General features: G+C 45.6%; 142 protein-coding genes, 7 long non-coding RNA genes, 5 other non-coding genes and 2 pseudogenes across 227 annotated transcripts in view; 82 read left to right on the forward strand and 74 right to left on the reverse strand.

Moving 5' to 3' along the window:
* Positions 1-6,511: 6,511 nt before the first annotated feature.
* Positions 6,512-8,500, forward strand: LOC117895173 (gamma-tubulin complex component 2 homolog; the record flags this gene model as incomplete). The annotated part of the gene is made up of 1 exon (XM_034802636.1): positions 6,512-8,500. A coding segment is annotated over exon 1 (1,974 nt), but the record flags the coding sequence as incomplete, so codon positions are not given.
* Positions 8,501-25,307: 16,807 nt separating this feature from the next.
* On the reverse strand, positions 25,308-30,817 carry LOC117895174. Its single transcript, XM_034802637.1, has 3 exons — positions 28,898-30,817; positions 27,344-27,415; positions 25,308-26,693 (listed from the first exon to the last, which is right to left on the reverse strand). Exons 1-3 carry the CDS (start codon positions 29,696-29,698, stop codon positions 25,866-25,868), a joined length of 1,701 nt encoding a protein of 566 aa, XP_034658528.1. The 5' UTR covers positions 29,699-30,817; the 3' UTR covers positions 25,308-25,865.
* A 2,379-nt stretch (positions 30,818-33,196) lies between these two features.
* Positions 33,197-80,661, forward strand: LOC117895182. The gene is made up of 3 exons (XR_004648901.1): positions 33,197-33,602; positions 41,439-41,518; positions 79,001-80,661. It is a non-coding gene; the product is annotated as an uncharacterized LOC117895182 (long non-coding RNA).
* LOC117895176 (CAAX prenyl protease 1 homolog) lies at positions 48,655-50,129 on the forward strand. The gene is given in 2 exon segments (XM_034802638.1): positions 48,655-49,786; positions 49,789-50,129. Coding segments are annotated over 2 exon segments (1,443 nt in total). The 5' UTR covers position 48,655; the 3' UTR covers positions 50,101-50,129.
* On the forward strand, positions 69,089-70,024 carry LOC117895179. The gene is made up of 2 exons (XM_034802642.1): positions 69,089-69,526; positions 69,582-70,024. The coding sequence occupies exons 1-2, from the start codon at positions 69,140-69,142 to the stop codon at positions 69,990-69,992; spliced, it is 798 nt and encodes a 265-aa protein (XP_034658533.1). The 5' UTR covers positions 69,089-69,139; the 3' UTR covers positions 69,993-70,024.
* Positions 80,662-96,211: 15,550 nt separating the features above from the next.
* Positions 96,212-98,819, reverse strand: LOC117895177. The gene is made up of 4 exons (XM_034802639.1): positions 98,675-98,819; positions 98,220-98,518; positions 96,995-97,654; positions 96,212-96,928 (listed from the first exon to the last, which is right to left on the reverse strand). Exons 2-4 carry the CDS (start codon positions 98,380-98,382, stop codon positions 96,411-96,413), a joined length of 1,341 nt encoding a protein of 446 aa, XP_034658530.1. The 5' UTR covers positions 98,383-98,518; positions 98,675-98,819; the 3' UTR covers positions 96,212-96,410.
* A 27,362-nt stretch (positions 98,820-126,181) lies between these two features.
* LOC117893425 (eukaryotic translation initiation factor 4H) lies at positions 126,182-127,095 on the forward strand. Its single transcript, XM_034800042.1, has one exon. It carries the CDS (start codon positions 126,182-126,184, stop codon positions 126,992-126,994), a length of 813 nt encoding a protein of 270 aa, XP_034655933.1. The 3' UTR covers positions 126,995-127,095.
* A 22,602-nt stretch (positions 127,096-149,697) lies between these two features.
* Positions 149,698-157,278, forward strand: LOC117895178 (5,10-methylenetetrahydrofolate reductase). The gene is made up of 3 exons (XM_034802640.1): positions 149,698-149,816; positions 155,976-156,670; positions 156,722-157,278. Exons 1-3 carry the CDS (start codon positions 149,713-149,715, stop codon positions 157,204-157,206), a joined length of 1,284 nt encoding a protein of 427 aa, XP_034658531.1. The 5' UTR covers positions 149,698-149,712; the 3' UTR covers positions 157,207-157,278.
* Positions 157,279-158,905: 1,627 nt separating this feature from the next.
* LOC117895181 lies at positions 158,906-162,211 on the forward strand. 3 transcript variants are annotated; one of them, XM_034802644.1, is made up of 6 exons: positions 158,906-159,445; positions 160,367-160,581; positions 160,746-160,943; positions 161,604-161,672; positions 161,733-161,818; positions 161,883-162,211. In XM_034802644.1, exons 3-6 carry the CDS (start codon positions 160,866-160,868, stop codon positions 161,998-162,000), a joined length of 351 nt encoding a protein of 116 aa, XP_034658535.1. In that variant the 5' UTR covers positions 158,906-159,445; positions 160,367-160,581; positions 160,746-160,865; the 3' UTR covers positions 162,001-162,211. The 3 variants fall into 3 exon arrangements, with proteins under 3 accessions (XP_034658535.1, XP_034658537.1, XP_034658538.1); XM_034802646.1 differs by having other exon boundaries at positions 158,906-159,441; XM_034802647.1 differs by lacking the exon at positions 160,746-160,943.
* Positions 162,212-177,865: 15,654 nt separating this feature from the next.
* On the reverse strand, positions 177,866-178,660 carry LOC117893260 (androgen-induced gene 1 protein). Its single transcript, XM_034799827.1, has one exon. The coding sequence runs from the start codon at positions 178,643-178,645 to the stop codon at positions 177,932-177,934; it is 714 nt and encodes a 237-aa protein (XP_034655718.1). The 5' UTR covers positions 178,646-178,660; the 3' UTR covers positions 177,866-177,931.
* A 9,196-nt stretch (positions 178,661-187,856) lies between these two features.
* On the reverse strand, positions 187,857-188,924 carry LOC117893426. The gene has a single exon (XM_034800043.1). It carries the CDS (start codon positions 188,922-188,924, stop codon positions 187,857-187,859), a length of 1,068 nt encoding a protein of 355 aa, XP_034655934.1.
* A 14,161-nt stretch (positions 188,925-203,085) lies between these two features.
* On the reverse strand, positions 203,086-203,631 carry LOC117893427 (peptidyl-prolyl cis-trans isomerase F, mitochondrial-like). The gene has a single exon (XM_034800044.1). It carries the CDS (start codon positions 203,572-203,574, stop codon positions 203,086-203,088), a length of 489 nt encoding a protein of 162 aa, XP_034655935.1. The 5' UTR covers positions 203,575-203,631.
* An 869-nt stretch (positions 203,632-204,500) lies between these two features.
* LOC117893246 (ketohexokinase) lies at positions 204,501-205,735 on the reverse strand. Its single transcript, XM_034799809.1, has one exon. It carries the CDS (start codon positions 205,718-205,720, stop codon positions 204,527-204,529), a length of 1,194 nt encoding a protein of 397 aa, XP_034655700.1. The 5' UTR covers positions 205,721-205,735; the 3' UTR covers positions 204,501-204,526.
* A 134-nt stretch (positions 205,736-205,869) lies between these two features.
* LOC117893253 (ketohexokinase) lies at positions 205,870-207,000 on the forward strand. Its single transcript, XM_034799819.1, has one exon. It carries the CDS (start codon positions 205,915-205,917, stop codon positions 206,884-206,886), a length of 972 nt encoding a protein of 323 aa, XP_034655710.1. The 5' UTR covers positions 205,870-205,914; the 3' UTR covers positions 206,887-207,000.
* Positions 207,001-211,222: 4,222 nt separating this feature from the next.
* On the forward strand, positions 211,223-212,075 carry LOC117893261. The gene is made up of 2 exons (XM_034799828.1): positions 211,223-211,382; positions 211,445-212,075. The coding sequence occupies exons 1-2, from the start codon at positions 211,264-211,266 to the stop codon at positions 212,013-212,015; spliced, it is 690 nt and encodes a 229-aa protein (XP_034655719.1). The 5' UTR covers positions 211,223-211,263; the 3' UTR covers positions 212,016-212,075.
* Positions 212,076-212,195: 120 nt separating this feature from the next.
* Positions 212,196-212,815, forward strand: LOC117893429. The gene is made up of 3 exons (XM_034800047.1): positions 212,196-212,324; positions 212,404-212,665; positions 212,764-212,815. Exons 1-3 carry the CDS (start codon positions 212,219-212,221, stop codon positions 212,813-212,815), a joined length of 420 nt encoding a protein of 139 aa, XP_034655938.1. The 5' UTR covers positions 212,196-212,218.
* An 84-nt stretch (positions 212,816-212,899) lies between these two features.
* Positions 212,900-213,565, reverse strand: LOC117893430 (thioredoxin-related transmembrane protein 1-like). The gene has a single exon (XM_034800048.1). It carries the CDS (start codon positions 213,563-213,565, stop codon positions 212,900-212,902), a length of 666 nt encoding a protein of 221 aa, XP_034655939.1.
* A 10,971-nt stretch (positions 213,566-224,536) lies between these two features.
* LOC117893265 (V-type proton ATPase 16 kDa proteolipid subunit-like) lies at positions 224,537-225,040 on the forward strand. Its single transcript, XM_034799832.1, has one exon. The coding sequence runs from the start codon at positions 224,543-224,545 to the stop codon at positions 225,023-225,025; it is 483 nt and encodes a 160-aa protein (XP_034655723.1). The 5' UTR covers positions 224,537-224,542; the 3' UTR covers positions 225,026-225,040.
* A 581-nt stretch (positions 225,041-225,621) lies between these two features.
* LOC117893266 (V-type proton ATPase 16 kDa proteolipid subunit-like) lies at positions 225,622-226,189 on the forward strand. The gene has a single exon (XM_034799833.1). The coding sequence runs from the start codon at positions 225,667-225,669 to the stop codon at positions 226,144-226,146; it is 480 nt and encodes a 159-aa protein (XP_034655724.1). The 5' UTR covers positions 225,622-225,666; the 3' UTR covers positions 226,147-226,189.
* Positions 226,190-237,615: 11,426 nt separating this feature from the next.
* On the reverse strand, positions 237,616-239,714 carry LOC117893432 (transcription initiation factor TFIID subunit 5). Its single transcript, XM_034800050.1, has 2 exons — positions 237,810-239,714; positions 237,616-237,723 (listed from the first exon to the last, which is right to left on the reverse strand). The coding sequence occupies exons 1-2, from the start codon at positions 239,712-239,714 to the stop codon at positions 237,616-237,618; spliced, it is 2,013 nt and encodes a 670-aa protein (XP_034655941.1).
* A 3,212-nt stretch (positions 239,715-242,926) lies between these two features.
* On the forward strand, positions 242,927-249,872 carry LOC117893256 (protein charybde). 3 transcript variants are annotated; one of them, XM_034799822.1, is made up of 4 exons: positions 242,927-243,076; positions 247,342-247,951; positions 248,017-248,127; positions 248,192-248,737. In XM_034799822.1, the coding sequence occupies exons 1-4, from the start codon at positions 243,010-243,012 to the stop codon at positions 248,268-248,270; spliced, it is 867 nt and encodes a 288-aa protein (XP_034655713.1). In that variant the 5' UTR covers positions 242,927-243,009; the 3' UTR covers positions 248,271-248,737. The 3 variants fall into 3 exon arrangements, with proteins under 3 accessions (XP_034655713.1, XP_034655712.1, XP_034655714.1); XM_034799821.1 differs by having other exon boundaries at positions 242,935-243,076; positions 247,339-247,951; positions 248,192-249,872; XM_034799823.1 differs by lacking the exon at positions 242,927-243,076 and adding an exon at positions 244,354-244,411 and having other exon boundaries at positions 248,192-249,872.
* Positions 244,421-245,879, reverse strand: LOC117893277. Its single transcript, XR_004648801.1, has 3 exons — positions 245,556-245,879; positions 245,401-245,435; positions 244,421-244,743 (listed from the first exon to the last, which is right to left on the reverse strand). It is a non-coding gene; the product is annotated as an uncharacterized LOC117893277 (long non-coding RNA).
* Positions 249,873-252,550: 2,678 nt separating the features above from the next.
* LOC117893433 (salivary glue protein Sgs-3-like) lies at positions 252,551-253,363 on the reverse strand. Its single transcript, XM_034800051.1, has 2 exons — positions 253,225-253,363; positions 252,551-253,134 (listed from the first exon to the last, which is right to left on the reverse strand). The coding sequence occupies exons 1-2, from the start codon at positions 253,361-253,363 to the stop codon at positions 252,551-252,553; spliced, it is 723 nt and encodes a 240-aa protein (XP_034655942.1).
* A 985-nt stretch (positions 253,364-254,348) lies between these two features.
* Positions 254,349-256,331, forward strand: LOC117893244 (putative alpha-L-fucosidase). The gene is made up of 6 exons (XM_034799808.1): positions 254,349-254,644; positions 254,718-254,859; positions 254,919-255,025; positions 255,085-255,561; positions 255,616-256,034; positions 256,095-256,331. Exons 1-6 carry the CDS (start codon positions 254,422-254,424, stop codon positions 256,197-256,199), a joined length of 1,473 nt encoding a protein of 490 aa, XP_034655699.1. The 5' UTR covers positions 254,349-254,421; the 3' UTR covers positions 256,200-256,331.
* A 93-nt stretch (positions 256,332-256,424) lies between these two features.
* On the reverse strand, positions 256,425-257,628 carry LOC117893268 (salivary glue protein Sgs-3-like). The gene is made up of 5 exons (XM_034799836.1): positions 257,531-257,628; positions 257,380-257,441; positions 256,986-257,079; positions 256,783-256,916; positions 256,425-256,615 (listed from the first exon to the last, which is right to left on the reverse strand). The coding sequence occupies exons 1-5, from the start codon at positions 257,553-257,555 to the stop codon at positions 256,610-256,612; spliced, it is 321 nt and encodes a 106-aa protein (XP_034655727.1). The 5' UTR covers positions 257,556-257,628; the 3' UTR covers positions 256,425-256,609.
* Positions 257,629-258,412: 784 nt separating this feature from the next.
* Positions 258,413-262,771, forward strand: LOC117893243. The gene is made up of 6 exons (XM_034799807.1): positions 258,413-258,587; positions 259,277-259,450; positions 261,107-261,373; positions 261,441-261,510; positions 261,577-262,299; positions 262,358-262,771. The coding sequence occupies exons 2-6, from the start codon at positions 259,283-259,285 to the stop codon at positions 262,702-262,704; spliced, it is 1,575 nt and encodes a 524-aa protein (XP_034655698.1). The 5' UTR covers positions 258,413-258,587; positions 259,277-259,282; the 3' UTR covers positions 262,705-262,771.
* Positions 262,772-263,183: 412 nt separating this feature from the next.
* Positions 263,184-264,109, forward strand: LOC117893264 (salivary glue protein Sgs-3-like). Its single transcript, XM_034799831.1, has 3 exons — positions 263,184-263,318; positions 263,408-263,593; positions 263,807-264,109. The coding sequence occupies exons 1-3, from the start codon at positions 263,294-263,296 to the stop codon at positions 264,106-264,108; spliced, it is 513 nt and encodes a 170-aa protein (XP_034655722.1). The 5' UTR covers positions 263,184-263,293; the 3' UTR covers position 264,109.
* A 1,924-nt stretch (positions 264,110-266,033) lies between these two features.
* LOC117893241 (MOB kinase activator-like 2) lies at positions 266,034-303,174 on the reverse strand. 5 transcript variants are annotated; one of them, XM_034799802.1, is made up of 5 exons: positions 298,749-299,197; positions 269,760-269,920; positions 267,350-267,446; positions 266,217-267,290; positions 266,034-266,161 (listed from the first exon to the last, which is right to left on the reverse strand). In XM_034799802.1, exons 1-4 carry the CDS (start codon positions 299,126-299,128, stop codon positions 266,222-266,224), a joined length of 1,707 nt encoding a protein of 568 aa, XP_034655693.1. In that variant the 5' UTR covers positions 299,129-299,197; the 3' UTR covers positions 266,034-266,161; positions 266,217-266,221. The 5 variants fall into 5 exon arrangements, with proteins under 5 accessions (XP_034655693.1, XP_034655694.1, XP_034655696.1 ...); XM_034799803.1 differs by lacking the exon at positions 298,749-299,197 and adding exons at positions 270,015-270,342; positions 277,138-277,277 and having other exon boundaries at positions 266,034-267,290; XM_034799805.1 differs by lacking the exon at positions 298,749-299,197 and adding an exon at positions 302,847-303,174 and having other exon boundaries at positions 266,034-267,290.
* On the forward strand, positions 271,022-272,177 carry LOC117893258 (annotated as a pseudogene).
* Positions 303,175-303,539: 365 nt separating the features above from the next.
* Positions 303,540-304,270, forward strand: LOC117893267 (mitochondrial import inner membrane translocase subunit TIM14). The gene is made up of 3 exons (XM_034799835.1): positions 303,540-303,687; positions 303,780-304,019; positions 304,084-304,270. Exons 1-3 carry the CDS (start codon positions 303,685-303,687, stop codon positions 304,195-304,197), a joined length of 357 nt encoding a protein of 118 aa, XP_034655726.1. The 5' UTR covers positions 303,540-303,684; the 3' UTR covers positions 304,198-304,270.
* Positions 304,256-304,767, reverse strand: LOC117893270. The gene is made up of 2 exons (XM_034799838.1): positions 304,539-304,767; positions 304,256-304,481 (listed from the first exon to the last, which is right to left on the reverse strand). Exons 1-2 carry the CDS (start codon positions 304,636-304,638, stop codon positions 304,351-304,353), a joined length of 231 nt encoding a protein of 76 aa, XP_034655729.1. The 5' UTR covers positions 304,639-304,767; the 3' UTR covers positions 304,256-304,350.
* A 175-nt stretch (positions 304,768-304,942) lies between these two features.
* LOC117893250 lies at positions 304,943-306,195 on the forward strand. 2 transcript variants are annotated; one of them, XM_034799815.1, is made up of 2 exons: positions 304,943-305,075; positions 305,135-306,195. In XM_034799815.1, exons 1-2 carry the CDS (start codon positions 305,056-305,058, stop codon positions 306,129-306,131), a joined length of 1,017 nt encoding a protein of 338 aa, XP_034655706.1. In that variant the 5' UTR covers positions 304,943-305,055; the 3' UTR covers positions 306,132-306,195. The 2 variants fall into 2 exon arrangements, with proteins under 2 accessions (XP_034655706.1, XP_034655707.1); XM_034799816.1 differs by having other exon boundaries at positions 305,159-306,195.
* Positions 306,196-306,869: 674 nt separating this feature from the next.
* On the reverse strand, positions 306,870-308,538 carry LOC117893274. Its single transcript, XM_034799840.1, has 3 exons — positions 307,964-308,538; positions 307,718-307,906; positions 306,870-307,663 (listed from the first exon to the last, which is right to left on the reverse strand). The coding sequence occupies exons 1-3, from the start codon at positions 308,470-308,472 to the stop codon at positions 306,874-306,876; spliced, it is 1,488 nt and encodes a 495-aa protein (XP_034655731.1). The 5' UTR covers positions 308,473-308,538; the 3' UTR covers positions 306,870-306,873.
* Positions 308,539-308,559: 21 nt separating this feature from the next.
* LOC117893234 (protein O-mannosyltransferase 1) lies at positions 308,560-312,234 on the reverse strand. Its single transcript, XM_034799791.1, has 4 exons — positions 310,974-312,234; positions 310,338-310,900; positions 309,497-310,273; positions 308,560-309,432 (listed from the first exon to the last, which is right to left on the reverse strand). Exons 1-4 carry the CDS (start codon positions 311,612-311,614, stop codon positions 308,711-308,713), a joined length of 2,703 nt encoding a protein of 900 aa, XP_034655682.1. The 5' UTR covers positions 311,615-312,234; the 3' UTR covers positions 308,560-308,710.
* Positions 312,235-321,458: 9,224 nt separating this feature from the next.
* LOC117893437 lies at positions 321,459-321,930 on the reverse strand. The gene is made up of 2 exons (XM_034800054.1): positions 321,776-321,930; positions 321,459-321,712 (listed from the first exon to the last, which is right to left on the reverse strand). The coding sequence occupies exons 1-2, from the start codon at positions 321,834-321,836 to the stop codon at positions 321,459-321,461; spliced, it is 315 nt and encodes a 104-aa protein (XP_034655945.1). The 5' UTR covers positions 321,837-321,930.
* Positions 321,931-325,577: 3,647 nt separating this feature from the next.
* On the forward strand, positions 325,578-328,297 carry LOC117893242 (histone-lysine N-methyltransferase 2D). Its single transcript, XM_034799806.1, is given in 4 exon segments — positions 325,578-326,219; positions 326,278-326,429; positions 326,490-326,675; positions 326,678-328,297. Coding segments are annotated over 4 exon segments (1,611 nt in total). The 5' UTR covers positions 325,578-325,663; the 3' UTR covers positions 327,395-328,297.
* A 611-nt stretch (positions 328,298-328,908) lies between these two features.
* LOC117893238 (OTU domain-containing protein 5-B) lies at positions 328,909-332,615 on the reverse strand. 4 transcript variants are annotated; one of them, XM_034799795.1, is made up of 9 exons: positions 332,504-332,615; positions 331,789-332,291; positions 331,655-331,722; positions 330,894-331,425; positions 330,674-330,830; positions 330,409-330,611; positions 329,805-330,349; positions 329,551-329,747; positions 328,909-329,501 (listed from the first exon to the last, which is right to left on the reverse strand). In XM_034799795.1, the coding sequence occupies exons 2-9, from the start codon at positions 331,945-331,947 to the stop codon at positions 329,398-329,400; spliced, it is 1,965 nt and encodes a 654-aa protein (XP_034655686.1). In that variant the 5' UTR covers positions 331,948-332,291; positions 332,504-332,615; the 3' UTR covers positions 328,909-329,397. The 4 variants fall into 4 exon arrangements, with proteins under 4 accessions (XP_034655686.1, XP_034655689.1, XP_034655687.1 ...); XM_034799798.1 differs by having other exon boundaries at positions 328,909-329,492; positions 330,894-331,422; positions 332,504-332,614; XM_034799796.1 differs by having other exon boundaries at positions 330,894-331,422; positions 332,504-332,614.
* Positions 332,616-334,262: 1,647 nt separating this feature from the next.
* LOC117893229 (mucin-22) lies at positions 334,263-341,437 on the reverse strand. Its single transcript, XM_034799765.1, is given in 3 exon segments — positions 334,263-336,224; positions 336,226-337,295; positions 337,298-341,437. Coding segments are annotated over 3 exon segments (7,044 nt in total). The 5' UTR covers positions 341,403-341,437; the 3' UTR covers positions 334,263-334,355.
* A 422-nt stretch (positions 341,438-341,859) lies between these two features.
* On the reverse strand, positions 341,860-345,629 carry LOC117893247 (aldo-keto reductase family 1 member B1). 4 transcript variants are annotated; one of them, XR_004648794.1, is made up of 7 exons: positions 345,565-345,629; positions 345,424-345,508; positions 343,410-343,552; positions 342,868-343,351; positions 342,603-342,811; positions 342,243-342,400; positions 341,918-342,007 (listed from the first exon to the last, which is right to left on the reverse strand). XR_004648794.1 is itself a non-coding variant. In XM_034799810.1 (6 exons), the coding sequence occupies exons 1-6, from the start codon at positions 345,612-345,614 to the stop codon at positions 341,962-341,964; spliced, it is 1,017 nt and encodes a 338-aa protein (XP_034655701.1). In that variant the 5' UTR covers positions 345,615-345,629; the 3' UTR covers positions 341,860-341,961. The 4 variants fall into 4 exon arrangements, 2 of the variants coding, with proteins under 2 accessions (XP_034655701.1, XP_034655702.1); XR_004648793.1 differs by having other exon boundaries at positions 342,237-342,400; XM_034799810.1 differs by lacking the exon at positions 342,243-342,400 and having other exon boundaries at positions 341,860-342,007.
* Positions 345,630-346,248: 619 nt separating this feature from the next.
* Positions 346,249-347,491, reverse strand: LOC117893251 (28S ribosomal protein S35, mitochondrial). Its single transcript, XM_034799817.1, has 2 exons — positions 347,251-347,491; positions 346,249-347,194 (listed from the first exon to the last, which is right to left on the reverse strand). The coding sequence occupies exons 1-2, from the start codon at positions 347,381-347,383 to the stop codon at positions 346,326-346,328; spliced, it is 1,002 nt and encodes a 333-aa protein (XP_034655708.1). The 5' UTR covers positions 347,384-347,491; the 3' UTR covers positions 346,249-346,325.
* Positions 347,492-347,598: 107 nt separating this feature from the next.
* LOC117893235 (sodium-dependent phosphate transporter 1) lies at positions 347,599-356,485 on the forward strand. Its single transcript, XM_034799792.1, is given in 7 exon segments — positions 347,599-347,713; positions 352,480-352,532; positions 352,593-353,647; positions 353,704-354,300; positions 354,370-355,100; positions 355,102-355,274; positions 355,334-356,485. Coding segments are annotated over 5 exon segments (2,043 nt in total). The 5' UTR covers positions 347,599-347,713; positions 352,480-352,532; positions 352,593-353,454; the 3' UTR covers positions 355,683-356,485.
* A 569-nt stretch (positions 356,486-357,054) lies between these two features.
* Positions 357,055-386,873, forward strand: LOC117893232 (brain-specific angiogenesis inhibitor 1-associated protein 2). 5 transcript variants are annotated; one of them, XM_034799785.1, is made up of 13 exons: positions 357,056-357,334; positions 372,789-373,512; positions 381,633-381,708; positions 381,820-381,903; positions 381,974-382,035; positions 382,098-382,295; positions 382,357-382,422; positions 382,489-382,713; positions 382,798-383,002; positions 383,068-383,789; positions 383,857-384,008; positions 384,312-384,993; positions 385,117-386,873. In XM_034799785.1, the coding sequence occupies exons 2-13, from the start codon at positions 373,468-373,470 to the stop codon at positions 385,807-385,809; spliced, it is 3,210 nt and encodes a 1,069-aa protein (XP_034655676.1). In that variant the 5' UTR covers positions 357,056-357,334; positions 372,789-373,467; the 3' UTR covers positions 385,810-386,873. The 5 variants fall into 5 exon arrangements, with proteins under 5 accessions (XP_034655675.1, XP_034655676.1, XP_034655677.1 ...); XM_034799786.1 differs by having other exon boundaries at positions 384,312-384,845; positions 385,105-385,327; XM_034799784.1 differs by having other exon boundaries at positions 357,055-357,334; positions 384,312-386,873.
* On the reverse strand, positions 371,864-372,632 carry LOC117893440. Its single transcript, XM_034800059.1, has 2 exons — positions 372,090-372,632; positions 371,864-372,039 (listed from the first exon to the last, which is right to left on the reverse strand). Exons 1-2 carry the CDS (start codon positions 372,622-372,624, stop codon positions 371,864-371,866), a joined length of 711 nt encoding a protein of 236 aa, XP_034655950.1. The 5' UTR covers positions 372,625-372,632.
* LOC117893257 lies at positions 386,799-388,231 on the reverse strand. 2 transcript variants are annotated; one of them, XR_004648795.1, is made up of 3 exons: positions 387,766-388,231; positions 387,018-387,702; positions 386,799-386,949 (listed from the first exon to the last, which is right to left on the reverse strand). XR_004648795.1 is itself a non-coding variant. In XM_034799825.1 (3 exons), the coding sequence occupies exons 2-3, from the start codon at positions 387,354-387,356 to the stop codon at positions 386,899-386,901; spliced, it is 390 nt and encodes a 129-aa protein (XP_034655716.1). In that variant the 5' UTR covers positions 387,357-387,708; positions 387,766-388,228; the 3' UTR covers positions 386,799-386,898. The 2 variants fall into 2 exon arrangements, 1 of the variants encoding a protein (XP_034655716.1); XM_034799825.1 differs by having other exon boundaries at positions 387,018-387,708; positions 387,766-388,228.
* A 43-nt stretch (positions 388,232-388,274) lies between these two features.
* LOC117893269 (putative U5 small nuclear ribonucleoprotein 200 kDa helicase) lies at positions 388,275-389,964 on the forward strand. Of its 3 annotated transcripts, none has more exons than XR_004648797.1 (4): positions 388,275-388,511; positions 388,615-389,023; positions 389,096-389,520; positions 389,587-389,964. XR_004648797.1 is itself a non-coding variant. In XM_034799837.1 (3 exons), exons 2-3 carry the CDS (start codon positions 389,398-389,400, stop codon positions 389,755-389,757), a joined length of 294 nt encoding a protein of 97 aa, XP_034655728.1. In that variant the 5' UTR covers positions 388,615-389,023; positions 389,081-389,397; the 3' UTR covers positions 389,758-389,964. The 3 variants fall into 3 exon arrangements, 1 of the variants encoding a protein (XP_034655728.1); XR_004648796.1 differs by having other exon boundaries at positions 388,276-388,511; positions 389,081-389,520; XM_034799837.1 differs by lacking the exon at positions 388,275-388,511 and having other exon boundaries at positions 389,081-389,520.
* A 2,416-nt stretch (positions 389,965-392,380) lies between these two features.
* Positions 392,381-393,912, reverse strand: LOC117893276. Of its 3 annotated transcripts, none has more exons than XR_004648800.1 (4): positions 393,731-393,912; positions 393,219-393,627; positions 392,722-393,146; positions 392,381-392,655 (listed from the first exon to the last, which is right to left on the reverse strand). It is a non-coding gene; the product is annotated as an uncharacterized LOC117893276 (long non-coding RNA). The 3 variants fall into 3 exon arrangements; XR_004648798.1 differs by having other exon boundaries at positions 392,722-393,161; positions 393,731-393,911; XR_004648799.1 differs by having other exon boundaries at positions 392,722-393,161; positions 393,685-393,911.
* A 648-nt stretch (positions 393,913-394,560) lies between these two features.
* Positions 394,561-397,660, forward strand: LOC117893237 (N-acetylgalactosaminyltransferase 6). The gene is made up of 4 exons (XM_034799794.1): positions 394,561-394,699; positions 395,005-395,792; positions 395,859-396,627; positions 396,688-397,660. Exons 2-4 carry the CDS (start codon positions 395,221-395,223, stop codon positions 397,351-397,353), a joined length of 2,007 nt encoding a protein of 668 aa, XP_034655685.1. The 5' UTR covers positions 394,561-394,699; positions 395,005-395,220; the 3' UTR covers positions 397,354-397,660.
* Positions 397,661-398,617: 957 nt separating this feature from the next.
* Positions 398,618-496,507, reverse strand: LOC117893271 (DNA N6-methyl adenine demethylase). Its single transcript, XM_034799839.1, is given in 14 exon segments — positions 398,618-399,909; positions 400,244-402,536; positions 402,590-403,058; positions 403,152-403,665; positions 403,727-403,890; positions 403,959-404,163; positions 404,219-406,292; positions 406,295-406,364; positions 406,366-406,922; positions 408,045-408,497; positions 473,570-473,713; positions 488,499-488,516; positions 493,627-493,767; positions 494,021-496,507. Coding segments are annotated over 14 exon segments (9,126 nt in total). The 5' UTR covers positions 495,959-496,507; the 3' UTR covers positions 398,618-399,823.
* On the reverse strand, positions 420,303-443,396 carry LOC117893278. Its single transcript, XR_004648802.1, has 3 exons — positions 443,384-443,396; positions 426,149-426,153; positions 420,303-421,285 (listed from the first exon to the last, which is right to left on the reverse strand). It is a non-coding gene; the product is annotated as an uncharacterized LOC117893278 (long non-coding RNA).
* Positions 496,508-497,381: 874 nt separating the features above from the next.
* On the reverse strand, positions 497,382-636,475 carry LOC117893233 (prominin-like protein). Its single transcript, XM_034799790.1, has 19 exons — positions 636,320-636,475; positions 635,886-636,265; positions 635,672-635,819; positions 635,473-635,598; positions 635,230-635,417; positions 635,008-635,172; positions 634,819-634,949; positions 634,433-634,762; positions 634,264-634,373; positions 633,275-634,202; positions 633,082-633,215; positions 632,786-633,029; positions 631,353-631,408; positions 623,131-623,446; positions 581,237-581,282; positions 566,456-566,572; positions 543,491-543,571; positions 507,220-507,529; positions 497,382-497,415 (listed from the first exon to the last, which is right to left on the reverse strand). The coding sequence occupies exons 2-12, from the start codon at positions 636,250-636,252 to the stop codon at positions 632,852-632,854; spliced, it is 2,805 nt and encodes a 934-aa protein (XP_034655681.1). The 5' UTR covers positions 636,253-636,265; positions 636,320-636,475; the 3' UTR covers positions 497,382-497,415; positions 507,220-507,529; positions 543,491-543,571; positions 566,456-566,572; positions 581,237-581,282; positions 623,131-623,446; positions 631,353-631,408; positions 632,786-632,851.
* Positions 509,889-519,188, reverse strand: LOC117893259 (protein spaetzle 5). Its single transcript, XM_034799826.1, has 7 exons — positions 518,657-519,188; positions 515,565-515,734; positions 515,351-515,505; positions 513,250-513,513; positions 513,005-513,188; positions 512,616-512,950; positions 509,889-510,463 (listed from the first exon to the last, which is right to left on the reverse strand). Exons 2-7 carry the CDS (start codon positions 515,625-515,627, stop codon positions 510,295-510,297), a joined length of 1,170 nt encoding a protein of 389 aa, XP_034655717.1. The 5' UTR covers positions 515,628-515,734; positions 518,657-519,188; the 3' UTR covers positions 509,889-510,294.
* Positions 526,295-581,913, forward strand: LOC117893230 (potassium voltage-gated channel protein Shab). 16 transcript variants are annotated; one of them, XM_034799782.1, is made up of 12 exons: positions 526,295-526,421; positions 552,021-552,497; positions 552,560-554,108; positions 561,995-562,838; positions 563,624-563,716; positions 569,204-569,340; positions 569,733-570,134; positions 573,422-573,535; positions 576,725-577,967; positions 578,030-578,223; positions 578,285-578,594; positions 579,293-581,913. In XM_034799782.1, the coding sequence occupies exons 3-12, from the start codon at positions 552,567-552,569 to the stop codon at positions 579,547-579,549; spliced, it is 5,136 nt and encodes a 1,711-aa protein (XP_034655673.1). In that variant the 5' UTR covers positions 526,295-526,421; positions 552,021-552,497; positions 552,560-552,566; the 3' UTR covers positions 579,550-581,913. The 16 variants fall into 16 exon arrangements, 15 of the variants coding, with proteins under 15 accessions (XP_034655673.1, XP_034655662.1, XP_034655664.1 ...); XM_034799768.1 differs by lacking the exons at positions 526,295-526,421; positions 563,624-563,716 and adding exons at positions 532,588-532,600; positions 549,163-549,164 and having other exon boundaries at positions 552,199-552,497; positions 569,129-569,340; XM_034799771.1 differs by lacking the exon at positions 563,624-563,716 and having other exon boundaries at positions 526,296-526,421; positions 552,563-554,108; positions 569,129-569,340.
* On the reverse strand, positions 549,548-550,384 carry LOC117893441. Its single transcript, XM_034800060.1, has 2 exons — positions 550,075-550,384; positions 549,548-550,017 (listed from the first exon to the last, which is right to left on the reverse strand). The coding sequence occupies exons 1-2, from the start codon at positions 550,304-550,306 to the stop codon at positions 549,548-549,550; spliced, it is 702 nt and encodes a 233-aa protein (XP_034655951.1). The 5' UTR covers positions 550,307-550,384.
* LOC117893249 (bromodomain-containing protein DDB_G0280777) lies at positions 571,814-573,067 on the reverse strand. The gene is made up of 2 exons (XM_034799814.1): positions 572,956-573,067; positions 571,814-572,897 (listed from the first exon to the last, which is right to left on the reverse strand). Exons 1-2 carry the CDS (start codon positions 572,981-572,983, stop codon positions 571,843-571,845), a joined length of 1,083 nt encoding a protein of 360 aa, XP_034655705.1. The 5' UTR covers positions 572,984-573,067; the 3' UTR covers positions 571,814-571,842.
* On the forward strand, positions 582,608-584,433 carry LOC117893248 (odorant receptor 63a). Its single transcript, XM_034799813.1, has 10 exons — positions 582,608-582,738; positions 582,801-582,897; positions 582,950-583,094; positions 583,148-583,342; positions 583,406-583,510; positions 583,570-583,735; positions 583,794-583,899; positions 583,974-584,078; positions 584,158-584,313; positions 584,377-584,433. The coding sequence occupies exons 1-10, from the start codon at positions 582,608-582,610 to the stop codon at positions 584,431-584,433; spliced, it is 1,263 nt and encodes a 420-aa protein (XP_034655704.1).
* Positions 595,109-597,481, forward strand: LOC117893236 (carnitine O-palmitoyltransferase 2, mitochondrial). Its single transcript, XM_034799793.1, has 3 exons — positions 595,109-596,250; positions 596,313-597,107; positions 597,170-597,481. Exons 1-3 carry the CDS (start codon positions 595,187-595,189, stop codon positions 597,330-597,332), a joined length of 2,022 nt encoding a protein of 673 aa, XP_034655684.1. The 5' UTR covers positions 595,109-595,186; the 3' UTR covers positions 597,333-597,481.
* LOC117893442 (protein regulator of cytokinesis 1-like) lies at positions 604,579-606,315 on the reverse strand. The gene is made up of 2 exons (XM_034800061.1): positions 604,732-606,315; positions 604,579-604,659 (listed from the first exon to the last, which is right to left on the reverse strand). Exons 1-2 carry the CDS (start codon positions 606,313-606,315, stop codon positions 604,579-604,581), a joined length of 1,665 nt encoding a protein of 554 aa, XP_034655952.1.
* Positions 614,282-614,974, forward strand: LOC117893262 (actin-binding Rho-activating protein). Of its 2 annotated transcripts, none has more exons than XM_034799829.1 (2): positions 614,282-614,380; positions 614,440-614,974. In XM_034799829.1, the coding sequence occupies exons 1-2, from the start codon at positions 614,351-614,353 to the stop codon at positions 614,935-614,937; spliced, it is 528 nt and encodes a 175-aa protein (XP_034655720.1). In that variant the 5' UTR covers positions 614,282-614,350; the 3' UTR covers positions 614,938-614,974. The 2 variants fall into 2 exon arrangements, with proteins under 2 accessions (XP_034655720.1, XP_034655721.1); XM_034799830.1 differs by having other exon boundaries at positions 614,336-614,365; positions 614,440-614,973.
* On the forward strand, positions 621,280-631,153 carry LOC117893240 (FMRFamide receptor). Its single transcript, XM_034799799.1, has 2 exons — positions 621,280-621,981; positions 628,500-631,153. Exon 2 carries the CDS (start codon positions 628,758-628,760, stop codon positions 630,483-630,485), a length of 1,728 nt encoding a protein of 575 aa, XP_034655690.1. The 5' UTR covers positions 621,280-621,981; positions 628,500-628,757; the 3' UTR covers positions 630,486-631,153.
* LOC117893279 lies at positions 632,953-633,269 on the forward strand. The gene is made up of 2 exons (XR_004648803.1): positions 632,953-633,039; positions 633,104-633,269. It is a non-coding gene; the product is annotated as an uncharacterized LOC117893279 (long non-coding RNA).
* LOC117893252 (glycerol-3-phosphate phosphatase) lies at positions 636,451-637,539 on the reverse strand. The gene is made up of 2 exons (XM_034799818.1): positions 636,771-637,539; positions 636,451-636,699 (listed from the first exon to the last, which is right to left on the reverse strand). The coding sequence occupies exons 1-2, from the start codon at positions 637,514-637,516 to the stop codon at positions 636,519-636,521; spliced, it is 927 nt and encodes a 308-aa protein (XP_034655709.1). The 5' UTR covers positions 637,517-637,539; the 3' UTR covers positions 636,451-636,518.
* A 684-nt stretch (positions 637,540-638,223) lies between these two features.
* Positions 638,224-639,353, reverse strand: LOC117893255 (phosphoglycolate phosphatase 2). The gene is made up of 2 exons (XM_034799820.1): positions 638,550-639,353; positions 638,224-638,501 (listed from the first exon to the last, which is right to left on the reverse strand). The coding sequence occupies exons 1-2, from the start codon at positions 639,320-639,322 to the stop codon at positions 638,309-638,311; spliced, it is 966 nt and encodes a 321-aa protein (XP_034655711.1). The 5' UTR covers positions 639,323-639,353; the 3' UTR covers positions 638,224-638,308.
* Positions 639,354-644,058: 4,705 nt separating this feature from the next.
* On the reverse strand, positions 644,059-645,738 carry LOC117893275. Its single transcript, XM_034799841.1, is given in 2 exon segments — positions 644,059-644,730; positions 644,732-645,738. Coding segments are annotated over 2 exon segments (1,659 nt in total). The 5' UTR covers positions 645,731-645,738; the 3' UTR covers positions 644,059-644,070.
* Positions 645,739-657,446: 11,708 nt separating this feature from the next.
* Positions 657,447-659,358, forward strand: LOC117894249 (dnaJ protein homolog 1). Of its 3 annotated transcripts, none has more exons than XM_034801202.1 (2): positions 657,447-657,667; positions 658,002-659,358. In XM_034801202.1, exon 2 carries the CDS (start codon positions 658,030-658,032, stop codon positions 659,089-659,091), a length of 1,062 nt encoding a protein of 353 aa, XP_034657093.1. In that variant the 5' UTR covers positions 657,447-657,667; positions 658,002-658,029; the 3' UTR covers positions 659,092-659,358. The 3 variants fall into 3 exon arrangements, with proteins under 3 accessions (XP_034657093.1, XP_034657092.1, XP_034657091.1); XM_034801201.1 differs by having other exon boundaries at positions 657,447-657,662; positions 658,016-659,358; XM_034801200.1 differs by having other exon boundaries at positions 657,448-657,657; positions 657,997-659,358.
* A 1,218-nt stretch (positions 659,359-660,576) lies between these two features.
* On the reverse strand, positions 660,577-718,442 carry LOC117893605 (probable secreted beta-glucosidase adg3). The gene is given in 9 exon segments (XM_034800281.1): positions 660,577-661,841; positions 661,844-663,352; positions 663,416-663,567; positions 663,635-663,862; positions 663,922-664,166; positions 664,226-664,484; positions 673,786-673,981; positions 684,451-685,524; positions 718,112-718,442. Coding segments are annotated over 8 exon segments (3,357 nt in total). The 5' UTR covers positions 684,589-685,524; positions 718,112-718,442; the 3' UTR covers positions 660,577-661,211.
* LOC117893607 lies at positions 672,277-673,716 on the reverse strand. 2 transcript variants are annotated; one of them, XM_034800283.1, is made up of 2 exons: positions 673,064-673,716; positions 672,277-673,030 (listed from the first exon to the last, which is right to left on the reverse strand). In XM_034800283.1, exons 1-2 carry the CDS (start codon positions 673,699-673,701, stop codon positions 672,346-672,348), a joined length of 1,323 nt encoding a protein of 440 aa, XP_034656174.1. In that variant the 5' UTR covers positions 673,702-673,716; the 3' UTR covers positions 672,277-672,345. The 2 variants fall into 2 exon arrangements, with proteins under 2 accessions (XP_034656174.1, XP_034656173.1); XM_034800282.1 differs by having other exon boundaries at positions 672,277-673,716.
* LOC117893444 (enhancer of rudimentary homolog) lies at positions 696,442-696,848 on the reverse strand. Its single transcript, XM_034800063.1, has one exon. The coding sequence runs from the start codon at positions 696,802-696,804 to the stop codon at positions 696,442-696,444; it is 363 nt and encodes a 120-aa protein (XP_034655954.1). The 5' UTR covers positions 696,805-696,848.
* On the forward strand, positions 700,306-700,951 carry LOC117893608. Its single transcript, XM_034800284.1, has 3 exons — positions 700,306-700,455; positions 700,529-700,850; positions 700,915-700,951. Exon 2 carries the CDS (start codon positions 700,539-700,541, stop codon positions 700,692-700,694), a length of 156 nt encoding a protein of 51 aa, XP_034656175.1. The 5' UTR covers positions 700,306-700,455; positions 700,529-700,538; the 3' UTR covers positions 700,695-700,850; positions 700,915-700,951.
* A 643-nt stretch (positions 718,443-719,085) lies between the features above and the next one.
* On the forward strand, positions 719,086-720,735 carry LOC117895227 (islet cell autoantigen 1). The gene is made up of 3 exons (XM_034802723.1): positions 719,086-719,814; positions 719,869-720,108; positions 720,165-720,735. The coding sequence occupies exons 1-3, from the start codon at positions 719,233-719,235 to the stop codon at positions 720,585-720,587; spliced, it is 1,245 nt and encodes a 414-aa protein (XP_034658614.1). The 5' UTR covers positions 719,086-719,232; the 3' UTR covers positions 720,588-720,735.
* On the reverse strand, positions 720,689-723,095 carry LOC117895224 (dnaJ homolog subfamily C member 2). 2 transcript variants are annotated; one of them, XM_034802720.1, is made up of 4 exons: positions 723,061-723,075; positions 722,719-722,988; positions 722,418-722,563; positions 720,689-722,351 (listed from the first exon to the last, which is right to left on the reverse strand). In XM_034802720.1, exons 2-4 carry the CDS (start codon positions 722,958-722,960, stop codon positions 720,796-720,798), a joined length of 1,944 nt encoding a protein of 647 aa, XP_034658611.1. In that variant the 5' UTR covers positions 722,961-722,988; positions 723,061-723,075; the 3' UTR covers positions 720,689-720,795. The 2 variants fall into 2 exon arrangements, with proteins under 2 accessions (XP_034658611.1, XP_034658610.1); XM_034802719.1 differs by having other exon boundaries at positions 722,719-723,095.
* A 369-nt stretch (positions 723,096-723,464) lies between these two features.
* On the forward strand, positions 723,465-725,730 carry LOC117895223 (sphingosine kinase 2). The gene is made up of 2 exons (XM_034802718.1): positions 723,465-724,471; positions 724,529-725,730. The coding sequence occupies exons 1-2, from the start codon at positions 723,519-723,521 to the stop codon at positions 725,520-725,522; spliced, it is 1,947 nt and encodes a 648-aa protein (XP_034658609.1). The 5' UTR covers positions 723,465-723,518; the 3' UTR covers positions 725,523-725,730.
* Positions 725,731-726,116: 386 nt separating this feature from the next.
* LOC117895229 (CRAL-TRIO domain-containing protein C589.09, mitochondrial) lies at positions 726,117-727,381 on the forward strand. Its single transcript, XM_034802726.1, has 2 exons — positions 726,117-726,450; positions 726,525-727,381. The coding sequence occupies exons 1-2, from the start codon at positions 726,292-726,294 to the stop codon at positions 727,035-727,037; spliced, it is 672 nt and encodes a 223-aa protein (XP_034658617.1). The 5' UTR covers positions 726,117-726,291; the 3' UTR covers positions 727,038-727,381.
* A 544-nt stretch (positions 727,382-727,925) lies between these two features.
* LOC117895225 (putative glycerol kinase 5) lies at positions 727,926-730,039 on the forward strand. The gene is made up of 6 exons (XM_034802721.1): positions 727,926-728,206; positions 728,292-728,385; positions 728,452-728,951; positions 729,008-729,460; positions 729,523-729,686; positions 729,744-730,039. Exons 1-6 carry the CDS (start codon positions 728,066-728,068, stop codon positions 730,018-730,020), a joined length of 1,629 nt encoding a protein of 542 aa, XP_034658612.1. The 5' UTR covers positions 727,926-728,065; the 3' UTR covers positions 730,021-730,039.
* LOC117895226 (cyclin-dependent kinase 8) lies at positions 730,038-731,643 on the reverse strand. The gene is made up of 2 exons (XM_034802722.1): positions 731,440-731,643; positions 730,038-731,376 (listed from the first exon to the last, which is right to left on the reverse strand). The coding sequence occupies exons 1-2, from the start codon at positions 731,568-731,570 to the stop codon at positions 730,137-730,139; spliced, it is 1,371 nt and encodes a 456-aa protein (XP_034658613.1). The 5' UTR covers positions 731,571-731,643; the 3' UTR covers positions 730,038-730,136.
* Positions 731,644-731,661: 18 nt separating this feature from the next.
* Positions 731,662-732,310, forward strand: LOC117895230 (protein FAM207A). Its single transcript, XM_034802727.1, has one exon. It carries the CDS (start codon positions 731,732-731,734, stop codon positions 732,275-732,277), a length of 546 nt encoding a protein of 181 aa, XP_034658618.1. The 5' UTR covers positions 731,662-731,731; the 3' UTR covers positions 732,278-732,310.
* A 382-nt stretch (positions 732,311-732,692) lies between these two features.
* Positions 732,693-738,778, reverse strand: LOC117895228 (cysteine and histidine-rich protein 1 homolog). Its single transcript, XM_034802725.1, has 8 exons — positions 738,122-738,778; positions 734,383-734,441; positions 734,162-734,276; positions 733,980-734,103; positions 733,759-733,911; positions 733,419-733,696; positions 733,260-733,363; positions 732,693-733,204 (listed from the first exon to the last, which is right to left on the reverse strand). Exons 1-8 carry the CDS (start codon positions 738,497-738,499, stop codon positions 733,177-733,179), a joined length of 1,239 nt encoding a protein of 412 aa, XP_034658616.1. The 5' UTR covers positions 738,500-738,778; the 3' UTR covers positions 732,693-733,176.
* Positions 738,779-739,252: 474 nt separating this feature from the next.
* LOC117893866 lies at positions 739,253-740,465 on the reverse strand. Its single transcript, XM_034800638.1, has 2 exons — positions 740,217-740,465; positions 739,253-740,158 (listed from the first exon to the last, which is right to left on the reverse strand). The coding sequence occupies exons 1-2, from the start codon at positions 740,341-740,343 to the stop codon at positions 739,305-739,307; spliced, it is 981 nt and encodes a 326-aa protein (XP_034656529.1). The 5' UTR covers positions 740,344-740,465; the 3' UTR covers positions 739,253-739,304.
* LOC117893867 (protein PBDC1) lies at positions 740,459-741,317 on the forward strand. 2 transcript variants are annotated; one of them, XM_034800640.1, is made up of 3 exons: positions 740,459-740,576; positions 740,632-740,739; positions 740,830-741,317. In XM_034800640.1, exons 1-3 carry the CDS (start codon positions 740,565-740,567, stop codon positions 741,166-741,168), a joined length of 459 nt encoding a protein of 152 aa, XP_034656531.1. In that variant the 5' UTR covers positions 740,459-740,564; the 3' UTR covers positions 741,169-741,317. The 2 variants fall into 2 exon arrangements, with proteins under 2 accessions (XP_034656531.1, XP_034656530.1); XM_034800639.1 differs by having other exon boundaries at positions 740,461-740,576; positions 740,803-741,317.
* A 36-nt stretch (positions 741,318-741,353) lies between these two features.
* On the reverse strand, positions 741,354-744,057 carry LOC117893865 (nuclear hormone receptor HR78). 2 transcript variants are annotated; one of them, XM_034800637.1, is made up of 4 exons: positions 743,699-744,057; positions 743,335-743,628; positions 742,767-743,033; positions 741,354-742,682 (listed from the first exon to the last, which is right to left on the reverse strand). In XM_034800637.1, the coding sequence occupies exons 1-4, from the start codon at positions 743,736-743,738 to the stop codon at positions 741,490-741,492; spliced, it is 1,794 nt and encodes a 597-aa protein (XP_034656528.1). In that variant the 5' UTR covers positions 743,739-744,057; the 3' UTR covers positions 741,354-741,489. The 2 variants fall into 2 exon arrangements, with proteins under 2 accessions (XP_034656528.1, XP_034656526.1); XM_034800635.1 differs by having other exon boundaries at positions 743,329-743,628; positions 743,699-744,056.
* A 600-nt stretch (positions 744,058-744,657) lies between these two features.
* LOC117893129 (Golgi apparatus protein 1) lies at positions 744,658-751,810 on the reverse strand. Of its 2 annotated transcripts, none has more exons than XM_034799577.1 (6): positions 750,713-751,810; positions 749,447-750,656; positions 748,985-749,382; positions 748,487-748,855; positions 745,270-745,639; positions 744,658-745,214 (listed from the first exon to the last, which is right to left on the reverse strand). In XM_034799577.1, the coding sequence occupies exons 1-6, from the start codon at positions 751,436-751,438 to the stop codon at positions 744,937-744,939; spliced, it is 3,351 nt and encodes a 1,116-aa protein (XP_034655468.1). In that variant the 5' UTR covers positions 751,439-751,810; the 3' UTR covers positions 744,658-744,936. The 2 variants fall into 2 exon arrangements, with proteins under 2 accessions (XP_034655468.1, XP_034655470.1); XM_034799579.1 differs by having other exon boundaries at positions 744,660-745,214; positions 748,997-749,382.
* Positions 746,292-748,419, forward strand: LOC117893130 (glutactin). Its single transcript, XM_034799580.1, has 5 exons — positions 746,292-746,588; positions 746,731-746,877; positions 746,964-747,615; positions 747,677-747,867; positions 747,927-748,419. Exons 1-5 carry the CDS (start codon positions 746,328-746,330, stop codon positions 748,356-748,358), a joined length of 1,683 nt encoding a protein of 560 aa, XP_034655471.1. The 5' UTR covers positions 746,292-746,327; the 3' UTR covers positions 748,359-748,419.
* A 181-nt stretch (positions 751,811-751,991) lies between the features above and the next one.
* Positions 751,992-754,504, forward strand: LOC117894081 (presenilin homolog). 3 transcript variants are annotated; one of them, XM_034800943.1, is made up of 8 exons: positions 751,992-752,307; positions 752,369-752,604; positions 752,672-752,881; positions 752,937-753,157; positions 753,222-753,320; positions 753,380-753,652; positions 753,892-754,056; positions 754,118-754,504. In XM_034800943.1, the coding sequence occupies exons 1-8, from the start codon at positions 752,152-752,154 to the stop codon at positions 754,384-754,386; spliced, it is 1,629 nt and encodes a 542-aa protein (XP_034656834.1). In that variant the 5' UTR covers positions 751,992-752,151; the 3' UTR covers positions 754,387-754,504. The 3 variants fall into 3 exon arrangements, with proteins under 3 accessions (XP_034656834.1, XP_034656835.1, XP_034656836.1); XM_034800944.1 differs by having other exon boundaries at positions 753,380-753,610; XM_034800945.1 differs by having other exon boundaries at positions 753,380-753,544.
* Positions 754,460-755,527, reverse strand: LOC117894090 (39S ribosomal protein L15, mitochondrial). The gene is made up of 2 exons (XM_034800958.1): positions 755,332-755,527; positions 754,460-755,262 (listed from the first exon to the last, which is right to left on the reverse strand). The coding sequence occupies exons 1-2, from the start codon at positions 755,434-755,436 to the stop codon at positions 754,507-754,509; spliced, it is 861 nt and encodes a 286-aa protein (XP_034656849.1). The 5' UTR covers positions 755,437-755,527; the 3' UTR covers positions 754,460-754,506.
* A 47-nt stretch (positions 755,528-755,574) lies between these two features.
* Positions 755,575-757,412, forward strand: LOC117894083. 2 transcript variants are annotated; one of them, XM_034800948.1, is made up of 4 exons: positions 755,580-755,772; positions 755,857-756,475; positions 756,534-757,146; positions 757,204-757,412. In XM_034800948.1, the coding sequence occupies exons 1-4, from the start codon at positions 755,685-755,687 to the stop codon at positions 757,390-757,392; spliced, it is 1,509 nt and encodes a 502-aa protein (XP_034656839.1). In that variant the 5' UTR covers positions 755,580-755,684; the 3' UTR covers positions 757,393-757,412. The 2 variants fall into 2 exon arrangements, with proteins under 2 accessions (XP_034656841.1, XP_034656839.1); XM_034800950.1 differs by lacking the exon at positions 757,204-757,412 and having other exon boundaries at positions 755,575-755,772; positions 756,527-756,740.
* On the reverse strand, positions 757,400-759,116 carry LOC117894085 (4-hydroxyphenylpyruvate dioxygenase). Its single transcript, XM_034800952.1, has 5 exons — positions 759,011-759,116; positions 758,741-758,767; positions 758,291-758,674; positions 757,577-758,230; positions 757,400-757,513 (listed from the first exon to the last, which is right to left on the reverse strand). Exons 1-5 carry the CDS (start codon positions 759,011-759,013, stop codon positions 757,439-757,441), a joined length of 1,143 nt encoding a protein of 380 aa, XP_034656843.1. The 5' UTR covers positions 759,014-759,116; the 3' UTR covers positions 757,400-757,438.
* A 4,598-nt stretch (positions 759,117-763,714) lies between these two features.
* On the forward strand, positions 763,715-768,903 carry LOC117894092. Of its 2 annotated transcripts, none has more exons than XM_034800966.1 (6): positions 763,715-764,166; positions 764,658-765,096; positions 765,161-765,234; positions 765,294-765,336; positions 767,829-767,954; positions 768,617-768,903. In XM_034800966.1, exons 2-6 carry the CDS (start codon positions 764,778-764,780, stop codon positions 768,727-768,729), a joined length of 675 nt encoding a protein of 224 aa, XP_034656857.1. In that variant the 5' UTR covers positions 763,715-764,166; positions 764,658-764,777; the 3' UTR covers positions 768,730-768,903. The 2 variants fall into 2 exon arrangements, with proteins under 2 accessions (XP_034656857.1, XP_034656856.1); XM_034800965.1 differs by having other exon boundaries at positions 763,715-763,892.
* On the reverse strand, positions 768,839-770,656 carry LOC117894086. 2 transcript variants are annotated; one of them, XM_034800955.1, is made up of 3 exons: positions 770,463-770,656; positions 769,672-770,371; positions 768,839-769,613 (listed from the first exon to the last, which is right to left on the reverse strand). In XM_034800955.1, exons 2-3 carry the CDS (start codon positions 770,364-770,366, stop codon positions 769,166-769,168), a joined length of 1,143 nt encoding a protein of 380 aa, XP_034656846.1. In that variant the 5' UTR covers positions 770,367-770,371; positions 770,463-770,656; the 3' UTR covers positions 768,839-769,165. The 2 variants fall into 2 exon arrangements, with proteins under 2 accessions (XP_034656846.1, XP_034656845.1); XM_034800954.1 differs by having other exon boundaries at positions 769,672-770,374; positions 770,463-770,655.
* Positions 770,657-771,168: 512 nt separating this feature from the next.
* On the forward strand, positions 771,169-772,703 carry LOC117894095. 2 transcript variants are annotated; one of them, XR_004648847.1, is made up of 6 exons: positions 771,169-771,419; positions 771,609-771,749; positions 771,933-771,968; positions 772,152-772,207; positions 772,386-772,442; positions 772,621-772,703. It is a non-coding gene; the product is annotated as an uncharacterized LOC117894095 (long non-coding RNA). The 2 variants fall into 2 exon arrangements; XR_004648846.1 differs by lacking the exon at positions 771,933-771,968 and having other exon boundaries at positions 772,621-772,701.
* On the forward strand, positions 771,458-771,545 carry LOC117895898. The gene has a single exon (XR_004648973.1). It is a non-coding gene; the product is annotated as a small nucleolar RNA Me18S-Um1356 (small nucleolar RNA).
* Positions 771,785-771,870, forward strand: LOC117895895. The gene has a single exon (XR_004648970.1). It is a non-coding gene; the product is annotated as a small nucleolar RNA Me18S-Um1356 (small nucleolar RNA).
* Positions 771,998-772,085, forward strand: LOC117895896. Its single transcript, XR_004648971.1, has one exon. It is a non-coding gene; the product is annotated as a small nucleolar RNA Me18S-Um1356 (small nucleolar RNA).
* On the forward strand, positions 772,237-772,326 carry LOC117895897. Its single transcript, XR_004648972.1, has one exon. It is a non-coding gene; the product is annotated as a small nucleolar RNA Me18S-Um1356 (small nucleolar RNA).
* Positions 772,479-772,560, forward strand: LOC117895899. The gene has a single exon (XR_004648974.1). It is a non-coding gene; the product is annotated as a small nucleolar RNA Me18S-Um1356 (small nucleolar RNA).
* On the reverse strand, positions 772,679-788,087 carry LOC117894080 (protein artichoke). Its single transcript, XM_034800942.1, is given in 6 exon segments — positions 772,679-774,367; positions 774,370-774,663; positions 774,721-774,844; positions 774,916-777,415; positions 777,480-777,671; positions 787,996-788,087. Coding segments are annotated over 5 exon segments (4,641 nt in total). The 5' UTR covers positions 777,611-777,671; positions 787,996-788,087; the 3' UTR covers positions 772,679-772,775.
* Positions 778,010-779,335, forward strand: LOC117894084 (lipase 3). The gene is made up of 2 exons (XM_034800951.1): positions 778,010-778,849; positions 778,910-779,335. Exons 1-2 carry the CDS (start codon positions 778,031-778,033, stop codon positions 779,294-779,296), a joined length of 1,206 nt encoding a protein of 401 aa, XP_034656842.1. The 5' UTR covers positions 778,010-778,030; the 3' UTR covers positions 779,297-779,335.
* LOC117894087 (L-threonine 3-dehydrogenase, mitochondrial) lies at positions 783,304-785,345 on the forward strand. Its single transcript, XM_034800956.1, has 6 exons — positions 783,304-783,531; positions 783,627-783,876; positions 783,929-784,055; positions 784,117-784,264; positions 784,740-784,845; positions 784,911-785,345. The coding sequence occupies exons 1-6, from the start codon at positions 783,390-783,392 to the stop codon at positions 785,239-785,241; spliced, it is 1,104 nt and encodes a 367-aa protein (XP_034656847.1). The 5' UTR covers positions 783,304-783,389; the 3' UTR covers positions 785,242-785,345.
* Positions 785,347-803,469, reverse strand: LOC117894091 (AT-rich binding protein). Of its 5 annotated transcripts, none has more exons than XM_034800960.1 (4): positions 803,459-803,469; positions 787,996-788,387; positions 786,754-786,936; positions 785,347-785,738 (listed from the first exon to the last, which is right to left on the reverse strand). In XM_034800960.1, the coding sequence occupies exons 2-4, from the start codon at positions 788,336-788,338 to the stop codon at positions 785,536-785,538; spliced, it is 729 nt and encodes a 242-aa protein (XP_034656851.1). In that variant the 5' UTR covers positions 788,339-788,387; positions 803,459-803,469; the 3' UTR covers positions 785,347-785,535. The 5 variants fall into 5 exon arrangements, with proteins under 5 accessions (XP_034656851.1, XP_034656850.1, XP_034656855.1 ...); XM_034800961.1 differs by lacking the exon at positions 803,459-803,469 and adding an exon at positions 786,493-786,495 and having other exon boundaries at positions 785,575-785,738; positions 786,731-786,936; positions 787,996-788,673; XM_034800959.1 differs by lacking the exon at positions 803,459-803,469 and having other exon boundaries at positions 787,996-788,673.
* LOC117894094 (vacuolar ATPase assembly integral membrane protein VMA21 homolog) lies at positions 788,819-797,839 on the forward strand. Its single transcript, XM_034800968.1, has 3 exons — positions 788,819-788,964; positions 789,034-789,306; positions 797,604-797,839. Exons 1-2 carry the CDS (start codon positions 788,884-788,886, stop codon positions 789,277-789,279), a joined length of 327 nt encoding a protein of 108 aa, XP_034656859.1. The 5' UTR covers positions 788,819-788,883; the 3' UTR covers positions 789,280-789,306; positions 797,604-797,839.
* On the forward strand, positions 789,309-789,885 carry LOC117893445 (annotated as a pseudogene).
* Positions 797,081-797,839, forward strand: LOC117894093 (vacuolar ATPase assembly integral membrane protein VMA21 homolog). The gene is made up of 2 exons (XM_034800967.1): positions 797,081-797,261; positions 797,331-797,839. Exons 1-2 carry the CDS (start codon positions 797,181-797,183, stop codon positions 797,574-797,576), a joined length of 327 nt encoding a protein of 108 aa, XP_034656858.1. The 5' UTR covers positions 797,081-797,180; the 3' UTR covers positions 797,577-797,839.
* LOC117894088 (glutaminyl-peptide cyclotransferase) lies at positions 798,084-799,990 on the forward strand. The gene is made up of 2 exons (XM_034800957.1): positions 798,084-798,484; positions 798,556-799,990. Exons 1-2 carry the CDS (start codon positions 798,359-798,361, stop codon positions 799,501-799,503), a joined length of 1,074 nt encoding a protein of 357 aa, XP_034656848.1. The 5' UTR covers positions 798,084-798,358; the 3' UTR covers positions 799,504-799,990.
* On the reverse strand, positions 800,006-807,591 carry LOC117894082 (zinc transporter 1). 2 transcript variants are annotated; one of them, XM_034800947.1, is made up of 4 exons: positions 807,580-807,591; positions 802,573-802,770; positions 800,763-801,465; positions 800,006-800,700 (listed from the first exon to the last, which is right to left on the reverse strand). In XM_034800947.1, the coding sequence occupies exons 2-4, from the start codon at positions 802,759-802,761 to the stop codon at positions 800,039-800,041; spliced, it is 1,554 nt and encodes a 517-aa protein (XP_034656838.1). In that variant the 5' UTR covers positions 802,762-802,770; positions 807,580-807,591; the 3' UTR covers positions 800,006-800,038. The 2 variants fall into 2 exon arrangements, with proteins under 2 accessions (XP_034656838.1, XP_034656837.1); XM_034800946.1 differs by lacking the exon at positions 807,580-807,591 and adding an exon at positions 806,716-806,962.
* A 1,551-nt stretch (positions 807,592-809,142) lies between these two features.
* LOC117894107 (nuclear transcription factor Y subunit alpha) lies at positions 809,143-810,777 on the forward strand. 3 transcript variants are annotated; one of them, XM_034800983.1, is made up of 2 exons: positions 809,143-809,277; positions 809,419-810,777. In XM_034800983.1, the coding sequence occupies exon 2, from the start codon at positions 809,479-809,481 to the stop codon at positions 810,589-810,591; it is 1,113 nt and encodes a 370-aa protein (XP_034656874.1). In that variant the 5' UTR covers positions 809,143-809,277; positions 809,419-809,478; the 3' UTR covers positions 810,592-810,777. The 3 variants fall into 3 exon arrangements, with proteins under 3 accessions (XP_034656874.1, XP_034656873.1, XP_034656875.1); XM_034800982.1 differs by having other exon boundaries at positions 809,202-809,339; XM_034800984.1 differs by lacking the exon at positions 809,143-809,277 and adding an exon at positions 809,340-809,357.
* Positions 809,144-811,816, forward strand: LOC117894111 (trafficking protein particle complex subunit 3). Its single transcript, XM_034800991.1, has 3 exons — positions 809,144-809,277; positions 810,915-811,325; positions 811,463-811,816. The coding sequence occupies exons 1-3, from the start codon at positions 809,239-809,241 to the stop codon at positions 811,547-811,549; spliced, it is 537 nt and encodes a 178-aa protein (XP_034656882.1). The 5' UTR covers positions 809,144-809,238; the 3' UTR covers positions 811,550-811,816.
* A 313-nt stretch (positions 811,817-812,129) lies between these two features.
* On the reverse strand, positions 812,130-819,769 carry LOC117894103. 2 transcript variants are annotated; one of them, XM_034800978.1, is made up of 5 exons: positions 818,634-819,769; positions 816,326-816,455; positions 815,794-815,896; positions 814,237-814,387; positions 812,130-814,138 (listed from the first exon to the last, which is right to left on the reverse strand). In XM_034800978.1, the coding sequence occupies exons 1-5, from the start codon at positions 819,581-819,583 to the stop codon at positions 812,362-812,364; spliced, it is 3,111 nt and encodes a 1,036-aa protein (XP_034656869.1). In that variant the 5' UTR covers positions 819,584-819,769; the 3' UTR covers positions 812,130-812,361. The 2 variants fall into 2 exon arrangements, with proteins under 2 accessions (XP_034656869.1, XP_034656870.1); XM_034800979.1 differs by lacking the exon at positions 816,326-816,455 and having other exon boundaries at positions 819,224-819,763.
* LOC117894110 lies at positions 814,550-815,948 on the forward strand. Of its 3 annotated transcripts, none has more exons than XM_034800990.1 (4): positions 814,550-814,611; positions 814,781-814,958; positions 815,021-815,177; positions 815,240-815,948. In XM_034800990.1, exons 2-4 carry the CDS (start codon positions 814,817-814,819, stop codon positions 815,706-815,708), a joined length of 768 nt encoding a protein of 255 aa, XP_034656881.1. In that variant the 5' UTR covers positions 814,550-814,611; positions 814,781-814,816; the 3' UTR covers positions 815,709-815,948. The 3 variants fall into 3 exon arrangements, with proteins under 3 accessions (XP_034656881.1, XP_034656879.1, XP_034656880.1); XM_034800989.1 differs by having other exon boundaries at positions 814,590-814,611; positions 814,669-814,958; XM_034800988.1 differs by having other exon boundaries at positions 814,564-814,958.
* LOC117894109 (endochitinase A) lies at positions 817,890-832,361 on the forward strand. The gene is given in 3 exon segments (XM_034800987.1): positions 817,890-817,904; positions 830,219-830,343; positions 830,640-832,361. Coding segments are annotated over 2 exon segments (792 nt in total). The 5' UTR covers positions 817,890-817,904; positions 830,219-830,270; the 3' UTR covers positions 831,359-832,361.
* On the forward strand, positions 820,042-826,103 carry LOC117894102 (bromodomain-containing protein 4). Its single transcript, XM_034800977.1, has 2 exons — positions 820,042-824,425; positions 824,489-826,103. The coding sequence occupies exons 1-2, from the start codon at positions 820,473-820,475 to the stop codon at positions 824,550-824,552; spliced, it is 4,017 nt and encodes a 1,338-aa protein (XP_034656868.1). The 5' UTR covers positions 820,042-820,472; the 3' UTR covers positions 824,553-826,103.
* On the reverse strand, positions 826,432-829,091 carry LOC117894105 (sorting nexin lst-4). The gene is made up of 3 exons (XM_034800981.1): positions 828,222-829,091; positions 827,030-827,682; positions 826,432-826,966 (listed from the first exon to the last, which is right to left on the reverse strand). Exons 1-3 carry the CDS (start codon positions 828,960-828,962, stop codon positions 826,675-826,677), a joined length of 1,686 nt encoding a protein of 561 aa, XP_034656872.1. The 5' UTR covers positions 828,963-829,091; the 3' UTR covers positions 826,432-826,674.
* Positions 832,362-832,751: 390 nt separating the features above from the next.
* Positions 832,752-833,779, reverse strand: LOC117894108. Its single transcript, XM_034800985.1, has one exon. It carries the CDS (start codon positions 833,712-833,714, stop codon positions 832,806-832,808), a length of 909 nt encoding a protein of 302 aa, XP_034656876.1. The 5' UTR covers positions 833,715-833,779; the 3' UTR covers positions 832,752-832,805.
* A 67-nt stretch (positions 833,780-833,846) lies between these two features.
* On the forward strand, positions 833,847-834,779 carry LOC117894112 (transmembrane protein 50A). Its single transcript, XM_034800992.1, has 4 exons — positions 833,847-834,014; positions 834,073-834,207; positions 834,287-834,416; positions 834,479-834,779. The coding sequence occupies exons 1-4, from the start codon at positions 833,931-833,933 to the stop codon at positions 834,586-834,588; spliced, it is 459 nt and encodes a 152-aa protein (XP_034656883.1). The 5' UTR covers positions 833,847-833,930; the 3' UTR covers positions 834,589-834,779.
* Position 834,780: 1 nt separating this feature from the next.
* LOC117894104 (chitooligosaccharidolytic beta-N-acetylglucosaminidase) lies at positions 834,781-837,548 on the reverse strand. The gene is made up of 4 exons (XM_034800980.1): positions 837,482-837,548; positions 836,854-836,981; positions 836,101-836,735; positions 834,781-836,042 (listed from the first exon to the last, which is right to left on the reverse strand). Exons 2-4 carry the CDS (start codon positions 836,931-836,933, stop codon positions 834,934-834,936), a joined length of 1,824 nt encoding a protein of 607 aa, XP_034656871.1. The 5' UTR covers positions 836,934-836,981; positions 837,482-837,548; the 3' UTR covers positions 834,781-834,933.
* Positions 837,549-837,977: 429 nt separating this feature from the next.
* LOC117893288 (general transcription factor IIE subunit 2) lies at positions 837,978-839,369 on the reverse strand. The gene is made up of 6 exons (XM_034799855.1): positions 839,209-839,369; positions 839,030-839,134; positions 838,797-838,959; positions 838,444-838,734; positions 838,303-838,390; positions 837,978-838,240 (listed from the first exon to the last, which is right to left on the reverse strand). The coding sequence occupies exons 1-6, from the start codon at positions 839,268-839,270 to the stop codon at positions 838,071-838,073; spliced, it is 879 nt and encodes a 292-aa protein (XP_034655746.1). The 5' UTR covers positions 839,271-839,369; the 3' UTR covers positions 837,978-838,070.
* A 468-nt stretch (positions 839,370-839,837) lies between these two features.
* Positions 839,838-842,460, reverse strand: LOC117894304 (RNA-binding protein 45). Of its 2 annotated transcripts, none has more exons than XM_034801270.1 (9): positions 842,078-842,460; positions 841,826-842,020; positions 841,383-841,759; positions 841,258-841,321; positions 841,072-841,190; positions 840,842-840,948; positions 840,618-840,788; positions 840,486-840,559; positions 839,838-840,188 (listed from the first exon to the last, which is right to left on the reverse strand). In XM_034801270.1, the coding sequence occupies exons 1-8, from the start codon at positions 842,392-842,394 to the stop codon at positions 840,488-840,490; spliced, it is 1,422 nt and encodes a 473-aa protein (XP_034657161.1). In that variant the 5' UTR covers positions 842,395-842,460; the 3' UTR covers positions 839,838-840,188; positions 840,486-840,487. The 2 variants fall into 2 exon arrangements, with proteins under 2 accessions (XP_034657161.1, XP_034657162.1); XM_034801271.1 differs by having other exon boundaries at positions 841,093-841,190; positions 842,078-842,459.
* Positions 842,461-842,865: 405 nt separating this feature from the next.
* On the forward strand, positions 842,866-843,439 carry LOC117893828 (protein twisted gastrulation). The gene has a single exon (XM_034800585.1). It carries the CDS (start codon positions 842,940-842,942, stop codon positions 843,378-843,380), a length of 441 nt encoding a protein of 146 aa, XP_034656476.1. The 5' UTR covers positions 842,866-842,939; the 3' UTR covers positions 843,381-843,439.
* A 373-nt stretch (positions 843,440-843,812) lies between these two features.
* LOC117893843 (ribosome biogenesis protein BRX1 homolog) lies at positions 843,813-845,081 on the forward strand. The gene is made up of 2 exons (XM_034800609.1): positions 843,813-843,999; positions 844,063-845,081. The coding sequence occupies exons 1-2, from the start codon at positions 843,886-843,888 to the stop codon at positions 845,011-845,013; spliced, it is 1,065 nt and encodes a 354-aa protein (XP_034656500.1). The 5' UTR covers positions 843,813-843,885; the 3' UTR covers positions 845,014-845,081.
* On the reverse strand, positions 845,019-848,721 carry LOC117893842 (CTL-like protein 1). The gene is made up of 9 exons (XM_034800608.1): positions 848,482-848,721; positions 847,605-847,988; positions 847,389-847,543; positions 847,103-847,335; positions 846,744-847,044; positions 846,110-846,389; positions 845,886-846,048; positions 845,607-845,828; positions 845,019-845,545 (listed from the first exon to the last, which is right to left on the reverse strand). Exons 1-9 carry the CDS (start codon positions 848,589-848,591, stop codon positions 845,315-845,317), a joined length of 2,079 nt encoding a protein of 692 aa, XP_034656499.1. The 5' UTR covers positions 848,592-848,721; the 3' UTR covers positions 845,019-845,314.
* Positions 848,722-850,103: 1,382 nt separating this feature from the next.
* Positions 850,104-861,548, reverse strand: LOC117894293 (mucin-5AC). The gene is given in 7 exon segments (XM_034801253.1): positions 850,104-851,787; positions 851,790-853,155; positions 853,216-853,378; positions 853,440-853,677; positions 853,732-854,047; positions 855,039-855,158; positions 861,285-861,548. Coding segments are annotated over 6 exon segments (3,462 nt in total). The 5' UTR covers positions 855,126-855,158; positions 861,285-861,548; the 3' UTR covers positions 850,104-850,495.
* Positions 861,549-861,698: 150 nt separating this feature from the next.
* Positions 861,699-862,227, reverse strand: LOC117895048 (V-type proton ATPase subunit e 2). The gene has a single exon (XM_034802426.1). It carries the CDS (start codon positions 862,088-862,090, stop codon positions 861,833-861,835), a length of 258 nt encoding a protein of 85 aa, XP_034658317.1. The 5' UTR covers positions 862,091-862,227; the 3' UTR covers positions 861,699-861,832.
* A 74-nt stretch (positions 862,228-862,301) lies between these two features.
* LOC117895047 (zinc finger matrin-type protein 2) lies at positions 862,302-863,077 on the forward strand. Its single transcript, XM_034802425.1, has 2 exons — positions 862,302-862,468; positions 862,531-863,077. Exons 1-2 carry the CDS (start codon positions 862,366-862,368, stop codon positions 863,013-863,015), a joined length of 588 nt encoding a protein of 195 aa, XP_034658316.1. The 5' UTR covers positions 862,302-862,365; the 3' UTR covers positions 863,016-863,077.
* A 5-nt stretch (positions 863,078-863,082) lies between these two features.
* Positions 863,083-865,327, reverse strand: LOC117895045 (phosphatidylserine lipase ABHD16A). Its single transcript, XM_034802423.1, is given in 7 exon segments — positions 863,083-863,455; positions 863,523-863,750; positions 863,752-863,791; positions 863,849-864,452; positions 864,506-864,657; positions 864,711-865,012; positions 865,072-865,327. Coding segments are annotated over 7 exon segments (1,563 nt in total). The 5' UTR covers positions 865,198-865,327; the 3' UTR covers positions 863,083-863,344.
* A 240-nt stretch (positions 865,328-865,567) lies between these two features.
* On the forward strand, positions 865,568-869,472 carry LOC117895043 (translocation protein SEC63 homolog). The gene is given in 5 exon segments (XM_034802420.1): positions 865,568-866,091; positions 866,801-867,391; positions 867,394-867,509; positions 867,577-868,831; positions 868,892-869,472. Coding segments are annotated over 5 exon segments (2,265 nt in total). The 5' UTR covers positions 865,568-865,967; the 3' UTR covers positions 869,071-869,472.
* Positions 869,473-870,048: 576 nt separating this feature from the next.
* On the reverse strand, positions 870,049-874,281 carry LOC117895049 (cilia- and flagella-associated protein 251). The gene is given in 7 exon segments (XM_034802427.1): positions 870,049-870,322; positions 870,461-870,684; positions 870,687-870,971; positions 871,174-871,269; positions 872,277-872,654; positions 872,729-872,785; positions 873,950-874,281. Coding segments are annotated over 7 exon segments (1,341 nt in total). The 5' UTR covers positions 873,995-874,281; the 3' UTR covers positions 870,049-870,066.
* A 635-nt stretch (positions 874,282-874,916) lies between these two features.
* Positions 874,917-877,235, forward strand: LOC117895046 (akirin). Its single transcript, XM_034802424.1, has 4 exons — positions 874,917-875,245; positions 876,363-876,720; positions 876,786-877,142; positions 877,200-877,235. Exons 2-4 carry the CDS (start codon positions 876,483-876,485, stop codon positions 877,208-877,210), a joined length of 606 nt encoding a protein of 201 aa, XP_034658315.1. The 5' UTR covers positions 874,917-875,245; positions 876,363-876,482; the 3' UTR covers positions 877,211-877,235.
* A 2,357-nt stretch (positions 877,236-879,592) lies between these two features.
* Positions 879,593-882,611, reverse strand: LOC117895044 (sphingomyelin synthase-related 1). Its single transcript, XM_034802422.1, has 4 exons — positions 881,770-882,611; positions 880,449-880,952; positions 880,220-880,386; positions 879,593-880,161 (listed from the first exon to the last, which is right to left on the reverse strand). The coding sequence occupies exons 1-4, from the start codon at positions 882,368-882,370 to the stop codon at positions 879,712-879,714; spliced, it is 1,722 nt and encodes a 573-aa protein (XP_034658313.1). The 5' UTR covers positions 882,371-882,611; the 3' UTR covers positions 879,593-879,711.
* Positions 882,612-882,935: 324 nt separating this feature from the next.
* LOC117894115 (nuclear valosin-containing protein-like) lies at positions 882,936-886,514 on the forward strand. Its single transcript, XM_034800994.1, is given in 11 exon segments — positions 882,936-882,952; positions 883,011-883,070; positions 883,234-883,357; positions 883,419-883,751; positions 883,816-883,872; positions 883,931-884,250; positions 884,252-884,257; positions 884,312-885,541; positions 885,601-885,933; positions 885,994-886,218; positions 886,283-886,514. Coding segments are annotated over 10 exon segments (2,751 nt in total). The 5' UTR covers positions 882,936-882,952; positions 883,011-883,013; the 3' UTR covers positions 886,349-886,514.
* Positions 886,515-887,168: 654 nt separating this feature from the next.
* Positions 887,169-887,906, reverse strand: LOC117893446 (mast cell carboxypeptidase A-like). The gene is made up of 2 exons (XM_034800065.1): positions 887,514-887,906; positions 887,169-887,450 (listed from the first exon to the last, which is right to left on the reverse strand). The coding sequence occupies exons 1-2, from the start codon at positions 887,889-887,891 to the stop codon at positions 887,169-887,171; spliced, it is 660 nt and encodes a 219-aa protein (XP_034655956.1). The 5' UTR covers positions 887,892-887,906.
* A 1,183-nt stretch (positions 887,907-889,089) lies between these two features.
* LOC117895611 lies at positions 889,090-889,459 on the forward strand. Its single transcript, XR_004648939.1, has 2 exons — positions 889,090-889,144; positions 889,209-889,459. It is a non-coding gene; the product is annotated as an uncharacterized LOC117895611 (long non-coding RNA).
* Positions 889,460-889,484: 25 nt separating this feature from the next.
* Positions 889,485-891,082, reverse strand: LOC117895601 (carboxypeptidase B-like). The gene is made up of 2 exons (XM_034803349.1): positions 890,472-891,082; positions 889,485-890,408 (listed from the first exon to the last, which is right to left on the reverse strand). Exons 1-2 carry the CDS (start codon positions 891,018-891,020, stop codon positions 889,500-889,502), a joined length of 1,458 nt encoding a protein of 485 aa, XP_034659240.1. The 5' UTR covers positions 891,021-891,082; the 3' UTR covers positions 889,485-889,499.
* A 3,211-nt stretch (positions 891,083-894,293) lies between these two features.
* Positions 894,294-898,059, forward strand: LOC117895603 (carboxypeptidase B). The gene is made up of 5 exons (XM_034803351.1): positions 894,294-894,522; positions 896,463-897,138; positions 897,196-897,306; positions 897,374-897,528; positions 897,652-898,059. Exons 1-5 carry the CDS (start codon positions 894,434-894,436, stop codon positions 897,941-897,943), a joined length of 1,323 nt encoding a protein of 440 aa, XP_034659242.1. The 5' UTR covers positions 894,294-894,433; the 3' UTR covers positions 897,944-898,059.
* On the reverse strand, positions 896,452-910,223 carry LOC117895610 (histone H1-gamma, late-like). 2 transcript variants are annotated; one of them, XM_034803359.1, is made up of 3 exons: positions 909,613-910,223; positions 908,726-908,731; positions 896,452-896,462 (listed from the first exon to the last, which is right to left on the reverse strand). In XM_034803359.1, exons 1-3 carry the CDS (start codon positions 910,143-910,145, stop codon positions 896,459-896,461), a joined length of 543 nt encoding a protein of 180 aa, XP_034659250.1. In that variant the 5' UTR covers positions 910,146-910,223; the 3' UTR covers positions 896,452-896,458. The 2 variants fall into 2 exon arrangements, with proteins under 2 accessions (XP_034659250.1, XP_034659251.1); XM_034803360.1 differs by lacking the exons at positions 896,452-896,462; positions 908,726-908,731 and having other exon boundaries at positions 909,555-909,850; positions 910,127-910,210.
* LOC117895604 (carboxypeptidase B) lies at positions 898,300-901,089 on the forward strand. Its single transcript, XM_034803352.1, has 2 exons — positions 898,300-899,295; positions 900,728-901,089. The coding sequence occupies exons 1-2, from the start codon at positions 898,319-898,321 to the stop codon at positions 901,038-901,040; spliced, it is 1,290 nt and encodes a 429-aa protein (XP_034659243.1). The 5' UTR covers positions 898,300-898,318; the 3' UTR covers positions 901,041-901,089.
* LOC117895606 (carboxypeptidase B) lies at positions 901,223-902,680 on the forward strand. The gene is made up of 3 exons (XM_034803354.1): positions 901,223-901,311; positions 901,372-902,274; positions 902,335-902,680. The coding sequence occupies exons 1-3, from the start codon at positions 901,238-901,240 to the stop codon at positions 902,630-902,632; spliced, it is 1,275 nt and encodes a 424-aa protein (XP_034659245.1). The 5' UTR covers positions 901,223-901,237; the 3' UTR covers positions 902,633-902,680.
* LOC117895605 (carboxypeptidase B) lies at positions 903,235-904,742 on the forward strand. The gene is given in 4 exon segments (XM_034803353.1): positions 903,235-903,370; positions 903,428-904,327; positions 904,387-904,624; positions 904,626-904,742. Coding segments are annotated over 4 exon segments (1,278 nt in total). The 5' UTR covers positions 903,235-903,296; the 3' UTR covers positions 904,692-904,742.
* Positions 905,049-906,528, reverse strand: LOC117895607 (carboxypeptidase B). Its single transcript, XM_034803355.1, has 3 exons — positions 906,395-906,528; positions 905,445-906,335; positions 905,049-905,382 (listed from the first exon to the last, which is right to left on the reverse strand). Exons 1-3 carry the CDS (start codon positions 906,466-906,468, stop codon positions 905,085-905,087), a joined length of 1,263 nt encoding a protein of 420 aa, XP_034659246.1. The 5' UTR covers positions 906,469-906,528; the 3' UTR covers positions 905,049-905,084.
* Positions 910,224-927,448: 17,225 nt separating the features above from the next.
* On the forward strand, positions 927,449-959,489 carry LOC117895600 (probable nuclear hormone receptor HR38). The gene is given in 10 exon segments (XM_034803348.1): positions 927,449-927,890; positions 950,180-950,735; positions 950,797-950,904; positions 953,316-953,394; positions 954,810-955,774; positions 957,179-957,316; positions 957,723-958,072; positions 958,074-958,219; positions 958,221-958,452; positions 958,553-959,489. Coding segments are annotated over 9 exon segments (2,253 nt in total). The 5' UTR covers positions 927,449-927,890; positions 950,180-950,590; the 3' UTR covers positions 958,643-959,489.
* Positions 939,345-940,634, reverse strand: LOC117895609 (ras-related protein Rac2). Its single transcript, XM_034803357.1, has one exon. It carries the CDS (start codon positions 940,174-940,176, stop codon positions 939,598-939,600), a length of 579 nt encoding a protein of 192 aa, XP_034659248.1. The 5' UTR covers positions 940,177-940,634; the 3' UTR covers positions 939,345-939,597.
* LOC117895608 (bromodomain-containing protein DDB_G0280777) lies at positions 955,997-957,061 on the forward strand. Its single transcript, XM_034803356.1, has one exon. The coding sequence runs from the start codon at positions 956,012-956,014 to the stop codon at positions 957,044-957,046; it is 1,035 nt and encodes a 344-aa protein (XP_034659247.1). The 5' UTR covers positions 955,997-956,011; the 3' UTR covers positions 957,047-957,061.
* Positions 959,490-960,915: 1,426 nt separating the features above from the next.
* LOC117894835 (pickpocket protein 28) lies at positions 960,916-963,682 on the forward strand. The gene is made up of 6 exons (XM_034802083.1): positions 960,916-962,021; positions 962,080-962,340; positions 962,398-962,602; positions 962,655-962,925; positions 962,980-963,238; positions 963,291-963,682. The coding sequence occupies exons 1-6, from the start codon at positions 961,474-961,476 to the stop codon at positions 963,535-963,537; spliced, it is 1,791 nt and encodes a 596-aa protein (XP_034657974.1). The 5' UTR covers positions 960,916-961,473; the 3' UTR covers positions 963,538-963,682.
* Positions 963,683-973,024: 9,342 nt separating this feature from the next.
* On the forward strand, positions 973,025-974,459 carry LOC117893815. Its single transcript, XM_034800566.1, has 5 exons — positions 973,025-973,219; positions 973,276-973,455; positions 973,508-973,642; positions 973,694-973,873; positions 973,923-974,459. Exons 1-5 carry the CDS (start codon positions 973,067-973,069, stop codon positions 974,031-974,033), a joined length of 759 nt encoding a protein of 252 aa, XP_034656457.1. The 5' UTR covers positions 973,025-973,066; the 3' UTR covers positions 974,034-974,459.
* A 984-nt stretch (positions 974,460-975,443) lies between these two features.
* On the reverse strand, positions 975,444-977,418 carry LOC117893600 (cuticle protein 76). The gene has a single exon (XM_034800275.1). It carries the CDS (start codon positions 976,230-976,232, stop codon positions 975,444-975,446), a length of 789 nt encoding a protein of 262 aa, XP_034656166.1. The 5' UTR covers positions 976,233-977,418.
* A 60-nt stretch (positions 977,419-977,478) lies between these two features.
* On the forward strand, positions 977,479-978,443 carry LOC117893601 (pupal cuticle protein G1A). Its single transcript, XM_034800276.1, has one exon. It carries the CDS (start codon positions 977,612-977,614, stop codon positions 978,392-978,394), a length of 783 nt encoding a protein of 260 aa, XP_034656167.1. The 5' UTR covers positions 977,479-977,611; the 3' UTR covers positions 978,395-978,443.
* Positions 978,444-998,506: 20,063 nt separating this feature from the next.
* LOC117894307 (probable cytochrome P450 316a1) lies at positions 998,507-1,000,329 on the forward strand. Its single transcript, XM_034801274.1, has 4 exons — positions 998,507-998,791; positions 998,848-999,280; positions 999,340-999,890; positions 999,939-1,000,329. Exons 1-4 carry the CDS (start codon positions 998,635-998,637, stop codon positions 1,000,271-1,000,273), a joined length of 1,476 nt encoding a protein of 491 aa, XP_034657165.1. The 5' UTR covers positions 998,507-998,634; the 3' UTR covers positions 1,000,274-1,000,329.
* Positions 1,000,311-1,002,960, reverse strand: LOC117894306 (cytochrome P450 4d8). Its single transcript, XM_034801273.1, has 4 exons — positions 1,002,770-1,002,960; positions 1,001,380-1,001,833; positions 1,000,761-1,001,323; positions 1,000,311-1,000,696 (listed from the first exon to the last, which is right to left on the reverse strand). The coding sequence occupies exons 1-4, from the start codon at positions 1,002,924-1,002,926 to the stop codon at positions 1,000,344-1,000,346; spliced, it is 1,527 nt and encodes a 508-aa protein (XP_034657164.1). The 5' UTR covers positions 1,002,927-1,002,960; the 3' UTR covers positions 1,000,311-1,000,343.
* Positions 1,002,961-1,004,055: 1,095 nt separating this feature from the next.
* On the reverse strand, positions 1,004,056-1,005,325 carry LOC117893341 (carboxypeptidase B). The gene has a single exon (XM_034799931.1). It carries the CDS (start codon positions 1,005,303-1,005,305, stop codon positions 1,004,184-1,004,186), a length of 1,122 nt encoding a protein of 373 aa, XP_034655822.1. The 5' UTR covers positions 1,005,306-1,005,325; the 3' UTR covers positions 1,004,056-1,004,183.
* Positions 1,005,326-1,005,684: 359 nt separating this feature from the next.
* On the reverse strand, positions 1,005,685-1,006,981 carry LOC117893447 (zinc carboxypeptidase-like). Its single transcript, XM_034800066.1, has 2 exons — positions 1,006,206-1,006,981; positions 1,005,685-1,006,147 (listed from the first exon to the last, which is right to left on the reverse strand). Exons 1-2 carry the CDS (start codon positions 1,006,979-1,006,981, stop codon positions 1,005,685-1,005,687), a joined length of 1,239 nt encoding a protein of 412 aa, XP_034655957.1.
* A 1,565-nt stretch (positions 1,006,982-1,008,546) lies between these two features.
* LOC117894277 (pupal cuticle protein G1A) lies at positions 1,008,547-1,009,169 on the reverse strand. The gene has a single exon (XM_034801233.1). The coding sequence runs from the start codon at positions 1,009,167-1,009,169 to the stop codon at positions 1,008,549-1,008,551; it is 621 nt and encodes a 206-aa protein (XP_034657124.1). The 3' UTR covers positions 1,008,547-1,008,548.
* A 5,429-nt stretch (positions 1,009,170-1,014,598) lies between these two features.
* Positions 1,014,599-1,020,962, forward strand: LOC117895865 (large proline-rich protein BAG6). The gene is made up of 11 exons (XM_034803831.1): positions 1,014,599-1,015,017; positions 1,015,105-1,015,222; positions 1,015,295-1,015,506; positions 1,015,573-1,016,355; positions 1,016,415-1,017,120; positions 1,017,233-1,017,313; positions 1,017,501-1,018,040; positions 1,018,559-1,019,146; positions 1,019,204-1,019,331; positions 1,019,392-1,019,640; positions 1,019,701-1,020,962. Exons 1-11 carry the CDS (start codon positions 1,014,952-1,014,954, stop codon positions 1,020,046-1,020,048), a joined length of 3,819 nt encoding a protein of 1,272 aa, XP_034659722.1. The 5' UTR covers positions 1,014,599-1,014,951; the 3' UTR covers positions 1,020,049-1,020,962.
* A 1,730-nt stretch (positions 1,020,963-1,022,692) lies between these two features.
* On the forward strand, positions 1,022,693-1,031,840 carry LOC117895866 (leucine-rich repeat-containing G-protein coupled receptor 6). The gene is made up of 4 exons (XM_034803832.1): positions 1,022,693-1,023,957; positions 1,028,660-1,029,668; positions 1,029,732-1,029,930; positions 1,029,984-1,031,840. The coding sequence occupies exons 1-4, from the start codon at positions 1,023,665-1,023,667 to the stop codon at positions 1,030,931-1,030,933; spliced, it is 2,451 nt and encodes an 816-aa protein (XP_034659723.1). The 5' UTR covers positions 1,022,693-1,023,664; the 3' UTR covers positions 1,030,934-1,031,840.
* A 1,218-nt stretch (positions 1,031,841-1,033,058) lies between these two features.
* Positions 1,033,059-1,043,003, forward strand: LOC117893479 (epsin-1). Of its 6 annotated transcripts, none has more exons than XM_034800103.1 (10): positions 1,033,059-1,033,518; positions 1,037,472-1,037,617; positions 1,038,061-1,038,149; positions 1,038,208-1,038,866; positions 1,038,920-1,039,580; positions 1,039,636-1,039,732; positions 1,039,794-1,040,068; positions 1,040,126-1,040,227; positions 1,040,465-1,041,010; positions 1,041,655-1,043,003. In XM_034800103.1, coding segments are annotated over exons 2-10 (2,493 nt in total). In that variant the 5' UTR covers positions 1,033,059-1,033,518; positions 1,037,472-1,037,616; the 3' UTR covers positions 1,041,718-1,043,003. The 6 variants fall into 6 exon arrangements, with proteins under 6 accessions (XP_034655994.1, XP_034655998.1, XP_034655995.1 ...); XM_034800107.1 differs by having other exon boundaries at positions 1,040,624-1,041,010; XM_034800109.1 differs by lacking the exon at positions 1,040,465-1,041,010 and adding an exon at positions 1,041,387-1,041,454 and having other exon boundaries at positions 1,033,060-1,033,518.
* Positions 1,043,004-1,043,487: 484 nt separating this feature from the next.
* Positions 1,043,488-1,044,682, reverse strand: LOC117893959 (trypsin beta). Its single transcript, XM_034800752.1, has one exon. The coding sequence runs from the start codon at positions 1,044,618-1,044,620 to the stop codon at positions 1,043,859-1,043,861; it is 762 nt and encodes a 253-aa protein (XP_034656643.1). The 5' UTR covers positions 1,044,621-1,044,682; the 3' UTR covers positions 1,043,488-1,043,858.
* A 362-nt stretch (positions 1,044,683-1,045,044) lies between these two features.
* On the reverse strand, positions 1,045,045-1,046,010 carry LOC117893448 (trypsin beta-like). Its single transcript, XM_034800067.1, has one exon. The coding sequence runs from the start codon at positions 1,046,008-1,046,010 to the stop codon at positions 1,045,045-1,045,047; it is 966 nt and encodes a 321-aa protein (XP_034655958.1).
* A 5,701-nt stretch (positions 1,046,011-1,051,711) lies between these two features.
* LOC117895708 (pleckstrin homology domain-containing family G member 4B) overlaps positions 1,051,712-1,107,062 on the forward strand; it is an 88,024-nt gene continuing 32,673 nt past the window's right edge. The window contains exons 1-4 of one of the 4 annotated variants that reach the window (XM_034803558.1): positions 1,051,712-1,051,984; positions 1,092,216-1,092,674; positions 1,104,673-1,105,458; positions 1,105,525-1,105,779. In XM_034803558.1, coding sequence (XP_034659449.1) covers positions 1,092,672-1,092,674; positions 1,104,673-1,105,458; positions 1,105,525-1,105,779 — 1,044 coding nt within the window. In that variant the 5' untranslated portion in view covers positions 1,051,712-1,051,984; positions 1,092,216-1,092,671. Of the gene's footprint in view, positions 1,051,985-1,092,215; positions 1,092,675-1,093,051; positions 1,093,470-1,096,885; positions 1,097,027-1,104,672; positions 1,105,459-1,105,524; positions 1,105,780-1,106,957; positions 1,107,040-1,107,062 lie in introns of those variants that run through there. The other 3 variants (XM_034803556.1, XM_034803557.1, XM_034803559.1) reach the window with 3 other exon arrangements.
* LOC117893449 lies at positions 1,061,356-1,065,810 on the reverse strand. The gene is made up of 5 exons (XM_034800068.1): positions 1,065,666-1,065,810; positions 1,064,318-1,064,829; positions 1,062,354-1,063,165; positions 1,061,860-1,062,142; positions 1,061,356-1,061,783 (listed from the first exon to the last, which is right to left on the reverse strand). The coding sequence occupies exons 1-5, from the start codon at positions 1,065,763-1,065,765 to the stop codon at positions 1,061,358-1,061,360; spliced, it is 2,133 nt and encodes a 710-aa protein (XP_034655959.1). The 5' UTR covers positions 1,065,766-1,065,810; the 3' UTR covers positions 1,061,356-1,061,357.
* On the forward strand, positions 1,082,552-1,086,289 carry LOC117895710 (WD repeat-containing protein 63). Its single transcript, XM_034803561.1, is given in 7 exon segments — positions 1,082,552-1,082,861; positions 1,082,919-1,083,583; positions 1,083,642-1,083,816; positions 1,083,872-1,084,956; positions 1,084,959-1,085,156; positions 1,085,210-1,085,588; positions 1,085,644-1,086,289. Coding segments are annotated over 7 exon segments (3,399 nt in total). The 5' UTR covers positions 1,082,552-1,082,610.
* Positions 1,087,996-1,090,297, reverse strand: LOC117895711 (gamma-tubulin complex component 2 homolog). Its single transcript, XM_034803562.1, has one exon. It carries the CDS (start codon positions 1,090,237-1,090,239, stop codon positions 1,088,167-1,088,169), a length of 2,073 nt encoding a protein of 690 aa, XP_034659453.1. The 5' UTR covers positions 1,090,240-1,090,297; the 3' UTR covers positions 1,087,996-1,088,166.

Consider the following 1,107,062-nt stretch of genomic DNA (forward strand, 5'->3'; position numbering starts at 1 on the left):
GCCCGCAAAATACGAAAAATACATGTATTAATTTTTTTATCATTACAAACAAAAAAAAACAAAAGCAAAAACAAAACGTATATTGTATCTAATGTTAAGTTTTTTTATTGCGTAAAGCAACAAATAATTGTGAGAAATTTGTAACCAAAACAAAAAACCAACAAAAAACACACAAAAACCAACAAAAAGCAAAAACATTTTGTGCAAAAAAATCAACATTCAACACGTACAGAGAGAAAAACAAAGGCAAAAAAAATTACAAAAAAATAAAGCATATAATTTTTCCTGCGCTAGCGGAAAATAATTGTGAAAAAAATTAAAACAAAACGGCTTTCTTTTCTGCAACAAGGGCGACCGTGCGGTTGGGGTGCACGAGAAGGAGGAGGAGTGGCAGAGCAGAGCGAGCTCTGGCTCAGCTGAGCTTGCGGCTGCAGTTTGTAGCGGGTGCACGAAAAGGAGGACGAGTGGTAGAGCAGCTCTCAGCTCAGCTGAGCTTGCGGGTGCGGGTGCAACTTTCTTTCAACGGCGGCAGCGCGGCGCAACGCAACCAGTGAAAATCGGCAACGTCGCTACGCGCACACGACAACCCGTTACGTCCGCCCGTACGTCCCACCACGGCCATGGCAACTTTGTTGCGCTGGGTGCTGGCTGTTAGCTGCTGCAACTATCGCTGGGCCATGATCTGCAGGGGGAAGACAATTGGGCAACCAGTTTGGGCTAGGCCCAAAACAACAACCCGTTGCTTCCCGTGGCACAACAATATGTACATATACGAGCGAGTACTCTGAACTTGGCTGAAGTGCGGCAACGCTGTAGCAGCAGCCCAAGACAGGCTGCGGTGGATGCTGAATGTGGAAGGTGAAGCGGAGTGGCGGATCAACGAAAAAGAGGGCGAACGGAAGATTTGTATGCTGAAAGCTGGATTTTGCTGTGACTACGAGGACCTAAAGGAGATATGAGGGGTAAGTGGTATATTTATTAAAAATATTTACTATGTGTAAAGATTTTGAAGAGGATAACTATAATATTATATTTATTCTATTTAAATTTAATTATTGTGATAATCTTATCGAGGCGTTCGTATAGTTTGACCTACATATTAGCGCGAGTTCAAGGATGAATATTCCATATCTTGAGCTACCAAATCGTACAGAATACTTTTCATTAAGTTGCCTTAGAGTTCCCTACACTTTCTATCGAATGTACTATTTAGATTGTGTTCTATAATGTTTAAATGACAATCTATCATCGCCAAATTGTAATCGCTTCAAGGTTACCGCACAGCAGAGAAACCATCGCGTAACCCATGCTGTCTGGGGGGGCAACCACACACAGACCTCAAACACTTTCGGGACTCGTCGTCATATTCCGTCATGTCCAAGAATAGATGGACAGGCAAGCAGCGGGCAGAAAGGGAAGTGCAAGTGAACTCAAAAATCGTTGACAGAACGAAGCATTTTGAGCAAAACGCGAGTGCCGCAGTGACCGAAGCGAACTACTGTACGCTGGGGACAATCAGATCCAATTAGATGCGAAAATAGAATTCAATTGTCGCGTCATAAAAGATTTAATTAAATCCATTTCACGTCACAATCGTTTTGCATATTTTTGGGGACATTTCGTTTTTATGTTTTTTCATTTTTATGCCACTCTTTTTTTGCTCTTATTTTTATACGTATTTTGAACTTTTTGTTGTTTCTGTTTTTCACAATTTTTGTGTCGCATTCAAGGCGATTTGATGATGCCTCTCTGACGCGTCTGTCGCTGAGCATTTCCTTGACTTTGTAATTTATAGATGTTTTCATTAATATTTTAAGAGCCAAGAGTGTGTGGAGAGGGGAAGAGAGGGATAGTTTCGCATCAACGTAAACACGTTTCGATTATTACCCACACGCGTCGCCCAGCCGATCCGATGCGTATTTTCCCATCGTTTTCCCATCCGAAACAGAACTCCGGCTGGAAACATCTGCACGGTATTCCCTGAAACGGCTGCCAGACTCCGGTATTTCGAGCCGAGCCGCAACAGAGTCTCACGAAATAAATATTTGCCATATTATTCAACCTGTTGTTTGCACGGGCTCTGTCTGGCTCCCTCCCATTCCCATTCCGGGCATTGTTTTTGTTTTGCTTTCTATTTTTGCTTTTGTACTGGCCTTTTCCCTGTTTTCCATTAGAAGGCAAATACTAAAGCGAATAAATAGATTGGGTGTGTCATTTCTGTCAACAATTTGCTGCATATTTTCAAATGCGGAATTTCTGTTATTGAGCTACACAAAATGTATTCAAACATTAAGAGAAACATTTATCGTTTTTTTTTCTTTTCGGCTAATTCTCTGGTCTTAATTTTTCAAACACAATACCCACCCGCAGACGTTCTTCCCTGACAGTTGTCGAGCCAATTAATTTTAGTTTTTGTGTGTGTTTTTTTTTGGGTATTTCTGCCCATGGAAAGTCTCCAGTTTTGCGGCACGTGTGGGGGTCCAAAGCCACAGCCCTTTCCCCAGCATAAACAGATTTTGTTGTCTCTCGATTTAAACGTATTTTGCGCAGCGAATGAATCCTCCTCTTGGCCACTTGTCACTTGTTTTTGTCGTGGGGGGGACGTGTTTTTGGGATGTTCTAATTTGCGTTCGTGGCACGTGGCAGCGACATACAATTTTCACAATTAATTTCTACACAGAGTAAAAGCGAAGAATTGAAAAATGCTTTTCCCCAGAAAGTGACATCTCATGTTCTTTGGTTTATATTTAATCTGTTCGCGTGTTTGCCTGATCTGCCCTTGATTTGCTGCTGAACCTTTGGACTCCATAATTCATTCTATTCTTAGTGGGTTTCCATATTTAATCGCATATAAATCAAGCCAAAAACTAAAGTTTAGTTAAGCTTCATCCCTCTTCTCTTGCCTTACAGCCTGCTGCCATATTATAATGCCATCAGTTGCCCATTGTGACAGTTGATTGTTCCCTGCTGCCCCGCCACTCAAAGTGTCATTATTCCCACAGTACAAAATTGACCCACTCCAGCCCCAGCCCCAGCCCGCACCCCTCAATTGTCATGTTTCTTGACAATTTGTCTATGGGTAATCATGGCAACAACCAATACCATTCATAGGGCCATACATTTATGCATCCAACCGTGCATCTATCTATCTATCTATCTATCTGTGTATCTGTGTTCTCTGACAGTTTCTATGACCTTCAAATCTTTACAATTCGGTTCGCCCTCTTCTCGCCGAGAGATTCTTTTGAGGGTACGGACTCTGACTCTGCCTTTGGCTTTGCCTCTGGGCCTGGGCCCTCCCTCCCTCCTCCGTCTTTTGTTGTAAGCAAACCACAAATAGATCGTACAATATATTATACCGATTGGACATGGCCCGTACCCCCTCCTGCTACCTTTCTCCTGCTTTCTAGCTCTCTCTAGCTCTTGTCTATTCCAAGTTCTTAGAGAAATGTTGCTCGGGTAGGAAAAATCTTTGGGACTGAGTTCAATGAGCAACGTTGCTCGTCTATGGATGTAATGGATGAACAGTGAGTGCTCGATATAATAAATAATAAGCTATAATAAATCATCATTTCATCAATTACAGTCTGCAGTTACTAGGCGGAAGTTTTCTATACTTTTTCAGTAGCTAAACCTTATCTTGGCTCGACGAGGAATGAGACCATTCTGGGTGCAGAAAATCCCCAAAGGAAACCGTTCCAAATAACCTTGAAACCCATTTGCATATCTATTTATCGAGCCTCCACTGTACATCTCTTGTGTGTGTGCCATTGCATTACAAATTTTTGTTTTTTTTTTTTTCAACTTTTCGTCTCTTTTGCTGTGGCTGTTTTTGCCCCATGTATCTGTATCTGTATCTGTATCTGTATCTGTATCTCTGACTCAATTGTTGGTATCGCGCGCTGTAGATTTGGTTTGTTTTTTCAACACCCAAAAAGAAAAAACAGAAACAAAAAACTGATAAGCAACACTCTGCCGCTGTTAGTTGTTGCCGTTGCTGTTGTCGGTGTTACCAACGGAGCAGCCGCCAAGCCATCGACTGTGACAAACAAATGACGAGACGTTGAACGGTGGACGGAGACGGAGACGGCGACGGCAACGAAAGCGGAAATGCGAAACTGAACAACAGAGGCAAAAGGCAAAAGCGAAAAAAGGAAAGAAAAAAAAATAAATGTCAACAGTAATTGTAGCAGACCCAAGGTTTTCACAATATGAATGATAGCTACACCAAATACATACACACATATGTACATCAGACATATGTTTGTGTGTTTGTGTGTATGTTTACAATGTGTATATTTGTTTGTACACTTTCCCATTTTTACCTGGCGTGGCAACAAAGCGACGAGTATAACAAAAGAAGCAGCGGAGGAGCAGCGCAGCGACAGCGGCAATGTAAATGTTGCCATGGGCTGGCTGCTATGAAACTCAAGCCTCGCTGTCATGTGACACACAGGTGGATGCTATGCAAATTGAGCTGCACGAACTGCAGCCGAAAGAGATGCGCTGGCAGAGAAGCAGCAGCAGAGACAAACTGCGTGCTGTGAAACTTAGCCAAAGATAAATGCTAAGAAACATAAAGCCAACCCAAAACAAAGAAAACAAGAAACTAAATAAAAAGGTTTCATAAATCGAAGCAACAACAAAAGTTACACCCACAGCAACAACAAAAACAATATGTAGTTACAGCAACAACACGATCAACAATACAAATTACAGCAACAAGAACAAACAGCGTACGTCCATGTGCTTAAATCAAACAACAAAAGATGAAAAAAAGGAAAGGAAAGGAAAGAAAACCAGAAACAGCAAAGTGCAAAAAACAACAACAAGAACAAGAAACGGGTGAGTCATCGACAAGTCGGTGCATGCATGAACATGTTCCATCCCATGTACCGAGCGCATAGAGTGTCGGCTCGAATAACAGAGTGTATGCGTGCATGTGTGTGTGTGTGTTGCTAGGGGCTCTCCCGCTTAGTCGATTCAGAGCAGCAGCAGAGGAGGAGCAGCAACGACAATGGGCCTCGTTGAACATAAAGCAACAACATCGAACAATGGGCCACATGTGCAGAAATTGTTTAGCATAGAAACAAAAGATAAACCATGAAGCAAGTGTAGCACAAAAGGAGAAGGTAATAACAGTACACAGAGCCAAGAAGAGTGCGAGTGCGAGTGTGCGAGAGAGGGAGATGTAGGGTCAGATAAGCTGGATGATGTTGTGTAGAGTGGTGTGGGTGTGGGGAGGGGAAGCAAAGTCATTGGGAATACTCTGGTGATTATCAGATTAGAGCCAGAGAAATATCCGTAATCCCCTTAGAGGTCATTCCAGCGCTTGGCTTGGCTAAATAAACTAATTTCGGGCAGAGCGAAAACACTACGAAAATGTAACCGAGGAGCTACAGATACAGAACAGATACAGATACAGATTGTGAATGGGCTTGAAGTGGCCCACAGAGCCGCAGGCCACACTGTCAGTTATTATGCGAATATTTCAGGCAATAAAAAATGTAAATTTGTATCTGGCAAGTATTATAGGTAGCCCATCCAAAGAGCTACAAGATACTAGCTACGAGATATGCACTCAAGAGGGCCCAAAGGGGGGGCCAAGAGCTCAACGCTAATTAAATAATAGTACGGCCATTTGTTGTTGTTCTGTGTTGGTTTTGTTGTTGTGTGCTTTTATCTGGCAGCACAAAAGAAATGCTCAAATTAAATGCGAATTTACAGCAGATATTCCCCAGCTTCTGCTTCAGCTCGTGCTGTGCCTAGATTTCTGCTTCCATATAAGGCAGCAAGAAAAAGCAAATATTAAAATAAATAATAGACGCAGATAATTCCCAGTTTTGTGGCTTGGAATAGCTATTTTTGTGTGTGTGGCAGCGATAAGTCGCAGCTAAATATGTTCTTATATTGTACATTGAGTGCCTAAGCACTGTAATTAATTATTTACACACAAGAATAAACATTGGAAAGCGAGAGATACAGTTTCCTTTGTGTATTTTTGAGGTTATGCTGCAAGCAGAGTTGCCACCCCAACCCAGCACACAGCTAAGGTCAGTCTAAAAAGAGTTGCCTAATAAAAATCGAACTCTGGTCAGTCCGTTTTTCGTGCTACCTTGCTTTGCTTTAGCAATTTTTCGTGCTTTTTTGCTTTGATTGAAAACTTTAGTTTGCTGTCCAAAAACTTCCCTTTCGCATTCTTCCAACGCCTAAAATCATGTCCGGTAATAGCAGTGACTACTTCGACTCCCTAACGCCCACAAATGCGCGTCCGGCGCTTTCCGCAAAGGAACTTTTGGGCCGCTGCAAGCAGCTGCTGGCGGTGAAGGAGCAGAAAGGCAACAACGAGCTGCATGACATCAAAGAACGTTTGCTGGTGGCCATTTCGAATCCATCGCTGACGCACTTTGATTCGTTGATGAGCTTTGAAGGTAGTAACATTGGCGCCCGCTCAAGCTCAAGCTCCAGCTCGAGGTCGAGTGATTTGTCCTTGGCAGCAAGAAACTCCCCGGACTGTCGCACGCACATGCTGTGGGACTATGACACGGTGGCGAATGGAAATTTCAGCAAAGTGCAGCCCCAGCTGGGCGCTCTGCCAGTGGACATGCAGCAGCGCCACATACTGAAAGATTTGATGCAATGTTTGGTGGGGATAAGAGGCAGGTACATAGTGCCGGAGGGCAGTGGGGACTCGGAGACTCACTTCACCATCGACGCCCAGCTGGATGGAAGCATGAGGGAGGTGGTGCAGCAGATTCTCCCTCTAGCCACGTACTTCTCGGGCATTCAGCGATTGATGGCAGCCAGCGATGGCCATGGACCGGTGCTCAATGCCTTGAACTCCGCGCTGCAGGATCTGACCAGCGATTTCTATGCGCTAATCTCTCAGGCGGAGGAGGAGCTGCAACGCCAGCGTATGACCGTGCAGAATTTTGTCTACTATCTGCAGCCCACCATGTGGGTGATGGAGGAGATCTGGAAGCTGCTGCGGGACATACAAGCCGACAAATGCCGCGGCGGCGCAGTGTTGAATCTGCTCCACGGACGCATACGCCTGCTGGAGGGCAACACGGCGGCCCAACAGTTGCTGACCAAACTGACGAATGCGGCTGGGGCTCCCTTCATGCGCAAGCTGCAGCTGTGGATACACAAGGGACAGCTGGGGGGCACCGGCAAGGAGTTCCTCGTGCAGGATAACGACACGGCCGGACTGTCGGGTCGCTACTCGGATGACTATTGGGAGAAACGTTACAGCGTGCGGCACGAGCAAGTGCCGGGATTCCTCTCACGCCACGCGGACATCATACTGTCCACAGGGAAGTACCTGAATGTGATCCGCCAGTGCGGCAAGGCGATGTTGCCCATGCAAGAGCAGCGACTGGAGCTGCAGCTGGCAGCGACCAACGCTGCGCGCATCGAGAAGGTGATCCTTGAGGCCTACTACTTCGCCGCTGGCATGCTGCTGAATGTGCTGCTGCAGGAGCACGATCTGTTGGGGCATCTCAAGTCCGTGAAGAACTATCTGCTGCTGGGGCAGGGCGACTTCATCACACTATTCATGGACGCCTGCGAGCCAGAGTTGTCCAAGCGCGTGGATGATGTGCAGCCGCTGATCCTCGAGAATCTGCTGGGTCTCACGTTGCGCTTGTCCATGGCCAGGCAGGATCCCTACAATGATGATCTACACTGCGAACTGCTGACCTACGATTTGGTCACCCAACTGTCCAAGATTATGGGCCATCAGGAGGAGGTGGAGTACGGACAGTCGCAGACACCACGCAAGGAACTCCGCGGCATCGAGTGCTTCTCCTTCAGCTACGAGGCCAAGTGGCCCTGCTCGATTGTGCTCAATCACATGGCCATTTCCAAGTACCAGATGCTCTTCCGGCAGCTCTTCTACTGCAAGCACGCGGAGCGGCAGATCTGCCAGATTTGGAAGCTGAATCACGAGCCCAGGGATCGATCGTGCGCGGAGTTGCATCGCTCGCTGTGCACCCTGCGGCAGCGCATGATGAATGCCATCCAAAACATCGAGTACTACATGATCTACGAGGTGATTGTGCCCAATTGGCATCTCTTCAGCGAGCGCCTCGAGCAAGTGGAGAATGTGGATGAGGTTCTGCTGCACCATCAGGACTTTCTCGATTCGTGCCTCAAGAGCTGCGTCATGACGGAGTCCTCGCAGCTGAGTCGCGCCATTTTCAAGCTCTGCAAGATCTGCATTGATTTCTGCAGCTTTATAGACCTGGTGAACTTGCTGGAGCCGTCGGAGCGGTTTGCGGAGCGTGTGAGCTACTTTGATTCGGAATTCAAGCAGCTGCTGGTGTCGTTTCTGCAGCAAATCATAGCAACGGCTAGAACGAATCGCAATAGCTTTATCAATCTGGTTTATCGCATCAATTTTAATGGATTTTACACTGAAGAAATGGAGAAGCCAAGCAGGGAGGAAGTGGAAGTGGTGGCGCGAAAGGAAGGGCAAGAACAGGAGCGCAAGAGCAAGACCACGGACACGACCAAGATCTGGACTAAGACGAGGACCAAGACCAAGCTCAAGACTCTTTTTGTTGGCTTACTCAATTAAAGAATTTAATCTAGACTTTTGTTCCCTTTTTAATCGCTCGCCGAAGAGGGAGTGATTGAAACTTGAGCAAAAGAACTTTCAGGAACCTTTTATTGATTCCAGGTTTTATTTCCCAGTACTTCCCTTGACAGTTTCTTCCACAACAAAATCTATTCTCAGCTTTATGGAACTCTTACATTTTTTTTACATTTTGTTTACATATTTTTTACATTTTTGTTTTGGTTTGCGCTCAAACTTTAAGCTTTTCCATCCAACTTCCTGCTGCATCTCCGCCACTCAGCAACAAGTTCTGCTGCTCTTGACTGCAAACCTCATTAATTTGCCATTATTGTTATATAATAATAATTATCATAATGTTTATGCATTATGTATTCCAAGTTTGTTGCAAGTTTCCTTTTTGTTGGCCACACACACAGACAGCTGATTCCATCTGCGGAACATTCGAAGATCAGGCCGCAGGGCACGCGGTGAGCCACCAATGCCAAAACCACTGAACCACGCAACCACACGGCACACTCATGTGTACTGCCTTTATTTTAGTTCGAATTTCGCTGCGAGTTCTTCTTTTTTTGCTGCTACTTTGTGTGTTGTTCCATGGGTGAGTTTTCTGCAGTTTCTTTTATTTTAGATTGGCATTAGTCATCGCCAGCGGCCGCGTCATCAGCGCCAGCAGAGTTGCATTTGGTTTTTGTTTTGGTTTCTTTTTTATGCACAATTACACTGGGTTTGGAGTTGGGCATTTGGTTTTTTAAGGCAGAAATTGTGGCCTTTATTTGTGGGCATTTGTAGCTCTTTTCTTGGGTCTACTTGGGAGTGGAATTTGGGCAGGTTTGAATCATTACGAGATGGATTTCTTTTTTATGGCAAATTCAAGCTAACTTTTCTTACTAAATCGATAAAGAATTGCTCTTAAAATAAGTTTTTGTTGTACCCAAAATAAGCATTTCAATTATTTATTTAATTTAATTGTTATTTAATTATTTTAAGCCTTTTCTTAGTCACATTTTGTGCGTTAGGGCATCCAAAATTGGGTCCTATAATTCTACTTTAATTTTCCATTTCAGCTGTTTGAGTTGTTTGCTTTTTTTCTTATATTTTTTTCTCTTATTTTCTGGGTTCTTTGGGGCTTCCAACCTGTTGTCGTTTATTGTACTTGACAGCAGCCATCGAAAGGGCAAGCAAACAAACACACACACACACACACACACACACACACAACACACACTTACATTTCGCAAAAGCTCATTAAGTCGGTTATATTTTTTTTTGGTTTTTTCTTTTCTTGTTTCCCTCTTCTGCCCGACGGAAACTTAGACCGAGGCATGAACTGTGCTAAATTTCGTAATCGAAAGTTGTTTTGAAGGCTCGGCTTTTCGGCGAGTCGCTGCTTAGTCAATGATATTAAGTAATACTTAGATGGAGGTATGTCCGTGTGTGCTGCCGCTGTATGGGTGCATTGGATACTTAATGTACTCCCGAGGCCTCATTTGCATGGGGCCGCCACTTGGAATTGAAATTATTTTGAACTCCCCCCCGTACCCAGCGGAGAATAAACATTTGCTCCACAGTTGTTTATGCAAGCTGGCCATTAGATTAGTCACCAAACTGCAAATACTTAGAGACAACTACTTACTTAAGGAGATCTACTTACTAGAGAGGGAGGCAGAGAGAAAGAGTTCCACTTGGCTTAGTTTGGGAGCAGCTTGGTTGGATTTTACAGGAAATCCGACAGCTAGTCAAGTGCGGAAATGTCTACTGTGCAATATTAGCAATAGGGAAAACTGTGATAAGATTTAGGAAAAATAAATACGGATGCATTTTAGCTGGAGGAGCATTTAAAAATAAATAGATAAAAAATGCAAGCAGTTAATTTTAAATAAATAGACAAACTAAATATTTATTTAAATATAAAAGATTAAAAAAAAAATATGCCACATATTAAAACTAAATACAAAACATTTTAAAATAAATAAAATACATTAAATTAGCAGGGAAATATATTTATTTTGATTAAAAAAAATATATTTTCTTCAAAGATTTGCATTTTTATGTGAAAACAATTTTATTTTAATATTTCTGAGTGCACATTTTTGATGAAATATATTTATATAATATTTAATATATTTTATATATATATTTAATATTTAAAGCCAAGTTTAATCATTCGATGTTCATGGTGTTTTCTCTGCCTGTAGATGCTCTAGAATATTCGAAAATACTATTCAAACGCCTGCAAGAATGCAAATAGATGTAGGGCCTTGAATGAAGCGCAAACATATAGAAACTTGTGCAGAAAAATCTGGAAAATATTTATTAGGAAATTAAAGAATTAAAATACAAAGAAATTAAACCATTTTAAAACGGAAATCAGTCACTGTTGGGAACTATTTGTTGTAGGAAATGTGATCCAAATAATATTATGAAGAAATATCTCGTAATGAGCGCAAACTTGCATTTAAATTGAGAAATAAATTACACATTATTAAGACAAATTTGGGCAGCGTAGAAATGGATATTAATATGGAAAATACAACTTGTCTGCGCAGCTGCTTAATCACCAATAAAATAATAATAAATTATTTAACTGCCAGTCTTCAGCTAATGATGACTTCCCACTGTCTTCTAATTGAGTTTATCAATTAATTTTGCCTAAATTTATATTTAATGAGCAACTAAATGATGCTGTGGAAACAACAGCTTCAAGCAGTAACTAAAAACGTTGCTCAATAATTGTTGCTGAACAATTTGCTGATGGAAATTAGAAGCTGCAGACAGCATTTGGTTTGCCATAATTTAAATAAATTTAGAAAGAAAGTTGAATCAGTTTGCAGTACAATTATATGTAGAATTTTGTTGTTAATTATTTTTAAATATGCGCCAATGATGTCAGCTCAATTTCAGAATGAATTTTTGCCTGGCAACTTCAAAAGCCATGACATGACACTTTCACAAAGGTATAAATGAGTGCCCCGCCGTTAAATAATCCAAAAATTGAGAGGTCTCCGTATATTCCGTTTAGTCACGGCGGTCGCAAGTTGGATGATGCAGCTACTGAAACAATTAGCGGGGCAGGGACAAGGCGGCGCAGTTCTTATCAGTTTCGGTGCCGATCGTTGCCATTGCCAGACACAAAGAGAGACCGCAGAGTGTGCCCCAAACTGCACGTACTACCAGTCACATGGGGCACCGCATTTACACACAGCAAAAAGCGTACCTAAATTATCTGTGCAAATAGTGGGGCTACTTCGTAGTGTTTACTGGGTCTCTGGGCGGTGTCTGGGCAGGTGTAGTGCACTCAGCACGTGTTACCAGTGAATCAGCGGGTGTCTGTCTGGCTCTATGGATACACCACTTGGCATGCAAAGCGTCGCATGGAGAGCCAAACCTTTAGACCCTTGACAGGCAGGCAGCAAAACCTTTAAATAGAAACCACTTCACTCATTCAGTGGGGAAAGAAAAACAACAGCAAAGCAATTGTCAGCGTGGTCTGATGGTCCGTTGCTCTGTTTGGCATTTCTTATCAGCGCTTCGACATATCACTGGGCTTCGATTGTAAAAACCTTATCGCTGATGGCCTCTCTCTCTCGCTGGGCACTTCTTTCCAGACGTTCAGTCTTCGACAAATTGTTGTTTATGCCGAAAAAATGCAAAAAGAATTCGGTCAACAACGATAGCCAAAAGAATTTATGCGGAAAAGTAGAAATTCAAACGAAAAGCAAGGAGATTCACAACAAAAACAAGACACTTGAGGGGCAGGCAGAATGCCAAACAAATACTCGAGCATTATCAAAACGGAAGCTGCATTTGTGATCACTGATCAATGATCAATCGGTGGGCAAGCGAAGCCAGACAAGTGCCGAGTCGGTATCATATTTAAGAGTGTTTCTTGGGCTGAGTATAAATGATAAATGTCAGCAAAATAAACAGAAAATATGAAGCTCAAATATGCATAAAAAGAGGCTCCAACTTATGTAGAAAGTTAGGGAAAAATATGACACATAAAATATCCAAAAACTGTACGAAAAATATGTAGAAGAAGCCACAGAAAAGTGTTGGAAACAATAAACTTGCAGTTGAAGCAACTGAAATGACAAAGAAAGGTTAGCTTAAGGATCCAATAAGCAACTCAAAGCTTGAAGCAGTATCAGAAATCGATCAAAGATAAGCCCAAAGTAGTCACAGACATTACAACTTTAACTACAAAACATTCTCCCCCCAGACGTTCAAGGTCTGCTGTCAGCCTTGAATCCATAGATAAAAAACTGCCCAACTCCATAACGATTTAGTGCACAGATAACAACAAAACTGTCCAATTGCTTTCACTTGAGACGACTACTTCCAGCTTTACGGCCCTATTTGGTCAAATAGTGACAGTCCAAAGTCGCCGTAGATAAGATAAGAAAATGTGAAGATGTTTTTTTTGCTGTCTGGGCTGGGCGCTGTCTTGTGTCATAGAAGAAACTGCACAAATATGTGTCCTGTGCTGTGGCACATCATTTGTGCAGTTTCCAACACTGAAAACACGCCTCAAATGTCAACTTCCTAACCTTCCATGACAACAAATACTCGTGCTGCCCGTACCTTGAGTATCTTGCTGCTTTTTGTGTGTGTGTTTTGGGCTGTTTGCTTGTTGTTCTTGTGTCTGGTTCTTGTTGTCATAACTCTCTTACATAACTAATTTGCAAACGCTTGACATGGACACCCACCCCCCCATAGACATATAAAAATGTCTGCTAAAAGTTAGTCTAGGTCCACAGAACCTGAGCGGAGTGCTGGCCATTATTTGTTGCTGTTTGCTGATTTGTTTTAACGCCCATTAATACTTCTTCAAGGGGCAGTTTGTTTAGGGGAAACTTAAGCAATTTTAATACTTTTTGCTGCATTCTTTTTGGACCTCTTCTGTAGCGAATTTCTGCCTTTCCACCTTGGCAAAGGCATCTTCTAGTCGTTACGTTTACTGTCTTAGTTTTGACTTGTTTTATGTGTGTTTCTGTCATGGCGCTGACTGCCTGACTACGACAACGTTGATGTTGTTGATGACGCGGGCGCTGGCGCTGCTGGCGCTGCTGCTGTTGCAGTTTGCAGTTTGCATTACATGAAAATGACCTACAAATAAATTAAGCTCTCAACGTTGTTAATGTTCGTTTATGCATGCCCCACAAATTGTGGGCATATTAACTAGAGGGAACAGCCAACAGCAGAGCGGAGGCAGTGAGGCAAAAAATAATTTGGGATGCTGCAAAAATATGCAAAAAACGATTTAAAATATTTTTGCAATGGCTAAAATAATATAAAAAATATCAAGAAAAATTGAACTCGAATTTCTGAATCCTTTAGGTAATTTTTGTGTCTTACAAATGCTTCACAGAATATTTTTCCATGCCACAGTCTTTAAATTTTTATTTCATTTCTATTTAATCTAATTTTTTTATTACCAATTTTATTTATTTTTTATTTTATTGAATTTTCTGTTAGAGCATTCCTCATTCTCCATGCTTCATCTTCATTTTATTATTGCCCATTTTTTGTTTACTCGCCGCTTACTCAGATATTTAATTATGTTTACTTGTTGCTTAACAAAGGGCCGCCACGTCGAATGCGTAACGCCGTCCATCCTGTCCCCTGCCCCTGACCACTGCCCCGCACTCCGCTTGCACTCCGCCCCACTGCCTGCTCGCTCTCCTCGAGCCTCGGCAGCGCAGCAAACAATTTGCATTATTAATTTAATTGAAAAACTTGTTAAATTAAATATTTAAATTTCGATGCAGCCAAAGTTTGCCTGCAGTCGCTGTCGCTGTCGCAGTCAGCGTCTCTGCTGCACAATATGGCATCATATTATTAATATGAATAAATGCAAATTGAGTTACATGTGAGCCACAGTCGAGTGGGTAGCGGGCAGCGGGGGGGCGGTGCTGCGACATTTATAGAACATTGTGGCAATTAATGCGATCTCTCTCTCTCGAGTCTCTTTACTGTGGGCCGCGTTGAACGTTTATGCGGCACACGGGGGGCCAGCAGCGACTTCAAGGGAAACGAGTTTTGGTTTGTAGTTAGTGCATCGTTTTAAATGTATATTGATGAGCGTTTAGGGGGGAGCCAGGCAGGGCTGAGACTCAAATAAATAAGGACAAATTTAAGAGATTTTTTAAACATATTTTTGATATTTATTTCTTGCCAGAAATAGTTCAAATTTGTTGAATATTAAATGCCATTTATTAGGTGTTTAATTTTATATTTTAAATTTGAACTTTAGGTGCTTTAATTTTTAATTTAAATTTAACCCTAATTGGGTACCCTTTTGCCTGTAAATATTTCTTTTTTATTCCCCACAAACTTTGTTTTTTTGAGCTTTATTTAGTATCATTCATTAGGCCGCTGCCTCCCCTTATAATTCACTGCCTAATCGTGTCTCAAATGATCTATCAATGGCCACCACACCCAGCCAACCGCTAGACATGGGAGAACTCAAGTAAATTAGCAAAATTTATAGACAGGCAGCCTCAGTCCCCAGTCCCAGTCCCCAGTCCCACTTCCAGCTGCAGCCTCGAACGCTCCAATGGACCCTCCAATGCGAATCGATCCCGACGCACGGTCTGCTGCTCGCTCAATGCCTGCCTCCCAGTTTTCCATATCACATTTAAGATCTCCTCAATCTGTTGTTTGTCGAATCGAACTTTACGATCGCGACGGCTAGACGTTCGCTGGATCGCGATCTAACTCAAACGTAACGAATCGCATACAGGAACAGCGGCCCCAACCAACCAGCCAGACGAGACGTGTGAATTTCAATAGTTTTGCGGGCAGAGGTGGAGGTTTGTGCGGGTTACGCAGTGCCCAGTGCCAGTTGGGACGGGTTCCCTAGGAACTGAATGGGCTGCTGACACCCGCAGGTATGCCATCAGTATTCATCAGTTGTTGGGTAAATATTTGCAGATGAGTTTTACGATTTTTTACGATTTGTTTACAGGCGTAATCAATAAAAAATATTTTTAAATGCCACAGGCACAGACAGACAGAACACGAGCAGCAGTACCCAATTCTAGATTATAGAATGCAACTACGGGAACCCAGAACCAGAACTAGACCCCAGACAGACCAGCAGCAGCAGCCTCATTTTTGAATATTTATGAGCTGTCGTCGTCGCCGTGCAATGAATGCTTCAAGTCATTCCTTTTTGTTGTTGTTTTTAATTTGTATTTGTTTTTGCATTGTTTAGTTTTTTTTTTTTTTGGGCCTGTTCTTGTTCTGTTTTGTTTTTTGTTTATTATTATTCCAATTTTCGAGCCCAGACACAATTTATAGTTTTATTTTATGCAAAAACATTCTGACTGTCGTTTCAATTTTCAATTTTTCGATTGTGGGTGAAGCCTCCGCCTCGCATGCGATAGATACCCTGGGATGGGGTTGGGGTATACAGAATTGATTGATTGAATTGGGTGTGAAGTGACAGTGGTAACAGGAGGGTGAGGTAAAAACGGCTCGATATTAAAAAAAATATAAAGGGTTTTATTATGTTTATCCGAAGAGTTTTGTGCCTTCATGTACTTGTTTTTTAATATTTCTGCCATTAAATTTGCTCCAGGAGTGACTTATTTTCCATATAAATATTTTTCTTATTTTAAATAAATATTTTACCTATTTAAAATAAATATTTTATATCAATAAATATCGTCCAATTCCATATTTTATATAAAGTTAAAAGTGTTTTCTACCTAGATTAAATATGGAACATATTTAAAAATCTAAACAACAAATTTAAATCGAAATTCAAGTGAATTCTATTTAATTTCACTTAGCATTATTTGATGCCATAATTTATGTATTTAAAAACATAAAATTTAATGTAAAAATGTGTATCTTGAGTTAAAGTAGCCCAGAGCCATTTTTAGGGACTTTCTCTGTAAATAATTATAAATATTTCCAACATCTTTTGGTGGGATTAAGCTGAAGAGGGCTGAACACATTTCTGCAACTTTATTTCCAAATTATAACTCAACAAAAATAAGCATTAGAAATAAACAAATGAACTCAAATCAATTCTAAAAGTCGCACAAACATTTAGGCTCACCAAAAAGCAACTTGCAACATTCATAAATAAGTTCAAGTACTGCGAATAAATTTAATTTGGCAAATGGAACCCCACGGGCTGAGCCATGTATTTGTTCAAAGCGAAAGAAAAGTTTTCAATTCGGATTTGTGATCCCCAAGCCTAATCCCTTCCCATGCATCCACCTTTCTCTCTGCTTATAATTGAATTCTTGAATATTCTCAAATCCAATTGGGAATGGCTGAGGAAAGTGTTTTCCTTTTGGGGTTTTTCTTGCTGCTATTTTGTACCTCTCGAGGCAGAGGGTATGCGACATTTATCAGCGCGGCAACTGAAACCGAAACTCAACTTTGATGACTTTTTGTTGTTTATAGTTTTTTGTTTGTAACTTTTTTTTTTTCAGTTTTGTGCTCTTTTTTTCCGTTTTGTTTTGTTGTTTTTTTCTCGTTCTGTTTTGGGTCTGCCTTAGAATATTTTTTTTATTGCGCGTCGGCCTGCGCTCCCCCCCCCCTCCACCTTACCCTCTTGAGAGCCAGCGACGACGACGACATTGTTGGGGCACACCTTTTTCCATTACCCCATGGCACACACAAGCATCTATCTCCGTGGATGTGTTTGTGTCTGTGGGAGTGTGTGAGAGTGCTGCCAGGTGTGAGTGTTTACCCACTCTGTCCCCCAAAGGGGTTTCGAGCAGAGGCAGCGGCAGAGGCAGCGGCAGAAGGCAGAGCCCAGGCCATATTCTTATTCTTTATTTGCATGGCAATATTTTTGTGTAGCTTCTTTTGCTTCCACTCCTTCCACTGCTGCTCCCACTCCTCCTCCTCCCACATCTTCTTCGCTGTTTCTTTTGTGCGTGTTTATTTTCAGTTTTATGTCTCGCAACTCGCGAAAAACGAGAGCGCAAAAATAGAAATACAAATAAATAACAAAACATAACGAAATATTTTTAAGTGTGTGCATGCATGGGCTTGCCCTGCTTACAGGGTAGCAGTAGGGCATGGAGGGTATATTTTTTTAGACTGCTTTTGATTCTGGGTTGAACGAAAGATATTTTTTCTTTTGAAGAGTGTAAAAATTTAAGGATGGAAATTACTTTTAAACCGTGCTGAAACCCTTTTATTTAAGTTATTTTTTGATCACTTTTTGACCAAGAAAATTGCTTGAATCCAAAAGGAATTTATGATTTGAGGGAATTGTGCTCAGAGCTGTGTTTTAATTGGAACATTTTGGATCATATTTTGAGTGTTTTTCCTAGTAGATTCTTCAACCATTAAAATAATTTATTGCTTCTCTTTCTAACCAGATGTTGTGCTCCTTTTTCTGTGTTTATTTGGAAACACCCCTCAGCTTTTGTTCCCCTAACCTCACGCGGTATCTGCTAGTCGTATTAGCTTCAAAACAAATCAATCTCATCACATCTAATATTTGTTGAGGTGTGTTTTGTGTGTGTGTTTTTTCACTTATAATAAGTATGCTCAAAAAACTTGACCTAGACGACGATTCCGATCGCACGTGCCGTGTGCCACGGCAGAATCTTCTCCCCAGCCGCCCACACCCTTTTTGCTGGCACCTTTTCTCGCCCCATCGTAATATTTTTAGAAATAATCAAATATTCAACACGAAATCAATAATAAACGTAGACATTTTTCAGGCTTTTCCTTTATTGCTTCCTCGAAGTCCCTCCCCTCTCTCTCCCTCTATTTCCACGATTGCCGGCACCGTCCCTTGTCAGCTATTATTTATTGCGTTGAAAAGTTTCATTATCAATTTTTTCTCTTTATTTTTTGTACAATTTACATAAGGTCTGCTGTGGGACCGCTCCGCGCTGCTTTGCAACTTTGTTGCGGCTTCCAGTTGGTGTCGCTGCTGCTGCCGGCAAAAGTTGCTGCCACCAAATGGCAGCCAGCAACACAAACGCAAAACCAGCAACAATGACAGCAAATGGCAGTGCACAACTTTTTTTCTTTTTAGTGATAGCCATAGATATTACCACTACCAATGGGGCACAGTGGGCTGGCATAAACGCCACAAGATATGACCAAGAAAAGTTGGAAAATGGTGGTCTGAGTTTGGGTATATTTATTGGAGTGTAAGGCTATATTTTAATATATTTAATTTATATTTTTTTAGGCTTTTAAATGCGCCAAATAAGGTCGCTGTCGGTAAGCATTTTTTTGTGTACTTTATTTTGTTGCCGTTTTTTGAGAGAATAATTGTTAGATGATGCTTAAAATGTGTTTAAATTTCGCAGAACCTTAGTAATATTTTCCATTTGAATATGAGCCTGTGGTCCATTTTGGGGCCTCCACTTTGGGGTCTACAATATCATCTTTGGCTGAGATTTGAAGCTTGAATTTTGTTCCATTTTTGTGCTGCGAAAGTTTCTTTATTTCTGTGTAAATAAATTCCCTATAAAAATCACTCAAATCTGAGCTCTCAGTTTGTTCAATTTTCTCTTTATTTAAACATATGTTCAATGCCCAATTCAGTCTATACTTTCGCACTAATAACGCCATGGAGCCCACTGTAATTTGAAACAAAGTTGGCAGACCACAAAACTGAACAGCAGCAGGGACTAGGGTTGTGGCAGAGGGGAAAGTGGTGCTGCGGCAGGGGTTCTGGTTACTGGTGCTGCGGGGGGAGTGCCTCTGCCCGAGCCTGTGCCCGTGCAAACAAAACAAATGCCATGAAACATTTTAAAATTCAAATCAACGCGATTTCTGCTGTTTCCTTATTTTACTTTTTTTTTTGCACAGTTTTTCTGGCGTAGTTTTTGGACCCGCAACTCCCCCCCTCTCTGTTCTTTATGATTATTATTTTTATTTTGTTTTTTTGTTTTGTTGTTGTTGTTTTTCTTGAATTTCTGGTCACGTATTTGTTTCGTTTCGTTTCATTTTTGGAAACAATATTGTGTGCCATGACAATAATAAGAGCCGCGGACGGATGCGGGACGGAACGGCTCTGTTGCATGGAACCTGCCACTGCCACTGCCACTGGCACTGTGGATGGGATGGGATGGGTTTGGCTCTGGCTTTTGTGGTCGGCATGGGGCGCTCTGAGTTGCTGTAATTTGAGCCAATTACTGGGTGTGGCGGGGGGAGCGAGGGTAGAGCCTCTGAAGCACTCTCGCTGCTTGGAGATGTTGCAAGGTGTTGGAGTGCTTAGATGGCGATGGAATGGAGATGAACGAGGAGGACACAACAACAACAAAATGAAAACCCAAAAATTGAAATTTATTTTGGCCAACACACACACACACAGCTACACACACACACACACACACGACTGAGCACAGCATCGGAGACATGCACAGAGCAGGCAGAGTTTCTGTGTTTTTTTGCCACACATTTAGCATTTGGCGTTCCATTCCGCGCCATTCCGCTCCGCAACGTTCCGTTCTGTTCGGTTTGGTTCTGTTTTTTTGGCTTCAAATAAATTGACGATTTTGGGATGGGGAAGCTTAAACTTTTTAAAATAAAATTAAGGAGTTCTAGCTCTTATATTTGTGGTGTTTTTTTTGGCTCTTTAATTCTGGTTTGAGTTGAAAAATAAATTCAATTTGGGATGCTTTAAACTTTTTAATTAAAATAATTATTTCCTCTCTAATTACAGATATTTATATTCGCGGCTGAAAGAATGAAATAATAAAATAATTTAATGGTAAGTGCTTCCAAATTATAATAGTCTTAACCCTTCATTGACTTTCGATTGTTTCAAATTAAAAAAACTATTTTACTGCTTCCCCAAAAACACCCCAAAGAGAACAACAAAATTTGCCAAAAATGAACCAAAAAGTGTTCCCAAAAATGCACAAAAAATGCACAAAAAATTGACAAATGTTGCACCAAAAAATCTACCAAAAATTGCACTCAAAAATGCTCTAAGAAATCGAACAAAAATTTACCAATTACTGCAGAGATTTTCCCAACTAAATCTCAACAAAAGCTGTCAAAATGCTCCTGCTATTTATCTTATTTTCTTCTCTCTTTTCTTATTTAACAAATTAAAATTAAAAAAAAAACAAACCTCCACCTTTCTAGGAATATTTCACGCAAAACTTTCCAGGGTATTCCTTTATTCGCTATCCTGTGTCTCTCTCTGCATTTGCTGCCCATTTATGTTTTTATTTCCTTGCACAGTGTCTGGTCGCATAAATCGTCGTCCTTCTATTGTGGCCCGCAAGCCGTACCGTACACCGCCTCCCCCCCCACTGATATGTCCCTGTCTGTCCTTGCTCGTATTTTGCAAAATGCGAATACGTGATCTTCGCATAATAATTACTGCTCCCTGCTCGGGTCTCTCTGGTCTCTCTTTTTATTTGGGCATAATAATTCTTAATGGCCATGGCACATTTCTCTCTGCCATTTCGTGCATTTAATGATTTTTTATGATTTCTCTGCCCCTGCCTCCGCCTCTGTTCTTTATATTTTTGGGTAATTTGATTTGACTGTTGTTCTCCATTCGTTATTGTTCTCTCTGTTGGCCAATTTTTTGCTTTTGCTAGTGTTGTTAGTCTCCCACGGACTTTAATAGGTTTTTAATTATTTTTCATATTTTTTCGAGAGAGATTTGTTGTTGTTAATAACGAAACCAGACGACAGCTGCGGGAAGCAGCAGCAAGAAGAGTTGAGTGGAGCCTTTGTTCCAAGCGAAAATTAATCTGACTGAGAAAAATTAATGTCGAAATAAATACAAAAAGCGTTTGGAGACTGGAAATATGCTGGAGTGTGTCGTGGCAGGCTAAATGTTTATTTTATAAACATCAAGTCGTGGCTTCGGCGGCGTCTAAAGTTTTTGGTTATCAAAATATTTTTATGTAGAAGTTCTACTCAATTTTATGCGCCAGACTTTTCGGTAGTTTATAATTATTGTCTCTGTTTTTATGTGGTAGTTTCATTAATTAAGTAATGTCTTCGTTTATAATTCAGCACAGAAATATTTTATTTAATTAATTTCCAGCTGCCCTGAATTTTGCTTTTTTCGCGGAGTGCACAACTCCATTTGAATTATTCATTTGGCGCTAATTTATTTGCCACAAATTTGGAATTAATACTTTCAATTACATTTGGAAGCGAATTTAATTCGCAGGCGACTGCCACTTTTGGTCAAACTATTTTTTGGTCAGTGTTCAGCAAATGATTTGGTAATTGCACGACATTAAATGTGCCAAACAAATTGCTTAAATTCAATTAACAAGAAAAACAGAGTTGGGAGGTCTCCAAAATATATTTCCAGTTCAATAAAAATTCGATTTAGAATGTAAATGGAATAATAATGCCGGAAACATAATTCTAAGAAAAATCTCCAAAAATCTAGTCAGCATTTTAGGTAATTAATGACAAAGTTCCAGCATTTGCCCGCAGAATCTCTGCAGCTTTATTTATGTTTGTAGATCGAGATGGATGTGTGGCTGAAACTATTTTCTCTGCCACCTGATCGTGTGTCCCACTGGGGCTACCAATTATCCCGCTCTCTACCCCGAATGTGCCTCGTAATTTACGAGCTTTGGCCGCTTCGAATGGGACATTTGTGCATTTTGTTTTGCCACAAATCATAATGGATGGGGCACAATACTCTCCGCTGCTCTGACTTACTTTCTGCCCTGCCTTCGAAGGCTTTTCCTTAATTGATTTACAGCAACCTCGAACCTTGCCCAATGCAGAAACGACAAATGCAGGGTCTGACTCTGTCCTCTTATCTGTATCTTTTGCAAAGATTCTTGAAGCAAAGGGAACAACGGGCTGGCCCGAGTGCTGCTGTAATGGCTGGTCTGGGGGGGACTCTTGCATTGGGACTTGCTCAATGCTCGATTGCGCGACAATCGCAATGGGACCATATATGCGCAGATATATATATATGTTACGCAGCTTATCATTCACTGTTCTGTGTGTGTGTCGTGTGTGTCTGACTCCCTGGGGTCGCATTGGAGCAGCGTAATTTATGGCAAACTGTTGCTCGTTGACGGGGGCAGAGGCGAGCAACCAGCCATAGAAAGCAGCAACACAAACAGCCAGAAATAACAGCACAGAAATGGTTAAAACAGATAACAGCAAAGAGATAAACAGGCAACAGCCAGGAAATATTTACTGCAAAAGTTGGAACTATTTTAGCAGCTAAAGAAATATATTTTCTAGTGCTAAAATATTGAAAAATCTTCTGCTAAATGTGCGCAAATATTTATCAAAATAAATATACAAAAAAAGCGCATACGACACGTTGTTTGCTGCTTTTCTAAATGATAAATAAATAAACTAAAATGTGCCACCAAATCAAACACAATTCTCAGAGCCAAATCCCTAGTGCCAAAAGCAAAGCTTAGCCAGCAGAATTGATCATTAGTTTTGATTCCTATATGTGTATATCTATGCCCTATAGATTAACAATTGTAATCGCTCGGCGGTTGTTGATTTTTCCAAGCGAAGCGAAGCGAACTGAACAAAACACAAACAAAAAGCCAAAACAACAGCCGACCAGCAGCCGACCGACAACTTGGCTTTGCTGTTGCTGTTGCTGTTGGTGTTGCTTTTGATGTGTTTTCAAAAACATTGCGTCATTCCACACAGATGGCAAAGCCGAAGCGACCCCCCAGACCAGTGCTGGCTCCAAGTGGCAGACGATCGAAGCGTCGAACGACTGTGGGGCACGTTGCGGCATCGAAATCAGAATCTCAACGGCTGGGGCTTCGGCTTCGCAGAAAAACTCAACAAATTCTACGAACTGAACACACACACACATAGATACAGATACAGATACTCGGCACTTGTGTGACTACAGCGACATGATTGATATTTACTTGGCAAAAAAAGTTGTGATAAAACTGCAACAGAAGAGCGCAAATCAGGGAGCACTCACGGGTTTCCATAGAGCAACTCTCTGGCATATGAGTACTGGTAGTATCTGCAGCAGGATGAGTGCCCTGGAGAAAGCTATTAATGGCCGAGGCTGTAATCTGCAAACACAGACAGTTGGGCGACCCAGCGGGGAGAAATTGGAATTTGTACTTTTAGAAAGATTACCAGAGCTAGGAAAAGGCATGGGGATTGGGTTTGGGTTTGAGCATTAGTAGCTGGAGTTGATGAGGGAGTGAAAGATGTCAGTAATGAGGAGAACTTCAAGTGGGAATTGCTGGGAAAAGTTTCATTTAAAGCAGAGTTCTCTTGCCGTTTATTCTTGGGCTTTAAGTTGACCCAAGTTCCACCCATTTTTTGTTTATTTTGTTGCTTGAAGATGTGATATTTCCCCTTCATTAAATCCTTGAAACTTACATCCAAATGTTTCTCAAACATTAATTATAATTCTTTTTAGCACTCCCAAAAAATCTGCCCTGGCCTTGCGCTTTTCCTCGGCCCTTACTCACGCAGACCTACATCAATGTGCGATCAATAGAAATTTTCTACATTTTCTCAGTCTGTTTATTATCGTTGGCACCGCTGCTCATTAGGTCCAAGTAAACATTGGCCACTACTCGGCTATATAGGAAGTCATTTATCACTTATCACAGAGCTCAGTGGGGGCAAAAAGCGACAGCAAACTGAGCACTGAAATAGCAAATTGAGAGCTTTACATGTCACAGATAGCAGCAGCAGCAGACGCAGGTAAATAAATAAATAAATATGAAAATTAATAAGCTTTAAAGTTGCATACATTTTAGTAGCAGATCCAAGAGTTAATTTGAGCTAAAAACATGCCTCAAACATGCCTTAGTTCCTTTTTACAAAGTCTAATGTGGCATAAACAAATTGCCCTAAGCATAAAATCCATAAAAAAACCATTTTTTTGCTGTATATTTCTGAATTGTTTATTTAGCAATTAATGTTTGCGCCCCTTATAGAAATTTTGCCCAGTTCTTTGATACAGTTGAGAGCGTTTGTGATTTATGTACGAGGAGACCCTCAGCGCGTGTGTGTTGTGGGGGGGGGTTTGATATGAATATGAATACGAATATGAATAACCGCATCGAAGGCGAACAACGAGGCTCATTGTTCTGCTCGCTTGTTGCTCAATGGCTGGGCAACAGTTGGAATAATTAGTCACACAATTGATCTCTTTTTTTTGCATAAAGCTTACTTAATGCTAGGAAACCTGCGACGAGAGGCGTGATAGTGCGCCATAATATGATCAAAGCTGCGCCATTATTGGAAAGTGTTGATTGTGGTGAGAATTTATGAGAAAGTGAGGATTCGGCAGTGAGTTTCAGTGCGGGTCTTGTGGGTGGAAGTTGGAAATTAAGGAACGAACTTCTTATGGCTATCTTTGGGTTAATTTCTATTTTTCGTCAGGGTTTATGGCTGTATCCTAGCTGAGAGCTGAACCCATCCTAACCCTCGATTTGTTGCACATCTTTTAAGTACTCTCAAATGCAAATTTGTCACAAGCACAACCCCAAAACCAATCCCCAAACCCCCACCCAAGTTCGTACAATAAATAAATGCAATTTCGAATCATTTTCAAAATGAAATTCAACATTTTCGTAATTTATTAGGCTGCTCGCTGCACACACACAGCGCACAACAAAAATTAAGATTTACACATTTCATGTTCCATTTGTCTCTCGATGGTTGTTTTTTTTGTTTAAGCTATTTACAGATTTAGTTTTTAAACATTATGGCTCTGCTGCAGCTAATTAAATGTACATGTTTGCTAAGGTTTGTTTTCCATTTATTGGCAATTATTATGCACTATTTTTTGTTTGATTTTTATGCATAAAGATAACAAGACTTAAGTGACTACAAAAAATATATAAAGGCACCTGAGTTCAAATTGTTATTGCCAAATGATGTATATCAAAAATAAAGTAAAAATCAAAATAATAAAAATCAAAATAATAAAACGAAAATAATTATATATAGATAATCGAATAACGATGATAATAGGGCATAAAGATATACATTCATTTGTATGTTTAACGTAAAGCATTTATAATTAATTCATTTTATTTAATGGTATGTTTGTTGCTTCTTCAACTCCCTCGCTTGCTCTACGGTTTGACTGACTGACTCCCCACAGATATCATTTATGTAGATAGTTGGTTAAAGTTTTGTTTTTTGTTATTTGTTTTTCCCTGAATGAAATGCTCGCCCCCTGGTTTCCAGTTTCTCCCCGCCCCCCGATTGTTGCTTTGCTGACTAGTGCGTTGTCTCTCCACCCCTTCTATATATGTTTTGCTTTTGCTTTTGCTACTTCAACCTCCATTTGGACTACTTCTACTACCGGCTATGCGCCACTTTCTGCTAGTCGCTACTGCATTTTGTACAGCTGCGGTGGCTCCTTGGTGGAGGGTATGCCCTGATCGTAAGCACCGAGCTCTGCCTCGTAGAGCAGATTGTTTATGAGATGCTTGACGGCAATCTTTGACTTTGAGGTCTTAAGTTTGCGTATGGTTATGGCCACGTACTCCCCGAATACGCCGTACTCATCCGCATGATTGGCACTCAATCCTGTTTGCTTGGGCGGTGTGACGCCGCTGCTGGAGCTGCAGTTGCTCGATGTTAGGGCCGTGCCTGTGGCCAGCTCTAAGGATGTGTTGCTCGTGTTGCAACTGGAACCGTTGTGGTTGCTGCTGCAGTTGTTGTTGCTGTTGTTGGTAGTGTTGCCGCCGCCGCCTCCTGCCAACGCCGAGAGATCACGATCACGATCACGTTTTTGTGCCATGTTTGTGGAATGTTTTTGCTGGTTTTGTTGCTGCTGCAACGCTTGATTTTGTTGCTGTTGTTGCTGTAGTTGGGGATGCTGCTGCGGTTGCCCGTTGCAATTGTGGCTGTGGTTAAAGTGCTGCTGCAGCGCATGAAACGCGAGCTGGCCGTGGTTCATCTGCTGCCCCTGCGATTGCGATTGCGACTGTGCCTGTGCCTGTGCCGTCGTCGCCGGCGATGACGACGTCTTGATGGGCGTCAGTGTCAGCGCCCCCACAACATGCTCCATGCCCAGGACCACGCCCGCACCATTCTCGTCCAGCGCCTTGCGCTTGCGATGATTGTAGGTGAGGTCCGTTGGCTTGTAGTAGTTGATGGGCGAGGGCGTGCTGCTCTGTCTGTCCAGCATGCCCATCTCTGATTCGTGCTCTATCTGTGAAAGAAAACGCGAAAAATATTGAAGGGTTTTTCTAGAAATTTACTGAGGAGCTCTACTTCCTATCTTAGTCAAGTCTGTGGCCCTGTTTCATCATGCAAAGATGGGTCTGGTCTGTCGAATCAAAAAGAAAACACCGGAACCTGTTCCCACCAATGACATTGGCGTCTGACGAAATCTGTGTCAGGTTATTTCATCAACTTAATCGCCAGATGAGCATCGCTCTTATATTATTCTAATAATATCGTCAGTCATTCCCATGGGTCGATGCCAAGTCTAAGGAGCGTTAGGTCGTACCTTGATAAGGAAAATGTCAAAAGTCGAGGGACCTGTCTGTGAATGATTATGTCTTGGGAAAGTACTTATAAGGCTTTGGAAAATCCAAACAAAATTTCTGTAATTTCCATTATGTTGTTACAACTAATTCAACGAATTGTTTGGTACAATCCCGTGCCATTCGAAACTCTACAAAAATATTCTCTAATTACTCCCACGAAGCCCACTTGATTTGACGGCCACTCGAAAGTTAACATAAAAACAAGTTTAAATTACGTTAAAAACAAAAACAAAAAAAGAAACATAACTTCAACCTGTCGGATCAATTAAAGTGCGATTAACAGTCGGATCGGTTTGGATGGGGTACTTACAATTTCTGTTTTCACATCTTCGGCGCTGATTCTACAGTAATTCTCTCCGTCCAAGTCGGAGGAGGAACGTGTCTGCGAAAGATCAGGAAAAAAAATAAAAGAGAATTAGCGGAGAATTCGCCAGACGAACAGACACAAAGAAAAAGTAATAATAATAATAGCAGAGGTGTAGTGGTTCCAGTGGGTTGGGGTGGGAAGCCAGAGAAATAGAAAACAAATTAGAATAATCATAAAGAAGAGCACACAGATGAAAAAAAGATCACACAGATGGGGCCCCAAGTCTGAGACGAGTCGAGTCGAGTGGTGGCGCAGAGCCGGGGCCGCTGGCGATTGAATTAGTCACGGTGGTGCAGGGCGGGACGGATCGGAACGGAACGGGAGGGGCCAAGTCAACATTGAAGTGGACCAACGGGTAGACGGACAGAAAAGAAAAACAGACAGACGTGAGACGAGTAACCAAAACACACGAAAAATCAAACGAAAATAACACAAGAAAAAAAGTTTTTAATAGGCATCGAATTTTGTATGCCCTACTACGAAAATGTACCTCTTTTATGGTTCAATTCTAAACCATTTTATGTTTATATGTTTTAAACCAATTAATATTGCTAAAAGCAATTGAAAATATATAATTTACATGACAAAATACTAAGCTCATGCTCAATCTCTCCTCGCTTCACCATGCACCCTGCATACTTTTCGCTGCAGTGTATTAAATAAAAACCGAATGAGCGAATGGAGCACAAAGCAAACATCAGCAAAAAGCAACAGCAACAAAACGCAGTCCAGCAGCAAGTTGCTGTATTGGTACTGCTGCTGCGCTGCTGCGGTTTTGGTGGGCGACCAAGCATTGATGAGCGGGAAGGGATGGGAATGGGAGGATGAGATGGTGATAATGGGAAAGGGGCAGGGTCGGTGCAAAACGTGGGGCTGCCGATTTCTACGGCTGATGCAACACCCATACACATTTATGTTCGTGCATGTATGATTGTACGTGTGTCTATTTGTATGACGGTCGCAACAGAAGCAGCAGCAACAGCAGCAGACAGCGCAATCAAAGCCAGTTGACACTCACACCAGTGCACACTGGCGCCAATACAAGCTTCTCCAAGCGCATGCGACGCAATAGCCACAACCAAGCACAGTGGGACGAAGAAGAGAGACGACAAGCATTAGAAAAATTTAAGAAAACAGTTTAAAAGACTGCAGCAATAAGAAAGATGGATTATATGGTTCATTCATAATCTTTTTGGATCAAGATCAAGAAATAACTTTACTTTAATGAAATTACTATCTCGCCCCACTGTTTGCGCCGATACCTCTGCCTTGCTGCTGCTTCTGAGGAACCGCTAGACAGCGACAGCGCGTGTGCTGCTGGCTGCCGCAAAACAAGTCAAACCACACTCACACACACACACAAAACTCGCGCGCGCATGCAAAGCTCCAACGAAAATTTTACACATACACATGTATGCATACAAATGTATGGACACATGTGTATGCAAAATATGTAAAATCAATAGCGTTTTTGAGAGGGGGTGGGGGTGTGCTTACCACAGTTTCTGAGGAGCGGGGACGACGGCAGCCACCACCTGTATCGCCGCTCTCGTCGAGATCTTCCTCGGCATTAACATCCCTGTCCAGGCTGAGATCCCGCTCTCGATCGCGGTCGCGGTCCCTGGCATTGGCCGCTGCTGCAGCCACAGCAGCTACAGTGGCAGCGATGCGGGCGGCAAGCTCCTCGTGCTGCTGCTGATCAACAGCCTGTTGATGTTTGCCCACTGCCGTCGCCGCTGCAGTCAGCTGTTCCAGATCCAGGCTGTGCATTAGCGTCAACTTCTCTTCCGTCTCAGGGTCCACGTCTGGTTCGCAGTGTACTCCGTCGACGGTCATTACGGTTATGTCTCCATCCAGAGCACTGCCGCCGTCTCGCTCTCCGTCCAGAATGAAGCGAATGGCCTCGTAGGCGAACCACATGGGCTGGTACAGCACGCCCCGGCTTCGCCCGCTAAGCACCTTGCCGTGCTCTCGGTGGAAGGAGCTGCGCAATGACTTGATCTTGGAGCGAATTGAGCGGATTTCCGTGCCGTACTTCTCGCTTAGCAGCTTCAGGGCCTCGTACTTTGTCTGCTTGATGTGATATCCCTTTGTGTTGGGGTCCCACAGCACCCGCTGACACCGGTAGTCCTCTATGAAGCCCAGGATGGTGGCGCGCGACCATTCGACGCGGTCCACAGGTGTTGGCGTCGGTATTGGGGAGGGCGGCAGCGCCAGTGGCAGTGGCAGAGGCAGCACTATGGCATTGGAGTTGGCATCGAGCTTGTACTGCTGCGCTGCTGCGGCGCTGCTGGACATCGTGGTGAAAGTTTTCCTGTGCCCGCTCCCCCGTGCAGCTGCTGGTTGTGCTCAATGGTGGGGCTGGTTGGGTGGTGTTGTGGTGCGGTGGTACGGTGTTGGAGGTGGGTGCAATGAGGCTGAGGTGGGTAGGAGGTGCAGGCTGATGCTGCTGCTGCTGCGTCTGGAGGTGGTGGTGGTGGGAGAGTAGAAAGAGAGAAAGAGAGAGGAGGCAGCAGCAAAAAAGGCGAACGCAACGCGACGACGAAAAAGCGTCCACAACACGTTGCTTTTGACTTTCGACTGAGGCGGTGGCGGTGGTTGGCGGTTGGCGGTTGGCGGCTGCTGGTGTGTGGTGTGGTGTGGCAGAGGAAAGAGCAGCGGCAAGTGCGGCAGCGGCGCGTCCAAACGGCAGCTCAGCTGCACTTTGTGCGAGAGAGAGAGCGAGAATGTGAGCGTGGAGAGCGAGCCAGCGAGCGCAGGCAGGCAGGCGACGTCAAAACGCTGTCGCTTCGTCCAAAATCAACGCAAAGGTGTGCGACTCTCTCCGTCTGTCTGTCTCTCTCCGTGTGTCCGTCGTCTATCCGTGTGTGTGAGTGCTGCTTGCAGCGGTGGCAGCAGGCGGGCTTTTTTTTGCGCGACGACGGAGACGAAGACTGAGAGACCTGTTGTTGCTCGACTGATAATGCGCGACGCGGTGCTTTGTTGTTGTAGTTTGTCGTTTCTATTTGTTGCTGCTGCTGCTGCGCTATCAGCTGTTTTATTGCATGTGGTTGTTGTTGCCGCACTACGTGCGACGCCGCTGCCACTGCTGTTGCTGTTGCCACTCGGCTGGCGGCTACTTTGCGTGCTATTGTTGTTGTTGTTGTTGCCGCTACGATCCCCAACACCAACACACGTTCCTGTTGCTGCTGCTGCCGTGCCGTTGCTGTTGCTGCTCGCTCGTTTTGTCGCCGCTTCGTCGTCGTCGGCATTCGGCGCTCGTCGTTCGCTGTTGAAATCACGATTTGTACTAATTTCACATATTTAAACTGTGTGTGGCATGCGCGCTGCTCCAACTGGGGCCGGTTGGTTGCTGGTTGCCGCTGCCGCTCGCTGTTGCTGCTGCTGCTGTTGGCCGTAAGTTCGTCACTTGCTTTTTCGCTGCTCCTCCACCGCCCCTCCTCCCACAACCACAAAGCACTCTCCCTCTCCACTCTTCTCTCCACACACACTCTCTCGCACACACCTTTCCAACCTTGTGCTTGTTGTTGCCTCGCTCGTGTCGCGAGTTGCGATCGCTGCTGCTGCTGTCGCTACCGTCAACAGCAACACGTTGCACAGTGGGCCCCGTTTGTTGGCTGAGCCTTCTGCGCATGTGGCACAGGGCTGCCAAGAAAAATATCTGGCACTTTAGCCACAAAAGTGATGGCGACCATGATGCCAGAGCCTGGAGAGGCAAGCGTCCATATACCACGCGTATGTATACATTTGTACCTATTAATAAACAGACATATGGCTACAGTGTGGCAAATGTGACTGCATTGTGGCAAGTTTGATTGCTTGCCACAAAAATATGAGTAGCTTCTTAAAAATGAATTTAATTTTAATATTATATAATAATAACTCGCATGGCATAGTAACCCCAATATCAAACATTATCCAATGCATTTTACCAATCCCCATGCCTTATGTTCTTTGTCCCACTGTGTTTCGGCAGTCAAAGCTGTAAATATTGTTGCTGTCGCTGCCTGGTCCTGCCCTACTCGCCCGCCTCCCCCCTCGCTTAACACTCAGCAGCACTGCGAGAAGTTGTTATCGTTGCTGCCGTCGTGTTGTTGCTGTTGTATTTCGGACAAAGTAAAAACGAATAAAAAGGTAAAAACCGAAACGCCCGAAAACACGGTAACAAATTTAGCGAGTCAGCAAAATAACAGAAAAAGAATCAAAAAAGGAATTGCATTTCACGGCGAATATGGATGTTTTTGGGTCTCTGTTACTTATACCCTACACTGAGAGTGTTACTATTTGGTTCAGAGGTGTGCAACGCAGCGTAGGAAACATGTTCAACCCATTGGATATCAAGTCTTTGTTGGAAAGCTTGTTAGATGTTGAGTTAATTTCATCTGATATTTAGCCGAGTCAAATCACATAAAAATATCATTATGGAAGATCGACTTTTAAGGGTATTAACACAGCGGTCTCCTACTCTAATTCTCTTTTTCGGTTTTGCTTTTGTTAATCATGAGGATGGTTGGTTTTTTGTGTAGAGTGAGGAGAGGCGAGGCAGGAAAGTTCTGTGGCTCCGAGACCCGAAGTTGCCGTCGCTCACGTAGGCGCAGCGCAGCGGCCACTTGTCTTCGTTTTGTTTTTGCATTTACTGTTGACATTAGACTTTATGGTTGCTTGTGACCGACCTGCTCTCCATGCTCTCGCACTCTTTAGCTCGCCTACACTCACTCTCTTGCTTTGCTTGTCCGTGTCCTCAGCACGTGCGAATGTTTTCTCATTTCGCCGAAATTCGTTGTAACTGCAAGTGTGCAGTGTTTGTGTGTGTATGCGGGTAGGACGGGGACAGAGTGACTATGCTTATCAAGTTGTTCAATCTCTCTCTGCCTCCCTCCAGCTGGCTGTGCTGTTGAGCACCGCTCCCTCCACATACAGCAGTTTCATATTGCGGAAGCTTTCGCGTCTGTCTTGCCTGCTTCTTCTTATTTTACTCTCCATCGCGCCTTAACGGCTCATTATCAGGCACTCTGCTGCTACCGACGTCGGCAGCGACGTGTTTGCCGCACCTACGATAACGGCATTAAGCTGACATTTTCATGCAGCCCGGGAAACCAAACCGGCTCCTTGCAACCGATCCCCCCCCTCTGTTGAGCAAGCATAGTGAGTCGCAGTCCGAAATTGGCTCTGCCTGCGTCAGCGTTGCGGTGCAGAGATTTTTTTTGCCATCAATTTTCGCCTCAAGTTGACAAATTGACGTTCAAAGTTGTTTGCGCTGCATTTTTAGCCACAGTTTTGGCTGCGCTGCCTGTTTTTCCTCCTTCCATGCCCCTTCAGACAACACAGCCAACGGTACCCATTGCTCGTTCCCGTTCTGTTTCTGGTTCCTTATTATGTTAAGATTTTCCACGCTCTTCTTGTCATTTCGCGCTACCTTTAAATGTGATTGCCAGAGAGCGAGAGTGCGGGAGAGCGGTTAGTTACGTGTGTGTGTGTGTGTGTGTCTTTGGAACTGTCGAATTTACAGTGGGTAGAAAAAGATTATGCAGAAACAAAACTATTCCGGCCTTCCAGTGAATGGAAACTGAAAATACAAAACACAAGTACATATGCAGTCAATATGTACACATTTAATACATATTTACCTCAAATAGGAATTAGGAATCATTGTTGCCTTTAAAACAGTTATCAGCAGATGAAAACTTGTTTGCTCCACTGTCCGTTTGCGGAATACATAAATTGCAATTTCTGTTCCTGCTGTCGCTGCCGCTGCCGCTGCCTCTGCTCTGCTGTGTTTTTACTGTTGTTGCTATTTCAGTTTGTCATTGCCATCTAAAATGCATTGAGCTGTCACATTAGAGAAGCAACTCGATACGTCAGTCCCCTCGCTGCCGTCCCTCTCTCTCCATCATTTGCACTGCTCTGCCAGTCTCCATTCAGCTTCACTGCGGCGCTCTGTTCTCCTGCTCTCACTCTCTCTCTCTTCTTCTGATCGCCTACCATCCTTCCATTAGCGGACCCTAAGCATTTTACTCAAAGTCGTGAAAGCATTGAAAGCGCTCTCCTTTCTTGGTGTGCTCGTTTTTTTTGTCAATCAATTTCGAAGGTGTTGCTGCTGTGGCTGATGTTGCCCGTGGATGTTGTTGCTGGTGCTGCTACCGTTTGTCGTTGCGTGCACTTTAGTGGAAATTGCTGTTGACGTTGGTTGTATGGAATACTTGTAAGTAAAAATACATATTTTTATTCAATTTCCAACATCACGTCGTCGGGACGTCGCCATTGTCAACGCTGCAGTCGCAGTCAGCGTCAGCTTTGACGTTGGCGTCCGCGTCGCTGTCATTGTCTTTTGTTATTTTTGCAATTGCCCAGCTCCCCGACTTCTACTCCACCCGCTTTGTTTTTTTTTCTGATGTTTTTTCTACTCTTTATTTCTGTTTTTCTTTCTTTTTTTTCTCAATTATGCATCGCACAATGCTTTTCTCTTTACTTTTTTGCACCTCTCCGCGCCGGGAGGGTACAACCGTGCAACGGTTCAACTGTTTAGCCTGTCGCGGATTAGCCGTGCAGCTGTCGCTGCTGCTGTAGCGCTGCTGCAAAAGCATTTCCTTGTGCCCGAAGCTCTGTCCCGACGCTGCTCTGCTGCCGCTGCCTCCGCCTAGTCGCCTTCTAAATGAAGTGGGCTGGCAATTTTGTAGCTGTGCAGGGTAGTCATGGAATAATAGGGTATATGCGGTTTCGAAAGTTGTATGTAAGAGGCGGAAATGGAAAAGGTTTGAAAATATGTAAGCTGATTAGAATTATGGCTGAGGAACAGTTCCACGTTGGGATTAATTTTTCGTCAAGTGTTTCTTTTAAATAATCTCCACTGACAACATAGAATTAATTTCGAATTAATTTAAATTGAAGTCCATTTTCAGGCAGGGTATTCCATAGTCGCAGTGCCGCAGATATCTTCTACTTGTTGTGTACCCGGCTAAGCAGCAGCTCCTGAGTGAGTGAGTGAGCGTTTACTTATTTACTTAGTTGCCTGAGTTTTGCAACTGATGCGTATCTGATGGCCGGACTGGTCTCTCGGGGGCCCGGTTCGGGCTTAGGCCTGGCCTGGCCTGCTCTACTAGGTGCTAACGGGAAGTCGCCGTTGAGTGAGCGGCCAAAGGAAGTGCATTTGAATGAATGCACATCTGATAAAGCCTAATACCCATAGACAGCCAACGCATTTGCAGCACTCACCACCAGCCCCCCCTGCCGCCGGGATTCTACTCACTCGACTGGCCAAGGCACTTGGGGAACTGTTTAATTAACTTTTTTGTTGTTGTTGCACCGATTTTGAGCCAACGCCAAACACAAACCATGCGAGGCGTTCAAATGATTTGTGGACGTGCCACATGGAACAAGGTTTAACGAGGAAGAGGCTCCAATAAGTGTAAGACAGAAGTTTGCATTAGTTCTTGTCGGTTTAATTTCTTTTGTTTATGCAATTTTTATAGATTTATAAATCAAGGGAAACTAGTATAAAGTGGTGCAATAGTTCCTATAGCTAGGCTCCTGTAAATACCCAAGAACATTTTGGTATATTCCCGTAACTAAATATTTCCCAACCCATTCTCATATCTTGAACTGAAAAGCAGCGTCTTCCTGTGCTTCTTTTTCTGGCTTCCCATTCGTTTCTGCAAAGTTTTGGCCATTCATTTAATTAGAATCCAAATCATCTGATAGGTACAAAGACCCTAGTCATAGTTTCCCCTCTCCGGCACACCCCTTGCTTGCTTTTCCTGCTGTCCCGAGGGAGGTTTCTATTGACATTGTTCGCAAAAGTTTTGCCTGGCTTCCATTACTCTCTGGGTAATAGTTGGGGCAGGGGTTTGCCTTTCAGTTGTTTTGTTGCAAAGTTTCACAATATTTTTTGTGCTGAAAAGAGATGTTAAAGGGTTGCAAGAGCAGCGGCGGACAGAGAGAGAGAGAGAGAGAGAGAGATACCCCGGTCCGGTGAATGATAACGTTCTGTGTGTGTACAGTCGACGACACCCTCTTTCAATTTCTCGCATCAAACTTGGCTATTACGAACGCCCCAAACCCCCCCTGCCATGCATTGTTCTCTGTTTACTTTGCTACTTTAGCTCTTAAAGGAAGTTTCCAGGGGTGTTAGGGGCAGCAACAACCCCCTGGGAACAACAACATCTCGCGTGTCCTTCGCATCCCATCCATCCATTCATTCATTGACACAACTCCATCATTAAAACTTCAATGACCTTCCTGCCAACGAGATTCGTGGTGGATGATGATGATAATGATGATTGCTTTTCGTTGCCGATTCAAACTCTGACTCCTGATATCTCTCTGGCACTCGCTCATTCAATTTGGCACCGAGCTTCCCTCTTATCCTGAAGTTTGGCTGCTGCTGTCTTCCGTCAGCTGCTTCTGACATTCTATTACCGGCTCGGGGTCTACATATCTATGAGAACTATCTTCATCTGTATCTAGACACGCATTAAATGCTTTCTATTTAATGAGTTCTCCCCCGCTTCGCTTCCGTTTGCTCGGATGCTGCTGATTTACATGTTTCTCTCTCTGGTCTCTGGTCTCTGGTCTGTTTAATTGCCCGAACCCGGACTTCATGGAGGAGTATCCGGCATATGCTTGACCTAATGGTGTCTTGCTTTCAGTTCTTTTGGCCGAATCTATCACACGAGCGAGGTCTATGACTCATTTATCATGTGTCAGAATGTTTAACTAAATGGCACTTTGCCGAAAAAGTTTACTCTGGAGTCTAGATGGTGGGGTTGCCTCGAGTAGAGGGTTCCATGGTGTGGTGTTTGCTAAGTAGTTAGTTTTAATAGTTAGCCGCCTCTCCGCTGTCCAACATAAATAACTCGCCACGCAACTTGACCACCGCCCCCTGCCTTGTTGTCAGGAAAAGTGCTAACAATCTTCCAGATACTTTTCTCGGACGTTGTTAGCGTGATGAATGAGCCACATACGGGTGGGGGCAGCATAATTATATGCAGGAACAGTTCACAAAAGGAGCTTCGCTGACCACAAAATATCTTAATCAGAATATTCCATTCAGCTGCCACAGGGGGAGGGAAAGAAAAGGGTGCCAAATGGTTGCAAAATTTATGGGCTTCACCCTTTTTGTGTAGCATTTGGAATAGCTTAAAGGCGAGACATTTCAATGAAATTAATTTACATAAGAAGGCGTATAAAAAGGCTCTCAAAACAGGCTTCAACTGCTAGAAATATGGCAAAATAAATTAGTAAATATCGGCATAAAGCAGAGCAAATATTTCTGAGCATTCCATGGAAGTTTTCCAATTAAATAAAGAGCCAATGAAGCAGCAATAAGCCGCTAACCTTTAAGGCCCACATCTGTGTACAAAATATATCCAGGCGGGGAATACTTATTGCATTTTGGCATATCAAAGTTTAGGCATCACATTAAGCAACCATTTGGGATAGTTTCCTGAATGTGCGAAACATTCAATTGGAAATTGCAGGCGCCTCAAGAGCCCTTTGGCTTGAGGGGAGTGAGGACAGAGTCCTGGGTGGATTATGGGACAATTGTCGCTGTCGGGGGGTTACAATTTGCATCTCATAGAACGGACAACGTTATCAGATGGCTGGGCGAATAAAATACTTATATAATACATTCCACAGTGCCATTGCCATTGCCTTGGCCATTTGCCATTTCCGTTTCGCTGAAGCCCATCCTGGACTTGGGCTTGGGACCTGGAACGTCGCACATCATTCGCCTGTGCGTAATATCCTGCTCCTGCTGCGTTTTATGTACCATTCCTCGGGGGTTGGGCCCAACACTTTTCGTAATAAGTGTATTTACTTTGGCCTCGGTATCGCGTCTCTCCTGCTCTTTGTGTGTGTGTGTGTGTGACTCTGGGAATGGGTTTCGTAATAATGGATTTCATTAAGGCAGGCAGGACAATGAGGCACAGGCCTTCAGCTTCCTTTTGCTCTCGCTCTCTCGCTCTCTGTGTGTGTGTGTGTCCTGACATGGACGCCAATTCAAAGTACGCCATGCGTAACAAATAAATTCATTAAGCGCAGCCAATGCTCAGCGTCGACGCTCAAACATTATCATCAATGGGCAGAGGGCAACAAAGGAGCAGCAGCAGCAGCAGCAGGACCAAAGGATACCACGGGAGGTGGTCGAAAGCTAAAGTAGAGACGGGGACGGGGGGCACGGTGGTTAGTGGAACCGGTAACCGGCTGACTGAATGATAATAACAAAAGCCGCTCGGCTTGGCACGCGTAATTAAGTCGCATGTACTCGTACGATACCCGCACCGATAGCCGAGGAGCCAGCGCAGTCAGATGCCCCCTGACCGGGCACTGAGAGAAATTAGGAGTTACATTTAGAGTTGTTAAGTCAGAGATCAGTGTACAAGAAGAAGGGGAAGAGTGGCAAAAGTGGGAACTTGATAATGATGGAGAAAATATTTAATACAAATTTATTTCTTTACTTTTAACTTAATTTCCGATTTTAGTTTGTGTTTAAATAAAACAAATTTTAATTTAAGACGCAAAGAAAAATAAATAAAACCATATTTAAATTTAAAAATTAATTTTACATACAAATTAAAAATTAAAAAATGTTTGAGTGGTACATAATGGAATTTACTTTGATTTAAATATAAATTAAAATAATAAATAGACTTTAAACACTCAAAATAGATTAAATAAATAAATATTTGTCATTTTGCCGCAAATATATTTAATATAAATATGTAAATTTTTAATAGAAAAAAATTTAATTGAAAATTGTTTGAATGTCTATGAAAATATTTAATTTTAATAAATATATAAATAAATAATCTTAGATGAAAAATAGATTCATTTAATTTGAAAATTATTAGATTTAATATTTTCATTGAATTTAACTTTTTTTTAAATTAAATATTTTCATTCATTATTTCACAAAATAATTTTATTTAATTTCCTTAAATTTACATTTCATATTTTCATATTAATGATTAATTGTATATATTCCTAAATTGTCTTTGTTTTTTTTCCCATTTTCACTAAATTTCTCTCCGTGCATCATTCCAATCAGCCCCTTCCCCCGCCACACCTCTTCCGAAATGTCGGCTCGATGTTTATGATTATGGGCAGCACCGAAAAATGGGCAGGAATCGTGGCCAGCAGAGGGACCCAGGCAGCTCCTGTGACCAGGATTAACGTGAAATTGTCAAGTGTTTTTGTTGTTGTTGCGGCTGCTGCCTGCTGCTTTTGGTGTTCTTCTTCCGGTGTTGCGACGTTTAATTAAAATGTATATGAGCCGTGAGAGAGTGAAAGATGAGAACACATTCCAGGAAGCAGCAGGACGAGGGCACAGGGCGGGGTGCTGGGTGTGCTGCCAACCGCAGAGCAAAAGTTATGGATGCCCTGCGATCCGCAGTCGCATCATAAATTTCAAATTAATCAATGGGCTTATGAGAACAACAAAGTCCTTTGGTCCCCACCCGAAAAACCAAGGCTTAAACGAAAATTGAAACTTATGCGTGCGGGCCAGGCAGTGTCTCGGGAAGGACCCTACGAAATGCATAAATTCCTTGAGCCTAGCAGATTTGCTCCTCTCTCATTTCCAGGGGTCTTATATGACAGCCCGACACTTGGATGCCTGATGGATGCCCGCCCGGCGTGCGGTCACGGGGGAAGGGTTTGAAGCTCGCAAATTGTCGACGCAGTTAACGAGATTCGACTTTAATTTGGGCTGCGGGGGCAGCTCGTGAAAGTTGTGTTACACTTTGGTAGCATTTTATTGCCAGTTGATATCGAAGTGGTATTTGTGCAAGGAATTGAATTGGTTAATTTTTGAAATGGAAAAAGTTGTTGCTGTTTTTAGAGAATTTTTGAAGTTTTTACCAATAGAAAGGGAACTTTAAAGATAAATTCATTTATTTTTATGGGAAATTCTTAGGAAGTTTGAGAAATTCTGTAATAAATTTACAACTAAATAAAAATCATAATCTAAAGCGAATTTGAATACGAAAAATAATATTAAAAGCATTTATTTTAGGTGGGAAATTTATGAAAGAAAATAGCTAAAGGAGAATTTGGGGGCTGGCAATAATATGCCTTTTAAAAGCAAAGACTTTCCGCTGGGTTTTCCCTTAAGTGGATATTAGGAACCTAATTATGTGATTTAAGCACAATTTCCGACTGTTTGAAGGGTTTTAGTAGGATTATTCCAGGATGTTCCTTAAATGTACATTCTAATAGGGGAGATGTATTCAAATATCTATTTGAAATACAATCCAAACAATTGCTAACAAGAAATATATAATTTACCATTTAATGCATCAAAAATCACCCATTAAATGTAAATCAAAGGCCTTTCTCTTCATATCTTTGCCTTCATCCCAGAGCTTACATGACCCTCCATCAAGAGGTTTCGCTAACAACCCACAGACAACCTTGCAGAACCAGACCATTGTCCAATTAGTCCGTCAATTCACTTCCTACTTACAGTCTCGACTGAAGATAAAGTGCCCCCAGAGGGGGTTTAATTTTGCAAATAGATTTTTATATTTGTTGCACTCGCATTACCTGAAAGTGCCTCAATTTCAATAGCAATTAATCTGGGAAAAATTATGTAATATTTAATTTTATTTTTACGATTTTACGCGCAATTCGAATGCCGTCATATTTGGGTTCTGCTGCTACCTCGTGGATGGGAGTTCTGAATTGGGCGCTGTCGGCAGGCATTTGGATGGCTTTTGGCTTTTGGCTTTTGGCGCCGCGCTAATTGCGGCCCTTTTCGGACTGGGCGGATGGTCGTTCGGCTCTTTTAGATTCATTAGGCCACAAAATTGGAATTTATTGCGCAGATTTGAAAGCCATACACAAAGAGCCACGCCGGCGTCCAGCCGCACACGTGTGCGACGAAGCCCAACAACAGGCGAGGAAGAGGGCAGAAAAAAAATGGTAAAAGGTAAGAAGTTGGATGGAGGAAACCCTTTTTGCCAGAGCAACAATAATGGAGTAATGGGCTAATTAGCCAGATCCAAGGCAGAGCTCGAAAAGCTGGCCCAACAATGGCTCGGCAAAGTGTTACAAATATCACACTTAAGGGGCCACAAAAAGAGCTCGACCATGTATGGAGCGACCACCCGCTCGGTGATTAATCAAAGGCAATAACCATGCAGCCAGCCCGACTAGAACTGTTCATACTTCAAATGCGTATCCGCAGCAACAGTCGACTGCCCTCTCCCAACCCTCGATCATATGCAAATGCCCCAAGTGGCCGCAAAATGTTGAAGGATGTGGCCAGAAAACTAAAAAATTAAATGTATTTACATAACTCTCCCACCCCAACAAAGAGTCCGACGTTTTGGGAACTGCCTTGAATAGCGCGTTTGCATTTCTCATAATCATAATTTACGCCAAAACAAAAAAAGGGCCTACTCCCTCCATTCGCGGCGTCACTCAATGGGAACAGCTGACAGTAACGGCCGATACAGTGGTTGCTGCTGGACATTTGAGTGCTCATAAATTTGATTGTATTATGAGATAGGGAGACGCATAAAGACGAGAGAGAATGAATGATTATTTACAATGTTTAAGAATTTCAGGTGCCTTTATAGAGCCTCTAAATATATATTCTGCATAATTTTGTATGCAAAACAGGTTTTTTTTGTATAATTTGTACAGGGATAAGCAATCTATATATTAATCCTTGAAATTTGCTCATTAATATGACTTTTTAGTTGACTTTTAAATGGTTTTTCTTTTAATTGGGTAAACTATTATTTAAAACCAATAAATCAAACTATTCTTGAAGTGAATTTCGCGTGTAAAAATGTGCAAAAATTACGTCAATATGTAGTGGATTTTGTAGATTTTTAATGCATTTCAACTTAGCTTTAGCAAAAATAATATTCTTATAAGAAAAATAAATATTAGATTGCAAATTTTTGTAGACAAAATTAGTAGACAAAATGTACCCTGATCGGATCGCCTTAGAATATCTTAATCATATTCCATTATTAATATTAATATTATCAATTTAATTAATTAATTTTTATTTAATTTCTTCTTTCAGCTCAGTACCTGCATTACATCGAGTGCTCCAATATTTTCAACGCTAAGCCCATTCCCACAGGGACACTTGTTTATGCCAAAGTGAGTACAATTTTCTCTATCACACCCACTGTGCCGCGGAATACCACGCATATGCGTGATTATTTTGCGCCTCGAAGGCGGCCTGAAAATGTTAATTAAATGATTTTCCCAGCGAGGCAAACAAAAAAAAAGAGAAGAAAAACAAAAGTCTCGATTGTGGCCAATGGCCACCGGTCGCTGGCCACCCTTGGCTGTGGCCGCACCACCACCCTGGGCCGGAAAAGTGCCTCGAATTATGCATTACCAAGAGCAAAGGCAAAGGCAAAGGCATTTGTGGCAGCGGCAACCCACGCATATATTAGCGCTCAGATAGCGATCAGCGTCGATTCTGGGCCTGGGCATGGGCCTGGGAGCGGGTCAAATGATTTTGCATATCGCTGCTAGAAATGTTACAAACACAAAAAATGTCATGCGTAGCCGCAGGTTCGCAGGTCTGTGGGGTTTGCTCTGGGGTTTGCTTGAGTGACGACTGACAGCGCCTCGAATAGGGCCAGGGCACGCACAAGGCTGACTAAGTGGCAGCAAACGGACGGGGCAGCGTCAGGTGAGGCAGCAACTGGAGGAGGAGGAGGAGGAGTGTGGACCCAGAACTGACCCAGAGCTCGCAGCCCGCTTTCCTCTTCACACGTCAACGCAACAAAGCCGAAAATTAGTTAACATTTTTTGGTATTTTGATGCCCTTACACCTGCCAATTAGCCACGGGGTCCATGGGTTTGCACAAGAGTCCGAGCGAAAGAGAGCGTGAGAAGTGGCACCACTACCTGAGAAAAGATCATTAGGATGGCAGGGCAGAGGGCCAGAGGGCCAGAGGTCACAGGAAGTCCAAACAGAGCGCCTGATTGAACTGATTGATCGATGATGCTCCGCAGACTTCTGGCTGTCTGTCTTTGCATTCAATTTAGTTGTCTTATAAATGATCTTGAAATGGTTGCCCATTGATGTGGGGACATTAATCTTAATTGATATGCTGACGAGACATAAAGGTTGCGCGCTGAGTAAAAATCAGGCACATAATTGAGATGAGAACAGAAGCAAATTTGGGTTGGGTTTGATGCTGTCAGGGGCTTATTTTGGCAGCTTTTTAGGGCTGGAATATCGTAGAGAAAGCAAAGGATCAGCTAAAAAAGAACTCCCTTGATCGTGATTGATCGAAATTTATGTAATTTTCATCACAAGTAAAACGTGAAATTCTATTAAGAGACTTCGAGTCACGTTACACATTTATTTATGGCTGCAATCAGCAATATTTATTGATACTTTAACTACAAATCGTGTGCGGATTGTATTGTCAATGAGATCACGTCAGCGGCTTGTACTCTGAGAATATGTAAAATTAATTGAATATTAGGTAAATAAATTGTGGTAAATCGTTGGGCAGTTCGTGAGTCACGTGACGTGCATTAAATAAGTTAAAATTGTGGGAATGTTGAAGTTCTTTAGTTAAAGATTTATTTAAAGCAAAGTTAGAGCATCTGCAAGTCTACTTTTAATGCTTAACATTTATTCCAATAAAGTTTTGCCGCTTTTGGCAGTGGGCTGGTGGGAGTGGCAGGAGCTCCACTTTGCCCCAACTTCTGCTTTGGGTTGACGGCTGGACGAGTGACGGGCGGGGGCGGTGGCTCTCCGCTGGCTTTGGCTTTTCAATTGTTGCTAATGAGTGCCACAAATTAATTAGGTTACTTCGTTACGCCGCCAACGTCGCGTCGCTGCCTCTGCCTCCGTTTTTGGACTCTTACATGACCATCGGGTTTTGTTGTTGCTGTTGCCGCCTTGCCTGGCCAGTGATAGTTGCTGCAAATTAGCATAAATTTCTCTTTCTCTTTCTCTTTCTTTTTCGTTTCATTTTCTTTTCACTCTGCTCGCACGGAAAATTGAGCAATTTTCCAACGTTTTTCCACGTTCGTGCGGCAAGTGAATTATTAATTTAAAATCCTCTTATCACGAAAACGGAAACCGGTCCTGCATTCATGTTCCGATCTTATCTGGAATAATGGATGACAAGGCCCCAAAAATACGAGTGTTAAGCCGAAAAGTTGTCGGCAGAACACTTGAACAATGGCAGGGGGAGAGGCCTATCGATTACCTGATTCCAATTTGATTCCGTTGCGGCTTCAAATTTGGATAATTATGAGGTTTTTTGTGGCATTTCATTGAGGTAGCGTTCAGGCGGCGTAGACTGAGATGAATGGCCACGAAATACAGTGGCGGAAAAAATAATAGAAACGACAGGCGATTTACACTTGAATCCAAATATTTTGTTTTTGGTGAAAGTTGTTTACATCAAAGCAAGTGTGTTTTGTTGCAGGATATTAGGGCTTTATATAGGACCCTCTTTAGGGCTCCTTTCATACGTTTTGTAAGCAGTGTATCCTGATTTGTATGAAGACCACGCTTTTGTCTTGGAAAAAATAATAGAAACGAAGTCTAATTCTTTCATAACTTTTCTTAAAACGGTTTAAATTGAAGTATATTGGTAACAATGCATAAACTAACGGCAAAAGAAGATATAAAATAACTTTTCCCGTTGATCCGGTTGTGTTTGTTGTTGTTAGAGTCTCAGAATGGGGTGCGGAGGACATTGTACGGATTTTGAAAGAACAAATATCCTTACACCAGGATATGAAGGTCACACAACGTCAGATAGTGTTACTATTCCAAAATGGGTTTTAATAAAAGCTTTTTCGACGATTAAGGACAAAAAATAAAGAAACACATGCGGAAGAATGCACGCAACATCGGCTTGGTTCGACACGCCACCTTGTTCAAAAATCAAAAAAAAATTCTTTCTCTCTTCGGAAAATTTGAAAAACGATCTCAATGCATCGGTTAGTAGTCGTACTTTATGACATAGGTTGATTTAGGTCGATTAAAAATTACACAAAGCTAAAGTAGATGTATATACTTACGAAAACGATATTCAGATAGGTACCCAATGCACCAAGGTGCATTTATTTCGTCCTGGGTACATTTGGTCGTGGGAAGTTGTATTAAGGTGCCTAATATGAGATTTCCTAACAAATCTGAGCAAATTGACTTTAGTTTCATTTGCCTACAGCACTTTTTTTTGACTATACGAAATAAATGCACCTTGAGGCATTGAGTACCTTTCTGAATCTCATATTCGTGCTTAGGTATGTCCATTTCATCTACGTGTAATTTTGTATCGACTTGTATCAACTTATTTTATATAGTACGACTACTAACCGATGCATTGAGATCGTTTTTCAAATTTTCCGAAGAGAGAAAGAATTTTTTTTTGATTTTTGAACAAGGTGGCGTGTCGAACCAAGCCGATGTTGCGTGCATTCTTCCGCATGTGTTTCTTTATTTTTTGTCCTTAATCGTCGAAAAAGCTTTTATTAAAACCCATTTTGGAATAGTAACACTATCTGACGTTGTGTGACCTTCATATCCTGGTGTAAGGATATTTGTTCTTTCAAAATCCGTACAATGTCCTCCGCACCCCATTCTGAGACTCTAACAACAACAAACACAACCGGATCAACGGGAAAAGTTATTTTATATCTTCTTTTGCCGTTAGTTTATGCATTGTTACCAATATACTTCAATTTAAACCGTTTTAAGAAAAGTTATGAAAGAATTAGACTTCGTTTCTATTATTTTTTCCGGGCCTAAAAACTATGAAAATTAATTTCTGGTATATCGAGTTTTTTTTAAATTATTTTTTTGTTACATTTTGAAACATTGTTATGCAGGCTATTAATACAAATTATGAAACTTAAAAAAAAAAAATGTTCCCTGAACAAAATTTTGAAAAGATCGAAAAAAAATGTCGTTTCTATTATTTTTTCCGCCACTGTATATCAACTTTGCAGGTAAATTCTGTTCTATAATTATATATTTTTGGAGGGATTTTCTTGGCTATAACTCAGGGAAAAGTCGGGAAAGGTTGGAGAAGGTTTTAAGGAAGGGAAATCTGTGGCAGAACCTCTTTCCATGAGTTCAATGGAGTTCCTTGGAGATACCGTTTTGTGGCGTGGAATACATTTTTTACTTTCAAAAACTATCCTTAAATGTACAAATTTCTGGCTGTTACTTGGTGCCAATGGTACACCAGTTTATGAATCAACTTCTGCTGCCAAAAGTACCCAACTTCTCCCTGTAAAATAATTTCTTTATAGCAGTTCCACTTCCCTAGATAATTTATTGTTATAACTCTACGCTTCCCTGTTCCTTTGTCCTCTTTTTTATCCTGTTGTGGGTTCTTCATTTAAGGCTTCCTTTCACATATCGCAAAACTTAATAAGAGTTAATGTTGTCAAGGTTTTTAAGATTGTCAACCAGATAAATTTCTCCTGCAACTTGCAACCCACACATGAGCTACATAAATACATTTCCTGCCCTAAGAATAAATATTTCTCGAAGTTATTTCTACCGATAAGGCGCATCTCTTGCCTTTTCCTTTATCATTTCCAGTTTAAGTGGTAGCCAAGGGCAACTCCCCCCGTTGCTTCCCACCCGCAGGCAAATGTGAAACATTAAATTGTGACTTTTAGCAGGGTTTGGGTCCTGGCTACGCAGTTTCTACGGGTTTTACCTTTTTTGCTGCTGCTGCTCCTGCTGCTCCTCCTGCCACCATCTTTCGGGCAAATAGTGAGGATTATTAGGGCTTAGTCGTGGGGCTGTGTGTGTGTTGGATGTGTGTGTGCGCGGCACAATTACACATGCACAAAGGATACGCCTAAGCGGCTTATACCAACGCATCGCAGAATGTTTCCAAATGGAATGGAACGTTAGAGAAGAGAACAGAGCAGAGCAGCCGAGAACGAAGCGTCGCTGTGGGGTGGGAAACTTCGCTCTGTGGTGGGGTTGGGTAGTGGTGTGGTGGGGTTTGGTGTGCTGCGGGTGCGGGCTGCTTGTTGTTTCCTCAGCGTGGGCGTTTGGCGTTGGGGTTGGGGGATTTTTGGTTCTCTTTTGGGTTCGCTCTGCGGTTTCCGGCTTGGGTAAGCGCCCTATTATGAACAGAAAAGTAACGCTAATGAGTAAATCAAGTGCACATGTGTGCCGTTGAACTGGAATACAGTCACCCAACCCCCCCTCCTCCAAACCACTGCTGCCTACTGCACACCCCCCCTAAGTCCCTGCCCGCTCCAGTGGATCCTTTGAAGCTGCGGCAAACGGCGTGTTGAGGCATAAATAAGCCGCTCGTTCTACCTAAGTCTTGCTCCACAGCCACTTGGCGCTGTTTTAATAGCTAAATTATGTAATCATGATGTGTGATACCAACACACACACACTGAGACACAAACACATGCATGTCCTGGTATTTATGCAAATCCTGATGGCGCTGCCACGACGTTACTTCTTCTGAGAAAACTTTTACTTTGTTCAGGGAAACCAAGGAACCACGACACAGCCTGCCCACAGCCCCACACTTTGGCTGACGCTTTTTCCTGTGCCTTGGCATGCCCCCTTGGCTGCCCCTTTTTGATATTCCTTTGGCTGCGCCTTTGCCGTTCCTTTTTTGCATACTCTTTCGTTGGAGGGGCATAGCGATTTTGGTGACACAAACTAGCAGAGGAGTAGCCAGCCTCAGGATTTCGATTTATGGATGGACCTTTAAAAGGTTTTCTTGCTCTTTATTTTTTATACAACTTTTAGGCATGAAAATTGCTAAATTGTGATTTATTTATTTCATTTTTAATTTCTCTAATTAGTGTTTTAATTGCCGCTTCAACAAAGAGAGGTTGGAATTATTTTTAAAATAATTTGTGCAATTTTTTTATTTAATCTTTAACTTTTTTAAATTCTTTTTTCAATTTATGCTTCGAAAATTACCTCCAAATCTGACCAATTGCAGGCTGTAATTATTTTTTAAATCATTTCTGAAACTTTAATGCGAAGCAATTGCCAAAAATTTCACACTTTTCCTCAGAAATAACTTAATTTTTGTAACTAAAACCCAAGCAAACTTCACAATTTAATATTTTCCCTCTATTGCACACAACTTTGTTGAATTTTTCATTAAATTCAGAATTTCTATAAATTATCTTAAAGTGTATCCAAAGCTGCGGCCTTCAGCCTCCTCATCCTTCTGCCTCTTTTCTTGTTTTAATTTGAAATTTTTCATAATGAGCAACGCAATGGGTGGAATGAAGGGGGTAAAGCTACAAACACATGAAGCTTGAAGCTGGAATGGAGCTGCTGCGGGGTCAGAGGTCGGAGGTTCGCTGGTTCGTTGCCATAGTGTGAAGATTAAATTCTACTAATTAGAGATGCCAAGTGGGTGTTCGCGCCTCATATGTGTGGCAGCTACTGGTTATGGTTTGGGGTTGGGTGGGGGGCCAAACCATCAAAGCAGTCAGCCAGCCTGGCAACACAATTCCCAACCAATCTGCTGCAAAGCCCTTGGTCTCATCATTGCAAACAAACTACAAAGAAACATTACACAAAAATATACGAGTATATCCCACCCAATGTGTAATTCCCTTGGCGCCAAGGATTTTGGGTTCTAATCTACGGCTTCGAGAACAGAATCCAAAGCCAAATAAAGTCTCTCTCTCTCTCGCTCGCTCGCTGGGGATCTGTCGTTTCATTTGAAACACTTTGGAAAGGGGCGACAGCGGGATTTGTGAGCTGTTTTAATGCTACATCTACATCTTGGCGGATGATTTGATGAGAAATTAGAGATAAAAGAAATATGTTGTAGATTGATAATATTGAACATAAGATTCGTAGTTGTAGAATTTTCATTGATTCTTACAATTTCACAACAAATTTCAAAAGCGTTCCAATTCAACGGCTCTTAAAAAGTGTCTCCAGGCGCTCTTAAAGCGTTGCTCAGCAAACACACGCAAGAGAGCGCTTAAGCGCCGCTCTTCGCTCGGCCGCTCACCACAGTGCAATCTCTTTCGGTGATACCTACTCTATCTCTATCCCTTTCTAGCGCGCGGCTTTCTGCATGCTGAGAGAGCGTGGGGAATAAGTTATTGCTCCTCCACAAGGTGAATTTAGGCATGAGCAAATACGAGAGGAGAATTTTAGCAGCTAAAACCCTTTTAGATCCTCAAACAAACCCCAGTTTGCTTTGCATTTCAAGAAAATTTAACTATTCCAACACAGAGATAATTATTCCATAAATTTTCCAACGATAAATTGGTTCTAACTGCCTTCCCATGGGTTCCCTCTACCAAGATCCCATGGCCGCTGTGCCCATGATTGTCATGGATGAAACCATTGGCCTGCGCGTGGTGCCGGACAAGATAAGCCTCAGCGATCCAGTGATGCTGCGCCATGTGCTCTGCTGCAGCATTCTGCTGCACAATCTCTTCCATGTGGTGCTGTGCTGCCGGCAGTTGCGGAAGTGTAACCGCGCCGAGGAGCCGCCGCGGCAGATGCGGAATGTAATGTCAGCGGCGGCCTTTCAGGCGGCCAAGGACACGGAAATGCACGCCGTGGAGCGGCAGCTGATGGGCTACGTCTTCGATGCGATCTTCAGCTGCATGGAGCTGTACTTTGGTGTCTTCCACGTGCTCTGGGACCGCACCATGGCGCTGTACGGGAACGTGGGTGAGATTGTGTGGCGCAACTTGGCCTACATGGCGCTGTTTTCCACGTACATGGTGCTGCGCACCCTGCCGCTGGTCTTCTATGAGAAACTGGCGCTGGACAATCGCTACAATGTGGATCCGGAGCAGGCGCCACCGCTGGTGGGTGTCATCTGTGCCTTGGCCTTTGTCATTGTCTTTGTCCAGGTGCTGCTCATCCCGCTGACCGCCGTCTTTCTGTACATTGAGATCTATGGGGGCTACTACTTCGTGTTTTGGATTTGGGGCTTCCTCTTTGCCGTCTCGCTGCTGGGGCTACTCTTTTTTACGCTCTTCGGACTGCCCTGCCTGGGCAAGAGCATCCAGCTGCCCGAAGGCTCGCTGAGAACTCAGCTGCTGGACGTCCTGGAGGAGTTTAATTTCCCCGCCAATCGTGTGACGCTCATGCACACCTTTCACATTGCCAATGCCACGGCCTATGTGTGGGGCTATGGCTGCTGCAAGCGTCTTGTGATCCTCGACAATCTCATACTGAATCGCGCCATGCCGCTGGATGAACTGCTGCCCGAGGAGCTCAACATGGGGCTGAGCGACAACCAGGTGGCCGCCTTTGTGGCCCATCAACTCTCCCATTGGCGGCACCATCATCTGCTCAAGGGTTTCATTCTGATTCACATCAGCTTGATCATGTACATGGCGCTCTTTGGCACCTGCTACCATGTGTACGCGATCTACGAGGCGGCGGGCTTCCCCACAATTCCTATCCCATTATCGTGGGCTATTGGCTGGTGTACAAGTACGTGATGCCGCCGTATCTGACCGTCTCCAATTGGATCATTTTCTACTTTATACGCCACTCGGAGTACACGGCGGACAATGATACCTGGCAGCGGGGCTACGGCCGCTCGATGCGGGAGGCTCTGCTCAAGCTATTCGCCGATCACTATGTCTTCCCCTTCGATGATCACTGGTACCTCATGTGGTACCGCACGCGGCCCTCCTGCCTGCAGCGTCTACGCAATCTCCAGCGCCTCGATCTGGGCACCAGACTCAGCAGAATCGAGTTGATTTGATCCTTCCTGTGTTGCGATTTCAAATGCATTTTGTGCTCTGCCCCACAGCTCGTGGATTAAAACTTTAAGTGGCGCGTTGCTGAAAACTTTCTTGATCCTGGCCACGAATGGGTTTTGGGGCAAACTTTTCCGCTGTGTTTTAATTAAAATTCGTTTCAAATAAGCCGCTGTCATAATGCTCCCTCTGCCGCCGCCTCTCCGCTTGTTCCAATTTCTGACTCTTTTGGGCGTTAAAGAGCTAATTTTATGGGCGTGGCTGAAAGTTGCTGGAAATTGGCGAAATATTTTGAACACACAAAAACTTTATATGCAGGCGGGAAGTGGCGGAAAAATTGGTTCAAAGTTGTCAACAAATTTCAAACGAAAGTTTTACATTCCATGAGCATTAATTTTTTATTTTTTAAATAGCACATAAATAAAGTAATCATTTTTAATGCATATTTTGTGGCTCTACTGAAGCTTAAAAGTTACTTAAATTATTTGTTAAGCTGGCAATTTATTGCAAAATTCGTTTTTGGTTTTGTCTCTGATTTTTTCACATAAAATATAAATAAAATAATTAATTTTAGTGCATAATTTGTGCTTTTCGGAGTTTTTAAAGATTCTAAAATACTTTTTCTATAATGGCAAACCTCTCCAAAGGTCTTTTAAAATTATAATTCATATTTTATATTAAATAATTTAAGCATTTTAATGCATTTTTAATTTTATTTTTAGGTTCTCTGTAGTTGAAAATTTAAAAAAAATTAATTTCTATAATGGCAATTATTTCCTTAGTAATTATTTTCTAGTTTAAAGCTTCGTTGATTTATTCTCTCACTCCTGTGACCTCTGACCCAGCTGCAACATTGACAAAATGTGATTGAAACGCTTGCTGACAGGCTCTGTGGCACAGGTTACCCATTACCCAACTCCACCCATGCCCACCCCCCGAGTTTCATTTTCTTTTCAATAAAAAAAGGAGCACCAAAAATAGGAATCGTGTGCTACCCGTCAGATATTAAAGTATCTTTGCTGCTTATATGTTTATTTCATTTTTTTTATAGTTAAACGCGGCTGGTGTCTGCTTTTTAATGGCGGCCGCGCCGAATTATATTTTATTTTTGCCTAGCCAAAAATTTATTTTAAATGCGACATAAAAATTAATGTGCCAGAGGCAAGGAGCAGGAGCTGAAAATATACAAAAAAAAACCAGCAGCGATCGTAAACTTATTCCCCAAGCACTCGCAATTGAAAACGCTTGAGTGGGGCGGAGGATTCCTTTTTTGGTTTCATTTATGACCAGAACGATAACGAGGAAAAAACGTTCGAGTCCTTCGCTGTCACATTTTTGGGGCGCAACTTAATTAGCCAACGACCTCAAACGGATTGTCAGAGAGGGGAGAGCGCGGGAAGGAGACTTCCTCTTTTTTGTTGCTAAATCAATTACGCAATCAAACGGTTGACAATTTTCCACAGGCTGCGGCGCATGCAGATGGGAAAAGAGAACAAAAAGCTGAAGCATGTTGCGGATGCGTTTCTACGTCAGTCTCGAACATTTCTCTGAACAACTGCCAGACTCCAGACTCCACTTCGGCACTCCGCAGTGTGTGGAGCATGCAAAATGGGAGCTCTACGAACGCAACTTTGAGGGTTGTCTCTCCTCTGCGGCTCTTCGTTTCCTCTTCACTCCGCTGCTCAGTCGCTTTTTTTTGCTACCTCTGCAGCAGCGCGCTTGAGCGGTGACAAGGCGAAGCCACAGCTGTGCAACACTGAGAGAAAATAATGGGGAGATTTTTTAGGTATTTTGTTAACAGAAGGAGCGAGAATTTTGGGCACTTTGCCGTTGGTTTTTGTGTCTAAAAAATAACTCTGAGAGGGTTTTTTTCAGGGAATTGTTTTTCTTAACCATTATATGATATAATTTGCCGTATGAGAGATGCACAGGGTTGCATTTAACCGAAAGATCAAGCTGTTCAGCAATATTAAGTACCAGAGGCCACGAAATACTCCTGGCAGTTCCACAATTTAATGTTTTCCCTCCCATTTTATGCAATTTTTCTCCACCAATTCATGGGTAAATGTACTCCCGCTTTTTGCACCTAATTTTTCGCCCAGTGCACTGTGCACTGTGTGTCTTGTGCTGCCGCTGCTTTCCTCCTACTCCACCCCCGTCCTGGCCACGGCATTCGCTTTGATGTTTTACTTTTAGTGCCTCTCCACGCTTGGGCTTCTGGGCTGCTGGGCTCTCTGGTCTCGACTCTATGATGATTTCTTTCCTGAAATTATATTTTAACTGCCAGTCAGCCTCTGACAGCAGCACCACCCATGCCACCACCACCACCAAACCAACTCTGGCCACATGGGGGCAAGTGCATCATGTTGCTGGGGCATAAAAAGTAATGACAGGCAGCATTTCGCCCGCGCCCGATAATGATGAACGAGTGGCAAACGGGTGGAAAGGGAAGGGGAAGGGCAACGGAACGATGATGATACTGATGATGAAGGAGCAGAAAGTAGCAAAGGATGTGGCAGGCGGGACAGGACAGACAGCGAGGGCCATGGACAGCTTTGTGCAAAAGTTTTTCCAAGCGACAACGACGAAAAAATGCAAGGAAGAAAGCAACTTTTTGAGGCAAGCTTTAAGCGAAGTTTACAGCGTGCAACATGCAACGTGCAACTTGCAATTTTATATGGTTTATGCTGCGAGTTCTTATGGAATTTTCTCAGATTTTTATGTTGCTGAATGGAACATTATGTTGAGTGGGTTTTAGCCTTAACTAAATTCCAGCCATTTTGTGTGTATGTTCCCGAATCGATTGCAATTATAAAATAAATATTAGATTACTTTGTGCTGCACCGCCCCCGATAGCGTCCAGAGTCGCAGCACCGCGCATGTTGCCCGCCAGATAAAGATAATAGAAAACTTCAATTTTTAGCAGCAACAAAAACACTTTTCAATCATGAAGAAGGTCGTGAAGGAAGATGAAAATGTATGTAAGGGCATGTTGCTGGGGGGGGGGGGAGAGCTACCAAATCATTTCCGCCACACTTGCTCATTCACGTTGCCTGCCTCTGCCACCCGACTCCTCCGCTGCCGTTTCACTTCTGAGCAGCGCCAAAGTTAATGGGTGCAACGCGCCCGAGTCTCTGTGGGTGCAGCAAAACGAATTTCGAATGCACTAACTGCAGAATTTTTGATTTTAATATTTGAAAGATAATTACTTTTATTTAATTCACGCAGAAACGTTAGAGACTCGATGTACAATTGAAATTTAATAATATTTTAATTATTTAGTCGTTTTTTAAAAAGGAAAAAATATAAATATAATAAAAAAAAAAAAAAAAATAAAGTTTCATTTTAATTTCAAAATTTTAATTTAAATTTAATGATATTTTCAAAATATTTTTAAAATATTTAACTACAAAAAAAAAAATACAATTATTTTTTCGGTTTTTAAAACATTTTAAATAAAATTGGTTTTTGTTTTTAAATATGAAATATATTTAAATTAAATATAGTTTCACATTAAAAACAAATTTTAGTAGTACATAATTGCATGAAGCGTTCAATTTCTATTTTAAAATATTATTGTCTATTTTTTAATAAACATTTTTATTGTTTTTCATTTTTAAATATACATGAAATTATGATAATTTATTTAATTTTAGTTACCACATTTTTACTTCTACATTTTTAAATATTTTGAATTGACTTTCCACACTTTTCTTATGCCAAAGTCCATCAGCTCTTTGTTAGGGTATACCAAAAGTCTACGTGCTTATATTCTGTTGGGGTGGGTGTGTGTGTGCTATGAGCTATGTGAAAAACATCTGCCAACGGATGTGTTTGGCCATATCCGCCCCATGCCTTTGCCTTTGCCTTTGCTTTTGCCTCTGACTGGAGTGCGCAGATAAACCCTTGGAATGCCTTGGCTCCGGCACCCAACGACCATCTCGTTTAGCCCCAGGACGATCCGGCCTCTGACTATTCATGCGTTTCAAATTTTCAATACACTCAAATGATAATCGTGGCGCTGGCAGGGTGGGGAAAAACCGTGGGGACAAGGCAAAGGCAAAGGCAAAAGGATGATGAAAAGATTCGCCGCATGTTACATTTTAAAGCTTTTGGCAAAACAAGCTTCGGCTTCGCTCTGGTAGCGAGTATCTCTTAGCGGCAGATTGTAGGGGAATTGAATCCCGGCCACAGTGCCCCCAGGCAACACCTGTTCTAATGGCCAGCCTAGACAGCCCATTCACACACGGATTGGCAGGGGCGGGGCAGGGGATTATGGCAATTATGGGTTGGAGCTTATTAAATGTGAAGTGATCAGAGCTGGCAGCGGTGTAGGCCTGTAAATAATCGTATTGCCCATAATCAAAGCAATAGGCAGGGGAAGTTCAAGCATTATTAAGGCCATTGAAAGAATTCAATTCGATTTGGTATTGAAAAACATATTAACTTCAAGGGGGAAATAAACGTAAGAAAATGTTTGCCAGAGGAGATTAATTTTTGAGCAAATTTGAGACTTTATTTTCTTTGCTCAAAATATTCATAAATATTTCTTTAGTTACTTTCTCAATCGTTCCATCGATTTCGTTGAAATTGTATCTCTTCTCTTTGTTCTCTTCTCTTTTACTTCTTCCAAGTGTTTCTGTGCTCCGCATGTATGCAAGTTCCATTTCATTGTTCCGGTACATCATTCACCTTTCAAGAGCGCCACCATCTCTGCCTCCGCCTCCGCCTCTCCCCCATGTGTGTGTTGTGTGAGTGCGTAAACCCACACAAACACAAACACGTTAAGCGGAAAACAAATTAAACAACTCTCATGTGGCAAAGGGTATGGGGAACTCACTTCGTAAGCTGCTTGCTCCTTTTGTTCGTCACGTTGGCGTCGCGAAAGTGCCAAAGTTTTTCATTGTAATAAATATTTTAATTTTGAACTTGAGCAATTAACCCGAGCAACGCATGTGGAAAGGAAAAAGGGTCGCCCCTCGAGGGCCTCCATTGTGTCCCGGCAATTGTAATCGGTACGCGACACCCTCACACTGCTCCTGCCCGAAGTGGAGGAGTTGGAGTACGGCGAGTATCCAGCGTGACGCGCTCGCTCTATGAACATTATGAACTTAAGCTCTCTCTCTCTCTCTCTCTCTCTCAGTCTCCTTCTCTGGCGAAACGACAGAACAACAAGAAGAACAATAACAATACGAATCTGGGACACATGCCAAAGTGGTTAAGTCGGCGTAGAAATGTTTTTCGCTAAAAGTTTTCTCGGTGGCGACGCATTTAAATGATTTTGCATAATTCAATGTCGGGGGGAAAGAAAACTTTCCAAAAAAAAAACCGACCCCGAACTTGGACCCGAAGACTTGGCAATATATTTTCTTTAATTGCGCACAATTAATCCTTTTTATGAAGCTCCTTCCCAGGTGGCATTGTCGAGGGCCCAGAACCCCGTGCGGGGTTGATCTACCGGTGGGTTGGGGTGGGGTGGTTGTGCGGTTCCGTCAACTGGAAATGTACACAAAAGGCTTAATTATAAAAGTCAACACACGGCGCGGAGAGTAACTCGGTACGCAAAAGATTCGCTCAAGTATTCGGCTAAGGGTTAGGGACACACTCCACCATGCAGACATATCCATCCGCTGATGCACTCACACACACACACACACACACCCCCGTACACAAAAATAAAGCCAAAAAAAGCAAAGAAATTCGTATGTAATTAAAATGAAATCCCCTTTTTTACGACCGATGTGCAGGGCAAAGATTTTTACGGTTATTTGTTGAAAAAAAAAAAAAAAGCGGGTAACGAAGAAAAAACGCAGACCAGACCTGCGGAAATTCAAATAGCAAACAAACCGGAAAATGTGATACATTTTGTGACATTGTACACTGCGTTTCGTTATGGGAAGGCCATTAGGATAACATTTGTATGATCAGAATAAAGAATAAATTTGTATTTGTTCTCTTTGTGTATTTGCATTCACAAACTACGCCATCACACACACCAAAACAGCGACCGTGGGCAGAGGAAGAACAAGAAGCGCAGAAAGAACTGACAATTTCCAATAAGCCTCTCTTTCACATACCATTTTCAGTAGGAGGGGGAACCAAAAAAGATTTCAATAAGCAAGCAAAGAGATGCGCTCTTGTGACGTCGAAGCTGCGTGCGCACTCTAGCTCTCTCACTCCCACCAACACTGACCATTCGATCACATTTTTGCATTACCAATAAGAGCGCAATTAGGTTGAGCGGCAGCCGAAGAGAATGGAATGTGCGTGCAAATAGGAAGAGAACAAGAGTGCGGAAGCATCTAGACGTCTGTCACTCACTCCCACCCCCATTCTCATTTTTTCATCGGGTCAAAGCACGCGTCTTCTAGTCAGCTCCGCGTTTCGGGTCGTCAAAAGCCGGTTAATTGTTATAAATCATACGGAAAAATTATCGCGCTGCTGTTTCTAAGTGAATACGCAATGCATATGTCCCAAAATTCCAATAAGTGCAAAATATATTCAGTGAAAAAGTGCGGGTGTGCAAATGGTGCGCTTGGTCGCGTGATCTTGCGTTGTGGTTGTGTGTGTTCGTGAAAATATAGCAAAAGAGAGAAGATTTTTTTTTCTGTAGTGCTCTCAGTGCAAGTCTGGCAAAAAGTATAAGGTGAAGCAGTCCAAATCATGGAATATGTGCCTCTCTCTCGTTTAATATGTGCCAATGCAGTCAATCAAAAATGCAAAGTGCGTGTGAGCGTCGCCTCACCAAAAATGAATACACTCCTAATGTGTATGTGTGTGCGCTCTTATTGGAAATGTGGATGTGTGCCGTTTTCGGTGTTCAGAATTCGTCAAAACGGGAAATTCGCTCGCCCAAAAAATGTAACAGAAAATTGCAGAATGAAGTGGAGAAATATTTATAAAAAGGTTAGTTATATTTATTATTTGCAATGTTCACAACATTTAAAATGAAATATCTATAAAGCTATGAAACGCACTGTACACACATTCATTTTTACATATTTATATGCTAACGAGTATGTATGGAGGATACAATTTTTTTGTTGATTAAACCAAAAAAGGGTTAAGGCGACTGGCAGCAGACTGTTAATGAATGTTGGGTTAAGCTTCCTTCGCACTGAGCAACAAACTTTTTTTGATTTCCAGTAAATACACAAAAATAAATGAAAACTCTTCGAACAAAGTCCAAGGATGTCCTATAATTGTCCACCGATTCACATGGCATGAGACGGAACCCATTTTCCTTCCCACTTGGCCAATTGTAATGCTTTTTTTTTGTTGATGCGCGTTGGGTTGGGACGGGGACTGGGAGGCAGTGTGCCATTTCTATTTGCTAACGCTGCCCCATTGCCAGTTTTAATTATTGTCCGTTTTTATTGCCGTCCGCAGATAACGTCCGACGACAGGGATATGTATACAGTGGGGCGGGTCGGGTACTCTGGCCCTGTCCCTGTCCCTGTCCCTGTCAGTGTCAACGCAGTCATCGTCACCCTGCCCCCAGTCCCCAGTGCATGGCCACAGTCCCTGCCGTAGCCGCAGTCGCAGCCGCAGCCGCAGCGCTGCTTCTGCCTCCACTGGCAATCGCAGGCCAGCATCAGCTGGCGATTAACTTTTCAAATGGAACCCTTTTTCGCGCCGCTGTCGGCGATATGCTAATGATGACCAAGCCACCGAGTTGCCCTTGCCCCCCTGCTCCCCTAGGTATATCCATTGCTACACTGAAAGAAAAAGAGACAACTTCTAGGATTGAGTTTTGGGAGATGAAAAGTGAATTTTGTCTGTAAAAACTTTAGCTTTTGGGGTAGGATTTTATGGGAAAATTAATTTAGAAAAACAAAATTGAATGCCAGCGACTTTCGTGCATAAATAATTCTGCTATTTATTATATTAATTAAGCTATAAAAAACATCTTTCTTAATTTCTGTAGCTGAATGTATTTCTGATTGATTTGAATATTATTTTTGCGGCCAGTGCATGTGCCGGTGCCCGTGTCAGCCATTTGTTGCCCGCTGGCTCTGATGTACACTTTTTGTGTTTCATTATATTTCACATTCATTCCTCCTGCTGCCTCTGTGCTGAGCCTGTCCTGTCCTGTCCTGTTCTGGCTCTGGGTCTGGTCTTTGCTTTGCTTTTATTATTTTCAAGTTTAATTAACTTTTGTGTTGTTTTCAACGAGCCAGAGAGAGAGAGAGAGGAGAGGATCTCCTCTTGTACATAAATTTCGAGTGTTGCCTGTGGCCCTAGTGGCCTTTTTTTGCAAAAGGATGACTGGAAATTTGATACGATTCGGTTGCCTGGACAAGTCATAAGTCTCTGCTCCAGAACTCGGGGCAGGCCATCGACAGAGCAGAGCGAGGCAGGGAAGCAGCAGCTGGGCGCTGAGATTGCTGGCGAAGGATTATGCAGCCGACAGCAGATATTCGGGGCAAAACCGTCGAATCACCAGAGCCACTTGCTCCGTATCGGTGACCTTGTGACGCATTTGTGGCGAGTCCTTGGCTATCAGATGGAGCACGGGCACCTGTCGGCTGAGGAAGGGACATGATCGTCCCGCGGATCATCTCTGGCCGGGAAATTTTGTGTATTTTTCAGCAATATGTAAAGCACTTTACATTGATCTTAAACGTGTTCTACCCGTCACCATCCTTCACTTTTGCTGGCTAATGGGGGCCCTGAGCCACACCCAAACATAATTTGAAACACTTCAATCTCCCACATTGCTTTTCCACACACACAAATCAATTTCTCATGCTCCAGTAAACAGACTGCAGGAAGAGACTTTCAGGGCACATGATGTATGTATACATAAAATATATGTGCCTGTACCTGTTCATTTTTGGAGATCAACTGTTTGGATAGGGCCCCTGTAATTACTCGACTTCAAGCGTGTCAGAAGCCTCACATTAATAACTGCCGAGGGGAAGTTGCTCTCGAGCAAGTGCTTACGTAATTTCGCCAAATGCTTATATAATAAATACCAGAAAGCAGCAAACAAAGTTCTGCTGCTACGCCACTTCTGTGCCTGTGCCTTTGCCTTTGCCATTGGGCTGCCAGTCTGTCTGACAATTAGACCTTAATGTATTGTACTCAAAGTTATACGCAATTACGAATAGAACTTCATCTGTGGAACGTACGAACTGGTTTGTGTCTCATTCGCCTGTGCGACTGTCCCAGCGATAAACAAATGAACACATAAGCCCCGAGCCACAGTCAAACCTCACTCAAAGTGTCTGCCAAAAGACAGACGGACACTCCCCCACGGGCTAGCCGAAATTTATGTGCCCTTACGATCGAAATTTTTGGGCATAAAAATGGATTCTACTTTGCAGATTCTTCCAGCAATTTTATAATGATTTTTATTAAATCAAAATAACATTTTGAGTTGAGCAAATAATTATTAAAATTAATTTAAAATAATTTAATGGCAGGGAATTTATAGTGGAACTGTGACTGAGTTTCAGTTCTAGCCCTGCGGCCACCCCACACACACACACACACACACACACACTCAGACATTGTTTGGCTCAGACTGTCTGTGGTTGCTCTTGAGATTAATGTCTGCAAAACAAACTGCCAGTCAAAGGCAACAAACAAGCTTTGTCTAACGATCGTTGGCAGGTTAGAATACTCTAATGAAACGGTGGGGGATCGAGAAAAACTGATTGTCTTTTTGCATTTTATGCCAACTATAAATATTATAGAAACTGTGTACAAATTGTGTGTTAGGGTATACCAAAATTCAGTTTAAAATTGGCAGATCTTTGTTTATTTTTCCCTTTTTTGGTGGCATTAGTTTCATTTTTTGCAAGTGTCAGACCCTCGCTTTGGACTCTTTTATTTATGCATTTCTCGTATTTTGGCATAAATTAGCAAAACATAAAAAGAACACAAAATTTTTGGTAGAACCAAGTCAGCTGCTTGGGGATGCTTTGATTTTAGAGAGTTTTAAAGACCGTAGCCGTAGTCCGTTTAGCAGACATTATAAATATTCAGAATTTTGTCTGGCGCCGCATTTGCTTATATGTTTGTTCCATTTATACGTTTATTTGTCACTAAATTATTGCATTTGTTTGGGGAATTTTAATTTCAATACGATCTTCAGCAGAGGTCTTTAGATTGTATATTTTTTTTTGGTTGTTTTGCTGCCAAGCAGAACGAAATGCCGTCCGCCCCCAATTGTGGATGGGTCTTTGGTCGAACCGAGGGTACGGGCACGGTTCATCATCACCGCCCTCAGCACTCACTTGGAATTATCTTCGCCATGGCAAAGAGGGGCCCAGAGAGCGGGCAGAGACAGATCTGCGGTCCGAACGAAAGCCGCATGCTGCGGATCGAATGCAAGACAGAGTCTAGGCCAGGGCAGGAACGGGTTGGGATGGAACGGTGCGGGACAGACCAGGCCAGGAACGAAATGAAACGGGTCGGAGCTCTGCCACAAGATTGAGTCAAAGATATGGTGGACCAACACGCGTCCGCGTTTCGTTTTGATTTCGAAATACTCTAACGCAGAGTGGCTCTGCTTATGCGTTTTGTACGAGCAGCTTCCTCTAGCCCAAGTGTCGTGCCATCTTCGGTGTTGCCCATGCCCAATACACTTACCTTCTTTCTTTCTTTTACTTTTCTTAATTTCGACTCGCCTCGATTCAACGACGACAGCTCCAGGCTCCTCGGCTCCAAACAGTGGAAGGAGGAGGAAGAGAATACAAGAAATGAGCGAGATTATACCTGTGTGTATGTATGTACATATGCATGTCTGTCTGTATATTTGTGTGTGCTTGAAGGTGCGGCTGTCGTTGTTTTTATGGTCCGATATACGAGTATAATGTTGACTTGGTTTCTGGTGTTGATACGTGCAATAGTCGCATACACTTTTGGTGGGTATTATTGTACATTAAAAATATAAAAAAGAAAACATTTTCAAATGAATATAAAAATGTAATTAATACATATTAAATTTTGATTCCTCATTTAATTTATTTTTCTTTTAGTTTCTGCAAGGGTATCCAAAGCTTCGACCCTTTACTTTTATCTTTTTGTTGTTTTCTTTTACTTCGTTGTTTTTTTCTGTGGTTTGGTTTGCTTCGGAGGGTTCGTCGAGGCCCATGTTGTTGTTGCTGGTGTAGTTTTCGTTGTTGTTGTTGCTGTAATGGCTCTGGCTTGCGTTTTGATTGCAGTCGCAACGTCGTTGCTGTTGCTGTTGTTGTTTTTGCTTTTGCCTTTACTCTGTTGCCTTTTTCATGCCATTTAAGTCTTATTTATGGTTCTCGTTGATGATCGTGTTGATGGTCGTACTTTTTTTTGTTTTTTGTTATGTTTCCCCCTCTCCGTTTTGCTCTGTTATTGCTCTGGGTTTGCTTTTCCGAAAAACCTTTTCGGACTGCGCTACAGCCAGGCTGCGCGGGAGTTTTGACTTGATATGGGTCATCCCTGGACCCGATCCATTATCTGCGCAAGAACATCACCTGACCCGACCTCTGATCGTGAGAAGAAGTGCGTCCTCAACCCCTAAGTAGAAACGACTTGGATACCCCAGTGGCAGGTACCTTGCTCGAGAGACAATTGTCTGAGAGAGGGAGGGAGACGGACTGGGTACGTAATCATACTTCGAGTTATTAAGACAAGTTCCTGCCCTTAAAATGATTTAAGGATTTTGTGGAAATAATTGTTTAAAAAGATTAAATGGGGAAACAATTATAGAGAATAAGTTCGAGCTTCTGGCAAGCAGGAAGTGCATTCGGTTTCCCTCCTATGTCTGGTCTGGCACTGCATTTATGTACCTCACGTTGATGCTTGATTTTTAACCTTCTCCTCCGTTTGCCACTCACCTCGCTGCAGTTCCTCCTTGTCTGTCCATGGGGTTTGTTTTACGAAGTTTATTTTCACCATTTGTTGTTGCTGTTTGGGTTTTCTCTTTTCGGTGCTCTCGGCTGGCTCTTGGCTCTGCGCGAATGCATCGCGCGGAGGGGCAAACGGTTGTAGTACATTTGTGCATTTGCTGTGTACCCTCACAGAGAGTATAACTATTTTGGCACAAGGTTTGATGTCGGAAACAGAGAGAATCTGATAAATATGTTAAAATATAAAATAAAATCGCTTCAGCTTGGATTTTAATTATATTATTAATTAGTACATTAAAATAGCATCTCGCAGAATTCTTTTTTATTGCAAATAAATATTTTTAACCTTTCTAAAATTTATTTCTGTCAAAAATTTAAATATTCTTATATTTTTGTGCATAGTTTTCCTTTAAATTCTCATAATCGGAGGGTTGTATTTATATAAATCACTTTTTATGCATAAAAAATGCAATAAAAATAAAAACAACTTTAAAACATTTATTTAGTGGTAATAGCCATACATACAACGCTTTAAAAATTCAAAAATTACTGAATAAACTTAAATTATTCAACAATTATATAAGAAATTCAATGAAAATTATGTTTCTGCAAGTGTATTTGCGACTTCTCTGTCTCATTTCTTGTCCCACCAACAATATTTTGTGCTATTTTTTTTTGTTTCTGTTGTGTTGTTTTTGGCTGGTATAATTTATTTGTATGTATTTTTGTTTTTTTGTTTTTTTGTTGCGTTGTTAACTACAAAATGGGTTTGCACGGTAGTCCGATTCGGAGTGAACTTGCTTGGAGCTCAGGTTGCTTTTGTTGTTGCTGCTTTTGTTGTTGTTGTTTTAGTGTTTGGCCGAAGGCTTTTCTTTCTCGTTTTGATTCGTTTGCTCTGCAATCGCAGGAAATCAATTATAACAAAAAACCTTTGCCGTTCGGCCTCACTGGCCACGTTAATTCGTGAAAAATGCTTTTTCGCTGCTTTGTCCCTCCATCCCCTCCCATACCCCTCACTCCGCTGTCTGTCTTTCAGTGTCCAGTTGGTGTTGTTTTTATTTTTTACTCGTTTGAAAGAGTTTTCATTGTTTCTCGAATTGGAGTTGAAAGTGTTTGGGTCAGAGTCTCGAGGGGCCATAACAAAGGATTGCGCTCGCTCGGCAGCGTACAAAAAAAAAGTGCAATAAATTTTGGACTATGCCTTGGATGGTGCCAGCCAGCTACCAATATCGATTTCGTTCAATGATTTCTCTCTCTCCCTATATGTATATGGTCAGGGTACCCTCTCGGTGCCGACTGTCGATCGTCGACCTTTATGTATGTGCCTTTGATAATGCGTTTTTAAATTCAGGAAGTTACAGTTTATGGTTTGCTGTGGCTCCCCCTTTGGGCTTTAGGGGCATTCCTCAAGTTTACGTTTGCCGCTTGATTGGTAAAGGGGTTGCTTTAAAGTTACATTTCTGTAAGAAATAATACATATAAAACGCATTTTGAGGCACAGTTTTAGCTGAAGGAAAAGTGTTTTAAATATAGAAATTGTAGGGATTATATTAGGTAGAGCTGATAGCCAATAAATTGGCAGAAAATTCATTTTAATGCATTCCAAAATCAATGCTTTTTTCTTACTGAAAATATTTTGATAAAAAGTCTATTAAAGGCTTAACAAAACCATTAAAAATATAGAAAATATTATCCATATATTGCTGGATAACTATTGGTTCATTTCCATGGTTTATTTCCTTGACAGAATTTAGAATTTTATTTGTTTTGTAGCTCTTAATTCTCCATCGTTTTGCTCCACAAAATGTTCGTTTTAGTTTCATAATTAAAATTTTCCATTGAACTTTTAGTTACTCTTCAACATCCAACATTGAATTCCGCGATAGAAGAAAGATTTTCAGATAGAAACATTTATTTTGTGAGGGGAGCTTCACACTCCTACCAGAGATCGTGATCATTTGATACACAATATGTGCGCTCGTGGACTTTTATGCCATAGATAGTTGTTGGACATATCACACAGAATGTATGTAGACGTCTCAGTGCCCATAACAGGAAACGGTAATGAGAACCATTCGAAAGCTCTTCAAAAGAGGCTGTCTAGCTGGCTGGATGGCTCCCCAAAACTGGTCGGCCCCCGGGCACAGATGGTGTGTGTCCCAAGTGCACTCAGCTGTGCTCCACTTCAGCAGCATCATCGAAACGAGATCTCAGACAGCTACAGCTGGAACTGGAGCTGAAGCTGGAGCTGTGCCTTAGATGAATTGTAAACAATATCAGAGCGAGAACGCGACATGAATTTATGAGATCATTTTCAAAGTTAATTATGCCAGGGCATAAATTTCACGAACATACTCCACTCCACTCCACACACTCCTCGGTCTGAGGCCGTGCGGTTTTTACCTATTGAGTCGTGTGATCGACTGCAAATGGTAGTCCCCCAACTTCCCCACTGATCCCTGCAGAGCTGTCAAGATTGCTTTTTGTTTTGCTTCTCCTGCACGTTTCGCCAATCATAATAGTTTTTATCTACAAAACCCATAAACATGTGCATAAAAAATAAAATAAAAAATATACAACAAAAAATCAGAACGGACAGCTGAAAACTAGTGCCTAGACCTAGGTTAGTTCTCGACTCTCGGACTTGGATCGGAGATCTCTCTCCCTCGTTGCCCACCCGCTCTGCCGCTGTCGCTCTGCGAAGACCTGTTTCGTGTCATAGATTTGTTTTATGTTTATGGTGTTTGGTAGCCAAGACCAAGAGCGGCGTTGGTGTGGCGCGGCGGAGTACCAAAAAGACCAAGAGACCGAGAGACCAACAGGCCAAAGTGGTTCGGCCAGCCAAACAACAAAGAGTCTGTCCCAAAGTCCACTATGCTTCTGGCTCTTGGTTTTGTTGTTGCTTTTGTTGTTGTTGCTGCTATGAACAAGAAGTTTTGCGGCTATGGATGTGGTTTGTGGTTTAACTGCTTTTATGGTAACACAAAAAAACAAACAACAAAATCAAAATAACAAAAAAGAAACAACCACAAAAAAAAGGAGGAAAATAAAAGAAAAGAAAATTATAATAAAACAAGAAAGTTGTTTTTAAGTGCAGAACAACGACAGGCAAATGCTCTAAGAAAATAGCTGGGGAGAGAAGCAAATTTTGCTGTGAAACCTTTGACGCAGCTGCTAACGATCCCTAAGCCCTAAGCTTGCACTGGGGTTAGAAAAATTATCAAAATTTGCTCTAAATTATTACTCATTTTCAGCTTAATAAATAAGCCATAATTGCTTAGTGCTTTAAAGTTAATTTTCTGGAAGAATCTTCCACCATTTTAGTAAACAGCAGAAAGTTTCAGACAAAATTTTTAATTCTGGCACATCTACAGGGAGAAAATTGTAAACTCATAATTGAAGTTCTTGCCTTGAGCTTCTCCTATAACAATTTTAAATGCAATTGGCTGTGCTTCAGTATTTATTATGTCCATATTTGAGTGCTCCAGAATTGCTCGAAGATTTCTTGACAAATTAATTAGGATTCCCGCACACCTTTTTCCTTTTTACTTGCATTTTCTGGTACATTTTCACTGCAACCAGAAACGTTTCTCGTAGCCGCATTGTTGTAATTTTTATGTGTTAAAAATAGTTTATCCAATTGCACATTTGGGAATGAGAAAATGAATGTTCTGCTGTCACAAATCTTTCATAAACCCCATAGTTCCACTGTCGATTTTTCCTGCCCCCTGCCACTGCCACTTTTGAGCTGTTCTTAATCCTTGTGCAAACCTACAGTCCGTCTCTGAGTACTCGCTGTGCAAAAGGGCAAGCTAGCAAACAAAGTAAAAATCGGCAGCAGTCGCAGCAGCAGCAGCAGCAGCAACGATTGCAGCGGCAGCGGCAGCATCGAGAGACTTTTGTTAAAAAGTCATCAAAGACCAAAGAGGCAACAGCAACAACAGACAACAACAACAATCACGGAGAGTCACGAATGTTGGTCGGTCGCTTGGTCGTTTTGTCGTTTTCGTTTGTTCGAAACGAGTTTTGGCTTAAAGTCTAAACTTTATTTACAATATTGTTTTCTTTTACGACGTCGTCGCTGTCGCTGTTCACTGTCGACCGCGTTGTTGTGGTTGTTGCTTTGACCCAAGCCCCTTTTTTTGTTGCAATAAAGAAACTGGTATACCCTGGAAGAGCACAAAGATACAGGCACTTGTGGGAAGGGGGGAGAGTGCCCGGGCATCAAGATGGTTTTGCCTCGAACAACAACAGGCCTCCGCCTCACGACAATTTAGCCAATTTGATGTGCATCTTGAAGAGTGGTTTTTGGGTGTAGGAAGGATGATCTTTCAGTTTGCATAGGATGCGATTTCGAGAACTCTCTCTCTGTGTTGGTGTTGATTGGTCCCGTGCGGTTTATCAATCATTAACAGTGGACCTTCGTGGATGTGTGCTGGATCGTAAAACTTTGGCCTAAATGCCCATAGCCGGGCAGCCTCTTGGGTCTCAAAGACTTACAAATGGCCGTCACATAAAGAACAAAAAGAAACCCAGAAGTAACTTCTGGCCATAACATTTTATGTACGAAGATGAGTTAGGGGCACCCGAAACGAGCAATTTGCCCGTTCATTTGATTGCAGGGAGTCGAGAGTCCAGAGTCCAGAGTCCAGTCTGTCCGCTGCTGCAGTGGCCCACGGACAGGTCTCAGGTCTCGCTCCCCACATCAAGTGGCAGCTAAATCATGTCCCGCTTTGGGGTTGTAAAACTTGTCGTCTCAGGGTGGAAATTTATTTCCCTAATTGGATGGCAGCATGGAAAATGACTCGTAAAAGGAAACTATCTTTTAATTTTGTAATATGAAAAGTGTGACAGGAAAAGGGCAAGAAAAGGGTCAAGAGCGAGCGAGATCTTTGACTGAAATTGTCTACAAAATTGTCCGAAATTTCTATCTTTATTTCTTGAATAATTAAAAGTAAAACAAATTAAGTAAAGAATTTCCAAGTGAAAGCAAAACAAACAGCAACCTTTTGCCGCCTCCCCAGCTGCAACTTGAATATTCTCGAATATTCTGCAAGCTGCATGCAACACAGGAAAGGGAACAGCCTCAGCAGCACTCCATGCCGGGGTGACCTCAACCGCAGGGCCACCATCAAAACAACAGGGAAAACTACATAGGAAAAGCGAGTGGAAAACAAGGAAAATGTCAATAGCTTTGCGCAACGACATAATTTGCTTTTGCTTAATTTCTGCTACGATTTGGTATTTTTATTGCAATTTCTGTTTCAGTTTGGGGCTCGGGACTCCTGCGACAACGACTACAGTCTGTGGTTAGTGGCGACTCTGGAGCAATGGGCAGGGCAAAATGGCAATGTAACATGCCAAATGTGTCCCGGAATTTAATTAAACATTTTCTGCGCTTATTCTCCAGCCCCGTCCCGCCCCGCCCCGGCCCGGGCCGGACCAATACCCCTTCGGAACTACCACTCCGAAAAGGACGTTCGTCGTCAATGTCCTGTCCGAAATTCTTTGCCCTGGACGAGGCTGAAGCCGGGGGCTGGCTGCTGGCTGCTGGCTGCTCGGGCTCACTATTGATTCTGACCCCTCAAGGTCTCGATGGGGATGGATGGCAGGAGGACAGTAAATGGCAAGGTTATTGACATATTTTAACAACTATTTGCAAAAGGCTTTAGTTTCACTTCAATTCCATTCCTGCCTTTTGCCTTTTACCCTCCTTTTTCTGCCCTCCTCCTTGCCCTTCTACGCATAATTGAAGCAAGTGCAGAAATGTCTTCATCCTGCTGTGGGGGATGGACTTCGTTGGGTGCTCTTCGCTCTCTGTCTGTTTGCTTTCATGTTTAAATGTGCTCGCGGCATCAATATTTGTATCCTCGCAAATATTTGGCATTTGTCATGTAAATAACGTTATTTCAATTACTTGATGTGAACGAAACGAAACGAAACGGACAACAGCAAGGAGGAAAGTAGGAGTAGGAGGAAAGGGATGGGGTGGAAACGAAGGACTTTGCGGGTACAAAAATAAGTTGCAGTGGTTTCGCTTTCGTTCTGTTTTCTGGACTGCTTTCTGTTCTGTTTGCATTGACCAAATAACTTTGCAGCTAAAATTTACTTATGACAAGAAGTCACATCAAAGCGGCAACAGAAGGGAACCATTTTTATTAATATTTGGGGTAGAAGCATACCCCCAAAGAAAAGTATTTGTGGGGGGAACTATTCTACTAAGCATTGGATATGCTTCGATTTATGGTAATTAAGTTTATAAAAATATGTCAACAATGCAGACTACTTTTCTTCCAAGATTTCTTCTTACTTTGATTACTTGTGTGTCCAGAAATAGTTTAATTAATTTACGTAAATCAGTTTTGTGTGTTCCTAACAATAGTTTCAATGAAAAACAATTAACTTTCCTTGTTTTTTTGCTACTGATTATTCTGTCTAATGGGAAATATACAAATTTAATTTGTTTTGCAAATAAATTTAAAAGATTTGTTAAGATTTTTCTTACATTAAACCCACAAATGTGCATAGTGTTCCTACATACGTCACTTGGTGAATATTTAATAATATTTTTCATTTGCATTTGCAACCATAATATTTAAATATACTTTTGTCAGTCAGGCGAGTGCCAAACACCGATGCCGGTGGGTAGTTCATCGTGAAAAACAACAGCTGGTTGCGCAAATTGCATGCAGAAAGAAAACAAATTACCAGCAAGAAATTGTAGTCGATAGATTGATGACCATTAATACCGGCATATAGTTATAAATTTTAAATTAAAAATATTTATGGCTGCCATTAAAGTAACTAAATGTTTGGCACTAAACAATGGGAAAGTCTTTGTCTTGTGCCTGACTGAGCATACCCTTCCACTTTGCTAGCACAGGGTACGCTAGTAAATGAGAGAGTGATAGGAAAAGAAAGAGAGTGGCGGCGACCCATTGCCACCCTGCGCAGCGCCCCCCTCCAACCACTTGTAAGGAACGAATGCTAGCACAAAGCGGGAGCGCAATCAATGCGCTGACGTTTGCACAAACGCGCGCGCTCTCACCCTACGCTCTCTCTCTCTCTCTCTGTCTCTCTTCTCTTCGCCTGACATTTGCGCATGCAAGATTGTGCATGTCCGATTTCGTAGCGTTTCAGTATTGTGCGTGTATTCGTGGCGGACAGCAGAGGCAGAGAGGCAATGGCAGAGAAGGAGTAGGCGAAGATGAACTCACGTGACCGACAATTTTGGACAGAATTTCTGCTGCTCTACCGATCGCTGCCCGCCGTGTGGAAGGTGCGTAGTCCGCAGTACAGCAGTCGGGCGATGAAGACTGCCGGATATGAGCAGCTGGTGGGAAAGCTGCGCGAGGTGGAGCCGCACGCGAATCGCTCGCTGGTGGTCAAGAAGATCAATTCGTTTCGCACCAATTTTCGGCGGGATCAGCGCAAGCGAGAGCAGTGCGTGGAGGAGGGGCAACCCTTTGAGTCCACTCTGTGGTACTTTGATCTGTTGGGGTTCCTCGAGGGGCAGGAGGATGAGGCTGCAGGCACAGGTCCAGGAGCAGCCAGCGACAGTGGGACTGCAGCCTTGGAGCTGAATGGCGAGGAGGTAATGGGAAAGAAATGTTCTTCCAGCGGCTATTCCTAGTCTCTTTTTTTTGCAGCTCTTCTATCCCGCCTATGAAATAACATCGCCCAAAAGACGCCGCAGGCTCATTAAAGAGGAATCGCTGGCATCTCCTGCTTCCTGTCCCTCGCCGGTGGCTACCAACTATTCCTGCTCCACGTATCAACAGATCCCAGAGCGCAGAGCCTGCCCCAGCGAAACGGAGGCCTTGGCCCACACCTGGAGCAGTCAGTTCCAGGAGCTCTCGCAGCGTCAGCGAATACTCGCACGAAAGCTGATCTCGGATGTGCTCTACTACGGCTGCATGGAGCAACTGCAGCCCAGCAATGTCGAGCAGCTGCAGCAGATTATGGTGGAAGGAAGGCACACAAATGCCTTGCCGCAAGTTGAAAATGTTTCGGGTTCAACGGATGCAGCGAGAAGAAATTCAGAGGGTGGGAAAAATTGAAAAGTTTGGCCATAAATGGGAGCTAAATTATTTATAATTATTATTATTAATTAAAAATAATTTCTCTGCACTGCAATTAATGGGAATTTATTTTTCTCGTGGCTAACAAATATTTTAATAATATTTAAACCGAAATTTGAATTATTTTTAATCAAATTAACCTTTTTTTTGCTTTCGCTGTTTTTTCATCTCTCCTTGCCACATTTTTCCCACTCCACCAGTCGCTGAATCGAATTTCAAAACCATTTTCCAATGGTTGGCCTTGTCCGGGTTGAAAATTAGCAAATAAATGTGTCCCGAAATTAAAACAAATTAACAACATTTATTTGCGATTGTAAAACTTGGTCATTTTTGTTGTGTGGGTTTGGGAATTGAAAAAGTTTTATGCCAACCCCCGAACCGACCCAAACCAAACGAAAATGAACAGAAAGTAAAGCAAATCGAAGGCACGAGTGCCCAAAGCAAATGACACTTTTTTTTTGTGTACCAAACGCCGCACTTAGAGCAATTGCTATGGCAGGGATGGGGGCAGAGCAACAGCAAAAAATGCAAATTTATTGGCATTTAATTTGAAAAAGAGAAACAGAAACAAAAAAGCAAAACCAAGCGACAAGAATTGCCCGCACAAAAACCCGGAACCCCAAAAGTAAGTCCCCCCACCCCACGTAGCGGAAAAGCAAAGCAGAAGAAGCGAAACCAAAACACAGACCCCGACCCGACCCTCATAATGTGCACAAAAGTTTGCAGCAAAAACAGCGGCGCAGGCAGCGCTCACAAATGCGGCATATAAACGAGCGCATAATGAGCTCCAGTAGAACTTCCCGAACTGGATGGATGGTTTCGCATTTAATGCCTAAAAATAGTAGCCATCATATATTAAACACGCCCTGCTCCCCCGTCCACCGGTGCCTGCCTTTTTTATGCTCAATGCAATTACTTTCCACTCAAATGTCAATTTAAATTGAAGTTTTATGCAAAAAGCATACCCGAAATTTTTGCACCAAAGAACAATGCCTCAAGGAGGGGTTTGTGCTGCCGCAAGTCTCTGGAGTGTGTGGGGTGTGGTGTGTGCTTGTGTGTGTGTGTGTTTGCTTTTTATGTGTTAGTTGCACATTTCGGAAATTAAGTTGAAATTTATTAGCACATCTTTGTCGTCGTCGTCGTCGTCGTCGCCTTTGGATTGCTTTACTTTGCGCAGGGAAATAACAGAGATTTCCGCCTGTGACGAATCTGTAAAGCCCCTTTTCAGCCACACGCAGAAAAACGGATATTAATGGGGCAAATGTCGCTACATAAATTGTCAATGGAAATCTCACAAATAAGGTAGAAATGGGTGAAAGTTCTCCAAGTAATCTCCTGAATGGCTCTGAGCTCAGCTCTTTTTTTGGGTAAAGTGATTACTTGGTGGGCAAATGGCAGGTGGGAAACCCAAGGGAATGCTCAGACTTTAGCTCATAGATTTTGTATTGAAAATAAGTGATTTCTGCAGGGCTCATTGGGTTGGAAGGAACCAGCTGGAGGCTTGTTTTTCTGGCATTTCTTTTGCCTCAAGTTGCTGCAAATTCCCCGCATCTCTCAGTGTTTTGCAATTACTTACAAACAGCTCCCTTAATCATCGTATTAATTAGGAACTCAACCCACCCAAGTGCTTCCGTGCTCTTACCCCACGGACATCAAGGAAAGGCACTCGAAAGAGCGAATCAAATTATATATCGGCAGCAATTAAGTTGCCTGCTTCATTCACGGCTCATCAGCAAATCAAATACTACGTACAGTCTGGTACATGCACACATGTCCATTGCAGTTGGTGTTTTCTTTTTCGCTGTTGCTTTTTGGCTTTGCCCAATCAACCGATGTGCCCTGCTCAGCGAAACGTAGCGCGCCACAGGCAGCAGTAAAGAATCTGAAGGACCCTCCAGGACGGGAAGGATGTGTGTGCTACCCACTCGTTGTGGCAGTGGTGTGTGTATTAGTGCCTCAATATTACACATTTCCAATCGCATCAAGTCGTTAAAAGTTTCGATTACAAAACGCGTTTCACAATTGCCACCGCCGATGGGTATGGCCATGGGCAGGGGGCGTGGTGGAGCGGCAGGATATAAGGCAAATAAAACAGGACCAAAAACAAACACAGACACTACAACAGGCGGCAGGCAGCAGGGAGACTTGTGGCAGTCGTCACTGGGGTGTGCGAAAAACAAATATTGAAAGTGGCATTAAAAAAAAAACAAAAAAAAAAAACAAAAAAAAACTTTATCCAGCGCTGATTTTATTGCAATGAATTTGCGCTCAAATGGCAAATCAATGTGTTTCCTTTTCTGCCAGTCAATTTTATGCTTACACACACACAGAGACAGAGAGACATGTGTGGAAAACTAACCATTGAAAACCAGATCCAAACGAGACCCAACCCAGACCACACCACACTTGTCATTTGTGTGTCTATGGGGTAGCCAGCCAGTTGATGTTCTACTTGCCACTGGCACTGCCAAACGGGAGAAAGTTGCACTGGGGCAGACGAGGAGTACAATGAAATTTATAGCGCTTGATACTCGGCTCGATGATGGCAGCAACGACTACGACTAGCAGGGAATTTATAGCGCATAATTGTCCATTACTTTCGAAAGTCCCTCCTGGGGGCACTTTTTTTGGGCATTGAGCAGATTTTTCGGGCAGGAAATATTTGTGCAAAACATCTACAAAAAGCGTAGAGTATGGGAAAACATTTATTAAAAATATATTACAAATTTGTCCATATTCATTTCAAGCTTAAATGTTAATCATTGGGAAAATGATATGCCGGTTTTTGGCAAGTTTCAGTACACTTTCGAGTGAAAGGTAAAAGGATTTATAGATTTGCAGCACAAGTAGAGTTTTTTGTAGCCTTTTATACATGAAATAATGTCTACTTAAAGTAAAATATTAATAATAATTTATAGAAACAAACTTGAGGAACTTGAGGCAAAAGAAATGCCAGAAAAGTGTTCAAATAGAAGGCTCTTAAAATGTTTATAAAATGTATACCCTAGTATAAATATTCCTACCTATCTGTAGCACCACTTTGGAACAGCAGTTTGTGATATTTCATGGCAAATGGAAGTGCCTTAGGTATAAACTTTAACACTAGGGACCCCTTAAACATACATATAATTATTTAAAGTGCCTCCAATGTGTCACAATTTCATTCCATTCGCATCAAAAATTTCAGCAATATTCCTGGAAAAGTAATAAATGCAAAGGCAAATCCAACTGCAACACAAATCATGCCACGCATAGCCCCGAAATATCCACAATAATCTCTCATCAATGTGCCATAAAATACAATCCTCAGCATTACAGATAAATTACCAATTTGTGTGACTATCTCCCAGCGGAATTTGCTGCGAATTTTAACAGTCGCATTAAAAGTATAAAATCCAAAATCCTTATCAATTAGGTGCGGCGGAGGAGGGAGAACTGTAATCGCATTACTTATATGGCAGTTAGTTTTCATCCATGTTCCATGTTTCGTTTTTATGTGCCACCTAATCGCCATTAATATACGATTTTTGATGTGCCATCGTCGGGTTTAATGTCGATGCTTTTAGCGCCCAAGCGCAAAGGGGGGGACACTCGTGATAACAAATAAAAGCGGCAACAAACTATGGACATAAAAAAGTATACGACAACAAAACAATTTTTACTACTAGTTCTACTCCTCCCTGCCCTCCTTTCAGCCCTTTTCCTTTTGCCCAAGTTCTCTGAAATTGATGCATTGATTTTTCGATATACAAAACATTTTCATCCATTTTATTGCCATCCTCTCCTGCCAGCACCAAATCACTCTCTGGCTCTGCCTAGCGTAGGTGCCACGCCCCCCACCTGACACACAAAAGGGTGGCAGTGGGAGAGAGTGGGAGAGCTTTTTGTTTTTATAGCGACATGTAATGTGATTTATTGCCTGTTCGGTCCTTAAAATAAATTCCTTTTAATGGTTTTTTATTGCCATCAGTAGTTGGCGTCAGCGTTAATGTTAATTAAACTATTGTAGTGCCCTGCAGCTGCTGCCACAGCCAGCGTGGGGCGACTCCACTCCACTTCAGGCACATAAATCCCCGGCAACATAGTCAGCCAAGCACTGGCAGGAGGAGGAGGAACAAGGTTTAGTTGCAGTTTGCAAGTGGATTTTTACCAACAGTTTTTGGCGCTTTTTCGTTGTGTTTTTATTTGAGTTTTGTTTTTGGCAGTGGGAGTTCGTTCATTAGACTGGCAACATGCTCGTAAGTGATGTACGAATCGATGCTGTCCGGCTTGGGGGCGTTGAATTATTTAGCTTTGAAAAGAGCAGCAAAGAATATTCAATGCTAAAGTGAATTTAGAGTGCAGGTTGAAGGGATTAAAACCATTTAGGGAGTGTTTTTAAGGAAGGAAGGGAGTGGAAAACTAATGAATATTTATTTTAGATATGAAATATATTTTATTTGGATTGGAAATATATTTATAGCAAATCTTTTCAGCTGAAATAATATTAATTTAATGTGAAATATACATATTTACTTGTCTTATTTATTACATTTTAAAAATATTTTCAAGTGCGAGAGGAAGTGCCAAACTATTAAATATTTAATTTAAATATAATACAAATTTTTTTTATAGACGAAATATATTTTAGTTAGATAAAAGTTTAATGGAAAAAAAACGTCCATTAATATTAAACAATATTTAAATTAAAGTTATCATATTAATTTAATTTGAAATATATTTATTTGACATATTTACTTAATTTTAAAGGAAAATGTTTACCTTTGAATATTTACCTCAGTGCAAAATTATTTTAAATATTTTTTAAATGTTCAAATCTTTCTGTAACTATTTTCTGCCTGATGTTTTCTCTTTCTGTACTTTTACTTCATCAACTTTTAGATACAAAAATTCTTTACAACAATTGAACATCAGTTTCATTGTCTTTTTGGCGTCCTAATCTGCAAAACTCTCAATGCAAATGCCAAGGATTATCCCAAGTACTTTTGGTCTTTTTCCTGTTTTTGTTTCACTTGCAAAATGTTTCCCTATTTTGCTTATCTTTTTATCCCAAAGTAATTTTCTTTGAATTTGCAACCGGAAAAGGCCCAGATTTTATTTAATAACATTTAATAAGTTTGCTAAATCTTTTGTTTAAGGATAAGTTCCAACTCTGGCAGGGAGGAAGTACGGTTTGCCGCACATTTATTTTTATTTTTTGTTTTTTTTGGTTGAGTAGAAAAATGCTTTAAGCGGAAATCTTGACACCCCTTTTTTGTGCTCCGGGGGACTCCAGGCGGTGGCTTTTGGACAGCTCATTAAAGCCATATTAGGCTGGAGCTTAAGCCTTATGAACAGTCGGTGGCCCCTGCCCTTCCCCAGGGGATTATGATGTGTTGATATACAGCCCCGACGTGTCTCTCTCCCTGTGGGGGTATCCAGCTGGTGTCCACTTGATGTCCGCTTCCTCGCCGGTCCCTTCTCCTGTCTAATTTCTTGTGCAACTGCCACAGCAGCGCCTCTGCCTGCTGCTGTCTGTGTGTGTGTGTGTGTGTGTGTGAGTGTTTTTCTCAGCTCGTTTATAAATATTTAACGATCTAAGTTTTTGCGTCAAAGTGTTTGCCAGCAGGCCCCCCATCCTGACTGCCTGCCTGCCTGTATATTGCGTTCATGATAATTGCGGTTCTGGGCCCCGGCACCGAGCTGGATATGGCTGTGCCTGTGGATTGGGTGCTTGTGTCCGTGTCCGTGTCCGTGTCCGGGGGCCCCAGCTGCGTTTAATGGCTTTTCAGAATTTAAACAAGTCGCGTAATTTTGGTTTTTCTTTTTATAAATCGCTTCTCCAGTCTGCTCTTTCCGGCCGGCCTGCTCTGGCCCCACAACTAGCTTGTTCCTTGGGTCGGCCTACAATTGCAATAAATTTCTGATATTACAAACATTTTGTTTATTTCAAATTTACTTTTTATTAAAATTTTGTACCCCAAGAAACAAACAGCCCAGCGACCAGGCCCCGACATTTCCACGAAAAAACATTGTTTGTGGTGGATTATGCGATTTTGAGAGTGGACTGGGGGGGAGCTGCTGCTGCCGCCCGATATTGGGTCGCGGGACATTTACAGCTTAAATGCCACATAAATTGTTAAGCAGTGTAAACAAATTGTTCAAATCTAAGGGCCAGGCAGGCGGCAGGGGGCAGGGGGCGAACAAGAAATCGTTTGCATCCCCTTAATGGAGTTGGGGGGAAATTGATTTTGAATATTTTATAAGGCCTGCGCTAGTAAATTCCATTAGCAATCGGGCGGGGTCGGGGGCAGGACTTGCTTCTGATTAATAACTATTTAATATTCATTAAGGGAACTTAAACGGTATTTGAGCCACGAAATAATTGCCAACGAAAAGGGGTATACAAAATTCATGCAATCATTTTCCAGAAAGTATCAATTGCTGCGAGAACGGAGACACTCGGAGAAAATGAGCAACTGTGTGAAAAAAAAATATGGGAAAAATCGAAAGAAATATATTAAAAATAAAAAATTCGTTTATTTAAAATATAATACAAATTGTGAAGTTAAATACAATTAATTTACTTTTATAATTACCTTTAAAAATTATATTTAACACTTTAAAAATGCATAAAACCTTTTTAAAATCTTGAAAACACTTTAAAAATAGAAAAATTTTTAATTTTATAACAATACATTTAATCTAAATATGAAAATATATAAGTGAAATATCAAATACATTTATTTTTAATCTGAAATATTTTTAATGTAAATGTAAAATGTATTAAGCTCAAAGAATTGCATTTTATGATCAAATTTTTAGAGAAAACAAATTATTTTTTACAGTTCTCCCCTTAAGTAAGTTAATTATTTTTTTGTTCGTAAAATAAATAAATACAGCTCTGTAAATAGTTGTTAAGCCTTCAAATTTATGTTCTTTCTGTTTACACAACTTTTTATCTTTTTTAGTTAAATATTACAGCCCAAAGTTCTTGGAAAAAACTTCTTAAACTTATTTGTAATAACTAAATCCATTAATCAACATACGATTAGTATCTAAATCTTTGTTTGTCTCTCTGTTGCCGTACCCTTTATTGCAGGCATATTTGAATCCATCGTTTATCTGATTGATATGCAGAACCCTTGGATTTGTGACAACCTTTAGATACGGAAAACCACGGGCTAGCCACAGGCCCTTAGCAGCCAATTCTCACTAATTTAATTTGCCTAATAGACAGATAAATCTCGTTGCCCGGCGCTGGGGGGGTATTATAAATAGTCGAATTCTTCGTACCGGGAAATACATTTGTTGGTTGGGGGATTATCTCTTAAATCTTTCACTCTACGGTGGAACATTTCCATGTGTCCGAAACCGAATCGGATTTCCCCGACAATTCGATTTCAGCACTCCGGCAGCGAAGGGCAATTGTTTATAAACGATTGGACAAGGTCAAAAGCTGTTAATTAAACACATAGATGGATAGATAGATAGATAGATAGATAGATACCTAGCTATATATAGCGCGGCAGGAGGCAATGAGAATTCACATTTGGGGTCTGGGGTCTGCCTTTAATTACGATACCCCCCGCTACCCTCAGCGGATGGAGTCCGGCAATTATTCAATCCCGCATCGGCAGCCAAAAGCTAAAGCTAAATAATGTTGTAATTTACAGATATACAGATAGGAGAGGGGCACAGCGCAAACCCCAATGAAAATCAACAAAAACAGAGGAAAAAAAATATTTCTTTGTTTTTCCTTCGATAAACAACGAGGCAGAAAAAAAAGTAAAATAAATAGTGAAAAATAACAAGTCATAAAAATGATTTATATGCAAAGTGCGCACCATGAGATGTTGCTTCATTTCTTTCCATGGAAGAACACCTTCCACACACACACACACACACACACACACACGATAGGGGATAGGGATAGGACTGGGGTACGTTTCAGGTATGGCTAGCTAGGCCCAAAGGTGCCAAGGGCCCAGCTGTGGCAAACCAGTCCCAGTCCGAGTTCCATTCTGTGTCCCATCGATACCCGATATTAGCAACAATTTATGCATGTGGCTGTTTGTACAAATAGCCAGCAGAGTGAGAGCCCAGAGAGAGAGACAATGGGCCCACAATTTAACTACCAAAATACGCCAGGCACCAGACCGAACACTCGCACTCCACCCCCACTCCTATTCCTACTCGCACTCCACCCCCACTCCTAATCCTACTCGCACTCCTCCCCCACTCCTATTCCTATTCCCACTCCAACTCCACACCCCCCTTCCTCGCTCATTCGTTTCTTGGTAGGCACGCACACAGTTTGTCCGTCTGTCCAGCAGTCGATCAGGCGTCGTCTTCGTTTTCGTCTTTCTCTTTGTCGTCGTCTTCGTCTTCTGTTTGTCGTCGCTCAGGCGATCTCAACCCTCGCAGTGGGGACACCTTTGGCTGTCAGTGATGAGTGCGTGTGCGTGACTTGAACCCGATAGTCACGCAATGCGAAGCGAGAAATAAGATTGTTGGATAGCAAATCGGATTATGCACTTCTGGCTTTCAGCATTTCTCTAAGACGGAACGGAACGTCTTATGTGGCTGGTTGATTATTATGTCTACAGTTTCTGTAAAAGGAAACTGATGTTGAGGCTTATTTTTGGACATTTCTCTGCAACTGTTCAAAGTGTGGGATTCTGCAGAGATGAATGCAAAATTCTTATGAGTTTTGCATTGTTCTTTTGCGGGAAACTTATGGATAAATCATAGATAAATTAATATATTAAATCAAACAACTAATTTATGCACCAAAAACCCACAAAAACTATTCCCAAATATATCTTTAAGTGCCTCGAAAACTCCAAAATGATATTGGAAAATATTTATAAAATATTTCTTAGTGATCTTAAGATCTCTTAAGCCAGAGCTGCTCCAACTGCTTTGTTAATTTTTATTTTTAAATCATTTTTTTAGCACCATTTAAACCAAATATTAAACTTAAACTTTTCTTTTTTTCTTTTCAGGTATGAAATTTCCATCATCTTTCGGTATATCTGCTCATTCAAAACCTGCCTGATCATTAGCAACAAGTTCTAAGTTCTTCACGGCTCTAATGGACACGATCGATCATGCAGCACGCCCATCCCTGAGTCTCTCTCTCTCTTTCACTCAGGTCTTGGGACTTGATCTCTCTCGAGCAGCGTCTTTGTTTGTCACACAAATGAAGAGTTGATGAGGATGACGATGATGATGAGAAGTAGCATAAAGATGAGGAGGGAGGGAGGGAGGACGATGACGATGACGAAGCGGATGAAGAAGATCAACTCGAGAAAAACCTCAGCGCTCAATCAGCCGTTGAGGGTTCGATGCGGTGCGGACAGGGGACCGGGGTTCGGGGTACATTCGGGGGTTCGTGGTTCAGCTTCAGGTTCTTTCATTTCAGAATATTGTTTGTCATGGCCTGCCAGGGAGTGGGGGGGCGAGCGATTGTCTCTGGCTGGACTCGGGTTGTTAGAGGCTCACTCAGATTGTTGTTTGCTGCCTGTCGTGGGTCTGGGGCACGTCACAAGGATGCCTCAAACACAATGGACTGGGACACTTGTGCCGGAGAACACAGAGTTTGCCCTTTGTTCGACGCTGCTCAATGTGTGCAATGAGCAATGATTAAATTAATTATGCCTGGCAGGTAGCTCTCCAGATACTAGACACAGGCGAACCACTCATAGAAATGCACGGAGCGTGAAGAAAGCGTTGGCAGAGCCAGAACCTGTCTACAAAAGGACATTTGATATTTTTGACACTTTTCTCGGGGCTCGCACAGGGACTTGTAAATCGAACACAAAAAGATAAAAAGAGACAGGCAAAAAAGGAAAGAAAAAAAATGCACTGATTGCACATGGCAAATGGCAATCCCTCGACCTAGCCCTAGCTCTATCCCAGGCTCTGGAGCCAACAATTGAAGTGTAATTTATGACAACAATGAGCGACGCTGCTGCACCGAGCCTGCTGCTGTCTGTCTTTGTGCTCGAGATCGCTGCAGGTCAAGGCTCCCCCGAACCAACGATCCGAACCGACTGATCCCCATGACAAATGCCGGTGGCTGTGCCTGTCTCTCCCATCGATCGCAGCGAGATAAGCCCTTGATCAGGTTGAGCAGACACTTGCAATGGCGAAAGCCGATACGATTTGTATTCGTTGTTTGTTTGTGTGTGGGTTCAGGGGTTAGAGCTGGGTTTGCCGATAGAGAGTTTGGAATGGCAAAGGGCTGGGCAAGAGATCGGCTATCTCCGCGCGGATAAGAACGCTCCCAGACACAACAACAACAACAGGAAATGTGCAATGAAAATGGAAGGGAAAATTACTGATTGATTTGGCAGAATTTTGGCTGAGTAGATCATCCTTCAACGACTTTACAGCTTGACGTTTCCTGGTTAAAATAACAATAATCCAATCTTTGATCCACGAAATTAGATCCACAAAACGTTGAAAATGCTCCTCAATTTTAGAGCTATCAATAACGTCATAAAATCTCCAGTTTCACCCGGAATTGACAGCCCGGAATCCAAACAATCTTCAGAGCAAGTAAACAAGACATTAAAGTGGACATAAAAGTTATGAGTTTACACAAAAAGAATCAACTGAAAATTGTTAGTTAAATGGCAGAAAGTTCAAAGTTTGCCCATGCTCAAAACCCAAAACAAAATTCAGATTTTAAGAGCCATAACGAATATTTTTTTTGTTTACTTCCTACAAGCTGCAGGCCCAATTAGCCGGCTGTAAACAAACTAAACATTTATTTGCCTGCATTTATTTGTCTGTTGTTTAATATTCCTGTGCAAAATGTCAAATGTGAGGAAAGCCATTAAATTTGAGCGCTGAAAATAGATTCGCGTCCGCCCACTGCATTGTGGAAAGTTTCGTAGGTTGCGAGACCCCAACAAAAATACAGCCCCATTAACGATCGGCGAAAGCCCCAAAGAAAACAATACGAAAATAATTGCCAAAATGAAGGTCGAGGTCTTAAATACCCTTCTTTATATGGGCAGACTTTGTAGCAGATTCTGTAGAAAATTTGCAAGTAAAGTGCAGAAATTTGATGACAAAGAAGCATCTGCCAGTGGGTTTACAAGTGCCTTCCCGCTCCCCCAATACCCTCTAAAAAAAGGCGAAAAAAACCTAAAACTACGTGGAACAAATAATCAGAATAAATGCAAAAACTAAACCAACACAACAACAATCTCTCTCGCACATTTTGCAATCAAAACAAAGTCTGCAGAGGGCAAAGACGCGCGTCGGAAGAGTTGATTGAGCGCGGGGGTGCCAGCGGAAGGATGAAAAACAATTTTTCACATTTTGATTAGGAAGACGCAAAAATTGTTGGACGTCGGCCGCGTAAACAAGAAACGGAATCGAGGCGTAAAGACTGCCCTGCCCTGCCCTGCCCTGCGCTGTGCCATTGTGGCACCTGAACGGATAGACTCTACCCCGATTCCGCCACGTCCTCTTCCCAGAAAGCTACAGGCTGCACTCGATAAAGGGCAACAAGTGGAATGGCAGAAATTGGAATTCTCGGCAGCGGAATTTTGTACATTTATGCAACAATTTCTATGCCAAAGACATTATTATAGTTTTGTCCCATAATTTACTGTCTTTTGTCTATTATTATTTTGTTGTTGGTTCACTCTCTCGATGCTGCACTGTGCAACCACAACAAAATGTGCGAATGAACCCATTGAATCGACAAAATTCGAACGCGCGTGAATAACACAGACGAAAAATGTTAGTGCGGTTTTCAAATTTATTCTAGTGCACCCCCGCCCGCTCCTCTTCCCGCCGCCCCCGCACACTTTTCTTTTCAATTGCGTTGCGTTTCTTGTTATTTTTGTACTTAAATAAAGCGCAATTTGCGTTTTTTTTCCCGTTTTTTTTCGCTTATTTTTCAACGTTTGAAATTTAATAGATTTGGCACACATTCGGAGAGACAACAACATCATATATTGGCAGAAGTCAGGCAGAAAATGTTGGTACTGATCTGGACTGATTTTTCTGAAGCAAAAATTTGATTATTTTTATTAGAGTTTCGGAAGCTCTTTGGGCAGTTAATGCCGGTCTGAGGTGTTTTTTTGGTACACAAAACTCTCAATTTGAAATTGTATTTAGTGCCAGTAAAGAACGTAATTTTATTCCACATTTTTACACATTTTTTGTACGATGATTGCGTGCGCTTTGGGCATTTATTTTGTATTAATATTTTGCCACTGGTTTACTTGTTTATTAGTGGGAAAAAAGGTTGGAAAAGCTTCTGTCTTTATCTCTATAAAAATGAAAATAAGAGTTTATTTATCTTCAGCAGCTGCTGCCACTTTCTGGGCTTAACCTTTGTCTACCCAACAGATTTATCTCTCCTAAAAAGGGGAACCCTTTGAGCTTTTCCCTAGCTGTAACATAATTTTCGCTGCATGTCCACCAAATGAGTGCATCAATCAGTTTTTTTTTCCTTCCACGCGATTTAACAGCAAAAATAAAGTGCGAAAAAATAGGTACAAACTTTTTTCCGCTGGTGGCGCACAATTTAATTTGCATGCAAAACAAACAAATGTTTTGCATAAATAAATAAAATAAGACGAGAGAAAAACGAACATGTTTCAATAAACAAAAGAGAGAGGGAGGAGAGAGAGGGAGAACCCGATATGAATGAGCAAATGTTATGAATGAATGAATGGAAAATGCGAATGTTCTGCAAATACCCAAAGCGAATAAACAACATTTGCAGATCTTCACGCTCTGCTCTGCTCTGGTTTTATAGCTGATTTATTGATTAAGGATGAATAAATATTGCGCATAAAATTCCATTGAAATGAATGCCGTCTGTGTGCAGTATTTGCACAACTGATTGTGGCTTATGGCCACCTGTGTGTGCGTGTGTGAAATTTCCTGCCAATATGCCAAAAATGCAGCCAAAACCTAATTTTGTTGACAACGAAAATGTTGATAGAAATCCGTGTGGGGTAATCGCTATAAATAAGAATTCTTCTCTAATTATATTTAATTTTTGCCACATTTTGGGGGCCCAGTGGCACGTGCTACGTAGCCTTGTCTCGCAGCAAACAGCTCTTTGTCAGTCAACCCATTTTTGGAGGCGTCGCCGTGGCGCCAATCGAGCACCAAATACAAATTTTAAATATTACTAATTAAAAGCAAACACACAAAACACACTCAAAATGCAAATGAATCAAAGTCACAGCGAAGCGGAGAGGAGACCAAAAACATATTGGCACAAATACATTTGTCCAATAAATTAAAGTGTTATTTATGATGCGGTTATTTGTTGTGGAAATGGCAACCAAATGGGGCATAAAACATAAAGCAGGCAAGAAAAATTATGGAATAAATAGAAAGCGGGAAAGCGAGTAGGAAAAAAAGTATTTCTGCTGTCCAATTTGCTTGGAAATTTAACTTATAAAATTCTAATTAAATCTGTTAACATTTTTACACACTTTTCCGGTAACTTTTTCAAAGATTTTATTATTATTTTAACCACTAGAAGCATAATATTTAAGCCACAGTTGCAGGTAAAATATAGAAATGAGAAATTAAATGTTTTCTGCTGTCCAATTTGCTTGGAAATTTATCGTATTTAATTCTAATTAATTAAACATAATTTTCCACCCACAGTTGCTTGGCATAATTTCGTCGTCGTTTTTTCAGCGCTTTCTTAATCGAATCACAAATCGATCGTTGCCGCAGAGCGCATTGGAAATTCAAGAGGCGTGTTGCCTGCCTCTTCGCGCTTTGTTTGCTAACGGGGTAGTCGGGGTGGAGAGCCCAGCCAGCGATTGTGGCATATGACAGTGGCTGTGCCCCACCATGCATATTAGATCAAATTATAGGCAAAAACATAAAAAGGCAACGCCGTATGCGCGCGCACCCGCTACAAATTTGTCACGCCCCAGAGGCGAGTTGGGTGAGGGAGGGAGAGGGAGAGGGAGATCGCGGGGCCGCATTTGTTGTCTTGCCAAAGCTGGGGGTCGACCTATTCAATATGCCGACACACGCGCCAAACACCTCCTACGCAGGGGCGGGGGCGGGGGCGGGGGCAACGTTTCGGGCTGCGGCGTAGAAGAGCCGCCGAAGCGGAATCTATCGCTCGACCCACTCGATGAGTGCTCGTCCATTGTTTGCGATCCGTTTGCTGCCGCTGAACGATCTGTGTGTGTGGAAGCTTTGCAAAATGAATGACAGACATGACAGACAACCCAAAACCAGACCCCAGACCCCAGCCCCAGACCCCAGACCCCAGACCCAGATACTCGCGTCCAGGCCCGGGTGGGTCTCATGTGGCAGCCATTCGGTCGTCGCATGATATTCTGTGGCTCTCAAATGGGCATGGGCATGGGGCAGTGTAGGATATCAAGGGGTAGTTCGGTGCCTTGGTTTTCCCCTCTGCTTAAGCCACGATTGCTGCTGCTCGAGCCCCTCTCATGCAGCGCATTTGTTATGCGACTTTGGCTCTGCACATTACTTTTAATCACTCATCATGTGGCTGTTGCTTTTGTTGTTGCTATTTATGTATCTGTTGCTGTTGCTGGTCGCCAAAACTAATTTGCATATTAATACCCGCACACCCGAAGCGTCGCACTTATCTAACGCCCCACAGACGACAGGCAGGCAGGCAGGCCCTGGGGGTGAGCCATTGCCAGAGCCAGAGTACTGTTTTGCCCCATTCCAGGGTTGCATGCGCCACTCGGCCCTGTCTGGCCACACTGTTAGATGTGAAATGTGTGAGGAATAATGCAGGGTACACGTAGGGGCACAAGGGGTATATGGGTTGGCGGGTCATTTACTTCTGTTTTTCGATCAACATAAATGGCTGAATATTTGCTGGGAACATCAGAACATAAATGGACATTTTTATTACTTGTTTTGGGTAGGTTTAAAAATTCTAACAATTGGATTGGATGAATCCAAAAGAAGAGCCTCATTTACGGCTATTTTTGCTGCCAGAAAAGTTGACCAAATAAATATTTAAAAGTGTTTCTCTAGCTCTTATTTTAAGTGTTTAAAATCCCCTTGAAATCAATCAATAAATCGAAAATTTCTGCCAAAAAAAGAGCCTCATCTATACTTATTTCTTCTGCCAAAAAAGCCTGCCAAAAGAAACTCTAAACCTGTTCCTTTAACTCTTATTTTAAGTGCTAAAAAGCGACCTAAAATCTGCACCTCTGTGGACTTCCAATTAGTGTTACAAATCAACCTAAAACGGAGTATTTTTTAGTCTCAAGATCCCTCCCCTATAACTTTATTTGTTTTGTTTATCTTATATGGAGAGACCCCCTCTATGGTGATGTCACAAGAATAACAAATGTTTTATCATTTTTGTTGTTGTTTTATTTTTTGGGGGGTGGGGGGACACACACGTTTCACGATCACACACAGAGGAGGCTCAGAGGCTCTCTCATCGGGGCGTATGTTAATTTTTGTTTTGTTTTGTTTTGCTTTCGTTTCTGTTTGCAATCTATTAAAAGGCAACAACAAAAATGATTCCCAGTCTGGCGAGAGCATTTAAATACTAAACAGACAGACAGCAACCAAAAAAAAAAATTAATTCGTATGCCATGTTTGGCGCCTGTTGCTGTGTTTTTGCTGTGAAACCAGCTTTTGGATTAGCAAAACAAACAGCAAACAGCTCTCGGGCGCACTGGTTTGGTCTTGGAACAGGCCCAGCTATGGGCTATGGGCTATGGGCTAATTAATGGATGGCGTACAGCAACCCTAGATGACCCCCGTCGATCGGTGCTCCCATTTGGAGCGGCAAACCGAAACCACCGATTGGCAGTGCGAATTTCTCATCAATTGATGGACAATAATTAATGGCATGTTTGGCAGAATATGGAAGATTTCAAGTAAAGACCTTTGGCTGTGGTTTTAAGTTCTCTGTAAATTACAGACGAGTAGCAAAGGATTTGTATACCAATTTATAGCATTCCATGAATAGCAAGCGGCTGGAAAACGAAGTCATAAATATGGGAAAATGTAGATCAATAATTAAAGAATACATTTTGGTACTTGAATTAATTAAAAGTCCTTGCTGGCTGCTGATCTTTCTCCTTTTTCCGCCTGCCGCTGTTGTCTCTATGTACTGCTGCTGTTACTCTGCTTATCTGTTGTTCATCTGCTGTTAATCTACATAATGCTGTAGCTTATCCGTTGTCCATCTGCTGTTAAGCTACATAACATAGCTCTGCGGCTCGTGTTGTTCGCTATGTTAATCCACCAAACTCTGCTGTTGCTGCTGTTAGTTATGTTAATTTACGCAGTTCAGCTGCTGTTGCTGGTCTTGGTTCTGTTAATCTGCCGTTGCTCTACCGCTGCTGTTGTTCATTTCCCCATCAAAAGGCACGGATCAAGCAGTGCGTGGCTGAAACATAAATCGTAGGTTCAAGCAGTTGCTTGCTGTAACCTAAAGCTTTGGTTCGTTTACACTTAAAATGATCGTGCAAGCAGTTTATCGACTAACAAAGAATCGACTTAAAAGCAAAAATCCTTTAGGCATTTTATAAACCCGCAACAGCCTGCGAAATTTCTTGCCAGACAAACAAAAAGAAAGATTGCTCGCGGGCATGCGTGGGTGGGGGAAATGAAAATGAAAATGGCATGAATTTCCTTGCAAATAAATTGAGAAAAATACTTCAGGAAGCCGTCATATAGTATTCTGGGGGTCAACTGGGTACAAATTCATGCACACTGGCCAACAAAAGTTTGCACACAGAAATGGACTAGAAGCCGATAAGCAAAATTTCAAAATAAATATAATTCTAATATTTATGATACAGGAAAAGCTTTCAAATTTGTTATTTAAATCGCATGTTGTGGCGTGTCTGCACTTCCAGTGACGCACAACATTTTTGTTGGCTATTTTTAACGATTTTCCGCTCGAAAATAATTCCCTTTTAGCCAGCGAAAAATCTGTTTTAATTAGTGAATGTAAAGTAGGTTGAAAAAATTACAAATTTCTGTCTCTGATTTCTATTTATAGTTCCAAAAAAGTGATCATTGTGTTTTCATTATCTTTGCTTTGCTTCGATTTGGCAGTTGTAAAGTTTTGGTATCTTTATTTGTGCTTTCCGTTTACCTTTTTTTAAGAAAAGTTCCAAAAATATCCACACATAGCTCAGGTTTTCCGAATCTTTATAGATTTATGGCTAATAAAATGTAAGCACACAAATTGCCATGCAAATGGTTTATGGTTTACCTTGAGCTGAAGTGTATGATGGGACTCTGTCAGGGAGTGTTACCTTGGCCATTGTTGTGGCTTTTGGCAACTCTCAAGTTTGGCCTCAAGGCTGCCAAGGTTTGGGGAAATAACTGTGGAATTTGTTTGTAAATTATTTTTCACTTATTCATTTGAATATTTGGGCCGAAGCAAAGATTATTTAGATAGCGAAAGAAGCGAACAAAAACAAATAGAAACATTTGACGCAATTCGTTTGGGACTTGTTGGACATGTGGAGAGAGGGCCACTACTCGCATAATGAATGACTTTGTTTACGGCCAAATGTATCTCTTGGATTCGCACGCGTCCAACGGGTGGCGCTGGACAGCCGTTTGCTGTTTCCTTTTTGGCTGTTGGGGGTTGGGGCTTTTAATGGTATCAATAAAAGCAAGAACTGGGCCATGATAAAAACGCTTGCGTTTTCCTTTCCTTTCCTTTTTTTTGCTTTTGCCTAATGTTTGTTTATAATTGTTTATACAAAATCGCAGGCCGCACGAGCAACTTTTGAAGATAGCGCGCTGCAATCGATGGCCAGGGAGGGGCAGGGGCAGGGGCAGGGGCCTGGAGTGTAGCCAGATAGCAGTAGGCCGTACAGCGGGGGCCTTGGAACAAGCACAAACATCCCACAAATATACGCACACATTCGAATTCATTCACTCTGCACTGCTTGGTGTGAGTGTATTTTGCAATTAGATTAGAAAACCCCCAAAAAATACGAAAACAAAACAAGAACGAACCGAGCCGAGTCGAAACAAGAAAAACAAAAACATTAAATGGCGATTAAAAGTAATTTAGATAAAAACACTTCAGAAAACGCACAGCAGAGCGCAGAGAGAGAGAGAGAAAACAACAAAAATGAGCGTCAAGACACACTGCTTGCTGGCTGCGCTGCTTGCTCTGGGTGAGGGGTGGGAACTGCACTGCCGACGCGTGGGCTGTGGCGCCAGGACAATTATCTAAATCGATCGATAAACGTTGCTCAACTAGGCATATTTAATGCAGCAAACTAAGAATTAATTCATGCGAATGAATTATAAATAAGATTACAGTCGGGTGCGCGGCCAATCGATGGGGCAGCAAGCAGCAAGATAGTCATCCGTAAGGCAAAAGAATGAACAAAATAAGTGTCAAGCTAGACAGAGGTTAAAGCTGATAAAAGACACATTATTTAAGCAAGAAAAACGTAGCTGAAAAGGCACAAGAAAGGCTTTGAATATTGCATAAAAATGCAACTTGAAATCCATGAATTGTTTTCGTTTGTTCTTGGCCAAAGTATCCCCAAGTTCCGCTGGCCAAAACCAGGAACTTCGCTTGTCTGGCTGCCCTTTCCTCTAGCTCCGATAATGCGGCGCCAGACGCGACGCGACGCGCTTAACTGATTTAGTTAATTGTATTGTTTTTCAATTACAGTTTGTATTAATTGAGCAAACAGGGCCTGCAGATGCCTGACCCCAGAGCACCATCAGAGCCCCATGCTCATGGCCGATAAGATAAAAACGAAAAGCCAAAGCCAAACATGGGCCATGGAGCTTCAGCTTCAGCCTGTGTTTGCACATTGATAGGAGGCAATACCTAGGCCCGCTGTGGAAACATAAGCAAATATTTATGCCCCTTTTTCTTTTAATGCCCCAGCAGCTGTGCCTCTTGTGGAGCAGACACTTAATTTGCTTATTTACTGCACAAACATTAAACCGCGCAGCTTCAAGAGCTTCAACATGTTGTTCTCGAAACTTATCAGCGTATTTTTGCACTGCTCAAGTGTGGGAAATTATTGTTTTAGGGATTAAGATTAAAAGCCACTCAATCCCTTCAAGCGGTGCAGGAATAAGCGGAGAAGTTGCTGCCGCAGGGAGGCAGAAGGCAGGCCAAAGGGCAGCCACAACTTTCATAGTTCCTCCAACTAAATAAATAACCAAAATTATTTATCACATCCAACAGCCAAAGAGACGAGCAACAAAAAGCGTTGCCAACAAAAGTTCAAAACAAAATCGTTCAATCGTCATTTAATTTGTATTTTTAAGCGCTTTTAATTCAATTTAAAATTAAGCAAATTGCATTCCCATCGATTCCCATTTGTTTTGCGCTTTATAAATAACTTGGAAGAGCGTCTAAAATTATAATTTAAGTGCACAAAAAGGAGCTTAAAAAAGAATTAAAAATTGTACACAAAAGTTGGAACATATTTTGTTGTTTTGAAAGACTTTTGGGCCCAGAAACTGGTTAACTTTATTGATTGCTACGCTCGATTATTCGTTTGTTTTGTGTGACAACAATCTGGAGGGTTGGGGGCGGACACTTGTCGCAGAAGGTGGACATAGGAGAGGGGGTAGCGGTATGCTATGTCATGGATTGAATCCCAAATCGAGTGCGGGAATTCTCTCTCTCTCTCTCTCTTAGAATAACAATAAAAGTGGCTACGAATTCGAAATCAATTAACGCAGAGTGCTACTGGGCATGACAAGAGCGTCAATATTTGTACCAAAAATAATGACTGGCAAATAAACAAAATGAAAATGACACTCACATGGCGGGCAGGGCAGGGCCAGTCCGGAGACTCCTCCTCTCCTCCCAAGTACTTCCACGGTTGACCCTCAACAGTTACGGAAACCAAAACAAAAAGCAAGACAAAAAAACATGTCCACAAATTGCATGGCTCTGTGCTTCCTCTCTCTCCCCCTGTTTAGTGTTTGTTTAAGCAACTCATTGGATGTCACAGAAATGTGTCAATAACCAAAAAGGAAAGTTACGAGTGCATCTGGTACAGACCATTTTGTGTGTCTTATTTATCCAGCAAGTTCTTTTTTCTCTTGTAAGCAAAGTTTTCCAAGAAGTTTCCGTAACTGTTTTTATTTATTTTCTTTCTTGCTGCTGACATGCTAATGTGGCCAGCAATGGACACTGATGGGGCGGCGGGGTGACATATTTTTAACACTCGAAGTGGGGGCAAGACATTGTCCAGGGTGTTGCTCGGAATTGTAGGCCCGAATTTGGGCTCAAAGTTAACATTTTTGGTTGCTTTTGAAAGAGGTTTTTGGGCGCAATTTGTGTGGTTTAATTCAGTGAAGATGAAGCAATTAAAAATTCATTCAAATAAGGCTTTTATTTTAACTTTAAATGTAGAATTTTCTTCATTTATTTGACTCTACTTTGGCCTTAGTTTCCATTCCATTTTCCTTCCGTTTATTTTACCAATAAAACTCACATTCCTCATAGCTTCTAGCATTCATTTTGCACACATATTTCTGTGTGTTTATTTTCCATTGATATACAAAATATGGCAACCAAGCGAGAAGCAAACTCCAATATTAATGGAATTTCTAAATCAACGGATTTTTGGGCACACACACACGGGAGGAGGGACGGACCATGAACGATGGACGATGGGCCCAAGAGCGCAATTCATTCATTCATTCGGGATTAGCCAGCACTTGCCGTGCACGTTCAACCTCAGCCTCATCATAAATCTTTGGGCATTTTTACTATGCAAAGACCGAAACTGTATTTTGGCCAAAAAGAAATTAAGAAAAAGAAAAATAACACCACGGCCAGAGGCTCTGAGTTATTGCTGTACCTGCTGCCTGCTGCCATCGTCCTGTGGCTGTGCCTGTGCCGCTTCCTGTGTTCGGTGTCCTCCCAGTCGAAATTCATTCATAAATTTTAACACCGCTTTAAGTTTCCATGAAGAGGAAACAGAGCTGCGGGACGGAGGCACTCGTTTTGGGCCATAAAAATGTCGCATTATTTTATGCCGACACACGTGCGAGTTTTCCTGCGAAGGACACTTCCGGGCACGAAGAAAACCGAGGGCCTACGGCTAAGTGACTCAGCGGGATCTGCGCTACGCTTTTGTGGCCGGCAGCTCCTTTGTCCTCGCATTTGCATGAAGTGCCTTTGGGCCTTCGAGCCTTGAAGAGTATCTTCCCGCTCTCTCTCTCTCTCTCTTCCTCTCTTTTGTGGTAATAAATCTGTCGTGTGTGCGGAATGGATTGTGCAATCGAAACTGGAGCAATTAAGAGTCACGCCTAATTGAGTAGCGATGGAGGCGCAAGGCCATTCGCAGGAATTGTTTGGGTTTCAGGCGTTCATTTTATGATTTCCAAGGAAGGGAAATGGAATCATAAACTGTGAAGTTTTTAGTTATATTTATTAGCAGGGATTTTCAGAGTACACTCGAAGAAAAGGTGCAGAGTAAAAGGAAATGGAAACGTTTTTCAATTAAATTTTGCAGTTTTAGGTGGAAATATGGGGAAATTAAATAGAATTTGGTGGAATTTAATTACAGATATTTTTTGAATAGGTCCCATATTTATTTTATATATTTAACTACCTAAAATAAATATAAAATAATTTATTTATGGTAAAAATAAATTTTTAAGGTACGAAAATATTTGATTTCAATTGAAATAAATATAAAATATATTTTTTGTGATAAATATCCTCAACCTAGTATGCAAATATTAAAGTTATGCTTAAAAATATTTAATTTAAGCAAACAAATTATTTATTTTATATACATATATAATATTTTAAAGTCGAATATTTTCTTGTTAAAAGCAAACCGTAAATGAATACACAATTTTTCCACGCTTAAATATATGTTAAAAAATATATTAAAATTGTTTTGAAAATCTCAAATATCATAAAGTAAATGAAAACATATTTTATTTCAACAATTCCACTCTCGAATATATTTTTAAAAATATTAAAAAGCAATTTAACATCTAAATTTTTTTTAAATGAATTTTCCTCTGAATTTTTCCCTGTTTTACCCACAAAAATGCATTTTGCATCGCCACCACCCAGCTGAATATTCAATTTAAATCAATCACAGCCAAGTGTCATAAATGTACAAAATTAGTTCAAGTTTTTTCATCGAATTTTTAAATCAAAAAGTCGAATTTTTAATGTGTTCAATTGGGAAAACTTTGACAGCAAAGAGAGGCAGAGACACTGACGGGGGCAGTGGCAGCGGCAAATGTGTGATAGATGTTGGGGCATAACCATAGATACAGCTGCAAGATATCAACTCAACCAAAAAACAAAAAGAAATACCAATTCGCCTGTCAATCATCCAAAGCGACGCTTTGATTGCCGTGCAATATACAAAATAAAACAAAAAGGAGCAGCACGAGGACGACTCTTGCGTATGCAACAAATTTGCGCACAATTCGCATTTCGCATTTCGCTTGTGGATTGGATTGATAAAAGCAGCAGCAAAAAATGTTACACAAATACAGATGCAAAATGCTATGCATGCAAATGCGTCAGTGTGTGTGTGTGTGTGTGTGCCCTGGCCCTGCGTCAGAAATCTGTAAAATTGAATCATTTCACAGTGACAGCAAAATATGAAATCAGAAATGGAATTACAACAAAAAAACTGGCAAATTCTTTGCCCCGCAACCCGCTGTCTTATCTATCCGCACTCCCCACCTCCCCCCTTCGTGCAGACGTTACGGAAATGCCGGAAAATTGAATTGTGTCACTCCCCCCCCATAGACTCCAGCCCCGCCCGCCGGGCATCGTCTGTCAGTGAGTTCTTGAGGTGAAAATGCAATTATTTATTAGCAAAAAATGTAACCTGCTGCCCGGTTCCCTTTGCCTTTGCTGCTGCTGCACTGCTGCCATGCCGTAACCGTTCCGAATCCATCCGTGTACATGACGCCAATCAAAACATGACGCACACACAGCCAGAGCCAGAAAACAGAGCATAGAGACAGAGACAGCGCCCTGTTTTTGGGGGCCTTAGTAGCCGGGTAACGCACGTAACGATTTGGCTGCGCTGCGGGAACCCAAAAAAGGAGCATGGCTGATAGCTGACACGGGCACGTATGTAGAATTAGTTTACGAATTGCTGCAGGATACGTGGAGCAGCATTCTACAGCAAACATACACAGATGCCCCTCCCGCTCTCGCTTCAAAGAGGACAGCTTAAAGCGGAGGAGTGGCACAGTGGGGTGCACGGGCACTTGTCAAATAAAGAACTTATCGAAGGTGAAATTATTTTCAAAATGTGACCCTCGAGGTGTATATTTTGATATGATTTTAAAGAGTATTTTTGCGGGTAAAATAAATAGAAAGAAAAAGGTAGCCTCATTATATTTAGATCAGCTGTTAAGTGGGTTTTGCATGGAAAATTACCAAAGGTTTTTGCAATAAATTGGATCTAGACTTACCGAAAGTATTTCTTACTAAAAACACTTAAAGTACTTAATTTTAATCTCTATAATTTATTTTTATTCATGAAATTTAAACAATTTGTAAGCATTAGTTGAACCCGCTTTTTGTCCCACTGTGCCAAGACCAAGAAACAGACAAGAAGAGTGCAAAAAAAAAACAAGGCACGAAAAAAGGGAAGACAGAAAATATCATAGTTGCCAGGCAGTTGGGGGAATTGGCTAGGATAGGATTTTTCGGGGCTATGCTTGGTGTGGGTTGTGTGGAATCCTAAGGGGTGGAAGTTCTTAAGGGCAGAAGTGAGCAATTTTGAGCGCATGTAACGCGGCGTCTGCCGACACAGGCAGCGCGGGCAAACCTGAGGAGGCGCACGGACATTTCTGGCAGCTCTATTAAGCGATGCCGCTCCACCCCCCGCCTAAAGTTTTTTCTGCTTCTCGTTGAGGGTGGGTGGGGAGTGTGGAGCGGTGGAGTGTGTAGCGGAGTTACTTTTACAAGAAACTTGCCCATGTGTGTCTGTGGATTTTTGAAATGAATATGCATGGGCCATGGGTACGGCTTGGCGCTGCTTGGGGGCTTGTGTGGGCGTGCCCAAACTCTTAGCAAAAGTAAATTTAAAAGTTTTTATGCGCTACTGTCGGTGTCCGCCCTGAGAGATATGAGTGTGGAGCGACCGCCGCGCACTTTTCAGACAAGTTTTCTAGTTCTTTTCCCCCACTCCTCCGATGCTCCGTAAAATGTGCGATAATTCACATAAGCATTCTTATCATTGTGTGTGTGTGTGTGTGTGTGTGTGTGTGTGTGTGTGTGTGTGGGCGTACCTGTAGCTGTATGGGATAAGTGCGTGTGTCTGCGTACATCCGCCGGAAAGGAATCAGCAACCGAGCATTTACGCGCCAGCAAAATCTCCTGCTGATCCCACACGGCAGCACCCAAGGAAAAATGTTAGTACACGGTCCAGGCTACAGCTTGACATTTATGTTTATCCAGCGAAAAACAATTAAATGACTCCCCAAAGAGTCGCGATTGAGCTCCCCGAGCACCCATAAATGCGATATGTTAGGGGTTTTATGTTCCAAGAATGCCTATAATTGGGTTTTTATTTAAAAAAAATGTAAAATGTAAAAAAGGCTGCGGGAATTTTGTGCAATTATTTTTGAATAAATTTTGATTTTTATTTCATGTTTGTTTCTAATTAAAAATATGAAATGAAAATTAATAACTGATTTTGGCCACCAAAATTATTATAACTTTTTTATATGACATAATGGGCCATATGTGTAATTTATTAGATCTATAATAGAACGAAAAATCAAACACAAATTGTTGTACAAAGTAGGAAGAACTTTTCACAGAACATCTAAGATTTATATCGCCAGATTGTCCTAACATTTATGTGCCTAAAATATTTTCTTTGCTTGCAGCAAATCCTGCTCCTCTAGGACTAACATTTTGGCACGTACGCATCCGAAAACCATTTAAATAACGCTCCATCATCCTCCACCTACACATGCATGGCCCCTCCTCCAGGGGTAAAGGAGAAACTTTTACACGGCAGTCGGGCAAGTCCTTACTTCAGGCTGCTGTGCCTGTGCCATGTTTCATGGAGTCTCTCTCTCATTCCCTCTCGCCCTCTCCGTTCCGCCGCTCTTGCCATTTTGTCCGTCCGTTTTGTGGCGTTGATAAATGCACGAAGCATAAAAGTTTGAGCAAACTACTTGAGTTTTTAGGCAAATTTTCGCCTACAGGCAGAGCGCCAGCGACTGGAACTACTTTCCACTTACCTGGCGGCGTGCCACGCCCCCCTGCATGCCTTCGCCTGCCCCCTTTGTCGACACAAATCGGCTGGGCCATTAGAGGCTTGGCAAAAACGCCGCTAAATGCGCCGTGAATTATTTAAGGGGCACGTGTGTTGTGCAGAATGCGGCAAATTCGACAGTGAAATGCATTTATTATTGAAGATATTGTCGGAGACGCGGAGAATCCTTTTTTGGCCCATCACAGGCAACAAGGCAACCAATTACATAGAACAAGGATTGCGGGTGTGGGGCCGGGGGATATTTTGATAAACGTTTTACAGTTTCGAGAAGTTTTCTTGTGCTCTCGAGTCGGCTGGCACGTGATTGGAATAAGGCGCGGGAGCCCTGGCCCACAGCCAGCAACGAGCCAGCCGCGACAGGCGGAGGTTTATTGGATGAGTTCCGTCAGTGGAAGGGGCCTGAAAAAATGTTTGCAATTCTGGCAATCGACAAATATGTTGCACAAATGTTGTGTTGAAAATTAGCATAATTTATGAATGGAAGTACCACCTGATGGGGTTCTACTTGCAGGAGGATTAAGGGAAATGGGTGAAGCAGGGAGTTGTGGGAGGGAACCAAAGGTGCTGGAGAAGATTTTGGGACCAGTTTGGAGTATTTTAAAGCGTGCTGGATGCTGGCTTTCTGCAGCTGGAAATCTTAACATCATTGGGGATATTCTTATGTAATTTTTTTACGAATTGAGATGAGAATTTTGCCGGAGATCAGTCCCTAAAGTAGATGCTAGAATCGATTTAAACTCCGCTAAAAGGTGACAGCTGGAAGTCTTACCATCTATGGGTATTTTTTTCCAACTTTTACCAGCAGTTTGAACCGCCTCAAAAGGTAATAGCTTCAGGATTTCCTTAGTCTCTTTGCATTACTGAAAATCTGCACAACTTCTCTTGTTTTCCTAGGAACTTTTGACCCTTAAATATAATCCATTCCACCCTGAAAAAAGCCTCCCACAGTCTTCATTTCGCGTACGACTAAGCGATGTATTTTTCGTAGTAGAAAATGAAATTACAATTAGGATAAATGTTTGGGTAAATGGTAACTGGATTGTGTGAGTATTGCATGTGGGGTTTGGGTTTTCTCAGATGATTTTTACATCCTGGCGTTTCATTTTAGGACATTTGTCTGTCCGTCTGTCTGTTTCTCTCCTTGGGCTGGGCTCAGTCTTGGCTTGGTTCAGTTGGCTGCGGGTTCGCCCGTGCCGTGCACCTGGAGAATCATCTCGAATGGATCCCACTCCAGATCGGACTCATGCTTGACGCGTCGACGTGCGCCGGCAGCGAGTATGGCTTGAGGATGGTGTGGATGCATCACGGCCAGCGTTGGGTGCACGTGCACAGCCTCATGATGCGGCAGCTGATGCTGCACCAGGCCAATGGGCATGTCCTGGGCGTGTTCAGCCAGTCCCAGGAGCCCCGGCGGTGGGCGGTAGTGGTGCAGATGCTGTCCGCCCAACTGCTGGTGGTGTTGGTGATGCTGCTGCTGCTGCTGCTCGCTGACTATCTCCTGGATATGTTCGCGTGTCTGCTCCCGCTCGTCCACCTTCTTTAGCAGGATATCGCGCATGAAGGACATGCGCTCAAAGTGCTCCCAGTTGGAGCGGAATCCCTGATGCGAATACTGAGCGTAGCGCTCCTTCTGCAGCTCGTCCACATAGCGCTGCTTGATGATCGACCAGCGGGTCTGCATGAGAGCTGAAAAGATACGAAAATCCTCCATTGAGATCTCTGCAAATCTGAGCCAGCTCTTGCCCCACTCACTTGGCGTTAATCCCATTTCGATGGCCGCCTCCTTCCACACCGCGGAGGTGCGGCTCTGGCCCTGGCCCTTTTCGCTCCGCTGCCGCCCGGCCCACAGCGGGGGCCGTGCCTTGATGGCATCGATGATGCGGCTCCGCATGCTGTTGTGCAGCGAACTGGGGCGGCCCAGCTTGCGCGGTGGCGCCACTGGCGGCAGCTCCGCTGGCACAGCAGCCGGGGGCAGCAGACCCGTGAAGGCGGTGTACGGCAGCGGCTGGCCCATCAGATGGTGCGGCGGCTGTGGTGCAGGGGAGTGCGGCGGCGGCGGCGGCGGCACGGGAGTGTGCAGCCAGCTGAGGCTGCCGCTGGGACGTCCGCGTCCGTGGGATGCACTGGGCAGTGGTGGTGGGGGAGTGGGTATGGCAATGGGCGTGGAAGGATTGGAGAGCGTTGGAGAAGCGCCGGCCAGCTGCAGCGGCTGATCGGTGTTGGCTGGCGGTGGCTCGGCGGCACCGCCGCCGGATTGGGCGCCCACAATCTTGGCCACGGTGATGTTGTACATGAAAGACATGGGATCAAAGTGCTCCCACTTGGTGTTGAAGCGCTCCTTGTGCAGGATCTGGCGATGCACCAAGTTGTGGTAGTGGTACTTCATCTGGCTCCAGATCGATTGGAGTTTGACTGGGAAATAATTCAAATATAAGCACAGGAATGAGTTGTAGTCGAGAAATTATTATAATTGATGCATTTGTTTTTAAATTTCAAATTTATTTTGAGTTATATTTTCCCATAATTAAATGTCAGTTCTGCCACCATTCGCTTAGTCACCCTGTATAAAATATTTCAGACAATCTCCGCAAAGCATTTCTTCTCTTCCCACTTTGCATTACATCCCCAACCCGCGTATTAGTCAAAAAAAGTTTGTCAATAATTTGCCAAGCAAGCGGCAGGCCAGGCCGCCTTCTTCTGCTATTCCCCGTTCTACGTTGAGTGCCCAGAATCTATTTTTGGCACACGCACACTCGCAGTCAAGAGTGTCAGCGGCGCGGCGCGAAGGTAAAGCTGAAAGAAAGAACAAAAGAGAGCGCAAGAGCGCAACAAGCGACTAAATCCGCGCCGGTCCCAGGCGCAGCGCGAGAATCGAGAAAAAGAGAGAGTGTGGCCCTGGTCCAGTGCTTACAGGTCTGTCCATCCCTGGTCTGTCCATCCCTGTTGAACACACACACACACACACACACACACACACCTGTCGGCACATGACCTCCGAACTGCTCAGCGATCTCCGTCCACATGGGCGATGTGACGCTACGGCACATGTGCAGCTTGTTGTTGGAGTCCCATATCTCGGGATACTTCTTGATGGCCTTTAGCAGCTGGGCGCGATTTACGAATGGATCCTCTTTGGGCATGGTCGTCCTACGGGTTGTCCTACGGGTGATATTACGGTGCCGTGGCCGGAGGGGCGCTGGTGTCTGGGCGGAACGAACGGCAACAAAACGGCGGAGCACAGCACTGCGTCCTTTGACATCAATTATCGGCGAATAACTGAAAGTAGAGTTGCAAAAATATGCGAATTGAAAATGAAAAGGCACAGCGATTGAGGAAAATAGAGAAAACGAATGACGGAGACGACGACGGCGACGGCGACGACGACGACGGTGGCGTCGACGCGCGGCGTATTGGTGTTGTTGCTGTTTCTACCTCTTCTTTTTGTTGATGTTGTTGTTGCTGGTGTTGTTGGTGGGGCGCAGCGATGGATGCCGAACGAAGAGATTGGAAAGGCAGCGAAAGCGTACACGAGATGAGATACACAAAATGCAGGCGAGAAGAGAGAACAGACAGAATGTGCAAAAAAAGGCAGCGACAGAGTCGGCAGAGAGGCAGCAGCAGCAGCAGCAGCAAAAAGCTACAAACCAACAGGCAGAGACGACACGACGACGACGATGACGACGACGATGGCTCTGTGTGTGTGTAGGTGCGGGTGCTTGGGCTCAGTGAGCGGGGGGAGCGAAGGGCCCTATAAGACGACAAAGAGCACACAACAAAACAGACAAAAGGGAAACCAGAAGAGGAGCAACAGTGGAGGAGCAGCAGAAGCAGCAACAGCAGCAGAGGAGCAACAGAGCGCAGTGGCGCAGAGGTTGGCTGTGCCGAACCGAAGACAGAGAAGAGCTGCAAAAACCGAAAAACAAGCAAACGGCAAAAGAAAAGAAGGAAAAAAAGAAAGGCGACGATAAACAACAGGCAGCACACAGCAGTCCGCCCTCCGCCCCGTCGCAGCAACCTGCTGGATGGTGGTTTCGGAGCCCGGCTGGAGAGGCATTAGAAGCGCTCTCCGCGACGCAGCAGCGAACATGAAACAAAAGAGCAGCTACGAGTGCAGAGTAAAATGCAGGTCCGCAAACAGAGCGAAATCCACGATGACCGAGACGAAGCAGTGTGATAGTTGGCCAGGGGGGGATACAACACAGATGCATATAGAGAAGGGGAGAGGAGAAGAGACGAAACCGACCGATGCCGATGCCGGGTCTAAACATCAGAGGCCCCAACAACGGCGTGCGGCGACACGCAACCGACAGCCAGCCAGCCAGCCAGAGAGACGCGACTGTCGGCCCGACGTGACGGTGGGTGGGTCGGTCGTTGTTTGGTCGTTTCGTCGCTGTCCGTTTTGGGAGCGACACTGTATTTGTGTGTGTGTGTGTGCGTGTACGTGCAATGAACCCGCAACTACACAGAATTGCAACACCCTCTCGGCTCTTGCGCTCGCACCCACCTACAATTACGGTGTGCGAGCGAAACAGAGACGGAAAGTGCATTGGCAGAGAGGTAGGCGCAGTGCCGGTGGAGAGCCCAACGCAGTGTTCATTTAACTCAATGCCCCAGACCCCGACCCCGATGCAGAGCAGCGACCCACAGAGGCTAAGCCCCCACCCCACCAACGAAACGAAGGCAGCGAATGAAACTGCAAAACAAACTAGATTTGGCAGAGGGTAGGGGCACTCAAGCTTTTAGTAGGGTGTGTGCGTACATGAATTTTGTAGAAGAACCAACCAACTGGTTTTTGTTGGTTTTGGTTATTAGTTTGGGAATGGACTAAGATGAAAGTTGTATGCCAATAGAGATAATACTCCACACACTAAAGTCTAGTACCAGTGGGGAAAATGATAGTAAAACGTTAAAACAGATCATTCGGTGTGAAAGAGAAATAATTTGCGTTGCATTTACAGCGGCTGTTAATACAAGTTTGTTGACAAGTTACTTACTTTGACGATACTTATAATAGTTATTGATAATTATAGATAATTAGAATGGAGTTCAGAAGGATCATTTCTATTGGTTCCATATGGAGTGGATTGAACAATGTATGGGAAGGTAATTCATCTCTGTAACTAATATGACAAAACTTTCGATGGAAGTTGCATTAAAAAGGAACAATTTCTGAAGAGTTGTTAGGGAGAAATTAACGATGAGGACTCGTAATTCAAGAAAAAGTAGACTCGACTCGTAAGGGCAAACCCAATCTTCGATCTCCGATCTGCCAGAACTTCATGTAACTTCATGCAAGTCAAAGATGGGCTGTCATGCGTCCACCCATTATGGGTTTTAATGCTTAAATAGATATCGAAGTTGAGCAGCATCAATCAGCAATCAATTTGATTAGCCAGTGCATGAAATGCTCTCCACTTATATGCTGGAATAATTTAGCAATGAATTGCTCCCAGGATTAGTGTGGGGGCTGCGTCGTGCCACTGCTTAATTATTCAACGACAATTGGCAATGGGCAATGGGCAATGGGCGACTGACTCTATCAATCCCGTGCACACACCCAACCATTCATCCAGTCCCTGTCCATTGGTAATGCGACTGTTAATGTTTTTAATGTTTCTCATTTTATTGGCCCCTGTGTTGGGGTGGGGGGTATGAGAACTCCTCAGAGTATCTGTGTATCTGCGAGATGTTTAACTAGATGGGGAGCCACGTCGCCGGGCCGCATAATGAACGCACACGCACTTTGTTATCGACCAAGAGAGGTAGAGGGAGAGCGGCAGCGGCGTCTTTAATTTTTATGACTGCATAAATGGTCCACCGTAATTTGCTAGATTAGAATTAATTTGAGGCGCAGCCCAGGCAGGCCCAAAGATACTTGCGTGGCGCTGTATCTACGCATCTGAAGGGACAAACTTCGACAGTAAAAAGTAATGTATCCGTAGATGGATTGAGGATTGAGGACGGAACGGCCGGGCACATCAACTGCAGGCACATGGAGGCAGACCCAGAGACGAACCCCTGCCACAGGCTCCACATCAATTGTCGTTTCTGCGGATCGTGGTCCGGGGACTCTCTGTGGCAAGGGTCTGAGGACGGACGGGCCACTGAGGCTATCTCCGTGCTCTCTGTGTGCTGTGTGCCTGCTGCCCTGCCTTTGTTGGGTTTTATTTTCATTTATGCTTTTTAAGTGCTTCATTAAAATCGCGTATGGCAACGGGTCTCTCTGTGGCTGTGGGGAGAGACCTTTGTCAGCGTCATCATCATGGCACACAAGCGGCAAAGGCAACAGCAACAACAAAAAGTATCTCGCAGATACATGTCCAAAAAGGCAAAGAAAGAAAGCCACATGGAGAAAAAAAGCCAGCCAGCCAGCCAGCCAGCGACGATGGTGAAAATAAATAAAAAGAATTAAATCCAAACATGTTTTTACTCAACTCTCGTCGTGCCTCCAACTCCGACTCCAACTCCGGCTCTGGCTCTGGCTGTGCCTCAAACAACAGCAAAAAAAAGCAAAACTCCAGCCCCAGCCTCAGCCCCAGAGTCAGAGTCAGACCCAGGCCAAGCTTCAAGCTTCAACTCCAACTCCGGTTTGCAGCCTATGCCCCATGTATCTGTATCTCTGCCCCTGCATCTGTATCTGGACCTGAGTGTGTGCGTGGCAATAAGTGTGCCCCGTTCACGAGGCAACGCGAAAAACAAAATACAAAAAAAGACAAAAAGCATTAAGCATCTTGTTGTTGTTTTTTAAGGTGCGCATATAAAGAGGCCTTAACAGCCATCCAAACGAACGAACGAACCAAACAACCAACCAACCATCCAAACCAGCCAGTCAGCCAGCCAGCCAGCCAGCCAGCCCATTCCCAAACCCATTCCCCCAGCTCCCAGCGCATCTAACTGAATCACAGTGGATTAGCTCGGTGAAAAACACTGTCAGAAATACGGTATGTGCTTGAGGTAGAGGTAGAGGCTTAGGCATGTGTGTTTTAGGATGGAGATTGAAAATAATCTTTATACGGAGTTCTAAAGTGGGTTTAAATTTTAGGATCTTTGTTTGTTTTTTCTAATTTTTCAATTTCTTTTACTTTTCCTAACTAAATATGAGCATTAAATCTGTGCTTCAATCAGCTAAAAATGGCATAATGAAAGAAAAACATCAATTTTGTAACTAAATTTTCCAATTTAAAATACAGAATAAGTGAAATTAAATAGAATTCAGTGAAAATATAAGTAAGAGTATTTTTAATGGCGCCATTATTTAATTTTAATCTTAAATACCTTAAAATACATTTAAAATCTTTTATTTATTGAAAAATTCTTAATTAAAGTTCGGAAAAATATTTAATTGAAATACAATAATATTACATTTTATTTAAAAATCTGAATTTTTACTTTACCCTCCATTCTCGATGCAAGTCTATTTGTCTTAATTATTCGAATCTCAGTTTTTTTTTCTTCTCCAAGTTTAGTTAATTAAAATCTTTACAAAAATTGTTTAAATATTGCACTCAATTTTGGTATATTTATTCCACCCAATATTCAATCCATTATTTTTTGAACACAAATCCCCACATGCACACCCACTGTGCAGACTGCAGCAACCACAGGCACAGCGAACAGCAACAGCAACAACAGCAACGTCAACGTCCAAAGAGAGGATCGCTTTTAAGGCGCAGCAGCAGCGGCTGCGGCAGCGGCAGCGAACAGCATCCAAAAAGCAACTCTGGCCGCAGCATGGCATCGGCTGGCCCACGGGCATAAGGCATAAGCCAGAAGGTGTACGGTGGGGTGGCGGGCGACTTCGCAACTCCTTTTCATCCTCCTGCCATGTGCAAATCACATACAGTAGCAAAAAATTTCGACAGTTATTTACGATTAGCACAAAAGATACGAGACATGACATGCGCTGAATGGAGTTGGAGTTGTGTCGAAGGGGGGGGGGAGGTGGGAAGAAGGCAAGAGAGGATGTGGGATGGGATGATGGGGCGACTGATCGGGACAGGCTTGAAGCTGGAACACTGGCAGAGGCTCTGTTCCAGCTACTGTTCCATCTGGGGTACGTGTTGGCCCAGCGGGTGTTTGGGACAGAAGATGCACACAATGCATACATAAATACATACATACATACATTTTACATACATAAATACATACATTTATACATAAAAACAAGGGGGCACAGTGGACAAAAGGCAAGCAGCAGCCACCATTTGTTACGAGCATTCCGCCTGTGTCTGTGCCTTTCTCCACTGCGTTGCCAGCGCCGAGACAAGATCAAGAGGCTGACCTATTAAAAAAAGAGTAAACTACTTTGGCTACGAAGTGTATCTGTATCTGGGTGTCTGTGTATCTGTGTATCTGGCATGGAAATCGGCCTTTTCTTTTGTATCTATTTCGCTGTTCTAAATGGCCCATAAAACGGTGAACATCGATGGCCCCGCAGATACGTTGCCTCTGCGCTGCTCCTCTCTGGCTGTAATATCCATAAATGGCGATCCGAATTGGATCATTAATGCGGCTGAGACTGCTGATGTTTCCCAAAAGATAGTCCATAAATTAATTGATTTTTCAAGAGCTGAAATATTAATTTAATATATTTTTATTTGCACTAATTTGTGCACAAACTTTCTGGCACCTAAAAAAATATATTTATAAATCAAATTCGCCATCAGTCATGTCAGCTGATGTCTCCAGCTGCGTGGCACTTGTTCCCCTCCACCCGAGCTGCAGTCATTAGGAAAATGCCATTTCCCCAGTTGCGTTTCAAGGAGTTTACGTGAAAATTTATGTCTCTCTCGACCGCCTGCAAAATGGAAATGAAAACTGTTTCCCGGTCGGAACCTGAGCAGTGAAAAGAGCACCTCTGCTGCTCCTCTTTGGCTCCTCTGCCGCTCTCCTTCTGGGGCTTCTGCATAATTTAGCTACAATAATAAGCGGGCTGCCCCCCTGTGTGGTGTCCACTCCGCTCGGAACTGGACACGGAACTCAAATGGAGCCTAGGGACGGCACAGCAAAGGAAAAAATATAAGAAAACAATTTATCGACTCGTGCGTCCTGTTGCGTGCCCTGCAATTTAATTGCGGTTTTTTGGGGCGTGGCCGGAGCCGCCGCCTTCCTCCTCCTTTTTGCGTGCATTTTAATGCAGTTTATCATTTCGCCAGGCGCCCGCCTGCTCGGGCAGCAGTCCCTGCCCCTAGTGCCTGCCCCAGCACTTTATTTTATTATTTATATTTACTATAATTTCACCGACTGGCGGCAGCAGCCCCTGGGCAGCAGTAGCCGTGGCAAATAGAAGCCGGCAATAATTATAATTAAATACATTTTTACGTGCCATTTTCCCGTTTCGAAGTTCTTTTCTTTCTCTCTCTGCTTCTCTATGCAAATAAATAATTGCACACCTTTTGCACAGAATTAAAAATGAAATAAAAAATAAAAGAGAGTCAAATGGGAGACCATAAATAAAGTGGAGAAGGTTGCAAACAAATTGGGAGTGTGGCTGATTCTATGAATAAATCATTGGGCCAATGCAAACGTTAATTAAACTCATCCAAAAGCGATTCAAACTGGAGTCAGAGCCACAAAGATGGATCAAAATTATTGTTATTAAACATATGTAATTATGCTGCAGGTTGGAAAAAGATTACAGAGAAGTCTCTTTGGCAGGAAAATCTCAAAAAGTTGTAATTTAATAAACTGCAATCTGTGCTTCATTTATGCTTATATTTTATGCTCCCAAAAGCTATCATTTCAGTAGAATATTTCCACATAGTTCTTGAAAATTCTAACACGAAAATTGTATTTTTTCTGCTTCTAAACTTGCTCCAAATATCATTATGCTGGTGGTGGCAAAAGTTTGTTTAATTTCGTCACCTAACCGATAAGCGACAATTCAAATTAAAATGATTGACACTGAAATTGCCTTAATGAGTCATTAAATACAAATTACAACTAATCGGTGACAGTTTCCCTGTGTCCCCCCTTTGCCCTTTTCCACATTGTTCCCATGCAGCGAAACGCTTCGTCATTCCGTTACATCTTTCTCTCCCTCCCTCCCCCAACCCAAATAATGCACGAAACAAACCAACAAACAAACCAGCCATCCATCCATCCATCCATCCATCCATCCATCCATCCATCGTCTTCTCCTCTCTCTCTTTTTTCCGCGTTGCGTGCCGCTCGCTGTCGGAACGCAAAACACGCATAATGGATAAATACAAGCAACAGCAACAGCGACAGCAAAAGCAACACAGAAACGGCAGCAGAAAAAGTGAACAAGAAATAAATTCTAATTGCGTGCTTTTGGCATAAAATCAAAATTCGTTATAAAAATGCGAAATGGATGCGAAGGAGTGAAAGAGGAGCCAGGGCCCAGGCCCCCTACCAGAATCTGAACATACGAAAAAAACAATCACACAAAACGCCAGCAGGCAGAAGAGGCAGAAGAACGAAGAGAAGAGCGGCAACGGGGTAGGGGGACAAAAAGTGAACAACAACAAATTAAACCAAACAAATATGCCCAAATTTCGAAGCTTGTCCAAACACCGAAGAGAATTTTCACTTATGAATAAGTTTGGAAGATTTATTTTTGTAAAATATTTATATTTTAAAGGATTTATGTTTGATTTTATTTTATTTTAAATTTATTTCTTGTGCTAAAAGTAAAACTAGACACTGTAAAAATATTTTCTGGAAATAAATCAACTAAATATTTGGCATTCATAAACAATTTCATATAAAAATAGAACAAAGAAATGTCCAAAATTAAAACTCAAATTCAAATACCATTTTTACAGATTTATTTTTAATTTTTAATTTGGATTTTTCTCTATTCTATTGATTTTTAAATGAATTTCTTTCGATTTCCATCTTTTACTTATTTTTTTTGTTTAATTTAAAATTATGATTTTTCTTTCTTATATTTATTTTTAAACTATTTTCTTTCTTTGTTTATCTAAATCGAAAACATTACAGAATAATTCCACAATAATCTTATTGTATTATTAAACTTGTATTCATCAATAATTTCAGTGTTAACTTGTGATAGATTTCAGATAAATCCCAATCGAAATACAAATTAAAAACCCTGCGCACAATGTAGCTGTTTTTATCGGTCATTGTATTGTAATTTAATTGCATATTTTACTCGTTATTCGTTATTTGAAATATCTATAAAGTTCCCTCCCCAATTCTTCAAAGTTGGCAATATAATTATCCATCTACAAAGTTTGTAACACAATATTATTACAGGCACAAGATAATTGCTGCTTTATTACCATACAACTGGAGTTGCAATGTATCTAACTATTATTACTGGCGGTTTAAATGCGAATTAAATATGCGCCCTACTGTAGAATTAATGGGTAATAAATAGCTGTAAGGGATGACCAACTGGATGTGCCATAAAAATCGGAAATGGTGGGAATATTTTGCAATAATTTGAGAGGATATATTAGGTCTTTCTTTTATTATTTTATAGTCCAAATTTTAACATAAATGTAAGACTTTTTCTATCCCCATCTGAGGTGGAAGTTTCACACTTTGTAGAGCTTTTCCTCAAGCCTTCACTCATGCCGCAATCCTTCGATCGCAGAGCCAAACATTCGTGGCATCCGAATCGGCATTGCCCCATTTCAGGCAGTGTATATTTTTTTTCGAAACAAAAAATCAGTTTTAATAAACGTGTCAGGCAACAAAGAGAGGCAGCAACGGTAGCAGCTACGTGTCCGTGCAACATTGTGTGTCTGCATGTGACTCTGCCTCCGTGTGTGTGTGTGCATGCAACGCATTAATTATGAATTTAATTCAGCCGATTCGTATGGTAGGGACAGGGACAGGGACAGGGACAGGGGCAAGCGGTACAAGGCGACGGTTGCCCAGCAAACGGCACTTTGACAACGGACAGAGGACCGGACAGCGGGACGGACACGACGCAGGCAAGTGGCAAAGTCAACAAATGTGTGCAACGGACACACAATTTTTACCCAATGCACAAACATGGGGCACGGCCCGCGGCCAAATGGCTCCTCTTTCTCGCTCTCCCCCTCTCTCTCTCTCTCTCTGCTGGTCTTTGCCCCTGCAACAATTTTTCACTTACTGGTCGCTCCCTCGTCGGGCAACGTCTTTGCCAGTTTTTCGTAATTTTTCATTGGAAATATCGCGCCACGCACTTGATTGCAGCATTTAATTAAAGCAGCAGCAAAGGCAAGAAGTTCCACACAGCAACAGCAACAGAGGCAGCAACATCCTGGGGCAACAGCAGAGCACAATAAAAGTTGAAGAAAGGCTGCAAAAAGCAGATCGAAACTTTTAATACACTTGCGCACATTTATTTTATATTTATTTTCGCAGCAAAGGCAGTTTGAAACAGTTTTCTATGAGCCCGAAAAGTTACTCTTTTGCTTAAAAATATTGTATATATTTTTTTTTAACATTATTTAGTTAAGTTTTAAAGTGGAAATACCCTTTGTTGGTGCACATCAGCATGTTGCCGAGATATTTATGCGCAACACTTGACAGATTTATTTATGTGAGGTTATGCTCGTGTGTGTTTCCCTCCCCGCACCCCTTGTGCCAACACTGCCACTGATTGGCAAAGCAGCCAAAGGATGGTGCGGAAGGAGTGATGGTCAGGGTGATGGTGGGGGCCATGCTCAAGCCGAGAGAAGCAAAAGAGGAGAGAGAGCAGTGGGGAATGGATCCATCACAGAGGATGGCCAACACTTTTGGGGTTTTGTTTTTGGTGTTTTTAGTACAAATATTAATGCTACAAACTAAAAAGAGTTATTTATTAGATCCGAATTTATTTTGTACATATTTATTTTTATAATGATTTATTTTTGTAATTCTTTTGCCACAATTTCATATTTTTAATTTAATGTTATATTTTTTTATACCTTAATTTAATTTTATTTTACTATTTTGTTATTTTTTAAATTTTTTTGCTATTTTGTATTTTTTTTTTGTATTTAATTTGCTTTTATTTCATTTAATTGATATCTCTTAGCATTTTTTAGTCTTTTTTATCTAATGAACTTATTTTTGTAGATCTTTTACTTAGATTTCAATTTGTTGATTCATTTTTTACATTTATTTAACTTGATTTCTTTTAATTTATTTATTTAAGCATTTGTTTTCTTTTATTTCCATGTATGGATTTCTTGTGGCATTTCTTTTAGTCTTATTTCATTTTATTAATTTATTTTTGCATATATTACACGTTAATTTCTGTTAATTGATTTATTTTCGTACTTCTTTTGCTCCAATTTCATTTTTAAAATTTAGTTTTATGTTTTTTATACTTTAATTTAATTTTATTAATTTCTTTTGCTTTTTTCCTTTACTTTTATTTGCAGGTAAGCCCAAACTTTGATTGTGCCACTATTCTGTATAGACTTGAGTTTCTTATGGACTTGGAATCATAGTAAATGCCGCTAGGCGCAACTGTAAGTGATCCAATTGAGTGCAGCGAGAGATTACCCCAATTTCCCCATTCTCTGACACCCCATCCAATGGCCTGGTGGCTGGTGCATCGCTGATGCCGAATGCTGGTGCTCAAAGCTGATTTGTTCATAAATCAATTTACATTTTCCATCGCCTGTGCAAGTTAAATTTTTAATTAAAATAGAATGGAATCGCCGCCGTTCGATAGAGGCGTTCGCATAGCGACAATTTCTCTCGAAAAGAAAATAGAAAAAGTTGGAAAAGATTTTGGTCCGTTTCGAAAATAGCTGAAACTTCTGTGTGCTGGTGTCTCGGATACAACATAATTATATTGGTAGCTGCCACATAAATCAAAGGCATTGTGTCGGCACTGCCACTGCCACTGGTGCAACTGCAACTGCTGCAAGAGGGAGAGAGGGAGCCAGAGGGACTGGGAGTGGGTGTGGAAATGGAAATGGGACTGGGACTGGGAATCGAATCGAATGGGAAAATCGTAGGCGTGCAACCGAAAATGCAGCAGCCGCAGAAAGATGGAGGGGAAAGGCACAGCAAAGAACCACTCGCAACATTTGGCAGCATGTGGCAAGTACGCGGACGTGGACGCAAACGCTTCGCTGCAACTTGTAGCTGCAGATGAAGCTGAAGATGATTTATGTTGAAGTCCGACTGTCTGTCGACAGCATGTGCCGCATGCAACTGGGCCAGTGGCAGTGCCCGAACATCACGCGTTGACTGTGTGGCAGCCAGGCGGCGGGCAAAACGCATTTTAACCCCAGCTGCAGCTGCACCATTGCTGCGGTCGACACCACAATAAATTGAAACAATATTTATTTTCGATTTTCGCCGCCAACATATTTATTACAGACAAAAGCCAAAGCCAAAGCCAAACAGCTAAACAGCGGCAGCAGCATTAATTAATTACAAATTAAAATTACTACAGGTTCTCCCCAAGGGAAATGCTCTCTGTGTGGCTTTTAACATTTTTATATTTTATTTTAAATTTTTTTATGGAGAGAATCAGTTATTGACAGATAGGAAATTTCTTGTATACATTTTTTACAAGGGTTTTGATTTAATTTACGTTGCCTTAAGTGTAAAACATATTTAAATATTTAGTTTTAATTTTTAATTTTAATTTAAATATAAATAATATTGTTTTTCTGCATCAAATATATATTTTAATATATAAAACATTTTATTTGTTACATTAAATACTTTAAAATCAAATAGTTGCATATTAGTTTTAAAATTTAAATGAAAAAAATTTCGTTGAATGTATTTTTTAAAAAACTATTAAATTTATAAATAAAATATATTTATTTGATATAAAAAACACATTTTTTTTACAAATTAAATACTCTTAAATCAAATTTTTAAATAAAAATGTTAAAGTTGAAGCGAAAAACATTTCTTAAAATACATTTTAAATTAAAATATTTAATTTAAATATTAAATATATTTTAATTTGCATCTAAAACAAATTATTTGTTAAATGAAAACACTTTTTAGTTAAATATTTGCATTTTTATGTTGAAATCTAAGCGAAAAATATTTATTTTGAACATTTTCAATCTCGTCTCAAAAACTATTCGAAATGTTCGATTTGTATCATTATTTGTCCGAGTTTATAGGCTGAATAAATGCTGACATTTCTTTTCTGCCCTAAATTAGTCCATGAACATAAACATTTCTAGTGCTTTTTTATGTCGCAGTTTTAGCTCCAATTACGCAGAAAAATAATGGAGACTTTTTGAAGACATTTTCCTAGAAAATTGCGCCATTAACTTCAGGCAGTTCTCCATCCCAAATGGGAGCAATATTTGTTTTAATTTTGAAATTCAACAAATCAAACGCGGAATGGCACCCATCGAAGCCAACAGCTGAAACAAAGCCCCGACATTGTCTCCTGTTTAGGAACTACAAATGGGAGTCTGCAGATGGATTTTGGTTGTGGCTGGGGCCTGGGGCTGGGCAGGTCAGCAAAGGTCAGCAGTGTCGTAAACCGAAATGTTTGTTATTTATAAGCGTGAAGCAGCCAGCGTTGACACAGAAATCGGCTCAGTGCCATAAATTATATTTGAAATATTAACATGGAAACGAGTCCGCCAGCCAGCCAGCCAGCCAGCCAGCCAGCCAGCCAGCCAGCCATTTCTCGCGCACTTTATGTTCTGGTATTGGATTACATAATGCCAAGAACAAGTTGCTCTCCATCTGAGTTATGATTGCAGCGATAGAACATGCCGAAATTCCTGCTTAGAGTCGTAATATTTCATATTTTATTGAGATGAAGGATGGGTGGGAGAACGGAGTCTGTCAGCAAGCAGCGACCGCAGCAGCAGATGAGTTTGAGTTGAGTCTCGGCTGAGATACATCCTCGATGATAGTCTGCCGCATATGCTTATTATTGACCAACTAGCATGTAAAATATGCAAAGATAAGTTCAGATTTTATTCCACATTTATTTGCATATTTCTAATGGCAAAAATGTGTCCTGCTTGTGCGATAAAAGCAGCAAAAAATGCGCTGAAAATGCGTAGAACTTCTCTGAATATTTCTTGTAAAATTAATGTGGATAGAACCGAGTACGAGTACTGCCTTCAAGCCTAGTTGATAGTCTAAAGAATACATTCCCAAGGCAGTCAAAGGAGTCAATCAATCTGGGTACACATTTTGTAGCAATCAAAAGCCTTCAAGTCTTCCCAAATAAATCACTTTTAGGCGCATTTTTCCATCCATCTTTATGCCCATAAACGTCATTGACAAACACAGAATGCAATTAATGCAAGGCATAGATTAAATTGAAGCATTTTCATGACCGGTTCTGCTGCCGATTCACCCGAAAAGTACTCAGAATAAAAGACTTTCAGAAGCTTTTGTTTGCGGGATTACAGCCGGGTTGCCCCTGGCTATAAACATTTTATTCTTTTCCTTTTTTATTATGTATTATCAGAAGCGGCATTGATCCATCTCCGTACGATTTCTCACGTTGTAAAAAGAAGTTTTTGTTCTTTGTTTGGAACTCTTACAAGAGCTGGCCAGCTGGGGGATGGATGCCACTGCCACTGCCCCTAAGCCGGAAATAAATCTTAGTTACGCCTCTCGACAAAAGGAATCCAAAAACTATAAATTGCGTCATAATTTTTTAGCAACAAAGGGGAAAATCTTCAAAGAGAAAAGCAGCGAGGAAAACTTGCTGCATTTTCCGCGGCAGGGCTGGGGGGTAGGTGCAGCGAGCAGGAGGGAAAACTTGTTATTATTGCCAGAGCCACACCCCAAAAAATCCTGCAGGCAGGATCTGTCTCTCTCTCTTCGAGTGCTGCATTCACTTTTATCATGCAAATGATAATTCCCTGTCGCTAAGGAGCGGGTCCTGGGTGCTGGGATCCTGGGAAAGTGCTTTATTAAATATCTATAAATCAGCGAGCCAAAAGTGCTTGATTGTCACGCAAATTCCTCAGCGCTGACAAAAGGTAATTGTAAACTTGTTGCCTTTTGTGTGCCGAAGCCGAGCCATCCAGCAATCTATCAATAAAGTTGTTCCCGAACAATGGGTGCCGGGCAGAGACAAGAACGCAAAGAAAATAACAACAAATGGTGGAAGAGGGTTCAGATTTCCATGTTGCTGATTTTCCACGACATTTGCCCGTACCTCCAGCAACTTTTCCACACTTCTCTCTAACGTGTTCCACGAAAGGTTCGACCGTACATTTTCCATTGTCTCTCCGCTGCGGTTTCCAGTTCTTTTCTTTGTGTTTTCTCCATGCTCACATTACAGAAAGATCGAAGGGGAAGGGAGCTCTATGAGGGCCCTCAGTCCTACCTGAGTGAACTCTTTTTTTCTTTCCCTTCTATTTTTGGATAATTGGTGCGGACTCTGGGCATTGTTTTATGCCCCCATGGATCTCTGCCCCCTGCAGTTATTAATTACGCATCAAAAGGTACCACCGATCTGCAGGAAGATGCGAACCGATCTGTGGGACTTATTTTGATTTGTTGGCTCGACTAGCTTTGACCTTTGATCTGCCATTTGAATATTTCATATTAAAATTATGTTAAACGCAGAGCCCAACCAGTAGTCGTTGGGCGGTCAAAATTAAATGGGAATTAATTATGGCAATTAGATGTTATCCGGCGCGCTTCTAGGTAGCTTAAAATATGTTTTAAAATTACGAATTAAATCAATTAGTTAACGATCGGCAGAGGTTCATAAATCGATTGGTTCCAAGGCGGGAAATCTTTTTTTTTTACCATAATTATGAACCAAAGACTAAGATAAAGGAAAGAACTTCTCGAACTCTCTTTCAATTCCTCACTGAGACAAATCTCCCGCCACTTTGCTTTCCAATTGGCAATCTTTAATGAGATTTTCCTGCTTTTAATTGAAGATTTAATAGCACTGCACTTTCGCGGATGTAAAAGTTATGACTAGAATTTGAGCTGAAAGAAAAACTATTACCAGAGAACTGGGCAAACGAATTAAAGGAAAGAAATCGCATTGCTCTGGCCGGGCCCTACAATTATGAAGCCCAGGGAAGGTTCTGGAGCTGCAGTTTGGTCCGGGAATGCTGTTGGGGCAGGGAAAAAACTCCAAGAATGAATCTCATTTCCCGTGTGTGTGGCAGAGAGTCCCGGGTACTGCGCTTGGGAAGTGCCCAACTCTTGACTTGGTCTAAATGGGGTTGGTGGGGAGCACTTCGCACCGTGCCACTTTACAGAAAATATGTGGTAATTATGCTGCCTGCCAGTTTCAGACAAAACAAAACAAACAAAACCGACAGACAGACAGGAGAGACAGAAGAGAACAGAAAACAATGTTGTAAATTGTGCAGTTGTCGAGAGTAAATTCTATTAATTGTTCGGTTAAACGTGAATTTTCACCGGAACTGTCGGCAAGTTTTTTCATACAGAACCAGCGGCTGCGGCTGCGGCTGCGGCTGCGGCTGCGGCTCTTTGGCTTGAAGTTAGAGTTATAGAAAAACTTAAACAGATGATTGGTGGGGCATGCTGCTCGAGAAGAAAATTCGCTTTAGGCACAAAAAATGCTTAAAATTTCTACTTATATAATAATAATTTTTGTAGCTAAGAAAAAAAAACTTTAGCTGCGAATTTTGATGGCCAAAATGAGGCACTAAAACCCTTATAAAGTAACCAAAAAAGTACCACAAATTAGAGGATATCTTTTAGCCGTAACTCCAGAGTTTTCTACTTGTTTTTTTCTACTTTTTGTTTTGTATCTTTGTTTGTGGCATTTTGCTCTAAACTGAGTGTAGAGAGGCAGCAGAGCGAGGCGCAGAACTCAGCTGCTCGAATCGCATACCAAAAGCTGCAAACTCGTACTTCCCCCCATAGCTTTTAGCTTTTAGCTCCCAGCACTCCATCGACTCCTCCTCCCTCCCTCTCCATCTGCCTGTTCCTATTCAGGTTCCATCCTACCGGCTCAGCTGTTGTCATTGTCGTCTGCTGCTGCTGGCTGCGGTGTCAGTCGGTCGCCTGTTCGGTTCGCTGGTTAGCCAGTTGATCAGTCCGTCAGTTCGTCAGTCACTCAGTCGCTAGTTGTTATTGTTGTTGTTGTTGTGGGTTTCCGGTATTATGCCCATTTACAAAGGCAGCGAGAAAGGCAGAGCCAGCAGCAGCAGCAGCGACTTGAGAAGTTCTAAGGTTACAAAAAATAAAAGTAAGAAAAAAAAACAGAAACCGACAGGCAGCAAGAAAGCAAACAATAATGACAGCGACAGCAAAACGCTGATGGGGATGGGACACAATGATGCACCATGGGCACAAAGTGCAATAAGAGTGGGGCACAAAAAAAGGCAATGGGAAGTAGAAGTTTTGGATGATATTTTGGTAGTGGGTGAAGCTAACTTAAAGCTCATTTTGGGATTAATTTTGGTAAATTGTTCTTTTATATATTTTCCATATATAAAACCCGCCCCAAGTCTTTCCTTCTACTAGCTTTATTTTTGTTTACAAATTCTCCCACTTCCCGTGTTAACTTTCTTGCTGCCCAGCTTTGGTGCCCATTGTGCAACAATGACAATCGAGAGACGGGCAAAACAAGCCAACCACACCGAGAGACACCGCGACACACAGAGAAGAAACCAAGAGACGAAGAAACGGAGACAGAGAGGCGCGGAGACAGCGAGACACTGACGACACCCGACAACGTCAGCTGAGTGAAACAAGCGACCAGCAGCTTTAATTGTGCCAAAACATTCTAAGTACCCGTAGGTAGGATAGAGTGGAGAGAGGGATGGAGGAAGAGAGAGATACAGAACTCTTTGAGGAAGACCGTCGCACAGCACAGTAGCAGCAACAGCTGATTCGGGGCGACTGTCAATGTCATCAGCAGAGGGAGTGGGGGCACCAGCAGAGGCAAACTATGCTGGCTCTTGGGTTACCTTACAGCAGGAGCTGCCACTGCCTGTACCCGTACCCCGCTCCCGTTCCATGTTCCTACTTAAGTTTATGATATGAAGTGCGACAGCGTTGTTGTCCCCCTGCCACGTACAACCTTCGCATTGTTGTGCAACAAAAGCGTTGAGAACTTGTTAAAAAATGAGTGGAATTTCGCGCTGCATTGCACTTTGGGGCAGGGACCAGAAGCGGGACCATCGGATGCGGGCAAAGGATGGATATGGCCAGCAAGCAGCTGAGCCCTGAAGCTGATGTGTGGCTCCCCTTACATTTTATGTCCCTTAAGAACTCGAAAAGGGTTGCACCCCAAAAAAAACTGTGACCGCAGCAGAAACCACCGACCACAGCGACCCATATAAAATAAGCTTGATAAAATCAACGCGGAGCCTCTTACAACAACAAAAAAGGAACACAAATAAAATGAGCGTAGAGTGAAAATTGTTTTCATTGCATGCGGGAATTAGCCAGAGACAAGAGAACAGGGGAGATGCTCGCAAAAGCCAGAGAGAGAGAGCGCAGAGATCCCCACGGGAGAGCGCAGGCAGCAAAACAGTTTGGAATTTAATCTGTTCCACAGGAACATCGGAATCGACTCTCCCTCTCTGGTAATTCCCACTCCATTCCCCATTCCCCCCCTTTATTGCTTTTATTTATTTCTTGTTGTTTCATTTTTATTTTCGGCTCTGGCTCTGCTGGATTTATCCCTGCTCCGGCCACGGCTTATGTGCAGCCAACTTGAAGCTGAAGTTGAGGCGGAGGCTGGGGCTAAGGCTGAGACTGAGGCTGCTGCTGAAGTGCAGGGGAAGTTGCATCTATGGCTGGGGATTAGTGTCAGAGCAAGTTGAGAGAGCGCTAATAAGACGGTGGGGAGCACTCGTTCTCTCCCCCTCTCGAGTTGAGTTGAGTTGAGCAGATTTGTCGTTGAACTTTTGTCCGTGTGGTAGGCAAAACTTTGAAGGATTTGTGCAATTTCCTATAATTGAAGCAAGGCAGAGACGAAGAGGAGCTGAAGCAGAAGCTAAAGCTGCTGAGGAGCTCCCACTTGATGTTGTGGGTTTGTTCTTGTGGATGAGTTTGGAATCTTCTTCAATCTGCCATCTATCGGAGTTAGAACTTTAATTGGGGGAGAAATTGGAGCATAGTTGGATGCTACTCGCTTGAAGTGTTGTTGGGGAAACGAACGATGATTGAGCTGAAGGTCTTGCAATGCAATTAGGAGGCTTAAATAACAGCGAAGACGATCCGCTACACTGTTCGGGTGTTCCGTTAAAAATTCTAACATTTGAGCAGAAACCTTCCAGGATTAACTCTTAAAATATTCCCCTTTTCGCACCATACTCAAAGCCCTACTTGGTCATCGGATCCATCAGTTGTCTGGAGCGTCTCTCCATGGGTGCCATGCATCCGCCTGGCATCCAACCAGCCATAGCCATGGCCATACGGCAGCCTGGAAAAACACTTCTTTTGTCTTGGGTGTTTTTCGTGGTATGTTAATTTTGAAGAATGCGCCTGGCCAGCGGTAGGGCCAAGTCCAAAAGGAAGAGAGACAAAAAGAGCAGCAAAAGAAAAAGGCAGCCAAAGAAAAGAGCCAACGCACGCATAATATATTGTATTTTAGCCCAATGCCCGTGACCATATCCAGGGTCGCCGCGTATCTTGTATCTGTATCTCGCTCTCCCCACCCCTCCGTTTGTCACTCTCCGCTGCAAGTCTGAGCCGCGCTCCCCCCACAGCTTCAGTCGTACGTATATCCGTTCGTCGTTCCCTCTGCCGTCGTTCCTTCGCTCTTGGTGTGTCCGTCGTTCGTCGTTAGCTTCTGGTATTTTTATGCTGTCCATCGGCGCAGGCAGCGCCTCCCCCTTTCCCTTTCCCTTTTCCCCATTCCCTTTTCCCTTTACCTTCTCTCTTGGATCGTTTCGGGCCGTCGCTTGGACGGCTTCTGTTGTTAAGTTGGCATTAATGTGTAGTCGTTTGTAGTTAATTCGTTGCTGTCTCTTTGGCACCCCCCTCAAGCACCAGCTCCAGCACAATCCAGCAGCAGTCCAGCAGTGTCCAGCACCCTCTGGCATGCCCGTACACACTCCGTGTATCTGCACTGAATGACTTTAAATGTATCTGTCCGCTGCAAAGCACCGAAAAAATATATTACACTGTACTTGGCCAAAAGAGACACCAAGAAAAAAAGAGACACCAAACGGAAAAGAAGAAAAAAACACACAGAGAGAGACACAGCTGAGTGTCAAATCCAAATAGAAGGCGATGGGGCAGGCAAGGCAGGAGGATTTAATGCAGCAGAAGATTGAATACTCTATCCAGCTATTGGTCATAGTGTGTCAATCAAACATTCCCATTTCTAAAACAATTATTTTGTATTAATGATCAAATATAAATAATAAGATTTAAATGTAAATTCTGAAACTAAAATTCTCAGCTTTGGCTGTGCCAAACAAATGCCAAATATGTTCACCCTGCTGCGCGCACAAAGAACTGTCCAGTGCAGTGGACTCTTGCGTATTCCAAGTGTACAAATATCTGCCAGAAAAAAACGATTTGCGACCCAAAGTGAAATTAAATGAAAACAGAAAAAAAGAGAGAGACACAGCAACAACATTTCCTTGACTAGGGTGATTTGGTATTCTCCCGTTCCCATTCCCATTCTGCTCCACCAGCTGGGGACGCATCTCTCTCCCACACCAACTACGCTCTGCACTCCACTCCTCCACTCACCAGCTGAATCCATCACACCCCTCCCCCAGCGACCGTGGAGATATTCCAACTATTGCTTCCAGTTACCATTCCGTTTCCCAATTCAGCGGACTAAGTGTACACAAATTAGAGCAGGTTTATCTGATAAAACCTCTGAACCTCTGTTCCGTGTTCCGTTTCGTCTCTTGCGTTTCTCCTTCTCTTTTCTTTTTATACCCGGTACTCGAAGAGTAAATAGGGTATATTGTATTTGTGCGGATAACGGTTGTATGTAACGCACAGAAGGAAACGTTTCCGACCCCATAAAGTATATATATTCTTGATCAGCATCAATAGCCGAGTCGATTGAGCCATGTCTGTCTGTCCGTCTGTCCGTCTGTCCGTCTGTCCGTCCGTCCGTCTGTCCGTCTTGTTTGTCGGCTAGTTCTCAGAGACTATAAGAGCTAGAGCCACCAAATTTTGGCACCAGACTGCTGTATGCTCACACTGAAACCAGTGTATTTCAAAAATGAGCCCCGCCCCCTTCCGCCCCCGCAAAAGGGCGAAAACCTCCCAAATCCCCAATTTTAAAGATAACAGAAAACGCCATTCCGTAGGGAATGACCATATCTATCAGATCACCAAATTGGGATCCGATTGGATCATTATTATAGCCACAATGGAGAAATTAATTTTCAGTGGCCAAACCCACCCCGTCCCGCAGCATTTACACTCTGCTTCGCGCTGTTTATGGCCTGGCCCCTGACACGTCACTGCCTCTGCCGCTGCCTCTGCCGCTGCCTCTGCCTCTGCCACTGCCCCTGCCGCGACTCTGCAGTGTGTGTCTTTAGGGGAGGGTGGCGAGCTAAAGGAGCGTGTTGGCTTGAGTAGTGTTGTTGATGTAGATGACAGATGAAGAAAAAATGTAAAATTTGACAAATAACCGCTAAAGTGCAGATGTAGTACTGAGTGCCGGGTATAAAAGTTGTGACGCGTAAGAAGCGTCTCACACGTCCCTTCTCGTCTTTTCTTTTCTTTTGTGGTCAGTGGCCAGCCACCCCCGTACAGTGCCTGCAATCTATTGACGGACATTTAGCATTTCGGTTTTTTTCTTGTGCTTTCGTTGGGGAACGTTTTTTTCGCGTCTTTCTTCCGCTTTCTCTCTGTTCTGTGCTCTCGCTCCCTTTCCCGTGCGTTTTTTTCTCCGCTTCTGTTTGGTTTGGTTGCTTTTTCGACTCGATTTAGTCGGCAGGGGGGAGCTTGGATTGCGTTAATTTGGTAAATGTTTTGACGTTCCTGCAATTAAAAAGGCACAGGGTGACTGGCCAGGCCAGGCCAGAGCGTTCGTCCGTCCGTTCGTCCGTCGGGTGGCCCTTCCCGTTTAGTTTTACTTTGTGTTGAACCCGTGACACCCGGGCGTCTGTTTTACTAATTAAAAGCAATGTTCCAGAAATGTGTTTACCTGCTGCTAATGAGTATCCACAATGAATTGCTGTCGTAGATTGTCTTCTTCCTTCTGCTGCCTGCTGCCGACGAGCAAGTTTATCCGTCAGCGGCCGCGATGTTGCCGCATTGCGGATTCCCACCTATGGGTGGTCAAGGAGCGGAACAGTGGCAGCAGGACGCCCGGCAGGACTCCGCAGCAGTACAACACGTTTACTGCCTTGTCTTTGCTTAAGCACAAAGATAAGATCCAAACTGCAGTGGAAAAAGGGGGCAACCAACAGTACCAGGGAAAAAGCCCAACAGTTACATTGTAAAGAAAGGGGAAAAGGCAGGGGCAAGGGAGCAAGGGGCAGTGACAGTAACCACCGCATTGATCATGCCCAGGTGTTATGGATATGAGAGTGAATAAACATGGGAATTTTATGTAAATTTAATTTACTTTACAGATAATTGGAAGTTCTTCAAAAGACAGCCTGAGGCGAGGGATAGAGGTTGCCCGTTAAGAGGTGTCTTGGTACAAGGCTTAAGCTGTGTGTTTCATGACAACAATATGTTGCACCTTTAGTTTAAAATATTTTAAGAAGAATTAAGCAGAATTCTCATTGCCTTTTTTCTTTCCAATAAGTAGTCTGCTGTTTAATAATTTTACATAATTTTAGAAGCTTCCAAACTAAATTTATTTTGCTGTCAAGAGCTTTGACTGAGCACATACAAATCTGTGCCACTGTAGATTGTAACATGAGGCACCCACAACTGAAAAAAAAGACCTGGGCACAATTGGCTATCCTCTTGCTGTTTGCCATAACTTTGATATCTTATTGGATAGACACTCGTATATCACCTTTGTATGCCGAATCTTGTCGATTGCCCAAGCTCTGGCAGCAGCTGTTTGCCGAGTGCCAAGTCCCCGGCTATGGGCAAAAAACTGCATAAATATAAAAACATAAGAAGAGAAAACTGGCATCTTCATATGGGTTTTTGCCTTTCTTGGCTGGATTCTGTTGTTCGTACGCTGAATGGTTTTTGTCTCTGTGCCGCTCTGTGTGTCCCCTGCCACCGTGCCTCTGCCTTTGATGCGTTTCAGTTGCTTGCACTGCAGTTTCGGTTGCCAGTTGCCAGTTGCCAGTGCGGTATCTAAGAGATACAAAATATGCTCAGCAATTTACCTTTTTCCAAAAGTTTATTGCCAGTGGCCTGTGGCCAGCAGGCAAGTCCCACTCTGCTCTCCCCTTCCCCGCTGCAACGCCTCTGAAATCAATGTGTGTAACGAAAAAGCAACCGAAAATAAATGTTCTGTGAAGGAATTTCGACTGTTTCCCTTAGCAATGCCAAACCATTTACCCGGTTCCCCCCTCCAGTGCCAGTCCCCCGCAGCACTGTTCTGGCCCTATTTGTTTGGCCGTTTGTGTTTATGCCTTTCGACTTATTTAATGCCTTCCACCTGAAATGGGGAAACAGAACCAAAAACCGCCGGACGGGGCGGGGCGGGGAGCAGCAAGATGGACAGACAGAATGAAACTTCCTTGCCATTCCTTTTGTTTTGTTTATTGATTCAAGTTTATTGCATGCACTGCACGAAATTCCACTTCAAATTCGTGCTAACAGGTGCAGATATTTTTTAACATTTTTCCAGATTTTTATCAGCTTCCCGAAGTTCATCTTTTGTGAAATTCTGTGAACGAAGGAAATGTTCAACAACTTGCCAGATCTCTGCAGCAGCATGTCGGCTGCTGTGTTTTCTCACAGTGTATGGCACGAATGTACATCGACAGGAAATAGGTGTAAGTTTTGCTCTGCTTTTCTTACTCTTCTCTTTATGCAGGGTATTTAGCGAGTGGCAGGGGTATAATGGTACTTACGATTCATGCAGAATGTGGGAAAGTGTTTTTTTAATTTAAAATTAAATTAAATTTTTTGTTTATACAGAAACAAATAATTAATATGAGAGTTTAAGTAACTAAAAAACGTCTCTGAACAACAGTAAAAATAACTAACGAAGTATAACTAAATATCTTTCAGCAGTTTGTCGCTACAATTCCTCCAATTCTTCTCCAAATATTTCTCCAGTTTTTTAGAGGTATTTAAATTTGATAAAAATTAATTTAGCATCGTGGCCTTTGGTTCCTTGGTCTGTCTTGTCTCCTCCCTTGGCTGTTACCTCGATTAATGGGTATCACTTAGTCCATTATTATTCATAATTTACCATGTACAATGCACATATCTGACGCTGTTTGCTGTTTGGTTATAATGCGTTTTGTTTTGTCTGTTCTGCACAGAACTGAGGGTGGCCGGGACATGGGAGCTGGACAGGGGCCATTCCGTCAGTCAGGCAGGGAGAACCGCAGCAGCACTGGGCGGGGTCGGGGCGTTGTTCATGCAAGAATGCCAACGAAAAGTCAGACGAGAGGTGCAGAAATGCAGAATCATATGTTAGGGGTGGGGCGGGGGGAAAGCAGCAGCAACAATGCACAAAAGTATTAACAATTGACAGATTCATAAATATGCAATTTACTTTAGTTTTTATTTTCGCTTTTTGCTGCACTTCCTGTTTTCGGTTTTGTGTTCGCTCTGCGCTCCAGCCTCTCTTCCCACATCGAACTCTTCCCACTTCGAACTCTTCCCTCTCCGCTGTTGCTGTTTGTTTGTTGTATGTTTCGGTGTGTTTTCTGCTCTGTGTGTGTGTGTTTGGTTGGGCACTAAAATTACTCAACGGCAACCAAATGGCAACACACATGCCCATAAATTAGCATTTAGAAAAAAACAACAACAAAAAAGAGGGAATAAAAGAGGAAAACCCGAAATAAAAATGGAAAACAGCAGCAGCAGCAGCAACAGCAACAAAGCGAAATGCAAAGAGAAATGTAATTCATGCCCCAGAAAATGGACCAAAGTGTGGGGTGGCAGCGGCGGCAGAGGAACAATCAGGAAGCGCTCAGCGCACAGTGGGACCAAAACAGTTAAGGAGTGAGGAAAAGTTTTCAATTTAAACTTTATTTTAGAGATATTTAAGTGCATATTTAAGTGTTAAAATTAAAGTAAGAGGAGGAATGTTTTTTGCAGACACGAAAACAGCGACGGCTGCCGCTTTGTTCATGGAAATAGTCACTGCCCGAACACTCAGCACTCTCTTATGTGTTACCACTGTACACCACACACACACTCAGAGAGAGAGAAAAAGCTTATGTAGATTTTAGCTTAATTCGATTTGGTTTTGCTTGAAGTAAAAACAAAAAATAAATTGGACTTATGCAGCCAGCAACTACAACATCATCAGCAATAGGAGCAGCCATGGAGCAGCAGCAGCAGCAGCAGCAAGTTCGCCAATTTGTGGCAAGTTTACGTTTTGCCGGTGCTCCACTCCACTCCATTCCCTACTCCTAGAGAGCGAGAGATAAGTCGGGTCGAGTCCAACAACAAATGCTGCTGCGGTTTAACATGGCCAATTTGACTACGATTTTGGGGTTTTACGGGTATTGGGATTCAGATTTCTAGCCAGAGGACCAACAACAAACAAACACAAAAGGACACTGCGGCGGGTGCTTGCTGCTTGCCCAGATAATACCCCGGGTATAATTTAGCTTACTAAATGGCCTTCTAAGTGCGATAAATGGACTTTTTATTAAAATTTTCAAATGCTACGTAAGAGGGGGTGGAGCAGAAAAAGGAGGGGCGTGGGTGGTGGTGGTGTTGTTGCAGGGCTTATGATTGCCAATTGACTTTTATTAAGAGTGCCAGTCGCAGTCCCAAACCCAATCTCAGTCGCAGTCCCGTTGCCCGTGCCGCTCCCCGTCCCAATCCCAGTTTCCCATGCCATTCCCAGTCCGTTCCGTTTGCGCTCTCTTTGGGTCTCTCTGTGAACGCATTTGCCGCTGCTATTTATTATGTCCAAGTTTGCTAACGCAAAGGTTTTTACGAGTAGTTGACTGACCAGCAATTAATATAAGATATAAAAAGGGAACCTTTTCGCTCAGTGCAGTCCATCAGGGCGTGCCGCTCGCAAATCCAAAGCAAAAAATAACCAAATTTAATAATAGTAGCGTGAAAAAGCGAGCAGCAGCAAAAAGAAGTAAACTAAATTCTGTATGATGATGGCCACGCTGTGCTGAACGCAGAGACACAGCGCCAGAGAGAGAGAGAGAGAGAGGAGAGCCGCTCCCCAGTTCCTCTCTACGCTTTCTGATTACGCATAATCGTGGGAGTGAGAATGCAAAAAAAAGGCAATGGAAATGAATGCAAATCGTAATTTGCGGCTTAATTTTTGGAATGGCTTTTTAATAAATGGGAACAGAAGGGGGAAAGTGCAGACATCACTCAAATTTGTCCACAGCTAAAACCAATTCCGGTTTGACTTTTGCACTGCGAACCCTTGACGGCTTTTCTGGCCACAAGCGGAAGCTGGCTAATAAGCACAACCCCTGCCCCTCTCCCCCTGCCTGTGTCTATGAATCATCGCGCAGCTCTTGACATTTATGGCCACAATTTATTTGATAAATTTCACACGCACGTTATCAATTGGCAGGCGCCCAGCAGCAGCAGCAGCCAGCAGCCAGCAACCTCCGCCCTAACCCTGCGAATCCTGCAATAAATTTTGACGGATTAGTTCGCTTATGAGTGGCATCGATCCAGCAGGACACGAGGGAGCAGGACAACTATTTGGCCATGGGATAAACTGTAATAATGGATATTATTATTTATTTTGATTCTTCTACTCTCACACCGCGGGGGTGTCTCTGCCGCTCTCTGCCGCTCTGTCTGTGTGTGGCGTATCAATTTTCATAAAATATCGCTGCCTGATTATTGATAACCGTTGCGAAAGTCATTTTTATTGCCTGCCCGCCTGCCCGGTGGATCGAAATGGATATCGGAACCCCCAAAAAAGCGACTCGGGATTGGGATTGATAAATGTCAGCATATCAGGCAGGCTCAGGCCAAGCATTTGTCAATCTTCTGGGGGCAGCAAGCTGTGGGTGGAAAGCACTGCGAGAAAGAGTCTGCCAAGTGGTAGAATTGTGCAAAGTTTTGAGTGGAATCTTTGGTGCATTTCTGGGCACACAAAAATCTCTTATCCTGCCACCATTTGCTGCCTCTACCTGCTGCCACTCGGGCTTCATTTAACTTCATTCCAAACTCAACCTAATTGTTCGATTCCCCAACTAAATTGATTAATTAATAAGGCACTTGAGGCAGTGCCTGGCAGAGCTTTGTCTGCTGATTGACAAATATTTGTATGCTGGGGCGTGGCGGCTCCGCTTCGGCTTCTGCGCTTTCTGGGCCCACATAATTTAAAGCTAATTAGTTTTCCTTGGCGCAGCTCATTCGAAATACATCAATCAAGGTCTGCCTGTCGGGGTGGGGGAGCTAATTGCATTTACCTGATGACGGTTTTCAGTTTGCCACGCCCCGTGCCCCGTGCCCCGCATCCAGAGCGCGTCAATTGCTGACAAATTATTGGGCAACTCATGTGGAACGCACACACTCGGTGTGTGTCGCCGCGCTTAGGTGTGGGCCTGGTCTTGCCCCCCGAATGCAGAGGTGAAAGAATGCGCCTGATTTGGTATTATAATTAGAGCACTTTTTGGTGGGTTTCCATAATTCTGAACGGTCGTTAGGGCAACAAAACTGTGCAGCCATTTACTGAAAAACAATTAGCCAGATTGAGGGTGTAAATCAGAGCCGATGGGCAGCACTGAATACAGTAATGAGGGGCAGCCCTGGTTCTGCCTGCACTTCAACTTAATTTACGTTGCTGTTTCTTGATTTTCGAAGCCAAAATTAGATGATAATTAATGGAATATTATAATGCTTACCATGCAAAAGCTGCAGAGAAATTTTGGACTTAAATTTGAGCTGCTGGGCAGCACTTAACGTTGCATTTAGGGGCAGCACTTGTCAAGTGTTTGCCTCGTAAGCAGCTTTCTTTGCTTTATTTGCCTTGGAAACTATGTAAAATGATACAAAAGGCAACTCTCTCTCACTCTTGATAGCTTTCAGCAGGTCCTAGTGGCTGCTGTCTCTGCCTCTTCCTACTTGCTCTTTTGTCTGCCACTCCAATTGAAGTTGTTCGCACCTAATGGCAGTCCCAATCCAGTGCCTATCCAATTATGAATCTCAATTGGCTGTCTTCATTGACCTACAAAGAAAATGGAAACCAAGCGTTCCCCTTCGGGCATCAAGATAACGTCGCAGCGTACGTGTTCCACTGTTCCACTGTCCCTATCCCTTCGATACAGGAATTGTGGAACACGTCGCTATCCGCCGCAAGAATCTAATGCCTAATCCTCGAAATTAATTATGTGTCCCCCCAACACACGACTCTCCTCTGCCCCTTCATGCCGAGATTTTTCCAACGAAAATGAAGCAAAAAAGAAAAGGAAAAGAGAGCCACACAGAGATAGATGAGTATCTGTGGCTAGGGCTCCCCCATATCGCTTATGCTGCTGCACGTTCCAGGGCGAGACACGCTGGAGCATCAAGATCTTCAGGCCACTCGACGCTGCCTGCCTGCCCTCCAAGGTGTGTTACTCCTTGAGGGGGAAACATGTAAATTTTTTAAATATAAATGGCCTAATATTTCAGGTCTCTGCCCAGACACGTTCCACAGCGCCTCGTTGGCTTGTGATTTCTATCGGAACGCACCCAATTTTGTTCCACGGAATATGGGTGTAGCCCGGCGCTGCACGCTGGCCAACGCTTGCAGTCGATTGCCTCATGTGGAACTCCCCCCTGGAGCCGCAATCCATGCATTGGCCATTGCCATTCGTTTTACTGCCTGAACCTTTGATATTTTCCAAGCAGCAGCCAGCAGCCAGCAGCCAAGACTCTCTGTCATTCGACAATTGCATCCATGAACCTTGGCATTTTGGCTCGGCTTGGCTCTGGTCGATATTCAGCTGAGAGGCAGGTGCTGCTGCTTGTAGTCTGCCCTGGGAAATACTTCAAATAAAAATAAACACAGAAATCATGTCCAAGTCTCAGAGCTACAAAAAATCAAAGTCCAGCTCCAGCGCGGGCAGTCTGGAGGATTTCTTAAGCGTCACAAAGCTGAGAATCAGCGACGAGGACAAGGAGGACTCTTCCTGCCAGTCGCTCGATGCCATCTCCGAGCAGTCTGCTCCTTCGGAGAAGCTGCCGCAGGTGGACGTGCCGCTCCATCCACCTTTTGTGGCGCTCATCAGCAATCTGCCCATGGAGAGCAGCGAGCGGGAGCTGCGGCAGCTCTTTGCCCAGCACACAATTCGCTCCGTCAGCATGTTGCGGCGTGGCAAGCGGCAGCGGCAGCGGCAGCGGCAGCATGGAGCCGCACAGCTGGAGCTGCAGACACGACAGGATCTGCTCGAGCTGCTCAAGAAGAATCAATTGCTGTGCCGCGGACGTCGCCTGAGCATCACCGTGTGCCAGGATCTGGGCGCAGGCGGCGATGATTGCTGGAGCATGCACTCGGATGGACGCTGGAGTCGTCGCTCGGCCAGTGGGGGACGCCACTCGGGCAGCGATGCCGATGAGAGCTGCTCGGAGCATTCGCTGCCAAGTCGCGGTGAGGAGTCCACCAGTTCCCCGCTGCACATCAGCCGCAAGCCCAGCAGCAACGAGGAGCTGGAGCGGCGCATGCAGATTCGTCTCCAGAAGTTGGCGGAGTTTGAGAATGCCCAAACGGAGCGGCTGCAGGCGCAGCAGCAGAGCTCCCAGGGGGAAGAGGGTGAGGCTCCATCTGTCCCGAGCATGTCCTGGCCTGACTTTTGGGCAGAGGTGCAGAAGAGCGAGGATTTGGAATAGCAAAATGTCTCACAGATTCTTCACAAGTTACAGGAAACTGCAGAGCTGGGGGCAGGGTTGCAAAACGATAAAACGAATACGGAACTAGTTCTCAGAGTTCGCAGTGCAGTTTGAGGAAAGAACAACGTATCCCCGTTTTTATTCCTTAAAAGTCTCCTCACTTCCTGCCATTATAATTCTGTAATTTATATCTGGAAATACGCTGAGCATGCATGGAAACTTCTGCAGTTTCTGTGGGCCCTTACCTGCCTACGTCAAAGCCCCACAAAAATCACACTCGCAAGCTGCCAGCAGCGGTTCACTTAATGGCCAACCAAAGCTCTTTCCCTTGGCAACAGCTGCTGCGTTTTCGACTGTCCAAAAACAAAAAAAAACTATCATAATAATTTATCAACAATATTGACTTAAGGCTGTCAGCTGAATTAATTTAAACTGATTTATTAATGTGGCGACAGTTGGGCGGTCGATCGAGCCCGCAATGACGTTGGCAGGAGAGCTTGGAGACGGGAGCTTGGAGCTGGGACTGGGACTGTAGCTGGGGGCTGGGGCTGCCTGTGACAAAGAGGGCCAAAAACAATACGCTAAGCATACGCTAATTGACCAACTAATTAGCGCATTTAATGGCTGTACGAAACACAATGACAGACATGCTAATGGAATTAACGTAGCGTGGTTAATAGTTTTGCCAAATTTGGGAAATTATTTTCAACCAAACACAAGTTGGAGATTTCCAGTTTTCAAACGTCATGGCCTAACTTTTATTTGTTGTCTATTTGTTTGTTAATTCCTTTTCTTTTTTGTGGTTCTTAATGAGACACGATCTTGGCCAGCGGAAAATTACATACAAACGCCCCAGACAGTCGGGTTTCGATCAATTTGTGATGGAAAATTCGTTGGGCGGAGCTGGATTAATATTTGATAATTAATTTGGGAAATTTTTGGGCTTTCATTTAATAGGAAAAGTGCTGGCTAATGTTTAAAGAGCAGCGTTTATTGAGGGAGTTTTAAGCAGCTCTTTTTGGTTTTATTTGTTGAAAATTTGAAGTTTTTCTTGGTTAAATTTTTGCAAATTTTTGAGGTGTTTTTCTGCCACTTTTTGGTTTATTTTATTCGTTAATATTTCCCCAACTTATATTCAATTTTGTGTGCATTTCCGTGGCATGTCTCAGTGACTGAAAATGTATTTAATTCCTCCCTGACTCCCTGAATTTATCGACTAATTGCTTGGGGGCCGCTTCAATTAGACTCCTCAAACTCCACATACAATTTCTGACTCTCTCTCGCCTGTCTCTTCTCATTAACTCAACGGTGCGGACAGCGCTCTAGAATTTGGTTTGGGCTCTGCGGAACTACCACTGCATAGCAGTGGCATCCATCCAGGACTCTTCGTATCCCAAGGACCAGAATGCACGTTTGGAATGCGAAATGTTCTCGTTGCTCGTTGCCAATTTCCGGCAAATGGGAAAAATGGGCAAGCGGACAGCGGACAGCGGTAAAGGCCGTTGGGCGTAAATTAAAATTAAATTCAAATGGAAAAGTGTCGTTGCTGGTGCGACCCGAAACGACCCCCAGACCAGAGCCCAGAACCCAGACTCGGACTTCCCGGACACGTCGGGGGACAGGCCAACGTTGGCCATTGGCACGTCTGTCGGTTTATGCAACATTTTAGCAATTATATTCGCGTTGAGCGACATTACAACGGCAATTACACGCAGTAGCCACAGTTGGGGCAAGGGCAAGGGAATGAATATTCCGGCCATGGGGATGGCCATTCGATGTGCCTGACTGTCATCATCACGTGGAGCAGCAACGTGATCCACTGACGCATAGCTCTGACGGACGGACGGACAGACGGACAGACGGAACGGACAGAACGGACACCAACGGACGCCCGCCTGTCACTGGCAGACGATGGCCTCGGGGCCGACGGCACTGACTGACACTGGGCTGGTCGACTGACTCCGCTGACAGGACATAAAGTGCAGGAGCAATAAAAAAAACAACAAGAACAACCACAACGGGATAACGGATGAAGGGCGCGGATTTTGTGTGTGCGACGGGGAAATGCTCTTGCCAAGAGGAGCTAAGGGAAATATTTATAAATAAATTGATTTGAATATCAATGTCTAAAAAGGGTTAAGAAAAAAACAGATATTTCGATTTAATACTCACATTTTTATTTAAAAATATAATTAAATAAAAGGGAGGACATTTTGATTTAAATATAAATGTCCTAAAAATAATCCAAATTGAATCAAATTTAACAAAAAAAAACACTTTAAAATATTTTTAATACATTTCATTTGTAGAAAATATTTGCAACCACATATAAAAATAATAAATAAAATATTAAAATATTTATTTTATATATGAAAATATTTTTAAATCCATTATTTTCATTTGTAAGTCAAAATATAAACAGGAACAATTTTATTTTGTTCAATTTCCACTCTTGCTACAAATTTATTGCTAATAATATTTAAATCTTAGCTTAAACATTTTAATATATATTTTTTTTAAATATTTTAAATGCCATCCTTCAGCCCTTTGCAGGGCATCCACAACGCGCACCAAAATGAAAGGAAAACAAAAATATGAAATTTGTGTGTGTGGGCGGGGAGGAGGCTTTGGCTTTGGCTGGGTGTTTGGGTTTGGGCTTGGGCTTGGGGTAAATGAAATGAAATAAATGTATGAAATGAAAGCAATAACCGACCGACATTACATAAAAATCTACTTGGGCCCCGGTCTCATAATTTGTGTGTGTGCGACGTGGGCCTATTTGGGTTGTATTAGTAGTGGTACATCCATGTGTGTGTGTGTGTGTGTGTGTGTGTGTTGTATATGGCCGACACTTCCGTTCGACATGTTGCACATGTTGCTCCCGTTTCCGGCGCTCGTTCAGGCCGCCACTCACCTCGTCTAAGCCAACATTTTGCGCTGCCCACATCCTGGATGGTTCCTGCGGCTGCCCAGCCAGAGTCCCACCAAAGTCCCATAAAATACAACGTACACACGATGCCCTAACAAAGGGTATTGGCATGAAGTGTAGAGCGAAATGTTTGAGAGATTTTAGATAATTATTCGGGAAGCAAAACGGAGTGCAATTTGGGCAACTAAAATTGGAAACAATTCTTTGAAAAATGAACTAAAAATTAAAGTAATTTTAATGTTAATTGGAAGATAAATTCCCTAGATCGGTGGACACTTTCGATGGCTCTATGGGTGGGACAGGGCATCTGTAGCTTCGTCACCAAAGGGTCTGGAGTCGACTGGCTCTAGCCTTTCTCTTTTTTTCTCTGGCTGCTGTTGGGCCTGTTTGGGGATGTGTTGGGCTCCTGGACACGCATGGTCATGCTGTCGCTTGCTGTTTTTATTGCCCGAGCTTCCTGCCATTCGCTTGTTTCATAATTAATATCCTTTCACACATTATTATAACGGAAATGTGTGGGGTGGCGGGGTGGAGTATATTTTTTTATTTTATTCTTTCATTCTTGTGTGTCCTTTGTGCCTGGAAAAAGCTTGTTAAGCATTTTATGCGTTTGGTTTTTCACCATATTTCAGGCCCCAACACACACCCAGAGGGATGGACTTTGGGTGTGTGTAATTAAAAGCTCATGAAAAGTGATTAAAAAGTGAGTTGCGACCGCGCTCTGGGCCATATATTAAATGTTTTTTGTCGCCATAAAGTTGTCAAAACAATGGCCAGCCGGCAACAGCAAACAGAACAAATTAAAAACGAAACGCAAAACGCCCCAAAAAAGAAGAGCAAATATTTACGTGTACAAACAGCTGAGGCTCCTGCAGGACTTAAAGCTGGAAAGAAATTTACAGGAAAAATCTTAGACTTCCAAGCGCTGTTTAAGGTGAAGCCCTGCAGCAGTGGCTAAGCTTGGAAAAATCATGGAAAAACACACCGAATTTCCATCGTGTAAAACTAGTTTCTGTCTCTCTTCGCGCTTCCCTCTTTTCCTTACCCAATTAGCTGGACAAGCAAAGCATTTGAACACGAATTTTGTTTTAACAAATCGCTTTCAAATCGAAACCCACTGATTGGCATCGAGAGCGAGCGACTAATGAATTGGACGCTTGTCAGAGGTGTGCAAAGGGCAACGGGGATGGGATATTTGAGGGCAAGAAAACTCTTTGACTAATTCTGCATGCATAATCAAGTGGGTTGAGGGAATTAAAAGGGTTTCAAGCGGTGGAGAATTATCCGACAAGTGAGTGTCTGCCGGTAAACTGTCTCAACATTTGCTGGTTGATCCTTGAGCCACTAAAGTTAGTGAAATATTTGAATTGATCCGACTATCCCCTCCTTTGCTTCGTTACAATCTCCTGAGAGCTAGAGCCAATCCCCCAGCCGACTGATTCATATCCATGACGCACTTTTGGCCACTCAACAGCATAGAAGGCGTCGCCAGGGTCCGCATTCAAGGATTAGCAGTTAAGCATGTATTTATGGTATGCATAAAGATATTTAAAGTGTGCCCTGCTCCTGACAGGAGGAAGAGGACTTACAGGCAAGAGGCAGTCAGGCAAAGTCTGGCGATAACCGACTTACACGCATGTCCCGCGCCAAGGATGACGCATGACTTAATGCCCTCCGCGCACTTTGGAGTCCTCGCAAAGAACGGACTCCGGACATGGGAGCCCTGTGACAGAAATATCGCACATGCAGGCCCTGGCCAGGACGCGGCGCACACACTCCACGCACGAGTGGCGGCTACCGCGACGTCATTTCCATTCGCGATTCGCGTGTTGCGTGCAATTTGCGTGTAATGCTTGGGCAGAGGAACGGCTGGGACTGGGACGGGCACGGGGCGGACTGCAGTTACTATTTACTGTGTGTGGAACGGAACGGAGCGTCCTCCTTGCTTGCGTGTGTGTGTGTGTGTGCGCTAGTGTGTGTGTGTCATCGCTACACGCGGCACATAAATCATAAGCAACAAAGCAAACTGCGTCGTGCAAACAGAAGGAAGCCGAGGAACAACAACAAAAAAAGTAAGTGAATTTGAAAATGGAGTGAACGGAGTGGGGATTCGAACATGGGATACCCTATAAGCTGCTGGGCTGCCAAATGGGTGATTTGAGGGTGGAATGAGCCTACAGGGAATTTATCAACATATTTTCCAGCCATGAAATACATGAAAACCCTACCGGAAAATCCCTTAAATAGCAATAAATAAATATATATGTAAATATAAATAAATATTGGTATCAAACATATTTTTTCCAAGAGTTAAAATTATAAAATCAAAGATTTTGACTGACTTTTTACCCTAAACATAAAAATAATTGATATTTTCATATTTAAATTGAATTTATTCTATTTTTTGACAGTTTTTAGTATAAAATAATAATAAAAATACTTTTTAAAATATTTTTATTTCAATTAATATTTAATATAATTTCTTTTGGGTTTTTAAAACATGAAATTTTAACCTAAATTTTACATTTTGATCCGTTTACTCTGCGTATTCCATCCGACATTTAGTTAGAAAATTAATAGGTTCAGTTTAAAGTGCTTAAATCTCCACACAAAGTATACACCCTCCATCCCACTGACTACTGGGTATTGGTAAAACCAGGGACGCCCGAAGTGAAATGCGTAATTTATGCTGCGCAGGACGCGCACGGAAGCAAGGAAGCAGTGCAGAAGGAAGTTGGGCAGGCGGGCAGGCAGGCACGCAGGAAGCAAACACGGACGCACCGTAGCCACCCAACGACTGTACCGCTGCCAGAGCTTGCAGTTTTCCCACCCTGCGGCAAGCACTTTTCCTTTTCCTTCACTCCAACTCCAACTCGAACTCCATTTATCCAAAAGGAAAGTTCTGGCTGCGACGCAATAAAGTAAAACTGCGTTTTTGTCTTATTTGCGGCATCTTCAACCCCGTGAGCAACAACCCTCTTGAGGCCCAACTGTACAGCCGTGTAATCTGGGTTTTAGATTCAATCAAATTGAATGAGGGAAAGCCAGGGGGAAGCTACAAACCGAGTCCTGAACGATGCATATGTTGTGGCAGATCTCTTATCGGGATGTATGGGTACAGAAAGGGAAGGATTTAATAATTATTTTTAACACAAACTTTGGCAATTCCTTATTTAATATTTGTGTGTGGAAATGACAAATAGTTATTGGAAATCCAAGGACAAGGCATGCAAAGATTCGTGTGTGAAAAATTATTGAATTTTTAGTTGCAGAACGAATCAACAATTAGCTAACAATTGTCTAGCAATTCTCGGTGGGTATATAAGAAACTTGTCAAATATTTGCACTCACAACCAATCGAGAACGCTCACATCCTCAAAACATAATGAAATACTTGAGTCTAGTGCTGATGGGAGTGCTCCTTGCCTGCGGCTTGTCGGCTGTTGCTGCCGAAAAGCCGCAGCCCCCCTCGGATTGGGAGTAGAAGTTCCAGCTCGGAGGTGGATCAGATGAGAAGTTCCAGCGCGGAATAGCAGCATCGATCCATCCACCATGTGCTGATCAATAAATTGTGCATTGAACTGGCGACAGTTCAGCGCTAGTCGCAGTCGAGTCTCCCCCCGGTGGGTTTTCGCATTGCGTTTTATTTTCACATTTCTGCCAGGGGGTCGCGGGTCGAGGCTGACTGACACACACGATAGTGACAGGTCGGTCAGTGGAAAATATGAATACCACTTGAGCATGTTAACCCCGAAAGGCGTTTATAAAACTGTCCAAAGCTATTAATATCAAAATTCTGCACACAGACACAGAGAGAGAGAGTCCGGTCGGGGAGTGGATGAGGGGGCAGAGGGCAACAACTGCGCAGTGCTTTGGCTACAGCGACAGAGACTCGGATACGGAGACGGACACGGACATAGACGTGGACATGGACATGGACACCCTGGGACGGAACGGAACGGGAAGGGACAACTAGCAACGTTCGGGTCAGCCTATCAAGCAGAGCGACAGCAAGAGAGAGCGAATGGAAAAGAGAGACAGCGATAGAGTGAGAGAGATTGGCATGTTTGGCGTCCATGAGGCGGAAATGAAAAGCGCCTGGGCCTGGCATCGCTGCTGCTGCTGCTGCTGCTGCTGTGGTTAGGGTTGGGGCTGGTGGTCCTTGGTCAGTGGTCGGAGGATTATCAACAGGCGCACAACCACACACACACACACACACCACGTGGCGTATAGCCTGAACAGAGCAGAGCCAGCACGGGGCACGGCACGGCACGGCTTTTGTTGGCTGAAAGCTGAAAGCCGAGCCCCCGCCATGTGTCCTTTGTTATTTATGATTAAAAGCGCAAGGACTTGCCCCGGGTGTGGGGGGGCAAACGTACGAGCCACCGATCCCCCCCAGTCCGTGCGTATTTACATACGACTTTTTGTACCCCCCTCCGACCCACTGCCCTTTGCCAACTACCGACCAGATTGTGTATGCTAAACATAACGCTGCATGTGTCCATACATGTCCATCACTTCATCACGCCACCACACAGACACACAAACACACACGAACGGGTGGAGAAGAGCAGGGCAGAAAAAACCAAGGCAGAGAAGGAGAGAGTGGAGGGGGTCAGCGCAGATATGAGCAGTGAGGAGCAGAGCAGGCCGCCAAAGCTGGAAAGAGAGGAGCAGGTCAGCGCAAAGATGAGCAGGGGAGAGCAGCCCTTTTCTCTTTATTTCATGCGCCAGTGACAGGGTATGCTTTGGGTGTCTTGTGATCCTGGGGAACAGCAGAAGCTTTTGCATAAACCAAGAGGGTAGAAAATGGGTATTATGGAAGAGTCTTGGTTTACTTTTCGTATTGGAAATATTATCCAATTTGTCAGTTGGTTTATCACTTGTTTTTATTCTATTTTTTTTATATTGGTGGTCACTTTGCTGTTTCCAGGGCATCTGGGAATTCGCTATTTAGACGCATTTGCTTTCGTCCTCTTTTTAAGTATCCTTTTAGCGGCGAAATCCTTTCGCACCCGCTCACTGAATAATATGCAAATAAGTTAATTTTTATTTATTCTGCTTTTGGCATTCCTTTTGCATTAAAAAAGGGAACCATGGACCCATGGACAGGCAGGATGATTCACTTGAGGGTCCGACAACGGATCACAGAATTTATGATGCAATCGCCTGTCGCATTCCGGTTTGCTTGAAGGGATCAGAGAGGGATAGGGACTGGGCATGTGGCAGGTATCTTCTTTTGACATTGGGCATCCTTCGTCTCAAGACCTCACATTATTATGATCTCTTCTTACCCAGTTCCGCTGGCCCTTCTGCTAGAGTGAGGGAGAGGGAGCGAGTGTGTGCTTTGCAGCAGCCGTTCCTTGCTGTTGCCAGGCGGCTTTTTTGAGTCTTGGGCTTGTCCTGCATGTCCTTCCGCCATTAAGGGTGGTTGTTCCGCCACAGGCGGTTAGTTAGGCTTTGTTCCTGCCCCGCCTGGACAAAAGCATTTTTACTCGAGCTTTTTTTTCGTATTTTATTTTGCTGAATTCCCTTCTTTCCCCTTTTTTTGTTGCCCTGCTTGCCGACTGCTTTGCTGCCCCTTTTTTTGTTGTTTTGTTGGTCGGTCGGTCATGTGTTCCCTGTGCGTTCCCAGTGTCCTTTGTCCTTTGTTTGCGAAATGTGTGTCAGTGCGTCAGTCGGTTGCCTGGCACTTGGTTCGACTATTTCCGGTTTCAATATGCGCACTGCCTCGCCTTTGTCCTTGCTCGTCCCGTCCGTCCGTCCGTCGCTTTGTGTCCTCCGCCCATGGTGGTACAGTTGCTGCCTCCGCTTCGACTTCCACTTCCACTTCCAGTTCCAATTCCAGTTCCATTTCCAGTTTTATTATCCCTTTCATTGGCACAAATTAGAAGTGGCCCTGGCCCTTCCTTTTGCCTGCCCCCTGGCACTGTTTGTTATTAACTTTTGCGATTGCCTTGCCGTGCCCTGCCCTGCCTTGTCGACTTGTCGACGCATTTGCCGGTGGACAAAAAGGTGTCAGTGGGGCCACAAGGGCCACTCTTCGTTGCTGATTTACGACCACAATATGCCTACATTGACCAGCCAGGCAGGATCAGAATGAAACTGAGGCTGAGGCTAAGGCTGGCCCATCCATCCCATTGACAGCTGCTGGATGAGGCGATGTCCCTGCGCTGACTTCAGCTTGGATTTAATGAGCTGGAAAAGTGCTTTGAAGGAAGTACACACATGTTTTCGGCGAAAAACACTGGAAGATAAAGGGTTTACCCATCCAAGGGGATATAAAGAGATAAAAGATCAAACCAGTTTTGGGTGGATTTCGTTTAGGAATTTATAGTGAAATATTTGGCCTAAGTTTTCCTGCAATCTGTAACGAAAATTTAATCAGAACAAGCGAAACTTTGCCACGAATCGATTCGTTGTGATCCGTTCTGAGCCGTTCTAATCCGATTCCAGCGATGATAATTTCATGTTTTGCTCGTGTCAATTCAAGCACTGAAAAGAGAGAGAGAGACAGAATAGACAAAAGATCACTTAATCTATTTGAACCCCAAACAGTCGTTCGCTATTGGAAATTGGAGATTGGAAAATGTGTTAGATCGTAGCTGGGAAAGTGGAGCACAGCCAGAGCTACGATCTCCGCTGGCAGGAGACCGATTTCATGCACGACAGATTGTGATCGGAGTGCAATGAAAAGAAACCATTGAGCTGGGGCTGCCCCCCTGCTCCATCCAAAGTCGGGGCAATTGCAGGCCATCAATTAAAGTAATTTAAAGGAATCAGCCACGACAACACGGGGCTCCAGCAACAGCTTCGACTTCGACTTTGAGCAACAATGCAGATAATGCGAACGCGAAGCGACTAAGAACCAATGTACGTAACCAGATCCATAAGCTGAAAATCAATCAGGCAGAAAGTCAGACGACCCGTAGAAAAAAACAACAACAGCAGAACAGAGCAGAGAACACGGCATGGCCAGCAGAAGCCTATTAGAAGAGCAGCAAACGAGCGGCGCAGGGTAGCCGCAGGCAGCAGCAGCAACGAAACTTAAAATTGGATGAACTAGAAAGGAAAGGCAAAAACGGTAGCCACGAAATCGATTGAAGAGCTAGAGAGAGAGAGAGAGAGAGGGAGAAAGGGAGCCGCGGAGCACCGTCTACCTGGCCCAAGCTTTGACTTTTTCTTGAGTTCGAATTCGATGACGGCTGACGAAGAAGATGATGGGAGATGACGAAGGGTAATGTGTTGCACAGTGGAGCGTAGTGAGTGGTAGAGGAAAGCAGGAAGGGTACATGTGGATATTCATTTTTAGTTTTGCAGTCTTCTCAGTTGCATGTTTAGAAATTGTAACAAGAATCGTTTCGTTTGCTAGTAAATTAAATATTTATTTAATTATTATTAATAATTTAACATTATATTATGATTGTTATTAATGTTTAATTTACTTTCTTTTATTTACAGGTAATTATGTGGCATAATTCAAAGGCAATCTATGGTCAAAATATGTACATACATATATCTTAATGCATGCCTAATGCACTCCACTGTGCAGCTCCGACGATGACGAAGACATTGCTGCAAGGCATAGCAGCAACAACAAAAACAACTGTAACCCAAAGTCATCATTAACAAACAGTAGCCAAAGCAGAAGTGGCTATGAGTAGGGAAGGGAGGGAGGAGAAGGAGTAGCAGATGGAGAAGGAGATGGAGGAGAGGAAGGTAGGTGCTTGTGCAGTTTGGAGCATAAGAAAGACAAGACCCAAAGACCGAAGACAAGACCGGGGTATTGTAGCCGCGAATCAATAGACAAAACAACGACTGAGCGGAGCGACAGGCAAACACGATTAGAGTGGATAAGCGTGTCTGTCGGCTATAAAAGTGTAATATCTGTAACTCATTAATGACAGCAATTTAGGAGGCAGCATATCGATAGGAAAAGAGTAAATGGAGGCTCGAGCTTCAGCTCGAACAGAAATTATTATGCTAAAAACTAAATCCGTGGGCAGATGGATAAGCATAAAGCAGAAAGATTCAAATGGGACAGAGCTCGGCTCGGTTCGATGTGGTTGCTGGTTGCTGGTTTCTGGTAGTTGGATGATGACTCCGACTGGTTCCAATCAACTGCCACTTAACTAAATGACTCTGCGTCTTGTCAGTCCGAAGGTGAAGACGAATACGAATAAACCCAGACAAAACCCCAGACTCGGATTCAGAATCAGACTCTGGCTAAGATTCAGAGACAGAGACGCACACTTGTAGCTGTGTATGTGTGTGTGTGTGTTTGTGCGCTCACCGATTTTATCACGAATGACTGATGAATATGCCATTAAAGATATACGAGTACCGGTGCCCGTAGCCCAGCAAGCAGCGCACGAGACCGAAGGAGAGAACCGCAAAGTAAGGGAGAGGGAGACTGCAGAGACGGCGACGCAGACTGCAGGGACGGCGAAGACAGCAGACGGAGACAGACAGACAGCGCACCACGGACAAAGCAAAGACCAAGAATCACAGCCCCCTCCCCTGCACCGAGGCAGAGGCAGAGGCAGATAAATGACCAACTGACTAAAATGAAACTGATGTGTTATTGGTTTATTTTGTGGTGCTCTCGGAGCCGTCGTCTCAGGCTATAATTGCGGGGCCCCGTGAGTTTTATTGATGGGTTGGTTTAGGGTACGAGCAGTGGAAGGTAGAAAATAGCGAGGGAAAGGGAAGGGCAACAGCTTGGATTATTTACTGCAGGTTGCCAAAGGCATTGCCTAACAAATTATCAACTCTTAAGCGGTTCGTTCTTGTGTCTCTCGATGGACTCTCGAAGGTTCGAAGGCATACAACAGGATATCAATCTACAAACAAATAACTATAATAATATCTGCATTTTTTACACATTTTGATCTCCAAACTGCTGTCAGCATAATCAATTTTGATTGGTTTTTTAATTGAATGGAAAATAGTTTTAATTTATAAATAATTTATAAGCAGAGTGTGGAAATTTTCAAGACTAATTTGCAGAAAATATTTTAAATGTTAAATCTTTGGCAACTAAATCCCCCCAATGAGCTGTGTGTAGGGTACTCCATCTCCAACTCATCCCAGGAACCCCTCTCTCTCTCTCTCTCTTTCTCTCCTTCGCCTCTCTCTCTTTGCTCTGTCGAGTGGTCTGCTCGTAAATCACTCGAAAAGTGAACTTAATATCGGGGCAACCGCAGGCCTGCGCCTCACCCTTCCTTGGTCAATTTATGATTGCTGCACTAATCACAGCTGGCTTCGATGGCTGCCCCAATCCACAGGCCACAATCTGGACCAACTCTTTGCATGTGGATGCACTCCGGCGCGGGCAGGGGGGGGACTGTGACTTGCTACCGTGTTTTGCGGTGAGCCGCGAGATTGTCTATCGGCGCGCACTCCGTCCGGCCAACGCCTCCGTTTACGAGACTTGCCCGCAAGTCACTCTGCTCCGACTCCCAACTCCAACTTGGATTTGATTTTTATTGTTTTGCTTCGCGGGGTCCTCAAAAGTTAGAGTGTGCCATTAATTGTTCCGGGGGGAGTGGGGGCAAGGCAACTTTCCAAAAATGTTTGGGTTTAGTTTTTATGCCGCTGATAAATGTTGGGCTCTCAAATATTAATTACACTCGTGCGCACGGGTGCTGAATATGCTTCGGGAACATTTATCGAAAAACAAGCTCGAGATGCCGCACCCCAGCGCTCGCTCTATCTTTCGCTCCATCTCTCTGAGATTTATGCCATTGTTTTCCCCAAAAAGCTGCTGGGCTAAGCATTCATTAACACTGAACGTAATTTACAGCACTGACAGCTGATACATGACCATCGACCATACGAGAGAGTCAACAATGCTTCAAACTTTACCCAGGAAATTATGATCGAAAAGAGCCATGAAGCTGGCCCGAAAGCAGCTCTAAATGTTGTATTAAATATCTATAATATTTTTGGATTTTTAAACTACTTTTCCTTACTGCAAGTCTCTCCACTAATTGCTTTCTTTGTCCATCCAAAAACGCTCGTTGACAAATATTTCAGGGCTTGCTCATTTATCATTTATCACTTGGACAGTTTTGGCTTGCTCTTAAAAAGCAATTTTACTGCACTGTCAGCTCTGTGCCTTTGTCTTTCTGTCCTTCAAGTTCCTTTGGGCATTTCTAATCAAGTTGGTTAATAAAATTTCATTCATTTCGAGCAAGCTCTTGGCGAAGAGTTCGATGCCAAATGATTGCCATAATCTCGGCTTGCGAGTAGTTCCACCCAAGAGGGAAGGGCAAAGGGATGGCATATAAAATGTTTATTAATGCTAATGAATGTCGCTTCCCATTCCCATTCCGCAGTCGTATCTGTGTCCTTGTATCTGAAACTAGTTAACTCTTGGAGCCACTCGCATTTCCTTCATTCGTTTGGCCTGTGCTGTGGGCCCTGTGGCCTGCCAATCAAAAGTTTCACAAGCTTCAGTGATGAAAGCACTCCGCTGGGTGCTGTTGTTGCCATGGCCCATCTCCGTGCATATTGGTCAATTACAGGACCCCGGACCGGCTCGCACCCGGAGTGTAAATGAGCAAAAATATTGCGCACACAACAGTCAGTGCGGAAAATATGCCTCCAGCTAAGGGCAGGCCCGATTATGCGTAGCTTCCACTTCAATCGAATGCAAAGTAACTTTTTCAATTTGATCGCTTCGCCCACGTCAACTCTTGACTGCTGACTGCGAGCCGAACGCTTCCCTGTGCCCCTCTGCGGTGCTTTTTGCTCTCACATTTGCCACATTTTCCACGTTTTCCATGCTTAATTATAAGTTCAATGCAGAATGTTGCCGCCTGCGTTTCCAGCCGCTCTCTGTCTGTCAGTCAGTCAGCAGCCTGCCTCCAGGGAAATTTACGCAAAACTGCTCTAAGCTGGCACAGTGGCACGAGGGCAGCAAAAGTGAGAAATTTGCGGCCTTAAAACTCATTTTTTTAATCAATTATTTATGCCAGAAAAGTGACTTCTTTTTTCTCAAATTTTAAACCAAGTTCGTGCATAATTCTGCTATTATTTTGTATTCAGTTAAATCGACTCTTGCCACACTGTGCCCATCCCTCGCCGTCCATCTATCCCCCCAAGTGTGAGCACATCCTTTGAAGCTCATTTCGACAGCAGCAAGCAGCAGCAGGAGGAAATATGAGGAGCACCAACAGCTTCCACCGTTGACTGGCAAGTGTTTCGTCTAAATTGAATATTGATTATGAAAATAATAAGCAAAAATTGCGTAACTTTTGCGCCTGGGCCTGACAACAGGGGCTGGAGCTGGGTGGCTGCTGGAGCAGCAACAACAATGGCGCAGGCATAAGCCAGCATCCGGGTTGCTGCTTGGGCGTGGGCTGGGTGCTGGGCGCTGGGTGCTGGAGGGGCGTTGCTCAAGTGTCCATTGATTGACTGCCAACATGGCGTATACGTAATAAGAGCGTTTTTGTTTTTTCGGCACACGATGGCTGGTGGTGTGGGGTGGCTAATCAAAGAGTGTTAATTTACCCAAAGGACTTGCCTCACACTTCCGCCCCCCTCTGCCCGTTGTTGCCTCATTATTGTACATATTTTTGGCTTTGTATTCGTGTTGTTTGGTGGGCGGCATCTCGTTTTGGGGCGTGCCAAATTGACGTTCCGTCTCTGGCATAATTTTCGTGATGAAAAACTAATTTGAGTTCGACCGAACCCCTCCGCCCACTTACCCGTTTGGCAGCAGCTGCTCGGGACTCCGCTCTCCCCCTCCCCACCGCCCACTTGTTTATTAATAAATTAAGCAATTAAATGCGCTGGACGCTTTTGTTTGTTTAATGAAAATCTAATAAATCGCTTCCGTGTGTCCGCGTGCCCAGGATACGCCCCACTCGAGTCCACGTGGGTCCCAGTCACGTGCATAGTGCATAACTCTCTGGCCACGATTTGTCCTCGACTTAACTTTGATGTTATGGGCCTCGGACATCTGTGGCCTGCCTCCTCCACCCCACCCCTCGGCTGATATGCAAATTGGCTAATTAGCAGTGGGGGGATTTTAATGAGATGTATCCAGAGGTGGCCAGCAGCTGCTGCCTGCCCCATCGATTATGGATTAGAGTCGGAGCGAAAACTTTAAAGGCAACTTGCGCAGAATTTGATTAAAAAGTTAAAAAAAAATATTTAAAATTTCCCCTAACCGAAAGGAGTTCTGGGGTTCTGCTTGACAAATGAATATCGAATTTGGTATCAGCAATCAACGACAAACAATCTCCAAATTGTGTACAAGAGTGAGTTGTTTTTGCTGACTTTTATGGGGTCGTATTGGGGGCTAATGGGCTTATGTGGGCGCTAAAACTCAACTCATCTCGGTTAATGGGCCATTCGCATAAGGATAATTAGATGGATGCCCCGTTGGCTGGTCCTTTTTCTTGATCCTCAAACAGCTTAATCGTCTTCAGAGTTTAATTCGGCAAATAACCCGAGGCCAAATGCCATAAAGCTGCCGTCGAGTGGAGGGATTCTGGTGTCGTCTTTCGTCATGTTATTTATACATTTCTTCCTTTTTTTTACAACATTTAAATTGCTGCAAGCTAATTTCCGAGTAGCTGACATGGCAACCCGAAACTGGAGCAGTGGGGCTTGTGGGATGCTGCAAAGATAAGCAATTTGCTCGTAAAAGTCTCGCTCCTCATGAGGAGATGCGAAAGTCAATAAAACTTTAAAATAATTTCTGCTCAATTTAAATGAGGAAATCCAAGCAGCGCGGCTCGGGTCACAGGGCACTCTCGACGAGGTCTCAATTACGACTACGAGGGGCAGGGAATGTGTGGCTGTGGGTGGGGTGGGGGAGGGGAACCATTTTTAATGAGCGCGCCGCAGGGGAACAATTAAAAAACGTAACGTGATCAAAATTTGAAATGTCTTTTTGCTCCTTGACGTAGGCTCTCTCCTCCCGCCGAAAATTAGGCAAAGTGCTGTGGCAGAAGGAAGGAAAATACGTAACGGCGGCAAACCCATAAAAAGAGAAAAACTGCTCCGAACATTTCAAGTTCGTAAAATTTTAATGAGTTTCATTTGGTTTTTTTCCCCGGCTGTTAATGCTTCTGCTCGCTGCCTCTCCCTCACTCCACTGCGCTGTGAAATGATGCGAAAAAATGCGAATGTAAATTTATATACGAATATAATGCGTTGAACAAGGAATAAATGCGCTTATAAATAAATAAATTAAGACAGAGTCCCCTAGCTTCGCGGAACAATTTCATCCTGACACAATTTCTCAATACTTTGCATGCTTGAATTTTTATTTTCAATGAATTTACCAGCAGTCGAAATGGTAATAGGACGGAGAGAGAGAGAGAGAGAGAGAGAATCAAAGAGAGAATCAAGCCGTTGTCTGCAGGAAAAAAACACACAACGGGATTAAACTGTCACATTTCCTCTGTCAATTTCGTAATTTGGTGTGTCTGTTCCCTCTTCACTGTTTATTTATTTGTCCTTCTTCAGCGGGCTGTAACTTGAGTAAGGATACTTGGCAGTCATTTTGCTGATAGGATTTGCAGAAAGCCCGAGAACTTGGAAGCCACTCACGTTGAGGCATGGAGTTTACTGATATAAGAGTTTGGGATACATATGGTATAAAATAGCGCACGCTAATTAGAGTATTCAAGACATTAAAGTGTGTTTTGTAGAGCACATTGAGCGCTGGATGGCTGCAGCTAAAGAGATTGTTAAAACTGATAAGCATCGAAAGCATCTATCCTCTGTCTCTGTCCAACACACTGCACACACGCAGCTCAACGTCGAATATCTATGCACATGCAAAAGCAAGAGAGTAAGCTTAGGCGAGCTGCGGAGAGAGAGCGGATCACAGAACCAAAACGTTCGATGCTCTCATCAGTCTGTCCCTGTCCCACATGCACGCTTATGCACGCTGCACTCTTGCAGTTCGACATCGAAATTCGGCAGAAAGCCGAAAATATTCGCAAAGCAAGAGAGAGTGTCGGATTAGGCGAGCCGCAAAGAGAGTAAGCTTAGGCCAAACACAAAGAGCCCTAAGCTTAGGCGCGCAAGAGTGAGGGGTGGATCGCAGGTAGAAAACAAATTCGAATGTCAACAGCAAACACAAATCAAACAAAAAAACGACGCAGCTGAGCAACGGAATGAAAAGACAAGCTTCACGGCTTCAATTCCAATTAACTCTTTTTTCCAAGTCGCGCACCAGGACACCACCTTTCTGTCTGCCACAAGTACGAGTCCTATTTGCCTCTCCAATGAGTAATTAGGGGCAGGACCCAAAGCGCTGACCACTCTACATCTCACTCTTCCCCCAACCGATGGGGTTATGTAATAATTTGTTGGACGTGGATAATGAAAGTCGTGTCGGAGCATAGGGGGCGGGGCAGCGGCCCTCGTCAAATGTCAAGTGCATAATTACCATATAAAACAGAGTCCATCTGGAGAGTTGAGAGAAGAGTTGAATGTCGGAACAAATGGAACATCCAGAAGCAGCAGCAGCAGCACGAGAAGAGGAGGAGGCGGGGATTGGTCAAAACTTAAGGTTCAACCGGGAACGGGTAAGTGGAGGGGAGATGGTGTTGTGTTGATGTCACTAAACACAATGAGAATTCGGGACAATGGGTTGGTGGGGGGAGCATGGGATTTGTTGGACCTTTTGACCAGAGCCATGGGACAAAAATAGACCAAAAGGCAGTCCAAATGAACAGCGAAACAGAGACACTGGGTGCGACGGGGACAGGCGCTAGAGGGAGAGAGTGAAACAGAGAAAGACACAAGAGAGGGAGAGACAACGGACAACCAGCGAGAGAGACAAAAGGTTAATTACAACAATAGAAACAGCAACAAAAGGCAATCATGAAATGATCAAATTAATAAAGAGAAGCAAACAATCGGGAGGGGAAACGGACAAGCAATGCCCGGGAGGGGGGTGATTAGAGAGCGCTCTATGGATTGGATGGAGTGGGGAACGGTGAAATGTGTATGGGAAAATTGCATTGGAAAAATTACAGTCGAAATGGAAACAAATGTGCCAAAGTTGTGGCTGCTAGAGATGGACCAATGAAGCGGATTGAAGCACGAAAAAAGGAAACTAAAAAATGTTTTTATTTAATTTAATTTATTTAAACAATTTTTGAAAGTTTTGCCGGGTTTATTCTGCCTCACTCACTGACATTTTTCCTCTAACTAATCCCAACTATCGCATCATCGTCTGGATGTGCGCCCCATCCCTAGTTGCTGGTGACTTGCAATGGAAATGGAAACAAACATAAATGTAATTTATTTGCGTGTAATAAACCACAAAACAAAACTCGAGTCTCTGAGTGGCAGAGACAGAGGCAGCGACAGCGACAGCGACAGCGACCTCCCCCTAACCCTGCTCTTCCGTTTCTCATCTTTGCCGCTTGCCACTCGACACCCGTGCCACCCCGTTTCAATTTCGGACAGCTGCTCCGCTCCGTAGCCTCCAGCCCAGCTCGGCGCGGCTCGGAAAATGTGGTAGTCGAGTGGAAAAAATAATAACAGAAACATTTGATTGTGAAAATTAAAAAGATGATTTCTCACACGCGCTCTCCCTCGCTCTCGCTCTCGCTCTGCCTAGCTCTCCCTCTCTCCCTCTCCGTGTTGTTGCCAGGCTGGCATCATCATCATCATCATCATCTTCTATGAACATCGTGGCACGTTGATGGCTTCGGGGATGACTACGACAATGCGGCTGAAGCTGACGACGATGGCACAGTGGGCCTGGCATGAAAAATATTTGGGCGTATTATGAGAAACAAATAAATGGGAAATTATTATGGAAATGGTTAGCGGTTTGGTGTAGGGCTAGAAGTTCACTTTTAGCGATAATATTTGATGGATTTTTACAGAAGTTTTTACTCATGTCCAGGTTTAGGGAGGTTTATTTATTACCAAAGTGAAAGATGTGCAGTAAAAATACAAGTAATAAAAGATCAAGTGGCTACTCTTGAGAAAAAATATTTCTGAACATTCCAAAAGATATTTCAAACACTCGAACCTTTCCTCATATTATTGTTGATGATTTTACCAATCGAATCGTAGCTCCCACTGATTCAAATTCAATCAAAAACCCAACCCCCTGCACACTTTTACCTTCCACCTCGTCCCACTGTGCCACGGCTGATCCGTTACGCGAATGTTTGTGCAGCAGCAGCAGCAGCCAGCCAGCCGTCGACGTCGTCGACATCGTTGCATGTTGACAGATAAACAAAAACAACGTACGGGATGAATAGGTAACGGTAACGGCAATCCCGGGGAGCACCCCATTAATGCTTATTACACAACAACAAACTCCGCGCAGAGCGGAGAGCAGAGCAGAGCCACCCCCAGCCGCAGACACAGCCGCAGCCCAACAGCCCAAGAGCTCAAGAGCCGCGCGAATGCGCGTGATTGCGTGCCACTGCCACTGCTGTTGCTGCCACGGAATTGCAGATCCCGTCCGTACCGTGCCTCAAGTGTCGAGCGTGTGGAGCGAATTCTTGTTTACCGTTGTTGCAATTGTTTTCGCCGTCATTATTATCGCTGCAGCGCTACCTCCATGCATGGCCATGGCTCCTGCCCCCTGCCCCCTGCCTTCTGCTTCAAGCTCAACCTCATGGCTCATGCTCATGCTTGTCCCTGTCCCTGTCCCTGTCCTCTCCACGACGGATTGTTGAGCGCTCAAGTGCTGTGGCAAATTCGTTTTGAACGCCACTCCAGGCGCAGTCCGTCCGCCCGTCCGTCCAGTCAGGGATACGTGAGGCATGCCCCGGGTACTGGGTACTGGTGGGGCATTGTGTTCGGCGCTTGCATGTTGATTACACTTACTCCTGCTCGTATGCGCCGGGGCGAACTATGCGCTTTCGAGCACTTAAGAGCGCAGAGCAGGGAGTGCTGGGAAGAGCGGGGAGTGCCGGGGAGTCACCCAGGCACGGATGAGTGAAACGTGGAAATGGCAATGTAATTTGTCCCGTGTAGGTGGGTCCTGCCTGGCAGTCCTTGCACTTTGCCTTCCATCTTAGGGGATTACATTAAAACGTCTTCGTGGCGCTGCAGAACTGAAACAGAATCTGAAACGGAATCCAAATTGGGTGGGGTTTGGGCTGCAGTGCGGTGCATGTTACTCGTCAATCTTCATTTAGCTCCGCAATTGTTTACCGACAACATTTCGGGGCAGGTCCAGGCGCAGTGGCACCCGCGGGACTTGTAGGGAGTGACTGGCAGTCAGGCTATTCCCATGGCTGCTCGGATTCCACGGCAGATTGCTCCACAGATTCCTCTGCAGCTTCCTCTACAGTTTGCCCCTCCCAAGTTGTGTGTAAATATAATTTTTCTAACGTTTTTATTTGGTTTTCTTGCAGCAAGACGACTGGCAGCTCAGCTAAAAAACTATATCCACATAAAGGTAAGTTTCCGCAGCTTTTTAATTTATTTATTAAGCAAATTTGGGGGCACTCCAAAGTGGATCAGTTAATGATTAGCTCTGAGGACTCCCAGCTAAGCTCATTATTAACAGACAAGAGAGAGGAGAGACCCACCTACTGCAGGTAACTACCACCAAGGCAGCTCCTAATTGGATCGTTAGCCAGAGGCAAACCCCAAGCCCAGAGCAGACATAATTGGTTCAAGTGGGGGACAGAGAGAGAGAGAGAGAGAGAGAGCGAGGGGTAAAGGTTACCTGCAACTAATGTCAACCGAAATGGAAACGGAAATGAAAGTAAAAACGCTTTCGATTAGCCCCTGGCCGAGGTCTGTGGCTTGTCAGAGTTTCGGGCAATTAAATGCAAAGAAGCGGAGCCCCTGGCCACAGTGCCTGTCCCCAAAATAGGTGTCAGCCGAGTGCTCTCTGTGCTGCTTCGTGGGTCATTCCATTTCGTTCCCACAATGGACAGTGCCTGATGGAGTCGAACCTCAAGGCGGGAGCGGCAGCGGGAGCAGCGGCGGGGACTGCCAAATTGGATCGGGCTAATGCCCGGCAACTGTCATGTGCAGTTAGGCAAACACGGCATAAAGTACACACACACACAGGGACACACACTCGACGCTAAAAGTGAACGCACGCGATGCCATTAGGCGCAGCTTGGACCTGCACTGGCAAACACCTCGGCAACACTCTGCTCCCCGCTGCCCGCTCCACGCTCCCCGCTCCCTTTCTTTCCATTTCCATTTCCATCAGCGCAGGCGACAACAACAGAGAAACGTCGGAGAGCCAAACAACTTTGAACATTTTCGACAAACATGTCACACATTCATATGCGGAACAACAACGCCCCTTGCCCCCTGCACCCCCCGACAGCCGGGAAGAGTGGGAGAGAGAGACAGAGAGCAGCGAGAGACACTTTTGGGGCGCACAGTGGGCAGAATTGGAAGGTAAATGTTAGAGGGAAAAATGTGAGGCAAGTCTTAGATTTGGAAGGTGGAATTGGGTTTGGGTTGCGGGTAAAATGTTGGTTAAAACTTAAAGAAGGAAGCGAATTCTCTTAACTGGAATATGTGGAATAGCAACAGATCCTCAAAGCATATTCTAGCTACGAGATTAAACTCCCAGCTTTAGCCTGCAGTGCGTTTTACATTTCTATCATTTCACATCCCATTTGGTTGCAGTTTTTATCAAATTCTGCGCCTTATCCCCTGCCCTTTTCGGTATAAAAATCCAATCTTTTGCCTTCATTTTTGCCACACGTATTGCCTATTGTTGCCCCACTGCCGCACACAAGCACTTGACACAGGCACCACATGAGGCCCTGAGCACTATGCGACCTGACAACAGCTATCGGTGCTATCGTTTCTGGCCAGCAACAGCAACAGCAACAGAGTCTCTCTCGCTCCCTCTCTCCCTCTCTCTAGCTAGTGTCGCCACAAACAGCCATCGATCGAAATCGAATCGCACGATGGACGGCAGGGACGAGCTGTGTGTGCTTCAGTCGGGGCAGGGGGGCCCTTCAATCAGCTGTCAAATGAAAATGTCAAAATATCAAAAGTGAAAAAGGCAAAGTAAACTTAGGCTCGGGTGCCGGGTCCGTCTCGGGGTCTTGAGCCCATTATTGTATATTCTCTGCTGCTGCCACACAGTTGAGGCCTTCTAAGAGGTGCCCCCCGACTACGCTACATAAATGTATGTATGTACATTTATGTATACATATATATGTATGTATATGTATGTACATATGTATGTTGATGTATTCATATGGCTGAGTGTTTTGGTATCGGTTTGGTTCGTTGATTCGTTAGTTTCGTTAGTTTGTCATGCAATCAGTCTGTCAGTCAGTCAGTCAGTCAGTCAGTCAGTCAAGCAGTACGCCAGTTCGACAGTTCGCCGACGATGTTCGCCTCTAAGTGGCCCTAAAACGGCAGAACGGGGAGAGGAGTGCGGGAGAAAATAAAACACAAAATGTAAGCAGGCAAAAATCAACACGAGACACGAGAAACAACGCACACAATTCATGCAGCGAAAGATATGTACATAAATTTGTACATAAATGTATACATACATATGTACATACATAGTTGAATGTTATGTACAGCCCCCGATACGCTGAGGATGAGCGACATTCAGTGGGTAACAAGTTGACAGGCTCAGCCCCTGGGGGCTCAACGGCAAGGTGTTTGCAATTGAACGCTGCTTCCAGGCATCATCAAGCCAAAGGTACATAATATTAATTAGACTTTATGACTCATAAAGCCACTACCCCACCCCCCTTAGCACACAGCTCATAACTGTCAATCAAAGTTCACTGTTTTATTGCTGTAGAAAACTCAAACAAAATTGAAATTGATTTAATCTAATTAAATGTGTGCCAAAATTCTGACCAAAACTAAAAGAAATCTTTCGATTATAATCAAATGCAATCTGCTCGAGGTGCGCAATGCTTGGGGCTACAGTGAGTCAAGAAAGTAAGTGCGCAGTAGAATAGCAAAAAAAACACGCAGAAACAACAATATTTTCTATAAATATTTAACAAATTTGAAGAGCCACAAAATAAGGGAAACTGCCAGTAAAAGTGCTCCCCAGTTTCTATTTTTCAGATCATTTTCATTCCTAATCTTTTATTATTAATACACAAAATTGCCACAAAACGCATTTATTCAAACAAAAATACAAAGGCCAAGCGCTGCCCCAATCCTCATAATTTTGGGAGCTCTTAATCGGCTTAGAAACTACAAAACTTTCAATTGAATTTTGCCACAATGTCTGTCTGCCGGCTGGCAGCAACTGAAAATCAATATTTAGCCTTGCCTTTGAGCGTTTTTAATAAAGCCAAAAACAGCTTCAAAGAGCACTGACAATAACCTCTGGGTGGGGGTATGTTATGGCAGAACTTTGTTAATCTAAAAATCTGCAAAGAGCCTCAAAAGAATGGCCGATAGACAGAACCAAGAGTGGAGCAACTGCCATGAATAAATTCTACAAATTAAATATGAGAAATCTCTTGCGAGCTGCCCATCAGCGGACACCTCAAAATGTTTTGCTGCTGCCAGCGAGGAATGCGCTGAGGTGCGTACAGTGGGAGATTTTTGCTGATGGACACGTCTGACATTTGTCTCTGGACCGTGACAATAATCGCCGCATTGGGTGCGAACTATCTCTGGCGGCAGCTGTGTCCCCGAAGCAGATTTCCTGCGGCTTCCTTAATTTCGTGCACCTTTTGCCGGCCAACGTCCATTATGCACTCTAAAAAACGCCCCACCATGGGGATGGGATGTCACAAATCAATGGCTGCGCTCACGAATCGAATGGTGCCCACAAGACCATAAAAGAGACCCTCAGACTACACCATTTATGGGTCGCCCGTTGCCCCATTGTACTATCAATATTATTTTCTCTGTTTTGTCGTTGCTGCTGCTCTTCGTTTTATGATTTTTATTTTATTATTATTATATTTTCGTTTTCTGGCTCTTTGGGCATGGCATTTACATACTCGAGAAATGTGTGTGGGTGTCTGCTCGTGCTCTTAACGGGTTTCTCTGGCTTTAACGGTTACTGCCGCTGCCAGCGCTTTACGACTCTTTTTTATTGCTATTATTAATGCCCGAATCTTCCATTTTCGGTTGTGTGATCTATTGTCTGTGCGCTGGGTGTCACCTTCCCCGTGGAAACTCGATGTTGAGGTGTACATATGGAGGTACATAATTACATAAATGTATACATATTTACATATGTACGTGTATTATGTGTTAAGCGGGCAGCAGGTTTCAAGCAATATCAACACAAAGAGTGCCTTTATTTACGAGTTTATTTTTAATCATTAAAATTTATATATTTTCATGGAGAAACTTTGTTTTTTTCGCACCGTTTGGTGGCAGACATTTCTGCATTTCTCCATTATTGTTTAGAAATATCAGAAAATAGTCCACAAACCTTTGCTATTCTATGCCTATAATCTTCCACATGATTTCACTTATTAGAAACTATTTATTTTTTTTATAACTAAACCTTCAAGCTGCATTTTGACTGCCGAAACCCTTCAAATAAATCCTCAACTTTCCAGCCAACATTCTGTGAAATGCCACAAAAATATGCCCCCAGCAAGCCTTAAAGCGGTTTTCTTCTTTCTTTTTTTTTTTGTTGTTCATTTTTGAATTGAATATTTCAATCAAATCCGCGTCGCCGCTCCAAATTACGACATAATTTTCTGATCTTTTTCGCTTTTCACAATTTCCGCATTTCAAATTAATTTCTACGCGGCAGGAGGGGCACAGCACAGCCCTGCACTCCCCCTGGAAGGCTGGAATATTAAAAAATTGAAATCTGTTTAACGTGTTTACTCGACCAACTGCCAATACACGAGGAGTACACGCGGCGAAGGGGGAGTAGGCGGAGGCAGGAAGAAATTTCATTAAAAGGGAAAGCCAGAACGCGGATGGTGGAGAGTGCAGGATGTGAATGTGGATGTGGATAGGACTCTGAGCTGCGGCGGAGGCGTGCACAAATTGTGGCGACTCATGGCGCAATCGTCAATTATGGCCCGGACAAGGAGCGGGCAACAAAAGGGACGCGAGAGCCGACAAAAAATATATTGTGCTCGATAATCAAACCGAAAATGTGCACAGCTTGAGTCAAAATAACGCAGCGGGTCCACGGACCATGAATGTGTGTGTGGGGGGGAGTGAAAACGGTACAAAACAGAACAGCAAAAGGGATACACGAGGAGAGTGAGGGGGAGGGAAGTTTTAAGCAGCGGGATATGCGTATGTTTGACATCGCGCTCTCTCTCTCTCTCTCTCTCTCTCTATGCCCTGCCATATTTCCCGTTCTGTTTTCTGCTTTATTTTTGTTTGTGGCCTTTCTACTCCTTTTCTACACTTTTTCTTGCCCTGCTTCGCCACCCTCCCACGCGACGACGCTGACGCTGACGTTGCCAGGCCCATAATTAAATTACATATATTTATGCAGGGTATGTGCGCGGGGTATGATGAACACTCAAAAACACACAGCAGAAATTTCCGCTAAAAAAACTTAAGTTTCCATCGTGCAAATTTTAGCAAAGAAAAGGAACAAAAATTGCATCAAAAGTATAATCTTCCATAGCTAATGCCAAGTAGAGGGTATTCCTCAGTCCTGCCTTGTGCTCTTTGTGTGTTTCCTACTTGTTTAGTTTTGTGTTTCAGCGCTCTTGCGAGTGTCTTTGTGTGTGTTTGCTGACTTGCTTTACTTTTCCATTGTGGTTCTCGCTTCTTTTTCAAGGCTGCACTCTCCCAGTCTCCCACTCTCCCATGTTCTCTACACAACGAGAACGAGAGGCGGCAAAAACTTGAAAAATGTGAAAATAAATGTGCCCCATCCTTGGCCCCCGTGCCCGTGTGTAAATGTGAAATATGTAATCACCCGAAAAATGTTGTTTTCGTTATTTAAGTAATTACGTTTTTATTTGCGGTGTACGGGAAATTATGGGATTGCTTTTGCGGTGCCCTGCCCCCACCCACTGCAAACTGATGTCCTGTGGGGATAATGGCCCCGTTTGGGGCTGCTCTATTAATGCGTAAAAATAAATGTGATTTTAATGTTAAATGTTATGCGATGAGCGGCAAATGGCACACATTACAATGATCTATGCTAATGTTTAATATGAATATTATTTACATTGATGCGCGGGCTGCTGGCAGGGGAATAAGTCAGAGAGAGACCAGAATTAAAGCCTTTAACTTAGAGCCCTTAGAGGTGGATAATTCTAAGCTGTCCCTAGGGAAACTCCAGCTGAAGTGCAACTCCAAACTGATTCACGTTGATCCAGCAACGGCAATTTCTTAGACAAGTCCAAGCCGCAGTCCATGTCCATTCTCTGCCCCTCCCGAACCTCCCCTTGTGACAATTCAATATCGCCGAATGGTTAGTCATTTGAGCAGCAGCAAATGAAGTCCGGCCAGGACCAGCTGTAAGCTCTCAGCCGCTGAAATGGGAGGAAATCGAAGCGCAGAGCCAGCAGCTGAGCAAATGTGACCTTGAATTGGTACGCAGGCAGCAGGCAGGCAGTCCGTGGACTGCGTGGACTCGGATTACGAATGCGCAGCGCGTGACTTCCAGCTAAGTCCTAATTATGTCAGTAACTCATCCGAGATTGGCCCGGACCAAAGGATTTTTCGAGCGTGCCTGCCACGTTCGCCGTGCGGCAAGGGACACGGCGATGACGCAATTTCAACAGCAACAAGAGAAAAGATTTGCAACCAAAATACACAAACAGAAAGAGAGAGAGAGGAGAGAGAGAGGGAAATCGAAAGGTGGGCCACCCGTCGCCCCTGTCCTTCGATGCAGATCCGCATGAGCTGTGCCCTGCGCCCACTGAGGAGGGTTGAATCGCAGCCGGCACTCGTCCTGCCTGCCACTCATCGCCCTAGCCAGATTTTAGCCATTATAATGATGCGATTCCATGCTGCATCAACCCCCTGGAAACTGCGTTCTGGATCCTGGGCAGCCATCAGTCAGTCAGTGAGTCAGTGGGAAAGCCGAAGCTGCCGCTGAAGCTGTGGGCCAGCCCACTCACCCAGTTATGAGTGTCAGTCACAGGAGTGTGCGTCAGTCCCGTCCTCCACTCGATTCAGGGCCTAGCAACAAGCGATAAATTTCGACATCCACGGCGAGCACTTCTCCTGCGAGAGGTGAGAGCGGCAGGAAGGGCAGGAAGAATCGAATAAATATTTTCGCCCCGGCATCTGGCAGTTTTGGGTGGATGCATCCCCCGAAGCGACAGTGTTTCAACCCTCAAAATGGAACAGGGGGAGGGATGGACAGAGAGTTACAGCAAATTTGATGGAAAATTCCATGCAGCCAGCCACAGATGTCAGTAAATGTACAAATGTATGTAGAAATGTATGTATTTATGTAATTATGTATGAAACGATGTAGGAAGCGGCAGGAGGCGCAGTTCCTTCCTTTGATGTACATAGGTAAAACCGCTTAAAGCACAAGTAAAATGAAGTGATGTCTCCACTGATGTACGTTGGATGTACGTTCCATTGATTGCTTAGAAATTCTCCCAAAAGCCAAGCCAAAGTCGGGCATCTTTTGGCCATCTCCTGCCGTAATCCTTTCTGGCAGCAACTTAAAACCCAACTGCGGTGCGCAGACTTGCCCTGCCTTTCCCGGAAATGTTTGAAGCAGCTTCTGGGAGGCTTTCCCCGGTAACTGTGGACTTGTAAGCGACTTACCTGTGGGTGTCCCACCGCTCCTCCAACTTATTATAAACCTCTCTGGCAGCTCGCAGCCTCCGCTGGCTGCTCTCTGTTGCCATAATCATCTTAATAATTTCACAACTCATGTCTTTATTACATTTCTGTGCCACACAGCCACCGCATTATAATTTCCCGTCGCTCCGCTCGTTGGCATTTTTTAATTTCAGCCAAAGCAAAAGTATCTTTTGCGGCGCAGGCAGGGCCCAGAACCCAGGAGGAGCTCAGGCAAAGTACAAGCTCCTCCTCATGCGTGTGCCTGCTTCCTGACGCTTTTCATCAAAGATTTTTCTCACATTTGTGGCTCCGGATGCCGTGGGACGCTCCGCGCAGCAACTTGCCACGTCGCAATTGAATCCCTCAGCCTCAGCGCTTTCCCCTTCCTTCCTCTGTTCTCTGTCGCTCAGCAGGTGACCCAGAGCCAAGGCATTGGCCAGGCTAATTTGGCAAAAGTCTTTGAGTCGCAATTCGCAGGGAAGCTGCTTAGAAATCAAAGCCCTGAGGGGTTTTTCTTCAGTGGATTGGAACCTTTCGTGATCAAAAGTCTTTAGTGATCGAAGCTAGACTGCGGGGTATTCTGTTCCTTATAGCTGAGAGTTTCCAGTAGCAAGGGAAGGGAGAGTTGAGAGCACAAATGCAGCGCAAATTTCGTTACATATTTCAATGCATAAACTCCACATATGATGCTCCATTTTTACATAAACTAATAATGATTATTGCACTTAAATGCTTATTATTGTCCTCAGTTTTGGTTCAGCTTCCCGCATTCTGTATCCGTGGCTGCCTCTCTTGAAATTCTTTCGCTGCTGTCATGTTTGTTTGTGTCCCATTATAGATCCCAAACATCCATCCATCCGTCCGTTCTATGTGTGGATCTGCCCCTAACTTCGTTGCCTGCCTGCTGCGTTTCTGCTGCGGGACTATAAATTTAGAATGGCCTTCTAACAACGCAGCCAAAACAGGTTCCTCCATGCCGCCCTTCCTGCCACATACAACTCAAGCCGAACTAATTTTAATGCCTGCCCCCACCACAGTTCCTCTTACTCCTCCTATTTCAAGGTCTCCGTCTCTGTCTCTGTCTCTGTTTTTGTTGGTGGGGGCGACGCTGCAGCTGCATCGCGCAAAGGGTTGGCATCCCCTCCCCTCAGAACAGGTTCCCACGTCCGAAGTCTCCCAGAATTCTAGGGGAGATACCCCAACACCCCGACAGAGATTACCATTTTATGAGCATTTATTTAGTGGATTTTAAAGGTCGCCAGCTGTGAGACAGAGCGAATAATTAGCGCTGGAATACACTGCCAAACAAATCATAAATTATTCCCTGCTCAAAGCTCGTTTTTGTCTAACATTTTCTAACGTTTTCGCACTGTTCTCCCTCTCATTTTGCAGCGCATTCGTTTGTCGCCTCGATTGTGCACCTTCGCGGAGATTGCATAATCACAGACTGCCGATAACCTCACGGGCAAGCGGCAAACCAAGCAAAACAAATGCCTGCCCAGCCCAGACACGGTCCCAGTTCCAGTTCCAGTTCCGCGAGATCTGTCGCTGGGCGAGCAACAGCTGTGGAAGGTTCCTCCGCGAAATGCATGCCATAGAGCCAGCCAGCAGCGGCCTGGCCACCACATCCTATGTGCCCTGCGTGCACTACACCACGGGGCAGACCAGCGGCACGGACTTCGTGGAGCGTCGCGTGGCGACGCTGGTGGCGGAGCGCACGGCACGGCGGCAGTTCTTCTACGGGATCGAGGTGGTGGCGCTGCAGTCGGGCCAGCCCACCTGCCTGGACTTCAATCGCTTTCTGCCCATACTGCCGACATTCGTGAGCATTGTCTGGCTGGGCACCGAGTACTGCCACGTGAATCCCATCGATCGGGTGAAGAGTCTGCAGCTGGCACGCAGCCTGGAGGCGCGCATTCCCGTGCTGCCGCACATCACCGCCTACTGCCTGTCGCAGGAGCGACTCGATCAGTTTCTGGCCCTCAACTTTACGAATGTTCTGCCCATACGCGGCGACCTGGTCCACGAGATACAAAACTTTACCTACAGCTGGGAGATTGTGGACTACATACGGAAGCAGCAGGGCGGCAAGTCTGTAAACTTCAACTGATTCAATCTCTAATTATGTACCCTTACAGATAACATTTCCATTTGTGTGGCTGGCTATCCGGAGGGCTACACCAGCCTGCCCCAGCGCCAGGATCCCGCCCAGGCCATGCGCTTCCTCAAGCAGAAAATTGCCGCTGGCGCCGACTGCATCATCACTCAGATGTGCTACCGCTCCGAGACGATCATCCAGTTCATCAAGGACTGTCGCAGCGCGGGCATCACAGTGCCCATTGTCGTGGGTCTGACGGTGGCCGACTGCTTTCGCACCTACTGCATGTCGGAGCACATCGCGGGGGTGCACCTGCCGCCCGAGAAGCGGGAGGAGCTGCTCCTCATCCACAAGGAGCCGCAGCGCGTCGCTCAGTTCTTTGTGCAGCTGAGTCTGCGCATCATTCGCGATGTGCTCGATGCCGATGTGGGTGTGTATGGCATTCAGTTCTACACGTTCAACAAGTTTGAGCCCATCTACGAGCTGCTCAAGGAGCTGCGCACTCTGGAGATACTCAAGGACTAAATTGTGCTTCGATTGAGGAAATAAAATGGAAGCCAAGTCCACGCTTGGCATGGAATTTCGAGTCGTAATCCAGATGCCTGGCTAAACCCTTTACAGCATTCGATTTGGGGTGGTGTTGAGGTAACTCGAGGCCTAGTTCCAACCCCTTTCTCCCGACCAAATGAAGCGACTGACACGGCTAATGGCTAGGGTCCAGCCCTGTCCACTGGCTGGGCATCTGCCGGGCTTGTGGCTGCAGCTGGCCGCAAAGCGCAGGATGATGAATGGAAGGACGAACCCCTTTTTGCATGTGCCAAACCCATCGCCCCATCCCCATCCCGGCTGTGTGCGTCATAAACGTCAGTCAATGTCAGCAGGAAGGGCCTCAAAATTCGCAAATGCGTAGATACTCGTCTTCCTACTCGCATTTTGGATGGTTTTCAACCGGAATAGAATACAATTGTTGCGTCATGGCGCACCTTCCACTGGGAACTTGGAGGGTTGATGGTGATGTTGATGGTGATGTTGATGCCACAGCGTCAGCGCCAGAACAGGCTGTACAAAGACGCACTGAAAGGTCTTTTGACACAGAAGAGCGTTTGACATTTGTAACTTGCGGTTGATCGGCCACGGGAGAAGGGATAAGTGCCAGGCCCAAACTCCCAAATAGCGACTCCAAAAGGGGTTGACTCCCAGAACAAGGCGAAAGGGTTTCTGCTCCTCCTGCTGCCCTCCCCACTGTTTTCGCAGCTGTCGCTGAAGTCTGAGAAATGATGTGCCAAATGCGAATTTCCCTTTGCTGTTCGTTTCTCTTGTCTTTGCCCTCTCCCCTTTCCCCTTGCTGTACTTTCGGCTGTGCAATTATTTATCGGCAATTAAGCCAAACAAATGGAGCCATTAGGGGCTGAGAGGCGCTCCCTTTGAGGCCTCTTTGGAGCTTCAAGTTTGCCTTCGAATTTGTCTCAGGGAAAAACTCTTCTGCGTGTTTGCCAGATTTAGAATTTTGTTTTTCTGGCACACTCTTCTTCGAGTGACGCAAATTACTTTGATTACGTTGATTCGCTGTTCGTAAATGTGTCCCACACAATGCGGGGAGGGGGACAAACGTCATTCGATGTGAATGACACGAACAGAAGCGAGCAGCTCATCCATGTTGTATCCACGAGTGGGCTACTTACTGGCATTCCAATGGGAGTGGGAATTAATTTTCGTATAAAAAACGTTCTTTAGAAGTTTGTTACAAAGTAGTTCTTATGTCTTTATACCTTATCTATTACATAGAGTATGCTGTATGTAAATACACACACATATGTACATACATATGTGTGTATTCATAGCTGATATTCATCAAAAGAAATCGTCTCTACTGCAGCAGATTCGTCGACGCTGGCGCACAGCTCGCTGCCCTGTCCGCGCTGCCTCTCTTCGATTTGTTATGCGTCGTTTAATTTTATTTCAAAACAAATAAGCGTAAAATGAGGAAATCCACGATAAACAAAACCAAAAAGCAATCCAACAGCAACAGCAAACGGCAACGGGCAAACGGGCCTATGAATCTGTGTGTGGAGAGCGTGCGAGTGTGTATGTGTGCAATCTATAGAAAAGCAAAGCAGTGATCCTCTGCCGCTGCCGCTGCCTGCTGCCACGGCCTCTGCCAACAACAAAGAAGCAAAAAAAATTGCACTGCTATAAGTTTGTTTGCGGGGCGGTGGGTGGTGGAGGCTGGCAGGCGATCAACGAACAAAGAAGGAGGCAGCTCACCGAAGAAAAGCAAAGAGCAAAAGAAGACCTAGAAGCGGGGAAGGAGGAAAAGAAACAGCAGCAAAAGCAAAGCCAAGTCACGTTCACGTTTCGCTGCCGCAGCCGCAGTCGCAGTCGTCACCACAAATGATCTCTGTGCGGGCAGCGAGAGGGAGGAATCAAATCAGCTGGCAGAGTTCCAAGCAGAACCAGCTCTCTCATTCTGCTTGCCCACTGACATCAAGAGAGTGTCTCTCTGCGGGAAGAAATGATCCGAGCGTTGTTTTGAGTGCTAAAAGAGAGCGAGTTGGCAGAGCAACTTGAGCGTTCTCTTAGCAAAGAAATCGGCTCAAGAGAAATCATTGCTTCGCTCTCACTTATTGACAGAGCTAAGAGATCTTCAGTGCCTGCTCTTGAGCGATCCCGCAGTCGGCAAATTACGCTCAAGAGTGTCAGTTCAGCGCGGAGTCAAAACACAAGCCAGAAAAAAAAAGTTGTTGATCGTGTACTGTGACAGTGAGTGAGTGATATATAGAGAGTTTTCTTATTTACATACCCACACACACACGTATATATATTTTTGTAGCGGCAAGAGTGTTTCTGTATGAGTTTGAGTGTGCAATGTAAAGAGTGTACAAAAAGTCGAAAATTGTTTACGACAAACAATAAATAGATATATTTCGCAGCGTTGTTGCTGCTGCTGTACTGTAGAAGGGGTTCGTTGGCAAGGGGTTGGCTGGTTGGTTGGCAGCATGTGGCACGCTGCTGCCTCTGCCTCTGCTGCTGCTGTCGTATCTGCATCTGCACATTGATTTTTACAGTTTTTCCTTTTCTATGCGAAATCGTGTGTGTGTTTGTGTGTGTCGGCGCAACGACCGATACTCTCTATATGTTTCACCTCTCCACAACACGTCGCACAATCAGCGATAGAGACAGAAAGAGACGGCTGCTCTTGTGGACCTGCCCCACAGCAATTTGCATGCCCCGTGTGCGCCTTCGTGTGCGTATTAAATTAACCCTCACACAGCCACACGTACACACACACACAAATACTGTTACACAGTGATGTGGATTGAGATACGGACACGAGCTGCGCGCATGCAAAAGGCGAAATTGGCCAAAGCTCATGTGAAATTTACGGCAAATTGTAACAATTTTTTAATTAAATTGCAACAAGACCGAAAATAACGAAAGTGCCACACATGCACACAAACACAGGCATAACGCCAGTGGAGCCCAAGTGGGGTCTCCGGAGAGTGCAGGACTTACCGTTGTACATAAAAATGTACAGATTTACATACTGCATGAACGTATGTATGTACATATTTACATTTGAAGCTCTGCAAGCGCTTGGGGAAGAATGTTCTTATATGTACATATGTTGATCGGGAGGATCCAATGCTAAATTTAATGAACATAAATCCACATTGTGTCGTTCTAGCCTTCAGGAGGAGCATAATTACTAACAGCCCAGAAATAAGGACCCGGAAACCCACCTCAGTGCTCTAATTTTGCATCAATCCTCATATTCATTTGGCTGGTAGCGACCTTCCCAGACTGGAGAGGTTCCTACTGCCATAGCTCGCTGGTGCAGCATCTTGGTTGATCATCGCGATCTTCGTGGGTGGCTGGTGCTTGTTTTTGGCAGCCGTAAAGGTAAGCAAATATAACTTATATGATTCAAGAAAATAGACAAAAGAAAATATAAACATTAAGCAATTTATTGAAACCGTAATTTAGAATACTAGAAATAATCAAATGTTCCACGGATAAATTTGTTTATCAATGTCTCAAAATGTCTCAAAATGTCTCAATTCCAGCGCTCACGGTAATATTTGCACAGTCTGACCAGGGCAATGACATGCACAACTAGAAAGGAAAACAAATTGCATCAGAAACAATGAATCAATATTAAGGACTCTTCCCCACTTGGAATAAAAATGGTTCCGAAGGCCACAATTGGGAATGGATTGCTTATAATTAGGCCCAACTTGAACAAACCTGGACCATCCTGCGGGGTAAAAATAAACATTTAAAGAGAAAGTACAATGGGGATTATTACATTTGACTGAAACAAATCACTTGCCCGCTTATCGCCAAAATATATCAATATTCCTGACAGCACGTAGAAGGGCGCAATTGCCACTCCACAATATGTCCATATTTCGGTAAACAGGTCTTCCTTTTGCTTACCTAAAAAAATATAAAAAATATAGTTAACGATTATGTACTTTACCAGTTGAAACAGTAACTGACCCAAATGAATTTCGAGGATGCCGCCAATACATGCCAGGGTAAAAATAGCCCCCCAGACTATGTTCCAAATGGAAAAAAAAGTTACACATTTCTTATCGGAGTAATTTTGACAAGATTCACACATTTTGTTGTTGACGACTCTGAGACTGTTTGAGTTCTGTTTAAATATGAATTTTATCGCCTATATATCTGGTACATATTTCTCAGAGCTATCTATGGTCCAATATTTGTTGTTGTATTGTAACAATTTCTCTAGGAAGGGTGTATTTATAATGTATTTATTTATTATTTACAAGAATTCCCTACATTTAAGGACTAGCCAGTTGAAGATTAAAGTCTTTAGTCTTCGTGAAACATCCTTATCCAATTACAATTGAAATTGTGTCTATATAGTAACTGAAAGTTTTGTTCCTCTACTTTAGGGTCCTGGCCCAGATGGAGGACCGTTGATCCTGGCAGTCCCCAGCAGTCGCTCCATGGTCCAAAAAGTGGTAAGTGTGTTCATGTCCTGCCTCTTCTACCAATCTTAAGTTTGTTTTTCCTGTTCGCAGTCAAGAACCTTCGCGAATAAGAGTTTTCTTCAACGAAGATGGCAATCCTGGCAACATCCTACAACACTTCCACTGTCCAGAATGTCGTAAGTGTGCTCGTATACGCCTCTCATTTAATCTCCCATTTTATTTTCTGTAATTCCATTTCAGTGTCAATAATGTCATCTACATGAGGATCTTACCCAAGAAAGCGGCCATCAAGGACGAATATGACCTGGGAAGTCCTGCAGATCTGAAGGACAAACTGAAAAATGCAGACGTACCTTAGATATTTAATTTAAGTTAAAAAACTAGCCTTAAAAAGATACATTTGTGAACCCTAAAAATTAAGGATATTTTTATGGTTTATTCAAAAAGTATGCCCTAGTAGCCGTGGCCTGCAGTCCTTGTCGTCCTTGATGTATTCAAACGATGCAGGACACTTTTCCGCTCACGTGGAGGCGTGGCACGACCTTATCCGACAGGAAACAGCCGAGTTATAGCGTTGTAGTGATTGAAATAAAAATAACAATAAAATTGAAAAATTTTGAAGTATCTTTTGGGGGCAGAAATGATTCTGAAAAGTGTTGCATACTTTCAGGCGATAGGGCTTCCCTTACAAAATTGCTTAGAACAGCCGTATCCTTGGGTCCTTGAGGTCCTTGATGGACGCAAACGATTCAGGAGACTTTCCCGCCCACGAGGACTCGTGGCATGTCCTGATACGAAAGGATACAGACGAGTTATAGGGTTGTAGGGATTCTAGTTGAAAAATAACGGTAAAATGGCATTATCCTTAATGTCCTTGCATCCAAAAGGACTTCCAGCGATCCGGGGCATTGTCCCGATTACAAGGAGGTGTGGCATGTCCTGATCGGCCTTCAAATAAAGGATAAAATAACAAAAAAAGGATCTCCTGTTGTTGTTGTCGATTTATGTTGTTGTTGTTGTACAACAAAAGTTGTTGTTGTTGTTGCTGTACACTGGCGCCCCCGCGATCACGACGGCCACTTTTGGAACTAAAATATCGTAGTTCCAAAAGTTACCGTTCAGGCCTGGGGCGCCACTGTGGCAAAAAAAAATCTTGAAAATGCTTCGACCAAATGTAAATTTTCAGACCGAGTACCAGGCCAACAGAAATCAGCAGCAAGTAGCTGGTTTTTACTTTTTCCACTGTGTCAAAGGCTGGATGATATGAGAAAAAAAAAAAAAAATAGTTGCGGTTTCATAGCATCTAGTTTTTGACACAGTGGAAAAAGTAAAAACCAGCTACTTGCTGCTGATTTCTGTTGGCCTGGTACTCGGTCTGAAAATTTACATTTGGTCGAAGCATTTTCAAGATTTTTTTTTTTTCACAGTGGCGCCCCAAGCCTGTACGGTAACTTTTGGAACTACGATATTTTAGTTCCAAAAGTGGCCGTCGTGATCGCGGGGGCGCCAGTGTACAGCAACAACAACAACAACTTTTGTTGTACAACAACAACAACATAAATCGACAACAACAACAGGAGATCCTTTTTTTGTTATTTTATCCTTTATTTGAAGGCCGATCAGGACATGCCACACCTCCTTGTAATCGGGACAATGCCCCGGATCGCTGGAAGTCCTTTTGGATGCAAGGACATTAAGGATAATGCCATTTTACCGTTATTTTTCAACTAGAATCCCTACAACCCTATAACTCGTCTGTATCCTTTCGTATCAGGACATGCCACGAGTCCTCGTGGGCGGGAAAGTCTCCTGAATCGTTTGCGTCCATCAAGGACCTCAAGGACCCAAGGATACGGCTGTTCTAAGCTATTTTGTAAAGGAAGCCCTCTCGCCTGAAAGTATGCAATACTTTTCAGAATCATTTCTGCCCCCAAAAGATACTTCAAAATTTTTCAATTTTATTGTTATTTTTATTTCAATCACTACAACGCTATAACTCGGCTGTTTCCTGTCGGATAAGGACGTGCCACGCCTCCACGTGAGCGGAAAAGTGTCCTGCATCGTTTGAATACATCAAGGACGACAAGGACTGCAGGCCACGGCTACTATGGCATACTTTAAAAAAAAAACCATAAAAATATCCTTAATTTTTATGGTTCACAAATGTATCTTTTTAAGGCTAGTTTTTTAACTTAAATTAAATATCTAAGGTACGTCTGCATTTTTCAGTTTGTCCTCCAGATCTGCGGGACTGCAGGACTTCCCAGGTCATATTCGTCCTTGATGGCCGCTTTCTTGGGTAAGATCCTCATGTAGATGACATTATTGACACTGAAATGGATATACAGAAAATAAAATGGGAGATTAAATGAGAGGCGTATACGAACACACTTGCGACGTTCTGGACCGTGGAAATGTTGTAGGATATTTGCCAGGATTGCCATCTTCGTTGAAGAAAACTCTTATACGCGAAGGTTCTTGACTGCGAACAGGAAAAACAAACTTAAGATTGGTAGAAGAGGCAGGACATGAACACACTTACCACTTTGCGGACCATGGAGTGACTGCTCGGGACTGCCAGGCTCATCTGGGACTTCATCTGGGGCAGGAGAAATACAACTTTCCTTGGATATCGAGCATCCATACTGTGTATCGGCTTCCAGAACTCTGCTACGAAAGGAGGAGGTTAAAATAAAAGCGTTATTAGTAATATAAATATTTACAAACATTTTTTATATAAACTAAATATAAAAGAAAATGATTTGAAAAAATGCAAAAAAAAAAAAAATGTTCCACCCAAAAGAATCTTCACATCTGAAGGTTCAAAAGCTCGTGGCTAAGATACATATGTAAATTCTGTCAGTTCCTCCACATGACAACAGCCGAAACTTGTCCGGGATCCTATTTTTGGGAAGAGGAGTCCGCTTTAGTATTTACATTTTGGGGAACGGAACGTACTCGTTGAGGGATGCACATGCCTCATGCCGTATGAGCATAATTTATGGCCAGAGTCGAAAGTGATCAAATATAAAATGATTATTTTCAGAGGGAAGCAACAGAAATAATAAAATCGAAGCGCTACGCAAATTATAAACAAACAACCAAATCGGCAGCACGCCAATACAAATCCCATCCGTAGTCCCCCACGATCCCAAAAACATTCGAGAGACCCGCCACAAAAACATCGTCGATCTACGTAGGCAAAAGTGCTAGGGGTTGGGAATGGTTCGACTATGGAATACCCTAGGATCACATGATTCAGACTGGAAGGTTCACAAAATATACCGAATTGTACTCGATTCCATGAGAGGTTTCTCCATAGCCAATTATTTAATGCACAAAATATGGCTCCTGCCTGAAAGGCCCCTGGTCGCGGCAGAGAGTAAAAATAAAATGTTTTACTGTGTCGGTTTTCGGGGCCCCGGGCCTGATTGCAGCGATATCTTTTGATCTTGCTCTGGCTGTGGCCTCTTCGCTCGTGTCTGAACTTATGATGTTGGCACACACGGCGACTCGACCCAGTAGAACAGTCTCTGGCTCTGTCAACGTTGCACGGTGAAGATCGACGGGCAGCGCCAAACGGAAGCTGAATTATGGCTGCACCGAAAAGTCGAAATGCAGAATCGTAAATTCAATGCACTTGGCACTCGACCCGACCCGTCCATTGGCTTTTGCCACATGTTTTTGTGATTTTTAATGATCGACTTTCACTTTGGATTGCATCAGGAGGTGGCCCACCACGATCCAAGGGATAATTTGCCACGTCAACTTGCATGATATTTCAACCTTTTTCAGTGATGCAATTGCCAACTGTATTTTTATGCTGCACATTCGATGTGGATGTGTTTATGGGCAGATGTCTAATTGCTTGGACTTGCCTGAATGACTATATCCGAAAGCACGGACAGCGAGAGAGACCTCACACGGCGTTAAAGCCACGTTGATGGATCATTTCCCTGGAAGTTCAGGGCATTTCGGACCTGTCCCACTCCCAGCGCCAGTCTCAGTCCCAGTCCCCGACCAGGCCATTAAAATTTCATGTGTACCGAGAATAGAGCGCAAATAGGCTGTAATTATAGAACAAACATACAAACAAAAAACACACCTCACTCTTTCCCCACTCTCTCTCTCTCTCTCTCTCTCTCAGATGGTGCCGAAATGGTAATTGTGGATACACATGTACATGCATACATCTGTGTGACTGTGAATCCATACATATGTACACATGTACATACATATGCCTATGTATGAGCTGACTCTTTTAAGAGTTGTTGTTGTTGTTGTTGTTGTTGGTGGTAGCGTGTAATGCCGCAATGAAAATCGCCCATTACAACAATTTCATTTCATTTTGCCGCCTTTGCGCTTACGTAAGCTCCGCACACAGAAACAACAACAACAGTTGTGTGGAGAAGGGCATGGGGTGGAAGACAGCAGAAGCACTGCAGTTGGACTGCCAAGAGCAGTTCCCCAAGGTGCACGCTAGAGATGGGTTCAGCCTCAGGGCACTCACGATGCACGCGACAGGGTAGTGGAAATACTAACTTAATATTAATTCTAGCTATAAATCGATATTAGAACACTTTCGTCGAACTATTTGCAGCTTTTGGTTCAATTATTATTTTCTAAGGCCAGCAATCTCCCACATTCGTGTCTCTCGGCCACCTCTAGTGCCTTCCGCAGTGGTCGTGGAAGGGTGCAAGGGGTGTGGGGGCCATTTGTGCCACCTTTTTGCCGTGCAATTACACGGCCAGCAGCCAACAGCCAACAACACGAGCAACAGCAGCGACAAAAGCCAAGCAAAAATCGCGCCAGACAAGCTGACGGCAGCGTGTGATTTTCATGCCCGATGCGGTTGGACGGATGGGATGCATTGATAGACGAACGAACGTGTGGTGGGGAGGGACTTGGAAAGCTGTGCACGGCATAAGCCCATATACGAGTAAATCTCAATTGGGCTTACAAATGTGGCAGAACTTTAAAGGAATACTAATGCTACTAGTGGTTTCCTCTCATTAATTATGCATTCTGATGGCAATCGCTTGAATGCTAATCTGCTCGTGTCAGGTCCCCCAATTAGCTGTAGAGCATCCCCGGTTCGGTACTTCGGCCGCGAGAGAGACACATTAAATGTGATTAGATCGAGGCGATCCGCTCCGCTCCGTTCCGTACCGTTCCGTTCCGTGCAATTGCAAGTCAGATCGGAGCACTTTTCATGATATCGCCTGATGGACGATTAGTCATCGACCGGTTTTCACGATTGTCGGTCGGAGTACACGTTCAAAGCTGCCAAGCAACAGCAGCAGCAGCAAGAGAAACAGCAACAACAGCAGCAGCAGCAAGAGAAACAGCAGAAAGAGTAACAGCAACAACAGCAGCAAGAGAAACAGCAGCAGAAGAAACAGCAGAAACAGAAACAAAAGCAACAGCAACAACAGCAGCAGCACGCGAGCAGCGAGCAGCGAACGCTGAAGGTTCCAGCAGATAATTGCCCAAAGAGAGACAAAGTGAGAGAGGGGGAGAGAGAGAGAGAGAGAGAATCCCAGCTGCAACAACTACACCAGCAACGACAATGGCCAGCAAGTACTGTTAGTCACCGTCAGCGATTAAAAGTGGGAGACGGAGACGAACTGGCTAGCAGCACCGCTGCCATTAGGTGCACAACATTCGCGCGCGGTGCCCTAGGCGAAATCGATGTCTACACAGTGGGCACAGTGGGCAGAAGCAGATGAAAAAGTGCACAACAAAAACACCCATGCTTATGATAATTCAAATATAATAATACATTAAATTACCATTAATGTACATATTATATAGATAAATACTTAATCACTGGCAGTGCCACTGTGCGCGCAACAGACGAGCTGGCAACAGTCACGTAGCGTCACGTTCCGTCCGTCCTGCCTGGCAACAACAGCCCCACATTCACATTCACATTCACCCATACGGATGACCTTAAGCCCCTCTCATGGCAGCAGTACCTCAGTCAGTGGGCAAACCAGAGGTTCGTCACGCGAACAACTTTGTACCAGGCCCCAACCATGTACACACACATAAGCACACATACATGTGTAAGTGTATACGTGTGCTCCTCCTCACTTGAATTTGCCACCCCGGACTGCACTCCAATATTGGCACAGCTGCTGCGCCCGTTAGACAATGCCTTGGGTTTTCCCGCTTCTGTGGTTTCATTTCATCAGATCTGTTGGCTAAACGCTGGCACTGATCTAATTTAGTCGTACCGCCGCCTGCCCTGGAAGTTCTTTCTTTGCCCCTTCCGCTGACTCACAGCCGTCTGCGGCCAGCGGCTGTTGCCAAGGCCCCAAGGTGCTGAAAGTTTTCGAGAGCATTTGTCATACGAATGTACGAATATTCGGCGGCGGAATCGGAATCGGAAGTGTGATAAGATGCCATCGTTATGCGTATATTTCGCTTGGAGACAGATTCAGTTTTTATGGGATCTATCGTTAGTCATGGAAAGGTACAACAGACAACGGACCATTGCATCATTTATTTGCCTTGGCAGCTGGCATGGGGAAGAACCTAAACAGAGTCTCGAATGTACTGGCACTTTCTACCAGCTCAAGACTTCAAAGATCTGGGAGAGCTTATTCCAGCGGAATCTTTTCAAACCGATCTTTAATGGGTGATGGAAAGCTACCAATTGTTAGGTCTCTGAGCGTATCTCTCGATTTCATCAGTTGGCTCTGTCTGTTGGCTTTCATTGCTCCCCTGTTCGTGTTTGATCTGATCAGGAGGGACCTAATAAACATTTTCGAAGCATCCAAAGCGGATCGTTAAAAGAGTTTGACACACAAATCCGTCCGTCACTCACTTGGGCTATGCAAATGGCCACACAACACCGCGAAAATATAAGAGGAATACTCGAGGGTATTGCCAACACACAGAGGACACCTTTCAAACAGCCCAGAAAGTGGATTCTAATATAATATAAGACGATCTGAAATGTGTTTAGAAGGTGGAACATTCTGGCTGCTTCTCTTTGGAGGAGTTTCCAGCGCAAAGAACCCGTCTCGACCAGTTCCATCCGTTAGCCATCGTTTGTGGGGCTTGACTTACTTCCTCACTTTAAGCATTTTTACATAAACCTACAAGCCCTCCTTCTCCCCTCTTTCTGTCTATGCGGAGCACAGTTATCCGTCATTATCTGGTGACAGACATCAGCTGTTGTTGTTGCCCAACGACAAGGCGACAACAACGACGAAGGCAGCAGAGGCACAAGCCACTGACATTTCGGGCTAGACGATCCATGTGGGCCCTGTTGAAGTTTCTTCTTGAAAAAGCCAAAAGCTAGAACCATTTCTCCAAGAAGTCCCTCGAACTCTCCTCTCTGCCAGCTCTTTGGCACTGATCGATCTTCCCCCGCTCTGCACTGTTGGCTGGCAGCAGCCACTAACGAGCGGACCCACAGGCCAGCACTGAAGAGTAGAAAAGTTTGCCTGGCAACAAAGCGACAATCAAAGAGTCGCAGAGCCCAAACAAAAAGAGTAACAAAATGTGAAGGAAAAAAGAGAAAAACAAAACGATCAAAGTGATCAACAGGCGGATGGATGGCAGTTCAAAATGCGAGTGGGGGTTACACTTGGGACATCTGCTAGAAGCTAAATTTAGAGGCTCTCCCAATCCAAAATGATTCAGTCAACGCTGGAAAATTATATAAATAAATACATTAAATGCCAGTAAAGGTGTAATCAGTCATTAAACGTTTAAAATCTCTTCGGCTGTCCAATATTATCCTGAGATGTGATAATTATTGGCTGTTCATTCACCCCCACGACTTCTAGCAGATCGCACCTGGGCGGCACGGAGTGGGGCACGTGTTGACAGTCTATCAAATTGCAATTATGACACGCGGACAGCTGTGAAAATATTTGATCATACATGGAGCCAGTGGAATTCGGCCAGGAGAGCACCGCTCGTGTGTGTCTGTCAACACCTCACGACTTCTGTGGAGTGCACTGCCCCCGCTGGGCAAGGTCAACACGAGTTGAATGCCCCAATTGGCAGCAGGCAGCAGGCACAAGAATACTCAACCCAAAAGGTGTTCCTTATCGAAATGAATTTCTATTGTTTGGCAGCTCCATAGATAGTAGAGCAAGCCCCCCATCGACTTGGACTATTTTGGTACTTGATAAAGTTTCAACTTGATTGAACTCCCTGGCCACTTATCGGTCGACTGGGCTGACGCTTGTCTGCATTTAGAAACGGAATTTACTTCCACTCAAAAGCGATCTTAATGGCAGCAGAAACTGATCTTTAAAGTTGTTTTAAATTATGGCAATGCCTGGCAGATGTGCCTCGAGATTCATGGCTCCTCTTGGGATGACCCGAAGGTTCTTTACCGCTTTGAGATCACTGGAAGTTTCCTGCATCTGGCGCTCTGTTTTTGTGCCTTTTCTAGCACTTTTACAGCCACTACCAGAAGGGGCTCCAATCCCAGTTTTACACTTAACGACTACAACCAGTGGACAAGGTGCGGCTGGGTCTACTTGGCATCTGAATCTGGAGCTGGAGCTGCCTGCAACTGGACTCTGGCACTGTAGTGCCGGGGCTCCAGCTTTAATGGCGGACTGCAGGCAGTCCGTTGCATACGTTGCTACTGTGCAATGGGCCATTAAAACTAATTGGCATGATTGATTGCCCCAACGTCCGCCGTGGCCCCTCTTGGGCTCTGGGCGTACGCACGCCTGCTGCTGCCTCAGCCATTCGCCAGACCCTCCTCTGGGCTGGCTCGTTCCTCCATCATTTAATTTAATTAATGAGCGTGTGTATCAATTGGTTTGCAATTGTTTAATTGCTTGTATCGTGCAGTGTTGTAGCTGCCGCTGCTGCTGCGTTCCCATACGCCCCCGCTGGGTGTCTGGTGTCTTGCTCGTGCCCCACTGTGCCCCGACTGCGGCTGCCCGACTGTGGCATGCCGTTTTGTGGGGCTTCACCCCGGGGCCTTTAGAGTGTACACCTCCCCCCTCCACTCAACCTTCACACTTGACTTTTGTGTCATGTTACGTCTGTCAACGTCTCTCTCTCTCCCTCTCCCTCCCCCTCTCTCTGTGGCTGGCTTTGTGTCTAATAGAGGATAGCCCATAAGCCTGGCAGCAAGAGCACAAGCATTTTTGGACTTGTTCTCCTTCCAGCCGCTGCCCTGTGCTCTCGTGTTACCACACACAGAGGGCGGCAGTAATGCCATGCCTGAACATGTGAGAGGGAAGTCCAATTGGATTGCAGCTCTACTAAACTGAGTGCTAAAATCTACTGGAGAAAGATCTGGCACTTGTACTCCGTAGAACACAATCCAAAGTGTGTTCGGAAGATGACTCCGAATGCCCCAGTTAATCGACGCAGATCTGATGATGAAACTTTCGCCACAGCGGCGGAGAAACTCTGTGCTGGCACCTGAAGCGCTGATTGCCAAGCCATTGTGTGGCATTTCCTCTCCACACACACACCACACACATTCTCTCCGTTTGTTCGTTCTGCTGGCAAATGGAAGACACAGACAAAGTGCATATGAAACAATGGAGCAAATTATGTCTGTTTGCCACTACGCGTTCGACTTTTTAGCAACGGGGAATACTGTTGGCTGGCCCACCCATTGTTGGCATTTTCCGAAATTCAAACGGAGCTTCTGGGTGCGATACGCTTCCCTGCCACCTCTCTCTCTCTCTCTCTCTCTGTCGCTCTCTTAGTCTCTGGCTGTGCCATTGTCACTCTGTGGTGAAACAACTTTTTGTACGAGCCAGGAACGGCGGAGACAGAGACAGCGGACAATGCTCAGCTCAATATCCATGTAGTAACAGCAGACGCCGACCTGTGGCTGAACTTTTGCCATTTGCTGGCACAGTGCCATCCAAAAAGTTTGAATCAGAGACACCAAAATGTATTGAATCATAAGAGGCACAAATGTTAGTCAAAGGATTTAAGTTTGAGTGCAAATGTAAGTGCAAATCTGGGGCCATTGCTTATTGCAAATTAATTTGCATTAAAAAGCATTTTACGAATCTCTTTGACTGTCTCTCTCTCTCTCTCTGGCCGCAGACAACGGCACGTTTGTCCAGACATCACGTACGAGTACGAGTACGAGCAGGTAGCCAGATGGCAGGTAGCGGAGAGAGGAAGCACCGTTGCCCGGCGCCCACCACCAGGCGGCTCTCTTTCGGGATCTCTTTTGGATGTCGTCCGCGTCACATGTGACGTCGGGACGGATTCGGGTACGCGCTCACGTGCGGAATTGTGTCGGTTTGCTCAAAGGTCGGTGGGGGGAAGGCAACGACGTCACTGGCGCCCAAACGTAGTTTGGCGACAAAGTCACGTGCACATGGAAAATCATTAAAGACTACCTTGACGATGTTCTCCTAATTACGCTGACGTGTCGATCCCACAGAGTACCCAAATGTAATCTGCTTTCTATGAGTGAAGTCAAAAAGGCCGGAACTACGGCCCCCACCCCCCACACACTCACCCTTGACAACGGCAGAGTTGAATGTAACCGCACGACACACAAATTTGCATTGGAGCTGAATAATGCTCAACCGATGCTCAAATTAATTAGCATACGGCCAGAGGCAATCAATCAAAAGCCACAATCTCAGCTGCAAACACACACACACACATCTCTACAAAACGGCTGTGTGTGTGTGTGTGTGGTCAGATCGAAAGGTGAACGAAACTTTCCATGCGGGGGGCGCCAATGCAAATTCGCCGCGGCAATAAAATGCACAAAACGACGACTGAAGCGCAGCAGCGACAACTGAAGCACAACTCAGGCACAGTGAGAACTGCCTAAAGGGAACACGCACAGTGGAGGAGCTGCCTCTTTGTGTGCCTAAATATTCTCCATTCTCCATGGCGACTGCAGAAATTATCATCGAAGTTTGATGACCGTTTCGCATATATTCGAGTACGTTGATGTATTCTCCCCCACAATTGTGTGCCAGAGAGAGAGAGAGGGAGAGCGCGTCCAATAATTGACATTCATTTCCTTCTTGGCAAACGGCGCAAGCACGGAACTGATCGCACGTCAATCGCGAGACAAAGAAGAGCGCAGCGAAAAGAGCGTCATAACGATCATGCCCATGCCCAATGGCCGGGCCATCAGTGTAGAAGTTGTTGCCATGCGGCCACCCCTCCTCACGCTGCTCGCTGCCGGCTTGGCAACCAACAGAAGGTCTGGCGCATGCATACGTGACTTTTGGCATTGGAGGAGTACGAAAACGAGTGCGAGTTCGAGTGCGATTATTCACCCAGGCGCTGCGTAGGGTAAAAGGAGACTGGAGCAAACATTTTTGGTCATTTATCCGCTGGCAACTATGCGCAGGGAATGCCAAATATAAACTGCGCTGATCTACAACCGATTGATAGAAATTGCTTTTGTTTCGCTTAGGATTTGGACACACTTCATTGGAATTTGATGGCTACAATTTGCCCCTAGAATAATGAACTTAACAGTAGAAGATCTGCAGTTAAGAGCGAAAGATTAAGGAAATTTCTCACTCAGCTTCCTGGCTGCAGTTACTCCCATACGATGGCCTTCCCGCAGCGAGGCTTCCACTTTCCGTTGAAGAAACTCTTCGTTGTGTTCCTTCTGGTGGCGTTTTTAGTTTCGTTAAGTCCGGCCTGTGGTCTGCGCCAGCGGGCTTCTGGGTAACTCTGCTGTTTAAAGTGTTCCACTTTTCGATGTGGCGCTGCATTGGTCGCTCCTCCAAGCAGTTGGCCTGGCCAGCCAAGCAGGCAGCCATCGAATTTGTGCGATGCATCATAAAGGTGGCGCTCGGCAGTCGGGTTGGCAAGATCATTGACGCCATGGCCACAGCCATTACGGGCTGCAAGACGGGCATAAGTTTGTATTGTTTTATCAAGGTGCTGAAGGCCATTTGGGTGCTCATTGCGCAGGGCATAATGCTGATGAGGGATGCCATCGTCGCACCTTTTACGTTGGGAAAAATGCTTATGATTTGCCTGTGGGTGGCGCTCACTCTTCTGCTCTGCCCGCTGGGACTTTTCTTCATCGAAGCGATTCGCTGTGTTATGACTGCTTAGACTTAAGAGTGAGAATTTTGAATAAATTGGTTGAAAATGATAGAGGAAATATCCTATGAGTAAAGGTGAAGCTTTGGTCTGGTCTCTTGACACACAATTGAACAATATTTATCCGTAATAGTATCTCGATGTTGAGTAGATACTTTGCTGGCAATCGAACTTTGATGTAGCTGAAGGCAAATCGCATGCAAAGGCACTTTGCCACAGAGGAAACTCCACGCATAAAGATGGCATTCAAAGTGTAATAAATGTCATAAATTGTTCACAGTTGATTGCCTTTGATTGTGGCCATGGCTACACTCGTACTTGTGTCTAATGGCAGCCAATCCCCCCCAGGCACACCTACGACTCATTCGCACAGTAAAAGTGCTGCCCGTGCGGTTTTAATGGCCATCTGCAGCTCCAATCTGCTCCCCCAATGGACACACAACACAGTCTAAGTCGTAAAAGCCACTGGAAACTGAAATCAATGAATGGCAGAGTCGTGCGAAAATATTCTCCAACAAAACTTGTTGTGGCATTTATGAGTGCAGATGGAAACGGGAGATGTAGGGCAATATTCTTGGGTGCTATGATTCGGAATATGAACTAGAATGAAGAGCGAACTCCTTTACGTGCCAGCCTTTGGGCTCATGGCCAGTGCCCCTTCGAGTGCCCTTTGCGCATATCCATTGCCCATTGCATGTGGCGAATGTGTGGCAAAAGGGTAACAAAAACCCCAACGAACGGACACCCGAACGGACAGACGAGCGGACACACGAACGAACGGGTGGACGGACTTGTGTGCCTCTGTGGGTCTCTGGGTGACTGTGTCTCTCCCTCCACGGCTCTCCCAGTTCCGGTTGCAAAAGGTCTTAATATGCAAAGTTGGTAACTTAATTTAAATTCCCTCGTCGTGCACTTATTACTTTGTGGCAAGCGAGAGTCGTTCCCGTTCCCGTTCTCCTTGTTGCTTATTGGTAGCTTGGGTGTTGTTTTAGGGCTGGGAAGGGGCAGCGACTAAAGCGCAATCCAAGCAGAAACTTGGAGCTCTTTTTTGTGTACATTTTGGCAGTACATGAAACAATTTTTTGATAATTAAAGTTGAGCATTCCTCGGGGGCATAGGACACAGCAGATATCTCTAGTCTTTGCCTGCAAGTTCTACTCTTCCTTTTGTGGAAAGTTGCGCCACAAAACTATGCCACAACTTTGGCTGCCAGCAAATTGGAAAGAAAAACACTATCAAAGTGCTCATTGGAGGATGAATGGGAATGGAATACTTGCAATTTGTTCAGCAGCAATCCATTCCATCAGCAAGGAACTGGAACTGGAACTGCCAGCGTTCTTTCCTCCATTTTATGTGGCTGTAAAAGAGAGAAATTATTCAGCTAAAATGTGCATAAATGGCAGAGAGGAGTGTCCCGGCAAGGAGTGCAATGACAGGTCAAAATAATTTAAATATTTAAATTAAAACAAATCGAAAGAGCAGCGCAAACAGCTGCTGGCACAGACAGGTGGCTTAGGGGGCTGGGTGTGTGCCACGTGCTTGGGGAATTTGCCAAATGCCACATAATTAAAGGATGCCAGCTGTGCCACACGGAAGGACTTTCTTTCGCACATAATTTATACGCGACAATCACAGAAATAGAATTTGCCATAAGCAAAAATGCCAGGCATTCCGGGGCAACGGGGCAACGGGGGGGACTGTCACCTTAACCACCAAAATGCCAACAATGCGCGTCTGCCGCAAGAAATTACTTTCCAAAGGTGTGCGCCAAGGGAAGCAGCAGCCTGCCCCATCCTTATCCCCCTGCTTTGAGGAACAAAATCCTTGATGTGATTCCAGCCCTCCCAGGGGACATCCTCCCAGGGACACTGCTTGCGCGATTTGTACCCCCTCCCCAGTGTGCGCGTTTTACAAAGTGGCAAATGGAAATGTCTCTGCCACACACACATGTAGCAGCATCTTTCCTCATCAAGTGACAGCAGAGACTCCGCAGCAACATGACATTTTTATTTGTATCCCACGCCACGGCTCTCTGTCTCCCCCTCTCAGGTTTATTTGTTTGAATTTGTAAATTCATATGCGAGCAGCAGGAGCAGCAGGAGGGCCACAGCACTCATAGATATCCAATCATAATTCAGGCTAGATTTTGGCTTGAGTTTTGCTTAAAAAATGCACAATTATGGCGGCTTTCGGCCAGCGATGGCATCGCTGACAGGCTGTGTCACGAGTCCAGCCCTGAGCTAGGAAGTGCTCTCTGACTCTTCCTCTGACGAATGTGCTTGCCGCTCCATTTGTTGACGCCCCACTCCCGTGCAACACATGTTGCCGCCGTGCGGAAGTTTCCGCTTTATGCAAACAAAAAAGTGGGAAAGAAATCTGCGAGACGTGCTCTCAGGCAGTTGCCGGAGTCCCCGCTGCGGTGGCTGCGCGAATCACTTTCAAATCAGCAATTTATGTTTATTAGGAAGGTGGCAGGGAGGGGGTGTCAGAGGGAGTGTCTGCGAGGGGGAGCACACATCATTCAGTCACTCCTTGCGCACCCCTTTCGACGGTAATCAGCACCGAGAAGGCAGCTTCACAGAGCCTTCAAGTCTGTCCCAGAGTGTGCCAAATCCGCACAAGAAATTCTTCCACCAAAGGGAAGGAAACGTCTCCCCATTGCGGCAGGGGTAGCCTGCCTTCCCCTCCATTCATTCGCTTTTTTGCTGCCTTCGCCCGCTGCCATTGTCTCCTGTCAGCATTGATTAAACTTTTCGCGGCTCTGCCTCTCCGCCTCCTCCGCGCAACGCGTGAAATTTCGCCATGTTGCACAAATTGATGCATGCCACTGGCTGTGCCACAGTCGTTTCGTGTCTGCGAACGACATTCGCTTCGTCGGTGGCCTGTGCGGGGAGGAGTCTCGCGATTCCCTTTGACGTGCGCAATTAGAGGGGGGAGAAGCTACCAGGGGAGGCGGGAGTGGAGGCACACTATTAACCCACTTAATTGCAAAAGTTGAGCACGTCTGAAAGGAATACCTTCACAAGGGACTCAGCCAGGAGCTGAGCCATCGATTGATTAAAGGAAACTTCCCGCTTGGGAGCTTAACGCCAAGATGCGAATCAATTGGAGGTTTGAGTGCAAGTTTTAGGGAAGGAAAACCTTCGAGTTATCCACAGACAGCTGAGACATATGCTGGCACATCCTGGCACACACAGAGAGCGGCTCCCGCTGAGAGGCACTCGGCAGTCGGAAGGCAGCAGAGGATCGCAGGGCGCAGAGCACACAGCACAGTGGTGCTGCGGAGGAGATCAGTAGATCAGAAGAAACCCAATATTCCGCTACAGAAACGCAGCTTCCATTACCCACAAAAGTCGCGACTTTGAGGCCAATTGGCAGGCAGACAGTTGCAGCCTTGGGTCGAGCATTTCTCCATCAAAAATAGTTCTAAAATTCCCTCAAACTGCTTGCTCTTCCCCACTGTGCGTGCAGGACACAGGACATCCCCTGCGTGCACATGGAACACGTTTCCGGCATTATCGTCCTCGTCCTAGTTCCGGCAAACAATAAACAACCCGACAAATCCCAGGCTGTGTTCTGAATGGATTTCAGCTGTTTTCGGCATTCAATATTGAAATATTTTTAGCACAAGTGGCTGGCTGGAGGACCGTCTGCTGTGTCTCTGTTTCCCCTGAAATTGGAACCTCGACTCGTGCTGAAAGGATTGTGTGGATTCAGGGCAGTCTTCAGCTGTTTTGGCAGCTGAATTATTGCCATTTTGCCTGCCATTTGCCTGCCTTGTAGCCATTGCCAATGATTAATGACGAAACCGAAACAAAATCAACGCCAAACAGTGCCAATGCCAGAGAATTTTGCTAGGCAGCCACTTGTCACAGAATTCTTCATACTTTTACTTGCATTTTGCTCGCAGAAAGTTTCTGCTTGGGTTCTGCCTCAGACCTTCGCCTTTTGTTCGCTTCGATCGTTAATCTGCGGCGTGGCAACGCCTCTCGAGAGCGTGTCCATTGTGTGCAACGTGCAACCAATTGATTTTTGTGTGTTAATGCCACGCCCTGTCAACCGCAAAAGCAAAGTGGAGGCTGAGACTTGGGCTTGTCCTTAACAAATTAATTAACAGACTCGGGACGGAGCGGAAATGTCTCTATTTTATACTAGAAAACAATTATTTCAGCTCTCCTTTTGGGGTGTCTCCAACTCGCTGCTTCCACTCGCTGCTGCCACTCGCTGCTGCCACTCGCTGCTGCCTCCTACTCGCTGCTACTCCAACGCCTCAAGCCGCAGCTTCTTGGCCACAGAACTGCGTTCACTCGCTCCCCAAGCAAATAGTAGACAAAGCTCAGGCCCACAATCAGCGCCAGGAAGAGCAGCCGCACGGTTGCGGAAAGAGCACCCAGGAAAGGATACACCCAGATGCCAGTCCGCAGCCAAATGAAGTGCATCCAGGCCAGATAGGCAGCCATAAACAGTGCCAATCCAGCGAGTCCCCTGCTGCGTGGAGGGTAGCGATGCTGCGTGAGGCACAGCTCCAGGAGGGCGTAGAGCACGACGAACGAGTGCAGCGTCTGGTTGAGCCACGCGGGATAGATGAGATCCAGCAGGCCGGGATAAATGGACTCCCGCCCGATGGCCAGCAGAGTCCAGAAGGTGAGGCTGACCGTCAGGGCCAAGGGCACCACGTAGCTGGCCAGCAGAAAGTCCCGCAGCAGCCGCAGTCGCCGCGCCCGCAGGACATCGTAGACCAGCGCCAGGAGGTAGTAGGCGCACTGCAGCAGGCCGCACAGGAAGGTCAAATACTTGAGCTTGCCGCCAATGGGCGCCTCCAGCCGCAGCTCCACCGCCAGCCGTGGCAGCCGCGCGTAGAGGAAGTCGTAGCAGACGGCACAGCCGAGATGCGTGGCTGCCACAAGATGCAGCAGCAGGCGCGTCTTGTACGCGTGCACAAAGCAGTGGCCGAGCTCCATTGGGGTACTGGCAGTGGGACTGCCACGGAAGTTGGCTAATGCGAACTTTAATTGGTCGGAAAAGCCCTTTAGACACGCAGCGGAACGCGGACAAGCGCTGCAGCTCGGGGAGACAATCAAAATGGAGGCAAGGAGCCGCCCTCCATCAATTGGCAATCCCTTCGGATGGATCAATATTTGCGGCACGACCTTGAGGCTGGCCAGCTGACGGCGAGGCCAAGGGATGACAGGGGTAGGGACAAGGGTCAGCGGCAATTACAGCGAGATGCGCACTGTAAATATTTGTCTATTTCCTCCTTTTGTCTCGCACTCTCTTTTTGCCGATAATTACAAATTAGCCAGCAGCCTCAACAGCACTCCTCCCCTCTCTTTCCCCCTCTCTTTCCACAGCATATGGCCAAGCAATTTGTACTGCCTGCTGACGGGCGTAACGAAGGTGGGACAGAGGCCGCAGGCGCATCGATTTCGAGCAGTTTTCAAGTGGGTTTCAGCCTCAGTTGCAGCGACGCACTTGAGGCTCTGGTGGCCTCCACTTGGACCCTGTGCTGGACATGCGGACAAGAAACTGCTGCGATGAGCTGTGGCCAAGTGGACAGCAACAGGAGCAGCAAGCGGGAGTGTTGAGTTCTAGGAGCAGTTCTCCTTCTTATTTCTTTCATAGGAATTCCGCAATGTTGTCGATTGAAATTTGATGTACAATCTGGGCTTTGAGTGGCGCGCCTATGCCTTAGGCTTTTGCCATGTTTTATCTGCAAAAAGGGAATTGAAGTGCAAGGTTTTCCCTTCGATTTTTGGCATTGGAAAGGGAATTAAAGTTCGAGGTTTTGGCTGCAATTTTTGGCACTAAAAAGGAATTAAAGTGTAAGTTTGAGCTGCGATTTGTACTGTCGTTAAAGTTGAATTTAAGTGCGAATTTTGTCTATGATTTTTGTTTCAGTTGCAGGCTCCAAAGACTGCGCAAAAAGTGCTGCTACGAGTCATATTATTTCCTTACTCCATCAACAATTTATGCCCCCAAGTAGCTGATTAGTTCAGGTATTCAAATTACAGCATTAATCCCACTTTAACGTTTGTTCTTTAGACATTTCTTGTAAAGACTTTTGCCTACTTTTAAGCCAGTTATTGACCAGCTTCAGCCGCAATTCACTCGATTCTCAAACCCTTTCCGCGATCACGCAGTCATCGATCAATTGTGGAAATTGTTTGCCAGCAGCGTGGCAGACGCAATTCAATTAAATAACAGAGCCCAGACCCTGCAGCGTGCCCCTGCAACGTGCAACGTGGAATCAATCATGTTGCAGTCACCCACTGGCCGAACGGGGTTAACGACTTTGGCCAGCGAAGCTCCACAATTGACTGCCGTGTGCCCCCACGTGTGTTACATATCGAAGCTCTTATCACAGCTGATATTTTGGGCAAATAAACAGACAGGGGGGGGGATTGTCGCTTATCTGCTGCCCCCTGCTGCTGCTGCACGTGCAGCAGAACCCATTGGCCATCGAAAAGCTATGGAAGGCATCATTAACACAGATGGGAAACTGCTGATAAGACAGCCACGACCTGGCTACGGCGACAGCCGTACAGCTGCCAGCTGTGGGCAAGGGACAACCTCCAGCGAAGGTAGCAAGGGGCAGGGGCAGGGGCAGCGGCATGAAATGGAGTGGTGGAATATGGGATATTGATGGCATATGTATTTGCTCAGCGGAAGCGCCACACGTGTGTTCATTTTTGGGGCGTTTTTTTTTGGTGTTTCAGATTTAAGCGCTGTCAGAGTGGGGAACAGAGGAAGTGCCAGCCTAAAGCAAATTCTCTCCCCAGAGGCAGATTTCACAACCAATACTCACCGCAGGCTCTTTTTGCGGTTCTTTTGTAGACTTTTTTGGAGACTCTTCGGCAGACTCTCCTGGTGGCTCTTGCTCGCCATATGGGAACGGGCATTGCACACACACACACACGCACATGCACTCTTTGCTTCTATGTCTGTGTATCTGCTGGTGCTTGTCTTTTATTTATTTGATTTGTCGCGCGTCGTTTTGCCTTCACAGTTAATTTACGAGTTTTAATTTATTAAATCAACAAACAGCAACAGCAACAGAAACAGCAGAAATCAGCCAGCAGACAGCAGACAGCACAGCCGCTTGGACTGGCCAGCTTGGGCCGCCCGTCCGTTCGTTCCAGCTTTGATAATCTTATTGTGGAGCTCCCCCCTGCTCTGCAGCGTCTGCGAGCGGCGGCTGAAACTCAATTGATGATACAATTGATGGAGCGGCGACGAGACAACATCCAGAAATAGAACACGTTAATTACGGGGCCAACCGATAAGAGTTACTGCTGGGCAGAGAAAAGGGGTGAGCAAAAGGGAACGGAAAAGGCAAAGGAAAAGGCAAAGCAAAAGGCAAAGGCAAAGGCAAAATGCAAAGCCACAACAGAGAGCCAAAGCCACAGCAGAGAGAGTCGTCAAAGTTGAGCAAGGCAATGGGCAGCAGAATTATTCGTAGCTGGCAGAGAATTTTAGCTCCCAGAGAACAGCTCCAGGCTCCGGGGGAGATCTACAGTAGAATTAACTCTCAAACGAAATCTAAAGTGAAATATTTCTGCAGAAAGCGTGGCACTCCCCGACATCTGAAAAGTAATTTTACACACTCCACACACACTATCTACACACACCATCTACGGTGTAGACTTTACACCATCCAGCCAGCCATGCATTGGCCTGTATAATCCGTGTAAATATTTAGCCAGCAATTAGTACAAATGTCAAAGGCAAACATTGGTGTGTGCGCGCGCAGCTTATCAGCCAACAGCCGCGGAATACAACAAAATACACCACAATGGGCCATGCTCCCCTGTCTTGGGTGTAGTCCACTGAGATTGGCTTGCTAAGTGGCGGGAATTGAGTTGTTCCCTAATACACCAAAAGACATTGCGTCTGGCGGTGTTGCCCCTTTGATGACGGACTGGGACTGGGCCAGAGGTTGAGCTTCAGATTGGGTTTGCCCTTTCATAAAATCCGACAATGACAATGGACAACATTCAGCCAGCCAAATTCGCTTATCAATTGCAGCTGCAAGATGTTTGTTTTTAGGAACATTTTGGGGCTACGAATGTAAATATGTAAATGGAGTAAGAAGGGAGTAAATGGAGTAAAAAATGTATTTCCCCAAGTATTCTTAGTGTATTATCATCATTTATCTATTTCATAATCTCCAACCACATTTATGGCACACTCAAAGTTGACAATTTTCTAGCATAGCCCATCTGTTCGTAGCCGTATTTGCCATACAAATTTGTAGGCTAGTGTTAAGTAGTGGGCTCTGCCTTCGCTCTTTTGTTTAACAATCCACTTTAGTTGTCTGCAGAAATCGAAAGCAAATATAAATATAAATATCCATGCTGTCTAGCCTCAATCTAGACTTGCTTTGGGACATTCTACTGCGTGCATTTACAATTATGAAACGCAGATACTAGATCGAGGCTGCTAATGTTTGGCTTTGTTTTGCTTCGATTTTGGCGACAGCAAATAGGACCACGGGGGGAGAGCTGAGTGCTCAAAATCTCGCACTCAAAAGAGCAGCGCAAAACGAACTCTCTTGAGCGTAGGCAGGGTAAGAGAGAGGGAGAGAGATGGAGTGTTAGTGAGTGTGGAAGAGGGTGTGAGAGGGAGAGTGCGGGAGTGTGAGAGCGAGTTCTGAGTGCTTCTTGTGTGCCGCTCAAGAGAGAGTGCCGCTCTCAAGACTTTTTTCTACTTCTATTCTTTGTCCGTCTTCGTGTTGCGGGTTTGAGTTTAAATAATAAATAAATAAAAGATTGTTCGACTCCTTTGAGCCTTTTCCTTTGCTTATTGGCAGCTCAGCACTGATTGAGTTCCTTTCAATTTGTTTCACACAACAGCTAGAGGGATAGATAATAATATTCAACATCTTTTTTGAAGTGAAATTCATTTGAATTAATTTTGTGAATGGCGAGGACGCACCACAAAAGAGCCACAGCCAGCAGACAGACAGTCAGTCATCATTCGTGTTTCACCACCTCTGAGGTTGTGGCACCCGGCACCCGGCAACCGGCAACACGAGAAGCCAAAGCCGAGCCGAGTTCTGACAGCAAAAACTTTGCCCATCTCTTCCTGCTGCTGCTGTTGGCTGTTGGCTGTTGTTGCCTTCTGCTCCTTGAGTTGGTGGCCCCCCAACGTCTGGGCTCTGGCTACACCCCTTTTTATGCCGCACTTTAGCTAAGAATTTTCTCTAATGACTTAAACGCGGTAACCACTAAAACATTTACAGCGCACCCCCGCCCCACCCAGCCTCTGGCAGGGTTTAGGGTTTAGGTAAAAGCCGTGTCGTTTTTGGCTGTGGAAGTGGAGGGACTGAGGAGGAAGTGTGCACTGTGCTGGAGTGGCGCTTTTCTGCGCAAATTTTCCACGAAAACCGCAAGTAGAAAACTCATTAAGCGAAAAGCATTTGGCGGCAAAGTAGACTCCAAAAACGGGCGTGAGGCGTGACTGCCACATACATAGAAACCCCCCCATGCCACACAGCATAGCAGCCAGCGCAGCATCTCCCCCAGCAACTTAGTTTCAGGGCTCAAGCTCTAAGATCTGGTTTCTTCGTACTAGTGCGGGGCGGTGCCTATTACATGTGTAATTATGTACAAAGTACATACATACATACATATGTATGTACATATATTTTATGGCTTTGTTTTACATCAGAATTTACATTCCAGATGCTGGACCGAAAATATTTTCCCTATTTTGTATGACTGAAATTCAATCAAAAATATTATCAGCGCTGCCCCGTTACTGTCTGCCACTATTACTAGTTAGTTGAAGCTACTAATTCCGAGCATAAATTGCCAAATATTATGGCAAAATCTTCTAGCAAATATTATACGAAACAGACTGTCCAAATCTTCCAGCAAAATCTTGCATCTTTCTTACAATCTTTTCTCTCCCCAGCAGACAGACAGTCACTGTTTTTGCATGAACCCAGGAGTTGGGTTAACTATTTGAAAGTCTTATCGACATCAAGGCATCAAATCCAAATCAAATCCCATTGGCCTCATCATCAGCATGGGCCAAAGTTTTTTCTGGCAGCTTCAATGTGTCCCATTGTCCCTTGTTCCATGTTTGGCCTAAGCCTGTCAAACCAGCGCTCAATCCGTTTCCCATCCCGTTCCCATTTGTGCCGCTGCCTCTGCCGCTGCCTCTGCCGCTGTCCATGCCCCGCTCCTTGTTCATGTTCCAGTCCCTCTCGCTCTCCCACTTCATGCTCCTTCTAGTCCGTTGTCAATGAAGATGTTTCTCTCTGTCTCTCTCTCTCTCTCTCTCTCTCTCTCTCTCTGTGTGCTTTGCAAATTTGTGTATTTTTTGTTGGGACTGAGAGTTCTCGCGTTAATATTTGGATTGCGTGCATTTGTGTTTGTTTTTCGGTTGTGGCCAGGAACACGACGCGTGCGTTGCCAAATAAATCCGCTATAAGCCCTTTGCGCAAAAAAAGAAACGCAGAAAATTCGCTGGGTTTTGTTCCCAATATTTCACAAAAGTTGTGCTTATCCCTTTACTTTTTTTTGCTGTATTTTTTGTTGGTTTTGGTGTGTTTTTTGCATTCGAATTCGCATGTTTAAATTTCGGTCTCTGATATTTGAAATTCGATTTCTTTGCTCGCAAATACAAACAAACACACACATATGTACATGCATGTGTGTACATGTACATGTAGCTGTGTGTGTGTGCATATTCTCTGTGTTTTACCTTTTTATCATTCCATCTCCGTGCCGCTCCACGTGGCGTTTGCTTATTTTTGCGCGGAATATTTCGCTGTCTGTTGGGGGTTGGGGCAGGGGCTTAGGACTGGGGCTGGGGCTGGGGAGGGGCTTTGTGGCTGTGGCGGTTTGCGTGTGAAAACTGGCAAGTGCGTAGCCGTTGCCTGAGAAGTCATCGAATGACCTCCGCGGGCCCCTGTCGCTGTCCGATTTTAAAAATTCAAATTGCTGTAATTGCAGCCTGCAGCGGCAAACGGCAACTGACAGCTTAATAAGCATTCGGCGGGCACTTTAATTGCCGGGAATGTGGACACACTGGCACTGGCCTGTCTGTGTCCTGCAGCTTTTAGCAGCAGCGAGCACCCAAGGACCCGCCCGGATGCTGACTGCAGCAGGATGCAGCTCCCAAAGGTCAGCCCAAGGACAAGCCACCCCAACCCCAACCCCCGGGCGTCAAATGCACAAAAATCTCACCAAAATCGATACTCAGGGAAGACTGCTGCGGCATGCGGCATGGCTACGCGTATTTGCATTAAATTATGCGACGAGCTGCGGAAATGTTTGCCATCAAATGGGGGACACAAGATGGAGGATGCAGGGACTGAAGGACTGAAGGCAACGCTAAGTGCGGCGGAAACAATTTCCCTCTTCAGAGCAGAGCAGAGAGAGAGAGAGAGAAAAACCATAAAAGGAAATAAAAGGGAAGGAAGGGAAGACGGCAGCAGGTCCTTGTTAAAGCCAAGCGCTGACGACACACAAAAAACAGTTTTTCCCTCTCTGAAATTGTAACAGAAATCCCTCAAAAACATCTGCAACGAGGAGGAGGAGGACTGCCTGCCCTGCCCCCCCAGCTCGACTTTGCTTGATGTGTGGAGCGGGTCTTGCCTTTGCCTTCTGCCTTGTGCCTGTTACTGCTGTGGGTACAGTGCACACACGCTGGCGTGGACAGAGGTTTCTGCAGATAGCTAGGCAAAAGGCAGCTGTTCGTTCATGGAATTTTCACTGTTTTTTCGCTCTCTAAAGCGCTCACACACACGCCCAGACACAGGTAGGCATTTGTAATTGTTTCCTCTGCGGCTTTATGAGTTCCTCATGCATCGTGCCCAGCCACAGAGGCAGCCCTCCAGCAGCCAGGCAACCCCTTCACGAGGAGCACCTGCGGCAGCACCACACCACACGGCTCTGCATTTTAATCGTCATCATTAGGGTGGAGACGGTGGGCGCTGCTTTTTCTCATTCATTCATTTCATCTTTGAATTCCACACTAAACCCTCGCAGAGAGAGAGAGGGCTGCCACACGTGGATCTGCATTAAAACTTGCCTGTGGCTGGCACTATTTTTGCATAGCTGTTCTTGGCTTTGCCTTTTGCTTTGCTACTAAAATCGTCGCACAAAAGGAAGACACTCCTTGCAGTGTGCTTATTGGACATGAAAGTCAAAATTTGCATTGATTTTATGTGGCGTTATGGCCATGGACAAAGGCGACTCCGCTGTTGGAGTTCGTGGAATTGCGCTGAGACATCATTAGATTCCTTTCAACAAGCACAAAGGCAGCGGCAATGGACAATACGGAACAGGCACAGGGCCAGGGCTCAGGGCACACAGAAAGGAAAGAAAGAAAAAACCTTGTCCCTGCCCAGTTGGGTGGCTCTCTCGCTGGTTGTGGCTGTGTCCCACCGCTTCTCAAATATTTATGAAATGTGTTGTAAGTAGCAAATTGTGTTGTCGGCTTTTGCCTTGCCCTCCTTTCAGCAGTTCTTCCCTTTTGCCGCTTTTGCAGAGTCATTCAAGCGACGCCTGGACTGTGTCCGCCTTTTATTTATTTATTTATTTATGTCCCGTCCCTGCTTTGGCGCACTTTGTGCAGAACTTATTTTAATTTTAATAGAAATTAATGAGGTAATCTGCCTTCAGATTCGGCCTTTGCCCTTGCCTCTGCCTTTGCTTTCCCTGGATTATAATTTGGAACTTTTTTGCTGGGTAAATCTGCCACAGATTTATTTCTGATTGTAATTGTGCGAACGCTCGACTTGGCCTCAAAGAGTTTTCCTTTCCTGCAATTTATTGACGAATTGTTAAAGCTGCCAAAGAGTGAGAGGAGTTCTGGGCAGGTGCTCAGCCCGGTCTGAAGTCTGAACTCCTTTTGTGAATTCCTCTTGGCTCATGTAAGCTCTGGGGCTGCGGCTGTGGCTCACGGTTGGGCGCCTGCTCGAAAGCCGCACTCCCTCCACGGCGCGGGCCACTCAATTATGAAAGTATAGACAAAATATCTCGTAATTAGCAGCAGCAGCAGCCAGCCACCCCCTCGAGGCTTACAGGTAGGCCGCAGCGCCGATTAGGTGTGTGGGTGTGCTGCTGGCAGACACTGTGCTGGCTGGAGTGCGCTGCCATGAGCACCAATTAGTAATACATGAGGGTAAGTGATGTACGTATGTACATGTATACATACATACATTTTACATAATTACATACATTTTTACATAATTACATAAGTATTTATGTACAAGAAATTAGGATTAATTTCGCACACTTTAGGCGGTTGCATAAGCAAAATACATAATAATATATTTTTACATATTTACATAAAAACATACATATATTTACATATACATTTTTTTAGCCATAAATAAAGGCTTTCAAATTGCTTTCTTTTATTGCCAAAAATATATTTCTGTTGCAAATAATTCCTACATGAATATTTCAAAAATTATTTCCAAATATTTTACGCATTGAAAATAATTATCAGCGAAATCTGACTCATAATTCTGCAGTCAAACTCAAGGTTTTCCACACATTTTCAGTGGAAAATCAAGCCAAAAGATAAGCCACACTGCCGCTGAAATTTCTGTGAATATTTCCCCTTAGCTACCCTCTCCTTACACACCCTTCGCTCCTCTTGCATTAATTTATGCAAACCTCTTGCAATTTCCCCACAACGAAAAAACCTTCCCGAGGGGCCAGCGCGTGTCGATTTGTAGGGCACGCTGCCCGTCCGTCGAGATTCATTTTGTGCAGAGTCCAAGTTCAAGTCCTGCTCGTTGCTTGTCTTAAAACAAAATGGGTTTTTTTGCGTACACGAATAAACTTGCAGCAAAATGTCGTCGTCCTGGACCTCGCTGACCTAATAAACTGGGATATTGCGAGAGGACTTCAAGTGCCCAGAGGGAGGGAGATCTCCGGGTCTCTGGTGCTCATTACACGCGAATTCGCGTTTGCCTTTCCGCTTATTAACATAATGAAGAATGAAAAGGAAGTGGCAGCAGGCAGGAGGGACGAAATGAGCAACCAACGCGGCGCAGTCGAGCGAGCAAAGCGGGGCAAAAAGCTGTCAAATAAAGCAAAAGCAAAGCCCCACCACCCAGGCAATATTTCCAGTCGTTATGCTAATAAATTCACACAACTTGAACTCAGAGATGTGCCAGTGATTCCTTCTCTTCCCAATACATTTGACTTAATTAATGGCAGCAGCGTCTTCCGCGGCATGCGCCGCTCTGCCCTGCTTCAGGACAATCTCCCGCAGATCCTTGCAACCGGCACAGCAGGACCTGGCCAGTGCCTCGCCCAGGATCCTCGCTTGTTCGTCCTGTCCGAGCACTCGGCTCTCCTGCTGCAGCTCGTGCTCCAGGCAGTCCCGCAGTTCCTCGCGCCCGAACAGCCGAAAGCTTACGATGGTCGTGTCCGCTGGCAGCTCGCGCTGCATCAACTCAAACTGCCGCCCATAGAGCTCCACCTCGAGGTCGATGACGTAGAGGACCAGCAGCGATTGGCGCTGCAGGCCGTCGCGCAGGAACTTGTTGTAGCTGGCCACAATGTGGTGGTCGCAGGGCTCCAGGTGGTCGACGACCAGCAGATTCGTGCCGCAGTCGGACAGCTCGGCGAGCACTTGACGCAGCGCGGCGCAGTCCCGCTCCTCGCCCGGCAAGCAGGGAGCGCCCGAGAAGGCGTGGATGTTGCCCGGCCAGGGAAAGTAGTGGCTCAGCGCGGAGACAGTCAGCGTCTTGCCCACACCGGGCGGACCCAGCAGCACGAGGGACTGGAACTGCCGCTGGCGCCTGACGGTGCGCTCCATGCGTGCCAGGGCCTGCTGCTGGTTGAGCACCTGCTGGCCAATCAGCCGGAAGAGAGTCTTCGTGTCCAGCGGCTGATTGCAGTAGTGCTGCGTCGCAGCGTCATCCAAGCTGCGTCCACCGCGTCCACGCTGCTCCACCGCACGGCTGAGCAGCTCGGGCAGCCCGAGGAAATTCACAGCCGACTCCCACATGCCCTTCATGCGGTCGATGGCGCCCGGATTGGAGTCACCCGCCGCCACATCCATGCCCATGAGCATGAGCACGCCCAGCAGTGCCACGCCCCCCGTGGCAATGGCCAGCCCCTGAAACACATTCATTTTCCGGGCAGAGCGCAGACGCTGCCTGAAATTGCGGCAGCTCGTGTTGGGCAGAATGCCGCGCGTCCTCGGATCCTCCGCGTCAGCCCCAGAGCCGCGTGACCGAGAGCTGCGAACGTTGCTGGACGACATGCGGAAATTGTTCGGAGTGCAAAGAAATTTTGTATAAATTTTAGACGATTTTTGGAAACGAGTAAACTGGCGAACAGTCGAGAGTGTTCTGTGAAAAGTTCTGTGACAAATTCTACCCCGAGAACTTTTGTAGAGAGTGAAAAGTCGAAGCCAAGTTGAAGGCCGACTGCTTCCTGTTCTGGGCCCATCAGTCACTGCCCACAGCCACATCACTCATCTGTGCAGAGCTTCAAATCATATTGGATATTGGGCTTTGGACGGAGGCAATCTGCTGACACACAAAAATGGGCATTTAGCTGGACAAACGAGATTTCTGCCTGGCAGCGTTCGGGCAGCGCCTTTCCACGTAATCAACATCGAGCGCATTGATTACAACAAAAATACTGGCAAGATGGCAAGTCAAGCTCTGGTCATGGTCATGGCCCGTTGGGGGGAGTGTCATAAATAAAAATGAATTTATTTCGCCAATCTGTGACTTATAATCAGCGGAGAGGTCCTGTCTCCCCGCAGCACGTAGCCGGACTCCACTGAAACGGAACTCATCCTGGAGGCGGCGCAAACTCAGTGAAGAATAAAGATGGCATGGGCATGGATAACAAATATCGGAGCCCACAGGCTGGGTCTTTCCTTTGGCATTTCGTGCTGCGTGGCCCTCCCTCGTGTTGCTCCAAATATTGATAGCTTTTTAGGCCGGGAAAATCTTCCTTCTGTCAGTGTTGATGGCTGCTTTTTGCACAGATTCGCTGGTAGGTTGATCGCTTTAGAGCGGAGGCAAAACTGCCAGCCCAAGGTGCTGCTGCTCCATCTGGCTGCTGCATGAGTCACACAGCTGCAGCGGTCTGTGCTCCACATGTTTTCACTCAGTACTCAGCAAATCACTTTCTATGTCGCCCCAAGCATCTGCCCCTGTGTCTGCTTGCAGCTTCCATCTCCCAAGTACTTTTGTGCTGCACATGTGGCGAGGTCATTGGAGGATGCACTTTTAATGATGCATTTTGACTTAAATTTAGTGGCAAAACATTGTTGAACGCATTAAGCAATTATGCTGCACAGATAAAATGCTCCACTCTGCTCTGTTCCCCTCATAGGGGAAGGTCTACTCTATGTTGTGCCTGCACTTATCTGCACCACTAAATTGGGTCATTGCTCGAGCAGCAGCCAGTCAGTTCCCCCCCCAACTGCTGTTCCCATGCCAAAGCACCGCTAATGGAACGTATCGGAATGGAACGACTGTCAAGTGGTTTGCACTTTACGATTGTTTGTTCCACTGTAAAACATCAATGAGATCATCAGCAAAAGACTTGAAGACGGTTTTGGATGATAGAAATGTTGGGGAATAACTTTACAATAAATCAATGGAATTATCCAACAAACTGGGGTTCATTTCCACCTGTAAGTTATGCACTTAGCATGAATGTACATTCATACATATGTATTTATGTATTTCCTTACATTAGTGTATGTAAATGATTCTAATCAAAAACAAGAGCCCTGTGCATCATGTCTGCCACTGTCTTTGGGGAGTTGTCCGCCGCGGCTGTTGCTGCTGCTGCTGCTGCTATAAATTAAAATAATGTTTACCCATTTAAAGGCAGGGGTGGGCTTGGGGAAGGGCAGAACCCTCGCTGCAGTGCAAGTGTTTGGCTTGTACGCTGTTAATTTGTTTTACGACACTTGCTGGCGTTTATTATTTGTGTTTTGCAGTGCTCCCGCGACGGCGGTTAGGCACGGAGCGTGGGAGGAATACACAATGCAGACAGAGGCAACCCCCCTAGGGGATCTTGGGAGCCGCAGAAGAAGCGGAGCCGACGGGGAACACGATTTGGGAACAGCTCAGGCAACGACTTCGGGATGATTCACCGAAGCAAAAGGAATGTCTGCACATGCACACACTATGTACCATGTACATATATATGTATATGTATTTATGTATGTATGTATGTACATACATCAGCAGCCCATCAAAGATATCCCCCTAAATGGGTTTCAAAAACAAAATAAAAACTCGAAAATATAAGCCATGGTGAGATAAAGCGGCCTTTTTCTGCATAGAGTAAGCAATAGAGTTAAAGTGGAAGAGAGGGGGGAGTGGGCAGCGAACACAAAGCCGAAAATCTTGAGCCAAAGAACAAACGAGAGCAGCCAGTTTTGTGTTGCTGTTGTTGTTGCCCAAGCGGCGACCTTTTCGGCACCAAAACAAACAGCGTGGAATGCCGGAATCCACGCTAAACGTAAACAACGCAGCGAAGCAAGGGTCCCCTCCTCCGGCAGAGGCGCAGGCAGCAGCGTGGACCGCGGACAGTGCGTGTAACTCCGGTAGCCGACGAACCAGTTTTGCCTCTCTCTCTCTCTCTCTCTCTCTGGCTGTTGTGGGCTCTCTTCGCGTTAAAGTTTGCAGCACCAAAACGGTAAACATTTGCAAGCACAATCTGACGATCATCGAGGTTTGGGTGCTGCTGCTAAGTTCTAGGATGCAAAACCGCAAAAGCAAACTTAATTGAAAAGAAAATAGTGCCTGTTGCTGTTGTGACTAATATACCAATACTCTCACATTTGTCGAAAACAATTAAAATGTCAAAATAATCAAATTAATATTTATTTTGGAGCTCTTTTTACCAGCTCTTACATGTTTGTGTACACCCGAGAGTATTTATACAGCCCTTTTGGGAGTATGATAAGAGTAATGCTTTTTTGTTTTCCGAAAATTCCCTAAAGTAAACCGATTTTTGGTGCCTAGAGCAACAAAATATTTCTATAGAACGTGCAGCAACATGGCAAAATTTGGATTTAGAAAGATGGAAAACTGAATATCAAGGGGAAAAATAGACTGGACTATCGTCTTAATTTCGAATGATTCTAATGTCAAGCTGAGAGAGTTAATTCTTGTTGGACAAACTGAAAAGGACGAGGAGCCCATTGAGGAGTTTGTGGAGAGGCTGGAGAACGGTGTCGAAGGATTCAGACTCTATTTCTACCTACGCCCCATGAGAAAGTACTACAACAAGCTGCAGATGCTATCGCATATTTTGCATATGTATCGATTAGTCGACCAATATATCGACTGTATTTGTTGGATTTATATATTTTAATATTATGTCTATGTAAATTGAATTCATGCTAATATTAATATTACATTATTGGCACTACTTATGGTATAAATATATCGAATGGCAGCAAGACTTACCGTTAATTGTGAAAAATATCGAACCAATTCCCTGAAAAAAAAACAAATCGGAATAAGTTTAATTGTCGATAATAGTCGATAAAATAAAGTAAATAAAGCAAAATGTCTATCAGGACTGGCTTAATCTTAATTAAATATCTACTACATCAGACTTCTAGAATACTTTATAGACTAAAAGGAATACAATAAACATTCCAAGAACCCTTGTGATAGAGAGACTGGTGGGAGCCAACTGAAGTTGCAGCTGCAGTGTACGAGTGTGAGGCTATGCCGTGTCTCTCAGTGTATCTGTGGCAAAAGCGAGTTTCATTGAGTCCAAGCGCATTTCAAGTTTTACTCTACAGTTTTTGCAGGCATAAACCTGTCGCAACATCGATGGTTCTAGAAGCTAGAATGATGCCTCGCAGATTGTTTGGCTGCAAACAAATACAAGTTGTGGCAGGGGCAGTACTTCCATCTTCCACCTTTCGCATGCTCCACTAAAGAGTTGGAAACTTTCCATAAATGTTGCCAAAAAGAAAAGAAACAGAGCAGCCAAGCCAACAATTATAACAGCTGACTCAGCAGCTGACTGACTCGACTGACTGACTCGAACGATCGCAGAGGAAAAGCCAAAAGCCAAGAGACCAACTTCGGGGCCCTGCGGCTGTGTCAAAATCATATGGCAAAGACCCAGCCAGATCAAACCTCAGCGCTGCGAGGGCCAACAAACGCTTGTAGCTCTGGGCTTGTGTCATGTCATGTCGAGAGTACCCGCATAATGACACACATATAGCCAGAGAGAGGGCATAATTACCGCTGAACTGAACCCAAGCGGACCGCAGAGAGCGATCTTCGCTTGACAGCTGACGCTGCTTGACTCCCCTGCGCTCCCCGAGAGCGTTGACTGATTTATGAAGACACTTTTGCAAGTCGCCCAACTTGATTTTCGTGAAACCGTTACGACGCGCTCCCCTCCCCCTAACTGGATGTAGCCGGGCCTCAAAGAAATCACAACCACGACCATGGGATGCTCTAGCGTGGAGTTACGCGTAGCTGGGAGAGCTCCCCTCTGGGCAGTGCATTTGCCCTTCGTTCAGCTCTCACTTTTTGTTGGTTTTGCTTCTGTGCTTTGAGGTTTCCTCAATTTTGGTCTATTACACGAATCTCGCCCGACGACTGTGTTTGTTGCCAAGCGCCCAAATGACTGGCTGTCTGGGTTGGCCGTCTGTCTGGCAGCTTTGTCTCTTGTCTTGGCTTGGCCCGGTCTAGCCGCTCTGCTGGCTTGGCTTGGCTTGGCTCGGTTTGGTTTGGTTTGGTTTGGTAATCATGATCGCATGATCTTCCAGCTGCTTTTACAGAGACCTGACTCTGTCTCTAGCTCTGGCTCTGCCTCTGCTTGTAGTTTGTGCTGCGGGGTTAATCGCCAGCGTAATGGTAATGGTCGTGTTTGTTGCGCCAAATCAGCTGATTGCTGATGCCTGATAATGATGAGTAAGCGCTTTCGATGCATGAACCCATCTAGCCCTGCCCCATGGCAACTTTCTTGCCACTACAACTGCTGCTCCTCTTTGATTTTCTACTCCAAGTTCTTTGGGCATCTTCGATCATTGAATTTGTTCACAAAACTAGACCCAAGCACTGCGTATAATCATAAATAAATAAACGAAGAAACACTGCACCCATTTATCAGAACAGAAACGGAGCTGCTGTGTCTCTTTTTGGTTGCATTTTCTGTTGCTGCTTGCCAATTGGCGTGAAAAACTTCTAGGCCCGTGGCGTGTGATGTTGCTGGGGGCGAAGTCGATGGGCTACAGCCTCGAGGAATATTTATGGGGTCTAAGCCGTACGCTTTGCCTCAGAAAGTGCAACTTTTAGTCGGCTACGCAAAAGGCACACACGTTTTCGGCGCAGTGCGTTTCGTCTTTGGTTGCAACACACAAAGTGGCGGCTATAGCCAACAACCGCATCGAGGACAGCCACAGAGAGCGACTGGTGCTGGCTACTGGCTGCTGGGACACTCGATTGCAGGCCTCAGCGTTTGCTTTTTGTAGTTCATGAACGGCCAGCGAACCCACTGCAACTTCGACTTCAACGTTGATCAAACACTCACAAGATACAAAGATACTCGGGCAGCAGCAGCCAGCGACTTTTCGGGTTGCTTTTTTCTGTTGCTAGGATTTAATCGGCCGCTTGGTCACGTAAGCAGGCTATTTGGTCCGCGATTCGCGACCAGACTGGGGCTGCTTTTTCGCTGCAGAGTTGCATAAGCCAGAGGCAAATGCGGAAGATACAAAAAGCATTTGGCATCAATCGTACGAGTTGCCCCAATTAGAAAAAAGGATTCAGCCACAAATAAAATCAAATTCAAGTCTAAAACTGCTTTGCAGAGAACTTTATTTTATGCTTTATGAAGTCGGAAATGGCTGCTGCTGTGCCCGCTACGATTTCCGGCTGCCAAAGAGGAAATTATGCAGACAACTGGGGGGCTGGGAGGGGTAGGGGGTGGCAGATGGATCCCTCGCATTGGGGCATTACATGGCTAGATGCTGCATCTATTTAGCTGGACTTCGAACTCGCTGTCGGGTCTGGAGCGGAAAGTGGAGCAAACGGTTTCCTTTATGGATGGAGCATATAAAATTTTACGAACCATTTATGGCAACAAACAACAAAAAAAGCCAAGCGAAATGAAATCAAGGAAAAGCATAATAGTGGCAAGAGAGAAAAGCAGAGAGTTGAAGCGGAATAATAATAATAATGGAATGACACAGGCACACACACACACACACACACACACAGGCACACAACCATATCCATTCAGCAGCTGCCGGAAAGCCGCTCGCAGAATTATTATTATGATTGCCACAGCAGCAGCAGCAGCAGCTAACAGCTACAGCAGCTCCTTTGCAGCTTCAGAGAGAAAAGAAACTGCAGCTCAGCGGAAAGTGGCCCATGCATCGCATAGAGCATTGGGCATTGGGTCAGTCAGCATAAAGAATCACACGCTGAGTGCGTCGATTTCCACCATCCCCCTTGCACCATTGAACGCCATAAATAACAAAAGCCAAACAAGCGGCGGAGGAGCAGAGAAAGAGCAGCAGCAGGAGCACAGAAGAAACAGAGAGAGAGAGAGAGGTAGGGAGAGTGGGCGAACTTCTCTACAATGATTTGAAACGAATGAAATAAATTGGTGGGCAGCCATCGAAGTCAAACACAAATGGAAAAGCGAACGATGTCATTGTGCTGACACAGCAGCAGCTTCGTTCGGGGAGGTGGAGAGTTGGAGTTGGAGATTGGGAGAGAGCGTAGTGTAGAGAGCGCAGAATTGAGTGAGGAGTGCGGAGAACGGAATGGTGAGCGGTGTGAGAAGTGCAGTGCAGAGAGTGGATTTGGGAGAGCGAAGTGGGGAGAGGGAAGCGTAGAGAGCGGATAATGTGGAGATTAGAGTTCAGCGTGGAGTAACTTATGTATGTACATATGTACGCATCGCATTTCCGCACAACCAAACGGCAGAATATAAAGTGCAGAAACTGTATAAAATAATCAGAAATAGACAGCTTAAACATAATCTTAGACAAAGATAAATGAATAATAAATGTATGCTCATAGATATATAATAATACATTTTAAGGAACAGTTTTCAAAGTGCTTTAAAGGCTGACCCAAAGAGTATCAACTTACGCCAATTAGCTCAAAGCATTCTTCGATGTTCCACCCCGAAAAAAAACAAACTTTTAATTGGCAAGTAACTTTTGCCGCTCGAAGCTGCTGCAAAATCGGTCACTGCAAAATGGGGTTAGAGTGCCTTTTGGCCGCCGTCTGATCGATTGCTCCATTACAGTGGTGGCACCCGATATGGCAACTGCAGGCGCCCAGCACCGCGTCTCAGATAAATTAAAGAAAATGCAACAAGCCCGCGACGCTGCTGGGCTCTGCCGTTTGGCTTTGTCGCAAGTTGCATGAGGAGACAAAATAAATTAAAGAGTCGAACAGGACGTCGACGGCAAATGGCAAACGGCAAACGGCGACAACATGAAACGCCATGAAAGCACCGAAAGCACGGCCAGAGAGGGAGAGAGAGAGATAGATGCTTGCATTGAGAAATTAATGGCACGGCCAAGCAATTGATTTAAGGCACAGCACAAGAGACAAGAGACTGACCAGGCCAGGCCAGACCAACTCCAAGTAGACCAGCAGCAAGAGGAGGAGCAGCAGCAGCAGCGAGAACGAGAGAGAGAGAGCGTCGCAGATAGCAGAAAAATCAGACAATCTGTGCAGCTTTTTTTTTGCACAGAAACTGAAGTGTTCTTATGCTGGGAAACTGCTGTCAGAGAAGGGAAAGCTAACTGCCTGACTGCCTGTCTTTGCCTGCCGTGCATCCGTATCCATGAGACATAGACATGTACCGGCCCCCCCTTGCTATTTAGTCGCACAAAATGTTTCTAATCTGTGCCGCTAACCGATAAATACTGAGCCACTGTGCCAGTGCCTATGCCAGTGCCTATTCCCATTCCCGTGCCCGCATTCCCCATTTGCCATTCCCATTCTCAGCACATCGCAGTCGGCAGTCTGCCTGTCGAAGTCTCCAGTCTCCAGCCCCAGTCGCTGTCGCTGTCGCTGTCTCCCTCTCTGTCGCTCCGCCTCTGTCTCTCAGGCGCTGTCTTCGTGTTGGCTAGATTAAATTTCAATTAACACCGTAGATACTCCGGCAGCCCGACATACACGCAGCCAAGAGGAGCAGCAGCAGCAGCAGCAGCAGCAGCGCTGTCCCGCGTATCAGTTCTTCAATTAGATTTCGCATTAATTAAACGAGCACACGGCACGGCAGACAGGCAACACACGTAACACGAAAGACGTTGAGGAATCTCTCTTGAATCGAAATTAGTTACAATCTCAACCTACGCATTGCAGAGACAGAAACGCGAGAGAGATGAAGAGGGAGAAGGAGAGGGAGAAGGAGCTGAAGCTGACTGACAACTGCTTATGGTTTGGGGGCAAAAACTGACAGCCGGCACATACTTTGTTGTATTTAGCAGCTGGAAAAAGACAGCAAAGAACTGCCATAGAGTACTCTATTTATTTTCTTCATTTCAATGATAGTTTCACGCTATCTGAATGCCATTTTGAGCAACAAAGGAGACAGCTTTTGGGTCTCCATTGAGTACTTTCACACAATCGGCACAAAATCGCCTCAAACGCTGCACAAAATGTGCCACAATCAAGCGAAAAAATCTTCAGGCATAGGCGCTACTGTGACAAAGGGGATTTTGGGGCTACGCCCCCTTGCATAACAAATAAATCAACGCCCAACGCCCAACGCAGGTAATGCAGGGCAGGGGTCTGGTCTGCTCTGGTCATTAGTTGGTTTTTTCTCTGTATTTTTTACAACGCTGCCCACGATAAGTATCTCTTGCCACGTCAATGTGTGACAACTTTGCGGCCGCGAGTGTACAGTATAAACAGGAAGTACACGCACACTCACACACACACACACACACACACGGGCAGACATAATTTATATAGCATACTTATTGGCCTTTGGCCGTGCATTCTGTGACGAGCCAAGCCCGGACCAGCCATTGTCATTAGAGCATAAAAACCGAAACGCTGATGGAACAACCAACGACTGGCTGAGTGCCTGGAGTGGGCTTTGGGCACCAGAAAAAAATCATTAAATTAACATGACAAATGACAAAGCAGCCGATAAAGGCTGGCAGCCATGGCATGCCATGCCGTGGCCATGCCGTGGCATGCATCAGGCCATTGGGTGTTGCAGCAACTCGGAATGGCAGTCAACACTATAATAAATCCGTAAATATAATGGCCAAGGATACTTTGGTAATTGGGCGAGCTTATGCTTAACGGTGCTTTAATTTATGCCCAGGACACAACCAGCCAGGCACGTGGGGAACGTGGAACATGGAACGGGCGCAGGCACAGGTCTAGCTCCACCCATTAAATGTCGCGGTTGCCATCACTAGTTTACGATTATGACTGTGTCCGTGTGTGTGTTTATCCTCTGTTTGTGTGTGTGTGTGTGTGTGTGTGCTTCGAGTGGTCATGGCTTGGCGTGTGCGCTAAAATTTTAACGGCTTTGTGCATAAAAATAGCTGCAGGGTCACCACCAAAAAACAAGGCACCAACCCAGAGGCACAGTGGAACGGAACAGAACATAATCGAAGAAACTTTTGGCAGAAAACTGGGTTAGAAATGCGAGAGAATATTTCAGAGCTGGGATACATTTTTCCATTAATTAATAAACATTTTAAATTTCGTTTTAAAACTCCTTTTACTCGCGCTGAAAGTATTTTGCCATGAAACGGGTTCTGAGGGGAGGATCAAAAGACAATCGAAGAATTTTTGGGGCAGAAATCTGTAGTAGAAATCCTAAAAAATATTTCCCAACGCGGATACATTTTTCCATGTATTAATATTAATTTTAGGCCGAATATTTTCGTTTTAAAAATCATTTTTAATCCTTTTACTAGCGCTGAAAATCTTTTGCCAGAAAATCGTTTATCAGAAAATAAACGAAGAATTTTATGGGCAGAAATCTGTAGACTTAATGCTAGACTGTAGCCTAGAAATAAAATATTTTTGAATTAATTCAAATATTATAATTAAATCAAAAATGTATGCATTAAAATTTACTTTGACTCCTTTTACTCCCTTTGGCTAAAAATTGTTGTCTAAATCCTAGACTTTATCTCAAAAATATAATATTTTTCTACATATAAAAATTAATTTTAAATCAAATATTTACGCATTAAAATTCCCCATTAAAATGTTCCCTCCCCTTGCTCATCTTTTGGTCTTCAAATTAAAATCTCCCCAGCTCTGTGCAGCTACAGTGGAGTCTTGTTGTGGCCCACTGTAGTCCCACTTGGGGGCCAACGCTGCGGGTGCGTCGCCTGCCGTTTGTCCCTGGCAAAGCGGAAGCGGAAGTTGCAACACATTTTGTAGTTGCTTTTTGGTGTTTGCTGCGCACTCTCTCTCTCCTGTTTTATTGCAATTTTTTTAGCTGCGCGTTTTATGCATTTTGTAAAATAAAATGCGCTCCTTCTTTTTGGGGCCTGCCAAATCTGCTTTAAAGTCGCTGAAATGTTGCCCCATCAAAATCAATTAAAAGACAGAAAAAGTAATTAACTCTGGACCAGGAACTGGGCAGCACCCACTGACAGACAGGCAGACAGTCTCCCGTTAGCCACACACCGTTTGAGTGGCGACAATTAAATGGGAGATGCGATTGCTTTATTACCCGGCAGCGGGGAGACACTTGGCCAACTGTGTGCTTAGTAGTTTCGTGTTCATACATAAATTATGCTAATACAGCATCCAACGAGAGAGAGCGAGCGAGTAACTAGCCATAAAAACGAGTAGGAAAAGAAGGTAAGCGGAGAGCCAACAGGTTGAGGCGTGGCTCGTCGCTTTACGAGCTCATTAAAAGTGCCACATAAAAACCCCATGAGCAAAATTAAGTTCTACGAACGACACTTCAGGTATTCCTCCACTGCCATTTGTACGCGTTTTGTGTCATCTTGTGTGAACGCTGGGGCGCCATGATTGATATCCTTGTTAGCGGCAGAACCAGCCTCAAATTAAAGCCTGAAAAATTTCACTTTAATGCATTTAAATGGATTTTCTTTCGCACTGCTGCCGCTTCAGTCGATGCCTTCATCAATCATTTGCGGCAAAAGCAAACACTGTCACACAGCAGGGTCCTGGGTCCCGGGTCCCACTGGGGACTCGCTCGCTCCACTGCAGTGGATTAGGCAACAGCCAAAGGGCTGGCACGGTTTTCCGGGTTTAACAAATGAATTTCGCGTGCGTTTTGCGCTCGAAAAAGATTTCAAAGGGTAAAGGGATAACCAATGACTTTTAGTCCACGTATTCCGCGTTTCCCTTCAACTGTGAAAAACGCAGCGAAGCACAAAAATAATAACAAATCCTGACACGAAGTGAGGCAGGGATGTGGAATGTTTTGCCATTTAATGAGCGTAATAATCAGCGAAGATTTCAAACCCAATCCGCACAGCTACGACTCCCTTCAGGTGTACACTTGTGGCTTTCGTTTACTGCAAAATCAAAGCAAAATCGAAGCTGTTCCGATTATTGTTTTGGCTGAGAGAACAAACTCCGAGAGCGATTCCTTTGGGCTGTACTTTAAGTGAGTTTCAGTGAGTGAAAAGTAAAGTAAACTTTACCGCCTAAAGGTTAATCCTGAAGCACTCGTGTGCTCTGGCTGCTGGTGGATCCTTCTGCCTCCTCCAGATAAATAAGAATAATGTGCCACACACAGTGCAGGAAGCCCGCCATAATGACCATGAAAGAACAGTTTATGGTTAAATAGAGGCGCAGCGGCACAAACTCCATTTTCTAGACACAGCGGCAAACCCATACTGGGTCCTGCCCCATGCCACACACAGCTGGAGTGCGGAGACCCTCTCTAGCTCCCTCTTTGGTTATGCAAAGTAATGCAAAATTGCGACGGCAACGGCGACCAACAGCAGCGATTCCAGCAGCGATTCCATTGCAAGTGGTCCACTTACACACACAACACACAGAGCGCACAATGGGGCGAAAGTCAGGAAAAAGCAAAGGAAAATCACGCTAGTTCTTGGCAAAATGCAGAGGTTGAGCAGCGAGTCGTTGCGGCAAGACTTTTGCTCAGAAAAGTCGTGGAACTACTTGCAGTTCAACAAGAATGGGAAACTATTTGATTAAATTTTTATTCAGTTAGGAAAAACCTATGTAAAATGGAGCCAAGACCATTGCAAAAAGTCAAGAGACTTTCCAGTAAGAAACTATTTCTATTCCGCTTCTTTTTATACATTCAATGGCAGAATTAATATCAAAATATCTGCCAGCAATTAGGTTTATTTCTATACATTTTCAAGCAACATTTCCAACATAATTATTGAAAAATTATAGCAAAACAATTTGTCCAACGGTAGCTACCAAAAAATTAAATGTTCACTGTCCACAAAGTAAGCGACTTTTGGTTTTGTTTTTGGATCTAAGTTCGATGGTTTTTGCATGTTTCAATTTCGCGGGACACTCTGGTAAATGCCCCGCTTTAACAGAGATTGTATCCCCATTTCCAGCATCCATTGATGGCATTCCGCAGCTCTCCCCAACCCTGACAATCTCCCATCAAGCTCCAATCCCACTTTGAACCGACTGCAACCACGGTGCAACGTCGCTGCTTCTTCCAGCTGTGCGCTCGCTTCGTGTCCGTGTCCGTCCGCGAGTGTGTGTCCGTCCGTTCACACACTGTGTGTGTGTGTGTGGTTTTTTTTATTGGCTCAGCTTGATAACGCATATTTTTGGCTTATTTTGCAGCTTACTGCTGCGGCAGCAGTTTTGCCAGGCCATCCCAGGGAATGGGCAGCAGCGTGAGGAAGGAGCCTTCTCCATGCTCTTTCCGTGGCGCAGACTTCTCCTCTGCCCGAGTTTTACAGGCAGAGCATGCTCCAGTCGATGCCCGACACTGCCACTCATTTTTTGTCGCTGCGGTTTTGGCCCCCGTCGCTGCCCCCGTCTGCCGATAATCACGCCATTGCCCCATCAACCGGAAATGGGCGCGACGCCATCTTGTGTCTGCGTCATGTACCATGTACCATGTGTGTGTGTGCTGTGTGTGTGCTGTGTGTGTGTCAGCCAAGCCAAGCGAAATATGCGTGCAAGTGGCATAAAGTGGCAGCCAGGCAGAGGCTGACAGGGAGCACTGGCGGGGCGGACTGTGGCTGTCGAAATTGCAGTCGCTGCTGCGGTCCGTGTGCCTGCCTGCCAATCTGCATTTGCCTCTCTGCCTGCCACTGCCAAAGTGCAGCAGCGTTATATTGGATTTGCCAATCATAAACTGAAGCCCAACTGCATAATCGAAGGCAGCCCAAAGGCGGGCAGCTTCAACTTTAACCTCTGTATCCAACTGGCAGGTTGCAACCCGTACTGCTCCTTCGTTGTGCTGTCCCGCAGCTTCTTCATTGCTGCCTGCTGTAAGCTGCATTGAGCATTCCATTCCGCTGTGCCATTTCCGTTTGCTGCTTGGCTCGACTCGTTGCTCGTTACTCGCTGCTCGTTGCACTTACTCGCTGCAATAACCATAACTATCTCCCAGAGATCTGCCTAACAGCCAATGTAGTTAAAAAAGCAAATGTTTTTAGCCACACATTGGCAGCGCCATTGCCAGGGCCAGGGCCAGGGCCACTGCCATGAATGTGGCCCTCGCTGTGTCTGCCTTGTTTTTGTGCGACTGTCTCCTTGTGCCTTTGCCTTTGCCTTTGCCAAAAACAATTTCCCTTTTTGCATTTTTACAGCCGAAATAATTTGTAATTTACATAAATGCCGGTCGCTCGAGTGTGTGGAAGCCCAGCTCTGGCCTGTCTCTGCCTTGCCTCTGACTGCTTTATGTGGGTGAGGATGCGCCACAGTCATGAGCTTTATTCACTTGGCAGCTGCACATCTGCAACGCAGAATTCCTGCCGCTCTGGCCACTCGTTTTTGGCACCACTTATCGATCTTCGCTTAAAGCTCGACCCAAAAATGTTTCATCGTCGCTCATACGCCGCGTGGCTGAATGGAAATGTATGGAAAATTGTCACTTATATTCGTGGGTAATCGTTCTTGGGCCTGCCCTGCCGCTGCCGCTGCCTTTGCTTGTTGTCCGAAATGATAAATGACCCAAGGAAGCGCCTTTGGCCAGCGTCCTGGAAGTGCTCAGGCCCCGTGCCACATTCCTGCTGTATATCTATTAGCATTTATCTTGCTCTGACTTCAGAATTAATCATGTGGCAATTATGCTGTGGCCAGGCCTTTCCCCTCCGAAAACTGAATACATAAATACAGAAATTCCCGCACTGAATGCCGCACATTTTGGGACTGCTTCGACGCTTCTCTGAGACTATCAAATAAATCAAAGTGCGGTGCCGTGAAAATGTTATCTTTTTGGCTTTAAATATTCACAGAAAGAATCCTTAAAGTCTGCCCATTCCTGGCTCATTTTATGGGCTTATACACGGACATATTCCATGGCTTTGTCACTCCTTCAATCAGCTCGATATCGCCGCAGTTTTCGATGACAATTCTGCGCGAAGTTTTGCCGCTCCTCGAGCCAAAGTCCTCCATGCGCTCCACCACATCCATGCCCAGTTCCACGTGCCCGAAGACCACATTCTTGCCATCCATCCAGGGCGTTGGTCCCGTGGTTATCAGAAATTTGGAGTTGTTTGTGTGCGCGCCAGCACTGGCCATGGACAGCACACCCGCCGTGTCGTGTTGCAGCTCGAAGTTCTCATCGGCGAAGCACTCCCCGTAGATGGAGCGCCCGCCAGTGCCATTCTGATCGCAGAAGTCGCCGCCCTGCACCAGGATCGTGGGTATTATGCGATGAAACACCGAACCCTTGTAGCCATAGCCCTTCTCCCCGGTGCATAAAGCACGAAAGTTCTCCACGGTCTTGGGCACCACATCCGCACGGAGCAGCATGATGATGCGTCCCAGCTGCTGCTTGTCAGCACAAACATCGAAGAAAACGCGCGGCAAGTGGAACTTTTGGTGGTAGGTGCCTGGGAAGTAATACATTCAGCACTTGGGGACTTGGGTTTAAGCAGAAGCAAAGCCAATACGAACCCATTCTTTGTAGAAGCTCAGAAATATCTCAGGGAAGTGCAGCAAAAAGTTTGCAGAATATTCGTTTTCGCTTTTATTTGTTTACTTTTCAAGCCCAGCATTTATCGCCCAGTCTGGCAGCACTCTCTAGCCGCCGATATATCGTCAGAGTTTTGCACCAAAATTGGATGTGGAGACACTTCTTTTGGGGCAGAAATTTCGCTTATTTAGCCAGAAATTAAAGTCAGTTCAGGGACAACATTTTTGGCTGCGAGAAATTATGATCAAGCAAAAGTTTTGAACCCTTTGGCAAGTTGCCAGATTTGAGCCGCAACAATGAGCAAATTTCCATGCAGTTTTGCAACACTAAACGCCGATCAGCTGTTGGCCAGCGCGGCAAAACACAGCAAAAAAAGATCATTTCTGAGAATTGAAGAAGAATTTTGCAGCCAGGAAGAGTGGGAGAACGTACCAAAATATGTGCCAATGCATGGAAACAATGGAAGCTGCCACGCGGCGGGAAAAGGCCAAGAAAGAGGATCAAAGCAAGTGATTGAAGGGCAGATAAATGCAGCCACTAAGTTTAGATGATAAGGAAGCAACAGCAGCAGCAATTGGCATGCAGATTCAAGGATTTGCGACCGATTAGTGCAAGAACAAAGGAGACAATGAGGAGATCGATCATAAGCAGCCCAAGGACCCTCAAATGCTGCGCTAAGGGGAAAGCAGCTGCAGAAGTCGCTCAAACTGGAACAGCTGAGAGCCACTTCCCGCCGCTAATTGCAAACAAATTTAATCCGTGAAAGAACAAAACAAACTCCCAAAAGTCTCAATAAGCCGTTCGACTCAAACGTTCCCAGGCCGCCTCCACTGCCTGCTCCGACATGGGCTCCGATTCTGGCTCTGGCTCTGGCTCTGCCTCTGTGCCAGACTGCGCGTCTGCCCCAGCCAACTGCTGCAGCTGTATGGGTCGATTCAGATACTTTCTGCACAGTCGCTGCTCGTGCGAGAGCTGCTCCTCCTCGGAGGACACTTCGCTGTCTGCCACAGGCACAGGCAGCAGCTTCTTCGGACTGATACGCAGCCTGGCAATGGCATCAAAGCCCACGCTGGCAATCTTATGACTGGCCACGAGGTTGGCAAAGTCCACGGCATCGGGCAGTTGTCGGCGACGCACAAAAGTCGCATAGATGAAGCCCGCGGTGAAGCATTCGCCATCGCCCATGCGATCCACAATTTTCTGCGGCTTGTACGCGGGCAGCTCGTAGAAGTTGCCCCGAGCATCCATGCACACAGCACCCTGGCTGCCCCAGGGACAAATGATGCACGGGCGACGCGTGTGGATGGAGCGGGGAGTCCTCAGAGCGCTGTTCAGCTGCTCGCAGGCGTTGTGCGCGGAGCTCCAGCCCACCTGCAGGGCCAACAGTCGTCCAAAGACCACAAAGTCGCAGAGGCTGAGCAGATCCAAGTTATCCTCGAGGCAATCGTAGACCAGCAGCGACACCACAATGCGCTCCTGCTCCGCGCGGCCATTGTTGTGGTCCTGCACGCGTCGCATCATCAGCACCGTTTCGCGGACATGCCGCGCCTCGAAGTGCACCCAGCCATAGAGGGAGAGATCCAATTGAGCAAACTCCTTCGCCGTCACATGGGGAAAAGGCTTCCCGCAACGCAGCACCGTGCTCGTGCCTGTCGCTCGCTCTCGTATGATGCTGGAGCAGCTCGGACTCTCCTCCGTCCAGGAGCAGTGACCGAAGTCAATGTCCCTGCGCCGCAGATCATCCACAACGAAGCGGAACGCTCCCAGTCGGCTGAGCACACCGAAGAGCTCCACGCGTGCGCCCAGCAGCCGCAGGGCGGTGCAGACATTGGAGGTTCTGCCTGTGCGCTGCATGAAGGCGTTCTGGCAGCGCAGACGGGCACCACGCGCCGGGAACTGCTCGACGTTGGAGATGTAAGCGATCTCCGTGCAGCCCACACAGAGCACGCACTTCTGCAGGCTGGGGGCACAAAGGTGGCTCATTGTTTGGGCAGAGTTTTGGGAATTTTCTAAGAATTTTTTACGAATTTTCTAGGCAATTTTTGTGTAAATTTTGACAGCTGCAAAGGGAAAGCAAGCAGCAGCACAGGAGCACAAGGATCAACCGAAGTAAGTCACAAAATGTGACACACTTTTTCCCACTTTCTGCTCAAATTTCAATCAAAATTTGGAGGGAAATGTCTGCCCCAATCAGCGGCAACAAACACAGCTGGGCAGCGGGCAAGAAGCTGGTGCTGTGCAGCGGCATCTCCGCCATGGATTACATTTCCCTGGTGCGGCAGTTTCCAGAGCGGAAGGCGCACTGCGCCCTTGGCTACTGGCAACGCTCCGGCGCTGCCTCCAACAACTGCACCGTGCTGCGGCAATTGGGCGTCCCCTGTGAGTTCTTTGGCATGTTGAGCAGCCTCCCCATGTATCGCCTGCTCGCGGATGACATGCGCTCGCGTGGCATCCACATTGAGCATTGTCCCAGCTGCGCGCAGGCGCCGCCCTTCTCCTCTGTGATCCTGGCCAAGTCCACGCGGACCCGGACTATCGTCAGCTGCAGCAGCGAGTGCCCCCACGTCTCCATTGAGCATTTTCGGCAGTTGGATCTCAAGCTCTACGGCTGGCTGCACATGGACGGCATTTGCTTTGAGACCACGCGGGCCATGATGCAGCAAGTGGCGGCATTTAATGAGGGACACGACACAGACAAGATCATTCTCTCGCTGGAGCTAGGCCAGCAACTGGAGCTGATGTGGCCGCTGGTTGACTTTTGCGATTATGTCTTCTGCTCCAGGAAACTCGCACTCGAGCAGCACTGGCCCACGCCGGAGTTTGCCTGCGCCCAAATGGACGAGCAGCTGCGCAGGCGCCGTGGCCTCAACCTCAAGCGTCCCATTGTCATCTTTCGATGGGGCGCACAGGGCGCTGGCATCCTGGAGCAGACGGGCAAGTACAGTCTCGCAGCTGCGTACAAGCCACGCAAAATGGTGGATGCCCTGGGCGCTGGCGACACCTTTACGGCGGCCTTTATTTATGCCATTTATGTGAGGGAACGACCTCTGGCTGTGGCTGTGGACTTTGCCAGTCGCTTGGCCAGCCACAAGTGCACGAAGCGGGGACTCGATCATGTTGCGGATATACTGAGGGCGCCGCGGCTATGAGAAGCTGAGCGCTGATCGACCCTGCTGGAAGTCCGTTTTGTGCTCCTCCTGCCACTGGTTTTTCCTGCTCTGAAATTTGCTTTTCTTTAGCCATAAAACTCTGCGCTAAATTTACTTTTTCTTTGCGGAGTTTTAACTGATTTTCCCCGAGGTTTAATGCTTTGAAATCTGTTCCCAAAATACTGCCAGGCTGCCGCATTATCCGGCCCCATCTTGACCCTTTTTCTGCCCACTTTTCCCTTTTTTTGTTCGTTTTGTTTGTTGAAAAGTGAAATTGAAAAGGGATTTTTTAATTCAGGCTGAGTGGTTGCTAAAATAAATGATAAGAAGCGGAGAACCGATAAGAAAGGAGCGACAAAAGGGCGCTGGAGAAATGTCAATTGATGTCACGATAAATTCTACGACTTTTCGTTTGCTTTTTCCCGGGTTCAGCGGGCTAAAGTTCTGCCCATAAATTCTGGCAATGCAAAGTGAAAATAATGAAAATTGTCTTACGCACAGGTTGCTGCCCCGCCCTTCCCCAAAACCCGTTAAAGCTGCCCATTTATTACGTATGCGCAGCGTGTGCCAAAAAGATAATAATTACCTTGGATTGGCCAAAGCGGTAAATGGTCATAAATTAAGGGATATTTTTATGTGGATATGCCAGTGGATATATATCTCTATATATGTATATGCCACTCCCCTCTCCCTGTGCGTTGCGGCAAAAAAGGGCTAAAAAGGTTTTCCATTTATTTATGATTTTCCCCCCTTTTTTGCTGCTTTTTTGCTGCTTTTTTGCTGCTGCGACAATTTGAAATATTACCAGATTATTTAAACAAACGACAAAGCAGGTGAACAAATGCTGCTCTTCCCTTTTGGCAGCACTTTTCCGGCACTTTTCCGGCACTTTTTCCGCACTTTCTCCCGCATTTTAGTCGGCATTTGTTTATCGCTTCTGCTCCAGCGGCTTTGGCTTATGCAAATAGCCGAAAATTCAACGTAAAAATAATTAATTGAAAATGGCACAAAAGCGGCACAAAAATGTAGCGCCCGAAATTAATTTGTTCAATTTTTTATCACAAAAAAATAAAAATCACAAAAAATCAAACAAATTTACCCCAAAAATAATTCATAAATATTCAAATGAAAATCGCACAGCCCCGCAACGTGGGGCAAAGTCAAATCGAATTATTTAGCTAGAGAAAATCCTGCACAAAAATGAAGGAAGGCGCAGGAGGAGGAGCTGGGAGCTGGGAGCTGTGGGCTCTGAGTGACCCACTGGACCGCCGTCAACTCCACTTCGGCCGCTTGATTGAAACTCATTTATCATCATAAATTAAGGGAAGGGGCGGCAGGCAGAGAGAGAGAGATTCATCAGGCGCTGGGGCGTGGTCAGCGTGCCTGTAATCTCGCTCAGATTGAAAATTAATGAGGTCATCACGGGGCACGGGGCACGGGCACGGGCCAACGGGGGCAGCTAGGAAATTTACTTCTTAAAATGTTCTTTCTTTTTTATTGCCTGTACATTTTGTTGTTGCTATTTTATATTCACTTTTGCTGACAATCAGCAGGAGCCAGCAGCCGCAGCAGCCGCAGCCGCCACGCATCCTGCACGGACTTCAACTTCAACCCCCCACAACGCTAATGATGTCCATTCGGCTGGAGGACTGGGACGGGGGCTGGCACTTCCATATCTTTGCGAGATTGTCACATGCCCCACGCAGCACACTCCACCCCACATAAAGCAGGGAAAAGACACAACAAAAAAGCAAAACAGCGTCCAGGTTGGCAGGCAGATAAAAATTGTGAAAAGCAAAAGCACAGCCCGGAATATTGTGTAGATTTTTGGTGTATTTTGTTGCCCAAAATGAAGCCCGGAAATGAATTCCGAATTGGTTTTTGCATGTCCGCTTGGTGGGGCTACAAATAAACAAACTTTGCAGGGGGTTAGCCCAGGAAGAAGCCTCAGCTGAAGCTCATTCATGAATCTCCATTGCTCCTAGTGCCAGCTCCCTGCTCCCTGCTCCCTGCTGCTCATGCCCTGTCCCCTTGGCTGCCTTCTTCTATTTTTCCCTGCAGCTTCCACTTCGTTGGGCAATTACGCAAGCAAAAGCTTTGATTATGTGCTTGCAGCTCGCAATTGTTTTGACATTTAATCAAAGCGGGCACAAAGCGTGCACCGAGCAGGCAGGCAGGCAGACAGCTTCGGGAGCTGCTCCACTGGACACGCTGGTAATTGAGTCCACGGCGGTTCAATGTCCGCGGCAAACAGGGAACACCACACCAAAACCCAATCCAGTGGCTCTCCTCAGGGCAGATCAAAGTGCGCTGCTGGAACCCGCCTGCTGCTGGCCAAAAATGCTTTCATTTCCTCTGCGAATGTCTGGCAAAAATCCTCCGATTATGTCAAACAAAAAAAGACAGCAATTTGGGATTTAAAGAGGCGACCTTGCCCCCTACTCGCTGTGTGGTTTTTGTGTGGCACTTCAATTTACTTGCCACATTTCCGCACAAAAAGACAACTTTTGCAGCCGCAAAAAGTTTTCCCATTTGGACTGGCGATGCTCCTGTCCCTCCCTGCCCCTGCCCTGCCCTCTGCTGTTGTTGTCATTCCCTTTCAGTTCCAATTGCTAAATCAAAAGAACGACATCCGCTTCCGCTCCGCGCGATATTGTAGCCAGCAAGTGCTCCAGCAGCTGATTTTGCGGCAAGTTTTGTGGCAGCAGCTTCCAGATTCCAAATGTGTCTTCAATGTGCACTTGAGAGCAAATCTAATGCCGGAAATACACGACAAATGCAGAGCAGAAGGAAATGAAGATGTAGAACAGGTGGACCCCTGGCATTGGTCGTTGAGGAGAGCAACATAACTTGGAAACTCAAGCACAAAGGATCACAATCAATCTGGCAATTCCTCGATGCATAATAATTAATCTAAAAGCAAGAAGTTAGCACACAAAAAAGCGCCTGAAAAATGCGTGTAGAAAGCGCGCAAAAGGACTGACAATTCATGGACAAAATCCTGCAAAAAGCCCTCCAAACACAATGCCCAAAACCTAACAAACTATTTGTGGCAAGTTCTTTTCATCTGCCCCACACAGTCTGCTTCGTGTGTCCCTTGTTAATTCGCTTAAATAAATGCCTAAGCCCATCTGCAACTATCCTTGGCTTTGTCTGCGATTAATGTTGGTTTTAAGGGGGGCTGGGAAACCCTTTTGGGCCCTCTGTCGAAAGTTTATCGAGTGTTCTGCCTGGCTCCTGGCGGTCAGCAAGTCAACAAGCAGCAGATATCGGAGAACTCATTTCCAACCGAGTGGAACTCCCCCCACTGACTGACTGCCTCCCTGCCTGCCCTGGTCTCCCTCATTTGACCGTGGTGCCACGTGTTGTATGCGTAATTAATGCCCCTTGGCTCTCGATAAACATGCGTGTGGCTGCGGCAGCGCCCAACCTCAAGCCTCCTTGCCGCAAATACTTGCTCCCGGCTTTCGGCACAGGAATTTTGCTTATAGTTTTAGTTTCAAACTTCATTTAAATTGCAATAGTTTTAGGACTCAGCCGAGCCCCTTACATGTTTGTTTAGGGCGGAGCTCGAGTTGTTATTCGAACTGGAAATGTATACAAAAAGTTTCCACAAAACAATTTGTTCGTAAAACAATTGGAATCGATGGAGCAGCGCTTAGAATTGAAAAAGTTCGAAATTCCCGCAATATTTCTTTGGTTTTTAAACGTTTTTTAGGCTTAGGAATATTGATATTTTTTTAGCCATTTTTGTAGAGCTTTTAGTGCGCATTTGTGGCATTTTTTTGGCACTTTTTTCGTTCCATAATTTACTTGCAATCTATTTAAAAAGTTAAAACTATTGGAGCGCCTGAGTAATTAATTTGTATTTAAATATTTTTTGGCTTAAGAATATTTGCGATTTTTTTAACCATTTTTGCACAATTTTTAGAGCTAATTTCTGCACTTTTTTGGCTCTTTTTGAGCTCATTTTTGTTTATGTTTTCTTAAACATTTTTGCACCTTTTCTACTGGGAATTTATGCCATTTATTTGGCACTTTTTTCGTTGCATATATTTCCCGATATCTAATAAAAGGTTAAACTTTGAGAGCTCCCACGAAATCAGCAAACAGAAAGGGTAATCATTTTCCAACTATTATTTTCTCCGTCTTACAGCGCTTCTCCCAGCACCCTCTTTGGCTGCTTCATCAGTAGCAGAATATGACCCAAATATTGCTTATTTTTAATGGCATTTCGAGCGCAAATCTTACCCCGTAAAATGCACAACAAATACCATAAATAATTAGCAAAACAAATGCAATAATTGCCGTTAAAGAATGAGTTTTGCCAGCTATTAATCAGTCCCAAATCCACAGCAGTGGATCGACATTCAAGCTATGAATCTACTGCCAATCCTTGTGCTGCTGGCACTGCTGCCCAGCTGCCTCTTGCAGGCGAGAAATGCCAAAAGATACGTCAAAAGAAGAAGGCTAAAGACCACAACGCAGAGCACAACGTAAGCTTCAAATAAACCCCAAAAAAACACCAAAAGTAAACCCAAATTGATCCCCAATTTAGCGAAGAAGACAGCAGCTCGTATCCTCCCTTCACCAGCCAGCCCACAGAGCCGGAGCCCGTGGATGTTTCGGATATGAGCGATGGGGAAGTGGCGGGAGTTGTGAAGGATCTTTGCGATGATCGTTCCTATGGCTGCTTTATGAACATTGTGGCCGAACTGCGACGCGATTGCTACAAGTTCCTCGAGTCGCTCATCAGCTGCGAGGAGCCAGAGGAGCCGAAGGACCCAACAGCCACGAGCACCAGCACAAAGCGCTCAACAAAATTCAAGAGAGGCGGCTACAAAATGGTCAAGCAAGTCATGTGGAACGTCATCAAGAGAACCAAGGCCGTGGACGCCTGCGACACGCCCTTTGGCTTCTTTCCCTATCCCGACTGCCTCGCGGAGTTGGTGCCACAAATGAGCGACCTGATCAACGCCGTCAAGGAGGTGGTGCCGAACGCCGTGCTGATCGTCTTTGGCGATGAGCCCGCGTGCGTGAGGAGAGCGTTCTATAACGTCATTTGCATGGCGCTGCTAACGCCGGGCAATATTTTCTACTGCAGCATCAAGGGGATGTTTGGGAATTGAAGATGAAGTCAAAAAGGAACAAAGAGCCGCAGGTGTGAAGTGCATTTAATGCCAAATAAAACACCAAACTCCGGCCAGTAATTCCACTTTAAATTCACTCAAATAAATGTGCCCCTTCACGTGTCAAATTATTTGAGTTTCAGCAATTCTTTAAGCAATTCCAATGGGTCTCAACTATTGTTTAAACATTTCTTATAATAATAATGTGCTTTTTGGCGCCCTGCTGCAAATGTCTCTGCAAGTGTTCGACGCTCAGAGCCTGCATCTTGTGGGCCTGCTGGAATATCATTTTTGGACTGCTTTTAATTGGTACAAGAAAATTCTATAAAAATGGAACTTAGAACTCTTTTTGTGCGCTAATTAAACTTGAATCTCGCTCCTATTTCAGATCAAGTTTTGAGCCTTGTGAAGGCACAAAAACTGGCAGCCGCAATCCAAATAATCGGCTGTCTGTCCGGCGCGGGTTTCACGCTCTCCGGCCTCATGCTGCTCGCTGGCATTTTGCTGGTAAATCGCATTAAATTCTCTGCAAAAGATTGCCCAATTCCTCACTTGTTTCCCCCCACAGGCTTCGCGCTGCTTGGTCTGCTCTTCGATAATTGTCTGTGGCCTGAGCACACTCGTCATACACTGGCTGATTCTGCCATTGGGTAAATGTTTATAAATATTATTTGGAGATATTATTTCAAGCTCATATTGTGTGCCACCTTTCAGCGCTGTTTATAATATTCTCCATGGCCGTTTACAGCTATCAAATAACAGAAATGGCGGCGAACGTGGACTTGGAGCCAACTGTCTGACAAATAAAATATTTGCAAATATTTTTAAACATTTATTTTGTGCCAGAACCAATGACCGACTCGGAATTTGGTGTCTGCAGCGCATCAGCCTGTTGCTTGTGGGTTTTTGGCACCTTTTGTGGCCATCAACTTGTCCCTTATCAAGGCGTACAGACTGCTGGCCGCTGTCAGACTTATGGAGAACAGCAGAAAGCTGCAAATGCCCACGAGGACTGTGGCACGTGTGTAGTCGCCGCCAAAGTACTTTGCGCCGTAGACCTTATTGACCGCTCGCAGGTAGAGCACTTTTGCGGCTACAACCCGGCCATTGGGATGACGCCAAATGGGCACTGGCGCCGCCTTGCGCCACTCCCCCTGGGCCAGTTGCAGCAACTTGTCGACGCTGTATGCCACGGGCAGTTCGCGGAAGGTTCCATTGCGCACATGCAGAATGCTGGGCAGTCGCCGCAGCGAGAAGCGGGCCACCACTGTGCCGGAGTATTCCATCTGCATGCTGGCCACCTGCAGTCGTGGCTCCTGCCGTTGCATTGCCGTGGCAAAGCTGCTCCAAACTCGCTCGAATCCGCTGCAGTTCTCCACCAACGGCATGCAGAAGCCCAGCATCCATTCGCCCTGCAACAGCTGCTCCCAGCAGCCCTCATCCAAGCGGATCACATGCCGATTGCCGCCGCTGGTGCCCGGACACTGCGACGGTCCGTAGCCCAGAAAGAAGCTCAAGGCTGCCGCCAAGGACAACGTGTAAATGTTCATTGCTGAAGGATTTGGAACTATTTCTTAGAGAATTTTGTTTGCTGAATGTTTGCGATGTACTTTTACGAGCGGATGCGAGATTGTGTGCCCAAAGTCAGACTTGAAACTGAATGAAAAGTCGGGGGAGATCTGAGTTTATTTGTTATTTTTAGTTTTAGAGAAAATTTATCGACATTTATTTGTTGAAATCTAGAGGGAAAACTGCACTAAAAAACGTCACAGAAGCAGAGCCAAAAGTGAGTTCATTTGGAGAGCTTTGCTCACTGCTAAAATTCAAATAATTTCTGCCCGAAAAGAGTTTGATGTGAGTGAAACTTGCACTGTTGCAGCTTCAATTTTGTGGCAGTCTCTTGCCACTCAACCCGCATAAAAATGTCTGAGTTCTGCCTCAAATAATTGCTTCGTCTCGCTTCAAATTCATTCGCTGCTGAAATCTGTTTGGTATCCGTTTTGGACGTGGTCGGATATGCGTTTTATCAGCGACAGCAGGCAGCGGCGCTTATTCGATTATGGGCAATCGACCCTTAATGCCGCAATATCCTACCCCTGGGTGCCACCCCTAGATAATGGCAGACGGAGAGACGTTGATGCTTACCTGGCACACAATTGCAGGCTATTGACATTTCAATTGTCTCTCATTATGGCAAAGGACCAAAGCGTAAGGCGAACACGACCCTCATTTAAATTACAAATAGAAAGAAAATAGAAAGAGGGAGAGAGGGAGAGAGGGAGAGAAAACAATGGGCAGTGGAAGGAGCGGGCAAGGAACACGCATGCAGAAATTTGCATAATAATAGCAATTGCACACGCTTCAGGTATTAAAGAGTCCAACCCAAAGGACCTCAGCGACGGCAACGGCAACGACAACGACAACTCGATTTGCAGAAAATGGAAAAAGCCAAAGCAAAATGTAAGGAATCCAATTTTCACTTAATTCCGTACCCAACCCCAAGGAAGAGCTCTCCGGCACATCAGTGTCCCATCTCGTTCCATCCCGTTCCGTTCCGTTTCGTTCCGTTTCCCTTTCTGGCCTGTCCTGGAAACCTTTCCCCCGCTGCTAGCTGGAAATGCTGCGAGCAATTTTCATTTGGTTTGTTATTTTTGTTTCAAAGTATCAATTTGTGTATCATTAAAATAATTTGATTTCCACTCGACCAACTTGAACCCGGACGGACCCCTAACCCAGGGGTTTCTGTGCCTCAAATTCCATTCACATTCCAGAGCCCGAGGGGACAGGTCCGTAATTAGGCGCCAGCAGAGGGCAAAGCCATTCGATAGACCCCATTTTTGCCTGCCATTTCCCATTGCGATTTTCCTGAAATATTTGACAGTTGAAAAGGAACAAGAATTCGCTTTAAATAAACACGGAAATTTCTCCTTGATTCAATTGAGGCAAAACTGAGGCCTGAGGGCGCAAAAGCTGCAACTGCAAAACTGCAACTGCAACTGTGTGTGGCAGCTGTTTTGGGTGTGCCACAAAACAACTTGTCAGCATTGAGGCATTCATTAAGGCAATCAACCACTCAATGTTCGGGAATGACAGCCGGAAAGAATTTCCCAGCCGTCAGCCGTCCAAGCAAACGACAAAGTCAGCGTCAGCCGAGGGACAGCGTGTCGCCCTCCTTCCTCCTTCCTCCGCCCCTCTTCCGCTTCCGAGTGCAGTTTTGGTGGCTGCTGCTGCTGTGGCGCTGCATGTGGCACATGCCAGAAACTGTCATGCCATTGATGATATCCGCATGATTTAGGAACCATTTGCGTGCCCCAGGCGGGGGCCTTCGACTGCATCCTGCAACCGCATCCTGCAGCCTGCAATCGCATCTGCATATGCATAAGTAGACTCCACTTGGACAGTGATTTGGTTTGGTGGGGAAATGGAAAATGTCTGCAGCAGAGGGAGGAGCACGCAGCAGGATTGCGAGTCACTCAAGGCAGGAACTGCTGCAACGCATGCATAGAACTATCCACAGTTTCCTGTACTGTGCTTTGGTTTTGTGCCCTTTCTCTTAGTCTAACTATTTATCTGCTCTGTAAATATATTTGCTCTATGTTATCTCTATGTTAATCCCATAATCCCCGCCCATCTTCCCCAATGAATGATTCACAGCCTGAGTAATAGAATAATCCAAGGATGATTTTGCATAGATTCTCGCATTCAGTGGCCTGGAAGTTATGGACTAAGTAGATCGCATAACGCGCTGCCTGTGCTCCAATGGGGCATCGCATTCTGCTTGGCTCATGCGAGATGTTTTATGTGTCACACTTCGAGCTCATTACGTTCCCTTTCAAGTCGAAACTATTACCGCAAGCACACACACAGAAGACAAAGAGGAGGAGCGCAAGAAGAGAGACAGAAGGAGCGCTAGAAGCGGAGAGAGCTTGAAGCGGTGAGCGTGGAGACGGAAGCTTAAAACGGAGAGTGCTAGAAGAGGAGCGCGTGAGGTGGAGAGTTTGTAGCGGAGAGCGTGCATAGGCAAGCTTCAAGCGGTGAGCGTGGAGTGTAGAGTGTTTGGAGCGGAGACCTAGAAGTGGAGAGTTTGAAGGGAAGAGAGCGTGAAGCGTAGAGCGTGGAGAAGAGAGCTCGCAGCGCATTGATTCTTGCGGTAAACAAGTGGGGGTGGTGTTGTGTGTGTGTGTGTGTGTCTCTCTCCATCAAAGTCAAACACAAAACGCAAAGAATAAAGAATAAAATTATGCACACTTGACAACGACGATGACAAAAATCAACATCCACAAACGATGTACGAATATTACATTGGCAAATGGAAGGGGGAAGTGGCAAAAGGGGGGATGGATGGATGGTTGAGGACATATTGACAGTAAGCTGACAGTTCGTCAGTGGAGAGCAGAGACCACAAGCACCACAAGACCATAGATGATGGAAGTGCCACACCGCGACTGACTGACCGCGACTGACTGACTAACGACTGTCTAACGTGACGTGTCGGTATCCATTCTGTTCTCTGTTGTGTTGTGTTATGGCGACGTACGGCTTAATGTGGCCACCAAATATCAAACATGAACTCATAAACCAAACCATGAACAAGGGGCACACACACACAACTATTCGCTCTCTCTCTCTCTCTCTCTCTCTCTCTCTTTGTAGTATATTAAAATTGATTACTGCAGGACCAGGCACAAGTCAGAGCCAGAGTTCACACTGTGGACTCATGTTGAGTCCCTTTCCCCATCAAGTGAAGACCGTCCTTAAGCACCCAATATGACGTGACAGCAGCCCATTTACTGGCGACAAGTTGGCCATTCTCGTTGGCTCTCTCTCTCTCTCGTTATTAGGTTGTGCCACGAAAAAGGATACTCCACACACACACTACACTGAGCAGAAGATGGATGAGCTGCTGGAGGCCTCTCTGCTACGGATTCATTTCAATTAGAGGCGAAACATCTGCTGCCATAAAGAGTTCCCTAATTAAAGAAATACTTGAATTAAATCCTTCTAGCCGCTCCAACTTGCTTATTTAAATAAAATAAAAATAATAATAACAATTAAATAAAATGCCAGGCTCCGCCCAACCATTTCTACCAGCCATTGTCCACCTCTTCCGGCCATTTCCCGTGCCATGGAAACATTCAGAAAACTTTGACAGTTGCTGGCAGGCACCTACAAAAACAGAAACCCCCCAAAAAACTAACCGAAAAAGTTGCGTCAACTTCGAGTGCCACGGAATGGGCTAGAGGGGGGAAATACGAAGTAAATATTCTCCGAGCGACACACAATTCAATTTAACTTTTTTCATTTCTTTGCTGGAGAGTGGCAGAGAGGGGGAGAGCTCTGTTATTTTTTATTTATTTATTTATTTCAGGTCCTAGGGCCTGTGTGGCAAGTGCGATATGTGTGTGGCGCTGTTGCGGCTCAATTTTCAGTAGCTCACAAAATTTAAATGTTTCCTATGCACGAGAGACGAATCAGGCAACGAAACGAAATGGAAGCCAAACCAACAGCAGCACCAGAACAGCCGAAGCCCGTGATAAGGGCCAGGTACAGTGGGCACACGCAGCGCCAAGGAGACATATTTCTGCACCTACAATTGAAGGAGCAGACAACCAGGAGAGTGGCATGCAAGTTCCTAAGAGTTTGAGCTTGTTTTCATTCAGCAATTTTTCAGTGAGAGCAGAACTGGCGCTTAATCACTGATGATTGAATATCTTGGAATATGTTTTAGCTTGTCTTTGGCTTTCTGTCTAGCTGACCAAACACCAAACACCGAACCAATTTGTTGGACCCCAAACTTCCCTCGTAGCTGCAGCCACAGAGAGAAGCAGCCACGAAAGAGTCTTCATTCCACATGTCCAACACGAGTCGGACCTGCTCGAACATGGCCCGCATCTTGGTGGCCTAAGGAAGGAGGAAAGAGAACTCTTTGTGGGCCAAGGCAGTGGGAGAGTTCTCTGTCTCTGGCAGCCATAAATCACCGTAAACTAGCGCTCAGCGAGCAGGGGGTAGCGGGGGGGACACCCAACTCGAATCACATTCGCAAAACCACAAAAAAAAAGAAGAACAGAAATAATTAATATTTATTACCCGAGAATGAAGTATTATCAAATTGCATAATTGCTGTGTTTCTCATTCGACACGACAGGCGGACAACAACAGGCTACAGTTTGGGGGGAGAAACAGTTGCCAGTCGCCCGTTCCACTTTTGCCCGTTCCCCTTTTTGCCAGTTACACTTTGCGCCGCTCCCCATTTCCCAGTTCCACGTTTGGCCGTTCCCCTGCCCATTGCGCTCTCTCTCTCTCTGTTACTGTTTCCGCTGCCGCTGCCGTTCCTGACTGACCACCCGCACAGCACGCGGCCCAAAAAAAAGAGAGGCTCCTCGTAGGCACCCACGAAGGTGTGGCAGAGGAGGAGAGCAGAAGGAGGAGGCTCTTGGCTCTTGGCTCGTCGTCGTTGGACCTGGGCTACTTGCGCGCAAATTGCTACTCTCGTCCATCGCTCGCTCGCTCGCCGGGCAAAAACTTTTTGATATATGAATTAAGTTTCCTTACGACTGGAGGAGCCCTCGTGGCCCTGTGCCCTGTGCAACGGCTGTGCGGCGCTGAGACATTTTGGATTTACGTTGTAATTACAGGATTTTGGATTTCTTCTCTTCTCTGGCCCAGGCTGCGGGCCCCCGGGTCGCTTGAAGGTTATTTATTATGACATGTTATTTAGGTTTCATTTCAAAAACTTGATTGGACACTTTAGACCCGGCGCTGCAGTCCGCGCACACAGTCCGTGGGCAAGTCAGCGGAAACATTGCGTGCCCACGTGATATTCCCAACCACGTTCCCCCGCCACCCCCGACGCAGAACTGAGAAACTCTTCAGCCGAAAGGGCGCACGATGGGTGTGAAATTTCGTTGCACGCGATCCTTGCGCTTGGCTCAAGCGGTTGAGGGGGGGTGCAGGGAGCATCCGGAAGGGGCTGCGTAACAACATTTTGTGTAATCCAAATGCTTATCGCACGACTTTTCGTATTACAAAAATGTTTTAAAAATATTTTTTGCATCTGCATTTCTGGATCAATAAATGCAGCGGTAGGAGAAACTAGAACTTGGAGAGGGTCGAGGCCCTTGCAGCACTTTTTCTAGGATAATTTTTCCTCAAAATATCACCACGGGCAGCCCAAACAAAATCAAAGAAATAAATTAGAACATAATTTGACACACACAAAAACGACAGAGCCATTGGCGGACCATTAAGCGAGGGTTGCCACAGAACTAGAGACAACATTTGTGGTCTGAAGAGCTCGCCACACGATGATCTGCATGATCTACGGGAGGAAGGGAGAGGCAGCGCCCAAATGTGAATTCATTTAAATAATTAAACCATGATGCCCGTACACCTTCGACCTCAGCCAAGTTAATAGCTCTCAAATTATAGCTGGCCAGACAAAGGAAGAGAAATAATTAAAATGAAACGAAATTAATTTGTTCCACTTCAGCCGCCACCCGCCTAACAATGATAAGACATTTTCTTCTTCTCTTTTCTTTTGTTGGCTATCTGTAAGTTTGATTGTCTCTGAGACACACACACACACACAGGCAGCAGTCATGGCTAAGACGAAGAGAACAACAACAAAATGACGGCTAATTTATCTAATGTGTAGACGTGGCCAGTCAGCCGTGAGACGGTGGGCAGCATGACTGGCCAAAAGTCGAAAGGAAATGTACCAAAGCCAAACCCCTGGTGGAAAATTGTGCTGCATCTTGGCAGCCAACAGAGAGACTCTCCCCCACCCGAGTGGACTGCAGTCTCACTTTCATCACTTTCGCCCCGACCCCGACCCTCGGCTGGCGGCTCCTTGGCTTACCCTAATCAATGTCAACGGCTTCACGCTTCCATTTTGGGCCTGAGACTTGTCGTCGGTGCGTCTCATGCTGGTTGCCTGCCTGCCCGCCACCTGTGCCCGGTCCTTATCCTCCAGCTCATAAAGCCTCTAAGTTATTAGCCCATTTTCGATGCTGTCTGTCTTATCATGGGAACAGGACAAAGGATCGCCAGCAGATGTCGAAGATCGAGGGAACATTTTGCTCTAGTTTTCCCTTGAAGTTTTTTCTTTCTGTCCAATTTCATTAGGCTAATGCACGGGCCCTACTTTATTTTGCGTTTATTATTTGCCGCACAGTTCCATAAATGTTTCCCGTATGTTTTTCCTATCGAAAGCAACAAAAATAAAAGTAAAACTGTTAAATGACCAAATCTCATAACATAAAAAATGCCAGCGGCAGAAAAGGAAGGAGAACAAAAATAAATTCAAGCAAAAGCCCAAAAATTAAATGCGAACAAAGAGCGGAGGGGCCCCCACTGGCAGCTGATAAATAAATACCATAAAATGGCAACATTATTTGGCCATAGCAAAAAGAAGTCGTGAATAGATCCAGCAGTTCGCCAGTTGCCCAATTTTCTAGCTCCAGCTCCAGCTCCCAACTCCTCGCTGCCAGCTCCAGTTTGTGTGTCAGTGATGCGTCGTTAAACTGTAAAAGACCGTAAAAAAAATAGCGAACCATAAAAAAATGAGTGAATAGTCGATGGAGCAGTGGGAGTAGCGACCAACAGGGTGCGGTGCGCCTGCCACAAAATGAACGGGGGGGCAGCCCGGCGAGTAAATCATTTTACAATGGGCCTCGGCCTCCGGCTCCACCAAGTGCCAACGGCTTTATGGCCCCTCATGAAGGACAATCAAGTAATAGCCAGCGATTTTTACGATGACACAGAACTACATAATAAAAGATATATCAGCCACTGTCCAACGGCCTGAACTCCTCCATCTAATATCCAAATCGTTACATTTGCCACGCCAATGCCACGCGGCAATGCACGTCGCCTCATCCAGGCACTCTCTAGGCTGTTCTGTGACAATTTCAATTCATTTTTTTGTTCGCTCCTCTGTGGGTGCTGTTTATTTTTCAACCATAACCGAACAGAATTGATACAAAGCACGCGAGCGAGTGAATCCTGCTCAAAAATGTAACTGATTGTCATCAAACAGGTTGGTCTGCCCCCCATCCACCTCTGCGCCTGTCAAGGATCGGATACTTTTAGAGGCTTCAACAAGTCAGAACTTAGATGAGGGCAGAGACTTTAGCTCGGAAATATTCCCATAAATCTCAGATTTCAAGCTCCAAAATTGTATAATTTATTCCAAAATCAAAGCGCAGATACCCACAGCGAAATAAGGAAAATAAAACCGCTCCAACTGACACAAATTGAGACACGAGAGACATGCAGACAGACAGTCATTTCCTTTGACTAAATTGAGCCCAAAAAATTGCTACAATTTTGAATGAAGTTTTCAATTTGTCACTTCGCTGGGTCAGAACGGAACGGAACGGCTTTAATGCTTTCGGTTTGGGGCAACCTTTGGCCCGGTCCCTTGATTGACAGTAATGACATTTTCACGATTCGCTGGGCGGAAAACACTGAAAAGCTGCGAGCTGGCACGACACTCGACAGAGGACAGACGACGACAGAGTCGACGGTCGGCAGAGTCGACAGTCAATAATAAAAATTGCATGTTGAAAACACATTTGGGGACTACAGAAGTCGGCAGCAGCAGTTTGGCGGCAGTCGTCTCCATCGCAGCGGAAGCAACGCAGTGGGGCCCTTGGAGCGTAGAGCGGAGCGGAGCGGACCGAAGCGGAGCAGTTGACACCCAGAGAGGGAGCAGGAGGAGGAGGAGGAGGTGGCGGGAGCTGGGAAAACCCTTTTGTAGGGCGACTTGTGTGGCTTGGGCTCTTTCCAGTTAATTTATTTTTGGTTAATTTCTTTCGTTAGTTACTGTTACTGCCGGTGGCCTCTCTCTCATTTATTGCACATTGGCAGGAACTTTTGTGATTTACTTTAATAAAGAGACCTGCAGGGGAAGGGGCGCTAATTGCTGTGCCACGGTGTACGACAGGGTTGGCCAGGTCATGGAAATACCCCCAAGAATAAGTTCTTATAAAGTGTTTTCCCCTACCCGATCGATATTTTCGCTAGAAGATGCCAAGACAGCGACGGGATTTAGTCATTTCAGATTCCCCGTTCCTCATTCCACATTCCCCACAATCGAGCGACGCAGTTCCCAGGCTGGCTCTGTGCTCGGGGGGTTGCTGTGAAATTCTCTTGAAACTTTAACGCTGTAAAATGCGATAAAAGCAACAAACAAAACAAACATCATAAACTGCCGGCACTCGGAGAGTGAAGCGAAAATATATATTAGCAATAATTCGAGACATCAATTTTTTATTGCCGCTCGCAATCATTTAATCATCTCGAGTCATCAGCTCGAGCTCCCTTTTGGATGGTGGAGTGGGGATGCCAGCTCCCTGGCGAGGCGCGTTTCCCCATCGACCATTTGACACATGTGTCACTTGCAACCGTTCAGCGCTCGTTCCGTTCGTTCCGCTGTGGCAGGGACGACTCGACGCGACGCTGACACTGACGCTGTCGCCTGAGCCTTCGGTTGACAGCTGTCAGTGTCAGTTTACATAATTTATAGATTTCAGCGCATAAAAAAGTCATAAAATTTACAATGTTGCCGCCTCTCGGTTCGCGCTCCTCGCCCCTCCCCATTGATGCCTTATTTTTATGAGCAAAGACATCAATTTTTCGCACAGAGCACAGAGCACAGTCTAGCCTGGCTAGCAACAACCACGAGAGCAACACTACTATTCCCCTCTCGCTCTCAGTGGAAGTCTCAGTCCCAGAGCAGTCTCGAGGATTGCCATTGGCATTGCCATTCGAAATGCTTTTGATTTATTTGTATTTGTGTGATTCTTTTCTCATATTCAGCTCGGGCGATAAATCCTCGCACTCAACAAAATACATCAACGATTTATAGTGGCCCGAAACGGTACAGAACGACCCGAACAATAACTAACAAACCGAAGTAGCAGCAGCACAAATCCAAATCCAAGCAAAAGCAACAGCAACAATGGACATAAGCCGAAAGGAGCCAAAGTCCCTCAACGCGGCATAAATCTTTAATAGAAAACATCTCGCAATCGCGTAACAACTGTGAAAGGACAAACGCACAGAGACACACAGACTTTATGTCTTATTGGGGAAGTGGCGAAAGGCATCCAAACGGAATCTTTTGACTACCAAAACTTGAATTTCGCTGAATTTCTAAGCTTCGAAATGCGTTTTCCAATCAAACAGATTTAAATATAAAACAAATTTAAATAAAATAATACGAAGAATGCAAGGGGATAGGAAAAAATGGTAATAAATATAAACATAATGACTCACCGGCTACCATAATTATTAAGCGTTGAATATGATTTGTGGCGTTCTTTGATTGCTGGTTTGGTTATTGTTGGTTTGGTTTGGTTTTTGTTCGTTTGGTTTGGTTATTAGTTTGTTTTTCTTTTGGTTACACTCCCACTCTCACAGAAAAAAAAAGCACAAAACAACGCAAAAAATTAAACTCTAACGGAATGGTGATGCAAACCACAAACTGCACTTCAATTAGCCTTTTCGAGGCTTCTCTTTACAACAGAAACATGCGCGCGGCGCCTAAAACTTTTCGTATATAAATGTACATATGTATGTAATAAACTGTGCATATAGACGCGCGCGCAGCTCTAAACACACAATTTAATTGACCGTTTTACATGCATGGCGGGGGGGAACTGAAAGCGCTGTGATTTCAGTGCATGCGTATGCAGCCCAAAGCCCAAATCAGACATCGGATCGGCCTTCGTTCATGTTCGTCTTTGCTCTCCCAATCTCATTGCAAGCTGTGACAACAACAACAACAACAGTGTGGGCGGCATGCAGCTTCTTCGCCTACCTGCAAAAGAACGAACGCAAAACTGAGTGAGCGAGCTTATATGTGTATGTGTGTGTAATTTGTCACGAAAGTGTTTGGTGAGAGCGGTGCAGCAGAGATTAGCTCGAGCTTAGCGTCTCCCGCTCCCTCGTCAAAAGCAGAGAACGAAAGCGAAAGTTCTACCGAACAAGAGCATATGTATATATGTCGGCATGTATGCAGATCTCACTCTCGTTTGCATTCGCTGTTAGCTCGCTGCTAATTTAACATGCCGCTGGAGCAAACGAAAGCGAAAGTGTGCGGCCGAGCATAGCTGTGCAGATCACAATGTTAATGTAGGTCAGTGCCGCATTTCACTTTCGTTTTCGTTCGCTGTTAGCTGACTGCTAAATTAACATGCAACCATTACTCACTTTCGTTTTCATTCGCTGTTAACTGGCTGCTAATTTAACATGTCGCTGGAGCAAATTCTAGAAAACGAAAGCGTGTGGCTGAGCATTGCTCTGTACTGTTGAGCGAACAGCCTGTTAAGTAACATAGGCGCATCTATAGAGTTGGATCCCAGCAGGCTAGGACTTTCATTTGTGATAAGAATTGTGCCAAAAGTCATTCCTTGCTTTTAGTAGTTCTACTTAAAATCGACAGAGACTGAAACTTTGTGAATAATTGTAAGAGCAATTCTTACATTTTTGCATAGTTTTGACACCCATTTACTCCACAGAAGATGTCCGGAGAGCTCGTCATAAACGAGGCCGACAGGCCTCCGTATGCATTTTTCTTTGGCGGCATGGGCGCCGCTTCAGCCATCATCTTCTCGGCTCTGGGCGCCGCCTACGGCACAGCCAAATCGGGCACGGGCATCGCTGCCATGGCCGTTATGCGTCCGGAACTGATCATGAAGTCCATCATTCCGGTGGTTATGGCCGGCATCATTGCCATCTACGGGCTGGTTGTGTCCGTGCTGATTGCTGGCTCCCTCTCGCCCATGTACACCATTCGCAAGGGTTACATTCATCTGGCCGCTGGGCTCTCCGTTGGCTTCTCGGGCCTGGCGGCGGGCTTTGCCATTGGCATTGTCGGCGACGCTGGCGTTCGGGGCACTGCCCAGCAGCCACGCCTCTTTGTGGGCATGATTCTGATTCTGATCTTTGCCGAGGTGCTGGGGCTGTACGGCCTGATCGTGGCTATTTATTTGTACACCAAGTAGAACTTTGGTTCATGCTTACACGTTGGATTTGTACACAGAAAAATAAACAACAATCGGAAAAATTTGAAACTCTTTAATGGAGCATTATCAGAGGCAGAGTTCGAGGAACTGTGAGGCACCGAGCAGCGATTGAAAGCCTCCACAAACAATTTATCCAGCCGCCTGGCTGCCCACAAATTTCCATTCGCAGCAAAACACTGAAAAGTGGGTGGAGGGGCGACTCCTGTTTCCTTTTTTTACCGCTCGACAACGATTCCGGTTTCATATTTTGCAATTTGTTTAATTGAAACGAGTGGCTGGCGTGAGGGCCTTTGGGGCAAAACCCACTCAAAGCGCACACAAGAAGCCGCAGCATCGATTTTCAATAGCAAAATGGTTTTGTGGCCCAAACCGCACGGAGCAAGCTCAGGGCAGCAGGACAAAGACACAGACAACATCCTTCATGAATTTGTAAACATATTTTGGGAACCACAAATGGGCAAGTTTCAACTTTGATCGGAGGCGGGCAGTAAACAGCAAGCGAAGGAGGCTCCGACATGAGCAGAAAGTTTCAGGCAGTTCTACTTGGAATACAGCCTGGATCTATCCATCAATCTATCTGTAGAACCTTCTATAATTTGATCCAAAAAAGATTTCCCATCATGTACGACGCTGGACTGCAGGAGACCAATCCGCCGTATGCCATTTTTCTCGGCAGCTTTGGCGCCGCCTGTGCCATTATTTTCCCCGCCCTCGGCGCCTCCTATGGCACTGCCATGTCCGGCATGGGCATTGCCCAGATGGCCGTGGCCAAGCCAGAGCTGCTCATGAAGTCACTCATACCCGTGGTCATGGCTGGCATCATTGCCATCTACGGACTGGTTGTCTCCGTGCTGATCGCTGGCTCCATCAACGAGGACTACAGCATTCACGACAGTTACGTGCACCTCGGCGCTGGTTTGTCCGTGGGTTTGCCTGGACTCGCGGCAGGATTTGCCATTGGCATTGCTGGCGATGCTGGTGTTCGGGGCACCGGCCAGCAGCCGCGACTCTTCGTGGGCATGATACTCATTCTCATCTTTGCCGAGGTCTTGGGGCTCTACGGGCTGATTGTCGCCATTTATTTGTACACGAAAATGTAGGCTTGGCTTTTGTATTATTGCACAATAAAAGTGGCTAATAATAGTATTTTCTGTCTATTTTTTTGCCATTTTTTTGCCTATAGTTGCTGGCATTTTTGCAGCATAAATTTCAAATTAAAGCTTAGCAGATGAAATCGGAATTGAATTCTTTAAATGACATTCTTAATTTTTGGTAAAGTATTTTTTACACATTAAATAAGTAAGTAAAAATGTATTAATAAATGTATTAAAATCAAGTAAATATTTAGCTGGCTTACCCTCCTCCTCATGCGCACTGCCACCAACTGAAATGAGAAATAATCAAATTGAAAATAAAATATTAAATATACTCTTAAAAGCGTGAGGTTGGCACTTATAATTTAGCATAAAATCTAAACACTCTTTGGAGCACTTGTTTACACATACACAGAGAGAAAAAGCTGACTAGTTTTAAATATTTTGATATGCAAATAAATATGTAAATATTTTATGCGCGTGAAAATGTGGAAATTGTAAGTAAATAAATGGTTTTAGCTTACATTTTGACATTAATATGAAAATAATTCATTTAAATATATTTCAAATTTAAATTAAAAATATTTTAGACATTAATTAAGCCGCTCCAGACGCAGAGGCCAAATAAATCGTGCAACTAATTTACACGATTAAAAGTAGTTGGGATACCAAAAGACAATAATAATAATAAATTAGATATGTGGTAAATATATAATTATAAATACTTTTTTTGTATAAATTAAATATTTTCATAGACGCAATAAATATATTTTCGGTAATTGTCATTGTTTACGCCAAATTTGCGCAAAGGGCTTATGGCCGGGAGCAATTAGTATTTGGATATAAGTAAAATGAATTTGTAGCATTAAGATATTGAATTGTTGCATTTTGACATGCTCACAGAAGTTTGGTGCTATAGAACATACATGTAATATGTGAATATCGATAGACAAAGAGGAAGAACATGCATGTAATAGGTGAATAGCGAAATTGAAAGAAGGAGAGTATTAAATTGATTGCATTCCGACTCGGTCGAACCAGCAGCACTTGGCTTTTTACTTCGAGATTTTTATTCCGAACTGGTTGCGAGGAGTTGCGGAAACAGTCATAAATAAGATTTATTTTGGGGTGTTTTATATTTTAATGAAATAAAAGACTTCTTAGTATATTTATTTTTTAATAACAATGAATTCTATTTAATTTCCCTTTTTTGTATTCATGGCATAATTTTTCCACTGTAAAATATCTCCCATATTAATTTAGTTTTCGATAATTGAAGCGATGTGGCGGCTGTGACGTCTGTCCTGATTATTTTACCCAAATGAGTGTGCCACCTACAAGAGTGTACAAATGTGTGTGTGCTGTGTGTGTGTGTGTGTGTTTCTATGGCAGGTACCGGAGCAGGCCACTCGAATGTTCAATTCGAATACCAATCACACTTGAGGGCCAGGCCGGAATCAAAATACATTTCACGATGGCAATCCTCGGCGCTGAGCCTCCCCCGCTTGCGGTTTCTATGGCTTTCTCTTTGCGTATTTCCATTTGCATTTTTCTACTGTGTGTGGAGTGTGGCAGGCGCTGGGGGGGAGGAGGATTTAGCTGGGCGCGTGTGTCACTTTTTTTGTTGGCAACTCAACACCAATTGGCATTACGTTTGTGTTCGCAGGAGTCGCAGGAGTGTGTTTGCATAATAAATATGATAACACAGAATATCGATTCGATTGAACCGCAAATCTCCCAGAGGCTGAGGCTGAGGCAGACACACGGAAAGCAATAAACGAAAATTTGCAATTTACTTTCGAGGAATTCGAGGATTTATGTTTCACCTTTCCGGGAGATAATTGTTTTCACTTCCTCTTGCCACTCAATGGGAACTTTTAATGCCTGAAATAACAGTTAAATGTGGCAAGGGGCTGGGTTGGGGCTGGGGCTGGGGGTGGCAGGAAGCAGAGAGCTTAGCAAAATGGGTTTATTAAGTGCAAACACTTTATACAAATGGCAAAGCAGCGGAGGCGGAGGCGGAGAGGCATAAATAAATATGTATTTAGGCGGAGGTGGGCGGAGGGAAAGGGATGTGTGTGGCAGGCAGACTCCTTGCGGCAAAACTTTGCTTTTAAAAATCTTTGATTGACGGCTGAGAACAGCGGATGTCCAAACCGACAAGATAATTGCCAAGAAAAAGGCAGCAAAAATGTTAACAAAATGTTCACAAAATGTGGCAGAATTTTGCAAGGATTTGGAGCCTGAATTTTCGTTTGTAACTGCACTGCCTCGAGGTCCTGCCTAATGCCCTTTTAAACAAATGTTTGCCTGACCTGCTGCAAAATCAAACATAAATCAAAGCTTGGCTTACATCAAACGTGCAATGTCCAGCCATTTGCTGGGTCCTGCCGCTGCTCTACCATCAAAACCGCACGCATCAATTGTGGGACAGGCATTTGGGTTCCAATTTTAATGTCTCTGGCAGATTTCATGCGCTTGAAATCTTTATTCATGCCGGCAGTCGGTCACTCGGGGCAAACATTCATTGACTGTGACGCCGATGCCCTCGTCAGAGAACAGCCGCATATGATTTTGTCTGCCAGTTGAGTTTGAAGATATTTTGAGCCACAGAAGTGGCAAAGTTTTGCCTGGAAGCTCGTCTTGGAGCAGCCTTAAGGGTAGCCCCAAGTGCGACTATCGCCTGTCCGTTTTCCTGTTCCTGTCCCCTCGTTGGACTTAATTTCATTTTCGTATTTTGCTCTGGCTGTGGCCTGGGCCGCATCCAATGATTTGGAAACAATTTATATATTGTGTACGAGGGGGGGCAGGGGCGGAGTGTGGCTGCCGACAAGGACATTTATTTCTTGCTGATTTCATTCCCGGTCTCTGCTGATTCCCGGTCGGACCCGTTCCGGACTCTCGATAAATGCGAAATAAACACTAAATGTGTGTAGTTCGTGTTTTTTTTTCGCTGATTGAAGCTTTTCCTGTGCGGCAACACCTCAGTGGGTCCCCCGGCCATGCTGCCTGTGACCTTTGTCCTCTGTCCCCGTGGCGTGTTTGTCCTTTGCGTTTCCGTTTCTACGCGCTTCCTGTGACCTCCATCAGCAGCAGCTTCCTTAGCACCAGTTCCATGCCCATTCCCCATTCCCCATTCCCCGTTCCTTCTCCTATTCCCATTCTCAGTTCTTCCTTCACTCCTCCTCCCACTCCATTTATCAGCGCGTGCTTGTGCGGCGCTGTTTCCTTTTTGCATTGAATTATTCTGCTGCTTTCTGCCTTTCCCCAATCTCTATCTCTGTAGCTGTTCCTGCTACTGCCTCCCGCCTCCTGCTTCTGCCCTTTGGCTCTGGTTCGCTGCCTTCCCCCTTGGGCGTGTTGGGGCGAGTGTTGAGCATCTGTCAAATGAACGTTTCGGGCAGTCTAACGCCGCTCCTTGTTAATGAATGGCTTCTGAGCGAACTTCTGCCAACAAACTGTACCAATAATCAGTAGAAATCAGTCAGAAATGTGCGGCGTTAAACTTTTATACAAATATTTTGTGGACTTTGCAGCGAATTTTGGGCAAATAATTTAGATTTTTCTTGAATTGTTCATATAAAACGCTGGACAGAGGGAAGAAGGAAGGAAAACTGAAGAAGGCCGCTTTTCTTAGTCTCTCCTCAGCGTATTAGTGCCTAAATTTCGTATAAAAAGTGAACTATAAATATAGAAAATGTGTCATAGAAATTACCAAAAATCTCTTGTCTATTTTGGAGTAATTTCAAAAACGCATTCTGAGACAGAACTCAAAGGGCAAATCAAACTCTTCAGCTGGCAAATACGCTACAATTTCGTTACATTTCCTTAGCCTACAGCCAAAAAGTTACAGGAATATCTGTAGGTACATACATATATGTAAATTATAACGGCAATGCGGTTTCAATTTCCTTTTTATGTGCCTGTGTGTCGCTTTGCTGCTCGCCGCTGAATCTACGCTTCAATGCTGAGAAGGTCAACGAACAGCTTGATGGTGAGCCGAGGCGGGGGAGTGCTCCATCGAGCCGAGCTCAGCGCAAACAGCGGAGAGCGCAAAGCGGAGAGCGTAAAGCGGAGAGCGTAAAGCGGAGAGAGGACAGCGGTGAGCGTCACGAGGAGAGCGACAAGCGGAGAGCGTAAAGCGAAGAACGGACAAACGGAGAGCGTAAAGCGAAGAACGGACAAACGGAGAGCGACAAGCGAATTCCCTACTGCAGCGTGCGTGTAGTGTGTGTGGGGGTGGGTGCGGGCAAAGTGAATTTACTTACAAGGTGACGTCGTCCGCTGTGGGGAGCACCAATAACTTATTCACGCTAACAGATACAAGCGATAGAAAGGGATAGATATAGAAAGAGATTGTCCTTTGTTGAAGACGTCACCTTGTAAGTGAATTCACCTTGGATGGTGTGTCCCCCAATGTCAGTTGGCAGCAAACGCAAGTTAACATCCATCCACAGAGAGAGTCAATCTGCCGGCAATTCGCTCAAAATCAAATTTATTTGCCAAACGCACAGAAATTATGTGACGGCTGAGGGTAGAGGGGGCAGGCAGACTGGCACATGTGCGTTTTATTGCACTGAAATGCTGGGTTGGGGAAGTGGTGGCTATGCGTTCCAGTGGCGAATGTTCTGCCATGAACACATTGCCATCTCCTCTCGAACTATTACGGTTGTCAACGCATAGATACCCAAGGGGGTGGGGACGTGGATGGAGTAGACAATGGGACTGGTGGGGGTGATGTGCCTGGCGCTGCCTTTTGTACGTTCGAGTATTTTTATTCATTCTATTCCCCGTCTTTCTCTTCTTTTTATTCTATTTTATTTTATTTATTTCGCTGCCTTTCCCCTCCTTTCCGCCCCCTGCTATTCGCATTTGTACGAAAAATAAGATTTTTATTTTATGCTCTCGCAGTATGTTGTAAATCTTGTCGCTGCCACTGTCCCCCGCTGCCCGCCTGCTGCTGCTGCTCCTTTCCCAATGATGAAACGAAACGAAATTAAGAAATTTTTTATATTTTCTCTTTGCAATTTCTGTAATGAAAGAAATGCCAGGCAGTGAGGCAGGAGGGGTGGAGCCAGCACTCTGGCCGCTGGGTCCTTTGGCATGTCAGTCAGTCAGGTCCCACCCGTCTCCAGGCAGTGCAGAATGCCTGCCTGGCATTCATTATGGAATCATTTGATATTTATTATTTCGTTTATGTGGTTCCCCATTTGAGATATTGCCTTCATTTGGCTGCGTTGTTAGGGACAGTGGCAAGGACAGGCATCAGAAATCGCTTTTTTCTCTATGAGATTTTGGGCAGTTTGAGGCTGGTGGAACAGCTGTGAACTAATTGGAAAGACAGCAAATAAGTCCCTGCCCCCTGCCTGGCACTGGATGCTCCCTGACTGCCACCGAAATTGTCCCATCCAGGGGAACTTTTGCTCCTCATCATTGGCTTTGTTCATGTCAATCCTTTTGGCTGTGGCCCCTGCTCCCTGCTCCCTGCCCCTGCCAGCATCCATTAACCTACATTCAAAGACTCCTCCCATCCCTGGTCCATCTCTGGCTTGCTGCAGTCTAAATGTTTTTGTGTAAACACGAGGGAGGGAAAGGGAGAGGTAGAGGGAGAGAGAGGAGCAGCACACAGTGCTTGGTAATTGTGTGCGCCTTTGTTGCCGTTGCAGCTTTTGCACTTTACTTCCTTCACTTCCTTCCTGGCGCTTTTGTTTTGCGCACAGTGAGCAGAATAAATGCAGCAAAAGAGGTGGAGGGCGAGTGAGAGAGGTGGGAGAGAGGGAAGTCCATTGCTTCGTTGGGTGTTTGAATGGCGGACAGCTTCAGCTTCAGCTACAGCTACTTGTCCCCGCTTTTGCTTTTTCTTTTTTTGCTTTTGCTTTCCCTTTCCGTTTCGCTGGCGTTTCGTCCGTTGCCTTTGTGTTGCTCCCCTGCCCCCCCACCATACAATGTGACTTAAGCTGAAATGTCAATTGGATGTGCATGGAGCACGGAGCACGAGCAGAAGCAGGAACCAAGGAGCCACCGAGCAGCAGCCACAGTCAGAGCTGGCAGCAGCAGGAGCCCAAGCCCACAGCTCAGAACTGAAAATGATGAGAATACACCACAGTCCCCGCTGCCCACCCCAGGCTAAATGACAAACGTAACGCTGGCATGGGGGGTTTGGACCAAACGGAGCAGAACCCGACACGGACACGGACACGGACTGCCGGCAACACTGAAAAAGTGCTTATGACAGCAGCCTGTCCCGGAGAGGGAGAGAGCGAGAAGAGCGAGAGAAATCCTTTCTGCAGCTAATAGAATTCAAACGCACGAAGGCTTTGAATGGGTTTCGCTTTTCGAAGGACGACGCATTGACGCCAGAGCCGCCACCGGGCTGCCCTTTGATGGAGCCGTCGCTGGCTGTGGGGGGCTGAGGCGTGAGTAGAAAAGTGAAAGTACGTGACATTACACGGGGCAGTTGCAATTTGTGTGTGTGTGTTGAGTGATGCGAGGGTTGCTACAAGGGATTGCAAGACAAAGTAGAGGCTGAAAAGCGCTCTTTTAGAGCCCCGTGGCGCTCGCTTCTAACACAAAATCAACGCAGGAAAAACCACTTCTAAGTGCTGATAAGTTTAAAATAATTTTGGGAACCAATTAATCATTTTTGCACATCAATTTCACACTCATAAATCTCACTCTTCCACCTAAACTCACGTTGGTTCAGTTTCCCGCAGGTATAATCCACAAAAACTTCAATCAAGTTCACTTTCCCAGCTCCAATCTGCCTCTCCGCAGCTCAAACCTCTTGGAAACTCCTCTAGCAACTCTCTTTCGATCGGTTTCCTGCCACTCCTGTCACACCAAACTCTCACTCTACTCGTACCCTCGTACTTGTGTCCTGACTCTGGCTCTGGACGGACATAGTTTGTTTCATAAGTTTCGCAAAAACCATTAACGACGCTCCATGGACCCCTGCCCAATGGCTCCTACTTTCGATACAGTAGCCAGCGAGCCATCCAGCCATCCAGCCATCAGCTTCTTCGCCTAAATTGAAAAGAAAAAAAGTGAAAAGCTGAAAACTTTTAAAAGTTTGAATCCCTCCGACACAATCCTCCGCTCGCTGTAAAGTTGTACCTTAAGGGCGGACTTTGGCGGTGCTCATTTGGTCAATAACAGCAATGGAAAAGGCAGCACCTGGCAGCTCTCAGCTCTCCTGTCCACTCCCTGCCCCTGCGAATAAAAAGGCGAACTCCTCAGGCTTTTCTCATCACTATGCTCTCGGCATTTTGTATCCCCAACCCAACCCCACTCCCAGCTAATGGCTGTGTAAATGACAAAGTGAATTTCCAACGGTAAGCCTACGCGTCGGGTCATGGGTTCACGGGTCTGCCTAATAGCATTAAAAGGCTACACCATCTAATGTCCGAAAACTGTAAAGTTTTCGACTGCTTTGTGAATATATTTCTGCGTCACTTTGCTGTATAATTTATAACGCATTTTCATCAGTTTGAATCGGGGGTTTTCCACTTCGATTCGGGCGCGTTCCAATCACTTTTTGAGGGGATATAAAATAGCTATAGGAAGAACCTTTTAGGCTGAACATTACAGAGGCACATTTAACTTATAGCTTGAGGGAATTTTAGCGTAGATTTGGCTACAGAATTGGCAAAGTTTTTGATGGAAATAAATGCAGAAAAGGCTTAAGGAACAGTCAGATTTTGCTGCATGTTTAGGGAAACTTTTTGGGCTGCCTGGTAAATGTTTTACTGGGAAAGAGTCAAAAGAAATATCGTAGAAAAAGGCATTCCCCGTTAAGCAGAAAATAATACATTTCAGAGTAGATTTGTAGTCCAATTTCAATTGCATATTATTAGCTTGTCACGTTGCATATTCGTTATGCCTGTTGCCCCTTGATTTGTGTTGCATTTATGACATATAAAATCTGTAATTTGCCACAAACGGTCGGTGGGAACCAGCCAGAATGCTGCATTTTATATGATTCCCCGAGCCAAGAGGGCACAGCTGGAGCCCCTCTTTTTGCCAGAGGCTTTAGCTGGGTCAATCTCTGTCGTTTTGTTTTCTACATTATTCAGCTAAAACAGCTCCATTAAATGGGCGTCTTGTTCGTCCGTCCACTGCCTTGTCATTAGCTGTTTGTGCTTTTCGCATATCGATTCCATATTGCCAGCAAGTTTCCAAAGCAAAAGATCGATATGGATATAAGTCCAGCAAGGAGGAGACTCCTTCCTGTTACTGCCACATCAGCATAGAAATGATGGTTGGTCGGTGTCCCCAAAAGAAAATGTAATTTAAATACATTTGTAATTCAAAGAGCGCGCAATAAATTGCGACACCAAAGAGGCATCCTGCTGGATACAGCAGCAATATAAATAGGTTGTGGTCTGGTCTAGAAGGGCCACAGAAATGGGAGTGGAGCTGGGACTGCTAGGGGAACTGGCAGCCCCTGCTGATGTGTGCTTGTCGTCGGTCTTGAAGCGAAAGTACTTGAAGAATTACACACAATGCATGCATTATTCATGCTTACTTCAGAATTTGCGTTACAAAGTAACAAAAAAAAAAACGAAGAAATAAAAAAGAAAAAGTGCTGCGAGGACACTTGTGCCTGGCCCCGAAACACGGCACACAAAAAAGGAAAAAGGAAGTGTGAATGGGAGCAGGAGCAGGAGCAGGCGTCGCGCTCTTGTCGCGCCAAAAGAGCGAAAAGTGCAAGAATTTCGAGGTAACCGCTGATAGATTAGAGCTCGTCGGGGTCACCAACACCAACAGCCACCAGTCTGGCAGGGCTTTGGCTTGGGCTTGGGTTTGGGCTGAGGCTTTCAGTGTTTCTTTGCAAATTACGTCAGCTTTTCGCGTTGGCAGTGCCATCGGGGGACAAATGTACATAATCATGTCAAATGTCAGACATACCGAAACGAAATGAGTAACGAGCGCGCAAACTGGTGGCCCGCCAGTGGGCTGCAGAAATGCCAGGCACTTTGATTGCCCACCAAAATTGATGGGCCAACATCAAGCATTGCCAATGTGGCACAACTTATTCCGGGAACTCTGCTCAGCGAACACTAGCAGTACCATTCCAGCAAAGACAGCACGGAACGGGGCACTTGAAGTGGAGCTGGGACACTGCCCAAGGCCTAATTTCCATGACCAGCGATCTGTCATGTATACAGGAAGCAAATCTTTAAGTCTTTAATGCGTTTTGCCTCTGTTTTTGGCCAACTTTTGGTTGCCATTTGTTGTCCATTTCTTTTCAAACTATAAAGTCCACAAACTATCCCAAATCTTCCCTTTAAATCCACATTTCTGCAGCTTAGATATTCCCTTTTTGTAGCTTTATTATCTCCCCATTTTAAACGATAAATTTTCCAGCAGCGTTTTTGCTGTTTAAAAAAATAAAAAGACATTTTCTTTGCCCAACCTGATGCCCTGACTTCCAACTAGGCTGTCAAAAAATAAGTATTCCCCAGGGCAAAAGCCCGATGGAAGCCAAAACCAAATTGAGCCGAATTGTTGGCAGAGAAGGAGGTGCAGGAGCAGGAGTTTGCGTCTTATCAAGCCGCACACGCGCCCATCTTCGACAGGCAGCTTCAGCTCCCAACCATGATGAAGGAGAGGAAACAGAGACCTCTCTACTACATCATAAACTAGAATCATGTTGTGGCTGGGAGCTGGAGGAGCAGGAGGAGATGGCTGCTGCGGATGGGCGGGCTTTTTTTTTTTTGGGAAATTATGTTGATAACCTCGCATGATCCTGACATTAGAGCCGCTTGCTTGCCTCGCTGGGGTACGGGATGGGCTTGGTCTTGGGTTTACTGGCTGAGGGACGGGCCACGAGATTGCGAATTGCGAATGCGGATGGAAGATGTGCACGTACTGGCTTAAGTATATTTAAGCATATGGAGAGAATCAAGTGAAAATCAATAAAAACCCAAACACGTCTACACAAATCACATGAAAATCGATGTTCATCGCAGTTGGGCTTCTTCCTCGGAGTGGTGGCCAGAGAGAGAACTAGCGGATGAATTTTACATGGCGACTAGAGGATATCTGGGAGTAGTTTTCGATGGTAAACGCTCATTCGAAAGTGATTTTGAAATACAATTAAAGTGAACTTCAACAAATGGAAACTACATTTGAATAAAGAAAAATTGCTGTTAAAAATAAATTTAAACGATTTAAATGAAATATTAATTTTTTAAGTACAAAAATAATGTAATTAAATATAATTGAATATTAAAATTATTATTTTCATTATTTTTAAAGTGAATTATATATAAATCAAATATTTTCATTTTTCTTTACACTCTCGACTATTAAATCCAAGTTTAAATATGGAAATTTAAATTTAATATAAAATTAAAAGGAATTCACTTTAAACATAAATGTAACAAAATGGCCAACAAACAATGTCACATATTTAATCTAAATTTGAAACACTTTAAAATAAATATTAAATGCATTCAATTTCAATTTAAGAATATCGAATTTTTAATACAAAATACGACTTTAATGCATTTTGTATGTAAATTATATTTAAATCAAATATTTGCATATTTTTTTTCCACTTTCGACTTTGAAATCCAAGTGTAAAATTACAAATTTATATTAAATATGCAAATTAAATCAATTTCACTTTGTTTTAAAACATAAATGCATTAAAAAATAGCCAAAAAATCTATCCTACATTTAAACACCTTAAAATAGGGACGGCAAATAAACAATATTTATTTTTTTGTAAATAAAAAAAGTTTAAAGGTGAAAATAAACGTAACATAGAGGAAACTCGTAAAATTCTTATAAACAAATTATTATTTTTATCATGTTTAAAGTGATTCATTTCCACTCTCGACTCTCAAATCTTGTTAGAAATATAAAAATCGCATTACTTCTTCCTCCGAGTCTAGTAATTTCCCACCGCCTCGTATTCATCATGCCCTGCGGCACACTCTCCAAGCTTAAAGGGTATCAAAACCAGCTCTCGCCTTTACACCGCCTTCCCCTTCGCTCCGATGTATCGAAGAACTTAAAGGATTGTTGCCAATGTAGCTGCTGCTGTTGCTGTTGCTATTTTATTGGAAAAACGTGCTGCGCATTAAGAGTGGCAAAGGCAAACCCAAAGGCTGCTCTAGCTGCTGCTCCTGCACCTTCGGTTCCTGCTCTGCCGCAAAGGCGTCCTAAGTGGTCCACTCGCCGGTGTGGATGCGGGCATAGGCATTCAGTTCGAATCCTGAAACCGTTGCAGGCCCCCCACCCATCTGCCAGGTGGTAGCCTGCCTAGAATTTTGATTTTCCCCCAAAGAAAGGATTGCCCAAGCCTAAGTGCCTGAGTCCGGGTGCTTTTAGCGACCCCCCCGAAGTGCATTTGTGTGTGGGACGTGTCCCGCCCCCCGCGTGTCCACAGAGAGTCATCGTGCAGGCAAATGGATTTGCCATATTAAATCTGTGCATCATTTATTTGGCAATATTCTACGACTAATATTAGCACTTCTTGTGCGACTCCAGGCGTACGGCCATCAGGAGATTGGCATTGGTAAAGGACACCTTACAGATGGCTCCCTCGTGGCTTTCATACGACTGCAGCAGCAACTGTGGCAGAGCACTCCCCGGCCTGCAGACTCCTGCACGAGACGATCAAAGTCCCAGACGGACAGCCGACCATCGCGGCTGCCCACCACCAGCAGATTGTTGTTCATATCAAAGTCACAGGAGTCAATGACTGCCGTGTGGTGGCTCAAGCAGCGTATCATGCGCTCGCGTGGCATGTCCCACAGAATGACCAAATTGTCGGCGCCGCCAGAGGCGAGGAAGCGGCCGCACTTGGAGAAGGCCAGCGACTGGACGCGCGCCTTGTGGCCGCTCAGCAGACGCACCTGATGGCCGCTCACAATCTCCCAGATGCGCACAGTGCAGTCCGCGGAACCTGTGGCCAAATAGTATCTGTTTGGATGGAACTGGCACACCTCCACGCTGGCCAAGTGGCCGGAGAAGAGGCGTGCGGACTTCTTGACACTCTGCGCCCAAACACGAGCCGTGCCATCCGCCGAGGCGGTGGCAAAGTAGAAGCCCAGCGGCTCAAACACCACACAATTGACGGCTGTCTGGTGGCACGTATAGACGACCAGGCAGCGCCACGAGCGCAGGCACCACAGACGCACATCCGAGTCCCGCGAGCAGCTCAGCAAATAGCGATCATCCGGGCCGAAGGAGCAGCCGTAGACAGCTTTCTGATGGCCACACAAAGTGCGTTTGCGGTTTTTAATGTCCGCACGGCCCGTGATGAGTGTCAATTCCTCCAGCAGCTTCGAGCTATCCACCGAGAAGACTTGCAACAGCGAGTTGCTTGTGCCCAGGGCCAGCATCTCGTAGTTCGCCGAGAAATCCGCGCAGAGAATGCGCTCCTCGCCGGCCCCGGCCGTGTACAGATAGACCGAGGGCAGGCGCTCGCGATGCAGCATCTCGCGCTGCTGCTCGTGTGTCCTGCGTTTGATCTCATCCTTCAGACTGGGTGCTGGAGTGCACAACTGCCGCTTGAAGGGCACACTGAAGTGTCCAGCGACATCTCGCTTGCGGTGACGACCGGCGGCAGCAATGGGCGATGATTGCTCGTGCTTGCCAGTCCACACCATGATCTTCAGCGGGGGATTTCCCAAGGCGCAAACGCTGCAGCGGCAGCTTTGCCTCGTCGTAGCTGCGAATGTGAAAGTGTCCGAGGATCTTATCCTGCTGCCAATAAGGCAGCCTCGCCAGCTGCAGCACACACTCCGCCTGTAGGCGCCGCGTGACATGAAAATCTTCACCTTCTCGTGTCCATTCAGCAGCAAACGCGCCTTGGCTGGCACAGCCTCGGGTTGCTGTATTTTTGCGAGCGTTGCCAGCCGCGACTTGTACGAGGCATCGGCCAAGCACTTGCCGCAGTTTCTCAAGAAGCTCATGGCACCATTCGCATTGTCGCTGGCGACCATTTGCAGATAAGTCAGCGTCAACAAGGGATACAGCAGCTGATGCAGGTCGAACCTGAAGTGGCTGCAGCTCTGCTCAACCATGGAGAAAACCGCGCGAAAGGTTTGCTCGTACTGCTCGAATATTTCCTGCTGTTTGATCACCTGAAAAATGTGCGTCTCTTTGGGATGCTGCCCACCGCTGACACCATCCTCGTAGAACTCGCTGCCTGGGGTTGCCGCTGCCGCTGCCTCTGCCTCAACGGAGTAATCACAGAAACTGCCCGGCGATTCTTTGCCATAACGAAAGGGCACCTCACCCGTGCCCAATGTGAACTTCAACCAAGCAGCCTTTCGCTTGCTAAAAGGATGAATCATTTGCGCACTTTCCTCCTCATCGCTGATCTCGGGGTCGTCGCCCGACGAAAAGCCATGCAAATCCTCTTCATAATCCGTGACGGGTTGAGGTTCCTCGTATTTATCGCTGCACTTCGGTTCCTTAAAATCAGTTTCTGCAATGGGTTCAGACTTCACTCTGATGTGCTGATCAGTGGGAGGCTTGAACTCATTTGTTTCCTCATCGTACAGCGGCATCGAGGGCAATGGTCCGCTGTTGTACTCATAAATGGGCGATGACATCTCCGATGAGTCTTCAATGCTAAAGAAAAAGTGGAAGTAAATTCTCGGAAAACTACCAAAAATGTCTGTAAAGTTCCTTACACTATTGGCTCATCATCCTCATCAGAACTTGAGGCACTGGAGCCTAAAATTAAAAAGTTATCATAAGCAAACGGCTCACGTGCAACTTCCATTTCTGACTTACCGGATCCGGAGTCTGAGCGGGGACCACTCGCATCGCTTGCGGAAGATGAGGAACCGCTGCCGAACCCTCTGATCGGAATTATTGCTCTCCTCCGATGTATCGGTTTCCGCCGCAAGAACTTTTGGGTGAAGTTTTGCTTTAGACAGCGCCATTTTTGGTTTCTTTGATGATTATTTTCTACTCACTTGAGGCGTCTTTTGTTGCATGTTTGTAATTTTGCACTTGGTACTATTTTTTTCTTGTTTTTAAAGCTCTTATTATTCACAATTTGTTCACTGCTGGACCTTTTTCTTCACTTTGACAGCCGCACAGCTGTTTTTTCTGCACTTTGACAGCCGAACAGATGTTTTTGACAACTGCAAAAGCCGACCAGTGTGACCGTAGGCGTATGGCAATAATTATACTCCCAATAAGGGCACGCCCGGTTGTGCTTACACCCGAAACTAGTTGGAAATTGCGGAAATTTCTTTTATTTTTTCTATAAAACATTTCAAAGCTTTCTAGAATATTCTAAAAAAAAGTAGCACACTATTTTGCAGTTTTCTCCCCCAGCATAATGTTGATTCAGGCTTGAACTTAAATTATTCCCGTACCCCCACTGTCCGGCTGCCTGCCTGCCCGGAACTTTTGCGCAGTTTCTAGCCAGTTCCCCACCCAAAACATCTCATTTGACAGGATCCGGCCCCAGCGGGACGTATTTAGGTTAGACTTGAATGGCTGGAAGGAATATAAATCATGCATTTGATTAATTGTACGCCACTGACTTTTATCCTGTTCGACAACGGCGACGGGCTGCACAAAAAAACTCCACTGAAGATGATGGAAAACTGGCCTTTAAAAGTTTTTGGCATCGCTGCTGCCCACCCCCTGCTGGGCACACGCCTAGTCCAGCCCTAGTCCAGCCCTAGTCCAGCCCTAGCCCCATGACCAGCCTCCATCCCCCCCAGTAGGGCAATTGTGTTGTGTAAACATTTTTTCAGCATTAACTGACATGTGTAAGCCCCCACCACACAACGTTGACCGGCAAAAGAAAAAGCAAACAGGAACTTTAGAGAAAAGTCTACGCATAGCGACTATTGGATACCCCTTAAACGGGCTTATCGTTGGGCGGGAATTTGAATTAACTTTTTGCTGTAAAATGACAAATTCCACAGCTCTCAATATACCCTACGACTCCGAACTTCTAACGCATTTAAGCCCCAAAAGCAACAACGTGACAGCAAGGAAATACGAAGAGAAAGCTTCTGTGCCGATGCTGATGCTGATCCACTGGCGACGGCGACGACTGCAGCAGCAGCAGCAGCGTCACAAAACGAACCAGTGACAAATAGGCAAAAGCTAGCAAAAGGGAAGGCAGGGGAGCAGTGTCGCGGCAGGGGAATGATGCTTGGTGTGGGGTGGCCGGTGCCGGACTCTGTCCAACGCTAGCGGCGCCATTTTTTATTTCTATTAAGATGAATTGTTAAAACAGTGACAGGTCTCTGTGTCGGCAAAACATTTTCATTCATTTTCTTCCGTTTTCTAGCCCCACACCACACCCACACGGGGGAACAAAACCTGGCGCGGGTCTGATTTTGATCGCAAGGCATTACAATGGTTGTGTCAATCGTGTGTTGGCAGATCTTTTTACAGATATAAACCTAATGCTGATTATTTTTTTAACCAAAAACCGAAAAGAATTTCCAAGAAACAATATGAATAAAAGCAAATGCAAAATTCTAACTGAAATAAATCATTTTTACAAGAAGTTTATGCAGATTGAAATATATTTCCCAATGCCCAGATCCCTAGATATGGTTGAACAAAATTCTCTCCCCCGAGTGAAATGCATTGCACTCCGAAAAGCCACTCAAACACGGTTGCTGTCAAAAAAAACACTCAAGAGTCACAAATGAAATTTCTCTTGAGCGCCTTCATTTATGACTCTCTTAAATGCGCTCTTGAGCACTTCTCGGGCACTCAAGAGTAATTTGAGTTTCACTCGCCTGCGCTCTCTCTCACTCTCTCTTGCTCTCCCTCTGCCGTGCTGAGCCACAACAGCTGACACCAACATATGTTTGCTCGCAGCTGGAGAGAAAAAATATACTCAAGAGCTGCCGGACTGGTTCACTGTCAAGGGAAAAAGCCACTCAGTCGCACGACGCGACAGCGACGCCGACCGCGCTGCCAGACGAGGAAAATTCCTATAAAAGCCACAGCGCACACCGCCGGCCGGAGTAGCTTTGGAAAATTGGAAAACTGCTCCGCTCCGCCACGCCACGCCACGCCACAGAAGTTGCCCGTCGTCGTCGTCGTTGTCCCAAGCTCTCCTCAGCGGCAGCAGAAGCACAGCACACACAGCTGAGCCGTGAGAGAACCGCCGCGCGTTTTGAGTGGAGCAGCAGCAGCACAGAGCACAAGCAAGCCGGAAAGTCTCTCCCTGTAGCGAGCAGCAGAGAAACAGAACAGAACAGGCACAGAAAAAAGCAGCCAAAGGCAGAGAAACGGCAAAAGCTAAAAACAGAGCTCCAACGGCCGCCACACGCACCACATCCACCGGGCAAGCACACGGATGCAGCACCCCCACACACACAAGCCATATGTAGCACCTAACCGAGCAACAACTACAACTCCGACAAGAATCAGAAAAAGAACAGAACGAACCATGTGCTGTGCGTGAATGAAAAAGAACGACGAAGGCAGAGACAGAGCGAGAGTGAGAGAGAGAGAGAGAGGCAGCGGGACGGGGCGGCAATTTCCGTTGACTTTTAGAATGTATTAAATTTAAACGTTTAACTAGAATAACAAATTTAGTTGTTGATACTTTTTCCAATTGTTTGTTGAGCGGCGCGACAAACGAGACGCCGGGCAGCCAAGTGAAAATCCGATTCCGAATTCGTATAATCCGCATATAGCCCGTGACACCGTGAAATTCCTCTGTTGCGGAGGACTTCAAATCAAATCAAAGTTTTTTGTGATTAAAGTGCATTTCTAGAAGAACACACCACACACAACCCACAGCAGTGTGTGCCTTACACACACATCCACACAACAAAGCACACACCTGGCACTCGCGGCACGCAACGAAAAGCAACGGTTAAGCGCGGTTGCAGCAGACCAAACGGCGATTCTATGAAGATGGAAGTGCTCTCAGTACAAAATCACATTCAGGGAAAATTCGGTGTTAACAAAATCAAAGGTGAGTAACCCAGACAAATACTTATGCAAGTGAAAAGTGTGGCTAAAGAAAAGCGCACATTTTCGGTTGTTTTTTCCACAAGTTTTCAAAATTTAAGTTCTGTTCGCTTTGTGTTTCGAATGTGTTTTAATTTCAGTAATCGCTTGGTTGTGTTTGTTTTGTTCAAGAAGATCCCACAAACTTAGAATGAATCGAATATGCCAACGACTATAATTCAAATAATTCTAAGGGAAAATAAATGGCAGGTTTCATTCCAGTAACTTTTTAAATGAGCGACTAAATCGCGTAGAAACTGTCGACAAACTGATAATTTATTCCCATTGTTGGGGCTTGAACAAACAAACGTTGGGAACAGCAACAGCAGCAGCAGCAGCAGAGCGTTTGTTAAAACACAGTTTTGGGCTGAAAGGCAGACCCGTCCCGGCATTTGTATGCGGTTAAAAATAGTTGCCAGAGAAAATAATTTCTATTATTCCGCTATTAAGTTAATCGGTGGCCAGAGTCTAATCAGGCAACAACAAAAATGCAATTACAGTCTCTGAATCAAAAATGTGATGTTTGCTTAATCAAAAAAACAGCAAAGAAAAAAAAAACTTGCTTAATTTAAATATTCGAAAAGCATTAACTGGGGAACTTGAGGTCAGTGTATACAACTTTGTGAGCCGCCGCTATATCCATCCATTCGGGGCCAGTTTCTTTAGAGAATAAAAAGAAGTAGGCCCCATTTCGGATATTTTTTTAATGGGCCACGAACGTTTTTATTTTTCATGTTTATGGGCCATTTTTTGATTCAATTAATTTTACGGCTGTACGGGAAGGAAACATTTCATTTGATGTTTTTGCAGCAAATTTTCCAGGGATTATAAAATACATTTATTCAAGTGAAGTGTTTTTCTTAACAAATGGAAAATGTTGATGGATTTTCCTTGTGCTTTGCAATGGAATGCTTCTTCGAGTGATTCTGATTTGATTAGGTCCATTCGTCGCGGTAGTTCTCTGACCCTGTGATTGGGGTAGTAAAATGTATCGACGGGCACCAAAAAAAAATTAAACTGAAGAGGCTCTTGATTCCAGTGTTCCGCATTTGGAAGAAGAATATTTAGATTTTTTTCAAATTATTTGCTATCGTTTAATCGAATGATTTTTCAATCAATTTGGCAGTTTTCTTTTCATTTTTAAAACTTTGTCTGCTCTTAGCAAAGATTGTCAGCGTTTCAAAAAGTATTTAATTTCACATTGTGACTTTTTCTTTGGAATATTATTTTGCCGCTGCTGAAAAAACGCCAAACAGAATGAATAATTTCCTGCGGTTTAAGCACTTTTTGGACAACCCGTGTATGTACATTGTACATAACATCATTCATACATATTCCTATGTTCGTATGTAAATCCTGTGAAAGCTTTTTTCGGAGGGTTGCAAATGTGTAATTTGCATTATGCATTTTTTTGTGTGTGTCGTGAAAGAACGCCGTGCTCCGTCCTGTCCTGTCCTGTCCTGTTCCTGTCTGGGCCATGCAGGCATATCCTGTTCATGTGTCTGACGGTCGGATTATGCAACATCCTGTTAATCCTGTCACTTTAAACTTTGCCAAGGCAGCGGCAAAAGAAAAGAGTTGTGCAAATTAGACGGTGCGGTCCACCCCGTCCCTACCGTCCGTCTGTCGACTCTGTGTGGAAAATGTAAAATCAGCCAAAGGCGAGCACAAGAACTCTCTGTGGCTACGTCAACGACGACATGCAACAACATGTCACACACACACACACACGGCAGAGCAGTCACAGTTATGTGTGTGCATTCTGGCTGGCTGGCTGACTCTCTCGCTCCCTCCGGCTGGAATCCCCTTCCTGCCTCCCTCCCGCTGTATTTGCAGTCAATTTAATTTCATGACTGACTGAGCGCATGCAATTTTATTTCGAAGGACATCCGAGAGTCGGAGCCAGCTTCTCTCACACTTGCATTTGCACACTCTCGCACGTTACTGTACTGTGCCACCGCCATGGCCATGCATATTCATGTCCTAGTCAAATGTTGGAGCACCATGGATGGCTCTGGGGAGAAGACTCCATCATTTGCCCGTGTGTGTGTGTGTGGCAATAATGTTGTTTAATTAATTACTTAATTTCTTTGAATAAACATTAGTTATGCCCACCACCGATATGGCCTCTCTCTGTGTAAGGGATTTTGGGGCACTCGAAAAAGGGTTGTCAGGAAAGTAATTTCTCTGTGTGTACAGTGGGTGGCATAATTATTCGTGCACCCTCGCTAGCAACGAATGTTTCCTGGTATTTAAATATAAAATCAATTTAAATATGTATTTGCATACCCATAATATCAATATTTGCACTCCAATTGTTGAATCTGCAAAGAGAAACAGAGTTTAATTACCGAATTTGATTTAAAATGTTCTCCACCATCCACTATTTTACATGCACGCAGACACATGTACGTACGAATATCTGTTTTTGCTAGTGTACGTACGTTTTGCTATTTGGGTGTGTTGTTTGTGTGGAACATTGATTCGTAGCCCTTGCCAAGATTCCAATCAGGGGCGAATGACTTCCAAAATTGGTTTTAATGAATAATTTATAAACTTGTTTATTGATTCACAAACTAACATGTACACAAACGCGTAAAGATGTGGGGCCAACGGATATGTTCATATGCCACCAATTAAATCACCGATTAGCGTGTTTTCTGTACCCGTAAACGATATTAACGATCAGCGAAAGAAAAAAGCAACACTTTTCTTCGACGGGAGACGCGAACTGAGCGTAAGATGACGCTAAGCAGCTGTACCTGTCGCTTTCGTACTCACTCTCTTTTCCATTTACCGGCTCTGGCAATCAAATGTGATTCTCTCCCAGAACGCACTCTCCCACCCCACAGTCACACACACCGAATGTACGCCAAGTGATGGAGAGAGTGAGAGAGAGAGGGCCCAACTAAATATGCGGCTTGGTCTCGGATGAGTACTTTGCAATTAAATGTGTATTGGTGGTCGCTTGTCTCTGTTTCATTCCCGTTCCTTTTGGCTTTCGCTTTCCTGACTTTGCACGAAACGAACCCTTTTCCCCTCTCTCTTTTGTGCGGTGACAGGGACGGAGGAGACAGCGCTCACTTGACAAAATCCAATAACACACGCTGTGCTGTGAATGAGGGACAGCAAGACAGAGAGAGAGAGAATGGAAACGTCGCACACATGTGAACACATGGAGAGCCGCAAACATGTGCCGTTAATTTCTTAATTACGCGGGTGTATGTTGTATTTATGTATGCTCTGCTCTGCCATGCCATGCAGTGTGATAGAGACAGACAGTGGGGAGAGAACCGAGCGTGGATGGGGTGAGAGAGATACGAAGCTAACGAGAGAGCAAATTGTCCATTCAACAGCAGCGACGCTGCAATGATTGTGTACAATGGTTTATGTCGGCAGGGGGTGGCACGGCGTGGCTCTTTAAAGAGTTTCCGCGCTAATTACAAGACGCTCGACGAGACGTCGAGGCAAAGCAGTTAATTTGTACTTGCACACACCTACGAACACAAACAATGTGGAGGGGCAATGTAACTGCTTTTTATACACGCATACACAAGTACACACATTAAACGAAAGACAATGGGATGAAACGGGAATTCGGCATAAGTGACGGTGCTCTACCATTATCCGCAGAAGCAGCTATACATCACCGAATCTCAAAGTGCGTGTCTCTCGCTTGTTTGTCCCACTGTACTCCGTCTCTCTGGTGGTGTAATAAAACAAAGCAGAAGAAATAACAAAAAATACTGTGCAGTAAAGTAAAGGCAAAATGAGGAAGACGTCATATAATGTTCAGGGGAGATGAGAAAAGCAGAAAGGGGAATGGCAAAAACTGCTGACTGCGAGAGAGGGGAAAAGGGGGAGAGTCGTCAGCTGGAAACGCAGAGAAGCAGGCGGCAGAATCAGCGAAGGCAGCAGAAGCGACAGAGAGTGCACAGCAAACGGCTGATTTCCAGCTGTTGTTGCCAGGTGATTTCGTGCTGCCCCGCGCTCCGGCGCTCCGTGGAAGTAATTCGAGTGGAGTCTGCGCAGTGCCTTGAGTGGAAATACGAGTGAAAATCCGTGTGGGTCTCGAACCCCAAGACATCAGCTGATTTTTTTTTTGTATTCTCCTCTTCTTCCTCTTTGTAAATTCTCCTTTTTGCATTTTCTCTTGCCCTTTCGCCGGTCGATGAACAACGAGCCAGTAATCTAAACCCCGCTTTCTCTCTTCTCCCCTTTCCCTTGCAGACTGGCCGAGTTCAGGCGTTGCATCCACCGCGTCGCATCAGCTGGAGGGAGAGGAGCACGCGGCAGACGTCGACGCCGCACTGGACGCAGACGTTGTGGACGGGCATCCCGCTTCCGTGCTGCACATGCGACAGCACCAGGCACTCAACACGCGGCCGACGGTGCCGATGGCACCCCCAGTGGCCGGCTCTGGGAAGCAGTCCGCGGTGGCCGCCAGCTTCGACGTGGTCAATGGCAGCTCTGCTGCCTACCACCACGCCTACATGACCAACGTGCTGGCCAGCACCGCCCACCATCCGGGACATGGCCACGGACCTGGGCCCAGCCCCATGCCGGCTTCGCCACTGCAATCGACGGCCGGGGCTCGCTTTGGGGCCGCCGACAACATGGACGACGTGAGCGCCAGCGCCGTGCGGGACCTGTCGCAGAAGCTGCAGTGCCAGCTGCGTGACGCCAAGCAGCGCCACCTGGCCTGCACCGAGGTGAACCTGCCCGCTGATCTCACGGAGCGCATTGCCGCCGAGATTATTCGCATGTCGGACCGGGAGCCATGTGGCGAGCGCGCCTGCACGCTCTTCATTGAGTTTGAGAGCGAGCCGAACAAAGTCAGGTGAGTGCGGACAGATGGCTTAACCCCTTTGAAGCTTTGCTAATGATTCTCTTCTACCCACACAGGCGCATTGCCTCGTTCAAAGTGGACCCAGACACTGTGTCAATCTTCGAGCTGTACTTGACACTGAAGCAGGACAATAGCGGCTGGACCTCGAAGCTGCCACAGTTTCTCAAGTAAGTAGAGTCAAGTAACTGAGGGAGAACCCCTATTAATCTGTGATGTTTTCTTGTGCCGCAGAAATCTCACACGTAGCAACACCATCAACATCAGTCCCGATTTCACACTGACCAAGAACAAGCTATACTCATCGGAGTGAGGCAGCCGCAGGGACATGGACGGGGACGTGGGTGTGGATGTGTGGACACAGAGGCGCTACTCAATACTCAATCCCTCCGAACAACAGTAACAGCAGCCGAAAAGCCGTAGTAGCAGCAGCACTGACCCCCGTCCACACTCGCGTCCACGTCCCTGTTTGCATGGGGTGCACAGGAACGCGCATGGAAGGCGTTCCATCAAAGATCTTCATCCTGATTATTCAGGAAACGTTTAACCGTAGAGGCAACAACTTTGGACCACAACTATCAACCAATCAACCAATCCTGCAAGCAACAAATCAACAAAACAAAAACAAAACTCAACTCTAACCAACAATTATTTTGAAAAAACCTCCTCTAGAGGAAGAAAAACCCAACAAACAAACAAAAACAAACAAATCAACTGCAGTTGCAGGCAACTCAAAACTCTTATTGGACTGACTTTTGGCTTAAAAAAAGGTACTTTTTGGAAAATATAAATCGAAAAATTATAAAAAGAGGAGGAACGGCCGCAAGGACGGACGGGCGGCACACAAAAAACCATAAGAAAAATATTCAAAATATTGTAAAAAAAAGATGCAAACTGTCAGAGAGTAAAATAACTTCACTCAGTGAGCGGTTGTCGGGGACCCGTTTCGAGCAGAAGGGCAAAATTCAACCCCACACGTAGACGGGATCATAGAGTATTTACTAGTGTACGGATGTGCATACCATCATCATCGCAGACACTGATAAACAACAGATCTTTATAAACCAGAACGAGAGAAAAACAATAAGCAGAAGAGCTCCACGGCGAGGGGTCGCAGGGGAGGTAATGCATAATAACAAATGAAAAAAAAACAAAGTTGATGTGATATTATATAATAATTATGAATATTGAAAAAAAACGCATACAAAACACACGAACATTAAGCAAAAACATGAACCCAAACACGTACACACACAGAAAGAAAAACCAACTAGAGATTCGGAAAATCATAGTTTGGAGAGTATTAAAAAAGAAAGTAAAAATGTCCATCCGATTGGTTACGCCCAAAAGCGAAAACCAGCTGCCGGATGGACAGAGAGACAGAGAGGGAGAGTTAAATCCAAACCAACAATAGAACCAACTGGAATTCTCAAACAATATTTCCACCAATTACGATTAATCTTTGTATTATTATTTTAATCAATACTATAAATAATTATGTTTGCGCGCAAAGTTTCAAACTTTGCTATAGAGATCGCAGCAACCCCATAGAGGGCAGCTGCATATAACAAATATATATATATAGATACATATATATGTATATATGGAAGATAAAATATTTCTAATATTCGATGTGTTTCTAGTTTTTAAGATTTTAATATTAAAAAAACAAGCAATGTCGAAAATCCAGCAGAAAAATTCATTCAATGTGCGTAGCTGTGTGTTTATCCGTAGTTTAGTTAATAAAAACCAATTGCAACACAACACAACAATGAGGCGATCAATGTCGGTTCCAAAACAACCCAGATATTAACCTATGTACATGTATGGATAACTTTCGGCTAGATAGTTGGCAAAACGAATTGTTTTTTGGATTACAAATGATCGGAGAGCAGTGAAATTATTTATAAAAAAATTAAGAAAAAACTAAACAAATTATTGAAAAAAAAAGATGGGTAACTAAAGTGGAAAAGGAAGAGGCAAACTTTCGGAAAAATATAAAGTCATCTGTGTTAATAAATTTTAAAATAATTTTTAGCGTAGAATAACGAAAAAACAAAGTGAAAAATGGACAAAAATCGGAGCAAAATCCAACTGTAATTGGTAATCGATAATATCTAAACAAAACAACATCGGGAAGTTCCCCAAGTATTCGACAAATTTAGTTGTAGTTTTTACTCATACCCCCACAAAAACACACGCACGCGAGGTAAAAAAAAAACAGAAAGAATTTACGAGTAGCTTAAAAGTAAAGCATCAAATCCATCAATAATTATCAATCAATCAAATCAATCAATCCCACAAAGATCTCGATAGCAAGCGGTGTAGAACTCATATGTAACATTTAGGTATTAAAAATCGTTGCTTTACATCCCACATAACATAATGCTAACATGTGTTTTAGCCATCTCAGACTCAAGTATCCAAACCCAATCAATAACTCCCGTTCGGGCATCAGAGACAGACACACACACGAAACACACACACTCGTACACAAAAGTAGATATATGTCTAGTGTTATGTAAATAGGGCCACCGTAGCAGCAATAACAAATAAATAATAAACAAAACAAAAAGCGAGGGAAAACCAATCGATATATGTACTGTATTACGAATTAAATGTGAACATAAATAGAGCAAGTGAAGAAATAGAACCATGAATGTGATCTATTAAATAATAACAAGTAAACTTAAATAAATTTAACTTACAAAAGATACAAAAAACAAAAGCTACACGAAATATGCAAAATATTATTCAATTATTCTTTTCTTTTCGATCACAAGTATTAGCGCCCCACACAGAGATATTGTAGGACACACCTTTAAGTTGTAGTAGAGCTCCCGAAATACATATATGACATACCTGAAACCTTCCTTGAGTTGCTTTTCCCATGTTGACTTGGCTTTGTAGTACGCTTTTGATGTTGTTACGGAATTGGGGAACTAGCTAGGGTTTCCCTCTTGGATTTTTAACGTAGATGGAGAGATGGTTTTCGTTTCGTTCTCATGGATAAAGTGTAAGGCAGATGGAAGGAAGAATCTTAGACACGTCCAGTGCTCCTCAAAGTATTTTGTAAACAATAATGATAACTGAAAGAAGAAAAATAACAAGAGATGAATTGAAACAAAAAGTAAACAAAAAGGCGAAATCGTGACAAGTATCAAGCGCATAAGCAAGAGAAAGTAAATATTCTATATACAATAGATTTATGGCTATATATTGTAGAATTTTTACATATTCTATTACGGACTACAGAGTTAGCGACTAAGCAAAACAAAAATATTACGATTACCATTACTATTGTATGTATATTATCAATGTGCGTATCTGCATCTGCATCTGCATCTGTGTGTGTGTTGTTTAAGGGAACCAATTAAAGAATTCAAGAATCAAATTACAAATCAATTAAGCGACGCGCACCCACACACTCCCGACCATCAGACAGATTTGCATACATATAAAAACTAAAAATAAAATACATACCACATAAATTTATATTTTAAAATTGCATTCCAATTGCATCCGCGTCTCTCGATAGGAAGTTCTATTCAAACGATTATCCCACCATGTGTAATCTGAGCGGAGATTTCAGTTTCATTAATTCGTATCGCCTCGTTTTTGGATTGGAATATTGGTATGCTGCCCTGCAAAAAGAAAAAAGAAAGAAGAGTGTTGTTTAGCGTCCCAGTTAATGCCAGTCTATGTTGTACACCCTTTTAGCTATGTGACTAAGTAATCGTTCAACCGTTTCCATTATGATACGAGTGTGTGTAGGCAGGCAGGCATCAGCGATGATGGACAAAACAATATTGATATATATTATATATACCATATACTACCTATATGACTATGAATGTATGTAATGATGATAAAAACAAAACAAAACAAAACAAACAAACAAATTTAAATTTTAGTAGCGCTTAACAAATTCTAGCAACTTAACAAATTTTAATTAATCAAATTAAACAAAACAAAACAACAAACAAATGCAACAATTGCAAATCTAATTTTTTCTCTGTGTAAAAGTTGAATAAAAAACATAAAAAAATCAATACAAAAAAAAAATAAATTTTTTAAATGTGACAAAAAATTATCTAATTTCTTTCTTTGGTTGGGCACGCGATTTCGTGTCCTCTGGGTATTACAGGAATTATCAAACATATACAAATATTTGCATCACTTCTCAACACTCCTAAATATCATATTAGGCACCACTTATTTTCTTTATATCACAACAGGTGCATTACTTTTTTGTTTTGTAGATCATAACAGCGAACATTTTTGCAACGGAATGGAATGATTGGAAGACGACCGAAGTCAGCATTCCGCACGGGTTTATTATCTATAAAAAGCTAATTTAAATAACATGAATCGATGAAAACATAACAATTGGTTCTAAATCGTTGGCCAGGGTGAGCAGGCAGGGGTCCAATAATGTCAAGGATTGAGAAGCTAACAGATGATCTATCTTGCAACAGGCAATCCTTTTCTTCACACGCACAGATCGCGCGCTCATTGCTGCGCACAGTGTTGATTAACCGCACACTCAGTGTTGATTAACCGCACACGCAGGGACTCTTGGTTGTGGGCTTGTTAGTGGTATTGCACGGGGGCTTTTTGGTGGAAGTGGTAGTGGGCTTCTTGGTGGTATTGCAAGGGCGCTTCGTGGTGGTTGTGGGCTTCTTGGTATTGCAAGGGCGTTTCGTGGTGGTTGTGGGCTTCTTGGTGGTATTGCAAGGAGGCTTCTTGGTGGTATTGCAAGGGCGCTTCGTGGTGGTTGTGGGCTTCTTGGTATTGCAAGGGGCGCTTCGTGGTGGTTGTGGGCTTCTTGGTGGGTTTGGGCTTCTTGGTGGGTTTGGGCTTGGTGGGTTTGGGCTTCTTGGTGGGTTTGGGCGTTTTGCGAGTGGTTGTTGTTGTTGTTATTGGCTGGCAAGTGGTTGTTGACGTGCAAGGTTTTGGTGTTGTTGTCGAGCGTGGGGTTGTTGTTGTTGTTGTTGTTGTTGTTGTGGTTGTTGTTGTTGTGGTTGTTGTTGTGGTCGGGCATGGTGTTGTTGTCGAGCAGGTGGTTGTGGTCGGGCATGGTGTTGTTGTCGAGCAGGTGGTTGTTGTTGCTGGTTCTGTGCAGCCACAAGCCGAGCCAGTGGCCAAATCAGCCAAGCTGATGAGCAGGATGCTCGCTGCGATGGTGGATATGTGGAAAGGATAAAGAATGACGGGATGCAAGGAGATTGAGAACTGATCCTTTGGCGGTTATCCTCGCTACTTACCGATTATGGCAATGGTCAGCTTCATGTTTTCCTGCAAATTGACTCGTTCAGGTGTGGAGACGCCACAGACTGATGCCTTTCTTGGTGCAGGCTTTCCCTTTTTATAGGTAACTCCTAGTACCTTCTGAACCGTATCCATGGGTCAAAAATAACCGAAACATTTGTCGATAATGCAAACATTAACTTGAACTCCACTTTGTTCGATATTTTAGGTTGTTGTAATTATAGAAAAATATGTTACCATTCCACAAGTTCTGGAACAGCTGGTGGCATTAAGTAAATGTTGCTAAAGTTGGTAAACAACAAACTGTATATAACAGTTATAAATGTATAACAGGTATGTATAACAGATCAAATATTCTTGGGTTGCCATCTTCAATGCTGTTTCAGAGTGTGGCATCGAAACGGTGCTACCTGGGTGGATATGGGGATGAACTGTGGCACATTGGATGAGCAATACGATGGGGAACACTTTCCTAATACAAAAGAGACAGAAGTAAGGATTTCCGAGCCAAAAACTTAGGATCACAGACTAAATCTAGGACTGTCTCTGCGTTTATCAATGAAGAATATCTGACGCTCATAGCTAGGAAATATTTGCATACTCGTTAGAGACTTTGGCTGTTTTCTCATGTGCTTTACAAACATCCCATCAATTCGACTAAACCCTAATCTGGCAGTGTATAATTAGCAAACAGTCGTCAAGCGTCGGAAGACTGCCAAACCTGTTTACACATTAGAAATGCTGATAAATTAAACGAGTACCCAGTCCAGCCAGAAATCTCTTATCAACATTTCGGCTGTGCTCCGGATATCCACGGCTGTGTTTACACAGGCCACGCACACAAACACACACACGCACAGGCAGAGTCAAAGCTATGCACGCACAGACATGCACGAGCAGCGCCGGCAATTGCATTCCAGCCTCTCACACTGGAAGCCGGGCTTCAGCTTCGGCCTCTGCTGGCAGCTTCGGCTTCGAGCTCCGCTATAAGCGGCGCATACGAGCGGCACTCGGGCACAGTTGAGCTGCGAGCGTGCAGCGAGGCAGAGCAGAGCAAAGCAAAGCAGAGAAGATCAGAGCAGAGCAAAGCAGTGGAGATCAGAGCACAGCAGAGGAGAGCAGAGGCAGAGGCAGAGCAAAACAGAGAAGAGCAGAGGAAGAACCGTACCGTAGCCAGTGAATTAATTGGCGAAATGGGATGTGGATTTGTATTTCCCTTATGGCTGCTGCTCGCGGGCCTAGGGCTGATGGCACAGGGCATGGCACCGCGCACCCGCTACGAGCCGAATTGGGCCAGTCTGGACAAGAGGCCGCTGCCGCGTTGGTACGATGAGGCGAAGGTGGGCATATTTCTACACTACGGCGTATACTCGGTGCCGAGCTTTGGCTCCGAATGGTTCTGGCATAATTGGAAGAGTGAGTACAAACACACACACACACACACACACACAGCTGGCCAGTGCTTGATTCTCCGGAGTGTTTATTTCAGATCTGCGCACACCGGAGTACGTACAATTCATGCAGCGGAACTACAAGCCGGACTTTACTTATCAGGAATTTGCGGATGAATTCACAGCGGAGCTGTTCAATGCCACACAGTGGGCGTTGCTGTTTCGAGATAGCGGAGCCAGGTAGGTGGCTCAGCAGATTGTTCAGTTTGTAAATTATAAATCTAACTCCGCCCCCTCAGATATGTTGTACTCACCAGCAAGCATCACGATGGCTTCGCCTTGTGGCCCTCCAAGCACAGCTTCAGCTGGAACTCCATGGATGTGGGACCCAAGCGGGACATAGTCAGTGAGTAGTCGTACCACATCCTTGGGGCACAGATTGAGTTCCCTTTCTACCTCCCGCAGAGGAACTTGCCGCAGCTGTTCGCAGCGTCTCCGATCTTAAGTTTGGCCTTTACTACTCCCTCTTTGAGTGGTTCAATCGCCTGTGGATCGACGACAAGTTGCATCTGCTCATGCAGCACAGCTACGTGGATCAGAAGGTGCGTCCGGAGCAGCTGGAGCTGGTGCAGGAGTATCTGCCGGAGATCATTTGGTCGGACGGTGACTGGGAGGCCCCCGCCAAGTACTGGAAGTCCGAGGAGTTTATTGCCTGGCTCTACAACGACAGTCCGGTGCGGGACACGGTGGTGACCAACGATCGCTGGGGCATGGGCACGGCCTGCTCGCACGGCGACTTCTACAACTGCGCGGATCGCTTCAATCCGGGCGTGTTGCAGGCGCACAAGTGGGAGAATGCCTTCACGCTGGAGCGCAGCAGCTGGGGGCAACGTTTTGACGTTAGTTTGTCCAATTTTATGAGCACCAAGGAGCTTGTAAAGGGTACGTAAAAACTGATCATACCTGATCGTAACTCTGATGTTTCCTTTGCTTCAGAAATCGTCACCACTGTGAGCTGCAACGGCAATGTTCTGATCAACGTGGGACCCACCAAGTATGGCACCATTCAGCCCATCTTTGAGGAGCGCCTGCGCGACATGGGCCGCTGGCTGAAGCTCAATGGCGAGGGCGTCTATGGCAGCGTGCCCTGGCTCTATCAGAATGACACCGAGACGCCAAATGTGTGGTACACACGTGGACAGCATGAGGAGTCCAATAGCAGCATCACCATCTACGCCTTTGTGCTGGACTATCCGTATGACAGCAACGAGCTGGACATCCACCCGCTGGGCAAGGAGGTCACCATCAGCCGCAATGTGCACTTGACTGGCCTGGACTTTGGCACCGATGGCGAGGTGCTGACCAAACAGACGACAAAAGTTTCAATGCTGGGCATGGACAACACTGAAGTTCAGGTAGGACTGGTGCTGCTCTCTCCAGAGTTTTCTTTTGATAATCAAACTTCCCATTCGCAGTGGAGCTCGAACCACAACAAGCTGCACGTGAAGTTTCCGCCCAAGAATCACTTGGATAAGCGGGGCTTGGACTACGCCTGGACATTGAAGATAACCATTACTTAGGATCTGCAAGTTGAAACAGATTCCGAGGGTTTAATAATTGTATTTTTAGCTCCATCAGCATATACTTACTTATTCTGTAAACGGAATGGGAATTTGCCCATGTTTTTACCTATAAAGAACGAATGACAATTACTTTAGACGCGAGTTAACACTAGAACGCAGAAGGAAGGAGTGGAGGAGACAACATCTACGAATATATTCTATGTTCTGACCAGGATTTCGTTCATTTTGCAACAGTATAAAATGATTGGAAGGCGACCAAAGTCAGCATTCCGCACGGGTTTATTATCTATAAAAAGTCAATTAAAACAACAGGAATGGATGAGGGTATAACAATTGTGGGACAGAAGCATAGTCCAAGATGAGCAGGCAGGGATCGCATCACAACAGGGAGTCAGCTGAAGGATGATTTACTTTAACCTCACACACAGGGACTCTTGGTGTGCTTCTTAGTGGGTCAAAATCGTTGTCCAGGACGAGCAGGCAGGGTTCAAATCACAACGGGAAGTAGGAGTAGGAGTAGGTTGAAGGAATTTCCAACTTACAACATCCAATCCTTTTGTCCGCACACGCACTGGCGAATCCTGCGCTCAAGGTTGCGCACAGTGTTGATCAGCTCCTGGCAGAGATTCTCCCTTTCGGGGCATCCCTGGCAGGCTGAACCACCCGGACCGCACACGCTGCATGAAGGCTTCTTGGTGGTGGTGGGCTTGGTGGGTTTCGTGGGCTTGCTGGGCTTGGTGGGCTTCGTGGGCTTAGTGGGCTTGCTGGGCTTAGTGGGCTTAGTGGCCTTAGTGGTGGTCTTCTTGGTGGTGCTGCAGGTTGTCCTCTTGGTGGTTGTTGATTTGGTTGTTATTGGCTGGCAAGTGGTTGTTGTTGTTGTTATTGGCTTGCGAGTGGTTGTTGTTGTTGTTATTGGCTTGCGAGTGGTTGTTGTAGTTGTTGTCTTGCATGGTGTTGTTGTCGTGCAAGTAGTTGTTGTCCTGCGAGTGGTTGTTGTTGGTTTTGGCGTCGAGCATGGGGTTGTTGTTGGTTTTGTCGTGCAAGGTGTTGTTGTTATTGGCTTGCAAGTGGTTGTTGGTTTTGGCGTCGAGCATGGGGTTGTGGTCGGGCATGGGGTTGTGGTCGGGCATGGGGTTGTTGTTGGTTTTGGCGTCGAGCATGGGGTTGTTGTCGGTGGATCTGTGCATCCACAAGCCGATCCAGTGGCCAAATCGGCCAAGCTGATGAGCAGGATACTCGCTGCAAATGGAGAAATATAAAGAGGATAAAGAATAAAGGATGAAAGTAGATGAAGAACCGATCCTTTGGCGGGTCTCTGCGCTACTTACCGATAATGGCAATGGTCAGCTTCATGTTGTCGTGCAAATTGACTCGTTCTGGGGAGGAGATGCCACAGACTGATGCCTTCCTTGGTGGAGGCTTCCCCTTTTATAGGTCCATCTGCGGATTGCGTGGACTTTGAACATGGATCCATGGTCTAAAAATGGACGAAACATTTGTCGAAGTGCAAATATAAACTTGAACTCCTCCACTTTAAACGATATTTTGGGTTGGTTTAATTATAGAAAAATATGTTACAACTCCACAAAGTTCTGGAACAGCAGAAGGCTGAAAGTAAATGTTGCTAAAGTTGGAATTTTAAGTAATTCCATAATTTATTGAAATATTTGTAGCACAGTGCAGGCCTTCCCCTTTATCATTACCAACCATAATTCAGCTTCAAACTCGAAGCTCCCAAGTACGAAAATGCGCAAAAGTTTTTACAGCTGTAGAAATTGTAGAAAAAGAAGATATCTGCCATTGGTATTATCACCTAAAGATGTTCACTCTTTTAGCTTTACTTTTTTAAATATTTTTGTGCTAATGTTTAAATATTTTTTGCAGAAATAAATAGAGTTGAATTGCTGCCAAAGGTGGAATATGCAGCACCACCTTGGAGATCCTCCAAAAAGCGTATTAAATATCCAATCAATATTAATATTTGCCAAGCGTTTGCCTGCCTCTTTGGCTTCCACTTCCAGGTAGGATCCGCTCAGATCCAATCCTCTGCACAACTGCGCATCGTTCTTCATTTCGTGTTCGGCTCTCATTCGGTCATGAGTCATTGGGGCGGCGGGCGCCTTCGTTGCCGCCTTGAGCTCGGCTCGAGCCGACTGCCGACTGCCGGCTTGGCTGCGGCTTGGCTTTGCCGCCACTCGTTCAGCGTTTCTTGGCGACGATAGACGCGTCTTCGGCTGCGGTTCGGCTTCGTTTTGATTTCGGTTTTGGTTCGCTTTGAGTTGCCTTTCGCTGCTGCGTTTGTCTGTCGGCCAAGGTGTCGCCCATAGAACTGATTTGTCAGGACACCCCACCAAAGGGCGGGCCGAGTGCGGAGCAAAATAATTGGTGGGTGTTGGAGATCAAAGAGCTGCCTGAACTGTGTGTGTGTCCCCCCATCTGTGTGTTGTGTTTATGTTTGATCGAGATAAAGTTGCTGTTTGCCTTCAAACTGTCATTTATTGGTACATAATCTTGCCGCGGATAATCGGCAAGAATCTGCAAGGGCATTTTGTGCAGCGACTAATGAGTGCCATTGAATGGGAATTCATATGGATATGGAAGGCAGGAATCGCTTACCCTGTGTGGCCCCATTGTAGATGTCTATCTGTGGGACTCAGGGAGCGGCTTGTAAGCCAATCGACAACAGACAATCGCTGCCTAATTGGTGGGGACCACCCATCATTGGCATTGGCATTGTGGCAGACGTGCAGCAGGATTTTTCGCCATTAATCGGCTGCCACAGATCTCTCTCTCTCTCTCTCTCGTGGAATTTCGCTTGCCGCATAATAAATATCGATCCATATGCTCCATATGCAAAGTGTTCCGGGAAACGTCAGTCGCTGGTCACTCGATCTCTGCCGCGAGGGGCCTGGCGCCGAAACCTGACCTGCGATCGGGTTCAAAGGCCCCTTCTGGGCATTTCTTTGATTTCTGCTGAGTGGCTCGCGAGTGCATCGTTGACTGAATGATTCACTTATTCCCCCCCCTAAGCGTTTCACAAATGCAAACTCAACTTTTTGTGTCATTTCTGCCAGCTGCCCATGGAGTCCGGAGCAGCAGCAGCAGCAGCTGGAGGGGATGTGGATGCCGCCAGCGCCCAGCCACAGCCACAGGCCAATCAGGCCACACAAATCACCTCCATCGATGGCTTCTTCAATCGCAAACGCGGACGTCCGCCCAAGAATCGTTTTGTGGAGGTCTACAAGAGCGTAAGTAGAGCGGGAATTTGGAAGGGATTCTGACCCACTTGAGGGCCGCGCTGAGACTCCTTTTTGGTGTGTCTGGTTCAAGCTGCAGTTTGGAATTTAGTGGCGAGTTCCCCTCGCCCGTTTCTTTATAGACTCTGAGCCCTAATGCGGCATTTTGTGTGCCGTGCGGTTTTGGTTTTTGCCATATTCGTCATATTAATATTGACAACGAGTGTTTCCGCATTTATTTCATTTACGTCGAACGTTTTGTGCTTTTAACTGTCATTTTCATAATTTCTACACTTTGTTGTTGCTGCTGTTGTCGATCGCTGGGCTGAGGCACACACGCACCATGCCGCACCATCGGCTTTGCCTTGCGATTACCCACAGCCCACGCGCCACACTCCCTCCCGGGTACACACACACATTCATTGGTTGTCTCTCTGTGCTCTGTGCTCTGTGTGGATAAGCAATCACATTTGAATAAATACTTTTTGTCCATTGCCATTTGCGGCATTCTTTTGGGAAATAAAGCCCCGACGGCTGCGGATCCACGTATCATAATGCCTGACCCAAATCGGTGCACTGGGAATGCGGGGAATCTGTGCATGTGCAAGGGCCTAGACGGAACAGTTGAATCTCTCACTCACTCTCTCTGCCTCCGTCTCTCAATAATAATTATAATAATAATAATTCCCTACACACACTTGTGTGCGTTGCGTATTTAAACAAATAAGGTGTGCGTATATGTATGTCCATCGGCTTGAGGCAAACTCGTTTCATTGTCTCTCAATGTTTTTTCGGTGTAATTATTATTACGAGCCAATGGAGAGCCAACAGACACTGCCTATACACTCTACACTCTGCTTAAATGCTTAAATATTGGAGTAAAACTGGTTGGAAATTGTTCTTATGAATGTTCCCGCATAAAATCCCACAGAAAATGCGAAAATCTCTCACACTTCCATAACATATTCCAATATTCCTCTGCAATCATCACTTTCTGATCATTTCTGCAGCACTCATGAACGTTTTTGCCTACAAAAATGTCCAGCTCTTGCTGTATCTATCAATGCCTCAATCTTCCTTCCCAATCATCACTTTCTAATCATTTCTGTGGCCATTTAAAGGCTTCTTTTTGCTGTCAACAGGCTCAGCAGTCACCCATTGAAGTTTCTGCCTGCAGAAAAAGTTCATCTGTTGCTTCATCTATTAAACTTCTAGCAAATATTCCAACACTCCCCTGCAATCATCACTTTCCAATAATTTCTCATAATTCTTAACTCTTTTGCAAACTTTCATAGTCCCATTCATGGGTTAGGGTATCCCTTCGTTGTACATTCCTTGGCGCATTTTCTATCATTTTTCTGTGTATTTTTTTTGTGTAGTTTCTCCCCCTGGTTGTTGTTGTTGCCTTTGCCTCTTGCTTTGCTCATTCTTTCCATCTCTTTTTCGCTTTATTATTGATTTGATGCGTGAACAAAATTCAAATAGTGACATTTTGGGCCAGCGACAAACATTAACAGTAATTTCGGAAATAATAAACTGGTTGCGGCGCGGTTTGTCATAAACAGAAAACTGAAAAGCTTAAACCAAACACCGAACAATATGAAGGGAATAATGCCACATTTATGGGGAGAGGAATTCATGGATTGGGTTTCCTTTCGCCATCAACAGGCGCAGCATTCCCCACAGGCCATCTTTACCAGCTTCAAATTGGAGAGAAATGAGCACGCGGCAGCTCCAACAGCCGCTTCGAGTGGCGCCTCAATGGCAGAGAGCGCAGAGGAGCGTGGCCAGAGGGTGGAACATGCAGCCACAGATCTCAGCCCTAGTCGTAGCCGCAAGCGGAGTCGCGTCTGGGCCAACACACAACACGAGGAGACGAGCAAACGAAGTCAAGTTCAGGTTCAAGCACTCAGCCCCAAGGAAGCTACAGCACAGGTAGGATATTGATAGATTTATCGATATTTTATCGATCACTAAGCGATATTTTATGTTATCTTTGCAGCCAATTGCACACTCTACAGATACAGCAACGTCAAAGAATATCTCGGGCAGAATAACGGACCGGGTTTCGGGTGAGTCAAACCATTCCTCGGCAAGCCACAAACTCTGCTAATTTTTGTACCCCTCGCTCATTCCAGTTGTTCGCGCGGCAGGCACTTTCTATCCGGAGAATGCCTGCGCCGCACACCAGCCGGAAATAGCGGAGAGAAGCGGTCAAAGGGAACCCGACTTGGAGCTGGACCAACCCGAAGATCTGAGCATGCGCAACGTGCAGCCGGAGGCCGCGCCACAGGGGGAACAGCAGCTGCCAGCAGCGGCTGCGGGTTTGAACTTGAATCTGCTGCAGTTTAAGCAGCTGATCGATCTGTACCAGCGGCAGGTGCTGCTGCCCAGCTTTCTGGCCGCTGCCAGTCAGCCGTTGCCACCGCTGGACATGCGCCTGCTGCTGGAGAATGCCGCACAACAAAAGCTGATGCTGATCAATGCGGCGGCTGCGAGTGCAGCAGCGGCAGTCAGTGCCACAGCGGAGGCTCCAGCACTGGTAACCGTAACGCCGCCTCGTCCACCCACAAAACGCACGCGGGATCACGACATACCCAGCGGCTACCTGAAGTTTCGCTTCAACGAGGATTGCGGCTTCGATCGGTGTGGCTATAGGAACCACCAGTCGCACTTCCACTGCAATCGGCGGGACTGCCACTACAGTTTCTGCGACAAGACACGCTTCGTGCAGCACACGGCGCGGCACGATCGCATGGACACGCTGATGGGCGATGATTTTCAGCAATTTCGTGCCAATATGCGTTGCGGCGTGGCCAGTTGCAGCTATGCCGCAGGCTACTCCGAAGAACAGCGCAGAGGTTAGAGCCCAAGCCGTGCCATAACTGATTCCCCACTAAACCCTTAACCCACTTGCAGCATGCCCGGGGGCCGCAGCTTTGAAGAAAACTTCCCACTTTCACTGCCGCAAGTGCGAGTACGTCTGCACGGACTCCAACAAGGTGGTGGCCCATCGACGACTGCATCAGCGGCTGGACTATGTGCGCTCTGCGGGCTTTCGCAAGGTCACCAGCAATGAGGCATGCAACGCGCCGGCTTGCACCTATGCGCTGCGGCACACCCACTACCATTGTGTCAGCTGCAACTGCAGCGTCCTCTCGCGGGCACAGCTGGCGGCACACAAGCACAGGCCGGCGGGAACGGACAGCGGACAGCGGACAGCCCAAGACGGACACAGAGACGCAACCCTAGCAACTAGCAGCTAGCCCTTAGACCCTTAGCACTTGTAAATCAAATTAGAGGCCAACGAATGAAGTGAATTGAGTCAAGATACAAATATATGAAAAATTTACATACCTATAAATATAATTCCTATGAATCAGATCCATCTTTATACTGAATATCCAAGCTTAGCTGGGGGAGAGGCGATTCGATGACACCTTCGGGGAAAGCTGTGAAGATGGCAGGACATGAATATTTTTGATCTGTTATGCCATGAACCATAAACCATTTACCATAAACCTTGGACATTCACATACATATTTATTAATAAATTATGGAATTACTTAAAATTCCAACTTTAGCAACATTTACTTTCAGCCTTCTGCTGTTCCAGAACTTTGTGGAGTTGTAACATATTTTTCTATAATTAAACCAACCCAAAATATCGTTTAAAGTGGAGGAGTTCAAGTTTATATTTGCACTTCGACAAATGTTTCGTCCATTTTTAGACCATGGATCCATGTTCAAAGTCCACCCTGGCCCTGAATGGACCTATAAAAGGGGAAGCCTGCACCGAGGAAGGCATCAGTCAGTGGCATCTCCTCCCCTGAACGAGCCAATTTACACGACAACATGAAGCTGACCATTGCCATTATCGGTAAGTAGCGCAGAGACCCGCCAAAGGATCGGTTCTTCATCTACTTTCATCCTTTATTCTTTATCCTCTTCACATTTCTCCATTTGCAGCGAGTATCCTGCTCATCAGCTTGGCCGATTTGGCCACTGGATCGGCCTGTGGATGCACTGATCCACCGACCACAACCCCATGCTCGACGCCAAAACCAACAACAACCCCATGCCCGACCACAACCCCATGCCCGACCACAACCCCATGCTCGACGCCAAAACCAACAACCACTTGCAAGCCAATAACAACAACACCTTGCACGACAAAACCAACAACAACCCCATGCCCGACCACAACCCCATGCTCGACGCCAAAACCAACAACCACTTGCAGGCCAATAACTACAACAACCACTCGCAAGCCAACAACAACCACTCGCAAGCCAATAACAACAACAACAACCACTTGCCAGCCAATAACAACCAAATCAACCACTTGCAAGCCAATAACAACCAAATCAACAACCACCAAGAGGACAACCTGCAGCACCACCAAGAAGACCACCACTAAGGCCACTAAGCCCACCAAGCCCACTAAGCCCAGCAAGCCCACTAAGCCCACTAAGCCCAGCAAGCCCACTAAGCCCACCAAGCCCACCACCACCAAGAAGCCTTCATGCAGCGTGTGCGGTCCGGGTGGTTCAGCCTGCCAGGGATGCCCCGAAAGGGAGAATCTCTGCCAGGAGCTGATCAACACTGTGCGCAACCTTGAGCGCAGGATTCGCCAGTGCGTGTGCGGTGAAAAGGATTGGTTGTTGTAAAGTGGATCAACTTTCTGCCTCCGAAACCCTGCTGTGATTATGTGACCACTGCCTGCTCGAACTGGACAACGATTTTGACTCACCAAGAAGCCCATTAAGATTCCCGTGTGTGTGGTTGAGCAACATTTGTGCATTTAATGTTCTTTCAGCGAACTCCTACTGCCTGTTGCTTCCTTTTGCTCACCGTGGACTGCTTCTGACCCACAATTGTTATACCTTCATCCATTCATGTTGTTTTAATTGACTTTTTATAGATAATAAACCCGTGCCGAATGCTGACTTTGGTGGCCTTCCAATCTTTTTATACTGTTGCAAAATATTTGATCATTTGTTTTTCGTTGGGGAAAATTATATTTTAAACGAAAGGTTGCCGATGTGTCAGGCAGCAGTACGAGAAGATGTCGCTATCTACCATGTTGTAATCCTTAAGCTTCAGTCGAATGAAGTACAAGGGATCTCCCTTGGGACTCTGCATGGACTTTGCTTCACTTCAGTTACACTTAGAACGATGAATGAGTGTTCTAAAGAATCGGAAAGTATTTGTTTTAGCAATAAAACAATTCGCCTAAATTGAACATAACAGTTTACATATTTTATTATCTTCCTTCAATGCTCCTCATAGCTTTTGCATTCGTTTTTTTTTTGTCTTTGTTGCAGCTGCTTTTTGCACCTTTTGGTGTACTATTGATAACTCGACACTCCAACAGATATTTTCTCATCTGTGAGTGCTTTTGTTTGGTGTGTTTTTGTTTGTGTGTTTCGAGTTCGACAGTTCTCAAGTTTTTTGTGTTCATTTTAGTGGACAGTTCTTTGAGATTTTTGTTTGTGGAATTTGTTATCTACATGGGGAGAGGTGAACCACGCTTAACATTTGTTTGTTTTCTTTTTAGTTTCTAAAAATTCTACACCAAACATTTCATTGCTGTTTAAAGTAATCGTTTTTCATTGCGTTTGTCATTCGTTCTTTATGGGTTTGGGAATCAACACAGAAAACACAACATACAAGTTGTGTCTGCTTTTTGCTTTTCTTTTCCTTGCTTCTGTCTGTGTGTTCTTTGGTTAAAATATTTCGTGCATACTTTTAGGCGGCCGCGCCGTAGTCTGTGAATGTGTAAACTTTGGTGCATACTCTGCGGCTCGCGTCTTTAAGTGGAGGAATGCATGTTTAGAGTTACGAGAAATACGTGCTTATTTTTCTATATTTTATGCCCGATCCCAAACAGCCCAAACAGTTAGAGAAATCGTTCCAAAATTCGCACAAACAAATAGGACAAAAAGTTATTACAAATTTCTATTTGCCACGAGCAATGCAGCGTGGCAACTACTCTATCACACAATGCACAAATTGCACACAAAAAACAAATTCCAACACATGCTAAAGCATTGGGTTAAATAGTTGTGGGACGTGGATTGTGGTTTGTGTTGCCAGAGCCCATTATTATTTAAAAATTTCAATACATACGCTTGTCCTTATCCTGGTAAAATCCTTGCTCTTTTGCTAACAGCTTCCAGCTGGCTTCTGGACAAATTTGCTTTTGCTTTTTGGGTTTTTGTTTTATACATTTTTCATTGAACTTTTTGTGGCTGTTTTTCTCTTGGTTTTTTTGTGACACGAAGTCGTTGGCTGACGGTTCTAAAAGTTCTATCCAGAAGCAGAAGCGACAAACTGTCTAAACACTAATTTGCTTTTGCTTTTTGCTTTGCTTGCAGCACTCTATACATTTATGGTTTGGTACATAATCTAGTTCAACGTGCTACCCGAGAAACTTATGGAACTACTAAATAATGTCTCACAATATTTATCTCTCTCTCTCTCTCTCTCTTTATCTCTTTCTCTCTTGCATATTTTTGTGGCTCTTTCTTTGCTTATTTTGTGGCTCTTTCTTTGCTTTTGCTTTTTGTTTTCGTTTTTTTTTCTGTTTTTTTTTTTTTTTTGTTTGTTTATTATTTTTACAATATTTTCAACTTTAGGATCATAGAAGTAACATTAAATAACATTTTTGCGTAATTCTAATATTTCTAATGTTTTTTGTTGTTGTTGTTTTGTGGCTGCCGCCGCTGGTGCTGTGTTGCCGCTTTGCTGCCGCTGTGCCGCTCTGCTCTGCTGCTCCTTTCATGCCGTTGAGGATGCTGCAGATGTTGCAGCTCCTTGGCCGCCACTTGCCGCCGCCACCGCCACATTGCCACCACCGGCGCCCACCGCATTGCACTGTATGAGGCCGGACGCGGGCGCCTGATGATGCCCATGACCGTGATGGCCGTGATGCTGGTGATGATGCTGATGCTGGTGGTGGTGATGGTGGTGTAGGTGATGGTTCAGATTGTGGTTATTGTTATTATTGTTGCTAAAGTTTAAATGTAATGCGCCCGCGCCGTTGTTCAGGGCCGCTGAGGAGACGGCACCGTCCTCTGACGTCGCAGCCGCAGCCTGAGGAACCGCCGAGGTGCAGTACCGCGTTGTATCACCAAATTCGCCGCTGGTCAGGTCGCCCAGTATGCCGCCGAGCAGACCACTGCTGCCGGCTGGCTTGCAGCCCGCACCGGCCTCTGGCTGGGTGCAAATGGGCGGCGCCGCCGCATCCCCATCGATGAGAGAGGCTGACGCCGAGGCGTTTGTGGTGTGGCTGTTGCTGTTGCTGTTGCTTTGTGAATTGACATGCAGCGCCTCCGCGGACGAGGTGCTGTTGCTGGTGCTGCTGCTATTGTTGTGCTGCGGCTGATCGCAGCCTGCGCTGGCCACGGCAGCAACGACTGGCGGCGAGGACGAGGCGGAGGAGTGCTCGTGCACCGACGACGAGGACGTATCCTGGCCGCCGCTGTCATCGGTGAGGCGCAGGGCCACCTCCAGATCGCGCAGCACATCCGTCTCCTTCTCGTCGATCAAGTTGAAGCGCCGATGCAGGGCGGTGAGGTGCGCAAAGGTCAAATTTAGATGGGTGTGCAAGCCGAGCAGCGCAATTTCTCGGAAATGCGCCGCATACAGATGCGCTATCACATGGAATTGCAAGCGTAGGATCTTCCGCGCTATCGACTCGAATGACCCAGGGAACTCGTTCGCATATTTGGTTGGGAATATCGACTCATCGCTGACCGTCTTTTGTGTGAATGTCATCACATAGTCGATGTACTGAGGCGCCGCCACGCGCGTCTTCTTGCCCTTCTCATCGAACCATAAGTACGTTCTGCCAGGAAGAAGAAATTCAAATTAGTTTGGATAACAGTAGAGTATGTCAAGGCTTACCTGTTGCCTGGTCCAGTCATGTCTGCGCAACCGGATTGTGTACAAAATTCACTAATAGTTCCATAAACCAAATTTACATGCTCAAAGAGAGCCAGAGCTGCAAGGAGAGAGAAGGTAAGGGTGATGGATTAGAGATTTGTGGGAACAGAAATGGTTTTGCCTTAGCTTGAGGTTTGTTTTTGTGTTGGGAATCGAGGGGAAAGGAAGGTCTGGCACAACATTTCAGCATTTGTTTCACATTAGAAGGCGGCTTTGGATCTGCATTTGCTTTGGCATTGATATGGTTGGAATCTGTCCATGATCTGAGAACGTTTCACTGAAGAAATCTTAGAGAATTCTTCAAATAATTTCCATGATCTTTAGGCCTTTTTCCTCTTCCACCAATTCCTTACTTTGGACACCATTTACAGCCTTTAAAAGACACACAAATAATGCTCGAAATACTGTCGATAATATCTCTTCCTTTTAAGGATGGAGTTTCCCTGATAGAAGTAACTTTATGTGTAAGCAGTGGAAGGGAAAGGCTCAATCTATCATCAGGGAACAAAAACCGAATGAATTCTTCACGAAAATTACTTCTAGAGTTGCCTCAATGATCTTTAGGTTAAATTTGAACATTTTCAGACAATAAAAACACACAAATAATGCTCCAAATAACTCCAATCTTTAATGCTACAAAATGTTCCCCACTCTAAGCACTTCTTGGCTCGCTTTTCCTGCAATGTTTGGGTGTCACTGGGCACCGTGTTCAGGTCAATGCCAAATCCAATATTTGCACAACTGTCAGAGGCAGGCAGACATTAATTACGTCACTTGCAAAGGCAAATTGTTGCATTATGAAATGGCCAGAGGCTGAGAGCAAACACAAAGGAGGAGGCAGGAGGGGCAGTGGCAATGGTTCTGCCTCGAATAGATGACGCTGACCCTGATCTTAGAAGCAGTTTTGACTTTGTTGAGTGTGCCAATAGCCCATAGATTTTAGGGCCTAGAAATTTGTCTATCAGGGAAATATGTCCAAAGATCCAATGGAGTTTTTATGCAAATATCTGGGCAGCGATCGAACTACAAAGTTAGCCGAGGTTTTGTTTATTATTACTGCAGAAATTGCTGCAAGAGCAGCAAAAGAGCCCAGCTAGAATTCATGTAGAGGAGGAGGAATGTGGCATGAATGGAGGATGAGCTGCAGAATGAATCGAGCATCGCCTCCCGCCATGAATGAAGGCAATCGATGGCTGAGTGTGCGGGTGCGGCTGTGGGTGTTGCTGCCGCCTTTGGGTTTGCTTTATGGAAGCTACAATTATGCTGACACATTGCCAATTAGCCGCCTCACTTTGCTGGCAACAAAGAGCCGTGTAATTTGTATAGCAGCAGCAGCAGAAGATTATTTACAGGATGATGTAATTTCTCAAATATCGATTCTCGCCCCGTTCAATGGCAAAAGGCAAATGCAAACACAAATAAAGCAGCGGGTGGCGGGTCTGGGCGAGTTAATTAATATGTGACTCACAGCAGGACGGCACGGGGGATAACAGATTAGATGATGATACTTCATTATGTATGCATAAAGAGGGAGAAGGAGGGAGAGTGAAAGATAAAGAGGGTTTCAGTAGGGTCTAGCGCAGCTTTTGGTGCGTTCTGCTGTGGAGAAATGTCTTTCAAAAGGCGAACACAGCTGAGGGAACACCAACTGAATGTTTAACCATGGAAAACAGAGACCTAAATCTCTTCTAGATCTATTTTAGAACTCTTCTATATCCCATCTAGATCTCCGCTATCGTTCACAGTCTGTTTTGCGGGTTCATTGCCTTGTCTAATCCACGGCGCATCGATCGTTAGGCGTTCTGCCTCGGCCAAGGTCGCTGCGAAATTGCTGCTGAAATTGCGATTAGGCGGCTGGCTATCAAAAGCAGCTGTGGGACTCTCTGCCGCTGCCTGTGGGACTCGTTAAAACTCATTTATAAATCACACGATAAAGCTGGGGCGCAACAATAGCTGCCTAATAACGCAGCCAAATGCCAAAGTGGTAGACGTGAATAAATCAAAGCCAATTCGTAAACAAAATACAAACAAAAACCACAAAAGATTGCAAGCTTGAAACGATTTCTAAATGCTCTTTTTGGGGCAAAAATAAATGCAATTTAAATTGAGGAAAATTAGCTAGAAAATTCTTTGTTTAAACCTTTCTTTAATGCACTTAAAATTGGAATTTTTGAGCGATAATTTAACCCTTAAAATAAAGCCCAAACCATGTCTCAGCTGCTCAGCGTTTAACCCCTCTGTTAGTGTAAAAATCACGTGAGTAAAAAGCGCAAGCTACAGGCCAGAGAACAGCACGAATGATGAATAATGAATACTTGAAACAGGGCGCCAAAGTGCAGGGTCTATTGGGGCTCTTTGGACTGCTACTTACTGTGTGACGCCAACCATTCATTGTAGTCCAAGCCGGCGGGCAGATCCACCAAGGCTTTGAGATCAGCTTCAGGTAATTTACGTTCTAGGACACTCTCCTCCAAATACAATTTGGTGTCTGTTGAATTTTGATCGCCATCGCGTTCCTTGCGACGAGCCTTGCTGTAAAGACACAACAAAAGAAGAGAATTTCAATTAGTTTTGGGCAACACTTTTGCTGGGAGAATTACTATCATTTGGGGGGCAGATTTCTCACCCAGCTACGCATAGAAATGTATCAACAGAGTCCTGTGCATAGCGATACAGTGTGCCTATTGTATCACCAATTTTAGCGGGTATTGTCGTCACTTGCCACATAAAACGCGCCGTTTTCAATAAACATTTAATCACATAGGACGAGGGCGGTGGCGGTGGGACCGTTGCTGCTGCACTGGCACTGGCAGCACCACTCTTTAGCTTTGATTTTGTTTCCGTTATGGACTCGAATGTTACACCCGCTATTCGTTGTGTTGTTGGCACCTTTGAGCTTAAAGTTTCTTTCATTTTTTGGTTTGGTTACATTGCTTTGGTCATCATCTTGCCTCCTGCACAAGGGGGAAAACACTAAGCAAAAGTTCCACGACTCCCAACCGAACCAAACCGCACCGATCGTGTGCCCCAAGTGACGCCTTTCAAATTACCAAAAGGGCTGGCTACATCTCTCGAGAGAGTTTTGTTTGTCGCTGGCAAGCGGCAGAGCAATCGCAGGGGCAAGTTCAGGCGTTCTTAGAGGCGATAAACATGTCTCGAAATGGACCTTAGAGCAGCTTCAAATGTGCCATGAAAATCAGTTACTAAGTAGAGACCCAAGGCAATAAATTATGCTGCAGAATTGTATACAAATTTGAGTTCTATGATTTTTGGCGCAGCATTTAAAGTAGTTCGATGATCGAGAACAATTGTAAGTTAAGATTGCCAATGTGGCAGCCCTCCCTGCTCTTTCCCCACACTGGCAGCACTCTTGAGAGTTGCCAGCCTACATTTTATGCGCTGCCACTATTGCATGGCACCGAAAGAACCTTGAACTTGGGCGCACACGCGTCTCACACAGTGCACGCAAAATGTTGGCACGTTTTGCTATTCTTAGCCGATCAGGCCGCAGTTCGGGTTTATTTGCTCTACAGACAAATGGTTTTTGATCCATTTTTATCAAGTTGCTGTGTAAACGACGTTGAAGTAATACGTGTAGCCAGGCTGGACGGTGGATAGGTGGCCTATAAAAGCGCAAGGCTGCCTCAAGAAAGGCATCAGTTTGTGGCTTAACAGTTTGAGCAGAAGTTAATCCCATTTACGAGACAGAAACCAACATGAAGACCACCATTGCATGCGCCATTGGTGGGTAGTGTTGGAGCGGGACTTTGAATTTAAATACATTTTCGTTGCACTTTTCAGCGAGCATCCTGCTCATCAGCTTGGCTGATCTGGCCACAGGATCGGCGTGTGGATGCACTGATCCACCGACAACAACCTCCTGCTCGACAACAACCCCATGCCCGACCACAACCACCTGCTCGACAACAAAACCAACAACCACTTGCAGGCCAATAACGACAACACCAACACCATGCACGACAACAACAACAACAACCACTTGCAGGCCAATAACAACAACACCAACACCATGCACGACAACAACAACAACAACCACTTGCAGGCCAATAACAACAACACCATGCACGACAAAACCAACAACAACCCCATGCCCGACCACAACCCCAACACCATGACGCCAAAAACAACAACAACCACTTGCAGGAATAACAACAACTTGCACGACAACAACAACCAACCAAGACAACAACAACAACAACCACTCGCAAGCCAACAACAACAACAACAACCACTTGCCAGCCAATAACAACAACAAAAGCAACCACTTGCAAGCCAATAACAACCAAATCAACAACCACCAAGAGGACAACCTGCAGCACCACCAGAAAGACAACAGCAACCACCAAGAAGACGACCTGCGCAACAAGCCCACTAAGCCCAGCAAGCCCACTAAGCCCACGAAGCCCACCACCACCACCAAGAAGCCTTCTTGCAGCTCCTGCGGTCCCGGTGGTTCTGCCTGCCCCGGCTGCCCATCCAGGGAGCATCTCTGCCAGGAGCTGATCAACACTGTGCGCAACCTCGAGCAAAGGATCCGCCAGTGCGTGTGCGGACAGCCCAGCTGGCAGCTGTAAGAGCCAGAGACGACATTGAAACTGATCCTAAAGCGATCTGGGAACACTTCTCACATGATCTAACCCCTGACTGTGCATGGACTTCGATTTTGAATTTGTTTTAGTTAAGTTATTTTTGGAGTTTGTTAAAGTTGTTAAAGTTTTTAAAATAATTAATAAATAAAGTAGAGCGAAGCAACTTCGTTAATTCTTTGTGCAAATGTTTGAAGATAAATAATATTATTTATTATTTAAGGGGAATAAAAAATATAAATCAAAGGGAAGACTGCAGCCAGCCAAATAAAACTATTCCAAATTCTAACTGAATCGCCCGAACCTTTTTTTCAGATTTTTCCTTCAGTTGATCTGAATTTTAAGTTCCAAAAAAACTTCCAACAAACTCCCCAGACGCAGCTAAAAAACAAATTTATGTACTCGTAAATCTAATCAAAAAAGAAGAATCAACAATTCTGTTGTGCATTTCTTCTACGTTTTTATTTGTTTATACAAAAAGGAAAGAACAAAAAAAGTGCGTAGCGTGGAGTGGATCGCGTGGTGCCATGAATGGCGGAGAGCCAGAAACAAATTTATTTATCAGCAGAGTGGAGTTGGTTTTGGGCACTTAAAAAATAAACCCACTTGTGATTATAATTATGCCCATGACACAAACCCCCCAGCCGCCCGCCCGCCCTCACAGTCCAAACACGAAAAGCGCGGCGAGGCAACGGAGCGTGCTGATAAAGCTACAAAATGCTGAGCAAGCACATATGCATACGATATATACCAACCATATCCATGCACAGCAGAGGTCAAAAGAATAGTGCAAAATAATTTGAGATATTTATTAGATTTTAGGGATTTAAATTTGAACATTTTGAAGCCCTAAGTTGGATTTTCTTTCTCTTTTTGCGCTGTATATCGCTCCTCTGTTTTTATTTCTCTTTTATTATTACTCTATCAGTCACTATTTTCGTGCCCCCTGCTGTGTGTAATGGCTATGACATTTCTGCGCATTTGTTTTTCCAATTTTCCAGCTGTGAGGCAGCCAGGCATGGCCACCCCACACCCAGACCAACAGCCACCAACGGGCGGGTAACTTCCCAGTTCCCGTCGCAGCTTATCCAACCTCCACCCTGCCCCCTACACCCCTTCTGCCACTCCCTATCTGTCTGTAGATAATGAAAATGGTTGGTGCCCGCATTGTCATTTCGGTTTGGAATTTGAATACTCCACGGACACCTGATGGTTGGCTGGGATGGTGGCGCCACTTGGGGGCAATAGTTTACCCAATAAGTGCCACACACACAATTACACTTTGCACGTACTTTTTGCGTGAGAGTTCAGGTCATAGTTCATAGTTGCCAGTGCATTGCATTTGCATTTGCAGTCCTTGATGCCCCACAAAGATTGAATGGGCGAGGTCTTGGCTGCGAGGTTGCCAGATTTGCATCGGGAAAGCTTTGCACTTTGGTTGTGGCTTGAAGGTTGGCTTTCGAGACGTCTTTAAGCTTCATTTTATCCACTAAATGAATGCCAAAAGCTGTTAAAGATCCAAGAGAAAGACTGGAAGATTTAGAGGGAAAGACCTCTAAAAAGTACGTCCAAAAGCTAAGACCTTCCGTATAAATTTCAGAGTGTTATTTTCTCTCACAGTGTTTTATCGATTCGATAAGGAAATTAGCAGTAGTCGTGCGTATATGTGTACGTATTTCTGAGTCTCCATTTTCCCGTAACCCGTGACACATATTCGGTGCAGAAAAAGCTCCAGGCAACACGTGCGACAGGCTCTGCCTCGGGGCACTCATCGAGTGACATTTTTATGAGCGCCTCCTCATGGATCGTGGCTGCCATTTACCATTACCCCGACACATAGGCTGCGCGGTTATGTGGGGCAGGCAGTAGCACGATAAGAGACGGGCCTTTGCCGCGGAATTTCACAAGAACTACCACAAGAAATACACACACAGGCACACGGACAGTCACATAAAGTAATTTGATTATTGTCCAACCCGCACCCGCACCACGCACCTCGTTTTGTGGTCACAGAGCAGTCCGCAAATATATTTGCACGTCAGGTTCTTGGTTCGCATTTCAGGTCGCCAAACGTCAACGTCGCGACGCCTCAAGCGAAGGCCCAAAACTAAAACTAAAACTAAATTCCGCTAAAAGCGCAAACCCAAATCGAACGCAGAAATAGTTGCACCCCCTGCCCACTGCCCCCATATAAAAAAAATTTGTGATAAATAAATTGGAAATTTGAACACATCATTGGCCAGGACAGGAGCGTGCCAGGAGAGAGAATTGCTCTGGGAATCAATTAGGCTTATGGAAAAAAGAGCAAAAAAAGAGTCCAAGAAAATATTTCCAATATTCCAATAAATGGTCAGCAGGGGGGAGGGAACCTGTCTCAATGATATATTTATTATGGCAGCAAAGTAAATGGAAATGAAACGGAACATATGGCAGACACACACACACACGCAGGGGGGGTAGTGGGTCTGAAATTGGGGCATATGCAACGGCTCGAGACACCTACGGTTGGGCTGGGACATGGCCATGAGCACACATGTCGCTTCCCCATGTCCATGGCAGCCACACACTCTGCTCCTCGCCCTTTATCACTTCAGATAAGTGCAAGCAGACAGTCGGGAAAGCCCGATATTTCCGCACCAAAAAAAACCAATCACCGCGATATTGATCTATCAATTAAAAGGCTTTTGCTGTTTGCCACACTAGAGATATAGAATATATAGAGTAGATATCTATATGGAGCAAAGAGGTGTGTGATAAATGGCAGAGGAAGAGCAGAACTAGGCAGAAGCTGCCATGGAAATTATGTGCCTGATCTCAGACAACATTTGGGCAGCAATCGTTGAATCGTTGAAGCTTCTCGGAACGAGTCTACCATAAAATTTCGTATCATAAAACTCTGCACAATGACATCTGGCATAAATGCTGATATATTTTCCATCAGCGATTTTGGCTGTTTATGGCTGGAATGAGTAGTACTAAAGTTTGGTGCCTGTTTTGGATGATGAAATGCAGCAGAAAAACCAACTGAAAATGTATTGCCCAATATGCCAAAAGACAATGACTAAACTACGCCCAGAAGAAGAAACAAAAGGCACACACAGAGAGGGAGAGACAGAGAGAGAGCTTCGCAATAAGAAGACAATGGAAAATGCTGTTGTCTTTGGGAGTCTACCCCCCTGGTTTTTCCATAAACGCTATCATCTATATGTACAGTCTCTGGAGTCTATTTATGTGTTTGTTGGATGTGTGCATGTGGGCGGGTAATTGTTGTTGAAAGTAAACTGCGACGCACGTTGTAAGTGTCCAAAGGTGTGGAAATTGCCATAGAAACAACAACTCCTTAGAGAGAGAGCGAGGGAGAGCATTACAATGATAAGTTAATGGCCATAAAAGAGCACAGAAAATGCAGTCAACAATTACAACAGCAAATGTACGATAAGATATAGGAGTGGAACCAAAGTGAGAACCTGATCAGGCCACAACACAGAATTATTGGCCACAAATTGTTGATGTGCTGCTGTTTTGGATGATGATGATGGGTACGATGATGTAATGGCCATAAACTGGCGAGCTCTTTGTGTGTCAGATGAAGGGCCAATCCAGCCATTGACTCATTGAGTTTGGCCCCAGCCAAAATGAGCCTGAAAACGTGACAGCATAATGGCAGCATATAAAAAGACACATTGATACATGATAGCCACAGCAGAGAGCTCTGTATGCTGGCAGCAAATGGGCTAAAATCAGGCCAAAAGTGTGGACTCTTTTTTTTCAAACGAAAGTGAGCCAAGAAGCTGGAGCCCGAAGCTGTGGCCGATGCCTTTAAATCTAGAACAGGCATAAGCCATATCCATATAAAGACAACTTTGAGCAACTAGTTTATTGAATGTCTTAGATCCGCTTAGATTTATCTTTCTGCATAAAATATCTCCACCACAACCATCCTCTGATAGCTTAGATTTAATTTATTTCCGCTTAGGATACACACTTTTGTGTGGGAGGAAATATCAGTTTCAATATCTGGGGGGAAGGGTCTTGAAATATAAACCCCCCGAACGGTGAACCGGTTTCGATCATAAATAATAGCGCAAAGGCGGCTGGAGGCCACTCAACTGGAGGGGTGAGGGTGAATTACGTCATGTCGATGCATTTATCCAGCTGGTTTGACATTCGCACCGCAATCCGCACTCTTGGATGATTATTTAAACAGGCAGACAGCCCAGACAGACGTGTAAAAGTTGAGTAATTTCCCTTATTCTACGCGTACTCCCCACTGCGTATAAATTATCATGGTAAATCAAACGAACGGCAGAGAGCTCGTTTAATTAATGGCAATTACGGGTACGAAAAACTAACGCATCGAAACAGCCAGTCGCTGCCCTCTTTTGATCGATGTCAATTCGTGAGTCAACCCAAAACTCAAGAAGCAAAAGGCACAAGTGCAACAAACATGGCAAAGAAATCAAAGGTTGAGAAATCGTTGTAAATTCCACAGAAAACAGAACGTGAAAGAGAAAGAGAGAGAGAGAGGAAGGCTCTCCCTTATCAGCGTGCTGGAAAGCAAAAGCATGAAAAGAGGCAAATAAATTGGCTTTTGCCATTATCAATAATCGAAATGGGAGCTTGGAAAACGCCACGCGAGATTAGATTATTTGATACTGGGAAGAGCTTTTAGGCCCAAGCAAAGACAGCAGTAACCCATTGTAAGCGATCCCCACAAAAAGCTCACGAAAGGAACTGTTACACGAAAATCAATGCACTGATGCCTTGAGGGCGCGAGGGGGGGGCCTGCCTGAGATGCATGACAAACTTTTGAAGGTTAAGAGGGGGCGGGCATCGGCCGGTTAATCGAGTGTCGAACGCGTTTTTCAAGTCCATTGAAACGCTCAACGCTGACGCTCGCTAGCTCGCTGCCGAGATGCTGACGCTGGCGCTGATTGCCATTGTCGATGCTGATGACAGTGGGGCACCCGTTGTTGTTGTTGTTGTGTCATTTTTGGTGGTCACTTGGCGGGGGGGTGAGTAAGGCAGTTCGGTTCGGTTCAGTTTGGAATTAATTTCTTGTTGTTTTGTTGTTTCTTTTCAATTGATTTTCATTTATTTCGTTCATTTTTCGCACACCAGAAACGAGTCGAGCGCGCGTACCGTTATTTATTTTATGCGTTTCTTTTATTGTGAATATTTTTTTGTTTTCATTAATCTCCGTTTTGTTTTTCTTGTTTTCTTTTTTTTTTGCGTGCGTACTCGGCCCGCCGTCGGCAGCAGAATCGGAAGACTGTCTGTCTGTCGCGACCGCACGCGCACCTTTGCCGCAGCGCAGCGGGCTTTGGGGCCTGGCTGACTGTGTGTGCGAGTGAGGGAGCTAGCGAGCGTGTGCTTGTGTGTATGTGTGTGCTAGAAGGCAGAGAGCGGACAGCGGCGCGAGAGAACAACAAGCCAGCCAGCCACCCGAGCAAAATCAGCTGTGTGTGCTCGCGCCCCCCACGCTCGCTCTCTTCTACCTGGCTCCCTCTAGCTCTCTACGTTTATCCCGCACTGCATTGCACTCTGAATGAAATAAAATGAAATCGGTAACGGCAGTTTGCATTTGAGCTTTCATGTGCATTGCGCAAATATGAAGCTTCTGCCGGCGCTCCGCTGCTTCCCTCCTTACCATAAATTCTGTTATGCAAACACGCGTCGCGTCGAGTCGGTCGGTCGCTTGGCGTCGCTTCTCTGCCGGGGCTTTCTGTCGGGTTCTCTGCTGCTCTTCCTGCCGCCACGAAAGCCGAATGACGCAGACAAATGTCCAACTGCTGTCGATGGATGGGCTGCAGAGACAGGCGACAGCGAAAGACCTTATGCAGAAGGAAGGAGAACGAAGGCGACTAGAGGATACCCTTTAGACAGTGTTTAGCAATTATGGAGGAAAGTTTTTTTTCGTCTTTCAATAAAACTGCATTTGCAGGGACATGTCTAAGTTCGGGTATGTCTTGTGGGTGTGCTTTTTCGCCCCTCACTAAATTGTATACCCTTTCAAATCACACAGAAAGCAGTGTGTACCACGATTTGCGACAATAAAACAGCTGCGCCGTCTGAGCAAAATTAAATATTCAAGATGGACCAGAGAGGCAGATGCAGGGGAGGAGCAGCGCAGCGCACGGGGACAAAAGCGTTCGTCAAATTGTCTGTTTGTCAGGGGGATTGTGCATACGGTTTGCCTTTTGCCTTTGCCAAGTTCAAAATTATTTAAAACAATTAATATTCATTTTGTTCCGTGTTGTTTTCTGCCGTTTCTGTTCTGTGCTGTTCAGTTGTTGCTGCTCTGCCTTCAATTAGCCTCGCTCGCTCGCCCGCTCGTTTGCTGATCATCATCATCGTCATGATGTTGAGGTCCATCTCTCTCTTTCTCTCCCTCTCGCGTGCGCACATGCTTTAACGTACCTCAAGCGGCATCTTGATGAAGGTGTCAGAAATTTTGCAGCCATAAATTAATAAAAACAATCACAAAACGGCAAATGACTCGAAATTTATTCAATTAATCGGACAAACAGAAAACCAAATTTAGACGCTTTGAATCTGTCGACAAAAGCAAAAAATCCAAACAAGGGTAGCGGCGACTGTACCATGTATGCTCTTGGGATTTATAATGTAAGGACCTGAATAATTGCCAGTGCCAGACTCCTGTTAAATGTTTCTATAGATAGATCCCACCTTCCATTTCTCGGTTAATTTATTTACCAAATAAATTTAAATAATATTCTTTGGGTGTTCAAGCTCTCAAATTCTTCAATATAAATCCTGATTAATATGATATCATTAGCAGAAATATTTTATACAAGAATCTTTTCAACATTTCTTTGTCTTTCTTCTTTGGGTATCCATTAAAAAATAAAAACAGGAAATATAATAAATACATTTCGCAGCAGGAAGTCGATTTCAATTGTTTTTTTGTACAATAAAAAACCGTTTTCGAGCTGTGCTGAGCCTGTTGCCAAAGTACATAATTATCTCTAGAAAAAATTGTTTAACTGCGGCACTTTATTGATTTTTGCATTGAAGGAGGGGCTGATAGGAAATGGGGGGACAATGGGAGCAGAACAACTCATGGCAAACGCATTAATCTATCAAAGCCACGCTCCATTTACGCAAAGAGAGAGAGAGAGACCGAGAGGGGACCAGCTAGCAGCAGGCTGTGGGAGCGGCTCCCTAGCGGGCATCTATCGTGAGTATGTAAATGTGTGTCACAATTAACAATACAAAATTACGCATTAATCAAGTCACAAAGACAAAAACCTACTGACATATCAAGCGACTAGAGATGGGAACACTGCAAAACTTCATTTCGTGCGTGCTCGGACAGGTTACAATGGCACGAACAGCACGAACGACAAAAACATGAGATAAAGAACTTTATTAAAGATTTAAAGCAGAATATCCCTAATCCTTAAACACTTAGAAAGTGATTTTTTGGCAAAGATTTATCAAAAATTTTCCCCTCGAAACTTGTATACTTTTTAATTGAAATATTATCCGCTTTTAGAAATTTTCCATTTATTAGAATTACTCTGGTGAGAGAGGTTGAGGGAAAACTCAGTTTCCTTAATCCAAAATGAGATTCTTAAACTTTGCGGTTGCCGTTGTTTTCGTGTCTTAAGAGCTCGGGCCGCACTCAGCTCTGTTGGACACAGCTTAGCATGGCTTAGAAAATATACATTTTAATTAACTTCTTTGTTGTTGTTGTTGTTGTTGTTGTTGTCAATGGCGGATGTGAATGAATGGTTAGATGGATGGCTGGCTGGCTGGATGGATGGACAGCTGCTTGGCTGAGGAGGATGTAGCTTATTGGGGACTTGAGAAAATGGCCAAAAAGCCCCGCGATATGAATCAGCTTCTTGCCCAAAATGTGAACAGTTCCCAATATTGTCGCTGTCCCGCTCGCTCTCCACGAGTCTGTCGCTGAGCCAAGACAAAGCTTTGGCCATAAATTGCAAAGTACCGTTTTGCCCATTTGGTGGTGGGGCGGGCACACGGCCAGCATACAAAAACGAGAATCACATCGCCCGCTGAGAGAGCGAGAGAGCGAGCGAGCTTGGTTTGGGAAACGGGAGAAGAACTTGCTCTCTCTCCCAGTCCGTTTCACAGCTGACGACAACAGCTGGTTCGGGTCTGCTTGTGTGAGCGAGTGTGCCAGTGTGCGAGAGTGAGTGGGGGGTGAGTCATTGTCGGGTGACGACAACTGACATTAATGTTTCGCTGATGAGAAGGTAACACAAAAAAAAAACAACAACAAAAAGAGCCAGAAATAATAATAATAATGGAAAGTATTTAAAGGAGGGAGAAAGAGATACTGAAAGACAGGTAGATAGATGGCGGATGATGATGGGCCATAACATGCAGCTAAATGGATTAAAAAGCGGGCAGACGATGACAGAAAGGGGAGAGAGAGGAGAGGGAGAGCGACCGAGCACCGACGAAAGCTCCGCAAATGAGTCGCAGCCGGAACTTCAGACCACACTTCAAGGTAAAAAATTTTTCTTCTTTTGTTTTTTTTTGCATGGCAAGTGAGATCAGAGACTCATCTGCTTTTTGGTGCCACTGTTAGAGCCATTGCCTCATGCCAACTGAGATGTTTGCGGAGGAAATTATGCTCGGGAAATCGTTTCAAGTCATCGTCGCCCATTGTCAACTTTTTTTGTGTCTATTTTTGGCATCACTTTGGCCGCCTTGAGGTTCTTGGAAATAGAAATTTCCGCTGACCTTTGCTGGTTTTTGGCATGGCCAAGCGCTAAGAGGAGTCGTGTTCCAAATCTTCAGAGCGTCTGAACTAATGGACAAATAATTACGAGCCACAACACAAGCAACATCTAACGTTCTATGAGGTTGCCACTAACCGTTGCACAATTGTCTGGTGACCTGACCGGGGGGAGTTCGTGGGTCGTCGGTCGTCGCCTCAAGAAGCCAGTGGGCACGGCAATTGTTTTTCTCTTTTTTTCCATATTTAATTGCTGCCATCTGAAGATCTTCAAAGCTCGCTCTCCCTCTCTCTGTGGCTTTGCTCTCAATTCGCAAGCCCCGTTAGAAGGTGGGAAATACAAAGAGCCAGGAAGGAGTGTGTGTGTGGCTCCCACTGCAGTATGTGTGAATACAGTGCGTTTCAGAACTATAGAACACTAAAAATCGAAGATCTATAAAATATTTTCAAGCTCAATGGAAGTCTGAGAAGGGAATAAAAGCTATCAAAAATCTGGGAATAAAATAATTCCAGAAATTCTTTTTAAATTTAATATAAAGAATTTCCTATTCCAGGAATCAAACAATGATGGATCCTACATTTCCCTGATCTTTAACATGCCTTAACTTATCTTCCCTTTTTTTCCCTTAGCTATGCCATAATTTTTCCCTGCATTTCTGTTTGTTCCTCCAGCAAGATTATCAAGGGAGTAGTTAGCAAACAAAAGAAAGAAAATTTTGCTAATTCTAATTCTTGAGGTCTCATTCTTGGCTAATTACTCGGTTCTCCATCGCTGACTCTGCTGGCCATCAGTCAGCGGGCAAAGGAAGCGTAATGAACTCTCTCGCGGGGGAATGGAATGGAATGGAATGGAATGGAATACCCTTGATACGCCTTCTGGCTTCACTAATTCGAGCGTAATCTGGAAACGCTTTGTGTGGTGTATTGTACCTCGAACAGCTGTTCTTCAGCCAGCCAGCCACCAGTCATTAAGTGGTCCAGTGCGTGCAGACACTGGAGTGGAGTTGGAGTTGGAGTGTCAATGAACGCTGGGGCCATGGGCCATGGGCCATGGGCCAGGGGTCGCCTGAGCGCACCTGTTCTCATTTTGAATATGAGAGCGCCCAAGGCTCCTCCAGCACCACCGAAACAGCTGTGACAGCTGGCGCTGCAGGTTATTGGCCAGATGATTAGACCTCAAAATGCTTAATGGATGGGAATGGAATATATTTTTATAGCGTTGCCATATCTAACATTTTGTATCAGAGCAAAATCTCTGGCTACAAATTGATTGCCTCGTAAAACAGCAGCAGCCACAGCAGCAGGAAAAAGTGGGAGAGAGCAAAATGGAGATCCATAAAAGTCCGGCAAAAAAAAATTGGAACAGGAAATTAAAACGTTAGCTACCAGCTGAAGCAGAAACAGAAACAGAAAACGGTAACGATGTACAGACTGGAGACCCCATATGATAAGGCCCAAAGTCGAACATGTGGAGCGAGAAACCCAACGAGGCAGAGTGGATGGATGGACACACAAAAAAAAAGGGCAACGCAACAGCTGAAGTTGAAGGAAGGCGGCAGCAAAGATTAACAATGGAGGCCGAAAAAAAGTGCAAGTAACATGTGTTACACTGTACTGAGCACAACTGTACCCAGCCATAAGCCAGCTGAAACAGCGGTCGAGTGAGGTCCACAGGGTGGAGGTTGAAGGAGTTGCTCAGCGAAATAAAATAAAATTTCCCATAAAAGTTTTCTTGTATGCGAAATATCCATTAAATTATCGTTTCAGTGTGCCCAAACTCTGTTATGACGACTGACTGACCAATGATTAGCATATCTCTTACACCTTTAGCTAAACTTTCGATGTGTTGCCAATTTGCTAACGTGTTAACGATGCCAATTGAGAAGAGCTCTTTGTGCCCGTCTGTCATGGCTGAGGGCGTTCAATTAGCTCTCCCCAAAAGGTACAGTTGGCACAACAGAAAAAAGTTTCCAATTCCCCACACAATATTACTTCATTTATAAAGAAGATCTCCAGATCTCTCTCTGATGGGGATTTATTTTTGTTAATTTTTGTGATTTGTTTACAAACCAAAACAAATGCAGACAATACCAAACAACTTTTGAACATTATTATGCAAATTTCCAACAACGTGTGGCTGAGTTTTTTGTTGGAGTTTTGGGTAGCTTTTGGTAGCTTCTTAGTGTGCCATTGACACTCGTTTGTGTGTGTGCCTGACAGGTTTATCTTCATCAACATTTTATAATGCTCGCTGCTGGGGCGAGACTCTTCCTTCTGCATAACAAATGACTCTTGTTTGGCGGTTGGGTTTCCTCTACTTCGCTTCGTACTGTTAGTCATTGTTTCGAGTGGCACTGGCACCCCACACAAAGGCGACCCCCAAACAGCACAGAACAGAACAAGTTGTGTGTTAGCTCACAGGCAGCACTTGGAGACGTGCCTCTGGGCTCTACCCGCCAGCCGATTTTCATGGCAGGTACTCGTCAACGACACTGAGAGTGCAATGGGTATGAGCTGCATCAAGGCTCATGTCTGGCAATCTATGATATTATCCGATTTATGATTTATTTAGCTCCCAAAATATGTTCCAAAAATCGTTAAAATCGCGTTAAATATCGCTTCCCTTTGCAGCCAGTATTGCCAGCTGCCTTTAGCCACTGCAATTGTCAAACTTTAAGCCACAAAGGGGTATCCCTGTTGTCGTAATGGCAGTCTACAGCCTTTGGCCACGTTCTTTACTTACTATTCTCTCTCTCTATCTCTCTGTCTGTACTCCACTGGCTTTGCCTTCATCTTCGTCTAGTATTTATGCAAGTCAATATTTGGTTTCCCAACTAATTATCAGTTCAGCGCACTCTGTGAGTCAGGCAGAGGGAACAGCAGCAGCGATAGAGGCAGCGGGGCAGCTGCTGAGTGTCAACGCTTTTGCGGTCGCCGTCGCCACTAATTCGAGAGTTCATTTAACTCTGCAGCCAAATCATAATATAAATATAGCAGCGCTACGGGTATGAGATGATGATGATGAATTTAGGTTAAATTTGGACCACAAGCAAATAAGGAAGTTCTCCTCCTGCTCCTCTGACACTGCCTGCTAACCGTATGCCAACAGTCTGTCGGCTGTTATCGCCGAGGTGTGACCTCCAAAACGCATTTAGGCCTAACTTATGCATAAATTTACACACTTTGGGCCTTTGCCTTTGTTTCAGTTTCAGTTTTTCGGTTTCTGTTGCCTTTTCTTTTTCTACTATTTTTTGGTTTCTTTTGTGATAATTTAATTGCCGCACAAACCTTGAATTCGCTGCCACAGAAGTGCTTTTTGTTGGTCAGAAAACTAAAAACAAAAGCCTCCTCCACGACACCCTCCCGCTTAAGAAATGTTTGTAATTAAAGCCATAAAAAAAGTGAGTGAATTAATGCCAAACATTTATCTGGCTTGTGCTGCCTCTGCTCTGGATTTTTTTCAGTGGGTTCTTTTATTTTTTGAAGTCTTTCGCTGCCTTTGCGTTGACCTTTGACTGTGAGAGACTGTGCGGCATTTGGTTACCAGACACATTATTATTGTTATTAGACTTTTGTGCAATTCTGTGGATAATCTGCGCTATGACCTTAGAAAGTTGATCTCAGTTTGGTAAGGTTTGGGCTGGTTACTTTTGGGCACTAGAAATGCTGCTAAATAGTTCTTTAAAAGATCATAAGAACAACTTCTGTTCTATATTCACTCAGTGCTTTGTAATTGTTTAATTTTCTTCAGCTATTTAACAGCTACCAAGGTCTGAACTGGAGAGCTACAAACAAGTTCTTTGTTGGCAGAGACCGAAACCCACAAGTAAATGTTCAGCTAAGCTGTTTGCTAATAGAGTTATTTTTTTCAAGAGTAAATAACATTAGTTGTGATGATAAAGGGGTAACCCACTCATAGATTATGAAAGTAAACTGAGAATTCCATATAAGAATTATTCTGTGTAGAAGAGTGCTCTAAAAACTGGTAAAAAGTTTACTTTTAGCTTAAAATTTGACTTCTTTGAGGCACTTCTAAAACGTTTGTTGATTGCCGAAGGTAAGGGAATTTCTTTGTGACATAAATAAAAATATTTTGGAAAAGTTTTTCAGCTTTTAAAGATAGCAATTTCCTCAAAAAATCAAAGGAAAAGTTAATGATTATCCCAATATTTATCCACATTTAAACTCACAATTCCATCTTGAAATTTTTCTTGTTAGAAGACTTCTTTAAAAGTTGGGAATAAGTTTACTTTTCAGTTTAAATTTGACTTTCTTTTGTGCACTTTTAAAACATTTTTGATTGCCGAAGGTAAGGAAATTTCTTTGTAATATAATTTAGAATATTTTTGCATAATTTAGCAGCAATTTGGCAACCGTCTTGCAGCCGTTAAGCAATGCAATTTGCTAAAAAATGGAGGCATTAAATAAGACTAAAAACTTAATGTTTATCTCCCAATTTATGCACAATTCCCACTGCTGTGGGACGTCCCCATTCTTATACTATTTATTGCATATTTTTCTTTTCAAAACTTACGCAACGAGACCGCCGAGAAAGGCCACTGGGCCGCCGCCTATGAGGCGTATCTTGCGATGACAGGAATCGAAGAGGGAGGTTCGGGTGGGCGCCTGCGATGTGGGTGACATGATCGTTGTGGGGCCACTGCTGCTGCTGCTGCTGTTAATGAGCAGCTGTTGCTGTTGTTGTTGCTGCTGCTGCTGCTGTTCGTTGATTTTGCAATTATAATTACTTAGGTAGTTGTTGTTATTGCCGGTTGTGTCTCTATAAGGCGTGCTGCTTTGATGGTTAATGCAACTATTTGAGAGGCTGCTGCCACTGCTAATGCTGCGACAACTGTCGTCGTCGTCTGTGGAGTTGGCGGCTGAAGCTGCCGCTGCTGCTGCGACTGTTGTTGTTGTTGTGGCTGTTGCCACTATTGTCGTTGTTGTCGCTGTCTTTGGCTTCTTGTGGCGCCTCAGTGCCGCTGCTAGATTGTAGCTGCAGGACTCCTTCTTCTTCTTGGTCTTGAGGGGCAATGTCGTCTCCGCCTCACCGCCAGCAATGCTCGCTGCCAGCAACAAAAGACACTTGTCGCTCGAATGTGGCGATGCCGCCGGTTGTTGCCGCTGCTGGAAATAATATTCTGCCTCGACCTCTGCTTCCGCCTCTCCGTGTGGCGTTGTCAGCTGCCGCTGAAGCTTTTGCTGCTGCTGTCGTAGCTTTTGCAGCAATGAAGTCTTGCTGCGATGCTGCTGCTGCTGCTGCTGCTTTCCGCTGGCTGCCGCTGCTGCTGTTCCTCTCTCCGTTGTGCCTGTTGTTGTTGGTGTTTTCGTTCCCAAGCCGAGTTCCACGATGTGCTGTGTGGGCGCTCTCAACATCATTCGTTCACTGTCACTTTTCCCACTTTGCTGATTTTTCGGTTTATCAAACTTTTGTCTCTTCTTTTGCTGCTGCTGCTTTTGTCACTGTTTTTTGTTGCTTTTGTTGCTGCGTTTCAACTTAGTTTGGCGCACATTTAAATTTTATTCAAGCTCGAAAAACTTTCTTCTAAACAAAAATAAAACATTGTGAATTTTGAGCATTTAGCGAACTTTCAACTTTGTTTCAGCGGATTCCCTTTTGCGGGGTCTTTCGTTTTTCGCTTTTCTTGTTGTTTCGCCATTCAAAAAAACTTCTCGAGCGTCGCAAGAGTGTGTGTGTGCATGTGTGTGTGTGTGTGTCATTCATTGGCTTCAAAATTGCGCCCCATGTGAGCGCCAAGCGACAAAAACGAGCAAAAAACACCCAAAGAATGGCACAGTGGGGCGGGATATGAGAAAAGCGAGAGAATTTCAGAGAGGAATTTTGGCTGCAGAATTTAGAAAGAATTTGCAATGCAACCATGAAAATTTAATGAAGAATTCATGGATTTTCACAAATTAATTCATAGATTTACATTCATAGTAATTTTCGCACATTGAGCAACAAATTTATAAGAAAAACTAAATAATAATTTAAAATTTAATGCGAATTTCTCATACGAATTTTATCTACAACTTTTTGGCCTGTTTTTACTTTGTTTTAAATAACTTCCAACAGATTTATTCAAGATTTAATCGAGTTCCCAGTGTTAGTTCAATGAGTTTTAATTGTTCTAAGAGTTTCCCATAAGAGAGAGAGGGAGAGGCATTATAAAAATGCAAAAACATTCACAAACACAATTCCAACTAATCAAAATGAATGCAAGTAGTTTTATTTTCAATAGAAATTTGCTCAAATAATATCGAAAACTGCTTTAAAAATCTGTAAAAATGGAACATGTAATTTCCACCACACAAAACTGTGTCATAAACCAACGAAATCTCTGGCTATAAATAACAGATTGGCTCTACTAAAAGATGCGCCCACAAGTTTGACGAAAGCGCTAATCCGTAGAGTAATCCCCCGCGCCGCACAATCCTCCCGCATGGCGCTGAACAAGTTTTGTAATAAATTCTGTTCGTAATCATTCTGGTGAATCCCATTACTAATCTCACGCGTAAATGTGTACCACAGTGCAGGCTAGTGGCTGGTGCCATGTGCTTTTTGCTGCCTCGTATTTATTATTTAGTTTTTATATATATTTTACATACGAAATGTGCTCGAAATGTGTGTATACATTTTTTGCTGCTGCTGCTGCTGCTGCTGCTTTATATTTGTCGTTGGAAAACGGCAAACGATCGCGTGAGCAGCAAGAACAAAATGCAAACAGAGAGAGGGAGAGCGAGGGAGAGCGAGGGAGAGCGGGAGAGATGAGTGAGTAGGCGCGTGCTATGGGAGGGGGGGCACAACCTGTACCCAAATCCGCTTATATGTTAATTAGATTTACTACACAAAATACACACACAGAAATGAATTAAAAGTTTCCTCATCTTTATTTGTGTTTGAACTTTTTGCAGAGATTTGTATTTGCTTTTTGTTTGCCACGTTAAGGCCAAGTTTAGAGCTTTAATTGTAGGGACAGGGCAGGGCAGCACATAAGAAATGCTATGATAATGTGTTGGTCTGTGCTCTGCTGTTCCTTTTCTTGCTTCAAAAAACAAGAAAAAGAAAGTAAAAGGCGGCGTCGTTCAAATGCTTACGCAATCTCCAAGCACAGGCAGAAAAAAAAAACCAGCGAAACGACACGACAAAGCGAAATTAAAACACATCATTAAAGAAGAGACAAGCAGAAGGCGGGCAGGGAGACAGAGTCCAAGAAATGGGCGAACGAGAGGGCAGAAGATGACGATGAGGGATGGGGAACCCACAGCGCAATATTGAGTGCAGCCAGGAGTCTCCCAGCAGCTGGGATTGGATGGGGGATACATCCGGACAACCTTCACCCAAATACCCACAAAACACAAACCAGAGTGCCACCAGAGTGTGTGGCACGAGTGTACACCGAATGCGATTTCGAGGCCTGTAATGGATTGGTTTTCAAAGTGAAGGGAAACGAGGGAGCCCTACGACTGGCCTAGAAAGAGCACCAAATAAATGGAAATAAATTTCCCATATCTAAAGGAAATGCAATCAGAAATGATGGAAAAGCAAGTGCAGCTCCTGAAAGTTGAGGAAACTGAAAGGAATTGCACTCAGAAAATGATGCAAAAGTAAGTAAGGAATAAACGAAAGTAAAGCAAACGCCAAGCCAAATCACAGCTGAATATTCCAGCGCAAAATTCCAGCAAAAATGCCTGGGAACTCGCCTGATAAAAGGCCACGGCCGGAAGCTTCGCTTCTGTTTGGAATGTCCAAACGTCCCAGTAAGCCGCTGCGTAAGCCACACAGAAGAGAGATTACAATATCACTCGGGCCACAATATGACACATGGGTTTCGGTTTTTTCTCTTCTTTTCTCTTTTTTTTGCATATGCAACAGAATTTTCCCGGCACATGCCATAAGCCATAAGCCAAGCATGAAGCTTATCTGTTCCCCCAACACAACGTGCCCGAGCCTGATGTGATTCAATGATTCAGTGGCCAGTGGGGCACAAGCCAGGCTGAAAGTAATCTCCGACACTACGGAAAAAGTAAAAGAAAAAGGTGTGAAAAATAGAATGGGCCTCCAGATTTTCCGACATTTTGTTACTTTCACAACAGAGATTGAATGGTAGCTGTGGTGGGGCTGAGGTGGGAGTTGCTGGCTGGCAAAATTGAAAGTGTGCTGCGATCATAAAACACTTCTAACTGGGGGCACAAACTTTCTAACCAAGACACAGCTTAATTTGCGAATTACATGGCCCAAAGCACAGCCAAATGTGAGGCTGCCAGTCACGTCGCAACATTAGAATTAAGTCACTCCGGCAACCATGAAGAACTCTTCGCAGAACTGAAGCCAAGAAAGAGCAAACGCTGGCTGCCAATGATGATGTTGATTTTTGGCTAAGGAAAAAGTCCACGCCCGCCCGCCACACGCTTTGAGAATATTTTTTGTGTAAAATGAAAGTTCGTGCCGCTGCCACGGTTGACAAAGCATGCGGAAATCTTGAGAGAAATATAAATCGCTTAAATATCAGAAAAATAAAAGCAAAGCCGCCGCAGCCGTCTAGCCAAAAGCAAAAGAAAAGGAAACAAAAAAAAAAATAAAGAAAAAATAATTATATTTATTTTAATGTTATTTTCTTTTCTTTTTCTTTGCTGGCTGCTGCCTTTTCCTCTGTGCTTTTCCGTGTTCATCCACAGAGCAGCTGTCGTTACTGTGAATTTTCAATTAAGCCAAGCCAAGCGGCGGCTGCCTGGTTCTCTCTGCGAGTGATGAAAGCTTTCTCCAGCTCTACCCTATCCCCAGACCCCTTTCGACGCTTGAGCGCTTCTTCTCAGCGACTAGAAAGGGAAGAAGAGCAACAGCCTGGGCCAGAAGTGTCATGGAGTGGGCAAGGTTATGCGTTGTGCATAAGCAATTAGCTCTTTGCGGTTTCCACAATACTCAGGGAGGGGATTGATGTACAACGATACGTAGAGCCGCTTTGGGGTCACACACACACACACAGAGAGAGAGAGAGAGACTCGTTAGAGTATGACGAGTGGCGAGTAGAAATGGAAATTGATTTGGCGGAACTTCTCTTCTCTACACAGTTCTGCGATTATCCATTACTGAAACTTATTGCCACATGAAATTGATTCCCAAATGATCTACTTTTTGGATGCTTTAATGCTGAAGCTAATGCCAAATGCGCGCTTTAAATTAACACATTTGAAGGTGACTCGATAGTTCCCCTTTTGGATATCAAATCAGAGCCCATGATTGACTACAAATCTACAGCTGTCTGCTCTTGCTCTGGCAATTAGCCAAGCCCCAGTGTGCGTGTGTTGCCAAGGGCTTGAACCCGACCAGATGATAGATCGGCTGGAGCCTATACAAAACGTTTCGATTGCAGCAATTTTCACACTTCGAAGGCCGCGCACAATTGACTGAAATGGAATCGAGTACAATATGCAAATGGGGAGTTGCATCCAAAAGAGAGACAAAAGAAGACAACAACAACAAAACGGAAAGCCAATCCATGGATCGATCTGCGGGGAGCAGATCTACGTGCTCTGTGAGCTCTCGAACATTTCAATCCACAATCCACTGTGGCTATGGGTTTGTGCCTGTATCTGTGTGTGGCTGTCATTTAAACCGAAGCGAAACCTGAGCGATTGCAGAGCCCGCGATGTTCTCACGGCGAGTTACACAAAACGCCGCACATCACGTTTCCAGCATTAATGGGAATGTCTGTCTGTCCGTACGTCTGTCCGTTTGTCTGTCCGCTCGTTCGTTCGTCTGGCTATTGCTCCACTCCAATCCAATCTGCCTCCACCTCTCTATACTCCACGCTGTACTTGTCTCTCTCTTGTACCTCCAATCCATTCCCTCGACTCAACTCCATTCACGACGGCGCTCAGCTCTCAGGCCCCCTTCCGCCATAAACTTATGTAGAGCCCAAAACGTGAGAGAAATAAGAAAGGCAAAAAAACACAACAAATGTAATGAAATAAAATAAAAGTAAAGAAGACACTCGCGGCCAGAAATTACCAAAAAAAAAAAAAGAAAAACAATAAAATAAAATACTCGTAGACCCAATTAAATCGTGTAAAAAAAAACACAGTCTCTGTTACTGGCGCGCTAATTAAGCAAATTAGTATAAAAAAAACAGCAACAAAAAAATGATAAACAATATGCGCTGCGGTCAGCGGCGTCTCGTCTGCCTTTTTAGCCCACTTCTCCACTTCTCCGCTCTCCCCTCTGGCGCATTGTCAACATTTTGACCCATAAAATTTCCCACCAAAATTATAGTAATTTTCGCGAAGTCAATTTGATGAACGAAAATGAAAAACAACACGAGGGAAAACCCGGAGATAGATGGATGCTGGCAGCACTAAAATTATAGGAAAAGTGGACGCTGGTTGCTGTGGGAGTTGCGCGATTGCAAAACTAGCCCCGAAAATTGGGGGAAAAATGTAGGAAAAAAAACCAAGGCAATTTTCACTAACCAGTTGGTGCTGGTTGAAGATGCCGCCGCAAAGAGCAGCGCATCGGGGCCACAACCGCATAATTACGAGCGGTAGAGGCAGAGGCAGAGACAGAGGCTGCTCCGCGGATCACAGCTGCTGGGGTGCTGGGGGAGGCACACGCAATCTGGCCAGATCAGCAGGGAGGCATACATTATGTTTTACGACTGATAAACCCATTAAATATGTACATTTCTCCCGCCCTCTCTCCCTCTGCCACTAATCAAAAATGCACAAAATGTAGTTGCCATAAGGAAATCAATGAGGGGAGGGAGCTGGCCGCCACAATGTTGTGGGTGTAGCAAAAATTAAAAAAAACAAAGCAACATTTCGAGTGATGCCTACGCGTGCAACAATCAGCTCTCGAGTGTGATGGAAAAAACCATGAGATTGCCACATGAATAAATCTTTATACAGTGGCTCTCTGCCTCGTGCATGTATTTTTGTGACCAGCAGCCAGCCAAGTGACAGCCAAAAACAATTATTTAAGAAGCCTGCGAACATGTGCGACGATTAGATCTTTGCAACATTTTATTTCTCGACTGCTTGCTGCGTGCAATTAGAGGTGCAAAGAGGCAGCTCTGACGGAAAACATTTTGCAAATTTAGACTACAAAATATGGGATTTATTTTGGGATACATTTTTGCTGCAGAAGAAAGCAGAAAGTGAAGGCATGGATGGCCGACAGCTGTACAATAAATTTAGCACAGGTCTTCGATTTTGTGTGTTTGCCGTTTGCTTTCCCAAAACACACACAAAACAGCTGACATTGACACTTTTCGTGCGGCAGCAAAATCGTTCAAAGTTTATTTATAAAACACGGGAATGAATATCATCGAACCACACATGCCACACAAAAAGGGAAAATGCTTTTGGTTTGGGGAACGAGTGCGATTTATGGCAAACTATTATATAAATAATATATAATGGCAAGCCACAAACTACAACTCTATTTCGAAATAATAAAAACCACTCGATTTCCGTGTCGCCACTTAACCTTCAACTCGCATTGAAGCCGAAGCCATTCGATGGGCTTCTCTCTTTGTCTCCATTTCTGCCTTTTCCATCTTCGTTGCCGTCACAGTTCTTGTTCTCACACACACACGCGCGCGGCTGAGCGGGGTGGAGCGGCCAATTAAAGCACAAAATTTATGAAGTGACGCTAGCAACGCGTCGCCGAGTGTTGAATTTGGCGGAGTATTGGAATTGGCATTGCTCGCGTTTTGAATGGAGCAGCCTTAGGGCTTAATTGTTGCCAAATATTACAAGGGCTTGCGGTAGGGGGAGCAACAAAACCTGCGGTCGAGCCAAAGCACCGTTAAAGGTCAAACGAGCATTTGGCAAAAGCTACAAAAAGAGTGCAAAAGCAGATTGTAGAAAGAGAGCGGCGAAAAAGAAACCGAAACCGAAAACGGGCAAAGTCACTCACTACCTGACACCCACCCCACCCCCTCTTTGCACGCTCACACAGAGCCATAGAAAAGCTGTAGAATTATGAGCATCAAAGAAATAAAGAGGGAGAGACAGAGAGCAGGAGAAGAAACAACAACGTCTGTAAAACGAGTTTCACAACATCAACTGCTGCTGTTGAGAGCAGGAAACCTTGCTTTGGTGGCTGTGGCTGGCTGCTGTTGCTGCTGTCGCTGCCTCTGCCGCCGCGCCGGTTTACGCTGAACGCTGACGCTGACGCTGATGGTGACGTGAGCCGTGGAGAGCAGCAGCAGCAGCACCACCAGAGAGCAAGATGCAAGATGCACATGCAATGCGCGAGGTGACATGCTATACATAGATAAGTGCCACTACATGTAGACATGTATGAGGCTGTGTATAAGCTATATAACGGTTCACGGCAAACGGGGCGCGCATCAATCGAAGGCGGAGAGAGAGAGAGAGAGAGATGTTGCTTTCGGTTTGGAGAGAACCCAACAGCTTACACAGTTTAAATCAAAGATAACCCACTTTTCAGATAACTGTGAATATCCTTTTGGGGCAAACAAAACGTGGAAGAGAGAAGTGGAAGCTCATTGATTAAACTGTTTATTGCCAGCCAAACACACATCAATCTATTGGTTATCTATTTTGACTGGGAAAGTGTGTTTATTTAATTAATATACAACATTTAGACTGCTTTTGGAAGGCTTTTAAAGTCGGTTATGATGGTCGGCCAGGCCAGCAACTCCCAATACTTTTTACACAGCGACTTGAGCTTCATTTCTAGTACATCAAATCTTATAAGAACCTTTAAATGAAGCGAAAATTACTCGCTCTTTGACCATTCCCTAGCAGAAACCTCGAATGCAGTTACTCTCTGCTTCTGAAGAGCTTCACTTTCATGGAGCGAAAAACACATTCCATTACAGCTGTAAACAATTTCATAATCTGTTGTAAATCCGATCAATAAGCTGCCAAGCCAAATTGAGTTTCCATTGGAATAATTCGCATACACTTTTCCATAGAACTGGATATTTCCCATAGATTTGTGCCCTTTGGAAATTCCCAAGTAATTTGCAAAATGCAAAACAAAAAACTTTTAGCATGACCAAAACACAAAAATCGATAAATGCCCTAACGCGAACGGAATAAGCTGTGGGGGAATGCGGTAGGTAGGATGTGAGAAAAAGTAGCATGCGGGCGGACGGGCGAACCACTCGTCAATTGTGTGAGTGTTCCCCCTGTTCCTTGTTGGAACACGTAGGCGTTAACGGGGTTGACAACTGCAGTAACAGCAAAGGGGCTGGGGCTGGGGCAGGGGGCAGGGAACACCTGACAATGCAGTGGAATGGCCGACGGCGGGTTGGGGGATGGCCCAGACAGGAAGCCTCTCAGGAAGGAAGTTCCTGCCGCTGCGGCAAAGGAAGTGGTTAAAACAATATGGAAAAAAAAACGTAGTGGTGGTGGTGGTGGTTCGGTTCGGTTTGGATCGTTGGCAGCACTCGTGAATGTACCGTAACAGTTGTTGTTGCAGTCGCTGCTGCTAGCTGCTTCTCTTTCTGTTGTTGGTGTGCCAATTCTAGGCGCTGCATTGGCAACAGTCGCGCTTCGCCGGTTTTGCAACTGAACTCGGGGGCTGCCGTCTGCCACCACTGCTGCTGTTGTTGCTGCTGCTGCTGCTGCATTGCGCGTAATCAGTGAAGCAACAAACCGTGGCAGCAGCAGCAACAACATACAACAACAACCACAGCAATAGTTGCAGAAGAGCTCTGGCTAAAACGCTTTGTGTTTGGCGAGGAAAAACTTGTCTGCCGTTTGGCAGTGGAATGACACAGTTTTATACGAGTGGCATGAGAGGCACACACACACACACACACACACTCTGTCTCAACACACTGAGACACACACTCAAACACACAACTCTTACACGAGCGCCTTTTGCTTACTTTGTGCCTTCTTTTCAGGATTCGTTCGCGCAATTGAATTGCATTTGATTTTGCGTTTGCGTTTGATTGTATTTGCACTTTTGCATTGCATTTCACAAAGAACAAGAGAGTGGATTGACTCGATGCTGCTGCTGCGCCACGAATATCGAGCGACGGCGGCGCCTCCAAAACAATGTCAAAAGACGCGAGGAGACGACGAACGACGACCTACGACCCGTTGTTGCTGCTGCTGCTCTTACTGACCGGAATCGAACCGAACCGACCACGCCAAATGAAATTTTTACAATGAGAGCCAGGCCCCAATGAGGCCCGTTGAGTCCGCCGTTTGTCTTTCACTGCTCTGCTGCTGCTGGCTCACACATACACACACTACCACTCGACAGAAGCTGGCTGGCAACGAAAGCAGAGCACACAGCAGAGATGACGATGATGGTTGGTGCGAGAGGGAGCGAGAGAGAGAGAGCACAACTGAGTGCCGTGCCGCTTGTGTGTGTTTTGCATACAAATAAATGTGTACGTTTCTGTGTGCGTATGCTTTGACGACCACTTGTTTGACAGGTCTCTCTCTCGCTCTCTCTCTGTCGGTGTCTGTGGCTACCGCTCTTTCGCAGTGTTTTGTTCTCTCTCTCTCTCGCTGCATCAGCTGTGTGTGTGATGCTCAGCAGCTGACAGCGTGCAGCGTTGCCAGACGACAAAGAGCGGGGAGCACACTGCGCAAATAGCAGTGAAATCTACTACGTTTTTAGCCAAAGGACAGTGGGGAGTGAAAAGAGGAGTGGGGGATTTAATTTTAATAAATAAATGAATGGGGTTACCTTTAGTTCGTTTGACTTTAACTTAATTTCCGAAGAATAAATGGTTTTACTCACCTGCAAGAAAAGAGTTAGAAAAATGGTTAGAGCCAGAACATAAGCAGCAATTAATTAACCCCCAAAAGGTGAGACCTTTAATTCTTATCAATGGGATGCTAACCCCAAATACCCGCATGATATTCCATCCCATCCCATTCCCTGTCGTCTCCCTGAGGTACAATTATCACGCTCTTTTGGGCTCTCCACCATTCATGCGGAGCAAACAGAGTAAGAAATCAAAAAGGAAAAAGAAGAAAATAACAGAAAGAACAACACAGGAACTGCATTTTCATGGAATCGAGGAATCATTTGATGGCGTAAACGCATCGTCATTCACAGCAAATAAGGTTCAAGAAAACAGGAACACGGCCACAACGCAGCTGTCGGCCAGAAAGAGACAGTGGCAGAGGGAGAGAGAAGAAGGAGCGTAAGGTGAGAAGCAGATAAAGTCGAGGCAGCCAGCCAGCCAGCCAGCACAGCACAGCACCTGTGACCGCCCGCGACGCAGTGCGGCAAGTTCAGTTGCACCACCACCGACCGAGCCGAGTCACACACACACAGAGCGGCTAATGGAACGCGCTGCATGATGGAGCCTGCGTCTGGTTGTGCGGCAACTGCAACTGCAGCAAACGCAACGCTCGGCTGCTTTCTAGCGGTTCTCTGTCCAACGCCAGTTGCCATTATTCGAATTGCTTTGAGCCCATTACATGTGGCAGCAACCAACGACTGTTAAAGCTGCGTTGCACACGTTCTCTTGCCTTTGCCCTCCCCACCATGCTCCAAAAGAGAGGAGGAGCTTGTGCACAGATGGAGTTCAAATGGACACACGAAAGGAAAAGGCAACGGACATGACCCCCCAGTGAGGCTACAAATAAAATCTAGAATATTCTTTGAAACGACTATCGTGGGTAATATTCTGCGGCATTTTTATAGTTTCTGGAAAGTTCTTTTGCAAAAATTGAGAGTAACGAGGAGTTTATCCTTGTTCTAGTCCTTTCTTACACTCCGAAACCATTCGATGCGCCAACTGTCAGGGCTGACAGCTAATCAAAAAGGGAATATCAGAACCCACGGACATGTATTGATTATTCTGGCAAGGAAAATGTTTTTTGATGTGATTCGTGACCTTTAGTTATCCTTCCTAGTGGATTAGATAGTATGAAAATAATCCAGGCAGTTCTAAGGTGTACAAAGCAACGATAGGCAGATAGACATAAAATAATACTACACTTTAGTTTACTATTTTTACTCGATTTCTTTATTACTGTTTTGATTTATGCAGGTGTTTTGATAAAGTAAGCACAGGTGGCCCACACAGAAAGCAGCTTTTGATTGTTATTGTTGTTTATCGATCTCTGTTATCTTTGATTTACGATTACTTATCGTGCTGCCTCCCTCTACCACTCACACTCCATATTTTCTCACCTTCTCTCCCCCACCCACCACCGCTCACCGCACACAATTTAATTACAAAGTGAAAGAGCTGCTAACGAGAGACAGACACAAAGAGAGAGCGAGAGAACGCGATCTGTTCCTGTTGTGGCAGACAAAAACAACAATCAAACGGAATAAACGGCAGAAGTATGCAAAGAAAATGCTGTACACCGTATTGCTCTCTTTGCTTCACTCTCTATCTCTATGTTCGCGCCTTCCTTTCTCTTTCTAAATTGTTTTTATTGCCGTAGCTGATGTTTATGTTGATGCTATACCCTAAGCAAATAGAGTGGCATGATTTTCGTATGAGCTTTGCAAAGCAGAGAATGGGGTAAGCTTAACCCTTTAAATTATGCATACAGTATTGAGATAACGCCTCTTTTCGTCTCTCTATCGGGTCTTTCTTCTTTCAATCTGTCGACAAGGGTATCTAAATATTCTGTCCCCCACGCATTTAACCTTTCCTTCTTGTTTTTATTGCCGTAACTGATGCTGTCGCTGCCGCTGCGGCTGCTGTTTATTTTTTTTTCTGCTCTTTTTATTCGTTTTCTAGTTTTATTTGCGGGTGGCAGGAGGAAAGGCGACGGGAGTTCCGTTTAGTCGGTCACGCCACCCCATCTCCACACACACACAACACCCAACAAGCGTATGAAGATGTTGCTGTTGTTGTTCCTGCTGCTGCCATTACTACTTACAGTTACTGTGCTTACTGCGCGCTGCTCTTCTGCTCTGCTGCTGCTACCTCTGCTGTGGGTCATGCGCATTGCAGATGACGTCAGAGGTAGCTGTCGAATTTAGGAAGTGCGCAAAAAACACAAACAACAAAAAGTAGCGCCACATAAATGCACACAAGCAGCCATTTAGGTGTGCGTGTGTGTGTGCGTGTACAGATTTATGCATATGCGTCTCAGAGCAGTCGCTGTGTGATTTATGTGTCGCCATGCCGCCTGCAGGGGGCGTGTCAAAATGAGGAAGGGGGAACAACAACAAAACACAGTCGTGAATCAGCAGCAGTGACCCCCAATCCAACCACCGTTTATTTATGTATGCATGTCTATTCGCCACATGGAAACCCTACGAAACGCAAAGAAAATGAAAGAAAAACTGCGCAGCAGAAGCGAATTTTAATAATTTACAAGAAGTGTCTGCCGAGGGAGGGGGGAAACTTCCAATAGCGAAAACAAAAACAATGATAGGCAGAGAAAATCAGCTGTTTTTCTGAACGCACGCACGCTCATGCACACATGTGACCAGAGAGGGAGCGTAGGAAATCGAGAGAGACAGTGCGAAAGAGAGAGGGTGAGAGTAAAAGCACCACCACTCACATGTTTGACTTTGCAAATTACTTTGTCCCTGTCCCTGTTCCTCTTTGAAGCTCGCTTTGGACTTGCGAAGCGCAGGCAAAAACCAATAAAGTGAGCAGAAGGCAGAAGGTCGACTAAGCGAATACCTCTTAGTTTTGGTGTGGGATTATTATGCACCTAACCATTCCCCGATTGGAATAATATTTGTTTAGTAATAACAGATATAATTATATGTATATATAATTTTATTACACATCTGTTAAATTTATCCGTTATGATGACTGTTTTCCATCTTTTTTGTTCTTTGTGAATTACTCAATCTTTTATCTGAATGGCAAACTGTTCGATTGTTCGAGTTGATCTTTTTCTCTAGTAAGAAGGATTTCTGTGGTTCTGTGGAAGTTGTCTGAATTCCGAGGCATTCAGTTGCTTCCCCTTGAATTTAAAGTTCGGAATTAAAACCCTCTCATAATACCTCATTCAACTTCCATTTTTCCTGTTCCCCACCCCTTTCCCCTTTCCAGGAAATATTCAATAAGATCCGACTGCCTCTTCCGTCTGATCTTACCGACAGAAACAGGTGACCGTCTCCTCGACATCCATTGGCAGCGACAGCTGTGTGGCAGGGCCAGCGCCACCAGCTCCTCCAGCTGCGCCAGCAGCGCCTGGCGGAGCATTGGAATTTGCCTTGCCGCCGTTGCCGTTGGCATTCTGTCGCGGCACAGCGCGTCCGGGCACATGGCGAGACGAGGAGTGCAGGAATGTGGCGGCAAACGTGGAGGACAGCGAGGTGTGCGACGCGGATGCACGCGGCGTGGAGGCCGTGGGAGTTTGGGGCCCAGTGGAGGAACCATCGCCAGCATCCGCCAGCGGCACCGAGGAGTAGCGCACGAGAATGGCACGGCTGACGCGGTTGCCGCCCGTTAGGTTCGAGATGGCCCAGTTCATGACCGCGGGAACTGGGAACTGGTACTGGGGAACTGGCCGCGCTCAGGGCTCGACTGCAACTGAGTGCACGGACCCGGGGCATGTGGCACACACATCACATGCCACCAGTCCGTAGCTAAATATACACACAATCCCCTTTGGACCTTTTGCTCTGCAAAAATTGATTTGGTCTAGTGATTTGCGCCTCCTCCCGGCGGGTTCTTAGCCAGCGACTCGGACTCGGCCTCGGCCCCAGGCCGGGGTCTGTCAATCAATGAAGCACAACAAAAAATGGCCAACTGTCACTTTGTTTCTTTTGCTGCCCCATGCCACTCGCATTATTGTATTTATGCCCCATTCTGCCGCCACTGCGCTACACTTGCACCCGTTGCCGCCCTAATTCAATTAGAGTTCTGCTAAGTGCGCCTCAAGGCTGCCACAACGCTGCACATGCCGGCAGGCAGGGCACGGCAGAGGGTAGCTAATGATGTACCTGCAGGTGTGAATGCAAAGATTTGCAGGTATTTCTAGACAGAAATGTAAGACAAACTTTTGATACCCCTGCAGAAAATATGGTTTAAAGATGGCTTTGGCAAAGCTATGAAAGGAATGAACCCATGAAAAGATCTGCCACACGGAACTGCATTGAAAATCTGAAAATGCATGGACAGATCTTTAGAAGCTCATCAGGAATATCTTTTATACAAATATTCCCTCAAGAAGTGTCCAAAACCTCTAAGAAATCGTTCATTCAGGTATAAATTCCTTTAAAAAAGATTAATCTATAATTTTTAGCCTTGCAAATTAATTTCTGTGGGCTTAAAAAGTCATCAAACTATTCCTTCGGGGAACATAATTAACATTTAATACTTCCGACTAAGAATTTAATTATAAATAATCAAATTTCTTCAATGAAATTCCCACCAAAATCAATATTAAACCATCTCTTTCTGCACATATTTTTCTTTATTTCTCCCAGGCAAAATCTCGAGCTCTCCTCGGCACAAAAATCGATGGCTTTTCTTTCTCTCTCTCCCACTCCCATTGCCACATTTTTAATTGTTTTTCCTGTGCTCTAATGAAAAAACCCTGCTGCTGGCTGCTGGCTGCCGGCTGCTGCTCCATTGGAGGGCGATGACGTCCACTCAAACCCCTTCCTGCCGGATATACTCGAACATTCCTAACCACCTCTCATCCATCGTGTAACGTGTAGATATTTGTACCCTCTGCTGGATGTGTGGGCTTTTACCCCCCTCCATTCCAATTTCTTTATTTTTTTTTGTTTTTTGGTATGTGGGGTGTGACATGTGACACAATTTGTTTGTTCTTTGTTACTCTCTTTCTCACTCACATCGTTGGCTATAGCTGCTCCCCTGCCCCAGCCGTTTCCTTTGCCAATTTGGATGCTGTCAGAGCATCCACAAAGGGTTTCCCCTACCCCCATGTAGATGTATGTACATACAAATGTATTTGCTATGTAAAGATGTAACTAACGGAAGGAACACAACCCACGTTATCAAGTTGTCAGTGGATTGGTGTGAACTTAATTTGTCCGGCGGAACAGGAGGCGACGGGTTCGTTACGGGTCGCCGCTGTCCTCCGGAATGCTTTTCCAATCAACTCAAAGCTCACTTTCTGTCTGTCTGTCTGTGTCTAATCACTAAATTGTGCTTAATTGGATGTTTTAGCACTCATTGCTGGCTCACCAAATGAACCAACATTGTGCTGTTCCTTTGGTAATCCGGTTTAAAGGGTGTTTTAGCCAGGTTAAAGGGTGTTTTAGGCGTGCAGATCCATCAAATTGAACCAATTGCGGAACAAGTAGAGACATTTCAGATAAAGGAACACGATAGACACGTTTTCGGAGGGATAAAACTTTATTTAATTCCCTCAACTAATTCCAAAATGATGTCTTTTAGAAATTTCCCTTAAAACTTCCCCAAATATCATTAATTTCATATTTATTTTATAAATTAAATAAATTTGTTAGCCCAGACATTTCCTTTGTTTTGCTCGCTGAATTCATTAAGCAGGGAAACCATCTTCCTACCCAAAACTAGCCCTTGAGTTTCCTTGGAATAAGTTTCCTTTTGTACCTAGAGATCTTACCCTTAAAGGGTGGTTGCTACCACCCAAAGTGGGCTGGCAGTTTGCCGAGCTAATTCCTTCTTTGTATGCCTCAGGTATAGGGATCTAATTTATTCCCATGGCAACCCTTTCGTAGAGTGTCTGTTCTTTTTAATTGTGTTCTATCAGACATTCCGGTTACTAATGTTGCCAGGGAGCTGTAGAGTGAGCTTTGAATGTGAATTAAATGACCGCAGGGCAGGGAAATGTTACCAAAATGACTTTAGGTTTATCGCTTTTTATGCAAGAATTCGTGACATAATTCTATGGGCAAACATGGGAAGCTACGTATGATATTTGGTAATTGATAGGGAATCTCCTTAAAGAGATTCTCTGTTCTGAGAGCTTTTCCATGGACTCACTGAATGGAATACTATGATTCCCAAATGCAAAACACACACAAAATAACTGTGCAGAGCTTTAACAGCTTTTATACGCCAATCGATTACAAATATACTTTCTGTTTCTATATCAAACGGCTTGGCTTTCTTATATACTTCTTCTGTCAACCGATTATTCATCTATATATATTTTTCATGCTTATGTGAACCGTTTCCGAGTATGGCAATGAAATTAGCTAGTTCATTAAACCTGGCCCTTATCTATAGCCTCCGTCTGCAACGTTCTGCTCTCCACTCTGATTTCGTTTTTCTCTGCGTAGAAGCATAAACAACAAGTAACAAGACGAAAAATTAAAGGGGGTCCACTAAGAGATACCCTGTGGGTGCGAGGAACTCACAAATATCCAGTCGAAATAAACGTAAATCAGAGGCGAGAGAAGCAACTATTAATTATTATTATGATTTTATTATTTTGTATTATTTTTACCTACAAATACATAATTATTTTTAGAGCCCTTAATTTCGTTTCTGTTACATAAATCACGCATGTGCGAATACACCTCCGTTCTTTATGGCATAGCGGGTATTTGCTGAGCGAAGCAGAAGATGAAGACGAAACACAAATAAACGCAATCAAAGCGCAGCGATGGCCTTGCGCCTGGGACTCGGACACGGACACGGATGTGCTTGTGCTTGCGGTTGTTCATGTGTATGTGTGTGGATGCAGACAGAGGAGCAGACTGATCACACACACACACAAGTACACATGGTACGCATAGGCACACGGTGTACAACGATTACATTACTCGGTCACAGTTGAGAAATCGATAATGCTTGTACATTGATTTTTTCTTTTGTTGGAACAAAAACACAACTGCAGCTCCTGCAGGAGTTGGAGACAAAGACAGAGGCAGCACCCTGGCTGGGCCGAAACGAAAGGCAGTCAGCCCAGCGGCCACAAAAGGCAGCGACGAAAAAAAGAAATTTCTTGTGACGGCAGAGACGCGAAACGAGGCCAATTGGCGAGGGGCCAACTGGTGAGGCGACGCGACGCGAGCAGAGGACATAAGAGACGGCGAATGGTAGCGACATCGTCGTAACCGTAGCGCACCACACCTCTCCACCAACCTCTCCGACTGTGGATGCAGCTCACCCACTGGCACTGCAACGATCCGGATGGTGGTGGATCGGCAGGTGGTGCACGCAGGTGGGAGGGAGGTAGGGGAGGCGATTCACCCACCCTGTTATCAAATGTGACTACTACTACTCACCCCATCAACCAGTCGACCGTGTCGCGCAGATATTCCGGAATTCGCTCCAGCTTGACGGTTGCTGCTGCTGCTGCTGACTTTGCCTCAAATTATGTCGTTTTCCCAGCTGGACGCACACGCACACTCCTCACACACACACGCACGCGAACACACCGGACACGCACACCACCGCCAACAGATTATATATCTATCGCCCGATCGGACCAATTGACACTTTTCCTTTTGTAAATCAATATACGATTCCGTTTTTTGAAACTTTGCACATCAGAAATTTTCTCGCTTCTTCTTCGTTTCGTCTTGTTTGTGCACTTTGTTGAGCCCGATAGCAGATAGCAGGCACGGAGGGAGGGGGGTGCACGATAGCAATCGATAGCCGCGTTCGCCTATTCGCGCAGGTATTCGATACGCGCTGCGCAGTTTACCTGGCCACCAACCAGGTGACGCTGTTGGAAAACAATTAATAAACACTTTCTAAATACAATCGAAGTTGGAGTTGCAGGGAGTTGCGCGTTCGGATGGCTCAACTGTTCCGCAACGGTTGACCTGCAGCCCTGGTGTTAAATACTAAAAAATACCAAAAGTAAAACCAGCAACCATTAGATACCAGCAATTTCTTAGTGCGAAAAGAGCGCGCGGTTTGTCAATTTTTGCCGTATTTGTCTATAAATTATCAACTTGCTGTAACAAAAGTTGACCATGTATTTAAATAGTTTCTGCAGATACTTCCTTGTGCACTTAATGTGCAAACGCAGCCAAAACATGCATTTTTCCTATCGATTGCCCACTCTGCGGCACATGCGGTCACACTAATACTCACAGCTGTTCAAATTACATAAAAATGGTAAAAATTAAATCATTTTAATCGAATAAAACAAATAACTAGATCTATAAATTGTCTTCCGCACCATGACTACCCACAAATCTGATGTCAAGGCGAGCTCCATCATTCTGGCGGGACTCGGTGTGGCTGCCGTGGGCTTTGCGGGCAAACACATGCTGCGGCGCATGCCCCAAATGACCACCGCGTTCAATGAGGCACTGAAGAACTTACCCAAGTTTGATGCGGAGAGCATGGCTGCTTCGAAGTACTACAAGGGCGGCTTTGATCCCAAGATGAACAAGCGCGAGGCGGCGCTCATACTGGGCGTTAATCCAAGTGCTTCCAAGCTGAAGGTAAGGCTGGCTCGCACGTGCTGTGGCATGGAAACTCTCTCATTCATTCACTTGCCACTTGCAGATTAAGGATGCGCATAAAAAGATAATGCTGCTGAATCATCCGGATCGTGGCGGCTCTCCCTATCTGGCGGCCAAGATCAACGAGGCCAAGGACTTTATGGACAATTCGAAATAGTTGCCGGAACTGGCCGCATCTGCCGCCTGCGCGTGTGTAAATAAATTAGTTTGTGTTTAGCATGTAAACAGTCGAACGTTTGTTTATTAATTCATCGATCTTCAAGCCACCCACAGCTGCAGCCTGCAGGAGGAGCAGACTTCTGGCTGAGGGCTATGCAAACTCCTCGAACAGACAGCCCAGTCCTGGCCCGAGATACACGTGACTCTCAATGCACTTGCACTTGTACTCCCAGCAAATGATGAACTGCACATCGCAGACGAGCTCCTCCCCCAATCGGCAAGCTTTAAGAGAAGATGTTCAGGCTATAGAAATCTAGGAGCTGCCGCCCCAGAGCTTACTTTTGCGCATCAGCGGATTGTGCAGGCTGTGGGCGAACCTTGACTGCAGATAGATGATGCACAGCAGCGCTAGAAAGTGTAGACCCCACGACGACTGCATGGTGGCAGGGCGAAGGATGTAGGATTGAAAGTTTGATTAGTTTTGCAGAGATTGCTGAGGCGACTGTTGCTCATTTCCCTGACAAGGTGGCGACACCTGTGATCGAGCGGCGACACCTTCTCTGCTCTCTATTTGAGCTGCGACTCTCTTCTGTGCTCTCCCGACGAGCTGCGCCTTCGCTGGCTTACTCGGGCCTCCTGGCAATTGTGCACGCGGATGTGCCGTGCCTAGGCATTCTCCGCAACAGGATTAGCTTTCCACACTGTCAAGCCTGTAGCTTCGACATTTCTCAATCATAAATGCTTTCATTTTCCCATCAGCCTTCCAGTATTCCACACACAATCCAAACAGCAGCAGTCGCCACATGGCCAAGCAATAGTCAAAAACAAATTTCAAGTAAACAAAATTATTAGCCTAATGGAGAAGATGAATTCGTGGTGAGTGAGGATTAAGACACACACCTTCACGAGCTAATACTGAGCTGAATTAATGTCAGGTTCGGCATTGCCCCTCCCTGCAGGTTGCGGCGTTCCCTCGAGGCTTTGGGCCTGTCCAATCGCCACACGGACTGCAGCTTCATTATCCAATCACCCACCGAGTGCCGTGTGTTCCTGTGCCACAAATTGATCTTTTGCTGCGCCTCGGAGGTCTTCGACCGTATGCTCTATGGGGACTTCAAGGAGTCCACCACGGGTGAGGTCACACTGAAGGATGTGGAGCCGGATATATTTGAAAAGTTTCGTGATTATGTGTACGGCTACGAGTCGGAGAAACTGGAGCGCTACGGCACCGATACGCTCATCAAATTGTGCGACTTTGGCAACAAGTTTATGGTGGAGTCCATCAAGGAGGATTGCGTGAAGGAAATGACAAATCGCAGGATCCATTTGGGCATGGGAGATCTAATGCTGCTCTTCCAGTGTGCCCATACCCTGAACAATAAATCGATAACGGAGCGGGTCGTCTCGAAAGTGGGTCCATTCCTGCGCGAACCCTTCAACCAGTCCGTGGTGCTCGATTTCAACACGGAAGTTTTCAAGAATTACATCGAAACCATCGCCATCAAGCTGCTCGAGTCGGATCGTTTTATTCTTATTGAAACTTATCTCAAGCACAACGGTTTGGTGATCGCTGCCCCCAACGCTGTCTGCTCCGATGCGAGCAGCGAATCGGAGTGCCCATTGGTGGATCAGGAGATAACGGGCGCATATGTCTCCCAGCTTTTGGCTTTGATTGACTTCAGGCGCTTTACGCCGAGTCAGTTCTACGAGGGACCCGGCAAGAGTAATCTTTTGACCATCCAACAGAAGTATGAATATCTTTATCAAATAGCCGAAGAATGTGCCAAGACCAAGGATGAGTTGCGGGGCAATGGCATGGAGGCTTTTCCATCAGTTGGACTGATTACCAAGCGGAATAGCGGACCCTACTATAGAGCCGCACATTGTCATTGCTGCTTTCCGCTCAATGCCGATTTGGATTTGTCGGAATGAAGTTTGAAAGTTTTTGAATGCAAAAGGAATTTGGATAAAAATAAAAGTTGAAATGGAAATTTAAGTGTCCCTTGAGACTCGATCTTAATATTGCTTACAGTTTATTCTTGGTTATTCACTACGACATTGCTTGCGGTGTTTCCTTGCGTTGTCTTCTTTGCACTTTACCGTTTGTTTTTGTCCACCGTTTGTCTCATAGCTGTGTTGGTGTTTGAGATAGCCATGAAGAATTATAGAAGGAGGGCCAGTCGGAAAAATAAGGGAAACGGAACAATGCTGTCAACGCTGTAAGTGTGAGTGAAACGACAATGGAGTGTGCGCCCAACCTTCCGCATCAAGCAAAGAAAGGGAAATGACACGAGGAACGCTGCCGACGACGGGCCCTCCTTCTATAATCTTCATGGGCAGAGCGATGATTTTCGAGGACAGATCAAAAGGGAAACGACGGGCCCTCCTTCTATAATCTTCATGGGCAGAGCGATGATTTTCGAGGACAGATCAAAAGGGAAACAGATCAAAAGACCTGCAATCTGCTTGGTTAGAGAGAGAGAGAGCGAAATAGAGATGAGTTGAGTTGAGAAAGAACGCTAAAAGCGGCAGACAATGAGAGTCTGACAATGCTCTCAGAACAGCTGTTTTATGAAAGCTTAATTCTGATGCACCGAAAATAAATAGAGAAACGAAGGAAACCCCGTTAATAATTTAATTCCGACAAGTATAATTTCCGTCCTCATCTAATAAACTAATCTAATTCCTCATCTATCACAATGCGCGCCTTAAACTGCACAACCGAAAACATCTCCTGCTGCTCCGCATAATCGACCAACAGCTGCGCCCAAATGCATTCAAACTCCTCCTTGGACACAATATCCTTGAATATCGTCTCCAGCTGCTCCTTGCTTCGCAGGCGCTTAAAATCGCTGGGCCCCAGGCCCGACTTCATGGAAAAATCGGGATATATTAGCTCCTGGACATGAGTATTCACGGCGTCCTGCTGCTCGGGCGTCAGGTTGTGTTTGCGTGCGATGCGATCCGTGTTGGGCGTCTTCTTGAGATCCGCACAGAGCAGGCGATAGGTCGTCTCCTGATTGTAGCTATTCTCGGGCAACTTTGAAACATTGCCCGTGGCTGGCAATGGCACCTGGATGGAGATGAGGCGACAAAATTCCTCATAGCCAACCCGCTCCGTGGCACAGCCCTCGTCGCGCAGCAGTTGAAAGTGCCCCAAGGCGGTGCGTAGCTGCTGCGAGTCCACGCGTATGTGCAGCTTGTGCATAATGTCAATGATCCGCTCCAGCGGCAGATAGCCCGTGCGCTCCTTGTCCGTCTTCTCCAGCAATGAGAGCAAATCGAACATGTGAAAGTTGGGCCGCCGCTGCAGCGCCTGCCGCAAGGTGTTGAGGTGGCTGAAGGCATTCACCAACTTATCGTTGTTCGTGTGGGGCGCGGTGTTCTCCAGCAACATTTTGACATCACATTTGGGCGTTTGTCGCCGCAGGCCATGCATCATATCGGGCACGTCGTAGGGGTATCTATAGGGAGGGGATTTATGTTTAGTTTGGAGTCTCGAGAGAGAGCTCTGATGCTTACTTTTGTACTTCAAACCCAATGGGCCGTAGGTGCGATCTATAAAGTCCATTTGTGGCTTGCGCACAATCACCACATGATGATCGTCGCCTTGGTTTGGCTTCAGGCAGCGTTGCACCATCAAACCAATGCCATCGAAGGTGGTCCTTTGGCCAAAGGTGTGCTGCGGATCGAAGTGTTTTTCGTATCTAGAAAACACCAGAAATATTTAGGAATATTCTCGGTGAGTGTCGCTCGTTACCCACTTCCGATTGATCTTCTCCGAGGGCCAGTAATGATTGTGGCTGATGATGCGCTGCTCGTGGAATTCCCCAAACTCTCGATTCACCTGCTCCGCTGGCTTTGCTGGCATTATAATCTCGTACAGCGGCTCTGGCTTGCTGGATGGCCGCCCAAAGCTGCGACTCTCATTCGTCACAGTGTCCGGCTTGGAGTGCGCGGGCGCAATCTTCCCGAGTTTTGCTTTCTTGAAGTACATGTCCTCGGAGAACTTTTCCTTGAAGGCCATGAAGCGTGACTTCTGGAGCTCCGTGCTGAGCAGATCTCCCACGCTAGTGCTGGGTATAATTGGGGTACGTGGGCCACTGGGTTTGACCAGCAGTCGCTGGCATTCAGCGCGTATAAGCGCTTCGGCCTGCTCCTCTGGGTGGCGGAAGGTAAAGCAATCTTGGATGTGTTCTGGAGCCCTAAACGAGGCGAGTCCTGCTGCACGCACATCCGCATTCCTGTCTACAAAGTGTCCAATGTTTGCCATGATCTGTGCTGTGTTTGTGTTTCCCTGCGAAACTTGAAATTTCTGAAACTAATTCTAACAATTTGACATTGAGCACACTTGGATCTTGGTTTTAAATAAATAAATAATGATTTTAATTGGAAGTTAACTTAGCACTAATTAAACTTTTAGCTACGTCCTTAAGTCTCTTATGGTACATGGAACCGGGGGTTGGGGGCTCTCCCTCTCCCTATTGCAACTGCAGTCTCTGTTTCACGTTTCAGTTCAGCGCATAATTCTTTTGCAGTATAAAGTCCCAGGTGTCCTTCCAGCGCAGACGCCGAACCTCCTCTATGGTCATCTTTCTCGCGCCGTAGCTGAGCGGCAAGAATGTGGCAAAGACACTGCAAACGGCAAGCAGCCAGAGCAGCAGCGCCAGACGATAGATGCGCACGAGATGCACCGCGCGACCCGTGCAGTGTCGCCGCAACAGATAGTCCACATGCTCCACGACAAAGCACAGCAGCAGCAGCTTGAACACAAACGCCGGCAGATAGTTGTGCAGAAAGAGCGTGCGATCCACAAAGAAGTACGGCAAATAGTGCATGAGATAACCCACAAAGAAGGTGTCGCCCGCCATGAGAAAACGCTGCCACTCGTGCTGCGAGACATCAAAGCAGAGACGCCTGCGACGCACCGCATAGAAGGCCAGCAGGGCGGCGTAGACCAGTATCCCAGCGGTGGCCGTGTACCAAATGAGCACGTTGCCCAGCAGATAAATCTGTGCGCTGGATTGCGCGTCCAGCCAGTAGGCAATGCCCTTGTCCATCAGCGGCCACTCGTGCGGCAGCGAGCTGTACATGTGCGCCTGCACATGCTTGCCGTGCCAGAACATCTTCGTTTGCAGCTCCCACAGTTTGGCCCAGAAGGAGAGCTTGGTGCGCCTCGTGGGTATCATTTCGGCGGAGAGCAGCTGACGCTCTCGTTCACGCTGATCCTGAGCTAAAGGGGAACAAACAAAAAGGGTTCAGCGAGCGGGCAAACAATCACCAAATGCTTCACTTACTCTTCGTGTAGCGATGCTCCTCCACATTCCAAATGGAATCCTCGTGCACCTGGTCCCGATCGGCCACCACCTCGTGCTGATTGAAGCCCCAGTCTGGCAGCTGTCGGCCGCTGAACTTCAGCGCAGCGCCCGTCGACTCGTGTACGAGACGAATCTCCGATTTGATGGCATGCCAGCTGTCACCCTCGGAGTTCCGATTGAGTATCTCCACGCGCCACAGCAGCTCGCCGGCCATCTTGATCTCGTAGTCGATGTAGCAGCTGACCTCCTGGCACTGTGGCGTCATGGGAGCAGCCACGTCGTGCGAGTTCAATGCGCGGCTGGTGATTCCATGCACCAGCTGGATGACGTCGCCGTGTTGTATGACGTCTGGCTGCTCGCCCACCACCAGGTCGTCCCGCTCCGGTCGCTTCACGATCCACCAGTTGTTCACGTCCTTGAAGGAGTAGCAAGTGACCTGCTGTTGGTGCGAGGAGCCTCGCTTGTCCTTGTACCTCACCGGATAGACTGCCGCATGGGAGTGCAGCCAACAGGTGCGTCCGTGTGTGTGCCGCAGCGTTATCTGCGAGCCGTGGACCACAGCCAGCGGCTGGCCACTGGTGATCGAGGCCAATCCACCCTCCAGCGATGCCTGAAAGGCGCTGGTCATAATGCTATCATGAGGCCCTGCCCGGTGCAGCGTGCGGAAGTGGACATAGAAGACTCCTACGTAAACGGCCAAAGGAATGCCCGCGAAGAGCAGCAGTCGACTCAGAGCGTGCATCCAGAGCTGGCGATCTGTGGGGGAGGAATTCCATTCATTATAAACAAAATAAAACAGTGTCTGGCGAGGATTACTCACTCGTTAGGCTCGCGTCGTACAGCAGTTGCCACAGATGGCGGCAGAGCAGATACCCGGCCAGAGCCAGGGCCAGGAAGCCAATATACTTGACGGAGCCCGCACAGGCCAGCAGCACACCGGCCGCCGATCCACTGCACAGCCACTGAAGGCTGCCCAAGCGACAGCGCTGGAAGCGCAGCAGGCAGGCAATTCCGAGCGTGCTGGCCAGCAGCAGCATCGATTCCATGAGCACAAAACGCGATTGGGTCAGCAGGGAGTTGTCCAGCACGACGAGAAGGCCGCCCAGAGCGGCTGCCCAGCGATGGAGTCTGGCCTCCAGCAGCAGTCGGTAAACGGCGGGTGCCAGCAGGCTGCCACACAGCGCGGGTATAAAGCGAAGCCAAAAGATGGGCACGTCCGGCGCGTAGGCGGCTCCTATCCGTGTGAATGTGTAGTTGCCATCGTATCCGGCGAAGCTAACAAGGCCAGCGATCAGCTGTTTACCAAGAGGTGGGTGCTGGTCGAAGAAGAAAATGTTGCGCATGTAGTGGGCGATGTACTTTCCATAATGCAACTCATCGAATCTGTGGAGAGAGAGCGCTTAGAAAAGTGCCACAAATCATAGGAAAAAAGTTCCTCTCTTTTTTTCATACTCACACAATGTGGGGTGGCGTTGCCAGCTTGTAGAAACGCGTGCAGAACGCCAGCAGAAAGAGAGTCCAACTGAAGAGATCGATGCTCAGGTTAACGGTAAACTGCGGTATGGATGTAGCTGCAGCTGCTGCTGCAGCGTTGTGTTTATGGCAATCTACAAGGCGGCCGTCGCAAGAGCACGAACGGGAGCGGGACCGAGAACAAGATCGAGAGCGCTCCGAGGTAGTAGGCGAAGGTGAAGCTTGTTTTGGTGTTGGCGTCGGCGTCGCTGCTAGCGACGATTGCCGGCTCTCGGAGCGCCGACTGTGAGACGAATCCACGCTGCCGCGCAAAGGTGCATTCAGGTGGCAGTTGACGTCGCGGCAGCAGTTGAGTATGGACAAACCACCGTTACAGCACAGTGGGGAAGGTGTGTTGATGGCTGAGGTTGTTGAACGGCTGCGCGGCAGCAGCGGCGTCGACAGCGCCGCGTCTTTGCTGCTTCCGCGAAAGTGAAGTCTTTCGTTTTGTGCGCCGTTTGTTTGATTTTTTTCGATTACGTTTTCGCTGGTGCATTGCTGCTGCTGCTGCTTTGATCTGGAGCGTGTCGTGGGCTTGCGGCGCTGCTGCACGTTGCCACTGGCACCGTTGTTGTTGCTGTACATGGCTGGTATTTATATTATTCCGTGGCGTGAGAGAACGAATCGCCTACCGCTCTCTGGTTTGCGTACGAACTGTCTGTCACTTTCACTTTTACACGTACAATTATCGCTGTCGATTACCACACGTGAGATAATCCACGTTAATTGTGTTTTGTTTGTTCATATCTTCCTCTTTTGCTGCTCAGCTGCTGGGCCACTGCCACGTTTGCCGAAGCAAAAACCGGTTTGCCGCTGCTTTCGCACTTTCTTTCGGCCACTTGTTGTTGTTTTTGTCTGGTCCCTTTTCTCTCATTTACATATTTTTTGTTTTCGGCTGGGGGCTGTAGCGGAAGAAAGTTCACTATAAAATATTCCCACACGCAAACACATACACACACACACGCGAACGGCCAGGGATGCTTTGACTCGTGTCTTTTGGCTCTCTTGCTAAAATTTTTTCCAACTTGCCCGCTGAAGATCTCGACGCGGACTGACAATGAAAAGGCCCCACGACCGCAGCTGGGGCTCCACTCTTTTGCTCTTCGACTGCGCAGTTGGCTCCAGCTCTGGAATGCGGTCCGATCCCCGTACGGCTGCTGTGTCTGTTGTGATTCTTAGCCCATTTCTTGTTTTGCCAGCCAAGCCAGCAAATGCATGCCAATAGATCCCGCTCTCGCAATCGCAATATCTCTCTCTCTTCTGCTCTTCTCCCTTGACGCGCGCGCTCTTTGTTTGTGTGCGGCGAATGTCGCCGAACAGGAACTGCAAAAGAAGTAAAAGAATGCTGAAGCAGACATACCAACTGAAAGCTACCCTCGAAACGGAATTTATACAAACGGCGCGCTAATAATGAGAAGAAAAGTGTTTTAAATACTCGTAAAGATAATTGTACTTAATCTGGCAGGTGAGTTTGACTGATTGTACAAATTTTTGGTGGATGTGTAGGCATAATTATTAAATATTTAGCATAAATATTCCCGACTCAATATACCCTCAAACAATAAGTACGTCTACCTGGCACAAAAGCACTTTATAAGTACTGTTAAGAGACGCAGGTATCGAACAGGTCTGGGAACCGTACAAAGCACGCGACCCAAGTGCGGAGACGTGTTTTGTTGATGGTGCGTTTAGGATTACACATACATTTGAGTTCACACAGACGTGCTAAGAGTTAAGTTAAGGAGTTCTTTGCATTGTGACCCAATGACCTCATTCATGGAGATCCATGTCGCATGTATGTACCTTATGGAGATGCTGTGGCCTTTTGGGGCCGACGTTGTTTGTTTTCTTTGACGAATGACATCAGATGCCATCGTTCGGAATTAGGTAAACGGTTTAAAGCCGGTTCTGCGCTTCATGGCAAATCATTATAACATGCTCGTTGAAGTCCCGCAAGTTATTAATATTTATTTTTACTGTGCAGCCATTGCGGTTTACTTTGACATTCTATTAGCTATGTAATATATACACACATACCCAGAGAAAGACTTGCTGTTATAATTACAAGCTTCACATTCTCTCTTTAGCGAAAAACAGCCAGGTGGGAGTTTCTCTTCATTGGAACTTACTTCCTACATCGTCTAGACTTTTATAAATACACATAGCAGGCATAACAGCCAAACAAACTCGATACCAAAGTGGTGTTATTTGCTGTCCCCCCTTGTCTCTCTGTCCACATGAGCGTGTGCCATGATCGAAGCAGCAACTACATGAATATTTGTATTTACTCTGCAAACATGTATGCATGCGAGAAACGGTGAAAATCCCATTTCTATAGTTATAACTTTGGTGTTTCATTATGCCTTGGCGTTGAGCTATAAATAGCGCCAGCGCGTGTGCTTAGACAATGTTTAGACAGATCAAACATCAGCCGGATCTAGGCCTGTCGCTACGTGGGAACTTAATGGGTGGTAGAATCTTAGCCAAATCACCCAAAAGTGGGACAGGCATGGAAATATTTGCAATGCTTAGCAATTTTTTAAACATTTAAGACTGTTTAAGATTTCTCTTGGATTCCCTTTCAAATCACCAAAGCAGTTAGCAGTTGTCCGTGTATTTTGAGCGATCTGGCAGCTCTGTTAAAAAGAGAACAGGAGGGAGCTTTCACACAGAGAGAGAGAGAGAGAGTTAAAACACGAAGGAGAGTATAGAATATATAAATACAACAGAGAGCTGAGGGCAAAGCTTGGGGTTGAAGCTGGAGTTGGAATAATGGTGAGCGGGGGGACGTTCGCTACTTGCAGCTTCGAGTGCAACCCACGCGGCAGAGAGATGGTGAGCTGGTGTAGCGGGTCGAGGGGTTGAGGTGAGAGGTCTTGCACCCGACAATTGCAGCAGGGAACAGCGATGGGGCAGGGCCGTTTGCTGGCGACGGATTGGTTGCCAGGCTTAGCGGTGTGACTGTGGGTGCCACAATGTCCCTCCATCCCATGCACCCAGACCAGACGCCAGCCACAGAGATTCAGCCCCTGTGTCGGCCTCGCGGCCTGCACAAGTGCAAGGATATTGTCGCCACCGCCTGCTCCTGCTCCAGCTCCAGCTCCTGTTGCTGTTGCTGGTTCCTGCTGGTGTTTCTGGCTCTGGCTCTGCTTCTCCTGCTCCTACTCATGTTCCCGGGGCCGTGCATCGTTGCAGCATCGTGGCTGTTTCTGTTGTGTCTCGTTTTTGCCACAGGGTGGTGGTGGCACGGACGCCTGGTGAGAGGATGTTGTGCCTGCCGTGTGCCACTTTGGCCATGTTCGTGGCCGTGGCCGTGGCCTCGACTCGTGCGCTCGTTTCCCTCCAGCCAAGGCAAAGCCAGCCCAAAGGACGACGACGTCGCCAGCGATAATGTGGCACAATGACATTGACATTGAACTAGGTCGAGGACGTATTCCATTTAGCCACCGTTTGGTTAATGCCTGCCTCCGTCTTCGTCTACACAACACACCACCCCACCCCCACCCCAAACCACCCACCCTGCCATGTACCCCAATTGGGCCTCTGGCTTTGTGGCTACAGGGCGAGCCTGTGCTTGTGGCATGTGTCAGGGCCCACCATTTGGTATCAGCGACTGATTAAAATAGACAATTGTGTGGCTTATCTTTTGGTGTTAGAGTTACTGGCGTTAGGTAGCGAATGCGGGGGGAGGGGGTGTACATATATTTGGGGGGTTATATTTGTGGCAAAGTGGATAAGGAATGAGGTAATCATCTAAAGGGAATTATAAATTAATTATAGGAAGTTGTAATTCAACAAAAGGAAAGACAAATGAAAGTTTAAGCAATGTAAAATGGGGGAAAAGAAGGATTAGTTTTGCCTTTTGGGGTGGGTAAAAATATAGAGCTAGGGGTAGAGAAATTCTTTGAAATATTTAGTGGAAGAAAACCGAAAACCTAAGAACATAAAAGAAATATAAGAATATAAAAGGGAACTCGTCTCTGACTTAAGTTTAAAGCAGCTAAAATATGGAAATCTAGACTATTTATTATAAATTAAAATAGAAACATTGACAGCTTCCAAATTATCTTTAGTATTTCATTTATTTATGTACTTTATCTACAGTAATCTCACAATTTAATGGTTAAGCAATTAATTACATAAATAAAGCTCAACCCGCAGCTACCTAGCGCTCCATTTGTTTGTAAAATTTGATCAATTCCGACAAGAAGTTTCAATTGAATCACATTGCGGGCGTCGCACATTTAGCCATATGTAGCCGCAGATTAATGCAATTTGTGCTGGCAAAATGAAAGGCAACGAAGATGACTGACTGACTGGCAATCAATTCAAATGCATAGACTGCAGTCGGGCCTAATGAAAACCTTTTTCTTGCCCCCATTCTCTGTCATTGTCAGTGGCACAGCCACAAAACCATCCACACAGACCACTCGTTCAGACAGTTTCAAACTGCTGTCTGCTGTCTGCTGTCTGCCGGATCGAGAGGATTTTGCTGGACTGTACTGTGGCGTCTATTATGGATGTGTCTGCGCTTTGTCTAAGTTCTTGTTTTTGTGGCACGACTGGGGGTGACCAGTTTTATTTATTTTAATTTTAATTTAAATGAAATTTATTTTATGCACACCCAAACACACGCACACACATGTGGATGGGATGTTTTTTTGAGCTGTTAGTCAGAGCTGCTAAGGGTTGTATTTTGTATATGCATGGATTATGCCACACGCACACACATGCCACACACACACAGATATATAGAAAATGCAACTAAAATGTTTCACATGCATTTTGTTTTTGCTGTGTCTGGACAGGCCCCCGCCCCAGCAGACATCATCCCTCTATCATCATTCCATCAGTGCAGGCCCAGTCCCAGTCCCAGCCCCAAACCAATGCATTGCACCGCACTGTGGCAGACTGTGGGGCGACTGCTGCTGCAGTTGTTGCAACAACATTTTGTTGTAGTTGTTGTCGCCTGCAGTCTGGGAAAATTTTTGCCATTTGATTGCATTTTGTTGGGCGGCCTTTTTGTGTAGAGTTTGTTGCACTTCAGCCTGGAGTTAGGTGTTGTTGCACAAGCACACAGATGCAGTGTTGCACACACAGGGTAGAGAGAGCGAGAGAGAGAGAGAGACTCGAGTGTGCAGGCGGTGAAAAACCCCATGGATGTTCGATAGGCCTTAGGATACTACAAAACTTCTACATACGCATTTTGCCTAGACACGTACATAGATACATACATAAATACATATTTACATATGTACTTACATTTCTGCAGGTTTGTGTGTGTGTGGCTTTATGTAAGGAGCTTTTTTTAATATGTATAAATTTTGTACATGATATGTACATATTTTATTCAGCTTATGTGTGCACATACAAATGGCAGGCCTTTTTTAGTTTGATTTGCCCTGCCCGCCCGCCTGTCGGTGTGCTAAAAATAATAACAAAATGGCAGCCGTTTGCGTGTACAGTTGCGTGCAAAACGTTTGCATTTTGTGTAGTTTCGTGTAGCATACTTTGCTGCTGCACAAGTAACACACTTTCACAGGACTCGCACTCCTGCAGCACTCCAACCCAAAACTCAGAAGTAAAGTTCATTCCAACCAGCCAGCCACCGGCACAGGCACAGGCACAGCCACATCCATCTATGCATCTATCCATCCATCTATGCAGCCAGGCAACACCGAAATTTGTGGGTGCTTTTTTCGCGTGACACAGACACACACAGAGAGAACCCCCCCCCAACCCCCATACATGTCCTCCTCAGAAGCCTGCCCTCTCCGGACACTCGTCCGGTCTGTGGCGACTGTGCCGAGTGGTTTGTTTAGAATTTTAGATTTTAGCGCGTTTTAGAAATTTTATGAATGAATTTCGGCGCTCGGCAGAGCACTCCTCTGCCTGCCAGCAGCCAGGAGGATTCCATCTGGTAGATGGAAGCACAGGAGTGCCGCCCACTCCACTGCGTTTCACTTTTAGTTTTTGGTTAGTTTGCAGTTTTTCGGTACCCCATACAAATGTTTATTGGCAAGGGGAAGGTGTGGGCCCGTTGCCGTGCCTCGGTGTGACCTTGCCACTGCCACAGAGCTACAGCTAGTGCTGGTGCTGGTGCTGGTGCTGTGGGTTCGTCGTTGTTGTTTAGATTTAGTTACTATCGGGTTGCACTTCAGTTGGTCCATTTTTGTAGTTGGCACAAATCCGCATTGTATGTGTGTACACCCATCGTGTACATGTGCAAGGATGCCCTCAGAGCAAAGGACCAGAGACGGTTTCTAGTTTTCGTTTCGTTGCGTTTCGTGTTCTGTTTTTTCTTTACACACGAATATCGATTTCTGCTGGCAATTGAAGTGCATTTTGTCGCTCTAAAACATTTAAAGGTGGCAAAGGAGAAGTGCAATTTGGCATTGAGAGTGCGGAAAAGAATGTTTTGGAGGGAATTAAAAGAATGTAAGAGAACATTAAGTTGGGCTGAGATTTAGAGCAAAACTATTGGAATTTAATGAATTAACAAACGCGAAAAAAATAACCCAAGACTTTGCTGGTTTTTAGGGTTTTTTAACAGAGAATTATTCAATGATTTTAAGCGGTTTATTCTTCAATATTTTAGCTCATTATTTGCACTATAAAGGGAAGTTCGAGCAAGTAATATTCAGAAGCTATTGAAATCAAATTTTTTCCTCTTATAACCTCCCATGGAACGCTCCAAACAAAAATAAATACTCGCTCAATAAATATTCAAAATACACTAGAATAAATTGCAGAACTATTTCTGCATATTTAAAGGTACTAAAATGAGCTGAAAATAATTTATTTTACATATTTAATGTTTCTAGAAAAGCCAGAATAAACATTTGGTGTGTGTTTTCCCTTTGAGGGCACCGCTTGATCTTAATTATTATGCAAATTTCTAAGGCCATCAAATCTGCATTTTATAGTCAGTTTTCCTTGTCAAATTTTCGCCAAAACTTTGAGCAAGCATAATTGAATTTTCAAATTTAATAGGCAGGCAAAATAATTGCACATAAAAAGCGAGTTTCTGCACAACATCCACAAATAGATAGATAGCCAAATGCTGCAATGCTCAAATAAGTTTTACATAGAGAATAGGCTGTACATAAAAAATATATGTACATAAAAAATACATATGTATGTATGCATGTATAAAAGCGCTTTTATATACTTTAATGATTTACGTTAGTTTTGATGCAGGGAAAAATGGCTTGTAAAAGTCCTATTGAAAAAAACTGTTGCATACCTGCCGGCGCGCGCTCAAATTAACTAACGGCACAAAGCAGATCTAGAGAGAGCGAATGAGAGAGAGAGAGAGAGAGAGAGCAATAGAGAGCAAGCGCCGGCTACAAAGAGCACAAGAGAGTCCAGCCGAGTGTGTGGAGCCGAACCGTAAGCCGAAGGGAGCCCTAAGCCAGCGAGAGGACAAACACAAAAGCGAAAGCGAGGAGTTCGACGCCATAGTGCGTGCATCCCTCTATTCTGTGTGGGTGCCTGTGTGTGTGTGTGGGGGGTGTAGACTACATTGTCTGTGTGTGTGTGTGTGTGTGTGTGTAGGGGGATGCCGCTTTGTCGGCAATTTAAAGAGTAAATAATTGTCTGCCGCCGGCAAACGTTTGTCCAAACTGTTAGCAGACATCGGGCTCTGTATCGGCATCGGTATCGGTATCGTATTGGGCTTCGGCCCCATCCCTACCATCCACAGTCATCAGAAAACTCTGCACAGTTTTAGGCGCCAGGGCCATCAACAGAGGCTGTGGCTGGAGACCGGCTCCCGCTCTGGACGACACAGACGAACGCACTTTCAATCAGTTTAGGTTTCAGCGTCAGCGGCGACACTACGTCATCGAGTCGAACAATTTCGCATCCGTCCGTCGCCCCCCAAAACCAAATCGTGTGCGGCTTCCACACTGCACTTGTGTGTCTGTGTTCACTTTATGTGTGGTCCTGTCTGCCCGCCTTCAGATTGCGTCGCGTTTTTACTTTCACGCGGAAAAATACGCTCTCGCCGGTGGCAGGAGCAGAAATAACACAAAAACAAGCGTGTCCAAACGTGCTGAAACGAGCTGAAACGTGTCTTCGGAGTTTTTAGCCCCGCCATGGAGGCCTGACATGTGCACGGAGTGGTGTGGTGCAGAGCAATAGAGTCCTGTGAGTATGTTTTGTGAGCTCTTTAAGGCGCTGGCAAATGAATTGAGGCATAGAACGAGGCAGCAGTCAAATCAAAGTGCAAAGTTTGAGGCCCCAAAAGCAATCGGCACTCAATAAAATAGAGCTAGAGATTACCTTTGAATTGTTTACGGGAAATAGATTCATTGAATTTCAAACACTTTTGTCACTCGGTTTGTCTGGTGAGGGAAAATTGTTTGACTTTGGTGAGAGCTCAAATTTGTGGGCCGCTCAACGAGTATTCCAAAGTAAGGAAGTCGCTGAATAGTCTCTGGTATCTGACCTTATCCCTCTGGCAAAAATATTAGTAAATGTAAAACTTTACATATTAATCGTTGCATAAAAACAAATCTTTCTTGTCCCTGAGCCTTCCTTAAGTGCATGCAGAAATTTCTCCCTTTATCTGTGAGCCAAATACTGATATACCCAAAAGCATTTAGTTTAAGTCTTTCATGGGATTTTTCATTTTGGTTCTTAAAATGGTTTAATAAACTGAACAGAATTAAAATATCTGAAGTTAAATTTTAAGTTTTCTATCATTTTTTAAGGGTCTTGAACTGTGGTTTAATTTTTGAATTGGTATTTATGGTTGTTTTAGACTTTAGTTCCTTAGTGACATTCATTTCCCACAACAAAAGAAACTTATCTTTAAAATTATCCCCAATTAAATAGAACAAATACAATTATTTGTCACTTAAACCTTAATCAAACCTCTTTGGACCATGACCATGACCCAACGTTACTGCAAAAACTCGTAAACTTGTCTCACATTTTAAATGAGAATGGCAGGCCCTTGTCCAAATGAAGCGCGTAAACAGTCGGGCAATAAATCAGCCTTTAATGTACTTGCATCGAAATGTGGATTTAGCACCGCCGACAACGTCATCGACATCCTGTGACCGCGTTTCCGAATTTATCCCGAAACTTGTGTACGTGCGTGCGTCGGCCCCGAAAATCGCTGCACAGACGGGTCATGGCCACGGCCACGGCCACCCACGGCCACGAATATGGCATTTTGGCGATGGATGCCTCGCCTCCGATTGCCTCCGACTCTGCTCTGCCGTGCGTCGCAGTTTCACTTTCACGGCGCACACACAGTCTGCGGCTCTCCCGGGTAGGAGCCAAGCGGCGGGCGCGACTTGCACTCAGCCTCATAGTTCGTCTTTGCCAAAGCGCCCCCCCAAAAAGGGGTAGTCCAGGCTCGGCGCTACACGGCCCACTCGACCTGCCAATGACAATGACGTCGTTGCTGCACAGTGGAACGCGTTTCGAAAAGTGGAAAAGTGCATTAAAATTAAACTTAAATCTTTAAAAATTAAGGTTAAATGGAGACCAGTTCCTGGCTAGAAAAAGTCACTGTAGCCACAGAGATTTTGCACCTAAAAATGCAATTTTCGACCATGGTGCACGCCGCTGACACTGCCACTTGTAACACATTCGAATGCGGCCGGGGCCAGTGAGATTGTTGGCGGGTTGACCAGCAGAATGCGGCGCGGGTGACTTGCTGCTGCATGTTCGTTTCGACCACGACCACGACGACGACGACGACGATGATGCAATGGCTGAATGCCGGCAAGGTGGCACCCACCCACCCCCACATGCGCAAGGGATGAGGAGAGTCGGGAGAGCTGCAGTGCACTGCCGCCGTCGCCTCTCCCGACCAAGTGTCGGTGTAGGTGTGTGTGTGTGCTCGCTGTTTGCTCGGCCAGAGTGCAGTTACCTCTGCTTGGCCAGCCTCTGGATGGGTGTGTGGGTGGCGGGTGGCCTGCCTCCTGCAGTGGGTAGGCCTTTGGCCGGTAGTATCGTCATCGCTGCGTCATCCTCCCCATTGCAGTCAACCCATGCAACGCCGTGCCCGTATCCGTGCCCGTGCCGGAATTCGTGTGCGTGGCCTGGTTTCGTTGATTGGCCTTGGGTGCGGCTTTCAGTGTCAGTGTCAGGGGTGCAGCATCTTTGTTTTGGTTGCAGCTGTGCTTACTCCTCCCCTGCTCCAGCACCGACCCCAGGCCGCAGATGTTCTGCTCGAGTACTCCGGCAAATGCAAATCTGAGGGGCAGACACACACACAGAGACTCCCCCACTTACACGAGTACGAGTCCTGTGAATGGAGGGCACACACATTGCATGGACTAATGGGGAAATGGTGGAGTCATGCTTTCGGCGCCACATGTGTGGAGTGATGGAAGTATTTGTGTGTTAAGTCTTTAAATTTTTCAAGATTTTATCTTAACTTTTTCAATATCAAAAGCCTAAGCTCGAGTTAAAAGTGAAAATTCTCACGAAAATGGGTTTGCAGCAAGGCCGAGTGGAGGGTATCGCTAGCCGGGTGATGATGGGTCTTATGCTTGGGTAAACAAACACCGCGCACCCGCCGATAGCCCCGACGGCAAACGCATTTCGGATCGTAGCAGTACTGTGCCGCCGGACAGAAGCTGCCTGCTGTGCACTGGACAAGCGTGCAGCTGACGACTTCGTCGCGTCCACAGGAGACACCCACGACATCGTATTGGTCATCTGGGAAAAGTAAGAGAATGGATAAAGCATTCACTGTATCCGAACTTGGCACACAGTAGTTACCCCTCTGAGCAGCAACCACGCTGCAGAGGCTTGAAGCCAGAAATAGACAAAGAAAGCGCATGGTGGCACTGAGGGGAACGCGTTGGTTGGCACAATTTAACGGTACCGTAACTGATATTTTCGATGACTGCTATTGTGTCCATAAACAGCCATGAATCAATGCATGGGAAAAGTAACTGTGAGCATATTCAGAAGATTATCGAAGAATATGTAAAACCACTTTCCAAACGCCACTTGTTATTTTGCTGTACATTATAAACCTCTTCTTTTTACTCTGATCGTGCATGTCCATGCATATCCATTTTTGCATGCACGTCGACGCAGGTAGAACAAATCGCAAATAAAACGGTTATTAGCAAGATGTGCCAATGTAAGGTGAGGCACTCGCAGAAAGCTTTCTCACAATACGTTTGTGTTTGTGTGCGCTGTCGTCGCGAACACGTGCCTGGCGTACAACCAAAAGAGAGTGAGAGACAGTTACCTTACCTTGCATGTGCAAAGCTTGGATTCCTACTATGAAAGAGCGCGCTAGTTTTTTTCTTTTTTCTCTCTGGCGCTATTCTCGCTGTCTCTTCTCATTTCTGTCACTCACCCACCCACCATCCCCCACTCCTCACTCTTTCTCTTTCACACACAGACTCGTCAACAGAGTTAGACAAACTAACACAATCATATGGCAAGTGCCGAAGGTTCTGTCTCGTGCTGTGCACGAGGAGCGGATTTGTGGGCTTGCCCTGGGGGCGGCCGGGCAGTATAACTTGAAGCGTACAAGCGGCATGGCATGGCATGGCTGGGCATGTCGTCGGGTCGGGTCGGGTCATCAGTAGTGAACTTGCGCCACACGCCGATAGGTGGCCAGTCGTGGATGCGGCAGCCAGAGACGGAGTGGGTGTCCATGTCCGTGCATGGTGCATGTGCTGTGCATGTGTGCGCCACATAAACGAGGTACGTGTATAGTAGTGGCAGCCAGCCGGCTCCTCCAATACATATTTTTTTTGCCGCGCCTCCCCACCACACTGCCGTAGCCACACTGAATCATGGATTCCCTTGAGGGGCGTGTGTTTTTGTGGGCGAACGGGGTGACGCTGCGAAAACAAAAAACACCGCACTGCCATAACGGAACACTGCAATTGGCTGCAGTTTCGCTGTGTGCCGTAGCAGCCAGACAGCCGATCGGCTGCGGTCGACGTTTGCATCGACTGCGGCTGCAGCTGCGGCTCTTCCTTTGTCCGCGTGTCGGTGGACGGACGGACCTCTTCTTTATTGTGTCACGGGTTCGTTCGCGTGCGTTCTCCATCTCGGAGATGGAAAACGGGAAAAATGCCGCGTTACCAAGTGAAAGTCCTCTGTGGGGCACAAATAACTTACCGGAAAATTATTTAAATATGACTCCGGCGGCGTGCTCCGGCACGGAGCGGTGTCGGTATGTGTGTGTGCGTGCGTGTGTGTGTACCGTTATTCAATTAAACACGGCACTAATTTGCGTACTTGGAGAAAATCGATACGGGGGAGCCCTTTCATTGACGGCTGCCTGACTCACACATTCGACTTCAAAGATTCCTCTACAGACGGATGCTAAGGGGGGTTCGCGGTATCCTCTAATCTGTGTCGATTCGCGAATTCGTTAAACATTAACAAACACGGATCAGCCCTAACCTAATCTTCATGTAGCGACACACTAACTCGTCGTGGCTGTGGCTGTGCCTCCGCCTAAACCCTCTGCCCTCTGACCCGCTGCCTCCGCCAACTATCAATATTCCTCTTTCCATCCACTCCTTCCCCTTGTCCATTGTTGTGGCCCTCTCATTTTTCTCTTTCCGATGTAGCGCGCAGGATTGGCGCTCTTTTTTTATCGTCGCGACGCTTCTCACGGTCTTGGTCCTGCCGCCTGGTTAGACGTCTCTGTGTGTGTGTGTGGCAGTGGGGGTATGCGAACAACGCTGCACTATGGGGCATTTGACCACTTTTCCTGGCCGAAACTCATTTGTCAAAAGTCAAAAAAGTAATATTTTTTTAACGGATATTCATAGGGATAACATCAGTCCGTAATGTTACATACCCAGAAAATTAACATTGCGCACCACTGTTAAGATAACAGCTGTTAAAGTCAGCTGTTTGCTACGAACAATATAAAGTTATCGGAAAACTGATTTTTTATGAAGTTTAAAGTGCAAAAATTGCTAAATTTACCAATTTAAGTAAATTTTTTACAACATTCTTGATTCAGACAGGTATTAAAAAGTTGTTTGTGAGTTTGAAATTAAAAAATTAACCTCATAATATGTTTAATGACTAGTTTTTTAACAAGTCCATATTTATGACGAAAATTTGTCTTTGAATAGACTTACAAAGTGTTCGGTTCCCGCCGGAAGCAATAAACTGCATAGATATTGTAGAGTTTTCAATTCTTAATCCAATTTATGTTACTTTTTCTTGCGCTTTTATGCGTCTTCGGAGATATTTAAGTTTTCGTTATATAACCTAAAGTTTGGAAATTCGGAGTTGTTTGCAATGTTAAACTCAGTGAAGAAGAAAGTTGTGGAAGAAGATGTCGATTTGCATTGCATTTAAGTGGTAATACCTGTCACTAGCTTTGAGACCGATAAGGGATATTTGTAGACCCTTTGAAGAACTTTTTTTCACGGTTTGTCGATTAAATTGAACAATTCCACGGAAAAATTGAAACAAATCGTAAAAACTGTGCAGATTGGATCAATTCGTGCTCAATCGTGCAATTATAATAACGTTGAGACATTTCCAGTATATCTGCACTGACGTGCAGTGCTATTGTGTCCAACATTCAACAAATTAAAGAAAAGAAGCTGCTTGCCGTATAAAAGGAAGTCAATGTAAAAAATCCGATTATCTTCTACTTTAAAATTTTTTAAAAATCCGGCACAACTTTTTTTTTAGTTTAATATGGCATTGCTTTACATATTCCCATCATTATTTGTTTAATTCAATTTAAAAATAAAATAAAAATTCGATTTTACCCTGAAGAAAAGGCGGTGCCACGCCCATTTTTTCAACATACCTTCCTTTCACTATTATAAACTCATATCAAAAAACTAAATCAAAAAATAATGTTTCGTTTGGAAGTTATTAATTAATGCCACAAAAAGTGGACAAATGCCCCATAGTGCGCTGTTTTCACTTTTCATGCGAATTTTCAGCTAAGCTTAAATTGTACTCCTGCCGTTTGCCATTTCGTAGAGGTTAATGTAGAATTTGTATGGAGAATTGTTTAAGGGTGAATTCGTTCAGAGTACAAATCTTGGAATTAGATAAATAATAGTATTGATAGTGAATGCTTTAGAAAATAAATTAAAATTCATATATTATATTCTACAAATATCTCGGATGATCAATCGTTTAAACCATATCTATGCTTCTGGGTAATTTTATTCCTCAATTTAGTAAATCTTTGCATATTTTTCTAGAGAGATTCTATTTGAAACCAAGCCATGGGGCATAGGGATCCATTTATTGGCCGTGGAATATTGGTGATGATTTATAAAGTCGAAAATGATTTCTTCTCAAAATGTTGAGAGCTGCTAGAATGTTCGCTGCGGTGGTAAAAACGTATATTTCACTCCGGGGTTTTTCGGTTTAGATCAGAAACAGACATAGAGCCAGTCACATGAGCGGTTTTCGTTGCTTATAAAGTAAATCCTCTCAAGTGATTCAATGTGGTACAGAGACCTATACGATCCCTTACTATATGCAATAAATATAAACCCAAATCATACCTTAATCTCCTACCGATTTCCCACAATCTTTAATCAAAAATTTCTCTTTGCAGTTTCCCGGTTTTCCAAGACATAAACATCCAATCTCCCACGTATTCCCCCCTGAGCGATCAGCAGAGAGCTGAGCAACGAGTGCAAAATGAATTTCACACCCTTTGGAAACAACTTTCCCGGCAATATCCCCGGTCTGCCCCAGTTTACAACCAGCACGGCGCCCCTCGTCTCCTCACTAACCGCCGCCGTGGCTGATGTGACGGTGACGGCCACCAATAATCCGCAGCAACAGCAGCAGCAGGATGCCGGCGGTGGGAGCACACGCTACCAGCAGCAACAGTCCGCCACCACAGTGGGCATGACGCACTTCAGCCAGCCGACCATGTCGGCGGGGCAGAGCGGTGGCGGCGGTGCGGGCAGCAGCAAGTTCCGCAGCGGACAGGAGGAGGGTATGCAGGGTGACAAGTACAATGGGCATCTGGTGTCCACGGCGCAGCAGCAACAGCAGCAGCCGCAGTATGCCACAGTGGCGTATGCCAGTGCGACGGCAACGAGTGGGTCCGCCGATGCGCTGCAGGCAGGCACCTCCAGCCAGGCACAGCAGCAGCAGCAGCAGCAACAACAGCAGATGCAGCAGCAACAGGTTGCGGCGCCGCAGGAACTCACCCAGGATCTGTGCAATGCCATTCTGCAGCAGCAAGGTGAGTCTCGAAACCCAATCTTTGTGTCCATTCTAATCCTTTTCATCTCCCATTTTAGTGCTCCAAAACACCTCCTGGCAAACGCTTACGCCCGGCACCACCGTCGCCGATTACCTCTCACATCTTCCGGCCAACACGCTGCCCCTGTCGCTGCATCACTTCCTCAAGTACTCCGCGGAGACGATCAAGAAGGAGAACCAGCAGAATGTGGTGAGTGGACATGAGCTTAGGCATAATCCATCCATCCCTAATCCGTTGGCCCTTCTGTAGGTGCTGCAGGTGCAAACGGGACCAGCCATAGGCATCAACACCATTGGCACCACAACCATTAGCATACCTCAGCAGGATCAGTTGACGCTGCAGCAGCAGCAGGCGACGTTGCAGGTGCAGGCACAGGCACAGGCGCAAACGCAGGCGGCAGTGGCTTCCACTTCGACGGCGACAGGCGTCGTCGCCCCAGCAGCAGCGGCACCAAGAAAAAGAAACGCAAAAAGCGAAACAAGGACCGCAAGCCGAAGCTGCGTCCGGGCGAGATACGACTTGGCACAGCGCTGGACGGCAGCCCGCTGTACATGTGCCCCGAGTGTCATGTGGCCTATCCGGAGCCGGAGCTGCTCGAGGTGCATCTGGTGGGGCACAACCTGGAGAAGCGTTACGTGTGCGATGTGTGCCAGGCGTCGCTGAAGCGCAAGGATCACCTGACGCGCCACAAGCAATCGCACAATCCGGAGCGGCCCTACATCTGCACCGTCTGCCTGAAAGCCTTCAAGCGCAAGGAGCAGCTGAGTCTGCACTTTGTCATCCACTCGGGCGAGAAGCGGCACCAGTGCCAGGAGTGCGGCAAGGGCTTCTATCGCAAGGATCACCTGCGCAAGCACACACGCAGCCACATAGCGCGCCGTGTCAAGGCCGAGCTGAACAGCCATGTGCGGCGCGAGAATGGCACCAGCATGCTCCAGCCAGTGGTGACGGAGGCAACCACTGCCGCGCTGCAGCACGCCAATCAGCTGGCCAGCCAGCAGCAGCAGTTGCAACAGCAGCAGCAACAGCAGCAACAACAGCAACAGCAGCAGCAGCAACACCACATCGTGATCACCCAGCAGCAGCAGCAGCAACAACAGCAGCAGCAGCAGGCCCCTCAGGTGCAGCAGCAACAGCAGCAAATGCTAAATTAGCCAAATGATTTTTGTAAAGTCAGTTAAGCAAAATTCAATTCCGCCACACAGGCAGCCGCCAGAAGACACAAACGTTTGCTGGTGGCTGACCCAAAAACGCAACTCTCTCGGTCCACACAATTTAATTGACTCCGCAAATCGGATAGAACTCACTGGAGAATATCGTTGACGATATCAGCAGGTTCGCTAGCAAATATCTCGGGAGCTACCTCATGGATAGCTCCCAATGTTGTACAATTTTAAAGGTAAGCCACACACAACCCACACACCCGACGACAGTTGGGACCGTCTACGAATCTACGCCACTAAAATTTGTTTCAGAATTGTTTGCTTGCCCAAAACCAAAGAGAATCAAAAGGAATTCGTACGAAATTCAGTTAGGAACTCGCTTCAATGATCTCTCATAAAGGTTTACCCATTCCAAATCCCTGTCTCTATGCCCACAATTAGTTCTTTAGCTTAAAGAAGTTTCACTCCAAAATTGTACACCTTTTGCCATTCCAAATCGAAATTTATAGGCAGAGTTATAGGAGGAATCTCTAGCTATCATCTAGCGGTGTTGTCGGTCCCAGACGTTTGTCTGCTCCCCAAAGAAAAAACAGCAAACATTCCATAGAACATACTTTAAGCGAAACTGTGCAAAGGAATAATAGTTTTGTAAGCGAAGTATTTTAGTGAAATGTATTTTTGTACAAATAGAAACTTGCATCGTAACCACACAACACACACGAAATGTCAAATGCGCATACGTTTAGGTATATTTATATATCCGCGTATATGTACATATATTTATAAATAAGATAAGCGATTGCAATTTAGATTTACACTTTGCATCTAGGGTACGGAATCAGATATTGTGAATTGTATGTTTAACTTTTGCTACACCGAACAAAGGAAACCACACAAAATGTGTAAAAATGCAGTAAACAATATAATTTGATCATAAACTTAATGCAATTTGTTCATTCTATTCCATATCTGGTTTTTGTTATAATTTGGTGAGATTTTTAATTGAGTTAACTGAACTTGAAAGGCTGATTTTAAATCATTAGATTTCATTCCTTAATTGGGAGAGGTATATTATGGGTAAATGCTAATAAGAAAGACTGTTTTGAGTACATTGTGGAAAGGGTTTAGATAATATTTATACACCAGAGCGGGTGTTGAGGATAACAGAGTTGATCAACGATTCAGCGATGGTTCTTCTCGACTTTAATGGTTGGACATGGAGGGTCTGTCTATGTTCCAAATATTCATTCGATTTATACTAGAGATATCGCCTCTCCCTAGGAGTAAAGTGATTCCAAAGTAATTTCCCTAAAAGGTTTCTCCCCTCGATACCTCAAAAAGTTTTTAAACTTCCTTTTTGTATGGTTATTAACTTTATTTTAGAGTACTCATCATTTATGATTATTATGCACCATTTATTATTATTATTATTTATATTATTATAATCAATTAAGTAAATTTAAACACTAGCATTAATGTGTATTCTGTATGTCTGTTTTTTGTTGGTTTTTTTCGTATGTTTTCCATGCTTTAAGGTTTATGTTCGATACACGAAACTAAACTTAGCTTTAAAATGTATGATAGATTTATGTATGAACTACAAGTTAGGCATTAATTATATGTGGGAAAGGAGGGGGGGCAGGATTGAGACGCACACTCGTTCGTGTTAGAAAATGGGATAGGGACAGGCTTGGGGCTATTACTCGAAGCTTAATTTGTGCATCTGTACAGATTCAACTGCAGATTCGGTGATGAATGATTACCAAACATATGTCTAATATATACATACATATATTAGTATAGTGTATGTGTTGCCCCCGCTATCCTCAACGTTAAATTTATGTGTCGATCGATCGTCGAATCAGAATTGTAGATATTTTTTACTGCGTGTTTTGGTTTTTTGGTAGGTTTTTTCTTGTGTTTCGTTTTCGTTGCGAAAAGAACTCTTAAATCACTGTACAAAGAAGGAACGTCGCTCCATCTATCCGCTCCATCTATGGCCCGCAGAGATACTTTCGCTTCTGGTCCTCCATGTAGTCACTTGTCGACATTTGTATGGCCCGCTGTAGCATTTCGCTCTCGTTGCGCCCTGCCGCAGCAAGAAGGATTTGATTATGACTCAACAGAACTCTCTCTTCGGAACTCACCATCATTGGCAAGCGAAGCCTCGAGTAGTTCCTGATAGATGTTCGACGTTGGAGCATCACCGCGCTTCTGCGGCGAGTGTGACGACTGCTTCGATGTGCACGGCTGCTGTTCAGCATCTGGGGTGATGGCACGTGCTGCAGATGGAACAGCATCCCGCTTGGGGCTTTTGCGTAGCGGAGCCTCAATAGTTTCGGCACTGCAGATGGATAAATATTACACACAAAAACGACTAGAAATATCATCTTTTACACACCTTTTGCCAGACAACGTTCCCTCGCGAGTTTCGTGGCGGCGCTTCTTGCGCAACGTTGTGCGGCGCTGTGACTTGGAGGCTTTGCTCGAGCGCTGTGCGGCTGCAGTGCTGGGCGAGGCATTGCCGCCGCATTGCCCCACCGAGCTGGTGCTGCTCATGTCTGTGGCATCGCTCTCGTAGCCGCCCAAATCGCCGACATCTGGCGGCAGCTTGTGTCCGAACTGTGTAAGCGTTTTGGGTGACATCGAAAACATTGTGGATGTGCCAGCAGCACCGCTGACGCTGGCCAATGTTGCAGCCGCAATGCCACCGCTGCCGCTGCTGCCGCCGCACGAGTACTTGGAGGGCGAGGCGTCCGAGTCGGTGAGTGCCTCAGCCGAGGTAACTGTCGAGGATGTGGCCGAGCCGCCGGCTGTGTTGCTGCTGCGCGAGCGTTGCATATTGTCGCGACACCACTGTAGGTAGGACTCGCGTGCAATTTGCTCCTCAATGGCCTCATTGGTGGCCTCCCAGTCTGTGGTCTTTAGCTTGTCCTCAAACATTGTCTGCAGGTGAAAAGTTGGCACCTAACATCGGTTGATTGGCTGTCATTAGGACGACTCACCTGCTCGATCTCCAGCTGCTCACTGAGACGCAAAGCCTCTTTGGTTTGCACCTGGGGCTTGTAGCCAGCCAAGCCCAGGCCCACGCCAACGCTGGCGTTGTAGGGATCCAAAATGGCATTGTAGTGAGAGCCACGCTGATACGATAAGCGAAGCGGAGGATAACCAGCCTGCGATTGCTCCGAATTGAAGATATTTATTGGTGCTGAAATGTGAGAAATATTTTAGAAAAAGGCAGCACCCCGCTGTGGCTGTTGACCAACTTACTAGCCTGATAGCAGTAGACCTCGACTGTGCGACTATAGATCTCGGATATGGCCTGGATCTCAATGTGATTGCCGTGAGCATCGCGTGCGCGCTTGCGCTGGATGTAGCTGCTGATGTCCTCGGTGACAAATTGCCCAAAGTACTCACGATTCTCGTGCTGCAATGGGAAAAAGATAACAATTAGACAACAGCTAAAAGAGCAGCGTGCTGCCATCATTACAATGTAGTCCATGGTGTGCTGCCGTATGACATCGTGCATGCCCTCATCGCCGTAGATCTGCAGCGAGATGGAACGAAAGAGGCAGGCACCGTCCTCCTCGACGGGCCTCAGTTCGTAGCCGTTCTCTTCCATGCACTTGGCAAACTCCACATCGCGCCGCTGCCACTCCTCCACTGGTATCTTGCGCTCCTTTGGCTGCAGATGCTCGTCGCCGCTGTTGTAGCCCGAAAATGTATCCTCCGCAATCTTGGTTAGATTAGCAGCCACAGTGGTTGGCGGTATTTGTCCCAGCGTTGTTGGCACATTGGCACAGCCCAGGCCAAGATGTTCGGGCGATGTGCGACCCACTGACGATGGACTGCTGCTGCCAGACGCTGTAGGCAGGGGTGGACTGCTGCACTTGCTGCCAGTCACGCCAGGCACGCTGCCGGGCACCACGGCCGGATGGATGAGTTTCTCGCGCTCCAGGCGGTCGCGCTTGTGATGATGCGCATGACTGTCGTGATGGTCGCGACGCTTCGAGCGTGTGCTGCTTTAAAAACAAAAGAAAATGGATAGAAATTAATGAAGCTATCACCCGGCAAGTCCATTTAGAGCCCAGCTTTTGCCTTAGCCCAAAAGGAGTACAAATTTCCCTTGGTGCATGCTGCTGGCACTCCTGTATAACGCCCTATAAATCACATGGAAGGCAGGGGTTGCACCCTACATGCAAGTGCCACCCAGCCAAAGGAATGTGGGCCGAAAATCCATCGTCTACTCACCTCTTGTGTGGGCTGCAGCGGTGAGTGCGTGCCAACTCGTCGTAGACCTCGCCGCGTCGCTGAGGACTCTGCAAAATACACAGAAAATTTACTTAAATTGGAGCAGAGTTGGGGTGGTTGGGCCGTGCTCTTACCTGCCCGTGGCCATCGATGACGACATTTCGGTGCGTTTGATTAACCACCGATTGCTCGACCACCACCTGTCCGGTTGCGTGCGCCTCCTTGTTGTCCGCATCCACGACGTTGCCAGCCACGCGTTTCGCGCTGGGTGCGCTTACTGGCTTGATCGTCATGGCTCTGTTGCAGTTTCCCCTACCCCTTGCTCTATTTTTGTCTTTTTTGGTGGTGTGGCAGAGGAAATTATGCAGCAAATGCGAGAATTGCAAGACAAGTGCACGATGCGAGGCGTCTCTAGGGCATAAATGACGCTGCGGCGTGTAGCTTGAGCCCTCGAGCAGTGCCTCTTTCGTTTATTAAGTGCGTATTGCACGGCTGCTCTTGTGTTCTTTGTCCGAAGATGTCGTCGTAGTAAAGGAAGGCCGCCAGGGCTCTCTCTCTCTCTCTCTCTCTTTGAAGCTTGTTTTTGTTTGCATATAAAAATCGCTTTCACCGGTTGCCTGTGTTTCCTTTCATGTTTCTGAGATATATTTCAAAGGCCACAAAACATAAACTGTTTAAACTATAAAATAATCAAATTTTCCAGATTTTCATATTCGCCCGTCTGTGTGTGTTCGTGCGCTCGCTTGTGTGTGTGCGTTTGTGTCTATGTACTGTGTTTGCTGTGGCTCGCCTCACCCGTTGCTTTGTCGTGTCTGGACAGCTCCTTAAACAATTGACGAAATATCTTACCGTTTACAAGAGTTTTTTTGTCTAAATTTTACAATATCTTCGAGTGTGTTCGTTTCGTTTCATGGAATTTAAGATGTTATTTATCATGTAGGCAGTGTGACCGCGGATTATCAATAAATACCATCTCACCATTAGTATACTTTCTCATTTTTAGAATATACCGTATATATACCGTGGAGAAAACGAGGATGAAAAGCACACCGACCCGCGCTCGACCTAAACAATTTAAAAAATTGAGTTTAACCGCGGAAAATAATGCTGATTGTATATGCGTCTTGTAACTCCATCATCCCGCTGTGCTAACAATACACAGATGAGTGTGTACCCTTCAGGTGAGCTCCGTTACAAATATTAAAATTGCATACTTCTATTTCGCAAATAAATACACACTGTAAATCGCATTCCGCAATTTTGATTTTCTGCTTAACATTACTAGCCAGCTAGGACCCTGGGCACTTAAAATACACTTTTACCCGATTGACTAATCAATTCTCTACCAGATAGGAGCATTGCTAGTACTCTCCTTAATTGTATTGTTTATTAAATAAGACATATCATCCTTGAGACGTTCGGTAAATGCAATAGCCCTAAAAAAGGGTAAAACGCACACAAAAATGCCAAAACATCTCGGTATTTTTGTGCGAGAAATGGGATTTTGTTCGTTTGTCAATAACTCCGATAGAGTGCGCCACCAATTTAATATTGGGAATTTTTTGGAAAAAACGTTTTTGTTTTCTGTTTCCGCTTTGAGGCTCGTTCCCATTTGATTCAAATTTTCAATCAACAATTCGAACTTTGCTGTAGATTTCAAATAACTACAAGTGCCTTCTTTGCGTGAGTGACCCCCCTTTTCGAATCAGGTTGCTGACTTTTCGCAGTTTTAGTGATTGACGCCCAAAAACAGTTGTTTAAATATTTGTGGCCATAGAATGTACATAACTTTCTGGAAAAATATATGTATTTAACACCTAAAACATGCTGATTTGCTTTTAGTCTGCATTCCAAAGTAAAATGAACCAGGTTGCTAATCTCTTTATTTTCGCTTTGCTGGCGATGGCGATCGCATCTGCCACGGCCACCGCATCTGCAACCACAACGGAGGAGCCGATGCCGCTGCAACCAGCGAAGCTATCAAAAATCCAATGGATTGATTTGATTCAATTGATTCGAAATAGTAGCAGCGATGGAAAGAAGTTTTACTTTTTCTTCTAGACGTTATTCCAAGTGGAGGTATACTTTTTCTTCTAAACTTTATTTCACGTGGAGTTCACGCAGAATTAAATAGCTAACATTAAATGACTTTATTTTCTAAAATTCGAATCAAATGGCTTTGCTTTCATTTCTGGTCAGTCTTTACCAACAATTCTTGGTATTATTCTTTTATTTCCCATGGAGGGATGACTATATATAAAGCAACAAAAGTGCCTTTAATTTGTCCTCTGAATTTTTCTTTTTTTGCGAACTGTTAGCGCGACTTAGTGCTGACCTTTAGTTGCTCTCAAATTGAATAAATATTTAAATATATGATAAAAAACATCCAAATAATAAGGAAAACATGATCGTTTAATCACCGACCAAGATAGATACAGAAGAAAGCTGAGAAACAAATAAAAAAAAACGTTCTGCGTGCTCCATGCCTGCAGAAGTGTTGCGTTTCTTGAGGCAACATCTTTGGATGTTGCTCCCGAAGCGCAGCTTCCCATTGGTTAATTTAGTTCCAACATATGTATCTCCCCAAACAAAAACAAACCTCGATAAGTTAATATTCAAATGCATATATATTTGACAATCGTTAAAATCAATCATTTAATTGAAAGTCTGTAGCCGTGCGGTGCCTAAGGGAAAGCTCCCTTTATGCGGTCCACGACTTTTGATAACGATTATTCCATCCACCCCAACCGCTTCCATATGGACGCCAGCCGTACCTCCAGTTAGGACGTGCTCCAACCCAACGCCTGTTGCCCCACCAATATTGTCCGGGATACTGTCCGGTGGCCTGCTGTGCGCCAGCTTGATCTGTGGTTTTATCGCCGGAACCCGACTCCTGCACATTTGTCGCGTCTTCGGAGTTGTCTTCAGATGCCACAGCATCATCCGCGTTTTCGGTGCCATTCTCATTGGCGTCTGATGAGGTTTCAGTCCATGTTAGAGAGCCTTGAGCTCCATTGAGACCGCTGCGGCCTCTGCCATACCTGGAACGGTAGTTGGCGGCGCCTGCTAAATCAGAGCTATCACCTGAGAAACCTGAACGCTGAGACCAAGCATTTGAGCCGCGAGATCCAATGCCCCTGCCATAGGTTTCATCTTCCTGCAGTGAGCCTGGCGTCACCTTTTTGACGAGTTTAGACCATGGGTTGGATCCGCCATCTATAGAAGACGAAGCATCATCGATCGTTGGTTGGTTCTGAGTGATCTGAGTCGTGGAGCGCTTGGACCAAGAGTCTCTAGCACCTGAACCGGACCTGCCGGTCATTGAGCCAGAAATTGGAAGCTCATAAGCCTGACCACCATTCAATATTTTCTTGGATGAAGTTGACCAGGAGTAGGATCTTTGGGGCTTGGGTACCTTCAAGGAGTTCGTTGTATAGGTAGTAGTGGTTTTGCTTGTCTTTCCAGTGGACTTTGGAGCAGCCGACGATGATGCGGATGGACTTCCGCTAGATGCAGACTCTTCGAGTATCTCGGGAACACTTGCGGAACCTGAGGAATAAGTCTTTGTAGTTTTGCTGGTGGTTGAGCTTGACTTTCGGTTCTTTTTAGGGATCTTCGAGTAGTTTGAAGTGTATGTTTTTGTTGTTTTGCTAGACGATGAGCTGGATTTTCCACCATTAACAGCAGTGCTGCCCTCAATGGCATCTACAACAGGCTTGCCATTGATTGTTATTGTTGTGACGGTTGTTTTAGTTGTCGAAGACTTTTTCGAGCCTCCGTTACCCTTAGTGGTGCTTGATTTGATGACTTTGACAACAGGCTTCGATGAGGAGCTTGTCTGAGTATTTCCATCGGAAGATGTCGTGACTGTTGTCGTGGTGGAAGAGCTACTTGAGCTACCACCGCTGTTGCTTGTGTTACCATTGACAACAGGGTCAGACGAGGAGCTTGACTTATCCTGTCCATCGTTCGAAGTGGTGGTTGTTGTCGTTGTTGAAGAGGAAGACGACTGATTGGAGTCTCCACCCTCAACGGTGCTGCTGGACTCAGCGGCTTCGACAGCAGGCTCAGACACTACGGTTCCATCGTTGGAGGTTGTGGTTGTTGTCGTTGTTGAAGAGGAAGAGGACTGATTCGAGTCTCCACCCTCAACAGTGCTGACGGACTCAGCGGCTTCGACAATGGGATCGGCAGCTACGGTTCCTTCATCGGAAGTTGTGGTGGTTGTTGATGTTGTTGAAGAGGAAGAGGACTGATTCGAGTCTCCACCCTCAACGGTGCTGCTGGACTCGCTGGCTTCGACAGCAGGCTCAGACACTACGGTTCCATCGTGGGAGGTTGTGGTGGTTGTCGTTGTTGAAGAGGAAGACGACTGATTGGAGTCTCCACCCTCAACGGTGCTGCTGGACTCGCTGGCTTCGACAGCAGGCTCAGACACTACGGTTCCATCGTTGGAGGTTGTGGTTGTTGTCGTTGTTGAAGAGGAAGAGGACTGATTCGAGTCTCCACCCTCAACAGTGCTGACGGACTCAGCGGCTTCGACAATGGGATCGGCAGCTACGGTTCCAGGCTCTGACACTTCCATCGGAAGTTGTGGTGGTTGTTGATGTTGTTGAAGAGGAAGAGGACTGATTCGAGTCTCCACCCTCAACGGTGCTGCTGGACTCGCTGGCTTCGACAGCAGGCTGAGACACTACGGTTCCATCGTTGGAGGTTGTGGTGGTTGTTGTTGTTGAAGAGGGAAGACGACTGATTGGAGTCTCCACCCTCAACGTCGTCGTTGTTGAAGAGGAAGACGACTGATTGGAGTCTCCACCCTCAACGGTGCTGCTGGACTCGCTGGCTTCGACAGCAGGCTCAGACACTACGGTTCCATCGTTGGAGGTTGTGGTTGTTGTCGTTGTTGAAGAGGAAGAGGACTGATTCGAGTCTCCACCCTCAACAGTGCTGACGGACTCAGCGGCTTCGACAATGGGATCGGCAGCTACGGTTCCTTCATCGGAAGTTGTGGTGGTTGTTGATGTTGTTGAAGAGGAAGAGGACTGATTCGAGTCTCCACCCTCAACGGTGCTGCTGGACTCGCTGGCTTCGACAGCAGGCTCAGACACTACGGTTCCATCGTTGGAGGTTGTGGTGGTTGTCGTTGTTGAAGAGGAAGAGGACTGATTCGAGTCTCCACCCTCAACAGTGCTGACGGACTCAGCGGCTTCGACAATGGGATCGGCAGCTACGGTTCCTTCATCGGAAGTTGTGGTGGTTGTTGATGTTGTTGAAGAGGAAGAGGACTGATTCGAGTCTCCACCCTCAACAGTGCTGCTGGACTCGCTGGCTTCGACAGCAGGCACGGACACTACGGTTCCATCGTTGGAGGTTGTGGGGGTTGTTGTTGTTGTTGAAGAGGAAGAGGAAGACGACTGATTGGAGTCTCCACCCTCAACGGTGCTGCTGGACTCGCTGGCTTCGACAGCAGGCACGGACACTACGGTTCCATCGTCGGAGGTTGTGGTGGTTGTCGTTGTTGAAGAGGAAGAGGAAGACGACTGATTGGAGTCTCCACCCTCAACGGTGCTGCTGGACTCGCTGGCTTCGACAGCAGGCACGGACACTACGGTTCCATCGTCGGAGGTTGTGGTGGTTGTTTTGTTGAAGAGGAAGAGGTCTGATTCGAGTCTCCACCCTCAACGGTGCTGCTGGACTCGCTGGCTTCGACAGCAGGCACGGACACTACGGTTCCATCATCGGAAGTTGTGGTGGTTGTTGTTGTTGTTGTTGAAGAGGAAGAGGACTGATTCGAGTCTCCACCCTCAACAGTGCTGCTGGACTCAGCGGCTTCGACAATGGGATCGGCAGCTACGGTTCCTTCATCGGAAGTTGTGGTGGTTGTTGTTGTTGTTGAAGAGGAAGAGGACTGATTCGAGTCTCCACCCTCAACGGTGCTGCTGGACTCGCTGGCTTCGACAGCAGGCTCAGACACTACGGTTCCATCGTTGGAGGTTGTGGTGGTTGTCGTTGTTGAAGAGGAAGACGACTGATTGGAGTCTCCACCCTCAACGGTGCTGCTGGACTCGCTGGCTTCGACAGCAGGCTCAGACACTACGGTTCCATCGTTGGAGGTTGTGGTTGTTGTCGTTGTTGAAGAGGAAGAGGACTGATTCGAGTCTCCACCCTCAACAGTGCTGCTGGACTCGCTGGCTTCGACAGCAGGCACGGACACTACGGTTCCATCATCGGAAGTTGTGGTGGTTGTTGTTGTTGTTGTTGAAGAGGAAAAGGACTGATTCGAGTCTCCACCCTCAACAGTGCTGCTGGACTCAGCGGCTTCGACAATGGGATCGGCAGCTACGGTTCCTTCATCGGAAGTTGTGGTGGTTGTTGTTGTTGTTGAAGAGGAAGAGGACTGATTCGAGTCTCCACCCTCAACGGTGCTGCTGGACTCGCTGGCTTCGACAGCAGGCTCAGACACTACGGTTCCATCGTTGGAGGTTGTGGTGGTTGTCGTTGTTGAAGAGGAAGACGACTGATTGGAGTCTCCACCCTCAACGGTGCTGCTGGACTCGCTGGCTTCGACAGCAGGCTCAGACACTACGGTTCCATCGTTGGAGGTTGTGGTTGTTGTCGTTGTTGAAGAGGAAGAGGACTGATTCGAGTCTCCACCCTCAACAGTGCTGACGGACTCAGCGGCTTCGACAATGAGATCGGCAGCTACGGTTCCTTCATCGGAAGTTGTGGTGGTTGTTGTTGTTGAAGAGGAAGAGGTCTGATTCGAGTCTCCACCCTCAACGGTGCTGCTGGACTCGCTGGCTTCGACAGCAGGCACGGACACTACGGTTCCATCATCGGAAGTTGTGGTGGTTGTTGTTGTTGTTGTTGAAGAGGAAGAGGACTGATTCGAGTCTCCACCCTCAACAGTGCTGCTGGACTCAACGGCTTCGACAATGGGATCGGCAGCTACGGTTCCTTCATCGGAAGTTGTGGTGGTTGTTGTTGTTGTTGAAGAGGAAGAGGACTGATTCGAGTCTCCACCCTCAACGGTGCTGCTGGACTCGCTGGCTTCGACAGCAGGCTCAGACACTACGGTTCCATCGTTGGAGGTTGTGGTGGTTGTCGTTGTTGAAGAGGAAGAGGACTGATTGGAGTCTCCACCCTCAACGGTGCTGCTGGACTCGCTGGCTTCGACAGCAGGCTCAGACACTACGGTTCCATCGTTGGAGGTTGTGGTGGTTGTCGTTGTTGAAGAGGAAGACGACTGATTGGAGTCTCCACCCTCAACGGTGCTGCTGGACTCGCTGGCTTCGACAGCAGGCTCAGACACTACGGTTCCATCGTTGGAGGTTGTGGTTGTTGTCGTTGTTGAAGAGGAAGAGGACTGATTCGAGTCTCCACCCTCAACAGTGCTGCTGGACTCGCTGGCTTCGACAGCAGGCACGGACACTACGGTTCCATCATCGGAAGTTGTGGTGGTTGTTGTTGTTGTTGTTGAAGAGGAAGAGGACTGATTCGAGTCTCCACCCTCAACAGTGCTGCTGGACTCAGCGGCTTCGACAATGGGATCGGCAGCTACGGTTCCTTCATCGGAAGTTGTGGTGGTTGTTGTTGTTGTTGAAGAGGAAGAGGACTGATTCGAGTCTCCACCCTCAACGGTGCTGCTGGACTCGCTGGCTTCGACAGCAGGCTCAGACACTACGGTTCCATCGTTGGAGGTTGTGGTGGTTGTCGTTGTTGAAGAGGAAGACGACTGATTGGAGTCTCCACCCTCAACGGTGCTGCTGGACTCGCTGGCTTCGACAGCAGGCTCAGACACTACGGTTCCATCGTTGGAGGTTGTGGTTGTTGTCGTTGTTGAAGAGGAAGAGGACTGATTCGAGTCTCCACCCTCAACAGTGCTGACGGACTCAGCGGCTTCGACAATGGGATCGGCAGCTACGGTTCCTTCATCGGAAGTTGTGGTGGTTGTTGTTGTTGTTGAAGAGGAAGAGGTCTGATTCGAGTCTCCACCCTCAACGGTGCTGCTGGACTCGCTGGCTTCGACAGCAGGCACGGACACTACGGTTCCATCATCGGAAGTTGTGGTGGTTGTTGTTGTTGTTGTTGAAGAGGAAGAGGACTGATTCGAGTCTCCACCCTCAACAGTGCTGCTGGACTCAACGGCTTCGACAATGGGATCGGCAGCTACGGTTCCTTCATCGGAAGTTGTGGTGGTTGTTGTTGTTGTTGAAGAGGAAGAGGACTGATTCGAGTCTCCACCCTCAACGGTGCTGCTGGACTCGCTGGCTTCGACAGCAGGCTCAGACACTACGGTTCCATCGTTGGAGGTTGTGGTGGTTGTCGTTGTTGAAGAGGAAGAGGACTGATTGGAGTCTCCACCCTCAACGGTGCTGCTGGACTCGCTGGCTTCGACAGCAGGCTCAGACACTACGGTTCCATCGTTGGAGGTTGTGGTGGTTGTCGATGTTGAAGAGGAAGACGACTGATTGGAGTCTCCACCCTCAACGGTGCTGCTGGACTCGCTGGCTTCGACAATAGGATCGGAAGCTACGGTTCCTTCATCGGAAGTTGTGGTGGTTGTTGTTGTTGTTGAAGAGGAAGAGGTCTGATTCGAGTCTCCACCCTCAACGGTGCTGCTGGACTCAGCGGCTTCGACAATGGGATCGGCAGCTACGGTTCCTTCATCGGAAGTTGTGGTGGTTGTTGTTGTTGTTGAAGAGGAAGAGGTCTGATTCGAGTCTCCACCCTCAACGGTGCTGCTGGACTCGCTGGCTTCGACAGCAGGCACGGACACTACGGTTCCATCATCGGAAGTTGTGGTGGTTGTTGTTGTTGTTGTTGAAGAGGAAGAGGACTGATTCGAGTCTCCACCCTCAACAGTGCTGCTGGACTCAACGGCTTCGACAATGGGATCGGCAGCTACGGTTCCTTCATCGGAAGTTGTGGTGGTTGTTGTTGTTGTTGAAGAGGAAGAGGACTGATTCGAGTCTCCACCCTCAACGGTGCTGCTGGACTCGCTGGCTTCGACAGCAGGCTCAGACACTACGGTTCCATCGTCGGAGGTTGTGGTGGTTGTTGTTGTTGAAGAGGAAGAGGACTGATTGGAGTCTCCACCCTCAACGGTGCTGCTGGACTCGCTGGCTTCGACAGCAGGCTCAGACACTACGGTTCCATCGTTGGAGGTTGTGGTGGTTGTCGTTGTTGAAGAGGAAGAAGACTGATTGGAGTCTACACCCTCAACGGTGCTGCTGGACTCGCTGGCTTCGACTGCAGGCACGGACACTACTGTTCCATCATCGGAAGTTGTGGTGGTTGTTGTCGTTGTTGAAGATGAAGAAGAGTGACCGGAGTTTCCGGACACCCCGCTGTAGAGATCCTTCAGTGATCCCAACAGATCTTTTTCATCGTTGGATGTTGTGCTGGTCGTTTCACTTGTTTGACTTGAGCTTGTTCCCAATTGTTGGATAATTTGGGAGCTTTTGTCTTGGTTGGTGATTTGGTTTTTTCCGTTTGCACAATTCACATAGTTTGGGTTGCCCAAAAGTTCTCCGTCGTGAAGAAGAATCAACTTGCCGAACAGTCGATCGAGCAGCCACAGTCGGATATCCTTTCGTATTTCAATGAGAGTTTGTCGAACACTTTCACAACATGGCTGAGCCTTTGCTGCCGGTGCACCCACTGCGGTAGCGGTGGCGATTGGTGGGGATTGGGTCGCCGCGAGGGACAGCAGAGCGGCGAGAACCGCGACGAATATTAAGCGCATGGTCGGTCGTCTGGGAGACCAAGATTCAGATCAACTAGATCTGTTGGCCGAATTCGAGGCTCCAGAGTCTTTTATACCTTAGCGATCAGCGTTCCCATTATATTTTCGGCTATTTGCGTAGATGCTTTTGTTGGGCTTGCAAAAATTTCAATTGTTGAACCACATTTGGTACTTCTATTGTTGCCCAGAAAAAAAACACTGAATAAACTGTCTGAACTAACCCATGGGATGAAATTCAAAAGCTTCTTAAACAAATTAATGAAACAACTGTGCAAAATATTTGCTCATAGCTTGGATGAAACAATTGTTAGATCTTTGACTCGACGCAGAAAGCTCGCTCGTGGCAGGGCCAATACGTCAGAGCTCCTGGAGCTGATTGCCTAACAAATGTCACTCTTTGGCAAAGGCAAATATTAAAAATATCCCCAAAAACTCAGTTACAATACAGCAGGCGAAATAGTTCTTATTGTGTTTATTTATTCATACGGTTTTAGCATTAGGTGTTGGTGTAACAGATTAAATTTGTAAATGTGCAGCACTGGGCTGTCCTACTGCCCGCTTAGTATTCATCTTTCTCAAAGGGATGGTGGGGATGTCCATAAACGCTGAAAGATATTATAGAAAATTTGAATTAAAAGATGATTTTGGTTGGCAGCTTGCAAAGGTAAAAACAGCTTAGGGATTACGTGGCAACTATTTTCAGGCGGTAAAATGAGTAAAAAATAAAAAAAAGAACATCAAATAAAAGCAACTTAAATATCAAGCGGGGTAAACAGAAAAATTAACTAAGGGGAAAAGGAGAAGGCACTGAACTGAATTGAGAAATAAACATACGCATACACCAGTTATTTGTTTACAAAGATTTTTCCCTTGACTGTAGTTGGTTGTGACTCTTGCTTAAGCATTTGGTTTCTTAGTAAATATTTTTGTTGATGTTCGGTTTCATTTCGCTTAAAACTCATCGTGAAATGGATAGTACTTGTGACCACCAGCCCTCACTAAATAAATATAAACAATAAATGGAATCAAAATAAGGAAATTCAATTTGTGTGCGAGTGTTTGGAGTGAAAATTAAATTCTGTTTTTGTGTTTATGCCGCTTGCCGGCAAGTGTCAGTTGGACAGACGCATGGCTCTGCCCTTACTCCATTTACAAGTTTAAAATTGCACTTTGTAAAAACAAAATCCTTTAAATACTCACTTGAGCAAAGGCACCAGACGACCATTGCAATCGAAGCTCTCAATAACTTCGATCTCTTCGGGTGTCAACACGAAATCAAACACTTGGAAGTTCGATTCAATGCGCTCCTTGGTCACGGACTTGGGAATAACAATGTTGGCGCGCTGCACCTGATAGCGGATGAGAATCTGTCCAGGTGTCTTGTTCTTCTTGGCGGCAATTTCCTTAATCTAACAAAGAAATAAATAATTAATGATTTATTGGCAACAAATCCTGTGGTACCTACCTTAGGCTCCTCGAGGATCACCGGATCGCCAGCCTTGGCCCAGGGACGGTTGGGCGAGCCCAGGGGACTGTAGGCAGTCACCGTAACATTGCGCGACTTGCAGAAATCAATGAGCTTCTTCTGTGTCAGATACGGATGGCACTCGATTTGGTTGGTTGCCGGTGGGATCTTGGCCACATCCAGCACGCGCTGCAGCTGATTCTTGTTGAAATTGGAGACGCCAATCGACTTGACGAGGCCATCCTCCACCAGCTTCTCCATGGCCTTCCACGTATCCACATAGTCGACCGGCGAGAACAAGGTCTTGCCATCCTTGTCGGCTGGGAAGAGATCGCAGCCCTCCTTGTAGCCCATTGGCCAGTGGATCAAGTACAAGTCGATGTATTTCAATTTCAGTGCTTCCAATGTGGCCTCACAGGCGCCGCGGACCAAGTCCGGGCGGTGGAAGGTGTTCCACAGCTTGCTGGTAATGAACAGGTCCTCGCTGCAAGCAGGATATTTATTTTGATATGCTCAACCAGGGAACTCCATTGTGTACTTACCGCTTGACAACACCCTCCTTGACCTTAGCTTCGATGCCAGCACCGACCTCATCCTCGTTTTGGTAGACGTGAGCACAGTCAATGTGCCGATAGCCAGCATCAATGGCCACTTTCACAGCTTCGGTCACCTGACCTTTGGGGCTCTGAAATGGGTAACAAGTTGGCATTATTCCGACAATTCTTATTTGAATTGTTGTAATAGTATTTTGCTAATTGCTCGTGCACGTCTCCCATCACTTTTTGTATATAATTTGCAATATCATCTCAATAAGAATGGAAGGTCTTTGTAAGTACAAACAATATCGCGACGTTCTTCTGCTCGTTTGTGGTGAAATTAAAGTTCTAGAACCTGGCTGGAATTTCGCCATATGTTGCTGGGCAAACTCTCAGCATTAAGGATCGAGATTTTTCCTATGCCACTTGACGTCACTTATCAGCATAAGATTGCTCCCCTCCCCCCAAACTTAAGTAATTGTTGCTCAATTAATTGGGGGTAGACAGAGAGCATTCTTATAAGTTTAATTTATGTCTTGAACTATTTACATACCCAAGATAGTCGCTAAACATGATAAGAGCAGAGCCTACGTAGACTCATAGGAATACCCTTATAATACCCTTGCTAAAATATAGTTATAATCGCGTCAACGCATCGTCATCTATCAGTAATCAATAGTCTGAACAGCGCCCCCTTTTTATACCCTAACAGAGGGTAGCTTTAATTCGTTGGACAAGACATTATCAATCAGGAAAGCCTCTCTACTCGAGATAAGAATGTTTATCAACCTCTGTACCGGGCCCACCTCCCAATGTTTGTAGACTGAAGATGTGTTCCACACCAAAACCAATGTACATATGTGCCGTGTGGAGTGATGTGGCAGAATATTTTTTAAAGTTTCCACTGTCTTTAAAGGGACAAAGGGTCACCTTGACAGAAGAACACTAAAAAAGTGTATAAAACTAAAAGAGGATGAGTGCAGTCCAGCGCTGATATAAAATCGATTTGCTGACATTAAATGTATGTACTTAATGTGTAAATATGTACTCTGTACATTTTTAAATATCTAAATCCGCATAGCAATGGAAAATGTCTCAATTGTTGTGGAGAATTAGCTGATTATAGCTTAATATTCGTAGCGACAAGTTGCCAGATTCTGTGCACTCAAACTGAAAACAATCTAAATATGTACTTATATGTATGAACATACATATTTATGTACATACATACAATAACCGGCTAAAACAAAACCGGCAAAAACTATCAGCAGTGCGACGCGTGTTGCGTTTTTTTCCATTTTCTATCAGAACCAAATTGGAATTCCAATAAGAAAAAAGGGAAGTCGTGGGCAGCGGAAAACTACGCGATTAAAAGAGGAGACACATCTATTGTACATGTACTTGTGCACATATACGAATAAATATGCACACACATATGTGTGTATGCCTGTGTAGTTTGATTTGTGCAGTTATTATTACAGTTTACAGTTTACTTACGCCCCAGGTGCCCAGGCCGAGAATTGGGATCTCGCGGCCATTGTTGAATTTCACATTTGGTACTTTGGATGCCATGCTGCTGGATGTTAGCTCTGCTTGGTTACTTTTTCAAGGATTAAATAATAATAATACGTTTGTTTTGTTTGCCACCGCTTAAAAAACTGAACTTACAGCACAGCTGTTTGGCTATTTATACGCGCCCGGCCCGACCAGGGCTGCACAGCAACCGCACAGCTGTGATCGCAGCCGTTAGGTTTGAACGCTTTTCACTGTACGTACTTTGGTCTGCGGTGTTTTGCAATAGCAGGCATTCATGGATGGTTACTCTTAGGCTCTTGAGAGCCCGATAGCCACACAATTGTAACTTAATCATAATAAAAACAACTGGAGATTCCGATTTCCCTAACACCACGAGTGTTTTTTAGTTAAATTTCAAATGAATTTAGATTAAATTCTCATGGAAGATATGCCCAACTATAAAAATTTACCCCACAGCTGTGTGGTGGATATCAATTACACTTACCATCCAAGTTCCAAGTCCAATCAGAGGCATTTCTTTGCCGTCCGCCAAAATTGCTTTGGGTACTTTGGCGAGTTTCGATTGGCACCTTATAAAATAAAGTTTAAATACTCTTTGCCATGGTCTTCTGGCTGCATATATTACCACATAAAACGCTCAGCCTTGCCGTAATTCCGGATAAATGGTTGCACCATTGGCCCAGCCAGGCGCAAACCCAACTTGGTTGGGAATAAACGGAGCATCGTTAGTCGATCCATCCACATAAATATATTACTTAGAAATGTGAGGAGAAATTCGAATAAAGTCCCAATGGTTCCTTTGCCTCAAACTAACTACAAAATGGTACATAAAGCTACATGGATCGGGAGAGAATTGTCAATAAAAACTTTGACCTTTGGTCAATAAGTTCCACTTATCGCAGCCGCTACCCAGCACTGTTCATTATTCATTTTGCAGCACCAAAACCTGCGGAAAATTGGAAAAAACCAGTAAAATAATAAGAGCGAATCCTTAGAACTAATCAAACTTCTAAAAAATTGATTCCTTCCAGCTCAAAGCATTCAACAGACAAATGGCCCGGCCCGGTACATGTCGATGGGCTCGAGGAGGGGACTTGCAACCTGCTCACAGCCCTTGCTTACTGAACGAGGACTTGTCGATCTGGTAAGTCAACGCCCCGATTATTGCGTCTCGACAGCGACTTGCCCGTCACCTGTAGAGCCTTCCGAGGGCTGTGTCGACGTCAATTTCTACAAGACCAGCCTCCTTGTGGTCTGATCAGGAGTGATTGGTGTAAAAGCCGCTTTCCCCTCTCACAAATGTTTCATTAAATTGCAGCGCCAGGTGCAGTTCCTTGCTATTTTATTTCTACAAAAGCATCTTCATTGCCGCCAATTGGCTTATTCTTACTGTGCCGCAACATTCAACATCTTCATCACCTCCTCCTTGTACTTGGCCAAGTTGTACTCGTTCTCGCCCTCGTTTATCAGTTGCTCCACGCACTGCGCATAGCTGGCACTGGGTGCCTTTTTCGGTGCACCCTCCGCTGCATTCCAATTGAGGATGGCCTCTGTGGAACGCTTGGCCTGGTTGCGCTCAAACAGATACAACTCCATGTCGGCCTCCGACTTGGTGGCCTCCCAGGGCTCTGTGACGAAGGACTCGTGGTAGCAGGCCGTCAACAGATACAGCGCGTAGTCGTAGTTCTGCTTGCGCAGCGGACAGCGATCGGTCACGAATGTGAGCACATCCGTCTCCTTGTTGTAGCGTTCGCCCACGAGACGCAGGAACTTGTCCCTCGCGTGGTTGTCAAACTTCAGGTCGGAGAGCTTTAGGGAGACGGTGACGCGACGTGCCTCGGGATTGCGCACCGTGGGCAGACTCTGACAGTAGTCTGTGGTGATGACTTCTACGGGAAAGTGAGGCTTCCACTTGGCCTCGGTCTCCAGACCCTTCGGCCAGGGCGTGCAGAACTTCTTGATGGCCTCGCACTGCTGCCGAATCGCAGGTGGCGTCAAATGCAGAAAATTGGGAATTTTCATCAGCTCCGCGTTGGCAAACTTGGAGGGCGCCGCTGCACCGCGCTCCGTGAAGCCCTGCCGCAGTGGCAACGGCACACTGGCTGGGTGAAAGGAACGTGGACCCGGCCAGGCCGCCGTCCAGTCCTGATCGACTGCCATGCGTGTTGTCCGCGGTGGCGTAACATCATCCCGTCTGATGTCCCGCCTCCTCTGGAATTGCTGCTTAACTGGGCGCAGATTCAGCACACGGAACTCTACAAAAAGGTATGTGAAAAACAGTGACTATAACAATCATATTTGATTTGTTTACCCTCATCGTCCTCCACTTCTGGCTGCTGCTGCTGCTGTTGCTGGCTGCCATTGCTAAAAAGACGCACACTGCTCTGCGTCGCGTGTGTGGTTCGTAGGCTGCGCTCCAACAAACGAGTCAAACTGGCCGCCATTGTTTTTAGCTTTTGTTTAGTTATAAAACCAGGTTTTCGTTAAACAAATTAATCAATTGCGGCTTTTACGTAAACACCATGCGACTGCCATTCGCAGGGGCTAGCAGACAAACAGCTGTTTAAATTTTGGTATTTTTTGTACAGTATGTAAGCGAATTTGCCCTGTTTTAATTGAGGGGCGTTCAGTTCGCCTCGTTGTACTTGCGGTATTTTATTTCGGGTATCAGACTTATCGATAAATCACTGAAGCCGGTGGTTGCGCGCGACTCAGCTTAAATAAATTTTTCCTCAATAAATAATTTATTGATTTAAAAAAGTGCTGCTATTCAAGTGAGTAAGACGGCGGACAAGTCGTAAGAAAAGTTGTCAAGTCCGTGTATAGACCGAGAGGCTACGAATAAGATTTTCAAAAAGTGTCTCAGATGCTGGTGCGCGTTAGTGTGTGTGTGCGAATATCCTTGTGTATCCTTCTGTAGTCTGGATGGCGCCGCGTGTTTTCGCCAGCCCGCGTGGGTGTACGTGTGTGTTTGTGTGGGCACATATGTACATACATTTTTGCCCATATATTTCCATAGAACAAATGCAAAATAAATAGAAAAATTCACTTGGACGCTTTCTAGCTGTAAAAAGAATTCCAATTTTGTTTGTGCGTTTGTCTTGAAAAATCAATAGACACGAAAATTGATTCAGAATTGTTTGAAGAAACTGTGAAAGGGGTGGCGTGAGGTGGAAAACGGCGTGCTGCTGAATAAGTTTCGTGGTTTTTTCACGCTTTTATTTGGTCGCCGCTGACCCTCGGAGAGTACAGTGTACAGTTCTTTCCAGTTTTGCATGCACTGGCCGCCGTATGCAGCTGTTTTCAGAGGCGTCCGTCTCTGCTGTTGTTCATTGTTGTTGCTTTCGCAGCTGCAGCAACAAACCGTTAGGATTCGACAACACCCTGCGCACACCCTCACACTCACGCATACACTCTCTCCTTTACTCTCATCTCCTCTGGCAGCTTCCAGACGGTTCGAGGATAACAGTTACATTCCTGTTCCCTCACGCTCCCCTTTAGCCTGCGTGATTCATGATGATGCCACCTACTGTGGGTGGGACCAGGCCACAGCATCCTCTTCTTCCCACAGACAAATTTATTTGTGTAAAATTTCCGACAGGCTGGTTAGGCTCATTCTTATCAGAATTCTACATCTACTGTACCATTACCGTGTGACTAAAACATTACACTAATATGAAGTTAACTTCATTAAACGAAATCTTCTAATATATATGTATTAATTATGCAAGGTGCAATGCATTTCCAATCTTGTGAAATTGGTTGAACCATAGGATGTGCGCTGAATCGACCCACTGTGCCAGTCTTACGGTTCGTGTGTTGGAGTACAGAGCAGCAGCGGAGTGAGAGGAGCTGGCAAATACTTTAACTTTGTGTACAGTTTTTTTCGGCTACGAACTAAATATAAAAGCAAAAGAAGAAAACAAAATAGAACAGCAGGAAAAGGAAAAGAAAACGAATCTTAATTTTAAAATAGCGCGGCGGCAAACATCCCAAATGGCTCTAAGACTGCACGCGAGTGATAAAGTGACTCTTCAACTGCACAGTTTATTGTGACACCTACAGTATTTCGTTTTTCCATATTTCAACCTTTTCTGCTTACGTCAAAGAAACCAATTTTGAATTGCAAAAACCCAATTATTTCTGCACGAATGATATCACGGGTTAAACAGATTGAGTGGGGTCGGAGTGGGGGCGGGTGTGGATTGTGGGCAGCCATTCCGCAAGGTCACATGAGAACCGACGCTCTGCCCCCTGTAGTCTGCTCCGGAAACTGCGAGTACAATTTGCTTTACTCTTTCCCCACTTTTGGTCTTCCCATTGCTGGTGTTCCACAAATCTCTATCAACCCGAAAGAAAATTGAAATCTCTTTTAGCAGATTGATTGACAATGCATTTATTAAAATTATAAATTAACATTAACCATAAAACCATAAAACATGAAATTATCTTTCGATCGAAATATTTAAATTATTTGTAGCAAAATTAATGGAAAAGCAGCGATTAATCTCTAGAGACTACTGGAATCAAGAAAGCCCCGATTCTCTTGAGATTTCTGGAACACATCGCGATCATAGAATGCTCGCTCTCCTCCCACACTCTCACCGCCGTCCTTTCCGTTTTTGCTTTTGCTTAATGGTATTCCAATATGTATAGATTTTGTTGTTGTTGCTTTTGTATTTACCGACATACACAGGCACATACCGTACACATATGTATGTATGTATGGATGTGCGTATGTTTGTACATTATAAAATCCAATGAGGCAGCACCAGACGCCTGCCTTTTGTTGCTTTTGTTTCGGCTCCGCCAAAAATTTCGCTCGTTGAGTTTCTTCTTATTTCGTCTGGCCCGACCTGGCCCCTCCCGGTCCCGCGGCCCATCACACGTTTCTAGAATCAGCCGACAAACTCGTGATTTGATTGCGGATCGCGTGTGATGGAAAAAACCCCAAAAGAAGTTCGAAAAAGAAGATTGAGGGGAGTGGAGTGCCATAACAAGCTTATTTATGTTAATGTCTAGAATATAATAGAGAACAGACCAAAGCGGAGCAGGCAATTGGTGAATGGGTAAAAGTAGCCCCTTCTGTTTGCACACAAAATGTAGTACAGTCAGCCGCACGTGTTAGACGGCATTCGCAATGTTGTGAAATTGTGAAATTTATGTACATATGTACATACGTGTGTATGAAGCAAAAAAGTGTAAACTGAATGTACAGTAGTTGCTCTCTTAAGTAGAAAAGTTTATACATACATATGTACGTCATTGAAATTTTTTCATATGGAAGATGCTAGTCAGATCCCTGGACTTGTGTGAGAAATTGAAGCTGTGTGGCATAGTAATCCGACACGATCGTGTCGGCTAGCCAACTTAGCATTCACTGTACCTGGAAATGTATCCCGCGGATGAGTTTCCATCTCATTTGTCAGTAATAATTGCTAGACTATTTCTAGATATTCAGCTCTCTCTTTGATTTGTTTTTCTCAGTTTGCTGTTGTCATAATTTGTTGCACGTGTTTGTTAATTGTTTGCTCCTCACAAATGAAAGCATTTTCAATATTGAATGGCGGAGGTTAATCGATTGGAATGTGCTTTTGGGAGCTCCGTTGGCTGTGCAGTTTGACGGTCACTGGATGAGCTGTTGTTAATTTCCAAAAGAGTTGCCCCGGCTGGATTTAAAACGCGACCTTGAACTTGCAGCAACCACCCTCAAGAGGGAAACCAACCACCACAACAACAAGTGGAAACAAGTGTGTTAAGGGTGCACTCGTGATTCGTTTTGGGGGTACGTTGCGAACCGCCCTGAAAGGGTGCACGGTGGCAGGTCTTTAAAGCAAAGCTCTCTGCCAGGCACCGCCTGCGATGATCCGTCCTTGGGATATTGCAGAAAATTAAATCGATATTAAATGCAGTTTGCCCTATGGCGGCGGCTGTTTACACAGCCTTGACATTGCCAGCAGCAGGTGGGAGTCCACCTCTTTCTCTCTCCACCATATCACACTCGGCTGCACTCGCAATTCGATTCTGTTTAATTTGTGCTTCCAATTCCATTTGCATGTCATGAAATGGTTCTCCCCTCTCTCTCTCTCTCTCTCTCCATATTGCTTTGTGCACTCCGCTGCTATGCCCTAACGGTGAATTCCAATTACAGAGAGCCTAGACTTTCCAGCTTGCACATGTAAGTTCACAATGGAATGCAGGAACAGTGGGTCACAAACGTTAATCAATCTGACATAATAAACAAGAGAGCAGAGAATGAAATTGTAGAGCAGGTCAGGAAAAAGTGTTCGTATTATGGATCTTGATACCTTCGCCCCACTGTGCCAGCTGCTTATACTCTCCCGTTGAATGCATGTTTTATTGAAATGCCATAATTCTCTCGCGCTCTTTACACTCCAGAGGTTCGGCGGCTATTACACAATTTCCCCGACAGTTTTATTAGCACTGCAATTGCTCTAAAATGTTCCGCAGTTGCGTGTTTGGGGTATTTTTAGTTCCCAAAGCCCCGAAATAGCACTAAATTGGAAATGCTTGACGTAGAACTATGATTACATGCTTCATTGTGGCGGGGACCTGCTGGGTGTTCTCGATTCGTGACGCTTGGAATGGCTTTGTGTGAGTGGAATGGAGGATATTTCGCACGCGAATATTGTAATTTCGCGACTATACGTCAGCGTCAGGCGTAATCAGCATAAAGCGGCGCGACCTTGTCACGACGTGGTGTCAGCCATTGTCCTGGCTACTATCCTTCGACCTTTAGGCTCCTCCTACTGTCTCTTTCACAGTGTATAGGTTCCACTAGGGGAAAGTCTCTTGTTTTACGAGTATTTGGACACTAATTTTGTATTGTTCTGCGTCTGGGAGGGAAGCTTTTTGTTCCAGGATTTTGTATTAAGGTGCCAGATGGCTAATTACAAGATGTACGAGTAGGGAATTGAAACAATAGACACATGTGTGTATGTAGTAGATAGAATGCAATTGGGGCTGGCTCCAGACCCTTTGTTCGGGGCACATGCAAATCGTTTATATAACCTGCAACTGTGCCCTGGCCAGCCATGCCATTGATCTTCATTCTACACAATAAAGGTCCATTGTTTGTTAAAATTACACTGATGACTACAGTCTGAGCGCCAAATGACAACAATTGCAGCAATCACAATACGGGGCGGGGCTTGCTCTGGAAAACTGTCTCAAATTTTCCAATTCCAGTAATAAACTTTCAATTGAAATTGAAAAAACGCATTGTGTACCGGTTGTTACCGGTTAATTGAATGGAATTGAATATTGAAGCTAATAATAATGTTCCCGAAAACGTAATGAACCATAGACAAACATTAGTTTCAAGCTGTTTTAACCGGTTGGAATACCCATGATTGATACCTAGTGAGGTTTCATTTGAGATGAATTTGATTCAATTGGTTTTAGGCTTTCGAAGGAGCTGGTTTAGTTAGGGAATTAATGGTAGTAACTAGAGAGGAATAAACTTTGAATTTTAATGAATTTTATGGTTTAAAATATTCATTTTTCTTCTTTTTTATAGACATGGTGAATAATTTTCTGCGGTGGAAACAAATTAGCTATCCCAAACGTCAGGTAAGTCATATCCACAGCTATCTTCATAGTTATCCTTTGCATAATTTATACTTCTTTCAGTTGGCAAACTCGACATCTCTCAACTCCTACTCAACATAACAAGAAACTTCTTAGATTTAACTAAAACATCACCAAAAATCCACTTACTCAACACAACAACTTGAACGTTTAATCCATCAAGAACTATTTGCTAAAAAAAAGAAGAGGAGTCATCCGCGGGATTAAATGAAATGAAAGTGGTGCCAATGTTGAGTCTATGAGCAACTTCTCAACTGAGCTTGAAAATCCAACAATAACATCAGCGAACAGCAGGGATTAATCAGGCGTACAGAAGGAGAAGGAGTTTTATTTTAATTTGGAATATTGTTCGTTTCGTTTCGGTGTTTAGTCCTTCGGTCAAATTGTGTATTTCTTAGGATTTTAACTATTTATTGAATATTTTTAGAGCTAGAGCTATAGAGCTGGTCTGATAGATCAGTTCGTGTAGTAGGAAGAAGGAAACATTTCAGGGCATTAGTTACTTAAGTCACACCACAACTCCAAGCACTTTGTGTATCCCCCCAAACACGCGGCGAGTTGTTCACTAATTTTCATTATGAAAATAACAACAATGAAGTTTAAGCGCAAATATGGCTGTTTAGAGAATATTTGAAACGAATTTCTCACTTATTAACCAATTTGGATTTTTGTTTCGACCATCATTTGTTACCGTAGTCTTGTATTTTATAAGTTCCAATCGATTGTTTTGCACCAGTCGCCAAAAACCAAACCATCCTATCAGCCATCCACAATCACAGTCCGATCCCCCTACAATCCACATTGTTTTTTGCAAGAGAGAAAATCATTTTTAAGTTAGCTTCAGAAGATAGAAGTTCAGCGTAGAAGAGAGAAAGTTTTGAGTACAACCAACGAAAAAACCATCATGGAGCCATTCTCACCGGATCTGCTGTGGATGGTCGTCATTGGCTTCCTGATCGCCTTTGTTCTGGCCTTTGGCATTGGAGCCAACGATGTGGCCAACTCTTTTGGCACCAGCGTTGGTTCGGGCGTGCTTACCATCCGACAGGCCTGCGTGCTGGCCACCATCTGCGAGGTCTCGGGCGCCGTACTTATTGGTAAGTCATCGTTACCATCTCTGATTGATCCACTCTAATCTGGCTTTACCCTTTAGGCTACAAAGTATCGGACACGATGCGCAAGGGCATCCTGGAGGTGGGCATGTACGAGGGATACGAAGAGGTCTTGATGCTGGGCTGTGTGTCCGCCCTGGCCAGCAGCGCCGTGTGGCTGCTGGTTGCCACCTTCTTGAAGCTGCCCATTTCGGGCACACACAGCATTGTCGGCTCCACCATTGGCTTCTCGCTGGTGGCACGCGGTGTGGAGGGTCTCAAGTGGTCCACGCTGGCCACCATCGTTGGCTCGTGGTTCATCTCGCCGGTGATGAGCGGCATTGTGAGCATTTTGCTCTTCCTGGCCATACGCCGCTTCATCCTGCGTGCCCAGGAGCCGCTCAAGGCTGGCTTCCGCTCGCTGCCCATATTCTACGGTGTGACATTCTTCATCAACGTCATCAGCGTGGTGCTGGACGGACCCAAGCTGCTCTACATGGACAACATACCCACTTGGATAGCGCTGAGTGCCAGCCTGGGCCTGTCCCTGCTAGTGGTGGTGCTTACCCAGCTGGTGGTGGTGCCAATGCAGCGTCGGAAGATCGAGAAACGTTTGAGAGCCGAGAATCCAGTGAAGTTCAATTTCGAGGACTCTGTGGGTGAGTTTTATAAAAGAGAATAACTACCCCCTAGAGCAGTTCGTAAATGAAACAATTTCCCCTTTACAGAATCCTCGCCATCGGGCAGTCCCAAGAAGCAGCGTCGTCCCCTGTCGCTGGTCAGCGAGGGAAAGCCACTGCCCGCCATCGCCGAGATCACCGAGCTGGTCTCGCTGACCGACAACTCACCGAAGACCTTTAAGCTGGCGCCAAACTTTGGGCTTGCGGCCAAGAACAACAATGCGCCCGGGGAGGAGTACAAAATCAATCCGCAGCTGATCAAGAAGGCCGAGGATTTGCTGGGCAAGGCCAGTCTGGACAACACCGATCTCACCATCACCAGTCTGAACTTTATTGACGAGCAGCAGCAGCAGCAGCACCAGCAACAGCAGCAGCAGAACGGACGCAAGCTTCAGGAGTGCTTCAAACGCATTCAGTCGCCCAAGGAAGAGCACAAGTCGCAGCAGCAGCAGGTGGCCAGCAATGTGGGAGCGGCACCAGCCGTAACAGGAGCAGCGGGCAAAGCCACCAACAACAACCTGCAGGTGGTGGAGAGTGCCGGAAGTTTGGATCTGATGATCAGCTCCACGCTGTCGCCCAACTCCAGCAAGGTGCCGCTGATCGAGAGCAAGGAGGCGCTGAATGAGCAGGAGGATGAGTTCAAGCGGGCCGCCGGTCGTCGTGCCAGCAGCGCCGAGGAGACCCAGGAGATCTCCATGCTGTTTTCGTTCCTGCAGATACTTACGGCCACATTCGGCAGCTTTGCACACGGTGGAAACGATGTGAGCAACGCCATCGGTCCCTCTGATCGCACTCTACATGATCTACCGCGAGGGTTCAGTGATGCAACAGGCGGAAAGTCCCATCTATATTCTGATCTATGGCGGCATTGGCATCTCCGTGGGTCTCTGGCTGTGGGGACGTCGCGTCATCGAGACCATTGGCAATGACCTCACAAAAATCACCTCATCGACGTGAGTGGAAACAATTTATTGGAAATTAATCCCTTAACTTACGATCTTCTTTTTTGCAGTGGCTTCACAATTGAAATCGGAGCTGCCATTACCGTACTGCTGGCCAGCAAAATTGGCTTGCCCATTTCGACCACTCACTGCAAGGTTGGTTCGGTGGTTTTCGTGGGTCATGTGAGTTCATCGGGTCGCAAGAAGACACCCGCGCCGGATCAGAAGGAACTTCAGGCTACGACGGAGAAGCCAGGCCAGAAGCCTGCGGTGCCCATGGAGGATGGCAGCGTTGACTGGCATCTGTTTAGGAACATAGCCTATGCCTGGATAGTGACGGTGCCAGTGACCGCTTTGCTTAGCGCCGGAATGATGTACGTGCTCTGCCTGCTGGCCGTAGACGACATGGGTCGGGCCTAGACTACAGAGAGAGGCCATTCAATTATTAATTGTAATTGTCAAGCAAAACTATGTTTCGTAATTTTACAAGTTGGTAATCACACACAAAAACCTAAGGTTAATAACGCAAAAGAAAACAAAGAAGTGAGCAAATCTCAACAAATTACTCGCCTAACTAAAGCATTGTACTAGTACTTAGCTCCTAGAACGTGTCTCTGATGCTAACCGATATTAATATGATTTAATATGTCTACTACGCCAAGCATGTCGTGATCATTTTTTTTTAAAATATATAAAAACTACTGCGACTATTTTCCAGTCCGAATTTTGCAACCAAAGTAAGCGCGCATCTCCAATTAATTTATAGACTCCATTTAATTTACCATACCATTAGCTTCCACTCCCCGCCCTTCCCCCAAACCCTTCCCAGCAATAGAACAGAGCAAAACACTTGAATAAAATACAAACTATGTACAACAACAAAAAGACCTCTGTATGAACCTGGTCGATTGTCTTAAATTTGTTTTCAACTCAGTTTGATCGATTTTTAATATACTAATTGTTTATTTATTTTTGGTTATCCTTAAGGACTGCCTGACTAAACTCATTTGATCTTCAGAGCTTTACCTATTCTTTTTTTTTGAGATTATATCGAACTTTTTTCGAATTTATTCGGTTGATCATTCATTTCGAACCACCACTGAACATCAATTACTCAAGAGGCTCTCCAGTCCGTCTTTCATTTACATTCCATTTTGAGAGCCCCAGTTCGTAAAGTATTTCACTATGTAGTTATACGAGAAATAAATACAAAAGTTATGAAATATACGCATCTTATTATTCGGATAAAGTTGTTAATGTTTTAACTGCAAACAAATGGTAAAGGTTGAGGTTATGGCTGTGGGATAGCACGAACAGTTTTCTAAAAGTTCGATCAGTTAATTACAGCAGCAGGAATCATGGGCGCAGTTACGGATGAAGCTGAAGGATAAATATGTTGCTTAGAAGAATATTATACAGAAACCATGGACTGAACAAAGGGATCACAAGCCATAACCATGCAAGAGTATAAAGAATGTTGCTAAATAATGATGAAATTTTTAAGTTCCGATAATAGAACATCAAGCAAAACGAAGATAATAAAACTTACAACAAAAATCAAACCGTTGCCGTCGTTTTGGCTGCGTTCACATAACAGCCGGCATCGTTGACCAAAAGCTCACATGAGCTTTTATAGCGCTTACCTGCTTCGCGCTGCAAGCACACGCTGAAGCTTCGGTCTCTTTTTCTCCCTCTCTTTCCCATTCCCTCTGTCTGCTGTTGAGTGCAAATGTTGGCGGCTGCTCAAGCTTGAGTGAGAGTGGGGAGAGCCACGTGAATAAGTTACCTGCGCTTCGGCCGCTCAGTCAAGTTTTAAGCTTCGTCGCGTTCGGTTGGGAAAAAGTGTTACCGCGATTCCGCGTGGTTTTGAGTCCCGGTGTTGTTTTGGTTTAATCTGAACACTCGTAACGCCTGCGCATTTACCCGCAAATAAAGTCGTCGTCGTTCGGTGTGCAAACTGTTTAAACCATTTGACAAAAACAAACATAACTGAGTGCGAATATCGAAAACTTGTGCAATACGTGGTGGAACACAATTGGATTTATGGATTCACGCCTGAGAACTGATTAAAGGTGAGACTCAAACGAGAAGCTGCTATGATTACCATGTGGAGTGCACTTCCTTCCCCGAGAGCATGTGCTTCCTTCCTCTGCTGATTCACTTTCCGTTACCCAAAGATTATTTCTATTTGGAGGCGCACTTGTCTCCAGAGTCTCTTGGTCTCTACGTACAAGTATTACTTAATTTCTCTGCCTAATCCGATTTCCGTGCATTGAACTCTCTTCATCTTTGGGTATTTTCTGTTGCCTTTTATTTTTGCAACTTCTTGTGGTTTCGTTTCGTATTTGTTGCCTGCTGATTGTTTTTGCGAGTGTGTTTCTTCTCCGTTTCTTCAATCTGTCTGCCCTCTCTCTTACCTTCCTCTCACCGCTCTCTCGCTTTGGTTTGTTCTCATTTTATTTAATGAGTTCTCCGGTATTATTGTTATTGTCGTTGTTGTTGCTGTTGTATTGTTTTTAAAGCCTGTTTTTGTTCAATATAATTTTAGTATATGGGGCTCTGAAAACGTTTTGGCAATTTAGCCAAACAAAAAATATTAGCAAGCGGATTTGACTTTAATGGGCGGCTCTTTATCCCAGTTGCCAGATTTATGGCTCTTGTCTTGAATTAATGGCAATTATTGAATGAAATAATTATGTCCCTCTAGGGCATACTTTATGTTATTCATTTATCGTTTTCTTTCTTTATTTTTGGCAGCCTTTGGTTGATTTTGGATTGCGATTATACGATTTTTATAGATTTATAGACCACAAATTTAATTACAGATTTTATTTGAAATTAGCTGTGCACATTCCTTGGGTTTTCGCAATTTCTTTTGGGCTTTGAAATGATTTCAAACAGTACGATTAACGATATTCCAGCGATTCCCAAACTTTTCAATCAGCTTCTTCAACTCCCAAGTCTTTGGCTGCAAGATTATCAATTTCCATGCTCAAAATATCTTCTTGGTAGATCTGTCCAAATGTTTTCCCTCACTCAACAATGTAATTAACAGCTTGGCAAACAATTTACGCTTTTATCCCATGCAAATCTCAGATGAATGCCAAAATTCCGAGCTCAGCATGTGCGACCCATTTCCCCCTCAAAATGAATCTTTTCGGAATCTCCGACAGGTGCTCTATGGCTGCCGGTGGGGTGGCGTGGCAAACGATCTCCCGGGGCCTCCATTATGCTGACGGTTTAGCGGTATTCGAGTCAAAGCGATGCCGCCACCAATAGATTACCAAAACCAAACGAACCTAAACCAAACCCACTTACGACTTTTTGGCCAAGGCAGCCCAGACGATTCTTTTGCAGAACAAAAGCCAAACTATCGAAGCCATTAAGCGGGCAAAAGCCAGCAACCGTCCGGACCCGGTCCGAGTCGGAGCCAAAAAGTCATTAAAGACAAAAATCTATTGAAAACAGCAAACAAACACGCCTTAAAAATACTTCGTTGTAGCGCGAAAGGGTGGGGGCACAAAATATTTCTACTGCACATGAGAGTCTCCATTTGCGGCTCATGGCAGACTCTTTCTTTGTGCTTTGTCCAGGTGTATGCCATGCACCGACCACAGGCCATGTTAATTATGCGCTTATCAGTTCATTACCGCAGTCGAAGTTTCTCCAGAATTCAGCTGAACATATCCTTGATGTGAATCGATGGTCCAAACGGCAACCCGCAATTACTCGGACACTCCACCAGCAAGTTGCTGCTGCTCAAATTCCGATTGCGTTCTAATTTCTTGGCTCTCTCTCTCTCTCCCTCTTCAATTAATCAAAATTATATCTATCGGATGGCGGCGAGCATCCCCACAATACATCATGCATGGAGGGGATACGGCCTACGAGTGGATACACATGTAATTACTCGATTCTTTGCACTCCAATCCACTTGGGGGAATGGCAGCAGCAGCAGCAGCAGCAGCAGCAGCAACCATAACTGCAACTGCCTTTTGCATACACTGAGAGAAAGAAAATGGATTAGTTAGAGCAGCAATTCAAGCAAAAGTTGGAGATAAATTAAGTGTGGAGAGTACACACGTGCAGCGGTGAAGATTAGTTGAATTCGAGGCAATATAATGAAGTTCTAGAAGCAAGATCAGGGAATTGGAGATCAGGAAACCTTTTTTCCGCTTAACTAAATTGACATAAATTGTCATAAAATCAAGAAAGCTGCACTTAGATCCTAATACGTATATGTACAGAAGAAACAAATCTTAATAGCGAGATATTTCTATTCCAACTTACGGGAAGTTCCTTCTAGTTAAAACCACAATTAATCACATTCCTAGCGCGGATATTCAGCTTTCAAGATCTTCCTTTGTTTCATTTTATTTTGAATTAATTTTCTAGCCTTAACTTTTCTTTCCACTGTACGCGTTATATGCAGTTATGTATAAGAGCATAATGATAACCCTCGCAGCGTTCAAAACATATCCAAACGATCTTTTGCACATTTTTGCCCACTTTCTCTGCCAGGCTCCTCTTTTGGTCGTTTGTTGGTGTCGATCGTTGGCACTGCCACTGGAGTGTGAAGTGTGTGGAGTGGCGCGGGAGTGGCTGTGCCATAGACACTCCCACGTCCTCGATTACTTTTGACAATCTATAAAAAAATATTGATGCTAATTTTCAGTTTGGCCACGAAATCCAATAGAAATTCAATTAAGTGGAAGTGCAGACGAGAAAAGAACCAGTTGAAAAGAGTTTTTTTCATTAATTATAATGGAGCTGTGATTAGAGATAAGTTTGGTATGTGGAGTGCTCTTTTTATCTAAAGATTTGAGGATCTTTAAGCTCTTTTCTACACCAGTTGGAGTGTTGGCTTGCAATGATATTTGTGGCATAAAATGAATCACCATTTTTAATGCAATTTTTGATTGATTTATGGGTGTGCCATCGTCGTACGTAAATATGCAACATTCGAGTTGCGTAAAGCGTAGAAGAAAATGGCATACAAATGTCATCAGAAAAGGGAAGCCGAATGCCGATTTTTGCAATTGCGTAATACACATAAGAAGCTGGAGAAAAAAGTGTAAAAAAGGCCCAAAAAATGATGATGAATGCAACGAAAATTTAAGTTTGAAATTGTATAGACAAAGAGCGTGGAAAAAAAGGAAAAATAAAATACTGAATACTGGATGTTGGATGTTGGATATTGAATACTGAAATAATGGCAACTTTCTAACATGGCAACGCGATTATTTCCTGCTGCCGCGTGTGTCCCATGGCTTTCCTTGAATTTCCTTTTTCTGTGCGGCACATTATCGCCCCGAAAAACTCACTTGACAGCACGGCTACCCCCTCGTCCACCCCGTGGTCCGCATCATTGTCATTGGAGTCGACGACTCCATGCATTTCCCACTCAAGACAGCATTTCATAAAGTTTATTAAACTTTAACCAAATTGTTAAAGCGCCGATTTGCTGCTGCCCAACCGGCAGTCCACCGCTGCCACCACCCTCCCCAGCCCATTCACTTTTAGTTGCTGCTGCTGCGGCTGCGGCTGTAGGCGCCCCAAACGAGTCCATCAACTTTGGCCAAAACAAACGGCCACATTGGCGCGGTCCGGTTCGGTTCGTTTCGGTCTGGTCTGGCCGAGACTTGGGCGGCAACGGGGGCTGACTGCATTTGCTGCAAAGTGGCAGACATTTTCCTTGAAACACACACGGAGGCATTTCTGTCTGTGCCTGAGAATCGTAAATTAATTTTCATTTTGCATGAACTGTCACAAAGTAAAATCCATCAAGCGATTACTTCCTCTCGAGAGCAAAACGCAACGGCAATGGCGCCAAAAAGGAAATGCAAAGGAAAATGCAATGGGATTATGCAACTAAAATGTGTTAAGTGGCTCGGAATGGGGCATAAATAAAAGGAATAAAAGGTTAAGTATTCCAGCAGCTCCAGCGAAAAAGGTGACACTTTTCTGCGTTTAATTTGTTGAAGAATTGCCATAAAAATAGGAAATTTCTAATGAAATCATTAGGGAAATTTCGAAAAAGTAAAATTAAAAAGCGTTTCGGCACGTGACACTGGAAAATTGGCAACTTTTGGCATTCTTTGTGGCTTTCCCCTATGTTTCTTTCCCCTTGCCAAGTGTCTCCCTTGCATTGTGTGTCGAATGATCTGCGTTTGTCAGCTGACAGCAGCTGCCTGTCACAGATCCATTTGACAGGATCACAGACAGGAGAAATTTCGTGCATTGTTTTCTCTCTATTTTTGGAAACGAATACCAAACAAAATAGGGCATCAATTTGAAGCGGAATGTAAAGCAGAATTAAAATCTATTACCATAAAACCAATTTGTTATTTTGTTTACTTTTCTTTGTGTAAATGACTTGAACTTTGGTAGATCTCTGGGGCACCCTTCAAGGTTAAACTGCCGCCGCCTGCAGTCACCTTTCACTTGCACTCGAAATGGATTTATGCCACAGCGTTCCCCCCATGAATTTCCACACAACTGGCTCTTGTGAGACCATAAAAACTGTCTGTGGAGCCTTTGACTTAATTAGGAAAATGAACAAGTGCATGGGTCCAGCCTGCAGGCAGTGAACAGCCAGCAGCCACAGCTATTGGCATTAGCCACATTAACCGCATTTTTCCATCTGGCAGCGATATGTCACTACCACTTGACTGTACCTGTAGCTGTACCTGTAGCTGTACCTGTAGCTGTACCCCAATCCCCACCCACTCGAGTTGTGGGTTTGCTCTTGGGTGCTGTTGAAAGTTGTTTTGCTGCGACTTGGGGCAGACAGACTGCGGCAATTGCTACGGCTATGCCTTGAATCGAAATTGAATTGAAAACCTAAGCAGGGCAATCGAACACGAAGCCAGCTAATGACACTTTGCAATGGGGAAAAATGCATTAATTTGATATTGAAATTCGTTAATTGTCCATCGAAGCTGTTTGCATTGAAGAAGCTCATAAAATATCAACATATTAGGTGTGGGAATTAATTACTTTTTATGCGATTTAATTGTACTTTTATTTAGCAGAGGAATGCAGGAAATTGAATCAGAAAACTGCATAAAAAAGATATTTATATATCTACTCTTTAAGGTTTATTTTTCCAATTTTTAATCTAATTTTTTTGTGCAAATATTTGTTAGCTTAAGACCCAGCAAAACCCCAGAATTCTCTAGTCCTTTGTGTAGCATTAAATCACATTTAATCCGCTGAACAGTTTCCGCTGATTCGCGTAATTTGATTTAAATTTTAAATATTTATTTATGGCCTCATGCCGCGTCGCTGCTGGTCCGCGCAGAACACGTTTTTCCACGAGTATCAATTGTGAAATCAAAAGAGTTATTGTAGTGGCAGAGCCATGGCAAGAATGCGGCGGCAATAATAATAGTCCAATAAACATAATTGCCTTGGGCAGCGCTCCGTACTTTTGTCGTCCAATCACTTCGTGGGCGTGTCTTGGGAATATTTCTATGGAAAACTAATCTCGAGCTGCTGGAACTTTCATTAAAAAATGCCCAAATGTCTGTCTGTCTGTGACCACAGAATTGATTATGGAAATGCAATTTCCAGCGATTTCTTCATCAAATATTGTATGTAATTTTCACGTTACACACGCATGTCCGTCCGTATCTTTCGTTTTCGAACTATTATTTATTTGTGATACATTTTTGCATTGAGTTTCACAGCAAAAGTGGAACGAGTTTTGACCTCAAACCCAATTCAAATCGAGCGGGCAGGCAGAAAAGTACATACAGCAAAGGCAAAAGTCAAAAAAAAGTTCACACCTAAAAGGCTTTGGCAAAAAACAACAACAGAAAAGCCAACAATTTATTTGGGACGGCCAGACACGAGAGGCAAGTCCCGTCCCGTCCAGTGTGCACTTTGCAGGTGAATAGTCCAATCCCCCAGCTGAGCTGGGAGCTCCATTCAGTTTGGTTTTTGGTTTTTGGTTTCTGTTGCTGTTTCTGCCCAGACCCAATGCGAGTCCACGCCCAGACACAAAATCGACTTTTGTGCCAATTTTCAATGCAAATCGCATTAAGGCAAATGTTGCAAACGGCAGCCAGCCAGCCAGCCAGCCATTTGCACACGCCACAGATACAATTTGTAACAAATTTCCTAATGACCAACAAAGCGCCGAGAGAGCACAACAAAGTGCCCAAAGGGGGCCAACGAGATCTGACCAAATGGAATTGAAATGAAATGAAATGTAATGTAATTAATGGGCTGGCTAGGGAGGCTCCGGAGAGGTGCAATATTCGGGGAATATCAAGAGAAAACTGTAGAAATATTAACCACAACTGTTAGTTGATTTTTGAACATTTGTTCATTTGAAATACATTTGATTTCGTGGCTGTTGTTTACCCTAACATCAAATCACACTCTCCATTGGTTTTGTCCATTTAGTGGCAGTCTCTTAGAGATTGTAACGCTGCCAGCACCATTATCATTAGCTGATTAGCTGCTGCATTTAATTCACATATATCTTGAGTCGATTTAATTGCCTTTCCGTCTTATTAATCGTCTAATAGGCAAAGTGGCAGACAGGCCTGGCACCATCGTGTTTCTCAGATAGGATGGACAGGCTGACAGCCCCGTGAAGCCGTTAATGCTGATTACGGCCCATTTGCGTTTGGCTCTTGCATTTTGCAGTCACTTTCTGCGGACCATCCTCTGCATGTCTCCACCCATTGTTCACAGCTGCCTGGCCAAAAGTCATACTTCATTTAACGCTGGCAAAAAAAAACAAAAAAAACGTTTGTTTGAGAATCATTTAAGCTTTTTTGTGGGTTTTAGTATTAGCTTTTAGTTGAGATTTTGAGAGGAGTTACGAGATGAGAAAGTTTACTTATTATTTCTTACTTTTACTGCTGCATTTTGCACACCATTTTTGCTCATTTATTTGAAGGGAATAATGAGCAAAAGTTGCAGAATAAAAGGTAAAAATGTAATAAATAAAACACCTTTTGGTTGGTGCGAAAATTATTATTATTTATTATTATTCTCCTAAAAAGGTGAAAAAGTACAATTAAAAGTGTAAAAATATAATTTTTGCTTCTATATAATTCTGGATAATTATTGCTATTACGTTTTTGCTTTTTTGCGACGTTCTTGGCATCGAATTGATCATTAATTTCTTGTATTTTATTGCCATTTTTGCAGTTTTGTAGCGTGTGCCATTTGTCATCTCGCACGCTGGATGGGCTCTGATCTTATATAGTACCTCCATATCGTATGTAGCTGCGCAGTTTCTATTTTTAATCGTGTGTGTGGGCAGGCGGGAGGCTCACAAATCAAAAATGCTAATTACGCAGGTAGAAATCGCAAGTTTGGGGCCACGAATTGGCCCGTCCATCGAGTGCCAATCAACTCTTTGCGTCTCTTTTGGCTAATGGAAATTGGGAATTTTGGCTAGAGACTTATGGCAATGGCCAACACAACGCAGACAGACGCTCTTTCAAGTTCAATGCGATGGGAAACTTACTTTTAACTGACCAAAAAAAGAAGTAGACGAGTGAAAAAAATAGAAATTGGCCACTTGAAAGCACAACCACCGCCGGCACAGAGGAAGCTGCCTGAATGGCCTGGCCAAGATACAAAGATACGCAGATACAGATGCACGAATGGACACAAAAAGATGGAGTAGACAGCGACAGCGACAGCGACAGCGACAGTCTTGTCAACCAACCTACGCTCTCTGTGCACTTGACCGGCTAATGGCTTTTTTGCGTTTCATTGAAGAGATCTCCATCCAAACCCATCCCCATCCCCATCCCTCGTTTGTATATCTCTTTTTTTCTTTTCACAATTTGGCGGCAGCTCGTTGAAAGTGAAATGTGTGAAAATGGCTAATTAAATGGACGTACACAGCTCTCTCTCCCTCGCTCTCTGTGGCCCTCTGTCCGCCCAGCTTGGCGGATAATTCGATTTGCTTAGACCCACGTCTCACGCCTGCCATTTTCACCTTTCTGCTCCCCCCTGCATGGCCCTGGCTAATTAAGAAATTTCAGTTGTTGTTCCGAAAGTACTTTCATCTCTCGCACAGCTCACAGTCAGATCTCTGAAGTCATTTCCGTCAGTTTATTGAGTGATTTTAACGAGAAAAAATAACCCAAAAACTTGCCCCGAACCATTTGTACATTTGTTTACCTCTCTCATGTGTGTGTGTGTGTTTCACTCTTGTTTTTTGTGTGTTTTTTTTCTGGTTCTACCCTCGGATCAACGTTCAAGCAAAATGTTTGATGCTCAGCACGTAGCAGCAATTACCCCGCCAGTTCGTTGCTTAAGTCTTTTGTTTTACGACTAATTCAAGCCGCCGAAATGTAATCACCAGAGCCATAATTGTTGAAATATATGTACGTACATATGTACCTATGGTTTTGATTTAATGTCTGTCCATTTGGTACAGAAACCTACTTTTTGTATGCGGGTTTTTATTAGGGGAAAGGAGAGAGATGCCAAAGTGCTCGTAGTGCTCGGAGCGGAGAAAAAGTTGGGCAAAATAAAGAAAGAAAAGGCCAGCTGCAGGGCTGCAAAGTTCAACAGTTTTTAGATATTTTTAGATCAATTTTTAACACATTTTTGCGCGCATTTAAATTATTATTTAATGATTTTCTTAAGTAATTTCTTAGGGAATATTTCTTTGTCTTTTGGTGCTCGAAGTTCGTAGTTCTGATTACAATTCTCTTGTTACATATTTCTATAGCGGGAATATTTTGCCCAATAATCTATGCAAATCTCTTGAACAAAAGCCCCAAATGTGAACTCCGCCCGAAACCGTTGAACTTTTTTATAGAAATTTGAAACTTTGATTGTGTTCCTCCTGCCCACCCAAAGAAAAGGAAATGACAGCTTGGCAAATCGCTGGGGAAGGGAGAAATTTACCCAATAAGAAATGCTAATTTTTGGGCAACCAAATAATTAATTCTGCAACTGGTTTTCGTTGTAGTGGAAAGGAATTTGAATGCAAAACATAAAAGCAGCAACAAAAGCAAGTTCTAGCATAAATTGTAAACAGGTTTCAAGTCGAATCAAAACTGTGTCAGATCTCTTCAAGAATGCGCCAAAGAATTACACAAAATATTTCGAATTGCAAAATCCAACAGAGGCTGGCAGAAATCGAATAGTTCTCAGACATTTTCGAACAACTAATTGGGCCTCCGACTGCATAAATAAACCGCGCAGCGAGCCGGGGTCTCGCGCGTTGAAGTTCGTTGACTTTGCCACCAAATGCGATTTCATGGTTCGAAGTTTATAACTGTGGCCGCTTTTTGTTGCCACCCAAAACGATTAAGAAACGACACAAAATTGGAGAACTTTGGAGACGCAGAAAGCATCAACAGGGAGGAGGCTCTGTGGCGTTTGGGAAAGTTTTGAAGTGAAAGGGCGTGCGGAATGAGCTGAGCTGAAGAGCAGAATAATATCAGAAAAATGAGCTAAAAGGGTAAATATATTTTGGCATAAAAAAACAAACATTTCCCCGAAAGATCAATGCAAATTATAATGGGTATTCGTTTAGTGTACTCTTCCAGCAAAACACAAAAGGCAAACTCCACCAAACTTGTACACAAATAAATCACTCGGTGAAGAATCTTTAGCTGTTTGATTGGAACCTTGACTTCAATGAACTTTGCCTGTCAAATACGTGAAATATGCGAATAAATTCAGAGATTCCAAATAATTTTTTGCTTAGCAAAAGCAAATAAATCGCTTTGACATGCGATCAGCGAGCGTGTACAAGTTTATTTTTGGGCTGGGATTATACATAATATAATTTATAAGAATAATTCAATGGAGTGCTGTAATCGGTTGATATTTATTCAACTAATGAACGAGCAACAAAATGTGTACCTTAGATTGGCTTTACACAGATCGCAGATACAGCTTTGGAGTCTGTGGAGAGACTCTCTGTTGAGTGTCGAGAGGCGTACCAGCTCGAAAGTTTCTAATTGAATGAATAAACTTACACAACAACACAGAGCAACAGGCAGCTACATTTTCTTTGTAGTATTTGCAACTTTGCAGCTGCTTTGTTCTCATTCAACTGGAGGAGTTTGATCTTTGTTATTTTGGCTTGTTATGGCATTTCCTTTGTGGCTGAGAGGTCTTAGTGTGGCTGTTGCTTGAGGTCTCAGTGTGGCTCTAGTTGTGGTCTTAGTGGCTGTTGCTTCTTGCTGTTGCTGTTGCTGTTTCTGTGGTTGCAATGCTGAAAATAAAAGTGAGCGCCGTCTACCATGTGTGCTTGTGTGTGTATCTGACAGATATTCAATCTTCATCTTCAGCATCAAAACCGTTCGTCAAACGTGTTTTATTGTACGCGAAACTGCGCTATTTTCTGCGTCGCATCTCGCGTCTCGTTTTCTCTGTACCAGCAAGTGGCTTCGCTTTGGTTTGGTTTGGTTCAGTTCTGATCTCTCTGGCAGCCAGCCCACCTCCTCTCTCGCTGTACTTGTGCTGCCTGAGTCTGGGTCTGGCACTGGGCCCGGGCCCGGGCCTGGTCACGACATCTGAACAAGCGGCCGCCATGCCCGACGACAACGACGACAGCTCAAGGTCGCATTCCTTGCGCCTGACGCAGTCGCTCAGCAATTTGTTTTGCTTTGATATTTTTCAACAAGCTCAACATGTCCGTATCTCAGTTCTACCCAAGTGTATCTGTGTATCTTTTTGTAGCCTCTTCCATATGGATTGCTGGAATGAATAATTGCTGTGGGGGCGGACAAATGAGCTTTGCGTTTTGGCTACCGAAACACGACTGCGATTGGAAGAGTTAGAAATATATCACCCGCCCCGGACAAGTGCCATTGAGTCAATCAACTTGAAGATTTTGGAAGTACTTCACTTCAAATGGGGAAGCGGATGCAAACGACAAGCAACTGAGAACAATTAATGGCAGAACTCCAATGCAAAATTCGTTATTTAAATTTATTTAATGAGTTTTTCTCTTGCTGTTAAAATTCCTTAGAAAGAATTTTCATGTTTCATGTTCCTTTCTTATGTTTATTTCTTACGATTATCCCAAGAATTGTTTAGTGTTTTTTCCCCATTTCTTGTGGCACTCCCACACGCTGTAACTGGAATCCGCAGTTCCTGTTCGTAGATGCTCGTTCCCGACCTCAGACATGGCCATTAACGCTCCCAGAGAAACGTTCGTGCGGCGGCAGTCGGTTCTTTCAGATGCCATCTGCAACTAATTTATGATGGGTAGAGGCGCTGCGACTGCTGATGCTTCTATAAACAGGAGATGCCGATGCCCATGTCGCGCTGGATGAAGTCACGACCAAGTCCGCCTGGGAGAGAGAGTGGCAGCGGGGGAGTGTCTGGGTGTGTCCGAAGCGCAGGGGAGCTCAGTGGGTTAATGGAACACAGCACTCTGTGCAGCTCACCCGCTTCTTCGCCCATAGTGGGCAAAAGTGTGTGCAAAGGCAAGGAGAATCAATTGAACGAGCTGCGCGGCCAGGCCATGGCTCACGTGGCCCTCGGTTCAGGGCGCAAATATGAGCATGTGTGCTCTCTGCCCCTGTCTGCGCTCTGGCATATGGAATGTCGAGTGTCGCTCCAGCTGTCAGTCAGTCCGTCAGCATCTCTTTCGCGTTTCAGCTTTTGGTACAGTTCGACAGACCAGAAAGGGAGAGTGGGGGAGGTTGAGAGAGAGAAATAACTTTAAACTTTTACTTTCACTGCCAATTTGAGTGACTGAGCAGTGCGGCGGCAGTCCCTCAATTTGCATGGTAAACCCCTTACGGTTGGTGGATGTTGGAGTGGGGAACGGGTATCCCAACAATGTTTATTGTGTTGTTATTTTGTCGTTGTTTCTGCTGTGCTGTGTCTAAGACTCATTTGAAAATCTGTATCTGGCGGCAATTTGAGCGCGAAGATACGACTACAAGTACTACAAGTTGTACGAGCATCTCCGCTCTCCTCGCTCCATTGTCTACGGTCTTTAGTTTAATTTCATTTTCACAACAACAGCCACGCACACTTGTCCACACACTGGCACACACACATGTGCTGCAATTTGATCGTCACGTTGAGATTGCAGCCGCCACAGCCAGGCAGCAGGCAGCAGGCAGCCAATGTTAATGATGAGCATTTGATAATAGTACTAGCTCTGGGCTCTTCCACCCAACTGTAGCTCCTCCATCTTCAGCTTTAACTGTTGTTGGACATGCTGCTCGCAAGAGCTGTTTACCCGATTATTTGCATGTACCTCGAGTGGCAGGAAAATGATCATCGTTGACTGCTTCGGCGAAAGTTGTTTGCCAAAAAAAAAAAAAAGATCGAAACATCGAAGGGAGGATGCACCATGGATGGATTGGGCCAAAGAGAGAATGAGAGAGTCTGAAAGTGAGAGAGTAAGGGCACATACTGGGAGAGAGGCAGAGCTTTCAGGGCAAATAGTGACACCACACGAAAATAGATCTTCTCTTTGTTTTTTCCACCCATTGTTGGGCCTCACATCTGGCACTTACATACTTCGGTCTCCGCTCTCAAATCTACTGCAAAGATGGTTGACTTTTACCAATTTAATTGTGGCATCGAGAGTGTCGCACACCATTCAACGTTCACAATTCTATTATTCCATTGAACCCAACGCGCAGCCACGAACCACATTCAATAATGTCAGCACTTTGCCCCCCCAGGCGACTTTTGGGAACTGAAGGGCCTTTCAACTGGAGAGTGAGAGAGCGAGAGAGAGAGAGGGAGGGCGATTACGTAGGCACACGCGTCTTCTTCCCAACAAAAATAAAAGAAATTTCCAACATGAACAGCGCTGAATGGAAATGAAATGAAATGATATGAGAGTAGCCATAGGAAAACGAAATCTTACGAAATCTTCGTCAGGTTCGTCGCTCGTCGTCATTGATGTGGATGTGGATGTGGATGTGTCGCATTTCAATATTTAAGCAGATGCAAGATAAACACACTCCAACATAAGCCCCTGCCCCTGCCCCTGCAAGTGAGAGTGGAGAAAGAAAGTTGGGCCTGCTATTTCCATGGGTTTTCTATCTACTTGTTGCCTTTTGGCTACGTGCTGGCTGACACGCCCCTTAGCCTCGCTTAGAATCAAGAGACTTGGGCAACGAACCTGCCAGCTGGCTGCGCTGCTGCTGCTGCATTCCACAGATTTTGTTCCACCGCCTGCCAAGGTTAGCAGCGTCATTGCTGCGGTCAGGTACGAAACCCGATATCATATCTTGCTGTGGGCCTCTCCACAACTACAACTGCAACTGGGCTTACATCTGCATCGGTCTCTGAGTCTACGTGAGTGGACGGCACTTTAATTGCGCCTCTGCTGTGCGCAAAAATCTATGCAAAAACATTGCTTGTCTATTAAGAACAAGGCCAACACCAACCTGGCTTAATCTATTATTAATTTAACCCCAGCAAACCCGCCACGAATGCAATGCAATAGCATAAACTGCATAAAATTAAACTCCATTAAACTGCTGAAATATTCATAATTGTTTGAGTGATGAATGCAATGCAAACGCCGAGAGATCTCACAAATTTTGGGTTACATTTGATGGGGAATGAAGTTTATAAGTTTATTAAATGAGACAGAAACTCACAGCCAAATAGGAGTTTATTCTTCGCTCCAAGAAGCTTCAAAGAGCAGCTACATTTATAGCTCAGAATATGTTCTCAGCCAGGAGTTCCATCTATAGGAATTCCATAATAATTAAAGCCCTCAAAAGTTCTCTCAGCCATAAAGTAGACTTGAAGAATCCTACTGATCAGATCTTAGATAGATTTGCTTTCTATTTGAAGCTTTCTGCACATTTTTTTTCTGCTCTTTGCCTTTTTTTTGTTGCTTGAAAAAATCCAAAATCAAATTGAGATTCCAATCAAAGTTTCGCGTCTGCCCATATGCCACGCATAAACTTGATATTCAAAGTAAATTTTTCAATTTCTACGCGCATAGATATTTCCATAAATAAACCGCATAAATCAGAGCTCCACACAGCGACTGACAGACGCCTGGCAGCGCGACTCCACAGCGACTCCACGCGGCTCATTAGTAATCAAAAGTTGTGCAGCGGCCGGCCACTTGGAGCCACTGGCGTCCACCACTGAATTCTTGACTTGTGCACAAATTGTTGCACAAGTCCCGGAGCGACTCGTGGGCTGGCAGCTGGGACCTGGACATGGACCTGGAACTGGACTGGACGTGGACTGTAGCGATGTCGCCAACGCATCGACCTGGCCGGGAGTCCACACACAGAACCCCACAGTTGGCCTGTTTACCTTGTCTTAATGGCCATTTGCCTGTGCTGCTGCTGCTGCTCGAGCGGCAATTTAAATATTTTAGCCATTTCGTTGTCGCTGTCGTTGTCGTTGTCCGCTCCAGAGCCCCACTTGGGGAAAAATATCTTCAAAAATTTCTACTTTGCGTCTTTGCAGCTCTCTCAGTGGTGCGGCATGTTTTTCGGATAGGGTTTATGGTAATTGGCTTGGGTTAACATACTTTCCGAGATATAATAATGGCCATAAAAAGAGGCCAAGACTTGTACAAGATTTGAGGATATTTCAGCATTATTTAATGGGTTGAAAATGCTGAGAGAATATCGAATAGAATTCTTAGTTTGTTTCCTTCAAGTGCCCTTGGTGTTGGAGGATTTCTTCACCTTGATTTTGGTGCCAGCCACCGAGGACTTCTTGCGGCCATTCAGTTTGGTTTTGTTCGTGCTCATGGCCACGGGCTTGGGCTTCACGACCCGAGCCTCCACGCGGATGTACAAATCGTAGTTGAAGTCGCCACAGGACTTGCCTGAAAGCTGCGAAATTAATGAATGTAAGAAAATAAAGCTAAGGTCTTACCGCAACACATCTCCTCGCCGCAGGACTCGCAGGTCATCAGTCTGGTCTCCACAATGCCCGACTTGTTCTTGAGCTTCTTCACGCCGCTGTTCAGCGCAAACTCGCGGCGATCCCTGGCCTCGGTCTTCAGCTCCAGCTTGCCCATCTCCACCATGCGACTGAAGTACTCCTCCTCCTGCTTGTTCTTGGGCCGCAGCGTCGTGAGCATCTTCCAGTCGATGGGCACGGCGCAGAGCTCCATGAGCACCACATCCTTCATTTCGGTGGGCACGGGATCCGCATAGACGTAGAGCGGCTCCCGCTCGCCATTCGATTTGAGCAGCTTGCGCATCTCCTTCTTGGGCATCTTGAAGGCGTAGTCCTTGTCCCGGATCTTGATCTCCTCGGCGCGCACCTTCACGGGCCGCATCTTGTAGTCGGGCACCTTCTCGAACAGCCGCTTGAACTCCTCATTGGTTTGAATGTTGCTGCGACTCAGGTCCAGCACGGGCACAACCGTCTTTTTCTTGGCCAGCAAATCATCGAGTTTGCTCATTCTGAAACAAAGTTAAGGAAATGCAAAGAGAAAATTCCCTGGCGCAAATATCGATCAAGCTTTTGAGTCTGTTGCCAGGGTGACCAGAACGCGTTTTGTCCATTTTTTGATACATTTATGCCTGGCAATATTTATTCCTAATTGCGTTTCTCTCTCTATTTCAGATCCACAAATAACCGAATCACGTGTAACACGGTGGAAATTGATGATAACAGGCCGTGCAAACATTGTACAAAGCAACAAAATTCAAAGACCTCGCAGCACGCAGCTCCAACGAGAAGCTCAACAGTTGGCCAGAAGCAACAGCCACAGCAACACAGCCAAACACTTTGTTGGCGCTTTGCTGGCTCATTTCATTTACCTGATTTGTGGCGGCATTACGTGTTTTCGATTTGAGCTCTGGTTTGGTCTTGTCTGGTCTGGTCTGTGCCCGCCAAAAAGAAAGTCACGACACGACAGTTCCCCCGGCTGTCTGAGCCAGCCAGAAACGAGATTTCCAAGATTCTCTGCAACGAAAGTCAAAGTTACAAGTTTACTCCAAATTCGGGTTTGGGTTTGAGTTTGAGTTGGCCCCCCGGTTCAACGTCTTTTCAGCGCTGTGTGCCACATTTTGGAAAGTGAAAATCGAGTGCAACGCGTGTCCAAAATCTGAAGCTGAATCCGCAGCGGGCGCTGCAGCTGAAAGTGAATTCGACCTGCAAGTGATTTTCGGGCGCCTTTTGTTTTGCTGCTTCGGTTCGACTCATCAGTAGCCCAGTTATTTAGCTACTTGGAGCCACAAACCACTTCAAGTCACATTCATTGATCGACAGCAAGCGGCAAACCGGAGAACCAGCCACCACAATGGAGGCCGAAGAAGTTACAAAACTTGTCGATGGCGTTTATCGGGTAAGTGCAGGAAATTAGATGCTTAAGATGTGATTAAATGGGTGCTAGGATTGTTATTGGGGTGCAGGGATCAGCGGAAGAGAGAGAGAGTCGCTCCTGCTAAGCTACTCTGTAATAGAAAGATGGACTGTGCGAGCCTTGAGGTAGGGAAAAAGTGAGATAATTTCATGACAGCGAGGCCACGCGTAAGAAGCGTCTCACACGTCCCTTCTCGTTTTATTAATGTTCGAAGGTTAGACTGAAAATTGTCTTATATAATCCCCGCTGGCAGACTGGCTAAATGATCTAACGGTTAGCTGTTGCATGAAGGCCATTTCTATTAGACACTTGCCACCAATTTACCGTTATGCTCGCAACGATGTTTACCCTTTTTGGAAAACCATTTACAACGATAAACGTTTTCTTTGTAAACTAATTTAATCGCCACACGCGATCACCACGAAACGAAAGCCACACAAAAAAGTTAATCTACAAAAATGGCATACCATCAGGCACATACGATTATGTACATATATTTATGTATGTATATAAATATGTACCCTTAAAAGTTCATAAAGCAAACGCTGCCCTGGTGCTGGAGGTTATTGATTTTAATTGCCTTTGAGTTGTGTTTATGGGACTTGGGATGTACTCGTACTTTTACTCTCATGTGTTGGACTTTTAGAGTTTTGAATGTTGGTGGGAGGTTTAGTGGATGTCTGGCAACCCTCACTGGGGTGTTGTAAAATATGTTTGTTGCTTTAATGGCAATATCCCAATGGTTGGCATTTAAAAATCCAGTAAAAAGCTTTGAGTAAAATTCTGTAGAATACTTTTGATTGCTGCTTCGACTCTCGTAATTTTCAAGACAACGACTTTGAAGGCATTTCTGTATACGAATTCATCTTCTGCCGCAAATTGTATACTTGCAATTTCTTTATTATTTTTAACCATTTGTATTCTCCTTTTCCTGTCTTGAAGTTAATCAAAAGCCGAGCATTGGCATGGCTTACTGTCTGTCGTTGTAAGCAAACCTAATCTTAAAGTCCTCAAAGTACCCTCCAGAAAAGATCATTTCAAATATGAACAACAAAACCCGTAAATATCTTAAGACTTAAAATGGCTAAAAGACATTTTGAAAGTGAATTTCTTGTGGGCCCTGTTGGCCGTTGGCCTGTTGGCTGTTGTTTGTTGGCTGCTGTGTAAATTCATATCCAAATTTGGTCACGACACAAGGCGGCTGTGTTGTTGTCGTTGTTTTTTTTTTGGCATACATTTCTGGCCATACGATACGTATCGGATCGCAGCTTCAAAACATTCGGAACCAATCCAATACGTTGCGAGCAAACAAGTTCAATTGGGGATTGATTTGATTTGTTTGTTTGCGTGCGACCCACCAGGCCACCAGTTCACCCCACTTGACGCCAGAGAGGGGAAGACAATCAAGATATAGACAGAGAAAACGAGAGGCGACTCCGCCTTGGGAGTTTGGCAAGTTTTTGGGCTGCTTTTGAGCTGTGTGTTGCATCTGCCTGGGGCCACATTGTGGCAAAGGCATTGCACATTTTTCGCGCATCCATTTCATTATGTAACTTTGCAGTTTTTTCTTTGGAAAACTTGCTGCTGGTGCTGAGGCTGCTGCTGCTTTGCGGTCTTTGCTGTCTTGCCAGGCAGCTGGAAAATTGCGGAAATTTTGTTTTCGGGTTGCTTCCCTGCAGCGACGCGTCGCACGTTGCACGTTGCACATGGCTGCACTTACTCGACCGCCATTTGCATTTTCCCCGCTGCGCGCTGCTGTTTTTCTTTCATATTTTTTGTTTAACACTCTTGTTTATTTGTGTGACAGTCGCAGGCGAAGAAAATCGAATAAATATGTGGACTGTGGACCCATTTAATTAGTGGGTTGCGCCACCCGACAGGCGAAAGACTCAGGAAACGAACTTGCACCGCGACGCGAATCTGAATTACCGCGAGAGAGCATCAATCAACATTCAAGTGGAGTGGAGTGGAGTGAAGTGAAGTGACTTCCTCCCAACATCCACACGATGATGATGGCTTAATTCCAAGTGATTTATTCACAATTGTCTGTTGTCGGTCGGTCCACTCGTCCATCGATCTATTATGACATTGTATTGCGTTGGATTTTCATTTATAATTTTATCATTTATTTAAGAGATTGTCTGGGCTCTGGCATGGGTCTGAATTCACTTCTGGGTTCGGCCACTCGCAGTTTCTAAACGGGTTTTAATTAATGCGATATCTCATTCGGTTTTTGATTTTCTATTCCATTCTAAGCTCAGGTGCGGTCCGTTTTCTGGCCTTTCTAAAAATTCATACACTCAACGGTGACTCCGTGATCTGCGGGTCTGCCAATGAGTCTGAGAAGTGATTATATTTGATATTTGTGTGAGTTGATTCTCTACAAAGGCAGAACGAGAGGCTCCTTGGCCACAATGATTATAATTTGTAAATAAAAAAGGTTTTATATAAATCACATTTGTAAACCTCTTTTCATAATTTTACTGCCAAGATTTATTGCAATTCAAAAAATTGTAGGCTCGTAAATCTCTTTGTGTCAGCCGCAAGATAAATCTCAAGTTGCAAGCAAGTCAATTATGTGGAGAGATGTACTGAAGCTCTGAATTTAATACATAATTCGCCTCACTTTCACTTTTGCATTTATATTTTGCAATTATTCAACGGTCTACAAGTTGCAACGGGCTTAAGGTAGAAGTTTTGGCAGGAATTTAAGATTGGAAATTAATTAAATTAATTCTGTGACTATTTCCCCACAAAAGTACGAGTTTCTTTTACTGCATGCCATTCCACATTCATTGCCGTTCATCAAGCCTCAGATGGACATTCATTTTCCAGAGTGAATATTGTTTTTTGAGTGGTGGCAAACCGCAGGCAAGTTGTGCCGTCAAAGCAATGTTCAGAAACGCATTTCATTCAAACAGCTGCCATGCGGTGGCGATGAATGACTTCAAATTGTTTGTCATTCGCTTAGATTTATGGCACATTCTCCGGCACATAAATCGAAGCTGAAGCCTGAAGCTGAAGCCGGGAGCAGGCTGCCGCCAGTGATCAGATCGGAGTGACGTTCAGGTGACCACACAAAAGACCAAGCCAACCTGCGCCTCTGGAGGCGCTGAAGGAGACGAAGCCCCGCAAGAGCAGGCACCCAGCACTCTGTGGGATGGAACGGAGGTGTCCGTAGTGTGCTGAAACTGCAACAAAAAATCCACCAGGGAGAAGTAGACAGTGAACGAGAGAGAGAGAGAGAGAGAGAGAGAGAGGGGAGAGAGGGACAAGACAAGCAATGAAAATAAATTAAAATTGCAGCCACTGACGACGACGACAGCGACAGTGCCTAATGCCAGGGTATTTGGGTCTGGTCTGGCGACTGAGGACTGAACCATGGAGCTGGGAGCAGGCACTGAGAGTGCGGACAGCGGACAGGCGGACAGTACCCATGATTGCCATGTCTGAGGCATTTCTAAGGCTGCTGCTGCTGCTGCTGCTGCTGCTGCTGCCGCATTAGAGAGGCCGCCTCGTGGAACGATGTCACATCGCCTGGGTTGGCGCTGTCACCTGGCCAGCCCCTCTCCCGAGGAATGGGAATGTAAATGGCTAAGAGAGCCGGCACCGGCATGGGTATGACCATGGCAAATGGAACTGGGTTAACGTCCGACTCGGCCGAGAGAAGCCCTACCAATTGGACTTTGAATCGTTTTGCTTATACCCTAACCCAACTGGAGGATGTTGGCTGTTCGAAGTTACAGGAAAACGGAGAAGACTCAAGTTCATAGATTTATTTTGGGTTCTCAAGCCTTCCATCTTTTACCTCTTGAATATTTCTTATTCCCAAAACTCTCCTCCCATTCCGTTTTAGTTCCCAAGGACATCTGCTCTTCGCCTTTGGCCCTGGCAGTAATTTAACTTTATTGCAGCTTATCCCGAAGGCCTGGGAAAAAGTCACGCAACCGAGAATTACCTTGCGTTTAGCATTTTTCACGCACTTTGCGTTCATTATCTGTCTCGAGCAGCGAGGAGTTTGGCGCCCAGTGGGGGGCCTTAAGCTGGGAAGAGGCTAACCACAGCCACACCTCTGCTGTGTGACACCGCCACGGTGCCACTCCTCTCTCTGCCACTAGCTGTGTGGGCGTGACTGGTTGCGGCTTGACGCCTTCGTTGAAGTTTTGTCAACAGTTGGGTTTTGGTTTCGTTGTTGTTATTGTTGTTGTTAATGTTATTAAAGTTGTTGTTGGCATTTTTCCTGCTCGTTGTTATTGCTGTTTGAATACCTGTTGCGTGTTGCTTTTTGCATTTGTTGTTTTCTAATTGGCATAATTGCGGCTTACGGTTGTTGCTCGTCAGCGTACCCTTTTGGAGGGGTACTACGACTTTGTTTAAATGTTTGCCAATGTAGTTAGTACTCTGGGTACTCCATTCCTTCGCTCACTTTAAATCGCCATCCTCCTTTTCTACCTTTTGATTTTGCTGTCTTTACTGTTAATTCGCAACTTCACCGCTTCTTTGCTGACTTTGAATTTGAGAAGAGAGCTCGAGAGAGTAACAAACACAAAAAAAGCTTTTTCGCTCTCTTCCTTCTGCCAAAACAAATACCTAAAACGCATTTATGAGCAAACTGCAACCTTCTTTGCTCTTACTCTCTGACTGTTATGTTTACTGTAACTTTACTCAGATGTTGTGTTCCTTAATTCCATTGAACAAATACGATTACTTCTTAAGCCCACTGTAATTGCATCGAACGAATTGACAATTAAGCCCACCGTCAGCATCAACATAGCTGTAAATACTCTCTCCATAGAATAAGTAAAAGAAGAGAGAGAGTAACCAAATTAAGAGAGGGATCAAATGGATCGAGCGAGGAAGAAGACGCGCACACGCGTCGTACATTAACTGTAACTGTAACTGTAAGTGTATTCAAAGCTTCGCTACCTGCTGAAAGTCTTCCTTTGCTGTTGTTTGCTGGCTGTTTGCTTGTTGTTGGCGCTGTTGTTTTGTGGCTGCATTCTCGCATGCCTCTGACTGAGGTGGGTGTGTCGCTGGCTGGCGTCGCTGAATTATGGCCTAACCTGAATGTGGCTCTCCTTCGCTTTATACCGTACCCTTTCTACCCTTCCACCATTACGCCTCGTTGCCTGCCTAAACTTACAAAGAGAGAGAGAGAGGGGGGGAGAGGTTGGGTTAGTAGCTCTGTTTTAATTAAAAAAATTACACATGTGGCCTGGCGATTTATGTTAAGCGACGATTAGAGACAAAGCCACCCCACTCTTGGTTTAGATTCAGACTTGGGTTAGTATCTGGCATGGGCAAGACTACCTCAATTAATTTTGGGTTAAGTGCGGCTGTTGTTGCTCGCTGAGCTGCAGATTTGCGGGCGCGATAGGCGGTTGCGTCAGCAAGTCGCATTTCTAATTGCCCCGCTGAGTGGGGGAGTGGCAGGGATACGGCTATCTGGTTAATTGCCGAATCGAACGGCGAGGAATTTGTTAAACAGTTGAAGCTCGAGCAATTACACCAAACAGATAAGATCGCAGAGCAAAAGGTACAACGTGATGCGGAGGGGGGATAACACTTTAGAGATAGAGGAGGTGCCATAGAGTCCTCTCTGATGAGGAATAAATCTGTGAAACTCTCAAATATTTCCATACCGAAAGCTCTTCAGAGCTTTTGGCAGCTAAACGTTTACTCAAAAAATACTCGAATTTATTTGTTTAACTTCATCAGCGGAGTCACTTAGTGTCTTCATTGCTATCATTAGATCAAGGGTAAAATCAATGCACAGATCGCACAGTCCAACAGTTGTTTATTATGATAATGGTAGCCCAAACTTTGACTGCAGCAACCGCAAATGAGTAGCCAACAATTAACATTGATAAACACATAACGGCTGATCCCCCACAGAGGGTTAAGGCACGAGTCAGACGTCTCTGTGGCTGTAACTATTTTTTAAATGTAATTGCAGCTGAGGTCAATCGGCACGAGTGCACTTGAGAAGGGCACGCAACTCCATGCGGAGCCTCTGTATCTGTATCTTTTGAGTGTCAGATAAAGATAAATGTAAGCCAGCCGGCTAGTAGATCATAAAAGCAAACACTCAAACTCGGGCAAGTTGAATCGTTAAACAGCAGCGACCTTGGGCGGACGAGTGTTTGAGTATTCAACCATCGGAACAACTGACTTTTTTTGAGACTCGAGTTCGAGTCATTCCCACGCCTTGGATGCCACATTTGCGGCCAATAAATTGTTGAGGCAAATAACTCGCTGGGCACAAGCGAATTGAACTGTTCCCCAGAGAGCAAGAGAGTGCAAGAGAGAGGGAAAATCTATTGTTTGCACTTTATTTTTTTGACATTTTGTTGCTAATTGTTGGCCACAAGTCTTTTGGGTAGTCGGTGAGTGAGTGCTGGGCTTTGATCAGCTCAAGGCAGCCGGAAATGATTGACCACCAAAGAATTTCTCAGCACAAGAACCCAACACACAGAACCATCAATTATGCTCGCATCTAACGAGTGTTTAAAGATTTGCCTTTTTGGAAAGCTAGAGCCAAGCTTCTTTGTTCCGGACAGACAATGAAAACACTTTGTGGCCAAAGACAGTTTCTGTTTTGTTTTCGTGACTGTGGGCTGTGGGCCTCTGCGTGCTAAGAGCTCGACATTGTCTCTTGTTTGGCCACGCCCAGGACCAATGTTGCTCTTTGTCATTGGCTGTTTATGGGTGTCAGCACTCGCTCCACTCTACGATGATGTCAGAGGCATGCCAAGCGGTTCACTCACGTCATTCCAGATGCACCTTTCAACTCTATCCCTCTATCCGGCGTCTCGATCTCGCATTGTATGCAAATCTTTTCCCATCTGTAAAGTTGTTAATTAATTGTCGCTTGGCTGTAGATATTTTTGCATTTTCCGAGTCGCTATCATGCGGTTTAGCACTGATGATCGGAGTGACTCATTGCCCAGTATAGATCCATGAATTCTGTTGAATAATTCCACATTCTCTGGGTGTTCCCCTGGGCTATGGGGGAGGCATTGAAATGATTAATTACTGACAGAGTTTATGCCTTAGAAAATGTTAGTTTGAATATTGAATCTTGATTTATGTGAAGTGTAGAATATTTTATCTTTGGCTTACAATAATTAATGGAGTTTAATTGATTGTTTTTTGGGGAATAGTTTGACTTCTGACAACACCGTTGAAACATCTGTGGCCAAATTAACTCTGATTTAATATCTGGTTACCGTTTTCCAATCTAATCTACTCTGGCATCCACATCATTAAATCCTCCATGGAAGTTGCTTGACGAAAATCAACTGGAAACCCGCATGAAAATTTAATGATGCCTGAAACCGGTACAGAATCTGGTCAGGGATCGTGTCTTACATATGATTACGTTTGCAATTCGACTATGAGATAAACAAATGAGAGTTGAATACACACCGGGGAAGCCAGTTGGAAATAAAATCCAGTTCATAATTGGCACACAAATGGCCCACAAAACATGACTCTGCACTTGAGGAAAAGCATCGGGAAGTGGCAAAGACTTTTAAGAAAATGAAATAAAAATAGCTAGCTGTCCCTCAGTTGATATTTTCGCCACAAATTTCCCTAAATGTAATTCTAATCCAAAGTGTTCATCAGCTGTAAATGTTTTTCGGATTTGTTTAGTTGGAATTTTAATTGTTGTTGGGTGACTGCAACCATTAAGGCAGAGCATCGCTTTCATTTACAGTCACCGCCACTCGCGTAGATGATAGATTGCCAAATGTTCAATTAGCATTACGAGTGCGACTTTTGCTTTTGATGTTTCTTGGTTTTGTTACACGGAACTAACGATGTCTCTGACCACAGCACAACGCAAAACAGCAGACAACATTGGCTCTAATCAACTTACACAACAAACTTTTACTACCCGCGGCACAATGTGGCAGCAAACGATTACCCAGCGATGCATTGGTGCAGCCTGGCCCAAGACACAAAATGAAATTGAAATGTGGCCACAAATGGGAGGCTGCTGGCTGCTGGCTGCCGGCTCATAAATTACATTTAATTATCTGTGCAAGCCGACAACTAACGACTGCATCGACTCGATGTTTCTGCTCTGCTATTTACAGAATATACTCGACAGATTCAATCCGGGGGCCAGGCAGCTGATCGCGGCAGGCAAGAGCTACCTCAAGGCGTTGCATGGTGAGTGAAACCCCCCGCCCATAAGTGACCACAAGAACCGTGGGGGGATCTATTGTCTGCAGTGTACAGTTAACTAATTTGCAATGCATTCCGTGGCATTTCATGCAACAGGTGCCGCAACCGCCTCGCGTCTATTCAATGAAGCATTGGCCAAGATTGCAATGAACGCCCAGCAGAGCGGAACGGGAGATATTGGTAAGACTCCGCGCCAAACAGCAGTCGAACAGTCGAAACAAATGCATTCTGTTCTCTTTTCCCCAATTAGGTTCAGCTTTGATGAGCGTTGTGAACGTCAACAAGGATATACAGGAGCAGCAGATGAATATTGTGAGTGGAAAACGGCAGCGATTGGGGAAGAGATCTATAATTGATGCCTGAAATTATTGCAGCTGAAAGCCTTCTATGTCGATCTATTGGTGCCATTGGAGACGAATCTGGAGAAGGACACGAAGGTGGTGCAGCACGAGCAGAAGAAGTTCATGCAGCAGCACAAGGTGCGCATGGACAGCTACCAGAAGGCGGTCGCCACAATGAAGAAGCAGCGCAAGAAAAAGGCCACGCCCGAGAACACCGAGAAGGAGCTGCGGGTGAGTGGACCGAGCGCTTCCTGGCTGCTAATCAAAGCAACTGAAATCCCCTCGTCCACAGAGCCTGCAGGTGCTGGAGGATCAAAAGAAGAAGCTGGATGTGTTCTGCGATCAGAGCTATAAGAATGTAAGTTCCACGAATCTTTCTGCTCCTCCTCTCACTCACGATTGTTCACTCTCCACTTCCGTTCAGGCCATGACACAGGAGCGACGTCGCTACGGGTTCGTCTTGGAGCGCCAGTGCTCGATCGCCAAGCACTGGATGGCCTATCACACCACCGGGAAGACGGTAATTGATAATAATTTTGAAAATTGGCAAGAAATTGCCGCTTCTCGTGAGATCATTCCGCCGGCAGCGTACGAGAGCGGCTACAGCAGCAGCAGCAACCACAACAACAACGCGAACATGAGGCGACTGGTGAGTGATGCCCTGCCCCAGCTTCGATTGGGCGCTAACAACTTTGTTAACCAATCCCCTCCCCATCCCCATCCCCGCCTGCAGGAGCGCATCAAAGACGGGGACGATGAGCAGGCACACACCCAGCTGAAGAAATCGCGCAGCATCGACGCCCCCTACGGGGATATGCGCACCCTGCACGAGCGTGAGAATATCGGCGGAGCGGGGTCATCGCACTACGCACAGAACTCGCTGCCACGCGCCAAGTCAGACTTCAATCTGGCACTCGTGGGCACTGGCCTGGGATCGGGTAAGTGACTGCAGGAGCAGGGCCCTCTAGAGACTGAACTTCCCTTTGTTCCCTTTGTCCTGCAGGCAACAAACACAAAATCATTGAGGAGCAACTGTCGCCGCTGAGCGATGATCAGCGTGGGGATCAGCGTCCCTTGGTCAAGGCTCTGTACGCCTACATGCCCTCCGGGGAGAATCAGTTGTCCTTCGAGGAGGGCGACCGCATCGCATTGGTGGGCGGCAAGGCCAAGGGCTGGCAATTTGGCGAGAATCTGCGCACCCAGCACTTTGGCTGGTTCCCGGTGGCCTACACAAATGCAGCAGACACAGGGACCGGCTCCGAGGTGCTGCCAGCCACAGGACGTCGCTACGAGAATATGCACATGGGCTACGAGCGGAGCAATGGAGCGGGAATGGGAGCTGGAGCTGGAGCTGGATCTGCTGTTGCTCTGCGCAGCTACCATGACCAGAAGCAGCAGCAGCAGCAGCAGCAGCAGTACATGTCGGAGGCACAGCTGGAGCTAATGGACAGCGATGCCACGTACAGGAGGAGACGCAACCACAGTGCCGAGGAGTCCTCGCCCACGCGCATGTTCGGCGACACGCTCAAGCAGCAAAAGAAATACCGCGGCGGATCTGGCGCGAATCCACGTCCGGGTCCACCGCCCACACTGCCGGCACCAGTGCCCACCGGACAGCAGAGCCAGTCCTCGAGGATGCTGAACAGCTCACAGAGCTTCTGCGCCACCAACGGAGTGCCGGCCGCCGTGGAGAGACGCAAGCAAAAGCTGCTGAATGGAGCGCAGGTATGAGTGGGGGTTGCCCGTGATGCCAGCTTCTAGTTAATCTCTCTCCCTTCCTCCTGCTCCACAGAGCTCCATGAGCCATCCGTCGGGCAAGTCGGGAGTCGCAGCAAAGACCTCGCTACACAGCAGCAATGACAGCGGCTTTGCCAATGAGCCGCCACCGCAGCCGGAGGTGGACTACTCCGATGAGGAGACAGCCACGCAGCGTGTGCCCATTCGGTAAGTGGAAGGCAAAACTCACCCCGCTGCATATTCCCACTGTCTCTGTCACTAATCCGTAATCCGTAAACCATAGCCATCCATTTGCTACTCGTTTTCTGCCCTGCCTTGCCTTGCCTCAGTTTAGCGCTAAACTTTGCTCGATTTAATGTTCTGTTTCGTTTGCTTTCTTTCCTACACTTCTTGTTTTGTTTTCCATGTATCGCCATTATCCTTTGTTGTCTTGCTCTTGTGTTAACCCCCCCACGCACCTGCACGCCCACACATCCGCACCATCGACCGTACCATCCTCGCCGCCAAAAGCCGACGAGCCGACACCAACTCGCACACGCACACGGTGCCCCGGGATGTGGCCTCGTGGACGCTGAATCGGAACTTCCGCAACAGCGTGGACAGCCAGATGGACGACAAGAGCATGCATCGGCTGAGCCGGCAGAATGGGATCGGAGCGGGCAAGATGCGCTACGATCTGATTGCCTCGGATGACGAGATACTGCAGGCATCCAGTGCGGGCCTCAAGCGCACCAAGTCCTTCTGGAAGTTCGGAGGTGGACGCAGCGGCGAGGATATTCTGGCTGGCATGTCGCTGTGGCAGCACCGGGATCTGGTGGCAGCACCCAATCTCGAGGAGATGCGGGACCGCGATGAGCTGGAGCGACGCTCGGACGAGGAGCGCAACGTCAATGGGAATGCCAATGCCAATGGCAATGGCAATGGAACGCTGACCAAATCGCACAACTCCAGCTCGTCGCAGGAGAAGCGTGGCCGCAAGGACAGCCTCACCAGCACGGAGCCATACGGGGAGGAGGATGAAAACATTTATGGCGTGAGTCAGCCTCCCCCTCCGCAACAGCAACAGCCGCAGCAGAGGAGCAGCTACACCCCCAAGTCGCGCATGAAGATCATGAAGACCATCGAGATTGACATCGAGGAGCCCACGGAGGGTGAGCGGCTGAGCACCATGCGCCGCGGACAGTCCCAATCCCAGTCGCAGTCCCAGCAGCAGGCACAACCACATCGTAAGTTGGACAAGCAGGGCTCCGGCGGCTCCTCCTCCACGCCACAGCACAAGACGCAGACTCTGAGTCGGTCCAAGCCCTCGCAGCAGCAGCTGCAGCAGCAGCAGCAGCAGCAGTTTCCCCTCTCCACCGACGAGGGCGAGAGCGATGAGCATGGAACGCTGAAGCTGAGCGACGTGAACAACTTCTTCGACGACTTGCAGCATGACGGAGGTGCCAGCAAGGCTGGACACGGACACGGACATGGACACGGCCATGGAATGGTCATGAAAACGGTGAAGCGACAGGACATACTCAAGCAGTACTACACCAGCGAGGACGACGAGTCGGACGCCGAGCTCAAGTCCACCAGCTCCGACCCCTACGACTGCATCGTCATCAACGATCATTTGGTGCGCAAGGATGACAAGCTGCGCCGCCAGCACCATCAGCAGCAGCAGCAGATGGAGTTCCACACCTTCCGCTCCTCCACGTCCACCACAGCGACCAACACGCTGAAGAAGTCCTCCGCCAAGGAACAGGACAGCACCTTGACCCGCAATTCCACAGCAAATGCAAGTGCACCCACGGCCACCATTCTGCCGCGGACACGACTCCTCAAGTCATCCGCCAACAGCCACAACCAGAGCCACAGCCAGAGCAACAATCACAGCAGTGCCACGCTGGAGAGAAACTCGAAGACGCTGACAGGCAACAAGAGCTACGGGCCGTGGTATGACTTCTGGGATCAGGAGCAGCACGGCATCACAGGGCAAAAGTCGGCGAGTGCCAAGTTGAAGTGAGGATCGGGAACGAGACCAGAGCCATGCTGGGAGAATGAAGTTTCGCCGTTTTCTTACCGGTTAAGAAAATGCGCAGAGAGAGCGTGAAAGGAATGCCCCCAGGCAGACTCGTGCAGATTCTCAGATGTATTTGAGTGCCACTCGCCAGAGACCTTTCCACTGGCAGGGCGCAACTTTTGTTTGTTTTATTATGTACATATTTAATCATACCTATTTTAATTGTAAACTGTAACTAAGGAAACACCTTCTTCGCTTTCTGTGCAGCAGCAAAAACCCAAGCCTAGAGTGTTGGGGCTTCATTCTCGGTCACAGCCACAGCCACAGCCACATATTCGTACTCGTTCTCGTACCCATTGAATTTTGTTTTCGTCTAGAGTCTAAGCCCAAGCATGCATCATGTTTCACTCTGTTAGTCGGGGTCCCCTCCGCCTCAGGCTAATTCAAAAGTAATGCGAATGTCATTTGCCTTTCTAGCAGGCGCGGTGTGTACCGCAACTTTTCAATAGATTACTGAAAGTCCAGCTAGCCCCAGCCCCAGCCCCGAACCCCACACGTATTAAGCGCTTGCAAAACTCCTTCCCGCACCAGCCGTAAGCAGAGGCGCGTTTGAAGGGTGCACAGTCTGTACTGGACAAGTGTGCCTTACTCTCTTGCAGTGCCTCACAGTTTGCCACCGTCAAGCTGCGACACACGAAGACCAACGACCGCTCGGCACCCATGATTTATCGGAATGTGAACAAGTAGCAACGACAGCGGAAGGTGGAGTTCCTGCTGTGACCAAGCAGCCAGTTGCCATCCGAGAGAACACACCAAACCACACACAAAAGCGAATCCATCTGCTACGAGCATGCCACATAATAAACATCAAATATTATAATACAATTTATTTGTACTTAAATTAGAGTTCAGTTCTTCTGTGCAGTTGCGGCTGGGCCTAAAGTTCTGTTAGTCATTAAGTTGTACTGTTTGTTAACATAATTGTTTGTACGTATTTACTTGTATGTTAAAGTTCGAAAATGTTTATTCACTTATTACGCTGAATAAACAAGATAAAGTTAACGCAATGCCCACCCCCAATCACGGTGCTCATTAATGGCCAACGAGGTGTACATAGCGCTCAATGTCCGGGTCCTGCAAGTTCTGCAATAGAAAGGCATTAATATCAGTCTAGAAGGTGAACTTATTGTGCTAATCATTTATGTATTTACCCCCAGAACTTGTTCTTGAGGCACGGCCAGGAACAGGGCCTTTGGGTGGAGGGGGTCTCTTGTCTGCTGCAGCACTTTGAATGCCTTGTAAATGAAATCGTCGGACATCACATTCTCCAAACGGAGGTAAGCCAGACTTGGGCATGCCTGAATCACGGCCAACACTGGTGCTGACAGTCTGTCCTCGAACTGTTCATTAAACCGGAGACGCACAAGATTTCTCAGCTCCGTCAAGTGGTATATGTAGCTGGGCTTCGAGATAAGTAGTTCCAGGTCCTGCAAGCTGTGTATTCGGGCAATCGCTTTGACTTCATCGGGCTCGAGGTGTCTGACGCCCATAAACAGATTGAGCAGATGCCCTGAATGTGCAGCAGCCAGTGCAGAAAGCAATGGCAACAGAGATGTCCCCTGGGGACATCATTCCAAAATATCGACAGCGTGTGCAGCTCAGGGATCTGAGTAATGGGCAGGTACTCTCTCGCCGGACGCTCCAAGGTCAGGTCCACCTCTCTCACATGTGTCAAGTGCGGCACCATATCAGCCAGAGCTTTCTCGATAGAACCATTACCGAACGGCAGTACTCCAATTCTGAATGTGTCTTCTATTAGACCATTCTCCTCCACCACAAATGAAGAAAGCAAATCCACGCTGTCTGCATAGGTTTCCACCGTGGAAAGTGTTGTGTCTGCAACTAAAATGGATTTCAATGGCTCGCTTTCAAGCGGATATCTTTTATCTTTAATCTCACCGCCGCGGATTAGGCCAACGCTTTCTATTTTGTGCAACTTTTCTATGCAGTTAATAATACATTTAATGTCGCAGCACGACAGGCCAATTCCACATTTTAACGTAATGCGCTCCAGGTTGGCCAGGGCGCCTAAAGTTTTGGTTAGAACTCCTCTGGGAGTCGGTTCTTCTTCAAGGGACAAAAACAAAATTCTAACATGTTCACCCGCTTTCCGCAGTAGCCGCAATTCCTGTTCTGAGTCTGTAAGCTCCAGCCGATTGTACAGGCCCGCTGCGTAATCGTTTTGGACGTTCCTGAACCGGCTGCATACTTGACCAAAGTGCATGTGATCCCTTGCTGGGAGGTGTTTTAAAATTGCAGCGATGCAGTCGTCATTTAGATATAAAAAAGTAGCAGTCTCCATTTTTTGTCAAGAAAATGTAAACAAAATCAGATGTTTATTCTCTACACGGGAACATTTGCGTCACATGAACTACACATTTATGTAATTAGCAACAGAGACACCTGACGAGGAAATGTATAAGTTGTTTTCATTGGTATATTTTAAAATGAGCGGTATATCTAGGTATACTTTTGAGGGTCAGATGGTATATTTTATCGATAAAACAACGGTCACACTGCGCCATATTTCACAAAATGTTAACTTTATTGTAAAAACCAACACAAAATCAATAATTAGCCATCAAAAACGATCTACACTCATGGCAGATTCCGCTGCATGTCAATTGCAGTACGAGTACAAGGCGGTAAGTGCCAAAGCGACAACATGCTAAATTTGCATCCCTCCATGCGGTCTGCTCCTTTGTTTTGATGATAATTTGGCCAATTTAATCTATTTTGTGTTTTTAGATCCTAAATCTTGTGCAACAAGCTAATGCAAGACACATAGAGTGCCTACGTCGCTACTGGCGAGGTCTACTCAATGGTAGGAAAGTGGTATTGAAAGAATATCGGTGACCCTCACACCAAGCTGGAAAATACTGAAGAGCTGAAGCATGATGTGTGTGATCCATGCGGTCTATGTGGATCAGACCAGGGATATCGCCTGCGGTGGAGCTTGGAGCTTTTTTAAGCTGATCGCAAAGTGTAGCTATAGTTCTCATGAACTATAGCTCGATAACAGGATTAGATTCGTGTTGCTGGTCCACCTGGGCATGAGATCACAGACTTTGGCAGCGGTGCCATAAACGCACTGACAGCAACAACTAACTATTATGTACCAGATTTGGATGAATACGTGCCCATTAATTCAGATAATGTGAGTATATCAGCGATAAGCATCGATATAAGTAATTGATGTGTTTTCTTCCTCCAGAGTTGGCCAATAAAGAGGCTGCCAGCAATGGGCAGAAAGATCGGATTCTGCATCCCCTGTACATCGATGTCTATTAGCTGCCAAGTTGCCCGAGTAAGATCTACAGGAGTACCACGGTTTCGCAGAGCAAGTCTGCCGATGTGCTGAAGATTGACTTTGACTCCATCAAGCAGCGGAAGCTATATCGCCAGACAGACAATGAACTCCAACGGCGGCACGGCACTCGCAAATATCAGCTGCCAGTATTGCAAGCTCGCGACTGAGCGATTCGAAGCAGACATTGAGCCGGGCCCCTCCTTTGACACAAGCCTTTCTGGATGTTTAGTGGTCAAATGGCTGCCATGGAACTGGCCCAGATGGTTACCCAGGACATGAGCAAGGACTCGTATTTGCGACATTTTCTGCAATTTAGCGTCGACGTCAAGCGATGCAGTGAGACGGTAAAGTTTAAGCTGACTCTGCCAGCAGCCAGCTCTCTAAGCATATTCTCGTTTTGTGTTTTACAGAAAATCAAAAACTCATTCGTCATCATGGAGCCGAAGGATGAGGACCTTACAGCTTTACATACGCAAATGAGCGATTTGGTATCGGTGTCGGTCCGGCTGCAGAGTGAATGCCTGTCCCGTCACTGCATCCATCTTCCCGCTGAAGATCACGGAAGGCTGGCAGCTCGTTGACCATACATTGTAGTGCAGGAGCGACTTCTACTTGGGCTGCTATCAGGACTTCAAATTCTCAATCTGAGAGTGGGAACGAGTCGGATTAAGGCGCAGGATAAGATTAGCATGCATAATGTACAGAAACATAGCCAATTATGCAAAAATGTACTGAGGTTTTTGTTACAAATAAAAGTGTAGCATACTTTCAGACGGCTCAAAACATTACTGTATAATATGAAGTATCTTTTGGGGGCGGCTTAAATTCTAAAAAGTATTGCATACTTTCGGGGCGAATTTATCCCTCTTTCAAAACTACATATAACAGCCATATCCTTCAGTCCTGGAGGTCCTTGATGGATTCAAATGAAACAGGATACTCTCCCGCTCCCGAGGACTCTTGGCATGTCCTGATCCGACAGGATACAGCCAAGTTATAGCGTTGTAGGGATTTTGGCAGAAAACATCCTTAAAATGGCATTATCCTTAATGTCCTTGCATCCGAAAGGATTCGAAACGATCGGGGACATTGTCCCGATTCCGAGGAGGTGTGGCATGTCCTGATCCGACAGGATACAGCCAAGTTATAGCGTTGTAGGGATTTTTGGCAGAAAACATCCTTAAAATGGCATTATCCTTAATGTCCTTGCATCCGAAAGGATTCGAAACGATCGGGGACATAGTCCCGATTCCGAGGAGGTGTGGCATGTCCTGATCCGACAGGATACAGCCAAGTTATAGCGTTGTAGGGATCTTGGCAGAAAACATCCTTAAAATGGCATTATCCTTAATGTCCTTGCATCCGAAAGGATTCAAAAACGATCGGGGACATTGTCCCGATTCCGAGGAGGTGTGGCATGTCCTGATCCGACAGGATACAGCCAAGTTATAGCGTTGTAGGGATTTTGGCAGAAAACATCCTTAAAATGGCATTATCCTTAATGTCCTTGCATCCGAAAGGATTCGAAACGATCGGGGACATTGTCCCGATTCCGAGGAGGTGTGGCATGTCCTGATCCGACAGGATACAGCCAAGTTATAGCGTTGTAGGGATTTTGGCAGAAAACATCCTTAAAATGGCATTATCCTTAATGTCCTTGCATCCGAAAGGATTCGAAACGATCGGGGACATTGTCCCGATTCCGAGGAGGTGTGGCATGTCCTGATCCGACAGGATACAGCCAAGTTATAGCGTTGTAGGGATTTTGGCAGAAAACATCCTTAAAATGGCATTATCCTTAATGTCCTTGCATCCGAAAGGATTCAAAACGATCGGGGACATTGTCCCGATTCCGAGGAGGTGTGGCATGTCTTAATCGTCCTTCAAATAAAGGATAAAACAATAAAACTAATCTGCCTTGTTGTTGTTGTCGATTTGTGTTGTTGTTGTTGTACAACAAGAGAGTGTTTGTTGTACAACAAACACGTCGTTTGCACAGTGGCGCCCCCAGGATCTCGTTGGCCACTTCTGGAACTAAAATAACGGAGTTCAAAAATTGACCGTTCAGAGTTGGGGCGCCACTGTGCAAAAAAACGGTTACTTTTATTTTGAAAAATTCAGTTGCGGTTTCATAGCAGCCAGCTTTTGACACAGAAAAAAAGTAAAAACCAGCTACCTTCTGCTGATTTCTGTTGGCCTGGTACTCGGTCTGAAAATTTACATTTGAGTGAAGCATTTTCAACAGTTTTTTTTTGCACAGTGGCGCCCCAACTCCGAACGGTCAATTTTTGAACTCCGTTATTTTAGTTCCAGAAGTGGCCAACGCGATCGTGGGGGCGCCACTGTGCAAACGACGTGTTTGTTGTACAACAAACACTCTCTTGTTGTACAACAACAACAACACAAATCGACAACAACAACAAGGCAGATTAGTTTTATTGTTTTATCCTTTATTTGAAGGACGATTAAGACATGCCACACCTCCTCGGAATCGGGACAATGTCCCCGATCGTTTTGAATCCTTTCGGATGCAAGGACATTAAGGATAATGCCATTTTAAGGATGTTTTCTGCCAAAATCCCTACAACGCTATAACTTGGCTGTATCCTGTCGGATCAGGACATGCCACACCTCCTCGGAATCGGGACAATGTCCCCGATCGCTTGCAATCCTTTCGGATGCAAGGACATTAAGGATAATGCCATTTTAAGGATGTTTTCTGCCAAAATCCCTACAACGCTATAACTTGGCTGTATCCTGTCGGATCAGGACATGCCACACCTCCTCGGAATCGGGACAATGTCCCCGATCGTTTCGAATCCTTTCGGATGCAAGGACATTAAGGATAATGCCATTTTAAGGATGTTTTCTGCCAAAATCCCTACAACGCTATAACTTGGCTGTATCCTGTCGGATCAGGACATGCCAAGAGTCCTCGGGAGCGGGAGAGTATCCTGTTTCATTTGAATCCATCAAGGACCTCCAGGACTGAAGGATATGGCTGTTATATGTAGTTTTGAAAGAGGGATAAATTCGCCCCGAAAGTATGCAATACTTTTTAGAATTTAAGCCGCCCCCAAAAGATACTTCATATTATACAGTAATGTTTTGAGCCGTCTGAAAGTATGCTACACTTTTATTTGTAACAAAAACCTCAGTACATTTTTGCATAATTGGCTATGTTTCTGTACATTATACATGCTAATCTTATCCTGCGCCTTAATCCGACTCGTTCCCACTCTCAGATTGAGAATTTGAAGTCCTGATAGCAGCCCAAGTAGAAGTCGCTCCTGCACTACAATGTATGGTCAACGAGCTGCCAGCCTTCCGTGATCTTCAGCGGGAAGATGGATGCAGTGACGGGACAGGCATTCACTCTGCAGCCGGACCGACACCGATACCAAATCGCTCATTTGCGTATGTAAAGCTGTAAGGTTCTCATCCTTCGGCTCCATGATGACGAATGAGTTTTTGATTTTCTGTAAAACACAAAACGAGAATATGCTTAGAGAGCTGGCTGCTGGCAGAGTCAGCTTAAACTTTACCGTCTCACTGCATCGCTTGACGTCGACGCTAAATTGCAGAAAATGTCGCAAATACGAGTCCTTGCTCATGTCCTGGGTAACCATCTGGGCCAGTTCCATGGCAGCCATTTGACCACTAAACATCCAGAAAGGCTTGTGTCAAAGGAGGGGCCCGGCTCAATGTCTGCTTCGAATCGCTCAGTCGCGAGCTTGCAATACTGGCAGCTGATATTTGCGAGTGCCGTGCCGCCGTTGGAGTTCATTGTCTGTCTGGCGATATAGCTTCCGCTGCTTGATGGAGTCAAAGTCAATCTTCAGCACATCGGCAGACTTGCTCTGCGAAACCGTGGTACTCCTGTAGATCTTACTCGGGCAACTTGGCAGCTAATAGACATCGATGTACAGGGGATGCAGAATCCGATCTTTCTGCCCATTGCTGGCAGCCTCTTTATTGGCCAACTCTGGAGGAAGAAAACACATCAATTACTTATATCGATGCTTATCGCTGATATACTCACATTATCTGAATTAATGGGCACGTATTCATCCAAATCTGGTACATAATAGTTAGTTGTTGCTGTCAGTGCGTTTATGGCACCGCTGCCAAAGTCTGTGATCTCATGCCCAGGTGGACCAGCAACACGAATCTAATCCTGTTATCGAGCTATAGTTCATGAGAACTATAGCTACACTTTGCGATCAGCTTAAAAAAGCTCCAAGCTCCACCGCAGGCGATATCCCTGGTCTGATCCACATAGACCGCATGGATCACACACATCATGCTTCAGCTCTTCAGTATTTTCCAGCTTGGTGTGAGGGTCACCGATATTCTTTCAATACCACTTTCCTACCATTGAGTAGACCTCGCCAGTAGCGACGTAGGCACTCTATGTGTCTTGCATTAGCTTGTTGCACAAGATTTAGGATCTAAAAACACAAAATAGATTAAATTGGCCAAATTATCATCAAAACAAAGAAGCAGACCGCATGGAGGGATGCAAATTTAGCATGTTGTCGCTTTGGCACTTACTGCCTTGTACTCGTACTGCAATTGACATGCAGCGGAATCTGCCATGAGTGTAGATCGTTTTACGTAGGGTTTTGATGGCTAATTATTGATTTTGTGTTGGTTTTTACAATAAAGTTAACATTTTGTGATATATGGCGCAGTGTGACCGTTGTTTTATCGATAAAATATAACATCTGACCCTCAAAAGTATACCGAAATATACCCTCTCATTTTCAGAATATTCCGATGAAAAGTATATTCCCCGATTTTAATATTCCTTTTAATATTACCAGCAAGCTAAGACTCTCAACACTGAGAATATAATTTTTTAAGATAGAAAAATCAATGTTCTAAAACATTAGTACGTTCTGAGGATCTGCTTTTGTTATTTTAATCGTTTTTTTCAATAAATTTGTGAAATATGCCGCAATATTTGTTGTTTCGACAACCAGTGCTCTACTACAACATCGATAAGGAACAAACATATCGAGTATGCAACTGATGTCTGACAAAACCTCGCTGCCATGCAACGAAGTTCGTGTGTCGAATCGATAGTTTTTGAAAAGGTTCAACAGCTGATGCTATATTTTCGGTTTCTATAGAATTTTTATAAAAAGTAAAACGAATACCATTTGACCACAATTGGGAAAACTCACAACTGGAATTGACAATTCACAAAATTAACCGACAAAATTCATAGTTCACAATGGGAACTTGCTTTGTTATTTTCTTTCGTTAGTCGTTGTTGTTGTGGAAAAGAACAAAACAAAAACAACTCAACTAATTTCGTGGACGTGGAGGCTCACTTTGTTTGTTATGCTAATTAGAAGATTCGACTCCATTTAGTTAGTGCTTGTAGATAAGAAGTGTACGTTTTAGTTTGGTAGTTTAGAACTGTCATAAATGTAACCAAATTAAGAGTACTAAAAAAACAAAGAACTAAAGCAAGCTGTAACATAAATTTGTCACGAATATTTACCAGTCAATAAGGTAAGTGCTGATTGCGTTTACAATGAGCACCGTGGGGACCTCCGCTGGGCATTCGTCGCCGGAAGTTCCTCGAGTGCTCCGAACTGCTTTTATCTCAACTTTCCTACAATTTGGTAAAAATGTCTTCGCTAACAGCGACAGCAACTGCCGCTGCCACTGCCACGGCAACAGCAACAACAGCGCCCGCTTATCGGCGACCGTGTTCAATGTGTACTTGCTCGGAGCCCTCGCCAAAAGATATACTCATTTATACATACATACATACCAAACGTTCTTCTTGTACATGACGATGTGTCTGTTTCCAGTTTGTATTTGCAGCAAGTCGTTGTCGGGCTCGTCGCCTACGTTTCAGTTTATTCTTGACAACGGTGCGGTGCCACATATAGCTCCAGCCAACACCTGAGCTAACACACGCCAATAATAACTTCTACGTAGCGTGGCTGCATATGTCGTTGAGGCCACCACCCTGACACGTATCCGGCGCATGCAGTGACAGGGAGAGGGAGATCCCAGGATCAAGAATGCGGAGGCCCAACTTCAAGTGGATGGTCAAGTCCATCCTGCTGCTGCTGATATCGCTGACTCTGCTGGTGCTCATCACCAGCTGGATATCGTCGAGCCCCTACACGAACCGGCCCGTTCATCACAGCGTCGAGCCGCAGCCGGAGAAGGCAGAGCTCTTGCGCCCAAAGGCCGCAGCTGTGAACGAGAATGTAGTGGAACGCATCCAGCCAATTCATGTCGATGCGCGCAAGCCAGACCCGGAATCCGAGAACGAAGCGGATCCAGTATATCCTGACGAACACCGCAAGCGGGTGCGGCCGAAGCACGACGAGGTTGCCCAGCAGCCTGAGCAAGAGTTGCACCTGAAGAGACACAACGAAGAGCAGGCCGTGAAAGATTGGCACGACTACGCGGCAATGGATAAAGACGCTGTGCGCGTGGGTATCGGGGAAGGTGGCAAGGCGGCGAAGTTGGAGGATGAGGCGACGAAAGAGCAGGAGCGTACAATTTCCCTGGAGAACGGCTTCAATGGTCTGCTCTCCGACTCGATTTCTGTGAATCGCTCACTGCCCGACATTCGCCACAAACTGTAAGTAAAACGGCAGCAAGAGCAGTAAAAGCGATCACTAACCATCATTCTGCTTCCGTTGAGCAGCTGCCGCCAGAAGGACTACCTGGCCAAGCTGCCCACTGTCAGCGTCGTCATCATTTTCTACAACGAGTATCTGAGCGTGCTGATGCGCTCCGTGCACAGCCTGATCAATAGATCGCCCCAGGAGCTGCTCAAGGAGATCATTCTGGTGGACGACTACAGTGACCGGGACTATCTGCAGGAAGAGCTGGAGCGCTACATAAAGGAGCACTTCAGCCAGATGGTGCGTGTGGTGCGACTGGCCAAGCGCACGGGTCTGATTGGAGCTCGTTCGGCTGGTGCAAGGAATGCCACCGCGGAAGTGCTCATCTTCCTCGACTCGCACGTGGAGGCCAACTACAATTGGCTGCCACCGCTGCTGGAGCCAATTGCCAAGAACAAGCGCACGGCTGTCTGTCCCTTCATTGACGTCATTGACCACGCCAACTTCAACTATCGTGCCCAGGATGAGGGTGCACGCGGTGCCTTCGACTGGGAGTTCTACTACAAGCGACTGCCCCTGCTCGATGAGGATCTAAAGTATCCTGCCGATCCCTTCAAGAGTCCCGTCATGGCCGGCGGGCTCTTTGCCATATCCAGGGAGTTCTTCTGGGAGCTGGGTGGCTACGACGAGGGCCTGGACATCTGGGGCGGTGAGCAGTACGAGCTGAGCTTCAAGATCTGGATGTGTGGCGGCCAAATGTACGACGCGCCCTGCTCCCGCATTGGCCACATCTATCGCGGCCCTCGCAATCACGTGCCGAGTGCCCGAAGGGGCGACTACCTGCATAGAGTAAGTGAAATCAGTTTCTAGGGGCATTATCGAGTCTCTCATTCTGCTCTTACCTTGCAGAACTACAAGCGTGTGGCCGAGGTCTGGATGGATGAGTACAAGCGTTATCTGTACGAGCATGCCGACGGCATCTACGAAAACATCGATGCCGGAGATCTGACGGAACAGAAGGCGATACGTAAGAAGTTAAAGTGCAAATCCTTCAAGTGGTTCATGGAGGAGGTGGCCTTTGACTTGGTCCACAGCTATCCGCCCATTGATCCGCCCACATACGCGCTCGGCGCCATACAGAATGTCGGCGATAAGCGCCTGTGCATAGACACGATGGGACGGCGAAAGCACAACCGGATGGGCATGTACGCCTGTGCCGATGACCTCAAAGTGCCACAAAAGACACAGTTCTGGGAGCTCAGCTGGAAGCGGGACTTGCGGCTGCGGCGCAAGAAGGAGTGCCTCGATGTGCAGATTTGGACCGAGAATGCACCCGTCTGGCTGTGGGACTGCCATTTGCAGGGAGGCAATCAATACTGGTCCTACGACTATCACACGCAGACCATCAGGCACGGCCTTGAGGGCAAGCGCTGCCTCGAGCTGGTGCCCTTCGCCCAGGAGCTGGTGGCGAACGCGTGCAACGCCAGTAACCCGTATATGAAGTGGAACTTTGGCTCCTTCAACAAAACTGCACTAGACAACTACGACAAGGACCTCGTGCTGGAGCTGAACTGAATCGATGTACTCCAATTCCCACTTGCCATGTACTTAACACTGCTATGTAAATATTTAGGCTAACTACATATACATATACAAATACATTTACATATGTAGAATGTAAGATAATTGGCCCAACGCACATTCCAACGAGACAATGACTATCATTAGCAATGCATTTATGGATGTACATTCAAGTTATTTAGAGACCAGAAAAAATGCACTCGAGCGTGTGTAACTTTGTTTTCGTTTTATTTAATATTAATATCTGTTTGCTTTCAATACGCGTACTTTAAATAAATATAATTTATGCTCCACTCACTCACTCCACCATAACTTTTCTCACTGTATACCATATACTATTTATATACGTGTTCTCAGAGTCGCGTATTGTATTCCGTATCTCGTCTCCTCTTACAATATGTATTTTCTTCATGTGTCTCCTCCATATTCTCCCGTGACATTTTGCGCTCGCCAGGTGCGCGCGCGTGCCTTATCTTTGTTCTGCTCTGTTTCACTCTCTCATCGTTTCTCTGCTCTTCTCTTCTCTTCTGTTCTGTTCGCTTATTACCTATGCTTCAGTGTTAATTGTTTTTCTGCTTTATCATATGCCAATATTTATAGTATATATGGGTGTGTATATACTGCTGCTGCTGCTGCTGCTGCTGCTGGGTGTATGTATAATGCAACTACTTTTGCTGCTGCTGCTGCTCGTCCCGCAAAAACTCAAAAGCCTTTCGAGGATCATGTGTTAGTGTGGGCTTATGTGTGTGTGTGTGTGTGTGTGTCGGTATGTAACTTAATAAATGGCAAAGGATTTGCTTTTATTTAAAAATGATAAGTAAAAGCATTTACAAACTATAATAGTTGTTGGCTCGCATAATCAGTTAATCAATTATCATAATTTACGTTAATATATATATATACCATATATATAAACATTTAAATATTTATCAAAACATGTTTTTTCTTGTTGCTCAAAAGTCTTCTTCGCTGCCTTACATTTACATTACATATTATGTCGCAAAGACTTTACATTCTACATGCAAGTATTTACGATCTCTTCTCCTACGCTTCTATGTTCTCCTTCCCTTTCTTATCGTGCTAGTTCGTCAAATTATAAAAGTACAGTACGTATTATTTTCAATAACCATTTTTTGTTTTGTTTTGTGCAAAATATATGTATGTGTGTGTGTGTGTGTGTGTGTTTGTATGTCTCTCTACACTAATTTGATTTGAAATTCAGTTGCGCTGCCACTTTATCTCTTCTCCTCATCTTCTCTTTGTGTCTTTGTTTTTGTATGTTTTGTTTGTTTACTTGGATGGATACAACAATTACTTGACAAATGATTGGGCAAATAATTAGTTAATTTATAGTAGTTGTTGTTGTTGGTTGTTTAGTGCTTAATACTTGATTGGTTTCGAGTCTTTTTGGGTTTTCCTTTTTGCCTTTGAAATGAATTCTTTCCTTGCCTTGCCTTGCCTTGCCTGCTCTTTGCCAGCCACACTTACAGCTCTCTTCTCTTCTCACTTGGGAAAAATCATAATCTAAACTACACTAAAACAGTTCCCTTGGGCGCATACAAATAAATATGTTTGGGGTTGTTGTGTGTTGATGTTTGCTTAAGCTAAGTTTAAATTATGTTTACAAAAATGTCTTGTTGCCTTACATTTCCTCAGCTTTAATGCCTTCCACACTCGCGCTCTCTTCTCACAATAAACAAAAACGCTGGCTCTGCTCTCGCCTCTGAAGTTAACGATTGATTTATCAAGCAATCCAAATGGAAGTCTGCTCTGCTTGAACCCAAGGGGAACAGCCTCCCATTTGTCTTTGTGGCAATTAGAATCCGATTGGCACTGGGCAGCACCGAGTGCCAAAGGGACAGACAAATTGAGTGGAACTTGTGTGGAACTGAACTGTAGATAGTATTCTTTTGTAGTCTAGTGTAGTGTGTGTGTCGCGTCGTGTAGTGTAGTTCATCGACTTGGCTTTTGTTGTAGTTAAAACTGTTCTATGCATATTGTTTTTGGGTTTGTGTGTGGTGTGTCGTGGCGAAATTCTTTACGTTTTTCTAGTTGCATTTAAAAAATTGTTTATTTGTACTTTTGGCAATGATCTTTTTGTGTTTTTGTTTTGTTTAACTTTCCACTAACTCTGTTTAGTATTTTCCATCGTTTCTGCTCAAGCATTTTGCTCTGTTTTATTAGTTTTTAGTGTGTTTGATTTACTCTTTTCTTTTAGTATTCGTTTTGTTGTTTGTTCTGTAGTTTGTTTGCTTTTGTAGTGTGATTTCACTCCATTTCATTTCTGTTAAACATAGACAAATAATAAAACTCACTGGGACAACTGGCTGCTCGCTGCTTGCTACTCGCTACTCGTTACTCGCTGCTGCAGCTCTTAGCTGCTCGCTGTTGTCGTTGACTTAGGAAACTAAAGTTGATAGATTTATTAAACTAGCTGCATGTTTCTTGTGGTTTCGCTTTTCCTTCAGTGTGTGTGTGTGCTGTGTGTTTGGTTGTGTGTGTGTGTGTGGAATGGTGTGGACTGGCAGCGCCAACTCTTTGTCTTCTCTTCTGCTGCTACTACTACTCGTTCTACTCTCCTTCCTACTCGCTTTCCTTCTCGTATGGCACACGAAATCAGACGCATATACAAAAATAATTTACTGGGACTTTTGCTTTGAGAGAATTGTTCAGTCATTGTGTGTGTGTGTGTGAGGGGGTGTGTGTGTGTGTGGGACTTAAGATTAGAGCAGCGTTGCTGGGGGCAGCAGTGGAACTGGAATTGGAGCTGCATCCGGGGAGTGCAGCTCCCGAGGATAATCCTGCTGATTACCAGTAGAAGGATCTGCTGAGCCGCTGATAGGCTGACAGATTCAAGTCTGCTGCTGCTGCTGCTGCGGCGGCGGCTGCTGCTGCTGCTGCCCCGCTCCTGGCGTGGGCGTTTGGCCACCCTGGCCATTCCCATTGCCATTGGCGCTGGCGTTGGCGTTGGAGCTGCCATTCGTGGACGATGTCGGACTGCTATTGCCCTCCTGATAGGGCCCCGTAACCACACAAGGATGCATAGGAAACAGGGTCGTCCACGACGTTGTCGTTAGTGTTGGTGCGTGGAGGGCAACTTTCTCGTTTTTTGGCTGCTGTTCGTTCGACTGTGACTTCTTGGAGCTCGCATCGCCGCTGCTCTTTTTCTTCTTGCTGCCGCTGGCTCCGTTCTTCAGCGGCTGTCCGTTCTCCTTCTTGATGGCGGACGGCGGCACGGGGGCCAGCTCATCGTGGCCGAGCATCGCGTCGTCCAGATCCAGGTCGTCGTCCTCGCCGGCGGCCTTCTTCAGCAGACGCTCGCGCTCCTCTTTGGCTTTGTTGTCGAGGTCCGTGTTGATCTTCTTCACTCGCATCTTCTCCTCCCACTCGTCGATGCCGTGCCGGGAGCGATTCAGATTCCGGTGCTGGTAGAAGATCAGCGTCATCCGCGTCGGATGGTGTCGGTCCGGCCTGCGCACAGCCGTCGTCGCGTGCATCTCGTGCTTGGCGCACTCGATCAGCACGCTGCCGTGGTTCAGGGCGATGGCCACGCCCCCCATCTGTGGATCCTGGAAGGCCTCGATGTTCTCATTGATCTCCGCCACCTCGCCGATGGGCTCGATCTTGCTGGAGTTGGTGCTGACCGGCGATGCTGTGGGTCCTGCATTTCCGCTGGAACCTCCTCCTGCTCCAAGTCCTCCTGCTGCTGCTCCCGTTGCCCCGCCATTGGCATCGCTGCCTGTGGAGTCGCCGGGTGGCGGCACTGCCAAGGCCGTGGCCACCGTTGGCTCCACCGTGGGCGTTCCCATCTGGCCAGCTCCATTGCTGAGATCCGGCAGAATGGTCTGCGGTGGCGTGGCCGCCAGCTGCTGCTGATGCTGCTGCTGCTGCTGTTGCTGCTGCTGCTGCTGTTGCTGGTGTTGCTGCTGCTGGTGCGGGTGCTGTTGGTGGTGCAGTGGCGCGGGTGCCGTCAGCGTGGGTTTCTGCAGTCCAGCGATGGTTGGCGCAACGGCCCCGTGCGAGGCTATCAGCGTGCCACCTCCTCCGGCGGCGGGATTGGCCGCGCCATAGCCGGACCCCGTCTGATGGTGGCCGTAGACATTCCAGTTGGGCGACGGCGGTGGCGGCGTGGGCGGCGGCGTCTGCTGCGGCGGATACATGCCGTACGGCGAGTACGCCTGATGGTGGTACCCGTAGTTGTAGTTCATGTTCTGGTACGCATCGTAGGCGGAGTAGGCCGAGTGGGGCGGCGGCGGCGGTGGCGGATACATCTGGTAGTTGTTGGCGTACTGCGCCGTGTACTGGTAGTCGCTGGGCGGAGGCTTCGGCTTCACGAAACCCTCTTGCGGATGGTGCGGATGGTGGGGATGGTGTGGATGGTGGTGGTGCGCGGCAGCGGCCGCCGCCACGGTGGTGAGTGGTGCGAGATTAGTCATCGGTTGCATGGCTGTCAAGGCGGTTAACTTACTCTCGGCCACCAGGCTGTGGTTCACCAGCGTTGTCGAGTCTGGATTCTCCTCGCTGATCAGGCGGCCCTTCAGCCCCTCCACGCCCTCAACTCCGACTCCTGCTACCCCCACGCCGGCTGGCACTCCTCCCACAGCTCCTACGCTCTGCTGCTGCTGCTGCTGCTGCTGCATGTCTGTGCCCGCTCCCGGCAGATTGGTTACCGCTGTCGGGGTCAGGTTGTTGTAGCTCGGCACGTACCCCCCATTCGTCGCATCGTGCTGCGAGGCCGTCGTGGTGGGTGTGATCGGAGGTGGCCCCGTGACAGGCGCTCCTCCTACCCCGCCAGGTGTCAGGATTGTTCCTCCTGCTGCTGCTGCTGTGGCTGCTGGCGGCGTCACCGTGTTGTGCTGCTGCTGCTGCTGCTGCCCCGCCGTCAATTGTGGCTGCTGTGCCGTGGGCGTGGTCGGAGTGAGTGGCGGCACTCCGGCCACACCGGGCGGAGCGGGTGGCCCCGCCTGGGTGCCCATGCCCATGGCGTGCGGCGCCGGCCAGTTGCCGTAGTAGTTGCGCGAGTCGATGTAGGAGCCCGTCTGGTAGTCGTAGGAGTAGGGCGAGTCCAGGACGGTGCTCGAGATCTGGTTGGACTGCAGCTGGGCGTCCGTGAAGGTGTCTATCATCGTGGCCATGTTCATCAGGCTCGAGTTCGAGCTCATCAGCTGCCCGGGCTGCTGCTGCTGCTGTTGCTGCTGCTGCTGCTGCCCCCAGGTGGCGCTGCACCCACTTGCCCCACGGCCGCTCCATTGCTGGCATTCGGATTGGCGCCGTGCACGGGCGGCGTGCTGAAGGCACTGCCCGCCGGACTGGGATTGTTCGTCACCGGCGTCTGGCAGCGGGGCGAGGGCGTCGACGGTGGCGCCGAGCCCGGCGTGGAGGCGCTGGAATTGTTGTTCGACTGATTGGACTTCGCCTTCGACTTGGACTTGGCGTTGGTTCCTCCTCCGTTGGCACAGCCCCCCGTGCCGTTCTCCTTCTTGATGTTCAGGGCGGGCGGACTGCTCTGCTGGGACTGGGACTGGGACTGCGCCTGCGTCTGTCCGCCGCCATTGCTGGAGCTGCTCTGGCTGTTGGCATCCCCGGCGGCGTCTTGATCGCCGTCCGGTGGTGCCGCCTCGTCGCCCTCTTTGCGCTTCTTGCCATGCCTGCGGCAGGGAATCAGCGGCGTGGATCGAACGCGTACTTCGCAGGGGAATCTAAGGGAGGAAAGGAGCGAGTTGGGGCATTGTTAGCACTTGTCTTGGGGGCAGAAGGCGGAGCTGCTGCTCAAAACTCAACGCTACACTCACTTGTCCAGCATTTGCACCGCTCCCGTGCGGTGCTTGTCCCGCTGCCCCTCGATGCTCTCGAACTCATCCGTGCCGTCCATCGTGTACAGCGGCAGCACGTGAAACTGTTCGTCGTCGGGCAGGCGATTGTCCCTGTTGCCGGGCTTCAGCAGTGCCACGTGCACCGTGCAGCCGTCCTGCATGTTGTGCAGATCCCGATGCGAGTGGGCGCAGAAGTCGAGGCAGGCCGTGACACCCGAGAAGGGTTTGCCGGGCTCCAGGCCCAGCCGGCAGTCGGAGGCCTCGCCCTCGTACTTCGTTTGATTGTCATAGGAACGCGGGCAGACCTGCTTGAAGACGGGCGCCAGCAGCGTGGCTATCAGGTTCATGTGGTCCTCAATGGCCGCCTCCTCGCTCTTCACCGACAGCCGGAACTTGCGCACCGTCTTGGACCGCGCATACTTGCAGCCATTGTAGTACATGGACCACGAGCAACCGAAGCTATACGACGCGCCCGATGTCTCCGGATCGAGGCCTAAAAGATGCAAGAAAGTGTAAGAGAAACCCTTTGTGGCTGCTGCGGCTCCCGCTCTTACCTTGACAGGCGCAGGTGCGGTTCTCGTTGGTGGCGCAGCGTCGCGTCGTGGGCAGGCCGTACTTGTTGAGCTTCGGGATGAGGTTCTTGTAGGCATTGTCCGCCTCCAGTCGCGGCATGCCGTCCCAGGCCACCATGCAGACAACAATGTAAGCGGCTATGCATCTGGGAGGAAGGAGAAAAGGGAAGGGTTTAAGCAAGGTCTGGGGAAGAGCTTCCTGCTTGTGGCCTACCTATGACCCGGTCGCTTCTTCACCACCACCAAAATCTTCTCCTCGAGGTCCGCTCGGCGTATGACCCACTTGGCCACAGGACAGCCCTGCGAGGTCTTGCCCTCCTTGCCCGTGTAGACGATCTTCTCGATGCGCAATTGCCGACCCGTCAGCTGACACCGATCCTCGAATTCGCGTCGCAGCTCCATGAGGGAGGAGGCCGTTCCTGAAAGGAGGAATTAGCTAACCGAAAGGCAAGTCTTCTGGTGACTTTCACTCACCAAGATGCGTGTAGTAGGTGCCCGGCTCTGGCGGATTCTTGTCGGACTGGAAGCACTCGCACTCGGGTATCTCCGTCTTGTTGCCCTTCTCCAGCCGATCCGTTGTGTCGAACAGCGGATTGATCTTCTCGTGCTTCACGATGATCTCGGGTATCTCGTCGGGCTTCTGCTTGCCCTTGGCCTTGCCCGCGGCACCGGGCTTCATGCCGTTGTGCGCCTCCGCCAGCTCATCCTCGTCGAGCAGCTCCTCCTTGGGCTGGATGCCCAGCCCCAGGCAGGTGCCGTCCTTCAGATGCTCGGCCGTGGGTGGCCGCGTGCCGCCCTGGCGGCAGCACGAGAAGCCATTGTTCAGCGGTTTGCCATCGCCCAGATAGGTGTACCCGCCCCCACCGCCGCCATGCCCGTGGCCGTGGCCCAGCATGCCCATGTCCTCCAGCTTTGGCTCGAGCATTCCGTGGTGGCTGAGATGCGGCGGCGCTCCGTGCGTCAGGGCATAGCGATGCGGGGGAATGGGATAGGCGTGGGCTGGTATGTCCTTCTCGTAGTTCGTGGGCAGCGGAATGATGCTGTTCGTGTCCGGCTTGCGGTCCAGCTCCAGCATGCTCTGCCCGTGCCCGTGCCCGTGCCCATGCCCGTGCCCGTGGCCATGGTGCGGATTGTTGCCGGGCGGCGGCTTGCCCCTGCCCCCGTACGTCGAGTGCTGGTAGCCGGGCACAAAGTTCTGCTGGAAGTTCTGCTGGAAGCTGCTCGCTCCGGCGCCATAGTACGCCGAGTTGTGATGGTATCCGCCGTACTCCTGCTGCCCGTGTCCGTGCCCGTGTCCGTGTCCGTGTCCGTGGCCGTGTCCGTGGCCATGTCCGTGCTGCTGCACCGGCTGCCCCTGGCCATCGTTCTGGCAAAAGTCCGCGTACTGAATGAAGTTCTGGTAGTTGCGCTCGTAGCCCTCCATCTTGTTGGGCTGCCCGGGCATGCCGCCCGGCGGCGGGGGCAGACCCGGCTCCGTCTTGATGTACTGCCCGTGATACTCCTGCCCGGCCGCAGGATGCGGGTGCGGGTAGTGTGCGCCCAGGCCGGGCTTCAATCCACCTCCCGGGTCCGTGGCATTTCGGTCTCTGTCAATCTCCGCTGCCGCCTCCGCGGCGGCTGCTGCTGCCGCTGCTGCCCGGCTCGCCTTGCTGCGACTGCGCGACTTCTTGGGCTGTGCAACGGGCGGAGGCGGTGGCGGGGCCTGTGCCAGCGGCAGTGGCACCGGCGGCACGGGCTGTGGCGGCAACTCTGCGTGGCTGATGGTCGTGTGCTGTCCTGGCTGGTGCTGCTGCAGCTGCAACTGCAGCTGGGCATCCGCTCCCGGGTAGCCGCCCCCGGCCACAGTCGGCTTCTTAAACGACTGGGCGTGGTGCGGCTTCCAGATGTGGTCGCCACCACCTCCGATCGGCTCGGCAGCGCCCGCTACCGCCGCTCCCTGCTGCTGCTGCTGCTGCTGTTGCTGCTGCTGCTGGTGCGGTGGGGCGCTGCTCGGTCCGTTGGCGCTCAGCGCCGCCTCGGGCCGGAGGTGGTGGCTATACGATAAAAAATGACCGGTCTGCTGGTGCTGCTGCTGCTGCTGCTGGCTCTGCGGCTGGCTGGTGGCTGCCACTGAGCCTGCGCCCTGCAGCTGGTGGTCGGGCGGCGGATCCTTGGGATCGCTCTTCCGCATAATCATCGACTTGATGCGCGTGTTCAGATGCACGCGCTCCCCCTGCGGATAGCCTTCGCCTGCCATCTGCTGTTGTTGCTGCTGCTGCCAGTTCCAGTCCTGCATGGGTGGCGAGGAGAGGTGTCCCTGCCCCTGCCCCTGCTGCTGCTGCTGCTGTGGCGCCACATAGGGCTGCAGTCCGTTGCCGGTCGGGGACTGGGACACGAGGCGTGGCTGCTGCTGCTGCTGCTGCTGGATGAGACTCGTCCTCGTTGGACTCTGGGGCACTGCCAGGGGCTGGCCTTGATTGGGGAGTGGCTGCATCGGCGACGACGCGGGCTGTGCCACTGTGGCTGGTGGGGCGGGCGTGCTGGTGCCTCCACCGCCTGCTGCCGTCGCTTGTTGTTGTTGCTGGGATTGTTGCTGCTGCTGCTGTTGTTGTTGCTGCTGCTGCTGCTGTTGCTGCTGTTGGGGACCGCTGTAGTCGCCTGAATACCCGTTACAGTTGAGTGAGCGCGGCGGCACGCTGCTCACCCGCGGATATCCAGGCGTGTCGTTTCCCGACATCGTCTTGTTCAGATCAGCGCCCAAATGCTGCTGCTGCTGCTGCTGCTGGGACTGCTGTTGCGTCTGCTGCTGCTGCTGCTGCTGCTGCAGTCCACCCACCGAGGACGAGGGCGGTGCTGGGGCCGTGGACACCTGTCCGGCATAACTCACGCTGCCCGGCGCGAAGCCCGCGACACTCTGCAGCCCCACCTGATTGATGGCCGAGGGCGCCGTGGACAGCTGCTGGCTCTGGAAGTCGTAGCGCTGCACTGGCGCCGCATACGGCGAGCGGCCGTAGTTGGGATCGAAGCCGAGGCCCGACTGCACGTAGCCGTTGGAGGGATACGCGTACGATTGCGTCTGAAAGTCCAGCGAGTTGAGCGACGTGATGGCCGGGCTGTTCTGTGGTATCTGCTGTATGAACTGGTTCTGCCAGCCCTGCGACGGATCCGCCTGCCATGTGGGATAAAAGGCCATGGGTGCCTGCAAGCGGGAGAGAGGAAAAAATTGAATTTTGATTAGAATTTATTCGAATATTTGAATAAACAAACCCTAAAAACAGCGCCCACAAATTGTTGTTTCCATGGGCAAATACTAAACATAAATCACACAAATTTGGTTTGCCCTGATTAGCCAGCGAAAAAGTAATTGCGGGGCAGGCCGCCCCGCCCATTCACCATCCCCGAATTACAACTTCCGTGGCAGCCACATTGTTTGTTGTTTCCTTTTATTGTTGTTTCTCCTGCAGTTGGTTGTTAATTAACGCGCCTTCAATTATGCTACGTTTTGTTGTGCTCCGAATAAACAGGAAAGCAGAAGGACCCCCCCAAAAAGAAATAAAATAAAATAAAACCAACAGCAGCAAGTGCCAGACGGAGAGCGGGAGCAGCTCCCCCCAGCTCGCAGTCCACAGCCCGTTTTCATTTGCATTTTTACGACAGCACTGCAAAAAGTTATGAAAGTGAAAGCCACAACAACTGGGAGCTGGAGGGAGGCAGGGACTGAAACAATAAAATGGCAAAATAAAATGCAACAATTAAAATACAAACAAAATTGTTAATAGTTCAAGTGCCAGCCAGACTCCATGCCATCCCCCCCAGAAATATATTTATGTGGAAATTCAGCAGAGAGAAAACATTTCTCTGTGTGTGTTTTTTCTTGCTGTGGATTTATTTTGAAAAGCATTTTAGCAATCATTGATAAAAATCGACCAAAAAATCTTTATGAATGAATGAACGAATCTCTCTCTCTCTCTCTTCCCCTCTCCCTCCCTGTCTGCAGTACATCTGTATGCAATGTCTGTTTGCTGTCTGGTTCTGTGCGTTTTTTGTGTGTGTTTGCACAGCTGCAGTGTGACGTGACGTATACGCATTGGTGTCCACAGGACAGTGCAGGGGCAGGGGCAGACACAAGCGAGAATTTATGGGTTTGTATTTTGCATTTTGTTGGGTTGGAAACGGAAAACGAAATGAAATCAAATGAAATGCAACTGATTGACTAGCAACAGCTCGATGGCACCACCCCCGAAGGTCAATGGTCAAAGGTCGCAGCTGCTGCTGTTTTTAATTGCGAAACGAAAGGGAAATCGAAGTGGAAATTGCTCACCATTGGCTGTTGCGGTTGATCCTTCATGGTTTGAATTTGTGCTGTTATCTGATGTTGCTGCTGCTGTGGCAAATGTTGCTGCTGCTGCGCCTGATGTTGCTGCTGCTGCTGTGCGTGTTGCTGCTGCTGCAAATGTTGCTGCTGCTGCTGCTGGAAGTGCTGCTGCTGCTGCGGATATTGTTGCTGCTGCTGCTGCTGCTGTTGCGACAAAAGTTGCTGCTGTGTCAACAGTTGCTGCTGCTGCTGCTGATGCTGCTGATATTGTTGCTGCTGCTGCGACTGATGCTGCAGACTAGCAACTCCAGTGGCTGGAACTGTTGCTGTTGTGGTATTTGGCGATTGCTGCGGCAACAATGTTGCTGCCGGCGATGGACTTAGACGGGGCGATGTGGCTGATGCAGCGGCTGCACTCAGTTTATTTGCTTTGGTGGAGGTTTTGCGGGCGCGTGACTGCTGAAAATAAACCAATAAAAGAAGAGTAAACTCTGATTAGTTCATGTCATTAATAGAATAGAGAGCAATTGCAGTAATTATGGCAACCAAATATTTGCAGCTATTTTCTGGTTGCCTTCTGCAGACTTGCAATTAGTTTAAAATATATTTTTAATTAAGCAACAGTTTCGCTGTTGGCTGTACAAATATTTTAATTGCCTCCCCGCTCTCCTCCTGCTAGGGTAGGCCCCCATCCGATCGCATAAATTATGCTCGCTTCGTTCACATAATTTCTTGCTTGTTTTTGTTGCGCGCGCTCTGCACGCCGGCAACATGTAAAATTTATGTGCCCCACGATTTATGTGCAATTTATTTGTGCAGCCAAAACAACAACAACGACAACAACCACCACTGCAAAATGTTGCACACAAAAATTCATAGCTGCAACAACAGCAACAGCTGCGGCGTGGAGACTGTGGCTGAAATATGTTGCACTCCCCATTAAAGGCTTTCAAAATTTATGTTCATAAAAGAGTGGTGCCCCGTCCCGTCCCCCTGTCGTTGTCGTTGCTTTGTTTTGTTGGGTGGTTGGGGGTATTCCTAGGGATGCATTCCCCTTGTGGAGAAGTGTAAAAATAGTTTGAACAGACTACTGCTCGGGGCAGGTCAATCGATAGCGTCACATGGCCACCACCACATCCGAGTGCAGAGTGCAGAGTGCCGAGCGCCGAGTGAATATGGATGGAATGCTTAAAAGTTTTTCTTGCTAAAATGCACACGAGGGGGCTGTGGCGAAGAGAAGCCATAAAATAGTTGGAAAAACCTTTTTGCCTTGAGCTACTTTTCTATGGTTTTGACATCAAATGCAGTGCAAAAATAATGCAGATTTATTCATAATAGTTTATATTTAGACACAGAGGCGAGGGCCATGACAAGCCAAGAAAACTGTTACATGTACAACGGATTGTGGCACTGACTTGCGCCCATTAAACCTCAAAAATAAACAAAGTATTTGTTGATAACATTTACACGCTTGATTTGAGCCATAAAAAGGGATACAAAGGACAGCCCAAAAGAGCCACAAATGAGACAGAACTCTGGCATAAGTAAACATTCTTGCAACCAAACAAAAATCAACAGCAAACTCAAGACGAATCTTGTGCACAAATAATCCTCTGACATTCCCCCGTAAACATTTCGTAGGCTAATTACAAAAGGCACAAATCAAAAGTTTACCAAAAATGCCAAAACCAACAGCAACAAATGAAACAATGGAAGCTCTGCTTTGGCCAATTAAAGTGGCTTAGACGGGGAAGGGAGCGGGGGATTTGTTTAGACATAAATACAATTTGCATACATGGACGAATGGAACGGCAGTCAAAGCAAATCGTTTGTGCAAATTGGCTGCAATAAAATGATTTATATTTTACACATGTATAAAATAATATTTGCCACCTTGACAGGCGCAGGCCCAGGCACAGGCCAATCTGCAGCTGTGTGTTGCCTTATCCAGCATAATGCAATGCAAATAGATTCCACATAGAAATATATTCGAATTAGAGATGGCAGAAACAGAGTGCCGCAAAAATGAGTGTTTATGTTCTAGTTACACTGTAGAATAGTCTGCTGTCGGTACAGTCCTCGATTCCTGCCTTTTCTTGTACAGTTGCGTTCGCTTTTCTCGTGCTTTTCGTGCACGAAGTGGAGTTGGTGCCATCTCTGGTGCGACTCCAAATGCCTGGCTCCCACCTCTTTATCAGCGGGGACCAGGTGCGACGAAGCAACCAAATATCTTGGGCAAACAGAGTTGCGCCTGCCAGAGTGGCGGTGGTGGAGTAGGAGGATGTCGCTCCCCAGCTCCTGCTTCTCTTTGCTTTCTAAAAATATTTGCATTGCAAATATCGAGATGTAGGAGGAGGAGCAGGAGTCGGAGGGGGAGCAGAGGCGGAAGCGCAGGTGCAAAAATTAAAATAAATTTGCACGCAATTTCAAATTGAAAATTGCCAATTATTTCTGCTTACATTTCCCTTTCTTGTTCCTTTCCACGACCCCTTGCCACTGCTGCTGCTTTTGAGCAAACAAGCGATAGATAAACATCTGTACATTTGAGCATTTACAATGTACAGACCCCTATATGAAGGCATTAATTAAAGTTTCGCAAACATTGGGCAACATATTTGTATATTTGTATTTGCTCAGGCATTGACAGGCGCAAACACGAATGGAAAAACAAATGAAAAATCGTAAAAAGCGGGCACGGGCGGAGCAACAACAGAATAAATATAAATAAATGTTGTTTTCTTTTCTAGTTTCTTCTCTGCTCTTTAATGCATTTTCCTCGGCCCACACACACGCACACAACACACTATTTACCGAGTTCATAAAAGTTAATTAAATTTTTATGATACTATTTTGTATTTGTTTCTTGGTAAAATAAATAAAGCGCCCGGCAGAAATATGGCCTCCAGCGGGGTATAGTAGTAGATGGAGGCCAGATGTGTGTGTGCTGGCAGGAGATAGTATGAGATTAGTGAACTGCAGTTGATGAAACAGAAAGAAGAACACATAGAAAGATGTGAGCTACGCAAGTCGAAGACTTGAATACACTTGCAGAAACATTCTAAGTGTGAAGATTGATTCTAGGCACTAGAAAACAAACATTTTTGTAGCTTTATCAGCAAAATAGTCCCCAAAAGGGTGAGATATTCTAGAGACTCCTTTTTCTCTTTACTATCATAATACTCTATCTCTGCACGCTGCACAATCTGAAGAACAACGACAAGAGCTGCGAGCACTGAATGATGGCCCTGGGGGAGATATGTTCTTGCTCAGAGAGAGAGAGAGAGAGAGAGCGAACAGCTCCTTGGCTTGCCTTCCTTTCTACGCTCCCCCACCACGCACTCATTCGCACAAAGTGTTGAAGAGAAAATTGCGCGCTGAGTAAACAGCAATTAGTTGTGTCGCTGTGTGCGTTTATCTTCGCTGCTCGCTGCCTCGCTGCTCGCGTGTGTGCACGTGTGAGCGCGTGTGTCGTGTGTGCATGTGTGCGTTACATTGCCTTGATAAGCAGCAAACGAAACGAAACGAAATGAAAAGAAAACGAAGCGAAATAAGGTTAAGTAAAGGTAAAAACCTTGCGTCAATACGATTTTCTGGGTCCCTCCATGCAAATCTTTAAGATATTCCATCCAGATGTAAGGTTAGGGTAGCTGCTCCACATTGATCTCTTGGTGATACTTGGCCCGAGCGAGGTACAGTTCCTCAGCAAACTATCTATTTGAGTCCGTCTGCCACACTGATAAGCGGCCATATACCCAGACAACACCTCTCCTCCCTCTCCTCCTTCTCTTTCTCTGTGTTCCCCTCATAAATTACACACATAACAGCGTCTACATTCGTATAATATAAATTATTTACATGTCCCCAAAGTCAAAGTCTGCTGATAAGGTCGCATAGAGCAGGGTGTGGGGAGAGGGTAGGGGCATAAAAAGCAAATCAAAGGCAAACGAAAACACGGGGAATTGAATTGTAAAAAAAAAAATGCAGCGGGCGAATGTAAATAGAATTGTAAATAAATCAAATATTAGTTATCGTTTATTTCTTTACTGCTCGGAGAGGCTCTTCTATTTGCTCTACAAACGTTATCTGGAATGTGTTTGTTTACGGGCATGATTGGAAAATGTTGTTAAGATGTTGAAAGGTGTTAAAGTTCTTGAGGTAATCGTTGATCAGTGAACTCACAATATCCAGAAACGAAGGCAAACAGACTCTCCTTTATCATATTATAAATTCTATAGGAATCCTGCTTCCAAATATTTACACATTTCCTGCTTGAAAATTGCCAGGGAACATTTCACACAATCCTGCCAAAATAATCGTTTGCAATTAAAGCAAATCTTTATCGGTAACAATTCTGCATTTTCAGCAGAATATTTCATTGGGTCCCCCACACACACACTTCCGACCCACATCCCACTTTTGTTCCGTGTACCATTTGCTTTAACGGTAAATGCAATTTCTATGATTGCATCCAGACATCATTCTCCACCGCTCTTTCTCTTTCTCTCTCTCTCTCTCTCTCTTGACTGGGGAAACACCTTTGGGGGCTGCTCAAATATTTAACTTGTATTTCGTATTCATGCTAATTTTGCATTTTCCACAATTTTCTCGCCCACCCACTTTAGTGCTCCTGCTTCCTCCCTACCCTCCTTTTCCTCTTTCTCTCTTGTGTGTTCTGCACATCTTCCCCTCATCTTCACCATCCATTCCTAACGCCCTGCCTCTGTGTGTGTGTGTGTGTGTGCTCCTTTATTCCATTCCATTATCCTGCAGCACATTCTGCCTGGCTCTTGAGTTTCTTGCGGGCTGTCTGTCTGCCTGGCTGGCTATCTTCTGCCTCTATCACCCACACACATACACGTAATTGCAGCTGCTCGTCTATGTGTGTGCCTGCATGTAATTGTACGTGTCGAGTGTGCGCCGTTGCGCAGACTACAGTTATTTATTTTTTGCACGCCTTCTGGCATACTCTTTAATGAGGATGTGTATAATGATTTATTATTTCACTATGGGGTATATGTGGCAGGCCTAGGAACTTCAGACTTGTTTATGAAAAGCCAGCAATTGCATATTTGCACAAATTAAATCTGTTACCGATCAATACATAAACATTTTACCCACAGGAATGATGACAGGGTATCTTGTGCTTCGCTGTCGAAGGTTTCCTTGTTCTTCTTTTTCTACTTTATTGGAGCCTCCACTTCTGCCTGCCTGCTTGCCTGACTGCCTTGTTAGCATGTGTCGAGGGTCTGTCTGTCCCGTTTTCGCTGCAGCTTCATATTCCACCACTCCCCACACTCTATCTCTATCCACCCTCATTCTGCTCTCTCTCTCCCTCGCACCACTCTCTGCATGTGTGTATTTTATTCAATTTAGCTTTCAATTAGGCTGCAATTGTTCGTCCGTTGGCACTGTTCCGGCACTTGCATTCCTAAACAGTCTCGTCCTCGTTCCCGCATCATCTCGAATCTGCTGCTGCTGCTCCTGGCTTTTGCCGGGGGCTCTGCGCTGCCTTCAGGCAACAACTACAACCGAAATAATCAACGCTTGAAAATGTTCGACCAAGAAATGCAGAAACTAACTCAATTTTCGCCTCCCGCTCTGCTCTGCTCTGCTTTGGCTGTCATTTGCCATGCTTAAATCCTCAATGCGTCCTTCCATCCAGTCAGCCAGCCAGCCAGCCATCCAACCATCAGTTCATCAGTTGCTCATTCATTTCCCGTTCATTATTTTGATTGAATATTTGCGATAAATTAAATTGGAAAGAGGCAGCGCAGCGCAGAGCGGCAGCAGCAGTGGAAATATTTACTGATTGCCTGACTTTCAGGCAGAGTGAGAGAGAAAAGGTGGGCGGGTAGGAGGAGAAAACAGTAAAGAGGAAGCCGCAAAGAGAGCGGAAGAGAGAGAGAGAGAGTAAATTATAATGCAATGCCGGCACCGGTAATCAATAGAGCAAATATTTGCAAATCAGCCCTGAAAAAAATAGGAAAAGAGAAGAGAGGAGAAGCGAAGAGAAGAGAAGAGAAGAGAGAGTGGCAACAGATCTGAGTGGACATCCTGAAAAGTCATTTTCGAAATGGATGCTGGTGTTATCTAATGCATTTGTTGGAGCCCCAGTTCCTGGCGGCCACACACCCCCGCTCCGCACTGACTGCCTGCCTGGAAACTTGGAAACTTGTTTCGGGCATCTCTCGCTCCCTCCAGCAGTCACTCACTTCTGCTTCCTTCCTTTGCTTCGCTCTTTTTATACGCTTGCGGACGAGAGTATTATTAATTTCAGAAACGATATGTAAATATGGTTTGTTCATGGCAGGGAGGAGGGTTTCACGTTTGCCCATAAATCCATGTGGTTAATGCAAAATATTTCCACAAAAGTTGCTTCCATCCATCATCAATATTTCGAGTTATGAGAGGACCAAGACTGTTCTCTAAGTGTATCTAAGACTTCGTTGCCCGAAGTTCGCCTTCCTTTCCCCTTTTTTTTTTGTTTTTCTTGCAAGCGTCAGCTTTGTGGCTGCTTTGTTGCCTCTGCTGTTGTTGTTTTTGTTGTTGCTGCTGTTGGTTTTGTTTTAATTATTGCCAGGCATGCCATTAATTTTGGCATGCCGAGTCGTTAACGAATTCCTTGGCAATTCTTTTTTCCTCTCCTCTCTGCACGTTTCCTTCTTCTTTTTTTTGGCACGCCATGGCATGCTTTATTATGTGCCTCTCCCCTCCCCGGCCTCTTTTCCCCACGCTCTCTATTTTCGTCATTCCATCATTGCTCGACTGTTCTTGATTCTATTGTTCTGCTTAAAGCTTTATTTTTAGCTCATTCACTCTTTCGCTTTAATCTGTTTTCGAGCTGGCAACATTGCTAATTGAGCAAATAAATAACTATTTATGCTTCCCGGCTCTTTCCATCCCTCTCCCACTTGATCGCACAAATGCATCCATCCAAACGAGAGTCCTGTCCCTGTCCCTGTCCTCCCTGAGCGGCGCGTCGTGACACCAGTTAATTACAAAGTTGGCAGCGCGGAAACTGCCAACTGAACACGAAACAAAGCAGAGTCCGGCCCCGAAAACAGGCGATGCCATGCGGGGATAACATGCAACACAGCAAAAAGCACAGAAGAGAAGAGCAAAGCGAAGAGCAGAGAGCGGCTTTGGAGGAGAGAACACAGCAGCAAGCAGCAAGCAGCAACGTCACAGGCAGTTAGACATTGTACATGACTCAGGAATGGGAATGGGAATGGGCACACACTCTCAAAACAAGTGACTGGATCACATGGCACAATAGAAAGTTGGTTTTAGCAGATCTGGAATGGGCACAGGGGGCTGTGTGGGGAGTTGGACTCTACTTGTTGAGCTCGCACGGAATTCTCTCCTGCTAACAATATCGAACAGTCTCCATGTGTAACACTAGTGTGAGAAATTTGTCATGATCCAGTCAAAAATTTGGCATTCAAGTGGAATTGGAAAGGATGATTTGTTGCGTTCACCGTTTTTAACGATCTCTTTTGGCATGACTTTGTTTCTATTTTGTCAGAGCGAGACGGCAGACACGCTCCGTCCTTGTGTGCATCAATTAATATTGTTCTGCCGACGGTAAACTCGAGACAATAAAATCACTAATTGCACAAAATCCCCTTAAGATCAGTACAGACGAAATTATGTTTATGGCACTCTGGAATTTGCCTCTGCAACTGCATCTGCATCTGACTTGATTAAACCTCTAACTAAGCACTTTGCATATTCCGGGAAAATTCATTGCGAAAATTCGTAATTTGCGGTCCATTTTGGGACTGGGGCTGGAAGAAGATCCTCCTGCCTGGTGCAAATTGCAAATGTTTCCAAATATAATATTTGGTCATTAATTTCAACAGAAACTAGTGAAATATTCAAATTCAAATTTAAATTGTATGTTGGAGCGGTCTTTGTTGTTGTTTTTGCTGTTGATGGTTGTTGTGTTTGTTGTTGGTTTAATTACTTGGCCAACAAAAGTGGTCGAAACTGAAGAGAGGCGTGGCTTTTCGTTTGGCAGCAGCTGCAAAGTATAAACAATTATGCTAAAATGCAATATTTACGGCCTCCTCGACTGTTATGCTAATCACGTTATGTATGCAAGTGTGTGTGTGCTGTGCTGTAAGTGTGTGTGTGTGTGTGTGCAATGCAGAAAATGAGAAATCTGTCTCCCTATGCATCTCTCTCTCAGTCTCTATGTATGTGTGTGTCTGCATTGTGGATTGTATTTGCATACAAATTGCAATGTAGATGAAGAAGCAGCAGCAGAAGCAGCAGCAAGAAGAATGCCTAAATTTCGGGGGTCGCAACTATGATACCCTCGCAGTTAAATTAGTTCTATGGTAGCCCATAATCATATGATTAAAATTACATATTTTCAAACGCTTCTTACACTGGCAAAGCTAAGAAAAAATGTTAAATATACTGCCTGATACTTAAGAGTGTCCTAAAACCTTCCTTCTCTGCCTCTGAACATCATTTCCTCAGCATAATAATACCCTCTCTCTCTGGTTATGAAAACAACAGCTACGGCAGATGTGGAGTGAGCAGATTGAGAGGCAGCAACAGCACCAACAACAATGTCTCGCATAATTACAAAACTTCAACAGCCACACCAACGAACACTAAGAATTTGCATGAATATTGTTATTTCTTTATGAATATAATTCTTGGGGTTATTGGGAGCCCTCTTCTGGGAGCCTGCCTGCCTGCTTTCTTTTTTTTATAATTGAGTAATTGGCATTACAGCACCACGAGTACAAGTACGTACTCCTCCATTAAGTCAGAGAGCAGAAATTGACTCAAGAAAAACGTAAATTGTTGGCAGGTGCTGATGTTGCCGTTTCTCATGTTGTTGTTGTTGTTGTTGTTGTTGCATTTTGACTGACACTTTGTTGCTGTTGGGGTTGCTGCTGTGGATGTGGATGTCGCCTGTGGATCCTTTTTAGCGGCACGCGATGATTTAATGCTTTGCGCCACTTCGTTTCCAGGCCAGGCCTCGGCAGATTTTAAATTATTATTATGCCAGGCCAAAACAGCCATGACAACTACAACAATCAAGTGAGCAAAGTAAATGCTTGGGTTGAGATGCGACTACAAAATACCCATTACTAGGCAAGGATCTAACATATATATCAATAAAAAGAGAATATTATTTTTTAGCCTTTGTTTCTGTGGATTCTTTAGATAGAAATGTGGGAATATTTAAGATTAATATTTGGGCAATCCTCTCTTTCAGTCACTCTCCCTATAGAAACGTCAAACATATGTATAGTCTCTCCGCTGTACCGTGTACAAAAATATAATTAAAAACTTGTCTTCAATTGCCATAAATCCACGTCAAAGAATCTCGTTGCCCAATACTCGTACAAATTTCATTCTCTTTTTGTTTTGCCCCCTCTGCTCTGCTCTACTCCGGATCCGAACTGCTCCGCTCCGCTCTGCTTTCGTTATTATTTTTATTACAATCTCTTTGAAACCCGTAAAATTGAAGTCATTATTATAATACTAGTTTCTTGTGGGTTTTTCTTCATATTTTTTTTCTAGTACGAGTATAAGTATTTTGTTGCATAAACTAGTTTTGTGGCTTGCTGCTTGCTTGGCCGCGATTTGGCCAAGTGGAAAATGTTTGCATTGGCAACAACATTCGAGTACAAGTAAGTCTTTCCCCTAGCCATCGCTCCTCCTCTATGTGGTTATTAGATCAACTTGGCTAATTGCTTGCATATAGAGATGTTTGTGGTTTTTAGCGTGCCTTAACTTTTAGACGGCAGTGTAATTGCACTGCCGGCAATGACTCACGAATGGGGAAGCTGTTACTCTGAGTGTTTATTTTTCTCTATTTTTTTACTGGTTTGTGGGTCTGTTTTGTAGCGTTTAGCGGAAATACCAAACCGGCAACTCAATTTGAATATTATCTTTCTATTTGAGCGCTTTGTGAAGCTAAAAGCCGACTGCCTGGCTGAACAAATTGAAACAATGAATCACTTTTATCTGATTTTATGAGCATTCGACGAATATCTCAATATGAATTGAGACCGTTGATAATTTGATGGGCCGCGAGTGTTTAGTCATTTAATGAGTAAATTGTTTTCGCAAATCAAATGGCAGTCAAATGAAGCATTTCTAATGAATGGGCAATTTACATATATTAAGCAATTAAATCATTTATTTGTGCCACAAGCAATTGCAAAATCAACATTACAGAGGAGCAGACAGAGTCAACTGTGTGTATAATCTGTAAATTAAATCCGTCTGTCCAATGTCTGTCCATTAAAATCATAACGGGGGAAAGAGAGTGTGTGTAAAGTACTAAAAATGTATCAAAAACATTCGAAATGCTCGCCCATTGATTGATTGATGTGCACCTAAAGGCATTTTAAAGGGGAATTCCATCGATTGTTAATAAAATAACGAGTTCTGGGTGTAACATTTGTTTGTGTTCACCTTTTCCTCATACCTTTCCCCGTTCCCAGCTAAATTATTCTGCAATAAAGTTCTCGTACAAAAATTTCATTCAATTTGTCTTCATTTATTTTGCAATTTTGCACTTCCCTTTGGCTGCTTTATTGATTTACAATCATTTTGCACACCTGTGCTGCTGCTCTGACTCCCTGTTTGTGTTGTACATGTGCCGGCCATCGGTTACCGGTTACCAGGTTGAGCAAAAAATAAACAACGAATAAACATTTTCATTCTTGCTTTTTTTGTTGTGCTTGGCAACGGCCAAACAACCTAACAAAATTAATGAATTAATACAAAAATAGAATCAGCAAAAAAAAAGGGGTTCTACAATTAACTTTTGTATACAAAAAATGCCAATTAAGCGAGAGGGAATGGGAATCGTTGATATTCTATCTGTTGTGTCCTTTCTCCAAGGGCATGCAAAAAAGAGCAAAAACAGCAGCAGCAACAGCAGCACGTGAGCGGCAGAGTTTGATTTCCAGAGAGAGAGAGAGCGGTGTAACGTATCAATGACATTGCCTCTCCCCCTCACACACACGCTGCTGCTGCTGCTGCCTGGCCTTTGGCTAAGCTCGCACATACAAAAGCAACGTGTTGATGAATGAGCTTTGGTTGTTGCGCTGTCCCCGTCTCTCTCTCTCTATCTGTCGGTTGTCAAGTGCATAACAGAAATAACAATCGCAAAAACAACTCTAACATGACTGCAACGGCAGAGCAGGGGAAGGGGCGTGCTGTGGTGCTACAACCAAATGACTCAATTTACATTTGTACACAAAAATGCGAATGTCGTTCGCTGCCAACGCTGTTGTTGTAACTGTGCAAAATGTCAGCGACGTCACAACAGCACATTTTGTGTTTTTTCTTTCGTTTTGCACTGTGAATGTGGTTTAAATTTGTATGCGTGAGCGTATGTGGATTGAGAGCTGTAGTTGAAAGCAAGTAATGTGAAAGAGAAGGTGTGGGTGAGCGAGAGCGGCAAAAGCGTAGCTCCCTGAGTGAGTGACATAACCTCACCCGCTATTCCCATGTGCCTTGGGTTTCAACTTTAAAGTTTTGCTTGCGCTCTTCACTGTTCAGCACAGCACTCTCTTCTCTTCCGTTCCCGCTCTCTCTCTCTCTGCTATGTGCTGTGTGATGTGTATGTGTGCTTTCCGTTTATTGAACTCGCGCCGCGGCATGAGGTTAATTGACCTCGTGCTTAATGCAAAAATAAATATAATTTTTTACAACAACCAAGCACACACAGCAACAACAACTAAAACCGAAAATGAGAAAAGGGTTGCCGCTGTAGTTGTAGTTGCACAGTGTAGTAAGTGGTACAACAACAAGTAAAAAAGGAAGGTAAAGAGCAAAGCAAACAAGTCAGAATGAAAACACGTTTAAAGTGTTTTACATACAAACACAAACACAAATACGTGTTGCGTGTGTGAGTGTGTTTGCCTGGTAACCCTAAGCATAGAGTATGCAAAAGGTTTCACTCGGTTTTTTGGTCGGATAGAGAATTAATGTAAGAAACTTTAAAGAGATAATTATTCAATTATTCACTCAAGGGTTAAGATTATGGAGATTTATAAATGTTCAATTCGTTTCACTCAAGAGGGTATACAATGTTCCACCCTGCCAGCTATTGTCTCGCATTTAATGCCATAGCAAATGCCATAAATCAACCTCATGCTTTCTACCCTGACACAGTTAGGGTAGCAGTTGATCCACTTTCATTGCAGTCACCTTCAGTACCCACTCGACAGCAGACTAAGTCGAGGAGCTTCTCCATTTACGAGTAATACCTCTGCTGCCAGCGAGACTATTCAGTATGCTAGTCACAAACACCCATCGAAGACTTTATCCCCTCAAATGAATATTTGAGAAATTTCATTAACTTCCACGAGTGTGTGTGTGTGTGTGTGTGTATGCAAATGAGTCGATAATCGGCAAGCAATCATCCATCCAGCCACCACCTGACACACCCATCTCCACAGCTCCATTCCACATATTTGATTCTCAGTTGAAAAAAAAACGAGGCGAATTATTTCGCATTACGGGTATTTGCTTGTGCCCGTTTCGAGTACTCTTCTGCTGCCTCTAATCCTCCAGTCCAGCTCTTGGAGCTCTCTTCGTTCCCGCTGTTTGTTTTAAGCCAAATAATAATGAAAATGTTGCCTACTTTTAGTTCATTGAACTGGCTTAAAATATACGATTTAATTTTGGATTCGTTTATGAATAATTTATCATTGAAATCGAAACAAAATGAAATACATTTTAGGCAGCAGAATTCACTCTGATCTCGTCATCAGTGTGCTCGAAATGAGAATTTATGCGACAATCAGTCAAGAATTGTGTGCCTTAATAAATCTAAATCATATTGCGAGTCATGCATAATTTATTTTATAAGGTTGTTGCCTTTGAAGAGTTTTGAGATTAAAAATTCAACTAAGCGCAAACGCAAAGTGTATGAAAAGAATGCAAAATAGTTCTTAATTATCCATAATGATTTCGAGTCTAATTAAACGCAATTAAATAGCTGTTCTAAAATGCAAATGAGGCAAAAGCAGAAGTTGAACCAAAAGAAGAAGTGTGTGGGAGTTCAGTGACCGCCAAAAAACAAGAACTGAAATGAACTTTTGGCATAAGCGAGTGGAGTACAAAGCAGAGTACTCCGCAGAGGGGTTGAAGTGAAGTTAAGTGGCATATCAAATGGGGTTCTATTAAGAGCTTAGATCGTCCATCAATCTGAAGTGCTCCACGTCTCATTTGGATAACAATCGGATTTTAAGTAGTTTAAACTGTAAAGCACTTCCCCCTCTATTCTTGGATACAAATCAGATCCTAGAGCAATGAAATTTTCCCCTAAACACTCGATGGGGATTACAGTCAAATCTTGCAGCCTCCCCCAAGCTACTATCTATCGCATCATCTCATCTCATCCACTGCTCTGCGGCTTACATTTTTTGTTTCGAGGCTTATCCCACGTCATTAAGTTACTTAATCACTGTATTTAATTTCCTTACGGCCTGCCTCATTATCTTGCCTCTGCAAACGAAGCGGATTTACTGGAGGAGCAAGAGCGACAGCGACTGCGAGTACGAGTGGGAGTGGGAGTGAAGCGGAGGGGAACCTGATTGCCCGGCCCTGGGGGTTGTGGAGCGTGTTAAATGGAGGAAAAAAACAAAGTAAACGCATGAATCACTCACACACTCGATTCGGCCAGCTGGTTTTAGCCTTCTTTCACTCCACCAACCAACCAACATTCCCCGCTCTTCACTCCTTTCCTTTCCTTTATTTTACTTTACTTTACTTTATTTATTTTGCGGAAATGTTTTCTTTCTGTGTCTTATTTTTTCTTGCACAGCAGAAACTCGTTTCGCTAATTGGCCCCAAAAAACAAAACAAAAGACAGAAAACGAAAAGGAAATGTTGGCCCAAGGATGATGGCCGAGGCAAGTCATACACTTCCAAGAGGACTATCTAGCTTGAACGTTGGGAAAACTTTAGCTTGAGTTCAAGATGGATAGAGTTGTTGTATCCCTAAGAATGTATAGAGGATTTGTGTACTTCCTGCACAGCATTACAAACAATGTCCCAAAATAAGATCATGCCCCATCTGTGGGGCATCCACAAAATTCAGTTTAATGGCGACAGCCATTAAGTGACTTGTCTTGTTAGCCTGATTTCCTCCCTCCTCCTGACGTAGCCATCGATTTGGGTTAAGTGCACAGAACTTACCTGCAAAGGAAAGCGAAAGAGAGAGAGAAAAACGAGTTAATTAGTAAAAGTTGTACACGGATAAATGTGGGTAAAGTGAAATCAATAGGAAACAGTTTTTGGTTTTATTAAATATATTTTTGGTGGATTTAAATTCCAGTTTCCTTGACGGCGGTAATTGATTGCAATTTATGATGGGCCCTGAGCCGTCGAAGGCCACAGTCGAAGGGTCGCACAAAGGAGCGAAGTCAGAGCCAGAGCAGCCTCTGCGCGGAGTGGTTATCCTTGAAGCAGTACAATGCCCACTGCTGCTGCGGCTGCGCAGACACACACCGAGCGAGAGAGCGGGAGAGGGACAGGGAGGGAGCGCTGTTGTCAGGAGCATAAACAGGCTCTCCAACCGGAGGCTGTACTCACACAAGAGTGGGAGCGAGGCAGGGCAAGCAATGGGGGAAGAAGACAAACTGCTTTCAGATTGAGAATCAGATTCTTTTTCGTTATTCATCTTGCGCGCCTTCGTCTTCGTCTGCATCTTCTTGCTCTCCCACTTCTTTGTTCGTTTACAAAACAAAATAAAGAGAGAAAAAAAGAGAGCGAACGAGCAGCAGCCAGCAGCAGCAGCCAGCAGCAGCAGCAACAACAAAACTCGATTAACTCGACATTAATTTTAATTCGACATTTGCCTGCCTCTCTCTTGCCCTCTCTTCTGCTGTGTTTTTTCTTTCATTCTTCTTTTGCTTTTTTTATTGTTTGCTTTTGTCTTCTTTTGAATGCCCTTTTGTTTTGTTAGCTCTGCTCCTATTTTATATGGAATTTCCTCTCTGTTTCTTCGCTTTGCACTGTCCCCTGTCTCTCTTTGTTTGCTTTTATTTTATTTTAATTTCAATTTTAATTTGTGTGTTTTTGTATGCCCTCTGTGTGCCCTCGAGTGTCGCTGCCAAAATGCAAAGTGTTTTTTATGAAACGAGTTCTATTTCCGTTTTTCGAGTGAAACTGACTTTAACGATCCCAACGATCGTAAATCATTCTATCTCGGCATCTCTCTCTCTCTCTGTGTCTCTGTCTCTGTCTCAGTTTTGCCTCTGAAGATGCAATCAATGAAGCCATAAAAACTTATTCAAAAGCCATTCATATTTTATATTAACGACTTCCCTTGAGGCAGGGCCTAACGCTAACGCTCTAATGATATCAGGAAAGACTTTCCCACAGCATTTACTGCGTTTCTTCCTTATTAAGATAAAGTACTTCCCATACACGAACGAAGCGAGGCAATAAATGGAGAGACACACTCTGTTATATTTTTTATAACAACTTCCACAGAAACTCGTAATTTTAGTCACTTTTCTGGGTGGGAAATAAACCTTCAATAAAGGTAATTCTTGGTGGTACTTCCCCTCCCTTTGCTCAATCTTCCAGCAACAGTTTCGAGTCATGCGTGTGAGTAGTTTTTATACCCGGTACTCGAAGAGTAAATAGGGTATATTGTATTTGTGCACATAACGGTTGTATGTAACGCACAGAAGGAAACGTTTTTATATATATTCTTGATCAGCATCAATAGCCGAGTCATTGAGCCATGTCTGTCTGTCCGTCTGTCCGTCTGTCCGTCCGTCTTGTTGAGCGCCTGGATCTCACCCATAAAAGCTAGAGCCACCAAATTTTGCATCCAGACTTCTGTATGCTCACACTGTTACAAGTGTATTTCAAAAATGAGCCACGCCCTCTTCCGCCCCCGCAAAAGGGCGAAAACCTCCCAAATCTACAATTTTAAAGATAAAAGAAAACTAAAACGCCATTCCGTAGGGAATGACCATATCTATCTGATCACCAAATTGCGATCCGATTGTGTGGCTAAACCCACCCTGTCCAGCAGCTTTTGTTGCTTTTACACATTCTCTCATTCACACTCTGCTTCGCGCAGTGGCAGAGGCCTCTTCCCCTGACACGTCTCTGACTCATCTTCTGCCACGATTCTGCCGCTGCCTCTGCCCTGATCTGCAGTGTGTGTCTCTACGAGCCAAAGGATGTTGGCGTGAGAGAAGATTTTTCTTATCAATGGCATAAGGCCGCGGCTTAAGACCTCCAACGGTTTCAATATCATACATCATATTACCCAATAGAGAATTTTCTTAATGGCATGGCCACCCCCCCAGGCAACTCAGGCACCTTATCGTCAGGCAGGGAATCGTATTGAATCTAGGCCAATTAATGTTACACACAATTAGCTGGCTGTACGTTCAATGCCAAAGATTCGAGAAGACATTTCATTAAGTCCGTCTTGTTCGTCGGAAGTTGCCAATTACGAGTGACTCACACAAGCAATCGAATTGAATGGAGAGCAACTGTCGCTCTCTTTCTAGCCCAAAGGCAATTAAGCATTGGAGCTGGAGCTGGAGCTGGGGCCATTGTTTATGGCCCAGAGCGAAGCGTTTTCATTTAATTAGATTTACTTTTATGTCTACTCGGGGAGGCTTAAGGGCTCCGGCTCGTCGCTCGTCGCTCGTCCACTTGTCGTGAAGATGCAAAGAGATTGTGGGGAGGAATGAGGCTTATGTACATGGAGAATACACACGGCTTTCGTGGCCATAAATAACGATAATGCCTATAATTGCCAACAATTCATTATTATGGTAAGATAATTTGATATAAATGGAGTCTACGTGACCCCGACACAAGGCCTCGGACGATCGAATGCCTTGCCACGAATGCTGCTTGCCCCTGCCCCTGCCCCCTGCCACTCGTTCATGGAATGCATAAAAACCCAAAGAAGACCCCGACAAAAACACTATCAAGGTGTTTGCCCATCGGGACCCAAGGCGTTGCCTTGGCCTTCTCATGGACACTTTTATAGCCGCCTGCCTGCCGCCGCCTCTCATTCGCTGCGGCCCGATGAGCAGAATCAATTATTCCTGCATCGCTCGCGCCTCAACTGCACTTTCGGCGTTGCAATGGATGGAGGACTCCTCTCTCTGTGGCGGGAAATTCTAGCGAATTTATTGGCATTTTTTATAGAATTTTTAGTGGGAAACAAAAAGAATTGTCAGCAAAGAAATAATCGAAGGGGTTTTTCCACACACACTTTTCAGTCCGTTTTCAGCACTGAAACTTTTAGCAAAAACTTTGTTGAATCTATTTTTGCCTGCCATTTCCCCCTGTCTTGTACCATGTCCAAATTTTCACTAATTGATGTGGAAATTTCGCCCTAATTTTCTGGAATAAAATTCACTGCCCATCAACATCAACGAATGATTGCTGCTGCTCCGACTCGGACTCTGGCTAATGGCATTTCCTGTTTCGTTTTAGTTGCCAATCAGCCAATGACTTGGACTTTCATGGAATTTAATGCAGGCAGATCCCTGCCCTGCACAGACCGGGCCCTCTTTAAGGCCTAATTAGAGTTTTGCTCTTTTATATTTCCCCATTTCCTGTACACAACAAAGAGGAAAATCAATCAGCAAGCAACAAAAGAAGAGCCAAATGTTAATCAAAATATAAATAAGACGCTCATTTGTTGCCAGGCGCACCAAAAAGAAGAAAGAGCGAGAAAGAATCAGTAGAAAAATAAATATTAATAAATGTAAATAACAAGAATGAATTCCCCCCCAAACATCATCAACAAATTATTTATTTATGTATGTGAATGTTGCACGAAAACTTTATTTGTGGGGTGCGGAGAGCGGCAACGAGACATAGAAAATAGAAACACAAATAGAAATAGTAACACGAATCAAATATGCAAAATATGCGAAAACAAAACAAAAAAGAGTTGCTAATAAAATGTCAGGAATGCTAGGCTACCTCGCACACAAGAGACAGCTACAAAAGGATGCTTTACCAACACTCTTTGCCTATGCAACACTGATGCTAAAAGTTAAAGCATAAAACGAACAAAAGCTAGAGCGAAACTCATAGAAAACACTCAAAAAGAGCTCCAACTCTTTCACGTTCTCTCTCAACACTTATTTTCTCATGGACCTGCACAACACTGGCACTCTCTTGAGCGTATATTTCTCTGTGCCACACACAATCCCTTTTGATTGGCCATTTGTCGTGTTGTCACTTGAATTTAATTAAAAGCGAATGCAAATGAAGAAACCATAAAGTTGAAAGTTTATTTGCGTTGTTATTGCAATTTTTGTGTGATTGTCACTTGAATTTTGTTGTTGTTGCAGAATGTTTATTTGTTGTTGCTGGCTTTTGTAGCCCAGACATTTGTTATTTTTTGAGTGCAACTGCAACTGGCACGGCGCCCCCAGCCCCTTGCCGTTAAATGAAAATTTATTTCGCTTTTTGCTGTCTGCCGAAGTGGTATGTGAAAATTGTTGCTCATGTGGAAAGAAACTATTTTCGCCAAAAAGGAGAGCAGGGGAGGTGGAGGAGAAAAATGCCACAGCCAAGGAAATGGCCAAAAGAAATGTGTCAATTAAATTTGAAGTCTGATGGCAGCCAGTGGCCCGTATTGACTACAAAGTATCTACAATCTGCAGATGTAAGCGGGAGTATCTGCAGCTGCAGCTGTAACTCTCTGTTCGTGTTTATTTTGCTTTTTGGTCTTCAATTTAGATTGCTTGTTCGTCTCCAATTTGCTGGCAATATTTGTGTGGAAAATAAAATTAAACTGCAGTTTAAACAAAGCAAAAATTAAAAGCAAATATTGCCCTATCCCTGCGTCGCAGAGGGAGATACATTTACATATGCAAACATGACATTTCCCCAAGCTTCCCCTCCACTCGCTGCAGCATCTTCTAGGGTCTTGCCCCATGCCATGCCGTGACTCGTCTTTGGCCTCCCCACTGCTGGAATTTTAATAAACGAATGTCAATATTGGCTCGACATAAAGCAGAAAATACAGCCCCAGAGTACGCAGCCAGAGAAAGGGAGAAAACACCACAGAGGCGAGGGAATATCAGCTGGAGAGAAAAGTCAAAAATTCTGTGTCGTCTGTCTGGTGTTTGCTTTAATTTTGTATATTTTTGGTGTGAGCACCAGAAATATTTCTCTCCATTTAAATCTGCCATTTAAATGCAATTGCTGTCACAGGTGTTGGGCATCGGATAAGGCCAGCAGGGAGCTGGGGAATCCCAAAAGGCAGATGAAACATTTTGAATAAAGTCATAAATCAGCTAGAAAGAGATTCCTAAGTTTATTTTAATGAAATGGAAGCCTAATAATTGAAAGTAAATGGCCATTGTGCTCTTCCCTGTCTGGTTTATCTTTTTTTAAGCCAATATTTAGTGCAAACAGTTGTCATATCTGGCCAGATAAATTGCTTCTAAAGAACACTTCAGCAGCGATAAGTGCATAAACATTTCCCGTGCCTAGATTACACGGACAATCGGCTAACACCTGCGCTAAGAAGTGCTGATTAGAAGTCTTGCTCTTACACCCAAAAGCATTTATCGATATTTGTATCTGTTGGCTGTACTCCATTTGTATCTGCACTCGAGACACACACACTCGATAATCGTTTGCAGTTATCATGGGGCTTGTGGCAGCGACTGGAGACTGGAGACTGAGAGAGAGTGCTGTGGCAACACACTCTGGCCGCAACGAAAGGGCACTCCAGACCGAGAGACTCCGCCTGCCTCCTGCTGCAAGCGTCTCCTTCCCCTGCTCATCGCTGCCTTTGCCAAATGCAAAAAAAAAACACTTAGCTTGTAATTTTTGCCTCTCTATTTTGCTTTTTGCGAACACGTTGCCGAGCGCTGCCGCTTTATCAATTTGACATATTGACGTTGAGCGCTGAAAGTGCATTAAAGTAGCTGGCAGATGCATAGATACAAATGTATCTCGGAGCCGGTGCCGCACCAAGGCAGATTTTGCGCTTAGTTTCTGCTTTTTGTTGCTGTCTGTTGTATTGACACCTGACCCGATTCATGGCCACAGCCGCTGACAAATTGTACTTCAGGCCCAAAGCTATGACAGGAACACAGATACACACAGAAAAGAGAGGTAAATACACAGAGAGAGAGAGAGAGAGAGAGAGAGAGAGGGGAGGGAGAGAGGTTGCTGCTTGTTAGCGCTTTTGGCCATTGTTTGTGCACTTTTCCTGTACGTTTTTTTAGCCCTCCATCCCACTGCCTGCCCCCTCCCTCCTTCGCTCTTTGCATACATAGTTTAGTTGGCTTTTTTTTTGCAGTCTTCTTTCCTTTTTGCACGCTTTTTCGGTTTTTAGCCAAGTCATGGAGCCGCATTTCTCACATCAGACAACGACGGGCCCCGTCAGACTGGAACGCGACAGAGAGGAGAGGAGAGAGAGAGGAGAGGACAGGCAGCAGACAGGATATGAAAAAGTGTCGGTGTATAATGGCAAAAGTCTAAGAAACAAGGCAAACAAACAAACAACAAGCACGCACAGCAAAGTGCAAATAAAAATGGCTAAAATGCACTTAAACCCAAGTGAACTCTTTGGCCAGAGAGAGACCAGACCCAAAGAGAACCCAAAGGAACACTCGAAATTGCAGAAGAATTATAGAAAAAATTAAGCATTCCATTTAATATTGAAATACATTTGGACATGCAAAAGAAATGCTCAGAAGATAATGGAACTCCAAAGTAAACAAAGGCGTGACCCATCCACATTGGCACCTCTGCCTCTGCCTCTGCCCCTGGCCGTGACACATTTCGATTCGCATTGAATTTCCCCCAGCACTGATACCATCTGTTATTGCCTTTTCGCACTTTCAAGTAATTAAGATTTCTGCAAGCACATGGTTGGCGGAAATATTTCCACTCGATTGTCATAAACTTCATCAATTTGTTGTGTGTGTTTTTGGACTCTCAACTCTGGAGGTGACTCAGAGGTGAGATTGTGGGTGCCGAGTGGGTATTATTTCTTTCGGTTCTCTACTTTTTTTATCATCATGGTTATTTGTTTCGTATCAGCAACGATTGAGAGATAACAAATATTGTTTATCTTATTTATTGGTTGGGCGAATATATTTTTGCCTTGGAAAAATAGTTGCTCATATTTGTGGGCCAAATTGCAAATTGATTTTAAATGTTGAAACATATTTAAGGGATTATTTCTATATAAAAGCGGCAGCTACTTTTTGGGAATATTTCAAAGAACTCTTGTTTATATTTGTCTCCCTTTTTAAGCTCTAATTTCCATTACTTTTCTCTGAATAATTCCTTTCCCAAAGGTATTGCAAAGGCTTAGCATGAGGTCGGAATTGTTGTGCTGGGCCCCAAACCTTCCTCTGGTCGTTGGCCATAATAAGCGAAAGGCAGCGTAATAAATTTTAGATAATTACCTATTAAGGCCTTTACTTGGGTCGTTTGCAACTAACTCTCTGTGTGTCTTAGATATATGTGTGTATATAAATATACATATATAAATGTATGTTTGGACACAAGAAGCAGTTGTTGGCAGTTGAAAATGGCTCTCGAAATTGCTGTAATTTATGACAATGTCCTAGATTACATGAAAATTGTTTTCTAGCGATTACAACAGAGACGGAGAGACGGAGAGATAGTCGCATATTTTACAGACATCTATCTTGGAGATACATAGATACACATGGCTGAAGTACGTGTACATTTGTCCGGGTAATTTGAATACTTTTTGAGAAACTTAAATTAAATGTAAATATAAGAAAACGTGCGGCATAAATGCCCCCCGAATGCGCGACAGGTATTGGTGGCAAACTGGTTTGCGGGGACAACTTTCTATAGATACTTTTGTGGAGATACAGAGATACATCGGCTTCCTTGAGAGCGTGTGCTGTGTGCTGTGTGCTCTGTGGCTGTTCGCATTGTGTCGGAGATGCCAATAAATGCAAAACTAAACCTAGATACCTCAGCAAAAATACGAACATAATGAATGCCACACAGATATGATGTCTGAAAGTATTCATTTGGATTCTCGCTGATGATTTAGTGGCCCGCAGTAAGTACTTTCTGGGATTCTCTCTCCTCTCTCTCCTCTCTCTGTGTGTGTGGGTTTATCTGTTGGGCGAGTATTGGGGCATGGGGCTTTCTGGGGCAACTATCGTGGCATTATTTATGGTTCTGTTTTGTGCGGACTCCTCCTGCTATCAGCTCGTTGCCAATGATTTATATTTGGGCGCATTAGATAAACGTTTATTGGGAATGCGCGGGAATACTCGCACAATGTTTTCTATCACATTTCCCATTCTAAAATTAGTTGACTCGCATTTTATTTTCCCGTCTGTTGCCAAAGAAATATTTACATGCCTTGCGCCCAAAAATTGTCAACATTTGCATTTCGAGCAGAGAGAGAGACAAAAAGGTTCTGCTTTGGGGGGCATGCAACATTGTTCAAATTTCTTTCAAATGCTAATTGAAAACGTCAGGGAATTTGGGGGCCAAGTGTCGCCTCTTTGGCTTTCAGCTGTCTTCTGATTATCTATTTTGAAAGCATTTTTAATGGCCGAGTGGATTTTTCAATCATCAAACAATTTTCAAAATAATTATAAACATTTCCATGGCATATTCAATCAATAATTTACACATTTGTTGCAGCATTTCCATTCAAAACTTTGCTGAAAATTACGTTAACACGTTTCCTGGCTGCCCTCCCTGCCTCTCGCTGCTTCTTCAGACATGCAACCAACAAATTTTTGGGTTTGTTATCCAACTGCAACAAATGCCACATGCAGCAGCAGCAGCAGCAGCTGCCACGGCAGACTTTCTCACATGAATTCGAACGCTTCCCCAGTCTTCTGTTTGTTTTTATTTGTTGTTGCTGTTGTGTACCTCTAATGATCTGCACGAAGCAAACTTTAATTTATGTATAAATTAAATTTAATGCCGGAAAATTTGTATTTTCCCAATGCCTGTTTTGTAATGAACAATTTGCCAAAAACACACACACTTTTTTCGGCGAAAGGCAGAAGCGAACATTGGTTGGGTTTTTCCTTGGCTTTTATTCCTTTCTGCTGCTCAAATGTCAGGCATTCCATTTTCGTGTTTCTGTAGCGTGTTTAGTGGCTGATTTATTGCGTATTTAACTTTTATTGAATGGAGTTTGCTGCTAACTTTATTTTTTGATAATTTTCTGTTGGGAAAGTGTGTTACGTTGGTGGAAAAAATGAGCCTTTCGTCAGGCTATTTGCATTCGAAAACTAAGCTCCAAGAAACATAATTAATTCCCTCAAATAACTCCAAGTCGTGTGTGCGCATAATGAAGTAATTAAAGCGGAGAATTCCACTCAGAGGAAAGCCAATCAATTTAGATTACAAATCTCGGCTGAAGCCAGGGAGACTTGTGGCAAAACTATCCTATCCGTTGGGAAACAGAAACCAAACTCATATGCAGCTGAGCTGGTGGAAAATGGGATTTGTGGGAAAATTCCCCTAAGGCAATGATAGGAACAGCTGCAAGACCTAGGTGAGATTAATGAGGGTTGGGGCACACACAGGGGGAAAAAAGGGTTGATAAGAAATTTCGATTAGACAGAAAACCTGAAATAGAACTTTGCCCAAAGGGTTAGATCCAGCTCTCACTCTTTTTGTTGCTTTAATGAGTTTCCTCTCAAGAGAGAGCGCTAGGTGAGAATTTTATAGAGAGACAGAGAGAGCGAGAGAGCGAGACATGTGGCAGTTGATTGCCAAAAATGTGTGGTTGTTGTTGTTGTTTGTGCCATCATAATTGTTTGTTGCTGCAGCGAGCAACAACAACAAAAACAACAAAAAGTTACGTATGCAAAAACTTTTACATGGATTTATAAGCTGGGCAAAACTTTGTTTCCGAGAGAAAACTTTTTGGATGCTAGAAAAAAAAGAATTTATGACAGTTTGAGCAGAGAAAAAGACCAAAAAAGTGACTTAAAAAATTGCAGAAAATTGCTAAAGGAGAATTCCCTGATAGAAAACGAAGGCGTGGCAGCTGAGAGAGAGAGAGAGAGAGAGAGAGCGAAGTTTTATGAATTGAATTGCATAAATCATGTGTGGAAAAGTTTTTTTGGTAGGGCAGGAAAAACCGAACTGGGGGGGGAGAGAGAAATAGATCTCAAGGTACTTGGTGGTAGTCCCCGAGACGATAAATTCGCACACGCGGAAATGCTGGCCAAGGAGATTGGGTGGAGTGGGGAGTGTGCGGCGGGGAGTACGTATACTTGATATGGTAATTTATTATGTTTTTATTGCCTTTGTGCTGCGATGTGTGCGATGAGCCGCAGCCGAAACGCAGTTGAAGTCGGAGAGTCGAGTCGGAGAGTCGGGGCTGCACAGCCCTTTGCCTTTTGGTCATTAATCTTTGTTATGCCACGCACACACACAGGCACACACACACACACACACACACACATGTGCGTATGTATGTGGCACGTCTTTTGCCCCCTCCCCCCTCCGCAGTGATATCCTTTTGGCTTTTGTTCGCAACTTGAGTCGCGGCCAAATACGCCGCTACGCATAAATACGTGTACATTGAGAGAGTGCTGCTGTAGGGCGAACAAAACGGGGTCTATTAGGCAGCTTAAGACGTTGGCCAGGAGTGGAGTTCAGATCACTGATCTACAGCATAAATATATGCAGACTTACTTCAGAGCTCAAGTGAAGTTTGTTGCACTTTTGGTGCACGTTTTAGCTTTGGCCAAAAAATAAATAAATATTCGAAGACTTCTTTTGTTATCTGTTTTCTACAGGGCAACCCTTAGTCGACTCCTGGCCACTCCACCCTCAACAACATCCCTTAAGCAACTTTCTTCCTGCTTTTGTTTGCACGAACGAAAAGCACACAAAAAAAAGTAAAATAAAACAGGAATTAAATTGCGCAGATAAATTTGCGCAACGCTAATAAATTAATATTTATGGTTGCAAGCCCTGCATAATTCTCCCACTCTCTCTCTCTCTCTCTCCCTCTCTATTGCCATCTCTGTCGCCCGAGTGCAGTGTTTTTTTTGTGTTACTTTGTGAACATTTTGGCTCTGGGCCATCCATCACAGACAAATAATTAGTGCGAAGCAGCTACAAAATGTATCTGCCGGTGTAGTAAATGTATCTTTAAGATGCACATCATATAAATCTATATATAAACACGATCTCTCCCTCTTTCCCCCTCTGCTGTGCTGTATTTTATCGCTTCTCTTCTTTTTTTCTGCCTTTTTTATGTCGTGCCATTTCAGCGCGAAGCTCGGCAACAAAGCATAATAAAACTAATTGTCTGCGCTTCGCTCTCACACACACACACACACACAGACATGCACACATGGCCACACATAGTTGAGAGAGGGAGAGAGAGGGAGAGAGAGAGATGCGACGGCCACATGTTTGCCATTCGTTTCCTTCTTTTGTGGCGACTCCAACAAAGTTTTCGCATCTCTGCCCCATTATTTTCTTCTTCTGTTCTACTCTTCATTCTGTTCTCTCTCTCCCCCTCTCCCCGCCCTCCCTCTCTCTCTCACACTCTCTGTGTGTTTCGCTGGCTGTTCTCTTTCTTCTCTTGCCACACAATGTGTCGCGCGGCTGAGTAACAAAAATTTATGCGACCCGCCATTTTGCATTAGTCAGTACCCAGGCCCCCCTGCTCCTCTCCCTCACCCGCTCTGCCCCAAAAAAGAAAAGGAAAATATATAAAGTTCCTGCCACAGTTGCAGCTGCAACATTGTTGCATTGCTATTGTTGCTGCCCCGTTTGTTGCCGTTTGCAATTTCTCTTCATTAGATTTCTGCCGTCTGATTAAGGAATCTGTTTTTCTTTTTCTTTCATTTTGCTTGTGGCTTCTTGATCTTTTTCCAAAGAAACTTTTCGAATTTATCAGAAAGGAAATCTCTTGAAAACTGGAAAATGAACAAGAAAAATAAATAATTCCCTTTGTGCTGCTGAAGAGATCAAAGAAATTGTTGGCATCAAAGTTCCAATAAGAAAGTTTTACATAAATGAGAGAATATTTAATGGATTTATGGCATTATTTGATCACAACTTAAGCAGGCAGGGAATGGAAAGCCCTATTTGCCAAGTAGCTCAGCGAATTATGTAGAAAAAGCCTCAAAGCATTCTGATACTATCAATGAAAAGTTCCCCAAAGATATGGATTCATTCATGAATAAAAAGGAACTGATTCATGGTATGGTAATGTGGCAGAGAATTGTGGAATTACTCACTATTTCTAGGAAATATAATCCCCAGTTTCAAGTAAGGAACTCATTGAAAAACATTCCAAAGAATTCAAACAAATGTCTACAGAATGTATTAGGATAGGATTTGCCACGATATCTATGCACAAATCACTCATAAGTTATTATCCCCAAACCAAAACTAAAGTAAATCTTTCCCCACAATCCACACCAGTCCAGTCCCAGCCGCTAATCTTTTTTGTTTTTTTTTTTGCGAAAAAGTAAAGCTAATTTCTCGCTCTGTTGCAGCGAGATGTGTTGCACAAGTTTGTTGTGCCCTGTGCACGTTGGTGCTTGGTGCATGGTGCATGCCTCATCATCAGCAACACGTCATGCAACGCTTAACATTCACTATCTATAAAGTAGAGCGAAATATATAATGCGAATCTCTTCTATATTTTGGCTTCGTTTCGGTGTTGCCAGCGCGCTAAAAACTTAATTAATTCATTACAAAAAATGTACGAATTGCATGGCTATGGCCGCTTTAAGCAAATGAATTATTAATAGAAGCAAAATCACTAGCACTAGCCAGGGGTCGGCCTGGGGGCTGAGGGGGCTCACATATCTATTTATTCATAAAAAAAAGGTACTCCCGGATGTCCAAAGCGATTTTTGCAAGTGTAATCAGTGCCAGGGAGCGTTTCTTTTTTTCCTTTATTTGATTTTTCTTTCATTTATCTTGTCTTCAATTCAATTTCGATTCGTTTCGCTTTGATTTTAATGCAAAATGCTGTCTGTTGTTGTTGTTTTTGATTCCTTTGATTTATTTGTTCTTCCATCTGCTAACCTCCGCTCCCCGCTCCCACTCCCCTCCCCTTTTGGCCTTCACATGGGGCACATTTATTGATTATATCTTGGTCTCCGGAGTGATTGAAGTTCCATTGAATGACAAACAGAATGTGAGATACTCGAGTGCCGCCGCACAACAACCTTCGACTTCTTTGCATCTGAGAGGAAACTCCATTGTCACGACTCCTGCAGTGACTTTTGGTATTTTAATTTGGGGCATGGGATTGGCTTTTCATTACCAAAACTTTCCACAAAGTCAAATCTTTAAATTCAAAGTGATTTAGAAGATTTATTGGGTTCCCTTTCTACACGTAAAAGCTCATCAAGTAGAGGGTACTTTTTATTCTTTGAAATCCACTTAATTTGCTTGGAAATTCCTCAACTATGTTCAAGGGTGGTTTTATTGAGTACCCCCTGTGTTCCTATTTCTTTTGGGTTTCTACCCCCCGAGGTGGTGGTGGTGGTGGAATTCGATCAATAATAATCTGCATAAGTTCACTTAAATCGCTCAGTGATTGATGCTCTTTGCCTTGAGAACCAAATGGATTTTTAATAACCGCCAGGTAGCTCTGGCAATCGCTTGGATCTTACTTACTTTTTATCACGTTTCGGTTGTCAAGAAGAGGATTTCCCAGTTAAAGCTGCTTTGGATATTTATGGTATTGTATGGGGGGGTTATGTTGTGTGTGTCTTTGTGGCAAGTTTGATCAGTTTTCAATTTGATTCTGGCTCTTTTTTGCGTTCTTCTTCAGTTATCAGCTATAATATATGCGTTTTGTATGGCCTTTCGTTTTGTTTTTGTTGTGTTATTTTAGAAATAGATTGCACGGAATAATCAGTATGTTATTATCCTACTACGTATTTATTGAATATTTAATATTTTTCTGTTGTATTTATATTTACGATTTATTTTTGTTGTTTCTTCTTTTGCTGTTGTTTCTTGCTTTATCCTTCCACAACACAATTAAACAATTAAATTGTTTGTGATGATCTCTTTTATTTACACAATAATTACTTTTTTATTTGATTTAATTTAGGGTATTTCTTTTTATGTTTTGTTTTAGTTGTTGAACAATTTTGCTGTTTTTGTGGCTTGTTTGTGCTTTTGGAATGACATTTTGAAATTTGAATTTCGATTTTATTTCCGTTGATGATCGATCGAGAGCCGATTGCCTCATAAACACACAAATATACTATATTTTTATACCATTTATAGCTATTATTATCTCCCTCTTGCTCTTGCTCTTTGTTGTTGTTGTTGTTGTTGTTGTTGTTTTAGTGCGCTCTGCTCTGATAAGGAAATCACATTTTGTTTTTTTCAATTGGCAACTGCCCCAAATTTCATTTTTGTTTGTTATCTATGAAGCATTGTTGTTGCTGTTTTTGTGTTGCAACAACGGAAATAAACAATCAATTTTAGTTAAAGAATTTACGCACACACACAACCACATTGGGGGGCACACTTGCACACACACGCACGCACACAGCAGAGGGTCGCACACACACTCACACTCCTACACCGCACAGTGAGGGCAAAGAGATAAACTATCACGCTGGGCGGGCGCGGGCAACAATTTTAGCACGCGATTTTCTCTTCCTCTCTCTCTCTCTCTCTCTCACTCTTCTTCTTCAGCTGCTGATGATGTTGCTGTTGCCGTTGCTGTTACTGCCGTTTTCGTTGTTGTTGTTGCTGCTGCACGACGCGGGGGCGACTGAGACTGAGGCTGAGGCTGCGGCTACGACGGAGTAGTTGTAGTTGTAGTATTGGGGGGAGCAGGAGCAGTGTGTTGAGACAAAGAACCGCTCGGTAACCGTTGTGTAGCAGTTGGCGGAGAGCGCGCTTGGCCAACGTTTCACGTTACGTCCTCGAGGAATCGCGTTTACAGAATGAATCTGAACGTGGAGTGTAAGCAGCGTAAAAGATACAGAGACAGAGACGACGACGACGACGACGGCAACAGCAACGGCAACGGCGGCGACAAGGCAGCAGCAGCAGCAACGTTGCCCTCCCCAAGAGGTCTCTCTCGGGCGTAGTGTGAGTGTGAGTCTGAGTGCAAGTGTGAGTGAGAGGCGGCTGGCTGGGCTGGGCTGGGCTGAGGCTAAGCATGGCAATGGTAATGGTGGTGGAGCAATGTTGCGAGAGAGCGCATGCGAGCGCCAGCTGGAGAGCCGAGCCGAAGCCACAAATGCCGAAGAAGACAAGCCAGCAGCAAAAACGTGTTTTGCCGCCATTATGGGCGCTGTGTGAGAGAGAGCCGAATCAAGCCGAAAAACACTCATGGCACCGGCATTGCTGACGCCGGCAGAGCGGTAAGCAGCGCAGCTGGCTGCGTCGTCGCCGTCGGCGCAGCAGCTCTTTGTTACAGCCGCACGTGTGTGTGCGTGCGTGTCTGTGAGGTTGCCACGGCAAAAAGGTAGTAAAAAATAACTGCGGTAAACCGAAAAAGGCACAAAAAAATGTAGCAGCAGCAAAAGAAAACAACAACTGAAAACGAAAACGCGAGAAGGGCAAGGAGGAGAGAAAGACCACAACAACGAAGAGGAAAACTGAAGGAAAAAAAAAACAACTCCAAAAAATGCTCCCTTCAAGGCGGACATGGACGCGACAAAGGTGTATTATCCACAAGGTGAGGCATTCCTGTGCCCAAGAGTCTCTTTTGGGTCACGTGGAGCGAACCGAGAGAGCGCGGACTGGCAATGCCTCACCTTGCTCGCAGATGTACACCTTGAACGCGACAATAATGCGACGACGCCCCCTTCCCAAAAACTCATTCTTGTCGCCCTCTCTCTTTGAGTCAAGTTCTTTTCAATTTCTTTGCTTGTCTGCCTCTGTGCCCCGCCGTTGGAAATTCTCTTGTTGGAAAAGTATGTCTTGGGAATTGGCATTCTGATAACTGATCTCTTTTTTCGGCCACTTTGTTGTTGCATATTTCCAGGCTACTTACGGCTAGGTTCGGAGCATTTGAGAGCATCGCGATAAGCAGTCAGTTACTTACCTGAAACGAGAAGGAGAGCAGAAAAAGAGATCGATTAGATAGGCGAAAGCGATAGGCAGAATGAGTGGTGTGGGGGCAGGAGATGGTGAAATTACGGTTCGGCTGAGAAGTCTTCCATCTAGATAAGGCGGAACATTCCTGGGATACGATGATTGGGTCTGTTTCTGTGTGGGGAATGCCTGAAGGACGGATATTCAATCCTAATAAGATTGGATCTGCTTGGGGAATGTTTTCAGGATGATGAATCTCCCAAGTAGATTGAAATGGGATATTTTTTCAAATAAGAAGGAATTTGAGTAAAAGTTTTTAAAGACTGCACAAGGAATATTCCGTATTATAGATAATAATTCTACCAATTATTCTAATTTCAGCAGCCATATGCCAATTTCTTAACATTTCCCTGGAATCCAAATAGAAACTGATTGGAATTAACGAGGAAACTCGAATGGGATGGGGAGGGAATATTGCTGCAATTTATTTTGATATTGGGACATCGTTATGGGGGAGAAGATGATCAAACTCAATTTAAATTGGTTTCCTTGAATTGCCTTTAACTTTAACTTCCTCATGGACCCCCCCTCCACACTATCTATCACTCGCTGGCTGCCTCCCTTTTCCTCTTCCTCTTTGTTGGAGTTTTTGTTTTGCTTTTGCTCATTTGGGAAAAAACTTTAGCCGGCAATATTTCATGCCACCCATTAAGCCAGCCCCTGCTGGCCGGTACACCCACAACTCCACTTCTCGCGCTCTCGCTCTCTTCTCAGGCAATTTCCGCCCCCTACACACACACACACACACACACGCAGAGAGAGAGAGAGAGAGAGAGAGACAGCAGTGTGTGCGTGCATCTGTGTGGAGTGAAAAAGTAGCTTCATTACAAATTTCAATTTTGTTTTATTATTATTTTGCTGCTCTCGGGCTATCTCCGTCTCTGTCTTTCTCTCTCTTTCTGAGTGAATTTTCGTTGGCAATTTTATTTTTTATTATCATTGTTATTATGATTTTGCAAAGTTGCTTCGCCATTTCAGCCCCCCAAAAAACAAGAATAATAAAAGGAGAAAAATAAGTATCATCGGTGGAGATCTGTGAAGACGAGAGTAAGGGAAAGAGACAGAGAGCCAAATGCTTTTATAATTTCCTCAAAGACAAAAAACAAAACAAAGCGAAGGAACGACGTGAAGAATTGGATACCCTTGCAGATACAAGAAACCCATCGAGCTGGATTATTGTCAGTTGACTTGTCGTAAGAATACACCTTATGAGAAGATCCTTCCTTTCTTTTTGTGCCTGGCAAACATCTGCTCGAAATCGTAATACCCTCGCCGCTAGGGTACAACAACTACAACGACATGGAAATTCCAGGGGCAGCTGTTGGTCTTGCGTTTATTTATTTTGATTTGGGTTTTCCTCTGCTGCTTTTTCCTTGAGCTTATTTCCTTCTTCTTTTTTTGTGAGAGTTTTTTCCTTTGTGCATTTTGTTGTTTATTTTTGGTTCGATTCGCTTTTGTTGTCTTTACTGAAACGTGTTTTTCGCTCTCGACTTTTTTTGCAAGGAATTCTAACATTCCTCGCCAGCCCCCTCTTTGGACCCCAACTACGCCCGTGTCTACGCCTTTCACAAGGCCCTCCACCCCGCACTCAACCACGCAACAACACCCACCCACCCATCATCGACCTCTTTTCTGCAGCTGCAAGAGGGTGGTGGGGCAAAAGGAGACAGAGAGCGAGAGAGTGAGAGAGAGGGAGCCGCAGCATATGCCGGCTTCTTCTTCTGCTGTCGCTGCTGCTTTTGCTTTTGCCTTTGCTTCTACTTCTTGCTCTTCTTCCAACAAAAACTGCAACAACACTAATACACTGGCATGCAGTGTCGCCAGAGCGGGAGAGAGAGAGAGAGAGAGAGCGCGCGAACACACACACACACAGACACACACACACACGCATGCACAAAATAGCAGTCAATCGACAAGCCTTTGGGGTCATTATTCTCTTCGAGGCGCTCGCCGACACCGCCGCCGCCTGTCGCTGACGTCGCGCTGGCGTCGCTGCAGCTAGCCTTGGTGGTTGCTGTCACACTCGCACACACACACCTCACATTCATCCATACACTTGTGTGCATATGTTGGAGGATTGCATACACTCTCTCCCTCTCTCGCTCGCTCTCACTCTGTCGGTCTTTGTCGCTCTGGCTCTCTTGTATGTTGTGCCTCTCCAAACAATGTAATAAAATTCAATTATTCTCGTGTGCGTCTTGCACTTTGTTTCGTCTTTTGTCTGTCCCTGTGCTTGGGTGTGTGAGTGTGTTAGCTGCGCGCATTTCGCGAATATCGCCACAAAATGCCAAAAGCGAAAAGTACAGGCAGCCCAGGCTCGGCGTTGGGGCTCGCTCGGGTTAGGGTTGTGGGCAGGAGCGGAGGGCAAGGAGCAACAACCACAGCCGCAGCCACGGCCAGAGTCATGTCTATGCATGCCATGCCTCCTGCGCCGCCAACGCGCTGACACTCACACACATTCTCTTGCAGAGCCATGCATGTGCCTGTGCATACACGTGTAGGGACAGCTCTTGCTCTAGCACTTTCTTAGTCTGCACAGTGGGACAGAGGGATTGATTGACTATTGGTTTTGGATATGGGAAAAGATTCGCAAACAAATGCGACATGGGAAATGTGGTAGAATATGTACTGAGAATTCGATTCTACTTATACATGGTAATTATATTTATATCTACTATTTATGTATACTGTAGGTACATAAACATATACATCAAATGAACCTTGTTCTTGCTTTGATAACCTTTAGCTATACCTTTGCATACTATTTGTATTGATTTTGACCCCTTTCTCATGTGTTCCTTTATAGCAACTTTTTGCCCTTGATCGACCACTGTGCACTGTCACTGGCCGAGTCGAGCAGCTGCTTCTGCTTCGGTCGCGCGCTGTCGGTCGCTTCGGTCGTAGTCGCTGCACTTTGGCGTTGGTGTTCTTTTTGCGCTTTGCCTTTTGGCTTTTCCTTCATATGCGCTGCGCTGCACATGGCTCGGCTCGCTGTCGCTGTCGCTGCCGCTGTTTCTGTTGCTGTTGCTGGCGTTGTCTCTGCTTCTGTCTCCCTCCCTTCTTTCTCCTGCTTAATGGTGCTTTGGCCCTCTGCTTGGGGTCTTCTTTGTTGTCTCGCCTGCTCAATGCGCTTGCTGTTGTTGTTGTTGTTGTTGTTGTTGTTGGTGCTGCTGCTGCTTCTGCTGCCCTTTGCTGCGCATTTTGCATAAGCAGCATCAACTTTTTGCCGTCTGCTGCCCCTTCTACTTCTCCTTCTTCTACCACATCTTCTGCTTTGCTGCATTCTGTTTTCTCGTTCATCTTATGTGGCGGCTGCAGCGTCTGGTCGGTCGCCTTGCCAATTTTCTTATTTTGTTAATTTTTTGCGCCTCGCCCGCGCTTTACCTTGCCAGCTCATTATTTGCTATTTGGGGGCTGCTTGCATTTGCCTTTCCTCGCTTCTCCGCGTCTAGAAAGAGTTGCTGCAGCTGCTCTCTCTCTCTCTCTCTCTCTCTCTCTCTCTCTCTCAGTATGCTGCTCTTCCACTCATAGGGCTGGCTCGCCTCTCACCACTCTTACGGTTCTACCTCTCTCTGTCACTCTGGTGAGGCGCATGCGTTGCATTGATTGTTTGTGTAATGTAAAAGCGTTGTAAGCTGCCCCACCACCACCACCCACTCTCACTCAAGCTCACTCTCACCACCACGCTCCCCTCTCCCCATTCCGCTCCCTCCCTGTCTCTTTCTCTCTGGTCCCTCTGATCGGCTAGCTCCCACTTAGTTTTTGGTTTTGGTCTTCTTCAATTTCAAGGCTCTCCCTCTGCCACGCTCATTCCTTCCCTTTGCCATTGAGTTTTTTGTGCGGGTCCAACCTCAACATTCATCACTACCGCTCTCCCGTACCCGTTCCCACTCCCCCACAACCAAACTGACAGGAAGAAGGAGCAGGACAAAGGAAAATGCAAAAAACAGCTTGCAATGTCTGACGCTGCTCGCTGCTGCCGCTGCTGCCGCTGGTGCCGCCGCTGCTGCTGCTGCCATCAGCGTCACTGCTGGCTTCGGCTTCAGCGTCGACGGCGCTGGGTTTCCACTTTGCCTGCAGCGTATTTTGTAAATTACATTTCCGGCAATAAATTTGCATACCTCTGGCATCTCTCTAAATTGCTATCGTTTGTTAAAAGCGCCACCCAAAAATATATTCCCCGAAAACCCCCCAGCCCTAATGGAAGGGGGTTGCTCGAAGTCAGCGGAGGAGGGGTTGCTCTTCCTAAGGGTTGGGGGAAGGTTGCTTTCCATAGATTTTTGGGGGTGGGTACTACGTGCACCTTGCCGCCACCGTCACCCCTTGGGCCATTCCTTAGACATTCCTAACCTGGGCCGCACCTTCTTTTCGCCAACAAAATCGCTTGGGGGATGAGGCGGGGAGGTACACACGTAAGGGTGGTGGATGGAGTGGGGTGTGCGCGAGCATACCGGAGGGTGAGTGCTGATTGAATGGGGGTGGGTGGCGTGGCTCTTCCTCCCCTAAGAGATATTCGCCAAATAGGATATTGATTGTCCCGCAATTAGAAAAGTTTTCATCGCTCTGCAAAGAGACTTTCACTTGAGCTCAAGGATATCCACAGGATAAACCAACAGCAACAAGAGGTAAAGAATCACAACAACAATTTCTTGTACAACTCCTGGGTGCAGTGGTGCAGGAGGAGTGCTCTTGCCCGACACCACCGACAACAGGTTGTTGCATTCCAAATCCGAATACGTGACGCCCCAAATAGTTCCAGTTGCTGCCGCCTGCCGACTGTGACTCCTTTGAACTTGCATTACACGTATCCGCCCGCCACAGGGGGGGAGCCAGGCAGGCAGAGGCAGAGGCAGTGCAGGATTGGGATTCGAGGGTGTTGAAGTGCCAACGTTTACAGTAAGCACACATATTATTCGTACACCACCATCACCCTAGTTTGAACACCTATAACTTGGCCTACGGTCAACGTAAACCGAAAAAGTTAATTTTGTATCAAAGAGCAATATATCTACTGTATGTTTATGAAAAAAGTTTTTAAATTTCTTCTATGGTATCCTTATAAAAATTAACTTAAGCAAAAACGACCTTTTTTTTCGCACATAAATTATTCGTACAGCCGTCCGATTCCTTAAGTAAAATTCAAATATTAAAGGTAACTTGTACAATGAAAATTTTTGTTTGCTATATTTAGTCTTTATGATAACTAAAAGCCCTAGAAACAATCTTTCCCCCAAGCTATTGATGCCCCATGAATTAATAGTGACCCCCTCCACAAGCAGTACCGGTTGCAATAACTCCCTCGATGTAATGTTGGGCTTCCGTATCCTTTTTTACAAATATTTTTACACAGGCTTCATGGAACTCAAGTTTACTAACCGTAGTGAAAGTTTCAGCTAGTTGCAGTTTTAAATGAGCCAGATTTGATCCAAAAAAGATTAAATTTTGTGTAATTTTTTGGGATGGGTCAAGTTTAACTTCGAATTATGACCAAACGGAATGACACATGGATGCCAATTGTCACTCAAAATAAAGTTTAATACACCCTTTTTCATATTTCCATTACATAAGGCCATTCGTACAGCTCCAGTTAAAAAAACAACACAGGTGAAACAATAGGCACCCTCCAATGACCCATACGATTTTTTTCAAGATATGTTAATTTTATTTTCCGGAAGACTTTTGGAGAAACCCATGGCCAGATTCATTTCTAGAGAATGATAATGACTAGAGAGTCCATCTAAGACAGATTTTTGATTGGTTGGCCTTGCGAAAGTTCATTTAGCCCATGATGAGAAAATGGTGGTCCCTGCTGTATGGCATTTCGGAGGGTGCCTATTGTTTCACCTGTGTTGTTTTTTAACTGGAGCTTCACGAATGGTCTTGTTTAATGGAAATATGATAAAGGGTGTATTAAACTTTATTTTGAGTGACAATTGGCATCCATGTGTCATTCCGTTTGGTCATAATTCGAAGTTAAACTTGACCCATCCCAAAAAATTACACAAAATTTAATCTTTTTTGGATCAAATCTGGCTCATTTAAAACTGCAACTAGCTGAAACTTTCACTACGGTTAGTAAACTTGAGTTCCATGAAGCCTGTGTAAAAATATTTGTAAAAAAGGATACGGAAGCCCAACATTACATCGAGGGAGTTATTGCAACCGGTACTGCTTGTGGAGGGGGTCACTATTAATTCATGGGGCATCAATAACTTGGGGGAAAGATTGTTTCTAGGGCTTTTAGTTATCATTAAGGCTAAATATAGCAAACACAAATTTTCATTGTTCATTTTACCTTTAATATTTTAATTTTACTTAAGGAATCGGGCGGCTGTACGAATAATTTATGTGCGAAAAAAAGGTCTTTTTTGCTTAAGTTAATTTTTATAAGGATACCATAGAAGAAAATTAGAAACTTTTTTCATAAACATATAGTAGATATGTTGATCTTTGATACAAAATTAACTTTTCCTGTTTACGTTGACCGTACGCCAAGTTATAGGTGTTCAAACTAGGGTGATGGTGGTGTACGAATAATATGTGTGCTTACTGTATATGGGTCGACAAACTTTTGTGGCATGCTGCTGCTGCTGCTGCTCCTTGTTGTTGCTGCTGCTGCTGCACGCTGCATAAAAATTCAAATTTCGCGTCTGGCCAAAGGCAAAGCCAAAGCAACAAAGAACTCCCCAAGTTTTGGCTGTCGACTGCGCGGGTACCTCGTTGTTTCAAGCGGCATTTAAGCTGCTTCAAGTTTTGGTTGAATTTTCAGCCCATAACTTCCCTCTACCCCAGCAATTTTCGCTGCTTTCCCAACTCCTTTGTTCAATTACAAATGTTGCACTTGCACCCGGCATGGCCTTGCATTGAGGACATACCCTAGCCGAGTGCCAGGACACTCTCCACTGCCAATCGCGGATTGGGGCAACAGTAGTCTCGCCGACTGAAAATAAAAGTGCAAATGTCCTCGACTCTCGCGCAGCAACAACGTTTTAGCGCGGGACAGGACAGGACAGGACACAAGGACTGCAGCAGCAGCAGCAGCAGCAGCAGCAGCAGCAGCAGCAGCAGCAGCAGCGCAGCAGGTCAGGCAGTCAGCAGGGACGCCTCCTGGACACGGACACGGCCATGAAACATGGAGTTGGGCGGCGCTGCAATCCGTGGGAAAAAAACGTTGGCCCAAAAAACGTTCGCCCGCCGAAAAGTTCTCCCTTTTTTTATGGTGGGACAGCAGATGTGGCGGCTGCTGCTGTTGCAACACGCGGCATATGAGAAATGTGTGTGTGAATGAATCTGTGGCATTGCAGCACCCACATGGTGGGTGCGGGTGTGTGTGCGTGTGTATCTATGGCTGTGTGTGTGTGTGAAGTTCATTCATCGCTTGGCCCGGCAAAATCAATCGGCGCGGCAGGTGCTTTGTTTTGTGATTTAACAGTCGCCGCGTCCTTCGGCGTCTGTCCACCTCTCCACCACTCCCTCTCTCATCCACCCTCTCCCTCTCCCTCTCTCGCTGTGTGAACTTTCGTGGCGCGAATTTTTGTTGGCCAATAGTTTTGACCTGGTTTCGGCCACCGGCTCTGTGTGGCTCCTGTGGCCATGTCGATTGCATGCGTAATTGATGACGTAGCCCCCACACAGCTGACATTTGTTTACAAAACAAAATGCCACAACCGCAGCAACAACAAAATAATAATACAACAAAAACAGAGGAGGAAAAATATACATCATACAAATTGTGGCCGCTGCTGACACGCAAAAATGGCGCTTGTCGAGTGGCTTTCGGCGGGTGGCATGGCAACCGGCGAACGAACCAATGAAGCCAGCCGCCACCTGATGGGGCACACACATTGACAGGTTGCGCGGGGCGTGCTGGCTGCTGTTGCATTCATTCATAACAATTTCACGCTGCTTTCCAGCTGTCAACGCGGCTGCTGCTGCTGCTCCTGCTGCTGCTGCTGCTTTTTTCCTATGTACAACTTTCAAGTTCATAATGTCAACCTTCACACACCAGCAATGGGCAGCAGAGTGGCAGCAGGGGAGTGACGTCTGTGTGTGGCACAGACAGCGTGAAAGCGTTTAGCTTCAGGTTGGAGAGTCTCGTGGGGTTTTGCCACAGAGGAGTCCCAGACACGAGAGCATTTCCTTTTGTGGATCCCTGGGATTCCTTTTTACTTTCGCACGCGCTGCCGCATGACGTTGCAAGCTGCAACTAAGGACACAGCCACATCCCATCTGGCTCTGGCTCTGGCTCCTGCTGCCACCAACTTGATGAGCAAGTTTTTCTTTCATTTCTGTGTGTGGCAACAATTGTTTTGCCTGCCCTGAATTTTCCTACATTTTGCGACTACATTTTGCTGGCTTGCCAGCCCCCCCGCACTCCGCACTCCGCCCCCTGCCTTGTTGCTTCACTTACATTTTTCGCCCTTTGTTATGCAATTTTTTGGGGCGACAAAATGGAAACTTCTTGTCTGCAGCGGAAGCTGCCACTTAAACACAAAAACAAGAAACAAAAAAACTTTTCGCCACTCTTCTTGGGTTTCTTCCTTGTTTTTTTTTTGTTCAAACTCCTTTTATAGAGTAGCATTTTCCCCCACATTTTGCTTGCCTTTTCCTCTTTATGTTTCTGCGCATTTCTTTGACTTTTTGTTGCGGCGAAAGTTTACAGTTAATTTAAGTGCTGATTAACAAATTGCAATTCCTTCAGGTTCATTGACATTTACACTCTCTCTCTATCTCCCCCTCTCCTGCTAAAAATAGCAATCAAAACAAGGCAACGGACTTTTTTCTTTCCTGAAGCGTTTCCTGGGAGACGCGCCCAGAACCAAGGGGGAAAAGCAAAAGAAAGGAAAAAGGTATAGGAAAAGCGCCGAGTAGGAAGGAAGGCGTCCAAAAAAATCGATATGCCTCAGACAGAGACAGAGACAGAGACAGCAGCCTCGCATCGCCGCCGTGTGCCGCCTCGCCTTGCCACGCGCACGAGGGGGTGGCAGGCAGGCTGGCAGCCAAGGGTAGCAAAATGTTGTGCAAACTCACTCTCCCACGCACACACACACACACACACACGCACACCCATTTCGTCATGTCATCGGGAGTCAGGCGACGTCGTCGTCGTCGTCGTCTGCTTTCGTTCTCGCCCCATCTCTTTTGCTCCATACTTTCATCGTCCTTTGCGCTTTGGCCCTGCGCTTCGGGCATCCATCCAACTGTTCCTCATTTTTTTTCGGCACTTCCTTCCTTCCTTGATGCCTTGCGTTTTTCTTCCGCTATTTTTGGCGAGTTTGCGCTCACATTTTTGGCTACTTTTGCCTCGTCCTCTTCGCCTCCTCTTCTTCTGCTTTCGCAATATTTTTCCTTTGCCTTATTTTGGCTCGTTCTGCGCTTTACTTCCGTTCTCTCCATATGGCTGGCAGGCTGGCGCTTGTCTATAATTATTTTTGGGGCGGTTGTCTCAAAGTTGCTGTTTTTTGCTTTTTGTTTTTATCAGCCACAGTCGATAGGGGTGGGGTGTGGTGTGGGGGGCTTTGGGGTTGCTTCACTTTGCTTCCATTTATTTCGCTTCAGTTCCTTCCTGTTCCTGCTGCTCTTCCTGTTCCTCTTCCGGTCTGCCTGCCACCCCAGCCCCTTGGACCACACATTCCTGTGGCTTAAATTGCTCTTATTGTTGTGCTCGGTCTTCGGTGGGGTGGTGGGTGGCTCCACGGCGGCGACTGCCCCGGCGTATACGTTATTTTATTACATCAAAAGCTTTACCAGAGGCGGCTCCGGCTCCCTCTTGGACTCGATGGCTCGACGCTCGACTGCTTTGCTTCTCCTCTCTTTTGCTCGCTCTTTGCTCGGCTTTGCTCTCTCGCCTGTCGCTGTCGCTGGCGTCGTTGTCGCTGGCGTCGCTGCTGCTGCTGCTGCTGCGGTTGGATGCGGCGTCGGCGTCGCTGGCGTCGTCGCTGTGCTGTGTCTGCTTCTTCTTCCTGTTCTTAATTGAAATTTGCGGCTTGCATCAATATTTGCTTTTTCCTTGTGTTTTCCACGTTATTAAAAACCCTGTGCAAGTTTTTCTTTTTCTTGTTTTTGCGGCCCGCATTTTGTTTTTGCTGCTGCCATATTATATTGCACAGGACACGACAGGACACACCGAGCAGGACACAACCGAGCGGGGAGACAAAAGCTCTGCTATCATTTTGGCCCAAAATTTGCTTTAGTTTCTTGAAATATTTGTAAGCATTTCTGATGGGGCCAAAAAAGTCTCATTAGGTTTTCTTTTGATTAAAACACAAACTGTGAGACGCCAGAAACGGGACACAGGATGCTGTCGCCACAAGGACTCAAGCAGCATTAAAGTGGGAAATACTTAAGGATGGTTCAAGGGTTCTTTGAGTACATACAGAAAGATTTAAAGCCCTGAAATCAATGATTTCCAAATGCTTTTTGCTTCAAATTTTCTTTTGTTTAAAAGCAAAACAACTCCTCGCAAATTCTATGTTTTGTTTGCTTTCAAATCAAGCGGACATTGAGAGCTGCCCCAGGTCCCCATCCAATTACGGACTTCCCTCTGGTTTTCCGATCATCAAAACCCACTCAACGTCCAACCAGAACAAATAAATTTTTAGAAAAGAAAGAAGCAGCGATGGAAAATAATGGAAACTAAAGCAAAGAGGAAAAAAATGAGTTATTAATGGCAATCAATCAAAAACTGGCAAAACGCTCAAGCCGGGACAAGGAGAGCGAGAGAGGGCGAGGGAGGGGAGAGGGAGAATGAAGGAGTTTTTAGCAGAGGGAAAAACGCGAGGAATACATAAATTGATTGATTGATTTAATGAATGATTGATTAATGCATTTCAGTTGCAAATTCCCCCATACAAAATGCATCAGCAGCAGCAGCAGCAGCATCCGAGGCACATCCGAGCTGAAGAGGAGAGTCGTCTGTTGTGGCAGTGCCAGAAGTTGTTGGAGTGTGCAGAATGCGGCCTTCAGTGGCAGCAGCCAGCCTTCAGCCTTCATCCGAGCCTCTCTCTCGAGTGCCAGACAGGCGGGCGGGGCTCGGAGTCGTGTCCGGGGCTCCAATGGCAATTATTGCAGAAGGAACCGGAGCTCTGTTGGCCATGGCATTGCCTCTAAAGCGGCAGTTGGAGGAGCAGGAGAAGCTCGACAGCGAGACAGCGAGACAGCCAGAGCCCATAGAAGGGTATGGCAGGCATGGTCTGGCCTGGCATAGGGTTGCGCGAGGAGATGGGGGAGTGGCAGTCGCCCCCACGGCTGGTTGCCTGCTTTAAAATGCATTTTCAATTAGGCATAATTTCAGACAGCTTTGGCCTCGTCCCCCGTCCCCGTCCCCATACCCCTACCCATTCCCCTGCCAGCCTTTTCCATGTACGGGAGGAGTGGCTTGTCCATTGATGTGTGAAAATGTTTCCATCTGGGAAGATGATTTGAAAGCCAAACTGCTCGAATGGCATGGAATGCAAATGCTGATATTTAATAGATTTATAATAATTTTCTACTCATTTTTGGAGTGGGGGAAACATTCTCAAATTGTTTTCCAGCTAAGAAAATTATTTTTGGGCAGTTTTAAATTATTTTTCATATTTTTAAAGTTTGTTAAAGTCTTCTTTTGCTAATGTTGCGCTTCTGGTGTTTTGCAGCACTGATTTACCCTTCCCCTTTCTGCTGCTGCTGCTCCTGTGCAACACTGTAAATAGGATTTTCTATAACTATTTTCTATTCCTTTTGCCTTGTTAGATATTTTCCTATAACTTTCTCTTCAATTAGTCCCATAAAACCTTGAATTACTTGTCTTCTTCCTCTTTTCCTTTAAAGCACTTAAAGCACTGTGCAACACTGTTCGTAATGCAAAAATGGTAAATGCATTTTGCAACTTATTTGCATGTTTGAGTGGGAATTCTCTCTCTCTCTCTCTCTCTCTCGTTCTCAGTATTTCTGATTGTGCTGCTCTCCAATGTTAAGGATGCGCAGAATATCCTGCGGCAAACTGTTTCAGTCCGTAAGAAGGGGCTGCTGTTGTTGTTGTTGCAGTGTTGTAGAAGGAGATGGTGCGGGGCATGGCATGTAATAAAATGCATGGCAAATTGCATGCAACATGCAAAAATGTTCGCTTGGAGAATTCATTTATGTAGTACATACATTTTACATACATTTGTACATATTTTTATGTACACATGGCTTTTAATAAGCCATAGACCACTGCTGTGGCGTGACCTACGCTCGTTATGTGGCAGTTATCTAGCAGTACTTACTGTAGCTGCATATTGCACCGCTCATCCTCGAAACTTACCTGCAAAGAGAGCAAAAAGAGAAGAGAAGCAATTAAGATAATGATTAGTCAAATGTAAGAAATTGAAAGAAGATGCAACTAATTTTGAGCACATGGCGGCAGAAGCTACTTATGGGAGGGTAAAGGGGAAGAGGGGTTGGGAGCAACACGCCACTGGAGCGACAGGTAGTTCAATTTATGCGAATGCTGCTATGCTCTCTCTTCGCTTCTATCCAAAAGGCATCCCTCTTACTCTGCTACCCTAACTTTTTCAGGGTTATATTAATTTGATGTACGCTTTGACACTTCCAATAGCGGAACACCCTAAGAAATAGCGGAGGGATCAACGATCGGTCGAAAAAACAATAAAGCTGGAATTGGCCTCGGAATTGATTGACCGAAAACCAAATCTTTGATGACAAATCAATTTCCAATATCACACATCAGTCGTCTATCCCCTCAGGGTATTCCAAGCTTCGGTTACTTCTTTTAACTTCCCTTTTCCTTTTTGCCTGTGCTGCCGCTTGCTGTTGTTGTTGCTGTTGCTGTTGCTGCTGCGTTTTCGCTTTTTGTCTTATTCCATGCCCCCACCTCTGGCCTGTCCCATGCTTTTCGTTCCTCGCTGCCATTATGCTGCGTCGTTTTAATGGTCTCCAACAACAGCAACAATAATGCAGCAAAAACAACTGCTAAAGAAGAAGAGCAGAAAGTGGAAGAGGCAACCAGCGACAGCAACAACTAAAGCAGAAGAAGAACACAAAAAGGAAGAGCCACAAAAAGCAAGTCACGAGCGCTGCCTGCTGCTGCTGCTGGCGGACCCCAACAATGGCAGCAGCGACGCCGACACCAGAAACAACAAAAGGCCAGAAGAGAGCCGAACAGAACAGAACAGAGAAAGAGAATGTGCTCCAGCAGAAGAAGCAAAAAAAGGATAAAAGGAAAAAGAAATAAATAAATAAACATTTTGCCAGAACAAGAGAGATGAAGGGGGGGGCAGCGTCTCTGTCTCTGTCCTTCTCTCTCGGTACGAATGAGCGACCCAAAGCGCAACAAAAACAATTTCGTCTGCGAACTTCAGCGAAAAGAAGAACAACAAAAATTATATGCGCTCTAAAAATAAAACGAAACGAAACGAAATCAAACAAAAGCCAAAATGAGTGAAGGAGTACGAACGCTGGCCAGCGGTGAAGGTGGAAGGTGGAAGCTGAAGGGCGCATGAGGGTGGAGCGGCGGCAGAGGTGTGGACCCCAAGCCGGAGCCATAAAGTGGGTAGTGGAAATGGCAAAGAAAAAAAAAAAAAAAAAAAACGTGACCGCGCATTTTTCAATGTCAGACGGAAAAGGTTTTCATTGCTTCACTCATTACCCCCGCCGAACCAATTTATTTTTTGTGTCAGTGGACGTTATATAACCTGAGCATTGAGTGGAGATAGATCTGTAAACGGAATGTGTACTGGCAAAGAGTCCGATGGTTATGGCCATGGTTCACTGAGCTTTAATGGATGTCTTGCGTAATCAAGGTTTTCTCTGGTCGAAACTCTAGAGAAATTGCCATAGATCTCATGGGAGAACATTATTACCATGGAATCCTAAGAGAAATTATGCTAGATGTTTGTCACAAGAGTTATACAAATCTGAGGAAAAAACTACCTGATTTTTAACAAGTTTTCTTTATCAAATCAATGAAATATTGTTATAGATCTTATACCAAACTCTAATGATGCTTTTTTGAAACAAAACCCCAAGAATTAAAGTACTTATTCCATTGATAAATCTTCAACTTAACAATAAATTCGAATAGCAACTTTGAGATGAAAAAGAAGTTGCTTAAAGAAGCCTCTGAAATGTTCTTAGAAATACTTTCAAATATCTTAATTAAAATCCCAAAATGTTGCCCCATCCAAAAGAGAACAAAAGTTCGTTCAGCGTGCACCCACTGTACCACACTTCTGTAACCCACAGGCAATGGGTTAACAAAACGCAATCCAATCCAAACCCAACCCACGTCGTCCCTTAGCAACTTCTTCATGTGTAAGGAAATTGTTGTTTTTGTTTGTGTTTCGGTTTCGGATATTATTTTTGTGCTGCCATAAAGAATTTACGCTACATAAAATTTAATAATTTCATTTTTTTATAGTCACACACTTGCCACACAAACACACAACACACACATGAATACACACACACAGCTATGTCCTCGTACATGCATAAAGTTCGCTGGCTGCATGTGTGTGTTGTGTGTTGGTGTGCCTGAATTATAGCATACTTTTAGGCGTGTGCCAGGGCAGCAGGCGCATTATTTCAGCTTTTATGGCTTACATAACGAGCCAAGCGGAAATAGAGAAAGAAGAAAAACCCCCCAACCAGCAGCAGCAGCAGCAACAACAAAAAAGAGACGGAAATGTAAGTGAACAAGAGATACAGCGGGTGGGAGTAGGTCGAAAATTGTTGGGTGTGAAGCTGCTGCTGCGGGAAGCCAAGCGGGCGAGAATGCCCCACACCACAACAGCCAAATTACGTTTACGAGAAGGTGGAAAATTCCTCCGAAAAATTGAGGCAGAAATATGCTTCAAATAAATATTTATGCTTTTGCATGCATCTCGCGAGATGTTGAAAGGAATTTTCCAATGGAAATTGAGTTAATAAAAGCGGTGGAGACAGATATGTGTAGAGCCTATAGAGAATTTGCTTAAAATATCCTGCATAAATCTCTCAAATCTCTCTTTAAAATTTCCCAACATATTCCCCACTCCGAAGTATCACAGTTCCTTCCTTACTGCTTACATTTTCTCACAGCTTTTCATGGTAAAACCTGCCTTAAAAGCACCTCCTTTTCCTCCACCATTTAGCCCCTGAGCACATTTAATCTCCCATTTTTTTCGCTCTATAATAAATGAGCCTTGGAACTGCATTTCCCTCAATCAAACTCTCGCCTGCCATTCGCCATTCGCTTTGCAATAATTGATGGTAAAATGTATCCATGGATTCCGTGTGCGTACATTAAGCTCTGGATCGATCCGCACTTTGCTTAAACCATATTTTATGCACCCCGCAACCCCATCGATTGATTTTCTCTGCTTATTTCTCAACGTTTTTCGCAGCGGGTTCTTGCTCTTTCCCACCCTTCCCCCTGCCCGCTCTTTGCTAATTTTTCTCTTTTTTGCGTTAATATTTCACTAATGGCATTGGCTCTGGCTCTGGGGCTCTGAAATTGCATTACGCTCAAGTTGACTCATTTTAATTGAATTTTAACTTCAGTTCGAAATTGAATTACGTGCCACGGCAGGGGTGAAGGGGATGGAGGGGAGGGATGTGTGCCAGAACGACAGTGTGCTCTGTGTGCGGGTTTGCTGCAAGTAATGAAAATTCATGGCGCGATCTCTGAAAGCGAGAGAAATTGCATTAAGTCGGTGGCCATCATTTTCGGGCTGCCCAAACTGCAGTTGTTCCTGGCTTCCCTTTTGCCTTCCTCGCTGGAGCGGGTTGGGCTAAAAGTTTAGCCCCCCACCCCCCAAACTAAGTCCGACAGATTCACTTTCGTTTTTGGATCTCCCTTTCTCCCCCTGTCGCCGCATAACAAAAAAATTTCATTATTTTGCACTTAATTAAAAACACGCGCGAATCCATAAAATAAAACAAAACAAAAACAACACGGCCAAAATATCACTGCAAACGCAAACCGAGGCTCTAGACGGCAGACTCCCTGCCCGACTCCCCTGCTGCCACTTGCCCCTGCCCATGACCCTGCCCCTGCTCGAGTGCTGCTACGCGCTTTGGGCCCTTTTTTTTGCGTTATTGGTGTGGCCGCGCCGCGAGCCTGGTCAACTGGAAAAAAGCAACAGCTATAACAGCATCAGAGCATCAACAGCCACAGCCAGCCAGCAGCAGCCATGGAGAGGACGGACCAGGTCGTCTGTCTGGTCTGCCTGCCGCTCTCACCCCACCCCCCACCCAGCACTCCATCCCTGCTGCCTGCCTGCCTGATTCTTTTGCTGTTGTTTTCGCATTGCCGCGTCGCAAAAACATTTTTATTTTGCTTTTTCTGTTTGATTTTGGACTTTGGCAAAATCCTTTCGCTTTCAGCCATTTAAATGCGAAAGCGAGAGAGAGGGGGAGAGAGAGAGAGAGAGTGAGTGGCGGCTAACCCAGACATTTGCGTTGGCCAAAAGCCAGCGTAGAGGGCGCGAAATTGCCAACAGAATTTGCATGTGGCCGGAAAGAGGGTGAGGACCAAAGGGAGAAGGGTGAGGGAAACAATTAGAAGGGGTGGGGCAAAGAGCAGTAGTACGGAGAAAGGACATTCCTGAGCGGTGACAGATTGCAGAGGCAGCAAAATCTTGCAGGCAGGGAATCCTTTCTCCCGTTTCTCTCCCTTTTAATTGCCTTTGTTTTTGGTGTTCTTATCGAAAATATAATAAAAAGCAAACTAATTTTACAGGAACCAGACGGATCGAGGATCAGTGACAGCAGAGTGAAGCGCGAGGAGCAGCGGAAGGATGGATGTACCAAGCAGCAAGCTCTTCGCCGCCTGAGAAAGGCCACAACTTGTGCCACTATTTTATTTATATGTCTCACAAAATGCCAAAAGAAGCAAAAGCAAAAGAAAACCAAGACAAAAACGAAAACAAAAAACTCAAACAACAAAAAACCGGAGGAGGCAAAATGCGGCCATAAACTACAAATCATGCCAGGAAAGACAACAGGCAGGAGGGCAGACGAGCGGTCGGCCGGCCGGCCGGCAACAACAAAAAAAATGGTCTAAAAATTCAACATAACCTCGAATGATTTATGGATGCCTGCGAATATTTAAAAGGTACAAGAGGCAGGCAGGCAACAGGCCCCAAAAGCAGCAAAAGCAGCAAAAGAGGCAACAGAATTGAGCCTGAATCTGCAGCACCACACAAAAAACAAAGGGAATAAACAAGACACGGGGGCAGGGCAGACAGGGGGAGGGCGGAGGAGAGTGGACTGGGCACTGGGAGCTGCATCTTTTTGCTGCTGCTTCTGGGGCATGGGGGGCTGGGGATACGCAAAGCTTAAGTGCATTTTACAGCCAGCAGCAGAAAGGACATTAAAGCTCAAAAAGGGCATGCTACTCAGAGGGAGGCAGGCAGGAGGCTGGGCTGGCAGGCTGGCTAAGAAATGTGCGAAAAGTGGAAAAAAAAAGGGAATGCACAGTGGTGGGAGAACTGCGAAGAACAAGGGAATTAATATGTTGAAATATTTACGCAGAAAATGCTCAAGAATGTCTGGGAAAAAGCATCAGAAATGTAATGCAAAATCGTTTTATTATTTTGTTATTCAATTATTTTCCTAATTCCGCGAACGCATCTCTGCTCCAGCAACATCTTTTATCCATTTATCCATCAATTAATTAATGGGCAATAAACGTTCTTCCACCCTTTGCCCCACTGTCCCCACACACAACACAAAATGTAGAGAGAAGTTGTGTAAAAATTTACGACAAAAAGGCGTTAAAGCTTGTTGCTGTTTCTGTTGTTGCTTTTGCTGGTTCTGTTTATGTTTTTCTTGCTGTTCCTGTTGCAGTTGTTGCTGCGGAGACAGCACAGACAATGGACACATAAATTGCATTTTCACTTTTAATATTTGCAGCCGAGCGAGCAACCCAACATAATGAACTTTTTCTTCTGGGTCTTTAATTTTCACCCAAAGTTCTCTGGCAAAGAACTCTCCCACTTCGGCTGGAAGGGTTTCCACTCTTTCGGAAGGCTCAAGGCACCACCAGTCAAACGAGTGCGCTGGGGGTCAAGCAGTCGAGTCTGCCGCGAATTTATTTTATACTCTTTCACAGCAAGCGAGACAGGCAGAATTTTAGCTGAGGTTTCTCTTAGGTTTTCGCTTCTATATAGAATATATTTTATATGGCAAATCAAAGCTAAACCTTCGATCTGTGAGGTTACATCTAAAGCTTTAACCCTGCGGCTATTTCTTCCATTTCTTGCTATTTTTTCCCCTTTTTCTTTTCGTTTAATATGCATGCAATTGTTGTTGTCTCTGTGTGTGTGTCTGTGCATCTGTGTGTGGGTCTAAAAATATGTTTAAATCGCGCCCAGAGCCAAAAGGCAACTTCGAAAACTTGTTTCCAGTTTGTTGCTGCGGCTGCGGCTGTGGCTGTGGCATTGTTGCCCGAGCCACAGCCGCAGCGCCAAGAGTCAAGGCGAGTTGCTGCTGCTGCCGTGTGGTTGCAGCTGGCCGGGGCAACTAGTTGTTGCTGTTGCTGCTGCTGCTGTTAGCTGGTTTTTGCGTTTGGCCGTGACCTTTGCTGCTGCTCGCCCCTTCCTTTCCCTTCCCTTTGCTGCTCTGGCAGCTTCATTATAAGCCGCATAAATATTAATTAAATGATAAAAAAAGCAAGGAATGTGCTGCATACTTTGTGGCGCACACACACACACACACACACACACACATGCAGGCGAGAGGTAATACAACACACAACAAAAGAAAAAGGTTGATAGCAAATTTTAGAAAATGTTTATCTTCGTCGAAAATTTCACACAAAAGGGAACCATTTATCAAACACACACACACACACAGCTATGTGGGTGTGCCGCGAGTGGCACTCACACACCCCCACCAAAAGCTCTTTGCACTCACAAAAAGCAAAGAGAGAAGCAGCTAAAAAAAACAACAAAAAACGAAGACGCAGGCGAAGGCGCACAAGCAAATTGAATTTTCCCTGAGCAAAATTAAATTTTCCAAGGAAATTGAATTTTTTGATTAGTTTGCTTTTTGCATCTCCCTCCCACACACACACACACACCACACACAGAGCAGCGAACGAGCGAGCGAAAACAAAAGTAAAATCCAAGTAGTGTAAAAGTAAAGGAAAAAGCTTCAAAAAGGAGCAGCATGCAAAAGGGAGGGACGAAGGGCGCAGAACTTGGGCGGCAAGCTTTTGATTTAAAAGTAAAATTAAATTAAAAATACAATTTGGGGCACAAAGGGAAACACACACACCACACACACACACACACACACATACGCAAAAGTAAATTGGGAAATATATTCGTGGGAATGTAATTTAAGATGAATTATAATACATTTTAAAGTGCAGTAAAGAACATTTAATGCCTGCTGAATATTTTACATTTTGCAGCACCTGTCCTCGTGTTGCTGCCGCCTTCAGTTCCGACATTAAAGTACACCTAATACCCCTGCTATAAAAACCTTAACCGCACATTAAAAAGGTCTCCCACAAGCACATAGAGCGGGAAAAGACCTGGCCACAGGCTGCTGTTATCTCAAGTTCCTTCATGGAACAATTCCTACCCCAGCTCAACCCTTTCGAGCGCCACACAGACAATTAACCATCAAGTGGCATGAATATTCAAATGTTGCTGCCTTTTCACTAAATGCAACATCTTGTTGCACAAACACGAAGCAGTTTTCGCTTTTAATTTCAAACTTTCAGTCAAGAGCTGTGCAACATTCTGTGGGTTGGCTGGCTGTTACGTCGTCAATGGGCGGAGGGGTTGTTGCTTTTAATGTTCCATTAAACGTTGTTGTTGGGGTCATGTTGAGGGGGGAACTGCATTGGAAGCGAAACTAAAGCCATAAAAGCGACAGCAACACCAACACAGAATATATTGCTCTGCACAAGGGCCGAAGTGTGGGGGGTGGAAAGAAAGCGCAAACACAAACAGGAAGGAAGAGCAGAAAAAGAAGGAAAAACAACAAGAAAATTGCACATTGGCCCATGGCACATTTTATGGATATTATTACAGTGAAACTGGCAAAAATCTTCAAGGCAAAAACTTTTGCAATAATTCAAATAAATATTTAATATTATAAATTCATATTTTTGTGTTGGAATATTTCGAGGAATTTGTGTGCATTTTTTTACTCTTTCCAAACTTGAATTCTGGCAACGAAAAATGTTTTTTCTTACCCAGACACCACTGTACTTATTATTATTATTGTTTTTATATTTTTTTGTGTGTGTTTTCCACTCACACAGTAACATTTTTAATATTGCTTGTGTCTGTGTTTGTTTTTCTCTCTCTCTCTCTCTCTCTCTCTGCATTTTCATCTTCGAGTTGTTTTTCCGTATGCTGATCGAATTTTCTGTTATTTTTAAAGGGGGTTTTGCATCATGCATCATATAATTCAATGTGGGGTTACATTATGCAGTTTTCTCTCTGTCTTCCCCCTGCTTTCATCATTTTCCCGCACCTTAAATGGCAGTTGGCGAAACAAAGTTCACGAAGAGGATAATTGCCAAACATGAAACACGCTCAGCAAAGAGACAAGCTGCCCTCCCGTCTCCCTCTCTCTTTTCCACCTTCGAGGCAGAGGCAGAAAGGAACTGGGCGCGGCCACACCTACGCCCACACACCGAGCAGCGCACTACCGCCCTCCCTCCCCCTCTCCCTCTCTCTCGCTCTCTTTAGCACCACACAAAAACCCATCTTCGTCTCGTCTCTGCTCTTCTCTTCTCTCTTCTGTTTTTTTTCTGTGTTCTTCCTCGACTGCTTGCAATTTTCATATCATTTAATTAAAATCGCAAAATTTCGTACACGTTTCCATTTTCGTTTGCGTTTTCGTTTTCCTTTCTTCCCCCCTACGGCCCCTCCTCTCTCCTGTGCACTGCGCCACGCTCTTTTGGGTTTTTATTTTTATGGTTTTTATGGCCCGGTAAAAACACTGAGCTGAGAAAAGTGCAAAAGGCAGAAAATTAAAAATACTTCTTCGATGCGCAGCCAACAACAACAAAAATAATACAAATAAAAGGAGCCAAAAGAAGAAGAGCCAAAAACGTGCAGGCCCAGCCCCCGCCAGAACCAGCCACAGCCCCACACGAGTGCAAAGCGAATTCAATTGAAATGGATCGAGGAGTTTAAATAAAAATATATTCTCCTTCGTCTCCTTTATGCGCTTTCGTGGCCCCAAAAGGAAGCGGGCGATATTCGAAGCATTAGATACCCTAGAAGATCGAGCAGGAGGTATGGCTATGGAAATATTTTTATACAACTTTTTGTTGGCAAAGAAAACTGTTTTAAACATTATTTCTTCCAGCAACTTTGTTTCCTTTTCCTTCATCATACCCCGCTCATTCCAGGGTACCCACAAAGTGGCTGGCGGGAGGTGGAGGTGGAGAAGAAGCAAATATTGCGGTCTGCTTATGCTCTTTCTCTCCTCCGCAACTCACCTGCGCAGCAGCCCCCCCGCTGCGAGTGGCCCTTTTCATTTTATATTCAGTTTGATTTATTTCCTGCCCGCCAACTTTTATTTGCCCAAACACAATTTCCAAATGCAATCAACTTTTGCAATCAAATTATTCAATAAGCAGCAAAAACAAAAGGCAAACCAAACAACAGAACAACAACAGAACTGCGTATGACGCGTGAAGAAGGAGAAGGCAAAAAACAAACGGCACTTTTCGGGCTCTCTTTTGAATTTGAAGGCAGTGCCATATGCACAGCTCTCTCTCTCTCTCTCTCTCTCTCTCTGTGCAGTGGAGTGAGATCTGATTTGTAGATAAGCAAATGGAAGAGATTTGGAACAGAAGAGATTAAGGAAATAGCTATTGATATTTCTTGCCTCACTTCAACAGTAAATCTTGGGCACTTGGAGTCTAAAACCTAGAAGAATTTTAGTGGCATTAAGTAAGGGCGCTAATTTCCAGCTAATATTAAATATGAAATATTAAAAACTAATATTGCAGCCAATATTAATATATATTAATATAATACCCAATATCCACCAAGTCAGGCAGCAACATTGAATCCTCATTCTTATCATCAAGAAATTGTAACTGAAACTCCATGGATACTTCATAGGACTTCTATTATTTTCCATTTAAAATTCATTTTTATTTCAATTTTAGTCCGCACTTGTTAGCAAAATTTTCTTTGACGAAATTTAATATCACATTTAATCAAAAATTAAATATGCCTCAGGACACAGGAATTGACAGAAATGTCTGACAGAGTTTTTGTCATTATTTTCGGCAATACTTCCGGACTTTCGGCATGCCCATTGCTGACATTTACATTAAGAACTTCCGCTGCCTGGACTCCTTCTACCTTGCTCCTACTTCACTCGCTGTTTAACAGCTCCTGGCTCTCCTTCACTCTCTCTCTGTCTGTCTGTCTGCCCTTTGTCGTCTGTGATAATTACACAAAATAAGCACTGAAAACCTAAATAAGCATAAACTATGCCAGTTTTTATCAACGTTTTTGTGTTTATTTACTCGTAATATCATACTCTCCTTCGCTCTCTCTCTGGCTCTTTTTCGCTTAATATTTCCTTTAATAAGCAACGCTGGCCCCTGCAGCATTTGGCTGTCTTTATTTTGGGGGGTTGTCCCGTGCCCATGCCCATGCCCCGGACTCTTGTTAGTTTAGATGGCTGTCGCTGTCGCTGTGGACATTGTTGCTGTTTGTTGTTTTATGTTTGTGGTTGTTCCTGTTATTGTTGTAAACTTTATGCATTAATTTTACATTTTCCTGGACCCGTTTGAAAGCACTCTAGAAGCATCCCATGCCGAAACACTCCTCCCCATGCCTCTATCTGTGTGAGAGTATCTTTTAGTGTGTGTGTGTGTGTGTGTGTGGGTGTGCGTGTGTTTGCATTAACTCGCCACATGCAAAATTTACGTTTATTTATTATGGTAGAGAGAGAGTCCAAGCCCGAGCCCCCATAACATGCCTTTGCCCTGCTGCATCCTGCATCCTGCGGCAAAAATGTGCAGCCAAACATTCTGTGAGATTTCATATACATAAAAGTTATGTAATTATCAAAGTTTTAATGCACCTACAGCCGGAGCGCAGCCACCAGCCAAACACACACAAAATGGACTGGGTGGCATATGGGGCACGGCCACTGTGTGGCATGCAACCACTCGGTAGCACATTTATCACTTAGCTGGTATCATATTTAGTTTTTATTTTCGACCTTTTTCCATTTTGCTGCTTGGTTTGGTTTTTTTTTCTTTTTGCGTAAATTTAGTTTTGAGTCACAAAAAGAAAGTTGATCAAAATAAGGGCAGAGCTGAGGCTTTTTTTGCTTAAAATAAAAATGAATTTAAGCAAATGCTTCGGTTACTTTTTTGTGGGGTAAAAAGTGAAGCTAAATTGGTGACACTTTTGAGCGACAAGAGTTGATTCGAGTGCCATGTAAAAAAAGAGAATTAGAAGTAGAAAAAGTTAAAATTAGAAGTGGAATATATTAAAAGAATCTTTGATTGTGGCATCTAATTATATTTCTTTTATGCAGGAAGCTTTATTTATTTATTTATTTAATAAATTAATGCATGAAACTTCCATGAAGTTTAATCATATTATTTCCACAAGTTTAATAGCTCAAAAAGCGCTAGCAGAAATCACAAAATAAACACAAAATTTTCAGCTATATTTCAGCAAATTTCAAATTAAACTAAATCCAGATTTTAAGTACAAGAAGCGACTGCCACACCCCTTCCAAATTGATTTTCCCCCTTGGTATTTTTATAATAAATCCAAATAATATTTCCAACAAACCAAACCCCATTAACATTTTGGTTATGCTTTTGTGATGTGCATTAATTAATGGCAAATGGCAGGCACGATTTCTACCAACTTCGATTGCTTTTTGCTTTTTTGCTTTGCTTCTTTTGCTTATAGTTTTTGTTCATGTTTTGCCTCTATTGTTGCACCTCTGCCCCCTCCCTTCTGCCTCTTTCAACTTGTGTTTTATCTCTTCTATAAATATATCACATTTGCATAAAATTCTAATTTAACTGCTGGCTTCGGCTACTTCTTCAGCATTTTCTTCTTCAGCTTTTCCTGCTTGCTCGTTGGCTTCTTCCTCCTCCCCTCCTCCTTCTCTCACGCTCTGTCTCCCCCCTACTTTCGGCCCGTTTTTATGATGCAATTTATTTTATTTTCTCTTCGGTTCGCTTTCCAGCACAACATTTTCCTTGTCTTTTTTTCTCTTTCTTTCTTCTTGGTATTTTTCTTGATTTCCTCTTGGCTTCACGGGGGGGCTGGGGTGTGTAGTGGGGGCAGAGAAACAGTTTTCGTTTATTTATTTTTGTTTTTCCCTACTTGTTTCTTACGGTTTTTTCCTACTGCTGTTTGTCTTTTCTTTTTTTTTTTTGCACCCGTGAGTTTTTCTACGATTATTTTTTTGTTTTGTTTTTTCTTTATTGTTGTTGTTGTTCATTTGTTTGTTTGTTGATTGTTGTTGTTGTTGTTTTTGTAACTGTAGCAACACACACACATTATTTATATTTATATTTATATGCTTACTTGTTTTTTTTTATAGTTTATTCATGCAAATTGCAATAAAAATTGCCTTTATTTTTACATTTTCATTCCCATTACGGCCTCGCCCCGCTTTTTCGAGTCTTTAAAGGTGGATGGGCGGGGTGGGGTTTTAGGGTGAGGTGCTTTTCCCCCACACATAAGAAAATCAATAAGCTGCCTCAACGTTTTTCTCCATCGTTTTTCTTTTGCCTTTTCTTTTGGTGAATTTTTGTTCGTTTTATTTTTTAATTTCTTGTACGCGCAATTCGTATGAATTATTTATAAACCTGAAGTGAATCTCTCCCCCCACTCGCGTGTGCCCCGCTCTCCCATAAGCAACAATTTTTATGGCCAACATTATTTTCTTGTTTCTTTCGTTATTTTTCCATTTTATTTATATTTTTTATTATTGGCTGCTGGCATTTCTGGCACAAAACGTTGCTTCGCTTTTCTTTAATGCAAAATAGAGGCAAACAGAAAAAAACATCAAAAAAAATGTTAAACACACACACACACACACACGCATAAAATATGCAAAATATTCAGCTCTTTTTTTTTTATTTTTTATTTTTTTTCAAGTGAATTGGAATTTTAGGCAAATGAAATAAAATGCGGCACATTTTGCTCTCTGTGTGTTTGCCCGTGTGTGCATTTATTTAAGTGACTGTGCGCCAACAGAAAGGGTTGTTTTGGGCTGTATTTTGTTGTTGTATTTTTGTTTGTGGTTTGGGTAAGGGATTTTTAATGTTAATGGAAAATATTCGGCAGTTTTTTGGCTTCGCTGTGGCAAGGGGTGACCCTTAACCCCTGCCATCTATCAGCAAAAGTGATTATGCGTTTGATTAGAATTTTAGCTTTCGCTTCAGGGAAAGAATTCTCTCCTGCAGAAGGGAATTCTCTTTGCGTTTGACGAGACAAAAAAACATTTTCCAAGCCAAAACAGAAAATTTTAATTCATAAATTCCAAGAAATTCCCATTTAAGTATTACCCTAAACAATTCCCAAGAAATCTATACACCCCCAGCTAACCCCCCTCTACAGCCATTAGGTAAAGGCCTATCAAGTCCTTGCCACGCCCACAAGAGACACAGCCTTAACAAACTTGTCAATCTTTCGACCAGCGTTGGCCCCCCCAGCCACGCCCCCTTTTAGGTCAGAGCCCTATAATTTACTGCAATTTGCTGAACGTTTTTCCTCACCCCTTCGGTGGTCACGCCTTTGTTTGGACGGCAGTTGGCTCTGCAGCAGGCGGACGGGGACGGGTCGGGCGGGCCGATTGTGCCGCTCAATTATGAAAAATAATTTTTTAATTTGTTTGTTTTCTGTTTCGTGTTGTATCAGGTTTTGTTTCGTTTTCTTTATTTGCTTTCCCCATGAATTTGTATTTATTTTTAGTGGCAAAAACAGGCTGGCAGTCGGCCGTTGTGGTGTAAAATGGGATTTTTCATTAAATGAATTTATGAAGTTCTCAAGTTATGCTCAGGTGGGTAGAGGGGTAGAACGACTATTTGGTAGATGGAAAATAAGAAACATTTACAGACAACATTTATCTGTGATAACCACAATTTTGCAGCAATTATCTAAAAGAATTTCCACTAAACTTGACACTAAAAATGATTTTCAATTCGTTTTTTGCACATCGAAAATTTCTAAATTCCTTCATTGACTTTACCGCTGGAAATCTATCATTAAGGAGTAGCTTTAAGCCTTTAACCTTTAACCCAGTATGCACTTTCTTTATTTATTTTCGTCCAGCCATCGACACATCTTGCCTCTCTCTGTCCCGCCCTCCCTCTCGCTGTGTTTCGCTCCTACTGGCAGGGCTTCTCTCTTCTTTAAATGTATAAATTATTAATTTTAATTTTCTGCATGCATACTTCAGTGCACAGCCAGGACACACCCGCGGATACAGACACACACACAGCCCACTGCTTTTCCACTCCACAGACCCCTCCACAATCACCATCCCCATCCCCATCCTCCTCCCCGCCCTGTCATCATCATTTTCGCAGTGTTCTTTTGTGTCTGGCAATTAATTTTAAATTGGGCGTTGCATACGGAAAATATTCGTAGTTTTCTTTACTTTTTACAAACACAACCATCCGGCTGGTGGTGTGTGTGTGCGTGTGTGTGTGTGTGGCATAGTTCCCTTGCTGGCACAAACAAATGGCGTATAAAATGAAAATAATTCCACATTAAAAGCATTTTTGTTGCTGCTGCTGCTCCTTCCAGTTGATAATGGGATTTTTACTTGGGGGTTCTTGAATTGTTTGCGACAGTTGCGAAAATGTTGAAACTTCGAATGAAGCGAAGAATTAAAGGATATAAAACGCTGCAGACTTAATCCCTGAACACTCAAAACCATTCTTAAAAATGTTCTTTCTTTAAGCTTCTTGCGATTATAATTTGTGTGGCAAAGTAATCTTCATTTATGGATCAGAAAGTATTGGAAATGCGGAAATATGTTCGTACAAAGATTTGGCTCTAATTTAATGTTTTACTTTAATTGGGTGTAAGTTTGCTCTCTCTCTCTCGCTTTATCAAGCAGTTCACACGGTTCATCGCCAAGCCCCAAAGCCAGCTGCAAATAGATTTCTTGTGGGCAGCAGCTTGCATCAACATCAACATCAAAACAAGAACAACAATCAGTGCCAACAATCAGCAGGCTTCTCCTTTTCGTTGCAGCTTCTTGTTTTGGCCATAACAAAAACCATAGAAAGAGCGCGCAGAGCAGGCAAGAAGGCAAACACAAATAAGTCAAAGAATGTACAAGTACAACGTCGAGTCGAACTTTAATTGCATAATTATGTGCAGTTGGCAATTTATCATTTTCATTTTTCCATGTTTTTTGCCCAGCTTCTTTCTTTGCATTACTTGGCTTTACTTTACGGTTTTTTGCTGTTGCTGCTGCTGTTTGCTGTAATTTATGTGCCTGCTGCCGCCACAAAAAGCAAAGAAGAGCAACAACAAAAAGAGTTGTAGGAGCGGCAGAGCGAGCGAGCGAAGTGCAGAGCCAAAGTAAAATGAAACTTTAATGCAGCGCAAATATTGAGAATATTTTGTTGTGTGCCTGCAGTTTGCTCTGTTTGCAGTTTGTTGTTGTTGCTGCCCATTCTTGTGCTCGCTTTTAGTGACTGGCTAAACGGGCGCAGCAGCCTGGCAGACTGCGCTGTGCTGTGGCCGCTGCTCGTTTGGACAGTGCTTAATGCTGCTGCCTGGCCGCCTGGCTGGCTGCCTGCTCCATGCGATCGTTTTCTGTTGTTGCTTTCGTTGCTCTCCCACGTTTTGTTTTGCTCTTTATGATCGCGCTGATAAGCTGCGCGCTGCTTATACCCTTGCAAAGGCAGCGTTCAACTTTTAAAGTGAAAGATGGAAGGGCGAAAATCAACAACTAAAATGGGAAATTTCTAAGCAATGAAAATCTCAAAAATTGCTTCACTTTGTCCCTTTTAAATTTTGCATAAATATATATTTTTAGGGCATTCCCAACTTCGGTTTTCTGCCTCGTTTTTCTTGTGCCTTTTTGGTGTCACGCCCTTTTGGTCGTGATCTTGGGGCGTGTGTGGCATCCCGTACCCAACCCTTTAATAATTCCTTTAATAATTATAATTTATGCTTAATTCTTTCAAGGCTTATCGCCCGCCTGTGTAGCACTCCTCCCCGAATTCTTCGCCGCGTTGCCTTTGAAGCTGCGACCATGCGAAGTGCGTGGGTGGAGCGCGGCATGGCTAATCAAGCAATTAGCGAATGCCATCAAATAAGCATTAGACAGCAGCAGCCGCCGCGACGACCAGAGACCAGAGACCAGACCAGACCAGACCCTCCCTCTCCCCTTGCATTTTGAATGGCAGCCTGCGACAGCGTCTGAGGGGCCATGTCTATGACCATTTTTGGCTGACGTTGATGTCTGCTCCATACCCGCCAAAAACGCTAAACGGGGAGTTGCACATACTTCTAGTTGGGAGGCAGACAAACGATGATGCAGCAGCAGCAGACTCCCCCCCACCAGATCTTTGAGGGAAATATTGAAAAACAAAGAAAATTAGTTCCCCCACCCCCCTGCGCGCATGTATGCGCCGAGAAGACGTAGACAGCAAAACAAAGCAAAAGCCAACGAGAAGCGGAAAGGAGAGTGAAGTGAAGTGTAGGTAGAATGGCGAAAGTGGAAAGCAGAAGCGCACAGCGCAACGTGTCGTATGAGCAATGCAGAGGGGGCATTTTAAGGGTTGCAACTAATCGCAGACAAAGCCCCCTCGAATGTCTCTCTCTTCTGTGTGTGCGCGTTGCTGTCTGTCTGGCAAGCTTCATGTGTGGGTAGAAGGTAGTAAGGGTGAAGGGGTGAGCGAGAGTCAAAGGGCAAGAGGCAGCACAGAGAAAGAGGAAGACAGAGAGAGGGGCGGCGGCTGCCTGCCTGCCAATTAACCAAAATGCCCAAATAAGTAGGCAATAAAATATTTAAAGCCTCAACAAACGAAGGAGCAAATGCCAGCAAATATCATCAATTTATCTATGTAATAATGTTAATTATAATATCAATAATAATAAGAATAATAGGAAACAACCCTCCCGGGGCGCAGCGCACTTAATGCATGCCAAAAATTAAAGGCGAAATGGCGTTGGCCCTCAACCTCAGCTGAACTCAGAGACAGACACAAACACAGACACACACGCATGGCCACACACATGCATACATACATATATGTACATATGTATAGAGCGAAAGAGAGCGAGCGAGAGCTGGTTTATATAAGGCATTATGGACGCGCATTTGTGTGTGGGGGTGGCAATTGAAAAAGCTTTACTGCTGCCGCTCGCCGCTCCACTGCTGCCATAGTCATCGCCCAACGACGTCGTCGCAGAGGCCAGCTACCCCTTGGCATGCCGAACGGGGTGTATTGTGTGGCTCAGGGAAAGGATTATTGAGTGGCTGCTTAGGATTACTTCCACTTCCACTTCCACTTCTTTTTTCTTAGTTTTTTATCCATATTTTGACATGAAACTAAATTTATTTTTATATTTGTTTAGCTAAAGCCTAAACCTGAATACTCAGGTTTTTTTTTGTACGCTTAAAGTGCGCGTAAATGGTAAAAACTTTGAGGAAGTTCTCATAAAACTTCAACTTTAAAGCACATAATTATTTCGTTACATTTTTCAGCTAAATATTTTTAGTTTCTGTAAATTCTAATTGCATTTCTTTACAGCTCATCCCACACATTATTTTTCTACGCACATAAAATACTTAATCCTCCGCCACTTGCTTTTGTCTTGCCTCTTTCTGCTGGGTATCAATTGTGTTCAATTGTTTCTGTCTAGTGTTTTTCTTTCATTTTCTTTGCTTACTTTTTGCACAATATATAAAGCTACATATGTATGTGTGTGTATATATACAGCGTGTAGTATGTGTGTGTGTGTCCTGCACATTTATCAAGTGTATATAAAAGCTGAAGCTGAAGCTGTAGCTGTAGCTGTAGCTCTGGCGCTGGCGCTGGCGCTCGTTCTGCCATTATGTACGCCCCCTAGAATCGGTAGCTGGGGGTGTGGCTGCGGGTTGTGGCAGTGGCGCGTAAGACAAGCAAAATGCCAGTAAATAAAACAACAAAAAATACAGCAAAAAAAACAAGAGCACCGAGAAGCGTACAAGAAATTAACGAGCAAACGATTTTTATGGCAGCATTTTGTGCCTTAAAGCGCTTAATGCGATTTATGTGCATGTTTATTTGTGTGTGTGTGTGTGTGTGCCCTGTGTGTGTGCCTGCCTGTGTGTTAGTTGAAAAATGTGTGTTTTTTTTTTGTGTGTAAAAATGACAAGCAACGAAAGTTTGAAGCGCAATTTATGTTCGTTTTAAATTGAATTTTCAAATTTATTGCTGCAATTTTCGGTGTGTGTCGGTGTGTGTCGGTGTGTGCCGGAAACGGAAGTGCTTTTGCCTGTATGTGTGCGTGTGTGCGTTGTAAATTTCATTGTCATGTCGCAAAAAGAAAATTAATTAAGCAAAAACACAAGCAAGCACGGGGGAGCCTTGCCTTGGGGGCCAAAAATTGAATTTAAATTTGAGTCTCTGCGAAATAATTGCCTAAATAATTAAACAGAACATTTAAGGAGAAGAAGTAGCAGCAGACTTTTCCCAGGAAAAGCCTCAAGAAAGGTCAATCAACTTTTTCTTTTGGGGGATATCCCGGGCAGACGACCCGCAGACGCTTTGGCCCAAAAGGACATGCAAAATGCTCAAGCAACAGGCAGCCACAGCAAACAGAGAGAAAGGACTACAAAAAAACAGGCCAAAGGATGGAAAAAAGTTACGAGTCAGCAAACGGCGAGCACAAAAGGTTGACGACACGGGCGGCAGGCAGGCAAGGACCTTTTTTTTGTAGCAGGTTGACTGCCGCCTCAAGGATGTTGTCGCAGGAGCAGCAGCAACAATGTTTGTGGCTCATTCCTCTGGGGGGCAGGCAGAAAGGGTCAAGTGCGAGCGCGTGGCAGGACAGTGCGGGGCGGGGGCAAGGACATTCAACCGAAAAAGGGTTAACGTTGAACCTGGCTTCCCGAATGCCTTGTTCGTTCTGCTCGTCCTTTGAGTCCTTCTGGTAATGAAGCTCATTGCCCTTTTCATTGGACGCAAAAGAAGTTGTTGCCTGCTGCTGCCACTTGTCCTCGTTTTTTCTGTGTTTTGCTTTTTTTTCCTCTTTTTTTTTGAGGGTATTTTCATGGCACTGCCCCTGGGCGACCTTGACCTGCTGCCTCACAGGCAGACCTTGAACTTGGCTAGCAGCTCCCCTTCCCTCTCCCACCGCTCTTTGCTTTTTTATTTTTACTTTTCGCCCGTCCGCTTGGCTTTGATTTCAATGAAGAGGCGCCGCGGGCCTGGGTTGTGGCAGCGTGGCAGCAACTGTTGCCTGTTGCCTGTTGCGTGGCTGCTGCTGCTTTCAGCGCTTTCATTGTTCGACTTAAGACCCACACGGGGATCGTCTCGCTGTCCGTCCGCTCAGTCTTTCATAACGTTGAAAAAAGCAGCAGCAACCGCAACATGAGCCAGGCAAGGGACTCGGGACAGGTTGCCTCTGCTGCTGCTGCCTCACGTGCTGCGTGTGCCAAAAGTCGCCTTCTCCTCTTACAGTTTGGGACATCAGCAAGTGCCAAGTGGCAGTGCGACTCCTCCTCTGCTGTTGTTGTTGCTGTTGGGCTGCCTCCAATGCGGACAGTTGGACGACAAATTGTCTGGCAGCAGCAGCAAGCAGGCAGCAGTCGCAGTCCGGCAGCAGTGTGTCTGCCACCGGCCCGGTGTGGCTCTGTTTTTTACGAGCTGCATGTAAGCTCTCCTCTTGTATCGCCATCGCACGTAGGAGTCGGGCTGTACCCTCCATCTGTAGCTGCCGCTGGTTGCTGCTGTCACGGTTGGTGGTGCCGGGACGGGCCTCGGGTCTCTGGTCTCTGGTCTCTGGTCCGCGTGTGTCTGCCACTGAGGTAGCCGTCTTGGCGCCACACAACATGTTGCTGCTGCTGTTGGCATTTACGATTATGTCTGGCCTCCTCCTCCTGCTCCTCCTGCTCTCTGTTTGTTTTTGAGTGATGGCCAAAGGTGTGGCCAAAGTCTTAAAGAGCCTTCGCTTTGACATTGTGGCAGGTGGTGGCTGGGGCCGTTGGCAAACCCGTTCAGCGGCTTTTCACGTTTGCGGCGCCTAATTAGACGTTAAGTGCCACGGTTCGGCTTTTCAATTGAAGTTGCCACAGCCACAGACCAGGGAGCTGCTGCTGCTCCTCCTTTGCTGTTCGCTGTCCAAACATTGTGACAGCGATTGCGATTGCATCGCTTGAGGATGGGGCATGTGGCACGGGGCATGTGTGTTGACTAATTGCTGCCGCCCCGCCTGCAGAATGTCGCTTGCTGGACAGACGCCAACGCAGTGCACAGCGCACACATAAAAATAAAAGCAGCATGCAACATGCAACAAGCAACACAAGGTGGGTGGAAAAGCAAGGCTTTGAGAACTGAATTACACTGTGCAACAAAGTGGGGAAAGAGCGTGGCTTGTGGGCAATAAATTGTTGCTTGGATTTTAAATGGAAGTTTGTTTAATTATAAGAATAAATAAACATTCAGATAATTATTTTAGTTACTCTTTGGAGCTGAAGAATATTTTTGTTCAATTTTTTATGCAACTTTCTGTCAAATTTTAGTAAATTAAAAGAACTCTTTTGGTTTTTGTTGTATTTATGTTTCAGTTAGACAATTTCTAAGCAATTTCCAAATGTTTTCCATGTTTTTTTTATTTGTTTTTCATTATTATAATACTGAAATGTATTTATTTTGCAATTTTTACTAATTTTATTTATTATTTTATTTAATTTATTTATTTTATTTAATTATTTTCTTGCGTCTGTTAAAGTTCTTGCTTTTATAGAAATTATTTAGCAACGTTTTAGAGGATTTTTCTTGGAATATTCTATACATTTATTGATCCCCTTGCGCTCCATCAAGTTATCGGAAGAATTTTCTATGGAAATTTAATATCTGTTGCCCCCAAAGTTCTCCCCAGCTACTTCCCTCCTCAATAATTCCTTATACTAATTGAAATCCCTAACCTTTAATGGCCTCTTTGGAAGGAATAAATCCACTTTTATTCCATTAAAAAGTGGCCAAAAATAGCCTAAAACCATGTCTTGTAGTTCAGTGTATAAATTTGAATGCTGTTTGGCCTGAATGATGACAAATTCCAGCCGCATTCCATATGCAGATTTGGCACAACGATACACACAGAAAGAGAGCGTGAGAGAGAGAGAGAGCATGGGGGAGTGCCAGCAGAGAGAGACAGCGAGAGAGTGCAACAAGTTGCTGGCCAAACATTTGGCCTCTGACACTCGAAAGAGAGGAGAAATGGGAGCGCCACAGAGGGGGTTCAGGTCCAGGTCCAGGTCCAGAGCTCTGCCAAAACAATGGACAGCCGCACCACCACCCCCCGCGGCCCAAAAAGTGTTGGTAACTGCATTCAGACATGAAGGCCAAAAAAGGCCGGCGACCGTGGCGAGGCCGTGCAGCTCGCGGCTGGCGTTGCAGGCGTCAAAGCATGCCACAGGAGTGGGAGTCATGGTCATGGGCACTGGCAATGTGGCAGCCAAATCCCGTTGCCTCGTTGCTTGTCGTCTGCCAATGGATTTTCCTTTCTTTTGCCTGTTTTTGCATGGCAGGCGCGGCAAAGGTCATGGCTGGGGGCGACCTGGATTTTGGCAGCAACAACAAGCAAAAGCAACAAACTGCAGTGGCAGCACACTCATGTGGCAGCCACAGCCACAGCCGCATCGGTGTCCGTGTCCGTGTCACTGGGCCACCGAACAGCAAAAAAGAAAGAAAGAAGCAGGAACAAACGCTTCACTCTCCATGGCACAGGCAGACATTTGTGGCAGGAAAACTTTGCACAGCAGCAGAGGGAGCAGAGGGAGGCGGCAGCGTGTAGCAGCTGCAGACAAAGTCTCTCCGCAGCCAAAGAGTCTCGAAACTTGAAGAACATTTTGCCAGCGTGTGTTGTGCAATGTTCCGAGGCGGGCTCCAGGCCCATTGGAGGCATGCAACCAAGCTGGAGCAGGCACACACAAAGAGCAGCGGCAGCTGGAAGGTTTTTGTCAGGCAACTTGTTGCGGCATTTTATGGGAGCCAGAGACCGGGGAGCCACTGGCATGTCGTCTTCGCTGTATGTTGAGTGTGTGTGCACACGCCGGGGAGTCACTGTTGTGCGTCGTGTGGCAATGATGACATAATCAACGCTTCCTTGACGCTTACAGCCCAGTCCTAGGCCAGTCTGCCACTCCCCCAACCCGGCCGCACATCCATCATTCTGCCACTTATGGCAGAACTCAAAGCAAATGCCTATTGCCAGTGCCATTGCCACTTGTGGCTGCTGGCTGCTGGCTGTTGGCATTCATTGGATATTAACTTGTGTCAACTTTTTACGACAGAGGCCCACGGCACCGACCTTGAGCAGAGACACAGCCACAGCCACAGCCACAGTGGAGGATATTGCGTGCTGTGCCACAGGGAATCCCCTGCCCGTCTAAGGTCAAAGTCAAATGGCAGCGCCACTGACACTGGCTCTGGCTCTGGCTCTGGATCTGCCAGAGTCCCATTCCCCCCTTCCAGTCCCTGTGGCAACAATGCGAGTAAGCAGCTTGCCTCTGCTCTGTGGGTCTGCGTCTCCGTCTCGTGTCTTTGGCTTTCTACGTGCGGCATGTGGCAGGCACTGCACAAGTGGTCCGCCCTTGAAGCGACTCCGAGAGCCAGAGCCGCCGCCGCCGCAGCGTAACTTTGTCTGTTTTGCTTCCCCGAGCCCCCGCACCGGCTTGCCTTTGCCTTTGTGCCTGGCTTTCCTTTCCTTTTTTTTCCTGGCTGGTTTTTATGATGGTGACCCCCAGAGCTACGTGCGGCGGCAGCGTCTGGTGTCTGCGGGCGGGCGATTATGCCCGGGTCTCTGTCTGTCTGCTGCCTCTTTTTGGGGGAACCCGGCAACGACGGAGGACAACGCGACAGACAGCCAACGGCAGTGACTGGCTGCCCTGCCACGCTGCCAACTGAGGATGACGACGATTTTGCCTGGCTGCCTGGCACCCCAGACAATGCCGGGGCGTGATGCCGTGGAAAATGTGGCATTCGGCTTGGGTTTACTCTTTTGGGGTAATCTAGCAACCGCAGACATTCTGTCGTCGCGTGACTTAATTAGTTCCGTTTCCATAACTGAAAGGCAAAGTGGCAAAGGCAGAGACACAAATGAAGGCAAAGAAAGAGACACAAACGGAGGCAAAGAAAGAGACACAAATGGTGGCAAAGGAAGAGCTTCAAATGGAGTCAGGGAAGACATTCAACTGGTAGCTAAAATCCATATCCAAATGAAGACAAATCCCACATTTAAGTGCCAAATTTTGACATAATGAAAGCCAGAATAAACTCGACTTACCCCAGTTGTTGGTGTCCCATTGCCTGCAGCATTGATTCCTGTGGCATTGGCGCCGGCATTTCCGTTATTTCCGGCTGACTTTCCCTTGCCGCGGCCGCGTTTCGAATCGGGTCGAACGGGCTGACCATCGGCTCCATAAATTATCTGTAAATGGAGCAACAAAAGAACAGAACAATAAATATATAATAAAATACAAAACTAAAGCATTTATTACGCTCGCTCTTACAGCCTGCCACTCTACCCATGCTTTTTATTAACCATTTTTATTTACTATTATTAATTTATTTAATTGAAATGCAAGTTTCAATTTGCCGCCAAAGTTGCATTGCTGGTGCATGTACTTGCTAAATGGTTGCTACACCAACTAAATGTTGCGCTGCAGCTTCCATCCTCGCTTCAAACCCTAGCCGTGGCGCCACCTGCAAGTGATGGCTGTTTTCAGATACTTGCACAGCGCCATCTGGTTGCTGCTGCACGAAACAATCAATGTAGATGTAGAGCGCTGGCTGTAAGTTACATTTTATATTGTATTCTACAACATAATTACATGACGTTATCGAGCTGGAGCAGTTGTTGGATATTTTGAAACTAGCAAATGCAAGTAGAAAGATTTTTCCAAGCGTAAAACTACAGAAATATTTTCAAATTCTATCAATAAATATATAAATAAATAAATTTCCTTATTTATGCAGCTGAAAACTGTACGATTTTGGATTAGTTCATTTATATATAGTTGGGATTTATGATAGAAATTTATGATGGAAATATTTGGATGAGAATCTGTTAGTTTTCTGTGCCAAAAGTTGCTCTTAGCCTCTAAGATCTGTCGCAAATTGTTTTAAACTACTTATGATTAATAAATAAAGTGCATAAATCTCCCCGCCTGTCGAAATGAATGCTAGAAAATGCAATACACAAAATCCCAAAGAAATCTTGGATACTTCCCCAATTTAAATCAGATCAAAGTACCACATCCTGAACTGCACTTCACTTTTATGCACTTTCCAACCCTCAAATTTAGATCCCAAATATGCATACATTTTCCTCATTAAACGAATGGAACAACAACCAGTTGAATAATGACAACGAGCCTCGCTCTCTATCTCTATGGGAATGTGTGCGGCTCTCATATTAAATTACTTTCCATATGGAAAACGGAACGAAAGTGCTCCGCAAGAGCCATAGATAATTCCGTGAGGCATGAAAAATGGCTGCCCTGCCTGCCACACACAATAATTTCTGAAGAAGAGGTTTTAAAACCGCCTGTTGGACCCAGAAACTCGGCATCCAAATCTATTTCCGGCGCAGAGAGAGCGAAATGTCTGAGAAATCATAAATATCAGAAACGGAGATCCAAACGGGAGCCATTAGTTGCTGCTGGAGGAAAAACTAAAGAGCCGAGCAGCAGCGAAAAATGGAAAATTTCAATGGTTTGTGTGCGTGTGCGTGTGCGCAGGCGTGCCCCTTGTGCCCCTCTGGGCTCGGGCTCTGCCTCTGGCTGTGCCTCACATGCAGACGAAAATAGATGCCGAAGGGCGACATATGGTTCCAGACAGCTTCGCAGGAGTGCCTCTGGAATGCTCCGCTTGTCTGCGCGACTGGCACATCGGGGATCTTTATGCCTGTTCTTTCTTTTCTTATTTTGGGGTCTGATTGACAGCCGCTGCATCTTAACGGTAAATAAGCGACGCCATCTTACCATACCCCTCTGCGCATGCTCGCGTTCCCCCAAGCTGCACCATTTTCCTGCCTGCCTGCCTGCCTGTGGCAGTCGCCACAAATTTTACATTGTTGGCACGCGCAGGCGCGCACACATGTTGCCACAACGTCAATCTCATTGCAGATGGGGCAGGCGGCTGTGGCAATGTGGAATGGCATGGGAATGGTGTGCAACAAGGGAGAGTGCGTCTGCGTACACGATGCTCCCCCCTGCTCCCTCCTCTTCGCTGTGCCACTCGGTTTACAATTTTAGCAGCAGTTGTCATTTCGGAAGCAATTATTTTAATGCAGAGTCGAGAGCAAAGAGCCCAGAGCCGAGCACCAAACAGAGCCCAGAGAGAGAGACAGAGAGCGAGCGTGTGCCAGAGTTCCCCCCCAAATGCTGGATGTCACTTGGGCCTGGGGATTACCTACACAGAAGATGCTGTTGGGGTTGCAGCCTGTGACTGTATTTCTCTTGGGGCTGTTTGCATCTAAATTTAGTTTGGCTCTTGAGGTGTTTTCGGTTGAAATTGATACGAAACAAAGTACAGTTGCGCTTGGGGTACAGTTGTGCTTAGAAATGGCAGCCAGAGAGCACAGAGAAGCAGCGAGTGCGTCCACAAATAGATGGCAGTGGAAGAAAAGTGGCTGCTGGTTGCTACTTTTCTTTGGATAAAGTGATCTTGGAGGGAGTAGTTCGGGAGTTTAAGTTTCTTGGGTGATTTAGGAGTGTTTTGAGAAGATTTTATCAAAGAATCGTTTATTCTAACGAGGAAATTTCATGAACTTTTGTAGAATTAAGAGAGAGTAAATATTTGAAGAGCTTTACTATGAATAAGTTATGATATTTTCAACAATTACATTAAAGAAAATCAATATTTCACCAGTAAAATAGACTTTTCCTCATCATTTTCGTTAGGCCTCATATATTTTCTAAATGTTCCAAAGAAAACTGCAAAGAAAACTAAACCAGAACAATTCTCATGAATTCCCCAACCCACAAGTAGATACTTGCCACAGCCATAAACAACTTATTGGGCAAGACATCGCCTTGCCTCTCCCACAATCAAAAGGGAGCCACACGAAAGTAGACACAAGGACAACGACCCACAAAAATTGCGCCAAAAGTAGGCAGCCCACAAGGCACACACACAAACACACAGCTGCACAGGACATGAACGAATCTTGTTGAAAGCTTCGTCACTTCTGGCCTGGCAAACAAACAAACAAGACAAAAATCGATGACAGTTTATGCGCCTCGAAGTGGGAACCTTTTTTAAATCAATTTTTTTTGCAGCTTCCTGTGTTGCGGCTGTTGAAAGATGCAAAAAGATGGCTCTGGGCTCGGCTCTCCAGCAGCTTATTTTGTTGAACATCATATTTTTTTCGTTGTTGTTCTGTGACTTTATTAGCGCCAACAACAGGCAGCAGAGGCAGGAGGCAGGAGGCAAACAGAAGCAGCAACAGCAACAAAAAGATGAACAAAAGGCCGCAAGAGCAACAGAAAAGCAACAGCAAATCGCATGCTGACTTAATTGGGGCTATTAGTTTTTATTAAAAGGAAGCCCCTACTGATGAGATGAGAAAAGTGGCAGCTGCGGCGATACAATAATGAGCTGAGCTGAGCTGCGCTACTCAAAGCTACAAGCCGCCGCCGGGCCAACAGTGGAGAGTGGACGGACTGCGAAAGTGGAGTTTCGGTGGCGCAACAGGAGCAACAGGTAGCAGCTCCCCCCCGAAAGCACACAAAAACCGCAAGGGCCACACGCACACACACAGACACACACACACACACCACGTTTTGGGGCTGAATATTGAAATGAAGCGAAGAAGCAGATGGAGAACCCTGACCTGACACAATGCTCGTAGGGTTTGTGGTAGGAAGCCGAGGAGCTGAAGCGGCGGCCCCCCCACAACGGGAGACTTCTTTTATGACACAATATTCGGGGGAAACCACAACAAGTTGCCCGCTCTCCCTTCCCCTCTGTGTCTGCTGTCGACCTTCCATAATGAGCCATAAAAAAAGCTCCTTTGACAGCGCCGAAACGAACCAAACCGAACCCCTTCCTCGTGTTCCTTTGTTGACGTATTGCCGAGGAGCTGCTCCTACTTGTTGCTCAATCGAATGCCCTCTTGAGGCGGCATTCCGAGGTTCATTCAACCCTCTAGCAAAGGCTGTGGGCAAATCCTGACCTGTGCCAAAAAACCACATTAATTATTTCCACTCCACCTGGCGAGCAGGCCAGCCCGTCAACCCTTTCGTTTGGGATGCTGCCTGCCAGCTGGCTGCTCCCTCCCCACACCTTTTGTGGGTGGGCTGAGTGAATCGATTTTCATAGGCCAAACAATATTTCAAGGTTATACCTTAATCTGTGTTTATTTTGATTATCACTTTCGTACCCCTATAGCACCCGCGCGACAAAAGGAAAGCAAAGCTTTTGCCGATTAGCCTTAGCCTCTGCCTTCTGCCTTCTGAGGGGTTCGCGCGCGTCCTTGAAGTTTGCCCAAATAATTCTGCAGCTCTCTCTGTCTCTGCCTGTGTCTGTTCTCTCTCTGTCTGTCTGTTGTATGATTCACGGCAACATGGCCGACGCCTCACAGGATTTGCTTTTTATGGCTTATATCCCATTTTGATTGCGGCTGTCAGCCTTTTCTTTTTTTTGGCTGTTGTTTTTTTTGTGTTTTTTTGGGGGTTGACTTTGCCGAGAGGGTGGGTTTCTGGTTTCTCATTTGGTAATTGCAGCCAACCCCTATGTACAGTGCGTACATAAATACATATGTACATCTGTACATATAATTTCTGTCAGTGGGTACGAGGGTGGGTGGTAAATGCGTCATCGACCATTTGTTACACGTCATTTTGGATGCGAACAAATTTTCAATGTGAATTGCGAGACGAGCCAAGGCGACAATTCAGTCTCTCTCCCCTCTGCTTTGTGGCGTTCCCCCCCTTTCTCGTTGAGTTGTAACCGTTTTGATATGTGCTAAAAAGCTCACTTCAAATATTTATCAAGGTCAAGTTCAGGCAGCAAGGGCGGGCAGCGCGAAACGGAGGGGGAAAAGGAAGTGTTTTATTGTTTGTTGAGGTAGCGGCGGCAAAATGAGTGATAAAAGGGGTATTCCAATGGAACAACAACAACAAGAAGAGCACTGAGGGAAGTGCAAAAGATGTGAAACAATGAGTGAAATGAGAGCACTTTCTGTTGCTGCCTTGTGACACAATTTTTGTGAGCTTTGAATGCGGTGCGGGAGGGGGGAATGAATGAACGGTAAGGGGCACAGCTTGGTATCGGCATTTACTGTGGCTTCAAACGGCACTGAAATTGAGTGGAGTGGTGAGCAAATCAGCGCATTTATGAGTCTCCTCTCTCCCAGCAGCTGGCTGCAGTTGGTGCGAGGGAGTTGGGGCGATCTTCTCTCTCCGAAGGTGCGCTGGGAGCGCATTTTTATTGTTGGATTAAAATATGTGGCCTACAGTGGGTCACAAAAGTTAGATATCGCAGGGGGAAGTGGGCAGTAAATGGAACCCCAAATCTTTTCTATGATTATTTGATATAAAATGAATATAAAATGCAAATGAAAATTTACTTTTTGTCAGTATATTATTAGCATTCAGTATAGCAGAATAGAATGCATTCCTACACGCACAATTCTAAAGTCAAAATATTAATGTTTTGGTTTCTAAAACCATTTTAAAGAATTTCCTAAACGTTTCCCCACTTAAAACCACACACCCGTCAATAAATTCTTTCAATTAACTGTCCAACAGCTCAATAGATTCAACAGATTTCCAATGCCAAACAATTAACCAAAATCGATTTACCGAATGAAAAGAACAAAGAATTACATGCAGGACCATTATGCAGCAGAAAGAAGAGTTGGGACAATGGACAATGGAGAACAAACCGAGGACCAGCTGTGCCATTTAACCGAAATATCCCCAGAGAGACTAAACCCAAAGAAAGAACTCGGCTAATTAGTTATATTTTGTGGCATTTTGCTGTTCGAATGTGTGGGGACTAATGAAAGTGCATGGCCAAGGGCACCCCCAGCGAACCAACTAAAAGGAGAAAAAGAATTAATTTGAAATTCCATTTCGTAGATTTAATTGAGTTGAAATCAAATTAAAAGCAATTTATTTTCCAACCCTCTTTTGCGAATTTTTTTCTCATCTTCCTTTTTTTCTATGTGGATTCCCTTTCTGTACCCCCACCCACTCTTCCACTACCCGCACATGCACACGCACTATTCTGCACCCCCATCCCTGCCCCCTCACTCTCTCTCTCCTCTTCCTTCTTTCTTTCGTTTTGCTGTTTCTCTGTTTTGCCATCCGCATTTCTGGTATTTTCTAAAAGTGCGTGCCAGCAGCAGCCTCTGCTCTGCACTCAACCCATGCGAGTGCGACAGGGAGAGCAACACATAGATAGAATAAGACAGAGCGGAGCGGGGGTAGCGGTAAATACAAAAAAAAATTCAGACTCGTTTTGGGGTTGCAAAAATTTCAAACGGCTGCAACGGCAAGGAAAATCGATAAAAATGTACCGGCCCGTCGCCGCCGCTGGCTGTGCAAAAAGCAAAAATTCATTCGACCAAGCGACCCCGCAGGCCACTGCCGCCTGGCCATGGGGAATATATTCTGGTGTGCTCGTAATACATCCTATATACTGGTACTGATATTGCTCACTGCTTTGGTTAATCCACACGTGGCCGGTCGGTCGTTCTCTCTTTCTAACACTATCGCTGTCCCTGTTGCGGCACTGCACACTGCATTTGGTTGGTCGGTCGGTTGGTCGGTGATATTGCATTAATTTTTAATTTGTCGCGTGAAATCCGGAAAATGATTTATGCATTTCTGCATTTGTCCTGTCCCTCTGCACAGCACATCAGAGAACAGCACGAATCACAAATTAAAAAGCCATTTCACTTGCATATTCAACAGCAAAACAACAGCAGGGGCAGAAGGCATTGGAGGGGGTCCAAAACTTTTTGCATCGACTGTGTGTGTGGATAACAAGAAATGCAAATAATGCGCTCCAGTTGACAAGAGTCCAGAGATACAGAGAGTGAGAGAGGGAGGAGCACTCCAAATTGCATTTGATGGAGTTACAGAATTTAGCTCCCTGTTCCGTTTTACATTTTGCTCCTTTTGCTCCTCTTTTCTCTCTCTTTCCTTGATTCCTATTTCGCTTTTCCCTCTTCTATCTGAAACTGTGTGACCATTAAACTGCATTAAATGTAATTGAGATTTTCTAATGGTTAGACATTTGGGATACCCGTTTAAACATTTTTGTTGATGCACATTTTGCTTTCTTAAGAAGATTTCAATGAAAATATCTCGAAGTTTATAGAATTTGGCAACCAATACTCCATAGATGCCAATACAATTAGTTGATGAATATTATTATATAAATTCAACGAGTATTTAACGCTTTTATGCACCAAAAACAATGAAAAATTGTTACAAAAAAATATTGAAAAATGTTAAATGCAATCAAAGATATTTTTACAATTAATTTATGATTTTATAACACAAATTCCACGAGTATTTACAACTTTTATCCAGCAAAAACAGTAAAAATAGCTGCATAAAAGATGTGCAATCCAATCGATGTTACTTGCATAGAAATATAGAAGCTACATTCAATTTTTACATATGTAATTTTATGTACCAACAAAAGGCACAACTTTTGTTCGAAATTCAGAGTTAATTTTCGTGCATAATTTCACAATAATTGCAAATATCATTTGCCCAACTATCCAACGAATGAAAGGACTCCTCTTCAGCTAACTTTTTTTTGGGTGGAAACCAAATTGAAAATAAAATTCCAGAAACGATGCCAAGGAGAGGTGCACGGTGCACGGTGCACAGTGCAGCATTTTTGTTTAATTTGGCAGCAGCATCCAGCATCCAGCAAAGTTACTCCGCAGTTGTTGCCGCTGCTGCCGCTGCTCCTGCTGCTGTTGCTGTGGCAATGGCAGTGTGGCAGCTGCAGTTGGGTTTGTTGGCGCAGTAAAAGTGGCTTTTGTACGTGCAATGACCTACCAACACATAAAAAATGCAAAAAGTGGCAAGGCAAGGCAGGGCATGGCACGGCACGGCACGAATCGCGCGCTAAAATATGCAAAGAACCAGGAGGAGAATGATGTGATGCGAGGTTGCTGTAGGGATGCCTGAATGCCTGGCCTGCCCTGCCCTGCCCTAGCGGATGCCTGTGCCAAAGATGTTGCCAGCGCCCCACAACCCCAAAGGCAAAAAGTTTCAGCTGCAGCGGCAGCGCAAGCCAGAGAGCGACTCAATTTGAGGCAAGGACAAACTTGGGGAGGTTTAGGGGCTACGCTTCTATCCTGGCTTCCAACTTCAATAATAGTCAAGTGCAGTGAAGCGTTTTGCCAACTGCATCCCTTTCCTGGCATGGAAGAAAATCAAAGCCAAGTTTTTAGCCCCCAGCCGCCCAGAAATTTCTTCATTTTATTTGCACTCTTGCTGTGGTATTTTCCGCTGCTGCGCGCTCCTCTCCTCAACTCTCTGCTTTTCCCTTCTCTTCTATTATTTTCTTATATTTTATTTTCTTTTATTTTCTTTCTTATTTTTGACGCTTTGCTTGCAACATCTTTTGGCGTTAGCACGCATTTCGCTCACGCTCTCTCTCTTTTGCTTTTTTCCGCTGAATTTTCACTTGCCACTTGCCACACACTGTGCAAAATGTACGAGTGTATGTGTGTGTGTGTGTTTGTGTTTGTGTGTATATAAACTTTGCATTTACCCTTGGCAAGGACTTTTGCGGAGGGGCAAAATGCTCAGAAAGAACGAAAGCAAAAAGTTTTATTTGCACAGTTTTCTTTTTCTTAAACTTTTGTTGCGAGAACCCCCGCAGCAGCAGCATAAACTGCTTGCTTGCAATTTGTTCAAACAAGTCTTCTACTATATATCTGCTTTATATATATCCTTGTACATATGTATTACGCTCTTAACAAACGCTGACGCCAAAGCCAGCGTCATGTCAAATATGTATAAAAAATAGGGAAAAATTGTAGCATGCTTTTGAGCGCTCGCTTAGAAAATTTCCACCACTTTCCAACTCAACTAAAGTGACGGGCAGAATGGGGAAAATTTTTATAATTAACAGCGACAAAGTAGCACAGCAGCAACATCACAGACTTGGGGGCAACATCAGACGGCTCTCTGCATCAGCATCAGCATCAGCATCTGCTGCTTATCAAAAGCCAACAATCGCCGAGGTGTGGGGCACGAAAGATGCCAAGAAAATTGCATTGGGGCAAGTGCATTTGCATGGGTCTAGGGTAAATGCCACACGGAACGAACACTCCACTTTACACTTTGTTTTTTAGGGTGCCAGGCCCAGGCGCAACTTTTTACTTTTTTTCTGCCTTCTGGGGGCGGCATGGAAAATGCAAATATTTATACAAACTACTTGAGCGTTGCTCGAAGGGAAGAGCGCCATGCCTCACGCATATTTGTCAGGAAAGGCGCACACAAAAGTGCGTCATCCTGGGTGGAGGATCAACAGTGAATATCAATTAAGTGCAACGCGCCTTTCAGTGGAGTGCCGCAAGCAAAAGAGTGCGAAAATTAGGCTGCGCTTCGAGAGCGACAAGCACTTGATGCACTTTTGATGTACGCTTTGAGGGAGAGCTGCGGAATGCAAGACATTTAAATATTTTGGGGGCCAGAAAAGGCTGAAAGCTAATTAAGTTGAAGCTTTTTGAACAGCCCTAAAGGGGATTTAATGGCCAAAGAATTGTTTGCACTCGTTTGAAGTGTTAGGGGGTGAAAGAAACATAAATAAAGCTCTACCCTTTGACACATTTGAAGAGGAATACGAAGGGCAGCTTTGATGTACGGTAAGAATATTAATACAAAAGATTAATTTGTAGTCCAAAATAATCAAATCCTATTGAGAATAATCCAACTATTAACCAAGGCACAATTACCCAGCACAGGATCTGTCTCTCTACTCCTGCCAGAGTTCAGATCTCTCCTTTCTTTCCACAGTCTAACTTTCGCACAGTGCAATCCTCACTGTATTCTGTTGCTCTAAAAAAAAAGCTATACATACAAAAGGTAAAAGGAGTTCAGGGAGTTCAAGCCAAGGAAGCCATTGCAATGCGTTCTTTTCTTTTCTTTATCCACTTCTGGTGCTCCTGTTACTCCTTCTTCTGGCACTGCTGCTGGCACTGCTTCCTTCACCTTCTGCCACTGCTTCACCTTCTGCTCTTCCCGTTCTCTACTCCACAATATGCGTAAGGCGAAGAGCGCTTCAAAGCAAGCAGTGCGTCAGCAGTGCGTCGGGAGGGGAGAGTGGGTGCGGGATGGAGTGTCGGGTATTTGCACATGTTTCCGTTAGCTCCAGCTGCGCCGCTGTTTTTGCTTTTTTTGCTGATCCTTTATGGGGTATATGGGCTGCAATGCAGCAACAATTTCTAGTGCCATTTCTTGATTGAAAATACGTCAGCCCAGAGCCCAGTTATTCTCAGACTATAATTTTGCCTTAACCTTTCTTGGATTGCCTCTAGCTGGCCCCTACAGGGTATCAAATTGTCAACTCAAACGCCGATTTTCTTGCTTATTTTCTGTTGCTGCTGCTGCTGCTGTTTGTGCGTGTTGAATTTTTGTTATGTTCCCACTTCTTATGCTGCTGCTGCTGCTCCCACTCCCTCTACCTATTTTTCTTCTACTTATTTTACTTTCGCATAAAAGAGTGCGTGAGCGCAGACGGAGAGAGTTCTGGTGTGCGTGCGTGTGTGTTTGTGTGCGCTTATTTGTGCGTATTTGTTTGCATTGCTGATGATGTGCCAGCAGCAGCAGCAGAACGACAACAACAGCAACAATGGCAACTTTATGCGTATGCCGTGCGTGCCAGCTAACATTTCCGCATTTACCCCGTCACTCCCCTCCCCACAGCCATACCTCTTTCCACCCGTACACATGTGTCCTCCATGGGTGATGTGGGGGGTGTGGCCGGGCGGCAGCGCCATTGCAATTAGAAAACTTGCAATGCAACTTTTTTTCTCCTGCTTCTGCCACAGCACCGCGGCGCTTCCAGCTGTAATGCAATGCGCTAAATTGTTTGACGCACAGCGCGCTGCTGCTGCGCGAGTATTGCTGTGCGTTAGTGTGTGTCTGTGTGTGTGTGTTAAGTGCAAAGTCCTGCTCGCAGTTCTGCAACTGCCACAGCCAGGACTGCTCTGTGTACGTGCTGTGAAAGTTTTTTTCTCTCGTTTTAGCGCATTTCTTGTTGCACGTTTGACGCATTGTTCGCTGATGCCGCCGCCGCCGCTGCAGAGGCTGAGTCTGCAGAGGATTTAATACCCTATAAACTAGTTGGGGTATGCTGCACACATAGAGGAGTTTATTACAGGTAAAGGGACAGCATTTAGAGGCAGTAAAGAAATGTTTTCCTGCAACTATTTTCCAGCTAAAACTACCAAAAAAAAACTCTTACTATCTCCTGCCCATCCCCGCTTTTTCCTTGCTAAATCTAATTATCATTGAGGTATCCTTCAGTCGTTATATCCACTATTCCGCACACTTTTTGTTTGTTCTCTTTGTACATTTTTTTTAACATTTCTTAAATTTTTCGTTCGTTGCTGCTTTCTTTTATTCCTTCTTGAGTGCAAACCACCCCCACACAAGTCCACGAGCAGCTAAGGGATGTTTATGCAGGACCAGCACCAGCAGCAGGACCTCTGCTACGCGGAATGACTTGACTTTTGGTCAGAGACAGAGTGAGATCTGCTGCTCGCTGACGCATACAACTTTTTATTTGTAGTTTTAAGACAGCAAAGAAAAGGGAAGAAAAAAGGAACAAGAAAACCTGAAATTAAATTGATTTTTTGTGCACAGCTTTCTACGTACATCCCATAGCTGAGATCCACAGGATCCTGCCCTCCTTGCAGCAGCGCGCAACTCTTTCAACAAGAACAACAATTTATTGTTTCAATTATATTTTTCAATTTGCGCCGACAAACAAAAAAGTCCCATGCAAAAAAGGCTCTCAGCTATAAATAAAATAAATAGCAAACGAACTGAAATTTGTTTTCCCCCTCTGCCATCCCCTCCCTCCTCTTGTTGTTTTTGCTGTCAGGTTTATGCGCGAAACTGGCAGAGAAAACCCCGGAAAAAGTTATTGAAAGTAAACATGAAGTAAAAGAAAAAAAAATGTACAAGAAAAAACACAAAATTGTATTGCCGCATTTTGTTTTTTTCTCGCTGTAATGCAAGCAAAAATTGTCTCAAATAATATTTAAAGAAAATTAAATTGAATTTACGGCACGGGTTCCACGTTGTTGTTTTTTTTTTTTTTCTTTGCTGGGGGGTTGTGTGTGTGGGGGTGTGGCTGGAGCAAACAGAATGATAAGCAAAAATAATCAAAAATCGATTTGGAAAGTGCGTCTCCATCTCTCTATATATTTTGTGTCTTTTTCGCTCTGCCGCTTTGTTTTTGTTGTGTGTAACAAACAATATGCCAGAATATTTTCCATTTCATGTTTGTTTTTTTCCCGTTGCTGTGAAAATGCAATCAAATTTGTTGCTGTTGCTTTTCCCTGCGATAGGCAGGCAGGCAACTTTCACTGCCAGAAAGCATTGGCAAATTGTACTTTTTCTTCATATTTTCCCACTTAAACGGATTTTGGAAGCAAAAAGGGGCTCAAATCAGGCTACAGGAAGCGCAAAAGTGCAGAGGAAATGGAAAATCTAAAGTAAATGTTTCTTCGGGCGGCGGGGGCTCTTTCTATGGATCTAAAAACTCTTCGAAAAAGTTTGAATCAAATTAAGAGTGAAGAACATTTTTTTGTAATCAAAATTCTAACTGGAGCACATCGATCCGGCAAATTATAGAATCCATAAATATATTAAACCAAAACAATCAATAATTTGGATGGCCCAACTTTGGATTTGCCTAACGTTCCCCTTTCAGTCCAGTGCCCCCATTTGGCTTGCAGCGCAGAAGGCCTTCAGCAATTAGTATCTAAGTTTTGTAACCTGCTGACCCTCTAAGCCGCCCTCTGCTGTTTGTCTTTCTGCTGGCTACATTTAACCCCTCGAAAAACTGGACTAAATGACAACCGTTTCCTCCGTCCAACTCCCGGGAGCTCCCCCGCTCTAATTTTTCCCTGTGCGAGAGTTTTACTTGGGGTGCGAATTCACTTAGTTCGGGGCGTAGTGCAGGAATATGCATATAACCTGTTAAAAGGGTCCGACAGAGAGGAGTCGGTCAAGCTGAAAAATTGTGTGCTGCAATTGCACCTTGCACGCATGCAACCCGAGGGTGCAACAGAGACAGCGACGACGACGACCGTTGCAGCCGCCGCTAGGTCTTAACCCCTTTATTCTGGTGCCATGCATCGCTGGATCTGTGTAAAAATAGAGTGAAAATAATAAAACACAGAGTGTTCCATGGGGTTCTAGGGTTTCACAGAATGTATATGTACATGATACATACATACATGATATATGTATGTACATATTTATGTACATATTTATCCTTGATCTATTTGAGTTCTGTCTATCATTCTGGAGTGTAAAACCTGCTGCTGTTGTTGTTGTTGTTGTTGCTGTGGCAATTACGTGGCTCTGCTTGGGCTCTTTTGTTGTTTGTTTATTAATAAACAATAGCAACAACAAATTGCTTAATTGCTGCGATTGCACCTGGACACGCCCTTACCCTTACGCTGCTCCCCTCGCCCCTCCCTCATGCTTTACCCTTGACGCGCTTCAACAGCCTGTGGCATCATTAGGTGAAGGATTTTTGTGTCTCATTAAAAAGAAAGTGGAGAAAAGAGATTGAAAGCAGTGGAAGTGGAAGTGGAATACAAATGGGCGAGCGAGAGCGAAGGTCGTAGATTAAGATACTCTGGCAGAAATATAATTTCTCAATGGTCTGCCAGATACTCCAATGCCCCCAAGGAAAGTGTAGATTTTCCAACCAATTTTCGCCTCCCTGCACTGCGGTACTTTTGTTCTCTAACTATTAACAAGGACTCCCGCCCAAGCCCTGCGTAACTTCTTGATTCTTTGCAGGGAAACCTTTTGCTTGGCCTTCCACCTGGCATGCAAATTACCAGCAAGTATGCGCCGCGTTGTCCCCCGTGCGTAATTACATAACATTCATTTGCATTCAGCTTGAATGACATTTTCTTCGTGTTCTCCGCTTGGAGCTGCGCTCGGTGCAATCAATGCAAATGCTGCGCGCTGCTCTGTCTGAACTTAACAAGGATGTGAACATTTATTTATTAAACATTTAACAACGCTTTATGATCAGCGCACAGATTTATATAAATGCGGAGAAGAGCAGCAGCGACCATTCCATCATCATCCACATGGGCAGCAGCAGCAGCAGCAGCAGCTACAAATCAGTTCCACAAAGCATTCAATTGCGCAGACAACACAGATACAGCTACAAATGCATACATAGAAACCAGCACACACACACACACACACACACACACGCACACACATGAGTATTTTATTATTTAATTTATGCGCAGAGACAACAAAACAACAGCAGCAAAATTGTGCTGGTAACGAAAAAAAAAGAGACAAAAACAAAAAGCAAAAAAAACTACAACACAGCCCATCACAGCCCGTCAGTGCCATAGATGAAAAGATACATTTGTATCGGCAAATCTAAACAATGGAAAATGGCGCAAAGGCAAAGCAACCAAAACATAACCAGAATGCCCGTCGAGCAGCTCTAATATTTAGGTAGAAACAAAAAGAATCAAAGGTGGAATTATAGAATAAAATATTGAAAACAGCTGAAGAAAAAAACATTCTTTAAGCGCACAAAATCAACTTTCTGAATTAAATATTTCTAGAAGTTCTTCAATGTAAAAATACTTCTGATTTCCCAGCGTAAAAAGAAAACTCCAAATGAATTGCAGGATTAAAAGCTTAAACAAATACCAGAAAAAACGAAACAAATATTCAATTAAAACTAATGGAAATTCGGATACAGAAAAAGGCAATCCGAAAGCAGTGAGAAAATGTCAGGGAAATCAATGGAAAGCCGCTTTTAATAGATGAAAAGTTCAGCTCAAAAAAGGAGATTAAATGCAGCATTCATAAATATTTATGTATACTTATTTAATTCCCTTTTTTTGCATGGATTAAATGTGTTTAAATAATAAAATGCATTAATTAATAATTACAAATATTAATGGGAAGGCGGAATAAAATGGAATAAATACGAAAAGGAATACATACGGTTTTGGCTTTGGGTTCCTGCAAATAAACGAAAACAAGATAGAAAAATGAAAAATAAATTAATTGTAAATGCAGATGCAGAAAATAATTAGCAATAATTACAAATGAAATAAATCTGTGCAGAACGGGGGGGAGAGTCACTCAATGAAAAGGGTAGGGGAGTGCAAAATATGTATTGCAAATAATATCGAGAATGTAAAATGTTTTATATTATGTAAATGTGTATTGCACGACACGACTGTCAGGCGCTATCATGTAAAAGCAAAACAAAAAAATAAACCCACTAATTGGCTGTCATGGCGGCGGCAATTTGCGAAGCCAAAATAAATAAACAGCAGTGAGAATTCCATTAAAGGGCAAAGAGCACAAAACAATGTTCAAGTTATGATTTTGATGGTTTTTAAAGTTTTGATAGAAATATTTGTTGGGCGCATGCAAAACCCAAGCCAAATCCGAACCAAATCCTAAGCGGCTTAAAATAATATATAGAGAAATATGTGGAAAACAAATCCTTGTTCATTCATCAATTCTAGTTGGATCTGATGTCTGCCCCATCCCTCCTTATAGAGGACTGTGTGCAATGTGCATGGAGTGGCATGCATGCATTCGGCTTAGGTTTCGGGTGTTAGAGCTGGCTTAGGAGCTCCAGAGGAACAGACGGGCGGCAATGGAAATGCGAGCAGATGTGCCAGAGAGCGAGAGACAGAGAGACAGAGAGCTGCTGCAGATGTTCCATGGAGGAAATAAAACAACGGAAACTGAGAAATTCTCAATCGGATTTTGTGGCCAGGACAAAAGTTTTTGTATGCCACACAGAACCAGAGCAGAGCATTGAACTCGCATTTGAAATGCTCCGGATTCAGAGGCAGAAGCAGAAGCAGAAGCAGAGCATGCCTGGCAGCATCTTTTGGGACTTATCGAATGACAAACGCACATATTGAATGAATGATTGAAGGCCACGAAGGGAGCACAAAGCAGAAAGAGAGCATGATAAAAGAGAGAGATAGGAAAGAGGAGGAGGAGGAGTCAGTCGTGTGCCTGGCCATAAGCGACAATTAACTGAAAGGACAAAACATTTTTGCTTCAACAATTGAGTGTGTATTTTTTGGCAAAAAGATAAACTGATAGAGAGAGAGTGTAAGAGAAAGGCAATGACAGAGACAGCAAGAGGGTGGGGGGGTTGAAAGAGGAGTTGCTACTTGCAACTGGATATCTGGATCGCTGGGAGCACACGACCATCGTCCAAGTATCATGTTGCACATGCACAACAGCCACATCCACATCCACATCCACATCCACATGCACATGCTCATAATGAAGCTCATCAAGAGCATTATCATCATCCTGGGGGCTCAAGTATCAGGCCATGTGCATGTCCATGTCCATGTGCATGTGTGTGCATGCATTATCCTGTTTCTTTTTCTTTATTTTTCTCTTCTTTTTTTCCCCTGTTGGAGCTGCCAACGTGCCAAAAAAGAACTGTGTGTGAGCGCTCTACCTATGGCATGGCATGGCATGGCAGTCCTTTAAGCGTGTCTGTGTGTTGCCCTTAAGAGTGTGTGTCACGAGGAGCGGACATGGCGGGTGCGGGAGCGGGGAGTACATCTTCAAGTAGGAGCATTGCACTCACTGTGGCCCAATGGCAGGACTAAGGATACACGGATGCGATGTATTTGTGCATGGAAGCACTTTCATGCTCATATGCATACTCAGTACTTTTTCTCTCCTTTTTTTTGTTGCCTGCTGCATAAAGCGAAAACCTGAAAACCTTTAAGTTGTTATGGCCAAGGGTGCACCCACGCCCACAGCCCACAACACGTGTGGGCGTGCACGTTTTTAGTGACTTTCACAGTGGATTTGCCCTGAATGGAGTTGGTGGCGAAACGTGAATTGAAAAATAGCATCAAGAAAATGAGTAAAAGGAGCCAGAGAGCAGCAAGAACATGAGTAAAAGGAGCTAGAAAAGGAGCAACAGAGATCTGTAATAAGGGAAAAGCAGAAAAGTAGCATCCTTGGACATCCGACATCGCATAAAAGAGACAGGACAGGACTGGAATGGATCCCCGCTACCAATGAAGTCAATCACTCAAACCCCTCGGACGCGGGACTACTCCACACCGAAATGGACTTTCGGGGTGATTCCTTTCTGGCTTTTTTCCCCAACTTTTCCTTCACTCTCTCAGACACTTTCAATATTTGCTTCTTACTTTTTTTCTTTTATTGGGAAAACGAAAATGTCGAGAACATGTACAAATTTTAATGAGAAAATTCCTAAGAAAAACTGCATATTTAAAGAAAGCCAACGAAGGGAACCCACAGAAAAGAAAAATATCAAGAAAACACAGGAAATATCCTCTTAGATAGGCCAGTGTCCAGTGTGGGGGAAGGGTGGGTGTGGGAACGTTATGGTAGGGAGAGACGAACGCTTCACCAAGCAATTCAAATAGCCAAGTTAATGACTTGCGCCGGAGGGCCTTTTCAGCTGATTTGTGAAAGTACAAAATATTACAAAACGAGAGAAAGAGAGAAAACCAAAAAATGTAGCCAGAAAGGGAAGGAGAGAGCAGAGTTCATCTTAAATTACGAACAAGACGAAGGAACACAGCGATATGGTGGAAACGGCAGGGGAAGAGTATCGCATAAATACCGCAGAAATTCATCCAGAAAGTGCATTGATCCGCGTTCGATTCGTAAAAATACGAAATGAAATAATTCACGTACGAAATTTATCGCGATAGAGGGAGAGACAGAGAGGAAGAACAGGACCAGAACGAAACGGCCTGGACGGTCGACGGACGACACCAGCTGTGCGCTTAAACAGTGGACAAAACCGCGGTGGCGCAGAGAAGAAACGAAAAGAACATTGTCATTATAAAGTCCATGGACACATGCATAAATATATGAGAGTACATGAGTAATTTCAAACTACATACACTGCACAGCAGGGAACTTAAAATGGTTTTCAATTTGAACTTTAAATCTGTGTAGAATGGGGAACTGCTTAACGTACAAAGTCATCCGTTTGCATTCTTTGCTAAATCACAGTCCACTTTGCAGACTTTGCCAAAAACCCAACTCATGTAGCATGGTGTATGACAGTAGCCGCTATGCTAGCTACGGGTGCCTGCGAAAGTGGAAGGAGAGCCGACAGACATCTGAAAGCGGGACAATGAAAACGCTGATAATGATGATGCGGATGGCGATGATAAAGCAAAGGAAGATATAAAATAAAGCGTCAATTGTCCAAGCAGCGCGCAAGAACGCGCGCGTCAGGAAGAGCAAGAAGCAGAGGCAGAGGAGCACAGTCGGAGACAGAAGAAGAAGACGACACCAAATTGTCGCAGCCGCTGCTTGCTGCCTATCTCTGCGCGTAATCTTCGTGACGTGTATTGACATGTCAACTGTTGCTGTCGCTGCCTCTGCTGCCGTTGCCTTTGCTGTTGTAAAACTGCGAAATTTACAACTTTATCTATGTGTGTCGTCAATGGAAGCGACAGCTGAGAACCAAACGGTGGGAGCGTGAGAGAGCGGGAGAGGATCTTGGAATAACAACCTTTTGCACAAGGGGTGTTAAGAACAGGGTGACGAAATTCTGCCAGTAAATGGTCTAAGCTAAGCAGAAAACGAGACTGCGTTACCTTACCATTAATACACCAACATTTCGTATAGCGCAGCGCCCGCACTCACTCGCTCTCGCTATCCTGTCTGGCTTAATTGTGTGAGCAGCCTGCAGCGCGCCATCTCTCTCACACTCCTTTTGTTGGTTTCCTGTTTGTAGTCCGCGCTGCTGCTGTCGCTGCCGGCGCTGATCATGGCAGAGCTATTTATTTATCTCTGTCGGTCTGCCTGCTGCTTTTGCTTTTGCTGTCTTTGTTGTTGTTGTTGTCTCAAAAGCCGCGTTTTGTAACTTGTGAACATCTGCTCCTCGACGACTCGACTCAACGTTCGTTTGCTTTCCTTTTATTGTTGTTTTCGTTGCTGTGTTTCGTTATATCGTTTTTATTGTTTTTGCTGCTGCTGCTCTTCTGCTTCTTCTACGGCACGGACGTCTGTATTTGCTTTTGCGTTTGTATTTGTATGGAAAAGAAAACGCCGCAATATGGAAGCGTCTGTCAATATTGGAAATGGTCTCCCCTTCCCCTTCCATGATGTGGAATGGATTTGGCAACTGTCCAGCGTGTATTCCCATGTGCGTCGCGTCTCTCTTCCAACTCCATTATGTTTCAAACTGTTAATTGATCCATCTCTCTGTATGTGATCCTCTGGAACTCCCTCCTAAGCGATCCTTGGGCCATTGAACTTGTCCTCACTTAAGGGACCCAAAAACCACTTGAGATCCGTAGATGCGCAATCGAGTGACGACATCCAGTTGCGTTCAGCTCCACGGGGAGCACACACACATGTGTAACCTGATTTCCGACCACTCAAAGGACACGCTCAACCAAAGGCTGGGAATCTTAAGTGATTTCACAACGAACCCCAGACTGCACATCCACTCAAGTGCACCTCGTCGCAAGCACTTGAGCACACACACGGACACCGACACACGCACAAGCTCTCGCAGATTCCCGCTTGTAGGTTACTAGTCAAATTGCGGCAGCTGAATATGGAATGACAGTGAGAGAGAGAGAGAGGCGGCAAAGAGAGCAGAGAAGTTGCTTAATTTGCACTTGGAATCGAGGAACATCTGTTGGGCTGACATAAATCTTGAGTGACTGACCGCGCTGGTGCGAAAGACCGCGAACTCTCAGCATGCCCGCAGGCTCGCTCTCGCGCTCGCTCTGTCTCTCTTTAAGTGAACCGGTTTTAGCCGGTTCCCAGCTGCCCATTCAGATACAGTGGGTGTGTAGTGGAAAATACTTATTATGTAAGAATTTGGAATCAATGCAATTTTCTTATATGGAATTTGCAGAGATTGAGTATAAATTCTATTGTAATAACTGAGATTTGGTGCATTTTTGATTGCTGCTTCCCCTGCCCTTCATCAATGTCTAATTTGTATTACTATATTTTCAATCTCAGCCCATGGTTCTCCCGTTAATTTCATTGAGTAACTCTGTTCTCGCACTGAATGAATCGATGGAAGGAGAATAGGAAGATAGGAGGAAATGGAGTGTGGGGGGCTTACCTTCTTCTCGGTGAGCTTTTCGCAGCGTCGCTGCTTGCAGATCTGATGGCTCTTGTCGTTGCGGCAGGGGGCGCACTCCCCGCAGTTGTCCTTGCGTTGGCAGCCAACGCATTCGCCGCAGCGTTTGCGCTTCTTCTTCGACTGAAAGAGAGAGCAGGAAGAGGAGTTGTTGTCGTTGGAGTGGTTGGTGTTGGTATTGGTATTGGTGGGTTGTGGGTGGATCATGGCAGTGGCAGTGGCAGTGTCAGTGACAGGGGCAGGTGGGCAGACAAGTGGTTGTGGGTGGGGGTGGAGGCAATGGTGGTGGTTGTGGCGATGACCATAGTCCTGTTAATCGCAGCGTGTGCCAGTTCCCTCATCACAGATTGATTGTCCCATGACAATGGGAACTTACCTGCTTATCGCATCCATGGGCATTGCCATCGTTGCTGTCCCCCATGCCGAGGGCGCTCAGTGGACTCTTGAAATTCGCCGTACTGGAGACGGCGTCCACTTGGCCAGGATTGCTGGGGTCCACGTCCATGCCGCTGGCCTCACTCTCGGCGCTGGACTCGAGCGAATTGGGCCGCTGTTTCCGCCGCTCCTTTTTGCGCGCCTCCAGCCGTGCTATCGGCGACTGCAGCAGCTTCTCCACCTTGATGGGCGTCGTCGTCGTGGGCATGGGCGTGTGCGAGGGCGTGGGCGTGTGCGGCTGTGTCGTGTGGGGTGTATGGCTGCCGGTGCTGCTCGATCCCGTGGTGGTTGCATGCGGATAGCTGTTGCTATTGTTGCCATCGTACGACGTGGGCGTATGCATGCCCATGGGCGTGACACCGTGCGAATGTCCATGCGGATGCTGCAGTGGATGCTGGAGCGAATGTGGATGCGGATGCGGCAGGTGGCCGTGTCCGAGGCCATGGCTGTTGCCGAGATCAAAGGATTCCTTTTTCAGCATCATCTCGAAATCGGTGGCCGGCTCCTTCTTCACCAGCGGATGGCCATGCGGATGTGCGTGCGGATGCTGGAGCGAATGTGGATGCGGATGTGGCAAGTGGCTGAGGCCGAGACCCAGGCTGTTCCCGCCACCACCCCCACTGTTGCTGAGATCAAAGTCCTCCTTCTTAATCAGCATCTCGAAATCGCTGCTGCCTCCTCCTCCCCCGCTCGGCTCCTTCTTGATTAGCGGCGCAAATCCCGAATATAGCTGAAGATCCGCGTAGGCAGCCGCCGGAGCTGGCACCAGCGGATACCCACCAGCGCCGCGATGATGGTGCGGATTCAGCGCATGATGATGGAAGGCATTCGGCGGCGGTGGTGCCGGAAAACTGGACCCACCCGACGGTGGCGTAATGCTCGTCTGCATGGAGCCCGGCAGCTGGGTCGTCGTCAGTGGCGAACCCACGCTCATCATGCCCGGCGAACTCACTGAGATGCTGGCCGGTGACATGGCCACCGTTTGCAGGGAGCTCATTGGTGGTGCTCCAGCCGCTGCTCCTCCTGTGGCTGCTGCGGCCGCTGCTGCCGCCGCTGCTGCTGCCGCTGCTGCCATGGGTATGGGCATGGGTGTCCCATCCGGCATCAGCTGATCATTGAACCCATGAAACTGGCTCTGAAACGATGGCAGCTTGGAAAATGGCTCAAAGCCACTCTTCAAAGGCAATTGCTGCTGTTGCTGTTGCTGCTGCTGCTGCTGGAGATGCGTTTGGCTTTGGGTTTGGTTTGGGTTTGGGTTTGGATTTTGGTTTTGTTGTCCGCTATCCTTGGACTCCATTTCCCACGGACGTGTATAGCTTCCGTTGGAATTTGAATTGGAATTTGAGTTGGCGTTTGCGTTGGCGTTTGAGTTGGCGTTGGTGCTGTTGCTGTTGCCACCTGCTACTCCTCCTCCGGTGGTGGCGGCGGAAATGGCATTAGAATTGGCATCATTGTGCCCACCATGGTCATGGCCATTGGCAGCACTAGCATGACCGCTGCCCAAAGGCGCAGGCACCGCTGTCTCGTTGTTGTTGTTGTTGCTGTTGTTCCCGTTGGAGCTTGTGGCGGCCGCTGTCTGCTGCTGCTGCTGCCTCTCATAGTACTCCCAATGTTGCTGCTGTTGCTGGTAGTGTTGCTGCTGCTGCTGCTGCTGCTGCTGCTGCTGTGCGTGGTAATGATGATGATATGGCGCTGTGTAGTGCTGGCTGAGGCTGCTCAGCTGGTTCAAGTGCGTATTGTGCAATCCGGATACGGCTGCTGCCACAGAAGTTGCTGCCCCTGCCACAGTGGGATGAACAGTGATGCTGCTGCTGCTGCTGCTGCTGTCGACGTTACCGCCTCCTGTGCTCTGGCTTTGGGCTAATATTGAAGACGCCATTTAAGCACGGACTGTGGCATGGCTACGCAGTTATGATTCACTGCGTGCGGGGGGCTGTGATGGGTGGGGTGTGTGGCTGGACGTGCAACAAATCTCACTACGTGCCTTGGCTGCTTTTTGTTGATTTATTGTTTGCTTACTTGTGTGATTTTTACTTGCTTCAAATGTCCTTGAAAACTACTTGCAAGTCCTTTAGTTTTCTATGAGCTCTAATTTAATTTTTAATTAGTTTATTTTGTAACTGTTTTTGTACACTTTTTCCTGTTCACTTTTTCGGGCTCTTTTCCAGTTTTTTTTGAGGTAGTTAATCAATCCAAAAATTCTTTGCTTTGTTTTTGTTTATTTTGTATGGCTTGGTATCAACTTTTTGTGTTTTGTGCTTTTGTTGGCTAGTGTAAAACACTTTTGCGATTATATTTAGTTATTTATTATTATTGGCTTTTAACTATTTTCTATTTATATAGAAATTTGAAGCTACTCCAAGATTTGTGTTTCGTTTTTATTTGATTTCTTTTTGTTTGAACTTTACTGGTTTTATGCGTGTCGTATTTTGTTTTTTGTAAGTTAAGTTGTGTAAAGTGCTTTTGTTTGTTTATTTAAAAATTTGTATCGATTACTTTCAAATATTTGTTGTTGTTGTTTTGTACTTTATTCTTCTTCTTCTGGTTGTTGTTGTTGTAAAACGGCAGCTATATGCAAAAAGTTATTTTTGTTTTTGTTGTGTTTTTACCTTTAATATATTTTAAAAATTTGTAGCAGACTTTCGACGTTTTGTTTGTTTTGTTTAAAAAATTTGTAAATTTGTAATTTGTAAAATTTGTATGCGTTGTTGTTGTTGTTGGTTATATATTTATAGGTATATAGATTTTGTTTTTGCTTTTATTATTGATTAAGTTTTGCTCTTGCTTTGATATTTGTTTGTTGTTGTTTGTTGTTGCTGTTGCTTTGTTGTAAAATTGATGAATCCTTTGTACTATGTTTGTTTTGTTGGTTTTACTTCCTTCGATTTTTTGCTTTTTGTTGTTTTTGTTGATTATAAAAATAGTTGCAGTTTTGTTTGTTAAGTGAAGTTTTTGTTTGTTTTGTCGTTTAATATTTAATATCTTCTAATTGTAGATTGTACTTAATTCGTAGGCTTAAAAATCTTTGTCTTCCGTTTGTTTGTTTGTTTTGGGTTCCTTAAGAATTACATAAACATTAGCGATTTGTTGTTTTTGTTGTTGTTGTTGTTGGCCTTAATTCGTAGAATATTAGATATTTTTTTTTGTCATTTATTTTTATGATTTTTAATTCATTTTATTTTTGGTTTCCAAGTTGTTTTTGTGTTTTTATTTGTGTTATTTTTGTAATTTTGATTGTTAGCCAAAAAGGGAAGGAATATTTCCCCAAGATTTTTGTCCAGAATATAATTGTTGTTTTCTTGTTGTTTTTGTATTCTCAAATCCGTTGATTGGAAGCTGTAAATAAATGGAGGGAAAAAACAGAGCGTTAGTTGTCATTTTTTTTTTAAGAAAAAATTATTAAATTGAAATTTTGTATAAAGAAATTGAATTGTTGATTTTTAAAAGTATTTTTCACACTTTAAAGCCTAACCGCAAACCGAGAAATCTGTTAAATAAATTCAAACTAAAAACTTGCGGCATATCCTTGCTGAAAAAATATTTATTATACTTTTGGCTCTACCAACAAGCAGCTTTATCGCTGTGCTCTCTCTCTGTCACTCTCTCTTTCTCGCTTTTAAACAGCTACAACGCTTCAACACATAATTATGGTCTTTGACTGTATAATGAGCGGCGTTGGCCAAGGCCCAAGAAGAGTCCCAGTCCCAGTCGCAGTCGCAGTCCCAGTGTGAGGCAGGAAGCGGCGGAAACAAAAAAAAAAGAAAAAACAACACAAAGTTCCCATAAAAAAATGAAGCTAAAGGACACTCACTTCTGGGTTTTTTTATTGCTTTTTATTGCTGCTGCCAAGTTTCTTTGGCTTTTGTAAAGCCTCACACACACACACACAGCTACACAGATACCCAGCTACTTCGTTTTAGCGTATTTCAGTTGCCTTCAACGGCCGTTGTCATTTTCTTGCCGTTTTTTTTCGCCATTTTTCTTCGGCTCTTTTTTCTCTTTATTTTATTTTTTGTTTTATTATTTTTGTGTTGGTTCGCAGGCACAGGTGTACCTTTTTTGTTGTTGCTGTTGTTGCTGCTCGCGCGTCCTTTTGGCTTTTTGCATTTGGGCTCAGCTCAGCGCTTCAGAACGTTTCGTTGCGCTTCAGAAAGTTCATTGGGCTCACGGCAGCGTGAGGCATGATGATGATAATGATGTTGTCCCAAGCTGACAGAGGGACACACACTCACACACACACACAGACATCATCATTGCATATGTAGGCGCTCGTTTCATTGGAGGTGTTGAAGTGAGAGTTAATTTGACATTGACTAGCAGGCCCCAACCGATCATCGTCCAACGATTTTGCGTGACTAGAAGAAGTTTCAATTCCCATTCGTAAATTGAATGATTCTGAAGTGCAGCACAATTAGCAGAGGCCGGCAGCAGCAGCCTCGTTGCCCAATTAGGCCTTTTGGTAATTGTTTTCAAGGGTCTATAATATGTTTTATGAAAGGAATTCGGTGCGTAAAAATGTGTTGAGTTTTCCTATAAAAAACTATTCAAATTAGTCTCTCTGCATGGTCATCTTTTCAGTTTTCGAACTCCTACAATCGATCTTTAAGGTTTAACTTAGTTTTTGCTCTTCCATCTTCAGTTCAGAGTTCCCTTGGCTCTCCAATGAAATGTCTCCACTTTCTGCACCCGCTTTCAACCCTCTCTACAACTCTGCCCCTCAAGCTTGTCTTGTTGCTTTGCAAATTTAGCAACTTTTTTGCGACTGATTTCAGTTGACAAACTTCTGAAAATGGACTCTCATTTTGCCTTTGTTGTCTCCTGCTGTTGCTTTTTCTCCTTTTTCTCATCGCTTCCTTGTGGCTTACGTCGTTGCTCCTTGTCCTACCAGTGCCCCGTGCCCCGCTCCCCTTTCCCCTCTTCTTTATTCGTTTTCCATGCACATTGTTGCAGAACGACAATTAAAGTCTGATTATTTTGTCGACTACAATTTGCGTGCTGCAATTGCTGGTGCTGTGTGCTGTGCCCTTGCCCACCGCGTACCCATGCCCGCACCCTTGCTGCCACAACTCTTTGCCACATTAGTTGCCTCATCATCATCGTCTTCTGCTGCTGCTTCTTCTTCTTCTTTGTTGCCTTCCATAAAAACGGTAAAAGGCCAACGGCCAAGAGAAGTAAAAACCAAAAAAAAGAAAAAAACTGAGAAAAAAGCAAGAAAATAAGTAGAGAACCTGCAGAAATGTTGCAGCTGCCACAATTTGCTGCACTTTCCGTTTTATGCGATTCCGTTTCGCGTTTCCACTTTTGCGGCATGCACGGGCAGAGGCCAGGCCATCCTGTCGTTTGCTGCAGCTGTAACCGACTGCTGCCCCTTCCGCCTGTCTCCCTCGGGAGGAGAGTTACGACGGCGGCGGTTAAGATCCAGATTCGCAGTCGCGATTTGCGCTCAAAATTAGGCCAAAGCAGACAGAGAGAGGGATCTTGCAGCATGTGGCACTGTTGGCACAATTAGAGCTTCCTTTTGGGGCAAAAATCCTGCAGCTCAGATTCTGCGCCATTTCCGGCTCTTCATAAATTATATAAAATTCTGTTACCCAATCGAACAGCGCTTATCTCCGTGCTCGATCGCCTAACCAAATTAAAGTCTTATCTCTGGCTAATCTTATCGCCTTGGGATCGGGTTTACATTCGGGAAATTTCAATGTTAGAACGACATTTGAATGATTTTTATTCTATTTTTGCAAGTGAGTGCCGCCTGGTTCCCAGTGTATTTGTTTAAGGTTTATGAAACAGCGCGAACAATGATCGCAATTCAGTGCTCAATTTCTTGCTGCCCTGCTCCACACACATTTTTATGCCTTGTTCTGTTTTTTTTTGTGAATTTGCAAATTAAACACGCACACAGACAGCCAGACAGAGGGGTGGACAGGGCATATGTGACTGCACAATGCGTCATTTGGAAAACAAAGTCGTGGCATGGAGTTTGTCCGGGAATGGCAGCAGCAGAAACTAGGTGACGGCGAGGGCTGTTCCTTTTTTTTCGGGTATACAGAGAGACAGCGCAGAGAGCGGAGGAAGAACTAGGCTACAAGCTGCAAGTGAAGCCAGCCATGACAGCGCAGGAGGCAGCAGCAGCTAAAGGAAGTTGCAGCCAGCCATGGGAAATGCCACTACGTGGTACCTGTGCAGCATTAATTCTGACTTTAGATTTGTTTTGGTGGCAAAGGAGCAGGAGTTAGCAACGTTGCAACTGTGGCATACCCTTGTGTTGGAAACACGCAATAATTATAAATATTTTAACACAGAAATTGGAAAACGGGAGCATCGGAATCGCAAGATTCGGTCACAAAAAAGAGCTGAAAACTGTCCTAAAAGTCCCTTCTTTAAACCCTTTGCCGAACCCTCTTTCAAGTGGCAAAACTTTGCCAAATATTATACCCAATAAACCCGCAACTACCTCTCATGTCGAGTGCCATTCCCCAAACAGCGTGTGGCAGTTGCATGTTTCTCTTATTTCCTACCCCAATCTAACTTCTAGTAGCAGCTCCTTCCGCATCTCTCTCCAATTTGAAATTTGTGCAAATGAAGTGCCTCTGCCCCAGCCCTTGTTCGCTGCTTAAATGTAATATTTTAATATGTTATTCAGAGTACAGACATTTTTGGCGCTTGTTTACAACGAAAGTTGCCTCGTATGAGAATTGTTTTCGACAAAAAATGAACAGATTGTTTGGTGAAATATATTATTAAAATTCTACGGCATCCTCCCCCACTCCTTCTGGCACTCTGCTCTATTTCTATGTGCAGCGCATAATTATGTTGCAGCTTGTCCAAAATCCACTGGCAGTCAAAACTTAATGAATAAAATTCCAATTTGGCAGAGTTGTCGGGTGGCATTGGGGGTTGTGTGTGGATATTACATGACAGGAAAAGGAAACCCTGCAAAAACGGGCTAATGAGCAGGGAAATACGAGGCACATACGAGTATCTCCCGTTATTTGCAGTTGAATTCGCAATAAACATTGCATTTCTGCGAATTTCAGGGGTTGCTGGGTGCACTCCGAAACGGATTCCCTTGCGAGGACACCTGATAACCTTGATAGGTTCTACCACAAGAAATGCCACAGAAGGGCTATGTAATATGACTCTTGCTCAAGGGTTAAATTCGTTACTCATAAAATTTCCCATAAGCGAAAGGTAACTCTCAAGAATGATTTTTGGAACCAAATAAATCTAAGTTTTCCTTTTCCAAACTAATTATTTATTTTTGATTATTTCTCTGAAATAAAATCAAAGCCTAAATCCAATTAAAATGAAATTACTTAACCGAGAGCAAAGAAAAAAGCAACCCAGAAATATCTTGTTAAATATCACACGCTCATGGGTTAATTTGGTTCTACTTTTCACTCTCTGCACCTCTCCCACTCCTCTCGCTCCCTCTCTGACTGTCTTTATGTCACGTGTAAATTGAGTTGTGCCCCCTGCCTGGGGGTGTGGCAGGTGTGTGTGTGTGTGTGTGTGTGTGTGTGTGTGTGTGTGTGGATGAAATGAAACGTGCTAGGCGGCACAATGAAGCCATGCAAAGGAGGAGAAGAGCCAGGCTCTGAGCAGGAGGAGGCAAGTACTTATGCCACAGCACTGACTGCCACTCCAAGCCACAACCCACACGCTTTGCCTGCTGTGTGTGTGTTGAGATTTACGAGTTTGTCATATGCCACGCTGCCCACTCCTGCCTCAAAGTCACGCACGTTACTGTGTTAATGGGAGAAGGGAAAGTGGCAGCGGGGAGGTCTTGGGTTGTGCTTGGGTGGGTGTCCTTTTGCTGCTTGTTTTTTGTTTTTCTCTAGGTCAAAGCCTTAATTTGCCTGCGTGTCTACCTGTGCCGCGCGCTTTTCCCTGCCTTTCCAGCCAATTTTTCGTGTGTGTTTATGAATGAATGAAAATGTGTGGCAAAAATGTAAACAATATGTAAGGGATATGCGTGTGTGCGTGGCGCGTCTGTGAGGGTGTTATAAATACATCTAAATATAGAATGTTTTTGCTAATTCATTGGGGGTAATCATCGTCAATGGCTGCACTGCAGTTGGAGTCATAAAAATTGCAGCGCGGCCAGTTGGCGGCACATGTGCGGCCGACAAATTGCCAGAGAGAGGTTCTGGCAGCGCATCTGCAAGATACATTTAGCTTTTAGCTCGTCGTTGAACTTGAACTTCTTGGCTGTCGCTCTCGCTCCTCTCTCTCTCACTCTGCCGCAATTTGTTTGCTTTTATTATTTTTACTTGCCCTTTGCTTGATGCGGGGCATGGAGACTTTTGAAAGATGTTTGGCACAGCAGAGAGGAAGGAGTCTTATGGGCTAGGGAGAACATGACCCATAAGAGCGTTACTTCAAATTCCTACTTTAGCTTCGATTTATATTTAATTTTTCCTTTTCTTTAAATGGTTTCTTATCTGCTCCATCCACAAGAGTATCTGATTATTCGTTATCCCCCCCCAAAAGCTGCTCTTGCTTTCTGTCTTCTCTTCTCTTTTTTTTGTGCCTTTAAATTCCAGTTGCTGGCCTCTGGGCGTGGTGGGCCTTCTGCTCATCCAAAGGGGTGGGGTCTGGGTGGCGTTTTCTTTGCTTTTCGCTTTTCGCTTTTCGCTTTCGTTTCATTTCGCTTTTGGACATCATCTTCGCTTCTTTATTGTGCTCTTCTCTGTTGCTGCTTTGTTTCTTGCGTTCTTTAAGAGTTTATTGTGTTTTTTGTTGCTTGCTTTTTTTTGGCGCTTCTGTTTTGAGCGCGCCAAAAAGAAGCCGCGCTTGAGAGGCAGAAAAGGCAGAGACTGCGGCCAGTACGCACGTTACTGTTAGGCTGCCCGTGAGTATCTGTGTCTTTGCCAGCCCGCATATCTGTGTGCGTGCCTTTGTGTGTTTTTATTTGTTGCCTTCACGTTCGCGGCACGTTTTTTGGTGCTCCCTGGGAATGGCATAACTCAGGAACAACTTCGCGCAACTCTTCAAATTCGTAGCCGGAGTCGAGGAGTCGGGGGACTGCTTTTTAATTTAAGTTTGAGCTGAAGCTGCCACAGCTACAGATGGCAGCAACAGCACTCTGTGTGTCTCCGTCATTACTCATTTCCAACTGTATCTGTGTCAACTTTTTGCGCCCCCTAAAATTGTATTTGTTTTATTTTATGTTTTATATTTTTGCTGCCCATTTAACTGTTTGTTTTGCTTGCAGTTTTTGGCTCGTAAAGCCACTGGAAAGCGGCTATTTAGGTGGCAAGTGGCCTCATGCGCCCTTCCTTATTATTATTGCAATTTGATCCTCGGATGAGCAATAACAAAATAAAAGCTGTAGCAACAAATGTGCGTTATCTCCGTGCGGATTACGTGTTGCTTTTTTTGGGGCAGGAAGGCAGAATCTATTTCCTGTGGCTTTGAGTGGGGATTTCTGTGTATTATTTGAACACTTTTTAATCAGAGTTTTGCAGCTGCAAGTTCCTTAAGATTTTCTAGCACCTTTTAACACTTTTTTCACACACAGAAGGAGCATTTTTATGTCTCATAGAAATATGATTAGGAATATCTTTAAATATAAGAATGAATCCCTCTACAAACCGTTGTTTTAATCCATTTTCGTACGTGTTTCCTATAGCAAAACGTTGACTGTTGTTTGGAGACTTGAAGACTGAAGTAATTACAGATCTATTGGCAGAGTCCAGTGCAGTTTTCAAGAAGAAGCCGCGGCGGTAGGGTAGTTAAGACGCGACACGAAAACGAAAGTAACGGCGGGGGGAGAGGGCAAAAGAAACTCGCGACAAACGGAAAGAGTAACGGCAAAAGAAAGATGCAAAGATGCGGGGTTCAGGGGATATGAGAACAGAAATCCTTTTGGTTGTTGTTTTTTTTTTGCACTGGTCACAAGTAAAATATTTTAAAACTGGGACAAGTTATGCCAGGGGGTAGGAAGTGGAGGAGAAGTCCTTAAACGCGTGATCACATCCACCAGATCCATTAATATTTGCACTTTTTGTTTTATGTTTTATTTGTGTTGGCGCCGGGCAAAAACTTAACACTAAACAACACGAAACTTTTTTGGTTTTTGTTTTTGTTTTTTAGTAGCGCGTTTAAAAACAGCGCCGGGCGACGGTGCAAAAAGTTCCGCGCGTGTTTTGTAAGGGAAACTTTTCAAAAGGACACGCAACCCGCGCTGCTCGAATGTTGAAGGCCGTTTAGTCGAACATGTTTAATCACGTTCGTGGCGCAAGGACGTTCAATTCAAATATGCCCGCCCTCAAAAGTTGCTCGGAAACTGAAAATGTTGCTCGGCAACATGTGGCTGAGCAAACATGCTGCACGCGAGACTATGGAGAGGTGTGGACAAAAGACAAAACGTAGCCGTAAAATGCAACACAGGCAAAGCAAAATCCACCCCAATTTCGTATGTTGCTTGTTTTTTGTATGCATTCACAGCATATTGTTGATCAAACACGCTGAGGTGAGGTTCTGGTGTATTTGAAATGTTGCTGGGCAGACAGTTCCTCGCTGTCCATACCCTGGCATGGCCTGGGAAAGAGCGCGTTTTTACTCATTGTTGCGTTTCCAGTATGAGTTTGAGTTCGAGTTGCGTGTTTGAGTTCGATGGTCCTGTTTCACACACACGCATGCTGATATTTACAGCTGCATCTCGCTCTTTCATTAACACACTCACACACACAGATTTGAAGTGCGCTTTTGTTGTTGTTGCTGCTGTACAGTTGTTGTTCCAATTAAAAATTTTTTTCCCTAGTTTCGCGCGCACAATACGAACTTGCAATCCATGTGCATGTCCATGTGTGTGTTTGTGTGTGCGTGCTGGTGGGGCAGCGCCGTTATTTAGTTGTAGCTGGACGCAGGACCTTGTGTGCCTGTATGGGTGTGTACTCTTTGCTGTGCGTCTGTGTGTGCCATATCCTGGCAATGCACTGGCTCCTGCCGCTGCTGCTGTTGCGGGATTTTGGTACAATTTGCCTTCTATGTTTTGTTTTTTTTTTTTTTGCTCACTCTTTGTATGCCCTGTCGGAGAGGGTAGTGCAGGATGTGCAATGAACGGAATTATGGGTCGACAACTATTAGCAAAATGTGCCAAAGATGCACCTTTTTTGGTAGATTAATATTTTGGAATAAATTATAAACTGGAACTCCCATCCGAAATGCCACGAAAGATCAATCGAAGTTCAAGTTGTTCTTTCAATCAAACTGCCATAAAGTAATGTTATGCTGCATCTGATAGTGCATATACCCATTGAACCCCTTAAGCTATCCTTCCTTGCTCCTGTTCCTCTCTTTCTCTTGCTCCTTCTGTTTTGTTTGCAAAGAGTTGAGCGGCAAAGTCGGGCATGGCGCATGAAGGGGACTCTGGTGCTGGCTGGCTGACTGCCTCTATATGTCAGTTAATTTCATTTCACTTTTTTTCCTGGCTCTGGTTCTTTTTTTGCGCCATTTTCAACCTCGTTTCATGCCAACTATTAGTGGAGCTTTGTGCCCTGTTCACTCAACTCAATCCGAGTCGTGGCGAGGCGAGGCACTGGCCAGGACACTGCTCGGCAGCGCATTTTTTGTTGCTGGTTGGTTTGGAGTGTGGAGTACGGGGGGTAGTCTTTTGATGCCCGTTGCACGTGGATGCGGCGATGTGGCCAGCAGCGAAATAGCGTTGAAAAACCTTGACAGTTGCATTGTCCTGGCGCTGACAGGCCGCTGAATGTCTGCGCGTCGCCTATTTGCATTGCGTAATGGAATACGAGCCCAGGATGTGCCATGCCATGCCATCCATATCCATTTCCCAACCCTTAGACAGGCGAACACTGACCTGTCCTATGCGTTTCTCATACAGACGAAAAATCACACGAGGCACAAGGCGCTCGGATACAAAGATACAGATAAATCCCAGAGGGTGGGCAGGGGCAGAAGAGGAAGGGGCAAGGGAAGACGTTTGCCATGCGGAACATCTGCACAAACAAAGATGCAGCCGGCTGGCCAGAACAGGCCATTTGGTCATTGATTTGAAAACTTTTCAGTGCAAGTTTCAGACCGCCAAAGTTATAGATTTACTCGTTGGAACCTAGAGAGAACACGTTCTGGAGTTGGTTTTTTGCTGCTCTTCTTTTTAGCTGTCTGCGTGTCCTTTGTGCGGACAGCAAAGGACATTCACATTGCATACAAACGGAAACCAGAAATGTATCTGACAGTTGCGCTGCAGTTCACGTACATATTTGAAAAATGAAAGAAATGCGCACGCAAAAATAAGATTAAAAAAATAGAATAATAATAAAATAAGTTAACAAAGTGAGAAAGCTAAGAAAACGAATAGTTGATGCACTTGAGGAGGTTCAGGAATTATTGCTGTTTTGTTGGCAGAAGGACATAGTGAGGGAATACCAAAGAATTGCTACGAAAGGATGGGATAAGCAACTGTTGAGGTGCTAAAACCCCTACCTGATCTAATTGGTCGTCGATTAGAGAACAAATCCTACAAAACTGTTTACATTTTTCGGCATTTTCCTATTGGACGAGCTGATTTCTGCTCCTTCAACACATATTCCTCCATAAGGAACATGCCCAAAAGTCAGCCCAAAATTTTGATCAAGCTAATGCACTCCTTCTTGGCAGCTTGCTCTGCTCTGTGAGATGCAAAGGCAGAGCAGGAACAACACTTTACCGCAAGGGCAAAATGCCATGAACGAGTGAAATTCTCGCGTTCAAGTTGAATGCACCACGAGGAGAAGTTGGTTACAGCCAAAGGACTATCACTATCCTGTCCTATCCTATCCTATCCTGTCTCTCCTTCTGCTTCTGCTGCTTCCTTCTCCACTACTTATTTTAATTTATTTTATTCTGCATAAGATCTGCCAGTTGGCAGCTTCCAAAGTGAGAGGCAGCGAGCACTCCATGGCAGGCATCAGCATCAGCATCAGGCGACCAGAGTTGTTGGCATCCTCTACGCCACGCCACATCTCCATATCCCTGCCCTTCCCCCCATTCCCATCATTTTTGGATCTCTCTGGAGCAGCAAAATGCACGTAATACGAGAGTAAAGCAAGCCAAATGCATTAACAGCCAGGCAGCAGGAAAGGGAGGGGAGGCATAAGAGGGATATAGAAAGAGAGAGACTAATACACTCACATATTTATATTTGTGCCATTACAGCCCTCGCTGCTCTTGCAGTTTTTGTTGTAGTTGTTGTTGTTGTTGTTGCTGCTGCTGACTGGCTGTCGCTCTTGTACGAGTTTTGAGTTTTCCGAAATCATGAAAGGAGCAGATGTTAAATTTTTATACACGACGAACGCAGCAAAGGAAACAACAGCAAAAGGCAGAACCAGCAGCGGCTGCGGCAGAGGCAGGGCAGCGTTAAAGCAGCAGCAGCAACGTTAAAGCAGCGCTGCTTTTTCTTCTTCCTTTTACTCTCCTGGCTGCACTGCATTATTATGATACCCTGCAAAGAGAGAGAGAGAGAAGAAGGTGTTATTGTTTTGCCTGTACGTTTGAAACTTGCGTAAGGAAGTTACGAATTTTCTTGTTTGGCTGGATGGAGAATTAATAACTATAACTATTAGAAGTATACATAAAAATATATAAATAAATATAAGTCCAGCTTCATAACAAAACGATCGCCTCCTAGCACCAACAGTAACCAATCTGCCTGCCAGGGTATCTCCCTCGCCCCATGTTCGACTCAAACCGTTCTTGTTGCTCTCTGCTGCTGCTGCTGCTGCTGCTGCTCTTCCTCTCACACTTACTCATCATATATGGGTTGTTGGTTGCCAGGCAGCCGCTGCTCTGCTTTTGCTTGCCGTTGCTGTTGTTGTTGCTGCTCGCTCTGCCAGAAACTTCAGCTGCTCATCGACGACGGCTTGCAGCAAGAACGAGCGAGACAGCAAGAGCTAGGAGCTGGACATTGACCGTTGTTCTTGTTGCTTGTCCTTAGAGCGAGCTTTGCGAAACGCTTTTCAAACGGTACAACTGCATGTGCATAGCAACATGCATACATACATTTACGTACATAAATATGTATACATATCCCTGTGCATATTCCGGTCAACATTTCATATGCTCCAGTGAATTTTAATTGTAACAATTTCCATTTCTATTTGCTTCTTTTTCTATTCGCTGCTGATTTATTGTTTGAAGGGAATATTCCTACCTGATTTGTCAAATGTCGTCTCGTTGTTGTACCTGGTACTGCGTATTGGGAACAATAGTTTCCCATTTCGCCTCGTGATGCTAATCATTGCTAAAACTCCATACAAAACAATACAGGGATGTGTGTGCCTGTGCCTGTGCCTGTGCCGCTCCCTCCCCATCAGCAGAGCCACAGAGCGAGAGCGAGAGCGAGAGAACAAATTAACCCTCAACACAGTCATGGGGTGAAGGGCATAGCCAGAGCCATGGCATGGATAGGGAGGGGGTCGGTCGATCCGTTCCGACTGTTCACTCACTTGGCATGGGCAATAGGTTTCGGGCCAAATGCATTTTCACATTTCCACAACAGGTACCAAAAACGAAAAAAATAACAATTTGCAGCAGGCTGTAGCTACGGAGCTGAGGCTGTTGCACCTTTGATTTTAATTGGGATTTTTCGGCCATGGACAAGTCAATGCAAAAATACAAAGTTTGATGCATCAATATTATTTCTCGTATTTTTGCTTTATATTTTACAAGCAAAACGCACACACGGAATATGCAATCGCATCCACTTGGAATGGACAGAGACAAACAGATGGACAGACACTCGCTTTTAGCTTAGGGCTTGCAGATGTAATATGTAACTGCGTACATATGTACATTTACATTTGTAGTACATCTATGTATCTACATATCTACATATGTATCTACACATCTCTGGTTATGTTTTAACTCCCAAAGGATATGACATTCTCATATCTTTCTGTGGCTAAACAAATGCACACAAAATTGCGTGTCAAAAGGCATTAAATAAATGCAAAAATTTTACCTAAAGAAATGCCAAACCATCACGGAGCTTCAGTTTAATAAATCTAATAAAATCATGCGTTACTTTATAATTAATATTCATCCTTATAGGCACAGTTCTTGCGATGTTTCTTTTATATTTTATTGAATTTTATGCATTGTACATGCAAGTACTCAACAGCTATCCAGCTGCTTCCTTCCGGCTTTCAATCCCTCAAATGCGTAAACATCGTAGCAGCATGGGTCATCAATACATCCATGCCATATCCATGGACATATCCTCGCAGCGCATCCCTTGGCCCGGACACACTCACGCACACAGTCCCAATCCCAATGTGGGGCCCCTTTTTCGAAAGCCGCGCTTCGTGCGCGTGACACCTGATGTTATTTTACGATTATTGTTTCTGGATTTATGGAACGCAATTGCATTCGCAGCAGCCACTGCCACTGCGCGGCACAGCGGCCAGTGGCAGGTGCAGCTCCTCCACATACTGGCATCGCTTTTTTTTTTTTTTGCAGCAAAAACAGAAATTTCATTTCGCCATTTCATAATTAAGAGTGGGGCGGGGAAGGCTTTGCCTTTGGGTGCCGGTACATTGATATTCATAGCTGGAAAATGGAAAACTATATTAATTAGAAAACCACAAAATGCGATTTGCCCCTGGGGCCCCGGACCCTCAATCATATTTGTGCTGTGCAAATATTCACTTTGAGGCAGTGTCGAAAGGGATAATTAAATGTTTTTGATACCCTGCCGGGAGGCTAGATAAAAACTTCCTTGCTTCATTTTATCATCATTTTATATTAACCCCCCCGCACAGGCAAAACATTTCGTTTATGCTTAAAACTTGAAGAAAAGATCATCTGGAAGCATTATTATATTTGATAGATTTATCCGACAGCATAGCTGGATGGTTGGGCTCGTCTCACAGGGCAACAAGGACTTATTCCTACTACAATAATTCAAAATAGAATCCAATTATCTTTCTCTCTCGTTCGATGTTGTTTCTTCTCCATTTTTAAATTATAATTTCTAAAAGCTACTGCGCTATACGTGTGTGTGTGTGTTGTGTGTGTGTGTGTTTGTGTGTGTGTGTGTGTGTATGAGAGTGTGTGTTTGTTTTGTATACAACATTTTTAGATATCAATTATGAATTTTGCAATAATTATTTTCAAATCGTTTTGTCAGGCATCCAACTGTCCACGCGGATGTCCACTCCTGTCCTTTATGCGCGGTTTGCCACTCGTCCTGTGTGCAATCCTGGCGGCTTAATTGGCGGCTATCGTGCAGACACAGCAACTGGGAAACCAGAACGTGTCCGTGTACAGATTCTGCCCGTTGCCCTGGAGCGCAATTAAACGTTTTTGCACAAACTTTTGCTCGCATCTCGAGTTGTAGCCATTGGGCAGCTCGCACAGGTTGGAGCAGGTGTTCGAGCTGCAACAAAATAAACAAGAAAAGAAAGAAAACAGTCCAAAAAGGGAAGAGAGAGAGAGGGGGAGAGAGAGTAGCAGTAAAGTACAGTAAATGCGAGAAGAGATGTTAAAAAAAAATCAACAATTGTACGAAATTTAGTTGTGGGTTGCGACCATAAATATTGCGAAAAAGAGCAGCGTCTGGGACTTGGAAGTGGTACTCCTCCCTCCCTTGCTTGTCGGGATAGAGCGTCAGAGTTGAAAGTTTAACGAACTCGTTAAAACGGGAAATCGTACGTAATTGATAAGGAGCATCATCCCGAAGGAGCCGCCAGGGCAACGGGCACTTTTGCTTGCCCAATCCCAAGCCCGAACCCGGAACCATAAGGCAGGCACAGCTGTGTGTGTGCCTGCCTGTTCCTGTTCCTGTTCCTGTTGTTCTTTGGCCAAGATTTATGCGCGCCTGCGTAGGTACTCAATTTGGTTAAACAAATTGCGCCAAGTGCCACAACAAGTGGCAGCAAAGCAGCAGCACAAACGACACCCAGGCGGCGGCGGGGGTTAGGGTTAGAAAGAACAATTAGGGCAAACGACAGACCATATTGACCCCAGTGGCAGTGCCAGTGCCCAGACCGAAGGTAGACCCAGATCCACGGGTTCGCTCGCATCACCCCAGTTTCACTCACACTTTGTTTGCGCTTTTTAATTCGAGTGTGGAAAGGTTTTTCGAGTGCCGCACGCATCCAAAAAGGGGAAGAAATTCTGTGTGTGTGCGTTAAGGGGTAGGGGGGAAAACGCAAAGGGGAACCGCGGCCCAATGGAATCTTGTGCCCTGCTTTGGCATTTCCATTCGTTCGGCTTCTGGGGTGTGATAATTCGTTTAACCGCAATTATGACACCTTAGTCCGGACCTGCACTAACCCACGTGCCCAGCCCAGAAAAAAGGAGAGAAAGAGAGGAAGAGGGAGAGACAGAGAGCGAGAGAGAGAGCAGTTAGAGACTTCCCCTAAGAAGGGGAAACTTATCGCTGTCCTGCTGCGAGTGGTCTGGAGAGGGTTGTCCCAACACCTCGACACTGATTAAAAGTGTTAAACGGAAAGGGGGAGAAATACGATGGAAGGACGGACTGCACGGAATCAAACAGAACGGAACGAATCATTATGCAATAATGAGCGGCAATTGCAAACTGTATGGATGAACGGACGAATGAGCAGGTCGCACCATTTAGAGAGGGAATTTATGACGACAACTAAAGAGGAAAGTTCCACAATGTCCAAGACCGAGCAGAATGCACTGCTTAATGCATCTAATCACAATATACATAGTTCTAAAGTCCCTTTTAGCTTGAGGTGGTGCTGCTGGTAGCTCAAAAACGGACCCATCAGCATTTGCTTCCGTTTTCCCTAAAGGTCTCGGGTTGCCTTGCCGCCAAATTCAAATTGGAACTGCTTTCTGCTTTACGTTCATGCTCTACATGAATTTTTACATTCTGTAAAGTACAAGCAACAGGTTCGTGTCTGGGCTAAGCCTCGTCAAAAGCAGTGCACTGCTTGTATTGTGAAGCAGTTGCAGGGGACTTTCGGTTGGTTTAAAAAGTAAATCTAGGATAGCGTCAACTACACACACAACTGATCCCACAGGTGCACACTAGCTTGAACATATTTATGAATAACTATTTTTACATATTTCTAGCATATTTCAGTTCCGATTAAATCAAAACTTTGCTCTCTGTGAGTCACCTCATCGGATTGTTATCGTAGATTGAGGGGCCCCATGGAATTTGGTTTGGTTTGAAATTTCCGGCACGTTTTTGGAATATGTTTTATGGCACGCACTTTTTATTGACGCATGTCCGGAGGCCGGTAACGGTGAAAATTTTAATGACAAAAAGCCAGCCCTACCCATTCGCTTTTGGGGAAATATTTTGAGAAATTTCGAAAAGTGCGAAACAAAGACCTAAGAGCAAAGATAATGCTGGCATTTCTTTATAATTCTAATAAGATTTTAGTGGAAATAAGGCAGAACTCTGCAGAAAATCTCTCAGATAAAGGTTAAACTTTGAAGCTAGTAATTCCTGACCCAAAACTTTCTTTTCAGACAAGCTAAATATCTCTGATCTTCCATTAATCGATGGCCAAGCTGTGGTTTACCCCTTTGGTATTATTTGCACTTACGCGCACAGCTCCGCTTTGACCATTTGCCGAGCGGTGTTCTGCTCATTGACCACAAACATCCAGTTGCCGCGACTGTTGAGTGCGGCCTGTGGGGTAATAAACTGCGAGGTGGTCTGGCAGAGGGTGGAGCGGCCGGGACTTTGACGCTTGGTGCGTGAGCGTTTCTTTGAGGGATTTGCGGCGACACCCACAATATCTAAGAGATCCATGTTGAGCGAGACATCGCGTTTGAGTTGATGGTGCGGCAGCTGCAGCTCCTTCTCTGGCTGCTTCTCCTCCTCTGACTGCTGCTCCTCCTCTGACTGCTGCTCCTCCTTTGGCTGCTGCTGCTCCTCCTTCTCCTGCAGCTCCTCCTCTTCCTTGCCTGCCTGCTCCTCCTCCTCTGTGGCTTCCTCTTTCTGCTTGCGGCTTAGGTCCCGCACCAAACGCTTCAGCCACAACGTGGCATTGTACGGCGTCGTCTTGCCTGCCTGATTGAAGTACAGCTGACCCGGGGAACCAGAACCCGCCTGATGATTGTAGCGATGTCCCGAACGATGACCGCCACCGCCCGAGGACGTGTACAGCAGATACCTAAGGAGCAAGCAGAGGTTTCTGTACAATTTTCCATAAGGATTTCCTGGTTTATACTCACGTTGGTGCCGCCTCCGTTGTGGGACTGCTGGCGAAGAGCGAATTGCCACCGTTGACCCTTTGGGCAGTGCCCCCAAATGGCGTCTGGTAGCTGTAGCCATTGAAGTCCTGTGCATGGGGATCGCGCGATGGAAATATCGACTTGGGATCATAGAAGACGGGCGTCTCGTGCCACGCAACGGCTGCGAAATCCTCCCAAGTCTCGTCCACCAGCAGCGTGCCGGCCTCATAGCCCCATTTGCGAACGAGACTTTTGATTAGATAGCTGCGCGAGATGAGGGAAAGCGATTGAAAACAATGGGAAGATGGGGCGCTGCAACATGCAACAAGCAAGCAGCGGCTGGGAAAGCCCCAGACTCGGGCTTATGCAAGTCACACACAAAGCAAGAGGCAGAAAGGCAAGTGCCTGGAAATGGTAATTGCGGCCTGTCGTTGCCCAATCAAATATCATAATTAATATGCCGCCACAGGGCGGAGAGACAGCCAGAAGACTGGGCAAATATGAGGCGTTTATGATCGTAAATAATAAATTGGCAGGGTGCCCCAATATCAGGGTGCAACCAACGCATGCGCGTCACGTGCCACACTGTGAGTCCGCCAAGGCCTGGGCAGACCCCCGCAACTGCAAGCTGAAAACCCGCTTGGGGGTTTTTGTTTTTTGTGGAAAATTATGCAACGGCATTCCACTGCAACGAAGGGCCTGCAATAAAAATGCCTATTTAATTGCTGCATCGGCGCCAGGCCCGAGCGGGGCTTATCAGTGTGGCATTAACATTACACCCGACTAACGCACATTTTATTTAAATTTAAATCTGAGCAGCAAAGAAATGCTCTAAAAATAGCAACGAACAAACATGGCAACGAGCAGCCAGTCAACAAAACCAAAAACAAACCTCAGCTCATTTGGTTTTCCACAAACTTAAGACAAAAGATTTGCGCTTCGAAATGAATGGGGAATGGGGAATGCTCTTTGGTAGATTAAAATAAATATTGAACATTCGATTTAAACATTTGTGAACTTTAGATTTGCCAGGAGAGTGTTTGTTCTATTTTATTTTAATATTTAATTGAAATATAAAAGTGTTCTGCGGGTTCCCTTTTCGGAGGGTTTCATTCAACTTTAAGCCATAAAAATATATCCAAAAATCCATTCAAACTTATTCCTTCTTTGTTTCTATATGCTGCAGTTCGTAAAGCTGATTTCTATCTAGCAGAAATCATCTCAAAATCATCTCAAAGTCTGCTCTGACAAACCCCTAAACATAATCGAAACACCCTGCCCTGGGTAGCCAAGTGCCGGTTAGTCGCAAGCGGAGAGCAAGCTTATGAGCTGCCCAAAAAGAGACGATTATTCATTGGACGCATTCATAAATATTCGAGAAGCACGCGGGCGACTCTTCGTCGTTCGTAGATGCGAACACGCAGCCGGAGCCAAACAAAAAGTGTCTTGAACTGTCAATTCAAGTTTATTGGGTCAAGGAGTTCCCCCAGAGCTGGCCGAGAGCAGCATCATCATCGGAGAGCAGCAGCAGCTCACGTCTGCGGAAGCAGCAGCCAGCAGCCAGCAGCCAACAATAGAGGCAGGCAGGCGGCACTCGTACGAGTCGGTCGGTATGCTAATTGGTTGCCCAGGCCAGGCCAGAGCAGGCCAGAGCAGGCCCGAGGAACGAGTTTCGATTTCGTTAGCGAATTCAAATTGAAATTGAAATTGTCTCGTGGCCAAACATTTGTTTGAAATGCATTTGAATGAAGTGGCCATGCGGATGTTTGCTCAGCTCTTCAAGAGATTTATCTGCCCCTGAGATTGCATTTGAGCCAAGCATTCAGAGCTTTTAGTTCATAAATTTGAGGATTTAATTGAAGTTTTAATTGCACAAATAAATGCATTGGCTTGTTTGTGGGTTTTGCTGTAAGCTGCTAAAGAGATTTGTGGTCATCAAATGATTTAAAGTGAAGTTTAGTGCAGGATTTAAATGGGTAACAAAGTGTTGCTTGAGGCTTCGATTGTGTAAAGAGAAAATATCCATGGGAAGGTCTTGGACTTGCAGCTTAGTCTTGCAGCTCTTCAGCCACTCATCTACCAAAATTCCGAACCAACTTACGTGGGATAATTATCGACATGCTCGCAGTATGTCTTCCCGGGCCGGGCACAGGCGGGCGTCTGTCCGGGCGGTGCCGGTAGAAATTGGCAAGGCGGCGCTCCATACAAACCGCATGGCGGTGGCGAGCTGTGGGCTGCTGCACTACAAGCTAATATCTGTAAGAGCAAATCAAATATTTAGATGGAAGTTGGTAGATTCGCGGAGTTATACTCACCACATAGGCGAAGAAAATTCGATTACAACTAGAAGTGCGCAGACATTTAATACTCTTGGTCATTGTCGATTCATTCGTCGTCGATTTGCATTTGCATTCGAGTCGTTGAGTCTCCGCTGAGTGTTCGGCCGCTGGCAGGGCGTGATGTCAATCTGTTAGCGAAAGAGAAACTGCGGTTTTGCTCACAAATATTAATCACATTCGCCAAAAGGGCAGTCGAGGCGGTAGGGGGAAAACAGTGGTGCAAACAAGACGGAAAATGGTAAATTTCCACACCATTTGCTGGCCACGGAGTTTGTTTACCATGGCTTAAGTGTCTGCAGCCTCTGCCCCCATGCAAGTGCTAATTTGTTGGCTCACTGACTGTGTATTTGTCGTGTTTAACAATCCGTAACCATCAACAACAGGCATTACAACACATCAAACACTTCAACAACAGCTCAACAACAGGCAATTACAACAGCCCAAAGACAAGAAGGAGTTTAACAGCAACCTTAAGCAACTCTAACAAGAATCACAACAATATTTCCTTGAACAAATCGCACAAAAATCCACTTCAACAACAAGCAAAGTGTTTCCAGCGGAAACAACTTCAACAACAAACATTACAACATCTGAAACAACTGACGTAAATAGCGAAAAGTTAGCTACCATAAGTGAAAGTGACAAAGCAAGCGGCTACTACTCATGGAGGCTGTCATCGTTGAGCGGAGATTAAGTATACGTAGATTAAGTATACGACACGCCCACACACACACCCACCGACCCATTGTGATTCGTGTGGCAACCGACAATCAGCCGTAAGCTGACAGATAATGTCAGTATTTATAAACATTAATGAATTATTAGAATTATTAGAGCTTGGTGCAAAAACTAAAACTTTTCCAGAACATTTTTGATAAATGATTTGTGTTTTTTTCGCTTAATTTACTAATTAAAAATTACACAAAAAAGCAAAGGCAATTACTGTGGCCACAAACACCACAGAATATTGTGTAAAAGTAATTAGAATTGTCCGTACAAAAATAACAAGTGCTCAAATCAAGAGTAAGGCCATGAAAAAACGGCAGACACAGAACCACACACGGAAACCGGATTTCGTGTCTGGTAAAAATAAATAAAGTGTAACACAATTAAAATATGGAATAAATAGCAAGCCATAAACCAACATGGAGGCATGTGTCATGTGGTGTGACAGCAAACACATAGAAATTCGTAGGAATTTGTGCCACCTGACATAGGATTTCCGGGATCGCCAGGTCTCAGCTCTCAGTCGAAACAAATCAATCAACAATCGACGAACATCAATGACAAAAGTGTCAGCCTCAAGCTGCAAAGCTTTTGTGTTCAGAAATCTTTGGGAGCTGCTAATGGAGCTGGGCACCCACCCACGCCTCAGCTCTTTGTGGCCAAAAGAGTTGCGTCAAGCGCTCACCTCATAAATCATAAAATGGCCCAAAAGAAGTTGTTTGGCCTGAAAAGACAAGACACAGAGACAGAGAGATCAGCGCTAAACTCTTGGGGTGATTTTTTTATGGCATGTTTTGGGCCATTTGCACATCATTAGGCCAGGCGCACAGGTTAATGAAATTGTTAAAGATCAGTCAGAGCGCTCTCTCCGTCCCTCTGCGGCTCTGAGCCACTAATCCATTTGCTGTGCGCTCGTTTTGCCTCTGCCTCTGCCCTCAAAAGATTCGCTTTGTGTTCCACTCAATTTATTTCCATGATTTGGCTCGTGAGCCCCGGAGAGTTAATTGATTTGCCTTGCGCCAGACTAATGATCGATTGTCGGGCTCTTAATCTTCGACTCGTGCAAAAATTGGCAGACAGAATTGGCTAGAGAAAAGATTCGTACTTAACTCAGTTGTTGGGCGGGCAGAGGGGGGGAACTAGGTTCTCATTTGGCGTTTAATTAGCAGAGATTCTCGAACATTTTATCATTCAATTAAATCTTATTTGATGAACTATTAATGTTCTACAATTTGTTGGTTTTGACCACAAGCAAAGCATTTAAAAGGGGCTGTGGATTCAAGATAATTGAATCTGGTTTGAATGAAGGTTTAAATGGTTTCCTCCTTCATGGAGATGTGGAACTTTAGAGCTCTTTGAGTGCTTTGAAGGCAATATTCTGACAATGAATCTTTAAAGCAATTTTCTTGTACACTTTCAGAGCTAGTTGTAGGATCTTAAGCAGCGTTGTGGAATGAAATCCAAGACTTTATGTGAGTAATACACATCTTAACAGTTGTCTAGTAACTAGAAATATTCGTAAAAAGGGTAGAAGGAGTAGATCTCAAATAGAAGCACATACTAAAGGGCAACTATCAAAGAATTATCAACAGAAATAAACCAAACTTCGCGCTAAGAAATTTTGCACTTTGAGCAACAAATTCAAGACAATAATTTCATAGAGTTGAACCAATTTGAGTTATGCGGAGGGAGCACCAGCCATTAGCATTCCAAAAAACCTCATGGCCATAGGTAGTTCCATTCCATTGAATCATTGAACTGGGAGTTGGTAATGGATCTAGTTAAGAACGAGCATGGAATGGGAAAGGCATGAGATGCCGACACGTGAAGGCGGTGAAGGTTTTCTTGGGGCTAAAGACTAGCCTGGCAGTGTGCCTGCTGCAGACTCAATTTCGTAATCTTTTACTGAGTTTGGAACGACTATGTTATGGGGGAATAAATATCTGACAAATTCCCAACAGAAATAAATGAAATCTTATCATTTCTAAACATGTATCGGCACACATTTGATGCCTGCGTTTAACTGAGAAATTAAGCACGACTTTTCAAGGCTATGTTACGGATTTCTCTTCTTTTTTTTGTGGATTTGTGTGTTGATTTTGATTTCATTTTTTGTGTGGAGTTTCTTAATTTGTTGTTCGTTTGCGTTACATGTGCAGCAGCAGCAGCAGCAGCAAAAATAAAATATAATAAAAAACAGCAAACAAAATATGTGTTATAATAAATCAATGTTTGAGTTTGCTGTTGCTGTTTTTGCCTTTTGTTTGCATTAATTTATTGCATGATGGAGGGGGGCGAGAGAGGGACGGGCACTTAAATTATTCGCATTATTAATTACTCACCGGGGCAATTATAATACTAGATAATCGACAGAAAACACACAAACACAAACACAACAAATGATATTTGTTTTTTTTTTTGGGATTTCTCCACAAATATCTTGTTCGAAATCTAAGCAGATTTTGTTTTATTTTGGGATGGATCTTCCAAGTGTTTTGGGTGATTTTTTGGTCTTGGAATTTATACACTTCACCGCACAGACATCATCTCCGCTCTCTGCGCTGACATTTAATGCTGGCTTTTGATTTTGTATTTCGTTGGATTTACTTGTATAATTTTCTCTTTTGTTTTGGTTTTGTTTGGGTTTTTGTGCTGGCCACAGATTCACTTGAAAATTCAGCTAATTAAAAAAACTTAACACGTACCGAACGAGCGCAGTATTCGAGAGAGAGGGGGGGCGGGGCGGCAGCTGGTTGAAGATTTCAATTTGAATTTTCGGTTTTTTCGCTTTTTCGGTTGTAGTTTCGATTTCGTTTTCGTTTTCCGTATCGCGCTCTAGCCAAGCTCTCGGCGGCAGCTCTCGTAGCCAACTGAACGGAGGAGAGGGCCGTCAAGCTCGCACTCTGAGCCAAGCTTAGACAGAGACCCGAGGCAGAGCTCTAGCTCTAGACCCTCTCGCCAGAGCGAGCGTAATGCCGGCTAGTGTTAGGACTCTGGGCTGGGACCCGGGCTAATCTCTCAATTTAGCCGCGCTTCCGAATGTTTTGGTCTCAACTTTGAACTTTCGAGCGAACCGATTCAATGATTCATTTATGTGTGGAATCGTGGATATATGATACGACGATTCATTCGCATTCTCTTGTCTCTGCTTTTCGCTTCCAATATGTGGCCCGATTCAAGACCGGAAGTCCATTGGTGCCCCCGCCCGTTCCCACTTTATTTATTGACAATTTTTTATTGTTTGTTTTACATTGTCGCCAAATTAGATGCGAAACTGCAATAAAGTGAATCTTTTTTCCTGCATTTAAATTGTAAATTTTTCGCCTCTCTCTCGCTCCCTCTCCCTCTCTGGATTGTTGCTGCTGCCTTTGCTCTTCTGTCCATAGATACAATTCATTGTTTCGATGGTGATTTTCGGTTTTTTATGGCCAATGAAGGTCATTTAACAGCTTTTTATCTGTCTCAGGTTTTTGTTTTTGCTTTGCTGCTGCTGCTGGGTTGCTTTTTTTTTGCTTTTTGCTCTGACAAAGACATTGAGGGGAGATCTCGCACACAAATGGACACGGAGCAGACATTCAAGACAGCGAAATATCGTGCATATGAGAGGCGAGCAAAAAAAGACTTTTAATGGCTCCACGCACAATTGTAGGAGTCAGCGTCAGAGCCGGCAACGCTTGGTTTGGTGTTTGTCTCCCCCTCGATTGAGCATTTAAATCAATTTTGGGATACGTCGTGGGCAAAGCCTGTAGAGGGTAGCAGAATGGGATGAGCTAGGGCAGAGCTTTGCGTATTTTTTTTAACATTAAAACAACCAGGGAGAATATGCTTTCATAATAAGCAAACTTAAGGAGAAAGATTGTATAGGACAGCGCAAGCTTTTGGCATAATTTAGACAAAAATTATAAATAAATATAATTAAAAACCTCAAACAATTCTTGCAATTACAGCGCAAGCATCCACAATATTTCTTTATATTTTATATTTATTTTATCTTTTTTTTTGTGTATTTTGTGGCATTTATTTGGGATTTTTAATAATATTTCCTTTATTTTATTATTTGTTATATATTTTTTAATATTTTCTAGCACTTCCAGGGCATCATTTATTCGACTTCCCAGCCCCCACCCATGCACTCACATTATTTATTTTTTCAATTCATTGCCAATAGGCAATGGTCCATGAAGCAAAAAAGAGCTACGAGCGGGCATATGCACCCCCTACAAAATATTTCGAGGCGTTTTTGGAATTTAATCTTTTGGTTTTTTTTGGCTTTTGGCTTTTGGGTTTTTAGGTCTTTATTGTTTTTTTTTTGCACAACTTTCACAAAGGCGACCTAGACCACGAGACAGGCGGGCGCAGAAAAAAAAGTACGGGAAAACCCTTGACTGAAATCGTTTTCGGCATTCGAGCGGACAGCAGAGATGGGACGGGACGGGACGGGTGGAGAGCCAGAGAGCTCTTATCGAAAATGGTTTTTAATGCGTTTTTAAGTCAAATTAGTGACTTCATCAGTCTCCGCGAGTCTGGACACACGATTCAGGCTCAGATTCCGTTTGAGATTCACTTAAGCTGCTCATTAATCAAAAAAAAAAAAGCAACGAGGGCCCCAATCGGGACCAAAATCGTATTAAATTTTTGGTTTGGAGATACAAAAATACGTAACGTAATCGTAGGGCCACCGGCACTCCTCCACACACCCCCCGACAGTCCCACACACGCATCACAGGGGCTTAGCTTCAATTACGAAATTGTTAATTAGAGGCTGGGCCCAGACCAGAGGCGGGAATTGTGGTGAGTCGAAGTCTTGCCTATTGCGTGGTCCATTGGCTAATGAAATTATCAACAAAAAAAACAAAACAAAAGGTTGTTCAAGCCCCATTCAAGCGCTAACTTCTGCCCGTGTGGTAACAGTTGCCTGGGACACACCAATAGTTTTCTTTTAAAGGCATTTCTGGGCAAGATCTCCCACAAAGATGGGAGGCAGCGGTAAAAGTCGCGTTGAAAACGCTAGCAAAGTGCACGCGTTTTCACTGCTTGAACTGCTTGCTGATATGTCGACTGGTTCTGGCATTCGCTAAGGGCTGACAAAAGCTGAGCTGATCGTAGGTCAAACAAAAATTAGGAAAATAAGAAGACAATTAAAATACATATATGTATGTATAACAAATAAAGAAAAATAATAAATAGTATCAATATTACAATACTACATAAATATGGAAAAAAGAAAAGAAATATAGAAAATATATCATTTAAATGGATACCTAAGAAAAAGGTAAAAAATTGGGAGACAAAAAATATAAAAATAAATTAAATATAAAATTTAAAATAAAACAGTATTCTGCTTATGCTCACCTATTCCCATATTGTGGCAGTGCTGCTTCCTTTTGTTGCTTTGGTTTCTTTTTGGTTTGCAATTATTTTTCACACACAACAAAAATTTGCACTAAAGATATTTTCACAGAATAAAACTTATTTGGCACTTTGTCGCGTTTCTTTTAAATCGCGCGCGATTTTACTGCTTTTCCGCGGGTAAGTACTCGCAGCTGGTACTAGACAGTCCTCTTGTGGAGTTTCAATTCTCTAAACCAGAACTTTTCATTCGAAATGCTTATTAAAACCATAAAACTATTTCCCCCTCACACATTTTTGGGAGGATATTCCCTCCCCACCCATTATTTTCAAGTATTTTTCACAATATTTCGCATTTGGCTGGGCTATCATTTTCCCCACTATAAAGCGCTCAGCAACGATTCGTGCAGCATTTTCGTTATTATTGTTTAGCCACAACAGCCTCGTGTCCTGCTGTCCCAGCTGTCACTTGAGGCATAATTTATATTCATTGCTGGTCAGCGCGTTGAAAGGAAGGAAATCCCACTAAAAAAGAAAGGAGCAGGAATTTCGCCTCCTCCCCACACACATGTCCTTGAGTTAAATGAGTGATAAAAAGCGAAATACAAAAGAATGAGGAGCATATGCTTTAAATTTATGGACAAGGAGAAGGACCCTACTCCCACTCCTTCTGGCCCTGTCTTTGTTCTGCCGTGTTAACTAAATGACCACCAATGCCATGTTTATGTTTGTATTTCAATATTTTTGTGTTTGAATTAAATATCCACCACGAGGCGGTTGCAAGCAGTTGAGCGACGCATCAAACATGTTCGAAACAAGCTGAACGGGTTGCATGGCGTCACAGCAGACCAAAAAAGTGTGTAAAATGTTTGAACACTTTGTTTAGAGGGCAATGGAATTCGTATTTGATGCTTGTTACCTCACAAGAGGTATCATGGGTTCGTGTTTTTGGTAGTTTATGGCATCAGGCAAATCGGATCGAATTTTGCTGGCATTAGAAACACAAATTGCCTTTGTTTATAAACTTAATTCATAATAATAATCATTAAAAAACACACAAAAATATCATCGCATCCATCACACCTGTGCGCTCTGACGCCTACCCACCCACCACAAGCAGCACAATCGAACTTCTCCCGCCAAAACAGCTGTTGGAAATCCACCACGACGTCCGAACCAACGCAGAGGCAGCGAAAGCGAAAAGCACCGCCGGAAAAGCGAGCTGCTCCCACGGGGCCCCTCAACAAATGCTCTTTGTCGGTCGGACGTCGTGTGTGTGTGTGGTGCCTGCTGCCTGAGTACCGTTTTGAAAAGTGGACGTGCAACGTCCGTGTTGTAATCGTGCGTCGAGACGCGTACCCGTGCTTCGAGGCAGTCCAGACACCAAAATACTATAGAAAACGTAAACGATTGTTGTGGCTTACCTGGAAAGAGAATAAAATGAAAGAGAAATCAATTAAAAATATAAAAAAACACACACATTGAATGCGTGAAACGCGAAAAATAATCAAAATTAAAATAACAAAATGCAAAAAGTCATGAAAAGTGTTTCGAAAAATCGTGCAAATATGCCAAAAAGTCAAGGGGGAAATATACAAATTTTAAGCTAAACGAGCAGAATAAATCAAGTGCAAGCGGGACAGAGAGAACACAAAAACACAAGCAACAAGACAGAGAGAGAGAGAGAGAGAGGAGAGCGCGAGAGGAACCCGGAATGCCGAAACGTACAATCTGAAATCTAAATTTCTTGTGACGCGTTCAAAAGTGCAGAAAATTTGGCCATCGCAGTCAATCAATTGATTTTTCTTTTGGCCAACAAAAAAAAAGGAGCTAAAAGAGGAAGAGAGTGGAGTGGGCAGGGGGAACCTTTCCTGTACATGACTCGGCGGCGGCCTCCGTCTCATCTCTGTGTGTGTGTCGTCTGTCTTGTATCTCCATGGGAATCCTAAGTGGAGCATGGCACATTAATAATGCTGTCGCAGCATTTCAACAATTTGTATCTGGCGTATCTCTGTATCTCTGCAGCTCCACACGGAGACGGCCAAAACTAGATAAACAACAAAACAACACAATAAATGGCCCAAAAACGGAAGCCCAACCCAAGGAGCCCCAGCCCAGCCTCCCAGATCAACCCAAAAACTAACTTAGACGCCACAAGGGTAGCGCGGGGCCATGATTGACAAGGTTCCGCAGGGGCTTTTAGCAAGACAGGGTGAAAGAGAGACAGAGAGAGAGCGAGAGAGGGGGGAGTGGGGAATTTTCAGAGACCGGTTAACTGGCGTCAGACGGAAAAGTCGGCCCCAGACACAGACGCGGCGTCGCAATAATCATAAAAGCAATAACAAAAGAAAAAGGAAGACCAAGAAATCATAAATTCATGTGTGTGGGGGTGCGCTGTGGTAGCCGTGAAATGGGGTGGGGGAGGGGTATACATATTCCTTTATAATTCATTCAGCAGCTGTAATTAACCCAGTAGTTGCAGTGCCATGAATAATTTGGCAGCGACAAACCGCAAGCGAACATGGCCAATTAGGCAAAATAAAACGTTTTACAGGGAAAAGATACGAGCAAAGGGAAAGGTTAGGCTCGACTAATTGAATACCCTTGAAGGAATATATCTTTATGTCAATTTTTATAACTTACAGCAAAGTTTTCTATGCATAAATATAATTTTGAGGCATTTATTTGCACACTCCAATCCGATAGAAATTATTCCCCTGCCGCTCCAACCAATATACCCCCGCTCTTAGGGTATTTAAAGCGCACACACAAAGGTGGAGCAGACACGCACACAGGACGCCAAAGACTTTGTCACGTTTTTCACTTGACTAAGGTCAAAAGTTGTCTCTCCAATTCCCCTGTGCCAGCGCACCACCCCCCCCCCCCACCGATCATCAAGCAAAGTCTGAACTTGATGCTGTCGCTGTCTCGCGGCTGTCGCGCTGCTCAGCTGCTGCTGCTGCCTGCCGACGCATCGCTGCCGCCGCTGCTGCTGACGAAGCTGCGGCGTCTATTTTTAACAGCAACGCCGCCCGCACCGAAAAGCATGGCCAATAAATATTCAGAAAAAAAGTAAAACAAAAAGATATATGCGCACACTTACAACTATAAGTATTTGGACAGCCAGCCCGAAAGAGACATTCGGTTTAATTAGACTTTTGGAACTGGAAATCTCGTTTTTGGACAAAACGCATCACAAGCGGCAAAAGTTTGTCAAAACTAATTAACTCGCAGCGCTATCAAAGTGTAGCAAAGAGCACCAGAAAGTGTGTGGGGGTGAGCCACAAGGTGCATACAAATAAGGTATGGCTGCAGCCGTCCCGAGTGAGCGTAGGTAAAGGCGCACCTCACCTTCCAACAAGCACACTTTGGGGGTGGATTGAGTGGGGAGAGCGAGAGTGAGTTTGAGCGCAGAGAGTAGGGCAGGCCACAGGCACAGGCACGCACAACAAACGCAGGGGCACAAAAACAAAACAGCCAAAGAGAGTATGAGTTATCGGAGAGAGAGAGCGAACGAGGAAGAGTGAGAGTGAAAGCGCTGGGCACTCGTTCGCTCTCTCTCTCTCGGCTTCCTTCCAGATTCCAGGGCCTTCCAAAATAACACATTCTCCGTGCCGTACAAAGGATTGTGTCGCTTCGCATTGACATTGGAAGCTTTTTCCCGCTGCCGCTGCTCCTTCAAGTTTCTTCTTTTTTTTGTGGAGTTTTCTGTCGCTGGCAGCGTTCCGTTTGGGCTTTGGAGCTCAGTTCGTGGCTAGACTTTGGAGCGTGTTGTATGGTTGGAAAACATTTCGGTGCGTGAATCAGACATAAAGGAGCTTTTCCCCCCAACACACACTTTCTGGCTCTCTGCCACTCTTCCTCTCTCTCTTACTATCTGCCACACTGTATTTGCTTTGGGGGCCAAAGAATACGCAATAAAAAATACAAAATAAAATAAATAAATACCTATACAGGTGGATGATAATTGTAGATTGAAGTGCCAAAGAGTGTTGAGTGCTGTGTGTGTGTGTGTAGTATTTAGTCGCGAGTGTACCCTGTAAAGTAAGGCGTGTACCGCAAGCACGCATACGCATACGCATACGCAAAAAACACGATAAAAAAAGGAGGCAGCAAGAAAAGGAAATACCACACCAAAAAAACGGGAAAAAAACACAGCGCAAGGCAGACAGATAGGCTGGCGGCAAAGGGGGGGAGACAAACACTGTTCTGTTCTGTTCTGTTCTGTTCTGTTCTGTTCTACTCCCGAGTCTTATGGGCATTACCATAATGCTAATGCGGCAATGGCATAAAAAGTTTTTCATTTTTGTCGCACTGTGACTTTTGTTTGCCTTTGTTCCCACAGATATGAAGGGGTGTAGGGGAGTCCTCTACTACTTTTTGTTCTTTTCAAAATTCGAATTTCAAATAAAGAAAAAGTGCCCCGGAAAACTAAACGAAATTGCTGGCAAATTTCATATATTAAAATTCTTGTGCGTGTTTTCTTCCCCACAGCGCGTGTGTCCTCTGTGCAAAAAATAAGCAAATAAAATAAAAGTTTCATTGAATTGAAAACAAAATGTGAGCAAAAATATAATATAATAAAATATAACTAAACAAAACTTAATACACAAAAAACAAACTTAATCAACGCTTAACTTAGTAAACTATTTATCTAAGCTATAAAAAAACCTAAAAAGAATCGCACAAGAAAATAAAAACAAGAACAAAAAAGCCAAGGAAAACCCCGTCCTCTCTTCTTTTTTCCTTTTTTAGTTGGTGAGTATTAAAAGGAGCAAAATTATGCTAATAAAATCGATTATATTTCCACTAATTTACGAGTCAATTAGCGGCATTTGTAATACCCGACATGCTACTTAGTGGAGGGCCAAAGCCTCTCCCACTCTCCCACACTCCCACTCTCTCTGTCTGTCTCTCTTTGGGAGTTTTTACCCCTCCCCGTCGAAATGTTATCAACAATCATTAACCGAAATTGTGCAAACACATTTTCCACACAGCGCCCCCCTCTTGTGGCTGAGATAACAAATAGAAATATAATAATAATAATACTCATTCGAGTTGACAGACAACTCTATTGATAAGGCTCTACGAGGGATACTACGCATCCCGGCTGAAACTTTTGTGGATATTTATGAGTGGCCATAAAATATACTTTCAGTCCTCCTATTGCCCATTGCCGCTCACAGGTGATAAAATAACAAAACAACGACAACGACAACAATGTGCCATCCATGCTGCTTAATGGCTCTTGGCAATTTCTAAAGGCGTGGCATCCACAGCAATTTGCCAGCCCCCAAAAAAAACCACACGGCAAAAAAGAGCAAACAAAAGGGTTTTGCGGGGCAGAGTTTGAGGCATTTAAAATGATGTTGGAATAACGAGATAATCGCCGGACATGACAGGGCAGGGCAGGGCGCTGTCGAAGGTTGCTTTTATAGAGGCAAAGGAATTTTAGGTAGTTTTTTGTTGCATTTTTGGGCAACTTTATGCTAGTAAAAATTACAGAAAATGCGGCGTTGATCGATGGAAATATTGGAGCAATATTCAACCCTTTTCTAATAATTCCCCCCACTGCAATCTCATTGAAAAAAGTAAAATAAATGCTAAACTTGTGCCATAAACTTGCGCTCATCTCTGGCAAAAACTTGCTTAAATTTTCATTTGTTTCAGTTTTCTGTTTTATTTGCTTTTTGGCCAGAGAAATTTCCACCGAAAGTTGCCCATAAATTTGCTTACTTTGGACTTCTCGTTGTTGGCTTTTATTTCTCTTTTTTTGTCTCTTCCTTGCCAGAGATCTATGAATGGCCGGTTGCTGCGCCTATAAATACTGAAACAGGCGGCAGAATGACATTTTTATTGCAATTCCGAAAAAGACAATTTAAGGGGCCAAAAAAATGAAACAAAATTAATGGAAATTAGATGAGCAGCTTGCAGCTGAGATTCGGGAGAGAAAGAAGCCTCTAAGCTTCTGCCTCAAATCTGACATTGATGAAACAATTTTCCTTTTGGTGCTGCCAAGTTTTCTCTAGAAACAGGTCACAAGTTGTGGCAATTGCTGAGGCGTCTATTTGGGCCATTAAAGTTGTTAACTGCCAAACGCTTAGCCTCAATGGAGCGGGATTTTTCTCTTTTTCTTTCCATATTTTTTGTAGGCCTAGTTTGGCTGCCAGTTGCTGATGCCTATGACAGGCTGGGATTGACTTTCGTTGTGGTTTTTGTACTTCCTGCTAACCGCTCTTCCTGCTCCCATCTCCACTGCTTTCCCCTCTCTTCTCTCCGAACAAACGCCATGCACTGAAGCGCATTTCCATTCATGTTTGAGGGCAGCACATAATCAATATTTGGCAAACAGCCGAATATCCGCATATGACAAACAGGCGACAGGCCCCGAAAAGAGAAACTCTACGATATACGAATATATGAGCTAAATAATAGACGGGTAGCGGAGCGGAGCGGCGCTCCTCTATATTGTATATAGGGGGTCATGGAGCGGGCCCATCAGCAAAGTGCAGCAGCAGCAGCAGCCAGCCCATTCCTGAGGGGCGCTTTTTGATGATTTACTAAAATGGATTTTGCTTTGGGTATTTGTTGTTCGATACCCTTTAGCATAAATCAATTCTGGAGGGTATATTGCCAGGGCGTTGAGTGTGGCATGAAGATGGGAGAGAGCCACTGGGAGGCGATCTTTGGGTGGAATTATGGGAAAGTGGTTGATTATTCCATGAACCTTGCCGCTTCAGCAGAGCTCAGAATTTCCTAGTTCCTGTGGTTCCCTGTTGTACCCAGGGAAGTGCATTCCCTCCTCTTCTTATTCCCCTCCCTAGGGTATCCTTTATGCCCATCATGCCCATTTGCTACTCCCATTTCAAGGAACTTCTTTTGAGTTTTTGTCTCTGCTTTTTGCAGGCCATAAAAATCAATGGCAGCCGTCGTCGGAGTCTCCTCCGTAGCTATGGAGATATTATTGCCTCGAGCTGCTGGCTTTTGGCACACATGCAATGCCCCCGCCCAAAAGGCGAACGTGTGGGAGTTGAAGGGTCGCCTCCGACGCCGCCGCCGCCGTTGCTGCCACTGGCTGACATGAGCCGCAGAAATGCATTTCAGGTGCAAGACGCTGTCCTGCTGTCGTGTGGGCGTTGCCGAAAAGCACAATTCGATTTAGAGTGGGGCATGCAACTACTACAGCGTCTACTTGCAACTCGGAGGCAGTTTTGAGCAGTCAAAAAGTTTTTTCCGGGGTGGGGGGAACCTTGTTTGTTGTCGTCACGAAATGGCTGCCAAATTTTCTCTTTCAATTGGACAACTGGAGCGCAATGCCACATGGGGTGCGCCCCCAGCCCCTCCCCCGGCTTGTCACAGACTGCTGGAGCCTGCCGCCGCTCTCCGTAGAGGGGGAAAATTGAGTGGCAATTGCTTACGCCCCGAGGATTCCACTTCGATTTGCTGCCCAATGTGGCATATGCGGCCCTGCAGATTAATCTTTTGTTTGCCCACCAAAACGCAGCTCATTAGCATGCGGGGGAGGGAGGGAGGCAGCTGGAGTCCAAGATTAATTGTGGGGCCATCTTCAGGCACATTTCCCTTTGAGTTTTGCCAGCTAACAGCGCACATTTTCAGCTCAGTTACAGTGGCCGCACTTTTGGCTACTTTCTGGGGAGGCCAGAGGGCGGCAGGACATGGCAGGAGGAGGCCCGGCCCAAGTGCCCGACGCATTTATGCTAAATGGCCAGAGCAAAGAATTGTCTTCTATCTCTGTCTGCGTGTGTGGCAACAACTTGAAACTAATTGCCTCTTGGCTGCTGGCTGTGGGTGTGTTGCCTTCAGTCATTTTGCCCGCATTCAGTTTAATGCTCTTCAGGTCGGGCTCTGCGTCGCTGGGTAATTGTTCAACGCATCACATTGCCTGGCAAATGTGCGGCAAAATGTTTAAATGCAATTGCTTTTGCGGTGCACCTCTAACGAGCGTGGCAGGAGGCAGCAGCAGCAGCAGCAGCAGCAGCAGCAGCCACGAATGAAATGCGAGGACACGCGCACTGAATGCAAGAAATATTCTTCATTTAAAGGCAGTTGCTAGAGGTTTAAAGAATTAAATGATGCAACTTTGGCGCAGATAACTTTTGCTTTTGGTATGGAGTAAATTTTCGTGGTAGGAACCAAAAGGAAACCCTTGGAGCAGCAAACCCCAAACACACTTAAGAACTATTTCGTTGGTTAATCAATCAACGGCGCAAACTTACAACTATTTTCATTTATCAAAATTAAAGTTCATTTCCCCGTTTGCCAGAAGTTTTGCTGGCTGCAACAGCAGCAGAGCAGCGAGGAGGAAGGAAGAGAGTTGCAGGAAGGAAGAGCGCTGAGTGGCTGTTGCAGCAGCAGCATCACCATTAGCGTTTCCACAGTCAAGTAATGATAATGAAATATCATAATCATCATTGTGGGCACTCCCTGTGCCTTCCGCTCTCCCACTTGCCTGGCTGATAATTGCCTAAAACATTCTGCCCCTGCCCCTGCCCCTGCCACCCACTTTCCTCTGACATAATTCTTTTTTAATGGCGTTGAGATTCAATTAAGCGCGTAAAAACCCTTTCTCTCTGCTTGAAAAGTCTTCGCTTTGGTATCCATGCCCCAAACAGAGTGGCAAGTGGCCAAGTGTGCGCCATGTGGCATGTGGGGGCGTATCTCCGCCTCTGCCTCTGCCTCCGCCTCTGTCTGTCTGTCTGTCTGTACATATGTTTGTGATATTCTTAATAAAGTTAAAAGCGAGCCACCACGCTCTTTGTTTCAACTTTCTGCTGCTGCCGCGGCTGTCAGTGGCACACACTCAAGAGGCAGCAAGACGATGGCTGGAAGAGTTCCTCCCGCATATGGAAGAAGCTGAGCCAAGCAAAAGAGTGGCACAACTTTTCGCTCGCTCTCTCTCTCTCTCTCTCTGGCGACATCCTGTGGCCGTCTGTCTTCAAAGCTGCTCGCAGGAAATTGAAAAACACGCAGCCAGCGGAAGGGCAAATATTGCAAGAAATTGTATTCGGGGTTGGGTATTAACTGCTGCAAAACCAGCTGCTGAATGTGGCTTAAATTTCGTGTTAAAAATTGCGAAAACTGCGAAAAATCTGCACAACTTTTATTGTAGCTGTGCCTCATGCCATCTGCCTCCTTGTGTCTCCTGCGTTCCGGCTCCTGTGTTCCCTTACAACTGGCGCTGGTGTCCTGCCAGCCAGCTGCCAGCTGCTGTTGCATCAGCGCAGCCGATGGAGCTGTCTCCTCGGGGCTGTGCCCCCCTGGTTGCCATGGCTGCTGCAGCCCATTTCCATTTCAAAAGGTAAAGGGCTCGTGGTTTATTTATGGATGTGCAGCGTCATGTGGCCCACCTCCCCTTCGTCTCTTTGGCAGGGTTGAGGGAAAGAGAGAATGCTGCAAGTCAGTAAAATGTGCGACTTTACGCGCCAAGAGGGGAAAAGTTACTTTTTGCAGCAACGCAAAGGACATGCAACGGCACATAAATGGATGCTGTAACCCAAGAGGGGCTGGGGGTGGGGGTGAGTGAAGGTGCCACACGAATAATTAATAATGTCTGGAGCGCGCCGGTCAATGTGTGGCTAACGATTCCGGTTCGCTGGCTCCCAGTGGGCAGGGCTGCAGCCTCCACACAAGTATGGGAGGATCCTTGATATTTATCTATGCAGCGTGTGTATCTGCCTGTGTCTGTGTGTTCAGCTTTTACTATTTAATGAGCACTCAGCCGCAGGTACAACTGTCTGTGGGCGTTGCCACACAACCCACGGCGCCCCTACGTGCCCCAATCACCCGCTGGGAGGGAGAGAGAGAGAGAGAGAGAGAGCTGGCAGCAGGATAAATCCCACAGCTAGTGGCATCTCCACCTTTTGCCTACCTATTTGCTCTGCCAGAACTTTGGCTCATGGCCGTCGCCTTTCGCTTCACCTTTTTCTGTAATTTTCTAAATTTACCTTTTGGTTTTTTTTTTTTTTCGCCGGATATAAATAAGCCACGTGTCTGTCTGCCGGCAAGTCCTTTTTGTTTTTCAAGTTTTCATTTGGCTAAGAGCCTTGCCTCCGTTTGTCATTTCTTTGTGCACCCTGCAGGAGCAGCATTCAAATGCGAATCATCTATGGATTGGATTTCCCATGCCAATAAAATGCACAAAAAAGCAACAACAAAAATCAACATAATTCGTTGGCATGGGTGGGGGATTGGGGGTTTAGTCTCCGCTGGCAAAAACCAATAAAATTGAAAAGTTTATTTGATTTATAAATATACAAATCAATTTTTACGAGTGTTTTCCAATACCCAGAGAGTGCCCAGAACCGCCGCCCCCTTGGCCCAGGGTGTCGTAAAAATTATGAAATTATGTTTGTGCCGGATGAGAGGGGGTAAAGGGGGCAAAAGCTGAGCAAAGCTGCCTTCAGCGCGTGTGATTTTTAATGATGAAAAACTTCCGCCCTGAATTGTTTTTTTTTTGCTGGAAAAATGCGAGAAAAAACGGCGCAAAGGTAGGAATGGAAATGTATGGAAAATGATTATAAACACAAAGAATGATAAATAAAGTGCAATAATCGCATGGAGAGTGGCTTATAAATTCCATTTATTTATCGCTTTATTCGCTACCATTAAATGCTATTTATTTAGCGAAATTTTCCATTTTCCATTTTCCATCTGCCATATGGCAAAGTGTTTGCCCCGCCCGGCAGCACTTAAGTTGAGGTTTAGCTGGCAAAGCGACTCGATTCGACTCGACTCGGATTTTGAGCTATAATCCAATGGCCAAATGGCATTAGGCAAAAGCCGACGCCCACGCCCACGCCCTCGTAATCGTAGTCGTAATAGGCCCACTAGTGGAAATTCCAATTGAAAATGGCTTAGCAGTCACTCGAGGCAGTGCTCAAAGCAGAGGCGGAGGAGGAGGCACGAGAGCAAAAAGTGTCACTAAACTGTCAAGTGGCATGTTTATGCGGCGCACAAAATTCTGTGGCAATTTGTGGCATGGAAAAATGAGAGATGGAGGAGCATGGAATTGGTTGCCAACTGCTGCTGGAGGAATGGCATTAAGGGAGTACTTTTATGAGTATTTATTACTATTCCTAAAACACTTTTTAATCCCATTATCATGATACACACTTTGGCAGGCAACTCCTCCGCATAATCGCCTTCAGTCATGGTTTGCTAAGCCGCACATTTTGCTCCTGCAACTGCAAATGCGCTCAGCTGTGCATCTATGTGAGTGTGTTTTTTTAGGATGCTGCAGGATGCTGCTGCTGCTCCTCCTGCTTGCCATAATCACACTCCGCCACTCAACAACATTCAACATTCAACATTGACGCACTTATCTCAACCCTCATTGCCGTCATTCGTGACGCTGCTGGCAAAACGATTTTTCCACTCTTGCAGCTTTTTGCCTCATTCCTTTCTGGCACTTGTCGCAAATCAGCAAGCGAGAGGGAGATTATCAAAAAACTGTTTACCCAAAAACACAACGATTCTCGAGTGTTTGGCAGTGGCTTTTCCTCTCTCTCTGTTCCCCCCCTCTGGCTGCTGTATTTTCCTTGTGGCTTTCATTCACATGTCCCCATGTCCTGCCTGGCAAACGTTTTCTTTTTTGCTGCCTGACAGACGCCCTTCAACGCCACCGCCACTGCGCTGCCTCCTTGCCACCCTCCGGACATAATTTCCATGAAATTGATTGACAATTGCCGCATTTTGTGGCACATTTGCACAAAAGTCCGCCCGCCCGTGGAGCCTGCTGTATCGATTAGGCCACGACAGGATGTTCGACTCGGACATGGCGCTGAGCAGAGCCACACTTTGCCCCATCGGCGGGGCTCTTGTCTAAAGTTTAATTGAATTTACAGGCAATGAATGGAACGAGAGTGGTAGCCAGAAAATGTTCCGAAATTTGTGTAATTTGCGCCTGCAACATGGGCAGCCCAAACTGGGGTTGCGGCTGCAGTCCCCGCTCTGCCATTGCAGTAGATTATCACACAAAAACAAACGACAGGCGGACAGGGAAAAGGCACAAAAACAATTACATGCCACTCGCTATGCCACGTGTGTGTGTGTGTGTGTGGGCAGTCATGCATGAATGCATTCACTCGTTGCAGCAACAGCCAGAGGAGCGGCAGGGACTCGTGGGAATTCGCAGCGACAAAGTGGTGCCTGCTCCCCCGGGGCGCTGCCCCATTGCGCAGGCAGCATCTTGATACATTTTTGTATGCAAAGCGCAGTCTATTGTGCCACAAAAACTGAGGCAAAAACTGGAAGGCAACAACAGGCATTTAATTGTGCAGTCAGCGGCTGACAGGCAGCTGCACTCCAAAAGAAAACTCGCAAAATGCTACGCACACAGACAGACAAAAATGGAAGGCAGAAAAAGAGAAAAAATACTTTCGGGCTTTGTAAACAAACCCTGAGATTCGTTTTTTTTTAGCTCTCTTCTCTTCTCTCGTTCTGGCTTTGCCTTCTTTTGTTGACCGGAAAATTTGTTTCTGGCTCATTGGAGTTTGCTGCTGTGGCAAAGAGTGCGCTTAATGCGGTGAGAGGGAAAACAGGTTGAGATTTTAAGGGGAAAAGGAGAGAGCAACGTTAAGGAGCGCTTTTGGAAGGGTTTATCTGTGGGATTTAATTGCTATCTGCTCCCTGAGCTTCTAAATATTTCCTTTAAATATTTTCCCTAAAGCAAACACCTTCGAACTTCCTGCCGTTCATTGCTCTCTCTTTTGATCTGCCTGCAGGAATTTCCGCATGAATTTCAACACTCCATAAAACATGTTCGCCCAAAGAAAATATAGAAAATGAGCAGAGAGAGAGCGAGAGAGAGAGAGCGAGCCAAGTACGCGTTAAGTAAAACAAACATTTGTGCAACATTTGCAGTAGATCATTCATGCCCCATGCCCCTGTTCTGCTCACTTTTTTCGGTTAACTTTTTGTTGCTGTTGTGGCAGCGTCTGGCCGAGAATTTCCCCATTTATCAGGTGGTTTCCCAAAGACCTAAAAATAGACAAAACTGTTTTTCAATGAGAGCTCGCTCTCTCTCTCTCTCTCACCATCTCTGTGGCTCTTCTGCCTCTCAGTCTCTTTGGCTCTATGTGGGCCAACAAAAATAGACGCGCCGTTGCAGCAGTACCACTCTTTGGCTCGCCCTCTTCCTCTCTTTGCATCTTTTGTGTACTCCGTGTCTCATCTCTCTCTCTCTCTCTCTGTCTTTTTGTGTATTATATTTATAATGTAGCGACTCAAAAGAGACACCCAAAATAGCATCTTACTCATGAGATGTGTCGCCTTCGGCTTTTGATTTGTTTCTAATTATTTTTACAAGATTAAATTAGAAAATAAATCCCCCCCTCTCTGTAGTTTTTCTTTGCCGTTTGTCGCTGCTTTTCTGCCCCTGTTTTTCACGCTTTTTTGGCTGCTGCCTTTGCCCATTGTTGCCTTTTATTTCTATTTCGTATTATTATTGTTTTTGGGGCCATTCGAAGCGGCTACGCTTTTGAGTATAAACAAATTCACACACACGAAAATTTGTTTATGTACAAACAGATCGAAGATCGACAACAACAACAGCCAAAAAGTGTACATAATTTTCCATAATGCCATGAAAGCCATGTTTATGGCTAACATATGCGCCAAGAGAGCACTTTTCCCTCCATTCTACATGTGTATGTATCGCTTGTATACATCTACATCTACATCTACATATAGATTTCTTTCTAATTGTTTATTTGCATTAATTTATTGTGCTTTTTGGCAAAGAGTTTCCCTGGCTTTCAGTCATATTTTTCCGCTTCCCTTTCCCCTTTTTGCACATTAAAAATTTGAGCATTTTTCCAACTAAGGAAAAGCAAATTTTCACACAAATTCACACAACAATAAAGTGGCAAATGCAATTGCTGGTCTTGGCCTGGGCTGGCGCTTTTCATTTGCTTTCCATTTGATGGCGTCATCAATTTAAAAATGTGCAAATTGTGCACCACAGCTGATAAGAGGGAAATGGAGAGCCACATTTTCCCACTGCCTCTCTCTTCTCTCTCTTTCTATCTCTTTCTCAGTTTTTCCATTAAGTTTTTGTGGGTGGCAGACAAGCTGCCAGCAAAGCTGATGGGGAAGGTCATTGTGTTATTACCCAAAATGCAGTTTATTTTTGGTGTGAACATCCGCTTGCCGCCCCCCCGCAGCCATTGGGGGCACCTGAAATGTTGCGCGACGAATGCACAAGCGAATTTATTTCCGTTTAGATTGTGTCATTTATGTATTTTTGGTACCGCACTGCGTATACGCAATGCATTTTCCGGTTCTCGGTCGCTACGTGCCACGTTTTGACTGGGTATATGCTAAAGGTGCCACAAAAGTGACAGTGGGAGACCAGCTTATGGCATATTTCTCTCTTGTTAATGACACCTCCTACAGCTGGCTGTGTGGCGCTTGCCGCATGCCTCTGACACCTGTTTAATGCACTCTTGGGGCTTGATTATTGATTTCCATAAATGTGTTTCTGTGCTGTGCGCCTAATGAGAGTCAGCGGCTGCATTTATGCATTTCTTTGAAGTGAGAAATTTAATGGCAGGAGGGCAAAACGTTTTCCAGCGCCCAGCGGGTGGTAGGAGCCATTTTGAGAGTTGGTTTGGAGCTTAAAGAGCAGAGAAAGTCGCTTTAAATAATGAGACATAAGCTGGAGAAATGGGCGAAATTAGGAGAAATCGAATTGTTTATTTGCGAGACCTAAAAGGTTCCCTTTAGAGGAAGGAAATTTCTGAATCGCAGATACAGATTCATACAGATATCTAGATTAATTTCCTTTTGCTTCTGTCCACCTTGAATAAATGTATCTCTGGGTTTGCTTACTCTCAGCCAAACAAATTCCTCTCTGCCAGCACATTTCCACGCTCGATGAACGCTGGACCCAAAACGCGTTTGAACATAAAAACTTAATTATGTGTCAAAAGTGCTGCCGGCTCGTTAACACAGTGCCGGACTGCAGGGGAGTTCAGCAGCAAAAGGGAAGGCAGGCAGGAGATTGGCTTATGGAAAATGGCTGCACAAACAAAATAAAGCGAGGACGAAACAAAAACACACACAGAAAGGCAGGAAGGGAAAGGCAGGAAGCGGATGGGGGTTTTATGGCAGGGTCAAGGGATGTGTGTCCGCGAGTGTGTCCGCGAGTGTGTCCCTGTGTGTGTGTGTGTGTGTGTAAAATCTCGGAGCCAATAAAAATTCGCTGTTAAATTCGCAACTACACGAATTTATGGCCCTGTTTTTCGGGGCCCAGTGTAATGTGCAATTAAAAACAGCCAACAACAGGCAACAGCCAAAAGTGCATTAAATTAAAATTTAAATTAAAAATAATTACAACAAACAGAGCAGAGGAAAATGCAACAGAGAGAGAGAGAGAGAGAGAGAGGGGAAAAATCCGTGCCTGGGCAATGATAAATTGCCTTGGCCATGACAGATTCAAGTGGCTGGTCGCTGGCCGGATAAGGTTAAGCTCAACAGAAATACGTTAAATCAAAAGGAATGCCAATGAATGGTGGAAAATGCATGGGGCAAAATGCATATGGTAATGGCAGCAAAAAGTGACTCCAGCACGCGTATAATTTCTGTTTGCATTTATTGCATCATTTTCGCCACGTAAAGTTCTGTAAATTATTTAATAGCTTCACACAAATGAAAAACTTGATGCAGATTGCACGCTTTATGACTTTCATAATTCTAATTAAAAAACTTCATTTATGGGGGCATGCAGCATGCAGCAAAAGGGAAACTAATCATAAATAAATATGAAAATAAATGGGAAAACTTTAAAGTTGATTAGCAGCGTAATTGAAATGTCTTTTTGTTTGTTTTCAAATTGATGAAAATGCGTAAAAGTTTAGAGGAGTAAAAGAGACGATTTCTCTCTTCCATTGTGGCTTAGCAGTGGTACAAAAGTTTACTCTAAGGGTAGACATAAAATTCCTTTAAATATAATCCAAAATATTTGCTCATCATCTTAAGTGATTTTCAACAGTTGTTCGCTTAAACTCTTTACATTTTCCGCATTTTTCCATTTTCCACTATAGATAATTTCCCCTGTGTGCCATGCAATTCATTCATATTTTTTTTCCCCACTCTGACTCCGTCATCAGCTGTGCCATCCCATCGATTGGCCATAAACAATGAAAAAACTCTCAGGAAAAAACCAATTAAATTCATGCGTCGAAAAGCGCTTCTATGGCAGAGGGTGGAAGAAAGAGAGAGAGAGGGGGGTGGGCAGGGGAGGGTGGGACTACAAATAGCTGGCGGATAGCGTCGTCAGCCTGTGGTCCATAAAGCATTCGTTTCGGCTGCCTCTTCGGCCATTAATGCTGTAAAAATGCAAAAAAAAAACGAAAACAAAACCAAAAATAAAGCAGAAAATTGTTTCATTACTAGATGAGCGGGGGGGTGAGAGGCAGGAGGCAGAGAGGGGGTGCCACCTTGACGTTTGCTGCTTGAACTCGAGCCAGAGAACTATTGAAGGGTGTAACGAAGGTCTCACTGTAACAAAGAGGGAGGAGAAGGAAGAGCAGGAGGTGGATGGAAGATGGACAGCATGATTTGCACTTATTACTAATTGGAGACACACAAACACACACAGAGAGACTCTTACATAAGATACAATATCTTATGATCTTGTTTATCCCACCCAAAGGTCTGCCCTTGAACTAGACTCATTTTGTGGCACTTTCTGACATGCCACAAGCGGGGGATATGGGATCTCCGCAAAGAGGCGGCGCCTTGCCTTCGTTTTCGCTTTAAATATTTAATAAGAAAAAGAAATTCAATTTTCTAGAAATATTTCAACGAATAAATTTCGTTGAAATTTCGATTTTCCAGCACAAAATGTGAGAAAACTTGGAAAACTGCTTTTCCTCACGTTTCTTTCGAGTGTGCCACAAAATGTGATTGATTAGAGGAGCGTTTCTTCTCCCTAGCGAAGCACATGAATCATTTTCAGCTTCAGCCTCTGTTGAGTATTTGCATCTGGCCAACAGTTGCGGAAAAGTTTCTCCTCTGCCAGCATGTGACTGCTGGTTGGCTACGTCATCATCGTGCTGCCTGTTCCACTGCCACGACGGTTGGCTGTTGCCTCCTCCCCTGCCCCGCCTGACACATTTGATGGCTCTTCAAAAGCAAAAAAGCAATGTCGAGGCGACTGTGTCGGGGCTGTGGGTCTTAAATGTTTGGCGCATTTAGCGAGAACATGTCACAAATACACCATAAAACAACAGATAAAGAGAGCGACAGGGACGCAGCGAGATTTTTCAAACAAATTTCGGAATATTCGAAATATTTCTCCTTGGCAATTGGCCCAGTTCCGATACCCAAACAGCAGCCATCCAAGGGCCTGGATTGTATGTAGAACATGCCCCACAACAGCAGCAGCAGCAGCAGAATGTGGCATGTTGTCTCTACAATTAGGTGTGTCATCTGCAATTAGAACTGATGCCCGCAAAATGTTGGGAAAATGGAAATGAATCACTGCAAAAAAAAAAAAAAAAAAAACGAGGAACACAAAATGAAAAGTTATCTGGACAGTGCAGATGTGGAGGGAAAACCCGCAGTTGTACAGGGAAAATTAGAGCAGACAAAACACTGCAGAGGGGGCAAACAGCAAGAGGAGAAAATCTAACCCAAAAAGCGCTGGTTTTTCGCTTTAATCATTTTCCGCTTTTCGCTTTAAAAAATCTGTAAGCGGAAAACCGCAACTATTGCCACAAAATTGCCTCCCAAATTGCCAACACAAATGATTATGGCTTGGTACATTTAATTTGGCTAAAAGCCCACTGGCCAAAGCACCCGATAACCCCGTCATCCAGCGTTCAGCCATACAATGGAAACAACAATAACAATAGCGAAAAAAAGAGCATGAAAAGCGCGCAAAAATGGGAAAAGAAATGAAAGAAAATAAAACGAAATCAATTAAAGGGAACTTTAATAGCAAAAGCAAAGTGTTAAATCATGAAAAAAAGAGCAAGCAAAATGGCAGCATCAATAAAATAATAGTGGAAAAGCGTGTAATAAAAGAGAGGGCGGAAAACGTTTTGATTTGGCTGGAAATTGTGGTGGAACAGCGGCGTCCATGAATGGGGATTTATGCCATACAAATATTTAGAAATCATTTGAGGGGAATTTAGAAAAATAAATAAAATTTTGGAACGGTTTTTGGTGGGTTATTCGTATTTTAAAGGATTATTATTTAACATATTTCTGCGCATAAACCTCTCTTGTTTAAAGCTCCATTTGTACCCACAAAAAACTAAATTAAGTGCTGAAGAAAGCTCTCCAAAGGAGCACCAATATTAAACCTCAAAAGCTGAGGCATAAGTCCCCAAAAGTATTCCTTTCCTTGCCAAATTCTGACGCTCATTACAAGGCAATATCCTTCCTGCCTTTCAATTTCCTCTATGAACAAAACCCCCACTGATCCCCCCACACTACTGATTGAATAGTTTTTTTGCTGCCGATCCAAAGGCCAGGCTCCATTCAGGCCAAGCCCCTCTGCCGCGTGCCAAATATAGCGAGGAGAAAAAAAAGCAATATTAATTTTTGTGTTGTCTGCTGAAGCCACATCGAGACGGGGAAATGGGAAATGAAATGAGAATTCAATACGCTTGGGCAGGAGCACCAATCCCGCTCATTGTTGTTGCAAATTAATAATGGATGACAATGGTGGGCGGGAGAGGGACAAACACGACATACAATAGAAATAGAAGCATGAAAGCGCACAATGAGCGACTTGAAAAGAGGCACAGAGAGAGGGGGAGAGCAGACAAAAGGGGATTATGAAGTGAGGGAGCGACAATTGCCTTCATGTAATGGAGACAAAAATACCCAAAAATATATTGTTGTCCATCTGCTGTCTCTGCTGCCACTCTGCTCATGTTGCCAGCCATCCACGGACTTAATTAACTGCCAACTGAAGCGAGTTTTCGGACTTTGATTCGGTCTGTTTCTGCTCCAAACCGCCTGACGGCTGCTGAAAATAGTGTGGCAAGTGGCAAAATGCGAAACAAGGCCGTCAATCTAGGTAAGCCGAGGAGGGGGTCGCTCGTAATTTGAAGTTATGTGCGGTTCTGATGTAACTAAACAACTTTTGCCATGAGGTCCAAGCGCAAAAGTTTTCCATTTGAAGAACAGCAAAAGGGACCGCGACGAACTGCAGATACACTTTCGAAGCAAAGATTTTGCCATAATTCTCAGGGGAAAGTCTGAAGAAAATTGCCTCATTGAGTGATGAATCTTTTCGGGTGTGTGAGTGGCAAAAACAAATGACGAGTTCAATGGTTGCGCATGGAGAAGGTCATTTCATCAAGGGAAGTGGATAAATGGGCGAAAGACAACAACGACAACAACTCAGTGGCCAAGTGGCAACAAAACGAGTGATAGCCCCGTGTCTCCCCCTTCCCCTCTCGCTCTCTCTCTCTCTCTCGCACTGCGGTTAAATGGGTTTCCTCTGTGGGCTCGCTGCTGTTGTGGTTGGCATCTTGTTACCATGCTGCCACCTGCTACTGCTGCTGCTACACTGTTGTGTGGGGTCCTTGAGCGGCAAAAGATACTCGACCGCAGCTTCATTTCCATCTTCCGAGTGCCAAGAGGTGGCTCTAGGTGGTGACCTCGTCGTCAATGCACCTTCTCCACCACCTTTCCACCTGTCACACAATCGTGAGAGAACCCCCCGCCACACTACCCCCCTCGGAGTGGACAGTCGAGTGCACCCCAACCCGCACAAAGCACGAAAAACGAAACAAGAGGCACAGGCAGAAACACGAAACACAAACAAATGTAAGGGCAGGGCAGGGAGAGGAAAGGCGAGGCGAAAAAAAGCAAAGAAAGCTCTGAAAGTAGCAGCAGGCAGCAGCAGCATAACGGTAACGGTAACGTAAGGGCCAACCGTGCAGAGTTGTATCCTGTTTCCAATTTTCATTCAGTTTCCCATTTTTCCACCACAGGCGGGCCACGGGCCACTTCGTGTGTCTCGTGTCTCGCGACTGGCACCCTTCGTGTCGCTCGTGTGTCCCGGCCAAAGTAGGTCGTGGCGTCTGTCCTTGTGGCGGGGTGTGGGGTGGTGTGCAGAGGGACTCGGTCGACTCCCAACTGTAACCTCATTCAAATGGTGCTCCCAACGATGACGTCATTGGTTGGGCCTGCCTGCCTGCCTGGCTGCCTGCATTCAATGCTCGCCTGTAAAGGCTGCGGCTGAGCATGGATGAGTGGGTGCTGTAGGGCGTGGGTGGAGTGTGGTGTGGGTGCTTCGAGTGGCCTTTCAGTGGTTTGATTGACCTTTCAGCGGCTGCTGCGTGAATGTCAAAGTTGAAGTTGTGACGTCAGCGAGCAGATTTCTTCACAGTTTTTGTATTCATAAGTAAATGAAAAATGTTGTAAGGATCAAAGGATCAAACAAGAGAGAGAGAGAGAGAACGCTGAGAAGTTTGCAGTTAGCCTGTGAATGAAGGCAGAGAAGGAGCTGGTCTGTGACTGGAAGGAACATGCGCAGAGGCAAAAGAGAGAGCGAGAACAAGAGAGAGTGCCAGCTGTAAACAGAGTTGGAGCTGAAGAGAGAGAGAGAGAGAGCGCGTTTACTTGTTCTTGGAAGGGCACCGCAATAACAACAACAATTACAGTAAACAGCGGGAGCAAGCAGCAGCAGCAGCAGCAGCAGCAGCAGCAGCAGTCGAGCCGCAAAGGTGCGTGGCGGGAGGGAGAGGCCGTTGGCGTTGCTGCTGCTTGTTAGTGGGTGGGGGAATGCTTAACGGCGGGGCGCTCTAACGGGGTAACATGCGTATGCGACAACATTGAAGAACATTGGAATTATTATTACGCTTTTATTTGCTTTTATTGCGTATCTTCCCTCTGTTACTCTTTCGCTCCCTCTCTCCCCCACTCTCTCTCTCTCTTACATTTCCTTCTATTGCCTTTTGCCTTTGTTGTTGTTTATTGCTGCTGGTTTTGTTGTTGTTATTGTTGATTTATTTAATGTTTTATATTTTTTGTTATTTTCTTGTGAATATTTTTGGATTTTACGGGTAAGAGAAATGCAGAGAAAGAAAGGAGCAACCCCGCAGAGATAGCAAGAGAAAAAGGGAGCAAGCACAGAGAACAACAACCAGCAAAAGACAAAATAAATTGAAGCACAGTAGGTCCTTGAGTTGTGGGACAACTCACCAAAAAAACGACGCAAAAAAAATGGTAAAAAAAAATAAAATAAAACCAGGAGCAGCAGCATGGGGAGCAGCAGCCACCCTGCACCCCGCACCCTCTCGCAGCTGCTGATGCAAAATCTTCACTAATTTCATTTGAATTTCATATAAATTTCACTCGCATTCCCCCGACACTTTCTTTGCTTTCCTTGCCGTTTCCTTTCTTCATTGCCGCCTCCGAAATGGGATTTTATTTTAATTTCGTATTAAGCGAAAAGATAGGAAAAGATCCGTGCAACATTATCCGTGCCCCAACCCCTGCCACTGCCCCCTACTATTCGGCGTGTATGTAAATACGTTTTGTAGCTGATTTGCATGCAAATAAGCCAGCATTTGTCCGCAGACATTTCCTCCTCGAAGCAGACATTTCAGATTCAATCCCACACAAAGGTGCAAAAAGGGATTTGTATTATTTGCCTTGCCACAAAAACGAATATGCGGGCAGGCATTGCTGCGACTGTCGCATGCCTCAACGCGTCCCAATGTTCAATATACACCTACAACAAAAGCCAACTATGGGCCACATAATTAACATATCTGTGGAAATGTGGGAATTTGTGGGTGCGGAAAACCGCTGCAAATATTTGTGTGTGTTTTGCTTACCGAAAAAAAGGGTTTTCCAATCCTGTCTCCGCTCAACTGTTACTAATTTGAAGCGTGATTTAATTGAGTCAAGTTTTTCAGCTGAAAAGAAATAAATAACTGATTGAAATTATTCAGGCATAAATATTCAATTGAATTTTACGGATATTTAGTGAAGAGAAAATTCAACACAAAGTCAAACATCAAATATGTGAAGCGACTTTAAAGCGCAGGAATTGAAAGGAATTTAAAGTAAATTCATTTTCTCTGAAAGGTTAAGGCATATATTCGGGTAGCTGTGTGCGGAAATTAATTATAATATATTGAGCATTTTTAGATAATAATAAAAACGTAGTGTTAAAGAAGACTTTATTGTCTAAAAAACATTCAAAGGTACTCAATGCTCAGGGTAGATGGAAGGAACAGAAGAATGGAGAATAAAATGTTAGAATTAATGTACAAAAGTTACAATAATGCTGATAATATAAAGAAATCAATTAATAAATTTAAGAATCAAATACCTAAAGGAAAAAATTACTAAACAATGCACCAGATCAGCTCAGCTCACATGGATTCGTTAGCTTTATCTTGAAAGCACTTGGCTCTGTAGAAAAAATGCACACTGCAAAAATTGCCCTTTCTGACAGTTGCTCCCCTGACCATGGGAGTGCCAAATGTCCAGCTTTTCCACATTATTTATCATGGCATCATAAAGAAGGAACACTGCAGTTTATTTTGCTTGAACATCCGTTTTGCTCCCTCCGTGCAGCTGCACTCTGCGCAGCACCTTGCACGAATGCAAACGACTTTTGCTTCCGGTTTGCTTGGTGTAATTTCGGAATTTAGAGAACTAATTTCAGCTGTCGATCGGCCGCCTCAAAATTCACATAACCCAAAACCCGCTTGCAGCCTTAAAGCCACTTTTTTGGTGTGTATTAATTTTGGTTATTGTTATGAATTTCAATTTGGTTGCTTTCTCAAGGACATTGCATGAAATTAAATACCCAAAAATATGCGCAACACTTTCGCGCCACTTGCGCACGTATACCCCTAAGAGTGTGTGTTGTGTGTGTGTGTGTGTTGTGTGTGCTGCCGCTGTCCTTGTGTTGAGCGACTGAGCGTATACGTGATGTGTGTTATAAGCAAAGTTCCCCTCTACCCACCCTATTTTGGGTGTTCTTTTTCAATTTCCTGTTGCTTTTGTGTGTGCATTAAGCTCCATGGAAAATCATGAGACCGAAAACTAATCTGCCAAAAGGTAGATTTAATTTTGTCTTGAATTATGATATTTCTGTCGCAAAGGCAGAGGCACAGAGAGGCAGCCAGATGTGATTTATGTTAAGGATAGGCTCCATCTGAATCAAACACTCTTGGCGGCATATCCGCTGACTGCTGGCTGTCATCGTCCTTGGCATTACATATAATTTTTATACTTTCTTTTTTGTTTTATGTATGACGGGCGCTCGTTTGCGCTTTTTCCCCGCGGCAAAAGACTTTTCTTTCTCTCTCTTTTTTTGCTGCTGCTGCTGTGTCCTTTGTGGATTTTGAGTGTGTGGTTTGTTCTGGTTTTTCCAGATCAGTGCCTCGCAACTTGAGCAATATTTTGGCCTGGCAGCAGCAGCAAAAAGAGCAGCAAAGACATCCAAGTGGCAGGATATGGCAGGCAGTGTGCAGCCTCAGCCTCAACCTCGACACTCTCCAAACTCTGAAGGCAATTTGCCGCTGCCCCTGCTGGCCGTGTGCCAGAGGCAGGCAGTGCCGAAAGAGACCAAGACCATGCCCTCCATTCGCACTCTCTCTCCTCTTGCCGCTCTATTTGGATACTGTAAACATTTCCCCAGCCGATCGCTTGCCATTTAATGACGTCATTCGGTTAGAGCGGGAGAGAGGAAGATCACACAGCAACGATTGCTTTTGAAACTCTGTGCATCCGTTGGATAAACATTCGTTGGGATTTCGCTGCGTACACGCTGCGCGAGCTCATCGATTTTTATGAGTTCAAAGATTTCTTACATTCTGCCGCATTCCAAATACAATTTGGAATCTGCATTCATTTTGTGTCTGTCTGTCTGTCTGTCTGTGTGCATTCGTTTCGCCAGAAAACAAAGGGGAATAAATATTAATGGCGTCATTTGTAGAACACAAATTGCATGGAAAATGGCAAAATTCAAGCGAATGCAACGAATGGGAGATGCTCTGTGCGTAAAGAAAATAAAGGTTCTAAGATGGTGAAATTATTACAGAATTTTGGTATATTATGCGTCTATTTTATGCAAATATTTTGGTATTTTCTGGTATAAGTTTAGTATTTTAGTGTATTATTTTTTTTTATTAAGAAGATCAACAACCTCTGCCATTTTCAATCCATATTCCATAAAGATATCCCACAGCTTGCTATTAAAGATCGCTACCCAAACGGTAAAAAAAAAACCCCACACCCCGCAGCGCCCAACCACCCCCTGAAGAGTGCCAATTAATTCGCAATTAAAATTATTTCTGAATGCAAATCTCAACAAAAAAAGTAATTCTGCGCAATTTTCGCATTTGAATTTGCATTTGGCAGAGATGAAGGACGGAAGATGGAGCCGAGTGGGCGTGCTCTTTGTTTGGGGTCAAAAGGCAGTAGCACGTGCGCTGCCAAAAGTATACGCCTGGAGCTTTAATTGTGAATAGGCACGCGAATGCCTTGGCCAATCTGCAATCTGCCCACCACACAGCGGGCCAAAGAAAAAGAAAGAAACTATTTTTGGACGCCCAATTAATCTCCAAAAGCTGAAAATTTACGTGCGTATTGCGAGAGTGTGTGTGAGGAGTGTGTCCAGAGTGTGTGGAATTTTAAGCGATTTGCTAGTCATTATTTATGTTTCTTACATGCCGGAAAAAAAAACAAAACCCGGGGGCCGATCGTTTGCTAAAAATAACACAAGAACTTGGCCAGCATTGAACTTACAACAGAATGTGGCACGTACGTATACGTAATATGTGTGTGTTTGTGTGTGTTGTATCCATTTATCATTATCATGGGAACCGTGCGGACTGCGGACAGTTGGAGACATTCATGATGCCAGCGCTGTGATAAATGTTTTCTGCTTTTCCACCTGGAAAGTCAATCGCGGGCATTATAAATACAACTCGATTCGATTCGATTTCGTTGCATTATTCAGTTGTATGTACTACGCCCTGCTGGCTATCACTCTCTATCTGGCTAACAGGTTGGCAGACGGCATAGGGACACTGTCCATAATCGAAAATCAATAGCACCACACATGAGACATATTAGTGGGGGGGAGCAGCAGGCTGGGGAAAACCCCGTTAACGGCCAATGGCCCCCGCCGGCCCAATGGTTGATTATGAATATTTCATTTTCGATTTTGAACAAACTGCGCAATTGAACAGGCAGCAGGCAGAAGGGGCAGCCAAAGGAGTAGGCGCTGCCACAAATTGCAGCAAACTCAAAGGTAGAGAGAGGTACTCCTGGCTAAGGCACACACAGAGACAAAGCCACGCACGCATTGGAGGTGAATGACACTTGTCTGGCACACACACACACACCACTCCTGCCTCCACCCTTTGTTATTGATTTTAGGTATCCCGGAATGACATCAGGCCACAGGCAGTTCCTGTGCAGCCATAAACGTAATGCCCAATAAAAGCAATTAAGTGAATGCACGAATGCCGCCACGTTGAGGTGCTCTCGCCACGCTTTTAGGCGTTGCCAAGTGCAACAATTGAGAGGGAAGCCAGCCGCCCGCCCAAGGCCAAGACAAGTTGGTCAAGAAGCGGCAGCGATCGCCGCTTGCATGCCAATGGCCAATAAGTCCGCTTTGGCACGCAAAAACTTAAAAAGAGAAAAATAGCCAAAAATTTGTGTGAGAAAGAGCTTAAGCTTAAGCTGATGGAAGGTGCTGGTACCCTGTAGAAACTGGCGTAGGGATGGCAGCTTAAAACCAGAACAACCTCCCCCGCTCATGTGTCTAGGGTGTTCGCACACAATTAGAGTCGAAATTTGCTTGCAAATTTGTATCAAAAATGGAAAGTGTTGCAGTTCTAACTTCATTTTTCACACCCAAGCCGTGCCTGCAAACGAAATTAGGGCAAGGGTCAGACCACTGTGCCCGGATGTGGCTGTGGCCGGATGTTGATGGCGTCCAATTGGATGTGGGGAAAAAAGGATACCCCTACGCTGTCCTCGGCGGCAGTTCGTTCTCTTTGCCGTTGAGTGTTGAGGTTGCCGCTGACGCACTCAAAGAACGCCCTTCGCTGCCACTTTTGCACCAGAGTGTGTGTGTGTGTGCTGCCTGTGTGTGTGTGTGTGTGGTGCTGCTGCTTATGGAACATTTAAAAATAAATGCACTTGACTTGGCTACGGAAAATGGCGCCCATAAATATAGACAATGGCAATGGCGACGGCGACGCTCGACTCGAGAGTCCAGCAATGAATGCTTGCCACTTGCAACCGTCTATGTGGCAGCAACAACAAAGGCAAAGGCAAAAAAAACCTAACAACTATAACAACATTGACACGCTTTTGGCACACACCCCACACACCCCGCACCTCTTCCACCTCTGCTGCCACAATATTTGTATTGCATTTTTTCGCACTCTCTCTCTTGTGTTTCCGTTCTGCGCCTTGTCTCTTGGCTCTTGCCTTGTCTCCAGCTATCTGTTCTATCTATTTCTCTTACGGGTCTTACGGAATCACGGGTCTTACCCCCACCCTGCCTTCAATGCAATATGCAAATGGCAAAAGCTTGAAGTTTGCCGCTTTTAGCACTTAAGTGGAATTTTGGCATTTGATGCATGTATCTTGGCGCAGCAGAGTGGAGGTTGGAGTGCGGCACGAGGCAAGGAAGTGCCAGTAGAGTGAAGTAAAGTGCTTTATTGCTAGTGCTGGAGCGGCTTGTGGCACTGTTTCACATGCGGCTGACATTTTTCGCTTGTATCTTTAATGAAGAGCTTACAATTTCTTGATTTTGATTTAGTTGTCGTTGAAGCACTTTTGCCTTCCTCTGAGCAGCATCTTTTTAGACATTTTCTGCATGAAATACATGGATGTTCCACACTGTAGCGAGCGCGGGTTTTCTTTCAAAGCTTAATGAATGGCCTCTGCTTTATTTTTATTTATTTTGTGCTCAATTTTATTAAACAAATTTAATTATTTTATTCCAACATTCGATTATCCCCCGCCTGCCGCTTGCCTTGTTTTATTCCTCCTCTTTCCTCATATATTTTCTAATTATTTTCCGTGATGTTTGCCCCCTAAACAATTTTCAATTAGCGTCAAGAAAGCAAAGAAATCATTAATCACACATGTGTGGCGGCCGCTCGTAAAACATTCAACTTTGTCATCAACTTGGGCCCACAAACAGATAGAGACAGAGAGAGAGAGGGAGAGTGAGCAAGAGAGAGAGAAAGAGAGTGAGTTGGAGTGAGAACTTTATTAATATTTCTCTAGAGTAACCCGAGTGTCGTCCCGCCACATCCTGGCATTCGATGGACAACCATTTTGAGGGGCAATTAAGTTGCCATTTTGTAATTTTGCTGCCCCTCCCCACCCCGGCCGCACACTAAATGCTCCCCTGTCTAACCACTCGGCTGAGTGTTCGTGTGTGAATGATTGAGTGTTTCGAGTGAGTGTCAGAGCGGCTGTGTGTGTGTGTTATGGGTGGGTGGGCTTAGGTCATAAATTTTAGACGTCCATTATCTGGCAGAGTTTTTATGACAAGGCCAGAAAGGCAGGCCGTCCGCTCTCTGTCTCTACCTTTCTCTTGTCTCCTGCCACTTTTGCACTTGGCCAAGAACAACGAAAAGGTCTCACCTCATTAAAATGAGAAATTAATTGCATTCTGACTTGCCTCAAGGCTCAAGTGCTCAACAGGTTCCAAGGTTCCACCCAACAGCCAGCCAACTCGCGAGACTGTGTGAGAAATTAATTGTCGAGAGTGGGGGGGCTAACGTGTTGCATGCCACGCAAAAAACAGCACAAAACAAATTTACCTGCAATTTGCAGCTACCTTTTGGGGGGGCATTATGTATTATGTATTTGAGTTAAGTTTTCCCCAGCTGCACGCGATTACATTACATGAGTTCAATTTTGATCAGCTCAAGCCAATGATCGCGCATTTCACGGATCATCGAACGACGACGACGATTCCCCTTTTTGTCCAACAACTGCAGCTGGCGACTGTACTTGGCCGCATTGCGGCCTTTAGCTGCCACCATGGCCAACAGTCGGCCACGCGTTTTCACGTAGTTTTCTATCTCATCAGAGTACCAGGCAAACTTCAATTTGTTGGCTTGGATGTGGCGCAGTTGCTTCCCGAAATTGCGTTTATCGCTCTTCAACAATTTCTTTATGGTGCGCAATGCTGCGGGAAATATTTGCTCCATCATGCTCCATACACAGACTCCATAGACTTTCCACATGCAGTAGTTTTTTATCACATTGGGAGGGTAATAGAAAGAGTCCGATTCCATCTCTTGGATGAAGCGCAGTTCTTGCCCGCAATTGCGTTTCAGGCGCTTCAACATTTTGTTCATGGTGCGGCCTGCGGGGCGGGGGATAATGTGTAGGAAAATGCATGCTGCATAGATTTTCCACTTACAGGCCACCAAGGTGCGGCGCCTCATGGACTTGAGCTTTTTTATCTTCTTGTTGACCAATTTTGTTTTTTTCTCGGCCTGATTGTTGTCCCGCATGGGAGACTCCTCGTTCTCTATGGGTAACTCTGGGATTTGAGTATTCTCTGGTTGGTTTTCCTGCACTTCCTGGCTTGGAATATTCTCTTGTTTGTTCTCCTGCATTTCCTGCTTGGGACAATCGTTGTTCTCTGACATTTTCTGTATTTTCTGCAACAGTTTTGCTTCGAGAAAATTCAGCAGCAAAAAGTAAAACGAAAACTTAACAAGACTCTAATTTTGTTTGAATTTTTGGGCGACTGTCAAATGAAAATGGCCGTTCACAACGAAACGTAGACATAGACATTGGCTGCCTATCGATAAACCTACAAACAGTGTTGGATAAAACATTTTAAAACAATATCCAACACTATTTTGAATCATTTCATGAGCAAATGCAAAAAAAACGTCCTCAAAAATATTCCATAAATTTCCGTTACTGATTTATTTCCTACAGCAATGCTCCCGTGCCGGAAATCTTGTCAAAAAATGACATTTACACGCGCATTGCCACTGCCATTGCTCAATCGCATTCCCCACTTGACATTTGCCATTAAAAATGCTCTGTGGGGGGGTAAACACGACGGCATTCCCCTTGAAAATTGCGCTAATAAAAGCCAATTTATTCTGACAAAAATGCAACAAAACAAAACTATATAATTTGAGCGGCAGCTCAGTCGTGGCAACACGCGACGTGCAAGGGCAGTGGAGTGACAAGTGGCGCACAAATCTGCCATGCGATTGCCACTCTAGATGGGAATGCGATATAATTATTGTTGGATATTATTATCCCCCATATGACACGAGTGATACCTTTTGCTAGTACTAAGGAACTGGCAAACAGCAGAAGAATACTCAGGCAAATGAATACGAAATGAAGTCGTTTTTGGGTGCACAACTGCAGGCAGCTTGAAGACTTCTTGCTTCTTGCTTCCTGCCTCACACACGCACGGTCTGGCAATCCATTAGAAAAATGCTCGAGAGCCATTCGGCTTATTACTCGCCATTTCCTTTGGGGCGTAAAAATTCAAATTTGATTGCAATGCGGCAGAAACGGAATCAGAAAAAAGGAGGAATAAAAGAGGAGGAAAAGGAACTGCAATTGCATTTGCATTTGCAAGCTACAGCGGCAAGCGGCAGCGATTTAGGCAAAGGCCAAACCAAACGAAAGGCATTTGCATTGACCCCAAAAATAGCCAAACAAAACGCATGCCACACACACACAAACCTAAAAGCGGAGCAGGGCAAGTGCTTTTTTTGTGCTTAGCCTTCGGCAATTGCAAATTAATGGTGATAAATAAGAGAAAGTAGAGACCCAAGTTTTGATTGCAACACACGCACAACTGCAGTGAAATGTGTGCAACGTTGCGTAATTATGCGATAAGTGCCCTTGGCTGCGTGGCCCCAAAAAGTATGCTATAAATTCAGCACGAAATTGTTTCGATGCCACGCAGGCCATTTTCTATCTCTTGTCAGGCGACTGCCAACTATTTATGCAGTGCATAATTCAGCTACATAATGAATGAATATTAGGCATGAAGGATGCATGAACGGGAAATCGCATATTTGGGAAATTTTTTGCACATTTTTTGTGGGATTTATTTGGTAATTATTTTTAATAACTAAAATGCGGAACCACGGGTTTTATTAGCTCATCGTAGTGCTCAAAGTGCAGAGCATATACATATTTCCACTAATTAAGGAAAAGTTTTATAATTTATGGGCATTTTATCAGGCATTGAAATATATTTAATTAATATAAAATAATTATTGTAAGTTATTAAAATTGTTCTAAAATATAATAAATGACTATAAATGCTTTCAAAATTAAATAATCTTCAATATATATCTCTATAAATTTCTTTCTTTCTAGCTATTGCCTCTCCCTATCTCTATCTCTCTCCTTCTACACCAAAATGCTGCCAAAAAACGCCTGAGCCCGAATCCCGAGCCTCAAACCACAAACCACACAAAGAAACAAACAAAAATCAAAACTGTGATCATAGACATAACAACAACAACAACAAGAAGAACAACAACGAGCGGAGCAGTGAGACACACAGACATGAAGGAGTACAGCGAGACAAAGGACACAGCACACAGGAACCTGCCAGACCGCAATTGACGGGGCGCTACACATTATATAGATAGATAGTTAGATACGCTATAAAGATAGCAATTTATAGAGAAAGATCTGATAGCCAAAGCCACAGAGAAATCAATTGCACCCAAAAGGATTTGGAAGTAAAACAAAGGCAGGGGCAAGCAGCAAGCAGCAAGCAGCGAGGAGTGCAGCAGCAGCACGACACCCAACGGAGGCTGTAATGACGACAATTGACGCGATGTAGCGGTAAGTAGTTAGCCATAAATCTAGATCTTTATCTCCATCTTTATCCATTTGTATTTCTATAGCAGACTTATGGTCGGCGAACGCGACAGGGACCGTGAGGCGGTACGCTGGGCAACGGGTGAATCAACACCGCTTCAACACAATAATGGAGTATTACAAATGGTCGGGCAATTGCATGGTGGACAGGCTGCTGGCCAACAACAGCAACAGCAACAACAACAACAACAACAATCGAATCAACAGCTGCAACAATCAAAGCAACAGCAGCAGCAGCAGCAACAGCAACAGCTGCAACAGGATCTGCTCTATCAGCAACATCACGAGGCAATTGCACGCGGATTGCAACTTGCAGCTGCAGCTGCCGCAACTGCCGGCCACTCTGGCGACATCGGCATCGATAGTCAGCCCTATTACGATACAAGCGGTAATGTCGATTGGGAGAGAGCAGCGATGGGAACCGGTGGAGCTAGTGCATATGGTGGCCTCGGCCTCGGATCTGTGGCAGCAGCTGGCTGCCCTGCTTATAACATTGGGCCAAGTGCTGCCGGCGGCCCAATGGTCATCAACAGTCGCCACATGGATTATGCTGATGGCGGCCACACTGCTCTCCCATCCGCCCCAGCATCATCCTTCGGCGGTGGTGGCATTCTGGGAGCTGTTGCTTCATCTACTGCGGCAGGACTCAGCGGTGGATCGGGTGCCGGCGGTGGCGGTGGCGGTGCCGGTGCCATTGGCAAGGAAGTTCGTTACGCTCCATTCCCAGTTACATCACCAACGCATTCAAATCCCACAACTTCCCAGCAAACTCTGGCGGCAGCAGCAGCAGCAGCAGCCCAACAGCAGCTACAACAGCAGCAGCAACAACAACAAATGGCACTCGCTGGGTCATCCGGTGGTGGTGGAGCCAGCGGCGTCCCAGGTGGTGGCAGCATTGGCGGCCCCGCTGGCGGTTCCACATCCAATGCCGGCATCAGCGGCGTTGGCACTGCCACTGGCACTGGCATTGGCATTGGCGTCGGCGGTATTAGCCAAAGCAACACCACCACCGGTGCACTACAGCGGACACATTCCAGATCCATGTCCTCCATACCGCCCCCCGAGCCGTTCATGATAGCCCAATCGAAGGCACTGAACAGCCGCGTCTCCATCAACGTGGGCGGCGTCAAGCATGAGGTGCTGTGGCGCACACTGGAGCGTCTGCCACACACGCGGCTGGGGCGGCTCAGGGAGTGCACCACCCACGAGGCCATAACAGAGCTGTGCGACGATTATTCGCTCGTCGATAACGAGTACTTCTTCGATCGCCATCCGAAGAGCTTCAGTTCGATTTTGAACTTCTATCGCACCGGGAAGCTGCACATTGTGGACGAGATGTGCGTGCTTGCGTTTAGTGATGATCTGGAGTACTGGGGCGTGGACGAACTGTATCTGGAGTCGTGCTGTCAGCACAAGTATCATCAGCGCAAGGAGAATGTCCATGAGGAGATGCGCAAGGAGGCCGAATCGCTGCGCCAGCGGGATGAGGAGGAGTTTGGCGAAGGTAAATGCGCCGAATATCAAAAGTATCTGTGGGAGCTGCTCGAGAAGCCAAACACAAGCTTCGCCGCACGGGTAAGTCCAAACGGTTGCATCTGCAGCCGCCACCCACTCCACTCTCATAGATGTGTATCCTTTGTATTGTATATTTTTTAATCAACGTTTAACCGTGTCAATGTCAAAAAGAAGCGTAAGAGATATTCCAGCTACCCAACAATAAACCCAATAATCCCCCCCATTAATCCTGTATTTTATATTCCCTTTTCGTTTACGTTTCATTGTTATTTTGTACACATTTATCGCAAAGAGAAAGCTAAAGCTAAGGCTTAGCTTAGGGTCTGCAGAGTGCACTCTGTTATATACAAAACTCAATCAAGTCGATAATGCAGATCCACAGAGTAACTCAACTGCTGTACAATTAATTGCCTTTCTACCCCCACATACTAAACATCACCAAGCTGCATATACAAGTACTTTGGCTTCGATGCTTGCACCAGGATATTCGTTTACTCGTTTGCTCGCTACTCGTTACTCGCTGCTCTTTACGAATGTTTTTCCCAATGTCCATGATGCGATTGTTCGTTTGATGCATACATTTATGTGACTTCAACTGCCGCTGCTACGTGTACATAAAGCAGACATAAGATCCATTGAGAGCCGTCTGTCTCTTCAGTGTTTGTATATACCTTCTCGTTTCTATGTACATATTCCATATGCTTTCGTACAGAGCAGAACCGGACTGTCGCCCCACTATTATGGGAAGAAAAACTGTCAACAAAGCGAACCAAAAAACGTTTTTCCACTTGCCTCGGGGAGCGGCTACCAAACGAGAGCACCTCCCGAACATTTTCCTTAATTTTCTATTTGCCCCAACCACCTAAAAGAAATCCCCACCTCCGCTTAGTTTAAGCTGCATTTTACGTTCATTTTAGTTTGAGTTTTAGTTTGAGTTTTAGACGACACTCGGAAAGTTTTCAGCTGCAAAAAAGAAAAAACAACCACAAAAAATCGATCAACTAAAGCCAATCGATCAATTGAAACTACCAAAATTTGTTTACTAATCGTTTCTCTAATCCAGTTCTTTTTTTACATCACACACAGTATACATACAAATATCAATATATTTATATCTACTCTTAAAATAATGAATATATCAACTATATGCATATATATATATCTCTTAATTGTTGATGATGATGGTGAAAGTAATCTCTCTGTTTATCTACCCCTAAACAAATCCCTTACCCCCACTGTAACAATGTTTGGGAATGGGCAATAAGCGATATGACCAGGCGGCAGGTGTGCTGTAGAAATCCTCGAAAATATTGTAACGAACAGGGGCTCCGGGGAGAAGCGGCCAAAAAAGGTGTTGTAATACATTTCCATTTTCCAATTCGCTAGGTAGGGGAAATCTCTATAGCATACCCACACACACACACACGTCCTGCATTCAGGATATCTTCGGACCAAGTGTCCCTTGTATAAACAAATCCCACACACTCCTCCCTCCGCAATTTTTTGGCTTTAGCTTGTATATACAGCCGATAATTTGCCCAGATTTCTTGCGTTAGCTTCAGCTTGAATCAGAAATCAAGGGGAAAATGGAAATAATTACAACATAATTTGGGTGCATCTCCAATAATTTTTCATTCGATTTTCAGTTCCATTTTCAGTTGAATTTATGTACTTTTTATTTTCACAACATTTTAGGAACATTAAAAAGTTTTAATTTCCATTTTTTAGTTTGAAAAACTTTATTAGGAATCTCTATTGACATTTCTATAGATTTTCTGAATTTTTGATTTAAATTTTTTATTTTATTCCAAAGGTAATGAAAAATTTCCGGAACTCCTTGCCAGTTGTACTTAATTTTTAATTTTATTTATTCCGTTGTTTGTCAAACAACTAACTAACTCGAATTTCCTGTCAGGGTGAAACAAAGAACGAAAAGTTGAAACTAACCAAAGGATCTTTTAAGTTCTGTATATTTTTTGTTTCTTTTTAATACCACGCCTAAACACATCCTTTTTTTCAACGAAATGATAAATATGAGAACCAAAAAAAACCACTATATCTTAGCTCTGAATCTAAGCAAAGAAAAGAAAAAGCAAAGCAGTTAACATCCGAAACTCAGAAATACTCAGGTGCAGTCTCTCCTCTCGCGAAGACAAACAAAAATACCCAAGAACAAAAAATACTACTTATTACTCCACTAACTACTCAAGAAATATACCAACCACAACCACAACAACAACAAAATATACCAAATACTCGTACAAAGAAAAAGTATACCTACATATTTTTTGGTTTTGAAAATTATGTAAAACGAAAACGAAATGTTATTGTTGGTTGTTTGTTGCCTTTTTTGTTGAAGTTTTTTTTTTTCGTATTGGCGATGTTTAATGATATGAAATGTGTGTATATAAAGTACGAAAAGTCTGTCGTATATATGTATTTTTTCGGTATTCGATGTTGTAAATGAAAGAACATTTTGTTTAACTCTCTCTCTCGTTGTAAATTGTGTTCTTTAATCAACTTTCTTTGACCTTTGACTTTGATTCTCGAACATTGGTTACTTACGATCTTCAACACTGACACACACACACACACAAACACAAATACACACACACAAACAGATACAAAGAAACGTTAGTCCCCCCCCTACCCAACCGTCTGTCTTTCAATTAGAAAAAACTCTCTCTCTCTCTCTCTTCCCATTCAGAATTCCATCGTTATGAATAAGCAGATGAAATCACAGAATAATTAAACAAACTTCACGTAGAGTAAATAAAACGATTTTGTAGTCTCTTATGATTTCCCGTAACCATTCTGATGCTATATCCATGGAATAAAAATATCCTTCAATATTGAAATATTACACCCACCAAAAGTTCGCTGCATTCGAATGCCACTAGAGATATAGAATTTTGTTGTAGCTTCATGCGAAATTCTATATAAACCTAACACTAGCCATAGCCGTTTGTCTCGAATTTTGTTTGTTTTTTAGTGAGTCGAACAAAGTATGCGAACAAACTCCATGCACCCCCAACCACTCCCCAACAAAAACGCAAACCCAACCACAGAAACCACAAAGAAAAACGAACCAAAAAATACACCAACCAAACGCAAAAAAAACGCTACCAAAAATATATTTAAAGTCAGAAAATAGAGAGACCCATAAAACCACCGACCCTGACACACACAGATTACAGACACAAAACGCACACACACACACACACACACACACACACAATTGTCAAGTCTTGCACCAATTTGAATGTAATTTTTATAATTTTCCATATTTTGTACCCATATTTAAATCTAGATTTAGTAATTTGTGTTTTTATTTTTGTGGTACCGTGAAGACTGCTGTTTGCGATTGTCTACCATTTGTAAGTTTTGTATATTTAATATTGTATCCCCCATGCCCTTTCTCTCTCTCTCTAAATATATTCATTTGTGGCATGAATTGTATTTTGACTGTTTTTCGGACTTTGTCTTTTATTTGTTGGTTTTTTCCGGCCCCACCCTCAACTCACCTCACAACCACTGTGCCCTCACCAATATATTGTTGTGCTCCCCACTGTACTTCACCTAGCGCCCCCTGGTATCTTGTTCTGTTATCCATCCAAAGAAAACGTTTCATTACTTGTAATTCAAGTGGATTTCAGCCAGGTTCAGGGAAGTTAATTGAAATTTGTGCTCCTTTTTCTCGATGCACTTGCAAAAGGGTTAATGTTTTCGGGTCTGTCCGATACAAAGAGCGAACTCTGAAGTTTCTATTACTAAAACATAGATTATAAATAATTCCAATATTATTTTAAATTAATTTCCCCTTTTTTCTTCCCTATTTGCAAGCGCATCTCGTTGCATCGGCATTTGGCCGAGGCGGCTGGCCTTCCTTTATCTCGCTTTGAGTTTTGTACATCTTGTGGCTCTCGTTGTCCAGCGGCTTACATAGAATGGAATTTTGTTGTTTTAATTTTTGTAGGCCACACACCCCCACCCCAACTAAGGCTTTTTGCAACAAGTTGCGCTTTGAACATTTTGTAGTAGTTGTAAGTTTTGTGCATTTTTATGTTTTTTTTTTTCACTTCTGTACAGCAGAGACAGAAGCGATGATCGATCTTCAAAGAGCCCGACTTGAGTATTTGCGATATCATGTTTTACTTTCAACCCCAAGCCCCCGCCCCCAAAACCCTTAACCCCACCCCCAAAACCACCTTCATGACTGAGCAGCAATGGTAGCAGTTCCAAAAAATAAAAGAAGAAAAAAACAAACAGAAAATATAAAAGAAAAAAGTGAGAAAAAAAAGAAAAGAGCTAAAAATTCGCACAAGACTTTTTTGTTTTCGAACCATCTCTCCTCCAATGCATTCTGTTCAATCGAAAGCGAAATCGAGAGTAAAATTAGTTTGTAAAACTTTCATCGCCATCTCAAGTAGAAAGTTGTAACCCCGCCACCAACCCCCCCGCCAGCTATCCAACTCCTCCAATGGAATTTAATTATGGAAATTTAATTAACTTTCCCGAAGTTTGACAGTCGAAAAAGAACACAAAAAATAAAATCAAATCAAAGACCACTTCAATTGCAATCCGTAGATGTCTCTCTCTCTCTTTGTCTATCTTCCCCTCGCGTACTCCCTCTCTCCCTCTCTAGCTATCTCTCACACTTTGTATCTGTATCTATTTATTTATTCTATCTTCTACTCATCGTATGAAGCTGCTCTAGCACCATTCAAATGATTTTTCAGTTCTGTTTGTCTCCTACTTTTTCGGTTTTTCGTGTATCTTTTAGTGCGTATTTAGTTATATTTTGTAATGTCTCCTCCTTGACTAAGTATCTTTTGTCTAATAACTATCTACTTGCATAACTATCTTTAACTTTTTGTATCTGTATTATGTAGAATACCATAAAGCCATAACAAAGAACAGAGCCGCCCGTGGCCCCCCACCACCCAACCCGACTTCATCCAAATGAAAGAACAAATTCTCAGACCTTAGACCACAAAAAAAACCCAAACCAAAACTAAATTGTAGCTCTCAACTGAAGGAAAATTTCAACCTCAACTCAATGAAAATTCTGACTCAACCTCAATGAAAATTCAGACTCAACCTCAGTGAAAATTCTGACTCAAACTCAATGAAAATTGTGACTCAACCTCAATGAAAATTCAACCTCAACTCAATGAAAATTCAAACCCCAACCAACCCCACCCCCAACCACTATCCAACCCTATAAATTCCCCAACAACCACTCTATATTCCAGTTCCAGATCCGTTTCCATATCCAAGCGTGGTTGCGTACAGGCGCCTACTATGGTAGATCTGGACATAAGCACACAGAGAGGCAGGCACCTTTGTGTTCTATATACTATCTATCTCTATATATAATATATCAACCAATCATGCCACGTGCCGTGCCCCCCAGCCTAGTAGTAGGGGGCGGCGGCCGCATGTCGAAGATGTTCAATGTAAAAGCCCCCAAAATCAAAGATGGAGAGGACACATTCAGTCGCTCTCTTCCCCACTCTCTCTGTCTCTCTTTGTCAGAGTCTGCTGCTCAAGAAAGTCAGGAAATGTCAGTCACACTCTCACACGCACTAAACACACACACACACGCACACATACAGACACACACACACACACAGATACATATATCCAGACATGCATAGCCAGACATATAACCAGCCAACAAATTGCGGGGGCCAAGAATTGTTGCAATTGTTTTGTGACCCAATGTGGCAATCAGCAGACGACTTTGGCTATCCCACCAGCTAGCTCAGCTCTTCCCTCCATAAACAATCCAATCTGGCATTGAAATTTGCATTTGCATTTCTGACAGGCAGGTCGATCGGTCCGGTCCTTCCCCCTTGTCTCCTGTCCCCTATGACCGCATCGACCCGCCACCATGACTTGTCTCTGGGATTGGCAGTTTTTGGTAAATTACATAAATTATTTAAAGACCCAAAAATCCTGTTTATTGTGTCACTCTTCTCACGGGACATGAGAGAGTCCTTAAAGATTTTATTTACTGATTTTCCAATTTAAGTTTTAATTTGAGTTTTTTCTTTTGATATTTTTTCGTCTGGAATCTCTTTTCTATCGTAAACTCTGTAATTCTCTGCTCGTTTGCTACGAAAGTTATGCATTTGAATTAGAATTTGGATTTGGATTTGGATTTGAATTTACAAATTTGACTTTGTCTTTCTTCTTAAGTTTTTCGTTTTTCTTGTCATTTTCTTGCTAGAATCTAATCATGAATATTGCTAGACGTACTCGTAATTCTGATTTAAACCAAACCCCATTGAGTTATGTTCTATCTATCTATCAAACTATTCAATCATTTTCCGAAAAAACCCCCAAAACCCCAGTAAACCCCCAAAGAAAACAAAAGAAACACAAAGAAACAAAAGCGAATCGAAACAAAAAAAAGAAGAACACTTTGCGAAATTGTTTGTCCAAACGTTAGATTTAAGCAGGATGAGAATTAGGAGGATGATTAGAAAACAAAACACAAATATATAGATTAAAATATAATAAATATAAATAACAAAATAGAAAAAATGTCGACTGCAGACCCCAAGGGTATAGCGTCTCTTATTTGACGATGGAGTGCCCCCCCTGGTTCACCCTCATACCATAAATATAATCGATCCAATTATAGATGACACACACACACGTATACAGAATACATGTATGTAGATGTGTGTTATGTCCTTGTGTTGCGTCATGTGATCTGTCCCACAATCCAAAAACAAAACACACACAAAACACCAAACCTCAGCCACTAACCACTCAAAAACCACTCAAAAAACTCACCAATCTGCCACCACACACAATACAAGCAAAAACTCACACCACAAACCACTCACACTCACACACACACACACACACACCCACACACCACACACAACATTCAGATAGCGATGATCTAGACCATATACCATGATCAGAGATCTTCCGCCCAAAACCCCCTCCCACCAATCCACCCAACCGCTGCTGATCCACTGAGCCCGAGGAGCTCCAAAAAAAGGAAAGAGAAACCCCCTTAATCCAAAAAAAATGTTTATGTTTATATATGTTTCTGTTTTATTTAAACGTTAAGTTTGTATTATGGAGAAGGATTCACGACAGATAAAACTGAACAACAAAAAAATGAAATATACTTCACATATAGTACAGCAGCCTTTGAAAAGTACAAAGAAAAAAGAAAAACAAAACCAACTACCAAGAAATCGGTCCGGAAAGCCAAACAACAAAGAGTCCCCTCAATATATATCTCTCTCTGTCTCTGTGTCTATCTCACTCTCTCTCTAACAGACCAAAAACAGCAGCAAATTTGACTAAAAATCAAACGAAAAATTCCAACCCATTCTCCGATCGAAGATCGATCACAAAATAAACAAAAACTTAACGTTAAAGTTAAAGTTGAAGCTAACTGAATGTTTGCTTGAAGCCTTAGCGACCCCGCCATCTTAGACCTCCATGCATATCCACCCACGAATCGCAGTGAACTCTGAACTCTCTGACATGAGGACGGGAGTAGATAATTCCTCTACTCTCGCTCGCTGTTGATTTTTGCTGTTGATGAATGTTGTAACAATGTTTTGTTGGATTAATCAAACAATCAATCAATCGAACAATTTAAAAAACATTTTGCATAGTCGTGTGTGGAATGAAAATGTGTCGTAAACAATTACTACCTACCTGTGTACCTACTACTACTACTACTACTACTACTAAATAGATAACTACCGATTACGTCTACTACCCAACTATCCAATCCCATATAATCGTAATCGTTTAATCGTTTTATCGTATAATCGTATTATCGTTATCGTAAACGTGAAACGTGTTATCGTTGTGTAATCGATATACGAAACTGAACAAACAAACAAATATCCCATTTGCTGAATGATGGTCTTCGACAAGTCTCGATTGTTCTTTACCGTTCGCAGGTTATCGCAGTGATATCCATACTATTCATAGTCCTGTCTACCATAGCCCTGACGTTGAACACCCTACCACAACTACAACACATTGACAACGGTACACCACAGGATAATCCGCAATTGGCAATGGTTGAGGCCGTGTGTATCACGTGGTTCACTCTAGAGTACATACTTAGGTTTAGCGCCTCGCCGGACAAGTGGAAGTTCTTTAAGGGCGGCCTTAACATAATCGACCTATTGGCAATACTCCCATACTTTGTTTCGTTATTTCTATTGGAAACGAATAAGAATGCAACGGACCAGTTCCAGGATGTGCGCCGGGTGGTGCAAGTATTTCGCATTATGCGCATCCTGCGAATCCTTAAGCTGGCCCGTCACTCAACGGGCCTGCAGTCGTTAGGCTTTACGCTGCGTAACTCATATAAGGAACTCGGTCTACTAATGCTGTTCCTGGCCATGGGCGTTCTCATATTTTCTTCGCTGGCATATTTTGCCGAAAAGGATGAAAAGGATACAAAATTCGTTTCAATACCGGAAACATTTTGGTGGGCGGGTATTACAATGACAACTGTTGGCTACGGGGACATCTATCCCACAACTGCACTGGGAAAGGTTATTGGTACTGTGTGTTGCATATGCGGTGTTCTGGTAATCGCTTTGCCTATTCCCATCATCGTTAACAATTTTGCTGAATTTTATAAGAATCAGATGCGACGCGAAAAGGCCCTCAAGCGGCGCGAGGCACTCGATCGTGCCAAGCGCGAGGGCAGCATTGTCTCCTTTCATCATATCAATCTGAAAGATGCGTTCGCCAAGTCCATGGATCTCATCGATGTGATTGTCGACACAGGTAAGTGTCTGTGGAGGTATTATAAACTCCACAACAACAACAAAAAAGAACCACTCATTGATGTCAAAATCAATCAAGTTGTAACCAAAAAATTACTACTAATATTCGTATATGTAAATTAAGTGTAGTCTGAAGTATGCCTTGCCTTAGTAGTCTCTAAACTAAATCCCAGCCCTAAAAGCCTTTCCATGCAATGCTGTTCCTCTGTTTTGCTTACTTTTTAGATCTTTTGTGGCATGCAAATTGTGTTTCCGTTTCCTGTTTTCCGTTTCTCGCTTTTTCTTCTTGTCTAACTTTTCCTTTATTTTTTGTTGGAGGAGGCGTGTAAATAGCATTTGACGGAACGTCCGATCAGTAACCAAAAACAGAGCCGTAAGATGATAGAAATTGTTGAACCAAACTCTATAATCCATAATCAAATCTTTTAATCTCCGCTGTAAACTATCAATAGTTAAGCTAAATTCAATTACTCTAAGTTTCCGTAGCCCTAACCCTCCCCCCACACACACACACTCTACACTCTCTACAATAAGTATATACACACAAACACACGCAACCGGAAGACACATTAATGCGGTCAATTAGGCAAATGCTTTTGTACTTAGCGCAAATTTAACAACAAATTAGTGAGGTTTACATCCAAGTGTACAAAGCCAAAGGCACCCTTCACACACCCTCCGCTGCAGCTACATTAAGCGCCTGTAAGTAGGCAGCGTATCTCAACCCAGCCCCCTATCAACACCCCCTGTCAACCCCTGTCAATATGTGTGTGCGTTCTCTTTTAGGCAAGCAGACGAATGTCGTGCATCCGAAGGGCAAAAGACAGAGCAACCCCAATATAGGCAGGCAGACACTCGATGTGCAGAGCGCTCCTCCAGGTGACTAACCCCACTACAACACACCTCCCCCCAACTCCCAATGCTGTAGCCTTTGGACCAACGCTTTTCGTAGCGTCTTATAGCGAGACAAACACACACAAAACACACCTCTACTACACCCTTTTTATATCTCTCTCTTTTAAGTCTTAGCTCTCTCTTGAGACAGCCGTTGAGTAGCCACGATCGGCGAGATTTTACCACCCTTAGCTTTAGCTTTGCTCAACCCTACGACATTTATAGTCGGCTTTATAGAAAAACGAAAAGAAGAGTCGAAGATGCAGTGAGTTTTAAAGCTGTTGGGTAAAAATTTAATTAAAATTCGATCTTTAGAGTCTTTTAATCAGGCTCCCACTGATCATTAGCTTCCCCCCCAACAGCTATGAAACGTTCGGTGCTGCTGTGTATATAAATCCCCTGCCTAGCTGCCATTAGGAGGAGAAGATTGACAGTTAACCCCAGCAAATGGATTATAACCATGGATAAATATATTCCTAAAGTTGTAGCTTAGATCTTGCGATTTGTTGCTTTTGAAACGCTTTTGAGTTGTTGCCTTTCAGTTCACGTTGATTGTTGCCTACGAATTAGTTTTGCATTTGAAATTTGCAAACAAGAATTATGGAACCATTGGAATTATATGATGATAAAGAAATGAAACGAAAAATTTGCTAATAATTGCTTGACTCTTGATTTGATACTGCTACACACACACACACACACGAACACACCCGAACACACACACACACAACAAATAGCGAATTTGAATGCCCATTTATAGAGTTTCCATTTCGAATTATATACCCAAAAACTATAATCAAAAATATCAAAAATACGAAATATTTTTATAAATATATAAAAAAAACATTTTAGAAAATTTTCAAGTGCTGATTACATTAAGTTTACACCCCCTCATACACACAGACATAGCCATAGCCACAGCCACACATATGATATATATATACAAATACATATGTACACTCGTATATGCTCCATTCTCTTAGCGAACAAACAAGTAGTTTAGCGATAATTAGCGATACCGCAAAATAGCCCAAGTGTGGGATAGGGTTATGCTCCGACCACGAGCCATGAGCCTATCCCAAACGGGTAGCCGAAACCCCAACCCGAACCCGCCCTAGATGCGAGTAAATGTATCTACAACTTGTTCTTTTCTCTGCTCTTCTTTTTCTACTTTCTACCACAAACGAACCATGTAAAAAACCATTTGAAAACCACACAAACACACACCATTATATGACCCACCCCCCCCAAACTTTGTTCCACTCTTTGGTTGAAAACCTAAAAACTAAAAAACTGATTTGATGCGCGCTGATTTTGAACCTAGGCGAAAAGAACACACTGATCGAGGCGCCACCGCCGCCATCGTTTGGCACGCCTCGCAGGCGAGCACTCTCGGCACGCATTCAGGAGCTCAATCGAAGTCTGCTCGAGGAGCGGGATGCACAGCAGCAGAACAGTTCCAGCGACAACGAAGACAGCCGCTAGGAAGGAACCAAAACCACAGTCCAGCCCTTAGTCCCAACCAAACAACCAACCAACCAATAACAACCCCATGGGTCTACCTAGTACACACTAAGCGAAATGTAGCTAAGAGAAAACAACCAAATCACATGCAATTGTTATTGTATCTGTAAATTAGTTTGTTAAACAGACACAGATTCACCCACACAACACACACACACACACACACACACACACACCACACACACACACACCAAAAAAGAGCGAGGGATAGACATAGACATAGTCCGGTATTTAGTCGTAGATCTAAGTGCGTGCAATGAAAAACTTCCAAAGATTCAAACCCCAAAATAACGTAGAACCATTGATCCATTAGTCGTGTCGCGCGAGGGCTTGCTGCTTCAAGCTTTGAAGTCAATCAAAAAAAAAAAACAACAAAGAAAAAGTTAAATCAAATGAGAATTATTTACTCGTTCTTCCATTTAGTTTATTGGTTGTGGGTCAGAGACCCCGCCAGTCCCCGCTCCACCTCCACTCCTTTCCAATTGAATGTTGTGATTAAATTTAATTGTAACTGCTTTTAGGCAATCACCCACACCCACACACACACACACACATGACATCCCACACACACAGACAACACGCTATGAGCTGCTTTTTCGAACCAAAAAGGAGTAAAAATTTCATGCGCATTGCGCATTCGTAGCGTTGTACCTCATTCTCTCTCTCTCTCTCTCTCTCTCTCTCTCTCTGTCGAACTATCGTAAACGCGTATTGAAAGTTTTGCTAACTGCTACCCCGACCCCACCATCAGCACTTGAAAATATAACTAAAAATTAGTTAAAAAATGAAAGCATAAAAAACAAAAATTAATTAAATTTTGCATTAAAATGGAAACGAAGATCTGCTAACAATTTGCTGATGTTTTTGTTTGTTTTTTATCTGAAGCTGCTTTTTATAGTACATTTGGTTCACAAAAAATCCAGCCCCTCCTCCAGCAAAACTTTCAAGACAAAATTCCAAGCAGCAGCAAAAGGATAACGCCTGTGTGTGTGTGAGTGGAAAGCGTGTGTGTGTGTGTACGGGTATTAGATAATTCTCCCCAACAAAAAAGCATCCCAAAACGAGACCCCTGAGAATGCTAACACAACACGCCATTCGTGAGAGAGAGAGCCCGAAAAAAGTAAAACTCGTGAATACAACAATCCGCGTAAGCACAATTTTGATTTAGTCTAAAAACTTAGCGTTAAACTTAGGCCTTACCTTTAAACTCGTACTCGCAATCCAAGACAAAGACAGGCATTTATCGAGCGCACTAGTCAAAAGCGATACGTGACATTCCCTCCATGGAGGGCGCCGCAGCAGCAGCAGCACAAGACCCTAAAAATATATAAAAAATATATATATAGATAAATATATACAGAGTCAGCCTTATTTATGAAATTAGTTGTTGTACTACATACATACATAGCTGTGACATAGTTGAGCGAGAGTCTAAGCTTAGTTATAATTTAGAAGAAGAAAAACAAGAGAGAGCGCGAGCGAGCATCAGCAAAAAACAAGTAGGTACTAGGCATACATAGGTAGCATCTTTATTACCTATTCAAAAATATACAGACTCGTTCCATATACTCGCATAGAGCAGTGAGAACTTAGCAAAATGCTGGCGTAACGTTCCTACAAATGAAGCACAAGAAAAAACGATTGAAAAATTGCCTTATTTAAAGCAAGAAAAATGCTCCTAGTTTGCAGCAAAATATTTGACTAATTTAAGATAGATTGGAGTCGATGTTTTAGTTACGCGTTAAGCCCCGATATACATGAAATATACAATATAGAAATTTAGATGTAAGCAAAGCGAGCACACAGCGGCCCTGACAATGTTTTACAGGTTGATATATTTGCGGCGTCGTGATATTTGTACAATTTTTATTACATATAATTTGCATCGAGTTCCCCCCCCAGCATAGTTCAAACATTTCTATCATTGCGCTCAAAGATGCCATAAGGAAAAATATAAAATAAATCATTAGAGAACCAGAAACAGATCCCAGAGATCAGAATCAGATCGAAGTGAAGCCATTCCGAGAAGCCTTTACGTGCCTTTTACTCAATGTTTTTCGTATTTCTTTTCCTTCAAAAAAAAAAGAACATATATGTACATATATGTATATCCGATCCGATATCTATAACTATCTATGTGTGTGTGTACCCCCGTCCACCCGTCTCCTTTGTTTCCTACATTCTTATGCTCTTTATTTTATGGAATCTAACGCGCTGCATGCTCTCTAACCCCCGATAAATATGATATGATAATATAATGTATGATCTAATCTATAGAAAAACTGTGTACGCTCTCTTTATGCTCAAGCCATTGTATTCGCGAATATATTGAATACTAATCACTCGAACTATTTGTTCGTACTTGCTCCCCAATGTGTACACTGTACTGTACTGTACTTGTCTCTCCTGTACTCATACTTTTGTGTACCACTGTTAAAAACGTAAAACAACAACAACAACTTTGTGTGTCTGTGAAATTTAGCATAAATAAAACCAAAACCAAATAGCGCTGTATTATTTTCATTACAACAACTTCAAAAGCAAAGACACACAAAATTACATCATACATACATACATACATATGTATATGTACATACATACATATATACATATGTACATACATGTAGAGGTGTTTAAGGCCTGACCGAACACTCGGGGGTCAGGCTTTGAATTGCAGAAAACAGGTAAAAAGAAAAGAATTTCTATTTGCTCAGACAAAGGTGAGAGATACTCGCACATGCATACAAACCCAGGAGTTTCATTTCACTCACAAGCAAATACAGTTACAGACACACCTACACGCACACATGCAAACAAATGAGTGGCGTAAATGAACATGAATCGGGATTTTGGCCATACTTGAGTATGTCAAACTGGTGTTTCGCACATTTGTTTCGCCGAGTCCAGTGCCCACACACGATCATAGCACTCACAGCCACACACCCACACTTATTCGTAGTTTGAATAACTCATGTCATCTTGGGGCAAAACGAAAGACTTCAATTGGGATTCGAACTTCGAGCGAACATTTTTGGGCAAGGTTTTATGTTGGATTTTTACACTTTGTTTTCCATTTTAGATCTATAACAATTTAAATGATAGTTTGTTCTACTAACTCCATGTTTTAAACGGCTACTGAAACTAAAACTAACAACTAGCTAATGGTTCAGCAACAAGTGTTTACTAGCTGCTCAAATAAATGTTGTTCTTAGCCATAATCAACCTCTAAAACTGCCCCAAACCCACTCTAAGCCTCCCCCCTAAACTTATAGACGTCGTTCATCAATGTTGTGCTCACTGTATGCCCCCCTCCCCTACTAAAGTAAACTAAAACTATCATTACCGTATCGTTGCTTACAATTAATCCTCAACGTTTCTTGTCGTCGTCGTCGCCCGTCGTCATCGTCGTCGTAACAAATATTAACCCCCTAAAAAAAATAATAAAAATACAAAAAAACATTCATAAAAATCATATTTTTCTTTCTTTTTTCCTCTTTTAATTTTTTGACACAAAAACTTTCATTTGCGCTGCAAAAAAAACAAAAAACTATCCATTAAAAAAAAACCAAAAACATATATACAAAATATACATATATATATATCCCTGTGTATATATTTCACCGATATCTCTCACTGATGTCCCCCCTGTCGACGGCTAAACAAATGCGAAACTGTGCGAAAAAAAAACACTGGCGACAAAATGCATTCATGGCTTTCTCTTGCGTGTGCTATCAAAACCAAACCAACAAACAAACATCAACACGAAACCCAATCCAAACGAACGTGAAACAATTAATCCAATAAATAACCCAAACATACACACACACACCCCATATACACACACCCATAAACACACATACGAATGCAATGCAGAAAAGCGCGAAAGTCACACAAGATCATTGAAAAATTGGCACCGTTTAACCCACGCGCTACGCCGATCGCCCACAGGCCACAATCTATCGCAGACGGACGGGAACAGCACCGAAGGTGAATCGACAAGCGTCAGCCGCAATCCGGCAACCACCGGCACCGGCTGCTACAAGAACTACGAGCACGTAGCCAACATGAGAAACAGTTTGCAGCATGTAAGTGATCAACATCATTCATAAAGGGAGAACAAAACAACTAAATGAAAATCTGGCACCCATGGGCTGAAGATTTCCCAAGTTTAACCCATGCATGGCGGCGATTTCCGATAGAAAAAGAATTTCCTTTGGGGATTTTAGAGGAATTATTCCCTAAAGGATTGCTTATACATTCATTTTCTTTGTAAGCATTAACCATACCAAACTTAGTTGAATACACTTCGGCACCTTATCCTTTTCATGCATTTTACTTCAAAATTTAATCAATTAATCAAGATATAATAAATTGCAATCGCGAGTTGTAAGTACTTCTCATTTATATTCCATAAATTATTGTAAAATCTTTTCCTATTTCTGCATACTAAAACAAACTTTCTTTGCCCTTGTCCCAGCGTCGCGGATCCAGCTCTGAGCAGGACGCTGTGCCGCCGTACAGCTTCGACAATCCCAATGCCAGACAGACCTCAATGATGGCCATGGAGAGCTACAAAAGGGAACAGCAGGCGCTGCTCCAACAGCAGCAGCAGCAACAGAAGCCCCCCGCACCGTTGCCGCCAGCCACCGCGGGCCTAGGAGTTGGGGCGACTGCTGCTGCAGCAGGTGTGACAGCCACAGGTGGAAGTGGAGGCGGCGTTGCCAATAACCTGGCCATGGTGGCTGCCTCGAGTGCAGCAACGGCCGTGGCCACAGCCAGCAGCAGCAGCCCGCCCGAAGGTGGTGCCGAGGGAGAGGATGACATGACCCTAGCATCGAATCAGAAGGGTCTGCCCATACAGATGATGATAACGCCCGGGGTAAGTCAGCGAGCCGAAGGGAGAAGAAGGGGTCATAGAGTGGGTGGCCAGAGGTCATGGCCATGGCCGGGGCCAGTCCCAGTATTGATAATCATAATCGTAATCGTATATCTTGAATATCTTAATGTTTTCAAAGTTCCTAAATCGTAATCCTATTGTATTAGTAAATGTGAAGCCATTAAACTTGGATCCAAATATATTCAAATAACTCTATTTACGAAACAAAACAAAACAAAACAAAAACCAAACCTCCCCACCACACACACACGGAAAAACTCACTCACTTTTTGGTTACATTTTCATTTGCGAACGAGTCCGGGGAAATTGCCACTTCTCAGTTTTGGTTTTGTTAACCCCAAACACATGTCCTTAGTTGTACCTTCTATTCCCCTCGTTTCTTTCTATGATTCGTCGGCCTTTTATGTAGTAGTTTTTAGTCTTTTTGGTATTTAGTGTTTAGCGTTTTTGGAAACAGCTTCATGTATTACTCTTTGGTTTAAAACACTCGATTGAATTTGAACCACAAAAACAATTTGGCAAAGAAGACAAAAACAAACCATTAAGAAGCAAGCAAAACGAAGCAAAGAAAAAAACAAAAAACAATGAGCCAAAACCTAAAAGTATCTTAACAACAACCAAACACATTTCAACTTTTTAGATTTTACGGGGACGCAGTAAGGAGGTACATTGAAAGTATACACAAGAACTCAAAGCTCTACTCTACTCTCTACTCTACTCTACTCTACTCTACTCTACTCTACTCTGATCTACTCTCAACTCGTATACGAATGCCACAGCTACCAACATATACTCTATGCTCTAACTACTCTTTAATATGTACTGAATAATTCCTTTGCCCATTTTCTACCCTTGATTTTGAATGGATTTGGACATGGCTAAATACATATTGATATATTTGCGGATTGAATGATTCGTTTTACAGTGGCTGAAACACACACAAACAAACACACAAACAATGCCAAGCTCCCATACAATTATTACTATTTTAAACATTTTCGGTTCTAGTTTTCTGAAGCCCATTTTTCGGGTGCATTGGCCCATCGAATGCCAGACCAAATCTGCATCATATTCTAGACTCTTTATGGCATATATTCCGTACTCCTATAGTACCTCTTGTTCAGTTTTCTTATGCCCATGAAATGTCAGCTTTTCTTTCTATATTCTTTGATCATTTTACTTTCTTCTAATATTATTTACGCGGCTTGCTTTGGGTTTAAAAGATGGAATGAGAACCTCAACTCCTAGTTCGATTTTCCTTTCATATTTTCCGGTATGCCAATGTCTATTTATGGCTTATAGTTAATGCTTCTCTACTAACTTTATGTCAATTCTTAATGCTTGAGAGAAACCCAAATGAATATCTAACAAACTAAAGAATTAAACTAAAACTTTATTTGGACTATTTAACGGCTTCTTGAGTCTTGTAAATATGTTTCTTTGAATCAATTAAACCCTAAGCAAGCAAAATTTAAATCTCTATCTCTTAACCACACACACATACACACAGCTACACAAACATAGAAACATACACACACACACACAAACAGTTACAAACATACATGAAGGAATTATAGGACTTATTTAAGGTATCCCTCAATTTATTTAGGGGACAAAAACGAATAAACTTTGCATAAAATACACGAAAAGAAAACTGATGGAGATGCAACCTGCAGAGGCAGAGTTACACCTAAATATCGTACCACTTCCTGTCCGAATTGTCGACATTCGGCTGACCTGGCACCTCATTCATTTCGTTGGGAAAGGCAACCGGCTTGTGGCTGCGATCAACTCCTTGCCCACCCGTTGGTGCATCTCCCGGCGATAGAACCTGCCCGCCTCCTACTCCATTCTGCTGCTGCCACTGCGGCACACTCTGCTGCTGCTGCTGCTGCTGTTGTTGTGGCTTCTGCTGCTGCGGATAAAACCCAAGTGCTGGCACATTAGCAAGAATAGTTGGCACTGGCGTTGGCCTGTCAAACTGCTGCAGCGGCTGCTTCAGCTTGTCCAAAAGTGCGCCCAGATCCACATTGAGTTTCGGCTGAACAATGCCCTCGGCCGCCTGCAGGCCAACCATCTGTGAGGACAACGAATCCAGGTCCTGGCGTGCGGCAAACAGCAGCTGATTGTGCGCGGCCACCTGCAGCTGAGCGATCTGTGCGCGTATGGCCGCGGCGGCCACCGACTGCTGGGCCGTGTGCAGTGAGGCTGTGATGGTGCGCACCTGATTGGTCGTCTCCTCCAGCTGCGCCTGCGCGGAGGAAGCCACACCCTGCGCCTTCTTAATCTCCGTGGCCTCCAGCTGCACCCGTGCCTGTGCCACGTAGATGTGTTGCAACATGACGCGCATCTCCTTGCGTCGCTCCTCGCTCTCATCAATATTGTCCTGATGCCAGAATGGACGCAAAGGCTCGGAAGGAGATGCTGGCGCCTGTTGGGGATATTCGCAAACGGTGATGGATGTTGGCGGTGGCGTTGGCGGTGCTGGAATGCTTTCCATGGGTGGATAACAGGTCGTAGTTGTGGTCAGTGCTCCAGTGGGTTCCATGGGCGGATTCTGGGCAGTGGGCTCTAGGGTTATGCAGTCCGGACTGACGGTGATGCCTGCCCAATTTTCCCGGTATTCGCCATCCCCATCAGCATAGGGACCATTCGCAAAGCCAAGATCATTCAGTTGGCGCCATGGGCTATCGATCTTGGGGTAGCCATGGGTGGTGGTTACACCACAGAGGAGAGCAATTAACACTGTGGGAAAGGGGTACAAACGTGGGTGTCTTATGGTGGATTCTTGCCATTTACTTACAAATATAAAGTGGATTTTTGGAGCGCATTTAGAGCAGAATTAGACGTTAGATGAGATCGAGTTTCTGTCTAGGATTAAACTGTTTTGAAAGCAGCAGCAGATGTTGCTTTGATTCAGCGTTTTGCCACATAAATAAATAACATTTTCAGAGCACTCACACACATTTCACACACACACAGCTTTGAGCAGCATTTAGCAGGAAGCATGACCAAAATAACTACTAGTTCTAGTACTAGTCCTCGTACTACCCATAACTAATATCCAATCCGCATGCATGCTGCATGTCGTCTCTGATCTGCATTTGGTGGAGCATTTCCTGTACTCTACACTAGCTACAAAATATATATTTAAATATATTTATTATATGTACATAATATTCCAATTTGTTTCTTGTCGCTGAAACCTTCTTTTTCACATTATGCAAAACCCAAAACAAAAAACAAAAACAAACAAATCCTATTTATAGGAAGTGGCCGAACTGCGACGCCAAGTGGCGCTCGAGAATCTGCAGAATCAGCGCATGGACAACCTGGAGCAGGATGTGCCCGTGGAGTTCGAGTGTTGCTTCTGCACCACCAAGGTAAATCCTCATCAAATGCCGCTAAACACAAACAAACTTTAGTTAAGAATTTTCGTCTTGAAATGCTTTTGTATGGCCCCACTGTATGCACCCCACTGTATGTGTTCCATGTTCCTCAGTGTTAATCGCATGCTTTTTGGCACCCTTCTTTAGTTACAAATTTTTGCAATTACAAATTCGATTAACGCACAAACAAACAGCTAAACAAAAGCGCAACAATATTAACAATTAATAAATAACCAAGCTGAAAAATACATTGGCAAAACCGACCGTCGAAAAATTGTTAAAAAATCCCAAAAGCAAAGAGTCCAGAGACTGCTCCGACTGCCTCGATTCGCTCCGATTGCTCTTCCCTTCCCATGATTTGGTAACAGCTTGAGCTAAGCTTTAGCGTTCTCCCCACACACACACACACACACACGAGACGTAGAGCTTGGCCACAATCCTGTTGGTTTTCGTTGGGGATATATTGAGGGCGTATCGAAATTGTTGCTTGCAGGATCGCATTTGTGTGTTCCACGACCGGGAGTACAGCATGCAGCGGCTGGTGCGGCCACCGCCGTCACCCAAAAACTATCTGGCCCTGAAGCGGATGCTCGAGGAGGGCACCATCGACATATACTATCTATGACAAAAGAAAACGTCTGAAAACGCCTGATAAAAGGCGAAAGATGGTAACGCCAAAGCACCTTGTCCGTGTCCTTGTCCCACCCCTTTCTTGTTGTTTGAAGATCGTTTTTGTTTTCGTTTCTTTTACTTTGTGATTTTTCCCGTCCCCACAAATTTTGTGTTTTCTTTCCTCTGTTTTGTGTGTTTTGGCTTTGTGTGAAGAATGGAAAAACTTGTGCGTATTGGAAAATGGAAATGTTTTTATGTTGACTTTGTTTCTTTTTTCATTTTCTTTTTCTTAAAGGGCTTGCCAGGATGCCAAGGCGAGTGTATTCCATTGCGCGCGAATAGCGTTTAGCAGTAAAACACTTATAAAAATTCGGGTATAAATAGACAAGAAAGAAAAGAAAATTCACTCGAAAGTTACTCGTTAATTAGCATTAACCAAGAAAAAGGAATCGACAACGATTGAATACCATTTAATTATGATTAATACTGTGTTATCCATTTAACTGTTGAACATCGTGGACCGCGCGACGTGAAAGCTAAACAAAAGACATAGAAAATTCGAAGAATTCTAAGAATTTTTATTAATTTAATCTCTATAATCTTTACTATACATAAACTATAATCTCTACACTCAACCACAACCCCAACCGAACCAGAAATGAAGGCAAAGCGCATGTGTTAATATTATTTAAAGTGTATTATTGAAGCCAAGTGTCTGTGTATTGAAGCAGGAGCAGCTTGCCGACGGGCTTGACGAAAGTTTAAATCGATCGGAATGTTCTACTATATGCACTAAGCACGTAATTACATAAATTACAACTAGCCTAATCGTAGCCTAATATATCCTAGCAAATGGGGTCCAATCAGCCCCACGAATTACTTTACTTACACGCAAAAAGGCAAAACATCAAAAGGGAAAAACCAATCAACGAAAATCATTTTTTAAAATGCGAGAAAAAACAAAAGCCATAACGCCACAAATCAATTACTTATATAGCCCTAGCACACTTGATGAACAAATGTTAACGCTCTCCATATACATTATTAGTTTGTTGTTTATTTCTGTTACCACTCAACGAAGCGAAGCAGCCAGCCAGACAGCCAGCCCAGCCAGCCCAGCCACTCGGCACACACAAACCGAATCAAACTGAACAAAAAGAATCTTGCAATAAAAAATACCAAACAATGAATCGAATTTATTTATCCGCCGCACTCTGCTCGACTCTTTCTTCTGCCTGCTGATTCTTTCCGTATTGCTCGTCTAGAATGTTTCAACTTTGCTTTCGGTTTCTAATTCCATTTTTATTTGGATTCGATTCGATCAGAGATCTTTTTATTTAAACCTTTGACTAATGGAACCCGCGGGTAAGTATTTGGAGCACTCGGCATCGAATCTTTATTTGCGCAAAAGACTCAGCTTGGGGGATCAGTTTAGTCGTTAAAGATAAGGTAGAACTTCAAGGAAAACCTTAACCCTTTTCATGGCAGCTGTTCTCAGAGGGAAAGAGCAAACAAATAAATTTATTTTTTTATTCTCTGAACTTTGTGACACCGGGTTCAATGCTTTAATTCCTTTCTTATTTATTGTATTGTATTTTTCATTAATTCTTTCTGGCACTTTAAGTTGAAAAAACAACAACAAAAACGGCCCCTAGTCACTCCAACAGAGATCGGCATAATTTAATTAATATTTTTCGGTATAATGATCCGGTTGGAGCACTTAAATAAATAGTTTTCTAATTCGATTTTACATTTTTGTATCAGGAATAATAAAAATTAATAATAAAAAAATCCCCAGAAATTTTAAATTTCCCTTAAATCAATGCTGATACTCTTCTAATTCACTTTATTTAAATACAATGATCGAGTTCAAACTGTATGTTGTCAGGGCCATATAAAGGGTTAAGGCAGAGACTTAAATATAGTATTACATCAAAACTTTTCGTAGAAGATAACTCTGAAATTTTAGCTTTAGATGAAAAATCAACCACTTGATTATACTGACTAGACTGACTAGAGATTCTCTGCCTTGTTGGTGGTGGCGTTGAGGAGTAAGTCTATGAAATTCTTCATCAAACAATAAACGGAATCACTTTTAAATGTAGAGAATTATCTCTTCAACCTGGCAAGAGTTCCTTTGATCCCCCAACGAGCAGCAATTAAACCTCTAAAGTTCTAAAATATTCTCCCATGAAGGACTCGCACCGCATTAATTTTAAGTTAAAATTTTTTCGAATTAGGTTTTTAATTACAAATAATTACAAATAATTATGAATAATTAGCGCTGCACGTTTGCGTTTTACTTGGCGCCTCTCCTAGTTGCATGTTTTTATTAAACGTTCTTGCAAAAGCGAACACCACCATAACGAAACAAATCGCAGTCACTGTGACACACACACACACACACAGCCACTCACACACACTCACAGATAGCTAACCCCAAGAGCAGACACAGGTACTACCACACCAACAACAACAAACAACAGCCAACAACAATAATAAAGCAATCCAAGCTGGAGCTGGCCTTGATCCTTGATCCACCGTTACTACCAACCACACAACTCATTGCAGGACTTCAAGGAGTACACCGATGCGGAGGGTGTCATAGCGCTGCCCACTTCGGACTTCCACAAGCCCATCTGCCAGGAGATGCGTCAGGCGGCGGCCAACCGGCAGGCCAATCAGTTTGGCCTGCTCCCGCCCCAACTGGCTCCGGCGGCGCACACCTATCAGCGCCATCAGGCGGTGGGTTTGGGTCCACTGATGGCCCTGCCACCGCCACCGCCCGCCGCGGGCATCCTGCTGCCCGTGTACACCAGCACCAGTGCCATGCCCATCATCTCGCAGTCGTCGTCGACATCCTCGTCGTATGGCACCACCACATCGACGACCATTGCTCTGCCCCTGGACGCGTCCATGCGCTTCGGTGCGGCCATTTCCAGTGCTGCCAATTTCAATCACAACTACAACAACAACTTCAACACCACAACGACAGTCGGCGCTGCCGGTGGCATGGGCGCTAATGGTTTGCTGCTGTTTGGTGGCAACTTCAGCACCCACTATGGTGTGGCAGGCAGCAACGGGAGCAACAACAACAACAACAATGCGGACTTGGCCAGCGTCGACAGCTCCGATACGTACGCCAGCTGCCAGACGCATCCGTTCCTGTCGCAGGGCGATCTCACGGCAGACTTCAACGACGAGGCCTGTGCCCTGGACATCGACATGGACAATCTGTACATAAATCCGTTGGAACGGGAGGGCCATGGCCACCATGGCCATCATAACATCAGCAGTTCCACGGGCTTCATTGTGGGCCTGCCAGCCACCATTTCCTCCTCCTCGTCGGCGACTGGGCTACGCGCTCAGGTGAAGAAGAGCGCCTCGGGGGACACGGCGCTGCGCAATCTTGCGGCCGGCGGCGGACTGAGTCCTCTGGACGATGTCTACCAGAACTTCGATGTGCAGGAGCGTGGCAGCCGCGTCAGCCTCAACGAGAACTCTGTGCCAAAGCATCGCAAGACGCGTTTCCAGCAAAGCTTCACCGCAATGCGGCCGAGTCCGAGCGGCGGCAGTGTGGCACGTCCGCGTGCCCGCTTCGAGGATACCCGGCTGGACGACGATGTGTGCGGCCGGGTGGATGGATCCGGCGGAGGAGGTTTGGGTAGCAGCGGCGCCGCGGCCAGTGGAAGCGCCGGCGCCAGCGGCGGCCCAAAGAAGAAGCGTTCGGTGTTTACGCCGGGCAAGAGCTTAGCCACTGCCACCAAGCTGATTAATCAGCATTTGTTTGGCATACAGAATGCGGGCTCCAAAGGTAAGTAGCGAGTAACGAGTAGCGAGTAACGAGTAATCCTTTAATGTGCTTTCTCTTTATAGCCAAGTTCGAGAGCAAGCATTCCTCATCAATAGACTCGATTGATGCGTCACCCAATCTGGAGCATCACAGGCGCTCCAAATCGATACTGAAAAACAAGTCTGATATCTCACGCGTCCTGTCCGATCCGGAGAGTGAGCGCCTCCTGGCGGACAACATGTCCGGCTCGGGCGTCTCCGACAACGGCACTGTTATGGTGGGTTACCCCAGAAATAAAGTTCTTCCCCTGCTCACACAGTCATCTTTTCGTTTTGCAGGGCGAATCTGGCAGCGATTACTCACCGAATAAATTACCTCATTCAGTTTTAGCCAAGTCTATATCCCCACCACCCCTCAGGCACCGTACGCTAATGCACCAACGGTCAGGACCTGCGACCTTGCAATCATCATCGAAGCCAACCAAGTTCCAAACGCCGCGCTATCCCGAGGAGCAGGCACTGCGCCAGGTCAAGCCGCTCCTCTCACGCTCCAGCAGTGCGGCAGCGTCGCAGGCTGCCAGCGGCTCATCCGCCACCACATCTGCTGGCTATGCAGCAGAGGGACAGCACACCAGGGACAGCAGTCTGGGTAGGTTATCGGTGGAGTGGCAGACACTCTCTTTCAATGCTCTATTTTCTAATCGCGTCTCTGAGTAATCCAAAAAGAAAACCAAAAACAATCCTACTCTGTATCTCTTTCTTTCCTTTGTCTATATATATATATCCATAACTATATATTTGTCTCGCTTGCTGGCTCGCTCTTGCCCCAACCCACCACCACGCATCGATCATCGCGACTGTACCTCTTCTACTTTCCTCCCTCCTCTCCCCACCAGCAAACTTCTTCGATGCTGCATTCTGAACCCACCAACAACCAAAACCAACATCCCCCTACATACACAGACACAACCACCACAAGAAACACCCCAAGGAGCAGTGACAGGCGAGAGGCAAGCAGCTGTTAGTATTGAAAGATCGATGAAAATAACGATAACAATATCGATAAATCGTGTACTTATGCCAGCACTGACGCACTCTTTGCGGAAGATTCCAAACCCCCCACAGACTTTCGTATAGCACCACGATACGAGCTCTATTTGTTATTTGTTGTGGTGTTCCCTTCATAGACAAATCGATGTAATAAAAGCTTTAGAATTTGATCATACACACACACACACACACATACGCCGCTTATTGTACAGCATTGATCATCATAATTGTTGGAAGCACTTCTATAAAACAAATTCCCTGTCAGATTTCTAATATTTTCGTTCACTTTCCACACAGACTCGGAGACGACCTTCACCTCGCCAGTGAGCAGTCGTGCTGGCGAGGAGAACGCAGCTCCAGCCACCGCCCAGCCGCCCACAGAGGATCAACGCCAAGCCCAAGCTCAGGCTGAGGCAGAAGCTGAAGCAGAGGCTGAGGCTGAAGCCGAAGGCGAGGCTGAAGCCAATGATGAGCAGAGAGCACTGCTGCAGCGACGTGATGGTGCCGACACGAGCGGCGATGCCAATGCCAGGGGCGGCGATCCCCCCACGTAGCAATTAGTTAAGACACACACACAAACACCACAACAAAACACACACAGATACAAAAGGGAAAACTCAAAGTGATAGCAAAGTTAGCAAACATGGAATGTGAATTATATAAAAGCAATGAACAGTATCCTAGTCTAGTTGAGATGGAGACGAAGGCAGCAGCGGGAGGTAATTTAGGAGGAGCTACAGAGAGTGGAGATGGAATGACAGCCGAAAGAGCATAGCATTAGGAATAATACAAACATAATATAAATAGAGTAATAAACGCTACAAAAAAAACAACAAACAACTACTGATGATAACGCTTAAACGAATTGAATGTAAATGTAATGTAAATAATAGCAAACGAGGAGCCAATCCAAATTAGAGCCAGAATCCGTGTACAGAGAGCAAAAATCGTATTTACATTTACAGTTTTACAGCCTTCAGAGCGAGAGAGAAAGAGAGAGCGAGAGCTACGCTGCTATAACCTAATCCAAAACGAGAGCGAGAGAGTAACCAGCGAGAGCGAGAGTAAGCGAGAGAATCACCACAAAAGCCTAAATAGCAAACGATAAAAAAACAACAAGGAAAAAAGAAATATATTCATATTTTGAATGCAAACTTATAATAAAAAAATATACATATATAGAGGAGTATATACACCGCATCGCAATTGCATAAATTCGCATATTTACATGGTATATACATACATATACAATCTAGTAGATACATACGTATGGAATAGCTCAACTATTTTTCCAAAATCAAGCCGCCAGCAGCAATAGCAAGAAAAAAACCGAAAAAGAATTGCAAGAAAGATTTGGGTAGGGTACGAAAAACCCCATAAAGTAGCATCAGCATTGGAGCCTAAAATGCATATAGTAACTGTAACTGCAACTGCAACTGTAACTGTAACTGTATGTACATAGATCGTAAATTCGTAATTCGTTCGAGTTCTCAAAAACCATAAAGTAGTCAACAAAAATCGTTCGTTTCTATAACTATAAAAAACCAAATACATTGCATGTATATAGTAATAAATATATAATATAATACAATATGTATTATGCAAGTGCGTGTGCTTAAGGGCTTTTTCGGTTAGTGCTTGCCACCCACCAACCCCACACACACCCCGTCCCACGCGCCCACCTTCGCCTGAGTTCGGCCCATGTCTGGTTGCCATGTAGAAAATAAAGGATCTAAGGTATACATTTATGTTTAAATGCGACTGCTTGGATATTTTACATGCATAGATGTGTTGTTTGTTGTTGTTATTTATAGCCCCCCCCCCACCCACATCCACACCCACACCCCACACACTAATGTAATGTTTGTTAGTTGTAGGATCGTTGTTACACCCTCGTTCAATCGATTTTCTGTACTGAATGTACTTGTTATCCGTTGTTCTCCGAATACGTAAGCAATACAATTGTAAGACCTGCTCCCAGTTTCGCAAGTATTTAGTCAATTAGCCCCGCCCGCCCCAAACCCCCATTCACATTCCACATTCCGCATGTCCTTATGCGATCCTCGATCCCAGAGAAAGTTTTGTTTTAGCGCAGCATTAATGACCTCTCTATAAGGCCGTACCGAACCTGTCCAATTTGCTAAATCGTTTCGTTTCATGCCAGAGTTGCAAGTTGTTAGCCTCTTAGAAACATATCAAGTAATGGAATACGAGCTCACATTAACACTAAAACACACTCACCCGCTCACACATAGACAGCAACACGGATACGCCACACAGTTACAGCCTGTAAAGAAAAAGATAAAACAGAAAGCACTTTTATTAAGAGACAGACACGGTATTAAGAGAGTCTCAACAACGTCCGCTTTTCGAATCGTTAACAACAAAAACAAAACCAAAACCAAAACTAAAACTATTCTAAAAACTATTTATATGTAGTAGTAAATAAAGCCAAGAAAAATCGACTTAATATAGATACAAATTTTAAGTATTTATGGACAAATGCTTGGAACCGCATTCGAGGCAGAATTTTTGTAAGCAAATTTCATTTAGGATTATAAATTGCCCAGGATTTTGATGAGCACAAACACACCACACAGCGCCCCGGCCACATTCCCCCCATAAATTAAACTCTTAACTTTAAACCTCTTTTGTATATACAAATATTTATTAATCCCGAAAGCCAGCAAGTTCCCAACTAATTTCAGTTTTAATTTATTTTTTTTCGTACCGGCTAAAATAAATTCTAAAATAAATAAACGCGAACAAGAATGCAAGCAACAAGAAATGTTATTAATATTTAAATAATTTAAATAATTACGAGTACATTTTTAACATCTGTGTCTGTAAATCAGCAAACAAGTGAATACCGAAAATACCATTAAAATCGTTGACGAGCGTGCATACAAAAATGTATTTAATAAACAAAACAAAGCAAAATGTATTCAAATCTAAATGAGCGAAAGGTCATGAAAATATATACTAAAATCATTGAGCAAAAAAGTTTAAATATTCCATTGTGTGTACTTTATTTATGGGGAGTTTATTTTGGGTGAGAGTTTCTTGGATTTATTTTAAACTGATTTTTCAGGAAATAATTCGTTGAATATTGAATGTAATTTTACATAAAATATTGTGTAAATGCTGTTCATGTCCTGTCATGTAGTTGTTTATTTTACGTTTACGCAAAAGCCCTTTTCCAGTGTTGGTCAGCGTCTAAGCAAGAAAACAACACCGACAGCTAGGAAACAACCCCATCAAAAGCTACAAAAAAGCTTGCTTGCTCTTTCGGATAAATAAAAAACAAACTTGGACTGGTGTTTGGGGTTGCCCAAAAGTCCGTTGAACTTTAATTTGTTTCAATTGCCGTATCCTGCGTGCGCCTTCACGGGGTGCAGATCTCATTATGTGGCATACTAATTAGTCGGTGTGTGTCCCCACCACCGCGCGCCGACGACGACTCACATGAAGAGAATTATTTCAATTATTTAATGCAACTTTGCGCTCACGTAATGGGGCGTGGCAGCGCAGCAACACCTACCCAATGCATAATTAATGCTTAATCGGGGTTATAAATGCCCGATTAGGACAATTAACTGTCAATTAGTGGACATGTACTCGCCGGAAGAGGCCGCTGCGCTGGAGAAGCGCAACTTTCACAGCATCAGAGAGATGATTCGTCTCGCCTACACGGTGGGCTTTAATCTGATGGAGCCCACACGTTGGGATCGGGCATTGAGGGTGTATGTAACTTAGGGTTTGATGTGCAGACAGGCAGAATTTTCAGCTGTATTCCTCTTCGCAGATGGACCATCGTGCTGAGTCTGAGCAGCTTGGCTTCCCTCTACGGCCATTGGCAGATGTTTATGCATTATATCGAGGAGATGCCGCAGATAGTTGAGGTGAGTTTGGGCCTCCAGCTGTCTGCTGTAACCCACAATTATCTCCCGACAGACCGTGGGCACTGCGCTGCAGTTTCTCACATCGATTGCCAAGATGTGGTACTTCCTCTATGCCCATCGCAGGCTGTACGAGCTGCTCAGGCAGGCGCGTTGTCACGAGCTGCTGCAACGCTGTGAGCTCTTCAGCGCCATTTCGGGTGAGTCTCGCAGCTTTTTTGTTCATTCTTCAATGCAGTTTCTGTCCTTGTAGATCTGCCTGTGGCTGAGTCTCTGCGTCAGCGTGTCTCTGACATTATGCAACGTTATTGGGGCAGCACACGACGCCAACTTTTGATCTATCTGTACAGCTGCATAGCCATCACGTCGAACTACTTTATCAGCTCGTTGGCGAGCAATCTCTACCGCTACTTCACCCGCCCACACGGCACCTTCGACATTGTTCTGCGTGAGTACAGAAAGTCTCTCGGCTCCCCCATTGCCTCACTGTGTTCCTTGTGGCTCATTGCAGCTTTGCCCTCGCTCTATCCTGGCTGGGCGGACAAGGGTCTGGCCTTTCCCTACTACCACATGCAAATGTATCTCGAGTCCTGTTCCCTGTACATCTGCGGCATGAGTGAGTTGCACCCGTTGCCACCCCCAAACGGATTTACTAATTGTGTTGGCGCCCCACAGCTGCCGTTAGCTTCGATGGCATCTTCATTGTGCTCTGCCTGCACAGTGTTGGCCTCATGGAGTCCCTCAACGAAATGATTGCCGGCGCCACGTCGTCGCTAGTGCCGCCAGAGCGTCGTGTGGAGTACCTACGCTGCTGCATCTATCAATACCAGCGAGTGGCCAGGTGAGTGAGTGGCATGCATCGCCTGTGCTCCCCTTTTAATGCCATTTGCAAAGTACAGTTTTGCAGAGGAGGTCAACGACTGCTTTCGTCACATCACGCTCACACAATTTCTGCTCAGCCTGTTCGGCTGGGGCCTGGCCCTGTTCCAGTTGAGTGTGGGACTGGTAGGCATTGGGTGTGGGGATGTGTTCCTGTTGCCAGAGATTTTCCATTTTCCATTTACCATTTATCGTTGCAGGGCAACAGCAGCAGCATCACAACGATCCGGATGACCATGTACCTGCTGGCCTCCGGCTATCAGATTGTCGTCTACTGCTACAATGGCCAGCGATTTGCGACAGCTGTGAGTGTGGAGTCGAAGCTCTATCCAGGCTCTTTCTGCTAATCCCGATTTGGTTTTGACTTCCTTTACTTTGGGGCAGAGCGAACAGATTGCTGGTGCGTTATATGCGTGCGATTGGTTTGGGGAGTCGCGTGAGTTCCGGCAACTCATTCGCATGATGCTGATGCGCACGAATCGTTGCTTTCGACTGGACGTGTCCTGGTTCCTGCCCATGTCACTGCCTACCCTAATGTCGGTGAGTGAAGCAGAGTCCCTTCTTTGCTTTACTTTTGCCCATTTTCATGTGATTGATTTGCAGATGGTTCGAACAAGTGGACAGTACTTTCTGCTGCTGCAGAATGTCAACGAGAAATAGGGCTCAAATGTTGAATAAAATATATAAACACTATTTATAGACAGGACTTGTCGACCGGATGCCACAGCTCTCTGTCAATCAATACGCCGCTGTCCTGGCCCTGTCAGTCAGTCAATTCAGGATGGGTTTGGGCTGAGATGGGGGAGGCAAAAAGCGATTCATCTGCTGCATTAAAATAATGAAATGGCCGTCAGATAAGCAGCCAGCAGCTAGGAGCTGTAGCTGTGGCTGTCGTCGGGCGCCTGGCATCGATTTCACATTCCCATTTCTAATCAATTTTATTTATTTTGCCATTCATCCGGCCATTGTCTTAATGTTGTCCGCTTTAAATGTCTTCCCACCGCTGCCTTCTGCCTTCTGCCCAGCTGTACTTTAATTGTCAGCAGTACAGTGTGTATCTGTGTATCTTTGTATCTGTATCTATCTATCTTTCTATCCATTCTGGTGGGTCTCCGTACTGGGACCGCTCGAGTCCTTTCCTGCTTGTGTCCCTTGCAATATTTTTAATGCACGTTTGCTGTTTGCGCCGCTGTTTTCTTTGCCTTTTATTTTATATCAATTTTTTTTTGTTGTATGTTTTCCCTTCAGCTTTTATCATTCCCGGGCAGCACTTTAATGCTCCAGGACATGGATGGAACGGGGGCCGAGCTGTGCGAAAAGGACATCTTTTCTTTTGGGGTTTATTGAGGCACATGAATATTCTTTAGCTGTTTATATATCGCTCTCCCTCACGCTCCCGCTGTCTGCCTTTTTGTTTGGCAGCTGCTTTTTTCGGGCTTTTATTTTGTGTTCTTTTTTCTGTCTTCATATTTATTCAAGGACTACTCGTGCAGCACTTTATGCATTGTCGGAAAGGGCTGTTGCCATGGAAATACTTAGTCATATATTAGCGCAAGAGGAAACCCCTTACCCCCCCTGTAATTGTCCAATTAGAGCTACAGCGAAATACCAAAGTAGTTTGGCGCTCATTAAGGCGAGGGAAGGCAGCTGCAGGTTGTGCATATTTTCCACTGTTGAAGGCAGCTTTTGCCGCTAAAGACAATGAAGATGTCTAGGAGCAGAAAATGGCCAAAAAGGCAGCAGAGCCAACAAAGAGCAGCAGCATCGTCAGCAACATGATAAATGAGCTGGATAAATGCCAAGGAGAAACAACTCCAGCACTGGCTTGGAGTACTCCCAATATTCCAGGAACATATCGCCGCAGTAGTACGAGGCAAAAACGAAGATTCATTCGTACGTAAGCTGGCAGGCGATTGAGTGCCATCGAGTCGCATGTGTAATGGGGAGCAATGCAATTAAATGAAAACCAAATACACTCGAAGCGATGTTTGCTTGTTGAGCGAATTAAAGCGAATTACGTGGAATATTTTAAACACAAGAGAACACACAAACACACATAGACACGTACACACACACACACACAAAATGAAACGGAAGTCAAGCACAAACCACGCCGCCCGCACACTCATTTGTGTGTGTGTTTTTTACATGCAGGAATGTCCTTTCATGTTTGACCACGTGGGTTGGCATGTCCGCTGACATATTGACAAATGCGGAGAATGTCAGACAATACACACATACATGCAGGACATCTGTAGCTGTCCCAATGGAATAGAAAGTGTATTTTTACCATTTGTCCACAATTTGCTTATGTTTCGTGGCAGCTCAATCTCTCCTCTCCCCCCTTGGCACTTGATGCGTAATCAGTGGCACAAACAAAACTCATCTATAGCCAAGAGAGAGCATTGCTGTACAAATCCGATTGAGTGTCGCATTAGGAATGAAGGGGAAACCCAAACCCAAACCCAAAACAGAAAAGGAAAGCAGCAAGCCCGACGCTCCCTATGGCTCTGTTTCTGGTTCTATTAGCTGGATTGTCTTGGCCATAATGGAGTTAATATGTGTATAAGGATACGTATATTTGCAGAGGGGCTTCCTTTTGATCCGCACACAGCTCCAGGGAGAAGGAGGGTGCCTTGTGTGTGGGCGTGTACGTGCTGGGCAAATATATGTCGACTTTAGGACTTTATTTTTTTCTCTGCTTTTGAGCATTCTCTAAGTAGTTTTACCCAAAAGCACAATCTATTATTGTACGCTTTAGATATCCATCAAATTTCCCACTGCCAACTATCTATGGGTTTCCGCTATTGGAATCTCCGCTTTTAGGCTTCATTTTGTGGCCTAACATTTTGGGAAACTTGTTCAAGCAGAAGTTTGACATTTTTGTAATGTAAATTAAGTCGAGCCAATGGCAGTCAGCCTTGAACAATCTTTGCATAAAGGCTGGCAAACCAATTTGGTTTAAATGAATTTTGTGGGCCGCAGTCCAAGGCAAATGCAATTTCCCCCAAGAATGTCTAAACTGTGGGCCAACAGCCGAACGAACAAAAGACACAAAGAGCAGAGGCATCGATTTCGGAGCTGGGACGTGGTGAAATTTCCATGCAGATTGCATGAGGAGGAGAGACCTGTCGTCCGAGGCCTACAGCCACGGCCAGGAAGTGCTTTGTGAGGTGTGAAAAAGTGTATGTGCCGCAGCCTTTGCCCAAAGGCTACTCAGGGGGTCTTAAAGCTCTGCCAAGGTGCTGCAAACACTTCAGAGGCGTGTTGCATGACCCTATTTTCTGGTGCCTGGCAATATTAAATTCGCTGCACTTTAAGCGAAGGAGCGGCGCATCCCCTGACGCCCTTGTGCTCCAGTGTTTCGCATCCTCTTGCGAGGTTTTTCCATGCAATTTCTTTTTTAATTTCGCTCCCAACTTAGTCATGCGAGAATGGCACTTGATACTCCCTAGTTATGCGTGTCTCTCTCTTTTTTACTCACACTCTGGCTATGTTGTCTTGTGTGTGTGTTTTTCTTACTTATCCTGCACATTCGTTTGAGTTTCATGGGAATTAACGCTAAGCTGCTGGAGCCGCGTTTCCATCTCCATTCGCGGCATTTTTTGCCGCCTTCACTCCCACAGCTGCTTTCCCTTCTCACATTTACAGACCAAATGAAGAGCGAAACCAACAACAGCAAGGACAGCAGCAGCGCCAAGTACGCTGCTCAATTGTTATATTAAACCCAGTGGCAACAAGAAGGTAATGCAAATACCAGCTAGCACTTTTCCCCACAGCTCTGTGGCAGACACACAAAAACTTTACCCACTTTATGCGATATGCAACGCCCGACGGGCAACTTTATTGCGGCTCACACTTAAGCCGTCGGAAGACCAACATTTCATGCTCTCAAATTATACAAACTACATTTAGACCGAGTTACGGGCAAGGCAAGATGAATTCCAGACACTTTGCCAAAAAGTTTCTCATTCAAAGATGAGTTAAGAAGTGAATTTAAAGCTACACAGGCAGCTGCACAGAGCGAAAAGTGGGCAACAGAAAGAGCTGAAGCCGAATGTAAATTAGATATTCAGTTCTTTAAATGCAAAAAGAAATGAATTAAAAATTAAATGTGATGCATAAATGCATTAAAAATACTTTCTTAAATGTTCCATATTTAATCTATGCACAAAACACTTTAAAATAAATATAAACCACTCCATTTATGGGAAATATATCAAGTTTTTATATGAAAATATTTATTCTAGATATAAAAATATTTATTTTTAATTATAAAAATATTTTTTTTTAAGTTTTAAACACATTGAAAAAACATTAAAATGTAATAAAAATAAATTAGTTTTATGGCAAATATATTTATTTTAAAGTTGAAAATATTAATTTTAAATATGAGAATATTTAACGAATATTTATTGTTATTTTTTAAATATTTAAAATAATTAAATTCACAGAAAACATTATTTTTTCATTGACCACTCCCGGAGCAAATATTTTGGCATGAATGTTTAAGTCTTTTGCCATAAATATTTAAATCTCAGTGCAAATATTTAAATTTCAGACTCGGGCTCTACGAATTCTCAGTAGCTCTGAAGTTGAGTTTTGGCTTCGCTCCACAGCAAAGAGGCAGACAGGAAAAGCAATTATTATGCGTTCGGGTAACATTTAAGGGGCTGTCTCTGATGCCTTTAGCTGCCAAATCATCACACTGCCCGACCTAATTCCAGGAACCAGAACAACAACAGCAGCAAATCCTGAGCATTGTGTAGAGATTCCTCGTTGCCCATCCAACAGCTGTCTATTTAACCACTGAATTATGTTGATCTGCTATTTGTGCAATGTCCCAACATTCCGCTCACACATTGAATGGAAAAGCGTATGCAAATCAGTTCTCTGAATGGAGAAACTCGAGCATTCCATTTAGCCAGATTGATTGCTGTTCGAAGGATATATGTATATGGGGAGACAGGGAGTTAAGCTGACAACTGGCAGGACGAGGCAATTTGCATGCGAGGCCCAGCAACCCGGACCCAGTCACAGTCCGACATGTGTAAGTGGAAGCCGTGTCGTGCCGGCATGAGAAGTCCATGCCATGCCCGGAGTCAATGCAAATCCAGTAAATGCTGAGGCATCTGCAGTGCGTCAAGGTAGTGGGCAGGAGAAGAAGCTGCGGTAAATATGCAAATAAATGCATGGACTCATGGCAAGATGCACTCACGTGCAGCCAGAGAAAAATGCAGTAACAGGAGAGGCAGTGCCAGACCAGTGCCTGTGGAAGTCGCTTCCCTTTTCATACATAATTCAGTGCCGACCATTTCTGTATCTGTCTTTTATTTGTTTGATTGCATTTCAATTTGTTGGGACTTCCCTTTAGCCCTGCTCCTCCTCTCCTGTCTTTTCTCTCTGCTGTTGCGGAAATTAAGCTGCAGCTGAATGCGTTTCATTCATCAGAGACCCAAGCCAGAGCACGGCCACTGTTCAGAATTCAACGGAAGTCCAACCGAGGAGCGCCCTTTTTTTTCTCCAATCTGCATGCAAATAAATGTTTATTTATTTATTTAAAAAAAAAAAAGAGCAGGCAATTTTTCCATGGCTTGTGCGGCTTTGAATTTGATTGGCTTTGGATTCTATTTTGGTTAACAAAAGGGCAACAAATATATAATAATATTAGATTCTATGGAAAGGACGAGCACAAATGATACAAATACTCCTTTAAAGCTAATACTTATGCATAATTTTAATGGGCGATTTAATGATTGTGTTCGTTTGATTAGTTTTCATTTCTAAACTCAATTTCCAACTGCCATTCAAATCAATTGCCAGAGCATTCCAAGAGCCATTCAAAGCCCATTCAAACACCAACCGCAATAATCATTTCAGCAACAACAAAAAAGGAAGAAACAAACTTTGCCTGAACTCGCGTAAATCTGTCTGTCTTTCTGTTTCGCTCTCTTCCCCACTGATTTTCAACCAATTGAACAAACCAAATGAAAAGCTATTGGGGCAAAATGCTCCACTCCAAGTGCAAGTGCTGGCCATTCCAATTCATTTGGATCAATCGGTTTGGCATTCACATTCCGACACTCTCCTTGCCACTATTCATCCACACTATTCACTGGGGATTTCCCCAGCCTTAACCTCTCCTCTACTCCCCCCGCAGCCTGACAATTGAGCCAAAATATATCAGTGCTTAAATAATTCCAAATATTTGGAGTGCTCCGCGACTGACCTGCCGCGTCATGCCGAGGGAGAATGCCCAGGGCCTGAAAATGCCAGGCAGCTAATGGCAGACAAGAAGAGAGAGAGAGAGAGAGAGAAAGTGTGTTGTGTGTGTGTGTGGCAGAGTGACGCATTTTGGGCAGCCATTTTTGTTATTTTTAGCGAGCGCAAAGCAAACGCATCCGGCGCGTTCTTTTTTTCATAAATTATGTGAAACTTGATTTATTTGTGCACATTTCCGCCTCATTCCGATTGCCATTACGATTGTTGTGCCACACCTACACACCTCCAACCCCCACCTGCACACCCTACGCCGCAGCCTGATGGATGGCTGGCTGCACGACATGTGGCACGATGCCTTCAGGGGGCAGCGCACTCGAAAACTGTTAATTGCTGACCATAAAATTCGTGAAAAACGCTTGTCGGCACGCAAGCCCCGAAACAGAAATCAAACAATTCAATCTGACGTGGAGGCCGAGATGAAAGTGCAGAGCGGGACTGGACACTGGACCTACACTAACGAGCAAGAAGGAGCTGCCTGGCTGCCTTGCTCTGGGGGGCTCACTCAGCTGTGGAAAATTAAATTTACAACAAAACAACATCAGCTACATGTCGTCACGGGGCGGGAGGTTGGGGGGATAGAGACTGGAGACTGGGGCACTGGGGACTGACTACTTCACATGTCGACGGCGCTTCCTTGGGGGCGTCTCATGGGTCTCAACGATGGCTTTATAACAATTTAATGTGCGGCCCCCCCTCGCACGCTCTCTCGCTCTCCAGTCTTGTGTTGTTTGGCCGTAATGATTGTGTTCTGGCGCTCTTGTGAAAAATGAATTCGCTCTTGCTCTGCGTACCAAAGACAAGCCAAAGGCAAAGGCAATCTGAACGGCCCAGCCCAGCACGGGCTCAGTCAAGCGCAAGAACAAAAACCGAAACGAAACGAAACGAAAGGAGCAATTTGTCTGGCCTTTCTAGGAAAAATCATTATCAAAAAAATGGTGTTTGGGGTCTAAGGAATAACATTAGGAAATGGAAGTTCACTTTGCATTCATTTACATATTATGTATACATATTTACATACATACTCGTACATACATATGTATGTAAATGCGGCTTATTAGAGGAACAATGTCTACAGACGATATGGAGCGTAATTGGGTGTGTCATTAGTTTTTTTGTGCTGCACAGCTTGAGCTCATTTGAATGTGGCCATAAATACGTGAAATCGCTTGGCTTCGAATGGGTTTGGGTTATCCCGAAAAAGATCTTAAAGCTGAACTGCCAGCAATTTCATGTGTCACCATTTAAGCATAACTGAAGCCAACATTCTGAGGGACATTTAAATGGTGGGAGTAAGCATTTAGACAGGAAAACTTGCAGGCTAAGTCGTTGAACATTAAAATAACTCTAAATATTTGTTAAGTTTTTAATGGAAATTAATTCAAATAAATATGTAAAAAATGGAACAAAAAATTCTAGAACAAATTGTTTGCTTCTGCCTGGCATATACTCGACATTTAATTAGGAAACAAAAGAACCAAACTATTATCTGAAATTATCTCTAAATATTTGTCAAGTTTTTATTGGAAATTAATTAAAATAAATATGTAAAAAATGGAACAAAAAATTCTAAACAAATTGTTTGCTTCTGCCTGGCATTTACTCGACATTTAATTACAAATATTAATCAGCAACATGACACATTATGACATTAAAGCCAACATTTACACATTTCCCCAGACGCTTGACCCCTTCCCCGTGGCCATAATTGACGGACAAAAAAGGCAGGATACGATGCGAGTATCAATAAACTCTGTGGCCTGCTGCAGGCTATTGATTGGCGGTGACATTGAACCCTGTCCCTGTGTCCCTGTGCCTGTGCAGCATATATTAATTGTGGTCAACGTCTGCAGCTGACCATAAATTAATAGCCGAAATTTGTGTCGCGTGGAGGGTTCAAAGTCCACTAAATGTTGCTGCAATTATAAGCATTGTTTACTCGAGTGAACCTCAATGGAAGCAAGGGAAATTCCCCTGTAAATTAACATGCTTTGGCATAATTGCAGGCTGTCGCAGATTGTGGCAGCATCAACCCCTCCCCACCCAAAAATTGTGGTTCATTATTTTACCATCTTCAAGACAACATCGACATCACAGCGTGGGTGCGTTGTAGGCCTTACTTAATCCCTGAAGCTTTATTTCTCATGCGGTGCGGTGCCCCCCCGACAAGATGAGGAATTAAATTTGAATTTTTTTCGACAGCCTGCGGGCCCTTGACATGGCACAGCGGATACAAGCCGGAATTCGACAAGAATCCTGTCTTACATTTCACCCTCTACCCGCTCTCTTGCCTGTCTCTGATTTAGCTTTTTAATCCTGACTGTGTACAGTGCGGCCTGGGCCTGAGTTATTGCCACAATTTCTTGGTCCTGTCAACGCCTGCCATTTGCCAAGTCGATGTCAATGTCGATGATTTTTGCTTGAATGGAATATCTCTACATGGATGCCAGCAAAAATGCTGAGCCAGCTATGCAAATGCGTGTCCGTCTGCCGCAACCCAGACCTTGGGCTGCCTGCCATTTGCCATTGTCATCACGAAAGGGGGAAATGGAAATGGAATTTTCCTGTTAACTCTTTTCACCTGGAACACCTTCTGGGCCAGTTGCCACACCTCTCAGAATAAAAGGCATCCCAATCGCAGCGGCCCGTTCAAGCTGTGCGTGCTGGAATGGGCAACAGTTTATTGTCAACGCTGGGACGTGGATGGGACGCGGACAGGGACTCGGACTCGGACTCGGACTGGAAACAAATGTTGATTTTCGCTATACAAAATGCGTATTTTTAGGGCTATTTTTTGTATGGCTCTTTATGGCATTTTTTCGCATCTGCCGGCGACAGTTGAAACTTTTCCACCTCTCGTTTCATTTTTTGTTTGCTGTTAATGAGCTCCGGGGTTCATTTACTTTTTTCCATCATTATTTTCCCTTCACGGAGTACCTTGAATAGATTTCCCACTGGGCGAAAAGGGCTCTTGAATGGGCACTCATTAATAATCGCGTTGAAATTAATAAATAAATGAATTAATTATAGCACACATACAACTTTTTTTTGTTGGTACTATTTTAATTATTTCACTTAACCAAAACTCAATTAGGCTTAAACAATTTTTTGATTTTTGCGCTTTATGAATTTCTTGTGTCAATAATTATTGACAATATTATTATACTAAAGCTTATTCGTGCTCAATATTAATATTTTGCTGTCATCACAGAGCTGCGGAAATGACTGGCTCGGCGTTTGCATTACGGTTAAATCTCATTTCGAATTAACATGATTTAAAATTTAAACTGACATTAATGGGAAAGCAATTTCACAATGGAATCACACAAGGATTTTTCATTTTAATTTTCATTTTGGTTTGTTTTCCCGCTGACAAGACCTCCTCGATGCCTGACCTTTTGGCTAACATTTAACATTTAAACATAACAGCCAGCGCCCATGCCACATCATTCCTCGCATACACATTCATAATTCAGTGGGGGGGGCGGGCAAAGGGTTTCTGCCATTCCATTTCGCATAATTTCGCACTTTTCCGCCAAGGACTGTGCGGAGCGGCATATCCGTGCTCCGTTTTAATGCGCTTCGCTTTTGCACTTTTGCTCGCTGGTTAAATATTAACGCAATTTCACTTCGCCCAATTACACTGCAACCCATCCGCATCCACATCCCCCACATCCGTATCTCCTGCTTCGGCATCCGATTCCCCCGTTCCCCAACTCCTTCTTATCACCTCTTATGCAAATGTATGCGAATGGAAATTGGAATGCTGGGGGGATTCCCTGGACACTTTACTTAATTTAAGCGTTTGCGTGGGGCAGACCCGAGTGCGAGTGAAAATTGTACAGCGAAAAGAAATCGATGGGCAAACGGTTTCGCGCGCTCGTTAAATTCGACAAAGCATAAAAATTGTATTCGAATTTTCATTTCTACGTCGCTCTGTGGCATGCCCCTAATTTTATGTTGGCACACCTGGGTACAGTGACCGGCAAATCCGGTGGAATAAAGCCCAGCAGGAGAGCCGCACTTGACCGTCAGACGACGAGACACCCAAAACGGGAAGAGCAAAGCAAACAAATAAACGGCAAAGGCAAACAAATACGTGTTTATCCAACGAGTCAGGTCAGAGACGAAGTCGGAGACGATACTCTCTTTTGCGAGAGGTGAAAGTACGCTTAAGCACTTTGAGGCACCTTCGAATCGAACCAATTCCTACACAAATCGATGGGTAATTGTTATTGGCCTGTGTGGAATTTGAAGGGGTACTTTTATACGCTGCTAGACGGTTGGCAAATTGACTGCATTAATATTTAAGGCAGCATGAATATTTGTTGCTGGTCGTTTTTAGCACTAAAATATTCAAATCAAAAATTTAATTTCAATAAATTCGAATTTAAATATGAAATTTTAATTTTAAGTATGCCAAATATTTTCATTTAAATTCAATTAAAATTCACATTCCGTAAATTTAATTCAAATTAATTCCATTTAAATTCCAGTTAAAATATTAAACTCAAACATTAAATCTAAATAAATTAAAATTTTAATTTTAATAAAATTAAGTTATTTTCCAAATAAAAATTTAAATTAAAATTAAATTTTCAAATACAAATTTAATTTTAAATATTCAAAATAATTTAATTTAAATTTATTTAATATTAAAATCTCACCAATTAAATTCAAATTAATTAAATTAGAATTGCAGTTTAAAATTTATATTCAAACACAAAATTTTAATAACTTCAATTCAATTTTAAATAATAAATTTCAATTAATAAAATTTAAGTTCAGTTCCAAGTAAAAAAGATTGAAATTATATTGAATTCCAAATACTAAAATTGAAATTAAATGAAATTCCAAAGAATTCAAATGTAAATTAATTCAAACATTAAATTCCCACCCGCTAATTTCAAATTCAAATTCTCTCTACCATCCCTAAGTGTGGCGCGCAGCCATCGCATGCAATCGATATATCGATGACAGCGATCAGCTGATCGACCAGATCTCGACCAGCTGTTGCTTTTTTTCGCTTTGATTTCGCTTGGATTATTTTTCGCTTGTATTGTTTGTTGTTGCTGCTGCCGCTCCGGTTTGGACTTTGAGACGACGTTTAAACAATAACTAAAAAACGGCCAAGATGTTTAGGGCAAAGGTGAACAGAAATCTCTCCTTTCTATCCACGAACTCCTCACGGACAACGACGACGCACGGCCAGCACTATCAGTATCTGCAGTGTTCGAAGCTGCCGACGCTCTACTTTCAACGCTCGCTGCCCCGGCTGCCCATACCGCTGCTGGAGAACACTTGCCAGCGCTTCCTGGCCGCTGTGCAGCCACTGCTGACGCCCCAGGAGCATGGACGCACGCAACAGGTGGTGGAGCAGTTCCGCCAGGGCATCGGCATGGAGCTGCACGCCAAGCTGAAGGCGCACGATGCGGCGAACAAGCACACCAGCTACATAACCCAGCCATGGTTCGACATGTACCTGGCCGATCGTGCGCCCCTGCCCCTCAACTACAACCCGCTGCTGGTGATGAAGAGCGACACGCGGCCGGAGTACCAGCAACAAGTGGTGCGAGCCACCAATCTGATCATCAGCTCGTTGCGTTTCTGGCGCTCGCTGCAGGCCGATCTGCTGGAGCCGGAGGTGTACCACATGAATGCCAAGAAGAGCGACACGGCCAGCTATCGACGCTGGATGAAGGTGGCGCCCAAGGCCTTTGCCACCTACGCCTCCTACGCATTCAAGGCCTTCCCCCTGGACATGAGCCAGTACAATCGACTGTTTGGCACCTCGCGCATTCCCCGCCTGGGCAAGGATGAGCTCGTACAGGCGCCTGATTCCAAGCATATTCTGGTGATGCGACGCGGTCACATGTACGCCGTGAACGTGCTCGACTCCAGCGGCTACATTGAGAGTCCCAGCGTGATTCTGGGCAGACTGAAGGCTGTCCTAAGGCTAGACTCGGAGCGCGAGGCAGCCGCTGTGCCGCTGGGCGTGCTGACTGCCTCACAGCGCGATGAGTGGGCCCAGAACAGGGCGAACTTTGTGCGCAATCCAAAGAACGCAGATCTGCTGCAGAGCGAGGTGGATGCAGCTCTGTTTTGTGTCAGTTTGGACGCCGAGGAGGATGGCATTTACAACGAAAACAGCCAGGAGCCGCTGCTCAAGCATTTGCTGGCAGGCAAGGCGCAGAATCGGTAGGGCCAAGGTCACCTCTCTACCATTTGTTATCCTAATCAGCATTCCCTTTCTTTTCTAGTTGGTTCGACAAATCAATTTCGCTGCTGATCAGCGCTGATGGCACGACGGCCATTAATTTCGAGCATTCCTGGGGCGATGGTGTCGCTGTGCTGCGCTACTTCAATGAGCTCTACAAGGACACGCTGCGGCAGCCGTTCGTGTCCACGGAGACGGTGCACACACCCGCGGAGGGCGACTTTGGCAATGTGCGGCCCATCAACTTTGAGTTCGATGAAGTGACCAAATCGGCCGTGGAGCAGGCCTATGCCAAGAACGCCGCCATTGTGGACAGCCTGGACATGCATCTGCTGCGTTATCCGCACCTGAACAAGCTGACCTGCAAGCAGTACGGCCTGAGTCCCGACTCCATCATTCAGTTGTCCTTCCAGCTGGCCCATCGCCAGGCCTTTGCCGGCTATGTGGGCAGCTACGAGTCCTGCAGCACCTCCGCCTTCCGTCATGGACGCACCGAGACGATGCGTCCCTGCACGACGGCCACGCGGGACTTTTGCGAGGCTGTGCTACAGCCGGCGAGGAGCAAGCCGAGTGCCGGCGAGCTGCGTGCCATGATCGACAAGTGCAGCAGGGTGCACGGTCAGCTGACGAAGGAGGCGGCCATGGGCCAGGGATTTGATCGGCATTTGTTTGCGTTGAGGAACACCGCCCAGCGTGAGGGATTGCCCATACCCGAGCTATACGAGACTGACGCCTATCAGCGCATCAACAACAACATTATCAGCACTTCGACACTCGGTTCGGATGCGCTGCTGGCGGGCTCCTTTGGCCCAGTGGTCAAGAATGGCTTTGGCATTGGGTAAGGGACAGAAGAACTTTATTAACTGGAGCATCTGTTGATCTATTCTCTTATTTCTTTAGCTATTCGATTCAGAATGAATTTGCTGGCGCAATTGTCACCACGTACAAGCAGCAGGCAGAGGGCAAGCTGTTTATTGACAGCCTAGAATCGGCATTCGATAAAATATGTGCCGTCATCAAGGAGAGCAGCAGCAGCGCCAGCGACAACAAGGAGAAGAAATAGTGGACCCAGCCTAAGACCCGTCCCAACTTTATGGCTTTAAGCCTAGAATGAGATTTATTTTGCTGCTTTTACAATGTATCGCCCTATGCGCCCAGCAATATGTTATTCCAAGCTCTACAATTTATAGATTAAATATCGACTGAAAAATATCCAAAGCCCCCAACCAGAGGCCGGCAGTTGCCATTTTTTGCCTGGCTATTGCAGCTTCTGCCGCTGTATGGTATAATAAATTAGCCAATCGCTGGAAAAGCCTGGCCGTATAACACAAACTAATTCAATTTTAAACTGGAGAAAAACTAACAAAAAATTCTACAACAAAATCTTAAAGTATTTAAGAAAAACTTTAGCAGAGGCTCAGGCACAGGCAGGGAACTTACTTCTCAAGTTTAAACTATGACCAACTAATAAAGTAAAGATGTTCTTCGAAAGAGATTTACTGATAAGAAAAGCATTGCAAACTGCCCTCACACCAGAAAAATAGACTCCCCTGATCAACACACAAATTTACATGAGAGACAGAGAAAACGAAACCAAAACGTATGCAAAGAGTAAACAAAAACTGTAAAAGAAACGCTTACCGTTTGGAGCGCAAGTCATTTTTGTTGCTCTTCTTTTTCTACGATTCCTACGATTCCACCGCGCGACAATTCAAACGAACGAACGATTTACGAAACAACAACGAAAACGCACCCGCAAAAAAATATTTTTGGTATATTAATATAAGGTGAGGCCTGGCAGGCCTGAAGCTTAGGCAGACACACCAACGAGTGAGATTTAGACCAGCAAGATTTGGCATGCCTCACCTTACAATGGCATATGAGAGCGTCGACGCGCTAAGAACTCGCTTCATCGTTGCTTTGCTCCTCCTTTTTTCACTATGCGAATAACATGATAGAGCGGGAAAGAGACACATTTTCGCGCCTTTTAGGACTACTTCCCGCCTTTTGTGCATTTTTTGCACACACAAAGACGTACGGAAAAAAAAGATGCACATAAATATGTACACACATATGCATATAATAGATTTATATATTGAACATTAACTATCAACACTTGACTTTCACTAAGTTTCTCATTGCATTGGCCATTTGTAGCCATTTTGCAGACGACGGTCCGCCGCTGCTCTTGATCAGGAACTTCCTCTGCAACCACACAAATTTTCTGGACTTTTCTTTGTAATCACTATATCACTACACTGCACAATCGCGCGAACATTTTCCCGATGGATTTTTCATCCATTTCCCGATTTTTCGCGACGCGAAACGCGGAGCCGCTTAAAAACACGCGCTTGGCCGAAAAAATTTGACTGAGTGACGTTTCTGGAACATTCCATGCTCTCCTTTTGATGCGGTTTTGTAACTGCTCTCTTTTGACATTGACTTTGGTGGTCTCCCTCTCCTACTCCAAGAGAGCGATCGTTTGTTCGCTTGACTTGTGTTTACTTGTCAATGCAACGGTGAATTGCGAGAAGAGGAAAGTGTTGTGTACGTGTGATTGGCAAGTGGTTGGAGAGGGGAGTAAACCATCGCAAGCCATAAGAATAGAATGAAAGGGGACGGGGACTGTATGGAATGTCCGAGAAACTAAGCCTAAGAGGTAGAGTTTCTCTTAGTAATGCGGTTCCTAATTTCTTTCTTATTAGATTTTGACACTTATTTCCGTTACTTATCTTCGCCTCTCTCCAACTTCAAGAGAGCGATGAGTGAGATGAGCGATGAGTGAGTGACTACTTGAGAGTACATTGGTGTGAGGCGTAAAGAGTTTGAGTGGTTTGCACATGTATAATAAATTAGCCAATCGCTGGAAAAGCCTGGCCATATAACACAAACTAATTCAATTTTAAACTGGAGAAAAACTAACAAATAATTCTACAACAAAATCTTAAAGTATTTAAGAAAAACTTTAGCAGAGGCTCAGGCACAGGCAGGGAACTTACTTCTCAAGTTTAAACTAACAAAAACAACGACCCTTTTTGAGTGGAAGGCTTTCCTTGTTTATGTGTGTGTAAACTTTGACCTTCCATTGTCACAGCACTTGGACACGGAGTGAAGTCTGTGCCGTGCCTGCGCCCCCCAGAAAGCAGGAAGCCCCACCAATGCATTAGGCGTTTGCTGCTGATTAAAGGTTTTCCGCATGTTGACCCAGAAAACAGACCCGACCCGACTCGACCCTTTGGCAAACTATCGTCACAGTGCTGGGGCTGTTAACTTTTGATTTGTGCCCCACTCCGCCGCACACACACACGTCAATCGAGCGAACTCGCAGCTAAACATGGCGAAAGTTTATCAAAATATTGCCTTAGGAGGGAGGGAAGTGGCTGTCGCTAAATGTGCTGACATTATCAGTTGATTTATAGCCAAATTGTTCGTTTGTTAAACCTGCCTTCGGGCCGCGGCAACTGCTCGTTGCTGTAAAAATTAATTAACTTGCTTAACGGCTCGGTTGTTGTTGTTGCTTGCAGTTGATATACGATTCCGCCTTTGGCCTTAATGAGAGGCATTAAAAAATTAAATAAGAGACATCCTCCTCCACTCACAAAAGGATGCGACGGGACTATCCGACTCCCCGACTCCCAACTCCGATGGAGGTCATTAAAGTCAAGTAGATTCGCTCCTTGCCAGTGGCGGACAATTAAAAACATATTAAACTGACGCCGCATAAAGGGATGTGGGGATGCGGTGCTGTGGGGCTTTTGTATGGAGGACTGTGCGGCATGTGTGTGCCTGAGGGACGATGGGTGGCAGCATGATAAATGTGCGGTCGCCAGGATTTAATATTGCGCATACTCCGCCGCCGATGACACCAGAGCAGCAGGCAGGCGCTCATTAAATTATTCAAAAATGAGACTCGACTCGACGCGACTGTCTGTCCATCTTCGTCTGTCCCTCTGTACCTCGTTAGTTACATGCATAGTTGTGGCAAGAGTCACTCAGGACTCGCCGAGGACAGGCGACATGTGGCTGTAATAAAAAAGAGTCCTAACGTGCATCGCTTGCAGATGAGCTTCAACTACATAAATGGCAATGAGACACGCCACGCCGTGGCAGTTGTTTTTGTATCCCTCAACCCTTTCCATTCCCTCGAAATTCTGTGCCATAAAGCAAACAACAAAGAAAGATGAAACAAGCTGCCATGGGGGAAATCAATAATTATTCTTGTAATTGAATATTAATATTTAATTTTATGCTCGGACCGCGTTGAGTTCCACCTTCGCTGCGTGTACGCCTCATTAGCCAGCGGTTTCCATTAGGCCTCGTTAAAATCGTCCCCCGGCATCTGTTGCCAGCAACAGGACCGAGACCGGAAGGCAGACAAACTTTTTGCCTCAAGGCTTTTCCCCCAAGTTGGCCACAAACTGATTTATGGCCAAATTTTCGCCCTGTTCCCTGAAAACAAAAATGAGCAGCGATTTTAGCACTTTTACTCCTCTCTCTGGTCTCTGGTGGGTAGGCTTCAATTTGCGGTTGCCAAAGCAACGGCAACATCATTTGTGGTGGGTGGCGATGACCGCAACCACAAAACAGCAACACCCCCTGACCACCGACTCTCTCTAACACACAAAAACACTGCGTGTGTCTGATATCTTGGACAACAGCAGCAACCGAGTGCCGCATGTTAATGCACTTTCCACAAAGGAGCGAACATTTCCACACTTCCGCACCTGACCTAATGACCAATTAATATGGAAATCAGTTTGGTCTATTACAAGCTGCGACCCAATTATGACACCAGACAAATTAATGGCCTGAACAGAAGGTGGAGCATGCACCGAGGCATAACAATTGCCCAAAGGAGAAGCCAGAAGATGAGAAATCTACTCGCATGTGTTACACTCAAAGGGACAGTGACAGTCGTATTACATATTCTACGCATAATTAGGAGTTAGTTTCCTACTACCATGTGGTGTGGGTACATAACTAATGATAATGTACCCAAAGCAGGCCTAAGTAGGCCAAAACATATTCAGGGGCAGAATAATTTCTACGATGCCGAAAACGATTAACAACAGTAAAGATGTTCTTCGAAAGAGATTTACTGATAAGAAAAGCATTGCAAACTGCCCTCACACCGGAAAAAGAGACTCCCCTGATCAACACACAAATTTACATGAGAGACAGAGAAAACGAAACCAAAACGTATGCAAAGAGTAAACAAAACTGTAAAAGAAACGCTTACCGTTTGGAGCGCAAGTCATTTTTGTTGCTCTTCTTTTTCTACGATTCCTACGATTCCACCGCGCGACAATTCAAACGAACGAACGATTTACGAAACAAAACGAAAACGCACCCGCAAAAAAATATTTTTGGTATATTAATATAAGGTGAGGCCTGGCGGGCCTGAAGCTTAGGCAGACACACCAACGAGTGAGATTTAGACCAGCAAGATTTGGCATGCCTCACCTTACAATGGCATATGAGAGCGTCGACGCGCTAGGAACTCGCTTCCTCGTTGCTTTGCTCCTCTTTTTTTCACTATGCGAATAACATGATAGAGCGGGAAAGAGACACATTTTCGCGCCTTTTGGGACTACTTCCCGCCTTTTGTGCATTTTTGGCACACACAAAGACGTACAGAAAAAAAAGATGCACATAAATATGTACACACATATGCATATAATAGATTTATATATTGAACATTAACTATTAACACTTGACTTTCACTAAGTTTCTCATTGCATTGGCCATTTGTAGCCATTTTGCAGACGACGGTCCGCCGCTGCTCTTGATCAGGAACTTTCTCTGCAACCACACAAATTTTCTGGACTTTTCTTTGTTATCACTATATCACTACACTGCACAATCGCGCGAACATTTTCCCGATGGATTTTCCATCCATTTCCCGATTTTTCGCGACGCGAAACGCGGAGCCGCTTAAAAACACCCGCTTGGCCGAAAAAATTTGACTGAGTGACGTTTCTGGAACATTCCATGCTCTCCTTTTTGGTGCGGTTTTGCAACTGCTCTCTTTTGACATTGACTTTGGTGGTCTCCCTCTCCCACTCCAAGAGAGCGATCGTTTGTTCGTTTGATTTGTGTTTACTTGTCAATGCAACGGTGAATTGCGAGAAGGGGAAAGTGTTGTGTGCGTGTGATTGGCAAGTGGTTGGAGAGGGGAGTAAAGCATAGCAAGCCATAAGAAGAATATGAAAGGGGACGGGAACAGTATGGATTGTCCGAGAAACAAAGCCTAAGAGGTGAAGTTTCTCTTAGTAATGCGTTTCCTAATTGCTTTCTTATTAGATTTTGACACTTGTTTCCGTTACTTATCTTCGCCTCTCTCCAACTTCAAGAGAGCGATGAGTGAGATGAGCGATGAGTGAGTGACCACTTGAGAGTACATTGGTGTGAGGCGTAAAGAGTTTGAGTGGTTTGCACATGTGTTTGCATGCGTTAGAAGAGCAAAGAAGAAGCAAATGCAAATTTCGCAAAAAGAGAGAAAAGAAGCGGCTTAGCGTGGAATATAAGATAATAAAGAAGAGAGCAAACGCATCTCTCTCAGCTTTTAGCTCCAAGCAAAGACAATGTAAACAATATTGTTTTTGTTTTCTTTGCACCTGTGACTTTGGTTACTCTATTTCTCGATTTTCCCCTTCCATCCCACAAGTCGTAACCAAGCTCTTAAAAGCTTAAATGTTTTGCAGGCCAGGCTCGAATACCCGTTAACAAATACAGTTCCGGGCATGTGGGAGCCTGTGTTTTTGTGTTTATGTCCCTTAAGCATGTCTTCGGGTAATTAACATAAAATTTATGAGCGATTCAGGGCAAATGTCTGCACAGGTGGCTGGCAGGGCACTTGAAACCTAATTTGGAGCAGCTCGTGTCTGTATTTAGCATTTGGCATTCAAGTTAATTGATATTGCCGCAGGACATTTGGCCAGACTTCAGGCGCTAGCAGCAAAAGCAAAGTCTATAAATGCCACCAGCAGAAGAGACGAGAGAAGTGGGTAGAGGCAGTGCAGAAAAATCATTTCTAATTGCTCGTAATTATTTATAAAATTAACAAACATTCAATGAGTCCGCCAGCGGAAGTGAAAGCAGAGAAAAACCAGAAAGAAAGAGAGAGAGAGAGAGGATTGATTTCGCTGTCTGGCAGCTAGGGTGGTGGGCAGTGGGCCAGAAAATTCAGCGGTCAAAGAGTCAGATCGGGCGGCAAAAACAAAGCGGCGAACAAAAAACGTAAAGAGCGGCGGTGCAACATTGATGCCAGCCAAATCCATCTAGGCGCTGCAACATTGCTGCTGGCCACATGCTGCAAAGACACTTGTTGTGCCTGGCGACATGTTGCCCGTGTTTAGATACACTTGGTAGGACAGGACAGGCCAGGGCATGGCAGGAGGACTGCCAGACCGTATGAGTAATTTTAATTAACATGTCAGTCACACAATGGTCTCGTGCGCTATCTTTTGTGGCAATTGGAGCAACATACACTCCTGTTCCGTTCTGTGCAAGCGATTAACCCCATGCAACTGCCAAGCATCCAACAACACAATTAACTTGAGCCCCAAAAGGCAGAGCCAGGCCCAGGCCCGTGCCCGTGCCGGCCATTGTTGTGCAGCAACCGTGCGGAGTCAAGTCGAGTCGAGTCGAGTCAATTGTGCCTCGTCACACATGCCGTACAGACAACATACGTGTTTACATTTCCACTTTTACGAGTATTATCATTCCCAGGCCATCGCTCAGCCACTTGGCAGCACTTTATCTGGGCCTGCCTAGTGCTCTCTGTCATTTTTGGGTGGAGCGCCCTCTCGCTCTGACCACGGAAGCGGAAGGAACACGCCACAGGGTGCCGTGACGGGCAACTTTACGACCAACCCCAACTGGAGGTTAATTCAATTTACAGCTCGTGTGCCGCTTCGCTCTCAGGATTGTCCTGGCTCACAAATCACACAGCGAAACGATCGAATCAACCATTCGGAAATGCAATCTATATATAATGCCCGAACGAACCAGCAAAACTTTTGCATATCACACATAAAAAACTCAAACATTTTGGCGCCAAAAACTTTGGCAATTCAGTGCCGCGAATTCGCGTTTAGTGGAAGAAATGTGCGGCTCTGCCCATGGAGTATGCATGAAATTTTAGTTGCCATTTGTTTTGTTACACCAAAAAAATAACTCTCTTGTGGCCATGCCCTGTAGTTGATGTGTGCTGGCAGGGGTATATTCAGTTTTGCATAAGTTTGTCTGAAAATTAAACATTAAACATTCAACAACAAAAACCAAACAAAAACGCAAACAAAACTTGTTTAATCTTTGGGGCGCTTCAGCCACATGCGACTGGCACGTGGCGTGGGTAGATTCAGCGGTTTGCTGCCACCCACCTGCTGCTGTACAGTCCCAGTGTTCCCCTTTGAAATGTTGCTGCTGCTGTCGATCTGCCCCAAAATGTTGCGTGGCACTGGCAGCAGCGAGGAGCGACTCGAAGGCGTAAACTGCTTGAAGGAGTCCTCCGGAACGTTTTCGTTTTCATTCGTCACAAGCTTAGAGGAGTCCTGCAGCTTCTTTTTTGGGTGTGTGCCAGGGGCTCGCAGCCACCGCTGCTGCTGTGTGGAGTTGGCCCCCTTGGAAGTGCCCATTCTGAGGCTAGTTTGTGCAGGTTGTGAGCCCAATTGGGACTGCACAGTGGCAGCAGTGGGTTGAGATCTCAGCTTCGAGCATGGCGTCTTCTTAAGCGCAGAATTATGCCTCCGCTCCCTGCCCATCAGCTGCAATATGTTCTCGCCTTGCACCAAAAAGGGACCAAAGCACTTTGCCTCATGGACCCGCACCAGCTCCGTGATTTGCAGCTCTATTTTGGGCAACTTGCAGGCAATATCCCTGCGCTCCCGCTCCTCTTTGAGCAACTGCCCGCCGCGATTCTGAAGCCGCGTGGGATCCTTCGACTTGGCACCCAGCTCCTCCAGCCGTGCCAAGAGTGCCGCACGACTGGCGTACAGCTCAAAGATTTCCTTGTGGTTTTCGTAGTACAATTTAAGATCCTCCAGCTGCAGTTCGTGGAGCTCGAGCAGCTCCTCGTTGTACCAGTCCGTGTAGTAGCTGGCAAAGCGCAGTCGCTCCTGGCGACTCTTCAGCGTGCGATCCCACCATTCATTTATTTGCACACGCAGGTGCTGGATGATGGTCTTGAGTTTGCCATGGAACAGCAGCTGGCAGCGTTGCAGCTCCTCTTGCAGCACTCGGCGGGTGCTTTGGGTGTACTCCGTGGCATCGCGCACAAGTTGCATCCTGGCTTCATCTGTCTCCTCAAGGCGTTGCCACAGCCCCAGGATCTTCTCGCGTGTGGCATCGATGTCTTCCCGCAACTCCTGCCACTGTTTGGCCAATCTTTGCTGCAACGCCCGCAGCCGCTCAAAGGTCTCTGGGGTAAGATCCTCCTTTATTTCGCTCAACAAACGCCGCTCTGCCGCATCATTCTCGAGCTGCTGCAGTTGCTGTTCGATGGATTGTCGCAGCTCCTTCATGACTTTAGTGCGTGCCACACGCTCAGAGCTAAGTTGACCGAGATGCTGCCGGAATGCAGTCAGCTCTTGAGGCAGTGGCAGCGGTTCCAACAGCAGCGGCAGTGGCTGCTCGCCCAACTCCCCACAGAGTGCCTCCTGCTGCAGCTGCAACTCCTGCACTTCCGCGCGCCTCTTTGGCAGCTCCTCGCGCAGCTGCTCGACGGTATGTTCCAGCTGCAGCTGCCACACAATCAGTGGCACATTCTCGGGTCGCTCTTCCACAGCATCGCCGCCATAGAGTTGGCCCAGCAGCTGCACTTCCTCCTCCTGCAGCGCGGCAATGTCTCGATGGATGAGTGCCTGTTTGTCCTCCGACTCCTCCAGCAGATCGCTGTACAAAGCCTCCGCGTGCTGCTTCAATCTGTGCAGATATTTCACGCAAGTCTGCGAATGAAACATGTGGCACCACGTGGCATGCAGCCGTTCCACATGCTGCGCGGTAAGCGCTAGAATTTCTTCCTTAATGGCGGCAGCCTCAGACATTGTTTACGAAATTTTCCGGTTTTACTTTTTGTTTTATTTGATTTGATTTCAGGCACTAAAAATTCGATTGTTGCTGTTTTCGTTTCCAGGGTACAGCAGTCTTCGTTATCTTTTCGCTTTTATTTGCGCCTTGGTCTATTTTTAGTTTCATTTTATCTGGGGCGAAGTTCAGGGCAACATTTGATTTATGAACATTTTGCCGTTCATGTCGGCGGCCCTCAAATGGGAGTTGCTTTCGCTTCGAGCAGAAGTTATGAAGGGCCACCCCCGCTCGCTCGCTCTCTTCCTCCCTCAACTGCGTAACTTTCCATTTGGAGCTGGGCTCTGGCTCTGGCTCTGCCTCCGACTGCACGTAAAAAGCTCTTTAACTCCCGTTTGCCCGCCCCACTTGATGGCCGAGGAAACACATTGACCTCGTCGCCCGTGTATATTGCAAGCCATGCAATAATTCTGAGCCCCTGGCTGCTCCTTTTGCTCGTTTCTTGCTGCTAAATTTCATTAGAAAACATAACACAAAAGGCGCCAAAGAAAAGAAACCTTTTTATGCTCTCCAAACGTGCGGAAGTCACTTGTTTTTGGAGTGAGGAGTGTGGGTGGTGGCATCTGGGTCAAGTGTCTCGTATTTCATTGTTGTAATTACATTACGACTTTGGCTTTGAGCTTTGAGCCAGCCAAAGAGTTCTAGGGTGTCAGGCGGCCGCCACTCGGGTTGCCATGGATTAAGTCATCGCTCAATGCAGCGCTTAGATGCAGCGCCTCAGGGTTAGAGCAGGGTTAGCCACTGTAGGTGCCATGGGAATGGATTTTACAACCGCAGGAAGATTGCTTGAAAATCCGCTGGATGCCAATGACGCGACCAAGTGCTGGAGTCTGTGTTTGCCACAAAACAAACAACACAAAAAACAAACACACAAACACAAACAAGCACTCACACATACACCCATAAAGTGCTTAAGAGTGTGGAGTATATTGACCTTCAGCTTGAAGCATCCACATGGCCACACAGCTCCTCCCGTTCCCGTTCCCCACCACATTTTTGGCTTTTCTTGGCCAAGCAACTTGTGTGGCAGGGAGCATGTTGTCACTGTCATTGTGTGTGTGTGTGTGTGTGGGAGTTTTGGACTATAAAACAGCAAAAACTGTTATCCCAGAAAAGCACACACACAGACACACAACACACACACGCAGACTCAGACACATCCCAAACCGTAGCCACACAGCGACCTCCCGCGCCATGGCAATCAAAAGTTCGCTGCTGCTCCGCAGCCATTCCCCAGAGCCATTGATGCGTGCAAAATGTATATGACGCATACGCCCTGTACGCTGTCCAGCACAGCATTAACCCACGCCACAGCCAGAGAGCCAGAGAAAAAGAAAGCGGCGTAAATGCAGCCTGGAAAACGCTGCAAGCAATTAACCATTTAAATGTGAGACGAAAAAAAAAATTATGAACGACTTTTTGTTGTTTAGTTTTTGTGGGTTCAGAGGCTAATCAGCGCGGGGCGTGGTTGTCTATTTTTAGAAGCTACGAAAGAAAATGTGGAAGGCGGAGTAGCAGTAGGAGCAGGACTAGGACTGTGACTAGAAGTAGGAGTAAAAGTAAAAGCAGCAAGCGAAGGCGTAGTCTCTTCCAGGGAAACGGAATACCAGGCAATTTGCATAAATTTACCATGAATCAATGCGAGGAAGAAGCGGAACACAGCGGAGGAGTGGGGCTGAGCCTGGCGAAAGGAAAAGCCAACGCGGCCTGCGAGCTGGCAGCCATAAATGCCGCTGAAGGCAGCGCAATGCGTGAGCAAACAATGAATGACTCACGTACACACACACACACACAGACACACACACACACACACAGAGACAGTTATGAGCGGGCGTGAGGGTGGGGTGGAGAGCCTATGCCCAAATAAATCAATGAGGAAATGGTAGGAAAGGAAGGGGAAGCCAAAGCCAGAGCCAGAGCCGAGTTGGGCGCACAAATTGCAGGCGCTGCCTGAGAGAATCGTAAAAGGCAACAATTTCCAGGCAGCCCACCTCCAAAATTTATGCAGATGCGATGAGGTACCGGGGAGTGCGTACCCCTAATGTGCGTGTAATGCCGCTTGCCAGACAACTAATTTCATATGTGGGTGGGGGGAGGGGAGTTAATGCCAAATGGTGGCCCCAGAATTAATGTGCGAGAAAGCTGATTGAGGCAGTCAGCTACTGACTAGGGGGGGAGAGGGGGAAAAGGGGTGAGAACTCTATTATTTTAAGGGGTTTCTTTATGGGGAAGTTTCTGCGCCTTGAAAGGATCTACTACCCCAAGGAATTTACTATTCTTTGCCACAATTTGAATACAAAAGAAAAGCCATTACCATTTGGCATTTTTAACAATATTTCCCGTAGGACCATCCATGGTGGAAATAGTAACAAAAGAAGACCCCAGAGTGGCATATTAAACAATGGCAGAAATAATAATAATAAACAGCAAATAGAAATATTAATTGCAGAATTAATGATAGAATTAATTACAGAATAAACTACAATTACAGTAAGTTAACCCGACAAATGTTTTGACTGAAGTAAAATTCATGAAATTTATATTGGTTTTTGGTTTTTAAACTTTTTGTTTAAGTTAAATGATAAATGACTAAAAAGAGGCATAAGAGGCATAAAAAGAGGAAACGTTTTAATCGTTATTTAATTGACTTTTTGTGGCTAAATGAATGCGTTTGTTTGAATTATTTAATTGCTAGTTAAAATATAATTTGCTACAGTTTCCATTTTGCTCATTTGTTGAGTTAGAAATTCCATCAAAAATATTTTCTTTGCTCATTTGTTAAGTACGAAATTCCCTTCCTCATTTATTTTCTCATTTAGCAGCAAGAACTTCCTTTAGTATTACAAAATCCTTTCTTGTTACAATTTCAGCTCATGTCTCTTTATGCTTTCTTTTTTATTATTATTTTTATTCCTTGTTGGCATTTTTTTAGTGTATTTTTTGAATACTTTTTTGACTTTATTTCATTTATCATATTGCGCTGCATATTACGAAACTACTTTCAATGCCCTTTCCTCAATGCCTCCCTCTTCTAGGGCCTTTCATAATATTAAATGATGTCTTTGCTGATTTCAGACAAATTCTTGCAATGACCAACGCACTCAGAAGTTTCAATTGCCATGGCCTTGGACATCGAATACCCTGTCATGAGGGTGCTTTGATTCCTGACAAAACTTGGACACCATTTAGAAAAGTTTGCTTGAAGCGCGCAAACGATTTTCTATTGTTTTCTGCTATTAATTTCTGCTAAAAATAGTCCCAATATTTCAGCCAGGGTACTACCCAGTTCTTAGCCTCTTTCTGCACTTGCCTTCATGTTTTTTTGGCGCCATGTTGTTTATGCTTTCTCATAACGACGACTCGCAACATGACAACCGCAATCGCGGTTCTGTTTCTATTTCTGTTTCGCTGTTCTCCCTTTCTGTCTTTATTTTTCTGCACCATTCAAAGTCGGCACAGTTGGAATTTAAATATGTAATTAAGTTGCCCAGAGTCAAGGACTGGGCAGTAGAACAATAAATTGCCAGAGAAATTGTTGCCAGGCAGCGTCGGCGGCGGCGGCGCATATTAAAATGAGTTTTTATTTCCGCCGCACTGACCGGACTTCCAAATATTATTTTGGCCGCTTGTCGATTACCTCATGGAGCCGCAGGAACCAGCTAATGAAAATTGAATAAAGGCGAACAGAGCGTAGTAAATGTGGCATGCACCATGGCTTATTGCGTGCAAATCATGGCCGCGATTAAGTGAAAATGAAGCCTGATTAATTGCCCAGCGATAGACCCTGAATTCTGTGCACATTCTGGTATGGATTAATGCCAAACAAAAGGCCGGCAAATGTCATATTTTATGCGGTACTCTCGGGTGGCCATTGTTCCGCTGGCACGCATAAAAAACATTGAGTTTTGCGACCATGAAAATTCATGGAGAGACCAGCATTTTATTAGTTACTAGGGGCAGCAGGGGCAGCAGGGGGGCATGGCTGCAGTAGCTGCGTGAAGCTCTGTGGAATTTGTGGCTTGGTGGCCTTCAGTGTCTCGCAGGTGCCGCACTTTAAGTTGAAAGCGCTTGGAAGAGCTGCCCCATGAATCACAGAAAAATTCTGCAGTTTTCCTTAAAGCGAAACCCAAAATGAAAGCCCATAAAACCCGCTCACCCGACCGTAGGCCCCTGGCCCTAATAGCCCATAAAAATTATAAATATTTTCCACTCGAATGGCTCTAAACATTTTGCAGCACATTTTCTTGGCTGCTGCTCGGCTGCCGTCAGCAAATAATATTTTTGTATTTCATTTATGACATTTTTACTTTACTTTCGATTGATGTGCGTCGCAGAGTATTAAAAAATGAAAGTTTTAAACACATTCTAGTGGTAAATGCGAGTTGTAAATGCTGGAAACTTTCACTCGAGGACGAGTGGTGTTCCCGCAGCTCATTGAAGCGCTGTGCAGCAGGGCCGTGAGTGTTCGATTGGCTTAAAGGCTTTCGCAGGTCGTAAAACCCGGGCCCTCAACCAACAACAAACAACAACAATGTGTCAATAAAAGTGTCAATCAAATCAATGGGAACAGGCAGCGGGTACAGCAATTTTTCACCCACAGCTGACGAATGTGTGCGGCGCCGGCTGTTGCATACTTCGTGGGGCATGGGGAAAAGGGCATCCCCAAACCCCAAAACAAAAGGCAAAATGGCAATAAAAACCACTGCGGCGGTGTTTGCACTGACGTTGGCAAAATGCTCTGCGATCTGCGCTCTGCGCTATTTTTTCTTGATTTGTTGTGTGCCCCTCCGTGTGTTGACTTGACTAATTTTTTGCTGTGTTCTATTTGCTTTTGGTTAGAGTTTGGTCCTAGAGTCTAGGGGTCAGCCCGCAGCCAACTGTTTGTTGTCATGGCAAAGCGTTGATTTGATTTCTTTGGCTGCACATTTAGACGCCGCCGTCGCCCTGTGATTATGTTCCAAGCCAAAAACCTTGCCAGCTGCCAAATGTAGCTGAAAAAATTGCAACTACCAGATGTCCACAGAAATAATCAGAGGAGGAAAGGGCGTGTGAAGTGGACTATGCAAAAAGCTAAAACGGATGCCATGAAATGCGTTTCATTTATCAAAATTTGACTGGCGCCAGACAAAAGCGAAAATCACGAGAATAAATCGTTGCGTTTCGGGTTATAAATGACACACAGAAATGTGGGATATGGCAAGTTGGGGGGAATGCTTTGTCTGTTTACACAAGGAACAAAGAGCAGGCAGCGATAGCCACCGCTGATCAGAGATGGGGTTAAGGAAGCATTGTCTCTGGGGCAAGGCATGGGGCGGGCGGCTCTTAAGGAGCATTCAACCGCAGAGCAGCCACAGAGCGCCACATGGAGTGTCCTCAAAAGGGAAAACCCATCAAATTACCGCACACACAGGCAGAGGCAGAGGCAGACGGACAGACAGACAGACAGACAGCCAGGAAGACGAAAAACAGGTGTTAACCGCAGACCGAAATAAATCCATCTGCAGCCCATCTCAATGGCAAATGGAGGATTAAGCAGCCATTTGTAAATCCAAGAGGCGCCACACCACACCGCACACAAATTTATTGCCAAACGTGCCACACATAAAATTCACTCGAGCGAGACACTCGCTTGCCTGAGACTCTCTTTTTTTCTTCTTCCCTTTTTTGTGTAGAAAATTGTTTTACATTACGAGAGGAAAGCCCGAAATTGCATGGAGGAGGGGTGCACAAACAACAAACAAGCAATAAATTTACAACGGCCATATGCAGACATTGTCGAATATTAAGTGGCAGGCAGGCAGCCACCTACACGAGAGGCAGAGCTCTGCTGCAGAGCGGCCCCGAGATGTGTTGAGGGAACTGCAAACATGCAACGGGCAGGAGCAGGGAGCAGCGGCAGCAGCAGCAGCAGCTTAGGGAAATGTTGCAATGCGAAGGAGCAGTGGCAGGATGCTCGACACTCGAACAGCTGGCGAGGCTTTGCCTTAACAAGCTGTCAACACTCGAAGACATGGCTGGCACTGGCAGTCTGCTTGCCCCCCTCCAAGCTGCTCCAACCATATGGCCCAAAAAGACAAAAACTTTCACTTCCTGCTGTAACATCAAAGGCCAAGCTAGTTGCCGTCTTGGTGCTGGTCGAAAAATAAGCTCCTTTGCATTGCCCCACCACCTCCACTTGATTTCATTTGTCACGCCAATGCCAATGGCCAGAAGGCAGGACGTTAATCACAGCAGACTGGCAGTGGGATTTGCACAAGGGAGCAGGGAGTACAACGAGGGCACTGGGCTTAGTCGACAGACAGACAGACAGACAGACAGACAGACATCCCAGCATTAATTGCGCATTAATGTTTATTGCTCCAACGGATGTGGAAGTGGCGCCATTTTGCCATTTTGTCTGCTCTGCAACACAAGAAAAACACAGCCAAAGGAGCAGCAAAAGAACACAGAGAAATCCGCCGGACTACAGTCTGTTATACCCTTCGCAGGATGTCCTGCCCTTGCCCAGAACTATTGGTTTGTCCACTTGGCATCGATATACATAATTGGATTAAGTGATTTGGGGCATGGAATTTAAGTGGTGGCTAACGAGTGGACAGACATAATTATGCTCTGGTTTGTGTTAGGGAATTTCCAAGAAAAATTAAGCAAAAAAAAAACAGCATTTTGTGAGCTTTAATGGAGAGTTTAGTGGGATCTTTGAAGCTAAAATTGCTATATTTATGTAGTTTTAGTCTCTAAGAATTATTTAAAAAATATTAAAATGCCTTAAGCATTTATTATTCATTTTTATTCTGCCTTGTCTGTGCAGAAGATTCTGTTCTTTATATATCCCTGTTCTTTCCTCCATCTGGCTCTGTTTAAGACTCCCTTCTAGACTCCCTTCCTCACTCTATAATCTGACTCTGTCTCTCTTCTGACTCTTCATAGAATGACTGAATTTGCATCTTACTTTCAACAACTTCCCACTTTTTGCTTTAAATTTCAAATTGTTTTTCGCGCACTCGCTTTTGTTTTTAGTTTATTGTTTAAATGCTTCAAACTCATTATCAAAGTTATAAAAATAATGTCAGAAAAAACTGCTGCTAGTTGCAATTGTCACACTTTCAATGCAAACATTTTTCCCTTCAATTTTCGCGCAAAAACAAAAGCCAAAACCGCGCAAAAAGCATATCAAAGTTTCGACTTTCTTTCGTTTGTCGAAAGTTCTCTTTTTTCATTATGTTTTTGGCTTACAATTTTCTCGTTTTGTTTCATTAATTTCTTTTACACTCGCTGCTGCTTCCCTCCCTCTCTCGCTCTCTTGCTAGTTTGTGTCTGTCTCTCTAGGAAATTTGTTTTGTATTTCCATTTGCAGTGAGCTCCAAATACTTCCGGCAACTTGCGCGCCATTCCGAGGCTTAAATTTATGGAGCTAGTTTGGCGAGCTGTTTCCGCCGCATTTGCCACATGGCTGCCACTGTGGCAAGGAGCGCTTTTCCACTCTGATTGATTAACTCTGGCCTGGGCGCAAGTCGCGCTCTTTTGCATGTTGATTTTGCGGCTTTGCCTGCGCCTTCCTAATGGGTTGTCATTGCTTTGCCTGAGCTGCCACATGTAAGCAGGCTTTGGGCTCTAATCTAAATTCTGTAATCTGTTTTCTGTGATGTGTATTCGATCCAAATTATGTTGACACTGTACGTTTTCGGCTCACCCAAACAATAGACCAACAAAATTCGACATAGAAATTCACCAGAAAAATTCACCAACCAAAATTCAGCAGCAAAATTCTTCTGAAAAATTCGACACTAAGAACTCAACAACAAAATTCGCCAAAAAAAATTGAGCAAGACATTTCACCAACAAAATTCGACCACAAAATTCTCCAGAAAATTCACCAACAAAAATTCAGCAGCAAAATTCTACTGAAACGTTCACCAACAAAATTCGCCCACAAAAATTCACCACTAAAAATTCACCAATCAAAATTCACACACAAAACTCTCCCTAAAAATAATGTCAGCCAAACAGGTGAGCTTCGAGGAGGTAAGACACGACCCGAATACCCCGTAAACCCCTACCTGACACTCGTTTTACCCCACCAGGACACTTCCGTCTCGTCCCGCATTACGCTGTTCAACAAGCGGGCAGAGGAGCACCAAAACTGGATGGTCATCAATCCTTTCGCTCACTACACCGTGCGGGAGATGCCCAAGCGGCTGATACGCCAGGAGGACTATGGACATGCGCCACAGGGCAGCAGATCGGAGCAGAGATCGCAGCAGGCGCACGTCCAGGCGCTGCAGGAAGTGCTGCAGCTGTGCAAGGTGATCCACGAGTTGGGTCAGCCCAGCCCCAAGACGGGCCAGATGGGCCTGTCCTTTGGTGAGCTCTTTGAGCATTACAGCAGCATCTCCGGGAAGCTGATGGGCACACTATTGGTCGCTCGAAAGTACGGTCACGTCGCCTTTGAGGGTGAGACGCTGTTTCAGAGCAAGGACGAGCAGGTGCCGGTGTGTCTGCTGCGATCCTACGACGAGCTGCGACTGGAAATCATGGCCAAGGTTGAGGATCTCAGCGGGACTGCCACATTAAAGGCTTAGCGTGGCCCGAAAACTGTCACCTGATCGCTGACCCGTGTCAAGTTTCCACAGGGCTTTTGCGTGTGGCACGTGTGTACACCTGAGCCTTTTCGCAGTTAATTGAATTAACATTTCACCATAAGCCAGACAGCAACGCAGCGGTGGCCCACGCATCCGCAGATCCTGTCACGTATGCGACAGGCAGGAAGGAGTTCCCCGAAATTCCCCCAGCTAGCCATCCGCCTAGTCTGTCTCTTAAAAAAATATAAAACGAATCACCCGAAGCAAATAAACAAATTACAGCAGACTTTCGAGTGTTTAAATTCCCATTGCCTAAGCCTGCGTCTCGACTTCAAAGCCCCCGCCAGTCGACTGGCAAATTATTCGGTTACAGGGAAAAGCAAAAAGACCTGTAGGAAGAGCTCCGTAAGTCATTTGGGCTGGTAGTCAAGCGCGTTAGGTGTTTCCTATAAAACCAAAATGGCAGGCACAGTGGGAACAAAACGTGATTTATTTATGAAAGTTGCAAAATAACTTCCATGGAAACCTGTGGGATTGGGTGCTATTTCTATGAAGCTTTTAAGACACTCTTCAATGTCGATTCTCGGAGAGAAAAATGTCTTAAATTATATAATTTTTTGTAAGATTTATAAATTTTTACACAAACATTTGCTTTGAGTGGGGAAATAGCAAAAAGTACACGTTTTTCCGACACATTTTGACATGAAAAATATGAAAATAAATATTAAAATAAACATTAAATATTTTACGCATTTCAAATAAATATATTACATATTTAAATGAACATTTTAAGCCACAAATCCCATTAGTTATATTTATTTTTAAGTTTTTTATAATTAACTATATTATGGCACGACTTCGAAGCTTTATTAATGCATTAAATTCAATTCAAAATTAAATTTATGTTTTCATTTTAATAACCAAATATTTAATTTGAATATTTGTTTAAATTTGTAATTTTTCACTCAGAGTTTTCATTTATCGTTCCACCGTAAAATTATGTACTGCGTGCCGTTGGGTACCAGCTTTGATTTGATTTTACGAAAAGCTGAACACACCCACAGACCCACAGACCCACACACACACCACACCAGCCTCTGTCTCGTCTCAGCACCCACCCAAGCAGTCTCCACACCCACCCAATCAGCCTCCGTCCTCCTGCACAGCAATCCATTGATTCCTCACCTCATTGGGTGGGCTTTTGCTTGCCCTCGAACCTATGTTTTCCGCCTGGCTTAAAATTCCCACATTTTACGGGGGCATGCCGGCAACCAAATGATTGAATAAAGAAGCACAAATGGTTGAGTTTTGGGATATTTTTTGACACATATCCGTAATTATGATGGAGGAGTCGACTGCGAATTGGGCATGGGCATGGGAATGCCGAATGAAATTATCTAAAATAAACATGTTTCCTGTGGGGCGGAAGCTCGCTGAATGGAATTTTGGAATTTGTTATGCAAATGTCACGACTCCGGCTGGTTGCGCACAACATCCGCTTGCTGGCTGAATTTTTTGCCTGCTGCCAGGCGGAAGGCCAAGTTCGGAGGTTCCTCCACTGCCAGTGTGCCCCCCACTGTGACCCCGTTTGTGTATCCTTCTGTGGCTCCGTCTGTAGCTTCTTCTGTGTCCCCTTCTCTGCCCCAGTCTGCCCTTCCTGTGAAGCTGTTACTTCTGTGGCTCCACCATACGAGTAGGTGCTGATTGCTGTGCTCGAAAACGGTTTCGGTCCTTTGGGTTTTCTTTCTTTTTCTTCTGTTAAATCACAGTCCACACAACAATACAACAATGAGAGAGCCGCACAAAGGTAAGCAAAGCACAGACCAGCCGCAAAGGAAGCTCGACAAAAAGCAAACTCTAGGCCAATTGGTCAAATTCGGCTTGAACTCTCGGCCCTCGACACACTTGAGGTTTATTTATTTATGTATGTGCATATTTGTTGGCATGTTGGTGGGGATATGCCCTACATGTGTTGCAAAATGCTCGGCAAACATTCAAATAAATTATTGATTTCCCACAGAGAAACTTTGCGCCAAGGAAGGACCAAGGATGACCCACGATGTGGATAAAGAGCGCAAGGAAAAACACCTTCTGGGAGAGCAAATCCTACGCTAAATTCGTATCAACATCTTCGTGTAAGGCCAATCCTTTGGAAACCTTTAAAACTTGCTGCAACAAAGCCCGTTGAAATCTGTCTTTTTCCAGCTCATTTCAGTTTGCCGCCTTGGAAGTCCTTTGCTGCCTTGGCTGCCAGACCCGTTGCTCCTGAGGTCTTGAATTTCCGTCAAAAGTTGCGGCTGATTTATGGCCAACTTGGCGGACGTCAAAGGACACGCACACGCCGCGTAAGCCGAGCAGGCCAGAGGCGGTGCCGCAGCCGCAGCCGCAGCGCTGCCAGGCACTCGCTTCGCATCCGTTTCCTGCTGCCTGCTGGCTCGCTCTGCTGCCACCGCGCGGCTATCTCTACTCCCAAAGGATTTGCCCACAACAAGGTAGTGGTAAGCTCTTTTTGATTAGCCACCAGAGTTGGCAACAGCATAATGCACTGCTGCTGCCGCTGCCGCTGATAAACAGCAGCCGAAATCATAAAACTGTCATTTGGCCAGTTGATAAGCGCCCAACCGACCAACGCGTTGCCTTTGGCCAACAACGGGTCAAGGTGGGTGGGTTGAGTCCGGGTACGGATGAATGCTCTTGTAGCCAGGCAATTGCAGGGTCAAATTTGAAAGTGGCACGAGGCACGAGGCACTCGTTATTGGTTTACCTGGAATTCGCAAAGGGAAAAGCTCGAAATTCTGGCCGGAATTTATGGGAGATTTGTGTTTGAAAATCGCTCAACTTTCAGTAGTTGTTGGTGAGGAAATTCTGGCTTAAAGAACAGCTTTCCACAGGGTAACCAGCAAGCCCTGTGCCCTCACGCTTTGCCTTTATTATGCTCCTTCTTTGGGTTTGGGCTGGGGGGCTGCAAATGTAATAAACATAAAAATTATACCCACAGACATGTACATACTTATGTATATTCGTGCTAATGTCTGTGTGGCACGGGGGCTGCGTCATGATAAAACTAAAATGGAAGCCAAGCCAGGCAGCAGCGAAAAAGAAAGGAAAAACTTTTCAGACACATTGCCAACAATGACGCAGTTGCCACGCGGAGTCGAAGCACCCCCAAAAGAAGCTCCCCAGAGTGCTCATTATGTAAATTTGTGCCAGGCACAAAGACGCTGCTGAATTTATAACTGCAAATAGTTTATTTATTTGCTGCATTATTGTTTATTGGACACCGAATTTACATTTAATTATGCTGCCCGCCATTGGGTTTTCTCTTCTCTTTTTTTCCTGAGTGCAACTTCTGTTGATGTGGCAAGTTCTTTATTGTATTTCAATTGGAATTTATTGCAAGGAGTCTAAGGATGAAAACGAAACTGAAACCGAAGTCGTAGACCAAGTCTAGGGCCATGGCATGGGGCAGCCATGCGGAAAGGTCACTGCGGCTTGACTTGGTCTTGGGTTACGGCTGAGTCAGTGGCTGTGTGGCAGTGGCGACAATGATGGAGCACTTGGCACTGCACCAGGGCAGGCAGGCAGGCACCAGTCGTGGCTGCGGGGCGTAGTCGGAATAAATTGAAAAGAAATTATCAATCAAATCGCTATTTGAAAACTCAATTTCATGGTAAGAACGAGGTGAACCCTTCAAGCACGCGATAAATGCAATAAGAAATATTCAAAGTATTTACGATGGGAACTTTAAGGCAAAGAAATGAGCAGCGGAATGCTCCCCCTAGGAGCATTTCTAATCCACTTTTATTTCACACTAAATCTTGTTAATTTCACGGAGAAGAGTGTGGGTTATATGCCGCTGCAAATGCCTCAAGGATTACTCCAACTTCTGTCCATTAACCCCATTAGCGGAGTGTTTATAAATGACTTCAATTACCAATCATTATTGCGAGGCCATCAATTAAAAGGGGAGGAACCTGGCACACCCCTTCGCCATCTTGGAAATTGATTTTAAAATAAATAAACAGCAGCTCTCCTTTTAGTTTAACGACAAATCAATGACAAATCAATTGCCATTTTCAGCTGCTGTCTCATATTTGACATTGGAAAGCGCATCGCAGCTTGACAATCCATTGGGTAGAAAGGTTTGGGTGCTGGCAAATCCATTGCCTGGCAGGTTTGGGTGTTAAATTGTCGAGATTATGCCAAGCGTCTGGAGAACAAAAGGCAAATATTAAAAGTGTTTTGCTGTCGCAGCACTCAGACTGCTGATTCAGCTTCAGCTCCAGCTGCTGCAACTGCATTTTCGGGCGTGCAGTTTTCCCCAAATGAAAATGAAAATGAAAATATTATGGGAATTTACGCAGACAGCAAACAGACAGCACAGCAGAGAACAACCCAGAGCAGCATTCTGCTTGTAGTTTCTGTCTGCTGTTCTAAGCCAAATCCAACTGGGACAAATAATTCAGCCGTCGATCTGCTTGGGGGTTTTTGGGGCGCATGTTACGCATTTACGTTCGTAAATCTTGGCTGCCAGCAAAGCTGGATTAGGTTTTTCCTGGCTGCTGCCAATAAATCGAATGAACACACTACTGTCTGTTGGTTTCTGGTGTCTGATCGCGTCTCTGGTCTCTGGTCTGTTGTGTATTCAAGTGAGCCCAGCTGCTGGAAATGTCTTCGAGATTAATTCTGCTGCAAAGTTTTGCTTAAAAATGCAAAAGACACTTGCAGAAATGATTGCAAGCGCAAAGGCAGGGTATACTGAAGGATACTTCCTCCGCCTGACTGACTGACTGATTTTCGATTAAGAAAAGAAAATATTAAAAAATATACCCGAGCATAACCGCAGTTCCACTGTCAGACGGAAGCCCCGTGAAACCGCATTGACAACTTGAGCGCAAAAAGAACGGAATTCAAAGGGAAAATAAATCAACAAGGAGTAATCCTCGGCGTTGCCTCTCTCTCTCTCTCTCTCTGCAGCTCACGCACATGCCACAAAACGGATCAAGTGGGCGGGAAAGCCCCAAAGAAAAGCCAAAAAACGGAATATGTACATATGTATGTAGAATGTCTGTGCGGATATGGAGAAATTGCGTCAATGGCAAGCTTCAATTGAATTAAAGCCAACGCACGGGCTGGTGCTCAGGCACTCTTGGGGCTTCCACAGTTGATGCGGAATGAAAGCAGAGCTGATGAAGGCGGTCGGATGCGAGTGTCCCAGACAGATCGTAACCCACATACTCAATGATTTGGATATGTTGCATAAATGAGAGTACAAAGCGGAGCACTTGCACTCTGCCTTTCCATTATAATAATCCACGTTTGGCAGTGAATAAAAGAACAAATAATTGCAGAGTTCAGTTTTTAATTTACTCTCAGAAGTGGGACAGAATTTGTAGAGTTTTGAGCCACTCTGCACCAAAAGAATGCTGCTACTTCGAGCCAAAAAATTTCACATTCTGCTGGACTAAACATTTAATTTAATTTCATTTTAATTTCATTTTAAATTCCATTTTAATTCCTTCTCATTTCCTAAGAAAATTATAGGATAATGCACACTTTGTGCTACCAAATTTAGCTATAAATCAAATTGTTTTATTAACTTTCATGGACTCGCATTTATTACCCCTTGAGTTACAAAATTGTTCCCAAATTAAATGAAAAGCCGCTAATGACTTTTGGGGTTTTTAGTGCCAAAACTTTTCAACTTCGACAAGTTCCCCTCTCCAAACTACGAACAATAAACGTAAAATTCATTTCCTCCAACGCGTGCCACATTTACCTTGCAACACAACGAACCCCCTCGCCTCCCCCAGCCCATGCTCAACGTTTTGTTGTGCATTTCCGCAATCGAAACGAAATAAATAAATTATCTGCGGGTACGGGTCGGGGCGTTCTTCAATTGCTCCAAGTGGGTCGGTCGCTGCGCCTGTGGGTCATTAGAGAGAATATAAAAACTTGATTGCCGGCACCGTGGCATTTACTTGCCTTATAAATAGTCCGAATGCTTTTACTATTGCCTCACGGCCGCCCTTACCCCACCTAAAATTATCCATTCCGCATGGCCTGTGTTGCAGCAACACATGCAGGTTGCAGTAATAGTGGCGCCAGACACGTTTTATGAATGAAATAGTGGCCCGGCACAGCTGTGGGGCAATCCCCGATGCCCGGCAACATGGAACGCGGGCGCATGCTCGTTGGCAACAATGTTGCCGGCACACCAAAAGGAAACAATGTTGCCTCGAAGGCGCCGAAGACAGCAACATTGTTGCCCAGGAGTTGCCGGAAAAATCTGGCGGAATTTTGGCTATTGGCTGGCGGCACACAGTTGGCTTTCAGCATTCAATGTGTTTACGCTCCGGACGGGGTTCTACTACGGCATTTTCTTAACGGATTTGGATTCGAAAACATTGTGTTTAAAAATATCAACTTGCCATTAAGCAGAGAGGAGAAAGAGCAAGAGAAAAAGATAAAGCAAGGAAAAGCGAAGAGAGGTTATATCTGAGGCAAAAAGTGAGCAGAGAAAGTGACCCGAATGAGAGTGAAAGTGCAGTGAAACTCTTCCTTGAAGAAAGGCCACATCCAACCCGATAATTGGTTCATTTGATGCCCCATTGCCCATTTGCCATTATCCACGCAGATCGAGAGTTTGTTTAAAGTGTAGCCGGGCAGGGAAGTGTATCGAAGATTTATAAATAAATAAAAATATATTAAGTAGATATATTCCGCCCACAGAGTGTGTGTGTGCGAGCGAGAGAGTGCGCTACCCAACAACATAAATAAAAAGAGAGAGAAACGAATTCCCAGTGAAATGTGAAAACAAATTGTTAAATTAGCCCGCAGTCCGCACCCCACCGCATCGAATCGGGCATAGATCATTTCTGTCCGTATGTGACATGTGTGTACGAGCATCTCCGAAATATAATTAACCCCATCGAGTGAGTCCTTGGCATTGAGTGGTGACAACCCCCCTACCCCCTACCGATATATGCAAATGAGTTGAGGATTTCTTTCCCTTTTGCACGCACTGCAAATTAAATTCCCAAGGTAAGCAAATAAATCTTGATACGATTATTGCACGCACACGAACAAATAATAATAAAAACAACAACAACGGCAGAGAACATGTCATAAAAAATGAATTTCGTCTCAAGAAAGGAAAGTAAAATTGTCAAGTGTCTGTTTTTATTATCATCCGTGAGACAGGCCTTGTGTTCGGGCTTGAGGTTGGGGGTGTTGGGGGGTTGGGGCTGGGGCTGCTGGTGTATTGGCTCTGACATGAAGGAAATCCTCACGATTTTGTTGTCGATAAGCCTCAGCCCATGTTGCATATTAAAAAGATTAATTTATTGCTGTTGGCATAATGCTGATTCCCATGTGGATGTGGCTTGCTGACAGCCACATTTCACAAAGACATTTTTATTGGTCTTATTGATGGGAGAGAGGAAAGGAGCGGAACTTCGATTCAGCTGTGGGATGCAGTTGACATCAGTGGATGCATTTCCTTGAATATTTCCTTGAAAGCGTGTTGGCTGCGACAATGGTTGAAGGCTTCTTTAAACAATATTTTCAAGAATTATTTGTGGGAAATATTTGAATGATTTTCATTGAATTGGGGAAACAATTGTTAAAATGAATGAATTAAATTTTAAATAATTATGTGGAAGTGTTTTTCCTATTACCACTTTAATCCACAATTAAAAACTAGTAAATATTCCCATGGGTATTCCCTTGCTATTCTGTTTCTGTTCTTTTTGGGAGTGGAAACTATTGAGGAAATTTTCATGAGAGCCTGCAAAGGATATCCTGTTCCATTAGCATGTTTTCCATATAGTTCAACTCTCCAATTTCCAAATGCATTGCATAGATACGACCGCAAAGATGTAGGCGACCCATGCCTAATGGATCCTAATGTCTAATTGCATTCATGTAATTAGCAGGAAAGGGTTTTCTGGTCCAGAGAGAGAGGCACTCGAAACCTCGTTTATCATTTGATCGTTTAATGACCCCCACAAAACACTGCACAACAGCAACCAATAGAGGCATTCAAATCCACAAAATGTAGGCGAGCGGCAAAGTAATTAAATGTTCAAATTAATAATGGAAAACCATCAAAATATGTTATAATTACCAACAAGAATTCACTTATTTAGTACAGCCAATTAAATAGAATTTGAAACTAATTGTTGTACTCACTTTGCGCTATTTCATTTCAATCAAAACATTAATTATGGCACTTCTGCTGTTGGGTTTTTGGGGCATCAAACTGCTGGCAGTAATCCATCGAGTATTTGTGTTATTTAGTAACAATTTTTCATCTTATATTGGCGCTCAGTAGCCTGACAATATTGCAGCGTTGAGGCATCGTTTACTTGGCAACAAAATTGAAATTTTTCGAAAGTTTTCTGTGTCAAAAGAATTTTTTGCGCAATTTAATTTGAGTTCTTTGTGCCGCGATTGAGTTCAACTTATGGCGCCCAGTAGATGCAGTTCCAAGTTTAGGCAAACGTAGCTGCAAGTAGATAATTGGCAAATGTAAGAAATATGTAAGAAAAATGTATCAAAAGTGAATGATAAATAAACAGAAAACAAATCAAAAATACATTAAAAATGAATCAAAAATAAATCAAATATACATCAAAAATGAATGAAAAATATAACCAAAATAAATACCAACTAAATCAAGTTAAAGCAAACACTTAAGTTAATTGGGTTTTGGTTTTCTTACACAAATATGGTCAACTTTTTCGTTTACTTTTCTGGTTTTTCTTTTGCCACAAGTGTCTGCAAGTAAGTTTTTTGCCCTAAGCTGTGGAAATTCCTTGCATTTCCATTTGCTTTTTGGCCAAAACTAATTTCTCAGAAGAATTTTGCATAGCATTTTTGGCACACACTTTTGCCCCTCCCAAATGTCAGTTAAACTGACTCAGGTACAGACACAGTTCCTTTGAAATTTATTCACATGTGGCTGCTGCCCACAAACTGCATTTTAATTAACTAAATTCTGGATACCTGCGTTTGCATGCGAGGCAGTTCCTTTCACCGCTCCCCCCCTGGCAGGTGCAAGCAGACTCTGAAAGTTCCAGTTATCTGTGTGTGGCTTGGCCTTGCCTTGCAACGTTGTACATGTTCTGCCTGCTGTTTGCTACTTAATGTCGGCCATGATTAAGCATACGGGCCACAATGCAGCAATTATTTATCCTAAACGCAGCATTCAGGGCTATTAAATGGCAGCTTTAAGCCATAAGTTTCGGCTGTGTACCTGGAGCCAGTGAGCCATCAAACACCAAAAATTAGAGAAAATGCTGGGAGCCAGGGATGCGCTCATTAAATGCTAAATTGCAACAGAAATATGCAAATGACAGCCGGCCACAAAACAGGAACTCAAACTACTAGTCCCAGTTGGGAAATACAACTCAAAACCATTCCCATTCCCATTCACAATCCCCCTTTGTCCGCCATCATTTTGGTCCCTGGCAAAAGTCGCATTTCTTTTCATTTTCGTTATGTTTCGCCGCGCAAAAGCAAAAGCAAAAGCAAAAGCCTTGAAACTGTCAACTAAAAATAAATCGCAAAGAGCTTGCTTATCGCTCTCTCTCCCTCGCACACTGTCTCTATATAATAATTATAATTTTTGTGTGTGTTTTCATTTGGGTACGCCAACAAAGATTCCACCACTTTTATACGGCTATGTTTTATCTGGCTTTTATATGCTCGACCGACCGCATGTTCTTGGCTATCTTTTGCCATCGCTTTTCGCGTGCGACAATCACGACAAATCTATATCTCAAAAACACATACATATAGGCACGAAATTCCGTTGGCACATGGAATCACAATGGAATAAGTTAATATACTTAAGCTGCTTTAATTAAATAAATTTCAGACAAAAATATGCCAAGCAAAATTGTGATATATTTGCCATACTTAAGCGAAAGTGGGGAGACATATCCACATATATTTAATATAATTTATGGCTGCTCTAATTGATTATTGCCAGCTGCAGTACAATCAATACGGTCTGCCCCCACCACACAAAACCCTTTTCAACTCATAAGGGAAAAATGGTAGAAAAGTGGCAGCAAAAGGCAAAAAATGTAGAGCGGAAATACAGCAGCAAAGCACATGCCAAAACGGAAAGAGAAACCCAAAACCCCAATGACAGAGGGCGGTTAAAGGCGACAATAGCTAGACAAGACGGCGCCTGGGCTGTCACGGACAAAAAACTATTCAAAATGCAAGCTTCAGAGAGCATGGAGAGCTCTACCAGGCAAAAGCAAATAAAACAAACTTAAAGCAAACTAAAACAAACTAAAAACAAACCCAAAAGCAGAGCAACACCACACACAACCCAAAGTGCAATCCACATGCAAATTGCTCTCTAAATAATTAAGCGGAATTAAAGACATTAATTGAAGCGAGCGGCAGAGCTTTTGTCGTGCAACATGTTGCCTGCAAATCCAATTGCTGGCATTGATTTCCACTGTATGTAGGTAAATAAAATTCGTAGTTAATGCTGCACATTGCCTTTAATTGTTGCAACATTCAAATGTGCAATTAAGTTCAAGTGTCGGCCTCGGGCATTAAAAGGAAGGGAAACACGTTGCAGGAAGGTAATCCCAGTTGACATTTTCGACTGGAAGATACCTTAGCTAATAATAGAGCAAAATCTTAGCAGATCTCTGGCTAAAGAGGAAAATAAGCGCAGAAGGAAGGTAAAATGTGTTGCCAAAGTCTTCTCTCATTTGCCGCACATTTTCCACATTAATCCAGCCAATAATTATCTCTACCTCCTGTCCATTACATGGATTAGTTACCATAGCATATACCCCTCCCAGTACCGTGTATGTAAACGTCCAACGCTTAACTGCCGTGGGGATACAAAAAATGGTTTGGTTCAACCAAAGTTCATACAACTCACGGCAGCTGTGGCCTGTGTGGCTTGTTTTTGATGCGTTTAAAAGCTTACAGTGCTTTTTTTTAGTTTTTTTTAGTTGGTGTTGAATGTGGTATAGTTGTTCATTTAAGTGGAGTTTCAGTCAGTTATAGAGAGGAAGGGCATACCCCTGGATGTAGGGCAATTCAACCATTCAACGTTCAATTTTCGCTGGCAGCAAGGAATTTCCCATAGCACTGGGAAATGCTGCGCCGCTCAGCATTGGAATTTTTATTCCATTCCTTGATTTTTACTTGCTGGCAGGGCGCTGAAAAAGTTCAACTGAAACGAAAGTGCAGCCGGAAAAAAATACAAGAAAGAACAGAGAACAAAAGAAAACAAAAGAAAAACATAAAAAACAACAGAAAATGGAGAGGATAATTTCAAAGGCCGCTGCTTTAGATACCCTTACAGATATCCAAACAGGCTGCTGCCACAAACCTCCGCCCAAAGTCCAAATAGCTTCTGAAAGGCTCAAATCAAAATGGTGGAACAAGCGAGCCAAGTGCTCGGCAGAACGGTAAAACTGCTGGCGGGGTTCGAGAGGCAGCGGCAGCGGCAGCAGCTTGGCCCGGAAAAGCAATTTCGGGACTGGTCGTGTGGGCGATTTACCAATGTCAGAGCCATAACAAAAACAAAAACAAAACAGAGAGAGAAAAAATGAATGTGCGAATGGGGGCGACACTCAGGACACGTGCAGGTCGTCAAGTGTGGCAAAAAGGGTCACAAACATTAAAACTAATTGCCGCTATAATTGCTGTGACAGTTGGAGCACCAAAAAGGAGCCATTCGAATGCGCCGCCTTTAATTGAGATAATCGCATTAGGGGAGGGCCAGCAGACAGGAGGCAGCAGCCAGGAGGTAGGACTTTCACCTGCAGTCGAAAGTTGCGTGTTTCAGCTGGACACTGACCGCAAATCGCTAACCACTTAACATGCAACCTGGCAGCAGCCTGGCAGCCATGGGCTTCGGGTCACAATGTAATTTACTGCCCGCTGCACAGATAACAAATGCAAATGTCGCCAATAACACGCATACGTCACGTGGGAGCGGGGCCACGTGCTATGCTCGTCTCTCACGACCTGAACAGAGCATCCTGCGGTTGAGAGTCTCTGAATAAATGAACAAAAACCCCAACCGCAAATACAATTGCGGCGCTTTGTTTTGTCCTAACTGGGCCATAAATTACATCAGCGTGAATCACAATCACAAACACAATGGGCATGGGAATCAGTTGCGACATTTCGTATCGGTTATTGAATTCATTTATGCTTTGACGAAAAGCGGATAATAAATGAGGGGGGGAAAGGGCTTGGGTTGGAGTTATCATGAGTTTCTTTCAGTGTACACTTAGCTATGGACAGCATTATGTCGTGCACTGTATTGTGCCTCTGATTTGTTTGGCCACTTGATAAGCCATAAGGGCCAGTCACTGTCCGCTGTCCGTTTACCGCTGTCCGTTGTCTGCTGTCCGCTGTCCCCCAGTCAGAGGACTGTGCCCGTATCCATATCTCTGTTGACTCGCAGCGGCGTCTCTGTGTGTGCGTGTGTGTTAGCCACTTAAGCTTGATCGATGTGTCAAAAATGTGACACTTCATGCACGCAGAGGGGTGCGTGTGTGTGGGCAACATTTCTGACATTTACACGTGGCACAAATAGCCCGCTGGGCATTGAATCGAATCCTGAACTGATTTACTGCCCCATGCCAGCAATTCTCACTTGTTTTGGATAGTAAATTAAGCTATTAGGATGCTGCATTAAAGCGCTGTGTACCTGTGCAATTTATTCATAAATAACAAAGCAATTTCCGTTGCACAAATTTCCAACTAAATTCTCATCTTTTGGGTTTTAATTTTGTGCCACCATTTTGATTGCAGCCCTGACTATCCATGGACAGACTTGGGTTTGCTGTTCATGAAAGCAAACAAGCTGATAGCCGAGCAGTTAGTCGTACATTTTGCACGAAAAGTGATTAGATTGACGGGCAGCTAATTGTTATTTGTATGCCACAAATTGATGGCAAGATGTGCAGTGCTTTTCTCTACTTTTGTGTGCATAATTTGCTAATATTTATGGAGATTTTGCAAGCAAAGATTAAACTTATTTGTGCAGCTGAAGCATGTCTAATGGAAAATGGACAATGTTTGGTGTCTTTAATGGAAAAAGATTTAGAAATATCTTAGCATTGAGCCAATTAAATGCTTAGCTGTCCAATCAAGCGAAATATTCATAAATGAATGCATTAAATAATCACAAAATGGATCAAATTAAAGTGCCGAAACTCTGCCACTGCTCGGCTGCCTCTCCAAACCTGAGCTGAGCTCATTGTGGAGTCTCATGTGGCGACTGCTGAGCCGCTTCTCAGAAGGATCTCCAGGCCGCAGCACTATGCAATTACAAAGCCATTGTGTAACCGAATAATACTCAGCTCATTAAAACATAATTGCCACAAATTACCCACAAGAATTTCCAGTTAAACACGAACAAAAGCAACGTCCCTGCCCCGACCCAAACGGAATGCACATGTCGCAGGCGTTGCCTCAATGCCTGGCAAATCGATAGTCCCTAGTACCTTTGCTGTGACCCTGAGCACTAAACGACCTTCCATTTCTCATTTCCTATTTTGCAGCTTAAAGTGTCAGCGAGGCGTGGCGTGGCGTGGCGCACCCGGAACCAGGCCAAGTGGCAGGCTAAAAGCTCTCAACGTGCGACCCGTAACCGGACAGGTGGAACAGCAACAAAAAACGACTTGTGGCCGCAGGATTGATGTTTGTGCAAAAGTTTGGGGCCAGCTGCTCAGATGTTAGCCAAAACCCAGACCAGAACGCCGCTCTAGTAACCGGGAATCGAGTGTAGCCGCCGCTGGAGCGAGTCCATCCCACACCTAATGAGCGGTGCCGCCGCGCGGCTGCTGCTGCGCCTGGAGCTGCCGGCAGCGGGCGTGATGCCACCGCCACCCACCGACTACGACTGGGGGCCCATCAGTGAGGATGAGTTCCTCGCGAGTGCCACGGCCACGGAAACAGCGACAGCTACGACCCGCAGCCACGAGGATGCGGTGCGCTATGAGCTGGCCGACATCCTGGGCAGCACCGTGTCCACGACGCTGTACGAGCAGGTGGTGCAGCAGTTCCTGCCCGCGCTGAGCAGCGCCAACTACACGACGCATCCGAACCACACGGACCTGCAAACGGATCTGCTCTATCCGCACTACGACGAGGCGGACTTTGATCTGGAGCCCAATTGGACGCGCACCTGCGAGGAGGTCTACAATCCGCTGCTGGAGAACAATCGCATTGAGTTCTGGGTCTGTGGCGTGCTCATCAACATCGTTGGACTGCTGGGCATTCTGGGGAATGTCATCTCGATGATTATACTGTCCCGCCCGCAGATGCGTTCCAGCATTAATTATCTGCTGACGGGTCTGGCGCGATGCGACACGGTGCTGATTCTCACCTCGATTCTGCTCTTTGGCATTCCTTCGATCTATCCGTATACGGGTCACTTTTTTGCCTACTACAACAACATTTATCCGTTCATCTCGCCGGTGGTGTTTCCCATCGCCATGATCGCGCAAACGTCGAGCATCTACATGACCTTCACCGTGACCCTGGAGCGCTACGTTGCCGTCTGCCATCCGCTGCGTGCGCGTGCCCTCTGCACCTATGGCCGTGCCAAGATCTACTTCATTGTGTGCGTGTGCTTCGCTCTGGCCTACAACATGCCGCGCTTCTGGGAGGTGCTAACGGTCAGCTATCCGCTGCCCGAGACCGACACGGTGCTGCACTGCGTGCGGCCATCGAAGTTGCGCCGCAATCAGGCGTACATCAACATTTACATACACTGGTGCTACCTGATCGTCAACTACATCATACCCTTCCTCACCCTGGCCATACTCAACTGCCTGATCTACCGGCAGGTGAAGCGTGCGAATCGCGAGCGCCAGCGCCTGTCGCGCTCCGAGAAGCGCGAGATCGGCCTGGCCACCATGCTCCTCTGCGTGGTGGTTGTCTTCTTCATGCTGAACTTTCTGCCGCTGGTGCTGAACATCTCGGAGGCGTTCTACAACCTGATCGATCACAAGCTGACGAAGCTCTCGAATCTGCTGATCACGATCAACAGCAGCGTCAACTTTCTCATTTACATTATTTTCGGGGAGAAGTTTAAGCGCATTTTTTTACTCATTTTTTTCAAGCGACGGCTGAGTCGTGACCAGCCGGATCTTATACACTACGAGAGCTCAATATCGAACAACGGCGATGGCACCATCAATCACCGCTCGTCCGGCCGCTTCTCACGTCACGGCACACAGCGCAGCACCACGACGACGTATCTGGTGGCCGCAGGTCCAGGCGGCGTGGGCAGCGGCGTGGGCAGCAGCTCTCAACTGAACAATGTCCGACTCACACAAGTGTCCGGCTCGCCGGGCCTGGTCAAGATCAAGCGGAATCGTGCACCATCGCCGGGCCCAGTGGTGTACTTTCCGGCACGCGAGATGCAGCGCTCCGTGTCAACGAATGCGAATTCGGCGACGAATAATAACACGGCCATTGGCTATGACTGGACGCTGCAGGATAGCAAGAAGCTCGGGGGACATGTCTCCTCGGGCTTTTGAGTGATCCCGAGTCATGTTTGTACATACACAAAGAGGTCAGGCTTTATCTAAACGAATCTATAGTGTAGGATAAATATATAAATATAAGCTAAGTTATGTTAACTGTAGCCTGTAGCTGTAGTAGAGTCAACAGAACTATGCGCTCCAAGCGTTGCGTTACTTTGTGATAAGCGTTTAGTGTTTACTACTCCTTTGCCGCTTCTAACTTCTACTTCAAGTCCTCCTAAATAACACACAAAAGTTCCCCCAATGCAGCTTCCTTTTTGCCGCCCAATCAATCGAATTTCTTGCCCATTTTGCACTAAATTAGTCAGCGAAACTTTTTCGGACAATATCATTTTGGTGCCACAACTTTTCTGTTTCTTTATTTATTAGCAAGTTTTTTTTTGGGCGCTTTTAATTAAATATCCTTTCGAAAGTATTTCAGTCAAACTTGATGGATGATTTTGCCTTTTTTTTCCCCCATCTCTTGTTGAATGATTTTGGGTTTTTATTTTGCAAAAACTTTTTTCTAAAGACAAGCGCGGGGTGGGGCTGTTGACTACGGCCAATCTGTCAACTTGTCGGAAAGTTTCTCAAACGCTGCTCAAAAGATCAAAGTCAGAGGGAGGTGCCACGCCCAACAACAACAACTGCATTACCAATAGACCATAACAACAACAACCACAGAAACAACAACAAAAGAAAAAGACATTTTCAGGTGTTCAATAAAAGAAATTAAAAGAAAAATATAAAAATAAATTGAAATCTTTGCTATTGTATAAAAAATAAATATATTTAAGAGTCGCGTGTGTAAATATTTCGATATAGCGAGTGTCTATGCCAAGCATAAGTGATCAAGGGTATAAAAAAGGAGGGAAAATGTACCGTTTTGCCATTGAAATTAAGTCCAGGAATGGGAATTCAAAGTCAGACCACAGCGCCTGCAAACAAATAAAATACAAAAAAAGTGTTAAAAAATGCATAAAAAATACAAATAAAATAAAAAATTAAATAAAACAAATACTCTTATTATAATTTATATAAATTTTAACTATTGGAAACTCAAAACCAAACGAAACCCCAAGGGCTTTGGCTTGGAATTCCCATTTTGTTGCTTCTCTCAATTAAAATAAATAAAAAAAATCTATTTATTTTAGACTTAGTTCTGCTTTAAAATTGTAACTATAGTTGTATCGAATACGTAACCAAAAAGTCGTCACAAATAATTTCAACAAATTGAGCAAAAATAAATGATGATGAGCAAAAGTCCACGAGAATCTTTCATTTGTTTGAGTGGCGCCGCATAATGGGCAAAACGCGGCGTAGATTTTCCACAGATTTGAAAATAGTTCGGGGAGAGGTAACGATAACGAGCACTTTGGACGCTCTCCGGCACACTTTTGGCATTCAATTAAGGCAAACCTTGTGGGCGTTGCCTGTCGGATAATAATTGTCAAGGCAGTGCCAAGCCATAAAGAAGCATTTCCAAAATTGTTACAGGAACGTGGGAGAGGCGGACCTCTTACGCAGGCAAAGCACGTTGTCCGGATGTCAGAGACTTAAGTCAGACTTAACGCTGCCAGGTAATAATGCACAAGTCACACCAAAAGGAATTTAAATAATAACCATAACAATAAGACACACACACAGAGAGAGAGAGAGAGAGAGAGACAGTCCCCAACGTTTGCCAAGAGAATAACGGGCGGCACGTGAGGGCCACACACAGGGATTTGCGATAACCACAAATAATTAGGGCCACAAGGAGCAGCGGATTAAGACAGGAAAAAGCACAGGAAAGTCGGAGATATTTATGAATGCTTGAAAAGGAGTTTCCTGAGAGTGACAGCCCTGCGGTGAGGCATTCCCCTGGCTGCTATTTCTTTACCTTTTCCACCGATGATTGCTCGAAACAATGACTTGTGTTGGACAATAAATCAGCTGCCTGATAATGTCAACAACACAGATACAAGTAGAGTCTTTTTTGCTGCAGACTTTGTCTGCTTGATGCGTTTTTAATGCTGCCCAGGATTAACGTTTCGGGAACACAAGTAAGTGTCGAGTCCAGCCAAGGGCACTCCCTCGCTCCATGCTGAACCTTTGACAAATGACACGCATTTTGGTTCGGTTTTTTGTGACATGATTCGACGACAAAGTGTTGACCCGTTTGCTAATTAATTATTTGTCTGTGCGAACCAACGAAGCTGTTGGGTGTCAAAAATGTAATTAACGAGGCAAAGTGCTTAAAGTTTTCCCGTTCAAGAAACGTTTAAACTTTCCACAAACTTTGTGTCATGCCAGGACACACAGTAAACACTCACAGTGGCTTTGATCGGGCCGTAATACACTCCGAAATTCCATTTTGAACAATGTCTCTCTGCCATTTGCTAATCTAACTTGTTCTTGCCATCCATGCTGGACTCTGTTGTGTCCCTGTTGGTTTTGGGATGATTTGCCGTTGCCTCAAGCGCCAATTCCACATCGATAATTGTGCCACTGGGAGGAAGGCAGCCACAATCACCGCCAGCTGCTAGCCTCTGCGATCGCGTCATGCAAAATGGACAGCTGTGGGTAAGTCTGGTAATAATTTTGCTACTTTAAAGTACTCATAACGCACCTCGTTGATGTCACCTTAACAGGCACATATGGCTTCAAGTGTATCTGCCGGTACACACACTGCAAACGATGGCTTATACACAGGACAATCATCAGCAGGAAGGCAGACAACACAATGCCCAGCCAATAGCCAATCTAACACACATCGTTACATGTACAATCCAACGTTGAATAAATAAACTAAAACTACTCACTATGGGGTCAACCATTTCACTGCAAATTGTGTCCAAACTGCGATCATAAATGTAACTCAGCGGCTGACAATTTCCTATCTCGTGGTTGGCATCATAGACAACCATCTTGATGTAGTCATCGATCTGTTCATTGATCACAGCGGTTAGGTTTTTGCCAATGTTCGCCAGATACGTCTTGCCCAGATCGCGTATAAATATCTCAGTGCTTAGAATATTTTTCAGCAGTATGCGCAGACTGTCCCCAAAGTTGTAATGTTGATAGAGAATCGATTCATCAACATCCTCAACGACTGTAATCAATTCGGATATATGGCGATTCAGAGCGGGTGCGTATGCCCAATAGAATGTGAGTAGATTTATGTATTCATTCTCAAAGGCAGACCTCGCCCCACGATAGTTGTTCCACGACAATGATTTGGCCATTCGTTTCAGCGCCAGTGCCAAATTATCAAAAGGAATGGGCACATAATCGTAGCACAGATGATCGTACCACAGCGAGGGATGTATCAGACCCAACTCCTGCTTCGACACCGACATGTAAACCTCCTTATCCTCCTCGGTGACCAGGGTGAAGTTCGATAGATCCACATCCTCAAAGAGCGCAAAATTTGACTCCATGGGGGACATGACGCGCATGCGCACCATGTCATCCACATCGTAGATGCGATTCTCACGCAAATACTTGAAGATCATATTCTCACCCTCACACTCGATGATGAGATTTGATAGCTTGGGCGCCGCACCCCCACTCCGCTCTTGATCCACGTCTTCGCTCTCTGATCTGAGCTCATCGATGGGCATGGCTGGCGCCGACTTTTGTGCGTAAAGCGGCGCGCAGGCGCCTTTATAAGCGACAGCGCCAATCACAACATAGAATAGGCTCATCATAAGCATAATGGATACCACACAGAATATCAGCACCATGGCGCTGCAAGGCAACAAAAAAGGTTCACTCAGTAAGGGACAAGTAAAGGCAACGAGCGACTCACACCAGCAAAAAGTACGAACCAATCTTTTGGCTGAAGACACCATCCTCCACGCCAGTGACTCGTTTGCCAAAGCTGCCAAAAAGCAGGGCAAAGATCAGTAGAGTCAAGATCTAAATAAAGGTGCAGCCAGAGCTTAGTTAGGGGAATGCCAATGCCATGACTTTCATACCACAATCACCGACACGGAGATGTACAGCACCGCATAGTACCGCGTCTCGTTGAACCTATCGTAGAGATCATCGAATGCCCGCGTGGTGCGCAGCGTGTACAAATGAATGTCACTGATGACCACGTCGATGATTTCATTGATGCGATCTGCCTGCGCTATAAACAACTTCCTTCCGTTCTGTATGTCCCGAATAATGGGTCCAGCGACGCGTTCCAGTTCCTCTGTAATCAGCACGGTCATCTCGTGCAGCTTTTCGAGTGCCTCCCCGGGCCGGTGCATATGCTCGATAAGTGCCTTCATGCTGGTCAGAATGCTATAAATTTCGGGCATCTAAATGGGCAACGAATTTGAGAGATTTCAATTGCAATTTCCACACCCAAACACACCTTTTCCGGATGCAAGCAGCGTGAGGTGTCGAGATATTCGATTTCAGTGCGACCCAAAAACTTGATGCACTCCATGCTGCCACAAAGTACAGTTGCCGCAAAGTTCACGTCACGTTTGACGCCCCTCAGAGCTGTGTGGGACAGGCAATTGTTGGGGTTAAGGAAAGGACTCTAACTGGCAGCTCGTACCATCTCTTAAACGCATGGCCGTGAGCCTGACCATTTTGTCAGTGTAGTCTGCACTTTCTAGCACGCCTGATATGTACTCAAAATTGCTAAATATACGATCCAATTCCACAAGGGAATTGGCATCCGAAGCATCGTTTAGGTCCGCAGCTATGTGCTGGGGTGCATCTGGTTTGGGATAGGAAAAAGATGATTAAAACGCAAAAGCAAATGGAATTTTGTTACTCATGATCATGGCCACCAGATGCGTGGACAATTCCTCATAGTTTTTCTTCAACAAATGATTGACATGCTCCTCCACGGAGTAGAGGAAATTGCAAGTGTCCACGCTGCCCATTTCCAGCGTTGTCTTGGTCTTGGCCAGGCCACGTTCCAGCAAACCATTCGAGTAGAAAGCCAAAGCCATGCACAAACTGAAGAAAGTGAACTGAGAGTGAAGCAAAGAAGTGTCTGCGCAGCATTACCTACCCGATCAGTATAATGAGTAGAGCCAGACAACCGCCCAAGATATGTCTTCGTCTTCGATTCTCCACCGTCATGCAGGGCGGACAGCCCTGCCGGCAGCGACAACAGCAAAAGCAGCAATACAAAACGCTGATCCAACGAGCAAATTAAACTAATTAAACATTAAAGGTCTTGCCAGGGGACGGCCAAGTGCTCCACTCACCCTAGAAAGGGCATCAGGATAATGAGTGCCACGAGGACGATGACCCAAAGCCAAAACATCCAATAGGCAGACAGCCAAGCGGCCCAATCATTCTTATCCACCTTCGGGCCCATTCGCATGTGATCCGTGCCCACAAACTGCAAATAGCCTGGCGAATAAATTGAACCAAATGTAAATACTCAACCCAAAGAGGAGAGTCCTTGCCGCTGCTCACCTCTGGGCACGCTCGGATCGAGTGGAAATATTTGATCGTAAAAAGTGCGTGAAAACTTCAACAGACCATCCAGCGATCTCGTGGACTTTTCTCGCGTTGTGTAATTCATCACCGGCTCGAATTTGGAAAACTGAACGGGCGGAAAGTGTACCTGTCCCAGCTGCTCGTGCGTGGTGCCATCGCCGGAGTAACCCTCACGCCAGATTTGTGGACCCGCACGGGCGGCTCTCTTGGGTCGCATTTTGCGTGCGGCACACAGCTGCAGCCACAGCACAAAGAGCAGCAGCAGGGCAGCCAGGGCCAGGCTGATGTTGCCACCAGCACTGAGACTTCTTCTTCGCTGATTTCTTTTTCTATATTTGGACATAACCGTCTTGAAGCTAGAGGAAAACCCACATTGAAAGGGTGATTTGTGCCATGCGGAATGTCCTCACCTATGTTAGTGCGGATGGAGACAGTGGATCCATTCCTGGACTTGCATTTGCAGACACCACACTTTAATTTTTATGGTTTGGTTTGTATTTTGTATATTTGAAATAAATGGCAAGTTATATTCGTGTGTCAGCGTGTGGGCGTGTCAAAAGTAACAGCAAAATCAAAGCAAAGGCACGGACAAGAGTTTAGAGAGAGAGTTTAGCAAAGAAACTGCTGCAAGTGTGCCAATGAAGGCAAATAAGTATCTGGCAGCATGTCCCTCTTGAGCTGCTCCTCGCAGTTGCGACATAAACGCACATCCTTCAGCGTGCTGACGCCCGTGCCCACCAACAGAGATTGAAAGCCGCAATTGCTGGCAAACAGCATATCCGTATAGAGACTGCAGGGAGGCAGAAAAATGCAAACATTACAGCTGAGACATGGCCAAGATTTAACTGCTGCCACACTCACGTATCGCCCACCATTAGCGTGGACTCTGGCTTGAGTTTTCCCGACTGCAGCAGCTGATCGATCATCCAGGGATTCGGCTTGCCCAGTATCAGTGGCTTGCGGCCAGTGATGGCCTTGATGGACGCCACCATGGCACCGGCACCCACAATTATGCGATCTTTGCCCACGGGATAGGCAGTGTCCAGACAAGTGCCCAGAAAGAGCACATTTGGATCCTGCAGATAGGAGCTGGCGCGTATTATCTTGGGCACATTGAAGCCCTCATCCTTGCCAATGACAACGGCGCCCACTTCGGGATCGAGGTGCATGTCCTTGGCAAACTGCTCCATGGGCTGTAGCAGCTTCTCCTTGGGCACAAGAAAGCTGCAAATATTCTCCTTGGCCAGCTCACCGACTATGGCCGGCTCGCCGACAATGTAGGCCTTCTTCTTGAACCCCTTGGAGCCCAGAAACTTGGCCACGGACACGCCCGAGCTCAGCATTTGTCTTTCCTGCAGGTCAAAGCCAAATTGTGTGGCCTTTGCGGCCAGCTCGTGGGTGAGTAAACCCGAATGATTCGTCACCACAAAGGTCTGCCGGCCCGTGCTCTTGATCATATTTAATGTCTCCACCGCACCATCGATGGGTAGATTCAAGTGCCACAGCACACCATCAGCATCGAAGATCACCGACTCGATGGTGGACAGCCACTGGCGCACCTTGTCTTTGGGTATTTTGGTTAGATCCGTGCAGCTGCGCTTGAACATGGCTTGGCATGGGATAACTCGGATTTTTGGTGTTTCAAAGTGAAAAATACTTGACATTGCACGGAGCAAGTACTAGATGATGAGTTTAAGATGGAGAAAATTGTGTGCAAGGTTTGAAAGCAAGGGAAAGAAAAGTACCAACGTAAAGGAGATCGAGCACGATCTAAGACCCAACAAGTACCTTGAATGTCTGCAAATTATTGAAGATTTTTTATGATGATTTTTTGCCAAATTTAAGTAGAGTTTTATGGATAATTAAAACATAGCCTTGGGAGTCAAATAAAAACCAAATTCATAACCCAAAAGCACTTAACCAAAAACCATTTGTCAATGACAAATCCAACCCAAAGTACCTCCTATTTCTGCAATTAATTTACGAATTTTCGATCATTTGTAGAAAGATCCAAGACACAACAAGTACCTTGAATGAGTGAGAATAATTTACGAATTTTCATTGATTTGTTTGCAGGATCTAATCAGAGTTTTGTTGATAAATAAAGCAGAGCCAGCGAGTGAAATAAAAACCCAAAATTCAACCAAAAACCAAGCACGAAAAGCACCAAGAAATAATAAAGATCAGCGGCTGTCTGTTCCACAGTTAAGATGCTCCAATAAGGCGTCAACTGTGTGACTTGGAAGCCTCATTAATGCCACATAAATTTAATAACAAAAACAAAGATACGCAGTTAAACATAGAGGAACCAAAGGTGCCACAGCCAAGACAGTAGAAGAGTCAATAAAGAATTCTGAGTTGAATAAATGTAGAAGGAGAAACCTCTTCCTGGTGTCTGCCTATCGATTGCGCGAGTGTAAAAAGGGCAACAAATCCGAGAGTCTGGGCAGATACAAATCGGGTATTTGCTGATAAACCATTGGCTGCTTCGAGGCCTGAGCAGTGCGAACATCCTTGAGACTGCTGACGCCAGTGCCCACGAGTAGCGTGTGAAAGCCGCAGTTGTAGCCAAATTGCATGTCCGTGTACATGCTGTGGAAAATGCATGAAAAGGGGAAGTCAGTGCAGACAGAAACTTACGTATCGCCCACCATCAATGTGCGCGCTGGCTGTATGACGCCCTGACGCATCAAATGGGAGCAAACATAGGGACTGGGCTTGCCGCAGGTGAAGGGCGGACGCTTGGCCACCGCTTCAATGGCAGCCACCATGACACCCGCACCGGGCACATGTCGATCGGCGGACACGGGAAACGCACGATCGCGATTGGTGGCCACAAAGAGCGTCTGACTGTTCCGCAAATAAATGCTCGCCTTGGTCAGCTTCACCACATTGAGGTCCTTGTCCATGCCGACGGCTACGGCGCCCACATTCGCATCGAAATACATTTTCTGCACCTGCTCCGCCATCGAATTCTCCTGCATGCTGGCCATGTCCAGCGGCAGACTGTCGATGCCCACCAGCTGGAGCTCATCCTTGATACCCTGCCCGCCGACAATGTAGACTTTCCGCTGGAACTTGCGCTCCCTCATGAACCGTGCGAGGGCCTGCGCGGAGGACAGGATCTCATTCTCGGCCACCATGAAGCCCAGTTTGTTGGCCTTCTTGCTCAGATCGCGACAGGAGGAGGAGGAATTGTTGGTGCAAATGAAAGCATTCTTGCCCATGCCACGCAGCGCATTGAATGTATCGGCAGCTCCCCTGAGCGCCTCCTCGTGGCGCCACAGCACTCCATCCGCCGCGTAGACGATCGTGTCGAAGGTGTTCAGCAATTGGCGGACATTGAAAGTGTTGGGCGTCAGCACACGGCCACCGCCCATGTGCAGCACTTTGCGGCTTAAAGCAAAATTCATTCTCGATCCTTAAACGTAACCCAAATCGATGTGTGTGCTGAATGTTTTGTGACGCTAAAATCGGGGCAAACTTGGGAAAATCTAGCTCCAAGCGAAAGCCGTAAATATTCTCGTGAAATTTTGCTTTGGCTTGCAAAGTTTTGTGCCTGGAAGCCCTGACCTTTAAGCCAACGATGAGTCCCCAGGAACCGCCACGGACTTTGCCATTTCCGATGCATTTAATTCACTAAAACTTTTGCTACTTTTGGCCAAAACTGGCACCAGTCAGCAGACACCAGGAGCTGGCTGTGGTGCAGATCTCGCGGACAACTTTTAATTGGCCAAATGGAGGGGAAGCCAGCACCCATTCCCGTGGGAGCTGCTGCAGGGGGTGGCTTTTGGAGCCCAGCATTTGACCAGGCTGTCAGCAGACAACGCCCGAAGCGCCAATTAAAATGGCATTCAGGCTTTATTGTTGACAGTCGCTGTCGCCTTCGAGCACCAAATCCGACACTTGTCCAGCGCCACAGCCGGAGCCGGGGAGTTGGGTGCGCCGCACCTTGACATAAATTCATTAAATCGCAGTCAGCCGCCAGCTATTCGGCTTTGAAATCTGCCGCAATTTAACGGATCTCTGTTGCATGGCCCACGGTCGAAAATTCTACAGCTCTAAAAACGAAAAACAGCGAAAAAGTCAACGCAAATTGGCCAGCACGCAGGAGGGAGCCAGTCCGTGCTGGGGATAAGCTGCTGCCCCGCGGGCCAAAAGCGAAAAAGGCAGAAAGCAGAAAACAAAAAGCGAAAAGCCAATGAGGCAGTTCAGGCACCAGAGCAGAGCACAGATATCCGGCCTGCCCCCTCAGATATGGTAATTTGCGTGAGAGGCAAAAAGAAACGCGGAACTTGGCAGCTAAATAAATCGAATTCATAGATTGGAGTTCGTTTTTGTGGTGTAGCTGTGGCCGTAACTAATTAGTTGCTTGCATTAAATGTTAATTAAAAGTGTGCACCAAAGGGTTCAACGTTTCTATAAATTATTACTCAAAGAAAGAGCAACATTTCCTGCCTCTCCAACTACCTCTGGCCCGGGGCTTCTCCATGGAAAAACGCTTTACATTTTTTGTTCCTCTCAATTTATTCGATTCAGGGGGCACACATTGGATGTCAAGTCCACATGGAATGCATTGATATGGCTAAAACAATTCAGCAACAGTCGGAAGGGTAGGAGGGATGAGGAATTTTAAGCACAAAGTTTTGGCCCTAAACTTTTTTCCAATGCGCAGCACACAACAAAAAGACAGCGAGCAAAAGCAAGAACCGAACAACCGAAACGTTAACTTTTTTTATTAAGTTTACAAGACTAAAGTTAATTTGTTGACCGCCCTGTGCGGACCCTGCGGGATGGACCCACTGTTGCCTGTTGTCTTGCCCTAATTAATACCTCGAGACGTAGCCTGAAATCCACTTGATTTATATGCTAATCAGCGACTGCCACAAGCCACTCTAATGGAGTGAGGGGAGTGGCAGCTTGGGGGCATCGACAGTTGCTTAAATCATGTTAAGGGTTTTTTTTCTATCACTTTTCTCTTTAAATTATCCGATAGCTGCTAAATAAATCTTTGTCCAGATAGCATCAACAGCTGCGTCGGTCACCAGGCGCAATTATTTGTGGAAAATGTATTGCCGGCAGCACCACGACTGCCTCCATAAGCCTCTCTCTCCTCTCTGCCCCAGTGACATAATCTCTACAAGTGCTGAAGGATGGGCAGCTTTGGACTTGCATTGCACAAGCTTAGCACCAAAATGTTAAGCACAATTGAAACGTTGTTGTGTGCAACACAAGCCACCAAACGGATGAGCCATCTTCTGTGTGCGTTTCCAAGTAAATTTCCATAAATATAAACCCAGCGTTTACTAGCTTCAACCGACAATTGAAACACGAGACGAGTGCTCTTCGATTTGGAGTGGTTATGCAAGCCGTAAGGATTATGCACAGCCCCATAAGTGGATTTAGGGTAGAGAATCGCTTCAGGATGCTTGTCTTTCAAGCGTCACTTTGGGCTCTAAGCTTTATCTATGTTTGGAATAACTTTAAAATGCTGCAACGAGCAGCTGCACCTTGGGCAGTGCATAAATGCTGCATGGAACAAACAACAAGCTTATCGTTAGGTGGAATCCCTTGCTGCCGGCTCACGCTGCGTATGAGCAATGCCACAGAGCAGCAGGAGGGACAGGGCCAGCAGTGACAGCATCAGCCTTGGGGGCAATAAAAGGACTTTTGCTGTTGCTGCTCGGCGGTTGGGGCTTCAATGTGCGTACATTAAACCAAATTATAGCACATTATAATTTGTGTCTGCAAATGTCCCCCAAAAACTCATTCGAGAGATGCCAGATCTGACTGGCAAACAAACATGAAGAGGGGAGGGGCGGTGCTACACACACACACACACACATTTGTACACTTTTATGCAGTGCAGACAGCAAAAGGCCCCACCCGAAGGCTGACTGGCCACATGGCAGTTGAATAAATAAACGATTTGCATATCCACTGAAGGCGTTCGTTGCGTTTGTGTGTGTGTGTGTGTGTGTGTGTGTGTGTGTGAGTGAGTGGCAAGGCTATCGCATGTGTCCAACTCTGATTGTTGGCCAGAAGTCCGTCCGTTTTGGGGCTCTCTCTCTGTGCGCAAAATACGCTCCGCAGGGCAGACACCAACTGCATGGAAATTTAGTTAAATAATTAAGCCTTAAGCAGAGCTGCTAAAAGTGCTCAAAGAATATTCTACAACGCCCCAAAGCACCCGATGCTCCAATAAAATACAAGTAGGAGCCGCTAGCTGCTGCCTGGCATGTCCGTTAAATATTTCATATTTATCACAGATAATATTTCAGTCATAATTAAAGCAGCGTCCAGCCGCCGCACGCAACGTCAATCATGGATTTAATTTATAAGTTAAGCGAAAATGTAACCAAAACCAAAAACCAAACCGAAGCCAAACTCAAGCCATTATTTCCGCTTTGTGCCATCAATGCCGTCACCGGCTGTGCCCTCCAATTGTTTGCCCGCGGCAGCCACTTTTTGTTGCACATTTGCATTCGTATTCACGCGCTGACCGGGGCCAGTGTCAGCAAACTGCTGTCCGTTTCATAAATCATCTTCCACACACACACGCCCTCGGGCACACACGCCTTGATTTACAGGACCACAAAATGCTTCAGTTTCCAGGTCCTCTAGGGCGTTGGGCATATGAATTTTGTATGCAAAATGCAACAGAGGCTGGCAATTTCGGGTAAAAATTAAAAGCAGAAGCATTTGAGGTAACAAAAAGCATCAGAGACTTATCGTGGATAAAAGCTACAGCGATTGTTCATCCCAAAAAGCTATCCACCTAATGCCAGGCATCATTCTCGTCGATCATCGTTGTTTTTCCCCCGTGTAACATTCGCAGAAAGCAGCGCGATAACTGCTCAGACTTAGACCCATGGCAACACACAAAAGAGGAGCAGCAGCAGCAGCGTTTTCTGGATAAGGAAGCCCACGCCCACTCCCTCCCACAAGTCCAATCAGCAGGCAGGCGCGCACTTTTCTGACCCAATTCCCAGCGAGAAGCGAAAGCGAGAAGCCAAAAACATAACCCAGCAAAGCTCCAGCCATAGATGACAATTTAATAAAGCAAATGGTGCAGGCAGGGAGGAGAAGCGAAAGTTTCTTTGCTATGAGGATTAAGCCATGGCCAGGCCATGCCAGCGCCCAGCGCCATCGTTAATCAATTAAGTTGGCGTTTTTATATGATTGCTTTCAGGGCTATACATGTCCATGTGTGTGTGTGTGTGTGTGTGTGTGTGTGTCTGTGTGTGTTTGTACTTAAGTAGTTATGTATTTATCGATTCAATTCAGTTGAAACGATGCCCCGCCACGCGCAAATATAATTAATGATCAAGTGTCAAGCAAACAAAAAACTTAAGTCATCTGGAATGCATTACGGTACGAGGGGGGTGCGGCATGGCATATTGGCAACCATTTAGCACGCGTGGCACACTTATCTGTGGCACACTTCAACCGAAAATAGCTCAGAGCTAGCTCATGTCCATGGACCAAGCTGGGACAATTTATTTGCTGCCATTTGTTACATTTTGGCCCCCCTGTGCATCTGCAATGCATTATAAATATTTACGAGTCGCCCATCTGAGGCAGTGGACACTGTCCAGGGGGAGCTATCCTCATGTGCAAAGCCAAATGGCCACCCACACACACAGCACCCGGTCTTCTGCTGATCATTTTTCTTTCGTGCCTGCCCCCAAGCGGCTGCTGGAAAACGCAGTGCAGCTGCGGGCATATTAATGATGTCTTTATGGCGTCCCAACGAATGCTCGGACTTGGCCGCACAATTTACGAGCGAGCAGCACTCAGTCCAACAGCTAATTAAAAAATAGCAAAACACTTTCAATTCGAATTTATGGGCAGGGCCGGGACTGAGTGCAACTTGGTGGCAAATGGAAGCTGAAATGCTACCGAAAAATTTAAATATTCCTGCAGGCTCAAGTCGATGCAAGCTACTGGCACCCCTGACACTTATTTGTTGCCCAATGTGTGGCACCTTCGCAGCACCTTTTTGGCGGCTACCCAAGCACAGCTCAATATCCTTTTTGGGGGCATTAAAAAGTGCACAAGGAACGCCTTAAATGGCACTAAACTCCACCGCAAAAAGCTCTCTCAATGGCTTCTAATTATGCCACAAAATTGTGGCCACAGCTTTATTTTGTTGCGCTTTTTATTCCTCGAAAAGACTGTACAGCATTGGCTCCATCGTGTCGTCAAAGTTGTCCATTTGCTGCTGTACAGAAATTGGGTTGATGCTCTGTCGAGGGGTTTCCTGAGGGGCAGCATTTCCAGCCTGCTGTTGGGTACTCTCTGTACCGCGTCCAAAGGACTCACAGATGGGTGAAATCTGGCCAATCATCTGCTTGAACTGAGCTGCCAGCACGGGCGGCAGATTCTCCATGGTGCTGGCCAAAATGTCATCGATAATGGTGCGAATGTCGGCGCTACTTTCACCGCTCAGCGCGCCAAACAGATAGAGGAGCGTGTGGAGTGTGCGAATCAGGTCACGGGTGGCATCCGACTTGACCACCAGTCCCAGCTGTGTCTCGGCCGCCTTGAGATCCAGATCGGCCTGCAGGCGGCACTGCTGGAAGCATTCGCTGGCCGACAGCGTCTTGGCCTTCTGATCCTCAACGTCCTTGTGCTCGTGCAGAAACTGGTGCAGAACACGCAGCGGCTCCAGCAGATCATCGTTGACGCGATGCAAGGTGATCATGTGAGCGGCAACACGACGCTGCATTGCCTCACGCTCCGGCATGGCCTTTGGATCGCGCCGACCCGACGCCTGAGCCGTGGTGAGCAACTCAAAGTCCTTGTTCAGGGCGGTAAAATCGCGCACGGTCTTCTCCTTGATACTCAGCAGATTCATCACAGTCACCACGGACTCCAGCAGCGTCTGACTGTAGCCGGCACTCGAGAAGGTGGCCTGCGCCTGCGCCTGCGTCCTTCTCCCTCTCCGGCTTGACGACAACTTCCTGGGGCTTCGGCTTATCGCTGACGGCCATCATAATGGACAGCGGCAGACTCTCGCAGCACAGTTCGCCATGCAGCTGGGTGTCGGGCAGGTGCAGCCAAGTCTTCGCGCCGCCGCCGATGCTCAGCTTCACCAGATACGTGTTATCCTTGGGCTCGTGCTTGACGACGACCCCGTGGCCGAATCCTTTCGGCAGAAAGGCAGTCACCTTGGCGTCCATCGGCAGTGGCATGGGTATGCGACTCGGCAGCAGCTGCACAGTGTCCTTGCTCTGCTTGAAGCTGCCCTGCTGCAGCTGCCGCACTTGCTCGCGTCCCATCTGCCAGTCGGCCATTTCGTCGTCAATGAACGACTGCGAGAAGCGACGCGGCTTGCCAACCGCCTGACGCACCATCTGCCAGTAGCGGCGCGGCATGCTACGTGCCGTAATGCGGCAGCCAACAGCCTTCATGAACCGATTCAGATCGTACCACGCGCTGGCCACTATGGGCTCGTCTATGAACGACAAGGCAAACTCTGCCCACATCCAGCGCTGTGTTTCCACGCCATTCATTAAGTGAGTGAAACGCTGCTCCAGCGCTCCCATCTGAGCGCCCACGGCCAAGTGGTTCTCCTCCGCCACTAGATCGACTACGGGTTGGGCTTCTCCCAGCTGCAAGTTTGGCTTGCCGAACACGGGCCGCTTTATGAAGAGCTCGTCATGGTGGCTGGCGGTGCTTCGCTCCTTTAGCTGCTGCAACAGTGCCATTCGGCTGCTGGTGGCCAAACCAATCTCCGACAGCTGCGGTGGCGTCAACTCACTGTTCAAGTGGCTTTCAGGTAACTCTTTCTTGTTGCTTTGTGGACTATTTGGCATTTCTGAATGAAAGCTGCGGAGAGTTTCATTAATTTTGTGTAAAATTAAAGCTGGCCACGTGGCTTACCAGTAGGGAGCGAAAACTTATTTCTAAAACAGCTGCAAAAATTGTGCCGAATGATGTGACACTTTTGGGCGAACAGGGTTGCACGGAAAAGGGTTGCACGGAAAAGCGCTGCCAACTTGCTTTATTTCTGTGGCTGCTTTGATTTCAACTTGCAACCAAAATTTGAATCAAATTTAAATCAACTTTAATGCCGCATTGAACTGCATTTAGCCCACAACCTTTTCCATTTCCTGCTGTTATTGCCACGTGATGGCAGCCCCCCTCCTGGTAATTCCCCAAATGAAAAGTGCTAAATTTTTAATTAAAAAAAAAGTTATTCTGTTTGATTTTCGCTCTTCGGTGCAAATTGCATGTGGAAAATGGTTTAGGGAGAAGACGAAAACTCCAGTTGGAAACAGAACAAAAAAGAATAGTAAACGGAACGGCAAAAGTTTTCGCGGAAATCGGACTGCCAAAGTAGCCCCCCTCCCGCCACCACTCCCGGACGCCCTGCCACAGCGTGGTCTTGCCGGGCTTCTTGGCCATTGGGGCGCGTAATTAATAAAGTTTGCATGCGACTGTACTGGACTGCCATGAAGTTGTTGCCATGGCCATCATCGGTTGCTTTGCTAACTGCTTTGTAGACGGCAATAGGCGCAGCGGCACTTTTGGGCCCAACTTCCGCATGGCAGAATGTCGGCAAGTACTAACCACAGTCAAGGGCAAGTTAAAGTGTTGCAGGAAGAGGCTCTTTAAGGCAGAACTCTGCCATCGATGGCTGGATGTTTCATTGGAATTGCATTTGCCAGCATGAGAAAGCAATTTTAATTTGCATTTCGTTACTTACAGCCCACAGACAGCGGGTGGCGATGGTGGTGCAAAGTATTTCCAATGCAGGACACCTGCAGCTTTGCTTTTGTCATTTAATCAGCAGCATGTTGCCGCACACAGACAGGTGGCACGGACGGAGGACACAACATGCGCTTAAAATTAAAAAAAAAAAAAAAAAGGTAAAAGCAAAGAACAAAATCAAACCAACGTAAGAGAGAGAGCAAATAGCAGACACACACAAATGGCAGCAGCGGTAGCGGGAACAGGTTCAGGACCAAGGCGAAGACACAAAACACAACATTGACATTGAACTAATGAAAGCTGCAGGCGCAGGAAAATGACAGTCAACGCTCCGCCCCACCCAAGTAAACGCCCACCAAGAGCACGGACACACACAAACACCCCTGAAGCAGCCCTCAAGATGTGCAGAATATGCGATGATATGTCGGAGGACCAAGCAGGACCAAGGGGTTATTCATGTGTGTATATATTATATACACATCTTATGTGTGCATGTTCGCCTCGCTTACAGCCTGCGGTTGTCTGCTCTACACTTAACAAAAAGCAGCCAAAAACTCATTAAAATATATACAAAAACTTGCAGTTTGAATGCATAATTTTAAGCTAATAGTTTTCACAATTTTATAGAAAATTTGTGGGCCTGTTAGCGACTTTTCTTGAGCCTCTTTTGACACCCCTTTTTTGCACCGTGTATTTTTCACACACAGCACGCAGTCCCCAAGTAGTAGCTGGCTCGCTCCCTGTCGAACTTAAATTCTTGAAGCTGACAGCTTTAGCTGCCTCCACACTCGACACCACAGTGGCAGGCAGTGCCCGTCCCATATCCATTCCATTTACCCCGCTGTGCTTACAGCTTTTGCTGTGCATTTTCACTTTATGACAGTTTGTGGACATTAAATTTTTCAAAGTGGTCTGGTCTACATCGTCCGCTTACACTTGTGGGGAAAACAGCTGAATGCTGGCTTATCGGCCTTCACTGCGGCAAGCCAAACATATTAATTGATTCCAAGTCGCACAGCAAACTGTCCAAGTTTGCACCCTAAGAATCGTTTTAAAAATGGCATAACAAAGCCACTTCTGTAAAGTCATTGGACACGGACGAGTCACGTATTGTCATGTAGAGAAAAAAAGGCAAACTTTGGGCTGCGAAAAGTGAAAGGAAACATCCCGAAAGACAAACACATTTGTCGCATTAATTGAAAGCGCGAAAGTGACAAGCGAAAAGTTTTTTTGTTGAGCGAAAAAGAAGAGCGAAAACCATTTTGTGCGCTCTTTGATGGTTGAACAAATTTTTATTTTTATTCGGTGTTTTTTATCAGAACTCATTTGACACAGAGAGCAAAGCGCTTTAGACCGCTATCATGGGGCCACTAAAAAAGGGTCAAAACGAAGCGTTCAAGCGGCAGGGCATGGGCATGGGAATGGGAATGGATGGGTTCGTTCTTGAAAATGCCAATAATAATTATAAATAAATGCGAGTGCGACCCAACCCAAACCCACATCAAAGCGCAAGAACCCAGAGGGGAAAAAAGCCAGCCCAAATCTCAATAAAAATCAACAAAATTCGTGGTTAAATGTAAGAAAATATAAATGCTATTGACAGTTCAAATAAACCCTCCTTGACCCCTAAAAGTGGGGCAAAAAAGTCTCCCCGATTGAAGGGGTAAAAAGTTCGCAGGCTGAAGAGGTGGAAAAGTCAAATTTATGGCCACTTTCTATGCAGAGTTGGAGAGCAGCTGATGGGTCTGTTGCTTCCCTAAAAAATAATAATAATTGGGTGGGTAAATCAAAGAAAAATGCAACCAATAATATCTATCTATCCATTGACAGTTGGAATGACCATTTTAAAGGTAAAAAGTCGCAGCTTTGCAGTGAAATTTATTGTTAGTTTTGTTCTTTCATTTTTAGTTGAAGACTTGCAGGAGCTTAGCTCTTTGCTAGTTACATTTGTGCAATTTCCTTGCCTTTGACCACTTTTGTGCTCTAAATAACATTTCAGAAATTTAAAAGAAAACTTTTGCTCTTCCAGGAATTTTGCTCAAATTGAATTCCTTTTGATGACAGAGTCAGAATCAGCAACACCATGTTCTCGGGGTTTTCAATTTCAATTACAATCACAATCACAATCGCTTTTATTTCAATTTTTGGTTCAATTTTTCCAGTTATTTTACAGCTATTGTCTGGCTGTGGCGCCTTGGACGTGGACCAGCAAGAGCTCCCCGCTCCCGCTCCTCTTTCCACTGGCCGACTGTGACTCTTTCCACTGCCCGACTGTGACTCTTTCTAGAAGTTTTCTTCGTTTTGTTCACTGCCCCGTAAAGTGCTCATGTGATTGCATTGTCTTCGCTCCACATCGCCTCGCATCGCATCCCAATGACTGTTTCCATTTAGAGCGCTATTCCACAGCGTCACCACAGGCAGGGACGGGACGGAGTGTTGGCGTCACTGCGATTGCTGTTTTTGGGTTGCTCCGAACAATGCAGCAAATCCGCTTATCAAATTGTCATCGTCATTAAATCTCAATTAGCCGCCGCACACAGTCCACAGGATTCTCTGTCGACTCTGTCGACTCTTTTCGCTGACGACATCAGCTGGGGCAAAAACAGAAAACTTTTAAGCGGAAACACGCGCACGGACAGCTGAACTTTGTCTCCCTGCCACCGGTCTACCCCTGGCCTGTATCATCCTGTCGTGTCGCCTCTTGTCGTGTACCCTCTTTGAGCCAAAATCAAATTGACTTAAGCGCTTTTGCTCGCAGCGGAGCCGTCCGCTGCCCCTGTCCAGTTTCATTAGCAAAAAAGGGCGGGCAGCGCAATGGAGATCCAAGAGCAGAGACAGGACCACGACCACCAAGTCATTGACACCCGCGTGTTCTTTGTTGCTACTTTGGCAAACTTTCATTGAGTGGAAAGCTTCGAGCTTCGCGCTTCGTGTTGTGTTGTGTTGTGTTGCTCCTCGCGCTTAAACAAATCAGCTTAGCCGGGATTCCATGCCCCTCGAATGCTGCTCCTGCTGCTGCTGTCAACAGTTGTACAAGCTGAGCGCCATCTCCGGCCAAGCCCCATCCGCTGGCATGACGGATGATGGAGCCATGTTCGAGACTCGCTTTTCTGGTTTTTATGTGTTGCCCAGCGGGTTCTTTTTGCGGATGAACGTCAGGGGGAAAGTACACACAACAAAATGTTCTTATCCGGTATACAGCCGGACACCCGACCGCACTTTCATTTGCATTCCCAAGTGGCTGGGAATCTGTTTCAGCGGCTGGCTATTCCTGGCACAAATTCATTTTCAAACTTAAAGTCAATTCACTCAAGTGGGGTTCGTCCTGGCGCATGCAGGACACGGACATGTGCCGGCCAGGCAATAAGGCAGTTCCCATGTTGCCTCAACAGACAAAAAAAGAGCGCAACAATCCGCACACAGCACACACGAAGGAGCTGCCATTGTGGGTGCTCCGGCTGGCTGCTGCTGCTGTTTCCCTTTGGCAAGCATTTCCCTTGAATTATAAACATTTATTTCGCCTCGCACTGCAATCTGGTAGCTGTACTCTCTGTACTCCGGCTACTCTCAGCACCAGCCCAAAAAACGATTGCCAAATGCGGTCACATATGAGCGGAAAACGTGCCCCAATCTGGCTGTCAGAGCTGCACTCAGACTTCTTTGGCTTGGAAGAGATTGAAAAATGTTTGGCTTAGCTTTAAAACAGCAACTCCAGGCTCTAAATTGAAGACCCAATTCGCAGTCTTTCTGCTGCTCAAAGCACGAGTATTCATCACTTAAATCCTCATCATTATCCCGTCATAAATGTCAATAAACTTGTCCATTCATCATTCAATTTTTGAACTTTGAGCACGGAATGCCACAATGCCAATAACTCTTGGCGTTATCTCTTGTCTCCTTTGCTTTGATTATTTATGGGGAGCATACAAATGTGGGGAAATCTTTCGCCTGTCGCCGCAGGAGCCATGCCCATGCCCATGCAGTAGTTGCCTGCCAAATGTCATGTGGCGCCGCATAACCTTTTTCTGCCCTGAACACCCACGCAAGAGCCGGCTTCTGACATTTACAAACTGCAGCTCCTGGAGGGTAAAACTCCGAATTCAAATTCCGCCAGCGACTCCATATAACAGACGATGACGTCGGCGCTCGACTGCAGCTGCTGAGTCTGTCGGAGTGCATGTCCTGGATAAACGAGACAATAGACAAGTGTTCTTTTTTTGTTGCCAGCAAAACTTGCGAAACAATTTGTTGTTGCTATCCCACTGAGCATGGGTATAATACCCAAACTTGAGCGGTAATCGTAATCCCCAACAACAACAACAACAACAGCGGCAGAGGGAAGCACAAGGTCACGTATCCTGCATGAAAATGTCTATTTATGGAGCCACCTTTATCCACCTAAGTAGTTGAGAGATGGAGCGGATAAAAACCCTGCGGAACATAATGGAAATCAGTGCTGTGGTTGGGTTAAATATTCTCAACAATGTTGCCACGTTTCCACCGCAAGTGTTGCCTTTCTCCTGCCTAATAAATTCTGGCTGCTGGCTATAATTTTCATAAATCCTCCACAAGTGCCGCAAGCCTTTAATAAATCCCAAGAAATCCGCTGGAAACATATCCTGCGATTGCTCTTTAAGCTAAAGCCCTGGATTTGCAGCCACACGTTCCTTCTGTGTGACAATTTGTCCGAGCAGACCCTAAACCCTTCCCTGCCACTACTACAAAACACACAAATCGCTTGTGTGGAATGCAAAATAATTTGCAAATCAAAGATTGATGCAGCCAGCCAGCCAGCGACAAGAAACACACCAACAGCAAATAGCAGGGCAACAAAAAAATATGGACACAAAAGGGAAAAACAAATTCCGAAACCCACCACACTTCCCTTCCCTTCCCTTCCCTTCCCTTCCCTTCCCTTCCCTTCCCTTCCCTTCCATTCGCACCCCTCCACCTTGGGGTATGCGTATCCTTGTCGTTGTCGTCGTTTTCAAGCTGATGACATGACCAACAAATCGTAAATTCGATAAAAGGAAATTAGAAGGAAAGACATCCCTGCTAACCGGAACGACAAGGACAAAGGAGGGAGTGTTCGAGATTTTCCATTTGTTTGTCTGCCGGAATTTAATGCCGAAAATTCCACACACACACTCCACACCGTTGCAGGGAAATTCAAGAGCCGAACATCGAAAACTTTTTGCCTACAAATTCGGTTTTCGTGCTCCATAAATTGATTATCTTAAATTTACGATTTTCGATTAACTCTCGGAGTGTCCCAGTCACGTATTCGAGGGCAAGGGGCACGGCACGGCACAACCTGCACCAAATCACTCAACTTTTATCAATGGCCAGGCCAATTATGTGTGGGGGGGCCAACTCTTCGTTGTCTAGACACAAACTCTGGCGCTTTGTCTAGCATTTTGATGAGGTCGAGAGCGTGAGATTCTGAATCCCACTTAATTGCCATAATTCCAATCGCAAAATAGTTAATTGAAATTGTGGGCAAGCGCATCTTAAGTTATGATCCCAATGATCTATGCCAAAGAATGCGAATCTGCAATGGCCAATTAAAACTTTATTTATTACAGCAGCAGCAGCGCCAACCATAAGCAAAAGTGCAGCAAACAATTTTGCCTTGAGAGATGCATTCGGAAAAGTTAAAGACGGCGGACAGCGCACACAGATTCTGTGTTTAAGAGGGAGCCTCAGGAAAAACTAAGTTAAAAGTTGCTTCTTAATTAAGTAACATTTGCCAAAGAGCAACAATTGCGTGAGTTAAAAGTTGACAAGAAAAAAACAGTTCATGCGATTATGCAAATGACAAAAGTTACTGCAAGAAGGGGAGTGCCTCCCATGCTTCAGGCAAACATTTGCGGAGTACCCATGAATATTTCCGCGCTGCAAGATTGTCAATAAGTAGAGTACCCCTATTAAAAAATGAATGTCGAATAATTATAATTCGCTGCTGCTGCTGCTGCTGCTGCACTGAAAAGCAATTAGGACCAGATGATGTTGTACACATAAAAATGGAAACTCTTTCATGCCAAAAATTCCATGGAATATATTGGCTCCTCTCTGTCGTGGGGCTTCACAGAAGCTCTGCAAATATCTCATAAAAATTTACAACTTTTGTAATTACAAAATAGTTGGGCCAGAACATGGCAGATATATTTTTATACACCCACACACACCTACCCTTACTATAGCTTGTATCTGGCTGCCCAAACAGATTTTATTGAGACATTATCAGGCGAAATAAACGGAGACAATTTTGGCCGACAATTGGGGACTGGGGAGGTGCAGAGAGTTTTATGGACACCCATTCCGTTTGCGACACGACAGGAGATGACAGCAAAAGGCGTTACAAATTGCCTGGATGGGGCGTGGCCAGGGCATAGTTATTGTCCATCCACTGTCGTTCGTCCCCCGTCTAATGAATGGAAATGTATGAGCGATAACCGTGTGTGTGTCTCCCTGTGTGTGTGTGTGTCGATCCGACTTTTTATAGCCCATAACCCCCTGGCAACGGCATCTCTCGGAATGAAATCGTTGAATGGCAGAATATTTGTGACGTTTTCTCCCCTCGATTTATCACTCGCCCCTGCCTCTCCCTCAATTAATTGAGCGATAAAATACAAAAAGCAAAACAAATTCAACAAAAGTGGAAAGCCAGGAAAAAGTTTACCACAGGAAATATTTATCAGGGTTAAATTCAGCGCCTTTTCACACCTCAGCTCGACACCTCCCGCGGGAATAGGGGGACGGGGGCATGGCAAGGGTGCCAACAGCGAAAGAAATACATAAATAAACATTTGCCCAGTGCAAACGACAAATTTCCCAAACTGAGACATTACAAAATGACTGTTCAGGGTGGTAGGAGCCAGGGGGCGTGGCAATTGAGCGGGTGGGGTGGCTTTAGCCAAAGTGTCGAAGAAGCACGGAATATTTTCAACAAGCTCGTCCCTACCCCAAAACAAGCAAAAGGGAACGGGAGCGGATGCGGATGCGGAGTGAGCGACAGGTTCCACTTCACTTCCGGGAGAGTTTTTCGTGTTTGTTTTAAGCAAACTTCAAGCACTTAATAAAATATTTTCAACAATAAAAAAGCAAAGGACAAACTTGTAGATAAATTAAAATAGACTTTGGACGAAAAGGGGAGCAAAGAAAGGTAGCTCCATAAAATTGCATTCCAAAAAATTTAAGCAACAAAAAAAAAATCAAATCAATACTCAGAATTTCTGATTTAAATGTTTTGAAATTGAATTTAGCTAACTTTTCATGTCCCTTATTTTACTTTTAAACAAAAGCTATTTTATTTGTTAAAATAAAGCCACAAGCTGCTTTTATTTAAAGTTTTGCGGCAAAGTCCTGGCAGTTACGATAGTAGCACGATAGCTATCGCAAGTACCAAGCTCGCCACCAAAGGGCGCTTTACCACACTGAAAGTCTAAAGTTTGAATTTTTGCGGGCATAGAATCTCCCCACCGGACTCGTCCCAACACAAGCGCCAGACTCAGTGCCTGCAAAATGACTCAATCGATCAGCGAAAGGCCTGTCCTCCGCACAGACAGCCTCATCACGATTGAACAAGTTACAAAAAATGGTAGAATATGGTCTGCAATGACCTCAGCAACGTAAGGATATGCATAAGCATAAGGGACCCTAACCTGAGACATTTAAACCTGCTGGAACCCGGCACTATTATTATTATTGTTATAATTATTCGCATCATCACCGATTAGCCGAAATATAGATTTATCAGAGTGTAAATATTCAGCAATGTGTACAAGATTCAAGTAAAAATATAAACAAAATATTGTGACAATATATGTATAAAATAAAATAAAAAAAGACAAAAAAAGTAAAAGAAGTAAGGAAAAATCAAAGCAACTCACCTTTTAGTAGTCAAAGCACCTCTTGGATATGGGAATTAGTGCCCGATTGTCTTTCACTTCACTAAGTGGAAATAAAAATACAAATAAATCAGTATAACAAATATAAAGCAGTATAAAAACAGAAAGACTCACCTATTAATAGTCAATGCTCCTCTTGGATAACGGCATTAAAGTCTAATTGTCTTGCATTTCCCATTCAGAATGATAGGGAACTGCTTGCCGATTTGTAGAGTTCTTGAATTGCATTTGTCTGTTTGTGTGTGGGAGTTCATCATTGTATTTGTGTGTTTGTCTATTTCTTTTCGCGCGCACTTTCGCCACTTTAGCCGAAACCGCCTGGCTCCCCTTGCCGTCGTAATGACCATCGACACTCACTCACTTTTTACTCACTTTAGCCGCACCCGCCTGGCTCCCCTTGCCATCAAACTGACCATCGACACTCACTCACTTTAGCCGTACCCGCCTGGCTCCCCTTGCCGTCATAATGACCATCGACACTAACACTTCACTCACTTTTCACTCACTTTAGCCGCACCCGCCTGGCTCCCCATTTGCCGTCATAATGACCATCGACACTCACTAACACTTGCACTCACTTTCACAGAAAAAGACAATTCAAGATCAATGGCACATCATGCCATAGTGCCGTTATTTTACTTCGCCTGCTTTCGACTCAACTTTGCATACATGTAAACAAGCCGCACCCGCCTGGCTCCCCTTTTTTTTGAATACTGACCATCGACACTAACACTTCACTCACTTTTTTAGCCGCACCCGCCTGGCTCCCCTTTTCCGTCATAATGACCATCGACACTCACTCACTTTTCACTCACTTTAGCCGCACCCGCCTGGCTCCCCTTGCCGTCATAATGACCATCGACACTCACTCACTTTAGCCGTACCCGCCTGGCTCCCCTTGCCGTCATAATGACCATCGACACTAACACTTCACTCACTTTTCACTCACTTTAGCCGCACCCGCCTGGCTCCCCTTGCCGTCATAATGACCATCGACACTCACTAACACTTGCACTCACTCTCACAGAAAAAAAAGACAATTCAAGATCAATGGCACATCATGCCATAGTGCCGTTATTTTACTTCGCCTGCTTTCGACTCAACTTTGCATACATGTAAACAAGCCGCACCCGCCTGGCTCCCCTTGCCATCAAACTGACCATCGACACTAACACTTCACTCACTTTAGCCGCACCCGCCTGGCTCCCCTTGCCGTCATAATGACCATCGACACTCACTCACTTTTCACTCACTTTAGCCGTACCCGCCTGGCTCCCCTTGCCGTCATAATGACCATCGACACTCACTCACTTTAGCCGTACCCGCCTGGCTCCCCTTGCCGTCATAATGACCATCGACACTAACACTTCACTCACTTTTCACTCACTTTAGCCGCACCCGCCTGGCTCCCCTTGCCGTCATAATGACCATCGACACTCACTAACACTTGCACTCACTCTCACAGAAAAAAAAGACAATTCAAGATCAATGGCACATCATGCCATAGTGCCGTTATTTTACTTCGCCTGCTTTCGACTCAACTTTGCATACATGTAAACAAGCCGCACCCGCCTGGCTCCCCTTGCCGTCATAATGACCATCGACACTAACACTTCACTCACTTTAGCCGTACCCGCCTGGCTCCCCTTGCCGTCATAATGACCATCGACACTCACTAACACTTGCACTCACTCGCACAGAAAAAAAGACACAATTCAAGATCAATGGCACATCATGCCATAGTGCCGTTATTTTACTTCGCCTGCTTTCGACTCAACTTTGCACACATGTAAACAAGCGTGGGAAGCAACGCCGAAAATGGCGACGCAATTGCATTTTTTCATGGCTTTTTTTTCACGTAGAACAAATGTTGTTTTCACACATGCTGAGTTATGTTTCTAATCCTTTGGCTCTCCACACACATTGGCTTTTATATTTCAGCCTTTCCACAAGTTTTCCCGCCGATTTCCCGCTTTTCGTTTTTACATTTGCACGTGCGCCGGCGCTTTCAACTTTGTTTTGAGTTAATCTGTGCATTTAGACGCTCGCGCAGCACGAGACATTTAGTTGATCGCTTTAGTTTATACTGCACTAATAAATTGACCGATTTTTGACAACTTAGCAATAAATTAGGATTATTTGAACGGAAAGTTCGTGTATCAAGTTCTTTGTGGTTGGGAAACTTTTAGTTGTCACACGGTCGGGGTAGTTCTCTCCTGATGTAAAGCGGTCAGGGAAATTCTCTCCTGTGTCTAAACGGTCAGGGTAGTTCTCTCCTGATGTAAAGTGGTCGGGGAATTCCTCTCCTGCTGTCAAATGATCAGGGAATATCTCTCAAGTCAGAGCCGCACAACAGAACGCAAAAATGAGCAGACACGCTCTCTAATATACCAGGTATACGAGATATATAGGTTTGCTCTCTTCTCACCATCTTTGTTGTTCACTGCCACTGATTTTCGGCAACATACAATAAACAAAAAAGTTTAGCCAACTGATATCTTTTATATTTTCCAATTTTAGCTAGACTGATTTAAATTTTTGGCGCCTACAAGTATCGAGCACTCGAACTCTCGTGTGTTTGCCACCTATCGCCCCTAAGTGTGACCGCATTTCAGTCGATGATAATCGGTAACATCTTGCAATAAAAAAACAGTGTAAAAACACATCGATAGTACCAAAACACAATATTGGCGAATAAAATAAAAATAATAACACTCTAAAAACCAATTATTTTATATATTCAAACAAGCAAGAGGTTTCGTGAGCATATTTCGAAAATTGCCGCCTTTTTATCGGTCGAAGCAGCCCTGCTTTTACGAAGCAACTCTACGCTGCTCGAAACATCGAGAAATTTCGACGAGCAGACCAGCCAAAATCTATATAAACCCCTGCACCCGGGCGACACAAAAAAAAAAAACTTTAAAACGCAAAGCAAGCAGGGTGTGTGCTAACACAGCAAACGAAACGAGAAAAATATAAGAAAATTGATTGAGAACGTCATCTATTATTTCAAGAACGTCAAATATCCGTACTGTTTTAAATAATAGAAATAAAAATACGAACAAATTTCAAGTGAAAACGTGAAAAAAAGATTTAGCAGCGAGCAAACAGCATTTTAGGTGAGTTTTGGTGAAGAAATTTTGCTACAGGAAATTAGCATATTAGCATGGCAAATGCCCAATGTGTGTGATTTGTGTGTGTTTTGTGTGTGGGAGAATATTATTATACTGGACACATGCAAAATACAGTGGGGGCACACACACAGTGGCGGGGCGACCTCACTCGTGAGGGGAAATGACAACACATCAGAAATGCTGGCGGTTGTCGTTGCACAACTCGGGGCTTCTAGCAAATTCCATTTTTACGAGAACAAAAAAAATAAAACAAAAACAACAATCGGTAATCAGCAGCCACAGCCACACATGTACTATAATTTCTCTCGTGTTTTGTGCTTTCAGCTGAGACTGTGAGACTCTTCGACTCTGAGCAAGATGGCAAAAGACTTTTACAAGATTCTGGGCATTGACAAGAAGGCCAATGACGATGAAATCAAGAAGGCGTATCGCAAATTGGCACTGAAATATCATCCGGACAAGAACAAGAGCCCGCAGGCGGAGGAGCGCTTCAAGGAGATTGCCGAGGCCTACGAGGTGCTGTCGGACAAGAAGAAGCGCGACATATTCGACCAGTATGGCGAGGAGGGGCTGAAGGGCGGCATGCCCGGACCAGATGGCAAGAGCCAGCCCGGCGGCGGCTTCGAGTATCAGTTCCATGGCGATCCACGTGCCACATTCGCCCAGTTCTTTGGCGCTGCGGATCCGTTTGGCGTCTTCTTTGGCGGCGGCGACAACATGTTCGGCGGCGTCGGTGGCGTGCCGGGAGGCAATACAAACGAAGTCTTCCTGAACATGGGCGCCGAGGATATGTTCGGTGGCTTCAACCCCAATTCCGGGGCATTCCGCTCCCAGTCATTCAATGCCCAGCCGCCGAGCCGGAAGCGCCAGCAGCAGCAGGATCCGCCCATTGAGCACGATCTGTATGTGACGCTGGAGGAGGTGGACAGAGGCTGCACCAAGAAGATGAAGATCTCGCGCATGTCCATGCACTCGGGCAATGCGCGCAAGGAGGAGAAGGTGCTGAGCATCACAGTGAAGCCGGGCTGGAAGGCGGGCACAAAGATCACCTTCCCCAAGGAGGGCGATCAGGCGCCCAACAAAGTGCCAGCCGACATCATTTTCATCATACGCGACAAGCCGCACGCACAGTTCAAGCGCGAGGGCAGCGATCTGCGTTACACCGCTCAGGTCAGCCTCAAGCAGGCGCTGTGCGGCGCGGCAGTGAGCGTGCCAACGCTGCAGGGCGAACGCATACCCGTGAATCAGGCAAACGAAATCATTAAACCCACCACCACGCGACGCATCAATGGCCGCGGCCTGCCCTTCCCCAAGGAACCTTCGAGACGCGGCGACCTGATAGTTGCCTTTGACATCAAGTTCCCCGACAAACTGCCGCCCAGCCTGACCAGCCAGCTGGCGGAGATGCTGCCAAATTAGACGGGGAATCGTTGATGGGGTTAGGGCGGGACTACCAATTCGTTATTAATTTAGTTAAGGTCTAAATTTAGTTTGTATTATGTAAATGTAAGAGACACTTGTAAGCCGCCCGCTTCGATGTAGCTTGGCGCGGTAAATAGAATTGGATTGTGTACGGTGTGCCAGGGCAAACCAAACAGCTGTAGATAAATATTTATGTGTAGCAGAAAGCAGAAAACAGAAAGTAGCAGGCGCTAAATATTTGCGATAAGATAAGAAAAGCAACAAGAAAATAATAGACACACGACGGCCACAAGTTGAGGAGTACCCGCGCGTCGTTCCTGTGTCGGGAGACTGATCGATTATGAAAAATACTAGAATACACTTATACAAACACAAATAAACCAATTCCACATTGTTTAAAGTTCTGGTATTTAAATCTGGATTTGATCAGGAAGAGTGTAAAAGCAATTAAAGTTAAATTTTACTTTTATTGTTAGCCCCCTATAAATGTATCTCCGGCATTTCTCGCTGCACGCTACACTAATCAGCTATACTATTAGATTCATTTCGTTGTAGGGTGTAGTACGTTCTAGTACCGTTATTAATATTACTATTATAATTTGAAAGCAACACCAATAAATCAATTTATATGAATTTAAAGGGTTTTTCTATGGGGAGAAATTTTAAAATCGAAATGTTAAAGAAAGTCGTCGAATGTCTGCATCTCACACTGCCGGCACCGGCAACGTTGACAGTGGCGGCACTCAGATCAACAGCCACTGACACGGATGCTACCTGATCGACCTCGTCTCGCAGGGGCCTCACTCATGGAGTTCAAGGGGGTCTCAAAATTGTGTGATATTTACCTTATTAATTAAACCGCGTACAAGAATAGTTTTAAGTTAACTTTTCTTTTTCCTTCGCATCCTTTGTTTGCTCCTGAAACCAAAACAAATTAAATGTAAATTTTGTGTAAAATGTAGAATGTCAATTTTGAGTAAAATGTAAAAATTTAAAGTCCCAAATATAGCGCCACTGTTCGTAATGTTGCAATAGTTACCTGAGTGTGGCGCCACTGTTCGAAATGATGTGAATATGTGTGTCCCAAATGCTGTAGATGTTTTTGAAATGTTGCGAAGGTTTCACCAAATGCTGCAGGTTGCGCAGGTTTTACAAATGTGTTCCGAATTTGTTGATGTGTCGCGGATTTTACAATTTTGCGATGGTTTTACAAATGCTGCAAGTTTTGAAATGTTGAGAAATTTGTACAAATTTTGAGGGCTTTGAAAATGTAGCGAAAGTCTTACAATTAGTTCCAGAACTTGCCACTGCGGCGCCACTGTGGCCGAGTGAGGGCGACAAGGTGCAATCAAAAAGTAGCTTTTAACAGTTACATAGCAAACAGCTTAGCTAAATGTACATCCGTCGTTTCATAGCATACAGCTATGAAATTTACAATTTTAAACCCATCACACAGGGCTGAGCAAGCAAACAGTTTTCATGTATTTATATTTTATTAGTGATTTTCAACTTATGTTGTATTATTGCTGACTTTACTAATTAAGGCCTTGTACAAAAATTATTGTATCATCGTTAAGTGCTAAATTCTATGGTCGTAGTACACACAAACACATACAATTATGCATTTCTCGTGTGTGTATCGTGTATCGTAATATCGTATGTATAGATAGAGGGGATCGCATTTTGGAGGGGGGTGGCATTTGTTGTTAGTATTATAGTTTGTATAAACAATTGCATTGAGTAAATGTACAAAAAAGTGTAAAGTAGAAAACGAATCGAATGGGGATTGGGATTCGCCCACAAAGCCCGCTTGGCGGCGCTTCACACGTTGAGGGCAACGCTCGAACTGGCCTTACATTTGCTTTTGTTTAATTGGTAATGAAATAATACGAAACTAAAATTAAACTAAACGTATTTTGGCACTGTAAATAAAAGTTGCATCCGATAAGAAACCCTAAAACAAATATACAAATTGCAGCTATCAAAATTCAATCAGGGAAATCAAAATTACACAAAAACTTTTCGCACATAATTTTGCCAAAATGCAGAGATATTTGTCTCTTAATTGCTACGATTTTTCGTTTGATTATGCTAAGAGGGCGGGGGGCAGGCTTCCCCTAGACCATCCCAAAGTCGGTGCAGACCGATGCTGCCGTTGTGGCCGCTGCTGTTTGGTTATTTTGCTGCTTCTCCTTGACATTGTTTGCGGCTGCCGCTGCCGCCGCCGCTGCCATATTGAGCTCCACCAGCGTGTCGATGCTGTTGAGGCTGACACCCTGCAGGATTTTGCGTGCCGCCAGCGATGTAAAGTTGAACGACAAATCGGTGAGGCTGGGAAAGTTGTAGAGCTCCTCGTTGCCAGTGTTCATGCCCATGCCCATGCCCATGCCCTGCTCCAGCGACTCCTTCGTGAGACTGAGACGCCGATCGATGCCCTCCTTGTCCATGGCCTTGTCATTGGCCAGATCCTTGAGCGCCAGATTGGGCTCACTGCCCAGCGGATTGGGATTGTTTGACTTCCTCAGCAAGTGGGCCAGCGCCAGCTCATCGCCGTTCATCGAGCACTTTTGCAGCTGGCACACAGACTCGTAGCACAAATGCTTCAGATCGGTGCTGCTGTTCATCATCAGATTGTGGTTGCTCTGCGCCGGGCCCAGATCCTTGGAGCTCTTCTCGTAAAAGTGCAAATTGCCCACAGAGCCGGCGATTTCAAAGTCCTGCTTCGCCAGTGCCGCCAGCTTCAGGGGCTGCTGCTGCTGCTGCTCTCGGCACTGGGGCTGTTTGGCTGCGATTCGTTCTTCAGGACATTGTTCTTGTAGGCAATGCCATTGGCCAGCTGCAGGCACAACTTGCGACTGTTGTTCATGGTGGCATCGTTGTTCGTGTTCTTCGCGTACTTGCCACCATCGTAGATGGGGATCTCCGGCATGTCTGGCGTATCCACGGGGCACGTGTTGTCCGGCGAGCACTCGCTGATGAAGGAAATGGAGTCACAGGTCTCCGAGTTGGCCTCCGTCTCGCTCAAGGGCTGCTCGTTGGACCCAGACATGGACACAGACTCCTGCTGCTGCTGCTGCTGCTGCTGCTGTTGTTTTTGTGCTGTTCGAACTGGCGTGGAGGTGGCTGAGGGTGCGGCTGCTGCCGGATTAGCTGCCGCTGGGCTGGAAGTCTGCTTGGACAGCGTCTTCTTGATGATCTCCCCCCGCTCGTTCGTCATCGTTTCGTTGTTGATGATGAACACGTTCGAGTTCTCCAGCATCTTGCCATTCTCCAGCGTGATGACGCTCCTCACCGGTGAGTTTTGCACAAAGATTTTGGTGCTGGGTATGCTCTGACCCCCGCCGCTCGATGTGGTTGTCACCTGCAGCGTGATCGAGTTGTTGCTGCTCGAATTGGGCACGCCACCCGCTACGGCTCCTCCCCCTCCGTTGTGCGTGTGTGTGTGCGTTTGTATGTGCGGATAGCTGAGCTCCTCCATTATGCGATTGGGCGTGCTGGCCCGCTGCCGCTGTGCCTGCGCCTCGGCCACGCGCGCACGCATCGCCTGGTGACGCGGCGTGCCCCTGGGCGAACCGTTTAGCAGCAGAATGGAGCGCGTGCTGCCGACACTGCCACCACCAGCACCGCCAATGCCACTGCTGCCGGTGGATGGTGCCACCACGGCGGTGTTGGTGGAGCATTGCGAATCGAGACTAGAGTGGCCGCTGGTCTTCTGGCTGAACGAGACCTTGCCGATGCTGTCGATGCTCGAGGGGCCGCTCGCAAACATCGACGACGTCTTGCACGACTCCAGGCTGGACGGCCCGCTGCTCTGCAGACTCCGATACGTCGCCTTGTTGTCCGTGCAACTGTTGATGACCAGTCCATCCGTCTGCCGCTTGGCCGAGGTCGCCTTCAGTGTGCCGGAGCGCGAGGGCGAACTCTCAAAGATGTGCTTGCCAATCACCGACTTTGGTGCGGTCTTCGGGGGCCCAGTGTGGCCCAGCCGCGAGAGCGTGGCCGAGGAGTGATTCATTTTCGTGGCTGTCGTCGTCGTGCCCGTGGTGGCTGGTATGGACTGCGTGGAGCGAGGCAGCGAGCCGCTGCAGTACACGGGCGAGCGGCGGCGTATGGGCGAGCAGTCGCGCGAGGATATGAGGAAGGTCGACTCGCTGGACATGTGACGGCGATGGCGACGTGGCAGCGTGGACGAGCGCTGACTCAGCTCCGAGCCATCGTAGAAGGTTGAATTCGACAGCGTGTGGGCGATAGGCAGGTCCTGCAAAAGGGGGGGAGAATGTATCATTAGTAAGTGCTCCGCCAGCTGGAAGTTTCTGCTTACATGCTCGGCCGTTTGTGTGCCCACGCTGTGCAGATGCACGGCGCGCGTGTTGAACCACTCGGCGGGCGGAAATTGTGCGGAATATGTCTCAATCTGTCGCTGCTTGGCCCGGCCACTGCGTCGGAACAGGCGTGAGAGCAAAGATCCTTTTTCTAAGAAAGCAAAGGGAAAGGTTAGAGCCACTCCATGATGGTTTTGCCACGCTGCTTCGCTACTCACTGGGTGATGACGAATCTGTGCTTTGGTATTCCGAACTGCTGCTGTCTGTGGTGTTCAGCGCTTGGGCGTAGGTCTTGGACAGACTGCGCGTGGAGGCGCAGCGTTGCAGGCGCTTCGACGAGCCAAAGAGCCGCAAACTGTGCCGCCGCTCCAAGCTGCGCGGCGTCGGAAACGAGGCGCTGCGCCGCTTCGCAGCCCTGGGATAAATGATCTTGTCGTTGGGATTGCCTGTCAGGGTAAACCAATTGAGTGATTGATGGGCAAACGATGGATAGATCGCTTCTTACCACCGCAGATCACATCCGCCAGATTCGTTTGGATGCACTGATGCGTCAGATCGCCGTCCCGCTCTGTGGATATCTCGCCGTAGAGCGAGTGCAAGGCCTCCGAGTTGGACATGAGCATGGTGCGTGCCTCCTGCGGCACCACACTCTCGCCATGCTGCTGCTCCTCCTCCTCCAGCTGGGCATAGGCCAGGCTGCCGCTCAGCTGATGATGATTGCTGCGCGGACGCGAGCGACTGCGACGACGTCTAATGTTTGGGAGAAGAATTAGCACAAAGTTTAGGCAAATTTCGGGGCACAAACTCACTCTGGCGTAAAGATAAAGTAACCCTTGGAGGTCTGATAGATCTTTTGCTCCTGCATCAGCTGTGCCAGCGAATCGTAGATGACCTCCGTGGCGGGTGTTGTCATGTGCGGAAACCGGGCGCCCAGCTTGCCGCGCACATGCTCCACGGTGGCCGATTGGCCCTCGGCGGTGAGGTCCATGATCACGTCGCAGAGTGCCTCGGGCAGCGGCGTGAACTGTCCCTGAACCGTTGGCGTCACAATGCAATCGTCAATGTCACCTGCAATGGGTGGAGAGAGACGGCAATCAGTGGGGGTACAAATAAGGCTAAACACGGGCCCGACTGCCACACCAAAACCAGCTGCGCGCCGCGTTTGCTCCATTTTGGGACAACGCAAAACTTGCTCGCATTTTTTCCATCGAACTTGGTGGCTGCTTCGCTGTTTCTGCTGGCATTTTGGGTGGCCACCAGGGAGACGTACCCCCCCTCCCCGTTTGCCTTGGCCACAATCGAGGGGTAATTAAACCGAATTAAGTTTTGTTTGCTGTCTCCACGCGGTGACCTCTCGCATGGGTAGGCCATGCCTGCCGCTCCTTCTATGGCCAGTGGCAGCGTTAACACGGCGTATACTTAATTAAAAATGCGCACAGCAAAGAGTGCACCGCAGCATGTGGCATGTGGCGGCATATTCTGCCCATAGTTATGGCACTCCTCTGCAGCCGTTGGTGCCGCATCGCGCCTCCACCAGAAAAAAAACGCTTCCTACTTGCAGCTTAACCTCTAAATAAATGGGGAAACACAAACGACGCCAGGCAGCAACGCCCCCGAGGCAGGCAGCAACGTGTATCTGTGTCTAGTGGCATGCCTCAACACCGATAGAGAGCGAGAGAGAGAGAGGGAGAGAGAGGTGCGATGGTGCTGCAAAATCAGACCAAGTGTGTGACGACCTCCGTTGTCTCTGCCTGTGCCTGTGCGTCCTTGCTGCAGTTGCATAATCAATTTTTCAAGTTTTCACTTTCCGTTGCCGGCAGCAATTTGCGCCACAAAAGCCCCCCCCAAAGACAACAACAACAAAATGCCATGTGGGATGCTCCAGCGTCAAGGACAATTAGTGGCAATAGGCGACGGGCCAGCCCCGTCGACTGGCAAGACAAAAAACAGTCGCCACAAACAGTCGCCTTTCCCGCCACAGCTGGTGCGGCCTCCGCAACCCCCCCTTCAGCTGCCTCTCACTCGCACTTTCACATTGCAAATTTGTCCAGCGATTAATCTTTCAGGGGGGGAGACGCGCACTCAATCTCAATGTGCAACTGCAACCATTTGTTGTTTGCCACTTAGATGCCACGCGAATTTATTTGCCCCTGGAGATTTCCCCATTTGGCAGCAACGCCCTGAACTCGTAAATTTTGCGGCCAAGCAGTAGCCAAATTGGAATCTGGAGCCCAGCTAAACACACACACAAATATGAGAGCTGAATACTCCACTGCATTGGCTGCACTTTATCTCGGCTGCAAGCAGATGTCGAGCGTCATAAAGCCCAATGTTGGGCCATTGGACCGATGAGATGCCATTTGGCACTGGAACTGGCACTGAACGCCCCCACATGTGCATGCAAATGTGCCGCAAAGGCTGCGGCAACTGCCACTGCCACTGCGACTGCTGCTGTTTGTGGGAAGGTCAGAGATTCACAGATATTATTTATTACAAAAGAAACCTTGAAAGAGACTCCCAGCTTGGTGGGAAGTTTTTGGAGCGCAAACGAGGCACAAGAATTATTACCAAGCCCAAATACTCGTTTATTTTATTTCGAATTATTGGGTTTACAATTTCTATGGGTTTGCCTTTAACCTCTGTACAATGTGCCCAATTTGTGGCTGCATTTTGGCACATTTTGGAACCAAAATCCCTTTCAATCTTTGTCTTCTTCTGTTAAATCCATCAACAACAAATATCTACTTAGATCTGATGGCACCTAGCAGCCTGTCTATAGTTAGCAATATTTAATAATTTAATATTGATCATTTTTATGGCACATTTTTATCTATTTTTGATATTTTTTTACCTAAATCTACTTATTCCGAGATAAACAAAAAAATAAATAACCAAAAGCAATGCTCCATTAAATGTGTTTATTAATGAATATAAAAAATAAATCAATTAAATATTTTTTTGTTTTATTTAAAATGATTTTCCAGCAGGCAAAAAATCTCTCATCTTCATCTAAGCTACAAAAGACACAAGATCAAGGCTTCTCTCTACGCTCCTCTCTTCCAGCTCGCTCTCTCTCTCTCTATCTCCCTCTCTTTCACAGCGTAGCTTCACCGCCTGCAATTTTTTAACGGTTAGCCTGCGGGCGTTGCCACCCCGTCGCAATTAAAATTAATAAACGAAACGCAAAGCAAACCCGTGACGCCCCCGCTCTGCTGTTTTTGGCCATTTCAATTCGATTTCCAAATGCATTTCTCTCGCACTTCCCCCCAAGATACATCCAATCCAATACCCACTTTCGAGCGAGGCAGACGACTCTTGGTGTTTATCGTTTAAGGAAGTGTTAATTTATTTGCTCCTCTCATTCCCAAAGGCTGCGGGGCACAACAAAAAGAGTCTGGCCAGCAAGCAGAGAGAAGAAAAAACAATAATAAATTGCCTTCGATGGCCAAAAATTATTGATTATTTCGAAATGGACAGCGTTAAAAGTTTATGATGCTCAAGTCCATTGTTTTGTTTTTGTTTTTGTTGTTGCTGTGTGGCAGCATCGCTGGCGGTTATGAGATCAAACAGAAAACTTAAGAGGAGAGTGGAGAGAGGAGACGGGGGGAGGGGCTAAACGGGGTAACGCGAAAATGTGCCAACAACACGATAGCCCCACAAGATTTCCTCCTTATTTTTGTTGCCATTTTTCTAATAATACGAAACAACAACAACTAAAGAGAGAGAAGGAAAAAAAATCATACATCAAGATTATTGTTACTTGCGGCAATTGCATCACAGTAATGGCCACAGCGTCGGAATCAGCGGATCAGCAGTGCAGCAGGCTGGGCAGGCGGGTGGCGGGGATATCGCAAAGAAACATTTTTCATTTGCATAAAAATGCATGGCAACTACAAGCGCTAAAAATGTTTGCCGCATGTTGCACACACACAGAGAGAGAGAGAGAGAGAGACAGTTGGGGGGGGGCTGTGTATCTTTTGCCTTTCAGTGGGAGGTAAACAACGTACAGCAACAACCTTCAAGCTACAAAACACTTGACTCCGACGCCAGGCCACAATCCGCAGAGAGCTGAGACTGGAGACGGAGACTGGAGCCCGAGTCCGCTGCGCGTTGACGTCGCTTTTGGGTTTGATTGAACACAAGGATATGTGTCCGCCGGGCAACAAAAAGCAACAGCAACAGCAACAATAACATAAACTAAAGCTTAGCCTCAGTCTTTGGTTTTTTGAAAACCAAAACGCAACACTTTCACTCTACTTAAGACGGATGGATGGATGGCTGGCTGGCTGGCTGCACGGCCACCGCCAGAAGGAGGCGGTGTCCGAAAAGGCAAAGGCAAAGGAGGGTACAGACAGACGGACAGACAGACAGCCGGGCAGCCACATCTAAAGTGTTGGTGGGAAAATCGCGGCAATCGTTTTCACGTCTTTTCCATATTTATTATCATTTACAGGCGGCCTCGAGTTTCGTGCTTCACTCCGCGAAACAAGATGCAGATGAGAGAGCTTTTTGTTGTTGTTGCTTTCCAGGCTTATGGCAGAAGTTGGTCATTTGTGTGTGTGTGCTTTCGTTTTCCTGCGGGGCAATTATTCAATCAGGTTGCCGGGAGGATGCGTGGAGTGTGCCCCAAGTGCGTGTGTTTGCGGTGTTTTGTTCTTCTCTAAAGGAGCTTCTCCTAGCAGCATTCTCCCTGCCATTCCCAGCCCGTTCTCTCTCCCATTCCCTCGCTTAAACTTAATTTCTTTCGTCTCCTTGTCACATTTGCAGCTTTCCCTGGAATGCAATTTTACATAGGAAATCCACAGCGCACACCCCTGCCCAACAGCCATCTAGCTCTAGCCACCCTCCCACTGAAAGGGGCGCTCATGTAGAGCACTTCCAGAGCAAATAAAAACAAAAAACTGCCGAGCAAAAACAAAATGTCTAGCGGCCAAAACGAAGGCAATCACGATTTTGTGTCTGAAACGTTTGCTGCGCGTTTTCAATTTCCCATTTAAGTTTTTTTCTTTTCTTTTACTCTCCACTGAGGACAGGCGGCAAAGGCCACGCAGTCGCAGTGGCAGTGGCAGTTGCAAGTTGCAAGGAGGAAAAGAGCAGCAATACAGTTACGCCTGTCGCTGCGTTTGCGTCGGTGGCCGCTAATTGTTTCCGTCTGTTAATAAAAATATTTTGCAGATCAGTAACAAATTGCAAGAGAAAAAAAAACAAGGTCTCGCTGCACCAAGGAGTAGCAGGAGGTGGCGGTGCCGCTGCTGCTGCTGCTGCTGTTTATGCAACGCCTCACGACGCGACGCTTGCGGTGGCACAGCAAACGAAATGCAAATTGACATTTACGTGGTTGCAACACCAACAAAATGCCAGCCCAGCCAGATAGTCCAGACAGTCGGACAGTGGGCCAGCCGCCTGGCAAATAAGGAGCAGCACGACGACGATGGCCAAAAAAAAAACAAAGCAAAAGGCAAAGGAAGTTAAACGAAGTGGGGAATACTCTTTGCCGCCTCAGGAATATCATTTCCCTTTGTTTGTTCTACGAAAAGTCAGATCCTGCCATCAAGGCTTGCTCTCTGGAGTTAGTTCTTGCTTTCCCTTGGATACTCCTCCCTTTTCTGCTCCCAAAATCTGAATACCCGCTGCCCAAAGTGTATACAAAAGACCAAAAACTGCTTGGCGACACTTTTTGGCTGTTCCTGTAGCTGCCGCTGCTGTGTTAAAGGTCAATGAGTTTAGGGTTAGTGGACCTGAACCTGGGCAGCCTCCTGCCAACCAAAAATACAGTTACATTCGTGGCGGCATTGTGCAACTTTCCATACCCCATGGGGGGCTGGCACTACTGCTGCTGCTGATGATGATGGGAATGGAGAGGATAATGTCAGCTATAGCCAGCCATTGGGCATAGAATCGTGTCGCATTTTGGCAAAATTGTCTTCCATTTTTGGTGCGTATTACCCGCTGTCTTTTCCCTATCTTTTCCCAGTAATTCTCCGCTGGAAACACAATTGAAAGACGCTGAAAGACACTTCCCAGCGAGAACACTTTCCCAGCGAAATGAGGGGAGAAAAGCTGCGGAGCGTAACCAAAAACTTCAAGTCAAAGTGGGGTTGACCTCATTACGGGGGCGTTGGGGGATCAGGAGTAATCAGTGTGACCAGTCAAAGGCACAGCCAGCAGATGATGAAAGACAACGGAGGAGAGAACGTTGGAGAGAACGTTGAAGGAAGGAGAACAATAGAATTACAATAATCGCTTTGGTAACGCTCTTTTGTTGCGGAATTTTATTGGATGGGTGAGAGGTGTTTGTGGGGTGAGTGTGGGACAGTGTGCTCAAGCGACCATGCGATTGGGAAGATGAACTTGCAAAAGACCCGAGGGACAGACAGACACACGGACAGACCTCAATGACAGTGACTCTTGCCTTTTGATCTTTCTTCTTTTGGCGAACTTGGTTACGCTTTGATGCGTCCCACACCCCCACAATTCCACAGATTAGATGCGTAGTGGAAGTTTGTTGAACCTTTTTCCCAGAAATTGCCTCGTTATGTGGTTAAAATTCCGCACATGAAGCTCTAACGGCAGAATGTTCCACTGTTCCTTTGGATGGCAACATTTGTCGTGGCAACTTGTGTCTGCAACTAATCTGCTTGCATCTCGGACTCATTTGCATATATGCAGCCATGCAGCTAAAGCAACATGTTGCTGCGAGGCTTTTTGCTGATTTCTGTGGCTGATTTCTACAGATTTGCGATTTGTTAATGGCTTCGAATATTAAGTTACAATTATCAGACGGACAGACGGACGGATCATCTATCCGCAGAGCGATTGGTAGAGACCGGGCCGGGTGAGTGCCGGGAGCCGCGGCACTGTCATGGCCACATTTCACTTTCAGCAACATCTCCGACCAACGGACCAACGGACGGACGATCGACGAGAAATCGTGATGAAATTGATTTGCGGCTCTTTATTTTTCACTCGGCAATCAGACAGACAGACAGCACTCTCTCACTCACTCGCTCGCTCTCTACTCTCTCCCTGTCTCTCTTCTCCATCTGGGAACTGTATAATTTTCTCGCTTTCCAGCTATTTTGCATTTGCCATTTGTCTGTTTCTTCACTGCCCCCCTCTCTCTCTCTCTCACTGTCTGCTGCTTCCTTCACTTTACTGATATTTCGTTGTCAAATTGGCAGCACAGGCAATCTTCACTCTTCCACCATCACCACCATCACCCCTCTCATCCACTTGGCTCTTTAACACGAAACTGAATTTAATTTGCTCTTCAGTTTCGTTCGTTTGATTTTTGTTGTTTTGTTGCATTTATTTGGCATGTTTGTTGTCTAATTGAGCGAGAAATTGCCGCCTGATTGATTGTTTTCCATGCTATGTGTTATTTTATTTCTTTTGTTATTGCTTTTCTTGCGATTGTTATTGCCCATTGCCATAGTTATTGTTGCTATTATTTCCCCACTTTTCTACGGTTTAGTTTACTTTTGAACAGCATAACGACGTGGCTGGTGGGAGTTTCTCGCTGCGCTAGCAACATTCTTATAATTGTTTTGTGTCCAAACAGTTTTCAATCCAATTGCGAGACAATATCACTGCTTGTTTGCACTGCTTGTTAAGTTTTACAACCTTTACGACTACATTTTATTTCGTGAATAACAACCGGCTCAAATCAAATTAATAGGCGTCTGCCGCCAGTCAATAAAACTTCATTTAATTTAATGCCATGCCCAGGTGTGTTTTTTACCGTTTTCGCAAAGCCCGTTTGTTTGTTTTTCCAGTCTAAGACTTTAATTGCAATTAAATAACCAAATTTAAGAATTTTAATATTATTTCTGTTAGTAACCAGCAGCATGAATATTTCTGCTTTCACGTGTGGTTGGGTTTTATTTGCTGTAATGTTTGGCAACATCTTCTTACACTGCATGCAGTTTGTTGCTTTGGATTCCCTTAAGCAACACTTTATGAAATTCCTGGCAACATTGCTTCGCAACATATCTTTAATATCGCTGAAAAGCAGTTCAAACAAATGATTAACTGCATGCCAGAGGTTTGAAATTTAAAATGCGAAGCAGTTAAAGCAGTATATTTGTGGATTTAAGAGCTGCAAGAAGGATTGCAGCATATAGGAGTTGCCAGAATGCATTCCATGTGGCACTCAGAGCTACATACCCCCCCGTGAGGCCATTACTTCTTTGCGTATGGAATTGTCATGTTTATGGTAATTAACAGTTAATGGGTTCTACGCCATTGCAGATGTTAATTAGCAAACATGGAACGGATTCTGCCTGCCAAATGAAACATGCCACACACATGCATCATGCATTGCAGTTGCAACTCCCATCTGTGCCCCCGTCTGTGTTTGTTTGCTGTTTGAGTGCGCCTCTTTGTTTGGTCATGCAGCAGCAGCAGCAGCAGCAATATTTCCTCAATTGAATGAGTGCCACAAAGTTTTGAACCGACAAAGGCCAAATGGAGCGCCCCCTTGTGGCCGCCACGGATTATATATGGCCACGAGTGGCAGCCACAAATCGAAACTTATTAATTCCCAAACAGAGTTCGCCAAAGGCCGACGACGACGACGACTACGATCTCTGCCCGGCTGGCTGGCTGTCCATTTATCAATGCGCACAGTTGTGGCCATTTTTTGGCCACAACCTCGGCAACAGGACTGTGAAAGTGTGAAAAGGGGGGGAATGAGGGGGCAGAGTGGACACTGGTGGCAGTGGCAGTGGCATTAACTGCACAGGTGTCCACTTAATTGACAGCTAACGAGGCACTGCGGACCCAGACAGCGGCATCAATGTTTGATGAGGTGCAGCGCGGTGTGGCGCAGTTTAGGGGTGGAGGAGGAAGAGCTGCATCATTTTTCGGCTAGACCTTTTTGCTTTATTTTCACGGTGAAGCCGCTGTTGGTTGGGGGTCGAGAAACCACTCAAAAGGGCGGTGGCATACGCAGGTGCCGCTTATCGCACAGCGGACAATATCCCAGCTGGGTTTCAGGCTCTGGCTCTGGCTCGGGCTCCTCCTGCTTGGGCTGCAACTCAGTGGCGCTGTAATAGGAGGTCAAACCGGAGTTGCCCAGCCCGGACTGTGCATCCTCATCGAATTTTTCATTCACATAGACCAGCAGGGGATCGTTTGGGTCCTCGCTAATGCGTCGTTGTGGACGTTGTGGCATGCACTTCACCGTTTCGTGGCTTTTTTGCGGCACCTTCCCAACGTTATGCAGCTGCTGCGCTGGGAGCTTGTGGCAGGTCCAGGTGGCTGCTCGGCCCACATTCTGTGGCAGCTCCCCGGCCAGCTCCAGCAAGGCACTGGCCGGCACCAGCATGCCCGACTGATTGAGCTTCGTTATCTTATTGAACTTCTTCAGAAAGTTGGGCAGACACTCGGCTCTCCTGTGGCCTAAATGTTGCTCAGGATCACCCTGGAACTGGCACCCAAAACTGGCACTAAACGTGGACCTTGACGGTGACTTTGGCGACTCCGGCTGTCTCCTCGTTCCTTCCCCGATTGCGACACTCAGGCAGGTGCAGTCATTGCTAAGCTGCGAGTGCCTCGGTTGGCTCTTCATTTGCTCCACAAAAAAGGACATTGGCTGGGACTGTTCATTCATAGAGGGGTTCTCTTGCTTCACAAAGCCGAGCTTCTGATTTGGCTCCTTAGACGGACACGAACACGGATTGGCTTTGGATTCATTCTTAACCTTTTGGTGGGGATTTTTCCCCCTTCTGCATGAAGCACATGCCGTGCACGTACATTCACCCTGCATGTCCCATGATTCCTCTGGTTTACATGGCTGCTCCGTTGGCTGCTCCTCCCACATAATGCTGCCTCCCCTGCCACTTAGTACATCCCGCACCGGCTCGAGCACCTGCAGATTGTCACCCACCGAACGTTCGTCATCCATGAGGGCCATGGGCGAGGGAAAGCGCCTGCAGGAGCCCAGTAATTTCTCCATTTGCAGCTTCTGCTCCAGCTCCTGCTGCACCATCGACAGTATGCGCCAGATGGTGGCGTCGCTCTTGGCCTTGACCCCGCAGCGCATGTTGTACTTCCGCTGCTCCTCGTACATGACCCAGCGCACCATTAAAATGTCCTTCCAGCGCTGGAAATCGTCCTGAAGCTGCTCATCGACCTGCGCATTGGCCACGTTCTCGTTGTCCAAGCGCCTGCGCAGCTCCGCCATCGACATTTGCATTTGCTGATCGTCGTTGGAGCGAGACTGGCCGGAGGATTTGTTGCCCTTTGAAGGATCTTCTCTACCCCCATTATTGCGCCCAATCATTGGCTTCAGACAATTTTCAGTAATTTTTTGTATGCCAAAAGGGGTTCGAAATTTAAGTCTAGGATTGCTACAACTAAAACTCACCCACAGAGCTGATCACATAGGTGGCCGGTGGCTTGAGTACGCTTCTGGCAAAGGCGCCGCGCAGCACCTCCAGGGCGCAGGGTTCGGCGGTGACCAGCAGCATGCCGGGTGCCACATGTCCGGCGTATTTGAGGGCACGCGTCGCCGCCGTCAGTGGTCCATTCCACCAGCACTGGGCATTGGCAGCCAGGAAGTTCTGCAAAGAGAAGAAGAGCAAAAGCACATCAGAAATGGTTCCCAAGCAGCTCCCCACACACATTAGCTAATTGACAAATTGCAGTGCAGCAAGTGGCTTAATTGTGTGGCAAGTGGCAAGCAGTGTGTCTGCTTAAGGAGTGAGTTATCCATCTGTGGGCGGAGTGCAGCTGTTGTGGCTGCTGCGGCTGCTGCTGCTGCCTGATGGCTGGCCAAAACCATCAATTAGCCAAAGCGGATCGAAAACACGCCCCTGAATGTTGGATCCAAGCATGCGAGGAGGGGTGGCGCCACAAAAATCGCTGCCTCATTGCATTTCATGTGTACGGTAGGTGGAGGTGGAGGAGGAGTACCAGGGGAACACCTCCATGCCCGTTCCCATTCCCATTCCCAACTGCATATCGAAATCCTTAACACGTTCCTTCCATGGAAATGGCAATACATGCGACAGGGGGTAAGGCAGAGGCGGAGTGGAGTGGAGTGGGGAGCAGAGTCGATGGGGCAACAAATAAATGTCCAATTTGTGCAGTGACAGGAACACTTGAGGCACGTTTTTGATGTAAACACGGACAAAAAGGGTCGAGAGTCAAAGCAGTGCCCACGGACAATGGACAGGGGAAGGAGGAGCAGGAGGAGGTGAGTCCAAAGAGGCCACAGAGTGGGTGGTGGTGGGTGGTGGGGGTTAAAGGAAATGCATTTTTTTCGGGTCTAAAGTGCAAGCCCACAACAGATCTCTCCTATCTCCATCTCTTTCTCTCTGTGTTTCTGTGCTTGCCCCTCTGTAGCCGGCGGAGTTTCACGCTTTGTGGCTTTCTGTGTCGCTAATGAACATCATCCAGTTTGAAGATTTGACCTTTTTGTCGATGGATGAATGCTGAAAGGGTAACGGGGTAAGGGAATGGTACTGGCCTGGTAGGATGCCAACCGTTGGTATGGGTCCGCGATTGCGACTGGGAATGGTATGAAATTACTGGAAATCTAAGTGCCCCAGACATCCATTTCAGCCATTTCTTGTGGTCACTCCTCTGGAGTTTTTAATGTCGCCACAGCGACTGATGCCATGCCCATGCCGCATGCCCCATGCACTCTTATATAAGTTGGATGACTCTACGCTGCACACCCCACAGTCAGCACCCCGGCACCCCTCCTCTCAGCCATACGCCTGGGGCTACTCAATTAATGCATGAGAAGGCGAAGAAATTAACTCGTCATTGCCTGTCCTACCGTCAGAGATGGGCTTTGGCTGTCACGCGCCGCCAGATGGCGCTTGGCATGCACTGCAAGAAAATATGTAGTCAAAGTCTTTGTCAGTTTATGACCTTTAAGCGTAAGCGTATGAGATTTGTGATCGTATGACATCTGCTTGATTCCTGGCTCATACAGCAAGTCAGTGAAGTTAAAAGTGTCATACAAGCATTGGCTGCATGGAGCGCAGGTAAGTAATGCAGTGTATCCGTATGATAATTACTTTTCGATCAAACGCATGTCAGTTGACTTATAATGAAGTGTTATTATTTAGAAGCGGAATTGTGTCGCTTAATTCTTTAAACATTCATTAAACCCATATGAATGTCCCATCTGAGTTATTATAACAGTAAGTAAGTATCACACGGCAATAATTGCACCACTTCTCTGATATTCTGCTGAATTTACTGTTTACGCTCTCTTCATCTATCATCTGCACTCCCTTGTTCTCTTGCTACTGTATTTCTGCAGAGAGCAACCACCGTTTGCATGCAGTCTCCCAAGGCTACTGCAGTTTCTCTTTGTGTAGCTCTCTCCCTCTAACCCTCCCATTTATTCTGCTCTGCAATTTGTGCCGCATCATTCCAAGACACGAGACAAAATGCCAAAGACAGAGACAGACACAGGCAGCAGCGCACAGTCAGACATCGATCAAAGCGGAACAGGGAAGCAGCAAACAAAGGGGCAGGGAGGGAGGGGGAAGGTAGGCAGCTTTAAAGAGCGTTTGTCTCGGTCTTTTTGGTCTCGTTTTCTCGGAAGTTAATGCAAAACTCTTCAATAATCAAATCAAATGCTTGCGCGTACAAAAGTCGCCCCTCGAAAGCTTCGTCGTTTCTTTGCCTTAGGCTTTTGCTCTTAAAGTCGTTTTCCCCTTGCCACCGCAACCCGAGCAACCGTCTTCCGTGGGGTGGCTTTCGTTTTGGGACTTTTACTCAATTTCGTGTAATAGAAAACTAAACAGTAAAACTCCCACAAAAAAAAAGTAATGCTGAAAAGACGAAACTATCACCAGAGTCGCGCACAGCAGAGAGTGGCATACCTCATGTGGGGAGGAGAAGGAGGAGGAGGAGGCCTGACTGCCACTGCCACTGCCACTGCCTCTACCTTTGTAGATCTCTCGTGTGTGCTGCATAAAAAGATAATAACAATATACAAACAAATGCGCAGTGAAGGCAACGGCAACAGCAGCAGCAGCAGCAGCAAAGTGGCATGTGGCATGAGGCAGGGGCAGTAAGACAGTAAGCTGTAATGTTGCGGACTTCGGAGCTTAATAGAGTTATGATGAAGTATAATAATCCTTGACCTTTCCACTAACGAACATCAGGTTGCACAGCCCCACAGTCGCTGCCGCTCAGCCCCACAGCCGCTGCTCTTGGGCACAAGTCAAAACGTTTTTTTTTGGCTTTGTACTTGTTTCCCCTCCGCTCTTCTGCCCCTCTTTTCCCATTATTATTGCTGCTGCTGCTGCTGCTGCTGCTCCCCGACCCTTCATTTGACTTTAAAAGCGGCATTTACTTTTCGCAAATGAGAAGCGATTCCGCGTCCGAGTACGAGTCCGAAAGCCCGTCTGAAAATGAAATCATTTCGCAGGTAGACATTTCATTTCGACAGCTGCAGCGTCTCTCTGCTGAATGGGTGGAGAAAACGTTAACTCTCTTGAGACAAATGACAGGGTATTGTCAGCGTACTCTACGCCCCGTGCTGTCTAGAAATAGCTTTCCCATGGGTTTCAGGAGGGGCCTCACTATCGTTAACAGAAACGCGATTGTTCCAATGTATCTCCAATCTCCAATATCTCAAAAATAAAATCAATGGAATAAAACCTCAGAAGTTTCTATCTTCCATCTATCAGTTTAGTTATGATCATTCTAAGACGAGTTTTCTGTATTACAAACCCATTTGTGTTGAAAATCTATCTGTAACGTGAATATAAATATAGTCCCCAGCTTTGTGCGACAGATGTTAATTATATTAATCAGTTCCCATTTGAAAGCCTTTCAACAGACAGTTCTCCCCATATTTATTCTATTTCTGGATTAGTTTCTGAAATACAATTATGTTTTTCTTCAATGAAATCTCAGTTCCTTAATTATTACAGACTTGTCGTCGGGGCTTCCCACGTCCATTATGTGTACACAAGGGAACGACGTTTCCCTTATTCCTATCCCCATTGTCCTGTCATCATTGCTTATTTGTCTGGTCAAGTGGGAGTCACACTAGCTGGCCCTCTCCCCATACTGGAAAAATAGCCACTGGGGATGAGTCCCAATCCGATTGTCCATAAAACTTACGCGCCTGTCGGAAGCGCCCTCGAGCATAAATGCAGAACGAAACAGAGTTCCAATCAATGTGCAGGGATCGCTGATAAGGAACACAAATTGCCGGACCAACGCCCACTTTCTCCCTTCAAAGACTGGACTCCATCGAAGGGTTTTCTTTGACTGCGGATTTGCGCTGCACTTAAAATTCCAATTGGATTTGCTCGGCCACGGGCGGGGTGGTGGTGGTGTGCACGAGGCCTTAGGCCATGACTTTGGTCAAATATATTGAGGAGGGTTGCCAGGATAGATATATTTATTTATTCTAGTGTGCCGCCTGCTCTTTGCTGACTCTGAGGTTCAATGACCAGAAATCTACTCTTTTGGCTAAACATGCGATTTGTTTTATTAGTTTTTCCCTCCTCAAAAACAGCACAACAAATTTGCCAGGACAGCAATAGCAGCAGCAGCAGCAGCTGTGCTGGCAGGAGTCTCCCCGGCTGCCAACAAAATATACAAAAAAGAGGAAGGGAGATCCCACGGATAGTGTCCTGGAATCGTGCATCTGTCTCGGCTTTTGGCAGCCACAATAGCGGTCGCTATTTTTGCCAGCAATTAATTACAAATATCCCCCAAAAATACGACTATCTATGCCACAAAAAACTTTCAACTGGAAAAACTCTGGGCAAAGTCCTTTCAACTCTTTCGCATAAATAGTATCTGCTTTTCCGTTTTTTCTTTGTTCCTTTTCTATCGGCAAAAAGTTTTGCAATTGCAAAACTTTAACATAAAAATAAAACGTAAAACGAAATAGGTAAAAATAAAGCGAGAAGTTTTTTGGGTAGAATATTGTCGCTCGAATGGGAGATACCCATTAGAAAATACATGAACGAGGTGTAAGCTCTATGACATTTCAAGGATAAAGATGTAAAATAAGCAAAGCAAAGATTTTGTCAGGTCATTTTTTAGATACATTTTCAATATCAAATCTTCCGCTTATGGCTGCGGATCTCTTCACTTGCTCTCTCCCTGTGCAGCTTAACATCAGCTATAATATCTCTCTAAATCCTTCTCCATCGATAGCTCTCTTTCAGCACTTAAAGCAGACTTAACTCTGAAAATTATGCCATGATTTGGTAATATCTTTGTCCAGCTTTATCCTCAAACTAATAAGCCCCCTTGTAAGCCAAAAATAAAAGGTATAAATATATATCTACATTTCCATTTACATAAATAAATGTATGTCTGTTGTATCAGCTGTGCACAATCAGCACCTCAATTTAAAACCGAAGCGTGAAAAGTCTATTAGAGACCAGATGGGGCGACAGCGTTGATGGCGGTATCTGTGGGAACAGAATCAAATGTGGAGCTACAGAGACAGCCCACAAAACTGCACCTGTAGTCGAGGTTCTTTGGGGTCTGCTTTGTTCATCATCATCATCATCATTGTTAGTGTGTGGATTCATTTCGTTGTGTGGCTGGCTGTCTGGGTTGCCTTTTGTATTTCGGCGTTGAAGCTTCGCTGGCACTTGCTGAAATGTTATTTGGGATCTAGTTGGTTGGGGGATTGATGGAGGGGCCTTTGTACTCGTCTCTGGTGTCTGTCATTCACTTGCAAGCCAAAGTTAATAGGAATAGAACAATTTGAGCCCCTAGCCCCTAGCCCCTAGTATCTATGAGTGTTCCCTAGCATTTAGCACGCAATTTATATATGGATTATATTTCCGTATTCTATCCAAGAGCTTGTCATTCAATCAATCTGGTAAATCACGCAATCATTTTGACAGAGAGAGAAAGAGAGAGAGAGGCCTGTGCTGTCAGTGCTGCTAATGAACAATTTCCATGAGATCCAATGAGTATTCCGGGGGCTCATACATATGTGTTGCACAGATATCCATTAGACGCAAAGATTTTAATTATTGCCTTAAGTACAACGAGTACAACTCAATTTTGTAGCTGATTTTAAGGTCTGAAGCATCATTATATCGTATCATTACGAGTTTATCGGTAATTAGTTAATTACTTAACCATGAAAATCACTCCCACTTGAAAGCTAAGACACATTGGGAAAAATGTAGAGAGAGAGACGTTAACTATATGAGGAAATGAGTTTTTTGTGTGGGAATGGAGTCGGTAAACTACTAAATATTATGGGAACTATCATTATAATTGATGATTCAGTTTTGAAAGTAGTTGCAACATTTTGCAACAGTTTCTCTGCTCCGACAAGCCTTTGTGGATTTTCTAGCTCTCTCCCAGTGTGGCTTAGCAGGCTGCAGATTACGGCAGAACCCTTTCTCTCCCGCTTCTCATTTCTAGCACCTGGGATATTCCTTCCTACACTCGCTGTCTCTTGTTCTCTCTCGCAGTGCAGCTTAGCCGCAAATTGTAAGTTTCATTTCCAATAAACAAGATTCCGTGGCACAAAGAGTGGCATCAAAAATACCCAAATTAAAAGTTTTACTTTGGATTTTGTTTCGTATCGCCAGCAGCAAAAGAGGCCCAAAAATAGTCTACAACTTGAACTCGAGATAAATTTTTTTGGTCACTGAACAGCAGCTGAAGGGGAGAAAGGGTATTCCCAGCTGGTCAGCCAGTGAATGCCAGCGGGACCGCCAGTGGGGACCAAAGACGACCTTGTGCCCAGTGCCCACAGCTGTTACGCAATGCAAAAGGGTGGCTGTGGGAGTGGGGGAGGTAAATAAACAAAATGAAAAGGCAAACAAACAGTTGGTTCAATGTTTGTCAATCAAATTAGTCCATCAGTGATGTTGATTGCCATCAAAGTGAATCCAAATCAATCATAAAACGCACGCCGCCAATCAATTAAAGCGCCACTCTAACCCCCCCACACCCCACCCAAAAAGTAAATTTGCGTTTAAATGTTGCACCATCGATCGACCGATCGAACGATCGATTCGATTTCATTAAAACCCAATCAAAGCAATTGAAGATGATGATGGAGAGGCGGCACGAGGCACAAGGCACAACAATTGAAATCTCTCTTTTCTTTTCCGCTCACTCTCTCGTTCGATAAATCAATTGGCTTAGCCTCCACTCCATTTTGATTGCCTCAATCAGCTTGAAGTTGCACTTGCACCAGCCAGTCACCATATTGGGTCTAACCGTAACAGTCGCGGCTGCAAAGCGAACCTCAAACAGCAGCCAGAACTTTGCAATCAATGTCTGTGTTCTTTTCTTCTTTTGAAATGAGCAAATGATAAGGAAATGTTATCTCGAATGCAGTGGAACATGTACAGCACAAACCATTCATTTGTTGTCAGAAATTGTCCGCTTTTTGCGAAGGGGAATTGGTAAATAAATGGCAGATACAGAAAGTTCTTAGAAAATTATTATAAAATAAAGGTTTGAATTTACTTCCATTCTACTCTGAGGAAACTCTCTAAAACAATTATAATTAAAGGAACTACAAGATCTAAGTCCACATATTTGTATATAATCGGTGTCGAATACTTCTTTAGCTTTCAAAGCATTTTATCTACAAATAACACTCTAAAAAACATAAAATATTTCCCAATAATCGTGAGAAAACACACACGCATCAGGCAGCCTTGTATTCTGCGTTTCCCATGCGAGGATTGATTCCTTCAACTCGTGCCACCCGGCACGGCACTGGTTTGCCTTCATTCTAGCGCCGAGCAAAAACTTTCCATTTCGCCTGAGATTTTTACGGAGCTAGAGCCAAAGTCAGAGCCAGTTCTCCGTGTAGTTTATGGGTGCTGCGTTTGGCTCCCACACCTGCCCCACATTCATCCCGTTCTACCCCTTCCGTTGGGGGAACATGACGCAATCATTTCGCATCCGTTTGAGCTATTTCACAAACAAACTTGTTGCAAGCTTATTAATTTGACTCCAGCTTGGGGACTGGCTCTCTAGCCAGCTAGAGTCAGCAAAAATTGACTACAAAAAATAGCACAAAAAAAACTACAAAAACAAGTTGATGTTTTAGGTGAAGTCATTTGCGTGCAGGCAAACACTAAACACGGACTGAAAGCGGTTCAGAGATCAGCTTCGGGGCTCAGCTCGAGATCAGAGTTGGAGTCGAGTCGAGAGTCGAGAGACGAGAGTCGCCTTAGTCGTTGAGTCGCCACGCCGTGTCCCCTGACAAATTTGCACAAATAATAAAAACAGATTTTAAATGCCCTGGAAATCGAGTCTGCGACTGGAAGTGGGACTGGGACTTGGTCTTAAATCAGTTTACCCCCTCGTCCACCCCTCCATGGCACTGAGTGACATTTAGAGCTTTTGCCTGTGGAGTAGCGGGGCGGAGGGGGGGGCGACACGATCTAACTATAGCCTTTGAAATGAGAGAAACTTTAATGGGACTTTTGTGGGATTTGTGGGCTTTCAACGGATCTGTTGGCCCATAGAAATATGTTCTGTCTTTGCTCTCTAATTAGATATTCAAACAAGTTTCTGCATATGGTCGGGGTGTCTGTCTTTGGCTAATAAATTAAGAGATATTTTATGATATATTTACATGGATAAGGAAGTCTTTAAAAACAGCAGGCGGTGTGGTTATTGAGGGTGTTTTGGGGGCTCTTTTCTTATACTTTTTATTTAACTCTGTTGGTAAATTTAATTTAATTAAATTAAACCTCAAATTTGTGTACATAATTCCTGTTTTAGAATGAAAGATTTGCACTCAAATAATCCCCGAAAACCTTGGCCTGTAAAGCGCTTTTCTTAGGAGTTTTTCCATTGATTTATCGCTCTCTTGATTGCAGATTTTTACTCCTTGTATTTATAGCTAGAATCTCTATCTTTTCCACTATTTCTTTATCATTCCATCATCTATCTTCTTATTTATAAGTTAATTTCCAACCTCCTTTATTCCCAGTGTAATTCGCACAATTCCTTCCTCCATTGCGTGACTTTTGCCAAGATTTATATTACTCTTTTTGTGTAATACAAACTTTATGATACGCCTTTGTATTTTAATATTTTATTTCGGCTTTTATTGGACCTAATCCCATTGTTTTTCTTTGGCATTTCCAGTACGTTTTTCTCTCAGCTTTTCTCAAGGTTTCATAAGCATTTTCCTCACTCGATCCCCCGCCGCACAGTATATCTTTTTGCTGTGTGGAAACTTTTCAGTTATGGCACGCCCTAAAACTTGCGGCCGCACCGGAAACTCTTGCACATTTCGATATGGTCTTTGAGCTGCAAGACGCGCCCTAGGGGCGCCCCTTTTGCCGGGCTGGCCACCAGTAACTGCCACCACTAGCACCTCAATCTACATAATTCACACTTCATTGAGCTTCCACTTCCAGAAAATTACAAATCAAATTTCCACGACGCTGCTCGCTTTAGATTGCGAGTTGAATTCTTTCCATTTTCCCCCTTTTAGCATCACTCATCGTTGATTCATTCATTCGTTCGCTCAACCATTCATTCATTCATTCTTTCAGTTGGTTCTTCAATAATTTCACGCACTTTTCTTCGCGGCTGACTGCCCCAAATTGCTGTGCGGCCCTAAATTATCATCTTCCTCTGTGGGGCATGGCACTTCCATGAGTGTGTCTATTTAGGGCACGCTTCATTCGGTTCTTATCTGCGGCCTATGCTCCATGCCCCACCACTGAAGCACGTATTATTAATTAGCCCAGTCCCCGAGACTCCGACAAACGAAACAAAAAACGAAACAAACGAAACTCAGATGTAAATGAAATGCTCTGCCCCGACGACAATTGTCGTCGTAATTTATGCGAGGCATGAAAAGGCAAGCAACTGGCAACAAGGGAATGTTTTATGCGACACTTTTTTACGTATGCAAAATGCAAACTAAATGTGCAAAAATAAATAAAAACTGCCTTTTGATGTGCCGAAAAAAAACGTCAACACTTTGTTTTTTGGCAGGCCAACAATTAAATTGAAATTAGCCTGCAATTGTAAGTACATTAAGTGATTCTGTACGCTTATGCAAAGGTGTTGGGGAAGTCTCTTTGAAGGGGAAGCAACCAGACACTGTCCCATGTGCGGTGTGTTCGACTGTAGCCATAATTATGGCAGTTTTCAATGGCTAAATGGTGGCTAATATAAATATTCCTTCTAAATTTCTAACTTAAATTTGTTGTTAACATTTGCTTTAGTTTTCGTTGATTTTCACACCACAAAACACTGCCAGATAGTAGCCAAAATCTGTCCTACAATGCGCTCACCCCGTTCCATGCCTGCAACCTTCAATAGAAACTTTTTTCACTCTCATTTTGTTGTCACAAATTAACACTTTTAAACTTGAACTTGTCCCGCCGGGTGTGACGTCATTTTCGGGTGTAATTTAGTGCAACACAAACAATGGAAAGGAACAACAACAAAGAGAATGAACATCGGAAGCAGCAACAAAAGGACTGAAAATTCATTTAAAATTTTAATTCTTTTTGTGTGCCGCCAGCAAACGTGTTCGAAAACTTGTATCACAAAACCACTTCGATCTGATGAAGTTCCATGAACCCAATATTTTTATTTAAAGGTATTTCTACTACTTCCTGGCCGTAAAAATTGGCAAAAACTTCTGTGTGGCAAAAGTCCATTAAGAACAGAAGTAGAAAGAAATGCACACGAAAAAGGGAAGTCCAAATGGCAATTGGCAAATGTTTGCAATTTTTTGGGGGTAACTGTGGGAAGTTCTAGTCTGGATGGAAGCACCGTTCCGAGCCATTTATTGTCATGGGAAGCGGGCACACACACACACACATAGGAGAGACCACCCCAAGCGACCTTGAGCCGAGGGAGTCATACACCACTGCCTCCCTCCCTATCTGCCTTCCCTCTCCCTATCTCTCTCTCTTTTTCTTTACATCTCTGGTTCATCCTCACGCACTTTTTTCTGGCTCAAACAGGAACCAGTTGCCTCTCTCGTTTTGTGCACAGAAAAAAAAAAACCAGTTACGTTCCCTTCTCTCGATTTTTGTTGTTTTTGCTGCACAATCGAACAGAAACTCACCTGAAATATCATATATCCCGAGTCGTACATCCAAAAGTCCTCGGGGGCCGTGTGCCCCGGCTTGGTCAGCTGTATGGCCAAGCAGCGTTGCAAGATCAGACGACAACGCTGTGGACCACCGGGTGATTTGGTGCCCATTTCGTGGCTGTGTCTGTGTCTGTTCTTCTCCTCCTGCGGCGGTATGGGGGGGTTTGTGCTTTGCTTTTTCCAATCTTTTTTATCGTCTAAAAATAACGCGAAACGCAACGTCGAAGAAGAGGCCTCCGGCGAGGGGGAGGAGGGAGTGCGTTTGTGTATGTGTAGCTGTTTCAAAGGTCCATTACGGGGCGCGGAGAGCGTCACTTTTAATGGTCAGGCGAGCACAGGCATGGAGTTTAAAAAAAACGAAGAGGAATCCGCGTCGAGCAGGGAACGAAAGAGCCAGACAAGACGCGAACTCGAACTCGAACGCCGTCGTTTGCGCGATAAGAACGAAACCCGTATTCGCATTGAACTTTACAATTTCCTTGGAAGTTTTGCCCGTTTTTCGTTTTTCGCACACTTTTTTATCTGTAACTTTTTTGGTTGTTGTTGGCTCTTTGGGGGTTTTTATTTTTCTTGTGGCCTTAGAGCTTGCTTTTTATTTTACAGACACATTTGACTGGCGTTTACTTGTTGACAGGCACACAGCTTCGAACGCGACGCATGCGCGCAGGGCACACTCCACGTAGGAAAAATCTTATTTTGGCGAACAGGCAGCGCAGAGCGGACAGCAGACACGAACCGTATGAAATGAACGACAAAAACAGACTCCACTCGCGGCGCCAGCCGACCAGTCAGTCAACCAGCCGAGCCGACTGCCCTGCTCGCTGGTGGGGTCGGTTTCTCCCACTCTCCACACTCACACGAGCACGAGCCCGAACACGAGCGCCGTTTCGGCTGCGCAAGTGGCATTTGCATTCGTTGTTGGTGTTGCTGCTGCTGCTGCTGCTGCTGCTGCTGCTGTTGCTGTCTCTGCTGCTGGCAGCATTTCGCACACGTTCGGCAGAGTGGCGAGCAAGAGAGCTTTTGGAGAGTTGTGTAGACTTTGCGCACCTGAAACGACTAAAACAGAGAAGCGGCATTAAAACCTTGCTTATAAAATCAATTAGGGGGCACACACACAAAAAAACCAACACTGGAGTTAGACTCAGACTCAGATTGTGGCTACTCTCTGCTCTGCGATCTGTCTGATGTCGTCAGAGAGTCTCGTATTTGCTCCTAATAACATCATCAGAGTCATATCATTACCATTAACCGTAAGCCGTGCGGCAGCCACTGTTTTTTTGTGCTAGTACCACAGGGAACGCTCGGAAAGTGGAGATGATACATTTATTTGGAGGGATATCTTTGGAAAATAGCAATAAAATATATTCTGTAAGCTTTTTGCACAATTTAAATAACTTTTAACTCAAGTTTCCTTAAGTTAGAACAATATTTTAATAAGAAAACTTCTTACTTTAAATCTTCTTATCTAAAAATATAAAACAAAGTACACAAAACATTCCCAACTCTGAGACTTCACTGTGCGCCATGTGTCTCTCATTTTTGCTTTGTTTTTCGCATTGGTCGAAATACATTTTGGGGCTTTTGGGACCTTAAATCTTAGTAGCGGCATTTGGAAGTCATTTCCTTCACGAATTTACCAAATTTGCCGAATCGCCGGATGTACAAATGACTATAAATGGGTTAATTAAAAAAGATCTAGAAATTATGAGGTTCACGTTTGGGCAGCCAGTGACTGGAGCTGGAGCTGTAGTTGTAGCTGTAGCTCTGGTGCCGCATCTAGGAAATGTCAATAGACAGTGAGCGCCATAATTGCGCATACGCCATGTATGCCATTCAATCAGAATTCTAATGCAAATATAAAAAACTGCATTGCATTGGGGTTTCCGCATAATTTCCATGAAAATTAAGTGGCACTGGCACTTTTTCGTCTTTCTGTGCGTCAGACGTGCATGAAATTTGCATAAAACAATTACGAATTTAATCAAATTACGAGATAACTTGATTTTTATGGCCCTGACGGAGTGGGGGAGAAGGTGATTTAATTTGTAATTTCAATCTTTCATTCTGTCTGTCGCTCCACATGCACTTGTGGCACATTCATCTTCCCAAGTCGGTCAACAGAAAGCGGGCAGACAGACAGACGGGGCAGGGAGATGGTGTCCAAAGGTAGTTTTTGGGGTTTGGAGGTTCGCTGAGGTTCGAGTTTGAAGCCAATTAAATGGCCCTGCCGGTGAGATCATCGCCCACATCATGGACGAGTATACACACGATTCACCAACCCGAGGCGCTTCCCATCCCCAGATCAAGTGTCTGTCGCACACACACACACAGACACACACAGAGACACAAATCTTTTGGGCATTTTCTTTTTATTATTTATTTATTACGGCTTGTATTTGTCGACCCATTAAGCCGCGGCCTTTGTTAGAAAACACGTTTCTTCTGGCCAAAAAGTGCTGGCCACATTCCCCAGCTCAGACACAAAACAGAATTCGCCAGCAGCCCCTCGGGGTTTCGGTCTCTGGCTGTGTCTTTTTGTCTTACAAATCAGAAAACATTATAAATCGGTGAAACCCAAGCGTAAGCTGCAAAGGTGCTAAACAAAAATTAGCATAAATTATTATAAACAATTATGAGAGGCAGCAGCCCAGCAGCCAGCAGCCAACAGCCAGAGGTGACGTGCCGCAGTGGCAGCTGCCCCAATCCCAGAGCTTTTGTCATTTTAACAGTCAAAGATTTTGGTTGTACCCTAGAGCAGCTTGATGGTGGAAAAGGGTAGCTTGAATGTGCCGCACATTTGGGTGGAAAAAGAGCCACTGCCATGCCCCAGGAATTGCTCATTTCTGAAAGAATTCTTCCGCTTTTCCCATCTTTCTGTTGCTTATTTCATTTATAATTTTTCCCAGGGTATGCCCATCCTCTAGCATTCATTAGAGCTTTCTTTTGTGGCTTGTTACTTTTGTTTTTCGATGGCTTGTCCAGCCGCAGGCCTTTGGCTGACGAACGAGCGAGCCATTGAGTCAGTAATTAAATTTGCACATGAAGTTGAGGCTCTTTTGGAGTGCCACTTGGTCGAAAAACAATTGAAGCCGGAACTGCCGCTGACCATGTCCTTGGCGTGGCGATCACCTTGAACTTTATTTTGAGGATCGTCTCGAACAGAATTGTGCGAAAATAGCTCCATTCAAGAGCTGTTCAAAGCAAAATTGGCCAAAAGTAGGGAATGGAGTGCCATTCTCTTTGCTTTGAACTTGATCTTTGCTTCATTCTGACTTCTTTTATCGTTGAATTTGATCTTTGATTCATAAATAGGTGAAATCTTGGATCAAAGAAGGTTTTTTGTGAGCTTCCTCTGCTTAAATATTCAGCAACTGTACCTCGGCAGGGGAATATGTTACGATTAAGCATCAAATTTGGACGGTTCACAGTTGATTGTTCTTTTGGCAGCCTTTTCTTTGGCAGAAAGTTCTTGGTTAACTCTGGACTTAAGCCAAAATCATAACTGACTGTGTGGCTATGACTCTAACGCTCTCTGAGCTCAATTCTCACCCAGAAATCTCTTGCACTTCCGCCTCGAAACACTTCACAAAGTGTACAAACGATCTGCAATCCTTTCCTTCTTTATAATGAGGCCGCTGTATGCCTGCTGCACACCCCCACACAGGGACAGATATGGACAGACAAGACAATATTTGACAGCTCACTTTCAATTGCGACATCTAGTTAGCGGCAGATTTAAGAGCCAAATAAAACAACACGATCGCAGTGCAACGAATGGAATTCAACAGAAATACACACAGATGGATGGATGGCTGGATGGATGGATGAATAGCTTAATGAAGCAAGAGCCTGTTCCGTGGTCCAATCTTTTCGCGGTCCGTGCGGTCACTCAACGGCAAGCGGCAAGCGGCAAGCGGCAGTCGGTCCAGGCACTGTCCACCCGCAAAGCATCAGCAGGCATCACCCACTTACCCCAGCCACCCCCAGCCGCCATGCCCCCCCGCTTCATATTTCAGTTTTACGGTTCAACGACAACAACGAGGTCTCCTCGCGGCCCAGTTGGGGGTGCAGAGACAGTCAGAGCTGAGGCTGAAGGCTGAAGCCTCCTCCAATTGCTGCAATGTGGCAAAGCAATCGATTTAAGCGCCGCATAAATTGAAGCCGCAGCAGCTCCCTCTGCTGCTGGTAAGGTTTCTCTATGTACAACATGATGAATTGTTTTCTTTGTCGAGTTGTCGACTGGAGTCGAGTCGGGCTGCCGCCTGGAGATCGCTCGCTCGTTCGCCCCGCTCCGAATGATGGAGTAGGAGTAGGAAAAAAAAAAACACAGAGGAAAACCAAATTGCAAATTGTATCAAAAAATTTAAATTTTCGCTTTCATTATGCGGCAGCCGCAGTCGTTGATGCTGCTGCCTGTCTGACTGTCTGTCGTTGGCGGGGGAGCCAGCTCTTTGGGGCTGCACTCTGCTAATAGACCAAGCGACTAACTCTGTTGTTCGGGCGCTCTAACTTCAACTCGAACTCCAGCACCAACTCGAAATCTCTGGCTGGTTGGCTGCCATTGTATTTTCTTTGTGTTGGCTTGGCTCATTTCTTTATGTTGTTTTTGCTGGCCCAGCTTTTCCCCCTATTCAATTTTGACAGCCGCGTTTTTAACCAAATAATGAGCTGCATTTCGTTCAAAGAGGCAGCGAAAAAAGCTACGACTCCTGCTACTCCCCTCCGTAAGCTGAAGCGTTCACAATAATTTATGGGATATTTTTGTGCAGAGCGGCGGAAAGGGTGTTTGGCAGTGGGATAACCAATCAGAGTCAATCAATGACTGGTGCATTCTCAGCACCTGGATAACTCCACGTTTACGTGATGTGATGTGCGGATTTGCATTCGCTCTTTGGTCGGTTCACACCAGCGGATCGGCGGCACATTTGGCAATTATAAATCTGCAGCACAAAAGTAAAATGAGGATGGGATTGCGAATACCAATGACAGGGGAGAGTTACAACAAAAAGCAAATTTGAGAAATGCCACAGATGCTCGACGAAGCCAAGAAATGACATGCCATGCCCCCGTGTGCTGCTCCGCGCTGGATGTGGCGGCTGGCATCTCATAAGTAGACAACCGCATGCCATGCGGCCCAGACCACGACGGAGGAGACGCAGACGTTCAGACGGGAGACGATGTCTGCCAAGCGGAGACATTGCGGCAGACGATGCAATAATAGCAGCATTGGAGGCTTCAGGCAAAACAACGAAATCGAAATGCGCTTACGGGCAGGGAAGTGGCAAGAAAAACAAAAGAAAATGCCAGTTAATTAGCTTTAATCAAAGGGAGTTGATCAACATCAATCAATCAAAAGTTATTCAATAATTTTAACCCTTTACAAATTTTAACACTGTGCTAATATGCCTGAACCGCAAAAGGGTATTCCAAATGCCAAACAGAAGCCACTGACTGACAATAACCGTTTGATAACAGCAGCAGCGGCAGCAGCGAAGTACAAGCAGCAAATACATTGGAGTTGCTCTCTCACACACACACACACACCACGTTGAGTGTGTTATGCAAGTCTCCACTGCAGCGTGCGCGCTTCTTCAATTTCAGCATTCTTTCGTCTGCATACTTTTCGCTCTGACTGTCGTGGCTCCCCTCCCCCCACCTCTCTCTCTCTCTCTCTCTCTGGCTCTGCACACTCTCACACTCCCGCTGCCGCTGCAGCGCATTCACTTTGATTGCTCTGCCTCCTCCTCCTACCTACACTCACTCAATGGAAAGAAATGAAATAAAACGCATAAAAACGCAATAAAATCAACTGAAAATTGTTTAATACGAGGCGTAAAGTGATAATGGTTGCATTTCCTCGGCCACATCAAATCAAATCAAATCAAATCAAAACCCAAGACTGGAATAAACTATTACGGGAAGTAACAGTTGCCCATCAAAAGTTTAACCACTAAAAAAGTTGCTCTCTTGGGTAAATCTCTTTCTCTCTCTTTCTTGCTTGCGCTTCTTCCTGCAGTTGGTATTGCTCTTGGCATACGATTTTAAACAGTTTTTTAAGATATTCTAAAAGTGGTTAGAAATGCAAATATTTTTGAAAGAATCCCAGAGGAATACTGGAGCAGGCACTAAATAAATAAAATACTCTTAAGGTTTCAGGTAAAAGAAAGTTTAAAATCAAACACAAGCTGGCGATGAATCTTACTTAATATTTGCCATTCTATCGCTTCTATTGAGAAGAGGATAGAGTCTTATTCGAAGGTTTGCTAATAAGTAGCAGCATATAATAGCCGGAGAGGAACAGTCAGCAGACTTTACTTATAAATAATTGTAATATATTTTATTGTTAAAGAAAACTTAGTACAATTCTGATTACGAGAATTGTCATGGAATTATCTGTGAGCTCAAAACCCGCGGGCTATCTGCCGCTTCTCTCTCTCTCTCTCTCTCTTGGGGTTGGGGTTGCGGTTGTGATTGGGGCTGGGGGTTGTCTTCCTCTTGTTTTTGCTTTTGCTGTTTTCTGTTGCATTTGCTGCAAGTTTTGTGTGTTTGTGTGTGTGTTTGTCTCTTTCCTTGTCTCGTTTGTCAGACATTTGACAGTTGTTTGTTATTTTTGCACGTTGACTTTTCTCCCTGGTTGTTGTTGTTGCTGTTGTTGTCTTTGTTGCTGTCTCTGTGTCATGTGTCTGTGGCATATTTTCCATGCCCCCACAGCCGAGGTTGCCTAACAAACGCCCACTGCCGCAGCAGCACCACCAGCACCAGCACCGCCACCAGCACCACCCCTCGCGCACTCGCACTCTCTTCCCCTTTGGTATTGCCATCTCTTTTGGATTTACAATTTTTATGGCAAGTCAAATTTTTGTTTTGTTTGTTGCATTTATTGCCATTTTCGACTCTCAGTGTGTGTGTGTTTGTGTGTGTCGAGGAAGTCGGAATTTGCATAGAAAAATGGAAATTAACAAGACCATTTGACTGGCTTTCCATCCAAGTCCGGCCCGGGCCAGGCCCCACCACAACCAGCGATACCGCCATGCCACCATTCTCCTCATTCTCCATCCTGCTGTCTGTTCGTCCTGTTCGTACATTTGTCCGTGTCTATATTTAGCTTTATGTAAACACGTTTGACCAACTGAACTGACTGAATGACTGACTGCCTCAGTTGGGTATCATTCATTCACTCACCCACCCTCTCTTTGTCTTTCTCTCTTTCTCTCTCTTACTCTGTGATGTAATCGTTGAGGTTAATGCATGCGACAAAAACTTTCATCTCGAATTGCGAAATCCACGCAATGCAATAAACGGGATAACAAAGGAAACGACAAAGAGAGAGAGAGAGGGGCAGATATCTGCAAAAGATTGTCTTACAATGTTTGAATAATAATTAATAAATAATAATTAATACAAAGGAATGATCAACTCCCCCCCAAAAAGGTTTACATAAGCATCTCCTTGGCGATTCATTTAGTTTGATTACAGTGAAAACTCTTAGGGTATCGCATACTTGGGTATTACCCCTCTCGGGGCATACCAAAATGCTTTCACTGTACTTTATTTTGGATCTCAATCTGTGGAGCTCAATGCCGCTGCCGACTGCTGGTTGCCTCCTGATGTGAAATCTCAAGCAGTTAAGTTTTGTTGCCTGGTGTTTCCCACGTGACCTCGAACACAAACCTCACGTACAAGGATTTCTTTTTTGTTGCAACAACTGCAGCCGTTGTGGGGGATCGGGCGTTGGTGGGGGATAACCCTACACACCTCCACCCCCGCTGACAACCTTATATAAGTAAGTATTTAAGTGTCTTGTATCCGTGGAAAGTGAAAATTGATGCATCGGCATCGATTTCCTTATGGATTTCAATATTTTTATACACCAGTCACGGAAATTCGTTTAATGAAAATGGGGACACGGCAGCCTAAACGACAAAAAAGAGAGTGAGAGAGTGAAAGAGGGAACAGCATCAACGATGAGAACTCTTTTGATTAGAGTGATCAAAGTCAGGAACGAGAACGAAGCTGTCAATGGAAGCGAATGATGTCATAATATAATAACGGCAAAGACTTTAGCTAGTCAAGGAGAGCGGAATAGGAGAAGATGGAACAGGCACAGGGTGTGTACAAGTAGGGTGGGGAATTGCCAGAAATAGTAGAGGGAGAGACAGTAGCAACGAGAAATGGCCTCACCCTACAAAAAATACGCCTTGGACAGGTAGAGCACGACGAATGCACAAAACAGGCCAAGCAAAGGCTAGAGAGCGGCGAACGACGGGCAGGTAGGCGGCGAAGCCAGCGCCAAAGGGGAGCAGGAGAGAGCGGCAGGCGGGACAAAAACGCCAAAGGAGAGCAGGAGGCAGCAGTCAAAACGGACAGCAAATACAGTAATTAGATCACAGGCAGACAGTTGAAAGAGGAAGCGAGGAGAGCGGACTGCAGAGGTAGGCCTGGTAGACGTACTGGAAGCTGGAACGTGACTGCAGAGAAGGAAGCCAACGAGGTGGGGGGACAGGGGACGGGCAATAGAGTGAGAAATGGAATAGGAAGCACAGTGCAGGTCAAGCATTTAGGTTGCAATTCATTTATTGGCTAACGATGGAGGTTGTTGGTTGGGGAAGCGAGACAAGGGAATCATTGACATTTAAGGTTAGCTTATGTATGTAGCTACCAGTCTCCACTGTAGTGTACAGTGTACACATGCAAGATGTGTACAAGAAAACTGTTTTCCGCTGTAAGTTGCATGTACGACAGCTTCCTAAACAACAAAAAGCAGCAACAATGGATATTCGTGTGTGAAAAAAAGAGACTAAACTCAATTACTCAACAAGCACAGTAACCTACTTCATAAAAAACAGCAGCAGCAACAGCAACCAGCAACAGCCAGCAACATTGCCAGCAAATGCTGTTAACAGCTGCAGCAACAAATTCATTTTCGCTTTTGTTGCTGCTTTCCAACGAGAAAAGTCCTTCAAGCGTGACAATCACATGGAACACAGCACTGTTGTTGTTTTTGCTGATTTATCGTTTTCATTTTGCACTGATCCCCATCCCCCCCACTTGCTTATACCCTAACCAAACGGTACTCGTATTACTCGATGTAGAACAGTTTTTTGCAACATAAATGGCAACGATGCTTGCCTTAGGGTATGAAAATCTGCGGCTAGCCGTTTTTGCTTTGTTTTTTGGATGTTGTAAAAGGAAATGTCAATTCTGGTGCCGCTGCCCGCTTACCACACAATGCACAGTGCAAAGGAGAGGGGGAGGAATGGCATGGCACCCACTAATGTAAGCCATATAACAAATCTCTTTAAAAACAGAACCGAACCGAACCTCGTGTGTGTTTTGCTTTTGGCAAAGAGATTTGGAGATTCTGGAGCCAGCACCACCAACGCCGCCTGCCCTTTGTGGAGACTTTCTCCTTCCTCTGCTGCTTGCGTGATGTCCAGCAATGTGCCCAAGCCTGTTTTTTGCTCCCTGCCTCTTTCTCGCTCTCTCTCTCTCTCGAGCAGATTTTTTGTTGCCTGCCAGAATTTGTTAGCCTGAGAAGATGAAGGAAACCCAAGAAGTGCAGAGGGAGCGAACAGGACGGAGGCGGGCAGGCAGAGAACAACACACAAAGTAAAGCGCCGTTCCGTTTCGTTCCAGTCTTGGGACTGGGACTGGGCATGGGAATGGGCATCAGAATGTACATGGGGCCCCGAAGCTCTTTTGGGGATCGTGAGTCAGCAGAGTTTAGGCAAAAAAAAAAACAGCAACAAAAATCTGCTAAAAATATAAGACCCAATGATGATTTATTGTTTGGCTTATTAGAACGAGAGAGCAGGAGCACTGCTAGCCGCAGATAGAAGATCGCTTCACCGCTTTCTGTGCCTGAATTTATGCTGTTGACTTTTTGCTAAAAGAATTTTTGGGGCCGTGGTCCCATTGCTGTAGCGCTCTGGGGTGACTCAAAAGGGAAGACTGGAACTTGAGAACTTTCCAGGTATCGGAATTTTCGAGGTGTTTCTGTACCACTTTGGCACTTTCTCATGCCCTTTGAGTGGAGCTTATGATCCGAAAATTTCTGTGGTGTTTGGAATTTAGTTTATGGGAATTCTTCCATGATAAAATCTACTTTAAAGACCCAAAATCAATTTAAATACTTTTATTAGTATCATAATAAAACACTCAAAAATGAATCTTCAATCCTAACGATTCAATATTCCACACCATTCCAGCCACACAGAATGGTTGCCATCGATGCGCTGGGTTTGGTTTACCCTCGAATAAAATTACTTTCATGGCCTTCTGTGGCTGTTTGTTGGCTTTCTTGGAAACACTCGTTGATCGGATTCCGATGCGGGATTCGCGCATTCAATAGCAGATTTATGCATTGGCCGTGGCAATCTAATATGAAGCACAATAAAAACTTGAATATGGCTATTTGGCAACACGTCAACAGGCAACAGCAACAGCAACAGCAACAGAAATAGCAACAACCACATTCAAGGCAATGAACGAAACGTGCCAACGTCTAAAGATCGCTGATAAGCCATAAGAGAGGGAGTCAGTCCGCTCGGAGCAGCAGCAGCAGCAGCAGCAGCAGCTAACTCTATGCAAAGAAAGTTTTATTTTTTTGTTGCAAACACACACACACAGACAGGACACAGGAGTGTGAGGCTACAAAAATTATTCACAATTGCTAGAGAGAGAGGGGCACTGAGAGTCCAGTATCCAGAGAAGTTACGGATCGTGGCGGTGGAGGTGGAGGAGGAGAAGGAGAAGCCTGCCTGCCACACTGCCACTGGCACTGGCAGTGCCACTGCATTTGGTTGACGATTTTTATGGCTGGTTTTCCTTGGCGTTTTTCTTAACTGTTATTTCTCCTGTCGACTGCCATTAGCAATTAATAGACGGCACGAGAAATTTGCATTGCAAAAGGAAAGTGACAACAACAACAGCAAGCAGCAGCAACAAAAACCAGAAAGAAAGGCTCTATGCCAGCCTGGGGGGCCGAAGCTGCAGATACACTTGGGGCCTCATTCACTTGTTCAATATGGCATTATAAAGGTGTTTTGATGTAGGGTTTTCATGATTGCATGCAGAAAACCCCAAGAAAAAGTAGCTGCGCTCTAGGATTAATAGTGTTCGAGGTCCAGGTGTGCAACGAGCCAGCAAATTGACTTGCAGGCACCGAAAGGGTATACAAAAACTAGGGGAAAATGCAAACGAACATCGTCTGGTGACAGTAGTCGACACTTTTGGCCATGGCGGTGGCGGTGACGGTGGCAATCACCGATCGCAGATCACAAATCACAGATTTAGCCATTAGACAGGGGGGCTGGGGCTGGGGATGCGGATCGGAGTATGCGATAATTGCCTGTGCAGCGGGTGTCGTCTCAGTGTGTTGTCCGTTAGCTAATTGTCAGATAACATACTCCCAGTCGCTGGCGGATTGGCATAATTCACGCCCGAAAAGTGAGAGTGAGAGTGAGACGAGGGGCCAGGCGACACCTGTTCCACCTTCCAATCAATGCGTGTAATCTGGATGCGTGTGCTGTTGTCCGCTCAGCCATCAGCCGTTGAGCATCTTGCCTCATCAGCATCAACAACAGCAAAGCCCCCTGTGGGCACCGGGCACCGGGCACCGGGCACCTGTGCCGTGGCGTGCCGTGACGTGCCGTGACGGTTCGATCGATCTGTTTCGGGGCAGACGCATTAAGTTTCATGTGCTGTCATTATTTTAAATTATGCACACGAGCGAAACTCACAAATGAAAACAATCCAAACGAGACACTGCATAATTGAGAGACATTTTCCAGCCTCATTTGCATAGACTCGTCTCTGTGTGTGGAAAATTGTTCAACACCTTGGCTTCTGTCTCTTTGGAAGAGCTGTCGATCAGGTGCCAAAAGGAGAAAGGAGCAACAGCTAGCTGAATACCCTCTGTCAGGATGTTTCATATATTTCAAATTGAAAGTCTAAAGAAGGATCTTAGCGCTCCTTTACAAGTCGTTTCTTTTCTGCGTTTGCCGTTTCCCCAGTTCCCCCGCTTTTGTTCGCCTCCTTTCGCAGCTTGTCACTTATTTGATTCTTGATCCAGTCTTTGTTGCGTGGCGCATAGGTGTTGGCCTCCTCTTCGAACACCAAGCAGGTGAGATCCTTCAGCATGTCGATGAAGTCAAACAATTGCAGAATGTCGTAGGTGATGACATGGGCACATGGAGTGCAGCGTTTCAGGTGCTCCTCGTAGATCTTGCACACACGCTCCAAGCACTCGTCGACGCTGTGGAAGTAGGCGTAGGAGCGACTCTTATCGCGCGAATCGAGTTGGATCAGTAGAATTGTGCGAGACATTTTCGAATATATTTTTTTTGGATTTTCTAAAACTTTTTGGAGGCTTTAGACAGGAGTCTAGACATTCAACGACAGCTTGGTTTAGATTTTTCTAACTCAAAGCAAAGCCTACTCTTGGAATAAATATTTCGATTAGAAAATTCATTACTGGGAACCATAAAGACAAGCCACTAAGGCAATAGCCATTTGCAGCTACTTTTCTACAATATTATGGCAGCACTTTTCTCCTACCATAAATTGTGTCCATTTCTATGCCCCCAAATTCCATTGATTGATCAATATTTATGCAGAATAAATCCGTCTGGTAGGTAGCCCGAAATATCGTTACCGAAAAATCAGATCAAATAGATTCTGACACCTCGGCGGAAAGACAAACTCATTTCTCATTTGAAAGATATAAAAATACACGCCCACAAAACTCCCACATCATTAGGGGAAACATTTCTGGCTGCCGCGATGACACATTACTGTCACTCCGCGCGATATGAGCTAAATTTATTGGTGCTAGGCTAGCCCCTGATATTCCCTGTTGCCTGTTTCCTTCGTCGCGGAGATAGAACACCGATGGGGATGTACCCTCTTCCAGAGAGATTTCTTTAAATAGTCAAATTTGTTTGCCAGAGCATCGAAAATACTTTCTTCTCTGTAAAATTAATATACCCTCTTCAAGGGTATCCACAGAATATATTCTGTTCGTGCCGTCGCATGCAGAAACATTTTTTGGGGCGGTCTCCTCATGGGAAGATGTCACAGGGATCATCGTCGAAGTGTGGGGGGTGGCTGGCTAGCCTTTTAGAGCATTTCACTAGCGTTTTTGTGTGTGTGCAGCGGTAAGACCGTGTGGCACGAGGAAAAGCTAAAGAAGCAAACGATGAAGCAGAGGAAGAAAGTCATTTCGTAATGACGGGAGAAGAAAGAAGAATAAAAACCCAAAAACGAAATCGTTGACATCTTTGCCAACTAAAAACACACACTAAAAGAGATGCAGAGAAATTGGAGAGGGGAAGCAAGGGGGAATGGAGTGAGAGAGGCAAAAGGCCGACAGGGAAAAGCCCCAGTAATTTATAGGAAAATTCCTTTGGAATTTATGTGCGGAATCATGACATAAATTAACCAGCCAAGTGTAGCGGTGGCAGTGGCGTCTCTAGCCGCGATTTGTGTGTGGTGTGCTGTGTGGTGTGTGGTATGTCTGTGCCAGTGGTGCCAAGGAGGAGGTGGGGTGGAAAGTGCTGCCAAATGTGTGTGGGTTAGTGGTGCAAATTGTTGCTGCTGCTGATGCAACCGCCCGCGCACACCAAGTATTTAGTTGAATTATAATAATTACAAATAATTATTCAACAATTTGTTAAGCGAATGTAACTAATCGTTTATGCTTCGGCTGCGAAATGCGGGAATACCCTTTGTGTGCTCTCTTTTGTCCCCCTCCACTTCTCACCTTCTTTCTTCTGCCTAGCCAAGCGTTCGTCTTTTTTCCTCTTTTTCCCTTTCTCCTGCTGCCGCTGTGGCTTCTCTTCTCTGCGGTAATCATTTAATTTGAAATCAACTTTGGTTTTGTTTTGTTTTGGTTTTTATGTTTTGATTTTTATGTAATTGCCGCTTAATTATGAAGCAATTAAAACGCAGCGCAACTTTCGGGGGCGTCGCGTCCGAAAAGTTTCTGAAACATTGCAAAGACGAACCCCCAACTCATCTCAACTCCAAAAACCAAATCCGAAATGGGGTCAAGAGCTTCAAGAAGGAGCAGCCACAACCATCATGTGGCTGTGGCTGTGGCTGTAGCTGCAATGCAATCGATTTTCAGCTTTTATGCCTTGCATAATCACTCATAATTTGTTGTCCACTTGGTGTCCACTTCAGTTGCAGGTTGCACGTTGCACTTTGCACATTTAGCTGCATGCTGCATCTCATTCACACACACACACACACACACACACACACAGTTCTGCAGCGGATCAAGTGCATATAATTATGCAGGTGGAATACACTGCACTGCCGGGAGGGTATGGGCAATTGTTAGTTTATTTTGGCTTGGGAAAATATTAAAGGAAAATCCACCTTAAAACCCTAAATCTTGGCTTGCATAATGTTTGCATTTGCTTGGAAATTAGTTCATAAGTCAGCCTCTGTGGTGATTAAGCAGCAAAGCAAAGTCCCGTTTGTTATTGCCTGCGGGTACCGTATTTGATGTAAGCAAAAGCCTGAGAGCGGGAGGCCTGAGAGCGAGAACCCCAGCTGTTGTTGCTGTTGTTGTTGCTGAGAGAGCGAACGCATCCAAGAATGGAGAGTAGGAGTTGCTGAGAGAGCGATGTAAACAGTTACCAAAAGAGAGAGCGTGCAATAAAGTGAAGAGAGGTGCGAGGTGTGAGAGGTGCACAGCAAAGCTCGTAGATCAAGAGATAAGACAAAGATGTGACTCATTGCTGAATGCATAAAAACGAAATGCAAAAGCAGAACATGCAGCGACATGTTTGATGTTGATGTTTTGCGCAACTAATTGCGAATACACTAACTAAATTAGGCACACCAAAGTTACTACCGGGAAGGTTACTTTTCATCGATGGCTGCTCTAACTTAGGGAATTCAAATGTTCGACTTGCTGCTGGCTGCTCTGCCTGCTGATGGAACGCCTTTCCCGGCGTTTCTGGCATTTCTGGGCCACTGCTGAAGTTCGTTCGTGTTTGGTTTTTCTACATAAACTGCCGGGCCGACCATTTAAATTGTCTTTCAATGCGCGCCTATTACATAATTAAGACAGCAACAGCAGCGCCAGCACCAGCTCCAGCACCAGCACCAGAAACAGCAGCCAAAGCAACAGCCGCCGCCACATCAAGAGTGCAATGTCTGCCCAGACGGACAGGCGTACAGTAGAGAGAGAGAGAGAGGGAGATGCCTGACTGACTGACAGGCCATCAACTCCAGCAAAATGCTCAACACCTCGACGGAAAAGAGCCATAGCCGACGGACGGAGAGACAGCCCGGCCAGCACTTTCCCGCTGTTGGACTCTACTTTTTCCGATGCATCATCATCATCATCATCATGATGATCGTCATCATCATGGCATAATCAAAGAGTCGTAAAAACCAATAATCATTATCTGGCAAAAACAAGCCAATTAATGCTGCTGCGGCGGGCAGCAGCACTGCCAACCACTGCGACATAGCCACCGCGTCAGTAATTAAATGAAAATAAAACAGCAGAGATTTGGCCAACTTAAGCGAAACATTCAATAGCGGGGGAGGTAGGGGTGGGGTGAAGGAGGTCCGGAAAAAACAAGTCTATTATGGATTACGGGAGAGCAGGGCGCGCGCAGCGATATGTGTGAATTATAATTATAAGTGCAGTCTTTTGGCTAATTTTGCCATTTGCATGCCATAATAAAGCGATAAACTTTAGCGGAAAGAGTGACCCAGCTCCCCGAAAAGGAAGTCGGAAGTGTGCACAGAGTGTGAGGACATTGAAATACCCTAGAAATTGTAATACATTGAATACATTTTTCATTTATAACCAAGTAGTCCCTGCCAAAGCCCTCATCATCACTTCCAAGTGCGTTTGTCTCGCTCTCAGTCTCAACTTAGCAACAATTCAGCAACAGTACGGAATAATATTCAAAATAATTCACCAAAATCACAGCAATAAGCAGCAACCCAGAGGTAAGGATAAACAGAATCAAAATGATTTCACCATTTACTTGTGACAAATTTATTTCTGTTTGTACAATTACAGTGCACCCAATATGTTTGATTTGAAGAAACGATCTCGCCAGATTCGCGCTATATGCAATGTGATATACAACGATCCATTCCTTTGGGACGTTATCAAGAGCTACACCATTTTTGCGGCAGCCATACCCATTGCCCATACATTTAATGGATACAAGTTAATGCCATAATTAGTTTAGGGAAATATTCAACAAATATTTCTGTAAATTCTAGCAACATTTATGGCGGCACAATGGCAATCAGACCTTGTTTTGGATTGGATTGGAAGCCTCCTTGGGCATCCAATGCCCATTTAAATTCTATATAATCCTATATGATATCTTCAGGTAAGGATTAATTCATTAACCAAAAACTCGTACCAATTGTTTTGCCTTTTCAATTTTATTGCAGTCCGAATCCATTAAACCGAAACCCTTTAAACCCCATTTAATCTTTTCGTCATTTATTTATTTGTTCTAAAAACCTCACGCAAATAAATTCTTCAGTTAAATCTGTGCTCCCAAAAACCATACCATCCACCAGCCCCTAAAGGGTATCAAAACGGGAAGAATGTTTTGGGGTTGGGAGGCCATTCCCATGTTTCTCTCTGTTCATTCCAATTAGTGGGGAAAACTAAAGTGGGAAATTGTCGGCGACTGATTGGATACTGGATATTGAACACTGGATATTGGGCGATGGTGAGGTGAGGTGTCGCCACCTCAGAGCTCCGAGAATGGGTGAGAAATATTATGTGGAGTGCGTCCTGTCCTGCTGCCGCAATTTACAAATCAAGTTTGCTCGCATTGAAAATTAGTGAAAGTTGCGCCCAAGTTCCACGTTGTCGTTGTTGCACGTTGAGTTGGTGTTGCATCGGTTGCTTTTTTCGGGTTTGTTGCTGGCCACTGCGAACGGTAGCCCAAACCTAGGGCAATATCGTGTCGGCGATCACGGGCCAACGATAAAGAAAGAAAATGGTAGGAGAGTGGACCCCCCCAAGGGCAACTGGAGGTCAGACCTAATTGATTGGAAAATCCCATTTCTTGTCGACTCTTTGCTGGCAGTTTTGTATGGATAATAAGCTTCGATATACTCACCATATGAACCCCTGCTGTATGGCAGGGCTAATCTGGATAATTCCATTAGCATGGGTTTGTTTTTGGTTTTTTTTGAGTGAAGATCAACTGATTGAACATTAATCAGGTGAGCATTAATTTGTTTCGAGATCACGTTAGGATATGCAATGAAAAGTGGGGAAATTTCTACCTTTCCCTTACGATTTAGTTGGGCAGGAAAATTTGGGCAGATTTGGGCAAAATTTGCATTAAAATCTCTTCGATTGTGTGTGAGTTTATGGAAGTTCCATAAATAATCTCCCATGACTAATTTGAATACATAAAAACACCCAAAAATATCTTCAAGGCAAACAACTCAGAGCTGCGCAATGGAATGCGAGGAATCTTTGCCAAATACGAAATCATTTAACCCAAAATAAGTGTAACTAATGTATGGGAAATTAGTTAATATCGTAATCATTAAGGCAAATTCACTGATCGATTGGTGTGCAGCATTTTCCCATGACTAACACGAGGAGGCATGCCAATGCATTTCCATGCATTTCCCAGACCACACGAAAAACCCATCCAAAAGTAAGAAAAACTCTTACTTTTCTTTCACTTTGCTCAAAATTCAGTAATTTCATTTGATGTACAATTTCAAATTGAAATATTTCTCAGTGCGTTTTCATTCAAAATGTTTTTGGTTTTTGGCTTTGGCATGCCTGGCCACCGCCCGCCCGTCCCATCAGCTCCTCGCGTTGGTTTCATTTTGTCAAGCTTTGCCATTTGCCATTTGGAGTGCTGAATTTTTCATGTGCATTTAATTAGTTGAATTATGGCCTGCGAAATGTGGCAGTGGCAGTGGCAGCAGTAGCGACTGGGCCGCAGACAATCTAATAAAAACATAGAGAAAATAAACTACAAAAATACAACTTAATGAAAATGTGCGGCTTGGCCATACCGACTGTGCGACAACTTTCGCGAAATAATTTTTATTGGCTCTCCATCTGCCCCCCCAACCCACAGACGGACAATCGTACAATGGATCAAACCTCGGGACCCGCTGCTGCTGCTGCTGCTGCTGCTGCTCGGGGATGGTCGCACGAATCACCTTTCCCATTTTTTCATTTCTCCCAAAACAGAGCTAATCGTTGGATAGCGCTCGGGGAAGATTAAAGACGGTTTATAATCACAATAACCATGATTATTTATTAGCCAAGTAATTATTGCCATTCGACATTTTCGAAATGTGATGATGATGGTTTTTATTGGAGAATTATTTATGAAAAGGATGCGGACAGATCAAAGCAGTGGGACAAGACTCTTTAATTAAATTGCAGTGTAGAAAAAAAACTATAGAATATCATAAATAATAATGCCAAAAATAAAACATTTTGTCCTTATATTTTTTTTAGATATTTTGCTGCACTTCATTCATAATTTAATAGCTAAGAAAGTTTAGTACCTTTTGAAAACTATAAAATCTCATTAAATCAATAACTAATTGGCTGAAATTTCCTTGTTAAAAAATGAACTCCACTTAAATATAATACTTTAGTTTAAGAACTTTTATTTCGAACAAGTAGAAAGTCAGCTTTCGCCCACAAAAAACACAGCAAAACGAAGAGGCTGCCTATCCACTTGTAGAGATTCTCGATCCATCATCATTATGGAGTGACGGAAGTGCTTCCTCCTACATATCTACCTGCTCCAAAAGCACTTGGGAGTCATGCATTGTATACCCGTCTAAGTACACATAATTCTCTTTCCAACATAATTAACAGACATTTTCGTTGACTCGTAATTGTCTAATAGTAGGTAGTGGTAGGTACAGCCTAATTGGGCCGTCTCAGACTCATTCTCAAGCCTTTCCCCAAGATTCTCGAGTGCGTAAGGTGGCCGCAGAGAGAGGATGGATGGATGGTATGGGGGGTGGCGTTGAGCGTGCTTCAAGCCCAAAAACTTAATTGAAACTCGGCCCAGTTCCCCACTCTACACGGAGGCACCACCACCAGTCAGTCAGTCAGTCTCTCAACCTCAGGGCCCATTAAACGAACAAAAAGCAAACAAAACCGAACACAACAAAATAAAACCGCAGATAAAAAGATCTTGAGATTTTCCACAATTATTTTGTATTCGAGCGACAGAAACAGCAGAAAAACAAACAACAACAACCACTTGACCCAGTTACATTTGTTGAGGTTTGTTTTTCTTTTTCTTTTTTTTTTTGTGTATTTTTTTATTTAGCATTTGTCTTTTTCTTAATTTTTGTTCTTCAGCATTCGGCAAGGCATTGTTATTAGCGACAAGAACCGTTCGTAATGAATGGCGTAGACCCTACCCAGAGAGGAAAACTCTGGGCATAATTTCGTTGCTTTGGGGTCGCTCGCTCTTGTCTCCAACAAAATTGTTTGAAGCCACAATTAAAAGATTGCCAACGTAATTAGCCGGCTGGCTCTACATTTTAGGCTTCAGTTCAGTTCGGTTCAGCTCTGGCAAGATTTATGCACGGAGTGTAAAGTTCAAGCCACCAAAAAGGTAAGCTTTTCGACTGCACAGGTGGTGGGCATGGGCAGAGTAGGCATGGGGCAAAGGTAAAGTCAAGTAAAGCAATGTATTGCAATGCAAAGTAAAGGGCGTAATTAATTTTTGAAGGACAAGTCTTGGCTTGGAATCATTAAAAACGAATTTACTGAGGTCAAAGTCTCGAAAAAGCCAAAGATTCAACGGAGCTTGACCAACGCAGAGAACGAACAGAGAGCGGGAGAGAAAAAGTCTACAAGAGGAGACAAAAAGGGAGAGCGGGAGAGAGAACTCTACAGCCGCTGAGAACAAAGCGAAGCCCCAAAGAGCAGCACAGAATTTCTTGTGATTCTCTTACAGTTTCCAATATTAAGATTCTTCTTCAGAGATCCTGAATTTTCTTCCGTAATATTCTTATCTTAAAGAGATATTTATCTTTCCGATTCTCCAGAAATGAGTAAGCAATGCATTTCCGTATTTTGATAATTTACCTTACAAGAGCGGAGAACACCCAACAAATAGCCGGGGAGCACGTGCCCTGCGATTTGGATCGCTTCTGGGAATCGAAGGGGAAATCAGCTGGAGACGAAATCGAAACCGAAAACCACGCGAGAGAGCGAAAGTGAAACGCAACGGCAGCAGCAGCAGCAGCAACAACAAAAGTCTAATCAGACTGCGGCCACAGCAATAACAACAGCAACAACAACAACAACAAGTACATATCATGTCTCATGCTTAAAGCTCTTAAACTCTCTTTCTATGTCATTGACAGACGCGCCGTCGTCACAGTCTTCGTCTTTTGTCGTTGTTTGTCTCTCTTTTGGCCTGATGCTTCTTTCCTTTTCCTTTTGATACCCTTGCGAGAGCGAGCGTGTGAGAGTGCGAGAATATGAGCTGCACAGTTGTTTGTGTTTGCATGCAAGGACAGGGAATAAAGGGAATGAAACGTGGATCAGTCGCTGCTGTTTCGACGCCTGCTGCTGCTCCGCTGTCTGCTAATCCTCTTTGCAGGCTCTGTGCATAAACGGGCTGTGTATGCAGTTCTAAAATCCCAGGGTATCCAATGTCTCGATACTCGTTTTTCTGCTCTTTTGCTTTTTTGACTGACAAATGAAAATCTCAATTGGCTATCGCCGGACAATCAGAAAGACGAAGATACGACAGCCGGGGCCATGAGAAGCTGGAACTATAGTCGTTGTTGTTACTGCTGCTAGTCGTTGTTGTTGCTGTTGTTGTTGCTGCCAAACATTACACACATTACAATGAAGCAAAAGAAATGACAACACAACTGCATACGAAAATGTACTTTCACTCATCGCTTTTTTCGTTGTTGTTGTTGTTGTTGTTTAATTCAATTTTTGAAAACGTCATCGTGTCGCAGATAAAATAACATACCAAACAACAAACAAACAAATGCAAAGAGATCTGTGGGTCTCTCTTTTTTTGCTGATTGATGGGGGGATCACATTGTGGCACATCTTTCCCAGGCCTCAAAATCTGGCAGCAATCGCCAGCAGGGGTTGGGGGGCAGCACTTCAAAGTAGAATAAATACAATTTGTCGCACCTTTCTAGACCGCCCCATGGCAACGCCTCGACCATTGCCCAAAAGACACGACAGCTCGCCCAATTAAATGCAAATTTTTCTTGTTTTAGAAATCGATGCCGAAACAGACACTGGCACTGGCACTTGAAAGACTTTCTTTGTAGCTGAACGAAGCTTGGAATACCCTAAAAGATGCAAGTTTTAAGACGTGCCACCAATTCTTACTCACTCAATATACCCCATCTGTTAGGGTATCCATAAAAAAGAGAGAAGATAGATGCAAATTGTCTTTTCTCCCATCTGCCGTTTCGACCACCCACACGAATGGGCGACAGTGGGCGCCACACAAACGTCTCACTTGCTCTGCAGACCACACCGCCTCAGCGCCACACCGCCACAGCGCCGCATGGCTGCTGCAGTGGCCCCACAGCATTTGCCGTGGCACAAATTTATGCGCATTTTGATGAAATCAGTTGCGTGGGCGTGGTCCAGCGAGAGTGATGCGGCGGCGGCGTTGGTGCGGGGATCCATCGAGCAGCCATAGGATGCATCTGCCCCAAAGCGTTATTTCTGGTTTTGTTTTAAGACTTTTATTGCTTTCTTGTTGGATTTCATTTGCTTTGGTAGAGCTTTCGAGCGAAAGTGAGCAAAGAATAAGTGTTAGAGGATAAAATATTTAACTTTTTGATTGCTATTATTTGGAAATAATGCAAGAGATTGAAATTATTTTTACTATTCTATAAAAGATGCTAATTTTTGGTACTCATGGAAAGATTTTTAAACCTAACAAAAATTTAAAAACAGTTTGGGAATTATATTTCAGGTTTAATGACGAAATATCTTTGGGTAAAACTGCTAAAAGTTCTTAAATTTTTAAATCAAAAATCAATAAATTAAATAAAGCTAAAATATGTTACTCCAGGGCACAGTTTAACGAACAGTCCTGCATTCCGAACACATTCAAAACATTTACAATTTAACAGGATTATAAAATTTCGAACATGTTTCTATTTTCTATAGCTCCCACAACACTTAAGACCGCTCTGCACATGGCTAGATGTTCACGGATCACAATTTATGTGCAAAACTTTCATTAACTAAATGTCAACAGGTGCATGCGTTTCTCTACTCTTTTTATTTGTTTTCAAACTGAAGGTGAACACAAGCAAAACAAAACAAAATCAAGTAAAATAAAATATAAATTATAAATTGCGCACAAATTGCGATTAAGGTCGTGTTTGAGTCGTGTGTGTGCTCAGCTGCTGCTTGACCTGATTTAAGTTGCAGCTTTACTATCTGAGTGTCTCTCTCTCTGTGTCTGTTGACCCTTCCGCTTTGGAGGCGCTGCCAGCTATGTTTGCCACCCTGCCCCTGCCCCAGCTCTATCAAAAATTAATTACGAAACGGAAACAGTAACAAACGAAGTTTGGTGCAAAATTGAGCCACGTAATTGCCCGAGAAGATGATGACGATGCTGTAAGCAGGCAAAATGCACAAACAGCAAATGATTCTCGATTCGGCAACTTCCACCAAGAGGTTCAGCAACAGCAACAGCTCCAGCTCCAGCTCCAAGTGCAACTGCAACTGCCACAAAAACTGCTGTGACTTCATGTCGAGCTCATAAATTGGGTGGCTGCCTTGGCCAAAACAATCTGAGAGTGCAACCTGGCGTGGCTTTTGCTGTGTTAGCAGTTTTCGTGAATGAAATACACAGAGATATTCTGCTGTAAATCATCTCAAACGGAATGCTTGTAATTAATTTTGAAAAAGGTATTTTTTTGGAAATTACATTTTAATTTATGGCAATGAATCATTTAAGAATATTTACGACAAGAGCTGCAGATGAGTCAGCAAAGAGGAGCTGTAATAAGCAAGATTTTAAGCATGTTTGAACGAGCAAAAAATTAGGGATTTATGAGCTTAAAAATGGATAAATAAAAGTAAGTTTAGGGCTAGAAATTGCAAGGAATATTTTGGTTTTCTTTGGATTTACCACTTTAAATTAGTGTAAAACTATGGAAATGATTCAGCAAAGAACATCTGAAACGCAACTTAAAATGTTTTTAAATAAAAATAAAAATCCAACATGTGTTTTACTCCTGGGCAATCGATGAAAACTCTCTGTAAAAGAGTAGTACATGAGCTCATGAGGAAAAGGCATTAAAGCTGCCGAAGTCGAAGAGAACTGTTGCCAAAATAAACTTTCCATATACACAATTCCCACACTTAAAAGTAGCAAATCTAACAATAAATGTATTGTTTTAATCTCCTGGACAATCCCGGGCATTTCTTGGTCATGTACAAGGCTTTAGCTGGGCTTTGTGCCCTGACTTTCTCATTTGCCAAAAACTGAGTGAAACTATTTATAAATAATGACAAATCATGGCAGCAAATGATACGCAAAAGATTTGGCCAACATTTTGACCAGCCGCAGCCTCACCCTGAAAAACAGCCAATTGTTGGGGCAGGGAATGGGATCTGCTGGGTGGAGGGTATCACAATGGATTTCTGCAGATATGCGGTCGGTCGGCCGCTTGTTTTGTTGTCAATTCATGGACTTTAATTGCTATTGCATGTTGTTAAGCGAGAGAGGGACAGAGACCCAGACACTGTGAATGATATATGGCCTGCGGCAGAGCCTATCCACCTTCCGATCCCTGGCACTGGCACTGGCACTGGCGCTCGTCTGGTCAAAAGATTGATGGTGTTATGCAATGGCAATGGCAACCCTTTCCTCTAGAGAGAGGGAAGCAGCCACCTTATCGGCAATGCGCATCGTTTGTGCAGCATTAAAAACGCTCAAAGTTTCTTTCATTTTTGCTGTGTGGCACAAGGCACACGCAAATATCACAACAACAACAACAAGGAGAAAAACTGAACTCCATTGAACCAACGGCAGCCCCCTGCCACACTTTGTGGCAAGCGAAAAACAAAGGCCCCGCCGCCGCCGCCGCCAAGGTAATGCCAAAATCCGCTTTGAATTAAACACAAAAAAATAATAGAAAACTTTATCATTTGGCTAATTTTTTGTTGCGGTGTTGGTGCCTCCAGACTTTTGCGAGAGAGTCACGCAAACCTGAAGCCAAAGCAAAGTGCAAAATGTCGCGGCATTGCGAATAAATTGAATTGGAATGGAGGCGGAACGAGGTCCTTAAGCCCCTGACTAACTGACGTTTCACGGGAACCTGCAGCTACCCTGCCCGAAAACACACACAAAACTAAACTCACTTTTCGTCCAAAAAATAAATGAGAAATAGAAAAAATAAACACAAAAAAACCCAAAAAAGCTAAAGCCAAATAAAGTTCATTTGCCGCAGTCTAGACAACAAACATTTTTGCACTGCAGAGGAGAGCAGGATGTGCAGGGTGTGGTTCCTGCCAAAAAAGGACATTAAATCATTCAGAATTCAGAGCCAAAATAGTTTCAGTAGGGACCCGAGACCAGGGCCAAGGCGAGACACCAGACAGACAGACAGACACAAGGCTGTGGCCGCCACCCCATGCCATGGCAGCACACTCCTATCTATATCTTTATATCTATGTATCTATGTATCTATGGTTGTATCTGTGCATGCATGCATGTGTGCCTGTGTTGCGGCAAATAATAGTAATTTGGCTAATTCAAAAATTGCAGCTCTCAGGCGTCGCGCTGCCTTGCTGTTGGTCGTTCGTTCGCTTTTAGCCCTGAACTTGAATAAAAAAGTGCTCGGGCCCCAGCCCCTTCAACGACCCTCAATTCTCCCTTTCTCTATAATAATTTTTGCTGTTGTTGTGCCGGACAAAGTGAAAATTAAGAAGGCAGTGAAAAAGGAAAACGGAAGAGCCAAGAAAACGCACAAAAACGAAAAGGCAATACTCTGAGAGTTAGTGGGGGGAAAATATTATTATTTCAAGGAGTTTTTTATGGGTAATTTCCATGATAGTTTCGCTGGAGTGTTCAGTTTAGAGAGGCCTCATAAGTGGACAGCTGAAGCTTAAAGATATATGCTTCAAAGTGGTCAAAATGGAGCGCAGGGATAAGGCTTTGGCATGGTAAAAATATTTAAATTAAATATTTTATTCCCATAATTTACTTTTTTAGTGAAATTAAAAAGAGTTTACTTTGATTCTACGGCAAAAAAACACTTTGAACATGCATTAAAATTGTAGAAAATATATTTAAGCTAAATACGAAAATAATGCATTAAAAAAAAAAAAAAAAAAAGCATTAAGAATTTAAAATATTTAATTATATTTAAGACAAATATTAATTTGATTGCCGAAAATTTAAGTAAAACACAAATCAAACTCTTTGTGTGCCTTTTCCACTCTCAAAAAATAATTTCTAAAAAAAAAATATTTTTCTAACTAAAGGTTCATCTCACAAGCAACGAAAATGCACCAGTCATGTGCCATGACGCAGGGCAAATGCCCGTTTACAAAACAGGAGGCGTAACTTTGGCCATTGATTCGTGTCCGAGGCGTGTCCGTAATACGGGGCGTATGAGTAATACACACGGACGGCTGCTCATAATCCAAACGCCTTTTCCCCAGTTGCCCGTTAAGTGTTTTTTTGTTGCTGATCCTTTTGGCTTTAATTAAAGAGCTGCAGCAAACGTTGAGAGAGATTTGCATTTGGCAGAGGCTGAGGCTGAGGCTGAGGCCGAGCCACTCCACCCCCACCACGGGCGAGATGCGATGCGGAAGCGGCCGTCTGCTACGGTCTGAAGCCAAATTGAATTATTATGCAATTAGCAATTAGCATCAATTGAGGCAGAGAATCTCTGCCGAAAACCACTCGACTGGGTCAACCGTTCATCAGAGCGAAGAACTTGGTTGGCCCCACGACGGGGGGCGGTGCGGGTGCGGGGTGCGGGTGTGTCTATGGCCTCCAAGGTAACAACTCTTCTACGATCTATGCTGCAAGCACTCCAGGCTTTGTTTACCCACTTTGAAGTAAAATGAAAAGACTTGGCTCATTTGTTGATATTTGCATTTCGCAACAGCAACGAGATCTCTTGAGATTTTTTGCCTGTCCAAAGACTTGAACTTCCCCCTCGAAGTGCATGTGGAGGAAGATGCTGCGTCATTGCTGACTCGAACGTTCTTTCCCCCCGCACTGCTAACCTTTTGGAGCTGGTCAAAGTCCAGCTATAAATAGACAAACAATAAATGCAGAAACTCGGAACACACTGCAGTTGCAATGTCTGAAAGCAATCCGACTTAATCATGTGAGAGGAGAAGAGCAGCGGCAGCGACAGCGACAGCGGCACCGAAATAACAAACGAAAAGAAGACAACAACAAACTGCAATCGAGTTGGCCACAAAACAAAACTTGAGTTTGCTCTAGGCTGAACTTGCAGGCAGAGAGTTGGAGATGAAGATGATGATGGAGATGATGTTGCTAACTCGCGACGAGTTCTCTTGGTCAATTCGCATGACTCAGCCAGCAGCTAGAGCTGGAGAATGTCGCAAACAGAGCAGAGATGAATGCAATCAGAAGTAAAATTTAAACTAATAAGAAGTAGATACTGCAGCGATTTTCAAAGATATTTTGGGCATAGATTTATATGGATTTTTAGGCATTTTTAGCTTTGATCAATACTTATTTATTTATGCAGTTTCCATGGTAATTTTTACTAAGATTCCAACTCCATCTGTAGCTGATCTGTCATGAGGCATAGCAAAAAGAGGCTCAGGATTATGCGGCTTTAACCATGAATCTTTTACGATACAATCCTAAATTCTTATTTCTTATTCCATCAAAATAATATCTACCAATCTCTGCACTTCTTTAGCGCTCGAAAGCAACCCAGTCTGAATTTTCTGAACATTCCTGCCGCTACTTACAGCACAAAAGGCGCCTCCCTCCCATCCCAGAGTGTCCAGCCATGAGTCACACGGCAAACTTGCGACTTAGGACTAGAACTTCAGGTGCAATTCCCGTGACTTTTCCGCAAAGATTCCAACCCAAAAACAAGTTGCAAGCTAACGAAGCGTGGCAAAAACTGAACGAACTTCTGCTGGCAACTTTGTGTCTGTGTCTGCGGCTGCGGCTGCAACTTTGTGTCCGTGTGTGTGTGTGTGTGTGTGTGTGGCAGAGGAAACGTTATTTCCAGGAAATGCATGTTAGCTCTTTCTCTTTCATGCACTCTTTCCAGCCGCCATCTGCCTCTCTATCGCTCTGGGAATAAAAGCCGCTAGGAACTTTCTTTCTTTCAAATCAGCTGCAAAATTAGTCTAGGAAAAATCTCATTCACATTGGCAAAACCCATTGATGGAGGGAAATTTCTGCTGTGAGAACGAAAGCGAAAAAAGCGAAACGCTTGGAAGATCTTGCAAATTCCAGAGACCTCTCCGCTCTCCCCTCTCTTTGCTGCTTCTGCTCTTAAGCTAATTAAGCCGTGTTGGGGGTGTTGTACTAAGGGAAAGCACTAACTGCAACTGCAACTGCAACTGCAGCAACAGCAACAACAACAAAGATGAGAAATCGCTGGCTTCCTGGCTGCATAAAAGAAAATGAGTCTAGGAGGAGAAAAAAAACTTGTTCATCTTCAGCTCTAACGAGCTAACGGAGCGACATGCAGACGAATGGCTGGCTGGCTGGGATGGATGGACCGACAATGAACGTTTCCACGATAGATAAACAAGCAACAAACAACAACAACAACAGTAACAGCCACAACAGGTAGCAACTGGTGCAAGTGCAAGTGTAACAGCGGCAGCAGCAGCAGCAGCAGTTGAAGCTGTAGCCGAAGCGGCAGCAACAGAAGCTGAACTTACTGCCGCTCTAGAGATGGACACGTGACAAAGTGGCAAGATCAATGGATGCCAACGAACACGAGATGGCATCGAAAAACAGAAAACAAAATGATGGATGGACAAAGAAGCTCGAAAGATTAGATATCGAACTATGAAAGGAGCAACTACGATTGAGAATTTACATTAATATGTTTAAATATCGTAAAATTATGGTTTTATTTTTATATTCCATAAATTTAGTTTTAGAAATTTTAATGGCAATTTCTGTAGAGGCAAAGGGACTATATTTTGACACAATTTGGCAACTGGTAAATATTATTAAAAAAATATATATAAATCTGTATAACATCAGAATAATATTTAAAAGAATTTTTTCATGTTTTTCAGACTGCCGCTGAAGGGCAAACATCGTTAAAGATTAATATAAATGTGTGTAAAATAATAAAAATATTAAAAGTAATTTTTTCCGATTTATTTCAGTCGAAAAAACTTCAAGAACAACCCAATATTATTCCAAAATCTCTCATACGGCAAAATATATCCAAGAAGAGACAATCAATAATCTTATTTAAATCTCTTGACTTTCCACACAATATTTTTAACGAACAAAAGCTGCTGGAAACCCTTTACAAAATCCTCAAAAAAGTTCCCAATAATAATGATAATAGAGACTAATCATAAACCTACTAAATTTAGCAACTCCGTTTCTGTTTCACCCACGGAATCACGCCGAAACATCTGTCCAGTTGCCCATCCCCAGGGCGGCAGGGCGGCAGGGCGGCGCTCGTGTTGAAGTTTTTGGGTTGAGTGCCTCCTGGGGTGATGTGGGTGGCTCGGGATTCGTGTGGTTAAGTGTCCCTGTGTGTGTGGGTGTGTTTGTGTGTGTGTAAGGCCATGCCCTGCATGCCGCCTGGGCCAAGACAATAAACAAATAAATTACATGAAAGCGTCTGCTGCTGCCTGCTGCCTGCCTGCCACAGTTTGAATCTTTTTCAACAAGATAATCACAATGAAGCGGCACGAAATGTGCAGCAATGTGGCATCCTCATTAAGCCCCCTCTCCCGAGACCCTCCTGGTTAAAAGTGAAAGTCATTGCGAATCCCCCCAACAAACCCAACAAATCCTAAGCAGAAGCAGGCAAAAGTAATTGGCCAGGTCGCCTCGTGGGTTAATTAAAACGCACTTTGTGGCCAATGAATAAAAGGAAAGAAAAAATGGGAAAAACAAAGAAGTCAATGATGCGAATGGCAATGATGTGGCACCATCAGCAGCAGAGGCACGGGACACGGGGCACAAGGGGCACATTCATATCGATACCGAATGAAATGTAAATATTTGAATGACCGCAAAAACCGCAGCAAACCTCGGCAGCAGCATCCGTGAGATGCCTTTGAAATGTCTCTAAGATAAATTAATTTGCGCAGCAACTAAACAACAACAAAAACTGAGCCTAGAGGTGGCGGCGCCTCGCCTCAGCCTCAGCCTCAGACTGGTACACTTTTCCACTTCTTCCGCCAATAAACAAATCTCGAGAAAGTATAGAAAGCTGCTGCCTGCCTCTGCGGCCTGCCTGCTCGCTGCCTCAAATGAGATTCAATAAATTTTGCACAGGCGGCTGGCTGCCACTTAAAAACTGATAGCTATATTTAAGTCCAGTGCCAGTGCCAGTGCCAGTGTCTGCCGCCCGAAGGCTCCTTTGTGGGTCAGTCGAGCAGTTCATGTAGGAGGCATGTGGCATGTGGCATGCGGCAGCAAATTGGGTCAACCCATGGGCTGTACAAGCCCACCTGCAGCTGACCTCACACCGCACCCCGTCCACCCGTGCCAGCTTTGATTCAAAGAACAATTTCCATTCAAAATTGAAATTTAATCAGCAGAAAAAGAACACAGGAAGTCTAACGACTAGGGAATACCCTTGAAAAACCTTTTCACATGCTAATTCATCACTCTGAGACTGTACTTTATGCCCTCTTGAGTTTTCCAGAGAACTCAAAGCTGAAACTTTAGCAGCTGAGTGTCGGTTATGCGATCCCTTCAGCCACTGGCAGAATGAATGGCCGCCACTTGCCCTGCCTTTAAGCTGTACTCCGGGCCACTCTTGGCCACTCTTGGCGTGGGCCGAGGCGACAGGTTAACCAACTGCGACGACGACTCAATAAACGAGGCTTTGTGGGCTTATTGACAGCAGCAGGACAGGAACGAACGGTGCCACATTTGCGGCGATTGTGCAATGGGTGGCAGGCACACAGGCAGGCACACACATGTGTGGCACAAGTGCCATAAGAATCTGAGAGCAGCAGCTGGCCAAAACGGTAAATGTTGTACTCAGATGGAGGAAGTTCCCTCTGTGTGTGTGTGTGGGGGATAGGGGGAACGGCGGGGGACATAGGCTAACATTACCCGCGAGCCCACATTGACATGCTCTGAATACTGTGGGGGCTACACCGCCCCCCCTGCCACCACCGCACATTGTTGCTGCCCGCGGTCACCGCTGCTGCTGTGTGGCATGCCGCACTTGCAACGCGCAGTCTTGAGAATGGCATTTTGATTTATTGGCTCTGGAGCTTCGATTGCATAATATCAGTGGCAACAGCAGCAGCAGCGGCAGCAGCTCCCCCACAACCTTTGGTTGACTTGGAAAATGCAAAGCCAAATGCATTTTTTCCCACAATTTGCGAACAATAATGAAACCGTGGCTCACTGGCTGGCTCGATGTCTGGCTAGCTGGCTGGCTGCCTGGCTGTCTGCCTGGTTGCTTGGCTAATTAAATCAAATAAGCACCGGCAAGCGCATTAAAAATGCACACAAAAAGGCGAGCACACGGCAGACTGACAAAGTACACAAAAAATTGGGAAATCAAATACTTTGATTTATGTCACACGCCGAATAGTGAATGCTCTAACGAGCGGCAGAAGAAGTTGCTAATTTGCGCAAAGAAAATTTATACGCGGAGAGGCAGAAGCTGAATGAAATCTGTGGGTGGCTAAGGTAGAAGGAATCGTGGGGGTATTTTTTCTGTGTAAATATTTCCGTTAAAACAACTTTCTTTCTGTCTACCCATGGAATACATCTTCATCTTTCTATGCTTAGAAATTCCTCTGCCATTTTTAGGCATAGAAAATCTTCTGCCATTTATCTAATCCTTCGGAGAATCCTTTTTTATCTGTCTCTTTTCTCTACAATCTGCATTTTGGCAGCTATAAAATCTACAAAAACCCCATAAATTGCTCCTTCTACGCTTTCAAAATTCCACCATCAAAAAACAGCTCCAAATAATTGCATATTTTCCCTCTACAAAGGAAAAATCCTCTCCCACTTTTTCTTCACTCAAATCTCAACCTTTAGTCAAATGAAATTGCATAGCAAAATAACGCTCAAACGGAAAGGGCATGGAGGCTGGAGGCAGACAACTGCAAATGCTCTCCACTCCGGCAGCCACAAGCGGCATGCCACAAGTGGCCAAAGTGCTTACAGCCGGCGCGGCCCGGCCCGGCCCGGCCGGCAACGACCGATAAGAGACAAAGACAACAGAAATATGGTCAGAGCAGGGCAACAGCAACAGCAACAGCAACAACAACAAAATTGGCAACAAAAAGGCAACCAATTAAGGCCAATTTAGTTGCTGCAACGCCGAGCGGCAACGACACAAGAAATAATCAGTGGAGAAACAAGTCAGGGAAGAGATAGCGCCGCCCGCCGCAGTCTCAGGGAGAACCGAAGCTTAAGATACACTTGGCAAATATGTGTCAGAAATATTATAGGGTTAAAGATGTTGAGCCACAAAGCAGACATAGAGACATAAAATGACTTAGGAAATGGCGGAAATGAACTGCTCCCGCATAGTCGCTGTACCCTGCTGTCAGGTAAGGGTATAACAGCAAGCCACAGCAACGAGAGCAACGTCTCAGCATGCAAATGAGAGCAGCCAAGCAGCAGCAATGCAACCAAAGTAACTCGATACAAATTTTGCCAAGAAAAAAAACAGCAGCAACAGCCACAACAACAGTGGCAAAAATTATGTACGAGTATTTCTTCAGCATGCAGGTATTTGTATTGGTTCAAAAATTGTCACATTTTTTGTTGTAATTGCTGCACCGCGGGAACTGTGAGAAAATATGCAAAGCAGCTGAAACAGAAAACTTTTGCGATAGTGCAGCGTGCAGCGTGGGTCTCCCTGCCTCTGGGCTTAAAAGTGCAGTCATAAATCCCGTGCTTGCCTCACAGTTTCACTGTGGTCTTGGGTTGCCTTTTTTTGTGTGAAGCTCCTGGTGCCACTTGATCCATTTAATTCTAGGATCTTCGGATGGCAAATTGTCAGTGGAGAGAGAAGAAAAGATTGGGTTGCACACAAGAGTATTTTTGAAGAAATTTAGGGTATAAATGTTGCTGTTTTTAGCTAGTTTTTTGGTGTCTTAAGTCATGAATATATTTCATCTTTCTTCAGATAATTTGGTCATTAAGAATGATCAAAGATTGATAGATTTGTGCGTTAAAAGCTGTAGAGAAATTTGTCAAAAATGTTGGGCAATTCGCTTTTTAATCATTTAAAAGGTAAAACCTTTTCGAAACTACCTAAATAAATGTTTAATAATTCCAAATATTAAAACAATAAATATTATCTGCGTTTACAAAACTTCAAGAACATTTTTTCGATTGAGCACCTTAAATATTCAGCGCTAATGGAACCCACTTGTAACAACTGTACGCTAAATGCCAGTACCCACTGTACGTGCAGGTCAAAAGTGCAATAGGAAAAGGGGCCATGCATACATATGTATGTATGTACCCAGGGTAGATAAAGATGATCTGTCTGATCTGCTGCACTGTTCTGATTTATAGATGATGAGTGTGTGGCAAGCACACATACCGCCACACAAGTGTGTCACACAGCGTGGAGGGGCAGGCAGTCACCAGAGAAATCTTCATTTTTCAATAACAAATACTCGAGTGCATGGCAAGGTTTTACCATAAGTCAGTGAGCGGCCGGTCAGTGGGGTGCAGTGCCCGGGGGGCAGCGTCTGCGGCGGCTGCATTGTTTACCCAAGGCGGAGTGCGGCTTTTGAAGGTGTTGAGGCCGGGGGTGCGGCTTAAGAGAGGCTGGTAACGAGCCGGCCTCAGCTTTTATTTTTTTGTTATTTTATTTTTTTTTGGCTGTGCGCCCATCCAAGCTTGTGGCAGCAAGTGCCGTGACCTTTTTCTGTCTTTCTTTCAATTCGAGTTCTTTTTTGGCTTTTACGAGTATATTTGTTCAAGGGGGGAGCAGAAACCGAATCTAATTGTGCGAGCGGCTTGCCCCAAGTGGTAAGGTAGGTAAGGTAATGCCCCCCTCTAGCCCCACCAGTCACGCGCCGTTGGTGTTAAAAGACGGGAGGAGAGTGGCATTATCTTTGTGCCACCGCGACTTGGGGGCACGGCACGGCTCGGCATACAATCAATTTATATAGCTGGGGCACACTGACACTCACACGCATACGCACGCACACCCACGCATATTTATGCCCCGGCTTCTGCAGGTGGCGGCAGCTCAGCTCGGCTCTGCTCACAACCCGTTTTTGATTGCAAGAAAAAACTAAACTTTTGCACACACTTGTTCACTTTCTTCTTGCTGCGGCTGCTGCTGCAGCCATTGCGTATGTGTGTGTGTGTTGTAGTGTCCACAGCATCCCGTGGATTGAAAGTAACTGTAACTGCATATGCGTGCACCTGTGTGCAGCTTACACTAACTCACATGCATTCGTACATACCTGTCCAGCAAATTAGCAAAACCGCAAAATATGTGTCGCTTTCAATTGCAATTGCAATTGCGATTGCAGCTCCAACTCGATTCGGACTCCACTCGAACTTTAGACCCCTTGTCCACCGGCTTACGAAAAAAACGGCCAAGCACACACACTCACACAAACAAACTCGCGACGCGACGCGACACGCGGACCTTAGCACTTGCGTAAATATTTGTCGTGGCTAGAATAAAACTTGAGAAGACGCGAAACGAAGCGAAACTAAACGTTTTGTGGATCCCGTTGAATGCAGCCCCAGCGCAGCGCCAAGCGCCAAAACAGAGAGAGAAATGGGAGAAATGGCTGCACTTGACGACGACGACGGCGAGCCGAGATGAAGGAAAGGAAAAGAGCAAAAAGTGCTAAATATGTACTAAAAATGAAGGTGTCGACAACAGGTAAATACGTCACAAAAATTCCAGGGGCGCCAGGTAAATTACACGGCGATTTCATCCACCGTGATGGAAATTCTTCAGGGAAATCCTCTCCTGTGTCTAAACGGTCAGGGAAATTCTCTCTTGCCAGGCGCTCGCATGCACTATTAGGGATCCTTTCAACAGGTGCGAAAAAGGTTGGAGCTTCGAAAAGTTCGTCCTTTTTTACCTACTTGCCATACCTTGCGGTCACATGCCAAAGAGAGGATTAGGTCTGCGGAGAGAGCAGGATATTCTCCTCTCTCTCCTCATTTTTGCGGCTCAATGTGAGCAGAGAAATCCCACAGAAAAATACCAAAAAAATAAAAATGGCACTGTCAGAACATCATCCCTGTGTAGTTGTCATGTAATAAACTTAATTTGGGACCGTGGCAATTTTCAACCTTGTTTTATTTTAACCATATTTAATAAACATTACCATAACAGAGAGTACTAACAGTTAGACTGACTCGTAGAAAATTGATTAATTTATTGCTTAAAATTATATGTTCGGTGTTTACGGCTCTAACTAGCTAATTATTCTAAAGCGAATATCAAAGTCGGGAAATAACAACGCTTCAGCGGCGACAGCGCTGCCGACGTCGCTGCCTCACTCGTTTTTTCCACTCACTTGTTCCATTTTTTTTTAACGTACGCACCAGCATCCCCGAAAATATGCTAAAATCCGAGGTGCAACACCAATTTTGGATCACCAAGAAGGCGGTGCAGCGCAAGCTGGGCTCCAAGGAGGACAAGCACATCATTTCCTCGGACGCGGAGCTCGACGCCAAGATAGAGGTTTTCAAATCAATATCGGACACCAGCCTGGAGCTGTGCAAGATAATAGACCAGTACCAGGAGCGTCTGTGCATTCTGTCGCAGGAGGAGTGTGTCTTTGGACGCTTCCTCAAAGAGGCGGGCAAGCGTAGCAAGACGACGGGCAACAGCATCAACCACACGGCGAAGGCCATGTCCTTTGCGGGGCAGCAGCGGATGTGTGTGCGGGTGCCACTGCTGCGACTGCAGCACGAGGTGGATGTGTTTCGCTGTCGCGCCGTCAAGGATACGGAGGGCACGCTGCAGAACATGGAGAAGGAGCGAACGGAGTACCGTGCGGCCCTCTGCTGGATGAAGTCGGCCAGCCAGGAGCTGGACCCCGACACGGGCAAGGGCCTGGACAAGTTTCGCACTGCCCAGGCACATGTGCGCGTGGCCAAGCACAATTTCGATGGCTACTCCTTGGACTCTATCCAGAAGGTGGGTCAAGCCCTTCCAAGGGAAGATTGATTGATTGATTCTCTTTGTTTCCAGATTGATTTGCTGGCTGCTGCACGCTGCAACATGTATTCGCATGCTTTGGTCGCCTACGTGGCAGAGCTGAAGAGCTTCGCGCAGAAGGCCGCCTCCACATTCCAGACGATATCCAATGCGCTGATTGCCAAGCCCAAGTACGACTTTTGTGTGCTGAAGGAACTGTCCCAAAATGAGGGCCCCAACGAGGAGGTGCCGCCCATTGAGGCTGTCGATAAGGATCAGTCGCTGTTCTTTGCTGTGAGTTTACCATACCTTAGGGTGACATCCACTTAAATTTGTGTCTTCCTTTACAGAGTGAATATCAAGACAAGCCAGAGTCGAAGCAGCCGCCTGCCAGTGCGGAGATACAGGCAGAGCCAGCCGCCGCACCCGTCTGCGGTGACAATGAGTCGCTGCTCATCGAACTCTCCAAGCAGCTGGAGGAGGATAGTCCGCTGATCGATGCTGCTGTGGAGCAGGATTCCCCACTGATGGATGCCAATCACACGAGCAACAGCAACAGCAAGTTCTGGGCACGCATGTTCAATCAGCCACAGCAGCAGCCGCAGCAGAAGCCCATGCCAACCACCACAGCCACGAAGACCGCCAGCGCCAGCAAGTCCCAGACGACCAACAATCCCTGGCTGGATCTATTCGCTGATTTGGATCCCCTCGCCAATCCGCAGGCGTTCGATCTAAAACTGAGTGGAGGACGCAGCGTGGCGGAGCAGACATAAGATTGGCCCATCCAATCTGAATCTTACATCTACATAAATATATCTTTGCATACCTGTGGAAATTAGCTAGTCAAAACGGAAGGAGAATCTTTGGATGTAACTTTTCGCTAAACGTTCAAAAAACTTTTTATGTTTTATTTAAATAAAATTTATATGGGACACAGCAGCTAGAAGAGGAGGAGTAGTGTAGTGTGGGTTCGGTTGCGTCTCATTTGGTCGCCGCCTGTGCCTCCTTCTTGGAGTTGACCAGCTCGACCAGCTCCTTGACGCGTCGCAGGCAATCCTTTTTACTGCGATTCGGTATGCACGCAGCAATGCAGTCCCAGCGATCGGGTGTCGTGGTCGGATAAGATTTGATTGCCTGCTCAAGCAGTGCCTGCTCCTCCTTGGTCCAGGTTTTGGATGCAGCAGCGCCACCACCAGTGCCATTGGTCATGGGTGCAGCCGCTGGTGCTCCTGCTCCCGCTCCAGCTTCAGCTGCTGCTGGCGTCGCTATGCCGTTCTGCTTGGGCTTCTGATTGTTCACCTGATTGGGATGAGCGCCACCGTTCTGCTTGACATTCTCCTTGCTCTCCTGCGAGGGCGCCTCCTCGCCAATGGTTATGTCATTTGAGACTTGCACTTCCTTCTTGGACTTCTCGAAGCTGGCAAACGCGGCATCGTTGGCCTGCGTCTTCAGGCTGCTCTTCGAGTGGTCGCTGTTCTGCAGTGCCTTGGCCTTGTTGAGTACATCCCTGGCCAGCACTTGAGCTCCTCCCGAGCCGCTGTGCTGATTGATAAACGTGGCAATGACATCCCACCGCTGGGCAGTGCCTGCAGGGAACAGATTCACCGCCTTGATGAGCAGCTGCACATTTTCGTTGCTCCAGAGTTCGCCCTTCTTCACCTCCTTGACGGCAGCTTTGGGTGCTGCGGCAGTGGCCAGCTTCTTCTGCTGCGTCTGGTTGATCTCCTCCAGTTCGGCGGCGATCTTCTGATCGGCTGTCTGCAGAGCAGCCATAAATGATTCGCGACCCTTGGACTCCATGGCCTTGTTCAGTGCCTGCAGCTCGGCCAGGTTAAACGTTTCGCAAATTTTCTCAGTGCCCTCCATGTGCTTCAGCTGATCCTTGTCGTTTTTGGCATAGTATTTGCAATCCTTGACCTTGTCCCGAAGCGTTTTGCGCTCCTTCTTGAGCACCTTCTTCTGCTGCTCGCGTTCAATACGAATTAGCTCGATGCGCTTCTGTTCGGCCTTATCGGCGCGCTCCTTGGCCAGCGCTGCCTCGCGTACGGCCTTCTCCTGCTCGGCCTTTTGTGCCTGGACGGCATCCATTTTGGCCCGCTTTGCCGCCGCCTTGCGATCCTTCTCCTCCTGCTTGAAACGCTGTATACGCTTGTCGTTGTTGTACGCCAGATTGACGAGATCGCGTATGCGACTCATTTCCTCCTTTTTCCGCTTGATGCGCGCCGTCTTGTTCTCCTTCTCGATCCAGCGACGCTCGTCTCGGTCCTGGCCCTTCTCCTTGTCCTCCTCGTCCAGGTAGCTGAACTCACGCCACGATTTGAAGTCATACCAGAAGTTATAGAAGCGCTCAACCTCCTCGCGCTTGGCGTCCACCTCGCCAAAGACTGGCACCTGCGGCCGCTCGCTCCAGCGTCCATTCAGCTTGAACATTTTATTGAATACTTTGAAATAATCATTGTCGATGTCTGTTTGAGTGGGCAGCGAATCGTCGAACTCGGGATCCACTGAATCAAAGCTGCGTCGCGCCTTCGAAGTGCCTGATGGGTTGGTCGTTGGATGGATTAAACACAAAACTAAAGCATAGATTGAATTATGTTACGTACCCAATATCTCGTAGGCCTTTGTTATGCATGTGAAATAGTCCTCGTCGTTGATCACCACCTCACCCTTGGCTTTTCGCTTGTCCGGATGATGCTGCAGCACCATGCGTCTGTAGGCGCGACGAATATCATCGTCGCTGGCTTCGAATCTGCAAAGGGGAAGAGAGACGCACACACATACTCCGCAAGTCAGACACGTGCTCTGCAGACAACACACCAACACACTGGCACAGCCACTCACACACACACACACACAACGAGGCCAGGTCAGGCCTAGATGTGGTTGAGGGGAGCCTTCACTTACCTCAACTTGCCCAGGCCGAGGACACTGTAGTGATCTTGGTCCTTCCATTCCTTGGGATCTAGGGACTTGAGGTAGCTGATGTCCACCTCCTCGCCGACGCCCTCCAACTTCTCGTCGGATTCACTGCGCTCGACACCACCTGGCGCGATTTTGCGGCGTGCGTTAAAATAGGCGAAGCCAACGCGCTCGATTAGGTGACGCGCGACCTTGAGCGGTACCTCCAACTCCAGGCTGTTAGTCATGACGTCCCGGTTACAAAAACGAGCACGTCTATTACATAAAAACACCACTTCACTTTGAAATTTTGTTTTCACAAACAAATTTCACGAAATTAATTCGCACCACGTTTATTTTCCCGACCGTCTGAAATATACTGAACTATACCTTTTCGTTTTCATAAAATACCTTAAATATACCATCAATCAAAATTAATATTTTACCTAGTAACTACATACTTGCTACATGTCAACTACTTGTTTCTGTAATTTACCGAAAGTAAAAAATACAAGTAATTCGCATATCGATATGTATTCGCCTTTATTTTGTTTGTATAGTTATCTTCAAACTGCATTTGAAGTAAAATCTAAACTATATTTAATCATTAAGAAGAGCTACTGTCGTTTTAGTTAGTACAAGTTTAGTTGTAGTGTTTAGTGTACAATGCACACAAAAATATCATTCAAATTCGATAACGATGATCGAACCGATGGATTTTGGACCGTGGTAATCGAATAAATACTTGGGAGAAGAAAAAAAACGAAAATTAAAAATGCTGCAAAGCATCCGAATCTCAATAAATTATGAACGAATCTTATGAGAAGAGCAGCTCCAGCACAGCGTGCTCTACACCCGTAGCTGGGGCGGCCCTGCCCGAACGCTACGATGTGAGCGACACCTTCTACACGAGCCAGCGAAAGGGGAGGAAGTATGTGTTTCGGGTACGGCTGGACATCAACGGCTTCACACTGCAGCGGGAGTCGCCCAGCGGCACCATTGTCAAGGAGCAGACTGTGAAACTATGCGACATTGTTGGGGCGCGATGCATGCGCCTGAAAAAGACGCGCCGCCTGGCCGTGGCCAGTGCGTGCGCCTGCAGCGCCGGCAATCAAAATTCCCCCGCCGCCTCGGTCAACCGCAGTGGGGCCACGCCCAGCAAGTGCAGCACGGCCAGCAAGGAGGATTACGCCTGCGACGGCGATGTGAGCGCTTATCTGTATGTCTTTGCGTATGTCCTGAAAAAGAAGAGCCTGCGTAGTGAGTTCCACAGGGAGCGCACGGTGCTGACGCTGCGCTTCCGTTCCTTTGACACCTTCGAGGACAATATGCGTGAGGCGGATCGCTGGTATCGCGCCCTGCGCTGGCAACTGCATCGCACGCTGGAGAGCATTTTCGTGGTGCGCAACGAGGAGGATCGCCGTCGTCGCATTCTGGTCATGCTCAATCCAAAGAGTGGCTCGGGCAACGCCCGCGAAGTGTTCAATATGCATGTGACGCCCGTGCTGAATGAGGCCGAGGTGCCCTACGATCTGTACGTAACGAAGCATTCCAATTTTGCCATTGAATTCATGAGCACCCGGTGCCTGGATGCCTGGTGCTGCGTGGTGGCCGTCGGTGGCGATGGACTCTTCCACGAAATAGTCAATGGACTGCTGCAACGCGAGGACTGGGCCAAGGTGCTGCCCAGCATAGCGCTTGGCATTATTCCCTGCGGCTCCGGCAACGGCTTGGCCAGGTCCATTGCCCATGGATACAAGTGAGAATTCAATCGCTTTTCATTGATAAATCTCACATTTTGTGTGTTCTCCCACAGCGAACCGTACTTCAGCAAGCCCGTGCTGGGTGCCGCATTGACCGTCATCAGTGGCTGCAGCTCGCCGATGGATGTGGTGCGCGTGCAGCTGCAGAATCGCTCGCTCTACTCCTTCCTGTCCATCGGCTGGGGCTTCATTTCCGACGTGGACATTGAGAGCGAGCGCATTCGTGTGCTTGGCTATCAGCGCTTCACCATTTGGACGCTGTACCGCCTGGCGAATCTGCGCACGTACAACGGGAAGATCAGTTATCTGCTGACGGAGCCGCAGGAGAATGCCCAGCACACACCGGAGCTGAAGATGCAGACGAGCAGGAGCTGCAACATCCATATCGACAAACTGTCCAACAACAACCCGAGCTTCCATCATTCCACCGAGTACCTGCCGCATGAGTTTGCGGATGTCATCTCGCTGGAGACGTCTATCAATCAATCGTTTCGCTCCCGCTGCGATAGCTGGCTCTCGGGCGGGTCCCGGCGCAGCTATTACTATTCCGTATCGGAGAGCATCTATCACAGCTTGGCGGATGAGAGCGACTTTGCCGCTCAGGCTGCCATCTCGCTGGAGAATCGCCAGCAGAACTTTGGCCCGACGAGCAGCCTGCCGGAGCTGGACGAGCCGCTGCCCGAAGACGAAGGATGGCTCGTCGAGGAGGGTGAATTCATCATGATGCATGCCGTCTATCAGACACATCTGGGCATCGATTGCCACTTTGCGCCCAAGGCCCAAATGAACGATGGAACCATTTATCTGATTCTCATACGCGGCGGCATCTCCCGCCCTCAGCTGCTCAGCTTTCTGTACAACATGAGCACGGGCACGCACCTGCCGGAGGTGAACAACGAGTATGTGAAGGTGCTGCCGGTGCGAGCCTTCCGCTTGGAGCCACACGACAATCACGGCATCATCACCATCGATGGCGAACGCGTCGAGTTTGGGCCGCTGCAGGCCGAGGTGCTGCCGGGCATAGCGCGTGTGATGGTGCCCAAGTGAAACTACAGGATGAACTTCACGACAGGAGCAATATAATCTCTTTTATAGGAATCTCTGCATTTTTTGTATATGTAGCGAATATTTGTTATTGGTACTTAGGGCTAACCGAAGGAAGTTGTGCATTCTTTTATGTCATTTTGTAGTTGCATGCTTCTACAAAATACACCATTTTATATTGTTAACATTTTCAAACATTAAATTAACAAAAATATATAGGCATGTACACAATGTATACAATTCAAAAAATAACAGTCGATAAAATCTTAATTGCTGTGGCAGCCATGGGCCATCGAGCAATCGTTATCGATAGGTGCTTGCCTGTAAACAAAGTTATCGTAAAAGTGGGAAATCTAATTCCCAGTTGCTCTACGTTATGAGTCATATTAATAAAAAGCTATACTCTCAGCAAACATTAAATTGATGCGTTAATCGTATAAAACTATAGTTACTGCACTGAGAGTGCCAACTAGCTGGTAATGTTAAATAGAATATCAAAATCGAGTAATATGACTTGTCATTTATATATTTACGGTATTTTAAGATATATTTCAGTCTTTCTTTATGATCGGACCGTATATTTTTGCAATACATCCGCGGTCACACTGAATGCGCCTGTAAAAAACCAATTTGTTGAAAAAAAACAATAAATTGATAAAAACCGCCAGTTGCTCTGTGTCAGCAGATTTCATATCAAGAGAGAGAGCCTCTTGCGAACAGTACCAAAATATATACAGTATTCATCCGATAAGGCCGCATCAAGTGCTACAATATGTCATCCGAGGAGCTGGCGCCAATTAACGAGCAGGACCTGAAGGACCTTAAGGAGCGCATGAAACTGATTGTCGAAGCGGATCCCAAGCAATACCACAATGATTTCTCACTGCGGCGCTATCTGCGCGCCTTCAAGACAACAGATGACGCATTCCAAGTAAGTTGTCACCTGAGCTCAGTCCACCATCCCCCGCCAGAGCTGACGTCGTATTTTTGTATCCACCCACACAGGCCATACTGAAGACGAACAAGTGGCGTGAGACATATGGCGTGGATAAGCTAGCCGAGATGGACCGCAGCCAGCTGGAGAACAAGGCGCGTCTGCTGCGCCATCGCGATTGCATCGGCCGTCCAGTTATTTACATTCCGGCCAAGAATCATGGCTCATCCACCCGTGACATTGATGAGTTGACCCGCTTCATTGTCTACAACCTGGAGGAGGCGTGCAAGAAGTGCTTCGAGGAGGTCACCGATCGCCTCTGCATCGTCTTCGATCTCGCCGAGTTCAGCACTTCGTGCATGGACTACCAGCTGGTGCAGAATCTCATCTGGCTGCTGGGCAAGCACTTTCCCGAGCGCCTCGGTGTCTGCTTGATTATCAATTCGCCGGGCCTCTTCTCCACCGTTTGGCCGGCCATACGCGTGCTGCTCGATGACAACACAGCCAAGAAGGTGAAGTTTGTCAGCGATGAGGTGGATCTATGTAAATACCTGATACCCGACATTCTACCCACGGACATGTAAGCCGATGACCGGCCTTTTGTTTGATTACAATTTAGTCTTAGACATATCTCTAAAGAGAAACCAGTACCTAAAGGCGAGAGGTGAGCGAGATGGAGATGTATGTGGATGTGGAGAGGCTTTAACCCTGTGTACTCTATGTGTAAATCGATGTGTTTAACAAATGTTGATTGTATTTTATTGCCCAACCTACTAGTACAAGCGACTATTTTAGATAAACGGTTTATCTATGCGCGTATATTTATATTGTATATATGGCATGAGTAGTATATATACCCCATGCACCCTGTATTCGTATCTATACATGTGTCGATGTGTACAGAAAAAATAAAGTTCTAAAACGAAAATTCTTGCAAAGATTACGAACTGCTGGGACACATCACACGTGACTCACACCTGCAATCAGATAGCAATTATTTAGAGTGCTTATCAACCCACCTGCAATGTTGGCAATCATAATCTGGTTGTACATAGAACCCAATTCCTATCTAAATAGTTTTATTGATTGCAAATGGCATTCAATTCATTGATTTCAAAAGCTTATTATTTTGCGCCAGAGTGGGCTTTTGTGCGCTAAGCAACACTGATTCAGAAGTGCTATTCAGTGGCAGCGGATTTTCGTTGCCGTTTTAATTCCTCAATTGCAATTCACTTTTATTTATTAATTTAGTGCATATGAAGGGTATATAAATACAAGTGTTTAGTATAATATTTAAACCAAAAATATAAGATATATCTAGCTGTTATAGTTCTAGGCCAGCTCTTCTTTTTACCAGCTTTGGTTTTTTGTTTGGCGGATTTTTTTCCACAGTTTGCGTCTTTCAACACTGACCGCCACCAACAAATTATCAGCTGGAATTAAAACCAAAACACTCGACTTTGATAAGCAAAACTAGAACTGAACCCCCCGCGCACCAACTATGAGACGCACCAATAACAACAAAATGGATAAGCCAATTTCCACTAGCTTGGGGCGACAGTAGCAGTAGCAGTTCGAATTTCATTGAAATACGGAGCGTGCACTGAGAAACATGTCGACCGCCTCCTCCACCACATCTGACGATGCCCCAGCCCCGCCAGCCTACATCGCCGCATTGGACGTTGGCACAACTTGTGTCCGCTGCTTTGTGCTCGACGACAAGTGTCTGGTCAAGGGGCAGGCGGTTGATGCGGTAGGTTAATTGATCGTATAATTCGTTAACTGACGCTGGCAAAGTTTAATTTACATTTTTTTCTCTCTCTGTGGCTGGGTGTTAGGTGGAACTATTAAATCCGCAGCCAGGCTTTTTCGAAATAGAGCCAGAGAGCTTGTGGCGCAAGATTGTGAATGTGATAACCCTGGCGATACGCGGTAAGTGTTCGCTGCTCCCCTCCCCTTCTGTTCCACTGCTAATTCTCGGTCTGCTGCCCATTTCAGATGCCAAACTGAAGCCCACGGAGATCACCTGCCTGACCATCTCCACGCAGCGCTGCACATTCCTCACGTGGAACCACAAGACCGGCGAGTACTATCACAATTTCATCACCTGGAAGGATTTGCGTGCCGACGCACTGGTGGATCAATGGAACAGCAGTTGGACCAAGCGCTCAATGAATGGCGTCTCCTATGCCCTGTATTTGGTCACGAGAAACCATCGCTTTCTGGCCGGCAGTGTGCTCAAGCTGATGAATGGTCAGGTGACGCCGCGATTGCTCTTTGAAATGGCCCACAACAAGTGCCTGAAGCAGGCGCTGCGCGAGAACAAGGCACGCGTGGAGCTGCTCGACTCTTGGATACTACACAAGCTGCGCTCTGGCAATGGCAAGGACACGAGCATCGAGCACATTACCGACATAACCTCGAGCACAGCCACCGGGCTGTATGATCCGTTCACGCTCAGCTGGTCGCCGCTTATTAGCTGGCTCTTTGGCTTCGATGTGAGTGCAGGAAGGGGAATTGGTCTCCGAAATGTATTAATGGTCTCCCATTCCAGACAAAGATCTTGCCGCGCGTCGTGGACAACGGCTACAAGGGCTTTGGGCATGTGCATCCAGCCGCCTTTGGGTCGGATTGGGCGGACACCTGCATACCCATTGCCGCCTCGCTCAGCGATCAAGCGGCCTCCATGTGGGGCTCTCAGTGTTTCAGCAAGAACGACGTCAAGGTCACCATGGGTACGGGAGCCTTTCTCAACTTGATTACGGGCTCCGAATGCCGTGCTGCCATCAGCGGCATGTATCCTCTGGTGGCCTGGCAAATCAAGAACAAATCGAAGAACCAAGGCGCCGTCTACTGCATCGAGGGTGCCTCACATGACTTTGGCACTGTGGTCACCTGGGCGCAGTCCTGTGAGCTGTTCAAGAAGCCAGACGAGACGTCGCTCATTGCAGAGTCTGTGCCGGATACCAACGATGTGTTCTTTATGCCCGCATTCAGTGGCCTGGGGGTGAGTACGGCCACAAAGCAAGTGGGATAAGCTCTAATCACACCCTTTCCCATGTTGTGTAGCCACCTGTGAACGATTATCGCTCTGCTAGCGGCTTTATAGGCCTCACACCGTCCACTACCAAGGCACACATGGTGCGTGCGCTGCTCGAGAGCATCGTCTTTAGGCTGGTCCAATTGATCGATGCCACCGAGAAGGAAACCTCACAGAAGCTCAAAATGATCAGGTAATCCGCAGACGCCTAAACCCATATTTATCCGCCACTAATTTGCTCTTCCAACAGAGTCAATGGCGGCGTTTCGCGCAATGATTTTGTGTGTCAGTTCCTGGCCGATCTCAGCCGCCTGAAGGTGGAGCGTGCCGAGAATACCGAGTCCAGCATTATGGGTGCCACATTCATGGCGGGCATTAATCACGGCATCTGGCAAGATGTCGAAGATCTCAAGTGTTTTCGCAAAGTGGAACGAGTGTTCGAGCCACGTCCCAAGGTGCACGAGAAGGTGGTTGAGCGCATGGACAAGTGGTGCCGGGCCATAGATCGCTTCAGTGATTGGTACTAGCACGGGACTACTCTCTCTCTTTCTCTCTCTATTTGTTATACACTAAAGATATTAAATTACTTAGAAGCTAGTCAAAATAGTTGTAGAAAGAAATGCTTTTGTCGCTGTTCAGTCTCTCAGTTGAAGCGCTGCTGGAAATTCTGCTGCTGATTGAACATCATTTGTTGTTGCTGCTGTTGTTGTTGCTGCTGCTGTTGTTGCTGCTGCTGCTGCTGTTGCTGCTGCTGGTGGTGGAAATCCTGCTGGTTGCCAGCACCGGACAGACGCACACGCTTGGCATTCGGCTCGTTGGGATTCATCTGCTGCTGCTGCTGCTGCTGTTGTTGCTGCTGCTGTTGCTGTTGTTGCTGCTGTTGCTGCTGCTGCTGTTGTCGCTTGTTGTCCGACTTATCCTCCTGGTCATCGTCGGTGAGGAACTCACGCTTCGGGTACGGTATGGGGCAGCCCGCAAAGACGTCCTGCGTCGGCAGTGGCTCCTCCTGGAAATACTGATCCTGCATAGCCTGCTCGGAGGTGATGCGCTTGTTGGGATCCATCAGCAGCAGCTTCTGCAGCAAATGGAATGCCTTGCTGTCGGGCTTAATCTTGTGCCGCTCCATGTACTTGGCCAGCGAACAGGTCGAGTAGGTGGAGCGCTTAAAGTCCTTGGTGAGTGTGTGATGTTCGGGCATCTTCTTGATGTCCTCCCAGTCCTTGTCCTGCGGAAAGCCCATCACATTGAATATGCGATCCAGCTGATCGTGGTGATACGGATTGCTCGTCTTTATGTCCTCCTGGCGGCAGTGGAAGATCGGCTCGGATGTCAGCAGCTCCGCGAAGATGCAGCCAATGGCCCAGATGTCTATGGCCTTGGTGTAGTGGCGCGCACCCAGCAGCAGCTCAGGCGCGCGATACCAAAATGTGACCACAACGGGATCCAGGTCGGCCAGCGGCTTCAGCGGCGCATTGAAAAGTCGCGCAAAGCCCATGTCGGCTATCTTGACGCGGCCCCGCTCATTGCCGTCGCCCATGACCAGTATGTTGGCTGGCTTCAGATCACGATGCAGCACCCAGTTGCTGTGCAGGTAGTGGATGCCATCGAGGATCTGGTACAGCAGACTCTTGACCATTCCCCGGGGCACCACCACCTGCTTTTTGGTGGCCTTTGCGGCACGATGGAACTTGATGATGTGCCACAGATCGTGCTCGGCGTAGTCGATGAGCAGGAACACCTTGCGGTCGTTGTGCGAGAGGAATACCCGAATGAGGGTAATCACATTCTGGTGCTTCAGCTCTCGCAGCAGCGCAATCTCTCTGCAGGCGGACATGGACAAGCCCGTGCCGTCGATCTGTTTGAGTGCGTACTCCTTGCCATCGCTGTAAACAAGATAAATACAAGTACTAAGTGTTTGGGGATTGAATTCTTGCTGCCGGTCCTACCTCGTCTCCTTCCACTTGGCCTTGTACACGTGGCCGTAGGTGCCGCGGCCCACCTTGCAGCCCTCGTAATTGAACAGATCCTCCACCTTGGTGCGCTCCATTTGCGTTTTCATTTTAAAGTCGTAGTCCATTTCGCTTAAATTTGCGAATAAAAATTGTTTATAAACTATGCGGCCTCCAATCAGCTGTCTTCCGATAGCAGAGGTTGTTATCGCTATCGATATATGGTCACACTGTTATCAGCCCGCAAGCACGTTTCGCATTTGTTTTGATTCAATACAATTCAACAAACATGGCAAAAACTAAGAAAAATATACGCGCCAAGGCTAAAGGAGCTGTGGGCGTGGCCAAACAGAAGGCACAGGATGTGCAAGCGCAGCTAAACAAGTCGGAGCGCCAGGAGCGACTGCTGCACAAGACCCTCACGCCCAAGAAGACAACAACAAAGAAGGAAAAATCGGCGCTCAAGCACAAGAAGCTATTGCAGCGCTTCGCCGACTCTAGGAAGGAGCGCAAAAAGGACCAGTCCAGCAAGAAGGGCGAGAAGAAGAACGTCGTTGGTGACCTGAAGCCGCTGCGCGATGCCCTGCCCTCGCTCTCGGATCTCTACAAGCTGGTGAAGAGCAAGTCGAAGGATGCACCAGAGCAGCAGTCGCTCACCGAGCCCGAGGAGCAGCTAAGCGTCAAGCAAAAGATCAAAAAGAAGCGCACCGACATGGTGAATCGCGTAAAGTCCTACGAGAAGCTGCTTAAGGACAAGGACTTTAAGCAAAATCCACGCGGCGTCATCGCATCCCTTGTGCGCAACAAGTACCAAACAATGGAGGAAGCCGAATAATAGACTGGAAGGGAGGAGTACCCACCGGGAGTGCCTGTGCCCAGAGAAAAAGACATTGCCTTGCACTTTGATTTATTTATTAATTAAGAATTATCATTAATGTATATGCATTAGGTATAGTTTTATCATTTATTATTAACGACAATGCATATATATAAATATTACACATACGAATGTAAATTGGTAAGCATTTAAACGTAGACGGACAACATAACGCAATTAGAATTAGACAAGATTGAATGTGTGTGCTGTGTTGTGTGTGTTCTGGGGGTTCCACTCAAATGGAGTCCATTCCGGCTCGTGGCTATGTCTAGATCTTACATTACATCAAAGAACGGTTTCTATTACACGACGCCTGATCGTAGATCTGCTTTAGCTTGCGTGTGTTTTTGTGTTACATCTACTATTAGGTTATTGGTTTCTTTTTGTTAGCGGGTGTGTGTGTGTGTGCTGGCTGGCTGGCTCCTTCCTGTGAGATCATTAAACGCTAGTCAAACACACCAACAATCAATCCTATACGCATTCGCTCTACGCCTGCTGCACATACAAAAATAACAGATATTAATTACCCTCATAAAGTGGCCTCATTCTCATGTACAAAAATTTCGAAAGCAAATTCTCTGGACATTATTGTTCCTAATCTTAGTTAAACACTACATTTAGGTTACAACCTAACGCGTTACACTGTCATTCTTCTGATCGTGATTGCAAGTCGTAAATGTATGCGTCGTCTCTGTGCTGGGGAGTTTTGGGTTGGAGTAGGGCGTAGGGCGTACGAGTTACATATACAGTAGAAGAAAATATAAACTATGTCTAGGTTTTTGCACATTAGAGTTGAAACAACGAATCTTAAACTAATTTGAATATGGTTCTCTCTGCGCATTTTCAACGACGCTTTTCTACTTGTTTAGCAGAAACATTAGCAGCCTGCAAAAGGATAAGCATTAGTAAGACATAAAGAGCTGACTGTTGAGCTGCTTACCGAAAATTGATGCCTTTGTTGGCCAGCATGCGATTGCATTCACTTGAGCCACTGCCACCAATGCCGTCGGGCAGCGGCAGCACATAATAATCGCTCTCAGTGTTCTGCATATAAAGAGATTGTAAATTAAAGCTTTAGCTTTTTAAGTAAGTAGCTCACCGTTTCTGTAAACTCGTGCTTGTATATTTGTGTGGACACCTTCATGTCGGAGAATGGGCCCTTGAGGGCAAAGAAATGTATGCTCATGGGCGTGCTGGTCTTGGTCTTCAAAATCAGCTGATAGGTGATGGTGCGCTCGTTCGTCTGATGCGGATCACGCTGGCTATTGTTAATGCGCGCCTTCACCACCCACTGCTGATTGAAGGCCGAGAACCGGGCCGTCTCATAGAACAACTTGTGCACATACTCGTCCGTGCGATAGGGTTTCATTTGTAAATCTGCACAAAACATTTGCCATCAATTACAAACACAGAGTAAAGTAAAGTTTTGCCTTTCGTACCATTAAATATGATCTTCTCATAGCTAAGCAGATCGATCAATGTATTGAACATCTTCTTCTCCTCTTTGATCTTCAGATCGTGAGCTTCGAGGGCAGCCATCACCTCATAGCCAGACTTCTTGGGGTGCGAGCAATTGCGTTCGTGTTCGGTTGCTGGAGGCAAGACACACAGAGAATTACAGAATTAGTGGATTGGCTTACACAAAATACGGGGTACTCACTCTCATGGTAGGGTCCGCGCCACTGGCAGCCAATGCGATGATATTTGCATTTAGTGGGACGCTCCTGGCACTCGTGCTGTTCATGGCGTTCCAGAGATTTGTATGGGAATTCTTTGTTGCAAAACTGTGAAAGATTCGAGAGTCAGAGATGGAATCTAAATGGAGTTCATTGTGAGACACACCTGACACTCGCTGGGCAGCTCGGAGGCGGCCTTCTCTACGGCCAGGTTACGTGATGCAGTGCTCTTTGATATCTCCACGCGGCAATTGGGGCACGTGGCAATCTGATCGCGCAGGCTGCAGAATGGGTAAACGGATATGGAAAGTGTTACAAATTAGATGCATTTTTGGAGCAAGAGATATATTGACTGTGTGTGTGTTCAGGGGAGATAGATATTCATACCGTCCATCCGCCAGAAGGTGAGTGAAGCAAGCGGCGCACATCAGGTGGCCCATCTGGCACTGCAATTGAAAAGATCAGAGGAAAGAAAGATTCTTGTGTTAGCATGATCACTTGTCAAGGCAATTGATGGGTAACATATGGATTATGGTTATGGATATATATTTATAAATGGTTTATGAACGAGTACGAGTAGATTGAAAAACTAAAGCAAAAGTGGAATGAAAATTAACCTGCAATTAAAGAAAAAAGAAGAAAAGTTTGCTATTAGTCAAAATACGGCCTTTATGTGGTGGGTCTGGGATGAAGTGAGTGTGTTGTGGCATGGAAAATGGAACGACAATTTCTTGTTGGTGGTGGATCGGATAGATAAATGTAATCTGTTTTTGGTGGGGGGTGTGGGCAGGAAAGGAGGAAGGAATAGAAAGAGAATATTTATAGATGACAGAGGACCCGTTGGTCTTGTGTTTCATTCGTTAGGATCTCATTCCGTTTCCGTTTCCGATTGAAATAAAAACGCTGTGTTTGTATTTGGTTTTATATTGCATTTTCCAGTTTGCACTTTCCTCTGCAAATTTATTGAAATTCATTTTTTCTTTTTTGTATCTTTTTAAAGGTTTTTCCCATCTTTCTGTTTTTTTAATTCTTTTTTTGTGGTTTTTTTTATACATTTTAGAGTTATTACTTTAATACTACGATGGAGTCTGGTCTAAGTACTTAGCATTTACATTTACATTTTTTTTTTACTATTTTTTTGGTGTTACTTTTTTTTTTTTTTTTTGCTTACAAATGTTAGGAGATCGACTTAACTAGGATTAATCATTAGCGGCGATAGTTAGAGGGTGTTAAAGTCTAGTCGAAATTATAAAAATAGATTCCTGATTAAAGTTCACAATTCTTTATCGTTTTATTTGGTGTATTTTGGGTCCAAGGGGGGCCACATAAATGGAGCTGGAATCGCTGTATCTGTATCTGTATATTGATGTGTATTTTTCTTTTGGAATTGAAAATGGTTTTCGAGCAGAAATTGATGGAAATTGTTGTTGGGTCAGTATTTTTGGGTGGGTGAGTTTTCAGATAAGGAACGGAGAGTTGTCGTCGCAGGAACCACCAAACCACGTTGCCAGCCCTCATATCTTTATTTCTGTACGGTTCGTATGTTATTTCGGTCTGTGGGTATGCGGGCCCTCCTTCATTTTGGAATTTCTATTTCAGGAATTAGCCGCCGTCAGAGGAGGCGACATATGCGACCATTCCAGAGACAGAGAGAAAGAAAGACACTTTCAAGCGATAAGCGACAATTCGGTGATTGTTCGTTCTGTTTGTTCATGTATCTTTAATTAAAGACACACACGTACACACATCCATATGTACATAAAAATAAATGCATAGATGTACACAGATGCAAAGGGAATGGCATCCATCCATCCCAACCCCATGGCAATTTCGGATTCAGTGTCGCCTGCAAGTTGAACGAACTCCGAAAAGTCCGCAGAGAGGGGTAATTTATGACCTAGAGCAACTGCAGCCACCAGCAGCCACAGCAGCCTTCAATGCGATCCGATTCGATTGTTTTTTGATAGGACAATCTCCACAAAAGAAGAATCTCAACCCGTTTTACCCCGTCGACGTGTTTACTCTCGCTCTCGTTCTCTCTCAGGCATCGTTCTCCAGCACTGGCTCTCTCTCAGACACAACAAAACCCAGCTGATGATGTTTTTGTAGATAAGTAGCCACGAAACGCTGGTGGAAGGGGGCTAGTGGATGTAGAAAGCGGGGTAGGTAGGTAGGTAGCAGCACGAAAACACTCTGCTGAGATATCACACACTAGCACGAGCATTCTCTTTTACAGGTATCTGTTGTACCTCACTCTCTCTCTCTCTCTTTTGCCACCCCAAGAGAACACACATGCACATGTGGCAGCCAAACTGGTAAAACGGGTTTATTCTAGATTACACGTCTTTGGAACTATCAGCAAGAGAAAGAACAGCAACCTGCAACAGCATTCTGATTTCACATAAAAAACAAAACTATACCCCAAAGAGCTGCCTTCCAGGCTTTTCAAAATTGCGTTGTTTTGTCAAAATCCGAATCCGGAATCCATTTCTTTTCCCCAGGGGCCGAACAGCTGATTTGGCCCACGCTGTGTGGAAGAGCGGGACAACGAATGTGTCAAAACAACGCAAAGCAAAACAATAACAGAGAGCGTGCACAAACGCACACACTCTTGTGTAGTACTACGCAGCCACACATACATACAGATGTCAATCAAAAGCGATATAGAAATGCAAACGAGGAAAAGAACGATGGTTTCTGTCCAACTTTCTATAACTTCAGAGGGCAGGCAGCCAATAATTAATTTGCTGACTTATGCGGGTTGTTCTCCCTCTCCAATTGAAACGGAGACCTTTGGACGGGATATGATTCATTTGCCTTTCAGCTTGGTCACGTTTCATCAGTACAGTGGGCAGCGGTGCTGAAATCGCAGACATGCTTCCTGTTGGAAAAGCATTTTGTTTTGAAGTCTTGCCTCAGAGCATTATAGTCAATTCAATCATTTATGTATTGCCCATAAATCCAATTTCAGGCCCACGGTAAAGTAAAGAAGTTTCAATGACGCAGTTATCGTATTTCACTGCACATGTACAGAAGTATGTATGTGTGTATGTATGTGGGTACATGCATGAATGTGGTGTCTGGTTTTGACAAGAACGAAAGAGAGCAAAGTCAACCACGCATTACGTAAAAAGATTTAAATTCTCAATATTTGAACAAATAATTTAATCAATCAGAAGAGAATGAGCATTCGCATGAATGAAAAAGAATGGCCTTAAAAGCAGAATGAGTAAAGAGGAAGCAGAAAGAGACACGCACACAGAAACTTGTTCAAATTAAAAGCAAATTGCAAGCACAGATGCCGGGCGGGGCGGGGCAGCTGCTGCTAAAAATAGGCCAAATCGGAGGAAGACCACATCATAGATTCTATGGGAAAGCCAGCCAGGGAATAGCAATTCCTATTCCGATTTTGGGTTTTGTGACGCAATACAGAAAAGTTTTGTAGTTAATGTTACTGCGCAAATGTCAGCGGGGTGGGGTCGGGGCAGGGGGCAGGGGGAAGCAAAGCCAGCCCACAGTGGCTCAGAGTGTCAAATGCAACGCGGAATTGGAAATGAGTGCCACGCGGGGGTAGGTTCGCCTCTATCGCTCGTCTCTAAAACGCAATAAAGTGCATTAGACACAGAGAGTGCGAGGGAGAGAGATATGTGTATGTATGCTACGTAAGCGAACAGTGGAGCTCTCTCTCTGTCTTTAATTCTGATATGCGCAGCAATAAGAAATAACCAAAAACGTGTGTGTGGGGGAAAACAGTTGCAGCGGATGGGATGCCTGGCATTGTATTTTGTTGTTTTCAAGGCGAGTGCAAGGCAGCGGCGACGTAACAGTCGTAGCAGCAAGCGAGAACGAGAGCAAATAAATACACGCAGCAGATAGTGTGCTGTCGATCTCGCTCTAGCACAGCTGGGACGGTAGTGCATTCTGGGGGCGACGGAGGGAGTGGGTGGTTTCCTCTTACAGCTGGCGATTTGTTTGTATACAGAATGGTACACATACACACACACACACATTCACTTTTTCAAACACACACACAGATAGAAAAAAGCTGGCCTTTGTTGTAGTTTTTTCTGTAGCTAAAATATTGGGGGAAAAAAGAAAAGAATTCAGGCCTCCACGCTGCACTCACCTGGTACATGGCCGTTTTGGGCAAATCCAGGCAAACGGCACAGCAGAGGGCTGTGGAGATGCGGTATGCCAGCTTCTCGTGCGTTCCCGATGCCGCAGCAGCGCTGGACAGAGCTCCCCCCGAGCTGGAGGAGGCTGCATTTGCATCGAGACATGGTTTCTTGGACGGCGGCTCGCCGCTGATCTGGGTGTCGAGTGGCACTCCCACTACGTTGTTGCCACCGCCCCCACCATTGCCACTGCTGGTACTATTTGAGTTGCTATTTGAAGTGGAGCTGGCCGAGGTGGAGGCCTGCATCACCTGGTTGTCACCCAGCATTGGCAGAGTGGATGTGGGGGGCTGCTGGGCCGCGGAACTTGAAGATTCCACATTCGACATGGTTCTTCTTTTTTCTATACTTTTTTTCCAATAATTTTTTTTTTTTACGTTCTAAGTCACTCACACACACACACAGACTGACGTTTCCAAATTGACGTTCTCTCGTTCGCCTCCCTCTCTTTCTAACGCACACACAAACACAATCTCACATACAGCGCAGTGTCACACTGCACTTCACTATTTGTATTGCTGCACACAACTTTCTTGGCTTTTCTTTTTCGATTTCTTGCGCTCTCTCTGGGACTGGACTCGGTTAAGTGTAGTAATTTGTTTTGTTTTTTGTTTCCAGTGTTGTCAGTGTGACCGCGGCTCTATCGATAAAGTATACCGCACGACTCTCAAAAATATTACGAAATATACCTTCCCATTTTCAAAATATGCAGTAAATATACCGTAAATATGCCGATTCCGAATTAGTTTTCCTCAATTTTGATATTCTATTCAAAATTACCAGCTAGATTGGACTCTCAACTCTTAAACTGTTATTTAACTCGAATCATCATTCAATTCTTCACAGGGTCGGCTAGTTTTCATGACCTCTTTTTTGGAATGCTTTCAAATTAAGGTTAAAACTATAAAGGTCAACACATAAAAATACAAAAAAATACAAAACTAAGTTAGTATTTAACGCCTTTATTTAACCTGCTGAGGGAAAGATAAAGGCCTTAATTAAGCACTTTCTTTTGACACACCTTGCCATCTCATGGCTGAAATACTATAATACATAAGACCAAAAATACCAGAAGTCTATACATCGATTCATTAATGGCGCCATGAAAGCATTTTAAAATGTTTATTTTTAAATTTAGTTCGGTCTGTCATGTGCATGTAGGTATGGCGGCGGCAGGCTCACATTGCGACTGCTTCCCACCAGCCTGTCCCTGGGTCCGGTTATAAAGTTATCAGAAATCTGGAGGAAAACACTCGGTCTCCTCGCATACAGCCTCGCCTGGCGTACCTGCTGCAAGTTGATGGACTCCGTATTGTTAATGTTTGCATGGATGTGGATTTGGCTGCTGGTGATGTAAATGAAATGGTTGGACTGGGACGTGACCGGGGACTCAGGCGCCGTCGATACGTTCGGTACATTGTGCGTACCACGCACGCTCGTCGAGCCCGAGCAGAGGCCCTTCTTTCGGTTCCACAGTTCGCTGAGGGAGTCGTCATGGTCAAGACCGACATTAGTGCTTGAACTGCCTCTGGGCTGGATATCCAAACAGACATTGGCAGTGGCCTGCAGCTCCAAGCAGCCGCTGCCACTCTCCTTTGGCTCTGAGGCACTTCCACTGGTCTTTAGCTCTGAGGCACTCCCACTGGTCTTTCCCTCTGAGCCACTGCCACTGGTCTGTTGCTCCAATCCACCACTGAACCGTTGCTCTATCAGCAGTTCATGCATCAGCATGAATCTTTCTTGCAACTTGTTTACTTTCTCCCTCAGCTGCCGAGTCATCAGAATATTGTAGTCCTCCTCCTCAACGTGCTCCTCCTGCCGAAAGATTCGTACGCGCGCCGCCACGAACTTCAACGCCATGACCATGGCATATGTGAGGCAGAAGAGGATGCCGAAACTGGCCATAATTTCAAAGGTGAGAACAAATCGGGGAACACCTGCACTGTGGTTTTCGCATGACCGCTGTTTATACGTGACGCCATGGTGTTCTGGAATGCAGAATATACATATGGACAGATATACAGTCGGGGTTACTCCTTCTCTCACCTGTGTACAGCTCCACGTCGAAGTCTTGAGAGCTATTGTGTTGCTCGAGTACTTGAAAATAACCAACTACCCACCAGGTGGTGAGGCCCAAGGCAGCCAGAAACAGAGCATCTACGCTACTAAACATATTTTTCCGAAAATTGTGAGTATATTGTGAGTAGAAATTCGAGTTGAGCTTGTATCGAAGTTAAAATCAAATTTAACGAGAACATTAATTTCGAAGTATTTTCATGTAGTGACTTTGCTGGATGTTTTTACTTCAGCATGGGCTGGCCACACTGACTGCTAAGTAAAAGGAAACGTGCTGCTTTTTTAAAGTTTTTAAGATAAATATTTGTTTTATTCAGAATGGAGATGATGGTATGTATATCTGTTTATAGTGAGAGTCTTACTTAATGTGTTTTTCCTTGCTTAGCACGGAGCTTCAATGCTGTCCAGGCCAGCGGATGAGTTCGGCAACGACTCAATGGTGGAGGAAATGTGGGCCGCTAAAGCTCTGGAACATGCCGAGGTTCACTTCAATGTAAGTTTTACTCTTAAAATGCAATCAACAGTCATTAATGAATCATCATCCTCCTGGCTTCAGCTTCTTACCAGCGTCAATCCCTCTCAGCTGCGCCTCACGCCCTATGACGATCAGATCTATGAAACCTTTCGCCAGGACTTTCCCGATCTCAAAGTAGGCCTGCTCACGGATGACGTACTAAAGTCCGCTGTGGGAAAGCTGAAGTGGCGCGAATTCGCCGAGAAATTCAACAAAATGGATGACTATTCCTATGGAACACTAATGCGAGCCGATGCCAGCAAAGAGTTCAGCCCGGACAACTCCATTTTTGTGTTTCGCGTACAGTTCCTAGCCATAGAGATAGCCCGCAACCGGGAGGGACTCAACGACGAGGTTCATGCGAAACATAGGCCTGCCAAGAAGACCCCACAAGAGGACACCAAGTGAACCTACGCCTGCCTTCGTTTAGTCTCTAGGTTACCGGCATTTGGATGTTTCGCCAATTTCGAAGCAATTAATGCATTTTTAGACGTTGTTGGGAATTGGATTGATTTTAATTCCAAAAACAACAATAAACCCACAAATTTCTCAAATTATATGTTGGTTTTTGTTAAGGCTAAGGTGTGTGTATATACGTTTTATATATATATTAAATATATATATTATTATATGGGGTTTTGTCTCTAATTTCTAAGTATTGCCCGCACTTGGTCCATCTTCAGTCTTTCTTGTGGCCACATTCCACTTGCACACTCGGCTGCTACCGCCCTACAGCCCGCTGCTATTGCTGGTCATCAGTATGAATGGAATCAGTGCCTCCATCTGCATCTGTCCCACTAGATTGGCGAAGAACAGCTCCTCCATGGCCTCCGGGTCGAGGCTGCTCAGCGGCAGCAGGCGTGCAACCAGCCCATTGAAGCGCTCCTCCCCACCGACACCGCCCTGGCGACGCAAACTGGTCAAAGCATACAGCTGAGTGCGTCTCACATAGCCGCGTAGTTGTCGCTCCTTGCGCTGCTGCAGCAGCGTGGGATTGAAGAGCAGGATCAGTCGCATCAATCCAAACTCCATGTCGGTCACCTCCTGGCTCTGCAGCTCCTGGACAAAGTCGTGCAGGGTGCGAGTGAGGTGGGCCATCTTGGATATCTTCAGCGGCTCGGACTTGTCAATGTCCGCCAGCTGGCGAATGCTCTGGATGAACTGAGCAATGATGGTGGAGGCAGACAGCTGACCCTGACACTGGGCCAATGCCACGGCCATCAGAGCTGGCCAGGCACTGCGCAGCATCTTCACCTGGCTGTGCGAGTCGAGCTGTTCGAAGACGGGCACTTTGCGCAGCGTGTGAATGGTAAGGAAGATGATGCGAGATCCCGTCTCGCAGACATAATGGATATTTAGATACGAGTGCACCAGGGTCGGTGGCTGCACATGGAAGGCGCACTGCGCATCGGTGAACAACTCCTGATCGAAGACGGCATCATTTACGATAAAATCGCTGCGATTGCAGTAGTCAAAGTCCAGGTCCATGTGCTCCAGCTCCGGATCGACGGCATCTTCGGTGCCACTGTCCTCTGCCTCCGAATCGCACTCGGGCTTCACACTGAGGCTCGCTGCCGTACCCTGGCCACCAATACGCTCCAACTGATGCTGGATGGGCTGCAGCAGCTGCAGTCCCTTGTTTATCACCCGCATATCCAGGGAGCTCTTGATCAGGCCCAATGTCGCGGCGGTGGGCAGCGTTGTTGTCGGCTCTCCTGCATTAAAGTTCAGGTGCTGGGAGTTATTGTTGCTGGCACTGTTGGCCAACAGTTGCAGGCACAAGGTGCTGCTATTGTCCATCGAGTCGTCGTCATCATCTTCCACCTCTGCCTTGGGCAGGTCCGGCGAGTAGCTTCCACTCTGTTGTTGTTGCTGCTGCTGCTGCTGTTGTTGTTGCTGCTGCTGTTGTTGGGTGGCAAACACTGGCAACGCGAGAAAAGAACACCAATTAGTTGCAAATTGTTCAACAATTGGAAGCATGTTTATTTCTGGTTGGAGAGACTCACTCAATGTCTGCGTCAGTTCGGCGAAATTCAGGCCAAACAGATTATCATTCAGGCCGAAAGGCGTGGCTGTATTGCTCTGTACGGGCGGTGTGGCCGCGGGATCGGCCTTGACAATGTGCTGCTTGCCTCGTGCCTGCTGGTAGCCAGACTTGCTGGATATATAGCTGGAGGATGTCCCTCCGCTGCCCGATGTTGAGGAGCCGCCGCCAACAGAGGCATTCAGGCCCTCTTTTCTGTCCACAATCGGTTTCCTCTCATGCTGAACGGCTGTGGAAAAGAGAGTGTGGCGAAAGGCAAGAAAAAAGAAGAAATTAATTAGAGCAGGAAGTCGACTAACGGTGCAATTAATGATGCAGTTTTTCAGGCAGGGTGACTGTATGTGTGTGTGCATGAGTGTGCATTGGTATTAGTATGTGTGCTAGTTGGGATCATCGTTTATACCCTTGCAGAGAGAATAATTTGGACTTTTCTTTTCTGATGGCACCTGCATGGGTATGTAGACTTTGGCCAGCCAAAGATGCATTGGGTTATTTCTTGAGACGACGACTTAAACGAAAATTACAATCACTTCGCATGCCGCTGGCCAAGCACTTTTGCAGCCGACAGAACTGGCAACGATTCCGATGGTGCTTGGTCACCTCACAGTTCATTGCCCCGCGACACTGATAGCCCAGCTGCTTCCGTATGGATCGTTTGAAGAAGCCCTTGCAGCCCTCGCAGCTAATGGCCCCGTAGTGGCGGCCCGAGGCTCGATCCCCGCACACCAGACACAGCTCCACGCTGAGGGAGGCCGCCGCGGCGGCCGCAGCAGCTGCAGCCGCTGCTCCACTGCCACTGCCAATCAAAGGCATCGCTCTCGGTTCTGTAAAGGCGAGGGCAACGTTATTATTATTATACTTCTCAAGGTGCGTGTACGAGGCGTTGAGTCCCACCTTCAGCTTTGATGAACGCCTCAACCTTAACGCCGTCCATTTGCAAGCTGGTGCTGCTGCTGCTGCTGCTGATGGTATTGGTGCGATGTTAGCTATTTTTATTAGAACCCGTTTCTTTCACGACTGTGTTTGTGCGTTTGAGTGGATTCTGCTTACTTGGCTCGCGGAAAATTCTTATTGAACAGGTGCTATCACCATGTTTGCACAGTACACCAGGCACTTTTGTTGGATAAGTCGAATTAACTAATAGCCGTTTGATTTTAAAGGCATTTTAGCCTATTGAGTTGTGTTTTTCTTGGGCAGCAGCAAAAAATCTTCTCGTTCTTCACACATTCACAGACAAAAGCTTCGATCAGTGTGACCATTCGGAGTGTGTGAGTGCACCAGCTTAACCCACTGGTCCCCCCTCTGTTTGAACAGGTGAACAACTTGTGTGAAACTGCGGAAAATAATGCAGCTTGCATATTCTCATTGTAGATGAACCATGCTTCCTCTTTATTCACAACAAAAAACCACTACATCTTTCACCTGAACTTCATTGAAAATCTTCAAGTTTCGTAATTTTCGTGGGACCCATCTGGTCAACAATGGGCTAACGCTCTTCTTTGTTGATCGCGAACCATATTCCTGGATTTTTATATTCGGCTTAATGTTAATAGCTACCCAGGGTGCTTATCACTTACAATATTCTGTTTTCCAATAGATTAATCAATTCTGCTCAAGGTTGGCTACTTCCTTTTATAGGATTCTTTATTAAACAGCTAATCCTTACAACTTCGGCTCTGCTAACACGCCTTTCCCTGTTAAGCTGCGTCTTACAGCACCTCCACTAACACCTGTTGGCTGGTGATGGGCGCTTAACAGCTCACTGTTAGCCACCGCCTTTGACACCTGTTGGCGGGTGAATGAACGCACTTTGAAATATTTTTTTCATTTATAAAAATACACTTTAATATACAGAGAAATCATTACAAAAAACTACGATTTTTTCTTTATATATATAACATAAGAATCCCTAGTTGTGAAAAACATATTCATTTTTGTCTTAGAAACGATTAAGCCACAAATTACTTATAGATATAAATATTCAGGCTGCATGGAGTGGGTGAAGTGGAAGGCGGAGGGATGACGAATGGATGAGGGGAACCCAAAATGGTGAACAACAAAGCAGGGCTAAGCTCACAGGCAGGCATGTGCGTGCCTATAACTATCATGGACTATGCCCAGAAAACTACAGTCTATTTATTCTTTAAGCCCATTGCACGTTTGGTGGCCCGTCCCAGGAAGATGCCCGTCAGAAAGATCAGGCCCGTGGCGCTCATCAATATCACAAGGAAGAATTTACGCGCCGGCGATGCGACCACCTGCTGCACAAGCTGTTGCATGTCCTCCGGCGGCAGTGCCAGCGTGTCGTCCGCATTGTGGAACATTTCGATGCGCCGCTGCAGCTTCTCGCGGCAGTCTGTGTCCAAGGAGTTGGGCGTATCCTTCAGCAGCGTGCGCAGGCAATTCAGCTCTATGGAATGGATATTATAATGGGAAACACTCATGCGGCCCTTTGTTCTACTCACTGCGTCCGTTGCCGCTGGAGACCTTGGAGCAATATCTCAGCAAGTCCACTGTGCACGCCGTCTCCAGTATGGGATCCACATGAATATCGGCTTTGGCCTCGGCTATCAGCGTGGCCACCTCCATCTGGCACTGCCTGTTGATGATCTGCTTCTGCAGGAAGGCCGTCTTCAGGCACTCGGCCACCTGCCCATGCTCATCCGCATCCATGTTGTCTTTGCACAGCTCCTGGATCTCCGACTTGCAAAACACCTGCAGCAACGGATTCAGCTTGTAGTTGAGCGCCTGCTCCTGCAGTATCTTGATCATCTCCTGGGCACAGGGCTCGTCCAGCGCCGACTGACGGAACTTGTCTTTCAGGCAATGAATCACCTATGAAAAATAAACAAATCCATTAGCCTGATTTATGTATGTACATCTACGTACGTACATGCAGTTCGTATAAATAGAGCCATCAATTAGCGAATAATCGTGGAGTGCTTTCAATTGAAAGGGTTTGATTAGGCAAGACACAGATTAAGAGCCCATTGTTGCAGCCACTAGAGCTAATCGCGTAAGTTAGATTTCAGCTAAACTAGTGTAAAAGCGAAAGGCACGCGAGATACGACTACTGGATACCCGGTACTTGGGGTTAAATAGAAGGTAAGAGAAGAAGAATGATAAGTGATGGCAGTGGGTCAATGTTTATGTGACAGATAACAGAATTGTATCGAAATCTATCATTGTAAAACATCATAGAACATGTTCACCTAATGGAAGTACATCATGAGGTGCTACGCTGTGAGCCGCAGCCCGCTGGGGGATCGAGAAATATGTTTCCCTAATCCATTAATTGTCGCATATCTACGGCACAATCTTTACAACCCAAACGTTTATGTGGCCCAACAAACCCTCCACTTACGAGTCATATAACAAACTATAAGAAAAGTCAATTTCGTGGGCTCGTCAATGCCCGAGGGGGTTTCATCCCACTCGTTGCTTTGGCTCGTGAGACGCTTCGTTTCGTTACGAGTCTCGTTTGTGGGCTCCACATTAGCTGCCCACCTCACAGTCCATTCTGATGCGTAGCTGCGGCGTATACGTGATGTTGACATTCTGCGGATTACTGAGCGCTGCACTGGCCGCTTGGCTGCTCGTCTCCCTAGTCGGTGCACAAGTGGGTGCTGAAGAGGAGCCCACATCTGTGGTGACCGTTGAATTGGCCAACGGGCAGGGCAAGGTGCTGGGCAACTTCGATGTAACCGCATTGACAGATCAAAGATTTATGCAATTCCGTGGCATACCATTCGCCGAGCCACCGGCGGGGGATCTACGTTTTCGGGTGAGTCAAATGAACAGTACAAAAGTCCACCCACGCCGAAGCTGGCTACAGTTCAGCCAAGTCATATTGACTGGAAGATTTTAGCTAAGAGATAAGGCTAATGCCCAATGTGACGTGGTGTTTTGTTTATGATTTCTGTCAGCCACCTGTGCCGCGCTCGAGCTGGTCGCCCTATACCGCCAGCGCGCTGCACTTTGCCCAACGCTGCCCCGTGATAACCCATTTGGATGATCAGACGTCCGATGTGAAGACGGAGGACTGTCTCAATGTCTCGGTGTACACCAAAAATGTGAGTTAGATAACAAAGTTCCATCTGCCCAGTCATCGCATGATGCTCCAAAGTACAATTAAAAATTGATTTTTATCCGCTGGCAGCTCACAGCCGCGCAGCCTGTGATGTTCTACATCTATGGCGGCGGCTACTACAACGGTTCGGCGGAGGATCATCCGCCGCACTATTTCCTCGAGGAGGATGTGGTCCTGGTGGTGCCGCAGTATCGCGTGGGTGCCCTGGGCTGGCTGACCACCTTCACGGACGATATGCCCGGCAATGCGCCAATTGCGGATATTCTGTTGGCCCTCGTTTGGGTGCAGACGCACATCCATCTGTTCGGTGGCGACCGAGAGCAGGTGACAATATTTGGACAGAGCGCGGGCTCGGGTGTGGCCAGTGCCCTGCTGTTGAGTCCCCGCACCGAGGAGCATCTCTTCAAGCGTGCCATTGTGCAGTCGGGTTCGATTTTCGCCCAGTGGGCCATCAACAGCGATCCGCGCGGACAGGCCATACGAATCTGTGAGAAGCTGCGCTGCACCGGCTGCGAGCAGGAGGATCGCCTGTGGTTGTGTTTGCGCAACTCAACGGTCAAGGACATCCTCAAGGCCACACAGACGGAGACATTCGCACCAGTCGTGGGCGATCTGATGGGCATTCTGCCACAGCACCCCAGCGAGCTGGTGAGAACCTACAAGCGGCAGATTCCATTGCTCACGGGGTTCACGGAACACGACGGCTCCTTTATACTGGCAAGTGGGTAGCTTACTCCTCCAGCGATGTGTGTGGCAGCAGCCTAATGGTTTCCCTTTTGCAGGCTACTACGACATGCTTGCCGCCAAGCTGCCCAATGTGAGTGCGCTGACGGTGCGCGAGTTCTCCGTGGGACTCATGGAGATGGCCAAAGATGGCACCGGGCTGACGGAAAATCTGCTTTATCGTTTGCTCTTCACACCAGAGCTGCTCAACAGTCACGATCACAAGAGCGCGGTGCCCGCGTACTTCGATGTGAGTTGGACTTACACAAACCAAAGGATTTTCACACTATTTTTTCCCTCTTGCAACAGCTTACGTCGGCCTACATGAAGTCCCCTGTGATAACGCTGGCCACGAAGCTCTACACACAGCAACCAGCGGCGCCCGTTTATGTCTACAGCTTCGAGTATGAGGGAAAGTACACGCGTTTTGGCTATGAAATGGGCAACGAACATTATCCCTTCAATGGCGGTGTGCATCATTCCAATGAGAATCTCTATCTGTTCTCCACACATCCCCTGGTGGGGCAGGACTCGCGGATGTCCCAGAAAATGGTCGAGCTGTGGACCTCCTTTGCCATCGATGGCAGGCCCAAGGAACTCAGTCCGCTGTCCAGTCCCAGTGGACCCTACAATCGGCTGGCAATGAAAATAACAACAGGCGCGGATCTGTTGGAGACGCTAACCGCGGCCATAGATGATCCAAACAACTGGCGACTGCAGCGAGAGAATGTGGACTTTTGATGGCATCTTTTCCTATTTCTGCTTGTAATTAGTTAAGTTCTATATATCCCATATGCACGTATTACTTTCGACTAATTAGAGCGCTATAACGTGGAAAAGCTTGTTCCTTTACGACTGGAAACACTCACCTTTCCGTTGAGCTCCTCGTTGGGCAGCGCACTGGCCACAATGTTGGAGCAGTAGCTATCAATGTTCTTGCCGCAGGCGCTCTGCAGCGATGGATTGAAGCGGAAATCGGTGTTCTGCTCAATCATGCGATTGACCACAACCAGATGGCAGCGCTGATCGAACTGCGTGTCATCCTTGTAGGTCTTCAGGCAGTCCAGCAGCTTCGCAGAGTCCGTGCTGGGGCAGAACTTGTAGATCATCTCCTTGCACGTATTGAGCAGAGTGTAGTCGGTGCCGCTGTCTCCCAGCTCCGATTTCTTGATCATAAAGATGGCATGATGGCAGGCCTTGCCCAGACTGGGAGTCTTCTTGATGAGACACTCCAACGCCTGCAAGAGAAGAGTTTGCAAATCAGAGTCGGCTCTTTGGGGCTGCACTTTGTGTGTCGTTTGAGTGGGGTGCGGCGAGAGTGTGTTAGTTGGTTTGTGAATAGCTGAAGGATGGTTAAGAGAACTTGCATTTTTATTCACCTGACCGGGACCCTTTTGATCACCGCAGAATTGTTCCAGTTCCCGATTGCAGGCATTCGCCAGCTTCGGATCCAGCTGGATGCTTTCCCTTTGCTGATACAGCTGCGACTTGACTTGGTGGCGGCACTCCTTGGGTATTTGATGGCGCTGCGCCTTGATTGTGTCGTTGCGCATCACCTCACTGAGGCAGCCGACCACATCGTTCTTGGTGATGCTCGAGGAGCAGAAGCGCTGCACATACGGACGGCAGGCCTCCTTGAATTTGGTGGTGAAATGAAAGTTCTTCAGCGAAATGATCTGAAAGTGTTCAATGGCCGCGCGGCAGCGCAGATCTTTGCGCAGATCGGCATCGTTTTTATGCGCTATAAGGCAGTCCATCATGTCGCCTATACAAAAGGGAAACAGACTGCTTTAAGGCTGCGAAAAATAAAGATTTGCTGCAGGCCTCACCATTATCCTTGCCACTCTTGAGTATGGCTGAGCAATGCTGCTGCATGGCCTCGCCGCAGACGTTCATTATGACAGGATTGAGTTCGACATGGGCGGCCTCCTCCTCGGTATATTTGACCACAACCGTTTTGCACTCGGGCTGCAGTTGGTCCATGTTCTTCTGCAGGCACTCCATTTCGCTGCCCTTCTCCACGCAATCAGCGCAGAAGAGCGACAGATCGTTGAGGCAATAGTCCTCCACCTCGGGTATGAGATCCATGGACATGGCACGCTGCCGCATCACTCGCTTCACCTCCTTGAAGCAGTCCTTGCGCAGCGTCTGGTGCTCGTCCTCGCTGAAGGCCATGCGATGCAGGCAGGGCAGTATCATGGGACCGCGCTCGGGGTCCATTTGGACATTCTGCGCATCGTCCCACTGCCGCTTGGCCCGACAGTACTTGACGGCATCGTCGCGGCAGTGCTTGTACAGCTGCGGATCCAGCTTAAAGTCGCGAGCCACGAAGTACTCGATGATGAGCAGCGCCTGCTCGCACTCTGGCAGCATCGAGGGTGTGCCAATGCGTTCGACGAGGCATGACATGACGCGCGCCTCGCCACCCTCCACATCCTTGCAGGCCACATCCACAACGGGCTTGCAGGCACGCCTCAGCACTGGGTCCACCCGCCAATCCTCGCCCGCATCGCTGACCTTGATCAGAGTCTCCAATCCACGCTGACACTGGGCCGTGACACGCCGCTGCGGTCGCCTGGCCTTCACATGCTCCAGCAGGCAGTGGATAATCTCACCGCCAGTGCCTGTGAGGCCATTCACCAGCTGTGCCTTGTGCTCCTCCGGACAGAACTTGGGTATGTCATCGGCACAGTCACTCAGCAGCTCCGGCGACAGCTGGTAGTCTGTCATCAGCATGCGGCGATGGTCGGTCAGCTCTGTCAGACATGAAGGCGCCAGCTTGGTGCCGTTCTTGGACACAGACTCCAGACAGAGCAGAATCTGGGCCAGGCGCACGTGCTTATCCTCGGACACGCCGCGGCGACAGTGATACTGTTTGATGTCATCCTTGCAGGCCTTGGCCAGGCCGTGCGAGACGCGGTAGTCGCGGCCCATCTGCTGATCCCTCAGCGAGATCTCCGACGCGCAGTTGGCCGTCATCGCTGGGTGGCTCTTGTGCCGCACCAGGCACTTGTATGCGCCCGGTGTGCCCGATTGCTCCTAGAAAGAAACGTGTCATTGGGACTGTCAGTAAAGCAAAAGGCTTTCCCACTCACCTGTGAGCAGAGCGAGGAGAGATCCTCCGCGCAGACCCTGAACAACTCGAGCATGCCACGCTGCAGTTCGATGGCATTCATGGCGGACATGCAGGTGGGCTCAACGCTGGACTTTTGGGCAGTCGAACGCAGGCACTGAACCGTGCCCAGCTGGGACAGCAGCGAGGGCAAGTGTTCGACATTGAGGCGACCGCATTTGTGGTGCTCCACAAGGCTGCTGCAGGCCACATAGAACTCGTCCACGTTGCTGTAGTCGTGGCCCAGCGCATTGTAGGCACGCCGGAGATGCTGATGGCAGGTGTTGCTCTGTGGCAGCTGCAGGCGCTGCTCGTTCAGGCACTTCCACATGTACACAGAGTTGAGGCAGGTCTCCAGCTTAGGGCGCTCCTCGGGGCAGTATGTGGGCAGGAGTGTGTTCTCTATCCATGCGGGAAGCTGCAGCTGCCGCTGCTGCATCCACAAGGCATGCTGACAGACTTCGGGCAGAGCCTCCAGTTGGCTCGAACTGAATGTGAGAGCACACTCCAGCATGGACAGATTGTCGGTGGACGTTTGGTGCGTGCAGAATTTCTTTAAATCCTGGCACTCTGGCAAATCGATGATGCTGTGCATTTCCTTGGTCGCCTCATTCTTATTGTCCACGTCAATGGCGACGCGGCGGTGGCGGTGCAAATCGCCGGCTGCTGCTGCGGCCGCCGCCAATAGCACCAGCAGCAAATGCTTCATTTTGCGGTGATTTGTGTCTGGAAGAACTGTCTTTGGCTCTCAGCGACCGGTCATCTAAACTGGCCGACTGATAAGTTTGCTTGCGTAAGCTATAAAGTAAGCGGCTCTATGTGCAATATTCAGCAATTCGACGCGCTGCTGGTCTTGGCAATGAGGCATGAAATTTCTTGGAGAGTGCTTCAGTTCGTCCAAGAACAAAAACAAACAGAAAGCCGGCTGAAAATTCTCTTACTTCTTGGTCATGCTTCAAAAATATCTTTGGGCCCGGGTAAAATCCACTTTTTATATTTATACAGCCTGTGCAAACTGTTGATTCAGCGCATTTTTAACGCATTTTAACTTTTTGCAACAAATTCACTTGCGACCGATGAACAGAATAACTATCGGCAAGACAGCGATAGATCGATATTATTTAAACTAATCAAATTGTTGTATTTTATGGAAATGCTTACTATGTAAAATAACGAAATTGCACTTGAATTAGATTATCTTATAAAGCCATTTAATTTTTGTTTAAAAAAATATCGATTACTAAGCTGCAGTTGTGGGCGCCCATCACTAGCCTATGAATCGCTCTGTCTGCCAGCAAAAAACAGAAGAAAATTTTCACCCGCAACACAACTAGAAATCTTTGGTAATTGTTTTAACCTACAACTACGGCTTCACAGTGGACATCGTCAAGCGCTAAGGAGGCAACCGAACGCACACCGCTCATGGACGGCCATGTCAATGCCTCGTCCTCGTCAAGGAGTGGCGCTGGCGCTGATGGTAGTGGCCTGAGCGGCGCAGCAGAGCGTTTGGAGCGTCCTCCAAGGCGAAAGCAGCCAAGAAGCAGTTATGGCTCCAATAATCAGGATCAAACAGATGCGGTAGGTCAATCGTACGACACTGTGGGGTGGCTAATAAAACTTATTTGTGATTCTTTGCCAGGCTGTACTTGCTGTCCCCAATGTGGCTGTGAGGGGCGGCCCTTCCGGCTCTTCTCGACCAGCGAGATTGAGTGGAGGTGGCGCCGGACCTACCCCAAATGAAAACGAAGAGGATCAGGGCTTGAAATACGGCGCCCAGCATGTCATCAAGCTGTTTGTGCCCGTCTCCTTGTGCATGCTGCTGGTGGTGGCCACAATCAACTCGATCAGCTTCTACTCCAGCACTGATGTCTATCTGTAAGACAGAAGGAAGATGTCTTCTTTGGTAGAGAAGCTTATTATCTTGTACTTTGTTTAATTTCAGTCTTTACACTCCCTTCCATGAGCTCTCGCCCGAGCCGAGTGTCAAATTCTGGAATGCTCTGGCCAATTCTTTGATTCTGATGAGCGTGGTGGTTGTGATGACAATTCTATTGATTGTCCTGTATAAGAAACGTTGCTACCGCATCATCCATGGCTGGCTTATACTCTCTTCCTTCATGCTCTTGTTCATTTTCACGTACTTATACTTGGAGTAAGTATGGACCCTCCTCCTTTTGGGTTAAATCTAATTCTTGTTTTGCTTTTAGGGAGCTGCTACGCGCCTACAACATACCCATGGACTATCCCACTGCCCTGCTGTTTATGTGGAACTTTGGTGTGGTTGGCATGATGTCCATACATTGGCAGGGACCTTTAAGACTGCAGCAGGGATATCTCATATTTGTTGCTGCCCTCATGGCATTGGTATTTATTAAATATCTGCCAGAGTGGACTGCCTGGGCTGTCTTGGCAGCCATTTCTATTTGGGGTGAGCATAAATTTCAGTTTGGGTGCAACTTTTATTAACTAATCATCGATTTATACGTTGACAGATCTCATTGCTGTCCTCACACCTCGAGGACCTCTGCGCATACTTGTGGAAACGGCTCAGGAGCGTAATGAGCAAATTTTCCCCGCGTTGATCTACTCATGTAAGGACTACCCCTTAGCTATAAAGCTTTATAATGATGGAATGCTCTCCCTTTCACAGCCACTGTCATTTATACGTATATGGGCACACATTATACACCGCAACAAACGGAGCCCGCAGTCACTTCCTCGCCCTCATCGAGCAATTCGACAACAACCACAAGGGCCACACAAAACTCTTTGGCATCGCCAGAGGCGGCTGTGGCCAGCAGCAGCTCCCGCACAGGTAATACCAATCGCACAAATCCTCACCACAATCAGCGGGATGATAGCAACGTAATGGCAGCTGAAGGTATGCCACTTGTGACTTTTAAAAGCAATTTGCGCGGAAACGGTACATATGCATTATATTTTTTATGATTTAATTTACTTCTCCCATGTGTACAACGCTTCTCTTTGGCCTTTCTCTCTGTGTGTGTGTGTTGATCTTGAAAGTATTTACTCGTATTTTATGTCTTGTTTCCGTTGTGGGTATTTGGTCTAAGGCGCTGCTAGTAGAACATTTATATTCTATTTGGAGATATATTGATATCTATAAAGTGCTATACATGTTGAATTTTTAATACATTCCAGCTGAGGCAGCTGGCTTCACACAGGAATGGTCTGACAATCTCAATGACCGCGTGGCGCGTCGTCAGATTGAAGTTCAGAGCACACAGAGCGGCAATGCCCAACGTTCCAACGAGTATCGCACTGTCACAGCACCAGATCAGGCTCAAGCAGATGCACAGGAGGAGCGTAAGTTGCCTCAGTATAGATCCTTCGTTTATTAGAAATTAACAAGCAATTTCTTTTTCAGGTGGCATCAAGTTGGGACTCGGCGACTTTATCTTCTATTCGGTATTAGTGGGAAAGGCATCCAGTTATGGCGACTGGACCACAACGATTGCCTGTTTTGTGGCCATCTTGATTGGACTCTGTCTCACGCTGCTCCTTCTGGCTGTGTGGCGTAAAGCTCTGCCAGCCCTGCCCATTTCCATAACATTTGGCTTGATATTCTGCTTTGCCACGAGCGCAGTGGTTAAGCCATTCATGGAGAACCTGTCGGCCAAGCAGGTCTTCATATAAGAAAGACAAACACACACAGGAATTAAGTGGACAAGGACAAGTCTATGCCCCTCTTATCATAGTCTAAAAAAGCTTTTTAAACTCCAATCTTTATTAACAAAATGCATAGTAACACAGAGACTATTTCTTGCGCCTTACTATTGTTTTATCTACCACATTGATGAGCCAGCCGGGTTCCAGGCCATAGAACACTTGCCTCGGATCCTTGGCGGCCGAGAGCATGGCAAAGGAAGGATCGTCTTCAATGCGTGGCAGTTGATAGCCATACTTCTGTGCCAACACCAGCCGATCCTTGCTTATCTCCTCGGGATTAGCCAAATATCCACGATTCTTGGCATCTGTGTAGTAGTCCAAGGCATCCTGAGGCGGCATCATACGATTGGGAATCGGCACTCCCTTCTCGAACCACTTTTTGGCATTGGAGAGCATGTGCAGGCTTCGCGGATCGTAGTAGGCTGTACGAATGACGCCACCATTGCGCTCGATGGCTGCAATTACCGCCTCGTTCGCATGCTGTACCTCAATATTGATCTTGGCCTTGAAGTTGTCCAATCCTTCGTCGGTCAACTGGAAGCCGTATTCCATTTCCGCTGTCTTCAAGTTCAACAAACCAGAGTTGCACAACGTACTTATATCCACGGGCTGACTGACATCTATTCTGTTCGTATCGATTAGCACCTGCAGCTGCAGTAGGGAGATGGGTGGGTACTGTCGCTTCATGTGGTGTCCCTTGTAATATGGCTCGTAGGGAAACCGCATGTAGAAGGGCTGATTGCCCGTCTCATAGCCCAAACGCATGAAATTCTGGCGCTGTCCGGAGCCCTTGTTGCCAGCTCCATGCTTGTCACCGCCATGTTGCGCTCGGCCGCGCTTGTCCTGCAGAGCACCGAAATGAATCGCGGGTATGTCAAAAGTTGTTATTTAACCGGTCAGGCCAGCACTCACGTTCTGTTTGGAGTTGGGATTCGGTCGCAGGTTTCCAATTTGCACACGCGGCAACGTTCGCAACAGCTTCAAAGCTTTGTCGGAGGTTTCCCGCAAGTGTGCCATGCTGCAAAGCTCGTTTTCTTTAATAAATGTAAGTTTACTTCTGAAAAATAAAATTTAACACGATTTTAGCTAATCAGCTGGTTCCCGATAACGATATCTTCCGAATTTTTTCAGCACTGCCGACTGCAGCAAAAGGTGCTGGTAAACGGAAATACTTATCTCGGCTTGAAAAAATAAATAAATAATTAGACGCCTACAATTTAATAGATTCCATTTAAAGTTAGTTAAATAATTCTTAAAACTGCAAAATGACGTGTGGAGCATGTCGTGGACGCAAAGAAAAAGGTATAAAGTGTCTGCTAGCAGCGCTGGATATGATTAAAGAGCACGCCCTAAGTGAGTTGCAGAAAATTCTAAGTTTAAGTTATAGTGATGCAACTTAATATATATAATAAATGCAATATATATAATTTAAAATAGTGATGCAACTTGAGGCGGAAGAGAGTGCAAAGTCTATTGCAAGCCTGCAAACTGATAATAAAAAGCTGCAAGCTCATAATGAAAAGATGCACCGGGCTATGGATCTCCTAAAGGAACGTCAGGAGTCCCAGGCCATTGTCCATACTGACAAGCGACGTAAAGTGTCGCCCAAGAAGTTGAAGGAAGATATTTCGCCACTTCCACAAAGCCAGAGTTCCCTGAACATGAATATAGCGCTCACGAGCATAGATCTCCTCTCTGACGAAGACGCAGAAGAGCAGGAGGAAGAAGAAAGCATAGCGGAAACAGAGCCTCCCTCCACTGGAAGTCCTCGCAAGCTCTGCAAGCGGCTGTATCATCGCAAGCCTGATGTGAGGAACTTAGAGAATGTGCAGCCCACTAGCGTGAGCAGTGAGAACCAAGTCTGGCTACGGAAGACACCAAAGATGATGACAAAGCTCTCACTGACACACAGAGGCAGCAGCCTACAATTGAAGCAGACTCGCCTCAAATTTGATGGCAGCAAGGCAAGTGGCAGCGATAAAGATGTGATTGAGGCCAGTCCCAACCCAAGCCCTGCTTCGAAACGTGCCCCGGCCTCACGCTCTTTGCTGCAAAGGTATTTATGGCATAAACCAGTGTCTATCCTTGTGTAATATCCAATTCCAAGCTTACAGAATCGACACCGGCAACGCCTTAAACGGAGACAATTCCATTCTGAGCAAGAGCAACATCAAAAGAGTTGAGCCTAGCTTCGACATGGTTATAGATGATGACGATGCGATCGACAGTCAGCCTGTGGCTAGCCTAGAACTGCCAGTAATGCCGCCACCTGTTTCACCTCCACACCTCAAGATGAGCAGCTCAAGCGACAGCGTCGTGCTGCTCACTCCGGCCACTCAGGACATTATCTTTGTGAATGATAGCAGCGAAGCTTTAGACAAAATCGGCACAATGGATGTTCTAGCTGAGATTATGAAGGAGGACGACGATGCCTGCTCCTCCGCTCTGCTGCAGTACGAGCAGATAATGATTGACCAACAGAAGCAGAATCAACCCAAGCCAACAGATCAGACTGCAGCCAGAGGCATCAAAAATGAACCAACAACACAGCCAAACGAGGATCAAGGCAATGAATCAACAAGACTTTCTGAAGATATTGAAAAATATATGATGGAGGAGGACGACCAGGAATCTGATGACGAGATTCCACGACCCATAATGCTAAAAGAGGAACCGAAATTGTCCTTAAAAGAGCGCTTCGAAATTGAATGCAAGGAGTGCGAAAAGGCAAGTAAAACAAAAGATACTTTTACGTAGCATAAATTAATTATTTCCTTTTTGCAGTTTATAAACTTTATGGCCCCTCATTTGAATGATGAAAAGATTCAACTCTATTTGAGCACATGTAAACATTTCAATGATCTAAATGCATCGCCGCCGGGCTTCTGGAATCCCCACATGGTTTCCTTTGCCGAAGACGATCCCCGCAATGAGGTCCTGATTGACGATCGTTTTCAGCGATTAAAAAAATAACATTGGATGCATATTTCAATATTTATATTTATCATTTGATTTGAATTTACAAATTGCCGCGCTTCTCCTGCTCAATCTCGATGGCCGTGAACAGGGACTTGAAGTTGCCGGCGCCGAAGCCCTAAAATTTGTGTGTTATTTGTGTTAGTAAAAATTGTAAAAATAAGTAAAACAATAATCTTACATTGTGATTGTGGCGTTGAATGACTTCGAGGAAGAGCGTGGGCCTATCCTGGCAGTTCTTCGTGAAGATCTGCAGCAGGTAACCGTTCTCATCGAAATCAATTAAAATATTCAACTTCTGTAGTATTTCCATGTCCTCCTTGATGATGGTGCGACTGTGCGACAGCTGCTCCTGCAGTATCTCGTAGTAGGAGGCTGGAATGGTCAGGAACTCGGTGCCGCGTGCCTTGAGATTGCTCACCGCCTGGATAATGTCATCCGTATTGAGGGCAATGTGCTGCACACCCGCTCCGCCATAGTACTCCACATACTCCTGAATCTGGGACTTCTTCTTGCCACTGGCCGGCTCATTGATTGGCATTTTCACCGTCTCCTCGTAGTTGGCCATCACAATGGAGCGCAGGGCCGAGTACTCGGTATGGATTTGCGAATCGTCCACCGACCAGAACCGATGGAACTGCAAAATCCTCTCGTACCAAGAGGCCACACTCTCCATCTCAAGATCGGGCTGATTGCCCACCACATGATCGATGAAGTTCAGCTTGGTCGCTGGCAGGTTCTTGGTCACAACATCCTGGGGAGAACTCCGGAAGCCTGGCAGAAAGTCCCCAGCATAACCATGGCGCTCCACAAAGGTGTGAGTGGTGTCGCCGTACTAAATGATGAATATTCATGTGAAGGAATTTCCATACGTGTTTCAGCTTGCACCACTTACCGTCTTGATGGTGGCAAATCTCACGAATCCATTGTCATCGCTTTCCTCCCAGATATCGCGCACCACTTCGGCACCTCTGGACACCGCCAGGGTAAATATTGCATTCAAATCCTCCACTTCGAAGGCCACATCTTTGACGCCATCCCCGTGCCGCATCAGGTGCAGTCCATGCTCGCGATCGTCCGGCGTATAGGCCGAGACGAACACAAAGACAATCTTGTTCTGGCGCACAGCATGCTTGGCGAAGCGTCGCTCTCCGGTCTCCAATCCCTGATAGCCAAGTGGTTCAAAGCCCAAACGAGTGGTGTAATAGCTGGCCGCCTGCTTGGCGTTACCAACGTAAAACGTCAAGTGATCAAAGCTTAGGAATGTGCCGGCTTCAGGCTGAACAGAGTAAGGTAAGGAGTTAAGATCTTATGATTTGGGTGGGTTATTCTCATGGGAACTTACTTTGGTTCCTTTGTCAGTATAGCTGGTCTGTTGGCAGAGCGGAAAAAGAGCAGAAAAATAGGTTATGGAATGGAAATATTTAAATTATTAAAGAGTTGCAAGCTTTCCCAATAGATAGATGTTTTCGATAGCACTTTTACGGTATGACGATCTTAAGTTCAGCAAAATTTAAATTTATCCTCAAAAATATCATTCAAAATGTCCTAAAATCACTTTTATGTTGTCACATCCACGTTGCTTCTTTGCTTATATAACACTCTTCACATTTACCATTATCACTCAGACTCAATTTATGCAAATCCTCTCCTCACACGCGATAAAGATTTCTATGTTCCGTTGATCTTACACGATCTACAAGTTGATTATGGCCTGAGCTCTGGCAAATCAGAGCTTTATATAGGGCCGAAGTTGATCAGGTGAAAATCCTGTACTAATTTAAATAAAAGCCAAACTAGTATTTTGTTTATTTCAAATGCCATATACATATATATCGGAATATCTTAGGCATCTGTCTGTTGTTGTTGTCATTGCTTTTTGCATATTTTAACGGAGATTGCAGAAATTTGTTTACTAGAACAGGTGGCAATGTTTTCTATTACGATTAGACGGAATTTATGCAATAAACAAACATGAATTGCGCTTTTACAAAGTGGGGCACGCCTCCTTCTCAGTAACTTCTTATCAGTGCGGTTCTTTCAAGCCAAAAATTTCACTTCCTTTAACCCGTTATGCCCGGTAATATCTCAACTCATTATGCAAAATATTTCATGTGCCATAGATAAAGAATTCCCCTAAATATTCATGAGACGCGCGGCAGTCGCCACAGTTGCCAAGTCACATTGAACTTGATGCGAGTTGCGAGCCCCCAAAAAGTAACAATACACGAGTGAACAGAGTGTTAATGTTAATCAGAGACATTATTGTTATTGTTCCAGCGGATAATGTATATCTCCATGGAGGTTGTTTTGCATTAGAATTGCTTAAAATACAAAAAACTACGAAAACGGGTTACCCAAGCGCCAAGAAAGTTGTTTGTTTTTGCAGCTTTGGCACACGTTGGGCATAATTCATCTACTTTGTTTAGTTATTGCTTTAAATGGGTTATTAAATGCGGGCTTAAGACTATTTCGATAGGAAATTGTTTTAGATTGGTCGTATTTTGGAAGCTTTCGAGATTGAGTTATTCCAGAGTGGTTGAAGTTTTTGTCCTCTCTCTGCTCCACTCATATTATATTTTGACATAGGGCAGTTCCTCTTTATCAACTTGACTGACGACCGTTGTCAGGTGTTTGGCAACCATTCGACACGCACATAAATTAAACGTCTCCCCTCCCAGCAGCTTCGATGGCTACTCTAAAAATACTAAAACACATGGCGTATGAGCAATTCAGGCAGCTAAGCATTAATGATCGGGCCCTAGACAAAAGTCTACCCAGCTGCTGGCTAATGATGAACTGACAGTGCCCAACAGTGGCAGGGGCATGGTAAAAGTGGGTTGAGTATCAGCGAAATGGTCTAGTGGCCATTGGCAGGAAGCCAAATCGATGCTTGACATTTATTATGATTGGCTTATTAGGGCGCAGCGGAGGCGAGCAGGGAGGTTGTACACTTGTCGCTTGTGGAGCAGTCCATTAAATAATATGGATTTTCAATTGATTCAGTTTATGCTGATATAACTAAAAGAAGTTCAATTAGGGGAAGTTTGACTCTATATCATATTACTATCATTCTGAACCTTCATTTGTTTTCTTGCCTGCGTGTATTGATTCCTCCTACACCTGTCAGAACCTGAGTTGTTCCATTAGTCATAGAATCTTACCCACACCAGTCCTATCCCAACAAAATATATTCTACCCCTGCTGCTGCTGCTGCATCATCTACTCCAGGGGGGCACACACTCTCCACCAGACTTGCCATTAGCTAAACAAACTTTTGTCCTTGGCGAAGCAACGGTGGTTCTCTGCGCTGCTCGAGTGTGCTCTTGGGTTGCTCTCGGGTTGACGTGGGAAGCCTGTTGCATTGCTGTGAGAGGAGGATTGGGTTTCCAAGGCGGCGCTCTCGCTCTCTCTCCACGCTCCCTTTGTTTGGCTGGAGAGAGCCGAATGGGTACAGCATTGCCAGCATGGAAAAGTTTGTCCCGTCTTAGGGGTTGCTTGTGGAAGGGCTTGCGTTCGGGTCTGCTGACGCCTGGGCGGGCAAAGGACACCGCAGACAGGAGAAGGATACGAGTTTCTATTGTTGTTGCCATAGCCGCAAGCTGTCGCCGGTCTACGTCACGCTTTCCATCCTTCCTTCAGTCGCGTTTAATGCGCTTCCAAAACAACAGCCCCAGCCAGACCCAGCCAGCAGGCAGCAGTCACAGACACACCGAAAAAGAGACCCGGGCTCTCGCATTGAAAAACTAAATCACAAATCTGTTTACACAACTTAAGTGGGTAACAACTACCAAAATTATTCATGTGTATTGTTATAATTCAATTCTATTAAAAAACGAACTAACAAAACAACAAAAAACGTACTTGAACTGTCGCTGGTTTTGTGTATAAATCTAAAAAAATCATTCGTCGCCATCTCCATTTTTCGCCCCCCAACCCAAACCACGGCTTTTTTTTGTTGCTTCTGTGGAAATTTATGTATTTTGAACATTTTTTTTCTCTAAATATTGACAAATTTGTTCGTCTCGCTATGCGATTTAAATCTTTATGCTAAAAAAGCGATCCAAAAACACCAAAATTGCTGGCCCCGAGCACTGACAATTTTCTAGAGCGAGCAAAAGTTGCCCCCCAGAGCAAGACGAGAAACTTTTAAAAATTACAACATAAATTATACCACACTCTGAAAGGAATTTCTAGTTTTGGGAAATTAAAAATAGTTTATAGATGATTTTTTTGCGATTCTGTTGATTGATTGTTCGGTGTGAAAATGATCATAAATCTGAAATGGAGCGCCGTTCCGTGACGTTTGCTGTCGACCAGCAGTGCTTCATAAACTGTTACAGTTTGAACAGTACTGCTAGAACGAGTTTAATGCTTGGCGCGGCGAAAGGACAAAGTGTATTAATGCAGCGGGGAATTCACAGAGCGGAGAGTGGGGTAGGGAGGTGTTCACTATCACACAAAGAGAGAAAGAGAGAGCGAGAAAGTAAGGGTAAAACGAAAAGGGCATAGGCCAGAGAGCATTTGTTTCATAAGCAGTTATTCTCTCAATATTAGCCGCTGCTGCACACTCGCATGTTTTCTCCCTTCTTATCAGTGCAATTCTTTGTCTCGCTTGCACTTTTCTGTAACTGTGAGTGGCGCTGCTGTGCTGTGCTCTCAAAGCAAAGTGGAAAGCAAACACAGTGATCAATGTAACGGGAGTCTATGGGAGTATTGGTGTTGTAAAACGATTCCATGTGCGCCTTAACTTGGTTTTACTGTTGTTGTGAACGAGCAAGATTGGGATCTACGCTTCTGTCATATCGTCGTTGAAGACATTCAAATTGCTTGGATAAATATCAGCCACTGTCTAGTACTTTCGCAACATCGTTTTAGCCTAAAAGCTTTGCCCAAGTCCAAAGATTTGCATGCAAATTTGCGAATTAAATTCAGTTTGCGTGCCAGAACTCAATCGTCAAGATTCGACAGGGCCTGCCATTACTTTACTTGCTTGCCCATTAGACGCGCCCTTTGTGCGGCTCATGTGCTGTGTTCTGTGTGCTGTGAGGGGAAGTCCCTTATTATGACATTACCACGGGGAGCCGTTCCCGGCATGATTCACTTTCACCTTGACATGCTTTCGGCACAGCGCTTCTCTTGCCCTCAATGTCCTTTCTATTGCGGTGGCAAAGGTATTAAGTTCTTTATGCCTGATGCCATCATATAAATGATATTTCTGTCGCTATTTACATGCCGACTTATAGTTTTAAGTATTGTGGTAGCTGAAACCACACAACAACAACCAGAAGTGAATTACAATAACCGCCCACATATCTGTGGTGGCAGAGCTACATTTAATAGTCTTGGGTAATTCTAGAAAGTAAAGTCCATAAAATTTCGCTTTCAAAATATGAAAATAGACAGAAGGTGGAGACGGAATATCCATGGCAGGTTGCAGTAAGACAAATAAACAAAAGATTGCCTCGAAAACTTCTTCGCCGCATCGTTTATGTGAATTTCTATTTTATTTTTAAAACACACACTGAAAATTATGAAGACCCAAGAAGATTACATATACAACACGTAGGCATAGGTATATAGGTATAGATGCAGATCTATATATACTTAAAGGGATCTCTTTTGGGGCATTTAGGTAGGCATAAATTATACAAATATTTCCATGCTTGTCAGATATTGTTTGTTCGGTATGCCGAGGTATGCTGTCCATTTGTTTGTGGTCTTTTCTCTGGGGGGGAAATGGTCGTTCTGTTCCGCTTCATTTTTAACTAATTACTGCAGATTATTAAGAGCCATATTATTAATGGAGCATGATTCACAGTGGGGGCTTTTGATTGAATGTCTGTTGATGGCTGGCGCTAATCATTGCAGGGGAAGAACGTGTAAATTTGTTTATAAACTGGAGGATGTTTGATGATCTCATAAACGATAATCCACTACATTTAGTTACATAATTGTGGAGTGTAAAGGGTGCATTTAGAACCATATATTCAGGTCACTGCTTCTCAGAAAAGCACTCACAAAATGCCATTTATTTGTATGTGTTATCATGAAGGGCTTCACAAGTCCTCAATGTTTAATGATCCCGACCCGGTTTTATTATTTTATCTGCACAGGAATTTAGATAAGTGCGAATGACTATATGTTGACCATCAAAATATTTGCAGTTTTATATCATCGCCTTTGCAAAAACTGTTCCCACTTCGTGTTGTTCTCTTCGGCCAATAGCGTCGATAAGGAATCTCCTGACTTGACTTCATTTGAGTACCTTTAAATGCAGCCAAGCCAGCTCGCAGCCAGTCGGCATTTTCTTTCATTCATGCGACGTCCGAATCGACGTCCGACCAGGCGAACCACGTCCACGTCCGCCACTGTGTCTGCCTCTGGCCCGGCCGACTGTCGGCTGGCTACAGCGACTCGCAACGTTCAGAACGAATTTGCATAGGCTGAGAATCGGACGTGTGGCCCGTCGATCTTGATGCGAATACATCGCAGCGGTACGACAAATACTCATATGTATAATATTTTGTTCACTCCTGTCGGGTGTGTGTGTGTGTCTGTGTGAAATCTGTAACTTTAATTTATGATATGGGGAACCATTGGATGGCTGCACGATAAATTATTCCCCAGAATGCCAGGCATTTTTCAGTGAAGATATAAAAAATATCAACCAAATTTTAAAGTCATTTATCAGATGGAAGAAGGCAGAAGAAAATGCTGTGCAATAATTTCAAGTGGATGTGTGGAAATACAACAAACAGCAGAAAATCTGTAAGATATGCGAGATGGCAACAAATGTTAATAAATAAGCAAAAGTTTAATTTAAAAAGTGCTATAAAATATGTCTAAAATATCTTGGCAAATATAAATATTATAAATATAATGAGATTGAAGTCTTAAGTGAACTTTTTTCAAAGAAAATCTTCAAAAGTCTTACGCCCTTTATGAATATTAAATATAAAAATGTTTCTCTTACCTTTAAATGGATTTCCCCTGTCGCGCCCAATTACTCCAGTCAAAAGGAACTGAAATCTGTAAAATAATATTAAAAAAATGCTTTAACAACTGAAAATACCAATAAACCAATCAGCTGTAAAGTGCACAAGACACAAAGTTGTTCGTGTGGAAAACTAACGCGTGGAGAAACTGAACCATTTGTGTAATTCGAGTCTATATTCAGATCACGACCGCATTTCTAACCCAAGTATTTGTTCTCTCTCCCGTGCATCCTCTCGCCTCGTATCCAACCATGCGACTTATAGATCGTCTCCGATTGCTGCGACTGCCAACATCTAAGCCAACATAAAACGCCAATAAAATCCAACTAATTAATGTGTGATAATTGTGCAAAATAGGGCGAGCAAAAGGCGTACTTAGTCACGATGTGGAATCAAATGGAATGCAATGGATCCGCCGGGGAGGACTGCCTGTGCCAGAGATTGCGTGGCGCGACTGAGAGATCTCACGATAGCGGCACAGCCCCCAGGGTCAGCCTCTCTTATCAGTCGAGCTCCACAGTCCTGCTGCTGATACTCTCGCTCAGCTGCACGCTGGCGGCACCACAAACCTCCTGCATCATGTGCGACAAGGAGGATCTACGGCCCCGCGTGCCGCCCTACAGCGACAGCTACGAAGAGTTCACCTTCGACCATCAGGTATCCCAGCACGATGCCATGGAGGCGCTGCGCAGATTCAATGAGAGTAAGGCAGACCTCTCCGAGGAGTTCTGAGTTCGGCTCTGATTTGTGTTGATTTTAATTTCCAGCACATGGTCTGAAGAATGCCTGCAATACGGTCAAGTGCGACTCAAATGTCTTGAAATATTGCCTGGGAAATCAGGTGAGTGCCTGCACTGAGAGTGAGAGTAAAAGTTCACTGTAAACATTTCACTTTTTCAGTTCATCAACGATCATTGCTGGTGCGAGCTGCAGCACAGAGAAGGTTCGTATTTACCCAAGAATGATATTTATGACTTGCCACAAGAGTCTCGGCACATGGCGCCCCCATGCAACAATAAACAAACTTCTCTCACAATGCACACCGTCGAGTGCCACTAACCCACTTGCAGAGGCAGTGACTGAGGCTGAGGCAGAGGCAGTAACCCAAAGAGGTTCCATTAGCTCATTTTGTCCAAGCGGCCATCACGCAAGCCACCGATGACGCAACAATTGAGGGGCGAGGGAGAAAGAGGAGACAAGCCACAAAACTGTCCCATGGTCTGGGATCTACTGGGAAGAGAATGTGATAATTGGAGTCAGAATAAGGCGGTTCCCTCTTGGCACGTGATGCGGTGCGGTGCGGTGGGGTGCGGAAGTTGTTAAGTTTGGTCCACTGATTAAACCGCAACCTAATGCCGCTGCACGCTTCATTGCACTGCTTTGCATTAAGTACCCAAGCCAACACAGTGAAGACTCCACCAGAAGCAATTACAAAAAAATACATAAATGAGGAGGAGATTTCCAGTTGGAAATTGTATTGTATTAGTTCTAGCTGCTAGCCACTGTAATCGGATTCTTTTGGCATTCCAAATGTCCAACCGTCAGTTTATAATTCACTTTTGATGGCATTATTTGTTGCCATTTGATTTGTGCCTCTATTCTTGATGTGCATTCTGCCTGGAATGGGCTTGTGGGTTCGGCGCTCAGCTTGTCTACAGTTGAATGATTTTCTTCAAGGCGTGCACAGTTTTCCAGTCCGCTGTGTGTAGTTTTACTCTCCAAATGCACTCGCCTTTAAATTGTTCTGTGTGTGCGCCTCACTCATTAAATTCAATTTTGTTCATTTTCCTTCATGTGCTTTGGGCTTATTAGTCTTTTCAGTTGGTGGGCTAATAACTGGGCGAAGGTTCTCCGCACTGTGACAATGAATGCATTTATTTTTGCGCTTATGCCAACTACAATAAAAATTGTATTTACTTCTCACACATTTATTTAACTTTAAGTTCTTGGAACCGCTATCAGCGGACAGTTGGACAGCTTGTAATTGGGGTTGTTAGGAGCTTATTTGTTCAAGATATTCGCCTAAAGTCCTCCAGCAAAGGGGGCTCTGTTTATGAGTGCCAGCACTGACCTGACTGAACTGAACCGATTGCGGGCTTATCTTTGGCCTATCTGTGGCCCAACAAATACTTTGACTGTTTCCAATGTACCTCGAAAATATATTATTTTGCTACTTATTATATGTATTTCTGTTTATGCAGCATTTTTGAACGGCTGAGCTGACGGCCCTTTAGTATTCCATGGGCAATTCCTCTTGATAGGCAACGTGCCAGAAATATTAATCAGAAAACACCTGCCCAGCGCTGGTGGAACGAAATGCGTCTGGGTGGGTGGCTAGACCCTCTCTCGGGGACCATTGTTAGGTGCCGCTTATAGCACTCACAATTTGAATATTTCCATAATTTTACGCAATTAATTTGGACAGCTTCAGGCACGCAAACACTTCCCTCCCATTTATTGGCATTGTCAATATTAATATAATTTTTGTTGCGAATGTTGACAGATGAAATGTGATTCATATCGAGCAAAAGGCAATTTATAAGGCATTAAATTATAACATAAATCAGTCTAATGTGAGAATAATGCCTTGTTTCAGTGCCGTCCAGTGTAATCAATCATTTGCAAATAGGTTTTTCCTAGACCAAACGATCTGTCGATTCGTAGCGTCCTCGCCCCGTCAGCTGTCGCCAAACATTAACAACAATTGCGAGCGCAATCACAGAAATTGAGCCAACATATTACACTCCAGGCCCCACGTCTATTTGCATTAACTAATAATTATTTAATTGGATAAATATTTGCGACACGAAGCAACAACATTCCCTGTGTGTGGGGCCTCTGCTCTGGGATGTTCCAATAAATGTAGACATGGAACTTCATAAAATTCAACACGATGAGTTGCCATAAACAAATACGCTTCTAGTATATGTAAACAGGCCTCAGCAGAACAACAGTCTTGCGATGCGATCGAGAAACAATATGTTTCATATTTAGTCACTCGCCCTCGCCTGTTTTGTTGGAAATATTTTGTGTGCTGATTTTTGTGTGTGCCTCTCCATAAACATATTCTATTTTATTGGTTTCCGTTTCTACTCAAAGTGAAACAGTTTCATAAATTTAATAACTAAATTAAGTGCTTTCCATTATAAATAGGTAAATACACATAATTCCAAAATGGGCACAGACATGAGCAGAGCTGGAGAAATATATGAATATTTGTTCAAGCAGATTCCCCTTAATAATATTTAGCACATGAAATAAGATTTTATGATTGGCATAGACAGCTGAGTACATAGTCGTAAAGAGCTAGGAATTATTTTGGCTGTAGTGCCGAATATTTAAGGGTCAAAGAGCTTAACATTCCGATGCGTAGGAGCATCTTTTACAATTATAATACATACATACATAAATATACATTTTTTTTCTCTTTTCCAGAGGGTCTGCCCTTTGTGCCCCACATTTGCTATGCCGATGAAAAGGTTCATAGACCGTCCATTGGTTCCTGTTTCCTCTTCGATGAGGTCAAAGAATGCTGCTGTGCACCTGCCTGGGCCAAGAAGTGTAAGTACCAGCGCTAGCTAAAGATTCGCTTGAACTCGAATGAGGCATCCATGTCCAATGCTAGATGCTAAATCTCATGCCACACACACACACGGGCAGGGTTTTAACAAAGCAATGCTAATTTAATAATGTAAATAGACTTTTTCAATGATTCGATTCGATTTCCACACGGCGCCTTCGATAAACAAACAAATACAAAAAAAAAAAAATAAAAACAACAATGGGCAGCAAGATCATCCAATATTCCCTGCCCCTTAGCAGCGCCAACCCACATTGGGTCTCAAATCGAATCATGCTAATTATATTTAGTTTAGAATGCTAATTGATATCGCTCACACAGCAGACCGAGAGAGTTTTAAATCATAAAATATAGCAACGAATGGGGCAGGAGATTTTCTGCTACAAATTGGCAACAATAAATTCAAAAGGGTAATTAGCCTTGGTTGTATATTATTGCTGAGTAGTTTATAGCACCAAAAACCTGCAGAGCTTTTGAGCAGCTCCAGATACCCATGGGAAATAAACATAACACTTTGGCTGAAGGAAGAGCTTCCTCGTAAATAGTAAACTTTAGCTTGCCAGATGGCCATTAGAGGTTTTTCTCTGCCACATTTCTGACACAACTCTTAATCTACATTTACATATATTTCTGTTCTTTCCAGGGCGACACATTTCGGGCAGTTCACGCAGCCAAAACACACCAAAAATACTAATAACTTTGCTGTTTGCATACAGTTTACTCCACTGGATAAGCCGGAGAGGGCTAACTTGTTAAAGCTGTGAGCAGGAGGAGGAGGCGTGTACAATTTGTAAAAGATAGTCATAGTGATGTAGGATCTAGCTGTAACACGATACTCGAATAAGTGTACTTAGTTCAAACAATGTCCAATGGAAATCAAACCTACTTGCTAAGCATATATTTAAGCGTTAATAAATACATTTTTATAGAGCTAACCGGCTGCAGTTAGCATCGTGTGCTGTGTGAGTGTGTGGAGCTTAGATGACTAAATAATGAAGCTGTATCTGCTAAATGCGTATTTTAAAAAAGGAAAACATGTCGATGAACAAAAATTAAAAAGAATAGTCTTTAACACATGCCAGGCCTTCCCAACTATCGCCAACTATCATTCGCTTACGGGCTAAAGTTCAACTTAACTACTAAAAACGGTCCACTAAACCTCGAGTTCAGCCAGTCTATAGTCTCCTCGGTTCTATATGCTAGTACGGCTGCTGAGCGTACGCTGCAAGGCATTCACACAGGACAGCACATCCTCATAGTCCTTGGACCATTCGCGCAGATTGCGCTCCAGACTCTCCAGTCGTGTCTGGCCGAGGCGCATTCCGCCATGCTTGATGGCCGCATAACAGGAGCAGGCCAGCAGTTTGAAGCATTGCCGACGCACCGCATTGTGCGCGTGACTCTCCCAGTTGGGCGTTGTGGCCACACACTGCCAGGCCATGCTGACATAGTCGACCAGGGCGTCCCAGTGGGTGGCGTCGTGCAGGCGCTTTGCCTGCACTTGCAGCACTCGCTTAAACTCATTGAGATGCATCGATGCCTTGGAATAGGCAGCCGCATCCGTTTTCTTGCACAGGCGAGAGGTGGGCAAAGATTTAAATATCAGCCGCTTGGCATATTGCAGCTCCTGCTCCAACGCACTGCAATGCAATCAGAGAAGTGAGCAAAGAGAAAACAACTCTTAAAGATGAAACCCACCTAATGTCTGGCGTTGGCAGCATTCGACGGAGTCGTTCCTCATCGGCGGATGTGTTTATATTGTTCATAATCAACTCGATTAGTTGCTGCTGAGACAAACCCTGCAGCAGGGACGGTAATTCCACGTCGGTGTTTGTCTGCCCCACTGGCCGGTCGTCCATCTTCAGCTTCTTCACAATGGGTGTGCCCGGCCAGAGCTGCTTGGTAGTGGCTGCTTTAATCGGAGAGTATGTCTCCATGGGCGTTGGCTCGGGTGGAGTACTGCCCATGGTCAGGCGCTTTCTTGGCGAGCTGCGCAGGATCATGCCGCTGGTCAACTGCAGGTTCTTTGTGGGCGTACGCTGGAATGGACTTCGCATCGAAGAACCGCCCGACCCACTGCCACCGCCATTGGACTTGTCGGGCGAAAATGTCGTTGTGAATCGTCGCCGACCACGCTGGCGTATCACCAGCTCATCTGGTGAGGGCAGCGGCGAGAAGACAAAGTCCTGGCCCTGCACCACATTCGCATCGTTGTCCAGGCGCATTCCCAAGCCGCCACCACCATTGGCGTTCGGTGTGTTGATTATGGCCGCTGGGGTCGGCTCGTCTGGAGTGCGTCGATTGGCATTTGTCGGAGTATTGGCCATGCGCAGCGCCTCCAGACGATCGGGTATCTCGGCCAGCGCCATGCGAGTCTGCAGCGGAGTCGTCATTGCGGCTGCTGCGTAGTGCACAACGACAAAATGCACGCACATTAAGATTGTATAAACAATTTCACAACGCCCTACACCTGCCCGAAGCCCACATACCAATTGATATTTCTTTCGTTGGCACTGCTGCGTAAACACCTATGGATTGTGCAAATGCTTTGTTTGCCTTCCAATGACTTTGTGTTGCTTGAGTGTCTATCCTGGCGTCCCTCCTGCGATTGATTCAGTGATTTTTCTTCTATTTTTGTTTAAATTGCGCCAATTTGCAGAAGGTGGCAGCACACTATAGCGGCGGGCTAAAATCGATACATTCTCAACTACTGTATACTCTACACGTACGGTGTTTAGACTTCGAAGAACATTTCACACCAATCATGGTGTGATTTTTTTGGTTTGTTTTGGCTGGATTTAGCTTCATTTTATTTTTTAAAGGAGAAGAAATGAAATAAATCATTTCAAATAAAGGTGCTTTATCTGTGATCATATTTGAAACGCTCCCTTGCCTTCTGTAGGGGTGATTAGAATGCAAAATTCAAATTAAAATTGGTAAAATATAAGGTCATAAGGTATACAATCCAATAAAATGGAGAACTTATAATAAGCCAAATTTATTCTTCAACCGGTTTAAATTATATTTTCCGTGTTAAAAGTCTTTGCAAGCTAGTAATATCAAATAGAACATCAAATTCGAGGAAAATGATTTAAGACTACGGAATATTACGGTATATTTTTAATCTGAGATGGTATATTTTGGTACATTCTTGAGGGTCTGACGGTATATTTTATCGATAATTCCACGGTCACATTCTTTCTTGGTAGTGGTATCCGGCGCGCGCGAAGTTGTAAAAATGGGAAATATGGAAAAAGTTAACAGCACGTGGCTGAAAAATGCATTAAAACATGCAATCCGTATTGCAAGTGATCATTGCCACATCATATAACTGTGTAAATATGAAGAGAACGTTGGATTTTCATTGCATCAAAATTAGCACCGAACACGTGGTGCGCCCGTGTGCCCATGAAGACACGTTGGATGGCTGCTGACCATTGCTTGAGGTAATTTATAATCATTATAATGAACTCACCATTATTTTACTACTAGAATGATGACATCTACATACCCAATTCTGAGAAATTATGTTGAAATCATTTTAACATGCATCACCATCTGATATACAAATTCATTCTATGCTCAATTTTGTGCGTTTCTGCTTTTATTAATTTGCTATTATTTTATAATTATAGGCTATATTGCGGATAAACATATTTAAGGATGATGGAAATGTTCGCTTTAACTCTATACGGGAGGGGCAGCGCAGCAGCAGAACATTCTCCAATGCTCCTAGGATAGCGTAGTGCGGTGTGCCGGAAACTTTTAGTCTAAAGGTGAACCACAATTTTCAATTATTTATTGATTATGTACTTCCATAATGATGACAACTTCATACCAAACTCAGAGCAATTATGTTGAAATCTTTTTAACATGCATCACCATCTGATTTTATCAACTATTAGAGAGATATTTTCTTTGTTTTCGTTTATTAATTTGCTCTTCTTTCATATTAACAGGCTTTGTGTGACCAGGATGGCTTGATTCTTCTGATGGTAATACCCCATTTTCAGTTATTTAACGCATAACTCCATAATGATGACAACTTCATACCAATCTCAGAGCAATTATGTTGAAATCCTATTTAACATGCATCACCATCTGATTTTATCAGCCATTATAGAGATGTATTATTATGTATTTCGTTTATTAATTTGTTCTCTTTTTTATATTACCAGCCTTTGTATGACCGACGACCATGTCTTGTGACCAGGATGAAATTATTCTTTTGACGGTAATACCGCACTTTAAATTATTTAACGCATACCTCCATAATGATGATAGCTTCATACCAAACTCAGAGCAATTATGTTGAAATCTTTTTAACATGCATCACCATCTGATTGCAACATCCTTTATATAGACTGCATGATGTTTTTTCGCTTATTAATATTATATTTTTATATCAACAGCCTTTGTGCGACGGATGCCCTTGTGTTAAGACCAGGATGGATTCATTTTTCCTGCTGGTAATACCCATTTTTATTTATTTAACACTGAACCTCCATAATGATGACAACTTCATACCGAACTCAGAGCAATTATGTTGAAATCCTATTTAACATGCATCACCATCTGATCACATATTTTATAAACTTCATTCCTTGTTTATATTTGAGTATTCATTTCCTGCTTTCCATTTTTCAGGCACTCTGAGGCGTTACAAGTAGACCTCTCCCTTTTATAGATGGTGGAATAAATATGTAAATTAACCTTTTTATTTAAATATAAAAAATAAATCAATATTTTAATGGTCTATATCAAAGAACTTAACAAACTGTTTAACACGCTCGATCTCCCTCCTAGAGCCTCCACAACAATAAAACGCTGAGAAAGATGATTTCCTTCTGGTTGAATCGCTTCCAGCTGGCAGCATTTTCCGAATCAGACGGAGTGCCGCCATAGAACACCTCCTTGTGAGCAGCTTTTCGCACTGCGGCGCCACCATTGAAGTCGCGCTTCTTCTTGAAGCTCTCGTAGTACCAGTCCATGCCATCCTTGCGATCCTGTCGATCCACCTGCAGCAGCTCCAGCTCGGTGCGCTTCTGTGCTCTTAGCTGCTGCTCGCTGGCCCCGCCCTCGTTGTCCGCGCTGGGTGTGGTGCGCTGGTATTCCTCCGCTGTGGGCTGTGCCCCTTGTGGCTGATGCGGAGTGTAGACCTTGGTTATGGTGGAACGCCCGCCGCTACGCAACGGAGGAGGCGGCGCAGGCGGTGGCACCGTGCTTGTAGAGCGCACGGGCGTCGCCTGGTAGTCACTGAGGCTCTGCTGCGTTGTCGTCGTCACCCAGGAGTGGCTCTTGATTTGCGCCACATGTTCCTCTGCTGGTGGAATCAGCAAAATCGTCTCTGCCGTGGTTGTCTGCACCAGTGGCGGAGGTCGTAGCAAGGTCACAGACTGCGCCTCCAAATCATCATCATCGTAGTGCGAATCCTGCTGCTCCTGCTCGCTGCTCGAGGAGGAATCATTGACAGTTGGAGTCTCCGTGGTGCTGCTGCTCGTGGTGGTTGTCCTAGCAGTGGTTGTTGTGGGTCGCGTAGTGGCTGCTCTTGTGCTTTGGATGAGCGGCACAATGGTGGTCACATCGGGCGTCATCTCGGTGACATCATACGTGGCCGATTCGACACTCTCCACACTATTGGAGGTGGGTCTCAGTCGAGGGTAGACAGAAATGGGAGAAAAGTTACGCTCGGACTTGGCCTGTGCCGGCTCCTGCGGCTTCCCTGTGACGTTAACAGCCTCCACGAGACCGCGTCGTTGCTGCGGATCATGCACGGGCATAAAGCCACCCACATGGGCCGGCACAATGGGTCGAAAGCCACCGCGTTCGATGCTCGACGGTTCCCGGAAGGTTGTGCGAAAAACTCCGACCGTTGTGGCTGAGCCGCCGCTCTCATTGCTCAGCGCCTCCTCGGCCGAGTTGGTGGTGGTGTCCACTTCCATGTAGCGATTTCTGGCCACATTCTGCTGCTGCTGCTGCTCCTTCAGGTACTTTTCGAACTCCGCGCTGTTGGGCTGATACATTCGCGTCTTGCCCCGCCCGCTGGGCAGGTTGATGCTGGCCATTCGATGCGTGGCTGGCATCTCATCGCCCCCATCCGTTCGCTGCTTGCGCCCGCGATCCCCGAAGCCAAAGAAGCGGCCCAGACTCACACTGGGAATGGGATAGCCAAAGAAGGTGAAGGGCGAACCTCCACCCGCGGCTCCAGCACCCGCCTGTGGCCGCCTGTTGAAGTATTTGGTGTGGAGCAGCGTGTTGTTCAGGTCAATGTTGCTGTTGAGCGTGGGACTGGCCGTGGGCTTCGGTCGCTGCGATGTGCTCAGCACTGTGTTGGCCACATCCGGCGTGTCTGTGGAGTCCACATACTGATCGTAAAAGTACTCGCTCTCCCCACCATGGGTCGGTCGCCGGGCTGCCTGGTGACCTCGAGCACCTCACACTCGTCGGTGAACTCCTCGGGCAAGTCCCGCTGGAAGACATCGCCGTGTTCGTTGAGCAGCGGCAGATGATTGGCACCCTCTGCACGTTCATTATTGCTGAACACATCCACGCCTGCGCACAGACTGCGCTCCATGCGTGCAGCTCTCAGCAGGCGACCATCCTGGCATTTGGGTCCGGGATAGGGGAAATTGGTTTCCTGCAGCCAAACCGAAAGCCATTGCATCTCGCAGTTGCAGTCAATGGGATTGCCTGGAATATAAACGAGAGATTTATTTGTTTCCATGTTAGACTGGCTCTTGGTCTTACCATCTACATCCAAGATGGCAATGTTGCCTCTCAGATTCCTGAAGGTGCGCTCTTTGATGCTTCTCAGCTGATTATTGCGCATGGAGAGCACCCGTAGCCTGGGCATGGTCTCAAATGGGGCACCCTGAAAGGAAGAGTTTCCAGATTAAAGTCCAAAGTTGTAGCTTAAATCTAGAGGAAGGGAACACCACCCACCTGTATGCGACATATCTGATTGTTATCCATTTTCAGCTCCACCAACCAATTGAGTGCCTTCAGTGGCATGGTGGACACCAGCTTGACCCCATTGGTGGACAAGTCCAGCACCTCGAGGTTGCGCATGCTGCGCAGACCAATGTTCTCCATGTTCCGGAAGTGATTGTTGGACAGATTGAGGAACACCAAGGAGTTGGCATTGTGGAAGCTCTCCGGGGAGATGTAGCGCAGTTTGTTGTACTGGAAATGGGAGGCCAGCAGGCTGGGCAGCTCCTCGAAGACGTGATCCTTGAGCTCCACCAGCTTGTTGTCTGCCAGCACAAACTCCTGCAGCTCATCGAGACCCTTGAGGGCGCCTGGCTCCACATTCCGGATCTCATTGCTGCTCAGATCGAGATACTGCAGCTTGGGCAGGTTCCGGAAAGTGCCCTGCTGCAGCTCCACGATGAGATTGTTGGACAAACGAATCTCCACGACGTTGCGCCAGCCCCCAATCACATCGGACTGAACGCGGGAGATCTGATTGTAGCTCAGGTCAATGTCCCGAAGGTTGTGCAGGTTGCCCAGGCCCACCGATATGTCCAGCAGGCCGTTGCCGGACAAGTCCAAGTACTCCAGAGATCGCTGCATATCGAAGGCTGTCGGGGAGATGCTGCGTATCAGATTGCGCGAGAGATCCAGCTGCTCCAGGCGACTGTTGTTCGAGAAGAAGTTGTCGGTGATGGCCTCCAGCTTGTTCGACTGCAGATTGAGATTCCGCAGCTCGGCCAGCGGCAGCAGTGCCCGCTCATCCGCCTCGCCCAGCTGGTTCTCCTGCAGGTGGAGCAACTCCAGCCGCTGGATGCCTATGAAGGAGGTGTCCTCCAGCTGCCGCAGCTGGTTCTGGGCCAAACTCAACACCCGCAGTTGGGCGGCGCCCTCAAAGCCGTGCCTGGGCAGCTGCTCGATGCGATTCTGGCTGAGATCGAGCATGCGCAGGTTGGGCAGCTGCAGGGACTTGCTGGCCGCAGCGGGCAGGGCTGCGATTTCGTTGCCCTTCAGCGAGATGCGTTCCACAATCCGTGGCAGGCCCGCAATGACCGCTGTCAGCTGGTTGAAGCTGGCGTCGACCTCGAACAGTCGTTCCAGATGCAGCAGCGTGGAGGAGTGTATCTTGGTCAGCCCATTGGAGGATATATTTAGCGTTTCCAGCAGCGGATTGTGGCGGAAACTATTCGGAGCCAGCTCCCGCAGTCCATTCTCGCTGAGATCGAGCCGCCGCAGCGACGGCAGTCCCGCCAGCAGCTGCGAATCGACTCTCAGAAACTGATTCTGAGCGAGGTCCAGGCCCTTGAGACCGGGCAGGTTCCAGAACGGCAGCGGCAGATCGGAGGAGAGACTGTTGTTGCGCATGCGCAGCTCCCTCAATGCCGGCATGGCCATCAGGGCGTCCCGCTCGATCAGCCGCAGCTGATTGTTGTTCAGATGCAGCTGCTCCAAGGTGCCGTGACCCCGCAGCGAGCCGTAGGGCAGATCACTCAGCAGATTGCCGCTCATGTCGAGGTAGCGCAGCGAGGGCAGGGCGTCGAGCAGTGCCCTCAAGGCCTCCACATGGCCAATTTCATTGTTGTAGATGTGAACGGCCTCGACGCCACTGCCACTGGCCTGGAGCAGCGACTCCGGATGTATGCGCCGGATGAGATTGTTCTGCAAGTAAATTGTCTTCAGCTGCGGCGTGCGCAGGAAGGCGCCGTACTGCAGCTCGGTGATGCGATTGTCGTTCAGGTGCAGCTCCGACAGATTGGGCAGATCCACAAACGAGCCGTCCTCGATGACGTTGATGATGTTGTGGTCCAGTCGCAGCTTCTTCAGATGCTCCAAGTCCTTCACAATGCGCCCCACCATGCCCACGTCGCTGATCTGATTGTGGGACAACTTGAGGCTGACCAAATTGGGCAAACGGGTGAGCGCACGCAGGTGGATCCAGTTGAGTCCGTTGTGCGACAGATCCAGGTTCTTCAGCGAGATCAAACCATCGAACAGACCCGCCTCGAGTCGTGTTAGACCCGAGCCCCCCGTGATGTGAATGTGCTGCAGCTTGGGCAGATGCCGGAAGATGTGTGGCGCCAGTTCCTGCAGCGATCCCGTCTGCACACTCAGGTACGTGAGGCTGAGCAGACCCGAGAAGTCCGGCAGATGCTTCAGCTCGTCGCTCTGTATGGTTATGGCCAGCATATTGATCATGCCGTTGAGACTCTCCGCGGGAATGCTGCGCAGCTGCGGCTCCACAATGAAGATCTCCACCAGGCTGTTCTCCAGCTCGTTCAGCCAGCCATTGGACACCCGCTCGATGCTGTTGTAGCGCAGCATCAAGCGCACAATCTGCAGGTTGCCAAAGAATCTTCCCGGCAGTGCCGGCAGCTGATTGTTCTCCAGCACCAGCTCATCGATTTGACTCTTTATATTCCGCTCCACGGCCTTCAGGCCATCCATGATTTGGGGCAGATTGCTGTGCGAGCACCTGCATGGTAGAGAGTGGAAGCTTGTAGCTGGGGAAGGCAGTTCCTTTGTGGGTTTTCACTCACCATATTTGAATTTCCTTGCCACGCAGCGAACAGCGACAGGGTAGAATGGCCTGCGAGGGCGGGCAGCTGTCGGCTCTGGTGAGGAATGTCCCCGCGCAGAGCAACAGGATGATTGGGAGTATCATCATCATCAAACATAAATGGATTAGACCATGGATGAAGTCGACTGCTGTGGGCCAATCTGGCGCATAGCTGGAAGAAAAGAGAAAGCAAACATTGGGGTTTGTTAGGTGCAAAGTTGAAGGTTTATCGGAGATAAAAGCTAACTCTGTGATGCATGAAATCGGACAAACTTGAATGCAAAACAATACGTCAGTTGGCTTGTATATTATTAGGAATTAGCAGACGAAATATATTGATCTCTTGGCCAGGAAATCGGACCCCCCAGGTGCTCGCATGGAATTTCCCAGAGACTCTCTCTATAAATCAGCCGCAAGAATGTTCGTTTGTTCTATCAGCTAAGATAAGGCCAAGCAATCGAACTGTATATAGGTGGCTCCACGATCCGTTTGGTCAGCAATCCACGCTGAGGTTCGCTATTGCTATCAGCCATGGTCAGTCCTCTAGTCTTCGCTTTTCTGTTCTGTTTGGCCGCCGTTGGCCTGGTCGCCGCCGAGAAGTCTGATTTCTGTTTGAGTGAAATCGTGAGATCGGACGAGCGCATCCGTTCCCATGGCTATCCTGCCGAGTCCCATGAAGTCATCACCGAGGATGGCTATGAGCTGACGCTCTTCCGCATCCCGTACTCCCACAAGCTGAAGAACCAGAACGAGAAGCGTCCTCCTGTGCTCCTCCAGCACGGTTTGTTCAGCAATTCGGACTGTTTCCTGTGCTCTGGACCGGACAACTCCCTGGCCTACCTGCTGGCCGATGCGGGCTACGATGTGTGGCTGGGCAATGCCCGTGGCAACATTTACTCGCGGGCCAATGGTCAGATCTCCCTGAACAGCCACAAGTTCTGGCACTTTGACTGGCACGAGATTGGCACCATTGACATTGCCGCCATGATCGACTACATCATCGAGGAGACCGATTTCCCCAAGGTGCACTACGCCGGACACTCCCAGGGCACCACCGTGTATATAGTGCTGCTCTCCGAGCGCCCCGAGTACAACGACAAGATCGCCACGGGCCATATGTTGGCTCCTTGTGCCTTCTTCGAGCACGGCACTTCGTTTGTGTTCAACGCATTGGGACCCTTGGTGGGCAGCCCTGGTGGCATTTGGAACCAACTGTTGGTGGACACCGAGCTGATACCGCACAACAATCTGGTCAATCGTTTGGTGGACAATGGCTGCCATCTGTCCGACTCAATCTGCAAGAATGCCTTCATTATGTTCGCCAACGGTGGCTACGAGAATGCCAATGCTGTAAGTCATACGGAACACCATTCAGCATCATTCATTTACAAAGCAAACTCTTCCTTTCAGAGCTCCATGCAAGTGCTGATTGAAACCCATCCGGCTGGCTCCTCCAGCAATCAGGGCATCCATTACTTGCAGCTGTGGCAATCGCACGAGTTCCGTCAGTACGATTGGGGCACGAAGAAGAACATCGAAACCTATGGCCAGGCGCTGCCACCAGCATACGATCTGAGCAAGATCACTGCCCAAACACACTCCTACTCGAGCCACAACGATGCGCTGTGCGGGCCCAAGGATGTGGACACGCTGGTCTCCAGGTTCACCCACCTGACGGAGGATTATCGTGTGCCCGTGCAGAGCTTCAACCACTTGGACTTTATCATTGCCAAGAACATGAAGGAGCAGGTCAACGATCCGATCATTGAGCGCATCAACAAGTACGAGGGTCGCTAGACCCAAGCGCCCAAAAATAATAAAAAGCAAATGCAATTTTCTACCATCTGAATGGGGTCTGTGTCTCAAGAGACTCTCAAGTGCAAGTGGCATTAAAGGAGCTTTATTTAAATTTAGTGTCGGATTTACTAGCTAATCAAACGATTAGATAATGCCTTCAAACATGCTACAATCCCTCCCTGGAATTATTGCGTTTCGCAGGCAACAAAATTGATTGTCTGGCAGTGTTTAATTCATTTTTGGTTGCTTAAATTAGTTGGAAATCGCTGATCAAAACTCAAGTAACAGATTTCAGTGACAGTTAGCGATAAGATACGCTCGACAAACAGTAGTTTTGACAAGAAACGTACTTCCCATGGCAATAATGGCCAGTCTATAAATACACACATTTGTGTTCAGATTTTATATTTAAAGAAATTTTCCATTAGCTGAAAACATGATAAAATGTGATTGTAATCAAGTGACTGTTGGATTTTGGCATGCCAGGTGTTGATGTTGGCCATTTCATTGATAACTAGAATTTATTGTAGATCAAACCATCTATAAATTCATATTTAAAAATAGAAATGAAACTTTCGGTTCTCCTTCCTATACACAAAATATTCACTCATAAATCTCACTCCAATTGCAGACTTTTACATAATAATTTCAGCTTTATTGCTACTTCCTAAAGCTGCAAGAAAAATCACTCTTTTGTCTACATCCATTCATCTTTGGATGCACTTCTAACGCCTCATAAAGTTTGTTCATTTTGTGGTCAGGTCGTACGACAGGAAGTTGTGCGAACGAACGAACATCTCGCTTGTGCAATAGACCCCCAAAAGACTCGTCTCGTCTTTGTCTCTATAACGTATAGACATTATATCCATCCATAGCAGAGCTGTAGCCACATCCCCTCCCCACATTGCAACTGCGCAACTCTAAACCGAAAAAAAAGAAACTTTTTTGCGCCAAGAAGCGTAACATGGCTTTTCAACGAAAATTTTGTAATCATTTAACAAAAAAAACAATAACAAGCTGTAGCAGAAGGCAGAGTGAAGAAGTAAAAGAAGCAGCTGCTGAAAAACGATGGAATACGAGTGAAACGAAAACCGCTGCTAGAGCCGGGATACAGCGTCAGCTTCTACGCATGCGCAGCGGAGTTTACATCAAACGAACCTTGAAATTATTGTCGTTTTCATCATTGTTCGGGTCTGTGTATCTGCAGCAGTGCCTCTCTAGCTGTAGCTTGTCTCTGCATCTGTGTTTGTGTGTAATTTCTTTGGCAGACTTTGCATTGCACGCCTTGGAGTCACACTAAGTGAAGTACCCGCCCCGCCCGCCCACTACCCATGGAGATCTCTGGCGACAATTTCACCAGCATATGTCTTGGCTCCAGTCTGCTCTGATTTCTCCCGGGACTATCGCTGCTAATTAAGTAACTGTTTGGTTCTACAAACGGTTCTTTCATCAACTGAACTTAGATTTAGGTGGTTTAGATAGATAGTTGTGCAGAGGTTCAGGGTTTGTGCATGGTTTAAGCTAATGAAACTTATGAATTTGGGTTAGGAAAGTCAAAGAAGTTGTTTTAGGCAAGTGTAAAGTAAAGGAAATGTCAACTTTTAGAACTGATTTATGGCTTAAAAATACATTTAATCCTTTTAAAACATAAATTTCTCAATCCATTCAAGGATTTTTTCCTTTTAATCAAAGGATAATCCTTCTGTTGCTTTTGAACTTACTTAATTTAAACAGTATCCAATCAAATATGCTTGTTATTGGTGTATTTTGTTTATTATATTCGCTTAAATATTTATAGTAATATTTTCACAATTCCTTGAGCACTTTGCTTTACATATTTCCTTCACAAACTTTTGGAAAATTCCAGGAGAAACTCAACAACAAATCGTTGCACAATTTTTAAACTATTTTCACTTCCAGCCTGCTGGCCTCATTCGCATTTAAATCACTTTACAGCGCACTTTTGCTTTTCTTTAATGAATGAATTGCGTTTTAAATTAAATCACAAAACTTCACTTGGAATTTATTGGGGGAGTGGACGTTGCCAATCTTTCTTGCGAGGAGTTTCTTAAGCCGAACCGCCTCGTCTGGAATGCACGCGAAAACTGTTTATGCTGCTAGCAAAAAAAATGTTATAGCCCAACAGATTACTCAAGATTGCTACAAAAAATGTTGGCTTGAGCGTGCCACAGTGCCAAGTGGGGGAGCCAGTGCCTTAGACACAGAGCGGGCTTCCTGCCTCTGCAATATCGTGGAGTTGGATTCCACTTTTGGCGCCACACTTGGCTGATTCTCACTCACTGCTCTGAGGAGCAGAAACTGTATAGTAAGAGTATGGTTAGTGGATGGAATTGTGGATCGTATGGCGGAGCTGAACTGTGACCACAGCTCAGAGGTCGCCCGGGCTAGGCCCTGGTCATGTGTCTGCCTCTCTGGGTGAGGCTTGGGCAGAGTCTCTCGGGTGTTTATTTGTAAATGAAATTGCAAGTGAAATGACTGCTATTAAATGAGGAAATTGTTTGTGCAAATGAAGGCCAAGAGAAGTGAGTTTTGAAATTGTTTAAGGGAGCTTAGAGGGTTGGCGAGAAAGGCCTAGAAAGGATCTTTATTTGCGGTGAATATTTTGATCTTTGGTGAAAACACATCCGTTACATCTCTTTCCGATTTTCCACTTTCATCTGACAACAGTTTCAGGCATTTCCTTGGCTGCGTCTCACTTTTTCTCAATCAAATTAAAGGCCTCATAAAGCGCTTAAATCATCAGCTTGTTTTTTAATGGGATTACATAAAGAGTCGCCAGTTTTTGTGGGTGCCACATACTGCTCTCTGTGTTGTTTTCCTCGGAGACGCTTCGCTGGACAAGGCACAAACGCGGTACACAATAGCATAACGCTTCCCTAATATATTTAATTTGTTTCGAGATTTATTTCTTTCACTTTTTGTCGCCTGTCGGCAGCAGGGGGAAGAGCAACAAGTGAAATTCTCAGCTGTTTTCCACACACAGGGAAAACACGAAAATATTTTTAGTTCTGCTTAGTTATGCCACAATATTTACTCGATTCACATTATGCAAAAAGCGTCTGCCCGCACGTCATGCAGTGGAATAATTGCGAGTCTCAAGGCATCTCTGGACACGAGATGATAAGCGGAAAACTGTTTCCCCAATTAATGCCAATCCATTGCATTCCACTATCTGATTGAACACTACACGTGTCTGAGTCTGGATTCTATTGGCTGTTACACTAATTTGAAGACAGGAGCTAACATTGAGGGGTCTCGACCCCCCAAATGAAATTCAATTTCTCCCTCAAGGTTATTTTGATCTCGCGGTGTTGGGCTTAGATTTGTGCATAAAATAATTAATTGAGAGCTACAGTGAACGATCTGTGGGAGGGAATATTTGATTTAAATATGCCATTTATGTCTGAGTAAAATGTTATACAAAGTGTAAACCCTTTTAAGGAGACTTCTCCCATCAAAGTGCATTCCAAACCTTCCTATGACATCAAAACTTTACCCCCAACTAAAAGAGGGGCCTGTCCTGCTAGCACTCACCCAGCAGGCACCCTATAAGTGGGAGACAGTGCTTACATAACACATGTACACAATATGTACGCATTCGCACAGATTTAGACATGCCGAGACGAACCGAAAAGGAAACCAGCCCAGCATTTTGTTGTCAATTGCCAGGCCTCCTCATTGTCTCTCTCTCTCTCTGTCGCTCTGGCACTCTGCCTGTGGGCAGCTTTCGTTTTTTATTGAATTACTCGCCATGGCGACAGCTCCCCCCAAAAACGCCATGCCACATACAAGTCATAATGAATTTGACTGGCTGCCAAATGCTGCTCGTACTACGAGTAATACTCACCATCGCAGAGCAAACTAAGCCAAACGACGACCTGCGAATCGGGATGCCACGAGTGTGCTCACGCGATTTATACATATACAGGCGGAAATGAGACAGAGTGCGGCTACGGCTCGAGGGCTTGCTGAAAATTATTTTGCAAATTTCGAAATCAGTTTGAAATTGTCATTCGCACGTCGCTGTGCTGTGCGCGTCCCAGGAACTGAATACGGAACATAAAATCGGAAAATGCTACGCAAATGTCTAGCCAGCGTGGCCCTGGCACCGCTGCCCAGGATTACGCCCGCCGCACAGCTGGCCGGACTCAGTCCGAATCGTGGGATGCATCAGGCGCCGGACAAGTCAAGACCCCCCAAAGTGCTCATCACAGGTCAGTGGACTGGGCCACGTGCGAGAGACTGTTTCAAGGCCAAGTGAATTATAAACAGCTGTTGAATATCCATTTCCATATATTTCTGTCAAAAGGTGGCCTTGGGCAGCTGGGCATCGAGTGCGCCAAGCTCCTGCGCTCGCAGTATGGCAACGAGAATGTGATCCTCTCGGACATAATCAAGCCCAGCCAGGCGGTGCTGGACAATGGTCCCTACATCTTCGCGGACATCCTCGACTTCAAGGGTCTGCAGAAGATCGTTGTCAATCATCGCATCGATTGGCTGATACACTTCTCGGCGCTGCTCAGTGCTGTGGGTGAGCAGAATGTGCCGCTGGCCGTGAGGTGAGTTCTGATCAGTTCTGATTCGAAACCCTTTTTAATGCTCCTTTTGTAGGGTCAACATTGAGGGTGTTCACAATGTCATTGAGCTGGCAAAGCAATACAAGCTGCGCATCTTTGTGCCCAGCACCATTGGTGCCTTCGGGCCCGACAGTCCACGCAATCCCACGCCCAATATTACGGTAGGAATCCTCCTTGCCCAAATGTTTGTTCGATATTTATGCTGCCCCCTTGTCCTTGCAGATACAACGTCCCCGCACTATTTATGGCGTTTCCAAGGTGCATGCCGAACTCATTGGCGAATATTATTATCATAAATTTGGCCTGGACTTTAGATGTCTGCGCTTCCCCGGCGTCATCTCCAGCGATCCACCAGGCGGCGGTACCACAGGTATGGCTACCATTCATTCATCTCAAACTGCGCGAAATTATCTTCGAGTTACTTTCCCCTTTGCGAAATTGTGTCGTCTGGGGCGCATTTCAAGCTTTATTTAATGCAATTTAACAACATAATATGCCGCAATTGCTGATCGTTTAGGACAATCAAATGGCTTGACAATGCATAATTTATTATGGTACAGAGAAAGAGGGAAATACCTGTTGACCCATTAAGCTATTGACTCACTTAGTGTGGGTATAAATTATCTTTGATTGATGATACCAAAACATAGTTGAGATAAATGCCAAATAGGTTAGAGGGAGCTGAAGATTCGGTAGATATTATCTACTTATATTATAATTCCGATCTTTAGCAGTGAAAGTACAAAAATTAAATAGATTTAAATGCTGTTGCATACTTTTGTGGATTTTGGATTGAATTATCGTATTTTACCACACATTTTTGATTTTCGATCCTTTCTTCACAGACTATGCTGTGGCCGTGTTCCATGAGGCCTTGCGCTATGGCAAATACACGTGCTATCTGCGTCCCGACACACGTCTGCCCATGATGTACATCGAAGACTGTTTGCGGTAAGCAAGTCCCAAAAATCCACACTTGAATATCTTATCTGAGAGCTCTCTCTTTTCCTTTATAGCGCTCTGCTGGAGTTCATGCGCGCACCCAATGAGCAGCTAAAGCGTCGCGTTTACAACGTCACCGCCATGTCGTTCACGCCCGAGGAACTGGTGGACAGACTGAGCAAGCACGTGCCCAATCTGCATGTGACCTACAAGCCGGACAGTCGACAGTCGATAGCCGACTCCTGGCCGGAGGTGTTTGACGATTCCGAGGCACGACGCGACTGGCAGTGGCAGCACAAGTACGATCTGGGCAATCTGGTGGACTTTATGGTCAAGGATGTGCAGGAGAACTACATCAATGTGGAGAATCGCCAGCAGCAGCAGCAGCAGCTGCTCAAGATCTGAGTCAGATCACATGAAGGCCGCATCTAGTATTCCTTAACAAAATGAAATTCAATTGCGTTCAACTCTGCATTTATCTAGAAATTACAAAACCCAACTAAAATGTAGCAGTTCTCTTTTTGTGTTCATTTATTAGGATTCAATGCCTAAACACTAAGCACCTTCAGGTAGCGATATGCGAGAGCTTACGTGACTACTTCGGTTTGGGGCTAACAATGCCCGGGGATCGGTGCTAGTTGGTTAGTTGGGGTACTAAGTATAGATAACCCTATGGGTTAGTGGTACATTTTGTATTGTTCAGATATCAAACTCCTCCTGCTCTGACCCGCCCAGCATTTCGAAGTGATGCAGGCAGCCGCCATGCGTTCCTATATACAGATCCGCCGCCTCAGCTTCACTGGAATTTGCGTGGACTTTCGTGCGAGGCTTTGCCATCACTTTTCTGGTTATATGCTGCTCGAGTTGCCGGTACAGCAGCTGCTGTTTCACTTTGGGGTCTGTAAACGAGCAAAGAGTGGAGAGAGTTTGTCCATCAGTTTTTCGCATTTTTCACTTCGATTTGCATTGCTCTGCTTTGCCACGTTTGCTCCTTAGATCTTTCACAAAGTGTTTCAAGCATGTTTATTACTGGATATTCATTGTGTGATAATTATTGATGGGTTTAAGGGATCAATCCTCGTGCCCCATACCATTTCTCGTATTTGTATGTAAATTTGAATGTATAATATGTAAAATATTATTTTAAATTAACAATATTCCATTATCTGCATGTACGATCCGTTTCATTCCATGCGAAATATCCATTATAGTTCTCGTGCAGAAAAAATGGTAGCAAAAAAACGGGTATATTGAATACATTTTGAACATATGGTGGTAGCAGCTTACACTAAATGCTTAAACTATATTAATGGAACAGCAAAATCAATTCACAAATTTGAAATCATTAAGTGCTAAACACTTTGTAAAGGGTCCGAGCAATCGCTTCAAGCAGATTACAACACGATCTTAAGTATCTATGTATTTATTGCTTCTGTGTTAGCTGATTGCATAGCTTCTCTTAGTTAAGTTTCAAATGGTTCAAGTTAAGTAATTATTGCTTGACATTTGCATATTAAGTACAGGTACACTCCAACGATATTTCAATACTGTTTTCGTTCGATCTTTACTTCTCTCTAGATTTGTACAGTTATTCGCTTGGAATATTTATTGATTGATCAATTGATTCGTTTGCTATTTTTACAATTTCCCTTTTTTGGTCTGGTATTGCATTTCATTTTTGTATGTGTATTTTTGTGCGATTTTTCCTTACAAGTTCTATATTGAAAATTTTGTGAATTCAGCAAAGAGAAACGCGTCGCTTGGTGAATTGTTGCATGTGTTTCTGTGCGTTGCTTTTAAGAGAGGACTTTGTGAGTGGGTGTATATACATTTATCATTATTCATATTGTGTGAAAGATCTCTAAATCATGTGCGACATCATGCAACGACTCACATCACGGTTAGTGCGATGCAAATGACCTTGAAAATGCTGCTGAAGGCGTTGTTGTTGTTGTTGCTGCTGCTGCTGGTGTTGTTGCTGCTGCTGCTGTGGCTCTGCTTCCATCATGTCCCCAGAGCCACCATCGCTGGCCTGCATCTCGTAATCCATTAAGCAGGCCTGTGTTCCAATTACTTGTGTGGCAGGCAGTGAAAAAAAATCTGTAAGGCGAGAGGCAAACACGGTTTAGTAATCAGTGTTAACTGCAGACGCAACACGTTGCCGGGTCGCTATTGATATGTATGTCACCTGCTGCTGTGTCGCAGGGTGTACTTTATTGAGCGAGGCAATTCCAGAGAGAGGGCTCTCACAATAGTCGCCTATTTTATTGTGTCGCTGTAGACGTGAGAGTGCTGGGAACTCCGCTCCTCACCTTGTCTAATGACACCTTGCGCTGCTGCTGCTGCTACCTCTGTCGACGACAGCTGACGGTTGCCCCAATTGCCGTTCGTTTATTTATAGCCGATGCAAGCAACGTTGACAGCGAGGCTGGCAGAGACGATGTCATTTCTTATCGCCCTGCCGCCTTTGTATTTGTTTTGTGGTTATGATAACGGTTAAGTACAGGGAACTGTACTTTCTGTGCTTTCTAACACTGAGATGTATCCTTGGGTAATATATTTTGGTGCCAGATCAACTGATAATCCCACCTACTGTGGCACTGTACTGACATTTCAATTAATTTATCCATTCAGTCGTTAATTGAACAATAAATGCGATATGGACATAGGCCATTAACGCTTGAAAGGTAATAATATATGATATACAACATTTATATTGATTTTCACTTTTTGGATACACACTTTTATCTCGGCTCTTGTTCTTCTTGTTGTGTATAAACCCAAAGATTGATTCGGGACACACCAAGTTTCAACACTTGGCTGCCACCTGCTGCCCTGCCAAGCCGCTCACTCCCACTCCACTGGACACCATCTCAGCGTCGCTAGAGCGTTGAAATGATTGTGTCGCGGATTTTACCGTCTCTACAATGCTTATCGGCTCTTTGAACGGAAAGCTGCGGACACGGAAAACGCTCTAAATAATGACTGATAAGCCAGGTCAGAGTAACAAAGTAAACATCAGTCGGTGAGGTCAGCCCCCCAGCAAGTTTTGTAACGAAATTCACGAAAAATTTCACGCAACGGCAATTAAATGTCAAGGTTATGCCAAAATTGCTCATTATATATACACATTTCGTTTGTAATATGAAATCCACTTACCATTACAATACTGAGCCGCCAGATCCACATCGTCGAAGCGGCAGCGCTTGGTGTGCATCGGGTTATCCCCGTCCTCGGATGGCTCATTCCCGTTACAACGCTTTTTGCAGCGAGCTGCAGACGCGGCGGCTGCATCCACTGGCTGCTCATTGTTGTTGGCATCATTCATGAATGGCCATGAATGGCCGCCAACGGTAGCGTCAACAGGGGGGACGGCAGCGTAGGAGACTGCACGTGGATTGAATGGATCCAAGGTTTGTCGCATCTGCGTGGTTTCGAAATTGGCGGCAGTCGCGCCCGCCGAATCTGCATGTGCCCAGCACTCGAAATTTGTTAACACCATGCTGATGATGCGCGACACCAGTGGAAATTTACCAAGAATAAACACAGCAAAAAACAAAGCACTATTGAACGCCGTCCTAACTGTACTCGGTCGCACGGCAAACTGCAGTCGGCGATGGATTTTTTGGTATACAGTTAAATGCCGCAAAAGCAAATACGCAGCAATTGCAAAATGCTGAAAAAAATTTAATTAACACACGCAAGCGGGCGAGCACACAACCAACTGCGAGGCGAACGGGCCAACGAAACGAGCGCGCGATGACGGCAATTGTTAAAAATAAACCCACAATAAGCAAGTTTTACATTTTGCCGCTTTGATTCTTCTGTCACGCTTTTTGTTTTCCTTTCGCACTTCGTTCCGATGAGTATCGCGCACGCAGGGATGCTTCGAAACATCGATAGGCAACAAAACAACTGTAGAAACTATCGCGACATCATGTGATTGTCAAAATGGATGATAAAACGAATGGCAGGCAAAAGAAACAACAAAATAGTCAAAAATAATCAGAGTTTTCAATTGGAATAAGTTCAAAAATATTTAGAAAAATGACGAACAAAAATAAGAAAACCATCCCCGGCATTGGAGGACCTGCTGGCCCTTCGAAACAGGCCAAACAGAAGTCTGAGGTAAGGTTCACAATGGTGGGTAGGGCGGAATTGCCGGTAGTTAATCCCACGTCTTGTTTATTTTTCTAGGACTCCCAGGACTACAGTTCTTTCAAGACAGTGCTCTTCTATTGCATGCTGATTGTGTTCCTGCCTGTGATCACATTCTTTCTGATGAAGGCCGTCGTTTTGGATGGCTTCTTTGATATGAGCGAGGTCAAAGTTAACATTTTCTCGGCGGTCGGTGCCGTGGTGTCCTTACACATTGCTCTGGGACTGTATATCTATCGTGCCTACTTTGGAGCCGCCAGCTCCAAGGCACCGAAGGAAGACTAAGCTTCACCGGAGACTGTTTACCATTTCCATTGACCGCTGAGCCCATAAACACATCCGGCGACACGGACAACTTCTTAGAAGTGCTCAAGGATGGCGTGATCCTGTGCAAACTGGCCAATGCCCTGCAGCCGGGATCCATCAAGAAGGTGAACGAGAGCAAAATGGCATTCAAGTGCATGGAGAACATCTCGGCCTTCTTGGAGTGTGCCAAGAATCTCTGGGATCTCTGGGAGCGCCAGAATCTGAACTCTGTGGTTATTTGCCTGCAGTCGCTGGGTCGCAAGGTGAGTGCAATCATTGCTGAAAATATTCACAAGATAATTCTGATGAAAATATCCTTATCTGCCGTAGGCCTCGAACTTCAACAAGCCCTCGATTGGACCCAAATAGGCAGACAAGAATGTGCGCAACTTCAGCGACGAGCAGCTGCGCGCCGGCCAAAATGTCATCTCACTGCAGTATGGATCCAAGAAGGGCGCCACCCAGTCGGGCATCAAGTTTGGCAACACCTGGAACCTGTAGATCTGCGACAGCATCAGTCTACCACTTCACGTCACCCATCTCCAGTCTCAGACATTCCGCAATAAAGCCGAAACCAAAAGCCAACATCTTTCGCTGCGGCTAATCCTCCTTGATTTGAGTCTAGTTCAGGTTTAATTATGACGCATGAAGCATTTAATTAAATGTATTTACAGACAGAGTGTATATGTATATCTATGTATTACATACTTATAAATTATCTATTTTGAATAATACCCCTTCTTGAAAATAAATAGTTATTCTTTTCACAGAAATCGACTAAGGAATGTTTTAATTTGTGGCTTTTATAAATAAAAATAGGTTGCATACTTTTGGGATGGTTTACATTATTCAAAATGGCATACTTTCAGGCTGAAGATATATTAGGTATTTAGCCTTGTTGGGATTATATTTAAAAACCACATTAAAATGGCTTTATCCTTAATATCCTTGCATCCGAAGTGATTGCAAGAGGTCCGGGACATTGTCCCGATCACGAGGAGGTGTGGCATGTCCTGATCCGACAGGATACAGCCAAGCTGTGGCGTTGTAGGGACTATATTTAAAAACATCCTTTAAATTCCATTATCCTTTAAGTCCTTGCACCCGAAATGATTGAAAACGATAACGGGCATTCGCCTGATCACGAGGAGGTATGGCATGTCCTGATCGGCCCCCAAATGAAGGAGAAAACAACAAAACAAAAATGTGTGCTGTGTGCTGTGTGTTTGTTGCACAACAAAAAACTTTTAAAATTGCTTCGCTCAAATGGCAATTTTGGAACTGAGTACCAGGCGAACATAAATCAGCAGAAGGTAGCTGGTTTTATGTTTTTCCTCCGTGTCAAGAGCTGGCTGCTATGAAACTCGGCGGTTTTTTTTAAATATCGTCATTAAAGGTATGCACCAAATCGTAGTTCCACAGGACATTTTTGGTTGTTGTTTTCTCCATAATTTGTGGGTCGATCAGGACATGCCACACCTCCTCGGGATCAGGCGAATGTCCTCTATCGTTTTCAATCCTTTCGGGTGCAAGGACTTTAAGGATAATGGCATTTAAAGGATGTTTTTAAATATAGTCCCTACAACGCCATAGCTTGGCTGTATCCTGTCGGATCAGGACATGCCATACCTCCTCGTGATCAGGCGAATGTCCTCTATCGTTTTGAATCCTTTCGGATGTAAGGACTTTAAGGATAATGGCATTTGAAGGATGTTTTTATATGTAATCCCTATAACGCCATAGCTTGGCTGTATCCTGTCGGATCAGGACATGCCATACCTCCTCGTGATCGGGACAATGTCCCGGACCTCTTGCAATCACTTCGGATGCAAGGATATTAAGGATAATGGATATTTAAGGATGTTTTTTAACTAAAGTCTTTGCACCGCTATAACTCGGCCGTGTCCTGTCGGATCAGGACATGCCACGTCGCCTTTGAGCGGAAGAGTCATCTCTATCCTTTAAACCCATCAAGGACCTCAAGGACTGCAGGATATCGCTGTTTTACGCATTTTTGTAAAAGCGTTATTTTCAGCTTGAAAGTATGCCACACTTATGCGAATCAAAGCGGCCCCCAAAAGATACTTCACAAATGTAATAAAAGTATTGAGCGGCGTGAAAGTATGCTACACCTCTTATTGTTATACAAAATTGGGTTTATTTCATATATTTACAAAATTGGCGGATGCATGTGTTTTGCTAATCTTAACCTAGTCCGACGTGCTCTCACTCTCAGATTGGAAATCGGCTACTTCGATGGAGAAATTGTAATCCTGATCGCATCCCAAAAGTCCTCAGTCGATCATACTTGCCTTCCTCGATCTTCTGTGAGAAGGTTGTTTCGACGTGGCATTCACTCTCCATCGGCCATCTGTGTATTGTAGAGCTGCCAGAGACCACTACATTCCTCAAACTCCAGCTCTATGATGCCGGAGACGGTTTCGATTTTCTGAAAAACACCAAACGGTTAAAGATAGCTGCTGGCAGATTCAATATACACCTTACCTCCTCAGCATCGCTTGACAATATACGTAGACATGATTCCTTGCTTATGCCCTGAGTGACCATCTGGGCCAGATATATGGCAGGAAAGCCCTCCATCAAGCATTAAACAGCCACAAAGGCCTGCATCAGACGAATGGCCATGCTCAATATCTCCTTCATACAGCTCAACCTGCGAAAAGCCAACGATGGGATGCAGTTCCTCGTTTTCGTCAAAGATCTTGAGTGCCTGGACATGCACCTCCCCAAAGGCCTTGCGTAGCTAGTTATAGGAACTCTCGGGCAGTTGGCAGCGTTTATTCGCCATTACATGACTCCCAACACATACGCTGACCTGCTCTGCAAATCCACGGTGTTCTTTTATAACTTGCTTAGACGACACTGCAGACAATAAATAGCCAAAGAAGTCCAGGAGATGCAGGATACGATATTTGTTCATAATGCTGACAGACTCTCATTGGCCAACTGTGTAAAAAGAAAACAAGATTGGTAATCAATTATATCGATGCGTACCGCTGATATACTCACACTCTCTCCGTGTAGGATGTGCCTAAATGTTAGCCTCCCCTCATCTGGTACATAATTGTCCCAAACCACGCCATATTTATCATTATCGCTCTCCTCCTCGGACTCTTTGAACTGCACATTGGTGCTATGCTGCAAGTGAAACTTTCTTCTGTTACCGAGACCCACAGTTCATGAGATGCTTCTGTCATTCCGACTGCGTGCCTTCCAACTTATCCACGGCCTAATATCTATTCCGTATCATTCGTGTTCCAACTGCAATCGCGACAGATGTGCCTCCAGCGTCAAAATGCGGGGTATTGAATCTGGGGGAGACGATTTTCGTTAGGCATCAATGCTGATTGGCGATGGTTGAGCGAGATGAATCTTACTTGAGTGCTATTTAATTGACACAGTCAGATTGTTGTGAAGGCGGAGCCAGAGTGCGCCGGTCAAAGATCCACGTGCTTTCCCATCAGGGATCAGACCTCGCCAGCCACAAGCTGGACTCTATTGTTCGTACATCAGCTTGCAGCCCAAGATTAGGTATCTAAAAACAAAACAAAAATAGATTAAATTGGAAAATGATCATCAAAACAAGGAAGCAGACCGCATGGAGGTCCCAGTTTGGTACAAACTGCAGCGTACTCGTACCGCAATTGATATGCTGAGGTGTCCGTCAAGACTGTTTATCGTTTTATTTTTTTTTTTTTTTTTTTTAATCGCTACTGCGAAATTGGTTGGTCGCAGAGATGAGTCCGCATTGACCAGGTACTTCAGTTTTGTGTTGAATATTATAAAAAAGTTACTGAAAATTTTGAACTCAAAAAAGAGTTGTTTGCCGAACGAACACTAGAAATAGAATGTGTATTTTTGTTTTTGATACCTTTATCCTTTTTGTTATGGTTTTGACAATAAATTAAAATTTTTGAGAAATATGGCACATGTTCTTATTGCAGTGTGACCGCAGTTTTATCTATCAAATATACCACTGACCCTCAAAAGTATACCGAATAATACCTTTATCAGAGTCAAAATATACCGCAAATGTTCCGATGGAATTCATATTCCCCGATTCTGATATTCTCTTCAATATTATAAGCAAGATAAGACTCCCAACATTGAACTTTTAATTTCATAAAAAAGAAAAATCAATTTTCTAGAAGATTGGCTGTTTCAAAAGACTCGCTTTTGTTATTTTAGTTGTTTTTCCAGTAAAATTGTGAAACGCCGTAGTTTTTGCTGCGCCGGAAACTAGTGTTGCAAAACGAACAAGGGAACTATCGAAACTAATATATCGAGTATGTTAATGATGTCTGACAAAAACTCGGTGTTATGGGTTATATTCAAATTAGAAGGCGCCAGGTGGCTGCAATTGATATGCTGAGGTGTCCGTCAAGACTGTTTATCGTTTTATTTTTGTTTTTGATACCTTTATCCTTTTTGTTATGGTTTTGACAATAAATTAAAATTTTTGAGAAATATGGCACATGTTCTTATTGCAGTGTGACCGCAGTTTTATCTATCAAATATACCACTGACCCTCAAAAGTATACCGAATAATACCTTTATCAGAGTCAAAATATACCGCAAATATTCCGATGGAATTCATATTCCCCGATTCTGATATTCTCTTCAATATTATAAGCAAGATAAGACTCCCAACATTGAACTTTTAATTTCATAAAAAAGAAAAATCAATTTTCTAGAAGATTGGCTGTTGCAAAATACTCGCTTTTGTTATTTTAGTTGTTTTTCCATTAAAATTGTGCAACGCCGTAGTTTTTGCTGCGCCGGAAACTAGTGTTGCAAAACGAACAAGGGAACTATCGAGTATGTTAATGATGTCTGACAAAAACTCGGTGTTATGGGTTATATTCAAATTAGAAGGCGCCAGGTGGCTGCAATTAATATATGCTGAGGTATCCGTCAAGACTGTTTATCGTTTTACTTTTGTTTTTGATACCTTTATCCTTTTTGTTATGGTTTTGACAATAAATTTAAATCTTTGAGAAATATGGCACATGTTCTTATTGCAGTGTGACCGCAGTTTTATCTATCAAATATACCACTGACCCTCAAAAGTATACCGAATAATACCTTGATAAGAGTCAAAATATACCGCAAATATTCCGATGGAATTCATATTCCCCGATTCTGATATTCTCTTCAATATTATAAGCAAGATAAGACTCCCAACATTGAACTTTTAATTTCATAAAAAAGAAAAATCAATTTTCTAGAAGATTGGCTGTTGCAAAATACTCGCTTTTGTTATTTTAGTTGTTTTTCCATTAAAATTGTGCAACGCCGTAGTTTTTGCTGCGCCGGAAACTAGTGTTGCAAAACGAACAAGGGAACTATCGAAACTAATATATCGTTAATGATGTCTGACAAAAAAACTCGGTGTTATGGGTTATATTCAAATTAGAAGGCGCCAGGTGGCTGCAATTAATATATGCTGAGGTATCCGTCAAGACTGTTTATCGTTTTTCTTTTGTTCTTAATACCTTTATCCTTTTTGTTATGGTTTTGACAATAAATTTAAATTTTTGAGAAATATTGCACATGTTCTTATTGCAGTGTGACCGCAGTTTTATCTATCAAATATACCACTGACCCTCAAAAGTATACCGAATAATACCTTTATCAGGGTCAAAATATACCGCAAATATTCCGATGGAATTCATATTCCCCGATTCTGATATTCTCTTCAATATTTAAAGCAAGATAAGACTCCCAACATTGAACTTTTAATTTCATAAAAAAGAAAAATCAATTTTCTAGAAGATTGGCTCTTTCAAAAGACTCGCTTTTGTTATTTTAGTTGTTTTTCCAGTAAAATTGTGAAACGCCGTAGTTTTTGCTGCGCCGGAAACTAGTGTTGCAAAACGAACAAGGGAACTATCGAAACTAATATATCGAGTATGTTAATGATGTCTGACAAAAACTCGGTGTTATGGGTTATATTCAAATTAGAAAGCGCCAGGTGGCTGCAGTGCAACGAACATAACTGAACCATTTAATGTCCGATAGGAGATTTGTTAGGAGTCAGGCGGTATTGGGGCTTGGTTTATCTGATCGAAAACTAGTTGGGTGACGGCTCTTTGGTATACTTAAGGTCTATAACCGAAAGCAGTATAGAATTCATAATATAATTAAATATTATAAAATGAAAGCATTTACCAATGGGGTGATGATCTTCTGTGAGAAGAAGGTTGTTTTGACGCGGCATTCACTCTCCAGGTATATCACATAGTTGGCCCAATGTTGGCGAATCGGACCCCATCGGCCATCTGTGTATTGTAGAGCTGCCAGAGACCACTTTATTCCTCAAACTCCAGCTCCATGATGCCGGAGACGGTTTCGATTTTCTGAAAAACACCAAACGGTTAAAGATAGCTGCTGGCAGATTCAATATACACCTTACCTCCTCAGCATCGCTTGACAATATACGTAGACACTAAAGTGCGGCAATTATTGCAAGTGTGATTCCTTGCTCATGCCCTGAGTGACCATCTGGGCCAGATGTATGGCAGGCACAGCCGACGAAAGCCCTCCATCAAGCATTAAACAGCCACAAAGCCTGCATCAGACGAATGGCCATGCTCAATATCTCCTTCATACAGCTCAACCTGCGAATAGCCAACGATGGGATGCAGCTCCTCGTTTTCGTCAAAGATCTTGAGTGCCTGGACATGCACCTCCCCAAAGGCCTTGCGTAGCTAGTTATAGGAACTCTCGGGCAGTTGGCAGCGTTTATTCGCCATTAAATGACTCCCAACACATACGCTGACCTGCTCTGCAAATCCACGGTGTTCTTTTATAACTTGCTTAGACGACACTGCAGACAATAAATAGCCAAAGATGTCCAGGAGATGCAGGATACGATATTTTTTCATAATGCTGACAGACTCTCATTGGCCAACTGTGTAAAAAGAAAACAAGATTGGTAATCAATTATATCGATGCGTACCGCTGATATACTCACACTCTCTCCGTGTAGGATGTGCCTAAATGTTAGCCTCCCCCTCATCTGGTACATAATTGTCCCAAACCACGCCATATTTATCATTATCGCTCTCCTCCTCGGACTCTTTGAACTGCACATTGTTATCCCCGTCCTCGGATGGCTCATTCCCGTTACAACGCTTTTTTCTGCGCGCTGCAGACGCGGCGGCAGCATCCACTGGCTGCTCATTGTTGTTGGCATCATTCATGAATGGCCATGAATGACCGCCAACGGTAGCGTTGACAGGGGGGACGGCAGCGTAGGAGACTGCACGTGGATTGAATGGATCCAAGGTTTGTCGCATCTGCGTGGTTTCGAAATTGGCCCGCCGAATCTGCATGTGCCCAGCACTCGAAATTTGTTAACACCATGCTGATGATGCGCGACACCAAATTTACCAAGAATAAACACACAGGAAAAAAAAGCACAGACTAAAACAGTCTCACGGCAAACTGCAGTTGGTGATGGATTTTTTTGGTATACAGTTAAATGCCGCAAAAGCAAATACGCAGCAATTGCAAAATGCTGAAATAAATTTAATTAACACACGCAAGCGGGCGAGCACACAACCAACTGCGAGGCGAACGGGCCAACGAAACCACAATAAGCAAGTTTTACATTTTGCCGCTTTGATTCTCCTGTCACGCTTTTTGTTTTCCTTTCGCACTTCGTTCCGATGAGTATCGCGCACGCAGGGATGCTTCGAAACATCGATAGGCAACAAAACAACTGTAGAAACTATCGCGACATCATGTGATTGTCAAAATGGATGATAAAAACGAATGGCAGGCAAAAGAAAAAACAAAATAGTCAAAAATAATCAGAGTTTTCAATTGGAATAAGTTCAAAAATATTTAGAAAAATGACGAACAAAAATAAGAAAACCATCCCCGGCATTGGAGGCCCTGCTGGCCCTTCGAAACAGGCCAAACAGAAGTCTGAGGTAAGGTTCACAATGGTGGGCAGGGCGGAATTGCCGGTAGTTAATCCCACGTCTTGTTTATGTTTCTAGGACTCCCAGGACTACAGTTCTTTCAAGACAGTGCTCTTCTATTGCATGCTGATTGTGTTCCTGCCTGTGATCACATTCTTTCTGATGAAGGCCGTCGTTTTGGATGGCTTCTTTGATATGAGCGAGGTCAAAGTTAACATTTTCTCGGCGGTCGGTGCCGTGGTGTCCTTACACATTGCTCTGGGACTGTATATCTATCGTGCCTACTTTGGAGCCGCCAGCTCCAAGGCACCGAAGGAAGACTAAGCTTCACCGGAGACTGTTTACCATTTCCATTTATTCGCGTTCTGTTCTAGAAAGTATTAGCTAAGTCAAACGAAACGAAACACTTTTGTACATACACACAATGTTTATATGCCCGAGAGGGGGAGGGAAAGTTGTCTGTAAATGTGTGTAATCGTTTTCTATTGCATAACTCTCGATAGCAGCGGGAAAAACGTGCAACCCACTTTGTTGTCTAGTGTTTTGTGTGTATAATTCTGCATTAAAAAAGACATTAATAAGTGAAATGCGCGTTTTATTCAATCGTGGCAGGACGTGGGTGCGCCAATATTCGTGGATGCAGGCAGTCAAAACGCTGCTGCCGAAGCCGCGCAAGAAAATCTTCAATCTTGGAGCCTGCTTTGAGCTGGTCGACATTTCACAGGTTAGATTTATGTACATCATTAATAATTCGATTTAATTTAAAGATATTCGTTGAATGTGCAACACTGAGAAATAGCTGCACATGAGCGCCACCTGTTGTTAAAGTCAAACAGCTGTTCTGGCCAGAATATATTTGTTTGTGCTTGTTTATTGCCCCCCAACAAGTGCAAAAACGATAAATTGATAGTGATAGATGCCACGCAACAATTTCGTTACCACATGCTGCAGTCTACACACCTGTGCCCATGCAGCACCACGCCCAGCGGCCAACAACCAGCACGCACAATTGATTCGAACCACCTGTTAGAACGCTGCGAGGCGAGAATCCCATACACCAGCAAAACGGAATTACTCCGCCACGTATTCGGGAATCAGTGTTCAACATGCTGCGACGCCAGCTGCCTCGATTGCCTCCGAATATGTGGACGTTGTGCGTGCAGGCGGCTCTGATAGCCACCTTGGTCAAGGGCTCGGTGTCTCTGACGGACAATGTGGTTGGCCGAGCACAGGTGCCACTACCCCCCCAAAGCAACTGCTTCCAGCTGGCTGTGTGCTAACCATCTACTTTTTCCCGTTGCAGACCTCGTACAATCCCAGCAAGCTCTCGGAGTCGAAATTCCTGGAATACAGCAATCTGTCGAACAAACTGCACTTGCGGGAAGCCATCAGCAGCATTCTGATTCCACGCGTGGTGGGCACCGGCAATCACAGCCTCGTGAGGCAGTACATCGTAGAGAGCCTGAGAGATCTAGACTGGCATGTGGAGCTGGACAGCTTCCATGACACGGCCCCCATCATGGGTCAGCTGCATTTCCACAATATCATTGCCACCCTGAACCCGAACGCAGAGCGTTATCTGGTCCTGGCCTGCCACTACGACAGCAAGTACATGCCGAATAAGGAATTTCTTGGTGCCACCGACTCCGCAGTGCCGTGTGCGATGCTGTTAAACCTGGCGCAAGTGCTGCAGGATCAGCTAAAACCGCTGATGAAGTCCAAACTCAGTCTGATGCTTTTGTTCTTCGACGGCGAGGAGGCCTTCGAGGAGTGGGGACCCAAAGACTCAATTTACGGGGCGCGGCACCTGGCGAAACGCTGGCACCACGAGGGAAAACTGGATAGCATTGATATGCTTGTTCTGCTGGACCTGCTGGGTGCACCCGATCCGGCATTCTACAGTTTCTTCGCCAACACAGAATCGTGGTACATGCGCCTCCAGTCCGTGGAGACGCGCCTCGCGCAGGTTGACTTGCTGGAGCGTTATGCCAGCAGTGGTGTATCTCAGCGGGATCCCACGCGCTACTTCCAGTCGCAGGCCATGCGCTCCTCCTTCATCGAGGACGATCACATACCGTTCCTGAGGCGCAATGTACCCGTTCTCCATTTAATACCAGTGCCCTTCCCCAGCGTCTGGCATACGCCCGACGATAACGAAAGTGTGATCGATTATGCGACGACGGACAACCTGGCGCTGATTATACGGCTCTTTGCGCTGGAGTATCTGTTGGGCGGAGACCAGGCAAAGTAGTAGGGTGGAGTTCCCCTCAAAAAAAGATAAATATGTATGATATTTATAGATGTAGTACTTATGTACATATATGTATATGTATGTGTGTGTACGACGGCCTTATCTATCTGACCTGTCCGATATCAAACAAATGTTGTTGTTAACTATTGTTACTCGCTGTGGAAATCATGTGGATCGTATTTTTGTTAACTAACTCTCCTGGCCAATGTGTAATCCAAATATTTTTATAGCTATTTATACGTAAGCAGAGCTCCCAACTGAAGAGTTTGCTCATTAAATCGATTGTATGTATTTTTAATTAATTATTTTTCGTTCGTATAATTGCTAGGAATTATGCAATAACATAACACAATACACAATACAATAAATGTACCTTAAAAACAATGGATTCGTTAGGCTAAAATGTACAGGCACGAGTCCTAACTAGTTAAACGTCGCGCGAGGAAACATTAGCTGCAACAAATTATATGGCAAAAACGTAAACTAACTTAAGAATTAGCTAAAATCGTCCATAAAGCTTGAACTAATGTTAAAACTATTGGGTGGAAGGCTCTTGGCACTTTTCGTCGCTACTCGCAGCTGCAGGCGCAGGCGGAGACGGTGACGGACTGTCTTCTGTGGCCGCTTTTTGTTCTGTTGTTGCCGGTTCCACCTGCGACTTTGTCTTGACTTCATCTGTCGCCTGTACCTTCATCAGTTGTGCTGCATTCAGTTCTTTGGGCTTCTCCACCACGACCGCACTCAAGTCGGACTTGCTTTTGCCATGCCCATGACCATGGCAAGGCGAAGACTTGGACTTGCCACCATCCGGACTGTCGCTAACCTCACGCAGATCCGTGCGTGAATCCCGACAGCACACCTTCTCGATGCACTCTGCCGCCTGGCACTGCATCAGGCACTCCAGCGAGGCGGAGGCATTCTTATTGGTGGACGGATAGAACTCTGGCTGGATGGTGACGGCGCCGATGCCCTGATCATGGAAGTACGTGCGCACCTGCTCGATGATCTTCAGGTAGAGCTTGGGATTCTGGAACTGGATGTGTATGGTGGCCACATAGCGATGGGCCGCCAGCTGCCAAATGTGCAGATCATGATAGCTGACGATCTCCGGGAACTTCGTGACCAACGTGCGCTCAAAAATCTCCAGATCGATGGAGCCAGGAATGGTCTGCAGCAAAATAAGGCAGGATTCTTTCACTGTGAGGGGAAATACATAAAATTTAGTTCCTTATTCTCCTCTGTTTAACTTTAATACTCACTGTAGGGATAACTGAGCGAAATCAGAAGGATGCACGAGAAAATGGACAGCACTGGATCAATAAACTTGGCCGTATGCTGCTCATCCTCAGCCACATAGACAATGGCCGCACAGACAATCACAAAAATGGTGCTGGACACATCACGCAACATCTCGACGGCGCCCTGCCGCCTCGTGGCAAAGTAGACACTGCCCACCTCCGTCTCCAGTTCCTCGCGTAGCTGGCGATCGTTACGCGACTTGCTCAACTGCCGCTGCATGGGCTTTAGCGACAAATCCATGTTGCTGGACATGGAGCGCTCGAGGACGACATTGCCGCCGGGCGTCAAGTGGAGGAAGCTGCCCTGATGCAGCGTGTAGCCACCGATGAGCAGATACGTCAAACCATTCAGTATGAGACCCACAAAGCCCAGCATCATCACGGGTATGGGCAGGTGCATTGTGTCCTGATGGTCGATGTGCACCAGCGTCTGCAGAGCCTCCACCACCAGCGAGAAGGAGAGCGAGGCCAGAATGATGAACACTATCAGCATGGTGAGTATGTCGATGCGTGCCCAGCCGAAGGTGTTGCGCAGCTTCTGCTCCCTGCACTCCCGCCTGGCCTCCTTCTGGTCCTCCGTCTCGCCGAGCTGCACCACGACACCACCGTTGGTGCCATTGAGCTTGGCCGGAGTCGCAGGCTCCTCCTGATTCTTTTTGCTGTGCTGCAGGTGCGAAAAGAGAGTCAAGAATTAATTTTGAAATAGAACCGCATGGAATTATCCATTTATTGTCATGCTTTCTAAGCTTTCCAAGTCAAAACAATTGGCAATGGCTCCCAAATTGTGGTTAGCGAGTATTTTAACGCTTCGCTGGTCTTCTCCCCCATTATATAAGCTCGGCCCCAGCGGCCCACACAGCTGTGCTGTCCACACCTACAAGCTGTCTCTCTGTCCGTTGGGACGCTTTCGATTTCTGGTATCTCTGTGGTTTCAGGCCAAGTTTTTTGTGGTTTTTGGATGTTTTTGTATATTTCTTTGCGAAACGTGCTTGGCACGCTTTGCTTTCCCACAACCTGAACAATATTTGCATTCATTCAATAATATGTAAAAGATTTAACTATGACAAAGATCAAAAACATTGGCGTGAATATCGATGTGTCTTCACCTTGAGCTAGGCAAACTGGAGTTGGGTAAGAGTATTATTGTATGGTAAAACAAGAGACCACTGAGAGAGCTGCTTTTTTAATGGAAAACAAAGAACACTTTCATACACATTTATTTATAAAAGTTTACTTAAGTTGGCTCTCATTACTAAGTAGCACTGAAACATCATGCTTATTTTCACTTTCTGCCAGAATAGTTCCCAAACATTTGCAGCACCATTTGTCCATTTGTTCATATCTCCACAGAAACCCCTACAAAAGGCAGTCTGTTGGTGGTATCTCCATGAAATTCAGGCTGATATCTGTGTAGACAGAGGCATTAGAGTCGGACTAGGCAATTACACAGCAATCTACTGATAAGCTTGAAACCCAAACGAAATGTGAAATGTGCAGATAACACAAACTAAAAGAACCGCCGCACCCCTCGAGAGAGCAAAAATATTTCAAATATTCGCTAATAAATTATAATTTGAAATGGAACCAGTTTCAAGACAAGGAGGAGCTCGGAATGCGTTTTGTGTGTGTGTTGCGCTTTTGGTTTTGATTTTCTGGCTACAATCAAAGTTCAATGCACCAGCAGCCAGCACGCGACAATTTCCTGGCGTTGGCCAAAAGATCGTAAGCAAAAATAAAGCCAAAGCCAAAAACGAGTTGTTGTTCCACTTACCTTAATTGTTATGATGCAGCCGCCCAGTGCGAATATGTTGCACAACATGTGATACGATGCCATGAGCAGTGTCAGAGCGTGCGTTATGTGGCTGAGAGCCAGCTGGAGCACAAAGTAGCAGATCGATAGCACCAGCACCACATACAGGGGTATGGGCCTGCACCGCTGCAGTATATCTTTGATTGGCATTATGGGGCTCTAGAGAATGAAACGTAGAGCAGTGCGGGTTGAGTATTATTTGTTTAAATATTTGTTATATGCGGATGTGACGCTAAGAGGTCACCACTTGACTTGTCAACGAACCATAGGTGTGATCTACACAAATTAACTTAATTTGTTGGCCAAACAAATTCACACCTTTATCAGCAGGTTGCCAATTTGTCAATGGAAAATTGTAAGCTGGCAATACAGATCGAAGGGGATCGTTTATTATTTAGCAAAGGGTTGAATGTACAGGGATTTTTGACCGAAAAAAGTACTCTAGATTTTTGGGGTAATTTATTAATGGGTTTGGGACATGTTCTTATGTTCTTTATGATTGAAAAATCTTCTTTTATTTCTTTTCTTTCAGGCATTAAGCTTTCAAAAAAGAAAACCCCACCATAATCTGTGTCAAGTTCAAGTTGCCATAAAGCGAGTTAAGTGAACCCATGCCATAAACTGCACTGAACTGTGCTGAACCTACCCACCATACATACTCGTATTTAGGGTTCAGCACGTTCAAGCCAAACGCATATGCAAATCATCAAAATCAGCATTATGGGAATGGGCTATAGCTAGGGCTCCTGCCTGTCGTCCGGCATGCAAATGAAGATGCTAAATGGGCTCGTTTTAGCTGTGGCTATCGCCACCATAGTATCTCATTGAATCGATAGCGATCGCCATCGGAACGGAGCGGAGCGGAGCGACATTGACGTAACATTACGTGATCGTGGATATGGCTACTGCCGATTGTTTCTTGGCCTGTTTGCCTGCAACCCCAAGGTTAAACCTTTTTATCGGTCAGGCATTTGTAATTTTACAATGCCCTGCCTCTACGTGGATAATTAACGGACTATTTTTGGTAGTGAATAATTCAAGGATGTGGGAAAAACCTTTATAAACTTCTTCACACAAAAAAGTATCTATAATTGTGCTCATTAGTTGCTAAATTATAATCTCCAGCCATAAAATGAGGCTTAGTTAAAAATACCTACCATAAAAAGATAAAAGTTCCATGGAATATCGATTGGTTTGGGTTAGTTCTTATCATTGGAGCGTGTTGTAGGCCTATTTCCATATGGCCTGAATATCTACCTTATCTTCAAAGTAGAGAGTTCAAGAACTTGAGCATATTTATGCCCGAAACTAATCCATAACTTAAACAGACCAGAACCAATAGCATAATGATGTGGTTGCCATGGGCATACAAAAAGATAATGGAGCATTGATATATGAATGACCTCATTTCTCCTTAGCACATAAAACCCCTGCCATGTGGGAGCCCTGATTGATGTCTCCACCATCCATCTGGAATGCTCAATGAGTACTTGTACAGCATTCGATGTAAATCAAATGGAATGATGCAACCTCCTCCACATAGTGTCAGCGATCAAACGATTTAATTGCATTCCAAATTGTCACACGTGCAATCGTAAATCATTTAGTTTCGATTCAAGTGATTTTATCTTTTGTTCTCCCAGTACCTTCCCAGTACCCTCTGCGAACTAACCCGTGGAAGGTAATTAGAAACAATTCCTAATACAAAAGCGTTAAATGGCGCCTCCGGCTCCAAATTGTTCAGCAAAACAGAAAGCACAGCGACAATTCCCAACGGATAGAAAGCGAAAGCTACAGAAATTAAACAGATAATGTTAGACAGGTAGCAACAAACAATTTAGATACTGTCTGGTACGAGAGACAAGTGCTGGGACCCATCTACATGTGTACAAATGTATGTATAGCAGTGGTTCCACTTGCCACAGACACTAAATGTTCATTTCCTCAATTTGTGTTCATACTCAATGGGAGGCAGAGGCCTGTACAGCGAGAGAGATAACAAAGATAGTGGAGATATCGCTATAGAGCCAGACACAAAGAGCACACTGGATACGCTTATTGTTGTTGCTAGGGGCTGATGTGCGCTACAGACTCAACCAAACTGTGGACTACGGATTGCAAAGTAAGTAAAGCCAAAGAAATGTCAAATAAATGTATGCCCGGTTTTTCCTTCCTTCACTTTTCGAATTGCTTTCGAAAATATTTGATGACTCCTCCGGTATCCGGCTATTGTGTGTTTTACGATAACGTAAAATCCGCTTCATAAATCTGCCCCAAGCGCTGACAGCTCAATTGTCAATTAGATCAATGCAACAAGTCACTCCATCAACAAATACACACAGACAACAACAAATAAAAGGTAAACTCTGCTAAATGAATTCGGGGTCCAATAACATTTTGTTTTTTGTTTTGATTTGTCATCAGATACGATTTGTTCGCGAGGAGGGAGACGAGACATTGCCTGCATACAAATTTAAATTTGGCAAAGAAAAAGAGAGATAACAAATTTATTTTGATTTTTCTGCGTAGATTTGGATTGGGTCTGGGACTGGGTCTGGCCTCAAATATTCGTTTGCCTGTTTCTAACGTTTTTGACCATTTCAGACAAGGTCGCCGATGCCTGTGGAATTTGTAATTTACAAGGGAACTGAAAACTGTTTTATTTTACAAATTCTATTGATAGTGTTGTTGTCGCAGTGACGGCGTTGGCTGCCAATATTTGTATTGACAATTATCAATGGCATATGAGGCATGTTTGAATAGTTTTTCGAGCGCGCCAAAGCAGACGCCTGATAAACAGTGCAGATATACATATATTTATCTCTATCATCTATCTTTCTCATAAATCAAAGCAAACACCATCCTGCTGTCTCGTTTGCATTGCAAATCTGACAGTTTTTGCTGATAACGGGCATTTGCTGCGATTATCGAAAACAGGCCATCCCTACAGGGGTCCAAAGTACATCTCTAATTAACGGCAACGAAGGGCTTTCTATCTATTTCAATCTCTCATTATCTTTAGCTCTCGCTTGCACACAGGTTTACTGATTAATCCAGCTCTCTCTTAGTCTTAGTCTGTCTCATTTTTATTGGAAATCTGAAAGGGCAATCAATAATCGACAACAGCCCATCTCTATAGGGGTTCAAAGTCCGTCTCTAGTAGGGGAATTCTGCTAAAGCAAACAAAGGAAATGTTCGCAAGACTGGAAGCTATTTTTGAGAATGCTATTTCTAAAAAAACTAACAGCTATCGTAATGTGTGAGTCAATAGCCTCCCTTCAAGCGTACCACCTGCACATACCTCACAGCACAATTCAATTTAATTTCCCAATAAACGAAAAGGAAATGAGGCAAGAGTATTTATTGTAAGTGCACTTTTATGAAGCCCCATTTACGTGAGATCTACGCCTACTCCATGACTTCTCCCCTGACTGAGGAACTGCCTAAGGCCCGAAACACTTTCACTAGTCCTCCCGCTGGAGCGTGATCAACGCATCGCATTCTTTCAGCATTCAACTGATGAAAACAAATTAAAATAATACACAAATTGATATTAGCTTCAATTACGCTTGATGAGGCTCATCAAATACTTCTAGCGGTAAAGTAATTGTTTAGTTAATAATTCATTGAGAACTTTTGGTTTGCTTGCTTCGGCTCTTGAGCCAATTTTTGAGCCAAGGTTTTTGTTAGCTGATTTGCATTGAATTAGCCAGAAATCTCTGGGATGAGAATTTGTTTTCGGCTCAGACATGGGGGTTGCGGATAGTAGTAGTAGACAGATATAACCATTAATTAGCATTAATTTTGATCAAATTTATTTTTACACCAGGTACCGCTTGATGCGTTTTTATTTTCGATTATTATTTTTCTGTCGGTGCCAAGAGGTGCGAGAGGCGTCTTAATAATCACTTGCTAAGTGGACACACAGTCCAGTCCTACTGCTAACGAATCAGTCATCTATATACACATCTCTATATCTAGCCATTCTGTATGCGAAAGGTGTGTGTTTTTACTGGATACTAGCGGCGGGTGGTACGCAGCTAGCCGAATGTTTTTACACAAGGCCAAAGGGGTAAGGATAAGGCTTAGATAAAGGAAAATTACCTTTAATTTAGGGGCAACTTTTCACTTTGTGTGGAACACCGTTTAGTTTTTGTTTGGATTTCAATTTGATTTGTTCTATTTATAGCAGCACCACACAATGAATATATTTCTGTAGGCTTTTTTCCTAATTTATTATTATTATTTCTTTGTATATTTCACAATTTACACACGCGTGCCACCTGGGGTAGCGGGAGAGTGGCAGATCGGACGATGTGGACGGCAGCGCGGCTCAGATGCGAATGAAAAGCAGAGCCACGAGGAGGCGGCGATCAAGCCCAGTAAATACAACAAAATATAGCTCAAAAATCCGATGTACGAAAATAAATGGTGTGGGTAGGGGGGTGTTTAGTGGCTGGCAGACGCAGAGATATGGAAACAGCCACAGCCGGCAAAAATAAAGGCCAATATATTGAAAGTGAGCGTGCAAGTGCCTGTCTGTGTGTTTGTCAGCGAAAGAAAGAGAGGGAAAGCAAGCCATAGACCAAAAGAGAGAGAAGCAACAAGTGTGTGGGTGTAAAAGTGTGATAGAAGAGAAAGAGAGAGAGAGTGCGATTAGGTAGGGCATTTCGGTGCGTGTGGCAGGCAAAGAGAGCGACAATCAGTAGGTAAGCATTATGAGGGGAGGGTAAACTTTGTGGGGTAAAATATGTTTTGAGCTATGTAAAGCGACGACAATAAACATTTTTACGGCCCACCCACATATGGTAATCGCCAGATAATTACAGCACAGGCACTCTAGAAGAAACCCCTTCCAGTTTTACCTGAAACACAAACACACACACTGTAAAATATTCTTATCAACCGCGATAAGGACACGGTAGAGAAAGCCTACTTTGAAAACTCCAAGATTAAAATATTTTCAACCGAATTCGTTTGCTGTTTGCAGAAATATATTTCAAAGTCAACTGTCCGCTGGTCTGCAGGAGAAGTTTGTAAAGGGCAAATTGTTCCATGAATTGATTTTAGAACCCACGCCGAGACGAACCAATGTTGGCATGGTAATTGCATTTGCAGCACGTACTGGAGATAAAAAGTCAACGGGGTTGACTTTTGGCTTTAGTTGCTAAAGTGGGACATGTCTGGCACCACCATGGATGATGCAAGAAAAATTCATAAATTAAACCATAAGCTGCAGAGTAATTTACGAATTGTTGACACTAAGCCGTAGAAGAGTAATTAAAAGTTGATAAACCATGACAAGGCCATTAAAAGAGGTTCACATTTTAAAATTGTGCGCCAATTTTGAGGCTATGTGGCAGCGCCAGTTGGTATTCACAGCGAGACGAGAATGTCTCTAACATTTAATTCATGTAACTATCAACAGATGGGCAAGAGCTTGGCGCCAAAACTGCACCAAACCGCCCCAACCCTGTAACAAATAGAACCTGACATTAACATGCGGACTTTTTTGTTTTGGCTCTAACTGTAGTTTCTTGAAATTGAGTCCTTGCACTTTCTTCAAAATTAAACCGCAGGCGTACTCCTAATTTTCAAACAAGTTAAAACAAACCACACTAGTCGAATATTAATAAGATACCAGATATGTACAACTAACCATGTTTACAATAGAACACTTCTGCATGCAGCTTCTTTTCCCGGTACAACACACCAATACAGTTGCAGGCGGCTCCCAGCAGTTTCAAGGCCAACTAGACTCCAACCGCCCGGCACCGCAAGTCGATTGTAAATTGTAATATCCGTCTTGTATAACAGCTCTCGCGATATATTTAGACCGCTCTTCATTTAGTAACGGTTTTGTTTTAGTTTTAAACCAGTTTTATCCGTATAAAAAACGCTACTTGTCACAAACAAAAAATCACAGCTTAGAATGGAAGAACCTGACTTTTATCCTTTATCCAGGTAATTACACACATGCACTCACACTTGCAAGTGACAGAGTAGCCAGATCGATGGATTCAGTTCGCAGTTTTCAACAAAAAAATACGGTAGAACAGAGGAACAGAGTTTTTCTGACTTTCCTCCTGCCTACTCAGCAATGGAAGACTAATAAAAGTTAATAAGCTAATACAATGCCATTGGTGGAATTAAAATAGTTTAACATTTAAAAATTATGCGCCAACTCTAGGGCTATGTGGCAACGCAAGTTGGTGTTTACAGTGACACGAAAACGTATCGAGCATTTAGTTCATGTAACTCTCAACAGATGGGCTAGAGCTTGGCGCCAAATCTGCGGCCTTTGGTTCCAATAACAACAATCCGAATGTCCGACTTTCTTTAGAAACTTGAACAAGTAGAACCTGGATTATGGACTTTGTTGTACCTGGCTTTCCACCAAGCCATTATGTTTTAGCTTTCTAAAAAGATGAAAAAAATGGTGGAATATGATATTCTTCGGTATATTTACGGTATATTTTGAAGATGCAATGGTATATTTTGGTATTTTTACGAGGCCCTGACGGTGTATTTGATCGGTAAATCCTCGGTCACACTGAACGCATAAATCTGAAAACGAGAGTTTTTTTCTAGTTTTATTTGACTTTTTGAAACTTAAATAAGCTAAAAATGTCTCGACAGGCCACCAGACTTGATGCCAAGAAAGTGGTAAGTTGAGAGAAGCCTGTGCACGCTGTGGGTAAATCGGTACGCTGCTTTCTAGTTGTAAGGTTAGTTTTGATTAGACTGTAAGTACACAAATATTGAAGTGCCACCCACCCTCAAAATCGGCTTCATTCGCTTTTCCAGTAAGTGTGTTGAGGGCTTGAGGGACACCAGTGATTGACCAAATAGCGCGTCCTGCGTGATATGGAAAACCATTTTAGCAGTACCCGCACCACAGCAACAATGAGCTCCGCTTCCGCCACCACCACAACCTCCAGCAACAACAACAACAACAGCAGCCAAAGCGCTGCCAGCAACAATGTGAATGTAAACACAGGCACTGCCACGGCCAACGCCGCAGCCGCCGCCGCCCAGCCGATTCAAGTGATTCCAATGCCAATGCTACCCACGGGAGCGGCACAGATTATAATCGGACAGCAGCAGGGACAGGCGACGGGAGGGCTGCAGCCGCAGTTGATTCCGCTGCAGGCGAACCAAATCATGCTGCAGGCGCAGCAGCAGCCACAGATGCAGTTGATGCAGCTGCCCGATGGCCAGACCATATTCTATCAGACTCCCACCATAACTACACTCGATCCAAACGCGGCAGCTGCCGCCGTGGCCTCCCAGCCGACTCCTCACTACCTCAACATCAATGGCCAATTGGTGCAAATTACTCCAGCGGCGACGGGCAACCAAGGAGCAAACGCGGGTGGTCAGCAGATCATCATGCTGCCGCAAGCGGCAATGGCCACAGTCAATGCAGCAGCCGCGAATGCTGCCCAAGCTGGCAACAGCGTTGGCAGTGTCGTCACCACGCAGCAGCAGCAACCGCAACAACAACAGCAGCAGCAACAACAACAACAACAACAGCAGGCGAATAATCAGGCAGCCGCAGCGTCGGCGAACAATGTGAGCGCCGATGCCAGCACCAGCACCACGGGGACAAACACAAACAGCGAGGACGAGAGCTCCAAGGGCGAGGCGGACGAGGAGCCGCTCTACGTGAATGCCAAGCAGTACAAACGGATACTTATAAGGCGGCAGGCCAGGGCCAAGCTGGAGTCGCGCATACCCAAGGAGCGGTGTAAATACTTGCATGAATCTCGCCATCGACACGCCATGAATCGGGCACGCGGCGAGGGCGGACGCTTCCATTCGGCGCAGGAGAAGGGCGAGTCCAGCTCGGACGGCGGCAGCCTGCCCATGGCACCCAGCAGTGTAACCCTCAGTCGGGGCACGGCGCGGGCACCGCCCAAGCTGATAGCGCCCCATCAAACGCCGAGCATAACGATAACGGCCATCAAGACGGAATGACCCTTGGAAATTGTAGATATTCGTAGAAACCAGACTAGATCATAGCACATAGAATTAAGCAATCACTCTGTGTCCTCCTCCCCCGCCACGCCCCGCCCCGTCCCACCACAACCCGCTCATCGCGTCCTATCTTCTGGATTGTACACAAGTCGAAATAAATTTGTATTTATTCTATAATCTCGCAAACTGCCGAATGGCAAATCAGGGGAGAATATTAGTCCCAATATTAATGCCTTTTTGCTGGTTCTGGATTGAATTTTATTTGCTGTCTGCTTTTTTTCTTTTCTCTCTTTTTGTACAAAAAAAAAATGATAAACACACAGAACTCAGAGTTCCTGACACTCACCTATGGGGCGCTGGTCACCCAAATGCTGCGCGACTTTGAGAACGTCGAGGATGTGAACAAGCAGCTGGAGCGCATTGGCTACAACATGGGCATGCGTCTGATCGAGGACTTTCTCGCCCGCACCTCGGCGCCGCGTTGCCTGGAGATGCGCGAGACGGCCGATCGCATACAGCAGGGATTTCGCATTTATCTGAACATTCAGCCCACCATCTCGAATTGGTCCGCGGCCTCCGATGAGTTCTCGCTGCTCTTCGACTCCAATCCGCTGACCGAGTTTGTGGAGCTGCCCGTGGATCTGACCAATCTGCGTTACAGCGCCATACTCAGCGGCTGTGTGCGCGGTGCCCTGGAGATGGTCCAGTTGGAGGTGCAGTGCTGGTTTGTGCAGGTAAGTTTTGTGTGGGAATACTTTGGTGTGGTGCTGGCTTTGGGTTATGCATTGTACGTGTGTGTGTGTGTGTGTGTGTGTTGTTGTTGTGGCATGTGCTGTGGCGTCTCACTCTCTCTCTCTCTGCTCTCTTGCAGGATCAACTCAAGGGCGACAATGTGACGGAGCTGCGCGTTAAGTTCGTGCGGCGTCTAGAGGAGGTCATACCAGCTGGCGAGGATTAGAAAACGAAGTGTGGATCAGAGCGTATATTAAGAGTTTTTAAGAGGGTTCAATAAAAGCACATTCTTTACGGATTAAAGCAGCAATCTATGTACTACATTCCGGAGCAGGAGCAACAGCAGGAGCAGCAGCAGGAACAGCATCAGCAGCAGCAATAATAATTCTATTAAATTTGGTTTAGTTTTTATGTTTTATTCGACTTTATACAAATGTTTTCTTCTCGGATATATATATAGATAGAGTACAGTAGAAAATATGTGTCGGGTTTATCATAAAGCGTTATAAACTCGGCCAAAAAATATATCAGTATCAAAATATTTTATACAATCTTCGATAGTTTATGATAATTATTGTTTTGTGTGTTAGTTAAAGAGAGAAAGTTGTTATATTTCACATGATTCGTGTTTAAGAACTAGAAACAACAAGAACAACTTTAGTTTTTAGGGGGCGGCAGAAGCGTTTCAAATATTACAGGAAGTTTGGTCTGCCTGATAAGGTTGCTCCACCTCTGAGTTTATTAATATATATTTTATTTATAGCAACGAGGCCTTATCTAGCTATTGTTCCGATGAGTAAGCCCCACCATTTTGTGATCCGACAGATCTTTCGCTTAAATGCACTCAAAACAGCTTGGACAAATTTTTAGATGTATTTTTTGTATCGTTTTTTATGTTCAACAAATGGGAAATACTTTTCACAGGCACAATACTTGATTACATATGATTGGTTTTAGGTTTTAGGTTTTGGTTTCGCTTTTGGTTCTTTGGAGTAGTGCTGCTGCTGCTTTCGGGTATTAGTGATATTTTTTCTTAGTTTAGTTCTGCTGTGGACAAAGCATTAGGTTTAGATTCCGGCGCGTCAGAACTTTGCGCAGAGCTTGCAGCGTTTTAATGCAGATAACCACGCAGCAGCCATTGGCCACACCCTCCGCGGGACTCTTGCATGTGCACGAGTTGCCCTTGAGCGCCGTTGCGGGTGCGCTGCTGATGACGGGCGGAGCTTGAACTGGGGCCTTGGCAGCGCAACAACTGGAAGCTGCAGGAGGCGGCGGCGCCGCTGCCTGTGAACAGCAGCCGCCAGTAGGCGTTGGTGGTGGAGGAGTGGCAGCCGCTGCACCACCACTGCCACAGCAACCGCCAGATGGGGTTGGTTCGGGCGCTGCAGCTGGCTTGGCTGCACAGCCGCAGATGCAACCGCTCTTGGCTGCTGGTGGATCTGGAGCAGGCGACTTGTTGGCTGCGCCACCGCCGCAGCAGCCACCACCACCGCCAGAGGAGGAGCTGCCACTGCCCATGGAAGCCAAGTTTTGCAATAGCAAAGCAACATCCTCGATGTTCTGGTTCATTTCCGCTTCGCGTTTACTCACTTTTTTGGTGGCCACGCTGCCGCATATACGCTTCCCCCCGTTCGCGGCGACAGTCGTTGTCGTCTTGGTCTTGGGCGCCGTCGCTGCACCGCAGTCGTCGCCGTGGCAGCTCTTGGTCTGATCACACTTGCAGTTGGTGCAATTGCAGATGCCAGCATCTGCAGTAATCTGCTTGAGCGTTGGCTTGTTGTCCCTGATGTCCAGCTCCACGAGGCCGGAAGCATCGCTGGGCACCTGGGCAGCCTGATGGAGCGTGGCCTGCAGCAGGGCGCTATTATTGTCAATGGTCATGAGAATATCGTTCAGCAGGGACTCCGTTTCCATGTCTTCATCGTTCACATAGCTGTCATGCTTGAGCAGATCGTCGATGTTCTGCTGATTCAGCTCCAGAGTGGGCGTCGGGGGCGTCACACTCGCGCCACTGGCCTTCATGTCCACGTCCATGGGCGGCGGTGGCATTGACAGCTCGCCCATGTTGCCACTCACAGCGTTGCCAAAGGCTGGCTTTAGGTCCACAAAACTGGGCATTTCAGTGGCCAGAGCCACACAGGCATCGGTGAGGGGAGCCATTGGAATGATGGGCTTGGAGACCAGGACGCCGGCATCAATCCACGGGCTGGGTATCTCCTCCTCGGCAGCGTAGGACAACTGATAGGCCTGCGATTGTTCGGGCAGGACAAACACATTCGGCAGCTGCTCGTGGGCGGTAAAGGTTTGTACTACCACGCCGCTGTCCGTGCTGGTCGTCTCCGAGCAGTGACTGCCTGGATTTATAATCAACATTTCTGTGTGCTGTGCCTCCGTTTCCGTGTCCACTTCTGCCTCCGCTTCCGATGGGGATGGTATAAGCTCTGCCTGTTCCTGCTGATTGTGTTCGGTGTGCGCCTGTTTCTGTGATCGCCTGGACTTCTTCTTGCCCTTGTTAATTAGCTGCCGCTGATGTGTCCTCTTGTGCGACTTGAGGCTGTGCGAGGTGCTGAACGACTTCTGGCAACTGTCCTCCTGGCAGGGATACGGCTTCTCGCCAGTGTGCGTCCGCTTGTGCGTCTTCAGGTGATGGGAGGCGGTAAAGGCCTTGCCGCAGGCGTCTTCGGGGCACTTGTAGGGTCGCTCCTGCGTGTGCGTACGCATATGCTTCTTCAGATCACTTAGCGTGGTGAAGCATTTCTGGCACATTTCACAATTGAATGTCTCGCCATTGTGTAGACGCAGATGGGCGTGCAATCTGATAAAGTGTCGGATCGTAGATTGATGATTAACACAGTGAATAAATACGACAGACTATGGGGCTATCAGCTCGGAAGAGTGGATGGGATTGCTCACCTGTAGCGCGTGTTGAATGCCTTATCGCAGCCGTTGACTTCGCACTCGTAGGGCTTCACCTTGGTGTGGACGCGTACGTGGATTTTCAGGCTGTACGATGTGAGGAATGCCTTGTTGCATCCATCCTCGGGGCATTTGAAGCTGTAGTCGCCTGGAATACACATAAAACATTCAATTCCATGGAGAAATTCTTAAAATCATTAACCGTTACAATTATATCATTCATTGTGCAGCACTGATACAACCATAAGTGTTGTCAAACAGCAAATAGCAGCTGTTCAACAAGATAGTATCGTATCGCATGCAATACAAATTTCCGTGCTTTTCCCACCTCTAAACTACGATGGATTGAAAATAATTTATTTTTCGTCGCAGGTTTGTTGATTTTCAAATTGATTGGATATAATGAGGCTGATAGGCCTTACCATACAGCTCAGCAAGTGCCTCCTCTTTTACCGCCGCCCGCTAAAGCCTCCCCGGCACCAGGTGTGAAGTATCCCAGCTCTCACCCTCCTGTTCATTTGATGCATTCATTTCGCCGCAGCGCATAATTTGGGAAAATAATTAAAAAATACCAATCATGTCCCACGATCTCGAGATCAAAATTATCAAAGCTGTTAAGCAGAACCCCTGCTTGTACAACAGCATGGACATTGGCTTTCGGAGTACCCTCAAACGAGGCAGGGCTTGGAGTCAGGTGTCCGACGCCTGCGGACTGACAGGCAAGTAGACACTTGTGTGCTTGCCGGTAAACATTGTTATTATTTTACATTACCAATTGTAGTTCGCGAATGCGAGCATAGGTGGAAGAACATGCGGGACCGTTTTGTGAAGCTTTGTCACCGGCATGGTGCTGGGGAACTTGAGAACACGAAAAACCTCACCCGACGGAACTTCTGCAATGAAATTAAATTTCTCAAGCGGCACATTAGGACGCGAGTGTACGTACTATGCCCAACTCCATATAATCTATAAAACCACATGCTCAAGCTCTCATTTGCAGGGAAAAAATAAAGAATGACATCGACGAGAGCAATTCGGACGAAGCAACAGAATCGAAGGTGCGCTGGCAGGAAAACGTAACGAACGAAGAGGGACACCTGAGCGATACTGCAGATATTATGAAACCCATCCACAGTGACAGCGAGGACGAGGAGCCATCTTCGCTTTTGAATGGCGAGAGCGCCGCTCCTTCAAACTCAAATTGCGCTGTTGCCCAGACAAAATTCATCAAAGTGATGAACCTGGTGGAGAATGTTCTGGAGAAACTCAACGAAAAACAGAGTGAACCAGAGAAATGCACATCGAATGATACGGATATGCCAGCAAGTCCCTTCTATTCGTATTTGGATAGCATATTGAACCAAGTGGATCTGCCAACCCGCAACGACATACAATTGAAGCTGCTCACTTTGGCGAACGAGCAAGTGCGAAAGGCTGGTGCCCACTCGAACGCAGAAGCCATACAATAAGCCTAAACAATAACTAAACTAGTCGTAAGTGTATCTATTTATAAAGAGGTGGTACCCCTTTTTTAAGTACCTTAAGCGTACGTACCTGTATGTGTCTTTAAATGCGTTCGCAGATTTCCGATTGTGCTGTAGCTGCGATAACAGTTCTCGTAGTTGCATCTATAGCGGCTCAGAGCCTCGTCCGAACTCTGTTCATGGGAAATAAGAACACATTAGATAAGATACAGCCACATCCGTATGCAAGAGTTAAGAAATTCGAACTATTTATGTGTATGTACAAAGTCGTGATCTGTCATTGGATGAATGTTTCATGCAGGATGAGTGTTTAGTGGATAAGAAACGAGAGTCTAGCTGAATGTGTTCAGCCAGAACGTGGTCTGGCGTCTGAACAAAGCAAACACTACGCACCGCGAATTGGTTAACAAACTTTGTTACACACGCCTACAACAACAAGAACGGAATTTGCAGCGTTGGAGGAGTAGGCTTCAGGCAGCGGGCTTCACGCTACGATTAGGATGGCGGCGAGTCGCTACAAAAAGCGTTAGGCACAGCAACAACGTTAGACATATATCAACAAATATAAGGCGGCTGCTGCTGCTATAAGGGGATTGGTGTACCTCGTATCCCAGGGCCATAAGCTGATCGTCATCGTCCCTTCCGCCCTCCTTGTGCAGGGCCTCTGGGTGTATGCAGTGAGCTAAATCATCGTCCTCGTCCGGCTCATTCTGATCATAATCTTCGACATAGCTGGAGAGGAGCAGGGTGAGAGAAACATTTAATGGATACGCTCGGGCGGCGGTTGGAAACAAATAGAAAATCGCATCGGGCGGAGCAATTCAATTTGGTGTCAGTGGGCCGTTAAGATCTTGTATGTATACACAATATGAAAACGCAACAAGTATATACAAATGTACGTATATAATATACATGTGTGTATGTTTATATATACAGCAGAGTTTGCGATTAGTAGTAGGGGGTTAGATCGGCAGCAAACAACAGCAAACGGAAAAACAATAGCAATCAGTGGAAAATAGCTGACGAATACGAAAAAAAAAGGGGGAAAAAATACATTCATCTGCAAAAAAACATTTCTCTTTGTGGGCATTAATAATCAGATTAATTAATATTTAATGTTGTCATGGTCAAAACACAACAAATACCAAGGAAAACAGACGACGACGACAGAGCGGCCACATAAACTATAGAGGAAAAAAATAATACAAGGGGTTTTTGAGTGCGTGGGCACTACGACGGCGGGCCGGGCTGGGTCCGGCTGGCATTCTGGCGTTCCGCTGACGGGCAGCGTGCGCTCCCAGCCCTCCCTCGCCCAATCCTCACGAGATGGCCACACAGCCCCGCGGGTGCCACGGGGACTGATGAAAAATGAGAAATATGATTGAGGGAACACTACTCATAGGGATAAAAATAGTAGAGTCGTCGTCGCCAAACAGCCAGCAACAAAGGGAAGGCGGAAGGAAGGCACAGACCAAAACACACAAAACAATATGGATGAAAAATTGAAAAATTATTGTAGCCGAGAATTGTGTTTTAAAGAAAAACAAGAAAAGCGACAATGTAGGGGGATCTATGCTAACACTATAATTGAATATCACTAAGAACTGAACAGAATTAGTCTCTAAAAAGTCACAATTAATTCTTACTGGATGCATGGAAATGTATCCAGAATTCTAATGGAATTTTCCATACAAAAGTGTTGGAAATCGATGAAAACATGGTGTAATCCATTCAATCTAATAGTTGTTGCTTATCAGAAAGATTCTATGAATTTAAAAGGGATGTGCCACGTAGTTTTATTTCACTTTTGACTAATTTGAATTATAATTGTGCTAGACAACAATTGACGAGGCTTTTCCGAACTTTACCCTTTGCCCAATAATATAAATAGAATTCCCTCCGCCCGTAAGTAGTGCCAAAGTGCTCGTCACTTTCCCTGTCTCTCAGTAAATCGAACTTTTACAGGGAAGAATGTTCTAGGGCAATGCGGGCAGTATTATTTCACAATGATTTCGTTTCGAATTGCCTTTAATTTGTAAACCGGCTCGGCTCCTCTTTTTAACACCAAGTGTGAATGAATTTTTGGGGCAAAATTCAAGCGGCTAACACATTTTAGACATAAATATACGAATACATACATTGAAATAAATATATATGTATGCATATATGCATAGATATATAGTACGATTAGGTGGAGTGGGTGGTTGGGGGGCGTAGAAATAATCTAAATGCGTTCATCGGCGCAACTATTTTTAGACCAAACAAATGATTTCGATACAATCATCAGAGTCCATTGCTAGGATCAGGAAAAGCACCGTTACAATAGTTCGAATATCGAAAAGGCATCAGGAGAAAGGAGAAATAGAAAGAAGTAGAGCCACCGCAGCAGCATGCACCGTTAGAATAATTCGAATATCGAAAAGGGATCAGAGGAGGAGGCAGTGTACACAAAACTCACGAAATCAGGCAATTAGCAACAACATGCAAACACTTTGGACACTTTGTCGGACAACGGACGGTGCGCCGCCGGTTGTAATAAGCAGAGCGGCAGCGGACACATTGGAATAGTTGAAATTTGCCAAATTTTCGACAAGCAAAGAGAAAAATATGAAAATTTTGTTTTCAGGTTTTCTGTTATTCTTTTTAGATTTTAAGGAGCGAGTGGCAGCCAAACAAAAAATATCAGACACGTCACGGCAGACGCTATTTTGTGTGTGGGCAGTGGAAAAATTAAGCAGCGGCAGCCGCGCCATCGAAGGCATGGCCCTGGGCGGGGGTCAGAGCACACACACCTGACGACGGCACATTATAATTGGAAAACTGCACAAACAATTCTAAAAATAATCTGTAATACTAGGGCGTGCAGCGGGAGCGGGGAGACATGCAGAAGCTGTTTTTGTGAGGGACTACCTCGTCTCAATAGTGAAATATGCCGGGGAAGTGGGCTCCGACGATCCCGAGTTGTGGTGGCTGCTGCTGCTGTTGTTGGGGTTCCCATTATCACAGTGCCTAGTTGTTGCTTCTGGGAGCGCCTCGGATGTGGTTAGCATGCTCAGGGACACCACAGTGGGCGGCTGGACCTGGACGAGCTTTTGGTTCTGGAACTGATATTCCAGCGTGAAGCAAATGTCGTCCAGGTTGTAGACCTGGCTGCTGCTCTCTTCGGTGCTCATGGTGGCTATCAGAGGGACTTCGGTGAGGCTTGTGGCAATTGTTTCTGTGTGCTGGTGCTGATGGTATGTGATGGGTATGACCGTGATGGGCAGGGGCGTGAGTGTGAGCTGGGATGGATCGGCGCCCATTGAGGATGAACTTGTGAGAGGGCGAAGTGTGAAGACATCGTCGTCGTAGTTATCGCCCTCCCGGTCGTCCAATCTGATGATGGTCTGTGTCTGTGTCTGCGCCTGCGGGACGTCTGTGAACAGGGCGTATGTGGTCGCCGTCGACATCTCATGGTCGTCCGTCTCGAGAGTCAAACCTAATTCTAATGGATTCAGCACCTGTTGCTCGCCGTTGGTGGAGCTGGTCGTGGATGCAACCGATGCCGATGTCGGAAGGCCATAAATGCTCAATATGTCGCTGTGTAATATGCCCGCCGATCGGTCGTCCGATTCCAGCTTGGGCATCAGCAGCGACGAAAGCGGTTTCCCCTCGAAGCTGGCGAAATCGAGCTGCAGTTCCGACGATGACGCAGTGGCGGGCGGCGAGCCCGACAGCGATGTGCGCGACGAGTTCGTATCGTAATCCCGGCTGTCTGATAACGAATTTCCATTGCTATTGGTCGACTTCCAGGTGTTGTGCTGGTAGTAGCGCTGTTGTTGTTCTTGCTTCTCCTCAATGCTGCTTATATTTGTATCCATTTTGTAGTATATTCACACACCCACGCACTCGGACACACCCGGACACGACGTAAACGAATGCAGTATGCAGTTCGGCGCACATAAAATGACACTGTGCAATGAGATATATACATATGTATATGTACGATTGCAAAAGAAATCAGAGATTTTCCATTAGTGAATGTGAATCCAATCAGAGCAACAACAATCCGACGTTTGATTCTACGTATCGATGCACAGAGCTGACTGCACAAAAATATCGGTATTTTTGTGCGATATACTGTATTTTACTTCGGAAAACACAATATAAAAAGATATACCCTATCTCTAAGTACAAAAATATTACATAAAATTAGTCAATGTTTCCAAAGATCGCAGGAAATGTTTTAAAACTATCTCAACGAAAACTCAGCTTCGCTGGGAATTCTCTGGGAGCTGTCGCAGAAAATCCAATTGGGACGTTCCACTCTGACACTTTCGTTTGGTATATTTCTGCGGTATATTCAACGATACTTCCGCGGCCACACTGCTGTATATACAAAATTCATTGATTTTGTCAACGTAAAAAAACAGAGCCAGCGCATAGCAGCACACAGAAGCGAAATATTAAAGTGAAGTTAACTGAATTAGAAACGCTGGTGGAAATGGTAGCAGCAATGAAATCGATGTGAACAAACTGGGCCGCGAGTAGCTGCACTGCCAATCAGAACTCTGCTCCCAATCAGAAGAAGAGAGGGAGAAGCGCGAGAGAAAAAGGCATACGGGTGCAAAAGGAAAAGCAAAAGGCAGAAAAAAACGTACAGAGCAATAGCAAAAGCGGGGAAAAATGCAATAGGGAGAGAATCAAATAAAATGACAATCGTTTTTCCACACTAACGTAGACGCAAAAGGCGCCGCGGCCGGCCGTAAAATGCCAAGGAACACTTGCGGGACAAGTGGATGCGTAGCTAACGGTAACGGCAACGACAACGACAACGATGACAACGGTAACGGTAACCAGGACGACAACCAAGAAGCCAGCAACGAGAGCGGGGGTGTCGGCATCGTCAAGCAGGAGTTCGAGGCAGCGCCACCCGTCTGCCACAGGAAGTCGGAGCGCCGAAGAGTAGCCCGCGACATCTTTCTGGTCTTCGAGGAGCAGCCGACCCGACGTCGTGGCAAGGGTGCACGCGGCAAGAACTCGCGGGCCAAGCGAAAGTTTGGCCACCTCAAGGTAGCCAATCCCCCGCGCATCAACAAGAACATATTGCGTGAGATCAAAACAGAACCAAAGTGCAGCAGCTCCGTTGTGGCAGAGCCAGTGACAGTGGTGCCACCTGCAGTGCCGCCACTGCCGCTAGCTCCAGCGCCGCCTTTTGCCGCCCTGCTGCCTGTAGCTGAGGGGATCAAGCAGCCAGCCAAGCCGCTACCACTCCCCCATCCTCGAGTGGCAGCAGTGAAAATTGAAACCAAAACAGCAGCAGCAGCAGCAGCATCAAATGCATCACCATCCAGAGCCCGAACAGAGCCGGCTCCGCCCACGGAGCGGAAGGAGGAGGAGCCGCCAATGCCTCCAGCTTCTGCCCATCGTCCTGTTTATGCTCGCAACCCTGCTCCAGCTCCCACTCCTGCTACCGTTCCTCCCAATCTTCCCACTCCCCCGACGACGCCCAGCGTAAATCCAATTTTCCTGTGGGTCAAGCAGGACGACACCAGAATCGTGGAGGTGCGCTGCGAGGACTACGACAAGAGGAATCGCATTCGCCTCACCAAGACCACAAATGGCTGGCGATCCATGCCGCGCACAGATGCCTCCTCCACGAGGATAGTCAAATTCTTCCACGGCTCTGCCGCACCCTTGATGAAGGTCAAACGTGAGCAGCAAAACGAGCAGCAACACGAAACCGAACTGGAGCACGAACAGGAACAGGACGAGCAGGAGCAGGAGCCAGAACCAGAGCCAGAGCTGGAAGTGGAGCGTGAGCCACAGCAGATGGCGGTGCCCACCATTGCTCAGAGTCTCCTGCACGACTGGGAGGACAGTGGAACCACTCAGCTGCCCGAAGAGTTGGAGGACGAAGAAGAACTGGATGAGGAGGAGCAGCAGCAGCAGCAGGAGGAGAATGAGAACGACCAGCAGCAGCATGACAATCTGGCTGCGGTGATTGAGGATGTTGTGGTGCGTCCAGCTGCCCAGCAGTCCCAACGGGCAATAACGCCCACGTCCACGCCCTGCTTTGATGGCCTGCTTCTCGATGGCGAGGAGACAAATGCCTCCACGAAGGCAACCAAAACCAACACGCCCACATATCAGAGTTCCACGCCCTCGCCCATGGAACTGCAGCTGTGCCCCAAAACGGGGCTGTTCCTGCCACAGGGCCAACTGGCGGCCATGGCCATGGCCACAGCCCCCGAGGCGGACAAGCCCTTGGCAGATAACGGAGTAGCTGGAGGAGGTGGAGGTGCCGATACCGTCGAGAGTCTCGATTGCAATACAAAGAATCTGAAAGATCTGCTGGACGATGCCGATGATCTGCTGCAGAACTGCAGCAGCGACAATGGCAGCAGCGGGGCCGATCTGCTCGACTCCCTGGTGAAGCGGAGCTGCGAGGACAACCTGGTGCAGGCGACTGGCCCGGGCTCCAATGGTGGCTCCACAGCCGTGGAGGGCGACGTCTCAACGGCCGGCGACGGTTTGGACTCGTTCTGCGTGGCCGATTTGGGCAAGGATCTGCCCAGCATGCTGCACATGGACAATGACGATGATGATGCACCCAAGTGCCTGTCCTTCAACGAGGCCGGGGAGATCGAGGGACTGAACGGTGAACTCTTCCTCGGCATTGCGGCCTTTGAGAAGCAGCAGGAGGAGATGGCACGCCAGGAGCAGCCGCAGCCGGCAACGCCCGCCACCGTGGAGCTGACACAGACACCCACGCCCACACCAACACCCACGCCGACGCCACCGATGCCAGAGATGGAAAAACAAACGTCGGCCGCCGCCTCTGCCGATGAGGCGCCCAAAGATCTGAGCTACAAGAAGCGCGAGGAGGTGTGTCCGCCCTCGGAGTCGCGCAGTCAGTGTGCGGTGACCTCCAGCTCGGATATACTCAAGTCGCCCGAGCGAGAGCTGCAGCTGCCGGTCACCTCCATACCAGCGGAGGTGGAGACCACCTCGGAGACGATCAAAAATCTCATTCTGGAGCAATTCCTCAAGCTGAACGGCAACCAGCAGCAGCAGGCACAGCAGGCGGAGCCCATGGATCTGGGCAAGGCGGGTCGGGAGGGCAAGTTGGAGACAGTCGTTGTCATCCACGACGACGACGAGGAGGATGGGGAGTCCAATCAGCCGCTGAAGAAGCGACCCAAGGCCAGCATAAAGATGGACAAGGACCCGGATGCCCTCACGCAGCTGAAGATGCTGATCAGCAATCCGCAGTGGAAGGTGCCCGATCCGATACTCGTGCCTAAGGATCGACTTGGTGCCGTGCTGGCCTCCCCCGCACGGGAGATTCCCCTGCTGCTGACCACCAGGCCAGAGCTGCGGCTGCCAGAGGCCTTTGCCTATCCGGAGATCATCCAGAACCCCAACATCCTAGTGGTGACCATGGAGCAGCTGGAGGCAATACTGAAAACCGAGGCGGAACAGGCCAAGGCCGCTCAGGGTGCCGATCCAGTGCAGATGCTCGCCGAGCATCATCCGCCGTTGAGCAAGGCCAGGAGTCCGAGTCCGCGTCCGCGGCCGAGCCCCAAGCACACGCAGACACACAAGGCAGCGGCACAGGCGCCTCCGTCTCAGCCAAAGCCACCGGTGGTGGCAGCACCTGTGGCACCCACTCCACCCTCGCCTGCCGACTCCAGCCTTTCGACATCCACACCTGCGGACCTGAATGCCACCACCTTGGCGCTGCTGCAACAGATGCTGTGGCTGCCCTACTTCGGACAGCTGTCGCAGGAGCTCTTCAAGACCATCAAGGATCCCCTGGGCATGCAGAGGAAGTTCATGAGCAACCTGCTGCCGCTGTACAACAGCCAGTTTGGGCTCCAGCATCTCGACGAGCTCTACAAGCATTGTCTCAAACAGAAGGCAGCCGGGGAGCAGCCTACAGTGTCCAGGGGGTCCACTCCAGCGGCGGCTACGTTGGCGGTCCCTCATCCACCGCTTCCACATCCGCCTGTAGCTGTAGCGCCGCCGGTTCCGCCCGCAACTGCAGCCACGAATGCCTTTGGGGTCAATGGCTTTGCCAATCCCATGGAGCTGGCCATCATGCAGAAGTTGCTGCAGCCGCAGATGCCAAATTTTCTCAACTGGGAGGCCACAAAGGATGCTGCGGCTGGCTCTGGCTCAGGCTCGGCCTCATCTTCCTCGCATCACCATCATCACCAGGAGCACAAGCGGCCCCGCCGGGATCCCGAGTCTAAGCCAAGTGCAGCTGCTGTCGCTCCACCTGCCGCTGTGCCTGCTCCAGCAGTTCCTTCTCCGGCGCCTGCTCCTGCTCCGGCTGAGCACAAGCCGCGACTGACGTGCAAGTCCCTGTCGAATCTGCTGGAGCCCGAGCCCATTGTACCGCTGCTCAATGTACCCTTCGACAGCCTGCGTCGCTCAGCAGTGGCAGGGCATGGGCCAAAGACGGGGCCGGAGCAGCAGCAGCAGGCCAAGGAGGCGAATCCTGGACGCTTGCTGCGCTCCAGCAAGGCATGCGTCACGTACAATCCCCTGGAGCATGTCAAGCAGCAGATTCAGCAGCAGCAACAGCACTCGCAGCAGCGGAAGCGAGCCACGAGCAACATGCTCGGCCAGGATGCCCACCAGCAGCAGCAACAGCTGGCTGCCAGTGCGGCGGGCATGGATGCCAATTCGGCCCTCTGGCATCCCCTATTCGGAAGGTAAATATCTGTCTGGCATCCACTAGTGTTCCTCCCTTAATTTGAACTCCTTCCTCGTTGCAGCAATCCCAAGCAGGGCTACAACAGCCCCTGGCAGTGGACGACGGTGACGGCAACTGGTGAATGACAGTCAAGCCGGGCTCCCAAGGAGCCAGCACCTGCATCGGTCGCACGGACAGCCAGCTACGAGGAGCAACAGCCGGACTACAGCAATTACCATGCGAAACTTCAGCAATTGCAGCAGCAGCAGCAGCAGCAGCAGCAGCAGCAGCATCAACATCCACCAGCCAATAATCAAAATCACAGCAACAGCAATAATAGTAGCAACAAATTTTGTTATCCCACGGCATCGGCGGCGGCCATGGAGAATATGTTCCAGAACAATCAGATGGCGGCAGCGTATCTCTATCAGAAGGAGAGCGGAGCAGAGGCAGCCGCCAACTATATGTCGGAGCAGGGCTACTGGCAGCAGCATGCGCAGCAGCAACAACAACAGCAGCACCAACAGCAACATGCACAGCAGCAGCAGCAGCAACTGCAACAGCAGCAGCAACAATGGACCAGCAATGGCAGCAGCAGCAGCAGCAACAGCCAGCGGAGCAACAACTATGCCAACAATTATGCTGCGGCGGCAGCGGCATCCATGTACATGCAACACTTCAATCCCTACATGCAGCAAAAGGCGGCACTGCTGGCGGAGAAGGCTGCCCAGGCGGCGGCCCAAGCAGCAGCAGCCTCATCGGCGTCACAGGGCGGCAGTGGCAACAATAAGCACGGACGCTTTGGAGGGGACTACGGTTAGACGGCTTTATAGATGGACAGATGGAGGTGCTCGATCGGAACTCTTGCATATTACACATAAACATATAGGCAGATACTATCTATATACATTAACTATATATATAGAGACAAGGCGTTACTGCCAGGAATTGCTAAGGGATAGAACCCATGATGATATGATGATTTTTCCTTTCATTTCATAAAACAGGAACAAGCAACAGCAACAACAAGGTAACCGGAAAGCAACAACAATAATTTATAACACAAAACAAAATGGCAACAAAAAAATGCAAAACAAAAAAAAACAAAACAAAAAACATAAAACAAAAAACTTAAATTGAATTAGTAAAAATTTGTTATTGGTAGTTTGTTAAAAAAATCCGAAGAGAAAAAGATGAAAAAAAAAACATAAAAAACATAAACAAAAAATATTGTAGAGACAAAAGCGGAAGTCAAAAAATGGATGAAAAAAAACCTAATTATTGTATTATTGTTAACCAAAATCTATTATTATTATTATTATTATCTCAAGCTGCGTTATATTATTATTATTATTATGAACTCGTGTATGGTCTGTACATAGCGTTTTTATCTAGATGTATTACACTTAGTGGAGTCCCCCCCCGTGCCCCTATCCACAAACCAAACCTCAATCTTGCATCTCCCTCCTTCCCCAGTCGCAGCGCTAAAAGGCAAAACAGCAATTTTTGTATTCATTCCGAAATGTTCTACTACTTCTACTTATATTTTTCTTTTTTTGTGTTTATACTAGTTATTATTATGCTTATTATTTATGAAAAAACAAACGATGGAATGGAATGGAATGGAAAAAACAAACCCCTTAAAATGTGCAATCTAACATTTATGTTTTTAGGCAAAAACGGAAACAATACAATACGAAAAGAAACAAAAAACCAAAACCAAAACGCATAAATCACAACAAATTAAGTGGCATGAGAAATGTGAGGAAGGTGGAAAATAAAGAGAACCCTTTTAGAGAATTTCGCTGATAAAGGCAACAGAATAGCAAAAAATAAATTTAAATGAGACTTTTTCATGGGCAATCAACGGCAAATCGCTTTCACTTTCAACACCACCAAATCGAAACAGAGTGTTCTTTTGCATTTGTATAAATATATATATATATATTTGTATGTATATTTGCATTTGTATTTCAATTAATCGGAGGTGTATAATAGGGTTAGGTTACTCGTATAAACTTTAACTTCTCTGTGTGTGTGTGGGTGTGTGTGAGTGTGTATAAATACGCAACTTTTTACTTACAAACAACACCTACTTGAATATCTCATTATTGTTTATCGTTTATCGTTAAAACCGCGTTTAATTTAGAATCTATCCTTAAAGCATTTCAAATGCAGCGCGTGCGAATGTTTTCGGAATTTGTGCTCTCCGTGCATTTATTGGTTTCATTTGTTGTTGTTTCCTGATCCACGCTACGTGGCTGCGGACTATTCAATCTGTCGATTGGCTTCCTGCAGACGCGCCACCACACCCTGATAGAACTTGATCTGCTCCGCAATGAAGTTCTTGAGTGTTTGCTTCAAGTGGGTGTCGCGCTCGGCTTTGAAGTGCGTCAGTTCGGCCAGCACCGTGTAGGAGACGACATCAGTGCGCCTGTTCACGTCCTGCAGCTGGGCATTGCTCATCTTGCCCTCGGCCGTCGAACGCTCGCAGTCCTTGCGCTTCTGTATAGCTCCCTTGTGAGTGGAGAAGATGTCCGGAAAGCAGCTCAGAACGCCCCTGTAAGTGGGAAGAAATTGGAATTTTAGAATCATCCACAATCTAAGTGAAAGCCGAACCCACCTGTAGATATGCAAACGATCGGATAGTGGAATCCAATCGTGCTTGGGCTGATCGCCGAACGCCTGGCCAACGCCTATGAAGATGCCGCCAATGCGTCCCACGCTCTCGGACAGCGGGACAGCATTGCGGGTGGGTGCTCGTCGCTCATCGATCGCCAGGGCCTTGGCCAGTTCGGAGAGACCATCGCCAATGCGCTGAAATTCCTTTTTACTCTGCGACATGGATCGCTTGGCCATGTCGTTGGATATGTTGTTGAGGTTGCGCACGGCCGCATCCATGTTGTGTATGAACTGCGTTCCACTCTCCAGCTGGGCGTCCACCTTCGAGTGCAGCAGATTCTTATCCGGTGGCGCAATGGCCAGGCAGTAATTAACGCCCCCATAGGGATCCCTCTCGGCCTTACGCTTGCCCGACTTCCAGATCTTCTCGTCCCGGCAGGTCAAAAAATGATACCAAACCTCGCACTTTGAGATGACCGGATGGCGGCACACCCAGTCAACAAACTCCTGCAGCTGGACGCGTCGATGCTCCACAAACTGTTCCTCATAGCGGCCAGAGATCTGCTTGTCCGGTAGCGGTGGCACTGGGATCAAACAGAACTTATCCACCAGTCGTTCGTGCAGCCAATCAAAGTGCTTGTAGCGACGCGACACCTAAATAAAGAAAGGGAAACCCAGATTAGAAACAAACAATCAAATGTAACAGAAACGGGGAGGCAAGCGGAGTGTGGCGGAATGCGCACTGCGCTGCGCTGAGTCATGAAACAATCATTGAGTTGGCTACCAGTTGGTCAGTCAGAAATTACCCCACAAAAAGAAATTGCCTCAGCTGTGGCCTGGCATGGAATTCCTTCCATGCACACCGATGACGGAATACTCTAACACTCAATCAATCAATCAATTGCTGTTGATTGTCAATAAAGAAAGGTGTCTACCCATTTCCCCCTTGCAAGTGTTATCCTCCATTTTCCACTGGCATTATCACATGACCCAAACTTAATTACCCTCAAACAAAGGGAGGGTACAGCAGTCAAGAAGCAAAATTATCATTCGCCAAGAGACAGCCACACATTCTCGCACCCCTGCCCCCCACACCACACCCCACCCAACACGCAATGGGCGCTGCTTTATCGTATTGTTGTTAATCATGGCGATAGCAGAGCGTCGAGCTCTGGATACGAGCGACCACTTACGGATATGTTATTGAAGCTAGGCGTCAGCTGGTAGGCAATAAACGTTTTCATTCCCTTGAATTTGGACTCTTTCTTGGGGCTGGCCACAATCACGGAGTAGGGTGTACCGCTGTGCGTCCACTGATAGATGGAGTCCTCCAGCTGTGTGATGTACGCCATTTCGCAGTCGGGAATCTTCTCTTTGTTGCTGGAGAGGCCGAGTATGTACGAGTCGGAGCTCTTGGCGAACATGCCCTTCTTCATGGTGGCCGTGCTGGCAGCGGTGGACGCCAGCGACAGGGTGTCGTCACTGGGCGCAACAGGTAGGTGCTTGTTGTCGTAGTCGCTGGTGGAGTGCGATAGGCCGCCAGCGCGAGCTGCTTGGCCAGCGGCGCGGCCACTGGGTCCAATCTCTGAGTAGGTATCGTTGTCATCGCTCCAGTCATCCTCGTCGTCCCAATTGCTGCCATCGTCGTCGGCCGTCTGGTCGTAGCGCGGCGGCGCTGGCGCTGTAAAGGGATCCGCCACCGGGGGCACCGGAGTGGCAGTGGCTGCGTTCAGCTTTTGGGCCTCCGCTGCCGACAGCACCTCCACGTAGGCCGCTGGAAACAGCCCCACTTCGCCGCGACTGTTTTTGCCCTCCCACCAGCCTTCACCCACATCACTGCGCGTCACAGACAACACTTCGCCCGTGTTGATCGAGAGCTCCGACGAGCCAGGCTCGCCGCTGAAGTCGTACATGGCGCGCACGTACGAGGTCATCTTTTCTTATTGCACTGTTTCCTTAACACAAGATTTTATCTTAAATCCACGGGGTCCATAAAGAGATGGAAAATTTAGTTTTTAGTTTCGTGGGGCTGAGTAATATAGGTATGAGCAGTGTGACCGCGGAGTTATCTATAAAAATACTGACTCTTGGAAATATAACGAAACATACCTTTCCATTTTCAAAACATACCGTAAATATACCTATGAAAACCATGACTTTGATTTTCTGTTATTAATTTTTTGCAAGCTAAGATTCTCAGTCTATAAACTATAGTTGTATGATATTAACGAATCAATTGCCCACAAGACTGACTAGTTTTCAGGACGTCTCCTTTTTGGATTGTTACATTATAAAGAATTTTTAACGGGTTGCATTTTGTAAACAAACGAATAACAGTGTACCCAGAGCATACACTTTGCCCACTTTGGTCATACTTGGCACAGAGCGAAATACATGGCAAGAAATGTAATAAACATGTGTTTATAAATTGATAAAATCAGTACCGAGTATAAGATTAATCAATTATAATAACCTTATAATCAGTTTTCGTTCGACTGCATTAATAAATTTAAAATCGTATGCTGTCGAACAAAAAAAACAGGGTTCATTTTCCATCGTTGTCATGGGAATATCACCCTATTTAGGTCACACACCTTGCACCGTAATGTAGAAATGCCATAAATGTCATGTAAATAAGTACACTGCCGCTTCCACTAGCGTGGTATGAAAAAATGACGGCGAAACTTGTCAATAAATACATAAATATGTAATTAATACGTAGCAAATGTGTAGTTAGCATGTAGTTACCAAGCAAAACATGAACTTTGTTCAATGTTTGATGGACGTTTCTTTATTAAAACTTATTTTATAGGTAATCAAATGAAAACGAGCAACTTCAAAACATATAGTCTTGTATAAAATTGATCTGTTGCTTAGATAAAATTATATGTTCGGCCCGCAGAGCTCCAGCTAGCAAGTAATCTTAAGCCGAATATCAAAATCGAAGAATTTAAACGAAATCACGGAGAGCAGCGCTGCCGGCGTCGCTGCTTTGATTGAATTCATTTTAAAGAAGAAAGAAATTCTTCAATTGCGCGTTGCATTTCATTTGTTGGTGAGGAATCGGCTCTCCAGAAGTTGTGCAATAGTCATATTTAAGTGCTGTGTACACCCGTATCCTACTGGGGACACTAATTTCCCATTGCAGTCAATAGCAATCGCTAGCTCTAGAAGTTACTTTTGTGGGAAGGAACAAATAAGTCGGACGTGCAGTTTTCACGACAAATCCACAGCACAGCAAAATGAATCGGCAGGCGAAATTCCTTATCTTGTGCCTATTTGTTGGCCTCTTCTCCTCGAACTTGTGCGATGATGGTAAGAAACAAGGAAATCCCATTTAATTATGTATATTTAATGTGCGTGCGTGTACATATGTGAGTTTTGCATGTTGGTGTGGGTGTATGCGTGTGGTAAACGTTCATGCATGTGTGTACAAACACATGCACATATGGAGGGGAATATGCGTATTTATTTGCATTTTAAATGTCAAGATTGTGGGCGATGACGAATGGGGAAGAAAGGGCCCTGGAGCCCAAGAATCGCATTGATATTCGGAGAAAACTTTCTACCCAAAAACTGTGATGAAATATTTATGCGTATTCGTTTCGCAGCTACAGCTGGATCTGTGGGCACCACCACCGCCACGCCGGGTGACGTTACTACTGTTCCTGTCCCAGATGATAAGAATACCACCACAACTCCTACAACAACAACATCGACAACCGAGAAGACAACGGTGCCAACAACCACTACGGAGAAAACTACAACGAGCACCACTCCGGCAACAACTACAACTACAACTACAACCACAGCGCCCAACACCACCACATCCACGTCCAGTACAACATCTTCAACAACGCCAGCAACGACAACCACTACTACGACTCCGCCACCAAACTCTACAACCACTGTGGCCCCAAATACATCGACCACGCCCGCTCCGACGCCAACGCCATCGCCGTGTCATGGCTTCAATGGATCCTCTTTCATTGGTGGCATCGTGCTGACCCTGGGACTGCTCGCCATCGGCTTGGTGGCCTACAAGTTCTACAAGGCCCGCAACGAGCGCAATTACCACACTCTTTGAGCCGCCACAGCGTTTACGTCGGCATTCAATGCGGCCGGAGCCGGAGCGGCGGCAAGCAGCAACAACACCGCCACGGATGCCGAACGTGTGCGCTTTGTTCAGCCATCAATACCATTGCGATCGCCACCGGCACAGCCGCCACCTCCTCCACCAACCGGAGTCATTGGCGGTGCGGCAGCAGCCACGCATTCAACTCCCCAAAATTGCTCGCCTTCAGCCAGAGATCGACTGCTGCATACGTAATTTACTCTCGGGGTATATATAATATATATTATTACAATATTATTGCTATCCAAAGAGCCCCCCAACGCCCCAACTTCACCTACTCCCAAACAGTCGTATCGTATCTATCACACAATCCACACAGTCGCAGCCCTTGTCCTTTGACATTCAGCTTTATTGGTTCTCAATGTGAATTCTTTCCTTATCAGCTATACCAGAATATTATAAATACAATATTTGTCTTGAATGATTCATAAAAAGTTTTTGCAAACTCAGTTTATCAGCAAACTGAGCGGATGTTCCAACGCCTTATTGAAGAGCCTTGGGAGCTGGGGCTGCACAGCTCCCCTGGTTGACCGAGACGAAGAAAGCGGAGAGAAGAAAGAACAGAAAACAGAGAGACGAAAGAACAAATATAAAACAGCAAATATGTGAGACTGCTTGATAGCGCGAGACAGGATGATGATGAAGTGAACAGAAATCGATAGGAGACGGCTTTGGTTTCTGCAATGCATAACTAGAGCTACGCTACGAAAAGGGAGAATATAAATTTTGATTATATTTACACACAACTTTTGAAAAACTAAAACAATTCATTCTAGCAACTAAGAATATTTACTATCTTAACGAGCTACACATATATACAACAAAAAGGAAACGCGTGTCTATTCTCCTCCTGCATTAATGTGCATTTTTATATTTTTATCGAATATAATCCTTACCGTTGAGTTGCCCCCATTTTTATCAGCCCCTCCCCCCATTAACGGGTATATACATTTAGTCCTCCCACTCTTCAGATTTTGAAATATTGCTAAAAATCAATAAAGCGTCACACGATTACGATGCACAGAGGGGGGGGCCCAGTGACAGGAACAGGAACAGGGACGATGGCAATGCAGCTGTGCCTGTGACCGCTGTCAATGATATAATACATACGTTTATATGCAATATCAATATGTATATCAGAGAGCAGGTCTATTGGAACCAAAACATTATGTTAAATACATACATACATATGAGTATATGCGAATGTTGAATATTTTGTATTAGGATTGAAACTACACATATGAATTACCATTTTACCTTTACCTCTATCTCTACCTACTAACCCGCTTATTGTTGGAAACACCTTTGAAACTGCAAACAGTCGTCAAGTTTATGCAAGCAAACACGAGAACACTCTTCTCGGTTCACATGGAAATCAAATCTCATAATTATATAAGCTAAAAAGTAACCAATCTATGTATATCCAGTAATTCACTCAGCCGGCTTACAACAAATATATGTATGTATACATATACATACATAAAAATTATATATCTATACAATATGTATGTCTGTATATCGTGTACGATAATAAATATTTTAAATTTAAATGTTATTCCTTTCAAAGGGAGTTAAAAGTCGCATTCAATTCGGGTCAAAACATTTTATTTATACGGATTCCTAGATTATATTACATTATCTGCTAGTTTGCCTCAAGTTTCTTCAACTTTTTCGGTGTTTTCGGGACTTCCCCGTTTCCTGCTTTGCGCTTGAGCTTATCCTTCGGCTTGCGCTTCTGCTCTTTGGTGTTGAAGCGTAGCTGCAGCTTGGTGCCGCCCAGACTGAGGTCCTGTTTGATGGCCTTGCGTGCATCGAATGTGGTGGGTAGGGTTACGGTCGCTGCACTAAACTCACGGAACTTGCCCTTGCCCGGCTTTATTTGAATGTCAACTGCATTCTCGAACAACTGGCGCACCTGCACCACGGAGCTCGTCTTGGGCAGGTTCGTGATGACGACGGACGATGTGAAGTTGCCCTTGCGTAGGCCCTTTTTCGCTTCACGCTTCATTAGGGACTTGGTCCTCTTGTTCTCCACCGAAAGCTGTTGTTTGGTCACAAGTGAATTCACAAACTCATCCGAATCGGTCTTCGGTAGAGAGACGAAGATCCCCTTGAACGCAGCATCAGTTTCTATAGATGTTTTGATATCTCCGCAAGCTTTATCGCGATCTTCCTGTGATTTGAACTCAACCAGACAAAAACGAGCGTGCTTTTGGCGCGGCTTTGTCGATTTGGATACCAGAGGGTGGAGGGACTTGACCTTGGCCTGGAACTCCTGCTCGTCTTCTGGTAACTTCTGTGGAAAGCGAACAAAAAGGCGCCTGCCCTTAAGTTTATCATACTTGTTCTGGATCTTTTCTTCAATAATCTCTGCTCGGCTCTTGGTTGGTGTGGCTGTCTCCTCATCGTTGGAAGATTGCTCCGAGTCGTCTTCATCGGATTCCGTGGAGCTGGCTGCCAAATCCGGCTCGCTTTCGTCTTCAGACTCCTCAGAGTTTTCGGCAACGAGCTCGTCCGATTCTGAAGAACTTTCTTCCACCGTTTTCTTCATATTTTTTAAATAATTTGTTAATGTTTTCGATCGCACGTGTTTCGCAGTAATAACAAGAGCTCGATGGTATCGATGGGCGAAAACCTCATCATCGATAGCCCTATCGCATCTATAGACGACGGCTATCGAGCACTACACATCTCTAAGCCATTGTTGTCATATCTCGACCGAGTGTAAAATAAAAAAAATTGTTTTAATTACGTTCTAAGTACAATAATGGGCGTGTTAGAGAATGTCAAGGACTGGTTCACATCAGACACATCCAGGAATAAGAATTCTTCGCTTATAGCTGGCCTATTGGTACATGTAACATCCACCCCTAAGACTGGACTTTTGTAACAGTGCAAATTTTTTTCAGTTTTTTGCAGGATGGTGGATCCTAATCGATGCCATGTCTTCCGACGGCGGTCACCAAATTACCACAGGATATGTCTTCATAGGCATATTCGGCACCATCAGCTTCTGTATGGTGAATGCAGTCAAAGGGGAGCATGTAAGATGAGTGCAGTCCAGTGCATGTCCATGGTGTATATATAAAATGACTCACTATTTTTACGGTTCGCTCTGGTTAGATTTCCGAAGATAACTCGTCGGAGTCCGGGGCCAGGCTTGCCAAACTTTGGCTACTGGTTGGCTTCGTGATGGGCTTCGCCTCCATCATAGCTGCCATTTGGGTGATGATTGACGATTTCATCAACAATGGTGAGTGCAAAACGTGTGTCAAGGGAGAACAATAGAATTAATCAGTAAATGTAACCCATTAGATAAGAAAGAGGCCTGGCTAGGCGTCGCCCTGCTTCTACAGAATGTCTTCATATTGTTCGCCAGTTTGGTCTACAAGTTCGGGCGCAACGAGGAGGAGTGGAACGAATAAAGTCATCCATCCTTTGCTGCATGTAGGAAACCGCTGCTTTTAGTATTTAAATCCATACGTACAACATATTCAAACAGTCCACAAGGATTATGTCGGCGGCAGAGGCCATCTCCCACCGCCTCATCCCCGTTTTAATGCATAATGACACACGTATAATCTCATTTATAGAATACTAAATAAACGACAAGTCACTTGCGTAAGGTCACTTTCTGGGCTGCAGTTTATTTCAGACAATTAGAACTACGACGAGCAGCAAGCCGAGATGACTGCCGCTCACCCGATGCCCACTGCACTGGCTATTGCTACAAGAATATGGACTGTAATCAAAGAATATTTTATCGCTAATCAAGCTTGTGCATCATACGCGTCAATGGGGCATTCGCGCTCATTCTGCAGACACCACTGGGGCTGCAGGGCCTCGGCTCCCAGGCCGTTCTCCACCAACCGCTCGCGGTGCAGCAGCAGACGCGACTCCGCCTGTTTCCAGCTCTCGGTGGGATTCGACCAGAGACGCTCGGCCAGGGCACTGCCACGCGGCCAGAAGCGGTTGTCCAGCGTATGCTCATCGATTTGCTCCGACCAAATGGCTGCCTCGGCGCCCAACACATGATGCTCATAGTCGCCGGCAATCGCCGACATGGTGTTGTCGTACACCTTCTGCCAGCCAATGTAGGGAGAGCACCAGTTGTTCCCATCGGTCACCCATCCAGCTCCGCCACAGTCAAAGTAGAGGGCGTCGTAGTTGGAGACAATTAACTTGAAGCCACGCTCCAGTATCTTCTTCACCTTTGGATCGCCGCCCGTTGTCCAGATCTGGATAATATAACGCTCCGGATTCAAGTACTCATCGATAAAGGGCTCCTCCGTGAGGTGACTGGTCCACAGAATGATGGGCGTTTGTGTTCCATTGGCCACAGTGTCCACCCGCTTGAGGGCCTCGGTCTGGAAGTGTCCCCACAGGCGCATGAAGTCCGCAGTCTCGAGGCCCCAGCCTTGAGCCTTCATCCATTGACGGATGGGCAGACTGCTGTTCCAGCAGCTGGTGGACACTTCGTCGCCGCCCATGTGGAAAACATCTGGGCTGAACAGCTCCCACATCTCGCTATAAATGTCCTCTAGCACATCATAGAGCCCATCCGCAGTGGGATCCAGCTGTCCGCAAGGCGGTTCCACGCAGAAATCCTTCCAGGGCTGAGCATTGAAGCAGGCCGTCATGTTCTTGTGCTGCCAGCCCTCGCCCACGTGCGCTGGGGCGTCGAACTCTGGCATCACGCGGATACCACGCACGCGACCGTACTCCACGACCTCGGCCACAGTGCGCTGGGTGTACACCTGGCGGGGCGAGTAGGCACCCAGCTTGTAGAGCTCTGGCCGCTTACGCACCTCCAGGGGGAAGCTGTGAGAGTCCGTGATGTGCCAGTGAAAGGTGTTTAGCTTGACCAGGGCCATGCCGTCTGCAAAAAAGAGGACCATTAAGTGGAATTCAGTGGGAAAAAGCTACCCAAAACGTACCCAGAGTTCGCTTGATTGCCTTCACGGAGTAGTAATTGCGAGAGGTGTCCAGCAGCAGGCCGCGCCACTTGAACGCGGGAGCATCGCTGATGGAAGCGTTGGCCGTCACCTGCACCTCGCGCCTTATGTCATCGTAGACAATCAGTTGGGAGAGTGTCTCCAGGCCATGCCGGGCACCAAAGAAGTTGCTCGCAGCTATGCTGGCCACCACATGGCCGGACGGATCGGTGTCTACGTCTAGACGATAGCTTTCATCAGTGTCCAGGGTAAGTTTGGTCGGAGCCACATCATCCGGCGTGTTGATGTTGACGGTGAGTCGATAGCCGCCCCTTGTGAGGATCTTGCGATCGGGAATCTTGGCATCAACCATGTCCATCCAACGATTTTCGGCTGCCTTCCATAGCTTTTCCTTGCGTGCGATGCCCGTAACATTGAAGTCAATGAACGAGATGTCCACTTGCCGCATCAGTGTATCGAGACGAACCGCTCCCGTGGGCTTGGGCCACAGCGTGCCAATCGAACTGCCGCAGAAGAGCCGGCAGACGGGCAGCGAGATTGCCTTGGAGAAGTTCTCCTCGCTCAGCTCCACCTTGCGGCACAGTCCAGCGCGGCATTCATAGCCATAGACCAGGTCTCTGCAGGAAAAACAAAATCCAAACAAAGGGAAAGTTCGTGCATTGCCCCCAATCACACACATACCAATACACTTTGTCTGTATTTATGTATGTGTGTGTGTGTTTTGCTCTAACTTACTCAGATGTGTGTGCTGTTGTGGGTGCAATAATGGCCGCCAGGAGCAGCAGCAGGGCCACTGGTAGTGCAGTCCCCTTCATATTGTCAACGTTCAAAGGCGAGAAACGCTGAAAGTCAACTGGCGTAAGCTAGAGGAATACCAAACGAACATGCACATAATAATTGATTATTTGAAAACAAGTTTTGGCCGCTGGCGGAGGCCAAAGAACGAGGCTGGGGCGTTTACAGCACGTCGAAGTTCGAATACCCTTTCTCTAATATGTCATTCTAATCTTTCTTATAGCAACACGTTTGAGGCTGATTGAATTCTTTAATTAACTGGATTTTCCCTGGTGTTTGATACACAAAAAATAAAATGACACAGGATATAATTTTGTTTCGACTTTTCCTGAGATTTCAATTTAAAAATAGCTAAAAATATGAAAAATTTGGGTTTTGAAAGCTTAATAAAATTCTTTACATCCAGAAGAAAGGTATCTAAGCTATGCAAAAAAACGAAATGATGTCCATGTACAAATTATTCAAAATTAAAAAGAATAAGAAAAATAATTCTTTAAACAATTCCAAAACAAACAATCCATAAAACAAAAGTCTTCAGTTGTGTAATTATTGAATTCTTTGCACTTACTTTCTGAGTATTCCAACTGTCTATGCAGGCACTTCGCTCTAGACTGAATCTATTTGCCTTTCGTTGTTGCCAATTTATTTGCACGGCATCAGCATCGATTGCCAACACACATGGGCCTGTGAAGCACTCAAAAATATAACAGCGGAAGGGAAGAAGGGGTCGCGCAGGTATGTCAAGACAAGATTACACGCCTTTGCTTTTTAACTATCTTTCGCTGCTCTTGATGTCGTATTTCTAAGTTCAAAGCCATTGGTACTGGCAGATAGCAATCGGGTTTGGTTCGGTTTCTCGTAAATCATTCGGGGAAACATTCAGAACGAGAACTGGAGCACCCCGCGAAAGTTCTCAATGAGATTGTGCATAGGCAAATAAAATTTATAACGCTTGCTTTTACGCTATTTTTGTTTTTTTGAGTGTTCGGTAGAGTACTCTACCTAGGACGAACTCTGAGAGATAATATTTCATAACAAGCCATGAGGTGTGCTTAGGGTCGAAGTCCTGTTGAAAGATCTACTATAGAAAACATCTTTCATGGTAATAAGATTCGATTTTTAATGGGTGCCTTATCTTCTAGTCTATAACGTAATTTCTATGTAGGATTCACGCCCTTCAGTGTTAGGGTATTATCCTCGTAGATTTCCAGCACATCAGCCAAATGCTCGTTGTCTCTGGGCTTCTTGAATTGTCGCTTCTTGTTGGCAGCCTTCTTGCGTTTTGGAACAGGTTTCTTGAGGCCATGATCTTGCATGGAACGTATACCTGTGGGGACAAAAATATTGCGCTAAAATCAGTCGAATCTTTCCGTATGTGTTCGGTTTTACCTTGCTTCTCGAGATACTCGTCAATTTTGGCATCGTCCATGGCATCAACAGTAGCCGAGCGCCAGAGCTTTTGGAATTCATCATCCACCTGTGGGACAAATTTTGTATAATTAATTGAAGCTCAAGTAGCACAAAGCTCACCGAAAAATTGGCCGTTCGATCGTTGTAAAATAAAATTTTCTTCTTGTCAATGGGTCTGATAATAAAAAGTATTTCTGCTGCACGATTTTTCAAGACTTTCTCGCAATGCGGCAGGGACTCCTGCACATCCTCCATCAGAATGCCGCCCAGGCCCTTCAAATCATGTTGCTTCAGCAGTCGCATCAGAGTTTTGCCATCCTTGATTTTGTAGACGGGCTTGAAGCTAAACTTTGTGCCACACGGGCTGACTTCAATCTTTGGGTTGTTGTTTAGCGCTTCGCCAGATAGCCACTGCAATGGATGGTAAGTAAGACATCAGACTTGCAGCGTGGAAGGACATTCAATCTGCTTACATTTTTAACAGATTGGCCAATATCCAGTTGGTTGGTCTCGTCTAGAATTTCCTCAATCTGCAGTGGATGATCGTCACCGTCCTGGTGACGGGTGCGCATAAACTTCACTATCTTGGCCAGCACTCCAAAGCGGTACTGCGAGCTGCCAGACATGGTTTTGTACCTAAAAGTGGATAATTTCCCCATGGAACTTACTCTGAGTGTGGACACGTCAATGCGGATTTTCAACTTACGAAGATGAATCCAGCTTTGGAGCTGTTGGCGGACGCATTTTCCTTTTGGCGTCATCGCTGGGCGGCGGTGGCTGAGGTCTATCTGGCTTTGCTTTCTTCTCAACGCTGTGGAGACAGGATGGAAGAGGTTCAGTTCAATTTTCAAAGGACCAGCAGGGAAATAGGAAGGGGTAGCTTACGTGGGCGTGGCCATTGCCCGTTTTTTAAAGGCCTCGCGTTCGCGAAGCAGCGCTGGATCCATTTTGCTTGATTTTGTGGGTCTTCGATGGTGAATTTAACTTGTTTATGCTAAAATTGTAAAAATTTACAGAATGAAAACAAAAACCAACACAGCTGCTAATGTGCCGGGCTGCCAACTTGTTTGGATTTGCAACGCCAGGGCTGCATTGTTTTTGTCGTGCCAGTTGGCAGCACCAAATAAATTCATGTTTGTATACTCTGAACGTACAATAAAGTTCATTAGCTTGTAGCATCAAATTGAAATTTGTTTTTGTGGTTTTCCATTTATTAATATCTTTTTAATGGCTTACACAATAAAATATTGATTAAAATATGTCATATATATCTACTTGTAAATATATGTATGTAATTTATGCATGATTAATTTCGCGGTCTCGCGAAGATGAATTGAGACTTGCACGCGTTTTGAATTGAATTTCTTGTTTCTTTATCATGTCGTAATACGTTAGTATGTAAATAGTACATGGTAGACAGAGTTCGTATATGTTTTGTAGCTTGCTTCGTAACGGTATTGCGGATAGATCCGATAGTCCCCTAGCTCTGTTGGTGTTGTTGTTGTTGTTGTTGGTTGGTTGGTTTCGTTGGCTCCGTTTAAGGTCTGGGTCTTGCTACGAGTACTCTGTATGAGAGCCCACTTGAGTTGTTAGTCAATTGTACGGGTACGGGTGGATTCGTGTTGCCTGTTTGTCCTCCGTTCTCCGTTCTCCTGTCAGCGTTCGACGTTCGGCGTTCTCCGAGTCTGTATCGCTTTTTCACTGTGTTCTTCGTTCTGCGTTCTTGTTGCATTCCGTTTTGAGTGTTTTGGTTGTTTGGTTGGTTGAGTCAGTAGAACTGTGTTTGATTGGACTGTTTTTTTTCTCAAGTTAGTAAAGTACTCGTACATATAGTTCTCTGTAAGTTCATTTTGTTGTCAGTGGGTCTGTGGAAATAGAAAGATAAAAATGTGTTGTTCTTATTATGTTCACAGTCAGAGGCACCGCATCGTCAATGGCCCCAATAGTGCGCTGGGTGGTAGGTACGAATACCAATACGAATCAGTAGACTGTCTGAACAAAAGCGTTAGGCATATGCATAATTTCAAAGGTGTAAATCGAGTCTTAAATCAAGTTTATATACTAACGACTTACCTCATACCATGGCACCACCACACTCATTCCAACTATGGCTAAATTAATACATCGAGGCGAAATCGGAGTATCGTAAAGCTCATACTTACACTTAGTTGCGTCTCAAGCGTTTCCGGCCGCCATCCCCATCGTCAGATCCACTTCGCTCTTCAGCTTCCATAACCTGTCGCACAATATTCTCTTTTAGACACATTTCGTTTCAATATTAAACCGTTTTGTACCTTAATTTTAGTGCCGCATATTTCTGCTCCGTTCAGTACATGTATGGCCCTTTGGGCACTTTCACACTCTGCGTACTTTACGTAGCCACAGTTCTTGTTGGGCAGCAAATAAACATCAATGAGCCCTTTCCAGCACGAGAAAATGTTCTTCAAAATGGAATGCGGTAGATTCTGTCAAAGAATAATTAGTTTCTGTTCGCTCCACAGATATGGCTGTCACCTACCGCTGAGAGCACAATGAAAAGTCGTTGGGCAACTTGTGCATCGGGCGATGCTAAAGGCTGGGCAGGTGGCAGGGGCACATTGCATATGGCATCCTTTTTGGTGCGTTCTGAAATTCGGTAAATATTAGAACATGGCAGAAGTTCAAGCTTCCTACAAGCAGTAGCAATTAAACTAAAAGCAAATGGTGAACTTAAGTGGTAATTAATTTAGTGTTAGTATCGGCATCTACCCCTAGAAGCTTTTTTCGTACTGTCAATAAATGATGTGTCCATCCGTGCAGAGCTCATGCCGTTCACTTTGACAATGATTCGCTCGCCCATGGGGTACTCCAGTCCGTGTAGTTTGTCCCTGCAAGTAGGAAAGATGCAATTAATGGTATAAAAAGCTCTTCCCAGATCGAAATAGATGGACATACTTTGCATAGATAGCAGCTTCGGGATTGTCGTACACAACCATCGCTTCATTGGTACGTGGTCCATCTGTAAAGCATTTCAGAGTTTGTTATATGAAGATTTTAATTGATAGATTTTGGGTTCTTACGTTCGCGCATAATTTGACAGTAGTCTAAGCCGGGTATGATGTCAAAGAGTCGCCAAAGCTGATCCTGATTAACGCAGTTGCTGACGGTTACCTCTAGGCACGATGGCTGAGCGACTGGCACATTTTGCATGCGCAAGAAGGCGGACATGTCGTTGTTGGTGGAAGTATTCCAATCGTTGTTGAAGCTGCCCGCCCCACTGCTGGCGCCATTGTTGTTATAGCTGGAGCCTCCACGTCCAGGATTGCTGTACACGGGATTATCTTCGGCCGGACGACCGTACTGGTCGCGTTGTGAACGCGTTGAGCCCTTGGGCTCGGCAAACACAGCCTTGTACTTAGGCGAACAGTTCTCAAAGGCCACGGCAGCGTAGTAGAATCTGATGGAAATATAATAAATACATTAGTGATCAGTGTCCCCTTGGTCGTGTCATTTTCACACGCACTTTGTGAAGCGAACGTAGCCAAATCCTTTGGGATTGCCATTGTTCTTCTCCCTGACAATGGTGACGGATTCAACCTCTCCCCATTGAGCAAACTCGTCCCGTATGTCATCTTCGGTCGCTGTCTTCGGTATCACAATAAACAGTCTCACGTATTTTTCCTGCTCGTTTTCCGACTTATTTGAGCCTTGGTTACGACTGAAATTGCATTAACATAATCAAATTAGATATCTGTAATCCCCAATTATCACTTACTTTGCGGCAACCAGAACCTTCAAGGTTCTGTCCATTTTTCCAATAGTCTTGCCATTCATTTCCTCTTGGGCCTTTGCCGCATCAGAGGTTTTTGAGAACTTGACGTAGGCAATGCCTTTGTTCTCTTGGGTGTGCTTGTCCTTAACCACCCATATATCTTCGATGTCGCCATAGGCTGAGAACGCCTCACGGAAGTCATCCTCTGTATGCGCCTTATTGCATATGATGAAGAGCCTGGACATGGGCGGATCATCGTCGTTTGAATAGTCCTGGCCGCCGCGTCCTCCGCCTCGAGATTGGGAACGATAATCAGACATAATAAATATTTTTCTCAACTTGGAAAATTTTCGCGCTAGCCGCTGTTTTTGCTGGCGTATACATAAAATCAGAGTTATCGATAAAGTATTACGGAATATACCAAAATATACCTTATAATTTTGAAAATTTACCGAATATCATTAATCTTTTTACTCGATTTTGATATTCTATTTAATATTAGCAGCTAGTTAGGACTTTCAGTGCAGAAACTATAATTTCATGCGATTGATGAATTAATTTTCTGTGGGCTGAGAGCCTTAGAAACTCGATTTCGTAGTTAAAAGGATTTAATATACCTTGATTTGTCACTGTCTGATTGCAACGACCGAACGACCGGGTCCAGCGGCTTTCAACACTGATCATTTGAACATCTTGCAAAAAAGGTAGGCTAGAAAGATCGAGGCAACAATTTAATCTCTTGGTGACAGATGTTAATCTTACGCCTACCTGCTGAACAATATTTTCTACCTGGAATTGTGGAATTGTATTTATAAGACGAGCCTACCGAGCACCTAAACGACTTAGTTGCAATTAGTTCTTCAGCATGAAAACATTCATAGAACTGCTTATAAAAACCCTATTTGCGTTTGCCTATTTACAGTGTGGTTTTGCGGACTTGGCGAAACTGCAGAGAAAATCCCACACTGAGGAGTTCGAGGGAGCACCCGCCTTATTCAGAGCCATGTCATCCTCTCCAAACGATGGCTACACATACAATTGGAGCGTCGTCTCATTTACGATGGATGATTACGACAGTTACGATCCATCCGAGTCCCAGGTCAACTGTACGGTTCTTTATTTGGATCAGTGCACATCGTGGAACAAGTGCCGCCAAACATGTTTAAAGACTGGAGCCACCAGTTACAGATGGTTCCACGATGGCTGTTGCGAGTGTGTGGGCGAACATTGTGTAAACTACGGTATAAATGAGAGCAGGTGTCGCATGTGTCCTGAGCCGGGATCCGATGACGAAGACGAGGATTAAAAACATACATTTAGGAATAAGGTTTTAAGCTGCAAGAAAATAAATCTAAAAATATTAAATTAAAATGATCAGTGTTGGAAAATGCAGTTTGCATTTAGAACGAAAATAGAACGTGTTGTTGGCACCTTGGTTTGTCCATCCCAGCGTGACTTTTTTTAGGTTGACCTTTGTAGGTTTAACTTTATTTTGCAATAAATCCAATAAAGATAAGTCATGAAAATCAGCCAATCTTGTCGAGAATTTAATGATAATTCAAGTAAAAATACAGTTTTAAAATTGAGAGTCCTAACTAACTGGTAATATTAAACAGAAGATCAAAGTCGAGGAAAATGTTTTTAGATTTACGGTATATTTACAGTATATGTTAAAAATTAAAGGGTCTATTCGATTTATTTCCGAGGGTCTGTCGGTATATTTGATTGATAATTCCGCGGTCACACTCAAACTCCACGTTGTTTTGGAGCGCCGTTCATTTAAAATCACGAAATCATTAAAATAAAGTGAAATGGGTCGCAAATTCCAAAAGAAACAGAAGGTCGATCAGCTAGAAATCGTGCCGGTTGATGAAAATCCACCGCTGCCTCCACAGAGGAAATCCGACGATGTTATTCCCAAAAGAGTAAGCCGCCTATAAAAATTCAATCTCATGGCACTGCTAAAGTGTGAGCACTTGATCTTTCAGGAAAAATGGGTGAACAAACAGCGTGTGCTGGTCTTCGCAGCTCGTGGCATTAGCCACAGAGACAGACATTTAATGCGGGACATCAAGACCTTAATGCCGCATCATCGGGCCGAGTCGAAAATGGAGCGTGCCAAGACGTTGTCGGTGGTGAACGAGATGTGCGAAATGAAGCACTGCAACAAGGCCATGCTCTTTGAGGGGCGCCGTAAGCGGGACCTGTACATGTGGGTTTCCAACACGGCCGGCGCCGAAGGTCCATCTGCCAAATTCCTTATCGAGAACATCCACACAATGGCCGAGCTCAAGATGACCGGAAATTGTCTGAAAGGCTCGCGACCACTGCTTTCGTTCGACTCCAAGTTCGATGAATTGCCGCACCTGAAGCTGCTCAAAGAACTCTTTGTGCAGACCTACTCAGTGCCCCACCATCATCCCAAGAGCCAGCCGTTTGTTGATCACGTCTTTACCTTCACCTACCTGGACAACCGCATCTGGTTCAGGAATTTCCAGATACTTTCCGAAGACGGTGGCCTGTCCGAGGTGGGACCACGCTACGTGATGAATCCCGTCAAGATATTCGACGGTTCCTTCACCGGCAAAACCCTATGGGAGAATCCCGACTATGTCAGTCCCTCCAAGCAGCGACAGATCCTGAAGAAGTCTGCCAAGGATAAGTACGTGAACCGTGTGGAGCAGAAGGTGCAGCATGAGGCGACACGGCCAATCAATGCATACGACGGCATTGACAACGAGGAAGTGTTCGACGATGAAGATCCCATAGCGACAGCCAAGATCCTGGCTGCGATAGCCAAAAAGAAGCAGCAGGAAAAGGAGCAGAAGACGCCAAAGTCAGCGCTGACCAAGAAGATCAAGGAGAAACAGCTGAAGGCCGTGAAAAAGGTGATCGACCAGAAGAAAGCAAAGGTACACAAACGTGCAAAAAAAGTCTAAATATCTGATGTTAGAAAATACATTTAATTACAAAACTTTTAAACTTTATAAACACCTTCATACACATATAAATTGTGGGTACTTATTTTGAATATCAATACACAAGATTACGTGTTACTATTCGCTCTCACTGTTTGGGCTTTGTACGTCGCGACGGAGATGGTCCTTAGACTGGGGCTATAATATAAGTATCTATATATAAATATTAATATATTAACATCCTAGTGAGATGTGCGTTGAGTTGCGGAGAGGCTTGGAATAAATAGAAACGAAAGAAAGCATCTTTGCGGCGCCTGGAGCGTTACTCCTCCGACATGGGAGCAACCTCTGGGTCAGATGGAGGGAGTCGTGTAATACTGAATGGCTGCTTGTTGATCGGCATCATCTCCACCACCTGTATGGGCGGCTCCTCGCCGGGCTGCAGCGGTTCCTCGCCAACCAATTTGGCCAAATTGCTTTGAGCCCAACGACCAGCGCGGCCATTGATTTGTTTATCCTCGCAAACGCACAGGAACAACGTGTCCACCACCATCTGTTGGGGGAGAGCATCATTATTGGAGATTGGAAGATACATTCCAGCATGGGTAACTCACCTCAAAGAGCGACAGAATAATGTGAGCGATGAAGAATGAGAATATTATTATGAGTATTACGGGTGCCATGTAGAAATTCAGACCCGGCTTATCCTTTAGCATGAAAATGCCAATCAGGCCGGACAGAGCGGCCACCACAACCTTGCCCAAAAAGAGAATAAAGTCGCCAACGCTGTTGATTGTGGCCACTTGCAGGACATTGGTGGCCATGGCATTCCAAGCCTACAAAAGGAGAGATTTTAGATACCTCTCGTAGGATTATCTCCAGCTCAAACTTACGATTCCAGCGGCTGGACAAAAGTTAATCGACTCGATGGCCACAACGGTGTATGCATTGTGATTGAGGAAGCGTATGAACTTCTCCAGCAGCCAGAAGCCACAGATGCAACACTTCAAGCAGCAAGCGGCACACTCCGAGCCCTTGTCTTCGCCCTTCTTCAGCCTGGAAAGGGCATATCAAACGTGAAAAGTAGCTAAAATGTTCTAGAGGCTGTGCAACTTACTTGGCATACAAATATGTGAGTATAAGGCGAGGAATCTTGAAGATAGTGATCACAAATGAACCCTTGGCCACGGTACCCAAATGATATTTAATCAATTTGCCAATGGCATACCATGTGGGCGTTGTCGTTGGCTTGCCAAAGTACCAAAAGGCGACAGCGGCGGCCAATGCAAACTGTTGACAGGCAAAAATGAACTCCACCGTCCAAATGAGACCCACGACATAGATCCAGAACATGCTGCGCAGGGCACCAGCATCGGCGTACTCTACGCGGGCAATGGCTGTGGTAAACAGGGAATAAAATTAATTCAACTGAGGCATGGTACAGCCATTGAAGAGAATTGATCGTTGTATGTACACAGTAGATCCGAAAGTGATTTAGAAAAGGAAAAACACTCAAAAATATGTACAGAATTTGAAGATTGAACACGGTTGTGCCTTTAGCGAAAATCACTTACTTCCATTCAACCCATAAATCACATCATAAAACACACACACACACAAACAAAAATACAAAAGATTTATGTTAGACGTGTTTTGGTTAAAATTCAATTAGCACTGCTCCAAAGCCAATTATCAATAGATGCTGGCCAAGAAATTCGCTCATCTCGACGCCTGTCTCTGTCTCTACTTACTTCTCTGATCGTTGAGGCTGGTGTTGTTGCTCACAAACAACGCATTGGGAGGCAGTGGCTGCTGATGGGCGGCCGTGTTGTCAAACGGCGCAATGGGACTCTGACCCGGAGAGCTGGCTGTGGCCAGGCAGATGACAACCGCAACCCAGAAGCTGAGGAAGGCAATCAGCACAATAAAAGCCAAGAGCGGCGCAATCAATAGACCCGGCAGATTCATCATGCATTGGCCAGCTTCCTCGAAGAGGGCCGACAAGCCAGCCAGTTTGTTCTTCAGAAAGTAGATAACAACCAAAAGGATAATCTACAAAAGAGAGGCACATGAGCAACCATCCATTGGGCAGTTTATGGGTAGAGCGAACCATTGTTATGGTGGCGAGGATGGCCAGCGTTAGCACAGCCTGCTGATTGCGCACAAACTCCTCCAGCAGGGAGTACTGTGTGTTCACTTGTCCCGACTTGTACTTGATATTGTAGTACGCGTACCACAGAGCCACCGTCAGGCCAATGCTAGCCACAATCACCAGCACACAAATGACCCAGGAGACGATGCGTGAGAGCCAATGCATCATGGTAACCAGAGCAATGGAAATGACTGAAGAAAAAGACAATTAAGAAAAGATTTCAAGCACGAAAAGGGTTACATACGCAGTGCGATGCCACAGACCATGGCAATGATGTGCCAGCTGGAGTAGATGTCGCTGAGGAACTGTGCTGCTACGTCCCAGTTGTTGAGCATCTTGTAAAATTCCTGCACCTTGTCTCCAGTGCCCTTTGGCACGCAGCGATGCAGCACAGGCGAACTAAGAGGCAAGCAAACGTTTGAGTATTCAAATGGAATATAAAATAGAAAATAAACTGCACCTCTCGTAGACCGGGAAACTGGGACATGGGCCGAGGAAGTTGAAGGTCTTGCCATCATTGCCCACCGCGTTCAGTTGATCCATGTTGTAGTCATATTTGCACAGATGGCTGCCCGTTTCAGTGTAGTACTGGAGCAGCTCACTGGGCTTGGTCAGCGTTTTGGCGGGGCAACTCTTTACGCATATCTTCAATGACTTCTTCAGCTCCTTCACATCAAAGTAGAAGAGCTCGGGCTTGTCGACGGTGTTCATGCCGGACAGCGGGAACCCTTGGAAACGCTCATTGTGCTTAACTCCACAGGTGTTGCCAAAGGAGTCGTAGCCATTGATGATTCGCAGAGGGTTGCCATAGACAAACGAAAATATCGCAATCACAATCTGAAAAGAAAATCCCTCGGATCAATAGCAGCGCAGAGATAGCCAGCAAATATGTACTGTCCGCCAACGCCCATGAACATGGCATGACTAGGGCCATTATTATAATAATCGGTTTAATGGACGTACCCCATGGATATGCATATATCACATGGAAATGCTTTCACGTCAAGGGAGTGGCGTGTCCAGCAGGACACTGGACACTGCCATACATTGATTCAGCTCAAAAGAGCCAGTGTTTAATCATCGCATTCATTAACAGAATTAACAATTCCAAGCTCATATGATGGCAATGGCGATGACGACATGACTCGCTCGCCTAAGTAACAAGTAGTCTGAGTCTGTCGCCTCCACCTCCTCACAGACAGCGCGCCAAGCATTTGCGCACTCACACAGACACAAAGGAAAGCATTCGCATTCGCATTAAAGTAGATTGATCTCTCACCGCTCGCTTTCACTTTTTTTTATACACTCTCACGCATATATATCCGCCATGGTGCGACAGCCAAAATATAATATAAAGCGCCAGCCAGAACACATCCGTACAGGACCGGTACTTAGGCCTATGGTTCTGTGTCTCGCCATCCCCATCCTTGCTCTCTGCACAGCCCATCTTAAGCTGAATTCACTGAAATACGATTCTGCCGGCACAAGTCTCCTTATCACAAGACTGTTTGTATATAAAGTTGTAGAATGCCACTTGTTTGTTCTTATTTTGATTTTTTGATTCCAACAACAGTGCCACTTGTATGCAGTGTGACCGCGAAAAAACACTACAAAAATATACCAAAATATACCTTCTCATTTTAAAATCATACCGTAAATATACGGTAGGCTTAAATCATATTCTTCGATTTTGATGTTCTAATTTATATTAATAGCTTGCAAAGACTTTTAGCACTGAAACAATAATTTAATCCGATTGAAAAATCAATTTTGCTTAGTATAAATACTCCTTTTTATTGGATTGTATACCTTATGACCTTACATTTTACAAATTTCTGTTTGAATTTTTCATTCAAATCACTCCCTCTGGAAGCACGGGAGCATTGACTTCAGTATGTAAATGAATGTAAATTATTAAAAGAGACATGGGTAACTGATAACATTGAAAATTATTATATTATATATATAAAAATAGCGATCGCAACAAAAGAGGAAAAGAAATTCTATTGTTTTCCTGAAAGGGAAATGTAAATTACATTCATTCGGCTCATCTGACTTTCGCGGCAATAGTTTTTTCTCCACAGACTAATCTATCGATAAATTAAAGACGATTATATTAACATCGACCGAATCAATCGAATCGCCGGAAAGTGCCGCAAAAAACAAGTGCTTAAGTTTTTTAGATCATGTACTACCGCTACCGTACATTATAGTTAGTATTGCTGTTCATACCGATTTGCCAAATGATTGGATCAACTACGATCGCAATTCGCAGCCATTGAAATTGTGTGAGGCACACCACATAAACATATGTGCATATGTACATGTATGTATGTATGAGAGCCTTAGCGTGAGTCGACCATCTTTGCAATAACTGTAAACTGAAGCCTTTAAGTGTCACCACTACGCGGGAAATAGTACTCAACTATTTTGAAATTAAAATAAATTCGCAATAAATCCGTGTGTGTGTGTGTAGTGTTTCATCAATCATCATATCAATATTCAATCAAATCCACACAGTGTAAGTCCTTAAGTTAGTCATAGCTTTTTGTATTACATTACTTAACCATGAATGGCTGGAAAGTCGAATTCCCATGTGGCCTAGGAGACCATGACATTTGGTTGCTGAAAAGCCGCATTTTGGAAGCATTTTCGTATTCCACAGCCGCCCACTATGGCCGGGAAGTGTTTTAGCATAGACAAAGTGTGTCGCTTCCATGAGTCCCGTTTTTATTTTAAGTTCATCGTCTGTCCGTGCTCACGGCACGGCGCCATAGAGCGCGATCGTTCATTTGGCAGTCACCAAAATTATAAAATATTAATTGGAATAATTGAAAAGTAATATTAACCCAATGAAACACAAACGGTAAATAATAAATTATTCACATTTAATAAATGGGGGAAAACTTAACCTACCGACTTACACATTCAGAAATCTAACATTAACATAAGAATCGCATTGAACTGAAAAATATTATTTATATTTAAATGGTAGCTTCGTATACAAACTATATTATATTGATTCCACACTTAAACACGGAATTTAATATAATAAATCTTAAATACTGAGGACTGGCAGACACGCACACACACAGAGATATCGTGTCGCCGAAGTATAACAGGAATTGTCATTCCAAAATTGTTCCAGCAGTCGAACAATTTTCGAACAAGATTTTGTTATTTTGCACGCTCCGCGATTAACGACCTAACCTAATGTTATATTCCCTACTTAGAGCTACAAAAATCGTTTCCAAAGACCCTACACAAATCCTGCAAACCCTAATCCAAGGGTTTCCTTTTCGTAATCTCATCTTGAAGTTATTTGGCCGACTCTGTCCTTGCTCTCGATGATCATTTCTTGACTGTGACCTTGATGCCACCCTTCACGACCGCCTCTGCCGGCGGCTGCCCGAACCTACGGCTCTGGTTGAGGTTGATCTTGCGCCGTAGATTGGCTGCTCCACTGCCCTCCCTCAAAGCGGGCGATGCCTCGCTCTGCCTGCTGCGCTGCGATTCAAAGTCTTCGGTGGGTGGTTTGTAGGTGCGAATGCCCGAATTGGAGCGCACGGGCAGCAGGGTGACCAGCCGATGCACGCTCGGCTCTGTGGTGGTGGATGTGGGCTCCGCGAACTGTGAGATCTTCAGCAGTTCCTCGTACTTCAGCGGGTCCACCACTTCCACCTCCGCCTCGCCGACCACTGGAATGGCAGCTCCCAGCACCTCCGAGGAGCCATCGTCCATAAAACTGGACATTGGCTTAATGAAAGGCTCGCGCTGTTCTATGAAGCTCACGCTCGATTCTTGGACTGGCAGTTCCGTGGTCGTTGTCCTCACTCTGGTCTCCTCCTTCGGTGGATGCTTCAGCTTGTTCTGCGAGAAGGGAGGAAACTTGTTGGGAACGCTCGGCGTGATGCCCAGCTTGGAGGCGAGCGTGTCAAAGATCAGCGAAATGTCCTGTATGTTGCTGGCATTGTTGATGCGCGTCTTGATGTCGTTCAGTGTCAGATTCTCCGACTTGTCGATGTCCTCCGATACCCACGCCTGCAGCGTCTTGTTGAAAATCTTTCGCATATTCGCATTGTGTCCGTAGTTCTGCGCCGAAGAGCTGTTGACAAACTCCCACTTGGAGTGCGAGGGAAAGAGGTTCGAATCGTCCATCATTGTGGGTCGCTCGCTGGTCGTTCGTATGCGATTTCTGTTGGAAATGCTCGTGACAGTTCTTGGCTCGTCCGTCGTTGTGCTGGTTGTGGTCGTAGTGGCACTTGTTGTGCTCTCCAGTGTGTCATTGGACAGAATCTGGGATGGAGTATTGCGCTGCAGAATGTGCTCCTTCAGTTTCATAAAGTTTGGCTTGGAGTTGTTCGCCGGCGGCTTTGGTGTCTCCATTTCATCTGGCTCAATCCTTGACTCTACGGCATCGATTTCCTGCTGCTGCTCTGGCTCTGGTGTGGTGCTCCTGTTGGTTGCATTCCCCTCCTTGGGCAGGTTCAGCAGCTCCATGAAAAACTCTCCAATCGTGTCGGCCAGCACCGAATTGTCCGTCGGCTTCAGCGAGGGCAGAGCTGGCGCACTCGTGGGCCTGGGTGGACCACGAACTTCACTGGCGATGGAACTGGAGTGGTGCTGGTGTGATTGATCCTCTGCGTGGTTAGCTCAATGGGTGCCTGCTTTGTGGAGGTTTCCTGCTTCTGCGGCTTCTCCTGCTTGTCCGGTTTCTCCTGCTTCTTGGCTATGACACCGCCGCCCAGGTGCTCGAACCGCTCGTTGCTGGCATCGATGTTGAAGGGCAGCTTGTCGCCCGTTCCCAGCGTGGGATCGATCGGCTTGAATGGTGGAATAATCACATCATCAATCAGTGGCACCGGCAGCGGATGCGGCTCGACCAGAGCTCCGCCCAGGCGCTCTATATTCTCAGTGCCTGGCATGAAGATCGGACTGCCAAAGTTGTGGTAGAAGAGCATATCCTGATCCTGCTGCTCCTGCCCTGCGCCCGCCAACTCCGGCATCTTTGGCTCGTTCATGCGCACGCCCTGATTCAGGAATCCCGCAATGGACATCGGCCCATACGGATCATCGATGTTCGATGGCCCCACAGCGGCTGTCGGCGGCGTGGGATTGTCACCTATAAACGGCAGCTCCAGCTCATCGATTCGCCTTTGCGGTATATGATTCACAGTGGGCGTGGTTCCAGCACCACCAGGCAGCGTTTTTGTGGGAAAAGCGGGCGGCGGTCCAGCCATGAGCTCCGGCACCTCACGGTGCATCGGTCGCCAGGGCTGCGTGTCCAGAATGGGGAACGTGGTGAAGAGATTCGCATCCAGCTTGGGCAGGGACATGCTGTGGGTGGGAGTGGGCGCTGTCACCGTCGGATAAGTGAATGTCGTGGTGCTGGGCAGTGTGGTGCTCGGCGGGGGAGGAGTAGTTGCGGGCGCCGTTGTGGTGGTGCTTGTTGTTGTTGTCGTTGTTGTTGTGGGTTTGGGTGTTGTGGTTGTTGTACTTGTTGTCGTGGTGCTCGTGCTCGTGCTCGTACTCGTGCTGCTGCTCGTGCTCGTGGTTCGCTTCGTGCTCGTTGTTGTTGTTGTTGTTGGCCTCTTGGTCGCCTTGGTGGTGGTTGCTCTGGTGGTAGGCTGCTGCTGCTGAGGCACAATCGTCGTTAGCTTCTCAATGCCCGGCTTCTTGGGCTTCACCCGGAGGGAGTACGGCGTTACGGCTATCGACTTGGGTGGCTGAGCGCTGCTGCTGATCTGGTAGGCCCGTGTGGGCGGCAACTTCTTGCGTGCAATGTCTGCATCCGTTTTGGTTATCTCGAAGGAGCCCTCGAAGGAGCCCTGAATGACGGGCGCATTCTCCACATCGATTTCCGGCTCCTCATCCGCTGCGTGATTGCGAACGAGTGGATTGCGGGGCTTGGGTGTGGTGTTCCCCAGTGGCTTTGGATGCAGTGCCGGCGCGGGCGTTCCCTTCTTCATGAGCCGCTTCTCCAGCTGCGTCTGACTAGTGGGCACCGTTTGCTGCAAGTAAATCGAGAGGATTAGTTGAGAACAGCGAAGGATCGGGGGGTGTCTGCTTACAGCCTCCTTTAAGATTGCCGCTGAACGCATCACTTGCTCGTCCATGATCCGCTTGATCTCCACAGACTCCGTGTCCAGGCGCAGCGAGCGATAGAGTGACTTAGTGGCCGCTGTCTCCAAGAACAGAGACTCCTTGATGTACTCCTCCACGCTCAGAATATTCCTGCAGAGATCAAAAGGGGTTACAGCCACAAAAGGGTAAGAGTGGGTGAGGATCTACGTACTGCGGAAGTTTGCGGACATCGAGGAAGAGACGAAAGGAGACCTTGATCAGAGGACCATCGCCGAAGCCCCAGACATCGGTGCGCAGCGGCTGCAGGCCATTGTCCGTGAGGGAACGTTCCACGAAGCGCTTGTAAAAGTCAATCTTCTGCTTGTACGTGGTGGTGTGGTTGTACTTCAGGCCCGTGGAGTACAGATCCCCCTTGGCAATGCGGAAGGAGCCCTCAAAGCCCAAGATGGCTGTGGCAAAAGAAGAGCATTAAGGGATTTCCCATGCTAAATTTGATTACTTACGATCTTCCAGGGTGGCCTTGATGGAGCTAAAGTAGAATGCCAGACCCGCAATGGAGATCACCGCCAGCAGAACTATAAACGCGGCCGTCGTGAGGATGATGGAGAAGGATCGATTCTTTGGATACTGCGTCTGTGTCTTGGCCGAGAACGTGGACGGGGCTATGTTCCGGCCATCGCGCCAGATGCCCCACGTATTGTAGCCGTACTGGCTGTTGATGCTATGATCGTTCGTGTACGAGGGCTGCTTGTTCATGTGATAGTAGGCGCCCAGCTGTGATCTGCGCCCCAGCGTGTTCTGGTAGGTGTAGTCCGTGCTCTGCGAGAAGATTGTTGGAGAAGATTGGCGTAAGTGTGTTTCGAAAGCATGTCAAAGCCAGCCCAGACAGCCCATTGCCAATTGATCTCGATGGCTGCTAATTAGTTAATTATCCAGCGACGAGACAACTTTCTCGGCCCTTTGGCGACTTTCTTTCTTGGCAGTCGCAGCTGCCAATCTGCCAGTCTGAGAACTCATTCTCGGAAGTGAATCCGCGCATCTTTAAGCACTTCTAACGGTGCTCCCCACTTGACGCTCGGTCAGACGGGGAAGGAAGGGACCGACCAAACACGACACTTGTCATGATTTGTTAATGTCCGTTGCCACGATCTCGGGTGCATTTAATTAGCCTGGCCTGGGAACACGAGTCATTGCACCTGGGGAGCAGGCAGCTCTCCTCTAGGGCAGAGTCTGATTGTTTCTTGATTACCATTTAACATTCATTAGCTGCAGGGCACTTCCTGAGTTGCCCAGAACGCAACGCGTTCTCTTTTGTCAAAGTCTCCTCTTGCCGCGACCTCTTCTTCATTCTCTCTCTCTCTCTCCCTCTCTCTATGTGTGTGTGCCTCCTCTTTCGTGGCTGCTTCTGGCAGAGAAAGTCATTCACCTTTAGAACGTTGTTCCTCTGTCGCCGTTGCTGTTGCTGTTGCTATCTCTGTCGTGTTTGGCTCGCTGGCTACATATCTATGCGGCTGGGCTATCTAGCAGCTGTTGGAGCGACTGTGGACTGTGGACTGTGTAAGTACTGGAGGAATGCAAACAGCCCGAGCCACAGCCAGATCCCAAACAAACAACAAAGATGCATTCTGCGTTCTTTGGTTGCGTTTTGGAGCCCCCCAGTTGATGTAACATTTCTATTTACAAAAGAGATTCTGATTGCGATAAATGGAGACCCAAATTCCCCTGGCATATGTTAATTATATTCCCAAGAATTGGCTTCTACAACCCGTAACAGTAATCCCTTTTGTGCTGCGTGTGATAAACGACTCACCATTTGCCGACATGTCTGCGCTCTGTAGATATCACTCGCACCCGATAGACTTTGGAAGTATTTCTTTGTTCCATAGACCGTGTCCATGGCTCTGCAGTTGCGTTGGTTCTGTGAGCTAATCTGCAAGATAATAATCAAATAAATCGGAATTACATTAGGTTTTTTGTTGTTGTGGGTTTGTTGGTGCTGCTTCACTTTCGTTGGACTTTGGGGGATTTGGATTTGCTTTCTTTTGAGCCCACTCTGGCTGCTGAGCTTCTCTCTCTCTCTGTCTCTCCGTGAAAATACTCGCTAATGGGCCAGCATGCCTAGGAACCGGCTAATCCTGTTTGGCCATGCCATTAGCCAAGCGAAAATTCTCACTTTTCGCAAAAGGAAAAGAACGAAACGAAACAAAACGAAAGACTTCAACCGGTTTCCATTTGCATTTCCCGAACTCAAAGTCAAAGTCCTCGCCAGCTACATTGAAAACTCTTAATGAAGGAATGTCGCATGATATAAATTCCATAATTAATTGTGATGCCAGTCTGGGAACAATGAACACCACTCAGGTGACCAGCAGTCATAAAAAGCGAAAGCTATCCCACCACAAGCCAAAAAAAAGCAACAAAAAAGCAGATTTAATTAGAGAATTCCCTGACACTTTGATACGCTTGCCGGCTGAGCCCTACAAATTGGGAATTTTCACTTCTTTTTCCACCTTGCTTGCACTCTCCACAATAACAACTCGAAGAACGAACGAACCAGCCCACACCACAGCGCAGTGCTGCCCAGAAACCAGTTCTTCGCTTCAGCGGGAATGGCAATGAAGATGGTTGAAGTTGATGCCTGACTCTGGAGCTGGAGCTGGAGCTGGGCCTGGGGTTGGGGTTATTGCTTGTTCCACCGTCCATATACACATGTACGATACACGCGTATTAATGCTCGTAATGCCACAATGTGGTACATGAGCAATCAAAGCAGAGTTCAGAGGAGAAACGTTGCGGCCAAAAATAGTTTTCGGTGCGGCAAGCCATCGTTAGCGTTGAGAGACTCTCAAAGCCAAAAGTAAAAGTTCTGTTTTATTTTTGGAATTTCTTGATGGTTTGGGTCGGGGTCGGGGTCGATGTCGTGTTTTTGTTTATGCAAAAAGAGAAATTAATATTCAATATATTAAATATGGGATTTAGCTGTTCGTGTAACCCGTTTCAAGGGTTTGTGTATGCCTGAATTAATTCCCAGTGGCACACTAAGCTCCATTAATCGCTTGTAATATCTTGTGGACGGCGCTCCCCCTGGCCAACTTCATTACCTGAAGAACCATTCTCTCGTATCTGCTGCCAGCCATTTCCCATTCAAATGGAACGGAAACACATTTGCCTAATAAAAATACCGCCAAAAGCGGGCTCCAAGTACCAGAAAAAGACGCCAAATTGCAGAACAGAACGAGCACAATTAGAGACCAAGCCAAAAGGGAGGCGCGGCACACACACGTGTATCAGTAGAGGGAGGGGAGATGTTCCAGTACGTTGTACATACATACCCCCTACTGCTCCCATGACAGTTAGAACGCTTGGGGAGCCATAGCCATCGGCATCGCCACAGCAACAGCCATAGGCATCCCATCCCATCAGCGCTTGACCTAGATGCGCATGCGCGCAGCCGCTATGGGGAGCGGAGAGAGAGAGAGAGAGACGGAGCCAAAAGCCAAAACCAAAACTGGTAACTGGTACGAGTACTCCACCCCTCTCTCCTTTGTCTGTCTGTTTGTGTTTTCGAATGGAGAAAGAAAGAATAAATTGACTTACGTCTGAGCCGCGTGAAGAAAAATAAAAAAAAACTTCACAAAAATAATAAACTAAAAGACAAAAATAATGCTGGCAGAGTGCCTTTTTCAACGTTAAGCATTAAGACGTCGTCTGTCCACGCATAAGTTGATTAAATTTCTCGCATTAGCCGATTTTCTCTATCGGTGAAATTGTTCAAGACATTGCAACGAAACGAGAGACAGGTAGAAAAAAAAGTCAAAGAATGATTGATGAGAATTTGATCTGAACAGTGCCTGCAAAAACTGTCTGTCTGTCTGTCTGTCTAACGGAAGTCGGTCGACTGGCCGGGCCGGCCATTAACCCGTTTTGTGATCCAAAAATATACCCAAAATGTACAGATATCCATGTCCATTGTGTCCGAATGTCCGTTGGAATTTACCTCGAACGCATGTGAGCGATTTTCGGCCAGATTAAGAAGAGTCGGCTGCACATCCACCACGACCACGAGACTACTTTCAATAATAATAGACGCCGACAAAGTGTTGAGGCCACGAAGAAAGTGAAAAGTGACAGGTGTGTGAGAGAGAGGCTGTGGCGGAGGGGGCAGCAGAGGCATCGATGTCAATGGGATGCTTATCAGAAAGCACCGAAATGGAAAGTTCATTTCAAACTAGAAAACCGAAAATTGAATCATCCAAACAATGCAGTCCCCATCAAAAGGGCAACCCGTACGAATTTTGTGTTTATTTATTTGTGTATTTTGTTGTTTCATTTTTGAAAGTGATTGCAAATTGGCAGACCAGACGTGTTTTTATTGGTGGCTTCATTATAGCATTTCGGATACCGCTAGCTCTTTGTTTGCTGCTAGATGTCATAAGTGTTAGAGGAACACGTTGTGGAATGTTGCAAATTTATGCAATCTTCTCTTTGCCGGAAGAGAAAACTGATAAACGATAGACGAATGCCGATAGCGATACCGATACTCTAAGCTCTGGGGCTGTGGTACGCAACGGGTGGGTGCTAGCGCAATTGCACAATGGATGAAGCATTTAATAAGTAACGTTCCACTAATTGTGTAATGAATTAATTGTTTAATAGCCACTAGAAGATGAATATGTATGCGTGGAGTGCTCTGCTCTCCATCTGTGCAACATTTGCAGTTTCATAATAGCTCTAACGGCGCCGCGGAGGCATTTTACTGGAGCAGAACAACATTGTTGGCAAGAAGATACACACAAGAAGGAGAAGAAGAATACGGAATATAAATGTATGTACATGGAGTAATAAAATGCGTCACTCCTCTCTCTCTCTCACTCATCACCCTTTCCACTACGATTTGTGCGGAACCAAAAGTGCATTTCATTTTTTACGACAAACGGAGGAGAAAAGTTGACAAGAAAGAACCCACAGGCATAACATTAACAATAACACAGAACTGAAGATGGCCCAGGGGCGAAGAGAGAGAGAGAGAGAGAGAGAGTATGGAGGATAGAGAGTGTAACGCCACCGGGGGAATGCTCTTCAGGCGTAGGGAGAGTGGATAGCAAAGAGCGCGGAGCGCAGTCATTAAAAGCATTCACCGTTACTCTTTAACCGACGACCAAACTAATTAAAAACCAACAAATCTGCCGATGCTTCGCCACCGCTCTTTCCCACACACGCTCCCCTCCGAAACCCTTTACGTGAGTGTGTGTGTGTGTGTGTGCTCCCTCGAGCATAATTCGGGAACTTGATTACTCATTGTGGTAGCACCTCCCCATTCCCCCCTCATGGCAAGGTGTGCGAGCAGCAAAACAGGTTGACATATTGGACAGGGCGCTCTGCCCCTGCCCCTGTCCCCTTCGAGAATAGAATGACATGCAACTGAAAAGTCTGTGTGTAAAGTGTAAAGTCAGGGAGTGAAAACCGTTAGGCTGAGGTAACAGTATTAACAACAGTGCTAAATGCTTGGCGGGTGTCTTGTCAGCGAAGCTGAGAATAAATTTCTGTAAGATACACCATAATTGATGGGGAACGTCTTTACGTGATAAAAATAACTACTTTAAATAGAAAGACTTGAAGAATCTAATTTGCTTTGGCCCTTATTAACACATTCCTGTTAAACTCATTTTAAAGTCGATAATTACAAGATTATTTTAATGGAAATTCAAACTTTTGATTACCCCAATTTAGTGGGAAAAGCCACAACCAGTTGCAGATAACTCTACTTAGCTTGAGTCCATGTCTAATGCAAATTGTCGCCGTGGCTGTGTCCGCTTGCTCTTAGTATGCATCGACGCACTCAACAGATAAGAACCCGAAATGCAATTAGTGCCGCGATTCCGCATGCGCGGCACGCACATCCCCCATACCCATCCCCATTCCCATTCCATTCTCCTGCATTGGACGTCTGTATTTCATTTTGCTGTGCCTGTGTTGGGGGGGGAAATGTTTTCCATCCAATCCAATCCAGTGCATTTTCTTTACCGCAACGAACTCTTGCATTTGAGGTCGCTTTCCTCTCCACTCTTCACTCCATGCGACCGAGTGGTGCTTCGGCTCGACAGGCGAAACAAAAGATCAGCCCATTAGTGGCGATTTTACATCATTTGAATGCAATTTAGTCGCAGCTTAGCGTTATGTTCTATTTCGCCGCGGCACGGAGACCAAGCCAGCTGCAGAGATCAATCTGATCGCTCAGCCAGAGTCTCCGACTCCGAGTCTGTCTCTGATTCTCTCTACTTGTCTGTGCCTCTGTCATTTGGTGCTGTTTTGCCGCCGTCCAAGAATCGTGCGGCACAGATGATCAGTCAGCAAAGATGCCAATTTGGGCCAGGCCAGCATATCTTCATGATGATGAGGTTCGGATGAGGTTCTCTTGACCAATTTGCGATTCTCAACAGTTTCCCAGAGTCCCAACGATGGCGGGGGATCAAAGTCGACCCAAGATTCAGATTCAGATTTAGATTCGGGTTGCGGGTTGATTCCGGGGCAGCCTCTTAACGAGCGAAAGTGTTTCATTAACTCGTAAATGAATAATTTGTGACAAGACAACGAAAACGAAATCAAAATAAACGCACACCAAAGCAATGCTCGTAAAAATGTACATAATTTTTCAATCCGAATCTGGTTTTTCGCATTTCTATTTCTCCGCTCGGGCCGGGCCTCTGCTCTGCTCTGTCTTTGATCCACTTCCGACACACGAAAAATGAAAATTTTCATTGCCTCCTCAGTGAAATGAAGTGCAGGTGAAAATTATCCAAACACAAATAGGAAAGAGAAAAAATGTGCTTTGGTGACAGATGGACAGACAGGAGAGACATACAGATATGGGTGTGTTTTCGGTGTCTAGGATTTGGCAACCTGTCTTGGCCTTGTGGTGTGTCGCTCTCCAATCTGTCTGAGTCATTTGGCTCAGCTTCGGAGTGTTTTTGGGACTTTCACCGGCCAACTGCAGCAGTTATCAATGAGTCAGGTGGAGAAAGAGGTGGAGGGTGTGCATTTGCGTAAATTGTCGGTTATTATGAAGCCCCGCCTATAAATTGGGTCAAACATAGCAGCTTCTTCCTGTCAGCGCACAGAACACGAACACGAACAGGTAAACGCTGGCACAAAAATCAATTTCCGGAGGCAAAACGCTTAGATCTTTAGATACCACGAGTACAACAATCTTCCGTCATTATGGGAGACGACAAGACCCACTCATCGCCGCTTGTGGGATCACATAATGATGGTGTTCTCTGCCTCTGGCTGGCTCTGTGGCTCTGTGGCCAACGGGTCCGAACTGTCAATTGGCCCAGTTCATAAACGTGGTAATTGCGCGGTTAGCGACATATAAAGCACCAGCAGCAGACCAAAGCGGACAACAAAACGTTCTCCGGCTTTTGTTTCTGTTCTCTGGACATTCACCTGTACACTGTACACTCTTTTGTTTCGTCGTTCTTTACACTTTTATTGGGTTGTTTTTTTTTTTTGGTGCCAGTGGCCAACGTCGTAGGTGCTCTTTGCCTCTTTTGCTTTTTGCCGCCCTTTTTTTCGGGTGGAATCTTAATTTCTAATTTCTTTTATTGTCTGTCTGCATTGTGTAAAATGGAATTTCAACTGGTTTTGGCTCCCTGCCTTACCCTTACCCTGGATCCCATTTCTGTAGCTGTGTCTTGGGGCCCCTTTATTGCCATTTTCATTTTAACATCCATAATTTTTGAGCTTCGCCAGCTCGTTTGTGCGCGATTATTGTGCTCTCGGTGCCCGTGGGCCTTTGTACATTTCATCGTTTTCTACTTCTTACACTCTTTGGTCTTTGGTCTTTGGTTTTGGCTTGGCAGCAGCGGGGCAGCGTCTTCGTTTTGAGTAATGTAACCAGTTTTGTACCTTCAACTACTTTTTCTGGTTTAGTGCATGTGTCTAACTAGTTTATGAACCTCCACCTCGCTTGCCCGAGCGTAGGGAGAGCCCGCAGTGTGGGAACTCTGATAGTCCTGAGTGCAATCTTCCTCTTAATTAAGCTGCAAATACTTACAAAGATTTAATATCGTCCAAGGCAGCTGTGGAAGTGTGGTTCCATTTGATGGGTGCGCTGGTAGGTACGTTTAAAATAATTCCTGCAAGCTGTTTGTATTCAAAACTCAATCACAAATGTTGCACTGATTCCCTTGGGCCCTTGGCTATAGAATCGTGGTACTAATTGAACATTTATCGCTTGAGATATTCACGGTATTCTGGTCACAGCAACAGAACAAGCATTTCACGACAAACTGATCGCGCCCGTGACTGAAAGAAAACTAAAGATAGTCGCCCCAAAATCTCAGTCTTGAGCCCACCAGAGTCAGTTGCGTCTGCGCAACAGGCAGCACTGCGTGCTCTCGCTCTCTCTCTCTCTTTCTTCACTCTCTCTTTGACATGGCAATGGAGCAGTGAGCGCGATACCAACATATTTGAATTGTTATCGATATCAGATACGGATTTATTTTCAACATAATTTAAATACACTTTTTAACATGATTGGGGATTACATTAGATAGGATTGCACTTTAAATACTGCTGATAGACAGACTGCGGATAGACATTTTAGCCTTCGACGATTTTCATGTCCCACGACCTGCCAATCATGGCGACGACATCCCGCTTCAGCTTGGGTCCAATCAGTGGATTCATTTGAGCCATGTAGCAGCACAGCCAGAAGAGCCAGCAGCAGGAGGCCGTCAGCATAAGGATGCAGCGTATCAAATTCTGGTGCGGGCCCTTTGGAGTCATAATGGGCATACCAATACCCACAGCTCCCCAAAGCGCCGTGAAGAAAAGCACAGGAAAAAATGCTGCTCCCATTGCTGAACACTTAAAGAATCCTTTTAATGCTTGAAAAATGAAGATTGCCTGGATTTACACGAGTTTTCTGTTTATATCCGTTTTATTTTCCAACTTGTGAAGGCGCTCGGCGAGAAATCAATAAACTGTCGATAGCCGATGAGCGAATATCGATACGTTTTCGTAGTACCGACACTCGATACATCGCACTTAGTAGGAACTCGCATCTCTATTTAAATTATTATTTACTACTACTAATTTTTCTACTAAATTAAGTAAAAATAAATAACAGCACGATGACGATGCGACCTGATGACCACCGCAGAAAATGGGACAAAAACGAGTACGAGAAGCTTGCCGCCGAGCGCCTGCTGAACCAGGTGGCTCCCAAGGAAGAAGGTTAGTTGTGGTTTGGTCCTCACGAATAGAAACTCCTAAAAAAAACTTTCGCCCTGGTGTAGAGCCTGTGCAGCGGGAGAACCTAAAACGACGCGACTATAAGGTGGATCTGGACAGCAAATTGGGCAAGAGCGTTGTGATAAACAAGAATACACCGACCTCGCAATCTGGTGGCTACTACTGCAATGTGTGCGACTGCGTTGTTAAAGACTCGATCAACTTCCTGGATCACATCAATGGAAAGAAGCACCAGCGCAATCTGGGCATGTCCATGAAGGTGGAGCGCAGCACCGTTGACCAGGTGAAGGAGCGCTTCCAGCAGAACAAAAAGAAAATGGAGGAAAAGCAAAAAGACTACGAGCTGGACAAGAGATTACGCGAGGCCAAAGAGGAGGAGGAACGCTACAAGGAGCACAGAAAGGAGAAGAGGAAAGAACGCAAGCGCAAGGCCGATGACAGCGGTGACCTGGCCTCCGGTGGAATACCTGACGATATGGCTGCCATTATGGGCTTCTCCGGCTTCGGTGGCTCAAAGAAGAACTCGTAGGCTTTATCAAATATTTTTAGTTTTAGGTGCATAAGTGAAATAGAAAAACGCTCACCAACGAACTAGATCCGTGTTTAGCTTGTGACATTTATTTCGTTTATATAGTACGTATAAGACGGGACAGTTTGACACCATTTCTATGTTTTGTGTGTGTATTAATGTTGCATGTTCTGCTGTACAACAGCTTCCCGGCTGTTCCCAGTTATGAATAATTTATTAAGCAGTCGAAATGCAAAAAGGGCTAAAACCATTTCACTATATCTAAGCATACTGCCACACCACAATCGAATACATTTTAAGTTAGAGAGAGACTGTGATTATGATGGGGCCTAGGTGAATACGAATCCCTGCTCGGTGGGTATGTCCCACGGCATGGTGAAGAATTCCCCTGGCAACTGTGTGCAGTGTGTGGAGTTGTAATCACGTAAATGTTTGCGCAGCTAAAATGGAAAGAATATTATTATACCCACTCGTAGATAATGAAAGGAAAGTCAAGGAGAAACATACCAAAAATACAGCCATGTTGTTGCGCACCTCCTCGGAGTACTCGGCTCCAATCAGCATGGGGAATGACTTGCCCTCATCTGAGGCATAAGTAATAAGGCGCGACATGCTCAGCTTTTCCTCGGATGCCGGGATGCTGTACGGCTCTAGGGGCTTCGACAGCAGACCCTGGAGACGAGTCAACTGTGGTACGCCAAAGATCTTTGGATAGCGATGCTTCAGCACAGACAACAACCAGGAAGTTGCCGCGATTCGTTTCAATGCGGTTGTCCCTAGACAAGCGTGAAAGTGTTATAAATATAAATAGAATAAAAATGCACCCATCTTACTCGGCGATAATTTCATCCTCAGTGCGTCGAATGAACGAAATGGGTCCGTTGAACTGCTCGGCCAACTCGGCGTTGTTTAGATTGCAATAATTGCGTATGGCCGTCTTGACAATGCCGGCCACCTGGGAGGGCATGCGAGGTACAGCCAAATAGAGGACATCATCGAAGGTGGCGTCCAGTACAACTCCCTTGGCATCTGGATAAATCGATGCGGCATACAATGCGCTAAAGCCCCCGATGCTCCAGCCATAAAATATAATATCCTCCACAGAGAATCCCAAGTGGTTAATCGCAAATTGCACGACGGAATCGATGGCATTCTTGTCCTGATGCGGGTATGGCGTGCCCGAGCTGCCAGCAAATCCAGGATGGTTCCAGCCCAGAACGGAGTATTTGAGGGCCACCGGAGTGCCCATTATGCCGACTTCATAGAATCCCGCATTTCCCTCGGAGCAGATGATCAGAGTCTTGCCATTGCCCACGTTGTCAATGCGATTATCGATGAACAGAGTGTCCAGTTCATTCGAGTCGATTGTCTTAATCTTATAGCGGATGCCATTGTCGTCTTCGACCAGTTTGGCGCGTCCTGAGATCAACATTGGTCCTGCAATACACCAAAAGTTATAACCAGTCGGACATTAAGACAGTATTACATACGCATAAACTTCTGCAGCAGCTTGACTGAGCCCGGATAGATCATGGGCAGCCCGAAGGTGTTGATGGCCAGGTAGGCAATCACCTCACACGGCAGTGTGGCGAAGCGTAGCGGCTCCCGTCGGCTGGCAGTAACAACGGGCTTCTTGGTATCCCTAAATGGGGAAAGTTACGCTGCGAATCATTTGTAAGGATCTGGTCTCCTCACCCTGTCAGGGACTTCACATCAAAGTCCACAGGCCACGAGCTGAACTCAATGTCGAAGCGGCGCAGCTCACCGCTGGTCTTGTTAGCCCGCGCCTCCTCTAAGGCTTTCATCATGTTCGAGTAGACCCGCGACTGTTTGCGGCCCATGCCTCGCATGACCAGCGACATAATCACAATCAGGCCCACGCTGGTTGTGATCTTGGCCAGCGTCGGCATCGAATCGGCAACAAAATAACCGCGACGGTACAGGAATGTGACAATCAATGGCGACGTGTAGTAGCCCACCGACCACATAACCGATAGCTGGAATGAGTTAACATCTAGACCCCATATGCTGCATTCGTTTTGGTTGGTACACTCACCGTGGAGAGAATTTGTTCACCGAACTTTTCAACAGCTCCAGCCTCGTACACCTTGCGCTGTGGCTCGGGCACTCCCCTGTACTCCATGTACAGGGTGGGCCCGAATATGTAGCTGAGGAAACTCATTTTGTGGATTGCTATGTGGATTTTCTTGTCGCGTCTGCAAATTATGTAGATTTACTTTTTATTTTTTTTTTGCTTGTAATTAATGTGAAAGCTATTCCAGGGTCTCGCACTTTCAAGTCGCCAGATGTTACGACGTTGAAAACCAGGGCAGGGTAGTCAAACAGTTGCTGGAACCAATTTTGTATTTAATCTTTCTAAAGTTGAGCTTACTGCGGGCATGAAACAATAATGCCTGTGTCCTCTCCTTCTCAAGCCCTGCCGGCTATCGGCTCCTACAAAAAGCCTTCCATAACACAAGATAAAAATAATCTTCCACAGGCGCAACAAATGTAATCGGCAAGACGATAGCGGAACCGAACCGGTTGAATCGATCCAGTTCGCCCCTGAACTAAACAACCCTACGTGTCAGTCTCATGCGTCGGTGTAAATAGATTTTTTAAAATTTCGGTATATAAATCGTGATTTTGTTACAACAGAACAGCCAATGTTTTTCACTCCCGCTCGCTAACAATAAGTTTAATTAATATTTTAAGAGAAAGCGCCCTGGCCCGGGACCGACTGCCAGCGTGCCCAACCATCAGCTGGAGCTGCAGTCGCTGCCGCAACCGCCTGCCGCCGCCACAGCGAAGAAAAGTTGAAAAAGGCCACACTGCAGACCAGACTCCAAACTGCTGGCAGCGAATTGAAGCTAAAGAAAGGCTGCGCGCTGATATTCATTGTATATAGCCAGACCAGACTACCCACACATATAGGCGGTAGCAGCAGCACCGATGGCGGGTCAAAAGTTCCAATATGATGAGAGCGGCGGAACGTTCTACTACTTTGTGCTATCGTTCTTGGCCCTAATATTGATACCAACAACGATTTACTATTGGCCACGTAAAAAGAAAGAAGGTTAGTGCTGCCTTCGCTTCTGCCTGATTATAATCGCTCTCCACCTGCAGCGCGACATTGTGTGTTTGGGTGTGTGTGTGTGTTCCTGTGTCTGTCTTAATAAGTATGAGTGTGCTTATCCCCCACCCAACAACAAGGTACATGTGTTTTCCGCTCACAATTGCAAATGGACACGTTCCAATAATTTATTCTAACAACGTCACCGCAGCAGCGTCTTCGTATTGGTGAAAGCTGCGCTTACACGAATTTCAAGTCGGGCTAACTTCACAATTGGGACACCAAACACAAAACACACCATGCGTTCACACGTCGCTGTCATATCGCGATGTCGCGATGTTCCCGAGTGCGCTGCTCTGGATCTGGAGTGATCCAGCATAAATTGCACATGCTTGTGTGTGGACTTGGCCCACTTATCGTGATGCGCCATCGTATAAACGAGACACACCTCCAGGGCAGCAACTCTTTCTCTTTAATCCAAATCCAGTTATTCTATCTGAAAGAGCGAGAAGAGAGTACGGTTGCATTACCGACACTCCTGTGCGTTCAGCGAAAGTTCTCTTCTCAGAAAGCTTTAAACTCTCTCTTAGCGAACAGCATACTCTCTTACCTGTGCCTTTCTCTTAGGTTTCATACAAGAAGCTAAAACTTCTATGTAAAGGAAATGTGAAGATCCATCCATAGCATTATTTAATGGCCAAATTCTTTGCAGATCCCGGCAAGCGCAATGAGGAATGCCAATGCGCCGATTGCAGGAAAAAGAAGACAATTCTGGCCAATGCCGAGCCGTACAGAGCCCTCAGGTCGTGGACCATCAAGCTCGTCATAGTGCTGGGCTGGGCCCTGCTGCTATTCCTCACATATCGTGTCTCGCAGTTCGACTATGAGATGGCCAGCTTCGATCCCTTCGAGATACTCAATGTGCCGCCAACATCCTCGCAGGCTGAGATCAAGAAGGCCTACTACAGGCTGTCCAAGATCCTGCATCCGGACAAGGAGACGGGTGACGAGAAATCGTTCATGATGCTCAGCAAGGCCTACCAGGCCCTCACCGACGACGTGGCCAAGGAGAATTACGAAAAGTACGGCAATCCAGATGGCCCCGGTGCCATGTCCTTTGGCATTGCCCTGCCCTCGTGGATTGTGGAGAAGGAGAACAGCGTGTGGGTGCTCGGCCTGTACGGTCTCGTCTTCATGGTGGCCATGCCCTCGGCCGTGGGCGTCTGGTGGTACCGTTCCATACGCTTCAGCGGCGACAAGGTGCTCCTCGACACCACCCAAATGTACTTCTACTTCATCCACAAGACCCGCACATGCTGCTCAAGCGCGCCCTCATGGTGCTGGCTGCCAGCTTGGAGTTTGACAAGCGACACAACTCCCAGGTGACGGAGCGACAATCGGACAACGACGAAGTGCCAGCGGTAAGTTGAAGCTGCCTGTATTCCCGTCCACACCTTTACTTATCCCCTGATTTCTGGATACATTCAGCTCATCCGGCAGCTGCCCAATCTGAATGAGAAGTGCAAGGAGCATCCACTCTGCCGCATGTACTCCATCAAGGCACGCGCCATTCTGCATGCCCATCTGTCACGGATTACCCTCAACGCGGACACACTGGAGCGCGATCGTCAGTTCATTGTGAAGAAGTGCCCGTATCTGGTGCAGGAGATGGTCTCCTGTGTGCACCAGCTCGTGATGATGGCATATGCCAGGCGTGTGCCTCGTCTGCCCAGCATCGAGACCATCGAGAACTGCATGAAGATGTCGCCGATGATCATCCAGGGCCTGTGGGAGTTCAAGTCGCCGCTGCTGCAGCTGCCGCACCTGACCGAGGACCATTTGTACTTCATGAACAAGAAGCGGCACGTGAAGAATCTGCAGCAGTTCGCGCAGCTGAAGCCGGAGGAGGGCCGCACGCTGCTCAAGAATCTGTCGGACTTTGAGTACGAGAACACCATGAAAGTGCTGGGCAAAATGCCACTGATCGACTTCTCCATACGCTGCGAGGTGATTGACGACGAGAACACCAATGTAGTCACTGCCGGGGCCATTGTCACGGTCACAGTGACGCTCGAGCGCAAGGACATGAAGACTCTGTTCGGCGACACCAAGGCACCCGAGAAGCAGGGCATCAACGACGAAGCCAACGAGGAGGCTGCTGGCGATGACGATGAGGCTGCAGCCGCTGCTGTGCCCGTGAAGAAGGCTTCGGCCTGGGCCAAGCCACGCAAGGGTGGCAAGGGCAAGGGCGGCAAGAAGCCGGCCAACAACCAAAAGAAGAAGCTGCCACCCAAGGCGACCAACGTGGCTGCGACCACTGCGTCGGCATCGGCCACAGGATCCGAAGAGCAGGGCGCCAACTCAGAGGCAGAATCGGATGGCGGAGATCACAGCGATGTGGAATCAGTAGCCGGCAGCGTCAGCGAGGACGACGAGAAGCAGAACAAGAACAACTCTTCGCTAGACGACGACGATGACGAGGAGTGGGAGCGCCTGCAGCAGAAGCTGAACAAGCGCGAGCGCCTCGAGGGCAAGTCGCGCCTATCGCACACCGTCCACTGCCCCTTCTTTCCCGAGGAGAAGCAAGAGTACTGGTGGACCTACATCTGCGACCGCAAGTCGCGCACACTCCTCACGGCCCCCTACCACGTCACGAATCTGGTCGAGAAGGAGGAGATCCAGCTGAAGTTCACTGCGCCGCGTTGGCCGGGCGTCTACACGTTCACAGTGTGCCTCCGTTCGGGTGCGTAAACTTGCAGAAAATGTTTGCCGACTGCGGCTACTAATACAATTTATATTGCAGACTCTTATCTGGGCATGGATCAGCAACAAGAGCTTAAGCTGGACGTGCAGAAGGCGCCAGCACCACCGACAGATCATCCCCAGTGGGATTTGAGCGAGTCCGAGCCGGAGCACAACGATCAGCAGGAGAATCTGAGTGACTACACGACAGACACGTCCGACGAGGAGGACAGCGACTAGAGAGAACGTGAGCCCAGCATGACAGCCACAACTGCGGCTGATTGATGCCCCTGCGAGTGAATATATCCCTCCTTTCCGCAGAGACAGAGAGAAAGAGAGATGTGCAGCAGATGTGCAAAACCAGCAAAAGTAAAACCTTTTCCTTTCCCCATGTTTTCATCCTTTTAGTAAATGATTTTCGCGTGGCGAGAGCCCCTCGCATTTTGACTAGTTTTATAATGGAAAAGACCCCGAACTAGAGCGTAAATAATTATAAACTTCATTTTACCGTGTACTGTACTAAACATAATTATAATGTACTGTATATTTAGTTATTTGGATACAACAACTAAAATGAGAAACGTAATTCATCAGTACTGTGTTCGTTTACTGAATATTTTTGTGGTCGCTGAAAAACTGAAAGTAAATAATAATTCGCAGCGCAGTCGCTGCCTGTCCCTCTGCTGACGGTCGTCTACTGCGCAGTCGCTGCACGCTCGCTTTCCAATAGCCGGTCAGAGTCTGTCGTGGGCTGATCGACTGCTGTGGCTGTAGCTGCCGTTGTCGTTGCAGAAACTTGGCGCTGTGTGGTGTGGATGGGGGGGGCGTCAAGAAAGAAAATTGTTTGAAAAAGTCGCTAGGGCTTGGGGTGGGTGTGTATCAAGCATTACTCTATGGTTCGTTACCCGCCACCTGAATTTGTGTGATTAGTGGGTTTTCTATTTACAAAATATTGCGGCATTATATGCTTAATGTGTGCGTGTGCGTGTGTGTTTCATGTGGGTGTGCCGTGTGGTTGCTTCGCTCATTCGTTCCAAGGTGTACAATTGCAAGGTGTCTCTCGATCTCTCGTTGCTCGCAGTCACAGTAACTGTAACAAGGTGTGCGGGAGGCAATCGTGAGACCGCTTTCTGGTAATGCCTCACCTTGCATTTGTACATTTGGGATACAGGTGACAGTGCGTGGATGGTTGTTGTTGTTGCTGTGATTTTTCGTTTGTTTTGCGGTAGTTTACAGCTATTCCTCCGTCTCGCTCTCTTCCTCCCCGGAGGAGGACGCGTCTGCCTTGTCATCACCTTCAGCAGCCTTTGGTTTACTGCTGCCATCTTCTGTTTCCTCTTTGGGCTCTGGATCAGCGCTTTCCTTCTTTTCCGTCTCCTCTTCAGCATCTTCGGTTGCGACTGTTTCGGTGGCGGCTTCTTCTTCTGTTTCATCTGCTTTCTCCGTCACCTTTTCAGCATCTTCGGTCTCAACCGTTTCGGAGGCGACTTCTGCCTGCGTTTCCTCTGCTTTCTCCGTTTCCTTTTCAGCATCTTCGGTCTCAACTGCTTTGGGGGCTGCTTCTAGAGTCTCCTCTGCTTTCACCGTCTCCTTTTCAGCATCTTCGGACTCAACCGTTTTGGAAGTTGCATCTTCTGCTTTGCTGGTTTCCGTTTCAGCCACTTCTTCCTCCGTCTTTGCTTCTTCTCCCTCACCATTTTCTTCGGCCTCTTTTTCCGTCTCTGCTATTTGTTCATCAGATTCTTCGTCCTCCTTTTTACCTTCTTCTTTGTTGAGCTCTTTCGGCTCTGCTTCGTCCTCTTTTTTGATTTCTTCCTGAGTCTCCTTTTCCGCCACAGCTTCCTTCTCCTCTTCTACGTCATCTTCTTCATTCTCCTTATCGTCTTCTTTGTCAGTTTCTTCTTTACTTTGTCCCCACCAGCCTCTTCAACTATCTCCTTCGCTTCCTCTTCTTCCAAAGGCTTTTCTTCTGCCTTATCAGCCTCTTCATCAGCCTTGGTCTTCTCATCGGCTTCCTCCTCTGGCTTTTCGGTGCCCTTTTCACCTTCTTGTTCTCCCGCCGGTTTCTCAGTTTCATCCTCCTTCGATTCATTACCTGTCGAGTCCTCCTTCGCTGGCTCTTTCTCAGCTTCGGTTTCAGTCTGATATATATTGGGGTGGTTTGTGGGAGTGGTGCGTGTGTTTGTGTATGGTTTTTAGGGGGAGGATTGGAAATGAATATAGTACAAGATACGATAAGAAATCGAGCCTCTACGGTGCAAAAACATGCCTTGGTTAGCTCCTAAAGCACCTACTTCTCCTATGTTAGCTCGTTTCCATGCAACTCTCTTATGGATCTATTACCTTTTCCTCGCCATTCTCTTCCTTGGCGTCTGCACCTTCACACTCGTCCTTCTCCTTCTCCTCGCTTGTCGTCTCTGCTTCTTCTTCGTCTTTCTTCTTTGGAAGAATCACACGCACACATTAGATAAATCAAAGAAGAATCGTCGTGGCTTGCATTTTTACTACCACTGTTAAGTGCTGGCATTCTACAGTCGCTGCTTTCGCTGTTAAGTGCAGGCATTCTACAGTCGCGGCTTTCGCTGTTAAGTTCTGGCATTCGTTCTAGTGTCGCGCTGCTACGACCACTGTTAAGCTCTAGCGTTCTACAGTCGCGGCTTTGCAAAGTGTACAAAGTTTGGATTATTGCAGTGTTAGACGAGTGTGTTAGAAAAACAAGCCTTGCTGTTGGTTACATTTTTTTTTAGTTCATACAAATATATTTCCTTTTCATTACATAGGCAGCGCTTTTTATGTTTTCGCATTAACATAACTGCTGCACAAACGGTACAGCTTTCTTCTACACTCTCATTCAAGATGTTGGAACTTAAGCTTATGAGAACCTAAAGTGTGCTGCTGAAACACATACATACAGACGGATGTAGTGTAGTGGTTAATGATTATAAATATTTTTGATTAAAATTGTCTTTTTTCTCAGTGTGTTGACACAATTAAATTAAGAGCGTGTGCAGTGTCTAAAATTTTGAAACTTATAACTTAAAGAGTTGCAGTCGTCGGGGAGGGTTAATACAATTTTTAAAAGAACACAAATACAAGCGCCTTTACTTTAGAGAGACAGATATAGGTAGATGGGTGGTAATGTGGCAGTGTTACCATTTATTTTTGCTATGCCAATAAACTGGTTAAATTGTTAGAATGCAATTTATCCAGTTTTGTATGAAAGCAAAAATAATTATAAACGGTAACCGTGGAAGTGCTGATACGCTGTTAGATAACATGAGGGGTTATTGCTGCTGTTAGCATTATGCTGGCTACCAGTGTGGCCTTAGCTGTTAGAGTTGATGTTAATTCCATTGCTGTTATTGTTACTGGTACTTTTGCGCTTTCTGCTGTGTGTCGCTTCATAACAATTAACGGAAAATACGGTAAATGGCCTAAGCTCAAACCTCTGCCTTCTCCCCCGCCTCGCCATTGGCTTCTGAAGCAGCCTCCTCCGCGGGTGCCGCCTCATCCTTTTCTGTCGCCTCCTTTTCGCCATCCTCCTCCTTCTTGGCATCGCCGTTCTCCTGCTTAAGCTCGATCTGGGCACTGCTCACGGCCGTGGTGTCGGCGGGAGCCAGCTTAAGGAACACCTCCAGGGTGTCGATCTCGTTGGCCATGTCGAAGGCGTCGTAGTCGCCGCAGTAGTCCGCATCGTTGAAGATCTGCGGAGGGAGCGGGTGCCGGGGATCGGGGTCGGAGACTGTGCCGCCATTGCTGGTCGATTTGTTCTGCATCATCTCCTTCTCTCCCTCCTTTCCAGGCTCTGTGATATCCACGGTGTCCTGCAGACGGTATAATTTGTCAAACTTATTCATCTAATATCCCTTCTGACGGAATTTTCAGGAATCTAACTTACATACTGGATGTTCTTGCTGTCGAGGATCATCAGGACGCGCTGTTGGCGCTTCTTAACCTGCAAATTAAAAGGATTTGGATATTAGTACAAGCGGATGCCAAGACACAGTCCCCAAAGGTGTGCCAGTCCCTGGTTGCTATTGTTAATGAATTTCTACCGGCAAGCCCGTTTGTGTTTACACGCACACACCTACATTCACACACTTGAAAGCCCGATAAGGAAATCCAATTGGAACTGTTTGTTTCGTGTAATTATCACACGATAAGGTGCTGCTACGGTTTTACTTTGACTTCACGCACTTATATAGAGGCTGACGCACCCGCTCTCACCACAAGCGTAATTCCGACTATACAACACCCTCTGCGAGAACTCTGCATATGAGTAATGAATATTTTAAGTTGGAGAACTTTCCAAGAGTCTCTCTGGACCTCACTCAAACAATTGTAATATAGTTTATTGATTCAGACGACTTATATCCTGCTTTCCACTACAACTCTACATAAAGTTTAATATACCTTTATGCTCTGCGGATAAGGGGTATCATAACAGGAACAACAAACAATGGCAGCAAAGTCGTGCTCTCTCTTGCGCCCTCATTGTTGTTGTCATCGTTAATGCCGTTCATCTTCTTTATGTTGTTGCTGTCGATGGCCTGCACAAAGCCCGTTATGTTATTGTTCCTATTCGATATTTGCAAATGGAACAAAGGAGAAGAGCGAAAAAGTGAATCATGCCAACACACACACACAGCTGCGCACATAGAAGCAACTGTGATCAATGAATGCGCTCTCTTTTACAGTTCAACAGATCCACAGTTGACAGTCACAAAAAAAAAAGCTTCTTCATACACAAATACATATATGGGCAATGAAATGTTTGCGGTCATTGTGCTGCTTCTTGCCACCACCACACACGCACACACACACAGCCAAACAGAAAATACCCACTTGCTAGCATGACGTTTCGACTGTACACCACACACTATACCATCATCATCGCACGCACACCAGCTAACAAAAAGCAGAAGAACGGCTGAGGAATAAAATAGAATTTGCAGTGCATATCGTCACCCGTCTTTTATCTAAGTTTGTTGGCTGCTAATGACTGGGCCCAAACATTCCATTAACGTTACACCAGAGCCACCGCACTGCAGCTCAGTTCTAGTTCTATGCAGGCTTTGCCTCGCCTCGCCCCACGACACCCCACCCACGACACACTTACCTCCTTGTTGCCGGACATGCCGCTGACGTAGACTTTTAATACCATTTTAGCGTTTATTAATGCGTTGTTTTGTCAATTTAAAGCTCTGTCTATTCGCGTTTCGCGAAATAAAAATATTCGAGTACGACGATTAAAATATTTTTAGATCTTTCTTTTTCGTTGCTTCTGCTCTTGGCCCCTACGATGCTGCTGCTGCTGATACGTAATTGTTGTTAGTTCCGTGCACGCACTGGGCAAAAGTTAACTACTGCGGCTCGACGATTGCTGCGAAGACGCGGAAAAAATGCTGTAGTGGCTAGTAAAAATTTTAAAAATTTTAAATCTTAAATTTTTCCTACTTTTTTAGTTGAACTGGACAGTGTGACCGCGTAATTATCGATAAAATATACAGACAGACGATCGGGAATATACCGAAATATTCCCTTGCATTTTTAAAATATACTGTAAATATACCGTAAATCTAAATCATATTCTCGACTTAGATCTTCTGTTTGATATTACCAGCCAGTTAGAACTCTCAGCATTAAATCTAAAATTTTACTCGAATTTCACACAGATTAACTTCCAATTCCTTTCCACTAGGGGTACCAAATGTTGCTTATTCCGTGACAAATGTTGGAGAACAGTGCTGCTCAATTTCGCAGCATGTTTTATGCGATAGCTGTGCCTTATCGATATATTGGGAAGAGATTAAAAAGTTAATATGTAGAAAACATGTAGTTACCGTGTAGTTCATATATACAATCCAACATAATGGAGTAACTCTAATAAGCTAAATTGTCGCATACAAATACAAAAATACATACATCATTCGCATACAAATTTAGTTTCAGTTAATATTGATTGGAATATAAAAATATACAAAATTTACAAATATCATTTGTACCTGTATATTTACGGTATATGAGTGAGAACGTATATATAGGTATATTTTTGAGGGTAATGCCGTATTGTATCGATAATTCCGCGGTCACACTGCACTGCACGCATCGTCGTCCATTTTTGTTAAGAATCTGACCGAAAAATTTTAAACTTAAGAGAAAATTAACAATAAACCAAACATTTAACGACAGTGCATTTCAGTGGCCTTTGAAATACTGCTCAAATAACTAGCAAGCAATAACTAAAACATATAAATTACTTATACGACTTAACTGCAATCTGAATCATTTGTGCGTGCGTATGAGCCAGCGGAGGAGTATTAGTACAATACAATAAAAAAGTAAATAAAGCGCGTGTGAAGTGGTGCAGAAACTCGACGGAAATCCATAGTGCAACGCAGAAAAGCCAACTAAAGTAAGTGCAATGGTGGTGTGAAAAGCGTGTGGCCACACATTTCTTGCCAGATTTCCACTTCGGTTACTGGGCGGCGCTGATAATGATATACGATTCGACCATTTTTAAAATTTCATGAAATCAACATTCCAACTCACACTTGCAGCTGTGCTGTGGTGAGCGAGTGTGCGTGCCCAAGCGAGTGTGTGTGCCAGAGCGAGACAACCACTGTGATCGCTGGCATTAGTTGCCGTCATTTTGGGCTTCTTCTGAAAGCAAATCTCCTCGGGCCTGGCATTTGTCACGTAAAACGCTAAACGTTAATGGTTATTAAAAACGAACGGTGCAAATTGCATGTCGATGTACCAGCTCGAAAAAGTCATTTCCGCACGTGTTGCAAATTGATTGAACCCTGCCTGTGAACCACTGCTGTGCGAGAGACAGTGTGAGTGTGAAAAACAGCTGGCGCAGGCTAGGCCGCTGGCCGCTGGGGCTCCGTGTTTAAAAGACTACGCATTATCCTGGTAGTGGTGGTGGTGTGGTGGTTGTTCTGGCATTGGGTTACACCTTTCTTTCCTCTGCATTGCTATGCATTTGTAGTTGTGTTGGTAATTGCGCTGCGCCTTTTGGTGTCGTTTCTCTTTCTCTTTGAATCGCCCTTTTTTCCTGCGGCGATAGCATAGCAGCTGCTTGCAGGGCATCAGTGTTGCCCGCTAAGCGGTTTCTGCTATCCTCAAAACAGCCAAAACAAGCTATATTGAGTTTTTCTTTTACTCCCAATCATCATAGAGCCCTTGGAACGAGTAATATTTTAACATTAAAATTCTTCTCTTGAATTTAATTAAAGCGAAAATCACAGTCATATTGTGATTAGATAAAGGCCACTTCAAAAATAAAGCTATATTCTGCGTGAAAGAAGCCAAACGGACAGCGCTGGCTGACAGGCCATAAATCGCTGCACCATTTTCTTTTATTGTTTGTGTTCTGCATGTGTGCGTGCTGTGTGTGTGTGTGTGTGGCAAGTGAATCCTGTTTTTCCTTGAAACCAGTTTTTCGCTCCCAGCAAGGTGCGAGAACCGAAACGAACCGAACCCCTCCTAATCCATTGAATATTATTTTCTCCTCCGACTCTTTGCAGAGAACAACAATACACGACGCTTGCAACACAGCAGCTGTGCAACAACTGTGGCAATAATCAGAAACAAATTTACCCAGCTACAAATTTATCAACTTTTCACCGAGAACCTTAACAATAGCGATGGCCTGTGCAACACTGAAGCGCGCCTTAGACTGGGAGTCGATGAACCAGCGTCCCCCCAAGCGTAGGCGTTGCAATCCCTTCGGCCAGTCGGGCAGCAGCAGCTCCCCATCGCGTATGGACCGTGATGGACCCACCATTGCTTCGGGCATAACGCACACGCCCAGCAATCGCTATGCCAAAGACAGCACCGAGCCGAGCCCATTCTCGGAGGCAGCTCTGGCCAAGATGTCGCCTGGTAAAGAACACTTTTTTTTTGCCGTTTTTCCTACACCTACATTATACACTTTTGTTCACCTGCAGACAAAATGGCCGAGAATTTGTGCAACGAAATCAAAAGACTGCACAAGCGCAAGCAATTGCCGATCACAGCGGCTGCCATTGAGCGCATGCAGGACTCTGAGTCGAGCGGCTCCGAAATGGGTCCGGAGAGCCCCCGCCGCCCGGACAGCCCACCGAATCTGATGCGTCACGGCGAGAAGGCGCTGTTCACATTCAAACAGGTGCAGCTCATATGCGAGAGCATGATCAAGGAGCGCGAGAATCAACTGCGCGAACGCTACGAGTCCGTGCTGACCACCAAACTGGCCGAGCAGTACGATGCCTTTGTGAAATTTACATACGATCAGATACAGCGTCGTTACGAGGCAGCGCCTAGCTGTGAGTACACACTCTTCCCTTTGCTCTGCGTGAAACTAATCATTCTTTTCCTTTCAGACTTGTCGTAAGGCTGCGTGTGCTTTTAAGCCACACAAAAAAAAAAAAAAGAAAAAAAAAAAATAAATTAATAATTGCACTACGATCTTATGTGGACGGTAGATCTACCGCGACAACAACAACAGCCCTCATTTAAACTAAAGCAACAAATAAGGAAAACAAAAAAACTAAACAAAACAAACAAACAAAAAAGAAAGAAAGAAAGAAACAAAAACTACCATAAAAAGATTTTGTTTATTGATATATATTTTGAAATATACGCAGAAGGAAGCAGAGTTATAGTTTACGACTAGAATTACATTTAAATATTGTAATACCAACCACAAAACAAAACAAAACAAAAAACACAAATAATCTGTTGTTATATTTATGTTTTGACAAGGAGAAGAAAATCTAGTGCGAAGGACTATACAAAATAGACACATGCAGACGGAAGAGAAGAGAAGAGAAGAAAGAGAACGATGAAATGAAACCTCAAGTAGCTTCGTGCATAACAGACAGAATTGGTAAAGCTAGCATATAAGGTATTATGATTATGAACGTATATCGGAACTATATTGTTTGCGGAGCAAGAATGAAACTACAACGGATTGGAGGGAGACTCATGAAATACAAACACACAAGAAACACACACGAAAAACCATTCATAGTTTATTTTTGCATATTAGTTGTACTATAATATAGTGAAGGATACAAAATGAGTGCTCGGGTCTATCGTTTGTTAATTGTTTCCTCCAAAAAACCAACTGAAATGTTTCGATTTGCTTTATACAATAAATACAACAAAAAAAAGAGGGAAGATACCCATGGAAAACGAGAGAAAACCAATAAAAATCACAACAAAAAAATAAAACAAACAATGAAAAAACAAAAATGTTATTCTTTAAGCCAAAACTTGAACGCTTTCATAGTATATTATTAATTGTACGCTTGAGAGAATGCAAGAAGAAGTTTCATGTTTCATTAAACAAACATATTTTTTTCACACACACACACACAACTTGGAGAATAAACAACACACGCAAACAAACAAGCAAGAATATATATATATAGATAATATATATACATATATCTGTATACATATGTATATATATACAAATGATTTATATATTTTTTCAAATTACCGCAATCATACATACTTTAAATTAGTAATTTAAAACTTACAATTAGTAAAGAAATGCCATTTTTATATTAAAAACAAAAGAAAAACAACAACCAACAAAAAATAAAACAATGAATTGTATAATTGCTGCCCCCCTTTGGTTTGGTCTTTCATTTTGGCTGAAACTCTTCGATTCGATTTCATTATTTTCATATTAATTATTATTTAATAACCAAAACTTGTACCACAAATGGCCTAAAAACATAAATCAATAACTGAATAAACTCAACAAATGACAAAATTTTAGATTATTTTCAGAGAACAGAATGGAGGCTGTGCTGTCATCAATCATTCTTTAGCTTTTAATCCATTTCATCATTTGAAGCAGGGCTCGGCACGCATACATTCACCCGCACGCAAAACGGAACATTGCCATGCATTGGTATGTGTACGAATCACTGTAATACGCGTGTACGTGAGCGGCAGCGTCTCGGCAGAGCCTTTTCCTTTGCAACGCGCCGAGCCCTGATTTAAAGTGTTTTTATTTTAATTTTGGGTTGCTTTATTTGGAATGAACATTGCTTTAAATATTTTTGTGAATATTTCCTTATTTAAATACTTGCTCCTGTGTTGTGGAATAAAACGTGGAGAGGGATTATGTTATGGAATTTGCATGCACAACACACAGCGAATATTTTATGTACCTCAAGAGGTTCATAAAGTAAAAGAAAAGCTCAACAATGCCTAAATGACAGCTAACATTAATACAATTATTATTTATAGGGATAGATGATTGCAGCAGAATTTGTTAGCTCTCTGACCTTCAGCTTAACATTTGATCTGAATGATTGGCCTTCTCTGAGAATATTTAGTAATGATTTATTGATTTTTTTGTTTGTTTTGTTTTTTGTGCATTCAACAGAAATCTTTTCCGCTTAACACTAAATAACTAAATTATACACTTGATTCAGATGCTTATAATTAAAAAAATAATGCCTTAAAGAAAGTCTTCAATAATAAATACATTTAGTTCAAGGCTCAAGTTTGAACGGAATGAGGAGGGACTATCCATTAATAGCTGCTAGATTTAGTTTTTTTGTTTCTCAAAATAATACGTTAACTAGGGACCGATTGGGTAAGGCTAGGAAGTGAGTCGAGTTCTGGCTGGCTCTGACATCCTGGGAAGGCACTACGAATGGTAGAATGCAGAGAGATTAAGGGGAAAGCTGAGCTGAGCTGCAGGAGGGGTATAGAAGGGTGGGGGTGTTTAATGTAGTTTTCGAAATAAAAATATCAGTCGGTGTGTTTTGTTTTTCAGCATTTTGTTTGCTTTACGAAGAACGGCATCGATAAATGGATTTTTGAGAGTGTGTCGGGCCATGCCCCATGGAAGAGCCAAGTGGCTGTGAATCATAGCACCTTCTTCTCCCGCAGCAGCGGCACTTGGGCGAGCGTCTGTGCCGAGGTCTCACTCGCACTAGAGGAGTACGGGTCCAAGCTGATATCTCTGACACCGCCATTCAGGTTCTGTGGCGGGGGCTGAGCTGTGGGCGGCGTGGCCATGCCGCTCGTGCTGCTCGCCGTCTGTCGCAAATTGTAGACGCGCGACTGCAGATATCTGTCGGACTCGGCGGCAAACATGTGCATCGATGATTTCGAGGACAAATGTCGCTCCATCCAGTAGCGATAGGCGCCACCCATCATCAAGTCCTTGGCTTTGAATAGCTGATCTATCAGGCCATCGATCAGGCTGCCGGGCGTGTCAAATTCGTTGGGCACAATGCCCTGTACGCTGCTCTCGAAGTAGCTGAACATGGGGAACCAAATGCGCGTTCGATTGGAGTCGCTTTGCATGAGGGCCTGCGGGTGATACAGATGAGAATGGATGGGCAAATGGCATGTGCGTGGTTTACCCTACCCTGTTGTTCGCCAGCGTGTGGTAGTAGAGGAACAGACGCGAGGTAATGTAGAAGGCCACAAACACATCGATGGAGTAGTGCTCATGGGCGGCCAAAATGAAGAAGATTCCAAACATGTTCAGCAGCCAGGTGAGTGTGTGCAGGAAGTACAGATTGCGCGGCGTATCTACAATTAGTACAGCAGAAGAGTCAGGAAATCAATGAACACAAAATTCTGCTCTCACTCACATTCTGTGATGAAAAAGTTGAGCAGCGTTAGGGCCACGGTGTGGCCGCTGAACATGTAGTCGCCACACGTTCGCACGCCCTGAATTGACATGCCCAAACCGCTCCAGATGCGATAAGCGCGTGTCATGCGCATGACCAGGGCACCGAACATATCCACGTTGGCGTCATCGATGGCAAAGTCCTTCTGGTTGCACTGCAGGTGGGTGCCCGGCACACTCAGCGACGTGATCAGCATGGTCACGCAGCGCAGCAGGAAGACGGTGCCGGCCAGTGCAAAGAAGCGTCGCAGCAGCACCATTCTGTACTTGTGGAAGATCAGGACAAACAGCCAAATGGTGAACAGCAGCGAACCCGTGATCTCGCACATGTTGAAGGCCCAGGGAATGTGTGGCACGTTGTCAAGGAAGATGTCCGGCAATGGCGGGTAGCGCTTCATATCCGGCACGCGCTCGTGCACAATCACCATAACGAACGACGTTATCCAGGTCACAACAAAAGAGTAACCTGCAATGGAAGATCGGTTAATAAGCTGCACAAATAATTTAACCAAAGAAAGAACATTTAGTTTTGTCATCTCTAACAAGGAATCAACGGTGAAGTCCTCAGTCCTCAGAGAGAGAGGGAGCACACTAGCTTTGCAAATAAAAGGAGAGCAGAAGAAGTGTCATCCCTAGCCAGGAGTAAACGGTTAAAATTCCAACTGGAATATGTTGGAATTGGCCGTTACTACGAGCGTTTACTGTTTCCGATTAAAGCAACCAGCACTTGAAGGGTGTACATGTGTACACATACTTGTGAGTAAAACAAACAAAAAAAAAGTATAAAACAAAACGACATTTGAAATTTAATGCACGCAAAGTTACACAAAGGCTGGCTGTGCTGGCTGAAAATTCCCCTGCATCGATATACGACGCTGCGTGTGGGTTGGGGGAGGGGGCCAGAACGAGAGGAGAGCGTGTTCGAGCGTGCGGCGTTTCCACATAACCTCCAATGCAGACAGAAATAGCAGTAACGCACGTCACCCGAGCTACTACAAACTATAATTAACATAATAATTCAAGTGACGTACATATTTTTATGGGAAAAAAAAGAGTGTGGCATTGAACTATTGATAGCAGCCCACACACTCATGACTGAAAGCAGCTGATAACGGGAATTTGGCAGATGGATGGATGGGAAATGCGTGCTCTCTCCCCTCTCTCTCTCTTTCTATTTGTATAAACGCCACACGACCGATAAGGTGGAAGAAACAATCAATGAACAATTGACCTTCACAATTGACTAGAAACCTGACTAGCCGCATGCCAAGTGGCCTACTCACCTAAGCTCATTGCGGTCTTAAAGTATTCCGGGGCTACGGAGCCTCTGCCCATGCGCAAATACGTCTCGCAGTCGGACACATAGCTGGGGCAGTCCAATGGCTGCGCTGGCGGGCAGGCGCATGACGAGGACGCACCACCAGAGCCGACCAGCGGCTGCGAATTGGATTTCTGGGACAGATCGTTCAACACGGCATCGTCCGTGGGGGCGCCGCTGAGCTTCACCAGCCTCTGGAGGCGGGAGAGCGACACCCAGAACTTTTTGAGCTCGCCAAATGAGAATCTGTAGTCCAATTTGTAGCGCAGGGCCCGGACATCGTCCTCGGTGAGGATCAGCAGCACCTCGCCGTCAATTTGCTCAAATCGCAAGCAACGAATGAGGGTGTTGGAGAAGTTCTCCATGGTGGCCCAGTTTTCCACTTCGTCCAGCCCCCATTGCGCCACTTCACAAGGCTCCACTGGATCCTTGGTCACTCGCGAAGATTGCTTCGGGGACGTCGACTGATCCTGTGGCATTTCCTCTTCACCGCCATTCACGCGCTGCGGCTCGGCCTGCTCTGCTTGCTGCTGACTCACTAGCTCACAAATTTCACCGTCGCACATTGTGGAAGCTTTCTTTTTTTTCGTTCCCTTATTGCTGCCACTCTTGAATTAGCTTTTGTTCTTAGATCATCATTTGGTGCATCATTTCAAACGTTGGCACGCACTTGTTACGACGGCTAACTGCAGTACATAACGCGATTTTTATTTATTTCACATGCAGCATTTGTTGATGTAAAACATTTAATTTGGAAACTTAAAAAATTCCAGCGCCTACTTCGTGTTTTCGTTGTTTTCAAGAGGTGCAAAGGGGGCGAGGGGCGCCGTCAGCTGTTTGAGCAGGCAGAGCAATCGAGTGAATACATCGGTAAGTGGTTTCCACCAGCAGCAATCAACATCGATTATTATTTAAATAAGTAATTAAAATTATAATAAACTACAAAAATATAGGCTAAACGAAACTAATACCTAAAGGTTTTGGCTTGCAAAAAAACTAAAAACAGCATTTAAAATTGCTTTGCCAGCATTTTCTATAAAATTAAGAGCAACAGTAAAGAATATCGATATGTAGCTCAGAAACGAAAAGCAACACAGTGGAAACAGCGATATTACCCGCCGATATCGACGGCGTCGCTTGCTTTTGCGGTAAAGTAAATTTGTTCTCGTGTGGAATTTTTGATAAATTTCAGATGTCAGATTTCAGAATATGAAGAAATCCAAGCCTCTGCTACACGACCATTTGATTACGATTCGAGTGAAAAAGGTGAGCATTGCAATTAAATCAAACTAAATTTTTGCAACAGCAGCTAGCCGGCAAAACAACGTCAGATGCCGATGCAAAAAAAAAAAAAAAATTAGGACGAAACAAGGTTAGGGCGCAGAATTGGCGTTTGTTCATTTGTTTTGTTTTTGTTTTTCTACTGCAGTATTTGGAGGAGCACATTGGCGAGACGTATCTGGATGTGAAGCTGATGACCAAGGAGTTGATGAGCAAATATCCAGAATATTCGCGACGCAAATTTGGACCATTCAGGCAACTAGTGCATCAAGGTACGACTCACATACCGACGCCGCCAACCCATGTGCAGCAATTAAGCATTTTTGTTTGCAGCATTTAAAATAATCTCGGACAGTTATAACTTGGACCAGGTAAGCAGCTCGGAGGAAGAGTGCCCCAGCGAAGAGTCAGAGCCGCCACAGAACAGTGTCATGAACAACATGATGAACAGCCTGTACAGTCAGTCGCGCAAGTCGCTGGCCAACAAGCCAAGCACGGAGCCCATTGACATATCCAGCGGCGATGAGGGTGAGGATGATGCACCATCCACCACCAATGCAAATGGAGATGCTGCACAGGCACCGCCACCGCCCATCATCAGCAGCAATACGCTGAAACGCATCATGAGCGATGAGGGAGAAGCCAATACAGTGGCGGCCAAAAAAGGTGAGCAGGCAGATACAGTGCCTCCAACACATGGTTGGAAATTAATTTTTCTCCTTCTTATTAGCAGTTAAACCAAGCACCAATATCATTCAAGGACCTGGCCAGGAACCAGCACAAAAGTGTGAGTCCAACTCTGGGATCTTCCCCTTGTAGCATGCATTTACCAGCTCTGCTTTCAGTCAATTCGGGCTCCGGCAAGAACCACTCTGATGGCTGTTCACGCAAGGATCAGCGCAACTCCTCGATGCTTTACCAGCAGCTGCAAAATCAATCGCCATCGAGTCGTCCGCGCAAGAACAAAAGGGAGCTGGAGCTGCAGCATATCACTGAAAGTTTCCGCGACATTGGCGGCATGGACGGCACACTGAAGGAGCTCTGCGAGATGCTCATCCACATCAAGTCACCGGAGTTTTACTTCCAGTTGGGGCTGCTGCCCGCCAGAGGTTTGCTCCTGCACGGTCCACCCGGTTGTGGCAAAACCTTTCTGGCGCGCGCCATTAAGTGGGGTAAGTGGAGGCAGACACTGGAGACTTTGTGGTTTATTTATGACTTCCTTTTAGCAACTGAAAATGCCGCTGCTGGAAGTGCCGGCCACAGAGCTTATAGGTGGCATCTCCGGTGAGTCGGAGGAGCGCATACGCGACGTTTTCGAGCAGGCCATGGACTCGTCGCCCTGTGTGCTCTTCATCGATGAGATTGATGCCATCGGTGGCAATCGCCAGTGGGCGGCCAAGGACATGGAGCGTCGCATTGTCTCGCAGCTGATTAGCAGCCTGGACAACCTGAAGGCCACGGAGTTCGGGCAGTCTGTGGTGGTGATTGCAGCCACCACGCGTCCCGATGTGCTCGATCCTGGACTGCGTCGCATCGGACGCTTTGATCATGAAATTGCCATACACATACCATCGCGCAAGGAGCGACGGGAGATCATGCGCATTCAATGCGAAGGTTTGTCCGTTGACCCCAAGCTCAACTACGATAAAATTGCGGAGCTAACGCCCGGCTATGTGGGCGCTGATTTGATGGCTTTGGTCTGCCGTTCCGCCGCCATTGCCGTGCAGCGGCGTTCCATGAAGAAGTTCAGGGAGTTGCATGCGGCCAGCGAGATGAACATGACCACGGTGACGCTGGATGATGATGAACCCAATGATGTGTCGATTGCAAAGGCCAAGGAGGAGGCTGAAGCCAAGAAGGAGGACGACAAGGCCGACGGTGACAAGGCGGACAAAGACAAGTCGCAGGTGGAGGAGGAGAAAGCAGATGGCGACACTGAGAAAGGTGCCGAAGGAACTACAAATGGCCAGACGCCCGACAAACCCTCCGACGCAGCCATGGAAGTGGATGAAGTGCCGCCGCCCCAGAAACAGAAGCAACAGCAGCAGGAGTCAACCGCCAATGATTATTACGAGCCCACTTTGGCCGAGTTGACCAACTTTCTGGACAATCCACCGGAAGAGTTCTCCGATCCGAATTTCTGTCTCACTTTGGAGGACTTTTTGGACGCCATCAAGGTCATGCAGCCATCGGCGAAGCGTGAAGGTTTCATCACTGTGCCAGACACCACCTGGGAGGATATTGGTGCGCTGCAGGACATCCGTGATGAGCTGAAGCTCGCTGTGTTGGCGCCCGTTAAGTATCCCGAGAAACTCGAGCGCCTTGGGCTGACGGCACCTTCGGGCGTGCTGCTGTGCGGTCCACCAGGCTGCGGCAAGACGCTGCTGGCCAAGGCCATAGCCAACGAGGCGGGCATCAACTTTATATCGGTGAAGGGCCCCGAGCTGATGAATATGGTGAGTTCTCAGACAACTAGAAGCAGCTTCGAGTCTTACTTTTACCCTTTCTCTTACAGTATGTGGGCGAGAGTGAGCGTGCGGTACGCGCGTGCTTCCAACGCGCACGCAACTCGGCGCCTTGTGTCATTTTCTTTGATGAGTTCGACTCGCTGTGCCCCAAGCGTTCGGAGGGCGGTGATGGCAACAATTCGGGCACGCGCATTGTCAACCAGCTGCTCACCGAAATGGATGGCGTGGAGGAGCGCAAAGGCGTCTACATTCTGGCCGCCACCAACAGGCCGGACATAATCGATCCCGCCATACTGCGTCCTGGACGTTTGGACACCATCCTCTATGTGGGTTTGCCTGAGCAGAATGAGCGCGCGGAAATCCTCAAGGCAACCACCAAGGTGAGCATTTTGTGCTGCTTTCATTGTGAAAACTTTATTCATTGCCGCAACTCCACACAGAATGGCACGCGTCCTGCTATGGCCGATGATGTCGATCTGGATGAGGTGGCTGCTGAAACCAAGGGTTATACCGGCGCCGATTTGGCTGGCCTCGTCAAGCAGGCTTCCATGTATGCGCTGCGTCAGTCGCTCGCCGAGGATGACAACAATTTGGAGGGTTTGTGTGTGCGACGGCAGCACTTTAAGGATGCACTGAAGCAGCTGCGTCCGTCTGTCAGTGAGCAGGTAATAGTGAGACCAGCCTCTGGCTAGATTTTTTGCACTCATTTTGAACTCTCTTTTTCTGCAGGATCGCAAAGTATACGAAAAGTTGCGCCAGAAATATGCCGCACCGCGTGTGCCCATTGCTAAGTAAATCTCAACAAATCATTCAATTTGTTGTTAATTAGTCGTTAAACATACACAAACAACAAGCCCCACAACAACCCATCAATATTAAGAGCGAAAACAAACGAGGAATTCCCCCACACAGAAACATCCCATTTAAACCACGAAATAAAAGCCCAAAGCTAACGGTACAACTGGGCCAACACATTTAATTTTGTTAACTAACGCAGGACACAAAACCAACAACAAATGTCTATAGAAAGACGCCCAACGGCAGCTTTGGTCCATCGCCATGAGCGCCACGCGCACGCACAGGCGGCGCAGAGGCAACTTTCGGCATTTGTCGTGGATGCAGGCCAGCTGTGGCTTTGCTGCTCTTTTGCAGCTTCAGGATGGACTCGTGCTGTGCACGCACCGAACGCTTCACACGCTTCTTCGGTTTCTTGGGCGTCGGCTGCTGCGTCTCTTCGGTGTTCGCAGTGGCTGCTGCGGCTGCTGCGGCTGCTGCCATGTCTGCGCTCTCCATCTTTTCCTCGTAGCGTTTCTCCGCCGTTTCCTCGTGACACAAGTAGAAGATGTAGCCAAAAACTATGGCATGAAGCAGTAGTAAAAGCATCACTACAATCAGAAAGTATTTGCGATATTTGCGCATCCAATGAGCTGTGTGAATTGGAGATTCTCCACTGCCACCATGGACAGTGCCGTCTCCTCCACTTCATCGTTGAAGTCAGTATCTAAATGCTTCCGAATCGTTGCCAAGGCATGCCTCTCCGCCTTGGATCGCTTCTTTAGAGGAAACACTCTGGTTCTGCCATAAATGGGATACGATGGGACACGTTTTCGAGCACTTAACACACCAGCGATGGCATCCTGACAGCCACTGGAAAAGTCTTTGGACTGCGAGTCCGATTGCTGCGCAAATGGTGAATTGGATTGCATATTGGGCGTTGCGGTACGGGGCTTGTAAGGCATCGCGCATGGCGCTCGGAGAAGGGTCGCTCGCCCTTGTACGTGTTGCGATTCATCTTGCCGGTGCCGCTGTTCCAGAAGATGTCGTAATTCCGATTGCAGTCGGTGCCCACGAACTTGGTGGACTTGTGCGGGCGTCGATTCTTGCGCCAATTGGGATTCTGCAGAGAGAAATTCGGGAGTTTAGGAAGGAAGTGTGTGCCGCAGCTTGCTCCTTGACCCACCTTGTTCCTGGAGTACTCATAGCCATCGGGATTAACCAGCGGCACAATGATGAAGCGCAGCTTGCGCAGCACTTCGATATTCCGCGTATGCCGCTCCGTCAGCTGATAGATGCAATTGAGGGCAGTCGTCACGCCAATCCACTCACGCGCATGCGTGCCCGCCTCAATGAAGATTGTGTTGCGGCATTGTTCACCCTTGATCACCACGGGGCAGGGCGTCTTGCTGTTCGCTGGTAGGTGCACCTGTGGTGGAGAGTGCTGTCGAAGCTGCTGTGAGAGCTCGAAATTCGCAGAGTTCATCCAATTGATTTCCAGGGCGCGCACCTCGCGCCGCTCGTGCGTCAGGCCCAGCGTGTAACTGCGCACAGCGTCAGGCATACGACTCTATAGAGTAGAGAAAAATTAAGGAATGAATGCCACAACGATGCCTTACAAGCGCCGTGCCGCAACGCCCAATATGCAATCCAATTCACCATTTGCGCAGCAATCGGACTCGCAGTCCACCGACTTTTCCAGTAGGCAGTCAGGATGCCATCGCTGGTGTGTTCAGTGCTCGAAAACGTGTCCCATCATATCCCATTTATGGCAGAACCAGAGTTGTTTCCTCTAAAGAAGCGATCCAAGGCGGAGAGGCATGCCTTGGCAACGATTCGGAAGCATTTAGATACTGACTTCAACGATGAAGTGGAGGAGACGGCACTGTCCATGGTGGCAGTGGAGAATCTTTTGGCCAATGCGGAGCTACAGCTGCAGATTGAAAGCCCTCCAATTCACACAGCTCATTGGATGCGCAAATATCGCAAATACTTTCTGATTGTAGTGATGCTTTTACTACTGCTTCATGCCATAGTTTTTGGCTACATCTTCTACTTGTGTCACGAGGACACGGCGGAGAAACGCTACCAGGCAAAGATGGAGAGCGCAGACATGGCACTGAAGCAACTCTTCCGCGTGCTGAGATGGGTGCGCTGGACCTGAGATCTTTTGAGTTTCTTCAGCATTTTGATTTCATTTAGTTATTTGCTTTACCCCTTGTTGTCTTTGCGTTGCGTTTCGATTTGGCGGGCAACATTTTGCGAGCAGAAAAAAAAGAAAATAACTTTTGGAACAGGAAAAATTACAAATTATTTTCACACGAGAATTTAATGTTTGTGCCGTCGCAAATTGGGGTCGCAAAGATGAGTTCGCTGCCAGTTTGTGGCATATTATTGGCAGAACTCAAAAAAGAGTTTTTGGCCGAACGCACACTGTGTTTCTCCTGATTTTGATGCTTGTGTCGTCGGAAACAAAACTGAGCTCTGCCAGTTTGTGGCAGCAGTTGGCAGCTCTTTGAGGCCTCGCCTGCTGTGTTTCACCTGATTTTTGATGCTCAACTCCAGCCGCTCGATCAGCAGCAGGGCGAGACGTGCTCGCTGCTTGGGATTGTCTTCCATTGTGTGGTCCGCGGGCACTGGCAGTCAGAGTTTGGAACCATAAAGAAATGGATCGAGTTGGTTTTTCTTTGGTTTATTTGATTTATTTTCATTTAAGCGAAGAATTTCCATGGCTTTTATTGGCTTTTGGCTTTTATAGCCAAACGGCAGCACTTTAAGGATGCACTGAAGCAGCTGCGTCCGTCTGTCAGTGAGCAGGTAATAGTGAGACCAGCCTCTGGCTAGATTTTTTGCACTCATTTTGAACTCTCTTTTTCTGCAGGATCGCAAAGTATACGAAAAGTTGCGCCAGAAATATGCCGCACCGCGTGTGCCCATTGCTAAGTAAATCTCAACAAATCATTCAATTTGTTGTTAATTAGTCGTTAAACATACACAAACAACAAGCCCCACAACAACCCATCAATATTAAGAGCGAAAACAAACGAGGAATTCCCCCACACAGAAACATCCCATTTAAACCACGAAATAAAAGCCCAAAGCTAACGGTACAACTGGGCCAACACATTTAAATTTGTTAATTAACGCATTACACAAAACCAACAACAAATGTCTATAGAAAGACGCCCAACGGCAGCTTGGGTCCATCGCCATGAGCGCCACGTGCACGCACGGGCGGCGCAGAGGCAACTTTCGGCATTTGTCGTGGATGCAGGCCAGCTGTGGCTTTGCTGCTCTTTTGCAGCTTCAGGATGGACTCGTGCTGTGCACGCACCGAACGCTTCACACGCTTCTTCGGTTTCTTGGGCGTCGGCTGCTGCGGCTCTTCGGTGTTCGCAGCGACTGCTGAGGCTGCTGCTGGCTTGCTCTCCATGGAAACTTCGTTGCCCGCACCGTCGCCTGCTCCTGCCTGGTAAGTAGCTGCCGCTGGCAGCGCTGGCTCCGTCTCTCGCTGTATTTGATGCCGCAAATCGTAGGCGCGCTTGCACATCTCCCGTATGCCGTACCAGCTCTCGTGGCCTATTTGGCTGATCATTTCGACGGGCGGTTGGAAGCCCAGATCGCGCGATGGCAGCTCCATGACCAGAGCCATGGGCACGCGTAGCACACCGTAGACATAATCCACCACGGAGCCGGCAATTGTGCGCTTGGTGAGGCAACTGATGCTGCCCGTGCGATACTCCCGTCCGTTGTAGGATTTGATGGCACATTTGCCGGAGTTGGCCAGCGTGCTGAGTTCGCGCCAAAAGAGCGGCGGATCTCGGCTGTAGCCCCAAGGATACATAATGCTCTGGCCGTACGAGTGCAGCGACAAAAAGAACAAAAGATTGGGACTCAAGCGGTCCAGCATGCTGCGCAAGGCGCGTGTCTCCGGCTCGGAGAAGGGTCGCTCGCCCTTGTACGTGTTGCGATTCATCTTCCCGGTGCCGCTGTTCCAGAAGATGTCGTAATTCCGATTGCAGTCGGTGCCCACGAACTTGGTGGACTTGTGCGGGCGTCGATTCTTGCGCCAATTGGGATTCTGCAGAGAGAAATTCGGAAGTTTAGAAAGGAAGTGTGTGCCGCAGCTTGCACCTTGACCCACCTTGTTCCTGGAGTACTCATAGCCATCGGGATTAACCAGCGGCACAATGATGAAGCGCAGCTTGCGCAGCACTTCGATATTCCGCGTATGCCGCTCCGTCAGCTGATAGATGCAATTGAGGGCCGTCGTCACGCCAATCCACTCACGCGCATGCGTGCCCGCCTCAATGAAGATTGTGTTGCGGCATTGTTCACCCTTGATCACCACGGGGCAGGGCGTCTTGCTGTTCGCAGGTAGGTCCACCTGTGGTGGAGAGTGCTGTCGAAGCTGCTGTGAGAGCTCGAAATTCGCAGAGTTCATCCAGTTGATCTCCAGCGCGCGCACCTCGCGCCGCTCGTGCGTCAGGCCCAGCGTGTAGCTGCGCACAAAGTGCGGATAGCGATTGCACAGGTAATCCATATACTGGCAGATTTGCTTGTGATCCAAATAGTTGTGCAGCACATCGGGACGGGGTATGATGACACGACGTGGGGGGACAATGGGTGGCTCAGCAAGCGCCGCTTTGCCCCTTGTTGGCTTTACGTTGCGTTTCGATTTGGTGGGCAACATTTTGCGAGCAGGAAAAAAATGAATTTTTGGTTAGAACAATTATTTTCACACGAGAATTTAATGTTTGTGTCGTCGCAAGGGAAACGAAACTGAGCTCTGCCAGTGTGGGGCAGCAGTTGGCAGATCTTTGAGGCCTCGCCTGCTGTGTTTCACCTGATTTTTGATGCTCAACTCCAGCCGCTCGACCAGCAGCAGGGCGAGACGTGCTCGCTGCTTGGGATTGTCTTCCATTGTGTGGTCCGCGGGCACTGGCAGTCGGAGTTTTGTGCGCCACTGGCACAGGCACCCGAGTGGCACTGGGGCAAGGATGGGTAACTGGAGCAGCGACAACGTTTAATAAGTTGGGCTGGCATGTACGAGTATTTGCGGAATTGGATTTGGATTTGCCAGACATCCCTTTTCGGTTCCTGTAGCTGCTTCTGTTCCTGTTTTTGCTGCCACAAAACGCAAATATGCTAAATGTCAGACAGCCGGGCTGGGGCTGACGTGACTCGTGGGCGTGGATGCAGGCGTGGGAGTCCCCAAAAGGCACGCTTCAATGCAAATAACCAGAGGCACAACAGAGCCGCTGGCGTGCAGCCTGTCCCACGAGTAGAACACAGTCGTGGTCGTAGTCCTGTGAAGGGTTTTACATGGGGCCAAATCATTGGGAGATTTGCCACTGATTTACACTGTGCAGCAGGGCAGGCCAAGGTATTTTTTGTAACCATAAAGAAATGGATCGAGTTGGTTTTTCTTTGATTTATTTGATTTATTTTCATTCAAACGAAGAATCTCCATGGAGAGTTGGCTTTTTCTTGGCCAGCTGGAGATTCCAGATTATTTGCACCTTCTATGGGCTTCTATATGCTTCAAGTATCTCTCTTTAGTGCCCCACTTTCGCTTGTTCCTTCAACCTGTTGCCTGGTGTAATATTTATTCACTGCCTGGGCAAATGTCATGTCAACGCAAAGAGTCAAAAGTGTGCCTCAAACATATGTACATAGCCACCTTTTATATAACAAAATATATACTGATATATAGCTAAATATATATCTGTGTATATGTAGCACAAATTGCCACACAATAGGCAACAGTCAGTTGGCAACCAGTTGATTTATACGGCCACCCCCGCCACCCCTTGGTTCGTGCCGCTTTTCATTTAACGGTCTTTTAGGCAACTTCCTGACACAGTGACTGCCATATATTTGCATCCAGCTATGTCTACATAATGCATTGTTACTCTTTGCTCCACTTAGCTACCCTGTAAATATAGAAGTTTGGGTGTTTTAGTGGAAATATTTGTGGCATTTGCTGCTGCAAGTTTTCTGCGGCTTTTAATTGAGAGAGAAAAATTAGAAAATTCATTGTAAATAATGGGATAATTATTATTGTAAATATTTGTATTAAAAATACAGGATATATTGCAGTCTTTTAGTTAGTAATTTCTTTAAATATATTCCCCTGGCACATCCTTTTGTACACACACGCAAAGGCCCAGCCAAAAGGAAGCAGCCTGCCCCAGTCAGTCAGTCAGTGGGTTGATTCTCGCTTATTCTCCCCCTTCTGAAGTATGCACATTATGTCATTAGCATGTTGCCAACTTTGTTACATTTTTTGTTTGTTTGTTGGCTGTCTCCCGGCTTACAAATGAACGAACAACAAAATTCCCAACAATTATGCCAGAAAACGATTTTCAGCAACTTCCGCCCTGGACCTGCCACAACAAAACAAGAGGCAGGCAGTTCCTTTCAGTAATTTAAGTTTTATTTATCCAATTTGGCATAGTTTTTGGCTACATTTTCGATGCCAATAAACACCCAATTCAGACAACAGATTTCTGATTTCAAATTTCATGTTCATGGCCGCACGCACCTTTTGTCCACTTTTGTTCGAGTTTTTTTCAGATGCAAATCTTTGACTCCAACCAAAAGCCGCCCCATGCCTTGAAGGCGAAACAAAAGCACACCAAATAATAATAGATCTTTCCTTATATATAAACACAGAGCTAATGCCAGCGATGGCTGCGACAAGATAGCAAAATTTTTATTTAATTTTTGACTTTTTGCCGCGTGCAAAGTAAAAGTTGAATGCCCTGCGGCGTCTCTCTCTCTTAAATAAATTTTAAAATGATTTAGAACATAAAATGCAGAACTGCCATTAAGCTTAATTTTAAATGCAAATTTTAAGCGCTTAAACTAGTTTTTTGTTGGCAGTTTCACCGGAAATATGGCAGTCCATCTGCCTGCCCCACGATGAGCTCCCCGAGTGTCGATCGCTGATAGTGCGGAAGTGCCACCGCAGCTGGTGGCCAAGTGTTATAATTACGCACAAAAGCAAAGTCAAGACATCAGCCAGCAGATGTGAAGATCTATGGATTGTTGATCGTGACGTTGAGACGCTCTCAAAGATTTAATGAACTTCATTTTGGGCTGACACTGTAACCAGAGTTGGACTCTTCCTTCCGCCTATCTTCTGCGGTTTTGACCTTGCTTTATTTTTGGAAAGTTCAGTGCCCAAATGTCTGCTCTGCCCATCCAATTGGATAACTTTCAAATACGAATGCATAGAACACTTGTCCCAGCAGCATCATCATCATCTCTCGGACTTGGGACTTGACATTAGGAAGCCAAATACGAGTTCCTCGTATAAAACCCAGTAAATAAACAAGCAGCAGCTTCAGAATCGTTTCACGAACCGCCACATGCGGATGCAAACACACAACAACAAAATATATCCACAAATAAATCGAAAAGAACAGAAAAAAACAAGTTTCCAATTTGCCAGCGAGAACCAATCAAATAATTATCGCACGCAATTCAAGAAAAGAGCAAGAACTTAACATAAAACTAAAAGAACGAAGAATCAATAACCCTTAGAGTTATATTCGGAAATATATATAGACACAGACGCGTGCCGCGTTTTATCATCCAAATTTTGGGGGATTTTGGATCAGCCTTCCCGCAGCGTTGCTGTCTCGTGACGCGTTCCGTGTTCGAAAACTGGTCGCCTGACCTTGACACTCACTTTTCTAAACAATAAGCGCGGATTTCGGCTTCGGCTTCGGCGCTGGCCACAGCATCGTCTTCTTTCTCGGCCGCAGCTCGTGCTGGCCGTCAGTCTGCGCCCGAAACGGAGATGGAACGCACGGAAACCTAACTCCACCCAAAACCCAAAACGAAGTGCTTAACTAGTAACTAACTAATTTGTGTGCTCTTCGTAAACGTTGCATAATCGTGCAACAAGTGCAGCCGTGCAAATAACAAATAAAAAGTGCAAAAAGAAAAGGAAAAATAAAATAAAACAAAAATCGTTGTGCTTGTCCATGCAATTGCATATTTTAATACATAATTGGCCAGGCGATTTAACAAAAGATTGTGCATCTATACATACTATATAGTAGCCGTATCATCGGAGGCCACACGGAGGCAAAAATGTGGCAGCGAATCGTGTGCAGCTTGACGCTGTGTCTGATCGCTTTGGCGGGCAACAGTCTGGCCAACAATCTGGCCGGCTATGAAGGGTAAAAATAATGCAAAAAAATTTAATTATCATATCCAGCGAAACGAGTAAAAATAATCTGAAAAATGTAGTACCCATCAATCAAGGCAAGACGCGACTTTAGGGCCAGTCATTAATTGGATTTTTTTTTGCTTTTTGTTGCCAAAATCTTTTAATGGACAGCAGCAAAACGGGTTTGTGCTTACCTGCCCCTCTATGATCCGCATCCTAGCGATGTCTTCGTGGAGGTTGATTCTCTATCAATTGTATGGCGCCCAGTGCTATGGAACCAAACATTATGTAGCAGTCCAGGGTGCTGGGCTGTGCCACCTGCAATTTGAGCGCCATGCAGGGTATGATTAGTACGGATAACAGCCACAAATAGCGATAGATCTGGTAGAGCCATTGGCCATATTTTTGAACACGATTTTGGGGCATTTTTGGTAATCTCTTTTTGGAAGGAAAAATGATGAGCTACTGGGATTTGGTTTAGGATATTTGAAGGATTCTTATATGATCTTTTATGGGTTATATTTTATGCCTCAAAAACTTCCTTAATGCTTAAAACTTAAAGTAAATATTAGCACTTTATCTCCACCTTTATTTATTCAATAAATACGCTGACCATGGCCGTTGTGTAGCGCTTAGAAGCCGTCATAATGAGGCATTCACTAAACGTTTTGTCGTTTTGGTCAGCAGCCGGGCATAAACGAGCAATTCCCATTGATAATTTGCGCGATTTGTAATTGCCGGACAGACAGAATCCAACAGCAGCATGGAGCAGCATCATGTAGCCTCGTGTGGTGGTGTACTCCACGATGATGGATGATTGCTTTGCGGTTGTAGCCATGATGCACCACCAATGTGGTCCGTATTCCGTTTGGCAATGACTCTCATCAATTGGTTGCTTCCTTCCTAGTCGAGAATTTCAACACCTAAAATTTAAAGAGATTTACATAGATTTTCCACAAGGCCTTTCGCTCAACAATGGCCACTCATTTGGTTTGGTTTTGGGAAAAACTAACAAAATTCATAGATGTAAACTGTAACTTTATGTAAAAATTGAAAAATGATAAACCAGCGGTGGGTCTTAATTAAATTATCATTCAGTTTCCCCTTCCCCGTTGACTGCTGCCACACGTGATTCGTACACAGGTGCAAGAGCAGGGGCGTGTGGGGGGCCAGTGATGAATATGCATGGACCCAAAGACGTTTGTTGCTTGTTTGGCATTGCTTTTGCCTGTCTGCCTGCCTGTTGCTTCATTATTTCTAGTCCGTTGTGTGGAATTTTATGAAATGATAAATTGGCCACAAATTTGTTAGAGGTGGCAAAGCGCCAACAAATACGTTTTGGGGAGAGACGGCGCCGATCCGCTTTGCATAAATTTATGAATCAACAACTCACTTTGACGCCGCAGCGAGGGCGATGGCGAGGGTGAGAGTGGAGGCCGATTGCGAGTGCGAGAGTGCCGTAAATTAATTTGTTGTCCAATTAGCTAGAGACATGTGGAGCAATCATCGGGATTTCCCTAAGCAGAATGCAGCAGCAATTGGCATAATAAATTTGTGCGGATTAAGGTTTTTATCCGCAAATGGGAAAATAATTATTACGATTATTTAAGACAAATATCCAAATTGGAGAAAGCTCTGCCCTTTGCATTGCTGCATTGCCGTTCGGATCTCGCTGAGCGCAGCTTCGCTCAGCAGCATAGAGACGCAGACAACGAAGAGAGCGAGCTTCCAGAGCGAGCACGCTTAGCAGTGCAAGCAGGTAGAAAGCTTAGCATGAAAGTATTGCAGCAACAAAAATACAGCAAAGAGCAGTTAGTCGGTTGGTTCTCAGCTCCCTGCTGAAAGCATCAATGCATTGCAACATCAGCGCCTGTGAATGTTGCTTTGCATCTCTGTATACATTAAGCAACAGTTAAAAACTATTTAAAACTCCTTTAATTGCACTTTTAGCTATACAAAATACACCGTAGAACATGGCAATGAGAATGCCTTCCGCTATATGGTTGATCTGCAAACGAACGAAACGGATTTGGACTTTTGGCTGCTCACCCGCAACATGTCCGTGCTGACAGTGAGTCCGACGCTCAAGTCGCAATTCGAGTCGCGTCTCTCCAATCTGGGTGTCAGCTATCAGGTGCAGCCGCTAATGGAACTGATGGCTGCCTTGCAGGCAAACAGCACGTATGCGGATGAGGATGTCGACGGGGAGTACGAGGAGTGCCAGTCGGCAGACTGCGGCGAGTCGCAGCGACCACGTCGTCGCTCGCGTCGTCAGGCGCGTGGCTTCTTCTCCCACTATCCGCGCTACAACGAGATTCTCAGCTTTATGAGCGGCCTGGCCTCACGCTATCCCCAGTACTGTCGCTACGAGTCGCTGGGGCGCTCCAACGAGGGTCGCCACATTGCTGGTCTGTCCATTTCGCTGAATACGAGAACGCGGCCGCGTCGTGTGGCTTACATACAGGCGGCGGCGCATGGCAGGGAGTGGATCACCACCCAGACGGTGCTGTATCTGGCCTACGAGCTGCTGAGCAATCTGCGCGCCTTCCAGCGTGTGCTGCAGGATGTGGAGGTGTTCCTGGTGCCGCTGGTCAATCCCGATGGTTATGAGTACACGCACACGTCGGTAGGTGGCAGTACATTGTTTACGGATTATAGATCTAACCTTTTGGTTTACTTTCAGGATCGTTTCTGGCGCAAGAATCGTCATAGGTATGCCGGCCATGCCTGCTCTGGTGTGGACATCAATCGTAACTTTGGCAATCATTGGAACTATCAGGGTGCCAGTCAGAATGTAAGCGACTTGTTGCACTTGCCATTGACCTTCCCCGAGAACTTAATCCGATTCATTCTGCTTGCAGCTCTGCTCGGAGGTGTACTCGGGCACGTCGCCCAATTCGGAGCCGGAAACATCGGCCGTTGTCCGCTATTTGGAATTCAATCGGCATCGTGTGAAACTCAGCCTGGATGTTCACTCATTTGGCAAATTCATTTTTTATCCCTACGGCTATGCGAAGTGAGTAACCAGGGGCGGGATGGTTGTTGTGTCCAGACATGCAGCGAAAAGAAATTCAATTTACTTTTCAATTATTTGCTAAAAGCAATTAAATCCGGAATATTTCCATTTAAATTTCCACAGAAACACAGTGCCCCCCACCGTGGGAACATTGCGCTCGGTGGCCCTGAGAGCCGCCAACCAAATCGGCAAGTACCGCGGCACTCGCTACACCATCGGCACTTCGGCCTCCATTCTGTACGAGGCTTCCGGCAGTTTGGATGACTTTGCATACGGCAGCCTGGGCATACCACTGTCCTACACGCTCGAGCTGCCCGGCGATGAGTTCCATGTGCCATCCTCGGACATCATAAACGTCTGCAAGGAGACATTTGCCGGCTTCGTGGAGTTTATACGACATGTCAGTCTGTACTAGAAAAAAGACCTGCCCTGCCTCTGTATTCTGTAAGCTGTTGCAGCAAATTGAATTTATTGTTTGTTAACTAAACTAATTAGGGATTAAGCATTAAAGAGATGAAACAATTCATGTAATTGGAGAGAGTTCTGAGAGGAAACGTTGCGAGACGCAGCACGCACCGCGGCACTACGCAAGCAGCAGCGGTGTTCCCGTGCCCGTTTACCAGTGGGGTGTACCGTTGATAAACACCAATAAACGGAAGCATATAAAAGATGCCGCGCTGGTAACGTTAGCCGTCGGTTTGGGTCTCCAATAAAATGATAAAACCCCGATAATACCATAATTTCGCGTAACATTTTGGTAGCTCAGTCAATATCGGGCCATCAAGCAGTTATGACATTAATTGGAACGGCCATTCTGTTGCTGTTGCTGCTGCAGACCGCTGTGCTGTACGCCTGGCAGGACTACAAGGACTACCATGTCTATGAGTTGACACCGCGTGATGCCAGCGAGCAGAGTCTGCTGCGACAGTTGGCTAGGGAGCAGCCGCAGTGGGACTTTTTGGGTCCACGCCGCAGGCAGAACGACAGCACGGTGCGGGTGATGGTGCCACACGAGGAAGTCGCCAGTTTGGTCAGTCTTTCCGATAGCCAAGGACTGGAACATCGCCTGCTGATTGATGATCTGGCACCGCTGGTGCAGGCGCAGCGAGCCGAGAATCTGCGCCAGAAGCAGCGCCTCCAGCTGCCACACATCGATGTGCTGGCGGCCTTCTACACTCACGCGGAGATCAATGCGTATCTGGACAGCCTGCCCGAGCGTTACCCCAGGCGTGCACAGGTCAAGCAGTTTGGCTGGAGCTACGAGCGGCGACCCCTGAAAGTCTTGACCATCAGCAACGGGGATGGGCGCCGCGACAAGCCGGTGATCCTCATCGATGGCACGGTGCACGCGCGCGAATGGATCTCCCCCTCGATGGCGCTGTACATTATCCAGCAGCTGCTGGAGCACTTTGAGGAAAATCAGGAACTGCTGCAGGACTACGACTGGGTGATTGTGCCCGTGGTGAATGCCGATGGCTATGAGCACACCCACTCGGAGTCCCGCTACTGGCGCAAGACGAGAAAACCCACCACGGATCCCGAGTGTGTGGGCACCGATATCAATCGGAACTTTGGCTACGAATGGGGACACGATGAGGGCTCTTCGTCGCTGCCCTGTGAGGATATCTACCGTGGCGAGCGGCCCTTCGATCAGCCAGAGTCGCAGGTGCTGCGGGATATACTCCTGACTTATGGCCAGCGTCTGACCTGGTACCTGTCGCTGCATTCTTATGGGAACTATTTCCTGCTGCCCTGGGGCTACACAAAGTGAGTCTGAAAATGGAATTTTAGTCACCGATTTATTGGGCTTCTAACACATATTCTTGTGGTGGAGTTTCCTCTTTGATTTCGAGCACTTTTCGATGGTTTTCTCCGCCATGGCACGCAGCCCAATCCAAGTTTCCTCCACAAGTTCGCTTATGAGATGCCTGGGAGGATGGAAGTCAAATGTGGCATTGCCTCTTCTCCCCGGTAGTTCCAGCGTATAGGCCAGGGGGAAACCAATGCTGTAGGCATAGTCCGTGGAGGTGCCACCCGCAGGATACAACTCGTGACTGGCCTTTGCCTTGTACTTTGTGGGTGAATCGAATGGCGCATTGGCCATAGCAGCCACGCCAGCCTGTGCGATCTCAGCATGCTCTTGGGTGTTTTTGGCAGCGATTCTGGGAAAGATTTATGATTTAATAGGTTACTGTGTTGGTTTGCCACTCACTTTGCATATGACCATGGGTAGAGCATCCATGAGCCATGCGAATGTATGGAAATATACAAGATTCCCCTTTCAGTCGCCATCAAATGGTGCATGATCTGCCGCACAGCTCTGGACTCTGGCTCGGAAAAAGCCGCACGACCACAATACTTTTCGTGGGAACATGGATTCTTCGAGGTCGATGCACCATCCCAACCCACGGCGAAGTTTCTGTTTAGATCAGTTCCATGGCAGCCAAGTCTATTGGGGCTGCGGTTCTTTCGCCAACGAGGATCGATGGTGCGCGAAAAGGTGTATCCATCTGGATTGACCAGCGGCAGTACAATCCAATCGTAGTCCTCGAGCAGTTCCTTGTTTAACTCAAAACCCACCACGAGCTGATCGATGGCGTACAGAGCTGCAGCTGGTGTGAGCCACTCCCGGGCATGGAAGGCGGCATCTATGAAGATTACCTTCTTATCCCTGCGCCCATCTCCGTTCGTGATGGTTATGCTGCGGAGTGTGCGATGCTCGTGGGTTGTACCCCAATCCTCTAGCGTCACGCGACTGGGATAGGTGTGGGCCAAGCCATCCAGGTAATCCAGTATTTGCTCATAGCTGTAGTAGTCGTGAGTCTGCAGGGCAGCTCTTTGGAGTCCATGGAGAATCGCAGCCTGAGCGCCGAGTGCAGCGACAATGAGGAGTGCAAACAGTACTCGAGACATTCTTGCTGCGATCGCTGTGGGATGTAGTCGACTCCCTTTATAGCGAGGCTACGAACACATTCTGTGTGGCATGGCATTTGGGATTTATGGGACATGTGGAGATAATATGAAAATTTCTAGTTAAAGCCGCGGGAATGGCCATGTTATCTGTGTGCGAGAAAGGGAATTTCTATAATTAAAATAAGTTTAAGTAAGTAAGGAAAGTGTGGGCTATATTTAAACAATAGATTGGAATATTTTGCAGACTTATATTAAAATTCACTCACCTTTCCCTCTTCCCTTGCAGCTCCCTCCCGAACAACTACGAAGACATGATGGCGGTGGCCGATGCTGGTGCCATGGCCATTGTACATGCCACCAACGGCATCTATTCTTATGGCAGCACCTACTACGTCCTGTATCCCACCTCGGGTGACACCGCAGACTATGCGCTGGGCGTGGCAAATGCCACTGTGGCCATGACCATGGAGCTGCCTGCTGGTGGTTTCCTCGGCTTTGATCCCTGGGTCTCGCACATTGAGGGCATCGTCAGCGAGAGCTGGGTGGGTGTGCGTGCCATGGCCGTGGAGGTGATAAGACGTTATGGCATCCACCGTTGAAGATCGTAAATAAATAGACATTAATTCGTCGAATTGCGATAGTTGTGCTGATCTCTTGTGTGCGATCAGACGAGTTCTCCATTATTTATTGATGTTCGAAGCCGATTAGATAGGGAAGCGGTTGGGTTTCTGGCTGGGTTTTGGGCTATTTAAGTGGCAGCAACACGGCACGCGGTCGCTTAGTTAGAGACAGAAAGATGACGAAGCTTTTGGGTTTGTTCGTTCTGCTGCTGGGTGCCGCACTGGTGGCCGCCGATCAGGACTATGAAGGGTAAGGATAAGCATGGATACTCCTCGTGGTTGGTTGTTTATATCGGGAGATTCCTTCTAGTTACCGCATCTATGAAGTGACGCCAGAAAATGCTCTCCAAGGGCAACTCCTGCATCAGCTCAGCCTGCAGGGTTTCGATTTTCTCAGCGAGAGCCGTCTGTTAGGTCGTCCAGCGCGAGTGATTGTCAGTCCCGCGCAGCTGGCGCAGTTCGAGGAGCTGCTTGAGGGCCAGCAGCTGGCACACAGCCTCATCAATGACAATCTGGGCGCCTCCATTGCCGAGGAGTTTGCACTGCGACAGCTGCAGCGTCGTCTCAGTCCCATCACGGGCAAGGGGCGCCTCAGCACCGAGCGCTACTACACCCACGAGGAGATCATCAACTACATCGACGATCTGGCCGAGCGCTATCCACGTCGCGTCTTTGTGCGGACTGTGGGCTGGTCCTATGAGAAACGTGTGCTCAAGACCATCACCATCACCAATGGGGATGGGCGCGCCGGCAAGAAGGTGATCTTCATGGACGGTGGCTTCCATGCCCGCGAGTGGATATCCCCGGCGGCAGTGCTGTATGTGATTGATCAGCTGGTGGAGCAGTTTGAGCAGAACGCCGACCTCCTGCAGGACTACGATTGGGTCATCCTGCCGCTGGTCAATGCCGATGGCTACGAGCACTCACAGAGTGGCACGCTGGCCCGCATGTGGCGCAAGACCCGCCAGCCGTACACGTACGCTGGACAGACCTGCTATGGAGCCGATCCCAATCGCAACTTTGGCTTCCACTGGAACGAGGAGGGCGCCTCCTCCAATCCCTGCGCCGACACCTTCGCCGGTCCGACGCCCTTCTCCGAGCCGGAGACGATCGTGGTGCGAGATCTGATGCACACGCTGGCGGATCGCGGCGTCATGTATCTGACCATCCATTCCTATGGCAACTACATCCTCTACCCCTGGGGCTGGACCAGGTGGGTTTCCTCTATCCTTTCCCCCATCCTTTGGTCTAATCTTAAGCGTTAATCTTCCAGCGATCTGCCCGACACCTGGGAGGATCTGGATGCAGTGGCTCGCACTGGCGCCGAGGCCATTGAGAATGCCACGGGTACCGTTTACACCTACGGCTCCTCCACCAATGTGCTGTACATTGCAGCGGGCGCTAGCGACGATTACGGTTTCTATGCTGGCTTCAATGTGTCCATCACCATGGAGCTGACGGGCGCCGGCAGCATCGGTTTCAATCCCCCCGTCACCCGCATCGACGAGTTCGTCACCGAGACGTGGATCGGCATTCGTGCCATGGCCGAAAAGCTCATTGAGATTTACTAGAAGTAAGCTGCGAGCGCAAATAAAACTTAATTACAAATACAAAACGAACACAGATAAACAAAAAAGAAAGGAGAAAACAGAAATGGACATGATCGGACATGCACGCACATAAGCAGACATCAATAACATGAAGAGAGCGAGAACATTATATACTGTAAATGTTAGCTGCATGTTATCTGTATGTTGACTACTTTAAATAACATGAAGTGAGAGCGACGAGCGCATGTTAAACTCTAACGGCATGTTATCGCTATGTTAATTACTTTGAGGGCTGTTAAAGCGCGCAAGCGGCATTTGTTTTCGTGTTTTGTTTTGTTCGCAGCATTTTCGATGTGTTCCGTAATAAAGTGCGTATTATTAAGAACTTAAATACAGTACATACTTACAAGTGTGTACATTTAGTAAATATGTAGCAATAGCTATAACAACTTTAAATGGTGAATTTCCGCGCAAATTCTGGTATGTAGTTTGGCGCAGTGCATTTCGGTGGCACATGTACAATGTTTTCCGTTAATTTTATTGTGAACAATCAACATCCTACCATAAAGTTATATTTTGTTTTCTGATTTGAAACCTTTCTCGCTGATTGGGTCACAGATAACGTTTCGATGTGGCCGACGATAGCACCGAATTTTATTTCTCCGCGAACTGGCAACGTGGAAAGATGTCAATTTTGTGGCTTGTGCTCGCGCTGAGCTGCCTGCTCCTGCAGGAGGTGCAGTCCAACAAATACGAAGGGTAGGACACAGCAATAATACCCCATGGATGGCCTCAACTTTGTTTGTTTTCCTTTAGGTACAAGATCTATGAGTTGGCGAAGCCGAAAGCCCGCATAGCTGTGCTAGATCAGGCGCTGGCCTTGTTGGCCCGAAATGACACACACTATGAGGTGTTCTCGAGCGGCAGTCAGCCGGCACGCATCATGGTCCACCCGGAGGAGCAGTTAAACTTCGTCCAACTGCTGGACGGACACGCCCTGAGCTACAGGGTGCTCAACAGCAACGTGGGTCGCACCCTGCGCCGACAGTTTGCCACGGATCGCAAGCTGCGCAACAAGTTCCCCTACCGAGGCAACGGGCGACTGGGCACGGAGCGTTTCTACAGCCACGGGGAGATCAATCAGTACATAGAGGACCTCGCACAAGAGCACCCACGCCGCGTGTACGTCAAGACCGTGGGCAAGAGCTACGAGAGGCGCCTCATGAAAACGGTGACGATCACGAACGGTGATGGCAGGCGGAATAAGAATGTCATCTTCGTGGACGGTGGCTTCCATGCCCGCGAGTGGATCTCCCCCGCTGCTGTGGTTTACCTCATCGATGAACTCGTAAACAATCTGTCGGAGAATGCGGATATCCTGCTGGACTACGATTGGGTCATCCTCCCAGTGGTCAATCCGGATGGTTATGAGTACACCCAACTATCGGAGGATACGCGCATGTGGCGCAAGACCCGCAAGCCCAGCAGCAACGACTGCATTGGCACGGATCCCAATCGCAATTTCGATTTCCATTGGAACGAGGAGGGCGCCTCGGAGAATCCTTGCGCTGAGACCTACGCCGGCTCGAAGGCTTTCTCGGAGCCAGAGGCTCAGGTCGTGAGCGATCTTATCCACAGCTACGCAGCTCGCGGCAAAATGTATCTCACGCTGCATTCCTATGGCCCGTACATACTCTACCCATGGGGCTGGAGCTCGTAAGTGCAACTCCAATCTTAGTTCTGCATCCCTTTAATCTGTTTCTGTTATTCTCTAGAGACCTCCCGGACACCGTTGCCGATCTGCATGAGGTGGCCCAGGCTGGCTTTGATGCCATACTCGCCGACACCGGCACCTTCTACGTGATTGGCAGCTCCACGAACGTTCTCTACGTGGCGGCTGGTGCCAGCGATGATTATGCCTTCAATGCGGGCTTTCCCATCTCATTCACCATGGAACTGCCGCCCGGCGGCACTGGCTTCGATCCACCAGCCTCAGCCATCGATCACATGGTTAAAGGAAACTTTCGTGGGCATTGCGGCCATGGCACGCAAAGTGGTGGAAAAGTATCCACTTGCTTAATCAATTTATGGGACAAATACGCATAATAAATGCAGCAATAATAACAAAGTTTGAGGCGATAAAAACAGCGTTGGAGCGAGCAGCAATCTGCGTCTAAAACTATTCTATTTCTGCTGATAGCCAAGCGCTGATCGTGGTTCCATTTCGAAGGAACTTTGATAAGGCAGCGGCGCCACTTGACTTCGATGATCTCAATTAGCTGACAACGATAGCTGCGGCTCGAGAGTCGAGTGGCTCCAACAATTATGGACAGTGTGTCATGGCCAGCAGTCGTATCGCCCGAACAACTCCCAGCGGGGCGCCTCCCAATGGAATACAAAATGAGGAAACTTCATCGCGCCCCAAAGGGTAAGTGAGTTTTGGGGGAATATCGTGGGTTTTATTGCACTCCGCTTAGTACTTGTCAACGACCTTCTGGGCCATGGCCTTGATGCCCACCCACGTCTCATCGACGTAGGGCAGAATCTGGGCGGTGGTGGGATTGAAGCCAGTGCCGCCAGCAGGCAGTTCCATGGTAATGGAAATGGGGAAATCGGCCACAGCAAAGGCATAATCATCACTGCCACCAGCAGCGGCATAGAGCACATTGGTGGAGCTGCCCACGGTGTACTTGGTGCCAGTGGCAGCCTTGATGGCAGCAGCGCCAGCCTGGGCCACATCATCAATGTCGCGCCAGCTAGCGGGCAGGGAGCTGTGGGGAAAGGGATAAAGGTTGAATGATGATCTCTGATCCTCCATCTGTCAATTACTTACGATGTCCAGCCATAGGGATACAGCAGATAGTTGCCATAGGAGTGCAGCGTCAAATAGAACTTGCCGCGACTCTTCAGACTCAGCAGCAAGTCGCGCACCAGCTGGGTCTCCGGCTCGGAGAAGGCCGTCTCGCCCTTGAAGGTGTCCGCGCAGGAGTAGCTGGAGGCACCCACCTCACCCCAGTGGTAGTCAAAGTTGCGATTGGCATCGGTGCCATAGCAGGAGGAGCTCACGGGCTTGCGGGTCTTGCGCCACATGCGGGTGCTCGTGTGGGTGTACTCATAGCCATCGGGATTCACGACCGGCAGGATGACCCAATCAAAGTTCTTCAGCAGCGCCGAGTTGGCTGCAAAGTTCTCCACCAGCTGATGGATCACATACAGCGCACCGGCGTGGGCGATCCACTCACGGGCGTGGATGCCCGCATCCAGGAAGATGACGCTCTTGCCCGACTTGCCGTCGCCGTTGCTGATGGTGATGGTCTTGATGTCACGATTCTCGTACGACTTGCCGGCCACCTGCACGGACACACGACTGGGATAGGCAGCGGCCAGCTCATCCAGATACGCATTGATCTCCGCGTGGCGATGGAAGGCCGTGAAGCTGATGGCACGCGAGGCCGAGCGTTGGGCCATCAGGCGCTGGCTCTGGTTCTCCAGCTGCTCTTGCCTAAGGGACACACCCAGATCCTCATTGACGACTGTGTACTCCACGTCGAACTTTTGCAGCAGCTGCTCAAAGCCCTGCTGATCCTGGGGCTGCACCATCACACGGCTGGCTGCGTCCAGGGAGCGTGGCATATCGAAGAAATCTAAGTCCGCATTCTGGGACAGGCGCAGCAGCAGCTCCTTCTCGAACACGGAGCGCGTGTTGATGTCGTAGATTTTGTAGCTAAAGAGGAATCGATATCTCACTTAACTGGACAATCCGTATCGAAGTTCCCCACTCACCCATCGTAGCTGTCGGCTGCCAAGGCAGCGCCGCACAGCGCCAGCAGCAGGAAAGCAGCGCAAAGTTTAAACATTTTTTCTCTGGAGGCTCCGTTCCGTTCCGTTGGGTTCCGGCACGTTGCGTCTATTGTGTTGTACAATCAACTGGCGCTAGCTTATATAGAGGAGGCTCCCAGTGCCACTTCTCGCTCCATAGAGTATTCGACAGCTCGCGTCTTATCGCGTGGCAGGTGATTCCGATGCGCGTTGAAGAATTTTTGATCAGACAAACTCAGAGCCGCGAAGTGCTATCAGTGCTATCAAGGGTTTGTGCTGGCTTCTTTTTTGTTTCAAGTATTTTTGTTGCTATTGTTGCTGTTGTGTCTGTCAAATGCTTTGAGCAATTCATTGGAAAATCTCTCAAAATTTACAACCAATGACAGGCCTCAGTCGCTACACATAAATTTTGTGCGAGTCGCTGGATTTTCCCTTTCTGCTCCATGACGTTGTGGCAAATGAAGTGCTCATAATGTGTGATTGGTTTCAAGCTAAAATTAAACGTAATTTAAGTGTTTACAACGTGTGAAGGATACTGGCAAAATGAGTGCCAAAGAAGTGCCTCAAAAGTGCTCCAGAGAACAAATATTTGTTTCCCCTTTTAAGGACTTTTAAATCAAAATTTCAATGTGTCATTCAGTCATACGATTTCTGCTTTGTATTTTTGGGCTGGCTCATAAATATTTGTCTTTTGTTTTTACGCAATAACTGCTTTGATTTATAGGAAAGTCTCTCCCGTCTTTTGGCCTCAGTCTTCACTCTGCTGTGCCCAATCTCTGTCAATTCTTGTCGCTGTTTCACTTGCTTGATTGTTTTGGCTTTATCAGTTTTGTGTGTGTTCTTTTCACTTTAAAAACAATGAAAACTCTATGCATGCCTAGTGGGTCCTGCCTGCCACAAAAAAAAGAAATACCCAACAATAAAAAAACGGCAACGTCTGAAACAGACAAAAAACTCGGACTGGCTGCCGCGCGCACACGAAATATATTTGAAAATTTATTGCATTTCATGAGTTTTTCCATATTTGTCTGCATTTGTAGGCAGACTTTTTGGTCGGGCAAAGTTTTTCGGGCTGCTGCAAAAACAAATAGGAAAAACACAACAAAAACGAGGAAGTTGCTTACTTAAAACTGACAATGAGCGGCATGGAAATGACAAAAAACAGTGCGGAAACTGTTGGATCGTAATTTTGAATGGGAGGCGACACTAGCACCAGCTCCCAGCCACTGCCCTGCAAACACCAATAAGGCCTAAACCTCGCCCGCACATTGTGGAAAAGTTTTTATATTCCCTACGAATTCCCCAAGGGCTGAAGGGGTATATCGGGATTATTAATTGCATTGAAATTCGAGTACTTGGAAGTTAATTTAAGGTTAATTGAGTTCTTTTATCATTCGTCTAACATTATCCCTTAAATTTGGGTTTATTTTATGAAATTGAAAGGCAAAGTAGAGTTCTGTTTGATGCTGTTTTGTTTCTTCACTTTGGCTGTGATATTTAGCCGATTGAAGAGAATTTTAGGAAACATTTATGGGCTCATTCTTTAGGACTTTTCGCACTACTTTTGCACTTTATATTTCTAATTACTGAGTGGTCTTTTTTTAAATGCAAAGCAAAACAAATAAATATTTTTCTATATATTTTTAACACATTTTCAGAATTTATTTTCAATAGCTTAACATTTTCTTTCATAAATTCTTGTTTTGGAGGAGCACTCCCGTAGCTTCTCTCACTTGCTGCTGCCATTAACAATTAGTAAAGATCTAACTTAAAGTTTATCGAAGAGCATTCAACTGTTAGCCTATGTTGTTCTTACCTCCCAAATTTCTTTTGTTTTCTGTATGCACTGTCCATAGAATGTAAACGTAGTGTGGAGTGCGTTTGATTCACAGTTCTTGCGGCACTTTCTTTTTGGTTTTCTGAACAAACTTTCTGCCCGCAGTCACAGCCATTGTTCACACAAATATTTCCCCATTTGATGGCAGAGAGCAGAACTTAATAGGGGCTTTAATTGTTATGGATGGCAGCGACCAAATGACTTGCAAGTAGTTTTCAAAAATTCATTAGTCTGCCATTTGCATTAATCCGTTGGCCAAAAGTTGGATCTTTAATTTTCATTTTGCATAAATTAAGTTGCCGCCAATGACTAAGCCCACAAAGGGACCTGCTCGCAGCTCTCTCCCCATACCCCCGCGCTATAAATTCGAGCATGAACTTGCGGCTTTTATTGCTCTATTAGAGGGGTGAAAGGAGTGGACCGTGGGGCGGCCGGAAAGTGTTGGAGTGTCAAAAAACTTGGCCCTGGGGGTTGAATTTTAATTAAAATTCATCTTCACATTTAATCAAATCAACGCCCAACCCCTGGCAATCCTTTGGCCTGCCACTGACATCGACACTGGCTGGCTGGCTGGCTGGCTGGCTTCTAATTAAGTGCGAAAAATCGTTAAATGCAAAATCAAATCGTGCAAAAAGTAATTGAAGAAAGTTCGAGGCGGAGTCGGGGTTTGGCTTAAATTGTTTTTCATTGTTAAGGCCACAGAAATGTGCTTGGATAGGGTTAAGTGGGTGGCTCGCTGGTGTCAAATATTTACAATCTATTATGTAAACGCTTTGCAGGTGGTTGGGCAGTGGCAGGAGGCTGGCTGGCTGGTTGGCCAATTTTCTTAATTGCCAGCCGGAAATCCACGCGGCAGTCTCAGTGTCTCTCAGTCGTATTCGTACTCCAACTCGGATGCGATTTGCGCTTAAATTTAGCAGCCCATCCGCCCCAGTCAGTTCCCCAGCTGCTTTGAGCTTTGTTTTGCCCCAAGGCCGAACCATAATTGCGGGGGTATAAAATCGCGACCCACCTCGCTTTTGGCATTCATTCGGCGCCGAGAACTGCAAGCCCCAACATGAAACTCGCACTCGTCGCGCTCTGTCTGATCTCGTTGCTGCCACTGCTGTATGGCCTGGAGCTTGCGGATGTGCAACAGGCTCTGGGCATGCCCCAAACGGTGGACGCTGCAAAGCAACTGAATTTGGAGGCACAACAGGAGCGGACAACAGACAAGAAGCCACGCAATTTGGACAGCTTGCGGGGTCTGGGATGAGCAGCAGGAAAACTGCAGCAAAAATGCATAAATAAAAGCTAAGAAAATCTTTATTTGATTCTCTAATTCTTCTTCTTGGCTGGAGCGCACTTTTTGGCCGCCTTCTTGGCCTTGGTACGAGCGTTAATCTTATTCTTGGGCTTTGAGCATCCTTTCTTGGGCTTTGTGAGGCGCTTCTTGGGCTTCGAGGCGCGTTTCGTGGCCCTGCGACAGAGCGATTTCCTTGCCTTGGCTTTGCCCACAGCTGACTTCTTGCGTTTCTTCAACTTGTTGCAATCGGCACCATCAGTAAGCATGAAATCTGTTGCTGCCAAGGCAGCGGCACATGCAGCCCAAGCGGAGTCTTCAGAGTCTGCAGAAGTTGGGGTGTAACTTGCTACACGGACTTCTAGTTGACGATGCACACGATTATTATTTGGGGCAGCATCTATTAGCCATTGCTGCCTGCGGTCCCCGAGATTCTCATTGTGCCTGTTGACGCTGCCTTGCTGTGTGGACGATGCTGGCACAGCGACGACATTGCATTTGCTTTCCACCACAGAAGTGCAAGAGAGATCTTCACAGTCTTCCAAGCCATTGGTGCAGGTCCATGAATTTGAGGATAAACGATTTAAATCAGACATTTTGGAACTTTTACGAAATAATTATAGAAATTCACAAAAAAATTTAATTTTTATTTGTACGTGTGAACGGAACGATCTACGAAATTATACTAAACAAATGAAAGGTTTTTGGCTAGACGAAACAAATTTGAAAACTCACAGACGACTTTGATTTGGGGTTTTTCGTTGTTTTCTAAGTTTTTGCTTTTTATGGGATTTGTTGGAGTTTTCTAAGCTTTGAATTTCTATTGGAATGATAGCCAAAAATCCAGAAAAAGAAGTTCTGAGGTTCCCCGAGAGTGTTTTCGCTTGAATTTTGCCATAGAATCAAAAATATATTTTATTTTATATTTAAATTATTTTTTATTCATTATTTTTCGAGTGATTTGTAGAAATTTGAGGGCTTTTTCGAGTTTTTTGTAACACTTTTAAGCCATAAATAAACTCCAGCTTGGTGCCGCTCCAATAACAAAATCCATCCATTAATATGCAAAAGCTGCTTGGTATAAAACTCATATGGGCTTAACGCAAATGAAAGGCATGCAAAATATTGGACAAATATTCATTCCAGAAGTACAATCCATTCGAAGGACCCCGTTTTGCATGTGACATAGATTGCTGTGTGCCTGCTGGCACTTTACACACTCTCCATGCATATATTTCAGGTGCAGCTCCTGCATATGCATAGCCACAGGTTACGGCAAGTACTTGGGGACTCGTCGCAGTATAAATAAGTTCTTTGAAATGAAACCGAACCGGATCGGTTGGCCACGTTCATTGACTGCCTCGCGGTGAGATTTTAAGCTGCAATTGTTTTGTTCTGTTCTGATTTCCTGCTTTCTGCTTAGCCGGTTTACCGACAGACAATTGAGTTTATTGATCAGCTGGCAGGGCACTTCGCACACAGCACTCCGCACAAAAAACTCAATTAGCTCGCTTAAGCTCATTTTCAGCTGCAAATTGTATGTGCAAAGAGGAAAGCTTTAATTAAGCGAAGCCCAAGCCCAAGTCAAGTCCAAAGCTTTTGGCTAAACGGAACAAAAGAGCAGCTGCCGTAATAATATTACAGAAATAAACTCTGGCGGAAGCGGAGTTTTGTGCAGCGACATTTGAATGCTCTTTTGGAATGTGGGAAATAATTATGGGGCGTTAAAATAATAATAATACAAATAATTGATAGCTTTATCTTTTTATTCCATAGAAAATATTCCACCGATCTCTGGCAGTTGGTGCCTGAAGGCTTTCGGAATAAAGTGGAACAACTGGGAAAGGAACAAATGTCTGATCAAACTCCTCATACCCGCTGCCAAGTGTAACCACAAAACAAAAGGCAAAAGCCCAGGCAAAAAGCGTTGAAAAATGAAAACAAACTGTGAATTAAAACAAAAACAAAAAGAAGAAGTGGAGAAGGGAGTGGAAACCAGAGAACGAGAGCAACCAAATGCCAAACAAACGGCACACGACAATCCGCAGTCCGCAGTCCACGCTCCAGCACTCCACTCACCCTCTCCCTCTTTCATTCGTTCATGCACTTGCACTGTCTCTGTCACACATGCGAGGCAGCAACAAAGCCAAGTAAGTCGTATTAAATTTAATTGGATTTGAGTGTTTACCAGCGTCCCAAGCCGTCGGCAAAGCCACAGGCAGGGCAGACGCAGGGCTAAAGCTGCTGGCAAAAATGCGTCCCACGTTTGGTTTTTATTTGTAGCCGTGTACATGTGTGTGTGTGTGAGTGTGAGGCATTGTTGCCCAATGTGTGTGTGGTGTGGTGTTGAGTGGCAGCAAACATTTCATACATATCACACAGGTAGCAAGCGGCTTAAGCCGGATTTTATAGACTTGCAGCAGAGCAGCCAGCTAAAGAGTGAAAGAGAGAGTCCAATGGAAAAAAAACGTTAACAAATATTGCGTATACGCCACAGGGCTGTCGCCGCAAGGAGCAGCAGGCAGCTGCAGCTGCAGCACGTGGCAGTCAGCTCGTTGCCAGAGCAACGCTTTCATTTGTAGACCAAAAGACCAATTAGCGGCGCATTCATACACTTATGTATGTACATGTGCATGTATGTATGTAGAATGTATGTATGCATGTAGAACGTATGTAGAATGTACATGTGTATGTATTGCATGCGCTTTTGTGTATTTCTTGGCTATTTGGACAAGTTCCAAGAGGGGCACGAATAGATAAAGGAGAAGCGTCTGCTGAAGAGACCAAAAGGCAACCAAAATCTTTATATTTTCGTTAGAAACTTTCTCTCTGCTGAAACAAGAATGAAAATAAGTGCCTCCAAATGTCTAAATATTACTTATAGCATAATGTTTTCAATATTAAATACTTCACTTCCATCTAGATTTGAAAACTAATGTCGGCTCTCAAATTTAAATACTTTATGCAACATAAATTTATTACCGATCTCCCAACTTTATTCATTTAAAAATGCAAACGCCTGGCAAGGGCTAAATTTAATTATATTATCCGGCTAATTTGCCAGCATGTCCGGAGAGCTGAGAGAGAGAGAGAGAGAGAGAGACAGAGAGTCGAGAGGGAGCTAGGGCTTAAATGTTAGCATGCAAATATGATAAATCACCGCCATTATTGGGCCATCAATCAAAATTACGAGTATCCGTGTTGTCGGAGGTTATCTCTGCTGCCACTCTTGTTGCTGCTCTGTGGCAGTGTCTATGTCTGGCTGTGTGTGTGTGTGTGTATGTCTGGCTGTGTGTGTGTGCCAAGTGTCTAATTGAATAACGAAGCGTGCAAATTGAGGCGCTACCCTGACTCCGTCTGGCTGTCTATCCTGGAGTCCTAGAAAAAGGTGGGTGCGGGTTGCAACAGTAGCAGCAGCTATGCCGGCGGCAGTTAACAACACATCCGAAGAGATTTATAGAGAGTGAGAGACAGAGAGACAGTTGGGGCTGCTGCTGCTGCTCCTGCGACACTTTCAATGTCTGCGGTTTGCTCCGGAGGCGGATTCGAGCATGTTTGTGCCCTGCCTTGCTCTTAAATTCGCCTCAATCCCATGCAGCTCACACATTAACATAGTTTTTTGTTTGTTTTTTTGTAGTAAAGGATATGCAAAAACCGCTGGAGGTGCGACCAGGTGCAAACCCAAACTACCTGCAAGCAGACTGACAATTGCCAGAGACTGGGTGTACGACACTGGGAGGAGGTTTCAACAATAAACAACAATAAATACCTCTAATATTTATAAGGAATTTATGTGCAAGAAGTAAGTTTCCATCTGGCATAGTTCTACCTAAAATATATTTAATTAAAAAATTTTTTGCAGAAAAACAGCCGAAAGGAAGGATTTATTAACGAAATCTCTCAATCTGCTTAGATCCGTTTCAATGTAAGTTAATTTCTTCTTAATTCTTCTTTAGTTATAAGTTCTAAATTCTTACATGTACTTCGCTCAGTGTACATTTGTTCCTATCGTTTTGCTGCCTCTGTTACCTTTACACCTAACACTTGCTTACATTTACTCTTACTGTTACATGTTGGGCTTTTAATCCCGTTGCATTTGATTGTCTGCAGTTTTGCGGCGAAGTAATTTACTTCTCTCGCTCGCTCTCGCTCACTAACTTCTCTGAAGCTCTCTCTCACTGCCTTACTGCTTGCTTCGCTCCCTCTCTGCTTGCTTCGCTCCGTCTCTGCTTCCCTCGCTCCCTCTTTGCCTGCTTCGCTCCCTCTCTGCTTCCCTTGCTTCCGTTACCACTCTCGCTTTGCTTCTGTTTAATTTGCAGCATGTCAAAAAATAACTGTGCATGTCTCTGCCTGTGTGTGGTGTTCGTATCTTTGTATGCATATAATTATTGCATTTCTCGCACGTTCCGACCCCCCCTTCCCCCTGCACTCCATCTGTTTGCCTTGCATTTGGCAAATGGCACATTTTCCGTCTGCCGCTGTCCCTTCGCCTTTCGCTGGCTCTTCTCTCATTATGCTGTTCCTGTTTCTTCTTTGTTTTGCTGTAAGTATTTTTTAATGATACATAAACTAAAAAGATACAAACACACACACACGCGCAGTGGGTTACACTCTTTGTGTGTGCCTGGGAGGACCTGCCAACTCGTCTAAATTATTTACACATCCGTTTTTGCATTTTCCCCACGAGTTTGTTTTTCCTGCACCACGCATGGCCTGCACTCGAAGCATTTCCACTTGGCATTTTCCGTTACGCTTCTTTCCCATCCTTTTTTGTTGTTTTTTGCTGTTTTTTTGCTATTTTTCTGTCCCGCTTTTGGCCACATTGTTCCCTCATTTACAGCTCAACACTTTCTGTGTGTCATTGTGGCGTCTGTCTGTGGCTCCGTGGCTGGGTGCTGCTGGTTTCTGCTCCACCACTGCCACAGAGTGTGACTACCCCTAATGAATGCGATTTTTACAGCTGGCTTTTGTTTTGCGAACGCCTTGAGCATGTGGCTTCGGGGTGCTAGCATAGATAGTTATTAAATGAAAGTACTCTCCACTAATGGAACTGTTTCTTTCTGCGCCACTCCATTTCCTTGGGCTACCTCTAGTCCGATAAGAATTCTTTCCTTCAACGCTCGCTGAACTAATTAAAATCGCAGCTAAAAGAGCCTCAGACCCATAAGCCAAACCCCAAAACTAAGCCAAACTATTTGTTGATGTCTTGGTAATAAGATTTACGAAACACTTTCGCAACAAATTGTTTTCGCTGTCGTATTTCAACTGCTTTTGGGAGAGTGTCTGTGGGTGGAGCTTCCTGCTAAAAATTGTTACATTTAGGCGCTAAGCAAAACGAACCAGAACTCGGACCTCAGACAATGGCTTTAATTTAACTGTCGGAAGTGAGGCACAATGCAAAATACGAGTTGAACTTACAAGCAATTTGCCTGAGAGTCCAGCAAAGCGGAGTCCAGGAGTTACGCCCATTTCTCACTCAAAAGCAGGAGGATACAGCCGTGCATATGTGTGTGTGTGTAAGGATATTTTGCACACATAAATCCACGCCAACAAAAACTTGGCGGAATCGCAGCACGCACGGAGCCAGGGAGTGGGCGCGGAGTTGGTATTTTTGTTGCTGTTTTTCCTTTTCTCGCTTTCCGACTTTTGCCTTTGCAATGTTCATTATTTTTATCTCTCTCGCAATGAATGCAAAACTACCAAACGAAAACAAAAAGCAGACAGAGCCAAGGACCACGAAGCACCGAGGATTCCGCTGCAAATATGCAAAACAGTTAAAGGATCGCCATGGCTGCCGCTCCGCTCAAAATCTAGGCGTAAAGTGTGAACAACGCGTGGCCAAATGTGAATGAGCCGCAGGCAGGCATTCGCTTTGAGTTAGGAGAGGAGTTAGGACAGGGACTGCAATCAGCATGGGGAATTGTAATTTGCAGCCAGTCCTCAGTGTAGATTGAGGAAGAACTGGCAGAACTTGCAGCCTTCGCGTAAACAACTTCCGGCACCGCGGAGTAGCCCTGCATTGGGTGGCTATTTCCATTGCCTTTTCTTTCTTTCTTTCTTTGCCTTAGCGACAGCTCAACGTCATGTTAAATGCGCTGCAAAATTGCATTAACTACGCACGCTGCTTGTCGCTTTTTGATAAGGGAATTAAATTTTGCGGTTTTACGCCCGAAGGCAAGCACAAACGCAGACACGGACCCAGGCCCGGTCCTGCCTCTCGCCCTGGGGAGCCTCTCTCGCTGGTGTTTATGGCCTGCGATGTCAGCGAAGCTGTCAACAGTGTAAGCGAGACATGGCCATTCCATCCGCGACAAACCCATAGCTATGCCAAGGCATAATCGTTGGCCCTGCCACTGCCACTGGCTCTGGCGGGGAATTCAATTTGCGCCGCTTGTTTGGCAGGAACAAAAGCGAATTCGCTGGCATACTTTTGGGTGTAAGGCTGAGGCGTTTGTAGCCACAACAGATTATGATTCGTACATGGTGGAATATGGAAAAGAATGTGCATAAGTGAGTTGTCAATTCGCAAGTTATCTGTGTGGATGCAGCAGATTCAGACAGAGAAAAGAGCGTCAAGTTTCAGCTTAAATGTTGCAAGGAATAAGGGGCATAAAATTATAGAAAATTAATTAAGTTTCTCAGTCGGAGAGCCCCGTCTTAGCTGGCATATAAAAGTACATCCTCTAGCCCAAAGCCAAGCCCCATCTAGGCCAACTGCAACTGCAAACCAATTCCAATTTATTCTGCAACTAAATTTGCATAGCCAGGCAATGGCAGGCCTCCTGCTGAGTGGATAATTACCGAATGGGAATGGGAAACCGCAATGTACATAACTATGTATCTATGCATGTAAATATGTATCTATGTATGTATCTACATATGTACGCAAGTGGGCCATAAAAAAGTAAACTTTCTTTTTGCCACGCGCTGGCTGGAAAAGTTTTTCATTTGCAGAATTAATGTGCATATGGCACGCACAAATGTCAGCAGAGTAAAGGGAAACAGCAACAGCAGCAAGAGAAAGACATGTAGATAATGAGGATATACATACATATGTAGATAGCTGGGCGCAAGCAAATCCCTTCCGTGGCGGCATTTAAAAAGGCGTCGCACTGCTGCACTGCGTCAAAGTTGAATGAAATTTTGATTAGTTTGATTAATTGGCTCATGGGCAACGGCACCATAAATCATTAATTACAGAATGCGGAAGATTATTGGTAGCCATTGAGGCAAGCCACAGAGCCAGCAGGCACGGCACTCACACTCTCCCTCCTCCCTCCGTGAGAATGTGACCCGAAGAAAATCTGCTCGGCGGGACAACGACTTGACAAATGGCATTCTGTGGGCCACTGGCATGCCGCTGAGCTGTGCTGCGGGAGGGGGGGGCTGGGCTGGGGTGAGGCTAAATATTTTCGTAATTACATTTCCTCGTAGAGTAATTAATTTTGTCTCTCTCGAGTTGGTTGGCTGCCTTTCAGGGGGGGAAGTCCCCTTCCGACTGTTGACATTTGCCATTAAATGCTGCATACTTTTGTGCGTCACTGTGCCGCACACAAACACACTTCGGATTAGTCCTTGGCACCCGTTCTGCTCCTCGCATTATTATTATTATTATGTTTTATTATTTGTGGCCGCACTTTTCATGTCATTTTCTTGACTTGAAATCTGTTTTATTGCTGCTGCTGCCGCTGCTCTCGGGTTCAGCCTTTGGGGACCGCACACGTAGAACCGGCGACATAAAAACGTTTTTTTTTGTGCTGGCCACTTAAGCCGTTAGCTAGCCGAAATTGTGGCCTAAATTATGCATCAAGTCGGGGCCGTAAAAGCGGACCACAGGCCACGGCACATGTCAAACGGGACGTATGTGTAATTAAACGTGTCAGAGGGCAGCAGCATTAAGAGCGAAAGTGTTTCCCCACAGAACATTGAAGGAAAATGGGGTCCAGCTTGGTGTCTGGAACGTTGATGGTTTTGGTTTAAAATTTAAATTAAATTTTGGGCAGCAGGAGTAAAGGTGTGACTGGAGGTTGAAGGCAAGGAATGAGACGCTGCTTTGGGGTGGAATTTCTTTGAGTAGAAGTTCAAATTGAAGCTAAAATTTGTACTCAATCTATACTTTATGCAAAGCAACTATTGCTATGCGAAATAGCTGCAAAATTAAACGAAATTCCATCAGATTTTGAGAGCTCCAAAAACACGCAAAAATTCCTGCATCATTTTATTTATTTATGCAACTCAAAGGCTTACACAAAAAGCCAAAGTGCCGCATGTTCCCCTGGCAATACCCACAGGAATCCGCCTTTGTCTGTGCCATTCACCTGTGCGACAACATAATTTGGCTGTTAATGTACTCGAAAGTCCTGGGACAGGCAGCTGCAGCTGACAACACTCACACATGCTGCGGCGAGTGCCGTAGCTGGCTGGCTGGCTGACATTTTTAAAGGTCCAGGCGACACATAATTAACCCAATTAGAATGTGTGTGTGTCAACGCTAAGCTAAATTTATGTGAATTTTTAATTATGCTCGGACAGCAGCAGCAGCAGCAGCAACAACAATCAGAGCCAAAAGGTGTCGTTTGGCTGTCCGTTGGCAACCGCAAACCAAACAACAAACAGAAGGACACCAGCAGCAGCAGGACAAACGACCTGCGCCCAAGCTAGAAACCAGCAAAAGGCAAAGACTATGCCCAGAAAGGGTCGCAGCTGAGGATACCCTGGGAGGAAGCAGCTCTGAAAGGAGAGGCTAGAGAACGTTGGAAACATTTTCATAATTGGCATACCTGCCTTTGCGTGGTGCAGGGTACAAATGGGTGGCGGGTTGGCCAGTGCTTGTTAAATGAAAAACGTAGTAAACTGTGCGGAAAACACCTGAGGATTCACCATGGCGACCGACAATGAGTGGCCAGCTACTGCTCCAGGTTAGAGCTCCAGGACCCTGCTCCTGCTCCTGTCTCCTCCCCTTTTCTGTTGTTTTGTAGTCAAGCAGCTTTGCCATTTCCGGGCGTGCCTTTTGTTTGCCCCGTTTACCTTTGCTGCCATTGTTGCCGCTGCTGCTGCTCCTGCCTCTGCCTCTGCCTCTGCTCCTGCTGTTGTTTCTGTTGCATTGTGACTTTTTGTGTGGCGCCTGCAGCCGCAGATAGAAGGCAGTTCCAGCCCAACTCCATTTCCATCTGCAACTTCCCTCCTGCAGCAGTCCAGAGACGTGCAAAAGTTTTAAGCAAATGTTGCCAAAGTGTTTAACATTTTGTACGGTGTCAGTAGCTTCCTGTTTGTGTAGTGTGCGTGCACAGGCACCATGGGGACCCCAGACTGGGCAAATGAACTGCGACTGCAGGTCGGACCAGGCTGACTGCAAAACTGGTTAAACGTGTGGATAAATGTAAATTAAACTGAGCCTAGACTGCTGCCAGCAGACCTGTGGCAGGGGAGACCTGACCCGGAGACAGATTTGCCGCTGGGCAGCTTACCTTTAGCTTCATTTTGGCTTCATTTAAACTCTGTTTGGAGCATGAAATTTGTGCTTAAGCGGGCAGGCAGTGCAGTTCGTTGTGGATTGTAGATTTGTGCTTGGAAAGTGTTGGAAATTAGTGTAGATATTTGAAGATATTCAAACTTGATTAGTGTATGCCAAGAAATTGTCTTCAGGCTCAACTTGTGGCAGTTTTTCCAAGATCAGGGTACCAAAATTTAACTGCTACCCACCTGAAATAATTTTCTATCTTGCTTTATTTTATTTTTAACAATTTAAATGGGGAACCACTGTAGCTCTCCCCCTGCTGCTCCTTGCAACTTCCCTTTCAATCGTCTGCCTTTGCCGCTCTGGACATATTTTGTGGTCATTTGGGTGCAGGATTTTGATTGCCAGTTTATGGAATTTCATTAGAAATGTTGTGTGGCAGCAAGAGTTGCTGCTCGCTGTTAAGGATTGGCTGTGGAGTTAGTCGCGTGAGCGGCGCAAATGAAAAGCAGACAATTCGCCATAAAATGTTATGAGAATGAGAAAAAGCCAGAGCCCCAGAGCATTAATTTCTATCAAGTAAGTCAGAAAGGGGAGAGACAGAGAGTGGCGTTGCACACTCGTTTCCTCTATTTCTTGCTGCTTTTCTCTTTCTTTCTCTTTTTTTTTTGGTTCAAGGATAATCATCCGGCATCGCGTGCTGTTGAAATTTAAGGAGTGTATGTGATTTTTATCATGCAAACAGCCGGAAAATGACCTCCACCCTCGTTTGGTTCGTAATCCCCCCTCTTCGGACAGCACGGACACCGCTCCCCCCCTGGACTCACACAAAGAAACGGCGCTAAATGAGTAAGGTAAATGAAATTACCTGACCAAAGCCCCTGAACACACCTCAAAAGCAGCAGCAGCAGCGGCGGAATGAATGTCCTGCTGTGTCCTGCCGGCCCGCCCGTGCGTGCGCGTCCAAAAGCGGAAATTACAAATTTGTCCGCCGCTAATGGATTTCCATTCGAAATTGCTTTCAGCTCTTCACAACTTTAAAGCACTTTTTTCCGAAAATCTTCTGCTAGAAATATTTCTGCATCCTTTTTGGGTGAAATTAAATTTTGCGCCTGCTGTTGTCAACGCCAGGCGTCGGCGTCCTTGCCACAAAACGCTAACGACTACAAAATTGCAAGAAAATTACCCGTTAATGTGCAACATTTATGTCTGCGCCTCCGACTCCCCCACCCAAGAAGCGGCAGCGAGGCGGCGTCTGGCGGGGTCTGCAGTCTGCAGGCACAAGTCAGAGTCCTTGGCGGAATTTCAGGCGCAAAGGCAAAAGCCTGAAGACAGCAAAGAGGAAAAGGTAAAAAGAAAAATAAAATAACTGGCAAAACTATTATGGCCCTTGTGCTTATTACTCGCTGACATGCAAACACCCACACCCAGAGCACCCAAGGAGGGGTGTAGTTAGAGTGCTATCATGTCTCTGACAGGCGGGGGACAAGGGTGCCCAAGGACAAGGACAATGTTGGAAATGGTAGCCCATTCACGTGTGTCACGAGTGGGCGAATGTGTGGAAAACTTTAAGCAGTCTCTGCCCATTAAATATTTAACATATTTTGGCATTTAATTTGCAGCACACAATAAATAATAACATGACACATAGCTACGGCCAGTCAGCCAGCCAGCCAGCCAATCGAGAATCAACAGCAAAAGTGGGAGAAGGGAGTGGGAGAGCTGCGGAGTTGGTCTTGGGACGCGTGGGGTACCCTTTAAAGAGAGAAAGAAAGAGAAAGTCACAGCAGAAATGTGGAAAAGGGCTTACCAATATATCCAAAAATATCAGTCGATATCCAACAGGAACGCAGCTACTTCCAACTCCTCCTTGATCTCTAATTTTCTCTACCTTTAGCAAGATCTTTTTCCCACCTTTTACCTTCCACGCAACAATCCCAATACACCCTCTCTAACGCTGCCTTTCAAGGAGTAAATAAAATTGCTTTTCAACAAAAACTTGCCCGAACCTGACACACATGTCGAAGAGTCATTAATAATGTAGGTGGAAGACTTCGCCAGCGTCAAGTGTGGCTTGCTACCTCCCCCAGCTGCTGAACACAATGAACAATCGACAGGACCAAATCGAAGACAGCAGCGCCAGAGTCAGAGGCAGAGTCAGAGAGGGCCAACCCTCCGGATGTCAAAGGCGCCGCTTGCGGCTGTCAAAGTAAATTTATGCACCCACACGACACATTACATAGGAATGTGGCAGTGCCCCAAAAGTGTTTTGTAGTTGGCCAAAAACTCTCCTGCCGAGGTCTCCTTCCTCCAGCACTCTGCTTGATATTTGTGGCCTGACTTTTGCTGCGGTGTCTGCAACTAATTTCAATAGCATCAAAAATTAATTTCCCTAATTCGATTGGAGGGCATTTTTCCCTTAAAGCCTCGGGCTCTTCCCTTACGTGAGGAATTCATTAATCGAAAATGTTTGCCCATTTTGTGGTACAATTTGTATGATGTGGCAATGGCGTGTGTTGGCCCAGTGAATGCGGCTACGGCATTCCATCGAGTAATATATGTAGCAGCTGAACTGGTAATTGGCTGGCTAATTGATATTGTAAACTTAGGCAGAAGGAACAGCGCGACTCAGACCACGCTGCAGTGCCTCAAAAGTCAAGAAAATGCAGCGCAAAATTCAGCTTTTGCTGCGCTCTGCCTTGGAGTTCTTTTAGCAGCAAAATTTACTTCATATTTGCCACAAATTCATTTTTATTGTTCCAATTACACTTTTCTTGCATGTGCTTTACATTTGATTAGGTTTTCCTTTATTTGTTCAGCAAAGGAGTGCAAATGTACGAACCAGTCTTCCCTTTTGTCCGCTCACCCTTATCCACAATCCCTTAATCGCATTTTTAAAGCATCCCCTCCACACATCCTCGGCAAACCACCTTGCCACAAGCTCGGCATTTAATTAGGTCTCGGGAATAAACTCAATTCCAGTGGGGAAACGCACACAACATTTGTGGAGGTGAAGCACAGCATTTTTGAAGACTTCTCCTGCTCGAAAATTAAATCTCAAGTCAAAGACTTTGCCTTTACCTTTTAGCATTTCAAATGTAATTTTTTTGTGTGTGTTTTTTTATATATTTAATTTCGCTTTATGGCCTCTGCCACACCCTCTTTCGGGCTGTGCAAATAAAGAAATGTTCATGTGTGAAATGGTAACTCAAATTGTAAAAATATATGAAAGATAAACTTGGGGAAAGCCGAAGATTGGAGTACACTTGGAGCGGAAATATTAGCAGTTGGATTTGGTTTAGTTTTGGCTTTCAACTCAGGGATAGTTAAAGTTATAAATAGTCCAAACGATCTTCAGGGTTTCCATTGTCTGTGGGTTGTTTTCCCTGCCTTGCCCACTAATCGTAAGACCCTCTTGTAGGGCATGGCTGAAAGGTACTTCTGGGAAGCCGCACATATCCAAAGGAAGCGCCAAAAGTCACGAAGCTGAATTTTCGTTGGGTGGTGCACAAAGAGCAGGAGACCAGGCAGCAGCAGGGGGGGAAGGGGAAAGGCAAATGCGCGTTAGTCCTTACACTAATTGTCTTTGCTGTGCCGCGTGCGTGTGCGTGTGCGTGTGCGTGTGGGGGTGCGTGTGGGGTGTGCGGCGAAGGGTATGCATATATTTTACGGTTGTTTAGCTACACGTACGCGCACACCCCTCCCCCTCCTTGCGGCAGTTGCCTTTTATGGCCGTCATTTCCGGCAGCAAAAAAAACAATGCTCCTCCTCAGGCGCAGAAAAATGTACTTAAAAATTGTGTGGGACTGCAAAATGAAATGTAAATTTGCTGCACTCCTTCCACAGTCACCTGAGCAATTATATATGAAATATATGTGCAGATATTCACCTGTATGTGTGTGTATTTGTGCACTATGCTGATTTATTTGCTTTATTTCACTTAATGATTCAAAAATAAACTTTTAATAAGACTCGTGATTTTGCACTTCCGTTTGGCGTTTTTGCGTTGACTCAACAAAAAGTTTGTTTCATTTATACATCAGGGGAAAATGCAGTGTAAATATCAGAGAATGTAAACGAATGCATACAGTGCGTGACATAAGTGCAAGGCAGGTGTGAGCGAACAGGCTGTAAAGTTCAGGAATTATTTGATATTTATTTATCATATTTTTATGATATTTTTAAGCCCATAAAAAGCATTTCCATGGAGAGATTTTTGCTAGCTTAACTTTGACTCTATTGTAACTCGCTTTATAGTTGCGAAACGCACTGCACTTGCGCTGTACATGTAGATATTTAGAACATGTCAATCAAAAGTCTCCAACTGTGACTAGCGCTGCAGGGCAGGACACAGGAGCAGGCAGCAGGCAGCAGGAGAGCGGCAGGACTGGGCAGGGCAGGCCAGACTAGGGGCAGGACTGGAGCCCGTACAGAAGTCGTTGTCATTGTCGTTTCTCTGTTTGTTTGTCAAACGATGATGTCCCATTCCATTCTCATACTCATTCTCATTCTTTTTTCCCTGCCACGTAAAATTCCCAATGCCAATTAAATGCGGCTTTCACATTGTCATCCGCAAAGGACTTGCCGTATGACAATGCCAGCAACCCGCAACCCGCAACCCGCAACTGTAATGAGAAGGAGAACACCCCCTGGATCGACTCTGTGGTCGGATCGTCTCAGCGGGCGCACTCGCTCGCATGTCCATGCCAAAGTAAATTAATTGCTGGAGCCGACCCTCGACCCACAGTTCCACTTTTGCTACACGTGCAACTTATGTGCCAAATTAACATTATCATCAACAGGGCACTGCCTGCTGCCAGGGGTTGCTCCGTGCTCCTTGCTCCTTGCTCCTTGGCGTGTTCCTGCTACAGTTTCCGCTACACCACGAAGTGGGGGGCGGAAAACACTTGCACTTGCCTTTTGCGTAGATTAATCGGACTGATTAACCACACGCAGCTCCACCTACTGCTGGCAGACCCAGGAGAGCGCTGCCATGAGCTGGGCGCTGCCTATTCATTATGCAATTATTTCGAATGACTTTGGTAAGTGATATTTCCTGGGTTCCTGCGGCATTTTGATGGGTTCATTTCAAAGCTACAGGGAAATGCATTCATCACGTTGGGCAGGGCATTCATTTAGCATTCAGGCAGGGGAGAAGTCAATCTTCTGCCTCCGATTGCGATGGATGGTCAGAAATTAATCAAGGAACAACTTCTACCGCTTAGTTTGTGCCAAAGAAATCTGTTAAATCTTCCGCTTAAAAATCTTCCAAACAGTTTAAAAATCTGTTAATTGAGGCATTGAGTAACTTCACAAATATGCCAGCTGTGCCCATATATCATACCCGAGTATTATTTACGGCCCTACAAATGAAGCCTTAAAAATTGTGCGCATATTTCGTGGCGTCGGGCCACGAATTACAACACAATTCTCCTGGCGCAGTACACAAGAACAACAACCAAAAGCGTAAACAAAACCACAGAGCCACAAAGCAGCTCAATCGGGCCATTCCCGTAGAGAGTATCGCAGAGAGAGAGAGAGAGAGAGAGAGAGTGAGAGAGAGCCCCAAAAGGTCAGGCCAAGAAGTCACGGTCCGCGAAATCCCTTTGGGGGCTTGGGCCGAAGCTTTCTGTTGCTGCCGAATGTATTAATTGATGCAAATAAAAGACAGATTTATTGCACGTGTTCGAGTGGCTGGCAGCGAGGGTGGAAAGAAAGGTTTTGTATCCCCAATTGAGGCCACAAAATGTAAGTGGAATGCTGCTGATTCAAATAACTTCACTGAGGTGGGGATAAATGATTAGCTGAGACTTTAATTAGTAGAAGAATTGAAGATCCAAAGTGTGTCCAGGCCAAAACGAGGGAAAAGGGGGAGAACAAATTTTGTGAAAATATAAAATAAAGCCAACTAAATTAATTTCTGGGAATGTGCATAAAAAATTATTTGCTCGCACGCATCAACGCCAATGAAGACTCCTATCAAGCAGATAATTCTACATAAATACAGTGTGTTCCATGACGTTAAGACTGCTAATAGCATTTATGAATGAAAAGTTAACAGAATGAATAAATATTTCAAAAAGGGAAGCAAATCTTCAGCAGAGTTCTGTTTCCTCCAAATAATTTCTAAGATTTCCAAGTGCTTTTAATACCTATACCACCGAAACGCACTGTATATGTACACTGTCTATACATCTGCATAGTCAGTCGCTGCTGCCTTCAGACTATTTGGCAATGAACCAAAAAATACGCACAGGTGCGAAAAGTCTGTGATCACTCGGGGCCTGGGACCCAGTCGAACTCTGGCCGAGCGTCATATCATCGTGTGCCCTTTGGTGGCGCTTGCCGTACCGTATTTCCTCCTCCCCCCTCGGCTACCACTCCACGTGCTCGAAAATAATTCTGTGTGCTGCTCTCTGCACCCCTCCACCCCAACTGATCGGCTGCAGCGCTGCTTCCTATAGCAATAATTTCTTATTGTTCTAAAGCACAATTCGGCTCGTACGCTTGTTTATTATTCTTTAGCTTTTTTTGGTTGTTTTTCGGCAGCATTATTTCCTTTTTTGTGCAGGGTAAGTTCGGGGTACTAAAGGGTAGAAAATGTTATGATGGAAATACCTAGAAATTATCAAATTAAATTATTCAAAGAATTTTATTTTATGTTTTTCTCTCTTTAATAATTTTAGCCATCAAATATTGTTATAATATCTGGCCTAATGAGTACATTTATCTCTAGACATTCAGACTTAATTATTTGTTGGCTTTGACTATGTATTTTCTGCTTAGTTTTTCTTTTTTGGTTTTCCCTGTTTTTGTTGAGTATATTTTTAGTGGGGCAAAACATAGCGGATGCTCATTGTTGTTGTAACTTGTAATTGGCCAGGGACGGTCATAGAAAAAATATTGTACATTTTTTCCGCCCGATTTTATACAGCAACACAAAAATCGTAAATAATTTGATTCAATCAACTGAATGCGTTTATAATCACTCCTAATGAAGGTGTATTTTTCGAATATTATGATTTAATGAAACGCAGAATGTTGTAATGGGTAATGGATTTGTTAATTAGTGTGTCTAAAAAGGGATGAATATTGACTGGTAATTATTAGTGTGAATGATTGAAAAGCAGAAATTTACATTCAAAACAAATTTTTAATTCCTAAAAGGACTTAGACTGTTCCTTTGAAGTGTTTTTATCATTTCCCAGGCAATAATTACTCTGGAATTTAATTTCTGCTAATCCTAATAGAAATTCTAAATTTAAACTTTAATTTCAAATTAATTCCCCTTCGTACTCTTGGCAAACTTCACTCAACTCCATCTGGATAATCTTCAAAGTTCAAATTCGAGCAGTGGATCATTAAAAGTGAATCTGTCTCGAGGTCAGCCTGGCAACAGAGTTTCTTCTCTTTTATCTTTTGCTCATCTTCAAATTACAAATATTAACTTGATTGAATTTGCTCCTGGCACGCACCGTTGGCCACGCCCCCAGTGTGTCAAACACGCTAATTTACTGTTACATTATTTAAGCACACACACACACACACAGGCGTACACGAACACACTTACAATCCACACACCCATGTAGAGGCGATAAAACTGAAAGGTTGTCACTTGGGTAGCGTTAGGCGGTCGCTCTTGTTGGTTGGGATAGGCAATGGATTGGCCATAAGCAAAGGCACGGGGCGCACTGGCAGAGAGGGGGAGGGTCAAAAGAAAAACAACAAAGAAATGGGTATGGCACGGCGCATGAGCAATACACGCTGGCAACATTTGGCCCAGCAACATGTTGCCAAGGCATGAAATGAATTCAATTTAGTGCAAAGAAATGGGTGATAAATACACACAAATTATAATATTTATTAGATAATTAAGTAGTAACGGTCAGACTGTTTTTGTTCTCGTTAGCTTTAAAATAAATGTTTCATCTAAAACACATCGCATGTTGCTACAATGCCAATGCGATCCACAAAAGTTTCCCGCCAATTGCAGGCCAAAGCCGAAGTGTATACAAACAAACGCGCACAGACACGCACAGACATGCACAGACATGTTCTCCAACAACCCCAAAAAGCCGCAAAGCAAACAGAACGAGAGAGCTGTGGCTGGGCTGGAGCAGGCGCGGAGCTGGAACGATGCTGATGGTATGCCCATTCGTCTGGCGCTTAGTCGCTTTTCGGTACTAGCGAAAGCGTAAAATCTGCCAAAGCTCAACCAAAAGCCGGCTGTTCTGGCACTACCCTCCCCCCCACCCCGCCCCCGCTCCAGCAAACCCACACAATGCATACAACCGTTATTTACATTTTGTTTTGCCGGCTTTTGGCAGCACGACGACCGACAGCAGCCGAGCGAACGAACCATCGAACCATCATCGGCCTGTGTTTGCCTTTGCCTTTGCGTTTGCTTTTGCCTTTGCTTTACACTGCACTCGCGTGTAGCCTTCGTTTCAGTTTTCGTTGGCCCACACGCTGTAACGGACGTATTTTCGCTCTGCTCGCGCAAAAAAAAACACAGAACTGAAAGAACTGTTTTTGAGGAACGATTTGTGTGACGTTTTTGAGTTTTGAGAATAATATTTGGAACTTTTGAGTGCTTTCGCCTCCCCCCCCGTGCTAGTAGTCTCTGCCAGTGCCCAGTGCCTAGTGCCCAGTGTGTGTGCCGCGAGTGTGTTATTTTGAGTTATCGCGATTGCGGCTAAGTGCAATTAGTGCCACAAAATTTAGTGCAATGAATTGGGAAATTGTGTGCTCTAGCCAGGCGCATCATTAGCAAATGAATTATATCAGCAACCAGCCGCACCATCAAATTCGATTCAAATTCACTTGTGTGTGTGAGAGTTTTTGAGAGTGAGAGTTACCAACTGTTTCCAGCTCCAAATCTAAGGTAAAACTCTAACGTCAGACCCTATAAATATGTATTCCCTCCCACCGAAATATTTGTCACAGCAAAAAACCAAAAAGCCAAAACCCCAGCGCATGGCGCATGTTAATTAAGAAAAGACATAGAACAAAAAAGAAAATAAAAGCAAAAAGCAAGAGCCAAATGGAAATGGTGCGGCAGGGGCCATTGGCAATCCATCCATCACTCAATTGCCTGTTCAGAAAAAACAGATTTCTGTGTATGTTCCCCCCATCAGCCCCACATGAAGTACTCTATTCCCCATACTGCCCCCCGACTTTATAGTTGTTTTTTATGCGGACAAAACAAATGTGCATTATTTTTAATTTGAAAATTGAGAGCAGAACAACAACGAGTGCACATGTGTTCTACGATTTTTATTTAATCTGTCTTTAGCTTTCTGCCATGGCGATATATATTTATGCAAGTGGAAGCGGACGCGGGACGCGCACTTCTCCAAGCAGATGGCCAAAGTTGATCCGATCCAGATACAATCACGATCCGTTCTGTTACTTCCTCCAATCAGTTCAGACTTCCTCTTGGTGTGGTTCAGCTTTGTTTTTCCCCTTCCGAATGAATTTGTCTATTTATCTAGATGCAATTTGTCCAGCCACGCCTTCCCAATTAACAACTGAAACAACGACAAAATGGGCGCAAAGTCATTTCCCGTGGGTTCATTCGAGTCCCTTGTTTTGATGTTATCAGCTGAGAGACGATATTTCCCTCGTTTTGTTTTGTTTGCTTTTTTGCATGTTGCATGTTTGGGCTAACAAAATAATTGACAAAACAAATCATTTACGTGGCGAAAGTTTTGCAGCCCTTGCCCGACCCCTGCACAGCCCCTTGCAGCAGTCAGCGGTTAAATTGCACACGGCGGCAAGACACGCAACATGTTTGATGACACAAAAACCAACAAAAGTATACAAAAAATCAAAATTGTGCAACATTCGGGGAGGAAGGCACCAGGAGGCAGGGCGCAATTCGCGCTGAAATATAAATAACAGCATAATAACGAGGCAGACAGCCAGGCCGTCCGAGTGGAGAGAGAAATGAGAGAAAAGGAGGCAGAAAAGAACGGAATAAGACAGAACGAAGCAGAGCAGGGGCAAGGGGTAGAGGTGAAACAATGGATATTTGTAGGGACAGATCCGATCGTTGGATGCTTGTTAATTGCAGAGAGAGAAAGATGCAATTTCCGCAACAAAATCGCAACAAAGAGCGGAATGCGCAGACGGCAAGTACTCTTTTTTGATCAGGCGGAAAAACTTTTAGTTTCGAATGGGCAACTCCCTAGAAAAGTGTCACTAATCTTTAGCTGCTTCAATAATTTAACCAATTGGCAATTTTTCTCATCATTTTTGGTGCATTTCTTATGATACAAAGATCTAAATTCTCGAATCAATGAATTACCAATCAAAGCACTTCATTCATGAATTACAATCCCAAAATACAAATACTTACAAATATCCCCAAATGAGGTGCAAAAACAAACCAAAAAGTCGTTGACGGTAAACAAAACAAATGCAAACGAACATTTAACCGCAAGTTAAATCATATTATGGGCCGCCAGACCACAAAATGTTGGCTCCTGTGGGGTAACGTGCGAGCGGGAGAGGGCAGGAGCTTTGTGTGTTTCGCTTGCGGCTCACAGTCGATTGCCTGATTTACGGCCTCGTCCCCCGCCCGCAGACGGAATGGAACGGAAAGGTTGGTTCATTGCGATAGTCAAACATGTTAACATGTTGTTAAACACACGGCGGCACAGGGAGCGGTCTCGGTCTCGGTCTGGGTCTATCCCTCCTCCACTCGTGAAATTTTTACGGCCTGTTTTTGGTTAGAAATCCCCACATTTATGGCTATTAGTTTTTTTTTCGGTTATGGCCGCGTCGCGTTGTTAGTGCCGATGAATGTAGTCGGCTCTTACACCCATTTGCCAGTGGAAATGGCAAACTGTAACTGCTGTCGCCTGCTGTCACATTTTGTTTATTAAAAACGTATTCCCTATTTATTGAACGTCACACAGAGTGGGGGCAATGGATAATAAAATCAATTGGCTAGTGCCCATATCGTATGGAATTTCTATTTACATCATTAGCAGGCATCATCATCAGCTGAAAATATCGCAGGATCGTTTACTTTATCGAACTTTGTTCATCAACAAACTATCCACAAACAGGAAACGGCTTATCCTTGGCTGGCCGCATATGTGCAGCGCGATTAGAGTTTTTCACAGGTGACGATTGCCCAGATAAATAGACAACAGAACGAGAGTACACGGCGATTATGTAGTGTTTATGGTTTATGGCTCTGATGTATATATCGTTGATGCGTGTGAGAAAACTTTATGGCCATTTAATTGCTTTCGGTAACTTTTGTGTTTCTGCCTCCAGCAGGTCACACAAACAGATGGGTGGGGCTTCCAAATCATGAAACTGATTCATCTTTGGCCTCTGACTAGAGATCTCAATGCTGTTTATTTATGTGCGTCTAATTTATGCCAGGAATTCCACTTAGAATGGGTTCTGTTCTGGTTTGCAGCTCTGTTCGACTTTCTTCCGGAATTGTAATAATATTATAAAAATTTCAACAACTTTGTCGTCGTCGCCCCGACCAAAAACTGCTACGGAAAACTATTTTGCATGCTGAAAAAGATCATATGGCTAGGACTATGCACGCAAGTGGCAGCTCACCTTCACCTCATTTCACCTTTGCCCACTCTCCTGCCCTGCTTCCTGCTCACACCTCATTGCACGTCCTCTTGTATGCAGTTTTCGTGTATCAAAGGCCTCCCTCCCCGTACGCCGTGAATTAACTTTTCATCTAAAACTATTCAAATCTTTGGCTGCATTCAAAATCAAATTCTGAGGTAAAATTCCAGGCATATTAAAGCCATCTGCCTCCACCTCTGCCTTGTGTATCTGCGTATTGCTGCATGTGCAACTGCAAATGGCAACTGCAAGCTACGCAGGTGCTGAGATGCCTGCTAATTTATGAGCTGTGGATTGTGTGGGTTAATGTAACAGCCAATTGCGGTTTGAGTTGAACAAGATGGCCTGCCACAGGCACCCCACAAGGTCGTACGCCAAAGAGGAGGGTGGCAGAGCATTCACACGCTCCATTTGGCAGCAATGAGGAACTAAAGCAGAGAAGGGACTGCAACTAAAAAGAGTTCAATTAGAGCTTAGGGAGCACGAACACCGGAAGAACGGGTCGATAATCCCACTGCTCTGGCTTCCCTCTGGCATCTGGCACCACCTGATTAGCATTCCTTTGTGGGACAGCAGCTGTCGCGTCGGTTGCGATTATTTATTTAAATCGAACTAAAACTATTTCGGAATGTAGTTTAAACTAACAGCTGAATTGGCAGAGCTTATTCTGTGTCTCTATTTAATGCCCATGCAATGGCAAACGTTTGCAGACTTTGCTGGAAAGTTCAAGGAAGTTCATTCGATTTTTACCCACTAAAAGTAATGCTTTCAGCTTCTATCCCATTAATGCATGAGTTTTATTGTCTTTCCTTTCTGTGTACCAATGAATATTCATCTAGCCTCGGGGCAAGGGTCAAACTCTTGAGTGTTTTCTGCGCACAAGCCACAGAAAATCGCGTCAAATATTACGCATACGCCATGGCTGGGGGTGGTGGCTCATAAATATGTGTGCGGTAGTCTCTTTCCGTTCTGATTGATGCCTTCCTGCCAGGAAGTCGCTTTGGCCTGGCCAATGGCGTGAAATTCACTTTCATTCGATTTTTATTTTTATTTGGCTTTTGTTGCCATGCGGAGGAGGAGGTTTTCATTGATTCCAGCTTGAAGCAGCCAAAGCTCCACGATAAATGCCAAATAATTAGCAATGAGGCAATGCTCGTAATGTTTGGGCCATAAATCGAGCGTCTGACATTTCATGTCAAGGCTCGTCGGCTAAATCGATTGATAAATTAATCAGAATTAGTCCTTGAAAGTGCATAATAAATATTTATAGGATCCCCACAGAACGAATCGACGAACAATCGACAGGCAGTCGTGGAGTGCCTTGGCATGTCTCTGGTGGAAATTTTTTACAATTTCCGCTGCAATTTAAACGTCCATCAAAAGGGAATGAACAACGGGGGAACTCACTGCAGCTAACAGAGTCCTTAAAGCTTAGATCTAAATATGGACTCGTATATATCTGTAGCACAAATCTGTTCCATCTGTAGCCAGCAGACAATGAAGCCACTTAAGCTGGGTGCTGGCTGCCTCTGGTAACTCTGGCCCTGGCATTGCCGAGTGCCTGACAAATGAAGACTGACATTCAGCAAACAGTTGGAGAGAAAGAAAAGCGGGGAAAAAAACAGAAAAACCAAATTATTCCGCTCACAACACAATTGTTGCGACTGCTCTTGGGCTTTAGACGAGTCGCAAGCAACTTGTTGTCATAAGGCAGCCAGGCAGCAGATTTTCCCTCAACTCCCCTTCATTTTGTGATGTTATGAACGTGAAAGATTTAAAATAAAACCACTTAGCGGCGCGCGAGGCTCCATTTGCGACAATTGTTTAAGCCCTCGCGAGCGCTGATAAAGTGTCCTTCGAGAGTTGTTTGAGGGCGGGGAAAAGTAACTCCCAGAAATCGTGTCAAATGCAAGAGCTTTTTCGGGTTGGTGTTACACATATTTGAATAATTTAGTGGGTGGCTGTGACATGTTTTGACTGAAATAAGTCAGCAAATGTTGGATTTGGCAGTGTAGAAAATACTCAGAGATTTCCCTGATTTCTGCTAACTATAATCCATGCGGATGGGCACCCATTTATCTTACCAATTAAATGGTTATACTTTCAAAGGAATTTTCCCATTTATCTCTCCCTGCCCCGTCGACATTTTCGCTTCACTTTGAACAATTAATGTCAATCTGCGCCGTGAGGGAATGAATTCCGACTGCTCTAGATCCAGTGTTTATAGCAAAAGAATTATAATCAAAAAGTAAATTCATTTGATTGGATTTTATTTCGCCTTGCGGGTGCCACCTTAAGAATTATATTTATTTACGTAGCATTTATTTTATGCAAATCTAAATAGAAACCTTTGACTGGCGGCATGCATCTCTGCTTTTTGTGTATTTTTGTTAAATATTTATAAAGCGCAAAACGTGCGTAAATAAGCCAAAGAATAAGGAAAAATCTTTGAACTGTGTTACAGAAAGCGGGGAGCTGGGGGGAAAGTGCTCAAAAATAGAGAAAAAACTAAGGAAAAAACTGAGATAAAAATTGGGAGAAAATATAGACAAAAACACCTTGGGTGGATGCTACCTGAGGCGCTTCCAAGTGCTGCCCCTGAGTCAGCCCTGCCCCCTGCCATCGAGTGTCTTTCTCCCATGGATTTGGGACCGCATTTTCAATGCATTTTTCATTATTAACTGAAAGAACCTGACAGTTGGTGGATGTAATTGTATTTAATTGAAAATGAAAAGCCGCCCCATTCCTTTCCCAACCCAAAACAGAATGCACACCTGCACACAGGTGACGCGGGGAATGGATAGATGGATGGCTGGGTGCTTGGGTGTAGGCGTTGTCGACGTTTTGAATGTCAGACTGTGGCAAGTTTTTAGCTTGTGGCAACGCGCGTTGTTCGCCATCGTCGAGAGCGGAAATTTCAGCATGTTCGGGATGTCAACATTCCCCAGGCCCATGGTGGGTTTTCCCCTCCGCTCTGTCTGGCTGTCAGGCCTCTTTTGTGGGCATTCAAATGCGGCATGCAACAAGTTGGCAGCACAGCACACAAAATGGCGGAAACGTGCTGCTGTCAAGTCAGACTGCAAATCGTTGTGGCGCCTTGTGGGCCATGAATTATGGAATGCATATTTAAGCGCAACTTTAAAGTTTTTTATTGAGCCAGCGTCGGACCGGCAGAGAGGCAGCATCCGCATCCTAATTGTGGCAAACTTTTGCACACGCTTCATATCCTGTCTGCTCCGCAGTTCCACACAGTCCATATGCCGTGTCCGTGTCCGTGTCCGTGTCCGTGTCGGTAACTGTGTGTCTGTCCGTGTCCCTGTCCGTGTCCCTGTTCATTGACTTTGGCAACGACAACGTTGGGCACAAGGATGCAGGAGGCGACACACATTGTGACTTTGTTTTTAATACACTCGACTCCACGACTCCACGACTCCTCGACTCCTCCACTTGCAGCCTGCATCGATCGCCCCGTACAAACACGACTGCATACGTCGCCGGTCTGTGGCGTGCCTCGGTTCATTACTCCTCCGGCCGTGTCCTGTATGAAACCACCAGTCGCCAGCCGCCATGACTCTTCCTTTTTTTATTGTTTGGCTGTTGTCGAAGCTCACGTCAGGCCCTGCTGACAAAGATTATCAATAACAAGTCCAAAGAAGATATCTGTGTGCGCTGTGGCAGTGTGTGCCTTGTCCCTGCAGCGGATATTGGCTATGCCACAAAACTTGTTGGCTGGCCATTGGATGATGCTGTTCGCTTGTGTCCTGTCTTGTCCATGATGGTATCGAACATTTATAACAATTGTCGGACTATCACTTGGGCTAATATTTGATGGCAACTTACATGGAGCCTTTCATTTATTTTTAAAGATTTTTTATCTTTGAATTTTTGCCGCTGGAATTGGAACCAAATTGTGTGTGTGTCTGCTGGTGTCTTCCCTGCAAGATGTTACCCAAATTCCAGCATCCGTTCCATGTTTCATTTGTTGTGCCATCGTCAGCCAAAAGCAACAGCCATTTGGCAATTTTTGGATGCCCAACCCTCCTGTCCCCCTCGTACCAAAGCTCACATAATAATTTGCAATGTGTTCTGGCAGGAAGTTGCCGCTGGAAGTATGCTGAAATATGCCAGGTGGGGCAGGAGAGGAGTGGAGAGAGCAGAGCAGAGTCCATGGTCGAGCTTGTCATATCCTGTTGGCATCGCTGACAGACGCTGCTGCCACGATGGTGGCCCAGAGGTTCAGGTGGCCCCACCACTCTCTTTTTAGCTGCCAGGCGGAAGTGTGAAATATTTGTAGCCTCACCCCGCCCAATTTCCCTGCCCTCCTCTTTCAGAATTTACCTTCTGCCTTATGTGCAATGGAATTTCTGCGCTGGAGCGTATTTTATTGGCATTTTGTTGGAAATTTGTGGCCAGCTCTATGAATTCTTTCGCCTCGCTTTGGGTTCAGCAATTTTCGTATTAAATTTTTCCTTAGCTGCTTTCTGCCTTTCCATTTCTATGTACTTACTCGCACAGCTTGCCTGGAAAATCTCTCAATTAAAACATGTGAATTCGCATTGTGCGTTGTGCGTATAATTGATTTAGCCAAATTGTTAACCGACTGAACGGCGGCCAAATTGTGTAGGCAATTCGTTCCGGTCCTGCCGCCCCTGGGGAACCTTTTAATTTCACGCATGCAGTGCATACCTTTTGGCATTTGGCATTTGGCATTTGGCATTTGGCATTTGCATTTACATTTGGCAGTTGGCAACTGATTATGGGCCACTTGTCAGTGGATTTGCAGTGGGCAGTTTTGCCATTTTCCGATTAGATGGTGGCTATAATCAGGGGACTAACTCGTGGATGGAGCCACGAATTTTAAGTTGAATTTAAATCTCTTTATCATTTATCTGGCAACCACTTATTGCTCTCGAAACTCTTTTATTTCTGTGCATTTTTCGCTTTATTTATCTCTGAATTTGATTATCTGGAATTGTTTAGATTCGAAATTCAAACGAAAAGCAGAGAAGTTCGCTGCGTAATTCCATTGCAGTGCATTGAAGATTGTTCATGAATCAGAGATAGGTCTGAAAAATTATAGAATATAACAATGGTTCTGTGGAGGATTGATTTATGTTTATAAAGAGCACACCTTTGATGTCTGTAATTGTTAAAAATTAAAGGGAACTTCAGCAGCTAACACCCAACATTGTTGTTGGCCAAAAGTATTTTTATTTTATTATACAAAAATTGACATTAATTCAAATCAATGTTCCGCACACATACAATGTACGAGTTAAAAAGGGGCTGCAACATGGTGCATGTAACAAGGTATTCTCTGTAAATTCCACGCCTGTCATCGCCACCTTCGTCAACGCCTTCACATAATCCGCCGCCGCCCCACAAGCAGCGCAGTCGAGTGCCAAAGGTGCATGTTTCAGTTCCCAGACGCTCTGGGAATGTTTATGCTAATTAAATTGACTTTAGTGCATAGAGTGCAGTCTCTGTACGCGTACGATTATATCTCTCTTCTGGCAGAGATGTTTGCTCACAATGTGGGTCAATTATGCGATTCGTCGCGTCACACACAAAAATGGTGGGCGGCAGGCAGCAGGCAGCAGGACAGCGGTGGAACCAGCAGCACATCCATCAGAGGCAGTGCCTGGCATTGAATTGCTTTGAGACGCTTTTGTGCGTAAGAGAGTGGAGGGTGTGGGGAACTCTCCACTTCTGAGGAGGCGGAACAGCAGGTTGCCTTACGTAATTATTTGTCAATTTCACACTGGGAAGAGCGATGCAACTAGAGATGGCCACGGGGATGTGCTTCGTGAGAGTCCGTGCAGGGCATGAAAGCACGAAAATGTAGTCACTGAGAAGCTGAGAGCAGCCTATTCTGAAAGCAGTACACACCGGATTCTTGAAGGTTTGGCTGAACGTTTATGGCTTGAATGTGGCTGCGTAATTTGGGTATTCGCTTAATTCACTGAAATTCAGTCAAATTTAATTACAAATTCCTATAAATCAGGGCTCGGCACCCATACAGTGCAGTACGCTTGTGTGTGTAGCTAAAACACGAAGATGCCTACGCCGAAACCGGTTTCTTGCTTTACACTGGGCGAAACAAGCTGCAATTATTTCGTGTTGAAACTTTCAAGAGAAACACAAATTTTAAGCAAAACAATAAAAATTTTAAAGAATATATGACAAAAATGAATACAATTATTAAGCACAACTGCACGTAACATAATCGCGTATTATGCATTGCGCATTGTCATCTATCATTTGGAAAAATAAAAAGATTTGTTGTTCCTTCTCATTGAGCATGTTTTCTTACAGTGTGGCATTCAATAGTTGCGTAGCGTGATCTTGCTTTGTCGACGGCTGATCAGCAACTGATGCCATTTTCGTTCTGTATCTGGTGTGAAAACGAGACAAAAAGTGCCGAAGTCGCATTGCCGAAGCCATACGAAGCTCTGCTGCTTTTTTATACTGTCGGTGTACCGGCAGCGCAGCAGCAGCGCCTTGTCCCGCACCCATGGGATAGGGCCGTGCCGAGCCCTGCTATAAATACATGTGTTATCTACAAAAAAAGTGTTTCCCCGCGTGTATTTGTTGACAATCTTTGGTGATAGATAAAGATAATTATACTGAATTTGATTAGCTGTTGAAATTAAAATCAAAAGAATCGAATTCGGACTTGGCTGCCTGAATATGTGATGCACGATGCCACCTCTAGATCCCTCGCAACCGCTAACGAGCCATAGCCCACTGACATTCTCGGCACACACACTCTGCCCTGCCAGCCCCCAACCCACATCAGCGCCACATTCGTGCCACCCACTAGTCCACCTCTACACAACGCCCACCGCCCACCTCCACACCTCAGCACCTCCACCCCTCCGCTTGTGCTTCTGCCATGGGGCAATCAATCAGCAGCTGGCGGTTGTCGACGTTGTCGCTTTCGCTCATTATGACAATCGAAATATAGATAGAAATTGGCAACAGCAAAATATGCCGTGACTGATGGGGAGCGAATATTGTTTATGATTATGCCCTGGCAAATTGCTTAGTGAACGGTGACAAAAGGGGATTCTGGACATCCGGTCGTACGGCAATCGGAAATAATTATCAGAATTTGTGACGATAAGATTAGAGTTCTGATGTGGATGGCATTTGTGGCAGCCACCTGAAAGTATGCTGTTTTTTTCAGAGAAAAATGTTCTCCAGAGTATAATTTGCCGGCAAAAATCTGATAAACATTTTTATACCCGGTACTCGAAGAGTAAATAGGGTATATTGTATTTGTGCGGATAACGGTTGTATGTAACGCACAGAAGGAAACGTTTCCGACCCCATAAAGTATATATATTCTTGATCAGCATCAATAGCCGAGTCGATTGAGCCATGTCTGTCTGTCCGTCTGTCCGTCTGTCCGTCCGTCCGTCTTGTTTGTCGGCTAGTTCTCAGAGACTATAAGAGCTAGAGCCACCAAATTTTGGCACCAGACTGCTGTATGCTCACACTGAAACCAGTGTATTTCAAAAAATGAGCCCCCCCCCCTTCCGCCCCCGCAAAGGGCGAAAACCTCCCAAATCTACAATTTTGAAGATAACAGAAAACTAAAAACGCCATTCCGTAGGGAATGACCATATCTATCAGATCACCAAATTGGGATCCGATTGGATCATTATTATAGCCACAATGAAAAAAATTAGTTTGCAGTGGCCAAACCCACCCCGTCCCGCAGCATTCACACTCTGCTTCGCGCTGTTTATGGCCTGGCCCCCTGACACGTCACTGCCTCTGCCTCTGCCGCTGCCTCTGCCGCTGCCTCTGCCGCTGACTCTGCCGCGACTCTGCAGTCATGTTTTGGGGAGGGTGGCGAGCTAAAGGAGCGTGTTGGTGTGAGAGTGTTGTTGATGTAGATGACCTGCAAATAACCGCTAAAGTGCAGATGTAGTACTGAGTGCCCCGTATAAAAGTTGTGCACTGCTGCCCAAATCCACTTGCATTCCAAATAATTCACTCGAAATGCGTTTTATTCAATTTGCTTTTTACAATGGTATTGTTGTTTATTAACATTACACTTTAGTAGTAAATTATGGTTAATATATTGTATTGTATATAAATTAGGGTTCTGGTTGGTAAAAACAATTTGGCAAACTCGTTAAAAATCAGGTTATAAATATATCAGTGGATCAATTAACATCAAAAGTAGTGCTAAATGGGGGCTTTAGTTGTGGCATTAATCATACATAATTCAGACATTATTCACGCGTTATATAAACGAAATGCAAAAAAATACAAAACTAAAACTGAAAGTTCCCCACAAATATCCCACCCCAGATTGGTCGATGATAGGCGTTGGGCGGGGCTCCCCAACGGGCTCTTATCTCCTGCAATGTCAGTGTTGTGCGGTGTGTGCGTGTGTGTGTTGGCGTGTATCTAGATTTATTTACAATTAATTTTATTTGATTTGTCATACATTTTCTGCTGCCTGAGACACCCATTGTCTCACACACACAAACCACACACAGTCATGAGTGGGTGCTCGGTCCTCTGGCCCCCCGCTTTGCCCTGCTGGATGCACTCTCAATGATTATTTCTGCTGCTGCTGCTGCTGCTGCACACACCACACATAAAGCTGACAATAAAAACCAAAAATTACGCTGGTATTTCTTTATAAGGTGAGGCATTCCATTTCCCCCGATCGAGTTGATGATTTTCTTTGCCACTCTCTCTTTTATTTTCCTTTTTTTTAAGGTGCTTGAACGCCTCACCTTGTTTTAACACAGCTTGTCTCACTCACACACACATTCACGCTCTCTTCCGCTCTCATTAAATCACTCTGACACGCTCTCTCACACGTACATTAGCTGTAACTGTAAACCCATGCATTATTTTATGTTTCTTTTTTTGTTTTCTTTTTGCAAAAAAGAGTTTTCTGCACTTTGTTCTCTCTCTCTCTCGCTCGCTCGCTCGCTCTCTTTGTTGTCGTCGCCGCCCTACAGCAGCCTGCACCTGGGACGCGGGGGCTTGCGCACCACCGGACAAAGCACAGAGCGAATGGCCTCATCGAAGACCGTCTTCAGGCCCTTCTGGGTCAGGGCAGAGCACTCCAGATACTTGACAGATCCGATCTCCTTGGCCATGGCCAGTCCCTGCGGATATGTGATGGGCGTCAGCTTCTTGTCCTTGAGCTTCTCAATGGTAGCCTTGTCATCGCGCAGATCCAGCTTGGTGCCCACCAGAATGATGGGCACACTGGGGCAGTGGTGACGCACCTCCGGGAACCACTTGGCGCGCACGTTCTCGAAGGAGGCGGGATTGACCAGCGAGAAGCAGATGAGGAAGACATCCGTCTGTGGGTAGGAGAGCGGACGCAGCCGATCGTAATCCTCCTGCCCGGCCGTATCCCACAGTCCCAGATTGATCGGCTTGGCATCCACCATCACGTTGGCCGAGTAATTGTCAAACACCGTGGGGATGTATTCTCCGGGGAAGGCATTGGTCGTGTAGCTGATCAGGAGGCAGGTCTTACCCACGGCTCCGTCGCCAACAACAACGCACTTGATGGCCTGCATGACGTAGTCGCTGCCGTGGAGTGGAATCTATGTCTATAGATTGCTGGTGGGTGGTGGTTCGGTGGTTGGTCGGTTCGCTGGTTCGTTGGCTCTGCGGGGGTGTGCGGGGATCTGCCGTTCAACAAGTTTTTCGCTCTCGCGTTGGCGTTTTAAAGTTTTTTTTGGCGATTATACAATAATTTTTGCTCACGCACCAGCACACACACAGTCACGAACACGCACACAAACACTCACAGTTTCGTGGATTGCAATTGTGGATCAACAGTTATTCCAGCAAAGAATGCATATGTGACGGCACTGTTCTTCTTTTTCACAAGCAAATATTTGTTAATGAATTAATTGAGTGCCCGCACAGAGGGAGGAGAGGAGAAGTGCCTCCAGAAGTGCATGCGATCGATGGCCAGCAGCAACACAGACAAAACACACCCAAACGCCTTCAGTGAGCGGAGAAGCAATGAAAATTGCTGACAGAATCCAAAGCTTTGACGCTCTCCAAATATTTTGTGTGGGCCACGGAGCAGTCATAATAGGTTGGGCCACGCTCTTCGGGTGCCTAAATCTCTTTCTACGGCAAGCGAAGCGAGCGGACCTGCTGAGTTACCCCATACCTGCGTTGGGTATGCCATGCACCACTTGAACATAGGCCATCTCGCTTGCTCGAATGCGCCCAGCTACCTGCCGCTGAGTACGTTGCGCACGCTCCCCACAGCAAGAGAGAGAGCCAAAGCGACAGTCGCCTCTCGAAAATTAGTCACACTGCCGTTGGCGAGTGAGTCATCCGCACACATGTGGTGACGTTAGTCAGAGCGGCGCAGAGAGCGGATGATCGCGCGCTCTCCCGCTCTCTCTCTCTTTTTACTTGACCCTGCTTTGGTCTTTTTTGTAGAGTTTTCTATATTTGTCGGCGGCTTTTCCATGAATTTCCCTGCCCGTTATGCTATCGCAGCCGATGATGATGATGATGATGTTGCTGCTGCTGCGGCTAGTGCTGATGTTGTCGCTGTCGTTTCTTGCGTGCGACAATTTTCACAAAATTAGTTACAATACAATACACAGACACCCAGTGGATGGTGTCTGCTGCTTCTGCTGCGCTGTCTGTGCTCTGCTTCTGCTCTGCTCCATCTGCCATTGACTGTTTTAATGGACCGCAAAAATGCGTGTGTTGGCGGAAAAAAGAGAATTTTGAATGACCGAAGTTGCAAATACTCTTGCGGATGAGACCTTAATTGGGAGCAGTGACGTCTAGACAGAGCCTGGGAAGGGCTGAGCCACTGACCGCATATGTGATTTATTCTAAAACAAAAGGAGATCCAATATGTACCTTCCCCGCGTTGCAGTTAGCCTTCACAAATTCGTGGCTACCCTCCAGTTGAAGGGCTTAAAAATGCACAAAATATCGACAGCAAACCAAACCGAATCCGAAACCAAAACCGAAACCGAATCCGCATTCAGCAAAAAGCGATAGCCTAAAAATCCAACCAAATACCGATGTTTGTGTGCCGCCCAGTCTCCAGCCCTACACTCCCACAATTTTCCACCACATTTCAATGAATTTGCATGCATTTTTGCCGTGAAGTGCTTTAAAGTGCTGCCTGGGAAATGTTTTTCCCGTTTAAGTTAATTTCTCGCTGCGCTGCTGCCACTGTAATTGGATAATTAAATAGGCGAAATGCTGCCAAATGCTTTGGCAGCACTCTCCCTCCCATGTGACTGATAGAAAATAAATATGAATCTGACCATAAATGACCATGAATTTGATCGAATTTGAGTGTGAGTTGGGCATTTCAATAATCAAAATTGTTTCAAAATGTTTTTAATGGAATTTGTTGTTGAAAATTAAATCACCAATGGAATCCGTTCAAGTGGAATAACTGTTTCTGTTTCGCTGGAATGGATTCGATTCGATTTTGTTATTCCATCGAGATAAACGTAGGATTAATGTAGGACTCGCTGGTTAAGTGGAGTCAGGTGTTAAAAAAATAGCTATGGATAATGGAAATAAATTTGATACTTAATTGGGGAATGCAACTAAAAAAATTAACCTTTTTGTGTGTTTAAATGAAACCTAAGAAGAGTGAATGCTTTGGGCCTGCTTTATTTTTGAATTAACGGAATGGAATTGTTGTCCTTGCTGCTTACACAAATTATCGCCTGGCTGTTAAACTACGATAAACGGATAACAAACGCATTTCATTCACCAAATTAAGAACAAATGACATGGATTTAATAACAAACAATGAGCCTTTCGCGGTAATCAGACGTTAATCCGCGAATCCCTTTTGCAAAAAGTGGAAAACTGTGCAAATAATTAAAGCGAAAAGCGAGAGATTCATATGGTAAAGGAATGATACGAATATGTACATAAATACATACATTTTTTACATATATCCATACAGATAACTGACAGTCGGAGCAACAATTATTTGATTACTGTCGCAAACGTCATCGTTTGCCTTCCCATAGGCTCCCATCTGCCCCATCTGTTTTCCCTTGCCACGTAATTGGTGAAATGATATATGCACATACAGGCCCCACCCCACACTCCGACTGTTTGTCCGTAATCGATCCTGCACGCACACACACACACAGACAGAGACACCACGCCCCCACATTCCGGCACCAGAGCCACGAACCATTATGTGCAGAGAGTTATTCATAATTGTTGTTGCACTCCAAGTGGCAGAGAAATGCATAACAAACTGGAAAATATTCAAGCCATTTTTATTGCCACACCAGACGAACCGCACACACACACGAACACACACCGCACACATGCACCCAGCCATACAGTTATAGATACGGATACAGACGTGGCGATAATGAATGAATGCACGCCAAAGAACCGCAGTCTGAACCGTAGGGCCACTGTCCCGACCCGGTCCGTGCCGACCCGAAAAAAAGCGAAATAAAACAAATACAAATGTGTCTGTTTGTGTGTGTGTGTGCCACATGACTGCAGGAGCCACAATAACACTGCAGCCGACGAGCAGCAATAAATTTAACACTTTAACAGTCCTGTAAACAGTTGCCACAGGGCAGCTCCACCACTAGAAGGAGTACGAGTTTATGTACTTATGTCCTACAAATCGAATTGCACTTGTAGCATTATAATTGTTAAATATTTGGTGGGGTTTTTGGAAGAATAAGAACAAATTTAGACAACAGGTTCGCGAATATGAATGAAACATCGCTCCAGGGTTCGTGTTGATTTCACTAAAGCCAAGAGAATAAGAGACAGATTTCTGGGATGTGTTTTTGAACGCTTTTCGTGCCATATTCTTTGGGAAAAGGCATTTGGCAATGAATATTTTCGAAATATATTTTAACTATATTCTAGATATTTTCATGGAGTTCTTTGTGAGCGCCCAACATCGGAATTCAATATTTTCGACAGCATATTTTCAGGCTGCATTCAAATTTTAAAAGCAGAAAATTAAAAATGTGTTAAAATGTTCATTTTGGCCATCACCCAAAGCTTTTCTCTGACCCTTAACTTTGTTGGCAATGCAAAAGGGAAAACTATTCTCGTATTCCAGTAGATCGAGCACTCCATTCGAGGTCTATCTTAGGCCAAGAACATCTTTTACTTTGGGGCATTTTTTACCTTACATCAATGCCAACATATTTTCAGACCACTTATTAATTGAAATGCGATTTTCAAGCAATTCGGCTATGTGCAACCGCTTAAGATTGCTTTCGAGTAATTATAAATAAATTAAATGTACATTTTCGCACTGTGCATTGAAGTTTCTGGCAGCAATTAAACTTAATAAATAAATGCGTGGATCGAAAAAGTTGGGACACCCGCGGAGACGAGTGTCCATCGCGTGGCGAAGTGTTGAAGCGCGTCGATTTTCCTTCGTGATAATTGTTTAAATACTTTATTATACCCGGTACTCGAAGAGTAAATAGGGTATATTGTATTTGTGCACATAACGGTTGTATGTAACGCACAGAAGGAAACGTTTCCGACCCCATAAAGTATATATATTCTTGATCAGCATCAATAGCCGAGTCTCTGTCTGTCTGTCTGTCTGTCCGTCTGTCCGTCTGTCCGTCTGTCCGTCCTGATGAGCGCCTAGTACTCAGAGACTATAAGAGCTAGAGCCACCAAATTTTGCATCCAGACTTCTGTATGCTCACACTGTTACAAGTGTATTTCAAAATGAGCCACGCCCCTTCCGCCTCCGCAAAAGGGCGAAAACCTCCCAAATCTACAATTTTGAAGATAACAGAAAACTAAAAACGCTATTCCGTAGGGAATGACCATATCTATCAGATCACCAAATTGGGATACGATTGGATCATTATTATAGCCACAATGAAGAAATTAATTTGCAGTAGCCAAACCCACCCCGTCCCGCAGCATTCACACTCTGCTTCGCGCTGTTTATGGCCTGGCCCCTGACACGTCACTGCCTCTGCCGCTGCCTCTGCCGCTGCCTCTGCCGCTGACTCTGCCGCGACTCTGCAGTGTGTGTCTATAGGGGAGGGTGGCGAGCTAAAGGAGCGTGTTGGCGTGAGTAGTGTTGTTGATGTAGATGACAGATGAAGAAAAAATGTAAAATTTGACAAATAACCGCTAAGTTGCAGATGTGGTACTGAGTGCCGGGTATAAAAGTTGTGACGCGTAAGAAGCGTCTCACACGTCCCTTCTCGTTTTCTGTTGTTGTTGTTGCGTCCAGCCGTTCGTTTGCAAATTTAATTTATTTAATGAGCAGCGCAATAAAACGCATTTACTGTCAAGTGATAAAATGGTATTTCAGTCGTGGCTGCTACTCGGTTTTTCCCTCCTCTTTTGGGATATTTTTCATTTATATGTGCCCCCGGCACACACACATGTCAGGCGCAGGGACACCCCTCCTGCTGCTGCTGCTGCTGTTGACATGCAGCAATTATTAACTTTTGTGCGGCTGCTGCCATGGCGCCGTGTGTTTGTTATTAATTTCTTGTTATTTATGCAAATAGTTGGCACTTAATACGCGCACGCTTGCAAAAATATATTTATATCACATTTATCCCTTTCTGTTTGCTTGTTTTTCTCTTTTTTTAATGCTCTGTAAATTGCTTTGTGAATTACAATAAATTAACAGCAGCAGAATGGCTTGATTGTGGCTCATGCAGCAGGATTTCCCTCGCAATTTGGAATTATTTGTAGTGGAAAAGATCGCATGGGAACACGCCTCGGGGCTGCTCTTTCCTCAGCCTGTTGCACATGTAAACTCAGAGCAGAACCAGGAAAACTCCCAACAGAAAGCATTCACTGGCACGTTCGCCGCTTATCGACAATGTTGAGCTCTTTCAAGGAATTTAAAAGTTTCCAAAAGGGAGGAGCAGGAGCAGGAGCAGGAGCAGCCCGGTCTGGCCCTGGTCTGTGTGTGTTCCATAAACTCCACTGAGTTATCGCAGGCAGACGTGAAGTCATCTCTGGTCGCATATGCATTCCCCCGGATTCTGTGTGTCTGTCTGTGGTGCGGCCTAGCCGGGTTCGGGTCGGGAGGGTCACGTCTGGCCGGGTCGGGTCGTGTCGTGTCGTGTCCGTCCGTCCTGGCCTCGTCCTGTTTGACTGCTTATGAATAAAGTTGTTTGCTGGCTTGTCAATACACACATGCCATCAGCATCATTCCCATGCACAAGCCCCTTACCCATCCCCTCCTGCTTCCCCATTCAATTGGGGTTATTTGTCGCTCTATCTGGCACGACTCGTAGCCAGAGACCGAGACCAGCCTCAGCCCCCACTGTTTGGTTTCCTTTTGTTGACTTTTTGGCTCTTGTGAATGGGCCACGGAGATGTCTATTCATTTTTTTGTGTAGCGCTATTAGGGCTCCCCCGAGCAATTCGTAAATGAAAAGTTCTTTTGCCATTTAAACATGGAAAAAGAAGGAAATATGCGAGGGGGTGCTTGTAGGCAGTAAATAGCAACAGGCGTGGTGACGAAATGTGTCCTTTGACATTTGATCGCCTGCCACCGATAATCCTGCCCGGCCAGAGCACATTGCCACATCGTTGCCGCTCTTCAGCAGCGGCTCTAGCAGCGGCTCTAGCAGCGGCAGCCTAATGGCTTGCTGCATTATTTATAGCACGTCGTGTGGCCCCCACAGTGGAGCTCCGCTTTAACAGAAGAGTGCAGCAAAAAAGGAGTCAGCAGCCAGAAATATAGTCCACACAAGTCGTTGACTTTAAGCCGTAGACAATGCGGGGCATTAGGCGGCTCCACGCCGCACAGGATGCAGCTGAAGTAATTAAGTAGTCGATGGGTGAAGAGAGTCCCTTGAATGTGTGGAGAGGTTTGACCCGCAAAGAAGATGAAAATAAATCCGTATTTGCCCTAAAGTTACTACCGAGATATCTGCCCTGCAAAGTGCATTCGTTCTTCGACCTTCTTAGGCTATTTTTGTGTGTACTTTCCACACACGCAATTACAAAGTTCAGGCTGGATCGGAGACGGCTTCCCGGACTCCTGCCTGCAACTTTTTTGCCTCGAAAGCGTCTTATTATACCCGGTACTCGAAGAGTAAATAGGGTATATTGTATTTGTGCACATAACGGTTGTATGTAACGCACAGAAGGAAACGTTTCCGACCCCATAAAGTATATATATTCTTGATCAGCATCAATAGCCGAGTCTCTGTCTGTCTGTCTGTCTGTCCGTCTGTCCGTCTGTCCGTCTGTCCGTCTGTCCGTCCTGATGAGCGCCTAGTACTCAGAGACTATAAGAGCTAGAGCCACAAAATTTTGCATCCAGACTTCTGTATGCTCACACTGTTACAAGTGTATTTCAAAATGAGCCACGCCCCTTCCGCCTCCGCAAAGGGGCGAAAACCTCCCAAATCTACAATTTTGAAGATAGCAGAAAACTAAAAACGCCATTCCGTAGGGAATGACCATATCTATCAGATCACCAAATTGGGATACGATTGGATCATTATTATAGCCACAATGAAGAAATTAATTTGCAGTAGCCAAACCCACCCCGTCCCGCAGCATTCACAATCTGCTTCGCGCTGTTTATGGCCTGGCCCCTGACACGTCACTGCCTCTGCCTCTGCCGCTGCCTCTGCCGCTTCCTCTGCCGCTGACTCTGCCGCGACTCTGCAGTGTGTGTCTATAGGGGAGGGTGGCGAGCTAAAGGAGCGTGTTGGCGTGAGTAGTGTTGTTGATGTAGATGACAGAAAGAAAAAAAATGTAAAATTGGACAAATAACCGCTAAAGTGCAGATGTAGTACTGAGTGCCGGGTATAAAAGTTGTGACGCGTAAGAAGCGTCTCACACGTCCCTTCTCGTTTACTTTTGCGCTCAGGCGTCTGGAAATAAAAGTGCAGCCGCTGGCAGGCTTTGTCCTGGGCCTAAAACAACAGCAGGAAAGCGAGAAGTGAGGGAGAGCGAGTGGAAGAGCGAGTGGCAGAGCGAGTGCCAGAGCTGAAGGCATAGAGCTGCGGCTGAACTTGGGCTTCGGCTTGCCGCTTGGCAGTGCAGTTAATTATAATTAAGCATCCAAGTTAACTTCACCACTTTGAGGCACTCGCTCAGCTGAAGGAGCAGACACACACACACATCCTGCTGCTGCCCCGGGAGGCAGCATTCGACTTAGCCACCTGCTGATGGTGGACTTGCAGCAGCTTTAATTTGTCAGGCAGGGCCTTGTCATCGTTAACGTCCTTCGTGCTGCTTCCTGCCATCGTTTTTGCTTAATTAAAGTTGCGTTCATTAAAACGACTTCTGGGCCCACAGCCTCAAAAAGTAGGCCACGAAAAGTGTTGCATATTCAAGCGATTATTCAATACGTGCTCTTGCTCCGGGCTGCGCTGATTGTTGCTGTCTGCACCTCAAACCCCACCACAACAATAGCGGGGGGGAACGTGCTGGGGGAAAGGCTCAAAATTGAGCCGGCGGCAGGGATGTTCCTTCATTTGCAAGGACAATGCGACACGAAAATAGAAAGCTTTTGAATGACTGACTGACTGCACGACTGCGAGTGAGTGAGTGAATGGGTGAATGGATGCCTGAATGGTGGAATGAATGGATGAATCGGCTGGCAGGCTGGCAGGCAGGAATGCCATTATAATAAATAAAGAGCGCCTTTCACTCATAACTGGCACACAATGCAGCCAGCCAAAGCCATGAATATCCCTCACAGCCTACCCTTTATGCTCACTCTAGCCATCTCTTTTTCTGCTGTCTCTATCTCACCCTCTCTCTCTCTCTCTCTTTGATTTATGCCAAACAATGCGAGAAAATGCTTTTAATAAAGCTGATGGCCACAGCCCTTTGATACCGATCACTGATTACACTTTACTCAAGGAATTACACACTCCAGCCGGGCTTTGGAATTGGTTTTTAATAGTTACATGAGAGATTTTAGTTTCATGCTTCGAGAAATATTTTTTTAATGTACTTAATTTTGTTTTAGTAATTTTTAATAGCATTTTTATATATTTTGTGTGCGAGAATCTTATTTAAAATTTATATTTAATTTGTTTTCATGCTCAAAAGAAGTGAAATAATTTTTTTTCTAAACATTCAACACTAATGTTTTGAAAAATATATTTTTTAATGTATTAAATTCAGTTTTAGTAATTTTTAAAAGCATTTTTTGTGCGAGAACTCCATCTAAAATTTATATTTAATTTATTTTCATGCTCAAAAGCAGTGGAATCATTTTTTTTTTACAAGTGAAACACTATTCTCCAGTTCCAAAATTCTTTTGCCACATTTCGCAGCATGCAACACGCTTTAATCAGCTGATTTAGCTTCACTCCAGACTCGAGCGCTAGACGCTTGCCCCCAAAAAGCTTTACCCAATTAACACCAACTGCCGCATGGCCATAAATCTGCAATAAATACAGGGAGCGGAGAGGGGAGTGGTCTAGCGGTGGGTGGGGCGTCGAGCGATTGCATAAAAATCACATTAACAATTTGCTAGTACACGAGTATTTTATTTTTATTGCTGCATGTTTTATTTTTATTTCATGCACGTCTTTTGTACATATTAATGCCCTGACTGTGAGTGCCATGCAAAGGACCAGCGCCACACGCACACATTGAACACACATGTTGCCACAATGTGTGGCACGGGGCCAGGATACAGGCAGAGGCAGCAGGCGGCAAGCGGCAGGCACTGCAGCAGTCGCTCCATCGAAAGCGCAATAAAAACGCTTAATTTTTCACTTTTACATGAGCGTCGACAGAGTTACGTTGTGTCTCGCTCGTATATAGCTCTCTCACTCTCTGTCTGTCTCTCTCCTTGCCCCAAGGAGGTGTTGGCAACGAGTGTGACTCCTGCCAGGGGTAATGGGAGCACTCGGCCCCCTCGTATGTGTAAGCCATTTGAAAGTTATTTAATTTAATAACAAGCACAAAACATGTTCCAAGTAAAAGCAAATGGACATAAATATCAGAGCACCAGGACTGCAAAGGAAAGAGGACAAAGCAGTAAACGAAGGAGAGAGCAGGATCGAGAGGAAAATTTGCCACAACGAAAGGGAAGCTTTGAAATTCCAGGAAGTTGTTTCCATGCATTTGGAAAGAGTTTAGGCCATATAGGGAGAGGTTTTTTAGTGTTTTTTGAAGGGTTTTTCATGCCCAGTTCAAGTCCAATCATCAGACAACAGCTTGAGGAAGTTTAAGCTTAAATATAACTGAAAACAGCTGCAGCAAAACCTGCTCAGAGCAAAAAAGTTTCCCAAAAAGTCTCTTTCAATTAAAAAGGCATTTTTGCATTTTAATTGCCTTGAAAATCCGCCAAAAACAAACACAAAATCGAGACCAGAGTACTCTCATAAATGAAACGCAAATACGCGCAGAGAAACCAATGCAACCGATACGCTGATATTCATTTGATATTTAAGCCAAACGACAAACAATAACAGCGACAGGGAAACAGACAGCAACTTGGATGGGGCACTGTCATCGCAGACAGACGAAAACAAAACAAAAAGCGAATTGTGAACTGCGATTTTTATTTATTGTGAAACGCACTTGCTGTGCTCTTATTTGTTGCAGATTTCATCGAGCCAAAGCCGGACAATCTGCGGCCAGTCACAGATTTGCTGCTGGGAAAGTGAGGAGTCAGCAGGGAGGACTGCAATCCCACAGCAAATGAAATAAGCTGCAGCGGTGCATGCAAAGCCGTCAACAAAGAAGAGTCTAAGCCGCAGCGAAACAGCAAGAACAACAAGAGTCAGGGAACGCGGAAAATACACCTGAAAAGGCAGCAAAAACAGCAACAGGAACAACAAGAAACAGCACCAGAAACAGCTGTAGAACAAAGAGTAACAGCAAGAGGAACGGAAAGGAGTCGCCAGGATTGCGTTCTTGTACTTTGGACACACGTGCGCCGCGGCTGCACCGGTGCCCGTGCCCGTGTCCGTGCCTGTGTCCCTGTCTGGCCTTGGTCCCGGTGCCAGCACAACCATGAAGCTGTCCAAGCTGTCCAACCAAACGAACTCCCAGGATCCGCAGGCGGTTAACTCGCGCATCTTTGTGGGCAATCTGAATACCTTTCAATGCTCCAAAACGGATGTGGAGCGCATGTTTCAGATCTACGGGCGACTGGCGGGTGAGTGGGAGAGGGAAGTGCTTACTCCCATAGCTAACTTTGTCCTCTTGTTGTTTTCCAGGCATATCCATGCATAAGGGCTATGCCTTTGTGCAGTTCACCAATCCCTTCGATGCGCGCAATGCCTGCCACGGCGAGGATGGCAAGACGGTGCTCAGCCAGACCTTAGGTGAGTTCTTAGCCCCAATAAAAATCAAAGAAATTCACAATGTTTAGGCATATTTAGTGGCTGTTATTAATGAATGCATATTTGATGTTTGCTTCAAACAGAATTTGTTTTTTCCCATGCAGTTTTGAGTTAAAATTTAATCATTTTCCACTTTAAAACTGCTGCACCAGAGCTCGAGGCCACCGCTGCTTTGCATAGACATTCCAGACCTTAACCCTCGCTGCTAGCACAGCGAACAGTTGCATGTCCATTGTGGCACAAGGATGGCCGTACGCGGTTCCTCCAGGTTAATGGCCGCCGGCCCCGGAAGCGCGGCACTAAAATCGAACCAAAGCCACAAAGAGGGAGAGAGGATGAGGCTTTGGCTTTGGCTGCCATACATAGTAGCAGGCAGGCTGGCAGTCAGGCAGTCAGGCAGTCACTGGCAATGGTAATGAAGGAGCCAAGCAGGAGCCTGGCATGTGTAGTGGCCATATCTTAGGGCGCCCGCGGCTGTCTGAGTATTTTTGCGCCAGGAAATGGCTGCAAAACTTAAAGTGCGGCCGACATAAATCTTCGCGCGATACTTTTAATGAAATTTCAATGTTTTTGCTGTCTGTCTGACAGCCAGCCACTGACGCTACCTGCCAGGGCACAATCCAAACTGTCTGACTGACTGTCTGCCTGCCTGCCTGACTGTTTGCCAATTTAACGTTTGAGCGTTTAATGAAATAAATCCAGTTGCCAGTTGCCAGTTGCAGGCTGCAACGTTGACGCCATTCTTGGGCAGTGCGTTTCCTCCTCCGCTTTGTGTGCTCGTGTGAAGAACAACTTAATGCACTTAGTGCGCTGTGTCAGCTGATGTGGGGGGCGGGATTGGGCGAGATGGAGATGAAGATGTACCGCTGGCAACGCTGCGGATGCTTCATATTCTGGCACTGGCAGGCAAAATGGAAAGAACTTAACAGCACTCATAAAAAGCTTTCGCTCTGCTTATGCAAATGCAGAATGCTAAATGTGGAATGCTAATTCCACTGATTAGGAACGAGCAACGAGCAACGAGAACCAAGAACAGCCCTCAAGTCGCCGCAGAGTGAAGTGGAGACGCCGCAGCCTGTAATATTTCATTGCTACGCGCCATTGACTCTGGAAGTCGGGCGGAATGCGGCGAGGCGAGGCGAGGCCAGGCCACAGCTAAACCGATTGGAGCTGGACAGCACCCAGGAGCAGGGGCAGAAGCATTGCTGGAAATCCTTCTTACGCTTTTATCCTTAATCTTAATTATAGCCTGCCAGCCGAGCAGGCAGACAGCAGCGGCGGCGGGGTGGCCGAGGGCAGGCAGGAAACAAAAACACAGCGCAAGAAATGCAAAAGACTGAAACAAAGCGGAAGATGGCAAAAGAAAGGCAAAGCACTGAGCGCTAAAAAATAAAGAAAGGAAAGAAAGTGGAAAAGCTATCACGCCCGCCCCCGAACCTCCTCCCCTTCAGTCAGCCACCAATTTGTAGTTATAGCAACGTCTCCCCCCAGCTTTGATTCTGCCTTTGCCTCGCTCTCCCTTCCAGTTTTGATTCTGCCTCAGCCTCTCCCTTTGTCTCTGCCCTGCGGCTTGTAAGCCCCCCAGCGGCGCACAGCCTTCGCACTTCAAACTTTGTCATGAATTATGATGAACGAGCGTGGGCTGTACGAGTCTCTCCCCCTCCAGGATATCTATGCTCTACCCCGAAAAAAACCAGCCTCTGTCGCACCCTTTTCATTGAAGGGTGCTGCCTGCCTGATCTTTGTATACCCTTTAAAGGGGAGGCAATTGCTGTTTTGGATGCAGTTTGGGTAGCGGAAGTGTCAGCTAATGGAGGATTCTAATGCATAAACTGTTGATCCTCTTTTGAGCTTGTTCCTTAGATGGCAATAGAGTGCATTTCATCTGCGACTTGCTGTGAGAAGCCAGCACCTCCCGCCGCATTGTTTTTTATGCATAAACCAGAACTGACAACGAGTACAGCTTGCAGCTCTATGCATTGCCTGTGCCTGTTGTGGAGTGCAGTTTTATTAAGATTAATGATTGGCTGTGGACTCTGAAGTCCGATTGAATTAGTCGCTGCGGCTGGGCATATTTGCATGCAGTCAGAGACAGGGAGCAATTTTTTAATCACTCACAGAGTCACACAGTCCATTCATTTGCATAATGAAAGCAACTGAAATGATAACGATAGTCAAAAAGGATGCCAAGCCATTGTCCTGCTGGTCTTTGTGGATGTTTCTGATTTTGTTTAGAACACAAAGACTTCAAAGGAACAGCAACCCGAAAATATTTGTGTGTGTATTTTTTTTTAATTTTTTATACACAGCAGATTGCCTTTTGCAATTAGGAATGGGCCAGTCCATCCTCCATCTAATCTTTGTTCTCTTTCTTCTCTTTCCTCCCCTTGCAGATGTCAACATGGTGGCCGAGCCGAAGGCGCACCAAATCGGCCGAAAGCGACAGAATGTGAGCAAAACCGGCAACGATTGGTGAGTGCTGAAAAAAATACAATAACGATTACGATTATGCGGGGAACTGCCTGCAGCTCAATTTTCAATTTAATCTAAAACTTAATTTTGGTCAATTTAACGTCGCCAGCGTCATGGGCATGTGGCATTCATTTTAGAGTTTATTTACATTTCATTTAACGGCTTGACTTTCGCTCGGTTTCGCCTTGGACTGGGAGGGCTTGCTGTTCCGTTGCCCAAAAAGAAATAAAACAAATAACGAAACAATTCATCAGGCGATGGGCATGCGAGAGGGGGAGAGGTTCGTCCTTTTGTTTCAGCGCCCGCCCGTCTGGCATAAAATATTTGGCTGTCAACCGAATGGCCGAGTCTCCACCGCTCCTCCTGTGGCCATTGCCAGACCAAGTTTTTCTCTGTCTGCAGCCTGTGTGTGGGTCAGTCGAGTCCTGTCCCTGTGGCTAGAGCGAGTTCGAGTGCTGCGTCAACACACACACTCGCCCGTGGTTGCTTTTGCTGCGAGTGCTGCGCGTCCTGCGAGCTGTGAGTGACAGTTGCAATGTATGCCATAATGTCCTGGCTGTCTCGACTCCACCAGCAGGAGGGGAGTACTGCCTCTGACATGTGCACTTGTTTGTCCTGGCGCGGCCTTAATGATGACTGAGCGACATTCACAATTTATTTGGGTTCTTGAGTCTCCGGCGCCATCAGCCTTTTGCCACTCGTGTGGAAATATTTAATTTAAGCTTAATGACGCCGAAGCGAAATGCGTTAAGGCTTTAAAAAGGATATCGCACTGCCGTGGGGAAGAGGAGACTCCAACTGACATCGACTTGATTGTAATTAAAACGCAAACATGTCACGGTGCACGGTCCAACCCCAACCCCAACCCCAACCCAGCCATCGATTCATTCAGGTGTTGCTCTCTCTCTCTCTCTCTCTCTGCTGTTTGTCATTAAACGTCCTCCTGCCTCCCCCTGACCACACACAAACCGACCGAAAAAGCCGCAATTGTTGCGCCACACTCTGAGCCCCGAACCCTGCCTGAATGGCCCACTCATTTGACCACAAATGGGGCAGGCAGCGGCTGGGGGGTGTGGTGTGTATTTCGGGCCATTGTATCAATCACTGACGGGCAGACAATTGCCAAATGACAATACAAACGGCGAAGCCTAAACAAATATTGACTGACAGACGGAAGGGGGAACAAGCTGACGGGTTGACTGACTGACAGACAGACTTATAGACACTGTGGGGTGGTGTGGCGGTGGGGCAACAGTTGGCAGATTGTTCATTTAGCAGAGTTAATGGCCAAAGGTTAGCTGTGGCTGTGGCTGTGGCTGTGTCTGCCTTTTCGCTGACACTTCAATTAGCGTGCAAATATTTGTCCAGCTTATAACAGCCCCCAGTGTAACAATGTTCTTCCTTTCTGCCTGCAGGGACTACTTCTACGACAGCTACTGCTCCTCCACCCTGCTACGCGGCGGCGGCTCCAACGGAGTGCGTGCCAAGAAACGCAAGCGCCTGATGACCAATGGCAATGGCCTGGCCGTGGCCGTGCAACAGCAGCAGCAGCAGCAACATGGACAGCATCATCATAGTGCGGCTGCCGCTGTGGCCGCAGCTGCAGCAGCAGCCGTGCATCACCAGCAGCAGCAGCAGGCACAGGCGCAGGCACAGCAAGTGCAACATCAACATCAACAGCAGCAACAACAGCAGCAGCAGCATCACCATCAGCAGCAGGTGGCTGCTGTTGCCATGGCGGCGATGGCCAATTTGTTGCCACAACAGCAGCAGCTGCTGCTGCATCAGCAGAGTTTGCTCTCGAATGCCGCTGCCACGGCAGCAGCCACAACAGCGGCGCCCGGCGCACTCCACTGGTCGCAATACAAACAGGAGCATCAGCAGCAGCAGCAGCAGCAGCAGCAGCAGCACTCCCATCAGCAGCAGCAGCAGCAGCAGCAGCCCCAGCAGCAATTTGGATTCCAGCTGAAGAGCAGCGTGGCTGTCCAAGCGACGACATCGCCGCAGAATGCAAAGTCAGCAATAATTGCTAATCAAACGTCGCTCGCCGAACAGTATTCAGGCGTTGGCAGTGGAGCTGCTGCCGCTGCTGCTGCTGCTGCTGGGGTCGGGGTCTTTGCCCACCAGCAACAGCAGCAACAACAGCAACAATTGGGCTGCCTGCTGCAGCCATTAACGCTGGCGTTGTCCCCACAGCAACCGCAGCCTCATCAGGCAGCAACGCCGCTACAGTTGCACAGCCAATTGATGCAACAGCAACAACAACAGCAACAAAGGGAGCAGCAGCAGCAGCAACAGCAGCAGCAGCAGCAACAACGGGAGCAACATGCACAGGAGCAATTAAGTTTGCATCAGCATCTGGGACCTTTCAAAGTGTACAGTGAGTATTGACTTTGGGCGAATGCCAAAGGGAAGATAGTTTAAGGGGTGTGTGGGGTGTGTTCTGCCACTTAATAATACTAACTTTAGGCAGCAACATTTGGAGAGTCGCTCCTTGTTTCAGCTGTCAAACAATCTCTGTGGCAGCTCATTCGATTCCCAACTGTTTGGTGTGTGTCGCTCTCCTGAAAAGTTAAAAATGTTTCAACGCGTTGCAAGCGGCATCAGCATCTTAGCTATGCTCATTGCCATTCTGAATGTGCAGGGCCAGAGCCAGGCCCAGTCGCAGGAGCCTCAACCTCAGCCGCCGCTCTGGCCAGCCTTTGCGCTAGATGTGCCTCAGTCCACGCTGCCACAACTGGCGCCCGACTACGTCAACGGGCTGCTGAGCCTCAAGGAGAGTCTGCTCAAGCAGTCGGACATCAATCGCTACGCCACGAAGAACCAGCCACAGCAGATGCAGAAGGAACAGCAACAGCAACAGCAACAAGCCGCGGACATTGCTGAGTTTCGCCCGTCGAAACTCTCCTATCAATCCCTCAAGAAACTCATGGAAATGCCCGCTGTGGTTGAGGCGATTGCCCAGCAGGTGCCGTTCATCACACCGTCTGCCAAGGAGGAGGAAAATGTGCAGGAGTTGACGCCGCTGTCCGTGCCACAGCCGAAGGCCGAGCCGGAGGAGCTGCGGCAGCAGCGAACGGCGCTGACAGGCGATGGCCAAACGCCGCTGCTGCAGCAGTTGCAACAATTTTTTGGCATGCGCCCCAAGAACCAGCCAGAAGCGAGCGGACTGGCCTGCACCGAGGCTGCACCTGATGTCTTGGAGGACTCGAACGAATGCCCGACAGAGTCGCCCGATGAGTGCGAAGCGACAGAGGAGCCCAAGGAGGGGGAGAAGGTCATTGTGGATGTGAAGCCTGTCAAGCCGGAGAAGAACAAGGCCAAGGGGAAGGCCACCAGCAGCACCACAGCCAAGCCCAAGGGCAAGAGCACCACCAAGAAGCTGCAATGTTGCACCAAGAAATCGAAGCAAGACAGCGGACTGCTGCCCATCAGCTTCTCGCTGAACTTTCAGAATGGTCAAGACGCGAAGGAGCAGCAACAGAAGCAACCCCGCACCGTGCGACATGTCTATCGACCCGATCTTGAGGTGGAGGCCTACACCAATCTCCTGCGTTATCGCCGCGAAAAGGCAGCCCACAAGGAGCTGGAGACCAGCCGCAAGCAGCGTGGAGTGCTGGACAGTCAGCGACTGCTGGCCCCATCGGCATAAGGAATACGATGGAGCCCCTTTATTGATGAGAGAATAATTATGTTATATATTTTTTGTATTTGTTGTAGAACTGTTATTATTATAAATATTTGCTGCATTTTTATATCTTCTTTTTTTCGCACATTCTTGCAGGCAATCCGGACACATTAATCTGCGGCAATTGTCGGGAATGCTTTGGCGAGCTGTCTGAGTTATTGGACCACAAGAAAAGTTATTGCAAGCTGAGGTTCACATGCAAGTGCCAGGATGTTGCCTTTGCGGCCAGTGCAAGTAAGTGGGAGGAATGGAGGAATGCGGCAGGACGACGACTGGGTGTGGCAGCTTGTCTGTTGGCAATTAATTTATGATTGTTAAACACTTTTTGCCCCCCAAGCCAAATGCATCATGCCCCAGGCTCAGACTCGGGGCCAAAGTGTTTGTCTAAGGCTCGCTGTGAGTGAGTGAGCGAGGAGCTGCTGCTGGCCTGTTTGCAAGTCAGCAACATCTGGCCACAGATATCCATATCCAGGATTGTGTCTGGCTCTGGGTCCTGGTGCTTGCGGCTGCTTGCAAATGCATTTAAAATTGAGTTATTTATGCGGACATGGGCCGTACTGCAAATTCCAACTTAAATAACTAATTAATTCTCGCATGTTTCCCCCGCACACTCTCCGCACACTCTCCGCACACTTGACAGAGACAGCACCGTCGAGCGCCAAATTGCTTTGCGCCGTCTGCAAGGATGCCTTTGCCAATCCCTGGGATTTGATGGTCCACGCACAGGCCGCGCATATGGTTAACATTTACGAGTTGGGCTGCGATGAGGCAGCAGGCCAGACCCATGCCACCAACCACACGTTGAACAATGCCACTGCCACGGCCAATGCAACTGTGGAGAATGGACACGCAATGTTGCTGGCTGATGAGGCTGCCACAAAGCAGTTGCCTCCTGCCGCCGCCGCCGCCGTCGCTGTCGCCTCATCAACACTTAACAAGGAGCCAAATAACAATCACAAAATTAGCAACAATAACCACAGCAGCAGCAGCAACAATCAGCATCAGCAATGGTCACATGTCGCCCACAGGCGAGGCCATTGTGCTCTCCGCTTCGGTGGAGAATGGCGCTGCCAGCGACACGGAGACAAACTGCTTGGCGGACATCAAATTCAGTCCCAGTTCCAGTCCCAAGGAGGTGTGTAACACACTCTCTTTATGGTTTTGCTGTTGCTCAAACGCTTCTCTTGCAGGACCAGCAGCGTGACGACTTGTCGCTGGACGGACGACTGTCCAGCAGCCACTCGGATGATGTGCACCTGAATGGGAAGCTGCTGAATGGCTCGGTATCCTCGCGTGGCAGCTCCCCGGGTCTCGAGACGGATGAGGCGCCAGCCGCCACACGCGCCTGCATTGTGCGTACTCTGAGCATTGTGAGTAGGGGGAAAAACACTTCGAGATTGCTGCTTTGAAGACTGGGGAGAGTCAGTTCTAATATCTGTTTCCTTTGTTTATTTTTTCACCCACTTGCAGGAGACATCTGGCCCTACTGCTACCCCAACTGCAGCCACTGCGCTGAGCCTGATGTCCAATAGCCTCGGGTTGGCTCTGGCCCCGCAATAGGCGCCCAGAACTGCCTTTTGGAGTGTGGGTTTGGTGTGTGGGGTTTATCCGATACAAGTGCAATTCTTCAGTATTTTTGTAACAGACTAACCGGGAGGAAAGTGTACGTAAAATACAGCAAAAGAACATATCATTTTAAATTAGCGATAGGAAAACAAACAGATATAAACCCCGATATAAACGCTACGCTAGCTATAACAATTATGTACGTACATACATATATACATAAACGTTTATGTAAATGTACCTACAACAATGTGTAATAATCGTATTGGTAATTTGATGTGTTTTTGTTGTTCGCATGTCCTTTGGGTTTAAGCGGGTCAAGCGAGGGGCATTTGTTGGGGTTTCAGAATGAACTGCAAAAAGTGAACGTACAGGTAAAAATTATGGAAGAGGCTTAAGAGCTGACAGGAAAATGGGAGAATGAAAACGGCAAAACGAGCTTTGTAAATACAAACGAAAGAATCATGAAAGATCATTGTTAATGCCCGGGCTTTAATTGTAATTTATATTTTATTTTCCATATAATTTATTAACGCAGCGAAAGCCACGCAAATTGTATATCAAAAGTAGCATTAGGTGCAACAAGTGTTTCAAAAACCAATTGAAGGCGAACTTGTGCGGCAGAGAGTGCGACGCTATCATATAGTACCATAATCAAACTTAATAACTTAAACTATAATACCCACAAACATATTGATATGTGCAACAAAAGTAGCCGCTATGTAAATAGGATTTAAATACTAACCCAAACAGGCAAAACAGAAATTTGTAACAACATTCAATTCAGTGTCCTCCAGCTTAAGCAAAATGAAATGTATTAAATAAATGGAAATACCAAATATATAAACTAAAATATAAACAGCCGAAATATGTTTCAGTGGCAGCTTTTTTAATGCGAAAGGAAGTTACTTCTGATGAAAGGGAAAGTCTCTTTGGTGCATTAGAAATTCTATTTTGCGAGCTCATTAAAATAAATGAAGATCGTCAGACTGGGGGCGAGACCCTGCCAGACAGTGGCTGGAGTGTGTAAATATTTAGAGTCGGAACGGAACAGGCAACAGGGAGCGTACAAGGACAATGCCAAACATTGTTGCCAGCCAAGCGCCACGATAATGAAAAGTCCCAACAAAAGGTGAGTTCTTCCTGTCGGCTGTTGCGGAGTTGCAAGTGCCAGTCACCCCCCAAAAAATCTAGACACAATGCCCAGGCCAGAATGCAGTTAACTTTATTAAATTGCGCAACGAAAATGGTCCCAGCGTCCCATCCTTTTTGCTGCTGTTGTGCATGTCCTTGCCACTGGCTATTGCGGCGCTTTGTTGGACCACTAACTGAAGGGCTAAGGGCATGGTGACTTTTAGATGAGGCTTGGAGCAGGCGCTGCCTCTTCTAATACATTTTTTGAACTTTTCGCTTGTGTATATCCAGACTATTTATCTACCGATCTGGACGCGGCAGATCTCCCCGTGAGCGGACGAGTCCTGCCATTCGATTGGCACCCAAAAGGACATCAATATCCTGAAGGATTGCGAATAAAAGCTTAATACATTCGAATTGCATCAAAATGTTGCTGACGGAGGTCCTGATCCTGCTGATCCTGGAGAATATTATCCTGGCAAAGAAGGATTTTTTGGCTATGTGTTCCTAGTGGTCCGAATGTGATAATGTCATTTTAAACGCAAAAATGCGCAAGAATATGTGAAGATCAGTTTTGACAAGTTACAAGCAATTGCAATTCCCAACCAGTTCTAGTTGCGGGGTTATGAGGAGGCGGCTGATTTCCATGGAAAATAATAAGTTGTCGGCTTATTTTTGAATATTTTTTTGTTGTGTAGTGTTTTAAATTAAAGTTTTTGTTTTTCTTTTTTTTTTTTTTTTTTTTTAAGTTATTTTTTTAATGTTTTTTTTTAAGTTATTTTTTTTAAATGTTTTTTTTATGTTTTTTTTTATTTAAGTTTATTTTTAAATTTGTTTTTTTCTTATGTTTTAACACTTTTTTTTTTAGTGAAGTCTTTTTGAAATTCGAATTCATTTTATTTTTTGAAATTCATTATTATTCTGCTGAAAACTTTTTTGTTGTTTTTTTTGTTGGAAAGTGTATTGCGTGTTTGGCTATGGAAAATATTCCATTCCTGTGTATTGCCGTTCCGGCCGTGGTTGCCGTTTAACCTGAGGATTTGGCTCGACATTGTCTGCGCTTGCTGCTGCGGCCGCGGCCGTTTGCCATTTTTTTCGAGGTCGCGCTGAGCGCCTGCAGTTGCAGTTTGTAGTGAGGTGGAGTGGCCGAGCAAAGTTGGGATTCTACGGCCAGGATTTAAAATGCATAAGCCTGAGCCGCAGCCTTTTCAATTTTTGCCATACTTCAGGTGCACCTCAACGGGGACTGGAACTGCGACTGTGTCTAGGAGTGAGCTTAAAGTGCGCGACTGCTAATTAGAATGCCTCACCCAGAGCAGAGCGGAGCGGCGACTCGAAGGTAACATTTAGCCGGCATTGGGTCAGCGCTGCTGACAATTACTCCGACGCTGGCCCCGGGGACTCCTCCACAGTTCTCCGACTCTTACCAGGTGCGAGCTTGCAAATTACTCAACAGCTTATGTGAAATGAAGTAATTGAAACGCCACCGAAAACTCGACCCAAACCCCGTCGAATTTCCTCGTATACGGAACGATGCGTGCAGGAATCCTTTGGGGGCAGCTACAGCGTTGCCCCAACGGACACTGCCGCACCTCTCCGGGCAGCTATATAAAAGACGACGCCTTGGCGTGCGCTCTCCTGACTTTGTCAACGCAACTGCAGCAGGTCGGACCGCATAGAGTTTCGGCAGAATGTCTACGAACAGCACACAGCCACACACGCCCAGCCATGATCTGTCGCGGGTGCAGCTCTCCGGCGCGAATCAGTGGAAACGAGCGGCTCTGATGGCCAGGGCGGCGCCCGCATTCCGGGAGACCGTCTCCGATGACAGCGAGGATGAGGTGGATACCAAGAAGCAGATCAAGTACGGCAGCGGCTTCCAGGCGGCCAAGGCCATTATGCACGAGTACTGCGACTACACGACCATCCATGGCATACGGTATTTGGGCGAGAAGAAACGCCCCTGGCTGGAGCGCCTGTTCTGGGTCAGTGTGCTGCTGCTGTCCATCTTCACCTGCTGCAAGCTGACGCTCAACATTTGGGACAAGTGGAACAACAATCCGGTGATTGTGAGCTTTGCGGAGAAGTCCACGCCCGTCTGGCAGATACCCTTCCCCGCCGTCACGGTGTGCCCGGAGACCAAGACTCGCCGCTCCATTTTCAATTTCACGGACAGCTACCATCAGCTGCGCGATTTTGGCAACAACGTCAGTGGCATTGTGGATCTCAATGAGAAAGAGTGAGTCTCTGGCGTTCCTGGAGATCTTCCCTACCTCTTCTTCTCTGTTTCTTCTTAGAAAAGACTTATATGGCGCTGTGACGCAGGTGTGTGAGCCTCATCTGCACGACATTGCCCTCGGCAAGAAGACCAAAAAGGGCATGGAGATCATTGACTCACTGAATGAGGTGTCGCCCCTCTTCGATGACACTTACCTCAACTGCAAGTGGCGCAATATGCCCGTCAAGTGCAGCGATATTTTCCACAAATTTGTCACCGAGGATGGGGTTTGCTACAGCTTCAATTCGCTCAGTCCCGCGGAGATCTATCGACCCGAGGGGTGAGCTTTTGTTAATTTAAATTCTGCGGCTTCCTCCTAAACTGCGAACTGTTCCAGCATTATTCCCGACTTTATATTCCGCGAGGAGAATCGCTTATCCATGGACTGGAATGTGGAGGATGGCTACAGCGCCAGCGCCGATACCTCGCCCTATCCCAATCGTGTGCTGGGTCCTGGCTCCAGAGCGGGGCTCTACCTCTTTATGGGCGGCGTGGAGCTGGACTTTGATGATCTGTGCCGTGGTCCTGTGCAGGGTTTCAAGGTGCTAAATCGCTTTAATAATCGAGCAAAGGTAACTCCCTTTTTCCTTTCAGATTCTGCTGCACACGCCCGGGGATGTGGCTCAAGTGTCGAAGCAGTATTTCCGCATACCCTTCGACCAGGAGGTGCTCATCTCCATCCGCCCCAAGATCATTACCACCTCGAATGGACTGAAGCACTACGAGCCGAACCGCAGGCAGTGCTACTTCCAGAAGGAAAAGGATTTGCGTTTCTTCAACATTTACTCCCAGAGCAACTGCGAATTGGAGTGCCTGGCGAACTTTACTCTAGCCAAGTGTGGATGTGTGAAGTTCTCAATGCCGCGTAAGGCTTATCCCGTTCTAGATCCTTTAATATTCTTATGGTTTCCCCTTCCAGGCAATGTAAACATGCCCGTTTGTGGCGCTGCCAATCTCAAGTGCTACAACCAGGCGGAGGATGAGCTGCTGCTCCGGGAGTTCACTCAGGGTCTGGTCTCCTCTGGGGAGAATACACGCGGCGAGACGGAGTGCAACTGTTTGCCATCCTGCACCTCCATAGCCTACGAGGCGGAGATCTCCCAGGCGGACTTTGACTATCAGACGGTCATCAATCGAGACACGCCCGAGGGCAAGGAAGCGCAGGCGAAAATGGAAGGGTAAGTGGCAGAAAGATCGTAGATTCCCCTGCTAACAGTGTCCTCTCTTTAGCATGAAAATGTCGCGCGTCTCGATCTTCTTTAAGGAGGCTCAATTCCTTACCTCCCGCCGCTCCGAGCTCTATGGCACCACCGACTTTCTGGCCAATTGCGGCGGTCTGCTGGGTCTCTTCATGGGCGTCTCCATGCTGAGCATCGTGGAGTTGGTTTACTTCTGCACCGTGCGTCTCATTTCGAATTTGCGAATGCGCCGCAAGACCCGCAAAGAACTGCTGCAGGCGGTCAGCAAGGAGGCCTAATGGAAGAGGCTCTACACTCATCTCTCCTCTCTTCTCATAAATAATCAAGGAGCTGCTGCCACTGGTATTCCTGCTGCTCCTTCGTGTGTGCTGCGCTAAATGTTAAATCTGCAAACAATGAAAATAAAGTTTTACTCAGCACCCAGACAGACAGACAGCAGCCAAAGGAGTCGGTGTCCTGGAAGCTGCCAGCCACCAGCGACTGATACACGATACGACCCGCATCCTGGCAGCAGGAGTCTTCAGTGAGTGTGCATTTCAAATGGAATCAATTATTTTATTGTGTGATTTGCTGCCGCATTCAATTCGATTTGCAAAGTCAATAGACAACGTCATCGGAAGTCGAAGGCAAAGTGGAAGCCAGAGCTGAAGCCAAAGCTGCCTTCCTCAGGCTCATATGTTATGCAGGGCCAAGCCTTTGATACGTTATCCTTAGACAGCGGTGGGGTATACCTTGGCTGCGCAAACACTGTGGCAGCCAGTCCTCATCTGCAGCTCCGCCTGCGACTCCTCCTGCGGCTGAGCGTGGGTTCAAGTTGTGCGTGCGGCTCTAATGGAAATCCAATTGAATTAAGTTAATTATGTTGGCAAATATTTAAACAATAGCTGCAATTATGCACTCCACATTCACGTAGACAGAGGAGCAGACAGAGGCAGCAGCCACACGTCGAGTGCTGCCTGGCAGGTGGGCTTTAAAATTGCAACAAATTATTGCCGCCTGCAGCGGCATTCGTTGTCATTTACTTTAATTCAATTGGCAGGCAGCAGCGCGGAACTAGCGTGCAACAGTGCCCCAACCAAAAAGTGCTGCAACAGTTGTGTGTGGCAGTGTGGCACGTGACCCGCGACCCGCGACCCGCGACATAGCTGCTGAAATATTTATGTGCTGATGTTGGCAACAAGTGTCGAAATGTGTGTCGAAATATTCCACACAAAGTTGACACATTTGCATACAGCTCATGGAAAACCCCGTGCAGTGTGTGTGAAAGTGCAACAATTGCGGCTGGCTCCCTGCTGGCACTTGCCACTTCGTTGCCGCCATTCGTGCCTGCCAATTTGATTCACATATAAAAATGCATTTATGACAATTGTGCGACTGATGGCTGCCAAGGCTCTGTCTCGAGTGCAGCGATTGATTACAGCCAACAGACACACACAGACTTTTAGCCTTATTTTAAGTTCCCTTCTTCAAGCTCTTTTCTCTCAACTCTCTGGACAAATTATGTCCCTGTGTGCGAGTGTCTATGTGCCCCTCTGTTTATCAGTGTATTTATTTACGTGTCTGCTTATGTGTGCATTCAGTTCATGTGACATCGACTATGATGCAGCATGGCTAAAAGCCACTCAAAGTCAGTTCTCTGGCAATCAATTTGCAACGTAATTTCTGCATTCTCTCTCGCCGTTCCGTTTGAACTTTCCAACGCTTTGTGTCCTGTTTGGCAGACATGAATAAGTCTGGGGGATAACATGACACTTGACATTGAGGGAGTGCCCCGCCCCGCCTCCGCGCAACAATATCAATAAAAAGTTTCAGTGGAAAAAAAGTGTACAAATTGTAATTAAACTTTTAAGCACAATGCAACTGCAAACTGTCCGCAGTGTCTGGCAACCAAGAGGCAGCAACAATCAGCTGCATAGCAACAACAAAATAACAAATAACAAGCAACAGAATAACAAAGTGCAGGCGCGGGGAGAGTCGCGACTTTCCAATCGTTTGATTTGCTTTAAATTTCCGGTTTCCGGTTTCCGGTTTGAGGCCAAGGCACCGACCGTGCTGCAAATATTGCTTATACTCGTATTTAATGCACATTTTTCCTGGCAGTATGCCCCCAGTGTTGTGGCCAGATGGCAGCCATGTTTATTTGCTTGTGTGTGTCGGTTTGTGGCTGGCTGCATTCAAAGTGCACGGGGCCTCGCCTCATGTCTCGGGTGTCATGTCTCGGCTCACCTCTGGGATGACGTCAAACTGATTGCCTAAGCGGAAATGACTTGAATGCCTCCATCACCTATCGCCGCGTCACATGCCAGCGCGTCACACGAGGCGTATGTGGAATTTCGCACTCGATTGAATGCAGCGAAATGGGAAGGGAACGAGTGCTTGTGGCTGTAGCTGTGCCCTGTGCCTCCGCTTTTGAGTCAAAGTTTTGTGTAACGCGATTAGCGGTTTGCCGTTTCACCTGCGTTTTGTTTGCTGCTGTGTCTAAGCTGGCAAGCCACTGCCAGGCAAGGAGCATCCTTGGAGCCGACTCCTCCTGGCATCGATTGCAGTAATTGCAGTTACTCCGCGACTGCGTGCGGAAACTTTAAGCCCCTGCATAGACTTGGAGTTGGTGGAAAAGTCATTAAAAACTTGGGCCCAACTTTCGGATACGAATTAGAATTTCTGATTAAATTGTTTGGCAGACAGAATCTCTCTCCAAGGATGGTTGTTATCTACCAGCAACAAGACAATTAATGAACGAGAAGGGACGTGTGAGACGCTTCGTACGCGTCACAACTTTTATACCCGGCACTCAGTACTACATCTGCACCTTAGCGGTGTTTTGTCAAATTTTACATTTGTCCTTCATCTGTCATCTACATCTACAACGCTTCTCACACCAACACGCTCCTTTCGCTCGCCACCCTCCCCTAGACCCACACACTGCAGACTCGCGGCAGAGGCAGAGGCCTCATACTGCAGAAGCAGAGTGTGAAAACAACAAAAGCAGCGGGACGGGGTGGGTTTAGCCACTGCAAATTAATTTCTTCATTGTATCTTGTATCCTTATTTTAAGTTACCTTCTTCGAGCTCTTTTCTCTCAACTCTCTGGGCAAATTATGTCCCTGTGTGTGAGTGTCTATCTGCCGCAAATTAATTTCTTCATTGTGGCTATAATAATGGTGATTGATAGATATGGTCATTCCCCACGGAATGGCGTTTTTAGTTTTCTGTTTTCTTCAAAATGTAGATTTGTGAGGTTTTCGCCCTTTTGCGAGGCGGAAGGGGGCGGGGCTCATTTTTGAAATACACTGGTTTTAGTGTGTGAGCATACAGCAGTCTGCTGCCAAAATTTGGTGGCTCTAGCTCTTATAGTCTCTGAGAACTAGCCGACAAACAAGACGGACAGACGGACGGACGGACAGACAAACATGGCTCAATCGACTCGGCTATTGATGCTGATCAAGAATATATATACTTTATGGGTTCGGAAACGTTTCCTTCTGTGCGTTACGTACAACCGTTATTCGCACAAATACAATATACCCAGTTACTCTTCGAGTACCGGGTAAAAATATTAAACCTTGAAGTAAGACAAAAAAATGGAACCTTGAAGTATGCAACAGAATTTTTCAAAAATTAAGACAAAAAAATTGAACCTTGAAGTATGCAACAGATTTTTTCAAAAATTAAGACAAAAAAATTGAACCTTGAAGTATGCAACAGAATTTTTTAAAAATTAAGACAAAAACATGGAACCTTGAAGTATGCAACAGAATTTTTCAAAAAATTAAGACAAAAAATTGAACCTTGAGTATGCAACAGATTTTTTCAAAAATTAAGACAAAAAAATTGTACATTGAAGTATGCAACAGAATTTTTCAAAAATTAAGACAAAAAAATTGAACCTTGAAGTATGCAACAGATTTTTTCAAAAATTAAGACAAACAAATTGAACCTTGAAGTATGCAACAGTTTTTTTCAAAAATTAAGACAAAAAAATTGAACCTTGAAGTATGCAACAGTTTTTTTCAAAAATTAAGACATAAAAATTGAACCTTGAAGTATGCAACGGATTTTTTCAAAAATTAAGACAAAAAAATTGAACCTTGAAGTATGCAACGGATTTTTTCAAAAATTAAGACAAAAAATTGAACCTTGAAGTATGCAACAGATTAATTTAATTAATTTTTGAAAAAATCTGTTGCATACTTCAAGGTTTAATTTTTTTGTCTTAATTTTTAAAAAATTCTGTTGCATACTTCAAGGTTCAATTTTTTTGTCTTAATTTTTGAAAAAATCTGTTGCATACTTCAAGGTTTAATTTTTTTGTCTTAATTTTTAAAAAAATCTGTTGCATACTTCAAGGTTCAATTTTTTGTCTTAATTTTTGAAAAATCTGTTGCATACTTCAAGGTTCAATTTTTTGTCTTAATTTTGAAAAAATCTGTTGCATACTTCAAGGTTTAATTTTTTTGTCTTAATTTTTTTTTGTTGCATACTAAGGTTTTTTTTGTCTTAAAAAAAAAAAAATCTGTTGCATACTTCAAGGTTTAATTTTTTTGTCTTAATTTTTTTTAAAAATTCTGTTGCATACTTCAAGGTTTAATTTTTTTTGTTAATTTTTTTTTGAAAAATTCTGTTGCAAACTTCAAGGTTCAATTTTTTTGTCTTAATTTTTGAAAAAATCTGTTGCATACTTCAAGGTTTAATTTTTTTGTCTTAATTTTTTGTCTTAATTTTTAAAAAATTCTGTTGCATACTTCAAGGTTCCATTTTTTGTCTTAATTTTTAAAAAATTCTGCTGCATACTTCAAGGTACAAAAATTTTAACACACAAAATTGAACCTTGAAGTATGCAACAGAATTTTCCGATTTTTCGTAAAAATTTTGAAGACTACTTCAAGGTTCAATATTTTCGTCTTAAACATTTTGAAGCTTAAAATATGCAACAGAAATTTTCTGATTTCACAATTTTTCAAATAATTTCTTTATTCTGGCTATAATAATGATCCAATCGGATCCCAATTCGGGGATCTGATAGATATGGTCCTTCCCTACGGAATGGCGTTTTTAGTTTTCTCTTATATTTAAAATTGTAGCTTTGGGAGGCTTTCGCCCTTTTGCGGGGGCGAAAGAGGCGGGCTCATTTTTGAAATACACTTGTAACAGTCTGAGCACACAGAAGTCTGGATGCAAAACTTGGTCGCCCTATCTCTTATGGTCTCTGAGTACTAGGCGCTCATTAGGACGGACAGACGGACGGACGGACAGACGGACGGACAGACAGACATGTCTCTATCGACTGGGGTATTGGGGTCGGAAACGTGTCCTTCTGTGCGTTACAAACATCCGTTATTCCCCACAAATACAATATACCCTATTTACTATTCGAGTACAGGGTATAAAAATGCATAAGCCAAATGGCGAATCAATGTATATCGTGACATCAATGGCGGATTAACACCCAAGCAGCAAGCAACTCTCGCTCCTCATTGTCACGCAGGAATTCCTTTACGGCTGCGGTCGTAGTCGTAGTCCTCGTCCACATCCTTGTTGGTGCACAAATTTGTATGCAAACCTCGCACGAAATTAGATTCTTTTTTACTGCAGTCACATCGCCTGTTGATGATGAGGCAATGACAGTGAGAGTGTGCGGGCTGCTGCTGCTGCTCCGGGCGATAAAATTGCGTAAAGCTCGTTAAAATTGCACGCGGCGCGCGCCGCCAGTCGATGGCTGCTCGATGGATGGTTGGGGCTCATTTCTGAGGAATATTGATGGTGCGTCGTATTGATTTGATTCCCAAGCAAAGCATCTTGGCTTAATACATGAGGTAATGCCCGGATTTTCATTGTGTGATCGAAACCGCAGATGAGACACTAAATGAAAACAGTTCTGATGTTTGATGAGTGGCATGTCTGGAAGTGCGAAGTGGCTGCTAAGTTAAAGTAATAAACTCTCTCCCTCGATATGTGTGTCTGTTTATGGTTTATTGATAGTTCATTTTCGTGCAGTTACAAGATGCCAAGCTCAGCTCTCAAGTATTTGCTCTTCCTTTGCCAGACACAATGGACCTCGAAATCCAAAGTTATGCTTTCATATTCAGTCGTGTAATTGCACACAAAAATATAAATTAAATTCACTCGCACACAAGTTCCTTGAGCTTACTTATTATGCATTTACCTAATGAAAACTGGGACAGGAGCAGGCACAAGGAACCAGCAGCCAGCCGCGTAAGCAAATAATAAATAAATAAATAAACGAAAAGCGCAAATAACATTTGGAGAGCCAGATTTAATTTCTAACGTTGAGTGCGCATATTAAAACAGAGCGAAGGAGAAGTTGGAGTTGGAAGACCGAAGACCTAAGCTGAAACGGAGCTTTAGCAGGGACCATCCTGTGGATTGTTGATTGTGGCAAGGGAGTTTGGAGGGAGGGCAGACAAAAGGCAGTGCCACTGTGGGGCATGGGCTGGAAAACCTTGCTGCGAGCAACAAACAAAGATGATGCGGATATCGCAAAGCCCCGCCCCGCCACCGGCTTGGTGTCGTTGTCTGTGGAAATGCAGCGGAAATGCGGGATGTTCCGCACGGGATACACTTGGAGAAAACAATACAATAAAGTGAAGGGAACAACAACAATGTTCAGGCTAACAGCGCGTGCGATGCGGCTGCTCTGTTAACAGTGCAGCGTAACAGCCCAGAGTAAGAGCCTGTTAACAGCCCAGCGCTTCCCGTTTACAGTTCGTTAGCGCTCTCCGAAAGCGCTCTGAGAGTGGACTCGCGCTCGCTCTCACGATCCATGCGGCTTGCGAGCGGCCTTAGGAACGGCGGATTTGGACCTTCACGTCTTCCTTGCATGTACTGCCATGTACCCTTTACAACAGGTGCAATTTTCTCTTTCTTAGATAAATAAAACCCAATTTATTTCGGTGTAGGCTGCTGCTAGTGGGGGGCGGGTGTATATGAAAATAAACAATCAAAGCGGGTTGGCTGTTTGGTAAGGGGCTGCTGCCACGTATGTGGGGAGCGGGAAGTGAGGCTGAGGGCGTAATAGAAGTTGGCGTGAGTAAACAATGAATTACGGAATCATGAAAGCAAATTGACTTTAATGCAAAAATCAAATATTTACACAGAGCGAAAGAAAAACTCACTGGCGGAGGGTGAGAATGTGGATTGCAATTGCAGTCTCCAGCAAATAGTGATAGAGAGAGAAATAGACAGGGAGAGAGACAAAGGACACAGACAAACAAATGAAAGAACGAAACGAATCGAAATGAAACGCATACAAATTGAGGTTATGCTAGGGCGCTCCGTTGTTTCCGCTTCCACGATTTCTCCTAAAAATGCTCGTTTCGGCACTTAAATCCCTCACACACAGGCAAACACACACACTCTGGCCAACACATGGACCGGGGCCATCAGTGGGTTAAGTGTGGGGTCAGCTTTTGTGCGGCGCATTGGTCTGTGGCGCATCCGGGCTTCGAGTGTACGTTATTAGCTGCTCCCTGACTGCGGTTAAGCTAGGGAATGGGGGGAGAATTTTACGATTTCATTCATTTTTGTGGCTGCTATTTGACGCCACAAAATATGTAACAAAATTTTATTTGCACCCGAAATAGGAGTCCGAGTCCGGCTCTTGGCTTGGAATAAAACTTAAATTATTGAAACTATTATGAAGGAAGGCAGCTTGGGGAGGAAGAGCGACGCCCAAGAATTTCTCAATTAAGCAACAAACCAGAGAACAAAGCTCAAAATGTAATAAAGCACGGACTGGACAGTGCAGTAAAAAGTGAAAAAAGGAAACAAAAAGTGGAACGAAGTGGAACTCTCCCAAATTGGGAGAGTGGTGATACAAGAGAAGAGCACAAATCTGAAAACCATAAAAGTGTCGCTTTCAATTGTTCCCCCAAAGCCCGAGCCCGAAACGACGACAATCGAAGCCAACAAGTGAAATTGAAACGTTCAATGGAGAGGAGAGGAGAGGATAGTACAGGATGGATAGTGTGCCGAGTGCTGGGAAAGTTTGTGGAGATGGAGCACCGTGTGGCTGAATTTTTAGAGGGTGCTCCAGACACCAACACACACAAATTGATGATGATGTAGTGAGTGAGTGAGCGAGAGTGTGGCAGGATTTGTATCGAGATTTGTTATGTTTTCAATTGGCATGCAATGACTTTGTGCAGAGGTTTGTGCTGCTGAGTTGTCATCTATTTACCAGTAAATTTAGTAGAGTATTCAGAATGCAGCGTAACAGACTCCAAGCCCCGCCTCATGTCAACGTTACTTTATTACATTCTGGCTGAGAATGATGCCGGCGATGATTGACACCCCCGACTGGCAATAAATTTTTAATTTTCAATGCTTCCACGATGGACTGACGGACAGACTGATGGACTGATGGACTGACTGCCTGCACGCGTTGCTTCGTTTGCCTGCGAGCTTGTTAGATTCAAATTAGAACGATGCTGGCGGCGATGCTCCATCTATTCGCAGGAGAAGAAGTTGCCGCCGCCGCTGACAGGGAAGATAAATGACAAGAGGACTGCGATCGCAACAAATTAACCTTGTTACGAGGGAACTACTACGAACAGTGGAAAAAAACCCCAGTCGAGACATAACTGGTGTGGGAGGACAACAGTTACAAGTGTATGTAATTTTTTATCGTCTCCACTTCCACTTCCGGCTCCGACTTGTGACTTTCTGCCTCTGTGCGCGCTCTTCCACTGACTGACTGACTTATGAATGGCGTGTGGCAGGAAGTTGAGGCAAGAGAAAGACAAAGGGGGTTTGGCTGGTGCCACAGCCACTGCTAGTCGATAAATCAGTTTGTGTATCAAATTGAATTCACGAGCGTGCACTTGACACCCGCACACGCACATTTATCAGTCAGTCAGCCAGCCAGGCAGGCAGCCATTCCTTCTGGTGTGTATCCTTCCTGCAAGTCTTACAATTCGCTGGAAAGTAACTTGAACTTTAACTCCGGGCTCGAGTGCAGAAAGCCACAAAATTTTAATCTCGACTAAAAGCGGGAAAAACAGACAAACACAAAAAACTAGAAAGCATCGAGGGGCGAGCATTATAAATTATTCATTACAAAACGCAACCGCGACACGCCCACTGCCTCCAGTCCCCAGCCCCACTATTCGCGAGTCTTCGTTTGCATTCACACACCCCAGCCAAAGGCTGCCCTGCCTGCCACTGACGGCTGCTCGTTTGCACCTAATTTGATTTTTAGTTGCTCTGCCCTCTGGATGCTGCCTCGAGTCCGGACTGGCTGTGGTTGCCTCTTGGCGTTCTCTTCGCTTTGGCACCCAGCAGCTCACACAGCGCCAGGGGTATATGCCATGCCCCTTGGGCAGTGAGCACGGGGTATCCTTCGTTCGCTAAACACACATGAGCTGCAGCTGGCAGGCAGCCTCGGCCAACGCTTTATTTGCCACGATTCAGCTCAGCTCAGCTCAGCTTTCTTTTCATTCATTCCAGTGGCGCTGTGCTGGCCCCTGTCGAAAAAATGTCTGTTATGTGGCTACAGAATTTTGCAGTAATTAATGGCAACTGTTTGATTAAAAAATTCCATGGCCGCAGCTCGCTCGGCTGCTCCATGGATATTCCCTATGTGTGTCTCTGCTTTTTGTGTAGTTTTAGTACCCATCCTCTGCTGGAATCTCGTCCTTAAATCTATGCAAATTCCAGTTCTCACTTGTCACAGCTTTCAAGCCAGAAATAATCCCTAAATACCTGCTAAAATTTGCCATCAGCTTAGCCTCGCTCCCGTTGTCTGCTTTAAGTTTTATTGGCAAACAAAACTAAATATCAGTGTGGAAAATGTCATGTTTCGGACAAGCAAAGAAGACTCCAACCATGGCATCGCCAGAGGTGTCGAGAGTGGAAATTGCAGTGCCCAGAATTAGAAGACACAGATCCTGCACGATTGCCATCTGTCAGTGGTTCATCTACAGTCTCGTCAGCGCGTGTCTGGTGAGTTTTGGCAGTCACAACGGGAAAGAACTTTGTTATTCGAGTGTTTTTCGCAGGCCCTCAACGTCTCAGACATGTTCATCTATGCCAAAACCATCTCGAAGGTCAGTGGCTGTGGCCGTTGCATCTTTCTGCATTACCAAATCATCCTCATGGTCGTCGTGGTGCTGGTCATGTTCCTGCTGTGCGTGGTGGCTGTGGTGGTGCTTAAGCAGAGCATCCATGGACTGCGCATTGTGAGTGGTGTGATCCAACGATCTTCGCAGAATAATCTTCCATTATTTGCAGTTCGTAATGCTGCTCTTTCTGGCCACCTGGCTGCAAATGATGATGATTGTGCTGCTGACCCATGAGTATCCGCTTATTCACGACATTGAAATTCTTTGGAAGCGCCACAAAAGTTTGGATTATTACGAGAGAAATGTGAGACACGGCCTCCATTATTTCAATCCTTCTTCAATTTTCCTCTTGCAGTTTGAATGCTGCGGCTTGACGGGACCCAATGATTACGTCTTCAACAGCGACCAGTTGCCCAGCAGCTGCTTTAAGGATAACAGCATGCTGACCCGCGATCTGTACAAGTCTGGCTGTGCCACCAAGAAGAGCCAGCCCTCGGACCTGGCCATCACCGAGCTGGTAACAATCGTGTGTCAGGTGAGCTGAGGCATCACAAGTCATGCAATATCTAAGCCTGCCTTTGCAGTACCTTCTGATTGTGGTCTTGCTCTGCCACAAGAAATATCTGAAGCGCAATCTGGTGCCCGTTCGCTCCCTCAGAACACTGAATGCCGCGCGTCTCCATCTCCCATCGTAAAGGCAAAATTGCATTTGAATTTGGTTTGGGGATTCGTTTTTGGTCTGACAAATTGGATTGAATGTCTCATATTTCACCAGCTGCAATCAATAGCGATAAACACTCGAGTCTCCCCACTTGAGTCGCCAGCCGAAAGGGATTCAATGTCCACTGTCCAATGTCCACTGTCCACTGTCCGGGCATGCATATGGATGAGCCAATAAACAAATCAACAAAGCATGTCGAGGCGATTGAAAAAGTATTGCCAGGGATTTGTACATGGACACGGAGACACGGAAACAGACACAGATTGAGCTCGACAATCGCAACAATATGCAAATGCAGCTAAGCGGCAACAAATATTCAAGGACAAAGCAACACACAACCCATTCCCATTCCCAACCCATTCCCAACCCATTCCCATGCCCATTCCCACTCCTTTCCCACACGCGATTGTGAGTTTATTTCTCTCTTTTTCTTCATCTCTCTTTTATGTTTCGTACATAAATTGTTTCGTTGTCAACATTAAATTCTGTTTCGTCGTCGCCGTTGGAGAAAACAATTTTGCAGCATTTGAAAATCCATAAAATATGCATACAAAATTGTCCAACGGAACGGACCAACTTTATGGCTAAATAGTTTGCTCCGGCCCACATCGTTAATGCCATTTTTTATACGTCCGCACTCCTCCGTAGGTCTGGGCGTTTGGGCGTTTGGGCGTAAACTTTTTTAGCCATAACCCCAGCAACAACAACAACACGCTGGTCAAGCTGCTGGGAGCGGGAGCCCATGGAAAGTTTATGGCGGCAAAGGCAAGGACCAAAGGGTCATGTGGCTCATTAAACTTTGGCCAACAATTTTTTGCCCGCACTCCCCAGCACCCACCATGGCCACAAAGACAAACAGAAAGTTTTGCACTAAATATTTGGGCGAAAAAAAGAGAGTCCAGTGTGGGAGAAGTCTCCACAGTGCTCAGAGGATTTTGGCACGGAATTACTTGGCACACATACGCTCCATTAAATTTTAGACAAATGTCTGGACAAGGGGAAGGGAAAGTGAAATGGAAAGTGTGAAAAGAGGAACAAACTGAAGGTGCAACTCGAGTTTTAAATTGCTATGGCTATTGCCTATTCGGAGGTGTGCTACTGGATTCAGGGAAACTCCTCCCCCGCTAAAAGGTTTCTGCTGAAACGGACACCCCTTGGACTCTCACTCTCACTGATTCACTGGAAACATTTTAATTAACGCGACAGCGACATGTGCGCGGACCTTTGTGCACCGTTCCTCATCCGTGTTGCTCGTTCCATGAACCTCCAACCCGTTCCACGTTCCCAACCATTCCCCAGTAATTAGCTAAAAAGCGAGTTTGTGTTTTTTTTTAGCCTTTTAGTTAGTGTACGAACAAATCAACAAAGTGTTGCGCTCTCCCGCTTAGTAGCCCCAGTGGGCGCCGAAGCCATCGAAGCTGGCGTGGGACACGACAGCAGCGGGCGAGTACTTCACGAAGGCAGTGGGTGCAGCGGCAGCGTAGACTGGAGCTGGAGCAGAGTACACATGAGCGGGAGCAGCATAGACAGACTTGGTCACGACGGGAGCAGCAGCGTACACGGGAGCAGGAGCGGAGTACACAGTCTTGGCAAGCACTGGGGCAGGAGCGGAGTAGACAGTCTTGCCATAAACTGGAGCTGGAGCGGAGTACACAGTCTTGGCCAGCACTGGAGCGGGAGCAGAGTACAGCGTCTTGGCATAGACTGGCGCCTGAGCGGCATAAACTGGAGCTGGAGCAGCGGCATACACAGACTTGGTAATCACGGGAGCGGCAGAGTACAGCGTCTTGGGGGTGTAGACATTGTTGGTGGTGCGGGAGTCCGACTTGCTGAAGCTCGAGTACGGTGTGACCACATTCTTGGAGGACGTGGAGACAGTGCCGCCGAAGGAGCGCACCACATTCTGCTGCGTGGTGCCCACGGCATCAAAGTGGGGCTGTGCCAGCTTCGTCACCACCGGGACGGCGGCGTAGGTGGTGGCTGGAGCCACGAAACCGGCGCTGGATGCACCCAACAAAGCGCAGAAGGACAACAGAACGTACTTGAATGCCATGGCTGAAGGAGTTTGGGAGTTTGGAAACTGAAAACTTGGAGTGATGTTGGAATAGAGCTGAAACTTGCTACTGATGTCCAACTGCTGCGATTTGGCAGTTTTTATAGCCACAGCAAACATGACAAAAGCCTTCGAACCTATTGCCAAATTTCACGGCCAGCGAGTTGGCCCTCTGTGTGTGTCTCCCTCTGTGTGTGTTGTGTGTGTGTGACAGATTGACTTAGGCCTAAGCCGCTTCGACATGTTCGCATAGAGACAGCCCCCCAAAAACTGGTTCAATGGGTCGACAAATGACTGCGCGGAAACCAACCAACAACCTCCCTTGCGCTCTCCGCCACTCCGCCTCTTTGTGTGCCACTGCCCCATCTCTGAGCGAACTGAAGGCCAGCTGCGTAACTCCTGCCACTGCCACAGAACTTCCACCTTCAGCTTGGAGTGTGGCAGATATTTTGAATACTATCATCAGCTCATAAATTTTCCCCGGAAACAGCCAAAAAGAAACAACAGCGAACAACTTTTATTTGCTCGGCGTATTTTTCCATTAAATTGAGTTCAACTCAAGCAGCAAATATGCGCCCCTGCCCCATGCACCATCGATGGGGCAGGGATGTGGCCCGACTTGTGTCAACTTTTGTATCAGTTGCCACAATTGTGGGGGCGGGCGTTGGCAGCGACTTGTTTATGATTTCTTCAAGAAGGGAAAAGTGAAACGGGAAGGAGCAGTGGCTTAAAGGGAAACTGAAGATTGAAAATCCAACGAAAGATCTACCCAGAAACTATGTAAAAATCTCCCAAAATCTGCCAACTTCTTAGAGCAAACTCCAAGAAAGAGCATCCAACATTTCGGTGTCAAGAACTCGCGGTTCGACGTCTCTCCCGTGAAATTTTTTTTGTTTTCTTTTCTTTTTTTCCGCGCAAGAAGTTTGGAGAATGAATTTTGCCAGCATCGCTGCTCACGGAGCTGCATGATGAATATTTATTGAAATTACCAAAGTTGACGCTGCCTGCCTCCAAATTGAATTGTGTTGCCAACTTGGGATGTGGCAGGACGACTCTTTGGGGCAGCCACGGGCTACGAGCCACAGGAGCTGCCTCTCCAGTGAGCGCCACAAATTGTGTGATTATTTTTGGCGCTACTTTTTGGCAAATTGTTATTAATTTTACACTCGGGGGCCCTGAACACACATCGCCCCCGTCCCCGACTCTAAGCCTAATTACCGCGTTTAATTTATGTGAGCCAATTGGCTGGCTTTCGGGGCAATTGCGCCAATCACTCTCAGCCGGCGGGGGGACAGACAGGTGAACCGACATCGCATCTCATTGTGGGCAGTTCAATTACCAATTTCCAATTTACCAATGGCCCAGCGGACAGGCACGCGTCCGACGCGTATATAAGCCGCAACATTTTGGCCAAAACAGCATCAGTCGCAGCCCAACCAACCTGCAAACCACTTCTCCACAGACTCGTCTCTCGCCAGTCACTCAAAATCCCCTCCAACATGGCCTTCCGCTACCTCATCACTCTGTGCGCCCTCGTGGCCTGCGCTCAAGCTGGTCTCCTGGCCGTGGCCAATCCCTCCGTGGATGCTGTGGCCTCTACGCAGCAGAATGTGGTCCGCTCCTTCGCTGGCACCGTCTCCAGCTACTCGAAGGCTGTGGACACGCCCTACTCCAGCGTCCGCAAGAGCGACACTCGCATCCAGAATAACGTGTACACCCCAGCACTGGCCAAGACCACCTACGCCGCTCCGCTGTACACCCAGGCCACGCCCGTCGTTGCCAAGACCCTCGTCCATGCTCCGGTTGTGCAGAAGACAGTGTATGCCCAGGCAGCTCCAGTCTATGCCCAGGCTGCTCCAGTGTACGCTGCCCACGCTCCAGTTGTGGCCAAGACTGTGTACTCCGCCCCAGCTCCAGTCTATGCCAAGACTGTGTACTCCGCCCCAGCTCCCGTTGTGCAGAAGACAGTGTATGCCGCTCCTGCTCCCGTCTATGCCAAGACTGTGTACTCCGCTCCAGCTCCAGTTGTGGCCAAGACCGTCTACTCCGCTCCCGCACAGGTCTACTCCGCTCCCGCTCCCGTCTACGCCAAGACTGTGTCCTATGCCGCTCCTCTGGCCACCACCAATGTGAACCACGGACCCTCTGCCACCACCTACACCCACAATGCACCCGCCTTGGGCGTGTCCAGCTATGGCAGCGCCCAGACCGTTCAGTACTCACCGGCGACCAGCGTCTCGCACATGAGCTTCGATGGATTCGGCACCCACTACGGTTTCTAGGGCAACTCTTCGGCGCAGGCTGAGATTGTTAAAGCTTCTTGTTAATTTTGTTGCCTGTTAATAAAACAAAGATCAATTGTTGCAAGTTAAACATGAGCAGAGCAGAGTCACCTTCCGGGCAACCGCAGCCTAACCTCAGGCCTCAATCAGCGCAGATCGAACAAAGGGCGAGCCCTCGCCCCGCCCAGACTAGACCAGAAATTATATCAGACTTTGGCGAACCGCCTTTCCGCTACGTCATCGACCTTCGGTGGAGTGCGGTGGAGGGTGGAGTGGTGGCTACTTTAAGCGGCTTTGCGATAAGTCGCGGAGGCGTGGCCGTGTCGTGTATGTTGCCGCTTAACATTATGGCTCTTTAATTGGATTTAATGCAAACAATATTCCGCACACCTCCGCCCTCGCTTGCCCCCGGGGCACAGGGCCAGAAGCCAAAGTGATCTGTAAAATGGGAGAAAGCAAAGCCGAAGCTGTAGGTACACTTGTTTAATACAATGATTTTTAAAGCTCTTTAGGGTAACAGCAACTCTAGCGGGAGGCAACAGAATGCTAGCCACAACAGACTGTTAACATTCCAGCTATGCAGACTGTTGCCTTTCGCTGTCACGCTGATCCACACTGAGGTAGAGGAGGATGGGTAGAGGATGAACATACGCGCATTGATTACAGGGACTGTGAGTATATCAGCGGTACGTTCATGTTGTATGGACGTAATTAATAAGCAATCTTGTGTATGTTTTCTTCCTCCACAGTTCAAGGGAGAGGCTGCCAGAAATGTGAAAAAAGATCGCATCCTGCGATATCCCCTGGATATCGATTGGGTATTCTTCACATTTCTGGCAGCCTCTCCCTTGAACTGTGAAGGAAGAAAACAAGAAAACAAACAAGATTGCCCATCAGTTATACCCAATTGTAAACCGCTGATATACTCACATTGTCTGTAAGCAATGCGCGTCTGTTCATCCTCTATCCATAAATAAGCTGTTAAGCTGCGTAAGAGTCATGTGGATTGTAGTTGTAGCGAGAGAGCGAGCCGACGCATAGCTGGAAGGTTAACAGTCCGTTGCAGCTAACAGTCTGTTGTAGCTAACAGTCTGTTGATCCGCTGGAGCTGCTGTTACTCTAAACAGTAACAATAATCATTGTACCCACTGCTAGAGTTATCTCTCGCGAAAGTGCTTAATCCATTTATTGTATGTAAACTGAAATCAATTCCATTGGCAGCCGGACACGAGCACGCGGGCTGTCACGCGTTTGCCTTTGCACTTGTTATTATTATCGTTGGTTAATTAACGGATATTTATGCTCTCCTAACGGGTACGCAAAGGCAACAGCAACGGGCAATCGTTCCAGCCACAGCCGCAGTCCACGGTCTCTGCCCAAAAACCCGTTTAATCTTGAAATTTGCCAAGAGCAAGTACTCACACAAAAGGCACTCGAACATTGGAGTTAATGGATTCAATGGGACCTATTGACAGCTGCGCTGCAATGGGAGAGAGAAAGAGCAGATCAAAGACTTGTTTGGACAGTGATATTTTAGCGGATTGCATAAGTCCAGTCAATGGCAGTGGGAACTACACTCAAGTGTGGGGCGATGCCCCAACCAATTGTATAATTAAATGCTTAAAACGATCAGCTGTTAAAGAATTAATAGATAACTGATTGAGAGCTGATTATCTGCTGTGTTGCTTATCTTACCTTGAATTATCTACTGCAAGCGCCCCCCAAAACACTTAATTAAAGTTTGCCCCAAATCTTGATTGAAGTGGCAGGCTCCAAGACACTATTGGACCAATCCACCTTTAATTTTGATGACCTCTTTAAGGTGACACTAATGAGACATGCAATGGCACTGATCCATCCCCGAGGGCCAGACAAGAACAATCAAATTAAATGAAATGCAAACGTGGCCGAAAAAGAGTGGAGTGGGTCCCACAAGGCTTAAAGTTTTTCCCTGACAAATTAGCTGCCGTTGTTGTTGTTGTTTGGTTTTGATTTGCGATTTGATTGCAAAGACAGAAGTAGAAGAAGGAGAAGCTGTGCCACATTGTCCTTGTCTGAGTTGACAATTAGTCAATAATTTATTTCAATTTCATTTGGCATGCCAGGCACACTCGCAGTCTGCATACCCTCCGTGTCCGTGTCTGTCTGTCTCTATCCGTGCCTGTGTGACCTAACTGCACTTTAATTACATTTACATTTCGGCTTGAGTTTTTGCTCTGCCCCAAAGAGCTGCCACAGCAAAGGCAGGGACGCTGCCACACAGAGGAGACCAAGAATCTTCGCCCGTTTGACAGCATTTCTGGCAGTGTACCCAAGCCACATGCAATTGTTCTGGCAATGCAATTTAGGTAAGCGAATTTTCATGATTTAAATAACAGCATTATGTGTGGCAGCTTTTGTATTTATCTGCAGCATGTGTGTGGGCGTGGCAGGGCGAAAAACTGCAGACAGACAGAGCAACCGAGTGCTGGACCTGTGTCCTGGTATAATTAAATTATGGCATGACATAAGACGACGCATAATAAGTCATAAATCAAATTTACCTATCCCACGGGGCTGTCCAGTGGATGCCACTCGGTTGGGGTCAGTCTGTGATGCCGTCACAGACATTTGGCTGGCACAAGGACACGCACAGGCAGAGGACCCTGCACATTCTTGCATCGTGCTGCCACAGCATTTTGATGGACATTATGAGGACTCTCTGTCTCGGCAAACAATTAGACAATTGATGCATCCGATGGGGCGGCTGCTCTCCGGTATCTGCCGGTCTGTCTGTCCTTTCGTTTGTATTTGCATTTGCAGCTGGGAGGCTGTGTGTGTCGGTTTGTGCAGTACCAGAAAAAGGCCGTCCCTGGTCCGAGTTTGCAGCTCTGTGACTGCGTTTAATGTTGCCGCTGTCAGGGGCAGCCACTGCAATGCGAGTGGAAACATTTCTGCATGCAGATTTGTTGCCTCTTGTGTCCGTTTTGGATGTTTTGAATGTTTAGCGTGGTACACGGCCCGCTAATAGGGAAGGAACACTCCTTTTGGCAGCTGCAAAACGAAAAGGTTTAAAGTTGCTGGAATTTCCCCTGCCAGTTCCACACAAATTGCTCCGCTTATCCACAAAAGTAAAACCACTCGGGCAGAAGTAGAAAAGAAAGCAGACTCCTGTCTCGTGTCTCGTGTCTTGCTGCCATCGCGATATGTCATAGGAGCAGCGCAGACAAAGGCAGCCAACCCCCCGCTGTGATACGCATCGCGTAGCTCCCCTCGGAGGCTGATTAAAATTTAATTTTTAATTTAAAGACTGTTTGTGTTCTATTTGTATTTGCAGTCTTGTTGCGCGAACAAAACAAATGGATTGGGCCCCCCCTTCGAAGGTCGTCCTGGCTGTTGATTTATCATTACTTTATGCAAATTGACCGCTTACCTTTGAGCGCTTATCTGGCGCATCTGTGGAAAGTTTTGCCAGCTCTCCGCTTGTCCTTTTGCTTCCCCTGGCTGGCTGGCTGGCTGGCTGCCTGCCACGTGCAATGTCAATGCCAAGCGATTAACATTCAATTAGCTTCTGGCTTCATCAATGATTTTATCGCTGCCATTTGGGGCCAGGGCAGGGCCAATGGCTGTGGGGGTGTCCTGTTGCTGTGGCAGGTTTGAGTGTAAATTGTGGCAAATTATCATTAGCCTGTTGAGGGTGGATGTGTCTCTGTGTGTCTGTGTGTGTGCCCCCAACAAGGACAACAACGACATCTTCACATCTTCAAAAGGTTTTTATGACATCAACAGCTGTCGTTGACAGATTATTGTGGCGATTATTTTAGCAAGATAGGAAAGGACACGACACAGGACTGGAGACTGAGAAGCCATCAGCAGATGGAGCACAAACAGGAGCCAAGCGGGGGGCATGCGGAGACATCTCTGCTTTGTGCGTTCAACTGGAAACTGTCAGAGATGTTGTTGGCTGGTGGCTGCCTGGCTGGTTGGCTGGCTCTTTGTTGTTCCTGGCTGCTCGACACATGTGACAGACGCCCAGTTAGGGGCCACTTAAGCATCTTGCGGCTTAACACTTGTAAATAACTACATTGGGAGCCGAAGCTGGCAAAGTTGTCACATTTTTCCAACAACTCTTTGGACATGGAAAACGGCCTTTGAGCACAGCCCCAGATGAGCACTCAAAATCGTTTCTACTGCCATTGAAATGTACTTGCAATCCGCTCGTGGATGGAGTTTCTTGTCAGTTGTGCTTGGAAAAATAATGTTTAGATATTTTCCCAAAGCCGAGCAGATGTGTTTCTGCAACGGGCTTGTGCTCAAGTGCTCGCTGGTGCTGGCAATTATTTTACTGGCCGTGAGTTGGAGCCACATTTTGACTAACTATTGCATGGGTTTCTCTCTCACAGATTCTCAGTGTGTTGGACATTGCGGAGGACATCAAAAACCATGGCCAGACCACACCGAGAGGCCGCATGATGCTCATCATGTGCTATGTCCTAAACTCCTTCATTATAGCCGCACTCTGTGCGGGCGTGTATGCGGCGATACGCGAGAAACTCAAGCTGCTGCAGCTGGTAAGTTGAGGCAGAGAAGCTTCCTTCAATGATGCACTTCAGCGCCTATTCTTTCAGCTCATTTTGGCACTGATCAGCTATGTACTTCCTGGGCAAAATGTCGCTCTGGATTGTGGGTGGTAACCAAGGCGTGCTCGAGCTGCTGGTGGTGCAGTTCTGGTACAAACTGACTTTGATCGTTTCGGTAGGCATGGAACGATTAGCTTCTAACGATTAGCTATACCCTCTGCCCACTCCTTACAGTTAATCTGCATTGTGCTGCTGACTTGTTTCTGCCTGAGAATAAAGGACGACGATGGTGAGGATCCGCCATTTAGTTAGGAAATTCCAACTGTAACTTGCGGAATGTCTTCTCAAATACAAACTTGTTTAATTGAACTAATTAAGCGGCACTTTTCGCACACTCTCCATTGAGTTTCTTACTCGATGTTGCCATCAGACAGCTGGCAATTTGTGGGTTGTGTGGGCAATCGAATTACATGCGAAATTATGGACACCCGCAGGACCATAACGGCAGGCCAATAAAGATCGCAGTGAGCAGATAAGCGGCAGCGGGTCCTGCGATACCAGCGCACAATATTGTCATCGACTGATGCTGTTGATGTTAATGCTGTTTCTGTTGATGGTGTTGCTTTAAATGAAATTTAACGATGCACACAAATAATGACACTTTGCATTTTAAAACACTTTCGCAGTCGGTCAGGAGTCATCATACAGCAGCGGCGGCGGCGGAGGCTGTCCGTGGGATGCTCATTATACGCATTTCATTTGACACTTTTATTGGCCCAGATGTCCATGGCTGATATTTCAGATGGCACAAGCGAAATGTGTAATGCTCTTGCCCCCCCCCTCCTGCCGCATGGTTTATGCGGGTCATTTAATGGCCGGCAACGGATACCGATAAGGGCATTAAATTTGTTCGCCACTTTTCCGGCACTCTCCCACTCTCTCTCTCTCTCTCTCTCCTGGCCATAAAGTCGCTGGCCACATCACTCAGCATTTGGCCAATTACGCAACAAAAAAATGGTAAAATATTCCCCACTCTCTCGTGTGTTTGTGTGTGTGGGGGAGAACGTGTCAAAGTGCTGAAAAATGCAGCGAGGTTCAAGCGTGCTGGGAGGTTGGGGCTGCAGAGAAGGTGCTTTGGTCTGGAGTGGCTCATTAGAGGCGCCCGACTAGCCCCGAAGGTGTTGCTGGTAAATTGTGTGGAAAAACGCGCTTTCTCCTCACTCACACTCGCACACTCCACACGGACACACTGCCAGCACTCATCTACTTTTGCGAGTGGCTGCCAGCAAATCGGGGATGAAATGTGTGTCCGTGCTCCCCATTTAAATATGCACAAATATATGCCCAAAAATGGAATATTCGTGTTCGGTTTTTTTCCTACTTTTAATTCCACAACTGGCATAATTAAAGCCAGCGTTGGCAGGCCGGTGCCCTGGGGGCGACTTCTCTCTGGGAGAAATTTGCGATTGTCGCCAAGCGGTTTGGGGCCATAACAGCATGTCGTCGTCGTCGTAGTCGTAGTCGTTGTCGTTGTCCTTGTCGTCGTCCAGGCGTATGTCCTGCGGCTGATTAAAATCTATTAGAGTCAAAGAGATGTAAGACACTGTGCTGGCAGCAGGCGGCAGGCAGCGGCCGCTCACCATGGGAGCTGGCATTCGTGGTTCGGGGAGGGGCGAGGGGAGAGAAGGAATATCTACTTTGGCCAATGACTTGGCATGTAAATGTCGACGTCGACGGCAACGCAATTGAAATGCATGCGGCGGAAACTTCCAACTTGTCAGGGAAGTGTATGCCGGGGAGGTTATGCCGCTGCGGACATTTGCTTTGGCAAAAGAGAAAGAAATCTTGAGAGATCTAACTGTAACGAGTGACCTACAGCAGCTACAGTACAGAAGCAACAGAATTCACTCTCCCCTAGAGATTTGTATGATATTTGTAAAGGTTTTTATTTAGAACTTACCTCCATCGAAATTTAAGCTGCAGCTTATGTTTCTCTCCGCCTCGACTCGCCGCTTAATGTAATCAGCATCGGCTCTCTTCGTTTTTCTACCTGCGCTTCCGTTATGGTGCCTGCAAAGAGAAATGGATAAAGAGAGTGAGAGAGATCTCATGTGCTAGAGCTTTCGGGTTCTTGGCAAAAGCTTCTTGCTGTAAAATGTTGGGCAATGCTTACAAAACGGCAGCTGAATTCTATGTGAGAACTTTTCATATATTCACAAAAAATATATTATTAATTTGTGGCTGTATTTATCAGTGACTATTCAAACCAATTTCTCTACGCATATCTAAGCTGTAAGGGTATTTACCAAGCAGCACCATCCGAAAGTTTGAACTCTCTGCCCATTGTTCTTGTATTTGTTTCTGTTGCTGTTGTTGTTGGCAGAAGTCGCACACAAAACTTTCCAATGCAAAGTTTTCAACGGAAATTGTGCAGCTGCTTGGCCAGCGTGTGTGTGGGTGAGTGAGTGTGTGTGTCTCCTCTTAAATATCCTGCAGAGCGAGAGCTTGTAAAAGTAAATTTGTTGAAATATTCATTTAATGGCTTCCACGCCTACTATCCAGCATGGTTGCACGGGGGCAAGGAGCTCTTTCAATATGATTTTTCATGATTAAAGCGCGTGCCGGGTACGTTTTTATCGGCCAAAAGACATTTGCCCATGCGATGCCCTGAGTTCGATATTCGAATTTTCTTATAAATTGTCGCCCCGCCAACAAATGTGTCCACACACAGAGAGTATGGGTGTGTGTGGGGGGGTTGGAAAATGCTCTCACACGCTCGCATAATAAAGTGATTTTAAAGGGCACTTTTCCCCGCACTTTTCTTTCGCTCAGATGGCGTATGCGTAAAATTTCCATTTGTGCGAGGCACTCAACTTTATTGAACTTGAAGTGGAGACAGAGACCCCCGCTCTCTGCAACTCTCTGTCTGATAATGTTTGTCTGATAGCGCACATGTGTGCTCCTTCGCCTGACTGCTGCTCCAAGATGTCCCTGGCTTTACAATTCATTAAAATTTCATATAAATGCTGCGGATGATGGGCATGAACGATCATGATCGGGCACACAGACAATGGCCAACGGCGGGCGGGTAATCCACTTTGCAGCTGGAACTGGGAGCTGCATCGTGTCCGTTATTAACTGCCAGTTACAAATGCCACTGCCACAATAACGGCATTAAAAGCGCTACGAAAGCGTCAAGTCATAAACTGCTCATCAGTCTTGAGTAACTCGCTCGCCCGTTCCGACGTTCTTTCGCTCTCTCGCTCTGCCGCTCTCCCATTCTCTCTCTCTCTCTCTTCGCTGTGTCCCACCGTGTAACTGTAATTATGCGACGCCGCTGCAAAAGTTGTGCTATCACAACTCATTGTCTCGTCGCCATGGCGGAGCAGGAAGTGGAAGCGGCAAAAGCCGGCGGCAAAACATGCCACCGAGAAGGGGGGCGGCCTGTCTGTGTCTGTGCGCCTTTTGCTCTTTTGACGCTGATAATGCAATTTCCGGCAGTGCCATTTTGCCGCAGCCCTCGCGTAATTTACTGTTATGCAATGTTTCACTTTTGTTGTGCACTTTGTGAGCCTTTAAAAGCAAGGAACCGCTCTCCGCTCTCCGTACAATCAAGGCGGCTAGTTTTTGCTGCTATTTATCTACATAAAGTTAATTGAAAGCATTCAAATGCCAGCGACAGAGATGGAGACACCAACGACTGCGTGATGCGTCAACATCTTTTGATGCCACATAATCCCACGCCACTCGAAGCCACGCAATTCATTCAATACTGACTATAGGAACATGTCTCTCCGCTCCGTCTTTATTACAAATTGGTTTTCTGCAACAAGCACCAAGCCACCATCCCACCACCACCCACTCGCATGTTTCGTGCGCAATTTGCACCACCGAAATGAATGTGGCATCGACTGGAAGGGGGAAAAATCGAGCAATACTCTCTCCCTCTACAGAGAAAATAAATTGCAGCACACGGCTAACCTACCTAACGGTGAAATGGCTGTGGCAAACGTGTCCTGTTCGGCTCTGTTCTGTTCCACGTTAACAAACTGAAATCGAAAGTTTGACTGCGGTCAACGTCGGGGGCATTGTCATTCTCCCATCTATGGCCGCTCCGACTGACTGTCAGATTGAATGGTTTATGTGTGACACCTTTGACCGGTCGCAGAGGTGCCACAAGGGCAGCGACAGACGATATAAATTAAAGTGCAGCTGGCAAGCTGGAGCAGCTTTAAGCCACGGCCAGATATCGGTGGTTTTGTGGGGATAAAGGGCTAAAGTTGGAGATTTGCAGGCAATGCAGAAATGAATTTATTTAAATAGATAACATGATGAATGACTCACATGAAGGATGTCCAAAGAAGATGTTAAAGTCCAGCGTTAGAGCTACCTGTAAATGTAAGTGTAAACATGTTAATAAAGTTTTAATATTAACTAAAAATATAAATACTTTTGTCATAAACTTCCCCAAGCTTCACCAATTCCACAATGATAAATTCTCGGCAAAAGCATATCATTCCGGTATTGCCTAACATTGAAATTCTTTCTCCATTCAGGGATTTTCCGGCTCCTTTTTATTTGCCGGGCAAAAGTCACGTGGCATTCATAATTCTTAAAATGGCGCCATCAGAAATTATGTAGCAATGCTAAGTGCACCCAAACATCTGTCCCACGGACGGGGCATGGGGCATGGGGAATGGGGCATGGGGCTTATACGTGACCAGCATTTGTCGCACGCTTAAAGTACGCTGGGATTTTCGGGGGAATGGCATGGAAAGGCCACTTCTGCTGGCTGCCCAAGCAATGGGGAATTGATTTTGGATTTTTGCAAGCTGATTATGGAATTAAAACATATTTCTGTCTTAGAGCTTCAAAACTTTAAGTGGCAAAGGTTGTCGGTGGCTGCGTGGCGTTGTTCTTGCTACGTGACATTCTTTTCCTTTCGGAGTTTATCACGTGACAAGTTTTCCAGCTTTGCGCTTATTTTCCACACTCCCACGGAGTGTGAGGGGGCAAATGCGTTTCATTTTCATTGTGGGATGGAAAAAACAAGAACTTTTCACGTGTGCAAAAAGGAAATGAATAAGCAAACGAAACTACAAAGAAGCGAACGGCAAAAGCGAACTGCGAAAGTGAACTTGGGTTACAAAGGAAGGACAAACAGAGAGAAGAGAAGAGAAGAGGCAAAGGCAGATAAATAACGTTGAATGGAAAAGCACAAAAAAATAAACAATTCGCCTTTTGAAATGCTAAACGTGAGAGAGAAAAACACACAGGCAGGCAGGGTGGGCAGGGAGACAGGGCCAGGGGCACTCCTCACAAGGACACGGCCCAGGATCCGGGACCACGACTCGTGTATTTTTATTAGCACACGGATGCGGGCTGGAGCGGGGGGCATCCGTTTATCTTGTTACTTGGCACCCGCTCAATGCCAAATACATTTATCTTGTCGTATTTATTCTGTAGCACATTAATTTCGCCTCGTGTTTGAGCAGAAATTGACTTATTTGCATTCGGTTTAATTTGTACGAACATCAATATGCCACAACGAACAAGAAAAAAGGTAAACCCTAAAACGGAATGGGCAGAGGATTGCACGGGGCAGGGGATGAGCTGGCTGCTGCTGCGGCGGCGTACACACAGCCACAGGTGTTGCAAGTGTCAAATTTGTGATTGATGGCAGGCCTCCAACAAAAATTATGAGATTTATTTTTAAATCAGAGAAGGGAGAGCCTGATTTAAGCATGTCCTGGAAAAATCACTCACATTTTGGCATATTCGAACAAATTTTGAATGTTTTATTAGCTCATAAAATATTCTGATACAATTATGTTCTGTGCCTTTAATGCCAAGGAAATTGATGCTGAAATAAATATTGGAAATATTGATTACAAATATGTTTTCTGGCTGCCATGGGAATCATCAGTCAAACAAGCCACTAACACAAATTAAAACAGCAATTAAAGAAGGACCACACACATTTATTGCCGAGTCTGAAGTGGCCAAAGTGTACCGAAAAGTTGGCTCCGCTGAGTTGCACATTTTGAATGGTTTTCCTTTTTTTTAAGTAACTCTTGACTGAAGCTCATTCTCAGGTTTTCTTGGACTTCTTGCGCCTTGCTGCAACAGCTGACTTCTTGTTCCTGCACCTCTTGGAGCAGGAATGTGGCTCTTCGTCCTTTGAGGAATCAAGCCAATCCCTTATAAAACAGTCGAACTGGCTATGGCATCCTGTGCTTTTGCTTGCTTAATTGCTCTGACGGCGAAATTGGATTTATAGCCAGACTGTGGGACGTTTTTGCACTCACTCGTAGGGCGTGGATGCACAAAGCTCAACTCACCTTGAGGTACCGTGCACGGTGCTCAGCCGCCTTCCGTTGCGCCGCCTTTGGACCGCTGTGCATGGATGCAAAGCGGCGTTGGCTTTGTCGCCTTGGGCTAAGGGATCCTCCTTTAGCGACTCATCGCTTTGTTTTACAACAGATTTTGACATTTTTTCTAATAATTAGTATCTAAAAATAAATATTGCTTCGTCGTAAGCAGCACTGTGAAGCGACAACAGCTCCACATACAAAATAAGTATTAAACTTCCTATTCAAGTGCGAGTGAGACTTTTTTTCGAGGAACACATAAACTCAACAAAAAAAGTGAACGAAAAACGAGTTTAAAATTTGTTATTTGTGTTTTTTTTTTGCTTATACATTGAATTTTGATTTAAAGCTGTTGCTCGTAGGGAGAACAGTTTGAAACTGAAGCAAAGCCTGGCTGTGCCTGGAGCCAATAAATTTGGCTTCAAGTGAAAACTAAGCGACTGCCTTTCCATTTGATTTTGTGTATATATTGCTCAAAAATCCATTCGGTATGTCAGCTTCGAGAGTTACTTCGGGGACCAATTGAAGCATTTTCATTTAAGCCACTTAAATGGAATTAAATAGAAATTTACAGATGGCACGGCAGAGCGAATGCCAAAGCCAAATGAAGTAATATTAGCCACACGGCCCGTGGTGTGCTTCATGGAACAGCGACGACAGACAAAATGCATTTTTCATAGAGCAGACAGCGGATACGTGTGTGGGTCGGTCGGTCGGTCTGTCTGTCTGTTGGGGGAAGCTGGAAAGGCCAGGAGGTTGGGAGCTGGGAAGCTGCTTTGGCTGGCGAGCTACCTGCAGACGTCTATCGACAGAGCGGCAACAATGGAGGTTTGCAGGTTGGAAAATGGCCGAAAGCGCAAAATGTCAACCGAAATTGCGATTGCGTTAAAACTCTATAAATACCAGAGTAACATGCGACCACAGCAGCAACAACAACGGCAACAAATGCGAGTCCAGCGAGGAGGACATGCTGATGTGGCAGCAACACAATCTAATCCGGTTATTGCATTTTAAATGCGAAACAGCCACAACCAGGGCAATGGCAGGGACAGAGCAAGGCAGGAGTTGGGCAGTTGCTGGGTCATTCCACGCTCTCAATTCTCATTCAATTATTTGCCAGGCAATTATTGCCGCCTGGCAGTGCCGCTCAGCGGTCAGTTGGGGTCTGTTTTCCCAAGAGGTTTTCCTTCTAGGGCTCTCGCTTTCATTTCTTTCAGTATGTGCCATAAATAAGCCTTCACCTCCGCATGTCCCTGGTGTGCAGTTCGTAATGCGCTTATCTGGGACACCAGACGGCGCCACAAATGGCAATGGAACGGCGTGACCCAAACCGCAATCGTATGCCAACTCTTTCAAATTTTAATGCAATTTAACAGCATATTAAGCAGCAGCAGGAGTCTGCGGCCGGAAGCCACAAAGCTTGCCAGAGAGTGCTGCAACAGTTGTTGCTGCCAGCCGCAAAATTTTAGTGCAGCTGAGGGCAAAGTTTCAAATGAAGAAGAGTCAGAACCTCCTGCGCGAAGGTGAATGATGTTTGAATGTGTGTGAGTATGAGTACCCAGAGTGGGTATTCATGAACTGCACTGACTGAATGGCTAATCAATTGCGCGCACATTGAGCACAAATCAAATTACAAACTTATCGCGTCCAACGATTTTTGCACAAAACTTTTGCAAGCTTTCCTCTGCACCCCACTCCACTCTCCGCTCCTCTCCCCTCCCCACCGCTCGTTGCGCTGCTTGAGCTCAACTTTTGCTCAATTTGATTTTTCAACAGAGAAAAAAAAGTCAAAGTTTTTGCCTTTTTACCTGCCTTTTTGCCTGCTTTTGTCTGTGCGTCTGTCTATTCGTACTTTTGCTTGTCGTTAAACAAACTTATCCAATAAAACTTTTGTCAACATTGATTTAAGGCTAAAGAGGATGCATAATACGAGTGGAGTATGGGGAATATTGGGTGGTGGAGTGGTAGCTGGAAGCTGGGGAAAACATTTGACATTTCGCCTGCTCCTATCATGTGTCAAAAAATTTAAGCTCCAGGCAGGGTTGTCAGCTGTGCTTAATATTTAAGCGAAAGTTTTATTGCTAATTTAGTTATTGCTTTGCTTTTGATACAGAGTATAGACATTGGACTTCAAAACACCTGGCAACCCTGGCAGCACCCTACGCTTGCTATGTGTTTGTGTGTGTGTGTGTCCTTAAGCCAGTTTTTGCCTTGTCCTCGAAAGTGTTGGGGCATGCCGCATAAGTAGAACAGTCCAAGACCAACTTTTCCATTGCAACCTGATGCTGCTGCTGTTGTTATTGCTTCAGTTTCAGTTTCAGTTGTTGTTGTTGTGGCTGTGGAATGCATTTACAGTTTGCTGACTGCGGCAGCTTCTCTTTATCCACTTCTACTTAATACTTTAATAGTTGCAAAAGTTTGCTCAGCACGAGCTTAAGTAGCTCTCTCTCCCTCTCACGCTCCTCAAAGCTCCACTACACTCCGCTCTCTAGCGGCGCTCCCCAACTCGCAATGTCTGGCGCTGGGTAGTGCTTAAAATAACTGTAAAACTGCCAACATAAATCTGGCCACAACATCTTTTACGTTTGCCACTAGCCCGCACTTAATGCCAGCCACGTGAGCATCTTCCGATTTAAAGACTTAAAGTACGCTCCACCGCTCCACTTCACTCCCCTCCTTCCGGTAAGTGAAGAATGGGAATAAAGAGAATGAAGATTAAAAAGTTGCACAGACAAACAACAAATTGACGCGTATCTTTTGCATATTGAATAAAAGTCAAATTGTGTTTGGCATATTAAGCGGGCATCGGGCATTGGGAATCAGTCGGAAATCGCAGTCTGAATTGAATTGAAAATCGAAAGCAAAATCTCTGCCAAATCCCTGGCCTCCTTCTTGGCTGTCCTGTCCGTCCTGCCAGTCGCTTGGCGAAAAGTGATTTTTCTTGTTGGACTTACGGCTTAGCGACGCAGCAATTTACACTGCAAATTCAGCGATTCTGGCCAATAAGTTTTTGAACAGGAGTTGCTGGGAGTCGGCAGTCGGGAGGGAGGCTTGTTCTAGTCTTAAATTGTATACAAATTTGATGCTTTTTGTGCCGTAATTTCATACTTTCTGTTATCAAATCGCATCGTATAACAAATATTTGCTGCACTTTAGTTTTTTGTGGCGCTTTGTGGCACATAACACTATTGACATTGAATTACTTGATTTACAAATATGCGCCATGACAGCCGTTGGCCATTGGAAATATTTAAAATAAATATTTGATCATGCCTTTCGCTGTAATTCAAGCTTATGGAATGTGTGCGAATGCAGGGAAAACCGCAATATTTGGTCAAATTTCAGTAAGCGGAATGAACAGCGAGGTGTGCTTTAAAAGAACGTGTTATTACGGAAACATTAACAGTATTCTAATTTTGTATGATGGGAGCTGAACGGGGATGCTCTTCCGATCACATCAAAGTATCGGGAGACTGTTGCCTTTTTAATGTAATTTCTGCTTTGAATCCACACTCGCAGCATTAATGTTCCACCAAATTCCATAAACTGTATAAATATACCAAAGACAGGCCAAAATGTACAAGTGGCCAGCGCCCTGCCTGAACACTAATGAGCCAAACGCAATGCAAATTTATAGCCACACCCTCTCGCTGTCCTCTCTCTGTCCACTGTTTGGGGCTGACTTAAGGGATTAGCATCATTATGCGCAGTTTATTTGTTTGAATTTATGCTTGTGTGCCGTAAAATGTAATTCATGTAATTGTTTTTAATTTCCATGCATTTATAATTCAACATTCGCGTGGCGCTTAGAGCGCCGCTACTCTTCACGCGGGAGTGCCATGAAAAGCTCATTTGGGTTCCCCCTGCAGGCTATGAGTGTCCTCCGCTTTGGGTTACCGAGAGGGGAGAGTCTGGTGTAATTATGCAAATTTTTAATGAGCGTGAAAATTGCCTTTTTCGAGCAACAAGTAGTCGTCGCGTCTTGGTTCGGGCTTAGTACCGTGCTGCGAGGGGGAGCGAAGCTCATTGACGGCGGATAATTTCATTTGACCCACAGCACCAGAAGCCAGGAATCCATTTACCTCATGAATACTCCGCCTGCTCTTTCCCGTTGCTGATTCCTGCTTCCAGCTCGCTTCTCCTGCGAGCGAGCTGACTGACTGCTGGCATTTGCTCTTTGGATTTATACAGATTTTGTCAAACTAAACATGAATTTGCACTTTTATTCACAAAGCTCGCATCGCATGTGCACATCACACGGCATGTGTGCCGTCAGAAAGAGAGCGAAAGAAGTGATTGAGTGATAGAGAGAGAGAGAGCAGACGAACGCGTGAGTGAGCGGGGGAGAGCAGAAGAACGCGTGAGTGAGCGGAGGAGAGCAAAAGCACAAGTGAGAGCGGGGGACGAGTGAGAGCGGGGGACGAGTGAGAGCGGGGGGCGAGTGAGAGCGGGGGGCGAGTGAGAGCGGCGTGCGACGTAAGCCGATTTGATGCCCTGCCACTAAAGTGGTCCCGCTCGTATTAGCGTTAAGCCCTTTCAGACCCTGCTCCACATATGGCAAGAACTGAACAGCGAAAGGGTCTGAAATCGCACTCATCCAAGCCGTAAAATGGAACAATTAACAGGTCATAAAGCAGGGGATTTTTAAATGTTATGAGTCCCAAGATATCATGGAATAAATTAGACTAAAACAAAGCAAGGCAGTAGCGGGAACCTAATCTAAACTCCCATCGAAAATCCTAGAACTCGGCTCAGCTTAAGGTTGTGCCTAAGTTTGTACATCTCTGACAAACACATTAAAACTTCACATTATATTTTTACGGTGTTATTTTTTTTTTTTCTCTTTCCAAATGTTCACTTTAGATTCCAACAAAGTCATCAGACATCTCCGGCTCTTCGGATAGCGACGACGCACCATCAATCGTATCAGAAGGTTCGAAAGATTCCAAAGACTCCATCGGAAAACGAGCATCAGTGAGAAAGAAGTCAGCGAGCAGCGACGCCCATGGATCCTTCCAATATTCTGTTTGATTTCAAGTCCAAACGTTGTGCCGTGCACATCTCCCAGTCGAATAACAAAATAAAATAGCTACCTTGAAGTCATAATCCAGCAAAGAACCTTTAATAATGTTCAGGCTCAATGCTTTCATGATTTTATGGTGTGCCATGCTGATGGTGCAGCAACCAGGCATGGGCCAGGGCCCAGCAGCATATTCCTTGGAAACTTTTTAAAAAATATATGTAAATAAATACTGGAAATAAAGGCTGCTGGGCTGATCAATGTTGCCAGTTCTAGATGTAGAACTCAACTGAATGAATTGTAAATATCGGATGGGATTGATGACAGAAACACTTTCGGTGCTGAGTGAAAAATCAACTGAAACTAGATATGGAAAGATGTTTTGTATTTGATAACTGTCTTTTTCAATTAGCAAATACAATATCTATACGCATGCATGTGACTCTTACACACACATATAATTTAATTGTATGTATGTATGTGTGCGTGTATCGACACAAATGCAAAATGCTAATTTTTAAGCCCTGCGGGAGCTTTTGCCCAAACAGATTGTAAACAAATAAATGCCGCCAGCAGAACACACACTCACACACACACTCGCTGGAAACACACACACATATGCAGACAGCGCTGGCGCACTGAGAACAAAAATGAAGTACATATATAAAATCTGAATTGTTCTCTAAACTTTTGACACAAATGGGCAGTTGGGTTTCGAGCAGTCTCACTTCACTTGAATCATTATTTGTTCACCTGATGCTGTCTGCTTTTGGCCTTACATAAGTATTAGGGGCATTTCTCTCAGTGTAGCGTGGTCCGTTTCGTGGCTGGGTCCAGGCCAGACGCAGTGCCAGGCCTGTCTTCTGTTGCGCGCTTTGCGGCCTGCATTGTTGCCAAAGTTATTTCATTCAATATTTTATTTTACATATTCAGAATATGTATACATACATTTTACATACATACCTACATGTATTTATTCGTATTCGGCTTTGACTCTCTTTCTCTCTCTCTGGCGAAAACCTTTTCCACACTTAAGTGGTTAAATTGGCTGTGATAAATTGTTGCAGAGTCAAAGTTGTTGCCACAGCGGCGCTGCGGGTCGCCTCAAGTCACATGTGGCAGGGGTGGCAAGCCCGCAGGTTGACTCCCACTCTGACTCATCTGCTTATTCATGGAGTGCCGTATCCCGTGCCGTGCCCCGTGCCCCGTGCGCAGTGTGTCTGCCGTTGACAGTAATCATAACGCAGTCATCAGCTCGCATTATTACAGCTGCCTGACATATGACATCTGGGAACTGGGGAGCCTGGGAGCAGAAGGCACTCGAATGTAGGATAGTGGAGCTATTAATATGCGAGTGGGTGGGCTAATAGTACACCCCAAACCGAACCGAACCGAACCGAACCCAATGTCCTAATGGGTGTTGGCTCAATGGGCGTGCCTGAGACTGATGGCATCCTTTTAGTCGCACTCGCAAATTAAATGTCTAGCCATATGAAGTTTGTCTTGATTAAAACAGGTGCAGAAATGCCAAGCAGCACCTGCTTAAAGTTTTTAGCAAGTGTTCCTACAACTTTCCACAATTTCCAACTGCTTGAAAGTCGTTGGCAGCGCAGTAGGCAAATTTTCGCGCTTATCGCCACACTCATATCAGACAATCTTGATGTGCATATCACTTTTATGGGCAATTCATGCAAAATGCTTCCTGCTGCCAGCAGCAACAGCGAGGAGAGGCGAGGACAACAATGCCCGGCAACGACAATGGCGAGGGAAATATTCTGGACTTTGTATGTGGTACAGCAAATACACTGCAGAAGGTTTACATATGTGGAGCGGCAAATGTGTAAATAATACATGGTTATTCCTTCTCATGTCTTTCTTTCTTTCCAAGCTTTTACCATCTGCAAGTTGTAATATTTTCTTCTGCCCCATAGAGCATCATATGTGTCGTCTTTGTGTCTCTTCCGTCTCAATTTTATAGCCTTCTCGCCATCATCGTTGTCCTTGCTGCGGCGGCGGTGTCCGTGTCTGTTCTGTTCCCGTTTCATTCTCTAACTTGCCGACTGACCAACTGCATTTGCAATTTATAGGCGCATGTGCAGTGCGTAACATAACTATCAGCACTTTGTAATACATTCAATTTGCAAAAGTTAAACATTTCGCTCTTCTGTCACCCAGTTTGAGTCCAGCTTTTGGTACACCTTTAAAGTGGGCTTCGAGCATACAAATTGAAACGATTTTAACGCACTGAAACTCACTGTAATGTACACACATTTCTACATCTCCGCCACTTTTTTCCACACTTGCCGCCTGTAACAGTGGTGCCAACAATGGGAATGTAAATTGTTGTTATGTCTTTGTTTTAAATTTTTTTCGCCAGCTTTCTATTCTGCCTTCCGTCCAGCCAGGCGCCAGCCAGGAGTCAGCCGCATATTCTGGAGGCCTGTGAATGGATTTCCAGAGCTTTTTTTTCACTGCAAATTTTTGCGTAACGCTCGAAACCGCAACAACATTACATTCGAAGCAGTTTGCTTAGTTTTCATTGTCAACGTTGTGCTGGTCCTGCTGGTCCTCCTAGTCCTGCTCGTTGTCGTGGCGCAGTCTTCTAATTTTTTGTTCATTTGCATATGGAAAGACAGTGGGAAAGGGTTTTGCTGCTGGGCATTGCACTTCGTTTGGGGAGTGTCTCCCCTCCGAGTTGTTCATGACATTGACGTATGAATTCCTCATAAATACATGCAGGCACACACACAAAAACACACTCAAAAGTGGCCAATGGCCAACCTGGGAGTGCTCCAAGCACTGGGAACTACAGTTCACCGACCCACAAAATCCTCAATAAAACTGGCTTCATTAGCCGCCATTAGCCGGCTTTGTCTGACCCACAGAAATGAAATTGTGCAGAAAAGTAGCAGAGATACACAGAAGGGGGAAGAGGAGAAAACTCCAGCTGGAAGCTGAAGCTGGACAACACATGGCCCCCAGTTCTTGGATGCGTGCGGTGTGTCATTAAAGTTTCATCAACGCCGCAAAATGAAAGTGGAGAACAGAGAGAACAACACAATCAGCACTCAAGGGGGGGGCGGGGAGACTCTCACTCAACTCCACGGCAACTCTGGGTAGCCCAAAAGGGCCGCAGGGCAGCAATGGGAAGGCCTCTTCGTCTGATATTGTCATTACATGCTTCAAGGATATTTCCTCTGTGGCGTAACCGAGGCAAATGTACTTTTGACAGTTGAGACTCCTGAAAGGGTTGACCAGCCCGACCCCGGACAACCGCAGTCGACAAAAGATTTGTTTGCCAGGACAACCAACAGCTGCCCGCTTAATGCCCGCTGGCCAAGTGGCAGGCGCTTTCCTTCCCCAGACAATTGCCCAGCAAATTGGTTGGTTTAATAGTTCGGAAATCTGTTTCCAGAGTTTACCCCACATCAAATGTTAGGTAAAAGTATTTAAATATTTATCAGCAAATTCCGTGCCGCAAGGCTCTCCTCCATCTTATAGCTGGCGCACACATCACGCCCCCACATCTGCCCGACTCCTGATATACCTCCGCCTCTGCTGGGTATTGGCAATTTTCGTCTTGGCCAATCAAGTTGGCTTGTTAGAGAGCACATTCAATGTGGCGCACACAGACATACTTTTGGTAGCTTTTCATAAACACTAAAGAGGATTCTGCGGCTGCCAAAATATTTGTAAGGGAAGCTAAAATTTTGAGTAATTTTAGCAGATTTTTAGGGGAATTAAAACTCTAATTGGTTTCGTTTTAAACAGCTTCCAGAACGCACATAAAATTAAACTAAATATTCTTTACAGCATGGCAACATGTTGCTGGCAACTGCATGTTGTGCAACATGTTTTGTGGAACGCATGTAGCTAATAATTTACACGCAACATGGGCGTAGAATATAAATTTGAAAGCATTAGAAAGCGGCTAATAAATTATTGTAATTGTTAATAAATTAAAATAACTGATAATTAAAGATAATATGAGTACTCACCCCCAGCATTCCTCCTGCTGCTGCTGCTGCTGCTTTCAGTATGTAGGCTTTGCTCCATTCCGAATTTTGACTTTCAAATATTTGCTCCAACTGCCAGCCCTGGCTGCTCGTACTTTAGCTCGAATTAAATAAGTGCACCATTGGCCAGCCTTTGGGGTCTTGGGCAACGATAAGAGCAGCCAAATTTGGCGGCACTTGAGAGATTACTGATAGCAATCGAACGGGCCATAAAGCTGTGAGATTATCATAGAGAGAGGTGCGTCGGCGGCGACTCTGTGGCTCAGTTGCAACCATGATCTTGACCACTACATTCCTGTGCTTCTGCCTGGCCTCGGCCATCAACTACTTCAGGACACGCCGCCAGCGCTCGTACATAAAGAATCTCGGTGGACCCTTCACCTGGCCGCTGCTGGGTGCGATGCACAAGTTCCTGTTCCTCAAGCCGCAGAGTAAGTGGAGGCGCTGCAGCCTGCCTGAAGGATCGAGTTTTAATCAATTTTGTTAGATTTCTTTCAGCGCAGTCATGCGTACCTGGTCAAGTATGGATCTGTGACACGTTTGTGGGTCTTCCATCGACTGTTTATGCCACTGGCGGACCTGGAGCTGGCCAAGCAGGTGCTGCAGAGCGAACAGCACCTGGAGACGGGCTACGAGCTGATGCATCACTGGCTGGCAGGCGGCGTGCTCATGTGCGAGAAGGAGCAGTGGGCGCAGCGTCACAGCCTCATACGTGGCATCTTCGAGAAGGGCAACATGCTGCCCCTCACGGAGCTGTGTCGCCAGCAGGCGGTGCTGCTGCAGCTGAAGCTGGCGGATCGCGCCGAGCAGCGTGAGGTGTTCAATGCCTGGGAGATTGTGGCACCCGCCGTGCGGGATTTGATGGTGCAAACAACCTGCGGCCTGCGACCCAGCGAGGAGTATGCCAAGGCATTCAATGGGTGAGTGGCCACATTCCTGGCAGATTCTTTCTCTGAGAACATTCCCCTCTTGCTCTCAGCCTCACGGAGATCTATCGCAAGCGTTTCCTCAGCCTGCAGTCGGTGAATCGCTTTAGCTTTTGGATCAGCTCTCCCCTGATGCGGCGACGACAGCTGAAGCTCATCAAACGCCTCAATGCGGAGCACAAGGAGCACATCGAGCGATTCCGCAAGCAGCAGAAACAGGAGGAGCAGCTCAAGGCGGGCAATCTGTCGTTGGATCACATCGAGCCACTCCCCCCACAGTGGCATCAATCGCTGCTGGAGGTGCTGCTGGCACCCAACCACACGCCCGTCATCTCAGACGATGACATCTGCGCAGAGTTGAATACTTGCAACTATCTCGGGTATCTGCTCTGCAGCTCCGCGCTCTGCTTTGCTCTGGTCACGATTGCCCGACATCCGGCTGTGCAGCAACGCTGCCTGGAGGAGCTGCGCAAGGCCCAACGACCAGACCAGAGCTGGGATGTGAAGCGGCTGACCTATCTGGAGGCGGTGCTGATGGAAACGCTGCGCCTCTACCCACCGCAAGTGATTGTCGGGCGGCAGTTGAGCGAGGATATGCCCTACAGTGAGTACAACTCATCACTGATCCTCTTCCCGTTTCAATCTCCTACAGCCCACAGCGTCGTGGGTGATGGCACACTGCCCTTTGGCGCCGAGATCTATGTGAATCTCTTTGAGATGCAGCGCGACGAGGAGCGCTATCTGCATGCGAGCCACTTTCGGGCGGAGCGATTCCTCGAGTCGCCGCCGGAGCTGCTCAGCTTCAGCATGGGTCCACGCTGCTGTCCGGCCAGGCAGTTCAGCATGGTGATGCTCAAGACCCTGCTGGCGCCCATAATCAGCAGCTTTGAGCTGCTGCCACACGGCGATGCCCCACGACTCGATCTGCGACTGGCGCTGGGCTCCTCCAACGGGTTTCAGCTGGCGCTGACGCCGCGATTTCAATAAATTGATTTCCTTATTTATATGAATATATTTTGGAATATAAAAACTATTTTACCTCTCACGAATCTGCCACTCATTGGGCATCGTTGCGCCTGCGCATGCCCAGCTGGAAGCCCGTTGCGGAGCGCAGAACAATATTGATGACACACTCCACAGGCTCGCCCAGTGGCAGCAGCTCGTACTCCCGCACAATCTTGGCCAGCATCATCTTCATCTCCAGCAGGGCAAACTTCTGCCCAATGCAGTTGCGTGGCCCCGCGCTGAAGGGTATGAAAGTGAAGGGCGCAAAGCGCTCGCCGTTCTCGTGGCGTTCCGGAATGAACTCCTCGACCTGGGGAAAAGCGCTGGGCAGACGCTGAATGCCATAGATGCCAAGAAGCACCTCAGACCCTGCAGGAATAACGCCACTGCCGAACTTCGAGTGATCTGCAAGCAGAAAGAGAAGCCTCAGTACAGTCTGGGCAAAGCAGCTATCCCCTTTGACACCTACTGTACTTGAAATCCGTTTGCAGCTTGCGGCCCACCAACGGCACGGGCGGATACAGCCTCAGCGACTCCTTGATGACACATTCCAGATACTTGAACTCATTGAGATCGCGTATGGTGACGGGGCGACTGCGATCGGTGCCAATGACCTGGAGGATCTCCTCCAGCATTTTCTCTTGCACCTGCGGATGACGCGCCAGCACGTGCAGGCAGAAGGAAAGAGCGCTTGTGGTGGTGTCGTGCCCCTCGAACATGAAGGTGTCCACCTCCTCGCGGATCTCGTCATTGGTCAGCGGTCGCCCATCGACGCTGGCCTGCAGCAGTACGTCGAGCAGCGCCATTCGTCGCTTTTGGCCCACATCATCATCGGGGGATGTCGCACTCAGCTTTTCCCGCTGCTGCTCCTCGAGTGTGCGACGCCGCTCCTCGATCACTTTCGTTGTGAAGTCGTGCATGGTGCGGATGAGCTGCGTTTGGCGCCATTTTAGGTGCGGATGCGTCAGCGTGAAGAGCAGCTCCACCTGCAGGTAGACGGACATGAAGCGCCAGCTGAGCAGCGCAGTGCATCTACAAAGAGAGTGAAATGAGTTGAGTTTTGCTTCCTTTGGGGATGGATCACTCACTCATTGACCGCCTCCGCATAGGGCGAGCTGTCTGCGGCCTGAGCGTGGATTTTCGTGCCCATGGCCGTCTCCGCAATAATGTCCAGCGCTGCCTTGCAAATGTGCCGATAGACGTCGAAGGTCCGGCCATTGGCATGCGGCGCCAGGCGCTCCACACAGATGTTCGACTGCTGATCAAAGACCTCCACGAACTGCTCCAGAATCGAGAAGTGGAAGGTGGGCGTAATAATCTTGCGGCGCTGATGCCACACCTTGCCGTCGCTCAGCAGCAGCCCATTGCCCAGCCACTGGCCCAGCACTCGGTACACGGGATGCTTCACCAGATGCTCCTGGCTGCCCAGCAGCTGCTCATTAATCTCCGGATCGGCGCTCATGACTAGCAGGCGGTTTAGAATCCACACTCGCTGCAGGTTGCCATATTTGCCCATATGCTCACGGCTCACCTTGAGGAAGGCTGCGGAACAAACAAATTGATAAGAACTCTGTTGGTCTGTTGCTCATAAATAACAATTTATTAATAGATATGCATATGTGTTCCACTGTTCCACCTAGAACCTGATCATCGGGGGGTACAAACTAAAACTGAATGAATATCTGATAAGCTAGAGTGTAGCCTCAAGTGTTTGTTGGCATTTATTGACAACAGAAAACACCTCTTAATCTGGATGGAAATTAAACACTATTATTAACTCACGATTAAATGCTTTCTTTATCAAGCCATTGGTGTATGTATGTTGTGGTTCATCTTTATGGTTTTAGGTGCATTGATAATGGGATAATCCACTATTTGAAACGGGTACTAATTCTGTGGCTTAATTTGTGTCTGCCATTTTATTCAAAGAATTGCGCAGAAGAATCATAACTGTAAATGTCTGTACTGCGCTCGCAGGTAGAATGCGAGCTCCAAAGAGAGACGACAATTGCAAGAGCATCGAATCGCATCTTGTTTACAGTTAATGAGAGCCAAAGCTCTGCTCAGCTCGCTTCAAACAGAGAGAGCAAACAAAACGATTGCACGCAATGCACACTATGCAGCAAAGCATCTGATGTCTCTCGCTGTCTTGCAAGTGATTTATGTATGCATAAATTACAAATGCCCAGCTTTGTGGGCTAGTGTAAATTGCTGTTTGCGTTTGCGTGCACCAAATGATGCGACAGTCAGCGGGAGAATTCGAATGGAATAGAGTGAACCTTAATCAGCGATCTCGATAACACTGACACAGCCGGAAAGTAATTATTTATCCTTTAATGAGGGTTTTCCAACGAGCAATTAAATTTTATTAGATATTCCTACCGGTCACGATGTGTGTGCCGATTTGTCAAACGGTTAATTTGAATTTTTGGTTCACCCTTAAGAGCACTCTTTACGCACACAGTACATTTTACATACTCTTTGGATTCATGCGGTACATGATGTGCAGGGCTCCCAGCAATGGCGGGCAAATGGGTCCAGGGAGATTAGCTACGGCACGGCGACGCTCCGCCTGGCCGCGATGGATGAGCCAGCCAGCGGCCACCAGCAGTAGAACCAGCAGCAACAGCAGCATTTTGCACTCTGATTCGGACTCTGCAAGGCTCTCCAACGACTACGCCCCAAGTGCGAGTGCTACTGCGAGAAAATCTATCTAATCGGAGGCCGATTCAAATGTAAAACAAAGTGCATGCCACTCAATCGCGAGCCGATAATTGAGCGACACTTGTGCTAATCAGACCGGGACTAGTGCGAGTAAGTATCTAAGGCAAGTGTAAGTAAATGCGATTACTTCTATTAATTATTCTCGATTCCAGTGGCGGACTGACTGAGATAACGATGCAGCCGTTCGCCCGAGGCTCATTGGCGCCGTGGGTTTGCCCCAGGAGTCGTGAACTTTTTTTTGAAGTAATTTCCGCTAGAGACATTCGTGCGGAAATTAAAACATTTGCGCTGACCTGAGCACCAGCAGGGAGGGCGGAGAGGGCGGCAATAAATGGATGGATGGGTGTACGATTGGATGGATGGACGGTCAGCAGCCTTCGAAAAAACTAATTAACAGCAGCTTCCTGGGCCCATGCCTGACTTTGACTTTGTAATGGCATTTTATAGTATTATTTTTTAACAGAAATACTCGCACAGCCAGGCTGTAGCTGTGTGTCGGTCGAGTTGCAATTTGGTGTTGGGAAGGAGCGGGCGGATGGTCGAAAAGTCTTTTCATTTGTAGACAGAATTGTGCATTTTTCAATTTTCACAATGACTTTTATAAAATAAAAACCAAAAGGGGTTGGGAGCATACATACATACATACATACATCTCTCATTTCGCATTCGTTTCGGTTTGGGTCTCGATTTCTGTTGCTGCCTCGGACTGAAAGATTTTCAGCATTAATTTTGCATATTAAAAATCCAATTTGTTGCGTTAATTGCAGCATGTGAAATGTATCGGACAATGCGAGTGATGTGTATGTGTGAATATCCCCCCCAGTCAGAGCAGTCAAACTTTGATGGTTGTGGGAGCCAACGAGGCAGACAACGCGGCGCTGCATATTGCAAATATTTCAAAGAACTCCCCAGAGAGGTGCCTGTCTGCAGTTCCGAAATTTATACACATTTCTGAGTGAATTTTCAACTTAAAGTTATGGAAATTCCACAGTAAAAATCTCCCCAAACTTTTGTTTGTATTTAAACTAAATTTACTTATAGATATTTTTTGTTTTCGACATGCAATGCAATCGCCATGCATTCAATGAGTCATTTCAAACCAGTTTCACAGCTCGCACAACGCTCAATTTATAGCTAAACAAAATTATAAAAAACTTGTTGAAATTATTCAACCAACTAAATGCTGGACCACGTATGCCAAAAGTGTGCTCAGCAAACCCACTTGGAAGTTGTAATCCCGACTGCTTGGTGCCTTACTACTGGCAGTTACTCTTGGCACACGCGGAATGATTCTCCCTGGTGGATATTTTTCAACGGCCTTCTCGGCCAGCGCTCTTATGCCCACCCAGCTCTCCGCTGCCAGCCTGCGAATTTCCGTTTGTGGTGGGAAAAATTTGTACTCCAAGCCGTAGGCCAGGCCCGACATCTCAAACACAAAGGACAGCGGAAAGCCGACCTTGAAGGCGTAATCCAGGCTGGTGCCGCCCATCACTCCGCCGTAGAAAAATGCCTGCATGGGCTTGATCACCGTCGAGGTTTCCGCGTAAATTCTGTTCGTGGCGAAGCGCGCAATCTCCTGCATTTCGTGATGATTGCTGGTCGGGGTGGAGTCGTGCACCCACGGATCGAACATCGATCGATTGGCCGTGTGCAGGGACAGGTACATGACGCCACTGCCATTGTCCACCAACACGTGCATTGTGTCCCGCACGAGTCGGGCTTCTGCCTCCGAAAACGCTTCCCTGCCGGCGTACGACTCGCTGCAGGGATCTGCCAGCTGTGCGTAACCATGACCCCAGGCCACATCAAAGTTGCGGTTCAAATTCGTTCCGTAGCACTCTCCGCCATTCGGGGAGCGATTGTTGCGCCACCACCGGTCCGAGTTGCGGGAGAACTCGTAGCCATCCGGATTGCCCAGCGGCAGCACGATCCAGTTGAAGTTCTGCAGCAGATCTGAGTTCCGCTCGAAGTTAACCACCAGCTCGTGGATGGCATAGAGCGCAGCCATCGGCGTCATCCACTCTCTGGCATGCAGTGCCGCATCCATGAAGATCATCCTCTTGCCGGGCAACCGATCGCCATTCGTGATGGTTATTGTCTTCAACATGCGACGCTCATAGGTCCGTCCTGCATCCTTGACCAGCACACGGGTTGGGTATTCCTTTGCGAGGCTGTCCAAGTAATCCATTACCCCCTCGTATGTGTAGTAATCGCTCAGATAGAGTTCAGTCAGCGCCGCGGGTGCGACGCACGAGACGAGCAAGATTATCGCACACAGAGCTCGCCGCATGTTTCCAGAGAGCAACGAGCCGCGCCACTGGCTCTGCCCTCGATCATCGCGGTGCTATATATAGAGAAGAGAGATCTCTGTTTGGGTACGAAGCGGCAGTTACCCAGGGAACACTCAGGCATGGCCGTGGAGAGTCAAGTCTAATATGAATTCATCGGAACTGTCATAACGGATTCTAGTTAGAGATTGCACACTGCCAAGATAAGGCTCTTCCCCGATTTATTACGCACTGAATGATTTGTTCAGAGAGTAAAATCAACAACAAATCTGGGTGTACTCCTCATTCTGATGTAATTTTGGCGATAAATAAACCTATTAATAAATGATTTGAGAGGGTTTGAGAGGGTTTAAGAGAGAACTGATCACTGATCACTGATCGTTACTTTATCATTGCTGCGGCACACAGACACGCCAGCAGTGCAGCGAGACTCCAACTCGCCAGCACACACCGAGAGGCATCATTCGTCGCTGGTGCACTCGTCGTACTGGTGTAATTTGCAGCTGGACCACTCGTTGTGGTAATCGAACTAATATTATTGGCTGTGGAATTGCCATACTTTTCGAGCGCCCCAAGGGCCAGCTGCTTAACTCCCTGCCAACCCTCGTTGGCCTGATTGCAGATGAAAGTCGTTTTGTTCTCAGCCTCCGAGCGAGTTTCGGGCAGCTCAAAGGAGAAGGCCAGCGGGATGCCAATATCGTAGGCATAGTCCAGGCTGGTGCCGCCCACGCCATGGTAGCCATGGGCCAGGCCAGGCACATAAACGGAGCCCGTTCGCTCGTAGATTGCTGCACTGGCAAACTGAGCGATGGCATGGAGCAGCCCATCCGATGGAGTTGGTTTGCTGCAGCAGGAGAGAGATCAGAACTGAGCACATTTCGTGGGAGAATTATGGAACTTACGAATCGTAAACCGATGGATAGAATATAGATTTGTTCTCCGTGTGCAGACTTATGTAGAGGAACTGTCGATCGGTGGCCACCAGGCGACGCATGAGCGAGCCAATTGCCTCGGTCTCCGGCTCGCTGAATGCCTTACTCCCCGCATAGTCCTGGCTCTGGCTTGGTGCTGGCGGTTGCGTGGCATTCCAGTGTGTGTCGTAGTTGCGATTGAGATTGGTGCCATACTGCCCGCCGTTCGTGGAGCGATTCTTCTTCCAGAGCTTCAGTTTCTCACGCATCGAGTACTCGTAGCCATCCGGATTGACCATGGGCAGAATGTACCAGTCGTAGGCATGCAGCAGTTGGACATTCTCAACGGAGTTCACGACCAGTTCGTTGATAATCTTGAGGGCCACCGTTGTGGTTATCCACTCGTTGCCATGTGTGGCAGCGTCCACGATGATGACCTTTTTGTTTGCCGTCTCCTGCTCCTCCGAGATGGTTACCTGCACCACGGCACGCTGCTCGCTGGTGTATGCCAGCGTCTGGTAATTCACCAAGCAGCATTCGGCCTCGGTTAGGTTTCTCAGATATTTCATCATGCCCTCGTAGTCGTAGAAGTCATCCAAGTTGAGTTCTGGCGCTGACGATGTCTCCTCCGAGTCAACCTCCCAGCCGGGTGTTGTTTCCACATCAGGCTGAGGCACAACCAAGGCAGCTGCTGCCAGAGCGATGCAGCACAGGAAACACACAACTTGCCACATGCTGCCACAGAGTTCAACTTGCTGGCGATCCATCCGGCCTGTGCTCTTTTATAGCTTCGTGCATATCAGCAGCGCTCTCAGATATCCAATTCTTGGTTTTTCGTGGTCTCAGTTTTCCATGAAAAGTGACGCAAGATCTCAGTATCAGCGCTCGGCGACTCATTGTCCGTTGACTCACATTCTTCCAGCTAAAAAAAGATCCTCGGCGCTGCATCAGCCACGTTGCAGGCACGCAAATTGAGTTAGCATTTTCCTTGGGTCTTGCGGAATTTTCTTGCATTTTTATCTCCGGTTTAGGGCGGTTTAAGAAGCCATTAAAAATGTAATTATGTTGATAAATGTACATCTTACTGTGCAGTTTTTTGCCGACTTTCCTTTGGGCTGACATCCTGCCGGGGGGCAGCAAACTTTAGCCGCAACAACTAAACAAAAACAGCAACTAACGCGGCACGGCCTCGGCCTTTCTTCAGCTCTTGGTTTTCGCTCTTTGCGGCTGTTTCAACTTTTGAGGCAAGGGACAGGCAAATATTTTATCATTGCGCCTTTTAGCCACTCAAGTGGCGGACAAAAGTGCAGGCGGCTGGCCAAACCCGGACCATTGCATTTAAGCGGAGTTTATGGCTTCATTTTCTAGCAGTTTTTTCTCCCATCTTTGCCAAAAGGGAGAGCGAGGGATAATCATTTTGGCCATTACTTTGATGGCTTTGAGCTAATGAAGCCATCATTTATGCATGTGGCAATAGAACCTGGCTATTGACTCCGCTGTGGGAAGGATTCTTGCTTTGGTTTTCGTTCGTTTTGCAAAATTAATGAGGCTGCAAAAATGTGATTTCAATTTGAAGATTACGCCACTCGAACATGGAACTGTCCAGGTGCATCATTTAGGGGCAGGGCGGGGACTGGTGTAAGGAAAAATCTTATTAGTTCATAAGCTCTGCCAGTCGCTGGCAGCAGCCTGATTCCTGCTCCTTTCGCTCCTCGGCCATGCGAGTCACGTAGCAGCCGATGTCCGATTTTGAAGTTTGCGCTGCACAAATCACGTGCCTCAGTCCCAGCCCCCACAGGGCTGCACGGACCTCAGCTAATGTCCTACTTGGGGCTATTTGTAGTGCACTTTGTGCGGACTTTTTTATGATTTGTTTACGCTGCAGCCAGAACGTGGAGACGATAAGCACGGAGTGGCAGGACCGCAGGCAGAAGCAACCGGAAAACAAGCGCAGGACCTCGTGAAAAGATTCCCAACATTTACATCTCAGATATGTCGTGGCATGAAGACAAAAACCTATCAGCATTACGATCTATTAGATGCATTTCCCGTTTGAAAGCTGCTTTTGAAAGGTAAATTACTGCAAACCAAACTCCACCAGCAGCCTGTCTTTATTCATGTGTAGCTGCGGGTTGATATGCTCTCGGGATAAGCATTTCAATTAAAATTAAAGATGGAAAAGCAACTTTGAGGACAGAACGGGGCAGGTTTGAGAGTAGAACTTGGGCACAAATTGTGGAAGAGAAATCGTTAAAGAAATTCGTTGCAACAAATGATTTAATTCATAAAATTAAAATAACAATTTAAAGATGAGAGATGACTGATGGAATCCCCTTAGAATCCCCAATGTGTGCCAAAGCCATCGAAGCTCATGTGGGAAACGGACTCCGCCGGCGAGTAGTGAATGACAGCGGGCTGGTGACTGACCACAGGAGCAACTGACTGATGGTAAACAGAGGGCTGAGGAGCTGCCTGGTGGTAGATGGAGGCTTGAGGAGCTGCCTGATGGTAAACAGCAGCCTGAGGCGCTGCCTGATGGTAGAGGGCAGCCTGAGGCGCTGCCTGATGGTAGAGGGCAGCCTGTGGAGCTGAGTAGACTGCCGCCTGCGGGGCTGCCTGCGTGAACAGCTGTGGCTCCGGATGTGCGTGATGATTGTAGACTGCCGCTGCCGCTGGCTCGGCCTGGTGGTACGTCACAGTCTTGGCAATGGCCGGCTGATACACATTGTTGCTGATCCTCGTGTCCTGCTTGTGCACCTGGGAGTGCGGTGTGGCCACGGACTTGGCGTAGTGCGAGACGGTGCCATCGAAGCTGCGCACCACATTCTGCTGGGTGTGGGCCACCGCGTGCTCATCGCCGTAGTAGCTGAGGGCAGGCTGGGCAATGATGCCCGCCCAGCTGGGCGACAGGAGCAGCAGCAGGGCTGAGGCGAGAGTGAGCAACTGTTTGGCCATGTTGTAGCTGTGGGATATCTGCAGCAACTGTTGTCATTTGTGTACGCCGCTGGGGCATATATAGAAGAAATGGCAGCGGCCCACGGCAATTACTCATAATTGAACCGCCCGCACAGCGGCCTAAACCCGTTTGGGCTTTGGCTTTTGGGCTTTTTCTGCGTGACTTTCAGAAATCCATTTCTCGATCTCTTGATCGTGGCAAATCAATTTAGCCATTGACAGGCACAGCCATGGAGACTCGCAGCAAGTGTGGCTGTGGCTTGTGGCTTGTGGCTGTGGCATGTGCTGCGTAGAAGGGCGTGTCGTCGACCCAATTACCAACAATTCACGTCTTTGCCTAGGCATTGCATAATAATGGCAGGGCCAGATCGGCGCACTTGCTCCACATACCACGGCTGGACACTCCAATGGCAAAGGGCTATGGCGATGGCTCCGGCACTGACTCTGGCGATGATGAAGAAGCTGCTGAACTCACCGCTGAAGGGCCATCAAGTGCATGCCTCAGCCCGAAACAGACACACAATTTATGGGCCATTGGAGATGCATTAACGACGCTGCCAAATTGTTAATGCATTTTCCGTTTGCCGAATGTGAGCTTCAAGCCTTTCGACGGGCAAAACAATGTACCAGAATTAAGCAACATTTGGCAGTTTATTTTCCGCTGCGAAGTTCGATTCTTGCTTCCAACTCTGCTGCTGCCAGCTCCTGCCCAAGGTTTGCTCCTTCAGCACCCAATTGAGTCATAATGCAATTGGCAAATGTCAGGAAAATGTTGTTAAGCGACAAAAGACACGGGAAATGAAAGGCAGAGCGACAAAGATGGATGTTTGCCAGGCGGAAAAGTTGCTCGCAAATGAAAATGACACACAAATAGCATCAAGAACTCGGCATCAAATGCGATTACGATTACATCGATGCCCCGAGTCCGAGTCACCTTTGTTGGGCTTCCTGTATGCTGGGGGAGTGTGTGTTTGCTGTGTGTGTGTTCTGTGTGTGTGTCCTGTGTCCCATGTCCATTATGTGGCTTATGAAATTTGGCACATAAATTGTTTTATTGCATTTCAGCTTGATTTTATTTCCTTCTTGCTGGCCAGCTGAGTGTTTGAATTGCCTTTTCGCTTTAGTTCTTTGACGTTGCTTTTTGCTGCCCAAATTCTGAGTTTTATTTGTGCAAAATGTTTCAAGAAAAATCAGTCATAGCTGCCAAGTATTTTGCTAGTCGCTAGAGTTCCCTTTCTGTCCCTTTTCTGGCTTTCTTTGTTGACTCCTCTACGTGGCCCTTAAGTGGATTCGTCTTCGTTTACGTCTTGGACCTGCATTGTACGAGTTGTCGTCTGCCTTAATGTTTATTGAACAGAAGGGAAACACACGAGAGTGGCACTGGCAACATTTCAACGGTTTCCTTTTGCCCGTTGCAGCGTAATTTGAACTTCAATTAGCTGCATTTGGCCATGGCCAATAAACGCGCTCCCTGCACTCCTTCGCTCCCTGTACACCCCGCCGATATACAATTACAAATGACGCGTCATGGCCAGGCCGAAAGTCAATTACAACTGGCTGAAAGGAGCATTAAAGCCCGCGCCTCGTTTGGCTAATTGGCAACTGAAAACATAAATTAAACGAAGGGAGAGAATGCAACTACAACTTTACGACTTCCTCTTCTTCACGTAACACTTTTTACGTTCTTGTCGTAATGCCCACGGCAATTACGATGCGAGCAGTGTTGCCCACATTCGATACTCGATACTCCCAGTGTTGCATCCACATTGACAGCTTAGATTAAGTGTGGACCATAAATTGGTTTGGGTTTGGTTTCGGTTTGGTTTCGCTGGTATTTATGAGGCCAGTGCCAGCAATTGGCAGTTGCCATTTGGCCAAGAAAGGAAATTATTTGCTGGTAATTACAGGAAACGCGGAAATGTTTTTCGTGTGGGACAAAACATAGTTGGCAAACCATCGAAATTCCTGCACTCTAAAAGAGGGTTTCTTTTCGTTAACTAAAACCAAACTTAAATCATAATTCTCAGTGGATTTTAGCACTTTCGCTACCCATCTTTATATGGCAATCCAATATTAATTTCTTCCACTTGCTGGCACTCCATATGGCAGGTTAAGGGACTCTGTGGAGCTCTCTTGTCTGGTGTTATATTGCCAATCAGCTGCTGGCCTCCCCCCGCCACACACACACAAAGGGATTTCAGCTCGTCTGCCCTGCCGCCTTCGGGCTTCGTTCCGCTTCATCGCCGTGCTTTATGGCACAAAGGGGACTTGGCTTCAATTTTCTTTATATTACAGCTTGATTTAATTTGACGTGAGACCAGCGCTGCCCACGTTGCTTGTACTTGACCAGAAACGAAATTAGAAATGGCAACAAATGTAAGCCGGAGGAGGGAGGACTCTGAAGCCGAAGCTCAAATTGAAGCTTGCAGGAACTGCCATAGAACACGATTGCAGGGGAAATTCAAATGTTCGCTTTAATGAAAATATGAACAATTGAAGAAAAGCAAATGTCATTTGCCAGCTGCCAGAAGCGGGCCCTTTTCGGGGGGTGGCTGATCCCCACCCGATTGATATAATTTCATTAAGCGTTCCCCACCGTCCGAAGGGCTTTCCATTCAATGGCACAGCAAGTGTCACGCCCACAGGACAAACTTTACTGAAATGAAAAATAACGAAAAATACTTGCTAAATAACAAATGGAAATGGAAAACGAGAGGGAAGTACCCGCGAACAGCAACAAAATACGAAAAAAAAGGAAAGAAAATGATAATGAAAATGCATAAACAGCAATAGCCAACAGGATGAGGTGGGGAAATGGGTGCAGAAGAGGGATGCGGTGCTTAGAAGTCGGACCATGGCCTGGCCTGGACTGTGTTGGGTGGGAAAACTCATTAAAACTTTTTTACAGCCCATTTAAAAGCAATTTGTAAATTGTGAAACTTGCACTTGGACCTGGCCCAAACCCAGGGGCTGAGTGTAAATTGTAATAATTATTATTTATTTCGCCCCAGCCATGCGTAGCACTCACATTTCAAAAAGGAAATTTTTGTTTGCTGGCTATTATTCATATTTCAATCAATCATTTCAATAATGTATGCAAGTACTTACCAATTACTAAGGCAAGCCAAACGTGTTGATTTGTCCATCAATAGCGGCGAATTCCAATCTGCAATTAGGAAATATATTTTACATTAGGTTGGGTAATTTTTTTAGGTAAAACGAAAATAAAAACCCTTTTGAAATGGGATAGCAGCAGACATCAAACAGAATAAATTCCTGCTGCCAGTGTGCTGCTATCCCGTTTAAACGGGGCTTAACTGAACCCTATCCCTAACCCCAAAAATTGATTACAATTATTGGAATAAAGATTCTTACCTCAAGCTTCTTACACAGCTACTATTATATTTATATTTTATTGAATATTTTTTTTTTTTTTTATTTAATCGCTACTGCGAAATTGGTTTATGAGTCCGCATTGACCAGGTACTTCAGTTTTGTGTTGAATATTATAAAAAAGTTACTTGAAAATTTTGAACTCAAAAAAAAACGAACACTAGAAATAGAATGTTATTGAATATTTATGAAAATAATGAACTCATAATTGCGGTTTTCAACACTTAAAAAAAAATTACCACGTTTATCAGTACTGATTACACACACAAACACATTCCTAACTGCAAATCACAGTGCCTGGACCGAAGCTTCTTGTCATTTTCATTTTGGCAGTTCAGTGAGTGAGCAGTTTTACTTTAAAACGTTTGAAAATTCATTCGTGCTGATATATACACATATTACACAAAGCACTTTCAAGATATCCGCGCAATATAGTGAAAAACAACGAGGAAAACTTCCGCAAGTTCGCTTTTTATATTTTTTGGACGCCGATCGGTGGGCTGTGCGATTAGTTTTTTGGATTAAGATTCTGCCAGGTGAGTCGCGAGAAACGGAGAAGAGCGTCGCCTAAGGCGGCAGCAAAACAAAAAGCGGCGAATAGAGTGTAAACTTACACCAATACATTGTGCAGAAATCAAATCGCAAAGACACATGCAAAATGCACACGCACACAAACACACATATGCAAGCGCTTACAGAGCTTCTTTCTAACCAACAAATATTTCAATGGTGCCTTTGAAAAAATGTGCATCGGCATTCCAGCATCTTCCCAGGGTCACCCACTCAACAAGCTGCCAGGACAGAGCACATTTCCGTGGCAGCTCCTCCCCCGCCAGAACAAGGGCTCGGGCTCGGCCCAATCATTTTGAAACCGCGGAAAGGCTCACAATCGCAGACATTAAATCAAATTTCCGCACATTTCTTGCAACGTGGGTTATGGCACGGTAAATTGTGTTAGCTTGCGGTTTGCTTTATCCCCCTCCCCCGTCCTGCTGCCGCTGCCGCAGCGCCACTTAAATATTCAAAGCGAAAAGTTCCACCACACCTTTGCGTCTTGGCGCTGACTTTCCCCCGTTTTCCTTTTCTTTATTCAAGCGCCGCTTCCGTGTGCAGTGCCCAAATATTCCCACAGGATGCAGTCAAAGGCAGCTTGATCTGAAGGGTGTAGCTCTGTCGGGCATGGGAATTCAATTGGGGAAGGGGTGGGCTAAACATGTGTGCGTGTGTGTGTCTGTATGAATGTGTGCCGTACCTTCTACGTTTTTATGGACTTCAGCCGCAGTTAACTTGTACAAATGTGCTCGTTTGGGGGGGAAATCAAAGGAGCTCCTTTGGGAGCCCGTTCATTTTAGCTAATTCAAGTTGTTAAAGTCTAGAACACATTGCGATTTAGTTTAAACGAAACGGCTAAGAAAATTGCCAGACCGACGGAAATGGTACGACGCGACTTCATCGCATTTGACAACAGTGCAGTCGATGTTTGCTATCGATATTTCGGGCTGCCATAAAAATCGCGTACACGTTCTTAATACGTGTAGAAAGAGAAAAATAGTGTCAATTTGCATTGTATATTTGATGATTTATGCCACAAATATATTCACATACATACACATTTATCAAGCGGTCTGTACCGGCATTTCTTAACGACGACCCTGTTTAGGTCACACACCTTGCTATTGTTAATATTAGTATTTTTGAGTATTTTATTTCCAGTATTTTTAATTGACGGGTTATGCGTCACCCTCTTGCTCAAATCCCCAAAGTAGAAAACGTGTAGAAATTCCATTTACAGCCATATCACAGGATACATAGAATACTATTTCGAGATCAGCATTAAATTCCTGATCGTTTGGTATCAAAATCTTAACACTGCTGCTTCCACTAGCGCTGTATGATAAATTGCGGCAAAACTTGCGTCAGGTGCCGCTTTTGCTAATTACACAAATACGTAGTTAATAAGTAGCAAATGTGTAGCTACCGTGTAGTTCGCTGTCCATTTCTCGATGCAGCAGCTGTCTGGCTGAATATCGTAATGTTACTTTTGTTGTAACAACAACTGGAGAATCAAATTGCAACAATAAATAAATAAATATTTCGTCATACAATTTTTCACAGTTGTGTAAACTTTGCGTGAGTAAACAGACGAGAAAATCAAAAAACGCGAAGCGAAGGAGCAAAGGTAAAACGATAAAACTGCCAGCGCGAAACTGAGAGCGAGACGGAAGGTGACAGCGACAGCGACACACCGAAACCGATATTCCTCCCCCCTCCCGTCAGCACACCACCCTTGCAACCTTCTGTTTGGAATTTTTTTGTGTGCGGTGTGCGGTGCAAAAGAAAATAATTTCACTGATATTCGCGGCAGTCCAGACAACAGACGGCAGCAAAAATGCAAATAAATCTTAAGGTAAAAACCTTGGATGCGCGCACACACGAATTCAACATCGACAATGAGGTAATTTTTGAGGTTGTGTGTCCAGAGTCTAGGGGCTTCCACTAATGCCCCCGCGCACGTCTCTCCCCCGCTCCGTTCTCCACGTAGATCACGATTCGCCAGCTGAAGGACCAAATAGCGGAGAAGACCAGCATTGCCGCGGAGAATCAGCGCATCATATACCAGGGGCGTGTGCTGGCCGACGACAAGCAAGTCAAGGAATACGGTGAGTCATTTGTCTGTCCCGCAGCCGCAGCCACAGCCATAGCTAACCTGCTGTCCGCGTACTTCTTTGCAGATGTTGCTGGCAAGGTGCTGCATGTCGCCGAGCGCCCGCCGTTCTCGCAGCGCGGCACCAATGCGCGCCACAACGATGAGCCCATGCGTCCCGTACGCTCGGTGGCACGTCCGCCGCCCGGCAGCATGCGCACTTCGCCCTACTTCCGCGCCCTCGACGGCATGCTCGTGGGCACCATGTCCATACCAGTGCCCAATGGTCCCGGAGCTGGGGTAGGTCTAACAGGCAGAGGTTTTCCCTGCTGAAGCTTACTGATTCGCTTTTTGTTTCCCCCACAGACACGCACTCCACCCGGTCGCTTCCCCAACTCCTCGTCCTTCTGCATCAATCGCATCACTGTGGCCCTGCACATGATTGACTGCGCCAACAACATTGCCGCCTACCTGGAGAACCCTTCGGTGGGGCTGAACAACCAATCGCTGGACATTCTGCAGCGCGGTCGCTGGTCCATGGAGTCCACCGTGGTGGAGGTGGGCGTCTCCTCCACCGACATGCCGCGCAACAACAACATCATCGACATGGTGCAGGATGCGGTCACAGCCGCTCTCACCCGCACGGGCGCACGCAACTACACGGTCCTCCAGCTGCCCACGGTGTACACCAACGAAAGTGGCGAGACGATTGAGCAGCGTGCCGGGGAGGCCGCACTCGCTGGAGCCGCAGGAGGAGCTGCTCCCGACACCAACGGCGAGACCACGGCCGCCACTGTCATCATTGAGGATGTCATTGATTCGGAGGATGAGGATGGTGCGGATGGCGGCTCGGATCGCTCTGCCACACCCACACCAGACGGCGAGGCCGAGGGCGCTGTAGGCGGTCAACCAGCTGCTGCGGCTGCTGCCGCTCCCGATGCCAGCTCCGCAGAGGCTGCCAGCGATGCTGCAGCTGGCGGCGACGGTGCCGCAGCCAATGGCGGTCCCAGTGGCGCCACGCGACGTCGCACGCGCCCACAGGTGCTGGGCCATGTCATACAGCGCTATCGCGGCGTGCAGACGCGTCTGGCGCCCTTCGTTGATCGCTACTACGACATACTCGAAGTCGATCCCACATTTGAGGAGAATGTAAGGCCCCAAAAGGGAGGATTAAACCCCCACTAAAGCAAGTTTTTTCCCCCCCACAGGACACTGCTGAGCGGGAGAATGCACAGCGCATCTTTGACCGTGTCTCGGAGGCCTTCCACTACTTGTCGCACGCTCAGCACGCCATCTCCGACCTGATGCTGGATCTCTCGCAGCCCGGACCGCGCGTGCTCACCTGTCGGCCCATACTCGTGGAGCAGAGCGGCTACATCCGCTCCAACAACATATTCACACCGCATTTTGCGCCCCTCGAGGTCATGCAGCAGGCCAACAACACAAATAACGATCAGCGTGCGCCGGGCGCACGGCCGCCGGGCCTGGCCAGAAGCGTCGAGGAGGCCACACGCAACACTTTGGGTGCAGCTGCGCAGATAATTGCCAATGCAGGCGCCAACTATGCCTCGGCCCTGGCCAGAGGAAGCGCCAGACCAACGGCGCCAGCAGCAGAGAACGCGGCAGCAAGCGACACGTCGGCAGCAGCAGCCACAAATGCGAATCCGGCAGCTTTGGCCGCCGCTTTGGCGCAAGGTGCTGCCCAGACCGCAGTTCTGGCTTCCGTTGAGGCTGCGCAGGCAGCGCAAGCGGCGGCATCCGCTGTCCAAATGGCTGTGGGAGCGGTGGCCGCCATTGGCATACCCACCGAGGGTGGACCCGTGGAGGATCCCATCGATGAGCCCATGGTGGCGCCCAATGCAGCACCGCAGGCCGGCTCACAGCCTCAGCCACAGGCACAGACTATGGGAATGGGTAAGAGCTTAGTGTGCGACAGTGCGTTTCGTGTGTATAAGTTGTGTGTTCCATAACTGAGAAAGTCCATGATTGTAGCCTGAATTCTGAACATGCCAATATGTCCTTTTAGATGAGGATCCAGAACAAACTGAAGGCCCCCGAGTGCCACCTCGGCTGCGGCTCTATATGCCCGTGGCCCTGCCAGCGCCCAGTATGTTTTTGTTGTTCGTTTTTGTTCGATTTTGCGCCGTAATTCACTCGTTATTTGCATCAGCATCCCCTGCTCCGGACAGCTCCGTTTTAACCTTTTTTTGTTCGTTTACTTTTTGCCTCTAATCCGTGTTATTCCCCCTGCCACTGAGACCAAGACCCGTGCTAATCCTCTTTCCCTTTTGCAGATCCGCAGCTGGAAATGGCACGTCTCATTCAGGCTGTGGTGAACCGAGCCACCAGTGACAATAACGATGTGCAGGTGGAGTTCAGTGCGCCCAATATTATGTCCATCAATTTGCCCGTGCATGTGGTGGCCACCGCCGCACGTCCACCCGCCCCAGGACCCGAGTCTGCACCCGAAGCAACCGCCGAAAGTGCTCCAGCTGGAGAGGAGCAGGCAACCAACAATGGTGGCGGCACCGCCTCCACCTCGACTGGCACACGCAGTGGCGAGCAGCGGGCCAACACATTGCCCACAACCGCCACACAGACGCGCTCCACGGCGCGGCCACAGATCCAGATTGGCGGCAACAACAACTGGGGCGGACGCATTGCGCCCACGCACACGGCCTTCGATCGCTTTTTGCCCTGCAACAGTCATCACATACGCGAGCCGGAGCCGCTGCCGCAGAACAACAACAACAGCAATCGCAGGACAAATGCAGCCACAGCAGGAGCAGCTGGCACATCCTCAGGCACGGCTGCAGGCGGAGCAGCGCCATCCGGTGAGTATTTTCTTGAACCGTTTGCAGGGTTTAGCACAGGTCTGTTGTCTGCCAGCAGAAGCGCTTCTTCATCGTCGCTCATTGCACAGAGATGGGAGTCGGTTGCCTGCCTTCTGCGGGCTCACTGGCTGCCATCTGTTGTATCTCTAATCTGCCTTCTATCCATGTCATCACAGCCAGTGGTAATGATTCAGGCTGGCTCTCGCATATATTGGCAGAACATCAATACTATTCAGAACGTCCGCACTTCAATCTTCAATCAAGATCAGAGAGCCAGCAGCAGACACAGTCTCCCATTCAGATCATCGTCGTTCTGCCCAGCGGTCGTCTTGGACCGCGGCGTTCGAGGGCTGTCAACGTTGTCATAGAACGTTTACTGCAGCAGCTGGAACAGCTGAACATCTTCATCAGACACATCCAAGTCCATGCAGCCCCAAGAACTCTATTTGACCGACCCTTTAATGTCCAAATTTCCACTGTACTCCCCTCTAATACTGCACGAAATATTGCGCAAACAGCTGCAGCTACAGTGGGCAACACCCCGATTGGATATGCCGATATGATCGACTTTTTCACCACAACAGGAAGCCGCAGAACGCCGCCGGTCAACACGGGCGTTGCAGCTGCAGCAGCACCGGCACCAGCCCCAGTCTCAGCCCCAGCCTCAGCCCCCACCACAGCGGCAACCACAGTCACACCATCACCCTTCGGTGACCGCTCCAGCAATCTACGCTCGGAGCTGAGCAGCTTCCTCAACAGCAGCGTCTTCGATGGTGCGCCCATCAGCCAGGAGACCATACCCGCCGCCATCAGTCGCGCTCTGGACTGGTTCAATGGCAGCCTCATCTACTTGCCGCAGTACGAGCTTCCGGAATACAATTCACGCGAATCTGTGATCAACATACTGCGCCAGAGCCTGCGTCTCATCATGGAGCTGTGCATTTCGGCACCCAGCACTGTCGCCCAGTTCGAGCAGAACCTCAAGAAGATCTGTGAGCAGTTCCGCGTGCGCCTCTTCAGCGTGCTCTTCCTGTGCTTGGGCAGTGACAATGCGGAGATCTACTGGCACCAAATGATGACCATTCTGCGCACGCCAATGCAAACCAGTGAGTAGATCCATCGAGCCAATATTTGGCCTTTCTCGCTGAACGTTCCTCTTGCAGCTTTCCAAAATCAAGGTTGGTGGGTCTACGTGGATCCACGAATTCCCACACAAACGGACACCGCAGATGCCCAACAGTTCCTTGTGCTGCGCAGCACGCAGCCAGATCTTTCCGCTGCTGGCGTGGAGGTAAGTCTCCTGCCCGTTCCTTGGTTTCTGCATCAAAGCTTATCCCAGACTAAAACGCAGCCTTTTGTTGCGCCACCGTCGCGTGCCTTCAATCTGCAGCAGCAGCAGCAGCCACAGCCACAGGCGCAAACGCTCGACACGGATGTGGAGATGACCGAAGTGGCTGGCAGCAGCAGCACCACCAACAGCGCACCCGCAGCAGAGACGACACCGCTACCACCTGTAGTAGTCGGCTCCGAGTCCTGGCACATGAGTTTTCCCAGCGATTGGTTGCCCGCAATAACGCGCGATCTGCAGACACAAGCGGAGGTGAGTGTGCGCCACGCTTCATGCCCGTTCAGCACTGACTTTCTACTCCTGTTTCCACAGCAAACCGAGCCTCAACCGCCCTACTCCGATGCCTACATCTCTGGCATGTCCGCCAAGCGTCGCAAGATCATCCAATCGGACAAGCCCACGGCCAGCGTCGAGTGTTTGATTGCCAGCGGAGTGCAGCGGGCCATACAGAGCGCTGGGCTGGGTGTCAGTGCAAACGGCACAGCCGCCAGCTCCGCCGTGAACGTAGATGCTGTGATCGACACAATGACCCACGATGCGGCCATTCAGGCCTCCTACACGGATGCCATGCGCAGCAATGTGCGCGAGCGCATCAAGCAGGATGTTGACTACACGCCCAGCAAGTATCCGCAGATCGCAAAGTTCAGCGAGCAAAAGTAGAGGACGGAAGCTACACTTTTGGGGGAGCCTAACAAGCGACCAAACACACGCTTGTTGTACATTATATACCTTAAATCATACCGTACATATATAATTTTAGTTATTAGCTAAGTTCTGTTTAAACGAGAAGACGACAGGCAACAAAACACAAATGGAAACACAATCAGAAACAGAATATGGAACGTAACACCAACACCCCAGCCGATGCGGCGAGTAACGCGATAAAATGATAATAATAATAACATAAACAATAATAATAATACCCAATCGATATAAACACAAACTGCGGTAAACAAAAATGAAACCCAAAAAGCATGAAAAAACGAAAACCCTTTGGGAAAAACGATACAAAAAATCACAAAAAGGAGCCCCAAGGAGCATCTTAAACAACACAAAACACGCTGGACAATAGACAACGAGCTGGTTGGTTGGAATTTGGCTGGAATTTATAGGCCCACACACGATGTACGTACCATTCGAAATGCTTTTTAGTTGCAATCAATGCCAAGTGGCGATGGCGTCCCCGTGTCGCATGACGTATTGGGCAGACGACCCGTGACGACAGCCAAATTCCAGCTAAGATATTTTGGCCAGCGCCGCCGGCCCCATTGACGTGAGCCGGCCGGCACATGATTGCCGATGACGAGCAATCAGGAATTTGCAGCTCAAGTGGGGCGACGGTGCAAAAACGGAATAACCATTACAACAGCCTACGCGGGTGATGGCGCGGGGTAGCCGTGTACAGGGAACAACCTGTAGCAAAGCAACGGACTCCACAGCACACCATCTGCCAGACATCCCCCCGCATTGTCACGAAATTCCTTTATTCCCCTACACTTCAGATTGTTGTCGCCTGCATTCGGAGAACATGGCAAAAGTGTCACATAAAAATTGTCTCGAGGATATTTATGTGCAAAACGAAATCAAAACAAGCAAAGAAAATATAAATTGTACGAATAAATAATAATAATTAATATATCGCGGCGCTTTTCTTTAAATATTTACTCGCTGATGATTGGGCTTTATAAATAGATTGGCTACGCAATCGATGGATATTTTTAATAACAACAGTTAAGCGCCGATCGTGTCGTGACAGTGCGTTACGAAAGTGTATAAACAGAAAGCGAGAAATCATGTGATCGTGACTAAAAGATGCCTAAAAGATGGTGTCATTTGTGGGTGTACTTTGGTTTGCTATAAGCTATAAGATCTTATCAAAGGATCACCCTACAAAGAAGAGGCTGCTTACAGCCTGAAGTTGGATGCGACTGGCTGCTGGTACTGGCACTGCTGCTGGTCGTGTGTCACCGCCAGAAATGCAGCAGTGGCAATCACTTGAAGGCGCTCTCCACCCGATGATTAATTGCGACCCAAAAGGGGCGAGAGCTGGCTGGCTGGCTGGCTGGCTGGCTGGCACGCGCATTGCAAGCGGTTCAGTTGTGCTCTGCTCTCTGGTCTCTCGTCTCCATCTCGGGGAATTTGCGGTATGCGCAGCCTGGGCATTTAAGGGGACGCCTGCCTGGTTCATTATGTATGCAGTTACCAGAACTTTGAAATAAATTAAGGCTGCAGACTTTGATGCATTGGTTTGGCCCCTCCTGCTGCCTGCTGCACTGTGGCGCTGGCGCCAAGTAGATTTTGATGGAAAATTTTCAACACAGTCGCAGGGTGGGGGGATTGAATTGTTTGTGGCTTGCTCTTAATTAGTGTCGACGCGGCTAATCCTTGACCAAAAGAGAACAGAGCACAAAGTTACAGGCGGCAGGGCATGTGGCAGAAGGACAATTTATCAAAAGTGCCTAAAAGTGGCAGCCAGACAGACAGAGAGACAAGCCGCATAACAAAATGCAGCACCACATGCACGTACATAAATGTATGTAAAAATGTATGTACTTATGTGTTTATGTATGTAAGAATGTATCAGCATGTGCATCGAACATGTGCCCATATCCATATGCATCTCGATGATGATAATGATGCCCCATACATAGATCGACAACGACAGCGACGACTGCATGGCCTAGGTTCCTGAGAAGTCAACTCAACTCCCAGCCTCGCGCTCGAAGGGGGCACAACACGCACAAGCAGTGGCAGAGTGGCGCTGACGCTGGCGCCGACTTTTGCTGCTGCTGCTGCACAGATCGAGATTGATGCCTGGCGCCGACAGAAGCAAGGAACACATGTAATTGAGTGTCGTGGACAATTGTGGCCTGGCAGCAGGCCGGCCTCCAGCTCACTCCCAATAGGCCAAAGCCAAGGTGCATGCAGAGCAGGGTGCGGCCGCGAGAGGTGCGCTCACTGGAAAGCTTTCACCTTTCGGAAAAAATAAGAGGCAGTGCCGCTCTTTTCTCTTGAGAGAGCGCCACTCATCGACTTCACTCACCTCATCTAGCGATGCGCCTTTGGGCCGAAACTTGCGCCTCAAACCACCCAAAAGTCGCTCCACAGCAGACGAAGAGAGCGAGCAGCAAGAGACGCGAGAGATTTGCGAGTGCAGCAGAAAGCAGAAGACGAAAGCGACACACAGAGAGAGAGCACGAAAGCGGTGTGTGTGAGAGCGACGCGCAGCAGCGGTGACGCGTCGCAGCGACGGCGCAGCATACGGCTGGGATCGAATCGGATCCTCAGCGCTTTTGATTCCCACACCCAGACCCAGAACCACACTCGCAACGGACCGTGCTGGCATAAAGACGTGATCACCGGGAATCAAACAGTAAATCGGGAACAAATATATTTATTACGAGTGCGCGAACAGATCGATGCGATCGAATCCATATACCCAACCAACCAACCATATACGAGCACAACCAACCCACACACAGAATAACAGAATACACTCGGGTCGCGGGTTTTTTTATTCGAAAAACAAATCAACTTTTTTAGAAGATTAATTCCAAGCATTGCTTCGATCTATGTACACTGGAAGCGCGGTTCAAGAGGTCAGCCCAGACGCCGAACGACTGAGAAGATAGAAAGAGACAGCACAGAGAGAGGGAGAGAGAGCGAGAGATCACCCGGCTGTACGGCGGAGTGAATTTGGAGCCCAAAATCCCATCGCAACGCATCCCAAAATTCCCGTTACGTGAGGGTGCCCTAAACAGCGTGTGTGTGTGTGCGTGTGTGACCCTGTGCGAGTGTGTGCGTGTGTTTGTGCGCGCAACGGGAAGTCAATGAAATTCGATGCCAGAGTGAGGATCGAAAAGTGAGGATCGAATCGGTTCCACAGAATAACCGAAAATCAACACACACAAGAAAAATCCTGCTGCCGGAAAACTATGGAAACCCCCGCATCACGCATAACACATCTGTTCGCTTAGAGGCCCATCATCGATCGAGTGGTGTGTTAGTGTTCGTGTCCGTGTCCGTGTGTGTGTGTTTTACCCAGAGCAGACCAGACTTCCCCGAGCTGCCTGCGCCGCCACTGGAACGTACTGAAAACAGTTGATAATCCGCCGCCCAACGGCATGCACCGCCGCATCCTCGATCCGAGCAGCAGCAGCAACAGCAGAAAATAGTGACTTTGTGAACTGTGACACGGTGACACTGTGACTCTGTGACTGTGAATAAAAAAAGAATTAATTATCAAGCGAAGACCTAGTGAACTCTTCCCCTCGAAATGACTTCCCTCATGTACGCCGTTTTCCACATAGCCTCGCTGCAGTGCTCCGTGCGGCCAGAGATTTCGCCGTGCACCTGCGAGACCGGCAAGGCCTCCAACTATGTGGAGCTCTCGTGCGAGAAGCTGGAGTCCTTTAATGCCATTGTGGACACGCTGGCCAATAAGCTGAATCCCGATGTGCACACCGATCTGAAGATCACCCACTCGCAGCTGGACGATCTGGAGATGCGTTCGTTTACGGATATGAACTTCAACCTGTACAAGCTGCGCATGCAATGGAATGGCCTAAGGTGAGACATCCAATTGAATTAAAGTCAATTGATCGATCGCAGATCTGATCTGAGCATGGTTCAAGGCCAGCTGCAGGTCCGCTGTCGCCCCCTGATTCCGTTGCGAAATTCCGGCAGAATTTTCCGCTCGCATGGCTATCAATTTAGGTTCCTTAAACCCAATAAAAAACCGAGCAAAATATAATGAAAAAAGTATACAAATTTCCATATATTCTACTTATGTAAATGCACGAAAAAAAAGTGCTTTCTGGGCTTGTTTACAAACCCCCAGAGTAGATACTAAAACAATAACAACGGACGGAATATGGACAGGGGTTGGTTCGGCGTTGGATTTGAGTTGACGTCAAAAGACTGAGAGGAGGATCAGACACTGTCCAGTGGCTCATTATCTATGGTCCTCAATTGTGCAAATTGCCAGCTGGAGAAGATCGAGTCGAGTCGAGTCATAATTACCGATTTAATTTTAATTTTTTCAATTAGGAAGTGGAAAGGCCCGTCTCGGCCCATGAAATTGATACAAATTACTCTCGGGCTCGGGCGCTACGGCAAAAGATGTTTTGTTTGTCTTTGCGCCAACAGATTAGATTCGATACGATCCAAAAGGCGATTCAATTCGATTGGATCCTATCGTAATCCAGTACCAACTAAGCATCTCCGAAGCAGATGCCTCTCTCTCGCTACGTCCCGGCTTTTGTCTCTCTCTTTTTGCTGTATTATTGATAATTGAATGGCTGCGCGGCTTATCAATTTCCACCGAGTACATAGAGAGGAGGAGGCTTCCCATTTGTGTACTTAAAATGCTGTACAGCGGACTCTAGCTGCCGAGTCTCTCTCTATATGGCACTTTGCGCCAGCAAACGACGCGTCGTATACTTAATGCGTACACAAAATTGATAATTGCAGTTTATTGGAATCGCTTTTGCACGTTTTCTTGGCTCTGGCTCTGGCTCTGACTCTGTCGCTGACTCTGAATGAATTCCGAATCGACTGCCACTCATTGCGTTGTGTGTTTTTATATATTTGCAATTTAAAAATAATAAATAACAAATATAAATATAAATAAATACGGTTGATCCCCCTGTCCCCTGTGGAAACAACATTCGAGCCTATTTCATAAGCGCCTGTCGGCGGGTTCATTGATATTTGACTTCGTCGGGCTTACAATTATAATGGAGATCATCGGAATCGCACTCAAAACAACAACAAAATACTCGCATGACTCAAGGCTCGGCAACGTCTTTGTGCCCCCACGCCACGAAAAATTCATTCAAGGAATTTCACGTTGCGACCCCGAAATGGGGTAGACTCTTTAGCACTGGCTTAGGTGTGGGTATTTTCGGGGTAAAACTGCACTTTTTGGTGGGTCTTTTATTCAGTTATAATATGAATTTAATTCTTTAAAATATTCCTTTAGATGTTCCTTTAAAAGTTCATTAACTTCATTGAATTTCGCAGACTTCGTAATTTTTTTACAGAAATATATCCAACAATTATTGCTGACAAGTTCTCAAATAAATTTAACAATTAAGACAAGTTTTTCCCCTAAATGAGTCGCAGAAGCAGTAGCCAATGCGTATAAGTTGAAGATACTAAAAAAAAGGTTACCTACGACCCGAAAATTGTATAGTTTTGACACTCATTAGATCATCCTACGTCTTGGCAGTAGTTCCCCTAATAAATTAAGTCCGCCCTCTGACTGGTTGCCAGAAGCTTCTATTGACTGTTCCTAGATCCCACTGGGATTACATTCAATTTTCGAACCCACTCATCCATTTCCCAATACATTTTCGCAATCTTTCATTCAGTCACTCATTCGTATGTAAAACTGAATGATTTAATTACACGACCTAATCGAATCAATGTTGTTGCACGATCTCCCCAATCGCCCAGCTGCCTGACACACTCTCTCTATCTGTCTCTGTCTCTGCATTCAGCAAAGAGCTCGAGCGCGTGCTGCCACTGCCACTGGCACTGGCCACTGAAACGGGAGGCTGCCCGCCTGCCTGCCTGTCGTACACTTTTTTACATTGATGTCAATTTATTATAATTGACCTATTGCCTTAATATCGCGCTCCGACCAAATCATGCCAACCAAGTCAGGAAAAATACTTGCTACCCTGTGCCAGTGTGTGTCTCTGAGACCGAATCACGATTTCAGCGGCACTCGCACTGAGTTTCCCTCTATTACTGTCTGCGTTATCGATACGACTCGAGCAGTTGACAGACAATCCCCATAATGAATGAAGAAACTCTATCATTGTAAGCAACAGATCTTGATGATCGCCATTTGCAGTGCAGTTCTTAGAAGAAGATAATGGATCATCAGTTCTCGGGATGGGATCTACATTGAAAGGAGTTCTTTGGGATAATTAAATGATAAATCTAATAGCAGCATTCCTGATCTTTAAAGGGGAACAATCCTACCAAAAACAAGCCAACTTCTTGGTACTCCAAGTCCACTTCTAAGTTCCCGTTCTTAGCCCATTTATGGATCACATTGGGACCGCCACCACTGTCCCCTGATAACAGATTATGTTTTTCTTCGTTTTTTGTTGATTTTTTCGTATTTATGGTGGGTACAATCTGGTTTTATGACTGGCGCCAAAATAATAAACTCAATTTTAATGATTGCTTTTTACGATCGCTCTTAATCAGAAACTCATTCGAGTTGTAGACAACTATTGAATGAGAGAGACGGCCAGCGACAGCCTCGAATGAACTCTCTGCGGCACACAGCACAGGACAGGACACCCAAGATCACGATGGCATGGCATGAGTAATACGAGGCACGATCGTACACTCTCTCTCTCTCTCTCTCGTATATGACCTTTTTGATAGATTGATCACATTGGTCTTGTGCTTTTCTCAGGCGATAAGGCCATGCCAGACCATAGCCATAACATACCCATAGCATATGTATTTTGTGTTGGTCTGTGTGTGCGTACAATCGTTGGTTTATATGTTCAATCACTCGCAGATTTGTTTGAGGCTATTAATATGGTTGTTATTGCTATTATCAGAGTGCATCAGCAGCAGGCAACGGGCAGCGGGCAGCGGGCAGCCCTGAGAAAGTGCGAAAAGTGTTGACAATTAATTATGATAACTCGTACTCGTACTCCTCCTCGTGCATAATAGACATAATGGAATATTCCTCCGATCGTCTGTCTGTCTGCGATAATGCTCAAAGTCACAGTAACAGTCTCCTCCTCCTCCTCCTCTTCCTCCGATAGATGTTGAATTTTTCGGGTTGTTTTTTCAGTCAATGAAAAGGAAAGTTTCGATGTTTTCATATTTGTTTTGGGAGACCCAAAACACAAAGCCTCAATGGGTGGATGGTTGGAATGTGTTCGAACTTGTTTTTGTTATTCTCCGCTCCACTCTGTGTGTGTGTGGGGGGCAGGGAGCCTCGGTGCGATCTCTGGGGGTCAGTCCAAGTCCAGAGACGAGCCGAGTGGCAGGCAGTCCAATTGAATTTTATTATTACGCTCAATCAATGATCGGTGGGGGCCAAGCCTTAGGTCGTGTGACAATTATGCCGCTGACGTTAAGGAATTGTAGATATAAAATATCTATATATTGGGTATATATAGAGAGAGCGAGAGGGTTGTGTGCACCTCTAAGCATGTATTCCAGCTTCATCTCCATCTCCATCTCCAGCTATCTTCTTGTATGTACTCAGCCACATGTGCGTCAAGTTCAACGGGCTCATTATAGATACAGATACAGATACAGGCAGTAGCAGCAGCCTCCTGTTTCTCCTGCTGGCATTTTTCTCATTACATAATCAACGCTTGACAAGTGGCTCTGCACTGCCTCCTCCTGGGCGCTGTGCTATCCATCAAGATCCGATCTGGCTCTGTCTGGCTGCCTCTAAAAATAGCGTCTGCCAATCAATCCAGCAATCTGCCACTGCCACTACCTGTACCAATAACGGGCGCCAAGGATGTCCACTCTGGGGCCAGTCTGCACGCCCCCTTCCATCCCGTCAAGCGGTGCAATTTGCACGCCATCCAGCCCAGTTCCCATCATGCATATGGATGGCATGGCATGGCATTCATTCATGGGGCAGTTTGGCGCCTCAACGGCGACAACTTAATAGCCACCTGCAGACATCGATAAAGATCCGACGGGGATCGGCTACTGGTGGTTATGGGTGCGCCAGTACCTGATAAGCCTGCGTCATCGAGTCCAAAGTGTGCAGCCAGGGCTGGGAATGGATGGAGCACACAAACTTCGATTTTCTTTAGTATAAATCTTCCAAAGAAAGGATTATCCACACTTACCATAGATGGGAAATACAAATCTCTCTCATATTTCACTCGAATTCCATTTGAATATTTCATAAACAAACATTGCCCGTAGTTCGTCACTTCATTCAGATTTTTGTGATAGATGCGAGTGGAATTATCCGGAAACAGCTGGATTCCCCTCAGAGGTGGGCTCTGATAAGCGTTGACACATCTGTCTGCCAGATCTAATGATGCATTTTTGTGCATAATTAGGTAGAGTTTCCCACTCTCAATCAATGGCGAAGTTCCTAGCACTTTTCAGTGTGGTTTTTGCGCTCTGAAACCCATCGGATGGGCTTGTCATTCCAATCTGATGATTTCTGAATGCGATGCGGGGCTTTCTTCTAATAATACTTGCACGAAGTGTTAATGAATGTGTCTGTTTTTCTTTTTTTTCGTGGCTCTATTTATAGATCGCTGCCCGAGCTGCCGTTCCGTGGGTTATCGAATGTCACCTACCTAAGCGTCGGCGACAACGAACTCGACGAGATCCCGAAGCATGTCTTGAACCACATGCCGAGTCTGGCGACCCTGGACATTGGGCGCTGCAACATACGAGCGGTGCAGCAGGACGATCTAAAGGGCATCCAAGTGGTCACGAATCTCATTCTGCCGAGCAACAACATCACGCGACTGGACAGAGGCGCCTTTCCGCAGAGCTTGCTCATTCTCCATCTCGGGCGGAATCAGATAGAATCGCTCAATGGATCGCTGCACGATCTGCACGTGCTGCAGTCGCTCTTCATCAATGCGAACAACATCAGCGAGCTGGATGGGGAGCTGCCGGATGGCAGCAGGCTGCGCCTCCTCATGGCCCACAACAATCGGCTGGAACGGCTGCCGGCGAACATGGCTGGGATGCGGTACCTGCAGACGATCCACGTGCACTTCAATCGCCTGCGCTCCTTCGATCGTGTGCTGCGCAACTCGCAGGACCTCGAGGAACTGCTGGCGGGCAACAACGAGCTGGAGTACCTTTCCCAGGATGAGTTTCAGGCCTGCGGCCGCCTGGAGGTGCTCCACCTGGCCAGCAATCACATTCGCTCGCTGAACTCCTCGCTGCTGCCCATGGTGAAGCTGATGAATGCCAATTTCTCGTTCAACGACATGGAGGAGTTCTCCATGGAGGAGCTGCACGGCCTGCGCCTGCTCAAGGGTCTCGATCTGTCGCACAATCGCATTGCCCGTCTCCTGCCCAGCACCAAGGGCGTGCAGGAGCTGGTGCTGTTCGAGCTGCGACTCGATCACAATCAGATCGTGTCCCTGGATGGTGCCGTGGCTGGTTTGGGCAATCTGCGCATACTCGATCTGTCCGCCAATCGGCTGGAGCATCTCTTGCTCGGCGACTTTGATGGCATGCAACGACTGGAGATTCTCGACATGACTGGCAATCAGCTGGTGGAGCTAAAGCCACTCGAAACGGTAAGTTTTGATCCCTGGAACTTTGTGGTCTCAAATCTGACTCTCTGTTCCTTCTGTCCGCAGACGATGCTGCCCAATCTGAAGATCCTGAAGCTGGCTTTCAACAACATCACCAAGCTGGAGCGAGACTTCAATGGGCTGCCGGTGCTGTGCCAGGCCAATCTGACGAACAATCAAATTACGACCATCTCGAGCGAGCTCGTCACCAATACGCGCTGCAAGAATCACAATGTGCCCGGCAAACTGGAGATACATCTGGATGGTGAGTTATCTTGGCTTATGCCTCAACCTTTACTCACCATTTTCCTTTCACAGATAATCCGATCATGTGTGATGTGCGCCTCAATGAGCTGTGCCGCTTGATGGCCGTGCAGGATGCGCGTATACGCGGCCGTTCGCAGTGCTTCGAGAACGATCAGGAGGTGTGCACCGTGCTGCCGATGCTCTACAAGATTGATCTGCCGCTGCTGATGACCAACCTGAAGATCGGCGGGGGTGAGGATGCCAAGCCCGTGGTGCAGATGCTCGTGCCGACGCTGCTCAAGACCAACGAGGAGCTGCTGCCGCCGATTATAGCCACGCTGGGCCAACCGCTGATCAATCCTGTGATCATTGGCACCGCTGCGGTGGGTCCACTGCCGCCGCTACTCACCACCAGCACCACAACCACGACAACGACCACGCCTTTGCCTGTGCCGCTGGAGAGTGAACTGCTGGAGAGGAATGAGACCGCCACAACGACACCAATGCCGCCCACGACGAGCACCACGACCACCGCAGCGACACCAACGACGCCCAGCAGCCAGTTGGCTGCCACGGAGCTGGTGACGACCACTGCACCCACCACGACAACGACCAGCACGACAACGCCAAAGCCGAACGAGACATTGCCCATCATCCTGGACATTGAGGAGCCCAATGTGGTGCCCCATGCGGATCCCTTGCCCATCAATGACACGGGAAATGCAGGGGTGGAGTTGCCCAATGTTCCGAAAGAGGCGGATGAGGCGGTGCCGCCGCCTGTCGCGGTCGAGGATCCGCTGCTCGAGCACGACCACGAGCACGAGCGGGATCTGGATCACGAGTCGGTGGCCAAGACCGAGTACGAGACGGTGGAGTATATTCCCAATCTGGTGCAGCCGCCGCCCACGCCGCCGCCGAGCAAAACAAATGTGCTCGAGGAGGACTCCGATTCGCAGGCGAATTCCGTGCACGCGGAGTCCGCCCAGAGTCTGCAGGTGCCCGAGGAGCCGCCCGAGGAGTGAAGCGGTGCACCCCCGTGCCCACGTGCTAGGGGACGTAACGAATATTTAAATGTAAATCGCAGCGCGGGCGGAGGACGAGATTTGGATGTGAATCGTACGAGTAGTATGTCTTAAGTTAATTTAGTTTTATGTTTTATTTAAGCGATCGCTAAAATCGAAAAGATGCCACGACCGGAACCACACATATTGAATGTTTTCTGTGTTTTGGTTTTGTTTGGATTCGAATTCGAGTTCGAGTTCGAGAACAGGCAGAAGAGAAGAAAAGAAGAGTAGGAGGAGGAAGAGTATCGATGACCCACGGACAACACGGACTGACAAACGGTACTGTCTTTATGCTTTAAGCTTATTTGTTGTGGGCTCAATTTCTCGTATGTGTGTGTGTGGGGGATAGAAATAGGAAACGAACGAACGAACGGTGAAGCGAACCGGTGAGAGCGTTGCGGAGAGCGTAAACGAACGGGGAATGTGCAAGGAAGCGCAACAGTTGGCGTTATGGAAATATATACACAACATACACATAAACGAATATACATATTAAACATATTTAATAACTGTACACACCCCCATACACGTTCGTTGAATATCTAAAATGTTAGGTACTTAGATCTTAGAAAACAGAAAGCAACAAAACAAAACAGAACCGGTAAATGCGACAAAAGTAAGCGCAAAACATTCACAACACAGCCACACAACTCACACAGACGTAGCAACGCGCTCACACAACACAACATACACTATAAAATAAAATATTAAAGAAATAAAAGCGAAAAACAAAAAATATATTAAATACATACACACTATTTGTTATCCGTTTCGTTAACAAGATGAGAAATTAGATTTTAGCGTGTAATTATATGAAAATGAAAATGGTATTCTAAATAAAAATCGTAAATAAAAGTCAAATATCGAGGAAAGCAGTCGTTATTTCTGCAGATTTCTTGCAAAACCAATTTTCAAGGAGCAATCTGAAGAGCGTCCGAATAATGAAAACAATTTGGGTAACTTGCCTTCTCAATTCCGTTATGAAGCGCCTCGCACGGACCACGTTCCTGCTCGACCCTGATGTCGGTCTTGGCTATTAGCATCTGTGCACAGCATTAAAAGATTTGGTTTGTCAATAAACTTAGATCCTGAACTACTTAGTGGTTTTCACTTTTCACTCCGCGCAACTGTTTATTTAAGAAAAGTTTGTAGCGCTGACCAATGATGGCCTGGCCTAGGAGTTTCGGCCCGAAGCAGCTCCCGCTGTCTGTTTCTGGTTATTTCACGGGAAGGCATTATTCTCCAAACGTTTATTTTAAACATGGCCGCAGCTAAGTACACTTTATCCACCGTTGTTTTTAGTTTTTAAATAATAACTAATCGGCAGCCAGCTGTTTGCCGTATCGATGAAGGCATCGATAGTCAGGGTGAGGGTACTACTTCCATTTTACACAGCTTGTGTTCAACTTGAAAAAATATTTAACTATCTAAATTCCCAGTTCGAATGTAACGAAAAAAAGGCTTTAAGGCATTTGTTCATCAAAGTAATAGGAAAGTCGCTCCGAATTAATTCGATTATAATATCAATCTCAATCTAATCTTAATTAGTTTCACGAGCAATCAGCTATCGAAAGTAAACAAAATACCATTCGATATAGAGCCGCAATCGAATAGTTACGAAAGTAATAGCGATGATTATTTTTCAATTTTTTTTCCAAGAACATCGAAAAAAAGAACAAAGAATTTCTTTTCTTTTTTTCCGCGAGCTTTCACTATTTGTCAGTGAAATCTGTGTACATATGTACATGTGTCTCTCGTAATAATATACATACATTTACATACTGAAGACAAAGCTCCCATGCTTCCAGAGGGGTGAATTTGAATGAAAAATATAAGGTCATAAGGTATACAATCCAATAAAATGGAGTATTTATAATAAGCAAAATTGATTCTTCAATCGGATTAAATTATTGTTTCAGTGGTGAAAGTCTTTGGAAGCTAGTAATATCAAATAGAACATCAAAGTCGAGGAATCTGATTTAAGACCACGGTATATTTACGGTGTATTTTGAAGATGCAATGGTATATTTTGGTAGCCTGACGGCCCTGACGAAATATTTTATCGATAATTTCGTGGTCAGACTGGTCACACTGCAATCAAAAACAAGAATAATAGCAATTCCGCTGCCCCATTTTGTGTGTTTTTGTGCAAAGTGCAAAGTGTAAATATCGTTCTGTTGTTCACCAAATTCCGCCTTCCTCTGGAGGATCTGCGTCGTCCCGTTTTCGTGCGCGTTACTTCTGCTGACGTAGTTGTTTTCGTCGTCCCCGTCGCAGTCGCCGTTGCCCGTCACCGTCTTGTGACTCTCTCCGTTTGCTGGCAGCGAGCGCATTTGAAAAGAAAGTCGTAAAAATATAGAAAAACTAGATAGAAGGGGAGGAGTAGTCGCCACCGTCGTCGTCGACGTCACACAAACACATACACTCATACACGTACGCACAGAAAGAGCTCCACACCGATACGGACTGACTGCAGCAGCGAAGCAGAAACAACAACAACAACAGCAAGAAGAAGAGAACAGAGCATTGCAGCAGTGGAGCAGGTGAGCAGAGAGAGGGGGCGGCCCAGTCGGTAGTGGGCAGAGCGCAGTGGTTTTCTCTTCAGTTGAATTTCCGCTTGGGATTCGTCTTACATTGATCTGAAAACGATCTACCACCATCCAGAGCCGGTTTAGGCTGGCCCCATAACTGTGACGTCCTTCTAACATTCCCCATTTCTGTTTTTCTGTGGTTTCTGTTGTTTGTGTCGCGGAAAAGCTCTCGCATTAGCGTGCTTTTATTGATAAGAGTTTCGCTAAATTCTTTTTTCGGCGTTCTGATAAGTCGGCGTCGCTGCGTTAGTCATCAGACGCCCGCCCGCCCGCCTTCCCTAAATACCATAGTAGGTCCAGGTCGAAGGGTAAAACTGGTTTATGTTGCGTGGGCATGGCAGGGGCCCACTGGGCATGAGTAATGAATGAAGTTTCGCACATATTTCGCTAGTTTTGTGTGTGTGTGACCACTGTACCCCGCCCAGCCGTTCATTCGTGCTTGTTGGTGTTTGTGTGTGCCACAAATGAAATCTAATCGCATTTCTGACTCGTTATCACACTTACACCAATAAAACAGCGGCACCCATCACTTACACACACTCACACACATCCGCACACACATATTTTACGCCCGCATGCACAACAGATGCAACAAGGGGAGTGTGTGGTTGAGGGGAATAAGCCCCAAGCCCTGGCCAAGCGTCGCCGCCACTGATCGGAGAACATCAGCTCAAGTTGCGCACAGTGGGACGCAGCAGGCGAGCAATGACCTTCGTGAAAGCGAAATGTTAACCCTCTACCTGTCTGCCATGCAGATTACCATAAACCAAATGCAAATATTTTCCATTCAAAGAATCTTATCAAAAAAGAAAGAGATACTGGATGATATACAATGTTTGTGGGAGATAAAGTGACTTTCTGCAAATGTTTATAGTTTGATTATGTTGCGAATTTGATTCTGAAGAATTAACTATTCACACCTGCATATAACATTAAAATATTCCCCTATGTAAAGACTCTAGTTAAATGGGTGTTAATGGAGATCTGTCCAGTAATTCGGTCTTTATCGAATAAAGTGAGCTAGAAATTGACTAGATCACAGATAGGGTTAATGGTAGATACTCATTTATCGCGAACACATGCTAAACGTCCGACAATGATGTTGCGAAAACAGACTCGTGAATATGTGGAATATTTTGCTCGAGTCTATGCACAATAATTGCTATTCGATATATACAAATACTGAAAGAAATAAACATCAGTTGCAGTACGCATAACAATCGGACAACGTCGTGGCTGCCGTCTCCGATCTCCAGTGTTTGTTCGGCTATTCCTCCGAGTGTGCTTTAGCGGTTAAGCTTTTTGCGTGTTACGTTCATTGAACCAGGTTCCCCGGGTTCGACTCCGTCAAGGCTCTGAACAAAGTAAATCCGCAACTCGTTCGGTGGTTTATTCACATATGTACATACATATGTACATATCTACACAAACGTTTGTGCATATGCATGAAAATGTATATTGTATTATTTTTGGCAATAAAACGTCGCCGATTGTCGAATGTCAAGTGCAAAAACACAAAGAAAGCTTCTGCCTCCCTCTGTCTGCCGCCCCTCAAAGCAGCCACAGACACAGACAGAGACTTTGGTCTTCTCACACTTGGGCTCTTGCTCTCCTTCTGTCTCTCTCTTTGGCTCTGTCTGGTCTGGCATTTAATTTGTTCAAGTTCAAGCAAGCAACCCCGCGGCCACCTCACACCCTCACTCTACTGACTCTTGCACTTCATTTGCCTAGTGGCTTCTCTCTCTCTGTCTTTCTCTCTTACTGCGCGACATTTAATTGAATTATTTCGTCTTTTGCATCGTCAAGTGGTGTGGGGGGACAGGCGGCAGACAGGCAGAATGAAAACAAACAAACAAACAGGCACAGTTATCCATTTCACTCCCCCGCATGTGATCTTTACGGTGTCAGCAAAGCGGTCAATGAATCTGCTCTCTTTTATTTGCTCTCTCGCTCTTGGAGTCTAGGAAAGAACGGGTTTAATCTGGGGAGTTACAGTTGTGATTCAAGTTCTTTGTGGATTTTTGTCTCGTGTCTTCTGCCGCCGGTGGCTGCTCTCTCCAATATGTGTCAAGAGAGTTTCTTTGCAAAACAAACAAACACAACTGAAAAGAGAGTAAATATTTGATCTGAGTGGAGTGGACAAACAAATTCCTAGCCATTAACTGGCTAAAATTCCATACATTTAAATTCTTCTTAACAAGTTTCCAAACTGTAAAATAACTGTAGTAAAATTAGGCAATAAATTAGTGGAAAATAACCGGTTACTGTGGCCAACAGCAGCATATGTAGCCATAAATCCGAAGTTCAGGTGCAACAAGCCTTAATTCGTCGTAGCAGGTTCAACTAGCCATAAATATTGCCTTAAGAAATGCTTGCCTGATCACTGGTAAATTTTCATTCATGTCTGCTTGTTAATTTGCTCGATTTAATAGCAGACTTTACAGACATTCGATAATAGAGTTTCAAATTACAGTTTGATTTAACGCAATTACCTAACTGATAACTGTTAGTTGTGTGTGTGTGTGTGTGTGTGTGTGTGTGTGTGTGTGGTTGTGTGCAATCGACAAGTGTGTATTTTGATAACTTAGTAGGAAAACTTCTGCTATAAAAGGTTGTTCCAGAAGCGTTGCATGATTCACCTTTTTCTATGAAACGAATTCCTCAGTCAGCTGTCGGATCTGCTTGAAAGTTTTCGTTTTTTTTTTTTCGGTGTAATATTAATCAAATTTCGACTGATCTGCAAGGCCCCTACATTAACTTATGTACAATGTACATATGTATGTACATTTTATAGGCCCATTTTATAGGCCCCTATCTTATCACTAATCAGCTTCAATTTGCGTTACGCTTTGCTCTCACTGCATTATATTGGTGGGCGTCTATGAGGTTGGGGACCTCCAACACTCTTTCTCTCGCAGAACTTTCGCCGCTGTTTTGTTGTCGTCGAATCCAATCGATAACGATTTGATTATCTTGGGTGCATTTTTTTTTCTTGCTTGTTTGCATTTATAAATAGATCTGCACCTCGGGCCAAGAACAAGTAGGGGGTGAAAATCAATTCATTTTCTATAATTTCACGCTGTTTTCTAGCCATAGCTAGCTATGGGGATATTGTTGTTGTTTAATGCATAACTTGAGCCCGGACTTGGGTTGCAAAAAAAGTTTTGCATATTCCACTGCCAGACATGGGTCGGCCTGTACCCCCCCACCCCGTTGGTTATTTTGCATTTTTGCGGCTTCTTGTTGGGTGTCTAGCTAGCGGTCTGTCATGGGTTAAGTTCAAGCAGAGGGCCGGCCTCTTCCAGCATGAATTTTTGGTGTGGGGTACATTAGCTAAAGGGAAGACTTTGCTGGAGGAAATCTTTACTGCGATCACTTTGCACTCACTTTGTGACATTATTTGTTGTAAACTATTATTATCCACACACACACATTTGCATACGTTAAACATTTTTGTAATCATATCTCCTAGCCTTTGTTTTGTTCGGGAAGCGCATTTGCACAGTCTGCTTTGGGGATCGTTTGGTTGCACCACTTTTTGCTTTTTGCTTTGGTGTTTTGTGGTATTGGTTCGTATGTGTGTGTGTGCGTGTGTGTGTTGTTATTCCTTTCTGTTGCACATTTTGTTTGGCCGCAAATTGAATTATTTTTCTGGGTGTTCGCGAGGGGCCCTCGGCCTGGTTTGTGGAACTCCCGAGGCAGCCAACGCGTGCGGACGACTTTCGATTTTCACAGCAATAAAATTCTATTATTTTCAAGTATTTTGTTCACTCATTTGTTTGTGTGATGTGCACCCCTTGGAGATCTTAACTGCCAATATATAATTAAAATGTATTCTGTAAACTGTATTCTGTATCTTTTAAACCATGTATTTTGATTGTATTTATCTTGTATCTCATACTTAGCTTGCTTTGGAGCACTTAAACAGCAAATAAAACATAAAAGCAAAAGAAAACTTTTAGCCTTTGACAAACACAAATCCAAACATAAAAGCAAAAGTCACAAAAAGTTTCTTCTTGTGTGTGTAGCAAAAGTAAAAACGAAACGAAAAGTAAGTCTCAATGTTCAATCACAATTTTCATAATATTATCTCTCTCTCTCTCTCTGTCTCTGTCTCACTCATAAGCCATATAGGTTAAAGTTATATCTGTCGGATTTAGAGTCAAAATAGAACAGACTCCCAACCATCCTTCATCTTTCTTGTGTTCTCTTTTGTTTTGCTTTCGTACTGATCCCCCACCACATTGCCACATGCCACATGCCACACATCATACCATACACCGATAAATACTTCAGGAAAAACAACAACAAAATTCGAGTAACGTAACTCCAAATTGAAACAGAAAAACAAACCAAAATAAACTCAAACTCAGAACAGATTAAAACACAGCCATAGCCCCGAAACCTAACCCAAACCTGAACCCACCCCAGCAGAGGATCTTTGATATATTTATGGACATGCTAACATTTACCTCTACTCTTCTCCTCACACAGTGAGAAAGCAAAAGGACGATATGCAGGTCAATGTTGCCGGTCTACGCAGAAACATCAAGAACCTAGCGCACAATTATTCCGATGCTCAGGTGAGTAAAGCCCTCGAATTTACACTAAAAACTGTACCAAAACCTCTCCTATGTGCAGGTCAAAGTGCGCGAGGCCACCTCAAACGATCCATGGGGCCCGTCGGCTGCCATTATGGGCGAGATTGCGGATCTCACCTACAACGTGGTGGCCTTCTCGGAGATCATGCAAATGATTTGGAAGCGCCTCAACGATCATGGCAAGAACTGGCGGCACGTCTACAAGGCGCTCATCCTGCTCGAGTACCTCATCAAGATTGGCACCGAGAAGGTGGCGCAGCAGTGCAAGGAGAACATTTTTGCCATTCAAACGCTGCGCGAGTTTGTGTACTTTGAGGAGGGCAAGGACCAGGGCACCCATGTGCGCGAGAAGGCCAAGCAGCTGGTGACGCTGCTCAAGGACGATGAGCGACTCAAGAACGAGCGCGTGAAGGCGCTGAAGGCCAAGGAGCGCTTCGCGCTGCATCCCAGCGGCTTTGGCAGCGACGGCTACATTGACGGGCCCTCGCAGCGTGACATGCCGCCGGGCTGGCAAGAGGAGCCGCCCAAATCACAATCAGAACTGGAAATGGTTCGGCCACAGACCGCCGGCGAGGAGGAACTCCAACTGCAGCTGGCGATGGCCATGTCACGCGAGGAGGCCGAGCAGGAGGAGGCCAAGCGGCGAAGCGACGACGTGCGCCTGCAGCTGGCCCTCAGCCAGAGCGAACAGGACTTTAAGTGAGTAAATCCCGCGATTCTGAAGACTTTGAACTTGACTTTGTGCCCCTCAGCGGCCAACCCATCACCAGACCCAAGAAGGAGGAGCCCCAGAGCCATTTGCTGGACTTGCTGGACATTTCGCTGGGCGCCACAAGCATTTCGAGTCCGCCGCTGGGCGCTGCTGGCGGCGCACCTGCGGCCGTCGTCGATCCCTGGGCCACGCCCGGTGCTGCCCGTGCGCCCAGTCAGCTGTCGGACCCGTGGTCGGGCACCTCCTCGCCGCAAGTGGATCCCTGGCATCCCTCGGCCGCACCGCGCACCATTATGGGCGCCGGTGTGCCCATGAGTTCGGCCATGGGCGGCGCCGCCGCTCCTGGAGATGCGTGGGGTCTGCGCACACAATCACCTTCCGTGGCCTCCGGCTCCTCCAACGAGGGCTGGCTCCAGACCAATGGGAATGCCAATCAAAATGGGCGAGGGGCCACGCCTGCAGGCGGCGCTCCGTTCGAGGCGCTGATGACGAGAACCAATGCGGGCAGTGCCCTGGCAGCGGCGGCGCCAGCGAACAATCATGCCGGCAACAATGGCAGCGCCTCTGCAGATCCTTGGCTGGCAGAGCCAGCGGGCGCAGCAGCCATGGCCCCAGCGGATCCTTGGACACTCGGAGCACCGGTGCAGCCAGCGCTGGATGATCCCTGGAAGGCACTGGGCGCAGGAACGGGTGCTATAAAGGTGGGTTCACAGTGCTTGATGAGTTCTTGATTGATTTTATAATTCAATTTTGCAGAAACATTCGCCGGAGTTTGATGAATTCGATTTGATAACCAACCGCAACAAGAGCGCCGATCAAAGCCACTCGAATGCCTCCAACAATAACAATAATGGTAAGGGCATCATCCTCACGATCTTTGGCTCTGTTCCCTCATCTGTAAAGTTTTCTTTTAGCTTCTCTGCTGGACGACATGGATCCTCTTTCCATGAACTACGGCAATGGCGCTGTCAGCACGAGCTCCGTGCATCCCTCGACGGGTGCCACCGCAAAGAAACCGCTCAAGGATCCGCACTCGTTCTTAGGCGAGAATTCGGCGCTGGTTAATTTGGATAATCTGATCAAACCGATTGCGCCGCAAACGCAAACGGGCAATGCCCCAGCCTATAATCCATTCAGCGATAACGTGATGCCACCCAAAACGAATCTATTCCAGCAACAGCAGCCAGCCGTGAGTGTTGTTAGCTTCAGAATTAAAGATTTCATTGATTTAAATGCTCTCTTTTAGGTGCCGTCCATCAATCAGCTGAAACAGCAGGCGCCCTTTGCAGTCAGCATGAACCAGGATCCCTGGGCGCCCGTTATGGGCGGTGGCGTCAGTCAGTCGCAGGTGAGTCACAGGCGCAGCGTGTTGGGGCGGGGCATATCCTTCCTACTTGTAATTATTCTTTGAGGTTTTTCTTCTCTTTTAACTCTAATGATTTTTCGGTAATTTCTCGGTTTACTTTTCAAACAAAACAAAACTCTTTTTTCATTCATTTTATACTTTTTTTGCATTTTGTTTCCTCTTTTGTCATTTTTATTTTCGAGCAACTGTTGCATGTCTCTAAATGTGTTCAAATCGCAGCTAAAGCTACCGCCACCCGTGCGTCCGACTAGCCTCAATTTGGGCATGCCCACAGCTCCTGTTTATGCCCCTGGCTTGGGTGAATTTGAGCTCTTGAGTGCGTTTAGTAATCCCATCATTCCCTCTGTCACACACCCACAAACACACAACCATCCACAGCTGACAGCGGAACAGATTTACACTCAGTCGTACAGCAGCAGCAAGAGTCCCAGCAACACGCTGTACAGCCAGCCCAGTCCGGGCATTGACAGCATACGCAATATGGATCTGTTCAGCGAGACGCCACAGCCGACGCGTCCCTACTTCAATAGTCCCACAGCCCACGAAGCTGAACCCAGATATATATCCGATATGTACAATAGCAACAATAACAACTATGGCGCTCCGGCTCTGTACTCCACCTATGCGTCCAGCTATAGCAGCGCTTTATCCGATTCGCTGGCCGAAACGCCGGGCATCAAAATTGCACCCATGAACTTTGGGGCTGCAGCTGGGGAAGATGTACGCAACTATGGCATGTCCACGGCTGCTGCCTGCAAGCTGGAAGTGAGTGATTCCTCAGCGTTGAAGTTGAAGTTGAAGTTGTGCTGCAGTTTGCTCTCTCTCCTCTTTGCCGCCAGAAGTTGTCTTTATTGTTTATGTTTTTGCTTGCTTTGGTTCTGTTTATTTCTCCTTAGTTGTACTTAATTTTAGTTGAATTTTCTGTTGACTTGCAAGTATGGAAAAAAACTCTCTAACAAATTGTTGCTACAGAAAAGCTTTACCTGGAGAAGGCAGTGAAGGAAATCGACTCGGTGCCTGCCAAAGAGTGTGTCTGTGAATCGAGCTTCGCTTTCCCTTGCCGCCTTCAACCACCCAAAACATGTAACCAGCAGCTGGTCTGCCATCGCATCCGTTGATCCATAATATTTTCTAATTGTAGCCAACCATGGAGGCTTGGACGCTTAAATAAAAACACATACAAAATGCAATAAATCAAATGCAAAATGGGTAAAATGTTTCTTCTCGAATGTGCATGCTAACTGCTCTCTTTGCCACTAAACGATACACTAAAACTCTAACAAAACCTCATCCTTAAGTAGCCATTAACATGGCTGAATTTACGCTGCATGTAGTTTGCTTTCCTTCCTCTAAGCTAAAGCTAATATTTGACTGAAAACATTGACTAATTCTGTACCAAAATCTTTCAGCAAAATAACAACATGCCTTGGATCAAACCGGAAGCAGGAGCAACAAATCCATTTTTGTCATAAGGAACAGGAATGCAGGGACAGCAGCAGCAGAACGGATTCAAGAAGTGTCAGCGGAGCGGAGTCAATCACTAGAAGAACATGGAGAAGCCACAGAATCGACTGCTTGAGGCTTTTTGGCTTTTGGCTGGTGTGTGCCCAAAAAAGAACCACAGTAAAACGACAGCAAAAACCACAGCAATTTAGCTCCATCAACTGCAGCATGAAAATATGAATTAATTAATAAATTAATGTGTAAGAAAGTATTATTAAACTGTAAAATATGTGATGTACAACAGAGAGAGAGAACGAGAGAGAAAGGGAAACAAGAGAGAGCACACCAGACCGGGCCACCACTCTGTCTCTGAGCACTCGGGAATCCACAAACAACACACAGAGCTTGAGTCTAGACAAAACACAAACATTTGCAGTAACTGAAATCATGTAAATCCACACACAGACACCACAGACGCCACTCGACTAGCAATGAAATTATTTTACTACTCTTCACAACATTCTAAACGTAATGGAAAGTTGAGCGGCGTTGTGGCTCACACACACACCACACACTGTTGCAGAGTTGTTGGCAAAAACACCAAAAAAGTAACGAGAAGCCAGAACAGCCAGTAGCGAGTCAAAGAGTCCAAAAAAAACGAGAGATGCAAATAATGAATGAAAAAGAAAACTAAATGGAGAGAAACAAATTGTTATATAGCTTTAAAAAAATTGTGCATTGGTCAAAGAAGGAATGTTAAAAACAGTAGGAGGAGGAGGAGCATGAACCAATTAATGAATTAATTAATTAATTAATTAATTAATGTGTGCTTGTAATTGTAATTGTAAATGTAATTGTGAAATGTTAAATGTCTCATTTTTGTACAACTTTTTATTGTGCGTGCGCGGGCTAGAAAGATTTTTAAAACACACACACACACACACACACACACACATACACACATTTTTACTGATATTTTTGAGATGGCAATCGATTCGTTTGTGTTCGCTTTTGGTCCACACACACCGCCCCCACGAGTTTTGCTGTTGAAATGATTTTTTTACACATATAGAAACTAGTTTGAAATTTACAAAACAAGAAAGAAAATAAAAGGAGCCAGCGAGAACGCTTAAGAAGGAGCGAGTAGCCTTAACAAGGAGCGAGTAGAGCGCGTAGAGCGAGTAGAGGGCGTGGAGCGTGGAACTAAACGAAGCAAAAGCATAAAACAAATATGAATGGTATACATTTTAGGCTAGAATACGTAATGAATTGTGTAAGCGTAACTTAATGATAACGAAATATACATACTTATAAAGAGAAACCCAAAAGCCTCCCCCCAACTAGACGACACACACACACACACACACACACACACACCTATACACCCATACTATTATACACTTTTTGCTAAATGCAAAACATTTTTAAGCGTATTTTCATAATATTATTAAAAATCTATTTTAACTAAAAGTCAAACCACATTTGATGCTCCCATTGCACAACGAGTGAGTCCCAGGAGCGTGGCTCTGGAGCTGAAACTGAAACTGAAGCCTGATCTGTGGTGTGCCACAATGCCTGGAAGCCTCCACTTGACAGGCAGCGCCAGCATTCAACACTTTGTTGGGGCGCCAAATGCGACGACGACGACGACGAGGACGGGCTGGAGGCTGGAGGCAGCGCGGACCAGCGGCACGATTATGTTAATTTTGGTGGGGGGCAGCAGCATTAACGGAGCACGCCCACCGCATATGGCATACGGCATACGGCGCATACGGCATATGGCAGAGAGTGATATTTTGGGCAAGCCAGCTGGGAATCGCATCGCAACCTCAGCAATGGGATGCTGTGAATGCTTTTGGATATGGATTGGCTGCCTGGATCTGTGTATGTTGTTGCGCAAGTCAGGCTGCTGCTGCTGCTGCTGCCAGAGCTTCGCGTTTCGCTTTTTGACATGCGCTGGGGGCCATCAGGAAACTTCGTTTAAATGAAATCAAAATGCACAAATACATAATTTACACAAATTTGCCGTCGACTGGCTCGAATACAAGTTTATCGCTCTTTGGCGGACTGGAGGCGCACGATGGAGGATGGTTAGCGGATTGTATAACAGCAAGGAAGAGGAGCAGCAGCATTCACTCTGAGAGCAGATCGTTTATTGCTTTATTAACATTTAATTTTCTTCACTTTTCAGCACTGCAAATATCCAGGACACATAGTTGGCCAGTCGCGTGTAGACCCCGGGGAAACGTGGATTGGCACAGCCGTGGGCAAAGGACACAATGCCGTAGCTGCTGCCGCGATGCACCAGCGGAGAGCCCGAGTCGCCGTAGCAGTGATCCTTGCCAGCTGCTGCCGCACAGAGCATGTTGTCCGTGATGGCACGTCCCCATGCGCCATAGAGTCGACGACAGCGACGCTGATCGATGAGCTGCACCAGCGTGCCACGCAGTCGGGTCTCCGTGGCGTTTGCTCTCTCATGCACAGTGCCCCAGCCGGCGACGAGCAGCGTCTTGGGCAGCACACTGAGCCCGGGCAGTGGCAGTTTTACCAGCTGCACGCTGCTGCCCAGCTTGAAGGGCTCACGCGTTTGCAGCAGCGCAATGTCATGGAGCAGAGTGCGCGGATTGAAGCCTGCATGTACGAGGATCTTCACCACAGCCCTTTGTTGTCCGCCCGCCAGAACGGAGGAGGATCCAGCACGCACCGAGTAACGCTCCGGATGGGGCACGCAGTGGGCCGCCGTCACGAGCCAGCGCGAGTTGATCAAAGCCGCGCCGCAGCTATGATTGCCCTGGACCGAGAGCGATGCCAGCCAGGGTGTCAGGCGGATGGGTAGCTCCACGCCACCCACAATGCGATTGTTGAGGGATGTTGCCTGCAATCTGTGGCCACACAGCAGTAGGAGCAGCAGAGCATTCAGCAGATTCCTCATCTTGCGTACAAAAACCAAATGAACCGTCTGGAGGCAGCTCCCAACTCAAACTGGTGGCAATACTTGACCTCTGGCTGCGAACTCTGGAATTGGAAATGCTAATGAGCTGCCCGCTGCGGCTGACCCGCAGAATATTCGCATGAATATTGATTGGATTGTCGACAAATTCTTAGGGCAGAGCAGCTGTTGGATGTTGGATTATGCCACTAAATCATGCCGCATAAAGCGAGTTCTTTGAATGCCTTTCTGAGCTCTGAATAGCTTAAATTTATTCCTAAAAGTTGCCGCACTTTGGACTCTCTTTCACAGGCGGAAAGTTGAATAAACTTGGGCAGACCTTTAGGCAAATGAACACCAGGGTAAGAGATCTCCAATAAATGATTAAAATTTTCCTTTGGTTAATTCTGTGTCACACTTTTATTGCCTAATACTTCCGCTTAACCTTATTGATCCACGGCACAAAACGCTTCACATTCACATAGACCCCGGGATAATTGCGATTGGCGCAGCCAATGCCAAAGGACACAATGCCGTAGAGCGTGTTGCCGTGCACCAGCGGCCCGCCCGAGTCACCCGAGCAGCTGTCCTTGCCGCGCCGTGCGGCGCAGATCATGTCCTTGTAGATCTTGACGCCGGTGCCCTTGTACATCTGCTGGCACCTGCCACGCCGCACCTTGCACACACGCACGCCGCGCAGGTAACGCTGCACGTTCTGGGCATTCGCGGCGGCCAAGCCCCAACCGCTGACGAGGTAGCACGCCGGCAGACGCGTCAGCTTCGGCGAGGGCAGACGCACCGGCTTCACGCAGCGATTGTATTGGAGCGGCTTGCGCAGCTTCATCATGGCCAGATCGTTTCTCATCGTGTAATCGTCGTAGCCGGCATGGGCGACGATCGTCTTGACGCGGCGCAGCTCACCGCCGCGACGCTGCTGCGTGGTGCCCGCTCGAATCTCGTACTTGCCGGCCCCGCCCACAATGCAGTGATGGGCGGTGAGCACCCAGCGACGATTGATGATCACACAGCCGCAGATGAAGTAATTCTCGTAGATGACAGCACACTGGTAGGGCGCACGCGAGCACTTGATCCTCTTGCCGCCAATTATCCTCGTGGGCAGATAGTCCTGCATCTCCAGAGCATTGACGCCCGGGTTGCTGGAGATGTTGCCAAAGTGGGAGAGCGACAGGAAGCTGGGACGCTGCACTCTCTGTTGCTCGTACAGCAGATAGTGGGTGCCATTGTCCAGGTAGTAGCCGCCCAGCGCTGACTGCGGGTAGCTGACATTTTCCCCCATTTGATATGCCAGAGTCTGCTGCTGCTGCTGCAGCCACAGCCACGCAAGGATGGCAACTCCAATGGCACTTCCTCTTCCACTTGGCCTGCAATCCATTCCGATAAACTGCTCGGACCAACGGTCGCGTTTCAACTGAATAGAACTCCGTTGGTGGAGCTACCTTCGACCTCTTGGCACCTCGCTCTGGCTCTGTCGATTCCTTAATTGGATTCACGCTTAGCCCAACCAAAACCCGTCTTTGGATTGGCCATTTCTCTTTGATATATTGGCAAAGTGGGTCATTCTCAGTTGGGTTTGTTAATGTTTGGCGGGGGATTAGCGAAAATTAACCCACGCCCAACCAAATTTAGGGTTTGCCTTAAAGATTTTCGGGAGGAGAAATCTAAGCAGAAATATTTTTAAAATTATTTTTACTGCTTGTTAAAATTTGAATTAATTAAAGTGGAATTTTTGATGTGATTGTGCATTGAAGAAGTTCCTTAAATCTATTTTATTTTCATCCAAAAGTGAGCTAAAAAGTTGCACAAATATTTCATAATTTATAAATAAATATTCTACGCAAAAATTCTCATTTAAAAATATTTCTCGCAAGCTTTATCTAACCTTTAAAAGTCTACGAATTTTTCCATAAATATTGTGTCTTGAGATATTTTTTTTAAATAAAAAATTCTACCTTAAGAGCACGTTCCGCACTGTTGGGGTTAAGGTTTTATGCCAGACCATTTATCTAGCCAGAATCTATCCATCTTGTCGGCCCATATCCCACCCATTCCCAGCCATCTGTTTGGACATGAAAGTGAAATGATAGCGGCAAAAAACTGCCATTAACTTTTGCATAAATTCCCCAATAATTGTGTGCCGCATTAATCTTGCGTGTGCCATGACTTTTTTTGTTCAACTTCTTCTGCAGTGCCTTTGGGGCTTTCCGCGGTGTCAATGGCTTGATTTTTCTCCACTTTTCTCCCGCTTTTTGCGCGTTTTTTGTGGTGTTTGGTTGACCATTTTTGGTAGGGCAGCGTTTCCGCATGGCTGGGCAGCGGACGAAACAATAAAACTATTAATTTAATGTAAAGTTAGCGCAGTTTAATTATGTGCGAAATCACAGCGGACACAATGGACACAGGAATAATTAGGCAGCGGGCAGCGGGCAGGCGATCGTTGCTGCAAAAGTGAAAGGAGCAAAAGCAGGACTGCCACTGGACTTGGACTTGGTCCGGCCATAATGTAGTAGCCATAGCCATGGATAATTATGTAAGAAAAATTCATTAGGCTTTTGGCAGGCGCCTATGCAAATTTCCTGCCCTCTCTCCTACCTCTCTCTCTCTCTCTCTCGGCATTTATTGTGCGGGAGCAGCAGCAGCTGCCAGATATGCCGATATCTGATAAGCCTGGAATTTCTCAGTGATTAACTCGCTTATCGGCGGAGCCAGGAGTGCCTGGAGGAATGCCAACGAGCAGCTCTACTCGGGCGCAGCTCTCTCACGCCTCGTAACAATATTTTTGCCAGCAAATATATAATTTTCGTGGAGCGTGAAGAATCGCAATTTGTATGCCTTAATTAAAAAATCTGTCAAATGCCAGCCGAAGCAGCAGCTGCCTGTGTGTGTGTGATGCTCATTAATGGGTTGCTGTGGCAGCCACTCGAGCGGCTCTCCTGTGGCTGTGGCACAGCAAAATCATGCCTGACATGGCCTGAACCCCAGCATAGATATGCTTGATATGTGCGGTGCGGCTCACGTTGATGTCTGGCAGCGGCTGCCTGAACCTTTGACAAAACTGCACAAACCAAAAGACTCAGACAACGAACGTGGCCAAGTAGATATTATGAGCATGTTTTTGCTTTGCTTTTGGTTTTATTTCTTGCATAATAGGAACCCCCTCTGGGCCAAATTGATTTTTAATTATGGGTTTGCCCAAAACAAAAAACATGTTGAAAATGCCAAACCCAATGGACGGACGGCTGTCAGTTCTGGGAACGATGGAATCCTTTAAGAACTTTTTGTCTTTAGTTCTGACAGCTCAGATGTCAGCTAAAATCTCTTCTTTTATGGACGGCAGCAATTAAGACATTCAATTGATTTGCAGCAACTTTCATTTTTCATTACTGGCACAATTGAAACATCATTTTTGTAGTGTTAAATCGCCTGGCACCGGCACTCAGACACGCCAGACACAAATTTCACCCATTTCGCACGTTCCAAACGGAGTAGTGTTCCCCCCACACCAAAAAGCTGCCTCTCTGCAGAGCAAAAAGCTCCCTCTTTGCACACAGCAAACGGTTCCCTCCACACACCAAACTGTTCCCCCACCACACTGATCCGTTAGTTAATCATTTGATGGCATTGCGCGGAGCAGCAGCCTTTTTGTCAAGTCAGCACGCGAGACGCACCCGAGCAGTATCAATAATTATCAGGCAAAAGCCATCGGAGCTAGCAGATATGAGTAGAGACGAAGCACACCTACCGCCCCGGCGGAGAATTGTGACATTTAGACACAACAAATCATAGCAGCAGCAGCAGGCGGCGGCAGGCGGCAAGACATCATTAGGCAGCCCAATCTCTCTCTTCTCTCTTGACTCTCGTTTTGTATGTCAATGGGTGTACAGAAATCGAAAGTTTCACACTTGTCAATTAAGTGTACCACCAGCAGCAGTACCACCAGCTTGTTGTTGTTGTTGTTTTTGTTATTGCAGCCACACGCTGCATCATGCAGTTGCAGTTGAAAAGCGGCTGTCAATGAAAATGAAATTTTATTGAGATTTTTTTGTTGTAGTTTTTTTCACTTCATTTTGAAATTAATTAGAAAAGTGCCTGCATTTGTAGCTGCATTTTGGTGGCGTGGCTTAATTGCATTGACGTCTCTCTCCATCTGACTGTTGGAGTGTAAGTGTGTGTGTGTGTGTGTGTGTGTGTGTACCCATGTGTGTGTGGTTATATAAGTCGTAAAATATTTAAGCCATAATAATCTCCAATTGAAAACGACTATCACTTTTACTATCACTGGATGCTGCTGCTGCTGTCCATTGGTGCTGCTGCTTCTAAGCGGTTCTGGTATCGCCAGTGAAAGTAAACGATTTGGCGGCACCCCAAGTGACCCTCCCCTGGGGAGTGACTGTGACAATGTTGCTGCCACATGCTGCTGCTGCCTGCCTGTGCCTTATGTAATCAATCTCATCCGTCAGCGGCATGATTGTCAGCTTGTTGCTGCTCATTAAACGCACAATAATTGTTATATCGAAGGCATGTACTCGCACTCATACCGGTTGCATTTCAATAGCCAAATTTGGTTAAATAATGCACGGCAACCACTTTTACTTGGACAGAAAACTTAACCCAACCGCAGCGAAACGAAAGCGAAAGTTCTTTTGTCTCTCGCTTCGCTGTGCCCCCAAAACGCAGCCTCGATTCTTATCGTTGCGCGGTCCGGTTGCCACCTTTTGCTGCTGCCTCGTTTGGTGCTGCTCACCAGATTTATGCACTTTTCATTTCACTTAACAACAACAAGAAGCAGCAGCAACAGCAGCAGCAGCCGCACATGAAACGATGCCGTGGTGCCAGCCGGACCCTGCAACACACAACTTTCTTCGTCGCTCGATCGAAATTATTATGCGCATATGGGGGCGCCAACATTGGGACACTCGATTCGACATTTAACTCAGACGATTCTTTAAATTGCCACTTGCACTTGTCCGAGCAGCAGGAGGAGCAACATAAGGAGGAGAAACAGCGGGAGTAGAAAGAGGAGGAGTAGAAGGTGCAGGAGCAGCAGCAGGAGGAGTAGAAAATGCTTGGTGGAGCAGTAGGACCAGGAAACAGCAAGAGAAAGAGAAGAGTATGCACTGTGGGATGAAGGAAACGATTGGAAACGATGTTGATATCCCTAAGAGAACACAAAAGTTACATTTGGTAAATACTGAAAGAGTAAATGGTACTTCGAGGTAGATTCTCTTCATTTTGAAATGCTTCAAAGGTTCTCTTAGACGATGCTTTGAGCTTTCCAGCTATGTCTCTCTCATTCTGGCCTTCGTCTGATCAAAGCTGCATGCAAAGTGTAAACAAATCTGCAAAATCCGCAGAGCACATCATAACACCTTCAATCACAATTTCTCCCATCGAAAACTCTCCCATTTCCCACTGTTCCTCGGTTTGGCCACCCAGAATGTGCGACAAAACTGGGGGAGCCCGCGCACCAATTAAGTTTTGCAGCATTTTAATCGAGTCGCTGCGTTTTGTAGTCGTTCAGTTTGGGAGCTTTTTCAGTTCACAGGTTGGGTTAATTTGTGAAAGTTTTGTGTAAACAATTGAGGCAAGACCCTCGAGGGCCTCCGCTGGTTGTGCCCGGCCATAAATTCAATCAGGCGTGGCCAAATGAGAGCGAGAGAGGTGTACGAGCGATGGGCAGATGCTGTCAATATATTTCACAGTGCACCAGGGAACGAAAAGCTACAGTTTCAGTTTCAGCTGGGAAAGGGGATGGGATGGGACTACCCGTTGTTGACATTGGCTTAAAAATATTTGGAGTAAAACTGAATTTAATTGACGTTGACGTTGCGTAATATGCAGCCATTGGCCCTGGCCCTGCAGCACATCCTCATCCTGTCATGCCCAGCCAGCCTGGGCGATAACAGCGGCAATCAACTTGCCGTGGCATAATGTGGCATAATTGGCCAGCCCAGCGCAAATCCCGGAGTGGAACAGAGTGGAGGTGGAGGTGGAGATGGAGATGGAGGTTGAGGCATTAACTGGGTTAGTGGCGCCGGCGCCAGACCCAGAGCCAAATCCCAAAAATCCAAAAACAGACACAAAAACAAAGACTATACTCGTAGCCAGATCGGCAACCAGTTCGTGTCATGTGATTTTTATCGTTAATAGGAAACAACTGCAGCAGCGGCAGCCGAGGCAGCGGTGGCAGCAGCAACGGCCACAGAGACAAGTACAAAGCCAAAGAGCCGCCAATTGTTGGTGCCGTTTTGCCATGGCTTATATCGAACAAACAAATGTTGCATTAACATGAAAAGGGTTTTTATTCAATTGCTGGCAACATGCACTCCAGCCAGGAGAAGTGCTCCATAGTCCAGCGGTTCAGCAATTCCCCTACCTAGTTTTTCCCCCAAATGGAGCTGCTGTGAGTCAGTCCTTGCCTTAGTCCATGCTAATCTGTTATTGCTTTTGACTGTTGTCTCGCAACTTTCATAATAAAATCAACAACGCAATCAAATTACTACGTTCGGAATAAATATGTATAAGAAATGGGCAAAACAAATTATGCAAAATGTTTTAGGCACGAAGCATCGCCAGTTGCCAGTCGCCAGTCCCAGATGCAGATGCAGATCCATTTGCAATCCATTTAAGGCTGCCCATGCGCCCCTCTCTCCACTCAGCCAGTCAGTGGTGCCCACATTCACCGCACAAATAAACACTGACGGACAAGGTCTAAGTCATTTCCATTTCCATTTCCAACTGGGATTGTAAAGCGATTTGCCAATGAAATTGAAAGTTCTGCCGAGTGCATCCGCGTGCAGCAGTAACCCGTTTACCGCCACGATTAAACATTTTATATAGAGAGTTTCAGCTATCACAACTAATTTTTAATTGCTTTAATAAATGGAATGAGGAACGTGGGCGGATCATGGCCTCTCTTAACTAGTAGGCTTCACGCACACTGCCGCTCGTTTTACCTTTTTGAGCGAGCTTTTAAAGTTCTCAGCGCACGTGCACCGTTGCATTCCGTTTCTGTTTGTTTACTTCTGAGCTTTTAGAGAGGTCAGTTTTCGTCTCTCTTTTCGGCGTCAGTATGTGCGTGTCGGTGCGCGCGGCTTTACCCACGCAAAAATAAATCAGTGAAAGTGAAAAAACAATGCAATACTTTGACCAACAAAACAAACTAAGTGTGTGTAATTCTAGTGTATGTATGTTTGCTGACTCAAAAGTGCTAAAAGAGACACATTATTACTGGCTGCCGTTTTACGCTATTAAGAAAACAAAAATACAATTAAACGCATACTCGTACCGTAAATCTACTCTCGTACTGTAAATCTACATACAAAACATGTAAACAAATTTCATTGCGGGTAAGTTATTTATTACAAATAATTAAAACGTAACCAATTGAGTATTTATGTACACACAAAACCATATTTATGTATCATTTACTTGTTTTATTTGTTTGCATTTGTCTTGCAACCAGCAATTATAACTGTAACATTGAGCGAGATTTAGCAGTCGTAGCAGGGATGATTGAGTGAGAAGGAACACATGCACACACTAACATGCATACATACGAATATGCGTCGCAGGTAGAAAAGAATCGCGTGACTCGCTTACCAGCAAATCTTGGTGAGCCAAAGAGAACATATATGTATCTGCATACGAATCTACGTGTGTGAGCTTGAGAGAGAGAGGGTGAGTCGTAGGGCATCGAATGCGGTACAGTACAGTGAGAGAATATCTGCATACATTTCTACATATATACATACATATATGCATGTGTGAGCTTGTGCTCAAAAGAGAGTGGGAGTCGTAGGGCATCGAAAGCGGTACAGTACAGTGAGAGAATTAATAGCTGCATATGTATATTTTTACATAACTGCATGTGTGAGCTTGTGCTAGAAAGAAAGAGAATCGTAGGACAAAGAAGAAAGAACAATACAGTGAGAGCAGAGCATCTCCGCCGAAACCGTAAATGTAGTAAATATCAAAGAGCGTGTCTTATTCTCTCTCTCCATAATGGTCTCAGCTCTTGTAACAGGCCTTTTTAATATGTATGGGATATTTCCTAATGGGATAATTCTTATTAGTAATTAATTTGCTTAAAACAATTTTGTCTGTCAAAAATCCACAAACATTAAAACGTATTAAGAACAACTCTAACTGATGCAACTAATCAGTTCCACAGCTAGTGGAAACTCTATTGCAACAACCTGTTTTTTAATCCCAACGCCCAGCCATCGGCCTAACTCTGTCTAGAATTTCTTGTTACCATAATCTCCATCTACACCATATCTGAGAGAAGTACATAGGCATTTTCTCGTTTAGAGATTACCACTTATGCACCTCTGCCTCTGTATTCCTGAATATTATCTCGATCCTAATTGAATGCGACAGGTAATGATTGGGCTAATCGGCCACTTTATGCACACACACACTCGCGTACCTCTGGTATGTACCTTTGCCTTGTGAGAGAGTTGACAGTCGGTCAGTCGGCTTGGCCACTCAGTCAGTGTCTCAGTAGACTTTCGTTTTCGGTTTTTCTTCTCCTCGCGCGCAGCGGCTCGCGGCTGTTGACAAAATGCATCGGATTCTGTGATGAGGCCGAGAGTGAGAGCTGTTGGCAGCTTGGCGATCTGCTGGAGTTGCATCGGCTGTGCGACAAGGCATGGAAATTAATTATAATTGGCCGCGGTAAATATGCAGGAGATGCGAAATGCAAATGTGAAATGCGAAAACTCGTTGGCAATCAGCAAAATCAATCATCAGGTGAGCAATTGACGATCGCCCGTCTGCCAGCAGCAGCAGGAGCCAAGAGCCAAGAGCCTCCATCAGCTGCTGGCCAAAACGGGCAATAGAGTTATCAATTTTAGTGCCAACATGTCACATTTTGCAAATGAGTTGGCCGTGTCGTCCCCACCCCACCGAGTGGTAGGAGAAATTCAGTGGCAAGTGCCACAGCAGGCAGGTGGCAAGTGGCAAGTGGGCAGTGCCTATGGAGCAACCTTGGCGTCATTTTAATTTCTGTTTCACTTTTATTATACATACATTTTGTCTCTCTCGCTGTCTCCCTCTTGGTTTATGTTAAATGCCGCACTTAGTGCGTAAAATTTCATTTTATAGCACAAGGCACATTAACTTGCCGCCGCGCACAAAATAAAGTTGTAGCTGGAAAGCGGTGTGCACTGTACAGTAATAACCACACACACACACACACACACAACCATGGCAGCATGTGATTGCAACAACTTGAACAGCTCCAACTCCAAGGTGAAGTGTCGAGCCTCGGGCAGGGCAGGGCCAGGCCGGTGTCTGGTGTCATTTTTATGGGTCCTCCAACTTGTTGCACTCTCGTTGTTTATTAATCAAAATATTTTTAATCAGGTGAACTGTAGCACACCTTTTTAATTAGTGTGACCAAAGGGTGGAAGGTGAGAAAAAAGAGGAATGGCAACTGTACCCAATGTCAGGGAAGCTATTGAATTTTAATGTGTTTCTTTTTAATTCCTAACAAATGTAGCAAATTTATCCATGCATATAATATATTTTACTCTTTGGATACCAGGAGACTGTGCATAATTTAATTTGTCTTTAAATTAGTAAACGGCAAACACAAAATCCTTACATTTCGTTGCTCACCTTGCAACCCAGGAAACAATTATGTTTATACATACACATAAATCGAACACATTTCACTAACATTGATCACTTAATCGATGGAAAAGTAATTTCGAGCCCGTAATTTGAGTAATTTATTTTGAAATTACACTTAACATATTGAACTGCACGCACTTCGGTCACACTGCAATTGTAATTGCAATTAACACTGCCTCATACAGGCATTCACATTTTGTCGGTGTTGCAACCGCACTTGCCACTTATCCAAGAGACAGAGCCCGCAGCCCGCAGACCCAGGCCAAGTGCCAAGTGCATGCAGCAGGCAGGCAGCATTCAAGTTCGTTTTGAAGTGCATCGGGCAGAGAGAGAGGAGCGGAGCGGAGCGGAGAGCGCAGTGTAAACGTTGTCGCCGCATTCAAATCTTCCGCATGTCAAGGTCAATTAGCATGTGGCTGGGGCGAAGATTAAGCTTGGAGTTTGCAGCGTAGATTAAACATCAGATGGGGCTATGGCTTCGGCTTCGGCTGCGGCTGAGGCTTCGACTTCGGCTTGAGCTGTGCGTGATAAAAATGTCAAAAGGTTTTCATTGGCATTTTGAGATTGTTATTGCCATTTAGTGGCTTATGGGGCTCTGGCTCTGGCTCTAGCTCTGGCACTTGCCAGATCTTAGACCCTGGCTGGCTGGGGTCTTAGCCATCGATAAGTGTTGCCATAAGCTCGAGACGATCACTTCAGACAAGCCCCAAAGGTGGCCGCAGAAGGCGGAGGCGAAGTCGGAGGTACTCTGGGACGGTCGTGTCATTGAACTGTTTTGATAGAAAGTGACCGCTGCCTGCTTAGCCGCTATCCTTGGTGATCTAGCTTAGTGGCCAAAAAAGTAACACAACACAGCGAATAGCCGCCGAAAAGTTTTCACTCCTTTCGCTTTCATTGCAATTACCAAATACGATTCTTATTTTCAATTTCAATATGACGACGACGACAGGCACAGGCACGGGCACGACAACGACTAAGTCACAGTGGGTTGCACATTTCACACACAAAAATGAGGGTCAAAATAGGAGTTGTATGGGAGATTCACGATTGATTCTACTTACTGCTTAGAACTAATTTATAGCTGCACAAAGCACAGCTTTTTGGGTTTTATTTTGCTAAAATTTGGAGCTTTCTCATTGATTCTTGTTGATTTTTAACCACTGTGCGCCTGTTTTGCTATTCGCGAAGGGGAAAAAAGCGCCCGCGACAACGCAGTTTCGCACCAAATTTGGAGCCAGGAGCCAGCCATCCAGCCTCAGCCAGCCAGGCACAGCACAGCAATAACAATAACGGTCTACAGAGGCCAACGATGATCGCTCCAGTGGAGCTGCAAGCACCTCCACGGCTCTCCACGATCTCCAGCTACAGCTTTAGCTCCTTTTCCGTCTCCTGCCGCTGCCGCTGCTGCCTCTGCCGCTGCCCCTGCCCCTCGTTCAGGTTGTTGCCGGGGCCTATTACCATTTGGCTTAGTCAAATCGTTTGTTATGTTTTTATCTTGATGTCCAGTCACCTTGATTTGTTGTAGAAAATGCAATTTTTGGCATGCTCGCTGGTCTGAACCTGGACTATGGCCAGAGCCTGGTCGATGGATCAGCCCCGGCTACCGTCGACAACGACGACGACGACGATGAGACGCGATAGATGCCCCCGCGATGCGTAGGGTGAATCGCTTTCTCAGACACAGTTCCCCAGCTCGAACGAGTGGCCAATGTTGTCGTGGGTGACGGACTGCCAAACGAAAGTGAAATTGCTGCCAGCGCGCTTAGAATTGAAGTTTGAGGAGGGGGAGACAACCAATGGAGGATCAATCAATTTATGTGGCTCGACATTGAAGTTCAATGCACTCTCCTATGGCTGGATGGAGGAGGAGGATTGTTGTGCACTCCCAGCCCCCCAATCGAGAGCGCCGAGGTCAGAGTTCAGCGCATGTCGCTGGGGGTGGGTTGGGTTGTTGGCAAATCTAGAAAAATGCCACATGAAAATGCGAAGGAAGCAAAAAACAAAACAAAACCAAAAGACAATGGGCAGACGTCGACGTTTGGCTGCTTGTTAGGCTGGGCCCAACAAACAACAAACAACAAAACAACAAAACAACTTGCAACAAAACAAACCAAATGCCGCAGCAGCAACCCAGCAAAACAAATAGGGAGAAAAACTATTGAAACGGTTTGCACAGAAGCCACATTTACCCTACCACAAAAATCACTGATAAATATTTCAAAAATTAAACGCAACGCGAAATGTCTTTTAGAAAGTTTTGTAAATGTTTAAGGGAATTGATTGTGGACATGGAAAGTATAGAGAAAAGGCATTAATTTCCAGGCAGATACACACGCAAAATGATGTTTAAGAACAATTTTAGCTCTCAAGTCTATCAATCTCCCAAGAAAGTCTTCATGCCCCTTTTTTTGTGGCAAAGTAAGCGCAAAAAACAAATGCAAATATAAAGACTTGAGGACTGGGGGGTACCTATCATTTGTTGTTGCCTTTTGTGGTTCGGGGCGCTCCGTTGTCATTATTTATTTATGCCCAAAACGTTTCATTTTCATTTGGCCAAAAGGGAGTCATCGGAGTAGTTTCTTTGTTGTTGTTTTTGTTGTACTGAGTATTGGCTTGGTTTTGCCGATGGCGCTGAAAAACCTGAAAACTGGGTTACTGGCGCCTGTTTCGGGCTACAAGATCGTGTCATGCGATTTCTATCTCTGTGTGACTACGAAAGCGACAACGACAACGACAACAACGACGACGACGACGACGACGACGACAACGTTTGTCGAATGCTGAAGAAGAAAAAAGTTCGAGATCGAAAATCGAAAACAGCCCAGAGAATAACTGTTGCATGTGTGTCTGTGAGTCGCTTTGATCTGGCACTGGAACGAGGGACTGCAACTGGGACTCTGCGACTCCTTTGTGAAAACAAAAGTAAAGTGTTTGTGGCTCGCGGCGTGGGCTGCCTGCCACATGACTCACAAACACACGCGAGGGAGAGACAGCGAGGGCTAAGCGCCAGCTCCCAGGGCTTGGCTGGGTCATTCACTTGGGAATCTAACACACGGATGCCAGCTTTGTTCTGTCGCTTAAGAGGGAAACATAAATTCAAATGCGAGGGCATTCAGCATTCGTGTGGCGATCATTCCAGGCGATCGTTATACAGCTCCTGTCCGACTGTCTGTCTATTAGGGTCCTCCAGCAGTCGCAGCACAAAGTAAGTCACGAATTAGCGCAGTTCACATGGGCATGGGGCAGGGACAGCGGGCAGGGATTATAGGGTTGGGTTTTATTTTTGTTTTTGGGGGCAGCAGACACACATATGGCTAAGAATATGCAACAGCGACGACAGCACACCAGAGACGCATTCTGTTGCAACATGTGGCAGGGAGGGGAGTTCGTTGCCCAAGTCTTTTGTTGCGCTGACGCATGAGAGCTCCGCGAGCGCTCTGACTGCATGTCCGGACTGATTTATGCGCCTGAGCGGGCAGGCAGCAGCACCTACGCACTCCCCGTCTGGCATTTCCATTCCATTTCCCTGCTCAAGTGTTGGCAGAGTGGATGTTTCTAGTTATCAAGTGATAAGTAGCTTATGTAATGGTCCACACGAACAAAAAAAATGGGTTAAAAGTCGCCTCTGACAGTTTAATTTGACAGTTTTTCGTGCTCACCTCTCGCTCACACACTCGGACTTGTGCTTGATCTTTCGCTCACACTCTTTCTCTCACTCTCACTCTCTCTCTCTCTGCTGCTCTGTCTCTACTTTACTCGAGTGCCGCACGGACAGACAGACAGACATGGGGATGACAGAGTGCTTTTTGTTTTGGTATTTTCTTTCATATTTACTTAACAAGATCTTGTGTATTGAATTGTCATTTCTCTTGACAATTTAATTTGGATTATTGCGGAGGCTACTGAACACCGGACAACACCCGGCACCAAAAACCCCAAGTGCAAGTCTGATAAAAGCAAGAAAAAGATTTAAAATGCGGGAAAAAGGGGAACTTGATGTGACGACTTGAAAATACCCTAACAGATGGGTCTCAGAGTTATGGAGAGGAAATATTTGGGGGCATGAAATTAGGGCAGGATTATGAGGAATTTAACAGACGAAGAGAAGGGTAACCAATAGGAAATATAAATAAATAAGCCATTGTGAGTGTGAAATGTTCTAGAAATAACCTAAATAATACCCATGGGAATCTATTTTTAAATCGAAAAGAGTTTTTAAGACTAAAAACTGCACACATTTCCCATGAAAATACTTAAAACTTAATTTATTTTATTAAAAAATCAAAGAAGCGATTTATCCCACACGATAATAATTACTAATGCGCTCGGGAGCGCCTTCTTTGATAATAAAATCATGGAAAATATATCTAAATGTCAGGGCTACTGCCTTCGTTGACCAACAACAACTCGCTGAAAGTGTATACAAAATAATTGCAACTTCAACTGTGACTTTGCGGCTGACTTTTGGTTTGTGGCTTGTGGCGCGGACACGTTTTGGGCCAACTGGCCATTAAAACAAAAGGCTTTTTGTGGGCTCTAAAACGCAGATGCAGATGCAGAGGCAGACGCATTGAAGAAGAGTCATCGTCGTCATCGTCAAAGGCCCAGCAGCCAGCAGGCAGAGCCCCGAAAGCCGAAGATTATTAATGGCCCGGCCTCCGCCTGCATTTCCGTCTTGACCCAGGCCCAGGTTATGCAAAAATGCTTTGGCCAAAAGGCCAAAACGAAAGCGTTCAAAAAAGTAGAAATGTTTGACTAACAAATGATGGCAATTTTTACAGCCAGCAACAGCAGCAGCAGCAGCAACAAGTGCGTGGCAGCATTAACTCAAAATGAAAATGAAAATCATTAATTGAAAAATGCGCCTGCGCATCAGCCACAAGCGAGCGGAGTGGCGGGGCACTTTCCACTGTTAAAACTGGTCGAAAAATGTTAAAGTGTGGCAGTGTGGCAGGCTGTGTGTTGCTGTTGCGGAAGCCCTGTTCAAAATTGTAGCAGGCATTGTCTTTCTGGTGCTTTCTTGTGATTTTATCGCACCATCAATGTTGGTGCCTGTCTGCCTCTCTGCCTGTTGCATAAACTTATTGATTTGCCATGCTCGCTGCTGCCACTGCCGCATATAAACAAATCAACCACTGCATGCCCCAAACAACAATTGCATAAATCAATTTTTACACACAAAATTTGCTGTTGCCTGCCCCTGCCTGTTGCTCCTGCCTGCTGCCTGCTGCTGCTCCTGCCTGCCCACAGTGCGTATGATCAAAACACAGCCTGGCACATGTAAATTTGATTAAAAGCACGTTTTACCACAAACATTTCAGCTAACAGCAAACCACAAAATGAAGTGCTAACAAGAGAGATAAACTTTCGCATCGGGGCCGAAGATTTGAATACACTTTGAGTGCAATTTCAGCCAAAAGTATATGAAAAATGGGGAAAATGTTTGCAGATTTGTTGCAAATTTTATTGTTGCTTCTGTGGGGAGCTGTTCACCCATGTACCCCCAACTTTTAAGGGCATGCCCCTGGCCCATTGCTAATTTCCCTCGTGTCTGGGGCAGATGCCCGCCTTCATTTTGTGATACAAATGAAAGTAAAAGTACTACAAACACTCGCACACTTCATAGATCATTAGCGGCTGGTCGGTCGGTCGGTTGGTTGGTCGCTTGGTGCGTGGCTCTCTGAGCGTTCAATGAACCGTCAGGCACCCAGACACTCGTCGACGATTGCCCATGTACAAGTCATTAAAATAGAAATGCCAGCCACACACACACACACACAAAATGGACTTGTTCTTTCACTTTCAATGTCACGCCAGGCCGCAGAAGACCTTCAACTTTGAGAGGTTCCCCCCCCGCCATACATGGCTGGGGAAGGTGTACACTGGGGGCACTGCTTCTTCCGCTTCGGAATTAATTGCGGCATAAACCAAACATTTTGCGAGTCAATGTACGTAATTTGAAAATCGTGCCAAAATAGATGCCACAGCCACAGCCAGAGACACAGACAGAGTCGAAGTTGGAGTCGAAGTTGGAGTCGAAGTCAGAGCCAAACTCAATTTGCACAACTGCAGGTGCCTCGAGAGAGACACAGACACCCACGCAAAAATATGCCTCGTATCCATCTGTCTGTCCGGACTTCTGGCCTAGGCTGTGGTCCTGCACCCAGTCCCAGTCCCAGTCCCCGGCTTGTTGCTCTCCGCCGCTGCAATCATTTGTCTGCATGTCGCTTTGTTGAATTGTCTATTTGCTTGCCAAAAAGTGCCATGAAGACAACATTGTAGTTTGCTCTCTAGCTGTGATTATACACTGGCAAAAGGTCCCATGATTTTGAGCTCTAAAATATATTTCTGTTGTTTTCTCTGCTGTTAAAAATCCAGCAGCAAGTGTATCCACACTTAGACTTTCTTTTCCATTTGTTGACTTTGCCCAAAAGCAATTTCATTTGTTGCTGCCGGTGCTGGTGCTGCTGTGGCGGTGGCGGTGGCGTTGGAGTCCACAACAAATTACTATCATTGCTGTTAATAGTTCATTAAGTCACGGATGGGGACGGGCAGACATGGCAGCCATATGGAATCATGGAATATCACGGAACGTGTGCCCGAAGAGTCGATCCAAGCCGCTCTCTCAAAGTGGCAGAATAATTGAGTGAACGGCAAGATAAACATTTCAATTTTGGTTATTAAGTCATCAATTAGACAAATCGAAATCAGACTCGAGGGTTCATACTAGTGGATTTTTGGTTGTCCTTTGGGGAGAGTGAATTTATCGCTGGGAAGTGGCTGAAATGTTAAAGGAGTTTCGCAATCGCATCGCAAACGTTGAAATTATTATAAACTTCTTTATTGCTGGTACATTTCTGTCAGTTAAGTCGTTGGGTTGGAGGCGCTCTAAAAATGTAATTGTTTCATTGCTAGCCATAAAAAATATTGCAATATTTTCCTTGGGATCAAATTATTGTAGAAATAAAATAAGGAAAAGGTTTCATTGGAAGAATTACATTTATGCTGAAATTATTCCCATGCGATGCTGTTTTACAGCTGCTTATTAAATATTTACCAGGACGATAGAATGTCCTGCATCCTTCAATGCAACACAAACTCATTCGAGCAAATGTCGCACCTTTCGTGTGTTTGCATCAAGTGAGTGGCCTTTGGGGCACTTGCGGCCACTGCAGTCGATGGCTTGTTCTCCTTGCCCTCCGGTTGGCCATAGTCCTTGCGCATGACCCACGGGGAAGTCCGTCGCGAACTCAGCAGAGAGGCGGTGTGTGTCTGTCGCGCGGGGCTGCAGGATCGTAGGGAGTTGAGTGTGATCGTGGACCCGCGCAGCAGCTGCAAATTGGCCAGGGCCGCCTCCAAGGCGTCATCTTCGTACTCCGTCATCACCACCTTGTCGGGCGTCAGGGACTTCGTGCTGGGCGTGTTGAGTTTGCTCATGGGCCGGATGACCACGTCCAGGCTGCTGTCTGAGGATTTTGCTGTCGATGCGCGGGAGGGAGATGGGGATGGCTGCGTGGCGGTGGCAGGAGAAGGCGATTGCTTCCTTGGAGTGGAAGATGGTTGCTTTCTTGGAGTGGAAGGAGACTGCTTTCTTGGGGTGGTTGGTGACTCCATTGTCGGACTGCATGGTGACTGCGTTCTTGTAGTAGAAGGAGAATGCCTTCTCGATGTGGAAGGTGAATGCCTTCTCGATGGGGAAGGAGATTCCATTCTCGATGTGGAAGGTGAATTTATTCTGGAAGTAGAAGGAGAAACCCTTCTCGATGTGGAAGGTGTCCGCATCCTCCGCGTGGAAGTTGTTCGCACTTTCGGGGTAAAAGGTGACTTCCAATTGGAGGTCGACTGCATCTTTGGTGTGGCAGCTGCTTCTGTGTTTTGTGTCTGAGGTAGAGCGGGTTTCCCCTGGTTCATTGGCAGAGTTTGAATTGAAGAATCATCTTCTGTGGGACTGGGACTGGGACTGAGATCGGTTGGTATCTCCTCCAGTGGTGTAGGAATCTGTAAGGTTCTTAGACTCCTCTGTGGCTTCTCTAGTGGCTCCTCCAGGGGCAGTGGTATCTGAGCTGCAATCTCCTCCTGGCTGGCATGTCCCTCTCTTTTGTATGAATTGGCAGCCTTGGCGCATCCTCTACTCTGTGCAATGGTTCGCTGGTGGGAATTCTTTTTGCGGCTTGCACCTTTCTGGGTGTCACGGAGGAAGTTTGCTTTTCCATTCGAATGCTCCTCGTTTGGGATACAGGCCGCACAGCCCGACGAATGCTGTAGGGATTGTTGTATTCCGTGGGAGTTCGCTGCACACTTTGGCTGCTCATTCCCGTGCTCATCCTTCTGCCAAGTCCAGTCGGAGGCGGCTCCTCCTCGGCCACGGCAGCGTGCCTGCCCCAGAGGGAAATCCTTTCCGCAGGCGCTCGCTGAATGGCCGAACCCACGCGACTGCGACTGCCGCTCATGGCCTCAAAGACACTTATACGATCGCGTGCAGGATTGAAGTCGAAGGTCCTGGAGCTGCCGGCATTCGAGATCCGTGAACTGGCCCTGGACACACTCGTCGGCCCCTCGGAGGCCACGAACTTGGCAAACTCCCGCTGGCCCTTGCGGCTCATGGCCGGTGTCACGTGGCCGCTGGAGAGATCCGACTGGGAGGTGCTGGACAGCGAGTTGCCGCCACTAAAGTGCCCATCGGTGTGGCCGGGCTTGTCCCGCAGGCTCGTGTGATCCTTGTACACGGAGAAGTGGTTCTGGCTGTGGGCAAAGCTCTCGTAGGGTTTGTACTTCTTGTTCTTGGCCAGCTGATCGGCAAACTTTTCCCACTCGGTGGTGTTTGGGCGAGGTGGCTCTGGCTCCTGCTTGGCGACTCTGCGCCGAAACCAATGGCCTCTGGAGGTGGTTGGGTGTCAGGGAGCGGGGTGGAGTGTGTGTGGGTGTGTTAGTTAGGAGTTTGTTAATGGCAGCTTCGTTTTTGTTTGATTTGTGGGGTGTGTTGTGGGCTATGGTGTAGATAGGTTAGATGTGAGTGTTGGTGTACGGTCAACTCTGGAGAAACTCTCTGGGGCGAAAATATATAGATAAGGCAGGAAACATCCTCGACTTTCAGTCTATATACTCGTATTGCTATATCCTGATTCTGATTTTGTGCTTTCCACTAGACAAATATCAAGTTGTAGGCCAGGAAAATATTTCTTAAGAATTAAAACTGGCTTTTGGGTGACTTTGCGTGCTTCTTCGACATTGTCTGTCTTAATATTCTAAAACTTAATGGATTATAAAGATAATTGTGTGAGCTTTCATTGATTTTTTGTTTTGTGTAGATACAATGACCATATCGAAAGAAATGTTCCCTCAAAGTTGAAGTTTCGCAACATTTACCTTGATTTTTTCTTAAATTAGTTTTAAAAATCAAGAACACATTTTTAGACGTTAGTTCTTTAGTGGCAAAAATGTACAACAGTGTAAATTGCAGAGTAAATAGCATGATGCATTTTTCAGACAATAATTTTCATAGTTTAAACAAATAAATTTGACAGATCTACCACAGAATCTTCAGCCGCTTCCTGGCAACATTTCGCCAGAGCATTTCTCCATTCGGTGCACCGAATCGTGAACCGTTTTAGGTGTTTAATCTATTAAATATTATTTATATTACCACACTACTACGTACAAGACTTTTGCTGTTGCTGTTTGCTGTTTGCTTTTCTTGTTAGTTTTGATTTTTGCTTGGGTTTGGTTGGGCGCCAACGCAAGGAAACAAAGTTCAGGGAGTATTTATGATATGTACATAGAAATAAATAAAGTTTATTTACAAAATTTACATACAAGTCAAGAGAGAGGAAGTAGAGAGAGTTATAATAATAGTTACGGATAGAATATAATGTTGGTTATAAGTACTAGAAGATCGGGTTTAACTACGACGAGAACTACGAATCATAAGCGGAAAACGGGTACGGGTACGGGTACGGGTACGGGTACGAGTACTTCAGAGTGCATTGGCTCTAGGGGCTCTACGGGGGAGGTACGTGGTGCTCTCTCTCTCTACGCGTACTTACTCCACGGACGCGGGGAACTGCAACTGGAGCTGGAGCTGGAGCTGCTGCAGCCTCGATGGCGGGAGGTGCGGGCATCGCTGCTGCCTCAGTGGCTGGCGGAGCTTCGGTAATCGCCTCCACCACTGCACTCAGATGTGCCAGCTCCTCCAGCGATGGCTGTGGCGTGGGCGGACTCTCCTCATCGTTGGCCAGCGCACGTTCAATCTCCGGCTCTGGTGTGGAGGTCTTCAGGCTGTCCGTATCCCCGCCCTGCAGCTGTGGCGTTGGCGCCCGCGAGGAGCTCAGCTCGGCCATGACCTCGCCAGACTCCGGCACAGCCGCCTTTGCCTCCTCCTCTGAAGGGGCAGCTGGCTGTTCCAGGTGCAGGCCCTCCAACACCTTGTGCTTGGCCTCGTCCAGGGCGTGTGTGCCGTCCTTGAAGGCGTTGCCCAGATCGTTGGTAATGCCCGCCACGGCAGCGCCCACCGTCTCCTTGGCCGTGTCCAGGCCGCTGCTCAGCGTTTGACTGGCATCTGAAAAACAGAATGGGTGGAGAACACTTTCATTTATTCATGTAAAATGTATGTACTATGTACGTACATATGTATGTATTTACATATAATATTTTTAAGTCAATGTTTTTGCTCTAATTCGCTGACGGTTCACGGCACGCTGCCGGTCACGCAACCAGCTCGTTTTTCTTCATATGCTTTTAATATTCCCGCGGCAGGAGGCAAACCCCATGGACCCTTGTAGCTCTAAGGCAAAGTAATGGCCACTAAGCAGGCCCAAAAAGGCACTGCGACACGCATTGCTGGCCAATTGTCCTTTATTACGTGGCTTGTTATTATAATAATATAAGAAATAAAAGCACAGCAATACACGGGGGGAAAATCAAGGGAACAAAGTGCTTGGGAGTCCCTTGGGGGGGGCATGGAAATCGGTGTCAAAGTGTGACTAAAATTTAGCTGGTAGCTGGAAGAATATTCTTTAATGTCAAGACTTTTTTTAAGAGCTGCTAAAAATGAGCATAAATGCCTCTAAAGATATCTTTCCCTCTGGCATGATTTGCTTTTAATTTTACATAAAAGTTCCTCCCCTTTTTATCACAGTGTAGCGCCCGAATTAATTGCCAAATTCTTTGTTCTTGTGCCATTAATTAATTAGCTGCCCAGTATTATTGATTCACATGAGGAAATGTTAACGCTTCAAGGACACCATCGATCATCAGCGCACACAAACACATATGCCCCAGGGGCAGTCTTGGCACTTTCAGCTTTGCCATTTCGATTACGAACTCGTAAATGTCATCTGCCAGTCCAAAACAAGCCCATAGAAAGACAGGCAACACACACTCGTACGTACGTACCTTCCACAACGGCCTCGCCCTTCTCCCGTACATGGCTGGCGGCTTTCAGCATTTCGCTGCCCGCCGTTGCAACCATGGGAGTGCTGCCTGCACAGCCCATGACTCCTGTGGGGACAGATTGCTGCTCAATGTTGCTGTTGCTGTTGCTTCATGCTGTTCAAAGACAGAAAACCGTAACGTAACGATAGGTATCTGCCACTCGTATCGATGGCTATATAGAACGGCAATTGGCAGATTTATTAAATATGAATTGAGTACAAAAACAAGTACGCCCGCCTTTGGTCACGAACTCCACGCAACTGAACACTGACCCAAAGCAATTTCCAGCTATAAAGTGAAGGGTCAGTACGAGCCAGCACTCCAGGTATGCCCCATGCTCCATGGCTCCATTTTGCTACGGGGCACGCAACAGGACCGCACTCGAGCCTGGCCCCCAGTGTGGGTTTGCATGTGCGTTTGCACTTGGCTTGGCTTCAAGTGAAGCCAAATTGTTGAGGTCATGCGCGTTGGGGCGCACACTTGGCCCACGACTTGCCGCAGTTATTGTAGGGTTCTAGGTCTGCACGCGGCAAACAGGCTGCAAGCAGGGGCAAAAAGTGAAAATGGAATTAAAATTTGTAGCTTTTAGGGCAACAGATGGCCTTAGGATACACTGGCAGATTGAGCGGTACTCGGGGCTGAGAGATAGCCAGAAAGATAGGCAAAAAGATGGATAGATTTGTAGCACAAAGAATTTCCTATTTAACGTGGAGTTCTCTGATGGAAATAGTCCCGAATCTTATCGAAAACATTAGCAAACATTCCTTACAGCATTTTCTAGGCAATCTTTTTGGTTTTTCCAACATACGCCCCATACACTCCAGGTCATAGGGTATACAGAAGTACTCCTAAAAAAGCAGACTACACGAAGCAAACGCTCGTGCTCCTGCTGCATGTCCATGGGGTTGGGTAGCGTGTCCAGCCGTGGCGTGTCTCCGATTCCACACCTTTACATGTAGGACCAGGGAGTGTGTTCGCTTCTGTGTTTGTGCTTCTGTTGGTCAGTCGCGGCACTCAGTTATTATTTATAGAACATTGTGCGATGTGTCCAATTGTTGCTCCAATTTCTGCACTCTTTTTGTGTGCCCACACATGAGTGGAGCGAAACATCCGGCCGGCTTGACAGTGCCCCAAAAATCAGATAAGAGAAGGTTTTATATGATATTGATTCGGTGCGGAATACATTCGAAATCAATTCTCTAATATGCAAATTTGTTAGGAACTGTGCCACAGACCCACACGACACTGCCACACCATCATCATCAACATCGTCGTTTGGGTTCCTGTCCCTGAGAGATGACAGCCAACATTGGGCCAGATCTTTGGTTGAGGTTTTGCTTTTGCTTTTGTCTGTTTGCCGTTCTTTTTGTCATTCGCCTAAAATCTACGAAAATTGATTTTTGATTTATTTCAAAGTTTTTTGGGGGGATATCGTATCGGCTTTCGGATTTCTCGAGAGATCTGCGGCCGCGACTCTTGTGGCGCTGAGTGAGTGCCTATTTATGCGCTGTGATTTATGTCAGTCAGCGGAGCGCAGTGACAGCGCTTTTCATGAGCCAATAAAGTTGTCCATGTCGCTGTGTCATATTCATATATCATTGGCAAATATACGTACGTACGCGTACACCCGGCAAACTTATGTCACATGGAAAAAACTGGAGTACACTCATGTACAGTGGGGTTGAGGGAGCGCGCCTCTGGAGCATAAATGAAGTTTAAGTGCGCGATCGAAGCGGCGGCGACGTTGACGACGTTGAACGTTGACGGTGACGGTGACAAAACACAATTTTGAGAGCCTGCGTTATACACACAAACAAATAAACACGAAAAGTCGCATATAAATCAGCACACACACACCACACGCAGCTGCAGCACAGAGATCAGCCTGTCTGGGCATCGGGCGGAGGGGGAGTTGAGTTGAGTTGGTTCATTAGACTCTCGACCTGACGCTGTCTTTGGCTCTTGACTGGTGCTGCCTGCCATTTGGCTTGACATTAATTACATAAGCTAAGCGGTGCTTAATTATGTGCTCAACAATAGACCCCAAAAAGTGCTCAGAGACTCAAGACTCGAGACTCTCTCACATGATGTAATGCTGCCGGCACTATGCGAAAGTTTTTTCGCCTCTTGATGTACATGGAATGCCACAGAAGCCACAAAAGCCAAGGAGTACTTTAGCTAGATCAAACTGTTGGTATAAATGATAACAAAACCCTTTTGCAGGCCATTTAATGATAACTAAATGATCACTTAATGTGCAAAACTTCGCAGTTGCTGGCATTTCATTTTAGGTAGAGAATCTCTTTCCCCCAGTCTCTAGCAGTTGGCAAAATGACAATGAAAGGCAGTCAATTGCTGATCAGTAACTGATCAGCCACTGATCACTTAATGATCACATATTAAATTGCCTAAAATCACCTAATAATCACTTACTGATCTATTACTGAATGATTCCTAAATGATCACTTACTGATCACTCAATATTCTAACTTCCACAGTTGCTGGCTTTCAATTTTAGCTAGAAAATCTCACTCCCTCTCGGCTACATCTAAGGGTATTGCCTTGTTCGATCTTTCTCTTTACCTTGAGTCTCTGGCAATATTGTTTCTGGTGTTCACTTTCGATTCAGGCAAGAATAATGGCAACTATGAGACAGGTAAACAGTGTACAGAGGGACAGCGGGACAGACAGACAGTCAAGACCGAGAGACAGCTTCCTTTTGGGCAATTTGTATGGGGGGCTTTGTCTCTGGCGACAGCTTCCTCAAACATGCTGTTGAACTTGGCTAAAAAGAGTTGGAATCTGGGAAGGTTTCTGTGGGGGATCTATTGCACAAGGTGCTGCATGTATGTGGCGACCACCTTGGGCATAAATTGTAATTATGCCTGCCGCTGTGGCAAACAATAAATCTCCCGCGTATTTATCGTGCAACATGACAGAAGTGGGTCGACAAACCAAAAGACTCAGCCCAAAGCCCAAGCCCAGTCACAGTCCCAGTCCCAGAGATTTTTGTGCCTTTTTGTGTTCCTTTTTTTTTCTGCATACGACAACCGAAAAAACATTTACCATATTTACTTGCAACAATAACACAGCACACAGAGAGACGGACGGCAGTTGAAGCATTTTAAATGCAGTTATGACTAAATGCAAAAGTTATTTTGATGGTGGGGCTGCGGCAGCTCCCAGTAGCTGTGGCAGCCTTTAAAATTGTACGCATACTTCGCTGCTGTGGGGAAAACATGAAAAGTTACTTAGAGTTTGCTGCAGCCTTTAATTAAAAGCGACAGGTTTTGCGAGACATTTTACTTTGATACGCAGCCAGCAACAGATACAAAAGGCAGCACAGCCAGATACAGATACAAAAGCCGCACAGCTACAGATACGTTCCGTTGTTGTTTGCATTGGATGTTGCAGTTGTGGCAGTCTGCAGTTGTTTCAGTTATTGTAATTACATATGGCAAATGTCCAGTGCCGCACCCATATCGCAGAGACCCAGAGACCCCCGAAGATTGACCCACATTTCGAGTGGCAGCAGGCCGCAGCTTTGAAGATGCAAATGGAACCGCGTGCAACGCTCTGCATCCATCGCAGCGATCGCAACGTTGGCGCCAAATTTATGTAATCAAAACCAACCCAAATGCGATGGAGATGCGATGCCATGGCATTCAATGAAACTGCCAGCTTGGCTTCGGCTTTGGCTCGGGCTCGGGCTCTGGCTCTTCGATGATGTCAGCAGCGGCATCAACGCTGGAGAGTGTGTCTCTGGCGGAGACAGCAACCCAAAACCTAGACAAAAAGGTTATCAATATCTCAAGATCTTTGTGCAAAATGTTGGCAAATTTCACTCGTAATGCAATCGCACGCAATGTGCTCCCACTCCCACTCCCACTCCTGCTCCTGCTCCTTGGCCCAAGGGAAAGCCGGCGGAAAGATGATTTCAAATCTCTTTCATTTCTTTTAATTATAATTATAGATTTGTGTCTGGTGTGTGTGTTGGGGCCACATAAATCATATTGACACTTGGACTTAATTAAAAAATAGAATAAAAAACTCTACCAGCCGCAGTTCTAAGCTCGAAATTTGTTGTAGAAAAATCATAAATCAAAGGCAAGCCAATAAAATTCAATTTGTAATCAAAAGCGCGCTGCAACGCCCTTACGAAATGGCCAAGCACCCAAAGAACGAGAAGAGATGGAAGGAACGTCTCTTCAATCAGCCACAAAATACCGCAAGAGGGCAGCAGGGGGAAGCGCGGAGCAACATGTTTTCGGGGCGGTCATGGCTCTGACTTCTAAGAATGCAGCTGTGTCCCGTCTTGAGCCCATAAAAATGAATATGCCAAGCGGCTGTCAGAGTGCCGGTGCCGGTGCGGATCCGCTGCCAAGTGGCAGAGTGGCAGAGTGCCGCCTGGCTCCGGCTACTCAACGGCAACTCAGTCTAAGCAACAACAGCTCAGCCGAGTGTTTGGCCTTTTTGGAGTGACGTTTTGGGTTTGGCAACGCGAGAAGTGAAGAACAAAGTCAGCGCCGATGTGCCCCATGGGCCTAGAGAGGGTCTGTCGCTCGGGTCTTCCATCTTCATAAGCAAATCGGAGCGTGAGAGCGCAAGAAAGCAGCAAAAATAGTGACTACGCTCGTGATTTTTCTTGCAAATTATTTAGGGTGTAAATGTTGGGCAGGGAGACAAAGATTTGCTGCAAAGTTTGTGCAAATAAATAGGGAAATATTTAGAGAATTTCCTCCAGGAATCTTCTATGAAAAAAACCCTAAAATAAAATAAGTCTTACCCAAAACTAATGCAGAATCGTAATCTACAAAGAACTTGCAAACTCCAATCGAAAATCCATTCCCCACTTGAGACTTTGGCGGCCTGTCACTTGCCCATCTCTAGCCGCTGTTCGGGCCACGGATCCATGACGATCCTACGCTCTGCACACTCCACACTCCACACTCTGTTCCATTTCATTTTGGTTGAATCCATTTGGCCGACGATGTTTTTGGCCCGCTTTGTTTGCGCCGTTAACCTTGGGGGCACAGCGGCAGCAGCCAAAACAAGACAAAGAAAAATGGCAATGAAAAGAAATACCAGAGAAGAAAAAGAAAAAGAAAAAGCAAAAGAAGATTTGCATGAACACAGAGGAAGCGGGGGAAGGAGCAGGAGGGAGGAAGGAGGAGGTTGGAGTGCAATCAAGTGCCAGCAAGTGTGTGATTGACTTCATGGCGATTTTCTTTTCGTTTTCCCCCCTACTCTTGTGTGTCTCTTTTGTGGGTCAGGGTCAGGCGTTCAAATGTCAAAGCTAACCGCAAGATGCGCACACACATGCCACACGCTGCTGCAGCTCCACCTCAGCTCACCTCTCGGCTTGCACTGCGGACCGAGGACTGTGTCTCCACCTTAGCCATGTAATTGCTTACGCACGCGACCGAAGCTGGCAAAGGCAGGGACAGACACAACATTCATTGGCCCGATGTTCAGCCTCAGCATCCACTTTCTTTGCAATTTATTTGAGTTTGAGTTTATGTGTGCTTATCGCTTCTCGCTAATCTACACAACAGCGACTCCAGTGGCATCAGTGGCAGCCACCGGCAATCAGCAACGGTGACAGTTAAGGCTACTCCCACAAAAAACCAAAACAAAAGTGCCCCAGCCCAGCCCAGGAAGCAGCAGCGTGGCCATAAAGTGGCTTCCCCCATGATTTATGGCTGCGTAATTTGCGTGCATTTTTGTGTGTGCGCCGCGTGTGCGCATGCGTGGCGCCTGTAACCTCTGCCACGGCATATTTCTGTGGCAATTCCACTACACACAACTCCCCACACACACAGCAACCAAAGATGCAGCTTGACAAATGAACAGCTGCCATGTGAGCAGGTTAACCCAATAAGATGGCATTCTGGGACCTCGCTTTTGGGTGCTGGAAATTCCTGTGCATAATGCAAGAATTTTTCAAGAGTTAAAGCGTAGGTTAATGGGGAAATACTTGGAATGGCAGGAACAACTTAAGGAAGTGTAGAAAAAGGCATGGGAGAATGTTTATTATGGAATAGTTAATCCTTTAGCTGGCAGGATATTATCTAACTGTAGAAACTGAAGCGGAAAAAGCTTCATTAACTTTATGTTGCACTTTCCCATTGCATGCCCTCAATGGGTTAAGAGTGCGAGTGCTGCCCAGCGGCCAAAAGCTATCAAAAGTGTGTCATTTGCATTCTTGCGGGTTTTATCTTGAATTACACTCCACTGCACACCCACTCCACACCCGCTGCTTCCCCTTTTGCAGACCCGACACTCGATAAGGCGACAATCAACCGGCGAATCAAGTTGAGTGCGAGGCGCGAGACGAGTTGGGGAGTCGCTGCTGCCGCTTCGACTGATTTATAATTTCATTGAACTATTACCAGAGCGACTGGCTGGCTGGCTGGCTGGCCAAATTGATTAACAATCAAAATAAATCAATACACAGCCTCGAAGCAAAGAAAATGTCAAAAATTTGCAACAAGCAAATTGCAATTGCAACACTTTCGCTGCACATTTTGCCTTTTTCACACTTGATTTACATTTTAAATTGAAAAGGCAGGAGGCCAAAAGTGGCCAAGAAACCGAACACCATCGAAGACTGACAAAAAACGGAGCGCTGAAAACTGAAAACCGAAAACTGAAGCCTGAAACGGGAGACCAACAGACGAACAATTTCCAGCCGCTAGGCATGAAAACTGCAAGACGAATTGGGCGACATTGTCAGCCTGTAGTTTGTTGAGATTGTTGCATGGATTTGGGGCAGACACAGACAGGCAGACAGACACTACGAACGGATGCCCCCGCCGGTGTATAGAGAGATCAATGGCAGGCAGTGACGTTCCACGATGGCACAGGTGAAATGTCAATTCCAGCACCAGTCCCAGTCTGAGATCCTACTCCCCCAATCCCATACGTAATTTAAGTCTTAATCGTCCACGCCATAATGCTGTTAAGCTCCGTCTAATTGAAGTTTCACTTTTTTTTACCCGAAAGATCCACCACAACGGACAGGCCTCGGCAGACACTTTGACCTCTGTGGCAGATACATTAATTATCTGTAATGAACGTTTACACTTATTTATTGGCATTAAATCATCGTTTAACGCGTTTTGAGCATGCACTTTGGCGGTCTCCATGCCTCAAGATGCTGCCGCCGCGCGATCTCCCTGCGATCTGCTGTCCGTTGTCCGCTGTCCGCTGTCCGTTGTCCGTTGTCCGCTGTCCATGAATGGCCTTCGTTTGCCTTGTCTCTCTCTTTCTCTTTGTGCATTGGATATGCATGTCAAGTGGCCGCAAATTACACTTGTGGACGCTTCCGTTTCTTTATGGCAACTTCTAAGCGGAATTCAGACGCGATAAGACAAAGTTCATTGGCATTTTCGGTGTGCCGGCCCGGCCAGCCACTTGGGTAATGAGTTATGAGCCAATAGCCAATAGCCAAAGCCATTGAACATTGGATCAATTATTATTGAATGGCCATTCACCTGCCTGCAAATCGATACTTACTTTGATTGTTCCTTGCAGCAGGGCTAGGTGTAAGGAAAAGGGGGCGGCAATTGTTGTATAATTAATGGGCATTTTGTTTGGATAAGAGCGGGCATGTGGCATATAAATATAGAGAGTAAAGTGGAGTAAAACAGAGCTGAGGAATTGATTTTGTATGTGCTAAATCTGTTTATAGACTTGCTGTAGTTACAGCATTTTGTTTACAGTTTATTTGGTTTAAGTTTCAAACATATTTTGGTAGAAATCGATACGTTTTTGTGGCTTTAATTGTTTTTCTAGATATTTATTTATTTGTATATATTATTTGCTCACTTGTTGGCTCATTTTTTAAGCCTGCAAATTCACATTCTGTTTAGGCATTCCAATCATTAGGCTTTTCTCCATATTGCTTAAATATTTTGCAGTACTTTAGGCAGCTGTTGGGCTTCGGATTACCTTCCAGCGAAATTCCTCTGCTAAATATGTTTCTAATCCGCTACAGAGTTTGCGTGAATATTGCGGTTTGAGCTACCAAATGTGCCCCCAGATTTTCCACAATTCTCTGTGCAGTGTGCGCAGCTTTGAAAACTTTTTTATCTGCTCAAATCAGTTGACAGACAGACAGACTGCTGCTGCCGCTGCCATATCTCTGAGGTTTTCTGTATGTTTTATGTATGGGCTGAGCGCCCAAATCAAACTCTGTGCCTAAATGGTTAATTAAACGAATGTGCACAGGTGCAAAATGCCACGCAGATTAGATTCTATTGTCAGAAGATTTACCCAGAAAGATGGCAGCGTGAATGACTGAATGAATGCCGAACGAAATGAGTGTTTTGAGTGTTTTGAGTGGGAGTGAAGCGAAATTAAATGCAATTTTCGAGGCACAAATTTCACAGCGTCTCCGGCTGTGGCTCTCGTTATTTGTTGGCTGCTGCTAATTGCTGGCACTGGGATAGCCATAAATGCCAGTACGTACGCCTTAATACAGCTGTACATAAATATGTTTATGCGGCAGTGCGGCATGCGGCATGTGGCATGCCACCACGTCGTCGTCGTCGTCGTCGTGGTTGGGGGCCGAAATAGTGGTAAAAAGTCAAATGCTGCATGTTGAACACCCACAAAGCATAAATAAAAACCAGCAATGGCCTGAACCTCGCCTCCATGCACCCTGCCACCCTGCCACCCGCTTGCCACCTGCAACAGCAGCCTGCCCCTGCCCCCTGTCTGTTTTTGGTATATTTTTCGTGGCGAAGGTGAAAGTGTTTTTGTTGGCCCGCTGCAATTATATTGTAAATGATTTTATTATTTATTTGCTGAATTAATTTTGAGACTCGCAGCGAGTCCGGAGTGCCCGTAATGTGTGGCAGCCGCACGGCCGCGATGTACGATGTGAAATATTCCATATAAATATTTATGTTTTAATTAAAAAGGCCACAAGGAAATTGCAAATTGCATAAATTTTCGTATTTAATTTGTAACGCAATGGACTTTCTTTGAGGGGGGAAATTGCATCACTTTTTATTTGATTTTTTATAGGGTGCAATTTATGGAAAAGGCATTAAGCCAAATTAAGTTGTATGTTAGTTATGCGAATGGTTTATGGCACACACACGACCACAAGCGGAGAGTGGGGGGTATTTGAATACACTGAAAAGATTTCAAGTGGAGGAAATGCTGATGAATGTTGGGTAGAGTTTGAGTGATAATTAAATGTGCAGAACTGTAGGGAAAGGCTTGTCCAACTTCGCTTTAAATTTATGCACTTAAACAATAATTATTTGTGGCATTCCTGCCCCTCTTTAGTCATGTTTAAGTGCCGCTAAGTCACTGCCTAATTACACTCCTTCTAGTGCAACTCTCTCTCTGGTCTTTGCCACTTTCAAACTCCTGTCTGCCACTCCTGTCTGGCTCTTTCTATGACATGATGTAGCACGCTGCCTTCTGTTCCTTGCGGCCATCCATTTGCTCTTAATAGTTGTTCACTTTTTGTGGCAGATCATTTTTCACAGCAGCCAAGTTCATAATTCAGGCGATATTTATGACTGAGCAGCGGATTCTGTGACAATGCGACCTTCAGACTGCTCGCTCCCTGTCTCTGCAGGCGGCCATCCTCTGCGGATTTTTATTGGGCTAGCAGCAGCATCTGGCAGCGATTTGCAATGATTTTTGGTGCAGCAGCAACTGGTTTTTTTTTGTTGTTGTACATTTTTACGTGTTCATTATCATATGGAGAGGAGCATAAATGATGGAAGATGGGTAGCTGGAAGCAGCGACTGCGAGTGGGATTGGTTGTGGGTCCGGCACTGGCCCATGTACAATGTAATTTTTGGACACAAACGAAAGTGAACTTTTTCTTAATGCTGAACCAAAATGTAGCTGCTGAGAAGCTGAGAAACGTGTTGTAGTTGGCTGCTTGGCTGGCTGCCTGGCTGCTCATTTTGCTGCTTATTTATTGTCGCTTTTTTGTGTTTTAACATATGCTGCTGTCAGAGAAAAAGGCAGCATACGCGCCCAAACATGATTATATATTAATTTCATTAATAATAAATAATTTCACTTTTCATTTCGCTCAAGACTCGAGCGCAAAGAATGCCGCAAAAACTTTCGTTGCGGGTGCAAGCTGCCAGCCAAAGAGCCACCGATGGATGCTGATGCTTGCTCAAAAATCGATGGCAAAATTAATTGCTGCGACTCGGTCGCGCATGCGTATACGTAATTTCCTCGCTTGATTATTAACTGTTAATTACATGCAATTTTTCTCCGCCTCTCCGTCTGTGTGTGTGTTGCCACGATTAATGAGTGTTTGCATTCAAGTTTGCCGCCTAAGAAATGTGTGTGTGGGTAGAGGAAAGATCAATCTGGCAGCGCCAGTGGCTGTGTCTCTGACTGTGGCAGCACCATGTTAATTGCTCCAGAAAATTGAGTTATTTTCAACTATTTTGATTGCTGCCAGTTGACCTTTTTTATGCGCTCCACACCCACGAAAATGTCAGCGTCGTTTGGGTTTCGTTTTTGGCCAAGATCAATTCTGGCTGCTGGCTGCTGGCGGCTGGCGGCTGCTGTGTCGTGCCCCGTCGATGTTTATCGACAAACGGCATTCATATATAGACTCGAATTGCTGCCAAATAAAATTAAAATTGTAGATTTATATCAATCGAGAGAGACACACACCCTGCCCGGCAGCTTTGCGCAGAACTTTTGCACTTGGGAGTCACAATTTTGGGCAGCTCGAAACTGCGATTAAGTTGTTTCGATGCAGATTTAACGTCCAGTTACTGACTGCTTAAGCGTTCTTTTGCCCTGAAAGGGCATACAAAACGCCTGCAAATTTCTGTCATTTATTTTGCAATTTTGGGTGGGAAAATTAATCATTAAAATCGCCAACGGGGGCGTCGCATGTAAATGTTGCTTTGTCGCCGGAAACGCGGCTTAATTTTCATGGGAGCTGCTCCTTGCCGCTGGCAGATGCAACACCTGTGAGTGTGTGTGGAGAGAGAGACTCTTCAATAAAAATGTAATTACGCCCTCTAATGGCAACGCACCACAAGACAGCATCTCGTGGGGCATGCCCCTGACACTCGCCTGCACCGAGACTGTGGTTGCAGCAACCATTAGTGGCTCCCAGCTGCTGCTTCTGCCTTGGCCTCCGTGTTGGTCAGTTGATTGATTACACATGCGCCGCGTGGGCCGCTGCGGCATGGCAATGGCTGGCGTTAATGCTGATGTTGCCACGTTTGCGGCAGTGCCTGACAAGATCGTAATGATCGCAGCACAGAGATGCCACAAGCAGAGAGTTGGCTGATGCCTCGTGATGTCATCGCAAAAGGAAACACAAACGATTATCAAATATCAAATTATCTCTCAGGAGTGGACCTTGACTTGGCCAACATGATTTATGGCACTAAAATGATTTTCTTTATGCAAAAATTGAGATCTATGCAGGGGTTGGGGAAGAAGACTTTCATTTTCTTTCTGGCAGTTTTTGCTTGGCACATTCTCGTAATTCTTGCAGTTTAGTAGCCTGGATTACCTCAGTGGTGAGGAGAGGAGAGAGAAAATTTCGCTTTCTACGCCACACACAAAACGCTTTGACAGCGTGCGGCTGCGGCTGCGGCTGTTGCACGTTTGACCAAATTTGGTCACAGACTCCAGGCCGCAGAGCTTCAGTCTCAGTCTCAGTCTCAGTCTCAGTCTCAGGCTCCTTTGAGCTGCAGTGTCCCCAGTTTTGTTGGACAACCGCTGTGGCCATGACGATCGGCGACCTCCTCCCGGCACGGCACGCTCTGGTAGCTTCTTGTCGCCGTATGTCATGCGCTTTATCTTGATGATGCTGAAAGTCATGAGCCTGGGCCTGCTCCTGCAGTCAGAGTCAGAGTCAGAGCTGCAGACTGCAGTCTGCCTGATTTCGCTGTTTAACATAGTTCGAGAGGAGGCAACCACTGGCAAACCACTGCTAGGGCACTTTTCACCGCGAAATACGGTAGCTGCCACCGTTCCACGTGGGTTGTGGGGTCACTGCACCCCGAACGGTCGCTCGGTTCCTCGCTATGTGATTAAAACGCTAAAACGCAGACAATCATAAATATCAAATGCGCCATATTTTAGGGTCTCTCCACACAAACACTGAAAGAGGGAGGGCGAGAGCGAGAGCGAGCGAGCGAGCGCGCGAGAATGGTTTCACTTTTGTTGGGAGCGACACCTGGCGGCTGGTGGCGGCGCACCATGAGTCACCAAAGTGCAGACCCCAGAGCAGAGCAGAGAGTCACAGTCCCAGCCCCAGTCTCAGTCCCAGTCCCAGTTCCAGCTAGAGGAAAAAAAAGTGCATCATAAATTATTTCCACTCTGGCGTTTGCCTCAGTCAACCTTCCTACGTTTGTTGTTGTTTTTCTCGTTGTTGTTGTTGTTGTTTTTTTCCTTACTTTTTTCCCGTAGCATTTTCATTTGCTAAAGTAGTCACACGGTCAGCGGCCGGACCACATTTGTCGCCGCTCTCCGCGCTGCAGCGAAATCGAAATCGAAATTGAAATTTGAAATCCTGGTTCCAGCCGCCACCTCCTCCTCCTCCTGCCCCCAGTCTGCCGCACTTTTTGGTCACGAATGTCGGTCAAACGTGTTTTGTTTGCTATTTTACAACTTTAAATATGCCACACAATGGCCAAGCCTCACCTCCACTTGGGCCGTTAGGGGGGGACCAGGCACATGCATACCTAATTTTTCTGTGTGCATATTTCTCCGGGGATTATCACTCTGTCACAGCTCCCAGACTGCCAAGCTGCCAAGCCACAGAGCGGCGAATCAGCCACGATCTTTGCTCTTCTGTTTGCTAATTCCAATTACAATCCCGAAGTGGCAGTAGTCTAATTTTGGAAGTTTTATCAAAGCCTAAGAGGATTGCCATTAGGATACGAGAAGTGGGGGCAGCTGGGTGCATCCTTTGTCAAGCTAAAGAGTAGCTTTGATGGATAGCACTTGGAATTAAGGCGCCATTTGGGGTTTAAAAATGTGCAGATTGAAGCAGATTTAAAGGAGATTTTCGAGGTGGAAATAAAAGGGGAAATGGGGTAAAGGAATTACCAAAGATATCACTGCATAAAATATATAATAAATCGGTGGAAATACATGGAAAAAAGCGGAACTTGCAGTTGAATCCCTTCCTCTCCATTAATGTTATAAAATAAATAATTTTAAGAGGTGTTTCGGAGCTCAAATAACTTAAACAATTAAGCAGCAACTCTGCAATAAAATGTGAAATGGAACTCGCAAAGATCTCGCTGCTTAAATGTCTATAAAATCTGCTGAAAATATACAGAAATTAAGCGCAACTTGCAGCTTCCTTAGATGCTATAAAATATAACATTTTAGTAGTTGTTTTCCAGCATAAATTACTTTCATTTGTTACAAAATTTAACAGCCTTTACACCTCCTGCATTTTCCTCATTTCAAAGTCATTTTAAAACCTTTGCCGCGTGTCTTCTTTCAGCAATTTTCCCTTCACCAATCAAAGGCTTTTCTCTGCTTAAAATTATGCAAAAATTGTACAACAATTAGTCAAACGTTAAGCTGCAAAAACACTGAAATTGAACAGCAAATATTAGCATTAAAAACAGCCTCGGGCTTGGTCTATTTTACTGTGATTCTGCTCTAATGGCTTGCCATGGCGAGCGCCTAATCTAAACCCAGAAATCTATGGGCAACAACTTCCTTCTGCCACATGTAACAGTCAACTATTTAGCCCACTAACAAATTTCTCACATAATTCACAAAACGTCGGTCGTTCGGTTGGTCGATCGTTTGGTTGGTTGGCTTGGTTGGTTGGCTGCTTGGTAATACGGAAGCCGTTTGGCAAAATTTCACTTCACTCGTCGGCTGATAAGTTCGCTCCAGTCGCGAAATTTTGCCGGCACTCAAATTTGAATTTCATGTCCCTTTTATCGGTGCGACTATCTAACGCTTAGCCGCCGTCTCTTGGCCAGCTATTGGTCCACGGACTCGGGCTAGAAGCCCCGGCAATTGTGTTTGAATTTTCTTTTAGCTTTTTGGGCATTTGGCGTTTGCTTTTCTGGCGCCTTATTGGGCGGCCCGGATTGATGTGCTTTGTGTGAAAAAAACGGAGATTTGCCTACCACAAAAAGTTGTAAAATATAGAAAATTATGCGCATCGGCTACTGGTTGCAGCTCTCTCTCTCTGCCTGCCTGCCTCCTGTTTGCCATCAAAAGCGGCGCCGCAGTTGGATTTTTGGCTGGCACTTAACACCTTTTTGACACACAGCCAAGCGACGTCAAATGCAAATGAAGATAAATCGCTGCCTCTGATCTTTTTAGCACCTTTTTGCATACATTCCGGCAATCGGTGGGGCAGCAACAACAGCAGCGGTGGCAGCGTCGACTCCTGCCCAGGCTCCGTTGACAGCCGACACAAACATGCAACATTTTGTCGCCAGTTGTACAAACTCCCGACTGTTGGTTTGACTGCTTGCTGCGCTTGCTGCCACTGCCTCGAATGTGGCATGGTGGGTTTTTTGTTGTTTGTGGGGGGATTATGAAGGATTTGAGGTGTTTGATAGCAGGATACCCTCTAGGCAGTCAGGGAGAGGGCTGGAATGGGTGGAAAAGTGCAAGGAAAGTTAAGATTTTGTTAAGAATTAAGTTAGGTACAAAGAGAAGACACAAATTGTCAGCAAATTAAAGTTATTTCGGACTTTTAAACAGCCAAAAAATGGTCAAACATATTGGGAAAATATCATAAGAAAATGTGAAAATAGGTGCTTAAAAAAATCCAAAACCCAGTCAAATATATCCCAAAATATCATAAAAAAAGAATCTCCAAAACATCCTCAAAAATTCCTCACATTTCTGGACAAAACCCTTCGCTGTTTTGATGAATCTTGTCCCTTTCCCGAGCGTATCTAAACTTCGAGTTGTTGGCTTAACCTCTCCCATTTTCCGTCGTTTTCAATAAGGTCAAGGGGGGAGCCTGCCACTGGTTGCAGCTTTGGCAAAGCTCATACACCGCAGTGGCACATACGAGTATGAGGTGGGCACAATCAGAAAAATTATCAGCCGCTGCGCCTGTCGTCATTGTTGTGGGTCTGGGTCTGAGCCCGTGGACCAGTGCCTGTGCCTGGACGGATGAGGAAGTTGTTGGCTGTGGAGTCTGTGTGGTACGTTCGGGTCTGCATTTGTTGCATGCCACCAACTATCGGCTGGCAAAACGGCAGGCAGCAGCAGCAGCAGCAGACTATCGGCAGCCGCCAGTTTTGTTTTGTTTTGTTTTTTTCCTTTATTTAAATTACGAAATGTTTTGTCAACAATTTGTCCAGTGATTTATTTGCCTTTGTGTGGCGGCGGCGGTGGCGGTGGCGGTAGCGACTCCAGCCAGTAACGTATCCGGACAATAGCCAATGGTGTGGCTAATCGGAGTTGCAAGTTATCAGCGAAGGAGACTGGACTCGAGACTGCGCTGGAGTGACAGGTGCATAAATTGCATTTAAAATCGAAAGTTGGCTGGGCCCAGAATGAAAGTGAAGCGACGTTCATCCATTAAATGTGTGCCACTCATTCACGTTGGTTGGGTGGCATGCCACACAGTGCCACACTGCCACTGCCACTGCCACCGCTCAGTGCATTGCACTCGCAGCTGCTGTCCATCAGCAGAACTTTCGATTTCGATTTCGATTTCGATTGCGTAGTGCGTTCGTCAGAGAGAGAGAAATACTTTCCATTGTGGCTCGTTTGTTGAACCGCAACAAAAAAAAACGGGGATGGCAAGACGAATGGCAGGGTCAGGAACTGCCACTGGCACTGGGACTCGGACAACAAGCTGCTCGCTCGCTCGCTGGCGCGCTGGCTGCCTGCCACAGATCACACAAGAAACACATATTTTTGGCCTGCTGCTCGGATTCGAGCTCGAAGTTTTTGTTGGCCCCCCCTTGAGTGACACACAATTGCGTTGAGTTTTTTTTGTTTTCTGCGCATAGTTCCGTATTTGGTCAGAGATAATGATGTGAAACGCCGCTGTCCCCTGTCCCCTGCCCCCGCTACGACAAGCGACAGCTACGACTCAGCCACAGAGGCAAAGACCTGGCACGGTGACAGACAGCGCCACAACAAGGCAATCACCCACTCAAAATTGTTGCGGAAAAATTGTTGGCCATGCGAGGAGTCGCAGTCGGAGTTGGCCATTCGGATGCATGTAAATGAGTGAAAATGTTTCAACTTAATTCTGTTTTTGTGCGTTGCAGACAGGGTTGCCAGGGTGGCCAAGAGGGGAGGCGCTAGCATCGCCATGGAGAGAAATTCAACAAAAAGTTTAATGGGAGAAATGACACTGAGAGGAAAAGTGGAGGAAATTGAGAGATTCATTTAATTTGATGAATAAATCTAAGCAAAAGTCAACTTTTAATGCTTGGCCATGAAAGTTTATTTTAAACTGAAGGTTTTGCAAGTAGAATTATAGGTCTAAGTGTTAATCCAACTCGAAAGCTGCTACCTTTGCTTGGGAAGTGCAAGGAGAAAGACAGAGAGAGCGAAAGAGTGGTGATTCGCTCTCTTTGAGTGCATAACAGACTGCAAAACCCACCCTTAAATGCTAAGCCACTCTGCGAGAGCTACCCAGAAGGCAGCCAATGAAATGCTGCTGCTTATTCCGGCTATAAATTCACTAAAAGCCGGTAAAAACTTTAAAGAGAAATCCCAGAATCCTCGCAAAGTTCCCAACTCCTGCGATTTGTAAGCGAAACCTTAAAATGTTCTCTCAGTGTCTACGGGTGCGCATGCCCCAGTCTAGTATTATGGACTGTGTCGTATTGCCATAACAGTAACTGGGTTTCCAGTTGATATTTGTCAGTAGAGAAAACATTTGAGCCAGCCAAAAAAAAAAAAAAATCGGTGTGAACGAACTGCTCTGATAATGGATGCTGATTCTGGCACCACACTGGACCTGGACCTGGGCGGCTCACCGCCCGCGGAGTCGGAGGGCGGTGCACACGAGAGCGTGCTGGAGACACCGCTGACGGCGAAGCCCGCAAAGCCATATCTGAAGAAGTTCATAGAGCCGGACTCGGATGAGGAGCAGTTGGGTGATCTGCGGCAGCTGTACAATGTGCACGAGTCCTGGCGCACGCTCCTGTCGCTGCCCAGCTGCCAGAAGGTTATGGTCTCGTGAGTGCAAAGAAAATCAAAAGGGGAAACTCAATCAATCACTTCCTTTTTGTCCAGTGAGAACGTGCAGAAGAGCATGCACATTGAGGTGGGTGTGAATGTCACGCAGGAGTTCCCCTGGAAGCAGGTGACATACAAGGATCTGCGGGACATACTCTTCGAGGAGCTGGAGAATGTCATCGATCTGATGAAACAGTTCAAGGGCTTCCATCCGGATAACTACGTGCTCATTGGCTTCTGTCCCATACTCACCGAATCGGATGAAGATCCGCCCGAGGGCGATCCGTTCATCTTCTTTTCCAGCCCCAAGGATGCCAAAACGGCAATGGGCATCATCCAGAACATGGAGGCCTTCGAGCGTTGGCGCATGCAGCGGCGCCTGCGCAAGAAGCCCCGTCGCTGGGTCAGTCAGGGCACCGAGAACGAGATGACCATCCTGGTGGAGCACTTCAAGGATGAGCCCATCGATGTGGAGATTCAGAGCGTGTATCCCATACAGGAGCCCAAGCATTTGGCTTTCGACTATCGTTTGGCTAGGGATGTGCGCGATGGTGTCATCGAGCTGCTGCCCAATGAGAATGTCAAGTTTGATAATGTCACACGTCGAAGGATAACAGTCGCTGTGCAGTCTGCTCCGGCGCTCATACATCGCGAGCAGCAAACGAATCCTACTTTCCCCTCAAATGCCTGGTCGCAGTATCTCTACGAGATTGATGAAGGAGGCAAGTGCAGGTCGGGAATCATTTGTAGACAAACTAATTTGAGCTGTGTGTTCCACAGATTTGGAGCTGGATGACACCGATGTGGAGGAGGATGAGGCTGGCAAGCTGCCCAAGCCCACCAGCCCTGTGGGCGATGATCAGGAGGAGCTGCCCGTGAAGCCGCCACCCGAAATGTCTGACCAAATCAAGCTGCTGCTCAACACACTCGACTTTAATCAGATTGATAGCTATCGGTGGGTGATAGAGTCCTTGCCACAACCGTAACCTATAGTTCTCCCCTTTCTTTAGCGACGATTACATGCTCATTGCCAACAAACAGGTCACCCAATACACCAATCAGTTCCTCCAGGAGTTCATTTGCTTTGCCAACATCTCGAAGAGCAACAAACGCTTTGTGGCCGGCTATGACTGGTATCCGCGGCTCTCGGGTTTGATTGCCGTGTCCTACGCTTTCAGCACTCCGGCTACCATCGAATTGGCCACGAATAAAGTGGATTATGTGGAGCAGGCTGTACTCCAGCCGAATCCCGTGCTGCTCTGGAGCTTTGCCGATAATCTCAACTATAAGCTGGAGTTTAAGTCGCCCATCGAGACAACAGCGCTGTCATTTTGTCCCTTTAATTCGGATCTGCTGCTGGGTGGCTGCAAGAATGGGCAGATAGTCATCTGGGATCTGCAGGGACGCTGCGAGCGGCTGGACGAGGAGGAGTACCTCACAGCTGCCCAAGCCAAATATCGCACCATGATTGGGGAATTTCTCAGTTGGACCCTCGACCTGAATGAGGATGTGGAGATTGCACCAGCGACCATGTCACCGCTGGAGAACTCACCCAAGGGCGCCATCACGGGCATCTATTGGCTGGGCAAACAATTCTATTTGAATCAATTTGGCAAGGTGCACATCGATCCGGATACACGCAACCAGCACAAGTTCTTTATAACCTGCGCCTTTGATGGGACTGTCAGCTTCTGGAATCTGGAGGCCAGCTCCAAGCGGGAAAAGGATAAAATGCGCAACCGCATGCTGCCCAAGGAGCTGACACAAAGCGAATCAGCGCTCAAGGGGCAGGTGCTGAAGCCCACCTACAATCTGTACTTCAATGAGCCACTCACGGGCATCATAGCGGACACCTCGGTGTTTTCCATACGCACGCCAACGCCCAAGTTGATCATGGAGAACCCTGCCAACTATCCCACAACGCTGGTGTCCAAGGATCCGCCCACGCTGCGGCAGTCCATGATTCTGTCCACCTTCTATGGACACATCCATCGTGTGGAGTGGCTGGGCATGTACTCGGAAGCTGATCCCAAGGAGATTGTCAACAGTTCGGTGCAGTTTGCGATGGTGCACGATGGCCCGGTGGTTTGTATGCGCAAAATCCCTTCTACCCGGAGCTGTTCGTCTCGATTGGGCGCACGGTGATGGCGCTGTGGAAGGAGGATTATCCCTATTCGGCTATATTCTGGCGGAAGCGACCCTGCGATCTCACGGCTGTGTCCTGGAGCGAAACGCGTCCCGCTGTGCTGTACATAACCCGCATCGATGGGATACTGGAGGTGTGGGATATATTGGGTAAGCTGATCGCTGTCTGAGAGAAAGATTCTAAAGCGCAAAGCTCCCCCCAGCTCGCGACGATGATGCCTGTTTGCTTGAGATCCTCGGCGGTGGCATTATCACTGGCATCACCGAGCATCGACCCTCGTTACCCTACAAGATCCTCGGCATTGGGGACTACAACAGCAGCATTCGCATGGTGAAGCTGCCACACAGCTACGATGTGCCCCTGGACAATGAGCTGCAGAAGCTGATGGATTACGTGCTGAAGGCGGAGCGTCGCAAGATTGACATACAGGCATGGGAGCAAAAGTACAACGAACTCAACAAGGACATTATCGAGGCTCAACAAGAGGCCGAGGAGGATGTACGCAAGGAGATGGAGCGCATTGAGCGCGAGGAGCAGCTGAACAGTCGCAAGAAGCCAGCGGATGGTGAAGAGGAGAAAACGTAAGTTTAGACAGCAAAATCAAAGCCAACTGAATCTGCTTTAACCCCCTGCCAGTGGCAGCAGCAAACCCACTGCCGGACTGGCCTACAACGAGCGCATGGCTGCGCGCTGGGACGAGCTGAATCTCAATCGGATGATGACCATCCTCATGTCGCGCAAGCAAATGGATCCCGAGAAGCTGGCACGCGAGACGGCGCTGCAGAAGGAGCAACTGAGCTACGAGGCAGCCAAAAAGGAGTCCCACGCGAAGCTGCTGTCCACGCTGGACAACGAAATCAACACCATCCGCTCGCGCATCCTGCCCGCCGAGGTGCACGACAGGCAGCGCAGCGAAATGATTGAGGAGCGCGTCAAGCGCGAATTGGCAATGGCCGAGCCGTATGAGAAGGTGGCCGCGGATGCCTTTGAGAAATTGAAACAATTCAACGAATTCAAGCCCATTGATTACATAGAGTTCCTGGAGCGTGGCCGCAAACGTCGCCAGCTGCTGGATCAGTCGCTGGGCGGCAACACGGATCGACTGCTGTGGTACCAGGAGAAGGTCAAGAATATGGAATTATACGAGTGCAACTTTGGCTATGAGTTTCTGTACAGCGTGCGCCCGGAATCGGGACGTCCGAGTGATGCACCCACAATGCCAGACACAACACAGTCCAATACGGACACACAAACGAAGAGTAACAGATCGGAGGAGGCTTAGCGATTGTTCATTAAATGTTTCAAGTTCGCAATTGAAGCCCTGAACTCTGTTTGCCACGCTTGATTGGCTTTTTGTTTGCGTTTGCCCCAAAAGTCTCGTTAAATTCGGGTGGGCACCTAGTGAACCCTGAAGCCCCCTGCTTCCGCTGCTAACTGGTGGCATTTGTAGACTCAACAAATGTACAAATGAAGTCATCTGCAGGGCGTGCCGTGGGTTTAATGAACCTGCCTCCCCACCAATCATGTAACCCATCATCATCTGTTGGATTTCCCACGTATCACAAGCAGACAGGCAGAGAGACAGACGGACAGACAGGCGGACACATGTGTAAGTGGGGCCTGGCTAAAGCGCTGATCGGCTTGGGTTTGGGTTGGTCTGCGGGCAAGCAGATAATCATATACATTTCGGAAGCAAATGTATCTGAACTTTACCATAATTTTCGAGTGCAGCCAGCAATATTGTTGCATCATCCAACGGTTCGCGACTGTGTCTGTGGCAAGGGGACCACCTGTTGTCCTTAAAGCGATAAGTATAAAGTGATTTCTGTGCAGACTCTCTCTCTCTCTCTCTCTTCCTTTTATTTATGTATTATTACAAATTTCATGCACACCACGAACTTGCCGCGCATTGCGTGCGTCTGCAACTGTGGCAAGGTGCATTTACATAACAATTGGCCTTTGAATTCAAATTGGCAGGCAGGCAGTCGACAGGCAGACAGTCGGACTGCAGGCGGAGACTGCATCAAAATCTGTTTACCGCCATTTAAAATTATTTACGATCCTATGCAAATCGCAGCATTTCGTTGCACGCCGCGCCCCAGCCACAGCCCCACCGTGACGGGGCATAAGCAGTGCCGCCGCCGGTGTGCGCCCAGAAATTAACCACACGGCACCACCAAACACCACTCATATGTATATCGATTATTCACGCCCATTGTGAGCGGCGCACAATGGGGCCGCAGCGATCCAAAAGTGCAGTTCGCATTGCAGGTGCCACAATTAGGTGGCTGCACGAGTACGGTGCTGTGTTTACACTAGGATACTGCAGGCAGTTTCAGAATAAATGGGGTTTTCTGGGCCATAAAGTTTAGAGTCTGAGCTGTGGCTATAGATCATGCATAGAAATCTTTGAAGCTTGAGGAAACAAGATCGAAAAATTCCTGCACAACGAAATTCATTATGATAATTTAATAAATTTTAATTAGCTTTGATTTTTGCTACAAAATAAATGCCTTAAAATACCCAGAAATAAATATAATATTAAAACTAAATAAAAATTGTAGGAATTACCATTAATAAGTCTAAAATGCAACATAAAGTAGATGTAGAAACATGTAGCCAAAGTCACAAGAAACATTCTTAAACTACAATTTTGTGGGTAGTGTTATGGGCTTTAAAAGGACATACAATACATTCCTTTACAATCTTAAACTTAAGAAACTTTGAACAGGATACATTTAATAATTTGAATAAATAACATTAATTACAAACATTTTGTAATATTTTAAACACCATATATCTGTCAGACTTTAAGGATCTTAGCAGAACGTACTAAAAATATCTTCCAAAATTATATTGAAATTACAAGTAGTCTAAGAACTGCCAAAATGTTCTCTATGTAGCCAAAAGTGAGATAATTATGGGGAAATAATGGGAGAGCCTAGTGTAAACATGGCATAAGCTACCTGCATTTAGGTTTTCTTTGGATTTGGGGGCTTGTCACATTACAAAATTTGTTGGCACGGCTAATTTGGCAAGGGTTTGACCAATAGATCATTAGGTTGGGAGGCATGCCACCAAAGGTGTGACATGCTACTGTGGCACATAAAACGAAAAACATTAAACGAAACGTAAACAAATTTAAAACGGAAAAAACTGCTAGTTGTAGGCCTCCAGGCGTAACAGCAACTGCTGGCAGGCTCGGCGCTCGTCCTCTTTGGTGCTGCTGGTGGAGATGGCGAGCTCCCGCACCAGTTCTAGGATGCTCTGCAGGAAGCTGCCAAACTCAGTCTCGTACTCGTAGACGGCCTCATCGAAGGCCTTTTCGTCACAGAGCGGAGTCTCCGCGACGCCGCAGAAGTTGAGGCACACCTGGCCGAGCGTGAAGAGGGAACGCACAAAGGCAATGGCGCCCGAGAGCAGGCCCAGACGCAGGCACTCCTCCAAAGTAATGTTGAGCCGCTCGAGCAGCTCGTCAATGTGCTGGCCATTGTCGGCCAGAAAGGTGAGCATCTGCCAGCGCGGCTCCGCAATGTCCTGGGTGATGTGCTGCTCCAGGTTGGTCATGCTGCCCAGCATGCGTTGGCGCAGCGCAGTGGAGCGAACGTTCTGCGAGCTGAAGCTGGCGGCCTCGGTCGGGGCCTGCCACAGCGCTGACAATTGGCGCTGCACGTAGCGCAGAAACAAGATGACACGCTGCAGCAGCTGCAACTTCTGCAACGGCTCGGAGTGTAGGACGAGGCTGAGCGGCCACTTGGTCTCGTAGCGCAGGGCAAAGGCCTCGTAGCCGGAGAGAGTTAGGTCCTCGAGGGGCTCTCCTTCGTCGCTGGTGTTGCTACCCTCCTTACTGTCGTCTTCTCCATGCTCGTGAGTCAACAGCTTCTGCAGCTGGGTGGCCACATCGCAGTCCTTGAGTTGGCAGCGCAGCAGCTCCTTGAAGGGATCGTCGATGGTCAACAGCGCCTCGGTGAGCAAGCCCTGCAGCATCTCCGGTATCATGCGGTCCACATTGTTCTGCCAATGCTTCTGGCAGGTGGCCAGCAATGCCTCAGCGAACTCCTCCTGCTGCAGCAGGAAGTAGCTGTGCAGATTGGCCAAATGCTGCTTTAGGTGGTGCTCCGTTTTCAGCACCTCCAGCAGCTTCTCTCCCGGCAGCGCGTAGCTGCTGCGAATTATATCCACATAGCCCTGATCCTTGGGATCGTATTTGATTGGAGCCTGCATGAGGGTCAGCTTCACGTTGCACTGCCGCAGAATGTTGAGGTACTTGCCGGCATGGAATATCTCCGCTGCCAGGGGGTTCAGGAAGCCCGGCAGACGCTCCGGCAGCAGTGTGTAACGATTTTCCCAGTAGGCGTGGCAGCACTGCTCCGGGGCCAGGAGGGTGCTGCTCATGGAACTGGAACGCTCCGAATCCTCGACAAAGAACTCGCGCTGTGTGTCGTAGATGATGCCCTTCTGTGTCCACAGTTGCACAATCTTCATGTAGACACTGCTGACGGTCTCCAGGACCTGTGCCGCAAGCTCCTTCAGCTCCAGATCGCTGGGCTTCAGCTGCCGATAGATCTCATCCAAATGGTTGAGAATCTGGGCGCTGGACTTCTTGCCGCGGGCAACGAGGCCCATAGAGGAGAACACCTTCAGGGTGGCGATCCAGGGACGCACCTGCCGCACCAGATCCCTCAGAGTAAGCTTCCGCTCCTGCATTTCCGTCTCCAACTTGGCCAGCAGGTCGTAGTACTGCTGCATTTGGTCAGTCAAGGCGGCGGCGAGGGACAGACTGGTGCGTCCGCACCTCGCCGTCATGTTGGTGGTCTCAATGTAGCTCTGCACACAGATGTAGTAGCCGATCAGGACCAGCGAGTCGTTGGCCAGCGCTCGGAAGGTACTGTTGAAGCCCTCATCGATTCTAAAGCGCACAAAGGCCAGGCCCGATTGCAGCATCGTTGCGATCTGGTCCACGTTAGCGTCCGGCTTAATGTGCGACGAGGGTACGCCCGAGAAGGCGTAAATAAGATTACGCACCAGCAGCTGCTCCTGCCGAGTCAGTGACAGCTTGGCAATCTCCTCTGTAGGCATAAAGTAGCCGCCCACACTCTGCAAGCTCCACGACTGCGTCTTGGGAATGCTCTTCACTTCATGAATCATGCGCGTTTGCTTCTCCAGCTCCTCCTTGCTTAGGACCAAGCGTACGGTCTCCTCAATACTCTTATTCAGATTAACAGAATCCATTATTAAATTAAGGTACAGCAATCATCCATTAAAGTTTCAAATAAATTAGTCGCACACTTTTGGCTGGCATGAAACGTTAACTGAAAATGTTAAAACTGAGTTGTGATTAAAAAAAAAGAAGAATGACATTTATAGAAATGCTATACACATAAACAAACACTAAATATAGGGTATCCATTAGCCGACGGTGCAAAAAAGAGATACGGAAACTACGCAGCAAGAGTCCCGTTTGTTATTCCTTTTGGCATTTGCTGAGAGTGAGAGTGCGAGTGTTGTTGCTGCTCCTGAGAGAAGAATAGAAAAGCAATAGCGACAGTTTATGTATGTGTGTGCATTGCGTGAGTGGTGCAAATATAGTAAAGACGGGAAAAGAAGCAGAGACAAAAGCGCACATCGAAATTAAATGAAAGTAAAAAGAAACTGAAAAACAAAACAAAACAAACCAGGCAGTCCATCTCTGTCTTACTCCCATTCAAAATTTCCTTAAACAATCTCTGTAGCATAAATATGTATGTATACTTACTCTGTTGGTATTGGCACTGATTCTCATTCATTGTTCCTACTGCTTCCGATTACCTGCTGCAAATTTCTTATTTCCCCAGCCAGCCGTGCCAGGGTGAAGGGTTGTCTAACGTGCCTTTGTTTTCCATGAATGAGCATCAAAATTCATGTGGATCCCACCGTACTGATCGACGACATCTGCTTCACAGGTGCCACAAATGAATATGATATGCGGCCTGTGGATCAGACGAGCAGTTATGTAGCTGTCCATCAAAGGGCGAAATATGGATGTAGCTGAGCGAACGTGCTGAGAATATTTCATCAATTTCTCTGCAATGAGAAAGAGCTCCAAATTACAAACGAGCTCCAGCAACAACTTTCTCTCTTTTTCTCGGCGTGTATCATGGGAGAACATTCGAAAACGTCGTATGGGCAATAAGATGCCATATGAGAGCACTTTGTATACCCTTTGCAGGAATATTTTGACTATTATCAGATGTTTGTGTTAGTGGAACGGGGATGAAAGGTATTGAAACGCTTTATTAGATTTAGTTTCACAGAAAAGTCTTATTGTCTCTATACAAAACTAAAACCCTCAGAATCGCATTCCCAAATCCTTAAACTTCCATATCTGTTCTATCTAGAAGGGTATCAAAGGCTCGGCTTCCGGAGTTATGTTTCCTCTCTCTCTTTATTTATGGGTTTTTGTCGCGTGAGCTGTACTTGTCGTGTTAGCCCCTGTTTCTGCTGTCTCTCTCCTACTGTACAGATATGTACGCTGCCACTTCTCTCTCGATTTTTCGTTGTTCTCATTCTAAACAATGCAAATGCTGCCTTAGCGTCTGCAGCTGCAGCGGCGCCGTCGTCGGCAGCAGAAACATTAGCATAAATAAATAAATAACCGTAATACAGCAGTAGCTGGAGCAGCAACGAAAGAAGCAACAAATTGCATTGGCGGCGCGAGCGAGCGAGTAAATAACAACGCTGACAGGCAGCAACACCATTACCAACAACAACGGCAATAATCCGCCATAGGCTTTGTCTCTGCTTCTGTTTCTGTCTTTGTCTCCTCTCCTTCTTCTATTGAAAAAGCAAGAGCATTTGCTTTGAAGTAAAATAACGGCGCTTGCACTTGCTCTTCTTCGCATGGAATCGTCCAGCGACGCCCACCGCACATGAATATTCAAAGCACAGTGGGATTGAATATGGTAAGAGTGGAATGTGTTAATGCTATAGCTTGTGTAGATGTATTTATATTTAAGTTTGAATGGCGTAGTACATATGTTGGTACGTACATATGTATATATGTACGTAATAATTGGGATATGCTTATACATGATAGATCTTTCCAATTTGGATTGTGGAAATTACCGATGATACCACGGATGGGAAATAAATTTGGGTCATATCCCAAAAGTAGTTTATTTTCTTTTCTTTATTTAATCTACATATACATCTACTTTTCCTACTTTCAGCTACCACAGTGCCTGGGCCAGGCATTTCCTACACATTACTGTACGCGTACCAACACCACCTTCGCCTTCACCGGCTGTTGCTTTTGCTATCGTTTTCTGCCTCTGCTGCTGGTAGATGCCGTTACTGTTTGGCTGCCGACAGTCAAATTTAGTGCACAGCTAGGCTAGACTTTTTGGGCAGAGACGTTTGCAGCGGCAGCAGCGTCAGTTTATTGGAAAGAGAGGGCGCGGCGAACACGAGGGCCGGGCCGGCGTTAAAGTGCGCGATGTGCTTAGACTGCAAAAAAACCCCGTTTTAAGCTTCGATTTTTCAGTTCGGTTTATTGCATTATTTATGTAGTTTTCGCAGTCAACCACACGCACGCCAGCAAATTATGTGTAAACAAAACGACCAGGCGACAGAAAAATAAAACGAAACGGTACACAAGCCGATGGATTTGATACCCTTGTGAAGCTATGGTACGTACTACATATGACAGATACAATACGCTTATAATTTCTTTCGTTAAAATAATATCTAAACCATGAACATACATATGTATTAATGGATGTACTTATGTAGTTATTTATGTTATATGTGTGTAAAGCTGCTTCTATCGCCTATTTCCAACATCTCTGTCTAACAATAGTATCTCATGGTAGGGTATCTATTGAGTATCATTGGGTGACAATCGCAAGTGCAACTCACAGTCTCAGTTCGAGTCTCAGTGCCGGCCTCGGTGTGAACCTCTCTCTCTCTCTCTTTCTGTTTCTCCCCGTGTTACTAACACCGCTGTCACCGTCGTCGCCTTCGCCGTAGCAGCAGCGGCAAACGCGGCCGCATTCTCATTCAAACAACAAACGCAAACGCAACTGAAGAAACAACGAGTCCGTCCGCGTACCGGCAGCAGGGAACACACACACGCCTCCCTTTGCCCCTCTAGCCAACCGAAAGTGGATTCAGTGAAAAGTGAAATTCCGTTTTAAATATTCTGCCTGCCGATTCCCAGGAGAACTTCTGTTAGTTCCCCGCGATAATAGAAGTGTTATGTTAGTTGCCTGCCGCGGTGCCCCCCGCCCAACATTCGGTTGTTTAGTGTTTTCGTTCGTTTAATGTTCGAAGAGCTGCCCACGCGCCAGCAGGTCGGAGTCTGGCTCCATCGCCTCCTGCTGCTCGTCCTCCACGTCTGGCAGCACTGCAGCATGTCCTTTGCCCGCCGTCGCCAGGGGGCGCTCAAGTGGATTAAAAAGCGCCTGGCGCGTCGCCGCAGTCGTGTGAGTATTACGGTGAACCAATTTGTGGTCCCAAGTGGGTCACGTCATCCCCATATTCTTGTGGATTTTGGGTAACATTTTTAACAGGAATTCAATTAAAAATCATTCAGTGTTCCAGTGTCTGCCTGCAAATTCAATTAAAGACAATCATTTCAGTGGCTTTTGCCGCAATTCTTGGCTGATTTTGTATTTCCTGGTAATCGAGGGCACCACCAGAAGGGTTAGAAAACTTTTGCATTTGCGTGACTCGCGATAATTTCTCCATCAGACGCCAAAAGTCAGCCCCAAAGGTAGTCTGAGGCTTTGTTCCGTTTCCGTTTATGCTACGAACCATCCAAAACCACCCCATAAATACCCCACCAACCGGGAAGGTGTGTCCATCGACCTGAGGGAGACATAGGCTTGGTTCTGCTTCTGCCTCTGGCACTCTTCAACCCTCCTTCAAAGTAGTTGGCGTTGAGCGATTATGGCTGTCAGTTTCGAAAACATTTCCCATTTAGCCACATTTTGCAGCCCTGTTATCAATTGCCACCAACAGACGGACGGATGTGTGTGGGTGGGGCGGAGCTCCTACTCAATGTTCAAATCAAACTTTATGAAAGTTGACTCTTTCGTTGATTTTTGGCAATTATTTGTTGTGCGATTTCGAAATTTTGTTGTATTGTTGCGGGTAACTATGCGGATCTTAGGCTGCCAGGGCACGTAGCATGGGGTAAGGGACGGGGCATGCAGGGGCAATGTGTTATATGCCTAGTGCATATCAAAGAGTTTTCTAATACAGTCAACAGATATGAGCCAAACATAGTGACACATAGTAATTCGCTTATGACATTCGGAGATTTAAGTGGAATTAACCCTGAATTTGTTCACCAAATCCTTCGAAAATAGTCCAATGAGAAGCTCATTAAATGGCTATAATATTAAATGGTTGGAGCACATTTCTTGCCCTGTTGTCTCTCTCTCTTGTTCTGCTACTTCTCCCTTCAAACAGCTGTCACAATATTTTAAATGAGCAATGAGCAAACCCATTTGAAAGGGCTTCTATCTGTGTTCCCTCTTTAGCCCCCAATTAAAGCCCGCACGAATGACTTCCGATATAAATCACAAGCACGACATGTGACTCACATGTGCATGGATTGTGCATTAATCTAATAAATTAATTGATTTTAATTGATTCGCTGGCACAGCGGAAATATTAATAGTCTTAATCACAAAATATATTTATGAGTAGATATTTATTGCCCCAAGAAACAGAAACAGCAGCAGCACGGGCTGGGCTCGTAATGTTCTTATTACAAATGAAAATATGGCAGGGAGTGCTCTTTGCATCTGTCTGTCTGGCAGTCTGTTTCCCCCCAAAGCCATTGTTTATCCTCTGGACAAATGTTTATTCTCAGGTTCCCACTCAAACTTCCAGATTTATGAAACTGAAAACAGAATAAACAACACTCCAACGGATCGCATGTTCCCGATTATTGAAACCTCTGCCAAAAGGACCCCCAGAGCTCCCCAGACGGTTGTCCCTCGTTAGCGCTTTTGCTGTGTGTGTGTCTGTGTTTTTGATGGAAGTTTGAAGCAGTCGTAAACAAATGCCTGTCCAAAACGGCATAAACTAAATTACCGACAAAGTAGCAAAAACTACGAGGAACGAAACCCGTATGCCCATATACCATAAATGAGAGAACTTGCCACCAAGTTCAAGGCAGAATTTTGCTTGCAGAGATGTCTCAATGCTGCTATGTTCCACAATTTGTAGCGGAGCTGGTGAATGGCGGTGAAGCCGGCACACACAATAGACATGGCAATGGAAATGTATGCATAAAACAGACCTCCCCGCGACACGACAAACAACAAAACTGACTAACGAAAACTGTGAGGGGATTTTGTTGTGCTATAAAAAGTCGAACCATGATGTACCCTTTGAAGGAATTTGTGCACTCTTTTTGGCTTGATTTTATGAGTGTTCCTCGACATTCTCTACAATATCTTTCGGGTTTTAATTAGTGTTTGTATTTAACTTCCAATTGAAGAGTGGAAAAACACAACAACTGATGATTAAATGCAGAAAGAGGAAAATCTGCTTTCGATTAAAATTATTTTAGCAATTAAAAGTGCCACAGGGAAAACTTGTATTCCTTAAGTGGTTCTTGCAGCACTTAGTGGGGTTTGTTAGTGGCCACAAACCGCATGTCAAAGCGTTGATATCCTACATAAAAGTCAAGCGATAATTGTGGGTGTGGTGTGTGATGATCCACGAGAGCGTACCCTGCCGTACCGTGCCGTTCGTGTCCATTCAAACGAAGCGTTCGTTGAGTCACAGAGGATTGTGGGGGTGCAGGAGGGGTGTGGAATAAAGCGGAGAGGTGCGGTGGATGGAGGGAGGGAAGTGGGAGCCAAATATCGCATTCATTCAAAGCGTTTCGCACGCATGGGGGGGAAAATCATTGAAGCCTGCAAATGGCTGTGATGTGGAAATGGCCGTTGGAAATTGTGGGATGGGTCTCTCTGTTGTAAATGTATCTGTATCTGTGTGTTACACCCTCGCCCATGAGCTGAACCTCATTTCAATTTAGTTGCCACAAAGCGCTTGCCGCAAACGCAGGCCTGAAAAATAACTAAAAAGATAATATTCGAACGTAAGGAAAATCCAACGGAGAAAATTGAACGAAATTTTGTGCGCGCTTTTTGAGTTTTTTGTGATTTTTGTGGATTTCTTGGGCCCTCCCGCTCTGGACTGGCGCTCGAACCTCGAAAGTCCAACTCTGAATCTGAATCTGGCTCTTACCTTTAGGCCCCCATTGCCAGGGTACAGTGGAGTACAACTACGTATTGATAAATTGCCAGCCAACGATTTCCGTCGTGACCTGTGCGCGTTATGCAAAAAAAAAAAAACAACAACAACAAAAAACGGCAACAAAATGTAAATAAATATTAAAAATAATACACAAAAATCAACCAGAAAAGCCACGAGACGGGCGAGACACAGTGCCTTCCTTTTGTATGTGCCTTCCCCGGTTTTTTATGTGGATTTGCGTTTTGTTCAGAGTGAAAAATGAAGCGAATCTCTGTCTCCTTCGTGAGGCTTTTGTTGTTGCAGACACAGCAGACGGAGGAGGAATCATCGTAATGCTCGTAATAATAATAATAATAATGTAAACCGACAAATTTTTCGAAGAGATTTTCCTTATTTATGAAAACAATAAACGCAACGCATTCGGCAACAAAAAAAACAGAGGGGGACCCACCATCCGCCGATTCTCCTGCAGCGCCTGCATCTGAGTCTCCCCTCTCGTGTGTCGATGCGCCGATGGATTGGCGGCACCACCACCGCTGGCAGTTTCCTGGCACGCATATAATTTGCATGTGCATCGGACACAGACGTCGGAGGAGTAGACACTGCCCCGCTGCATCGATCTGTAAGGAGGCAGGCCATGGCTTATGTAATCTGGAAAATATTCATGAGGCAATACGCTCGTCGCCTCCACTACAATACGCAGCAGAAGCCGCAGTCGACATTGATCTGGCATTCGTCGTACGACTATCCGGCCATCCAGACGGTGGGTTTCTTACTTGATTTCTGCAACGTTCCCTCGCACCAATTGTGGGTGCACGTTTTCCCTTGCGCCCTTTTTATTGATTTAAATTGAGTCATTTTTCTCTCTCTCTCTCTCTCCTCTGCCGGCCACAAAAGTAATTGTGGATTAATGTGGCCTAAAGCTCAGAGGCTTTACCTTTAAGTGAGCGCTCAAAAACAGATCCAAAACGTGGGGGGGGAGTTCATATTTCTTGTTGGGGGGCGTGAAAGTTGATTTGTGATTAAACGTTGCAGCATTCCACTTCGTTTCGCTAAGGGAAGGAAGTTTTTGATACTAAGTTGGCGAAAGTTTTGGGCAACAGGTTTCCCCTTGAACAAAATGTGGGGTGTATCTGCACACGTAGATTTGTATGTGAAGTTTATTTCCTGTTTGGCAAAACCCAGGAAGGGATCTCGCTGATATTTGATCTATATTTCATGTCATAGTAGTTAAAAGTCAAGGAGTTCCGTCTTGCTATCAATACAGTTCCATGAAGAGCGTGGCACGCCACTTGCGACGCTTCCCTTTGAGCTCCTCAGCGGTCTTTGCCTCCTGCTGCCGCCGCTCAAAGAAGTCAGTCCATTCGCTCTGATCATCGAATGGGCCGCGATGGGGCTGCTTGATCGCTAAATGTATACGGGGATCGGGAACGTTGGGTACGACCAGTGTGCCATCCACAATACGACGCTCCCAGAAGGCCTTGACCAGCGGTTGATGGTCTGTGCAGCTGTTCCTCAGTTGCAGGCTAAAGCGTGGCACACTGGCGGCGGTCTTGAGCACCTTGCGGATGGGCAGTCCACCGATTGAGCGGCAGTTGTTTGACATTTGGCGGGATCGATTGCAGGTTTAGTTGAAAGTTTTCTTGTGCTACGAAAAGTGCGAAAATGTAACCAAAAATGTAATCTTTTTGTTTATTTTGTGTTTATTTTTGTATGTTTATTGAGGAATTGAGTTGGATGTTTAAATGCTTTATAAGTATTTTGATGCGTTTTTCAAGGAATAATTTGATTAATTTCCTAATATTTGGCAAAGGTTTCTCTTCCCCTTCTCTTTCGCTGATATTTAGTTTTACTTCCTATTCCACTTCCTTCCTTTTGGGTCAAGAGATCAGATCATTCGGATAACAGCTAAAAACCCATTTCCCGCTATCAGCCATGGATATCTATGGATGATATCTCTTACCCAAAGCTTATGAGGTACAAAGGTTCAATGTTTCGGTCGTTTTTGCATGCCAAACATCCAGTTGCATCCATCCATCCATCTCGCAGCAAAGCAAAACGCAAAACGCAGTCCACAGATGGAAATGGAAATGGAAATGGAGATGGAGGGACGACTCAAAGTCTCGGCAAGAAAAATTCCCACGTCGTGCGTGAGTGCGCGCGGGAAAATATTAAACAGATTTTCCATGAGTCTCTCTCTCTCTCTCTCTGCAGCTCTGTCTCTGTCTGTTTTTTGTGCACTCTTCATTGCATTTTCCTGCACATTTTCTCTGCTGTTTGTTGGCGGCTGTAAAAATCGCTCTTCAACTGCATTTAACAGCATTTTTTTTGGCTAAGATTCGATTTGAAAGCCGCTCGTCGTCGTCGTCGTGTGCTTTTGTTGCTGTTGCATGTCGCAGTCTGTTTTTTTTTTCAGAGCTACTACAGCTAAATAAATAAATAAATAAATAAATATGCATGTGGCACACACAAAACAATGTGGAAAACCGAAAATGAAAATGAAAACGAAAACTGACGAGCGGATGCACAATCCTCCAGACCAAGAAACCAGCTACCAGCCAAGTTAGCAGGGAGGCAACAGGCAGCGGCAGCAGGCAGCGCAATTAGCCATCGAATCGGTTTTGGTGTGTACTTTTTTTGTGGTTTATTAACCATCGATTGCTCCTCCTTGTGTCCTCGCTCTGCAGCGTCCGGGGGCAGCAAATGAGAGCCACTGATAAATATTATTAGCGGCACAAAACCAGCCACCAAAGGAGGCAACACTGGAGGGGTTGCCCAGGGGCTCGTTGGTGGCTGCTGCCACATTTGCCACCATAATCGCAATTTATTTAAATGCGGAACGATACGTACTAGCAGTAGTAGTAGTAGTAGTAGTTGCTGCCACTAAAGTTAGTTGGTCTACAATTAATATCGACATTTTAACACTTTACGTTGAATTATTGCAACTACTTCCCCGCCATGTGGGCAGGGGGATTGCTATTATCAAAATGTATCTGAAACGCGGGGCAGACACTCATCCGACAGTCGTTGCCGCTCGTTTGGTGGTCCAAAAGGTGCCAGGCTCCGGCTCCGGCTCCGGCTCCATGCTGCAGGTCTCCCCATCAATGGACAACTTTTTACCATGTCTGCAGCAGTTGTTGCAACTGCAACATCACTATCCACATTGGCTTTCGGTTTCATACCAAAATCTCGAGCATTTTTCCTTTGCTTATTCGCCGGCACTATCGCATTTCGTTAATGGGCGGGAAATGCAACTGTCAACGCAGTCGAATGTCAACAACTGGAGTACCCCAAACCGATTTTCAGGTGATTGAATAACGAACTGTGAGCCGTGCATCATGCAACCACAGGAATCACAGGAAGTATTTGCTAATTAAGAGAGATTCTCGCCCGAGAAACAAGTTCCATTAAAGTTTTGCTTAAGTTTAGAGCGAAATAAAAGTCTCTTTGGCTATTTGCAAGGTCAAGCTGCAGTGTCTGTTATTTGTAATGTGAAGCCATGGGAATGCCTGTTAATTGTTACAACAATGATGAGACTCTAATGGAATCTCCATTACAATAGACAGAGGCAGACGCTCGCTTATTTGTAGCTTATTAAATCGGGGAATTCTTGAACATAATCGTACTCATAGGAATTTAAATAACAGAGCGACTTTCAGCGTGAACTTCGAATAAGAAACCTTCGATTTTCAGTTGGGAAGTTGCAGTTTAGAGAAAAACTAAGAGGGTAAATTGACATAAAAGGAGTCTTAGAAAAGCAACTCAAAATATTTCCATCACATGCCCTTAAGGGTAAATAAATGTCAAACAAATTGAAAAACTCAAAGCCTCTCCACAACGAATAACTAAACAATTATTTAAAAGAAAACAGAAAGATAAAACAAAATATTCAAAATTATTACACTTTTTGGTTAAATATTCGCGGTTTTCGTACCAGAAGAAAACTTTAAACTAAACCTTCCATCGAATCCCGCAAAATGTCAAACTGCCGCTCAATCGGATCACTGCCCATCCGTAGGGCACTCCTTGCCACATCCAAGACCTTTGGCCTCCAGCTGAGAAACAGCAGCTCAGACCGTCCACCGCTGCCGCTGGTCAAGGCCTTTTGGAAGCGGCGCATTTTAGATGGAACATCGGTCATACCCAACGCTCCAGATCCTCGGAAACAGCTGACGCTCAAGCAGCCACATCGTGGGTTATTCGATGTGCAGATTGAATGGGCTGACTTCTTGGAGTGGCAACAGCTGGAGGAGAAGACCGCTGAGGCGTTCAAGGGGAAGCGTCGCAAGTGGCGTGCCGCGCTCTTCTTGGATGAGCTTACCGATGTGGAGCCATAGACGAAACTCCTTTCAGCACAAAACCAAACGAATTTTGCGGCTTTCCACACTTTGAGTATTAAAATAAACATCTTTAAATCCAAATCAAATTCTCTCGCAGTCTCTGCTTCGACTCCCATGAGCTAACTTTTTGATTAAAAATTGTTTTCTCTGCCGAAAAACAACGACTACATCTGTAAAATGCAATCGCTTTAATCGCTTTAGTAAATGAGAATCCATTTTTCTGTCTTGTTCAATTATAATTTCGTTTATGTTTTTGCTATTTTTTGTTGTGTACCAACAGTCGTGTATGCAAATGGCTTTTCCCATTGCGGCATGCCCCGTGCCGCCAAAAAACGGTTTCTCTTTCGATGAATGGCCATAAGACTGGTCTGTGGTCCGTGGTGCATGGACCATGGTCTCTGGCGCAGGGGTTAGGCCTTGCCACCATCAAACCCATTAACGACACGCATTCACAGTCATTTTCAATTTCGTGGCTGGGCTGTCACTTAATTTGGGAGCAGTTGCAGCGGCAGCCACCCACGCCAAGCCGAGCCACTCCAAGCCACGCACTGAGCCCCCCACCAAAGCTTTTTTATGGTCTCCCTCTCATAGAAGTCTCTCTGTGGCAAATGCAATTTTCACTACCTACGTGGACAGAGCTTCTCCTGCTCCCCCGCTTGGTCTTGGAGCTGGCTGGGAAGCTGGCGCCCCGTTAGACTCGTACCGAAACCGTCTAACAAATTAGTTACTGACGCAATACATTTCTGTGTGTGTATCTCTGTGGCCTGTCTTTCGACTGTCTTTCTGCTATCAAAATCACACGCAATAAATTTAATTTGTTTGGTGGGCAGCAAGCTACAGGCAGATGCCTGGAACTGGCACTGGCACTGGCACAGGTGTTGCTCCTCCGGTAATGCTTCTGCCCGCTGCTGCTGCTACTCCCTGCCAGTTCCTAGTGATGTAGACGGAGGTGGTTGTCCAATTAATAAAAGAAAATGCAGTCATAATGTTTTGATTAACACAAATGTGACAAGAGATGCATAAAAATTAGTTTCCAATCTTGTTTTCGGTCGCTTCTTCTGTGATTTACGAGTGGATTGAATGCGATGCGATGGGTTGTGGATTGGGTTGGGATGCCCGATGTGGATGTGGGTCACTGTTGTTGTTGTTATTGTGGCGTTAGGTGAAACCGTGGATGCGTGAGAGCCAGACGTAGAAGTGGTCCAAATCGGATTGCCCCAAGGTTGAGCTTTTGGTTTCGACCTTCCTTTAATGGCTTGTCGCTGTCCGAACAAACTAGTGCAACATTTTCGATTTCCTTTTGATGGCGCGGCCATAATTTGAACAGCGGGCTAGCTGCAGCAGCCTCAGCCCCAACGGCAGCGAACGCAGACCGAAAGACCGACGACCCACTGCCCAAGACTCCGCCTCACGCACCAACAGCCACAAACGCCCCCAGGCGGGAGCAGAGTCCGACCAGATTGGAGCCAGAGAGCAATTAATTGATGAACAGTGTCCAGGTCCACTTGGTCAAGAGTTTGGCATGACAGCAAATTGCATTTGCCCCGTGCGCTCTCTCTGGGCTGGCTCCCCTCCCCCTCCACTGTTGATCATCGTGTGGAGTGCGTGCCATTGCCATTGCCATGGTCATTGGATCCAGTGGCAGACGACAGCAAGCGCAGCAGCAGCCAGTCCAATGGGTTGGAATGCGCCAAGCCAGAATCAAGCGAAACACTGCAAGAAAAAGTGGGAAGCTGAGAGAGGAAACAAGAACATTTTGTATAAGTTTCAGGCGAAGAAAGAATGTGAATTCATCATCGCTTGGAGTGCAGTTAACCGTCGCAATTGTCTTATCTCTTGATCTGCATTTAATTTGCAAGCTTTGCACCTCTCACGCATTGCACACACCCTCACCTTTGCTCTCTCTCTCTCTCTATCTTCATTCTTCTTCCCATTGATCTCTGCCAGCAAAGCATTCAATCGCGCGCTCCATCTAACACTCCATTGCTCTCTCTCTCTCAGCAATGCATCGCTCTATGTGAGCTTTGGCAATGTGCGCATCGTGCAAAGCTCTCGCTCTCTCAGCAAACTCTCTTGTGGGAGGAGGAATAGGGAATAAGTAACATACAAACGGGACATCCTACACTGCTGCATTGTTTCTATTTCTGTATTTTTCTTTGATTTGTTCTACCACAAATGCCCTCCAATTTTCGGACAGTGCATGCGCTCCATGAGAGAGTGAAAATAATGAATGGGTTTCAATTTAATGTGTAATTGCACTACTTTTTCATGAATGAGAACCAATTCAAATCTCAATCTGGCAACCGGCATTGCACACCTCTTTATTTTTCTCCCAGTGCATGCGGCGGCCCAAAAACGAAATTATTGATGATATATTTATGGGTATTTATTGGCGGTGGCACTTCAAAGTCGCCCGTCGCCCGAACAAATTGTGGAAATTTATAAGCGCTCTGGAAATCTTTTGGAAATCGCTGCGGGTTGCCGGCGTACGACCACTGTGCGAGTGCGAGTATCTGTGGCTGGGCATGCGCAAGCATTCCGCCCGAGGGCGACATCTGGCGGCAAAGACTAACATACCAGCGAGGACTTGCAGGACTTGCAGAACTAGTGGCTAGTGTTGTAGACCGGAATTTAGTTGCTAGCGTGGCGTGGGCGTCGATAGGTGAGAAAAAAAAAAAAAAAAAGTGGTGGAAAAACTGAAATGGAAAATTCATTTGTTCGGTGCCGCACAATGTCGCATTGTCAGGGCAAAAATACTTTTGGTAAATACTACGACCAAAAAAACAAATTCAACATGCCCCATGGCATTGTTATGCCCCGCAGTCTGTGTGTGTTATGGTCAAATATTGGGGGCACAAAGGAGACGCCCGCCCCGTCCACTTTCACTGCAAATTTGCGGCGTCTCTAACTCTGCCTGTGTGTGTGTGTGTGTGTGTGTGTGTGTCTGAAAGAAAGTGAATTCTACTGTGCTACACTTGACCTATGACAATCGACAAACGACAAACGGCAACTGTGGCAGCAACAACATCTAACGAACAGCAAGCTGCAACTGCAACTGCAACAGTAACGAACGTTTGACGTTTCATTTGATTGTCATGCAATGCAGTTGCCCCTGCCACTGCCACTGCCACATGCGCCCCATCCCTTTCGCGAGTCGAGTCGAGTCAAGTCGAGTCTTGTCTTGTGGATCAATGCTGTCCCCAATTGATTTCTGTTTAACTTCTGAACATGCAACAAGGCGTAGCGCAGTCCACCCCGCAGCTGCACTGTGTGACAGCATGCCATGGGAAAGTGCAAAGAAATTGGGAATAAAATAAACGAAAGGGGGATAAAGGCAGTTGACAAATCAAGGACATGTCTGCAGAAATGGAAATAAACAACAAATTAGGATTTTAAATGGAACTGGAAATAGTTTCAAATGCAAAAAGAATTTATGTTGGATAGGAAGAGATAAAAAAGATCTAACAATCAATGGTAAATCATTTAGGGATAATTATTTCCATTTGTTAAGGGAGAATAATTCTGGAAGAGTTTCTTAAAAGGGAACAGAATAAATAGAGGAATGGACAGGCTTTATCTTCTTCCCTTATTGTAGATTTTGTCAATGAATTTTCTTGTAATTTTAAAATCAATCTTAGGGAAATTTATGAAATTCCAAGCCTAAGGTTCTCAAATTGAAACTCATTTGGTTTGCTTCGCACAATCTTTCCATTAAATTCTTTCTTTGTAAAAAAAGGTAAAGGTATTCTCCACACCTTCTTCCATTGCCCCACTGTCACTGTCCCTATTGCTGCCAACCCTCTTCTGTGTTGGTTGCCCTGAGCAACCGAATGAATTGTGTTTAATGCGGCTCTCTGGTGGCACGGGCGGCACCATTGCATGCGCTGCCACAAGCCGAAGCCCAAAGAACTTTGGCCCATTTGAAATGCGGCAATTGTGTATCTGGCAGATACACACAAGCCCTACCATGTCCGTACCTCACCTCACCCTTTTTTCGTGCACTCTGAACTTCATTTCACACGTGTCTACAGTTTTTTTTATATATTTACCGATTCGATTCTATTTGCAGGCCGACGACACGAACATTGAGGCAGGGCCAACGCCAGCAGTGGGCGGAGAAGGAGCAGCAGGGATCACCGAGAGCCCCAAATTAGCAGAAAAGGAGGAGAAACAGGGGAAGAAGGTGGCAAAGGGGGAGCAGCAGTTGGGCGAGATCTTGGTGTTGAATGACACGCAAATCGATGTCTCAGTGGGACACACGAGTGTGCCCCAGGAGGAGGTAAACACGGGAATGGCGAACACAAGGAACGAGGCCAACAGGCCAGCGCCCATAGCTCGCAATGAGGAAGAGGAGGAGGACATCGACATGGACATGGACGATGAGGAGGTGGCGGAGGATCCGGATCCAGTGGTGGCAACAAATGCTAATTATGTGTGCTGTCAATACCCAGCAACAAGCGGCAGCAACAGCAACAGCAACAGCCACAACAATGCTGTGGCAACTTTGAACCGCGGCACAGCGCGGGTTCGCGAATATCTCAAGAAGTGCAGGCAACGCTTAACGGGTCAGCCGCAGCCGCAGCCACAGCCAAAGACTACAACTACAACTACAACTACGACGATAATAATGATCAGGAATGAAGCTGCCACAGCCATGGCAGAAGGGAAGGAGGAGTCGTTGGAGGAGGATTGCTGTTCGGATGATGCCTCCTCCACAGCGTATGCGGACACACAACCCATTGACTGTAGTCTCAGGGCAGAGTCCCAGCAGCAGCAGCAGGCGGTCCACCAAGTGGAAATGCATCCCATGCCCATGCCCATGCCTGGCGCTGGCGCTGCCGCTGACGTTGTTGTGGTACGTAAGCAGCCACAAGGGAGAACTCAGAGCCCTTTTTCTTACCACCCTTTCCACCCATTGCAGGCTGAGATGGTGGAGCAGCAAGAGGATATGGATGTGGATGTGGAAGTGGACGCCATGCTGGCTCAACTGATTGACAGCCATCTGTCGCACATTTATCCCGTCTACTGGGCACGCACGCGTGCGATATTAATCCAGCAGGCACGTGAGCGTCTCGACTGCGCCTTCGATGGCAGCCTGCAACGCTTCGAGCAGCGTTTCCTATGCAAATTTGCACAAATTGCCGCAGCACTGCGCGCCGCTCATCAAATTGGCGAGGTAAGTGGTCGCTCATTGTCGTAAAGAATCTGCAGAGGGCCAGACCAGACCATTCCTAGACCAGCGAGTAATCTGTGTGGAAATCCGAGTAGAAGATATATCATTTACCAGCCAGCAAAATTAGCCGTTGAGCAGTAATTTTGTGCCTTGGCAATGAAGTTCTTTAAATCGGAGTTAAATTTACTTTGATTTTGGGTTGGTTTTGCCTGCCACAAATTGTTGGAATACTTAAGAGTGCAGCTGTTGGGTAATCCAACCCTTTAAGTGCTCTCTTGGGGCTCTAAATATTTGCATAGATTTATTTTTGGAATGGGCAAATTGCTTGCAAAACAAAAAGAACTGAGTAAACCATTGAAATTTTGTGCATACATTGATCCCAAAAGTTGCTCTTTATATCTCCAATTAATATCTATTATCTCAATATCATCTAATTTTGCCACATAATTCCACTCCCATCAAAATTCACTTTGCCATTTCCTTTTCGCCTGCTTAACAGCAGTGCCGCTGTGCGCGCTAACAGCCGCTGTTAAAATAGGTCGAAATCCACTGCAGCCGCTTACCAACAGCCGCTGTTAACGCTGCGCTCTCTCGCGCTTTTATGCCATTTCCTCTTAGACTCTCTCTCTCTCGCTTCGCTTAACAGCTGCTCGTTGATTGAATTGCAGTGCCTGACAACAACAGTTGAGAGTTCATATGTAAACTGTTAAGTTAACAGCAGCAACAGCCAAGTGCCTGCCTGGCTTGGCCTGCCGTTTAAACTTGATTTTGATTTTGCGACGCGCAGTCGTGTGTGCGGCAGAAAACAAAAATCGTTAGCCGATTCCCGAATCGAACCGAACCACGGATAGCAGAGCCTTGCAGCGCGTGCAACCGTTCAGAGTATCTTCGTTTTCGAGCAGTTTTTCGCAGCGCCCGCCCCAAGAAATACGCGCAGAGAAAGAAATAAAAAATGCAAATAAATTCGCAAATATACGCAAAGTGATGAATGAATGGAATTCGAATCTCTGTTAAACTAGTGCCTTGAAAATACTGGGAAACGAGTTGTGCCTTCGAATGTTGTGATGTTTTTTTACTATCGTTGAGAGAGAAAGAGGAATAATCGTAAAATAACAACAAAAAAAAGCCAAGAGAAAAGGATAAAAGTGCCCATATAATATCAAGCATCCAGCATCTATTTTGTTATATCGAAAACGATCGAAATTAACGACAAGCCGCGGCATAAATCAACGGATTCCCTTTTCTAACTTGGATTTACTGGAGGTAATGCTCGTATCTGATTTCTG

Source organism: Drosophila subobscura, chromosome J (genome assembly GCF_008121235.1).
Source record: "Drosophila subobscura isolate 14011-0131.10 chromosome J, UCBerk_Dsub_1.0, whole genome shotgun sequence".
Taxonomy (NCBI): domain Eukaryota; kingdom Metazoa; phylum Arthropoda; class Insecta; order Diptera; family Drosophilidae; genus Drosophila; species Drosophila subobscura.

Coding starts and splice junctions, on each gene's coding strand:
- LOC117893257 (XM_034799825.1), bottom strand. CDS start 387,356: ATGGGCGTCAGACACCTCGAGCCCGATGAAGTCAAAGCGATTGCCCGA. Junction 386,950..387,017: donor CTCAAGAACAAGTTCTGGGG/GTAAATACATAA, acceptor TTTCTATTGCAG/AACTTGCAGGACCCGGACAT.
- LOC117893601 (XM_034800276.1), top strand. CDS start 977,612: ATGGCCTTCCGCTACCTCATCACTCTGTGCGCCCTCGTGGCCTGCGCT.
- LOC117895046 (XM_034802424.1), top strand. CDS start 876,483: ATGGCCTGTGCAACACTGAAGCGCGCCTTAGACTGGGAGTCGATGAAC. Junction 876,721..876,785: donor TCTGGCCAAGATGTCGCCTG/GTAAAGAACACT, acceptor GTTCACCTGCAG/ACAAAATGGCCGAGAATTTG.
- LOC117894082 (XM_034800947.1), bottom strand. CDS start 802,761: ATGCCAATCAAAGATATACTGCAGCGGTGCAGGCCCATACCCCTGTAT. Junction 801,466..802,572: donor GCTGCATCATAACAATTAAG/GTAAGTGGAACA, acceptor TCGCACCTGCAG/CACAGCAAAAAGAATCAGGA. Junction 800,701..800,762: donor TTCGCTCAGTTATCCCTACA/GTGAGTATTAAA, acceptor TTCCCCTCACAG/TGAAAGAATCCTGCCTTATT.
- LOC117894093 (XM_034800967.1), top strand. CDS start 797,181: ATGACGAACAAAAATAAGAAAACCATCCCCGGCATTGGAGGCCCTGCT. Junction 797,262..797,330: donor AGGCCAAACAGAAGTCTGAG/GTAAGGTTCACA, acceptor TTATGTTTCTAG/GACTCCCAGGACTACAGTTC.
- LOC117893240 (XM_034799799.1), top strand. CDS start 628,758: ATGAGCGGTGCCGCCGCGCGGCTGCTGCTGCGCCTGGAGCTGCCGGCA.
- LOC117895226 (XM_034802722.1), bottom strand. CDS start 731,570: ATGGACTACGACTTTAAAATGAAAACGCAAATGGAGCGCACCAAGGTG. Junction 731,377..731,439: donor GCCAAGTGGAAGGAGACGAG/GTAGGACCGGCA, acceptor TCTTGTTTACAG/CGATGGCAAGGAGTACGCAC.
- LOC117893448 (XM_034800067.1), bottom strand. CDS start 1,046,010: ATGGATTGCAGGCCAAGTGGAAGAGGAAGTGCCATTGGAGTTGCCATC.
- LOC117893243 (XM_034799807.1), top strand. CDS start 259,283: ATGGAGTCCGGAGCAGCAGCAGCAGCAGCTGGAGGGGATGTGGATGCC. Junction 261,511..261,576: donor AATAACGGACCGGGTTTCGG/GTGAGTCAAACC, acceptor CGCTCATTCCAG/TTGTTCGCGCGGCAGGCACT. Junction 262,300..262,357: donor CTCCGAAGAACAGCGCAGAG/GTTAGAGCCCAA, acceptor ACCCACTTGCAG/CATGCCCGGGGGCCGCAGCT.
- LOC117895230 (XM_034802727.1), top strand. CDS start 731,732: ATGGCAAAAACTAAGAAAAATATACGCGCCAAGGCTAAAGGAGCTGTG.
- LOC117895227 (XM_034802723.1), top strand. CDS start 719,233: ATGCTAAAATCCGAGGTGCAACACCAATTTTGGATCACCAAGAAGGCG. Junction 719,815..719,868: donor CCTTGGACTCTATCCAGAAG/GTGGGTCAAGCC, acceptor CTTTGTTTCCAG/ATTGATTTGCTGGCTGCTGC. Junction 720,109..720,164: donor ATCAGTCGCTGTTCTTTGCT/GTGAGTTTACCA, acceptor CTTCCTTTACAG/AGTGAATATCAAGACAAGCC.
- LOC117893446 (XM_034800065.1), bottom strand. CDS start 887,891: ATGCCTGACGCTGTGCGCAGTTACACGCTGGGCCTGACGCACGAGCGG. Junction 887,451..887,513: donor ATGAGTACTCCAGGAACAAG/GTGGGTCAAGGA, acceptor TTCTCTCTGCAG/AATCCCAATTGGCGCAAGAA.
- LOC117894090 (XM_034800958.1), bottom strand. CDS start 755,436: ATGGCACACTTGCGGGAAACCTCCGACAAAGCTTTGAAGCTGTTGCGA. Junction 755,263..755,331: donor ATCCCAACTCCAAACAGAAC/GTGAGTGCTGGC, acceptor GGTGCTCTGCAG/GACAAGCGCGGCCGAGCGCA.
- LOC117895224 (XM_034802719.1), bottom strand. CDS start 722,960: ATGACTAACAGCCTGGAGTTGGAGGTACCGCTCAAGGTCGCGCGTCAC. Junction 722,564..722,718: donor CTCGGCCTGGGCAAGTTGAG/GTAAGTGAAGGC, acceptor TCCCCTTTGCAG/ATTCGAAGCCAGCGACGATG. Junction 722,352..722,417: donor AAAGGCCTACGAGATATTGG/GTACGTAACATA, acceptor CCAACCCATCAG/GCACTTCGAAGGCGCGACGC.
- LOC117893129 (XM_034799577.1), bottom strand. CDS start 751,438: ATGAAGCATTTGCTGCTGGTGCTATTGGCGGCGGCCGCAGCAGCAGCC. Junction 748,856..748,984: donor CCGGTCAGGTGAATAAAAAT/GCAAGTTCTCTT, acceptor CTTCTCTTGCAG/GCGTTGGAGTGTCTCATCAA. Junction 745,215..745,269: donor CTCCAGCGGCAACGGACGCA/GTGAGTAGAACA, acceptor TCCATTCCATAG/AGCTGAATTGCCTGCGCACG.
- LOC117894835 (XM_034802083.1), top strand. CDS start 961,474: ATGTCTACGAACAGCACACAGCCACACACGCCCAGCCATGATCTGTCG. Junction 962,341..962,397: donor GAGATCTATCGACCCGAGGG/GTGAGCTTTTGT, acceptor GAACTGTTCCAG/CATTATTCCCGACTTTATAT. Junction 962,603..962,654: donor GTCCTGTGCAGGGTTTCAAG/GTGCTAAATCGC, acceptor TTTTCCTTTCAG/ATTCTGCTGCACACGCCCGG.
- LOC117893444 (XM_034800063.1), bottom strand. CDS start 696,804: ATGTCTCGCACAATTCTACTGATCCAACTCGATTCGCGCGATAAGAGT.
- LOC117893866 (XM_034800638.1), bottom strand. CDS start 740,343: ATGTTTAGTAGCGTAGATGCTCTGTTTCTGGCTGCCTTGGGCCTCACC. Junction 740,159..740,216: donor CGACGTGGAGCTGTACACAG/GTGAGAGAAGGA, acceptor TCTGCATTCCAG/AACACCATGGCGTCACGTAT.
- LOC117895223 (XM_034802718.1), top strand. CDS start 723,519: ATGAACGAATCTTATGAGAAGAGCAGCTCCAGCACAGCGTGCTCTACA. Junction 724,472..724,528: donor TCCATTGCCCATGGATACAA/GTGAGAATTCAA, acceptor GTTCTCCCACAG/CGAACCGTACTTCAGCAAGC.
- LOC117895866 (XM_034803832.1), top strand. CDS start 1,023,665: ATGACTTCCCTCATGTACGCCGTTTTCCACATAGCCTCGCTGCAGTGC. Junction 1,023,958..1,028,659: donor ATGCAATGGAATGGCCTAAG/GTGAGACATCCA, acceptor CTCTATTTATAG/ATCGCTGCCCGAGCTGCCGT. Junction 1,029,669..1,029,731: donor AGCTAAAGCCACTCGAAACG/GTAAGTTTTGAT, acceptor TTCTGTCCGCAG/ACGATGCTGCCCAATCTGAA.
- LOC117894249 (XM_034801202.1), top strand. CDS start 658,030: ATGGCAAAAGACTTTTACAAGATTCTGGGCATTGACAAGAAGGCCAAT.
- LOC117893267 (XM_034799835.1), top strand. Junction 304,020..304,083: donor CAAGTGCTTCCAAGCTGAAG/GTAAGGCTGGCT, acceptor TGCCACTTGCAG/ATTAAGGATGCGCATAAAAA.
- LOC117893252 (XM_034799818.1), bottom strand. CDS start 637,516: ATGTTCAAGCGCAGCTGCACGGATCTAACCAAAATACCCAAAGACAAG. Junction 636,700..636,770: donor ACGCTAATGGTGGGCGATAC/GTGAGTGTGGCA, acceptor GCCTCCCTGCAG/TCTCTATACGGATATGCTGT.
- LOC117894104 (XM_034800980.1), bottom strand. CDS start 836,933: ATGAAGGGGACTGCACTACCAGTGGCCCTGCTGCTGCTCCTGGCGGCC. Junction 836,736..836,853: donor ACAACAGCACACACATCTGA/GTAAGTTAGAGC, acceptor TTTTTCCTGCAG/AGACCTGGTCTATGGCTATG. Junction 836,043..836,100: donor GGCAATCAAGCGAACTCTGG/GTACGTTTTGGG, acceptor TCTTTTTTGCAG/ACGGCATGGCCCTGGTCAAG.
- LOC117893274 (XM_034799840.1), bottom strand. CDS start 308,472: ATGGCAAACATTGGACACTTTGTAGACAGGAATGCGGATGTGCGTGCA. Junction 307,907..307,963: donor TCGGAGAAGATCAATCGGAA/GTGGGTAACGAG, acceptor GGTGTTTTCTAG/ATACGAAAAACACTTCGATC. Junction 307,664..307,717: donor GGTTTGAAGTACAAAAGTAA/GCATCAGAGCTC, acceptor CCCTCCCTATAG/ATACCCCTACGACGTGCCCG.
- LOC117893430 (XM_034800048.1), bottom strand. CDS start 213,565: ATGAACATTTACACGTTGTCCTTGGCGGCAGCCTTGAGCTTCTTTCTG.
- LOC117893828 (XM_034800585.1), top strand. CDS start 842,940: ATGAAAACATTCATAGAACTGCTTATAAAAACCCTATTTGCGTTTGCC.
- LOC117894086 (XM_034800955.1), bottom strand. CDS start 770,366: ATGACGACTCCGCTGCAGACTCGCATGGCGCTGGCCGAGATACCCGAT. Junction 769,614..769,671: donor CTGCCAACGCCAGACATTAG/GTGGGTTTCATC, acceptor ATTGCATTGCAG/TGCGTTGGAGCAGGAGCTGC.
- LOC117895047 (XM_034802425.1), top strand. CDS start 862,366: ATGACGATGCGACCTGATGACCACCGCAGAAAATGGGACAAAAACGAG. Junction 862,469..862,530: donor GGTGGCTCCCAAGGAAGAAG/GTTAGTTGTGGT, acceptor GCCCTGGTGTAG/AGCCTGTGCAGCGGGAGAAC.
- LOC117893232 (XM_034799784.1), top strand. CDS start 373,468: ATGGAGGCCGAAGAAGTTACAAAACTTGTCGATGGCGTTTATCGG. Junction 381,904..381,973: donor GAGCGGAACGGGAGATATTG/GTAAGACTCCGC, acceptor TTCCCCAATTAG/GTTCAGCTTTGATGAGCGTT. Junction 384,009..384,311: donor ACGCAGCGTGTGCCCATTCG/GTAAGTGGAAGG, acceptor CGCCGCCAAAAG/CCGACGAGCCGACACCAACT.
- LOC117895181 (XM_034802644.1), top strand. CDS start 160,866: ATGGTTCCGAAGGCCACAATTGGGAATGGATTGCTTATAATTAGGCCC. Junction 160,944..161,603: donor AACCTGGACCATCCTGCGGG/GTAAAAATAAAC, acceptor CCTCTACTTTAG/GGTCCTGGCCCAGATGGAGG. Junction 161,819..161,882: donor CTTCCACTGTCCAGAATGTC/GTAAGTGTGCTC, acceptor ATTCCATTTCAG/TGTCAATAATGTCATCTACA.
- LOC117894088 (XM_034800957.1), top strand. CDS start 798,359: ATGCTGCGACGCCAGCTGCCTCGATTGCCTCCGAATATGTGGACGTTG. Junction 798,485..798,555: donor ATGTGGTTGGCCGAGCACAG/GTGCCACTACCC, acceptor TTCCCGTTGCAG/ACCTCGTACAATCCCAGCAA.
- LOC117893607 (XM_034800282.1), bottom strand. CDS start 673,701: ATGATTGGGCGCAATAATGGGGGTAGAGAAGATCCTTCAAAGGGCAAC.
- LOC117893266 (XM_034799833.1), top strand. CDS start 225,667: ATGTACGACGCTGGACTGCAGGAGACCAATCCGCCGTATGCCATTTTT.
- LOC117894085 (XM_034800952.1), bottom strand. Junction 758,231..758,290: donor GATTTGCCACCATCAAGACG/GTAAGTGGTGCA, acceptor TTCATCATTTAG/TACGGCGACACCACTCACAC. Junction 757,514..757,576: donor TTCAACGCCACAATCACAAT/GTAAGATTATTG, acceptor CACAAATTTTAG/GGCTTCGGCGCCGGCAACTT.
- LOC117895608 (XM_034803356.1), top strand. CDS start 956,012: ATGCTCATTGCCATTCTGAATGTGCAGGGCCAGAGCCAGGCCCAGTCG.
- LOC117894112 (XM_034800992.1), top strand. CDS start 833,931: ATGGGCGTGTTAGAGAATGTCAAGGACTGGTTCACATCAGACACATCC. Junction 834,015..834,072: donor CGCTTATAGCTGGCCTATTG/GTACATGTAACA, acceptor AATTTTTTTCAG/TTTTTTGCAGGATGGTGGAT. Junction 834,208..834,286: donor ATGCAGTCAAAGGGGAGCAT/GTAAGATGAGTG, acceptor CGCTCTGGTTAG/ATTTCCGAAGATAACTCGTC.
- LOC117895174 (XM_034802637.1), bottom strand. CDS start 29,698: ATGTCCAGCAGCGCCGCAGCAGCGCAGCAGTACAAGCTCGATGCCAAC. Junction 27,416..28,897: donor CCCGCTCCTCAGAAACTGTG/GTAAGCACACCC, acceptor GATCTTTCGCAG/ACACGTTCCTCCTCCGACTT. Junction 26,694..27,343: donor AAGATGTGAAAACAGAAATT/GTAAGTACCCCA, acceptor TTTCTTTCACAG/ATAGAGCACGAATCAGAGAT.
- LOC117895607 (XM_034803355.1), bottom strand. CDS start 906,468: ATGTTTAAACTTTGCGCTGCTTTCCTGCTGCTGGCGCTGTGCGGCGCT. Junction 906,336..906,394: donor GCAGCCGACAGCTACGATGG/GTGAGTGGGGAA, acceptor ATTCCTCTTTAG/CTACAAAATCTACGACATCA. Junction 905,383..905,444: donor TATCCCTATGGCTGGACATC/GTAAGTAATTGA, acceptor CTTTCCCCACAG/CTCCCTGCCCGCTAGCTGGC.
- LOC117893253 (XM_034799819.1), top strand. CDS start 205,915: ATGTCTGCCCCAATCAGCGGCAACAAACACAGCTGGGCAGCGGGCAAG.
- LOC117894094 (XM_034800968.1), top strand. CDS start 788,884: ATGACGAACAAAAATAAGAAAACCATCCCCGGCATTGGAGGACCTGCT. Junction 788,965..789,033: donor AGGCCAAACAGAAGTCTGAG/GTAAGGTTCACA, acceptor TTATTTTTCTAG/GACTCCCAGGACTACAGTTC.
- LOC117893247 (XM_034799810.1), bottom strand. CDS start 345,614: ATGGTGCAACCATTTATCCGGAATTACGGCAAGGCTGAGCGTTTTATG. Junction 345,509..345,564: donor AAGGCTGAGCGTTTTATGTG/GTAATATATGCA, acceptor TTATTTTATAAG/GTGCCAATCGAAACTCGCCA. Junction 343,553..345,423: donor TTGGACTTGGAACTTGGATG/GTAAGTGTAATT, acceptor TACCCATTTCAG/AGCCCCAAAGGTCAGGTGAC.
- LOC117894306 (XM_034801273.1), bottom strand. CDS start 1,002,926: ATGCTGCTGTTGCTGCTGGTTCTACTGCTGGTGGCCGCTGGCTGGCTC. Junction 1,001,834..1,002,769: donor GTACCGCATGAATCCAAAGA/GTATGTAAAATG, acceptor TTTGTTCCGCAG/CCTTCCTCAAGGTGAGCCGT. Junction 1,001,324..1,001,379: donor TATGCGGAGGCGGTCAATGA/GTGAGTGATCCA, acceptor CTCTCTTTGTAG/ATGCACTGCGCTGCTCAGCT.
- LOC117894084 (XM_034800951.1), top strand. CDS start 778,031: ATGGTCAGTCCTCTAGTCTTCGCTTTTCTGTTCTGTTTGGCCGCCGTT. Junction 778,850..778,909: donor GCTACGAGAATGCCAATGCT/GTAAGTCATACG, acceptor TCTTCCTTTCAG/AGCTCCATGCAAGTGCTGAT.
- LOC117893246 (XM_034799809.1), bottom strand. CDS start 205,720: ATGAGCCACCTTTGTGCCCCCAGCCTGCAGAAGTGCGTGCTCTGTGTG.
- LOC117893427 (XM_034800044.1), bottom strand. CDS start 203,574: ATGCTGCTCCGTGCGGATGTGGTGCCCAAGACCGTGGAGAACTTTCGT.
- LOC117893233 (XM_034799790.1), bottom strand. CDS start 636,252: ATGTCCAAATATAGAAAAAGAAATCAGCGAAGAAGAAGTCTCAGTGCT. Junction 635,418..635,472: donor CTACTCATTATACTGATCGG/GTAGGTAATGCT, acceptor CACTTTCTTCAG/TTTGTGCATGGCTTTGGCTT. Junction 634,203..634,263: donor GGTTCGTACTTTTTGCTGGT/GTGAGTCGCTCG, acceptor GTTGCCTTGCAG/CGCCATGGTGCTGATATTCT.
- LOC117893865 (XM_034800635.1), bottom strand. CDS start 743,738: ATGGACGGCGTTAAGGTTGAGGCGTTCATCAAAGCTGAAG. Junction 743,629..743,698: donor GGCGTTCATCAAAGCTGAAG/GTGGGACTCAAC, acceptor TCGCCTTTACAG/AACCGAGAGCGATGCCTTTG. Junction 743,034..743,328: donor CAGCGGCATGCGAAGTGATT/GTAATTTTCGTT, acceptor TCTTTTCCACAG/CCGTTCAGCATGAGAGGAAA.
- LOC117895179 (XM_034802642.1), top strand. CDS start 69,140: ATGAACTCACGTGACCGACAATTTTGGACAGAATTTCTGCTGCTCTAC. Junction 69,527..69,581: donor TGGAGCTGAATGGCGAGGAG/GTAATGGGAAAG, acceptor TTTTTTTTGCAG/CTCTTCTATCCCGCCTATGA.
- LOC117893867 (XM_034800639.1), top strand. Junction 740,740..740,802: donor ATGCCGAGGTTCACTTCAAT/GTAAGTTTTACT, acceptor TCCTGGCTTCAG/CTTCTTACCAGCGTCAATCC.
- LOC117895610 (XM_034803359.1), bottom strand. CDS start 910,145: ATGTCTGATTTAAATCGTTTATCCTCAAATTCATGGACCTGCACCAAT.
- LOC117894277 (XM_034801233.1), bottom strand. CDS start 1,009,169: ATGGCCAAACAGTTGCTCACTCTCGCCTCAGCCCTGCTGCTGCTCCTG.
- LOC117894105 (XM_034800981.1), bottom strand. CDS start 828,962: ATGACCTCGTACGTGCGCGCCATGTACGACTTCAGCGGCGAGCCTGGC. Junction 827,683..828,221: donor CTAGCTTCAATAACATATCC/GTAAGTGGTCGC, acceptor TTCTTTATTTAG/GTGTCGCGTCGCTACAAGCA. Junction 826,967..827,029: donor GATCGTTTGCATATCTACAG/GTGGGTTCGGCT, acceptor TCCCACTTACAG/GGGCGTTCTGAGCTGCTTTC.
- LOC117893437 (XM_034800054.1), bottom strand. CDS start 321,836: ATGCGCTTTCTTTGTCTATTTCTGGCTTCAAGCCTCTGCAGCGTGGTT. Junction 321,713..321,775: donor CGTGGTTGCTGCTCAGAGGG/GTAACTACTGTG, acceptor TACTTTTCCCAG/ATGACCAATACGATGTCGTG.
- LOC117894307 (XM_034801274.1), top strand. CDS start 998,635: ATGATCTTGACCACTACATTCCTGTGCTTCTGCCTGGCCTCGGCCATC. Junction 998,792..998,847: donor CCTGTTCCTCAAGCCGCAGA/GTAAGTGGAGGC, acceptor CAATTTTGTTAG/ATTTCTTTCAGCGCAGTCAT. Junction 999,891..999,938: donor GAGCGAGGATATGCCCTACA/GTGAGTACAACT, acceptor AATCTCCTACAG/CCCACAGCGTCGTGGGTGAT.
- LOC117893259 (XM_034799826.1), bottom strand. CDS start 515,627: ATGACCAAGAGTATTAAATGTCTGCGCACTTCTAGTTGTAATCGAATT. Junction 513,514..515,350: donor CATGTCGATAATTATCCCAC/GTAAGTTGGTTC, acceptor CATCTCGCGCAG/CTATCTAATCAAAAGTCTCG. Junction 512,951..513,004: donor GCCGCAAGCAGAAAGAGGAA/GCCACAGAGGAG, acceptor CTGCAGGAGAAG/GAGGAGCAGCAGCAGCCAAA.
- LOC117893256 (XM_034799821.1), top strand. CDS start 243,010: ATGAAGATGGAAGTGCTCTCAGTACAAAATCACATTCAGGGAAAATTC. Junction 243,077..247,338: donor CGGTGTTAACAAAATCAAAG/GTGAGTAACCCA, acceptor CCCTTTCCCTTG/CAGACTGGCCGAGTTCAGGC. Junction 247,952..248,016: donor AGCGAGCCGAACAAAGTCAG/GTGAGTGCGGAC, acceptor CTACCCACACAG/GCGCATTGCCTCGTTCAAAG.
- LOC117894107 (XM_034800983.1), top strand. CDS start 809,479: ATGGAAAACCATTTTAGCAGTACCCGCACCACAGCAACAATGAGCTCC.
- LOC117893441 (XM_034800060.1), bottom strand. CDS start 550,306: ATGTCAGAGAACAACGATTGTCCCAAGCAGGAAATGCAGGAGAACAAA. Junction 550,018..550,074: donor GCGCCGCACCTTGGTGGCCT/GTAAGTGGAAAA, acceptor CCCGCCCCGCAG/GCCGCACCATGAACAAAATG.
- LOC117893341 (XM_034799931.1), bottom strand. CDS start 1,005,305: ATGCGGCGAGCTCTGTGTGCGATAATCTTGCTCGTCTCGTGCGTCGCA.
- LOC117893600 (XM_034800275.1), bottom strand. CDS start 976,232: ATGTTTGCTGTGGCTATAAAAACTGCCAAATCGCAGCAGTTGGACATC.
- LOC117893608 (XM_034800284.1), top strand. CDS start 700,539: ATGTTTGATTTGAAGAAACGATCTCGCCAGATTCGCGCTATATGCAAT.
- LOC117893236 (XM_034799793.1), top strand. CDS start 595,187: ATGTTTAGGGCAAAGGTGAACAGAAATCTCTCCTTTCTATCCACGAAC. Junction 596,251..596,312: donor GCAGGCAAGGCGCAGAATCG/GTAGGGCCAAGG, acceptor TTTCTTTTCTAG/TTGGTTCGACAAATCAATTT. Junction 597,108..597,169: donor AAGAATGGCTTTGGCATTGG/GTAAGGGACAGA, acceptor TTATTTCTTTAG/CTATTCGATTCAGAATGAAT.
- LOC117894091 (XM_034800960.1), bottom strand. CDS start 788,338: ATGGTGTTAACAAATTTCGAGTGCTGGGCACATGCAGATTCGGCGGGC. Junction 786,937..787,995: donor GGCGGCTCAGTATTGTAATG/GTAAGTGGATTT, acceptor CTCGCCTTACAG/ATTTTTTTTCACTGCCTGCC. Junction 785,739..786,753: donor TCAGCAGCATTTTCAAGGTC/ATTTGCATCGCA, acceptor TTTGCTCGTTTA/CAGACCCCAAAGTGAAACAG.
- LOC117895177 (XM_034802639.1), bottom strand. CDS start 98,382: ATGCCCAAAGAGGATCCATTCGTAAATCGCGCCCAGCTGCTAAAGGCC. Junction 97,655..98,219: donor CGGAGGTCATGTGCCGACAG/GTGTGTGTGTGT, acceptor ATTATTTCCCAG/TCAAACTCCAATCGATCTGG. Junction 96,929..96,994: donor CGAAATGGGATTAACGCCAA/GTGAGTGGGGCA, acceptor GTATCTTTTCAG/CTCTCATGCAGACCCGCTGG.
- LOC117895178 (XM_034802640.1), top strand. CDS start 149,713: ATGTGTGCCAAAATTCTGACCAAAACTAAAAGAAATCTTTCGATTATA. Junction 149,817..155,975: donor GGCTACAGTGAGTCAAGAAA/GTAAGTGCGCAG, acceptor CTCATTTTGCAG/CGCATTCGTTTGTCGCCTCG. Junction 156,671..156,721: donor CATACGGAAGCAGCAGGGCG/GCAAGTCTGTAA, acceptor GTACCCTTACAG/ATAACATTTCCATTTGTGTG.
- LOC117893843 (XM_034800609.1), top strand. CDS start 843,886: ATGGGTCGCAAATTCCAAAAGAAACAGAAGGTCGATCAGCTAGAAATC. Junction 844,000..844,062: donor ACGATGTTATTCCCAAAAGA/GTAAGCCGCCTA, acceptor TTGATCTTTCAG/GAAAAATGGGTGAACAAACA.
- LOC117895225 (XM_034802721.1), top strand. CDS start 728,066: ATGTCGACCGCCTCCTCCACCACATCTGACGATGCCCCAGCCCCGCCA. Junction 728,952..729,007: donor GCTGGCTCTTTGGCTTCGAT/GTGAGTGCAGGA, acceptor CTCCCATTCCAG/ACAAAGATCTTGCCGCGCGT. Junction 729,687..729,743: donor CAGAAGCTCAAAATGATCAG/GTAATCCGCAGA, acceptor CTCTTCCAACAG/AGTCAATGGCGGCGTTTCGC.
- LOC117894092 (XM_034800966.1), top strand. CDS start 764,778: ATGTGGAATCAAATGGAATGCAATGGATCCGCCGGGGAGGACTGCCTG. Junction 765,097..765,160: donor GCTGCGCAGATTCAATGAGA/GTAAGGCAGACC, acceptor TTTAATTTCCAG/CACATGGTCTGAAGAATGCC. Junction 765,337..767,828: donor CGAGCTGCAGCACAGAGAAG/GTTCGTATTTAC, acceptor TCTCTTTTCCAG/AGGGTCTGCCCTTTGTGCCC.
- LOC117893270 (XM_034799838.1), bottom strand. CDS start 304,638: ATGCAGTCGTCGTGGGGTCTACACTTTCTAGCGCTGCTGTGCATCATC. Junction 304,482..304,538: donor CAATCCGCTGATGCGCAAAA/GTAAGCTCTGGG, acceptor CTTCTCTTAAAG/CTTGCCGATTGGGGGAGGAG.
- LOC117894108 (XM_034800985.1), bottom strand. CDS start 833,714: ATGAAGAAAACGGTGGAAGAAAGTTCTTCAGAATCGGACGAGCTCGTT.
- LOC117894111 (XM_034800991.1), top strand. CDS start 809,239: ATGTCTCGACAGGCCACCAGACTTGATGCCAAGAAAGTG. Junction 809,278..810,914: donor GACTTGATGCCAAGAAAGTG/GTAAGTTGAGAG, acceptor ATAAACACACAG/AACTCAGAGTTCCTGACACT. Junction 811,326..811,462: donor TGCAGTGCTGGTTTGTGCAG/GTAAGTTTTGTG, acceptor GCTCTCTTGCAG/GATCAACTCAAGGGCGACAA.
- LOC117894102 (XM_034800977.1), top strand. CDS start 820,473: ATGCCAAGGAACACTTGCGGGACAAGTGGATGCGTAGCTAACGGTAAC. Junction 824,426..824,488: donor TGGCATCCCCTATTCGGAAG/GTAAATATCTGT, acceptor TCCTCGTTGCAG/CAATCCCAAGCAGGGCTACA.
- LOC117895711 (XM_034803562.1), bottom strand. CDS start 1,090,239: ATGGATTCTGTTAATCTGAATAAGAGTATTGAGGAGACCGTACGCTTG.
- LOC117893479 (XM_034800103.1), top strand. Junction 1,039,581..1,039,635: donor CAGGAACGGGTGCTATAAAG/GTGGGTTCACAG, acceptor TCAATTTTGCAG/AAACATTCGCCGGAGTTTGA. Junction 1,041,011..1,041,654: donor CTGCTGCCTGCAAGCTGGAA/GTGAGTGATTCC, acceptor AAAATCTTTCAG/CAAAATAACAACATGCCTTG.
- LOC117894103 (XM_034800978.1), bottom strand. CDS start 819,583: ATGGATACAAATATAAGCAGCATTGAGGAGAAGCAAGAACAACAACAG. Junction 815,897..816,325: donor TTATGGCCCTGGGATACGAG/GTACACCAATCC, acceptor TCCCATGAACAG/AGTTCGGACGAGGCTCTGAG. Junction 814,139..814,236: donor GCATTCAACACGCGCTACAG/GTGAGCAATCCC, acceptor ACACTTTATCAG/ATTGCACGCCCATCTGCGTC.
- LOC117893260 (XM_034799827.1), bottom strand. CDS start 178,645: ATGGAGCTCGGCCACTGCTTTGTGCACGCGTACAAGACGCGCCTGCTG.
- LOC117893244 (XM_034799808.1), top strand. CDS start 254,422: ATGGGATGTGGATTTGTATTTCCCTTATGGCTGCTGCTCGCGGGCCTA. Junction 254,860..254,918: donor TTTCGAGATAGCGGAGCCAG/GTAGGTGGCTCA, acceptor CCGCCCCCTCAG/ATATGTTGTACTCACCAGCA. Junction 255,562..255,615: donor CACCAAGGAGCTTGTAAAGG/GTACGTAAAAAC, acceptor CCTTTGCTTCAG/AAATCGTCACCACTGTGAGC.
- LOC117893442 (XM_034800061.1), bottom strand. CDS start 606,315: ATGTCTGAGGCTGCCGCCATTAAGGAAGAAATTCTAGCGCTTACCGCG. Junction 604,660..604,731: donor GTCGCTCCTCGCTGCTGCCA/GTGCCACGCAAC, acceptor GGGACTGTACAG/CAGCAGGTGGGTGGCAGCAA.
- LOC117893815 (XM_034800566.1), top strand. CDS start 973,067: ATGTCATGTTTCGGACAAGCAAAGAAGACTCCAACCATGGCATCGCCA. Junction 973,456..973,507: donor GCATCCATGGACTGCGCATT/GTGAGTGGTGTG, acceptor CATTATTTGCAG/TTCGTAATGCTGCTCTTTCT. Junction 973,874..973,922: donor TGGTAACAATCGTGTGTCAG/GTGAGCTGAGGC, acceptor CTGCCTTTGCAG/TACCTTCTGATTGTGGTCTT.
- LOC117893237 (XM_034799794.1), top strand. CDS start 395,221: ATGCGGAGGCCCAACTTCAAGTGGATGGTCAAGTCCATCCTGCTGCTG. Junction 395,793..395,858: donor CCCGACATTCGCCACAAACT/GTAAGTAAAACG, acceptor TCCGTTGAGCAG/CTGCCGCCAGAAGGACTACC. Junction 396,628..396,687: donor GGGGCGACTACCTGCATAGA/GTAAGTGAAATC, acceptor CTTACCTTGCAG/AACTACAAGCGTGTGGCCGA.
- LOC117894110 (XM_034800990.1), top strand. CDS start 814,817: ATGTCCCACGATCTCGAGATCAAAATTATCAAAGCTGTTAAGCAGAAC. Junction 814,959..815,020: donor CGACGCCTGCGGACTGACAG/GCAAGTAGACAC, acceptor TACCAATTGTAG/TTCGCGAATGCGAGCATAGG. Junction 815,178..815,239: donor CGGCACATTAGGACGCGAGT/GTACGTACTATG, acceptor TCTCATTTGCAG/GGAAAAAATAAAGAATGACA.
- LOC117893288 (XM_034799855.1), bottom strand. CDS start 839,270: ATGGATCCAGCGCTGCTTCGCGAACGCGAGGCCTTTAAAAAACGGGCA. Junction 839,135..839,208: donor CGGGCAATGGCCACGCCCAC/GTAAGCTACCCC, acceptor CTGTCTCCACAG/CGTTGAGAAGAAAGCAAAGC. Junction 838,735..838,796: donor TTGGCCAATCTGTTAAAAAT/GTAAGCAGATTG, acceptor CATCCATTGCAG/TGGCTATCTGGCGAAGCGCT.
- LOC117895609 (XM_034803357.1), bottom strand. CDS start 940,176: ATGCAGGCCATCAAGTGCGTTGTTGTTGGCGACGGAGCCGTGGGTAAG.
- LOC117894087 (XM_034800956.1), top strand. CDS start 783,390: ATGCTACGCAAATGTCTAGCCAGCGTGGCCCTGGCACCGCTGCCCAGG. Junction 783,532..783,626: donor CCCCAAAGTGCTCATCACAG/GTCAGTGGACTG, acceptor TTCTGTCAAAAG/GTGGCCTTGGGCAGCTGGGC. Junction 784,056..784,116: donor ATCCCACGCCCAATATTACG/GTAGGAATCCTC, acceptor TTGTCCTTGCAG/ATACAACGTCCCCGCACTAT.
- LOC117893261 (XM_034799828.1), top strand. CDS start 211,264: ATGAATCTACTGCCAATCCTTGTGCTGCTGGCACTGCTGCCCAGCTGC. Junction 211,383..211,444: donor ACCACAACGCAGAGCACAAC/GTAAGCTTCAAA, acceptor TCCCCAATTTAG/CGAAGAAGACAGCAGCTCGT.
- LOC117895228 (XM_034802725.1), bottom strand. CDS start 738,499: ATGTCGAATGTGGAATCTTCAAGTTCCGCGGCCCAGCAGCCCCCCACA. Junction 733,912..733,979: donor GCGCGGACCCTACCATGAGA/GTGAGTACCCCG, acceptor TCTTGCCTCCAG/CAACCGAACACGAACGCAAT. Junction 733,364..733,418: donor AGCACGAGTTTACAGAAACG/GTGAGCTACTTA, acceptor CTTTATATGCAG/AACACTGAGAGCGATTATTA.
- LOC117893426 (XM_034800043.1), bottom strand. CDS start 188,924: ATGTCGTCCAGCAACGTTCGCAGCTCTCGGTCACGCGGCTCTGGGGCT.
- LOC117893255 (XM_034799820.1), bottom strand. CDS start 639,322: ATGAATTTTGCTTTAAGCCGCAAAGTGCTGCACATGGGCGGTGGCCGT. Junction 638,502..638,549: donor ACATTGATGGTGGGCGATAC/GTAAGTTTCTGT, acceptor CATTTTCCACAG/CATGTACACGGACATGCAAT.
- LOC117893959 (XM_034800752.1), bottom strand. CDS start 1,044,620: ATGAGGAATCTGCTGAATGCTCTGCTGCTCCTACTGCTGTGTGGCCAC.
- LOC117893248 (XM_034799813.1), top strand. CDS start 582,608: ATGTACTCGCCGGAAGAGGCCGCTGCGCTGGAGAAGCGCAACTTTCAC. Junction 583,511..583,569: donor CCTGTACATCTGCGGCATGA/GTGAGTTGCACC, acceptor GGCGCCCCACAG/CTGCCGTTAGCTTCGATGGC. Junction 584,079..584,157: donor GCCAGCGATTTGCGACAGCT/GTGAGTGTGGAG, acceptor ACTTTGGGGCAG/AGCGAACAGATTGCTGGTGC.
- LOC117895229 (XM_034802726.1), top strand. CDS start 726,292: ATGTCATCCGAGGAGCTGGCGCCAATTAACGAGCAGGACCTGAAGGAC. Junction 726,451..726,524: donor CAACAGATGACGCATTCCAA/GTAAGTTGTCAC, acceptor CCACCCACACAG/GCCATACTGAAGACGAACAA.
- LOC117893265 (XM_034799832.1), top strand. CDS start 224,543: ATGTCCGGAGAGCTCGTCATAAACGAGGCCGACAGGCCTCCGTATGCA.
- LOC117893433 (XM_034800051.1), bottom strand. CDS start 253,363: ATGGATACGGTTCAGAAGGTACTAGGAGTTACCTATAAAAAGGGAAAG. Junction 253,135..253,224: donor GCTGACCATTGCCATAATCG/GTAAGTAGCGAG, acceptor CCACCATCGCAG/CGAGCATCCTGCTCATCAGC.
- LOC117894083 (XM_034800948.1), top strand. CDS start 755,685: ATGACGTGTGGAGCATGTCGTGGACGCAAAGAAAAAGGTATAAAGTGT. Junction 755,773..755,856: donor GATTAAAGAGCACGCCCTAA/GTGAGTTGCAGA, acceptor AATTTAAAATAG/TGATGCAACTTGAGGCGGAA. Junction 757,147..757,203: donor AATGCAAGGAGTGCGAAAAG/GCAAGTAAAACA, acceptor TCCTTTTTGCAG/TTTATAAACTTTATGGCCCC.
- LOC117895865 (XM_034803831.1), top strand. CDS start 1,014,952: ATGCAAATAAATCTTAAGGTAAAAACCTTGGATGCGCGCACACACGAA. Junction 1,015,018..1,015,104: donor AATTCAACATCGACAATGAG/GTAATTTTTGAG, acceptor TTCTCCACGTAG/ATCACGATTCGCCAGCTGAA. Junction 1,017,121..1,017,232: donor GGCACAGACTATGGGAATGG/GTAAGAGCTTAG, acceptor ATGTCCTTTTAG/ATGAGGATCCAGAACAAACT.
- LOC117895603 (XM_034803351.1), top strand. CDS start 894,434: ATGTGGCAGCGAATCGTGTGCAGCTTGACGCTGTGTCTGATCGCTTTG. Junction 897,307..897,373: donor ATCAGGGTGCCAGTCAGAAT/GTAAGCGACTTG, acceptor TTCTGCTTGCAG/CTCTGCTCGGAGGTGTACTC. Junction 897,529..897,651: donor TATCCCTACGGCTATGCGAA/GTGAGTAACCAG, acceptor AAATTTCCACAG/AAACACAGTGCCCCCCACCG.
- LOC117893234 (XM_034799791.1), bottom strand. CDS start 311,614: ATGTACAGCAACAACAACGGTGCCAGTGGCAACGTGCAGCAGCGCCGC. Junction 310,901..310,973: donor GCAACGCCACCCCACATTGT/GTGAGTATGAAA, acceptor CTCTCTCCACAG/ATTCGATGAGTTGCATTATG. Junction 310,274..310,337: donor GTACGACGCGAGCCTAACGA/GTGAGTAATCCT, acceptor CCTCCCCCACAG/ATCGCCAGCTCTGGATGCAC.
- LOC117894081 (XM_034800943.1), top strand. CDS start 752,152: ATGGACGGCCATGTCAATGCCTCGTCCTCGTCAAGGAGTGGCGCTGGC. Junction 752,308..752,368: donor ATCAGGATCAAACAGATGCG/GTAGGTCAATCG, acceptor ATTCTTTGCCAG/GCTGTACTTGCTGTCCCCAA. Junction 753,321..753,379: donor CCCCGCGTTGATCTACTCAT/GTAAGGACTACC, acceptor TCCCTTTCACAG/CCACTGTCATTTATACGTAT.
- LOC117893241 (XM_034799802.1), bottom strand. CDS start 299,128: ATGAACTGGGCCATCTCGAACCTAACGGGCGGCAACCGCGTCAGCCGT. Junction 267,447..269,759: donor TGAATGGTTGGCGTCACACA/GTAAGTAGCAGT, acceptor CTCTCCTTGCAG/CTCTGGCTCTCTTTGAGCAT. Junction 267,291..267,349: donor ATGACTGGACCAGGCAACAG/GTAAGCCTTGAC, acceptor TCTTCCTGGCAG/AACGTACTTATGGTTCGATG.
- LOC117893440 (XM_034800059.1), bottom strand. CDS start 372,624: ATGAGCAAACTCGATGATTTGCTGGCCAAGAAAAAGACGGTTGTGCCC. Junction 372,040..372,089: donor CGGCGAGGAGATGTGTTGCG/GTAAGACCTTAG, acceptor CGCAGCTTTCAG/GCAAGTCCTGTGGCGACTTC.
- LOC117894304 (XM_034801270.1), bottom strand. CDS start 842,394: ATGTCTGATTATCGTTCCCAATCTCGAGGCGGAGGACGCGGCGGCCAG. Junction 841,760..841,825: donor GGCTACGTTCGCTTCACAAA/GTGCGTGTGAAA, acceptor TATTTCCATCAG/ATTCTACTACGCTGCCGTGG. Junction 841,191..841,257: donor GAAGCTGCTATCTATGCAAA/GTATGTCCATCT, acceptor TCCTACTTGCAG/GGACAAACTACACGGACTGG.
- LOC117893264 (XM_034799831.1), top strand. CDS start 263,294: ATGAAGCTGACCATTGCCATTATCG. Junction 263,319..263,407: donor GCTGACCATTGCCATTATCG/GTAAGTAGCGCA, acceptor CTCCATTTGCAG/CGAGTATCCTGCTCATCAGC. Junction 263,594..263,806: donor AACCACTTGCAAGCCAATAA/CAACAACACCTT, acceptor TAACAACCAAAT/CAACAACCACCAAGAGGACA.
- LOC117893230 (XM_034799782.1), top strand. CDS start 552,567: ATGGTCGGCGAACGCGACAGGGACCGTGAGGCGGTACGCTGGGCAACG. Junction 569,341..569,732: donor TGAGAAACAGTTTGCAGCAT/GTAAGTGATCAA, acceptor CCCTTGTCCCAG/CGTCGCGGATCCAGCTCTGA. Junction 570,135..573,421: donor AGATGATGATAACGCCCGGG/GTAAGTCAGCGA, acceptor TCCTATTTATAG/GAAGTGGCCGAACTGCGACG.
- LOC117893268 (XM_034799836.1), bottom strand. CDS start 257,555: ATGAAGCTGACCATTGCCATTATCG. Junction 257,442..257,530: donor GCTGACCATTGCCATTATCG/GTAAGTAGCGCA, acceptor CTCCATTTGCAG/CGAGTATCCTGCTCATCAGC. Junction 256,917..256,985: donor GAAGACCACCACTAAGGCCA/CTAAGCCCACTA, acceptor AGCCCACGAAAC/CCACCAAGCCCACCACCACC.
- LOC117893449 (XM_034800068.1), bottom strand. CDS start 1,065,765: ATGGGCTGTGCAGGCAGCACTCCCATGGTTGCAACGGCGGGCAGCGAA. Junction 1,064,830..1,065,665: donor GGGCGAGGCCGTTGTGGAAG/GTACGTACGTAC, acceptor TCTGTTTTTCAG/ATGCCAGTCAAACGCTGAGC. Junction 1,062,143..1,062,353: donor AAAGAGAGGGACATGCCAGC/CAGGAGGAGATT, acceptor CACAAAACACAG/AAGCAGCTGCCACACCAAAG.
- LOC117893429 (XM_034800047.1), top strand. CDS start 212,219: ATGTGCTTTTTGGCGCCCTGCTGCAAATGTCTCTGCAAGTGTTCGACG. Junction 212,325..212,403: donor TTTTGGACTGCTTTTAATTG/GTACAAGAAAAT, acceptor CTCCTATTTCAG/ATCAAGTTTTGAGCCTTGTG. Junction 212,666..212,763: donor CTGGCTGATTCTGCCATTGG/GTAAATGTTTAT, acceptor GGCCGTTTACAG/CTATCAAATAACAGAAATGG.
- LOC117893269 (XM_034799837.1), top strand. CDS start 389,398: ATGTTTAGTGGTCAAATGGCTGCCATGGAACTGGCCCAGATGGTTACC. Junction 389,521..389,586: donor TCAAGCGATGCAGTGAGACG/GTAAAGTTTAAG, acceptor TGTGTTTTACAG/AAAATCAAAAACTCATTCGT.
- LOC117895606 (XM_034803354.1), top strand. CDS start 901,238: ATGACGAAGCTTTTGGGTTTGTTCGTTCTGCTGCTGGGTGCCGCACTG. Junction 901,312..901,371: donor GCCGATCAGGACTATGAAGG/GTAAGGATAAGC, acceptor GATTCCTTCTAG/TTACCGCATCTATGAAGTGA. Junction 902,275..902,334: donor TACCCCTGGGGCTGGACCAG/GTGGGTTTCCTC, acceptor TTAATCTTCCAG/CGATCTGCCCGACACCTGGG.
- LOC117895601 (XM_034803349.1), bottom strand. CDS start 891,020: ATGTTGCCCACCAAATCGAAACGCAACGTAAAGCCAACAAGGGGCAAA. Junction 890,409..890,471: donor ATGAGTACTCCAGGAACAAG/GTGGGTCAAGGT, acceptor TTCTCTCTGCAG/AATCCCAATTGGCGCAAGAA.
- LOC117895044 (XM_034802422.1), bottom strand. CDS start 882,370: ATGTGCGACGGTGAAATTTGTGAGCTAGTGAGTCAGCAGCAAGCAGAG. Junction 880,953..881,769: donor TAAGACCGCAATGAGCTTAG/GTGAGTAGGCCA, acceptor CTTCCATTGCAG/GTTACTCTTTTGTTGTGACC. Junction 880,162..880,219: donor ACACGCTGGCGAACAACAGG/GTAGGGTAAACC, acceptor TATCACCCGCAG/GCCCTCATGCAAAGCGACTC.
- LOC117893249 (XM_034799814.1), bottom strand. CDS start 572,983: ATGCGCTCCAAAAATCCACTTTATATTT. Junction 572,898..572,955: donor CAAAAATCCACTTTATATTT/GTAAGTAAATGG, acceptor CCTTTCCCACAG/TGTTAATTGCTCTCCTCTGT.
- LOC117893251 (XM_034799817.1), bottom strand. CDS start 347,383: ATGGCGGCCAGTTTGACTCGTTTGTTGGAGCGCAGCCTACGAACCACA. Junction 347,195..347,250: donor AGAAGTGGAGGACGATGAGG/GTAAACAAATCA, acceptor ACCTTTTTGTAG/AGTTCCGTGTGCTGAATCTG.
- LOC117893250 (XM_034799815.1), top strand. CDS start 305,056: ATGGAGAAGATGAATTCGTG. Junction 305,076..305,134: donor ATGGAGAAGATGAATTCGTG/GTGAGTGAGGAT, acceptor AATTAATGTCAG/GTTCGGCATTGCCCCTCCCT.
- LOC117893432 (XM_034800050.1), bottom strand. CDS start 239,714: ATGTCATCGCCCATTTATGAGTACAACAGCGGACCATTGCCCTCGATG. Junction 237,724..237,809: donor TGAACAACAATCTGCTGGTG/GTGGGCAGCCGC, acceptor GCTCTGCCACAG/TTGCTGCTGCAGTCGTATGA.
- LOC117893447 (XM_034800066.1), bottom strand. CDS start 1,006,981: ATGGATCGCCAGCAAGTTGAACTCTGTGGCAGCATGTGGCAAGTTGTG. Junction 1,006,148..1,006,205: donor TATCCATCGGTTTACGATTC/GTAAGTTCCATA, acceptor CTCCTGCTGCAG/CAAACCAACTCCATCGGATG.
- LOC117893130 (XM_034799580.1), top strand. CDS start 746,328: ATGCGTAGCTGCGGCGTATACGTGATGTTGACATTCTGCGGATTACTG. Junction 747,616..747,676: donor CGGCTCCTTTATACTGGCAA/GTGGGTAGCTTA, acceptor TCCCTTTTGCAG/GCTACTACGACATGCTTGCC. Junction 747,868..747,926: donor CGGTGCCCGCGTACTTCGAT/GTGAGTTGGACT, acceptor CTCTTGCAACAG/CTTACGTCGGCCTACATGAA.
- LOC117893842 (XM_034800608.1), bottom strand. CDS start 848,591: ATGGGCTGTGCAGAGAGCAAGGATGGGGATGGCGAGACACAGAACCAT. Junction 847,336..847,388: donor GGTCTGTGGCATCGCACTGC/GTATGTAACCCT, acceptor CTTTTTCTTCAG/TCATTTCCATTGCTCTGGTT. Junction 846,049..846,109: donor CTCACATATTTGTATGCCAA/GTAAGTTGCACA, acceptor TGCCCTTTCCAG/GCTGAAGAAGGGCGAAGACA.
- LOC117893425 (XM_034800042.1), top strand. CDS start 126,182: ATGTCCAAGTCTCAGAGCTACAAAAAATCAAAGTCCAGCTCCAGCGCG.
- LOC117895048 (XM_034802426.1), bottom strand. CDS start 862,090: ATGGGAGCAGCATTTTTTCCTGTGCTTTTCTTCACGGCGCTTTGGGGA.
- LOC117895604 (XM_034803352.1), top strand. CDS start 898,319: ATGACATTAATTGGAACGGCCATTCTGTTGCTGTTGCTGCTGCAGACC. Junction 899,296..900,727: donor CTGCCCTGGGGCTACACAAA/GTGAGTCTGAAA, acceptor CTTCCCTTGCAG/CTCCCTCCCGAACAACTACG.
- LOC117893238 (XM_034799795.1), bottom strand. CDS start 331,947: ATGACGATCAAGCCAGTAAGCGCACCCAGCGCGAAACGCGTGGCTGGC. Junction 331,426..331,654: donor CGCTGCAGCCCACACAAGAG/GTGAGTAGACGA, acceptor TTGTTTTTAAAG/CAGCACACGCTCGAAGCGTC. Junction 330,612..330,673: donor GGTCTACTGCTATCAGGCTA/GTAAGTTGGTCA, acceptor CTCACATTTCAG/CACCAATAAATATCTTCAAT.
- LOC117893262 (XM_034799829.1), top strand. CDS start 614,351: ATGTCAGCCAAACAGGTGAGCTTCGAGGAG. Junction 614,381..614,439: donor AACAGGTGAGCTTCGAGGAG/GTAAGACACGAC, acceptor TTACCCCACCAG/GACACTTCCGTCTCGTCCCG.